Source organism: Cuculus canorus, chromosome 1, assembly GCF_017976375.1.
Source record: "Cuculus canorus isolate bCucCan1 chromosome 1, bCucCan1.pri, whole genome shotgun sequence".
Classification (NCBI taxonomy): Eukaryota; Metazoa; Chordata; class Aves; order Cuculiformes; family Cuculidae; genus Cuculus; species Cuculus canorus.
This window is the reverse complement of record NC_071401.1, coordinates 24402553-25398881: the sequence shown is the minus strand read 5'-3', so window position 1 is coordinate 25398881 and position 996329 is coordinate 24402553. Positions and strand designations below refer to the sequence as shown.

Sequence of the window (996329 nt, the reverse complement as noted above, 5' to 3'; positions counted from 1 at the left end):
TAATTACTTTTCTTGCCTATGCATCTCCATTAGATGCCTGGAATGCTTCAACATCTTCTGATAAGACCGGAAAGTTCCTACATGGAACAACAGCACCTACAAATTTGTTTTCTTTTCAAACAGAGTGCCAAGAGTTACTGAAGCTAGGCACCATAAAATGGGGAAATTTTGAGAATTGGTAAGAGAGAAATTGGTAAATTGAGGTACAGGATTATTTGCAAGGTATAAATGCAATGAATTGTATGTCCAAAGGAATTCCAGGGGCTCTGGCAAAGGACAGCGATAGATTTTTTCTCTTTAGCAAATCCAAGCACAAAGGAAAAGGAAAATAAGTCTTTAAGATATGAAGTTCTGACAATTCGTCATTCATCATGAATCTTAACTAAGTGTAGTCTTTGTGGAATTACTTCAGCATAACAGGAAGTTAGAATTTAAGGGTAGCATCAGATCTTGACAACTTTTGCCATTGATTGTTACACAGTGGGAGGAATCAAACTGACTGACTAATGCTAAAACCAGAAGTAGTTTAGGAGAGATATTTCCAGAGAGAGTTGATGTGTAAAAAGGGAGGAAGACTCTTGAGTAATTCCCAAAGGCGAATTTATCACTTGCCATTTTTGCTGATCATTGGTGTCTTACCTGAGGGAAAAAAATTACTCAGACTGGTCCAAGGTTAAAGACATATCTCCTATAATTTATTTTTTATTTTATTAAGGAATTAATAATAACCTTTTATATCCTGCCTGAAAGAAAATTGTTAAAGGATTAGTTGACTGTGAAATTAAGTAGCGCTTTTCTCATGCATGCTAAAAAGCTGTCTAAGGAAGTGGTGGCCTTTACGCAAGTTTCTAAATTATTTCAATTTAGAAAAATTTTCATTTCTTTCAAAAAGTAAGAAACTTAAGTATCACTATGTAGTTTGAATGACATAGATGAATCTTTAATTTTCAAGGTACTAATTAAATAATTTCTAGATGATACATACTGCTGCAGAAATCAGGATAGAAGCCAAATCACATTTTTCAAATCCTGCCATTTATGCTAATAAATGTAAATGAATAGACATGATTGCTGATATTATCATCTTAACTTACAAGATAAGTTTTTAAGCTGTGGCTTAATTTTATGAAAAATTTTTGCTCTCAAATGGTAATAAAAAAGAATGGAAAAGGACAAATCACTTAATACTTCTGCTCTAGTCTCAACTTCTAATGCGCTCAAGTTGCTTAAGCAGAGAAGCATTACTATATATTTCAATTCAGTCATCACAAGCAAGCCACTAAGGAATTACAACCAGCTGCATTCCTGAGGAGCTGTGCACAGGCTTTAGAAATTAGTCATGCAGCCACATCTTAGTTTTTCTACATAACCTACTGCACCAAAGTAAGTCTTGATGAGCATGATTATAAAACCAAAATAATAAATAAGCAACTATTCAAAAATTCACACTTAATGTGTTAATTTCTCGGAACAAGAGGGAAGTTTGGGTAAGCGTATGGAAATCAAATACAGTTGTGGACTGACAGCCTTTGTATCTGGTGCCCTTCAATGCTATACATACTGACTCTCACGAGAAATGTGAATACTATTTTACAGTGGAAGCCTGCTAAATTCCACTAATGACTGGAAGATTCATTGTAAATGGCTGGATTTTGGGAATTAGCAGGTGAATGAAGAAATACAGTAAAGGATCAGTGGATAATGCATTGCATATTGGACTTTTTCATTTGTTCTGGAAATTGATTTAGTTTTAATTTCATACTTCGCACATTATCAGCAAGTGTGCTGGAGTGTAAAAGCTACAAATAAGGAGTCTGAGAAATATGAGATCCCACCAGGACGCTCTGATTATTTTTGTTGAAAGGCAGAAAAAGTGCTATTTCATCTATGTTGATAAAAGCATATATTATATCCTACTCTCATTTACAACTTAATAGTTGCTATTTAACAGCTGGTTCACAGAATGACTCTTCACATAGGAGATATAGCTGCAAAAATAAAGGCTGATATTCAGTCTTTTTAGAATATGAATTTTATGCTCACCAAGAATATAAACTGTCACCAGGGCTACAGGCATATGGTACTTCAGCTTTTGGATTTTGTATTCCTGAAGAGTTTGTCCTCCACCTTGCTGGCAGAACAAGCTTTTGGCATCTTGAATGGAAGGTTAGCGATTCATGAACACCATAAAAACCTTCATGAACCTTCACTGTCTTCAAATAAAAGAGCTCCCTTCTTCTTTGTCCCTTTTCACACACCTCCAGCCCCTCCAGGCCACACATTTCTTTTTCCTTCCTACGGTCCCCTTTTCTCTTGCAGTGTACATTCATGAGGTGAAATACATCAGGGAAACTGCTCCAGTGGAAAAAAAAAAGTTTTACTCTGCTTTAATTAGCTGTTTCTGTTCATTGTTTTGCTACACCAGCACAAGGGGAAGATGGGACTGCCTTTAACAGCAGTGGTGGCTTAAAGCGTAAATCAGAATGAAGACTAAGGTTCAAAAAGCATGTATTTTGTCTGTGGATATCAAGTTCTACACAGTTATTCTTTACATCTTGATCTCTGAAGACATTTTTATTTTTAATAAACTGAAAGAATGGGTTGGTGTGCAAAAATATTGCAGTAGCAGAAGAGGAAAGACTTGGAGGAAGTTGAGACACGATCATTTATGTTTAAACATTGCTTAAGCTCAGTAAAACTAGGACTATGTGGAGAGCAGACGTCATGTGTTGCCTTCAGATTGCCTACAGGCTTTAGGTTTTCCCACTGCTTTCTAAAGGCCTATGATGGTAAACACACACAGTCCCCATCTTGCAGTCACTTGCCCCAGGGTGAAAAATGACACAGCTTTATTATTTGTTGCCACCTAACCTTCAAGATGGGAAAAGGCAGTTTTTGGAAACCTTAAGCCTAGATACTGCCCTGGTTGTAGCTTTTTGCACTGCCCCAGAGGTGTGCTGGCTAAGCAGTATTTTCCACTTAATATAGTGTAGATAGGAAAGTAAACCCTGGCCCACTGTGTGCCAGCAGGCAGGCTTTGCATTGCTCATCTCTGCCAGAAAATGCCAGCATGGTCATCAGCAGCTTCCTCCAAGGTAAAAATTAATGTTGCCCAAAATACTATTTAGTCTGGCTAAACGAAGGCCACAGACATCTTCTTTTTGAAAGATATTTGAACCAATGATAATCATGGAAGTCACACTTCTGCAAAGGGACTGAAAAATGCAGCTATTGAGATGCAGGTGTGTCGCTGCTGTACTGGCTGTGAGCAAGTGCCAGGCATCAGGCAGCAAATGGGGATCCTGTGGGCAGCTTGTAAGTCAGTAGTAAATGGTCATAATCGAGTCTTCCCTGGAAAGAAGATGGACTTGGGTTTGGGATTTTGCTTTTGTTTCTCTAAACAGGAAACTTGTTCAAAACTCAAGCTTGCTTCTTGTTATTTTTTTATATTATGGTCTGGGAAATGGTACTTTTGAACATCAAAAAAAAAAAAAAGAAGAAAGATTAACAACTATCTAAATCTTATTGTGTTTCTTTTCTTCTCTTCAGACAACAGGCAGATAAGAAAGATAGGATCTATATTATGTCCAGCTGGTCATTCTAAAGCACAAACATATTGCACTCCAGGAGGAGAAATCACCTGAATGGAAACCTTGGAAATTCACTATTTATTTCTCTTTAAGTAGCATGGAGCATGGTATTGTTATTTTACGGGCAATTGCCATGTAGTCAAATATATTGTACTACAACATTCCAGGATATTCCCGAATTAATATCTTTTTATACCAGTTGCAGGTAGGAGGAGCAGCATACATAGTCAGCAAATTTAATGAATAGCATTACAGTTAGGAAGTTAAATTTTTAGCACTGAGCAAGCTGCCAGTTTTTAGACCTTGATAGATTTTTGATCAAAAATGTGGATTTACACCTATTACAGTAGATATTAAACTTTAATATATAGCAAGTTTAATTATGCAATGTAGTAAAAAACCCCACATCTTTGGTCCAAGGCTTCTCAAATCACCTGCATAGAAAGAAATCAATTTATTCTTTTCTGGTAGCCCCCTGAAAAGATAAATCCACTGACCCTGAAAATAGATATCTCTTTATTCTTGGCCACATCCATAATCCTCCTTTCTTAATAGCTGAAAAGAAAGTCATAATTAATATGCCACTAGAGAGTTTTCATTATTTCTTCAGAATTACCTCTTAATTTACTAGATTAGCCTGATTAAGTAATGAATTTGTCAGTTCCAGTTTTTCCTTAAGAATATGAAATAGCTCATTTTTGACCAGGCAACGCTGAATTAAACTACAACTCAGGAAGACATTTTGGCCTAGATTACCATTGTTAAAAATTCTTTAAAACCTTTTTCTTCATATGCACTTAATTAATGAAGGCTGCAGAGCCCCATGGGCCCTTTCTACCTGCAGACTTTGAAGCTGCAGAGCTGGAAGTGGAGCACAGTACCCCAGCAAGCTGTTCCCCTTGCGCTAAGAGCAATGACGCAAAGAGAGGAAAGGTGTCATAGAACACAATCCTGCTGTGATGGCACAGCAATTTGGTTGTTTACTGAAATGCTGAGTTGAAGTGCCACTAAAAATGTGCAATCACTTCTATGCAGGAAAAGCAGAAAACCCTGTTTTTTTTTTTCCCCAATACTGTTCCAATTTTCTGTTCACCAGTGAACACCACCCTTCCTTCACCAGTGTGTAGCAGAAAAGTTTTCTGTTGTTTCTGCATTCAGTTTTTGCAATCCGTGGACTTTTCCTTGAGGTGTTTTAATTGTTGCTAAGAAAACACCTGTGGGTAATTAATTGTAATATTTTCTTCTAATTGTGAGTCTGTAATGGATCAGAAGGTGTCATCCTCTTCTCTTTACGTAGTCAGGAGAACCTGGTCCTCGTTCCCTGCAGTCTTTTCCATTTCACCCAAATGGATCGGTTAGGTAGCCTACTCGCTGCCTGCATGTATTAATGTGCTCAGTAGCCTAATTTGTGTAAAATATGCAGTGATTACCATTAAAATGTCAACCTTTACCTCTTATAGCAACTATACTTGGAAGGGAGACTTGTAGTTTCCTTCCTGTGACTGGAGGCTGATGGTCCCATAATTGCAGTAGGTGGAAATTTTCTGAGGCCATTGGAAAGGTTTAATGACTGGCTGTGTGCCTCTATGAGAATGCAGACTGGCAGAAACTGGTTTGTTCTGCCCCAAGGCCAGCAGTAAAACCCTGAAACAGGCTGGGAACTCAGTCTTAGGAACTGGAATAGGATGGAGACTAGTATTCACATACACACACACACGCACACATATATAATGATAGATGGAGAAAGCCAAACCACAAATAAACATGTGGCATTGAAATTTCTAGAGACCAGCAGTTCACAAATCAAAATAACTTACCCAGTGAAGAGTGATGAGCTGAAAAGGAGAGCACAAAAACCTGACACACCGTGAACCAAGCAAAAGTTTCCAGACTGCAGGATTTCAGTGACTCATGGTCTAAAATGTCTAGTGGTGCAGGAGCCAATGAGAGACAGTTGGCTGCTCTGGCTGCAGAGCATTTCATGCTGCACGAGTGTGCAAATGTTGTAGTGATGGTGTGGTGCATCACTGCAAGGGGAAGAGCAATCCACAGGCTTGTGTGGACTGTGCTAATGTGAGGGCACGAACTGGCTGTCCCAGCCCTCACTTTGAAGGACTAGATTTCATGATTTCCATTTGATTCTCGAAACCATGTATGATTCTTTTAGGCCAAATGAAGAGGTGACAGCTACTTTTGTTTTAACTTGTCTGCAGCTCTGATGCTGTCTCCACTACAGGGTTACACTCTGCTCAGGGGAGACTTCACTATAGCTGGCATGGAGGAGGCCCTGTAACACATCAAACATAAAGATTTTTAGAAGTAAAGCTCCAATGGTTTCTGGTGAGAGCCTATGCAACTATTGGTGTCTGGAAACTTTTCAACTTGCTCAAATCACAGGAGCAGCACATGGCCTCTCTCTGACCCCTGCATCAGTTTAGTGGCCAATTTTATGTCCTTGCAGCAGAGCACGGAGGTACTAGAGATCTTCAAAGAAACAAGGAGGAAATAAGCTGTCAGTTTTAAGAGTGAATTGGCCTGTGTGATGGCCAATATTTGGTTTATTTGTTAATTTTCAGCTTTCTTGAGGTGTTCTCTAGCGAGGTGGTGGTCTGTGTGAAGGGGTGGCAGCAGGCTCCTTCAAGAGCAGTGCAGGCTGCTCCATCAGGCTGTGGAGCCCGCAGAAAGGGAAACTGCTGAAAACATCAAGGAATAGATATGGGCTGAGCTTGAGGGTGGTGGAAAGAGCATGTGAAGGAACAAAATAGACAGTTTGCTACAACCCAAAAGCCATAGATTTGTCTGAAGCATAGGCTAACAGAAAGGATCTGTCCACAGGGATGCAATGAGCAGGGGGAAGTGCATTAATAAATCCTTTTTATTTCTGTCCAGGATAATCACTCTGAGCTTAAAAAAGTTGGCTGGCCAAAGCTTGTGTTTGAATATAGCCTGTCTGGGCTATGCAAGATCTCCTTCTGGGGCCACTCCCTGAAAAATGTAAGTATTTGGTGGGACCAGCTCTGTCTTGAGACAGAGACATTCAGGGAGACTTTGGCTGTCTTTAGAAGTTTGCTCATTTTCAAGCCTTTGTGTCTTGTCCCCTCTCTGCCATCTCAGTGATTGAGTGCTGCTGTCCAGTTCAGGGAGTGGAACAGGAGAGTGTTTCTTTGGTCTCCCATTTCTGAAATAAAAATGGAAATTAGATGAAGGCAAAGCTTTCAAGTTCTATTCAGAACAAGAACTTTCAGATAAAGCCAGCCTCAGGGCTGGACAAATTCTAAGGGACAAAAGGATGATGCACACAGACTACTGGGTGAAGAGGATAAATTCAAAGCACTTTACCAGAAAATATTATTGTACCAGGAGAGCTAATGAGGAAAAAGGTAAAAGAGATAAGTGATACAGAGAGAAAGTGAAACAAAATCATGAGAATTTTCAGGGAAACTGGCCGGATATTTCCGTGTAAATGCACAAGAGGCTGTAAGCTCCAAGGTACCTGCTGTGCCACACTCCCTCATGCAGCTGTTTCCTCGGACACCAGGGCTGTGCATGTAACTCTCCAGTGGTTGGAGAAGAGTAAAAGAGGTAATGAAAATTTGGGCTAGTCAGAAAATTAAATAAGAAAGACTGAAATCAGGCATCAAACTCTTACTTTACTACGTACTTGAAGTCCAAATATGGAAGAAAAAAATCTCCCAATTACTTTAATTCAGTCTCATATGTGCAGCTTTTCATGTGTGTCTTAAATTGTACACAAATGAGGCTCTTATGTCCACAGAGCTGTCAATATACCACTGCTTGCCTACATTTGCAGAGAAAAGTTAATTAGTATGGGTGCCAGAATACCAGTAGTTAAAACTTCTTTTCCCCTCTACATGTCCCACTGTCATCAACCCACTCCTCACCCACTCTTCACTTCATGAATTCTGAGTCTGTTGGCTGGTTTCAACCAATTTGGAGACAAGATGCAGGATTGTCAAAAATAATTAAAGATGTACAAGTATTGTGAGAATCAGCAGATCAGTATCTGAGAGAAACCTGAAGTAGTTGTTGGCCCTTGTGCTAGAGAAACATGAATGGGAGCCAGCAGTGGTCCTGCCCAAAATGGCAACATGGTGGTCTCATCTGCCTGCCTTTCTCCAAGGGGTGCTGGGCTGGCTGGAGAGATGGGTGGAGATCTGACTAATGCTGCCTTGAGCAGCAGGCAGTACACTGGACCTTCAGGAGGCAGATATTGCAGCTTTGGAGTTACCTTTTCCCACTTGTGGCTGATCTCACAGCCCTGCAACATAACAGAATGAAAGGAAAGGCATGTGAGGAACCACAGCTCCCTCATCTTCTTCCAGTTTTTCTCACACTTCTGTTTCCTCACGCATTTTAAAGGAATGCTATTATCCATTCCCCTTTTCTGCAAGAGAGAGAATTGCCCTTTTATCTTCTCTTTTTTTTATTTTGTCTTGAAGCAGTGAAATGCAAGGTGAAAATGGCCGTGCCTAGGCTTCTTGCCATAGGTTCAGGTGTATCATCATTTTCATCTTTGCAACATAAAATGTGCTGTTCTGAAATTTTGTGACCATGAATATAGCTCTCGTTGAACCAAATCTGTTCAATATTTTAGTCCTGTGAATATTCTTGGAAAAACATATTCCTTTATTTTATAATTCTAATTTACTTCTCAGAAGAAACATTGATTTTTCCAGCTAGCTTTCTTTAGAAGGCATTATTCAGCCCTTACCAAGAAAAAGATCAAGATCATGGGGGCAGGGAGTGGAATCGGACCTTGAATATTTTACACATGTATAAAAAAAAAGAACCACACAGGCTGACTGTGCAAGTGACACTGCCTTGCAAGCCTATGTGAACAGTTTCTTGGCTAATGCACATCAATCTGAGGAAGGAAACCAGATGACACACTGCGAAATATTGACCCTGCTGCTTGTCCCCGTGCCATATGGCTGCAGAAGCTTCCATTGTTCTTTGGCAGTTAGACTAGAAAGCTCTTTTGCTCCAGCCTACTCCTGTTTACAGAAATAGAGCATCAACCCTGACCATTAATGATGTGCATGTGTCGGATGACAACACTGTAACCTGCAATAACCTTGCAAACCCAAGGCACAACACAGACACTCAGAGGACAAATGCACTGCAGCATTTAAATAAAAAATATTAAGTCTGATGTGTTTTAATTTACTGGAAATAAATAAAAGTAATTTTGCTCTGTTTCATATAGGAGAAATTTGGCTGCAAATAATCACAGCTCTGTCCAGTCGTGGTCACTGGCTTTATCAGGGTGACTCTACCCCCACTAGAAATGTTACAGTGCTCTTCAGTTCTAGTGTTAAATTCTTTGATAATTGTATCTTGAACTATTTCCTTTGGCAGCTTGATCTTTAACCCAATAGCCTTTTGAGCTGGTTTTTTTTTTTTTTTTACTGTCATCCAGTTTAAATCTCTTCTTCCTTAAATTTATGTCTTTTTCCCTTGTCTCTGCTTTTCATGCTGAGCTCTCAGGTATATAGGCTTAGTTAATTCTGCTTGAGGTTTATTCTATTCTTTGTCTTGCTTGTTCTGCAAACTTCAGCAACACATTCTATTTTGTTCAATACAGGAACTTAAAATTTAAGGAACTCTTGTTACCATTAATTTGCCCACTTCATCACGTATCTAATATGCCATGTGATTCAATCCTTCTCCAGTGGATTTTCTATAGAAAAAATATATAAAGGATGGGAAAGATACAGAGCTTCAAAAGCAAGTTCTTGAATATTAGTAACTTGGCTTTTTCGTCTCCAGGATGAGGATAGACGGCCAATATCCACGTCTTTGAAGTCCCCCCTGCCAGCAGGTTACCATTCACTTCAGCCTGGCATTAATCACACTATTTTGATGACTTTAAATTAAAATTTTTGTTTTCATAGAGGATCTTCTCCCTTTCTTCCCCTCCTTCCTTTGCTTTTGATTAGTCTTTTGATCAGCTGGTGGATTAATTAGACAACAATTGTTCCCCTGCCTTTCAGCAAATCCTCCCTTTTGGAAACATGATCTAACAGGTACATAACACAGACTTGGGAACGTTTGAGTCTGTTCAGTTGCTTAACTTGGTCTGTCTTTTACCTTTGCACCCTCTTTTTGATACCTTCTCTAAGATATGAGTTGGTCTACGTGCCCAGTCCAAGCAGTGGACAAAAGCTCTTTTGGTCCTTAATCCACTCTGAGAGAAGGATTGTTTTCCCTCAATAATGTTCTTTAACAAAAATAGATTTGCAATCCCTGTCTTGTGATCTCCCGGTGGGCAACAAGTCAGAGAATCTCCACTTACCTCTCATAATTAAAAAAACATGTCAACAAAAATAGTTTTTTTACAAAGGGAAGAAAAATACCTAAGTACTTGAAGAATTCTGCTCAAAATTAAACAAATAAACAATGAAACCAGTTCTTCTTTCTTCTAAATCCATAAGAACTTACAAAGCTCAGAATACGGTGATTCGTGTCCCCATTCTCATCTTCCTTTCTCAGATCCATGCACAATATGTGCCCCACCTTTTGCTGCAGAGTTTCAGGACCAGTCACCCCAAACCCATTGCCACCTCACTGTGACTGATTACTCTCTTGTCCGGTCTCAGTCAAAAGATTAGCAATTAATTATATACAGCCAGCTTGCTACGGGTGTGCAGGTTTCTAAGTACAAAGTGATGGAAAGCACAGGATTCAACGAAAGGTGCTTTCCTCACCAAGTCACGCCAACAAGCTGCCAAAGGAGAGGACAAGAGGTTCAGGCCCTATTTAGCCAAAGTCCTTCACTCACGAATTAAGAACAGCAGGTGACTTCTCATGTAATAGTCCTTAAAATATTAGTAAATTATTAATATAACTACTAATACACTGTAACTGATCCAATAAATTACTAGTGAAACACAACAGTAGACTGGGTCTGCTGTAACATTTCTCTGTTTGGGAAGCAATCTTTGTTCTGCTGAAGAGGGTGAGCAGACTGTCTCCTACTTCAGGCACGAAAAAAAGCATTTAGGGGTGAAAGTTAAAGCAAATCTAGGCCTTTTAGGAGGTTTCAAAGGGCCCATTGGCTATAAAAAATGAGCTATCCGTTCAAAAAAAGGAAGCACGGAAAAAGTTAGAAACTGACTGTCATTCCATCTGGAGGCCAAGAGCAAATCCACTGAATAATGGAATGAAGGAACTTTCTCATGTTACCTTAGTATAAGCAGATTAAGCATATTTTTGCTTTTATTTTTTCTGCCTACATCTTTTATAAACATTTGTGGCTTGTTGTCTGTTTTGAATATTATGAATAAATGCATGTTTGTGGTTTTGCTCAGCTTGAGGTGAGGGAGTTGCAACTGGCTCAAATCCTGATTTCGGGCCACCCACTCACGTCAGCAAGGCATTCCTGTCCTGACCCACGGCAGGACGGCCAACTCTGGCCTTTGACAAACTAACTGTCTTCACTGCACCTTCTGCATTGCACCAAGGGATCCAGCAGATCAGTCCCACCTGAATCACAGGGAGAGCTAACACAGGGTTCAGGAAAGGCAAAAAAACCTTCCAGATCACTATCAGCGAGGCAGAGATCTCTCACCGATGCTGGATGGTGCTGGCAGCACCCCTTTAGTCCAGGCATTACCGTGACAGAGAGTGTTGCACTGGGAAACAAAAGAATCATGTTTTTCTTTACCATGGCAGTGAATTTATGACATGGCTCAAAGCATAACCATGCTTTGATGCAGACCTGTATGAGGGTGTGGGATGTGTGAAGAAAAAAGACCCACAGGAGGCAGGGCATGAGAAATAAATTCATGCCCTCAGGCCATCAATCCAGCCTGTCCAGAGCCTTCCTTCCCTCAAGCAGATAGACCCTTTCACCCAATTTGTTGTTGTACTTTTTCTGTTGTCTCTGAAATCAGGCATACACAAACCTAGGGAGAGATGCAGGAAGCAGTAGAGCTGTTTTGGGATCAGGGGACAGTATGATGTCTATAGGACAAGCAAGGCAGTGGGAAAGACATGCGATAATGACACAAGTCTCCTGCTCACAGGTGTGACGGGCATGACCATGCTCTGGGGATAAAGGGCAAAGGAGATACCAGCTCAGGTCTTGGATCTTGTCCTGACACCCTTTCTGCTAGCGCTTCTGGCTGGGCACAGGTAGGCACCAAAAACTTAGTCTGCAAACCTCTGAAGAGAAACGTATGCTGAATAAACCTTGTGTCAGTTAACAAAATCACCTCACACCAGTGAAGTGCCCAACAGCAATTTTGTCTTTTTAAATAGTACCAGTTTGGGTAACAAAGAATATTCTTCCTATACAAATACTGCAGTAATTTCTGGCTTTTACAGCACTGCTACAGAAGAGTGAAGTTATTTCCTGTATCTTTGTGGCGATTTCATTTCTTTTCTAAACCTTTTCCTGTGTAATATTGCTTCAGTCCTAAAAGATCATATGTTACATTCTCACCCTACGAAGAGTAGGGTATCCTCTTCAAACAGATAATTCCATGATACTTTTTTCTCCAATAAAAACAGGAAGAGAAATCATTAGATGAGAGCATATGTGAAAAAGCCTTAATCCACCTTATCAAAGGTATACTTCTCTGCAGGAGGTATATTTTCATGCCACAAGCATTTAAGAGAAATGGTATTTCTTGTGTAATCTTCAGAGAGCTACAAAGCCTACAGCTCCAGAAACACTGACACTGGAAAAGGCATTCCAAGAGGAGCATGGTACTGCACCAACATTACTCCCCCACACCTTTCTAGCCTGGGCCACCTATGGTGCTGGGGACCTCAGCCTCAACCCCAAGCTGCCATTAATGTTACAGTTAGGGTTCAGAGAGCCACAAAGCCTATAGTGCCAGGAACATCGAGACTTTTCACATCTCAATTTGAGCAAAGTACCTGTTTGTGGAAGATGCTGTGTGCTAGACTCCTTGATGGAAGTGTGGTTTTGTTTTTTGTTGGTTTTATTTTTCCAGAAACTTCTAGTTTATCTAGCCGTTAAAAAACTTTTGTTTGAAAACTATCATACAGCCAGTTTTAGGGATAGATGGAGGAACTATCTTTAAGGCACTGCCTTAACCATCTTGGCTGATGCTTTATCCTCTGCTATATTGTATACTAAACAGCTATCGCAGAGATTCCCTGGATCCAGAAGAGGAAATTAAATCTAAGATCTGCAAAGGCTATTTTAGGGAAGGGGGACCTATGTCTCACATTGTTGTTGATGCACCCAAGTCACTAGTGCTTTAACAGGCAGTTTGCAGCAGCAGCCAGATGGGTGAGTACTGTAAAGTGCTTTATTTGCCTCACAAATTGATGATGGTGGCAAGTTGTAGCCAGTGACCAGTTAGCCAAAGATGCTTTGTCAGACATTTCTATTAGCGCATGCCTCTGAGAAATGGAAAAGCTTTTGAATGCTGAAAAGCCAGGTTTTGTTCACATCTGGGCTAGGGTAATTAACTGTCTTTCCAAGTAATAAAACTCCCAGTGATTTGTTCAGTCAAACAGAAAAAAGAAAGATGTGTGGGTAAATCTCCCTTTTCCCTTGGAGTCCTTTCTTCACAACTCTTTTTAGTCATCCTAGAGACTTTTTCCACCACTGCCAGCCCTGCCCAGTGATCTCTGGTCCCTAGGAAAACTCCTGTCAGCTTGAAGGTTGGACCATGTGACCCTCTCAGCACTTTGTCTCTATGCTTGAAGAGATGCAGACCTACCTTCTGGCTGTGTCTCCTCTTGTGCCAGCTGAGGCCTCAGGATATGGACCCACAGCAGTGAAAATTTCTGCCCTCCCTGGGGTCCCACTGAATTCACTCTGCTTACAGGACTATCAAGGAGTTGTGGGCAAGAAGGGAAAATGACACTGAGTACTGTCTGTAGCACAAGATAGCAGCACTTTTACCATATAGTTGCAAGTCATTTACATTAAAGAAACTATATTTTGTAGTTATCTGTTTCCTGCTTATTTTTCATCATATCTACTGAGCATTGAGAGCAGAGACTACTAATTATCTAGACTTAAGAAGGTTACAAATAGTTTCAGGAAAAGGAAAGGCTTCTGCACCTAAAAGGTATAAAATTACCAAGAGAACATTCCTTTTAGTTGATACATTTTTTTTTGTGACAAGAACTGTGTTATGGGTTAATCTGAATGCTAAAACCGAGGTGTGAAGCTACTTGTTTCAGTTACTGAAATGTAGTTTTTAAGCTTTGATTGTGTACCCCCTCATATTTGCAGCACATATTTGAGGATCGGAAAAGGAAACTGTTTGTGTGTTTAATGCATTTAAAGTGCCAGCACATGTAATTGAATTCATATTTTGAATAACTGAGCAGTTATCTGCTCACTCTTTCCAGCTATCACTTGGGCTGCTTATGGATAAATGGTGCATACAAACACAGAAAAAAGAAGTGCAGGGCTACACATTCCAACTTCTCAAGTTTTCTGATGGCTTCTTCTCAAATACACATTGATTTGTTATGACTCTGGCTTGATACTCACTTTCCATGAAAAATAACAGTTGTTTTTTATTGAATTCTTTCTCAGAGGAGGTAGTCAGTGGATGTATAGCAAAAAGTGTCTAGTCTTACTCAGCATGTATTAAAGTGTAAGTTAAATACTTACTGGTTTGTTCTGCTCATGATACAGATGCACATTCCACGGAGACGATGGAACTTACTGGAAGGCAAAGTTGAGCTGAGGGGAAGCATCCACATATCATATAGTAAACTATACTATAGCCTATTTTGGCTAAAAAATACTCTGAAATACATCTGAAATGGGAAGCGTTTGCTATGGCAATAAAGTAGTGCACAGAAGCACCAACCACAAAGCAGGACTTCATTGCAGTAGATGCTATAAAAGAGCATCAAGCATCTCACAAACAACTTCTTCTACCCATCCTCTTCCTGCCTCATCCGCCTGTTACATTTGTCAAGGTGCAGTTCTAGGTTCAGAAGATCTGAACTTAGATCTCTTAATAGTCTTCGAAGGGAGAGTGAGTGAAGATTTCCTCAATTTTCCTAATTTCGGCTACTTGACTTTGCAAGCTTACTCAGATCATTTTAATACGGCTTTTACGTAGCTTTATCTACGTTTGAATCTTTCTAAAGGCATGATAAAACCATAGTTTTATGCTGACCAGCACATCTCTGTTTTCTATTTCAGTCAGCAATTTAAACAACAGTTCCTGTCTCTTCTAGGTAATAGCAGAAAAGGCAGTTATGTTTTAGGAAACTTGGAGATCAGATGAAGAATTGTCTCTTGCCAAAACACCTGGCTTTGATGGAGTCCCATAAGGCTTATGTAAAGATTTTTCACAGTTACTTTTCCATCTGATAGGGAATAAGTTTAGTAACTCTAGAGAAAGTGGCAGTTTGCCATGCAAGACTTGAGCATTTAAGAGAAATCTAATGAATGCCCAGAATGTGGTGCTTATTTCCTGATTTCACTAAGTAATGTAGATGTAAAGATTTTTATCAAGGGTATTGGCCACTATTCTTCAAGACACTATCAAAAAATCAATTCACCAAGACGAGATTGGTTATGTTCACCCCAGACATATGTTCTGTAATGTCAGACACTTAATTAATATACTCCAGTTCTCCTGTAGATTTAATCTCTTCTCAGTCTGTGTCTCACCTCCACTGATGCTGAAGAAATATTTGTCAGTGAATTTCTGTTTATAGCTTTATACTTCTTCTTAGTACCAGAGCCATGTTTTGTTACCTGCAGGGATTTGTAATATTCTCAGTTTATAAGCAAAAATCAAGTGATTGCATCCAACACCAGTCTGGCTTTAGATAACCACATTGCATAATCCCTTCCTTGGCCTTTTCGTGTAAAATTTGTCTCAAAGGTTAAAACAGTTAACATTATGCCTTCTTCATTTATCTTTTTTTTAACATTAAAAAAAAACCCTGTTGTTCATTCTATATGCTCAGAAGTCTAAGATAAAGAGGGATGTGCTTCTAAAAGAATCAATTACTTATGGGGCAGTAGAGGCATGGAGTAGCTGACATACCCACAGATCGTTTTTCTCTCTATATAAAAGTATCATGAAGTCATTTATGCACAGCCTTGAAGAGCATCTTGTTCTTAAATAAAGTTTTAATTAGTGATAAGCCTTGCTGAATCCTAAATTAACTTAGGAAAGAAACCTGGGTGCTATTATGGGAACATAATTATGACTTCTACTTAATGTATAAACCCAGTAAAAATTTCTAACCTCAGCAATACTTTAGGAAAGGGACCATGATAATTCTAGAGGTATTATAAAGTCATCTACATAAATTAGTAGTAATTTCAGAACAGAAATATTACTATATAATATGCTTAGTTCAGATTATCTCATCAGGAAGGGATTTATGCATGACAAACATTTAGAAAAAGGACAATGGTTAATTCATACCCTAACCGGTTTCCTTCGGGGCAGAAGAGAGAGAAGAACAATAAAAAAATTGTACTAAGATATGACTGATAATCACAAGGTGAACAAGCAGTGTATTCACACCTCTTCTCAGAATACAGAAGCAAGACTATGTCCAATGAAACTGGAAGACAGTACATATCAAATGGGCAGGAAAAAGTATCTCCTCTTGCTGCATAATCTGCAGCTATTGTACAAGGTGAGAAATACCTGGAAAACCTGCAACAACTTTGCAAGTACAGTTTACAAATCATCTCAATATGAAGCTCTTAAAGAATATCTGAAGTTCTTTTTGGAATAGTGTTTGAAGGCATGATATTTCTCTATTCTTCAAAGCATAAGCCAGTATTCAAATGATACTAGATAGAAATAAATGTCTCCAGTAAGTCAGGCCATAACTGGTTCCCAGAAAGCTTCTTCTGTCTTTCTTGGCTGGTATGGCCCTTTCATTAATACAATCCGCAGATTAATTTCCTTATAATCTTTCTAAGCTCCACCTGTCTTGAGAAAACCAATGTGAGCTCCGTGAGTCAAAGAATGTTGCAAAATCATTGACTTAATATTTGACTCCAGCGTTAAGAGAATTTACTGGGATTCTACAAGAATTGACTATAAAGAATGTAAATTCTATACTTACTGTAGAAGAATTTACCATAAACAGTACTTGAAACTGTAGAAAAGGCATCCTGTAGGTATTCCATGGTGTTATCAAGAGTGTATTCATTATACATTATCTTCACACAACTACTTCTTCCCAAACCTCACAAAAGTGCTCTATGCTTGATTCTTCCCACATTGTCATCAGATGTTGATGACAGTATCTTACCTAGCTACTGATTACCTAGCTCTGAAATATTTTGTTCAGAGGGTACCCTCATACCTCTTGTAGTCTGTTTATTTAATCCTGTTTTCATTTATACAAAAAGAAAAGATTGCAAATCAATTAAGCCACTTGGCACATCATAACTGGAGAACAAGGTCCACTGCTGTGGGATCTGCTGTAGCTGTAAAACAGAAGTACAGAATACAGTTGCCTATTAATCAGAAATCTTTGCAGGATATTCTCTACACCTGTGCTCTGGAGCATTTACTAGTTTCCAAATTGTTTATAGCAGTAGTATAAGGACTTGTATTTAATGATGTAAGCCCCTTGGAAATCAATAATTCCGGCTCTTATGAGGATTACTTTTTCTACCTGTCTGATTTCAGTATAGTTGCAACTCATTTTGCATGAGAAGTGATTGCTGGTGCATAAGAGTTTCTGATGAGGATTCTTTGATCTCACAATTTTATCCCACCTTATAATCCTATTGTGGTTTAGTTTGTTTACTTTGTTGGCTTGACAGCAGAATTTGCACGCCTCTCCATATTTTCCAGAGTCAGTCAGTTTTAAATAATGTTGCTGGTTCTGTTTGAACAAGCAGCACCCATACATGATATTCAAACTCAAGCTACTGTCTTAGCCAAAGCCATTCCTTTGTAAGATACTTACTAAACTGGGAGCTCTAGCAATGCATAATTAATGCATCACCCCATTGGCCTTTGCAGAATGGCCAGTTGGAGCGATTTACTGAGAGCATAAGTAACAGATTATTTAATAACTCATTTTGGAGACTGTGAAAAAGGAAGAGATTCATCATGTAATTACAGGACTTAATTGAGGTGAGGAATGTAGAAGGCACAATTTGCTTCTAATCAACAGAAATTCTTCCAGGGAGACATAATGATTATGAACATTAAGAAAAATGGGTAAAAATGAGGAAAATATTTATTAGAATTCTTAACCATTCTTTTTCTGACGCATCTTACCCTGATACATGTTGGAGATAAACACTGTGAAGAAACTTTGAGATTATAAAGAGACTTTGTGCCATGTAAGTACAGGAAAAATTTGCCTAAAATATAAAAATATTTCCAAGCCAAGAAACTCATAGGTACCTGTTAGCATTTAGCAAACTGCACAAGTGCACCATCAGGCAATGAGGAGTCAGCTGTAAAGGTGGCTTAGCTAAGAGTAAAGTCAAATAAATTTCCCGCATTTGTGTTTTCCATGGGAAGGTTGTATTCAGAAGGCATTTCCTATGGGAAATCAGCCATTGGCCCTAAGAGAAATTGCAGTCTCTCAGGAGGAAGTTGTGAAGCAACTTGAGAAAGACAAATGCAGTGAATTACCAGGAGCAGATGGTATTAATCATAGGAGCCTGAAAGAAATAAACTGTGAAATAGTGGAGATACTGATGAGGTCCTTCCATGTTTGGTGGTTGTTACTGGGGGCTTCAAAATAATTTGATTCAATTAATTTGATTTTTTTGCCTCAGCAGAGGAGGGTTTATTCCAGGATCTACTGCCTGGATGGACCTCCTTGTGGTTTCCTTGGGTTGGGGGGATCACTAGGGTGCATGTTGTGAGGAAGGCTAATTCAGTTGGCTTAGAGAAGTGTGGCTGCCGCAGAGGAAAACTCAGCGGTTAAAATTACAGGCAAACAGAGGAAATGGGGAAAAACTGATTCCCAAGTTAAGTCATGGGAAAACATTTTCAGTGAACGGCTGTTTGCAAGTGTCAAGATGTCAATAGTGAATAGGGAGTTGAATAAATCTGTAGAAGATATGCAATTGTGTGAACTAAAAATTATAAAGAAATTGGAAATACTGTAAGTAGATTTGCGTATGTATATGTGGACTGAGAAACAAGATGTCAGATAAAGTAGAATCAAATAAGTAAGGGTTAAGGAGTACATAAATTATAAATAGCTATATATATTATATAAAAATATATATTATAGAGCAATAGCTGGTGAATTCATAAAAGGTTCTGAGCAGGAGAACATCAGACAAGGCCGAAAAATATATCTGTAGATAAGAGACTTGACTTGCAGCAACTTCCTGCATGGAACACATTAGGTGAACTATACACAGTGCTATGCAGCAAATGAGAGTGAGAATTGGAAAGGCAAAGGTTTTATTCTGACACCTATTCACACAGGCATTCACTGGAGAGTTCACAGGAGTGAAAAGTCTCAGAAATTGTTTTCACTGAATCATAACAGTGGCAAGATAGTGAAAAACATTCTATTTATAAATGATATCAGTGTATATGTCTTCTCTAAATGTTCTGCTGTGACATTAAAAGGAACGTTCCTTGTATAACTGCGATTTTGCTGTGCGTGACTTCAGATCATATTTTTTTAATGAGATACCATGTAGAAAATAGGAAATGGGAATCGGTATGTGAAAGAGCCTCAGAAATTATTTGTGGGATTTTCTTTTCTATTTTAAGAGCAGGAATTAAGAAAATAAAGGAATGGGGCTACTGAGACAAAAAATGAGGGAGGGGGAAAGGAAAAAACAGGATTCATGAGGTCTCCATTCTTCTGAAGTGGTTTCCTAATACGCTTTTTCTAGGCAAGATGTGCTCCAGGAGTAGATGGATGAGGTGCTTAGGACAGTGGATTTCATAGAGTTTAGAAGAGGCTCTGCAGACAGGTTAAGTCATCTTCCAAACAAGATATTGAAGGCAGACTAAGGAGATCTAAGGAGAGTTGCATGTGGCAAAAAATGGTTACAGAGAGAAGACAGAGTTTGCCTAGTGAAGGGGAATAAAATTAATAGATAGTTTTGATGTGCAGAAGAATGACAGGAACAACCAGAAAGAAGATAGGTGACAAAGGAAAAAGGGAAACCAGCCACAGCAGAAAAAGATAGAACAGCCTACGTAGTCTTAGGCTGGAGTGTAAAGAAGAACGCAGGTTCTATTTAGGTAATTGTGACACTGAAAGATGATAAGACAGAATCATCATCAACAGGCCATTCAAGAAGAACATGAACTTTGCTTGAAGGTAAAGAATAGAAGTTTTTAGGAACAAAATAACAGCTTGTTATTGTGAGATGGTAGGCCTACACTAAATAGACACAGAGATAAAAAGGATGCACATGAGGCTAGAAAGGATTCTGGAATAAAACTTCTAGGTCAGCTTTCAAATGAGGGCAGATGGTACTCCCAAATTCTCACTGAAATGGAAGATAATTACCCGAGTTGGCAAAGTTACTCAAAGAAATGGAAACTCCATTGATCCTCTGAAGAATCTTGTTTACTACAAAGGCAGAGCCAAAGTTTGACAAGGCTATGAAGACAGTATATGGGTTTGAATTTTTAGACAACCTTTGTGATATTGACCATTAAGAAGAATTGATAGAGGGAAAATATTTCACATTTATTGGAGTCCCCTTAAATAATTGGATTTCAGGCTTTTGGGACTCAGGCTGGCACAACCAGTAAAGAGATCTCTAACCTTGGAAGCAGAAAAACAAACTCAGCAGATCCTATTATAGTCTCCATAATTATGTTTGATATAAACAAATACAAAAATCCAGCACATGGGGAAAAAAAAACCCTAGAAGAACTGGCATCACAGGTGCTAGCAGATTTTAGAGGCGTAAGAGAAACATGTTAGAACAGCTACATTGCCTAGGTCAGTCGTCAAAGAGTGCATACACTTCAAAAAGACAAGTGTAAAAGTGAAATTAGAAGGGTAGATTATATATGATGATATGTTAGATAATGACAGTATAACAGGTGGTGGTATGGACAGAGGTTGAATCAAAATTACGCCATCAAAAAAAGGGTATTTTGTTGGGGTGCTGCTAAGACTCTTATAGTCATCCTGGAAGCGGTCCCACAGTCTTCATCACTTTTGATCAACCCTGACAAAATGGTACAAGACCTTTCTGTTTTCCTTGGCTCACCTTCCCATTCTCCTTTTCTCCGATGGGTACTTTCCTCCCTCCTGGCTTTATGGAGAAGTTTCTTGCTATTTACTGTTTTGAGACCTGCTGGCCCGGTATCCTGCTGGCCATAAAATGGTCTTGCTCTTTGCTACAGACCTTTGACTGCACGCTTGCAAGGTCTGTTTCTCAGTTTGTGAATCTTTCAAAGCAATCCTGTTTTGTATGCCACCCTGCACAGTAGGATGCTACCCTTTAACTTTTAGGTAGGAAGATTGTTCAGAAATGCTTGTCACTTGTGCAAGTTCATACACACAATCCTAAATGGAGAGTTTCTGGACCTCAATCTTGTGTGCAGTCCAACAACATATCACAAACCTGAGACGCAAAGTCAAATAAAGTCATGATAGGTACTTGTGGCTTCAGAGATGATGTGCAACAGACAATGTGAACAGCTTAATTTTGTGAGTCCCTTAAGTCTTTATCACAAAGACTGAGATGGAGAAACATTTGAGCTGCTGCATCCTGTTCGTTTTAATAAGAATTTCTAAATCATTTTGGGTCACATCCATGCTGTAAGGAGGCTTTCCTTCTGGAAATTCTACAACTGTTCACATAGTTGGTTGACTGATTTATCTGCTCTGGTTTATAATAGCTTTATTTTCCAAATAAAAAACTATAAACCTGCATTTGTATGATTTCAGCATCTTCTGCAAGAGATTAATAAAATGCATCTGATTGATTGGGTTTTGCTGTAAATTTTTACATGATTAGTGGATTTAAAGCATCATTTGACCCAACAGCTGTGAGGTTAGAGAAAGGAGGAAATAAAGCCATACTTCTCTTGCTCCAAGGGGACTGTAGAGATAGCTTGCTGAATCAACCAGCAGGATGCTCAGTACTTTAACTAATTCAACTCATTTATAGTCCCACCTTCAAGATGCACAACTTTTCTCCAAATACATGCTGTATCTGCAGGAAGAGAGAGGCCTGGTTATCACCAGGAGAAATCTCCGCATTCAGGATATTTATTCCCCCATGCAAACCCAGCTGCTCTTACTTTCTGCTTAGTCAAGTAAATTTGTGAACATGTTTTCTGGCAAGTGGCTGGTATTGCTTAGGAATGGTAAAATTTTAATCTGATCGATAGTATCAGAAACCTGGGGATTTTTAGGCTAAGCTGTGTGTCTGGCTACCTTATCTGAACATTTTAATCAACTACTAACACAGATGTTAGGCTAGACTGTCTTTTGCCTGGTTATCATCAAGAAGTTAACGGAAAATGCAGGAGGCTGTTAGGGATGTGAAATGCATCTACTTCAGCAGCAAATGGGGATATTTCCAGAAGGGACATTTTTTTATGTGGAAGTTAAAACCACCTCTTCTACACCCAGCACAGACAGAAATAATCAATTTAATGTGAGTACGTACTGTGATGTGGTCAAGCTTTAGGTGAGAGCAGATTTACACAGAGAAATCAAAAGGAAGCGGCAGAAGCTGTCTCTTGCTGGATTCTGTGGCAGTGAGTGGCTACACAACGGAGAGCTGCCAGCTTTAATCTCTATAGTCTTTTCTTCATTCTCTGAAAGTGCTTTTTCATTTTATGGAATATTAGTTTCCAAAGTACCATTCTGTGTCTGTTAAATATTGATTAATTTTTCCTTTACAACAAGAGACATATGTAAACAAAGAATCCATATTCTAAGGAGCTCGGACCTCCAGAGAATTATATTTTGTATCAAGATTTAGAAAGCCATGTCTCATACAAAAGTTTTTTTAAAAAAACAAGGTATATGGGTGGTTAAGTGTGATAGTCCTCTCAAACCTATAAATACTTTAAGATAAATATGTAAGGAAGAATGGGGACATGCATTTTAGGTATACCAAAAGAAGCACAAAGAGGAAAAGAACAGAGTGGAAAACTGTGGCTTATGATGAAATTTTTGACAAAATATTTAGCTGAGAAATAATCTTCCTGGGCAAAGGTCCTCTGAATAAACAAAAACAGGCCAGACAAAGGGCTGTAAAAAATTCAGAATTATGTGCTAGGTTGTAATGGTGATCACATTGGTTTTCTTGTTAGTTTTTTCTTTTGCAGCTCTTGCAGTGGATTTTCCTGCGGAACACAAGTCAATTCTGGTAAGGCCAAAGACCCAACATTGTCATCTGCATGTCACTGGCAGTGCTGCTTGCTCAGGAGCACAAAAGGGACTGTGAGGACTAGAGGCCCATGGGAGGATGACAACACTTTCTTCCTGCAGCTAGATAGGGCTTCATGGTCCTGGCTGCAAGCAATGCACACCAAGAGAAAAAAAAAGGTTGAAAAGACAGTTGTAGGAGTGGAGATATTCATAGGACCCTACACTAGCTTTAGAGACATGTCCTGGGAACCTGTAGGCAGCTTATTTGAAAGCTTCCTTCCCAGTTTAGAGTTTCTATCACACAGCATTCAGGAGCCCTCTATCCCGCTCCTGTAGGAATACCCAAGGTGTTCTGGCAGCTCTGGCAAGCAACGATGGGAAAGGCAGAGTGCTCAGGAGCACTGATTTTCTTGGGGCAGGGCTTGGTTTTTCAAACCATATCAGAGGCAGCTATAGTCCCTGCCAGCAGCCCTGCACAGCATGGCTAGCAGCCATTCTCGGTAAGTTCCTCAGCCCTTGCCAGCTCTTTGGCGCAGATGCCAACAGCTGGCTTGATGCCTGCTCTCCCCACCTGAGCCCAACCATCTGAGTATGACAAGGACAGGGAGCTGGGAGAAGGTGCCGGGGAGGACAGCAGTATATCCCATACCAGGCAGATATGGGAGTATGCTAGAGGGGCAGGCAGGAATAGCTTGAGCAGAGCCTATGCAAATAGAATGGCAAAACCAGTAGAGAAAACAGAGCAAGAAGGGGAGTGATTGTATTGCAATATGGTTTTGGGTTTCTTTCTTTTTTTTTTTTTAATTGCTGGTGAGTAAATATTTAGTATGTGTATGCAGGAGAGTTGCAGATCTATAAAACAGCTCTCTGCAGAGGGGTCTGTGAATGGAGCTAGTGTGGACAACATCTGCTGTAATGCGTTATGCACAGTAGGAATGGCAATACATCATCTCTTCTGAAAGTAATTTTGGAGAAGGAGACAATTTATGCACTTGGGTACTCTGATACAATGCCACTCAGTGTGGTATCTGAGGGCATTTCGGATGTCTTCAGCTTCTAGGACTTAGACATACACAAATAAAATGAGACAAGTGGAAGCTGGAAAGGGTTTGCTAGGGAAGACTTTCCAAAATTAGATTCTTCTCCTGCCTCACAACTCCACCCCCTTGCATTTTTTGTAGGGTTTTCACTCTAAATCCGAACATACACCAGAGAAAAAGAAGAAATGAGGTCTCAGGGTCAAAAGGTGAAATCTGCTTGTTGCAACATCTGTTCTTGCTTACACAGGAAAGTTACATGGGTGTAAGGAAGAGAAATCAAGAGAAGTACTTAAAAAATGATCATGAAATGCTGGAGAAAATAATTTCTTGTTCCTGTCAACTCTTCCCTTCCCCCAGCCCTGCTCTTTTGGAAAACTTTAGTCACATTTTTGACTGAAGAGAAAGAAGTGGATTTGAGGAGACTGTGACTAAATGCAAATTGGCAAAAAAAGGAAAAAAGGATTTAGTGAAAGAAGAAAAGTTCCCATTTTTAATAGGCAAAGTCAAGCTTCTCTCTTCAGCTTTCATTAATGGATCAAATTGAGATGATGGCATGTGGTTTATACAATGAGTTGCAGCTTTTTTATACAAAGAAAGCAAAATAAGTTTAACAGACTCTTTTTTTTTGTGGCTCTAGGTGGTGCTAGGCCTCATACCGCACTTTCTGGTTTTCATGACCAGCTTGTGCCTTGTCACCCAGTCCTCTGAACCCTCTGCCTAGATGCAGGACTGTCAATAGGGAAACTTTTGATACTAATATCACTGGCTCATCCACTGACTCCTGTATTTTGGACTCTCTTTTAGCCCCAAAAAAGTGAATTCTAGAGCAAAGGCAGAGCTGATCTGTGAGATGAGTCAAAAAACCTGTGACCTTGTCTCTGGGAAAGCTAAGATTAATGAAGAGAGCAGTTCAGCACAATAGCGAGTGATTAGATGGCAAAATAGAGTCTTATCTGTAATGTGACTGCCAGGAGAAAATCCAGCAAATGACTACTTGATGTGACAGTCACTGTCAGGTGTCTTGACATCAAACACTGGCCTTTTATAAGACTGGTTAAAAGGCAGGACACAGCTTCGCTGTCCTTCTTCACAGGAAAAGATGCAAAATAAGATGGCTATACCAGACTTTCAGATATTAAAAAGCTATGTTCTTCACCCAGAATTTAATTGGTTCACCTACCTAAATTCATGTGCATCTTCGCTTTCCATCATAGATTCATACTTCGCTATTGACTTCACAGGGACTAGACTGACCTGTTTAAAGGCTTGTTTCCACTGCCAAACTTCTTTACTTTTCAAATGTATAATCTCCTCATGTAGACATGCAAGAACCTTATCCTAAATGCTTGGGGGTTTAATTCAGACTGCTGGCTCACCTTGGTCTATGAGCTATGACAGAATGAACAGAAGATTTCTTTTGTCAAATAAATCACTTTCTACATTGATCCTGTGATTGTTATTAATATTGTTGTAGAGCAAAGAAAGACTTAGGATAAGTTCCTTGTAGCTCATTTATTGATTGTTTGATGGTGTTATACTCTCTGAGCCAGTCTGTCTGATCAGTAACCAGCGACAGAGCCAGTCTGCCCTGCCTGGGTATTCTATCAGTGCATTTTACTTTGTTTCTCTCTTGATCTTCTAGCAATGGTGCTGAGCTGTAGTTCTCACATGGTGCTTGGCTTGAGTTTTAATGCCTGTCTTTCAGACTAAAAAGTGCTTGTGTGTCCTAAAGGCTCTCAGTTTTCTTCAAGGTTTTTATCTGCTCCAGTGCAAGATATTATTTATCTCCCCTGTACTACTTGATAAGATACAGGTGACTTAATGTCAGTCGTTCAGTTGCCTCAGTGCAGTAGCCCTTCAGAACACCACACACGATATATATATTTTATATAAGAGCTTCTTTCTGCTTTCCCCCATCTCTTTAAGAGAAGTAGAGACCTTGTGTCTTAGAAAAACACTGCTTTCAGCTGGGAACTATGGGGTTGTAAATTGATATCATCTGCCAATTGCTACCAATAATTCTGTGATACTCCTAGCATTTTTTTTTGCTGCAAAGCCTCTGACTCCCGTTTTGTAAGCATCTTTTACCCATTTTGCAAGTTATATAATGCACAGGTTGTAAAAAGGTAACTTCTAGCAAGGGAGGAAATAAAATCTAGATTTTTAGCTTGTCCACATCCATTATTCACTCAGTTTATTCCAGTATATCCAAGCCAGACCCCTGCCTGCCCTGTCTGAATGCAGGGCTGTGTAGCCTTTACACTTGTAAGACTTGGCTTTTCCGTATGTAAACATTATGCTAAAAACATCCGGCTAGCAGAGCCAGAAATAGCAATGAACTGATTTCCTCTGTTCTGCCTCACAAAAATCTGCATAGTCCATTTAAAAAAATGCATGCCATGTTTCCATTTAGTATGTTCCAAATAACATCTGCTCCATTAGCTTCTCAGGAAGAGATCAGTAGCATGAGTTTAATTCAAATAACACAAATGATGTGTGGGGAGAAATGGAAACAGCAACAGTTGCACATATCATCACATAACTGAAAACTGCTTTTGTATAACGGTAAAAAAGCTCTTCTCAGGCGGTATTTTCTAGAAGGTTCATGGCTACATGTCTCTGTCGAGGGGCTGCCCAGGAAGCTGTAGTCTGTGAAATTTGGATGAAGGCAGCCTGAGTTGCTTGTGCTGAGTGGCCCCGGTAGTTGTTATAACTGGAGATACTTCCACACAGAGAGCAGCAGACCTAGATGGGTTCATAGAATCATAGAATATCTCAAGTTGGAAGGGACCCATAACGGTCTTTGCATCAAAGCCTTTGCTCCTTGTAGGACTGCCTAGAACTAAACCATACGACTAAGAGCATTGTTCAGATGCTCCTTGAACTCCAACAGGCTTGGTAATGTGATCACTTCCCCGGGGAGCTTGTTCCAGTAACAGACACCCTCTTAGTGAATAACCTTTTCCCAATGCCTAGTCTAAATTTCTTCAAAGCTGCTTCATTCCATATTCTTGTCTCCTGTCACTGGTCAACAGAGAAAGGAATGAGAGAGAAAAGAGAAAAGAGACCCTTCCACTGCCCCTCTTGAGGAAGTTTTAGACTGTGATGATGTCACCTCTCAGCCTTCTCGTCTACAAGCTGAACAAACTGAGTGACCTCAGCTGCCTCTGATAAGTCTTGGCCTCGAGATCTTTCACCATCTTGGTCACAACCGTCTGGGCACACTATCACAGTTCAATGTCCTTCTCATTGAGGTGTCCACAACTACACACAGTACTCAGGTGAGACTTCACCAGTGCAGTGTAGAGTAGGACAGACACTTCCTTCATGTGGCTGGCTGTGCTGTGCCTGATGCACCCCAGGACATAGTTGGCCCTTTGGCTGATAAGTTTGTCTGGCTACTTTTCAAGTTCAGTTTTGCTGCTATGCTACCATGGACTCAGAGTTGTTCCTACATCCTCAAAATCCCAGGCACATGCTTTGGCACATGGCTGTCATTTCCTTTGTGCAAAGTATTTATAGTAACCATGAACCAATAGACATAACTAAGAATCATCTAAACATAGACATATGCACAAACGTACACAGTTACAGACACAAACCACATCCCTAAAAGTGCATTGTCACAAAAAAGGGACCATCACCGGAGAAGCTCAGCTGTTCAAAACAATACAGGTAAGAAAGTGAGCTATACCTATTGCCATCATGCTGCTCTCTGCAAGTCCTGTGTGCCTGACTTGGAAGTATCAATCTCAACCTACAACTTGTGCATTTGACTGCTAAAGGCACAGGGCCTGAATACTCAGCTTTGTGTGTGCTAATATGGGGAACTCAATATCTTTAACACTCTTCCTTACACCTCCCAGGATATTCATTTCTCAAGCATCAAGGAGAGATGTAGAGCATTTTGCTTTGGGCCATGTTCTTAGGAGCTATAATATATTTTTTAAATTTTATTATTTTTTTTCTCTCCATCTTGAGAAACTGTGTCTTTCCACATCATTGCTCTGTTTTAATCTTCTCATGCCTGCACTGCCAAGGTAAGTTCCTTTTCAGAGCAGATCACCATAGATCTTGTATTTTAAACATACTGGCATAAGCAGGAAAGAGTTTGAGCATCTGAAACATCATAGATATCTAGTGATCTCTCTTTTCTTTGGTATAAGAGTAGGGAATTTTATTATCTCACTGGATAGTCTTCTCTTTGCTTGATTTATTCATCTCTGTGTCTATTGCTCTATTACAATCTGTTGTGTGCAGAAAGTTTGAGATATGAAGAGAAATAATAAATACATTCCATGGTTCACTGCTGCTCTTCAAATTATTTCTATAGCTTAGATTAGGTGGTGAGTCTGTCCTTTCCCTGTAAGTCTCCCTTTTCAAGTCCTCTAGTATCTGTGTTTATCCAGGTTGCACAAGAGCATATGACATGGAAAAATGTATGATTTTCAGTGCATTACTCAATTAATGCAAGGTGAAAAGAATGGAGAGATGGCTATTTGGAACAAGGTGTTGATGTTTGCAATCTCTCTTACAATGTTTCTTTGAAGTAAAACAGAGAGAGTAAATGAGTTTTGGTGTAGTACCTTTACTATCTATCTTTATAAAACCAGCCTGTTTATTTCTGAACTCAAGAAAGTAATCTTGGGGTCAGATTTTAAACTACGAAGATCAATGTTTGAAACTTCAAAATCTTTCCTGTAAAAGCGTGCATTCAGTTGTTTAACATGGCTGTTCGGTGCTGAGTAAGTTTCGACAAACACCAATGCAGGGCTGTGACTTCCTTGCGTCTCCAAGGCTTTCTCCCAAGGAGAGCTACTAAAAAAGTGTCCCAGTCTGCTGGAGAATAGAATCCTTCCCTTTTTGGAAAAAGGCATTGGATGGTATAAATAAATGTCGACTTCCACCAGCTGAACAGATTTGCTTTTAGTAAAGTCTTAATTCAACACAGTAATGTTTCCTATGCAGAAAACTGACAGAGTTGAAAATTTTCATCAGTTATACATCTGTAGGATTTTCAGATTTTTCCAGCTACTTTTTAGACCAATAATGTTCCATCTTGTGTGACCTTCTGCTGTGGCTGGAGAACAAGTCTTATGAGGAGTGGCTGAGAGACCTGGGGTTGTTTAGCCTGGAGAAGAGGAGGCTGAGGGGAGACCTTATTACTCTCTACAACTATCTGAAAAGAGGTTGTGGAGAGGAGGGAGCTGGCCTCTTCTCCCAAGTGACTGAGGACAGGACAAGGGGGAATGGTCTCAAGCTCCACGAGGGAAGGTTCAGGCTGGATATCAGAAAAAAAATTCTTCACAGAAAGAGTCATTGAGCACTGGAACAGGCTGCCCAGGGAGGTGGTGGAGTCACCTTCCCTGAAGGTGTTTAAGGAACGGGTGGATGAAGTGCTTAGGCACATGGTTTAAGGGAGTGTTAGGAATGGTTGGACTCGATGATCCAGTGGGTCCTTTCTAACCTGGTGATTCTATAATTCTATGATTCTATGACTAACAGTCAGAAATAAATTGATAATATGAAATGGAAGGGCAAAAAGATAGTTGGCAGTTGTTAGAGGCTGTGACACAGGATAGAAGAGATTGTGATGGGTAAATATTTAAGAAGCAGCTTCCTCATTGGAGCAAAAAAAGATCAATTCCACGTATCACATCTCACAGCGGGCACATAGAGGAGTAAATGTGCAGCCTGAGCTCTATGGGCTGCCTGCAAGCCTTGAAGTGAGAACTGACTTGAGGCTGAAAGGTAGCGCTGCTGCTGCAATGGCCAAGTGAGCTGCAGCTTGACCTCAGGTGACAACTGCACAGAGAGCAGAACAAAGAAATGCTCCAAGACAACTATTTTCATGTCATTCTTGTAGATGTGATCAGGCATAATGAGCTGGTGCTACAAGAAATATCTACTGGGTGCGTTTCCTAAGGTAACTATGGGTACTGCAGGTAGAAGCCAAGAACGTGTTCAGGTGCAGTTTCAGGCCTGAGAACCACAGGAGGAAGGACACTAACGTGGGACCTGTATGTTGGTTGGTAAGTATGTTGGTGTACCTGAAATTCGTGTGAATCGTCACTTGTTCAGGCTCTAGTTCTGCCTTTGGTTCCTTTAGTCTCCTTTGTCACGTCCTCTGATTTACCAAGCAGGTCTCCTGGTCATAGTTTATCAAAAGTACATTTATTTTGTGTCTCCAGTGCTGTTTCTGAAGTAAGCATTTTACTTCTACAAAAACAAATTAGATCCTATTTATTCTGCAACAATTCATTTACCTGTTCTCCTAATACTGAAATTGGTTCCAGGCATTTTAATTCACTCTGATTCTCACAGGATAACATACATTGAGGTAACCTCTATGTGTTTCCAGCTTCAAGCCTCAAGTAGAACCTGCCTGCTCAACCTTTTGTCCCTTTTCATGGTGTGGCCACCAGAGAACAAGCACTGCCTTTTACAATGAGCTTCCTGTAGCCGGTGCCAAGAGATAGTGACTATTCCAGCCCAGGCCCAAGGGGCAGCCACCCACTGCCAGCCCCCTGCTGTGGCCATTATCAGATGGTGGTTATGATTATCAAGTTGGCTGACCTGTCAGGTGTAGTTTACTCTAATTCTGCCAAAGTCTTGCTGATGTTGCTTGATTCCCTGCTAAACAAATATGCAGCTTTTAATACTTGTCCTCATTAACAAAAATGACAGCACTGTAGGTTCAGCTACTGTTTTCCAGCTCACCCTGAGGCTCTCCTTGTATATGTTGGACCCAGTGTTTTGAACTCTTGAATCTCCAGCATTGCTGGTTATAAAATGTATACACTGCATCACTGCTGCATTGTTTCATCACTCCGGTGTAGAATGGATCAGTCACAAAAAAGCTGCTGGAATTTGAACCAAACTCATGCCTCCTGGCATTTTGGGTGTGGAGACTTTATTTATGAATAAATTTCTATTCTTTGGAGCTATCCTTGTTTGTGCATCACTGGAACCAATTTAGCAACATGTAGAATTAACGATTCTGTCCTTTGAATATTAGATCCTTGACAGCTTAAAAGGTAGGGCTTTGTTCTGGGGTGTTCTCTACCCAGTGAGAGGCATAGCTCAGCCCTTCATCTTGTCATAGCAAAGAGGCATATTTGTGAAGTAGGAAAGGGGGAAACATACTCTTTAATTGCACCTGATTAGAGATGTACCTGACATGTGGTTCTTCTGGAGGAAGGAAATGAACTCTTAAATCATCTAGTGCCTTCCTAATTTCAAATTCAATGAATGCAAGGTCTTTGTCTTGCTGAACAGTTAACACTATGGCAATGTCCCTAGTCCTTGCTCAGCTCAGTCTGTGCTACAGTCTCACCATCTGGGAAAGCTGATGGGTAGCCATATGCACTGATCCTGCCTGCGGAAGTCAGGCTGGATGGAATTCCTCTTGCCTGACTTCTGATATCCCCCACTGACTAAGTGGGTGCTAAAGTAATTAAAGTCAGGTTAAGCTGACCTGTCACTCTTATTTGCAGAGTGACTGTGCTGGGATAGGGTCCTTCTGGATGTATTTGAGGGTGTTATATTGGGGGGGGGGCGGAATGAACACAATGTTCTGCATTGCATTCAGACGTACCATGAAATCTGCTATTTACCAAATATCATCAAATCCCAGAATATAGTTAAAGATTGAAAGTTTATGTACAAATACATTTCTTCAATAGTACATGTGTATAATAATGATTTGGAGATCAGTTGTTCTCATACGTAACCCTCTACTTGGGAATAACTACATTTTCTTAAAGTAAAAGCTAGCATCTCAGTGAAAAGTAGATATAGAAATCAGATTACTTGTAGACTTAATATAGGCTACTTGCTCTAAATATGTCTCTTCTTAAAGGGTAAGAAACAAGAAAAAGCTCAAAACAGAAGCCCAGGTCTAGAATTCATGTTTACTCTTGCTAGAAATGGAAAAAATTACTTTGCTTTAGGAAGCCACCATTCTGGGTTTTGATACCATGCCTGAAGGTTTCATTGGATGTTTGGGTAGATGGCAGAGGGGAAAATGGTCATAGAAGTTCCTACATTTTAGAAGAAACCCAGAAAATGCCCTAGGCTGAAACTTAGCATGTTAGTAAAACTTTTACTATGTTCTGAAAGATCCCACAGGGAGGATCAATATGCTAGTGCTTGTAACTCACTAATTCATCTAGTCTAAAAGAGCTTTCAAATCTTTTTTTGTTCATTGGAGAATGAAATATATCTGTATGTATTACACACAGATATATATCATATCTGCAGCGAACAGCAATATTCATAAGGCAAACATTGTTCGCTCTCTGTTTTCTACTTGTCTGGCGTGCTTTCCCTTTTGGGAGCTTGCAGGCTCACAAAGCAGCTACCCTGTGGAGTCAGTAAGAAGTTTCCATGGCATCCCTGTTACAAAGCATGGAGCTACCACCTCTCACTCCTGCTGAGGTAAAAACTTCCCTTTAGCAAATCAGGAATAGTACAATATTTGCTTTGAGAACTGTGCTGTTGGTCTTCTAACTGAGCATTTCTGTGAGAATATGAAGCCCCAAATGATAAAATAATAACTCTGAGAACAACCAGAACTTCTGCTACATGTAATGAGAAGGATCCCCACTTACATATTTAAAAAAAATTGCAGAAAAAATATATTTAGCAGTATTTTAACTATGTGTTGGAAATGGTTTACAGATATCACTTCTGACATGCATTGATTAGATTTGTGGCTGGGTCTGTGACCAAATATTGATGTATAATGAATAACATGATATAGAAAATATGTCTGATCCATTAAATAAAAGTAAGAACTGAATCTTACAGTCTTAAGTCTGCTCTCTCTGTTTGCCTAGGGCAAACAAGCAGGACAGGGAAAGCATTCATGTGGAATGTGGATGAAAATAATTCAGCAAGGGGTACTGCAAATACTGTAGAAAAGCGTTGGTGAAAGCAGATTAAATTCCTTTTACAAGCAGGTTCCAAATGCTGTAACACTCAGAGAAATACAGAGAAGAAACAAGAGTTTTGTTTAATAGCTTTGGGTACATGCTAAGGAAAGACGTATGACTTTCTTCTATCATAGGATCTTCAACAGTTTTCAGAGCAGATACAGAAGCTGTTTCCGTGGGCCTCTTCTGGGGATGACAAAAACTCTTTGCAAATTAGCCTATGCTGCTTCTTTTCATGAGAAGAGTGCATGTTATTTTTCAAGATGAGGCAGACATCTGCTTTTTTTGTGTTCCACAAAGCCATTGTACTGGATTTTTAATATTTCCAAGTATTTTCTTCTATATTTCATATGTAGAAAGATATTTCTATATTTAATATTTTATAATATCAAGGGAAAAAAATCCAATATTAAGAAAATTATGCTTCTTTTATTCTTCACTGTGTAACAAAAATTGTATAAAATCCCTTTCGACTACCCAGAGTTGCCTTTCATACTCATTTTTGTGGAAACCATTTAGTTCATTGTAGTTCCTTAATTATTTCTTGTACACATAGGAATTGGCTTACTGTCTATTAAGTGCTTTTGGTAGGGAAATAATAGAATTAGCTAGAATTACTAGATTCCTTCTTTGAAAACTTACAGATGCTGCTTGCTGTATAGGACTGGAGATATTCTTTATTTTTAAGAGAAAGAAAATGCATTTGACTGGAGTATTTTATTATGGAAGCATTGCAGCTGCATTTTGGTAGATTTTTTGTGTACCTACTCCATGTTGTGGCCAACAAACTGTGAAAATATATCTAGATGATGCAATATGAGATACAGAATACTTCGAAAGGACACATATGCACTGCTTAGTAAGATATGTGCTTCTCATCACAGGTCACTGGTGTGAGTAAACCAGCTATAGCTGACCACAGCATCTGCTACATGACAGCAAAATGTGATGGCATCAAATGTTTGGATTTCTATTTTCTTAATCTTGAAAAGAGAGAACTCTCTTCTGGACACTTTTTCTCCTTTGCTTCCTTTCTCTGTGTACCTTAGTATGTAAATTTAAAGTGAAAACATATGACTTACAGCCTAACTCTGTTCATTTACTCAGCTGAACCTATTTAATCAATTTAAATTTGAAGGAGAGTTTACCAACTTTTAAAAATAAATCCAGGACCAATGCAGAGTATTATATAAACAAAGGTCTAATTTCATTTTAACGTTTTTTTTTTTTTTTAAAGGGGTATGGGGAGAAAATGTTGCAAATGACCTTTCTGCTTGGGGAGAAAAAAAATAAAAGAAAGAATACGGAACATAGTGGTTCTTTACTTGGATTCTTCCTTTTCTAAGACCACAGCAAAATAAAAAATTCCTGAAACAAAACTGAGAGTTTAAATTAATAGCTTCTGGCAAACTGTCAACTAATATTAACTTTATCATTCCACATGATGTCAGTTTGAAAAGCTTCAGGATAGGGCATTTGAATGTTAGAATCCTGATTAACAGATTAAATTAATTCTACTTTATCTTTCAGCCCCAGACTGTAGACCAGGACATCTGACTTACTAATCACAGAATCATAGAATGGTTTGGGTTGGAAAGGACCTTAAAGATCATGTAGTTCCAATGACCCTGCCATGGGCAAGGACACCTTCCACTGGACCAAGCCACTTAAAGCCCTATCCAACCTGGCCTTGAACACTTCCAGCGAGGAGGCATGTACAACTTCTCTGGGCAACCTGTTACAGTGCCTCACCACCCATATAGCGTAGAATTTTTTCTTTAAATCTTATCAGGTAGACACACTGATTTCTTGTAGGTCCCCTTTAGGTGCTGGCAGGCTGCTATACTGTCTCCCAGGAGTCTCCAGGCCATATAACCCCAACTGTCCCAGCCTGTCTTCATAGGAGAAGTGTTCCAGCCCCCTGATCATCTTTGTGGACCTCCTCTGGATTTACTCCAACAAGATCTGTATCCTTCTGGTGTTGCACTTGGCCTTTTTGAACATCATGATGTTAGCATGGGCCCAGCTCAAGCATGTCAAAGTCTCTCTGGATGGCATCCCTTCTCTCCACCATATCGACCACACTACACAGCTTGGTGTCACTGGCAAACTTGCTGAGGGTACGCTCAATCCCACTGTCCATGTTGCTGACAAAGATGTTAAACAGGACCCAATACCAACCCCTGAGGAATTCCCCTGGTTACTGGTCTCTGCTCAGATATTGAGCCCTTGACTACAACTCCTTGAGAGATATCGTCTAGCCAATTCCTTACCCACTGAATGATACATACATCAAATCCATTTCTCTCCAATTTAGAGACAAGGATGTCTTCCAGGACAGCATCAAATATTTGCCTTCTGTAACTTAGGCAGGGTGGCTTGAGTCCTTGTCAGTGAAGACTGAGGCAATAAAGCCTTTGAGTACCTCAGCCTTCTCCATATCCTTGGTAACGGGGTTTCCTTCCAGAGAGGGCCCACGTTTTCCCTAGTCTTCTTTTTATCACCAATGTACCTAAAGAAGCTTTTCTTGTTGCTCTTGGTGTCCCTGGCCAGATTTAATTCTGTCAGGGCTTTAGCCTTCCTAACCTAACCTGATCCCTGGCTGCCTGGACAATTTCTCTGTATTCCTCCTAGACTGCCTGTTCTTGCTTCCACCCTCTGTAGGCTTCTTTTTTGTGTCTGAGTTGGTCCAGGAGATGTTTGTTCATCCATTCAGGCCTTCTGTTGTTTATGTCTGACTTCATCTGTGATGGAATGCATCTCTGCTGAGCTTGGAGGAGGTGAGCTTTGACTATTAACCAGGTCTCTTGGGCCCCTCTCCCATCCAAGGCTTTATCCCATGGTAACCCCCCAAGCAGATCCCTGAAGTGGCCAAAGCCTGCTCTCCTGAAGTCCTGGATAGTGAGCTTGCAACTCCACCATTTCGTGGTCACTGAGCTGAAGGCTGCCCTTGTGCTTCACATTTCCCATCAGCCCTTCCTTGCTGGAGAGAACAAGGTCCAGCATAACACCGCTCCTCATTTGCTTGTCTATCACTTGGAGAAAGACTTCATCAAAGCATCCCAGGAACCTCCTAGATTGATTATGTGCTGCTGTGTTGTCCCTCTAACAGATATCAGGGTGATTGGAATCCCCCATGAGGTCTAGGGCTTGTGAATGCGAGGCTGAGCCCTTGTGTCTATAGAAGGCCTCATCTGTTTGGTCTTCCTGGGCTGGTGGCCTGCAGCAGACCTCCACTATGTCACCTGTCCCTGTCCTCTTCTTTAATCCTGACCCATAATCTCTTAGTTTGCTCCTCATCCATCCCCAGGTGGAGCTCCATTCACTCCAGCTGGTCGTTAACATAAAGGATAATATCCCCTCCTTGTGTCCCCTGCCTGTCCTTCCTAAAGAGCCTGTATCCCTCCATTCCAGCCCTCCAGTCATAGGATCCATCTCACCTTGTCTCTGTGATGCCAATGAGATCATAGCCCTGTAGGTGTGCACATGTTGCTAATTCCTCCTGTTTATTCCTTGCCTCAGGCATTTGCATAGAGGCATTTAAGTTGGGCCCCTGGTTAAGCTGATTTACTGACTAGAAATCCTTTGTGTGACTGTGCAGGTCCTCTCCTGATGACCTGTGATCCTTCTCCAGGCTCTGAGCATCTATTGCTGGCACTGGCATCAAACGGATTTGAGTTGCTCTCCCCTGGCAACTTTAATTTAAAGTGCTCCTCACAAGCTTGGCAAGACTATGACTGAAAATGCTCTGTCCCTTCTCTGACAGAGAGCCCCTGGTAGACTAGGTTTTTCAAAGTGAGTCCCATGGTCTAAGCAGCTGAATCTCTGGCTGTGGCACCAGTCCTGTAACCGTTTGTTCATTCACTGGATTCAACAGGCCCTTTCAAACTCCTTCTCTTTGAGCAGCATTGATGAAAAATCTACCTGTGTTCCAGAGTCCCTTTGCACAACTTCCAAGGCTCTGTAATCCTTAGAATCATAGAATCATGGAATCTCTATGTTAGAAAAGTCCTTTGAGATCATCAAGTCCAATTGTACCTGTCCACTACTAAATCATATCCCTAAGCACTTCATCTACCCGTCTTTTAAATACCTCCAGGGTTGGTGATTCAATGACCTTCCTGGGCAGCCTGTTCCAGTGCCTGATAACCCTTTCTATGAAGAAGTTTTTCCTAATGTCCAATCAGAACCTCCCCTGGCACAGCTTGAGGCCATTCCCTCTTGTCCTATCACCTATCGCTTGGGTGAAGAAACCAACACTCACCTCCTTACAACCTCCTTTCAGGTAGTTGTAGACAGTGATAAGGTCTGCCCTCTACCTATTTCTTGATAGTCCTCAGACCTTTCCTGTCTCTATCAGTGGCACACAGGAGAAACAGAAGCATTGGATAGTAGTCAATGGACTGTATGAGGCTTGGCAGTGTCTCAGTGACATGCCTGATAGAAGCCCCTGGTGAGCAGTACGCCTATTTAGAGCATGCATCAGGTTGGCAAATGGGTGACTCCATGTATTATAGAAGAGAGAGAGAGCCACCCACCGCTTTTTATTAGTTGTGCTGGTTGTTATCCGGGGAGCAGATGAGGCTGCCTTGCCCATCTCTAGCACCTCTCCTGATGTGACGAGTGTTTACTCTTCAATCTGCAGAGCAGTGAAGCAGTTCTACAAGGACCTCTTAGGATTCAGGGGAAGCCTCTTCCTCCTGCTGGACCTTGCCATTACAAGTTTCCATTATCCTGCATTATTGATCCCCTTCCTTCTGTGTGTTCCAGTGAGGGAATTTTGGCCTGTTTGGCCATAGGATGTGGGTCCACAATAGACTCTGCTGTGAAACAGCTAACTTCTCAGCCTTCCTGATTCTCTGCAGCCTACTCATCACCCCGTGCAGCTCCGTGACTAGCTGTAGGAGGTCCTCCACATGAGCACACCTTTTGCAGGCAGCTGTGCTGCCTATTCCTGTCCCGGGAGAAAGGTATAGGCACTTCCTGCAGTCTGAGGTCTGCATTGCAGCCTCACTCCTCACTAGCTCTGTCTAGTTGGAGGCATTGTCCATTGCTGGGGTAGACAGTGCAGACTGCCAAGGTAGAACTGCAGTCTTTGCTCTGAGATGAGTGCCCATAATTCTGTTTTGTGGGTCAGGTAAGATGAGTGCCCTTGTCCAGTGTAGATGGTCACAAAACGGTGCCAAGTTGCTGGGTTATGTTTACTTCAAATGTCCCACTGAGCCAATGGAATGCCCTTCCTTTGTAGAGGTGCCATCCCTATGGGAACTGGCATGCAAACTGTTGCATAAACTATTGTGCCATGTCCTGGCTGCTGTACTTTATAGAACTGCCTTTTCACAGAATCATAGAATCATCAGGTTGGAAGGGACCCATTGGGTCATCGAGTCCAACCATTCCTAACACGCCTAAACTATGCCCCTCAGCACCTCGTCCACCCATCCCTTAAACACCACCAGGGAAGGTGACTCAACCACCTCCCTGGGCAGACTGTTCCAGTGCCCAATGACCCTTTCCATGAAATTTTTTTTCCTGATGTCCAGCCTGAACCTCCCCTGGCGGAGCTTGAGGCCATTCCCCCTTGTCCTGTCCCCTGTCACTTGGGAGAAAAGGCCAGCTCCCTCCTCTCTACAACCTCCTTTCAGGTAGTTGTAGAGAGTAATAAGGTCTCCCCTCAGCCTCCTCTTCTCCAGGCTAAACAACCCCAGCTCTCTCCACCGCTCCTCATAAGACTTGTTCTCCAGCCCCCTCACCAGCTTTGTTGCTCTTCTCTGGACACGCGCCAGAGCCTCAACATCCTTCTTGTGGTACCTCCTGGCAGGTATCTGAGCTACCCTGGTGTTCCCTCAGCTCAGGAAATCCCCCACTGTGTGCCATGATCCCCTGTTCTGCTGCAGAAAGCACTTGCACCAGAGCTGATCACATTGGCAGTCTTCCCTGACTTTTGTGTATCACTGACTACAGCTTGGACTCAGACCACTTTAAGGTGGATGAAGAGAGCATGGCAGATAGCTTAGCTGCTGTTTTCTAGCAACTGTTTTGTTATTTTGTCTGGCCAGTTAAATCTCATTAATGCTAATACTGGACTATGCTCATGACACACAATGCTAATCTCTGTTTCATGTGGCCTGAATTTTCTTGGGAGAAGAGACTGTTAAATATTTATATTATGTTAGCATTTAGTGTCAGTAAGCTCTGTGGAATCACCTTGCTGTGTTCTGTAAAAATATTTAGTCCATGCAATCCTTCTCCTAAGGTGCTGTAGCACTTTATCAATTGCAGAAAGCAGTACACTCTCTAGCCCAGGCCAGTGACTTGCGTGTCAGTATATGATTGTCCACATTTTGAAATCTGCAACTATTATAGTTTGCCAGCACATGCAGGCAAAATTTGTTTATGCCATTGCCAAGAAGTCATCGTTGCAATGAGCTTTGCAGTTTTACCAGGGATTTATTTCTTTTGAAACAATAGCCATTTGCAAATTAAAGATCCTTTTTTTGGATTTCCGATTCACATAGAATTTAAATGCACAGTTAAATCTGAGGCTTTCATTTAGGCATTTGAATAACTGAGTACAAAAATGCAGAAGACCATTTTGACAATCACTCAGTTTTCGTGTATGCTTGGAACAGGATCATAGAAATAATAACACATGGAAAAAGTTAAAACCAATCTAAATTCCAAACACCTTTGTTTGTGAAAAACCATTCTAATAATTTCCTTTTATTGGTAGGCAGGAACATTCTCAACAGCTTTATTTCTATAAGAAATTATCATATCTTTGAGACAGGTATCGTTGTGGCAGGACAACTGGAAGAGGAAATTCATCTTGAGATGGCATTCATCATACCACTTTAAACTGTCTGCATTTGAGTTAGTCATCCTGAATTCCCTTCATAGATGAAAAAGAGCAGCAAGCATTTTAAAACGGCAGATCTTTATTTTAAGTGTTTATTTGAGAATTAGAGGAATTGTCTTCTTGAAACTCTTGTTTGTCCACTTTATCAGTAAAGGCAACTAAGGACAACTAGCTCTGCTGTGGATGTCCACAGTGCACATGAGTTGTGTATACTCAGTCACATTTGAGTACCTTCCATTTCTTATCCTATTGTCTCTTCCCCAGCACACATAATTCCTAGTATATTCTTTGCATTGACTCCCCTTCCTTGACTGATCTGTTGCTGAAAACAACAGAAGCTTGGAGTTGTTAACCAGATACTTCCCAGGATTCAGATTTGTCTCCTGCATGTTCATTAAATGAGATCAGCATTTTCACCAGTGACAAACTTGCTGGTTTGTTTGGTTGCTGTAGAGGTTTACTTTCAGGAATATCTGCCTGAAATGCTGTTCCTTTTCAAGATTAATTTTCCCCCTCCCTTTCTAAGGAGGATAGTATGTGCTAGTGAGGCCGTGACAGTTGATTAACTCTGGTTATCAGGATGCCTTCTTTATTCCAGTTAAGTCTCTTGCAGATGTGTGATTCCAGCTTATCACATCACTTTGAAAGTAGTCACATTGTGGTCTTTTGACCTTTTGACCATTCTTCATTAAAAATTCATTGTTATGCTTCCCCCAAGAAATGTATATTTCTCCTCAGCTGTATTTCAGCCCTGTAAAACACTGAAATGTTTTTTGAGCCCTTTTTGTCCATTCAGAAAAGTGTTGCGAAATAATGCTTCTGCAGCACCTCCTACCTAAGAATGTTAGAGCCCTTCACAGTTATGAATACATGAGAGCAAAGAAAATATAAGATGGACAGTGCAGGAAAAGGTTTCATGAATTACCAAAGCTCACACAGCAGCACCATGATGGTGTGTAGTACCTTCTGCATGATGCTCTTTCTTTTTTGACATACTGTGCGCTCCTGTGATGTCCTGTGACATTAAGGCACTCCTATGCCTTAACCACAGCAGCCCACAGGAGCCCATTCATCTCTCTTTTCTGTGAACTGATTTATCACCATAAGGATGGTTTATTATACAACCTCATGCTGTAAATCTTTCCAGCTCTAATGGCTGATAGAAGTCTGGCACTGCAGTGAGTTCCTGCTCATTTACTCTCTGGATATCGGGTATGTTGCTGATGTGAGAATGAGCTTCCTGGGAAGCCTCTCTTAACATAGAAATGTGAGAATCAAAGAATTCAATTCTGCTGGGATTTTTCCCATCAATCGGGGTTCTGAATGGTTTCACAGCCTTTTGTTTCCTTCATCTTCATTTTTATTGTATCTCAAGTTTTATAGGGAAGCATATTTTAAAATAAAAAAAAAAAACCCACAGAAAACAAAGAACCGAGCAACAACTGTGAACTACTGCCTCAGTAAGACCGTTTGTTCAACACAGTCACACAGAGCCAGTCTGCTTTAAAAACATCTACAGCTTCAGTTCTATTAAATATAACTTGTGTTAATACAGGAAATAATCACTGCTGAATACAATTGTGAGGGAAAGAGGAGGGCTGGGAAGGCAGGAGATCCCACGTATCCTTTGAGATGATTTCTGTAGTCTCATGAATTTATTTAGGGGCTTGGAAAGGGTGTTTAATTCACTACAGGAATTGCTTGCCAGTGCAAGCAAGGCTTAATTAATAGCAGTCTGGTGTTGTAGAGAGCTTTACAGTCCTTACGTTGAAGGTGCCCCCATAGAGCAAAGTAATGTCAGCGTGAAGAAGTGCCATGGTATTGTGAAGGATGACTCTTGGAGGCTGCGTCTGAATGGAAGTCATTAATGTAGCTGCAGCTCATGTAACCGTGCCTGAGCTACCTGCAAACAGGCTGGCTTGAGTCAGGCTGGCCACATGCCCATCCCAGTCTGAAAACTGAGTACAAAGGAAAATGGCAATGGTTTTTCCCTCTCTGCTATTCGAAAGGACACCTGTGTAAAGAAAAAAAAAGGAACTGATTAAAGTTCCACTTCCGAAAAACTAAGACAAAATTCCTAGGATTTAGAGAGTATCTCTTCCATAATATCTGTATTATGCGATAGTTGTTCTTAGTGGATTTCTTGTAGATCTCTCCAGTACAACTTTTTACCAGATAGTCCTAGTGTCTGCTTGTGAGTGATGCAGTGCTAACTAAGCACAGGCCTAAGCATGGGGACGTGCGTTTTCATGCTTGGTCATTTCCATTTGGTCTACTAAGAGTGAAAGTCTCACCCTGATAAAGCTCCAAGAGATCCAATTACAGCAGATTGTCCACAGAGTAATGTGTTAATGTGAATATGTCACTCTTGTCTCTCCATTTTCTGTTCTCAGTCTTTTTGTCTTCTTTTTTTTTTTTTTTAATTCAGGTTGTGTTTCAATATGTTTGTCCTGTGTTCAAAGTTCAGACCTGTCTTTGGAAACAGCCCATTAGCTTTTCCCCAACAGCAGCTGCCTTTGCTGGGAGCAATGGAACTGGCAATCAGCTATGGGAGGCAGCTGAGAAGGGTCTTCGGAAAAATTCCTGGAAGACACATTATGGTAGACGTCAACATTCAGAAGGAAAGTGTGTAGCTCTTGACCCTGCGAGTAGAGTCATCTGCTGGAGTCCTGCTTAACCAGGTAAGTTCCACACTGGAAGAAAAGGATTTGCAGTTTGTTGCTATATTAGAGGTGGGTCCTCTGGCACCCATTCATTTCACAAGGGGAAAAGGGGAATCCTGCTCCACTGGGCGATCTTTTACAGATGCTGTGTCTCCTGGAGGCAGTGTTTTTGCTGAACACTTATCTCAAATAGTCTTTTTTTCCTTACTTCAACTGAGTTCAGTGTGGTTTCCACTTTGATCCTCCCTCAGCCTTGAAAACAAGAGTAACTATCCTAGCACACCTCTCTGGGACTCTTTAATCAAGTGTATACTATGTTGTAAGTGGGGTATACACAGATAGAGATGCCTCATCACCTTCCTTTAAGGCTCCCCTTCCATTTTGTGTCAGACTCACAGCAGCCCTCTGATAAGCTTTGCAGCCATAGACCCTGATAAACTTTTCCAAAAGTTGAATTTTATCTTCCATTGCTCTAGGTTGAAGAAACTTGTGAGATTTCAACTAGCTCGATCCTTTTCCCTCATAGCTTACCCCTTCTGGGTCATGTTGTAGTAGAAGCAGATTTCACTGCAGTAGCCCTGAAGCAGCTCTGGTTTCTTCAGACAGCACCACATGTAACACAGATGTAGGGGAAGCAGGGGTCCATCCAAGTCCTCGCTTGTGATTGTTCGTCAAGGTTTTGGTCTGTATCTATTTAGGAACACTGGTTCCCTCTAAGTATTTCATGTCTCCTGGTAAGAGCCTTTCGAGTCCAGAAACTGTTTGTTTAAGTCCCTTTAATTTTGACAGGTTCCTCAGGAACATCTGTGTTCAAGAAGACAGACACTTAGGGCTGAAAAGGGACCTCAGTTTCTCAACATCAGCCTGTGTATTTTTTCAGGGTTTTTGAGTTGATTTCTCCTGAGAATGGCTGACCAGGAAACTATACCACACTTCTGATGAAATCTCATTGCACTACTTTTTCTAATGGCAGGAACAATGCCTCGTTCTGCTGGAAGCAACTCACCCAGGAGGTGAATTTGAGATTGTATTTCTCTCTTTTACAGGTACATCACACTGCATCAGAACAGTAAGATGATGGTAACTGGGAATCGTCAAGGGCAGAAATTCAACACGCCTTTCCTGTCTTGCTTGAAATGCCTCATCCTGTATGTGTCCCCCAAGCAGGCATGACAGGCCAGGCCCTGCACTGGACAGCATGTGTCTGACCCCCTCAACCAGAGCAGTCTTGTTTGACTGCATCTTGAGAGCAAGAGTTGTGGTGCTGGTGGGGAAATGGTATACCTGAATTTGTCTGATCCATTTGTCGTCACTACTGATATGGAATTTTTCCTGTCTAGTTTGTTCATCAATAGCATTTAGGATGGAATTAAGTGTTACAAAGCTTAGCACTGCTTGAGCAGTCACATTTGCTTTTGCGCATCTTTGAAATATGGCTTCTAGTATACCACTGGTGTAGAAGCCCTGCTTCTTCCCACTGGAGTCAGTGGAGCTCCACTGCCTACGGAGGTAACAGAACTGTGCTGTGTTTACCCAGTTGTGAGCAACAGACTTCGTTTTCAGCACAGCTTTCTGCATAAAGAGTTTTGTAATTTTTTCAAGAAGGCAAAGTATGTTTACATATTTAAGGTTCTCTCTGCATAGGAAAAAATGGCTTTCAGAAATCTAAAGCTCACTGACTTTGAGAGAGAATTCATCTTACTTATAAAGAGGAAAATAAGTGAATTGTGTTCATATTTAAATGTAGATTGGTACAGGATTTACTACGGATTACTAATTTCCCACCGAGATAATCCTTATTTCATGAGCCATCAGGTCAGAGCATGAAAGAATAAACAGCCACAATGGAGATTACTTCCTGAAGAAAGCCTAGTCTATTTGTGTGGTGGTCACAAAGTTAAGGATGTTAATTTCCAGTATTGTAATTTGCAGAAGCCTCGTTATTTGACAGAGACTATATAGAGACGACCCTTCATTTAAAGGCTTATTAGTAGTTTAGTTCATTTTCTACATTGTCTTAGGTTTGCTTGTTGGTCACCACCACTGCTGGAAATACGAGTCCTATGTACAATGGTATGTATAGCATGAAAATTATAAACTTAAAGAGCAGAAGTCAGCAAGGACACCTACAGTTTTGCCTGGTTTTACTGTTCCATCCATATGCCTGTTGAATAATGTTTTGTCCTTTTCCCCCAGTCTACCTCCCCTCCTATGTTACATGTGTATGTTGTATTTGCCCTGCCCAATAGCACTGAAAATTGCTAACTCCTGACAATTTGAGACCAGACAGAGGGGGCATCTGTTGTATGTCGTGGCTTTTTTTGATGCCTGGTGATAGTGTTGATACAGACACTTTGATCTTTAAGCAGTTTGACTTCGTGGAAGAGATTCTGACTGTGTGGATGTCTAAGTAACTTCCATCAGCTCATAAATCTAAATAATTCTCAAACTCTCCTACTGATTTTATGATCTCCTAAATTATACAATCTAAAGTATTTTTCAACTGTTCCACATTTCTGGCCAAGTTTTTGGAGATGGTGAAAGCTAAGTCTTTAGTGTCCTGTTTCTATGGCAGGAAGGGTTTAGGCAGTACTTGTCAGCCTGGGCAGATAAAGATGGTTTTCACCTGCTTTGTTCTCAGGCAGATGTTTCTCATGCTTAGGATCAATTCTTCTTTTATGCTTTTATTAAAAATCTCCCTCCACACAGCATAAATTTTACAGCCTACTTGAGCTCTCATTGATGTTGCAAAGGTCTTTCCATGGCAGATTCAAATAAAGGACAGATATTTTAATATTTTTTTGGTAATAACTCCTGTGGTTTAGGAAGGGATTTTTGTTACCACTGGAATGCAATAAAAGCCTCTTTTTTGAATAGGTTTGATGAAGGGTGAGCATTTTCTATGCCTATTACGTGTGCAGGGCGTATGTGAGCAGTACCTGCCTAGGAGTCAGACCTTGCTCGCTCTTCCTCAAACTGGTCTTGACATTTCAAAGTGACTCCCTCATATCCCAGATCAGCATCTTACAGACACAGGTCCGGGCTTCCTTTCTTTGATAAAATCTCAGTTTAAAAAGATGTTTCTAGAGACTTCTCTGATTTCTAAAAAGGTGTGATTTATAGAGAAATTCCACTTTGCCATTAATATTCTGATTAAGCAAGGAGGTAGAGGAGGAGGACCTTAGCATTAACCTCTCTTCCTCTTCTGAGCTCTGTGTCTACTCACTGACTACGGAGTCCTTCTGGTCTCATTCAGACCAAATAAAAGTTTTGGCTAGATATTCTCTGTAGAATGGCTCCAAGTAGAACTATTTCATTCTATTGTATATATGAGCTGGTTAAAATGTCTGAAGCATCTCTTTAAGCACAGCAACTATCATAGCTTTCCTTTTAGCCAAATCCTGCGTGGCCAGCAATGACACTTTACAGCCAGAGGGAAACAAGAGCCACTATTTTCAGTGTGCACTCCTGATCAGGATGTATATTAATTGTGCTAGGAAGAAGGGTTTATTAGTGCCTCTGGCAACTGGTGGTGTGAGCTGTACACCTATAAATTCAAAGCCGGCAATATCAAACCAAAAATACTCTTTGGCTATAGCCTGAAGTAACAGGGAGTGGGAAAAGCGGCACTGCACTACTAATCCATAACCACAGAAGTTACCTCCAATCCAAAACAAACACCACATAAAATTTTAAAAGCTGGCCAGCCTAATAGATGTAATAAAATGTCACTAGTATAATTCAAACTAACATTAGAAATTGTGATATATGGTATTTTGTCATTTATACACTTCTGTATCAGCACTAGCTAAGAACAAAAGTCAGCAACTGTTCAGGAGCTCATTCTGCCCAATGAATATTATTACCAAACCATTTTAATTTGGTTATAATATTTTCTATCTACCAGGCAGAACCTACACAATAACATATATACAACAGTTTTACAGAATTACATTATAAGACTTCATAAAGAAACATATGTAAATTTCAACATAGCTATTATGGACTTCACAGTGTTATAGCTGAGAGAAGACTCTAACCTTAGAGATCTGGCAGCAGTTGCATTCGAGAAATGATAAACCCATTATATGCTCAGTAGATATCCACCCATCTGTTGACAAAATAAAAGTATAGAAAATGTTGGACTGAAATCAGCTGTTTCTAATAACCAGTTTTCTCCCCCACAACATTAAAATAAATTCAGTACAATAAATAAAATGTTAAATGCACTACAGTTTACACAAGACAGTTTTTACAGTTTCAGGGGAGATTTTGGAATCTGCTCTGTGGAGTCTCTCCAGGTTTTTTAGGCAGGTGTTTGTGCTATCTGTAAGGTCCTCTTCCTATAATGAATTTCATTTTGTGGGAACTACTTAACTAACCCTGCTTAGTTAAATTATTCAACAAATTATTCTGCTTTGTCTCTAACTGTTGGCTGCATCTGTGCTGCATGGCTAAGGAAGGGAAAATGGGATGGTGTTGGAGCTGTGTGCTTCATTATCCAATCGAGTTTAAAAGACAGATACAAAATACAGAAAATACATGTTACTCTCTAGATTCTCATTTGGGCATGATGCTGTAGGTTTTATTTTTGTCCTTTAGAACTTCCGGTCTTTTGATTAGAGACCTGTTGGAGGATGGGTCTTGCTGCAAACTCCTGCTGTGCATGCAGTACCCCCCAGTCTGTTAATAAAAACATACCCTTCGATGAATGTTTTCAATTGTCAGAAACTGCACAAGCGAAGGTTGTATCTCTGGGTCTAAGCAAGGTGCTCAAATTCTGCAGGAAACACTGGGGAATTTTATGACTATAACTGTTATCTGGGAAATAGTTCTTCACCTGATCCCTGGATCTTAGTCTGGCTTGTGCACTTTTTACAAAGGTGTGCTGAACTCTTCTTGAAGCAAGGCTTTGGTGAGTCTGGCACTTATCCCTGTAGCTCTGACCTTGTGGCTTAGATTTTCTGTATCCTATGTAAAGGATTCTTTCTTGTAAGCAGGTTGCATGAAATCATCCTTACTTCAAATCAGGATACAGTAAAATGCAAATCCATTTATTTGTTTGCAACTTGTTAACAGAAATCACCTGTACAGGTGCTTAGAAAGAAACACAGGAGAAAGAAAATAATGATGAACCTACTGCCACCAATATCCACCCAGAAAAGCCCCTCTCCTTGTATTCGACTAACTTGCAGTAGATGCTTCTCTGATGTGTGTTTTTGTACACAACCTGTGCCTCAGCCTGTGCTTCCCAGGACAATCCACTCTTGGCAAACCGTGCCAGATATTATAGTTCATCCCTCTCTTAGAGTCCTTTTTATTCCCCCTCCCTCCCACTCCTCACCTCCCTACACATTATCTCCTTCAACCTTATCTCAGTGTTACCTATCACATGGCTAAGAGAGTGGGTAGTTGGACAGTGTGGCTAAGCTTAATCCATCCAAAAAATGATCCAGCCAAAAATGTAGGCAGTAAGGAACAAAAAACATGGAGAATGAATCACTTTCCAGCCTGATCCACTTCCTGACCCACCTTACCTGACAGATAGAAGAAGAAGCCATCCCCACAGGGCAGGGACAGTCCGGGTTTGGCTGGACCAAATGTAAAGGAGGGATTGGATGGCTGACATCAGTTTGAAATGCCTTAATTTGTATAGATGTGAGGTATTTACATCCGAGCCAGTTACCCCAGGATGAGTTTTTTACTTGTGGAGAGAAATAAGTATGTATTATCACAGGATGATTTCTCTCATTACATATCCAAGATACCGAAGACAGATATCTCAATAGCTCAAATGACTCTCTGTCCACAAGTGCCTCTTTACATCTTTCCATTGACAATAAAGGTATCATGGGGTTACAGAAATGGGTTCAGATATCTGATCTCAGACAGCTGAAGGACTGGGTGAAACAAATGCTAGGGTTTGTGAGTGCGTTTCCATGCAGAACATGTTCCAATCAGTGAACTTGAAAGCCATCTACATCATGATAAATAACTAAATAACACAAATGTATGTACAGGCTCCTCACTTAACTTGCCTCAATGGGAATCAGTTCATTTGGAGACACACTAGGCTAGAATTGGTAAGATTTAGGACTCAGCCTTCGGAAGATGTTTTTACAAGATGTTACGCTTCAAATACCAATGCATCATATATTTAATTCAGGAGGTCACACCAGACTTTTGTTAGAGATTCAGACTTCAATGTAGTTCTCTTCTCCCCTCAAAGACACAGAGAAAAGTATGATAAATTAAGTGTCAAGTGGGACATACAGATAAATATTGCCATGAAGTGTTTCTCTGGAATTTAACTAGGCCTTTAAGCCAATATACCTCTGTAACATAGATTTAGTAGTAGAAAAGTCAATACGAAATGTCTTCCTTCTGTATCTAAACACTTGCTAATCATTTTTTTCTTTTGGTCAAGATCTGTGCCATTATAATTTTTCCAAACATATGAAAAATATTAAAAGTCTCAAAATAAATTTTCTCACAACTAGCTTGTAGGTAAGTTCAGTTTTCAGCTGTAAATAGCACTGAACTTAAGAGTCTTGCATAATAAATGTCTTGAGTCTCTTTAGCCTCTGCATTCTCAACTACTCATTGATTTTTAGTGTAGTGGGCAGATAATGAAAAGTGAACTTGTTAGTGACATCAAGAAATGCATCTAGTCTTTTCTTAGTTCAGATATGGACTTTCTGAGAAGCATTTAGCCTGACATTACGAAGCGTAACTTTCTGCTTATCAGCTGGAACCAGTGTGAAGGTGGACTCTCCAGTTCTGTTTTGCAGTTACAGTGACTGGTTTCTGAAGATACAGAGTTCACTCAGGTGATTCACTCAGGGTGTTATGACAGCTGTATTCTTATTTTCTTCCCTGATTTCACAGCAGTCTCCCCAGATAAGGCTTTGAAAGACAGAGCTAATAGGGTGCTTGTCAGCAACATGGCTGTACTTGTTAAGAAGCTGGGGGCTCTTGTGTTACTCACATGACGGTGGTGCTGCTTCCAGTTTCTTTCATCCAGATATTCATACTTCAGGGAAAAATATGTTGAACAGCAGTGTTTTGCATGACTTCTGCAGGTTAGCTTGGTTACTCTGATTTGAAAACAGGGTGATGTGGTGCTTTTAGCAAAGATTTGGAAAGCCATGCTGGGGGGTGAGTTGCCCCTTCTCATTATCCCATGGTAAAATGGGATTGTTGAAGCACCTAGTTGTGTGCTTCCAGACCCTTGTGTTTGTTTTCTGTCTGATATGACCCAGTACTGTTCAACCCAGGTCCTGTTGGCATACCTACCCTTCTTGGGAAATGTCTTTTGGAAATCAGAGCTACATTAAATAATATATATCATATAACTATACATAAATGAAAGAAAATATAGGTAAACTGAAAGAAAGGCAGAATTTAAAATGAGCTTGAGGTTAAAACTTGCTTCACCAAAAACAGGGGTATGAGGTAAAATTGACTACTGGAGTTGCTGGAACACTGTTGGGAAATACAGAACAGTGAGGTTCCTGTGTTTGACATAATTTGCACACTTAGACATAGTTTTCATATAAGTGATAGAAGACTTCTTGGTAGCACATTAAGGGATATATGATTAATGGTAAAAAATAGTTGTTAATAACCTCTATTTTTGCTGTGGTCATGCTAATCCTTATTTAGCTGTTGTCTGCACTTGAATAGTTAATATTTCTATTAAAACCTCCTTAAATTTCATGGAGTCTTCTCAGAAGTGACTTTATATGTTAGAATATTTTTTTTACATTTACATTTTTTAAAATCCATTTTAATTTTTTTGTGCTTCTAAGGAATCATCTCTATTACAGAAAATAAAGTTTCCTGATGTTATTACCACATAATGTCCACGTCATTATTTAGCATTGTATTAGAGCTAGTCCAAAATCCAGTTTTTGCATAAAGTCTCTTCTCTCCAAATGTCAAAAGGCATTGAGATCAATATCGGACTGAAAATCTAAAGGTGAAGTATTCTCAAGTTGAACAAGAAGAAAGCGTTATACAGGAGTGAGCATAGTGCCTCCTGAACCAGTCTTGCAAATGAGCAGTTTTACTGCAGGCTGTAAAGGGATTGTGTGCATTTGCATATTTGTGTCTATTGCCAATCTTCTGCGACTCTGGACAATCCCAGAACATATGCAAAAGATCTCCGGTCATTATATATCATTGCTGGCACTTAGGGCACTCATTAAACTGGAAGATATCTTCCTTTTTGGAGCAACAATTCTTCTGTCTGAAATGTTGCTGTATATTTATCTGCAGTGACGTTTATAAGATTGCCTTTTACATCTTCATGGTTTTCTGCCCAGTCATTTATTTTCCTCTCAGCCCTCAAGTACATTCCTATGAGTCTTTTATTTTTTATTATAAGAGCTAGCTAGCTGACTGTAAATCCATGAAGGTCATTTTTTATTATTTATTGTCCTATGTGGTTGAAAACCCAGCCCGAAACATAACGTGTGTAGCTGTTGTAGTGCAAAAAGGGAGTGGGCCAGCTCCAAGGGAAGAATTAGATGGACTATAGATTTTCTCCCACACTTGCCCCTTTCTGCCACAGGAAGTGTCCAACACACATGGAATACACTTATTTTTTAATATAAAATTTCCACATTATATGATCAAAATGTTCTCTTCCTACCTTGAATGAGCATGTGGCTCCCTTGGAAGAGGGTTTTGAAGTCCCAGCTCCTCATCCTCTACTCCCTCACACTGTTGGATTGAAAGAGCTATGAGATTAATAACCAGATGGAAATGAAGGAGTAGAGAGAGGATATCAGTAAAGTAATTTGATTTAGCTCAGGTATTCTGGCTTCAGATTTTATTGTGTCAGCCACCGTGAGTGAGGGCTGCTGGTGCTGCACCTCAGCAGGGAGCAGCTGGTGGCTTTCATGCATCATCAACATAATCATGTAATGAGTTCAGGCAGCAACACCCATCCAGCCCCACCACCACGTGGGGATTACACCCATATCACCACCAGCCTAATCTGTGGCCCGGGGGTGCACAGGTGTAACTGAGCTCCTAATTTGACCCTGCAGCATTTTTATTATTGGTGATGTGGAAGGTGGTTTGACCTGACACTTGAGGCGTAGTGCCTGGGAGTGAGTCAGCAACCACAACTACCCTCATTTCCGCCTAGAAACTGAGCATATTTGGGACACAAATGTGAAATCAGTCCCTATAACAGGTTCGTCAATGTTTTCTTAACTTCCAGACTGTCTGATATAAACTTTCTGTCTCCTTTCGTCCAATATTTCCATATTCCTGGCTTTGGTTTAATAAAATGAGCATTTTGCTCTACAAGTAAACCTTCCTCAGATTTCTAAAAAGCCCCATCATGGTGAGCAATATCTCAGATAGATGGGACTTCTTCAGGTTTGCTAGCAGAAGGTAACTGGTTTGGATGTCTCTAAACTGTAGATTAATAGGATTCAGTGCAATTAACCCCTTACCTCCGGGGAGGAGAAAGTGCTTTGGTTTGACTTTAGCAACTCTTGTTTTCTGTATTGTATCAATAAGGCCCATAGAAACAAAGCCTGTGGTGTCAGAAGACGGAGAACACCCTTTGTAGCTACATTGTTCCCTCAAAATATGGTGTCATTGGTGTTGTCTTGGCTGACATCTTTTCCCTTTTTGTATGATCAGGTTTTCTTTCCCATGTTGTTTCCCTCCCCATTTCTTCAGTTCAGGAAATGTAGAGAAAGACTTAACTGGAACAAAGATGTCTCTATGGGAAAAATCCTATCTCAGCCAATATGCAGGGAGAATCAAGCTTTTCCTCTCCAAAAGCCTTGTTTGAAAGTCTCACAAGATTGTCATGAATTGGTCAGCGTAAGTCCGATGCATTTACAAATTTTCCACACTAAAGCAAAATATCCGTGCTTCAACTCCAGGAAGAAGTGAGTTTGTTCTCCCAGCTAGCTGGTGGCATTTTGCTCCTCTGGAATGATGAAGGAGTTAGATCTTTAATTTCTCTAGCCTGGCATGTTACTCAAGGCGAAAAAATGACCTGTGGGACTGTGAAGAGTGCACTAGATCCTTCTAGGAGTTCTTAGTGAAAAAGCATATTGTTTTGAACAGTACAAGTAGTCACATGTCTCTCATTGAAAATAATAAATTAAATAATAGGGAATTCTTAACTTCTCTGTACTTGAGATGAAATATTCTGCTAACATAAACTCCCTCAAAGCAGTTTATTCTCTAATTTACCTCCAAGAGTTTAAAGAGTCTGGTTGAAGTGTCTTTTGGATTCTTGAAATGAAACAAATTATGACAGGCCTGTCATCCTGACAGGATCCCATGGAAAACAGTAGTTAATAAGGAATCCATAGAAGAGTTAAAATAATGAGCTAATTTGCTATTCACAATAATTTGTGAAAAAGAGACAGAGTTGATATGGTTTTGATGAGATCATGAATGTGTTAGAAAGAATAGCAGCAGCTTCATGAAAGGCATTTGACTAATAATGTATAATATTTCAATTAAGAAATCACAGTCACATTCATGTCAGTGTCTCAAAACGTACTTGTTTCTAATTTACAAATGTAGTTGTTTCTACTGAAATCTGGCAGAAACATTTTTCCATTAAAAATCTCCTTCTAAAGTCTAAAAGTAATGGAGGACATAGCAAACGAACACTCCAATTGTCCCACATTTACCCAAAGCAGAATCCAAATTTTTATTTTATCTTTCAAAAATGGATTTGTTTCTGAGTTAATAAGTATCTTGTTGATTTAGGATATCAAATATGTTCTTCTAAAAAAGCCTTCCAGTTCTACACTTTGAAATTACATTAATGCTTGTTTGAAGTTTCCTTGTTGTCTTAGCTTTTCTCCTTTGAATCATGCATAGTTCATATTTGAGAGTTAATTTTTATGGAAAGTATAGAAATATTTTCAGATAATTGTTGTGGAAATGAGTATTAAGGAGGAGGACTTTTACTGAAAAATGCTTAAAAGAAATTACTGCAAAAACTGATGTCTGAAAAGAAAAATAGTCTTCAAGAAAGACTGGTGATTTTTTTCCACTTATAAGTAGGTCTACATGAAATACATAAGAATGGACATTTCCAGGAATTCCAGTCCTTATTATAATTTGCTACAGGCCAGTTATAGAGAGATATTAGTTTCTTTAAAAGATACATGAATATAATTTAAGTAGCAACAATATAAACATGAGTGTTTTACCCTTTAAATCCTGGTTTGTTAATGGCTGCATCTGTTAATCTGGACAGGTTCCTGTGAACATCTTCAGTCTTTTCTAGGATTGTTAGTGGAGATGCCTTATTTCTTTTTAGGTGTTTGCCTTAAATACAAAACCACACTTCAGCTTGGGCTCCTAGTTTCCTGAGTCCAGGTCCATGCTATATTCCTTGTCTGAAATTTCCGCTGTTCCCTTTCTCCTTGGTGCTCTCTAATCTTGTGATTTAATGGCTTCTTTGCCTTGTTTTGGCCTTTTTTTTTTTGCTGGGAAGTATCTTAAGTAGCAAAAAGACTGATCCATAATCAATCTGCCTTGAACACACACCTGCGTTCGTGCATACTTGTGCTGCAAATGCATCTGAAAAGTACAGCAGTCCCTTCCGTCCCTGTGGCAAATGGCAAAGGGAATCCCAAAACCAGGGAGAGACTTGTGAAAGAGTGCTTTTGCAGTCAGTTAAAAGTGTCCCTATAGACAGCTTAACTTAGATAAAAGTTGCAGGCAAGAAATATTTTTTCCAAGTTTTTATCCTTATGCACATTTAAAACTCCCTCAATCAAGATTGCACTTTGCAGAAAACCATAATCTTTGAGCTCTCCAGTTGTGTATGCCTTGCCTCAACAAATTCATTATGGACTGCCATGGAAATCAGAATGTATTCCTGATTAGTGTACTGGCCAGATCATCCATCAAAGAAGAAAGATCAGGACCCCTTGGGACACTAATCCCAACCTACATGGAATTAGGTGTATGTGAGTGTGCTATCTGCAGACAGTTCCTGCACAGGATCCATATTAATTCACTACATGTCTGGAGCTTCATGTTCCAGATGAATCCTTCTCTCCTGACATTCTGAAGTCCTGCAGTAGGTGTCTGTCTAGCAGGCTTATCTCCCACTAGATAACTTCTTACCATTGAGGGACTTATCAAGTTAGGGCATAATTAAGCCTCTACAATGAGGGTCTGACAACAGAGGCAGCTATAGCCATGGTGATTAGCCCATTACCTCTTTCCAAGGTATCCAGTTTCATGGACCGGAAGCTGGTGTCAATGACCTTCATGAAGCAATGGCCAAGGAGGAGCTCTGACCACGTGCCTCATGAAGGCTACAAAATAGGTAGAAATTTTTTGCAGTCAATATTGACATTCCCTCATGTAAAGGTATATATGAGGCAGCATGTAAGTAGAACATGAGACTGAGTGTGTGTGCTGGTTTTGGCTGGGATAGAGTTAATTTTCTTCATAGTATTTCATATGGGGCTGTGTTTTGGATTGTTGCCAAAACAGTCTTGATAGCATGGGGATGTTTTAGTAATTGCTGAGCACTGCTTACAAAAAGTCAAGGCCTTTTCTTCTTCTTACACATCCCCACCAGTGAGCAGGGTAGGCGTTCACAAGAAGTTGGGAGAGGACACAGCTGATACAGCTGACCAAAGGTTGTTGTGGCTATGTGCACCATTCTTAAATTTCCACAGCTACGACACTAGGATTAGCTTTGTCACAGCGCGTGGTCATTGCAGCATCCTGTCAAGACTAAGTCTTTTCAAAATAAAATAAATAAAAAGCTTTTAAGACAATCCACTGACGCTGATAACTTTTAGCTGTCTGTAATCTTCTGGCACAGGAGAAGAATTTGTCTTTCCTATCTAGTTTTGTCTAAAAAAGCATGATCTCTGCTTTATGGTAGAAAAGCTAGGCTGAAGGTCTGGCATTGTGGCACCCTTGGGCACACAGAGCCCTTATGCCAGTCCTTTAAAGAATAAAAAGCACTCCAGGCTCTGAATTTTGCACATAGGTATCCATGTTAGGTACCCAGGTGCAAATGGGGTGCGATTCACAGGGGACTCACTTCTACTTAATAATGCAGAGCTGCAGTGCTGCTTAGGCATGATTTCACCCTAGAAGAACCCATAAACTAAGTCATCTTTTTGGTGGATTTTGATCCATCTAAATCCTTCTGTAAACTAATTATATGGCTACAGCTTATACATTTTAAAAGAAGGCAGTCTTCAGACTTTTTTCTTGTTGGTTTCAGATCTTCAAACTTAACTGTAGATGTTGCATAACTAATTACCAGGTTTAGAGAGTCCATAAACTGTACTATATTGCATATATATATATATATATAAATTTGCAGTACTTTCCAGTACAGTTTTCCACCCAGGGGAGTGTGCGCCTGTCCAGGCCAGAGGCTGACAGTGAAGCAGAATGCTGTGAGAAACTGTATCAAAAGCTTTACTGAAGTCCAAGAAGACTACATCCACAGCCTTTCCCTTATCTAGTAGTTGAGTCACTTTGTCATAGAAGGCGATCAGGTTAGCTTGTCAAGACCTGCCTTTCATGAACCCGTGTTGACTGGGCCTGATCACCCGGTTCTCTTGCATGTGCTTCGTGATAGCACTCAAGAACACCTGTTCCATGACTTTCCCCAGCACTGAGGTCAGACTGACAGGCCTGTAGTTCCCTGGATCCTCCCTGCAACCCTTCTTGTAGGTGGGCACAACATTAGCCAGCCTCCAGTCCAGTGGAACTTCCCCAGTCAGCCAGGACCGCTGGAAGACGATGGAAAGGAGTTTGTCAAGCATGTCTGCCAGCTCCCTCAATGCTCTTGGGTGGATCCCATCTGGCCCCATAGACTTGTGGGTATCTAGCTGGGCAAGCAAGTCTCTAAGCACCTCCTCTTGGAACATTAGAGTTTCGATCTGCTCCTCTAGTTGCTGGGTTTGTACACACATGGAACAACTTTCCTTACTATTGAAGACTGAGGCAAAGAAGGCATTAAGTACCTCAGCCTTGTCCTCATCCTCTGTCACAGTTGTTCCTTTTGCATCCAATAAGGGTTGAATATTCTCCCTGGTCCTTCTTTTACTATTAATGTATTTATACAAAGATTTTTTATCATCACCCCCTTGGCCATTCTGAGCTCTGATTTTTTCTCTGTATGATGTAACTTCCTCCCTGTAGTCCACCCAAAACACCTGTCCCTTCTTCCAAAGTTCATAGACATTCCTCTTCTTTTTGATGTCTACCCATACCTCCCTGCTCATCCAGGCTATTTTTTTCCCCATTGGCTCATTTTCTGGCACATGGGGACAGCTTGCTCCTGCGCTACCAGGGTTTTCTTATTGAAGAGTACCCAGCCCTCTTGGGCTCCTTTGCTGTTAAGGACTGTCTTCCACTGGACTTTACCAAGTAGCCTTCTGAACAGTCCAAAGTCTGCCCTCTGGAAGTTTAATGTGGCCGATCTGCTAACCCCCATTCCTCGATGCACCTAAAACTGAGAATTCTACCATCTCATGATCGCTTTGCCCTAGGCATTCTCCAACATCACGTCTCCCACAAGGCCTTCTCTGTTCACAAACAGCAGGTCCGGGAGGGCACCTTCCCTTGTCAGCTCTTTCACCAGTTCTGTGAGGAAGTTGTTATCCACACAATCCAGGAACCTCCTAGACTGCTTTCTTTCCACTGTATTGTACCTCCAACAGACATCTGGGAGATTAAAGTCTTCCACAAGAACAAGAGCTAGCAATCTTGAGACTTCTCCCAGTTGTTTATAGAAGAGCTCATCACCTTCTTCTTCTTGGCTGTGTGGTCTATAACAGACTCACATCACAATATCTGCCTTCTCGTGCTCCTCTGATTTTCACCCACAGGCACTCAATCCTGTCATCACCATAATTGAGTTTGAGGGTATCAAAGCACTCTCTAACATAGAGGGCTACCCCACCACCTCTCCTACCTTTCCTGTCCCACCTTAAGAGTTTATATCCCACCAAAATGGGGCAGCTGAAGCTTTGGAAAAGTTTTCTGACACAAACTGGAGATCTGTGTATGCTGTCTTTTCTTTGCACTAAGAGATCCTGCAACAGATAGAGATGTATATTAACGTAATTAACATGTATCACCAAAAATAACAGAATAATTTAAATATCTTGGCGCATTTATAACATTTTTTCTTTAAAAATAGAAATTAAATAGATAGTAAAAGGCAAGGGCAGTGTTTCACCACAAAAACTGTATCAAGCTCATGTATGTGACTATACCAGCCTCTTTGACACATTCTTCTTGTCCTGTGCCTCCGTTTTTATGATTTAAACTGTAATGGACGTGGCACATTGATGTTGTTGTTATTATTACCACTACTACTACTATTATTATTGTAAGTTTGACTTGTTTGGGTACCCTACCTATGAATGTAATACAACAGAATTTTTTTTTTCTTTTTGTAACTGGTTGCCAATTTCTTATGCAAATGTTTGCCAGAAACTTTGAATTTGTGACTAAATTGTACTTTGCATAATGTTGAGAGACTTCATGGAAACCACAGTATTAATTAAAATAATAGAAATATTGGTTTCTTTTGTTTAACTGCAATGGTCATTCAATTTGTTGAATAAAATATTAAATTAGGGGTGATATTCATAACAATGGAATGGAGGTTGTGACATAGCAATAAAACAGTTTCACACAACACTATTAACGTGCCAGTCCTCTCATATCCTTCTCCAACTCTCCTCTAGCCTCAAAACAATGGAGTTAGCTTATCCACTTCAAAAGCTGATTGATATAAATAGATATCTGCAAAAGTGTATATTATTTTCTAATAAGATTCCCAAATACTTGCTTTAGTTAATTTTTATATTTCTTCAAAGAACAATCCTAAATTGAAAGGCAATGAGCGGGGCAAGGAACTGAAGTGTTGGCTGCTATTTTGCCTCTCAGCCAACAAAGAGTTTTCTAAATATGAGGAAAGCATTTTGCCTACCCTTGCTACCTTAAATCAGACACCTGACATGTAGATAATTATCTATCTCCAGTTACTTGCCACAATCTTGGTAAGGACCTCAACATTTCCAAAAGGCAATTTATCTCACCTATTTTGTCCTGTTATACAGGTTTCAATAAAGGTTTCAATACCTAAAATAAGACGGAATTCATTACATCTTGTCAGATATTGAAATAATAACTGAAATGGCTCTCATCAGACCGACACTTTTCAGGAGGTCTATTATACAACATTCACAAAAATCCTAAATATTCCTTAAAGGAATTCCTTAAATATTTCCTTATTCCTTAAAATATAAAAATTTAAATTAAAAAATATAAAAATATATAAAAAATATAAAATTCCTTAAATATTCCATTCACAAAAATCCTAAATATTCCTTAAAGGCTTTGATTTTTCACTTCTGCTGATCTAAGTATCTTTAGTAGCTTCTCTTCATGTACTGATAGTCAAAAGAGTTGCAAAACACACTCTGTAACCTCTGTTTTATTTCCTGAGACCCCAGGAAACACACCACCCAGGCACACATAATTTTTGGCATACACATAGTATAGGAGCGGATTTCTCAAAATAATTGTTTTTTTTCTAGTTATAATGTGAATATTTTGGTGGCCAGTTCATTGAAATGAAAAACAATCACTGAATTCTTTGCATATTTTATTTTTCTTTTTGATTTCCAACTCACACACATCTGGCATATTTTACATCTTTGCAATAAAACATGGTTACAATAGCTTAAGGAATTTATATATCCAAAATATTTCACCATGATCTCAAGATGAAATGAACTTGTCTTCCAGATGTTCAATAGTCTCCCAATTCTAAGCTACAAACTCAAGATATTGCTTACAGACGGGTGATGAATAACTTAATCATTACGCTGATCCCCATGATTCAGACCCTTATAAATACAAACAACAATGAAGAAGGAAATTCAGTGCTAAACTTACTAATACAAGGTGGAGAACAAATAAGTAATCACATCAATAAATAATGATATGTTTCTGGTGCAAAGTGCCAATACAAAGAATCCATTATCTTTTTAAATAAATGACTGCAAGTGAGTGTAAATTCTGAGAAAATTACATTCCTGTTACATGCCTCATAGCCCTACCGACACAATATGTACATCTATGACAATACAGTCACCAAATATACAAAGAAGAAACATGAATTAAAGTGTACATACCCCTGGGTGTGTAATTTGATCAGTACAATGTGCAGAAAATTATTCGAATAGTTATCATTACAGTATTGTAAAACATGAAGCGCCTTAGTTTCAGTGGCTTCAGGTGAGACTTTCAGAAGAACCGAAAAGGATTACCTCAGCCACCTTTACAATGAAGCTAAGGCTGTCAAATAAACCAAGCTGCTCAGAGGAAAAATAAGGGAAAAAATCACTGGGGCCTATCTCACCCATGGTTTGTATGCCAAATGTTAATATTCCAGAAGTATAGCACTTTGTATTGGGAGTCATTAAGCATTACAAAGCATTAAACTGAACTTCCTTCTTTGCTCCCTTTCTGTCTAGTCTTTGAATTTAAAAGGGAGGAATTTAACTTCTATTGTATAAAGTTTAAATATGGCAAATGATGGCTTTTTATCCAAATACTTCATGAGCAGAACTCCACTTGAGAGGGGTAAAGTTTAGATTCAAAAAGTGAAAAACATGTGTTGGTGGAAATGTCAAAATTACTGTTTGCGCCCAAATTCAACCCTTTAACACAAGCTGTACCCTTAGGCAGATCTCCAGTTTGATTTGTGTGAATGCACCTGTTCCTTCAAGACATCAGGTTTAAAGTACATGCAAGTTGTAACTCCACAATAAAATTAAGAAACAGTTTTGTTCTTTATACAAGGTTTTACTTTTATAAAAGTATCCCTTTAAAGTTAAGATGTGCATCTGATGTACAAAGTATCAAACGTATTTTTTTATCTCAGCTTGAAAAGAGTCTGGAGATGGGATGCATGTTAGGTTCAAAGCCTAAACATTGAAACAACTGGACACAAGGTTCCCCAGAATTTTCAAAAGTCTTTTGTGGCACATCCTACTACCTTCTCTCAAAAAACAAAGATATATGAAATAATTACCAAAACATCTCCTAATTCATATAATTTACATGATACAAGCTTGCTTTACAGCAGCTGGTGTTCAGTTGTGAAAAAACACACAAAGTAAAATGGTTGCTGACTACAATGTACAGCTATTGCTGGGTGTAATGGAATGTACAACGGAGGTCAATGCAGACGTGGTTTTCCACCAGAGACTACACCTTTCATTGCAGCACTTGTGCTCTCAGCTTCACATGGACTTTCAGTTCTTCATTGTACTTCAATATCTGTTCTGATGTTCATAATGCCACCGGTTAAAATCTATATTAAAAGCTACGATGCTGCCAGAAGCCATGCCAGTAATCAGAGTTCTGAAAAAGATAGAATTCTGTTAATTCTCTTTCATCTTCTCAAACGATGGTTTACCATAAACAGTAAAAAAGCTGAAAGAAACAGTGTTTTTTTTTGCAACAACGTGAAAATTAAGCTCATGGGTGATCCAATGGGTCCTTTCCAACCTTGTGATTCTGTGATTCTGTGATTCAGTATGTGATGGAGACACTATTTTTAAGTATTTCCATATGAGCCAAATTCCCATGTACCCATTATGGTTAAGGAAGGTCTAGAGTTCCATTCAGTCACCTTTACGTTAGTAAAGGGTGTGGGTCTTCAGTAGATCCTCTGCCATATGGTGTGCCATCCCATGTACGTATCTCAGACCTCTGAGCTATCTCAAACAGTACAACTGGCTATGGGTGTCCTAATCAGTGCCCTCAGTACAGCCTGTGACCAGCTCTCTACAGGATACTGGGCATCTACTTGAGGGTGAGCTTAATTGTCCTCTCAACTTCACAGTCTGTAGCAAGTGCATCTCCATGTCTTTTTATGGGAGCTTATTCCTGTAGTTCACACGAAACACCTGTGCCACAAAAACTTCATTCAGGTATTTAACAACCCAACCCAGCTGTTTAATTTTAGAAGGTGCCCCATCATGGCTGATATGTCTATGTTGACTGGCAGCTGTGACACAGGCCTGTGGAGACCTCTGCCTTTGGGGCTGCATCTGGGGTCAGTTGGATAACCTAGGGTCTACCAGAAAGAATGAGAAGTCTCTGTAAAAAGAACTTAGTTATCTCCTAATCATAAGCTCATCACACGCTGGTACTCCTAAAATGCTTCATACTCCATATTTACATTATTTTGGTGGCAACAGATGAAGTTGATTTTTCAGTTACTACATACCTGCTAACTATGGTAGTAAACTAGTAACTATGGTTCTAAAGTTGGCTTAGACATCTATCACCACTTCTAGCAAACCATACAAAAGCCATTGTTTAATTATGTAAGTAAAGCTAAGCAGCTGAATCTTCCCAGCTGCATATCACAAACAGCGATAGAGAAAACATGCTAGCTAAAATTTTTTGCAGTGAAATAAATCTCCTTGAACTGGCAAAGCTCCAGAAATATATAGGCTTTTCCATTAAATTAGGTTTCAATTAGAATATGTTTGAGACAAAAAACTTGTTTCAAGTCATGTACTCATACATGAATAAATTAGAATGGAATTTTGTCTACAGGTGGTTTTGTTGCTTTACACAATGGCTACATAGAATGCTGAAAATTCAAGAAAAATAAACTGAAATTAATGTTTGATTTTTCTAACGTCCTATAAATTGTTTGCCTCTCCTGAATTTGTATATCAATAAGCCACACAAAACTGATGTATGATGTAAACATCAAATCCACTTATAAACCTGCGTAAGTTTACATTGTAGTCATATTTCAGTAGAAGACTAGAAGACTGAGGGACTTGGTTCACTTATAATTTACACTTACGTTGTGCATTTTAGTGCCACAACAGTGACTGCAAATATCTAGGCTCATACACTGCATCTCCATTGCTCAAGAAGGTCAAAGGAAAGGATCACACTCATTCTTGGTAGATAGATCCACTGATAATATTACACATGATAGTCTAGATGCAACCTTAAGAAGTTCTCAAGCTCTGCATAGCTGAAAACCAGAAATCATAAACTTCTGTAATTTTTTTAGGCATTAGTTAATAGGCACTAGTGCAGTCCAGTCCAGTCTGACTGTTCCTATGTTTTTAAGTTAATGTAATTTTACTCACATTTTGCTAGTGGAGTCTCTGGCTTACTGATTTCAAAGATATAAGACCCCACTTTAATGTTAAGTGCTCGCATTAATGAAATACAAAGATCAGAAAATATGCTGAGTCAGATAAATCAACAAGATAACAACTGGCGTAATTGTTTTCTATCATATTCCATTAATGACTGCATATCATGAGTTCATATCTTAATGTTCATGGAGACGTATACTTTGTGCATTTTTATCATTTGCTTTCAAATATTAGTGACAAACTCACCTCTGATCATGAGACAGATCCATTGCTCTTATGCCAGCATCACAGCCAGGATAAATATAGAGCTGCTTGAAGTCACAGGCCTGCCATACTTCCACTACACCATTGTCTCCTCCTGTCACCAGGTTCTGCCCATCACTGCTCAGGAGGATGGCCTTCAGGAGAAAAGACAAAAAATGAGCACACATGTTTTATGGAGAAAGGGCAATATTACAAAAATTTATTTGACTTATAAGTATTTACTTTGCTTTACCCACTTCAAATTTGAAGAAAAGGGTTTCCATTCCTCTTTCTCCCCAGATAAAAACATAAACCAACAAACTCTGCATCTTCAAAATTTAAATAAAACAATTATGCCATTTTAAACATGATATATAACAAAAAAGCTCTTTAGCTAAATCTGCCGAGACTTGAGTTCAGCACACAACATTTTGATGTTTGTCCTACAGTACTCAGTACCATCACTAACACCTAAAGGAGAGCAGTGCTCTGAATTCCTAATGCTGCTTCAAATGCTAGTGACAGAGCAGAGCCCTGAGGGCACAAATTCATGTCTTGGCTAATAAATGAAGAATGGACTCTTTTGAGAGCATTTTGTTTTAAAGACATATTTCCTAATGAAATTTAATTCCAAATAAAAAAAGCCAGGAATTGTGTATCATAAACAATTTGATCTTATTTATTCTGAAAAAGCTGAAGAGCATTTTTGCATTCAGAGATGGAGATGAGAGGATCTGTGTTTGAATATGACTTAACCAGGAGGTGGCAATTTTACACGTGATTTCCTTTTTAAACCGCACAGCAAATAAATTCAATTTATTTTAGTAAATAAAGGCAAGACACAAGGAATGTTTGTTTGCATTTAGATTTACCCTGGTTGAATCATTGATCTCCATCTGAGCTAAGAGTTTGCCATTAATGCTGAAATTGCTGAACCGTCCTCGTTCATAGTAGATGATGCAGTGACCTTCACTAGATACTGAAATTAAGCGAGGATACAAGCAGTTTTCTGTTCCTTCCAGGGCTCTCAGCAAATCTCCAGTAATTGTGTGTACCAGACAAGGACCTTCTGTATATGAAAACAATATATCATACATTTGCTGCTTATACAAACTATATACTGTGGACAAATGCAATACATAATAAAGATTTATATCACATTAGTCCTGCATAGATATAGGATGCAATGTTTATTTAAAATATTTAAGATAAACAACAGAAAAGGAAACATAAGAGCTAGCATATTAAGAAAACAGATATAACGTGCCTAAAAGTGGTACTTTATTGTTAACTTAAGCAGGTAGGATTTTTTTATTGATCTATCTTCTAAAACATTCTTTCCTCTTTCCAAGCATTCAGAAGCCTCAGTCTTACTGCTTTCCTCCAACAAGATGAACTCTCTTTAGCCTGCCCACTCACATTAAACAGATGGGGCCCTATCAGTGACTAGTAGGAGCAACTCCCAGAGGGCATATAATCGTATCACTGCATATTTCTCCTATAGACAATGGCAGTTCCTGTAGGCTCTCTACCCCAATGAATGTGTTATATGCATAGATTTCAGTCCTGAATTGCTTTAACAATGAGCATTATCTGACAGGCAACAGAGTTACTATGGTATTTGGACTATAAGAGTGTTTAGGAGACTATAACTGCATTTACTCCAGAGAGATTTTAATATGAGATTTTAATGTCTTTTTACCACTGCTAATGAAAGAAAAAGACAGCTATGAAATCTACAAGGTACATTTTAAGATGCAAAACTAAGCTATTTCCACTTCAAGATCTATGAGAAAAGCTCTTTTGAAGGTGAGATCTGTATTCCTACTAAGAAGAGGAATTTTTTCTGTGATAAATGTAATGAGTCAATACTAAATGTTTTCTTTTATGAATCACAGGATGCTCCTGAACAGGACAGTAATCTCTTCCTTATACAAGTGCTTGATGACCCTGAAAGTAAATTATTCTGGCAGACACAGCCACTTCATGTTAAACCCTTCTAACTTCTTTGAAATTCACACAGCAGTTGGATTTACTCAGGTAGAATGAATCATAGCATCAGTGCACTCATGTGTGAGTCCTCTAGTACAAGTTTTTATCTATGTCTGCATAAAGCCTTAAATGGAGAGATCCCAGACCTGACTGGGTCTGTGGGATATGACCATAATGGAATTTATTTTCTCAAACACTGAGTTTCAGCTTTGGAAATATTGAAGTGCCAGAATGTTGTAAGAAATGCCTCCACCTTTAGAATAATTATCATGTTAGATTTTTCAAAAGAAAAGTGTAACACTTTCATATTTAAGAGCACTAATAAACTGACACTAAGTTGGCTCATCTGATCCATCGGTCATGGACACGAAAAGGCACAAAGAAGATTTGATTTAGGATGATACTGTGAAGACATACAGACCTTTTTACTGCTCTTTTGGGGTTAGTTGGGTAAGAATGTGCAAACATCATCCTGATGCACAGGCTTTTTCTCAGAGGAGTCCTGTATGTGCTGTCTCCCTGCTTCAGCAGCTTCTCTGGTGTGCTGTTTATGTCAGTGCAGTGCCACAGCCAGCTCCAGACGGGCAGGCATCCCGCAGGGGAGCACGGGCAGCAAGCGCTTAGGCAGGCTGGCAAAGCAATGCAGCACTGCCATGAAATGCAATCTAAGAAACTATAAAGGGACTGGAAAGCATCTGCTGGAAACCAGCAATAAAATGGGATTTTCTCTCTGCACTTATACATAGACTAAAGTTTGAAAAGGAAGAACGTGGGAAGAGTAACCGTGGGGCCAGACTGAGCTTCCATTTCTCTTGATAAATGACTGTTATGTAGTATGTATTTATGAGAGTTAATGATCTATCAGGATTTTCTGTTAAAAATGCCTTTACTCCAAAGTTTCACACTCAGCTTTGAAAATAAATATTGAGCTCTGAGGCAGTATAAAAGATGAAAACCCAGGGGCACAGCTGTGAGCAAAAGTGGGCAGAAGGAGTTATGACATCCTTCTTGCTCTCAGAAGCAGCAAACATTTTAAAAAGGAGTACAAGGATATCCATGGGGATGAATAAACCAGGCATAGCTATAGACAGAAAAAGCTGGATGTTGAAGTGGAGTGGAAATGAGATAGGAAGAGATATAAGGAAGAACCTTAAGGAATGACAAGGGTAATGTAAAGAAAGGAATAAGAAGAGAGAAGAGACAATGAAGTACAAAAGAAAGCAAGGAGGGGGGGCAAATGGGAAAAGAAAAGTGAAAAAGGCGTACAGTTAGCCAAATTAAGAAAAGGAGCTGAACAAGAGATGGCAGTGGAGGAAAAGTAGTCATAGAATTAAGGAGAAAAGGAGAAGTTGAGCAGAACAAGTGGAATAGAACAAATGAAGGAGAAACAGAATAAGGAAAAAAGAACCAAGCACTCATTGAGGCAGGTCTTTTATTTACATTGATTAACAGTTATACAGGAGACTGCCGCTGATGTGGAAAAGTTTTTTGAACATTTGTATTAGCAATTATTTGATACTCTGGATTCCAAAGACAAGTAGCAGGGAGAAAATATGCACAAATGGCTCAAGAACGTTAATAAAAGCAAGGTAACAACAAACCTGCAAACTCCTCCTACTTGGTATCCACTACAAAAATACCTAGTGGACGAAATGCTGTCCACAGATACAAAACCAAGCAAATCGACCCTGCTTCCCTTGCTGAGGAGACTGAGGTCAGTCCTACAAACTGCCATCCAATTAAGATCAGAGTGGAGAACGTGGAGCTGGCCCTCTGCTAAATACAGGTCTCTATCAACGTTTTTTTTTTTTTAAATCAATAGATGCCATTATAAATTATTGTATACATTCTTATCAACTACTCCACATCTGGGGGGATAGTAGCATGGGCTGATGTTTGGAAGGAATGATCAACTGATTTTTTGTCTAAACTTTGTAAGTGCAGATAGTAAGTAATAACACTTAAGAGTCAGCCGCTACAGATTCCCCCAGAATTACAACACATCTTAGTAGAGGAGATGTTGGATAATTAAAGTGTACGTGGCTTCAGAGAAGACTGAGAAGTACCACTTTTAAAGGTTCTAAAAGTGTTCAGACTTAAAAAATAAAAACACTTCTGACCTTTAGCACCACTGATAACGAGTCCCAGCTCTGCACAGACTGACACACAGACAACTTCATGGTCGTGACCAGTTAGAACAGCACGAGGAGCCGGATAATCACCTGTTAAAAAAAAATAAGAAGAAGGAAAGAGAAGGAAACAATGGAGGAATACTAATACTAAACCATATATGCTTTATCAACAGAAGGAATTTTGCTGTAACTTGCTTTAAATTAGTAAGCATCAAAGAGAGGTGCAGTATGTTCAAACATGTCATACTTCAGTTTCTGAGCAAAATACGTTCAGATATCATACAGTTTCATAAGCACAGCTCCCCAGTACATTAGATCATATATTACCAAAAAGCAAACTTCCTTGGTTTAGAAATTATGGACTGTGTGCTTTTTGCAATACAGAAATGATAACAATAAATTGTCATTTTATGACCAGAAAATACAAACAATATATTTCAGACAAAGAATACTAAGTTTGGTAGTATTAAAAGAAGCTGTAGTGTAAAGATCTGCTAGTGAATATAGATGTCTCTAGGCTGCTGCTAGGAACATAAAGAGTAGCATGAGTTGAGGATGTTCTTATATTAATGATCATAATTTGTTTCATGAAACTAGGGAGAGGAAAAGAAGACAGAAGAAACAGCATTGTACTAGAAAGATAGTAGTGTTGTATAGACAATATTGATTGAGAGACACATCGAATGCTTCTAGATTCAAACTATATCTAAAAATGGTTTGGGGCGTACATAATTTTATATCTGTCACTGTGGATACCTATGCCATTTTCATAACATTTTATTTATTAATGAGTAGGATAAAATACTCCCTAAATACTTAATTTTTATATTCAGAAGTGAAATATACTTTATTTTGGGTTCAAACAAGTGGGTATTTATGGAGTGCTTACATGACAAATAGCAATATTTCTTTTGCTTCTAATATTAACAGATGTTGACATCTTTAACAGTGAAACTCCTCTTTGCCAGGCAAAGTTAGTTAATCAATAACAAAAAATTAACAACTCACTACATAACACAGATTTTATCTCATTATATTTACTTTGTAAAAATTAAATACAGAAAATTGGGAAATTCCAAAGGACTGGATCTCTGCCAGTGTAGTTCAAATACTTAAAAACGGTAAAAGAAATTACCTAGGGAACTACAGGTGAATTACTGTAACATTAATTCAATGCAAAATAACAAAATGGTTTATCCACACTTCTGTCAACAAAGAATTGGAAGCAAAACTCTTGACAGCCAGTCACCATGCTGTTCTGGTATGGGAGACTTGTCAAGCAAGCTCTTACCTGTATTTGACAGGATGACAGGTACAGTTGATAAAGATATCTATGTTAAAATAGCCTCCATGTATTTTTTCAAATATTTATCTTAGTAATACAATGTTTTGATTTAAATCTGATTTTATGGTACTGGCTGTTAACAACATGGATGGCATAGAAGCTGGTTCAATGACAGATCTTCAAATTTTTGTCCATAGAAAGGTATCTACTACGAATTACATATTAGGGTATTGGAAATTAAGAAGTCCAGTTTTGAGCTGGCAAATGATTCTTGATTGAATACTAACCAATAATGTTGTCTAGAAGATAATGTAAAATCTTTGCTAGTAAGATAAGTTTGTGCGTGTATATACATATATACATAAATACATATACACATATACATATCTATAAAACTGATACAAAACTTAATGAACAAGTGCATAATGAAGAGACAAAGTCGTTACTATAACAGTCTCTGCATTGCTTAGTTAAATGAAAAGGTAGCAAAATATGTTTTATTTATTTAGTTGTTTTGAATGCAGCCAGGTGGAAGGTTGGTGCTCCTGGGCAAGCACAAGCTCTGCTCGCTGGAGAGGAGGTTCTGTTCTGGGAGGCAGCAAGACAGAGAAGGATTTATGGAGCCAGAAAGGAAAACTCCTTCAACATTAACTTTCAATGCAACACTCTAGAATAGCAAATAGAAGTTGACAACTATTTTGCCATTATAAACCTGAAAGATTAAAGTCTTGTACCCACATTTACAGAAATGACCTTTAAGGAGGGTCACACAACTGATATGGAGAATAAGATTGCACAGTCTTATAAGGCTGCACAGTGTTAAAAGTGTTTTCTCTCTTCATTGCACAGGAAGTAAAGAAGAGACTTGACCACCATAGCTGGGAGTCACAGGCATGAAAGATGTCCGATAGCCCAGAAGTTTGTCTTGCTGCTAATGGTACAGCAAGATCCAATGGGTGAATGGCTGCACGCATTTCAACCCTGCAATAAAATGCAGTTTCCTAACTGGTGAAACAGTTAAACAGTAAAACAAATTAACGAAGGAACTACTGGAGTAGCTAAACAATATTGCATGGGTTTCCGAAAGATATGCTTTAGGAATGGAGGTTTGGATAGACTTTTGTGGTCAATGAATTTAATCTTTTTTATTGCAGATACGTCATATAAATCTCCTAACAAATTAGTGAGATGGTTATCTGGGTACATCTTGGAAGGATGTTCCAGACCTTTCCTACTCTAGAGGAGAGAGGTATTCTGATTTGTAGTCTAAATTTATTCCTGTCTACCTTGTATCTCTTTGTTCTTGTGTCCTTTAGCTTTAGGCCTTCTCCATCTCTTGTGTTTTTCCCAGTCATGTGCTTACAGAAGGAATCAGTCCACTCAACCTTTCCTTTTGACTCTATTAAACAAATCAGACACTTATAAACTCCTTTGAAGGGATGAGATTGTCGTTTCTGTGCCTATGTACCTCCAACATCTTTCTTGAAATTTAGGTAGCCAGAACTGTGTATAACAACAGTTCTTGAAATTTTATGGTGAATCTGCAGCACTTCCTGCCAAGCCTTAATATGTCTTGTCATCAAAATTTTAATAATAATTCCATGTATTCTAATATCTTTCTGAACCAGCTGAGAACTATCAACCATGGATATATGGACTTTAGTTTGGACCCAATAGCTCAGAGTGCGTCAACCTACCTGGTCTTATCATGTACAGACACATTAACACTTTTCTATCTCTAATGAAAAGAGTTACCACAATGAAATCCAGCTTCCTCAGTCTTTAATCTAGCCTGCAAGAAAAGAGTATTTTTGGTCTGGAAAATGAAGATGTGACTTAAAACTTCTCTTTACTGCTTGGTTGTTGGAAGAAACAGAAAAAGATGCTTCGTCTACCTCATCAAAGGTTACATATATTTTGAGATTTAGATTTTTATAATTTCCCCATCAATGCTCCTGTTAAGAATCCAATCACCCAAGGTTTTCTTTTCTCCAAGTGCTTAACAGAAAAGTGAAAAAAAATTGCAAATTTTGTTTTTTCTTCTTTATATCTTCCTGTAAGAAAGAGGAATTATGCTCAAGGGTCACCTTGGCTTAAACTCTTATGACAGAGGTTTGTATAGTAGTGTCATCAGACTGTTAGGGAGAATGACTGAAATTATTAGATGGTTAGAATTTTTTAAGGGAAAAGAAATAATTCAGTATTCGAAAGGACATGTTCCTCACTATTTCCTAGGAAAACACTATATATCATGAAATTGTAAAATGTCAAAATATGAAAAATGAACGTATTTAATTGACTTCTTGATTTATAAAGGAAAATGCTTATAAGAAACAACTGCCCTGAAACACAGATCTTTGAGTGCTGTTTTTCAGTAAATACAAATTAATAATGGAATATCACTATTAGGAGTAACAGTTCGACAGTAATTGAAAATGAGATTTTTCCCCTTAGGGCTCAAAGGAAAAATTATTCAGTGATACTTTCTACAGGAAAAGCTGTGGCATGGGGAAGAAAACCTCGGTTATATTACATTTTATTGCAAAGGACAGAAGTTGTAAACTCCAGGAATCATTCAAAATCTAGCAAAATATTCTGTCACTGTCACATCACCACTGATAGATGCAACCAGAGGTCAAAGGCTGCAGCTCTGGGGGAACTGCAGGTGAAAATATCCTACCTATGAACTGAGATACCATCATTGTAAACTCCCTGTAATTTCCCCAAAGGAGCACCTTTGAACCGAATTACTAGAGGGCAGAAGGAAAAAAAAAAACCACCTCTGTTGTATATCCACAGAAGTAAGTTTTTCTATGAAATCTAAAATAAAATACATCTACCCTTCTCTCTGAAAAAAAGTTAATTTTTAATACTACTGTAAGGTTCTTCTGGAACAAATGGTGCTGTCATATGGTAAGACAAAAAAAGGAGAAGAAAAGAAAGTGCACATAGAGTGTAACTATTTCTCCCACATTGTCATTTTCCAGGAATTATGTACAGATTGATATGCGGCTACATCTAGGAGTCTTCTGTAAATAGAAACATGAGAGCACAAAGCAAATTCCAAGTTCCATTTAATTTCTGGCTTTGGTGGAAGCAAGTACAAGGCTATAGCTGAATTATTTGTTGAAAACAATTGACTCTCTACTTTATTATTAGCACTTCTGAGGGGTGACTCTTTAGAAAAAAAAATCTTAGAAAACACTATGAATTTCATAGAAATGAAAATGTAATAGCCTTGAATTTTACTGTCAGAAAAAAAACAATCTGGAGTTTGATGAAAAGATAAGGCTGCAACCAATAAACAAGAATGTTTCAAAATAGGAAATAGCCAATAACAACATCCAGAATATGAAGGAGAAATGGTTGTAAAAGAAAAGACTGCTGACAGAAGAATATTCAGATATTCAAAACATTCTCACCTCAGGCAGTATTGATTTATTGGTTGAGGAATATAAGCAGTATTGTATATATCTACAAACAAATCACCAAGGTGAGTGGACTTCAGATATCTTGCAACTATTCAGACCCCCAAAGGAAAAACAGAGCAGAGGAGAATAAGGATTTGCAGCTTCTCTTCCTATTTCTTCCACTAAATTGCTTTGATAACTTTGGCAAGTTGCTGACCTGCCCTGTGCTGTACAGCTCCCATTGGGTATGCAGCAAAACATAAGCACAGACGTCTGTTGACAAAATGCTAAATATAACTGCATTAGTTCAGGTATGTTATTGGCTCATTTACCTTTCCTTAGCAGTAATAGGAGAGAGATGTCTTTGGCTATCAGAGTAGAGACGGTGCCAACACAAATTATACACTGGTTTTCAAAGAGCTTCTACTCTGGCAGAATAGTGCTAAGATATTTTATTTTAAAAATTAATATCTAAATGGTACAAATGTATTCTTTCAACAATGCAAAGCTGATTGCATGTATGCCAATGTGCTTGCACAGGACCTTCAGCCAACCATCCCATCCACTCGGCACAGAACACATTGGTGGCTATTTTTAAACTGCTGCTCTTTCAAGGTTAAACTAGGGCATGCTATAAGGTATTCAAATGTGGAGGGTATAAATAAATAAGTGAATATTCTGAGTTCAGAGTAACTACTCTTTCAAGATATAAGCTCGGAAAACATACAACATTTACAATTTTAAATTGTTTAAAAAGATGTTATCTAAAAGGAATAAAAGTACACTTCCTGACAGACTTTAAAAAATGTGCAGGTTAACTTGACAAAGGTCCTTTATGGCAACGCTACCCTTCCTTTTAGGTGTATACAGAATACACTCACTAGCACAGATTGAATTGTTAGTACCTGTAAGGATTATGTTAAAATGCTAAACAAACCCAGGTTAGGGAGGGTGGACACAATATTTTCCAATGGTCAGCCCAGTTCCCATTAGAAAATGCAGGGTTAAGTCTCACAACTCTTGTGACCATCATCTTGGAAGCTACAATAGGTAATGAGAAATGTCAAGTCCCAAGATCAATGAAATTTCAGGCTCTAGGGACAAAGCAGGAATAGCATTGATCCTTTTAAAGAACACCAGTCAGAGGGTGAACGTAATATATTGCACAGAGAGGCTCAAGAGGATAAGCGGCCAAGTCCAACATACCTACCTGACAAAAAATTCAATCAGCTTTTAGCGCAAGCTGCCTTCCTTTCTTTCATGCAGGAGTCTGATTCCAATTAAAGTGTGCAAATTAATTTTTATCACTTCCAAATTAGTTTCTGAATTTGTGTCTGTTTCAGATGAAAGCATCTGTCCCTCACTTTTCTGCAATTCTATCATCCACTCTGGTATCTGTTCAAAGACTTGGAGATAATTCTCATTTTCAAAGTCACTTGTTTGAAAGAGACATTCAATAAAGCAATCATAAAACATGAAAATAAAACAACTATAATGATACAAGTTGAACTCCAGGGCATATCATGTGCTTTCTTTGCTCCTTTTTGTGATGACTAATACAGTTGCTATGTGAGAAGAAATTTGTGTACAAATTAGCACTCAGCTAAAATATATCCCTACATATCATAAGAGAAAAAGAAATCAAACCCAAAATTGTCAAACTCCATCACAATGCTTTTTCTATTCACCCTCTGAAAACTGCAAAGATTTACATTTGCTAGATCACTTCAAAGAGTTAAAATAAGCAAACACGTCCTTTGCATGTGCCGTATCTCCCTAAGAGAAAACAGATTCCTTTCACTGTTCTCTCAACTGCAGCAGATTTATAAAATGCGATCATCGATTTAATAAGGTGCAGATTCAGATTACCTATTTCAGATGGACAAGTTTGGCTTAGAAAGTAAGTATCTGACCCTGGCAAGATGACTAAGTTTCATTTAACTTAGTGTTTTTCTCAGAGGTGGTATTTACCTAGGTAAGAAAAGAGAAATAAGGAAAGGCTGACATAAAAACCAAAAACTTGCATTCAGCTCCATCTCAGCTTAAGGAAAATAGTGCCACATCTCCCATTTTCCAGAAGCATCTCTAGGCACCAGCCTCTAGTCTAGGCTGGAAAAGGACATTTTACATCACCACTATTGGAGCTTAGCTATGGTATAGTCATGAAATCCATTTTTGTTGGACCAGAGAAAGTACAAGTAGGGAAAGGATTTGCCCTACATACTACTGTTGAATGTACGCAGTTTCGGTTCTTGATTTCTTGATTCCTCTTTATTTTTATCCAATCATCATGTCACGTAAGATCCATAAACAAGAACAGGAAAAGGAACTTTGCTTTCCCCCACAGCTGGAGGTTCAGGGGAGTGGCCTCCCACATTAATTTATAGCCTGACAGTCAGCATATGTTTGTGAATATGGGAACGTGGGTTTTAATACCCCCAGTCTCTGGAGGCCAAGAACTTAGTCTCCCACTTCTGAAAAGCATTCTAACCAGAAGGTTTTTTGCAAACTACTTTTGAAAGCCACACCATGGAAAACGTTGTCTTTAAAATCTAGCAAAATTACAGTCTTCTCCAAGCAATTGTGAGAAGTGTCAAGACATTGTAACAAGTGCAAACTGAACCAAAACCTCCTTTTTGATACCTATTGTAGAAGAAAAGTGCTAAATTAATAAATGCATTGATTAGTAAAATTATTTTAAAATCATGAAATGACATTCACCATGCTCTCACAGGCAAGTTTTCAACTACTGAGCTGGAGCAGCCTCTTGCAAGAGTGTTATCTAAAAGAGAATTTTCACTAACCTACTCTTTAGATCAGGGTTGGTTCTGTATTTCCCAAAGACACAGATGAGGTCACACAGGTGTTTCAGCAGAAGGCTATAAACAAGTTTGACAGGTTAGATTACTGACACGTGTTGTTAGGTAAAGATTTTATCTAACTCACTCACAGATTATGGAATGTGGAATTTTAGCAGAATTAGTAAAGAGTTTCTTCTGACAATATTTTGCCCCAGAATATTTCAATATAAATGATTGTTATTGCTATGTTTTCTAATGAAATGTTATCTACATTTCTCCATACAAATGTTAAACCACATAAACTGTTTAGGACTGGGGTCTTGCTTTTCTCTCCCTTAACATTTTCTGAAACAAGTAAAGTTCCTTTAGGTAATTGGATGCATTGAGGCTGAAATTGATAATTAACTGTCTTTCAGCTTAAAAGATCATTATAAAGTCAAGCATCTAACCCAGATAATTACTATATCTGACATTTTGCTTTGAATTCTTCACCTTCTTGCAGTCTGTGATATAAAACTCCTTATCTGTGTCTCCAGATGACAGCTTTAAAAAAACTAATTCCCTCCCTTTTTTCTTTCCCCTGAAAATATCATCTACATCTTTCTGGAAATTCATTCCAAAGATGTTAACTAATTGGATTTGACCTACAGTGAACATCTCACTTTCATTTTTCCTACAAGGTAAATCCTAATCTTCTACCAGTAGGTCCAGAAGAGTAGATTAGGCAATATTTATTTCCTATTTCTGTGGCTTAAACTATGTAAAACTTCAATCATATTTTCATAAGGATTGTTAAGGATGTTTCACTCCTGAAAATCAATACACAGGGAACCAGCCATACAACAATCTGTCATGTCTGTTTATGGCAGGAAAAAGAATCTAGTAATTTAAGACTTAGATTTAATATTTAGTGATTGTAGAAGTAGGTCTTTCAGGCATGTGATCTATCCTTTCTGATTATGTACATGAAAAGTCAAAGTAACTGTTGATAAGGATATGTTTACAACACATGAAGTGCTGGTTATAGTACAGTATTAGTATATAAGCTCATCCATGTTAACTTTAATCCAATGAGTAGAGATTGAAATGATAGCGATGACATCACATGTCCTAAAGACAGGTGTTCAACATGTCTTCAGCATGAGCACTAAGAAATATAATCAATATATTTGGAAGCTAGCGTAACAGATTCAGCAATCTAATCTTCCTGGGTGCTGCTACCGGTGCCTGCGAGATTACACATGCCCTGATATGACTGCAGCACAATCTCCCATTAATCTGACTATAAGGATTTTCCTTCTGCAAAACAGTGCCTTCTCTATACAGAGGTAGAGAAATCATACAGTTGATTAAGGTTTTCATCAACTTTTGTCAGTCAAACAATATCCTTTCTTTTCATAAAATTAAAGTACTCCAAGGTAGAGACCCCTAAAGTTACACAGCTGACATATTAAACCTGAGATTCTAAAAAGTACCACCTTCTTGCATTCAGGTATGTTAATAATTACAAAAAGGTATCAGACTACAATAAATTTATCTGCTAAAGAAGTGGAGCAGTTTGTACCAGTCAGTCAGGAAATGTTAATGACAAGGCTGTCCAAGCCCCATATAATCAAAAGAAGTAAAAGTCTTAGGTTTTTAATTCAACAAAAGCAGTAAGCTCTTACTTTTTACTGATTCAGCATGGAAATTACTAATACTTGGTATGAATCACATGGGCATTCAAAGAAGTAAAATGGCATCAAGCTAAACAGAGTGTCCCGATATGAAATTCCTTTCCAGACTTATTTTCTCCCTATCTGACACTTAGATGCTAAACAAGACCTGGAATAAGCACAAAAATTAGAGAAATTTGTTATGGGAAGCAATTTTATTCCCCCACCCTCCATTCTTTTTCTGTTATAGAAACGAAAGAAAATCAGGTGACAAAGTGATGCTTTCTTTTGTATCGCCATTGCTCAGCTTACAGACAAATGGAAGGAAATTAAAACACAATAGAAAATTTGATGCCAGACAAAATATTTACTCTCTAACAAATGAAACACTTTTCTACCAGACATTCAGTTGAAGTCATTTAGATGTCTGTAACTGACAGGTATACAGCCGCCTCCAGTCAGTATTTGAACCAGAGATCAGAATTGATAGTGATGGATTCTTCTATGTTTATCAGAAGAGGCAATATCCTTGTGCTGAAAATAATCATCAAAATTCAAAAACTGCTTTAAATGAAATGGATTTAGTGTTGTACAAAAGACCTATACTATATGGGTAAGAGTTGCTATTGTCTTTAGCTGTGATCGCATTTCTGCCCTGGGTGAAGGGACCTTGTAAATCAGTAGTGCACTTTAATTGCTCTCTTTCATAAATTAATGTTATTATTATTATTGCGCTCTCTTCAGTCCACAAAGCTCTGATAGTTAGTCCCTGGCAAATGAAGTATGAACTCTTTCTGACATTTTATCTTTTTCTGGTTTTACACAGTCACATTCCTTCTCCAAAGGTTTGCTTGCTATAGAAAGACCTTTCTCAGACTCATTTAATTCCATGGCATGTGAGAAATCCTTTTTTTGAAAAGGCAAGCAGCTGATACAGCATGCTGTAGCACAAAAGAATTAAGTTCAAATGCCAGAAAATATTTCTGGAAAAAAGAAAGTCAAAATATAGTGATATACATCCTGTCACTTAAAGGCCAGAACTATTTCGTTCCAGTTTATGATGACATGATGCTGTAAGTGATACAGGAATTATGAATTTAAGAATCACTCCCATTCTATTATCTGTTACCAAGGAAAGACAGTTTAAACATTTTTTTGGCTAATACTCAATGAATTGCTTAGCATGTGGTGCTGCTCTCATGCCAACTTTCAACCTATAAGTGAAGTAATCGATACATTTGTTAACACCTTCTGAAGCTGACAGAAGGAATGCTAAAAATGAATAGGTGATAGAGGACCTCTCAGGAGGGTGGTTTTTTACAGGATACTTACTGCTGTTTGGATTGTCACCTATAATATGATGTCGGCCACTCCAGTACCAAAGCAGCAATGTAGCATCACGAGATCCAGACACGATATAGCAATCACCACCGATATAGGACTCTGATCTGGCAAGGCAAGTCACGACATCCCAGTGGCCAAACACAATTTGAGTTAATTTTCCTGGTAGGAACACAAAGTGATACAAATTCAGTTTCTTTAAGTACTTGCAGCTAGAAATCATTAACTAAAACACCAACAGATACTTAGTTCAAATGTAATTTTTGCCTCATGTCCCTTAAATAGTGTTCACTACATGCTACAATAATATTAAAAAAACCCACAAAGATAAAATTTACTTTTTTCTCTTTTTTATGTTCCTGATGAAGTCTGTGCTGAATGTCAATCCATAGCCTAACCCTCATCTCTGAATATCAAGTCAGTCTGCAGTCACTGAATATTAAGTGGAGTTACTGCTCCATCAGTATTTAAGCAATTCACTATTTGTGAATTTCATGAATGATGTGCATAACAGCATATGAACTTTTCCATAATGGTGCTACATTATTATACTGAAAATGTATATTTGTTCTATGTTAATGTCAAACTAAGGCTTACTATGATCATCACCTCCTTCTTTCTACTATTGCAGTCACCTTTTAGCAATGGTATTAGACTAAGCAATTAGACAAAGAAAACATTGATTCCCGGTGGCAGGCTATACAACCTACTTCCTTATTACATGAAATAAATAGAGATAGAAACAATGCAGCTGTGAAAATATTGTAACAAAAATTTGGTTGATATGATCAATTCCTTGAATTCCTTTATCTTCAAAAAAAAAGCATCTTCAAGCATCTTATTATGCTCAAACAATAATGAAGAATTATACAAACTACCTTTATAATTTATTGATGGGTAAGTACAGACATTAGACATGGTAATATTAAGATAATTGTCCATTTTGTGATCTAAGAGGAAACAGGCAGCCATATTTAGGATCACCTGTTTCCGTAGAATAAACTCGAAAGCTCTTGTCCCAGAAACCACAGATAAGAATGTAGCGATTATCTGCTGTGACCACGAAGCAATGTGCATTGATCTGGATGCTCTGATCCACAAGGTCTGTGATCTGCCGTTTGTTCACACCAGAGTTATTTGCTGTAACAAAATGCAAAACACATTTTACAAGTAAGCCATTCCAACACCTTCCTGTCATCCACTTACAGGAGAAAATGAATACATTTAACTTTCAATGAACTGTGAATTTGTTGTTGAGTAAGCATTTTGAATATGAACATTAAGAGCTGTCTATATGGGTGTCAGAAAAACAAAATGATTGTGAGATTTCTGGTTTCCCTTTGAATAAGACAAAAGATTTTACAGAAGATGACAATTTCTTATAAACTGCCTTATGTACTGCATAATATGTGGTAATACTTTAAGTGCTCTGCTGAAGTACTCTCCAAAACCAAATGGGAAAGTGATGGATGTCCATTTAAAATACCAAGTCAACAATACTGCAGAATGTCAATTCTTGCTGGTAGATATCCTTCCTACAGAAAACATCTCAGCTTATATTGAATGACCTTGTCATGCCTCATACCTGCAGACTCTTAAACAGATCAAAGATGTAAGGACTAAATCAATAAAAGTATTCGAAACTAATGTGCTTTTTTAACATTGTCTTATCACTTACTCCTGGAGCAGGGAGCCAGGCCATCGGTAGTAAAGTTAAAAGAGGCAATGCCAACTGGATATTCCCCCAGACAGACAGAAAAGGAATGATTCATGCTGAATCCCACCACCCTGTGATCTTTACTTCCAGTGGCACACCAGACAGGATTTAGCAGTATAATGAAAGTGTTTTCCCTCTCAACTAACACTAACTTTCTAAATGTTCACTATATAACTGACTATCTACGCTCTCTATGTACTGAATGGAGACATAACTTCACATAGTAAGTCATCTCACACTGTATCCTCCAGAGGATGGTTTCTCTTGCTACAGTAGCTATGGAGGGAACCTTGAAAACTTTAACTAATTGAAGGAAGGAGAGATGAAATTCACTCTGAAATATGTTTGGAACGGGTCCAGAGGAGGGCTACAAAGATGATCGGAGGGCTGGAGCACCTTCCATATGCAGACAGGCTGAGACAGTTGGGCTTGTTCAGCCTGGAAAAGAGAAGGCTCAGAGGCGACCGTATAGCGACCTTCCAGTACTTGAAGGGGCCTACAGGAAAGCTGGAGAGGGGCTATTCATAAAGGCTTGTGGCGATAGGATGAGGGGGAATGGATATAAACTGGAGAGGGGCAGATTTAGACCAGACATTAGGAAGAATTTCTTCACCATGAGAATGGTGAGGCACTGGCACAGGTTGCCCAGGGAGGTTGTGGCTGCCCCATTCCACGAGGTGTTCAAGGCCAGGTTGGATGGGCCTTGGGCAGCCTGATCTAGTGGGATGTCCCTGCCCATGGCAGGGGGGTTGGAACTAGATGATCTTTAAGGTCCCTTCCAAAACAAACTATTCTATGATTCTATAATTCTATGTTTTTCCTAATGTAGGAATGTGACTCAATGCAGATAATATTCTGAAATTTCTTTTCTCCGTATTTTTGGTTATTCTACTTAAATTGCCTAAACTGCATGAAAAAGACTGAACGAAAAAAACCCCACTCTATCTTAAATTTCCTTGTAAAAGTCAATACCATGTTTATATACAATCCATGAAGACGTTTAAATCACCAGACCTTCTATGTCCATCCACTGAAAGATAATTAACACCAAATTAGTCAGATTTCTGGAACAGGTGCGCACAATAGTTGTGCCCTAGCTTTTGAGAGGAAAATCTGAAGTGAAAACCATTCTCATTATATGAGCAAATGAAGCATACAGAATGAGAAAGCTAACTCTCCTGAGGTACTTGTATGTAAGTCCTTCAACCGCGAATATTGACACAGACGAAAAAGGAACTTTTCAACTGGAGGTGCTTAAAAATGCATTTTTTTCTCACCAGTCCTGCAAAACTGTCCTCAAGAACCTTCCCTATCCCCAATTTCTGTCTCAAAAATATGGCTACTGCAAAAAAACCCAACGAAACACAAAAGTTGGAAGCAAAGAAAAATAACTACCTTTAGGAATAGAAGTCCTGCAATCTCACTAACAGCTTTAGCAGATGTTATTTCTCAAATTACTTCACTTTCTGAAATATTTTTGGCTTTAAAAAATGCAATCATGTATTAGATTAAAATCCATTCTTTATTAATTTAGTAATACCAACTAAATAATAAATTGAATGAACAGAAATTAATTTGCATCTGCACTATTACACATGGTGCTGGCTGTTAAGAAATGAAACTATGTGAATTCTACCAGTCCCTCGCATTTTATTTTACTGAAGTGACCTGATAAAAGAACAGAATTATAGATACGGCTTGACAATGTAACTGACTTAATTGGTTGTTTCTAAAATACCAATAGCTACTAATGTTAATAACAAATAGCACCCATGTAATTCATTCAGTATCAATATCTAATGCTTTGAGTTCTCTAGGACTGACATGAATAAATATTTTCCTATGTTCTGTGCTAAATGGAGCATAATATTCAAATATAACTTAATCGATAACTCTTGAAGATGCTGTTTTCAAATATATTGCTACAATTTCACCTTGACATACCAATCAATGGATCCATTTCGATTGGAAGATGATGAGCTTGATCCAAAGAATATCCTGGGGCTCCTCGAAGGCCTATTCATGAAAGGAAGAATAAAGCACATAGGAATCTTGTTGTCTAATTTTTTTATAAGATTTTTCTAGGTTTAAAACCGCATTATTGGATTATTATATATTAAAAACGTAACTTCTTATTACTTGTTCTATGAATCTTTTAAGGCTTCTTCCTCTGTGCTACACAAATATGCATTTGTTAATTGTTTAATTATGTAATAGTAACTATAAATGGATGAGCATTAATTTCACCATGATTTCTGCAGCTACTAACATTCATTAAATAAATCCTTTAAAATAGTGTAACAAACATTTTTTTTTTTCACGTTTGTGCACTGGATGAGGTCTTATAATAGCACAGAAAATAAAAGTAATTGGATTAAACATTGTTATGACCTTCTTACATATGGAAACCTGCACGTGAAAGATGCTTGGACCTTTTCATGGCTTTATCTAGAATTTTTAGCCAGGAAATTGTGGTCTACAGTCAATTTGTGACAACTGTTCCTAATAGTTCTATCCTGAGTAGTCCTTAAGTTGTTCAAATGTGCACCAGGGACTTTATATATAGTGTTATCTGCTCTTGTGCACAGACAACATTGGTTTGGCTCATCTGAGCACCTTCCCTAGCAAAGAAATTACAATGGTCACTACTGAAAACATGATTTTTTTTTTTGTCAGGAACTGCCACGTTGCACAAGACCATCTTCTATAAAAGGAGCAACAGAAGTCTGGAGAGTAAAATTAATTATCTACTACAGCAACAGACAACCGGAGAAGGCAAAAGAAATAGAGCCTACAGCTGGCCCTGTCATCTTCTGGAAAACACTGCTCTGAGAACTTCTCCTTCCCTCCTATCCCTTCTTCCAAAATCAAACACATTTGGGACAGATCTTTGCTGCTATTAACTTAAATTCATTTGCTTCTATTGTGAGATGGCTATACAAATGCCTTCTACTGTGTATAAACTCTAAAGTTGTACATAACAACCCACAACAGTAAAAGTGGTTTGCATATACATTTCTGTAGATGAACCTAGTCTTTATGCTAGACTTGCGATTTATTAAAATAATATTATGGTAATAGTGGGAAACTGATACCCTGTCCTGGATTAGCCTCTTGCAAAATCAAAGACATTGCCAGGAATGATGTAAAAATTAAGAAAATCATTAGAATGAGTTTTGAGTCTCCACACAGTTTTATTTTCCCATCCCCTCCTCTTATAATATAGTCAGAAATTTAAACCAGAGGTTTTCAAACGGTGTGGAATTCAGTTCGTGGTTGGTTCATGACACAAATGCTGCATGTTCACAACATGACTTGTTTTACAAGCATATATATGAAAAAATAAAACTTAAGAGTTGAATGCAAAGTAATATTAAACCTTATATTACTATTAATTGCTCTGATAGTTCCTCTAACACATTCCTACGAGGGAATTCCACGCATTCCTCTAATTATTGCCTCTGACATCAGTCTGTGATCCGCCTTGTGCAAAAGAGATGGGACCTAATTCACTTAACTTGAATTATTCACTGAGAAAATGTTTATGCTTAAGTTAGTGAAATCCCTAGGTAATCTAGAGTCCCTTTAAGTCTACTGGAGGTAGACATCTGACCTAAATACCACAAATCCCTCTCCAGAAGGATCTACTTCTGTCCAGATGTTTCTCCTGTGTATGAAGAGTGGGGGATTTTTCCTTTTTTGATGAGTCCCTACAAATTTCCTGAACCAGGTGCTGACTCACACTCTCAAATACCAAGTACCTTCTTGTTTTTTCCAGGTGGTAAGAAACCTTCAGAAGTTTCCAGATACTGGAGCACAAAGGCTATCACAACTGGAAGCTACCTTAGAAAATGAAACCTGCTCATTCTCTCATGTACCTCATGGCTCCACCACCTATTTAGCAATCCCTGCGACAACCTCAACACTGACACGTCTAGGCCAAGAGAAGGGACAGTCCTAGCAGCAATATGGAGAGATGAGTAGAGGGGCTGGAAAAGAAATTTGGTATGACCTTGTTGGATGGGCTTTTGGGAATAAGGAAACTTCTTTTCCGAATAGTTCAGTGTCTTGCTGTTTAGGCTTGCTTAGGGTCCCACATTATCTAACAGTGAACCAGGGGAAGGCTTATGACAAGCTCCCGGACAGATGTGAAATCTCTCTCAAACAGCAGACAGTGAAGTGCGCTTTCTAGCATGCCAGTATGAAACCTGGGACATATTAATATTGGCTGTGTCAAGAACAGCAGCACTCTCCTGGAAAGCATTATATCAAAGGCTGATCCTGATGTAACCACAAATCGATTGGCTGCCATGGTGACGTGCTGCTGTTAGGGAAAGTGTTTCTAGGAATGACACCAGAGAAAACACAACCTTTGATTATTTGATACAAACCAGAAAAAACAGTAAATTTTTGTGCACAGGCAGGTGAGTGAGATTAACCCACATCTAGCTAAACTGCACTCTAAATTAAAGCTGCATAGTTAAGGCCTTTAAATTTGAATTAAACACACTGTGTGAACCTACCTACTGTGTTGTGCCACCGATTGACTGCAAATAGCCTGCTGCAAGTTACGGTCACCACGGCAGGAATGGTCAGGTGGGGCAGTGTATTGGCTGCCACGTGTGTGACAGGAGAATTTGATGGGAACTTCAGCACCATGATGACATCCTGCTGCATCTGATCTTTAAACATGAGGGGGCTCTGTGGAAGGAAACACTGTTGAGTAGAAAGGAGAAGAGAGCAGAAGAAAACAGAAGGGATAACACAATTAGTGAGCGGGTCTGAGGGAAAATGAGGTTAAAAAAGAGCAGGTAAGTATGTGCACATACAGGGAAAACAACACTACCTGTACATCTACACTAGTGAGGGAGGACAGCAAGATCAGAAGCTATTATAGGATCATTACAAGAGGATAAATAGAGAATAGGTGTGGTAAGGGGTGTCATTACAGGGCGCAAAATGACCATTAGCATTAATGATTATACAGTAAAAAGTAAAATTACACAGCAATTAATATTCATAAAATACAAATATGAGTCAAATAGGAGAGTTCTATAATATATTATCAATATAAATGCTATAAACTACAGTGGCTGAAAAAAGAAATTTTAAGAGGGATTAAAAAACTCAGATATTTAGCTTTTCTTAATGAATTCTTTATATGAAATGCAGGACTTCTAAAGACAGACAATTTAATTCTATGTAAAACGTATAGTTATTAAGTAGCCTGTATGTAATTATAAACTGACTCGATGATACTACAAGTGACATAGTTTTTTTGTACATGGATGTTAACACTGTTCTTAAGTACAGGTTTTAAAGTCATTTTTTTTCAACCACTGTAATAACAAATAGAATTATTTCTACTTATCAATATTCTATTTATTCTATTATAACTATTCAAATTTCTACTTATCACTTTAAATAATTGATATATCATTTAAAATACATTATCCATATCTTAAGAATACAGACTAAGTATTACGTATATTTGACATCTACACATTACTTAAAATAACACAGCTAACACTTCCAGATCAATTCCCACCTTTGCGGTGTACAACTAGATAGAACGATTTCCTTGTAGACAGATAAAATGATTGAAACTACTGCACGTATTACTGTCGGTTTACAAAACTTAAAAGAAAATATCTAGCTCTAAGCATTTAATCAAAGGCACTGAGGGGCACAGAGATCTGTCTCATTCGGTCTGGCTATTACATATAATTCTTTGCAAGAAGCACAGAGAAGAATGAATTGGGAATGAATTTTGGAGTTCAAATTGCAATTCAAAATATACATTGTATACTCCTCAGGGAACAGGCAGGAGGATTCCAGCATGCGTTAACTCCAGTACTTCATTTTTGTCAAGCAGGCATTGTTCATAAACCAGTCCCTAACAATGCATCCTTTAAAACAAAATAAAACAACATGCTTATTCTGAGAAAAGCCTGCAGCCATTCCCACTACTTGCAGAAATAAGAACGTAAATATGTATTTATCAAGCCTGTGATTAAGAAGATAGGGCTTTTTTTATACAATATTAGACAGGAAAAGAAAGGACTATAGGATGCTAAAGCTATTCAAAACTCCACCTTGCTCTGCTTGAGCACTGCGATTCAGAAAGTACGGCTGTACAGGAAATGGAGGGCACTAAATGTGTTTCTTAATGGGTACTTTATGACCTACAAAGGATCCTCAGGTTCAAAGGGAATGCATTCCCGGTCAGCAGTTATGTCTCACCAGGTGCATGGCAGAGCTCCGAGGTGGATGGGGCTCAATGAGCAACTGCGATGGCGTCTGTCCAAAGTTCTGTATCTGCGCCTCCATGGCCTGTGGGCAAGGGAGAGGGACTGTCATGAGCAATATGCATCAAGGAGAGAGGTAAACACACTGTGTGACAATGCAGGCATATCCCAAGTCAGCCATGAAAAAAGTCCAGAAAATTCACCCGGTGCTCTCCTCCCAGGCTGCAGACTCATCCAAGTGTTAGTATTTTGTAGACAAGCTTTGCTTCTCCTTTCAAGCATGCTTCAGTTAACCAACTAGCCATTCTCATTTCCAGTAATTGGCGTTACATGTGAAAATGTTAACCTGTGAGGACATGCAGTTCAGGTCTTGAGAGAGCTTTTTTTTTCACTAAAAAGAACATATATACCTTAATAAAATTCTTTGTAAGGAGGAAAGTATGAGGATCTCTAATAAAATAAGCCTCTGGAATCTTAAATGAGGGGAAAGAAAAGCAAACTGAGAAACAGAATTCATGTATAAAATACTATAAAAACAAAATAATTACTATTTTGACAGCATTAGTACGGTAAAACAAAAAAGGTGCCAGAAACAAATCTTTCCAGGTGCATTCAGACTAATATAAAATTTTTTCCAAGTTGCATACATTGACTGAGTGTTTATTTCATGCTTAATTCTATTGCATTTCTTTCAGTCTTTCAGGCTTCACAGGTTTGAAATGAAAACTTAGCAATTTCTATGCATTCCTCAAGACTTAAATCAGCTTTCAGAATAAATCTGCAGTAATTCGATAGGGAGTAGAATACAGCTCATATACTGAGATTCTTCCACTCCTCAGACAGTTCATTCAAACAAAAATATATTTAAGATACGTTTTTAAAAACTTTGCAAAAGATTGATGCTTATAAAAGTGATTCTGTTAAAGCACACTCATGCTTTCAAATAGACAAGTACTATTTTATTTGACCTTGTAATATGAAGAATAGAGCATTCATAGAAAACTATACTGGCAGATTTTGAAATGCACTGTGCATTATGTACCTATATATATACTGTACCCTGCACTACTGACCCTTAATATTTTTCTTGCAAGCTTTATGAATTTTTCATTTGCTACCACACAAGAAACATGAAAAAACACCAAAAACATTACTGTCTTGGTAAATTGTGTTATTTCTTTCAGACATAAAATGGTAAAAAGCACAATAAATACTTCATGATACAGAAGAATCCTTTTAACCTGCATAGTCTTTAATTCCTACAGGCCAATCTGCATTTTCCTCCGCTTCACAGCATAGATGCAAGAACAGGTATTTGAGAGAGATTTCCTAGCAGGTCACTAATATCTACCACTCTTGATATCCTAGATTGACAGATATATATTGGAATACCACAAACAAACATTTACCAAAAAAGAAACTTAATGTAAAGTCCAGTCAAGCAGCTGAAGGACTTTCAACAGATTGTAGCCTTCATGCATTTAATGCTGTAATTACCCCAGTACAGGTGATTTCTTATTTGTTGACTAATTCAGAGTGGGCATTAGCCTCCAAGGCACAGATTGTTTCTTGGGAACTGGTGAGCATCCTGAGTTTCATTAACATCATTTAATGATGCATTAATTTAATTTCATAGAGCAATTTTATCCAAAACCAACACATTTGTGTGGGCATATGCATGTACACATGTACATGCCTGTACAGAAGCTGTACAATTGCAGCTTCGAATAGTATTTCTTTACACACTGTGTAGAGACCTTCATTCATGCAAACACTTCTTATACAGGAATATAAAATTCACTTCAAGTCAAATGAAGGACAGTATTTTTTATCACATTCAGTAGTCTATAACTGATTTGCCTGGTAGGGAGAAGGGAAAGGAATTACACTTTTTTGTGAATTTCATTTTCAAAATGACAAGACTAATATCAACAATATCAGACAGTGTGATATATGCTTTCACACAGATTCGTCAATGTATTTTGAGAAAAGTAATTTCCACTTTTCTTTTTGGAAATAATTATCAAGGTTAATTTAATTTTAATTTTTGAAAGGACTTTGCCTTGAAATAAGAATGTGAATTGTATTTGGCAACAATACTGAACAAACTCCAGATCTTCCCCTCCCACCCTTTACAGCGATCCCTTAAATGATACTTCTGTTGTCTCACAGGCACACTCAAATGAATTATTAAATTTTTTTTCAGTGTAGCCCAATTCTAATTCATTCTTTTACTTTTGTGTTGTCCAGTCTTGGCAAATTCTGGTTGTTTGGCTGTAAATTCTGCACACATAAACTTTGCTGGCTTTGCTTCCTAGATCAAGTACATTTATAATAGTAACAGGCAAACAGAAAGAGAAGCAGAATACGATAATGAACAAACATGAGTTTTTCAGATTATAAGGAATGGACACTTAAAACACAATTGTCAATAGCATCTGCTGTTTTACAGTTGAAGATGTCCTGGCAAACACACACTTACATACTTAACATGCCCATAATTTTAAATCATTTAAGTTAATGCCAAGTGCTTCTATAACCAGATCAACTGCAGAATCAAGACCTTGATAATCAGGGAATACTGAATAATTTTGCTGGCTAGCACTTACAGAGAAAACTGCCTCTCCCTCAGCCCATGATTTGTAATGTTATGCTTTTCTTTCAGAAATACCATTTGTAAAACTGACAACTCTTGGAAGTGTTAAAAAAACTGAACCATGTTTTGGATATTCAACTACTGTAATGAGACTATAGTCCTCACACCACCACAGCTGCGCACAGCTACAACTGCTATTCCTGTCTAGAGTTCATAGCACCTAAAACGACAGAAAAACCTTGTCAAAACTTACATAGAAGATAAACATAAGCATGCAGAGATAAAGTGACTGCCCAAGGGTATTCCTAATGCTGCCTCCTACCAGGTCACTTGACACAAAATGAAAAGCAGGTACAGAACAGATCTGTGAATAATAATGTAATACATTGATTTGTTTACAAGACAGCTATGGCTGCATCTGAAATTAATCTGAAAACTCTTCGGGGTACATACAGTATTTCTTGATCTGTAAATCATCAAACTTAAGATTTATTTAATGATCTTAAACAGTTAATTATAATTAATCAATTCCTTTTCTCCCATCAGATCTTCAGTATTGTGTGCAAAGTGCTACGCCACTTCCTGAGATACACATTCTAGTCAAATTAATATCATTTTTAATCAAGTAAAGTTTGTTCTCATTTCACTTTCAAATGTCCTTTGTGTATAAACAATATAATCTTGGAATTCAACAGCTGCCAGATTTAACACTTTTCAAACAGCAAAATAGCAATTATATTAGTTTTCACCTTCTTAATAACATCTGCAGAAAAGCTATTTAGTGAGCTGATTTGAGATTCCCTACTGTTTCTAATACACATAAAATGAGATTTGTATACTCCAGACACTTCAGGAAGTATCTGTTAGGATATGATCATGTATTGTGGAAAGATAAAATAGGTCTTAGCCTATTATTTGATAATAATAGATCAGAACAAAGAGAGAAAAAATATCTGCAAAATTCCTGGCAATTCTGAGTTTAAACTGAGTTGATCTCACACATCTTAATTTATGCAATCAAGCAAAACACGATTTCATAGCACTTAATATTGGCCACTTGACAATAATACAGAGATTCATATACATATTCATATTTTTTTCAAAGAAAACAATATGTAAAATCATACAATCTTATGAATGATACTAATCTTAGTTACAATAAATGATGTCCTAAATATAATTTTCTCAAAGGAAATAAATTATTTACTTCCAATTTTTATGCTTAAAGGCAGACTGCACATTCACAAGGATCCTGGGGTGCTCCTCTGCAACTTGGATGATCAGTCAGCTTCTTGTGGAATGAAGAAGAATTCAAGCAATCTCTTTCGTTAGGCAAAAGAACTACTTTAGTGATCAAAAGCAGCAACAAGCAGTGTAACCCAACAGGAGCAGAGCAAAAGAACTGGTCTTGAACCTTGCTGCAACTGTGCTCACTGCAGGGGTTTCAAACCAAGTTGGTTCCAGCACAGGCTGCACACCTCCACCAACTGAGCTCTGCTGGCTGCACCCCTGGCACACACTGCTTCTGTGCCTTCTTTTGCAAAAATGGTAAGTCACAAAGTAGTTTATTTTTGACATACTTTTTCTCTTAAAAATTTCTTTAGAAATGCAGGTAAAATCACCAAGGAAGATATTAATGGTCAATCTCATCTGCAAACTCCCTTCCACCAAGAGAGAGGCCTACTGACTATATAACACAAGAAATACGAAAGCATGAGAACCTTTACTTTGACCCACGGATAGAAGAAAGAAATACTTAAAAACAGATTACACTGCAGAGAGTAATACGCTGTTTTTATTCTTATGTGAAGCAGCCTTGTTTTACTAATCTTAACTGATCACTACTTAAACTTTATAAAATCTGTGTTATCTGAGTTTCTGTATGGTTTTATTACTTCTTTTTTAATACATTCAGTCTTTTTACTACTAATTCCCATAATGCTGGTGTGTTTTGCTCTTCCCATGTACCACACTCAGGATTTTCTACAATCCATTTTCCCCTGTGTACAGAGACTGAGCCCAGTGAAGAGACCATATATACAGGCATTTGAGAAATACACACTGCAACAACAGTCACCCAGTTCTGCCTTTCCTGAAAGTTTACTCCAGTTTTGCATCCAAGTGAACACAAGAATCCTTTCTGTGCTCTCCTGCCCATGCAGCCAGCCCTCTCAACTGCCCCCAAGCGCTGTCCTCTTCAGAGCAAACATGATTGACAGCCCTTTGGCGAATAACATAAGCAGCTTGAGAATATTGTTGTTTTGTACAAGTGGTGTCACATACTGCTTTTCTATTTACATCTACAGCTGTTAAACAGCATCGCTATCTTCAGGACTTTTAATAGGCTTAGGTTATTGATTTCTTTTTTATTATTGTATCTTTGGAAGAAAGAAGTACTGTAGTTTAAACACAAGTAATGACTAAACTACTCTGGAGGCTTTGATACAGTCAGTTATTTAATCAGGATACTCAAGGGACTGAAAGATGGGCACAGAAATGGATTTTCTCCGCAGGTCACTACTTTATTAATTTAACAATGGAGAAGGGGCTGCTTTAAGCTCTTTCTCATCACGGGAGGTATCTCATTGGATCCAGCATGCAATTAAATGGCTTTCCAGCAGAAGACCAATAGCTCAGAGGTGACCTTCAGACTCCTCCCAGAGTCATTCCACCTCTGAACTTCTTCCACATTCTCTTGTGAAAGGTAATAGTAGTTATTAGTAGTAATAGTAGTTAAAGTCTCACTCACTAAAGGAGTGAGAATGCGAAAGGTAAAATTTCCCATTCTCTTTTACATGCATAAGTCACATCGGTGATCTTATATCTCTGAGGGAGCACTGCCTTTTAGCTTTCACATTTACCTCATTAAACTACTAATTGCGATATCAATTTCTTCCCTCTTTCACCTTTATAGTTCTCCCATTCTTGCCCCTGGTAGTCCAATCTGCCTCTCCTGACACCGAAATATTTTAAACACTCTGCCAGCTTAAGCAGGCATTTGGTTAATACACTATAAATGGGAAACAAATTCAATGCACCTCACAAACAGAAACAGAGAAGGCAAAGCAAAAATAGCATAAAGATGGATATCCTGCAGCCAGAGTAGGTCGCTTACTCTTTCAGGCATTCTCTCATGTGTGAGGTTCCCATGTATCTGAGCACACATACTTCCTTTTCCTCTCTAGGAGCTCATTCCCCTGAAAATCATGAAAGATTTGCTTACATTGAAAAGGAAAGCCAAGGACAGCAAGGATTGAAGTGCTCCCCTCCTTTCTTAACTATACCGGAAGGAAGAAAACTGATTTTGTATAGTTTTTCTTTCTTGTATCCTTCCAACTCTTCCTTGAATAGAGGAGTTTATCACAGATATGATGAAATTCATCATATTACACTAAAAACTACAGCAAACTCTATTATGTGCTAAAGCAAATAGGTTTAACTCCCAATTCCTCTGACAAGGTTTATGTTGTTATAGGGGCTCCTCAGGCCACACTGCTCCATTCATCACTTTTTTTATAGTTGTGATAATTTTTAAAACTGTGAGTTTTGTTCTCTGCCCACAGAAATTTTGCTGCCTTTTCTTCCCTGCTATTTGTCTGTATAGAAGGCAGACAGGGACCGCCTGTTTACTTGTTGAGTAGATGCTGTGCAAAACTCTAAACATAGGCTGGAACTGAAAAGAGTCATAAATTTATTTACAGTTTTCTTTACGATTACATTCAAAGTTACTTTATTATTTCAGAATGGAATAGAATAGAATAGAATAGAATAGAATAGAATAGAATAGAATAGAATAGAATAGAATAGAATAGAACAGAACAATTCAGTTAGAAGGAACCTACCATGATCATCTAGTCCAACTGCCTGACCATTTCAGGGCTGATCAAAAGTTAAAGCACGTTGCTAAGAGTATTGTCCAAATGCCTCTTAAACAGTGATAGGCTTGGGAGATTGACACTCTCTCTAGGAAGTCTGTTCCAATGTTCGATCACCCTCTTGGTAAAGAAATGTTTCCTAATGTCCAGTCTGAACTTCCCCCTGACACAACATTGAACCATTCCCAAGTGTCCTGTCACTGGATTCCAGGGAGAAGAGCTCAGCACCTCCCTCTCCTTTTCGCCTCCTCAGGAAGGTGTAAAGAACAATGAATTTGCCCCTCATGCAAAGAACATTTTATTATTCTAATTTCATGCCATTATTTTCTTCAGTAAAATGATTGTATTCTTATGTTCCTATTTGTAATAATTACTGCCATGCCAAATGAAATCATCGTTCTGTCATTATTCTCCCATACCTGTATTAAGTTTATAAAAGATAATGTTTTTTGATCAAGTTACTGAGGATAACATATTAGAAAAGATTTTACTGCTAAGTTACTTTTGTGAGAGATGTAAAGGCATGATATAATAATTTATTAAACAGGGTAATTCATGCCATAAATAACTAAGGTTTTCAAAACTGGGCAATCATGATCTTTTATTTTTAGATGACTGATATTTGCCCTGAAATGATTTCCCTATTGCTACATAACGGATGACATCACAAAGAAGAATTCATCTTGATCTGACAATAATTTCATATTTTCTGAAGACCTCCCCTTATTTCATTTAAAATGAGAACTTTTGTTGTTGGTTTTGGATGACAAATATTTAAGGTAACTGAAATAATTTCTCATCAGCTGAACTCTGTCTATGTAAGGAAACACTTTCATATACTCTTTTCATTATTCAGACACCAACATTTGTGGTTAAATTCAGAAGACTACGTGGACAAAAGCCCTGTGTGATTTGCTGGTTGAGAGGTCAATCTAGATGATTTCCCATATGGTGTTTAGGAACCAGCTTCTATTTGACATCTTGACTCTGCACTGCAAATTACTAAACTGTACCCCTGTGACATAGTATTTCCCTGTGATACTATTCCTTTGCATTACTCCTTTATGTGATGGCAATCGAAGCATCACAACATGCAGAATTGCAGGTGTGTCCTACCTAATATTTGCAAATCAAACTAAACTGTTGCCTCAAAGTGTCTCCTGTTATATAAATCCTGTTACTGTGAGGGCCCTCACTCTTGAGTTTGTCTCTCCAGTTTCAAGGTCCAAGAACTGGACTTGTTGTTATTATCAAAACTTCTCTTGAAACTATCCTTGCCTGTAACTTTCGATTTTCTTCTTTTAATCTTCCATTACAGTCTTAGTTTTGTCATACCTCCCACTTCTTGACACTCACTCAGGAGTTTTTGGTTTTAAGCCAAGCATTTCCTTCCCTCTCCCTTATGGTATCCTTTAACTTAGTTTTCTCTTTTGCATATGAAATACAAGCCAGGATGCTGAAATCTTCATTTATTTTTTGACATCAGGAAACAAAAGAGGAAACCTATGACACAAACATTCTTTTCCACAGAGGCTCCTAGGATTTCAAGCACAGTATGCCTGAGAATGAAATGTTATTTCAAGGCTTTTCTAAAGCAGAGATAAATTTGTTACATTTCCTTGAGTAAGAAAAAAAACCCCAATCTTCTGAACTGTTAAATGTGGTTTCTTTTCAGACTGGAACTACTACAGATTTTCAAAGTCTACAAATGAGGAAGTAAAGGAATAAAAAAATTATATAAAAAAAAATGTCATTAGCATCCCTTAGCTGGCAGTCACCAAAATTTACAGGCATTTTAAAAAAGCACTGCTGCTGTCTGGGATGCTACAATTGTTTCCACATGTGAAAAGCAAGGAGTAACAGCCAGCGAGGCTGCAGTTAGGGTCGTGCTAGGTTAAAAATTGCCAGTAGTATTTTTCAAAACACTATCAACTGCTTTTAGAAACATGCTAAATTTTACAAGTCAAAATTACTTAAAGTCTTTTTTGTTTAGAAATGCCTAAATAGATTATTATCTAATTATGTAATAGCTCAATGAATTCACTAATGAAAATAGAAGTCCTAAAGGTCAAGACTGAAAAAATCTCATAAAACTCTATGAAGGCTGCAAACATCATTTTTTCTGCATTAACAACCATATCAAAAGCTCTCTGTTCCTATGGTAATCCCTTCAGTTCTTCTCTAGGATTTCCAAGGACCACCTTCCTAACTCTTTCCCTTCCTCTTCCTCTGCATCCAGATCTCCAAATGTCCTTTCTGTCCTTTTCCCCTCTTTTTTGTTCACCTGCCTTCTCATGCTTTTATTACACCTTGGCCTCCTTGTCCCTCCCTCAAGAAGACATGAGTTGTGTAAATATCCACCTCCCTATGCAATTCCATTTCTCCTCCTTTAATGCTCCAGATATTGTCCAGGAGTAGAAATGCTACAAAACAAAGAAGGTAAATATGAAAAAAACTGTTACCATTGAGGCAGAAGAAAGAAAATACTCTATTGTTCATGAAAACCTGAGGAAAAAGTCCTGGAGCAATCTCTAGTCTGGACAAACCAGCAAAACTGAGCATCTCTATCCTTATTCTACAGACTGGTCTGGAAAGCAGAAGCAGTCAGCTTGACCTCCACTCACAGCTCTCAATAGGCCAATGCATCATGCAAAAAAAGCAGTGGTATTTTTGAGGAAGCCGGAGTACCAAGTATTTCTGAAGGACCCCTGACGTTCAAGCTGGCTGACCAAAAGGCTCATAACTTCTGCTAGCCAGGAAAGGTCACAGAAGCAGAGAGAGCCTGACTTTGTGGGTACCCGCACAGCTGCCAGAACTGAAAAATAAACAATGTGGGTGAGAACAAAATATGAACACCCTACACTTGTTAAGTGCTTTGAGGAGTAATTGGGAGGGGAGATGAAGAAGTGGCATTGAGACACTTTCCATGGATTTCAGGGTGGCTGATGTCATCTGAATAGTGCTCTGCCTCTTACACATAGCAACTGTTTACGCTATCATAGTAACGTAGCAGTATCACAGTGCAGTTAGGGTTATCCTGTTAGAAGGGAGATTTCATTGGGGACCACATCAGGTTTAACACTATTTATTATCTCCCCTTGCCTTTGTTTTTGTTTAAGACACCATATACATTTTTAACTGTCATTTTCAGGAGCACAGAGTCCTTTAAACATAGGCATCCTATCCATAAAAAACCAACAGTAATATTAGCAGGAGTTTTCATTGAAAATTTGAAATCCATTCACTCTCCTAATTAATACTGTTTTTAATTTTTGACTAAGAGCTTTAACAGTGCATGCTTACAGATGGTTTTAACCATGCTTTTTATTTTAAAAGCTGAATTGTCAGATTTAAAAATTCACAGTTAAACTTTTAAAAATCAACAATAAATGTATGCAAAATTGAAAGTCTGACTTACGGTTTGCCAAAAAAATAGCAAAACTCATGAATAAAAATCTTTCCTTGTTAATGAAATAAAATGGATTAATGGAATGTGGTAATGTAACATTACTGAGTTTCTTTTTTATTTGAACAGAAAGCAAATGCTGGCTTATCTCCTTGCTCTCAGCTTCATCTTCTTATTATAAATCCTTAGCCTTGTTCCCACCTTAAGAAAGTGCTCAGAGCAAAGCACATACTCTTCACTACCCACTGAGGTTATGATGAGACTCCAACCATCTGCCAGTCTTCAATTTATCCACTGCAGGACAGAAGCACTATCTTAGAGTACAGGCAACCTTCAAAACTAACAGCTGAAAAAAGACTGACAGGGAAGCAGGTAAAACATACTGAAAGGTGTTGCATATAGTATTCATGAAGCTTCAGTGCATATCAGAAATTTAGTTTTGGAAACAGGTTATACCGTTCCATTTAAAATAAATGTTCTCACTTATTTTCAGAGTTTAGCTTATAAAGAAATAATTCTGTTTGGATTATTTCCCAGAACACATTCTTCAAAATTTCACTTTGTTCTTGACATAAATTGAAAACAATAATACAGATATACTGTACACAGGTTTCAAAATGGCATTAAAGAGGCACATTATCAATATGTTTAAAGCATTTAGAAAGCTCAGCTCTGCATCTTTCTAAGCGAGTGACTAGATACTTAGGACTCAGTAATATCTATTCCAATAAACGATCGTGTGTGAGATGTTTTGAATAATAGTTAATTTATGCTGAAGTAATGACAGTGTAATATAACTGAAATCTGTGCTAATAGGAAAAAAGAAGCCCCTTCCAGCTATTTCTGTTACAATCAGCTGCAGTAATTTTCACCCCCTTTCTCTCTCTGTTTCTTTCTCATAAAAAATTACTTTAAGTGTGTGTTAAACTGCTTGTTGCCAATTTTAAAAATCAATAATTGGTACCTGTCATCCGTATGGAGAAAACCAAAATAACTAGACAATTGGGAGGAAATTTTCATGTACAAGACCTGTATTTTATACATTTCTGCAAAAGAGAGCAATTGCAATTAATGATGTTCTTTTTATATCAGCAAAACATTGAACTCAGTTTAGGTAAGACTCCAGGATGTTCTGACAAAAACGCACATGAAATTTGTGACATAGATGGGGACTGGCCTAACAATTTATTCCAAATTATACTCAAAGTAAATTGAGACATTTCCTGGGATATGATTTGCTCACAAACTCACCCTGGTATTCCTTTGATGAATGAATTATGTGAAATATTTATCAAATAGGTTGCTTGAAGACTCATCAGCTAAATAAGTTACCTGCAGTTCTTCGGTTTGAATGCTTATTATGAGGTTGATCACGTGTGCTGTGTGGCAGTGCTCAGCTCTGTCTGAATGCTGAGCCTTTTAATCACAAGTACAATGAATAATAAACCAATCCTAAACCTTCTAGTACGCCATTTTGGACAAAAAAAGCCCCACCTATGGTCCAATTTCTTTTATTTTCAGGAACTGTTTATTTTCTTGTTTATGAAAAGATTCTGAATGTCCATAAGCGTATAAGAGCACAAACCAGGAATGGTCACGAACTCAGATCAGCACAGATTCAGTATAATATTGACTACCTGATCATCTCTAGTACTTTCATTAACTGGAGATATGATCAATAATTAATCTAACTGAAGATAATTGTTTTAATCAATGCTAGAAGGATGTTTTTAATTTGGAATTCCATGGATCAGATTATGATTTCTGACTCCTCATAAATGCCTTGTGTTATTTAAGGTAGGTGCTCTCAAAAAGTTATTTCAGAGCAAAATTGGATTCATAGTTAAAATCTTTCAGCTATTCTGCAGTAAACACTCTCTGAAAGCCCCTTCCTCTGAATGAGAAACAAGTAAAAGCATGTATATTAATTCAAAAAACAGAAGCCCATGCATTGGACAATTACTATGTGGTAATTGTTCTGATACAATTTACATGAATTCCTTATTGAATATTCTGATTGAAAGTGTCTCCTTTATTCAGAGACTTCTACAGGAATCTTTACCTACTGAAATAAATGCCCTTAAAAATCCCCCTATTCTATTTCTGTATTTCATTTTGTGATCTACAAAGATCTAACAAAACAAAGTGACGACAAGTAAAGACTCTTCCTCTCCTATTTACAGAAGCGGATACTGAGCACTCAAACTCACTGCAAATACATTAAAATTATTATTATACGCACAGATGCTCCTGAGTGAAATGTATACACCCATTTAGTTTTGTGTTGATAATCTCTTCATGCAAAGAAAACAGACTCACAGGGAAACAAAATTAAGAAATAATATTTTTTCCCTAAACCCAAGTAAAAATTCAGGGAAAAAAATGCCTGGTTTGTATGTCTGGGAAACACAGTATTTGGGAGTGAAGGAGATGTAGGCTTCTCAAGAAAAATCAACAGGATGCAAGTGCACATTTCTCAGAGAACAGAGCACTTAGCATATAAGAAAATAATTTCCATTTCATGATGGTTCTTGCTATACAGACTCCTTCAATTAACTTTGAAAGAAGTGGATATTGATACTACTTGCCACTTCTGGCTTATTTCACCACTATCTGTATCCATGCCTAAGTAGCACTTCTCTAGAAAGGAAGCAAAGACCATGCCTTGTATGGAGGCAATTAAGCATAACTGAAGACGTAAGTGGCCAGTGCTGCGGGTGCAATTCAATCAAGCAGATCCTTAGGAGTGGTTTTGATATTCTTGTCACATCAAAGAAATAGCACCCAGAAAAAAAAAAAAAAAGATCTGATAAGTTAAAAATGAAATCAGAATACATAAGAATAACTCCAAGCAATATGAAGAATAAGCATGTGGTTACAAGTGCTGGCATTACCTTGAAAACGTTATATAGTGCTATTAGAACAACGTGTTAATTTTTTCCTCATAAATTTGCCAAGTTCAGCCACCAGGGAAAGGCCAGCATTCCAGCTCCCTTTGTTAAAGATATATCTATCTTGCTAAGTCTTGACAGCCCTATCATGTCAGTCCTCTGTAGTAGCAAAGAGCATTTCAGCAAGGAGGTAAGGAAAGAGGAAAGGAGAAAAAAAAAGAAGTGAAAACTGATGTGATCTACTCTGCTTCCTGTGGGCATATTTCACTACAGCAGATCCAGAGGGATGCTTTGTTATTCCTGTCAGATCAAAGAAAGAGATAAGAGAAGAAAATATAAGAGGAAAAATAAAACCGAGAAATGAGGGTAACTGAAAAGCACTGCAAGACTACCGCATGATTATGACTTTTCAATTTATTTAAATATGCTAAATATCAAGCCACCACCAAAGAAATAAATATTGCATAGGCCATATGCTCTGTTAGCTGCCAGCAAAACTGTCCTACTAGGACTAGTTTATGGGCACAGCAACTGCCTGTCAAACACTAGCAATTTTAATCATTTTTCAATTTGCTGTGTGAGTTGCGAGTATGCTCAGGTATTTTGACAGGTGGCCACTCAGAACAAATTTCTGAGCCCAGTAGCTTCACACTGCATTGCTTTCCTACACACTTGCAATTCCTGTCGGACTGAGGGGACACAATTGTTCAGTGAAGACGCATTTGTTGCAGGAAAGTCACTGTACTGCATTGTAAACACATTAATACATAAATTCTAAGCTGTGTTTGCAACTCACATTCAACACAAGGACGATACAAAGCTAACCCAAAATCTTGTGCAGGCCAACAGCTATGCAATATAATGTTTCACTTGTCTTTTTTCAAAACATTTCTAATCATATATAAGCCAAATGTCTAAAACCAAGTAAACAGAGATCTGGTTATAAACAGAAAACTTGAAATATTACTTTTCTGAGAGGCTATACGTTAGATGTGCTTACAGTACTACATGTGGTTAGTATGTGCACTAATTGAACATGCTCACTTTGTTATATTGTCTTTAAGCTACAAGGTAGTACTGAAAATAATTTTGGCTCTTCTGTTGCATTTTCTAATGACCATTTAATATTATTGTGCTGTTCCCTTTCAGCCACATCACTCTGCATCATGCTGAAAAAAGATCCCAATTTGAAAAAAACAGAACTTTCTTGATTTTTAAGCTTCCAGATTTCCATATGTTTGGAAAAAATAAGGTTCCTAAAATCTATAGACATCCTGGGGGGAAACCAGGGGAGGAACTACGTTTTTTTAAAGTGAACCAATAATATCAAAGCACCATGAAAAAAACTACATTTCCACTATTGTTCTTTATATATTAGCATTCTTAGCCTCAGCTCCCTGAAGTCAGTCAAATTTGTCCAGTGGAAAGGATTTGGATTATGATGTAAACTAACAGTAAAGACAATTCCAAATAACATCTAATGTCCAATATAACTACTGTTTACATATTAAAAAGAGATACAGTCTTTGTACCAGGGATGTTCTGTCATGTTTCTCCACAGGAGAAGACTGTGATGGTAAAGTTCATTATCAATTACTGCTTTACAAGTACAAGATGAGTTAAGCTGTCATAATTTTCTCAGCCAGAGATCCTGTGCTGTCAAAGAATGTCAATTTTTAATCTGACAAAAGGAAGAAAATTATCTGTTATTCTGACCTCTAATTTCTTGACATTTTAATGCTGTAATTGCTGTGGTTAGTGCTGCAACCATGATTTCACCTGTCAAGTAAGAATGAATCAATATCCTTAAGCTGTTCTTCAAGATTTAGCTTTCACCTCACTGCTTTTACTTCAAAAAAGGAAAAAATTACAAACAGAATACAAAACATTGCAATAATTAAAAAAACCCAAATTTTTTTTTAAAAGGAATAAATTTGGGCCTGAAAAGTGTTTATTTTTTCTCCTCCTTACTATAATATGAAAATTTTGCAATGAGCAGAATAAGAGAGACCACTAGAACTGATAGAAATGGAAAATTTTCCAATTTCTAATAGTAAGAGATCTAAACAAGAAAATTGCATTTTATACATTTTGTGGAACATCTGATTTAGGTTTTTTATTTTCATCTTATAATTACTAGAAATACTTTAGAGTGATTAAATATTTTTTGTGGTATCAAAGTATTACAAAGCTTGAAAAAAAAATCAATACGTTAAATCAAATCAGTATGTTTTATCCATCTAGTGCAGAACTTAAGCTGCTAAAGGGTTGTTACAGGGGTAAACATATGTGATTTCACAGACCTCAGTAATCTAAAATTTAATGCTGTATCAACATTCTCGTTTCACCCATCGTGAATTTGCAAAATAGAAAACAAAGTAAGCAAGCCAGATGGAAAGTCTTCTAATAAATAGGTCCAAAAGGAACAAAAGCACAAAATAACCGTTTTGCTGGTAGAGAGTTCTTAGACGGCTCTCCTATGCATGTGAGAAAGCTGTTAGGAGAAGCAAGGATCAGTTATTCCATCACTGAATAATTTTTTTCCCCAGTCAGATGGCTACTGAAGTTACTCTTTTACCATTCTTCACAGAAAGCTAAGAACAACATAATCCTCAGTGATTAAGTGAGGTGCCTAAGCAAAGAGAGAAAGTGAACAGGCCAAGTTATAGCGTGAACAGCTCATAGGAATCTGCCTCTATAAATAATTTCTTTCAATCAGCTCAGACCTAAATGGGAGGATTTTTTTAACTAGAGCCTTATTTCACTGGGCAGGTTCTGCTGGGACACAGCTCAACGTGAAATTAGTTACAGCACAGTTTGAGGAGGCTACCACCGTAGTTGAGTCAATTGGTCTAATAATGGTTGCTGCCAATAAAGCTGTATTGATCGTCTTATTTCACAGCCATTTATTGAGAATATACACCGTCATCCATGTGACAGAACAAAAATGTTTCAGTTTACCTAGAAAACAAACATAAAGGGAGCTTGGATTCTGAGATATGCATTTTCCTGGATAAATTGCAGCATTTCTATGTTAAGATGCCAGATACCACCACCTGCCACTGTGAAACACATTAAATAATTGATATCAATATCTTTAAAGGTTTTTGGTGTTCTTATTCTTGCATTTCTGTAGTTATAAGTGATCTTTATAGGCTTTTGAAGGACATTTTTGCTTTTAATTGTTTTCTGGAGTATCCACTAATACGAGAATAAAGTAAAAAAAAAAAAAAAGCCAACAAAAAAATGTATATGGAACATACAAAATTGTAACAGAAACATGACATCCAAATACTTGATCTACTAGATCTGATGATGTCAGATACTTTATAACTGGCTAGAAAATGTCTGCTAGCTGTATAAATAGAGAAAGAAGAAAAGAGAAGGCTCTAAATCTGTCTATAATTACGAGTATATTGTAATTTCTGATTAAAAATTAATAAAAAGTACTTTTTTAACCTTTTTTGACAAACCACAAATCACCAGTGTCTGACATGTCTTGGAGAAGAAAGTATTCTATTTCTAAAAGCATGCATACAACATTGTGTATAACAAAATTTAGGAGGATATCCCCTTCTCACTGCTAACAACAAATTTTATTCACTAATCTATTTACTAATCTAACTATTTACTAATCTGACTTGTGGCAACGAAGAGAAAGGTTTGCTTTTAGAAGTTTATGTGGCGTAAACTGCCTGTATGCTATTGACTGACAGGGCATGTTTTAGCTGTACAAGTCAGTGAACAAAAACATCTCCATGAATTTCTTGAAATTTCTGATGACAAGTTATGCATGTAAGTAGAGCCACAGGAGAGCTGAAGAGTCTCATCATGTCATAAGATGTTAAATAAGGTGCACAGACAGACAGATAGACCTCAATCCTACAAGCTGCCCTGTGGGAGTAGACCCTTAAAGTCAAGACATAGGAGTCTGCCCATGCAAATCAGGACCTTAAGCCATGCAAATCCCTTGTATTCATAGTGCTTGACACCTGTCTTATACTTTAAAAAGCACTGTTCCTTTGTATCTCCAGTTTTGTACCTTACTGACTCTTCTTGTGCTCCAAGTTTTAAATCCAGAAAACAGTTATGTAGATGTTAATATTAAAAATTTGGGGCAGTGGGATCACTGCAATTCTAGCATTCTTAAAACTAAGCAAATATTAACTGTTTATAAAACATAAATTTTGCAGTGAGTGGTGTGAAATCTAGCCCTAGGAAGCTAGGAGTCTGAATGTTTTTTCATTCTGCTCCTCAAAATGTACCAAATATAACAAGATGCAATTACTAAAAACCAACATGCCAAACCCCAATATTTAGCTGAATACACATGTTCTCTAGAATCTATTTCTTCCTGAAATCTGTAGATTTCTGTCTCCAAGATTGGAAAATAAACAAACAAACAAACAAACAAAACCCATTGCCTGGCAATGTATAAATTATTACTATTTTGCATACAGCAGATGGCAGCTATCTGGGGGAATGGAAGATTGTGTATACAGCTTCATCACAGTGGTACTCATCTAGCAGCTGTTGCTTCTTCACACTTTTCACCAAATTTCATTTGTTTTACCCAATGAATGGATGATATTAGAAAATGATCATTCAGATTAACAGTCTTACTAAAAACAAATACAGTTGCTGGAAGGACGTGTATCAGATTAGCTAGTACCTTTAAAAAAAATTACTGATAAATGTTCTTTTATACACATGTTTATGTATATACATTTCATGCCTACATATACACAAACATAACTGTGTGCACAACAAAGAGAAAACATTTTCTATTTTGCTAACAGTTTGATTATAATTTATATGATTAACACAAAAGTAATCTGAATAATTGCTACTGTCCATCTAGCATTTTTTTTCAGATACATATTTTCCCCATTATCTGACTAAAAAGGTTAGATTATTTTTTCCCTGTAACCGTGTCATAGATTTCTCTGCCACCTTTTCAGTTTCAAGTGAACTTAATACAAGTAAATCATAAAAGTAGCGGAATATATATTAGAGAATACATATTATTACATTATAATTTCCCATGTCCTAACTGACCATGAAATATGTTAGTAACTTCAAGCAAACAAAATACCTTGGGACATCTGTTTTATCGCTAGTTTATTAACATTTGCTTCTGAAGTCACCTAGGGTCTAAGTTCTGAATCAAGTCACACACAATTTTCTCCAATGGTGAAAGATGGAAAAAGTACCATTTCTCGCAAGATGGCAGCAGGTTTTAGAATGAAATGGCAGTAGACACCTACCTCCCTGAGGACAGGATCAGTGATACTGTCCAGGTTCACAGAGCCTTCATATGTTAGGTAATGGAAAACATTGAGTGCACGCACTGCTTCTGGTCCTCGTTGCTTGTAGCCAAATATAAGGTCAATCCACTGATGAAGTTGACACGATACAAACTCGCTTTCCAGGGCCTGCACGTGAAATTCAGAGTTAGGAAGTAAATTCCATCTTGCAATTTCATGCTTAAATTACATCCTACCTTCTCTTATTAACTGAGGAACCATAATGTGTATCATTACATTTCCTGTTCAGGAAATCCTTCAAACATTAAAACCAGAACTAAATATATTAGAAGATAAACTAAAATGATATTCTTCTTTCCTTCAGCTTTATATCAACCTAATTTTCTTCTCAGCTACTGAATTTCCCTTAGCTGCAAGGGGTTTAGTTATTAATTATTGGGCTTGTCAAGTAAGTTATGCAATTTGTCAAGGAAAACTGATGAAAATGGGAAAACAATTAAAAAACCCAATTTTCCAACTCATTTTCCAACTAGTTCCAATTAGTCTTAAAACTGAAATGGAAACTTGAAGATTAAAAAGCTGTATGGGCAAAATAAGGTCCATATCTCTATGTGTGAATTGCAACTGATTTTTCCAAGGAGAAAAGGATTTTTCTCACTCATTTTTGGCATTAAGTTGGTTCATCAGAGAAAACATAGGCTGTGTCTAGCTCATTTAAAAATGTGTTTGAAGATTGCTATTCCTTTGCTCAGCATATGAAAAGAGACTAAATCGAGGTGGAGAAAATTATGACAATATTACTCTTGAGCTTGATCTAACTAATGTGTCTTTATCATACAAGATTGGCATCCATAGTAGATACCATTGCCTGAACTGAGGCTTTCAAAGTGGAAGGCATTACATAGTTGGTCCTTACCCCTTTACGAGATTACCTGTCTTAGTTCCCATGAGCCACTACCTGGAAACACAAACCATTTTCCTATAAAGACTCATCATGCATTTAGGATGGCACCCTGGCATAGTCTTTTCCCATTTCCTAAGGCTGCCTTCAGCAAATAACTGTGATAAACAGTAAATGGTATTAAAATAAAGATTCACTATTCATTGACCAAGTTTTTGTGTGTCCTTGTCCAAACTACACTGCAGTCTTTATATTTTACAGTGTCTAATACCTAGTTTGCTTCAATCAGAACAAGTGCAGTTCAGCTCCCAGATCTGGGAACTAACATCTGATTAGTTTGTTAGATTAAAAAAATAATTACAGAATCACAGAATGGCTCAGTTTGGAAGCTACCTATAGAAATAATTGAGTCTAACCTCTCTACTCAACCAGGGCCACCTAGAGCAGGCAGCCCAGGACCCTGTCTAGATGCATTTTGAATATCGCCAAGGATGGAGAATCTACAACCTCCCTGGACAACCTGTGCTAGTGCTTCTTCACCCTCACAGTAAAAAAGTGTCTCCTAATGTCCAGAGGGAACTTCCTGTGTTCCAGTTTGTCACCATTTCAATCATAGAATCGTAGAATAGTTTGGGTTGGAAGGGACCTTAAAGATCATCTAGTTCCAATCCCCCTGCCATGGGCAGGGACACCTCCCACTAGATCAGGCTGCCCAAGGCCCCATCCAACCTGGCCTTGAACACCTCCAGGGATGGAGCACCCACAACTTCTCTGGGCAACGTGTGCCAGTGCCTCACCACTCTGATGGTGAAGAAATTCTTCCTTACATCTAGTCTACATCTGCCCCTCTCCAGTTTACAGGCATTGCCCCTAGTTCTATCACTACATGCCATTGTAAAAAGTCCCTCCCCAGCTTTCTTGTAGGCCCCCTTCAGGTACTGGAAGGTCACTATAAGATCTCCTCTGAGCCTTCTCTTCTCCATTCTGAACAAGCCCAACTCTCTCAGCCTGTCCTCATATGTGAGGCGCTCCAGTCTGGTGCTTTTTCTGGTCCTGTCACTGGGTACCACCAAACAGATCCTGGCTCACTTCGAAAATAAAATACCAGCCTCGGTACAATTTATTATGTAAATATCTACATCGAACTTACTGCTACTCACTGCATACAGGTAGAATGGTTCCTAGTGCAATGCCACTATTCAGATGAGACACTTTCCAACTAGGACAGAGTTTCAGGTCTGCCCCAGGAATGCTCAAATTTTACAGGTGAATAAACTTTGAAAAAAACAGGTTTTCATCTTATTCATTTACATCAAGAGGAGGTTGCTTCAGAAGTAATCATTGGGCATCATAACACCATGCCATGCACTGTCCACTGGGAGCAGCCCCCTGCCCACCACCCCAAATACAGCAATAGCCACAGACAGGGCAAGCCACAAGACTCTGGCTCCATGGATAGTCACAGAATTGTTCCTCAGACATTCTCAGACATGGAAGAGGAACTCTCTGTGCTGTGGTGGAAAATTGGAGCCTTTTCTGTCGAAACCAGGACTGTTATTTCTGAGGAAAATAGATGGGGAGGCTGAGGCTTAATAGCTGATGTAGCTCAGTTTTGAACGGCTTAACTTCAGCAAACTGTAAGATGCTATAAAGACATTTTGCAGAGAACCATATAAAAATTAGTTGTTTCCTTTTCAAAATTAGAGGTCATCACATGCAAATTATGACTAATATTATTTAAATAGCATTAATGCCACTTAATACTAAATACTATTAAACTAATACTATTTGGTTTCAAAGCATGTCTCCAAATAAATAATTAATGACAGATCCTGAGTTGTATTGTATTGTGTGCATGCAACATGACTTAGCCAGCAATAACATCTTCCCATATTATCTTTATCATAGGACTTTCACCTCATTCAGCATGCCTGATGTAAGCGTGCAAGGACAAAATTAAGCATGTCACTACAACCATAAAATAAACCATTTCTTAAATTTAAATGCTCAATTTTTAATGTTCCTTTGTACATAATAACATTTAAAATATAATTTAAAGCCTGTTGTCTTTCTAGCACCCATCTGCTAACAACTCACTGCCAGCAGCCTAACTGTTCTCTTCTTCCTCCAAACACCGCATATTTATAAGAGTCTTTTGCATCTGTATCTATTATTTATTTATTAAAAAGTAAGTAATGAAATAAAAGTTAGGCACTTGCTTTGGTCAAAAATAGCATTGCTATTTTTAGAATATGGAGAACAAATCAGGAAGATGGCTAAACTTTTGACTCTTTAAAGGTGACATGGTAAATTAAAAAAAAAAGAAATGCTTGGGTCAAATGAGCCTATTTCACTCATTATCTCCTCAGACATCCTCTCCAGGTTGTTAGGAGAGCTGAATGCCTATGTTATGTTTCCCTGAGGCAGTTTCTACTTGCATGACCAGCCCTTTCTCAGCAGCTTGTCATTCCAGAGAAGGTCTTACTGACCCTGGCAGGTTTGGGAAAATTTCTATTTCACGTGGAAGAACAATTAAATAAATAAGCTTCTTTTTAACAGCAGCACATCATGTCTTCTGTCTCCAGTTCTTAGAGCACATTTATTGTTTTATGTTTATAGGCCTAACGATTCTTTAAAGGTCTGTGTGTTGAAATCATACGCAAGATTTGGGGAAAATTGTAAGGAGTGAATTTAAATATTTTGAACTATAAATTTAAGAAATCCACAGAAATTTGGAAGTCGGGGCATGAGGATGATGGTGGTAGCAAGGGGACTAACAGTACTGTGCCTGCCAGGTGCTTTGTGGTGGAAGACCAATGTGATGAAAGGATCTGGGGCAGAGACCAGAGTGGAAGCTGGAGAAAGGAGTCAGAGATATGAAGGACAGTGGTTCTGCATGGGCCTTAGCACGTCACAGCATTCAGCTGCAGGCTGCTACGGGTGCTGTGTGATGTTCGTGTCCTCCTCATTGGCATGTGTGTGCGGTACGGTGCTGGGCACAAACACGCAGGGTGCACTCAAGTTGGGGCCACCAAAAGGCTGCAAAGTCTTTCCTACTCAGCAGGGATAAGGCTGTTGATCTGTGCATTATAATCTGTATTCAATTTAGCCAGAAGAAAGCTTCTCCTGTCAGGTCTGACCTGTTTTGCTGATGTTTCTCCAAAGTACATCTGCAATGCTACTCATGAAATACTTGCAGAATGTTTTCCCTAATTTCCTCTAATATCCAGGCTGTTCCCTTTCCATATAAGCACCTCCTAAAAATTTATACACTGTTCACTGTCAATAGTACATTGTTTGGTCTCTCAAAAATATGCAGTGCTCACTGGGCAATAAAGTGAGGGAATTTTCTGCATAAAAAATAATATGTAGTTACAGTAGGAACAGCATCTAGAAAAATATAACAATAATATCCTTAAAATAAGCTGGTGATAGCCCTAGAAAACAGCACCGTTTCAGGAACATTTTGGCTTTAAAGCATTTTGAGAGCTTCAGTTTTTTGGACATGTTTTCAATATGAAATATAAGAAAACTATTTTTTTAAGAAAAGTAATAATTATTACTCAGATAATTATATATTATTATTTAAGTTTTTTAAAGGTTCTTACTGTTAAATAGAAATGAGCTAATATCTAGCTTGTTTTCAATTATAATGAAAATGAACAGAAAAAAGAGTAATAGATAAATCACAAGCATTATTACACATATAGTGTATACATGTGTTGAAGTAAATGAACTGTGGGTTTTATGTGTTTGCAGGCAACTATATGAACACATGTTCCACAGCATGAAACTCTGACCTACAGCTGTTGTAAATTATAAATAGCTATTAGTAAGTTTATGTTTTTGTATAAACTAAATGAAGTTAATATAAGCCAAGTTACTGCTTAGTGAGATCAATCACCATAGTTCTTTTCAGACCTTTGTCCAGTATGAAGGCTGCACGCTTTCCTCTCCGCTCATCCTTATTTGATGTAAAAATTATTTTTTACAGAGGTTCCAGTAGGAGGCATTGTTTTTTATTTTAATGCACATCATGTGCTGCGTAAAGTATCAGGAGTTCTACATTTATACAATATGCTATTCTGACCTCTTTCTACACAATATTTTATGTTAGCCAGGTATTTTGTGCCACCAGAGTAGAGGAAAGCTCTGCTGCTGCCCCTTTTCTGGATCCCATCTGCACCTGCCCCTCCTGTTTCTGCAGTTCCTGTCTTATTTCCTTCCCCTCTATAGCTATATGCTGTCTGTCTCTTGCTACTAACTCATATTCGATATATTTAAAAATATATTCTTAAAACTACTGAGACACTTTGGTTTTGTAGATCTGCTCTACAACAGACCATCAGCTGTTTCAACCTGTGAGCTGGGTTTTTCTTCTCCCCGCTTACATCTTTGTTCCTACGCAGCCATTGATTCTCCCTGCCTAATACTTCTCCACCTTATCATTTCATGTACTGACTATCAGAGTAGAATCTTTGATTCTTGTTATAAAGTAAAACAGACAATACTGATGTCTGAAATCAGTTATGTCTGTTTAAACAAACCGATATTTTAACAGAAGTGCATTCTACAGAATTGGTAAACAAACCGATATTTTAACAGAAGTGCATTCTACAGAATTGGGTTATTTGGGGATGTCTACAGAGAAACTGATCCTTTATGTGAGTGTCTTCAAGATGTAAATAAGATTCTTCAGCGACATAGAAAGTTTTAAAAATGCTAATATTTCCAAATTGGATTGAAACTGCTGTTAGCTGAATGAGTTTTACTTGCATTAAGAACAAACCATGGCAATACACAAAATAAGATCACTGCTACTACTGAGGAAGTAATATCAAATCTTATCTACTGCTTACTTGGTAAAAAAGGAACATGAACTGCTGTTGAATGATGAGGAGAAAAGATAAATCTTCCAGATTCTCATAGCACAGAGATTTCATAATAGATGTTTCTAATGACTATTCAAGAAGCTTTTTAATTATGAAACACTATGCATGCTTCTGAATAGCCAGAGAAATGTACAAAAATGTAATTGGCAGCAGAAGAGTGCAAATAAATCATTACAAAGACAGAAAGAAAATTCAATCTTAGTAACAGTTATGTAATAGGAACAAAATATGTATAACCAAACCAGGACACTGTTCAGTCTCTCAAAAATATAATTTATAGTGAATGCATTTTACTCAGTGCTGTAATTTGTAATTTAATATGTATGTAAGCCATAATGAAAATATCATTATAATTAACTTTGAATTCCACAACCTTGCATCTTTTGTTTCAAAACTAAAGAACACTTATCATAAAAGCTCTGCTTCAGTGTTTCACAGTGGTGTTCCCTGCCTTGATTTAACATGCTTGACTTACTGACTGAATCTGTCCTATTTTTGGCTCTCAGGACTGCTTAAAGTCTGTGGGGATTGAGAGGCTGAGTAGGACTACAGATGCACATCTGTGGAAGGTTTTATGCATGGTTTTTTTTTTTCCTGGTAAACTGGGAGATTATGATTGATGAGCCCAGCATTAGGGTAATGTTATCAGGGACACTTTCTGCCTCTGTCCTTTGTGCCATCACCGAGGTCAGACCATAATCATGTTAGCATTGAACATAGTGCTTTATTAATGTTTCATGAGTAACTCCATAGTAATCAGTCTAGCTTTGTATGGATAAATAAAACTGCTATGACAATTCCTGGTATATACACTGAGTGTTTTAGAAGCTACTGTAATAGGTCTTAAAAGTAACTGAATGTCTTTTCCAGTCTCTATAATAAGTCTAAATTTCACAAGTTTAAAAGAAACTCTTCTGATGGAAAACCATTTCAACTTCTGTTTCTGTGCTTAGTTAAAACTCTAAAACACAAGCTGAAAATCAAACAAAACACCACAAAACCATGCCTGTCATTTATTAATTTGTAGAGAATTTTAGTAAAACTTGTTAACCAATTGGTTAAATTACAGTGATTTATCTCACTGTGCCTGTGTGATGTTTTCTAGGCTGTTTTCTACTTGCTTTGGTAAGTCTCAGGATGAAATGATGAAATTCTTGCCATTATCTAAAGAAAATGTTTATATTCATAAATCATAAAATCATAGAATGTCCTGAGTTGGAAGGGACCCATAAGGATCATCGCGTTCAACTCTTGTCCCTGTGTAGGACAACCCCAATATTCGAACCGTGTGTCTGAGGGCATTGTCCAAACTCTTCTTGAATATTATCAGGTTTGACATCACGACTGCTTCGTTTGGGAGCCTCTTCCAGTGCTGCACCACCCTCTGAGTGAAGAACTTTTTCCTAATATCTAACCTAAACCCCTCCTGGCACATCATCCTGCCATTCCCTTGGGTTGTTTCATTGGTTGCCAGAGAGAAGAGATCAGCATCTGCTCCTCCTCCTCCCCTTGTGAGGAAGCAGTAGACCATGATGTGGTCTCCCTCCAGTCTCCTCTTCTCCACATTGAACAGACCAAGTGACTTTGGCTGCTCCTCATAAGGCTTCCCCTCTAAACTCTTTACCAGCTTCATGGCTTCCTCTGGAAACTCCCCAGTAGCTTTAGACACTTTTTATACTGTGGTTCCCAAAACTTCACGCAGTACTCAAGATGGAGCTGCACCAGTGCAGAGTGGAACAATACCCTCCCTTGACTGGCTGGCAATGCTGTGCTGGATGCAACCCAGGACTTGGTTGGCCCTCCTGGCTGCCAGGGCACACTGTTAGCTCTTGTTCAGTCACACTGCCTGTTCCTCCAGTTGCTTGTCCCATTGTATTTTAGCCTTTTTATCAACTTCATAGAACCATAGAATGGTTTGGGTTGCAAGGGAACTTAAATTGAAGTAGGCTGTATATAAGGATTTGTATTTACTTCCACATAAAATCACACATTATATATGCCTGGAGCAAGCAACAGATATGTATGAACTGCTGAAAGTATTGTCAGGTAGGGAAAAACAATATCCCACTGTATGTTATGCAGCATCACTAGGATCTTATACATTGAAATTAAATGACTACCACTGGTTTCATTACAAAAGGGATCAGGATAACACTTATTTGAAATATTCCTCAATTTTCTGTGGCTTTGCTGCAAACAAGTTCTCCGCTTCTTTTGCTAAGTTGCTGTAGAAATTCCAGGCTTGCACAAGCTTGCTGTGTTTTAAACGTCAGCATCACACTAAGGTTATTTTCTTTTCTCAAGGTAGATTTTTGTATAAGAGCCAACTCCTGGCCTGGGGATGACCTAACTGAATAATACATCTGCTAGCCAGTTCAAAAGATGGAATCAGATGTTAGGCAGGGAATGTTAAACTTTCCAATCCCTTAATATTTCTTCCTTACTTTCACCAGTCCAGTTCTAGTAACCAAAAAGAGAGTGTACAGGCAGTTCGCTGTATGCGCTAATAAAATTCTACGTGAAGAAGTTTTTCTGAAAAATTATTACACATTCAAATTACTACACTTTCAAAATGTAATTCCATTACTTCTTACTATGATACTATCTGCACTTTTGTGAAAGGGAATATCCTTCTTTAGCTACTTCGTAATAAGCTTTGTAAAAAACTATGCATATATCATGTTCTTTAAACATCCAAAAGTTATTTGCTTTGTTTCTATCCTCTGAACTCAATCCAAATGTGAGTACTTCTATCATCAAGTTGCCCAGAAGTGAATCCAATATTCCAGGTGCAGTCTCAAAAGGACCATAGTCAGGTACGACTGTTTACATCCTCTGTGATACAATGATTCTCCATAGATGGCATCAAAATGCCCTCATTTCTGGTGAATATGGAATTACGGAGTTATATCTAATCTAATTGATGCTCATTGTCACCCTTCCCTCACTTTTGCTCTATTTCTGGTACTATTTTTATTTCCAGAATTCTGCTTCCTCTTGAATATATTTAATTCTTTCTTCCCAGGGTGATATTCAGTGTATTTTCTGCTTCTAATTCAAATAAATCTATGCCTCTTTCTCTCTCTTTCTAGGCAATTCCCAATTTCATAATAATTTGTGAACTTCATCAGACTGCTCACTTAAAGATAAAATGTATCTGTGTAGAACTGAATTTTAACTACTGCTCATGCTCTTGCTAAAAGTAGATGCTGGGATAAATAAAGGCCATGCAGAAAATGCCTCCAGGCAAAAGTATATAACAGCACAATGATCATGTCTGTGAAGACAGAGGTGGAAGGCAGAAAAGGAAGGGTATGCTACCTAAGTGAGACAATCTCTGATTTTAAACACCTGTGTTCTTCAACTTCTTCAAGTAATCTCTTATGATATATTGTGTTTTATAGTGCTATTAATACTTCCATCTCTGTGGAAAGATGGAGAAACACAATTTAGGAACCAAGAAGGAACATTCTTTATAAGATTTCCCAAAGAAAATCATTAATATGCATTCTCCAATAGGTGGCAGATGGTCTATCCTTTTTCACTAAAGCATCATACTTCTGTTCTTACAGATGTCAAACTTAAACCTCTTGGTCAACTTTAGTGTGCTTACTCCTGGGCCCAGTTAAGTTTAGCCACAAACATAATCCATAAAAGGGCTCTGTGCAGTGACATGGGCATTCTGAATGCACAAACCTGTCACTGCGCATCCCACACTTAAGAATGCTAATCGAGGGTAGTGAACCTTTGAGTCCACCTCCTTCCTTGCTAGTGAAATTGCACTTGAATTTATTGCCACCAGCTGTGACAACTATTTGTTTCTAGAAAGAATGTTATAAAAGAGAAATCAGCCAAGAAAAAGCTGTTATTCAGCTTCTTTCTACCAACAAGGACTGCTAACTGCAAGACATCTCTCACGCTTTGTGTATGTCATTTTGTATGTCTCAAGTGATGAGGTTGCTATTAAGTCCTTAGGAGATTTCTATACATTTGTCAAACCATTTACTCTAGCAAACAGAGAACACTTCTAAATCATACATATCTAGGAACAGGTTTGGTTTTTTAATATTCTTCTATTCTTTTGAACTTCATATGGCTATTTTTTCTATAAATTCTTGGAGATCAACATTCTTTAAACAGACAGCTCTTGAAATTAAGTTGCCAAACTTATTAGGAAAAAAACAAACACTGCTAGACTTGCAATGCTACCACAAAAACACTATAGCAAATAAGCACAAGCTGAATAGTTCTGCAACTGTATGGAAACTCTTAGCTTATCGAAAGTACACTCCTGATTCTGTAAGCAAGACAAGCCAAATGCATTTTAAGGAAGATCCATTTCCAGAACAGAATCATAAATTGAACTATTGCCCGCCAAAATGTCAGAATATACCTTGTTTTTCCTAAATATGACCAGAAGTAAACGCACGTATCAACTCTATCAATCTATACAATAACTTATCAAATTAATGCAAAAAAACCCCAACACAGATGCACATTTTTCATGCTTAAATTCTGCACACTGTACAGTGATTTACATCAGAGTAGTTCAGACTATCCTGTATTGTCCAGCTCATGCCCACCTGATGCTTTGTCATGAGAGAGTATATAACTGAATTTCATTTTCAATGCTTTGGGCACATGGAAGGAAAGTCCATTGTAAAATGATGGGTTCCATCAAGCAAGACACTTCACTTTTTATTTTAGTTCTATAAACCTAGTTCTAACAAGATGAAATGCAGCATTAGGTCAGTTTGTTAAAGCTCCTTACATAGACTAAACTAAAGTGCAGCTTACCATCCTGTTGATACGGACAAAGTCTTCAGGTTTCTTGGCCCATGGAGGGAGATCAACGTCATTCACAACAACTTCATCCTCTCTGATCCCTAGATTATAGCCATTACTGTTGACAAACATCTCTGGTAGGTAGTAAAACTCTGGAATTAACTCCTAATAAGAAGAAAACACACAATGAGACTTTACATTTATACAAAGACACTAAATGGTGCTGCCAGAATCAGGCTCTGTTGTGGTACACACTAAAGCATTCCTGGTTCTTTTTTGTTTCTGTGCACTTGTTTAAGAAATTTTATAATCTGTTTTCTTTTACTTATGTTCAAATATTTTTCATAATGAAAGAGTCAGTCTATTGTTTTTCCCATATCTGTTTTATGAAAAGCATAACTTTGGAAAAGCAGTGCACATCAATAAAGTAGACCTCTTCAGAATAACAGGTGAAAGAAACTAGGTGAAGCCTTCAATACTATAAATATATTGGATTTTTAAATTAATATTAATTCACTAAATTACTTGAAGGAGGGAAGTTGCTGATGTAACACTGTCTTGATTTTACTTTGTATTCTTTAATTGCATGAGAAAAGGCAGCAATCTGATCATATAAGGAAAAATAATTTGGGGTGAATGAATTTTTCAACTGTATTAAAAAGACAGAAAAGTATAACAAATGTCCTTAAAACAGAATTACATGCTATTAAAACTGTGAAGGGTGAATAACTGAGTAGAAAGATCATCTGCAGTGTGTTAATATATTACAGACAATTTAGGGTGCAAAGTTTTTCCCAATTTCCGGAGAGCCAAATAGAAATCCATTTTCCTATAATAAATACTGCCATGTGTTGCTGTCTATTATTTTAAAAGAAAGAATTGAGCTGCAATAGCAAAAAAGCTTTAAAGCCCACTATCTTTTTTCTAATATCCAGATATGGATTAAATTTACTAAATTACATTGTTAAAAGAATTATGGCATTCAGTTGTGTAACATGATCAAAATTGATGACACAGCACACAAAACATGAGTCTCTTCGCGGTCCTTTCAAAAGCTGCAGACATGTGAAGCGTAAAAGAAAAAATCACAGCAGACACAAACTTATCTAATTAGATCTGACCTGCAACTCCATAGAGAATACAAGAGTAAACGCATAGATGGCCCTTTCAAATGTATAAGAAAAGAAAAAGTGAATATATATATTACAATTTTATGTATGCTTAGGGAGGCAATTTACTTTCTTCTTACATCATTTTTGATATGCTACAAACAGTCTGATTTCAGGTTAGACTAAAATGCAGTGCCACACAATATCTAACAAGTGCAAGATGCTAAGCAAGTGATAGATGCCTGAGCTTGAATAGCTCATTATGAAATGGGCTATAATTTCAAAAAGCAAAAAAACTTTAAAAATATGACATGCAGTAAGTAACAGACTAGCAGGAAGAGATAAGACAAACTAAAAACAATCTTCAATATCCTATCAGGTTTAAAGAAAAAAGATTATTTCACTGATAATCTTAAGTTTGATTATATACCTCTAATTAACTCAGACTATTTCTAAAAGCAAACTTCCATGCTTTTCCCTAAACAGCATTCACTGACTCTCAGGTTCCTGAGAAAGACCCTTGATTTTCTCTAGTGGAGCCAAAAGAATGAATGAACCACAAAACTGGAGAAAACTAGACATTAATCTTCCTGGAGCTCAACAATCCACTACTAACTTGGGACTAAGGGCTGGTCACAACCCAACATATGCTACCATACAAATCATTGACTAACTAAGGACATTGTCTCAAAGGAAAAAAAAATCCATAAGGACTTCAGAATGATGAAATATTATTAAGTCAAAATTCAATCCAAAGTCAATATACACATGAAATAAAATTTATTAAAGGGAAAAAGTAAGAAAAGTTTATTTCTATTTTCTATAAAAACCTTGAAAGACATACCACTGGTTTTAGTTATTATCGTTTTTAAGGCAACATAGCAGTGTACTAACCTCTAATGTCAAATAGCAAGCAAGTTTTTGTTTCCGTCAAAAATGCATTAACTTTTAAATTTCCTTTTTCTGTTTTAAATGTCCTGGGATCTAACCGTGAACTTTTACATCTAATATAGCTGAGCGTTATTTGCTGTCAGGGACACATCCAGTGTTTAACTGAATTATCCTAACCTTCTGACTTCAGGGGTATCTTGAAACAAAGAGATTTAAGTCACTGAATATTTTAATGGTATTTCCATTTACTAATTGTAACTTTGTTACTATTTGCTTTTAGTGTAATTTAATGTTCTCTTGTCTGATATAGCAGAAAACAGAAAGAGAAATAGAATAAACAGCATGCATGTGATTAACTTTCTTTGTAAGATTTATTGTGTTGTATATGTTTAGTTTGACCTGTCTTATTCCTGTGCTCTGGAAACTAACCAGTGCCAGACTTATAAATCCTCTTCAAATAACACTCTCTCTAGAACCCTAACCATTTCAGTTAAACATCTCCTGGTATTTTTTTTTTATTTTTTAGTCAAAGTAATGAAACCAAACATAGTATTTAAAAAAAATAAATTAAAACTCCACTGTGTTACAGTCTCAGCTTTCTCTTGGATGTTATTTTTAGTGAAGCTTACAATTTTGTTTGCTTCTTCGAGTACTATTTAGCCTGAATTGAACATTTTCTTAAGATATGAACAATGTTGCATGTGGCCTTTCCCAGATACATACTCCCCATACTTTGCATTAACCATTCAGTTTTCTTTGGTAGCGTTTGATATTCCTTTTGCAATTTTGCTCTCTCCACTATTGACCAGACTAAGAAACAACCACAACACTTGAAAATAGCTCAGACAAATTAATCCCCTTCTAATTTCTAGAAAATGAATGAATATATACTAAAACACGGGCACATTTTGAAAAGTTGTGGCACCCAGTAAGTATGAATGTGCTAACGTTTGGAAAAATCTTCAAACTGTGTATTTAGTTACGTAGAAGCATATAAAATACAACTAATCTAGAGAAGTGTGATAAAAAGTCTTGATTTTGTGTGCTCACTATTTATTCTGCTGTGAAAAAAAAAATGAAGAAGCTGTCTCTTCTATTATACCTCATGCCAACAGCCGGCACCGGGTGAGGATGGAAAGGTAAATAGTCCCTTCCCCTGGGCCCCTGAGCATGCTTTGCTAGGAGAAGTACAAGCTAGGAGAGGAATGATTAGCAAGGACAGAGCAGGCAGCAAGGATGGAGCCAGAGAGGTTGCTAGGAAAAGTAAGGAGTAGACAGGAGTGAACCTCAGTGGAGGCAGTAAGATGACAACTGGGGCACAGAGAGAATTGCTTTAAACAAGAAACCACTGGAAGTTGTAAGAAAGAATACAAGAAAGAAAGAAAGAACAACACTACCAAGAGATATTTATTTTCAAAACCTGTTTACATTTTTCTCAGCCAGAGTTTGAGTTTTCTTTGTTTCATAACTGAGTTTGTTTCATAAGTGTGTTTGTGACAGTTCATATTCTAACAAAGGATACGACTAGAGAGAGACTGCTCTTTTGGTGGTTTTCATGTTAAGGACAGTGAGCAGATACCTCAAATATCTAGATGTTTTAGGGTCACATTTGAAGAGGTGACCTTGCCCATACCTCCATTCCAGAAGACGTTCAGAAATACCTACTATTTCTTCCCTGCTTGATATCTGTTGTCTCAGAATTTGAGGAAGAGCAATACCACAATCCTTCCATAACTGACTTCAACACTATTCATCTAAGTATGTTTTACCTAAAACCAGGTCTGCATCATTCATTACATGATCTAAGGCCATTTTCCCTTGTCCTGGCTATCAATCCATCATGGACACAGAGACTAGATCACTGCTTTCTCTTTGCATATTTTATTACACATGTGGAAATCATGCTACCAGCTTCGCGGCCTTTCAGGTCCTAAAAGTCCAAATGAAGGACAATGATTTTACCTTCCATAGCACTACATTGCTGAAGTTTTAGTTACAGATATGTAAAATACTCTTTCAATCTCCCCAAACTAGCTAGCAGAATTATTCCTATACAGTGCATAACTTAATTTACTCCTATATATACTTTTGACCTTATTATATTTCATCACATATTCATCAATATATGAATAAATGTTTTTATCAACTTTTATGGTCTTTAGATCAGATTAAGATTACATACTTTTATGACAGGATCTGCTGCTTTTCATTCATTTTTTATGCACTGTGTAATTTGCCATATAACTTAGCTTCTTACAAATCACCAGCTTTGTACTTTAGAAGGGTCATTGTTAAATTCACCCTGAAGATAAGGGCAAGGAGAGTCAGAAATTAGCAGAGAAAAAATGTTTCTCAGTAATGGTATTTACACCGAAGGACTGGACACAGAAGATTTCTGTCGCCCAATTTGCTTTCCACTTCACAGACCAGAATAGTCAATAAGTGGATCTTTAAAACTCCAAAGGCGCCTTCAGCAGCACCAGTGGTGAAAGGTCAATTCAAAGCCAGGTCTATGCAAAGGAATGCTCATTTAATGCTTTTGAGAAGTTTATGTTTCAAGCTACAAATGTTCTTGAAAGAAAAATCTCAGAATACCATCTTCCTATACTAAAACATTGAGTCAGCCAGTGAAAATCAAGACATGAAGAAGGACATAAAAAATTACAACACAAAAATGCTTTCCCAGGTGTTATGTCACCTGGGAAATAAAATGAGGTAATGCAAAGGAAAAAAAAACACAGAAGACCAATATTTTTAAAAAGGCATTTTTAAAAAAATATTCATGGGTCAATTCAGTGATTTAGATGCATATTGTTATTTTATGCCATTCAGCTGTTACATAATTTTGCATTAACTTGTACAATTCAGTAAATTTTATTTGTTTCTTCACTCTTGCCAAAACATATAAAAGGTTCTAAATAAATCTTTCCGACTACATAATGTGTCATGGGTAATTTCTTACCACAATAAATATCTGGAGTTCAAAGAGTTAATAAAAATAGGGATTCTAGTGATCTAAATCCATTTGCAGTAATTTCTGTCTAGTTGTCCTTGACATTTCACAAGCTGGTAACCTCCTCTGCTCCCCTTTCATTCACACTTCTAATAAGACAGGTTAGTTTTCTATCGTTTAATAGTCAGCTACCTTTCAAACTGCCCAGGAAGCTTGGCTCTTCTCAGATGAAAAACAATGCAGTAAAGCTACTGAGGGGTGTAAAAAAAAGGTAAAATGGATATTGTAACAGACATTTCTTGCTGTAAATACGATCTCTACTATTTTTTTTTAATAGCTATGCTAAAACTCAAAGGTATAGTTAACAGTATTATATGACTTGTGTTTTTATATAAGAAAACATCGCCAATTGCATTTCCTAATTTACAAGCCTGTGACAAATCCAAGCTGATGAGAAATTAAACTTAAAAATATGTCTTGGGGTGATAGAGGTCCACTATTAACATTGCCATAATTATACTGCATTTGCATCAAATCTGACGTTTCTGTTTAATATGTTTTGCTAAAGTATACTATTTTATGGCCTCCCAATGAAATCAAATCCAACCCAGACGTTTTCACTTTTCTAATATAACTCACTTCAAAGTTTTAAAGCTGCCATTTCTTTTTCTTTCTTTCTTTTCGTCCCAAAAGGTTTGATCCCCTGGTATCCCTTAATTCCACAAGAGCCTGGTACTGGGTCAACAAGTCAGTCAGGAGTAGCTCCATTAACTGCATTAATTTACATTAAGGCACCATAATGACATTTTGTCAGAACTACCTGTCTAACTTCCAAACACACTATTCAGAAAGTAATATAACAAGTTTGGGAGGCATTAGGAAAGATTAGAGCCTGGACAGGAGGTTCTGAGGAAGTGAACGTTACCAAAAACTGGAGCAGGGGTGAGGGAAGTGGGGGTGGAAAGGAAAAAAATGTGAAAGCTGACTGGCCAAGTTATGGTCATTTCCGGGTGACTTGCTTCCTCAAAGGTCACTCTGTGAATGTTCATTCTTCCTCCAGCTTGCACTGATTATCTCAAGAGAAGGTCAATGTTGATAAAGGGAGACACAATAAAATAAACTCTGTTATACAGGTTCTCCCTTGTGTTTTACCACTCCAATATAACACACACTGTATTAATTCTGTTTCACCCCACTGTAGGTGAAGAGGTTTCTTTGACAATGAAGCAAAACTGCCCAAATATACAGAATAAAATTGTCTAAGTAGACCTTTAATCATTCACTGAGCAATAATCAATCATATGCTACATTTTTTTAAGGTGGTGAACCTTTTGTTACATTTCAAGATGTAGCAATTATAGCTTGTTTTTCAAACTGATCAAACTAGTGCCACAGCCTTATTTTCATTGCCTCAATGCGAAACAATTCAGTTCCAGGGGAGAGCACACATTTGTAAGGGGAGAGTGGGAGAAAAGAGACAGAATGCTAGAGAGTACACATGCGCGTAAAAGAAGGAGTCTGACTCACAAAATTGCAGGTTCCTAAACAGATATATATATTCCCTTAAAGATGTCAGGTAATTATTTTTAAAACTTTAATGCAGAATTTTTTAAAAAGGGTTTGAATGTTTCCTTTAAGAGTTCATTGAATGTGCAAAAGAACAAATTTACTAGTTAAAACTCACCTACTTCAGAAGTGACTTAAGTACTTAAGAATAAAACATCTCATAGTCCTCTTTTTGTTAAGCAATATTGATGAAAAAATATAATACAGATTTATTTGCATAAAATGCAATTCATAATATTATTTTATACAGCATTTGAAGGCAAAAAATGCGGTCATCTTACAATAGACAGCATTGAAAAATGTCATATTAATTCCTCACACACACTTTTTAAATTATTTCATAACCTGTGCCACAGTAATTAAAGAGATTAGTGAGATCAGAGATTAAATGTACTTAAAGCAACTCAGATGAATTTCAAATATATGATAAAGAATACATGAATAATTAATTCTTTCTATTCTTAACAACTTTGAAAATTTTCTGCTTTGATGGATAGTCTGTATTCCAAGCACCTAACATTTACTATAAAGATTAAAAAAACTCTAAAGTGGGAAAACAATTTACAATGTGTATATAGTGTAGAATTCCAAACTGCCAAAGACCCCATTTATAACTCTGTGTGCAGCCAGGAAGAAGCTACAAAAATGTGCAGAATACTGACAGAGAACATGCTTTAAGATTTTGTACTTAATGCAAGCTCTATATATCTTTTCTTTTGCACTACTTTCTCACAGTACTGCATATAAATATTAGAAGTTGCCAGACAGCCGAACATGATTTTTTTGGTGTTTTGCACTTACAGAGCTGGATGTTTTTTATCGTATGAGACAGAGGTTGCTGCTCTTAGGAGAGCAGGCAAAATATGTAGGGATTTTAGAGGGTTTCTTGTTGGGTCCCCAAACCTCACTGCTTTCCTAGTCCCTCAAAACTTCATTAGAATGCTTTAAAAGCCTGTAAGGCATTCTAAACAGTAGCACAACTAATCTGAAAAAAATGGTTTTTTTTTAGTATTACAAATAGCTCAATTTCCCATCCTTTTGCAGAATGAACTCCAAAGCCTCAGGAAAAAGTTGGCCTGATGTCATGGCATTGAGAAATGCAGTTCATTAAGATCTTAAGCAACAAACAGCAACAATTAGCTGCTATATTCATTCTTGATTTATCGCTAAGAAACACAGACTCTACAAATGGAAAGGGCCTAAAGGGTCAACTTTGTGCATCCTTTGCCAATTCATGTTTCTCTCCAATGCTTTACCAGTGCTTTCCCAGTCTACATTTCTAAGGAGCTCGAGGAATTCCCCTTGTGAGGATATTCAAATTCAGAGAATACTCAATTTTACTTCAACTTTTCACACTCTGTTAGTTAAGTAAGCATTTTTCAACTCTGATCCCTTTCCTCTGAGGTTTACCTCTTTGTTCCCTGACACACAATTCTTCTCCTTTTCATATGTTTGCATATTTCATAACATTTATGTTACCATGTCTTCACTTTTAGACTTTAATTACCCCTCACATATGCACATTTTTCTTCCTATATCCAACTTCTTAAACAGATTTGTGGCTTTTATTATGTTTCCCCCCATTTGGGGTAAATACTTCCACTAGATAGCTCCCTACAAAGGTAGCACTAAGAATTTGCCTTATCCAGTATGAATATATACTGAAAATTGAACAAGGGAAAACCGAAAACTTGTCTTCTCCAAGGACATAACAGTTCTGAAACAAATAAAGGACTAATTTGACTATTTCAGGTGGAATTTAGATGTCATGAGATATTCTACTTGTTATAAAGCTAAGGATATAGCTTCAGTCTCACTATAAGTTTTCTGCCATCCTGCTGATGTTAAAATTTCCTTGTTAAACTGAACATTGACATACACTGCTTGGCCTACTGAAGCCTTATTTCAGTAGTGGCTTTGTGTGTTCTTCAGTAGACTGACTCCAATAATGGCTCTGTATCGACAGATAATAAATTAATTTGAAGATGCAATACATTTAATGCTGGTATTCAATACATTAAAAAATCTCTTGTCATTTCTTATTCAGATAGCTTATGAACTTTTCCCAGTTGCTTTAGCATCCCTTAAAGATTTAGCTTAATTTTGAATATGCTTTCATTTATCTATTTTTATCTTGAGCTGAATCAACTCATAATAAATCAATTCAAGGTTAATTTCTAAACCCATCTTCCCTGTATCTTCATTAATTAACAAAACCATGTTTTGAAAAGCATCTTTAATCCCTAAAGTACCCCTGAACATGCAGGTCAGGGATTATCTGGAGAAAACATTTATTGGCTAACGTACCTCATCTGTGCCTCCCATATTAGATTTTCTGTAATGACTTAGCTCCAAGTAGTATTTCTCTTTCTAATGGCATAACAGAAATGTATATATATCTAAATCTGACTCTGGGGCTCTACAGCAGACTCCCAAATGTATTCTAGAATGCATTATTTTACAATCTTTCTCCCAGTGCAACTTTGACCCTTAACTGTTACTATTTCACCCAGACCTATTCCTAACTCCCTTCTTTAAAGTCAATGACATGAAATTACACAGCTACCTCACATTTTCACTTTTACCTTCCTTTTCTGAAGGTGAATACCTGGTTCTGAGCACCTTTTTAATACTTATTTTATTTTAATAACTTGATTTTTTTGAAATACAAATACATCTTACAATGCAACTGTTATCCCTCCATAATTCCTGCATCCTTGCAAGTAGCAGCTTAAATTACTCCACTTGGTTCAGAAGACTCCTGGTGTTTTTATATAAACATTTCTGTTCTTTGTTTTACAGATAATTCATTCACTTGCTAAATTAAGAAGAATCTTTTCGCTAGTTATATGCCCTACTTGAATAACATCTCTCTGTCTGTCCACAGACATTCCTTTATCTTTTGCAATGCCTTCATGTACTTAACTGCCCTCCTCCTGGGTACTAAAGCCAGAAAAGAAGATTACAGTCACTTCCAACTGTCTTCCCTTATTCCTCAGTTTAAGGCTCTTATCTTTTGTTTCAGCCTCACTCCTAGGAGGGCATTTTCCCAGCTATTCCGGTGGAATTCCAGGAAAACCAGATTTCACCGCAAGGGAAAAATAAAAATGTCAGCACTTTGAATTTGAAGAAATGGTTACATCTCAAATAAAGTAGATATTAACTCAAATTCCTCCCAGGTTCTGAAATTTACTTTGTTTTTTCTTACAAAAGTAACAGTGATAGAACTTAAAATACTACTGGCTTCCAAGGAAGCATAAATGAACATGAAATGTGTTGTAAGAGGTTTAGGTTAATTCCTTTTATTTAAAAAAGCGTTTTCTACCCATATGTTAAGATGGCCATAAAACATAGTATTTGATATACTAACTAGTAACTGAATAATAACAACACAATTTGTACACATACACTTCCGACATTTCTGGACTACTTATGCAAACAAGCAGTCTGGAATGAAAATAAATAAACAAATTTACATCTTCTTCCTTTGTCAAGTTAGTTAAGAAATAAAATGGAAATGCGACCTTGACTTTAGCATTCCCTAGTATGAGTGGCAGTATCAAAATAGGAGAGATATATTCACATTAATATAAAGTCTTAAAACAAGAGCAATTAATAGTATACTTTACTGACCTTATTACTAGAAAATGAAATCAATAAAGGATGGTATTATTAAAAATATTATTAGAATTTTGGTTATTTCTCTGATAAGGTCCCATGTATATGAACAATAACCCTTTGTATTTAACAATAGGTAAGGAATAACAACAGCAAAATCACTCTGCTCTCCGGCTGCTTCTGTATATCGTGTAGAAGTTGTTTTAATCTAATGCGTATTGTTGCATAATATCCCCAGGCACAGTCAAGTAAAAGCTAAAGCTGTACAGAAAAGCCAACATTTTTAATGGGTCTTGTCATTAATGCTTTATTAATTGCCCCAGGCAATGCAAACCCAGAGCTAGGCAAGCTATAACAATATGACACTTTAAGGTCAAATCCAATTCCTGCTGTGTTTTATGGAGTGGGCCAAATATTGAGTTAACAGCAGGAAAGAACAATTTATTGGGCTTTTCTCCGTCTCCTGATTATCTGATCTAAATTAGATCAGTTAGGTTGTTTTTCTCTGAAAACAAAACACCTTTTGTCCATTCAACTTCAAAGAATCTTTGATTGTTTCTGTTCAAACAATGATCATTATTAGCATGTACCTTTTGCTTAAAATGTACCTAGTGTACCGAATATAAAGACATGAAATATATATAAAACCTCTTTGTCTCTACATAAAACAAAGCACTATAAATGAAAATCGATTATTGATTTATTTAATGTATATGTTACCTTCACATCTGAGGTATCTCTTTGGCTGTTCCTCCAAGACCTTGCTACTGAAGAGAAGGTTCTATCTGGGTGGTCAAATTTGCCATCATTTGCATTTAGAAAGAATGTTGTAAAGGGCTCCTGTAGTCAATGAAATGAAGACAGATTAAGAAAACAGCAGAAAGAATTACGCAGCAGGTTTCTAACAAAATTCCAATTACTTTTGGAGGTGAAGATGCTTCATAAAGGCAGAATTAAAGAAAAACGTGGTACAGTATAGTTTTATCTATGCCTGGGTATCTGTATTGAATATCTTACTATATTTATTGACACTAACACATTTTGCACAAACAAATCCTGAATTCTGGCTGAAAAGGTTATTATTTTTATATATTCACTATTTCATAAGACTAATTACCTATCTGTGGCAGACCTATGTAGCTTAGTTCTAGTTCATGATTGTTGCCTACTTCACTCCAATCATTGAAAACACTCTCTGTGCTATTTATAATAACAGGCTTTGTTCACCCCTTGTAAGACGGTACGTCAGAATAAAATCTTAAAAAATCCCCTGCCAGGATTTTCTTTTTGATTTTACTGAATTGAAAAGAACTCAGGAGGTTCCATTTTGCCTTACAGTGGTAGAATGGCCACATGGTTATTATGAGGCTGACGATGGTTACAGGGGCTCCAGCTTTAGCATTACTTTGTGGCAGAGGTACAGACATGAAATGTTTCTTTTACTTTTGCTGATTTTATCTGAAAGTACACTCCCAATGCATACTTAAATGGAAACAGCTATTAACTGTTGGATAGGAAGAGCTCAAGTCTTATACAGTCTGGAGAACCCATTTTTTTGTCACCGCATTCCGCTGCAGAAGAGGGGTTAACACGAGACAAAATTCTTAATTTGACAGAACCTGATTACCAAGATCACTGCCAATTCTCTGTTTTTCCAGCACCACTCCATTAGGTCTCTGATTCAATTAATATTTGGCCATATGTCCACATAGATGGAAACTATGTCTTCATTTTTGCCAAAGTCTGATGGGGAATGTTTGTAAAATTGTCCCTTTCATTAAATTCGCACCCAAATTTATTTCCTTACATGTCCTGACAACTTAGAAATTTCATTAATCAAGACAGTTCATGATCACCCAATCATAATTATTGTTACATTACTTCCCATCTACTATTTGAATTGTATTCTATATATCCTCTATTTTCTTTTCTGAAACTTTTGAACAAAGCATAGAACTCCTCCATTAATAAAGAAATTTTGACGGAATTATGTCACATTGTACACATCATTTTTAACCCAAGATTAAAGAGGAGCGAAGTAATTAATTTTCCATAGTATTTAAGAGCAATTAAAATGTACATAAGGAAAGCACAGATGCAAAGGTAGCAAAAGAATCCAAAAAGAGGAGGAAAAAAAAAGAATTCAGACCTCTAGAGACCATAGCTGCTTGAATCTTTACTCTGGATGTCCTCCCAATCAATCTTTTCTTTTATACACAACAGTCAACACAGGCTAGATTTTTACAAAGAAGAGAAAAACCATATTTCTCTCTCTAAAGGAGAAGAAATGGAATATCTTTCTTGCTGTTGTCATAGTGTGCTGGTACCTTTGAAGCAGCTTAAGGGAACTGATTTTTTTTTCCATCTTTTTTAGCCAGAGACAGTCTCTTAACTTTCAGCATATGTCACTGGAAATATGGAATTGTTTTTATTATAATAATGCAAGACATTCTACTGCTAATTGAATGGTGGGTTTTTTTCTATGCCTTTTTTTCCCTTAAAGCATTCAGGATTTATATTAAAAGACACATTCAAAAAATAGGTAATAATCTAAGAAATAGACTTTCATCAGTGTATTTATTCTCATCAGAGACTACTAGTATGTATTAAATAATTAACTAAAAATAATTACATCAAATAAAAAAAAAATCACAATATCTTTTCTTTTTGGAGGACCCTGACTCCCACTGGACAGTGACTTTGTTTGCACTCATGAATATTGAAAGTATTCATGGCAAGTGAGGAAGAGGTTTATAATTAGAATAGAATATTAAAATTAAACAGTAGCTCAACTGGTAAGAAGCATAGAAGTACCAAAACGAATTGAAATACCGAAAGAAAATAAATTGAGTTTTTACGTGCCCAGATTTTACAATGCTTCATATAGAATGTAAAATATAAATGAAAAAGGATAGGATTCAGATCCAGAGCTAGCAAACAGAAAGCTACATACACAGGAATCGGACTATATTAACTTCTGCTAAAATTCTATTAATGCTATCATTTTAACATTATGTTTACATAAATCCTTTTAACATCGGAATTGTTTTTGTTTTAACTGATATTCTCCCCCCAAATCTCTGTACAGATTTGCAACAGCAATCTTTTCAAATAATACTATTTTTCTAGCTTACCCATACTGAAAACCCTGATACACTGTTGATCTGAGCAGAAGTAATTCTGTCCTCTACCAACCCCTAGCTATCATTTTTTTCCTTTATAAGACATATGTAATTTGTTGTGAATATCATTGTGCAGCAGAGTGTGGGTCACTGTTGAAGTTCTAAAAGCAGTTGATGGATTTTAAAAAAGCAGAAAAATGATGTAATTACAATAAATTATGTAAAAATATTAATCCAAAATTCCATGACAACATTATTTTAAGCATCTGAGACAAATATACAAAAGCAATAAAATTCATAACCAAGGATTAAACTTTTAATATCTGAGCACTACAGGGTGCCCTATTATGCTACCCTGTTATGACCTGTTGTGCCTATCTTTTGGGATTTTTAATCCTTAGCAGATATTCAGAGCTTTCACATTCTTTATCTCAGACCTCTCACATAATTTAAAGGTAGTTTTTATTCTCTGGAAAGTCAAGTGCTTATAGTATATAAATACAATTCATATCCATATTCAATATACTCATTTAAATACCGTTATTCTATGATACCGATTACTGTCATTTCATGTAAAGGTTTTGTTGCCATGAAAGCTATAAAGCTACGCAATGTTTTCATTATAACCCCATCTCCCTCATTCCTAATATTCTGAATAAAAATCATGCCTTGTTCATTGACAAGAAGAAGAGTGGTATACTTGATTATGAGGAATACAAGTTTAAGCTGTGCGAAGCAGGAATTTTTCCATTCAACAGCACTTCTCCATCCCCTTTTAATAGTGCCTAGTCCCATTTGAGTGTGAGTTAGGGAGGGAAGAGGAAGGGATGTGTCTTTCTGAGAAATCTTATGTGAAACAAAAATGTCTTTTCAGCCATTTGCAAGAGGAGAAAAAGAGAGTATTTAGGATTTTTTTAGGATTTTTTATGTCAGAGAGATATACACCTTTTTTCTGATATATCTGTGACTGTCCTGCTCAGACCTATCAGCTAGGGGAGTTATATTCACTTCTATTTACAAGAGGATTTATAGAATCACAGAATCACAGTTTCACAGATTTAAGCCCTCATCACCTTTGAATCTCACTGAAAACTGTTTTCAGTTCAATCAGATGTGACTCATAATAAATCCACAATTTGTTCTACCTGGGACAAGTGCCTAGTTATCGTAACAGAAACTGGAAACCAATTATTCTCTACAAAGTCCTTGAACACAAATTTAAAGAACCTCACTCTCTAATACATGTCTTTATTTCAATGAAGATGTAAGCGATTCACACAAACACAACTTCAACAGCAACTAATAAGAGCATCCAAGTGCAACGTAGCTCTACCTATGATAGCCACATTTAAGCCCCTATTCTGACTGCTTTTCTGTTTTCTTCTATCTACTTTCCAAGAGGACATTCAAGTCACTGGATATGTATGACATTCTGATGTTGGATTCTTCGTTTAAACTATTGTAACAACGGCAACTCAAATATTCACTGACCCACATAGAAAGCAGGGGAAAAAAATTACTCTTGAACCAGGCAGCAAGGTCATCTATCCATAAGCTATGAATATTTAATTTCATTGAAACCAAACCAGAACTCTGTTAACAGAGCAGTGCACTTCTTTCCAGAATACTTTTTATTGTGTTTGCTGGAGCAAAACTTGTGGGTGATGTTAGCTCAGATTTCCCAAGGAATAAGTTGAATTTCTTAGGTTTAGATCCAAAGATGTGTGATGTGCAAAAATGTGTAAAAATAGTTTTGATTTCAGTAACACCTCAAAGGAGAGGAAGGCAATATTACACAAAACTTGGTGTTCTTTATTTAATTTTATCAATGTTATTAACCTGACTGAACAGATGGATTTTTTTTTTAACATGGATTTTCACTGGATACTCTTAGTACACAAAAGAACTCAAGAAAAAAATGCATTAACAGTGAAAAAATTTATTAATGACATAACAGAGATGGAGGTTGATGATATAAAAATCAATTAAACAGTACAGAACTGAGGCTAAGGTATAAAGTGCCTTTTATAAAAGTAGTCTGATATATCAGATAAGGAAAGCCACAGAGGGAAATCTAAGTCATTATCATAGAATTGACTCAGAAGAATGATATCAAAAGCAATGTTTTGAAGAGACTGACAGGAAACAGATTGCGTATGTCAAAACCAAATGGCGAGATTCAAAACTTTTCTTAAGATTTTGTGGCAATTACACAGCTCTGTATATACATACGTCAGAGTGGCTGAAACTTCCTTTCCTGCTGCAACTACTGTTTCCTAAAACCAAAGGTCTAAGCATGTCATTTCCTCCCTGAATCCCTATTACTCTATACTGGTTGTTCTGTTTCTACTTAGATTGTCTTGTTCCCTGCATACTTTTTGGTCATGGCTTTGTTTGTTTGTGTGCCTGACAGCTTGTTTTCTCTCAATTTCTTTTTTCTTTCCCTTTTCTTCTATTTTTGGTCTACTCAGTCTTCTTCTATGATTTTACCTTCGACTCCTCTCTTTCACTCTGTTTTCACTTATTACCAAAAGCTCTACTGTAACACATCTCTTCCCATGAATCTCCTCAAATCTCTTAAAATACTGAAAACATTGTTCTGTTTGAATCTCTGCATGTCTTATTGTCACCTTTCTCTTCTTGGACTAGACTGTAATTTACCATTTATAAAACATTCATATGCCGTCTTCTTCACCAAGTCAGACCAAAACGCTACCTCAAAAAATTCACAAGCAAGAAATTCCTCTTTAGCTTCCAGAAATCTGACTTAGCTTTAACAATCAACTTCACTGGTATAGTTTTCTCTGTTAGGAGTTTGTATCCTTTATTTCGTAGCCTAAAGTATCTCTCTCTAAGAATTACTATGACTTCATAATCATGGTAGCTATAATCTTTTACTGTGCCTATACATACTTATTTCCAAATCTTTCTTTTGGGTTCCCATGTACAGCCCTATTTGATCTCATCACATTCTTTCTTCCCTTTCCTGAGCTTTAGACTTTCCCCACACGTCTCCCTCTCATTTCTGTTGTCTTCTCCCACTAGTGATTGCTTTTCTTTGCTGGTCACTCCTATTTAAACAATCTTTAAACTACTTATCTAGGTGTGCCCCCTTATTTAAGTTCTCCTTTTGTCATTTTCACCTTCTTGCCATCAGCAATCTTCTCCCTGGAAAGCATTGCTTTTCCTTTTTTGTTTCTGCTTTCTAGTCTCACAACATTATTATTTTCTCCAACAAACATAATTTGTCAGGTCTATGTTGCAAGGTCATCAAGGCAGAGACCTTATTCTCTTGTGTTTTTAGGGCAGAATAAAAAGAAGCAAGAACACCTACATTACTACATAAACAGCAGTAGTAAAAATGACACAGCATTAGCCTAATACAGGAAATGAATACTCCTTTGTGTGTTGTACATTCAGCCTGTAAGCAGACTTTCAAACCTAAGAATTTGCCGACTAGCAAGAAGGGATCTTTTGTTGAATAGCAGCCAAAATTAATAGATAAACATGCAAATAAACCCACTGGTTTTAATATACTTTAAGGCAACAAAGAAGCACATGTGAACCATAAAATGAATTCACAGTACATGAATAATTTAGCAACATTTTAAAGGAGTACAATGATCCCCCCATGCGGAAGTGTAATCAACGCTTAGTTTCCCATGGGTCAAGAAGTATATTCTGAACTCATAGAAATATGAATTCTTCCCTTCTGAACAAAAATCTAGCACATGTCTAAGCAAAGATGAGACGAGTGAAAATTCAGTTATCTAGCTTTGCGCAGCTCTGTTTTGTCTGGCTGTATGTGAAACATGCTTACAATTATTGGGAGAGTACAGTTTGAGTTCAGTAATCAAATAACGACTCAATTTTTCATTAATTCAGTTTTCCCTGTGAAACCTTAAGTCTCTCATCTATGCTCCTTTTTGTGTAATTCATTGTGTTAACACATAAATCCAGATTAATTCTATCTTTGAAGTTTGGCCCCTTTTCCTAGATCTGATTTTGAGGACAGAATTTAAGCGGTTTCCAGAATTGAAATAGCAGTTTGAAGATAGAGTCAACATTTTTACTTTTCTGAAAACTATAAGTTATTAATTGAGAGACATAGTTCATTTGCATAAAAAATTACTCCATACTGCTTTAATATAAAACTAGTTCTATAATTCCCCTCTCAATCTGACACGGTTTAATATGCTTTTTATAAAAGGTTTTTATTTAATGTTGTATATATTTATATATATACACATATATTTAATGTATGTATATGTTCCTAGGTGAAAAACATAAATTAATATATGAGTAGATTCAGCTTTCTGTATTTTCTAGAGAATTTTTTTAAGATGGATTTAGTTTTAGATGGATTTTCTTCATCATACGTGTCCCTACATTACCAGAACTCTGTGTCTAAATACATTTCAAATTGGGTAGGCAGGACCCTCTGATTACTACAAATGAGTATACACAGTATACCTAGAGAATTTGTGAGATTTTTACGATATGGGAGATCACTGAGATTTTGATAAAAAGGCACTTTCATTAAAAAGTCAAAATAGTGATAAGTGACAGAACCGATGCTGTAGATAAAGACATCAATGAGAAACAGGATCCAGAAATACTTACAATACGAACAAGCCAGGCCAATGTAGAAGTAGATGTAGAGTAGTGGGTGTTGTAATGATAAGGTGGAGTCTGATCATCTTCCCACGTCTCATACCTTTCTGCATAGAAGACTGCTCTCTTTGGGTTCAAAGCACCAATAGGCTACAAAGGGATAAGAGGTCAAATATATTATCAGCTGAAGGGCAGCATGTCTGATATATCGCAGGCTAACACTGCTTTAAGATTCACTACATAGGAGATTCTGCAACCAAACTCATTACATGCTGTAGTAATCATTTTAGATTGCTGTAATCTTAGAATTTCTTTTCAAAAGCTTTGTGTACTAAAAGTCTTATGACTTTCCTTATTTTAATTTACAAATACAAGTGATTCATATCTGTAAACTTTCAAGATCTTCTTGAAGATTGAGTTATTTCCCAATTAATTCAGCAACATAGTTCTGGAGAAAGACTTCTAAAACTACATTTTAAATGCATTGAGGCCAAACTAATATTTCTGTTGCTGTCATTCACTATATTCACACAGCTAATGAAAACTGACTTTTGCTCACACAGGATACTTTGCAATGCATAGTTCACGATGAAAAGATTTCACATGGAACTGCTGATGGTGTGTGGTGATCCTAAGCAGAAATACTTAAAAAACATGCATAGTCCTGCAGGACTGGATATACTTTCTGACCAAACAAAGCCATGTTTTACTGAGCAAAGCAAATAAGCTTTATACTTAAAAACAATAGAATTTGGAAACTATTCACAAGTTCAAAGTCCATTCTAAGCATACTTAACAGACAGACTATACAAGTTAGGTAAAAAAACAAAAGAAATATAAGACAGTAGTAGGAACTGTTGATTTTGGATACATGCTTTTCTATTATTTGTTTAACCCATTTTCATAATTTTTTTTCAGAACGTATTTGTTATTGCGTGATAAAAAAATCACTAGGGTAAAGAAAATATAACAGAAAGTAACGAAAATGTTGAAATACATAAATGATCTTAAATCTGTTTTTACAGATGAGATAGTACTAGTGTATTTACTACCTATCTGGAAATAATCTTCAGATTTTAGCTTTTGTAGTAAAATTAACGAAACACACAGAGTTTAATACTTAGAGGAGAGCACAATTTCATACTAAATAATTGTATAGAGTTATTATAATTTTAAATGATTACTTGATTTGTATTAATAAAAATTAAGAGTTAGAGCTGATATTATGAAGGGAACTATGACTTGAAAACTAACATACACTCAAAGACTTTGAACCCTTTCAAAATTATAACAGGCATTTTTGCATTTCATTCCCCAGCACAATTTTTCTACTGAGTAAAAATCCAAAGTCATTTGGAATGGAAATACCTATACAAGGTCAAATCAGTGTGCTTTACTACACTACATATGTAACCAAATAATTTTAAAGCTACAAGTAGCTTCAGCACTGCTATATTTTTCAGATGTCTGTTAAAAAGGTTGCCATAGAATGCGCTGTTTTCCAGTTTTACATATTAGAGCTTGTTTTTGAACGTTTGGTGAACATGCACATTTTAAAGCATTACAGTTTCAGAATTTTTCATAAAACACTCTGAATGCTTAATACTTTGCTGTGTCATGGAGATGTTTAGAGCTTTCTCATATATGTAAAATGTATGAGTAATCCCTAAGGATCAGTGTTATCTGATGCAGATTGCACTGCAAGACCTCACAAAACATTCTTGAACGAGAAGTATAAGCCAGTCCCTAACTCTTTCCAGGCTTGTTTCCCAACTACAAGAAAAAGAAAATAATAAATATTTGCACTTTTGGTTACACACGGTTACACACTGGCAATACCATCCTCATCAAGGTATCATGCCGCCACTTCTGTGGCAGAACAGCTTCCAGTCCCTAAATAAGCACTTCAAAAGCTAAAGCAGTAATTCACACTCTAGTCTGTTAGCAGGAACATTCACCCTCCCTGAGAAGGGAACAGAAAACGGCAGACAAATCTATGAGTATGTTTTTTGTAATGGGAAAACACCCTGAGAATATCTCTTCCCTCCACTGTGAAGGTGCATCTTTCCCTAGGTTGCAGCGAATTCTGAAGCTATGAAAGAGAGAAGCATCATCTGTCAGAATATTATTGTACATATATGTTTGAAAGCACAGTAGAGAAAGGATTTGGTGACGAATGCAAGACTGAAAATCAAAATTCCAGGCCTTTCAGAGCATATTTGAAGCTGATCAGATGTCTTTCATCAAATAAGCTATGACTTTTCATTCTTCACTGTAAATTGATTACAGTAACAAGAACTGTGAAACATAACTGATGCTAAAAAAAAAATTACAAGATATTTTATAGACTAGCAAAATTTTAATGAAGGTTTAACACATAGACTTCAATTTTTTTTAAAAAATATGTATAGTTGTATTTAATGAAAAAGGTACCTCTTTCAAGAACTTGACAATAATTTTCTGAAGTCACATAAAACACTAATGCTAATACTCCATCATGTTTTCTAGGTTCTTCAGGGAGAAGTGTTATTTCAATTTAAGAGATAAAAGATACGAAGCTGTAAAATAGCACAAAAAGTGACTGCACAAGTAGCTAAAATAATCTACTTTCAGAAGACACATGTTCAATTTATTAAATTATGAATCTAAAATGCTGTATTCTGAAGATTACCTTCAACCTCATCAATATTCTTTTCAGAGTTGGAATCCATTTTCCTTTCAATTACTTTAGTATTCATATGAAGAAAAATGCTGAAATGCATAGAATATCTGCTGAATAAAATGTGAAATATCATGAGAGGCATCTCTCTTCTTGTAGGAAATGGAAATTTTTATGTGAAGATCTCCAGGAAGCATCTTTTCTGGGAATTACCCTCCTTATCCCAGAGAGAAGGAAAGAAAGAAACAAGGGGGTGAGGTATTGCTGGCCATCAGCTAGAAGGTCTCACCTTGACTTCTCGGGACAGGTCCTGGACTGGATGAACTAGTGATCTTGATGGTAGCCTGGCATCCAGGAGACAGAGGTTTATTTCTGTCATTCCACAAAGATTTCTAGTGTTCCCAGGTAAACTGCTTGGCTATGACTATAGCCTGCAATATGAACGTGTGCTAGAGACCCCTGAGCTAGCTCTAGAGGGGCTGGCATGCAAACATGGCACCATTTTAGGCTGAGATGACAACTAGAATCTCAGATCCCTTTGTGAAACACTTCTATGCACATTAACGGAAAGGACTTAAACCTCCCCTGATGCAGGAAACTATGTACATTGAAAATACTAACAGAAAGTGCACAAATCTCTCATTTTTTTATTGTGCAAGTTAAAAACTTGCTGATTAAGAGCAAATAGATCAGGTTGCATGTACCAAATAAGCAAGCATTTTCTGAAAGTGAAAACTTCCATAAATAAAATAGCATGAAGTACATTCAGAGAGGTCCTCCCCTGTGTTCCTTAGGGGTTTTTTAACGTCCATGTGGCAAAATGCTGTTACCCACAGAAATGGTAACAGTTCATCCTTCAGTAAAGACATGCATCTTCTGTAAAGACTTTAAATCTCAGTTGTACCACTTAACAACAAACTCAGTTTTACTCTAATGAGGCACGTGCCCTGCTAGATGACAATTTCTACAATAATGGTAGTGATTTACATTTCTTGAGAAATATGTAGGGTATGTGGAGTTTTGTTCACTTTTCCATAGTGTTACTGTGTCATTCTTAGTTCAGAAAGTCAACTACTATGGTTTTAAACTGATACAATGGCTATACAATAGAGATATATTTTATTTACAAATAAAATCCCTGTATTGTCATGCAATAGAAGAAAATAATTTTATTTTCATTTCAATGGGATTCTGCTTCTGTGCAAACTAGTTAAAAATTATGTGCACAGACAATACAAAGGGAAAGCTCAATCTGTGTACTATATCTCAGTCACGTACCTTAACCACAAGGCTAGCACAGAAACTGAATTTAAGTCAAATTGTTCTGAACATTAAATAAGAGTTCTTTCTATAATGTTTTATAAAATGCTTTTTCCAAACACACCATTTGTCATTTTTATTAAAAAAGCCCTCTGCAAGGACTCATATCAAATAGTATTAACTTTTCATAACACGGTTTTCTAAGACATTCTTTAATCCAACCAAGCAAAGCGGCTCACTATGTGACAATGCCTATTCCACCTCTTTACTTCTGATATACTAAAAGTGGCTGTTTGAGTTTATTTTATGCTTCTTTTTCCATTTAAAAATAAAGTAAGTATTTACTTTAACATTAAAAACACATTGCTATTCATGTCATTCTTTTTTATCTAGCTAATCTCTTTAGACATCTGGCCTTTGAACCAGTGTATTGTCAATACATCTAGTGTTTATATCCACTGGACATGTTATGTTAGCTCATGTAATATTTACTGTTTTGCCAGCTATCTTTGTGGAACTACATTCTCTCATGAGAACAGAACTGAACATGGCATCCTATTTCTCCAGCCACTAAAACATTCTGCTTATTTTAACACTCTTTTACACAGCAGTTATCTTATCTGTTTATCTCTCTTTTTTTGTAATGTACTGTACAAAAGTGTATCTGGGTACAAAAGAAATCTTGAGTGTGGTTTTATTTGGCTCTGGCTGAATACAGACTGAGCCCTTCCAGACTGTTTGCTTTTTTATTAAAAACCCCACAAAACAACAGCCTTTAAGCAGGACATCTTAGGATGGTACTTCAAAGTTTAAAATAAATTCAAATTTATAAACAACTTTTCTTCAGCATATCAATATCAACTTTATCAAATGTAAGAGTTCTGGCAGATTCAAAGTACCAGAGTTTCACTCAGTAAATGAACTTTTTATTTAGAAAAGAAAATGTTTTAGTTTTGTGGCTTAAAACAAATGAGAACCAAGCGCTTTTTTTCTTCTTCTTCTGATGGTAGATTTCCATGTGGTAAAGAGAGGATTCTAAGTTAGAGAAACCGATTTCATTTTCCCAGTGAGAATGGCTCTTGCTAAGCTCATAAACTCCATTCCACAGCGTATACGTTTTTGGAAGTATTAAGTGTGGTTTGCCTTGAAATATTCACACTTCGATGCGTTCATTTGCATTATTACATTTAGAAGCCTTGGGGCTTTATCACTTCCCTTTCTTGAAATGGCACAGTAATAAGGAAAAGTGGTTATGCTTATCACCATCCGTCAGTCAAACACCCTCTATATTAACAAAATATAATTTTTCCACTCAATGAATGGGCAAGTGACGTCTCACACACATGTCAATATTAGTATTACTTTGCCTGGTGAAGAAATCATTTTATTTAACAGGATGTATGACTGGAAGTAAATGAGGAGAAATTCCCATTTACACTTAAATGAGCAGGGACAATGCATGATGTCAAACCCATGCATTCACTACAATTTAGGAGTAAAAGTCACACAATTTTGCACAAACAAATCATATCACATCTTAGGTGCCTCAAAACCCCTAAAAACTCTGTGCGCAATAAGGGCTGCATAGGTTTCCTGTATTAATGTTAAATACCATAGGTGTTCTTCTAAAGGAAATCTCAGTAAAGAAGAAAATAAGCAGATCACCTGGTGGTTTGATAGTGAAAAGATAATCTATGTATCTATGACAGCCTCTTTCATTAGCTTTTCATCCTGTCAAACAATAAATATAACCTTTAACCTTGTATATGTAATGAATAAAACTTGAGCCTACATTGTCTAATCAAATAAGAGGTACAATATATCCTACTGCTACAGCACTTTCCACGCCCATGGCTCCTGGTTTTAAATTATATGTAAAAGGAAAAAAAAGGTTTGACACAGGAATTTCCAGACACTTCAAACAAAAAGGGCAGAGGAATTTTAATTTTTTTTTCTTCTTTCAATTAAATCTAAATATAATTGTTCCGCAAGAACAAGCAACATTTGGATATAAAAGTACCACAATAGGGACTGCAACATTAAAACAGAATAAAATGAATGGAAGGTTAGGACAAGTTACACGTTCAAGATGGCTTTGCATAAATGTAAATATTTAAGTTTGAGCTAAATGCAAAAGGCATCTGTTTTACTCTGTCACTGACATCCTAAGCAAACCAAACACATCTAATTTAATTTCCCGAAAACGTATGAATTACATTTGTAGTGTATGTTTGATTAGGAGCTGTGCTATCACAAAAGTGATGTATCATATTTTATGCAGAAAATCTAGGAATCAAAGGTTAAAAAAATTCAAAAGCATTATAGTCATTCGTGACAGTTGACAGTGGAGCCTTGTATGAACTTTGTATAACACACAAATTAATTATTTTAAAAGAAGTTAGATTTAACATCTACATTTGCCAACCAAAGTTACTTTAAACCAAGAAAACAAAGCATGATAGGTGGCTTTACTTTTAATGTCATTGCTTTTGTGGGCTTTTACCACTACGTAATAGTGTAAGAATTCTAAATTGTTTCAAAAGATTGTTTGGGGAGTATTAATTACTAAATATTATGGGCAGAGGCATTGTGAAACCTAAGAAGGGGAAACTTGTGGCAGCACAGAAAGTCAGGAACTAACAAAGGAGGTTTTATCCATCAACAGATTAGCTGGAGATTTGCCGTCAGATTTGCAAGAAAATTTCTCCATTGCAGGGTAAAATCTGACGGAAGGAGGTAGCTCCTCATGGAAAAGATACTGAGAGTGCCTGCCCCAGAGGTCTGGCTGAGTCTTGATGGCACACCCTGGTTCAATAATGTGAACAATAAATCACTACTGCTTTTAAGCACTAAGCTACTCAGGATTCACCTCCCTAACAAGGAAAGAAGGGGCTTACTTACGGATATGGAGTAATATTGAAAATGAAAACAGAATTGCCAAGGAAATACTTCAGATATGTTCTGATTTTGAAGATTTTTTACTGATAATGCACAAATTGAAACAGGATGCAAGTAATGCAAAACAGCCAAAGTGCACAAAGTAAGGCATTTCATATGAACTGGCCACTGCCTTTTACAAAAAAATTGTATTCAATTTTTCCTTTTAAAACCATTGTGAAATGAAACCTATCAGATGTTATTATAATAAACACTGGAAAATTCTGACAATTACACCCCTTTTATCCTGAGGGATCCCACAACACTTTACAGATTGCACATGTGTTTTCTCATACAATCTATAGGGTAATGCAGCCCAGACCGTGCCAGAAAGGAAAGACCATTCTCCATAACTAGTTCTCCGTAGGCTTTTTTCAGTGGTCAAAGACTAGCTCTTAGCTCTTCCAGAGGAAAGCACTGGTAGCTTTTGAGTAAAAGAATGCACTTATCAAATTGGGTAAGAAAAGGTCCTCAGGCAAAATACTGCTGTGCACATTGCACGGATTCTTGAAGAATCATAAGTAACCAGAGACTTGATTTTACATTTCCTGTCTACCAGGCATGCAGTGATACTTAAAAAGCTATACAACCTCTAATTCCATAATGAGTCTTTACTAACTCATGAGGAAAACCTATCTATTCAACTATCATGCTACTTCCTGTAGCAATTACATACTTTAATAGGCTGCCATAAAAAATTTGGATTCAACCAGAACTAAATACCTTATGAAGGAGTCATGAGATACTAATATTGTTGTACTTCACCACACAAACTGCTACTAATACTAGGAAGAAGTGAATCTGAGAGATTTTGAAAAGTGTAACGGTCTCAATGAAAGGTTTATCATATATGAACAATTAAAATCCAGAAATATTTTTATACATGCTAGGGAACAAGCTAGCATATGATTACTGATCTTTATTTAACTCATGTCTGTGAATTTTCTTTTATCTTTCCTGGTGCACATTGCTATGGTGTTTACATAAGAGAAAAGGACATTTGTGAAACAAACCTGTTACATTGTAAGAGGTCAGAAATTCTATACAACAGAAGTAGTGTCTCAATCAATTTGTTTATATCTGAAGCATACTGTGAGTGTAGTTTAATTGCTGGTTTTATTTACTTATTTATCTAAGAAAAAAAGTGGAGGAAACTTGGGTAAATATCTGCTACTACGCAATCAAGACTTACTCTACTTATTTTGGAAATCTCACAAAAGCAGGTTCCTAGAAATTGTTATAATCCACCTGGAGGTAATGCAGGCACACTCTTCTCGAAAGGAAAATGAGACTGAAGTACCCAGGGTGGGACTTCTCCATTGCTGCCCAAGATGAGTGCTTGCAGGAAGTGGAGGAAAGAAAAGCAGATTTAAAGGCAGAAGCCCCAGAAATCTTTATCCCTTACCAGTAGCAGAAGGGAAAGCAGGGACTGCAGCACCGGGGGACAAAACAGGCCTAGGGGGTCATTTTCTCTTCTCCAGCCTTTTTCCTAAAGCCAGTGCATGACAGCTTCCTGTAGTTTTAAGCCTCACTGAACTTGTATGAGCAAACTTCTTTCTCCTGGCTGAGCAACTGTGGCAAGGGTGCATGGAAGCTGTCGTGCCCGGACACAGAAATCTCATACTGGGGATGTTGCAAGGCTCCCCATCTTCACTGGTAAGAAAGTACATACACTTTCTTTGTTGTTGGGGTCCAGGGAAGATCCTTCCCACAACTCAGTTTCAAGTCCTGTTTCTTGTCTTTATTCCAGTTGGCCAAAAGTAGAACCCCTCCTTGTGTTTCTGCTATGCTTGGCCAGTACACACCCTCTCTCCAGCCTGTTCACAGAGTTGCAGTACCAGAGGTCCAGGTTTGGAACCGGACCAGTCAGGGACAGGGAAATAGGAGAGTGTAGAGATAAATTAAAATAGAAATGTAATTTAAAATAGAAATGTCTATTTCAGACTTTTCTAGCTTTAAGATAAATACCTAAGCAGCCTATCAATATAACCCAAAATCTCTTCCTATAAAGGCAGGTGGACTGTCTTTAACAGAGTTGAAGCATACCTTTGAAAGATCCCTGAAGTTGCCCGGAAGGGTCAGGTCTAACTCTTCAGATTCATAGTTTGTTAAAACCCATGGAAACACAGGATATTGGTTCAAATCATTGTATGTTCGTCCTATTGAGAAAGAAAACATTTTAAAAATTAGGAAGTAACGTTCACTTCCCCAGGTGAAAAACAATCTAGCAGCTACTTTTGTTGTATCACATGTTCCCAGTTACCACCAGTTGACAGAATTAGGTGTAAATCTTCCAGACAAAAGTAGACGTTTAGATTCACTTACCTTGAATCAAAAATCAATGCAGAAATCAGCATCACCTTCATATTTAAAAACCACAGTATATCTTTCAAGATAACTAAAACCAACCATATGCAAATAAACACTTCTTTAATTTCCATTAAGCTATTTTTGTAGCATGAATGTTGAAATATAAACCGACTAGACTACTATATTCCTAGCAACTGAATGCAGTATCATTTGTTGGCAAAGATTAAATGAGAGTCCAACAGCAGGAGCTAAGTTTGATATTTGAAAAATCTAGATCTATCCTAGACCATATTGACCCATTATTCCTAAAGCTCTTCTTCATAGAAGAACTGGTGATATTTTACAGCAACAGTGAAATCAAAAGTGGAAAAAGGCATGTTTGCTTTAACACTATTTCCTAAGTACTTTGAAAATTAAAAATAAATTTCTCACACTCAAATGACAGCACTGACTGCCCCAGGCCACTATCTCCAAACATAGAGAAAGAAATATCGCTGCCATTCCACAAGCTCAAATATGCACACCCCATCTTTAGATACAGTTTCAGAAGCACAATTTGCAACCAAAGTGAATTGAAAACTATGAATTCATCAAGAGGAAAGGTGTGTTTGGGAAAAGCTACTTCTGTGTCAATTGGTATGTAGTAGTATCAAACAGTTCAGTGATAAGGCAAATGAAGTTTCTCAGTACAGATCCATCCACCATATTGATTTACTGAGAACCACACAATACGCAACATGAGTCTTAAAAACCAAAATCAGGTCATAAATATATGTGTGTGTGTATTTATATAATATAATTAGTAGACTGAAATAAACCAGGTTAACAATTCCCACTCCTATGGCAGATTTACAGCCCTGTCTCAATAACTGCTTCCTTCCAGATTCTGGACAGATTCCTGGGGTACAAATCCCAGCACAGGAAAACACAGGCTTCCTTGTTCTGAGTAGCATTTGCAACTCCACAAAAATCAGCTCTGCTTTAATGAAATCTGAAACTTTCACTGCTCTACAAACACCTTGTTTTTTTCAATAGAAGCTGATGAACAAGAAGCATATTTCTATTTTGTACATGACTTCATTGGAAACTGGAAAAGTGCATAATATTAACAACTGTGTCCTCATTTTTACATTTTGAACACACACATGCTCACAAGAATATTAAAAAAATAATTGAAGTACGAATACAACTTTGTTAAAAAACATCAGCACTGTGTGCCACACACAAAGAAGGATGGATAGAAACAAAAATGCATCTTCTTTAATATCAGCATGAATTAATGAAAAACCATTCTTGGACAGAATGAGAACTTACCAAACAATTAAATCAAATGTACTGTCTGGTGGAATATTAACAGTTTTAGGGTTTTTTTTCAGGAGGTCTATACATCTTGAAGTAAGACAACTCTGCTTCATTTTCCACAAATGTCAAATTAGAGTATTATTGTCCTCTTTTGCAAGGGATTAATTACATATGATTTGTAAAGTTTCTAGAGATTGTAAAATTTAAGGTTCTATAATATATGGTCTTTATAAAACTTTACCTTTGTAGAATAAATGTTTTTTCTTACCATCAGAATCCTCAATTAAGTTAACAGAAGAGTGTGCAAAAGATTCCACGAAAGAAAGATGTATGTGCTTATGTAGACAGCAGACTAAAAGAAATTTGAGATTTGGGAAGAGAATGACTGAGATGACTGTGGTCTATTACAAACCATAAGCAAAAAAAAGATGCTTCCTCAGAATCAAAAGTTTTATGGAAAGGAGTTCACAACAATAAACACCTTAAACTGAAAAAAACTTCATAGAAACATTTGGAAAGGTAAGAACATCCTTTCTCAAAATTTTGGAAAGAAATTTAGTGTTATGTAAAAAGACTTAATACTTCAAAACTGAGATTTACCATATTGCAGTTGCATTTCATTTTGACATTCATTTCATTTTGACTTCAATATTCAGACAACAAGAATTAGATGCTTTGTCCTATTGCACATGTGGAAATCAAAAATTTGTGGATAGAGCAAGAAAAAAGCAATTCCTAGCATAGCTGGTCTACACAAGTTCTTCTTCACTGCGTAGTTTTGATAGGTTACTTATAGCATGGAGATATGAACAAATTATCAAGTGGAACCAGCTCCATTTCAGCACAGAAACTCTTATGTGCATCTTCTTAACCCAAAATGAGAAATAATTGGAAGCAGTTTATCTCCCAGCTAAGGTAGGTTAAGTTACAAACAATGGAGTCTTAGTGATTATGTGTTTGATAAAACTTGCTTCCTACTTCAATATTTATAAAACATGTTTTATTTATGAGGATATTAATGACTAAGAACAGCTATTTATTTGTTTAGTACAGAAAGTTAGAGATATATTTTTCTGAATTCAACAATTTCCTTTTTATATTAATAAATTAAAATGACTCAAGGAGATAAAACATAACATAAATCGTGAGGGGAAACCAAACCTACATGATGAGATAAGCCCATACATCTATGCTTATCTGAGTGGAGGACAGTTACCTAGACCTATAATAGCATTACAAATTCCTAATTCTAAGTACTATTGGTTTAACTTTATTAGGAATGGTCTCCTGATCGATTCCGGCTTCACGCTGATATTTTCAGAGTTTAGTCAGCAGATGAATGTATTTAGCCATTTCATCAATGGTGCTTCCGGCAAGAATTATTTGGTTCTTCCTTTAGCTAAATAAATACAAAAGATAAACCTGTAGCGCTGTCGGTAGTCCCTATACCTTTTCAGAAGCTTCAGATTTTGCCCCAAGTAAGCTTACAGGGATTAATATTAAAGGCTGAATATTAAATATTGCAAGCTTATGACACTAATCTACCTGAACAATAAAACTGAGGCATAATAAATGAGATCTCAGAAATACTGGATATGTTTCTTCATTAGAAAAAAGTTTTTAATTAAACCATCCAATTTAATGTTTTTATATGACACTTTAGTTTTGAAGGTAAAGTGAGCTAGAGACAGCTGACAAAGAAATTATAACTGCAATTCCTTGGTGAAAATGTTAATGACAGCAAAATATTGTTTAATTAGATGATTGCAGCATCTGGATTAACACTCTTTAAGAGTGATGTTCCTGTCCTTGTCTGCTTCTTCACACTTTACAGACATTTTGTCATCTCTAGGTCATTAGGAAAGAATTTTTAATGATTTTTCTAGAAGCAAGTAGTTCGAGTTACATCTAATTAGATGACAATAATAAGCCCAACACATGCAGTAGCTAAATATATACATAATTAACCAGTGAGAGCTTGTACATCACAGAGCAAAAAAGTGGAAAATGCTAAACAGGCAAAAAGAAAGAGGGAGGGGGAAGAAGTTTGTCTGAATTTATTACCTGGCTGAAGATGTCTTTTTTTTTTTTCCACAAACCCTTAAAAATAATCCCTTTCCACTACAAGAATTTACTTACAAAAATTACGGATATAATTATTCTCCACTTTTAAAAGCTGAGGCAGGTAGGATTTAAAATAATTAAAATGCCAATAAATACAAATACAAATACAAATACAAATACACATTCAATATACTGAGAACTGAGAAGGAAAAAACAGCAAAAATCAGTTAAATATTGAGGAGCATATTTGTAAACTAGACTTCCAACTAAAATAGTGGGCACTGCAACCATATTACAAAAAACTCCTTGTTCCCACTCCTCTTGATTTGTTTTGCTGTGGTGGGATTACTTTTAGGTACATTTTCCCAATAATCTTGTAACTGAGGTCAGTAAAAATTACTTATTCCCTCTATCACACAGAGGGTTCTGTTGACGTACATGCCGATCACATGCAATATGGCCTTTTCCTATGCAACTGAAGAAAGAACAATTAGTATAATTGTAGCTGCTTCCGAGCCTTCAAAGCTAAAAGATCCCTGAGAAGGGAATAGGTAGGAGGCGGGGGAAGGTGGCCAGGAAGGCTTATGTCTACACAATCAGGACAAAAACCAGGAGCGCAGAGAGTGTAACACTGAGACTGATTGATAAGTAGCAGAGTGCAGTGTTTACCTTTGGGAGAAAAACCCAGAGCTGTAAACATGATGAAATATGCTTGAGTCAGAAAAGAGGGCAAGAAAGAGGTGAAGACCTTGGAAACAAAATAGGGAGCTGAGAAAATAGTTGGCTAGAGGGCCAGAGAAACAGGTTGAAACAAGGCTTCAGAGAGTTTTGAAAATGGAGAGAGAGATTTTGAATTGAAAATGCAATGAGTCATCAGGCTAAAGTGATGGTAATCATACGTCCTTAGATAGGAATTTATCTAGGAAGAGAGAATTATGATGGCTGAAGTAGGCAGTAATCAAGTCATGAGTATAGATCATAACAGAAACAGTTAAACTAAAAAAGAATCCAGGCAATGTTTCAGAAGTGGTAGCAGAGTGATATAAAGATTAAAAAAAAAAAAATCATAGAAAACTGGATTTTTTCCAAGGGGACACTTTAGTATTTAAAAACATTAAGAACTTACAGAATAGCCAGGGGCCGTGCTTGTCAGGACAGAGGTACTGGCAAATCAGGGACAGACTGAAGGAGAGATTTGTATATTTATTCCAGTGGTTCTGTACTAAATAGAACAACTGTGTAATTAACAGTATTAAAAAAGCAAGCAAAGCACCCAGTTGCACATCACGAATGAAAGAAATGAGTCAGTGTGAGAAGCCTCATTTCTGAATGTCTCTTCCAAGGCTCATGTTTCTTGAATAATTCCAGAAAAAGATCACAAGAAAACATGAGTGATTTCTTACTGTTTCATAAATGGCTAGACACCAATTAAACACCTTTGTAAGAAGAAAGGAAGCCACAAAGAATTGTCAAAAAGTGTACTAAACCACTTTGTTAGTGGACCTCTATTAATCTGGAAGAGAATTAAAATCAATAAAGGGACCTATATATCACCTACCAGCACTTAATTTCTTAAGTGCCAAACCTTGATGTTTCTTAAGTGACTAAGTTGTGGTTCAGATATGCTGAATAAGCCAGCAGGAGCTAAATTGCAACACAAATAAAATATGTTGATGTACATACTTCTCAGTGGCTAAAAACTATGATTCTTAGAAAAGATGCTGCTTAAATAAACAGTTATAGTCTAAAGCTATCACTGCCTACATGAATAATTACTGGCAAAGAAGTTCTGTCTTTTAACAAAATATTTCTTACAGCATCTCATTAGAGAAGATTATAATTAAAACTTTATTTGAAAACCGGATTTCCAAAGAAGAAAGAAAAGAGAACACGTCTTGTCTTTACTTGGCAGAGGAGTTCATAAATATATTCAGTGCTCTTTATCTTTGTGCAGATAATAGAAAAATCTGTATTTTCTTCTGACTGCCAAGGGTCCTGTCTACAGTGCATACAAAAATTTGATTTTGTTTAACACAGATGTATCTGGACAGTTATCATAGAATTACAGAATCATAGAATGGTTTAGGTTAGACTGGAATTGGATCGTCCAATTCCAACCCCAATGCCACAGGCAGGCAATCCTTTCACTAGATCACATTGCTCAAAGCTTCATCCAACCTGGCCTTGAACATCTCCAGGGATGGGCTATCCAAGACTTCTCTAGTCAACCTGTTCCAGTGCCTCTTCACCCTCAAACCAAAAAAATTTCTTCCTAATACCTAATCTAAATCTACTGTCTTTCAGCTTAAAAACATTATCCTTCATCCTATCACTACTCTGTCTGATAAAGAGCCCCTGCTCATCTTGTAGACCTTCTATAAGGTCTCCCAAGAGCCTTTTCTTCTCTAGGCTAAAGAAGCTCAACTCTCTCAGCCTGTCCTCATAAGGGAGGTGCTCCAGCCCTCTGATCATCTTTGTGGCCCTCCTCTGAACTCTCTCTAACAGATCCATGTCCTTCCTGTGCTGAAGATTCCAGAACCGAAGACAGGGCTCTGGGTGAGGTCTCATAAGAGCAGAGTACAAGGGAAGAATCTCCTCTATCGACATACTGGTCACACTTCTTTTGATCCTAGGATATGGATGGCCCTCAGGGCTGCAAGTGTACATTGCCAGCTCATGATGAGCTCCTCATCCAACAGCCCCCCCCATGCCCTTCTCTTCAGGGCTACTCTCAATTCATTCTCCACCCAGCCCACTACAGGCCTGAGGACAAATGGCCAGAAAGCTGGTTTATGGAAAAGGACCTGGGGGTGTTGGTTGATACCCTGCTGAACATGAGCTAGCAGCATGACCAGGTGGTCAAGAAGGCCAACAGCATCCTGGCTTGTGTCAGCAATAATGTAGCCAGCAGGACTAGGGAAGATGTCATCCGCACTGTACTCAGCATTGCTGTGGCCACACCTTGAATCCTGTGTTCAGTTTTGGGCCCCTTACTGCAAGATAGAAAATGAGATGCTGGGACATGTCCAAAGAAGAGCAATGAAGGTGGGGGGAGGGGCTGCAGCCTAAGTCTTATAAGGAGCAGCTGAAGGAATTGGGAAATTCAGTCTGGAGGAAAGGAGGCTGAGAGGAGACCTTACTGCTCTCCACAACTATATGAAAGGAGGTTGTAATGAGATGGGTATTAGTCTCTTCTCCCAAGTAACAAGTGATAGGACAAGAGGAAATGGTCTCATGTTGCATCAGGGGAGGTATAGGCTAGATATTAGGAAAGATTACTTCACTGAAAGGGTTGTCAAGTACTGGGATAGGCTGCTCAGGGAAGTGGTTGAGTCACTATCCCTGGAAGTACTTAAAAGACACGTAGATGTGATGCTAAGGGACAGGGTTTAGTGGTGGACTCGGCAATGTTAGGTTTATGGTTGGAATTGGTGATCTTAAAGGTCTTTTCCAACTTAAACAATTCTCTGACACGAGCAAATAAAATCTGTTTATCTACGATAATAGAGTCTATGAATCTTCCAAATTTTCAGAAAATGAAGAAGCAGAAATAGAAAGTAAATAATACAGTAATGCAACCATGCTTTCTTTCAAGCTCTTTGCATTGAAGCCTATTCTAACATGTAATAGTCACAGTGATTTCAGCAGTACCCTTTATTTCACTAATACTTCTGGAACACTATCAGATATGACAGCACTCTTGCTGACTGGGAAAGCACCCAAGAATCTCAGCTGCTTTTCGACATCCCTCTGAAGTCTTTTATGAGACCATACAATAATGCTTTCTTCTCAAACTAACATGATGATTGTTGCCCTTCTTGGGAAATGAAAGCAGAACAGAAAATATATAGATTGGTAAGGACCCATCAGCAAAAGCCAAACAATGCAGATGGCTTTGAAATAAAAATCAGAGAAAGGGATACTCTTCATGACAAGGAAAAGATCTTCAAACATTAGTCAACACCATGCTCACAGGTTAGCAGGAGAGTACGCATGGATATTAATTTTTATTTAAGCAATTCTAGTCACTTCCAAAACTCTTAAAAATCAGCACATTGTCTCTCCTTTAGAAAACATTTTTTTTGATCCCTGTGAATTCAAAGCATCATTAAAAAGAATAAATTTATAAATAAAGTCAGCTAATATAAAATGGAGACAAAGAATTAATGTGAATCTCTGCTGGAGACTCAGATTTATCTCCCTGCCTTTCAGGGAATATAATCTTTAGCTAAATTTGAATTTCATCATGCACTGCTGAAACACTTCATAAGATTGTAGGTAATGCTGTGAAACAGAGCAAGTGAGTTTGTACAATTAACAACGAGATTCCAAGAACGAATTAAATTTACTAGTAAGAGACAGATATAAAAAATCTGCCAGAAATGGAGTGTTTTGAGTCAGAGACACTACTAAGGTACTGACCAAGCTGCTGTAAACCTTTCCAAATACAATGCAAGCTCACAGGCAAACACACACACACAAAATAGCCGGTAATCCTCCAAACCTTGAGCATAACAGGTGGTCCCTGGAATGCAAATGTCAGGCCATCCTATTCTAAGGCAGGTGAATGATGCTAAATGACAGTAAGAGAAACTTGTCTCATGCGACTACCCATGCGTTTGGTTATAAAGCCTGCCTAGCAGTATTAGTATCAAACAACAGTTCAAAAAACATTTTTCTTGATAAGTCCAAGGTATCTCTTTGGGCTGAAGCTTATTTACAGATGGATACTTTAGTGTCAATTTCTAATTGACTTCAGACATAGCAATATCTTCCAAGTTTGGATGCTTTGGCTATTTACCCAAAAAATAAATGACCTTGGAGCTTTAAACTGGTTTAAAATGAAAAATAATTTATCAATAATTGGCTCAGCCTTTGTCTACTCTCATTTAAAAAGCTTAGACATGCTGCTTACAGAAAAAATGAATACATAGAAAGGAAATTACAAGTGAAGGACAGTTCTGCTGATAATGTATTGGTCGAGGACTGAGGAGATCCAGACTAAATTTCCAGCTCTCTAGTAAATCTGAGTTCAGGTAAGGCAGTCAGGGAGCCTGCAAGGCTCTGTCTGCATTTCCTCATCACCAGAAGGGCAGCGGATGTGTGAGAGACACGGAGCGGCTGGAGGCAGGCCAGTGTCCAGAGGCAGGATCGCGGCATTCTTGTGGTGCCGTGCCAGAGATAATAAATGCCCAGCAGGGCTCCTTCCTTCGGCAGAGATCTGCAGGACTGTAGCTATAATGCTTGGGAACCAAGCTGGTGTGCATGCACGGGACTGCACCGAACGGACTTTCCAGCTGAGGACTCCGGTAGCTTCAGGGTCTCTGCTTTGTGCTTCATTGCACAAGGTAAACATACCCTCAGATTTCCAACTGTTCAGTGGTAGCATTTGCTGTATCACACTCAGTTAATTTGATGACACATTTATTAATGTCTGTAAGACTGGATGCACAGAAAATGACTACCATATAAGCACAGAGGCAAAAGCCTAAAGGTTCAAATTAAGCTGGCTTGACAGCTCCTCAATTCTGCTGCTGACCTACTGGGAAGAATGCAGTGACTGTCCTGACTGGTCAGCGTAACGGGCACTTACAGGAGCTACCTTTGGGTTCTGCACTTACATCAGTCTCATATTTGGCCTGAGGAAAACCTCAAGAAGAAAAATTAAGACCAAGTAAAGATAAGAGTTGTAACACTGGAGTACGAAGTGATGCCTCGTGGAATTTAATTTGGGTTTCAAATTAAAGCACACTGGAGTGAAATATCTGAGCAAGTCTCTCTGCAGGCAGGTTCATAAGCAGCATGTGTGCCACAGCCAGAAATAGTAACAGTAGACAACCTCCTGGAAATCTTTGTATATAGTGTAGAAAAATGGTGGATTTTACATTTAAAATTACCACAGGAGATAACGCTAAAAGGGAAAGGTGAAAGGAAAATGCCGTTGTGTATGTTTAATGATAATTGCCAGAAAAGCTCTTCTTTTGCCAATAAGAAATGGATGTGTATAGCAGTTATTTCTCATTTTAAATATCTAATCTGATATTATATTTCATCTCAGAGAACTAAACGAGAAAAGATGCTGTAATCTAATCATACCACAATCCAGGTGACATCTGTACTAGGCAGAATGCTGTTGTTATTCTGCTGTCTCGTTGCTTTTGCTGAGAATGATGAAGTAGTAAAATTACATTTACCCATTATTATTTCCAGACACTCTCTGGCAATGGTTTGTTGACTCTAATAAAGCTTCAGACAAAGCTGTCAGCAGAGGAAATGGCAGAAGGGGAACAAGGAACAGCCTCCACAACAACAGATGAATCTAAAGTCTCAGTGCTAGGTTGTGCATTTTCTGATAAAATTTAATGTGTGTATTTCAGAATCTATCATAAAGCCGCAACTGAATTCTAGAGGGATAAATGTATTTTATCAAGTCATGATGCTTAATACTTTGACAAACACAAACATGTTATGAAGGATTAAAGAGTCAGAAGCCTTACCTGCTATAGTGTTGAGGAACATCAAATATTCAAAGTTAGATATCTCCCGTCTCTGCCAACGCTGAGTCATGTTGGAGGATTTATAAAGCTGTCGGGGAGTGGCCAGAGAGATTCTCCTAGGAAATACATTTAAAGAATGATTTTTTAAAGAGCCTCATTAAATGTTAGGATGTAGGGTGACGGTATTAATGTGATTAATTTCAGAGTGTCTCAGAGGCTTTCTTAGTTTATTTAATGAAGTCAAGAAGACACTATTACCTTATTTGAGAAATTACTAAAACTAAAACCTGTATTTTATTTTACAAGTACTACAGCATTGTAATAATTCAGAATGATACATTTTGTGTTTTATTTTGTTCTGAATCTGGGTAAAAGACTGGAAGTAAAAGAAGCTGCAGACCTCCTGGTGCCTGGTTTGTCCTGCCGAATAAAAGAAGAATACCATTTCCCTGTTTCAAAAGGATATATTGAGATAAGTTCATTAAGGTGAGTGAGTGATAGATTAAAGTGCCATATATTTCCATGCTGAAGATATTTATTCCCCAATCCTCCACGGTCAGCTACCCATGATCCCTTCCTATACCCCAGTAAGCTTTGAGACTTCTATTTATAGCCTGGTTTCTGGAAGAAACAAGGTTTATTCAGTTATCTGCTGGCATGCCCATCTTCCTGTCTCTCCATAATAACTTCTGAATTGAATTTCATTCAAATTTAGAAGAGGCGTAGAAGCTTCTAAGATACTCAATTCCCACACATTTTCTAAAACTTACATACATGACTGGATAAGGAAGAAAGTTACAGACTACTATGCCAAGGAAGAGAAAAGCAAAAAACTTCAGTTCAACATCACAATAACCAAATACTCTTAACCAAGTTCTAAATTACCCATAGCATATACTGTCCCTGGCTAGTAATATATAAGGGACTAGATTTGATCTAGACTAATGCGTTAAAGAAAAAAATCTGCAGCAAGAAGAACTAGCCTCACTGTTCACAATTCATTTCTAGAGAAAATAGTCCTTTCTGGAAACAAAAAAAAAAAGACAAGGAAAATCTTTGGAAGGTGAAAAAAATCATCTCCTCAGATACTTTTTTTTACAGTAACTTTAATCTTATAAATGGATCAAAATCGAGAATATGTTTATACCCGTTAAAAAAGGGGGTCGGGAATTCCTAATGTGTAGCCTTTTCATGAATTTAAGGAATACATATAGTATTTTTATAGCTTGTCAAGAGTGAATAGGGATACCCAATGCTTCAGCTTTCTGTTGCATACCAAAATCTCTAAGCATGCTATTTGCAGACTCTGAATGCTGAGTATTTTTCTAAATAAAGTCATATACAAGGCATCAAATTTGGCAGAGATCACAAAAATCTGGACCATCCACTTTAAAAGATATATGTACATACCATACATGCACCAAACTCTGTTTTTGGAGAAAGAATGAGTATCGATATGCAATTGGAGTGTATAGTTATCACAACTATAGGTCTACATTGTGTAGGTTGTCAGCATCTACCATACTTACGTTCACAAATTTGGCATAGAAAAATAGTATGCAAGTGTAGGTACACTTGCTTTTTTTTTTTTTTAAATCTCTGTATTTACCCAAAACAGCAGTACATAAGGTCTTGCTAGCGTGGCTAGCCTTATTTTACAGTGGACACTAAAATGCCAATGGCAGATAGATAGTGTCTCCAGTGTACTTGTACTTTACACAAGTACACTGGAGACACAATGAATTTTTTTTAAGTTGTTTCTATCACACTTCTTCTGAATAATTTATCTTAAGAATTATCTGAATGTAATTAACACTTTATATTGTATTTCATAGGATAACAATTACTTTTACAGTGGAACTCTCAAAGATATTCTGTCCCCAGTAAACTATGACTAATGCTGTATGCAAATTAATAAATATGGAAACTAAAAATACTAAAGAGATCATTACATTTATACAGCATTTCTGCCACAGACTTTCTGTTCCTCCCTTGACAAAACAATATTTGTGCATCAGTACAGCTTAGCAGCTGCTTTTAGTCTTCACCCACAATCTCCTAGGGAATCTCAGAAATCTATAAACTGTCAAGTGCTGGACTTTGCATTTGAATGCCCAATTTGAGTGAACTCCATAGAAAATCAAAATATAATGAAAAAGCTCCTTATTTACTTTATATATAATGTTTGTAAGATTCGCAGCTATTTCAGCAGAGACTGGAAAAAATTATGCACAATAAATTGGTTCCACACCTGCTTGTTTCAGTTAACACAGGAAGACCCACTGTTTTGTGTTTTGCTAAATCCACCCAACTTTGATCAAAACATTTTTCTCCTTCAATATGCCATCACCAATATGAAGATGTATGAATGAATGCACTTCCTTTGCTTCTACAGAACCATGAAATACCTACTCGAAATGGAAACTGCAGAAGACCCTCTGATGTACAAGGGAATGATCCAATTTTTCAAGTTTTATATGCTTTCAATATGTTTAGACAAATCTGTTTAAACACTTTGTGGCATTTTATTGAGGGAAGGGATGTTATAAATCCTGCATGTGGAGCACAACCCACCCCCTTTCACAATCACTTTTAATTTAGTTATCTACAATACACTCTCATACATAGAATCTTTAAGTATCTTGTCAAAAATGTAGTACCTGCCTGATGTTTTGTGTTGTGTTGCTCGTGTTCGGAAGAAAGAAAAAGGCTTAGGAAAACCACTGGCTTCTGACAAAAAACTTGTCAATATTTACTTTAAATCAAAGCTCTGAAAAGGATTTTATACTTTGATGACATCAAATCTTAGTTTTCCTACTCTTCTGCCTTCCCTAAATCTAACCTCTACCATCAGCTACATTGAAATCTAGAAATCCATCACCAAGCTACTGATGTGGAATATGTGGCAGCGCTGAGAAGATGCTGAATATAGTTACTGTACCAGCCAAAATACATGTTTTTCTTTCAGCAAAAAGTATGTAATTTGCATTTCTTGGGTTTTATAGCTTGAGTCATTATTTTATCTAATGCATTAATAGCCCAAGGAATTTTAGTGGAAGGTGCTAGCACATGTTTAGTGGTGAAGAATGATACTGTATGTTTTCCCAATTCTTTGATCTATGTATGCTTACAAAACTGTCAGGCAGCTCACAGTTGGTTTCTGAGCTGCGATGTTGCCCTCAATAAAAATACTCCAGTAAATTACACCTGAGGTGTTAGAACCCTAAAAAGAGGTCTGCTAATAGTGTTGTAAAAGTGTGGATATTACACTACCTGTGTAGAATCATGCGGAGCTGCAGAATTAAGTTAAATAAAAGGCACAATACTGCCTGCCCAGTTGTATCATATGGCAAGGTCATAAGGAAACTACAATCAATGCAACATGTTTCAGGAACACTGAAAATGCATTTATCAAAGACAGATGAATTTGATTACCAAATCAGACTGAACTCTTCAACATATGACTGATTTTAAGGATGCAATTACTTCTTCGTAACATTAAACTCAGGCTTGAATGCTCTGTTGAATCAAAGCATTAGACAGGCTGTTGGGAAAGGTAGCAAAGAGGCAAGCTGAAGACTTCCTCAGAACACCAGGTCTGTAACAGTCTTGGGAAGAGATACCAGTTCGCATGCTTCTAATCCTTTGTGCCATTAGAAGACCATAAATACTGCTTTTTCCTTCTATTTCCTTCCATCTTTGTTAATCATAGGATTTCTCAATGAAAACAGAAATGCACTTAAAAGCCACACACTTCATTAAATGTCATTTACTCCTTCAGAATGTTTCTATCTTAACTTGCAATTCTTTCTGATAATGTAATGAATTTTAGATGAAAGCTTAATCAGAGTAGTATTGGGGAGAAAATATTACTTATAAAACTAAAAGAACCAGGAGGATCTGCTTTTGTTAAAACTATTTCAAAATACAGCTTAATCTGGAAAATTGGTCATAAGAAAGCAAAAATATTTTACTCAGTGTAGCAGCTTCTTTTGGTTGTTCAGCATGATTTCTCATCATGTTAGTTATACAAATAAGCATAATTTTAAAAATTAGCATTCCACAGCCAACGTATTAATAGGAAGAGAAACTATATTCTAACATTAACAAAACACTAACTACAGAGCAGTTATAGAGGCAGATATTTCCCCCAGTTACTCTGCTGCAATCCTACCGAAGACAATAAGGGTAAGTAGAGAGAAAATAAGTAAAAACCATGATTACAAGGTCTTTATTGTGCATAAATCATAACATGATTACACAAAAAGAAGAGGGAAAAACAACTTCACTACCATATGCCAGATTTATTCTGAAGGCTAACAAGCCCATTTTCAATTCAAATTGAATTTTAATCAAAAAGGTATGGAAATAACTGTATATCATATTGAAGCTGAAACTTTTCTAAATAATTATATATCAACAAACTTTTTCAGACAATTATTCACTGAATAATGCACAAAGGATATGAATTTCAAAAGTAAAAAAATGTCACCATAGATATGAAATTCTGATTGAGAAATTTGCATTTTGTTTGTTCTAGAACATGTGGCCATTTTTATTTGAGAAACTTTACCTTTAGAGACAGCAATTCCCTTAATTTGAGAATTTGGAAGAGCAATGCAAATATTAACAAGATGCACCTTCCAAAGAAATGCCCCAACTTCCCCTTGATCTCAGTGAAAACTTGAGAAATTTGGCAGTTTGCCTAAGAACTTGAGCACATTCAGGAGATCAAGCTTTAAGCATCACAAGACTCTTGAGTTTAAGACAGGGAATGATGTTCAGCTGGGAACAAAATAGTTCCCCAGTCCTACAAATGCTTTAACATTTCAGTAGACTTCTACACTCTGCACTGGGATAAAACAAGGACAAAACAAAGTTTGTAGGAAAGAAATTAAAGAAAGAGAAAGACAAATCCCAGACATTGCAGTGATTATTAAGTCATTGGCTTTTGGCCAAGTCAAGCCAAAAGGGGATCTGAACCGAAAACATCATATTTTGTGAATTTCCTGCTGTTTCCTCACTCCATAATGTTTATTTATTATTCTTGCATTTTGACCAGAAATTAATCCTGAACCTAAACATTTTTCAGCAAGTTTCTACTGATACATCCCCCAAAAACAATTTTAGGTCTGAACAGATTATTCTAAACAAAATTTAAAAATGGAAGCAGGAAATTCCCACCTCCTAACTCAATGAAGTACATATGAAGATCATCTTACCAATCACTGAAATTGTTTATAGTGTAGGATCTGACAATTCCCATCCTTACTTCTGACTATAGTCTGATTTGATATTAACTTTGATGAGAGAATAAAAATTGTACTTGTCTATAGTAGGTGAAAAACTCCAGAGCTAAACCTTAGTTGGCCCTTTCCTAAATATATATCCTCCTTAACTTTGGAAACAGAAGGAAAATAGTGCTTTATAGCAACAAATGGAAGAAATCTGGAAATTTAAAAATAGTCACTATGCTCAAGAACAATGAAGTAAAACCCACACACATTCAGATAAAAAGCAAGCGAGAGGATATCTATTATAAAATAAAAGTTTTCATTCAGCAAATATAAAGCCTATTTAAGCTTAGTTCCACATCCTGCACAACAACAGCAAGGATGAACGTTTGTCTGCATGTTTACAAAATCTGACTGAAACCCAGACTTTGAAGTGAAAAGGTATATCGTTTTTTTCTGGTCCTTCACTGGAAGCTACTTATTTCCTATAATGATTTAAAAAAATCTAATTTACTACACTTCAGATTCCATTCCATAATAACAGATCATATAGTAAGTAAACGGTATTGTTTCTCAAACTGTCCTTAAGAAAGAGAAAACCTAGAGTTTCATGACAGAAATAATGTTCTAGTATTGACACGTTTAACAATATGATTTGTATAACATACTAAACACAAAATATACAAACTATTGTAATTAAATTACCTGGCTTGTGGCAAACCATAGCTGGTTCCTACTCCAACACGTGGTAAGCTGTACACAACTTTTTTCACTGTTGCTTGGTCAGGAAAATTAAACATAACAGAAGCTAAAAGAAGAGAAAATACAGACTGTTAAAAAAAATGCATAAGTCCAATTCTGCACTTGCATATATTTTTAAAATACTTTTCATTTTTTGTTCGGGAAGAGAAGTCAGTTCCACTTCTACACTCCTCTAAAGCCAAGTCAGACCAGACACTCCCATCAAACGTCATACCTATGTAGCATTAGCTTGTGAACATTTTGCACTAACTCTTCCATTTTGCAGAAGACCCGAGTTAGGCTCACTTCAGAGGAACCACAGTTTATCATTAGCCCATAAAACCTCTTATCAGGCAGTGAAAATGTTCAGTAGTTGGCATGGCATGGCATGGCATTCAGTCTTCTAACACACAAGACCGGACATCGTTTCATTCCCTCTCCAGTTGAAATCAAAACATACATCAGAACTCCTCAGGGCAAAAAAGGGCCGACACACTTCACCAACCACTGAACTCTAATTCAGAGTAGCACATACAGAAAACTAAGTGGATCCATTTATTGATCTGGTCCTTTTTACTTTAACTCAGTTTGTAATTAGAGAAGGAAATATCCTTTTAGATATTTCATTAAATTATTTACAGAAAATGGGGAAGAGGGGTAACATCATAGAAAAAACAAATTTCCTATCAAACATTTGAAGAATGTACCAGTTGCTATGATCCCTTTTTATAAATAAATCTCACCACTGCATGGAAAGCAATGAGATTGATTTATGTGATTGCTTTTAACAAGAAATGCAATGAATACATGCAAGAGTAACCATTATTGAACACAGAACTAAGCACTTCTCAAAGGAAGCACAGTTTAAATTCTGAGAGTACTAAATAACACATAAAATATCTACTAGCACATTTTAATACAATGAGATAAACAAAGACATACTTCTGTTTGCCATAAACACTTCCAAAGCTGTGTTCTGGAGAAGATAACGTCTTGAAAAAACAGCCCGAATCTCACTAAACATCCATTTTCCATGAAGACCTTCTGTATAGGCGAGGACCTTTAAAGAAAGTCAAGGAGACAGTTATTAGCAGGAATTTTTCATTAAAATATAGCAGAAGAACATAGTACATTTTACCCACCAATGAAGTACATTTAAGTTAATCACATCTCTAACACTTAAAAACTGAGTTAAAATACACACTTAAATGTTCTTTAAAAAAAAAGCAATGAAGTATAGCTGTTAGAAGAATATCAGTAAGTAACATAACCTGATACTCTGAAGATGTATTTCTCATAAGTCACATAAACTTATTTATCCTCAAAAGAAACCAAACTCTTCCAGCAAGCACAGGGTAATGGACAGAGTTGGAATTATGCTTCGCAGTATTTCCTTCCAACAGTATGCGCGACACAGTCAGTTACGTATCAGATAACACATTTACTTCTGATGCGATTTTATGGAAAGTACAAGCAAAGAAATATAACATGCTATTGACATCCATTCCAAGGCCATAAATTAGAACTTCCACCATTCCTTTAATAAATACAGAAATTAGGAAGAACAATATGTCAACACAAGTATTTTTCTAAAGTTAAGTTAATTTAATATCCCAAACTATGGAAAAAACCTAACAATTTTTATTTCTGCATTTTAAAATAAATGTGAAAATATTTTGAAATAAAGTAGTTAAAATTAGCATTGCTTTTCTGATTTGTCATCTTCTCAATTTAAAGTATAGGCCTAAGAATAGGTATTAATACCTAGAAAATCTTTTTCACTCTTCTTTCCCTGTTCTGGATGTTCAGCAAAACAGACAAAAGAAACACCATTTCATTAGGTATCAGCTTTATTTACACATCTCATTTATGTGTTATCATTCCAGCAGTATCATGCATTGTAGAACAACTCTTTTCCAATCCTTTTCACCAGCTGGAAGGCTGCCCTCAGCCCTCCACCTCTGCCCATAGCTGAGACCCTGACACTTCATCCTAAGAGGAGTCAGTCATCCACAACGGGGACCATCACCTCACTACACCCAGACCTCGTTTCCCAGGCTCTACAGACTGTGCCTTCCCCTAGGTTGAAGTTACTAAAAGAGTGCAGCCCTAGTGAAACAAAGAAACATAATGAACACCTTCACTAAAGAAAAATGCAAAAGGAAAGTTTCAGACTGGAGAGATTGAATTTCTCTGTTCTCCATTAGGTACGGAGAAACCGTGGGTATACCAGCTTGCAGTGCTTTATGCACTCAGTTGAGATCTTTGCTTTCTGCAGTCACGACCTCCCCCACCTTCTGAATTGGTGAATGTTAGGGAGATCATATGATGCTGCTGTCGATGATCTTTCATGCTTGAGGTAATGGAAATTGTATTCCTTCATTTTTTTCACTGAGGCAGCTTCAAGTCAGTAACATGTCTTCATATATAAAAAAACTAACTTAGGATTGTACTCTTTGTGTTAAAAGAGCTCCATGGGGTTTTTTTTGTTAATTTTTTCTCTATAACTTCTTTCTCATAACCATGATGAGTTTATTTCAGAAGCCACGGTAACGGCAGCAACAAACTGAATATGCTTCAGCATGCTAAAGGGCATTGATACGTTAGTTCTGTCCTCGATGGAAACTGGAGAGAAGAACACAGTCAGCCTCCTGTGCTGTCCACATGGGAAGAAGTTACAGAAAAGACTTATGAGCAGCACTGTGGCTGATGGTACTGTTTCAGTCACCTCAGCTCTCCACACTAACTAAACACAGCCTTGAAGAAGGGAAGGGGCTTCATTTCTGTGGAGGTCTCACAGACACACACAAGAGACTATATGCTCCCTCCATTCAGTCACAGGCCAGCTGCAGGAATTACTACCTCATATGCTAAACTCTCGCAATAGTAAATTAACCCTCGTGTTAAAAATCTGCACCTCATTTTTACTTTGAACTCTATTGACTTCAGCTGCTAGTCACTAGATCTCGTGACACCTTTGTCTGTGAGATTAGAGAGTCTTCTAGGATCGGATAGCTTTTCCTTGTGTCAGTAATTACAGACTGTGATCCAGTTACTGCTTAGCTTTCTCTTTGATAAGCTAAATAAACCAAAATTTCCTTCAGTCTTTCATTGAGATCAGATGCTAGGATACAGATGGTATTGTGTATGTGAAATTCAGATGGTTAGGAACAATGACTGTGAAGATTCCAACACCTCCTCATTGGAATGTATTTTACTGCTATCAGATAAAAAAATTTTGTAAAAACACAGGTTCTTAAGATACAGAGAGGAATCAGAGAGGAAAATGCTCAAGTTTAAAAAGCTGAAAAATGAGAACAGACTCCCAGAGAGAGAAGTTTGAACTATATATAGCTGTAAGCACATCTACAGCAGCCAGCAGATCTGTCAGGGAACTAATTCCTTGCCATGCTTCGGGAATTCCCTTTTTGTTTCAAAAACATTTCTATTTTTCCTATTTTTTTAAAAGAAAAAAGTTTAATACTGACTATATCCTATGTATTAACATTTTAGATGATTCACAGTAACAGATTTACTATGTCTTGATATTCACCACAGCTTAGTTATTATAGATCAACCCTAAAAGCACATTCTATACTGATCGTACACTAGCTGGCTTTTTATTCCTACTCTTTTCACTCAAGTATAAAGCAATTATAACTTCATAGAGGTGCATTCATCCCACTATGGAATGAATGACTTAAGATAGCACTCCAGTAAACTATTAGAAAGGATAGGAAATCAGAATAAAGGAAGGAGTCTATAATTCAATTACTATCCTCAATTACACTTTTCTTAACTGTCTGTTAGTCCTACAAATATCAGATTATCATGTTGATATCAAATCATCTCAATTATTTCAGTAACTCTGTTGTATTGTTTTCCTGTCCGAGATACACTAAGCATTTTTGTCATCCTCTGTAACATTGATCTGACACTGTTTCCAAGTGAAGCTTTAAACCTTCCATTCTTAAATATCTATAATTATTAGGTATCTACAGTTTACAGTAGAAATTGCTGATGTCATTCCAGGATTTTTTCCTGTTGTTTTTATAAGAGCCAAAATAATGTAATTTCATTTTTCTACAGATTTTTTTTTTCAGAGTCTAAAAAGGATCCTCAGACTCATGCTTTCTGAATAAAATGGTCATTTCCTGAAATTAAATGTCATTCCTGTAATTGTGGTACTGAAGATACTTTTTCATTTTATAAAGACAGTTTCATCCAGTGCTTAAGTGTACCTTATACTTCTTTAACCTGGACACTGCTGTTTTATTTAAAACAAAAAGAAAAGAGCTCTGGCACGTCCTTAATCTAGACATTAAAATTCCATCTATCTGTTAGATGGTTCTGTTACCTGGTAATATGGGGTATTGTCTCTGTCTTGTGGCACTTACTGCATTTTGCTTTACCTCTGGATACACAAGAAACTTCAAAGAATTCATCCTTTCTTCTCCTTAGAAGTTTACCCCTCCTACTTCTTCAACTTTAATATTTAACATTTTAAAAAAGTATTTGCTTTGCATTTGAACAGGTTTGTCTTGACTAAGGTCTAATGGGATGCTTTTGCATCCTGGTAGACCAGCCCAAAGCAACCCTTTATTTTTTTCATTTGATTCAAAAGTTTAAAGACATATGCTTGAAGACACTGTATTGTATATTCACAATCTGCCTCTACTGCAGTCCAATAACGCTAATAATATTTTCCAAGTCTATTTTCCAGTGTTTTAAGTGTTCTGAATGATGTGCCCAATGCTACAATTTTCAACAAACTCAGCAAGTCTTCCTTAACGTTGGCAATTACAGTTACAACAATTTTATTGAGGCACTAACTATATACTATACCTTGTTTGTCTTTTTTTTTTAACCAAGTTTGCCAAGTCGTATTTCTTTCAATATAAAATAAGCCCTTTTCATCCCCATATACAGTGGTTCTGTAGTTTGAATAAGAGTTTTGTTTCTCTTTCATTCTTCATTCACTATCACCAACTTTTGGAAGACAGACTACCTGCAAGAGCCAACTATGAGTCTATGTCACGCGTCCCAACCTCGAACAAAAGACAGGAAGAACAAATCTTGGTTTATTTCAGTTACACTGCAATCACTACACCTATGGTAACAAAATGAACGAAAGTAAAATAGCCTTTGTATTCCAAGTTTCCTGGTCAAGAGCCTGCATATGGCTTCTCATGACAGACTTTTCTGTGAATCCATTTGCCAAGGAGAGAAACTCTCTGAAGTGCCTTGTCCATCCTTGTCAAATGAATATTTAAAATTCCCTAAGGCTGGGAAAAGTGTTTTTTTACAATAAAATTCTGTTGTAAACTTAAAAGAAGATATATTTTTGTTAGTCTGACACTACCTTCCTGAAAAATAATCAAACACAGGTGTGATGGGCATGCAAAACAACTATGATCCGATTGTATCTTTTGCCTTCCTATTTTTTGTTAGAAACTGTATCTCCTGCTTTCTGTATAGAGTGAGCTAAAAGATCTATTACTAAAAAGCTCAAATCTAAATTTGAGGTCACCTCATTTCTTTTGTATGTGAATAGGCAGGAGGGGGAAAAAAAGATGCCAAGAAGGGGAAGAAAGAAGAAAATATTGTGGGAAAAAACTACTATCCTTTATAGTTATATTTGAAATAGCAAGCAATACTATGCTTCAGTCACGAAGCAGCAGCTGATTTCATATTAATTGTTTTCTAACAGCCTGGTAAACAGAAAATTCATAGAACTCATCTGGTATATTCCCTAGATCAGTGCCTTACAGTATGTTTCCAATTTTGCAACATCAGCACTTAAAGATGCCTGCCAATAAAACATTGAGTACTTCAAAAAAAGAAAATAGTCAATAGATATTTCATCTAGATATTTCATGTAGAGCCAGCTACAAAAGTGTCCTTATGCACCTGACCTAAATATACAATTGGTATTAATAAAATAGCTTAACATCACTGTATGCTTTTAGAGGTTACAAACGCATCAAAGCAATTACTGAAAGTCATTCTCTCCTGTCAAGGACTTGGATTTCCCTTTTTCAAGTGTTTGCTAGCATCGCCATTTGCTTCAAGGAAATTCTGAATGCAGATCATCATAAGTTAAAAAACAAACGGCTCGCGTGCGCAAACTTCCTTCTCCAGAACATCTTACAACCTGGAGCTCGCTACAAGTACGTGGCAGACTGCATGATTGCTTCATGTATTCTAAATCCAGATTGAAATGACAGACATTAATGGCATGGAACCAGACTCTTAGAGCTTACAAAGTACCATACTGAGTAAGCAGTATATAATTTCAAAATGTTTGATGAAGAACTGAATAAGATCAACTTTCAGATTTAGCAGGAAAGATACTCATGCACTGTAACAAGTGTCATATATCATGGTAAGATGTGTAAACATATAAAGAAAAAAGAATTATTACAAAATTTCAAAATCAAATAGGTCCAAATAATGAAACCTCTTGTATTCTGCTTTTCTGAAATGGGAAACTAAGAATGTAAATAGACAGGCAGAACAATTTAAATTAATTTAATATCCTAGTGTTTCACTGACTTCTTACTATTTTCTTTTTTTGTACATTTAAACCACTTTAAGACCCTATCTGCCTCAATTCTGATAGTCACATAGAGTAAACACTTCTAAAATCTTATCAAAATACTGCTATAATTTTTCCTTTGCACACTTTGGTCTAGTGAGGCATTCTTAATTTATCTTTACATTAAAGTCTCCTTTCCCCTTCCTTATGACATGCTACTGTGTAAAATGTTCTTTATTTGTAAGCCTTAAAAGCTTTCTTCCAAGTCACTCGTGTGATTCTATGGTCTGCAGGATGAGCTGCGTATTATGCACCATTATAATTTCTCCATTCACATTAGTTTTAAAAATCTTTTTTAGAACTTTAAAAAAAAAAGATAAATATTGGCTGCTTCATTTTTCTCCTCCTCTTCAGGGAACCAAAATATGCAGATATTATTTTTGTGGTTTTGGGCTTTACTCCCTTGCCAAATTTTTTCAGCTTATACTTCTACTTCCAATTTTTTTTTTAAGCTTTCAAGAGGCCCCTTTTCTTGAAACATGAGGTTCTGCTCACCCCCAACCTTTTCTAAATTTGATTTCTCTGGTCAGCATACTGCTTCGGTATCCATTAAAACAATGCCCATACAGCTGACAGTAACTGACGTTTTTATTCCCACATTCATTTTCAGTCATCTGAAAAATTATTTAAAGTTGGGCCATTTTCAGGCCATTTTCCTCTTTTCATTGGTAAAACAGTTTTGCATGTTATGATTTTGTGTTCAAGGAAAGTAATGGAAAGGATATGGGTATTTCTTGAGAAGCAGCCACAGTATGGTTATTAGAGTGAAAAAAAACCCCCTGCTCCTAGATACTGAAACACTGCTGCTAAACGTTAACATATAGATCAAAATAATCCACAGAGAATACCTTGGATATTCTAAATGCATTATTTCTAACTCCCCTGCTTTTGTGAAACACCAATGCGTAGTTCTACATATAAGGATAATGGCCACTAACATGGGAAAATATTGCCTTTGCAAAAACAGATTTCTGAATAATAATTTATTTTTATCATTCATTTTATGGGTGTTACACATCTGCATACCTTTGCATGGTTTTCTTTCTATGCAATATTCAAGCAGAGTGTCAATTTAGGCAACTCCTGGAATGCCAGCTGTAGACTGAAGTTCTTGGGAAGAATAGTATCAGGAAGAGGTAGCAGATCCAGATATCAGCAGTTAATAAGAGGTAGGCAGAGGCCTTTTAAGTCTCTACTTCCATACTAAATTCCAACAATTACTGTTCTAAGCAGAAGTTTCAGCTGATCTAAGAATTCTGAAAGTGGGAATAAAGCTGATGGTGCCAGCTGGGGCAACAGTGCACAGAAGCTAAATATATTCCAGTGCCATACAAGGCCATGTTACAGCACAGTCCAACTCAAATAACAGAGGATGAGGGAACAAATATTGGGGTAAAATGCAAAGCAGACAAGATCAGCTAGTTCTAGATAGCAACAGGATTGAAGCAGATTGTGACTGCTTCCTCACAAGTTTTCTGATGATTTTGTGTTGACTGGCAAAAATGGGATGTCAGATGCAAATCTAGTGAGAAATCTTAACAGAACTGATGTTTCCATTTTTACTTTACATCTCATGCTTAAAGATTAATCCAAATGGGCCGGTAGTGATCTCAGTACTTATAATCAGACTGCTCTGAGCAATTCTGCCTCAGCACCACATTCAGTGAAATGCAATCACATTTTTTCAAGTAGAACAGCACAAATTACATTTTCACAGTTGAGTGGGCAAGCCAAAAAAGACATAAAGTTTATACAATCTGAGAGAAAACACAGAACTTTTTTTTCCAGGATTAAAAATGGAGAACATGTTTTTCAGTGAACTGCTTCATCCTGGATGTCCTTAATAAAAGAAAAGCAATGGAAAGAAGACCTGTAATATTCACAAATCCAAGGAGAAGACAGCGTTGATAAATGCTTGAAACCAAAGTTGCACATTTGTTCACTGAATAGTCACTCGACAGAAAAATGTACTTTTATTAAACTTAAAATACTGGTGAATTTCACAGAATCTGCGAGAGTTTTAGTTGAATAAAGTTACAGGACTAGATTCAAACTCCAGTGTGTAAACAAACAAGTTCTCTGTTGCCTGAAGCGAGAAGTTGGGATAGGCCTTCAGATTCCAGTCCCTTCTATCTCATAGGCATGTGAACCCAAATTACATCCTTCGCCAACAGTGTTGTCTGAAAGAAAAGCTTGCTAATGCTGGAAGTCAGTTTGCGTGGAACTTAGGGTGGAATCAGGGCTACTCTACATTATGTCAACTTCTAACGATGCCAAAGAGTACCTAAACTGTATGTGAATATGGTAAATATACACCAAAATATCTCAAAATTCCTAATATATTTTCATACCTACTGATTCTTTATTAACCATTTAAGATGAGTTTAGGGCGAGTTTCTTTTACACTGCCCGAGAAGACAAGAAATTACAGCACTGTGAAAAACCTAATCCACAGTTCCAATAGAAACCAAAATTTTGCTATGCTTTTTATTATTATATATAGAACATTGTCTCCTCTTACTAAGTCTTTTCAAGGAAAGCATAGCAATGTTTCTTCTGAGAATTTTAAGAGTACTTGCAAACTGCCTGCTGTAGCTGAACAACCATTAAATTAGTTTGCATTTCATTACACTTGTTTTGCTTTAATAATACAGAAAAAGTAACTATGCATTCTATACTTGCTTTAAGGAACACTCTTTTTAATGAGATACAGTAATTAAGCACTGAAAAATAAATTTATACAAAATACAAAGCCTGCAGAAATTAACATGTATTACATCAAATATAAACTGCCTATAGAAACTCCACAAGCAATTTTTATATTTATTTTTATAGCAATAAAATTATATGTAAGTACAACTTTTTTGGGGGGGCCCGGTCCTGTACAGAAAATTCTTGTGAAAACTAGGAGGAATATTAAGAGCCTACTCAGCAGTCTACCAGAAATGGATTCTGGGGCACACATACAGCCTTCTGATGTCTTCAATAGCTTGGGAAAGAAGTGCTATGGCAGATTTAATATGTAGTTCCCTCCTCTTTGGACTTCTAGCCAACTGGAAGGCAAACCTGCATGTCATAAATCTGGGCATACTCACCGGCTTTCCTGTGGTGAACTCTAGCTTCCCAGTATGAAATTATTGCAATACCTGTCAGCATGTAGGGATACTTTGTGTGAATGTGCCTCTGTTTTTGTCCGTGAAAAGCTGCCCCACCACAGAAGGTATTTAGATTTTATGGATTTCTGGGTACTATGCGACTATGAAAAGGAGTGCCAATCCCAATCTGCATGGATTCTTTTATATATCCTCAATTAATTTATTCTTAATATTTGTTTAATTGAGAAAATCATTAATTAAATAGATTTTTACCTCAAGCTTTACAAAGAGATTTGATATTTCCACTTTTTTGAAATAGATTACAACAGCTAGCTATTCAAACTCTCCTACTAATCTAGATTCCTGCCTTTCTTTTATGTGGGTAACTGGCTGATTGCTCCAGTAGACAATAAACCCTATTAACATGTATAGACAGATTATTACCTGTACTGTGATTGGTTCCATTTCTGCTGCCATTAATCTGGATTTGATGCATATCACATTCCCTCTAAAGAATACAAGCACCCTACATAATAATCTAATAGACTCAATTTTGCAAGATGCATTTTTTCTTTGTAGCTGAGTATTCCAAATCCTATTGTTTAGAGTAGAAACTGAGAGTAAAGAGCATCCAGAAAGAAAACTCAGTGTCTTGCAGATTTGCTTTTCTTTCATTGAAAGCCAAGAAAGTCAGCCATGATATTGTTTTTTAAGCAAGGGGGGGAAGGGGGAGATTAAAAGCCAGGATGATGAAACCTGTTAAAATGTGGTTTAGGTCTCTAACACGCAATTCTGTCCAGTGTATACTGAAATACTGGAAAGTGTACAGTGATCCTCAGTTTTATTTTAATATGAAGTTCTTTCATTTTACAAGGTTTTAGTGCGTATGCACATTTGTGAGTGAGTAAGAAAATGGTACAAAAGGATCATATATTTTAATTGAATGAAGCAATGATAAAAAACTTTAATTCAACAGCTCAAAAGTTTGCAGTCATCTAATCTCCCCACTGTGCAAATATGGAGATAAGGCTGCTAATTGTTATTCTAACTGTTATATGATTATTTTTTACTGTTATGTACAAAACCAAAAAAATCCCAGTCATTGGACATGTAGTTATAGAAAGAACCTAGTTTTGCTAGTAAGGGAGTATCCAATAAAATATTTACTCTTCTTCATTTACATCGAAGGAAATTAATGGTGAAATCAAGCTAAAATAAGTCCATACTCAACTTTTTACCACAAGAATGGGTGACTTTTATAGCAGTCTTAGAGAGAAAATCCAACAGATGCCATTTGACTGTTGCAAACTAATCCTCACTCTGCTTCTGTTTCTTTCTATGAACTGCAATGCAAGGTCCAATAGACAGCGTCAGATGCATCTCAGGTCCAGTACATGCTTTTCAAACTTAATCAAGGGAATATAGAAATGTATATAAAAAGATGAAAGTGTCTTTGCCTTTATGGGGGGGGGGGGGGGGAGGGAAGAAGCTGGGGGAAAAAAAGTGAGATGTTTCATAGGGGAAGGTTAAGTCTGATGCTAATGCTTATTTAAAATGGTGACAGTCTGGAGTAGTGAAGCCTTGCTGGGCTGCTTTAATTTCTCCCTGGAATAGCTCTCTCCCAACCTTCGGCAGCACATCAAAGTCTCTGGAGCTCAATTAAAATTGGATTATATTGAAATGCTCTATCTATGGAACTGTGTGCTCACTAACACTTTGCTTTCAGTAATACTCCAGATGACAGTTGCCCATCCCAATTTAAACAGTTGTCATAGAGACCATGGACTAAAGCAGCAGTAACTAACAATACAAAGGAAAGGTAAGTGGTAGGATTTCTGTGAATGAAGGGCTTGGTTTCCAGCCGCAGTGCTCACACTGCAAGCAGCTAAACGCAGAAAACATAAAAGGCTGTAATGCTCTCCATACTCCTAAGCAAAGGGGCAAAGTAAGTGAAATAGCAAACATTTTCCTTTTTTTTCCCAGTAGCTAGAGAAATGTTTTACACAACAGCATACTGTAGCTGCCTAAAATGTCCAGAATCGAGCAATGCTCCCTAAGAAAAACACCATGCAACCCTGGAGTCAAACTACAGTCACCAGTCCGTAAATTAAAGGAGTCAATAGGTTCTTTAGAACTGTGATAGAAAAAATAAGGTATTAAGGGTTTCTTTTTCTTTTCAAAACTACTTTATAAGAGATTCTTCAATTACACATGATGTATAAGTCCTTTGTTACTATGATAAAAATCTAAAGCAAAAGTCTGATACAAACCTGTAAGAAACTCAGAGTTTGAGCCCATTTAGTTAACATTGTGATATTCCATGCTTCTAATGCTTTCAAATGGCTTTATACTGGTTTAAATGATTTTATAATCTAGAATCACAGATTTTTTATGTAATGCATCAAAACCTGACAATACCACGGGAAAATTCTGGCAGCTTCCAAAAAAACCCAAAACAACAAAAAACCTTACATTCCTGGCAGCACCAGAGAGCAATGTATTTAACAGCGTAGATTGCTAGTAATGATACTATTTTCTCATGTAGATGGCATGTTTCTGGCACAATAAAACTCTTAACCTTTCTTGTAATTGGCTTATTGAGAGTCCCAAGGTTGTTTTTTGTGCCATTGCGCTGATCACCATGGAAATGAACACTTATTGCTGTTGCGAGGTAGAGCTCTATTTTTCCTTCCAAGCCCTCCACAAGCATCCTCCCTGCTCTCCTGGGAAGGCAGTGTTAGGATTTTGAAGCAGCAACAAGGCAGAGTGCAAAGAGCGCAGGCCAAAGGGGAAGAAAACAAAAATGTGTCAGAAAATCTAAAAACCGCACAGATCAGAATTTGTCAAAACAAGGCTTTGGTTTAAACCAACAAGAAGGGCCCCTACAGCCTGGGCCTTGACAAAGTGTGGCCTTTTCTTTTTTTTTTTTACTGTATTATTATTTTTTTTTTATTTTTAGCCCAGCTGTAGAAAACACCATCTAATGAACCTGTCTGGGGCTGCTGTCCCCATCCTGTCAGGCACGTCAGGAGATGACAAGCACTGGGGACAGGCCGCCGCCAGTCACAGACAGGCTTGCCAGCTGGAGAGTTCAGCCCCAATCTAATCACACCACCAGAAAATAACTTTCACGCTTGCAGCCTGACAGGATGGGCTTAAGAAAAGAAAAAAAAAATAAAAAAGAAAAAAAAAAGAAAAAAAATTGGGATTGAAACAATGCATTTTGTTACAATGACATACCTTTTTGAGGGGAGGGGAAGGAGAAAAACTGTTTTTAAAAGCTACTACCACTTCATGCTGGTTTCCATTAGTGGAACTGTTTGTGCCTTTCCATTAACAAAAGAGAAGACCAATAAAAACATTCATGTCAGCAGTTAGAGAAGTGAAAATGAAACAGTATTTGCAGTACCTGGATATGCTTTTGATGCATTTATTGCTATGTATACACAGTATTTTCCTAGGTATCATAGATATATGCATTCACTGGTGGAGCTGAACTTACAAAAATATAAGACTAATGGTATGTGGGTTTATTATTTCAAAGCCACTGGGTTCACTGAATATTATATCTCTTCACAGCCATCACTCTAGGATTTGTATTGTCATTTGGACAAAAACTGCCAAAGTACTACTGGTGGGGCTGTTTGTGCTCCTGAAATGAAAATGAATATTCATACCTAAGAAGAGTTTGGGTTTTTTTTAAAAAAAAGGAACTAGAGAGCACAGCCTCAACATGAGGGGTTCTTCCCTATTTGTATGCAGAGTATGAATGAACAAAAAATAAAATCTTGAACATGTATCTTCAAGGTGGCTATAGAGTTGTATATAGTAAATATAACTATAGGCACTACTATAATGGTGGGCATTTTGTCTTTCTCAGTCAAAAAATAGCCAACACAGATCTCCACTCCAGAAATTCAATAATCAAAAATTGCTAACATAGATTTCTGCTCCAGAAATCTAATAATCAGTAAATCTGCAGAAAAACTGAAAAATAACATTTAAAAAAAAATGTAGTTCCCCCAACAAGCATTAAACCAACTTGTTAAGTCTAGTTACAAAGAAAATTATTTCAATATACACATTCAGCTAAAATAAAAGTGCAAAGTGTTAACTAAATGTATCCTCTCTGCTCCTAAATGTAAATCAAAGTATATTTATCTTCAAGAGTATGCATATTAGTGCATACGTCTTATTAAACAATTGGTATGATTTGGAAGGTAATTGGGATGGAAAATAACTGGTTCATGTAACACTCGGTAATTATTTTAGGAAGAAATCATGAATGAGTGTAGGTCCATCTAATCTCTACAAAATAATTAAAAAATGAAGATTTGTTATTGCATCCTGCCACTCATTCACTCTCTGCTGACATTATAGATGTCAGAGAGTCTGTTTAAAAGCTTGCTATCTCTATTCATCTTTGTTTCTGGCATGATATAGAGACTATAATAATCTTGTCAAGACCACATTTAGACACTAATTCATGACCTTCTGCTACTATTTAGAGAAAATTCATATATAACTCTCTTAAAATAAACTATGACCCCAGATGGAAGGATAATATCTACATTCAGCTGCCAAATACACAATGAGTAAAGCCACCCACCCTGTTGGATCTGTATGGATGAGATGGTCAAAACAAGCAAGACATTTTTTTTTTTATCCTGTAAATTAATCAGATCCGGGTGGGTTTTTTTTTTTTCCATTTTGAGGTATTAGATCTTCAATTAAGCGTCATTTTCCTTTCCTGGGAAGAGGGGAAGAATCACCTCTTTTACAATTTAAATACTATGAGTAGAGCTGTGAAAAAGAAAAAAGAAGTTGAGACTGGACGCAGCACCGACTGCCAATGCCAGTGAGATGATCCTCAAAACCTTACAGCAAAGCCTAAAAAACTCCCTGTCAGGGAGTCACCCTGCAAAGCTCGTGCAGAAAGATACATAGCAGAGCTAACCATTACTCAAAACCTGCCTGTAGACTTGAGAGGACAAACTCAGAAGGGGGTCACTGCATACATGCAAATGCAAACCTCTTCTGTGAGCATTCTAGATACAAATACACTTCTGCAAGGAACCCAAGTACAAATGTAAATATACTTCAACCTACAATAACCTAACAATCTTCAAAATCTGAAAAATGGGACAGTAGAAGCAAGAATTGTCACAAAACCCGTTAGTATTTTCATACATAAAACTATTTAGATTGCAAAAATCCTTTAGAGAGCAGGAAGTAAGAAAACTGTTCGGGCTTTTTTTCTTCATTTCTTTAATGAATTTTATTTTGATTAATTTGATAGAGAGAATGGAAAAACATATACTTACTATTAGAGAAAAAAAGGTATGCCATACTGGTAATGATGATAGTAAACTAGCTGCCCATCTCTGCCTGTCAAAGGCATAGACTGACATGATGAAGAGCAATGATACTGATAGATTTCCTGTCTCCTGTACCTGGTATTTTCATATGACTTGCTACAGATTGAAGCAATATCTTATGTTTATTCACATACACAGGAATTACCACACAAAGACCAAAGAAATGTAGTCAAGTCCTGCTGATCAAACATGGAGAAACACCACCTAATATCACACATTGGTTTGGTCACAAAGCAGTGCAGAACAGTGCACCCATCTGAAACACCAGAAATTTCAGCCAGCCAGAATGTAGTTATTAAAATTCTAATTTTCTCTGAATATCAGCATTACCACCTTTGTTAATAATTACAGGTACCACAAAAATTTAAAACTCTCGAACCGAAAAAAATCCCAAATATCCTATTTGAAAGCAATAGTAATAATACATTTTAAAACCCCTAAATCTACTAACTTGAAATAGAATTTCTACAGGTTTGGGGTTTTTTTTCTCACAGACAGTGTCTTTCTCAAAACCACCATATACTATTTTAGCATTACTTTATACACTGCTGCCTTATGGTAGTATTATTTAATTTATTTCATTCGTGTTGAAGCAGAGAGCTCTGGCCTCTTGACCCCAATTTTCACTTAAAGAAACAAATTTCTTTTTTGAAAACTAACTCAATTTTTCTCCTGTCAACCTTTAGCCTCACTTTAAAATATTAACCTTTCTCCTATCATGATAAGCATCCAACTTTCTTCTACCCAAATTTAATGTTAATCACCACATCTTATGATAATGTTATATTCACTTTTAGCTACCTCTGTCAAGCACAGGAAAGTAATTTAAAACTATACATCATCTTGCAATGTAGTTACACTTCAGCATTTTTGTACATGCCAAAACCACACGATTGCCTTTAAAAAGCATTTTTTGTGTATTTGCATTTTTTCCATTTTCTACTTTAAATGGTTAGCTAAAAGATTTTTTTTTTCTCCTTTGAAAGAAGAAGAGGAAAAAGACAAGGCTGAGCATACACTTCCAAAACAGAGAAATGTAAAATTACTACAATTACTCACCTGCCTTGTCTGCCAAAAATCATAAGGCAAAATGAAGACATAGCAGAATTAGGGAGAGGAAACCTGAACTGGAGGGAATATTTTTCCTACATTTATTTTGATGCCATCCCACTAAATTAATTGAATGAGCTGTACCAGTGTTGCTGACAGAAGAATCCATTTTATATGAATTACTGTAAATAATTTAAAACTTCAACACCATAGAAAATAAACAAGAGAAAATTTTACATCATCCCCTAGAAACAGCATCTAAATAAGATTTATTAGCTATCATAAATATTAATGCTGATTTTAGACTTGTTTGCAAAAATGTTGAGTGCTCTAAACAGCTGTTATTCTTGGAAGTTTGAAGTAGAAGCCAGAAATACTTCAGAGAGTTCAAAACTGGTTTCACATGCAGGTGCCCACTATCAGGAATAGTGACTATAGAGTGACCTTATTTGCTTTTCCCATGGAAAAGTGTTTCATCCATTTATAAGGAACTGCTGAGAAGAAACACCTATTTGCTTCAGGACGAGGACAAGATATGTACATTTCCCCATCCTGGTATTATCCACATATGCTTAAGAGTCTGTGGTATCATTTACTTAAAAGATAAACAAAACAAGGCCATAGTAATTCCTTAAATACCTCTGTGACTGAAAACAGTAACACTCTTTGGCCACTTCAATCATCCAATGCAACTGTACAGTATTGATATGAATCTCCCACATCATTACATTGTAGTATATTTACCATGGAAAACAACGTAGCCAAGTTGTATTTTTTTAAAAAAAAATCTAGCAAGAGCATTATTCTTGGAAATGCTTTTTAAATATCAGTTGGTTGCTGTTGGAACAACTTTCTCTACCAGCAGGAACACTCTGTGTATTTTTTAATATTTATGAAAAAACATAAAATTTTTACAATGGAAAATATCAACTAGTTCTATAAAAACCCAAACACTTGAAATACTTTTTATCTCTTTATAGTGGAACGAAACAACAGATATGATTTTTCAAACTTATTATTAAAAAAATTAGAAAATGAGAAGATACAATCTGGTCTTGCTGGGATCTTTATTTATGGCACTGAGCAAAATACTCCTAAAAAGGCTCCAGATTCCAATTTTTTATAAGCTTACACCAAATAGCACCAAGAAGTAAAATTTTCCTACCTCAATTCAGACAAACTAAATAAATCAAAGAATAAAACAACCCAAGACCGATCTTACATTAAAACTTCACGTAAAGATGAAAACCTGCTTAAGGGTAATTGCTGTCCCAGATGTGTTGGGCCCTGATAATAATGAGCTCATTTGACCACTAGAGGGCAAAGAGGTGGAAAATTAAAATATTGAACTGAAACATCTTATATTTCAAAAAATATTTAAGATAAAACTCCTGACAGTATAAACAATATCTTCAACAGGAACATAATTAAAGTGAGCTGAACCTGTACTCATTAACTATCTAAGTTTTTCTCCATGATAAAATGACTCTGTTTAGATGAGGATGGCAGTAATTTATGCCTCAGGAACCCATTAACGTCTAAGGATTTTTATGGATATTAAACTGGGAAAGGTTTGACCAGAATTGCAGAGCGGCTTGACTTTAGTAGGATTGAGCCTTACCCAAAACCCACTGAAATCTTTCCAGATCTTTCCACTGATTTTAGTAGCTTTGGACTGAAAGGAATTCTGATTGGAGAGACACCATTAAAAAGTGTGGGGAACAGCACTAAGCACAAAAAAAAGAAGGGAGAGACAAAGAAAGTGAACAGATCACACTATGCGAATGGTCAGATAATAAAAGAAAGAGAAGAGGCATTGGATAGACAAAATATAACCATAATATCCTGATCTTTTACAGTATTGCTGCATTCTTGTAAATACATGCTGAAAGGCAGTGATGCCAGCCAACGAAGGCACCATCACCATGTCTTCTCAAGAAGCCTTTCTGGTTCCCTGGGCAAGAATAACTACTACTCAGTCATTCTAAATATGAACACACCAGTTCAGATACTTGTCCAAAACTTTCTATAAAGCCAGTTTTGTGGAGTCAGTGTGTTTCACCCTGCTTAGTTCAGGCCATATGTGAATAGTTTGGGTGTAACAGAATGAGACTTCTTTTATAATGATGAGTCATGCAAACTCAGCTTAGAATCTCATTGTCAGGCTGGATTCTTTCCTGGCTGCATATAATCCTCAGTAACTGTAGGCCACCTGAGCCACATGCCATAATGTTGACATTACAAAATTGAGGTGTACAGCATTTTCAGTAGACTGGCAGGTCAACAAGTAGAGAAAAAAAATGCAGACTTGTTTTTGTTTGCAATTTACCTGCAAAGCTAAATAAATTTCTTGGTGGCTTAGTTTAAAGATAGAGTCCTGAAAAATTCCACTGTGCTCTTTTGAGCATTGCTATTCACAGAAAAGTGATCAATAAAGTCAAATAGACATTACACTGAGCCATGATGGGATGAGGGGAACACAATTACATTCCCATTTTCTTCATGATTCTTCGTCAGTTCTGCAGGAGTTTGTTTCAAGACATTACAGTACTGAATACTGGAAAAGAATAGGCCAACACAGGGCAAAAGCCAGGCCAAGGGACCGACTGACTTCTCTCCCTTGGGACAAGTGAGGTGGGTGTTAGGACCAGAGTCTTCCCATCCTCTCACAGATCCACAAATTTACCGTGTGTTCTGGGACAAGATTTTGGTGATGCTAAGCAGTCTAAACAGTAGCACTGTGGATAAATCATCACAATGTCAATATGTTTGTTTACTTAAATGTAAAATATAAATAACCTGCAAGACTAACATGAATCTCTCCAGTGAGCTATCTTGTGCAATTTGAATTTGTTTTACTGCTTTGAACATAAATATGAAAATTCACAAGAGTTATCTGATCACTGCCATTATCTACTGATAATTTTTATTGATAATGGCAGCTATTGTAGGCTTTTAAATATAACAACTGTGCTATATGCTATGAACAAGTAAAATCCACAAAAAGGAACACTAACTACCAAGCACAGAAATGTGTACTGCCTGTAGGATGACCCAGTTTCTAAGTTACGTTGTTCAGGCAGGTTATTGTGATAGGTACTGTGATAGATCTAAGCATGAGATCCTGTAGATTACTAAGAAAACCTATAAAATGAACTTGAACGGAGCTCTCTGGTCCTGTGAGGCTCCTCTCACCATCAATTGATACCCAGGCAGCACAGAATTCACCCTACTGAAACAGCCTTCTCATATTCTTGTGCTAATAAAGTATCATACAGAACAAAGTTGCTGTCTACACTTTTCACACACATACTTATAGATAATCAATAAACCTGCTATGATAAAGTGCAGCCCTCTCCCAACCTAATCCAGCTCTCGACGCCCTTCTCACCTTGAGTACTCCTCTCTGTTTATCTTGCTATTACACATGAGGTAGCAGAAAAAATACTCTTCCCCCATGCCACAGTTTCAGACTCTGCCAGTGAGTGAACCTGTGCCGCTGATCTTAGCTGTTCTCTTCAACATCCTGTGTTCGTCCTCTGCTGTATGTGAGCAGTTCAGTTTAAGCAGTACCCAACTTTAGGAAATCAAACCAAAATTTCACTACTAGAAATAACAATCAGTTGAGGCATATTCACCACTATTTTTTTTCTTACCAAACTACAGGTTTTCATCTGTCTCCTAAATAACCTGCTTATTTTCCCTTGTCTTTGTTTCAGCTGGGATAGTTAATTTTCTTCCTAGTAGCTAGTATAGTGCTGTGGTTAGCATTTAGTATGAGAATAATGTTGATAACACACTGATGTTTTAGTTGTAGCTAATACTAAATCAAGGACTTTCCAGCTCCTCATACCCTGCCAGCAAGAAGGCTGTGGGTGCACAAGAAGCTGAGAGGAGGCACAGTTGGGGCAGCCGACCCAAACTGGCCAAAACCTAATATTCCATACTATATGCCACTATGCTCAGCATATAAACTGGGGGCGTCACAGCCCAAGGTTTGGCTGGGCACTGGTCCGTGTGTGGTGAGCAATTGTATTGTGCATAATTTGTTTTGGATATTCTTTTTTAATTATTGTTGTTGTTGCTGTCATTCCCTTTCTTTTCTGTCTTATTAAACAGCCTTTATCTCAACCCATGAGTTTTGCTTTTTCTTTATTCTCTCCCCCATCCCATTAAGGGGGCTCTAAGCTAACAGCTGCAGGGTGTTTAGCTGCCTGCTGATATAAACCACAACACCCTACAAAGCATATCTGAGAAATTAATTTCCTTCTCTTTCTTTAGGTTTCAAAACTTTGGAATAATTCTTATCAGTTAGTAAACAAACAAATCTGTTTATCAGAACCACTCCTACTTGAAACAAAAACAGAAAAGGAAATCAAGGAGGCTGAACACTTTCCTAAATTTGAGGAGGCTTAAAACCCAGAAACTATTCTCTGAATACATATAATTATACATTCTTAATCATCTGGCTCCCCGACATTCATTTGGTCACAGAGGGAAAGTCACTATCAGGGGAACACATTCTATACCTATACAATATTTAAATAGGTTTTAAAAAATTGTATTATATACCAAGATTTTTAAAAGCAAATGGAATATTTTTAAAACTATATTCTGCAGTAAAATCAGCTGCTACTTCGAGAGTGTACAGAAAATGAGAAGGGTAATTGACATTATTGACTGAATGACAACGCTCTGGGTAAGCAAAACTTGTGTTTGACAGGAATTCTACTTGAGTTAACACTGCAGGACTGGTCTGCACAATTGCCAAATGGATTCCTGTTCGTTCATCTTGTATAGTAAAACCCAGTAAAACACTGATACTTTGACATAATTTTATGTTGTCACTAATGTTACAGAACACTTCAGTTTGCCTTTGTGTTTGGAAGAAGCCCTTCTGCTGACATCTATTATGTACGGTCTGCTTACATTTACAGCTGTGCTATGCAAACAATGTGTAGGGAGTCACCTGTTCAGTTCCACACTATCAAGAGATAAAACTGCTGAGTTCAGAAGCACAACTAAAAACAGTAGCTGCGATTAAAAAAAAAAAAAAGAACATCTCACCAGTTTATGGTTCTGACCACAGGAAGACTCCAGGAGTAATAGCTCTTGTGTGTTTATGGAAGCAGAGAGGTGACTAAAAGCTGCCCTGTCAGTTTTCGGCTCTGTCTTGCCAGCTGCATTAAAATGCAACCCTGAGCAATTTTTTTCTTTTTTTCTTTTTTTTTTTTGTCTAGAATTTCAGGAGCAGAGAGTACAAAAGAGCTGATGAGCAATGAATGCTTCACCCTTCCTCAATTAATCTTGTCTCTCTACCTTTGCTTTTGCTTTCCCTCTACATGAAGGTAATAATGACACCCTCATCCATTATCCTTTTATCCCTGTTATTCTCGTGAAATTGCTTAATAATATGTTACAGATTCGTCTTCACTCACATAATTCTTCCTGTCATTTGCAGTATATCATCCTGCAAACATACAGCCCACTTTCACTGGCCGTTCTTTGAAGATTATTGTCAGTGACATCTTCAGGATGCGTTTGGAATCTGGAGCATCATTTCCGTTGCGATGGGGAATTACACTGACTTATCTGTCATTGCCAAAAGCACAACAAGCAATTCAGTGTTAATGCAAAGGTAACACAGGTTTTTATCATGCCGCCAGAACAAGAGCTCTTGTAAATTTATGCTAATATGGCCCTTTTATAGTTTAATAACCTCCTCCCCTACTGGAAAAAGGGGCACATGCACATGCACGAGCACACACATACGCACGCACACACCCCCACGATGGTAGTTTAATAATCTGTGTCACAGTGTGGTAGGTAATTTGTAGCTGATCCTCTTGTAATTATTTATTTTAAATCTTTTTATGAATGCTAATCTTACATAGTACAGAGGATCCCCCGTTTTGTTAGATACATAGAAACTGTAAGAAGCAACTGAACAGCTTCTATTTCTAACAGTGGGTGTCAACCGTAAATAGTTCCCATGACATGAATTCCCTATTTCTCAACAAAATAATAACAAATCAGTTTTTTGATTGATGTATGTCCCTCCCTCCCTCCCTTCCTTCCTTCCTTCCTTCCTTCCTTCCTTCCTTCCTTCCTTCCTTCCTTCCTTCCTTCCTTCCTTCCTTCCTTTTCTTTCTCTTTTCTTCCTTTCTCCTCTTTCTCTTATTTCTTCCTTCCTCTTCTTTCTCTTTTCTCTTTTCCCTTCTTTTCTTTCTTTCTCTTCTTTTCTTTCTCTCTTTCTCTCTTTCTTTCTTTCTCTTTCTTTCTTTCTTTCTTTCTTTCTTTCTTTCTTCTTTCTTTCTTTCTCTCTTTCTCTCTTTCTTTCTTTCTTTCTTTTCTTTCTTTTCTTTCTCTCTTTCTTTCTTTCTTTCTTTCTTTCTCTCTTTCTTTCTTTCTTTCTCTCTTTCTTTCTTTTGCTTTCCTTTTCTGTAAGGCTATGGCTGCTGACGCCGTTCGCTTTCCTCATCAAGAAATCTGCAGTACTACAAATGAGCCCTTCTCCCTGATCCAGGGTGGCATTCCAGAGGGACCCTGGCGATCCTGCCTGCATGCCAAATCTGACAACACATGACAAGCCGGTCGGCGTGCAGTAATTTGACTAATTATACCGGATTAGAGCATATTAATGCAAGCTGTTTTCTCCAGAGTTAATGACCTGCTGACTGGGTTCTGTAAGGCCCCACTAGGTCTACAGACAGCTAAAAAACAAAACCCTGCTTTCTAAGCCCTCGTCATTTCGCATCAGCAAATGAGTATATCAAACTACTGAGCAGCAAAATTCAAGCGACATTTTGTGTGCTACAAACCCTTGCAGCTTTCCCTAACTTTCCACCTCAAGGGTTGCTTTGATATAAAATTAAAGTCTACTTTTTCCTTATTTATTTCTTTCCTGCAATGCAGAGCCCAGAAAATAAGGAAGATTTCTTTTTTCTCTAGATTTTCCCCCAGCTTTTTATTAATGACTACAGGAGAGAGAAAAATAACTTATGATCACTATAATACTGCCATGTGATTTCATTATGATATTAAGATTCTACAGTTTTCCTCACATATTTCAGTATTATAAACAACTTTACAAAACGATGTTCTCAAATTAGATGTTTGTTACAGGAGGTTATACCCCTTGAGATATTTATTTGGGGACTGATTTTTCGACTTTTTTCCAGCTGAAAAACTTTTTTCATAAAGAGACTGACTGTTGTTTTAAAATATTTTAAGTGAAAGAAAAGTGTTCTCCAAATTGAACTGGTTTGTTCAAAGATAATTTCATTTTAAACTCTGGCTTAATTTAAGTACAGGTTGTTAAGAACAGTATCATTTTGACAAACTTAAAAAAATTGGGCTGAAATTGAACCTTTTTCCCCAAGAGTCATGGATAACCTTTAGCAACATGACAAGGACTTTGCATGTGGATACAATGTATGTTCTCATATTCTATAATACAGAAATGTTTTTCATGCAATGATTTTAATGTATACATAAATGAATTACCTTACTAATCAAACACTTAAATTATCCATTAAGAATCCTAAAATAATTTCACATGTGGAGATTTCCATATACACAGGCTTGTTTATTCTTCTTTAGACCTAAGCATATTTCAATACCTGACCAAATACTGAAAATATACCCATTTAGCATAAGACAACAGTTACTTCTTTTCCTTCTTTTTCTATTTTTTTTTTTAATGCATGTCTGTCAAACTCTTGGTATATTTTCCTTGAAATACATATGAAAGTGGGCAACTAAATCACTGCTCAGACACAATGAGCAAGTATGTCCAATATAAATGTATCACTGATATGATAAATTTATTGCAGGGAAAAAGTTAGTTTCTGTTAGTGCTATACTGTTTGATTTACTCTAATTCTGTATGTACATTTGTATCTTATGTCTCATAAAGGACTAATTACATACGTCCAGTACTAAGTTATACACAGGGAACCAAGCACTGCACATATGCACACGTTTTTCTAGTGTAACTCAAATGGAATTTAAATTTACCATAAGTGAGATCAGAAACATACTCAATTAGCCCATAAGGTTTCTGAGTCAAATTAAACTTGGTACAATCCACTATCAAATTCGTTATGCTTTGCATTTTGTAAACCAGAAGAAAACTGGGCTATTTGTGACTTGAGATTGCAGAAAGCATTCTTTCCTTTCAGTGAGAAAAAAAAAAAAAAAAAAACAGGGTCTGAGGAACATTAGTAGTGCTGTAAAAAGTCCTGGAGGACTAGCTCATTCAGGAAATTGGTAATAGGCTAGAGAAGTCGACTCTAATTTACTAGACTATATAGAATAATTGAACCAAATCCTAGCTTTGCGTTTAATTACCCTAAGACCTCTGCTTTGCCATTACCCTGAAGAGCCTGAAAGTTATCACCCTCAGACTGCTGTTCAATAACCTATGGAAAATGAGATGTCCACTGTGACCTGAAAGGCAGTTATCAAATGTTCACAAGAAAAAGGCACCACCACACTGGCATTCTTGCTGGCACTTTCAGCAGAGGACTCCAGGAGTGAATGGGTATGAAGGCTACTAAGCTGTCACCCCTAAGGGGGATCCTTCAGGTCATGGGTGAAGCATATCAGGAGGGCAGTGTGGGAAAAGGAGAACTGGTACTGCTCATGCATAAATAAAGGACTTTGGTCTTCAGGGCTGTCAATCCAGCATTTTTCAAGAGAACTAAATTCATCATAGCCAAAAAGTGTAAATGGTCCTTCTAAAAGGAATAAAGCTGGTATATGATCCTCCTCTGGGTAACTACGTAATCAATTTTATACTGAAGTTGCTTTGACAGTAAAAGAGGTCTAGTAAACAGTTTCGTATGTTAAAAGTAGGAAGGAAAACAAAACAAAAGAAAACAAAACAAAAGGTATACAGTGACTTCATTACAATAAGAATCCAATAACTTCGTGTTTTAATATAGATAGAAATTATTTTTTACACTAACACACGAACAGAAAAAATATACATTTTAAAATGAGGAAAACATATATGTAACATTAAAAAGCAGTGAAAATGTACACACCAATACAGAAAATCTCGAAGTTCAGATTAGTAGCCTTTAAAAACTTCATTGCTTTTAAGAATTTATGCAGTACAGACACTGCAAATGAGAAGAAATATTTAATTGCTGACATTATATAAATTCTGAATCTGTTTATTTCTAACCTTTGTAGCTGACAGAAATTTTTAAGCCTTACTTGAACAGCCTGATTACCATTCATACCTTCAGATCTCTGTGACACTGGCAGGAAATGGTGACTGGGTGATCTCCCAGAAACTTACTGGAAGGCATAAATCATGCTGTTGTCTTTCGTCTTATGGCTATATTAATCCTGGCAGAGAAGGCACTGTGGTAACTTCCTGAGAGCTCAAAGGTTGTATCTAATTTACATACAAATGTGTATATTTGTAAAACACCCTACTGAAATACAGAACTGAAATATTTTTTCCTATGATTGTGTTTTCTGGTGGATAAATAGGAACTAATGACTAGTAATTTTCACTGATCATTAGCCCACCTTTCCTTCAAGCTGTAAATTCTGGCATTGCAGTTGTGAAATCCATTCTTTCTTCTTGCGGACTACCTATACTTCAAAGCATATAAAGTGGAAAAAAAAATGTAATAAAAGGATCTAGGAGGAAGGCAAAGGAAATTTTTACTCAGCATAAGAAGGCGTTCACTATTTTCATTTTGAGAAATAATAAAGCACTTTTCAGCCTATCAGTCACAATATCAGACTACAAAATACATTTTATGTTCCAGGAGTCATTTCATGACCACCATGATTCTTCATTTCAGTTTGTTACGAAATTGTAAAAGGCATCTCTCCAGGATACAGAATGCTGAAATTATAAAATTAAACACCTTCCTGAAGATAGCCAGGTTAAAAAAAACCAGCCGATATATGTTGAAGATATATAGGTAGAGGTCAGTGAAATACAGCATACTACACATCAATGATGGAAGCTTTCTTTAATATAAAAATATCTGCTGATACTCTATTTTACCTGGGTATGGCAAACAGTACCTAGAATAAATGTTTCTATAGTGAAGTGACTGAGTTCCCATTGAACTGGAGAAACTGAGTAATAAAGAACCAAAATCTTTGACATTCTGAATCTCATATTATTCTGATCTTCATGGATATCTAGAGCTCAGAACAGCCTGAATATCTTCAAACAGGTTTATATCATACGATTTACATTTGCTTCATTCATTTGTAATAGTAATTTATGCAAAAGTCTTAAAATTGGGGTAACTAAGGAAAAAATAAAACAAAATACATCCCCACACATATTTGTTACTATTGTAACTCTCTTATTCCAGAGTTAGGTAGTGATTTTGAGGAAAAAAAAAATCACCACAAGAGACAAACTTTATGAAAAGAATTGGATCATCACAATTTTTATTTCACTAGTCACTGTGCATACTGCAATCCAAAGAGAAAATACATTCCCATTTTGATAAAGAAGTTGTCAGAGCAAGTTTTTATTTCCTGTTACTTCCATCTGACACATCATATTAATATTTCACGGAGAATGGAGCATTTTAAATATGTAATTATTTATGGGTGTCCAAAGCCCTAAAGCCAGCTATTCCTGTCTAAATGTAAACAAAGATCTGATTGACTACAAACACCGACTACATTAAGCTCAATCACCATTTATTATGCACAGTTTACTATTGAAGCTAAATTCTCATCAAATGGGTTTCAAAAGACAGGTCAAAACTTTTTAAAATTATGTTTTAAGTGGCATTTCCTAAAATTTAAATTCAATGAACAATAATATATGTAGAGTTTTTGATCTGGCTTAAGTATTATCTAATAATGATGGTACTAAATAAAAAATCACTAGAAAGCTATAGCATCTGAAGACAACAAAAAAGGCTTACAGCAGAGATGCCATGAAACATTTAGCTGGTATTTTCCACACACTGATCCAGTGAAAAAGGGTAAGCTGTAAAAATGTGCTTCTGAGAGTTTCAAACCATATTGTACAGAAGTCACATCAAATTAATACTGAGGACCATTTAGAGCTTTTATTCTGAAAAGCTTTTGAAAAGGGATTAAACTATGAAAACTCGCATGATACTAAAGTACCTATTAATGGGTTTAGGGGGGGAGGAACAATAGAAGTGTTATTTTTAGATAAATCGTTACTTTGTATGTAGCAGCACAAAGCATTTGCTAAAGAGACACTGCAACAGTTCTCCAGCAATATCCCACATATCTAAACACTGATTAGCAGGAGAATTTTTCTTGTCATTAAGAACAATCTCACATTGAAAAGAGGGTCTTATGGTTTTCTCTTTAATTTCCAACAATTTCTATAAATAATTCATTAGGAAAATGTAGTCGTAGTCAAAAACTGCAAGTAAAACTGGTGTCGCTTTTAGAAGATTACTTGTTATTGCAGAAAATACAACTGCATGTTTGTAGTCTTCCATATGCACATCTGATCATCGAAAGCCTACTAACAAACTACTTGTATAAAAAATTTCAGACTGTACAATACACTTAACAAGCAGAAAAATTATGTTTTCAAAAAATAACAGGAAACAGCATGAGTAGTGAGAACAAGGGACTGAGGTAGTTGTCATCTCATCAAAAATAATGAATGCTCAAGAGATTTCTGACTTCATCTCTTCCCAGTCATTTGTCCGATAACAATAGGCTACCAGGAGAGAAAAGACTAGGCTCGGAGCGTTCTCTTCTTCCTCGGCTCAAGCTAGCACCTGTAACCTCCAAACAACTATGTACCAGCTGAAATCCACATGACAACAGCCCCAAAAGACAACTGGAAATGTTGTTCCTAGCCTGCTGTGCCTCCATTCAGCAACGGGATGCACCACATGGTGGATGACAGCTTTGTGTCTGCCCCATCTTGCAGCCTCCCTCCTCCCTAGACACACAGTCGTGCACACACAAAACAGTCTTATGGCTAATGATGCAAACATGAAGTGTAAAGTCTCCTTAATTTGACCCTTGTTAAACTCCTAATTGGATTGAGGCGGTCTCAGAGTGGAAAGCAACCCTGGATTATTCAAGAAAGCTTTTACAAAATGAAGACCAAATTACAAAAGGCTTCCACTCTGGCTGCAGGACACCACAAAGAACAGGCAATGAATTGCAGCTGTCACTTAAGTTAAAAATCTAATCAATTGCCTTTTTTTTAAACAGGTAACTTTTTGAACAGTTTCTTCATTGTGATACTCTTCAGAGTGCGCTTGACCCAAATTTAATAAGCTGCTATTAAAGCAGAAGAGCAGCTGTAGAGCAAACACTGTAGAATGATACCGTGCATTCAGGCTCTTAATGATTTTAAAATGACTACAACCATTGCTTCATTCAAGAGGAACAAAGCTCAGGGCTCTTTGCTCAACAATGTCTTAACACAAACTGTCTGAACAGACAGCATTCATTTGTCCTTCATGAACCCAAAAGGTCAGCTGCATTGCTGAGAACATCTCAACAGTTTAATTGTGTTTCTCCTGTAGGAAGACTGAGAGGAGAAACTTGGGGATTCCTTGTATATGAAAACTAGCCTTTTTTTTCTTCCAAGGAAATAAATATACAGCTTAAGTACAGAGACAAGGGGTGCATGATATGCAGACAGGTGTAAAACATGAAGTAATTATAGAAGCTCAAATTAGTTCCTAGGCCTGAGGCAAAAAAGAGAACAGTGCCTTGACAAAAGGGAATAGCAAATAAGGATAGCAAACAAAAAATGGCTTGAATGTGTAAATTAGCAAGAAAAATGAGACAGAAAAGCAGCTTTACTCTACTATTATTCACCACATGAGAACAGAGCAGCTGAACATGATCAAGAGGGCTTTGGAGGAGAGAGGCAGCCATCAACACCGAAACGAAGCCAAAGAGTGGCAGCTCCGCACTTTCTAGTCAGTCACTCATTATGTGGTGAAGTGCTCTTGAGAAGTGCCTCTTATACTTGACCTATCATATTACTTCTTCTGTAAACACATAATCCCTGCTTGTTAGGTGGTGTCAACACTAGCATTCATTCACTGTGGTAGTCCTTTTGTGTATAGACACTTTAGAAGTGCTGCCAAAACCAAAGAATTGACACCATAATAAAACAATTTGAATTTCAACCAGGTAAACAGATCCTATGTGCTTCTGTAAAATGTACTGTGCAGAGCATTACATCCACTTTCCCTTATTTGAGACAAAGCTCCTTTCTTATTACAAGACTATTTTCCTTGCATGTCTTTTTAGCCAGGATAGCAACCAAACACCTAATAATGTTCACAAATGAACACAGTTTAATAACAGGAATTATGGCCACTGCAAGTTATTTGCTTCATGCATATACAAAAAGAGTTTGCATATTTTTACTACCAGTCAGCTAAGCAGAAGACCAAAATCAAAACAAATTGTGTTTATGCAAAACTCCTCCTATGAGCAATCCATTATTCCCACGAAGGTCACACAAAAGCCATAAAATGGGTCAGCTTTTACACCAGAATTTCAACCACTCATACAGACATTTCATTCTTCAGTCTTTGTGGGGGCTTATGTCTGATTATTATAATTGGATATTTAGAACTTCCACTCAGAGATTATACTTCTTTTGCTCTTAAAGGCACAAATTCATACTTAAGAACACTTTTTTAACCAATTCAGGTACATAAATAATTGATGCTGTGCTTCTGCGTTAACATAGGTATTCTAGACAGAACACCACCCTAACATTTATGAAGTGCTCTGAACATTTTTGCAGCCTATATGACTAAAAAAGATAAATCAGTCTTTCATTCAAGGCTCAACAAAATGCCACTGAACTTTCTGATGTATCACCAACTATCATTGAAACACAACACAAGAATGGTAGTATTTGGTTAAAATGGCTATTTTTATAAATGGGTCCACAGATACACAAAATGAATGCTCAGATACATAGCACCCAACCTCTCACAGTTGAAGAGCTAAGTTAGCAGTGGGTATATCAAAAGGAGTAACATTACAGGACCAACACTGCAACAAGGTGATGTGATGCATTACTGCAACCCGGTCTTAAAAAAGAGCATATTATCGTGTTTCACCAATGTCATCATCTTCCTGCCCAGGATTGCCAAGATTTTTTTGTTAGTTGTTTCAGAGGCAGGAAGTCAAGCCTACACTCCTAACACACAAAAATTTTGCAGCTGAACGTTTTGTGTTCAGGCACTGAACTGAGCATTTCTGGGAAACCTTGACACCACCACTAACATTTGGCTCAGCTGCCTTACTTAGCAGGCAGCAACAGGCAGCTTGCCTACCATTTGATCTTGAAGTCATCTACCTGGAAGCAAGGACAGTGAAATGTTCCTACCTCTACTAGCCACTGCCATCTCATTCAAACACCTCTGATCAAATTCTCAGTGGCCTTAGCCAGCCTGAACAAACTCATATCAAATGGAAATCTAATTCTCACACCTTCTACCTATGCGTTTTAACTGTTGCTTCTCCCACTCCTAACCGTTAGACAGAACTTCCCACATCCCATCCTTTTAGAAATTTCATTTTATACTGGCTTTAAAAAGCAATCAGACACATAAGCTTTCTGTGTAATATAGTAGCAAGCATTATTTATTACAACCTTTTTACCTTTTCCACTACCTCTTCTATTTTTTTTCTCACAATTTCTTGCATTTGCCAAAATTAGACTGTAAAATCAGGCCTGAATCACATAATTTTTATTTCTCTGAGGCAACATGGAAATGTGTCACTCTATAAATATTAAACAAAACCAATAACAAATAATTTAGTCTTGTGAACAAAGGCCTCATAAGTCCCACGCATAGTAACATTAATTTAAGAACATGCAGTATGTATGTAATACAAGCAAGTTCAGCAGTTTGTGCTCCAAAAAGGTCTCATTCAGTCCTATTCATTAGGACTTAATCCAGAAGGTAAAGAAATACCAGCCAAGGTGTCAATATAGCTATCTACACTTCCAAAGACATGCTGTGAACCTCATTATATGTGTTTCCTCTCAACTTGTGGAATCTCTGTTGCCTCCCTCTTCTCAAACATGCCCTGTTTCCCATTCTAATAAAGCTTTCCTTTACTGTACATAGATTGCATAAGCCTCTGGAGAAGTGAACTTTTAGGGCAGCGAATGCTGGAAGGGCCACTGTTTTCACTGTCTGGGGCTCTGGAGAGCAGCTATTGGAGAACTACTTTATCTGCTTTCACAAAGCAATAGCTTCTGCCCACAAAAGCAGCAACTACATTAAGGCTGGCACAGTCCAAGCACAGCCAAGAGTAAGCCTGGGAAATGTTGGTGCTTTCCGGCATGATTCACAACATCAGAGTCTCCACGGGCCAATCATGGTTATATGCACTGGTAGAGACTCCTTAAAATCAGGGTTTCTTTTTAGTGTAGTATTTATCTTTATATGAAGAAAACTCTCAATTTTTCTGCTTTAATTCAAACTTCTTTAAGCAAAGAACTACTTCTTCCATCATGACTCTTCTCTGATTTCCTGCTGAGATTCCTTATATTGGTTTGTTAGGCTCCTCCTTTTGATGAAATAAATTTTACTAGAAGTTTTCAAACTAGATTTTCCTGAAAAGTTGTAATGTCTTCCATTTCAAATTCATTCTCTTTGATCTTTTGGCCCTCATCTTCAGCCCATCCAATCATTTTTTTTTCTAACCTAAGCACAGCATACTTTTTGGTTGTCTTCTTGTTTGTGGTTTATTTCTCTTATTTCACAAAGACGTACAAACTCAATTAAATTGGTTTAAAAATTGTAGGTTTAATTGAGTCACTATCATTTTGCCCGCACAACTGATCATCACATACAGTACCACAGGGTCAGTGCGAGGTTGAAGTTCAAATTCCTTATGCCTTCACTCAACTCAAACATGCCAGTGTTTCCTTTACAAGCAGTCCAACATGTCCACTGTGTGACTGCTCCGCACATATGGAATATGGCAAACACTCTTCCATCAACACTTTTTCAGAATTTCTAGAAAACAGATGGTCCAACTGGGCAGCCTGGCCCCACAAATCTGGAAGGCTACCAGGGAAAACGGAAGGGCATGGCTTACTAGCAGAAATGAAGTCTGCCACTAACACCAGTGAGCTGAATAAATAACAACTGACCCCCCAAAAAGCAACTCAGCCTCTTGGTTCCAATTTCTGCTAAATGGTTATCATTGCCGGTAACGAGCATTATTTTCCTACTAGTTTTCTAGAGAGTAATATAAAAGTGATTTTGCCTTTCCAGAACTAATAAGAAAATCATATGTAGTAATGCTAGCATGGCATAGCATACGTAAGCTTGTAGGTTCAAGCTGACTTAACATGTCATTTCTGTCACAAAATTCATGTAAAGTAGGAAAGGAATGAAAATGAATAAAAAGAATGCAGCTCACAGAAGAAAGGAAAGTAACACAGAGGGTGAAACTACAGCTCTCAGAAGGCCACGCACTACTCTGATGCCAACTCCTGCAGAGGCTGACTAACACGAGACGTGAGTTCATGCAACAAAAGTTTGGTCAGCACAAAAGAATCACGTGTAAGCTTCACTGACCCAACTACATCTGATGTAATTAGTGTCATCATTTTAGCTGGTGCTTGATTTGGACCATTAATCCTAAATATCTTATGAAAATTTTAAAATCATACAGAACAGATACATTGGCTAAACACACTCAGCAAAGAAAACTACACCCGACAACTGCAATATTTTAATAGCATGAAAACATAATCCCACAAAACTATTCTTTAAATGCGTGGCAATCTTTCTTCAAGGAAAACAACTGTTATTTTTTAAGCATTTTCTAATATACCAGTCATTGTGGTTTGTCATGGTCCTTTTACACAGAACAAACAAAAAACCCAGAAAACCTTACAAATTGTACAAAATCCTGGTTTTCACCTGTGAGGTGTATCCTTTTTTACATATTTCAATGATAAGTATGGGTTGTCAATTTAGTGAAACTCTTCCAATATATGGTATGGTAAGCAGATAATATATGCTTCATCCCCTAAGTCAAAACCTACCACAATTTTATTGCCAGCAAACTCAAACTCAGGTCAGATTTCATATCGCCAAAAATCATTGTGTAAAAATTGTATTCAGAACTTGCTTTTATATATGGAGGAAATCTAGAACAAAGCACAAAGCTAAACATTCTTACTGCCACAGTCCAAAACCAGATTCTGTTTATTTAAAACAGCTGAAGCAAAACAGCTACATTATAGGATCACAGAATGTTCTGAGTTGGAAGGTACCCAAAAGAATCATCGAGTCCAGCAACCCCAAAATTCACAACATAAAATACCCTGAAATTTTGTTTCATTTACTCTTTTTTACCAGTGAAAGTACTGGTTTTGAAAAATGCTACTAATACTATAAGCTTGACTACTGGGACCAATTAGGGCACAGGGAAACTCCAGGGCTGCTAGTGACCACATCCTCTTGCTTAACATGCTAAGGAATGTCATCGTATACAATTCACTCCTGAGAACTAGTGTTATCTTCTCAGCCATCATGCTGCTAATGTTATCTTGAGGAAACTCTACGTTGCTTTCACAGAAAAAAAAAAAAAAAAAAAAAAATCATAAATTCATTCTCAGTAAAACTATTTTTCTATTCATGCAGCCAGTAGGAAGGATCCAAACTGTATTTTCTAAGCAGTTGTTTTCCAATCTTCTATAAGGATTTTTATGAAATGTGTACCAAAATAAGTATTTATTTCTCTTCTCCCATTCCTACAAGCAGGAATAAACTAAGAAGTCTAAAAATAGACTTGACTTTTAAAGTCTATTTTTCCCATGAAGGAAAACTTTGTTCAAGCACTGACAAAAAGAAGATGCAGAAGTCTTTCAAATCCGAATACAGAGTTAGAGGGTGAAGATAGGAGAAGCTGATATAACTGAAGACAGGTATAATTGAAGACTATTATTACTGAACACTGATGCTGAGATACTTGTAAAAACATCCAGACTGCTTGGATATGTGCGAATCTGGTAGATGAAGTGACAGACCCTGCAGCTTCTGTGTGCCCCATTACTTCATGACTTCAGTGGTATGTCAGTGTCTTGGAAAAAAGATTTTTAAAACCATTCTGGCAAACAAATGTATGAGTACTTCTTGCATAGAAGATGAGTCCCACTAGTGTCAGTGGATTTACTTGCCTGAGACAGTGGCAAGTCAAGACAAATTAGAGTAAGAATGATACATCTAAGGTTAAATAAAGGTTGACACCCTGGCTTCAGTAATGATTTCTTTTTTCGTTGCTTTCTGAAACCTGTAAATCTACAAGGTATTTCCTTCCCAACTTTTAAATTCATCTTTCCACAAAATATAATCAGTTATCAGAACTCAATTTGTATAATAAAATCTGGTTTGCTATAAAGGGAACCTAATCTTAACTTATGGGGTTTGGAGGAACTCTGAGACATTTAATAGTGGTACATCTAAGTGGGTTACTGCAAGTCTGGGAAAAGTAAATGACTACACGAGAGTTAAAGTCAATAAGTCATAATAAAGTCGATAACTCTAAAGCTACACATCCCATTTATAATTTCAGTTCGTCCCTATATTTTTAAACAGATGTACCCAGCCAATATCTTTGTAATTATTCTGTGGTACACTGAATAGCAAATTTTCTCAGATGGACTCAGTACCACATGCTCCCATACACGTCCAAAGTAGAAAGCACAATATAACCATTTCACAGAACTCTCAGGAATCAGACAGGAGCAGAATAAATCACTCTGCGAACAAGCTGTGTACCAGGCTTCATTAGTTATAATTACCCCCAAAATATGCTCAGCAGAATGCACACGTGTCATCTGGGAGTGACACACAATAGAGTGGGCAACTTATAAACTCCTCCAAGCACAGAAAGAGTCCATAAAACAACTGGCTTGTGCATTTGGATTCATGTGATAACACCTCCTATTGCATAAGCCACCAGATGACACAGATGGGGCAAATCCAGACAAGGAACATTTCTTTTGTATAAGCATTGGACTTCATTTGATGCCTATTCAACTAACAAGCTGAGAAAGCTGAGAATAAAACACTAGATCTTTGTCTTTTTTATTTCCCAGATTGTGCTACACTTGCTTGGAATAATGAAACATATTTAGTTTTAAATACTTAGAACACAATGACTTAAAGAAAAAAACAAAGCAAAACAAAACAGGATGTTAAATCTAACATACTTACTCACAGGCAAAAACACTCTTCCCCAAACTTTCAAAGGAAATATTTCTGATTTAATATTAAACATCTCTCTTTCATACATCCTGTTACCAAAAGAGGTAAGTCCTGACTGAAGCTCTTTGAGAACGCACATACCAGCTATCAGATCTAGTCTTTTTTGGAAAAAAGCGTATTAATTAACATTATGTTCATATATCAAATTACCTTTCTTTTAACGATTACTACAAAACCAACCACAGTACAACTACTGCAACATTGATCTCACCTTAACTTTGCTCTGTAAAATTGCTCATCTCTTTCTTCCTCCTCTACTTTCTGCCAATCATAATAATTATTTTCTGTCTGGGACATTCCAACCTCACACCAAACGCACATTTTTTTCCTCCTATTCTTGTTATTTACTTGATTGCATCCATATACCACAGTATTCCTGGTCTTCTCATTAAATGCCTTTCCACATATTTTTTTGCGGTTTTCTATTACTGCCTACTGCTATGGTTTGCTCATGTGGAAATATCGGAGGTAAGTACTTGTTTATTGTATTAAACTTATGCTTTACTCAGAAAGAAACTGTTATTCATCCATGGCTCACTGTACAGCCTGATTTAGTGGCAAATATAATGTGCAAATTAAACATATTCATAAATATAATATAAACACGGAAAAGTATACTTTTGGATGTTACATGAATAGGCTAACGCATATGTACATATATTGATATGAAAGCCCATGTGTCTATTTACGTCTGTACTCAAGTGTGTAAACACATACAAATAGAACCACATAAAAACTCACATACACCTATGTGTACACACTCAAAAAGCACTCTGCACCTTCACATGGTAAATATGGTGCTTACACTGCGTTATGTTTCTGACATGCTGTTAAAGAACTTTGTAATATCCTCACATCTGTTAGCTACCTCTGAAACAACGCAGAAAGTAACTCCAAAATTCTGACTGAAGGATATATTAAATTAGTAACTTAACATTAACCACAACCCTGAGTTCTGTGAAACTGCTCATATCCATGAAGGAAATACTTTATTTTTGTCAGGTAGACTCTAAGGTTCATAGATTTAGAGTGGTTAACATAAAGTGGCACGGAGAGAACCAAGTATATCCCCAATATGTAAGATCAATTAAGGTCTTTTATAAATAGGATCAGTTAACCTGTGATCTGTCACATCTGTGCATCAGTAACATTATGTGGATGTAAGTAAGGACAGGATTTTGCCCACTTGGCCCCATTTCTGTGTAGTGCAACCAAGAGGTCAGCTTCAGTATTCGTACATTCAATGCTGGCAAACTCCACACAGTGCTCACAGGCACAGTGGCAGCAATTTCCTGTTTTTAAAACATCAGAGAGGCATGAACAATTTGTGAATTTGAGCTGCTATGGTATTATTTGAAGTCACTGCCACCTTCTTTTCTTTTTTTTTTTTCTTTTTTTTTAAAGAAACAGATATTGAAAGTATCCTAGCTAATAATTTCATTCTGACACTTGAGTTTAAAAGGTTAAGTTACTATCTGAAGAAAGGTAATCTGACTGCCTTTCATAGCAGCCTGCAAGCTCTGCAATCTGCATAGAGAGGGGCATTTGTCATCATTAGCTGAGCAGTGACAGCTGGCACCTAGGGTGTCCCAGATTCAAGAAGTGGCAAAGGCACTCTTTTACCTTAAGTCGCTATTAAGTATAGCATGCTTCATAAGGAGCAATATTTTCTTTTTGTTATACAGCATGAAATAACAGCAGTGGATGCATCTGTATTTTCTTTGGCATGGAGAAGAGGCTGATGTACAATTAGCAGTTGCCTTTAGACAACAAGACACCAGCTTTATTATAAGGGCAAATATCCAATTCATGTCACTTGAAAATAACTACCAGTGGCTCAAAATTAGGGCAGTATATTTTCCTTCAAAGATATTTCAGACTGATCGATATATAAATTTTATTTAGGGACATGACAAATCATGACTATAAGACAGTTTTTAACTAGAGGTATACTGTCACTTCAAGCTAGGAATGCCTAATTACTTAAAACAGACAGGTTATTAGATATAGGGAAAAAAATAGTCCGACACTGGCACATAAGCTAATGTAGTGCATTAATGCTTTAAGAGAATACCTGATGGAGCACTATTTTCATAGCAGCGTTAGAAATTTAACGTATATTCTTAGAGTGCATTTAACAACTAAGTTTGCCACAATTTTTTTAGAACAGTTCCATGAGATTTTGCAAACATATTCAGAGTGTATTTAATAAATGAAATGTGTTAAAAGATCATGAAGTAATTTTCATACTATCATCAATTATTTAATCTATGAAAGACTGAAGAAATTATTTATAAACGTTAGAAGACCGTGATTTGTTTAGTTTTATAGAAACAAAACACAAAGCTAAAAATTAGTATGCCTTGACATTAAAAACAATCAAACAATTTTTTTTTTAAAAATGAAGAATAAAATCATTTCACCAGAGTCCCTCAAATTTGAAAACATAAACCATAATGCTACATTTTGCATTATTATGTAAACTAGTTTTTCACAAATAAAACTAATTTTTGTGTTAATGTAAAATCTATGCAAATACATGCAGTCATTTATCAGGGAAGCTGACAAGCATTCCATATTGGAGAGGGAAAATGAAACTGCCTCAAGAATAGAGGCAATTAATTATTTCTGTATTTTCTCTTCTTCTGTCTTGAGGCACAAAAGTTATCCATCCAGTTAAAACAGCAAATGAAATAAAGAGATTTTTTTTTTTATTTAAACACATATGGCTTTTGCCTGCAATACTGATCACCACAAGGTCTACAGATGCCCGTGGCTAAATTGTACACTGGCAGACGCACACAAGGGAAAACTGTGTTAATGCAGCGTGGTGAACAAAACAAATGAAGAACTGAATTTTGGGGGGTGGGGAACTGAGGTCTTCTTTTACCCCATCAAGATATGCAGTTTGTCTATCAAGAGTGGATTAGGTTAGCTATAAATTTAACCTGAAAAGTTTTTCCTCACCCTCTATGTCAAAAATATGAATAGTATGCGTAGAAGGAAAATATTCACACAAATCCACACAATTTTATAAGGTACAGATTATAAATAATGGGTTTGCCAAGATAAATTACTATATTATTTAATCTTTACAATTAAGGACTAATAATACATAACGAATGTACTCACAGAATATAATGAGAAAACTGTTGTCCAACATACTTGCTGTCATTTTTTACCTACTTAAAGACACGATCTCCTGAAGTGTAGCTGAAGATTGCAAACATTATGGCACAACCTAGCATACATGATATAATCTTGTGTGCTTCAGAGCGCTAGTACAAGTTCTGCATTGTTTAATTGTTCCATTTCATAAGGTTATTTAAAAAAAAAAAAAACACCAAAAAAAAAAGAACATGTAGCCAAAATTAGCCATATCATTCCTGTAACTAATTTGAAGAAGAAAACAAGCAATGGAGATCATAAAAAAATCACTGAAAATGAGGCAGAGTCACATTGATTTCTCTCTTAATGGGCCTCTACACACTGCAGAACTTTAAAATTACCACTGCAATGACCAAATAAAAAATGGTAAAGAATATATTTACAGTCCATTTTTGATATGTCATGGATTGACATGTATTTTGAGTATGTCATGCAACAGAAATAAATCCATCCCACTAAAAGCACCGAGGATTAAAAAAAAAATTGCCCTGGAAGTTTCCTTTTATTTTAGAAAGCAATTATTCTGCAACAACTGAAACTATAAATAAAAAAAGATTCAGACACATGAAGTAATACAGAGATCACCTTCAGCTCACCGAAAACGAACGAGACCTAAGACAGAATATTGTCGCCACCCTGATACACCATAATCTTTTTTCTTCTTTTCAATACAACTAATATGTCATAAACAATAACATGCCCAAATGGAAAATATGTTCCTAATATTAAGAAAAATCTAAAATAATATTTCTTTAAGATAAACGTATTTCCATAAGTCTCTAATATTTCTCTTTCAGTGATTATATCGGAGATTTATGACATTACGTGTTACTTCTGTAGTTTTGCTCATTCCACTGACAGTGGCCTTATGCTACAAAGGACTCAGTTTGGTACATTCTGTCCAACTGCTGGGCTGAAAAAATGGTAGGAAGGATGGTAGGTGATCCAGGTTAAATTTTGAAACCCAAATAAGAGAAGAACTAGAGTAATTTGCAGCCCTTAATAAGAGACTCAATTCTCTCCCAGATAAAATGTTATGCTTTGCAATGACAATGTTTCACCAGTTAAGAAAAAAATGTTCAGAGTGGTGGTGCAAAAATCAATACATTTTAAAGGCCAAAAGGTCAAAGCATCAAGTTTTTCCTCAACAGATCTCTTCCATTCTTCCTTAAATAATAAGTTGGTTGACATGTTTATACTACAGTAATAGCCAGGACATCTTTAGGAACAATGAATAAGTGTTTTTAGCAAGTCGGTTACTCATATTTAAGACTGTTAAAAGATTCTGTACCCTTGGGATTATAGAAATAGTCCTGAATATGCAAAAGTACAATTTTGAAATTTTTGAAAGCATAATCTTTCACTCATTACTCTGAATAACCTCACCCTCCTTGTAAAGACATTACAGCAGATAAGGGAGTGTATTTTTGTGGGAGCATGTCCATCAAAACATGGACAAAACAGCACAGTGCTTTCTTAAGAAGTTAATTCAACCTTATTGCTAAAACCATGACATTAATAGAGAAGTTCTGCTTGACAGAAGACTAGATATTTGGGCCAAAAATATATTTCCTCACCAACATATGCATTTGATGCATTCGATATTTTAAAAGCACACTGTATTTCATCCTGTTCAAAAGTTAACCTCCAAGTGTTATCCTGCTTTGGCCCTGATCCTGCAAATAACTGTCCATGCACTCAGCTGTGAGCCCAAAGAAGCCCATAATCTCACCAGAACCAGACGAATGTTTCGCTAACCGTGTGTGCATTAGCAGGATCAGAGCCTTCACAAGGTTCAATGAAATGTATTAATCACTTACACCAACTCACTCAACTCCTCCCTTCACCGTTATTTGGAAAGAAAATATCAAAGAGCTATACAGTACCTTAAAAAATAGAAGTCTACATTGAAATATGTCAGGCATGTCTTTTTATAGCTAAATCAAGATAAAGTGAGTTACACTGCTAATATACCATACCCGTGCTATTGAAAGGGGAGAGGATAAGTTTTGTTTTCACTTGGATGGACTTAACATGCCCGAAGTCTTGGCAGCATGAAAACTAGCAATAAACATATAATGTGAGAAAAGGCACATGAAAAGATGGTGTTTACTAATAAATTTATGTCGGCCAGTGTTCAAAGATGTTAAGCAATACATTCTCTGGTGATTTCAACAGCTCTAGCAGGTATCTACAAGATTATATAGTTTAGTTTGCTTTTGCTAGTCAATATGAAACTGGTTTACGCAAGAACACTAGTCACAAAAATAAGTATGTTCAAGACATACCACCCTCCCACTTTGACTGGGCTAGAATGATGTTCGGTTACGCTAAAAACGTAGCACGAACAAGCTGAGTGATGCCATAATTTATATAATGATCCATTTCAAATGCTCCCACACTTCATTTCTATCTAATGCTTTCTAATACTCTACTCCTCTCCAGACAACATATTTCAGGGCTAGAAGTTACCAAGGGGAATGGTTAGCACCGATGTGAAGTCTTCGGAAGCTGCTCATCTAACATATACAGCTTTATTTTCAAGGTCAATGTTGAATATTTTCAGTCATTTAATCATATACAGCATGAGAGAGTAATGAGAGTTCTGCAGTGTTGGATGACCCACTACAGATGTAGTAGATTAAAAGGCGCTAATCCCCACTGATTCCACACTCCTCTCGTAATTCAGCAGAAAACAGCATTCTCCAAACAAGCGATATTTAAAAAAAAAAAAAAAAAAAAAAAAAAGAAAGCATACTGGAATGCTTAAATAAAACTCTGCACTTTAAGGAATGTCTAGCTTTGGAGAAGCTGATGGAGAAGTGAACCAAATGAATAATTCAAGGCATTTTTTCCCTGCTTGAATGTTTCTGCAGTTCTAGCTAAAATTACAGTTGTGTCTGCTCCATGTTTACTTTTGAGATGTGACATCTTAAAGAAAACAAATCAATTATTGCTTTTTTCCTCTCAACAGATTATAGATTAGAGGAATTTAAAGCATTAACAGTTCAGCCATATGACCCAGGATGACCAAGTCCCACACTAATGCAAACTCTTTTCACATTTTTTTTATTTGTAATGAGAATACACACCCATATTAAGTTTAGTACTGATGAATGCTGCGTGCTGCAAAAGGGAGCTATATCACATTTTTTTAAAAAATAAATATGCAGAACACCGTAGGTAACAAGAAAAATGTTCGCATGCCTAATTATGCAGAAACTTATATCTAAAACAATGAAAGGTATAACATCATTAAAATTGAACTTCTGCAAACATTATAGCAACTTACATTTAAACTTAACTTTTTATGTGTTCTTTAAATTTGATAGTGTAGTCAAAAAGAAAACTCCAAATAATAATATAAATTGCAGGTACCATCAACTGCTATCACACAAAGAAATGATGCTGCCTATTTTATATAATCTGACACTTAAAGCAAACATGGCACAAATATCTGTCTTTAGTTTTCCTACTTGAAAAAAAGTTAATTTATTGTTGCTGGCAGGATGATATGGATGAAATAACCAGGATGAATTGAAGGGGGAAGGGGAGAAAGAGGAGCCAAGAAATCAGATACATTCAATGAGCCTTCAAACTCACTTCAGCAGTAGGGATAAATAATTTAATCAACTCAGCTTCATTTTTCTCCCCAGCTCCCTAGCGCAATAGGCAGATATTAAAAAATAAAACTTTAAAATTCATGAGCAGTTGCGTGTGGAAGAACTATCACTATATACTAAGAAATATAAAGCGATATAAATGCAAGTACTTCTTGTGTATAGTATCTACACATGCATTGCAGCTCACACTTTCCACCATATGAAAAGGAACTATTGCTGAAATTTATATACAGCGACTTCACTTTTTTTGTTGCGCTTGGGGGGGGGGGTTTGTTTGTTTTTTCAAAATGGCCTTTTTGGGGACGTGGTCAAGTACCTGCAGTCAAAGATTTTCAATACCATTTGGCATTTTGGCTAATGTGAGCACTACACGACAAGGCACTGTAGTTTGAAAGATTTGAAATGACAAGCAGCGTTCAACAAATGCTGCTATAGTACCCCCTAATTACGGGAAAATATCTAGAAAACAGTTATTTGGTAAAAATCACCAATATCATATGGTACCATTATCATGACAAATGATCAATCATAATTTTAATGAGGTGATTTTAATCTCAGTTTTCCACAGCAACTCAATATATATAAAAATAAGACATAGTGATGAAAAGGTGTTCCTTCCTTCTATAATTTATGAAGGACACATTAATAATTATAGAGAAAAACTAACTGCAGCATGTGGTCAGAAGCTTCAAAAATATTCATATTTTATATCACATATAGTCAGATAGATAATAATTTTCGGAATCTAAACAGAACCATCGACTTATTGTCACGTTAAACGTTCGGATCGCCTTAGCAGTTATATTTCAGAGGCCGATCGGTGCCAGCGATGCCTAAATCCACAGATTTTCAAACTAAGAAATGTTTATTGGGTATACGTGAAATGAAATGACGTAGTGAAGTTAACAGCAACCTTTGGTGTTGAATACCACCCAGCCAAGGCTAAGGCTGGTATTTCCATAGCCACCAAGATCCAGTAAATCCCTGTGGGCTGCACTACTTGATATCATGGGTTAATCTTAGCGTTATAGACTGAAAGCTCCGATTTAGGATATAAGACGTATTTTTACATTTAAATGAATCCGGCCACTTTATGAAAACTGAAGACTATTGACAGCTGAAAGGTACAACCTATCGCCTTTCGCCTTTGGAAACTGGATTTACCGAGCTAAAACCCGTGGGGCAAGAATAAACACCTCCTCGCCCGATGCCTTTCACGCGGCTCCGGTGCAGCCGCAGGGACGGGAGCTGCCCCGGTGCCCCCAGCACAGCAAAGGGGTGACCAGAGGAGGGACAACCTTTTGTCCGCCCGCTTTAACTTTCGTTTTATACACGGAACCTGACGGGGAAGGGGCTCTTTCTTATTTAAATAGCAAAGAAGCCGCCCCCGCCGAGGCAGGCGCCGGCACCGAGCGGGGCATCCCCCGCCCCAGGCGGCGCTGGGGAGGCGCCGGGGAACCGCCCGGAGCTGGGAGAAAAGCCGCGAGGAAACGAGCTCCTCTTCTGCTCCAACGGCCCAGAAAGCGGCCGCCCCTCCGGTGTCGTGCGGGAAGAGGGAAAAGCTGCTTCGGGGCGACCTGTCTGTCGCAGTTTCTCAGCGAGACCCCCCCCAACGTAGCCTTACCCCGGGCTCATAAGAGGCAGAAAATTATGATTCCCGCAGCAGCTCGCTCCTAAGGAGCGACACGGGATGCTCCCGCAGGAACGCGGGACCCTGCGAGCCAAGGGCAAAGCCAGAAATCCTTCGCTACGTGCAATAAACTTGGTCGCATTAACACGCTGAATAAACGTCGTGAAGTGTTCTTTGCGTTACAACATCTCCTTGGGGATGGTTGTGCCCGTGACAGTTACTTCTAAGAATTAGCAATCGGACAGTAGATTAAAGATTCCAAGCGATTAAAAGCTTTGCTGATGGGATTTGTGTTTCTTAAAAAAAATAAAATAATTCTGGGTTGTTCGGAAGCGACGCTCAGTGAATGCGACAAAAGAGTTTGCTACTTCAGTTTATTTGCAAGTAAAGGTCCTGATTACTAACACTTAAGGTACCGAAGGAGAAATTTGCTAATTACACATCACACACACAACCCCCCGACTGTCAGATGAGTAGCGTGCCAGCATGTTTGCAGTCGCTAGCGTCCCTCCCGTGTGCGCTTTTACTCAGCGCAGCTTGCTAGCGGAGCTGGCTATACCATAAACCGCCCAGGTCTGAAATTGATAGATACTTCTAGAGCGCCTCAAAAAGCAGCTGAACATCCACTCTTCACAATATACTACAGCGCTAGACGGAACAGAAAAACCAAGCTAAGAATTGGCAAATGAGATTTACCGTTCATGTCTGCTACTTGATTTCTGGAGGGAACGTGAAAAAGACCTGACAGATACGTTTAGCCATTGATTCTCCCGTCATAAGGTACAAATACAAAAAGCAAGGCAGAGACAATGCCGAAATGCATTAAAGCTCGAAATCGATTAGAGCCCGTCGGATGATCTTTTAAAACAATACAAACTGCGGACTTTTGCGTAATATTTTATTCCAAAGGGCACTAAGTTTGCCGTGAATCTGCTGTCTTGTTCACTGGCCGGTTCATGAGAGAAAAAAAAAAGAAAAGAAAAAAGAGGAAAAAAAAAGAAAAAAAGAGAAGAAAAAAAACCTCAAACTTCTCTCTTGCAGTTACAGACAACTATCAGGAGGAAAAGACAGCATGATGTGACGCCAAGTGTGAGTTAATGAATTGACGCCTGTGCTCCTGCAGGAGCGAGCCCGGTCTGTAGCTCCCTAGTTGATGGATGCCCACTAATACACCTGCATTCCCGTTTCGGCCGTCGGGAGGCACGCAGGGATTCAGCGCGGAGCAGCACAGTTTTGCCAAGTCCTTTCGAAACGTCAATACCCTTCAAGTTACACCCAAAGGAGAGCGATTTCTCTTGATTTCCGAGAGTACAGATGACCGGGGAGGTTTGTCTGCCAGTAACCTTCTACCTTTCTATATGTGCCTGCGTGCGTGTGTGTGTGTGTTTCTGTGTATACATATCTATCTCCTCGAGAGGGATTAATTAGCCGGGTTTGAGCTGAAAGAGGCTGCAGTGACGAGCCCAGTGGCGATTGGCCGCCCGCCTGCCTGGCCCTGCCTTTATAATTTCCACACGAGTGCATCTGGGCTCTTATACAAACCAAGAGCCAGCTTCTTCTGACATATACACACACACGGCACTTCTTTTCCACCATCTGATTAACCACCCTGCACACACACGGTGATTACTACGGGAAAACATAAATAAATACGAAGAGGTTTTATTATTTTGACTACTGGAAGCCTCGCTGTGTCTCAGTGCAACTTTTGTTTTTCTTGCTGCTGGGGAAGGTGCAGCTCTCGATGCTTTCCTCTCACTCACGGACCCTTTAAAAAAAGGGGGAGGAAAAAAAATATCGCCCCCTCCAGTCCCCCGCCCGCTCCCCCCACCTTCCCCCCCCTTCCCCCCCCCCCCCCCCCCCCCCCGGCACACACACTTCAAGACGGCTGATCTAAAAAAGCAGGAAGAGAGCATCTGAGGAGCAGCAGCCCCAGCGCGTTTTGGAAAACATTTGTTACATTTCAGAGTGCGGCAGCCCGTTTCTCCTCTGAAGTTGGCTCCAGCCTTAGCAGCCGCATTGGATCCCACAGCCTATTGCGAGACTCCGGTTTACAATCCGGATCTCTGCCCCAACATGATCGCGGCCCAGGCCAAGCTGGTGTATCATCTGAATAAATACTACAACGAGAAATGCCAAGCCAGGAAAGCTGCCATCGCCAAAACAATCCGAGAAGTCTGCAAAGTGGTGTCGGATGTGCTGAAGGAGGTGGAGGTGCAGGAGCCTCGCTTCATCAGCTCCTTGAACGAGATGGACAATCGCTACGAGGGGCTGGAAGTCATCTCTCCCACGGAGTTTGAAGTCGTGCTGTATCTGAACCAAATGGGGGTTTTCAACTTCGTGGACGACGGCTCCTTGCCGGGCTGCGCTGTGTTAAAGTTAAGCGACGGGCGCAAGAGGAGCATGTCCCTCTGGGTGGAGTTCATCACGGCGTCTGGCTACCTCTCCGCTCGCAAAATCCGGTCCAGATTTCAGACTCTGGTGGCTCAAGCCGTGGATAAATGCAGTTACAGAGACGTGGTAAAGATGGTGGCGGACACCAGCGAGGTGAAGCTGAGGATCAGGGACAGGTACGTGGTGCAGATCACCCCGGCGTTCAAGTGCACGGGGATCTGGCCGCGGAGCGCTGCGCACTGGCCGCTGCCCCACATCCCCTGGCCGGGACCCAACAGGGTGGCGGAGGTCAAGGCGGAAGGCTTCAACCTCTTGTCCAAGGAGTGCCACTCGCTGGCCGGCAAGCAGAGCTCGGCCGAGAGCGATGCCTGGGTGCTGCAGTTCGCGGAAGCCGAGAACAGACTGCAGATGGGCGGCTGCAGGAAGAAATGCCTCTCCATCCTCAAAACCTTACGGGACCGCCACCTGGAGCTGCCGGGACAGCCCCTGAATAATTATCACATGAAGACTCTGGTTTCATACGAATGCGAAAAGCATCCCCGCGAGTCGGACTGGGACGAGTCGTGCCTGGGGGACCGGCTCAACGGGATTTTACTGCAGCTCATCTCCTGCCTCCAGTGCAGGAGGTGCCCGCATTACTTCTTGCCCAATTTAGACCTCTTTCAGGGCAAACCTCACTCGGCCCTGGAAAACGCGGCTAAACAAACGTGGCGACTGGCTAGGGAAATACTTACCAACCCGAAAAGTTTGGAGAAACTTTAGAGGGGAACTATAAAACCGGCCCGACCAAGAAATCTGTTTATTCCCCGATGAAGTTCAAGCTGCCTGTTCGAAAAGTCAAATCTTTCCACTTGACAATGCAAATAATATTCTCTTTTAAAAAGGAATATAGCTTAGGCTCTTCAAAAAGAAAAACAAATCAGAACAGCAAGTATCGTTCTTCTAATCTTCGCCACAGTTTTGCGGTTCCCCGGGGTGGGGGTGGGGGGTAAAAAGAAAAAAAAAAAAAAAAGAAAGAAAAAATATTATCCGGAAAAAAAATTGGCCGTAATTAAACATGATTGTGACTGTTCTGCCTAGAAACGCTACCAACGGATTATAAGAAAACCTGGTATTTTTATGTAAACCCTCTGTGAGTAAAAGCTATTTGGATATGCCACCTGAACAAACCCTAATGTACCTTTTAATTTGTATCAAATATTGTGATCTCACATTGTCTTTGAAATTGTGGATGTTGGTGTTTTGTGATTTGGTGAACAGAAGTTAAATTGCCATTTTGGATACTTCAAGGACATTTTCTGCTAAAGAGAAGATACCATTTAAGAAGGTAGATTTTATCATGGTACTTTTGTTAATTGTCTTATGAAGTGTCTGAACTTAACAAGTTTACATTTTTTCGTTTCATATATATTGCTTGTTCTATTTCTAACATTCCATAAATATACTTGAAATGTTATTTAAATATATTCGAAAGAAATTTGGATTCTGCTTATATAATAACGCTTGAATATTGGAATTATATATTTGAAAATGCACTTGAAATACACTGGATAATTACCTTTTGTGGTTTAGATTTTAATTTCTGTTGCTGATTTATTTAATTACAAGCTAATAAATGAAGTAAAATGCATATGGGTAAGTGTTTCAATACGGGATCAAGTTTTCTACTTGAAAAAAAACAGAGGCAGCTATGTTTCGCGAATTTTGCTTTTCTATTGATAGTTGCTTAAATCATGCAAAGCAGAAAACTTAAGGGCAGCTGCCCGATTTTTGCATTTCGAGTAGGTTTGTAGAACAGGGAAATATTGGTGGTACAAACACATTAGAATCTAGCTCCGGATGATCATCAGCAACTGTCAGACACCGATGTAGTTATTAATGCAGTAACACTTTTTTAGCCGTCAGAAATGAAATCAGTTTTTGAAATGTTTACTATATGGCGCTGATGTGTTTCTGCTCTGTTTTGAACAAAGCTAAGGAAACACACCATATCCCTGGAGCAGTGAGTGTACCGAGCAAGCAGGGAGCCTGACGAAACTAGCATTTTGGCACAAGTAGTAATAAAGAAGAAAATAAAATTTATAGGTGAAAGGTTTAAGCCGGCACCAATAAAACGAACAACAATATTACTTCTGACCTACAAATCCGTTATGAATGTGATAGAATTGCCAGCTGCACTCCCAGAAATCAAGCCCCTGCTCTCCCAGGGCATTCAGAGGGAATAACATGCGCGTGCCTACAAAACTACAAGAGACCCCAAATTGCCTCTCCTTACTGCATTACCTGGTCCTTCCAACTAAGCATTTCTTTAAAGCGGTTTTAAGATCAAAACGCCAGATAACAACGCGGATCTTGTACCCTAACAGTCAACAAGTGCTGAAAGAGGCTGATCGCCTGTGTAGCACCCACCAGAAACCCTTCCCAGTGAGTGCACTTTAACGAAACCGTTAGATCCGGCGATTGTGGCTTTTCACCCCCCTCCCCCAGTACTGCAAAGAAAGTTCCGAGTTTGAGAAATCATTCGTCAAAGAGAAACCACCTTATTACAAGCTTATTCAGACAAGGTCGCTAGCATTTTTCTTGAAAATTATTTATGAATAATTTCTTGGAAATTATTTATTTTTACAGAAACACCCCTCCCCCCCCCAATACAATCAAGGTCTGTAAAAGTACCTCCCCTCTTTTCTCTCTTCTAACATTTCCCAGCGCAATAACAAAGAAATAAAGCAACAGCGATAAACATAAAAAGAAGTGCAGACGAGAGGAGCGCCCCGTGGCACGTCCCTTCCTCCTGCTCCCTCCTTCCCCCCGCGGGGAAGGAGCCACGCAAAGGTCTCTGCTCGAGTGGCGCTCCCCGCTCTGCTGCGGCCGGGCTCGAGGCTTCAGCGAGGGGAGGGACTGGGGGAACAACTGCCAGTGGTAAATGAGTCCGGAAGAAAAGAGCGTTCCCAGGTATCAACTCTTGGGTACATGCCTATTTCCCTTTTTTTCCGGTTGTTTTGTTTGGATCTTTTTTGTTGTTTGTGGTATTTTTTGGGGGGCGGGGGGGTTGCTTTTTGTTTTATTTTTTGTTTAGTGTTTTTGTTTGGTTGGTTTGGGTTTTGGGTTTTTTTTTTTTTTTTTCTTTTACCCTTGCACTTCAGTAGTGTTTACTCGCATTTTTCTTACACTAACGCTCTTGAAATAATGGGATTCTCCGATACCCTCGGAAGAGGGTAAAACCCTCCGCTGTGTCACGGGAAGGTTACGAGCTGGAACTGCTGCTCTCTCCAGGGATTTCAGAGCAATTGGCTTAAATACTAAATCTGATCACGTTCATACAAAAGCACTGAGAGAAAGACTGTTGGAAAAACGCGCACGCTGCCGTAACAGAGGATTTAACATCATTAATACATTGCGTTTCTTCTCCCCCCCCCTCCCCCGTCCCCATTCGATAAAGCGCAGCGAGAGGCGGGGGAGCGCAGTTTGGAGGGAGAGGGCGGCACGTGGACCGGGACCGCCCGCCGTAACTCACCTTAGGGTCGATCTTCTTGAAGGCCAGGTCATCCTCGTCCACCTCGAAGTAGATCTCCGTAGTGGTGATGGAGAGCGTCCCCTTGGCCACCACCACGGGGGCGATGAGCTGTGCCGGCGTGCTGAGGACCACGGGGCCTGAAAGGCAAGGGCAGTGGCGTCAGGTTCCCCCTTTCCCATCGCCGAGAAAGAGCCCGGAGAGCCCCCTCGTCAACTCCGTTTGTAAAACCACCGCGTTTATTCCCCTCCTGCCCGCGCTTTGAACTCCGCGCTCAGGACAGAAGCGAGTTGGTGAGCTCCCGGGTGGCGAGGATAAATCAGCCAGCAGCGAAATTCAGACGGGAAGGAAAAAAAAAAAAAAAACAAAACCAGAAAGAAAGCTGCCTCTTAGAAGTAGGTCCCTTCTCTTGTCGCGCCCTTTTGCTCCTCGTTAACACTATCGCTATTTATGTGCGATAGCGGCGACTCGCGACACGCGGCTTCGACCAGGACCGAGCAGCCCCGACCCCGCGGAGCCCGGGGGCTTCCTTTTTAGCTCTGGGTCCAGACCTCTATCCCAAAGTACTACAAAAGATTATAGTTTTACCTACTTCAATACCGCACGCACACGAAGGCGAGCATCGTTAAAAATATTTATGGCAAGATCATTTGTGTTTCACCTCGCTGTCACTTAATCCTTTTAAAATGACTGTAATAACGTTTCGTTCAAATAATGTCCTTATAACGAGACGTTTTCACTGGCACCGAAAAGATGCGATGGGGGAAACCTACTGTAAAAGGCAGCCTTCTCCGTATAAATTGTTAGGTTTTAATTCAGGGGGGAAAAAAACACCTTCTAATGCAAAAGACAACATCTTATCTTCAACATGAACGCAATCTACTGTTAATGCTGACAGTACCGGTGTTTTAGGAAGCTCACTTGCTTTAATTAAAATAAAAGATTAAATATAAAGCACTCCTCTAGATTTAAGCACTAAAGCGTGTAGGGTTATTTGTATATACGGATCTAAACACACGCATGGACAAACACACATCAGACACACAAATAAGAAAAGCCTCAGTCCTGAGAAACCGAGGACAACGTCTGACTGGTGCATCTTTTAGAAACCGGCAAACAAGGTCACAGGGAATACTAAAAAGGGGTTGTTCGGTTTATTGCATTTAAAATCTCCTCTGCAATGAGGAAGACCTCGCTCAGAGGGCAGCGAGTACCCGCGTTCACTTCCAGCTGCCGTCCCCAGACACTCATCTCCCTGGGGATGACGGCAGAGCCTGTTTGGAGGGCCCGGTGTGGTCAAGGCGAGCCCTGGGCTGCGGGTCGCAGCGGGGCCAGGCTTGCGTGCAGCCTCGCCGCCTCCCCCAGCACCGCGCGCACGCTTTGCTACCAGGTCTTGCAAGAAACACTTCAAATTACTCACTTAGCCCAAATTACTCCTGTATCGGCACATCTAACCGTCATGTTGTTAATGTTCTACTTTACTGTAACACCCAATTGGAGACTATATTGCACAATATTTTGTTATTTACGCAGAAAAATAAATCGAGGAAGGCATGGATCGCTGTGTGTGCGGGGAGAGGCTAAACCGCGCGGTTTCCGTGACAGCTTTCAGCAGCCCAGCGTGGCAGGCTGCATAATATTGATACAAACTCTATATTTTTTTTGTCATTGTATTGTTTTCCATCTTCTAATAAACCAGGATAGCCTCTTGACCCTAGTCAGCTGATCGGAATCACATGCACCGGGCTCGCTTTGCTGCTCTCCCTGTCTCGCCTCCATCTTCTCTCCCTCCCTCCCTTGGCGATGAGAAAGGAGCCAGGCCGAGCCGAGCCGAGCCGGGGCAGCCCGGCTGCAGGCTCCGAAGGGCAGGGCGATCGATCCGAAACGCCGCTTTAAAGCCTCATCAATCTTCATCTAGGTTGCTCAAGTAATTACGCCCGATTCTCTTGTACGATTACAAGTGGATTTGGGTTTCTATTCCCCAGGCTCCCTCTCTTTGTGTTTACAGAAGGGGGGTCTGGGCTGCCGGCGGCTCCTGCCTTGCAGAAGCACTTGCCCTCTGCGGCAGGGCTTCCCTCGCCCTTCCAGCAGCGCAGCCCCGGCTCACGGTGATGGGCGCCCGTCCTTTGTGCGGGGAGAAAAGCGCCTTCGGAAGATGCGCCCTGGAAACCACCCGATATTCTATCATTTTAAGGAGGCGTTTGTGGGCTTGGCTGAATCCCAGAAGAAAGACCATCAATTTAATCCAATTATCTCTTTTCCCTGGTGTTGTGTGGCTAAAATAAAAAGAAAGCCGCCTCTATTTAATGGTCAAAAGGCCAAAACCTATAACCTGACATCCAGGAGAAGACAATAGGTGCAGCCGGGCTAGCGGGTGTGCTAGCAAAACGCACTCACGCACTGGAGAAGGGAGCGGAGCTGCCAAAGCCGGGGGTGGATGTGGAGGAAAAGGGGACATTAACTTCTTGGCCTGTTATTGAATGCAGGGGAAATCGGGGATTTCTGACTTCCCCCTTATCCTCCACAGAAAAGGTGCCGAATTCCCAGACTGGTACCTTGGCATCTGCCCTGTGTCCTGCTCAAATGACACCTAGATTTGTTGCAATGTAAACATGTCAGAGGTATTAAAATGCGATAAGGAATAATCATCATGGTACTTTCTAGATGAGAAAATATTTGCCTGTACGTTTTGTTTGTTTTCTTTACATTTCTTTTTTCCTTTTTTTTTCTTTTTTTTTTTTTCCTGGTGAAAAAGAAGCAGAAAGCATAATAAACAGTTGTCAATTATTGGTATTTCGTGAGAAAGGATGAAAGGATGTTCAAATTAAGTAAAAGAAATCTTCACAGATTCCCCACCACCACCACCACGGGAAAGCACAAAACGCAAAAAATATTCGGTATTAACAGTGTGTCATTTTTACACTTGTCCTTTGGAAATCTCCAATTACAACTTCCAATTCCATAGCATGTTTAAGGAGCACTGAGTCTTTTTGTTGTAGCCTTCAGGGAGCAAGCCAGCCACTGAGAGAATACGAAATTAATCCACTACAGCTATAGTGAGAGAGGATTATGATTTAATCCCCTTTGGGATAGTCTCTGGATTTTAAGAATCCAATATTGAAATGTTTACATAGAGCATAATCAAAATACTGCAGATTTTTCCATATGGCACCGAGTTATTCGGGAAGCTTTGGGTCCCCTTCCCAAACCCAATTGATAATCTAATGAAACAAAAGCTGGGCACACCTGAGCCAACAGCTGTGGGACGGGCTCATTCGCATGCGGGAAAGATAACGAGCTCCGGCTACCAGCCTCACCGCGGCCCCTCTGCGGCAGCGAGCTGCGCTTTTCCAGGGGCTCTAAAGGATGTAAATATTCATTTCCCAGGGCGGCTGTGGCCGCCGAGTCAGCGCAGCAGCCCCTGCCCGCGCTCGGGGCTGCGCTGCCTGGGGATGCTGTCCCGGGGATGCTACGCTGCCCGGGGATGCCGCCCCGGGGGTGCTGCGGGGATGCTGCGTGGGGATGCTGCCCCGGGGATGCTGCGGGGCGCTCCCCGCGCACCCCCAGAGCCGCCGGCAACGCCGCAGGCGCTTCCCTGCCAGCTCCGGGGGAAAAGCCAACCTGTGGCTGCTCCGCTTCACCGAACAGCTTGGGTTTTGTGGGCAGAACGTGCGCCTGCAGCGCCCGTCAGTTCTTGGGACTCTAAGCGGGAGCGTTTCTTTTTAAGGATCGTTTCGTTGCCTCTTCCCAGAGGGAGAGCAGAGAGGCAGCGACCTAACAAAGAAGTTCTGGCCTTAAAACCAGATCAGAAAATCACCGTCCACAGGTCTTCTAATCTGTTCGAATGGGGAGTTTTCTGCTTTGCCTGATCCCTCTGGTCGGCACATGTGATTTACATTTCTAAAATAAACGCTACCGAGCATATACATTTTAAAAATAATATTTCCTTTCCAAAAGTAAATGATTGTGGGATTAGAAGGTCCCAGTGAATAAAAGGAGGATATGATCTCTCTCCTACCCTCTGTTAATTTTTGTTAAACAGAGACTTCGGTCCTTGTGTCTCAGCTCTTGTACCTTTTGGCTCCTGTGTTTTTCAAGTTCAAGCAAAGAAAGTCGGTGCAAGCGAAAAGTTCTGTCAGGTGGAAGAGTTTGGTATCTGCTAAAGCAGTATCAGTAAAACTACATCTCTTAAGGAAAGCTCCAAGAGAGTGGTATTTTGAATTGTTATTTCAAACAGTTTCGTGAACTGTCATTTTTAACTGTAAGAGCTAAAGATGTGTTACTTTTACGAGTTTGCAATTTACTCTGCTGGTACATTTGATAACATGATTGGACATAATGACTTGTAAGTAGGATAAGATATATGCTTTCATATGCTGAATTATGAAAACAGCAATGCTGCAGACTTAAAAGTTTAACTTAAAATAATATTTTGGTGTTTACTTATTGATGAAAAAATACTACCTGGAATAAATAGTTTGAAAATATATTCAATCCACTAGACCAATTTATTTTACAATCTTCTAGCAATTACTCCAAAAAAAGTGGTGAATATCGTCATGCTTAGTTTTCAGCTGACAGTTCGAAAAAAACGCGAAACATATCCTCATCTTTTTTCATATCCTGTTTAACATGGAAAATACAAAATAGATTAGCTGAAACTAATGACTTCGTGATGTAAAATAGTTTGCGTAAACTACAATTAGTAATTTGATATGCTTAAACAAGTATTTTAAACATTAAGAATAATTATTAAAAATCACTCACAATGTACCTGAAATAAGACAGCTAAAATTCCCTTATCACTTTAACTCTAATGCCAAACGTATCTGATGCTGACTTGCACTTAAAATGACTAAAAATCCTTATACTTGAAATAATTTGTATGTAACACACAGTCACACACACAAACCTCTCAATTCCTTGTAATATAAATCACGTAGCATACAAGCAGAAACAGTTATAGGCACCCTTTGGGAAAAGCTCTATAGTCAGAAAGATATTTCAACCAATTAACATCATTAATAGAATAGATGCCTTGCCATGTAAATAAGAAGCAAACAATGCAAGATTCGTAAAAAACAATTCACAGAATTTAGTCTTTTTTGTTCCTATTGTCCTCATAAATCTGATCCAAACTACCCTTTACAAAGACTTCTGCAGTAAAGATATTGAACTTACATGAAGATGGTTGCCCCCAATTTGTTCTCCACTATAGCAGATAATGGGAGTAACTCCTTCACTCAAGCCAAAGCTTTTATAAGAATGTATACATACAGCTTCCTTTACATATCGGTTTCAATAAAGAGAATAATTTGCACAACTTTTTGATTGCAAACCCCAGAATCTAAGTCTAAACATGACTATAATCTTGTTTTCCTGCTCCTCCGCTGAATAACAACTCCGATTCCTTTCCTCTGTTTTCAGAGATATCCAAGCTCACTTTGTTGGCTTTTTAGTCTTGCACAATCATATGTTTCATATTGTGAGGGAGGGATTGCTTTTTATTGTTTAAATGTCATTGCCAGTGTGGATAGGCCCTGATATCCAAATTTTTCCCCGCTTTTCCCCCCTTTCCTCCATAAAACATCTAACGCTACTACTAACATTTAAGATCAACTTAAATGGTCTTTTTCAACAATAGTAACTGAACAATTACAGCAACTCAATTCTCTTAAGTGGTGCCATAACAGCAAACAAGTGCATTTGATTAAAAAGAAAATGTAAATAAAAATAATGTTAAATATTGCAAATATGCATAAAATAGTAATAAATAGATAAATATTTTTGATAAACTTGTGAAAAAGTTAAAGATAATGTTAGTTAAGAAATAAAATTCTCTCAAACATATACACAGTTTCCATGCATTTGAATTAAGTGACATATGCACTTCTGCAGGTAAATTATTATTTTAATTCAAATCCTTCCTGGTCAGATTGAAAAGAAAATATAAACCTGAGGGAAAATGTGTTTCACAATATTCCTAAGAAGAATTGTCTCTTTATATTGTTTGATGTGTGATAGAAAATAACCACTTAATAAAACGGTTACAGAATGCTCAGAGATAAGCTCAATACCACACCAAAATTAATCTTATTATGTATCTTCTCACCGAAGGTCCAATGGAACAATTAGCTGTGCTTCTAACAGTCTAAAGCAACTCAGAAAATCAACTTTTGCCCCATTTTGCAGGTAGTCTGACTTGCACTGCGGCATACATGAGAATCTCCAAACTAAGCTCAAACTCCAAGTGTCTTACATGAGTTTAGTATTGTTCCAGGATGGTTTCCAGCACCAACCTGCCAGATGATCAGCTATTAATAATAATAAAGACTCCCCTTAATGATTTACAGCTGGCCAGAAACTTAAATGTTTGGGATAGGGACCTCACTACTGCAATGCATACATTTGCCACTTCAAAATTAGATTCATACAGGCAGAGCCTGAAGCTATACCTTGGAAGGACTGAGTAATTTAAGCTGGTTTAGAAACTAAGAACTTGATTGTTAAGCCATGCATCCAGATGTGAGTATAATACACTAATGCACTACGATCCACACTAGCATCCTCCTAATTTTCAGGTAAAATTTAAGGTAGTTTTTTCAGTCTAGAAAACCTTAAGTGATGCTGAACATATCCATGAGTGACAGTTTTTCTCTCTGAGAGAGCCACTATAGCTGTCTATTTAATCAAAAGGTAACAGAAAAAACCCCCACATCTAAGAAATGCATATTTAATATTGGAAGAAGAAAGAAGAAAGCATCTTGCCATAGCAGCACACCACTGAAACAGGAGCTCATTGTAATGAGTCAGGAACATGAGGGATCAAATCCTAGTTGCAAGTATGAGCAAAGAAACCAGACTTGACAGGTATCTTACACAGTCCAGCTTGCGTACCTTGTCATGCCAATAGAGCTCAACTGATTAGAAATTAAATGAAAGATGTGAGCCCTGAGCTTTCATTTCTTCTAGTCTCCACTATGGAAAAGCTCTTCAGGATAAACTGCAAGCCTTATGTTTCTCGGGACTGTCGTGAAGGGAAGTGTTATGTTCAAATAACTTGTAATATTTTAAAGTTCACTTATTTGGTTAGATACTCCTCTATGTGTGTGGGAAGAAAAAAAAAAGGTGTTGAATTAGCATATAACTTGCTAGGTATATTTAGAAGAATTATCTAAGATTCAACATTTGTGACTTGAAAATGAATATCTCTAAGAACACCAGAATGAATAAAGAATGTTTTCAAGTGTAACAGTGTCTACTGGTTGATTGCATGTTTTGCCATCCTATGGTTAGGGAACTTCTGAAGGCTCTCCCACAAAGATTCTCTGCTACCTAATAAAGGGAGAACCAATGTGACAGGCTCAGTCATGTAGGACTTTTATTGCTTCTGAAATCCTTACTCCCGTGTTAAAGTTTGTTCAAAATGGCTTCCAGATTCAGAAGTTACGCTGACAGAGGCTGACAGAGGATGCTCATGTAAGCCTTGCTTCTTCAGAACATCCAGCTGAGAGCACTTTCGTAACAGACTACCAGTGAGGACCATCCAAAAGCATCAGATGAGGCTGTCTCTCATACAATTTCTGGCCAAAGAAACCATGACAAACAAACTGTCTTCTTGACAGATTTTTCTAGCTTACGTCTGTAACATGAATGCCAAAACAATAAAAAAAAAAGCAAAAAATCCTGTCCAGAGGTCAATGAAGTTCTGGATATACTCCCACCACTAATCTATGTAGGTCTGTCCCTGTAGGGTCTTACATAGACATTGGAGAACAGGGAGTTTCAGATGGAAATCAATTGCATAGTGAAGATGAAAAAAGGTGCAGAACTGTAGAGTCTGGCTCCTTATGTCTAGGCTTGTCTTTCTGCAGTCTCTCTTCTCTATATCAGGTACCTCATCAACCTGACCTTTGATCAGCTAAAGAGTTCCTTCCAGGGTGTGGTACTTTAGGATAAGGGAGAAGTTACAGACCTATGCACTAGGCAAGTATGCATTCGTAGGGTCAATTGTAGCCCAATTCTACAGCCTTAGAAGTTTCAAATCAAAATAATTTTGCACGTTGCAGGGGAAAAAAGAAATTTAAGTAGACTGATATTATGAGTGGACAGTAAGAGAACATGAAGCACTCTCAGAGCCTTACACAAACACAGAACAACAACATTTGAATCAATTTAATTTTAGAGCTTGGAAAGAAGGAAATCTAGCTGCCATCTTAAAAGTCAAAGATGCTCAGACTTAGAATGGGATGTAATATCAAACAAGGAGAAGAGCTCTTCAAAGCTGTGCTTAGGAGCACTGTCATGTGTGACTGACAACCACCTTATAAAATATTAAGTAATGTGGAAAAAATGATGAGAATGAACATCAAGATGTCTAAAAATAGTATTTTATAGAAACTATGGGGCTTTTTTGTTTGTTTGTTTTCAATGTGAAAGCCAACTAAACATCAAAAGTAAAACCATTTTCAGTTTATGTCTGAATCTACACTCTAAATTAAACTCATACAAATATGTTTATCTTCTTTATACTTAGACTTGAGGATTGAAATCTGAATATATAATAAGCAGTAACTATGTAAATCTAGCTGAATTAAATTTCCATGTTTGGAAGTACAAGGCTTGTGTGGTTACATGTGTAGCACAAAAAGGGAAAGAGAATCACTCTTCTTCCATGTTCCTATCCCTTCCCCAAATAAGCAGCCCCCTGCAATGGCATTCCTATCTTGAATGCTAATTTGCAAGCAAAATGGAGTTGAGAGCAGAACACTAATCATGAGTGCATGCTGAATTCAGTGAAACTAAGAAGCTTGAAAAACTAAGAGAAATATGACTATTTTTTTGGTGTTTTCCAGTGTAACTTTGATCTTTGTTATTTAACTGATGTATTTGTGGGTGCACACATACATACTTTCATAAAGAAAAAAACCCAAACAAACATGGAAAAGCTTAAGATACCTTAGGCATCTCCAAACAGAGAGAAAAAGACAGTGAAAGAGAGTGCAAGAGGGAGAGAGAAAAAATGGGGAAAAATATAATAACTACTATCTCTGCTTGTAGAAGCCTCAGAGGTGCAAGCTGCTGGGGGCTGAGGGAGAATTATTTGGAAGAACCACTGCATACTTGTTACAGTTCTGGGTAGCTGCTTTCTGCCCCCAAAGATTGTCAATGCCATTTAGAGCCATTGGTGTATGGACGGCAACTGCCATAATAGAAAGCATGATGGGCAGCAGGGCTTTTGCAGCCTTGCAGAAAGACGCATCATGTAGGGAGGAGAAGGGTTGGAGAGGGAAGATGAGACCACCCTCAGAACCACTGTCATGCTTTTCCATCCAGGTGTTGTGAGGAATGAAGCTGATTCCTCTCTTCCCCTCCAGAACCTCCACAGTAGGCTGTGGTCACTGCTGGAGATAATATGATGTACTGTTTGGTCCTTCCTTTCAACACGTTATTCTGACAGCAGATAACGTAGCAAAACTTTATTTGGTTGGCCCCAAACAGATGATGGGGATTTAGTCTGCAAAAACTAACAACTTGAAAATCTGCCCTCTTGGTAGAGGGCTAAGTTATTGTTCTTTTCTTTAATTAAGAAAATCTACTGTTTGTCTACCTCCATCAACAAAAACAATGGAAATGATACTACATACCTTAAAATTATTTTGAGATGGCAACAGAAGAAAAGAAAAAAAAGAAAATGTGTTCCTCCATTAAGAATAGGTGAGAAAAGGTTGCAATTAGCTTTGCTTACCAGACATTGTCTACACTGGTCAACTCTTCCAAAGAAAATTCAGTGTCATATTTGGGCCATAAGAAATATTACTGTAACTAAATATGTATATGTATATATATTAAATGCATATTTTATATATATAAAGACGAGTCAATCACATTTAAGTTTTCCATCCCAAATGCTAATTTTCTAAGCTTTTTGTGGTTTTAGATGCAGTTCCTTGTGTGTGTAAGCTTTTTATTACTGCTTCTGGCCCTATGGAAGGCTTCAAAATAATTTCAGAAATGTAAATTAGTCCTTTGTTAGAACTTGGAATAGAAAATTTCCCTAAGGGCTAAGTGATTTACTACTTTTTTTTTTTTTTTTTTGGGTACTGTAATAAAGTTTTAAGTGTAACGCTATGGAGCAGAACTTCTGGCACTATTCCAATTTCCTCTAATAACACCATCAAATATTTTTTCAATTAGAAATTGCTCAAATTGTGATGATTTCTGCTAGTTTGTCTGAAATGAGACAGAAAGCTTATTTTGCATAGGCCACGAAACAGATGTTGATAATATTTGGTTACCAACAGTCTTGTCTGGACTTCAAACAGATGACCTGGAAGTGAAAGGTCTTATATCTCATTAATAATAATACAAGCTGTCAAATCCTCATGACTCAGTGTGTTCCTTAGCACCGGGCAGTAAGTCAATGCACTCAGCATACTACCAAGAAGTCTGGATAAAGGGCTTATCACATTTAGCCCTCAAGCTAACGTGGACTAGCAACCCATGTTGGCTTGGATGGAACATCAGCTCTTGTTTTGGAGTGGTAATGCTTGCATTTTACTAGAAATATTTCTACACTGAAGTTCAGGGTTGCTAAAAGTTAGGGCAGTGCCAGGATGCAGCATCTCACTCAAACCTTCCAGGCACATCTGCATTGTGGGGGTTTTCCTTCCACCTAAAGACAGATGTCCAAGAAGAAGGGAAGATTCTATAGTGAAGGTTAAGATACATTAAATCAAAGCGACGTTAAAAGCAGTTAGTGCCTTTCCTTGGGTTTACTTGGATGAGTTGCTCAATCTCCTTGTATAATAGAGCAAATAATATGTATTTATTCCTGCAAGACTGTTGTGAGCCTGTAATTCACCATGGCTTTTGAGGAAGTCAGATTCTGAGTTGATTTTGAGCCCATGCAAGTAACCAGACAGATGCCTGCCAAAGCCTTTTTTCTTCCTAAAATAACCCAAAGGCTCATATCCTGCTATCTTTATTTCCTTTTTTCTTTCTAGAAACTACTCTTCAGAGAGTAGCAAAAGACTTTATCAGGGATACTGTGCTTGGCTGGGGCCTATTTGCTGTTGCCACCAGCCATATGACAAAACAGATGAAATACGCTAGAGTTACAGAACATATATCTTTCAAAAACATCATTAAGGCAACATTCTGCTCTCAGATGCACACAAACAATTCTCAGCAAGTCAACTGCAACTTCAAAACAAAGAAAAAAGTATGTATTTCTAAAATGTAAAACTCAAACAACCTGAGTGTTTCAACATTTAGTCTGTTAGGGTTTTTTTTTAATGACCTATTTTAGTGCAAAGTTTAAAAACAAAGTTTTGGAAAATAATACTAGTTATCTATTAAAATATATTTCCCTTTCATAACACCAGCTTATGATATTAGAATACATCCACATATTTTTCATTTCGAAAAAATCACCTACTAAGCAGAAGACAAACTTAGCATATTTGTACGCTCAGGATCTTACAGAAAAGGTAAGTATTTAAGAGCCCTACTGCAGCATTAGAAAACTGAAAAGGAAAAGAAAAGGAGAAGAGTTAGTAATGTCAGCTTTCTACGGTGGATTTGATTGTATTACCCACAGATTCAGGATGTATTAGAAAACTTAAATTTGACTGGGCTATCTCAATCATTAGTACTAACAGAGATGTGACTTGCCTCTTGAAGTGAACAGTCTGGGAAGAAAAGGAGCTAAAACTGAAACAGAAAAATGTAACATATTTTAATACATAAACACTAAAACAAGAAAAAACATACTTTGATAACTCATACTGTAAAAAAAAAAAAGCATTTAAAATACTGCTTTGGTTAAAAATCCTGATGCAAACTTAGAAGTCATAATTCTAAGACCATAATAACATGGAATTTGATTTTTATATTTTATTAAAATGCTATTTAATATAATGAAATCTGACCAAATGCCATTGCAACATATGGAATACTAAGATTATATAATACAAATATTCAGACTATAATTATTTAAAAATTCTCCATCCCATATGTAATTTATCAAAGTGAGCTTTACATTGATTTGTGCCACATGGTTGATGAAAAACTATAAAGAGTATCTGGAACAAAAGGTATGTACAGATAACTTTGTACGAACAGTCTCAATATGTTTCAAACTTTCCTTTTTTTTAGTTTTAACTTCACAAATCAAAATATTGTAATATTTATATTCTGTTAGTTAAAAGTTTTTTAAAACCTAAGGTCTCATCTTTTTAAACGGTGCCTTGGTTCCATGGAATAAACAATGTTAAAGTGTTTTAGTTAAACGTGGACAATCTTAAATCAATTTAAACCTGGTTTATAATGATTTTATTTCATTCCTGTCCCTTACTGAGACAATCCAAATCATTGTAAACCAGGTTTAAATTGATTTAAGCTTTAAAGTTAAATTGGAGGCATATCCAAATATAGAAATTCCTATGTGTCATTCCACTCCTAACAGTAACTAGATATAAATGATGCTGAAATATACCATAACTTGATAGATCTCAAAGATTTCTAGATCACATACACGGAATCTCCATAACTCTCTAGAATTAGAGAAGAATGGACAGTGCGGCTTTGTTGGGATCTGCTTTTCAGAGCGGTCAGGGGTTGTTCTAAACTTCTTAGGCATAAACCCCACCTTCCTTGCCTATTGGTTTTCTTGATTTCAGTTACTGGACTCAAATTTCAGTCATACAAACTGAAAATAATGGAAAGCAGTGGCATCATTATATGCAAATTCATGCAAAATAATGCAGTAAAACAGAGGGTATAGAGGGACTCAGTTTTTTTTTACTGATTGGTTAAAATCTACAGAAGACCTATATGATAGTATGTGTGACTGTTAACTCTCAAAACCACTTTGAGCAAGTGTTGAGTAGCAAAGGCTGCAGTTAATCCGATAGTAAAAATGAGATAGTGGAATGTGGGTTCTTTTTGAGATGTAATGGGTTTTGGTACACATATAATACCATTACCACATCACCTCACCACATTCGGATGCGCCGTGCTTGCCCTGTTAGTGTCAATGGGGAACAAAAAGGCTGATTTCTGACACTGTTAGGACAGACGTCCTGTCAGTATTTCAAATGTCAATTTGTTTCAAATTCTGTAATTCTTGTTTGTCTAACGTTGACAAGATATCACAGTTTATGTAAAACTAAAGGCTTAGAATTACTGTGCTATGTCCTGAAGAAGCAGGGGACGTGATGTACGTAACGATCTCTAGTAAAAGGGTACATAAACATTAATACTTAAGGGATTGAAATACCAGGGGTTTGCAGAGGGATATAGCTATAGGGGTTGTATTGCACCGATGTGTTTGAACAAAATGGCAGTGTTGGGACATATATAAGAACATCACAGCTCACCATGAGACTTGCCAGACTGGGCAAGAATTTTTCACTTCCACTTCACAGTTTTAATCAATATATCAATGTAATTGCATCTTGCAGCCTCTAAAGTATAGCAACTCTAGGAATATTTAGTTGGAAGCACTATTCTTCGCTATAAGAACTTAGCTAAAGCAGTGCTGAGCTTTCCTTCTAAAGGAGAAAGGCACATCTATCAAATTATCCCACTAATGGTCCTGCTTGTCTTACTATTTTATTGACTTAAGACAACATTGTCTCGGATATGGTTAGCTGCAGACTGAGGAAGCAACCAGATCGACATTTTAACTGTGATAATCATATACTGTAGGTTGTTGCCAAATAAGAGCATTTACTTTTCCCATCTGCCCTGCTCTAGTTTCAAAGTGTAAGACTAGCTTTCCTATAGGCATTTCTTGCTTTTGTTTGTTTGTTTTCTTTTGTTTTGTTTTTACCATCCATTTGTGATCTTATCTTTGCTACAAATTTCCACTTTGTCATCAGAAGAAAGTGTAGGAGCAAAGGCAGTTATTTTAGAGATTCAATTATGCAGAAAAAAAACCCTGAGACATCAAAAAAATTTTCCTTAGTGGAGTAATTTAATAAAGGTTTTTTTAAAAAGATAAAAATTTCATACTGCATTTCACAGTTCTCATATTTTTATCTCATCTGAGAGGAAGGTTCATTTTTCAACCTTCCACACACCTTTCTTTCCAGACTACATCCCCAGGACAGGTAGTACTGCAAACAGGAATTTGACAGAACCTGCTAGAAGATGGATAAAACTGAGACCCCACTGCGTACCTTGGGTGAATACAGGGAGAATGGACTAGAAAGGATCTCTCAGGCATATTTATAGAGAGGATTCATTTCCAGCTCATCTGCTAAGTAACAAAGTTCATAGTTTGGTTACAGCGTCATTCCTTCTTAGAACCTGTTTACAATAGACAACTTTTTCCCTGGCTGTGACAGATGGGCTGAGACACTGCAGATCTCCCTTAACTCCATCATTGAGAGAAGTGGGTGCCAGCAGGAATGCAGGTGTCTCTCCACAAGCTGCATGACACTTGGGATCAGGTCATGAAAGTGTACAACCACACTCTGACTCACAAACCCCTGAGTTACAGGAATTAGCCTAGATTTTCATTTAACCGAAAAAAGGGAGATGTTCCTAAAGTGGTTTTACAGAACTTTCAACAAGTCACAGACAATAATAAAAGCACTTAAAATATCACTTTTTCTTGCATCTCTGCTGAAATACTATGCAATGGGCACATGCTTTGTTATCAGTTCCACTAGTTCATGGAAACACGATATTATATTAAATCTAGAACACAAAGAATCTGAATGTATTGTAATTGTATACTTAGCTGTCAATAATAAGACACTAACCACAAAGGTTAAGAACAAGTTTAAAAGAGACTTTTGGCTCATATATTAGTTGTAATGAAAAATATAATTACCTGCAAGGTTGTCAATCTCTTTCTCTTGGAGTAGGCTAACAGCGTCATCATCTCCTTCCAGCATAAGCTCTGTTTCTGCATTCTGATTTACCACAGCTTGACTTCGGAAAGTTTTCTTTGACTTCACTACATCCTCTTCAGTGCCTAAAAAAGGTTACAAGTGTTGTGAATTTAACTGAATAATATTTTAAGTATAAAACAACCACAGTCAAGTAGTAAAAGAAATACAGTATAAATCATCTTTATCAAAAAAAGGGAAGGAACATTTTTCTTAAACTGTATCAAGGTTTACGAAATATGCAGCCTTATTCTGTCTTTCAAAATATATCTTGAATAAAATACAAACTGTCTCACAAAGAGACTCTCCTGCTTTTAATAAGTGCTATTTACTTTCCATTCAATGTTGTTCTATTAGTTTTCCACCTGCAAGAAATTTAGCAGGAGTTTCTCTTGGGTTCCTCATGTCCTGACTCTGACTGACCTCCAAGAGCTCAAACCACTGACTGTAAATAAAAACCTTGCTTTTGGGAATTAAAAATCTGTCATGACTTTCATCTTAGAGATAGGAGGGACAGAATGGTGAAGTAGGAGATGGGCTATTACAGTATACAGTAACAAGGTGAGCTATGCAGAGATTCAGAAAAGACTGGAAAAAGACAAGCACAGCGGGGGAATTTTGGTGTGCATCTGTGTGTGTGTGTGTGTGTTTTTAAGGAGTACAATAAAAATGCGGGTGTATGGACACGTGCCAGTTACCTCAAAGAACTTCACAGGTAAGTCTTACCTTTTCTTCTTGCCTACAATTGACTTTTTCTATTCAGACTGACGGTTTCTTACAGCAGGAGATATACCATCTTACTGTTTGGTAAGGTCCTACTAACACTTGCCAGAGTTTATTTGCACAATGCAAAAAATGAATCATAATCCGGTCAAATGATGGAACCATAAGTAGATTTCATACCATAAATAGCTTTCATGTTACCGTTGTAACATCCATACAGCGTTTCTTCCTTAGCCGGGGAGAGGTTATTAGCTTTGTTTTCAGAGCTACAGACTTATAGTAACCTTAGGCAAGAAAGCTTTCTGTTTGGTTTTTTTTCCTAAAGAGAAAACCTTGCATATTCACCTGGGACCGTACAAGATCTGGGCATCTCCAGTTCTGATAACTAAGAAATAAAACCCAAATGTAATCTCTCCTTTCCGTATGATAATTTGGAGATTTGTTTCCTACTAGGCTATAGAATGATGAGTGAAATCTGAGTAAAACCAGACGCTTTGGTGGACTTTCTTTGTCTTCCACAATGCCTAAAGTTTAACATGATGAATACTATTATGGCAGCTGTAAAATGATGAAGTAAACCCCACTAAGACTCAAGGCCTTATATTAATACAGGAAAACTAAGAGAATGTTGTAAGCAGATAGGTCAGTGAAAACAGATTGATGGAATGGAACTGATGTGTCAGGCAGTTTTGTTATTACAAACAATGGCAAAGGTATGATTTTATCTCCTACTCTTGTATGAGTCTTACTTTGTGCACAGGAGAGTCACACCACATAAATAAAAATGCCGGAGGCATATTTTTCTGCTAGTGTGTTTACTCTGTCTGAAGATCACTGTTAGCATGCCACTTGATATTGGACTCCATCATAGGCCAAGCCAACCTCATATTTTACATTTCCTAATATTAACCTTTAGAATACTACTACAATTATCCCAGTTGCTATTTCTGAAACTACAGAGCAGGTAAAGACAAACAGGTAGGCAAAACCTCAGTCTTTTCACCAAGTCCAAAATTAAGGACAGCATCTCTAGTCTTCCTGTTTGCTCACCCTCTATTAAGACCTGAGACTGACAACTATTAAGACAATATCAATGTTGATATATACTAAGACACTGAGTTTTACTGTGTTCAGTTATTAGACTGTGGTCATTATCTCACTTGCAGAGGTTGCTTAGTCCAATTAACTGTAATTATTCATCCAATTTAAAATTGAATTAATAAACTAACAGTTGGAACTGTTTTTAGTATTATGCTCAAGCTTTTGGGTTTTTGTTTAGCTTGTGGTTTGGTTTGTCTTTTTCTTTTTTTTTTTTTTTTTAATTTCGTTAATTCACAAAAAGGAGCAAGAATTGTAGGAGTTTGGAAAACCACAAAGGACTAATGTAATGTAACAGACTTTCAGTTTCATTACATCACAATTGTCCTGAGCATTTGACCACTAGATCAGGATCTTGTTACACTTACGTTTACTTTAAAGGAGTTTAGAATCATTTGACACAAATATTAGCTCCTGCTGTGAAGCATTTCACACTAAAGGAGATCAGGTCTGAGATGTACTAACATGGTGAAGGAAGAAAGCATAATAATACTGTTCTCTTCCTTTTCAGTAGTTCTAGTGAGTTTTACAAAAGTTTCTGGGCTCTATAACATGTCACAACCTTCAAATGAATAACTTCAAAAGTACTAACCTGGAGTATGTGTGGAGTCAACCATTTCTTTAGTAACTGATTAGATTAGTGATAGACCTTTAAAGTTATCTATGCATTAAGATATTTTTAAAATTACAAGAAAAAACTTCCAAGCCCCAAATTATTACTAACACTTGAAATACGTCAGAAGAATCTGAAAGTCAGTGTATTTTAAATCCTTTGTGATGAGGGTTCCAGTTACCAGCTTGCAGAAATATTGCCAGACATCAATGTAAGAAACGTGGTAGAGCAGAAAGCATTAAATTAGTTTGGCAAATTTGGAGTTTAATAACAAGACAAATGTTTCTAAAATCCATTCTGGTTTATAATATTAAACATACATTTATCTGAAAGAAATATAGTAAATGGTGCTTCTTTGTCTTGATGGAAAAAAACTCTGATTTGGTTGTTGTTTAAATTTATCACTTTGTTGAGTTCACCTCAGTTTTGCTGTACTGTACCAAACATTTATCTAAATGAAAGTGTACGAGACCCAGAGTTGCCCTTCAATCACTATATCCTTTATGAATTAGAGTTCCATTTATCAAAATTACAGCAAGAAGAGTAAGGTCTCACAGGGCCGTCTCATTACAAGGCTTGTAAACACTGTCCTTACAAAGAAATGGTTTAACACCTAACAAATCAAAAACTGATTGGGAATAGAATTTATTTGAGATCATCTATCTTCAGAAGACGTGCTGTACTGAGTGCACTTCATGGCCTTTCTACCCATTCATCAAGAAATTAACAAGCGAATACCACAGACCACCAGATCTCCTTGGATCCTGAAACATGAAATATGTTCGAAACAGATCTGTCACAGATGTTCTATTTTTATATTTCAAGACAACTTCAAAAAGGTTTTAAAATAAGAGAACCGCTCCAAATAAGAGTAAAGAGAAAAACAACTTGTCTCTTTAAAACCAGACAACAAACTGAATAAAAAATTATATGACATAAAACTATGTCTAGTATTGTTAACAATGATATGAAAAAGAGAGATGAATAAATGAATACTTGATATTTCAATGTGTTTGAAAAAAATCAAAACTCAAATTGTATTTTCAAAGCTCCAGCAAAATTACAATGAAATTAAATTAACTTCCAGGTATTTAATTTAAACCTCTTTTTGGGACACAAGGAGTCTGTATTTTAAAGACACAATTCAGAATTGTGTTAATGTCAGTTCCTAAGTCTAATTTAAAAATGTTTTGAACTCATTAAAATAGGAAAAAATAATAAAAAACCCCTAGACATATTTTAAAGAAAGCAATATTTTAACATTGGGGTGCACAGAAGTGGAACGGTCAGAGGCTATCAGTCCTTGAAGAAGTAAGCTTCTTATTCAGAGATATTTTTCTAGACTGGGATTTGGAAAGAAGCCTTGAAATAAGTAGTGAAGCATGTCTTAAAACTACAATTTGTAAAGAAGTTAAAGGAAATAAGTCCCTTAGGTCTCACTGAAGACCAGATGAAGTTGGTGCCTTCATTTCCTGAAACTCGAAAGGCTCTATCTTAGAGATATTTTAAGAGAATATATGTATAAGACTAGATAGCCTATTAAAAAAAATCATCTTTTGATACACCTGTTATCATTTCCATAATTTTTTTATATGCATGTTAAAAACTGGCTTCTGATAGTGGCTTCAGCATAACTGAAAAGAGCTCATCTTTAAAAGAAATTAAAGAAATGATCTATCAATTCTCTACAGAAGCCCAAGTTGCACTAAAAAAGATGTCTATATCTGAAAGTTTATATGGGTTGAATGGGAAATTTCTACAGTACTGCCAAAATTTACTAATCTTTCTACTACTACCATTACTTTTCCTTGAAAATAAATATAAATTATCAAGCAGAGAAAATCCCCACCCAAACAACCCCTCCCAAAACCTAGCAATTTACCAAGCACAGGAGAGTCTCATGTTATCTTGCAGCTACAGCCTCTAGAAGTATTTAGTAGACGCCATACTTTAATTTCTTTTTTGGGGAATTGTTATTGTAACATCTGAATAATCGCCTCTCTATTTTCAATTAAATCAATAGATTCGTTGTTGGGTTCAGTAGGTCACAACAGGTTTCAGGGATGCAATTTAAATTTCAAAGACACTGCAAGTGTCCAGACCCACAAAACCTGACCCTAAATAAAATTTTAAAATTAGCAGTGCAAGCAGAATGTACTGTTGATTACAGTTATGCACACTTATTTTATTAGACAATACAGTAATTACTATTGATTAATTGAACATAGGAAGGGAGTTTTCAGTTCTATAGTTACTGCTCTCCATTTATTATATATTAAAATATAATTTTTTTTTCTTTCTGCCTTTAGCATGCACTGAGGTAAAAAAATGGTTAATTTTAAGAAAAGTTCGCTTGGTAATACTGGAACCAACAAAAGGAGACTACTGCTTCTTATAAAGTTGTTTCCATAGTTTACTTCAGCAAATTACCGATAAGGCAATTTATGCAGTGAGTGCTCTTTGATCTTTGAAGAGAGATGGCAGAATGGAAAGTTAACCTCATTTTAATGTTACCTAAATATACTGACAGGAAATTCTAATGTTTCCAAACATCTGGAAATCTGCTTCATGGAATGGTGTTCTTCTTTTCTATAAGAAAGCTTTTTCATATATTGTCTTTTACAGTTTTATGTGGCTTCTAAAGGAGCATTTGGACATAAGTAAAGTCTGTTGTCTTTACAGTAAAATGCTGCATTTAATTAAAAACTCTCTTTTATAACATCCAAAGAACAGTTTTTGTGAAGCTTAGCCCTCCTTAGAAACTTTTAAGGGTAACGTTGTAAAGTTGCTTTTTCTCCTTACAGATCACTGGCATGTACTGCTCTGCAGAATGCGGCTTTTGCTGCTGAATGTTGAGCACCTAAGGTAGTTTCCAGTATTTTAGTAAACAAAGGAATTCAGAATTAGTTCCTTACAAGAAGCTACCTGATAGATCATTATGCGAACCATGAAATTATATCCCAGGTAAAATATAATTTATGAACAGGGTTTGAAAGAACTAAGACTTTTCTTGGAATAGATTTTTTTTTTATTTTATTGTACTAACTGTAACTTTTATGGAAGGAACCAAGTTTATGTGTGCACAGAATTAAAATGCAATACTACTATCTACTGTTTCTTTTCATTTGCCATGATTAATAACTGAAAATGGTTATAAAAAAACCTTATGAGATATTCTTCCTGCTCTATATATTCCAACAGTTTAAACCCCTACTTCCATTGCTAATCTTTACTAACTTTAAGCACCAGAACCCTCACAGTGCTCACAGTTATGGAGAGCATCTGCTTGGGAGTCTGTAAACTGACCTCTACAAAACCCAGTAGGATTAAATCATAGACATGGTGACTATTCCACCCAAACCTCACATCTTGAGGGGTTGGAACTAGATGATCTTTAAAGTCTCTTCCAACCCAAATGATTCTATGATTCTATGATCTTTCTCCACGGCTACAGAGCCAGCTCTCCTAGGACTGCATTCACTTCATGGGAAACATGTACCAGGTATCCCTGGTCCTGCTCAAGAGACCAGCCTTCTGCCTTTGAGTAGCAGACCAGTGCTGGCATATCATGATGAACCGTCCCCACCTGAGTCTGCTGGAGTTGTTATTTAAATTGCAATATGTTCCTGGAACTGGCAGCTTTGACTGGCATATAATTTAGTTTCCCTAGAGAATCAGAGAAGTGACTGTTATTAAAGGAGGGCTGGTTTTAATAGATTTAATAAAAGTCAGAGGAATCTAAATAATATTTTCATTAACAAGGATCTTGGAAGAAATGAGGGAGAAAAACTATGAAAATTGCGGAGAAATTAAAAATGGCATACATTTGTATAGGAAATTACTTCCATTAACAGTAAAGCCAACACATTTTCATTTTCTATAGTAGATAAATACTTGAAAATTTAATCATAGACATTCCATGTGTTTTTCTCCAGTTTTTATACTTAATATCTTATGAAATTATTTTCTTTATGTGAGTCATTTGTAAATAAATTGTTGTTGTATACATTTTCCTCTTAAAAATTCTCAGATGTTTTGCATTGTAAAAATGAGACTGATGGTAAACTATACCAAAGAGGACACCAAGAGTTCGGACAAGGCCAAAACAAATAGGTTTCTTAGAGGAGGTCGAGGGCTTTTTAAACAACAAATACTTGTAGTTAAAGTCAAAGTGTTTTAAATTAATATAAAAGGTCCTACACAAAATAGAGTAACCATGTTGGACACTTGTTATTTTTCTTGTTTATAGATAGGAAAACTGAGATTCTGAGTGGTCATTATACAATTTTTTAGAAGTTGTCAATATTATCATTGTACTGATAGCAGCATTGATTCAACACCAACCATAAAGAGCCAGCAGGTAACAAAGTTGGATATGCCCAGTCCAGTAAATGTTAAAAAGTCATTTTCAGGCTCCTGAAGAACAGTCTTCATTCTGACTAGAACCAGAAGTAGTCCTTCTAACGGGAACTTAAAACAGTCTAATGTTTGTATTTGGATTAAGATGTAGTTTGCCACTGTAACTTGTACACACAAGAATGGATTCATATTTCATGACTGATGACCTTTACAAATCCCTGTCAGTTTGAAATGCAGCGACTCAGTGTGTACTGTAGCTTGATAAATTGCAGAAAGAAACTGAATTTTCTGATATGCTGTGGATCACCTAAACAGGCAAAGATGATTCAGAAGAGAAATAATTAAGAGCAATGAAACTTTCCTAACTAGGTTTCCAGTCATTTTACAGAAGTACAGTAAGACCTGAGAGGAAAATAACTACATCACACCAACAGTTATTGCTCAGTGGAAAGGACATCAAGGACACTTGCAAGTAAGAGAATTGGATCAATATTAACGCGATTTTCATTTCATGCTTCCCCAACTCCAGTAAGCTGACAATATACCCTGATTATGTGAACTGCCTCTGAGTAACATAGAAAAGGTTATTAGAGCAAGAGGTGGAAATGGAATGCACTTTTTATATTGACAGGTCTGCTAATAGAGTGTACTGGTTTTCAAAGCCGTGCAATGCATTTTCACAATTTGGTTTTGACAGCAAATAGGAATTTCATTTATCCTTAATTCAAAATATTCACATGTAAGCAAAGGTTTCTTAAGACAGGCCACTGAAGAAGATAATCAAGCTATTTCAACAGAAAAATGTAATTAATAAGGTAAAAAGCAAAAGGTGATTTGATTTAAATATGTATGACATGATAATGAAATAATGAAATAATTCTGCTAAGTGAGGCATTCTATGCTTTTGAAATAGACTCTGATAAAATGTTTTTAAGATAACATATAAGCGAAAAATACTCCAGGTCTGGATTTTTGTCTTGAAAGTTTTAGATTAGCTTTGAGTTTGAAATACCTAACTCAAGTACACATTTTGCAGCAAAAGCCATGTTCTGACACTATTTGCTTGCAGAGCCTAAAGACAGGATCAAAGCTGTCGGAATTCTGTGGAGGCACTCTCCACACTGAGGATCTGTGCCTGCATATGCTAGCCTCAGTTTTGCTTCCTGCTCACAAAAAAAATCTAATTGAAAAGTCCTGTAATGATATAGTCTTGGGAAGTAAAAGGAATAGTCTTTAGAAATACAAACACTTGGTCTATGCTAGCACCCCAATGGTAATGCACTGGCATGTGAGAAACATAATCTTACCACCTGTACAGGGGCACTCTACACCAAAAATTCTAAACATTACCTAACATTTAAATATTAAAGCCTTCAAACCACAAGACTCACAAAAAGAAAGATACAGCTGTAGTGCTGCGGTCTCTCTTTGAATTTTTTAATTTTCCCTCTCTGTGGACAATGCATGGGCGATTATGTCTGCTAGACGGCAACTTTGTCGCCCACCATTTAAGCTGTTGCTATGAGATCAAAAAAAGATCAGCTCTTTGAAAACAGGCACTGTACAGAGAGATAACAGGGCAGCTAAAAATTTCATCCTCTAGTGCAGAGAATGAAGGCGTAGGAAGTAAGTTTAAAATTATTTTACAGTAGCTGTCATAATTCCAGTAGTTAAGTAACTCTCAATGTCTATTGAGACCACTTACTTAGAGAAGGAAGCCCCAACAGCTCATGGTCAGAGTTTCGAGAAATCTGTTTGCCAACACATCTGAAATGGTTTTTGCTTTCTAGAATGCTAACATTTTCAAATGTAATTCTGCTCTTTTGAGACACACACAGAAGGCAGTCTTTATACAGGCAGAATCTCCTGCACATGACATGTCTCCTTTAATTGTTTCTTAAAAGGATTTTCCCTTTGTACATAAATAATAATTTTGTCAATATAATAATGTCATTAGAACATCTACATTTACTCTCCATTACACTGTCTTTTACTGTGCAGTTTCAACCGGTTCAGTGTGCTGCACTGTTATGTCTGGGGCTTTTTTTCTGTGCAAAACTCATTTCATCCTCTCATAGATCATCACATCTTTAGAACTGGCATACATCACTTGCACTTCAGCAGTAACAGTAACTGGTGGGAGGAACTGTTTCTATTTTTGCGTAGATCAATGCCTACAGCAATACCAGACAAAGGGCAGCACCCACAGGATGTACACATTTGTGAGACAGCAGTGTAGCCCTAATGCTAGTATATTGTATTTAATTCTTATCTCTACTAAGGAACTATGCTCTAGTAGCAACAGACAGCACTTCTGTTTGGGCCAGGCCATTGTAAAAATATGAGATCCTTGTTTCTGAACCTGAAATGCAATTATTTATCAAATTAAAATGAAAGTTTTGTTATTTGCTTTATTTGGGCCAGAACTTTACCCTTTTATTTTTTAAAACAAAAATAGCTGCAGTTATAAAACATATTTGTTACATACAGTCTAAATGGTATCAGCGCATAAGATTTCTCTGAGATAAAGCTGAGTCTGAGGGTCTATTTCTAAAACAGCTCAATGAGATCATCTACTAGATTTTTGTTATTTTGTCTCTGAAATACATGATTGGCAATCACTGTCCCAGGTGGAAAGGCTGTAAGTATATTAGGGATAGTTAATTCACAAAAATCTTAGCAGCAGTTGGCTGTAAAGAAAAAGGGAGAGCAGTGGGGTCTGTGGTGTCTTTCACTCCACCTCACAAAGATTGCAAGAGAGTGCAAACTTTCCATGAAATTGCAGGGATACTTGCAAAATCGCTACATTTATATTAAATTTGCAAGCTCTGGCAGCTTTTTCCATTCAGACTGGACCTGAGATGCTACTTAGACAGTAAGATCAGCTTTTTTGAAAACATGGGATTGAATGACCTGTGCTACAGCAAAAGATACACTGATAAAACACTCTTCAAGCATTATGCATGGTTCTTTCAGCTGGGAAACTATATCTACCATAGAAAATGTTCAGGGCATTACACAAATACACTGGGAAATATACTTTTTATGCATACAATGAGGATAATAAAAAGTCATGTTGTGATGTAGCAGAGTTGATATGAAAACCAAAATTAAAAATATAACTCAAAACATGCATAATATGCTTGCTGACAGAAGTTTTAACAAAGTGTCTTCCTTGTCATGCTCGTTAGTGGTATATTTGAGTACTTTTCTGTAAAATGCATTTGGCTTTTAATACAGTGCTTTCACTAGGTGTTTCTGCATCCTTGACTGTGCCTTGCACAATGCTAAAACTCCTAAGATCTTCCAGTTTGTGTCTTTTTATGTATGTTTCAAAGCTAACTATAAAAAGAGTAACATAGAAAATAACTGGTATTGAAGAACTCGCTGTACTTGTAGGGATATGGAATAGTCAGTGCACATACACATAAGCTTTTTTGTCTTGTGTACAAGTCTTACTATTTATGTAAAACCTCTATGATAATTTTAATGTGATATAATAGAAATATATTTTCTGTGATAAATGTAAAGCAGCGCAATGTAAAAAGATGAGTAAAAATACTTCAGTATATTAAAAGAGAAATTGTCTCTGAAAATGAATTCCTTTATTTTTGTAATCTTTACATACTGATTCCTTTTGCTTTGTGAAAGACAAGGAATCAACCACATTGAAAAGACTCCTGCAACCTACCTCTCAACTTAAATCACCTTTACCTCACAAGTAGCCCACAGGCTCTCAGAAACCTGTGCCCTTTGCCTGAAAGCCTGTCATGCCTCGTACTGGTTATCAAAAACAGTGGGTGAATAAAGGCTTTTAAAATCTATAGGCCAAAGCTATGATCTCCTAATTCTAGGCTGCAATAGTTGCAGCACTGCTGAAATAACAGCCCTCCATTCCAGCCATGCACTTGGCTGGCTACTCTAGCCAGCTCTTCAGAAAACAGCTTTCTCCATACAAACAGAAGTGGAACAACACCTTGCACTTTTAAATCCATTTTGTCCAGCTTTGGCTTCTCTATTCAGTTATTTGTGTTATCAAACACCCTTTTCCCTTAAGAAATGATACATACTTCAACTTACTCTTACACTCTTATAAGTGCATATCTACATTCACCCAGGTGTGAAAGCTGTGTCGAAGGACCACTATTAGACTTTCACTGACAGAGTGTTCTTCCAAAATGTTTCTATGAGATGAACTGAATATACATGGGTTGATAACTTCTATTTCTTTTTTGAAGAAAATTATTATTATATTCAATGATAGAACTGAATTAATAGAACAAACACACCCTTCACATGGGTTTGACATTTCACATAAAATAGTAATTCACTGATTTTAGTAAGTAAATGACTTTCATTTGGCAGAGCAGGCAGATATCTTGTATTCTTTTCACATGAAAATATAATGGTGGAAGGGAAAAAAAATGCAGCTAGAAGTCTAAGACTGGTAATGGTTGAGATTTTTAGGTGTTATGAATGGTATTCCTAACCTTGTTTCCATCTAAGAGGAAAGGCATTTGAAACCCAACACTCGGGGTTTTTTGGGGGGAGAGAAGAAAAAAACCAAACATATCCTATTTGTGTCCTTGAAAAGCTTGAATTCAAGTTAATATAGAGATTTTGATATTCAAGATTTGAGGAAGTCAGAAAAAAAGACTATTTTATGAAGTGCTATTTAAAATTTATTGTAAAGCTGCTATGAAAATTCCTATTGTAGAAATAGCATATAACAGAAAGCAGATATTCAAGAGACTGCAAAGGACTGTTAGGATACAGTTGCAAGTCATTTACATTACCTAGTCAGACAGCAGAAGCTCAGCCACTGAGCGTTCAATGCAATTCAGCAGAATAGTGTTCAGTACTCTACCTAAGCAAATTCCACTATAGCTTATACCTTGAAGGTGTCTTTCATTATATTACAGTGGGCTATAAGAATGAGGATCATCATAATAGTAGATACACTTAATGGCAACATATTTACGACTTTGGGGGTGGGGAACTAAGAATTGCTAGAAAGAAGACATTTAAATCTAGTATTTCAGATTTGACTGTTCTCACAACTAGGATTTTGCTTCACAGATCCTTCTAGCAACACCTAATGTAAGCTCTTATTCCTTGACTTTCTTTAAACAAATTTCCTCTTCATCTGCATCTGACAGTTACTACGTAAAATATTAAGAGGACACAATTACCACGTCATATTTTCCCTAAAACCCTATGAGGATGACATATTTGGAATTTTATTTGGAGAAGCAGTGGATGGCACTGTTGGGCTACAATTATAAGGCTGTAGATGCAAATCTTAAATTGCTATGCTTAAAAAAAATGCACAGATTTTCGTGACTCCTTCAGGCACATGACTTGTAAACTTATAGTATATTGGAGATTTCACAATCAGATGTGGAAGTTATTTCATATACTGAAAAGACGTTGTGGAACAGGAGTATTATTTTAGGTGCTCCAAGTGAAGCAGAATGGTTTATACACTTGTCTTACACGGGAACATCATTACGTTTAGACTAAAGAACAAAGAGGACTTTTTTAAGGACACATAGAAGCACTGTTATAGATTAATTTAATAACTGCATACATATTTTTAAAATGCTTACCACCGAACACCAACTAATAAACGTGTGTTTTATGTCCATGAAGTGGATGCTATTTCATAAAAATGCATACAATTAGTTGTCAAATGATGTTTACCTACAGACTAAAATTAAGGGTGCATGAGAGAACAGGGTTTCTTTTCAGTCAAGGGCTTTTGTTCTTACATTTCTCTTTCATATTTGTACTTAAGACATTACTTAAGTAAGCATTAGTTTGGGAATTTATCTTAGATAGGGGTCATCACCTGCATTTCCTCAGAGTCATGTATTTTAAGGCATTGGATGTGTTACTAATTTTCAGGATAGTGTATTAACTAAGTGAACAAAAAGACTATAAAAAAAATTTTTGTGGCTCATGTAGCAACAACAAACTCAATTTCAGTAATAATAAATATTATATTGTCCATGAGCAAATTGATATTACAAGCATTTTATTATGGAGAAAAAAAAAGGGGGGGGGAAAAGCCCCAAATCAAAGGGAGTCAGTATCCTCCCCCCACCAGGATCTAGGCAGGGACTTAAAACGGATGTAGTGAGTGGAAGCAAGTGTACCAACAGGACAGAAAACGACTCCCCTCCTTGTTAACGCCTCTCAGGTGCCTCTCCGCAATGGATAGGAGGCTTTAGCTGTGGAGGACTGACCAGAGGACAATGTGGGTGATGATTCATCTACATCAGAGGAGGGGCCAAGACCAGAAAGACAGTGTTGCTCTCGTCACATTCCACACACCCTCCCCCCCCATTACTACAACTGCTACAAGGAGGAAAAGGCAAGTTGTAGTTGTAGGTGACCCCCTGCTGAGAGGAACAGAGGGTCCAATATGTCCAGCAGACCCTACTCACAGGGAAGTCTGCTGCCTCCCAGAAGCCTGGGTTGGGAATATCACTGCAAACTCCCCAGTCTGGTAAAGCCCTCAGACTACTACCCGTTACTGTTCTTCCATGTGGGAAGTGACAAAGCTGCAGTACGTAGCCCAAGGGTGACCAAAAGAGATTTTAGGGCCTTAGGATGGCCAGTGAGGGAATCTGAGGCTCAGGTGATTTTTTTTCCTCTCTCCTTCCAGTTACCGGAAGTGACATTGGAAGGTTCAAATGGCCCCATCTATTAATGGCTCTGTGGCTGGTGTCACCATAATAACTTTGGGTTTTTTGACAATGGGATGGCCTGCATGGCACCAGGTTTACAGGAGCCACCTTTCTCAGAGCAGGAGGAAGGTCTTTGCCCAGGAGCTCACAGGGCTCATTGACAGGGCTTTAAACTAGATGTGAAGGGGGAAAGAGATAATATCAGGCCTGCCTATGACAAGCAGAGGGAGGACACACAGTAGGTAGAGGGATGAGGTGCTGGTACGGGGTATGCTGAGGATGCCACAGCACAGTTGAAGTATTGCGGAGGTGAGCGAGAGGCTCCTCAGGTAGTAGGTGCTAGCAAGGAAACTTCTGCTGAACACCTTAAGGAAAATAAGGGGCCTTCCTCTAAAAAGGTGCTGTGGCCAACAGCCCAGCTGAAGTGCTTCTATAAAATGCCCACAGTTTGGGCAACAAACAGGAGGAGCTGAAGCTCCCACGCTGCTAGAAATCTATGATCTGCAAAGGTGAATGGTACTCTTAGGCACTGCATTGCCAGCAGGTTGAGAAAGGTGATCTTTCCCCTCTACTTAGCATTAGCGAGGCCACACCTGGAGTGCTGTGTTTAGTTCTGTGGTCTCTAACACAAGAGAGATATGGATGTACTGTATAGTCTAATGAAGACAATGAAGAGACTGGAACATCTCTTCTGTGAGGAAAGGCTGACAGAACTGGGACTGTTCAACCTAGAGAAGAGAAGGCTCAGGGGATTTTATCAATGTCAGAATCACAGAATGACATAGAATCATAGAATGGTTTGGGTTGGAAAGGACCTTAAATATCATCTGGGGTTCCAACCCCACTGCCATGGGCAGGAACACCTTCCACTAGGTCATGTTGCCTCATCCAGTCTGGCCTTGAACACCACCAGGGACGGGGCACCCACAGCTTCTCTGGGAAACCTGTATCAATGCCTCACCACCCTGACAGTAATGGAGTTCTTCCTAATATCTGATTTAAATCTATCCTCTTTCAGCTTAAAATTGTTACCCGTTGTTCTGTCACTACACTTCCTGATAAAGAGTGCCTCCCATCATAAAGCCCAACTGTAAACCACTGCCAAGTTCACCACTGAACCATGTCCCTAAGCACTACATCTACCTGCCTTTTAAATACCTCTAGGGATGGTGACATAAGTGCTTGAAGAGAGTGTGGAAAGAGGATGGAGCCAGGCTCCTTTCAGTGACAAGACAAAAGGCAATGGGCAAAACCTGAAACAGAGGAGGTTCCCTCTGAACATTAGGAAACACTTCCCGATTCAGATGGTGACTAACCACTGGCACAGGTTGCTCAGGAATGCTATGGAGTGTCCATCCTTGGGGATATTTAAAATCCACCTGGAGATGGTTCTGGGCAACCTGCTCTAAGTTGCCTTGCTTGAGCAGATCCCTTTTAAGCTAAACTATTCTCTAATTTTGTGATATGTAAATCTGCATTTCCTCAAAAAGCTTTATGAAGATTAAAGTAACTTGCTGTAGAGAACTGCATTTCTAGTACCATATTGTACACGCACGGCTTATGGGTAGCTTTGTTTCAAAACATGAATATGTTACAGATTACATTATGAAGGCTTCTTCTTTTTGTTTTCCCATTTTCATTTTAAGAAAGGAACTGTCACGATAATCCACTTAATAGGCCAGATATCCTTGAGCACAGACACTAGAAATATTTGACCAGCTTACATATGTATGTTTAGAACATGGACAGTGAGGATTAACATCCACTTCCTCCAGTGTAGACTAAAAAATGTGGCCTTTTTTGGATCCACTCTATGTGCAAATAGTTTGTGGGCCACAATTATTAGAGGAAAAAAGTTTAATAAATTAACTATTTTGCTCTTATGATGACATTGTGGAGCAGTATTCTGTTTCACTGGCAGGGTCGTACAGTAATGTCTTATCTATACTAATCTCCAATGACTGTAAACTGTTAAGGTGATTAACTGGAAGAGACAGTTCTTTCACCACATGAATCACTGTGAACTGGGTCACATCTGCATATTTCATGCATTCATTGGAAGTAAAATTTGGGGAAGAGAAGTAGATTTTATAATATTTTATAGAGTTTTTTTTTTCTTCCTTTCATTTAAGTCTACAATTTAATCAATGACATTGAAACTATAATGCTGAAATAATTATGCTTGGATTTTAAATCCAGATACAGACGTCATTTTAACAGACTATAAACGAATCCAATGCCTAATATAAAAAACTTAGAAATGGAGGAAACTGATCCAAAGGGAAAAATTCTCCAGTTCATCTCTTGTAAATTCTGCTATGACTCTGACATACCTACAGTCTCAAGGGACTGCTAAGTATGTAGCCATAGGAAGAAGCTATAATTTTTCACATAGTTGTATATTGTCATAGAAATATGTTATAATTTCTCATTGCAATATGTTTTACTTACCAGGTACTTCAAATACACACATATGTGTGTGTGCATGTGTGTATACTTATGTGCGTATAGATACATATGCACTCACACATACATATATGTGTGCATATTATATTTTATCAAACCCAGATATCTGAACCTGTATGCAGTGGCTGAGTAACAGACTGTAGTTAAAGAGAAGCTTCACTGAGTTGGCCTGTAGCAGAATTTTTTTTGAGAGAAAACTTTTTCCTAGTAGTAGATAATATATAAGAAGTCACTTTTCACCTAAAATTAACATTTTTTTTTTAGATTTTCAAGGTAGAATTTAATATTTATTGCACTTCTCTAAAGCAAAAACAGAGATCACAGACATAGTTTTCTTTTCCACGACTTTTCTCTTCCCTGTTTTATAAAATTACGGTATCCGTATATACAGCATCAACTCCAAATTAATAGTAGAGTAGCTGTAGAGCATTTTTTTTATTTATCAAGGTCATATCTTGATGCCTGCACAAGCTTAGATAAATCAGGTGTTAAACAGGCACATCTCCAAGGAATCTGGATATTCTCTCATCTGCAGTCCTCAGCATATCTTATTATTTACTGCCAAAGAAATGACTGATTAATTTTGTCATCTTTGCTCTGTGATTTTTGCTCAGCTGAAACTGCCTGCCCTCTTCTGCAATGCCCGATCAGTCCTATTTAAGTTGATGCCTTTGATCGTAGACACTGAGGAGCTTGCTGACTTAGGCTTTGACTAAACATTCCTCCACTGCAATATTTATGCACAAAATCCTAAATGATAACTGACAGTCAATGTAGATAGCAAAAATTGTAAGATGTTTCCACTATTTTACTGATGCTCAAAATAGCTTTACTTGTGCTAGAGGTATCAGTCAAGATGAAAAATTGCTATTAATATAACAGAAGCCTGACAAATTTTGCTTTGATGAATACTTTATTTCTCACAAACAAACTATCTGAGGTCAGGAAAAAATCTGTTACTGGAAAACTATGCAGTATGATTTTTTTAAAATGCTTTAAATTCTATCAGTAGTGTGATATCATGCTTAGTTTTGGAAGCTAGGAGCATTTTACTATCAAACTGCTCCCAACAAAATTATCAAAACAAAGCTAATAAAAAATAATACAATGAAAGTTAAGCCCTGTGGAAAAAAATCTGCCTCCAGCTCTTTATTAATCACATTCCAGCACCAGAGGCTAAAAGTACATCAAACTGCACCAAATCCTTTTCACATGACAACCTCATAAATTATTCAACTCATTAGTAACACCAAGAGGCATAAAAATAACATCAGTGTTAAGGATGTTTTCTTACAGGGAAAGGTCAGCTAAAAGTTCCAGTATTAAAATCCAAAGGCTTAAGCCTCTGAAAAGCAAGTACATCTAGACAGAATCCATGAATTATAACTTTAAAGCATGCTATTTTAAAATTCCATATGTTAATTTTAATATATAAGTGAAATGTTAGAAATCTGCATTTTAATTTTGCAAACAGGACAACTTCAGTCTACTGTTAATTTTTATGCAACCACTAAGTTCAATAGTGTTTAACCTCCACACACACCTGAGCTTTAATTTTTCTGTATGTAGAATGCATTAACAAGTGAGCAGCAAGACATTATATAGAAACAATCCAATATGGAACTCTAACTACTTCAGCTTTCTGTTTCTTTTGGTTGTAGCTTTGTCCTGCAGACCAGCTCTACTACCAGACAGCTGTCACCTACACTAAAATGTTAGAACGCAGAAACTATGTGAATGGAGGCAATCTTTACAACATACTGAAACTGTTACAAGTGCAATTTGTATTATTGTTCTCATAAAAAAAACCTGCAAACCATTTCCAGAATCCTCTGAGTACAATCTTATCCCAAAGATACAGCATTCCTGCTATAAAGGCACAGAACAAAGCCCATCTAAGTACGTGGAAAGATCCTGCTATTTTAAAACAAGGATAATATCAAGGCCTAAAACTTTGTAATACTTTATAAATAAGTCTTTTTCATGCTTTAATGATAGTTTAATATGCAAACCTAAAAATATTAATTAATAAGAATATTTTTAAGTGTTCTTATGCCTGTATAATGCTAAAATGTGTGGTCTGGATGATTATTTGCCTTACAAAACAACACAACAATTAGTAAAGTTTTACATCTGCCTCTCATAAGATTTCTGTTTTGATGTTTTGGAAGGATGTGGGAAAAATAACAATTTTCCCACAATACTATATACTCCTGGAGGAAATGTCTTCCTTATCCCAACTTATGAACATTTTATGATCTTAAGTTCTGCACTTGATAGCCTTCACATTTAAATAAGTACTAAATGACACTAGCTGGTACAACGGCACACACAGATACTCATATATATATGTCTAACATTGTTTGAATCCCAGCTATTTGCCTCAACAAACTGTGAAGTTCGTCAAATGTGTGGGTCATACAGTTAGCTTTATATTTATCATATTTAGAACTTCTGGCAACATTAGCCTTTGGCTACACATCAGCTGAAAGGTATGTCCTAAATGCTAAAGAATCCTCACCTAGAGAGGTACCCCAGCTTAAACCTGAGAAATGAATTCACTTTAGACTTTTAGAGTACTCAGGTTCAATCTGCTGCACATAGGTCACTAAACATATGAAACTTCAAATTATATAAAGGAATCTGTAAGTATGCTTCTCCTTCCTCTTTTGTACTCCAGCTACTTTGCCATGAAAATCAAACGTCATCTATTCCTTAAGTTCCTAGACTGCAACTCCTATGTAGTCAGGTCACTATTCAAATCACAAGCATCCTTACAATAACTATTTTTAACCAAGTTTTTATGTACTTCATGATTTGCAGAACAAAATATTTTTGGTTGAGATTACTCACAGCAGGATAAAAATTCCAATATTCAAGAAAGGTCTCCAATGGAACTATTACAACACATTAGTTTGATGGCCTAACAGTTTAGTTCTGTCAGCCCAGAGAGACAAGTGCAGTTACTTTTACCAGTGTCTCAGAATTAGCATCTGGGAATGCTAGAGAGGTATAATGTGAATCCCTTGGGGATCAGAGAATTTAACAGCCCATAAGCTCAAGTGGTCTGCTTTATTAAAGTGTAAGAATTGTAAGAATTCCTTTTCTAAGAATATGTTGTTCTAGGAATTCTCAGCAATGTCCTTAGAAAAGAAGGGACAGTATTCTCAGGGATTCATGAATATCAAGAAAACATTATAAGCTATATTTTTAAGGAGGAGTTAGTACTGACCATATTCCACAGCAGCTTTTAGGAGTGCATCGGAATGAGTAGACCCAAAAGCATTGCGAACAAACCGCCTCCGCCGGCGCAAATCGTCTTCCCAGTAATCCAGGCGCCAGAAGTCATGTAGCTGGCTATGAAATAAAGAATACACACATCAGCACCTCCCACAGCTTGAACTCTATTTACATACAGTATAGTATAATTTCACCACTGCTTTTCTATTTCAGGAATACAATCTTGTAAAAACATATATTGCTAAAACTTACAATATTCTAACATTTCTTTACATGCATTTATATATTATAAACCTCAGCACTGCCTGTCTCGAAATGTTCTGCCTGCTGCTAAAAACATTAATCACACTGAGCCCATTAACAAATGCAGCATCAAATTACAAGTATTAATGGCACAGCTTGCTTTCTTTTACAGTGTTTTTAACAAGGCTTGTAAATCATAGAATGGACCTCAGTGCAAATAGTTTGCAATTTAATGACTATGGTCCCTTAGCAGACTGAACTTAGAAGTATAAAATATTGCCCACTTGAATTTTGTGGAACTATGATTAAACTAATGTGCTGAAATATTCATTGAAATAATTCCCCACTGCCCCTAGCAACATGAGAAAATTGCAATTTTATTCATTATTAATAACACTGAATTAGAGCAGCAAAAAAATTCAACCATGTGGTAATTGTCTTGGTAAATTATTATTCCAGCACTAACAGAGTACTAGGATGATTTTATTGCTTCCAGCTAATACAAGCCATTAACAACCATGGACATCTTTGTGTTACATTGCCTTTTTACATTCAAAAGCGATATTAAAGTTCTGTAGAATTATATGAACCGTTGTTATCTATATTCAGGTCAGAACTTACACATATATAATCATCCGGTATTCAACTTCAGTTCTAAAGAAATGAGCAGCTCCACTTTCAGAGAACTCCTTATAAACACAAGCATCTCCCATATAAATTTTATAAGCATACTATTGAATATTCGGGCAAAGATGTATTTTAAATCAACATTTCAAAAACGTTTTGGATCACTATCAAACACCTAGAATATTTGTGAATGCATCCTTATCATCAAACTCATAACTGAACACACTATACACTTCAAATGCTTCTGCAGAACTTGATCTTGCAGACTGTAACTAGGGGACCACTGCTTTAAAACAGTTATTTTCAATATATCTGCAGAACCATGGAGATGCATGGACAAAAGGCAGATTTAAAAAAACAACAACTCACAAGTATGGGCTACATCTCTGCTGGATTTTTCCAGGTGTTAGTTCAGCCACTGTTTTCTATATTACCTTCACTTTGAGAAGCTCTGTGCTAGTGGCCATTTCCAGAGGAAATGTAGAAATACGTTAATACTTTTTCATTTTTTACAGTCTATTTAATTACTTTTTTCATGCTTGCATGAATTTTTGACCAACTTTCCTAACTGTTGTCAAGAAACCGAGGAGGGCAGAGCACGAAGGGGAGTGGATGTAGCAGCATACCTTCCAGTCACTTACAAATTTTCAGAAGGAGCACATCATCATTTTTACTCAGTGTATTTCTTTTGCATTCTGAATGCAATTTTCTCTGTTTGCTTGAGTCTGCATGAAGGTTTTCACTGCAGCCTCACAGAACAGGCATTTTACTTATTTACAAGAAGTGAGAAGGCAACTTCAGGAGTTCAGGGGGAGCTGCTTCCTTACCTGGAGCAAGTCAGATCGTCTCACATAAAGGTGAGGCAGTGACTCTGAGCTCCTACAGTGGGAAGACGCCCCATTAATGGCCTGGCCTGCATGCTATGAGACAGAAATATTTTGCTATCTTGAGTGCCAGATATCTTTTGCTAAGTAAAATAACCTGCATTTTGTATTGTGATACAGTTTTTGCTCACAGATGTCGTGTTAGCTTGATGTATCAGTCCATCTTTTTTCCTCCTAGACTGAGCACTGAATAATTTTATTGCATCTGCTAAGTCCCCCCTGACCTTTCCATGATATGTCCCGTGGTTTAAAAGACAAAGCTTAAAGACTTCTTGCACACTCCTAGTCTATGTTTTAAACTGATGATATCAGAGGTAATCCTACAGGCTTTTCAGCATAGTAATTTTTTTGAAAGGAAAGAAAATTTCCCTTTTTACTTCCATCTAAGAGTAAATCATGATGAAAAAGGAGTAAAGATATTAATGAAAACACTTTTAAACACAAGAGGTCTCTGAAATGGCATTTGTCTCCACAATAATAATAAAGATTGATAAGGTTGATAAGAATGATACAACTATGTAAGAATTAAAAACTTAGGAAATTAAGAAACATTCAAAGACTAAAAAAAATTACATTTTTAATTCGTTTGGTGTTTGATCTGGTAATCCATTAATTTCATTAATCTGTCTAAAGACCATTGCATATTATCAACAGAAAGCAAAACAGATTTTAAAGTCACTGTTTTAATGAAGTGCCAAGTAAATAAGTGATGAAATTGTCAGAGGATAAAGCCTATTTTGGGAATCAAAAACAGGGTCAGAATTTCACCAGGGACTGAAGTCTGAAAAACAGAATAACGGTGCAAAAAAAAAAAAATAATTTGAAATAATAGTATACAAATCTTATTCCTAATCATGAATTATATGGCTTTTTAAAACACAACTGAAGTTTCTTCCCAAAGTTAGGAATCTATCCCACAACACGATTACATACTTCTGAATACTGGAAGGTGGCACCTGAACCCTAAATTAGAAGGCTTCTGAATATTAACCAGTTACTGTCAGATTTATCCTTGACTCTGAGCTACATCTTTAATACAAAGACATTTTCTCCTGCCCTATTGTTAGTAAGAAAGCAGATGCCTGAAAAGCTGATGGCTATACTTCCAGAAAGTTTTGAATGGCTGAGTTTCATCACTTGCATTACAGACAGATAAATCTTTGATAACTTAGAGCAAACACCTTCTGGATATTTGGGGACAAAGATTATTGAGATGGACTAAAGTATTTCAGGTAGCCCAATTACCTGCCTGGAGGAGAAATTGTGTAGCACTCTGACACCAAATCAATTTAAAGGAATATCAAGCCAGCCTGAACAGCAAAGTCCTCCTTACCTATTCATAACATCTCTAAAGCTCAGATTTTTTAAGTATGACTTTTGAAATATTTTCTAACTTCTTCAGCCACAGCTCAGAAGAAGTATATGGGAATGTTTTTCTGTTTTGTTTTTTGATTTTATGATTTGTTTGTTTGTTTGTTTTTTGTTTTTACTTATGAATATCTGTTGTTCTAAAAGGCAAAACTTTGTCCACCCTGTGGGCAGTCAGCATCCACAGCAGCAGCTCCGTGGCTGTGGAATCCAGTCCCTGTTAATGTACAGATGTAGTTTGCTACAGCAACTAGAGTCAAATACAGACTGGAGAGTAGTAGTGCACATGTCCATAAGAGATCCTCAGACTGCAGCCCGAAGGATGGGCTGCCAGATGGAAGAGATTAAGTTCGAATATGTTAATGAAGAGGAAAAACCCTTCAGGCATGGGGGGAAGGGGAAAAAAGTTATTTGAAAAAAAAGAGGAGGGTCACAGAACTGGAAGGATGTCAGAGAATCCATAGCCGTTGTAATACTGGGAAACTGCACAGAGAAGGAAAAGAATTGATGATCTATGAATTCAAGAATTAGTCTTGGCTGTTTAACATATTTTGAAAATGACAATTCTTTTCACAGTGTGGAACTATGACTATGTTTTGAAAACTGAGAAAAAAATGTTTATTGGAAAAGTATAAAGCATTTCCCTAAGGTAAAACAGAAAATCTGTAACATTAAAAAAAAAAATGTAAGCAAAAGGAAATTTGAAATAATAAAATTACAAATCATTACTTATGTAACATTTATTATAGTTACAAAGTACAAGCCAAAATATAAATCTATTCACTAGAAGATCTAAGTAGTAAAAGTCTTTTGTAACAATGAAAGAGCAAATACTATTCAGAAGTGGTATAGTAACAGGTACAATAATTGTATCAGATTGAAAGTTTTTCTGACTGTGCTTGAAACAGAAACAGTGACTGCTGGTTTTATCAAGACAGTTAAACAGGAATTAAAAAATCACGTACCACAGCAAAGTGGCTAAAAGAAAACCCAGCCCCGTTGTACATGAACAGAAACAAATATCAGAAGCCTTTATTACCATAACTAGTATAGCTACTAGCAGAAAAAAATTATTTTAGTTACAAAAATCACAAAGCTCTATTATGTTTTTCCCAAGGGGTGCGCTAGGGATCCAGAAAATAAAACTAGAAATAATGAAAACTAAGAATAATACTAAAAAAATAATAACCAATAACAGTAAATACTGGAAATATCATCATAGGGAATAAAGATATCAATGAGCCTGAGAAACACCTAAAGCAATGAAAATTGAAAAAGATGGTAAAAGTATTACCAATAAGAGTTTAAAAATCTTTAGGCACAGAAATATATTTTTTTTCTCTTAAGTACACTTGCACAAGAATTATTGTTAAACACAAAGAGAATATTTCGCAGAGTTTCAGAGTAGAAGGGAAGAAGTTTCAGGAAAAGAGCTTACCATTTAAATGGATGCTAAACACTCAGGGAAATTTAGGCAATATTTAATTTTTAAAAGTTTTTTTGTACATATGAAGTGACTCAATTAGTGCATGAGAAGTTTCATACTGTAATTTTTGAAAGGCGGTGGGCAGATTTGTCCTAGGGAAGTCACATGGATGATATGCTGATTGCTGGGAGAAGGGCTACAAGGTTTTAATATCAGTACAATATGATGCAGTTACGTTCACAAACTGGTGAGGAAGACAGGCCATGAAGAAGAATACGAGCTGGTGGAAACTGCACTGACAGTAAATATTGGGGGAAGCTGATGAAGGCAAGGTTGTGGCAAACAAGGAATGCCTAGGCTGTTGATTAGGGTTAGCATTTCCTGGAGGATGGCTGGATAGTCAGTGCCCATTAGCTTTTTCTACCGTTTATCTTGTCTTTGTAATCAGTGCGGCAAACTAGCATAGGTAAAAAATAAGAGAGGAAGCAAAAGAACTCCTGGAGAATTTGGTGAAGCAGTTTGTGTCCTGGTCACAGACAGCAGGAGAAGATGGTGTGGAAAGCACGGCAGTACGGCTGGATGACTTACACCCCAGCAGCATGTCTAGAAGGCATGCCAGCACTGTCCTATTCTTAAGTGTCATGAGAGGTATCTTTGTATCTTCTATGTAACAGTGTCAAAATGTGAAAGATTAAAGTGAGAACAGACATGAAACAGGAATGATTGGTGAAATTTGAGGACAAATGTGGACAAAGCCAGAGCTTTAAAAATGAAAAAGATTTGATGGAAAAGTCTAAAGTTAGGCAGAGAGGAAGTAAAAAAGCAGAGTAGTAGGGTCTAACCCTTAGATAATATTCATTGGAATGAATTTATTGGAACAGGAGTGAAACAGAAGGACAAGTGAAAAGGTTTCTTCCAGCAATATTTTCCATGATACTGAGAAATGGGAAATCATAAAGACAAAAGATTAGGAGGCAAAGAAACTGAAAAGCATAGACGAAAGCTTTGAAATGTGATTATTGATTGGTGAAGAAAAAGCAACACTGAGCTGGAAAAAACTGAGAAGCAGCACATTTGTAAGGATCAGAGATGTGAGAATAGAACTAATGACTGTGGAAGAGAAATAACTGTGAAAGTGGATGGAAAGTGAAAGAAATCCATATGAATAATTATAAATGGATAAATGGCTAGGTACTGGGTTATCAAAAATATCTGTTAGATAATAGTATTTTAAGACCAGTGAATTTTAGCTACTCTTATTTAAGGCAGTGAAATACAGAAATCTGTGAAGTTTAGGGATGATCTGTGGGGTTCTATGATTACTTTCTGAGGAGAAAGAGGGAACAATAGGGTTCATTTTAATGCAATTGATAATACACGCAGCACAAGTCACCAGCAGCTTACTGTACAAGCTGACCCACGGGTTTCCCTGTGGAGACTGGAGAATGGTAAAAGTTTTTACAATAGGAAAGAAAAAGTTTTGAAGTTGTCTACACTTGTGAAGAATGAATGCAAAGTTTTACAGAGATCAGTATTTGTGTGTTGTAGCTGCAAGTTTTGGGTGGAGGGGCAAGGTTTTTATATGAACTTTGAAATAAGGGTGAAACAGGGCACAGAGGAACTCAAAGTAACAGAAACATGACCACTGACCATCAGAATAGGAGCAGAGGAGTCACCTTCGAACAGCAAAAAGAAAACGGCCAACAATTTCCCTCTTACTATCATGTTACTAATGGTTTTGCATTAATAATGAAGGACAAAGCTGAGAGGAACAGAGAATGGTCTATAACTGAAAAGAGAGCATGAACTCAGAAAACGATTAAACATCCACCAAATTCCCAGAAAAGAATGTTCTAAGAATTGTTTAGAAACGTAGCGTCCTTGTCAGAAAAGAGGGTGGTGATTTATGCAGCTTTTAACCCTCCTTAGGCATCAGAAAAAGGTATGTTTAATATGTACTCCTAAGGAACCCCTCCAACTCCTGAAACTTTTATGACTTGTTTTCCATGAAAAAAAATCTAAGATGCTGAAGTTCAAAAGATGAAAAACAGAAAGAAGACACTGAAAACAGAAATCTTTCTAGATGTGGTACCCTTTAGATAAATGAGACATCAGAAAGGAGAGTAGTGACAGTAGATGTGAAAGGGAGGCTGTGGCCATAGAGATTCCTTTTAGCTGTGGAAATACCTGAAACACAAACTCCTAAGGCAATTAATTCCCAAATTATATTGTATGGTCAGATAACTTGCTTCTGAACATCAGGAAAATTTATATAAAATGCAGACAATTTGTAAAGGGACTGAGGATTTTAGAATATTACAGAGAGTCTGAAGAAAGAAACCGATAACGAATATACACACAAACACATAAAGAAGGACTAACAATTATCCTGGTTGTTCAGATTTTTTATAAAATGCAGATTCCAGAATGAGATGTTAATTTTGGAATGCTTGCTATCTTATTAAAAAGTAGTAACTTATACCAAGAAACAGTATTTTTAGGGAAATAAGATTAACCATGCATAAAGCTATGGGGGAGGGAGGAGTAAGAAAAAAATCATGTACCTCTTCAAACTTAACAATGGAAATGACGATAACTCAAATGTCTATAAAGTAAAACTAAAGGTAACTAGATTTTTTCAAATTATCAAATTCATTTAACATAAAACATACATTTAAATAATGCAAGGTAACTTTGGCAATATGCATCAGTAGGAGAGTACGCACAGTACAGCTAAAGGAAAAAAAAATCCTGACGTTTTATACTCTTTGTTTTTGTTAATCCGATGACATTAAAGGAACAACTGAGGCAACATAAAAAGTGGATACATAAGTTGTCAGCGTTTGGCTCATCAGAATCAGAATATTTCTTTTTAGCATCAAAATATCAATAACAAGAGAATACAAGTGCACCGAATGCAGGAATAATAAATTGTACCACTAGAAACACTAAAATGTAATATTTTTTAAGGTTACTAAAATTAAGACAAACAGGAATACTATCTTTGAAGAAAATGAAAAGAAAGTGATTGGAACAATACTCTGTGGTTTAACTCAGTTTTCTAGCTTGGAACCTTTCTTCTGTTTCAGAATGTGTTGTCAGCACTCCAAACAAAGAAGAAACAAAATCCCTAAAAGCCAAAACTCCCTTTTGAAGTATTCAATTAAATGAAAATTTGGGTAAAATTCACTTTTGGAAAATGTCTTGAAAGAATGTACAGTATTTGAGGACATTTTTATTTTATGTCATGCCATCTCAGCACAGTGGCATACTTACTAAGATTTCATAAGTACTACTATGATGCCAAACTATAACAAACTCCAAGATGGAATGAGTGGTGCATTGAGGTTACTTCTGTCTTTCTTAACTGACTGCAAAAAGAGACTGATAGAACGGCTCAAACTAGAAGTGTAATTGTAGATGGTTAAAACTAAGTAAAATGTATTCCATACTAATTGTGCATCTCGTCTTATTAAAATGTAGAAATATCTTAGCTTCAATGACACAAAAATTGATTTATCTAGCAAATGGTCTTCCAATTTCAAGACCTTCAAGACCCTCCTGTATTTATTTTACAGTTTATCTATTAATTTCGTCGTAACATCACATCAGAAATAGGTGCCATGACATCAGCTTATGCACTCCTGCTATGAAGAAATACAACATGAAAGTAAAATTTCAAAATGAAAAAAATTCCAGGCTTTTATTAATTAAAAATAAGAAAAGGAAAATATCAGGAATTCTCATAGCAATTTATACTGTCACAATTTTTCACCAAAAGATTTAACCAAAATACTGTTTTCTGATTAAAAAAAAGTTTTAAATAAAAATTTCCATTCAACTCTTCTTCTGTTTGTACAAGTATACCACCTGCTGGTTACAATATTATTTTGCTTCTTACCCACCTTGTGTGTCAAAATGAAAGAAGAATAAAAGTGCCTGAACACAGCAAAGAGGAGTTCACCTGAATTTGTACAACTACTTGGAAAAATTGCCTGAAGAGTATTTTGCTTTTTTACAGCTTTAAATAATAAATAATCAGGTAAACATCGCAGAAAATAACTTATCTTAATTTTAAAAAAGTAAAATGCTGATTTAATAAATGGAAAATGTTTTAAGATAACTATTAATTTTGCCACTCAGAGGCTGTATTTTTTTAACAAGGTTAACTTTAATAGATAAAGTTCTATGATATTACCTAAGGTATTTACAGAATCCAAGTTCTTTTTTTCAGTCAATGAAAAATGAAGTACATCTCTTGGAGTTTCAAACAGCAAATATTCTTCCAGCAACAATTCTGCAGATATCATTTGTCTGATAATATAGCTTCCCACTTCTGTTCAGTTTTCCAGCCAAGAATATCAAAGTGTATTTGAGTCTGAAGCATGGTGACTCAGTTCTACCTTGGGAGGGTGAAAAATTAGTTGCAGATAAACTAAATAACTAAATGAACTGATGTTTTGACCAATGGAAAGTAAGAGAACTGTCTTGTGTAGTCATGCTTTGCTTCTAGTTCAGAATGTCACTGTCTCACTTCCTTCTTGCACAGAAATTCATTTAAAAGAAACCCAAACCCAACTGCCCCCACAAACAACTACTGCCAACCTAAATGTTTTTTTTTTTTTTTTCAGATGTTATAGAAAAGCAGGCATCTTTAGAAGGAAAGCAATTTACCGTGTACTTCAACACTGTTACCTGCCATAGTAAATATATAACCAGGGACAATGGGGTCCTAGCTTCTGAAAAAAAATCTAGGCTTTTGTGATGAATTTGCAATTCCCAAAGAGTTAAACACTGGCTAAAACTTGCTTTCAGTTAGGGTTACTGTGCTTGAATAACTGAAAGAAACAGTCCCAAGTTTTCAAAGTGGGCGTTCAAAGTAAAAGCGTTTGTGGAAACTCTTGAAAGCTTTGGTGCCTCATGGGCTTGCTTAAAGTACAAATGCCAGTGGCTCAGACTTGTAAGGAGAAATAACATGTGACTGCTGTTGAGGATGCTGCCCTAACTGTCTACTCCATTCCAGATGCACAGATTAAGGTGTCTGAATTCTTTGTGAACAAACTACTGAAGAAGTTATTGAGCATACAAACTACAGTCCAGTTTCAAGGCAAACCAGCAACGACATGTCCAAAAATCTAGAGCTCTGCTTATAATATAGACAACAGGGTTGAGGCTTAGTGTTATTCTAAAACTAAGACACACAGCTATTTTTGAATACTATTTCTTAAAAACTCACAATGAATTACTGTTTCAACCCTTTATAAATTATTCAAGCTGCAACTGCTTAAAGACAGGTAACATAAACCTGGCATTGAGATGAAATAATTATCTTCCCTGAGACCTTTCAATGAACAGCAAGAGAAATCAAAACCTAATAAATAAATAACAAAATTTTACCTAGGCAATTATTTTAATTTCCATCATGCAGAGCTGTTTATTAAAATAAAAGTCTAATAATAGACTATTTTAATTCAATTATTATTTTTGAAAAATGCTGTTTCAGGTTTGGTAACTAGAAATTTTTGAATTCAAAATTTATATAATAGAAGACTTGAGCTTTACACTTTCTGCAATTTTTTTCAGGGACAGATTTCTTTTTCTCCCCAGTATCATCTGGAAACACAGCATTAGTTAAGACAAAGCACACATCTAGCTTTAAATTTGATATTGTTCTTAAGAGCTGAAACAAAGGCATGCTGGCCCGATCAGTGGCTACGCTTTGACTGGTGTATAAACAGTTATTCCTATGCACAACATGCAACTTATATTGATGAAATAAACATGTGCCAAGTGGCACAGTCATGAATGTTATAGATTTTTTAATAGAGGCCATGTTTACAATACTATCAAATAAATGCTAAAGTAATCTTAACTTTGAATTTTTTGGTTCCTGGGAATTTTTGTAAGAGCTAAGAAACCAGCTTGGCAAGTAAATTGAAACTATTCTGTTTATACTTTATTTCTGACAGTCAAGGGGTTCTGTAGAAGTATGGAAACAGTCTTCAATAAAACATCCCAAAATATATCAGCATGACCTAATGATTTATTTTTGGCTCCGCAAAATTTGTGGGAGAAGATGCAGACATAAAATAAAAAAAAAAGATAACACAGAACTAAAACTTCCTTGTCCTCTTTCTTGGAAAAAGAAAATTGAAAAATGAAATCTCTGTTTTGTGTGTTTTGAAAAGCAAGCGGCATAGCTTTAAAGAATTTTTGCATAAAAAGTATTTGGCAATCCATTATTCTGGAGAGATCTTTCAATGTTTTCCTTCCTTTTAGCTAATTAATCTCTTCAGCAATTCTGTGTGACGTGAGACAGCTGATTTTTCCCTTGTCTGTAGCACAAATCTGTGACATGACCATATGCATCTTCTGCATTTTTCATGTATTTTCATAGTTCAGTTGATATTGTATAGCATGATTCCGTATAGGGAAATGCTTTACAAATATAAAACAGAATGCATATTTGGCTGTATATGGTTGTATGTTCTTACTTAAGTGAATACTGCAGTTAAAGAAAAATCAGTAGCAGCAGTTTAACAAATTTACACAATATCCCTTAACTTTTATGTGTAGAATCACTATGAGAAATTACAACCCTCAATCTTGCTAATTAAGCTGCTTTCATCTTTTACATGTTCATTGCAGGGTTGGTTGGTTTTTTTTTTTAAGACTTTATTGTCATAGTTTGCATGGAAGATGAGAAATAAGAACGGGAATTCAAACTCATCTATTACTACACCAGAAAAGAAACCTTACTGACTGGATCAGTACTCAGGTAGACAATCACTGGGGGAATGAACTATACACATGGGAACAGAAGAATGTGCTGCTCTCCCTTTGGAGCATGGGTAGCCAAATTTCCTGATCCAAGAAAGCAAAAATCTAAAACGTCACAAGACCATGAAATACAAGCTATGAGTTAAGAAAAGACAGCATTCTTGGTGTAGTTCAAAACTGAGAGAAAGTGAGACAAAACGGAGCTGGGCTTAGTCTGTACCCGGGTTTGAAGGCAATTTGGTGATGGCATTTTTTTCCTTACTTTCTGTGAGCTGTGAATCTGGATCATCCAGAATACTTTCTGCCAAAGCTCCTTGTGACATGGGCCCTGGGAAAGAGTTGCTCTCAAAGTGTTGAAAAGTCACGTGTGGGTTAAGAGCCATGAAGCAGGTCATGCCAGCCTCAGACGTTCTTTCTAATGACCGGCTTGGGGAAAAATACAGTCTGCTCTTTCCCTTCTTCACCAGACTCATTCTTTTTGAAGCTCTTGCTTCATTAACTGTTTCAGATCTCCCCCGTGTAGCTCAATAGAAATCCATGTAGCTCAATAGAAATTAACTTTGAAGATGCCGTGAGGTTGACTATCACCTTATTTTTGGAAGCTGCTTTTTCTGCAGGGGCCAAATTGCCTAGTAGATTTTGTTTCCCTTTCTAGCAGTCTGGAAGGCACAGTACAATTACTGGGAAGTTAATACTAGCAATTAACAGTTGTAATTTACTGGAAGATTGAGATTGTCAAATTATGCCAAATGATAGCTGAGTTGAATTCCTTTTATCTAACTTAAGATGTCAACATTATTGACTTTTAACTAATCAACTCAGGCTCATTTCATAGGTGATGGAGAGAACTAGTTCCACCTGGGAAAAGTTGGGTGATAGGAATGCTACTGCTCTTGTCTCAAGTAACAAAGTTCTCAACAGTAGAGTAAAAATGTGGAGTTCTCAAAAAACAATCTGGCATCTAAGACCTGTGTTGAATTGTCAAGGGAAGGGTCAGGTCAGAGAATTCGCATGACTGACTGAAATCCAAGAGGCAGGATAGAGAAAATGAGAATTATAAGCTATATGAGTCCTGTTAAATGAGAGAACTAGAGAAAGTGATCGATTGACTTATCCTAGTCTTATATTACTACCAGTAAAAGTTACACGGAGGTGTCTTTTCATCATGTGACTGACCTGCTATAGGGAATCCTGAAATATAAAATAGACAAAAATTACAGAAAACATGTGTAAATATAATACAATTTAAAAAAATAAAGCTCCTCTTTTAAAAAATTGGTTTATGATTTTATTACTATAAAACAGCAACAGAGAATCAGAGGGCCAGCATTCAAAATCACCAGATTCAGACTGCAAATGCCTTACTGGAAACATAATTCCTTTGAATTGATACAAAATAATGAACAGAAAATTATATCCATTCAGAAAAGAAAAAATATATAAACTCAAGCATAGGGAAACAAAAAGCTGACACTCTCAAAAATCAGACTATGTTGTTAAAGCAACTGAGCAAGCCTAGTAGTTAAATAAGTAAAACAGTATACTCTTTTTTAATGCATAATACAATGCTAAAAATATCAACAACATTATTTTGGAGAGTCTGAATCTGTGGTGTAGTATATACATATTTTTAAAGACAAAATATATTTTAGGCCCAGTTCTAAAAAGAAGTATGAGTTTTATTTAAGTATAAGCCTATGAGAAAACCCATTAAAGTCAACAAGATATTTAAAATGAGACATGTTTCAGGACATATGTCAGGGGCCTAATTGCACTAAAATTTGAGAAAATGCTTTAAGCTACTGGTAGCATATAAACGTATTTTTTTACACTAAGATTGAACTCTGTTAGGCAAAGATATACAGAAATCACTAATTATCACTTCCAAATAAGACTTTATTTGTGGTTAATTTGTTATTTTTTAATGCTTTCTAAAACAGCTCTTTTTTTTTTCAAGTCGCAAACAATGAAACCAAAAAGCCAAATTAGTGAAAAGCTTCCAACTTGCCTAGTAAGAAATGGATTGAATTAACACCAGTGCGAAAAGCTGCTAAATCACTCTGAAAGATTAGTAATCTTGTATTTAGAAAATGAATGTAGATTCTATTCTCATCTCATTTTTATTCATATAAATAACTCAAACACAGTTCTAGAATACTTTTTGTTTAGTATTTCACACTTTATTTAAACAACAATATCAGTACTAGGTGGGTAAATATACACACCAGGCCTGTACTTGGTATTGCTCAAAAGCTGTTCTATTTTGTCTCTAATGTTTAACTGAACTACTATGAGGCTCCTTGTCCTATTAGTAGTAGACCAAGCAGTTCAATTCTTTCCTCTACATTGTTTTACTGATGGATATTTGTAGATTAAAAGTTTTCACCAGTCTTTCTCCTTCCAAACTATCTAAACTAAGTTGCTTTAGTCATACTCATCATGGACTTGAAGCATCCTTGTCTTTCTGTAGATGTTCTGTAATCTTTGCAGCTAGTGATGTGGTTCCAAACTGCACATACAAATCAAGGCAAAATATATAATGGGTCTGCTATTGGTTTAATAGCAATAATAGCTATAATTTAATAGCATGGAGTAGTAAATCTGAAGACCAAGAAGCCAACACTGAATCTGTCAAAAGTTTCTTGTGTGGTTTGGGGAAAAAAAAACCATTCTGCTTCTATATATTTTATCCCTTGAAAATAAATATGTAATATTTCTATCATTTAGCCTCAGGGAAAGGTTAGGAAAATGGCACTGTACCCTGATATCTACACACACTACTAGTAATATACACTTGCTTTACCCTCTACCACACTTACAACATTGTGTTAAGGATTAACTCCCAATAACTCAACAGACTGATAATGAAAAAAAGACTGTTACCAACAAATGTAATGTGTCTATGACTGTAACAATTTGGTGACCAGTGAGAATGCACGATGATTCTGAACTTACTCCCTATCAGTAAGTAAATCACTTGCCAAAATTTCTTTACTTGATAGAGAGTCTTGTTGATGCTGTCTGACCAGTCTTTGGTCAGCAGCAGGACCATCAATCCTTGTTCAATGAAAACCTCTTTTCTGATAACTCATGAATATTTGCACAGCCTTCAGCACAGTTTACATGGTAGAAAATAAACACACTAAAAATCTCATGTTCAAGGGAACACATGATTCACAACTGAATCTCAGTAATACACCCTTCTTACACACTAATTTTCTAGGGTTTTCTCACTCACCACTTAATAGTCACAAATGCATTGATTCTGTCATTTCTTCCCTGAGGGCCTTCTCTGCTATCGTGAAAAAGGCTGATGGCATGGAACTATTCAGAGCCTGCCTTTAGAGCAGGGAGGTTCACAAGAAACACTGAAAACTTAAACAGAGTAGAAGGAAAATACAGGAAATATTATGGAGGATTATTGTATGAGCCGGTAATACATTCGTTTATAGTATTTGGTATTTTCACTACAAATGTTTATAAGAAACTATTTATTGAACATCTGCAAAACCTTCATTTGCCTGCAGCAGGCCTCTGAAATTAAGCAGGAAGAAAGCAATCAGTTTAGAGGATTTCTGATATTAAATTATTTTCTGCTGTGAGATATAAATTCTTGAAAAAAATATGTTCTACTTCTGTTCTGTAGGACGATGTTGGCATCCATAATAGGATATGAAATTAACTAAACAAAATGAGCATAATACAGTCATAATGCTCTAATGATCCTAGAGAGTAGCAGATCCAGCACTAGAACTACATAGAAATGTTTAGAAAGATGAAGAGGAATCTCTGCCTACTTTGGGAGGTCTCTACTTTCCAGATTAATTTTTTGCCTAAGTCATATGTCGTTCAGTGCTCAAGGTGTATGCACTGAAGGAAGAACCATGGTCATTCTCCTCAATTTTCAAGTTAAATTTCCAAGCAAAGTATTCTTAATTTGTGAATTGCATATAAAAAAAATAAATAGACAAAGCACTATTCAACATCGTGAAATACATGCATGCCCTAACTTAACCAACATCCAAAGGCACGAGAACACAATTCACTATATACTGTTATGTTATGCCTTCCTGAGTTACTCTGAAAGCCTGTGATAGCAAATCAAAATGGCATTTTTTGTCAATGAAATTCTTCTCTCTCAAATATACAGACCAGTAATAATTTATGCCTGGACTGTTAAAGCTCTTGTATTAAGGTAAATACAATTATACAAGAAAAACTATGGCAGATACAAAATGCTTCCTCCATGACTCACTGGAATGGAACATTGTCAGCCTCTTCTGATGAGACTATCTCCTTGTACAATAGCAAAACATTAATTGGAATGGGAAATGGGAAGACCTCATCCATATTGCTTAGGCCCAGGATCATCTTTTGCCACATTTTTCCAATTCAGAATCTAAGCCTTTACTCTATTTCCCTTTTTTAAAGTAGTGAGTCAGTGTAGATGTGTGAATATGGCTGAGGAAGCTTTAGTCATTCCTGGTTAGCTTTGTAACTGCAATCAAGCTATATCCTGGCATGTTGCAGATGGGAAACGGTGGATGACAAATAAGAGAAACAGTACATGTGTATGTCATTCTCTTCTCTCTGGATATTACACAAAGTCAAACAGCTCCAGCTGGAAGGATTAACAGAGACCCACTCTAGAATAAACTACAGCCTGCTAGGGAGCCTCCAGAAAGGTGGACAAGTCAATTTCAGCTAAAGAACCGACCTATAACTGACAGGGATATGATAGAGATCTTTGATATCACAAATAGCATCAAGATAGTGAATAAGCAACAAAACTCACTATTCTTGTACGAAAAGACTGAAGGAGAGCACAGTTATCAAACACTAAGTTCAAAAAAAATAAAAGTGCCCTTCATGTGAATGTTCTCACACAACACTCTAAGGGTGGAACTCAATGCTATGCTATATCATGGACAGCAGAAGCTTAAATGAGTTCTTAAAGGGATAAGACATTTCCTTTCATAGAGGGGAAAACAAAAAGTTATTAAACTCAAGGATATCGCCTCTGGCTCAGGAAGTCCCTGAGCTACAATTTACTGAAAACTCTGAGGCTGCGCTGGGGGTAGCATCACAATAAAGCCACATAGGGAAATACTACTGTCCTCCCCAGGCCTCCCCTGCTGGCAACCAACAGATATCAGAGTAGCAGACTCGTAATCTGATCCTTGTATTTTGCTGTTATATAAATTTTCCACTGTTATTTTGGGGCTGAGTCCCCAGTGCCATCAAAACCGCTCTGTGATAACTAAGTTTCAGCCGATTCACGTTCAGGTTAACTGCAGTACTAAGTAACTCATGCCATTGCTCAGCTAACGAGCGTAGGACAGCACATTCTCAGCAGGAAGACTTAGGCTCTTGTAACTCCTCTTTAGAAGAATGCAGATTTGGCTCAAACCTTTGAAGGTGTTCATAAAAAGGATACAATACACTTACATATACTGTAAAATCCATTGGTCTTGAAATAAGAACTAGTATCTAGTATAAAAATGCCTAAGTTAATAAAATTTTAATTATTTTAAATGTCACAATACTTTCACTGCCAACTAACAAATAGTATTCTATAACATTTTAATAAGATGATTGATTTATAACTTTAACATTTATTTGTTTGGACTAAGTGCAGTAAATACAACTGTAAACTGTTAAGTAGCGGAAAGTAACATAAGCATGAAAGAAAGTCACCAAGCTCCATCAATATTATGGCACTTTGCTAATATAGAAATCAACCTAGCTGCACTTCAACTGATAAAATAGAGAATTCACAATTTCTTTTGTATATTATTTTTGATCAAAAATATTTTTTGTTGCCATTTTTTTAAATGGGGACATTAATAAAATCACAAAGCGTCTGTGTAAGATAGTATGACTTCAGTATGTAACCAAAAACTGAAACAAAAAGAAACATGAAGTTAAACAAAGGAAAAAAAAAATCAGTATGCTTAGGGCAGCAGTTGATCCATTTAAAAAGACCACCACTTTATCTCTTCTCTTTTCCTTTGCAAAATCCAATAAACTGCCATTATATTCCTTTTAAATGGTTCCATTACAAGGATTCTATAACAACAGACTAATCTCTTGATAATTATAATAAATGCCTGTAATCAAAGCAGGAACCATTTAAAATAAGGAGAAAGGCTGTTTTCCATCAAACTCATTGTAGTTCCATGACCTTTGGAGCATTAAGCTACATCATATGCTGCCACCTCAGACTGCAACATAGCTTTCCTACCAATCTTGCTCAAATAAAAATAAAAAGGATGAGAGATAAATGGCAATGTGAATTGACACATGGCAAGAGTTCTTACTTTCTAGCTCTGAGCCTTGAGAAACATAAAAAATCTCAATTCGCAAGATTCCAAAGGCTTGAAGCCGACAGGATTCAGCCAGCAGCACTTGGATGGTGTTTGTTACACGGTACTGCTCTTCGGGAGGGAATGCGGGAAGGATTAGACTGGTATATTAAAAAGTTGCATTATGGCAATGAGCTGTATATCACTATGAACACTTAAGAAAGTATTACTTTTCAGAAAGACAGGACATTTTATCGCAAAATTCGATATTGTATTCACGTGAACAAACAATGATTTCCAGAGATCATTTAAGAACCTGAAGGCTGATAAAATTACGGGAAATGACTATATATGATCAGAATGGCTTTCATCTGCATTTTGTTAGACCCAGCATTGATTTCACTTTTCAGCTGTGAAGAGCAAGAGGCCAGCTGTGGCCAAGGGAGAGAGCAAGCAATGAACCAGGGTCACAATAGAGGCTGAGTTGTCAGAAAATTTAACACTTTTAATGACTAAATCTCGGCAAAAAATCTTCGACTTACAACCGTTTGAAAATTATATCCAGCGGGTCCCACAAACTGTCAGAGAATAGAACGTTTAATTTATGACAAAGTAAAACCTTTGAACTCTAGTTATGTGAATAAACAACATTTTAAGGGGGAAACAAACAAAGCAAGGAAAATATAAAATACATTGCCTTCAAGGCAGAAACAACTACATTTTACTTTGTATTCCCAGATGTGTTAAAGGGAAATTTATGACAGCATACTGAAAAGCAAGATTCCCATTGTGAAACCCTTCACATTTATTTAACTAAGCACAATCATTGAAAATGACCTTTATCCAAACCCTTCACAGCTGTCTTAAAATGATCTAAAACCATTGCCAGATTTTCTTTAACTAACATTACTTAACAAAAAGTCATTACTCCAGGGCCATATTACACTACTGGCAAGTAAACACAAATCCATTTTCAACAACATGCTACAAAGTTTTAATGAAATATTGATAACAAATTGAAAACTCCACATTAAAAAGGTGCCAAACAATACAAATCATCATAGTTTTCTGTTCTAGTAATAAACACAATTTCCTTATTTCTGATAACATATTTGTCACCTATTAGACATGCATGCAAACAGAAAAATGGCTAATACTTATGAAAAAAATCTTACATTTGAAACTGTTATTAAATAAGGTGTCAAAATTATTGTCAATGAAGCTGTTCTAGCAGCATATCATGAAAAGATCTCTTCATCTGTTCTCAAAAGACAGCACATCCAGACCGTACATTACTCCATAAAACTAAAGGGCTCTTGACAATAAATTCATGCAGCCATTTCCACTGCAGTACACTAATAATTTACCAGTGTGTTAATAACATTTGATTCCAAGACTTAAAAAGCAATGTGTCAAAATGACAAATGCCTTAATCTTTTTCCCATTTATATATAAACACTAAACATAAAGATTAAATGATTGTTGCAAGTGTTGGCCTCTTGCAGGTCTAGGTCGACTGACAGGAATTAGGAAAAAAATCATACTTGTGGATTCAGAACAGAACAATTCCATTTAAAAAGTAACAGTACAGAGCCACAATTAAAGCGGTGCATACCATGGGGAGAAGGCAAAGGACTTTATTAAGGGGCTGGTGAGTTCAGTAAATCATGGCTTTCAGATGAAGATGATTATGGTAGTTCTTTGGTGTGAGAGAGAGAAGGGTACAGGAGGTTCATTTCACCACCAAGTAATTATGCTGACCCAGAGTGTTACCATTTATCATGGCTGAAAGATGACACTCACTGTTAGCCAAGGGAAACTGCTAGTCAAATGCTTCCATCTAGATCAATACACACCACATTTTTCTACAGCCAAAAGTAATTATAAAACAGAAAACTTCACAATCAATACCCACTTGAACTAACTTATATTCTGCTGCACAGACATGAAGGTATGGTACTGTCAGCTGTCACTGAAAACTGCTGCATTTGACCCAGATTAAAGGGTTTACCCCCACCATTAGAAAGGATTTTACTATCTATTTTCTGAGTAAAACAAATGTATCCCTCTTTCTCTATTATTAAAAACAATGAGTAACCATGCAGGTTTAGAACACACATCACAACCTGCAGCTGAAACTGACGTTACCGTTTCATAAAGTCTCACTTAACACAAAATAAAAAAAGGAAAATCAGTCAATTAAAGAAAAATCAATCTTCCTAACCACTGAAAGCTAAAATAGTTTCTGGGGCATTAATTTCTAAAAGCTGCAGTTGAAGACCTGACCTTTGTGAACCCTAGAGATCAGAAAAGAGAGAAACATATACACCTGAAGTAGTAAATCAATGTCATTTTTGGTAATAAACATATATACATATTTGTTTACACAGAGGTGCACACATGTGATTACCAGCAAGCTAGCTAGCAGCCAAAACCTAGGCTCTAAGAGTTTAGGGTTTGTTGCAAAATATATCTAACTGTCAGATTTGACACTTGCTTTCAAAAAGGCAGAGCTTAGCCTTATAAACCAATCTAACACATCAAGAAAGGTTAGAGGGCATAAAAAAAATCACTACTTCAGTAAAAGAAAAAATTGACATCCAATTTTCAAGCTGATTTATCAGTGAAAAGCTAAAATTGATAGTTTGCCATTACTGGGTAGCAGACTGTCTAAGAAAGCTGTTACAAAGCCTTTCATTTTGATTTAGCCACATGGATCAATACAAACCTATACTGTTTCAATTTTACAAATATTGATTTTCTGATATAACCTCTGTGGGAGAACATTCATCACCTGCCATACTAAAAAATATTGAGATTTATTTTGTAAACTTTGATTTTCAACAAAATATAGTGTTCTGAGTGAAGTGAAATATATTTTCCCAGATAACAGCTAATTACTGTTAAAATATTTTGAGTAATATATTTTTTGCCTTTTCATCTCAGAGTCTGACTTGCATGTTAGTCCTTTAAATGGATCCATACCAAAGATGATCATAAAATTTCTCTTTATTTTTTGATCAAGTGTCTTGAGATTCCACTCGGTTTTAATGAACAGGAGGACAAAATAAAACTTCAAGTGAAAATATTCTCTTAGAGTAAGTATCAAATTTTTACACTAAGTTGCTTCACAAACCTAGAACCATTTAATGCTTCAGAGAGCTTTTTTTTCCCCCAGATATCAGAGAAAAAAAGTGATTCTTAACATATAAAGTTATTTTATGAAACAAAAATCTTTATCCTATATTTACACTGTATTATTACACAAGCATATTGGGGTTTACACATCAGGCATGATTTAGTAAGATAATTTTTAATTGTACAGCTTTTCTTCTTCCAAATTATTCCATCAATCCCTAGCATCTTACTCCATTAAAAAAAAAATGCTTAAAAATAATTTATAGGTTTGAACCACAGAATCCCAGAATCATCAAGGGATGTCTGGAGATGATCTAGTCCAACCACTCTGCTAAAGCAGGTTCATCTAGAGCAGGCTGCAGAGGAACACGTCCAGGTGGGTTTTGAATGTCTCCAGAGAAGGAGACTCCACAACCTTCCTGGGCAGCCTGTTTCAGTGCTCTGTCACCCCAACAGTAAAGTGTTTCCTCATGTTCAGGTAGAACTTCCTGTGTTCCGGTTTGTTCCTACTACCCCTTGTCCTGTTGCTGGGCTCCACTTAGAAGAGTCTGCCCTCTTGACACCTGCCCTTTAGACACTTATAAGCATTGATGAGGTCTCCTCTCAGCCTTCTCTTTTCCAGGCTAAATGGATGGAGCTCACTCAGGCTTTCCTCATAAAAGAGATGCTCCAATCCCTTAATCATCCTCACCACTCACTAAAGACTTTTTTTACCCCTTCTTTTTCATTCCTCAAATGCCCCTCTGTGAGCTGCCTAGACACGACCACAAACATTTCTGAGTGCCAAACTGTTGTAGACTCTCTAGCCAGGTCATCGATACAGAAAAGACAATGAGCAGGTTTTAGGAGGCAAAACACACTGCATGGAAGTGTGAAAGAATCTTCTCATCAGCATGTGAGAAAAAAAATGCCAAAAATCATAACCCTATGCTGGAAGGACACAGGCCAGGGATGAGATCCAAGCAGCACCCAAGAGGGTTTAGATTAATAAGTACACATTCAGAACCTTCTGGTAACACGATGCTATTCAGATGAGTGATTACTAAACAGGACTGTGAAAAATTCCTAAATGATTAAGTTAGACACTAGGTAAGTGAAATTCCTGAAATAGAAGTAATATTTTCATAATGGAAAGTATACAATAAATTCTAAACTTTCTTGCACATGTAATGCCATGAAACCAGGGTAAAATTTCTTTGTACACTTATGGCTCAATATGGATAGTCTCTCTATTTATAGACTACAGAATGTTATTTCTAACGTTTGGATACTAAATTCTTCTCACTATGTGTACCTGAAATCAAATAATACCAACACCGAGACATCTGAATTTGAAAAAAAAAAAAAGAAAAATAGTATCACAAAAAAAATCTGTAAGATAGAGAGGTGGGACAGAAAATCCTGGAAAAGAAACAAAACAATTTGACTGAAAACAAGAAGTAAGGACTTGCTAGTCAAATCAGATGTGACATTTCATGCTGGTCCAATAATGCCAGAAACAGTTCTTAAGTGCAATGGTAATGCCTACATGCAGCTAGAAAGGACTCTAGATGAGCCATCATGAAAACTCATCCTGTTATTCAGACGGTGATGCTGTTTCAGAAGCTGATGGTTTTAACCATCATAACAATGGATACAGTGAATCTGAGGAACAGTAAAAACTCATTGAAGAATTAAATGACTAAAGCATGTTTAAAATTAAAGCAAAGAAGCTCTAAATATTTAAAACTTTTCTCTTAAAATATAAATTAAGCATTATTTTTAGGGCTTTTTTTTTTTTTTTCCCCCATCAACAGATTTCAAATCACTCTGCTAGCACAATTCATGCATTATAGACAGGGAAAACAAGGTGGATAAAGACCAAAATGATTTATTCAGCGTCGAGGTATCATTTCACTAGCACCACCAAGATTATTATGTCATTATATGGAGCATAAAGTGACTCCTTTCAGAGCTGAAGAAAGAATCTTGGTTTCCTATATGAACTGTACCTTGAATTCTGGAAAGGAGAGTGAGTGGAATGGTTGGCATGTCTTGGTTGGTCTTAGTTGGAAGTGTCATAAATTGCTGCTCTGATTTGTTAATGGCACTTATTAAATCCACTATTCCCATAAATGTGCATATTTTCAACAGAGACTTAAAACCAAGAAATCTGAATAACTATAATTCAAATCACCACACATTATTCAGTTAAAAAAATTGCAGCGTTTTGAAAATATCTTTATGTCTATTATGTTAAATTTTTTTTTCTTGGTGCAAACTAAAATTTGATAACTTCTGAAAAATAATTTCTCCCCTATCAGAACAGGCGTGTTTAATTTTTTTAGAGGAAAAAATTGGTCTTTCATGATCTCTACTTTGTTTTCTTGGCTTATCTTTGTTGTTTTTTTTTTTTTTTTTTTAATAGTTTTCTTACCTAGTGAAGAAAGAAAGACAAACAGAATGAAAATACCTCATTGACGCTTGCACTGTCATCATATAGTATTAATAACAAATAACGAAAAAGATAGCATTTGTAATGAATATGTTTAAAGAGTCTTCTATTAAGGCTTTTCTGTATCTAACTATATTCAGAACAAGAAGAGAATAACCTTCTAAAAAGTAATGACGGTGATTATCGATATAATGATTATAACATGCAAATATACCACAGCCATGTAAAGTAACAAAACCCAGACAGCAACTTCACAGTGCTTAAGGGCTTCATATTTTACAGCACCAGCACTAATGGAAAAGTTAATGTAGCATTGAATAACTGTGAGTTGCTCAGCTGCTGCTACTGCTGCAGAATATTTAGATCATGGAAATAACACATCCTTTTTTTTCCCCTATTGCTTTCTTGACCCACAGAAAAACAACCCTTATCTACCCCCCAAAATCACATGCAAAATATTCCTGCATTACTCAGTTGCTTAAATATGCATAAGTATATAACATATAACTTAAGACTGAAAATTCAAATAAATACATAAAGCCTTTGACACCATTTCTCACAGTATTCTACTTGAGAAAGTGGCTTTCACTGTCCTGGAGAGACATAGCCTCTGCTGGTTAAAAAAACTGACTGGATGGCTGGGCCCAAAGACTTGTGGCAAACGGAGCTAAATCCAGTTGGAGGTTGGTCAGAAGTGGTGTCCCACAGGGCTCAGTGTTGGGTTCAGTTCTGTCCAATATCTTTATCAATGACCTGGATGGAGGGATTGAGTGTACCCTTAGCAACTTCACAGACGACACTGAGCTGGGAGGAACTGTCGATCTGCTGGAGGGTAGGGAGGCTCTACAGAGGGATCTGAACACGCTGGATCAGTGGGCTGAGGCCAGCAGGATGAGGTTTAACAAGGCCAGATGCTGCACTTGGGACACAACAACCCTGTGCAGTGCTACAGGCTTGGGGAAGAGTGGCTAGAAAGCTGCCTGGAGGAGAAGGACCTTGAGGTGTTTGTTGACAGTGACTGAACATGAACCAGCAGTGTGCCCAGGTGGCCAAGAAGGCCAATGGCATCTTGGTTTATATCAGAAACAGTGTGGCCAGCAGGACCAGAGAAGTGATTGTACTTCAAGCTGTGCCAGGGGAGGTTCAGATTGGACATTAGGAAAAACTTCTTCACCAAAAGGGTTATCAAGCACCAGAATGAGCTGCCAAGGAAGGTGATTGAGCCACCATCCCTAGAGGTATTTAAAAGACAGGTAGATGAAGTGCTTAGGGATATGAGTTAGTAGTGGACAGGTATGGTTGGACTTGATGATCCCAGAGGTCTCTTCCAACCTAGGGATTCTATGATTCTCTCAAAATAATTAAGTAATAATGCTGAAGAAAATTCAAAAACTATGCTCTATGAGTTAACTCATACTATGGTACAAATGCCTGTATGAGCCCAATCACTTAATTCAGCGCACAAAACAAAACAGCATTTTACAATACTTTATACCTTAATTCCTAATCTCAATACCTGAAATGTCCAGATAAATTATGCATATTAAGTTTCTTTCTTTTCTATATGCAATGAATAAAAACTACTTACTGCAGTGTCATTTAAAAACTTCCGATTGATTGAAAGTACAGCAAAGTTTTTGAAGGCAGGCAACACCTAGATACTACAAAGGGCAGCACATAATTGGCTCCAAATTGAATTGCACTGATAATTGTGTTTAGGGAAAAATCTGAGGAGGGAGCTGCAGATCCCATAATTATAAATTCTGTAAACCATGTTACCTCTTTGTTATTGCTGACTGGTTTAGAAAAGAAAAAGAATTGAAGTTGTTACATAAATACAGAGTAAATTTTGGAATCTAGCAGCAATCTTTCCCTCCTTCAAGAAACCAAGTAATGACCCTAAGAGTTTTGCTTCTTCTTCATGCAAACTGTAGAATGAGAAGACATATCAGAATTTAGAATTTCCATTAAGGAAATTAGTCTTCCCTGGAATTCCTGAAAATTATTCAAGCTCATAAAGGACTTCAAACTTCAGTGTTTCTGCACTGATGTGGGACTTGTAAAACTTCTTGATTTTGTTGCTGATTGCCTTTTTTTACCATCAGGAGAACAAAGTGTAGAGTGCTGAGCACGGTTACTGGACTAGAGAAGATTCATCCCTTTCTATTCTGCTCTCAAAATAATAATAAAAAAAAGTGTTACTGATTTAAAAATCAAGTAGCTCAAAAACATAAAACAAGTGGTTGACTGATACTTTATTGTTTCACTGTTGATGTCAGACATGAGAATAAAAACTGGGGAGTAAGGACCACTGCTTCCAGATCCTTCCAGATTCAGCTGTCTGCCAAGTCTAAACTCAAAGGTTTATAAAACAACATCACATCTACAGCTGATTCTCAGCCGGAGAGTATTTGTCACGTAGTATGAAAATCTTCCTCTCCCTACCTTAGTTCATCTCTTCTAGGTTACCAAGTTACTGCAATTTCTGGAACAAATATCGTCATTCAGTTATATGTATAACAATTATATCATCCACTGACCTTTTTCCTTCTCTAATGTCTGTGACGATATCATCTATGAATTTCTAAGAGGACTGAAAAAATACCAGCAGAAGGTACATGTTTTGCCTTTATAACTGGTAACACTGACTGGTATGGGGAGAAAAGGAACAACAAAAACTTCCTAGTATTAGAACCAATGGAGAACCTAAGAAGCCAGCAGCCAAGAAACCCAATTATTTACTAAAAGCTACCTCAAAACCTGCATGTGATTTAAGCTCTTACAAATATTTTGGAAAACATGACTGACAACAGGAATCTCTAGAAGTTCTCTTGTAAGGGAATGTCCATTGTAGTTTCTTCATTTTTACAGCACAATTTTTTCCTAAGGAATTTATGACTTTTAGAAAATATTAGGATTAGAACTTTACTGTGGGGATTGTGAATAGTTAAGTTTTTAAAAAAATAAAGGGAAAACAAATGATGATCTGAAATAGAAAGGCTATTACAAAAGAAACAATTTTTTTCTTTGTCTAGTTAATGCGGAGTGTATTTTTATATGCTCATGCTTCTCAGTGGTACTGAATTGAGGTTAAACCAGAAAGGATAGCAGATTCCATTTCGTTCTGGTGGATACATATCACATCCTGCGCCTGCTCCTGGCTGTTCTTCTTTTCTGACAGGTTTCACTTAATTAATTTTCATAGATTTTTAGCTCAACAGTTCAGTACGAAACTCTACCAATGAAAATACTGTCCAAAGTTCACTAAATAAATTTCCTCTACTATTAAGCTGTCATCAACTTTGAAAACATCACCTTTTATTCAAGAAAACATAAGAGGCTGGGGACTACTCAGTGTAAAAGACTACTATGTCTCTAAAAATGACACATTATTAGCTAATAGACATTGGAAAATTTAATGTCTATACATTAAAAAAAAAATAAATTAATCTTTTAAATAAATAATATGAAAACAACACTTCCACTCTCCATGAAGCAAATATATCATGCTTCACTTTCCTCTGCGTTTTCACACAGCACAAGATATATTATGCATAAAAATTAAGGCCCTCTTACAGCAAAGTATCCCAAAGGCTTCAGCAGTATTTCTAAATTGGGCCTAAGAGACGACAAATTTAGCTTCCTATTTATCTACTTTTTTATTGCTTCCTACTATTAATGCAAACATAACTTCTAGTAAATTTTCATATCAAAGATATTTCCTACACTTTAATCTTTCCTAGATCCATATTGTGACTTTTAAAAATCCAAAGAGCATTCCCACACAATAAATATAATTTGCTACCAGGAGATAATAGGAAAAAAAATCTACAAGCAACAGGAATCAGGAAAATAAGTAAACTTATATTTTAAGAAATAACTTCATTTAAATTTTAGTCTATTGGCATTGCATATAAAGAATATTTTTTAAAACAATGGTTATCATTCTCAAATTGAACAGTAGAAGTACATGTGGTTTATGTATTTTTTGGTGGGTTTTCTAATAATCTAGACAGATGGATAGTTTATTACATTATTGGGTTTTAAAATGGTTCAGTGCTATTGAATGTTTAAGAAATATTTATGACACAAGGCAGTATATTCCTGAAGCTGAAACAATCATTAGACTCTGATGTTCATCTATTTTATTGAACTACCCGCAGGGAGCCTTATGGGCATACTATCACGTCAAGGTCATAGGATTAAGTGAACAATGATAACAGTAAACAAGGCTTCTCTGTATATTCTAAAGGGTCTTACTGAGTTACTTAAAATGCCATAAACATAAATAATCTCCTATCTCTACAACACATCCATGACAGATTACTTCAAAATATAACACTCCTGAGCAATGGAGCTTTACAACCTAACCAACAGCCTATATTATTGATGACAGATATCAATATTCTGGGGAGCACAAATGTTGGGAGAAGCTTGCCGTCTGTCATTACTGGATATTTTATGTCTCTAAGTGTACAATAAATACATCTACATATATGTCGAATCTTTATGTGGATAGTACTGCTGAAAAAAAACCCAGAGCTTACAGGTTAAGAGAAAACACATTTATATAGAAAAAGTAAATTCTATAACACGAAATATACCAGATCTATAAAAGCCATGTAAAAGCAGAGAATAAAACCAAGCCTACACAGTACTTTGAATACAATCTTGAATGATTTAATTATTCTTTATAATGCCGTGCATTACCATATCTATTTTATCAACGTGGAAAGCAGTACAGTTAAGTACAGCAACCTCCTTCAAGTCATTTGAAATCTATGACAGACACGGTATTCTTGAATCAGTCAAAATAAACCTGTGTAAACTTATTTTTTCACTCTTTAAAAAAACAAAATAAATCCTCCCAAAAAACCCTCAGCAGTGATCAACTGAAAGAAGTGTTTGTGGGGAATATTTTTCAGAAATCCAGAAAATGAATAGTGTAAAGATGATCTTCATAGTTTAATAACTATAAATATACATGCTGTGCTGACAAAAAACATACAGAAACACCAAACCTGAGAAACTGTCCTGCTCAGCTATATTAATGCAAGAAGGAATGGTCAAGGCTCTGGTTGCTGGCCTCTATGTCCAACAAACCATGCTTCTGAAAACAGGGCCTCCTATGTGGCACTTTGGAGCAGCCGTTAGACACTGACTTGACAATCTCTCCCCTGTAGTAACACTACAAGTTTTGACTCCGAGCAGATTAGAAATTATTGCAGACAGAGTTAGGGGAAAGAAAGTGATATATGCACAAGCATGGAATATTTCTTCTTGATGGTAAAGGTACAGACAGTTGAAGGCTGCAGATGGTAAGGACGGAACAGACACAGATCAAAGGAGATCTTTGATTTCCTCAAACCTGGAACTATGAACTGAAACAAAAACCTGCTATGTAGAGATAACAGATTTTCTCTTTAGCATCAGATGACGTGTATGATTGATGCATTGATTTAGGAAAGCTCTAAACTAGTTTGAAGGAGAATGATATTGTACCACAGGCAAACAAAAATGGGAAAAAAAATAATCTGGAAGGTTGACTGCCACCCTCTTGGGAGGAAAGGTTTGGGAGGGAAACAACTGAGGACACAAGAAAAATGGATCAGTCTGTTACATATCTTAGCTGATTACACATTGCAATGAGGAAAACAGGAAATATGGGAACTGAGGAATCTTAGTAATCAGAAGACAAAACTTAGGTTGGTATACAGAAGCTTGCCAAGACAAATCAACTTCTGTTACTGAGAAAAAGAAGTACGTTTTGTTTAGCACATAACAGTTCCCTTCCTCTGAAGTTGAGAAACAGATATGAAACATACTTATGGAAAATCTAGGCAAAGTTAAAAGGGAAAAAAAAGGTAGTACTGCACTTTGAGATATAATAGAAAATTTTCTACTACCATCTTTGAAAGAGGGTGGAGACATGAGATATTTATCTTTTTAAGCAACTAAATGGGAAAAAAAACCCAAAAAACCAAAAAACCAACCAAACTGGGTGGTAAAGAGCTTATTTATTAAAAGACCTTAAAAAAAGAGAAGGTATAAAAAAGATGTATGTTTTGCATACACATGTATGCTAGGTTGACAATAGTCTTCATAATGTATATAAATGCTCTTACACTTAGGTGTTTTTCAGTTGGGATGTTATGATATATTATATTCAGCTATCTAGGTCAAATCATATTAGTTATTTATATTTAATATGTTTTAAAAGAGTTTGAGCATTTGGTGCATACATTTTTTCCATTTCCCAGATTGGGAATATTTTCAAGCAGAAGACTGTATGGCTTGTTTCCTGAATTGTGCCGTATTAAACAATTCATTACCAACTTTGATGAAGAATCAGACAAAATCCAGAAAAAAAAATTGAGGTGGCAACAAGCTGTGAGAATTAGAAGAACAGAGCAAGAGAGTAGTAATTCAAAATGACTTTAAAAAGTCTAAAATCTGTAAGATGAGTGAGACACAACAGTCTTCGAAACAATTCAAACACAGATACTAAGCAACAAGAGATTGTCAGTTAGTAGAGGGGAGTAGGAACCTGCAGAGTGGTTCTGGGAAGTACTGACTGAGTCTACAATATCATTTTAGGATGCGTCAGTAAAGCTATAGCATGAAAGAAACTTTAGTAGAGTTGTGCATTGTTGAGGGTTCACCTGCAACCAAGTCCCCAGATTGCAGTAACTCTGGCCAGATATAGGCAAACCGCAAGGAATCTAAAACAAGATACCAACATTATACAAGATGTGAATAATTTAATCAGTAAAGGTAGACTGAAAAAACTGTGTTTGTCTAGTCTGGAACTCAACAAACTGAACGGGAAGTATTGTCTTCCAAAGCCTTTAAGAAGGGCTAGGTTTCAGAACCAGGTATAATTAAATTAATTCATAGCATAAAAAATTATCCTATAATGAACATGCAAATTCAACCACAAAGCTATCAAAGACATAGAAGAGGTTTTCTAAAGTGTTTGTAGAACTCCACCTTCTCCCCTACAAGGAAAGGGAGATGCAAAGCACTTGATACAGATGTACCAGACTACACCTGCCTCAGTGCCTGAGTATGATATGATCTGCAGGTCCTTTCCAGACTGTATTCTGAATGTCTCAAATTATTTTACAAACACGATTGGATATAAATGTATTTCAAATTAAAAAGGACAAGACACATTAAGGTTTTGAGATGAGGGGAATCAAAATGGCTCCACTAAGCTTTCAGTTCTGGTTAAATTTTGCATTTCTAGCGTTTCCAACAATGTCTGAGAAATCTGTCAAAACATTACAGGTGCTTCTCTTAGAAAAAAACATTTTTTACAGTTTTGCATTTATCACCTGTAATCTACTTGAAACATCACATGAGAAAGAATCCTGGAGTGTAATTGCACTACAGCAGCTTACTGGTCTCATTCAGAGAGTGGTGATCAATGGCTCAACGTCCAGATGGAGATCCATGGCAAGTGGATCAGGGGTCTGCACTGGGATCAGTGCTGCCAAATATTTTCATCGACAATACAGACAGAAAGATCGAGTGCACCCGCAGTAAGATTGCAGATGATGTGGAGCTGAGTGGTGCAGCTGTCAGACCAGATGGATGGGATATCATCCAGAGGGACCGGGACAAGCTGGAGAAGTGAGCCAGGGTGAACCTCATGAGCTTCAACAAGGCCAGGTGCAAAATCCTACACCTGGGTTGGGGCAATCTGTGGTTTCAACACAGGATGGGGAATGATGTGATTGAGAGCAGCCCCGTGGAGAAGGACTTGGTGGTGCTGGTTGATGAGAAGCTCATGTGCCAGCAATGTGCACTTGCAGCCCAAAAGGCCAACTGTATCCTGGGCTGCATCAATAGAAGCATAGCCAGCAGGTGGAGGAAGGTGTTTCTGCTCCTCTATTTCTCTCTTGTGAGACATCATCTGGAATATTGTGTCCAGTTCTGGAGACCTCATCATAAGAAAGGTATGGAGCTGTTGGAATGGGTACAGAGGAGGGCTACAAAGATGATCAGCAGGCTGGAGCACCTCCCATACGAGGACAGGCTGAGAGAGTTGGGTCTGTTCAGCATGGAGAAGAGAAGGCTCCAGGGAGAACTTACAACTGCCTTCCAGTACCTGAAGGGTGCCTACAGGAAAGCTAGGGAGGGACTTTTTACAAGGGCGTGCAGTGATAGGATAAGAGGGAATGGCTTTAAATTGGAGAGGGGAAGATTTAGACTAGACATTAGGAAGAAATTCTTCATGATGAGGGTGGTGAGACATTGTAACAGGTTGCCCAGGGAAGCTGTGAATGCCCCATCCCTGGAAGTGTTCAAGGCCAGGTTGGATGGGGCTTTGGGCAGACTGATCTAGTGGGATGTCCCTGCCCATGGCAAGGGGTTTGGAACTGGATGATCTTTAAGGTCCCTTCTAACCCAAACCGTTCTATGAATCTATGACTAAAAAATATGATGTCTCACCCTAAGAAGAATTTTCATTTCTGAGAAAATAAAAGGTCTTCTTAGAAGCATAAAACTTACTTTTTCAGAGTCTTCTAATCTATGGCTTTTGTTCTTTTTTATTCTTTGATTTCTATTACATAGGGAGAAGACGAGGAAATCCACTGCTGTATTGCACAGGAAGTAGTAGATAGGCATGGGAGAAAAAGTGAGAATAATGTGAGGGAAGTGTCATCTGCCTAATAAGAAATTAATCCCCTGTGGTTTATACTGAGTTTCTACTTCTATCTAAACTGGAAGAAGGGAAAATAAGAGCACTGATGCCAGAAACATTGCAGAATACTAGAAACTGTTAGTTTAGTCTGCTGATACCGATAAAGAAGCTGTTTCCACTGCAAGAACTAGAAGGAAAACACAAACGACAGCAGCTGGACTTTAAAGCCCTCCTGAGATGAGGAAACTTCAAAACTGAGACTGACTGAAACTGAGATTCTTTAGAAAATCCTGAGTTGAAAATTCAATGAGTCTGAGTAAGTATTAGATGGATCTATTGTGTGTACTTGTCTTACCTTTCTGTTTCTTAAGCATTCACTTACAGATGTAAATAGGTTGCAGGCTAGATGGATTGCTGGTCTGAACCACTATGGCTGTTCTTGTGATTGGCATCATGGAAGCTGAAGGGCTGCATGTGTACGTGCTAGCTCTGTGGACAGACACTTCTGAAGGAGCAGAACTTAGTTTGTTAAGGTTGGCCTTCCTCTTACTATATGGATACTTTAAAACTCCCTTGTTACTATCACAATAAAATGTAACTAGTAAGTTGACTGTATGCAATTCAGACATAGGAGGTGCGGCACAAAACCGCAGAGACCATGCCTGTAACTCTTCTCATTTAACAAATTGAGAAAATTCACTCCAACTGCCTTCAAAATAGTCCCCTTCTGAGTTGAGACACAGCTGTCAACGTTCAAAGCAATTCTGCAGGTCATTTTCTGAAAGGCTGCTCTTTTACATCTTCTACTGACACAAAAAGGCGTTCCTTTGAGCACTGACTTGATCTTCAGGATCTCTTCACTGTAAGACTCAGTCAGTAATTCAAAAGTTTCCATTGTGGATTTCTTCAATTTTACAAGAAAATTGGCATTAACTTGCTGTTTGTTCTTGCACACTGACATATTCCAATCAAGGGTAGGAAAACATCAATATTTGTACGTGCATCCACTTGTTCTGAGTGTACTGCGAAAGCTTAGAACGTGTTCTGTAACGATCTCTTTGCCTTTCCCCTCCCACACTTGGTTCCTAAGCTATAGGATTAGTCTTGGTGGGGTTTTTTTTTGTCAGACCTCCTATATCCTGATTGCTTTATCAGGTAAAGACACTACTGACATCTAAAGATATTTTGTTTCTAAAGCTTAAAGAAAGACAACATTGTCACAGTTTCCTCTTTGTGTTTGCTATGAAGCAAAAAGAGAAAACAAATTATAGGCAGAAACAGAGACCACATTGAAGAGAAGTGAAAAAAACAGACTTAAGAAGAAATAATTCTCTTACTGCAGAATTAATAAAGTGAAAGAAAATGCAGAAAACTTCCTTCTATAATATGAAATATAATGTACTGTACTTCCTAGAGATAACCGAGTCCTTCTGTAGAGCTGAATAAGTTTTCCCTGAGGTCCATGCATTTCCCAACACTAGAAAAGACAACCCTTTCCAAAGAAACTATTTTCTTCAGAGGTTTCTTCTAGCTGTGGGGAAAAAAATCCATAGTGAACAGCATCAGAGTTCAAAAAAACTGAGTAACCTTGCACAAATACAGACCTGAATAAATCTCACATAAGCAAACTGCACTCACTCATATAGCCCATCTCCAGTTATACAATACTCCTTTCTTGGCAGGTATCTCTGTGCTGCAAATAGCATCCTAGATCTAACTTCCTATTATTAGAAAATGATATGGAATTCTTCTCCACCACGCTCATCAAATGCCACAGCACCACTAGCAAGAGCTCCTTCAAATAGTCTCTGCCTTTCCACCACAGTGGAAAGCAATCAAGGAGGGAGGAAGGAAGAGGGTATGCAATGGGTAGCAGATGTAATACCATGGGAGCAGAGCAGCAGGAGCTGCACAGAGATGAATACATAGTAAGAAAGGTGAGAAAGGGATTGAAATAGTAAAATACAACAAAAGAGTGATCAGATTAGAAAAATAGTCTCCCTCACATTTATGTCTAAAACTTGCTACAGAAGGTTGACTAATACTGGACCTAAAATATGAATAATGCTGACACATTTGCTGATCTCATGATATCTTAAGTAGTGCTGTTAAGTAAAGCCAACAGAAGTCAGGAAAGCATTTTCTTAGTATTTTGTTGTAATGAAATCATCTCAGAACTAAATATTTGGAACTAGTAATAAGGTTAGCTAATTAATAAGCTGAGAAATGTGCAAGTTCCATCACGTCAATCTGGAAGAATCTGTTCTGCAAAGAAAAATAGACTCCATCAGTTCCAGAAACACAGAAAATTCATAGTTCTTACAGAGTATGTGGAAAAACAGAGCCTTAATAGACACTCTAACAACAGGCATGTCAAACACACTGCTGGACCCAGTAGACAGGATCTGGTCCTACATCTTTTCCACCATTCTAAATCTCCCTTTGTAATTTCTGTCCAGCAGTTAAAATAAGCCAGAAATGAATGAATAGCTAAACCAGATGAAGCCAATTTGCAGTGGGGGATAGGATAGGTTATGTGTCTGATCTTCCTAAAACAGCAGCTAGTGTAGCGATGGAGTCAGAGCATGCCAAAGGCTGTCTGTAAGGGAAACTCCTTCTCACTAAATTCCTGTGTTCTGTTCTTCCTTGCTATAAACTGGAAATATTTGGTTTAGAAGCAGTGTTACCCCAGAATCAATTTATTTAACTGCCAAGCCCCATAGGCTCAGAAATGAGGAGTTCTCTTTCTGCTCTTTCTGCTCTTCCCTACAACCCGCAGCAGAACCTGATCTCTGCAGAAGCACATGCTCTAGTAATAAGGCAGAACTACTTGTCTAGCAAGAAACTTTTTTTCCAGCCTGTCTCCCCGGACGAATTTGGTCTTCACCACAGAATGAGTTTGACAGCTCTGCTCTCCACCATGAATGATTAATTTGTTATGGGTGTCCAGTTTAACCCAAGATGGATTTGAACAGAAAAAGCCTTTGTATACTTGCTAGTTGGTGGAGCTGCTTTAATGTAGGTGGAACCTCTTTCATCAAATCATGGAAAGCAAGAGAACCAAGTCTCATTTTTAAATGTAATTTTCTTCATTATAGTAATCCTCCTGTGTATATAAACACTGATCATGTGAAAATATCTATGACAAGTATTTCAACTTAGATTTAAAACACAAACTGGAACTCAGAACTCTTTGTATTGCCCTAAATTGCCTTAAACCTGTAGAAACCGTAAGGCAGAGCTATATATACAGTATTGTTGAACAGAAGTTTTTGAAAAGTTGAGATATCTGACTAAACCAAGAAGTTGAGATAAGAGAATATTCCAAACTGGCCAAAAACAGAGGCATGCATATGGCTGGTAAAGAATTTAAACTGTATGTACAGACAGGTTTCACTATTTTTTTTTTTTTTTTAAGAAAGATGAGTATTGGGAGAGAAGCAGATGGGGAGGAAGAGAAGCACCATATGAAACTGACAAAGACAGAGGGAAGCATATGTTGTGACAAGAAGACCATAACCCTGAAGAAAGCTAAGGGTAAGCACTGGCTGAAAGAAGCTTTGAATGCTAAGCTATGAAACATCCTGTTTGATTCTACCCGAGTTCAAGGAAATAGGATGTTGCATATACACTCTGAATAAGTGGCAATGCATCAAAGAAATAACCAATTCATCAGTTTCTCACTGAATGAGAAAGGAATTGTAGAATTCTAGTTTTGTTATAAAGCTGAAATTTCAAAAGGGAAAATCAGTATATTCATAAAGCTGTTATGAAGATACCTAGGAAGAGTTAAATTGCCAAAATGAGGCAAACAGAACTAGTTTGGTTTAAGGGCACAAACAAGACTTACAATGCACTAATGAGATGTATTTTGAAATCTATTATTCTAAGTCAAAGATATGTAGGAGAAAATAGGATGATTCAATAATTTATGATATTGTAGAGGCATTGTGCATGGGTCATATTTCACAAAATGATACCTTAATATTTTTATAGAATCTATGTTAAAGAGCATAAAAAAAATTTCTTTATCTTGAAGAGAGATAAACAAAACCATACACACACATATATAAACACACGGTATGGTAGAATTACCAGTAAATCAGTATCTGCAGACTGTGTATGTGATAGAGAATTGAAGCTTTCTAAGAATCATACTCAACCCCTCTCAAATAGTTTCTCACCTATCTTATCCAGTTTGGACATCAAAAGGTCCAATTATTTATCATGCAGAGATGGTTGCCTATTTCTTCCCCTGTCCCTCCTGGCCTGAGAACGATCTCCCTACTTCACCGTTTCAACAAATGGTCTTCAGTTCAAGAGATGGACAGGAGACCAGCAGTGTGCCTTCTGAACTGGGAACACTCTCCCAGAAATGATGGAGTCAGTATAGAGGTCTAGAGGTCTGAAGTGTCAACCTATTGGGTTTCTAAGTAAGTCTGTATTCCATTCAGCCTGTAACTCCTGGGGCATAGAGAAGCAACAGCTTATAAAGAGAATGCTAATGCTGTAACTGTCAGGAATTAAAACACAGACTTGAGGCCTGTTGTGTCTCCTGCTGGCCCAGAAGTATTTTAGAACCCACCTCAATTTCCATCACACAGAGTATTGGAGGAACTACCTAATTAACGAAAGGTTTTGCCTTCTGTGCCTAAGCAGTTTAATGAGACCCCTCTCTACTTTCTGCACTTGAAGCCTTTTAAGTCTGCCTACTGGGAACCAGCGACCTTGGTTCTTAACAAGGCTCAGAGGCTCTCCCACTGGGCATCTCCCTCGATCTGCTGCCATCCCGAGGCACTTTCCATTCACAGTCCACTAGGTCTTATGACAGAAGGAGCACTTTTCTGGTGGATGACACAGCTGGCATGGCACACACGGTAAGACCTGCAGTGCAAGTCCATTTGCCTCCTGGTTGGCTCCTACAATATCAAACCCCATTTGGAGACCTTGTGTTGTTGTCATGTCCACTCTTCTCTAGGTTAAGCAGCAGCCTGCAGCTAAAATATGACCAGGCCAAGAGCTGTACCAAACAAGGCAAATGCTGAAATGGGAAAGCTGTATTGCAAGTAATTGAGAAGCAGGCACACCATGGAAGTGTCATAACAGGAATAACATAAAAATTTCCTTTGCTTGATGTAAGAAATTTGATAGGTTTGTCACAGGTGTCAAGCTGCTTCATGGCCCATCAAAAACTATCATGGACTGAAGGGCAAAAAAAGCTGCAGCAGTTGTCTGCTGCCATTTAGGATGCCAACAACAATCCAGGAGAGGAGAGTTATCTGGTCCAAAGAAGAGATGGTCTCCTGAGAAAGTTAGTGACCAGGAACTGACTTAAGCCTGCAAAGTGTCAGCAGCCCTTCCTGAACCTGAGCAACAACATTATTAAGAAATTCAAAGACATTAAAAGAACAGAAAATTGCACTTATTTTAATCAGGCTCGAGCCTCCAGATATGCTTTAAGCCTCGACTAGATATAACATGAGTATCCATTATGGACTAAGGCTGTTTTGCATTAATCATATCATAATCTTCTAAATGTCATTTTTGTAATTTCCATCAGAACACCTATGGTGTTAGACTACAGGATTTCCAGAAGACTGAATTTCCATACTTTCTACTGCCTTAAAAAATAAATATATCTCCATCATCATCCAGGAAATAGTAATTTCTTTTGAAGGTATAAGGATATAAGAATGATGAACATGAAAAATTACAGTTTTTAACACTGTATAACTGAAAGAACCACCTAGAGAGAATGGCAAAAAGAATGAATAGTGTAGGTGGTGTTTATTAAACATTATTACCGATGGGTGAAATTTATTACTTGACAATTTTTCTATTAAACTTAAGCCCTATATTGATATTCAAGCTACATTCAAATAGATTTTTTGAAAGAAAAGCTTTCATATTAATCTATCAGTTTCGACTAGGTTTTTGCTGAAAAGATTTTTCAGAGCTGAAACAGAACTTTCTGATCTGCTGCCTCACTCACTGCAGACAAACAGCATTAATACAGAAAATTAAACTAAAACAGTTTGGATATTTGGAAGCAGAACTTGTGGAGCTGTTACACTTTGAATAAATAATCAAATATTTGTGGCTAGAATGCATAAACAAGCAAGAGACTTGGCAGTCTTTTGCAGAAAGGGCAACTCACATGGCAGACCAGGTTCAAGACCTTGCTCTGAATGAAAGAAAGGAGTAATTTGAGCTCAAGACTTTCACAGGAGGGTCAGCACCTTAGCCACTGGCTATTTTTGTGATTCAGAAGTGTAAGTCTGGGTTTTTTTGCATAATATAAAAAAATGTTTAATTTCAATCCCATGTTGAATAGAACAAACTTTTAAACAGTATTTAACATAGCTCTGATTAAAATGTCAGATACCATGTTACTATTTGCATACAGTAAGAATTATATATTTTGGATCATGGTTTTTAATTTATTTTTTTTTTTAATAGGAACACCTGGAGAATTGAGCTGCACTTTGGTTATGTGTGTTTTGCATGTGCTACATTTGTGTACAATTTACGTTGTGCTTCAAGCATACAGAGTTTGACTGTGCATAGCTGGCACCGACTACTATGTTGTTGTAGGAGAGGTAAGATTTACCAGTGGATCTTACCTTTTTATCACTTACACAGAAAAATCTATAAACAGAAGATAATATTAGACAGCAACTCAAGTGACATGGTTGCACTGGTTATTCTGACTTACACTATAATGCTAGACAAATTGTTTTGACTCTCACTATTTCAGGCCTCCTTTGTCGATATCTATATGGAAGTCTCTACATCTCTCAATGTCTCATTCAGAACATTTCACTCAGATTCTAATAGTAGTAGGACCCTCACAACCTACTGATATACGAACAGTAAAATTGCATTACAGTCAACAAATACTCATATTATATTTTATTTAAAATATTGTGTTTGCAGTCTATATAGAAGTTTGATTTGTGAATCTTTATCAAAGAGGACTTCTCAAGAACCATCTGAAGAAAAGATAGAGAAAATAGATTTTTACAGTACTAGCTCCTAATGCATTCATATTTCAGTTATACAATGACTGCTTTTCTTCAGCTTTGAAAGTAACGTTTAAAACCCGTACATTTCACATTTGCAGCTTACCTGTGAGAAACAGCTCCCCAGGCACCATGCTTATTTGTTAGTATGTTGAGTATCTTCTGTTTCAGCTGATTGGCTGTAACATGATCTCGATGCTTAGCAGCACTGATAAGATGGTCACACATCTTCTCCTCCTCTCTTCTGTCAGCAGCATACTGAGCACACTGCGACTAGGAAGGAAAGTACATCACTTCATAAAAGATAGGCTATTTAGAATTGCTTTAAAATGATTATTCACTAAAAATCTTTAAATATGGCAAGAATTCTTTAAAATACTCTTAAGTGGAATAAGACACAATTCAGTTGAAATGGTTCTACTACTATATATTATCCATGAAAAAGCATTCAGTTAGATCATGTAAAAACTGAAATATCAAGGACAAAGACAAAAGAATTGCAATTAAAAACATTTAGCTCTACATCCCCATGTGTATATGTGTGACCACAGATACACCTTAAAAGCTGGTCTTTATTTGTAAAACTTTCATGTGCTCTTAGGTATAAACTGCAACATACATACCATAATATGCAAGAAAAAAATATGTAGACTGGTTTTGATTTTTAAATTTAAATAAAACCTACAATTAAAATGTCATTTGATAATTCTATTATTATAAATGCTGAGAAGAAACTTCTCTAACTATGAAATTAAACAGTATATTTTCTATTTCATCTCAAAACTTTAAAAAAATTCATAACGTACTACCACTTCTAAAAAACCCTAATGGTTAAAAAATGCTCATCTTTTGAACTGAAAAAGATCTACTTTTCATCATGTTTTCTTTAAGAGATAACCACTTTAAAATAAATACTGTGGTTATTGACCTTCATGCAAATTTATAAAACTGTCAAAACTACAGTGTATTTCATTTTTGATAAATCCTTTATCTATAAGACACACAATATAATTTTTCTATTTCTCGAAATCATGTTAAATTAAAATTCAACTTCTCCTCTCTGTAAATATCCTTTCAAAATGTCTAAACCAAGCAAATGTAGCCATACTAACTAAAATAAATCCATTATAAGTATAATTTTCTAGGTATAAATTACAAAGTCTAGATGATTCTCAAAACAGCTAATTTTAAGTTCATCTGTTAAGGGGTGTTGTTGCATGCAGTTATTGTGCATCATTTTAGAATATTTAACCAACACAATGCTGTAATACAATGCTGCATAGAATCCTATGTTCTAATATTCAAAAAAGCAATTAAAATTAATTTAACATCACGTGAAATTGTAGTTTATTCTTCATATTTCTGCACACTAGCTTTTTCTACAGATACACATTAGCATTCAATAAGGTTTCAACAGTGGTCTTTCCACTGTGTTACAGCCATTATTTCAAACAATCTATCTGGAAAAGAACAATTGTTACAGTAATTCATAAAGGGTTAATTCATTTTTCAATTTATCTTCTTGTACAGGGAAGCACCAATTAGTACAATGATCTGCCTTAGTAATGAGGTTAATATTTCACCAGCTCATTGGACAGTAAAATTAAATTTTCATTTTTCTTCCTGAACAATTACAAAGGTTAACAAAATGAAAGTTAACTGTGAAGCATCCATTCTGGGACGAATTTCCCTGGCCCTGACTGTGACTGGAGCCACAGTGTAAAATTTAGATGCCGGTCCATGGCCTCCTTGCTCTGCAGGCAAGACAGTGAGTTGGTGCAGCTTGGGCTAAATAATTTCACCCATAATGATTCAATTAAAGTTTAAAAGGTAAAAATAAAATAGCCACTCTGGCTGAGAGAAATGACTAACAGGTACTAAACCCAGAACATATACGAATACAGCTTGTTAAAAAAAAAATGACAGATTTACAATTATGCAACAGAAAACTACCAGAAATCTCTTTGTCCCTACTGCTTTCAAGTAGGATGAATAATAAAATGTTCAATTATTTACCCACCATTATTTAAGACAATATACAAAACATTCTTTCAAACTTTAATGATCACCGTATTTATCTGAGCTTCAAATACTTAACAGGCTACTTTTCATAATTTTCTTTAATGACTCGCAGATTTTATGTCGCTTATCTCAAACAAGTAGCTGAGGTTTTTCATGTGACAAATATAATCAAAATTTTCATATATAAAAAATGTGTTGGTTTCTTTACCAGGCAATGAGACTGACTTAAGGCTATTCCTTTAGGGAATTTAGTTAATATTCTAAATCCTATTTGCTAACAGAAGCTGAAAGTTAATTGAATATTCTCATTTTGTCTAGAGTTCTGACAGATCTTATACCTCAATGTATTCTTCAAAGAGCAGATAACTCAATCTTCTATTGTCATCTTAGGTTACTGCGTGGTGCTCGGACAAGTATCAAACGTTATTTATTGTTGAGGCAATATGAAACTTCACTCTGACACACGCTTAATTGTAAATGTGATTTTATCTAAGTTCAAAATATCCAGAATACGCTTGGTAATAAAGTTGTTGCAATCCCACATGACAAGTGTCTGCTGTCTGGTCTGACAAAATGAAGTAAAGGTTATGTATATTCAAAATGACAACATATCTCTTTGTCTCATAGTTTCCAGCTAGGTCAAGGAGCACAAGAACTAGTACATCAAAGTGCACATTTAAGAGAGCTGTTTCAAGGAGATAAAAACCTCATCAAAACTAAGACTACTGGATCCTATTTCTAGCCACCAGGTGCTTGTTGACATTTTCTGACAGATGAATAAATTTATATAGCTATTTATTATCATCAATACTTACTGGATCTCTCTTAATCCTACTGTTAGGTCACTTGAGCATTAAAACATTTGGAAATGTATGTTTGTGTATACAAACTTATACATACTCAAAAGTATACAAGCACAGACAGATTTGGAAATCATACAAAACAGTGATGATGAAATGCATAAAACACCATAAAAAAGCAAACCCGTATTTGATAAAATGATGTAAAAATGAATTTTTAACTTTACTCCATCAATTTTGCATGAAATATTTTTAATAGGAAGAAAATTAATCCTTAAGAAATAATAAAAATGCTGTTAAGCTGAACACATTTTAAAAATAGCTTTTTTGTATAATTGCATAATTTTCAAGAAATGTAATTTAAATTGTATACTGCAACACTCATTGAAGAAAAATTGACTCCCTTCAAGAGTAAGAACAGACATCAAAGAGTTATGGGATCCAGCTGCTGTGTTACTTCTTCCAATACTAGCAGGAAAGATATGTAATATCATATTTCAATATATATATTTTAGCAAGTGCTCTAAAGTGCTACAAAATACAAAATGTTCTAGTGAAATTACCTTAAAATGCCAATTCTGTTTAACAAAACATTTCTATTTATTATTTTTCATCAGGTGCTTTAAGTGTACTAACTGCTTTTCTTTTTTACTGAACTCACACATACAATTGATAAAATTCAACAAAAATAATTACTAATGCGATTTGTATTACTATTAGCAAAAAATCAGGGAAGTTCTTTGTGAAGCTAAGGGGTCTGCCATATCAATTTAGACATTCTGATTGAGGGATTTCTTCAAGCTATAAATGTTTTTGTGAATTTCAGTGAAGAGATAAGAAATCAAACCCATTCCATGTGTTTGACATTTACCAAAGCTTTTAAAAACTAGTTTTGAAATTACTTCAATGTAAGTTTCTTTCTTGGAAGAAAAAAATCTTTACTGTATGGAGTTACAGTCTAGGTGAGAACTGAGTGAAACCAGAGAAGCAGAAATGTACCAGCTCTCAAGCTTACCTCAAACTCAGCATGCTTATGGACATCTTCAGCTCTTTGTCGGTTCAAAATAAATTCTGCTTCATTTGCAACACGCACTATATGGTCCTTCATTGCGTGACATAATAATCTGAAATAAGAAAAATAAAAAATCAACCTTGGTATTTGATGTACTTCAAATAAGCTACTTCAGCAGATTTTCTTAAAATGGAGAAAAAAATTAATTAAACTAGAGCAATGAAATTGCCAAAATAATGGACATGTAAAAATTAATTTAAATCAAAATTTTCTGCATTTGTGAAAGCACAAACAAATCTGGTTATATGGAAAAAGATTGTCATTTATTATTGAAGGGAAAAATTCCTTATGGAAATATTATATTTCTACTATGTTTTTAATGGCGGTCTCAATATAAATATGGATATTATACTTCCATTACAAAAAGTCTGAACAACTGCTTAAATTCTTATTGATACCATTATATAAATATACCAATTTCAAAGTGTTAAAAAATCATCACATTGCTGAAGGTTTAAAATTCTATTAAAATTTCAAAATAATATTAATAACTCTTATATGTTTTTCAAACACTGGAGTGAAAGGTGCACCATGTTTCCAAGTTTTCATGGCATCACAACTCGACAAACCTTACTTATAAAGAAGGTAAAAATACACTAAGTTTGGACTGAGACTCAGGATGTGAGTTAGACATCTTAAATTAAGACTCTTTTGAAGACCACCAAATACCATGAGATGCATAATAAAATTGCAGCATAAACCACACTGTGCTGGTAATAATGCTGATATCTTATTGGGCGAGAAGAATGGAAGAAACTGCTCTTTTCTCCCTACAGTGTATGTCTAAGCTTACCCATTCTATGCAAAATTGCTTTGCTCTTCTTACTCATCAGGAAGGAAATATATTTCAAGATGTAAAGATCTGACAGGTCTGTTTAGGATCAGGAAGAACTATTTTTGTGTCAAACTGGCACATGATCTGGGGTTTTCCTTCTTGCAGCATCAGAAAAACACAGAATTTCAGCAATACTTATATTAAGAATGTGAAACTTCTGATGTCTGGTGCTTAGAAGCATCACAAAGGAAAGCCATGATTATTAGATGTAAAAGCCACGATTACTAGACTTTATACCCATAAGATGGAAAGATCTGAACCCTATATTTGCCTTCTTTGGTGTGTTCTATCATCTGTGAAGGAAGGCAATCACTCACCCTGAGCTAATGTTTAAAATAGGTGTGTGGCATGGGAAAACATAAAAATTGGGGCCTTTGTTTAAAAAACAAGCTTGGAGTAAGGTTTTATGCTGGGTATTAATGCTTTTAATAAGCCATTTTATTATATCTAACTGTTCTTGAAAGCGGAAAGATTTTGGCAAAATATAAACTGAAAGACTAAATTTGCCTCCAGTGTAGTCTTCAAATTTTAACTATTTTTAATCTACTCTGCTGAAAGTTATACCTTAGTATGTTAGTAGTGTTAAGTGTTCAGATTTTTATTGTTAAGAGGCAAGTGTAGATGTGCCCTCAGATATTGATTAGGAATGAGCATTCATGACTTTACAAATCTTCTCTAAAATGAGAAAAAAATAGAAATGTTTAACACCTACAATCAAATTTTGCATCACAGGTCTTCCGGAATTTTCTGCACGACATTAAGGACCTGGAAGGAACTAGCTAGGATTTCAAAACTGAACACACAGATTTCACATGCCTTCTAGCTGCACATCTCTTCCTGAATGAATAAATTGTTGAGTAAATGGAGTACAGTGCAAATTGAATATCTTCGAGTCAGCTATGGTACAAGCAGGATTTCTAGTTCCAAATGACTTTAGGTGAAATCAATATGTTTCTTAGACACCCCCTACTACCAATAATTTCGTAAGAAAAGGTCAAAACTAACTTCAGTCCACTAGGTTTATTATTTGGAAGTTCTAAGCATATTTTTTACATCTAAAAAAAAAAAATGTAAGCCGCCTCTGTTCATGAGCAAAGATAAATATGTACCATCTTCATCTTAGTTGTATTTATCTGTAGTTATTAGGAAGTGTTGACATTGTCTGTGCCCATTTATGCACTAAATACCTACAAGGGATTTCAAATAGATTCCCAGAGAATGCTAATTTCCACAAGTTATAAACAAATCTCTTGACAATATTCAGGGGAAAAAAATAATATATATATAACAAAACTGTCAACACTAGTGTCTGACTGCTTTACAGAAAAAGAAAACTTTTATAGACATCAAGAGATGATTCAAATCAGATGGTTGAAACTGCTAGTCACCCCAGCTGTACCTCCCACTCCTCTAATGGACATTTCTGTTCCACAGACTGAGATACCTGATGCATTTAGGAACAACTTCTGAGTCATTACAGCTTTTGAACAGCATATTAGGCAAACTAAGCCAGATTTCAAGTAATCTTGAAATGCCATAGGTCTTCAGAGTCCGAAGTCAAAGAGATGAACAATAAGAGGCAACCAGAGAACATGCCTTAACACTGGGTTCTGACTATCTACAGCGCTCAAATCATTAGATTGCCTCCACTTCCTTTTGTCGCAAACTTCCATCAAAAAATTGCATAGGCACGTTTCAAGGACAGTTCACTGAAGACATAACAATGACACTGAATGAACTTAAACTCCCTCCAATGCTACCCAAGGAAGTTATGCAGGTGTTTTCATGCCACTGTCTAGCACACATAGGACATAGCACACATAATTCCAGTGAGTAGCCCCCAAGCTATTCCAAATGATCTGAACTAAACAGACAGAATAGGCATAACATTTTAAAGTAAACAAGAACTGTACAAGCTTCAGGGAAGAACTGGACTAAGTACTATGCAATGAGGTCACAACGTATCAACACTATATAATCATCACGTAAAATTTTATCAATGTGTGCTGAAAAGGGACATATTGTGATTCAATTACTTTAGGTGCTTGTATGCACCTAAGATAGAACTTCAAAGACTAGGTAAATTATGCTTTTGCATCTAGAAGACCATTAATAATTACACTAGTCTTAAAATCCCTTGCCAGAAAGAGAGAATTTTTGAAGAGTGGGTTAAAATCTAGTCTATTCTTTAGAAATCTTGTATGCCTCTAAAAGAAGCCTTGGTCTGGATGCTTTGATACATATGTAAGTGCAAGATTATAGGACTGCAAACAGAAATTTAATAAGTTAAAGCAGTTAAATGTGTCATCTTATCTTTGAAAGGAAAGGCAGCTACTACAAGGTCAGGGAAGCAATGCCTTGCAGAGGTTTTTGCAAAGGAACTTGCATGTTCTTTTCTTGTTCAAGAAAAACTGCTAGTTTTTAAAATTTAAAAGCACTATTCAAAAAGAAATTTTTGGAACTGATTTTTAATCCTAAGGGGAAGTTTTCATGTGTTCTCAAGCTATATTTCTACTAAGCAAAAGATGGCAAAAATGTTATTACTGTTATACCTGGATTAAACCATAGCTAACTCTGATTGAATCTCAAATTCAAATGGACACACTACAACTCAGCATGCTGTCCCGACTGTGGTACACCTGATGAATAGGCATGGTAATGTCATCATCCTTTGCATAATTTTTGACTTATCTAAATCCTTACTAACTCAAGCACGTGCATTGATGAAACTATGGTTCCCGTCCACAGGTTTTAACAGAGTATTCACTTCTGGGGAAAAGCCTATTCTCTGCATATTTCTCAAACCATCATGTATTGGAGTGATCAATCAAAGTAAGAAGAAGCCTGAGGCACAAAATACATAAATAGTTGCTAAACAGAGAGAAGATCTGAAATTCAAGAGTAGTACCATTTTTATTCTCCTTTGGAAATAAAACATGTTCTCTAAGTGAGATTTCCTTATCACTGACAACTAAACATTTGTTGTGACTGAATTATACCCACCATTCTCATCCACCCTTACAAATCCTCATCCTGCTTTAGTATTACCCTGAAAAGGTCTAGTAGATAGATTGATGCTGAGACAGCATCATTGATGGATCAGGCATTCTAGTCATATTTCTTAATCTCTACACAAGTAGTCCTCCCACAGGGCAAAGGAGTTGTCTGAAAAGCATCACCACAGGCTGGCTGTACTTTTAATACTGTTTTCCAGTAATTCGTGATTTACCGAAACAAAAAAGACTGACCTAGAGTAACATTTGGCTTTATCTGGTGTAACCATTTCTTCAGTTGTACCACTGAAACTCCTACCACAAATGAAGCCAAGTGTGCTGCTGTGTCCTTCCCCAGCTAAGATGATCTCATCAAGGAATGGGTGACAAGCAAAAATTTTATCCTCTTTAAGCAGTAATTCGCACAGCATAAGGTAGAAATTAAACACTGACTTGATAACTTACTGTTTCTCTTTACAAAGATAAGCTTGATTTTTATCAGTTCCCACAAATTTATGAACCACAGTTAAATCTCTCTTACTAGGAACTGGGTTTGATTTGATTTTAGAGTGAATCAAGGGACTTTCATTAAGGAATCCACCAACAAAGCAGTCTGAAATCACTGATGACTGAAATCCTGCTACACTAATAGAGGGAAATGAACTTTCTGAACAGATAGCTGTGAAGTTTCCATCTGAACACATGGGAAAATTAAATAAAAGATAGAATTAAGTCGGTACTTTAAAACAAGCATGACAGGGCTGCAGTACCTGTAGGAATAAAAGTAAATGGCAGGTTCCCTTTTACCTAAAAATTCAAGAGTCTCAGAATTATGAGTGAGAGCAGACATGGTGAGGTCACACCTCAGGACATGCCAATTCATAAAGATTCATGAACATGAGTTATTTGCAGATGTTGTTTAGGAGTAAGTGAGAAGATATTGTAAATCCATGTGGCTTGTTTTCCTGAGTTCTGTCCTCGTTAAGACTACTTTAGAAGTCCAGAGTGCTTACAGGTTCTGAAAAAGTACGTGTAATCAATCAGAAGACCATGTTTTCCAGACATGGATTTAAAAATGCTGGATTGTGGCATTCCATATTCCAAGACGTCATTCATGTAAATACCCAGAGTCTGGCAGAATTGTTTTCTTTTAGCGTTTTGGAAACAGAGATGGTGATAAGGCTATACACAAACTGTAGTAGAAACATGTTAACAAACATAACATGTTTGCAACACATTTAGATGTGGATTGGGATAGGTTGTAACAAACAGTCCTACTTATATACCTATCAGAACTGAAGGATGAAAAATCACATCTCACTAACTATTCTAAACTGACTTTGCTATGATTCAGTCAGTTCTTCCTAGTAAAAATTTAATCCAGAGAGAAAGAGGGCTTTTAGCTGTTATGCTGCTAGATAAAGCAATTGTGCTTATGTTACCAAATCTTTCTTTCATTTAAGAGAAACTAAAAAAGCAGATCATTCCCAAGCAGCAATTTTCAAAACAGATTACAAAATGAACATTTGTTATAATTTAGCTAGGGTCTTGCTTCCTCTACTCATTCCTGAAGTTCTGCCAACTCACATGTCCAGGGAAACAGATGTTTTTCTGATTTACTTTCATCAGATGCCCATAGCTTAATTTTTCCAAGAAGCAGCCTGGAAATATGCCACTTTTCACCAAACACTGTTGTTTTGACAATTATTACTCTTAATGGCATTCATAAGAAATGAAATCTATCACTGCAATTGGTATCTACAATAGGATTCATAAACTGGTCTAACTTGAAGAGTTTGAAGTTCTATAAGATGCAGTACTACTACAAATACTTTGAAAGTAGATTCCTACAAATTTAGAAGGTATACCTAACACAGGGATCTGATTTCTAGCAAAGGGCAATGATGATGAATTAATTTGATAAATGTTTGAAATTACAGTGTGCAACAACCAGCTACTGGACTACCACACGGGCACATTGGCAAGATAAACTTAATGGAGGGTCACTATTAATGTTTCAGAAATGCCACAGAAACTATAACAGACTCAGTGAAACTCAGAGCTGAGTACAAAGAATCTATTTCACTCTTCAAAAGATTTTCTATTTTGCATAAGAATTTTCTAAGGTGAGCAGGATCTATCTTGTTGAAATAGTGATTATCCAGGAAGCATCCAAGGCCAGCAATTAGCCTTCCCTTTGTGATAAGACTGGATCAGGCAAAAGTAGAAGGTCAGAGTATGCCTCAAAACCATCTAAGAACAGATCTAAGAACTCCACCTGTACTGACCCCACAAGTATGTAGATGGTTATAGATGGTTACTCTAACAATGTATGCTTTGTCTGATGGAAACTATTAGTCTGGAGTTAGAGCAAGGGCAGCTGTAGTAAAGAATGAGATGACATAAAAGCACATCTAACAGGGAGCTCAAGCTCATGCCTCAGCAGGAGAAGAAATACAGATATTCAGTGTCCATTTTTACAGGATTTTCTATGACAGGAATCCTCTAGTGATGGAAAATGGCATTTCAGATGAATTTCCATAAAACAACCACTCACAGTTGGTAAAAGATTCCAAAAGCTACACTTGGTGAGGGTGACAATACAGCAATAGAATTGTTTTGTTACATCTGTCAAAGACAGAATAATCAAACACCTTTGTTCTTATCTATATATTGTATGTGAGTGCTACTACTTCCTTAGTGCTTTTTTCAGCCTGAATTTGCATATGTTGCATTTTACATATCAAACTGGAATCCCTTGCAAGTTGTTCTGGTAGCCCTCAGCTACATGAGATCCATAATATCTGAAGATCAAGTATCCTGTATTCCTGGATGATTCAGATGAGATGATTCCTGCTATTGAGATCACCGTCAAGACAGAAACAAGGAACAGCATCCTTACTATTCTTCTTGGACCCAACAGCTAAACAATTTTTTCAAGAGGTATCAAGGGATCCAACTGTAAGCGTACATCATAAATCAAATACAGTAAATGGCATCTTAGATGTACCTTTTAACAAAAGGCCTGAACATTTAAGTATTACAGACAGTGAATAATGACTGTGAGCTCATTTACCACAAACTAAACATATCAAAACTGCCAAACTGCAACAGAGGATGTCCAAAAGAAAAGCTGCAATTACTCAACAGTCCTAGTTGAGGTAACATGGAAAGAATGCAAGTCTTTATTAGCCTCCTTTCAGGATTTAATCAGCAATTCATCTAAATTTAAACAAACACAAATTTCCCGTATGTTTAAACATTCTGCTACTCTTTCCAGGAAATTAGTGAAAACTCTCAACAGAAAAAAGGTTTAAAAGAAAAAAAGGTCTCCTGTGAATTTTAGGTATGCTTGGAGGTCCAGGTAGGTGGATATGCAAAAGTATATATTTTCATGGCTAAAGGCAGAAACCAGACTTAGGTACAAAGATGAAGGTAGAGAAACAAAGTTTACGTTTTAAAATCTGTTATGAAATATAGCCTCACATTTCCTTAAATTTATATTATGATCAGACTACTCTTGCTGTTTAAAAAGAGGAAATTCTGTAAAAAACTAAGGGAAATTACTTTAAATGAAAGTAATCGCTTTAAAGACAAGCTCTTTGAAGAAGTGAATGTTGTGAAAGCATAAAGGGGGAAGGAAATGGAAGATAAGGATAGTAATCCAATTCTGAAAGACTAATAAATAATGATCTGTAACATCCATCTCAGGATAGACCCAAGATTCTATGCTTGTCAAAGGCATCAAGGTAGTGTACACCCAGTTAACCACAGCCCTTGGAGCCCATTATGTATGCAGTTCTGTACCTATTTAGTTGTCTGTCCATTCAGAATGTAGTGTTCTAACTCTTGATACATGAGCATTATGGGACACGTTGTGGAAACCTTGCCAATGTCAAGGTAAATGATATCCACTGGTCTTCCTATGTCCACAAATCTAGTTGTTTTATTATAGAAGGTAAACAGGTTGGTCAGAGATGGTTTAGCTTTTGTAAATCCATGAAGACTGTTTTCAATTACCTTCTCCTTCCTGCGGCCAGAAACGTGCTCCAAAAGGACTTGCTACATGGGGACAGAAGAAAAGTTGACCAGCTTACAATTCTCTGGCTTTTATGGACTATTTTGAAGATGTTTGCAATATTTGTTTTTCTCCAGGCACCTTTAGCTTGCCCCAGTTTCCTTATCCTTTAGCAGGTGTTAGTGATCATCCTTGCAAGAACTTTCAGTATCATTAGATGTACTCCATCAGGTATTATGGATATATTGGGCAAGTTGTCTCAGTCCTTATCCACTGTGGGTTACTTAAGACAGAGGCTTGAGAAATCTTGGTGAAGACTGACTCAAACAAGGCATTGAGCATCTCAGTCTTATCTGTCACTAAATCATACATTCCATGCAGCAACAGACATTATCTTTGGTCAGTCTTTTACTACTGATTAAGTAGTAGAAGCTCTTGTTGCCATTGATACCTCTTCCAAATCTCATTTCCAGTTGAGCATTGGCCTTCCTGACAACGTTCCTTTCATGCTCAAGCAATGTTTCTAAATTCCTGCTTTCTAGCCTGCTTCCACTTCCAACTCCTATGTACTCTTTTTGCATCAGAGCTCTACTATGATTTCCTTGGTTAGCCAAATCGACCTCTCTCATCTACTTTTTTTCCTCTTCTCGCACTTGGATGATGCTGTATTTAAAGGTCTGCCACCTTTTCAGAGCTTGCTTGACCTCCACATCTCTCTCCTATGGGATCCTGCCTATCAGTTTCCTGAATAAGTTAAAATCTGCACTCACGAAGTCTGTGTTCTGTATTCTCTATCCTCATATCTCTCAGGATCTTAGGCACCACTATTTTGCAGTAACTACAGACAAAAATGCAATTAATTACCACATCCAAAACCAATTCTTGCTTGCTAGTGAATAGCAGATCCAGCTGTGTGCCAGTCTTAGTTGGTTCATCAGGTATCAAGGAGTCATCCACAGCATCCTCCAGAAATCTTCTTGACTGTATGAATCCCACCTTGTTGCACTTCCAGACGTCAGGAGATCCCCATGAGAACTAGGGATTGTGATCCAGGTACTTCCTCGAACCATTTAAAGAATGCTTCTTCCTTTCCCTCACCGAGAATGGCTGCTCTGTAACAAACCCTCACTATGCTGTCACCCTTACTGGACTCTCCTCTCATCCTGCCTTCAAGTTGTTAACAAGGCTGTCATCTATCCACAACACTGAAGAGTTCCATACATCTGCGTTGCTCCCTCACAGAGAAAGCAACACTCCCTCTTTGCTTTCTCTACCTGTCTCTCCTGAGGAACTTCTATCTGTCCGTTGCAGCCTTTCCGTCATGCAGTGCAGGCAGTCCCACCAAATCTCATTCATTCAAGTGATGTCACTATTTCGTGATTGCATGTGGAGTAATTTGTCCTGCTTGTTTCCCGATCTGTATGCATTTGTGTACACAGTTATTGAGGTTGGTACTCTTATGTCATCTCTTGCTTTTGTGACATTTTCTTTCAATCTTGTCCACTACCACTCTACTTAAAAGTAGGTTGAAGTCTCCCTCCCACAAAATTCCCAAAGAACTCTTTCCACGTCCCCTTTTAGAGCCAACATTGCAGATACATCCAGCTTTAATTTAAGAAGCCTACTTATGTCTATACTCTAATGTAAATCTGAAATCTGAATTCATATGCTATCAGTGAAGCTCTTGACTTCTGTGATATTCTCAACATCACATATTCATACCACGAGACTGATTAAAAAGAAGTATAAAGTTCAAGATCATAACCAGTATGTCTCTAAATCTTCCAGGCATATCTATAGACATTGTTATTCTACAAGTCCAAATTAAATATCTTTGCATATGCTTTCCTTGAAAGTATTAACTTAAATTTATAGACAGATACTCTTGTTATACTAAAAACTGTTACAACAGTTCCTGTTTTTAGAAAGGTGAATCAGTGTGTTGGCATGCTGAATTCTACAAATATGCATCATTCAAACCTTCCTAACAAAACATTTTCTAAAATAAGAAAAAACAGAAACAAGTACGGTAAATCAACTGATTTAAAATGAAAATGCAATTTATTAAAGTGACAGGAATATAGTTGTTATATGTTACTTCACCTACAACTAAATTGAAATATTTTATTTCAGAACATTTCTAATAAAGTCAAATATCAGAAAGGCACTCAAATTATTTCAAGAAGAAACAACAAAAGTTAGGTGATCAGAAAATCCCGTTATAGCATCCATATATTAAAATAGATAGGCATCAAACTGAAGATATTAAAAATCATGATCCTCTACATTACATCTAACCCTTTTTCTTCACGCTCAAATGAAAAAGCTTTTTCAAAAAGGTTGATTTATTACCCAGGTGTCTCAAAATCTTACCCAGAAAGTCCTTCAAAATATTCTTAGTCTTCATTTTTCTTTTAATAATTTAAAATTCAGTCATTATTGCACAGCAATTATATGCAATTTTACATCCCATTAACCCTACTTTGTTTTAATTATAGAGATCCTTTGTTAGATTCCTTTAAATGATCCAGTTTATAATTTCAGGTTATCCTAGGGAGCACTTTAATTCAGCTGCACATTCATCAACTGTTTATGTCCTGTTAATTGTTGACAACTGCACAATTGCATTCTCTAGCTATGATTGATGAATTGCATTCACAAGTTTAGCTGCTAAGCAGAATAAATATTTATAACAATTTCCAGCTAAAGGATTGTTGTTTTTCTACCCAAAAGAACAAATAAAAAATGGATGGGCTGATTGCAAAGAGGAGCGTTCTAGTAATGCACACAAACTTGTTCTAAAACACCTTTCTGACAAAAGTATACAGAGGAACATTTGTCTAAGGGCAGCTTGATCAGACATTCCTTTGATTGGATTTAAGCAGCAGTTCTTAAAATACTACTCTGTTTTTTGAAAGGTTATTTTTACATGGGAGTAGAGGGTCCACTGATATCTTAATACCTTACTGCTAAAATCCTGCTTACAGGATTTGTTAAGTATGAGAATGTTATCAATAACAAGCATGCAAAATATCTGAACCTACTTGTTGTGTTGAGAAAATAAAAAGGGTCAAAATGGAATTCTGTATTACCACCTGAGAACACAAGCTTACTGTAATTATTCAGTCTATTACCATGTAGTATTTGTTGTTTAATGTGCAGTACATTACTCACTCAGGTGAGTCCTATTATGGTGCAAACTCATATTGCTGCCTCATATCAAGTAGAAGTTTCAATAGACTGTATTTCTAACTGCCATACAGCAGTGTAACTTCAGTGTGCTCAGAGAATTTACACCAACCAAAAATTATGTATAAAGCTACACATTCCAGTTTTCCAGATATTAGTGTTCCTATATTCTTATCTCTGATATTTTATTATCTCTCTCTTAAATGAATGCTTGATTTAAGCACTGAAATATCAGCTAGACAAGAAACACCTTATGACAAAGAGAAGATCGGATACTTTACTATTGGTAATGACACACTATTGGTGAAAAAAAGAAACTACATACAAAATGACAAAATCTCTTCAACAGGTGTATTGCTATATTTTTTTTTAAATGCGCATATCCAGACATCTAGATTCAAATGGATTTAACACACTGGCCAATACAAATCACAGGCACAACACAAGAGTCTCCATTTGTCTTTGGCATTCCACTACTAGGAAAGCCGAAGAGTTCCCCTTTGCAGCTCAGCTTGATGGCTACAAATACTGTCAAGTAGTGCACAGATTAGAAAATACAAACAGAAACAGCATCAAAAATTACTTGAGGACTGATAATAAAGTAACTTAATAATTTGCAAAAGCAAGGTAGCCCTTATAATGCCCTGCATGTTTTACAGGGCTCAAATTAGACCAGAAGTTCTAGATAAAATAATTTCTCAAGAATTGATAGTATAGAGAAGGGCATCTGTACAGTGAATGTTCTGCTCCTGAAACAGATGGAGCAGCAGATGGGTTTACAGATTGGGCTCCCTGGACTGCCTGGGCAAAACAACCTTGCTGCTCTGGAAAACGGTGGTTCAATTTTCTAAATAAACTCAAACGTATATACAGTTCACGGGAGCTCTATTTCCTTATGCCAATAAAGAAAAATGCTCATAATTCACACATTTTCAAATTAAATATGAACTATATAAAGTATCTATACAATAAATTTCTTAACCAAAATGGCCTTTTGACAATCTTTTTGGAACAGATGGTGAGGAAGCATTATCACCCAATGGAATAAATACAAAATGACTACTTGTTCAAAAGCTTTAAAATTAATTACCTTCCTTCATTGATGAGCTCAATAAATGCAAGTCCTGCATTCTTCTGAATAGAATTTTGCCATTCCTAAGAAGATAAAATATAACATAATCAAAACCCAAGGATTTTAAACCACATTTCTGAAGCTGATTCTGATGACTTCCCAGGGAGCTTGAATTTAGGCTGAACATATTAATTTAATGCCTTTCTTCCCTCCACCCCGCTAAAGAAGAATGATGTAATCATTTAAAATTGTTCTGATTTTCTGTAATTGTTCTAATTGTTCTGTAATTTGTTCTGATTTTCAAATAAATTTTAGGTGGTTGTTTTCTGTTTCACCCTTAAGTAAACTTTAATTTCCTTGTCCAGAGAACATAAAAACTCATCTTATTTCTCCAGTTCATACAGTGGACCAATGAACATACTAAGTGCAACAAAGTATGACAGCAGTCATTTCTTCACTTTGCTTTACTGTTACTCCATGTACATTTTATCATACATGGCAGGCAATAATCTGTACCATCCATCCTTCCTTAAGTTCAGTCTTTGTTTCTTCCACATTATATGTGAAAACAAAACCAGTTGCTACAGAGTTTTCAAAATGTTTTTACTATTACCATGGATTTCCAAGACAAACATTTAAAACTGATTTAAACTACTTAATAAATATAAAAAGATAACAACTTTTATGTCATATACCATTAAGTAAGAAAATTCTTGTTGCAACACAAACAGCTTTTTGCCATACAATACACTGCCTGTACCACACCAATAGACTTTCAGTACTCAAGATGAAAAAAGGTCATCTGTCTAGCACATAAAGATAACTTTCTTTTGAGATGATTCCTTAAAACCTTTCTTTAAGAGTAATAAATGTTTCATTTTCACTATACAGAAAAAAAAAATCAAAATACATTAGCTGCATTACAGTCCAGAGAAAAATCTTAGTCCGAGACTTCATGTTATAAACAAAATGGGCAGAGTTACAGAACTCTGTAAATTATGATTTATATTACTTTTTTCCAAGACTAAAAATTCAGACTAAATTCCAATGCTTGTTTCCTGATAGGGGCAGAAAAGATAGCCTGGCACAAAGAAGGAAATTTTCCAAAGAATAGTTATGAGAACTAGTCATTAATCAGCAAGGAGCTTCTTACTGACCCTGTGAAAATTCCCAGATTCGAGCATGTCATGCATTTTAAAAACAAACCAACAATAATCTTGTAATCCCATTACACTGAGCAGGTGAGTCCGATTATGGAAGATGGGATATCAGCACTTAGGCCTCTAGCTTGCGGGCTAGAAAATGATGATTGTTACAGGTCTTTTCTTCAGTGTCGTTTTGTTCTTTTCCAAATCCAGTAACTGAAGCAAGCCTTATGATCTAATTTTTGGAAGCAATTAAATCATCTTGGCATACTACAAAGTCTGAGAAATGAAGGAGGAGAACATTCAGTTGCCAAAACACAAGCACACAGTGCCCCTTTAAGAAACAATAGTCTGGGTTAGAGGTAGTATGTGAGGTGTAGCTTTATTTTTTGCTTTAATCAGAGCCTTTTACTGCACACTATAAAAATCTCTATTAGCATTTTCTATTGAGATGCTTTTTTGCACCATGGCTGCTATGACTCTGAAGTCAGGTAAGCAGAACTGGTGTGATTAGAACTCAGGAAAGAAGTTGAAAAGAGAGAAGAAAAAAACCCAAATCTTCCTAAAACGAGTAGAAGAAGGTATGTTCATTAATTTTTAATGAGTCAGAGTCTATCTGTGTCTGCAAAAGACTAAGAGATTCCTGCCAGTCTTTTGTCACATCTTCCTGTGAAGTGCAAATGTCTCAGATACTGTAGGACATCCAAAATGGCCAACTGGATTTTAGATGAGATATCTTAAGGTACCTCAGAAGCCATTGGCTATCTATGCAGAATCAAACAAATCTCTTAATATGTCTCCATAAGTAGAAAATCTCAACAATTTATCCAAGGTAACTATTAGCATTAAAAGTGTGTGAAACCTGCCCAAATATCTACCAAAACCTAGTGGAAAACACAATGAAGCAGAGCCAGAGAGGAACCATGATTCACGCATTGCTTCACTACAAACTACTACGAACTCCCAACCCTCCATTAATCCACAAATAAAGGAACAATTATTAATCCTACAATTTCCCCTCAGACTTAGACATAATTTAATATAACAGATTCCTGATTCTGAGAGGTGAATTGTACTTGTGAAGAGGCACCTAGGGTTTTTGGTTGGCTATTTTTTCAGTTTCTTTTTAAAAGACCCAGACAATAAAATGAAATACTTGGAAATGCCAGTATGACAGATGCCCTTGCAATGGCCATTTAGATGTTATGTTAGATTCCCCAGAAGATCTTTCTCACCTTCAAAAAGCAGAAAGACAAACACCAAATGTAACGGACACAGGGATGATGGTTGGAAAAAATTATGTTACAGGCTAGCAGAATCATGACACTTTTGGTTATTAACAACTAACTGCTCGAACAACTATGCTATATCTCATGTGGTTAAGGTGCAGTTCATATCCTAAATCTTCTGGGCCTTAAAAGAAAAGCTGGGAGATTTTTCTATGTCTCAAAAATGTTGATGTCAATTATACACTGAAGTAACAGAAGACTTTAAAACAATCATTTATCAGAGAATTGGTTCTTTACAAGGAGAATGCACCAACATTTCTTCCCCTTGGGCTCCTGCGTGTTAGGGCAGTGGGGATGACAACTGCTGGCAGTAGCGCGCCTCTCAGAACAAGGTAGGGTGTAGAAAACTTGGGGATAGAGGCAACATTAGAGACTAACACACACAGCGTTCAAGAATGATAACACGTCACTTCTTTGTACTAAAACCAAGATGAAGATATAAAACTTCATTTTAAACTTTATTCATGTTAAAACCTAATAAAAATTTTGTCTTCATAAACAATATCTAAACATTCAGTTTGTTAGACATTCAGTTCAATTACTGTCCAGTACAACTATGTTCTAGAATATTTATATTATGCAAACTTCTATTGAATATATATAAAAAATGTACTAAATGATTAGGATACTGGCAACTGCCACTCCCCTGCCCCCACTTATCTTGTACTTCTCCTCTATTCTGTCATTGCTTGAAAAGCATCACTGCAGCCAGAAAGCATCACTACATGTTTTCTGAACAGAAGATTCCTGTTATGAAACTGTTCATGCAGAGGAGGACAAGAGATTAATAAAACTAGGATGAGACTAAAAGGTTAAAACTTCTAAATAATGAACCATAACACAGAACAGACACTACTTGAAATTCAGGTGTTTTTTTCTTTCAGATCATTATGTATATTTAATTGCTCTCTAACATTCTTACAATATTTACATTTGAGTATATTTTCCTAGTCCTACAAAATTCTCCAATCCTCAGTACCCTAAAAAAAAAGTATTAACAAATTAGCAACATGTTAAATTGATGCCAGAAAATTTGCACAGGTTGCAGGAATAAAAAAGAAACAACTAGGCTTACCATGCTAAGAACTTTTTTCAGTTCATATTATACTTCTTCCCAAATCAATATTTGCTTACAATAGACTTTGAATTTTTATTCACTTTTATTAGAAAATATCTTCTAAAAATTAAATAGCAAACACTACATAATATCATTATAAAAAAGCATAGTGATTCTCAGATTTTTCACAATATACATGGGAACTCTCATAGTTTCTAATTCATGCAAGAAATGTTAAAATTTTTTTACAAATTAAAATTTTCTCAACAAACTGCAGTTACTGAATAGATGGATACTTGGTGTAGTAATCGCCGTACAATTCTCCTTCCTCTACAGGTGCCAGTATCTCGGTCAATTCTACTTTTTTTGGAATTCTGTCTTCTCCATGTCTTAAACTAATCTGAGTTGTTTTTTTTTTTTCTTTCTATTATATTGAAAAGTTATTTAATTTTCTAGTCTAAGATATTAATAACTCAGTTGATACCTCAATTTCTCAATCTCTGATTTAATAAAAATTACTTGAGAGGATGAAATTTTGTTACATTGACTCTTTTCTTGCTGGACCCTTGCATACGTTTGAAGAAAAGTCTTGTATGGAGCTGAGCAGGTGCTGCCATTTATCAGGATAAGGAAGAGGAAATTTTATAAAAATGTGTTTGCAATTCACAACGTGCCTGCAATTTAGCTTGGGTTTGACTTCCATGTTTGGAAGTTATCTTTGAAAATCACCAATAACTTGCATTGCTTCATTTAAGAGGAAAGACTCAAAAGGAAATATTACAAGATTAAAGGATTGTTTCTTTATGGCAGAAAAATGTGTCAGTTAAAGGTAGGCAAAACCAGAAAAACCTACTAATTTCAAGATACAGCCTCATAAATTTTTGAGCAGGTTAGTAATATTTGTTTGGGTTTTTTTATAGACTATTATATGGTTTTAAAGATCATAGGACTATCCGTACCATTTCTAAAAGAATTGAGCTAGAGATATTGGAGTCTTAAAACCTTTTGTTACTGTTTGGAATGAGAATCAGATCTAATGATTCTTTAGATACTGCCTTTATCCCTGTCTCACATTCACATGTATCCTGCTGGTAGAAGACTAATAAAATATATTTTGGGTCGACCCTTTCACGTAAATTTGGGGTCAATTTTAGGATTTTATGATGGATCAGCCATTTAAAATGTGACTATTTCCCACAAGAAGGAAGTCACAGAATGGCTGATGACATCCTCCTGGAAGGCAAATCTGCAAGTATTGAAATACTTTGGGCTTCTGGCCAAATCATAGGAGTAAAAGCATGTGAAACTTTCACAATGCTATTTATGTGACTATAACTTTAACACTGCAGCAAACGTAATAGGAAGTATTAGATTTCACTTTCACAGGATTAAAGCATCATTTTTCCTCTCTTTTCTTGACTTGGAGTAATAAGTTAATTTTTCGCCTTCTTAGAAATACACAGACCCATTGCCCTTCTGATCACCTGTGGTAATCACCCAATTTATCTTCAAAATGAAGTCAAAGTTTGCCAGAGGAACATTTCATTGGTATCATATAAGAACAGAGAGAAAAAAATCCACAAATGCAATATTGTTTACATTATTCAAATAACACCAGGGAAATGGCCATATTTATTTAGATGATAGAATATTAACCTTGACCACCCTGTAGAAATTCTGCATATCTTCTAATGCAGACAGAAGACGTGCTAGCAGGTAAGACATATCTCCCTAACTTCTAGACCTTACTTCCCGGCTGGAAAAATAGCTCTTCATTTAAGAGATATAAAAAATTTATTAACAATATGTGTTCCTATGTATGGCTATTAATCCTAAAAGTCAGTCCACTTATTACTCAACCAAACTTTGATATTAGGGGTCGATAACTAACTTAAAGTCTTCCAAAACACACCAATAAAGAGAAGACTTTCTGATGTACAGAAAACTACTGTTCACATTGTCTCCATATATATGTAATGAAACCTTCCAAACCCATGGTATATTTATTAATAATAATGGTCTCCAAGAATGAGGTTTTGCACTCTTTCTCAGGCCTTCAAGAAATACTAGCTGACTTTTCTGAGTTTGTGATTGTTTTTGTCTGATGTATGACCATTGTTAATTATAGGCAACTTAATAGAGAAGTTGGGAGAAGATACCTTGCCATATTAGAAGATGGGTAAAGTACTCCTTACAGTTTTCTAATACTGACTGCTTTACCATGAATCCAGAAGAGGTTTAGATCAGCATCTCACTTATATGTAATAAATGTACTCTTCAATATTTTTTAACAAAAATACTCTGACAAGGACAGGCAAAAGAAAGGACAAGGACCAGGAGTTCCACAATGACTCTGGTGTAAGAAAGATATTGAAGAAGAGATCGAGCTTATTACTAAAAGCAAAACACAGAAATAGTTTTCTGAGTATATGGAGATCTGAAAGGACATCTCACAGAAAGTAAAACTGTCCAACAAGTAGGAAAGAATACACTGATGGTTCCTATTTGAAAGCTAGATTATAAGAAACAGATGGCCAAGAGAAGACGACTGAGATTGGGCTGGAAGACATTCTGCACATCAACAAGGAATTAATGCAAGAAAATCCTCTGACACTCCTATAGTGTAAAAAAAAAACAAAAAAAAAGATAATACAGAAAATACAAATGTCACAAAACCCTCCACTCTCTCCAGAAAAACAGAGAAGAAAAAAACAAACAAACACAACCGCAAGAGAAAAAGTTTTCAATTTCCCCTGTAGCTCGTACTGGAGTTCATTTCTGTTTGGGGAAATTACACTAAGTGTATATATCAACCTATTTCTATAAAGGCCATGTTCTGGATTATGAAGAGCCCCAAATCAACACAGGAACATAAGCACGTGTTCAAACTGCACCAGATTTGATGATGGATAAGGACATAGTAGAAATGTTTCTTTCTTGCTGGACCTTCCTATAGTCTAAATAGAATGACAATATTAGAGGAAGAGTTTGTTTATTGAACTTAAACTTGAATCAGTGATAAAAATTGAAGTTACGAACCCTCAATTTGCAGCTACGTGACTGACATTTTTTTTTCATGTGTCTAGTGCTTTGTCCAAAGTATGACAACTTGGGTGATTTTTTATTAGTTTGTTTGTTTTAACTTATTTCTCTCCTACCAAATACCAACAATCTTTTCTTTTTTCTTGACTGCCACAGGAGCAGTCTTTCCTTCCTACAGCCCAAGCCATCCTACTTGCCACCTGCCATGAGCTATTGCTTACATGGCTACTCTAGAAGTATACTCAGTTAAAAATTACTATTATTTTAAATCCAGAGTTACTTTTTATTTTTATGTGGCTTTTTTTCCACCACTGCATGTTTGGGTGACAGGAAGTGAGGAGGAACATGGAGGTAGGTGTGGAGAAGATACAACTCCTCTTGCCAGTGTGATTTGGGCGAGAGAGAAGCCTAAGATGAACACTGAAACTGCAGCCTGAAAGTATGATTCCATTAGAGGCAGAGATCTGAATTCAGATCTTGCTGCCATAATGACACAAGTGGCATTTTCGCTCTTCTCCTCTTTGCTCCCAGATTTGCAGTCCTGAATCCTTCCCTTTAAGTAGCTCTGGTGGCTTTTGAACTAGAGTCTCAGCCAGCTTAACCTACTAAACCAGGAAACAAACGTCTGAACGGTTTTTCAGATGTGTTTGTGAGTTAGTCTTATAAATATCAGCACTGGCAAAATAGTGGCATCAGCAGAGAAGAAGCTGCACGACAGAAACATGCAAGAGATCCAGAACTTTGTTTGGATAATTGTTTTCAAGATATGCTGGAAAACAGATTACTGAAACAATGAATTTCTGTCTTTTTGCATGTATCCTCCCATTCTACTTCAAATTTCAATTCAGACTTTTGCAGTGATAAGATATGTAGCATACTCTCCTCCTAGTCACACCAGTAGAAATACGGAAACTGGATAATCCAACAGGACTAATGGGAAAACGTGGCCATAGGTAAAACATTCAACTTGTTTCGTGACTGAGGAAAAGAAAGATTGAAAAATTACACCTCCATAGGAATTTGCATAACCAATCTTAATTTTATAACTGAAATTATATCAGACCAAATTTCCTAGGTAAGATATATAAAAATACAAGTGGCATGAGATAAAGATCCTTTGCGATAATATCACTCAGTTTCTGCAGAAGCTGTATCCCTAAGGAGAAAATTTTGCAAAAGATCTGTAAGTAATTAGAAACTATTTTCGAGTTTTGGCTGGAGGGAAAAAAAAAAGAAAAGAAAGAATAAGAAAAAAGTAATTGACATCTAAATCTGATGTAGGAAGGAATGGCACTGTAAAATATATATTTTTTTAAATATATAGTTTATAGAAGAAATCTGCCACTTCAACAGCAACACAGCTGTGACACGCTCAACAAGGCTGATGGAAAAAAGACTGGCTAATCAGGCACCGATCTTGTCAAACATAACACGTCTTCTTCTGTCTTATGTTAAAATGGACTAAATCCAAATGAAAATGCCTGCTTTATGAAAAGTGAAAATCACTATACTCTTACTATGAATTATCTAGAAAAAAAAATTCAATTACTTGGATGTATGCTTTTGGTTTATATAAGAAATAAAGACATAAAGCCTTCAAATTAACCTAAACTGTAATCTAGTGAAGTAAAGGAAAAGTAAAATGGGTACAGTGAAGCAAGTTACAGTACAAGAGAGATTCTGCAAATACACAGAGTAGAGCTTTTTGTTCTTCCTCAAACCCACAGATGATGCCTTATCCCTACAGGAGTTCTTTCAAATGTATTTTTCACAGAAACTCCAAATTCCTTCGGGGGAAAGGCTTGATTGCATATCCCTCAGACTCTAAAAGGCTGCCCATATGAACAGAATTATCCATGACATGTACCTTCAGACATTTGTAATGTGATATTTCATGTAAATTTAGACCATACCTTGGACGTGAGCCTCTGGCAATGTTGATTTTACTCAGGAGCTCAGATAAGAAAAAAAAATCTGACATCCTTGCTAATCTGTAGTCGTTAACATGGAATTTCCAACATAAAGAGCATAAAGGCATCTAATTTGCTGTAGCAAATGAAAGGAAAACAAACTTTGCATTTCCCTTTCCTTTTCAGTGTCTAAAGTTACTCTGTTTAGTGCAAACAAAATTGTACTTTTCAAAGGTTTTTAATATTATCATCTGGTTTTTGACTGACACATTTCAAACTTCCTCACATAATCTGTAAAGTGTCATTCAATTTGAATATGAAGGATTTACCCCCATTAGGAACAAAAGCTCTACTTACATTATAATTATTAAAAAACATGGTTCTTTATGTAGTCTTTCCAGTCCATATTACTTAATTTATATTATGGAAATGCTCAGGTAGCACTATCACTTTTTTCTAGAGATCAGTTCTCCTCAGTTGCTGTGGACAACATCTCCTAAACTTCTACTTCCAAGTTCTATTAGCTAGGCTGGATCACAATATTTATCTGTCCGCTATTCTCTTCTTCCAGACATCTCATGCATCAGCACCTTTATAGCATTTACATCATGTTTCCTTTTGATAAATAGTTTTAAACCACAAATTCAAAAAAAAAAAACTAAACTATTTTTTTTTCCCCTGCAGATGAATGGAACTACTGTCCTGATTGCTCAGTACACCTACAGGATTAAATACAATATTCTGCACAGATGTAATTTACAGAAGCAATACTTCAGGAAGGTGAGGGAAGGAGAATGCAATTTGCACCACTACAGCCCCCTGTTGACCAACTCCTGTAGAAACCCTGAACATGATTCCACCAACAAAGATTACAGCATTAGCTTCTGAAGTACTCAGCAATAAATGGACGTCAGGACACAAAATCTTCGTTATTTAGATGATAAGGAAACGACCCTGAAGTATCAGATGGTGCATAAATCTAAAAGCTTGCAATTTCCCCAAGTAAAATAGATGGAAAATAGCTCTCCCAAGCAAACACTGAAGGAAATGGATAAGCGTTCAAAAGTTGAAATGATTAGGCTCTTCACATAATTTCAGGTATAAAATAAGCTTATTTTTAAAATAGTCAGTTTTAAAAAAATAATAATATGCATAAAAGTAATAAAAATAACAAATTGATTTAGCCACATTTGTTACATAGCTTTACTGAGATGTCTAAAGAGAAAGCATTGCAGAAAGAGCTTAAATTTCTCTCTCTTCCTTTCAATCAATATTTGAGGCAAAGTTTCATCTCTAGGGCCCTTAATGGCAGGAATTCCTGGAGCCAGCAAATGAGTAATGTTAAACCTATGATTAGATGATGAGGCCATCAAAGACACTAGACCCTAATGCTACATTCCACTTTATTCCTGAGAACTGCAGTAAAACCAAAGGCTAGAGAAGAAAGGGCTGTAAGTTATTCCTTCCCTCAAGAACATGTTTCAAGAGCTGCTAAAAAAAAAAATGGTAAAAAGAAAAAAAGTTGCATGACATGAACAGAGGGCTCAAAAGCCTTAATGGATCTTTTGGAATTTTCCTGGAACCCAGGACTTGACCATTAGGTAACAAATTTTTCAAGTGCCCTGCTGGAGAAGGTTTGAAGTTCAAACCCCACCGAGGATTCCTGCCAGGGATATATTTTTCTTTTACTTTCCCTACCCAATATCCACCGTGGCTAAAAGAAGGGGTGAAAAAAAAAAAAAGGGAAGAGACAAAAAAAAGGAAAACAAGATTTAATGATTTCCTTATGACACAAGCTTGAAGAAATGCAACCTATAGACTGCAAACAGCAGGTAAGTTGGAACCCCCTCCCCCAAATCAGTTGTAAATGTTAATTATTTTCAGATAGATTCCTCAAAAGTAGATTCTAATTTCAATTATTCCTAGAAACCCATTTGTTTTCAGTACATTTTTTTGTGCATGTTCTCAATGTGCAGCAATGAATGCTCAAGTAAAGCAACAAATAAGTAATTTTCCTTGGTAATAATATAACAAGTTAACATGGGCATTTTATGTTACAACTTAGTTTGAATTTAACTGATATTATAAAACTGTGGGGAACTTGGTAAATTAAACACTGTTAACAAGTCTTTAGAGACGTGTAAGAACTTGTGAAGTTATTTGGATTTGTTGGGCCATTATACTTTTCTTATATTTTACAAAATGTACAAAATTCTACAATGGTTGTTGGTAACATTACTGGCAGTTTATAATAAAAGCTATACATACTAATTTAGCCAATAACACTTCTGACAAAACTAATACAATTAAAATTGAGATGTAAGCAATCCAAAGAATATGAGGAATTATTTTAGTTTTGAATAATTCACTTGTGAAAGCAATTTAAAAAGTTAATTGGTTCAGAACCCGTTACTTCTATGCTAAGGAAAAAAAATTAACCACAGCATTTTAAAAATAGAAATACTCTGCTTCTGCCAGTTCCGGAGGACTACCTAAGTCATGTTCCTCTTCTGTTTATATACTGATAATTATATAGAATATGCAATAAGTTATGTCATGTATACCAAAAGTATCAAAGTCACCACAAAGTAAGGTTTTAAAAATTTACTGGTACAAAGACAGATTTTAACACAAATTTACAAAAACTATGGAACATACAAGAAAAATAAATCTACAATTTATGTGCTACTAGAGAAGATTAATTTGTATTTTCTTGTACATAAATGGAAGAATGTAACAAACAGCAAGATAGAATTATTAGGCTGGCAGTAATCCAGCCCAATGCAAAGAAACTAATACAGTTAAAACCAGAGAATGCCTTACCTGTGAACAAAGCAGCATAACAAGTTCAACCACTGAAGTACTTGACTTCATACAAACCAGACCTGCAAAAAATAATCAAAAATTAATTTCAAAGATCTGTGATATTTAGTTATTATAGCTCCACGGTTTCAGAAATTCCATACAATATCTGTGCTAAATATTTTTATCCCCCAACTTCACTGAAACAAATTTCCAGCACCATTATCTGAGAGTTTCAGGTTCAAACATATTTAAATGTTCAGTGTCACCTGCAATAATCCATACCAGGTTCAGGACAGAATGTTATCAAATTAGCCTTTTTGGCATTTAGCTCCATTCACCATTTAAATAAATACCTATCTATTGCATCCAAAGCAATTTAATATAAGATAAACAATAAGAAAACAATCTTTGAAAACTAAGTCTTGCAAATTCTTAAGAATAACTCAATCAGATATTAGCAGGTAGAGAATAAGGCCTATGCTTAGAAGTAATTTTAATTTTCATCTGCTAATTTATTTTCCTGTAAATGAAAGCTTGACTATTAACGAAAGAGGCATTAATGTAAAAATGTATTTTTATTGAATTTATATCACATAATTTGTAGTCTGTGTTTCTTAAACATTGAATTATGCAGTGTAATTGTTACTCATTGTTTTGTACTTAATCTGAATAATTAATAACTAATAACATTGCAATATTGTAAATACTTTCCAGCTTTGGAAATAGAAATTTAATTTGAGAAAGGATATAATATTTAAGTGTTTAAAAGACGCGTTACCAAGAGACAAGGATGAAATTACACTTCCACTGTAGCTTTGATATCTAGAAATCATATAAGCAACATCCACCTAAAAGCACTATAACCATCATTGTTATGTTGGTTTAGGGCATGGAAACACTTCACTTTGTGCTCTACAAATGATAAATACACAAATACACTCACAACTAAGGACTAAATAGGAAGCTGAAAAGCAAACTGATGTGCTTTAAGGAGGTTTCTACAAACAGCGATTAGAGACAAAAGCACTCCTACACAATAGCACATATATTTATTGCGGGTAGTGGATAAATACCCTTTTGTGCCCGTTTTGCTAACAACCCCATCCTGATTGTACAGTTACACAGAACAAGCTGTAAGAAGCTACAAGGATTCCATTCTATCAGATATATGGGCAGACAGTTAACTAATGAAATAAGAGGCAGATGTGCAAAGCTCATTTAGGGAGACAATTGCTGTAATTGATCAGCTATTCTCATGCTCAAGTGCTAGAGGATCAGAAAGATTAATGGGATATTTATCACCTGCAGGCTACCTACACAGTTTGAAAGCTGACAAAGAAAATCCAAACAGAAGAACAAACTCTACAGTTAAGCCAATGCAGGTAGCACAGACATATCAAATATTTTATCATAGAAAGTCCTACCATCTATTATGAATACTTCTCATATTCTGTAAAACTAACAAAATTAAAATCTTTTCTGTCATATGCTCACTTATCTTCTTTCACCATCAGAACTCAGGTGCATTAAAACATGATCAAGTCAAAATAATGCTCTTAGAAACGTATTTCCATCCTACAGGTTTCTAAGTTTGTATATGTTTACCGTCTGATTTTACATCACAAGAACAAATGTCTCCCATGATACAATTAAATTATAACAGATGTTTATGCATCAGCATTAATTTGGTTGTATTTTCATTGGGTTTCCCAAACCAGTAAAAAAATCAATTTAAAATATACACTATAAAGAGAAACACAATGAATATTTGTTGGGTTAATTCACTATGTTGAAATTTTTAACTTTCAAAGACAGTTGGGGATATTTATGTCACCTCTATAGCTTCAAATTATATTAAAGAAAGGTTCGAGCATGGATTGAGACAAATATGCCTAAAATGGTACAGGGCTAAGATAAGTACTCAGAATTATCATCCAGATAACAGTGATGGGTCTTAGTGACACTAATGCAGTATATATAATAAAACAAGACTCTGTTTGGGGCAAGTGATAATTATCTTAGTACAACGTTTTCTGTTATCAATAGTAAGAATTTTTATATACTATAATTTTTAAAAGCCTTATGAGTCTGTGGGCCTGACTAAAATGACCATCTGACCTAAAACTGAACATTTTTTTCCTGTTTGTATGGACATCACTTGATAACTTTCTGTATATCAAATGTAATCAACTGCAAGCTTGGATGTAGTGTCCTATCATTGGAAAGAAGAATTGGACTGATATTGATGAAATTAAGGAAAAGAAAGAAGAGGATACAGAACTGCCATCTAGTTAGCACATCAACACACCCATTAGTTTATTAGTTGTATCTAGCTCTGTAATTGCCTGCTGATGAAACAAACATTAATAAAAGCCATTAAGACCTCTCATAACCAGTAGTATTCAGAACTTGAGTTCTAAGAGGCTGGTTTTCATGTCAAAAAGATATAAGTAACTATCTTAGAGACTGCAGTACTTTTCACATGTGAAAATACACAGGGAGATGAGAAAGCCTCAAAAAAACTCATGGTGTCAAAGATGGATGCTAGGAAGACCCTTTGCAGTGAGCTCAGTCTACAGCAGAAATTGTGTGTAGCACTAGTTCATAATTAATTATAACTAATTACCAAAACCAGGATTAGCCATAAGAGAAAATTGGGACTCCCATACATCTTGATGGGTAGGAAGAAGGAAATAGAAACAGAAATATTTGCTATTCACCTCTAAATATTTATAATATATATTTGTTGAAGTAGAACAGAATACAGAAATTTGAAACATTCATAGCAGGGCCACCATTTCACATTATAAGTTTCTTGCTTATCAGGCTCCTACTCCCAGTTCAGAGACTCCATCCACTCAAATCATATGAGGGAAAGTAAGGGAAAGTGTGCACCTTTCTTTATATGCTCCATTTCCCCCTTAGCTTCCAAAGGCTCTATTTTTGTGTCTTTTGTGCTTCTTTACATTTTTCCTCATTCCTAATAAGGCAGGAAAGATTTGAAATAAATAAAGATTTTTTCCCTGTTACGCATAACACAATTAATCTCCAGAGTTTACCATCAGAGGTGGAGGGGAGTCAATAGTGAAGAATGATAAAAACATATCAGACCTAATGGAGGACAGATCAAATTCTGCCTATTAGGTAACACTGCCAGAATGCCATCTCTGGTTTACGAAGATCTCACATAATTAAAAGCTGCAGGAGAAGTTAAGGAACAATCATCATCCCTGTCCTGGTGAACTTATCCTACATAGATTTTTAAAAAAAAGATAATTTGATAATCTTTTGGGTTTAAAGTTTGTGTGATCCTCTGTTCTAGGAAGTCCAGCTTAATTTCCTTCAGCAGACAGACTATGCATTCCAACAGACAGAACAAAAAAAAAAACAAAAAAAAAAAAAGGAGGAGGTAGAAAACGTTCTGCTCCCACTTTACAGACAGAAGAGAAGGCATAAACTAGTTGAAGTATCTTCACAAAATCAAAAATAGAATTTGTGGCATGAATCTGAATAAAGATCAGTTTCCTAAGTCCCAACTGCAGTAACAACTGCATTTATTATTCCTTTTTTACAATTTTGCAGGAATTGACAGAGATTTTTATAAACTAAGAACATAAAATGTTCTTAGTTTTAACATAATGAAAAACAAAAACGATAACAAGCTTTGAAAAATAAGTGTCTCTGAGCCACAAATTTATTTTCAGTTCTGTTTCCCCCCACTTGCTACAACGAGGAAAAGGATTTGCAATTTAGACTGAAACTGTTGCATGCATTCTTCAGCTGCAGAAATGTTCTTCCCATAACATCTGTATCAAATGCCATTAAAGAAGCTAATGCAATTACTAAAATACAAGTGGATATTTCCTGCATGCAGCAAGGTTAAAGAGGTCATTGTTTAACTGAATGGAGTACGAGCTTTTTATGTTTGCTGTTCTTAGTACTTTTCTTCATGGTCTATTCTTAGTTCATTAAATATAGCCATCAAAATTCAGCAATTTGATGGTAACAATGACCACATATACGGATGCAAAAATTGGAAGTACCAAGTGCGTGACCTTAGCTATTCTGGAACAGATGATGTATGCCTGGCAATTATCTTGAAATGCTCTGGTTTACTTGACTTCTTTTTCAATGTTCTTCTGTTGTCTCAAAGGTATGCTAATTATTTCTTTTCACTATGACTTATTAATGTCTAAAAAAAGATTAATTTCAAGTATTCTATTCTAGTCATGCCTGTGGCATTAATGAAGTCATGAGTTCAAAACCTCGAAGTTGCCATGCTGAACTAGTCAGTGTGAATTTCTATTTTGAAGAAATCTAACGTATGCTGATAAAATCAATTTTTAAAAAAATTCTTATGAAATAAGATCACGGTTTTGAACTTCTTTTTATTATTATTAATACAATGTGTGTATAAGCCTCACTGAACACCACCACGATTTCATCTGTTCTTTATCAAGGTTTGCCTGCGTTTTCTTTCAATGATTTTACTTTGTGTCAACTTAAAACCTTATTGGAGCTGGAATCAATTGTAATATTAGCAAAAACAAAAGTTAAATATTTTTAAATCTTATGTTGAACTTAAATAAAAGGATTAACTATTACTATACTTTAGAGCCTGCAGAAATCTTTGACTCAATTATAGCTTCTACTTATTTGAAAGTATCAGGTATGGCTAAATAAAGCTTTTCAGCTTGAGAAAGTTTAAGACATTTGATCTAGTTCACAGAGAAAGCATGGCCTTTACTATTCCTGTACAGCATGTCATCAAAACTACAGGAGTTTGTATAGAAAAAAAATGCTTATGACAAAATAAAGACATGTTATTATATGCATTATTTTGTTAACATATGAAAAGTGCATAAAATGCACTTAGAAATCAGCATGAGGTCCTAAAACTAGACAAAATAATCAGAAAATACTAGAATTATCTTTTTAAACTTGTATTTTTGACAGTTATTTTCTATTTCATCCTGATATAGTCTTCCATGTAGAAACAAAACTGTATTGTTTCAAACTGGTCTCTGTAACTACTGGTAACTCATACCATGGTATCTCTTCCCATAATTTCCACTTCTATGCCAAGAGACAAATTGTGTCTCCATTTTTGATAGACCATTCCCTTAAACTCTGTTCAACATTTGTTAGGAATGGCATACCAAATTTTCAAGGACGGTTCGTGCTGGTGATGGAAACTGAAGCATGTTTTGGCTCTGACAGTACTGGGAAAAAAGTGATATTTTCTTTGGAAATGTGAGTTTGCCTTCAAGTTTATTTGTTCTTGCAAAATGTCTTCCTCCTGCCAGCAAAACCTTATTGCAACTGTTTTCTTGAAATATTTTGCTAAATCCAATTTAGAACAAGAGAAATAAACTTTGGATTTCTTTCGTGACCATTAATTTTAATTACTTGGGTAGTTTATATCTACATTAAATGATAATATGTGTCAGTGAGGGAATAGAGAAACCTAGATTCAAACAGACAGTTTTAACCAGTTATGAAGTTGCTGGTGAGTTCACTACAGAACTGAAAACACAGAGTATGAAGGGAAAACTAAAGACAGGTAAAAAGTTTGAAAGTAAATGCTAGGTAAGTAAAGCAATTCATTGAAATGACAGATGTTCTTACTCCAAGCAAAGCAATTATTAGGGGAATAAAAAAGGTGTGTATTAAACAGACTGTAATGTTTTGCAAGATTACACTCAAAATTGGTTTTAGAACCATACATATTTCACATATTTCATAGACATTTAAATTACCCTAATGATCTTTATTTATGAAAAGCAACTGTTGGCAAATATTCAGGAATTGCAGGAAGTCTGCAGATGGAAATCACAGCCATGGTACAAAATAATTACAACTCCACTCTTACTAGATGAATGGAAACACTATTCCAAAGAATACAGACACACTAAAATAACAAAGTCAGGGTTATGGGTTTAACAATTCCCCTCAGCAGCCCTGACTGGCAGTACACAACATTACCACCAACTCTAGGGACCACGAAGGATGGCTGTATTAGCACTCCAGACCATCCTTTGTATGGGTGGGTATCCCTTATGGAGCAAAAGAGTGACACAGAAAACACATGATGAATGAGAATTTGATAGAGTGCTTTTGTAGTTGATCAAAGCAGTTATAAGATTTTCTGCTATGGTGAAAGACACTGTACAACATATGCCATACTCTTTATATGTGGTACCCAAAAATCTAAGAAAACGTATCTTCCAGGTTACCTGATGAAATACCTTTAGAATATTATCACAAATCTTTAGAGCTCATATCTTAGGATAAACACCTCAAATAAACACTGATAAACCAGCATAAAAAATAGATTTTAATCTGTTCAAACCCAACTCAAACAGTTCAGTCATTTCACTCAAACTTGTAAAATACATCAGGTCTTAACACAAAGATAATATTTAAAATAACAAGAATGCTATGCCACAGTTTCTTGAACTAGTAAAGTAAGAAAACATATACTTCTTTACCACTACAGTTACTAAATAGGAATCTAAACGAGGACAAAATATCCAGATGGAATCACAGAATGGCAAAACCCCTTGAGAATATACCCGCAGAGAGGGGATTTATTAGAATGTATACATGATTTACTTTTTAAAATTAGAGACTTTCATACCATAATCCCATAAGCTATAATGATATTGACAAAACTGATGCTGGTGCCACATAACTGAAGAGTCTAATCTTAAACCAATGTATGGAATTTTGTCAATTTTCCATTAGTGTGAACGGGATGCACAAATTCTCATTCATCAAATCAGAAGGAGATCATTTAATCTATAAATTAAAATTCACTACCATTGTTCAAATTAAAATCTCACTGAAGATATTCAAAAGTGATTAAAGTTTTCATTTAGCACCATTTTCCTTGGCAAATGGTCCACTGGGATTTACTCAATATACGCATTTGTGTTCCTCCATTCTTCTCTTAAAACAGTATCTCTTTGGATGGAACTATTTTCAAATATCTGTTGAGGCATAGCAAACTAACGTGCTTATTTAATTGCTACACCAGGACAGATCTAAAATTTATATCAATCTATCATGTATCAATTGAGAAATTGTTCGTACTAGAATTAATAAAACCAAATTATTCTTTTCATATAAAAAATACAACACAAATGTTGAACTACAAGAAAGCAATTCTCTGTTATATTTAAGTGAAGGAGAATTTTTTTTTTTTGGAACAATTTGATACTTACTATGTACTAGAATTTAATTTAGAAACAAAATGTGTCTCCTTCTCTTCTAAAGTCCCCTTCTAGATAATGGATCAAAATAAGCAGGTGAAAGCCTGGAAGAACTGAAAAATAAACTACACTTAGAAAGAGGCTCTGGAAAATTCAAGCCTCTTATTTATCTAGAAAGTGTCTCAATGAAAACCATTCCAATTTTTTTCCAAATACACAATAGTCTACCATGAAACTTAAAATACGATCCTGATAGTCTTCTGATTTCCTCCTTTATCCTATGATTTTATTCAAATAATTGGCTCAAAGTTGTAGCTAAATTCCTGATACAACTGCTCCTCTGGATATTTTATTTCAATGGATGGAGTAAGAAAAAAAAAATTGGAAAAAGCCATTAAAAATTAATGTAAATTGTGAAAAGTTAAAAGATTGTGATACCTTCTCCATAAGTCATTCCTTTCCTGATTAAGTTGTTATTTTTGTGATTAAATTGGTAGAAAAATGACTAAATTAAAAAAAGTGATACCAAAGAAGCTGCCATGTATTCAATACACCTGGGAAAAAACCAACTCTTCTGTGATTTCATGTTCTACTGATCCCTTATAACCTTCTTATTTAACTGAAGTTAAATAAGAAGCATCAGTTAACTGATGCTTATTTAACACCTACTCCTCCTTTCTCTTTTCACTCAGTCCTTCGCCTCCTCTCAACAGAAAAGAAAGAAACACATTTCAGGAGAATTACCTCAATAGTGATTTTCAAAGAAGTGTACAAGCAGAAAAATGAGAGCATTAGTTTCATTAATACAAGCAAATGTTTATACTTCACACCTTCACTACATCTATGCTGCTTTCTCTTCATCTGAAGAACCTTCTCCTACTCTTTCCAAAGCTGCCAAAGTTACAACCTGGACAAGATGGATCATAAGTATGATCCCAAATGATGGTCTCTAGAATAAATTATTGCAGAATCTTAGACTAGTTTACGTTGGAAAAGACCTTTAAGATCACTGAGTTCAACTCCATAATGTTTTTCCTGAAAATGCAACAAGAAACATGATTCAAGTGCATTACTCAGTGTTGTTTTTTCCTTCGTTAGATATTTTATTTTTCTCCTGAAACTTATCAGCTTTTCCTTACCTTCAGTCTATAACTAATTCCTATTTGACACCTTATTTCTGTGCTTCTTTATTATGTTTTTGTTCTCTCGTCTTCTTTTAAACTTCTTTCTGTTATCTTCCAGTTCTTTGCTACATTCTTTTCTATTATTAAGAGGAATATTACCATCATGGCATGACACAACTGAAATACGTGTATGATGAATGACAAAAAAGGAAGAAGGGAAAAGGACAGACTGCACAGCAGTAAACCCACTTACTCTGTACGGGTCCTCCTTACTTCCTTACATTTCTTTTCTTTGGCAACCTTAGGGCTACACTGAGAGATCAAGGAATGAATCAGTGTAGCTACAAATAGGAAGTATAACAAAAACTTACAGAACTCATGCAGCTTCCTAAATTTCTAAGGCCAAGATGACCATTAAGTTAACTAGGTGTGATCTCTTGAGTAGCATAACCCACCATCTAATTTTTGTATCTAGTTGAGCAAACTGTTGGTGAACTAATATTTTGTTTAGAAGATATTATCTCCGTTTCCACATTGAACTTTGCTGACCTTAGTTGGCAGCCATCAGATATTGTTCCTATCCTGAAGCCCTGCTGACAAACGGTAATCATTCTACAACAGTGTCTCTCAAAACACAGAACCGCATCACAGTCATAGGTCTCTTGAAATAACTTGTATTTCTTGTGTTTCAGTTTTCTTTATTTACTTGACAGTAACATTGTTATGGGCTCTCCCTAGACCTGCTCTGACATCACTTTGCCATCTTAATTTGACATATCACAAATGCCTCTGTTGTCTGACAAGTTCTTTCAGCATGAGGGTTTCCCACTGCAAGAAAATCTCCACAGACAACCTCACTATTAGTATAAAAAGGTTGGATCATGAAATTCCACACACAAAAAGACAAAAATAAGACATGATATAAAACAACATATGTTTAGCACAGTTGGTTTTTTTGGGTGGGAGGTAAATTTTAACATAAAGTTGGACTGAACAAGGTAAAGATATATTGTCTTAATCCTTGCAAAAATAACCCCAGGTCTGTAGGGAGTCTGTTAACATCTAGATAAATCAAGCCTGATGGTTCATGAACGTTTACAGTATTAACATTGTTTTCTACCAAAACCAAAAGGCTCTATAAATAGGTATATTTTTAAGACTTAAGTGTAGTAGTTTCTCCAGTTAATTGATTCAAGAGTTTTTGTGGAATATTCTTAGTTTATGCCTAGAAGACATGGAAACAAACACATCCATATCCAATAGGATGAACTCTAAAAGTTCCTTTAAATCATCAGGACAAGTAAGTGAGTTTTGTAAACTTGGTCACTGATTAAAAGGTTTCAGTCTGGGTCATAAGAGCAGGTGATAAGTAGATGCAGAGTTAAGGAAAATAGAAAGAAAAACTGTGCCCAGCCCTAATGAGATTAGTTTTTTAAAGACCCTGGACATAGAGCTCAGGCTACACAGAAAAGGATTATTAGACTATTGCCCTGAAAAATGTATTTCTCATGAGGCAAATCTGATACAGAGATGTTATTTGCACCCTATAGTTTATCATAGCAAGGTAGTTCTCTGGAAAATACTGCTGGGATAATAAAGTAGATTGATTCCATTTTTAAGCCTCTAGAGGACAAAGGGTGGGGCAAATACCAGCCTAACTGTTTTAAGTCCAAAATCAGGCAGAGTCCCCTGCTGAGTTCTGAATGATGAATTAAGTGGAATAGGAACCAGAGAACCTTTGTCTGTGGGGAGCTTCAGTCACAGCATGAACATCCTGTAGATACTGAATACCCTTTTGGCATACCACCTCGTTTTTCTTTGGACCTGGACAGTAGTGGAGAAAATAAAAAGGGGAGAAAAGGTGGCTGTTGTAAAAAAAAAAAAAAAAAAAAACCAAAAATTGTACAACTTTGTCCAGTGTTACTATGCGGCACTGCTGCATACCTGATATGATGAGTCCACCTACAGGCTATGTTACAGTAGTGCCTGTACGTATTAAGAACTTTCTCAAGAATGGTATAAAATTTTTACTTGGAAATAACATTAAATAGATCTCTTGCTACGCTTTTTGTAGTACAGGGCAAAATTATTAAAAAAAAAAAAAGAGGGAAAAATCAAAATTATTTTCCATGGAAGCTGAAAATCAGAAAAAGAAGGAAGACAAAAGGACATCTGCCTGGGATGGTATTCGGTCAAAGCAGGAGTCAGAAGTCATTGGGGAGAGTATTCTTCTAGAGTTTTAAGGCAAAAGGACCAGTTCTTTCTAGGTCTTATGGCTTTCAACTGGAGTAGAGGCTACTAGCTTTAAAAAAAACACTTGTGAGAAAGTACTCAATACTGCTGAAAGTAAGAGGGACCTGAGAACCACAAACAACTAATTTTCTTGCTCTTTAAGGGCTTCAATATTTTGTGCATTTCTTTATGTGCTTTAAAAGACCAGTTTGGTTTCTAGTAAAACAATTTTTATAGTGGCACTTTCAACAGTAATTCAGTAACTTCAAGCATCTAGTGGCTTCTGTGTTTTCAAGGATAACTTTCAGAGCTTCTTTTCAGCAAATCTGACTACTTTCCACTGTCATTAACTTTTGTTTTCCTGATGGCAGGTATTATTATTATATTTTTTTTTTACAGCTGCACTCTCTTAACCCCTTCTGATGAATATATGCAGTTGATTCTTAACTTTACAATTCGTCTCACATTTTCAGTCATTTTTCTTTATTGGTAAAGCAACAGAACCACTTCAGTTTCTGCCTAATGGGAACCCCATATATTTTGGATCGCAAAGATGTCTCCACTATTATTTAATGTAACAATGATAATACAATCAAGGACATATAATGTGAGTGCCAGCAACAATTTCTGCCCTTAAGTTACTTTGGGACCACACAAGCCAAAGACAAAGGAGAGGGCATAAGCAGTTAACCTCTGTTACATAGCCTAATACATCTTAGTAAGTGTCCAATTCATTAAACAGGCATAGCGTGTCTCATATGTGTAATTAATTATTGGCAGGTTTACTTTCAAAAAGGTGCCAGATGCTCTGCATTTCCTAGTTGCTATCTGGACCTCTGATCTATATGTTTCCTGCTATGTTAAACATCTGTTCAAAAGATACTTCTGCACACAGGAACTTCAGTAATTCAAGAGTTAAATCTTCAAAGTTCAGTGAATGTGTATCCTCTTCAGTTTCTCATATTTGTAATGATATCCCTTTAAAGACATCATAAAGGAAGAGTGTGTGAAAGAAAAATGTTCTGTAACTGTTGTGGGGGTCATTATAGTCAGAAGATTTCACTGAGGATAAATAATGGAGATTTATGCTGTGGCACTTGCTCTTCAGGTCATTCTCTCCCTGTATATATTGGGATCCATCTTACTAATAATAAGACAGTCTGAAAAACAGTGTGGAAGTGGCAAAGTTTTGAACCTTGATTCTGCTGCTCTATGAGCACATAAATAGGCAGATTTGAATATCCATTTAACCTCCCATCATGTTTCTGTTCCCGCCATCCAGACTTCTGGAAATCTAGTTCTGTTTTCAGTCTCCATGGGAAACTCATTCAAGTTTTTTAGTAATAAACACCTCCAGTTCCAAAGCATTTGACGAAACATGAGCGTACTGTGGAGCCTTCCAGAAAAACACTAAGAGCTAATCATGGCTTAGCTTTTCTTACAATAAATTTCTCACAAGTCTATAAACAGCAGTTTGAAATTCATGAACTTTTTTTTTCCTGTTTATGAAGAGGTTACAACATGTGCAGGCAGGATAATTAGCAGCAGCATTTTAAGTTATATCCATTGGAAGATTTCAAGAGTTTTCATGCACTGTTTCAAAGTTGCCTATTGTTTTCTTCATGGTGAAATCCAAATCTTGCAAATTACTTGCAGAAATTAATAAAGTACAAAATGTAAAAACATAAAAAAGTCCTTGTAATGCAAATCAACACTCAAAGCTTGTAAAAACATAAAGTTATTCAATGCATTGTTGGTGATGATGAATGTTTTTAAACTTACTGAAGAAAAGCATTATCTCTACCTCATTATTGTTCCAGCCCCACTATCTGAACAGGGCTTCTTTTCAGACAGCACTATGATTTCCCTGGGATCTTTTTGCAAGTGTTTACAGTGAAAGATAAAAAGATATCTATGAACAGGAATCCCACAAATTAAGGAAATCTGTCCTCCAGAGGACTGGGTCAGGCAATACACTGGCTTTAAACTGCACTGTGCTAAGCCTGCAGTATCGTCTCTATGAGACATAGAAGAATGTACGCTGAGACAGCTAAGGCACATGGAAAGAAAAGAGCCGGAGGTGGTGTGGCAGAGAAGAAATTTATTATGAAGTCCTGGGCCTTAAAAAACAATTCAGAGTTCCTTCCCCAGTACAAGCAATACATATACTACTAATGCCTCAGCCAAGACATTATGTGGTACCTTTTCTTTAAATGGATAACAATATTCATGAATATTGTGCAAAACTAGCATCTTTTATGCATCCTCTGTTAAACTGTCTGAAACTGGCCAACACATGGAGAATTTATCAAGGAAGTAAAAGTCTCATACCCTAAAGAAATCACATGAAAGTATATGCATGGCTACGCACTCATACACTTGCAAGGACTTTCTGAAATCTGGGACCCAACTATAACTGCCTGACCTTTATATGAGGCTTGTCCGAATAGAGAAACTTCATTATGCTGAGAAAGGAGACAATGTCTCATACTAAAATGAGCTTTAAGGTAAGGATTAAAGAACTTCTTAAACAAAACAAGAGAAATCAGTTTTTATAGGTATACACACACACAGAACCACACAAAAATCAGAAGAAAGGCTTATTTCACACAGTGACTCGAACACTGATCATCTTTGATGCCTTCAGATAAGACGATATGTTCTTGACTGCATCTGTAGGTGAGATGCAGTCAATTGCGAAACAAGGGAAACCTACCTTTTTTACTGATCCCTGCAGGTGGATAGCTGACACTGAAGTACATCTGTCCACAACCATGTGAACAAATGCAGTAATGGCAATGTTAGAACAAATTAAGGTTAATGCAAACTATTGTTCCATGCAGGGTAAGGCACAGAGGAAACAGGGATTCACAGGCTCCAAAGCCACAAAGAAGCTCAAACCCATCCAGCAAACACATGACATTTTTCATCCTGGGAAGCTGGACTGAAGACTATATTTAGAAAGAATGTTTTAAACAGTCATAAAGGCTACAAGTAATATCGATTTCAATACTTGATGATAAGTCCTAGTAAAGTTTTACAATGTTATTTATCCTCATTACACATTCTGTAGGTAGAAAGGCTAAAGCATCCTGTAGTATCTAACTTTTTATCTTTTCTCTTTGGTACATCGAACAAATCAAGCTCCTTACATTGTACTTCATGGAATTTATCTCCCATCTGTCAATCACTCTTGTGCCCTAATCTTTTGTTCCCTTTGCAGTGTGTGCATATCATTCTTGAAGTGCTGACTATAGAACCTAATGTTAGGAGTTGTACTGAGGTTGTGCACAGAAATGAAATCACCTCCTCATCTATTCTTCCTAGGCATTGAAGTATTGGACAATGCTTTGTTACCGCAGCATTGACCTAAGAGGGCCCAGAGTATGCTAATTGTTATAAAAATTCCTACATTCTGTGAGTGGCTTCTTCCCTTATCTTCCCTTATATCCTCTAGGTATAGCCTATATTCTTTATTCCTAGAAACTGGACTCAGCATTTAGCTGTGTTGAAATCTGGCATTTCTTTAGTTTCAGTTAGTCCACAAAATGATTCTACATATCTCTTCAGTGGAATGCCTTTGCTTCTCATTTAGTTCAGCTCTGTTTAGGCAGTTAGGTTTGACAGGAATGATTCTGAACGGTAATAAAGACTGTTAATAAAAATATCAAAGTAGGATCAAAAAGTAGCTTATAGAAATGTCAGCACTATGAATAGCCTTAAGTTTTACTTATGGGCTGTTAATTCCAGTTAATGCAAATTTTAAAATCATAACACTTTTTTTTTATTCCCTTTCTGTTTTACTTGCTAATATTTTTTCATTTATTTATTTTGCTCACAATATTGAGTACATGCTGTGCTACAGGTTGGTAAGCAATTACCAGAAGTCTGATTAGTTCAAAGAAAACATTCCTGGACACACAAACAAAAATATTTTGGATGTGGCAGAGTGTGATAAAAGAATAAGACAAAAATATGATCAGGAAAATAAAGTTCTGCCAGAGCATGCAATCTCTTTCCTCTATAGCATCTGTGCTCATGAGTGCAACAATAACACAAAGGTTCTGAAAAACTTCTAAGAGAAAGCCAAGGGCCATGTTAAGCACCAAAAAAGTACTTTTTCCCCCAGAAAGTATAAGGGATTACAGGACTATCTTAGGAAACTGGTTGCCCTGTTTTTCCTTATAAAAAACTCAGTATTGTTCAAAGAAATGAGAAACTAATTGTGCCAGTATTGGTAGAAGCCACAGAAGCTTTGAGAGCTTAAAGTAGTGTCATTCAATAACCAAGCTCTATCTGTGGTTTCCAAAGGAATGTTTTGGGCAATTTTTCAATTGTTTCAAGAAGCCTCCTGCCAAATACAGTACAAAGCGAGTCCATCACCGTTTCTACTAAATATTTTCATAGGGCCATGTGGCAAGTTAATGAGGAGAAACAGATTCTGCTCCTATCAGCACAAAAACATTTTCTGTTTCATCTGATTTTAATTGTATGTGTGTCAGAAACATATCAAATGCATGCCAAAGAATTCATGAGAGGACTTTTGGAGGAGGGCTACCTGGCTGACCTCAGCTAATGACATAAGAAAATGAAAAGCCTTGGTCACGTTTGTTTAGCATCTCACTAGAGAGAAGGGAAAGCATTGTAAGTGACTATGTTTCAGACTTGGCCCTGTTGTTACAGTTCAGGAAAGTCCAAGAATAGCTGTAGTGAAAATATTTTTACCCATCTGTGCTTGACAAAAAGAGGATATAACTTTTCCTTCAGATACAGATCAGATTACACTTGTCTGTAACATTTTCACCTAAAAGCTGGGATGTTGTAATGCACTTTACATAGAGGGAATTTGCAGACCATATGGAAACTAGAGTTAGTGAAACATATCTGTTCATGTGTTAAATGGAACTCCACAATGAGCATTGTTAAGCTCAAATATGTGACCTACACGTACTGCATGTTTGTTTCCGATTAGATTCTATAGAGGTGATTTTAACCTTTGCAACTTCTGTTCTCTGAGGCAGGTTAAAAATCCGGGGGGCTAAGGCCCAACTAGAAATCAAATTGGCTAAGTCTGTGAAAGATAATAAAAAATATTTCTACAAATACATTAACAAGAAAAGGAGGACTAGGGAGAATATTCAGTCCCTATTGGATGCAGAAGGAACTACAGTGACAGGGGATAAGGACAAGGCTGACGTACTTAATGCCTTCTTTGCCTCAGTCTTTAATAGCAAGGAAAGTTGTTCCTTCTGTGTACAAACCCAGGAGTCAGAGGAGTAGAATGAGGCTCCCATGATCCAAGAGGAGGTGGTTAGAGACTTGCTTGCCCAGCTAGACACCCACAAGTCTATGGGGCCGGATGGGATCCACCCAAGAGTATTGAAGGAGCTGGCGGATGTCCTTTCCAAACCCCTTTCCATCATCTTCCAGTGGTCCTGGCTGACTGGGGAAGTTCCACTAGACTGGAGGCTGGCTAATGTTGTGCCCATATACAAGAAGGGTTGCAGGGAGGATCCGGAGAACTACAGGCCTGTCAGTCTGACCTCAGTGCCGGGGAAAGTCATGGAACAGGTAATCTTGAGTGCTATCATGAAGCACATGCAAGAGAACCGGGTGATCAGGCCCAGTCAACACGGGTTCATGAAAGGCAGATCTTGCCAAACTAACCTGATCACCTTCTATGACAAAATGACTCAACTACTGGATGAGGGAAAGGCTGTGGATGTAGTCTTCTTGGACTTCAGTAAAGCATTTGACACAGTTTCTCACAGCATTCTTCTTCAGAAACTGTCAGCCTCTGGTGTGGACAGGCACACACTCTCCTGGGTTGAAAACTGTTTGGATGGCCGGGCTCAGAGAGTGGTGTTAAATGGAGTTAACTCCAGCTGGAGGCCAGTTACATATGAGGTTCCTCAGGGCTCCATACTGGATCCAGCCCTGTTCAATGTCTTTATCAATGACCTGGATGAAGGCATTGAGTGCACCCTCAGCAAGTTTGCAGATGACACTAAGCTGGGAGGAAGTGTCGATCTGCTGGAGGGTAGGGAGGCTCTGCAAAGGGATCTGAACAGGCTGGAGCTGAGGCCAATGGCATGAGGTTCAACAAGGCCAAATGCCGGGTCCTGCACTTGGGGCACAACAACTCTATGCAGTGCTACAGACTGGGGGAACAGTGGCTGGAGAGATGCACGGAGAAGGACCTGGGGGTAATGGTTGACAGCCGACTGAACATGAGCCAGCAGTGTGCCCAGGTGGCCAAGAAGGCCAATGGCATCTTGGCTTGTATCAGAAACGGTGTGACCAGCAGGTCCACGGAGGTTATTCTCCCTCTGTATTCGGCACTGGTGAGACCGCACCTCGAATACTGTGTTCAGTTTTGGGCCCCTCACCACAAGGAGGATGTTGAGGCTCTGAAGCGTGTCCAGAGAAGAGCAACGAAGCTGGTGAAGGTGCTGGAGAACAAGTCTTATGAGGAGCGGCTGAGAGAGCTAGGGTTGTTTAGCCTGGAGGAGGCTGAGGGTAGACCTTATTACTCTCTACAACTACCTGAAAGCAGGTTTTGGAGAGGAGGGAGCTGGCCTCTTCTCCCAAGTGACTGAGGACAGGACAAGGGGGAATGGCCTGAAGCTCCACCAGGGTAGGTTCAGGCTGGATATCAGAAAAAAATTCTTCACAGAAAGAGTCATTAGGCACTGGAACAGGCTGCCCAGGGAGGTGGTTGAGTCACCTTCTCTGGAGGTGTTTAAGGAACGGGTTGATGAAGTGCTTAGGGACATGGTTTAAGGGAGTGTTAGGAATGGTTGGACTTGATGATCCAGTGGGTCCTTTCCAACCCGGTGATTCTATGATTCTATGATTGAAAGAACCTCAGCTGATGAACCATAGTAGTGTTGGGCTGGCTTTGGTATATTCTGTCAGAAGTCATTTGCAATCAATTGCAAATCAGTCCTTTTAACCTATCACTGAGGGCAATTTCCACTAATAAAATATTTTGGGAAGCTGATGAAACATCTGAAATTCAGTCGAGTGTAAGACACCTTTGAAGAAAGAACTAGTTATGGAAAAAGGAGCAAAAATGAGTACTATTTCAGTAAGTAAACAAGTGAGGAGTTTTACCAATAAATGTTTTCTGCAATGTCAGATTATTACTTGATAGGTTTCCTCTGTCGCAAGTCACAATTGAGAACTTACATGAACAAACAAGAAAAAATTTTGATTTTGAGTATGAACGCTCCACGTTTTTGGTTTAGACTGACTAGATCATTGCAGCCCATTCATTTCAACTCCACTGAAAAGTCAAGATGTGACTGCTTAGATATTAAGTATAATTTCCTCAAACAATAAGTCAGCCAGTCTTCCACAGCACAGAATGGCGACACAAGCTGAAGGAAAACGAGGTGGCATGGTATGACTGCAAGATTTTTCACTGAATGTTTGAGATTGCTCAGCTACTACAAAAAGGTGAAATCATGACTAAGTTGTATACACACTTCCAAATAAATAGTAACAACATTGATTTCAAAACTTCAGGTATTCTGGAAAGTATGCATAATTAACCTGTTTTAGAAGTATTAAAATGATTTTTTATTCTGTTCTCTTTTGTATTCTCTCTTCACTATGTAAAACCTCAGCAACAAAACTGTTAACTGATATTCTTACTAAGTCTGAAATAGTTTAGTAAGGTTTACCCACATGCATGCAAAAGAGCATTAGAGAGAGGTTCAGATAAGAAGCACACATCAAAGATGTCTGAAAGTATTTACATTTTAGCAAAATCCGATAGAAGAAAGACTTCACAGCCTAAGGAGGATTTGAAAGACAGCAAAAGGAAGTGAGGTATTTGTATGTTTCAAGAATGAGTAACCAGAAGAAAAGGACACATTTTATAGAATGTGACAGATACTTTTGTGGTGATCAATCTGAAAAACAGACAGCACCTTCAGACCTGATTAAATAAAGTTTATTTGCTCCTTTATGATTGTTATAACCAAAACCTTCAAACACAGAGCAACAAATTATACTATTGAATATAAAGCTGTCAAATTCATTACTGCTTGCCAGTAGAAAATAAAATTTGAATTATCAAACCCCACAGGAATTCTATGTACTCACATATCTTGAATAATGCCACTAAAATCCTGTGTTTTGTGGAGCCACTACATGGAGAGCACTTTTAAGCACTTCAAGGACCACCACTGGCTTTCAGTTAATGATGACAGGAAATGTCTCAAAGTAATGCAGGTATCAGAGTAGGAGAGAATTTAGAATTCTCTTTTAAAACCAACTTAAACAGGAAGTGTTTCATTTTGGTTGAGATCAAGTGTCTTATACAGCCAACGAAGAAAGAAAAGATGAGAGGTACACAATGACTACAAAACCAGCTCTCTGAGCTCTCTGTTAAGAAGAAAAAAAAGCCCAACTATTTTAGAGTGAGCAAACTGAAATTCAAGTCCTGCCGTGTAAAAATATAAGGTGTGCTTGGATTTTTTCTTTACAGATTATTATTTCAATATCTTGGGAACAAAGGACTGGCTTTTAAAAATCAAGAATGAAAGAGTGATGGAAGAGAATGTTAAATGTAACATTAAGGAAATGGAATGGGAACAACAATGCATAGTTTGGAACTTGGTGTTTGGTTTATAAACAATGATATACGAGACATAATTTTGTGGCTGAATCAACTGGTATCAGAAGAATGCGACAGCCAACAAACCCATGTCTCTCTCTGGACAGGCAATGACATAAGTTCATACTGCCATATAGTTGTGAGGCTTCTGTGGCCTCTAGCTTTTCTGTCTTTGTCATATGCTGGGAATTGTTGTAGTCTTGCTCACATTATAATTCTAATCGAAAGACAAAGTCAGAACAACACCAGTGAAGAATTTTTTAATCTATAAAAGAGCTTAGGTGAAACCAGGACAACTTTATTTATATTGTATAGAAACTATAGTGCAATTAATCAGTTGTCAAATTGGAAAGGATAACACTGCTACAAATTTTGCAATCAACTTCACTGAAATAAGAGACTTAAGAAAGGAATCCATCAAATATCTTACAGTCATCTCAATATTCTCAATAAGCATCTCAGAACGTTAGCTTCAGCTCGTTAAAGGAGGACTGCAACTTATTCACAGGTGTAAAATAAAAAGTATAAAATACCTGAAGCTACTGAAAATTACTAAGCTACTATACCATTCCTTCATACTATTAAAAAATATTATTAAACAATAATTACACAAAATAGGAAAAAGCTATTTAGATGATTTCAGTAAGAAGGTGCAAATCTTTCTAGCACTTAGACAGGGCCAACATTGAGAGAAGTAATAACTGAGACCATAGAAAGACTGTACACTAGTATTGATACAAAATGTACATATGATAGGAGTTTTGGAATTTGAACAGAAAGTTATGCTTTATCTGTGTAACTCTTCACACATTATAAGCTTTGCATTAATGAGAACTTTTCTGCTCAATAGACAGGAATACTGTGCATAAGAATAATTCTAGAAGGAAAAAGTTTATTTGGCTGAAAATATTCCTCTAGATGTATTGTGTGGGAGCAGTGCATGCTCATGCAAATTCCCTCATCACTCTTTTAACTGCATTCATTACTCATTCATCACTCATTTAACTGATTCATTACTTTCTGCACAAGCTTGCTGTATTTGCACTTTCTGTGTAATTTCTGCATTACAAACTCCCTCACTTACAAGGCAATTTTTTTAACTATGAAATAGCAAAGATAATGCATAAAACCCCATAAAAATCCCTGAAAGTGTGCAAGCATACTTTCCTTTAAAAGAACAAACCCACCACTTTTTATTTGCCCCCAGGGACAATTCTTTATCTGCCTCTTGAATTCAACTAACCTACCTGAGCAAATAGTGTCCCTACCAAATGTAGACACATGTATAAATAAGTTGAAGCACAGCCTTTAATTTATTGAATCGATTATAATTTTTAATTGTATCTTTTTCACTAGTTTCTAAAAGTCAGGCTGAAACACTTATATAATTATTTTGATGAGGAAAAAACAAGCTATAGAGAAGTTTTTGCATTTCAAAATAACGAAATATATCTTTACATAGCATCTCACTTTGAGAAAAAAAGGAGTACAAAACCTATCACTTTTAATTTATCTAAATGAAATTAAATGCAAAGAAGTGAATTCACAACACATTAACAACCGATTCATTTATTTAAGACATTAGTTACATAAAGAAAATTAAAAATTGTTCATATCAAACCACTAATAACTACAATAGTATAATCTTATAACAGAACAGTACCTTCAATCAACAGCTCTTGTCCATGACTGCCCAACAATGTTCGGGATAGGAAAGGTGCAAAATCAACAAAAATTTCTCGCAGGAGAGGGGCCACCTTTTCTAAGGCTCTTTCAAGCTTTGCAGTGATACTGTGGAAAAACAGAAACCATGACCGGAAGAACACTTAACAACAGAATTTAAATGATGTCAAATCACATCTGTTTTAAAAAGAGACTGTAGTCTTTTTTAGAGAAAAGGATGATCATAATTTGATTAAACTTTAGAGTGTTTAAATGGATTTAAGTTAATGCAAATATCATGTCAGAGTCAGCAGTGTGTCAGCCTCAGAAATTCTACAGCATTTACAGAGTAGTCCCAAACAAATAAAAAGTTTTATTCTCATTCTGAAACATGATAAGAATGTCAGCTATTCAAACGTAAGTCTATATCACCTGTGTCAGCTTATGTGCATCTCATCATTTTATACACATTTGAAAGTTTGAAAACAGTTTTATTCAACCTAACAAATTACAAGTAACTTTCTTTTTGTTCAAGCTTTCAAATAAAAACATCTGGCATTGCAATGCTAGATAACAGAGTGTATGAGGAACCGTTCCAGCACATGAATCAAGAAAACCAATACTGTTTTTTTCTTTTTTGAACTTTGAGGGAGAATGTTCCCAGGTAAATCGCTTTGTCTTTGCATTTATACCTCTCTGCCTGCTGCAAATATACACCCTTTGAAGCATGGAGTGTTCCTTAATTTCTACTTGTACAGAGAGAAGACATGTTGTGACTTCTGTTTTCTTCTTAAATACCTGCAATAATATTCCTTTTTCTGAGGATACAAACCTAGCAAAAGTATGCAAACATCAGCAATGTGCTAAGGATGGTACCCTTTAGAAGTCCTTCTTCTCTTTTAAAACTTGACAGGGCATAACACTTGTGTCCCCTGGAACTCTTCTGGTTATTTTAAAGAAATGAGCTATTGCTTAAAAACAGAAATGAAATTACATACATATTCTGTCTACCAAGAATTTTTGCTGTTCTTTTTCAGACTTTTGTTGGCTAATGGGGTTTTCTTTGTGGTTGAATTACAGCATCAAAACATTATTTGCATTTAAAAGCATGGTTACAGGAACAAGTTACATTTATTGACAGAATCGAAGAGATTGTACACTGATATTTAAATTTTATACAACATCTACTATCTATAAGCACTAAATACATGTGGACTTTTTAATTTAGATCACGTGAAGATCCCCACATTTAAGAAGAAAGCTGACATTATAAACACGTGGGAAGATTTCCTTCATTAGCTTAGAATTATTTTACTGAATTCCTAACAGGATACTTTCCTTCAACGTGCTGCTTTTCCATTTCTAATTTAGTTATTGATATTCTAATATTCTAATGGATGGATTCACATCACCAGCCTTTGTTTTAGATGATTAGTTGAAGTGACATTCACTGTGCTAAAGCCTTTGTTGACTATCCTTTAAACACAACTGACTAGCTTAGGGTTTTTAATTTGCAGCATGAATCTACTCCAAGATTTTGCTACTAGAGATAAAAAGCCTACTAGTTTAAACCAGACTTTTCTAAACCATGTTTTAAAGTATGTTTTCATTGTAAATTGGCCTTAAAAGCCTACTTTTAGAGTTCACTTAATTCTGAAAATCTTATGGACAAATGAAAATATTTCAAGTTCAAAAGTTTTTGAATTAAGATAAATTTTTATTTAATAATGAAGTAATACAGGAGGTATGGATGTGCTACTAATCAACACCATGGATGAGCTATTAATAAACACCTTATTATCAAATGGAGAGCTGATGGATCTTGTATATTTCGGTACTATTCATGAGTAAGTGGGAACAGTATTCTGTGAAAATGTGAGATCAAAGTTTAGCTCTGTTTAAAAATGCATGTTAAAGGACAGGAATTAATATTTAAATAGAGGAAAAAAAAGAAAAAAACCAAACGTTCCTTCATATAAATCCCTGATATATTTACATGTTGAGAGTTGACTGGAGTTCTCGTCTTTCAGTTTCAAAAAGAACAAGCAAAATTAAGACCAAAAAACCCGACAAGCATTTTAGGGAAGCAGGTGGACCTTCTACTGCCTTTCTTGTACACACACAGAGGAACAAAAGAGGAGAGAGACAAACCTGATTCTACAGCTGTTTCTAACTTCTACTATACCTTATAATGCATCCTGCAATCATTAGGGATTGCTATATCCCCATTTTCTTAAAACCATACCTCTAAGTGGCCAACTAATGGACACTTGGCAACTCCTTAGTGTACCCTGTATCAGGTTTTTAGGTCAGACAGGCGTGCACCTTGAAAAGGTAAAAGATTTGTCCTTGAAGTGGTTTTTGTTTGCTCAGAATAGGTTGTCTCTCTTTCCACTTGTTAGTGCTCCATTGCCAAGTTGTGCCTGTGTTCCAGTTCTTACTATCATTATTGAATAACGTGAAAATCCAGTCAGCTAAAAAATTACTTCTAATGAAGTTTTAGTGTCTGGTGGATTCGAACAATTTAGACTTTTCAATGAAGTATTATTTTAGTAGATACATTCTCAGTACTGAAAAATTATATACATATACACTGTATTATATGAATAGCTCAAATAATGCCTACTAAATGACATAAAATATATCTGTATATATTTTTTTTCTTTTTACACTATTTTGTACATATGAAGTTGTCACAGTAGGAGAAATTAAAATTAATATCAAAAGATAGAACTTGTGTACCTCATATTTTCAGCTGAATCCTCTGGCATTGGAGCAACAGTTTGGACAGCTGGAAGATTTTTGCTGGTAGCACCATTCACAAAGCTGGATGACGAGGAGGAAGAAGATGATCCTGAGTCTACTGCACCTGTCCCCCCAAAAAATATAGATGTTAACTCAGTCTGAAGAAATATAACTTCTAGACACTTTTAATATAGTCCTTGCCTTATTCATCCAGTTTTAAGTAAAGAAATAAAGTTATTTGTTCTAAAACAATTAAAAACATTCCATATGATTATCATAATAATTAATACCTTATTTTGCTAGTAGAAAATAATAAGCTTACAAAGCTATTGAAAGTCAGGCAAAATAAATCCTTACCTCATTTTCATTACTCCCAAATTATGTTCCAAAGATGAAAATATTTTTACATCATCCTGTAAAGCAAGACTTTTCTAAAATAAAGGTGTATTTAAGATGAGGTTGAGTGGAGAATAGAAGTGTAACTATTTATTTTGGTTGTTATTATATACACACACACACACATACTCTTCTTCACTGCCAGTTGCAACTACAGGCAGTATATTAAAAACGGATTAAAAATAACAGAGAAGGTAAAAAATATATTCCTTCAGGAACTGATGGGGGGAAATAGTGTTTGATGAGTACTAAGACTCTGATTTTATTTTTTTCAGTTTCCCCCCTCAAGTTGAGGAGAATTTTATGACCTTAAAAGTAAGGAGGGCAGTGGGAGTATCATTTCAATGGCTTGCGAAGAGCTGCTCAGAAGAAAGATGCAGACAGGGCATCCATTTACACTTCATGTGATCTGGATTAGAACTAAGGTTCAAACTTAGACCCTAAATGCCAGTCTATCACATTTACTGAAGCAGCGCTGTGAGTTTAGCCTCTCTGAAGCAAACCAGTAAAGGCTCAGAATGGCCATGGAGAGCAGTGAGTGCACTGTGATCAATGCAGTCCCTGTTCTGCTGCATAGTCCCAGTGCAACACGTCACTGCAAGAGAGGCAGCAACCAATGGCCTTGCAGTTGGAGTTCAAAGCCTGAGGGACTGCAATGCTACCAGAGATGAGAGCGACAGACAAGATTTATCCACTTTAGTAACAAGGGGTGGAGAACCCCAATTTAGAGATCAATGGTATAGTTCCGTCAATTTTTTAAAGTGATAACTGGTAACTTCCTATTGCTGGTCAGTTTTAGCAGTTGATATACATCATCTTCCCTTGCATTACACAGGTATATACTCATTTTCAGTTTTCTGCAAAACAGTACAAAACATTTACGCTTTCTTAACTGTTTAAGCTGACAGTGAAGTAGAGATCAAGTGCTGGTAATGGTGAAAAATTCTCTGTCAGCAGAGATTTTATTATTTTTTCTTTAAATTTGCCTTTTAATAATTTTTACTGATAAAAGAAGGTAAAGATCAGAATTTTGACTTTCAAATTTTCATGTAAAATATTTTTGTTTAAAACAATTTACATTAAAAACAGTATCAAAATGCAACTGGGCTTGCTCACAGGAGAGTAGCTGCTGAGGTTCAGGATTTAGACTAGAACTGATTTAGTTTGCTGTTTTAATAATGCATCTGGGAAGTGGATTGTGGCTTACACTGTGGGTTCTAACTTGGACTAAGTAGGAACTGGAAATGTATCCAAGCACACCGACAAGCAACACAAAAGATATAAGGTAGGCTATCCTTCCAAACCTAGGATTCAGAGTAATTCAGCTGGGAATAGGGTAGGTGAAAAAAGATTAAGACTCCGTATATATGTGTGTGTATGTGTATGTGCATGTGTCCGCACTTATATTATTTTTATATTTATATTATTTATATTCATATACACATAGATAACATATTTTTATTGCTTCTTCCATCTTCCTTCCAAAGTCAATTTTTCTTCGTTAAGGTTGTTGTCTAAAAATGCAGTTGCTAAATCGTTTAATCAGCTAGGCTCCCAGAAGAGAAGGTCAAAGAGACCTAGAACTACTGGATTAACACAGAAGTGAGAATCAGAATACGAATTACAGAAATCTAATCTAAAACCTATTAAACCAATTTCTTACACAAACAGATGAAGGAATAAAAACCTATCTCCAAAAAAAACATTCAAAGCATCAAAAGGATTTCAGTAACATACATATTATTACATTGTGACAGCGACATTGACTACAACAGCGATGGCAGATGGAATGTAAACATTGACTGCAATCCATGAATAACTGAAAAAAAGTACCTTTCACAGAAGTCCAGCATAGAATATAATTCAAAGATAAAACTGTATTTCTACAGTATCTGTGCTATACTGTAAAAACAACTGTAAATAGGTTTGGGGGGACATCTAGTGTTTCTGAAAAATTGTTTATTCTTTCTTTTCTACCACAGGAGAAAAAAAAAAGTGCTGTTCAATGGAATTCTACACACTATTTTTAAATCATTAATTGCACAGATAATTTCACAGACTAGAAGTATATAAACCAGAAAGTATCTGGATACTTCATGTATATATCTCGGTACACATATAGTTCTAATTAAATTTGACGCTTGCTGAAATTCCATTGAATTAATACTTTTCCTTTCATCAAGCTAACCAATAAACTAAGACACAAACCCAGTTGCATTAAAAAAAAAGAGAAGCTATAAGAGTTACCAAAAAAAGCAGCCTTTAATCCACAGTGAATGTACCGTGATATCTGCAATACTGTTCTCTACTAAGAACAGTATCAGGGAAATGACTGATTTTTAAATGCAATTACTTACAAAGAAGAGTTACTACATTCCAGCCAAAAAAGTTCAGATCTTTGATCACAAAAAGACTGAAAATCTTAAACTAGTCAGTATCATTTGGAAAACAAGGTTTCCAATGTATATTTTTTTTTGCATAACATAAGAGTACCTAAAAGGAAATCCGTTCAAGATTACTAGAAGTGGCTACGCAAATGGAACTGTTCATAGAAGTGATAAGATTATTCAGAGCATTCATTCCTCTCATCTGCCTCAGGACAATTAGATTTTAAGATTTTTTTTTTTATCCTTAGAAAAATCAAAGTTCTATTAGCAGGTATTAAAGGTAATCTGCAAAAGGAAAGAAAAAAAAATGAGTGTGCCTTCATATTATTCCATGAAGCAGAAGGATGCCAAAAGCTTCCCTTTCCGTTTTCTGCAACCCCAGGGAGATTTCCACTTTCTCAACCCTTGACTGAAGCTGTGATATCCTTGAAGAGAGCTCTTCTCTCAAGTGCTTTTGCTTAGTTTAGAAAGAAAACAAACCATAGCCAGACATTGCAAAGGAGTTTGAGTAAACATCAGTTGCTCTCAGCAAGGATTCATTTCTGAATAGAAGCCACAGTCTCCATAGTTAACAGGCTCCTTCACGATGGACAATCCTATTATTGCTATTATAAATAATAAAAAAAAGAAGATCTTCTCCTTCTTCTAAAGGTTACAATAAACAACTACTAATAAGATAAGACTACAGTTAAATTAGGCAGGTTCTTATTGAAAAACCTTCCAAAAACCATAGTATACTAATTGCCCAAAATATTAACCCCACATAACCTATGATATATATTTATTAAACAACTAGTTGCCTTTATTTTCTTTGGTGCATAAAGAGGGATTAATCGGTAAGTATCATACAAATATCCTCTACTGAAAAGCACTAGAGAAGTTAGTTCAATACTAGACTATGCTCATAAAACAGTATTTTATTCTGGCAGTTTACCCACTTATTTAAAGCTGTGCAAGTCCAAAGTGCACTACCAAGATTACAAACATACACCAAGAGAAAACACTGGCTCTAACAAAGGCCAAGATTTACTCTTTCCAGGTTTTTAGAAGTACAAAAACAGCAACAAAAGGATGATTAAAAAACAAAACACCACTAGAAGTAACAAAACAAAAAAACAAACAAGAAAAAATATGGGTCACAAAAATATTTAAGGACAATACCTGTTGTATTAATCATACTTTTTGGTGTAGCTCCTGTTGCAGCAAATATATTTGGCGTACTACCCGGTGGCAGTCCACTTCCAGCTGTGGCAGCTCCAACTGTGGTAACAGCCAGACTACCTGGAGGGGGTTTCTTCACTGGTACAACCACGCTTCTGTGGAAAAAGAAATGGCACATTACTAAAAGGGCACAATGGTGTCAGCAAGGGCTTTTGTTTATGACAGGATTATGTTGTGTTACAATGCTGTTGCTCAGGAACAAATAATAATGTCAATTTTCTTAACCTTTCTGAAACAGAGTAAGACTACGTTAATGAACCCTAAAACCATACTCCTACCCTTTGCCTGCAGCTTCATATGATTCGGAGAAACTTATTTTGTCTTTCAGTGCCAACAAAATGGAGAGACTCCACCACTGGTGGTGAACATCACTAACACCTGTGTTCTAGATTTGCAAAGAACATGTTAATTGTTGCATACCAGCAGTCTATACAGAATCATAGAATCACCAGGTTGGAAAAGACCTCTTGGGTCATCGAGTCCAACCACTAAACCACGTCCCTGAGCACCTCATCCACCCATCTTTTAAATATCTCCAGGGATGGTGATTCAATTGCCTCCCGGGGCAGCCTCTGCCAGTGCCCAAATGACTGTGTTAATTTGTTGATCTTACTGAAGTTATCTAAGATGACATTTTTTTACCAGTCACCTGTACATTTGCATACGTGATTCTTCTGCACCATACACATTCTGGTCTTGCAAATACAGCTGACTAACAAACTCAATTTTGCACTCAGCCCTCTGGAAAACTTTCATACTCATTTAAATCTAAAGCACATGATGTAAATTGAACACCCACGATTCAACACAGTCACTATTTGATTTCACAATACTGATATCACGTTCCTTTGTAAATAAGGTTTAAAAAGCCGTCTAGAGAATTTTAAGCTTCTAAGAAGGCAGCAGCGCTTTCGTGCAAAAATTATAATGTAGTGTCTCATATTCATAGACAACATTGCGTTCAAACCAACACATTCTCACCTAATCTTAAACCACACTCCTTGTTTTTCAAATCTCAAGACTAAAAGACTCGCTGTGCATGTTGAAAGGAAAGAAGGAGGAAAATATTACACGGACATTTAATTAATATTTTTTCAACACTGGACAGCTGTCACAGTGCAGACAAGTGTATTTACATTTTTCCATTCAATATTTGCATTTCTCTATTAAAACATGTTCCTGAAAGGTCTATTTCAGTAGAAAATCTGAATGAAAAACCAACCTGAAACAAATAATAATTGTTAGTGTTAAAAAAAATATTTTCATCATCATATACACGTTTTCTGGTTAAGCAGACCAATTTCTTCAAAATTAATCTTTGTGATCAAATAAAAAAGCAAGAAAATGTAACTATTTAAGGTAATAAGGCCACATTTTACTCTAGAAGCTCCTTCAGTAATTATTTTGTTACACTTCTGTGTAAATATTAAGGCATCTGATGGATCAAAAGGTGCAGAACAACTTCTTTAAGGTAATGTAGTCTGTTCATATATGCCTAATTCCTCAGACTATCTGGACTTTAAAGACTGGTGATGCAAATTGTATTGATGATGTCCGTTTGAGAATTATATACAGGTGTTATTTTTTGTGTTTTCCTCTTATATGATAACAGTATACAAAAAGCATAAGCAACTTTTTTCCACTCTTTTTATAGTGTTAACCGTGCTAGTTGATGTTTTCTGCATTCTGAACCACTACACTGAAACATGTATTATTAGGAAGGTAAGTCTAATTCTAATAGGTGTCCTTCCATTTAGATTAGAAGGTGAGTTTGCACAATGCAATATCCATTGATTAAGATGCATGGCCCTAAAATAACTGCTTTTGTCTGTAGTTAATAAACTCTTGCAATCCTTGCTGATATGAAGTGTTTACACAGCAGACGCTAAAGGTAAATAAGGCCAAGTCTACACGAATAGACTTCTATCCTTTGTAATATCATGAAATTTCTTAAAATTAATTCATATCTACACAAACGATCTCTAGCTCAATTAATATTTCAGTCAAATACTTGAGTTCCGGGTGTTCAGGAATACTGAGTAATTACTCAAGAGCAGAGTCCCTATAGTGCCACAGAAATACAAGAAGAAATTAGGACTTGCACCTTAAGCAGAACATTTTCCAATTCTATTATTGTCAGAAGAAAACTAGTATCACCAAAGATATCTATAGCATTTCTGTGGAAAACTGCAACAGAAAGGCTAAGACTGGTATGAATGAGGAGTGAATGGGAATATTTGAGTGCAGAAAGAAAAGAGGGAAAGACACACCAAGGAAAAGGCATCTTAGACTGGCAATACCGATGGCACACAGATTAGCGGGTCATCAAGACCACTGGCATGTGTGTAGTTTCACAAGATAACCAGACCTTGGAGACAAAAAACAGTGATGACACAAAGAGGTGGGGAAGGACAGAGAGACTGTCAACAGCTCCATGAGGATGAAAACCCCACAAGATATCCAACTGAAAACAGCTGACAACCTATGAAGAACCCAGGAGAAGAGAGGAAGATTTGGCAGCTGGTGTCCCATGCTCTCCATGGCACTGTAGGAGATCCTGGATCTAGCATTTGGACACAAGTATGGTGGGTACTCAGCTGCTGGACAGATTCCTTAAATGCACACACTCATTCTAGTGCTGGCAAATGTGAGACAGAGTGTGAGTGAATGAAATCTGTTTTGGTTTTTGTTTCACTTTAAGGAAAACAATTTTTTTCCTCCTATAAAGTCTGGTATTGGTATCTGCTAAATTGCTGACAAAATTGTTGCAAAAGCATTTCCAACTTTCCTGATACTTTTCCAAAGAAGACAAAGCTAAATCCAATGTCTTCCTCCTTATCTTCACACATCTTAGTAGCCTTTCAGAGTATCCAAAAATATCACTTAACTTTCCATACATATGTCACATATGTCAACTTCATTCCTCAGACACAATGTACTGGCCTCCTATAAAGGCAAAGACACTTTTCTTAACAGTGTAGTTTAAGATTGAAAACCATCTTCTATAGGAAGAAAGGACAATCCTGCCCAGATCCCATAAATTCTAATGCTGTACATATGGTTGACATTCTTTTTAGCTCTGCATCTGGGCATTAAGACAGATCAGGTGTTATTAAATTACAGATTATCAAGAAACATCAATAAAAACCTCTCTAACGAAGGAATAGGCAAAAATCAGTGAGACATCACTGAAAGAAAATGCAGCTTTCTGACGTGTCATACATGTTGACCTTGTCAAAATGTCTCATTCCTACTGATAAAACAAAATACAGTGAGTGAATACAGAATGACATCCAGATGGAGACTGGAAAACTATAAAACCAACACAACAGAGTGGTCAAACACATGCAAAACAATCAGAGGAAAGGCAGAACAAGAAAGGTGAAAAAGGGTGATTGCATTTAAGTAAAAAAAATCCCTTCTTTTAACCAATCAAACCACTTCTTTCATGAAGGAAGAGAAATCTACAGACTAGAAGAAAAGGTTATATACAATTCTGTAATTTCCTTTTAGGCTTTGTTTTATACAACGTATTTCAGACTTCCTAAACGTTCCAAACTGGTCCACATTTTTCTGAATCATGTCATCATGGTCCCAAATGACCCCTAATGATTTAGCCAACAAAGGCTTAGTAGAAATTGGCCATAGTAACTGACTTTATTTCTTTGTTCATTAGGTGGTTTACAATTCTAAAAATAATTTTGACTACTAATCTCTATTCTGTTGTTCTATGAGTCTCCTTTTCAAATAATAAATACAAGCCTGAAGTCATTGTAATTTATATCATGTTTAAGATGAGTGTTGTTGATTCAACCTGCACAGCATTTCTGCATTGCTGTTTAATTCAATAACCTCAATGGCTACAGGATTCTTCTGGCTTGTCATAATTTGCATAAAATAACTAGATAGAAAATAATACCATTCGCATGTTGAAGTGCAGAAAGAGAAAATGGAAATGAAAAAAACCAACAACCCAACTTTCTCAAATTAGCATTTCTTAAAAATTTAGCTAGCCAGTACTAGTGACAAGAAAATCAGGTTACGAAGCACTATATTTTCTCTATGTACCTCTCTTTCATTTTAAAATCTAGAGGCCTTCCAACCTAACCACTCTGGTAAATCAAGAGGTCAGAGATAAGCCTCCAAAACTGTATGTCTCATGCTATTGGCAATTAAATTAGAATCACTTTATACTCTTCTGGGATATATGAAACCTCTTAAGGTTGATTTAATATTCTTGCACCTCCCTTCCTCCACCAGGGCAGCAGAAAGCAAGAAGATTTTCAAGAAGTGCTTTTCAAAAAGCAGTACAGAATTCAAGGCAAATTTTTACAGAAGCGCTCTGTGACAAACTTCTGACAGATGCTTCAGAAGTAATCAAAGTAGAAAATGCGGGACAGTGTCCGCTATATTCCATGTCACCTTGTTCTAACAGTTAGATTAATTTAATCTCTGAAAAAAACCCTTGGAATTTCTTCTCTGAAAGATACTAATATTGTCCATACCTATGTACATGTCCAGTCATTTATGAAACATATATACTGCTGATTACCTGCTGTTCTTTCTGATTTCAGCCCCAGATTGTGATTTGAGTCTGTAACAAGTGATAGCTAGTATGAACAAACAACATATTTTGAATTATACTTTAGACAATATTCTGTTAGGCTGACTGATTAAGGTAAGATTTGTTTGAAATCAGGGATGAAAGATATAACTCAGAGGCAACAGCCATGGAGAAGAAAAACTGGATTAAAAAATATAAGGTATACAGAAGAGATATGGAAAGCTCACAGAACTATATAATCTTTGAGACTTAAGCAAATAACACCTTTGTGCTGAATATCCAGTTATTATGGATTCTTTCACTCATTTTATACTATACATTCATCAAAACACCCAAATTCTGTACCTAAAATGATCCTAATGTACTAAGTAAAAATGACTTGTTTCTAAATAGAAGAAAGCAAATCATCTCAGGTGTGGTTTTAGGACAACAACATGAAGGTCACTGATCTTTGATCTCAGATTGATCAGGAGAGTGAGTATTTATTCCCAGTGAAATGCTAAGTCCCTCTTACCTCCTTTGCATTCAGGATAAATTAGCTGAGGCATCTAAAATGATCTAGAACATTGACAAGAAACAAGGAAAAACTGTAAGAGATTAAAAAGCTAACTATCAAGAAGGAGTAATGGTCTTGTCTGAACAGAGAAACTGGAAATACTGGAAATTTAATGAGATTGAAGAATGTGAATAGAATATAAGTGAAAACGCCACATATTAAATACCAAAACCATAATCAACTAAAGAAAAAAATAAAGACACAAAAGTATGAGGTATAGGTTGGGAATGAGTGAGGAACCTAATACTGTATCTATGATGCAAAAAGAAAAAAATTATAAAGCAAGAGCTAAAAAGCAGCAGTCCTGCAAAAGTCAATACAACTTTAATAATGAATTTGCAGAGGCCTATTAGGGTAATAAAGCAAGACAAATATCCAGTAACATTTTTAGTAGTATATCCTGCAAACCGTATTAAAAAGTTCAGTGATGCTGGTTTCTCTTTATAAAACGTACATAAAACTTCAGTTGAGATACAGCTACAGTTCCATGTATATGAACATGAAAACATGCACATCACACAGGTTAGAAGAAAAGTTTTGAAACAGATACCTGTGAACAGACTGCTAAAAAAAAAAAGGAGGGCTAATACTCCTAATTTGGTTTAACTTGAACCTATTCATAAATTTAGGATGAATTGTTCTAAATAAACATCTGAGCTGGAGGTGTCCCTGATTTTATTTAGTCAACGAGTGGCTAAGGCACTCTCTATCATTACAGACAATCCTCAGCTTCCTTCTCTGTCTAATGTTCTGAAATCATACCTTTCATTCTCTGGAGATGAAAAGATATTCTAGAGAGAGGACCTCTCAAGTCCACAATGATAAGAAAATTATTGAGAGTGAGCTGGAATCCCAGATGAGTCACTTAAATCACACAGTACTGACTACTTTTTTTCATTCACATGTTCACAACTACTCTGACACCCAATGTAACGGGGAATGCAATGACTAAGTGCTGCCTGCACCTGTAACTGTCCTTCTTGATTCACAGGAAAGGTGCTCTGTTTTCTGCAATTATTTTTTCATATGAACTTTAAAAGGTTCCTTTGGAGAAGACTAAAACATAATTATTCATAACTCTTAAGTTTTCAGGAAAATCAAATCTATTTTTCAGCAATCATCTTTGAAGAATTTAATTACTCTAATGGAAATATAATCTCCTAATTCAGCTATTTTATTCAAATGACTGAATAGACCAGTGCATACCAATGATCTCCCAAAGGTGGGCAATAATATGACATATAAATACTGAACCTCTCTATATGAGCCTTCAGTGCATCTTCTCTCGTGGAAAATGAAAAGAAGAAAATGTTATTCTAGTAAAACACAGAGATACTACAAGCAGTCCTTCTAAATATAGACTATATGCATAAAACATAGATTTTTATCTAAACATACATTTTTAAGACCATCTTTCTCCATACTAACTGGCAGGACATGTATCATCCTTGACTGGATTTCACAAGATGTTCACCTTTTCTAGCATATAGATACCTTTAAAACTGGCTCCAAGGACCTTCTCCAGGGGAGAGGAAAAGAAACTAAATCCTAGACTAAAATACTTCAAAAGTATGTCCTTCACAATATGCCTGTGAAGACTTCATTGAGCACTTAAAACTATGCAAACTCATAATATTCCAGTTTATAACTGATAATGGATTAAAAGAGAATGAGGCATTTAATAGTAGCAAAGAACTGATCTCACTTCCAGTAACTGAAGGCATGGTTTCTATTGAATTAATGCCTATAAGCATAAAATAGATGTAAATTACCTCACTTTGAAAAAATAATAAATAAGATACAAAACCAAGAGCACTCTCAATTTCAACAATAGCAAAACTCTCTATCAGAAAAAAGTAGGGTGGAACAAACAAAAGCTTTAGAATGTAGTACTGGGTAGAATCACAAATTCCCAAATGTTAATGGTTTAGGTTGTGGCTAGTGGGACAAATGGAAATTGACAAAAAAAAAAAAAAGAAACAAGAAATCCCCAAGCCCTAAAAATCAATAACAGTGGCTGATCTTTTTCAGAAAAAAAGATGAGAAGGCAAAAAAAGAATTATTGGTGAGTTATGCTCCATTACTTGCATATCTAGATGAAATAACCCTTTGTGTTTGCTTCTAAAAATGTCATCCTGGATGCCATTTTCAAGGAATTCAGTCTGATGTTAAAAGACATGTCATAACTTTGAGGATACAGGCTCCAGTGTCCCAGAAATCTGTTTATATAGCTCGTAATGTAATTACAGCTACCTTAAGACAGATGAGGCAGAAGGCAGTGATATATTGAAAACTAATTGAAAAATGCAGTTGTCCAGAAGCACTTGTGGGGAAGAGGTCTCTGAAAAGCTGCTCAAAGCTTCAGAGTTTGATGTGAAATTTTTGATGTTGTCACTCTCAATCTATTGAAGAGCTGACAGACAATCAAACCCGTCTGGCTGGCTGGCAGCTCATTTTGCTGGCAGGTGGCAAACAATTAGACACACCAATTTGTGCCTCCTGATGACATTAAAGCATGAAACTAAGTTGTATGCAGGGCCTAGTGATTTGTGTGAAAGCATTTCAAAAATAATACTCTTTACCGTGGCAACTCATTTCAGACTGCCACCTCCCATTACAGCTTTGAGCGGTGAAGACGACAGACTTGAGTTACGTGCGGTGCAAGGCCGCTTCTGTTCAATCCGTCATCAGCGCCCCCCGAGACCTCAATCCCCTCCTTTCATCAATATCACCTCATCATTTACATTCAATAGTACTTGAACTGCTGCATACATTAACTACACACAAGTCCTATTTGATAAAACATGTTGGACACATTTTCTGCTTTTATATTTCATTTATAACTGCACAAATTCTATGGAAAAATACACTGTAGCCTATTACACAATGACTCTTATGAACATATTGGCAATGTACAATTAACAGTACATGCAGAGCAGAACACACCATATTAAATGATAAAATAAAATTGCTAAATTCAGTTCTATTTACACGAGTTTGCTTAATGTGGCATTTACCTGCATGTAAGGTTGTAGTTAAAGAAATATCTTGAAAACAACAAAGATACTGTTATTTTTCTACTAATTACATATTATCTCCACTCTTCTTTTACAAGGCAGTCAGCCATCCAAACGTAAATATAAAACAAAAGTCTATCCTCACAAGGACTAAGAATATCTTCTGATTAAGGTAAAAAATACATTTCTCTAACCTTGATTTGCTTATAAATATGGAATCACTCTGTACATTTTTTAAAAACTGAAACAAATAAAACCTGACAAAACAATACACTCCATTGCTCATGTTTCTCCCCAGAGAGAACAAACATGACCAACAGTCACATTTCTCAGTGAAGTACTAAAAGCTGCATAAACTAGAGCAACAGAAGATCCTATAGAAATAGTCCACAGGCATTGCATTAGCTTTTAAAAAAATACACATGGAAAAGCATGGAAAAACAATTGTGCTGGGATTTTTTTCAGTTTTTCAATGATAAATGGGATACTACAGACAACACAAAATGTTTATAAACCACAACAAGCTAAAAGTTATGTTGCTTTCACAGTATTTTAATTAATTCTAATATTAATTCAATATGCTCGTCAAGCTTTTTCCTTCTTGACCTTCACTTCACTCCCCATGAAAAGTTATAGGGTCAGGAACTCAATCTGCTTCTCCTTTGTAATTTGAAAAAGAAAAGTAACAACGCCACTCATCTCTTGCCTCCAAACACCGCCACCGTAGTCAAGTGAATACTTGGAAATCACGAGCAAAGTACACAGAGAAGTGTTTGCCTGACTAATGGTCACCATTCAGTAGCACAGCTACGAGGTGCAACCAGCCTCTTGAGGTCTTGTGGGCTAAATATATTAGTATTTTCAGTAAAATGCCCATGGTTCAACAAAACTAATCCTAGGTAAGAATTTAGCACTTCCTGAAGCGCCTGTCTGAACCTGCCAGTTTTGGTTGTATTAAAAAGCATGACCTGCCTCACTCACCAAAATCAAATAGCAACATGATCTATTGAAACAAACAAAATATCCCAACTAAATTGATACAAATGAGTCTTTTGCTTCAACTTCAACCATTAAATCTTCAGCAAAAGAAGTGGTAAACAATGCCAAGGACTGACATGGCCCAACACACGCTGCCAAGCTACAAATCTACCTGTACACTTTGTACAGTAAATTACAGAATCATAATTTGGTCAGCAGGGTATCAGGTCAGAGAAAAAACCTACCACAAAAACCCTCTGGGCTGCTAAATAAACTTAGTAAGTTTGAAATGTCTATCAAAATCCATAAGCTCTAGACATAAGGCATGTCTCAAATAATTCCATAATAACACATTAGCAACCACTAATAATGATGTTCAAAATGTCCAGGCAGTCACATTGCTGCAAGAAGAATCTAATGTAGGTGCTAACACTAAATACAGTTCATAACCAACCAGCTGCAGCCTGTTAGTTTTTAATGTTTTGGTCATTTTTTTTTTTTATAAAACTATATTTTAGAAATGCAGAATAAAACTCACCTCTTCAGTCTTCATGATGTTGTTCCCAATATCAACAACAAAGACATCTCATGAGGTGATATGCTCCATTTCAATTTAGATGTCTAGCATTTTATGCATCAATCATAACCTCCTGAATGAAGAACTTTTCTTAATTGTCCAAGGTAGAAACCTAGCTAAGGTTCAACTAAAACAACCTTTTGGTGATTACAGCTAGGTGCTATTAATTCTACACACAGCACAATTTTCTGTACTGTTTAAGGTACAGGAATTAATTCTGGAAGGTGATAGCGCATCACAGGGCATTAAGTAAAAATTCCTAACCATATAAGAAAAGAAAATATTTTTCATTTCACATTGAAATCAGTCTAAAATCAAAATATGCAGGCTGAAGAGCAAAATAAAAAAAAGCTTTTAATGAAACATTTGCCAAATGACCTTTTCTCTGAAACAGCTTTAGGATCTAAAATATTATTAGAAAGGGTTATGTTCATTGTTTCTAAAGCACATTTCACTTTTCCTGTCTTGATCCAATCTTCTTTGTTACCACAGATACTATCTGTGTAACAGAATGTTTGTTTATTGAATTATTTCAGAAAAGCAGCCTACATACTAATATATATACAGACAAAAAAGCATTAGACTTTCTGTGCAATTCCTATGTAAAAGCGCCCTTTCAGTTTAACCCTAAAATTCTCATGTATCTTCTTGCACGTTACACTGAAAATACTGATTGCATATTGTTTTTCTTAAGACTTTAATGAAGACATTTGTGACATTTTTGCAGGTTTTCTGTAAATGCAAATGGATTTTTATAATAAATCACAAAATAGCCATTTTCTTGTTTTATTTTTTCTCTTTCCTCCACCTGCATGATTACTTAATATATTTCTACAACTTTGCTTAAAATTTTGAGACATGGTTTTACCCTATCTCTGAGTTAAGCCTTTATTCCACTTTTTACCTTTTTAGAACATTTCTTTGAAGAAACTGCAGGGACTTTGTCACACTAGAAAATCAGCATGACAACATCAACAGGCATAAGAGTTAGTTAGCTCTTTGCACAGGTTAAGACTGAGCTCATAATGGATAGGCTGCCCTTCTTCTGGAAGGATGTTGTTGATTGCACATTTTATCACAACTTCTGTTCAACAATATTCAGGATAACTGAGATGGACTGGACATTTAAAGGAAAGTATATTCATTAGAAGCTAAAGCCTAAAAAAAAAGAAACAAAGGACACTCTGTGGAAATGTTCAGCAGTTTATTTTTAAGTACTAACTTTCGAATGTATTTGTTTTTTAAAGACCTAAAAGAAAAGTGGTTTCCACCATGACCATGCAAACAATTTGCCATGGTTAAAGCATTCCAGAATCAGAAAACAGTGAAATGATGGATCCAATTAAGATTTAAGCCTTTGAAAGATTTTTTGACTGAATTTCTGCACAGTTAGTCTGTTCTATATCAGCAATTACCCCTCCTCTTCCTCATTAAAATGCTGTTTTAAAGGAAAAAAAGATTTTATTGCAAAAATATTTCTTTACAACAGGCTTGTTTTCCAAGTACCTTGTAGAGTTTTATTTGCTGCTGACAGAGAAAACCAAGGTGAATTACCTTTGTCTGCACTATACAGTCTGTTTTGGTAACAATGCAGCTGCTTTTTAATGTACTCTAATACAAATCAATAGAAGAGTAACTAAAAAAAAAATCCTCCAAATTACTGAATAACATCAATATGAAATAATGAATCCAACCATATACCTGTCAAATGAGTGAAACTGCATGGGAAGAATAGCATGAGCTTCTCTCTTCAGTGCAGGATCTGGGTAAGGGATCGGATCCGGACCACATTCTGCAATTTCAACAGGGGCTGCCACAAGACTTTTCAGTATTTCTTTGACATTAATGCCTTTACTTTGGCTGATACTGGATATTGACGATGCTGGCTTCAAGATTTCACTGGGGCTTTCTGTTAAGCTCTCTTGAGACTTCTTCACTTCTGAAGACAAAGTAGACAAGAGCTCGCTCATAGCATCGGGGCCTGTACTGGTCTCCAAATCTGTCCCATTCAAAATATTCGGCATCTGTTCATCTCCTATTCCAGAATCTGTATGAGGAATAGAGCTTTCCAGCTGAATATCTTCAACTGGTGTTGGTGTTTCTTTATCTTTGATATTTTCTGGAAATACAGTTGGTGTTTCTGTAGTGAAATAGAGATTATGAACAATATTTATAACTTGGTTCGATTTTTTTACTCCTAAAGATATGATCATGGAGTTTTACAAGACAAAAATTAAGTGTTAGAAAATCCACAAATCCTAGTAATTTACACCTTAAAAACTCATCCTACATACAAAACATTTTGCTTTTAACAGCTATTTGGCATATATTCCAAGCTGTTTGTTTGGAAGAGGGAGCCCAGAGTTACGTTATGCAAGCTCAGTGACCTTTAGAGATTACAACCCACTGCTCACACTATAATCAAATAGCACAATACTGTCAGAAAAAAAAAAACCCTAAAATTATAACCTATTGACTTCTTATTTGTATGACCTGTTTGCTGGAAGAGAAATATGCAATCACTTATGCTTTAGGATTACTATAAAATTTAGTCTTTTTATTGCTGTCAACAAATATTAAGCTTCCATTCAAAAGAAAACTGCTAGACCTTTTGTTTGCTTTATCTTTGATTAAAATTTATATTATACAGATTTTCACACACATAGCATTAAATTGAATCCAAATTTATTTATAAACATACAAAAAAGAAGTGTTATTATTCATTCTTTAGATAATTTCCCCTTCACCACTAAAGGTAAAATTTTGTAATCTTTTCTTTCAAATGTTAAGAACAAAATGAACACAGCTTTATAGAGATGAGCAAGTGAAATCTGTTGAGGTTGGAACATTTCCAGCTCTACAACATCTTGTAACTGAGAAAAGTGTACCTCTATTAATTACTTAAGTGAAACAGACACAACAACTTCACTAAATAGGATCAATTTCCTATGCTCAGTAAAAAGTTAGCTAGAGCTGTGAACAACTTCCATATTCATAGCTTTGGTTACATTTTTTTTAGAGCAGCAGACTGTGTCTATTTTTAATGACAAAAAGCTTGCACTCAAATTGATGTTTTAATTTATTGTCAAACTACCTTGTTTTCATCTGATCACTTGCCTTGATTATAAAATTTAGCTGGCCTGTGTACAAATTAGGAAAAATTTTTGTTTGTTTGTTTGTTTGTTTGAGGGTTTTTTTTGGTTTTTTTTGGTTCTGATATAACAGTTTCGATATTATGGGAAATATTTACAACATATTTACATGAAGCTTTGCTTTTCTGCCTATTCCAAACCAAATGTCCTCCAGCAATGTAACATATAACTTACTACCATCTGTTTGATATAGGCAGGTGTAAAATATCTACATATTTACCACATGAGCATGTGTATGCATATGTGCATTAAAAAAATCTATATGAGATTATTGATGTGTTTGAACTAATGGTAGTGTAAAACTCTTCATGTGTACAACCATTAACAGACAGATATTGATAGAACACAAGAGGCTTTTAAAAATACAAAGCAGAATAACCCATTATAATAAGCATTGTTTTCTGCCATAAATGCTGAAGCCATTTCCCTTCTTTCTCCTCCTTCTCCTAAGTGCCTTAAGCACATCTTATCAAACATATATGAGCCTTGCTTTGTGAAACAGGAAGTAGAAACTGGATTTATGAGTTGTATAAAATGCACTTAGTGTCTGCCAAGTCAGGAAGTAAAAAAATCTATATCTACTTAGTACTGCCTATATTAGGCACAGAAAGACATCTGATCCACAGAATGATACAAAGGCAACACTTCTCAGTTGAAAGGAAGAGTAGGACTAGATTGCCAGTCAAGCAGATTGTTGCCCTTGTATGACAAGTAAAATAGCATAAAGTTCAATTCTTATGTAAATGAAAAGAGGACACTAAAAAAAGAAGACGATCCACAACATGATGAAGTTAAGAGTACACCTAAACTCAATTTTCCTTGTCAACAATGCTTAACACAAAACTAAAGATGGTAAAGCTAACGGAAATGTGGTTGTGGAAATTCAAATACCGTAACTAAACCAGAAGAAAGATTTTAATGTATTAAAATAATGGGAATGCACTGACTCCAAGCCAACTTTGAAAGAAACAGTCTGTGAAATTACTGGTCTAGTAGCAAGTACTTTTGCTAAACAGGTAAGAGGAAATAGCAACACACGTCTGGAAAATATCACTCATTGTTTTCCTTTTTCGGAAAAAAGTAACAAATTATCTGGACAACTACCAGCCTTCAACAGTAAGTGAGATTTCAGGATTCATTTTGGAGTAAAGAATAGTAATGGAATGGAATGAGACTGATTACAAACACCTTTGCTAAAAGTGCTTTTAAAGAATTTATTGCTCAAAGAAAATAAGGCCAAATGTAGTAAAATTCAGCAAAGCTGGGGTTGTTATAACAAACAGTAATTTAGTCAAGAGAACACGGACAATCATAGAAGGTAGGAAATGAAACTGGCTAAGAAGTAGACATCAAATAGTTCTGAAAGAAAAAAAATCAAATTGAGGAAAATTACTATGGGAGTAATCTCTTAAAACTTTAATAAAGATTACAGGTGAAAAAGTAAAAATGCTGGAGAAATTTGACAATGACAAAGTTACAAGGTACAATTGGTGTACAGAACGATGATTATAAGAAGGAATAACGCCAGAACTGCAAATCACATCTAGCAGTGAAAAACTATGCATCCAGTGACCAGCACAAAGGTTGGCATTATTATTGGAATTCATCAACTGGAAATGACTGAAGCGAAGGATCTGTATATATCAGTCACTCGGTAATTATTCTGTTACCAATACAACACTGCTGTGGAAAAGATATCTGTGATTCAAAACTTTTCTGAAGGAATAGTCCCTGCAAGAGATAAGTATAAAAAGCATTAGAGAAGGCATGGATAGAGCTCATTATTGAATACTGTGTACACTGTTATATGTGAGGAAGATGGAAGTGCCCGCTATCCACAGTGACTATGAAGAAAAACAGAATTTGGCTGATACAGTCTAGCCAAACTAACACTAACAACAGCTATTATACATATATTTTCAGGATGCAAATCCCAGAAAAAGGATTTAAGTTAAATGAAAGAGTTGGCACAGGAAAAACTGAGTGCAAATGAACCAGGAACACATTTAGATTGAGAAGTGACTGCCATCACTAAGGAATTAAGTTTCCTCTGGAATATCCTTCCAGTTAAGATAGCAAATTAAAAAATTAGAACTAATTTCAAGACTCTATAATTAGGATTGTAATTATTCAGCAGGTGTCTTGTAATCCTTTGTTCCCAGATGAGAACAAAATGCCTAGAGGACTGAGCCATTTAAAGTTAAAAATGGAAGGAAAATCAATTTTTTGGATACAGAATTTAGGTATGACATACTATATATATGAAATGATTTAGGCAAACAATATCAAGAGGAGTTATTCTATATACAGGTAAGTATATGGATAGTTGATATCCACAAAAACCAGACTTGTATCTTTACATTTCTTACTGTGTCTCCAGTACCTAATATGAATATGCTGAACTAAGTCAATAAGGCTGAGTCTGATTTATCAAACCGAATAACAATCTCTAAAAGTTACCTAAATCCAATGCATTAACTCTCATTTTGAAAGCATCAAGAAAGCTAAATTAGTAAGAATTTAAAAGGTCCAATTTACTTCTGGTAAATCAAATGCAAACAAACTCAAAACAGATAAAATTGCTTAATAACTGCCTCTTAAGAGTTACTTTCTCAACAAGAAAAATAGCAAGTTAGTATTTGCAAAATTGAGATAAGTATGTCTAAGATGATGTATTATAGGACCCTCAGGATTAGACTTATTATTGCTACAATATTAAGTAAATTTTAGACTCCTAAGCATGGGTTAGAAAACCCAACCAGTTTTAATGACAACACTGCATATCCACAAGTTTTATTCATTTATACTGTGTCATTGCACTTCTGTTGCCTTTACAATTCAGGAATAGAGAACATTGCTTCACAATGTTATTTAGGAAATCTTAAACCAGTAACACGTATGCTTTTTTAAAAATCCTAAATACTCAAAACAATTTAGCAAAATTATAAACATGAACAGAAGCAAAAATATAACTTATTGCATCTGTCTATGTTATAACATTGTGACAGTAAGCCTGTAAATTTTCAGCAAACCTCATCAGTTTTCTGCAGCAGAAGGCCATGTCAGTAGAAAAAGCAGAAACATTACTAGATCTAGCAATCTTAACCCTGTCAGAAACAGGCAGTTGGAAGCCAGATGCCTCCTTCTTACTGTTTTTCATTGTAACTAATGAGTTCATCTACTACATTATGGGAAAAGTATGGCCTTAAGTTAACTAAATGACATACTGTATATCTGGTGACCTCATCCATCACACTCGTTCCCTAAAATATCTTGTTTGCTTGTGATTTATGAAGTGTATTGCAATTGTTTTAACCTACTGAGTTACCTAAATAGCTCTTGCACTGCTTCCATACGCTTGAAAGACACACATCCGCCCCTCCCAATCATGAGACGTTTAATATCTGCAGCAATGATATAGTGCCATTATAAAAAAAACGACAACACAAAATATCCTGCTTTTAATCTTTAGTTACTTTTAAAAAATGGAAACAATGTGTGTGTGTTCCTGTGGTCTTTTTTTGTTTTTCATTTCACTAATCCCCTCTATCATCTAAAAATCAGGTGAAAATTTAAAAATCTAAAAAGTATAAAAGTTATCAGTTTTAAATCCTTAAAATATGGCTGAAAATTTATTTGAAAGTCACACCATTTCAAATCATTGTCAAAATTTTGCTGCAAACAATATAGCAACATTTGCTTATGGAAAGTTTGGGGTAATTTTGATCTAGGAGTTGCTGCCACCTTTCAGTCCGCACATGCACTGGAAAATTTGTGAGCTGTTTTCTGTACGGCTATCTTAAGGCACTGGTAATAACCTTATTATCTGTATTTTGTAAACTCCTTTGTAGTATTCTACAAACTTTCAAAGACAGTACAGTACAAACTGAAAATGCTTTCAAACCAACCAGTCAGAGATATTATAGATTCCTTCATTGGAGGCAGAGTCAACCAATCAATTCCCAAGCTCTGGGCTATAAAGAGAGAGTGAAGAAAAAAAAATCTTCCTAGAACCATCAGTCTACTAGTTTTCATATATGAGAAGCAGCACAAATAAACTGAGATGAGCAACTAAGTATGGGGACAGAATCAGAGTAATAAGCGCTGATGTGAAAGTATACTGAAAGGAGTAACCAAGAATGGAGTTGCAATGGAAACAACCTCAGATGCACAACAGTGAAAAGAATCACCCTAAAATACATCGAGCTGCTCTGTATACACCGAGGACCTTTCCTCTTGTTGGCATTTCTATTTCTATGTGAAAGCTACAAAGAGAGAAGAGTAAAAACTCACTGAGTAGTGATCATTGTCATGATCCAACCACATAACATATACTCATTTTGCCAGACTGGAAGTAGCACTCTTCATGTAAGAACGAGGCATTAACAGGCAAATTTGCTGGTGCCCCACTAAGGGAGTTCCTGAGGTTCTCTTATTTCTGAGGCAACGTTATCTGAGCAACACTGACTTTTATTCTGCAGAAATACTTTGCTGTTTCAAAACTTAATTTTACACAAGCTTCTTTGTCAACTGAATTATAAAAAAGCAAGGAAAAAGAGCCTGGCTCAGGGTTACTACTTGTCACTATTGCATTACCAGGCTTTCATCTAGGGAAATGATTGATAAATGCAGCTTGCCTTCAGCGTCCATCTGCTATTTAGCCAAAGCATTTATCCTGGTTTCTGAAATTCCTGCCAGACTAAAAGCTGGTCTGTTGCTTTTGCAAGGACAGCAATGCAACAGCACAGAATCAGTTGTCTGCCTAACAGAGCACCAGTAACGAGTGCACATAAAGACGTGGAAGTAGAGTGCGTGCCATGGCAGAGTCTGGCTGGGAACAGTGAAAGCCACAAGCAAGGATACTCGAGGGCTGCAACATGAACAGCTGAAGGGCAGGGGGAGCACAGCTCAAAACCAAGAGACTGGGGGAGGTCAGACATGGAAGACTCTGAAGTGTCTTGGCAATCAAAAAGGCATAGATCTTGAGATAAGAGATTTAAGATGGAGGCTTGGGAATTCCCTCTAGCCAGAGTGGATTTGTGAGGAAGAAGGTTGTAGCTCTGGTATAGGAAAAACAGAGAGACCCTGAAATGAGAGAGAAATGAAGGAGAGGCTTGAGGTGCGGAAATCAAGTTGGGAAGTTATGAAAAGCCTGCACAGCAGAGGACAGTTATCATCAGCCATTTTTCACAGTTGGACATCTGTGAGTGCACATCTTCTCTTTTTGCTCACTGGAAATTAGCTTCTACTTGCTCAAATTCCTCAAAACTATTATCACTTGTTTCTTTTCCCACTATCACTCCTGCACTCAGGCATGCATGCAGGGCAGCTCCTTGTACCTTGACCAAAGAAAAAGAGCCACTTATGACTGACGTAACTCTTGATCTGTTTAGGCAATGTATTTAATCAATGTCTTGATTCTTCCTTACTAATCAAACCACTTCCACTGAGTGCTTGATAGATAAGACATCTGTATGTCAGTCTGATTGATTATCTGGTTGCTGAAGGAAATTCAATGCATTACCAAGACATTAACTAAGAAAAGACTTTCAAAAAGTACATTTAAGAAAATGAAAAGTTGTTTTAAAGAAATGTCAACTTCAGAGTATAAAGCAAGCTGTTTACAGAAAACAAATACAATATGATAGTATGCTTTTTTTTTCCAGGTGAACTTTCTTAATTTCTGTCAGTTTGCATATTTTTATTTTTTATTTTTGTCTTGTGTAAACTTAGACAGCACATAATGGAAAAAATAGATCAGTTGGCAGTAATTTGTGATATCTGTATTTCTGACTCACTCTGAGAAAAATGTTTCTGTGATTAGAAATTTCTTGCAAAAGTAATAAATAAAAAATCTGTCATCTAGGTTACACTATCCAGCCACAAAATTTAACAGTGACGCACACAGTTATGTTCCACAGAGGTGATGAAACTTTCACTAAAATTGTTTTATATTAAGCACTACTTTGAAAAATGAAGGTACTTTTTAAATCATCTGTAATTTGTACAAACAAATGAAAGTCATTTTTAATGTTACTTTACAAAAAAAAGCCACAACAACTGCTTCATGCATACATAGTGAAAAACAAATTCATAATGAAATATATGAGCAATCCTATCTTTTGTGCTGGTTTTGACTGGGACAGAGTTAACTTTTTCCATAGTAGCTTGTATGGGACTGTGTTTTCTATTCATGCTGAAAACAGTTTTGATAACATGGGGATTTTATTTTCTAGTTATTGTTGAGCAGTGCTTACATAGCCTCAAAGTCTTTTGTTCTTCTCATGCTACCCCACCAGAGAGCAGGATCAGGGTGCACAAGAAGTTGGGAAGGGATGCATCTGGGACAGCTGACTCTTACTGACCAAAGACCATGGAAGCAAGTCCACCAACGGGGCAGGAAATGAACCCCCTGCTTGCCCACACCTCCCCAGGTGCCTCTGCACAATAGATACAAGGCTCTACCTGTGGAGGATCAATCAGTGGACAACGTGGGTGCTGATCCATCTACATCAGAGCAGGGGCCAAGACCAGAACAACACACATTCCATAGTACTACAACCTCCACAAGGAAGAAAAAGCAAGTCATAATTCTAGAAGACTGCCTGCTGAGTAGAACAGAGGGTCCAATATGTCAAGTAGACCCTACTCATAGGGAAGTCTGCTGCCTCTTAGGAGTCCGTGTTAGGGATATTGCTAGGAAACTCCCGGATCTGGTATAGCCCTCAGACTACTGCCCATTACTGCTCTTCCATGTGGGTGGTGAAGAAGCTGCAGTATGTAGCCCAGGGATGATCAAAAGAGACTTCAGGGCTTTGGGATGGCTACTGAGAGAATCTGGAACCCAGGTGATTTTTTTCCTCCCTCCTTCTAGTTGCGGGCAGTGACATTGGAAGGGCCAAACGGGCAGTCTTATTAATACATGGCTGGTGTCACCGTAACGACTTTGGTTTTTTTGACAATGGGATGGCCTACATGGCACCAGGCATCAAATGAGAGCCACCTTTCTTGAAGGGGAAAGACGGTCTTTGCTCAGAAGCTCACAGTGCTCATTGACAGGGCTTTAAGCTAGATGCGAATGGGGAGGGGGATAATATCAGGCTTGCATGCTGTGGGAGGACACACTATGCTTAGAGAGACAGGGTGTTCGTATGGGCCCTCAACCTGTTGTCCTGGGCATGCTGGGGATGCTGCATCACGGTTGAAGTCTTGTGGAGATGGGCGAGGGGGGGGGAGGTGGGAAGAGGGCAGGGGCGCTCCTGTGGTAGTAAGAGTCAACAAGGAAACTTCCATGGAACACCTTAAGCGAAATAAGGTGTGCTCCACTAGGAGAGTGATACAGCCAAAAGCCCAGATGAAGTGCCTCTACATAAATGCACTCAGCCTGGGCAACAGACAAGAGAAGTCGGAAGCTACTGTGCTACTAGAAATCTATGACCTGATTGCTGTTACTGAAACCTGGTGGGAAGAATCCCGTGACTGGAGTGTGGCTATCGATGGCTACAGACTGATCAGAATGGACAGACTTGGCAGGAGGAGCTTCAAGGAGTTAGTCAGTAGGGTTCCCTGGGTGATGGTCCTCAGGGACAAGGGAGTAGAAAGGAGCTGGCAGATATTTAGCAATGATTTCTATAGAGAGCAAGAGCACTCAGTGTCCAGATGTAAGAAATCAGGCAAGGAAGGTAAGAGACCAGAGTGGCTGAGTCAAGACCTGCTGGTCAAACTGAAGAGCAAGAGGGAACGGCACAGGCAGTGCAAGCAGGGACAGGTAAACTGGGAAGAGTACAGGGACGCTGCCCAGTTATGTAGAGAAGGGGTCAGGATGGCCGAGGTGCAGCTGGAGCTGAACTTGGCCAGGGAAGCAAAGAATAACAAGAAGGGCTTCTATACGTACGTGAACCAGAAAAGGAAGATTAAAGAAAGCATAACCCCACTGATGGACGAAAATGATGACCTTGTATACATAGACAAGGAGAAGACTGAAGTGCTCAACAAATTTTTGCCTCCATCTTCACTAGCAACCACTCTCCTCCTCCCTCCTGGGGATCATCTTCCTCATCCCAGCAAGATAGGGACCAGGGAATTATAGGCTGTCCCACTGTAGAGGAGGATCGGGTTCGTGAGCACGTGAGGAACCAAAACATATAAAAGTCTATGGGACCTGATGAGATGCACCACAGAGTACTGAGGGAATTGGCTGATGTGGTGGCCAAGCCACTCCCTGTGATATATAAAAAGTCAGAGCAGTTAGGGGAAATCCCTGGTGACTGGATGAAGGGCAATACTGTGCCGATTTTTATAAAGAGTAGAAAAGATGACCCTGGGAACTACTGCCCTGTCAGCCTCAGCTCTGTGCCTGGAAAGACCACGAAACAGATGCTCCTAGAAGCTATGCTAAAGCACATGGAGAACAGGGAGGCGATTCAAGACAGCCAGCATGGCTTCGCCAAGGGCAAGTCCTGCCTGACCAACCTAGTGGCTTTCTATGATGGAGTGACTGCATCAGTGGACATGAGAAAAGCAATGGATGTGATCTGTCTTGACTTCTGTAAAGTATCTGACACAGTCCCCCACAACATCCTTGTCTGTAAATTAGAAAGATATGGATTTGATAGGTGGACTCTTTGGTGGACAAGGAATTGGTTGCATGGTCTCATTCAGAGAGTAGTAGTCAATGGCTTGATATCCAGACAGAGATTTGTGACTAGTGGATCAGGGGTCTGTACTGGGACCACTGCTGTTTAATATTTTCATGGATAATACACACAGACAGATTGAGTGCACGCTCAGCAAGTTTGCAGATGAAACCAAGCTGATCGGTACAGTTGTCAAATGTACCAATCAAATGTACAGACAGACATCAGTTGTCAAATGTACAGAAGGATGGGATGTCATCCAGAGGGACCTGAAGAAGTGGGCCTGTGCGAATCTCATGAGCTTCAACAAGGCCAAGTGCAAGGTCCTACACCTGGGTCAGGACAATCTGCAGTTTCAGTACAGGATGGGGGATGACATGATTGAGAGTAGCTCTGTGGAGAAGGACCTCAGGGTGCTCATTGATGAGAAGCTTGACATGAGCCAGCAATGCATACTCGCAGCCCAGAAAGCCAACTGTATCCTGGGCCGCACCAAAAGAAGTGTGGCCAGTAGGTCAAGGGAGGTGATTCTGCTCCTCTACTCCACTCTTGTGAGACCTCATCTGGAGTATTGTGTCCAGTTCTGGAATCCCCAACATAAGAAGGATATGGAACTGTTGGAATGGGTCCAGAGGAGGGCTACAAAGATGATCAGAGAAATGGAACACCTCTGATATGAGGACAGGCTGAGAAAGTTAGGGTTGTTCAGCCTGGAGAAGAGAAGGCTCCAGGGAGATCTTACAGCAACCTTCCAGTACTTGAAGGGATCTACAAGAAAGCTGAGGAGGGACTTTTTACTAGGGCATGTAGTGATAGAATGAAGAGGAATGACTTTAGATTGGAAGGGGGAAGATTTAGACTAGACATTAGGAAGAAATTCTTCACTGGAAGAAGTTGCCCAGGGAAGTTGTGGATGCCCGAACCTTGGACGTGTTCAAGGCCAGGTTGGATGGGGTCTTGAGCAGGCTGATTCTGTGGGAGGTGTCCCTGCCCATGACAGGGGGTTGGAACAGCATGATCTTTAAGGTCTCTTCCAACTCAAACCATTCTGTGATTCCGTGATTCTATGATTCTATGATATTCCAGCCCATGTGAAGCCATAAAAAGCTGGGGTAAGAAAAAAGAGGTGAGAGACATTTCGAGTATTTTGTCTTTTCAAGTAACCTGCTTTCCTGGAAATGGCTAAATACTTGCCTGTCTATGAGTAGTAGTGAATTAATTCCTTGTTTTGCTATGCTTTGCTTGCATGCATGTCTTGCTCCACCTATCTTTAGCTCAACTCACTAGTTTTCTCAGTTTTACTTAAATAATTCTCTCCCCATGATATTGGAGTGTAGTGAGTGAGCAGCTATGTGGTGCTCAGTTGCCAACTGGTGTTAAACCATGACAATGACTTAAGTAGCTGATGTTGGACAATAAATACTAGATCAAGTTATATTTATTACTAGTTCATGATCTTCAAATTCTCTCAGAGGCAGTTGGAAAAAGCAGCATATTTTTCATCAGGAAAGCAACATGATGATTTGCAGCAGCAGGCATAAATTCAGTAGAATTTGACTTCTACGATTCTCATTATTACCATCCACGTCCCCTATAACATTTTACTCATTTTTTTGAAAACGTGTTTAAATAGATTTTGAGGAAGATGTAGCCATGAATTCTGACAGGACTTTCTGGAGGCAAAGGATATTTTCAAAGGCAACAGAAATTAGTCCTTTAGTCCACTTGGTATAATTAGACTTCTATCCTTATGCAAGATATTTAGTTTTAAAATAGGCTGCTACGTTAGGAATACAAACAATAGTGTAGCAATGTACATTGCCCATGAAAATGTACATCTATGAGATCAGAAAAACTTGATGCTTTCCCTGTCTTCAAAGAAAAAGAACTATTTCTGCCACTTTTTAATATAGTTCATTCTGTCAAGAAAAAAAAAATCAATAGCTTTCAGTTCATCCACAGCACATACTTTTACAAAATCTGTTCTTTTACAGTGCTTTGAGAAAAATACAGACAGTGATACCAAGGGAGTTGAAAAGTCAATCCTTTTTTGATAAAATTTTGTGATAATCTCTCACTGATTTTCTGTCCACAGTGTGTTATAAGGTGAATTGCACAGTTAGAATGCTTTCATTTCCAAACCACTCCTGAATAACTTTAAAGGGAAAGTCAGATTTTTACTAGAAATATCTTTCAATTGTTTGGTTAACATTCATTTTGTTCTTAATAATGAACAGGTTGCCAGCTGAGGTGTAAAAAAGTTTTTCTCACTTTTCCATTGGTGGATATGTGGAAGAACTGTTGAAAAGATAGCAGTCCAAGAAACCCTCAAGGTCAGCAAGGATAGCTTCAAGAGCAACCAGAATTGAGAATACTTATCTTAAGTAATCCTGACACCACAGCTAAAACTATTTCAATTTTGTAGCTGTAATTTAAAAAGGTTGAAGACATTACATAAATGTTTAGACAGGTACAAAGTTTCTACTTTCAAACTATCTACAAGTAGTTGCCACAAAGAAGACTACTTATCTATGAACATATATGTAAAAAATTACAGCTATCTATGGGATAGGGATATTACTAAGTTACATAATGTCATTAGATTGGATTAAGTGCCTGAGATCAAAGAATTTCATGCCAGCTTTTGTCACAAAGCAAGTTTCACATCTGGAGTTCAGTTAAGCCTAGTCAAAGGAGCTGCGATTAATCTGACCAAGGCAGAGGTCTACAATGACATAAACAGTCAATGGAAAGAGACTGGGATTTCTAGTGCTCAATTTATCTCTCTTAAGTAGATCTCTAAAGCAGGCCAGACGAGTTGTACCCTAAATGTGCCCTAACTTCTTTCCACCTATTACAAATGGAGTCTAGTATGAATAGCTCAAACATTGATTCGCAATTGATATTTTCCAGAAAGCACAACTCACATATGACTGATGATTTTGAGATAAAATATGGAAATCTAGTACAGAGCTTTTGGTCATACTGCAATATCTACAGTCATAGAGGTAGTGAGAATCATAAATGTTGTTATCACATATGACTAGTCAGTTGAAAACTACTCTCCTCTTCTGGCAAAGACATTTGTAATGCTATTCCCAACTTTACTACACCTCCATATTTTAATTATATGGAAAAATTATTCTTCAGCTGGGTGTGATGAAGAGATTTGATAAACCAAAAGGTCTTTAAGGCGAGGCAACTTTTTAGATCACTTGACAGGCTCTTGCATTTAAATAATTCTTGGTTCAAAATCTCTATTTTGAAATCTTCACAAATGCAGAGAAACTGAGCCATTTGACATCCCAAAAGTCTAAATCATTCTAATTCCTTGGTATTGTGAACAGAAAGAAAAAAGTCTGGCAACACTGACCTTTGTAGGACTGTGTTTCTCAGACATGCTTCAGATGCAAGAGAATAGTTATGATCTGCTGTTTTCATTGAGACAGTGATAATAAATTACTCCAAACAGTAATACTATTATGACTTAAATTGAAAAGAAAGGGAGTTTTCTTCTCATTTTGCAAATTCTGCTTTGTCTGACTAAACACAGACTATTTTAGAAGTCCCTTTAATGTTATCAAAAACTAGGAGGAGAAACCTAAGCATTTTTTAAAAACTTATTAGAAGGAGTAAATCTACAAATAGAGACACACTTTTCTCATTCCCATGCATCAGCTTATAAAGAAAAAAATAAAGGTGCATAAAACATTATAAAGAAATAAACATTTTTATGGTTAAATGGTAGCCATGGACACCACCAGTTTATTTTATCCTCCCTGGTGTGTTCTTTCTCCTTTATCATCATAACATAACATATAGTTTATGAACAATATTTGATTATCAGTAAAAGAAACATTATCCTTGTTTTACCACTTACAAACACTTGAAGTAAAGGTAGAACATACTTCCCTGCAAAGTATATTTTAAAGTGTTTTATTTCAATAATGTGTTTTATTCATATATAATGAACATCAATAAACTAGGCAAAAGTCAACATTGCATATGATGAGAATTGAAAAGTTTCATACCAAGTACACTCATTTTAAAAATTCCTGTAACCTGCACTTGATACTATCTGTAGTTACTCATAACAAGCATGCAACAATCACATAGTGTAATGTGCCTCACAGAGCCTTAAACATATTTTAACTAAAGGTATTGGTCCATGTCAAAAAAAAAACAACAACAAAAAAACCAAATAAAAACATCATTAAAAGAAAAATCAGCATTTCTTAAATAAAAATCAGCATTTCTTAAATAAAAATCAGCATTTCTTAAATACCTTATATATCTACTCCTACCTTACCCTTTCCCTCACAAATTTCCAGGACAGACAGAGTCCCTCTACTAAAAATAGACTGTTTTCAAGCAGCAAATTTGTCCCTCTTTATTCATAGAGATCTATTCCAAAGAAGTCTCTACAGCTGTAGCAATAATGACATAATTTGTTGTATTGAATTTGACTGACAAAGAATGAACCCTTTAGATTCATTTAGCATCATGTGAAATTAATAAAATTTTATTCTTCAGCTGGGTGTGATGAAGAGATTTGATAAAACAAAAGATCTTTAAGGCGAGGCAACTTTTTAGATCACTTGACAGGCTCATGTAATTAATGAGGCTTTAATTCCATGTAACAATTGGGGGTTTGATGCATTTTCTAATAAATAGGATTTACTTTAGATGTATGCATTTACTTTTAAATGCTACATTAAATCACTCTACAATGTTAAAATACCTTAAAATTTAAAATAATATCCAAATATTACATGCTTGCTGGCAACATCTTAAAGTGTATCAGATCACTAAAAGGAAACCAATTGGCTTAGCCACTGGAATAAAAGATTCTTGAAATGATAAAATGGGTTAGGACTTTTAGCCTCTTCTGGCCTCTTCAGAGTTTGCTTCTACTTTTTTATTTCACTTCCCGCTGATGTGGAAAACTGATGAACTGGGTTAAGAATATAAAAAGCAGAAACATTTTTCTTCTCTAACTGGTGAAGCAGTTAGGTCAAGACCTCATAGAGTTAAAACCTAGAAGGATGTGATGATATCAGCAAATAAACTTAACTAGCCACAGATTACATTTCCTCTATTGAATAATTTATTTCTAAAACAAAAGAAAAATTCTTTTATATCCTTCCCACACTTTTACTATTGACCTGAACTATTTAAAAAAAACAAACCAAACCAAACCAAACCTATATTTTACTCGAAGTCAAGGTAAAACAAGTACTATAGACAAGAGTGCAGAAGAAACCAATCTTAAAAAATGTTTTATCAGAAAGATTTTGGTGAGTTTGTATGGCTGCCTCAATCTATTCTTAAATTTATTTCCAGCTTTCATGATCTATATTTAATTTATGTACTATATGTGGGTAAGAAGAAAAACTACTTCGTTTTCTTCTTTTTGCCACTCATTATATCAAATGTCAGCCTTGTGCAAGTAGCAATATAATCTCATTTATGTTGAATAATTGTCTAAACAATACAGATTTTCAAAAATTAGAAAAAAAAGATGAGAAAGCAATAATTAACAAAGTTAGGTGTTTATTCTGTAGTACCAGACAGAACTGTAGTACTCTTCTGAACTAAAAAATAATGATTCCTTTTTTTTTATCAGCGATGGATTACACCATACAAATGTGACTATGTCACAACAAATAATATTGCATCGGCAAATTGAATGATCCAAAATAACTTTTTTCTTTGCATGTCAGACAATAATTGTCTTAATCAAAATCACAAACCCTTGCTCACTAGTTGCTAGAATTTAAAATTATTTATTAAATACATACATGCACATACCGAAGTTAAAGAAATTGAGATTAACATAGTGATAGTTGAAGCTGATATGAGTATTTTAACATAATGCTCCTGCAATAGCATATGATAAATCTAAGTTGCATTATTACTAAAGTAGAAAGTTAACTATTTCTTTTCTTCATAAACAGGATGCATTTTTAAATCTGTTAGGCTTTTTATAAATGAATCTTTTTACCCACTGAGGTTTTCCAAAATTAAACCAAGAACATTTTCATCAGATTAAGCTTGTTAATCTATTTTACATCTCTGTATTCGCAGCACAGTACATATAAATAAATGGGAAAATGTACATACAAACTTGGCTAAAGTTATACTCAGGTAATCCTCTCTTTTTCAAATAATGACATCTGAAAAATCTATTCCCTAAAGTTTATAGTATCTATTAAAACAAACAAACAAACAAAAACAAACCAGGCCCAAAACATATAATAGTTGCTCTCATCACAAAAGCGGTTTCCTTTAAGAAAAGCACAGCACAGCACATTAACAGGCATAAATTAATTCACAGTACATACAATATCAGAGGTTTACATACCATCAAAAGGCAAGAAAAAGGGTGAGAAAGAAAGGCAAAAGAATAGGAAAAGATATGGGGAAAGGGAGTACTAAAAAAGTACTACATGCTCTATGTGGTATGCAATATTTAAAAAATAGGTCTGATTTTATTTTTATGGACGTAATATTGTTGCAGAATAACCACAAACCAAAAGCATTTTAATTTTTCTCCATGTATTTCCTTCTCCTGACTGCTTTTTTAAATTTTATTTTATAATAAGTAAGGTTAATAAATGGTTGTAAAAGTGGGAAAGAGATTCCTTAGAGAAATGTAGGCTGGAAGTTGAACTTTTAAAGGTATCATCAGGTCTGATCTCCATGTAACCTGAGGCGTATACTTATTTATCAACAACTACATCACAGTTAGTTCTTGAATTACATTACATTAAATAAGAACACCCAAACAGGTTAGGAGATGATGTTTGTATTACCTTTGTAAAATGAGTGGGCAAAGCTCTGCTCAGGAATTAACTTGGCAAGGAATCCATGGTTCAAACTTGGGTGAGGGATAGATGGTATGACCACAACTGTGGAGAAAATCATGGAATCAAATGTGAGCCAGCTAGTATTCATGTGTGGCCTGGTCCACTGCGGATCCATGACAGATATCCTATCTCATTGAAACATGCAAATATGGTATTATCAACAAAAAAAATGCATTTCTAAAGGAAGAAAACAAGTTCTGTATCAAGAGATAGGAAACAGCATACCTATTGTTTGGGCGCTTCAAGAGCAACGTTCATGGGAAAAAAGAGACACAGATAGATATACACACAAACACAGGCAAGACAATCATGGGTGAAATAGTTCACTGAAAACTACAGTTTCTGAATGCAGAACCTTTACATATAACGACGAAGGCACAAAAAAGTATGATTTCTCATAATTGACTACATTAATGTAGTATATTTAAAATGGAAAGCCTACAAGCACATGGACTTTAAAAGATATGTATAAGTAGCAAATCAAACTATCATGATGAATCATAAAGCAATAGGTAAATGTGAATATGACACAAAATGAAAGATAATATCTATGAAGAATGAAAATTAGCAACTTCATAAAGGAAGAAAGGAATTAAAAATCAATACAAGAAAAAATACATAAAGAGCTTCATGGACAAATTCAATTACTGTTTTCACCTCTTTTAACACAGAAGGTAGAGTACTGAAAAAACCTACTGAACTGACAGGGTAAAATATTTGAAACAAAGTGGGATAAAGTTTGGATCTCTAATTTCTGACGGGTTCTGACAGCTAAGAGACTCCCTCCCTCCCAGGCTGAAGAACACATACTAGTAAAAACTACTACTAAAAATCACAAACAGTTCAGCCAAAGAAGGCAATAGCAATGCTTCCTTTTTATTATATTGTTTCAATAAGCTTTTAAGTGCAGGCACTCAACACAGCAGGACCCCACGAAAATACAGAGTCCTTTTCACTACGCCTGCAAAAACCTCCTCATTCGTGCAAAAGGAGTTCAAATGGGCAAACAGCTGTGTTTGCTGTTTAAATGTTTCATAGTATAGAGTTATAGATAGCTGTTCTTACTAAGAAATAACAGATTTGGAAAGTTGAGCTGATCTACTATCCTGTATTTTACAGCTTTAACTCTATCAGGGACCCTGTTTCTTTTTAGTTATTTTCAAACTAAAGAAAAAGAAGCCATAAAAAAGCAATCTGTAAATGAAAATTACTTACATCCTACAAACAAACTTATAGAATAAGTGAAGTCTGTCAATGTATCTTCATAGAACCAAATGATTATAAAGGAAGACAGCAGCAAGTAATTTCCTCTTAGGCTCTTAAACTAATCACTGAAAATACTTTCTTGTAAAGTAATTACATTTCTAAAACAAATCTGCATACCCAAATGAAAAATAACATTGGAATAAAAAAAAATGTACCTGTACTTGTTGGAGAATTTATTTCTTGTCTGATATTTCTACCTGCCTGGCTCCCAGACCTTGCAGTTTCTCGTTGTGGTTCTAGTATATCACGGTATTTGGAGACCATCAGAACAGAAATAAAGTAGACTACTGCCAAAGCTAAGAACTGAGCCTGCTTGCTGTCATCCTGTGTTAGAGTAAAATGAAGAGATTATAATATCAGACATTTTCATAGAATTTTCACACAAAATCATCACAAGGCTTTATAAATAATACCTTTCTGAAATGTTACCTCTGTTAACATAGCACTAAATGGATTACATAGATTTAATGGATTTTCAGTAGAGTTCTATGCACACAGCACACTTTGGCAGCTACACAAATTAATGGGACTGTGGCGAACATGGGCTCTTCAGTCTTGAGGGGTGATCTGCTTTGAGAGTGCTTTTGAGGCTTCTCATCAGCAAGAGTAACTGACTTTTGCTGCCCCGGGGCTGAGATTCTGAAAGTTCCTGCCACTAGAAGTTAAGGGCTGCTACTGCTGAGAGGGAAAACTAACCTTGTTGATGCTTTTCTAGCTAACACTGGATGCATAAGTAGGCATAAGAGCTTCTGGTAGCATGTAAAAGCAGGAGGGATAAAAGCATTGTTTTTCTTACAGCAATAAATCCCAGCTTGTACATTGTGACTTCTCATTCAGCAGGACTGTCAGCAGCAATTCTAGTTTTCCAGGGTTCTGATTTAAGTAAATTCCAGCATCACAACAATTTTGCTGTCTTCCTTTCCTCCTACCCCCAAAGTCTGCTGTTCTATGGCAACTACCATCTGTGGCTTAAGTATCATCCTGATTGAGCTTACATTGCTTTAGTTCAGCTAAATAATAATAATAATAATAATAATAATAATAATAATAATAATAAAAACTCCAACACAGGAGCATTAAGACTTCAGTCTCTGTCTACTCCTCCTACAGTGGTTTCACCTTGTCTCAATTCCACACGTATGCATTTTCTATTACAAATCTAGTGCTTGCTTTTGATGTTGTCTGGGCGATACTCAATTTGGCTGCACATTTTGGCTATTCTTAAAATAACTACGAATGCTCTTATTAAATTTCTTCATAGAAATGCCATAAAAAATATTTCTCCTATTCCCATCTCCTTTAGTTAGAAAAATAATGGGTGACAGAATTCAACTTGATCAGGTCATCTTGAAAGATAATTTTGTGTGTGTGTGTGTCACATTCTACTTTCTTCTTTTTCTAATCACTATTCAATCCACTTGAAATCAGGTTGGAGAAGTTTAAACGTATGATATTTATTTGCATATACATAATAACAATTCATATCGTGCTAATTTCAAACACAAATTGTGGGACAGTTTTTAGCTAAAAACAATTGCAGATAAATCTGAAAAACATTCTTATAATTTTTTTATACAGCATATGTATAAATATTTATGTTTAGCAGAAATAAAAACTGTCCCGATAAAACAATTTTGCTGCAGTTTTGGAATACATAAAATAATTCTTCCTCCTACCCTCGTCGGACAAAGAGCTTGCACCTTTAGTAATACAGTTTTAATCAACACAGATCCTAATTGATTTGTTCTAGTTGTAATTATTTGGTTAATACAAGATCAAGTCTGACTGTTAAACACAGCTACTATTCTCAAAGAGTTCATCAGAATGATTTTAAAGTGCAGAAAGTGGCTAGTAGTTACAAAGCAGATGGTTTGCAGATAATATATGAAGTACAAAACATGAAGGATATTTTCAATTCCCTTACAATCAAAACCTCTTCAAAATATAAGTGATGACTTTGCAGAAGGAAGAATTACAGCACTTATTACTCACCACATCACGAAAAACAACTGCTCGTAGACGATTAATATCAACATCCTGAAGAAGCCTATCAGGGTCTTTTATAGGAGAAAGATTTCCGGGGACATTTTCAAGGGGAGTCTAAAAATAAAAAGTAGCGAGATTTTTTTTTCCCTCCCAAATATCAAAGCATCTCTGTTCAAACCTTTATTTGACACCTGTTTTAGATATTGCATCAATCTTAGATACTTTTTTACTACCGAGATACTTCCAATATAACAGTCTGACAAAGGTTCTAGAAATAAAGCAAAGTTTTGTTATTGTCTTCACACTAACTATTTAGATATAAATAGTTACATCTTCCCAGTACCTCAGAACAACTGTATCTCTTCCTAGAGTTAAGATAATAATGTGCACCAAAAGATTATTTCAGATTAAAACACCTAAACACCTAAAAGTCTGCTTATACTGACTTGCTTTGCACTAAATGTGATAACACGGAGCAATGTAATATTTCTGTGAGATTTATTGAAATAATATTGTGAAAGGAGCTCAGTTTGTAAACGCTATCTGAAAAAAGTCCTTAGGAAAGTAAAACCATTTAATTTAGTAATAAAAATATAGTAGCAGAAAAAGGAATACTTTACATCATACACAGTGTTGTATTTTACTCATGTGCTCTGCTAAATTCTTAGATATTTTAGCCTTAGGACTGGACTCCCAAGCTGTAAATAACTTAAAAAAGAGATGAACAACAAATTAACGAAACTGCAAAAACCAAGTGGTAATTCAATATTAAACAAGTTTCTTTCCTAAAATTGCATAGAAAAGACTGATGTCAATATGCATATAAAGGTCTGTTGCAGTTACTGAGACTCAAATGTTCCACGAACAAAGATGTGTCTGCAGGATTTCATCAAAACTGCAAGTGCGCTGACAGAATAAAAAAGCTATGAAGTACACATGACAGATGTGAGTAAGCAGACTTGCTCTTTGAAGTAGACCAAGCAAGAGTGAAAAACCTGTTTAAAATTGCTCCAGTCATACTACTGCATGACCATTTTCTTGTTTCAAATAAACCCCCTCAGATACTACTATTTTATGCCAGTTAACAGAAAAAAACCCTAAGCTCTTGCCAGATACTTGAGAAGGCAGTTACGATCATTTTCTGATCCTATAAAGCAGTGGTACAGACTTTGCTGTTGGTAGCTGAGACTGTTTTACCTTGGTTGCTGCTGATGCAGTTACACCCTGAAGAGCATCTTGAGTTTTACTGCCGATTAATGATGTCTTGTTCACTCTCTCTCTCTGCCTTTGTCGACACTCTAAGCAGTTTCTCACAGCCACACAACACACTAAAAAGAAGTTATGAAAATGCTACAAATTAGAATAATTTATCATTATTATACTCATAACATCAATTCGCAATCTGTACATATAACTTGATACGCCAATAACCAGTTCCAAATAGCAAGTGCAACATTTTTCTCACATTAAACTCTCGGTCAGTATTAAGGAAGCATTATAGTGACTTTTTCATTTCATTCTTTATCTGAACTAAGTATTTTATATAATTGCTATATCACTGTATTAAAATATACAATTATTAGTCTTCGAACTAGAACTCCCATGTGTTATTGAGCAGTTATCAACACTTAAAAATTGAAAGCATTTATGTGCAGCTAGAATGGGAAAAAAACCCAGTGGGCAGTAGTTTAGAATTGATGAAAATTGATTATTGTGAATAAACCACAAGTTATAATGAGTTGCAATTATCAATGACCTAATAAGTGGTAGTAATAATAATAATAGGGCAAAATCTGAGCACAAAAATTATTCATCCTTTGAGAGATGAAAAGGTATATGGAACATAACATTAGCAAACCAGCATCATGCCAGACGACAGTCAAAATGCAATGTTCAAAAGGATAAAGTGATAAAGTTTCCATAGAATAGTTTGAATTATTAATATTTTTTTTCAATTTCCTAAATTAATTGTAACAGTATATAGCAGAAAATAATGAAGAAAGGTGCCAGACTGTTGCAGCATGTGTTAAGGTCTACAGAGTCTGCACCTGCATCCCTTGCTTTTAAACTTTAATAGCTTACAAGTAGTCCTCCAAATTCATGGAGACTTGGATAAGGATGCCTGTAACAGGCAAATAGTAAAGCAGGTTTAAAAAAGGAAATTTCTGCATTTACTTATATTTAATATTTTCTTTTTCCCCCCAAATATACACAACTTGAAATATATAAGAAAGGACAATTTCAGACACACCGTTTTAATTTTTAACATTTAACATTTTAACATTTGTCATTATAACAGCATGCCAAGGTGGCCAAGAAGGCCAATAGCATCCTGGCTTGTATTAGAAAGAGTGTGGCCAGCAGGACCAGGGAAGAGATTGTCCCACTGTACTCGGCACTGGTGAGATGGCACCTTGAATCTTCTGTTCAGTTTTGAGCCCCCCACTACAAGAAAAGCATTGAGGGGCTGGAGAGTGTCCAGAGAAGAGCAACACTGAAGAGGAGGCTGAGGGAAGATGTTATCACTCTTTACAACTACCTGAAAGGAGTTTGTTGTAGTGAGGTGGGTGTTCTCCCAAGTAACAAGCAATAGGACAAGGGGAAGTGGCCTCAAGTAGCACCAGGGTATGTTTAGGCTAAATAATGCTTTACTGAAAGGGTTGTCAGGCATTGGAACAGACTGCCCCGCAAAGTGATTAAGTCACCATCCCTGCAGGTATTTAAGATATGTGTAGATGTGGCACTTGTGTACATGGTTCAGTGGTGGACTCGGCAGAGTTAGGTTAACAGTTGGACTTGATCTTAAAGGTCTTTTCCAAATTAAACGATTCTGTAAGTCTGTGATTCTGTAAGTTATACTTATGCCTGAATCGAATCAACCTTAGAACAGCATCAAATCAATAATAAATGAGATTTTTATTCTTTCACATCATAGCCAGAACAAGTCCTTTCCTACACGTGTCAATATTTGATACAGCTTTGGCTCCTTGATCTGGAAGTAATTATTTAATACATACTGTCTGCAGACTTACCAAGCCTTAGGCACTGTCGCATTAGGCCTCCTGAAGACATATTTTTTTCAGCTTCAATCTCACTGAAATTTAGAGAACTGGCAAATACCAGTACATCAACCATTGCCATCAGACGGCTGAGAAAAGTTACTGCTGTCTCTGCCGACATTCCTTGTGTCACTTCAATATTTTCCAATTCAGTCTTTAAAAGGAGATAATTGAACAGTTTGAACACAATGGCAATAAAGACAGCACATACACATACAAATCTATATTGTTATGATTAACTACATATACGTAGAAAAGTTATTTAAAAATATCCTACTATTACCATTCACATAAACTTGAGTGAAATACAAAGTAAGACAGCATGAAGAGTGAGAAAATTATTTACATTACATGCTCTAATAGACGAGAAAAAGTAATATAAATGAGAAAGTTATTAGCAATTACATAAAATGTGGCCAGATAGTAAAACAATGTATGGTATATAAGGGTGCAATGTATTCCGGCATTAATCCATAGGCCACGCAAAATGACAGGTAACGGATGAAAGTAATAATGTTCTGTATAGCTTGCACATTCCTTTAGACAAATAAGAAAATATGAGGACTGGAGTGGGAAAAACTGGACAGTTTTACCCCATTTCCAAGAACTGATTCTCCTTGGGAATGCTTACACCACACAGCAACCTGACAGCGTCCAATCCCCCTTGAGATTAGAAGACAGTGGGTTTACTCCCTCACTACAGCAATGGGGGGAAGTAAGAACATGACGAGTAATAGAGTGTGGAGCTAATGTTTCCTAGAGAATGGCCATTTCTTTCCTTATGTAGTTCTGGACTCTACTTGATGGGAATCCATGGAAAAAATGCTAAATGAGCTCAGTATTTATGAAAGCTAAAAGGGGGTCAATGTTCTCCAAAAAGTTACTTAGATGTCCAGAGTCACATTTACAAAAGCATTCAGAAAAAGTACCTGTTTAAACAGTTTTACCTGTGAAGCCAGCAAAACTGAAAATAGGATTTAGTACTTCATTGTGTCCACATTGATATGCTTATATAATATTTTTTAAATTGTTTACAGATGACTGATTCTTATTGATTGTCAACAAGATTTCAGATCACAGGGCTTTTCAGAAAACAGAGTTCAGTCTGTTTGAAAAGTATTACTTCTGTTGTGTTTATTTTCATTCCAATGAAAAATAAATACAGAAAAAAACCCAAAAATCCATTATTCTTAGACTTCTAAAAAATTAGCATCCTCACTCATGATTCTACATCAAAAATTACAAAAGTGTAAACTAAGTCAAACAGAATTAAGGAGAAATCTGTTTTGAAAGATGAAGGATATAACGTGGCATGTGTCACCACAATGATAGATACCACTTCATTTAATTTCTTTCAAAGACGTTACATGTCAGTTACATCAGTGATTTGGAAAGGGCTGTCATCTGTCTGATCTGCCCAATAATACCAGAAAAACACTAAAACGACAACTCTCAGAAGAAATATTTCCAGCCTATCTTCTTTAGCCAGGTCTCCCTCCCTCACTCACAGTGTGCAGTATTCCTAATTTTTGGAAAATTAAGTTGCTGGTTTGTTTTTTTTTTTATGACAATCTGGATCATCATTTCTTTAAAGCCCTCATGCAAAAAAAATATATTTGTGAAAGTCTATAGCCATAACAGTCTGATATAAAACCTCATAGGTGGTTACAGAAACTTGAACTTTGAACTCATGCTTGAAATAACATCAGGCTTGCTAGCAGCCCATTAACTGCCTGCTGTTGATTTTTCTCGATCTTCAACTGTACTGCATCAATCATATTCTTACACCTTCTCAGAATTTCTACTGCTTTATTTTTTTGCGAGTAATACAATAATTCTATTTATATAACACTTCAGTGTATTTTACCAAGATTCTTGCAAACTTTGATTTGGGAAAAAAAAACAAACCCCAAACCTTCTTTTTTACAAATCTTCCTAAAATCCTCCTGGATGGAAGGGAAAAAAAAAGCAAACGACTGACAGAAAAACTTACCACCAGTTCTACTTCTTAAATGCAGTACACATATTCTAATAACATTTAAAATAAGTTCCATTGTTGATCAAATGCCTTCAGGTATTAGCAATATTAGATTGGTGTAGCTCAAAAACTCATTAAAAAGTGAACTGATCAACATTTCAAGACTACTCAGAGTACTTTAAGAGCAGTAAGAAGTCTCCCACACAATTAACATTTTCAGAGTTAAAGAGCTAAGGGGTTTATCTACAGGCAACCACACTTATAATTCAAATTAGCTTATAGATGTGTCTGCATTCAGTTAGTAGCTAACAGTAATCATCATACTTGATAATGCATTAAATAACTCAAGAAAAACTGTTATGAAAAGTTAACCATTACAACAAATATATTCCTTTTCACATTTACTATATGATATCAGAAAATAATAATAAAAAAGCCAAAACATTAAATGATCAAAAATAACGTATTTTTGAAAATGCAAAAAAACTGAAACTTACAGCAGCAATACTAACCTTAGAACCCTGGACATGCAACAGACAAAACAGACAAGAGATCACAACAATAAAAGAAAAAGAAAATTATTTAAGTTAACTAAAAATACAATGCAAAATTGAAACAAATTAGTATATTTGAATTACACATTTGTTTAATTTATATTTAGAACAGCAAAACATTTCAGCGCAGAATGAACATTTGAAAATGAAGCCTTCTAAGAGATAGCTGTGCTCAAGAAAAAGAAAACTGTAAATCACCTAAACACTGATTCTTCCAAACCAATGTACATCTTTTATATAGAGCAATTTTATGAAGCAATGTAAACCAAAGTAATGTTTTCACTGATTATACAGAAATAAAATGAGCATTTTACAACAAGCCATTCAACTTAAATGTAAAAAAGTAGTTAATCTTTTTGTAAGGAGGAAAATATATTTAAAATGCTTTGACAAAACAAATGTAAATCACAAAAGGAAACTAGATCTCATGCATAATGCGCCTTCCTTTGACGCAACACATAATTCATTATATGTATTACATTTGGGTGTGATTTCTTCAACCCAAAACAAGATCATACTGGCTATTTGAATGCTTTTGAACCACTTAAAGTTTCAGTTACCCCTTGGGACTGAGTTAGTCTTCAAATTTCAACGTTCATAATTAAAAAGCTAGGTAAAACTTTTATGTTTTAATTTTAGGTGGAAGCATTTTCTCTCCTATCGCAATGGCCTAGGAACTATTCCTTATGTTTTCACTGGGTATGTTTTAAAAAGAAAAAGAAATTGAATTTCAAGTGCATGTCGCTATCTTTGTCATTTACATAGTGGAAAAAAATAATCCAACAGAAAGAAAACAAGCTGAAATGAAGTTTTCTTTACGTTTGGAATAGAAAATACCACATTCAACCAGTATTTAAATGTGTCTTCCTCTTTCACAGTTTGATGCACCTTGAGAATTAACCTATGGCTATTTTCTCTCGATTACTAGCTGACAATTTTTGCATCAGTGTGCCAGTGTTTATTCACAGAATTGTTATATACCACATAGCATCTGTGGTATCACACAAGTCATGAACATGAAAATGCTAACACTATAAACAGAACATATGGAAAAATATCTCATCTTGACTTTTATTTCATAGACCTAATAAAAGGCTGTCTTTAAATGTTTATTTGAGCTTCGTAGACAGCCATTCACATAACACCTGCAGCCCTCAGATTACAATTTGAGAGATGCTGTTTTAAGTACTGCAAGCAAGAACTGGAATTGTAGATTTCATATACTAAGTGGAAAAACAAACTAATTGCAAGAGGTCTGGGAATTTATATTTCAAAGTGGCTCTCAAGGGTTAACACGTATTTCAACTCCTCAAACTTATTTGCCTTATTCAGGGTCCTCAAGTCATTGTCACAGCTGCTGCCTTTGTAGTAAGCAATGATTATTTCAAGTTCCTACCTTGTACACAACGTGTTTTATCTGGCAACCTGCTGTTATTAAAAGAAAGTATCTCCTGTAAACCTTTTTCCTCAGAGCTCCCCAAATATGTGTTTTTCACACTTGTAAACTTAAAAATGTTTCCTTTGTAGCTGTAACTATAAAAAAGAGCCTAAAAGATCTCCCCATATAATAATAAAAAAAAGGAAATCAGTTTTATATTTTATGATCTCCTTGTAATATTGGCAGAGTTAACTAATACCCCCCAGTTTAATAATCAAGACATCAGAATCAGTGGAACACAATCCATTTTATATTGTGAAACAACTAAACTGGCTGTAAGTTTTTGTTAATATATACTTCTATTTCAAAAATCTTTTCACATATACAATTGACAATCTGTAAAAACACCAGCATTTGAAGCAAGTCCATGTACAGACCCATGATCTATATCTGAGAAGCGGTATAGAAATAAAATCAATTAAAGAGTAAAACATCAGAATAGATTACTCTGATTTACAGTAAACTTTCCCCTGTATTCTATAAAAATATATGATATTCACTCTGCTCTTGAGCCTCTCACAGATTTGTGAGTGGTTTGTTACTTCAGATAAAGCATTGTTTCTTTTCTTCTTCCTATTCATACTGAATAGCTCCAATTCACAGCACTATTGAGTTCATCCTAGTCTAGATTTAAAAAAGCAAGGCAAAAGATAAATTTATACTACAAGAATTCAATAGTGAGGCAATTCCATAATTAAAATTGCCTGTTCTACAGCAGAGAAGAGATCACGGAAGTATTTTTCACCCAGAAGAATTGCCATTTCACTACAAATGCTTACTAGGCAAAGGAAAACATCTTTTTGAAATGGTGAATTCCCTAAATGGACATCTTTTTAGAGAAACTGACAGTACTGCAAGGGAAGGAACACAATACAGAACTTGTTGTGCAGAAGGGAAAAAAAAAAATCTGCAATTCCTCCAATATTCTGAAAGCAATTTTGCTATATTTCAGTCTTGGTTCTTTCCTGCATATAGACTTAATTGATTCAAACATCCAATATTCAGTATCTATTCTACTAATGAGAAATAGGTGAAATGGCTTTAAAAAAATGATAGGCAATGGGACACATGTAATGACAACTAACTCTATAGCAGATTTCTGAGAAGAGAGTTTTGTAACAAACATATAGGACTGTTCAAGAATCAGCAACCCAGGATGAGGCCTCGTGTGAACTCAGACTGACACACTGAACTCAGCAACCTATGGTTAGGCAGGACAGTGTGATTGATAAAGGAACAATGTGTTTTATCTGTCATAATCTCCATTAGAAAACAAGTAAGCTGCCTCTTAAAAAGAAGCTGGATTCAGCTCCAGGTTAACAAGTACTGCAGTCGACGGACCCTACAGGCATCTGGCTGACCTGCCACTGAACGTCTACATCAGAGACAGCAGAATAATTTGTTCCTGTTGAGTAGATTTTCACTGGCTCAAAATCCAGCCCACATGTATGTATTTTAAGTAGATACCTAAATTTACCCTATACTCCTCCTGAATTCCATCCTCTTTTATCATCTGGAAGTAAAAGGGGGGAATAACCTTTAATGCCTGTTTTATAGCCTTTTTGCTCTCGTATTTCATTATTCCAGATCAAAAAATAAATTAATTTTTAGAAGTAGATGTAAATTACATATCCTAAGCCACAAACACAACACACTAGGAGGTTATAAGTAAGAATGACTGCTTTAAAACTTCAATATGGGTCCCAAAGGAATATAAAATTAGGAATATTTGAGAGTCATTTTTCAGTGAAAAAGGCAAAACCAAAGTAAAATGAGCTCATACTTGTTGATAAACTGAATATATGTATTATACAGGACCGACAAAATGTGAGGCTTTTGACATCCCAGAAAAGCTCCATAGAATAAACATATGGAGGATCTGAGGCTTCCAAAGACGACAGACTAAAAAAAGATGAGGACGGTATGCATTCAAACAGACAAACCAGGAGGTATGACTCAAGCCTGCGAAGTCATAAATGATATGGAGATGAATAAATACACGATAAATCACTCCTTTCACAGCACAAACAGGAAGATACATAGTGATTTTATTCATTTAGGCAGACTTAAATCTCAAAGACAAGAAGTGCTTCAAAGGTTACACGATTACTTTGTCAGACTCAATGCTACTGGATATTATTGAGGCTAAAAAGGAAGTAGCTTCGAAAAAGATTAGATAAAGTTTAGAAGGATAAATTCCTCAGTAGTTATTAAACGTGACAGTCTGGACACTCCCTCTGGCTGTTAAATTCCTAAATGCTGAAATTAGATCTAATTAGATCAATCAATATGCCTTGCTTAGACTTTTGTTTTTTGACGTAAGCAGCAAACTGTTGGAGGAAGAATGCTAAACCAACTGGGGCTGACCTAGTTAGGCAGTTAATGCGACATGGGAAGAGCATGCTTTCACAAGAGTAGTGCAGTACTGCTTGGCTGGACTTCTAATATCATGCCCAGCCTAAATTACAGAATCACAAAATCAAATAGAGTCACAGAATGGTTGAGGATTGAAAGGGACTAATGAGATGCAACACAAAATTTGGACTGTATAACTTCTGGAAAAGAAAAATGCTCATTAATGCAATTACCTAAAACAGTATGTTCCACCTGTAAATCAAGAAACACTTTTTCAATGGTATGATGACTGAGTACTGCCAGTGGTTGCCCAGGGACTTGGTGGAGTGTCCATCCTTGGAGATACTCAAAAGACACCTGGAGACAGTCCTACATAACTGCATGGCCTTGCTTGAGCTGAGTGGTTGGACCAAACAACCTTCAGAGACCCCTTTTAGCCCGAATCTTTCTGTGTGATTCTGTGGTTCTTTGAATCAGGGAGGGAGAAAGAATACAAATCGCTACAAGCCTGCCATAAGTGATTTTAGGCAGTGGAGAGGTTATAGAAATTTTCCAGTTTCAGACCTCTTCCCTCTTCCAATTAGCAGCTCAGGGAAGCCAGCAAGTGATATAGAGTCCTTTTTAAGCAACTGCAAGCAATGGACTACTTTGCCCATTCAGGACTGAGAAGAAATAGATTCCTAACCACCAGCCCAACCACTTTCTCCACTGCAGCTCAAGGTGTTAAAGTATTAGAAGTCTGAGAATTAGTACAAAACTTCTATTCATATTCATCACATAATGGATATTCAGAAGTGATCTGATGCCCTTCATAACTGTGATCCCAAATAATATTGAGGAAAAACACCTTCTCTAAGAAGCAAGAAGGATGTGCTGGGCTCTTTATATCTGTCATCATGATGAATAAATTTGCCTTCCTGCTAATGCTTATGGTCAGACAATGACAGAACGTCATTGGAGTTGCATGGGAGGGAAACAGCTCTCTGTTAGGTGGAAGTGATTATGAAATTATCATCTAGACAATAACGATTATTACCAGGTGAAGTTAATTTGCAATTTTTATGAATTATCTCTCCCCACCCTCCCTGTACATCTGGGTCAAAAGTAATCCTGCTGGTTTGTTTTTTTGTTTTTTTTTTTTTAATTTCACAGAGTAGGATTAATTCCTTTTGAAGCCAGCTACCGATCTTTTAGGGAATTTGTTAATTTTACAATTTATTTTTATTTTATTATCCTAAACAGATGGCAAAATTGAGCATTTAAGTAATACACACAGTCCCCATGCAGGGGAGAAATGTGTGCATAATGCACACATTTGAAGATGTAGTCTTTTGTATCAATGCATGAAAATCACTGCTATTGTAGCAAAGCAGTCTCAACACACAGTATTTTAACAAATTTATGAGTAATTTATAAAGTTGTATCAGCTATCTATCTATACACACAGAAAACCATGTATTTATTACCCAGAATAAATAAAACAGAAATAGTAAGCTGCATAACTATTTTTTGATAGACTAGCTCTACAATGTTATAAACCAGCATAAGAGCTGAAAAACCACCAAGACCATGCAATGGAATTGCAGTCTAATTAATAATGTGCTTGTTTCACATTTTTATATAAAAGATGACAAAGAAACATCTTCATTTTTAAATGATGCTTAAAATATTTATTTTAAAAATATCTCCCAATGCCCTTTTATCTAAAGATTGACAGTACAGAATGCATCTTAAGATGGCTTGGAGTGCAATTCTTTATCCTTGTCTATATTTACAATGAAGTACTTGTGAAATTTTTAATTCAGCAAACTTGACGTCATTTTGGTGACTACAGATAATTAAATTCTTTCCTGTGAGTCTTGCACTTTTGCTAACAGCAAATATTTTTTCAGTTAATACAGTGAAAATAGTAGAGACATGGAATTTAACCATTGTTAATCAAAATTGTCTGACTGAAAGTCATATTGATGTTTAGCCAACTGCTAGTCCATAAATTCATAACTTTCAAATAAAATCACGCAAAACAGGGTTGGATTTTTTTGCTAACTAACTGAAAGTAATAGTAGAGGCAAAGTAAATTAATCTCAGTGAATCTAAATAGCCTAAACAAGGAACTGAGCTTCTACTGCCAAAACACATTTGTATCCTCCATTGCCTACAAGCCATGTTATACTTCAGAGGAGTCTCTTTGTCCCTCTGGGGTCTCATTTTCTCCCCTGTTACACCAACACTAACAGCAGTTGACTGAACTGGGCTTTCCAAGGTAAAACATTTATTATTAAAAAAACAGTTACAGATATTACAGCAGGTGGAGGGAGGTGATTCTGCCCCTCTATTCTGCTCTTGTGGGACCCCACCTGAAGTATTGTGTCCATTTCTGGAATTCTCAACATAAGAAGGATATGGAATTGTTGGAACGGGTCTGGAGGAGGGCTACAAAGATGATCAGGGGGCTGGAGCACCTCCCACATAAGGACAGGCTGAGAGAGTTGGGGTTGTTCAGCCTGGAGAAGAGAAGGCCCCAAGGAGACCTTATAGCGACCCTCCAGTACCCAAAGGCGGTGCATAAGAAAGCTGGGGAGGGACTTTTCAGAAAGACATGTAGTGATAGAACTAGGGGCAATGGGTATAATGTGGAGAGGGGAAGATTTAGAACATACATTGGGAAGAAATTCTTCACAATGAGGGTGGTGAGGCACTGGAACAGGTTGTCCAAGGAAGTTGTAGATACCCCATCCCTGGAAGTGTTCAAGGCCAGGTTGGATGTAGCTTTGAGCAGCCTGATCTAGTGGGAGGTGTCCCTGCCCATGGCAGGGGGGGTGGGGATGTTGGAATTAGATGATCTTTAAGGTCCCTTCCAACTCAAATAATTCTATGATTCTATGATTACATGCACAGACAATGTATCAAATTCAAATAATGTAATTACTACTGACAATAATACAAATATTAACAAAACATTTTTCCCTTTTCCACAAAGCATTCTATTAGGCTACTCTGCCTGCCTGAGTTGTGATCACCTTAGAACTTACAACCTACTAAGAACAGCAGAGTGTATAAAATATCAGCTTATTTCAATATAAGAATTAAAAAACCCCAAGGGAAACAAAGGTCACTACCTACTAAAGGGAGAAATAAATAAGAGTAGTGAGGGAATGATTTCTGTTATCATTTAGCATGCAAACAAATAGTGGTTGTGCAAAACAGATTTTTGAATCAATGACTAGCCATCATAAAGCACGTAATTTTTTTACAGTAATTGTGATTTTTAACCACGATCCTAATGGTCTTCTCTGTCAAATGAAATACTAAATAGTTAAGAAATATTAGTTTTACTTAGCGCTAATTTTGTAATAAAATTTGTGTTTCAAATATAGAGTATTATAAACACTATATCAAAGCTTAACAGTTTCAATTTTATATATTTATATTTCCTGAAGGAGATAGCAGAGAGGGGATAGGAATCCCTGAAGAATAACAGTCAGCTGCAAACAGTGGTTTGTATTTTTAACATCAACTTCTAATATGACCACTAGGTGGAAATATTGTACTTACAGTTGGGGATGTGGCTGCTGACAGCAATGGCAAAATTCCTCCACAAGCAATAATAATATTGTCTACCATCTGGGAAATGAGGTGTATTGTGTTGTGTACAAAAATAATATTTTCATTGCTATTGACAAAGTCCATCACAGACTTTGTGGAGTGACTGCAAGAACAGAAGAAAGGATGTATTAAATCAAACAGTTAAAATAAAAATTTAGATGAATTTATTCTTTATAACCATATATATAACGTTGCATGTAGATTGTCTAAAAATATAGCCAAGAGCAGGCTAATGAACAATTGATTGCTATCTAGTTTCACACCAGGATTAGTTTCAGATACCCGCTTGAGAACAATGGCTCATAACCTTTAATTCCCATCAATCAGTACTTCACAGGCATTCTGTTGAAAGAGAGGAGTTGTTTGCTCATTGTAAAAGTTATTATTTAATACTAAAAGTGTACCATACTGCACCAGGGCCATTTGAAGCACATTAATAGCACCTAAAGATAACACCTCCCAGTGTTTTACCAGAGAAATTTGCTTATATGGTAATACCTTGATCTAATATTAACTTTATTAACTAATATTAACTTAAGCACTAGTAATAGATTTGCAAGCCATAGATGCTAGTAAGAGTAGGTCAAATCTCAGCAGAGATTTTCTCAGGTGAGAAATTGTCCCATGAAACAGTCACTTCCCCAAAATATAAAACACTGTGTGAAACTATTGAAGAATGCTCCGTCTATAATGTTCCTTTCCAAAAACATCACTGTTGCCAGTCAGCAAACAAAAAATTAAAGGCATCATTTGAAAAAATACAAACTGAACCTTTAATCTCTAAGTGTTATCTAAGCACAAGTACAACCCCTGCTCCTCATATCTGATCAAAAATAAAATTTAAAAATATAAAAAAATGTCTATTTCCTAGTGACTATGGCAAAACATTTCACCAAAACGGAAATTAAATGCAATACAAATTGGTCCTTGGATATAACTGTGCTCAAGTTTTCTGAAAATGAATTATTCTATCCTGGAAATTAGATTAAACAGTTCCTATTACACCAAAGGGCTCTGATAACAATAAGTTATTGAGTATCTCTGTTTCTGCTGTTATACAATGTAACCACCACAAATGACTATAAGCAGGAGCTGGCATGCAAAAAAAATTAAATAAAATTGTCAGCAAGAAAGAGTGATTCTTTAGAAAATGTTATTAGGAAATAGTTTATTTATAAGTTTCGGAGATAGAGAAGCTCTCTTTTAATTGACCAACTGAAAAAAATGGCCATCAGCAGACACCCAAGTCTTCCTCACGTCTGAAACAGAAGCAGCAGATTGTAATGTTAACCCTAAGCTGAAAGAGCAGCTCAGTTTATGCATGAGTTATACAACAGAAATTGTTACCTGTGAAATAGAGGTGTTACAGGCTAGGAAGGGGTAAAAAGAGAATACAAGATACAGAAGGGCACTTCACCCAACACTAACTCTGTTGCTTCCCACTGTCCCAGTAAAATCCCCTTTACAACACATCTAATTTTTTTTTGTTGGTTGAAACACAAAACAAGAGTTAAAGAAGAAACAACCACCCACCTTCTCCAAACGTGTACATCTGTTTCTAGTGCGAAAAGCAAGTCTGTCAGGAGACGCTGGTGCATGGGAGACCATTTAAACTCTGGTATACGAAACATAGTTGTGCGTGGACCTGGACTAAACTGTCGTCGCTGCTCTTCTGTCATTGGCATTCCTCGAAATCCTAGGTCAACACGCAAATCCCGGTCTTGCTGGGTGACAGATCGACCCTGTACTGCCTATATAAACAAGAAGTACTATGTTTGTGAATGGATCACAGAACTGGAGAAAGAATGGGCTACAACTGGACTACAGCAAAAACTACAAGAGAAACTGATATTCAAAGACAGGTAGCATCATTCAGTAATGGAACTGCTCCAATTCAAATCAGTCAGCACTGATGGGCTATAGTTGGCCTTTCTTTCAGCTGTTCAGCAATGTACTATGCATTCAGGTTCTTCACCTGAAGGTTTACAGAAAAGACCAAGTGTAGCACCTACAAGGTCAGCAGCGAGAAGCCCTTTCTAAAAGGAAACGACTATTCTTTTGTGCTGATAACATAATTTTCTTTGATTATTTGACCCAAAACATGGAAAAACTACACAGTGATGGCTTCAAGGAATGAATATACATACTTTTAGACAGTCACTCCTTTTTCACAGTCAATTATTTATTTGGTCTTTTCAGCCAAATCTAGCCTCCCTAATCTCCTTTTGCCAATTTTGTTACACTTTGTTAATTGGTTAACAGTTTTATGTGTCTTCAGGACATTCTTTTGATTCTCCCAACAGGTGGTGGATGTGAATATCATTTCCTTTCAATATTACATAGTCATAACTGTTTCCACTTGGTGTTTAAAGACAAAAGAAAAAGATGAACATAAAGGATATTATAGCAAAAACTGGGATGGAAAAAAATAGTAAATAGAAAACATTTTGACTGAATTTGGGGCAACTATTAATAGCAATAAAATTACTTATAATATGCAACATCTCTGAAAGACAGATATACAAAGACTGATCCTTGAAATTATTTTAAAGTGACTTCAGCTTAGCTTCAGACTGTCAAAACAGAAACTATACTTGCTTTGCTCACATATACCTTGCTTGAGCTCAGAACACTACTTTAAATCTTCACATTTAAAAGCAAAAAGACATTTAAAAAATATTTGCTAGCGATGTAAAAATGAAAATAGCATCACACTGGAGCTATCTTTAGATATTTATTTTCTTATTGTCTTAGACTTGTGTAAAGATCGGAACTCTTTAAATGAAACTTCTGCAGCATGCTTTTAGTTCCATTTGCAGACTTTTATAGCTGGGACCAGAGGAAAGAATTTCATGTTCCTCAACATTTGATTGACTGCTGATAAAGGCATTAACTCTTCTTAGAAGTAAGAAGGAGTTATCATCTATACTTTGATGTACAATTTGATGCTTCCTTTCAGTCCATGTGAAAAAAAGACAGTTTACTTCTTACTGATAAGGTGGGAAGCTGACTGGAGATGGGTTTTTAGAGAATTTGAGGTTACCAACACTATTAACATACCACTTGTTCCCTTTTAGGTACAACTATAGGCAGTGGTCATGTCAGCAATAGTTATGATAACTGGACTATAACAGGACAGCTCTTATGTAGCCAATAAAACTGTATTTGCAAGAACCAGTTTTAATATGCATTGCAAAAACCATCACAAAACTCAACTACCTACACTTGGGTGGCCAGTCTTTAAGTATTTTGCTTTCTTTTCAGTGGTTTCAAAGAGATCAGATCTAATGTGGCGTTTCCTATATGCAGAATCATAGAATAGTTTGGTTTGGAAGGGACCTTAAGGATCATCCAGTTCCAGCCCCCTGCCATGGGCAGGGACACATCACACTAGATCATGCTGTCCCAGGCTCCATCCAACATAGCCTTGAACACTTCCAGGGATGGGGCAGCCACACCTTCCCTGGGCATGCTGCAATCAAAACTCCAGCGTCTGTCTCCACTGCAGCCATGTTAATTTTTTCATTGGTCTTTATCTCAGGAAAAGAATATCTTGATTTATGTTTTATTTTACATATCCCCTTCTTTCTTTTTTACAGTTAATTTAAACAGAAAATTTAACTATGGACAGCTTATAGTTCATAGGGTTTTCCAAAACTGCCAAAGAAGAGATTGGTAGAGAGCAACAGTTCTGGTGGTTACAGAGTTGATAATTTTTTTTGAGAAAATAATTTAAAAGATATATTAATGGCTACAGGCTTAAACCAATTAATTGTATTTAATCATTGATTTTAGTAGGAAATAACTGTATTTTAAGAAGTACATGGAGAATCAAGCTAGTTAAGTAACTTGTAGAGTCAGACTTTTGAAGAGTACAAAATCTGTAGATAAATCCAAGACCCACTTACTATTAGGAGTTTTGTGAGTAGCTGAAGGTAAAATACCTGGAAAACATTTTGTTTCTCCTGTCTTACAATAATCAGATAAATGTTTGTTAAGATTTATTAATAATTTCAATCCTAACAAATAATTATACACTTGAGGAATTTACACTTTTATAGGTGAAATTAATCAATAAAATATGTTAAAGAATAGAAAAGTCCCAAAGTCACAGCCACAGGATTTTCTACAGTAGTTAGTACAAAGTCAGATTATCTCTTTCACTCAAGGTTTATCTTAGACATTCACAGTGTTTATGGGTGTATCTAGGTACATAACAAACACTGGCATTTCACTTGTCTTTTACTCTTCAAACAAAAATCCACATTTCAAAATTAAAACTGAGTGGTCCTTTTTTTGCTATCCTCCATTCATTCCCATTTATCAGTTTCTTTGGTATGAACAGCCTTACTTTTAAGACTTAAGGTGTTTGGGAACTGACAGTAATAGACACATTATAGTTATTGAAAGCTTTCAGTGATTGTTCTGTTTACACAGAATAAATACAAGTAGCCCTACACGTTGCTTAATAGTCTGACACTGGTCTTATGAGGACTTTCAGAGCTTCGAAAAAATACTTAGAAGAGAATCCCAAATAATACCTGTCCAGGGAATGCAAGAGCTCCATCTGGTTTTCTCTTCAAAACAGAGGTTCTTACCGCAGAGAAGATACTTAGAAGAGAGTATTCTTTCTGTATGTCAGAACTCACTGCTCTGAGCAACTACCTTTTAATTTTTTTTTCTTTTTTTTTTTTTTTAAAGGGAAAGTATCTGTCCTGGAAACTTGTTCAAATAAATTAAAATGTCCACTCACTGGAGATTTTCTGAAGAACAAAGTGGAAAGGCTGATCGATCTGTGTTATATTATCATGTGACATGTACTTCAAGTTTACTTGAGTGTGTGTCTGAAACTTTCTTCTGACAATTTGGTACGTACTACACAGTACTAGGTGGAGCAATTTTTGGCTGGCTCTTTTTCCATAATTTCAGGAAGTCTGCTTGACTTCAAAATCCAAGAAGACTAATATTGGTGTACATATGGAACAAATAGTAAAATACTAAAATCTTGAAGATAGACAATTCTTTCACCAGATAACTCTCTTAACAACAATCATTGATTACATGCTACAGTCTCTAAACAATGCCTGTGAGGAAATTACTTCTGTGCTTCAAAAGTTAAAATGATCCTATATTTTGCCGTGTAAATGGCGTACAAATTCTTTCAAAGAGTAAACTTCAGCCTTGGCCTTCCCATTTTCAGAACGCTATGGCTCTCACAAACACACTAATTTTTCAGATTTTTTCGGAGGGAGACCTAGACAAGAAAGGATCTCCAATAAGAAAATAGTTACTACTTTTATTTCTGATCTCTGGTCTGGAAATCAAGGTGCAGTTTTTCTTCTATGATCCCTAAACTATTCCTCTTCTTGTATTAGGATCAAATATAGAGACTACTTATGCCAGCATTCCTGTATGGGAAGTAAGACAGTGTGTTTAAAGTGTTGTAAGACTAAACTCTGGGAAAGGTACAGCCAAGAGTAAAGAACACTTCAATGTGTATTTCATAGTAAAACACGGATATTTCTGACCTTAAGACATGCTAACAAGACAGTCTGAATCAGAATTCTAAGAGTAGCAGTTAATTCGTCCACAAGAAATAAGAAAAAAGGATGAGATTCTCCTAGCTAATTTTTTTTTTTTTTTTTTTTAAATACAGAATCCACAATTGCAACCCATAATTTCTAAAAAGATATGAAAGACTTCCCAACACTCAAACATGTTATGGCATTTTCAGAAAAATAGGCTTGGAGGATGGACACTTTTAATGTAATTAGTAAATATACTTCAAATATCTCTCGGATCTCATACTATTAATTTATCCAGGAGCAAAAAACTGCAATTACATGAGACACATAGATGGCTACAGCACTTGAAACTTGCCTGGGTTGTGGTAGTTGTCTGGATTTTCCGTATCTCTTTTCCCGCTTCCTTGCCATCATCAGATCTTTCTGTATCTGATATTATACTTCCTGCATCAACACTAGGTACAGTTTTGCTACCAGAAGACTCTGTCTCAAGAGTTGTGGCAGTCATTTCAGCATATTCTAATCCTTTAGATGATGAAGCCAACTCCCTCTCAGAAATACTACTCATTCCATCTGAAGTTGTGTGAATCTTGAACTCCTTGTCCTCTATAATACTTGAAGCACATGTTATATCTACACTACCCGTCATATGTGCAAGCAATCCCAAATCATCATTTACACCAAGATGCATCTGTGTCTCTTGCACATTTGGAATAGAAATATGATTACTTGAAAGTTCAGGTAGAAGCTTCTCCTCTTGACTAGGTATTTTATCAAATAGAAATGATGTACTGTTAGTAGGAGGTTCATCCTTCTCATCAGCCAAAGTTATTAATGGACCATTATCTTTTTCTTCATTTTTCTTAATAATACCCACACTTCCATGAACATTGTTTTGCAGCTTCTCAACAGCAGCACTATATACATTATCTAGAAGAGATTCGACTTCTACAAGCGCACCATTTTCTCCAGTTACCAGCGTCTCTGGTGATAAATCCATATCATCAAGTTTTACTTCAGTAGCTTCTACCTTTTCAGCTTTTATATCAACTAAAAGGTCATGAACTTCCACATGCACTCCTCCTCCTGGTCTCTCAGCACTTCCAAGTACATCATCTGACACCTTTGTAGCCATGAGCAAGTCCCTCGTATCTGTACTGACAGGGTAATCCGTTTCACTTTCAGGACTTTGGCTTTGCGAAAGGTCTTCTATCTCTCGAATTTCCATTCCACCTTTTGCTCCTGTTGTCTGAGAAGACAGACCCGAGATAGTGCTCACATTCCCCTTCTTCCCCTTTTTTATGTTTTCTTCCTCTTGCCTTTGGTACTCTTCATACATTTTTGCTAGATACTCCTTGTGAGCTTCATATGTGACCTTAAAAAGAAATGAAGAGGTCATGTGAATGAAAATATCACGTGAACTTGGACCAAAACCATCAAGAAACTTAACAACATATTATATACAGTTTATGTATTGTTTCACAGCAAGGAACCTACAACAATGACCAAAAAAATGCTACCTTGACATGTATGGAGATAGCCACCAGATGGCACTAAATCACTTTGCATCTTATCTTACAATATCGGGGGAGTTGCCAGTATCAACAAAAACATCCATGAGCCATTTCTTACCTTGGAATGAGCTATAGAAAGAGTATCCACCCACACTCTCCAGCCTCCCCATTCATATTTTATTGCATGATACAAGAGAATACGGAAAATGTTGTAAACCATCTCCGTGATCTTCTGCTCTTCAGAGTTCTTAGGGTTAATGTATCCCAGAGAAAACATCCAGTCCTGCCACACTGAACACTGAAGTAAACATCTAAAGTGAAATAATTAGGTCAAAATATATCCAAACAAAGCTTCTATATTTTAACATTACGATGGTTAAAATAGGAGAAATATGTCCCCTTAACTTCAATCCAATGGTAGAAAAAGACTTAATAATACTTCAAGATGAATAAAAATGTAAAGTATATTCTAAACCGAAGAACCCAATATCAGTTGCTGAACTTGCATAAATTACTGCAGACCTAATCAATTTATTTTTTATAAACTTCACTTAGTTTATAGTATAAAACTCTACACAGACTATAACAGATTGCTATCACCCACAGTCAAGGATGGGAAAATACTATTTGTAGTGACATACCTTCTGTTTTCACGGCTATTACTAAAGAGTTTTATCATATCAGATAAGAACAAACGTCGAACTTCCATCAGTTCTGCACTTGGTGTGGAGTTTTTTAACAGCGTTGCCACCACCTTAAGAATCACTTTGAAAGAATAAATTAGTTACGTAACACATTTTAACAGCATTAAAAAAAAGAGTTGCTGAGAGCAAGTAATGTCAGTGGCAACTGAAACCCATACGTATTTGAGGTACAATAATGAATTCTCAATTCTTGAATAATTTTAAAAAAAACCCTACAACCTCTAGGCAATGCATTTATCATATAAACATAATATATTGTCCTTACTTGGATTCTGAATTTTCACTGTAGAATCTGGTTCTGGATGTGGTTTATGAACAACTTGAGTGCATACTTGTTCTGTTAAAATCTAAAACACAGAATATTTATTTTCTTTTATCATTTTTATTTAAATACAGCATTTCTTTGCTCATTTTTAAGTGTGTTAAGAACCTTTACCACAGCTACGTGAAACATTTTGGTAAAATATTTGTATTCTTGAAGAATGGAAATGAGCAATTTTTCTATGCAAGAAACAAGAAAATTTTATGGAGACTAAAAATAATGACATTATTAATAAAAATGCGCAAAACACAGCAAAATACATTTTGAACCAAGAAATTCTTTCTTAAAATTTCTATCTAACATTTTCTCAAAAGTGTTGAGAATTGGGATATTGTAAAGCAGAGAGCCACAATATAATTAACATAATTCATACAACAGAGATGGAAGCCTCTATGTTTAATAATGTGTACCTCATAAAGTGTGTTATATGTTGTAACCGTCACTGTATTTGTATGCAGCATCAACCTTTCTCCAAGAAGAGTGAAAAGACTGTGAGTATGCATGATTTCAACCTTTCTCCTGGAAGAGAAAATAAAAGTATAAGGAAAATGCCAAGCATGTTGAACATTTTAATTAAATGCAAAAAAATAACCCCAAAGCCAAATACTTCGATGTTGTATTAAAAAGTTGTTATTTTGTAAATACTATGAATTGAATGTCATTTAAGATCTTTCCCAATATAAATATTATTGAAGTAACACACAAAGTGTCTCAGAAAGCAATGCTGTATTTGTGGTGGGCTTTTGTATAAAACAAATGACATTTCATTATCACTCTCCATGATTTTCACAGTGGAAAACCACAAAGGAATCCTTTTCTATCTTACTCAAGCTGAGAGAATTCAAGATGTTTACAAGCTGGCTAAAATGTGGTCATTGCAGAACATATCTTTTGTTGCTCCCTTAAGGACTCAGGACAATTCAACCTCAGATCTTCCTACACAAACACTAACACATACAAGTTTGTCAGTACTGCCATTCTCTTTACATGAGCCAAAATAATTAAATGCTGGAATAACATATGATACATGGCAAAGGAAATAAAATTCTGAAATGTTATGAAATTCCAAGTGATTTAAGTGAGAATTCTATAGCTGGATCAAAAACTACTCAAATCTTAAAAAGTAGAGAAGGAAGACACTTACATTACTGAATTTCATCTGTCCCAAACTACTATTCTTTTAAAATTGCATATGATAAGTAAAGAGTAAATTGCATCATTAAATTTATCTCCTACTGTCATGAATAATTATAAATAATAATGAATAATCTATATTGCAGCAGCAGTAAAATATAGAATGAGATAAAATACAGTAAAGTTACAGTAAAATTGTACGTATTCAAAAGCTATGAAACTCTTTGCATGATTAGTGATGATAATAGCACAGGTTTGAATTACATAGATCTATTCTAGATCTTTTGAAATTAATACATTATATAATAACTTTCAAATAATTACAAAAGAGAGCGGCAACAACTCAAATCGGGGTGAAAGTTCAACAGTTACTTATTAGAAAAACTACAAGTATTCAACCTTGTGCACTATGATGCAGCATACAGAAGTGAAAATTCATTTAAATATGCAGATAAAACCCAAAAGTAAATAACTGAATATAATTTCAGTGGTGATGTTGAAAGAATCAAGGATGGCAAAGAAGGAAAAGAACAGGATGTTGAGGCTCTGGAGCGTGTCCAGAGAAGAGCAACAAAGCTGGTGAAGGGGCTGGAGAACAAGTCTTACGAGGAGCGGCTGAGAGAGCTGGGGTTGTTTAGCCTGGAGAAGAGGAGGCTGAGGGGAGACCTTATTACTCTCTACAACTACCTGAAAGGAGGTTGTGGAGAGGAGGGAGCTGGCCTTTTCTCCCAAGTGACAGGGGACAGGACAAGAGGGAATGGCCTGAAGCTCCATCAGGGGAGGTTCAGGTTGGATATCAGAAAAAAATTCTTCACAGTAAGAGTCATTGGGTACTGCAACAGGCTGCCCAGGGAGGTGGTCGAGTCGCCTTCCCTGGAGGTGTTTAAGGAACGAATGGATGAAGTGCTGAGGGACATGGTTTAGGGAGTGTTAGGAATGGTTGGACTCAATGATCCAATGGGTCCTTTCCAACCTTGTGATTCTGTGATTCTGTGATTCTGTGATTTTGCCAGCTGTTAAGATTAGACGAAGTAGTCTATCATCACAGACAACAAAGGTTCTCATCTAACATATTAAGGTTAGTTCACCCAAGAATCAATTAGCTACCCTCTGTAGCTAAAGCTGCGATGAATATATATGAACTACACAATGGTAATTGGGTTTGTACCTACACATTTGTTATTAATATTGTATTGGTTCGGATTTCATAAATCACATTATAACATCTCTTTATGCAATTCTGCTTTCATGTATTAAAATCCATTGCCCAATTCCTATACTGTGAAACTGAAATTTATGTGCTTTATAAGTTTATGCAGTTTATATTTTTATAATCACTTAGACTTTCCTGTCTATACAATTTTATAAAATCCTGCTTATGCACACAAATGTATGTGCACAAACAGGCACACCTCACTAGATATGAGAATGAGGGAAGGGCATCTTTACTTGCTGAGCTCTACAGAGAATGTGAACATCTATAGGTTTTCAGAGGTCTGAAAATTTAAAAAAAAAATCTTTGAAAGTTACACAGAATATTCAAGTGGATTTCAATTACTTCCGCTACATGAAAAATGAAGTTATTTGCTTGCATGCTAAGTACTTATTTTTACTCAACAACAGAAACTACACTTATACATCCAAAATCACATGTTGATGCTAAGGACCAGGAAATGGAATTCAGCTTCTGAAAAATCTCACTTTTCTTTTTTAGTAATGTTCCACTGACAGAGTTTGCTATTTAATTTACCGGAAAAGTAATAAATACGTTAAACAAATGTATTTATTTGGACACAACTAGGCTTCTGCACATGTCAAACCTTCATCTGGTATCTCACTTAATCCAACTCCTATAAATGTGAATGATTTTTTCTAAGTAATGTTTGAAAAGCCCTTGGAGATTCTTGAGTGGACTATCAATTTGCTTTATTAATTACCAGAACGCTATTTGGCTTGCTGGATCTCAGAAGAAAAATCCCATTTGGGAGCACATTCTCAGCTAACTATCTCTCAATTATACAGTCATACTTTATTGATCTTACAGAGAAAAGCATGTCTAGCAATATCACACTCTGGCTGTACTTCTAGCTCTTTTCCCTTCTAAGGAGGTTTTACATGATGAAATCTCCCGCGAAGCACAGGGCTAATTTTTACACTGGTCAATCTCCCACTGGAATATTGTTGTGGGTTAACTCTGGCAGATGGTTAACCACCACATACGGAAGGGGAAATATGAGCAGCAGCAAGTTAAACAGCACTGCATGCTGATTAATTCTTTCTTAACACCAAAATATGGAAGATGAGGTTAAGTATGTCCATTTCATGGCACCAGTTCTTTTAAATGACAATATTTCTTGCTTCCACATTTTATATGTGAACATTTCTTGCACAGAAATATGTCCCTACCTCCTTTTCCTATGATCATTTACTCAGTCTGTTTGCTTTTCCTTCTTAAACTTTCCCATGTGAATAACATTCTTCTATTTAATTTTTCCCATCATTTCAAAGCTATTTTAAAAGTACTGCCCTGAAACTTTTAATTGCAATGACACTCATAATTCCAGCAACAGATTTTTTATGACACTCATATGTTTCCTATTACCTTTAGCTGAATATGCGACATGCATTTATAAAATGTTTTCCAATTGTTTTCAGAGTTGAATTTCAGCATACCATATATTTGGCAATCACTGTATCTTTTCAAATGTCATAGCAGTAACAAGTTAACTGAGAAATTAATTTTATCCTGATGTATAAAGACCATGCAAATTATTAATCAGAAAGCCCAACAATTTCAAGTAATTTCTGGACTGACAAAGAATATACAGTAATCATGACAAAAAGACAAGAATTGTGAACTTAACTACACCACCATAACAATTTTAAAATCACACTTACTTATGACCCAAGTGTTTAAGGAAATATCCAAGGACCTTCAAAGCTTGCACCCATATACTCTCACTTTTGGAAGCCAATAATTTATAGATTACTCTAAAAAAGAAAAATAAATTCAACAAGTTTTTTCACTTTATTACTAAATGTCACATATATAGATTGTATGTCACTGAACAGGGATATTTCTTAATAAATAGAAGTGTAAAAATAGCAATTAATGCAAAATGGAAGGCTATAGTGAAAGCACAAAGCACAGCATTAGAGTTTGATTATGAATTCTTTAGGTTACAGCCATGGTGTCTTTTGGTTCAGTTCAATGTTTTATAACAGAAAGAGAAAACCTTCTCTCATACTTCTCCCTTGGAAAAATCAAATAAAAGAAAGCCTGAGCTGTTGTAGCTTAAGACAAGAGCAGATTGGAGCACAAAAGGTCACATCCTGAAGTTTCCTGAAAATCTCTTTTCATTCTTAAAAACAGGATAGGGTACCTGTATTTAATCACACGATGTTTATACTGAAACCTCATTTGTCAAAAGTAAAATATGGAAATATGTTACACAAAATCCCATAGACATGTCTGAAGCTGCATCCTCATTGAATCAAAATTTGAAGTAGAAAAATAAAAAATACACCCTCTGTTTTTAAATTTCAGATTAAAAAGGCCCCAAAACGTAATTTAATTTATTACTTATTTAATTAATATGACTGGTTTAAGCACAAATTCTACAGGTTTTCAGAAAGGAAATCAGTCTTGATTTGAGAACACTAATAAACAGAAAATATTATCTTTCTCCTGAATTGTTCTTCAACAATTTTTTACATTTACATTTTAGTTTTCCATTTGAATAAGTTGAGATTCAGCTTTTTGCCATTCTTTTTTGTATTCCTCCATTAAATAGCATTTTAGCAGACAATAGCTCCCCCTTCTGAAAGGACTTATCCCATTATAAATCCTTTATATATCCCACTAGAGACAACAAATGACCTCTGACTCTCTTGTCCTCTGATAAACTAAGCAGATGAACCCCTAATTCTATGTAAGGCATTTTTTGACTTCTTAAATGTTGCAATTTTGTATGTTCTCTCCATTTTTTCAACACAGACATTTAAACACAGAGAGTGCACCATCAAACAATTTTAATCTAGGTGCCCCAAACATTGCCTAGATATGTGTTAAATCATATAGATCAGTCTTACCCTTCTTCAAATGGTGTCAGGATAGAATTCTGTCTGAATACAGACAACTACACACAGAAAACAAAGTCTTAACTGTGAGTACAATGAGTTTTCCCTTCAACTAGTATTTAAAATTGTTTGAAGATCTTGCATGAAGATCTTGCATGAAGATCTTAGTATTTTGGGAAAAAGGAGCTTGAATTCATCAGCTAGTAGATGTATTTTTTTCCCCATTTTACAAGACCCTTGCATTTTCCAAAGTATTTTTAGAACAGCACAAATAAAGTTCTGAAGTAAATATTAAATTATTAACATGAAAATTATTAATCTCAGGAAAAAAACAGATTCCCAAATTAGACAGAAGAAAACAAAAAATATACCACATTTCAGGGAACAATCAGTTATTAACTTTATTGTTATTAACTTTCCTTTAAACTTTAAACAGATAAACATATGAACTCCACAGATAGCTTTTTTTTCAGCGAGACTTTAAGAGGTTAGGTCATGATTTCTCTTGTTTTCCTCTTCTTGCGTCCAAGTTACATTAAAAGTCTTGAGACAAAATATTCAAAATTATTCTGACATAGATACTTAGCTTTTTGATGCATCTTGTTTATTATATGTTCTACTTGAGATTGAGAAGCAAGTACAAGCCTACATTTACCTTTAGATATCATAATGATAACCTTAACTGGATAGCTCATAGCTAACAAGACCACAAAAAATACAGCCTAAATTAATAAAATGATAGTTTGAAAAATCAGCAAATGTGATTTTTCTGTGAAAAGGCAGCAGTTAAGAAACTGATGGTACTGCAACTACATTTAAGATCTTTTCTCCCTTCACTGTCTTACCGTATCCCGTTTCTCTGATCAAAGGCAGGTATCATGGATGCTGGATGTTCAGACATTAATGCCACCAGCAGCTGCAGCACATCATGAATATTTTCATCCTGTATGACAAGCATCAATGTTATTAAAAAACTAACCTCAACAGCAGGCTTCCCACAGTACTGAGACAATTGGTTACAGTAAAGGTAGATAATTACAGAAATGTACCTCATGCATTGTTAGTAAGTAATTTAATATGCTTTGCAGTTCATCTTCTTTCACTCCTCGATCCTAAAAATAAAAGGAGGAGCATTATTCAGAGAAGATACATACATTGTTTGGTTAAGAAAAACTTGGACCAAGTCAAGTACACCTATAATTTTTTCTGTTTAATCTCAAAATACTAAATTCTTTCTTTCACTCCACTGCTTTTCCTTACCACACAGGGTCTTCCAATCCTATAAACTACTACTGCCACTCCTCCAATCCCTGACACACAAGGGGAAAAAACAACAGGAGGAATAAGCCAGACCAGAAAATCCTTGTTTTTAGACTAGTCCCAAATGGCAGATCACACCTCAAAGACTAGTGTTCAGCTGTAACGGAGAGCAAGAGTCCTAAACCACTTAGCCAGTGGTAGAATCAAAAAAGAATAAAGCAATAACTGACTTAACAACTGCCATTTTCTTTTTCATTTGATCAATCAAGCGACTAACTACTATCATATAAAAAAAAGTCCAAATATCTAGAAGGTTCTCTAGTGTCAGACACTATTTCTGTAAGTACATTTAATAAAATATATTATTACTATTACATTAATAAAATATACATGGCATGGTTACGTGGATTAACTACCTTCATGTTGATTAGAAGTATGTACATGAACATTAAAACTAACCAGAAACAGATACAATTCCTGACAGGTATTATGTGTTTACTACTATGAAAAATCCTATTACACGTATATAACAGATCTCAATGTTTTTTCAATCTGGAACAAACTGTTTTACCTTCAATATAAGTTGTTTCAAAAACAGAAGCATAAATGCCCTTAATGATATGATTTCTTTCTGTGAGGGCCGAGGACCATCTGGAAGAAGAAAGTATACCACTTTTAAATATAAGCTAATTCCTTTAATGACTGCAGCTTCTTAAGGAAATCACGGTTCCCACAACAGATTTAGTATTATCCTAATTACATAAAAGTTCATATTTGCAAATGATATCATTTCTAACCTTTCAGATTCCCATTTTACAACACCAATACACATAAGTGATGATTCAATTTGAAGAAAGTATTGATTTTTTCAAACAAAGACATAGGAAGATGAAAAGCAGTAAGCAGGTCTAGACTCACACAACTAAATTAAGGTATATGTTCTGTAGATGTCATCAAATGAGCCAGGAGTTTCAAATCCCACTTATAAGCACCTAGTCTCTTTATTGACCAGATCTACTCAACCAACCCAACCTCAGTACTCAACTCAGGATAAAAATTATTAGTTCTATTGAGTAAATGGAGTTGGCTTCCACTGAAAACAAGAGGATCTGAAACACCTAGTACAAGCTACACTGTGGATATGTAAACTTAAAGGGGTCTGGATAAAAACTTGAATCTCATGAAAAATAAGTAATAACAACTTGGAATAACTAAGCCAGTAGGTTAAATACCACCTGAATGAAATCCAACTGAGAAAGGATTAATGAAATATTAGTGGTAGTCATTATTTGCAGCAGAAATTAAAGCTATTTAACCAAAAAGAAATTACCATATCTAGAAAATATTAAATCTAAACCAGCAAAAAAAAAAAAATCTGTAATCCATAATACTTTAAACAATTGTGCTTGAGGAAGTATATCCGAAAAAAAAAAAAGAAGTGTCAAAAAACTGAACAAGAAACAAAGCTTGAATAACTATATTCACCTGAACCTTGCTCTACTATATTTTCCATTCTTTCACATCCCCTTTCACAAATACTTAAGGTTGAACTGGAAACTCTTTTGTTAAGCTCCTACTTTTCAAACAATGTGTGTCATAGTCTTAAACTTTGCACAGTGAAAGTAAACGCAGCCTATTTTACTTTTTCATCAACAATTTCATCTTATGCTGATTAACTTATATCGAGGCTTAATAATACTCAATGTCTCAGTACTATTTCCAATCCAGATGACTGCAACTTTTTAATGAAGATTTCTTTCACAGTTTCTGGTGCCACTCTTCAAAATGAAGCCACTTCTGTGCACACAGAAATTCCAGTTTGCAAAAAAGGCAAACCTGAAAGTAAGTTGCATTTGTTTGACAAGCAGGAACAAAGAGAGTGGTTAATCCTCTCAAGTTTTCTTCCCTCTTGAGGAGCAGAGAGAAGAGAATTGGGTACTTTTCAGAAAGAAGGAAATAAATCTTAACCTCTCCCCATCACTATGTGTAAAAACAACAAGGATATTGTTGTAAAAAACCTACCACATGTGCTTTAAAGATACAGGAACAGTTTTACATCTATATGCTCTAAAGACAAAATGAAACATTTATTTCCCATTGTAAAAACAGAAGTAAGTGGCATTTTTTGATATTAGCTGAAACTACATTAAATACTGCATGTATTTTTATGTCAATGGTGTGCTGCTAGGCAACAGATACTTATTTCCCTAATTCAAGTTCAGATTCAACTCTTAACTGTATCACAGAAATCTGCTTCTTCACACACCCTCTTCCCTCCTACAACTTATTTGGATTCAATAGCAAATATTTGAAAACCAGGCCTAAAAACTGAGGCATTTTGCCTTTTCCAGAAGATTGCAATTATGTAAACAGAAAACAGAACACTGAGGTGATGGGGAGCTCTGCAAACAATTTTGGAAACAGCAACTTTAAGGAAGGATTAAAAAGAAGAAGACACCCAGGTCTCATAATTCTTATTCAAGTAAGTACTTGTTTCTCTGGAGATGTGAGAGAACCCCAGAAAGGTTCTTCAACATACAAAAGATACAGAATCTTACTTGCAGGTTATATGCTAAGCAGACAAAATGATGCTTTTTCCTTCAGTCTTCCAGTACTGTTTATTCCTTGTTTTTTGGTTGTGCCTTAAAGCTTCACTATGTTAGAAATAGAAAAAGGGGACAGCCTCTGCCCAAAGCAAAATTAAAAGATGGCTGGTAGAGAAAAATAAGAGAGGCTGGAGAAACTGGAGGGTATGTTACCAGTAAACAGCTACAAATAGTGAAAGAAAGGACTGCAGCATGGTCATGCAACAGTCATTTGATACAGACTGAAAGAAATTAAATCTGGCAAGTTGTAAAGCTACACAAAAAGCATAAAAAGCCACTATAATAGTTTCATCATCACATTTTTTTGGCTTCATTGCTAGTTGAAAAAATACATTGTTGACAAAGCAATGGTATAACTTATGCCATAATTAAAAATATGCATTATACACACACACTTCTGTAAAAAGAGACAAGTAGATCTTGTTTTTCAACTCAATCATTGAAAAGTGATTACTATTAATCTTTGTGATCATCATTGGATACAGACAATTCGGTGCAACCATCACTCGGGAACTGATAAACAGCAGTGCTAAAGACTTAAACCAAACCGAAAACAAATCAACAACGAAGATAAAACTTTTAAGATCTGGTACAGCAACCCTAAGTCCCTAATATAAAATAGCAACATTCTTGCTAGTTTGCAAAGAGAAAGGATGCTTCCCCTATACCACGCCAGAATGAGTCATTAAATCATTTCCTGCTTCTAGATTCTTTATGCATGTATTTATTGCAGCTAGCACATAATTTGCATTAGATTTTTTTTAATATACACTCCTAATGAGAGTTAGCCAGTTTTATCCAGACAACAATAAATGAAAAAAAAATTATCCAATTCATCCTTGCAGCACAGAGCAATTACAGGGGCATAAACCAGAGTTAATTAAGAGGGGAAAAAGTAAACGTATTCACAGAATAAAGTACAATCAGTATGGGTGTAAAAAACTGATTGGGAAATTTGAATAACAAAAATAGTAATTTCTAATCCTGTCTTTCAAATAAAACGTTGTGTCATCGGTTCTACAAGCAATCAAATTCAACATTCCTCCATCTGGCTTTTTTTTTGGTGTTAAAAGCACGATTTTTCTACTCCTTAAATTAATAAAACATGACACAGATAGCAGAATCTGATCTCCATGCATGCATAAATAACATCACATGTTATGTGGATCACAGAAGGACCTACTTTTTATCTTACTGCTGCAAAGCTAATGAGTATTGAGTTCCATTCTAATACAGCCCCCGAAACAACTCCATTAAACTTTTTCTAGGAGAAAGAAAAATTATAGCTACTTTGCTTTTATAATAATTTTCATAATTCCTACTTTTCTAGCTCACACTCAAAAACTCTGGACACTAAAAATATTCTGAAAATTGTATCTTGGACAATAATAACCATGCATTCTCTTGCAGGAGGCAAGATACTCTTCATAAATACCTGTTGACAGCAGGCTCTGGGAAAAAATACTAGAGAATAAGAAATCATAGAATCATAGAATTGTTAATGTTGGAAGGGACCTGTAAAGGTCATCAATCCAAACCCCCTGCAGTAAGCAGGGACATCTTCAACAACATCATATTGCTCAGAGATCCATCCAACCTGATCCTGAATGTTTCCAGGGATGACGCACCTACCACCTCTCTCGGAAACCCGTTTCAGGGTTACACCACCTGCACTGTAAAAATTTTCTCCTCTTTTTTTAGTTTCAAACCATTACCCCTTGCCCTACCGCAACGGGCGCTGCTAAAAGTTTGTTCTCACCTTTCTTATAAGCCTCCTTTTATTACTGAAAGCATGCAATAAAGTCTCCCTGGAGCTGTCTCTTTTCCAGGCAGGACAACAACTCTCTCAGCCTTTCCTCATAGAAGAGGTGTTCCAGCCCTCTGATCATTTTTGTGGCCCTTGTCTGGAACTGCTCCAACAGGTCCATGTCTTTCCTGTACTGAGGACTCCAAACTTGGACGCAATGAGGTGGGGCCTCACCAGAATGGAGCAGAGGGGCAGAATCACCTCCCGTGAGCTGCTGGCCACACTTCTTTTGATGCAGCCCAGGATACAGTTGGCCTTTGGGCCATAAGTGCACATCTTCGGCTCACATCCAGCTTTTTACCCACCAGTACCCCCAAATCCTTCTCCACAGGGCTGCTCTCAACATCTTCATCCCCCAGCATGTATTGATATTGGGGGTTACCCCAACCCAGGTGCAGGACCATGGGGTTCACACGGGCCCTCTCCTCAAGCTTGTCCAGCTTCCCCCAGATAACATGCTGTCCCTCAGGTGCATCAAGTGCACCACTCATCTTGGTGTCATCTCCAAACTTGCTGAGGCTGTGCTCAATACCACTGTCTATGTCATTGATCAAGATATTAAGCAGCACTAGTCTCAATATGGTCCCTTGAGGGACACGACTAGTCATTGATCTCCATCTGAACACTGAGTCTTTGACCACTATGCTCTGGGTGTGACCACCCAACCAGTTATTCACCTGCAAAACAGTTCACCCATCAAATCAATATCTCTCTATAATTTCGAGAAAAGGATGTTGTGGGGGACCTGTCAAAGGCCTTACAGAAGTCTATATAGATGAAATCCATAGCTCTTTCCTTATCCACTGATGTAGTCACTCCATCATAGAAGCTCACTAGGATCATCAGGCAGGACTCACTCTTGATGAAGTCATGCTGACTGTCTCTAATCACCTCCCTGTCCTCCATGTGCCTTAGCACAGCTTCTAGGAGATCTACTGCATGATCTTCCTAGGGACAAAGGCGACGCTGACAGGTTGGTAGTTTCCAGGGTTCTCCTTTCTACTCTTTTTAAAAATGAGTATGATGTTTCCCTTTTTATTGTCACTAGGAACTTTGCCTGACTGTCATGACTTTTCAAAGATTGGCTTTTCATCATGGAGAGTGGCTTGGTAACTACAACAGCTAATTCTCTCAGGACTCTGGGAAGCATCTTGTTAGGTCCCATAGACTTATGCATGTTCAGGTTCCTCAGGTGGTCACAAGCCACTTCTTTTACAGTGAGAGGGACTTTGCTTACCCAGTCCCCATCTTGCAGTCCATCCACTCAATAGGTGTGGGAAGAGATTGCCAATGAAGACTGAAGCAAAAAAATTGAGTACTTCAGCCTGCTCCTTGTCTGTGGTTACCAGTTTGCCAGTTTTGTTCATCAAAGAACTCAAGAATTAACTATGTTACTTAGTAGTCTGGAATTAAATGCACTTTTCTCTCATGCAAAAATGAAGTTGCAAGTATTTAATAGTGATTCTCTGCAATAAAGTCCAAAATTACAGTTCAGCACAAAACATTTTTGAGAGTTGTTAACACTGAGATTACTAAGTTATTTTTCCTTAGGAAAAAACCTCCATGATATTTAGTTTATTTTTCTATTATTGAGTTCATTTTATGCATTCTCATTATTGCGCCTCCGTTGGTCCATCAGTATTTTCAGATAATATAATGCAGTTCTTCAGTAATTCAAATGAAGATTTTTCAAGGCAAGGTTAATAAAGAAATTTAACTATCCAACAGTTAGCAGATATCTGAAGATGAAAACAAAAAGTGTGTTTAAATTTTTCTCTGTTGCTTTAATATTAAAAATATTTGTGTTTGGTTCCTTCTGAATGACACTCACAGTCTGGGTTTTCTTTAACTATCAGTCTAGTATATCTTTTAAAAAGACAAAACATCAAAGAAGAACAGAGACTGGTAACATAAAGCTAAGACAGCTCTGGCACCTTGAAGTATTATCATTGAAATGTACCACCTACCATAGCAAGACAGAGTTAAATCTCTTCTCACTTGTAGTCTTATTCATTTAGAAAATCCAAATAAGGAAATAATTAGGGAAAGAAGTAGTATAATTTTAAATATTTTTTTACAAAAATTGCCTGCTTCACTGCGTCTTTGGATGCTGCAACTGTTGGGCAAGCCTATGCTCTTCTCCCACCTTCATACCTTATTCTGTGTGATTTAATAAAATGTTAAAGGCATGTGTGTAGTAAACCAAGATAATAGTTATAATCACAGCTTAAGAGTAAAATGGCAAATAAAATAAATTTTAGAGATTTTTTTATTGTGCAAATTGGTTTGACATTTTCTGATTTTCCTGACATATGAATTATTACTTACTTATTAGTTTACTTTTAATATGGTCTTTACAAAACACAAGTCACTTTTGTCCTGCTACATACTTATAACTGCTAATTTAATTTTTAAAAGTCACAAACACAACAGAAAAAAATGAAAGTAAAACTCATAATTTTAAACAAAAACCATGCCTCAACTATTATTATAGATCCACTTTAGATCTATAACTTAAAGGTAAAACTGAGTAAGAATAACTGTCAAGCAAACAGACAAGTATAAATTTTGTGTTTCTAATGCTTCAGAAGGAAACAAAAAAGCTTCAATATTGAGCCATTTTGGCTTTAAACAATGGATACTAATCTGTTAATACAGAAAACTAACTCTGCTTTACTGAAAGAGGGGAAGGCAATAAAATCTTGAAGCAGAGTAACTGTCTGCAAATAACGGTAAACAAAACTACTAATATTAAAAACTGTTTCAGTGTCTCTGCATAAAAAATGATAAGCCTAGAAGACAAGAAAGCATCACACTACTCAAATGTCAGCATGAATAAGCTTACTTTCTAATATGACAGCAAATTATTTGAAGGCACTATAATACATACAGTCAAATTTCAGCTATTGGCAAGATTTCCATTAAAGTCTCCTTCATATCTGAAAAGCCTGATGTCACATCAGCTTAGAGTTTCAGTAGCTTCCGACAAGGGAATATTATATGCCATTTCCTTGCATTATGACATTTTTCTGTTTTTTACAATAAAATTACTGCACATTCACAATAGGCCATGTTCTTCCATTTTGAAATATCAAATGCTACTTAAAATGTAGCAACTCTACCATTCACATAATAGTATTTTTACAGTATAAGTTTCTTAATTTCACAAACTTCTTTTACCACACTACTCTACACTTTAACAAATTATAAAGTTGCTAGCTACACGAGGCAGTAGTGGCTGCATGCAGGCTAGTAAAAATCAACACAAAAACAACATCCTGGAACAGTTAACAATTTTGAAATATTAGAATTGGTGAAGTTACAAGTTGCTGAAAACAGAGGTTGGAAGAAAAAAGCACTAAGGGTATTAACTACAGCTACTTCTAGCATTCTTAGTCTATACACCTAAATCAGCCAGACCTGCTTACCATAATTGCAGACTGCACTTAATATTAAAAGTATCTGGTGAAGAAAAGCAATGTAATATCCAGGTGATTAAACATTTTAAAAAGTTTTCAGGAATTTTATCAATTGGAAGTAATTAATGTGAATTGGACAAAAACTAAAATAAAATTAAGTTAATATGAAATTAAATTTAGCAACCCATCACCTCAGCAATTATTATATTTGCATAGTCATTTTCTTGCAAATCACCACAGTTAGTACAGCTGTTTTAGTCAGAAGCAGAAACTACCTATGAAATAATACCAAAAATAGTCCTCATTTTCATGGAGGAAATTCCATAGCTAGACTGGACTTGCACTTCCATTGCCATGTCAGTAATCAGCATCCATGATAAGGCAATATCCTTCAACTCAACACAAGGAACGCCAATTTTACAGACAGGAAGGAGAGTACTATAAAATATTTTCTTATAGTTGTATCAATTACAGGGAACTTTCTACAGTCTAAGCAACAGGGAGGAAGCAGGAGGATTAAGGAACAAAGAAGAAAATTGAGACTGACTTTTAAATAAGTAGAATCATAGAATCGTAGAATCATAGAATAGTTAGGGTTGGAAGGGACCTCAAAGATCACTTAGTTACAATCCCCTGCCATGGGCAGGGACATGCCACCAAATCAAGCTGCCCAAGGCCCCATCCAACCTGGCCTTGAACACCTCCAGGGATGGGGCAGCCATAACTTCCCTGGGCAACCTTTTCCAGTGCCTTACCACTCTCATGGTGAAGAAATTCTTCCTAATGTCCAGTCTAAATCTGCCCCTCTCCAGTTCATATCCATTCCCCCTCATCCTATCACCACAAGCCTTTACCAATAGCCCCTCTCCAGCTTTCCTGTAGGTCCCCTTCAGGTACTGGAAGGTCGCTTTAAGATCTCCCCCAAGCCTTCTCTTCTCCAGGCTGAACAACCCCAAGTCTCTCAGCCTGTCCTGGTAGGGAAGGTGCTCCAACCCTCCAATCTCCTCTACAGCCCTCCTCTGGACCTGTTCCAACAGCTCCATATCCTTCTTGTTGAGGATTCCAGAACTGGACACAGTATTCCAGATGAGGTCTTACAAGAGAGGAATAGAGGGGCAGAATCCCCTCCCTCGCCCTGCTGGCCACGCTTCTTTTGATGCAGCCCAGGATAGAGTTGGCCTTCTGGGCTGCGAGCGCACATTGCCAGCTCATGTCAAGCTTCTTATCAGCCAGCACCCCAAAGTCCTTCTCCGCAGGGCTGCTCTCAATCACATCATCTCCCATCATGTACTGAAAGAGGGGATTGCCCTGACCCAGGTGCAGGACCTTACACTTGGCTTTGTTGAATCTCATGAAGTTCTCACAGGCCCACTTCACCAAATCATGGGATTCGTCCCACAACATTTCTGTGATGGCAACTAGATCGTAGCTTCTAGTAGTACGGTAGCTTCCAGCTCCTCCTGCTTGTTGCCCAAGCTTCGTGTTTTAGCGTAAAAGCACCTCAGCTGGGCTGCCAGTTGCATCACCTTGCCAGTGGACCCTTTATTGCCTATTAGGTGTTTTAGAGAAGTATCCTCCCAAACACCTGACCCCTGACACCCGTCCTTCTACCTCATGTTAAAGGCTAGCTTGATGTTATCCCCCTCCCCCTTCATCTTACCCCTTTAAGATAGCTTAAAGCCTTATCTACAAGCCCTGCAAACTCCTGGGCAAAGACCCTCCTCCCTCTCTGAGAAAGGTGGCTCCCATCTGCAGCCTGTAATCCCAGTGCCATGTAGGTCATCCCATTATCAAAAAAACCCAAAAGTTATTGTGGTGACACCAGCCACGAAGCCATGTATTAATAGACTGGACCTGCCTGAGCTGTGCTATGTCACCACCTGTAACTGGAAGGAGGGAAGAAAAAAAAATTAGTAATTTATCTAGAAACCTAATAAAGGAAAAAAAAAGGAGAAAATTCATATATATAATAAGACAATAATAATACATATTTTTAAAGTCTGCATGGCCTCATCATTTATCAAATCCCTTCTCAACTACTGTATGAAGGCCTTAGTAATTGTAATTTTTGTTGTGAAACTGCTACACCAAACAACCAATAATTTGCACTCTGACAACCTTTCAGGGATCTACTTGGTTGCCTCTCTAGAGAAAGGAAAGAAAACAATATTGTCTGGAATTGAAACAAAAGAGAAGAGAAGGTACTATATCCTTAAAATAGGTAAGAACTAAAGAAAACATAGGGAAGTAAACCAGCCATATGTATGCTAATTTAGACTTAACTGATTCATTTATCATTCCTAATTTTGTGTCCTTGTGTACCCTATGCCTTCTGTTCAGATTTTGATGAACACATTATATATTTTTTTCTAGCTATTCAGCTGGCATTACACAGACAAATACTCCAAAACCACAGCTAACTACACAGAGGCAGATCTGGGCAAGAGAGAACTAAGTCACACCTCCTACAGAAACAAAGGTGTCACACTGTTTCCACAAAAGAGCAAGCTTAGCCAGAGGGAAGTCTGTAATATGCAATATATTTTCAAAGTCTTGTTAGGTACTAGCATCATGACACAGAAGTACAGGAATACTTTAATTAAAAAAATACAAACAAAAAGCCTCACAACCCCCAAAAGAATTACAGCAGTAACAAGTAGACAGTATTATCAAAGATACAATCTCAAACAAGTTGAGCAATCTTCCAGGTCTCTGTCTAGGTGTAAATGTGGTTAACACTTGGAAACTTTACGTCCCAACAGCTGGTCAGTCAAGAGCCGGAAATACAATGTACACATCACAAGCTGATCAGCTGAGTTTTTAACATCCTAATTCCTCACTAAGCTCAGGTATGTTTAGCTTGTCTGATGGTAAAACTGAACCTATGCAGCATCACAGTGAAACCCTCAACAGAATAGGGCTCTGAAAGCATGAAGCTGGATAAAGTCAGACCCAGAGTGAGATTCAGCTCAACCTAACTTCAGACATTTACAGTGTCGTTGCCCACACATGAGACCAGCTTCTAATCTTACACTGAAATCTATGGAGACCTAATCAATACAGTCAATATAGTCTAAAAAGCAACAACCTTTCAAACTCAATACTTATCAGGGCTCTGTCAACTAGAGGTAGGACACAGCTTCCAAACATACTTATCAGTGTCATTTGATATGCCATAAGGTATCCAAAATAACTCCACAGATCAAGCAGATTCGACACAGTATGCACACGACACTTGCAACCTTCTGAAAGGCAGGTGGGATGCCCCACAGAGACTAAAATGATGGTAGAAATCCACATTCAGTCAACTGACTCCTGCATTCCATGGTCTATATTCAGCAGACATTTAGCTCAAATGGAAACACATCCATTGTAGACTCCAAAAATGAACCTAATTTCATTTTGGCAGAGGGCAATCCAGGATCAGTGTAAGTGGAAAATATATTTTATCACTAACAAAAATTTCAAACTAATCAAGTAACCAACACAGTTAATTTTCAGAATCTGATACTACAAAATTTTCATTCAAATGAACAGAAAACAGAAACACAGTATGCTTTCGTTAGGTATTTTTAAAGCAAATATTACTAATTTTTAGAAGAATATAATTTGCCTAGTATTATACCATGAGAGAACTATTAACACAACCCTAGCTCCAACAGCAACTCTTTCCGCGAGCCTCAAAGTTACAGGTTCACTGCGTATTAGAATACCTAATCTAGGATAGGGATTGTTCCTTCCATTTTTATTTATTTTAAAAAATATTGAAGAAAACCCCTATGCATACAGCTCACAACTGAAGAATTATCCAATAAGTTATAGTTATATATGTCATATTCTTAAATATTTGGATATCTGACGGCACTAAAATATCTCTCAATTATTCAATTTCACAGCATGATAGTAATAGTTGCAGAATAAAGATAATTAACAAGTTCTCTTATATAAATTAATTTTTAATAGATTTTTGGCTAAATCCTCCCTGCTTTACACAAGTAGTCAGATAAATGTAATGACATTACAGCTGCAGAGTATAGGATTAGAATGATTTGATGCAGATGATACACATCTGTTACACACAATGTTTACCCTGTATGTATTATTGTATTTTGTTATTGCTGTCATTCACTGCTTCCTAAGTGCATGACTACAAGCAAAGTTCAATCAATCTCTATTTCACAAGGACAGAGAAAAAAAACCCAAAACATTAAACGAGGAATATAGCTTCAGACCCCTTAGCAGTGAGAACTAGATGTTTTCACTCCGGTTTTAAGGTCACCTAACACTACCAATAATCCAAACCCCACAAAGCTTTCTTTGGCGCATGACATACACTTACCATTTCCGCTCTTAAATAAAAAGAAAATTCAGTAATTTTAATATGTTTCCTAAAGTATGCCTACATAATTATATGCTATGAGTCAAGGACAGAGTTGGAATCTTCTGGGAATACATATGAAAATAAGGAATTATGGTCAGAGATGTATAACACACCTAAAGTATGTGTATAATCCTTCTACAGCTGACCACAGCTAATGATTATTGACATTTACTTACCTCCTTTGTCTACAGATCCAAGAAGCTTTCACACATTTATATCACAAATCTTCCAGTAAGATTTGTGAATATATAAATATATATAAATCAATAAGAGATAATATATATAATAAATATAAGAGATACTTATATTTCCTTTCTTATGGATTGTACTTACCTAGTCCTTTAGGAGTAATGCCACTGCTATCAGCGGGATTAACTACCCAGTAGTAGTACTTCAGTGTGTGCATTAACTGCAGTACTGTTCCTACTCTGCGTATAGTATTATAAATCGTAGCAGTTCCAATGAATTCAGCTGACAAGTAGGTATACAAAGACAGCTGCACCTGAAGAATAAAATAGTTAACCACATAAAAGTAAATTATATATTAATAAGCTTAACTTGCAGGATTTAATGTATTTACTTTGGATGCAATATAAAAAACTAAAAACTAATTACAAACCACTTTACTCAGGCACTTTACTTACTTTACTTACACCTGAACAACCTCCAAAGTTTCCTTCCAATCTAAATTTTCTATGCTTCTATGACTTATGTCAAAATAAATGTACTGGGTTTTTTTTGTATTTTGGCTTTTTATACTAGAAGTATATATTATCATATTTTAGGACTACGTCACTTTTCACTTTAGTCCACATTCCAATCATAACTGTCTGTATCTTGGAAAACAAGTAATTCATTATTACCAGAGATGAACAAGAACTTTTTATAGCTTTTATTAAACCAAAATATATACTTTAAAGTAAAATGAAAGTTTATGTGAATGTGTAAAACCCATTATCTTGGCTTTTACTTACAATTAAAATTATAAGTATATACATCTATACTTAATCTTTAAGAAAATAATCTAACACAGACACTGAAAAAGGCACTATGGTTCTAGAAACCATCTCATCACAGAATTAGCCAGAATCCTCCACAAGAATATAACTGCTCTTAAAAAGTTTGAAAAGACATTCGAGAACAAAGGTAGGCAGTGTATAGACTTTGTGTTCTGAACAATTCTTGCTATTAACATGTTTTAAAATAAAAAAAACCAAAAAACAACTAAAAAACCTAAGTACTATGGTGTAAAGGAATACTGGTAGGAGAGTTATAACGTTATTGAAGTGTACAATTACCTTTGCAGGGGTGTGTATCCAGATAGCAGGATTAAAAAGAATGTGATCACATAGTTGCTTCAGCAGTGGTGCTCCATGAGACAATCCATCCAAATATTTCGCAAATGACAAAAATTGTTCAAGAACTGCTCTGGTTATATGAACTCTAGATGACTGGAGGAAAATAACCAGAAAGAACAAAGATAAAGAAATCCTTCCTTAATATACTTACAGCAGAAACTGAAGTGTTATTTTCACCGGGCTCATCTTTACTAAATACATGCAAACTCATACGTGTTTATGTCACTGAATATGAAAGGAAAGCAAGAAAAAATACCAGAAGCTTATACTTTCTAACAATATTCATGGTCCTTCTAATGGCTATATTTAACAGGTTAAAAATATTCATGAATAACTAGGGTAACTTTTTTATCCTGTTTTTGTTTGTTTGTTTGATTAAATCCACATTTTACAGCACAGTGCCTTGAGAACTTTGTCTGAAGTCCCTAACCCTTCTCCAGTTAAATATGTGTTTTATTGAAATTGTTTTTCTTACTATAGAGTCACACATTACTGGTAGATTTGCCTTTGTTCTTAGACATGAGTATGTATTTGAAGGATTTCGTTTCAAAGTTTCCTCAAATTTCAAGACAGTAAAATCATTGTTGAGCCCTGCTCCTATGCAGCAACACGGCATGAGTCCTTTGACAAACTTCTTTACACACAAAGTTAACTAAAGGAATTAATTGGAAAAACCACAAAATCTCCTTCCCCTTGCATCCCTAAAAAATGTTCAAACTACTTTTAATGCTGTAAAATACATTCTGGGAACATGCAGATTTGTTATTTTTAGAAGTAAAGACTGTCAGTAATACAAGTTGAGCCTGGATGCTGAGTTTCCTTTGGCTTGTACATCACAATTCACAATAAATAGTCTGAAACTAATAAGAACAAAAATGTTATTTTGAAGTTCAAGTGAAAAAAAAAAAAGCTCTCTGAAGTATTTGATCACATGCAAATGAACAACAGATAATTTACAAATAATAAAATTAAGCCTGGCTAGGAAACAAAAAGATTTTTTTCCTGTAATGTGTGCCAATTGAATATAAGGATATACTGAAAAGATAAAATACATACTTTTGAAAAACTGCAGCTAAGAAGAACACAGCATAAGAAACTCCAGAAAACAGCATATGCTGTAAGAATTATGTTGTGACAGAAATCAATCAAGATCCTTTAAATATTCAGATATCCTGAAGTTTAATGATTGTAGGAGTTGTTAATTAGAATAGTATACAAACTTTTTTTTAATTTCATGAACAACATTCTAAATAGATGTATTAAATTTTTTAACCCAGGTAATAGACACTCCCACCCGAGAGGATGCAATACTGGACCTGATGGTCACCAAGCTCCTCAGTGATGTCAAGATCGGAGGCAGCCTGGGCTGCAGTGATCACGCATTGATGGAGTTCAAGGTCCGGAGGGATGTGGGACAGGCGAGAAGTATAGTCAGGACCCTAAATTTTAGGATAGCAAACTTCCAGATCTTCAAGGAGTTTGTTAGTAGGACCCCACCCTAGAAAATGGTCTTCAGGAACAAGTGAGCAGAACAGAGCTGGCAAATACTTAAGGATGCTTTCCATGGAGCGCAAGAGCACTCATTCCCCAGATGTAGGAAATCAGGCAGGGAAGGGAAGAGACCAGAGAGGCTGAGTTGAGACCTGTTGGTCAAACTGAAGACCAAGAGGGAACTGCACAGGCAGTGCAAGCAGGGACAGGTAAACTGGGAAGAGTCTAGGGATGCTGACTGGTTGAGTAGGGATGGGGTGAGGAAGGCCCAGGTGCAGCTGGGGCTGAACTCGGCAAGGGAAGCAAAGACTAACAAGAAGGGCTTCTATAGGTACGTCAACCAGAAAAGGAAGGTTAAAGAAAGCATAACCCCACTGATGAACAAATATGGTGACCTCATATCCACAGACAAGGAAAAGGCTGAGGTGCTCAACAACTTCTTTGTCTCAGTCTTCACTGGCAACTGCTCTCTTCTCCCCTCCTGGGTCAATGGGCAACAAGGTAGGGAGCAGGGGGGTAAGGCCCCTTCCCTTGAATCCCACAGTCCTGAGGGAACTGGCTGATGTGGATCCCAAGCCACTCTCCATAATATTTGAATAGTCATGGCACTCAGCAGAAGTCCCTGGTGACTGGAAGAAGGGTGACATTGTCCCCATTTTTAAAAGGGGTAGAAAAGATGAACCTGGGAACTAAGTGGACTTGGGAAAGCCAACAGGTGTGATCTATCTGGACTTCTGTAAAGCCTTTGACACAGTCCCCCACAACATCCTTCTCCCTAAATTGGAGAGAGATGGATTTGATGGGTGGACTCTGATGGATAAGGAATCGGTTGGATGGTCACATTCACAGAATAGTGGTCAACAGCTTGATATCCAGATGGAGATCTGTGGCAAGTGGTGTCCCTCAAGGGTCTGTACTGGGACCCTTTAATCTGTTCACTGATGATACAGACAGTGACATCTAGTGCACCCTCAGCAAGTTTGCAGATGACACAAAGCTGAGTGGTGCACTTGCCACACTCAAAGGATGGGATGTCATCCAGAGGGACCTGGACAAGCTGGAGAAGTAGGCCTACATGAGGCCTGTAGATCTCATGGGGCTCAATAAGGCCAAGTGCAAGGTCCTACACTTGGGTTGGGGCAATTAGTGGTTTCAATACAGGATGGGGGATGATGTGATTGAGAGCAGCCCTGCGGAGAAGAACGTGGGGTGCTCATTGATGAGAAGCTTGACATGAGTGGCAATGTGCACTCACAGCCCAGAAGGCCAACAGTATCCTGGGCTGCATCAAAAGAAGCGTGGTCAGCAGGGCGAGGGAAGTGATTCTGCCCCTCAACTTAGCTCTTGTGAGACCCCACCTGGAGTATCAGGTCCGGCTGTGGAATCCTCAGCATAAGGAGGATATGGAGCTGTTGGAACATGTCCAGAGAAGGGCTTTAAAGATGATCAAAGGGCTGGAACAGCTCTGCTATGAGGACAGGCTGAGAGAGTTGGGCTTGTTCAGACTGGAGAAGAGAAAGTTCCCAGGAGACCTTATAGCCACCTTCCAGTACCTGAAGGCAGCCTACAAGAAAGCTGGGGAGAGACTTTTCACAAAAGCTTGTAGTGTTAGGATGAGGGGGGATGCCTATAAACTGGAGAGGGGAAGTTTTAGAACAGACATTAGGTGGAAACTCTTCACAATGAGGATGGTGAGGCACTGGCACAGGTTGCCCAGGGATGTTGTGGATGTCCCCTCCTTAGAAGTGTTCAAGGCCAGGCTGGATGGGGCCTTGGGCAGCCTGATCTAGTGGCAGGTGTCACTGCCCATGGCAGGGGGGTTGGAACTGGATGATCTTTAAGGTCCCTTCCAACCCAAACCATTCTATCATTCCATGATTCTATGAATCTGCACAAACCATAGTGCTCTGTTCAAGAGAAAAGGGCTCCATGAGGGCTCACTAGCCTGCCTATATATAACTTACAGAATCAGAGGTAAGAGCCTACTGCAGGAAAAAGAAACAACAACCTTAGTCTAGTTTTTCAACACTCTAAATCACACTTGGTTAGTACATAAAACACAGAAGCATAGGAAATAATCTGCCTTTAGGTATTACTTCAGCGAATGTAAAGTCTTTCTATTAGAAGAATTTATTTCTTTAGCTGAAAATAATATAGAGAGCAGAATGAGAGGAAGCATTTATCATACTTCTTCAAAATGTAGTATATTTTTAAAGGTGATACTGTTATCTAATTTCACTGTTGGACAACACAATACTGAGGTTGTAACTTCTTCTCAAATGACTGTTACTCTGACCACATGCTAATGAGAAATACAGTAGCAGAATTCAAGAATGTCAGAGTAATGAGATTCAGTTGTAAGAGTACCACTATCTTAGTGCAGTAGTTTGTTTTCAGTTTATTAAATCACAGTAGCAGGGTTTCATAATGACTTTGGGCTGGAGGCAGGCAACGTTCCTCAGTCAAACATATGAACTGAACTCCATTTTTTGATGACTGCTCACAACGTCTGAAAACAAGCAACTAAAGGGAATACCCCTTGCAACAGTTTCTTTCAGAAATTGAATTATTTTTCAGTTTTTCTTCTTTATAACACAAAGTAACTATTTCAACAATTTCAGAACTGAGCCATAGAGGATTAAATTCATTTTTATTAACATGCTGAAAAAAAGAAATTTAAACCAAATTAGGACATTCCTGTGATAACATTTGTACAAACTGGGAACAAGAGAACTTTCCTAAATGAAAGCCTGGGGAACAAAGAGTGAAGAAAATCAATTGAAAATATGTCAAAGTGATTCACAAACAGAGCTAAAGTAAAAGCATAAATTAGACAAACAGGTCCAACTCCAGAAAACTGATTCTTCGAATATTGGCATATAAGAGGATGAGGAAGATGAAAAGACTCCTGTAGACAAGTTATAAGTAACACAAATCAAAAATACCTTACATCACAAATATATTTCATTCTACCAGTCCTTTGAGTGAAGTGATTGAAAATACCACAATGACAGTAGAAATGCTAAGAATAAAGGTAAAAAATACATCCAAACATACCTTTTCAAGGAGGTATCCAATGACTAGAAAGCCTTTTCCACCAAGCATTTGTTCTTGCATGGCTACTGAACTCTTAAGAAGCTCAACCAAGAATGCCAATAGGGTAGCACTGCATGTAAAGAACAAGCATTTTTTTCAGATTAGAAACGCAGAAAAATCCATCTGATACATTCTCAATATTCACCAGATATTAAGTGAACAGAAACTTAGAGTGGTGAAAAATCTAAGGCACTTAGAGCGGCTTAAAATGGTGAAAAATCCCTTGAAGAATATAAATCTTACTTTTTCTGTTGTCAAATTTCTCCAATGATTGTTCACATGTTACAACAGTAGGAGTGGGAGTTCATGTTCAAAGAGAAGTGGAAAAAATATTTTGTCAGCTTTCCTTATTTGACCAGGAACATCTTGGGTTTTAAATATGCAGTCCATTCCACAGTTTCACTCCCTAGAGCTGTTACTACTATAGAAATGAGGCATAAAATAGCTGAACATGCATGTGGGCCATGATGCCCACCACAAACTACAGTGGAAGAACATCAGGATGAAGAGCTTTCTTCATATTTTCTCCAAACCAAACACAAGAATAATATCTAAGCCTGACCAAATAGAAGTTGGGAATCACTTTCATTTGGTTAGGAAAGAGAGAGACTCTAGAGGCAGTAAGGAAATCACCCAGCAGCCCACTCCAGCAGTTCTCAATCTGTATCTGTGAGGTGTTCGGAAAGCACAGGGAGGGAAAATGTTACAGTTCAGAAACTGAAGAGATATTACAGCCTTCGGAGACAGACTCCACAAGTCAGTGAAACTATGTTGGGAAAATCAACAGCAGAAATCTATGATAGATCAATGCACTGTGAGAGAAAAATCACAACTGGCTCTTGGGTGGTGAGACGGAAACAAAAACGCCCTTAACTATTGCAGAAAAGCACAGAGGAAAGGGAGAAAGAAAAAAATACTAGAATATTTATAAAAGAAAGGAAGGAAATATTTTACATTATTTTTCAAATACCTTGAAAAGGTAGATGAAAGAATGCCTTGTACTGCATATACAATGTATACATAAAGCCATTATTCCTTTTCTAAAAATAAAATAGTTATTTATTCTCCTAGCTGGACAGACAAGTATCTGTAAGCACAAAGGTTTTCACACAGGTGGGGGACACAGGCAAGGGAGAGGGTGAAAACTGTTGCTTTTGCAGCTATGAAAAAGTGAATGAAAGGAAATGTCCAATCTGTATTTTATAAATTTCAATTTTATTTACAGTATGTAGTCACCTAAAGGTTTCCTCACTGTCCAAATACAATATTTTATTTTGAAATAAAAGTTGACATTGGTTAATCCATGCCAGCACCAAAACATAATCAACGTGCTGAGGCAAACAAAATTTATTCTATTTGGTGAGCAAGGCTGCCATGTGAAATGTTCACAGTAGGCAAAGTACATGCTGTGAACATGAAATAGTGCCTTGTCTTGCTTCATTGTTGAGTGGTCACAATAATCAGTCTAAAATCACACACAGAAAGCTCCACAGAGTGTCAGCAGTAAAAGAACACAGAAAATGTCCACTTACAGCTCTCCAAAGCTTTTATCAAAACAGCCTGTCAAGCTGTCACATCAATTTCAAACCAGGTTATATGCATCAATTTTCTCTAACCCCAACCAAAAGTTTCTATTTGTCATCTGAAATTAGACACTCATCATTTTTACTACATGACAATCCATAAGAAGCTCAAGTAATGAGTTGAAGATTTATATTCAGAATTTTTTTTTAAAAGAAATGGAATGAGACAAAGAAAATTCCATATAGATGGTGTTTACTATCATCCTTCATGAATAACCTTACGACTTAGGAGAAAAATCCATTATGCATAATGGGAACCTGAACATATATAAGTCTATAGGACCAGATGAGTTGCATCCCACAGTCCTGAGGGAATCAGCTGATGTGGATCCCAAGCCACTCTCCATGATATTTGAATAGTCATGGCACTCAGCAGAAGTCCCTGGTGACTGGAAGAAGGGTGACATTGTCCCCATTTTTAAAAGGGGTAGAAAAGATGAACCTGGGAACTACCAACTCATCAGCCTCAACTCTGTGCCTGGGAAGTCATGGAACAGATCCTCCTAGAAGCTATGCTAAAGCACAGGGAGTACAGGGAGGTGATTCAAGACAGCCAGCATGGCTTCACAAAGGGCAAATCCTGTATGATAAGCTTAGTGGTTTTCTATGATTGGGTAACCACAGCAGTGGACACAGGAAAACCAACAGATGTGATCTATCTGGACTTCTGTAAAGCCTTTGACACAGTCCCCCACAACATCCTTCTCCCTAAATTGGAGAGAGATGGATTTGATGGGTAGACTCTTTGATGGATAAGGAATCGGTTGGATGGTCACATTCACAGAACAGTGGTCAACAGCTTGATACCCAGATGGAGATCTGCTGCAAGTGGTGTCCCTCAAGGGTCCGTACTGGGACCAGTGCTGTTTAATCTGTTCACTGATGACACAGACAGTGACATCTAGTGCACCCTCAGCAAGTCTGCAGATGACACAAAGCTGAGTGGTGCAGCCGTCATGTCGGAAGGATGGGATATCATCCAGAGGGACCTTGACAAGCTGGAGAAGTAGGCCTGTGTGGACCTCATGAGACTCAATAAGGTCAAGAGCAAGGTCCTACACTTGGATTGGGCAATCTGTGGTTTCAACACAGGATGGGACATGATGTGATTGAGAACAGCCCTGCAGAGAAGGACTCGGGGTGCTGATTGATGAGAAGCTTGACATGAGCCGGCAATGTGCGCTCACAGCTCAGAAGGCCAACCATATCCTGGGCTGCATCAAAAGAAGTGTGGCCAGCAGATTGAGAGAGGTGATTCTGCCCCTCTCTTCTCACTCAAGTGAGACCTCATCTGGAGTTTTGTGTTCACTTCTGGAATTCTCAATGTAAGAAGGATATGGAACTGTTGGAATGGGTCCAGGGAAGGGCTACAAAGATGATCTGAGGGCTGGAGTATCTCCCATACGAGGACAGGCTGAGAGAGTTCGGGTTGTTTAGCCTGGAGAAGAGAAAGCTCTGAGGAGATCTTATAGCAACCTTCCAGAACTTGAAGGTGGCGTACAAGAAAGGTGGGGAGAGACTTTTTACAAAGGCATATAGTTGTAGGACGAGAGGAAATGGGTATAAATTGGAGAGGGCAAGATTTAGAATAGATACTAGGAAGAAATTCTTCACAATGAGGGTGGTGAGACAATCAAAGAGGTTGCCCAGGGAAGTTGTGGATGCCCTATCCCTGGAAGTGTTCAAGGCCAGGTTGGATGAGACCTTGAGCAGCCTGACATAGTGGGAGGTGTCCCTGCCCATGGCGAGGGGATTGGAATTAAAAGATCTTTATGGTCCCTTCCAACTCAAACCATTTTATGATTCTATGCATAAAGTTAAGAAACAGCATACAACTTTGAAAGACTAGGGCATAAATTACAATAATAAATACTATTAATATTATATTGAGTAGTAAAAAAATATTCTTAAAACTTATTTAAAAGATTGTTGTACCTTGAACATGTCAGTAGACTTAAGTTTAAAAGGTTTTACTTCCAGTTGTGTAACTGACTTATAAAAAGCCCTTTTCTTTGTATTGTCGTTTATTTGTCAACTCTATCAACTTAAATATGAACTCATTGGATGGAATTATTGTGATATTAATACAATCTCTTTGCAACTGTTAGTAATTCTAATATGACTCTGAATGCAAGTTATAGGGCACAGTGACACTCTAACAAGAAAAATTTTTCTCTCTTTTCTTCTTTTTAAGTACACATAAAACACATCAGTCCACTCAGAATAATCAGTGGCCAGTTAATACTTAGCCATGCCACAGACACAGAAACAGATGAGCTGACTCTATGTAAGAAAGACTGAATCATCACTTTGCATACAGACAGATCCCAGATATCTGGTTGGCCTTCTGAGCTGTGAGCGCACATTGCCAGCTCATGTAAAGCTTCTCATCAATCAGTACCCCAAGTCCTTCTCTGCAGGGCTGCTCTCAATCCCAGGTATCACTTTTTAGATATTAACCACCTTTATGCCAGCTATAGCTGAACTGATTAATCCTGCCTGCCCACATTGTCTCTGCAGAGAGCTACCTTCGTTGTCACTGCAAAGCGATGCCAATGTTTCTAGTTCCAGAAAAACGTATTAATCCAGCCGATACTTTTGTGAATGAGCTATGCCTTTTCCCAAGTCTAAAATAGCTTTTAACATCTATTGAACCAGACGCATAAAGACCACCATCTGCGGTCAGATCAGGTCTGCAAGCAGGAATTCTAGCTTCTAATCCTTCTGCATTATCTGAGATTGCCACCATAAATAACAGAGTTGACTGTAGTATACAGTAATTCAAATCTTGGGATAGCACACATGAATGCGTCATTACCCTTCACACCTTCAAGCACATAAAAAATTCCAAGAACCAGAAAAAGTAGCAGTTAAGAACCCCCAGGCAGTCACATAGAGGCAAAATGAAGTTTGAAGTGAACACTGTATAGGACTATGCTGTTGATTAAAATTAGCACCATAATTAATTGTAAGCAGCAATCTGTCCATTACGCAGGAAAAGAAGTAATTAAAAATCTGTAATATTTTTACTGACAAAAGAACTGTAAAATCAAAAAGAAAGTGTTTTTAAATTCTCACTGCACGTACAGTACTGAAGCTTTTACTACCTGAAGACAGTAAGCAGAGATGGGCTGAAAACATACCACATGCTTAGTTTGTTTTTTTTCCCAGAAACCTTGCTTACATTTGTTTCAGGTGAAACTTCCTTTTTGGAGCAGTAAGGAGAGAATGAAACTGCTCTAAATAACAACTACTGCATAAACCACTGATTTTACACGTTAAGTTATCAATCATATACATTTTATGCCAGAGAGCGTTCAATCTGACCATAGAGAGACAGCAGTTAACAATTTCCAGACAAGCCTTCCCAGCTTCTTCAAAACTTCTTGTTTCTCACACGTTCGGACACACCTCAAGCAAACATTTAAGTGTGTATGTGTGTGTGTATATATAGATATCCATACTGACAGAATAGATCTTTCCTCTAAACATTGCATTCTAAGAATTTAGGCTTCTAAAGAACTGACTAAATAATTTAGAGGACTGTATCCAGAACTTCTAACATATTTCTAAGGAGAGTCAATTCATGTAGTCACACAGCTGAAAATAAACTAAACCTGAAGATTTTAAAAATAAAAATTTATATTAGGAGAAAAAAAATTGCCAAAATTATCCTTTTAAAAAAGGTTGCTGTTGGCAAAGGGGAAATAATATTGATTAGAAGACTGTCTTCTAAGATGAAGAGCTTTTCAAACAGAATTTAACAAACTTACCGATAACTAAAATGCATTGGATTGCTGCAGGGCTCACATTAAACTTGCAAAATTCTGTGCACTGCCATACAAAATTTCTCTCCATTCTTGCCTATTTTCAACTCCCCTAGATACAAAGGCAAATATAAGGGATACTTCAGCCCATTCCTACATCTCCTTTGTACACCACACTCTGCCTAGAACAGATCATTTGTTTGCAGTGCAGCTAAGATGGATACACAATTAAAGTACCTATGTCAACTAATCCTAAATCAGACAGAATTATGATTTCTACTGAAAATATAATTAATTTCAGGACAAATTTGTTCCAGCAGTTTTCATTACTAAGAAGTAGAAGAAAATGATTGCAAACGAAAACACAAAGATGCTATATTTCCAATGCTTATGATAATGCTTATTCTATAATTAGCATGTTGTAGAGACAGTAAGTCTCTGGAATGCTGATCACATTTTTCCCTTAAATATACAGGTCCCTTGTGAAGACTTTTTTAAAAAAAAACAAAAACAAAACCAAAAAAACCCTAGAAGCACAGAATTGGTGTTCACAGTTTATAACATCTGACTGGAAGATTTATCTTAAGGATGCTTTCATGTCTATACATATGTATTACATTTGTGAAGCCCCTACCTTTATAATTCAGACAGTTATTCTTATGACATACACTGTGACGTTACAAATACTAACTAGTTATTTCATTCATCGTAATATATAGATATCATACAAATAACTACTATATTTCAGTAGTTTATCACTATGTTTCAACATTACAGTGTTTCAACATCACAATCTTCAGTCAACAGTCATGCAACCTTCCTCCTTCAATAAAAAGTATACTACGGCAATTCACAAAAACAGCTCCTGTAGGCAAGTCTTCAAAACTCCAAAATATGACACTTCCTTCTTCATTAGAAGTAAGACTAATTACATATGTTAATATTTTTACTGTCCATTTATACTTACGGGAAAATTAAAGGACAAAGGCTTTGGAGGAATAAAAACACTCTAGAAGTCAGGAATTTGCACCACTAGGATAAAAGTGAAATTTGTCTAGGGATTTTTTTGTTGTTGGTGGTTTTTTTTTGCTTCATTTTTTTTTTAAGAAATCACTCTATAGATCCATTTCTCAAGTCTACTCTTCCCATTATAATTTTCTCTGAAAGATTTATCGTAATTACTTTTAAGGTTCATCTTGGATTTTGTAGTACAAAGTTATCTGGATTATGCTTTACAGAATGCACCTTTAATTAAAGTAGGCAGGTAGCTATAAAGATCTAAGCATGCTGACTAAAACCAGAAGATTTAACTTGAAGAGGTTAGAATGATGTAGGTATTTTTCTGTCTGTTTATCTTTGGGAAGGATCCTTTATAAACTAATACCATTTATATTCCCAGCTTCTCCAAAACAAGAAAAAAGGATTGTATGATAAAATCCATTACAGGCTGTTAATACGATAAGTTTAGAAAACTAATCTTAGCATAAATAGATAAAGTGCTATTAAAGAATGTCATACACATTAACATTTTTTTTTCAAAAAAAAAAATCCTACGGTACTTGCCCCTTAAATTCAATTCCAAATGCAATAATGTCTGAATTGAGATAAATTATTAATAAATATTTCATGGTATGAACTATAGCATTAGCAATATAGTAACAATATATTTTGATGCACAGAAGATGTGAAATGATCTCCACTTCCTTACTTTATTCCTTCGTGAAGAAAACCAAATCACAAAAGGTAAGCGGGGACTTAAAAAAAATGTTTTGACTGCATTTATAATACAGGTTGGGAATATAAAAACGGATTTTCATCAAGGTATATTCACAGCTACACCATGAAATCAACCATTTGTGCATGTTTCAACACAGTCAATTGCTCTGCTGCTACATTACTAATTACTCATATTCATTTATTCATATTTATGCAGTCATGGCCACTAAAAGCCTGTGTGCCACAAAACATCCCTCAAGCAGTCTGATTCGGAAAATCCCTTTCCTGCTGTCACAGTTTGGAAAATTCCAGTACAACTGATTTCATCTGAGCACAGCTAGGTTATAACAGAGATCTGAAAATTCTGGTATTATATTCACCGTCATTCCCGCAGAAAAATCATGAGGAGAGAGTTATCAGCACCTTACTTTGCAAACTCCAAATTGTAAACTGGAGGCAGCAATGGACTGGGACCTGGGCTCTCCACCAGAGGCACAAAGGGAAATGCAAGGATAGCAGAAAGGATGATTTTCATACCCACCTCAACTTTAAATACATGGGCCACTTGGAGCAAACAAGAAAATTGTACCTATCACAGAATCACTTGGGTTGTAAAAGAGCCTTAAGATCATTGAGTCCAACCATAAAAATCACAGTGCCAAGCCCACCACTAAACCATGTTCCTAAGCACTACATCTACACATCTTTTAAATACTTCTAGGGATGGTGACTTAATTCTCTGGGCAGCCTGACATTCATCTTAATTGCTGTCACAATCTTAAAGATAAATTCAATTAAATTTATGACATTATTAATTAAGAATTATTGGAAATGCACAGATTTTTCACATTAAAACAATAAAGAATTAAGACACCTAATTTTATTTCCTATCAAGCAGTGCTATTTCCTATCTGTGGAAACTGATAGGAAAACTGCTTATTTCATATTGTACTTCGAGAACTGTGTTCATCAACCAAAATGCAGATGCAGGAACATTATTAGTTACACATGAGAGTCTAAAAAGTTATAATCTGAATATAAAAAATACTAAAAAAAAGAGTACAAGATATTAATTGATCAAAGAAAAACCACAAAAATTACAAGAACAGATGAAGAGCAGCAATTCAAGTATTATTCTTCTCCCTTCACCCATGTCTCCCTTTCACTGACTTACAACAGGTGGGCAATACACACTATATCAGGACTACCTAAATTAAAGAGTCAAAATAACATCAATAATAAAACTGACTGAAACGATGCCTACATTCGCTTTCCTACAAATTTGGAGCTAGTGTGTGTTTATATATGACCCTTAAGAAAGTTAAGGTGGGCCTAGGACTGACTTTATTTAGTATGATAAACAGCAAAACTATTTTTAATGTATGGGATCTAGCAAATCCAGTTAGTAATGTCTAGGATAAGCACAAAAAAGAATTTTTGTAACAACCTAATCTGTTTAAGCAAACAGCTGTAGGTCTTTCTACTTTCTACTTTTTCACTTTCCCAGTATGTCACAGTCCAAAGCCACCAGCTCATCTGAATTAACACTTGCAATTTATTCTGTGATGGAACTGAGTCAGTGCCAAAGACAGCACACCCAATAACTTGTCAGAATCAGTTTGTATGCCAGTGCTCAGCAGACCCAATGAATTCAAAACCACGCATGAGAGACCACAAATGAACAAAGCAAGTTCTTTCTATCATATTACCCATATAGTATAACCAAATGTATCAACAACAGTATCATAATAGAAAAAGCACTCAATATTTCTTTTCATTCCATAAACACCTTATTGACCTAAACTGCTCAATTTTCTATTCTAACCAGAGTACTGAAAAGCAGGATGAAAAGTAGCATTCTTGGCATTCAAGTTGATAGACCACTCTTCAGAATAGCAGGCACATCCTTTAATCTAAGAAAACACATTTAAGATATGAACTCAGTTTCCATTAATTTCAGTGTATGAGAGCATAAGAATGTATACAGTGCTTCAAAAGCAGAATTGTAGGTTATTTAAATTCTTGCTCTCACAGAAGATGCAGATAAGGCAACAGGGATATATACATTACAGGAATAAAGAACAAAGAATACCATTAAACCACAAAATTTCTTTATTCATATTGCTGTGCTTTATAATTTATTTTTTATTTTCAATAAATCTATTAATTTAGAAAAGATTAAAATTTTAAATGGTATCAAGACAATTTAAAACGAAGGTGTTCTTTCATAATCCTGTTAACAAACCCCTTCTAAAGTTAAAAAGAAAAAAAATAAAACAAAATAATTAAGAATCTTGAACTTGTTAAACAGATATCTGCATATCTGGGAGAGAAGCAGGTGTGAGATGGATTCAGAACTGTAGTCTGGAAACTTAGGACACTTAAACTAGGATATCAAGCTGAGATACTTCCTGTCTCACAGAACACATTAAGATAAAAGGCAGCACAGCTATTAAGGGACAACTCCTGAGTTCCTCCAGCTGGCCACCAGAAAGAAATAAAATCTACAGCCATAGTAATCCTTTACAAACATAATGGTCTTCTATCATCAAGCATCATCTGGACCTTTTTTTTTTTTTTTTGATGGCAAAGAGGCATAAAGATTATCTGCTTATAAAAATATGTAATCGGTAAATAACAACTATTTTTCAGAAAGGAGCAGTGCAGCCCTCTGTTGCTGCTGTAGGAATATTTTCATAGATAAGAAGGATATACACAAGTATCTGATACAGTTCAATTGCATTTTGGAAAGGAAAAAAGCAAAGACAGAAAAGTCTAAAAAATAAGGGGAGAGAACTAAAGAAACCAGTAAGCATACTTCTCCCTCTATTCCACTCCACAAATGAATCTTAAATATAGCCCTGGTTTGCATGTTTAGCCCCCTTTACTGACTATACCCTCTCTTTGGTCCCAGAAGTCTTTTGTTCCTTTATTTGCATACTTTCTCCTTCACTTAAACTATTATGTTCCTCAATACCTACATCCCATTAAATTAAATGCAAGAAACTAACGCACATTAACCAAAACCATGGTAATTCAACATTTAAGTTACATTTGCTTAAGTTTTTTCAATATCTTCTCGAGTTAGGGTCATGTCTTGTTGTATTATGCATTTGTAATATCATATATTATAATGAATTACAGATCTCTTTTTAGAATATAATCTAATTATAGAAGAAACAGTGATTTATTCAAGAACAGCTTTTTTTTTTTTTCCTACTCACAGGTTAACTAACTCCAGAAATGTTCTGTACATTTTAAATTGAATATTATGAATATTCTAACTCTCTGCAAAGGCCACACACTTTGGATGAATTAGTCTTTATCTCAACTTATAAAACTTATATTACATTAGCTCTCCATTTTTAGACAGATATAGTTAATGCTTTACCATTTTTTACAGACCCAGCTTATTAATGAACTTAACACATATTTTATTCATACATATGGGCAACATATAGACATAATGTTCCTTTAACTGGAATAAAGCATTTTTGCCTACTACTGTGCCAGTAAATAAAACCAAATAGGGAATATTTTTTTCCACAATTATTTCAACACAAGAATTCTTTTTTCTATTCTTCTTACTTCACAATACTTTAATGCAAAGTTTATTCTGGAAAACAGACTACTAAAGAGTAAATAACTCACATGAGCCAATACATAACCAGCTTTTCTATCTTTAACATTGAATGAAATTTAACATTTGTACCACTATACTGCCTGGAAGTAGCCTGTGGTACTACTTCTAACATTGCACTAAAATATTCTCTTCAAATACATTAACCTCTTGCACTACACAACCAAATAAAACCACGAGCCATCTTAGCTACAGCTCTTTGAGTTACCAAAGGGCAAAACACAGGACTGACAAAACTTCAACAAATTGACTAGTTTCTTAAATTAGATTGAGATTAGTGATCTTTGATGAGAAATTATACCAACATACCACATTCAGTTTAATTTTTCAAAATTGATGGCAATTTTAGTATTATTTGATTATTTTTCAGTTATTTATTACCGAACTATCTAATACAACAGAAAATATCCAGAATAATTAACAGCAGAGTATTCTAAGCAGGAAAATAAGCTGTGTATTATAAATTATGCACCCATTTTATAAATTTATTCAAATACAAATGTCAGCTCACGCTGCCCCCAAACACTATTTTCTAGCAGGTTTTGGTTACATATCATCCCATCCTACAGGGAAACACCATACCAGTTTTTGAGTACTACCTTTTCAGTTTCGTTGCCTCCAAAGGTTCAGGCAACACACTTTGTCCTGACAAGCTTAACCATCTTGTGTTGCCACTAGAACGAGATCCTGCCCTGACAAGCAGGTGTCAAGAAATCTTTGCAAAAATAACTACAGCTGAGCTAGCTTTGAACCAGTCAGTGTGTGTCCTGACAGACTCCCAAGCAGTCCTTTGTGGGCTGCACATGGAAGCATTCATTTAAATTCTGTGCACGCAAGGTTTTCAGCCCAGGGGCTCCTTCCATAGTGTCATTGCAGAGACTTCATATGTCCTCGTTTAAAACTCTCTTAGTGCGTCCCCAGTCACTGTTACAATTGTAATATGGCCACAAAATAACTGATCTCATCTTTACGACTTTCTGCGCATTTATTAATATGGAAGAAGATATCTTTTCTTAATTTTGAATGTTATTAAATATGAATTCCAAAGACACAGACTTTGTGAAAGTAAACAACATTGCACTGTCAAGTAAAAGCACATTGGTTTCTTTTAGAAAGGACTGTCAAGAACTGTGACAAAACTATCCTTAAAGACTCTAGAGTGACTTGAATTCATTATTTAATCCAATCCATACAATTTTATGCCAGTTGAATCTCATCATGTTAATACCATTTAGAGATCTCTACAGCAAACCACCTTTTGAAAAACAATATTACTTTCAGAGGAACAAGAGTAAAATGTCTGTCACAGCATTTACAAAAGAAAAGAAAACAAACATTGCCACAATGAAACCAGAAATATTCTTAGCTTAATTTAATTTTTATAAAGAAGCTTACCAAACGGTTGTTTCCACCTGGCTGTCATGCAGTTGTCGATTGTCTAACTGGGCAAAGAGAGGAAAAAGTACTTGAATTCCTCCAATGGAATGAATTGCGCTGTGAATGGAGTGCGTTACGATAGCTTTAACATCCTAAATTAGTAAAATAAATAAATAGAAGGAAAAATCTCAGTCAACCTCAGTTTTAAAGGACAGTTACAAAATAACTTGGAACAATTTAACACTGAATTGAATGTAAACTAAATCAGACCTGTTTTAACTTATTTTCAGTACTTATGTTTCAATTATAATCACTCTACATAAAGGCAAGCATTAAACAGAAGAACTTCAGTATAGTGGTAAATTGTGCCTTATGTATTTCTTAATGAAGAAATAAACATTTTTTGCTCTAGAAAGTAAGCAAAGAAAGAATACTTCCAGTGATAGATATGTTAAAGAGCTGAAATAATACAACATAACAATCTTTTTGTACACTATCTCACAAATCCTCTTATTATCCAAATGATCTTGAGCTAACAGTAGTCACAGAACATCGATGTAGCAGCACAAACCTGAAGCATAAGAGCATGAGGGGAGTGTACAAAAATGGAAGGATTTTCCTTTGGTGAGGATTCAAGGCATAGCTGAGCATCAGTAGCCTTCGCATTGTAAGTGAAAGCAATACTACTTGCAAGTTTCCCATCATACAGCACTTGTTTATGGTGCTCAGCCAGATGAATGTCACTTTCAGATTTAAATTTGAATGTACTCTGAAAATAAAACACAAGTTGTACAAAGTAAATACTTTAGACAAAATCCTTACCACAAAATATGAATAAAATACATTGAGCTTGAGAGGGAATATAGAAAGTGCTAAACTTCTCTTTAATTTTCCAGTAATTTAATGCTACTGAAAGAGACAATTTTTTGTAATTTATTCTACTCCACATCAAAATGTTGATATGGTATTTGGTATTTTATGTATTATTTCTCCTTCCTTTCAGCATCAGTGTTAACAAGTTTCAGAAATAAGTATCTAGAAGAAATGTGTCACATTAAACTGCTATAAATATATTAAAATAAAAAACAGAGTATGCAATACATTAAAAATCAAGAACAAATTAAATACCTTGTATTTTACTTTATACAAACTCATTCAAATCAGAATACTGAATCCTATACTATTTTTATTAAAGGAATCACTATTTTTAAACAGCATTAAAATCCATGCTTCATTAACATTGAGGAGTGTATATATAAACAAGCTACTTATACACAAAGAAAAAACCCAAAGAAAATTATAAATGCCATATTTCAAATTAATGATTCCCACACTCAGAGCTCTTACAAAGGAAGATTGAAAATTTCTATTATTCTTAAACATACCATGATTCACGTCTGATCTAAAACTGGGTTTTCTGGCAACACTGACAAATCAATCAAGGACAAGAAGATAGATTTAGGCATTTCTGCAAAGTCTTGTCAGCTTATCTTGGCACATAACTCCTTATGCATTTAACAATCATTTGACAGTAGCAAAAAAACAACTAGTAGCTACCCACAGTGCTGTACTCATATAAGTAGAGCAAATGTGTTAGAAATGTCCATCATTTAATTAATGCAAGATATATGATACATTATCTTTCTAAAATCTTTACTGAATTGAAAATAATTTATTGCTAATCTTATGAATAAGCTTACTTGATTTCACTGCATGGAGCCATCACAATTTTCTTTATCCCTTTGGTCCTAGCATATCTTTCCCACCCTAAATCCACAAAATACAAAATCCTGCATCATGTCTCTAGGGTTCTGGTTATCCAGGCAAGAAGAATTAAAGTAGGCAACTTATAGGGTAACAGCTGCTCTTTCCAAACAAATTACAAGTTCCTACATTTTATGTAAACACATAAAACCTTTCCAGCTTTTGCAGAGCTCCCAAGGCTGCTGGAAATGCTGAAGAAAGTCTCCTGCTTACAGCCAAATGATGGGAAAGTGCATCTGCTCAAGTGACTGACACATGGCACTTAAAGGTCTTGTGACAGGCATCCATTTGTATATGGGTTATAAAATTGACGTAGACTGAATAGGCTGGGCACCTGCCTGCAGCTGCTGGAGAATCCTTGGAGCAGATCTGTCAGTCAGCCCTGTCCCATAATTGGTGATGTTGAGGGGGAAGAAAAGCAGCATTGCCATGCTGAAAATGTAGGCGATGCAGGGACCATAACAGAGAATGCAAGTAGGAAGACCAAAAGCAAGTGAACAGGAAATCAACGGATTAATATAATTTGGCAAATTAGTACAATGTTATCTTTGGCAGCATTAGGAGGGTTGACAGCAGGTTGAGGGAGGTGATTCTTCCCCTGGTGAGGCCACACCTGAAGTTCTGACATCCCCAGTACAAGAGAGCTATGGACTTACCAGAGAGAGTCCAGCTAAAGGCCACTAACACCATGAAGTGACCGAAGTATCTCTCCCTATGAGAAAAGGCTGAGAGAGTCAGGACTGCTCAGTCTGCAGAAAAGAAGCCTTAGGGGAAATCTTACCAATGTGTTTAAACATCTGAAAGGAAGGTGCCAAAAAAGACTGTCCTCTCAGCGGTGCCCAGCGACGGAATCGAAGGTGATGGGCACAAACTGAAACACAGGAGGTTCTCTCTGAACATCGGGAAAAACTTTTTTACTGTGAGGGTAACCAAGCACTGGCACAGATTGCTCAGCAAGATGGTAGAGCCTCCAACATCAGAGATACTCCAAAGTTATCTGGACACGGTCCTGGGCAACTGGCTCTAGGTAGCCCTGCTTGACCAGGGGGTTGGACCAGATGACCTCAGAAGTTCCTTCCAACAACCTCAACCACTCCGTGATTCTGTGATTTTCACTTGGGTTAGGAGTTCATTTTGTAGGGGAACTTCCAGTCTACTTACTGCTCTGTTCATCCTGCAAAACTGTTTAGAACCAAAGAGATTTCTTTTGGCTGAAATTGAAATGTCTTCCAGTTCGTGGTAGTCATCCAGCCATAAGGTTCAGACTACAACCAAATCTAAAGTAATAATCACAAAATGCACACACTGTGGGTATACAACTCTCTGAACCAAATGTTTTAATCTAGAAACATGCTCCTCTTGTGCCACACCACTTATTGAAGCAGAAAGCCACAAACAATGAGTATTATGTCTACAGCTTGAGAGCTCTCTCTCTGCTGATATGGCTGGCTATATCTCACTTATCAGGAAATGACTGCTAACAGGTTACAGATTTGTCGTGAGGAAGGTGGTGATGTATTTCTCCTCAGAAGGTATTTTTAACTCTAAGATAAATCTCTGTGCAGTTTCTGAAGAGATAGAAATAACTTAGTGATTTAATTGATTTCCAAAGATACCTGCATTCTGTATGTAATATTTTTTGATGTTTCACCATATGAAACCACTTCTTACCCAGAAAATGTTTCATGCCTCTAAGCTTCATCAGATCTTAAAGCTCAGCTACTATCTTATACTATATAATTGGGCTGAGCAAATTAGAATTTTCAGGTGTGAACAATTTAAGTCTCTGAAAGGCCAGTTTGCATCAGGAAGTCAGGTAAGAGCAAGAATGTGATCTCTAACGTCCAGCAGTTTGAGGTTTATGTCAACTGAAACTCATTCAGACTACGAAACATCATACTGAAGCGTTCTGAACTGTTTGCACCAATGCAGAATTTGAAAGAATTTACAGAAATAAACTGAGATATCAAAAAAAGCAAGGTTGGGGTGAAGGCCACAGTCAGTGCCCAGGGATCTCTAAATTAGAGGATGTGGTTCCTTTTTTTTTGATTGTGAGTAGGTACTCAGTTGGATGAAGGTGAGAAAAAAGGTTTCTGTTTTGTTCTATTTTTTTTTTTTTAATAAGGAAGTTAAAGAAAGAAATTGTGTTATTTGTAGGCTCCTGCTCTAGGAACCTGCTGGTTTTAACTGCTATTAGCAAAACACACTTTTAGATTCTTAGACAAGGAAGGAGGCATTAACTGTGCTGGGAACAAGACGTGAAACTAAAAACTTGAAAACAGAGAAACAAAGAAAAATATTCCCAAAGTATTAAATTTCATCTAACTGACATTTTACAAAAACCAGTAAGAAAGAAGAAACCTAGTTTAAGGGAAACCTATGAATCAAGCAAGGTAATTTGACAACACTGTAATAAGGTTATCACAGTAACTACTGGAAACATCATTTAGTGTGAAAGCATGTATGCCTCGTGAACCCCTTCAACACTCACGAAGTATTACACGATAATTTTCACTTCATTAAACAACTGAAAGCATTATTCCTATTTAATCTCTTCAGTATACTGCTGTTGGTAAGTCAATAAATCCATGAAGATTTACTATATTTATTATTAAATAGTATAAAGTCACATTACTTCCTTTTGTACAACCAAAAAAAATATTGGCAGAAGTATTTGTTCAGATGAAATACAGTATTTGTTTTGGAATAAAGCACTCCTTGTTTGCATAGGTGATAACACTTCTGTTGACTGACTGAACATTTTCAGTTTCAAGGTAGGTTTTAAACATCAACCTTATGCAATTAGACTTCCTCTTCTCCAAGTAACCTTGACATATTTGGCTATTCACAGTACATACAAACCATAAAAGATATTTTCAGCTGTCACTGCCATTCAAGGGTTAGCTGTCATAAAAAGAATTAAGGCAATCATTTTCAGCACTCCAAATAATAGTATTAGAATCTAACTGTTGATTTTTACCTGCTATTTTGTAAAGTTTTTCTTTTCAGAGTATACAATATATACTAAAAACATGAAAGCTTATTTCAGATGATACTTCAAATTTCACAAATCAGAAAAATAAAATTTGGGAATAATTGATGGTAGAAATTCAACAGTGTTTAGCTGTGGTTAGATTAACTTTCCAAGTCGTCTTCACCAGGCACTTTCTGCCGACTTCTGCAAAGTAACTGTAGTGTTCTTCTTGATGAAATAATTACTCTAGACAGCCACTCCAAAACATGTGATTGTTCATACTACAGGTCCAAATTTAAGCATGCACCATTAATTTGTCCAAATTGTCCCCTAAATGTCACCGGCAAAGCAAGAGTAAAAAGTTCAACTTGTACTTCAGCAGAACTGTTTATAACTTTGCATTTGAACAGAATTGGTTATTTATGCCTTGTTGAATGTTAATTTGCCTCAACTCAGGTTTTAAACAGAAAGAGCAGAGAAGAAAGTTATTCCCCTGATATTCGGTACACCAAATACAAAATTGCTCTAATCTAATTATGGCCCAAAGTCATAAATTCCACATACAAATGTGTTTCAGCTATGCTTTAAAAATTATTTGCATTTTTCAAAAAGCTGGTGAAATTAAGGATAGTCAAGATACTTGAAGAAATATTCTTTTGCTGAAAACAAACCACATAGCTCTCCTTGATCTTAAAAGGAACATCCACATGCAAACATACTTTCCAACTATGTCTATAAATTATTTTCTTTTTCCAGTTTTACGTGATATTTTTCCATTATTACCTTATATCCAGGTCCTAACTGATGTATTGCAAAGATCTGTGCTGGGTTGAGAGCTTCAGTGAATACATATACTGCTCCAAGCTGGCCACAGAACACTCTATTAGCATCAGCAGTCTCCGAAGAGCCAAGAAAACATTTATCGTAGCTCTGTATCAGAAAAAGGCAATGTTAATGAAGTTCAGTCATACAAACTGTACAGTGAAATAATATTTATGTACAGCCAATGAAGGCAAAAAATAAAAGAAGACTGTAATTAAGAAAATAAATCAATCTTTCATTTTTTCAGTACCTGACTCCCCGTAGCGAACAACTTAATTTTGAATATCATAGCATTAATTATTTTACAGGTCAGTATTGCAATGTTGTTATGACTGGCTGCTAGGATTTGGTTTCTATTAGTTGTTCAACATACAACAGAGAGAATTAGAACAGTACATTCAAGTACCAAATAACCTTCCCTATTGCCTTCTAGGAAATTTGAAAGCCTTGAAGTTCCTTGTAATTATAATCACAACTCCCATTGCTAACACATAAGAATATGCATTTAAATGCACTCTTCTTTCACTGTTGTGCTAACTGAGCTAAACACCTCTAGCAGAAAAAAACCCAAATATGACTTTTTCTTGTTTTCAGCTGGTGCACACTATTCCTCTATGACCATGGCCTCTAATGATTTGGTTTAACCTTGAGCTCTTCTGTGTTCTTCCACAGCTACAAGAGTGGTTATTTTCCATTCTTCTTTCCAACAACTATCCCTCTGCACAAAGATCTTCTGCAGCTCTCCATCTGCCTATTTCCCATTATTTCAGATTTGAAGTGGGGGGTTGTGACTTTTTTAATTTCCAATTTAAATGTATTTTGCAAGGTTAAGTTCTCTGGTGCTTCCAAGAAAAAAAAAAAAACACTTCCAGATGAAACAAAGTTTAGAATTTAACTGTATAGAATAAAGATCTCCGGAACTGGAAAACAAGATGCAGCACAAGAGGAAACATGAAGCAGAAGGATCTCGGCTTCTTTGAACCACAATACTTTCATTGAAATAAGGATCAGGTCTCACTTTTTCAGCTGAATCAGTAGAACCTGCATTAGGAAGCCTGCTTTTTCATCTTGCCTGGCTGATGAGTTTTACCCTAAGAAATATTGTTGTCAGTCTGGAGAATGGAATAAAATATGGTGAACTGCCTCAGCAACTGATCTAAGTGAATAAGCTATTAAAAATGAAAAAGGATTCTATCTAAAGAGTTAGAGGGAGATCAAAGATCTGGAGCCCAGCTTTGCAATGAGATAAGGTAAAAGGTATCCACAATTTTATCTCTGATTTATCCTCCTGTTGACCCAATACCTCTTCTAATATTTTGCCCTTGGCATTTCTAATTTTTTTTTTTTTGACAAAGTTAAAAGACTTCTGAAAAAAAGTCCTACACTAAAATAGGTTCACAAAGTCTCATATCCAGGATACACAGTGCAGAAGATGGACTATGAGACCACTCTGACTACTAGCAAATCTAATGATGAAACTTCCTCACAATTTTCAGTTAGTTCACTGAAGTCTTGCTTAGCCTTAAAGACTTTATTGACACCTGCACAACTACTGTCAAAATGTTAAGTCAATTCATGTTAGGCAATTGCCATTCTTAATGCTTATTTGAGGAGTTTGTCTCAGCTACTGTTTGCCACCCTTTTCAGACATAGATTCCTGCCTATTACAAGGGTATTTTCATGGATTTTTCTAGTTATCATTAATTGTACAACAGACATTGTAGGTTTCAATGGATTCTGAGTTTTACATCTAGGTCTATTAACTTACAGTATTTCCAATTCTGTCTTTTTTTCATTCTTACTGGATTGCACTTTCCCAGTGTTTAATTCTTCATTCTGGATTAGGTGTTTCCATTATTTTTTATTGGAGGGGAGGTCTAACTCCTGATCTTCTTCTAATTTTTATTCACTGCTCTTCCAGTTGCCAAACAATCCATAAACCAGTTTTATTTATTTATTTATAAATCAGCACCTAATACTTGTAGCTCATTTGTTCTTCCTCCAACTTTTTCACATTTCCACAGCTTTAAACCCGTTGAACACCACCTGATCCAAGTTTGTTTGCCTATTTCTGTACATCCCTGGTAGTATGTCACTGATGACTCCAAGATGAGGTGACTGATAGATCTGCTTCGTTGAGTGCCTTGGTCCAAATTGTTCTATTTTATTTTCATTAAAAATTGAACTCTTGGGACTTACAGACCTTGTTATTTAAGGACATAACACTATCCTTAATATTCTTCACACTTATAAGCCTACTTTCACATGCAGCCCAAGGGTTATTGATGTCATTGACCTGTTGATTTTCACCTCTTATGCCAACTTTTAAAAACCTTCTAAAGTTTCCTTATCATATAATGGAAATGCAAAGTTCTGCAAAAGATGTCAGGAGATCATCAAGTTTATCTTCATCCAGCTATCTGAAAATAAAAAACCCTTCAACTAAACCTCGGTATCCCTTTATTCTACTCCTTTAAGAAAAGTTTTACACTTTCTTCCATGTTTCTTCACATAAGGAGGGAAAATTCGTCATCTAACAGCAGTAACAGCCCAACGCTTCCAATTTAACTTCCATCTCAAACTGTATTTATCTCTCTCTAAGGCATACAGAGTTGATCATGACTACTGGTCAGCTAACAATTGCACACAATTGATTATGTTATACTACCATGCATTTAACTTCATTTTTTTTTTTTGCAATCTCTATAGCTCTATCTATTCCTTGGAATATAACTCAAAGAGTTACTTACCATTAGCTACTATATCTTGTGTAGCACCCTAATGCAATGAATTTCAGCATTGCTATGGTTTTTATATATTATTGAATAGTAATAATAAAGTCAGAGCCAAAAATGGCTCTATGGAAACTGTATATAAGCAACATGGAAACAATTATATAAAGAAGTTAACAGTGTCTTCCATTTCTTTTCATCCACATTCATATCTTCCCTCTAACACTCAGGCTGAATATTGTGTAACATTTTTAATACATGAGGTCTCCTCATAAAATTAAAAATATTGAAGAAAGTTTGAGCGATTTAAAGTTTTGCATATATTACACATTTTGCGAATCTCTATTTGAAACCATGTCTATTAAGACAACATACATTTCTGAAGAATACAGATGTGTAAACCTTAATGACTACTTCATATAACATCCTATATCTTGCTGCCCATATTACAGAAACAGTTAAGAACCGAGTGTCTTCATAGCTGTGTACAAATAAGAATGAATTAGAATACAAAAAATCCCACATTAAAAATGAAGGGGAAAAAAGGATCTTTTTAAACTTCCGCTCTTTTTGTCATCTACATCCTTACTTTAGCATCTTCCAGGGCATATAAGAAAACTGTAGACTGAGATATTCTTCAGTTCTTGTTTGGATAAAAGAAGTAAAAGTCAGATATTGAAACAAAAGTCATAAAAACATAAGAGAATTGCAATGCAATATCAGCCTGAGAAAAAATACAATAAAATAAATTCATAGTCTTTACCAAGAAAAAAAAATATGCTTAAAAAAAATTAATTCAACTCAGTCCCTTAATCTTATGCTCAGTAACACAAATCTAATGAATGCTTTATTAATTCAAAAATATTTATTCATAACACATTTTGCTCAGTGGTTTGACAAAGGGAACAACTGAAAAATCTTGTCTTCATTTTATTTAGGGTTTTAAACACTATATTTCACTAATCTTACAATGTTCCTGTATAAGAAGAGACTGAAAAGACCAAAGAGCACTTAGCCAATAATATGGACCTCCTGCCCCTTTCTGAGTTTTCACAACTGTACAACTAAAACTATCAGTATAAATGACATAAATAGTTATGCACAACACACGACGTAAAGAAACACGAACGACTAGCTGACTTGCATGGCTTTTTCTTTTCCCCCAAAGCTATTATGGTAATTTCTTGTCATCTTGCAGGAGACTAAAGATATATCTAAGTGGAAGGGTATGAAGGTAGAAGTCAACAAATAAGATGAATAATTGCTCAAGACTTTTCAAGGGAATACTTTTAAGAAAGTTCAAATACAGTTAAAACAAAAGCTTCTCTTCCTAGCTGTTGTATAACAGTGCTAAGGATCCTACATATGTATTCTCTGTTTTCATTTTCATGCCTTTTTACACCCTGTTGCATTCATACATCTTTCCTGAATTTCTGCTACTTTCTATTCTGTTTCCTGCTTCTGATATAATAGAATGTTGTTATTAAAAAATAGACAGCTAATGATAACTAGTGTCTTTCCTAATTTACTCTTTTCTCCAGCAGACAAAGAAAAATCTTAGCAGAAACTTATAGCAAAAGTAAAAAGACTTATATCAGAACATCTACAGCTTGGTAAATCAATCTCACCTAACAAAAAAATCTGTGACATGAGAAAGTAGAAAGAAATACTGTGAAGAAAATACTAATAGAAGGAGCAGCTCTTCCTGCTAAGCTTTTTTTCAGTAAGGATTACAGATCCCTACACCACATAACTAGTAACTTAGTGGAGATCCTGAGACCTCAGCTGCCTTTTCAATCATCACATTCTGCTCCATCACAAAGATATTTATATTAGAAAGGAGAAATCATGCTCTGCAAAAACCTGAAAGCTTGCCTTTTCTTGCAAGTAGAAATGCTACCAAGAAAACAAAGAATGATGATCAGAAGCTTTGGCAAGCAAGACCACTCCTACTTTAATTAACATACAATATGTAATCTCTCCCTTTCAAATCAAACTTTGCATCTAGAATTTAGCAAAAGACAGTTAATCTCCTTAAGTACAAAAGAGATTCTTTATCCTATACAGGCAGTCAGAAGCAACAGAGGATTACATTATAAGCAAGAAATAACAAAAATGTAGCAAGGTGATGAACCCAGCACATCTGAAAGTCTACCCTAGCTTTAGCTGGAGGCAAAGAATAAGAGAATAAGAGAATTTTCTCTGCTTTCCCCATCCAAAACTTTGGGTCCGAAAGAGTACCTTCTATATCATTAGGAGTAGATTCTCAAACTTGCTAAAGTACAAGAAGAGAGGATAAAAATGTTTTTGAAACTTATATAGATTTCATTAAAAGAATTTAAATACAAAACCATATGAAAACAGATGCATTTCTTCCAAGAAAATACTATTAATTTGAATTCAGCTTTGAGCTGACTAATGTCATCCGACTGTACGTCTCAATATTTTTTAACGGGTTTGGATGGCTTTCTGGGAGGACATTTCTCTGAAATAGTTTACTACCCAAGAAAATTGCTCAGTATTTCAGGGATGAAATTTTGTAGCAGTTAATTTGTACTTGCTAACAATATTAATTAAACATTAATACCTTAGTATTTGGCACAGCATTTTTAATGCTGGTCAACTGCCTATTTACTAATGACAAGTCAAAAAATGAAATATACCTGTTACTGGGAAACAGATGTAAGACTTCAGATTTTGCTTAATACTATAAATTTCTTGACATTTCTTTATGGTTCTGTGTTCTAGCTTTTACTTTTCATTTACCTGTCTTGTTAGTTTACAAGCTCTGCATAGAAGAAATTACCTCTTACTATACTTATACAGTGCTTAGAACAATATGACTGATCGTAGCTCAGGCCACTCAGTTCTACTGAAATTAAAAATAATTCCTTAAAATTAAACCACTAACAAGTATCTCCTCTTGAATCCAATACAGAACATAGTGTGGTATAAAAATGAATACATTTGTATAAATTGGTAGTACGCATACTCATCTGGCAGAACAAATCAGTTCTTCCTTAAGGATTTTTCCTAACCTAAATCTTCAAAATCTGTAACTCTACCATATTTTCTTATGGAATAAGCTAAGTATTAATCTATTGTTATCAGTGTCCTCTATGTGGTATCAGCTATCTTAAATATAACAGTGTCTTCAAAGAAAATCTCTGAAAATGTCACTAAAATAGCTATAAAATTAAAAAACCCCATGTTATTAAATACATAACTGGGGAAGACAGATTGAAGGAGAAAGTTAAAAAAACCAGAAAATTTCCAAAGATTTAGAGGAAATAAATATAATACTTTTCTTTACTTGTTCAGTTTACTTTGAACTGAAAAGCTGTGAGAAAGAAAAAAAAAAACTTACATCATTTGTGTTAACATGCCAGGCCATGTCACCATAAGATACCAGCTGACCATTCACGTAACATCGTATTTCACTGTTTCTCCATCGGTTATAGATGTGTACAATGCTTATCATGTACCACTGGAAAGACATAGAAAATCATTATATAGTGGCAGATATTATGCTATAAAAAAAAAGTTAACAAAAGGCATTAAAAACAAGTGACCGTTTTCATAAAGTTATACAAAGAGATGAATCTTTGCAAACTCATAAAATTAAAAGTCAAGTTAGTGGAGCTTCAAGTCCAATCAGTACCACCGTGCCTAAGTGTAATTATGCACCTACCTGCGTCCCTTTACAGATTTAAAGCCAAGAAAGCATACATAAAATTGCAAAGTTGAATACACTTCCATTCCTGAAAGTGTAATTTAATCTATAAACTATATGTTGTAACACAAAACACAACTGAGTTCTAATAGGAAATCGAGTGCTTTGTGCACTTACCTTATCAAATTTATATTATCATATTAACAAATTTATATATCTGTGCCTTTTCATCATGTCTTTCTGTCAGAAATTATTAATTAAAAAGAAAAACTTTACAACAGCAAATTTTACAGCCCAGTGTAAGATGTCATCCTGATTGCTTATGATTTTCTTCCTCTATCCTTTACTATTCCTCTAATTTTTGGACAACAGACATATCATTAAAAATGCATTATATAATCAAACAGAGAAAGCATCACAGTAAAACACTTCTAAGTAAAACTATATTGATCTTTCACGTAATCTGTTCAACAGGAATCACCATGTTCACGATAAGTAAGGGAGAAGAAAAACTTAAGTTTCATTTAAAACTGAACCTTTAAACTCACTTAAGACTAGGAATGGAAATTTAATCTTTAAGGTCTGCAAATCAACTCATACTTAACTATAATGAGTTGGTTGCACAGGAACAAATCCAAGCAAACAAATCCCTAGAGAAAGAAATTTCACAGCCTCTCTGGACAGCCTGTTCCAGTGTTCCATCACCCTCACAGTAAAGAAGTTTTTCCTCATGTTCAGAAGGGTGGTAGAAAGCAGGATGGTCAAACACTAGCACAGGTTTCTCAGAGAAACTGTGGAGTCTCCTGGCTTAGGGATATTAAAAATGTGACTGGACAACATGCAGAGAAGCTGATCTAGGTGTCCCTTCTTTGAACCATAGGTGAGACTAGACTGTCTCAACATGTCTCTTTCCAGTCTTAATGATTCTGTGAAAAAGTTAACTCATCAGCCTTGAAAATACCATTTCATATTTTAATATTTTGAAACAGTAGTTTACTATTTCCTTCTCTTCTCTTTCTTCATATCTGTTTCAGTTATTATCGTCTGATTTTTATGTTCAGCTAAGTCTTTTTTTTTCAAAGTAGAGAACGTCTGCATCCCTCGGGGCATTATTTTAATAAGTCACTTGGTGACTCTCACCTGGATCTGGTGTAAGTAGATACAGAGCCTACCAATATAAAAATCCAATTCTCTGTATTAGAGAATATAAAAGCAAAAAGGCTTCACATGTTGATTTTGAAATCAGAGCACAGAATTACAAATAAAAAAAGCATGCAGCAAAATATATTGGGGCATTAATCAATTCAGTAGTCCTCAAATCGAGCTGTATTCTGTAATATATCTATAATATTTATATCTGCTAGAACACACTTATTTTTCCACATCTATCTCCAGGTCTTTAAAAACATATTTTCACTTGCCCTGCTTAAAGCCTACAGTTAACAGAAGAAGTAAAAAAACCCTACTTATCATACAACAGTACATAATACTATCTCATTTCTTGCATATACAAGTAAACAGATGTATTCAGTAATACTAGATTACAGCTAGAGCTTTGGCTGCTGAAGTCACATGTGGCCAGCCTAACTTTCTTTTTGTCAAGCAACGACAAGCAAGTATTTTCCGTAGGCCACTCCACTCCCCCTCTGCAAATCAAAATACAAATCTACAACTCAAGAAGTAAATGTTGTTTCCCATTTTGTAGGCAGATTCTATTCCACAAAGGAATATACATCATAAATTCAACAAAATATTCATAACTCTAAGTCCAGGAGCTTAACTGGTGACTACGCTAATCAGAAACTAAATGCTAACTGCAGGACTCCCTCGCTTTGCTTTTATCAACACTTATTTTCCAAAGCTTCCACACCACCTAACATAAATCTCTTAGAAGAAAAATTCCCTTGTGTTATTTCCTTCAAAGGTAAACTTACCAATAAGGTCCACTAAGTGATGATGATTTTAAATCCTTTCATACCAACAGCAAGGGTTCTTTGCAAAAGCACTATTCAAAGTTCTATCTTTTATAACTATTTACTCATATTACCTGTGTTGATAATTTTTCAGCAGCAGTTGGCTCACAAACATAAGCCCCCCGTTTTATCTATTTATCTTCTATCTATGATTTTCCTTTTACAGTGCTTTAAGAGCATTTCTGACAACATATCAGTTTGTACAACTGTCCCTGCTAAGCTTAAGAGATGACTCATTCATTTGGAAATAAATAGTTCATTACTTCTGCTGAAACGCTGTTCACAGAGCCTGTAGGAACTAAAATAAGCGTTGGTATCTTGGGAGAGCTTTCATGTCCATGTCAAACTTTAGGAAAATTACACAATCTACTTTTTATCTCTTCTCTCCCTGCCCCCATGTTAACCACAATTCACGCACACGCATATTCTTTCAGTCCAAGTCTTGTTTTTCCACACAACTATTTTTAAACTTTAACATTGTCACTATGTCAGAGCACTACTTCTGGCTCTTCCTTTGACCAACAATACAAGCTCTACAAAAGACATTGAGCTCTTCTTTACTTGAATACACATGCACACACATGTGCTTGCACGCAGTGTCTATCCCAGCTGTTATCAAAACTAACGCAGTAAGAAAAATTGCTCTTTTTTCTTGTATTAACTGCACTTGTATTAACAAAATTTACATTTTAAACTGCAGTTTCTTTTTAGTCAAGGAAGTAGTCAGGTAATGAAAAATGGTTTACTCTTTGTTTTCTGTTGTCACTAGTATCAATCTAGATAAAATGACTAGCATGATCTTTCAAAGCTAGCTCCTAAAATAGAGGATGACAAACTCGAATCCACACAGCATGTATCATCTGGCTCACAACCCTGTTCATATACACAGTAAGAATCCTTCAAATTACTCAACAAAAGCAGGGAAGAAGAATTCCAGTGCAATATCGCATCGCTTTGTCCCTGATATGTTTTCAACATGTTTTACAACCCTTCCTTTCAATTTTTCTAGCTTCTAATCCATTTTGATGATTAAGAAATCAGCCATGGCAATCTGTCATTCTTAAAACCAGCAAAGCCTTTTTCTAAAATTTGTTATCATAGTCCATCACCCATTTGTTTGACAAAATAGATTATATGCCACAATTAAGAGTCTGGCAAATTTAATATTCAAATTTCTTTGGAACTTCAAGATATGTCCTAGCAACTAATTTCTCTCTCTTATATTGATTTCTATACCTTTTCTACTGACATTTCAATTCAAGACATTTCCTCTGACTCACCCTCATTGATTCGTCTTGTAGTAAACAATGACCAAATTAATTAATTTAGCTTTTTTGTTATGACACTATATTTATTCTTCAAGGGCTCTTATTAAGCCTTAGTCATCTAATTGCCCCAATGGACTGGAAGAAAAGTTGTACTGTCATTTCATTTGACATATAATTTGTTATAACTCATATTTTTCTAAGTATTCTCCATTTTGATACAACTTCTGCTTTCTGAACAACTTATTTTTATTTACAATGGTCTCTACTTTGCTATTTATCCATAGTCAGGTACATTATGAGGAGCATTTAAGCTTTTTATTGGATTTTTTTGACTAACAGTATATTTGCTCTTAGCCTTCTGTATCTTTGAACTTAAGCAATTTCTCAAGCACTATGAAACAAGTTTGAAAAGGAAATAAAAACAGATGCTTCTTGTATTTAAACTCTCGTCCCAATAAGATGCCACTCAGTTTATAGCAAACTAATGTATGCTTCTTCATATTAGTATGATTTCTGATCTTCCCCAGTTCATCACAGATGCTCTAGCCATCCTTATCACATGACTAATAACTAATTCTAAATAGTACAATTTTCGTACTTAGTAATTTATTTATCTATCTGATTAGGTTAAGCCCTTAATAAAGGGCATCACTCCTGTTGACAAGGTCCACCGCACTGCAGCTTGTAACTAAGTACAATTTGAAATGAGTGCCCACTGATGGTCATGTCAACAAAGCTTCTGATGCTTCAGTTATGTTAATAACCTCATTTAAATAGAAGTTCCAGTTTTGCTTCTACAAATCAAGCATATATGTATATTTCATAATTTCCTGTTACCTATGCCTCATTTATGCGAATGTTTTTTACTGATGTTGTACAGGCATTTCGTTGATTTCTCTCCTGTACCTGAGGACACAGTTTTCAGGATGTTACTACTACACAATGAAGCAAATCAAGTTTTATTATCGCACACTGAATTTTTCTTCAACTTTCAGTTGAAAAATTCCCTCTTTTTAAAAAAATACAATTTTCTTTTAAGTTCATCCTACAGTCTCCTTTCCTACATAATTTTCTCTAAAATGCACAAGACCATGGCACTCTGCTGTAACAAGAACTTTCTTAAGTAGTACTCAAGGACACTTCAGATAACAGCCTATCAATTTTTTTATACTACTGAAATCTCTTAAACTTAATCACCCACTGTCATACACCTGGATGAGAAATCACACACTGGGTATTACTAGAAAGTGGAATTTATTTCAATCTATACTACAACTAGTGAAGGATTAGAAACACACATAAAAAAACCAACCCAAAACCAAAAAGCTGTTTTCTCTCAAATACAGTGTTTTCCCATTCGTACTCACACAAGGATTGATGTTGAGGCTGGAGCTTCAGAGAGTAAAAATTATTGGGGGTTCCTATTACACAAAAATTTCACTCTGGAGTCTCAGAAAGCAGTACTGCCATATTAAATGCAATACTGCAAAATGCAGTTCAGCTCTGTTGAGATGTCAGACTACTATACTACACCTACATTTTCTGTTTGGGGATATTATGATCAAATTTCTCCAAATATTTTTATAGATATTTGCTTTTATAATGTTGTTAAAATACATAATAGAAATTTAAATTTACCGCTTAACAAATCTGAAAGATTTAAATTAAGATTGCATATTATTCTTTCAGTGGTAACATATGACATAGTTAACAGTGGGAAGATCTTCACATGAACATAGTAACTTTCTGATCTGTGTATATAAACCTTTTGACTACGTAGCTTGAATATATATTTTTCTGTGATTCAACAAAAATTTCAAAAAACATTATTCAGAAGTTTAATATGGAAGATGTCTCTGGCAAAAGCTGTTGCTGAAATACCTACATCTGGAAGCAAATGACTAGAAAATAGTATATCTAATGACACAAATCACATTTCTCAATTCAGCATTTGGACAGTAATATGGCTTCGTAAATGGGTATGCTTTTTTTGATATATATCTACACAGTCAATGCTTGCACAGTGGAACCAATGTAATATCTAAATAACATGAAGAAAATCAATCTACATGTTAAATAGGATATGTTTTGACTTGTTAGAGCCAGGAATTGTATTTGACAAGTTTCCTTTCCTCCATTGTGTGTTATGTATCTTCCCACATGCATGTACAAACAAGTTATTAATGGAAAAAAATATATCATATGAAACCACTTGGAAATATATTCTAGAAGATTTATTTGAAATACTTCCTCAATCTGACATATCACTCGATGAGTGTGAGCATGATCTTTGAGAATTACAAAACTGGCATGGAAATTATATTTGGACATACTTTGGCAGATCAGCAGACTATGACTTGAAGTTGATATTTATATAATGAGATACACATGTACTAGTATTTCAGAATTAACTATTTTAAGTAGAATAGCAAGAGCTAAAATTTTCCAGGGATGGCATGAAGGAAACTAGTCATTCATAATAAAAAGCATGAAAAGAATATCTTGCTAAAATATGAAAGACTGCTTCTTCATCAACAAGTAAAGAAATGGTCAGCTAGGTCCCAAAAGCTAGTTATCAAGAGCATAATCCAAAAGTCAAATACTCAACCTAGGATCAGTGGAATTGTTATCAGTAGCATCAGATGTGTTACATTAAATGAAAACTGAACCACCATCAAACTCTTTTCTTATAAAAAATTTGCAAACCAGAACTGATTCATTTCAATACACTCAGCAGATACGTGTTATTTATAAGGTTTTACACATCCCTCAGTTATATGGTAGAAAAAGACATTACTACATTTTAAGAAAACACAAATTATCTCAAAGTTATACAATTGAATTAGAATTAGTGATTTTGAATCACAAATACATACCAGGAGAAAGAGAAGAACATAAAGCTGATGAGTGGAACAATGGCATTCCCTCCCTAAGAAATTGGTTTCTCAAAACAAAACGAGTACTGAAATTCAATATACAAATTCTAAGGCCATAAAAAAAGAAACGAGCTTCACAGCAAAATATATACAAAGCCCTTATCAATGACAAACACATAATCCTCTCACTGTACAGAAAAGTTAATGCTTCAGTCAACTAACTGAAATATTGAAGCCAGCAGAATCATTGTTCTCCTAGGACTACTAGGCATACAGTAGAAATGAACACTAACATGATCTCGAGAAATAATCAAGATTTACTATTAAAAATGAGAAATCCCCAAACACCACTGACACAGAAGAAAGTTCAGAGCTTTCTATCTCCCCACACAGATAAGAAATGGTAGCATTGCCAGCAAAATTGTTCCAGGCACTGGCACCAAATTTATCAAACATGGAACATTCAGAAATAGAATGATGACCTTTTAAAAAGAAAATACAACCATTTTACAAATACTGAAAATTCTACTCTGTCTGAAGCTAATTAAGTAGTACTTTTAAAAACAAGCTGACTTTATAGAAGTGTTACTTTATAAACTATTACATTTTTCTTGAACTGATGCTGGTGTTTAACTGACATAAAACTTTGCATGACTGTCAGAGAAAATACTTATAAATAACAAATCACAGATTCTTACCAACTTTACGGCAGTAAAGGGGTTTTAAGCATTTCTTCCCAGAAGCACTTTGTCACACTTCATATTTTTGTGGATACCCCTGCTTACCTTGCGTGGCTGAAAGTCATACTTCACACAGTGCTGGAAACCTTTGCCTTTTGACTTCAATGATGTAACTATTAAGCAGTTGCCAACAAAATGAGCAGAATACCCAACACCTTTGCTAGTGCGGAAACTGAAAAGAAAGAATTATTAATGAAATTGGAAAAAAGGGATTTTTTTTTATAGCGAAACAAGTTCCAAATACTACTTTAAAATGCCATACGAAAGACAAGAAGTTAATATCTGGAATGGTGTACTTAATTTCCTTTATATCCTCTCTCCTCACCATTTCTTTGCAGAGAGCTACAAACCTTCATCCCTAACTTGATTCCAAGTTACATTCTAAAAATCATTACTTTTATTTTTTAGAAAAATCCAAGATGATAATATTGTATCCATCACGTTTTTTAATTGGTTTCCTAATGAATCATAACTTAAAATAACACATCTAATTTAAGTCATAAAGAAAAATCCATCACAGAAGAAATGTGCAATGTCTTGCAGTTTTATGGAGCTGGGAGAACAATGTGGCCAAGATGATATATCAGTTTGGGTTCAAGGTAATTTGTACACACAAAAATTATTTCTTTGTAAAAAGACTTCTTAAATGGCATTTTGCAAAGGCAGCTGATGGAATTAATGAATGACATTACACAGACCACTTTTTAAAAAAATAAGTCTATATCTACAGCCCTGTCACTTATTTCCATCTGAAAGCTCAGTACAATAAAGAGAATTCCGCTATCATTGATATGGGCCACATTTCATACTTTTTAAAAATCTTGATACCAATCACGTTATAAAAATAACCAGTGTCTGAAATACAAGTTCTAAATGGTGAACTTCATCCATAAATGCTGAAATAGAGCTTTTCAAGTACAAGAAGACATGACTAATTTTGAACATTCAGATATACTCCTGTAGCCCACAGATTTCTTAGTTCCTTACTGTAAGCAACATAATATAACTTCATATTTTCGCAATGATGTTTTAAATTATTTCATTGTTGTAATCAAACACTTTTACTAGGTTTTTCATAGTAACATCAAGAGGTGAAAGGCACATGCAAATACTAAATTCAGCTTTCATCTTACTTAATAGCTGCTAAAATTCTACATCTTACATCTGCCCTACTATATAAACACATCTTGATTTTAATATGCAAAAAAATGCATAGTTATAGACCTAATTCTATCTTCAGAAATTTCCAGTTAAATCTGTATGTGTGCATTAACAAAGGAGAGAATCAGATCTTCCTCCCTTCTCACTGTCAAAAATATAGCTGATAAATGACAATGTTTTGAAAAAAAAGATAAGTGGCGTGACTAGACTGAGGCGGACAGAGCTTACATGTTCTTCTCCTATGAAGGAAATTTTAAAGCATGCCAAAAAGAGAATTTCAAATTCTAGAAAGCCACTTTTGTTACAATGAATTAGAATGTTTATATTAAATATGAAAAAAAAAACCTATCGGGCTAAACAGAACAGGAGTAATAACATCTATAGTTGACTCTTCTCCACTTCAATGGGTCTTTGCATAGAGGTCTTGTCTTTCAATCTTGATTTCAGTCATCTCATGAGTTGCAGAGAACCATGCTTCATGATCTCTGCTCATCAAAGTGGTTCTGTTGGCCTTGAGGCATGGCTTGGTTTGCTCTTTCCCTTTAGCAACCTGTCAAGGTGCTTCAGAAGCTTTATTTTCTGAAATTCGGGCTGTGGTTTTCTCATTCTTCTACCTGCCTCTACATGTCATACACAATTCCCTCTCCCCTCGAGCTGCTGTATTGGAAAGGAGCATTATTCCTTGCATTATTTCCACTTGTACAGGCCTCTACACAACCCTCTTTGTGAAAAAAAGGCACTCTTTTAATAAACCTGAAAAATCCTCTCTAAATAAACCAATGACATAATCTAAGAATGAAGAAAAAAATTACAAACTGTCCATCAACACTGACCACAATACTGAAGACAATTTACAACACTGCCATCCTCCTATGTCTTTTGAAAACTATTTTTAACATGGATCATTTCAATGACCTTGCTTCCACAATGACCCTATAGGCAGCTACACCCCACAACAAAAGAAACAGTGAACAGCTTCATAGGAGAACATCACTTATACGCACATATAAACTGCATTACCCATCTACACAAATAACCTGCACAAGCACAGTACTGAATTTTGTACAATAATATAAAGGTTGAAAACCTTCAAATACAGCTTTTACAATAAGAACAACAGAAGTCATTGTGGGCTGGTTTGAGACTTCATTTTACCTCCTCAGAGCTTTACTCCATTCAAAGAACCTTTTACCAGGTAGTTGCATCTCTCAGAATGCCAAATGTGTTTCTCAGCAACATAAGACCTCTCTACAAGCTAAAATAGTTCTAGCTAACAGAATCCCATTCTGAAGGATCTTGATAAAAAATACACAAATTCACTACATTCTGACATATGGTGTAAAACTATTTACTTAGAGATGTCAAAGATTTTTTTTTTTCATTACCAACAGTCAATCATTGTAAACACTATCACATTCATACCTAATGAAAACATTATTAAAATTGTGTAAAATGCATCCTACAACTTCGAACAGGAGCTAATAAGCATTTTGTTACACACTCAGAACACTCTGCAAAAAAAAAATATTAAGTAGAAATGTCTACTCCTCAAAAAAATTTCCCTTTCCTAACCAGTTGCATTCCCCCAGTTATTGGGCTGATTTTCTGACAATTATGGCCAAACCAGACTGTTGCTGAAATTTTAAACACTAAATTGTCCTTATATGTGCAATTTCCTTCATTTTAGCATATAAAAACAAGAAATCAATGAATTAATAGAAAAACAGCTCAATTCTTAGCAGGACTGTTCTTTGTGGAATAGAATGAATGATTTTCTAAATATGAAGATTAGCCAAGATTTTACGTTTTTCTTTCCTGTAATGAATTAGCATTCTAATACAAAAATAGTTGAAAAACTGAGAACTCAAATATGTTGTCTGTTTACCTCAACATTATAATATATAGATTATGTTAATCTTCACATTTTATTTCTTGCCAAAATAAAGTAGGCTAGAACTGGTCTCTAGGATACTGCACAGAAATTCTCTTACCAATTACCTACACACGCAGAACTTGCCACATCCAAAGATGAAATGTGCAGAGACAACAAGAGCAGCACTGTCAACACCTATACGGTTTTATGAGCCTTTAACTATCTCACCGAGCAGCTGGTATACAATTTTACTACAGATCGTTCATAAACCCCTTATAGTTATGTTTCATTTCAGCCAGTCTCTCAAAGCAGCTACTGGAGTTATTACACTTCAATAGCAGGTAAACATTCTTCCATGTACTGGTGAAGCTGTTTATTGATTCTAGTTTCTTTAGCTTAGGATTTTATGAGCAATTTAACATATGATCATCGTTTTGAGATTGATAAGATATTCTTGCCTGAAGGGAAAAGAAAAAGGTTTCTTTTCTACTAACATTGGAATTCCATTACGTGCTTTTGCAACTGCTCTGCATTGTCTCTATTACTATTAACTGTAGAGATGGACTGAAAAGTCTAGACGGCTTGCTTTGTGGGGTCTTCAGGGTTTTTTATTAGTTCCTACATCAGTAAAAATAAAAGTTAGAATGTTCTTTCAGAAGTTTTAGCAATTCTTCCATTAAATGGTTGTGGAAGCACTTGGATGCTTTAAGGACAAAAAGCAATGATGGTGACAATCCAACTTCATTTCACCCTCTAATTCCCTTATAAAGCACAACACACAGTTTTAAAGAAAGCATCTCGATAAAAAAACCCACACCCAAAAAACCTCAGCAAAACCGCAATTAATATCTGGATTAATTTTATCTAATTACAGACCTTACTCAGAAGCAATGTTACCCCATCTGCATTTTAAGCAGAAAAAAGCACAGAGATTTAGAGTGTGGAGACATTCTAGTTGAGTGTGCTTAAGATTAGCCATAAATTCCTGAATATGCTGTCTTTATGACAAGGAGTCTATACCTCATTTTCAAAGAAACTATTCCAATGAGCTGTTAAAAAGGGATGATGATAATGATGATTATGATTATTATTATTATACTGTGTAGTCTTATAATTGTGTTAGTGATCATTGTATTACCTGTCTAAGTTTGAATTTTCCTATTTTGTAGTCTACTCACCAGATCTCAGATTAAACAATCCATCAACACTAGATTTTGCATAAATTATGAGAATAGAAGTCAAGGTTGTTTTATTTCCCTTGGAAGGTTTCATTATAAAAGAAGTTTTCCAGGTCACAGCCCACGCCAGAGTGTTCTCTGAATAGTACCATTTTTTTCCAGGTTCACTTAAAAGAAGTAGCTATTCTTAACTGTAAATGGTATTCTGGCAATGCTTTTGTCAAGATTTTAGGAGGTGACCACATCAGCTTTACACTCTTCTCAGTTAATTCAGACTATCTTTGAAAAGATCACCTTAGCTCTTTCAGCTAGAGTGATGAAAAAAACAGTTTATGGTCAGTTGGTTAACTACAACACTTAACATTCTTCTGTAATTACTGTCTTCTAGTACATAACTACTCATTATGTAAGCATGGCACCCTTTATTCCCTGCTAGGTATATGCCATTGGTTTGCTTTTACTAAAATTTGCGCTATGGAATTTTGAATCTTACCATTTGAACCTGGCTGCTCTGTAACAAAGACTTCTCCATATTGTTATTTGGCAATCCATGCAAATGTCAAAATTTCCTTCCAGGATTGCCAAACTCATCCTCAAAGATAATTAAAATTATTTTAAAAACCCCAACCAAACAAGTTGTTTACAGTTCTTGAAGCAGCATTTAGCTAATTACAGAAAGGTAGCAGTTTTCTAGTAAATAAAAAAATTATTTACTAGAAAAAATTATTTATCTAGTAAATAAAAAAATTTACACTTTGTAAAATAGAACGTGGTGGTCTCGGTGGACTGTAAGTTGACCATGAGCCAGTAACTTGCCCTCATGGCAATGGCAGCCAATAGCGTGCTGGGCTGCATTAGGAAAAGCATTGCCAGACGGCTGAGGGAGGTGATCCCTCCCTGGTCCTCAGCACTGCAGAGACCACGTCTGGACTATTGTGTCCAGTGCTGGATTGCACAGTACAAGAAAGACATGGACATATCAGACAGAATCCTGCAAACAGACACAAAGAACACTCAGTGACGAAAGCCTTTGACACAGGAAAAGAGGCTGAGATATGAGAGTGTTCAGTCTGGAGAAGAGAAGACGTATAAATACCTGATGGGTAGGAAGTAAAGAAGACTGAGCCAGAGCCTTCTCAGTGATATCCATGGAAAGAACAAGATGCAAAGGACACAAATAGAAATTGATAAATTTTTCATTGTAAGTGTGATCAAAGACTGATACAGGTTTCCCGGTGAGGTTGCAAGGTCTCCATCTGTAAAGTTATTAAAAAACCTGACTGGACAAGGTCCTGAGGAATCTGTTGTAGCTGACATTACCTTCAGCACCTCTGTTTCAAACCATAGTCCTCTTTGAAGTTGTGCATGCTACTAAGCTACTGCTTTTAAAATAAAGATTATTTAAAAGACTGATTACTTTTAAGAAGAAACTATGAAAAAAGAGTTAATTTATATGACACATTTTTAGCCTAGTTAAATACAAAAACTTATTACATGCCTGAAGAGTATACTGAAGGAAAACAAATCTTTGCTTTGGTACCTTTCTCTTGATGGTAGTTGTGACTCAACCTTTCCTGCAGCAAAGTCTAAAATGTATATGAAAAAGTTTAAATGGATCACTTAGTTTGAATATTTTTCTTGGTTTTAATTATTAATTATGGCTTTATTTAAGCACCTACATAAAAATGAAAAGCATTTGCACCGTTCCTAATTTTCTTCTGAGGTTGGCTTATTCATTTTCTCCTATGTGCATTACATGCACATTTACACAGATTCAATTTTGGCATTTGATAGCTATAGGACTGACGTCTCTGTGGCTCACGTGAAGCACTTGCAAAGTTCCTCCTTGTTAGTCACAAAAGTTTTATTTCCCACTCTTGATACTGTCCTTTTACATATATTCCATAACAAGACCTAACAGAAGAAAGCGAAACACTAAACTATAATTAAAGATTTGTGAGTGCAAGTGTGTGTGCTTGAAGTAACAAGCCATTCAGCATGGATATGCCTAAAGGTGACTTGAAGAGTCTGTGCACGCAGCAAAATACTCATGCTTCCTAAAGAGACTATCCTGTATGCACTAAAATAAGGGAGCTGAAACTCTGTCTTTTGGATTTATACTTTCTTCCAAAGTTTCCAAACTGTGATGACAAAATATAGAAGAAACTATTTTGTTATGTTCTGGGTTATGAAAACAGAAAAAACATGCAAACTAAGAAAAGCACATATCAACCACAAGGAAGATAAAAATGTTGAAAAAAATGTTTTCTAACTCTGCTAGACTCTTTATTCTAATCGATCCAACAAAATTGTATTATATAGTTACTTATTACAGGTAAATCAGATTTAGACATTTAGACATTTTTAAGCAAACATGGAAATGTTATAGTTCTAGCTAATAAGAAATATGTTAGTAAAAAATATTCTTTAGAGTGTAATACTAAGGTGAAACCTAGAATTCTTTTGAAAGAAGAAACTCAGGTTTATTTGATAACTCAAGGGGCACCTTTATGGGGCTTATTCATGGACATGTTTAATAACAAACACTTATCAAGGAAAAATATCTTTATTAAAGACAGATGTCTGTGCATACAGGGCAATTATTCTAAACTATATCACTTTGTAGGGAAGTGAATATAGGCTATGTTTTAGGAGAAAAGCTCTAAATCAATATACTTAAAAATGGAACCATAAGTAAATTCCCTCAAACACAGATAAATATGAGTACCCATAAACATTCAGAAAAGCTTAACAAATGGAGCATTTAAAATTATTTCAGTGCAAAAATATGGTAAAAAGCATGCTCAAAAATCTTAGAATTCAGCACAAGTAGTAATCATATGATAATAAACATCAGAACTAGACCATGGCAAAAATATGTATTAAAAAACCCCAAATATCTGAAGTTGTTCTAATGTAATGTCAGTGCTGCTCCTGCATGATATTGGAGTCATAGGGAATCATATTCATCACTCAGGCTGAAGGTCTTTCTACACTATTAACCGTAAGAAAAAGCACCACACATCCTGAGCTGTGCAACTTTGGAGTACGCTTTTCCTGTTCTGATGCAGTAATAAGTTCTCAAACCAAAGACTCCACCTACAGTTGCCAACTCTGAAACAATTTCTGGATAAGAAACAAATGCATGTCAAATTCCTGTATGCGTGCTCAATGCTATAATTGCTTTTGTTATTGTCCTTGACAGATGGAAAAAAAATTATACATCATACTCAAACACAGCTACAGCCAACAGCTTGAAAGAAATATCTATGGTAAAATGACTATAGCAAAAAAACTGGACACATGGAAAAGCATTATCTCAGATGGTAATTTAGAGAAAATGTATTAAGTTTTTTCTTCAGAATATGCCTAAAATATTTTTAATCAGATATTTGTTCTGTAAAAAATACGAATTGCTTTGATTTTCCAAGAAAATACACAGAAAGATTTTTATGTATTGATTTTTATTTATTGGGAGTCTACAGGAAAGACAGGAAAGGACTCTGTTAGGGGCGCAGGGGTAGGACGAGGGGTAACAGTTTTAGGCTGAAAGATAGTAGAGTAAGACTAGATATTAGGAAGACATTTTTTACAGTGAAGGTGGTGAGCACTGGAACAGGTTGTGCAGAGAAGTCATGGATGCCCCAGTTCTGGAGATGTTCAAGGCCAGGTTAGATGAGGCTTTGAGTAACCTGATCCAGTGGAAGGTGTCCCTGCCCATGGTAAGGGGTTGGAAATGGATGATTTTTAATGTTCCTTTCAACACAAACCATGCTATGATTCTATGGTTCTATGAAAGTGTAAGTTCCATCCTGACACCACATCTACTGTCCTCGGCTGATTACTAAAAACTTCTGCTCCTTAAACTACTCAGAATGACAACAAAGTGAGAAGCGTTACTTTTAGTTACTTCTTTCTCTGTACTACTCCTGGATTCCTGAGATGATAAAACTTGATAGATTTTGCTTGTGTCCAATCTTATCTCTCTGCACAGTAGATATACAGCTTTTAAGAATTTAAGAAAAGGTAAAGATACTAAATACCAAACACATAAAGAAAGAAGAAGCGCTGCAAAAACCACCAACATGTTCTGACACAACAGAATGTTCCTTATTTTCCTCATTCCTTTTTCCTTTAGCTAAGACAACTATACTTGAGCAGATACATGATTAATTTCTGAAGTGAAAAAAAAATTTTCACTATTGACCAATAGAATAAACATTTTTACTGTTGTACCATAATTTCTAAATGGGAGGGCTTCACTAACGATATAACTATTTCTAATTTTATCACAGCAGCAAACCTAAGTAAATTAAAATTGTTTTTCCTGCAATTAATCTACTAGGAAATATAGCTTCCCTTTTCAGGAACCGATGATCAATTAGCCATTTTTTATATTCACAGACCTATTTTCTATTACCTCTACCTAATGTACAAACAGTGCACTCTGAGTACAATGGATTGTTATACTACTGACATCAGCTGAGAATCTTAAACACCAAACAGAAAATACGACAATATTCTCTGTTTACAGCTCAAAGAAAGAATATAATTTAAAATTACAAAAGAAACCATCACACTAGATTTTATAGTCTATCTACAGGGCACAAAGTCTTGCATCCATGGATTTATAAACTGCAAAGCAAAAGGGACAGATGACTCTGAGAGTTTGTATACAGTAAGCAGCCATTAAAATCTGCAGGTATTTGGAGGGTGGGGAGGAGGAAGCAGAAAACTAAACCAATGCAGAAACTAAAACCAATGAAAAAAAGTAATGGTTATTAGGAAGCCAAAACAAACTGCAACTGCAGCATCATAAGTAACTTACCAGTAGAGATAGGGTTTATCCTTATCTACATTGATATTGTTTAGTGGATCCATACGAAACCAGGTGTTAAGAGTAAACCCGTTTTGATAAGGCCACTTAGCAATAGGAGGCAATGCAATTGCCTGGCAGGAAATAAAAACAGAGAAGAAAACAGCAAGTAAATAAAATGAATTTTTGGGAAGTATTGTTAAAAGGAATGCCTTTCAAAAATCCTCTCATTCTAGACTGCAGATCAGATCTAACTTTCAAATAATAAAGAAGAACAGAAGAACCTTCAAACAGTGCGTTTGAATAAATGCTTTAGTTTTCCATCTATTTTAAACTACTTTAATTTTTAACTACATAAATTCTACCCGTAAAGGACATAAAATTAAATTTGTGAATGGACAACATTCAGAGGAAAAAAGAGAAAAATTTCTTCTGCAAAAATTAAACTATAAATTTAGCTTTCATTAAGCATTGATGTAGACTTAAAAATCAAGACCAAATTAACTTCAACAGATAGCACAATAGAGATTCACTGTTAAAACTACGGTATAAATAAAAAGTTGCTCATTGAGATTTAAGAGATCTGTGAGGGCTTTTTGCTACAAACAGCAAGAGTCTGCAAATCTTAGCCCCATTCTCAGTTAAATGAATGAACAGTAAAGCATTGCCTGTGCAGACACTTAATTTTTCAATATTTTATTTTTTCTCAGCTGAGACTGATGATGAGGTTTCAGAAAACTCTTTTTCCCTGGGTAAGACCCTGAATACCTGACCTAACTCTGAAGTTCGGCACACTCCACAGGGGAAATCTGAAAAGTTGAACTTCAGAGGTCACTTAAATAATTAAGTTTTTCCTGTACTACTAAAACATTAATAATACAGGCTAGTTTATTAGTCCTTGCAGTGATGGTGTTGTTTTCTTATCAAATCTATCGCTGATACAGATGGAGGACTGGTACAGGTTGCCCAGAAAGTTTCTGGAGTCTCCATCCTTACATATGCTCGAAAGCCATCTGAACATGATGCTGGGCAGCCTCCTCTAGGTTGGTCTGCTTCAGCTCATATGGGTTCGCTGAGACAACCTAGAGAGGTCCCTCCCAACCTCAACCTTCCTGTGATTCTGTGTGATACTTACTAATCACAGTTGTTTTTATGTGCAGCACAACTGCTGAAAGAGTTTTAAGGGCAAAGAAATAGGTAATTAGGAATGATAGTGAACACACAGTAAATTTTATATTTGGATAGAACAACATGCTTAGTTTATGCTAGCATTTGAGTGGACAAATAACACAAATTCTGCCATTAGCCTGGTAACAACTGTTCAGTACAAAACATTTCAAGGAACTCCTTTGGGATATCGCTCCTGCCTCCTGAGAGGGATTTCCCTGCCTGAGACAGGAAAATTGCTGCTTGATGACAAACAGGATCAACACCTGGGAATTGTACCACCATCACAAAGTGTTCTCCTAATGAAGTGACTAATGTGCTACTTGTACAGATCGGCAGAGATGTAACAGGGTACTGCGAAGAGCCCTCCAGTTGGGATAGTGATGTAGATCTCACCAGCAGATCAGCAGACTGATTCAGCAGACTCTTGGCTCTTTCATACCACCACCGAAGTCTTAGTCATACAAGCAGCATCCAACTTTAAAGAGGGCTAATCTGATATTTATTCTGCCAGGAAAACATTATGCCATTTCTCTGTTTGATGTCATCACTGTACATCACTCCTCAAAATCTGAACTCAGTGCTAGTAGAGTAAGTCCTATCCATTCTCTTTCTTCTAATGAAGTACTTCACTGTTTGAGTCATTTTATGAGTAATAGCCCTTTGTCCACTTCAGAGGATGACTCTCCTCCAGAACACGGGCTACTTATTTGTTGATTTATATCTGCACAGTCAATGATAAGTGGTATGTGAAACAAGACACTAACCAAGAAAAAAGAAATGCCTATTGTGCATTTCAATCAACAAACTTTATGCCCCTGTAAAACTGTCAGTCCCGAAAACCTGATTTTAAATATGATTTCCAATAATTGTGCATCTCTTTTGACAGGGCGGAATACTTGACATTGTTCTCCTGTGAAACTTTTTTTGAAGCTCTAATACAAAATTAAATTTAAGAGACATATTTCATCAGGGTTTGCCTCTGAAGCCCGGACATGTCAAAGCAGTATGTGTCATTCTAGACATTCATATTCTGCAACAGCTGTCTTGATGCTGCATGTACTTTAAGAAGAGGTTAACCATGGTTTTAATTTAGCAGTAGCAAATGAAACTCTCTCTTTCAAACCTCAGTAATTAATTCCTTACACAATCCGCCCCGTGCATTTTGCTGACACTTCTGTTTGTGCAGCTGAATATCAAACAAGATAGGGAAGTGATCTAACCAAAAATAACCCAGGTGAAAAATAGTGATTTTCAGACAGCTTATTTCCCTGATGCAATCTATCACACCAACAGCTGTATTCACGAAGAAGCAGAGGTGGTGGTTTGTACCTGCAGTAAATGATCAGTGCTATTGAATAAATACAAGTCGAACAGCCCAAGCAAAGCTCCCACCACCCTTAATTTACTGGCATGAAAAGACAGGGATCCCAGGATTATTTCCCATTAAAAGATTCCAAGATCTACCAAAAGCATATACTATTCTATACCAGAATGGAACTGAACCTTAACTCTGGATTTCTCATTTTTAAGCATTTGTATTTAGTGCCTTAATAGTCATATTAATAACTCTGTATACAATATTTGAATTTATTTGTCGTTTTTTCTGTATGTCCATGCAATGAATGGAAGAGAGAATATCCAATTGAGAATGTCTAGAAAGGAATACAGTTTCATTGCTGCAAAATATCTCAAAAAGTAAAGCCAAAAGAAGGGAAAGTGAACAGTTAATGGAGTTCAGGCAAAAAGGAAAAGACATAATAAAACTTGTGACTAAGCTAACACTACAAACCGTGATGACATGTGCAAGCTCATACCTATATATAGTATCAAGCTTTCGCTTTTATGATCATTTCCCCAGACAAATATCTGCTATTTGATATTCCACCCTCACAAGTGCTACTTCTCAATGCTACAACTACCTTGCAAATCTATGGAAGGCAAGGTCTACGCTACTGAAACATGTATTTCCCCTCTGATTTCCTTTTCAAGAATTTCTGAAACCAAATGAAAGGAAATGAAAATGAGGAGCAATTTATTTATTCCTGAAGTTGAATTATTGGAAACTTACTGCAGCACTACAGCCTGGGAAGTTGAAAAAGGTATCAGGTCCATGTCTCTGTGGCATCTGATTAAGGACTGATAATAGTTTGACTGCATGTCTTGGCTGCGAAAACAAGAAAATTGCACAAAAGTCAATACATGCATTTTTGTAGGCTACAACGGAAACTGGACAGGTTTCAAATAAAACAGCAAATTAACTCTGAAGTAGTTAGCTAAAATACTTCATAAACATATGTTCAATCACATGAAAAAAAATATAATCAAGTTTATATGTCCCAGGAGACAGTTTATGTTAACTTCAGGCTCTAATGGAATGACATTTAATGCTTTATCTGATCACAGCTTACCCAGATTCCATTTTCGCCTCGAAGCATGCTGAACAAAAGCTTCAACTCTTTGACAGTGATGCTGTAGCTGGCAAGAACCCCCAACATATCAACTAGAAGATCTTCAAAGGAAAATAAAGTTATTCTGAACTCTGAATTTCATTGTTTTGACAAAAAAGCTGAAAAAATTAATACCTTTAACAGTGTATTCACAAATTCTAAATATCAAAGAGTTGCCTTAAGTATTTTACAGTTTCATATTCTTATTGTTTAAGTTATTTTAAAAATAAATTTACATATGCTGTTTTAGATTTTGTGTCACACATGAACAAAGTATCTATTAAATTTATAAACAATTAATTCATCCCATTTCACAACATTCATCATACACTATGAACTTCTTACTTCTTCCTTTCTGTTACATACTTTTGGGATAAAGGTTTCTTCATTCCTCCAAAATTAGCATTTTTCAACAATTTCAGACCTAAAATATGCTTGACATTTTTTTTCAAGTAAATCACAGCACATTATTCTGAGAATTTTTATGGTTCCCATATAGTTTTGATACAGTGATAATGATTCCAATTTTTACCAGCATGAAGGTCAGGAAAAAAAGCCCAACCAAAGAAAAACAACAATAATGACAAAAAATTATAGGGACAAAGCAATAGAAAAAAAAAAAACACAATAAAAAGAAGTTATCAAAATGGCTAACAAATTTATATAATACAGCTTTCATTAAAATATCTCAAAATCCATAAACTTTTAAAGTATCAGCATAACAAAGCCTGCCTTTCAGAGAATACAAGGTTTACAATTATTGCTAGTGCTTGGATTATTATTTTAAAACACAGAATTTCACTTTAAGGATTTGTTAACTTGTAAGAAGCTGGACCTTGCCTTTAAACTTCACACTTTATTCTGGATCAAAAAGCACCACTAAGAAGTACTTCTTCTTCTAGCAGGAGGAAAAAGCAATTTGCTTCTTTTCAGGGATGTGGCATAAGAAATTTAATTCAAAGATCAAACAGTGAAGTACAGAGTTTTGAAATCAAAAACGCTATGACACAATAGAATCAGCATTAACAAACTTTTCAATCTGCTCAACAATCAGAAAATTTCCCCCATAAAACTCGTACAAGACATGAATAAGCTTTTATCTTATTCACAGGACTACATGATCTCCTTAATTTGTGAAAGGATGACTCTTAAAGGTGCTGATGAAGAGTAGTCTTAAAAAGTATCCATTCTTCTCAAGAACAAATGTGTTTTTGAGTAAAACCATCGGTATCTATTTAACTTGTTCTACCGTGAGACAAGCCTCTGGTCCTCAGTAAGCAAAAGGTACATGTGAAGAATGAAATATCATTTAATTTACAGGAGATATAGTAAGCTGTTCAGTGAGAGAAACTTCATGTCAGGAAAGGCAAAATAAAACCACTGCAACTTGCAGATCTTTTCACCATAAGATCTGAATATATGCCTAATGCTCAAGTGTAGAATTTTTTCCCCCTCCTTTCTTTAAAGGCAGAGCCTCTTTAGTCCTCTTGTGCCACATTACATTTGTGATAGATTTTATTAAGGTAAAGGAAAATGCAGGTGAGAAAACTAAACCTCCCTGTCATTTATAATGGTGAATTCTATTACTCAGCTCCTCCTCTAGCACCTACAAGCACCTGCCCTCTTCACCGTACAGTCTCCAGCCTGCAATGTGAAGCTGGTAGTGATTGCACATATTATACGTGATTAGAAATTGAGAAAAATAACACTGAAAACTCAAAAAGGGAAATTAGCACAAGTGAATATTAATCTTTAGCTTAGAATTTCCCAGTTCTTTGCTGCCTTAGCTTGCTTTTTAGACCAAGCTATTTAAAATTTTGCTTCCATTTCGGAGAAGTGTTGTGTAGAAGCAAAGTTGTTTGGTGAAAATCAGAAAAGCAGTTAATAAAAAAAATCTGACATAAATAACAAAACTGTAAATTAATACAGTCAAACACAGAAATGATGTTCAGGTTTTTAAAATTACTGATCATGTGCTGCTTTGTTTCATTTTTATAGTCCTGTTCTACCTTATAGCACAGAAAATTGCTTATTTTTACTGGTGATGTTGATAACCCACAGGCATCGGAAACACATATTTATAAATAATTTATAAAACATGATGCAGAGAAATAAATATAAGCTTCTAAACAACGTAACCCTGGGTAAAACAGAGACCTGAAAGGTTGATGCCCAGTACGCAATAAGTAAAGATAAAGCAAAGAACATCTGTGAAAGTCAAAGCACTTAATGCCAATTAAAAATATTGCTGTGAACACCTCTAAGGAATGCCTGTTTCTTGTTTCAATACAGAAATCTCATATAAAAAGAGTTAGTCCACATTTGTTTTATAAATCCTAATAATCCACTTATCTATAAATGGACAAGGTCACAAAACATACTACAACTAGGTTTTTTAAATGTTTAGTGCATTATTTTATATTAAATAAGATCATATATGTAACTGGTATCTATGATCTCATTTCACAAACAAGATTTTTTGAAATAACATTAAGTCCGGAAGGAGAAAACAGGCACCAATTCTCCTTTTTAATGCATTTCCAAAATGCACAGAATGCAACAGATTTTATCTCTGTTAACAGTGCGTTCTGACTACTTTCATATTAAGCAGTCTATATACGATCTATAAATTAACCAGAACCTTGAAGGAATATTTAATTCAGTCATTTAATACAAAAATACAATGGTAAAAGAATCTGCCTGTTTTTCAAATAACAATAAGCTTATATATTAAAATGAGTGGTATAGCATCAACTTTAGATCACTTACTAAACAGCATTGGAAACACTTCATTAAAACTACTCTCATGTCTCCTTAGCCAAGGAAATGTGAATTTTAACTCTGTTGATGAAGTAAATGAATTTCAACAGGTTGGCAAAGAGAATGTGATGATTTTGTGGTTAACCTAATGGAACAAGTTGAAAGAGAAATACTTGTTAACACCCCATTAATGACAGAGCAGTCACAACCTAGCACTTTTGCTTAAAAAATAGGAACTGTTGCAGTGCTTAAGAGTTCAGTTCCAGCAATTTTAGAACAATTATCCACAGCATCACAACAGAACCGTGGGAAATAAAATAGGGCTCAAGGGAGACAGATCCACTCTTTACAAGTTCAGGTTACTTTTTCATCCACCAATCAGACTTCTCTGAAGGTACTATAGACCCAAAGAGTCCCTCAGAGCAGATAATCTGCTTCACTACTTATTGCCTAGAAACAGAATGGTAAAAAGTGAATCCCTCAAAGAAGACCCTGAGCAGTTGTTAAAAAAAAATAAAGTGTCCATCACTTATGCTAATATTTCACTGACTTTTCCCCTTAATCACTGATAAAATGGATGGCCATCCCCTATCTTAGTATATCAGATAATCACAGTACAAAGATGACTTCTGGCAGGTTATGCTTCTAGAAAGGAAATTGTTACACAAGTGGCAGTGATCCCATTTGGATTCCAATTAAAACTTTAAAGGTGATTAAACCTGAACCTGCAAAAATGCTGAGAAGCCTCATGAATCTGATAGTCTTCATCTAGACAGGCAGACAAGTTATTCTCTCTGCAAAAACTGGGTACATGTTTATTTGCTGTTGTCTTACTTTCATAAAACCAGAGAAGATTGGCTTCAGACTTAGACTGGTCCTGAAAGTGTGCTGTCAGAACATAAAACAACTATTATGATTGTCTTGTCTATTTAAATCTCATCTAAGTCTAACCACAGCATTTCACAAAGGAAGGAGTGAGATGACCTAAAAAACAAACAAAGAAGCCTCAAAGAAACCAAATAAAAACCAGAAAACCTGTACCCATTATAGATGATAAAAGCCAATTCCAAAACATTGGGTTGACACAGTATTAGTAACTGTTTGGGGAAGAAAGTGGTAATAACTTCATAGGAATAAGCACTAACACAGCTTTTGTTTATAATATCCTCCCTGTCACAACATCTCTTACTTTATTCTGAGTCTGGAAAATTCACAGAGATATCTGGGACAAAGAAGTTCTACAGTCATCTGGTGTCAATTACAACCTAGGCATCTGCATAGTAGATTAGGGAACACAGATATTGCATTAGTAGTCACCAATTTTGTCATCAAGGGCCTACCATATTTATTACTTCTGACTCATTATCAACATTGTTGACATTTATAAGAGGTGAGATGCTTGCAGAAATACAGCAAAATGACAAATTTTGTTGCTTCGGTGTCTTTGCCAGAAAAATTCTCAAAACCACCACATTCTCATCTATTTACAATTATCACAGAAAGACCCTACAAAGTATGATTCTGTTAAATTCCTGCTCATATGTAAGACTATTCAGATAATTTGACATACATTGCAGAGATAAAATGCCATCAGAATTCCAATTTTCAGTTTAGATTTGAAATTAAATATATGATCTCTTTGTCCGTGTAAGTATACAGAACAGCAAGCTCAATGACGTTTTTTTTTTCCATGGAAGGTCTCTTCAGGTGACCACTTTCAGAAGAAGATTAACAGGGTAGAGGCTTTATTATATTTTTAAAATTTTATTTTTGTATTACCCTTGGCTTATATTAGTAGTAAACTCAGAGTGATTTTTCAATTCCCAAAAGCTCCTGCAAGACAGATCCTATACTCTTGATTTCCAGCTTCTACAATTAGCTAAGCATTTTTTACACTTTCTCTCTAAGGGAGACACCAACATAGCTATATATAGCACATACAGAAGTACTATTTAGGGGAGGTCAAATTTTATTGGAATGTTTACTGATGCCAACATTTTATTTCTGTTAGTGAAATCCTGAAAAGCATCAAGATAGAAATGTTTGGTTTCATCTGCTAATGTTTTGTATTTAATAGGGAATAAAATGATATCTTTGTCCTTACATTGCTCTGACATATTTACAAGCCCTGCAAAACAAAACATACTCGCTGAAAAACACTGGTTTGTGAATGTATTGATCTGTTATAACTCAGTCTGAATATTGCAGTACAATATTTAGAATAATAGGTCTGATTTTAACATTTATATATACATTTCTAATCAACAATGTGTTCACTAAGACTTGAAATACTGAACGTAGCTTTCTCAAATCCTTAATATTACAGACGCCTTTATACTGAAAAAAAGCCAAGGACAATAACATTCCTGAGTCATCCAGTTTTCATGCTGCTATTTTCCTCTTATTTCTGGTCTGAAACCCTAGCAAGTTTACTGTTCCTCAAAGCCTACATATACGGCAGGAATCAGATCATCAACTGAAAACTTAGAATTACAGAAAAGAAGCCTCTTCAGACATCATTAATGCCTTACAATTTAAGTATCTTAATATCAGTCCCAAACTATATAAAAAGTGAGAACTCCTTTCACTCTGAGTTGAAAGAACATACTTGACTTAAGTTTCTCCCCAAGTGAAATAAGGAGCAAATAAATGCTAATCATACACAGCTCTCAGATGCCATATTTAAATATGACAACAAAATCTGCTCCTCTAACCAAATAATTTTAATGCTGTAAAAATACCATAGGATGTTAAAAACCACAAGTACAAAAAGCAGACAGATATTATAGGGAACACAGCTAAATATTACAAAATTATTATTTAATATAATCCAAATGTCTAGCATTCAAAACCAGGGTCATTTCTGATATGCTGTCAGATGTAGATTATGTTTAAAATGCATCACAATAACAATTCTAACATTTGAATAATTCAAAATTATCAATACACTTAAAATCTAAAAGACTACCTTGACAGTTATGAACTCTAACTTGTACTGTCCTTAATTATGTTCAAAAGTGGGGGGTTTTGTCACCAAGATTAAATTATCTTCTCTGATGAATTAACAGGCACTTATTTTAAACAATGTATTTACATATATTTTAACCTAGGATATATTTTTGTCATTTTTCTGAAACTCATAAAAAAGTACTTCTGACTCAGTAGCAGTACGAACCAAAATACCACACCAAGAAAAACCCAAGAAATCCCACACCCTTCCATAATCACAAAATGGTGATAGTTATTTTATCAGTTGGCAATTTATACCTGCAATCATGTCGTCCACAGTACTCATCTTCAGCAGTACCTGCTCAATTAAGCCAACTTCTGTGCTAGTCTGTAAATTACGGACACTTTTACGTAGAATTGCTGTGAACATACTCCAGATTTCTGCTTGGCACGTTACATCACAGTGCTCCAAAAGCTCTGACATGCATGTAATGCTCTCTGCATCCTGGATTATAAAGTTCATCTCTAGATCAAATTCGCCACCAACCAGCTGCAAAAGAAAACAAGAACAGCATTACAATGTGAAATACATAGCTTAGTGTTTTTAATGCTTTCATTGTGACCAATGCTGCGTACTTTTTACATGACAAGAAAGGCAGGTTTTATAAGAGAAACTCACAGATATGATCTGTAAGACAACAAAATAACAATAATGCTATGCAAAACATAGCTTGTAAAAAATACACACATTAATATAAAAAAATTGCCTTCGATTTCTCATAGTGCTGAATACAATATTTCCATAAAATAAAATGAAAATATATTTCAAACATTCCTTCCTATAAAGTAATTGAAATGGTAGCTGGGCCCAGAGAAATGTACTGCAGAAATTGCAGAACTTGAAAAGCTCAGAAGTTACTTTCCTACAGTTCTCTGAATTGAAATTTGCCTATTCAGAAATAAAAACATATTGAAAATAACTTATCTATGTTTTCTCCTGACATAAGCCAACACTTGTCCTTAGATATGTGTTTGAAAGACCTTGCTGCCCTTCCCATTGTACCACCCCAACAGTCATGCAGTCATGCTCAAAAAAAGAATTAGAAATCTTCTCTGGACTACAGCAGACATGGAAAAGTTGCTTAATTTTATCACAGAACAGTTCATCGCGTAGCAAGGAAATCTACTGCTGGTGCAATGAAGAGACAGCACCAGGACGGGAGCAAGCACTCAGATGAAAAGCGATTTAACAGCAGTATTGGTGAAATCACAGCCTGACTCTCGTCTACCCAGATACTTTCAAAATGCTATCTAATGTCCTCCAGTTAAATAGCACAACTACTGAAAAAAATTAGCAACAATTTGCAAAAGTTCCAGTCAAGACCAAGTATACCTTAAGGAATGGAATTCACCAATTTCAATCAGTTACTTGTGTAAATTAGAAAGAACTCAAAACACCTTACTCTTACTGCATTAGATATGAAATGCAGTTTAAAAATATAATCTCCTTTTAACGGCTGAAGCAATTTTCAAATTTGAAGGAAACAAAGCCTTAGTCTTATGCATCCTGCTTTATTCTCATAACCTTGAAGAAGGCTGAAAGCATTAATGTCAAAGTTCAAAAACTGTAAATACATTACCCTATTCAGAAAGGGAAAAGAACAGAATAAATTAATATGAAAATTATTTTAACATATCCTTTTTTATTTCTTTCAGGATGTTATATAATTAAAGTTGCAATAAAGATATTCAAAGGATTCATCACTTATAAGTGCTTCATTTCAATGATTACTTTTAATAGAAGGCTATTTCACAGCCTATTTGAAATTAATTGGTATTGCCTTTAAAATAAACTCCCAACAAGAAGCAAGCTGACATACTAGGCAAACTTTTTTCTTTTGATGATGGAACCTATCCAAATATTCATAGTGTTCTTTCAGACTCAGTCTTTGGACAGACATAATACAACTAAGTTAAGGATTAGCTTTGGCTTATACTCCATAACTTTCTTCCACTAACAAATTACTTTTTCTCTATCAATTAATTGGTAATAACCAATTCATAGTTTTCTAACATAAAAGTTACGATTATACCCAATATATAAACTGACTGCCTCCTAAGTTCTCCTGAGACATTAAATTGCATTCAAATAAAACTATTACCTTAATCACAATTAGTATTTTAGTTTAGAAATTGTCGCTGCTTATCATATATTTGCATATTTCGTAAACATATAATGTGCACCAATGATGGGCAATAAAGTTGGCAATACTAGAAGCACAGTATTTCTATGGTCATTCTTAAGATTAATGAAATAATTTTAGAGAGAAAAACACTACACATTTCAAGAAACCCAGGCAGAGTTTCTGTTTCTGAAAACAGCCATAACTGATGCACACTTCACCAGGAATCTGGGTGGTTATTTTTCAGATTTCTCTCCATCTGGGTGAGCCTCTCTGACATTATGTTAAAAACACACAGAGGTAAAACAGGCACCTGTAGGAGACATTCATTTAAAATCTCTTTGATGCTTATCCTAAGATGAAATAAAGCACCTTCTGCAAGTGTCTACTTCTTTCATTTCTTTCCATGCAGGAAATCTAGGATGAGAAATCATATTGGTGGAGACTCCATCCTTGAATACATTCAAAAGTTGTCTCGACATAGAACTGGATAACCAACTCTAGCTTGGCCTCGCTTGTGCAAGAGGGTTGGATCAGAGAACCTCCAGAGATACTTTCCAATCTCAACAATTCTGTGATACTATTTAGATATACAACTTTTGGATACCTAATTTAGGTGAGATGAATCCCACCATTTGTTTTTGATAACAGATGGACCTTAAAACAAAGAAAAAACCTAGTAATACCTCAGTTGGAAAGCAGAGGTTCATACAGACTGATTCCCCTTTCCTCAAACACCATTAATTGTAGAATTCTTGCTGATGTAAAATAGCAAACTAACAAAGAATAATTAAAACAGACTAAAATAATTCAAACTGTATTTGCTTGCTAATGTAAATTAATATACTAATATGTAATACTTAAAGGAGATAGAAATAGAGCTCGCTCTATCAGCCTGAAGTGATGGGATATTCCAGTACAATTAAAACCAAGTTGTGTATGTATAAAAGACCTCAGTGAATCTGCATTAAAAAATACACTGAATGCTAGGAAGATGGTTTTATGGAGAATCTTCTACTGGGTTACGGACCATCCAGTAGGTACTACAATTATTTTACTTGTCCCTTTGGCAGCAAGTGGTATATATAGTCCATCAGAGTAACCGCTTATTTCACCAAAGAAAACATTAAAATGTACCTGATTTGCCTTTATCTGCAGCGTAAGCATATTTCAGCCACTATCAATTATCATAATTATCATTAACGTCAGCTTCCTCAATAAAGGAAACAAATTAATGAACTAATGAACAGTGACAGGAAAAATTTAAGAAGGTGGGGAGAGGGTTATTTTTTTAAAGTAGTCATCCTGGAATTCAACATAAATTGAAAATTTTAACAGTCATGATAAAAAGAAGTCTAAGAAAAAAAAGGAAAATCTAAACAAAAATGAATTGAGTATACAGGAGTAAATGACCATGGTTAAATTTTGTTCAAGAAGTAATACAAAGCATCCACCTCGCTTTAAAAGGTAAAGAAATAAAATATAATTCAGCCAAGAAATGAAGTAGAACATTCACTATAAAATAAGCAGTCTCTAACATCAATTCAACACTTGTATTTACCAATCAAAAGACGGTAGGTAAAGAGGAATAACAAGAACAGTTTTCACAACAGAGAGAGGTTATCAGTGGAGAACCACAGCAATAATGAGCTGGTAATAAGTGCAGATACTAATGAAAGGACAAAGAATTGTTAAAGAGCCAAAAATCATGAAATGCTTTCTCCATCAACCACCAGCTACTGAGAGCTGCAAAGATTTCTCTGATATCAAGAATAATTTAAGAAAAATTCGAATTTCCTAAATGCAAAGTAATACTGCATTATTATAGCTTTACCCATACGTACAGAGTAATAGGGTCTCGATTCTGCTATTATCAGCCAAAAAAGAGAAAAAGGGTACTTCTTTAAACAACTATGCCACATGAAAATAACTGTCAGTAGGCAACTGTAAAAATTCATAATGAACTTGCAACTGCATAACTCAGGTACAATTCTGGATGCAATACCAGCACAAAAAAAGTTATATCATACTGCCATAGAGTAACATATTTTAAATATAACAGGTGGAAGAGTTGTCTAGTGAGATAAATTTCAGCTAGAGTACAATATGAACACTAAGATAGAAATCCTCATAGGAGACAGTATCCCACATCATAAATCAGTGTTCTTTCCATATCATAGATCTCAAATACAACCTTTTTTCTTAAGTCAAACGCTCAGTCTTAATTTGCATTCTTCATGTGAACATTTAATACTCAGTAAAGATGGTGCTTTCACTGTGATAAAGTATCTTGAATTACTGCTTTTACTTTGTCAGGCTTATGTATCACTTTTTAAGTATTCTGCATCTTTCACAGCACAGGCTGCAGGGAATGAAGTAGCAAACTAATGTTCAGATCACAGTTCCAAGTTAGATGAATACAGCCAACAAACGGATTCCTTCTGAAGAACTAATGAACTGGCAGTTATAAGCAAATAAGGCCATCTTCCCTATCCTGAGGTTGTTTACAATGGCAGATTGACATTCCTTGCAAATTGCTCCGAGAACCCATCTTAACCTACACCACTACTTTCGAAAGCAGCTGCACTACACAGAATCTCCATTTTTCTGAATACTTCAGCTGTTCCTCAGCATAAGCTTCTGCCATTCCTTATGCTATGCAACAGAAATGTTTCTTCCTAAGCTGCTGCATCTAAGCAGGATTTAGGCTAGTCTTCTACACAGTTTTGATCTAGAACAGAGATGAAATACTCCCCCAAAATAGAGAAGTTGTCTACATGTGTCTGATAGCATATTCAGATGAGTTCTTGCAATGGAGTAAAATATGCACTGCTGAACATTTCAAATTAAATTATTTACTTAAAAACAGATTTTTTTAAATCACATTCTTCAAATCAAAGTTCTGCAGAACAGATTGAAATGATGATAGAACAGGACAGGACAGGACAGGACAGGACAGGACAGGACAGAACAGAACAGAATAGAATAGAATAGAATAGAATAGAATAGAATAGAATAGAATAGAATAGAATAGTTATTGTTGAAAGGAACCTACAAAGATCATCTATTCCAACTGCCTGACCACTTCAGGGCTGAGCAAAAGTTAAAGCACATTGTTAAGGGTATTGTCCAAATACCTCTTAAACAATGACATGCTTGGAGCATTGACATCCTCTCTAGGAAGCCTGTTCTGGGGTTTGATCACCCTCTCAGTAAATAAATGCTTCTTAACATCCAGTCTGAACCTTTCCTGACACAGCTTTGAACCATTCCCAAGTGTCCTGTCACTGGATATCAGGGAGAAAAGCTCAGCACCTCTCTTCCTTCTTCTCCTCAGGAAGCTGTAGAGAGCAATGAGGTCACCCCTGAGTCATCTTTTCTCCAATAACAGATGGCTTCTCAATTTGAAAATCTACTAAATGACCACAGAAGGAAAGGAAAGATGGCAGTTCATCTTAGATGAAAGAAATAAATGGAATATCAGAATGAAATGCTACTGAACGGCAAAAAAAAAAAAAAAAAAAAAAACAAACCGAAGAAAGCAGAGGTCTGAACTTATTCCAGGAGAATTTTATAAAAAAACCTAAAGATTTTTTCAACACAATTTCACCTGTGATTAAAAACATACTAAACAACTGCCAAACATAAGGATCTCAAGAAGTGTGTGAGGTGCAAAAAGATATTTCAGCGGCTAAAGAAAGAATGTAACACAAATAAACAGTGACAACGATAAAATATGAAAATCTAAACTACAGGTAGATCAAATAAAACATTTTTCTTTGCAATTATGTTCATGTTAAATAGATCAAAATTTCTCAGAGTAGTCTAGTTTCTCATATTCTGCACTCATACTTTGGAAGAATTTTCATGGTACCAAAACTGGACATTTCTGTTTCCTTTTAACATTTTACATGCATTCCTTTCTACTCCTCATCTAATATGCAGTCTTAAGAACTACTAACCTGTACAATTGTAACTTACTTTTAATTGTAAAGAATATATTTTTCAGCAGAGTTTCTTCAAATGCATATAAGGAGAAAAGAAGCATTATCTATAACTATACACTACTCCTTATCTTGCATTTAATCTGTAAATGTTTTGGGCCAAAAATACTTTTTCAGTTTCACATTTATCCAGCATAAAGTGAAATTTCATTGTACTTATCTACAACAAAACTAAAGCTCTTTATTGTGACCATTTTTCCTCATCTATATTAACAGGCTTATATTTTATGTATTTGTCTTGATCAAACAATGTATATTTGAATTAATAAAACAAAGTCTTCAAACCTTTAAATGTCTAAATTTGTTGTTCATTGTTGTTAAAGAAGCTTTCTTCTTCCCAGTTTCTTTCTATTCCTTACTACGTTTATTTCAACAAAAATAAAAATATAAATTCTAGGATATTATACAGGCAGTGCCATTGAAAAACTGAATTACTGAAATGGTATAATTCCTACAACTCTAATGATAGACAAGTTAGATTTGCACCAAGGCACTCCTTCCTTCCCCCTCCTAATTAACTCTTGTCACGCATGCTCTACCTTTCATGAAGCCAACAATAAATGAAGTCATATCCTAGCCAACATGACAACCATTCTCCTCTGTTTTGGACTACTTTGTGAGAACCATTTAAGGTTAAAATATAAACACATAGGACTAGAATTAATAATCTTGCCTTGTGAGTACAGGAGGTAAGCAGTTTGGAAACAAAATTTATATTTCTCTTCTCTCCCTGAAGTTCACATAAATTTTGGGCATTGTGAAACATGCGACTTGGTATTTGGCTCAAATTTCCACAGGGAAAGAGTTCAAAATAACGAGCTGGGATAGGAGTGACAATCTCTTAAAATTTGAAATCAATTAGTTGTGTTAAAAAGGAATTAGTAAACCTCTTACCCTTGATAATAAAGGCCGTCACATAATATTCAAGAATAATTCTTGTTCAAACTAGGACATCTTTTTTACAAAACAACACTGAATTGATTTAATAATCACCAGTGAGAGCCGAAAATATATGGAATCAGACTGCTACTGCTTCTTTTATAAAGACAGGACTCCAATTCAAGCACTAAAACACAGCAGTCTGACAATAGTGGTGGTAGACCCAGACAGAAAACCACAAGTTACTAACTCTGGTCATTAGCTAAACCGTTAAATTTGTAAATAATTAATTCCAGCTTTTAGGAAGATTCTTTTTCAGCTGCATGAATGAAAATGTCTTTAGGTAAAAAGAGTTCAGAATGCTAAATGAAATCAATCAAAATTTATAGCGACAATATGCGTGCTGACCACATGTAATTGTTAACTTTAGCGTATCAATATGACTATAAAGAAAAATAAAAGTAACAAAAACTTAAAGCGGATGTTTTCCATCACTGGTACACGTTTTGTGGTTTGTTTGGTTTGGGTTTGGTTTTGGTTTCAAGCTCTGAATGACAGGTTGGTGGAGTAGTTTTCAAAATTCTCCTTACTATCAATGGAAAGTAAAAGGTGCTTCTGGGAAGTGATTTGTCTTACTGGTTTTAGATGCAACATTAGGATGAAACAAATCTTTCCCTGGAGATGCAGTACTTTTCACTGACTATAAAAGGACAAATAGTTCAGAGAGGCACAACCTAAGTTATGTCAGACTAATCTTACCCAGTGGGCTCACAGTATGGTTTATAACCAAATGACAGCACTAAAAAGTCTGATTCTCATGTGAATTGCTGCAACTGCACATAATTCTCCACATTATCATACCCTTTTTAAAGGAGACTTTGTTCATTTTAGTTTCAAAAACATTTTTATCCTGAATAATATACAGTATGCTCACAGCAGTGTGCCACTAAGGAAATGCTACGGAACAAGTTTTCTGACAGTTTTAAAGGATTTTGAGGAAAGAAAATAATTTAAATGCCCTTTATACCTGCTGAGAAAATATGAATGAAGTAACACATTCAGTTTCACTTCTGGTACTTTCAAGCGTGAGTTTGTTATCATGCAAGCTTAAAAATAATTCAGTGAAAGATTTACATTTAATTACTTGTATATTCTTTTGCGGGAGGAGGACACTCCTGTAGGTTCGTGTGCTGCCTCTGGTTGATATGGAGTTAATTTTCTTCATGGCAGCCCATATGCTGCTGTCTTTTATGTTTGTGACTACAACAGTGCTGATAACAAAACTATTTTTTAGCTATTGCTGAGCAGCGTTCATCCAATGTCAAGGCAGCCTGTTTCTCACCCTGCCCTCCCAATGAGCAGGCTGCGGGTGGGCAACAGGCTGGGAGGGGACACAGCCAGGACAGCTGACCCTGATGGACCAAATCCACACTATGAGGTAGTCTTTCCATGTCAGGGGTTGTACAAAGACTAGCTGGGCATCACTCTGCTTGTGGGAGGTGGCAAGTGATTACCTTTGTTCCCCAGACACACTTATTAAAGTGCCTTTACTTCAAACTATTAGGTTTTTCTTGCTTTTACTCTTCTGATTCTCTCCCCCATTGTGCTGCAGGAGCAGTGAGTGGGTGCTTATTTGTTGGCTGGGATCAACCCATCAGGGTTTAAAACTTTTTGGCTTCTGTCCTCAAAATTACTTCAGTTTTGCCCACTGAGCAGCACTGCTCAGTTCAGTAGACTCTAATGATTCCTTTATAAGTGGCCTTAACAAAGCACTGGAGGAAATTAAACCATAGTATGATACTGCAAACTTTGTTTAGGAGTATGAGACCAACTAACCTTGAGCGTGGTCTGCTGAGTTCCTCCAAAAACATCATATTTCACTGTCTGTCTCAGAACATCAAATGCCCAGATTTTCTGAATAAACTATAAAGCATGTTTATTCCCTGTTTGAAATAAGCCTGCATGTTACACCACTATTATACAGGGAAAGCAATTTATCGTGCCCTTTCCCGATCTACAGTAATTTTCTGTAAGTCAATAGTTTTGATAATATTGACAGTTTTTCTTTTTTTTTTTTTTTAAGATTTCACCTCTTTCTTTTCCAAGAATGAAGAGAAAAAAAATATAAATAAAATAAAAAATTATTTTAAATGCCTGGAAGATAATATACGTTGTGAAAGAACAAAGGCTCTGTAAGCAATGAAGATTAACTTTGTACTTAGCAACGTCCTCCTGTTGTCATTGTTACCCGCCTCAGGATATTAGCTTCCTTGGGACATAAATCAGTCATAAAAGACAGTAAAAATTACTACAAGAACTGTCTACCTTCCTTAATATTTGGCAGAACAGGTCCTTACTATCTGGGAGGACAGTTCCAAATAATATCACTAGAACCAGCAGTAAGATTTGCTACAATGAAATGACAAAGCTAGCGACTGTCAAACTGAAACTGCCTTTGTTGTACAAAAAATTACTTACAGGCTTATTAGGTGCTATTGATGCTTTATTTTAAAAAATGCTATAGTTACGGTTACGTTACTTAAAGAGGTTGTAATTTTTCATCTTTGGAGGGCTTTCCACAGAAAACAAGCACACATTACAGTGTGTAATTATAGATAGTAATGGACACAAGGTATAAGTCTGCCAAGACCTATTCAGTCCAGTCCTATGATTCCAGTGCTCCTTGAATCATAGAATGGATCAGGTTGCAAGGAACCTTAAAGATCATCCAGTTCCAACCCTTCTGCCATGGGCAAAGACATATCCCACCAGATCAAGTTGCTCAAAGCTTCCTCAATCTCATAGTGTAGATACAATGAAGAAATTCTAATCTAAATCTACCCTCTTTCAGTTTAAACCCATTATCCCTAGTCCTATCACTACCTGCCTATATTAAAAGATCCTCTCCAGCTTTCCACGAAGCAACGTATGTTCAATTGATAAGCCCTGTAAAATAGCAGCAGTCAATACTTATCCAATAAGGGTAATGCTTAAGTAAAGGCAAGAGTAACATTACATCACTTCAACTAGTCCTCCCAAAGAAAGGCCCTTAAAGGAACTCTACCTAAGAAACATAGCTTATGTGTTTTTAAGTGTATTTAAAATGAGTTACATGTGTCTTGAGATTTCCCTACACTGGGGGCTTTTGAAACTCAGCATGACAGGGTTCTGAGCCATCTCATTTAAACTATATATCACCTAAATGGTGATCCCCGAGGTCCCTTCCAACTTGGCATTCTATGATTTCATGATTCTATAATTCTTAGTATCAAAATTACAAGCTGCTTTGATGAAAGAAAGAGCATGGAAAAAAAATGGTTGTGGTGCTCAGCAAACCTGTCCCCTGTACTGAGTCCCTGTTAATGTCTGATTTTTTATCATCAGGACATCAAATCTGGCTGAAACTTCAAGGCAAAAAAATCCCCAGACTCTATGTGGCAGGTGGGACCACCTTGACAAGGACCCAATTAGTGCCTACCAACGACCTAGAGAAGATCATGGCTTGCCAAGGACCAGTCAAATATGAGGCTGGCCAAAGACACAAAGACCAGGTCTTTCCAGCGGTTGCAAGCTGATTACCTTATTCAGGTTTCAAGGAGGAGGCAGGGAGCAGGAGGAAGATGTTCTTTCACTGCAGAGAACATTAAGGTCAGCAATGAACTAACCGTAACCCCCATTCCCAAGGTAGAGAACTGTTGCCAAGTACAGAGTCTTTTGAAGATGTGGTTCCCCAGACAGTTAGAATGACCACAGATCAGACTTGACTAGGTACAAAACAGGGTCACGCTGCAGACCCAATCTGAGCCAGTTTCTCCCTGGAGCTGCAGGTCTGCAGTGAGGACTCTCCCTACTTGGGACTGGGATGCCACCCAAGGAAACTTCCCAGGATTGTGTGCCCTCAGGCTCCTTTTGATGAGAGACTATTTCTTCTGGATATATCCTTGAATGAGCCCTCACTGAATTCCATCTTCTGGTTACCCTTGAGAGCAAGATTTCCTCTTGTGGGTGAGTGATTGTGCACAATTTGGGTCACACTTCTAAAAGATTGTATGTGGAACTTATGAATTCTTATGGCAGTTGTGTAGTAAATTTCCTGAGTGACATGCAAACTTGTGGTTTATTTTTGTTTCTGAAGTGCTAAGTAAAACCTCATTATTTTCAGTGAATGACTGTTTTGCTGGTGCCTCCACAACACCCTGATGGATGGAAATGACACTCTATTTATTTAATTTAAGAAAAGTACAATGTCAAGGCATGGTTTCAAGACTGTTTGGTAGGGTAGGTATGCTGTAGTACTGTACTACATTGGAATTGTGGTAACATATATAACACATAATTATCTGGGTCAGATTAGTTGAGTTTTATTAACTTGCTCCTCTGATAATACAAATAACAAATAGAAATTCAATAAATAAAACACTAACTATGTTTCAATGGGGAAAAAAAGTCACAGGACTGATCTTTTTAATAGGTCACAGCTCTAAAAGTCAAATCAAGAGAAATATTATAGAGTGGTATGTTGAGAACACCTTAATTAGGGATATACTGCTATAACATATTCTGTATACCAGTATTAATGCAAGTCTGCACCAAAGCATTGAAATCAATGAAAGATCAACGACAGTCAAGTATACATAGAGTTACCAAGGCAAGTAGCAATTATACTCATATACACCACAAGTCTAGGCTTAAGTAAGTCTAACTTACAGAGTTAAAAATTTGACTTAATAGTTTGCCAAGAGGAAATTTAAACTCCTCCCCTCCCCTGCTTTTTTAAAAGACGTACTTGACAAAGCAAGAACTTTTCTAAGTATAATTGAGGCTTAGAGTGGGGAAAAAAAAACCAAACACGAAAAATAGTTGGGCATTTGGCACAAAGTTCTCCAGCTGTTCTTTACATAACTGTAAAGAGTGCTTGATTTCGGGGTAGGACAGAAATCAAGCCTGATAAAGTCCAAATGTCATAAAAGCTTGTAAAAGCTTCATTAGCACAAGACTGTAACCCTCTGAAAGAAAAAGTCCTACCTTATAAAGAATGTAAGAAGAGACAGTTTTAAAGTGCAACACATGACAAATTTTACCCACTTTGGAAAGCTGGAAGACCAATCTAGTCACTTCTGACAGAAATGAAGATCGATAAAGGCATTTTATATACAAGTACCTAACACAAAACACAAAACTAGAAGTCATCTTCCGTGTCTAGTATCCCTGAAGGAGGCTATCTTACCATTTATCATACACAACTCCAACAGACCTTTTTTTGGTGACAGCAGAATATGAGCTTTTAGTTCAAGATGTTGAACCTAAACGCTGAAAGACCAAGAAACAGAATTTGCAGGTTTATTTTCAGGGAAAAAAATCAAAACTATTCTCACACTTGAAACCAACAGCACGAACTGTTTTTCACTTTATACGGTTTAGTTCCTCTTACGTATTCCTTCTATTCTAGACTTAATTAAACAGAGATCAGCCTGTTAGATCAGGGGACGTCCTCACCTCAGAAAGAGAACAGTTAGTGACTTAAACCAAGTAGCTGAGGTTTGCCACATCTGCGAACACAAAAGTTCAAAATTCTTTCGTATGGATGATAGAGAAGGTGATAAATGAGCACAGCTTAAGGAGCATGAAACACGGATATTACTAAAATTATATCCCTAGTTCATTTTGCTTATAATACTTCATAACCCATGCTTGGGTCTCTTCTCTCACTTTCACAAACTTCATTTTAAGCTCAAGATACAGAGGCAAGTACAATATAAGCTCACAACAAGTATAATAAGCTTCTAATTTCCAGGCTTCAATAGTCAGTTATAATTTTAAACAGGTTCTTTTGCAGTGCTTCGGGATTGTGGTGGTTTTTTTGGTTTTGTTTTCGCTTTAACCTATCCTCTTCTGTTTCCAAGTCAGAAGAAAGGTAACAGAAATTGAAATAATTGAGTTACTAAAGTCAAAACCAAATGTACTCTGAGAAAATGAATGGCTTTTGCAACTACTTTTGTAGTCTCTTCTTACTTCTTTTGCTAATGAGACGATGCATTTGCACCATTGTAGTTTGCACAGGCAAATCTAACTGGTCAGTAGCATCCCTTATCAACTTTTCATCTGCCAGTTTTTTTTATGGTGGCTTAAAAATCCTAGACTTTTTCAAGTAGCACAATGTACATGTACTTATTTTTTTTAAGCAGTTTGAATAACATATTATCTCTGTAAAGCAAACCTTGCAGAGGTTTAACATCATTATGAAAGAACACCATCAAAACAAATGAAAGACTGAGAAACATTAAACTACACATTGGGTTTAATCTAATTTGTATTGCAAAACTAACAGTATTACATAAAATGTTTCTGCAGAGAATAATGTCTCTTTTTAAAACAACTGAAAAACCCTACAGTGCACACACTTGCTTCCCTAACTTCATGTACAGAAGTGAACAGAATGTATTTTCTATAAATACTAATAGACAATTATAGTCAACAGAATTCTCCAGTAAATCAAAACATTTGGTTTCTATTTTTACGAATAACAACATTTGTTACTATTCAAATGTACTTATCAAAGCCTTTTTTCTTTTTTTTTTTTTTTTAGTTAACTCACAGATGCATTCTATGAGTAGAAAAATTGCAACAATATGGTTAATGGAATTTTAGCCTTGGAAAATGATGGATTTTATTTCAGAATAGTCTGTGGGATGGTTATCAAACAAATTAAAGATACACAAGATAAAATTAAAGAATAAAAATGTGATAAAAGACATTATCTATGAGGATCGTGGTGTATGTTGTACCTATACACTTTGGTTAAGATCTGAAAAACAGCCACATGCCATCAGGACAAAGATCTACCTAGCTGACTATCATCTTTTAAACAGTCATCATATATCTATCCTTGGCCTGCAAATCCTAAATGAATAGCCTGCAGGCTCTTTTACTGTCTCCTCCTTTCCACAAGGTAATCAGAGAGCAGAAGTGGTTGCTGTCTGCTGGCATTAACAGCTTCTTCCTCACCGCTAAGGAGCCCTTCCCATTAGCAACTCTTCTGCCAGCTCCTACTGGACAGAGAATGGGCCGCCTTCACCCCACCCAGGGCCTCACCTTTCTGTTCTGCATCCCCTGAAAACTTAAATAGTAAAACCTGTCACTCACATGATGTTATGAAGCAGCTCTCTATCTGATCTACTTTAACGGGATTAAAACACTGTCCCGAGTCCCTCCTCAGAGTTTATGCTTTGTTTTTATACCACTGCACACTTGTTTGGTAAGAAAAGGAATTACTTTTTTTTTCTCATTAAGTTATCAATTACCTATTTTAAAATTAAATAATCCATTTTAGAAGTGATTCATACTCATGTCCACCTTTCTCTTCAATTTTTATTTTCTTTAGCATCTTTAACTGCTTTAATTTTGAACTGGGACATTTCTCTCTTGTTACAAAACTAAGACTCTGAAAATCCTGGAAACTATAAATCATGGCTATGCAATATTTAAAAGCAGAACACTTCCAGTGAACTTAGTTATGACTGTCCCATGCTCCAACTGATACATATAGGTGTCAAAAGTATCCTGTTCTCATTAAACATTAATGATAGTGTGACAGCCCAGGAGGACCACAATGCCAGGGATATATGATCTCAAAGAATACTGAAGTGAGAGCTGCACAATAGTGGTCTCACCCTCCACTTCATGCTGCTGAAAAGCAGGACCTTAATAGGAAGAACAAAGAAGTGTCCTTAATTCTCAACATCCTCCTACTTAGTTACATCAATAATTTTGAGGTAACTTGTAACATTTTTGATATTAATATTTTGAAACTTTTCAACAGCAACACTCATCACCAGTTTGTGAAGCTCTACATTCAATTTCAACATGCTCATTTTCAGTAATCTTCCCTCTGTAATTAGCTGCCAAAAGCATTTACTACTTGCCATACAGCCTTTTCCCAGAAGTTAACTGGGGAGAAAACAGCCCAATGTTTAGGCAAAGTGAAAAGCCCTAGCTCATTTCTGTCCAATGACTCTTTATTGATTGTAAAACAAATGTTCGACATACGATATAGTTCCATATAATTCTCTATATGGGCCACAAAGAGGTAAAAGAGAGCCAAGAGTAAATGAGGAAGACTACTCAACATTCCTTCCATTAAAAAGATACTTAGATTCCAGCAAATAATAACAAAAAAATATAATTTATAGTTGAGTTAGACTTAATGGTGCTTGAACAAAAGCTTCCTGGAGAATCTACCAAATTCTTGTATTGTTGTATTTTGTAAATAAGCACATAGTCAAATGTATAAGCAAGTATGGTTTTAACTCAAAGCTTACATTTTTCCCTTAGTAAGTGGGAATCCATTTTCATATGGATTGTAATTTATTGATAACCATACACTTCTAAATCTAATTAGCTAGTACAGAAATATGATTTCTCAGCTAATACAATAATGTGCAACACCATAATGCCATTTAGTATGTGACACAATGCAGAAAGATGTCATCATATTACACACTCATGAATTATAAGGTGTCAGGTTTACAACAGCAAGATTCCATATCATAGGAGTATAACTCCTGTGGCTTCTCAAACTGGTAGCCTGAAGTTTTTTAAATAAGCATCATCATGTGTATTTTCAAGTAAATCCAGTCCATATTTTATTTTTTTTTTGTAAGAAAATCAGAAGGTACACTATCTGTTACATTTTTCTTGTCTTCAAAAGTGAACAAGATACTGATAGAGGACAGGGATTGTGCTTTAAAAATGTCTAAAGCTTCTCTAAGACTATTTTTTATTTCAAGTCCTTACAAGAAGCTCTCCTTACTCTAAAGGCAACTCCTAATACTTAGATTTGTAGGACTAATTTTTTTTAAAAAATATTTGTCAATACTTGTCCCCTTTCCTTCTCTAAATAACTCTCGGGATTGTGTAAGATAATTGTTCTAGTTTATGACTGCATTCCCACAGGGTTTTAGCTGTCATTAATGATTTAAGACTTTTTTTGTGCAAGGATAAAACCTAAAACATCAGCTGCTAAAGGAGGTACCACAGAGATGACAATGACAGTTGTTTTACAAAGTCAGAAGTGCATCCTAACTGCCCTTTCCCTACTCCCCTTCTTTAAGTTATTATGCAGTCGTCCACGCAAAGAAATATCTTCTTTAACTTGTAGAACAGTAGAGTCAAGAATAAAGGCCAGAATCATATGGCAAAATAGGAGAGGTCAATAAAGCAACTCTAACTACAAAAGATAACTTAAAGTAGGAAACGGAAAGGCAGATAAATAAGCATAAGACACAATTTATCAGTGGTCAGAGAGTTTCTTCAGTGCAAGAAGTTTGTTGGATGTCTTAACTCTTCAGCTTTTCCAAACTGAACACCATTTTATGTACAAATGTTAGCACTTTTCACCTTTTCACGTGATTCAGAGGCAAAGGCAACATAATTTGGGTTAGGTGCAATTGCCTACCTACAGCCAAGATAACAGTGAATATTTTGATGTATTCTAAACTGATTCGGTGCTTCTTCCCTATTTTTGTTACTTGGTACTATCACTTTAGCTTGTTTCAAAAGGTATCTTACACTTGAAAAATGTGCACCCACCTTTCTGAAGATTAAACTCATAAGGAAATGAAACCATATTATTGTGGTATTAAGTCCCTGCACAGAGAGTGAGGTTATCTCAATATTGTAGTAGTTCTCCCATTGTGTTTGCCTGGCGTTACTGTTTCAGCTGCTGTTCAAGAATACAGAATTAGATGTTAAGTCAATCCTCATCTGAAATCTATATTTATAGAATTATAAAAATATAGAATTGTAGAATTGTTTAGGTTAAAAAAGCCCAAGTCCAACCCTTAATCTAATACTGACAAGTCCACTGCTAAACCAGGTACATAAGCGCGACATCTACAAGCCTCTAAGGATGGTGGCTCCACCACTACTCGAGGCAGCCTGTTCCAATGCTTGACAATCTTTTAATTGAAGACGATTTTCCTAATATCCCTCTAGCACAACTTGAGGCCATTTCCTCTCATCCTATCACATTTTACTTGGGAGAAGAGACCAATGCTCGCCTCACTACAACCTGCTTTTGGGTAGTTGTATGGAGTGATAAGGTCTCCCTTTTCTCCAGACTACACAGCCCCAATTACCTCAGCCAATTACTCATATTACTTGTTCTCTAGATCCTCCACCAGCTTTGTTGCTTTTCTTTGGACACACTCAAGTACCATTATGTCTTTCTTGTACTGAGGGGCCCAAAACTGAACACAGGCTTCAAGGTGCAGTCTTACTAGCCAGAAGCACAGGGCTATGATCCTTCCCCTAGTCCTGCTGGCCACACTATTTCTGATACAAATTAGGATGATCTTGGTCTTGTTTGCCACCTGGGCACACTGCTGGATTAGCCAGCTATCAACCAACATCGCTAGGTTCTTTTCCACCAGGCAGCTTTCCAGCTACTCTTCTCCAAACACATGGTGTTGCATGGGGTTGTTGTGACACAAGTGCAGGACCTGGCACCGAGTCTTGTTGAACCTCATCCCACTGGTGTTGGTCCATTGATCCGGCCTGTCCAGACCCCTCTGCAGAACCTTCCTTCCCTCAAACAGGTTTCATCTGCAGAGGGTGCACTCAATCACCTCATCCAGATCACTGATAAAGATACTGAACAGGACTGGCCCCAACACTGAGTCCTGGGGAACACTATTTGTGACTGGCTGCCTACTAGGTTTAACCCCATTTACCACAACTATTTGAGCCCAGCCATCCAGTCAATTTCTAACCCTGCAGAGAGTATGCCTGTCCAAGCCATGAGCAGCCAGTTTCTCCAGAAGAATGCTGTGGGAAATGGTGTTAATCCCGTCATCTTATGCCTCACACTTTTTGCTATTTCTAATACATTCTTTCAAGATTGGGAATGCCTAAAACTTCATAAATATTCAAAATACAGACATATCGTTAATTTATACAGTTGCATAAAAATGCTTTATTATGTTCATCTTTTCCTTACTAATGATTCCCAATATTTAATTTGCTACTAGCCACAAAAGTGGTTTTTCACAGGACTAATATATCTGTGAGGCCATTAATAACATATGTGAAAGAGCGCAATTAATATAGGGTAGCAGATATGTAATTAAGATACACCTTGTATTACTCTATACGAGATAAGGAGGAAATAGACTTCCAAAAAACCTTCAAAAAATGATAATTGCACCCCATACTCACTCTTGTAAATACATACACAACATAAATGCAGTACGTAACATGAGTACCATACTTCTCTATACATAGCCCCAAACATCCCCTTTCCCTTTTATGACTCCCATCTTAAACTATATTTATACATAATTGCTAAATACACTTTTAAATGAAATGATAATTCCATTGATAAAGAATTAGGACACTAAACCCTGTTCTCCTGCAAACAACATTTAAAAGTACCACTCTCAGCAGCACATTATCCCTTGGTTGGTTTACTTAAAAAAGAAGACAAATGCTTACAAAAAATATGGTTAACAGGTAACATATTTTTTCAGCAAAATACTCCATCACATCCTGACATTTCTTACATGCTTTGGTAGTACACTTATTCATCATTTACTCAGCTAATGCAGGCTGAAGCTTGGAGGGAACACTGAAGAATGTACTCTTATGGTCTTTCCAGGACTCAGACCCAGATTTTGACACCAACATTTCTGTGGTCTGAGTTTCAAACACTTCATCTGCAAAAGTAATCATACAGCTCCACCTATATTAAGCATTCTTTCTAAGGCATCAAGTAACTGAGATCACGTATTTGATTACAAGACAATTACAACTGAAGTGTCAATAACTACAAGGGTAGATGTTTCACAAATAGACAAAAATCAAGTGTTCTTCACTGCATTAAAAGACAAATTTCTTAGAGATATATATGTTTATTCCTTCAGCATTATGTTTACTTGATATTTACATAACTTTACTATAATTTCAAATCACAATCCATTGACGATGGTACTCTTCTTGGTTAAATACGTTTACCAAAGTACAAAATGTTTATGACAATTTTTTTTCTTAATACTTCAGTAAGATTTACCTCTGCTACGTAAAAGTAAATTCTTAGCTTATTAGTAAAAAGACAAGCGTCTCCGATTCAAACAAAAAAGTAGGGGGCTATAAGAAAAGAGGTGTTTAATAGAATTAGAATCCATTTCTAATCGCACTCTATGTATTCATGTCCTCTTACTGAAGACTTTGGTTCTAAAATAATCAGTTTTCATTTAAAGTGATTACGTTTGGAGACGCTTAACATATTCCTCACTCATGTTTCAGAGAAGAAATTAGAATACAATTCACCTAATTGAAATGAATAATAAAAAAAATAGGATTAGCAGTAATTCACACAAAGCACCAGTCAAACCTGATGATTCGACTGGTTTTGCACCATCTAAGAAGCATTATACACCTTTTGTTTGTGAAGAAAAAGTAGAAAACACTAAGCAGTAAGAAAACAAAGGAAAAGAATTCTAAACAAGGCCTCCTCAAATGGCTGGTTTCAGTTACTTACCTCCCCCTTTCAACTTCAATATATAAAGGTGAATAAACTTTATAAAAAGCTATTTATTTAACACCATAAACCCAACAGAACCTATCAAAAGGACTTTTCAGATCTTATTTTAAACATCCCATACATATAGAATGATAAAATGGTTTGGATTGGAAGGGACCTTAAAGATCATCCAGTTCCAAATCTCTGGTCATGGTCAGGGACACCTTTCACTAGATCAGGTGACTCAAAGCCTCATCCAGCCTGGCCTTGAACACCACCAGGGATGGGGCATCCATGACTTGAATGATGAATCTCGAATATGTTAAATATTAAACAGGAACAGATAAGCTTTCAGAAAAGCAATATGAAATTATTAATTTTCATTATTTTTACCCTATGAAATGCAGTTTTACATTAATGCATATCTAATAGCAATTTCCATTATTTATAGTCAATTAAGAAAATATAGTAATGTTAATTTACAGTAACAATTAAATGCTTACAAACATTTTCCTAGACCTATGTCCTGGTTCATCACAATTAACACTGAGTTCATGTTTTCCCTTTTCCCCCTTTTAGCCAGTGTAAAACAGAATTGGTACACAATTTAGGTGAAAATGTTACTCCAGAGGAAATGGAACAGTTATGTAAATTGAAAAAGCATCGCAATATAAATAATCATAACCTGTAAAAGCTCCTTCAGAGGTGAGGTCTTCAGAAACCATTAGTAACTGGCAAAACAGAAAATTTATTCAGTTGCTCTTTCATCAAAAGGATAATAAACAGCAGTGAGTATGCCACGTTAAATAATAATTCACCTCATGTAAACAGATGAGAACAACTTTGCAAGAACATAGGCATTAAAATGACTGTACAATCTTGACCAAAATTTCAAGCATTTCCCTTTCCAGTACTCCTCCCAACTTTTATTACATAGCATATCTTATTATATCCTTGCCTTACTCAATACAAGCAATAATCAAGATTGTGTTCTGCAAATATTCTACTTTCAGTTGTTTCAGTTAATGGAACAACTAATTACTCCATCAGTTCTTTTTCAAGTACTTCAATGTAATACATAGTCAGAGGGCTCATCTGTTAAAAACTTTCATGTCTAAATCCAACACATAATAGAAGTTGGAGAAGTATACAAAGAAGGAATAAAAGCTCTTTCCAACCACATTAATAGCACTAACAGAACTTTGAACTCCAATAGTCAGATTAAGTTGTTCTACGGTTTATTATTTATAAACAATTGATTGCTTCATTCTGATTCTCAGGTCTGAGTAAATAACCAATTGATCTATGTTTCTGTATTTTCTGTACATTTCTCATCTGTTGAGGCAGTAGGAAAATCCACAAAAAAGTATGTACTTACTCATAACCAGCTAAACGGAATTTAAGTGAAGAAAAGTTTCAAAACCAAATTCACAACTGTTTTTAATGACTGGAAGAAAATTAATAGCATAAAGTGGGCATCACTCTCAAAGAAAAAGAGCACAGTTTGGAAAACACCTAAATTTTTGTAACAGGGCTATCAAGCCTATAAGAATCATAATGTTAGTAAATTAAGTATTGCAGTATCAAGAATACTTATTACTAGATTGCACCTGAATCTGTATCCATTTGTCCTCCAAAAAGCATCAATTAAACTTCTAGTGTCAAACTTAGCCTTAACTTAATCTTAAGCAACATACATCACTCCCTCTTCAGTTACACCTGAAACCTGAGGGTTTATTTCCAAATGCTTCTCCTATGAGAACTGAAACTTTCTCTGTGCGGAAAGAAACATCCTTTGAAATACTGTCACACAACTTCCAAATGTCTTCTTTCTGTTGAAAAGTAATCGCTAGTACTGTAAATATTACTACTTTCAATACCAATGACAATACTGATGCAAATTTTACCTAGTTTAGATATTTCCTGCTCCTTCTGCTAATGCATTTTACTATCACACTCCAAGTTTAATTGATTTTTCCATCACTAATAAAGATGCTTCATTTTACCAGCCTCCCTTCTAACTTGAAGTCAATCAAAGCTAAGTAATTACTGCTACACAAGAGCAGCTTAATGCATGGAAAATTCCCCCCACTGAGGTTTTGGTAGCAGTGTTTGTGATGAAGAAGCCTGTGCAAATCAGCAATCCAACCGCAAAAGGCCCAAGTGCTGACATGGGGAGAAGTCAGGAAGGGGGAGAGAGGGATAATCACTCCCTGGTCTTGTTTCTCTCTGGTTTAGTGGCTAAGTCAGCCACTCTATACAGGCGCTACAAGAGGAGGTTACGTTAATTAAAAATCACTGATGATGGCAAAGATTTCAAAGGTTGATTTAAGATTATATTGCCTTCGGTGCAGTCTTTTAGCAGGGTGGGATTTTTGTTTGGTTTTGGTCACTTGTTTTCTTTTTGTTGTTTTTTGAAAGATATCAGTTTCGAGCACTATGGATAGAATGCTATTAGATCTCATCTTGCTTACCTGGTTGAAGAGAGAATTGGGGAAGGCCACAGTTTCCCTAGTTCTTACAGATTTGTACAAGAAGAAATGGTGTGCACAGAATATGCTTATCTAAAATTATGCACTTAGGGCATGAGCACATTTAAAGTGGACTCCACATTGACAGACATTCAATATCCCTTATTATGTGAAACAGTTTCATTAATAACATTTTCTCTACCATTAGGTAGAATTTTAACAAACTTACTGTGCTGTCAAGTAAGAAAAATCATATTAATTGCATTTTTAAGAAGTCATTTCAGAATTAATCCAATTAAAATAAAATTTTACCACAAAAATCAGCCTTAATATAGCTGTAATAGTATTAAGTATATAAGAAAGGTTAAGTTTACATACAAAAATCCCTCACAGTTTGAGGGTCACAAAAGAGCAAGATAGCATGGCCTTCTATCAATGCTAACAGGCTGAAAAAAAAAAGGAAACACCAAAAAAAAACAGCTATTGAAAACACCTTTAACAATATAGGATAACACAGCAAGTGCACAAAAGCAAACAAAGCCGGTGGACAGTACCCTAATACCCTACTTCCCATAACCCTTACTCTCCTAGCTCCAAGTATTTTCAATATCTTAAATGACTGAATACTCATTTCCACATAGTTCTCCTATCTGATTTAGTTCTTGATACCCCAGTCCAATCAGATTTACAATGCAATTTTCAAAAGAAATTAGAGGCCCTTTTAGGTGGCAGGGACATTGGAACTAAATGATCTTTAAGGTCCCTTCCAACCCAAGCTATTCTATGATTCTATATTACTTCATAGTTAATTATTTTCAAATTATATCAATTTCTACAAAACCTGAAACTTTCAGGATGCTTAAAAATGCATCAAAACTTACTCAATATATTTAACATGCTATTTAGCTACTTGTAGCTGTGAAAAAATACTATAAACTTTTGTCTAAATATTTACATTTTTTTAACTACATGCATTCCACGTAGAAGTTGACATTCTACATAGTACTTAAAGCTTACTTCAAATCACTGGTAGAATGGAATTTTTTTTTTTTTAATTATTTTAGGATGCTCATCTTTTTAATGCAATTGTCTTAATATCTATGAGACACTGCAGTTGCATATAAACATATATCTTTAATAAACTCCACTCAAAAACTAATCATTAATAATTATTTATTGAAACTAACTGAACCAATAACATAAAATCTATTTTTCCTCAGATCAATAATCTGAATTTCATCTCCAATCATATAAGCCGGGAACATAGGCACATGAAGACTGGCTGTTAATGATGAATTAGATAAATACATATTTCCTATTTCAAAAGGTAGGCCATCAGCTACAAGACAGGTATTTCAGGCTAGCTACATTTGCTAATATTTCATTACATTGCAGTTCTTTCTCTACAACCTCTCTGTAACTATTTGTCTATCTAAATGAATTTCCTTTTGTGACAAGATTACCCATTTAGTTGACCAAGGGAATCCAGTAGATGTGGGTTGATTTGGCTTTTTTAGCAAAGCTTTTAAGGCTGTCTCTTGCAGTATCCTTCTGGACAAAATGTCCAGCACACAGCTAGACAAATCCATAATATGATCTATGAACAAGTGGCTGACAGGTTGAGCTCAAAGAGTTACAGTAAACAGGAAGACATCAGGCTGGCAGTCGCTAGTGAGGTACCTCAGGGCCAGTGCTCTTTAATGTTTTTATAAATGACCTGGACACAGGAATCAAGTGTACATTAAGCAATTTGCCAATGATATTAAATTAAGAGGAACTGTGGACCTCCCTCAAGGGTACATGGGCCTTACAGAGAGATGTGGATATACTAGAGAGCTGGGCAATCACTGACCATATTAAATTTAATGAACAAGTGCCAGATTCTCCACCTGGGATGGGATAATCCTGGGCATATGTTCAAACTGGGGAACAGAAAGAGCCCCACAGAAAGAGCTCTGGGGGTCTGGGTTTATGGCAAGTTGAATACGAGTCAACAAGGTGTTCTGGCAGCCAAAAGGGCCAACCATGTCCTGGGGTGCATCGAGCACATCATAGCTAGCTAGGCAAAGGGAGGGGATTGTCCCACCCTGCACTGCACTGGTGCAGCCCCACCCCAAGTACTGTGTGCATTTGTGGGTGCCTCAATATAAGGTCATCAAACCATAAAGTGTGTTCAGAGAGGTGCAGCCACGATAGTGAAAGGTCTCAAGGGCAAGACTTACAAGGAGCAGCTGAGGTCACTTGGTTCAGCTTGGAGAAGAGAAAGCTAAGGGCTGACCTCGTTGTAGTATGCAACTTCCTCAATGCTGGCAGTGCAGGAGGAGGTGCTGAACTCTCTCTGGTGACCAGCTATTGGATATTAGCAAATGGAATGAAGTTGCTTCAGAGGAAGTTAATTGGACATTAGGAAGAACTTCTTCTCTGGGAGGGTGGTCGGTCACTGAAACAGGCTTCTCGCGGAAATGATCACGGCATCAAGGCTGTCAGGGTTCAAGGAACAACTTGAACAACTATGGTCTTAGTCGTATGGTTTAGTTTTAGGTAGTCCTGAGAGAAGCAGGGAGTTGTACTTGATAATCCTTACAGGTCCCTTACAGTTAGTGATATTCTATGATTCAATGATAATTCGCATCAAAGAAATGACATGGGTTACAGTCTAAATCAAGCTTACACTTTCATGTATAAGAAAGTGGGTAAATATTCATTATGCATCTTTGTGTTTCATTGACTCTCATCAACACCACAGGACACAGCCAGATTTCATCAGAAACATTACAGAATGTTTTTATATCACTCAGTTCTCACAAGACATGGACTAACACGATATATTCGTGCATGGCAAAGTAGTATACTACTACATCTATCACGAAAATCACCAACTACCCTCTCTCCCTCTCTCAACCACACACCTTCCACTACTTCTCCAGATAGATCTTCATGCATTTTTTCTTCGCAAAATTTAAAATATGATCGTCCCACATCAGTTGTTTTACGCAGCTTCTGGGGATTTTATATTATAACAGTTTTGCTGGTAGCTTCTCTCTTTCACAGTTTAGACACCTAAGGTACTTAAAAATGTGAGAAAGCTGTTAAGTCTTTTGACAGACTAAGCACGTGAACATATTTATGTCAGAGTAACTTTAGGGGGAGTTTAAATTGCCACAGGGAAATATCTCTCTAACACATTTTAAATTCTATTCATTCTTTCATACAATACAGAAGTATTTACCTTTATATCAACAACAGCAACCAGAAACACAAAAATACAACCATTAACTCAAAATCATGTTTAAAAAAAAAAAAAAAGATTAAAATGTCCCAAGTTAAAAGTTACATGCTGTGAAAATAATGAAAACATCAAAAGGCATTTTAAGATGGATGTAGTCATAGCCAAACTAGATTTAACATTCATAATACGTGTGAACATGGAATCATGTGACAGAAGACATGGATGACCAAAAGCCTTATCTACCACATTTTCAGAACAAAAGCCACTGTGATCAGATGTTTACCATTTCATACACAAGCCACATGACACTGAAGCATCAGAGAAAATTCTTGAAGTACATGTTCAAATTTGACAATACTGGCAAATCTGTTCTCCTAGAAATAAAAACAGTGTGAAGTTTAGCTAGTATTCAGGGCACACGAGTACTGATTTACACAGCTACAGAGCAGGACTATCAAAAGGCTTTACAAGTGTCACAGCTGCTGAAGCCCCAGGTACCTCCCAAGTTCTTGTGCGCTAGACTGACTAGAAACAAAGGAACGCCAGATTGGCCAGATTATATATTTTACAGTGACACAACTGGAAAAACATCAGACACTACACAGTTGTCTGGATACCTACTCTGATAAAATTGTTTTTACTCTGCAAGCTATAAAGGATATATCTGAGAAAGAGGTAATGAATAATTATATTGATCCATTATTTTCTCAGATTTCTTTAAGTTACCTTTTTCCCACTACTGTGATACAAACTACCCACTTTCCTAAATACAGATCAGAATCAGGTAATAAGGAGTGATGCCTGAGTTAACGCCTTTCTTTTCATTACAGAAGATAAACAGCAACACTTGGGCTGGGCCTGGGAAAGCATTTTAGGGGCAGAGACAGAAGAAAGTAGGAAACAAGAGATTCCATGGGAGAAGTACATACCTTCCTTGTCATTACTCACCACAAAACAACTGATGATATTTCAGGCCTTTGAACCAACTCCCACAGCTGAAATACTTTCAGTATTAACTAGTCACCTTCAGCTAATCTCCTTATGTTGAAAAAACAACTACTCAAAACCTGTCCTAAAATCACAACCAGGTTCAGGATTTCAGTTTCATGTTCTATCATCCTGAAAGTTCAAAGACTAGGACATCTGAAGTGCTAAACTCTCTTTAATTATTTTGAAGGGGAGTGGTTTTTTTTAAAACATCTGTTTGGGAAATAAGCATGCTGTTTGGGAAGAGTGGCTGGAAAGCTGCCTGGCAGAAAAGGACCTGGGGGTGTTGGTTGAAAGCTGGCTGAACATGAGCCAGCAGTGTCTCCAGGTGGCCAAGGAGATCAAAGGCATCCTGGCGTGTATCAGAAATGGCGTGGCCAGCAGCAGTAGGGAAGGGATCGTTCCCCTGGACTCAGTGCTGGGGAGGCCACACCTTAGATATTGTGTTCAGTTTTGGGCCTCTCAGTACAAGAAACACATAGAGATACCGGAGCATGTCAAAAGAAGAGGCCACACAGTTGGTTGAGAGTCTAGAGAACAAGTAGTATGAGGAGTGGCTGAGAGAACCGGGCCTGTTTAGTCTGGAGAAGAGGAGGCTGAGAGAAGGACTAGTTGTTCTCTACAACTATCTAAAAGGTGGTTGCAAGGAGGCAGGTGCTAGTCTCTTCTCCCAGGTAAGAAGTGATACAACAAGAGGAAATGGCCTCAAGTTGTGCTAGAGGAGGTTTAGATTGGGTATTAGGAAAAAAATTGTTCACAAAAAGGGTTGTCAAGCATTGGAAGAAAGAGGCTGCTCAAGGAAGTCAACATCCCTGGAGATATTTAAAAGATGTTTAGATGTAGTGCTTATGTACACGGCTTAGTGGTGGACTTAGCAGTGTTAGCTTTATGGTTGCGCTCAATGACCTTAAGGGTCTTTTCCAACGTAACAAAACAAGCAGCCTTTCACACTAAACTTTAAATAAATAAACAACATTATGCTATAAACATACAGTGAAATTCCACAAAACATCAATCTAAAACCTTCCAAAGAGTGCAAGTATGCTATTAATGAACACAAATCTCAGGCATCCTGTGTGTCAGTGTGTACCTCTTATAGGTGAAGGAACAGGTGCAGTCTGTGCTAAATAAAGCTTAAAAAAACCCCAAATACTCTCCTAAATTTTACTTTTGATGAGGTCACGCTTTTCTGACAAATTATTTAATTGAAATCGCCTTGATCAGATCAAGTGGAAAGTCCCACAAAGTATCCCTAACATTATGTCCTTAATACTACCACCCTGCTTCTGAGCTATTTTCATACTAGCTCCATGGAAACAAAGACATGATTGTTCAATTCAAAAGACTGCTAAAATTTCCATTACAAAATACGCTTATAAAAAGCCTTTGCTTTGTGGTTTTGCTAAGAGAGGGAGAAGAGAAACTAGGTTATTTTCTATACTTTACTGCAAGCTTCAGAGACTGACATGCAGATTTAACCAACACCATTTTTATTGTAAAAAAAAAAAAGATTCTGATCAAGTTTAGCAGACTTGGTGCACTTAAGAAGTCCAGTTACAGTTCATAACCTCTTAAGTTTCAAGGTTATTTCCTGTGTCAGTCACCACATTAAAGAAACACTCAAATAAAACCATATATCTGATTTCACATTACTTTATTTGATTTAGTAATTAGATTACTAAATCATAAGCTATGTTTACAGAATTGGTAGAAAGTAATATTTATGTATTTTAATGTAATGTTTGTAAGAAAAAAAAAAAAATAAAGCTGCCTTACTGCCAAATTTCACTTATATTTAACTGATGCCCCTCCACATCAGGAACACCCATAAGAATGCCTTTTATTCACCTTTAGTCTTCCACTGTGCCAGATGATCTTTTACCCATTTACAAAGATTTACGTTTCTTGTCTCAAGTAAGAGGTTTCTGACTAAAAGGACAGATGATTAAAAAGACTATTCATTGTAAAAACGGTTTCCTCTGCTTCCTGCATACAGTAGAGGGTATACCACGGCATTTATCATACAGAATTGTTCACAGTACTCATGGTCTCATCAGATGGGAGGACAACAGGAAAAAATATTTTATAACACAGTATGGTTAATAAATATGTCCAGTCGAATGAAATATAAAGCCTGAAGTTCCACTACTCTACAATAAAAAGATTAAGAACAAAACCAGGGACTGTGAGCAAAAGTTTACATCGCCAGGTGCATAAACCTACCACAAATGATCAGTGGAATGTAAGCTTTATTTCCACATGAGAACTTTATTATAACCATATTCAAACCTGTACTTATATGATCATTACATTGTAGCACTCAGAAAATCCCTATTCAAATGGGGGTTTAGATCAAGGACCTGGTGCTGAAATTAAATACAATTATTTCATTGTCTGCTCAGTGTACTGACAAAACAACATTTGAAAAGCTCTAGTTTCCTTTTCTCTGGAAAATATCTTAAAACACAACAGTTGGCAGAATGCACTGTTGCTTTTGTATTCAAATTTAAGCAAATTTTAAAGTCCTTCCAAAAGAAAGAGGAGTTTGCGTGTGTTTAGATTTACTAAAGACCATATGAAGGCAACCAAAATCTTGATTTAAACATGTACAGTAAGAAAAGATAGATTCTTCACTAACAAGCCTGGGTAAATTCTTTAAGTGGCTTTTTATTCTATTAAAAATGTACATCTCATTTTTAATTTGCCTGGCCGCAGCTTGTGGCCACTTGTTCTTATGATGTTTCTTGTCACTAGAGTAATGAGACTTTTATAACAGGAACTCTTATCACAAGGAAGTCCCTATACGCTTCAAATCGAGTCACTCCTCATCTTTTTTGATAAGTTCATTTGACTGAGCTTTATGTCCTTCCCTGCGAGATGTTCTTTCAGAGACATAAAACAAATTACTTTTGAAGGCTATTAGATAAGGAAAAAAAAATTAAAATGAAGAAGCTCTAGGCATACTAAGGAATGAAAGAAAAAAAAAGAAAAAATAAAAAGGTACAATATATGTATTATTACAGAGAAACTTACACAGGCATAAAGTTTGAAAGAATTTATGCACAAATATTAGACCACACAGAGAAGAAAGTGAAAAAGAGGTGTTGGGAGAAACCTAACATATGTTTATTTTTAGAAATATATACTTCCTTTAACTGCAAATAAAACAAATGTATACTGAAAAAGCTTGTTCTCCTAAGCAGCAATCATGTTATCTTCCAAGAAAATAAACAAGAAAAAAACCCTCTCAATTTCACTTTAAGGTTTTTTCTTATGAAAAACAATTGCATCCCAGACATTGTCACTCATTTTAGCCCAGCAAATACAAAAGCTTAATTCAATTTAATTTTGCCAAATTGTTAAATGACTCAAGTAATTTTCTTCCACATAATCTTAGCGAAGATATAAAGGAGTTACTCTCTTCAGTCCCTCCTCCTGCTCCTACTTAAAAATGTCCTTATCTTCTTCCTTCCTAATTCACTGTTCTTTCTTCTTAATAGTATCCTCTGATTTTTCATTAGTTATGCAAGTTCTTTTTGTTCTGTGTATACAGCTAAATAATACTATTTAAGATTTGTTTGTAAAATCAACTTTAATGTTTTAAGTTCTCTAATATACTTAATGAATATTAAAATAATTTTCTTTATGTATTCACTTGTTGAAATTATTTTTTCTGATGCACCAGAAGAATTATTGAAATTACTGTAATTACTGAACGCACCTAATTTATGTAGTAGCAATGTACAGAAATATGCATGGAAATAAAGTAAAAATAGGGGGTTTATGTGGACTGTTCTATATGTTAATGCTCCATTACACCTGCATATTGTTCTCTACATGCTCCTTCATTAGCTATTCCCAGTTCATTAGCTATTTCCTCATTTGACTGTTTCAAAATAGTCAAATTCTGAAGATTTACCACAGAAAAAAATATTAGAATTTTGAATGAAAATATAATACATGACCTTCGGTCCATCACTTAAAACTTATTCAGCCCCACAATGTAGGACCTAAACGAAGCATTGCTCCTTTATAGGAATGTGTTTTTCTGAACATTCACTACAGGTCCTCCAAATTATGTCTGTGATGCAAATGCTCCACAGGACAAATGGTTAATTTCCTATGTGATCAAGATCAAAAAAAAAAAAAAAAAAAAAAAAAAAGCACTATGTGCAGTAAATTGGTCAATAAATTACAAAATAATTGCAACAATTTCTTGATTTTATATGCTTTCCATTGAAGAAGGACCTATAAACGTATACAGTATCTCACCCCCCAGGGCTCCCATATTATTTGGAATATATGAAGAGGACTGTTATCTTGAACAGTAATACAAATTTTGAGCAGATTTTTCCTAAACAGATAAATAAATAGATATGTAAAAATTAAGAATGCTTTCAGTTCTACTCCCCAGTGGCTAAGGAAAACTTCATTTAGAAAACAAGACTGATTCTTCCCCATGAAATTTGCATTTAAAAATAATAGTGTTGATTAATTGATCATGTTGCACTCTGAGTATTTTAATAAACACTTAATTATTAAGCTTAAAGTGCATAGTGTTTCCAAAGAATTTCTGGACTAACACATTTATCCAAGCAAGAAACCAGTACAGAAATGTTTTCGTAGCTCTAAACTTTGAACACTAGCACATTCAGCTTTTTAAGGTTAGCTCTAACCATCACAAAACTGACAACAGATAAAATACGCACAGGCAATCAAAATACAATGAAGTATAATAAAGCTATATAATACACTTAAAACAGAGACATTGCCAGTCCCAGGGATGCTACTCTATTAATGAATATTAACTCTCCTGTGCTTGCTATTCTGATGCTTTACACATTCTGCACTAACGTCTGGTTTTCAGGGTTGTTTTTTTAAGTACTACCACAAGTAGGAACATAAATAATTTTACCACCATTGCAATGCTAGAATCAGTATTAAACTATGGTTTAATAAAAGTATTTGACACAGCACAGTAAGCAGCGGCATTTATGTGGACTTTAGGCATGAAAGCAAAGTCATGCAGGGGATGCTAGAGAGAAGCAGCTCTGTAAGATGTCATGAGCAAAAGACTACCAGTGTGATACTTGATTTCTTATGATTCAAGTTCAGAGCTTTTATGAAGCCGGCAAAATGAAAGTGTGTGTAAACCTGGATTCAAGGTGAGAAAATTCTCCAACTTCAAATAAATGACGCAGAAATCCTAACACTGTATGAGCAGGGCACAGCTGGAATTGTTTCAATATCAGGAGGACGTAGGAGGCCTTGCATCCGTGAACTGCCCTGTGCTGGTCACAGTCATTTCCAGCCAGCTCCAAACTCATTGTGAGTAACCAATTGCAGAGCAAAATAGCACCTACACCCCCCCCCACACCCCCTCCAGCTCCCCAGAGTAGCACGCTGATCCTCTGCTCAGGGGTCTGTAAGCCAGAGGCAGCAGCCACAGGGGCAGGCAACACCGGTGTGCGCTTGGAGTGAGGCACAGCTCAGCACAGCGGGCACGCACATACCCCAGGGATGGCCACCATGAGTGACTCGCGCCCGGCAGTGAAATCCCGAGGGACAGCAACTGAGGAAAAGCGTGTCAGAGGAAAACCTGAAGCAGCCCTGTGCCATGGGGAAAACTATTAATAAGCAAAGAGCAACAGAGAAAAGGAGCAAGTAAGGTGCAGCAGAGATCACTGAGAAGCAAGAAGTTTCAGACTGGAACTGTAACACAAATGGCAGTGACTGTGCTGCTAATGGCCTGCTGGAAGGGCTGGGATGAACCTGTCCAATGCAGGGTGACAGGTGCTGGAACAGGTTTCCTAGAGAGGCGAGTGATGCCCCAAGCCTGTCAGTGTTTAAGAGCCATTTGGACAAACACCCTTAACAACTCCCTTAATGTCACAAGTGGTGTCTCCCAGGGCTCAGTGCTGGGTCCAGTCCTGTTCAATATCTTTATCAATGACCCTGATGAGGGGATTGAATGCACCCATAGTAAGTTTGCAGATGACAGTAAACTGGGAGGAAGTGTCAATCTGCTTTAGGGTAGGGAGGCTCTACAGAGGGACCTGAACAAGCTGGATGCATTTACTGAGGCCAAGGGCAGAGGCCTGCGCTTGGGACACAAGAACCCCATGTAGTGCTACAGGCTTGAGGAAGAGTGGCTTGAAAGCTGCCTGGCACAGAAACACCCGGGGGTGTTAGTTGACAGCCAATTGAACATGAGCCAGCAGTGTGCCCAGGTGGCCAAGAAGGCCAACAGCATCTTGGCTTGTATCAGAGACAGCGTGGCCAGTAGGACCAGGGAACTGATTCTGCTCCTGTACTCAGCACTGGTGAGGCCCCACTTCAAATACTGTGTTCAGTTTTGAGCCCCTCACTACGAGAAAGACATTGAGGTCCTGAAGCGTGTCCAGAGAAGAGCAACAAAGCTGGTGAAGGGGCTGGAGAACAAGTCTTATGAGGAGCAGCTGAGGGAACTGGGGTTGTTTAGCCTGGAGAAGAGGAGGCTGAGGAGAGACCTTTTTCCTGTCTACAACTACCTGAAGGAGGTTGTAGAGAGGTGGGTGTTGGTCTCTTTTCCCAAGTGATAGGTGATAGGACAAGAGGGAATGGCCCCAAGCTGTGCCAGGGGAGGTTAAGATCAGACATTATGAAAAGTTTCTTCACAGGAAGCGTTGTCAACTACTGGACCAGGCGGAGGTGGTTGAGTCACCCATCCCTGGAAGTGTTTAAAAGGTGGGTAGATGGGGTGCTCAGGGACATGATTTAGTAGTAGGTTGGAGTTGATGATCTCAAAGATCTTTTCCAACCTAGGGATTCCATGATCCTTAAACTTTCGGTCAGCCCTGAAGTGGTCAGGCAGTTGGACTCGATGGTTGTGTAGGTCCTTTCCAACTGAGATTATCTAGTCTAGTCTAGTCTGCAAGGGCACTTAAGGTTTTGACTTTGGAACTATAAGGAAAACTACACTAGTAATAGAGAAAATACCCTTTTTAAAATATCAGTAGTCCATAATTTATTCTTATACTAAGTGCAAATCTCTATGTAGTAACAGAGGTATGGTTCATTAATGGGACAATGACAGGAGACAATCCCTCTACGAAAGCTATGTCATCTGACTTCAAATACTTTTCTGCATTAGAGATACAACACCTCAAGGAGATATTACATCAAATAATGGCTCAAACTGAGAATGCTATCTGAAGCTAATATAAAAAGTAAGTAGAAATTATGTCTACCATGACAATTGGTAGAGATGTGTCCAGAGAACCAGACCTCAGAGAAGTAGTTACTTTTTGCCTTCATTATGTTATAATAGAGAATTCCATCATCTTACCTAAAAATCTGTTTTCAGTTACCATCACGTAGCCATTCTCTTTTACTTAGAGAAATGTCCTAACAAAATTAATGAATGGTGTATAGAAAGATGTTTTAGATTGCTGATGGAGGAAATTGTTAGCAAAGTTACTTAACTGCTGAGTCTACTTTCTTGGTTTTATTTACCAATTTATAATTTAAGTTTTGGAGATAAAAAACAGTCTGTGCCATTATAGTAACGAGCGCCTTATTTTATGAGGTAGAGTATATGATACGAATCTGTAAATTACAGTATAGTCAAGTTGTATGCGTTCCATATAAAACTGCAAAGCACAACTCAACATTGCATATATAGATCCTAGACACTAATGATTTTAGATGAAGGCCATAAAGATTTGTTGTTTTAGCTTTTCCTCTATTTCTGCCATAATAGACTTGAACATTATACTGCATGTTTTACCACGAGAATTTTTACGTTCTCAATTTATTCACTACCTTTTACCTCTGCAATTCTTAAATCTGTGCTAGTAATCATTTCCTGCATTTCCACCTGCTTCCACTGTCAGCTGCCCTTACATTACGCTTATTAAGCATTAATAAAAAAGCCTCAGGTATCCCACAGGCCTCTGTGTCTCACTGCCCTGTGCCTGTTCCAAATGACCTTGCTGTAATGCAACCAGAGATACATAATGGTGCCTTTCGCCCAGGCCCAGCTGGCTTCCTTTTGACTCCCTTCTCTAGGCACACATAACACTGAAAGAATGAAAATATTTATGTAAAAACTTGACAGATTTTCATAGATAACAAAACTATTCACATAGAAAATCTCATACATTTCTAAACATACAAATATTTCCTTTGTAAAGATCTGGATAGATAAACACTTCAAGGGTGAAAGAATTTTTAATGCCAGTTCATTTTGATTCTGCAATGAAAATACATCACTGTAGCTTTGTATTAAAAATGCTATTTATTAATGTTTGCATTAAAGAGACTTTGGAGTTAATTTTTCAGTATTTCATTTAACTTCAGTACATTTTCAATATTGAAAAAGTAATTTTGTCTTTTTTGAGATTCCAAATATACTGGAAAAAGCTTTTACTTAACATACTCTGTCAGCAAGGAACAACCCCAAATAAGGAACCAGGCATTTATTCAAAGAAATTATTTAAAGAAAGAGGAAATTTCCTTCAAGGAAGAACACACTTCTTCCTAAGGTTCTTGGGAATTTATTCTTCTATAAAAGCTATCCATCTGACAACCACACATATGAAACCAAAGCATGGCAATGGTGAACTGTCCAGGCATCAGTAGCTAACACCTTTAATTCTCCTGTTGTACCATACATAAGCAGCCCCCTTCTCAAAATATTTCAGGCATATAGGACAGTAGCAAAGCAATTTAGGCCTAAAGTTCTCTGGCTAGATTTAGTGACAAATACTTGGAAACTCTTTAACAAAGAAAAACAAAACAAAACAACAACAAAAGGTAAAGGTAAGTAAGTGTGAAATCCCTTAGGGTTCTGATGCAATTCCCTTAAGTCCGATCTGACTTAACATTAAAGAAAAAAAAAGCCCACACAGGGCAACTGCCACTTGCTAAGAAAAACACTTGAAACAAAACACTAAACATATCAAACATTTTTATAAATCAAATACATTCATAAACTGCAAGACTGTTTTCAAGAAACAAATATCTTTAAAATTCTTAATAAAATGAATCAAAGAATAAAGTAATTCACAAAAATTTTACAATTCTAGCTTATGGATTTTATAAGAAAGGTAAATTAAGTTCTAAAACCCAGAAATTCACTGGAGAGTAAAAGTAAATAACTTGGAAAAACTAGTGTCTTGTAAGCACTTATACCCATTGTATGACAGTAAAATAGAAAGAGCTACAGTCCCAGATTCCCTTAGCAACAACAAGGAATTATATCTGAAAACGAAATGCATGAAAGCTAACCAGAAAATGAGAAGCAGTGATACCAGAGCAATGGGCCAAAGCTAACCAGAAATTACAAAGCCAATATCAGACAATTACCATTACTGAAAATACTACAAGAAGAAGCCCCCAACTACCTCCTCAAAATATTGAAGAGCTTCAGTCTTTTGAGTCTACTTCCCAACACATGCATTGGAGCCACAAGCCAGCACATCTTTGTCTAAAGGAGTCTATTCCTAAGCTTATTCCTTAGAATAAGACAAAAAGTCACCCTCCTCCCCCCCAATCATGTTATTAGAAATCCCATTAGACTGCCTTTTCAGACATGTACTGATGAAAATAAGCAAGTTTCCCTTTTATTTCCTATAATGAATATAACAACTCTTCACTGGAAGCTAAGGTCTTTATCACAAAACCTTCTAAATCAAAGGTTTTGCTGAGATTGTGTTCATTTGTTTGTGAGTTTTTTTTAAAATTACATAATCACACAAAATATATTTTAGGCTGAAGGACAGATCACAAGTTGTCTCTAAGATGTTCTGCAAGCTAGAAATCAGCATTGTGCTTTTGAAAAGAAGTCAGTACTAGTTATACAAGACTGGGAAGAAAATAATGTAGTACTCTCAAAAACCAGAAGGGGCCACTAAGAATAAAAGTCCAGTTGCATTAACAACAGCTGATGACTAAGAAGGTTCATCATTGACCAGTTTGTTATTAAAACGAGGAGTTTCTATTCAAAGAGAAATATCAAACTAAACAGAGAATGGTGTGAAATGTGGCTAGAACAACTGGAACACATTTGGACTACATGGCAAAATTTGAGGAATGTACTTCAACAAATCTGACATGAGGTTACAATGGTGTCTTGGTACTTTGGATAAGGTAGAAAATAGAAAGAAAAATATAGTTAGTGAACATGTCAGAAAAGACAGAAAGTAAAAGAGTATTTAATGAGAAAAAAGGAAATACATATGTAAGTATAAATTTTATAATAAGATAGAACAAAGTACAGCGAGACAAGTTTTAACCTCTTGAATATGAAAAATATGTACCCAAAGGAAAAAAAAAAAAGATCAGTAGAAATTAAAAGGAGAACTATGATTCACCATAAATCTAAAAGAAGCAACTTGGAAGAGACAAACACAAAATTCTGAACAAAATTCAGGCGCACCAAAAAAAAAGATGTTTTAAAATGGGACTCTGGAGAAAAGTCAACTGCAGATCTCTAATTCACTGCCTCAGAAATGTGGATGGGCATGGCTTCTATAATGGAAGCGATACTAGAAGGAACTCTGATATCTTGTAGGAATGCCAGGTGGAAACTCAGCACAGTTTAGGCATGCTCCTAATGTAAATATCTATGTCAGCTCTCTAACTAAGCACTCATTCTTGACAGTAAAAACCTAGGCAGTTCAGTCTGTGAAATCCAGAGAACCATTGAGCTAATCACATGTAGGTCTATATTTTATGATGATACACACAAATGTCCAAATGATGGCAGGGACAGCAGAAACACAGCCAGATAGCTGGTCTTCACTGAAATTTTGAAACTTTTCTCTGCCACAAGGGTATTACTTAGGGAGGTTAGCAAGAATGTAAATTGTTCTTTTCCAAATCAGCTGTTCAGGGTTTTTTTGAGAAGTCTGGGTTTGTGGGTAGTTTTTGGGGGTGTTCGGGTTGTTTTCGTATTTATTTTAAAGCTACATCATCACAGACCAATTTTACTACAAAGCCAAAAGCTTTAAAATAAAACAGTACCTCAATGACTTGATCAAAAGAGATTTAATCAAGAAGCAAGGTAACCTAATATGAATTTATCCTGAGCTGCTAAGAGTATTTAAAAGTTACATCTATTTTGCTAGTTTAATATTAAAAATTCAAAGGCATATCACACAATCACATAATGGTTAAGGCTGGCATTTGGAAGTCATCTCAGCCAGGCTCCCCTGCTCAAGCAAGGCCACCTAGAACCAGATGCTCAGGACTATGTCCAGACAGCTTCTGATTATCCCTAAGGTGAGAGACTCCACAACCTCTTTGGGTAATCTGTGCATCAGTGTTTACTGATGTCAGGAGGAATCTTCTGTGTTTCAGTTTGTGCCCACTGCCTCTGCTGCTGCTGCTGGAACCAATGAAGAGAGTTTAGCTCTATCTTCTTTACGCACTCCGATCAGGTATTTATATACATTAAGAAGATATCCCCCTCAGCCTTCTCCAGGTTAAATGGTCTCTCATTTCTCTCCCATCCCTTCCTCACAGAAGAGATGCCCCAGTTCCTTAAGGACATGCTCTCTAGCATGTCAATGTCTCTACTGCACCAGCCAGCCCAGCACCAGACACAGAACTTGAAGTGTGACCTAAGCAGTGCTGAATAAAGGGGAAGGATCACCTCCCCAAACCAGCTGGCAATAATGTCTAATGCAGCCCAGGTTACCATTCACCCTCTTTACTGCAAGAGAACATTGCTGGCTCATGTTGAACTCGATGTCCACCAAAACCCCCGAGTCCCTTTCTGCAAAGCTGCTTTCCAGCTGAGTGTCGCTCTAGTATATTATTGATGTATGGGTTCTTCCCCAGGTGCAGGATTTTGCAGTTCTCCTTCTTGAACATCATGAGGTTCTTGTCAGCCCATTTCTCCAGCCTATCAATGGCAGCATGACCTTCTGGTGTTATCGGCCACTGCTAGTTTTATGTCATGTGCAAAGCAGTTGAGGGTGTGCTTTGTCCCATCACCCAGATCAACAATGAAGATGCTGAACAGGACTGGACGCACTACTGACCCTTGGATACATTGCCAGTTACTGACTTCGTGCTACTGATCACCACCCTGTGGGCACAGCCATTTGGCTAGGGTTCAAGCCACCTCACTGTCTGCTCCTCCGGCCTGTGCATCAACAATTTTTCTATGTCAAAAGACTCACTGAAGTTCAATTACAAATAACATCTACTGCCCTCCCCTCATCTACCAAGCTAGTGATTTCATAATATAATGTCAACAGGTTGGTCAAGCATGACTTCCCCCCCATGGTCATCAGCCATATTGATTGCTTTTGATGATTTTCTTGTCCTTCATGTGACTGGAAATGATTTCCGGGGTTAGCTGCTCCATCACATTCCCAGGGATCAAGGTGAGGCTGTAGATCTCTGGATCCTTCTTCTTGCCATTCTTGAAGACAGGAGGCAAGGACAGCAACTGTGTTTGTTCATACTTTGACTTGTTCACATAGTACAAGATCCACAGTCTGAAGTATGTAAATTAAAACTATAACTTCAGAAAATTCTCATAGTTGCACTACATGGAATAGCTATGAAATCAGTAACAAAAACATGTGTACTACTCAAATGCAGTGGTTCCTGATATATCTACTCAAATGCAGTGGTTCCTGATATATTGCAGATTACATTTTTCTAAGGCAGAAGGATTCTGTGCAAATATCTATCATACGCTGGAGTAAACATGTTCTAAACAATGAATTTTTTCAAAGTAATTCTTAAAAATAAAGAAAGTTGGCAGTTACTTTGCTCACTATTTTTAGAGCAGCATAGCACTCCACTGGGTTTGTGCCTTTGTTTTACTATGGTGTAATATAAAGGAAGATCAAACTCAGGCTAGTACAATTCTCTCTCTAAAGCTCTTCTAATTATGTGAACTACTGCAACTATGACCTTTTATTGCTACATGTAAATAAAACCAATGCCAACACAAACATTTTACCTAATACTGAATTTTGCCTCACCTTCCAAACATGTACAAATGCCTGCAGTAATCCTCTCTATCCAGACATTTAGTCAGTTTTCAGGACTTTAAAACAATCTTCTGAGATCATCTTGAGTTCCAAGATCACTGCTCTTCCAGATGTTGCACCCATTTACTTCAAAAGTTCACCTTTTTCTCTACAGCTTAGTCCTCAACTCAACACAAGCAGTAAGTACATCTCTATATAACTGTTGGTGAGAGGCGTTGTTATATGAAGTTCCTCTAAGAACAGGCATAGTACAATGAAAACTTTGTAGAAAACTGCTCAGGCTGAGAAGTAAAGGAGGACAGAGGTCATATGACAGGAAGATTTTCACAATGATTCAAATTAAGTCTTTACTAAAAGACAGTTCATGACTGTGAAATAATGGACTTGATAAGCCTTGCATATGGCAAACACCAAAGTCAGTAACTTTACAAAAGGGAGTGGTTCAACTTGAACAACTTTATCTGGTAAGACAGAAGAACCAGGTGGTACTCAAGCACTCAAATCAGCTGAGTGAGACCTTGGGTGAGGCAGAGGCCTCACAGCCCGTTACTGCTTCAGTTAAGAACAGAAACACCCCTGAAAGCACACCCCTGAAAGCACGTACTGAGTTCTCTGCCCCAAGGACAAGGTGAACCACTGAGTCCCCAGTTCTGACAACACCACCGGCCTTGCCAAGAACCAATAAACACATAATAACTTACTTAGTCCCACTCTGCCAAGAGGCACTAAATTTTCAAAAGTCTAAAAAACCAGGTACCTTAAAACCTCTTTGCGGGAGAACCATCTTACCTGATGGACAGGTTGATGGGCCTGCACCTCTCTTCTGCATCTACAAAAGAACACCTTTTTGGTAAGTCACCTGCCTTTGACTTTTGTTTCCCTGGGAAAATAACTACTAACTTGAGTTTCAACAACTCAATGATCGTTGTTAATTTGTTGTAATCATCTAGTGCTAACACAGCAAGTAAATTTAACAAAGGCAATGCCAAGCTTGTGTTTATGTGTCACTTTAAATAGATTACCTACTGTTTCATTTTGAAATTGTCTCTCTGCCTGCATTTCAAAACTATCTAAACTACTCAGCCAGAAAGGCCATTTGGCTCACTAGCAGCAAGTATTAACCCTGTGTGTGACAGCCTCTGAGGAGATTCCCACGGGCAACACTAAACTCTGCTGGCCAACTCATAAACATAATCCTTTAGTCATAAGTTGCCCAATTCTCACTCTAGGGATGAATCCAACCACACCTAAGTTTCCCCTCTGTGTAGAAGCTTAGAAAGCAAGCAGGTCCATCCTGAACCTGATGATTCAATGAGAGGGAATCCTTCAGTCATCTATCAGAACTTCTATTTAAGAAACTATGACCAACTTAAGACAGTCCAAGAATGCACCGCCACTGAAACAAGCAGTCTTAATAGTTCTTTTGTCTAGCCATACACTCCTATACTCTCATGCTGGATGAGTGTTCTAGGTGCATCAATTTCACCACATGGCAGCAAAACTGTTAATGTGGACTGCAAGGGCAAAGTCAGAAACATTTTTGAACAGCAGGAAAGCATCAGCTTGACCTTAATTTACTATAAGATTTCATCATTTGTCAACATACATGCCAAAAAATTGCCAAGAAAATTCTCTTTTGCTAAACATTTACTTTTAGTTTTATTTGGGTTTGGGTTTTATTACATTAGTATAAACTCTAAGTGTATTAATTTCTCTTACCAGATTTGATCAGTTTAGGTCAACTGACCAGAGTTTTGCTTTTCTCAGCAATGATTTCTCCAATGCCCATGCATATGACTTCATTATGCTATGCCAGAGGTCAGCAGATGGCACTATTACACATTTTTTAATGCTATGCTTTTTACTGCTAAACCTTTATTTGACAGAAACCTTTTCTGATTTGCTGTGTGTGCATGTGCAAGTGTGCAAACAATAGGGAAGATCAATTTGAGAAGAACAACTTAAGCATTATACTGATGTTCAGGCTGTAGTTTATGAAAAAAATCAGCCTACATAACATCTAATACTAACTTCTCTTTCAAGGTTACTGTGTGATAAACACAAATTATGCCAGCCATACAAGTAAACTCATATCTTGTTTTCCCACATGAGAGCCACAATAATTACTACCACCGTGCAAAAAGGTCACATAAATCACAGTCTGGCATGGGACTTCCCCCTTCCTCTATAAAGGCAGACTCTGACACTTGTATTACAGAACAAAAAAAGATAGATAACTATTATTTACATTCTCTTGCAGTCATCCAATCCACCCCTTTCTTTCTATAACCTAACAGAGTAATCATCACATAGCTGTTTCTATTGGGATGAGTTCTGCTTTTTCCCTAGATAAATTCAAGAAAGTCCCTGTGATCAAAACCAATACATTTACCCTGGAAAAGGTTTCTAATCTTAAAGAAAAAAGAGAAAAGACTAAAAACATGCATGTTTAAAGTTTTTTGGTTTGTGGGGTTTTGTTTTTGTTTTTTTTTAAAGTAAGATGCCAAGTACTTATGCTAACTTTTGCACACGCATCACTTTCTAGGAGTTTATTCAATTAAAACCTTACCTATGTGTGTCATTCAAACGGCAATTGAAAGCATTTTTCTCTTTAGCTATATATTTCATCCTTGTTCCCTATATGCATTCTGACCTCAGTATTTCTCTATCCAACTCTTCAGTGTGAATTCAGCTCTTTCACACTGCTAGTTTACTAAAATACATGTAATCTTGAGAAACCATACATAATTTCTCTTTACGAAAAAATATCAATGGTACAAATTATTTTAATATTACGTAAACATACATATATCACTGCATTTTCTGGCTATTAATGTGGCACATTCTCCCACAACAAAGTCATAAATCACAGAGAGGGTGTTCACGCAAAGCCGAGCACAGCAAACCACATCAGACCAGAATTCCCTTCAACAACCTCACTCACACAGCCCTCCTCTCCCCCAACTAGCTTCACGCCTGCTCAGTTTTCTGTAATCCCCATGGTGTTATCTGGAGGAATCATCTGTCCCCTACATCCATGTGACACCAATACTCAAAGGGAATTCGGAGTGGCAAAAGGGATTGAGTTACTTCTTCAGAACTTATTTCAATTCCAGAAATGGTAAGAGGCCCCTGATGGTTGGAATTACATTAGTTTGATAGAAAATAGCACAAATTTTGGCATCATATTGATGGCATATGGTAGATGATGCTGATGGTATATGGCTGATGGCAATAGCTAGAATAACACCTGGATGAGCACTGATCACTAATCACTAGAGACTACAGCAAATAGCTGGGATAATAGAGAGCAATATAATTCTCCAGGCTGACTATGCTCCTGTACTTTCCCTGTCCTCTCAAGCTTTCACTCCTGCTCCAAATACCACAGAGGAACTTACAGAAGCTCTGCAGAAACTTATTCAAAAGATGTATCTTGCCAGGTAGAGTAATGCAATCTGCTTTCTTTCTTCCACCTAGTGTTATGTACTAGAGTGAGGAAGAAGCACCTGGAAATGAATGAACAGAGCCACAAAGTCCATAGAGGTGTTTCTCTTGTTCACACTTCACTTAAATGTTGTAATGACCTCACTAATTAAACCTGCCTCACCTTCCTCGTCTGGCAAACACAATCACAGCACATAGTTAAATCATCAACTTACATTCGCAAACCTGCATTCAACTGTTACTCAATTTACATAAGCAGTCTGTAGCTAAAGTACAGTCAGTCAATTCAGATCATATTTTGAAGCCCTTCAAATAACCAATACATTCAATAATGCATTAACTTCAAATATAATTAACATTTAATATAAATAATGGGTTTTAGTTTCCACCTAAGGTAAAAGCTAATGCTCAGAACTATGACAACATCAGAACAGAAATCTTGGACTTCTAAATTCTTACTTAGCCACCTCTTTTTGTTCACTACAGCATACAATCATGTCCTTCAAAACTTCAATAAGAGAAATTGACTTACTATGGACAATATTCAAACAAGTGTTTACAAGACTTACACAGACACCTTGTTAAGTATTTCTGGATGCTGGGAATTAAAGCAAAATGATCAAATACATTATGTGGGTTTGGAACCAAAACTATATATTATAGAATATGTTTCAAGTAAATATGTTAGTTCATATTTCAGTATAGTAAAATAAAATTTTATATAAAAGATAATCTATCAATCTGTAATTTAAAAGGCAAACTTTCAAATTTGCATTTGAAACTCAAAGAAAACACATTTCAAACATTTTCCTGAAACATAACATTTTTTTTTTTACTTCTATATTAGTATACTGTCTAAAAATTTCAATAGCTTAAAATTAGATAGACTCCACGTATCTTCATCGACTGAAAATTTTGGATCAGAACTTTGAGAAATTAAACATAGATAACTTTTCTCCTCAGCTACATTTTAGCTCCCAACAAATATAGGGACTATATTTCTTCTTGTAGTTAATGGATTATTTTTTTTTCTAATAGGACACAGCCTTCCAAGAATGATATAAATCTTTCATTAAGTATTTACTTCAACATTGGAATAAACTATAAATCTTTCATTAAGTATTTACTTCAACATTGGAATAAACTAATGCCATTCTCTTCTGGCCAGAATTTCTACTCTAAGTTTCAAAATCCTGAAAAACACATTTATAACAAAGTCTGTACCCATTATTTGAATTAGACTCACCTTTTTAATCTGGAATTAAAAACAGAGATTAGAACTCAGCTATTACAATATACAAGTTTACCAGACTTCAGGAGCAGCAGTTTCTCTTCTTGGCTCGTTTGATAATTTCATAGTCACTTGCTTTTCGTCCTCTACCTAAGCTAAAAATCTAAGACTTAAATTGAATTCTGTCATCAGCAATGATAACTGAACTCCAAAATGAACCTATGGCAGCGACAGCATAGTCTAGAAAAAATAGTCAAACTGCCAAGTTGAGCTGCCTAGTGCATCTATTGTGGTCAATGTGAGAAGACATTATGACTTCCAGGCTCAGTAAGATGCATCTAGAATGAATATTTTGCCATAGCCCATTTATAAAAGTTTGCATGTGCTTTAAGATTTTGTGATTTCTAACTAATAACTATAATTTCTAGGTAATTAAATAATACCTTTGAAATGTGAATTCAAGAAAACTCTCTAAAAGGAAGGGGAAAATCGCTCTCAGAACAAGACAGGATGGAAATGTTCTGTTTATTGCATCTGCTTTATTATTTTCTTTTATTTCATCATGAAATGGGATTTAAAGAATAGATTTTCATATCCCAATACACTATAAATCTTGAAGTGAGATGCTTATTTTGCACAAAATATGAAAGTTAAGACCACCTTACGACAATCTAAAAAAGTAAAAAGCTCAAAGCAACTTCATCAATAGTTGTTTTCAGCTGGTAGATCAAATGATGAAGCAATGACTCCATCATTAATCTGAAAATCAAACCATAATTTAAAATTGCACTTTTCTATTTTGTCTTCTTTAGCCATATTTCCTATTTTGTAATACATAACAGAATAATTTACTTTTACTGAAAGAAACTTCCCATGCTTTTATTCTTACTTTCAGTACTGTTTATCATGGTAAAGGGAAGTTTAACAAGTACAGTCCATATTGCTGAGGAATTACAATTTCAAGCGCTGCAGTGCTTGCTCTGTAAGCAAACAGTATTTGCCAAATCAGATGCAATTCAGGACAGGTATGGATGGTTTTTCCCACCCACTGGCAATGGTCAGTGCTAGCACCTCTAAATTCAAATTCACTGCAAAGGTCCTCTCTAAGTTCCCTTCAGTAGGCAGGAGAGAGTGCAAAGACACACAGCACAAATTGACAAAGACTGCAGTCAGTGAATTGCCCTTTATTATCAAGTAATTTTAAAAAAAAAAATATATTAAAAAAAATCTCTGAAATATCAAAGCTAAACTAATTGTTGAGTCATTTCTCTACAGAAAACATTACAAAAAAGCTACCTCTAACATGCTGTGTATGGAGATGATTAAGCACAATTTATTTCCTCCTCCACAAGGTGCAGATTGTGCTTGATTAAAATGAGTGTACTTTATATATACTTGGCTCTCCTGTTATTTCTGCTAAAAATGAAAACCACTGTTGGACTACATTAAAGTTTCAGTCCTGCAAGCCTTGTACAACACCTTGCAAGGTCTTGCTCCTTTTTCCACTTTCCCCAGACACCTACTATTTGCCCTTGCAATAAGAAAGAGGACAGCAGACAAAGCAGCAGTTTACACTTGCTTGGAACAACACAGGTCTGTTTCTGAGAAGACCTAGGGATGCTGGAACCTGAAGGATCATTATCAAGACTTCTAGCAGAGTAAGATTCTTTGGTTTTGGAATTTTCTGTTGTTCTTTTCTAGTACTTGTTGCAACAAAAGGCTCCTTTCCATTGTTGTAAATGATCTTTCCTCCACAGACACTATCAGCCTCTTCTCATTTCTGCATTCAATATACTAAAATGCTAAAGACAAACAAGTCATTTAAGGAGGGAAATTACATTTTAAAATATTTTAAACCAGAATTTTTTCTTTTGTCAGAAGTAACTTTCCTGTTTTGGAAAATAACTATAACAATCATTCAAATTACCATGCCATTTGACCTAGAAATATTTGCTGTCTGTATTCTTTAAATGAAAAAGTTAATATGAACTCCTCTTACCTAAAGCCATTTAAAACATTTAAATTACTATCCTATTTTCTGGAAGAAATCTGTAGTCATTTCTTAGTATGCATTTAAACAGTCATGTTGTTGATGGAAGTAAAAAAGAAAAAAAAAAGAGCACAAAAGAGTGCATTCTAAGAACTGGAGACTGGGGGGGAAAGAGGCCTCTCTGGATAGTTTAAACAAGCAATAATTACCCTTACACTCTGTAGCACACAGATGTGAAAACTTCGACAAAGACCTCAGCGCCATCAACTCAATGTAATACAAATTGTCTCAGAAAAAAAAAAAAAAAGTCATAAAACTTATCTCTTAGCTTTATTTACTTTCTTCCCCTGATGGGACTGACTTTCCTGCCTATGGAGTCCAATTACTTTCAACTAACATGGACATTCTTGACTCTTCTGAAAGAATTCCAGCTGTCTCACAACAAGATTATTCCATATCTGGTTCAACCTGTGTCCACTGCTTATCCCACCATTGCTCTGGGAGAAGGCTGATCAGAGGCCTCTTCTTCTTTCGAGGTCTTTCTGGCAACATCTTTTCAGTACGAGAGTGAGTCACAAACTGAAGAGTTTCTACTTTGCCCTACGTAACTTTGTAAGCTGCTGCAGATATCCTTTACGTGGACTGTTTTGTCTGGAGGAGGTATAACCTGTGGAAAAGAAGCTTTGGATACACACACATAGACATTTCCAAAACAAATTCTAGAATTACTATTAGGTCAGAGCAAGAGAGATTGAAAAATTTAAAATAAGAGATCAGAACTTTCAATCATGATAACCTTCCATAAACTTCCCCTTCTCTTTCTACCATGAGTGAAGGTCTTCATTTTTGCAAATAGTGTTATCAGTGAAGCAGACTATTCTTTTTGATAGTTCTCAAAACTATCAAAACATCCATGACCAAATGAACAACATCCAAAGTATTTTTAATACTGTTTCTTATGATTAACAATAGATGTATCACAGCATTCAAGAATTTCAGGATCACAGAGATCTAGATGTTATGCAAGACCCTTATAAAAACAGAAATGCTGGAACAGCAATGGAAAAGAGGTCTATTGTAACCAGACTAAAATTTCCACAGTGAAGAAATCTGCTAATAAGCATGTACTAGTTCCGTATACAAAATAGGGATTAACCTATTTTCCTCTCTGTACCATCTGGATGCTAGGCAAACGAGAAAATCTTTTTTCACCTGCTACAAAATTTAGACACTTAAATTATATTGTGCTAAGATCTGCATTAGATATGCTGAACTTCAGACCCCATTGCATTAAAACTCAACTATCCTGGATACTCGCTTCAAATCACTGCTTTGCTCAAGAGGTGATCACTACAAGAGTTAAAACCTTATACAACACATTCATTGTTTTTACTGCAGAAACAAATACAGAGAGAAAATAATCAAGAAATTGGCTATGCTGGCTTACAGCTTTTTTAAAAATACATTCAGATTTAGCTAACATGAACCTTCACAAGACAAATGGTCCAAATCAAGATGCACATTTCAAGAGACCATGAAGTCTTACAACATATTTAAAAATAATCACCAAAGACTTCTGCTAGTTTTGTAGAATAATTTATGTTGATCTGTAAGTGCCAGCAGAGTTTAAATCAGTGCTTTATTTTAGCACATGCACTGCCACAAAAATAGCTGTTCTTTTGGGACTGTTTGATAGTATTTCACCTCTCCTCCACATAAGACATATCAACGACTAAATTGACTCTCTTTCAAAAGGAAAAGTTAGCATGGATGAGCTTCACTGTCAATGAAGAGCTGATACCCGTAACAGACAACACCTACTTCTGCTAAACCCTTTGAGGTGCACTAAATGACCCTGTGAGCAATTGCAACATCTTTTGTGTTGAATCTGGAATTCAAGAACTGTCCCAGCAGGATTTAGGCTTCAATTACAGTCCTTTTTATAAAAGAATAGGAAAAATGCAACTGGTACACCAAAGTGGAGTCTCTCTTCTGGCCATGATTGCAAAGCTCCTCTATTAGAATCCCCTGCACTTTAAATATGTTATTTAGGTCACAAACATCTTGCATGATCTGGCCAATATCTGAACAGAAATAATCTCTTAGAGCCGAAAGTCTATCACAGTTGACAAGTTTATGAAGCACAAAGTTGCTATCAGATTAAAACTGTTCTAAGGTGTCGTGTTTACTAGACTGCTGTTGTGCTTATAACCTATGTCATGACATTGATTGATACTAAATGTATCTCCTGAGCAGCTTCATTAAAAGAAATTATGCCCGGTCTTCATATTCTCATTAACTGAGATGGTATAACAAGTTAGAAATTATGAAATCCTTTAGTAAGGTAGCTACACATACATTGAGTCACTGATAAATGCCCAGCTATAATTAATCAGGCACATGATCTCAACAAAAGTCATGCAAATACCCATGCAGCTCCTGTACAGCAAGCTCCAGTCCAACAAGACATACAGGAACATCTGTCCAAAAGAGTAAATGAAAGGCCTAAATGGGGGTAAAAAAAAAAACCCTGATTGAGTACAACTGATCCAATACCTTTTATGAGCCTTCTCTGGAAACAAGCAGTAATTGAGCACCCAGATGACAGAAAATACAGACTTCCTTGACCAGATGCACTCCATACTTATAGATGAAATGTTTTTCAGATAAAGGAGGTAGAGGGAAAAGAGTTCATCTTTTGAATGGTACGGTGAAGTGTGTTAAAGAGCTCTTATCCCCTGCTTCTTCCATAACAGGAAAAATCATTTTCAGCTAGGAAAAAGAAGACAGTCACGGCAACAACTCCGAAAATCACAGCATTTAACAACGTTGGTCTGGGAGTAGTCTCAATATAGTGCTGGCAAAATAATGGATGCCTAGAATGAAATGATGGAAATCTGATGCCATATTTTACCATATTTTCAGTAGGAATCCCAAAAGAGAATGGAAGTAAGGAAGAAATCAGAGATTTAGCCAAGTAACAGCATCTATTAAAAAAAAAAAAAAAAAAAAAAAAAGGAGGTGGTTCTTAAGTGTAAAACAGGGTAACTGCGATGATACAAGCTTGACAAGTGGGCCCACGTAAACCTCATGAGATTCAACAAGGATAAGTGCGATGCAGACTGGGGGATGAAGGAATTGACTGAAGACCTGCTGAGAAGGACTTGAGGGTATTGGGGGATGAAAAGCTGGACATGAGCCGACATGTACTCAAGCCCAGAAGGCCCGATTGTATCCTGGGCTGCATCAAAAGCAGCATGGCCCGCACATCATGGGAGGTGATTCTGCTCCTCTACTCCAATCTGGGGAGTGACCAGTTATGGAGCTCTCAGCACAGGAAGGACATTGACCTGTTGGAGCAGGTCCAGAGAAGGGCCACAAAAACGTTCAGAAGAATGGAACACCTGTTCTATGAGGAAAGACTGAGAGAGTTGGGGTTGTTCAGCCTGGAGAAGAGAAAGCTCCAGGGAGACCTCATGGGAGACTTCCAGTACTTAATAGGAGCTTCTAAGGAACATGAGAACAAACTTTTTAGCAAGGCCTGTTGCGATAGGACAAAGAGTAATGGTTTTAAACTAAAAAAGAATAGATTTGGAATAGCTAAAAGGAAGATTTGTGTCTACAGTGTTGGTAGTAAAGCACTGGCACAGGTTGCCCAGAGAGGAGGCAAATGCCTCATCCCTGGAAACATACATTAGGCTGGATGGGGCTCTGAGCAATCTGATCTGGTTGGAGGTGTCATTGCTCACAGCAAGGGCACTTGGACTACATGACCTTTAAACAGTCCCTTCCAACCCAAATTATATCTTGATTCTATAATACAGAACTTCTTTATAAAGGAGACAATGAACTCATCTTTGATTTCACTGCATTGCTATACTTTTATCCAAAAACACTGCATAAACACGCATAGTGCCCTCTACACTAGGGTTACCTTTAGCAATTCTCAATGATGCTGTTGCACTTCACACTGTGGGCTCTACAGCCTGCCTAGTATAGAAAACAGCAGTTGTAACTGATACTGAAATTGTCCTTAACTAACAAAGAATAGTACTGATCTCTATTTGTTGACTCATTCTTAAGAATAGCAAAGGCCAGAGTTTAAGAGACTGGCAAAAATGCAGGACTGCATCTGTTGTTAAAATGCTAGCAAGAACAGTTAAGCATGTTAATTTGGACTTATTTTTGTAATACGCATATATTCTAACTGATTCAAACAAGAGTCAGAATAGCTACAAAAACAGAACATACATGCACTGAACACAACCAAGGTAATGACAATATACGGGAACAGGTATATGTATATATATGTGTGTACATATATACACACACTTTCATGGACAATTAGTCATGCTCTACATAACATGTTGTCATAAATATAACATACAACCACTTAAAACTGATGTAGTTACACAGTACTACACAGTGGTACATGATGGAAGTCATGGCTAGTAAGCTTTAAATTCCAACTGCTGAGCAATTAATGTTTACTGATATTACACCACGAGTTGAGCTACCCCACTGCTTGTCACAATACTCAAATAGCCACTGGAGTGGCTGTTTAGGTATCCATAATTTGAAATGTGACCACTGGGACAGGATGGGCATACTTAATAAAACTATTAGGATTTAATGCAAATTTTTCATCAATGGCATTCTTATCTGAGCACCATAATAGAGTGTATTATCTACCTTTTATTCAATGAGGATAATCAGTCTCCTGTAAAAGCATCTACAGAGATTACTATACAGCTTCTGTGTTTGCATGACCCTACAAAATAATAAGATGATGAAGTGATCTTTTGTTGAATTATTAGTTTTAGAATTTGATTTAGACTTTTCACTACAAAGTGATGGTGGGAGACAGGAAAAAAAGCGAATCCATACTGCATCCACTTATGATAAATTTTTTAAGTTGACTTTTCTAAGTTAATTTTTCTGGATGACAAAAGTTTGAACAGCAACAGAAAAAAACTCCTAGTATTTTGCAACACTGATATATTTAATCTAACATAAACAAGGTATTTCCAGAGAACAGATAATTTTGTAATTCCAAAACTAAATGGTCATTTAGAACTAAACACTAAACTTCTGCTAATTTTAAATACATAGTATTCTGGGTGTATCAGACAATACTTTATATTATGGTCCTAACTCTGTTTTATCTAACTCTGTGGTCTTGTCTTTCATAGAATCACAGAATAGTTAATGGAAGGGATCTTAAGGATCATCTAGTTCCAAACTCCCTGCCACAGGCAGGGACATCCCACTAGACCAGGCTGCCCAAGGCCCCATCCAACCTGGCCCTGAACACCCCTAGGGATGGGGCATCTACAGCTTCCCTGGGCAGCCCGTGCCAGTGCCTCACCACTCTCACGGTGAAGAAATTCTTCCTAATGTCCAGTCTAAATCTGCCCCTCTCCAGTTTATATCCGTTCCCCCTCATCCTATTACCACAAGCCTTAATGAATAGCCCCTCTCCAACTTTTCCGTAAGGCCCCCTTCAGGTACTGGAAGATCACTATAAGATCTCCTCTGAGCCTTCTCTTCTCCAGGCTGAACAACCCCAACTCTCTCAGCCTGTCTGCATATGGAAGGTGCTCCAGCCCTCAGATCATCTTTGTAGCCCTCCTCTGCACTTGTTCCAACAGCTCCATACCCTTCTTACGTTGAGAATTCCAGAACTGGACACAGTATTCCGGATCAGGTCTCACAAGAGAGGAATAGAGGGGCAGAATCACTTCCGTCATCCTGCTGGCCACGCTTCTTCTGATGCAGCCCAGGACATGGTTGGTCTTCTGGGCTGCGAGCGCACATTGTCGGCTCATGTTGACCTTCTCATCAACCAGCACCCCCAAGTCCTTCTCTGCAGGGCTGCTCTCAATCACATCATCCCCATCACGTACTGAAAATGGTACACATGTCTAAGTGAGTGACACGCTAGATAAAGAAGTTACACAACAGCATACAAGAGATTACTACAATAGATTACTATCATTCACAATTCAAGGATTGGTAAAAGGATACCAAGATGAAGTGAAACATTAACTAGAACTAATTTCTGATCTGTTTAGCAGATTCAGTTAATTTTTGAGTAACATTGATTGTCTAAACATGGGGGGGTTAAACAGCCTAATTTGGACTACAAACTATGTTCATTTTATTTCTTTTAGATTAGCCAGATCTCTTAACCAGCTCTTCAAAAAGGCAGGAAAAAGACTATTTATGTTGTATATTTTAACGGTATCTCCATCAATAAATGAAACATTATGCAACAGAAACTCTGGGGTGTCCCTGCGGGTTGTCCCTGATCTGGTACAAGTTGTCCATGGGCCGCAGCCTCTCAGTGGTGTCTGCTCCGGCCACCCACAGGCCACAACTGCCTCAGGCATGTACATAGTTGAGTACAATTAGTTATACATATACAAAAGGCAAAATATTTGCAATATTCAGCAGAACCGGAATGCTTAAAGAAGATACACATCCCAAAATATGAGACCACTTTAGATCTAGAAACAGTTTCATAAGGGGTATGATTTCAAAGATGTTTTCAAGCTGTAGTTTATTAATTGTGTGCCGACAAACTTTTAAAAGCTGCACACATTTCAAAATTTGCTGGAAAGAAGCAGATAAATACAGTCATTTCCTTTACTCAGTTATGCAGAGCAATTCCAAATGATTCAGTCCAAAGAATAAACCAGCAAGCTTGTAAAATCCTCTTAAGTAAACTTCTCTAAACAAATACAGTAAACATAGAATCATCTAGGTTGGAGAAGACCTTTAAGATCATTAAGTCCAACTGTAAGCCTGACACTACCAAGTCCACCACTAAACCATGTCCCTAAGCACAAGTCTACACATCTTTTAACTACCTCCAGCGTCTCAATCACTTCTCTGGGCAGCCTGTTCCAATGCTTGACAACACTTTGGTGATTTTTTTTTCCTAATATCCAAACTAAATCTCCCCTGGCACAACGTGAGGCCAATTCCTCTCGTCCTGTCACTTGTTACTTGGGAGAAGAAACCAACATCCACCTCACTACAGCCTCTTCTCAGGTGGTTGTATGGAGTTATAAGGTCTCCTATCAGCCTCTTCTTCTCCAGGCTAAACAGCCACAGGTCCCTCAGCTGCTTCCCAAAGTCCCTGTGCTCCAGACCTTTCACCAGCTCCGCTGCCCTTCCCTGGACACACTCTAGCCCCTTAATGTCCTTCTTACAGCGAGAGGCCCAAAACTGAACACAGGATTCGAGGTGTGGCCTCACCAGCCACGAGTACAGGGGGACAATCACTTCCCTAAAGCCGCTGGCCACACCATTCCTAACCCAAGCCAGGATACTGTTGGCCCTCTTCACCACCTGGGCACGCTGCTGGTTCAGCCAGCTGTCAACTAACACCCTTAAGTCCTTTCGTGCCAGGCAGCTTTCCAGTCACTCTCCCCCAAGCCTGTAGCATTGCCTGGGGTTGTTGTGACCGAACTGCAGGACGTGGCACTCAGTTTTGCTGAAGCCCATCCCATTGGTTCCTCTGTAGAGACTTCCTTCCCTCAAGCAAAGCAGCACTCCTGCCCAACCTGGTTTCACCTGCAAGCTCACTGACAGTGCACTCAATCTCCTCATCCAGATCTTTGATAAAGATATTATAAACAGATCTGGCCCCAATATTGAGCCCTGGAGAACATCACTTGTGACCAGACACCAACTGGATTGAACTTCATTCACCACCACTCCTTGGGCCCAGTCATCCAGCCAGTTTTTCACCCAGTGAAGAACATGCCCATCAAAGCCAGGAGCAGCTTTCTTCTAGAGAAACCAGCTATCAAAAACAGCATCAAAGGCTTTACTGAAGTCTACACAGACAACATCCACAATCTTTCCCTCATCCACTAAGCAGGTTGTCTTGTCAGAGAAGGAGATCAGGTTGGTCAAGCAGAACTCACCTTTTATAAACCCATGCTGACTGGGCCTGATCATCTGGTTGTCCTCTAAGTGCTGCATGATGGTACTCAAGATTATCTGCTCCATAACCTTTCTCTGGCACCAAGGTCAGGCTGAACAGGCCTCTGGTATGCTGGATCCTTCTTCCAGCCATTTTGTAGACTGGCATCACATCTGCTAACCTCCAGTGAAGGGAAACCTCCCTGTATTGTCAGAATTGCTGACAAACGATGAAAAGTGGCTTGGCTAGCACTTCTACCAGAACCCTCAGCACCCCTGGGTGGATCCCATCTGGACCCACAGACTTGTATGTGTCTAAACGGTGTAGCAGATTGCTAACCATATTCCCTTGGATTACAGGGGCTCCATCCTGCTCCCTGTCCCTGTCTTCGCGCTCAGGGAGCTGGGTAGTCAGAGGTCTTACTATTGAGAACTGAGGCAAAGAAAGCTTTATGTACCTCAGCCTTTTCCTCGTCCTTTGTCACTGTTCCCCTCCACACCCAACAGAGGGTGAAGATTCTCTTTAGCCCCCTAGTTGTTGTTAATGTATTTAGAGAACACATTGTGACAATGAAGTCAAACTATTTGTTTTAGAAATTATTAGAAAGTATAAAGACATCTGCTTCTAAGTAAAATCTGGAAAAACATACAGACACATATGAAGTAGTGGAAATCTTTCTATTCTTTTAAAACTATGCTCAATTGTTGAGTTGTTTGAGGGTGTTTTTTTGGGGAGATGGAGGGGGCTATTCTTTATTGCAAGGTAACCAATATTTAATCGTGTTTTGTGAAACCCAGGTGTACTGGGTTTTGCTATGACAGAGGTAATTTTCTTCATAGTAGCTGGTATGGGGATTTCTTTTGGATTCTGGTTCCCTCCCCTACCCAACCAATGGCGAATGAGCACACAGTGGTGTGCTGCCTACTGGGGTAAACCCACAACAAAATATTCATATTTCCAAAATCAAGTTCCCCCATGTAAACATTGTTTCTTTTCATTGTGAGGTTGTCACCACTGACTTTTAACATTTCGCAGCAGAGGTGTCAATTTTGTCAGTAGTGTGGTTTAGGTAAACCACAAGGTACTTTTCAATCAACTCATCAAAATCTACAAGTCAGTATAAATTAATATTTTACAAATATACAATTATTTTCAAACAACTGCAGCATTTTCCTTTGCAACAAAACTGATCTCAGAATCTTAAAATCTTTTACTAGTGGTCTACTTGCAAATTTATTGGATATGTTTTTTGGCAAGATCCAAAGTTAAAATAGGAGTTTATTCCACAGGAAGTGGAAAGGACTGTAAAGGGTAAAGTCCCGGATGGCTGAAAAGAGGAAAATTCTGTCTATACTTTAGTATTACTCCTAGCACTTCCTTGTGACACTAAACTCATGAGTATCCAGGAGTATCTCAGATCCAGGCAATTAATCAAGTCTAATCTAAGTGGATGATAATTTGCCCTTGTGAGGCTAAACAGCAGCAGAACAGCATGCCTTCAGTTGCCTAGAAAACAGATGCTGTAAGCACATCATAACTGACATTCCACCTCCCATACCACTTTTTCACAATATTACATCAAAATGAAAGATTTAGTGTTTATCTTAATGATGCTCTACATTTATCTTTTTTAAAAAAGATCTCTCACAACTTTGTGTTTTAAGTTGCAGCTGACAATTTACTTTGAAGCAATAAAAATGAAGCATTTCCCTTATCATGTAGCAGACATGTCATCAGAACCAGGGATCATCAAAAATCTTCCTAATTTTCACACCAAAGCATGCCTCTGACAATCTTATTTAACAGTCACTGTTTCTCAGCAAGCCCCAAACCGCTCTAGCATCACACAGATTTTTCTACTTGGACAGCTAACATGCCACAGCGCAGAACAACTTCCTTCTTCGGTTCAGCTACAGTTAAGTTCTTCCAGTTCAGGTTCCCATTCAGGTCAATAGTTTTTCATTAAGCAGTTTAGTTATCCTGCTCCAATTTGAAACAGTTCAGAGAGAGTAGGGGGAATAATATTTATAACTAGGCTGGTTTACATAATTAGACAAGCCTTTAAGTACAGCTTCAAGTCTTATCTCCTGCTCTGCAAACTACTATTTCCAGCAGATCATTGTATCTTTCCTTCAGTTTCTTAAATCTGATATAAGGAAATGAGGAAGTCAAGAAGCATTCGTCCTGCTGCAAGTGCAGTGCTGCGGTAGGACAACAGGATTAGCATGTTAACATGAAAGCAAACTGAACAAGTTCATATCTACATGTAGCTGAATGACAAAAGGAATATCGTAAGGTCAGATCACCAGTGTCAGCAGAACTACAGGAGAACCATTCATTAATACCACCACCATAGGAAGAGAGCTATGAAAAACACTACTTCTCCCTTCCCTCTCACATTTCCTTCATTAAAGGAATTTAATTATAGTTTTAATTAGAGCCCCTGGCCAAAATAAGAGTTTTCATACTGAAAAAGTTCATAAGAAGTGCTGAATTAGGTCAGACAAAAAAAAAAAACAAAAAACCACCACCAAATCAAGCATCTAGGAAAATACCTGTTTACTAACAATAGACATTAAAATATTTCATGGAAAAATTATAAGGATGGGGTAAGCATATACATCACTCGGTCTAATTTGTCCTTTTACAACCTTCTGTACTTTCTTCAGACATCTTGAGCTAGTGGGGATATACTTGTAATGTGACACTACCTGCTGCAAAAGTCCATACCAAGCTGTCTCTGAATTTAATTATGTTGAAAAGCATATTACTTTGTTTTGAATGTTTCCTACTTGTTAAATTAACATGGTAAGTCCTAGTTAGAAGCAACAGCAAATCTGTTCAACTCTTCTTATCATTATTTCAACAGCACTGTACCCTACTGTTGTGCTGTTCTGATCTTTCCCTTTCAATTGAATTTGTAATGATTCCTAAACTTCCCTTTCTCTGATGCGACGGGCGAGGGAAGCAAGCGGTCGACTCAGTCTGAGTGATAAAGCAAGCTTCGACTTTATTCAAAATCAGCCTGGATTATATACCCTAACATTCAAAAGATGCTTTGTGCTTTGTGCTTTATGCTTTGTTACACCTTATACACGATTAGTTACTTAAAACTATTTGTTCTTTATTAATTCATTGTCCTTTGTTAATTCATTATTACTATGTTGCTACTTCGAGTTCTGTTTATCTACTTGCAGTTATAATACAGTTGCAGTTGGGCTCGGTGCTCCATCCTGTTCCCTTGGGAAAGATTCGCTTGTCCTTCAGAAGTTTCTTCTTAGAGATTCCTCCTTGCATGCCTTCTTGTTCTTTTAGTCCATATCCACACTCAGTTTAACAAGGTTTCCATTTATACAATACGTGTCTCACAAAGCTTTTCTATTGAATCATGTCCTTGTTCACTTAACCATTCCTCAATCCATTTCCCAACACTCTGACTGAAGATTAAGCCAATATATTCATTCATTGGGAGGTGGTTGAGCCACCTTCCCTGGAGGTGTTTAAGGGATGGGTGGATGAGGTGCTAAGGGGTATGGTTTAGGGACTGTTAGGAATGGTTGGATTCGATGATCCAGTGGGTCCTTTCCAACCCAGTGATTCTGTGATTGATCTATGTCAACTGTCTGAGTAGTAACTATCAACTTAAGGACCACAGATCTCTATGTAAAATCATGATTATTCTCTCTCTCCATACAATGTTTACATTGAACTGAACTGCCATTTTATCAGTTAGATAGATTTTTTTCACTTATCCTGAATTAACCTGTAGTGTCTGAAAACTGACACCTCATTATTCATCCCTCTTTTAAATTATTTTTGAACATATTAAGAGCATAGGCCTCAGTTCAGATCCTTATGGGATTCTACTGGTGACCTCCCTTCAGTATGAAAACAGGACAATTATTTTTGTCCTTCTCACTGTACATTTTAACCAGTTTTTATGCATTTAAGAACCCCATGTTATATTATGGCAGCTCTAATTCTTCTAAGAGCCTTTGGTGAAAAACCTTGCCAAATACTTCAGATGGTATCAACTGCTTACATACATAGTTTCTTTCATAAAATGATGATCCTTAAAACACGTTGAAACTTTCCTAAATTCACCCACGTGCTCTGCAATTCTATCCTGAATCTGCTTACTAGTACACATATCAGACATATTAGCCCATACTTTCCCTGATCTCTGCAGAACCATTTTCATTATGATATACTACAATTCAATTACTTCATACTTTAATTTGTTAGACACACTGGGTGAAGACAACTTGATCTTATTAATTGCTGTTCCACATCACACGTACAGTTCCTGCTAGGGTCAGCAGAGTGGGATCAAGCAGCTCAACAGCCCAATACAGAAGAAAGCAAGCTCACGTGCTGCTGAACACACTGCTGACTCACGCAGCAAGAAACTGTTGTTCTGCAAACCCGAGCAGATTCATGCAGTACCACAGCCAACGGGTCCTCAGTAATACATAACTTTAATGGAATCATCCTGAAATTGTAATAATACCGCACAGCTTGGATTTGGGAGCAAAAAAGATCTCAAGATAATAGTTCGGGGTCAAGGAGTGGGTGTTGGTCTCTTCTCCCAAGTGACTAGCTATAGGGCAAGAGGAAATGGCCTCAAGCTCCTTCACGAGAGGTTTAGATTGACTATTAGAAAAAAATTCTTTACTGAAAGAGTGGTGAATCATTAGAACAGGCTGCCCAGGGAAGTGGTGGAGACACCATCCCTGGAGGTGTTCAAAAAACATATAGATGAGGCACTTCAGGACATGCTTTAGTAGGCATGGTGGTGGTGGTCTGACGGCTGGACTTGATGATCTTTAGTCTTTTCCACCATTAATGATTCTATAATGGTTCAAATAAGGGTTTCTGCTCCGAGTCCATTAGTTACCCTCAGAGGGAAAACCTTGCACTTGTCACAGCGCTGAGGGACTGCAGGAAGGCATGTACACACAATGGGCCAGGCACTTCTCTGCATCAGAGGAGGATGACGTAAGAAACAGCCCACACAGAAGCCAGACAATGGTTACAGAATTAGATACGGAATCAGGTCCACGATTTTATATTTGCACTCTTGCTTCCCAACAAATAAGTTTCTTTAATACCAGAAGATGTGCTAGGTAGGACACGCCCTAATTTATTTACCAAAACACAATACCAGACACAAATCTCCCCAGATGAAAGTATTTAGTTTTTATAAAGAGGATGCGTAAAGTGTTCTAGGTTAATACACAAGCAATGTGAGCCAGGGGAGAAGGGGGTGGGGGAAGAATCTTTACATTCATTCCTTCTTTGTTCGTTTTCCATAGGATACTCATTAAGTAACAGATGTCACACTCATTTATCAGCAACTGGAAACAGACAGCAACGATTCTATCTGTCACTGGTTACCACTGAGGAGAACATTACAGGCGCTGTTTGGAGTTCTTCCAATCTGATTTTGTGACATCATGCTGCATCAAGCAGACTGCAGGCAACAATGAAACACCAGATTGTTCTTGAAGAATTACCAAGTCCTAGTATTACAGTAGCTGGGTCTACATTAAGTTTGTAAGGCTTTTTGAAGTCTTTATTTAGCCCAGCTCTGATTCAAAAAAGCCACAATTAAACCTCTTTAGAACAAGCATTTTATGCTTATCTCATCCCAGAAGTAAGATTTGTTTATTATTATTTAAAAATCACAACATGTTCTGACACTCAAGTGAAGAAAAAGGTATTAAACAGAATCTGATACTTCTCAGGACTTTGAATATCAACCTCCTTGGACGGGAAGCTTCAGATCATGTACACTGAAATGCAGTAACACAGGCTGTTTTGTCTTTAAGCACCTTTCAATATCTACAGTATTGAGAACTTGAATACAGCTGGATTACTATATATAAAGTTATATAGAAACTTTATGAACCGTAAACTGCAACACTCAGGAATATATAAATTATATGCTTTCCTAATACTAATTCTTTTAAGTAACTGATTTTCACTACCACCAGTCCAGTAAAACGACAGCTACCTCAGCATCAATACCTGGAGTGACCTTCAGAAAATTATATCATCCCAAGTAGGTAAACTAAGTCTCAATAACTTGCTTCAACTTTAGCTTTATATAGATCTGACTCTTTCAGCTTCATACCATTATAATCAGAATACTAATAATTACTTTTTCTCAGATGAATGTTTAGATCTAATAATAATGTTCTCAAGCATCATACTGTAGTAATGGGTTTATAAAATAAAAACATTTTCTCTCGACCTTTTTACACTCAAGGGGCTATGGATACTCCATCTTTCATTACATTAAAGCTACCACAGCAACGCAAAACTGCTTTGGCACAAATCTTCAGGACTGCTTTCACTCACCTTTCTAATTTTTATACTACCCATTTCCATTTTGTCTTCTTGACAAAAATCAAACATTCCTTATTTACTTAGATGCCATTGTCACTTCTATTACTTAACTATTGCCCAAATAATAATAAAAAAAGCTACTGTAAAATAAAATCTGAAAAGAAAGGAAGGAATACAGACAAAATGTCGTGTCTCAGGATGCTGACTATTTGTAAATAACCTCCACAGCCTCCAACTATAGGTTGCTCTCATTTCTAACAGAAAACCTTTAATAATCTTCTTAGTAAATTACAATCATTGTGCAAACACTTAATTCCCATCTAATCTAATTTCACATTAAATTTACACTCATTCATGCCCAGTGAAGATGCCAAATGTTTTTGTGGTTACTTTATTTTTAGAACATAACTTCACAAATGAAAAGATCTGCGTTTTAATCAATCCTTAGTCTAATACCTGACACAGAGTAAGATTCTAGACAATGTGACTATTTTCTCTGTTCTTTCTTAAAGATTTAAGCAGTCCTTGATGCATTCTAGTGGCATCACCAACAGAATTTCTAGTTATCCCCTGCAAAACTAAATTAATATTTTAAATCTACATTTTATCTAGGCTACCAATTCATTCAGTCCAACATCCTGTTCAACAGTGACCAGATACCATTCTTCCTGGCTGATGTTGTGCCCATGTACAAGAAGGGTTGCAGGGAGGATCCAGGGAACTACAGGCCTGTCAGTCTGACCTCAGTGCTGGGGAAAGTCATGGAACAGGTGATCTTGAGTGCTATCATGAAGCACATGCAAGAGAACCGGGTGATCAGGCCCAGTCAACACGGGTTCACGAAAGGCAGGTCTTGCCAAGCTAACCTGATCGCCTTCTATGACAAAGTGACTCGACTACTGGATGAGGGAAAGGCTGTGGATGTAGTCTTCTTGGACTTCAGTAAAGCCTTTGACACAGTTTCTCACAGCATTCTGCTTCAGAAACTGTCAGCCTCTGGCCTGGACAGGTGCACACTCTCCTGGGTTGAAAACTGGTTGGATGGCCGGGCCCAGAGAGTGGTGGTCAATGGAGTTAACTCCAGCTGAAGGCCAGTCACAAGTGGGGTTCCCCAGGGCTCGGTACTGGGTCCAGCTCTGTTCAATGTCTTCATCATGACCTGGATGAAGGCATTGAGTGCACCCTTAGCAAGTTTGCAGATGACACTAAACTGGGTGGAAGCGTGGATCTGCTGGAGGGTAGGGAGGCTCTGCAAAGGGATCTGAACAGGCTGGACCGCTGGGCTGAGACCAATGGGATGAGGTTTAACAAGGCCAAATGCCGGGTCCTGCACTTGGGGCACAACAACCCTATGCGGTGCTACAGACTAGGAGAAGTCTGGCTAGAAAGCTGCCTGGAGGAGAAAGACCTGAAGGTGTTGGTTGACAGCCGACTGAACATGAGCCAGCAGTGTGCCCAAGTGGCCAAGAAGGCCAATGGCATCTTGGCTTGTATCAGAAACTGTGTGACCAGCAGGTCCTGGGAGGTTATTCTCCCTCTGTACTCGGCACTGGTGAGACTGCACCTTGAGTACTGTGTTCAGTTCTGGGCCCCTCACCACAAGAAGGATGTTGAGGCTCTGGAGCGTGTCCAGAGAAGAATAACAAAGCTGGTGAGGGGGTTGGAAAGCAAGTCTTACGAGGAGCGGCTGAGAGAGCTGGGGTTGTTTAGCCTGGAAAAGAGGAGGCTGAGGGGAGACCTTATTGCTGTCTACAACTACCTGAAAGGAGGTTGTAGAGAGGAGGGAGCTGGCCTCTTCTCCCAGGTGACAGAGGACAGGACAAGGGGGAATGGTCTCAAGCTCCACCAGGGTAGGTGGAAAGCCAGGAAAAAATTTTTCACGGAAAGGGTCATTGGGCACTGGAACAGGCTGCCCAGGGAGGTGGTTGAGTCATCTTCCCTGGAGGTGTTTAAAGGACAAGTGGATGAGGTGCTGAGAGGCATGGTTTAAGGGAGTGTTAGGAATGGTTGGACTCAATGATCCAGTGGGTCCTTTCCAACCTAGTGATTCTATGATTCCTCATCTTAAGAATTTTTTAATTTACTGAGGATAGGCATACAAGATCTAGAAGTAGAGATATCTTTAATTTTTTTTTTAAGTATAAAAAGGTTTCTTCAGCTATCAGTATGTAAACAAAGCCCTGAACCTCTTCAGGGAGCACAGCAAAGGAAGTGGGCACGTTCTATACAAGACATGGTTGTAGAAAGATGCAGGAAGGACACAGTACGACAAAAGGGTGATATAACAGAAATACAGTATAATTCAGTGCTACATGCTCTTAATGCTCCACCACTGTAACTGTAGTTGGACTTCAATCTTGGCTGATAGCTTCTTAAGAAAAGCTTAAGGCAATGCCTCCACCTCTGCAGACAGAGACAGCATACACATCTCACAGGTGGCACATAACCTTTTTTCTTCCCTTATCTTAAACTATCACAGAAATATCAAAATAAATAATTCCAACTCTGAAGGTAATGTAAGCTTGCTATACTCTAAGAAGCCAGAAAGAGCCAAAAAGATAATCTTCTATGTGGCGTGAGGAGATGCACTGACTTGATCAGCAAATACAACTCACAAACAAGCTCTAGAAGTTAATGGTACAAGCTTCTTTATGCTCTAACAAGTGGGATTGACAAAAACACCTGAAGAATTAACATCCTAGTTTCATCTTTCTTGAAAGTGGTTCTTAAGACTCCAGTCGAAAGGCAGAAATATTCTTTCACAAGACCTTTAAGAAACCTTTCTGAAATGGTTCAAAAGACACGGACAAGTAGAAAATGTTAAAATAAAATGCTAGGTCAACAACTCCGATTTCTTAATTGGCAACTAACAGAACCTGTATAAATTATATGTTACTGCAGTTCACAAAGCTCCTAGCATCTACATAGAGCACACCTTCCTAAAATGACTGCAATAAAAGATAAGCATTTACACTACAAAAAACCCACAGTTTGGGTTTTCACACACAATTTTAGGTAATCAAATCCTTGCTGAACAAGGATTACTTGTTAATACCTCTGGATCAGAAAAATTAGAGATAAGTTTGTGACCTTTACAAATTTATCAGTCTTCAAAAATGTCAGTCACATAATTAAAGGTACACAATTTCTCTATAGAAACAAAATATGTGTCATTTAAATGACTTATCTGTAGAACAACCAGTCCAAACTCTATTTTAGTCTTGCTGGATATGCAGAGGCAAGCTCCAGCTAATCTCTAAAAAATGCCATTGTTTACAGGTGTTGAATCAGGAAAGCTTATTAAAAGAAATAAGAAGATAACCATTAAAGACATAAGCAGTATTTTTCAAATCTACTCAAATCAGCCAAAACATAAAATATCTCTTATTTTTATCTTCAACCAGGTTGTTAGATGGGTAATTAAGTAGATAAGAGACTATACACATAACATTTACATATTTTACAGTTCAACCTTAAGTGAAAGTTGGCATTAAAGAAAATTATGGAATTCCCAACAACATTAAAACCGCACTTTCAAATGACATGATACAGTTGAACAGATCAATCAATCTAGCTGCCTGAAGATGCCAATGTATTCTTCCTATAAGAGCTACCATTAACCACTTGAGATACATGAAGAATCTGGCATAAAATATTTGCTCATGCAAAGTTCAACACAAAAATGTAACGCAGAAATGTTGTAGAAATACATATTTTGTTCCAATACATTAAATATCTTGCAAATATATTACTTACAAATATACTACACTTCAAAAGCTTTTGAAACACATTTTAAGCTATTTTATGAGATGCGAGTACCGAGAAGAAAATCTAACACTTATCAAATTTCAATTATAACAAGCTATCTATTTCTCTTTAAATACTCTATTTCTTTGATTTGGGTCGATTTCATTTTTTACCATGATATTGCAGCAGTGGATCTGACTTATGAACAGTGGGGACAAAGAGGCAAACGTTCTCAGACAGGTTGCAAAGCGTAGCCCATGTAGGGCTCCAGGAAGAAAGGAAAAGGCGACTCCAGAACTGCAGTGAACATTTATAAGAAGGGCTTGTGAAAGGATTCAGGAAACTACAGGCCTGTCAGTCTGACCTCAGTGAGAGGGAAGGTCATGGAGCAGGTCATCTTGGGTGCCATCTCATAGCACACACAGGACAACCGGGTGATCAGGCCCACTCAGCATGTTTATGAAAGGCAGATCCTGTCAAACTAACCTGATCACCTTCTATGACAAGGAGACACACTTAATGGATGAGGGAAAGGCTGCGGATGTAGTGTACCTGAACTTTAGTAAAGCCTTTGACACAGTTTCTCACAGTATCCTACTCAAGAAAGCTACCACTGGCCTGTACAGGTGTACTCTCTGCCGGGTTGAAACCTGGCTTGACAGCTGGGCCCAAAGAGTGATGGTAAATGGAGTAAGCTCCAGCTGGAGGCCAGTCACAAGTAGTGTCTCCCAGGGCTCGTTGCTGCGTTCAGTCCTGTTCAATATCTTTATCAATGACCTGGACGAGGGTATCGAACGCATCCTTAGTAAGTTTGCGGATGACACTAATCTGGGAGGAAGTGTCAATCTGCTTGAGGGCAGGGAGGCTCTACAGAGGGACCTGAACAGGCTGGATCGATGGGCTGATACCAATGGGCTGAGGTTTAACAAGGCCAAGGGCAGAATACTGCACTCAAGACACAACCCTGTGCAGTGCTACAGGCTTGGGGAGGAGTGGCTTGAAAGCTGCCTGGCAGAGAAACACCTGGGGGTGTTGGTTGACAGCTGAGTGAACATGAGCCAGCAGTGGCCCAAGTGGCCGAGAAGGCCAACAGTATCTCGGTCTGTATCAGAGACAGCGTGACCAGCAGGACCAGGGAACTGATTCTGCCCCTGTACTCAGCACTGGTGAGGCCCCACCTCAAATACTGTGTTCAGTTTTGGGCCCCTCACTACAAGAAAGACATTGAGGTCCTGGAGCGTGTCCAGAGAAGAGCAACAAAGCTGGTGAAGGGGCTGGAGAACAAGTCTTATGAGGAGCAGCTGAGGGAACTGGGGTTGTTTAGCCTGGAGGAGAGGAGACTGAGGGGAGACCTTATCACTCTCTACATCCATCTGAAAGGAAGTTGCAGAGCGGTGGGTGTTAGTCTCTTTTTCCAAGTGATAGGTAATAGGATGAGAGGAAATGGCCTTAAGCTGCGTCAGGGGAAGTTTAGATTAGACATTAGGAAAAATTTCTTCACAGAAAGTGTTATCAAGCAACGGAACGGGCTGCCCAGGGAGATGGTTGAGTCACAATCCCTGGAGATACTTAAAAGGCCAGTAGATGAAGTCCTTAGGGATAAGATTCAGTAGTACACTGGTACAGTTGGAATTGATGATCACTAAGGTCTTTTCTAACCTAATGATTCTATGATTTGACACACTGGAGGAAAGCAGGTAGACTAGAACCTGATCAGCAGTTTTGCGAAACCAAGGGCTTCCTCAGTTGCTACTGAAGACTACGCAACTATGGAAGAATTCACAGCATGGTTCTAGTTTAAACGGCTCACTGACCTAAGGAAAGGAAATGCAATGAGACTGGAAAATGCCTTTGACAACTAACAACATTCCCAGATTCCTCTGTCATTTACCAGAATCCTATCACAAAGAAAACCTGCCATATTAAAATTGAATGTTAAGACCAGATGCTTAAAACAAATAGTTAAAGACAGATTTTTTTTTCAGGCAAAAGCAAACAATAGTGTTTAACAGTTCCTTTCCCGTTTACCTGCATCCTTCCTCTTCCCTCCTCCTCTCACTCCTGAAAAACCTTAGGATGATCCTTTAGTTCTATTCTTTGTTTTTCTCGTGGTTTACATCACTTCCTGCACATCTTCCATGTTTCCAAGAATATTACCTTTCCTTCTGATGAGATGGTGTCTCTTGAATCTTATACATTCAAAATCCTCTTTACACTGTCACTCAAATGTCTCCTTATTTCTCTTTGCTCTTTTTCCCTCTTCCTCTCATTTCTACTAAAATAGCTACATTTTCTTACCTATCAGTTGCTCCTTCATTAATTCACACTTCCCACATTGCCTTTTTTTCCGAGACTTTCAATATCAATGTTACTATCGTACATTCGTGAACCAATAGACATATCAGGGTCTTCTAAATATTTATCACAACAGAAGAATTAGGCAGATTATTCATGACAATTCTTAGATTTGTCCAATACAAATCTCAGCCCTCTGATAACACAAAGTGCTTTCAAAAAACAAAGCCCAAGAAGCACACACCTTATGCTGCCAATACAGTTTTACATCACAGAAACAATCCACTTCAGAACAGGATTACTCACAGCAGTCTCCTTTAACCACAGAGACTGAAGCTTTAGGTGAGAAAATTTCAAGCCAGCAGTCGCTTAGAGATGAAGGCCTCATCACCTATCTTTTGCAAAGACAATTCCATGACTGAAACTCATACACACCTGCTAACACAGTTAAAAAAATCTGAATTCAAACCCTTCTTTTATCAATGCCAACTACAAATAAATTAATATCCTGTAAAATACAGAGTATGCAAACTTTCTTTTAGACCAAATCTGTGTGTAAATATTGAGACATCCCATGTAAAGAAACAAACAAAAATATTCTCTTCCTGTAAAAGACAGTTTTGGTTACACTGAAGCAGGTCCATGAAGAAACAGTTATCCTTAAAGAAATTCAGTAAGAAAATGCTATTTGCCAACATATTAACAAAAACGTTTTTGCATCAGGAATTAAAAGGCAAGTCCCATGTCAAAGCAAGCAAAGACAGAAAAGTTACAACTTAAGAGAAGCATTATGTTTTTCAAGGAGGCAAAGTAGATAATAGCTTATTCTATTTAATTAAAATCAGGAGAGTGTTTTATCAATTTCATGATCAATATGTTGACAAATACTAAAATACTGAGCATATAACTATTAAGTATTTTTTAAAATTTTATAAAAAATTAAAATTATTTTTAAAAATTGTTAAAATGCTATTTCATATACTTGAACGAATCCCAGTTGTCATCCAAATTCAGTTTGGCACATACCTCAGTCATCTAATAAAGAAACTTATAATTTTAGTATGCATTTTGAAAATACTTATTAAATCAATCCTAAAGAACCACTAGTTTATACAGAATGGATGATAACTTTTTCATTACCAAGCAGTGGTATTCATTAGATGTGGACACCCGTACAACTGTCATTTTAGAACTTGACTAAAAGTGGATACTCAAATAGTTTCATTAAATCCCTAAACAGCAGGAAACAGCAAAGGCCACATAAGCAGTCAGGTCTGACAGTCACATTCATTGTAACTTATATGTGCAAAACCTGAAAGCAGAGCAAGAAGTGGAAAAGTTAGCGGGCATAAAGCACTGAATGTGAGCATGGGTTCTAAAAGTAGCGACTAACTAAAAACAGTAATGTTGCCCTCCAGTGCTCAACACCATCTTTTAGGAATGACTCCTAATTAGTATCACCATCAGTCTCTGAAATGCTTAATTATAACATCACTGACGCAGAGAACAAAATACAATCCTCAGGCTAGGTATTCAACACAGAACAGACAAATAACTAGAGACGAAGACTGAAAATTTTTTTTTGTTGTTAAAAAAATGTGGTTTTTCATAAAACTGCCATAAGACACATTCCTTATCTTGCCTCTTTTTGGAGTCTGGTATCCAAAAGCTATTTTATAAAGCTTTACAAGTTACAGCTTTGACAGGCCCTACTATACGAATCCATTAGTCTGTTTCTTAAAATCCATTACTCAAATTCCTATATAGTAAATGGCATTTTTTCCAAAAGATACAACAACAGATTATTATGTTTTCTTAAAATCTTTGGACTTCAAAGGCTAATATAAATGAAACTAAGTTCAAACTGATAAAGTCTTCAGTTTGTAAGGAAGACTATCACAGTTACTAACTCTGGGCTTGAAATCTTATGGAAATAAATGGACAACACCGCTTTTTGCCAAACACAAAGCAGCTTGCAATAAAAGTTTTCTTATTTAAGCAAAGCTAGAGTAAAAAAATTACTGCATTTGCATCAGAAAATACATCAAGAATAAAACAACTGATTTTAACAAGGCAACTGTCCTCTAACTAAGAAAAAAAGTACCCATTACACAGATGCACAAAATAAAAATGCACAATGCCTAAAGAGGCAAAAATAATGAACTTGACATTTCAGCGATTTTATTCTAAACATGGCCTGAAATTATATATACTCATAGATTTTCCATTAGAAACATAGATACATTTTAATCAAATATAACAAAATTGCTCAGCAAAAATCTTCACAGATATATGTTTTTGTTTGGTTTTTTTTTGACACAACTCCACACAACTTCCTCCTACAGAAACTGACTCTCTACAGCCTAGACAACTGGTTGGTGCAGTGGATGAGGAACTGGCTGATAGGCCATATCCAGAGGGTGGTGGTAAATAGTTCTTTATCAAACTGGCAACCAGTTACAAGCAGCATCCCCCAGGGACTGATATTGGGCCTGATGCCCTCCAATATCTTCATAAGTAACTTGGATGTCAGGAACAAGAGCACCCTCATGAAGTTTGCAGATGACATTCCAGAGAGAAGAGCTACCCTCCAGGAAGATCTGGACAGGCCAGAAGAGTGGGCTAGCAGGAACCTTATCAAGTTGAATGAAGCTAAGTTTGAGGCCTTGCTCTTGGGAATACACAACTCTGAAGAGCAGCTCAGACTGGGTTCCACCTGGCTGCAGATGAGCTATGTGGAGAAGGACCTGGGAGTCTCGGTGGACAACAGACTCAACGTGAGTGAACCGTGTGTGCAGCAGCAAAGGCAGCCAACAGGATGCTGAGGTGCACCAAAGTGCATCATCATCAGAGATAAAGAAGTCATTATCCTACTTTATTCAGTGCTTGTCAGGCCGCACCTGGAGTACTGCACTTCGGTTTTTGTCCCCACTATACAATAAGAAAAAGATGTGGACAGGCTGGAGAGGGTACAGAGAAGTGCCAATATGATGATCAGAGGACTAGGAAACCTCCCATGTGAAGCAAAGCTAAGAGAACTGGGTTTGTTCAGTCTTGGGAGGAGAAGGCTTAGGGGAAAAGACCTTATTACCATGTACCAGTACGTAAAAGGTGTCTACCAAATGGAAACTTCCATTTTACAAGGAGTCACATGGAAAAGACAAGGGGTGATGAGTAAAAGTTGCTCCTGGAGAGATCTCGATTGGATTTCAGAAGAAAATTTTTCACCATGAGAACAGTTAAACATTGGAATAGGGAGTGGTAGATTCTTGGTAGATTCCCTACCAAGGGAGTGGTAGATTCCTCTACACTGGACACCTTTAAGACTCAGCTTGACAGGGTGCTGGGCCATCTCATTTAAGCTATACAACACCTAAAAAGATCGGACCAGATGATCCGTGAGGTCCCTTCCAACCTGGCATTCTATAATTCTATGATTTGCATAGTCAATATAAAAATAGACTACAACAGAAAAGTCTGGGTTAAAAAAAACCCCAAACACACAAAACTGTTATAAAGCTCCAAGAAGTAAATATAAGCTTCAAAGTTCAAATCCTAGATTTGAATATGTCAGTACCACTAAATATACCACAAGAAGAGAGATGACACTGACTGTGCAATAATGGATCTCAAATTAACTGAAATTAATCACTAGGTGATTAGGAAAACATCCGCACCACCAAATTCGAGAGATCTAATCTGGTTCTTAAATAAAGGGCTGATCTCTCGAGACAAGTGAAACAGAAAAAATAAGCTTTTCTAAGGTCAACTGAAAGAGAAATCCTAATTCAGGCATTTTCACACCTCTGTAATAGTCTTCCTCTGTTTCTCCCCCTCCTTGAATACCTATAAAGTACATCTATAGAGATGATAGACTCAAACTTGGTATCTAGTAGACACTAAACATTACCAGCTCCCCAGCCTAATTTTATCCTCTTCTCCTGACACATTCACAGTCATCACAGTCTCAGAAAAGACCTATTAGGGAATCCATGATGTCTTGCTGGATGTGCTTCCAACTACACAACCTCACAATCTTATAACATGGGAATGACAACTCCAGGAAAAGAAAAGCTACTCCATAGTATCTTTTATTACTCATTCCATAGCCCTGCAGAAGAGCGTTTTTGTCACAGGACAAGAGGCATCATCTTATTTTTCACAGAATAGTGAATAATGAGGTTATTTATGGGTCTTGTGAACATTCATCAGTTAATACCCATGTTAACAAACTGCTTAGTCACAGGATTACTCTCAAAGGTGTGAGGTAACACACTGATTTTTTACACCAATTTATAAAAGCAGGTTAGGCTATTACAAAAAACTAAAGCAAAATCAAGAGAACTAAACCAGAGAAGAGTTATACAATAACCTGACCAGATCTATATGCAACTAAAGGCACTAAAAAATGGCCACAATTTGTCTACATTCAAAGCTGGACCATTAAAACCAGACAATTTGTCACACCTACACAACAAAAGCCTTATCTCTGCTTCATCAGTGTAATTTACTTGGCAAAAATCAGACACTAAATTAAGGAAGCTGCTATGACAAATACGAAAGATTTAACAAAAGCCAAACAAATTAATTTTGAATTCTCCTGCCAAGAACCAAGGGAATATGGAAAAATAGCAGCACCTTGAGATGCCGTTTAAAAAGATCAGAAACAACATGCTAGTACTTTTGTGCTCCCAAATGTCTTTAAAATAGAATCACAGAATAGACAACCTGACATTTTGTGCTGATTTTGGCGAGCACAGAGTTAATTTTCTTCACAGCAGCTAGGAAGGGCCTATGTTTTAGATTTGTGCTCAAAACAGTTCTGATAATACAGGGATGTTTTGGTTACCTCTGAGCAATGCCTACACTGGAGTTAAGGACTTTTCTTCTTCTCATATTGCTCCACCAGCAAGTAGGCTGGGGGTGCACAAGAAGCTGGGAGGGGACACAGCTAGGACAGTTGATCCCAAATGACTAAAGGGATATTCCACATATGAGGCATGTAAAACTGGTAGAAGAAGGAGGAAGCAGAGGACATTTGGATTTAGAGCATTTTGTCTTCCCAAGTAACTGTCACACATTATGGAACCCTGCTTTCCTGCAGAAGCTAAAAACCTGCCTGCCAACGAGAAGCAGTGGATGAACTCCTGGTTCTGCTTTGCTTGCACACACAGCTTTTGCTTTACCTACTAAACTGTCTTTATCTCAACCCATGAGCCTTTTCACTTTTACTGTTCCAATTCTTTCTCCTTTCCCGCTATGGGGGTGCGATGATTGGCTGTGTGCTGCTTTGTTGCCAGCTGGGGTTAAACTACAACTTGTATTTTAACATTTTAAGTATAAAAAATAAGCACATTGTGAAGCACTAATTAAATACACTTATATAGGTCCTCATGCCCTTTATAAGGCAGAAAGTGTAATAAAATTCCTCTCTTAATACTGATAGTTATATAAACATCATAAAAACATTCCACTTAAATGAAAACTTTTTATACAGTACCAAAGTTCAGTATGTCATCTGATAAAAAAACGTGCTAGTGACAAACCTACAGGTATCTAAATCTAGTCAAGAATCAATATAGCATCACTACTAGATTCAGTGGATGTCACTGTAGCAACAATCTCAGCTACCTGCAAGCAAGCAATTTAACCCAAATCACGCTAGGGTGAATCTTCCAATTAAATTTTAATAAAGGCCTTCAAATTTCTTCAGTATTCTCTTTCCGCTGAAAAATGAATGGTTAGAAAATGTAGTTCTAGTAAAACAGTCTCACCCCTACATCATTACTGCAATTACTTCCAACAAAAAGATCTAACCATTATTGGCAAGGATGCAAGACCTAGCAAGACAGAAGGAGCAAGTAAACAAAACAGACAAGGATTTGCTCCATGTATCATACACTTCAGCAGCAGGGAGGTGGTGGTGGGAGAACAACCAGTATGTTTTCAAAACTATGGGATTTAAAACTAAGGGATTATGACTTCAATCTGTTCCAGCAAGATCATGAACAAGAAATCTAAAAAACTACCAGCAGTTAAGACTGAAAGGTATCATTCTAGAAAACATTTATTTTGCTCCATTTAAGAACTGAAACACTCGGTTTAAAATATTTTTGGAATTCACCGTTTGTTTTTTTTTTCCTGTTTAGATATGGAGTAGTTTCCTACAAGAAATAAGTAAACTAGGACTCTTCAGCTTGAATAAGGCACGCCAGTTAAAACTGAGACATATAAAGTAATGGGTGGTACAGTCAAAAATCAACAGCTCTTGAAATTAAGAGCTAAGGGTTACTGCATTAAAGTGAGAGAATGCAGTTTTAAAAATAAATACTACACAATGAGTTCTGTAATTCCTTCCCCCAGGAATATATGCTAAACCACATCAAAAAAATTTCAGCAGAATTTTCTGCAGAAAAAAATCAGCAGAAAATTTCACTTTTTCACGAGGAAAAGGGTGAAGAAATCCATTGACCAATATTCAGTACAAAGGTGACACCTAAGAAGATTCAGAGCCATGCTTTGCTAGTGGCTAGAGAAACATTAGGAAAAGGCTCTGTTAGATGCTTTCCCTGCTTTTAAACTCTTCTCTACGTACCCATTCTCGAAAATGGTATACCAGGCTGGATGGGTCTTTGACATAAAGAGTGTGCCAACATATTTTAATGAAAACAATCAAAAAAATATGGTCAGACTCATGCTACTTACTTTCCCAGAGCATATACAAATTCCACTTGGTCAAAGCAGCACCAATTGCCTACCATTTATTTTCTTGTAGTGGAGAGAAGACTGCAATGCATGGTGATGCAATGCATCTCAGACATAACCTTCAGCTTTGCCCACTTACAGTCACCATAAGATTGATTAAATCACTCCTTTATGTTTCCCTGGTTAGCAGTAGGATCACTGCAGCAGAAGACAGTACAGCACAGCTGAACAGTTTGCATACTTGAAGTAGTCAGAGACAAGATTTCTCATAAATAAATAGCTCAGTATTTTGCAAGGAATTTCATCATGGGAAAATGCAGATTAAGTAGAAGAGAATTTAGAATAAGAACTGAAATTATAATCTTTACTTTAGACTAAGAAAAAGTATGGTTTTACATCTACCTTAACAGTGCTAACTGTGTAAAAAAGGTTCTTCCCAGGTATAATTTCTGCTTAACTGTCAAGTAGAAAATAAGGATTGGTAATCACTGCACCTATATGGAAAAGATCCATAAAAGCCAATCAGAAGGGAAAACTCAGAGTATATCTACAAACACAGCATGACAGTTCACGAGATCTCATGATTCCCTAGTATTAGCACTGATAGTTAATGTGGGATCTTTTCTCATTCTGATAGTGATCTGAAAACCAAGATTGCTACATTCCAAAGAAGCAATCAACATCTACCCATAGCTAAGCATCAACTAAGATTTGTAGGATTCCAACAGATACAGCCCTCTTCCACTAACACTATTGCATCACTGAATTACCAACAGTGCATCTGCATTAGGTAAAGACTAAGTCGATTCCTAGGTGAAACTGAACTTTTCAAATTGTCTTTGATCTTGTCATGGTAGATGTTTCGTAAAAGGAAAGATGAAGTTCCCTATTTGGCACCCATAAGCTTGGTTCATCTTGGTTAGAAGGATATAGAGGAATGCCTCTGCCTGAGAGGCAGAGAACAAAATGGAAATAAATTTATCTCATCTGAGAAGAAATTCAGTCATGACACTCATTGAGAATGAGTGATCTGACTTTTTATTGTTACTGGAGAAAAAGCCAATATAACAGTAACTTGCCATTAAAGCTAGTAGTTCTTCCAATGAAGACAGAAGTTTTCTGAAAAGGTGAAATAATAAATGGATTGCAAACAGCAGAACACATACCAACAACTCACTGACTGTCAAGTTCAGATCCCATGGAGATACAAACTACCCGACAAAATTAAGAAACTTACTATCTCTTCATGGCAGGTGCGTGGAGAGAAAACAAAAAGCAGATGAAGGCACAGATGATGCAGGACAACTGCAATACAGAAGACATTAAGGCAGCTCATAGTCTGAGCAGCAACCTCATCTGAGAATGATCATCACCCATGATTAAGACTCATGCTTGAATCTGGTTCACTTAGTGGAATCCATGCAGCCCTTACTCATTTTTGAACAGGTTTAGGAAAGAAAGGCACCTAGCATACAAAATCCATTTCACAAGGGACATGAGGTTCAGCTACGAGATACTCCATCTTTTGACTGAGCAGGTCTTGCAAGAACACAACAGATTTGCGAATCCTAGCTAACAGGCTTAGTTGACCGAAAGAAGGATAGCATCTAAGCTATCCTAGATACACACAGCCATAAGCAGGGTCACAAGCACTCCATCTCCCCTCTCTTCTCCCCTCTCCCTCCTTCAACTACATTCAAATCTCACTCTGCAAGGCATTAGAAGAAATACAATGGGGAACACAAACTAAGGCCCTTGAGCAGACAGGCGACACGCTCCATTTGAGCACTTAAACTCATTCCACAGAAACAAATCCTCAGTAAGGACATGAAGGACAGACTATACCTCCTCTTTATATCACCTAAGCAAATGAAATGCCCATTTCTCATTTGCCAGTGTACTCATAAAATCATGCAAAAGTTTGGGCTGGATGGATTCAGCCCCTCTTTCATCAGCAGGGACATCTTTTATTCTCAGCTTGCGCAAAGTTCTGTCCAACCTGACCTTGAATGCTTTCAATGAGGAGGCATCCACAACTCCTCTGGGCAACATGTTACGGTGTCTCATCACCCTCACGGTAAAGAATTTCTTCCTCATATCCAATCAAAATCTGTTCTCTTTCAGTTTACAGTCATTGCCCCTTGTCCAGTCACTACAGGCCTCAGTAAAAAGTCTTCCTTTATCTTTCTTACATGCTCTTATAGGCTTTCTTTTAAGTTTATCACTTCCATAAAGGAAACTTCCGATAAGCAAAATCATAACATTGTCTTATGACAATAAACTTGCAGGGAAATGTTTATTAATTTCAATGGTCTAATGGTTCTGCTATTGCATTGCGGAAAACGGAACCTCAGCAGAACCAGTGTGCCAGCAGCCACACTGAAGATACGTGATCTAGGGGACATACAAGACTGAAGTTTATCTGAGCATAAGAGGGACCAGAAATGATGCCTGCTACAAGTGGCCAAGCACATACAGGCTGCAGTTTGATCCCCGACCCAAACTGGCCTGAGGACAACAAGCAAAGTTCAGCAGCAAGAGGAGTACATTCACAGCAAAGAATTAGTCCCAAGCAATGAAGGCCCTGACCAACAGCAATGCAAAGTACATCCATGATACCATGTTGGCACTGCATTGGTTGTAGATGAGATTTCAGAAACTTCATACTGATATATTTAATAAATCTGCTGAGACCTGAAGGGGGTGAAAGGTTGGCTTGACACAAATACCTTTTGGAAGCTAGATTTCCTGTTAAAAGTATAATGAAGCCTGACCACTCAATTTTCTTTAGACACATGTAAGTGTCTTGGGGAAGCAGGAAAGAGTTCCATCCTGAGGGGCTGCAAAAACATTTTCTGTTATATGGCTTATAAAAGCACACTTACAAAGGAGTTTTAGAAATTCCACTAATACTGTAGTCTGTAAGAAATGAATGACACTAAAATAGAGCTGGTAAAAAGAAATTAGGAAATCATAATTGCACATACACACATTATAGTGATATCTTGAGGACAACTTTTACAACAGGTAGTTGCTTATATCAAGCACAGGCTTTCTGCCTGTGTTTTGGGAAAAATGATGGTGTATTTTGAAAAATTAAAATCTGAGAATTATTCAAGAATGGCCAGCTCTAGCAAAAATAAATAAACAAATTCCAGCTTCAAAATTCTAAAATCTAGCCTATCTTTTCTTTCTAAAAGGATTTCTTGATGTCTTACTAGAAGGAACTGAAGTTTTAGAGCATACCTTCCACAATGAAAGTATAATTTAAATTTGGAATGGCATTACTCCATTATATTTATCTATCAGTAGATCCTCTCGCATCAAAACCTGATCAAAACAGCTAAGCTTCTAGATGGCCTCCCCCTCTGCATTAGGAGTCTGACATACAGTCACAAATTTTCAGTTCTAAGGACAGCATTATGTACATCCCATTTCAATATGCATCTTAAGATCAAGTGTCATAGTTTCATCAGCAGTCAAATACTGTTGCTCTCAAGTTGAAACAAAACTGATGCAAGAAACTGTCAGTAACTCCGGAATTAGTGATTGCCCTACTATACAGTTATCAAAACAAAGAAAATATTCAAATAAAAATCTTTATTACAATGAAGACAATAAGGCACTTCTTTTCTGCCTTCACCAACCACAAATCAAGGGCCTAAGCAAAAATCTTTTGGGCTTTATGACTGGCAACACTAGATTCAGGCATCAAAATACATCAAGAATATAATACCAAATCAGCATTTTTACTTAAATAAACAACTTTTCAACCAACCTTGGCATAATAAAGGCACACATTCTTAGAGCAAGAAAGTCTCAGCCAGCCAGAAAAGAGGAATCATGGAATCATAGAACAGTTTGGGTTGCAAAGACCAAAAAGATCATCTAGTTCCAATTCCCCTGCCATGGGCAGGGTCACCTTCCACTGGATCAGACTGCTCAAAGCCCTATCCAACCTTATCTTGAACACTTACACGGATGGGACATCCACAACTTCTTTGTTCCCTCATTGTGAAGAATTTCTTCCTAATGGCTAGTTTATATCTGCCCCCCTGCAATTTAAAGCCATGCCCCCTTGTCCTGTTACTACATGGCCCTGTAGAAACCCCTCCCCAGCTTTCCTGTAGCCCCCTTCATGTACTGGAAGGTCATTATGAGGTCTCCTCGGAGCCTTCTCTTCTCCAGGCTAAACAACTCCAACCCTCTCAGCCTGTCCTCATAGAAGCCGTGCTCCAGCCCTCTGATCATCTTTGTGGCCCATCTCTGGACCCATTTCAACAATTCCATATCGTTCCTATGCTGGAAGTTCTAGAACTGGAAAAAACAGCTTTATGGATACTGAAATTGAAAAATCACTGAAAGTTAAAGGTTTTCTTTCCTGTCCATCTTTTCCCTCCCATAATCCATCTATTCACATTTAAGAAGAGGCCTTCACAGCTCTCTTTTAGCACTTATAACAAGTATTATAACAAATACATTAACATGTGATGAATGTAAGAGGTCCACAAGACGTTTAGAACCACACTATGATTCTATGTTTAAGACTGTACTTGAACATTTAAGACCAATCTGAAATTCATGTTGGTAATCTGAGTGTGCAAGATACATGTTAAAAGTATAACACCTTATCAGTCAGAACTGATTCTTTAGCTAAGGAAATAATTAGATGGGTTTAAAGGATGTCTCTTACATTGATGACCAAGAAATTTGAAAGACATTTTTCAGAACTGTGTAAATCCCACTTTTCAAAGTTACTCTGGTTCTTAAATCTGCCCTCTTCAATTAAACTTAACTTCTGAAGAGCTCAAGTAACATTAAAAAAGTGGTGCTTGGACTATCTCCACCACCTAATTATTTTTTCTCCACTGATTACTTACTAGAAGATGACGACCCATCTCAAATATCAGATGTCATGAAGGGGGAAGGAGAAGTGAAAAAAAAAATTCTTATATACAGAAAATGCAACTAAAACTTATGGAAAAATTAATTCACATCTAGTTTTCCTTTAAAAATAAAAAGGTTCTATTTGTATCTATGTTGCTGTAATTACTTGATTTGTATAAATCCGTAAGTAAAACATTTCTCTCTTGTTATATTAGATGCTCTTTACACAGTTAAAAATGTTCATTGAAACCATCCCTTTAAGCAAAATGTACCATAGTAATCGAGCTTCATGACCACAAAGAATTTTTTATCAGAACTTCTTCGTATAGCCTCTCATATTCTTCTAAAACTTGGGTTTTTTTTCCCCTTTAATCGTACATGGGCATCCAGTGAAGGAAGGTTTTGATGTTCAGAAGTCATGAAAAAAAAAAAAAAACCTATGAAGAAAGGTAGAAATACAAATCACCATGACAGGTCACAAATGAATTGTTTTTTTACTTTTATTGATAATGCCTAATATCCAGCATTCTCTTGCAAGTGAAAGTTACATTGGTAATCTAATTCTAGCCCTTCATAGGCCTTTCTATTACAAATCAATCTGAAAGAAAACTTTAACAGACTATTCCCAGAGCTAAGACTCCCCAATATCCCCTCAGTATCCTACTGGGCAAATAATCAGCTTTAATTTTCAGTTCAAAGAAAATTATTTTAAGATAAGACTGGTACTCTAGGAATTTTACAAAAGACTTCCAGTGAAGTGAAATTGTTTTATTATGTGTTTGGATTCTTTTTTTTTAGTTTGTCATTATTTCTCATAAGAATATGTATTTTACAGAAGTGCACAAAACCAATCAACCAAAAAAAAAAATCACCATACAATTCTGAAATTTATTTTTCTACTGTTTTTTATGAAAAGTGGCTTAGTAAAGATAATGTAAGCACATCAAGCAATTTTATGGAAAGAAGTATTTTGTTAAAATATTCCATCCGGAAGAAATATTTCTTACTTTAAATATTATAAATGTTATTCGAAAAGTATGTTTTTATTTTAAAGAACAAAGAGCTACAAATATGTACATATTTTTCCATTTGAAATCCACAAACCTTATTCCCCCCAAAAAAAAAAATTAGTCCCAAATCCCTAACAAATAAGCATAGCTTTGATGTTTATGAAAATTTAAGTACAGAAAAATGAAATCAGTTTACTTGGGATAAAAAACTATGATAGCCCTACCTCATTCACTAAATAGCAATTTCCACTTCGAAGAATGACTTAAAAGAAAGAATTCTGAAAAAAAAAAGTACAATAATTTTATCTACAAATAAACCGTAATAGTGAAGCCATGGAAGCTGAAGAGAACCACCTGTATATCTAATGAAGTGAGCCTACAAAAGCTAAAAATCCCCTACACAAACCCATACTGAAAGCTTGCATCACACACTTGGTTTCCATTTCCATCGCTGTGTCTGCCCAGTATTCACAAATGCAGTCATTGAAATGCATCTTCAATACTTTTTTTCCACAATTCTATTTTTTATTTAATTTGAAAGTAAAGCCATAACCCACTGTTTGATATCACTTGTGACAAGGATTACAGTGAACTTTACTATCGCAGATCAAAAGGAGACTTTAGAAATGCAATTGTATTTAAACAGTGAAAATGTTCAAGTATTAAAAAGAGCAAATCTTTTAAGTACATTAATTCAACTTTCCATTCTGAAGAAACTGAAGTCTAACCAATTGAATAATGACAAAAACATTGGCACAACTAATAATGCCTCACAAAACAGGTATGTCCCTTTTTTATCCAGCAGACACAGATTTTTAAATTACTTTTTTTACTGTAAACAGCTCTGTAAAGCCCCTTGATCTCAAAGGAGCAATTTTTTTTCACCAGCAAGTAACATGCCACCCACACAACTAAATAAGAAAAGCCATAAAGCCACTCTGTGGAGGAGAAGAGTACCACACAGGTCCAACAGAGCCACGTTTTTAAAACAAGCAACCTTTAACATTTTTGAATGAAAAATAAAAACTAATAGTAAAAAAAAGTAAAAACAAACTTGTGCAGATTTAAAAATCTGATACCTTCCATGTTCCATCATGCCCTTCCCCAAAGCCTATACTTGAATACATGCTTTCTCAGTTTTGACTACCACTAATAAGAGGCTTTACATTCTAAATTGTTGTGAGTCATGATTTAACATTCCGTAACCGATTCAAGGGTCTTCCCCCCCCCCAAATTTTAACCAACCTTCCTAGTTCATCATTAAGAATTCAGAACCCTGCAATTCAAAGCTGGATAACATCTACAATAACATTTTTTTTTCATACAACAGAAGTACCTCCAAATGCTTATATTTACATTTATAATTTACTGATGCTCACTAGGCATTCCATTTTCTTACATTTTTGCCATGAATTTTTAAACAAAAAAAGATGATCTAACTGAACAATGTGTGTGCAGTTCAGTGGTAGTCTGCAATTAAATGTACCAGACATCTGTGAAAGTCTTAACTGGCCCTGTACAAGGGAAAAAAAGAATAATTCTGCAGTTTAAAAAGCACACAAAATGAAACAATGTTAATCTCACCTACACAAAGAAAAATAAAATCTTACGTAAGCATCCTTGGTATAACTATCAGCCAAAGACAAAAACAATCAAGCATTTTGAGGCTGAAAACGCATTAATACATGCATACTGGTGTCTGGCAGTCAACCAAACCAGAAAACACTATACAATAGTGATAAGAAGGAAGGAGTTCAAAGATGGCCCTGATCCTTTCTTCTACACAAAAATTAGAAAAACCTTTCCAGTTAAAAGAATAAATTTCACAGTAACTGTGCCATGACAGTATGATACTTACCTAAAGTCTAGCTAGGTGCATTGTACCCAGAACCAACACAGACATAGGGAGTTCCTGTTCATTTGTTTGTTTAAATTTAAATTGTAACTTACCATTCAGCCACCATAACAAATAAATTACAGTTTTCTCCTATACAAGAGCGTCTTAAATAGCAGTAGCTGCCTGATAGACTTGAAAAAGAAAACATTTAATTCACCCTTTAATACTCACTTAATTATAATATTCCAGTCCAGGGTAAACCATCTCAACCACTACAAACTCTCCCCCAGAGGAACAGTTACAGTCTTCGTTCTGTTCTGCCAGGGACTTAAAAGGCACAACGTGGCTAAGAGACACAAATCCTACAAGACTAAAGTTGTGAGTCTTTCTGTGTGAAAGCTGGGCATGCATTTCCAGTGGATGTGTCACATAGGGGCACTAGTTAGTAGGAAATAATCCCTAGATGTACAAGTAAAAGCTACAGAGCTTGAAACATAAGCACTTTCATCTACATTGCATTGAAGCAGTAAGTGGGATTAGAGACACAAAAAGTTTAATACAAGCTGTTTACTGGTAAAACTGTCCTCTAAGAAGTCTTGAAATAGCTTCACGCAGTAGAGTTGCTGAAGAGCTACACACCACTGCCGCTTCTTTTAACAAGTCAGAATCTATTGATATATCAAAAACTGCAATGCATCTAGGACAGCCAGCATGCATAATTCATCACTCAAAAGTATCAATCACATTTTTTTAATTATACTTCACCACTGCAAATGTCAACACAATGAAGGAAGTCCATAAATTTCAAAAGCTGAAAAACAGCTGTTTGTTGAAACAGAGAAATGAACAGTAGTGTACATTGATCAATCTCTGCTACAGTAATTCTGTTTAAAACTATAAACAAAAATATTTAACCCACAGGTTTTCTGTATCTGCTTAAGAATTATATTTCAAAATGTTTTCACCATTTAAACAAAACTGTGGTGGCCTGACTCTGGCTGGATGCCAGGTATCCCCCAAGCCTCTCTATCACTCCCGCTCCTCAGCTGGACAGGGAAGAAAAATACAATGAAAGGCTCGTGGGTCAAGATAAGGACAGGGAGATTACTCAGTAATTGCTATCACAGGCAAAACAGACTGGACTTGGGGAAAAGTAGAACAACGAGAAAACAAAATGAAATCTTAAAATACCTTCCCTCCAGCCCTTCCTTCTTCCCAGGCTCAACTGCACTCTTGATTTTCTCTGCCTTCTCCCCCTCCAGTGGCATTGGGGGATAGGGGTTGAGTCAGTCCATCATACGTTGTCTCTGCCTCTCCTTCCTCCTCACACTCTTGCCTTGTTCCAATGCGAGGCCCCTCCCACAGGAGAAAGTTCTCCACAAACTTCTGCAAGTTGAGTCCTTCGCATGGGCCACTGTTCTTCAAGAACTCCTTCAGTGTGTGTCTTTTCTGCAGGGTGCAGTACTTCAGGAACAGACTGCTCATGTGCAGTTCCCCCATAGAGTCACATCCTGCCAGCAAGCCTGCTCCAGCATGGCCTCTCCATGGGTCCAGATGTCCTGCCAGGAGACTGCTCCAGTGCAGGCACATCCATCTGCTCCACTGTGGGGTCCTCCATGGGCTGCAGGTGGATATCTGGTCCACTGTTAACCTCCACAGGCTGCAGAGGGAAAGCTTGCCTCACCGTGGTCTTCACCACGGGCTGCAGGGGAATCTCTGCTCCAGCAACTGGAGCACCTCCTTCCGCACCTTCTTCACTGACCTTGGTGTCTGCAGGATTATTTCTCTCTCACATTCTCACTCCTCTCTTCAGCTCCTGCTGCACAGCAGGTTTTTTTCCCTTCTTAAACATGTATCTCGGAGGTGCCACCACCATTGATGATGGGCTTAGCCTTGATCAGAGTCAGGTCTGTCCTGTAGCTGGCTGGCATTGGCTCTGTCAGTCAAACGGGAAGCTTCTAGCAGCTTCTCATAGAAGCCATTCCTGTAGCCCACTCACTACCCCTTGCCACACAAACCCAATATGCACTGAGACCATGACCACATCACTCCTGTCTCCCCAAACATCAACACCTTCAAAACCTAAGCATTATCCCAGATATTGCCCCCACAATGCATCATAATAGAGTTTTTTCTATGATATTTTACTCCCCAAAGGTCAGTCTGATTGCTTAAACTGTATTTCCTGTACAGCTTATTTTGATGCTTATAACAAGAAAAAACTTCAGGCAAGTCTTTGTTTTCAGACACTGTACAAACCTATTGACCTAGGATGGTTACTGTTAACTTGCAAATATATAAGAACAAAATGTTGAAAAAAATAATTAAAAGTATTACTAAGGAAACTGAAGACAGATTAAAAAGCTGGAAGCTACTTACCATATAACAATACCAAAATGTATTAACAATTACTGCTAAATGCTACTTTTCTCAATAACTCTCTTGGCTGCATTAATTTTTAATAATGCCTCAGTAGCCTTTCATTAAAGTGCTTTAGAGATCTCATCTTGCTACACTAAACACAGACTATTTAGCTATTTATTCTAAATAAATAGAAATGTCAAAGAGTGTTTCTTAAGTCAGGATTTGGTTTTAGACCACAAACAATTCCTTCCTATCTCCCAGGAAATCTTCAGGATTTCTTAAGGAAACTTTAAATCAAAATTCACATTGGCTGCACTGCCAGCTGCAGCTCGTACCACGTCCTGGTTTCCTGGTTTTACTATGAAGTATGCGGTCTCCTCAACAGCTTATACTCTACAAAATACATACCTAAGATTTTTAAACCAAAGATTTTTCAAAAAATTAAGGCAGCAGAATCATACATAGCCATTCAGAGGTACTGCTTAAGCAAAAAAAAAACCCATTCCTCATCCTCAAAAACACCGCACATCTTCAAAATGCCACACCTCTTCCTATTCTGGGGCGGCAGAAACGGAACACTTAAAAAGACCAATATAGAAAGACATAACATGACCATGGACAAAATTCAGAAAACCTAATCCCTATGTTAGCAGGCTGGCACCAGTTTAGTTTTAGACTGCTTAACAAGCTTCCTTACTAAGTAAGCCCTAAAATCTACTCGAGCTCCACAAGGCGCATATGAGAGAGGAATTTTGAAATAATAATCTAAATGAGTCTTAAATTTTAAAACTCCTCTGACCAACGGAAAGGATTTAGACTGTATCAGCGTCTCAAGTTTCTTACAGCTTTTTCTGCATATCTGGATGCCAACAGGTTCTGGTACAAGATACATTTCAGACTGCTCTCTTTTCAGGCTGAAGTAAGTTTTGGCTAAAACAGAGCTCAACTGACTTAAAGTTGGAAAGCAAGTTATGTCATAACTAGTGCAGGAGAAGTGCTCAATTGCAAGTATGGATAGTCATTCTAATTCCAGAACACAGGATAGACCTACACATCAAAGCTGGGACAAATGATCAAAGAGCTTAAATCTGTACTACTGAAAAAAAATGGTACTTTCTATAAACAATCTGAAACCCCTTAACTGCTTTAAGTTTAGTTTTAGGAGAAGGATTTCTTTCTTAAAAAATTCAACATTTAAAGCATTTTGAAGTCCATATATGGGCTTAGACTTTGGTATTAACAGATGGTGATAATTCCCTCAGACACTTCATGAAGTAATAAAACATCATATAATCAATCATTTAAAGATCTCTGCAAATTCAGGCAGACACTGCATCAGAGAAGATAACCTGATGCACTCAGGGTTTTCCATTCATACTATTAAGAGGGGTTTTTTTCAATTTAAATTTAAAGTTTCCTTTCAATAGTATCATTTCTTAACAGCTAAACTTCACTTAAACAATTGACTTGCACCTTTTTGTGCTGGTACTTCTAAGAACAGACTCAACTGGAGAAGTAACAGTTTTGACAGCCTGAAAGATATCAACTTACACAGTTTAGTCGCATTCAGTTGCAACGTCTGCTTCCTCCTTTCCCATCCTGCGAGAGTTTCTTGTAGTTACAGCAAAGGCTCTCTTACATGTCTTTGCATTAGTTTGAGCTGTTCAGTTTCAGAAAAAGTGATCGCTTGCATAGCAAACTATACCTCAAGTGAGAAAAAGGATTACAGACTTGAAAACTACTTTAACTGAATTAGGACATGCAAAAATCAAGTAGATCTAATGTTCCTAAACAGAATTTTACCACTTTTTCTTAAAAAAAAAGCAACATTATTTTTCTATAATTAAAAAAAAAATAATTTTTTAATAAACATTTATACTAATAATTAAGGAAATCATTGTGACTGTGAGAACTGCAAATAACCTGTTTTAGATTTTAGGAAATACCTGTAAATATCAACTTTTTCATTGAAGAATAGACCGTTTTAAAGACAATATCAACTCCTCCTCAGTGAGCACTGTCTTTAAAATGCTGAAGACTGACTCCCTCTCAGTGACTAAATCTACACAGGTTTAGTTGTTCCAGTCACTATGTGTTTATCACTGTACAAGTTAGTTTGAAAGAATTATTTTCTTCGCATGAAACAAACCATAAAAATTTCGTTACACAATCGTCTTTACTTCATACATTACAGTTTCTGAGTTACATATACTTATACACACAAAGTGCTACTGAACATTTCATCTATGAATTCACACATCTATTATTTTCAAAAAATCTCAAGGCAGAATTTCAGCAGCTTTGGTCCTATACTAAATATTACAACGTTTTCTTCCTTCTATTATCAAGCATCTGTAACTTTGAAGACTATGCTACTAGCTTTTCTAGTTTCATTTCAATTCATGCTAATTCATTGAAGAAGGTAGCATTTATAGTACATGTTAAGAGACATGAAGTTCATTAACTCAGTATTAAGCCATTAATATTAACTTTATACATTTTTAACAGAATATCAAATGTAGCTATATTTTATATTTCTGACATTCAAGAACTATAGCTTACGTACAACCATAACTGTGATTTGCAGAACTGACAGACACTCTCGGGTTTGTGTGTTTCATCCAAGGCTTGTTATTAACAAGCAGGCACAACAGATGAAAAGTAAACGCTGCTGCAGCTCATGGAGGTCTGTTTTCTTTCTTGGCTGCATGTGGTGCAAATTGTCCTTTGCTGGGTTAGGCATAGCAATATTGACTGGATTATTTGTAGCAGATACTGCAGTTCACACTACGAGATGGGGAAAAAGGATGCTATAATTAAAAGGCTTCCCAGACTCACTCCACCTCCCACTTTTTTGAAAGTGAGCACTATTATCTGCACAAGGAGAAACGAAATCTAAATGTGCAAATGATTAAGGGATTGGAACATCTGCCCTACCAAGAAGAGCTGAAGAGACCTGGGATTGTTTAACCTTAAGAAGAGAAGGTTTGAAGAGATCTTATAAATGCATATATGCATTTGTAGAAGGGGTAGGGTGGGAAAGGACTAGAGACACGGGAGCCAGACTCTTCTCAGTGGCACTCAGTGACACAATGAATTGCAACAGGCACAGGAAACTCCAATTACACCTAAGAAAAAACTTGACATCAGAGTCTCCACCCTTAGAAACATCCCAGACCCTGCCAGACAATGGCCCCGAGCAACTTGCTCTAGCTGACCCCGCTTTCAGCAAGGATGTTTGTCTAGAGACCTCACAACGTCTTTTCCACCCTCAACTGTTCTACAATTCTTTGAAATTTCTATTATTCTGCTAGCTTATAAAAGTGCTTTGACAATGAAGTTTCAGGAGGATCTCGTACTATTAGTGCCAAAGAGGAAAATGAAGAGGCATGATCATTAAAATGATTTTGATGAGAGAAAAGGAAAAAAAAAAAAAAAGGCGAGTATAGCATATAAGTCCAGGATAGCATGTTGAAGTTTCTTTTCAGATGGAATCAATTCACTTCAGTCTTGGATAGCAGACGCAACTCTAACAAGCTCTACTAAGTCTACTTCTGCAGTCACATTATGCTATCTAAGATTTCAAAAGATGCAATGGAGGCTGCAACATTTCCACAAGGATCAGAGTGAATTAGAAAGTCTTTCACATTACCTAAAAGCCAAAGAAAACAAAGCGAAAAACCAGAAGACTCTTACAGGTCATTTGGAGATATACATACCATAGATGAACACACAGAAATAGAAGCAAAGAATTTTAGAATCCCAGAGACTGAAATGTGGGGCAGGGGCTCCACAAATCTCTTCAGGGAAAAAGAATCAGAGGAATGAAGTAGCTCCCACTTCCAGAGCATCTTGCCTGGAAGACCTTATTCAGTCAAATGCAGTCTTTTTTTGACAACTTTATGACAGCATACTTCTTCCTCATGGACGAACATGTTGAGGTAAACAATCCTACTGGATATGTAAACCCTGAGTTTACAATTTGATGGAGCTCTCAGTCCCAAATGAAAATGGCAGAAGTCACCAGCTATAAAAGCATAACACACCACTTAGTAAGGTTCTTTACCTCCTTCCTCTTTTCATACTTAACACACCCACAATGCACCTTCCAGAGGCCCCATGATATGTTTCATTTATTAAGACAAAAATTATGATTTGAAGAGGGATGAAGTTGCTTTCTTCCTACTAAATTGGCTTTCTCTTCTCATTTCAGGCAACAGCTCTTGCTCCTTCTCGAAACATTCCAACTCCCACGACTGAACAGCTGCAGCTAATGCCCTTCTGCAAAGGTGCTGAAACCCTAACTCCATTTCCAAACCACTGGGAAGCTTACTCTCCCTGGATAACGTGATCAGATAAAATAGTTGAAACTTTGCTTTCCAGGACCTTCTTTTAGATCTATGGGGCTTTATCCCTTTGCAATCTTTAAATACATTTGTTCACATTATAGAAATGCTACACCACTAGAGCTGACAACACTTTGTCACTACATTCTGATGTGTAAATCCTATAGGAAAGGAAGACAGCATTCCCATTCTACTAGCTATAAAACATAAATTCAACTTTAAGCAAGAACACTCTTCTGATTTCAAATATTTTTTCTATTTTTTTAACTTAATGTTCTTAACACTAAAAGGGACAAAGCAAGATTTTTATCTCACACAATTAAATCAAGAAATATTTGTCAAACGCAGTGAGTAACACAAAGTATTACTGAAGAGTAACAGCAAACTGATCAGCCAGGCACGAGCAATCCAAGACAGGACTCACCTTTATACAGTTCATTACTTGCTTGAACATGCATTTTGTGGTTGCTATTCTATATTTAATGAAAGCATACTTTGTTGATTTCTATAATTCCGTAGTAGGAAAAAGTCTGTTTCAATAGGTTTCTACAAGCTCCTTTGTGAACCAAAGCACACGTCGTTTTCAAATTCATAGGTTTATAGATATTGAAAATATTTTCTTTTTACAAAACAAGAGCAAAAAAATGAAAAACAAAAAAAAAAAAAAACCAAACCCAACCACCTTGTTATAATGGCCCCTATAGCAGGTAATCAAGGAAAATTTCATGTAATTGGGTATTTGTCACAGAACATGAAAATTTACAAGGGGAAAAAAAAAATTGATGTTAAACTGGTTATACTGCCATATTGCTGGTAATGGTGTTAGTTTATAAGGTTCTACTCCAGGAATGATTTTTTTTCTGTCCTTCTTTCTACACCACCCTAGAACTACAAAAGCAATAAGGTACCAAACAGTTTTGCGTGTAGGCAAATATCTTCCAGCTCATTCAAAAACCTAACTCCTATTCTGCATAGTTAAGAAAGGCCTCCAACTGTAAACAAAAGGGTAGTGAAATAAACATCATTTTCCAAATATAGAAGGCAAGCATTTGTAAACTGTTGAATAACATAAGCAATATTCACTTTTATGCAAGCTTTCAGTGAAATTTCAGTGAAGTTGGAACTATTTCATTTAGACAAAGCAATTTTAAACAAAAACAGGTAGTTGCATTAACAGGTTGCATTAGTACAAACAAATTGACGTCACTGGTATAAATCTCGGTAACGCTTAGATTTACTGGTCCAGCCCTCTTCAGTGTCTTTACCAACGACTTGGATGAGTGCACCCTTAGCAAGTTTGCAGATGACACTAAGCTGGGTGGAAGTGTGGATCTGCTGGAGGGTAGGGAGGCTCTGCAAAGGGATCTGAACAGGCTGGACCACTGGGCTGAGACCAATGGCATGAGGTTTAACAAGGACAAATGGCGGGTCCTGCACTTGGGGCACAACAACCCTATGCGGTGCTACAGACTAGAAGAGTAGCTAGAAAGCCGCACGGAGGAGAAGGACCTGGGGGTGTTGGTTGACAGACAACTGAACATGAGCCAGCAGTGTGCTCAGGTGGCCAAGAAGGCCAATGGCATCTTGGCTTGTATCAGAAATGGTGTGACCAGCAGGTCCAGGGAGGTTATTTTCCCTCTGTACTCGGCACTGGTGAGATTGCACCTTGAGTACTGTGTTCAGTTCTGGGCCCCTCACCACGAGAAGGATGTTAAGGCTCTGGAGTGTGTCCAGAGAAGAGCAACGAAGCTGGTGAGGGGCCTGGAGAACAAGTCTTATGAGGAGAAGCTGGAAGAGCTGGGGTTGTTTAGCCTGGAGAAGAGGAGGCTGAGGGGAGACCTTATTACTCTCTACAACTACCTGAAAGGAGGTTGTGGAAAGGAGGGAGCTGGCCTCTTCTCCCAAGTGACAGGGGACAGGACAAGGGGGAATGGCCTGAAGCTCTGCCAGAGGAGGTTCAGGCTGGACATCAGGAAAAAAATTTTCACGGAAGGGGTCATTAGGCACTGGAACAGGCTGTCCAGGGAGGTGGTTGAGTCACCTTCCCTGGAGGTGTTTAAAGGACTGGTAGATGAGGTGCTGAGAGGCATGTTTTAGGAACTGATAGGAATTGTTGGACTCAATGATCCAGTAGGTCCTTTCCAACCTAGTGACTCTATGACTCTATGATTTACTGAAGATTATTCTACTTTTGAAGTACGTGGAAAACTCCAAATCACAAAAGTTTTCAGAATACAAATTTTAGTAGTCAGTAGGTTGATCAGAAGTTGAAGTGCTTATCTACTGGAAATAACAAACAATCTTTTTCTTAGAGATGAATGTCATTAACAATCTTCCAAAATAGGAAGTTATGAAACTATAGTTCAAGTATCTGAAATCCATCATAATCCTATAGTTGAAACAGGTGTTTCTTATATTAAGCAAGCAATATGTGACTCTTTGCAAGTTATCCCTTTTTTTTTTTAATTGTTCGTTATCTTTTTACTGAACATCATATATTGAATACTGTATCATTAATAGTACATCCAAGCCAAACCTTTGCAAGATGGAAGTAGGAGGTACATCTTCAAATTCAAACCTGATGTTTGAAAAGATCTGCTGCTCTGATTACAAAAGCAAATTCTAAATTTGATTCAGGCTTAAAGAAAGCTGAAGGGTTCGTTTTATGCAAGAATGAATAAAACTTCACAATGGGATATTTCCAAAAATATTAATGGTAATTAAAGATTACATTCCATCACAAAACAAATGGAACTTCATCAGCACACACTACTATTCCGACCCTTTGACCATCAGGCACATATAAGACAACAACTAATGAGGTAGATGAAATGATACTGTTCTATGTAAAGTACTACAAAATGCTGTAATAATGGGAAAGCAACGTAAGCTGATTTGAAGTAGCAGATTTACTAGACAGACTAAGACACAAAACCAAAAAAAGTACAGTACCAAGCAACAAGCAGGTAAGATTAAAAGACTGATTAAAATAGCTTGAATAGCTTATAAACACAGCTGTGTTAACACTCTGCACAATATTTATCAAGACAGAAAAGTCTCAGTTTTGGTACTAACCAAATCAGAGATTTTATCCCACTTTGACTAAATTCACTATGGCGTGAAAGTGTAACAAACACTTCAGTAGGAATTCAGAGATGATTATGCAGGTTTTGGGTGTCGGGTTTTGTGGGTTTTTTAAGGATGTAATATGGACAGTGATTCATACACTTGAAAAGTATGAGTGAAAAGCATTAACGTGAAAAAAAAACTGCACCACTGCCTCCTGGACGTCAGACTTCGAAAGTCACGAGACATGTCCCTTGATTTCTACTCCTTTGACTACTCATCTGGCTAGGGGGACAGTGAGGAAAAACATGGATGGGAGAGAAAGATTGCTGTATAACTGAGTATACAGCTAAATACTTAGTCTTGGAAAACACAGTTTAAATGGGGAATCAGGTCACAATATTGTAAAAATAGCATCTTGAGAGAAAAAGGTGCTAACCCTTCGTTTGATTCAAAAGGATAAAATATAGGAAGGTTCTCAGGTGAGAGTAGAGGGAAAAGCCAAAGACTGGAGGTGTTTTATTAATATCAGTCTCAGAACTTTATGACTTCAGTGTGACAAATATAAATAAAAAGCCTTTCGATATTCACCTCCTTTACAATCCATGAATTGAATCCTATAAGAACAAGTAAGATGTAAAGAGAGGAAGAAAATAATTGGCCAGAGTTAAGCAGTAATGAATACTCAGGGATATGCTCACCATGAGAGATTTTTAAAAAGTTATCACCTGTAGAAATGTATCAGTCCATCATACCAGAACCACACCAGATTCCAAGCCACCTGCTGATGTATCACTAGTGCTTCATAACTGATATAAGGATGGAAAAAACTTCCCACCCATAAACACCTGCTGTCAAAGATTAGATAAAAAAGCCAAAACCAATCAGTTATACTAAAAGAAATTAAGTGAGCGTTCAGTCATTCAAAGATTTTCTGCAACCAAAACTAAATTTGCCATGAAAATCCTAGATAATGACAACAGCTACAGTACTCTTAAGTAGCTGCCCCTGGAACATTATTACTAACTCTCGCCTTTGATCCTTCTCTTTCTGCATGGCTCCTGTAGCTTCTACAATAACTTCCAGATATAGTTTAGTACGGAGACAATACCAGCAGGATAAAAAGGGAGCAGTGGGAAAGACAGTAACTTGGACAAGGACTGCCACCTCCATTTAACTATTACCTACAATAAAATTCACACACACAGGAAAACTCCAACAAACTTCCCTCAAACTTTGCTTTTTGAACAATGGTATCTATCAATAAAGAATTGTACTACAAAAATAAGAAGACTTCTGCTGAGAAAACAGGATAAGATTGTCAAGCCTGCAAAGCTAGCTCCGTTAGAAAAACAGAAGTCGCACAATGGAGGCTAAAGCTCATGAGGCCCACACTTTCTCAGAGTACAACAGCATCCAACAAACAAAGGTGATTCCTCCTCGCCACACAAGAGCAGAACTATGTCACAGGATGTTGTAGCAACCAAAACCGTAAATAGATTCAAAGAACTCAAATATCAAAAGCCAACTTTAGCTCAAGAAGACCCTCAACCAATGTCTGAAGAAAAGAAGTAACAAAGGAAAATCTCTATTATGTTTGCCTCCCACTACATTTCCCCCTTGTTGTCCACTACTACAGAAAGCCCATAGGGCCAGAAAGATCTCTCACATAATCCAATCCCTTTGCTCTGAAGCTGCAAATGCCACTCCTGCAAGTATACAATGTGACAAAGTACTAAAAAATGGCTTACCTCCTGTGATGGGTGACTAACACTGAAGTAGGATGGAACAGCCAAGAAAATGAGAAGAGCTAAGCAGAAGCGTGGGCTGCAGTCAACAAGAACAGCAAGAGACTTTTTGAACTATACCTGGTGTTTGACCTAGTTCTTACGAGCACTCTCTAGCCTCACAAAACATATATAAAAGCTTCCCAGATTGCATAAGGAGAACCCTGGTCAACTATACCTGTATCAGACTGAAATCTATTCAGATTTGCATCACATCATCTGTTCAAGATATATAGCCAAAATGAGCAGCATGTGTCAGCACCAGCCAGAGTTTTTTAGTATCAGTCAGCTTCCTGTTCACCTTTCTTTTTTTCCCATACTGCCATAGCAGCATCACTAGAAAACTCAAAATCAAAAGTTCTAGGAAATTCAAGCTGGAACAGAGAAAGCTTTCTAAAAGCTAAGAAACGATGCAATTCATGTAGTCAAGACTGATGAAAGCTAGACAAGAGACAGTTCAAAACATAAACTGAATTCCCAAGACCATTAAAACACTGAAAAAGCAGAGAATTAAGGAAGCAAGTCAGTAAAAATAATGAAAGGAAACACCATTTAAGATATATTCTAGAAAAATTAATTAAAATCATGTGTGGAAATTTTGAACTACAAAATAAGTGAAAACAAAACGCACTTAAAATAGAAGAATACAGGTGGGCAGATTAACCCAGTCGCACTTTAATATTGTATTTGCTGGAGCACATGGCACAGAACTTTACTTTAAACATCAGTCTAACACATATAATAAGTAAAAAAGGGCATCAAGAAGCAAAGGAACTATGGAGAATAACAATAAGCACATCCATCATAACAGTAACAACATCCATGAGAGTACCCTAAGAAAACCAATAGAAGAGGAAAGGCCTCCTCATTGATAGAAGCACAGAACTCGTGTCAAAATACCCCCAAAAGAGAAATCACAACGAACAATCAGAGGATTATGTTGTTTGCAAGGCAAGCCTTTTCCGGTTTGGTGCTTTTGCAGCAAGCAAGGGTTAATGAAGATAATCTTTGAGAGAGCACACTGAACCCAGGAATTCATATTAAACCCACTGACCAAAATAAAAAAAAGCATCATCACAGGATAATGCATGAGGTACAAGGAGTTCTCTCCTATGTCCAGAAATGTAAAAATAATACAATAGCCTAAAAAAAAAAGTGGTTCTAGAAAGCCTTCAGCTCATAGAGTTTTATCTTCTGATCTTCATAGTATTAGCACTATGAAGTGCACTAGCACTTTTTTTTTTAAGGATAACTAGGTAATCCATAGGCATAGGCATATAAAGTGCTGAACCCTCTCTGCATTGTGTCTTCCACTGTAATGTTAAACAACGAAGAAAAACACAGGCAATACTAGAAAAGCTACCAAGCAACACTCCATTATCAAAAGTTCACTAGTAGAACAGAACTTTGAACACACAGTAAGTTCAGAGGAAAACAATGGTCACTAAGAAAAAGAAAAGCATCAAGAGTAACAATTATTAGTTGAACAACATAGGCATGCCCACGAACGAAATACTATCTGAGCTGACAGGCAACTGTTAAAATTTAGCAAAGCTGAAAATCCAACAACATATTAGACACGGAAAAAGATTTCCAGCACTGCATAAAAAGCAGTCCACCACCTCACAGATACAGTAAATCACCGTGTCCATGAACATCAGAAGGAACCACATGAAGTAAGTCTGAAATGCAGTAACAGAGACCACAGCGTGAGGCCACCAAACCAAACATTTAAAAGTAAAAACTTGTCTAGAAGAAACCCTAAGAAGAAAACTTAATGGGAAAGAAGAGTGGCTAACTCCATGGCAAGGGCAAGCCAAACCGAAGTTTTGTCTCGGATAATTGCTGCTGCTTCCAAGTAGAGGCAGGGAGAACAAATTCACTTATTTAAGCTTTACGCAGAAGACAGAAGTAATCTCAGATAAGAAAATAAGTATCTCAATCTTTTAATTTCTGATTCTCTCCAATAACAAAAGAAGTTTCAGCTATGCAGAATTCTGATACTAAAACGCTATTATCAAATGGCTTAGATACCTAATATGGTATACTACAGGTTCTATTTCTTTCTGAAACATATCAACTTGACATACCAAAATGAAACCAGCTCTTTAAGCACTGTCCACTCATTATCACACTAGCATCAGAAGTCACTCAGAAACAGTAAAGGTAAATGCTGAAGGAAAAAAAAAAACAAATCAAGTTCTCTCTGCTCCCAGTCCCTCCCAAATAATGCTTCTAAAATATATAACCACATTGCATTTAAAGTTGCTATTAAAAACCTTAACAGAGAAAGTAAGGCTAATGTCATATTCCCAAACTACTAAACACATTCTGATTCTATCTGGTATATTCACTGTTTGTTTCACACACGAGTAAATTAAGTCTAACATACACAAGCATAAGTTTGAGACATTCACTGCCCTGACAAGAAAAAGATTAGCAGACCCAATAAAACCTCTCTCTGCTCTGGGAATACTGACTATTGTATATTAGAGTCCATCTGTTAAGTAATGACTGATCCAGAATGCATCGCTACTGCAGCAGACTCCCAAGCAGTTTTACATTCATATATGCCTCCCAATGTTAAGAGTACTGTTAAATGCTCTCGAATTTATTTTTAAATACAAGCATAGTTTTCAGCAATAGGAACTAATCAGTAGTTAGGTCTTAAAGGCAAGCACTGTAACAAGCGCTGTATGTCCTACACACAAATAACAAAATATGTTCCAACCTCCCCCCTCAAAGACAAGCCAATGTTAGCCCAGTTGGTGATGCATTAACAGGCAAAATTAAAATAAGCTTAAATACCAGTAAGGAGGAAAGAAGAAAAATAGAAAATGATTAAACATCTTTGCATCTGCCATGATCTATACAAAGCCAGTTAATAAAATAACTGCATGTCATTCCCTTATTTTGAGGGCTACTTTTAAAGGAATGGGTAATAACCAAATAAAGTTATGATGACTCCTACCACACTTCTACTAAAACAAAAAAAAAATATTTACAAATTATGTTTCAGTTAAGTGTCAAACAGCTTGTAGAGAGGAGTGGGAAATATATCAGATTACCATTTTGACATATTCACAAAACTATTAGGGCTTTAACCCTGTGTTCAGATAAGCCATAAATATTAAAATGACCTGACCAAACCATGTCTTTCCCTGCACGCTGCAGCTTCTCCCTTCAGTCTGTGCTAGGTCAAATGCAAATAACTGTCAAACAGAAGAATATATCCTTCTAAAGTGTTTTAAACGAAATACATTCTTTACACGACTTTCTATAAAACGAGTGGAGGTTAGAAGCATTAAACTCATTTGAAACAAAGGCAGTTTCAATTAATTGCCATTCAGTTTTGAACAGTCATTTTTCTATCCTATTTTATATGCAAAAATTGAGGATATTTCATTGACTGAACTGCTTCAAAAGCTTTGCTGCAGCGAATCTTGCATTCAGGAGCAGCACCAAATTGCACATAATTGAAAGTGATTCATTTTTAGATCCACTCGTTTGGCTTCTGTAGGTTCCTCAGGCTTTGGTATAGGTAGCGCAAAAACATTAAGTCATACAGTCCTGCAGTAACTCTTTCACTCCATGAAGTAAGCAGATGACTAAGGAGCTACATTTTAGCATCTTCTTGTTTCAAGCTATTTACCAGCGTAGGACAGCATTTCGCAACGCATGGACCTTAAACGAAATTAGCAGCAGCACTTACTTTGCAGACAAGAACGTGTTATGGAAAGCACGGCAGATTATTAAGACATGAGCAACCCAACACAATACTGCAATACAACTAACTCTTTATTACAGATACCAAAGTGCGTTAAATCCTCGCAAAAATCTCCTTCCTCCCCCCCTTCCTCTACATAAAATACTCAACCAGCTCTGAGCTAACGGGGTTAAAACCCTTCACACCCTTCAGCCACTAAGAAAAGACATCATCTCAAGCTGCTTTTTTAATGTTTTTCGATCAGAACAAGATACTACAATTCACATCACTCTTCTTCCAAGAGGGAAGCCACCAGGTTATAGGGCAGCGTCCCCAAACTGCAAATGACTTATTCTCTTTTTTTTTTTTTTTTTTTAACACCGCGAATCGCTCAGTTCTGAAGGAGGCGACCGGGGGGGAGGCACCGGGAAGGGGGAAAGTGGCCTGTCCGCACCGGGCAGGGTCCTGCGCCGAGTTCTGTCACACGCACAACGAGGAGAGAAGCGCAGGTCGCGGGATTAAAACGAGGAGAGAGGAACGAGAGGAGTTCGGGGAAGGGCGGATGGTCGGAGCAGGGCCGCGGGGGCAGGGGGAAGCGGGTCCCTCGGGGCGGCAGCGCGGGCAGGGGCGTCGCCGGGGCGAGGCGCCGAGCCGCTTACCAGGTTCAGCACCGTCTCCACGATGTCCCGGTTGCTGACCTCCCCGACCTGGATGAGCCCGATGAGGACGGCGAATTTCATGCGGATGTTGCGGATGGGCACGGTGGGGTTGATCATCCCCGCGGGCAGCACCACGGAGCCCGAGCCCGACGCCCGCAGCTCCCCCATCGCCGCGACGCCGCCGGCCGCGAGGAGCCCCGCGGGCTGCGGCTCCGACACCGCCTTCTCGCTCGCCATCGACCCCCCCGCCGTCACCGGCACCTGCCGCCGCCCGCCCGCATCCGCCGCGGGGGAAGCGCCGTCCCGGGAGCCGCTCCGCTAGAATGAGGGATTATTATGGGCGCCGCTGCCCCGTTAGCCGCGGGCTGCCCGGCCGCCACTCCCCGCCGCGGCGCGCCGGGAGCCGCGGGTGCGGCCGAACGGGCGGGCGGGCCCGGCGGAGGGAGCGGCGCGGGGGGAGCCGCGGGAGCGATCGCAGCCGCCGCTGTTGTTGTCGGAGCCCGAACCGCCGCCGCTCACGCCGCCATGTTGCCGCCCCCTGCCTGCGGTAGCCGACAGGGCGCCTGCGCCGAGCCCCGCCGAGGGGAGGGGCCGGGCCGGGCCCCCCCCCCCCGGGCCGGCGGGGACACAGGTGAGCAGGTGCGTGGGGGCCGCGCGGATGGAGCGCACCCGCCCCAGCGGCAGCGGGGCCGCCCCCACAGCCAGCCCGGCCGCGCGCCAGGGCGCCCCCTGCGGGAGGGGCGCGACACTGCCCCGGCGGGCTCTGCCCTGCCTTCCCCGGGCGGCTCCGGGCGGGAGAGGCGCTCAGTTGTTGTTTGCTGTTCTGGGCTTTTTGGGGGAGGGTGGGGAGATGCGTAGAACCATAGACTTGTAGAACCATAGAACGGTTTGGGTTGGAAGGCACCTTAAAGATCATCCAGTTCCAGTCCCCCTGCCATGGGCAGGGACACGTCCCACTAGATCAGGATGCCCAAGGCCCCATCCAACCCGGGGCATCCAAAACTTCCCTGGGCAGCCTGTGCCAGTGCCTCACCGCTCTCACGGTGAAGGAATTCCTCCTTATGTCTAGTCTAAATCTGACCCTCTCCAGTTTACACCCATTGCCCCCAGTCCTATCACTACAAGGCTTTGTAAACAGTCCATCTCCAGTTTTCTTGTAGCCTCTTCAGGTACTGGAAGGTCGCTATAGGATCTCTGAGCCTTCTCTTCTCCAGGCTGAACAACCCCAACCTTCCCAGCCTGTCCTCATATGGGAGGTGCTCCAGCCCTCTGAGCATCCATGTAGCCCTCCGCTGGACCCATTCCAACACCCCATACCCTTCTTATGTTGACGATTCCAAAACTCATGATAGACTCATAGAATCACTAGGTTGGAAAAGACCTCTTTGATCATCAAGTCCAACCATTCCTATCTGCCACTAAACCATGTCCTCAAGTACCTTGTCTTTCAAAATACCTCGAGGGATGGTGACTCAGCCACCTCCCTGGGCAGCCTATTCCAGTGACCCTTTCTGTGGTTTTTTTTTCCTGATATCCAGTCTGAACCTCCCCTGGTGCAGCTTGAGGCCGTTCCCACTTCACCTGTGACATGGGAGAATACATCAGTTTCGGTCTTAGCGAATGGTCAGGTTGAAGTAAGAGATGCTAGAGATTGTGCTTTGGTCCTCTTAGACATGGAGAGGCACGGGGAAAACCCTTGGGTCTGCCAGCCTGAGAGTGCGTGTGCTGCTTGTCCAAGGAGAGGGATGTTTTTCCACCATTCTGGAAAACTGCGCATCCTTTTGCCATACTTCTGTTTCTTGGTGGTGTTACATAGAGTTGTCCAGTGAACAGCGGTTTTACTTATATCCTTGGTTTCAGTGATGCTTTACACAGTGAGCAAGCCTTTCTAGTATTATATCAGAGAAATGGGGATGTTTTGAGAAAGCTCAAATTATTTAAATTGTAGTTTGAATAAAGTTGTATATATTTCTCTGTATGTGGTAAAGATAATCCATCCCTGTTCAAAAACACATTCTATCTTGGCTTCGTAGTGACTGTCATCACAAAGTTGAATTTTATAAAATATCTTGTCTCCTGGTCTCGGAATACTGTTCATCCTGTATCTTCTGTAACTCCAAACTTGGGAATTTGGCTGGATTGCTGTTCCATCTTATATCCAGCTTTAGATAATAAACTGCATAAATACAGTGAATCAGCAGGACTCGTTTGCTGTATTCTCCAGGATCACAAGCTGCTTGAAGCACCACCAAGAGAAGAAAAACTTCATCTCTGTACTATTAGGTGCAGTAGCTCTATGCACTTATAAATACAGTATGTTATATTTACTTGTTTGCAGGATCTGTATGTGCTTAACAGTATGCATAGCTCAAGTGCATTGACCTGACTAAAACAGTGGTTATCTGGGAATCGCAGAACCAATGTTATTTCAGAAAGCTTCAAAAGATGGGGAGAAACCCCAAAAGATAGGTTATGGGAGATGAGAAAGCACAAAGTTTTCTTGGAATTAAATTCCTTTACAGTTTGCCACCATCCACAAGCAAGCTTGTATGACTTGGACTAAAGGAATGCTTACTCTTGTATGTTCAGAGAGGTGGGGGAAGGTTCTATTCCCACCAGCCCTATAGCAGAACTGGCAAAGCAGAATGCACATGCGCTTAGTATAGAGTCAGCCTGTTTTACTCAGTGTCAGCCTGTTTTACCACCAAAGAGGGGTGTTCCATTGAGATAACCAGGCAAACTTTCTACTGTAGTGGATGAGAAGCTCCGGTGTATCACAAGATGAGTTCTGGGCACAATAGCTTCCAGCTGGTGAATAATGATGAGCTGATGGATTACTATGTTTCAAACTGCACTTGCTGTTTCTGTCCCTGGCTGAAGTTAAGTCTTGTTCCAGGAGCTTTTAAAAAGATTTTCCAGTAAAACCTCAGCTAAAATCCTTGACTTGGAAAAGTCAGTGAAAGATGCCATTGTTTGTTTTACTTTGCCCCATTTCCCATAAAAACAAACAAACAAAGTCAATCAAAAAGGTAAAACTTTTGACTATGAAGGAATGTTAAATTACTATTCCAGTCTACAAACCAACCAATTATGCAAGTGTTCAAGTTAGACTGCCCAAAACTGTTCATCTTGTTTTCAGAAAGGAATATTTCGTGTTCTTAATGATCCTATCTGGCAACCAGATAACCTCAGAGTCTGGAGGTCCTCAAGTTTGTGTAAACATAAGTCTTTTAGTTATACATGTAAATACTTTTGAAAATTCAAGAATACATGCCCTTTTCTTTCAAAACTGAAACCTAAGCCTAGAACTCTGTAACAGTCATTAAAGAATGCAACACCTTTAGGAGCTAAGATGGAACAGTTCCTCTCTTCATTCTCTTACCCATGTGGATATGGTGAGGCATGTTGCTATGGTTAGTTGGAAGCTTAGTGTTGGCTCGCAAGTTGACCAGTTTTCTTGTTCTGAATCATCACATGTCATCACTGCCTGTGAAGTACGTAGAGAGCTAAGTTATAATTTTCTATGGGGAGGTATATTAATTTAGATCTGTCTACTTACTAACTTTTACAAATCCCAAAATAACTTTGTCATTTGAAATCTATTGCTTAAAATTTGTGAATGATTTTTCATCTTTGTGATGGAGCACAACCACATTAACTTCCTTTCTCTAGGATACTGGGATAACAATTTATGGTTCAATATCTTTTTCATCACCCATTCTATGTTTCATACTAGTATTCATTAAACACTCCATGATTTACACATGTATCCAAATACTGGGGTAATTCTTGACTACAGCTGTTCCATACACGACTATCAATGCATTCCTCCACAGTGAATTTCTGAAAAAGTTGGGATCGTGAATTTATGTAGAAGTTGTGCTTGTGAAATCACTCATTATCTAATTTCCAGTTTCAGACTTGAACTTGTTGACTGCCAGTTCTTCTACTGAAATCATATGCTATACTACATGTAGTATAGGAAAAAAAAACTTCTTATTAAAAGGAGTTGAATTCCCAACATCATGTTTAATAGGAAAGACTTACTTTAGTTCTTAAACTCACATTTGGTTTTAAAAATAAGTTTTTACAAAATCACGTCCTCTTTGTAAACTGCAACGCAGTTAAGAAGCATCTGTCTTCTCTAATCAGCAGGGTTTGGTTTTGATAAGCAAACTTTCATTGAGGTAAGCCACATCAACTCATGTGAACATTATTGTAGCACTGGCATTCTGAAAGAACAACAAATCTGTAACACCAATCTCAGCCCTGTAGTAATTACAGCTCAAGTATTTACTTGCTTCCATTCTAACACCTCATCAGACAGAATATTAAAGTAGGACTACATATGCTTGAAATGCTACAAAACATAATTAATTTCTTTTATTTAAAAATAACATTTGCCTCATCTCCTTGATATTGACGTATTTGGTACAAAGAGTGTGAGTTTGTCAGTGGCAGTTTCATTCATGAGGTTGAGTCCCAGTCCAGCAAGATGTTCTGCATTAGCAAGTCCTGATATTTGCATCATTATAACTATTTTCAGTTTGGCTTGCAGGATCAGCTATTAACACAGTCCCAGCCTAGACATGGCAGGAGGCAGTATGTGTGGAAGGACTCTGTGCATTCCTTTATCCTTCACAAAGGCGAGTGATGCCAGGATCTGATCTCGTCACTTTCTTTAAGGTTCACAACACTGGCTCCCCACCGAAATGAGCGAAGGCAATGCCTTTGCTGGCAGAGCATACCTTTGCATCATCTGTAATGGATGACAGGAGGTTTCTTTCATTGCATTCTTTAAATTTTCTCAACCTGCATTCTCCATAGATGCCAGAAGGTGGGTTTGAATATAATTTCAAAAAACAAAGGAAAACATACATCCCAGGATGTGTAGAGAATGGATTGAGAGCAGCTCTGAGGATCAGGACTTGGAGATGTTAGTTGATGAAAAACTCAACATGACCCATCGATGTGCACTTGCAGTCCAGAAACCCAACTATATCCTGGGCTTCATCAGAAGAAGCATGGCCAGCAGGTCAAGGGAGGCGATTCTGCCTCTTTATTCCAGTCTGGTGAGACCCCACCTGCAGTCCTGCATTCAGCTCTGGGGCCCCCAGCATAAGAAGGACGTGGACCTCTTGGTCTTAGTCCAGAGGAGAGCCACTGAGACTATCAGAGGGCTGGAGCACCTCTGCTATGAGGTCAGACTGAGTGAGTTGGGCTTGTTTAGCCTATTGAAGAAAGGGCTCCGGGAAGATCTTGTAGCAGCCTTCCAGTAGCTCAAGGGCACCTACAGGAACGATCAGGAGGGACTTTTTGTGAGGGCATGTAGTGATAAGACAAGGGAAAATAGTTTTGAACTGAAAGATGGGATATTTAGATTAGGTATTAGGAAGAAATTCTTCACGATGAGGGTGGTGAAGCACCGGAACAGGTTGCCTGAAGAAGTCCTATCCCTGGAAGTGTTCAAGATCAGATTGGACGGGGCTTTGAGCAGTCTGATCCAGTGGAAGGTGACGCTGCCCATGGCAGGGAAGTTGAAACTAGATGATCTGTCAAGTCCCTTGCAACCCAAACCATTCTATGATTCTATGTTCCTATGCTTGCAACAAACAAAGACATGGGGACAAAATAAAATTAACAAATATTTATTTAACTTTTAGCTCAATTTTTCTTCCAGTTGTAAATTAAATTGTAGCAATACTACTTTATTTTTTGGGTAAAAAGATTATGTTGTTCAACTGAAAAAGCTTGAAAAAGCATGCTTTAGAAGACAGACTCTTGGCTACAAATAATGGAAGTACTTAAGTGAATAGGGACTGTTTTGTACAGATGTATATTTACACTAAATCTTAGTGATTTTTTTTTTTAATAGTGAAATGATTTAGATCAGGGCTGAACCATGTTTGAAGGAGTCAGAGAATTTTCATTTATCTGGCACAGTGGCATCAAAATACTGCTTGCTTTACCATGTCCATATGAGGACTCCTGTTGTGTTTAATTAGACTATTCTCATGAGTAAGGATAATGTGATTTGTTCCTGTGCCAGGCTCAGGAAGTGCTATTAGCCCCTTTCTTTTCAAAACCAGGATTTCTTGTAAGTTTAAAATAAAAAGCTAGGAAATACAAACTGAAAGGCCATCACAGCATCTAAACTTACCCGCTGTGCATATGTATTGCACCAAATAGTTCCATTCCTGATTTTAAACTTCCACACAGCAGGGTGCATTAAAGCAGAATTTAAAAACTGAAGTTTGAATTTTCTTGCTACTCTAACTGTAAATGATTTCTAACTGCTTTTTCTATAATTCCTTTTCTTTAGTCTTGAAAGAGAAAAAAGATGAAAAAAATATGTATTTCCAGAGGCAGGTTTTGTTATACCCTGTGCAATTTCAGAAACACTGTAACAGGCCTTCCAAGTGAGATTATAAAAATTTCAATCACAATGAAGGAGATGAAGCCCATATGACTTCACAAAGTTATGTTGGTTTTTATTGCAATAGGTTATCAAAATAATTCAGTTGTAATTTAAAAAAAATGTATTTACTATCTACATGAAATTTATATTATTTAAAATTAAATTTCTCTCCTCTTTTTACACTCTGAGCAGTAAAAATAAAATAGACATTATGTTTTTTTCTCATGGTTTTAAATACTACTGGGATGAATTCATGAAATTTAAGCTTTTTGAGTAAAAAGAAGTAATAGTCTAAGAAGTAGTTAAGCAGGAACCAGATCCACTTAAAATATAGCTCTTACTTTTAAATGAAAGTATGTATTCTATTTGCCATTTTTTCCTTAATTGCTTTGATTATGATATAATCATAGTAAAAGATGCATAGATGTAAATAGCAGGATTCATGATGTTACAGAAAACATACAGCAGAATTTATTATGGTTATGCATAGCTCTTGGCTTTGAAAGGGTTTGTTCTGTGATCAATTTGTTAAACTTGCTTTAAAATCATGAGTTTGAGCTGCTTAATCAATTCAGCCATTTTGTTCTCATCTTTTTTATTTTTTACAAAATTAACCATGAGGGCCTTTTCACTACTGAAAAGAATACAGTAATTTTTATTACTGAAACTATTATTAGGTCAATTATTATGAAGGTCAGTTATTAATATTGACCTTTTTGTGTGTTCTCTTCATAACTTATTTTTCTTTCCATTGTTGTTGATATCTTTTTGATCTGTAGGTTCTTCAGTGTATATTGTTGGCTCTTGCACTATGGGTATTCGGTAACACGAAGACCCATAAAGACCTATTTTCTAGACAACAGTAAGGATCTTAAGAGAAATCATATTAGTCTCTCCTCTCCATATATTCACTACTCCTTGTTAAGCACTGTCTTTGCCTACAGCATGCCAAGCTGCCAGCTATCTTTACAAATTATCCTCTAACTTTCATCACAGTGTGGCAAATACACAAAGAAATCAGCCCGTACTGCCATTATTAGCCCAAGACACTTTTTACAATTAGATTTTCATGTGCTGTTTATAGGAAAAAGTATTTTTTCTTATAAATTCCAAACTTCAGGTGTCTTAAAAATTATACAAGAAGCAAGGATTTTTTTAAGTTCCATATATAGGAGCTAAATTATTGTTATTTCTGACATTTTTCTTTTAATGTGTTTCTAGACAATGCCTTATGATGGAAATTAACTTTTGGTGGAAACATTCTCTGCAATAATACCACAAACTAATTGATACTATTATACATGTGTATTTATTGGTGAAAAAGACCTAATTCATTGGCAAATGATGTTTAATTTATATCCTTCTCCATGTTTATACTTCAGTTACTTGGAACCAAATAAATGCTTAGACAGAAAGGATGCTAGTCACACATTTTTATCTCTATACAGCAGTATGACCAACAACAGGAGATAGTAAGGTTCTCAAGCTCTTGTATCCCATTACAAGCATTTTCCCAAACAGATACCATTAAATTATAAATTTATGAACTTAACATTTATGATACACCAAGGAATAGAGATCGATGGAAGGTTTAAAATTGATAGGCTACTTTATGTCAACAAACTATATATGTTTTATGGCCTAATTTCATTATCAGAGAACACTCAACAGTTTACTGAAGTATCATTGATATTATCAGCACAAACTGACAGTTAACTGTGAATATTGTTTGACGTTATTTCCCACTCTATTTACCACGTGTTTTACTATTCTGCTCAGTGCTTGTCAGGCTGCATTTGGAGTACTGTGTCCAGTTCTGTCCCCAACAATTCAAGGAAGATATGAGAAGACTGGGGGTGGGCCAAAGGAGGACCATGAAGATGATCAAAGACTAGATGTAAGGAGGAATTACTTCACGATGAGGGTGGTGAGGCCCTGGCACAGGTTGCCCAGGGAAGCTGTGGCTGCCCCATCCCTGGAGGTGTTCAAGGCCAGGTTTAATGGGGCCTTGGGCAGCCTGATCTAGTGGGAGGTGTCCCTGTCCATGGTGGGGGTGTTGGAACTAGATGATCTTTAAGGTCCCTTCCAGCTCAAACCGTTCTGTAATTCTATGATTCTATGATCAAGGGCTGAGAGTTATGGCTTTTCTTCCTGGAGTGGGCTCAGGAGGGACCTCATCACAGTATTCCAGTGCTTGAACAGCCGCTACAAAGGCAATGGAAGCTCTTTCCACAAGGCGCCACATGGAGAAGACAAGCGGCAGCAGGTACAGGTTGCACCGGGAGAGGTTTCATCTCAATGTAAGGAAGAAATTTTTTACGATGACAACAGTCATTCACTGGAACAGCGTCCCAGGGATATAGTGGAGTCTCCATCACCGAAGGTTTTCAAGATTGAACAGGGTACTAGATAATCTCACCTAGGCTCCCTTTCCCACAAAACATTGGACTAGATGATCTTTGGAGTTCCCTTCCAACGTAGGCTGTTGTATGATTCTATGATTATCTTACTGAAATATGTTGAGCAGACCCTACTCACAGAGAAGTATGCTGCCTCCCAGGTGCCCGGGTAAGGGATGTTGCCAGGAAACTTCCCTGGCAACATCCTGGTGAAGCCTTCAGAGTACTACCCATTACTGTTGCTCTGTGTGGGAGGGGATGAAGCCACAGTATGAAGCCCAAGGGGGATTAAAAGAGATTTTAGGGCCTTGGGACGGCTAATGAGGGAATCTGATTTTTTTCTTCCCTCCTTCCAATTACGAGTGGTGACACTGTAAGGTTCGGACAGGTCCAGTCTATTAATACATGGCTCCGTGGCTGGTGTCAGTGCAACAGCTTTGGGTTTTTCGATAATGGGATGGCCATTATTATTTCAATAATGGGATAGCCATGATTACACGACATCAGGATTACAAGTATCAGATGGGAGCCACCTTTCCCAAAGGGGAAGGAGGGTCTTTGCCCAGGAGCTCACAGGGCTTTTAGGTAGGGCTTTAAACTAGACGTGAAGAGGGAGGGGGATAATATCAGTCTTGCCTATAACAAGTGTTGGGAGGACAGACAATAGTTGGAGGGATGGGGTGCTGGTATGGGCCCTCCACCTGCTGTCAAGAGGTGTGCTGGGGATGTGGTGATGCGGCTGAAGTCCTGTGGAGATGAATGGGAGGCTTGTGAGGTAGCAGGTGTCAGGGAGAAAGCTTGTCCAAAACACCTTATAGGTAATAAAGGGTCCACTAAGAAAGCAATGCGACCGGCAGCCCAACTGAAGTTCCTCCATGCAAATGCACGAAGCTTGGGTAACAAGCAGGAGGAGGTGGAAGCTACCTGGAACCTTGTATTTGGTGTATACTTCAGGCCACCCCATCAAGGAGAACCAAACGATGAAGCCTTCTTCCTCCAGCTACAGGAGTCTTCACACTCACAAGCTCTCATCCTACTTGGGGACTTCAGCCACCCTGAAATGTGTTGGAAAAGTAGTGTGGCAAACTGTAGGCAGTCCAGGAGACTCCTGGCATGCATTGAAGATAATTTCTTAATCCAGCTAATAGAGACCTCCATCCGAGGGTATGCGATACTGGACCTGATGGTCACTAATACAAGTGAAATCATCAATGACATTAGGATTGGAGGCAGCCTGGGCTGCAGTGATCATGCACTGGTGGAGTTCAAGGTCCTGAGGGTCATGGGACAGGTGAGGAGTATAGTCAGGACCCTAAATTTCAGGAAAGCAGACTTCCAGCTCTTCAAGGAGTTACTACAAGGGCAAGTGCAAGGTCCTACGCCTGGGTAGGGGCAATCCCTGATTTCAATGCAGGATGGGGGGTGATGTGATCGAGAGCAGCGCTGCAGAGAAAGACTTGGGGTGCTGGTTGATGAGGAGCTCAACATGAGCCGGCAGCGTGTGCTCACAGCCCATAAGGCCAACTGTATCCTGGGCTGCATCAAAAGAAGCGTGGCCAGCAGGGCGAGGGAGGTGATTCTGCCCCTCTATTCCTCTCTCGGGAGACCTAATCTGGAGTATTGTGTCCAGTTCTGAAATCCTCAATATAAGAAGGATATGGAACTGTTGGAATGGGTCCAGAGGAGTGTGGGGATTTTCAGAGAAAGCTCAAATATGTCAATGGAACAAGAGTGGCCTTGGGAGAAGGACACCATTATGCTTCTTGGAACAAAACCGTGGGATGAGGAGGCAAGCATTCGGTACACACTACGAAGTGCATAGAGCATTGTCACATTGCTTAGATAAGTGTTTTAAATATGTAACAGCTAGCTTTTAGAATGAGAAAATTATCGCTTATTGTGAACCTTACCTTGCCTGCTGATAGTAGTGGGAAAGTACCGAAATGCTATGTTAACAGTAAATAGGTGCATTATCAGCATGTGATCTGTTAGTTGATTAGTTTATAGGTATACATTAACAACTGTGATTGGACATAAATTTTAGAGTTACTATATAATTTGTATTGAGAAGAATATAAAAGGAGCCGGGCTGAGAATGAAGTTGTCTCTCTGCATCCCAGAATGAGTCTGTGCAATTACAAGATGCAACAGAGGAGGCTACAAAGATGACCACAGGGCTGGAGCACCTCCCATACAAGGACTTGCTGAGAGGGTTGGGGTTGTTCAGCCTGGAGAAGAGAAGGCTCCAAGGAGACCTTATAGCAACCGTCCTACACCTGAAGGGGGACTAGAAGAAAGCTGGGAAGGGACTGTTCACAAAGGCTTGTAGTGATAGGACTGGAGGCAATGGGGATAAACTGGAGAGGGGCAGATTTAGACTAGACATAAGGAAGAATTTCTTCATGATGAGAGCGGTGAGGCACTGGCACAGGTTACCCAGGGAAGCTGTGGATGCCCCATCCCTGGAGGTGTTCAAGGTTCAGGTTGGATGGGGCCTTGGGCAGCCTGATCTAGTGGGACGCGTCCGTGCCCATGGCAGGAGCGTTGGAACTAGATGATCTTTAAGGTCACTTCCAACCCAAACTCTATGATTCTATGATTTATTTAGTTGCTTGTTTGCTTGCCCTAAAATGAAAAGAATGTGTTATTCAGGATCGTACTTTTCTGACATCACTGAAAAGAAAAAAAGTGCCATCACCAATAAAAGAGCTGATACACTTCTTCCTCAAGTTCCTAGTATTATTTATTTTTCCTTGCTTTAGGATTACCTTTTCTGATATTTTATTGATTTTGGCTTAATTATTTTGATCTATGACTAAAAGAAGGAGTGCGGCACACAGCAGGGAAAAGGATGCATTTTGGGTATTTACAGTAAGACAAAATTACTCTGTTATCAGAATTCCAATAAGGTTTATATTTAAGGTTGTGATCTTGAATTAATTGCTCTGCATCTTTCCTGAAGTAGTGCTCAAAATGAGACTGGCTGCTACAGCTGAGACTTTACAGTACTGTCTAGAGTGGAAAGATGATTTCATGTCTTGCAGGCTACACCTTTTAAGGAAAAAATGCCAGTGGTGTTTGCTTTTATTGCTGCAACATGACATTGTTGACTCTTACTCAGCTCGCGATCCTCTGTTGCCCCTGGATCCTGTTCTGCAGAAGTACAAACAAGCTGAATGAGCCATATCCTGTATTTGTGCAATTTAGTATGCCTTCTAAAAGTAATGCCTCACACTTGTGTCTGTTCAATAACATCCTGTTTTTCTCAGACTATTCCTACAGTTTGTCAGGATCATTTGGAATTCTAATCTTGTCCTCCAATGTACACATAGTTGCTTATGGCCTAGTGTTGTTTGCAGATTTAACAAGTACAAGCTCTGTTCCATCATCCAGATCATTAGCGACGTTATTCTATAATATCAAACATTGGTCACCCCTGCAGAAGCGCACATGGCACCATTTTCCATGTTGATTGGGAGCCATTGATACCTGTTCTTCATTGTAACGAACAGTATATATAGATTCATTATAACTCTGTAATGAAAGTTACATCTAGACCATGTTTCCAAGTCTTACTTTCAAAATATGTTCTAGGACATTCCTAGAAGCTGAACTGAGAATGAGATGCATGACATAGAGTAATTTAGGCTGCCAGGGTCACCTTTGAAGGTGACTTGGTCTAATTCTCTCTTCTCTGACACTCTAAGCCTCAGTAACCCTGAGGAATTACTCAGTAGGACCCGCTGGGACATGATCCTAGGGAACAAGGGAGCAAATATTTGAGGATGCTTTCCATGAAGCACAAGAGCGCTCAGTCCCCAGATGCAGAAAATCAGGCAGGGAAAGGAAGAGACTGGCATGGCTGAGTCGAGACCTGCTGGTCAAACTCAAGAACAAGAGGGAACTGCACAGGCAGTGCAAGCAGGGACAGGAAATGTATAGGGACTCTGCCCGGTTTCGTAGGGATGAGGTCAGAAAGGCCAAGGCGCAGCTGAAGCTGAGTAACAGCACTTTGTAGTCCACCCATCCAGTACCTCTGTCTCCTCTCTGGAGACAGAGAGAGTTTGACAGATCATGTTAAAAGCTTTGCTTAAGCCAAGGTAAACAGCATTCACTGTTCCTACCTCATCCACAGAAGGCAATCCGGTTGGTCAGCCATGTCCTGCTTTGATGAATCTACACTGACTGTTTCTAATCATGTTCATGTGTTGGAAAATGATTTCCAGGAGGACTTACTCTGCAATTTTCCTGGGGACTGGTATGAGGCTAAGTGGCCTATTTTTCCTATGATCCTCTTTCTCAATCTTCTTCAAGATGATGTGACATTTGTGCATTTCAAAAATGATGTTGAGCCGCCCTTCAATGACGTTGTCCAACTCCCTCAGCAGTACTGGATGCATGTGTAGATCCATCTTGCTTAAATTATCATCAGCTCACTCTTCTTCTACCATGGGTTGCACTTCACTCCCACAAACACTGCTGCTAAGCTCAGGGACCTGGGAGGCACCAGGGACTGGGAGCAGACCTTGTAAATGGTCTGAGGCAATAATGGTCTGTAAAAAGACTGAGGCAATGAAAGTGCTGAGTCCTTCAGCTTTTTCTATATCCTTTGTCACTAGTTCCTTAACTCATTTAGGCAACAGGTCTACATTTTTCTTTCTCCTCCTTTTCTTTTATGTATAAAAGCTCTTTTGATTCTTCGGGTCCTTCACCAATTTGAATCCCAACTGAGCTTTTGCTTTCCCAGTTCCTTCCTTGCACATTCAGGTGGTCTCTCTCTAATCCTCCTGAATATCTTGTACCTTCTCTGGACAACTTGTCCCTATTTCCACCTTCTGTACTCTTGCTGTTTTGCATTTGAGATTAATCAGGAGTTCCCTGTTAAGTCAAACTGCCCTTCTACTATATTGGCTTCAGTTCTAGTACACCAGGATGGAGCCATTCTTGCATTTTGAGGAAGATGTCCTTGAAGATCGATCAGTTTTCCTGGCCTCCTTTGTTCTTCAGGGCAGTTTCTGACTAGATCCTGCCAAGTAAATCCCTAAACAAGACAAAATTTGCTCTGTGTTTGAAGGTCTTTATTCTGCTACTTGCCTTCATTGATTCTCTCAGGATATCTCAGGATAAAATCCCGTCATCACATGGTTACTGCAGTTAAATATTCCATTGATATTCCTATCACCAACTAGTTTTTCCTTACTTGTTAGTAGAAGACTTGGCAGATTACCTTCATAGTTAATTGCTTGTATCACCTGTGTCAAAAGACTCCTCCGTGGAGTCCAGAAAACTTGGGTTGATTACACAACACCAGATACTGGAGCAGTTGAAGACCCCACCATGATAACTTGGGCCTGCAATCATAAGGCTTCTTTCTGTTCAAGGAAAGCTTTGTCCAACTCCTATTTTTGTTGATCCAGTCTCTAATACATGCTAATCACAGCTCCCTATGTTGACTTCCTCTATGATCCTTGTTACAAGAGCTTTGATTTACCTGTTAACTTTTCCATGGCAGAGCTCTGTGCATTGAAGACTTTTCTTTGTGTAGGGTAGAGACACTTCTCCTTGGCTTAGAGCCTGTGGTTGCTAAATAGTCTGCATCCATCCACTGCAGTTCTCCAACTGCATGAGCTATCTCACTCCACCTCTATGATAACCTTGGCAAATTTGGTGTTCACATGAATGATAGAGATTGTAGCCTGAGGGCTGGGCAAGACCTGACAACCTCTTTGCAACATTTTAGATACAAGCCCCTGGAAGAAAACCTCCAAGTATGGCAAGCCTGATCAGCTGCTCTGAGGAGCCTGATCAGGTGCCTCTGTCACCTGCAAAAAGCAGTTTCTAACCACTACGGGCTTTTAATATCTCTTGTTGTTATCTTTCAACATATGGATCAGAGGCATTCCCTGAAGGAACTTGTTCTTTTTCCCCTGTGGTAAGGGTCCTACAGTTGCATGTGTGCAGTTAGAGAAAGATCTTTCTTTCCGTTGGATGAAGTCACAAGTGCTTCCAGCCACCACCTGCTGAAATGTAGCTTTTGGCTGACCTCTGACAGGTCTCCATGAAGAACTTCCCATTCACTGTCTCCAGCTCTATGCAATCTGTTCATCATCTTCATTTGTACCTTCACCTGGTGGCTCAATTATTTGAGCAGAACACACCTCCTACAGATGAGGATGTTATCACTTCCAGCTGAGTCTTGGAGAGAAGCAGCAGGCACTCTCTGCAACCTGAGATCTGGATTGTTGAGTCTCTTTAAGAAGCTCCATCTTGGTTGAGACTTCTGTGGCAGGAGCAGTAATTCTGCCTGCTGCTGGGGAGCATGCATTGTCGTTTGCCAACACCATCATTCTGCTGATTCTTGCAGTCCTGTGCAGTCTCAGAAAGAGACTATGAGCTCCTTTGGGTTTGCCTCTGGTGTGAACTGTTTCATTGACTGTAGAGTTAATGTTTTTATACCATATGTGGCATTTCTGGTCAGTGGCAATCCCTAGGAGTTGGTTAAATAAGAAGCTTGGCGCAACCGTGTTTCCCTCCCTACACACTAGATTACCTGCCTGACAGGCAACTATTGTTTTTTGGCTGCTGGCCACAATACATTCACTGTGTGAATGCTAAGTTGTTTTTTTTGTAAATTAATCCTACATATTGGTGAGGGGGAAAAAAAACAACCAAGTTTTGAGTATTTTTCGTTTGCCCATAAAACAGGTGCATTAGAGGAAGAATTTTTGAAAACTGCTTCAGCAGATACATCCCAAGCTGAAGTTCTTGAAGGAATTTGGTTCGTACTCTTCAGTGTTTAGTGAGGCTTCCTGGAACTGCAGTAAAGAGGACAGTTAGAAAAGATGGTGGGAGGCTGGTAAGGTAGTCTGAGCTTCTCTGAAACTATTTACACACTTCTGTAACAAATGTAAAAAATTTGTCTTTACTTGCACAGTTATAATTTTCTTGATATACATTTTTCAGAAACATTTTTGTAAGTGTACAAGGCTTTTTGTACATGAAAGTCCACAAATAGCATTTATTTACCAAAATGTCTAGTGAACTAGGAGAAGTACTCAGGAAAGCAATACCTTCCAATATGTGCCTCATAAGGGCTGTAAAAGTTATTGCAAGATATTCTAATGTATCATTTGAAAATTAGTAGATGATCAAGCAATTAGACTGCCATAATACGTAAGCACAAGGGAGCAGTTATAATTGCACAGGAAAAGTTAACTTTGGCATTTCTGGGCTGTAGAAACATCCTCTCTACATATTTTTTGTTATTTTTCGTGAGTAAATGGAAGGTAGCTTTTCAAAATACATTCATAAACTAATCTACATAGAACTTCATCAACCTCTGTTTTTTTAAAAATTATTATTTTTCTTACATTGAAATAACTTATTTCTATTTATACTAATATGATGTAGTATAGCATCAGTATATTTTCCCTACAGGCTATACAGACTTGTTAATAACTGAGTAATACATGAGTTACAATGTTTGAACAGTGCTAATGTTATATTTGACCAGAACTGTCAATGTCAGTGCACCTTGTATACTTTGCATCTTAAAGCTTTGCATGTTTTATAAAAAAGGGCTTATCAAGGCTCACAGCTTTAGCTCATTTTCTTGGATGGCTATTGTGTTTTTATTAACCTCCACACAGTTCCATTACTTGCAGTTTCCAACATCAGGTGGACGCATCAATGCTATCTTTAATTTCTTTATAGATAACTTGCAAGGTATGTGGGTTTGGTGTAGTTGTGGGGGACGCAAGGCAGTCTTTACTTCAGCTTTTGACTTCACTGTTGAGTAGGGGTGAATGTTACATAAATAATTTCTCCTGTCATGGATAGTTTCTCCACTGTTTAACAAAAGAGCCAAAGGGATCTTACTATAGTATCATATTTCCACTTTTATTTCTTTTTTTAAGCTTTAACAATTCTTCATATTTTCCTTATCCATGATATTACACTATCTGTGGGAACTCCAGGCTCTCTAACCAGTATCATTGTATATTTTTGCAGAATTAAGCAAAATTATGATACCTTATGTCATACATTTTTTTTTCCCGAGAATTTTTTCATCATTTGTTTTTAAGATGCCTTAAAAGTTTAGGTAGTCTCTGTTCCCTACTTACTGCAGAGTATTCTCCTTGGTCATATTCTGAATAGGCTCATTTGGAGTTATTATTAGCTTTCTGAAATCAAGTTTTAGCAAGCTCAGCCTAAGAAGGCTTTTTTTTTTTTCAAACATAGTTCAGTTTGTGAATGGTTTGCACTATTGATTGGACTTTCATTCTTGCATTTAAAAGCAAAAATAGAGTCATTACTTTATAAGCTTCTGCCTAAATGTTTCTTTAGCAAAACTGATCCCATTTTGGCTTGCTGGTGATCAAAGACACTCTGATAAACATTTTTTATTTACTGTTTCTTTGCTTGGCCTTCTGCTTTCACACCAGTGCCCTCCCAGAATATAATTTTGTTTAAGCATTCATTTTCTTTCTCAGCACAGAGAGTGCATGGTGGCAGATACCTGTACCTAGTTTGTTGGGGTTTTTTTCCTGTGTATTTGCATAAATGATGTTTGACCAGTTCCACTGACAGATTTTGTGTTGTTCCTGCCTACTATTAAGTCTAGTAAGTATAGCAGTATAGTTTGGGTTATTTGTGGGCTCTGTCTCTCTGTAGAGAAAAGAAATTGCCTAACAAAGCCTGCCTTGGAAGATTTACTCTTTTTCTGATTCTTTTTTGTTTGTTTGCTTTTTAATGAGGCAACTACCCCTGCATATAATTGCCCCCAGAGATGGCAGGTGTTCTCATATCCTGTGTGAAGAATGGCCTAGAGCTGACCAATATGAAATGGTGACTAAGAGAGACGAAATGGTGACTAAGAGAGATGAAACGGTGACTAAGAGAATAAGATCTTAAAGCAAGCCGGTACAGTAAGCATCTCTGTTCGCCACGAAGTTCTCTTCAGCAGCTCTAGGGCTCTGCCTTTGTGCAAGCTTCCCTCTCTTTGAATTTGAAAGTCAAGCTCTTTTGTTTTCTGCCTTCCCATCAATTTTTTTTGCTTTTTTCTGCATAAAGATCCAACAGAGAGGATAAAAACTGTCCCAGTACTTTATTATTCCAGCAGCTCTGGCAGCATCCTTGCAACTAGGAACCAAGGGATCAAAACTGCTCATATTAAGAGATATACTGTTAAGTAGAGTATTTTACAGCATGAAATCAGAATTTCTCTTTTAGTCCTTTGGGCTGGTTCTCTGCTCTCCAACTCTCCAATCTTTAGATGGTACAATAAAAACAATTTGTGGAACCTGTGGTTTGGATACTTTATACCAATAGCCAGAACACTACCTTTCATTCAATAGTTGGTCAAGGTCTGTTTATTAAGGTTGCTTAAAGGACTAAAATTTCTGCTTGTACTTCTCATGCTACATGCTGAGTTCCTGGTTTAGTAGACCCTCAACACTCATTTTGATTGTCGCTTTTCATTGAAGATTGCTTTCCTTGTGGCTTAGTTATTGAAGAGTAAAGTAATTTCTGAGCTCCTACTGTCTCCTCCTAGGCAGGTTTCCATGAAAGCGTTCACCTTAGGTACTACACTGCAGCTGGTTTACCTTCAAGCTAATGTATCCCTTCCTCAGCTTCTTTTCCTAGACCCCCTTCTCAAGCCAAAGCAAAGTTTTGCATCCTGGATATATTTTTACTGATTTTCTTCTTCCTGGAGAGGTCTGGATTAAGCCCACAGTTAAATTTCAACCCTATCTGGTTTTGACATTTTCAGAATAGGGCGTTCATTCAAAGAGTCTGTGTGGGTTTCAAATGGCAAATATACATGCCACATTTTAATTATGGGGACCATCTTAGAGTGTATGATAATTTATATGGACTCACATAATCTTTGCTGCAATCTTTCTGGAAACTGATTGAAATTTGTAACTACAATATTGTTCAATCTGTAGTTTGATACTGCATTATGTTATTGAGTAATACTTTACATAGATATCTAAGATTTGATAGATAAATCTTTCTGTTGGTACTACAGTAGGCTCCTTATTCATGTCCCCAAATAAGACACGGCTTTTAACTTTCCTAGTTTGTACTGTGTTAAAAAAGAAATAATCCTATTCGTGTTATTGTAGCTAAGCTTCTCAGCCTGTGTTCTAGCTCAACAAATTTACAATACTGACAATGAGGTGTCTTTATTACTGAGTAAAAGGCAAAACTCATGAAGTTGCCATGCTTATTAGTTTACTAGAAAGGAATTACATTTCTCATATCTGGGATACAGATGCACGAGAGAGTAGAATCTTTGTAAACTCTGCATCCCACAGAAACAGTTACTGCAAGGTGAGCAATTACTTGCCTTTTCAAGCATTCCTAGGAATATCTAGATAGATATTATTCTCTACATAGCTATCAGAAAAAATTAAGGACAGATTTTTTAGTATTGCCTGTGTTTGAGTCACAATTATTCATTATAGTGCTTTAGGTGATTTACATGTCTAGGCACAACACAGTTAAGGGAAGAACTGAAAAAAAAAGACTTTAAAAATCCCTTAAATTCATAAATTTCAATCAGAATGTGCAGAATTTTTCTTTGCTCTAAAAGTGCTGAAAATTGTTCCTGGAATAAAAAGTTCTGTTTTGCTTGTACCTATTTAATCCTGTGAGTATTTTTTCAGTTTCATGACTCTAGCTTATTACATAATACAATTGTTAATGTAGTTCAGACAAATGAGTACCATAAATACTACATTGCTTTTATATACACTGCAACAAAGAAGTATTATACTCTTTGCTGATGTCTGTTTTATTTATAAAAGAATCATAATATAAATACATTTCTGAACCACTGAGATTGTGCATGTAGCTATGTAATGTTTTACTGTCAATATTACTGTTATTGCTCTATTTACCCTTTGTTTTCTTTTGTTTTCATTTTTTATAGTGTCTAATTATAGCATTTGGGTTTTGACCATGTTTCAGAATGCACAGGAAAACCTGATCTTCTCTTGTTTGCATAATGTAGATGCAATAGGACCCTAATTCAAACTACAGATTTTTAGTGCTGATAACTAATACTAGTTTTAAAGCATGCATTTTTAGTCAAATTATTAAAAAAAAAATGGTGCACTTGTACAATGAGGCCAGCAATCCTATGTGAAAACAGAATTTCTCATCTTTTTTTTAGGAAGCCTGCAGTGGGAATAACACCGTTATTGAATCCAGAAGTAAACAGAGGGAGAAAAGACTAGCTTATATGACTGAGAATTTCTGCTATATCATCACTGTTGTTTTCTTCTATTAAGATTGAAGCTATGGAGGAAAATTAAAATAGATGAACCTTTATGTTTCAGTTTTAAGTTGGAAATTGTGTTATAAAAGCATATGTACAGCCTGGTCCTAATGGAAACTGGGTGATGGTGCTGTGCTACTTATCACCTAAATATTCTTATTACTAATAGTGATACCATAACTCTTTTAATATGAAGCTAACTTGTTAAATTAATAAAAACCTTGACAGGTTTTCTTCTGTAATCCATCTTTAAAAAGCAAATAGAGTCTGATAAAAATGTCAAAAGGAATTACTGTACTCTTACCCACCCCAAATTTCACTGTCTCTTCCATTAAGAGTTAGATTCTTAATTCATATAAATCCTTATTTCAGTTGGGTACCACTGAAAACAGTGTCATAACATGTATTGCTGTGGATAAAAAGCTGGCTGATAAGAAGAGTTTTTCTACAGTAACCTGATACTACAAATGTAATTAGGCATTAGAGAATCTTGAGATGTTTGCAGTGTAAACATTAGACATTGATCACTTGCTGATTTAATTTATGAACATAAATATATTCGAAGACAGTACCTTGAACTTAGCACACTGACATAAAAAAGAAAAGTGCGATTGAAAGGTCATTAACATTTGTTTGGGTGGCACTATAGTGGAAATTCTCAGGCCAGATCATTTATAACAACAGGATGAAAATTCCATCATCAAAAGCTGTAGCACTGGGAGCAGCACAACAGCCCCTTTTCAGCACTTCACAAACCCCAATAATATATGTTGCTTCCTTATCAATGTCAATACTGTCATGATAATTTTTAACAAAGTGGAAGATCCATAGGTGACACTGCTTTCTTTTCATCTGGTACTGTACTAAATAAGTAATGAATGCATTTATTTATTGAATTATTAAGCTACTTCATGCATGTCTAGCAGAGTGTAAATGTACCAGAGATAATAACAGTAAGTTAAACTTGGAGAGTAAGCTAGGAATTGCTTAGACAGAAAAGTCAGCATACTCGAAATATTTATTTATGAAGCCTTTTAAAAAAATTGTTTGTTAGTTCTTCCACCAAGAACAAATATTAATTTCCTCCAAACTAAGCCTCCAAAAGATTAGATTTAGAATAAAATTTGCTGAAATTAATGATGAATTTCCCTCAAAGTGAAAATGGAAACACAAGGAAATTAGTTAACATTCACATGCAAAAGATATAAACCTTCAAGTATTAGCCCATAAGTATGTATTTGGTGCATACCTGGAAATGCTCATATCTTTGTTTCCCACTTCCTAAGATTATGTTTGAAAATAACTTACCGTTACTGGTAATAAGCCTCTCACAATTGTATTACCTACATGTAACATACAAAGGAATAACCAAAATCACTGGCAATATGTATTTTTTTTTAAGAAAACTCAGAGCTTAAAATTTTTCACATATACAAACTTCCAGGGTTACCTTGTGTACACATAAAAGATAGGATCTGTCTAGTCATACTTTAGATAACTAAATCTTATTTATCCAAAGGTAGAGCGTTTATTTGGCTGACAGTGCTGGCTGAAATAGGTCCTAACTTCACATTAAGTTTTTCCCTCCATACTGTCCACTGAATTAAACTAAGATATCTGTTTGTGGGTCAGTTATGACTGTTGTTAAGCTGAAACTGTTGTTTAAATCAACACTCATCAGATGGTGATTAATTTCAAAGGTAGTCAGCCCATGCTGCTTCTTTAGTCAACAAGAACACCTGGAAGACTCTTGGCTGTAGTTTAGAGTTATGACTTGTTAATTGCTGGTGTTTGTCTCCACTGATTGTAAAATGGCCAAGGGTGACAAGAAGCACAATCGAGGAAACTTTAGGCTGTCCCCTGTGAGAACTGTGAAGCAACTCCGCTTGAAAGCCACCTTTGAGTGCATGGAGAAAAATTAGGTAATTCAGAACAGTAAGCATGGACTTGCTCTGGGCAAATCCTTGAACACCTTGCTCTGAATTCAGTATTGACTCTGCTTTGAGCTGAAGGTTGAACTTGAGACCTCCCAGGGACACTTCCAGCCTGTATGATTCTTTGTCTCAGTGACAGTGACTGTATTTTAGCTGAGAAGGGCGATGAATGCGAATAGTGACTTTCAGGAATTACAAAATGAGGAAGCACTTTAAGAATACAGGAGACTTACATATACAGTAGTTTTGTCTTAGTTTGATATTTGCAAAGCTCTGAGCAATGTCAGTTTAGTTAGTGGTTTCCAATAAATACTTGGTTATATTCATACCTTCAGAAGAGAATCCAGTATGAAATTATACTTTATGTTGACTAACTTATGTGTGCTTTTGTTTGACTGGTTTTAAGCAACTTCAAGGCAGTTTGCAAAATTTCCACTTACAAATTAATCAGCCACAGGAATAACATTTACTGAGGATAAGGTAAATGTCAAAAATTTTGAAATATTTTCTTACAACTATGGTTGGTTTTTTTGACAACAATTATGCTGTAGTTGCTGTGCTTACCTTATATAATTCTGTTGTGTTTGCACTGTGTGAACTTATTTTTCTTTCCCTGCGAATTCAATTCCATAAGAAAAAAAAAATAACTCAGATAGATTAGATATTAGAATAACTACTTATGGAATAGGAAGTTTTATAATCTTCACATTCTAGTTCAGACCTTATTCACAGCTCACTGAACTGGTGAAAATTAAATTTATAAAAATGCAGAAGTCATCTAGAGACTTGCATACACCTAGGTGTGAAAAAATTGGCTAGGTAAGCAATTAAATTTGTCTTTAAGTAACTATTAGTGCAAGTCATCAAAGTCATCTAACCTAACTTCATATGTCTGGAAGCTGAACCTCTAAGACCTGGCTATTCACTGTTTCACCATCTTTTCTCCTTGTAATCAAGGGAGAAAAACAAGCTTTTGTTGGTGGGATATGTAAGGTGGGATATGTAAGCTTCCTTCACAGAACTGTAGAATAGCTGAGTTTGCAAGGGACTTCTGGGAATAATCTGGTCCAACCCCCATGCTCAAGCATGGCCACCTAGAGCTGGTTGCCCAGGACTCTGTCTAGACAGCTTTTTAATACTTCAAGAAGGGAGGCTCCACAACTGTCCTGGGGAACTTGAGCCGCTGCTCAGTGACTCTCACAGTGAAGAAGTGTTCCTCATATTCAGAGGGTACTTAATGAGTTTCAGTTTTTGTCCATTGTTTGTGGTCCTGTCGCTGGGCACCGTCGCATACAGCCTTGCTCGATCTTCTTTATGCCACCCCTTCGGGCACTATATAGGTTACTAAGATCCCCCTGAGCCTTCTGTTCTCCAGGTTGAACAGTCCCAGCTCTTTCACCCTTTTCTCATATAAGAGATGCTTCAGTCCCTTAATCATCTTTGTGGCCCTTTGCTGAACTCTTTGTAGCATGTCCCTATTTCTCTTGTAATGGGGAATTCAGAACTGAGCACAATATTCCAGGTGTGGCCTTGCCAGTGCTGAGTAGAGGGGATGGATCACCTCCTTCAGCCTTCTGGTAACACTCCTAATATCCTCTGGTGTATCGGTCTCTTCCCCCAGCTTGGTGTCATCTGCAGTCTTGCTGAGGGTATACTCTGTCCATCATCCAGATCATTAATGACATTTTTAAGGATTCTTAAAGTGCTTCAGGATGAGTTATTCTACTCACTGCAGATGCCTGTTTCTGTCCGTTAGCTGTGGACAATTGTGGTTGCTAGCTCTGACTCAAATATCTAGATTAGTTAGCTTAGCGTGGTTGCTAAATCTAGAGCAGATTAATCTGACCTGAAACGAACAATCTGGATTTGAGAGAGGCAAAGCATTCTGACCTCTAAATGGCTGCACACTTTCACCAACTTTGAATAGTCAGGTTAAGAGATGTATGCCTAATAAAATTAAACTGTTTCCTACAGCAACTATCACACACTTCCTAATACTGTGAAACCCACATCACCCTTTTTAATGAAATATTCATGATTTATTTGTTCTCACTCTTCAGTCATTTTTTTAATACAGCTTTCCTGTTTTACCAGGTCAGAATCTTTTTGAAACACTTCAGCTATTCCCTGTATTTACACTTTTCTGTATTTTCTGAATATTGTATTTCCACTTCTTCACTAATTACAGAAAAAATCATATTTCAACAAAATGCTATCATACCATCTCCTTAATAATTTGTTTCACTTCTTAAGTCTCACAATTTTATGAGAATTTCTATAGAATTAAGATTAGAATGAATTATAATAGATGATGTCATGGTTGTGCCAGATGAAAAGAAAATTCATTCTTCTTTTTGTACTTGATGTCTGTATTCAGTGTCAAGAATCATTGCTAATTCCAGGTTAAGGTTTCCTGGCTTTATGCCCTTCCAGAGTGTAGCAAAATCAAAACCTTAGATAACCAGAAAAATATAAAGTTAAGATACAGGCAAATGCAAATTTAATTTTTCCTTTCTTTCAATGCCAAAAATACTTACTTACTTGATTTTGGGGGTTTTGCAGGTAATAGTGGGAATTGGGCAAATGCCAGAGGACAAAGGAGGACCTCTGATACTCCAATTTAGTTAGTCCACTGTATGTTTTGGTAACTGTTCTTACTAATACCATTTGGGCCAAAAAACTGCCATGTACCTCTACTTCTACAACGTTTAAGACTTAGTCGAGGATCAGTTCCGCTTAACTTTATAAACTTAACTGAGTCATTTATGCTGGAAGCCAAGTGTCCATACATGCCTCTGTAATCCACACAAAGTGAAATGCCTACTGACATTCTGCGTCGCCCTTTGCAAGTACCTCTTTTTGTTGACTACAAGGTCATTTCAGGGTCATTGTACACCACCATAGTCTTAGAATTCCAGCTAACAAAAAAGATAGGTGAAGTGAATCCTGGTCTTACTGCTGAAAGCAGGTAGACTGGATCATAGAAGAGTAAGAAGGACAACGGTGTTAACACTTTTAGCATTAATTTTCCAGGAGGCCAAGAAAAAGATTAATTTTTTTAAGAAAAAAATAATGAAAGCTTTTGCACTTAGTATACACGTTTGCTGTGCTATTGTGGACAGTTAAACATTCCGTAAAATACTTTTGTAGCTCAATCTACACAATTTCTCTATGTTTTCCTATAATGGAACAGAAATAAAAGTCATGGTGTAAAATATATAGGCGTTGGATTTCCTGAGAGGACATGGAAAAACATTACAGGTCCTAATTCTCAAAATGTTAATAGTTAAATGTTATGTTGGTTAAATTAACTTTTAATGCATGACAAATGATCTTCTATCAATCCTTTCTACCATCTTCAATATTTTGTAATACAGAAGGACAAGGTGCACCTACTTCATATCAATTAACAACGTATTCACCCATGACAGCTAGTGTGTGTTCTCTTCACTGATTGATCTTGGTCAGTCTGTTGATTTATTTAAGAAGAAATTGCATGGGTCAGGTAGGATGCTATAGAGGGAGATTATGCTTTTCCTGAAGAGCAACTGAGCACCTTCAGGAAGTAAATGTTGGAGACTGCTGAGTGTTGCAAGGAGGAGAGGGAAAGAAAAGAGTCACGGCGAGAAGCTGTACACTCTAAATTCAGCAACAGAGAGGTGTGAAAAGCAGAGTAGTAGTTGTGCTTCTTTCCTCACAGCACCAGTAACATAGGTTTAAGGGTGACTGCTTGAATCTACAGGTTCCTCTGATAATTAGTAATCTGCAGTCTTTCTTATTTGTCCTGCCACGCCTATGAATTTCCATCTTTTTGATGCACATGTGTTTCTTGTAGGAGATAAAGAGTTAATCTAGCATGCTGATCTTTTAGGGATATTTTCCTTTTTACTTTTCTGAATTATAGTTGAGTCATAGTTGAAGATAAATGCAGGTATGTAGAATTTATTCATCTGTCATTTGGAAATTATAGTTTAATGCGTCAAAAAAGTTAAGCTTGCCCACTCTTTATTTGCACTATACTACTGCCAAAAAGGATGTAGGTGCCCTGAATGACAGATCAGTTAGGGATAGTCTTTGCTTGCTTGTTCCTGATAATCAAGAAAAACCAGTTTCCGAAGAAGTGAAATTCTAGAACTGAAAAACAACTGGAAAATTAATCTACTTTCATTTTCTTACCATAGATTATTGGCATAAATATTACACATGGGATAAAAACTAAATTAAGAAAAAACATCAACATGCCCTGTTTGTAGCTTCTTAAGATATCTAGTTGGGTCCACACATCACAAATTTTGTCAAATGTGCAAACCTGATGAACTGAAGCATGCAATGTAGAAGACTGTCTTTGTTGGTGAGTCCCTGGAAAGGAATATCCTTAACAGCCCAGCATTTCCTGAGGACTTCAGAGGGACAGCTCTCTTTATCCACCACCATCCCCCGAAGAACCAGAAATTCTGAAGAGTATGAGTATAGCTAAAGAAGGCCTTATCTGAGCCTCATGCCTAATCTTTTTCTCTTTTTTTCCCCTCTAAAAAAATAGTTAAGGGAGGTGATCGGTTATGGTTTAGGTTTTGTTTTGTGAATGGAGTGAAAACTATAATGTTATCTGAAAAAAATGTAGGCTGGCAAGTGTCCTGGCTAGAGGTAACCTACACATGACAAGGTGGCCCTCAGAGAGCTCAGAGGTTTTGTTTATCTATCAAGAGAAGGAATGTCCAAGGTTTTCTTTTCACATGAAGAATTCTGAGACCCTCTGTATTGTGGGTCCTTCCCATAAGGAGCAGGACGACAGCAGGATCTCCTTGTTTAAGAGTGTGACAGCAAAAGTGTCAGCACAACAACCCTGAGTAGTAAAACGAACAATTCACAATAAAAAAAAAAAAAACAAAAAAACCCTGTAATGCTAATTCTTCTATGAGATTTCCTTTGTGATGAAAAGTGTTGATAACAGACCGACGTTTTAGCTGTTGCTAAGCAGCACTTACCCAGTGTAAGTATCTTTTCTACTCCTCACACTGCCCTGCCCGTGAGCAGGCTGGAGGTGCAGAAGAAGTTGGGAGGGGACACAGCTGACCACAACTGACCAAAGGGATGTTCCATACTGTATGATATCATACTCAGCATGTAAATCTGAGGGAAGAAGGATGAAGGGCAGGGGAAATATTTGAAGGTATGATATTTGTCTTCCCATGTAACTGTTACACATGGTGGTGCCCTGCTTTCCTGGAAATGGCTAACTACTTGCCTGCATCTGAGAAGTAGTGAATGAATTCCTTATTTTGCTTTGCTCACATGCCTGGCTTTTGCTCTACCTATTAAACTGTATGTATCAAAACCCATGAGTTTTTTCACTTTAACCTTTCCAGTTCTTCCTCCCATTCCACTGTGGGGGAGTGAGTGAGCAGCTGTGTGGTACTTAGCTGCTGGCTGGGGTTAAACCATGGCAAATGCTTAAGAAAGTAAGAGGTTTTCAATTACAGCAGAACTCCCAAATCTTACAAACTTCCTTGCCTCACCATATTGTGTTGCAAAATTCACAACCATAGAAGACAGTGCAAGGAAATGCTCGGATCTTGGCACTGCAAGATTTGGAGGAATTTAAATCTGGATTTCAATTTCACCTCTTTAACTTCAACTCAATTAATGTCCTTGCTCTCCACCCCCTGCTATTCTGTAATTCGTATAAAATATGTTAAATGTAATTGATTAGGTTCAATGAATTATAAAACAGGGATAAATAGCGCTGTTGCTTCATTTTGTATTTATTTAGTATTGAACTGCATAAACTCAGTATTGTTTTGATTTGGTACTCTGCAGACTAAATATGTTTGTGTTTTAAATGTTGCCAGAGACACCAATTAGAGATCTATCCTGTCATAATAGGCACTGTGGAAATATTACTGCCTAGAATAAATGTTTTTTTATTTGCAAGAAAAAAATCTAGTATCCTTTATAGTTGCACAGTCTTGAACATAAACAGAGAAGAACTTAGGCACATTGGTAGTTTTATGTGACATCAGAACTGAATTTGACTTGAGACCTGGGAATATAAAATTAAACTTGGAACTATCTATGCTTCACTTGAAGTACAAAACACCTTTTAAGATGTAAAACACCTTTTTAACTGTAAAACAACATTGATCTATTTTTTTTTGTAGAACACATACAAAAGGTGTATTTTTTCTTCTTTATCCACTCTCTTTAGATTTTCTTGCATGTAGAACTGGTATTTGACTTGTTTACTGAGTATCAAGCCAATGCATGCAAGTAATTTGCAATTTATACCATTACCTTTAATTCCTAAACACCCTGTGCGTGTTGATATCACGAACAATTTATATGACTGTTCATTCTGTGTGTGAAATTTTAGAATACTGAATGTAATATCCCTACCTTAATTTGGTCCTTGAAGTTTACTATGTATTGGATTATTTTTCTTTATATCCCTCGTTAATTCTATTACAGTCTCTTGTGTTATATGTAGAAAAAGCCTGTGAAATTTCTTTTTGTGAGAATTCAACCATGATTTCAGAGACAGAAGTCAAGGACTGGCCTGTGTACAAGTTAGAATAGAATAGAATAGAATAGAATAGAATAGAATAGAATAGAATAGAATAGAATAGAATAGAATAGAATAGTTTTAGCCTAAACGTCCGCTGGTGCAGCTTTGAACCATTCCCGCACCACCTGGGATTGGATACCAGCGAAAAGAGCTCAGCGCCTTCCTCTCCACTTCCCCTCCTCAGGAAGCTGTAGAAAGCAATGATGTCACCCATTTCTCCGTCTAGGCAACCCCGAAGTCCTTAGCTGGTCTTCATAGGAGATGCCTTCCAGCACTTTCACCAGCTTTGTTGTACTCCTCTGGATGCATTGAAGTAACTTAACATCCTTCCTAAATTGCGGGGCCACAAACTGCACACAGTACTCAAGGTGTAGCTGCACCAATGCTGAATACAGAGGGATAATCACCCCTTTTGACCAGCTGTTTTTGCTGTGTTTGATGCACCTCAGGATGCAGTTTGCCCTCCTGGCTGCCAGGGCACACTGCTGACTCATTTTGAGCCTGCTGCCAACCAGTACCCCCAGATCCATTTCTGCAGGGCTACTTTCCAGCCATTCCTCTCCCAATTTATACTTGTGCCTGATGGTACTACATCCCAGGTGCAGAATCCAGCATGCCGTTGATGCCAGTTGATGCCAGTTCATACCATTGATGATTGCCCAATGTTCTGATCTACCTAGAACCCTTACTCAAGATACTCACCAGCATCTCCCCATTTACTATCATTGGCAAACACACTAATAGTGCATTTAACTCCTGCATCCAGATCATAGCTAAAAATATTTAACAGGACTGGCCCTAGAACTGAGCCCTGAGGAATACTGCTGGTGTACCAGTCACCAATCAGACGTAGACTCATTCACTACAGTCTTTCGAGCCCTGCTGGTTTTTCACTCAGCACACCATGAACTTGCTCATCCCACAGCTGGACAACTTGTACAGAAGGGTGCTATGAAAAACAGTAGCAAAAGCCTTATTAAAATCCAGAAAAATTATATCCACCAGTTTCCCTTCTTCCAATAGGCAGGTGACCTTGTCATGGAAGGATATCAAATTAGTTAAACAGGACTTTCCCTTTGTGAATCCATGTTGACTGTACCTAATGATTGTGTTGTTCTTTAATTGTCTTTCAGTAGCATCCAGTATGATCTTCTCCATAATTTTTCTAGGAACCGTGTTTGGACTAACAGGTCTCTAGTTTCCTGAGTCTTCCCTAATGCATTTCTGGTAAACTGGAATAATGTTGTCTTGCTTCCAGTCAGCAAGGATCTGGAATTTCAGGAAACATTAAGAATTGCTTTACATTTAACTGCTAAATGCCCCAGGTAGGAACTTGGAGGATCACCCTTAAAGATAAATTAAATTTCTCTAGAATACCCATTTCAGTATTGTCCTACATGACGGAAATGTCAGTGGACATAATAAATGGTGTGGACTACATCAGAAATTGACTAAAGTCAGCTAAGAAACTAACTGAAACTACAGAACTATAGAAGCATTTTCAGATATACAGCAGCCATTGTTTCAGAAGTTTAGATGAGTACCCATTTGCTCTGTTAGAAGAGAAGTGTTGAGTATAACAAACATTAGTTACCAGAAAAAAAACTTTTTAACTCCAGAATCATATCTGTGGTGTTTTCTCATTTCTTAATGAGCAATGTCAGTAAATTATTTAGACAATCCACTTTAGAATATTTTATGTTAAATGCTATATGTAGCTTCCCTAGAAATCCTTGGATAGCTCTTGCGCTCTTTGAATCGGTAGTCCCAGCAGTCTCAACAGAAGAAAATCTGGCCTTACTCAATACCTTCTGTACAAAGCAATATATTGGTGAATATAGACATTATATATTCCAGTGTGTTCTTACCTCTATTTTATAAACAGCTGAATTTAGAGAAGCTTCATTAGTTCCTAATTATACTTCTTTCCTCCCTTTTTCCCCTCATTAAAAACTGAGTAGTCAGCACCTCAGCAATTATATCATCAACATTAGTTTTCTTCCTCTTCATTTATTAATTAGTCTCTTTTACTCTGGTTTATTTTTTTCTCTGCATAAAAAAGTCATTCTTATTCCTTTTATTTCTTTTGACTAATAGTATTTTTCTTAATAATTCTTTGATTAGCATTAATATCACGGTTAGAAATGGTAAGGCTCAATTTTGCTTGATTTTGTACCAACAGAAATTAGGATTCAAGTTAGAAAGCTGAAGCAGAACAGTTTTAATCCAAACTTTCAGCAAAGCAAGTCTGCTTTAATCCTGGGTGCCACTATTACGTTGCCCTGCATGACTTCTTTGGTTTTCAAGAGACATTCTAGTGATTCTAGAATATTGGTCGTGAAAGACCCAGTATTCAGCTGTTTCTGACAGATTTACTAAATACTGCATCATGGCCATGAGGGAGGCAAAGGACTTATGTGCTTCTGTTATGATGGCCAGAAAGATAACTGTCAGCAGATTTGGGCAGAGTACACACAGCAACCTAGGGACATTTTCTAGATCCAAATGAAGTGTCTCTCTGTGTGTGAAATGATCTTGTATGCACAAACACAAAGAATGGGAGACAATCCTTAAGGGCAAGGGAGCCCATGAGTGCTGGGTGCTCTTCAAAAAATAAAATCCTAGCAGCTCAGGAGCAAGCCATCCCCATGTTCCAGAAAAGGAGCTGGCGGGGGGAAAAAACAGCTTAGTTGAGCAGGGAGATCTTGAGAGATATCAAAAAGAAGAGGAATGTCTATGAGCTTTAGAAGAAGGGAGAGGCATCTTGGGTAGACTACAGGGATGAAGTGAGATTGTGCAGGGATAAAGTCAGGAGGGCTAAGGCCCAACTAGAAATCAAACTGGCTAAGTCTGTGAAAGATAATAAAAAATCTTTCTACAAATACATTAACAAGAAAAGGAGGACTAGGGAGAATATTCAGACCCCATTGGATGCACAAGGAACAACAGTGACAAGGGATGAAGACAAGGCTGAGGTACTTAATGCCTTCTTTGCCTCAGTCTTTAATAGTAAGGGAAGTTGTTCCCGCTGTGTACAAACCCAGGAATTAGAGGAGCAGAATGAGGCTGCCATGATCCAAGAGAAGGTGGGTAGACTTGCTTGCCCAGCTAGACACCCACAAGTCTATGGGGCTGGATGGGATCCACCCAAGAGTATTAAGGCAGCTGGCGGATGCCCTTTCCAAATCCCTTTCCATCAGCTTCCAGCAGTCCTGGCTGACTGGGGAAGTTCCACTGGACTAGAGGCTGGTTGATGTTGTGCCCATCTACAAGAAGGGAACTACAGGCCTGTCAGTCTCACCTCAGTGCTGGGGAAAGTCATGGAAAAGGTGATTCTGAGTGCTATCATGAAGCACATGCAAGAGAACCGGGTGATCAGGCCCAATCAACACGGGTTCATGAAAGGCAGGTCTTGCCAAACTAACCTGATCACCTTCTATGACAAGGTGACTCGACTACTGGATGAGTGAAAGGCTGTGGATGTAGTCTTCTTGGACTTCAGTAAAGCCTTTGACACAGTTTCTCACAGCATTCTGCTTCAGAAACTGTCAGCCTCTGGCCTGGACAGGTGCACATTCTCCTGGGTTGAAAACTGGTTGGATGGCCGGGCCCAGAGTGTGGTGGTCAATGGAGTTAACTCCAGCTGGAGGCCAGCTACAAGTGGGATTCCTCAGGGCTCGGTACTGGGTCCAGCTCTGTTCAATGTCTTTATCAATGACCTGGATGAAGGCATTGAGTGCACCTTTAGCAAGTCTGCAGATGACACTAAGCTGGGTAGAAGCGTGGATCTACTGGAGGGTAGGAAGGCTCTGCAAAGGGATCTTAACAGGCTGGACCAGTGGGCTGAGACCAATGGCATGAGATTTAACAAGGCCAAATGCTGGGTCCTGCACTTGGGGCATAACAACCCTATGCAGTGCTACAGACTAGGAGAAGTCTGGCTAGAAAGCTGCCTAGAAGAGAAGGACCTGAGGGTGTTGGTTGACAGCCGACTGAACATGAGCCAGCAGTGTGCCCAGGTGGCCAAGAAGGCCAATGGCATCTTGGCTTGGATCAGAAACGTGTGGCCAGAAGGTCCAGGAAGGTTATTCTCCCCCTGTACTCGGCACTGGTGAGACTGCACCTTGAGTACTGTGTTCATTTCTGGGCCCCTCACCACGAGAAGGATGTTGAGGCTCTGGAGTGTGTCCAGAGAAGAGCAACGAAGCTGGTGAGGTAGACCTTAGTACTCTCTACAACTACCTAAAAGGAGGTTGTGGAAAGGAGGGAGATGGCCTCTTTTCCCAAGTGACAGAGGACAGGACAAGGGGGAATGGCCTCAAGCTCCGCCAGGGGAGGTTCAGGCTGTAAATCAGGAAAAAATTGTTCACGGAAAGGGTCATTGGGCACTGGAACAGGCTGCCCAGGGAGGTGGTTGAGTCACCTTCCCTGGAGGTGTTTAAGGGACAGGTGGACAAGGTGCTGAGGGGTATGATTTAGGGAGTGTTAGGAATGGTTGAACTCAATGACCCAGTGGGTCCTTTCCAACCTAGTGATTCTATGATTATATGATTCTACGAATACCCCTATGCCATATATTTTCCATATTAGTTGTTATACACAGGCAACAAAATTACTCTCATATACTATTGGTATACTACACTATGTATACTATGTATAGTATAATAATTTTCAGAAGCCTCAGCCAAGATAAGAATCTCAGAATATCTCTACAAAATGCAAATCATCATGCAATACATATTCCTTAGAAATCATATGCATTTGGTTAAATGGAAAGCCCCAAATATTTTTCACATAACACTTCTACATAACATTTTGTATGAAAATGAACTCCATGTGTCCCTTGATAATTTTCGTCCTTCTGCTTTTGAGGTCCTTCCAACATTTTTTTTCCAGACCTTCCCACTGGTCTCCTATTGCAGTATGCTACATAGCTTTCCTGCTGATCACAAAGTTATGTCCTGCTCTAGTTCTTCTGCTCACATACTTCCAGTGTATTTCTTTGTTCTTCCTTAGTCTCTCCTGCTATTGTCTAACACTTTCCACAGACCTTATCACTGTTTCAGCAATTCCTTTTTATGATAAATGCTGCTTTGCATATCTCTTCATATTTCTAAATAATCTTGTAACTTCTCCCTCTCATTACAGCACAAAGTTATGCAGGGCTCCTCCTAACCATTCCTGCTCACTGAAGTAAAGTGCTCCATAGCACTATGCTTCTCTCTCCCATGGTCCTTTGTTTTGTGGCTGCCATCCCAGAAGATCATATAATTGCTCTGCTCCCATTCACTGTTATTTCGGTAATGTAATGTTCCTTCATTGGTCTGTGGTTTTCCCATGTCTCCCAAGTGCCTTGTAAATAAGAAATAGGCATGTGCTTTGAAGTTCATGCAAAGTTCAGTTTTGGTATTATCAGCAGCAAGCCTGCTTTCCTGTCCAAAATCTTCAGTGAGCAGTCTTTTTTCCCTTTCAGTCTTTTCTTATCCTTTCCTATTTGGACACTCAAAGTGTTCATCATGCAAGCTTTTATTGCTTCTCTTTGCCACCACATTCAGGACTGAAGCTGTGTGTTTCACTTGGGCTCCTCCTTCTGATGACATATAGCTCCTTTTTTTGAACACGTAGCCGTTTCTTGCATCAACAGCTCATCTTGAAAGCCTTCTAGGTAAAAGGAGAAAGACTGCAACAGGCAACAGCATTTTCTGGGCTTAGATTTATTTTCTAATCTGCCAAATCACATACATTTCACGTCTCTAGCAGCCCCACTGGAATGCTAGACATTCATCAGGGCTGCTGACATTACTCAATAGCTCTTCCTTTCCTTTAGCATGCTCTTTTCACCCAGTCATGTTTTTTTCTGCCTTGTTTTTCAATGATCTTACAGTCAGCAGCTATTGGGAAGTACCACAGAGATGAAGACCAATGACAGAGAAAGAGAAAGAACACTACTGTCTCCAATACCAGGACTCTGCCCTTCACTCCTCGTATATCGGCAACCCAGCTCTTAAGAACAAATACACTACCCAACGTCATATACTCGCATACACTCATGCCAACGTCCTGCAGAAGGTGCAAAACTGCTGTTGCAGTTCTTACCACTCTATTGTTGATCAGTCCCGCCTAATGCACTGAGTCCTAAACTTTTTTCCACTGCAATTAACCCAGCTTCCCTCACACTTCCTTCCCCAACTATTCTTTAAGCCTCCTGCATGATCCAGGCTCATCCTTGTACATTCCTCCTCTTTTCCTTGAAGAAGAGTTGAAAGTATGAAGGTCTAGCATTTATTTTTCTGGAATGTGAGATTTGGTGGGCTTAAATCCCCACTCTTAATCATCTGTCCTGATTATGAAAGCAGGAAATTAACAATCTTCATTTCAGAACTGCAAAGCTCAGCAATTCTACACATCATTCCTTTTTACTCATATTTTCTAATTTTTCTTACTCCCCAAGTCGCCTCCCATATTTCTCCTCACAGTTTCTGGTAATGTCTACCGTAGAAAGACTTTCTACAAAGATATTACTGCTTCTCTGCATCTGTTACTTAGGTGGAAGATGAGTCACTGTACAAACATGATAAGGTTGGTATTCTATCCTCTCATGTACTACACAGTGAAAGTCAATATGGTGGCCATTATCCAGATTGTGTGACTTGTGCCAGGAAAAAAAAAATCAATCTCTTGCCAGTGCACTATGTGTTGCAGGCTTATTACACTGAACTTTTCTTCTGAATGTCATAAATATGACACATTGTTTTCATAATTTTTGTAAAGAAAATGCAAGATGAATAACACAATGCTATTGTTCTATACGATTGCAACTTTATTATTGTTTGTTTTATCTAAACAAACATAAGTAAATAAAAATCAACAGGAAATATGCATTCTTAATTCAAGTTTAAATGGACCACACTGAGGAACTGAACATTGCATGTTTATATTTTCATTGATGCTACTTCTTGTGTCAGCAAATCTGAAAAAATATCCCTTCCCTGGGAATAAACAGTTCTTAGATGGTATCATTTTAGAGTTAGAAGGACACCTTATTGTTTATCATAGTAATATATTTTTGTGATGAATCAATGTATATTTTGCTGTTAAAATTTGCCAGTCTGAATGTCTAGAGGATTTGATTAATGAAATACTGGAAAACTTTTTTCTGTTATCTTTTTATTTTTGTAACAATTTAAAAAGTTTTCATATAATTGGAGAAAATAAGAGGGAATTTTAAGGAATGGCAAAGACTCTTATATGATCATACATTTCTGGAAAACTAAGTCATTTTTTTCCATATTATTTTTCCATGAATGTACAAAAATTTGATGCTCTTTCATCTCCAAGTACATTCATAAGGTAGAGTGGCAGAATCCTCTCCCTCGCCCTGCTGGCCACGCTTCTTTTGATGCAGCCTGGGATACGGTTGGCGTTCTGGGCTGCGAGCGCATATTGCTGGATCATGTCAAGCTTCTTGTCAATCACTGCCCCCAAGTCCTTCTGCACAGGGCTTCTCTCAATCACATCATCCCCCATCCTGTATTGAAACCGTGGATTGCCCTGACCCAGCTGTAGGACCTTACACTTGACCTTGTTGAACCTCATGATGTTCTCACAGGCCCACTTCTCCAGCCTGTCTCTGGATGACATCCTGTCCTTTCAGTGGGGCAACTGCACCACTCAGCTTGGTGTCACCTGCAAACTTGTTGAGGGTGCACTAGATCTGCTGAGATCTGAGGAAGATATTAAACAGTGCTGGTCCCAATACTGACCCCTGAGAGACACCGCTTGTCACAGTTCTCCATCTGGACTTTGAGCCATTGACGTCTACTCTCTAAATATGACCACACAACCAATTTCTTATCCACCGAACAGTCCACCCATCAAATCCATACCTCTCCAATTTAGAGAGAAGGATGTTGTGCGCGAATGTGTCAGAGACTTTACAGAAGTCCAGATAGATTTAACATAGGAATTACAACAACACTTTTATTTTCACAGAAGTGCCAGACATATTAAAAAATTAGCTTGTGTGCATTTGGACTTTCAATAAATTATCAAGCATGCGAATATTTAAAAGATTCTTACCTTAAATACAATACCTTTCAGGACTGCTAGAAAATATTTCCTTTACTGACTGTAAACCACAGGAAAATACTTATTTTTAAGAGTTAATATGGAAAAGATAATGGTAGGTAACAAAACTATGCATTACTATGATATTTCATATTCCCTGTAATGTGTTAGTGGTTTCCTAGGAACAAATATGAAGTATTACTATGTATTTTAAACAGGATAGAATGCTGTCTACTGTAATTAGCAACTATTCAGCTTCTGAGAAAACTGAGATCATGAATGCCTACTTCATTTGTCTGCACTTGATTACTGAAGTATGTCACATAATTTTGAATGGTCTTTTAGTATATTTGCATCTCAAATCTTAAATGGAATATATTCAAATGATCTGAAAAGCAAAGCTGCTACAGATAGCCTCAGTAAATGGAATGAAAGTAGCCTCTCTTCCTTTGGGTATCATAAAATGTTTGGTCTGAGTTATTTTAAGATATATGTAAGGAATAATGTATAAGATATGAGGTTTAAAGTATTTTAACTGAGTTAAAATGTCTCAAATGAAATGTGGCATGTAAGTGAATTCTTAAGAGTTTTCTTTCATTTGAAAGCAAGCTAGGGGCTTGCAAGAAACAGAATCTCATCCTGGGCTTTTATATATCAATTTAATCTACGAGATTGGTAAAGCTACCCTTTACTGAGAGTAGTATTTCTACTTTATTTCATCTGGTAGAATGATGTGAATATGAGCATTTTATGTTTTACGGCATTAGATACTTAAGTTTGAGAAAGAAAGATTTCTAGATGTGAAACAAGGGCACAAGGATAATCCTGCCTTTGGAGTTTTAGGACTATTTTCCTCTCCTTCCACTCATGAAGGATCTTATAGACTGTGATCCCATTCCCTGAACATAGTTTACTACAAAATGCATCTGCATTTTCATCAATTTTGCCTTTGTGTCCATAGCAAACAGAGCATAATGATTCCTTCATACTGTGGATTCTCCCTTATATGTCCTACTATTGTGACAGGCTCATAGTTGTAGTGCTGCAGACCATTAATTTATCCTTAACACTGTAGTGTCCACATCATGCACAGCTCTGACAGAATGACTACGGTAAAGGAAATTCCTAAAATTCAAGACAATATTTTATTGTTCTTTGCTCCCTAGGATACGCTTCTAATTTATTTTTTCTTCCACTGTTTACCCAGATGGTGTGGCATATTCATTTATAATACAAATATATCTTTAAGGAGGAGTTAGAAACTTGTTATTTGGAAGTCCCATAAATTCTCAGCGTTGGCACTGTATCAAAGGCTAGTCAGTTTGAAAATATATTTTTATTCATGATAAAATAGAGGATCAGGATAAATGATGCAGACACACTAACATATGACTGATGAGGATATCTGAGACAGCAAAAGGCATTGTCAGCCAATGCTTTGCTTTCATGCTTTGTCTAGACTCAAAGTCCCATGCAGTAGACTCAAACAGACTAATACTGACTGTATCTGAATGATAAACCCCCATGACTTTATAATTACATTTTTGTGATATCCATGAGAGGCATTTGCCAATGATGTGCCATGTAAGGAAAGCTTGGAATCAGGATTTTTTAAGCCAACTGTTTCACTTTTTGCTGTGTGACTGAGTGAAGAATGACAGACTGCATTGCCACGATAAACCTTGTGTAAATAAATAAAAAAAAATAACTATACTTTTTAATGCACCAAGTTTTCAGTGAAACGTGAGACTGAAGGGAAAGTAATTATCTGTGGAGGAGTTCAATTCAGTTAATGAAACCAAATGGCTTTTGCCCTGTGCTTATTTGCTATCTTTTTGTTCAGAAAGGTAAAATTTTCACATCAAATAATTTGATCACTCTACTGCAGAAATGGTTGGGTTTTTTTTTTTCTAGTAAATGCAGTGTTTTTATTTATATGCAACACAGTCTGCTGTTTATGCTCATGTGGACTTACTTTTCCATCTAAAAAGTAAGTCCATTAATTTTTCAATAGTATAGCAAAACACTATTCTCCTGTGGTGGACTGTTTCGATGTAGTGCTCTATTTTCTTGTGTGAACACCATTTTAATTGTAAGACTGCAGTGACTGAATGTGTGCATTTTGTCCTCTGTCTTTTTGGTTTGAATCTCCAAATCAGCATGTATACAACAACAGGCCAAGAGTGTTCTCAAGCATCGAATGATATCAAAAGGCCATTTGATCAATTTAAAGGATTCAAATTATTCAAATGCTCACACTTTGACAAGATGTGCCTTAAGTCAGAGAACGAAGTCATCTGGGGGAGGGAGGCTGGAACTCCACTGGTGAAGGAGCATCTCACCTCATTAAGTTGAATAGCTGATGAATACCGCAGTGTCACTGCAGCTGAATACACTGAACATCAGATTGGAGACCTCCCCAGAATGCACAATAGCTACCACGTAGCTTACATGCTCCAGCTGCACAATATGCACTTAAGTCATACTATACTATAAGCTAGCCCCCAGCAGAAGACTCTCCTGAGCCTGAGAACTTCAGAAATTCCTTTAAGTCCTTCATTTCAGATGTTGGTTATGGTGATTTTAGAGAAATGTTTAAGTATCCTGGTTTTGTCTGGGAAGGGGTTAATTTCCTCTTTTGGGTGAGGAAAGAGTTAACTTTCATAAGACTCTGTAAAGGGACACAGCTGGGGCCGCTGACCAAATGTGCCAATGAGATATTCCATGTCGTCAATGTCATGTCTCGTATATATGAGAGATTGGCAGTGTGTGGTGGCTTGGTTCATGACTGGGTTTCATGATGCGATTCAGGCGCATAGCTGTGGAGCATGGCCTGGGATTCCAGATTGGGGGCACACCAGGAATCAATTTTCGGATGGTGAACATCATGCATGGTGTTTCACCCATTTTGTATATTCTTTCATTGTTATTATTTTTATCGTATTTTTCTCTTCCTTTGTTGTCCTGTTAAACTGGTCTTATCCCAATTCATGAGTTTTACCCGACTTTTTCCCAATTCCTCTCCCCATTCCACTGGGTGGGGGAGGAAGGGGAGTGAGTGAGGGGCCATGTGGTTCTTTGCCACCAGCTTGGGGCTAAGCTATGACAGCGAGCAACCCTGCTTTCTGCATAACATCTGTGAATTTCTGTAAGAAGATTGTTGCATCACAACTTAGAAAGTGTAGGACAAGGGTGAACTGGAAAACTTATCGAGGCACTACTGGGCTTTCTTCATTGTATACCACAAGGGAGAGACTAACATGATTCTTAGAGAGCAGGTAACAGAATACGTACAAAAGTTGGATATTAGTTGGACTGAATTTAGCCTTCTAAAAGTTAGCCATTCCCTTGAAGATTATAAAGTACACCTCCTGCATTTATTGGAAAGAGACAGGAAAGAGAGAAGACAATTGAGCACATCCTAAGAAAAGTGTCAAAGACTGGTAGGACTTGCATCATGGAGGTGTTTGCCTCTTCTGTAAGACAGAGGGCGGCAAGGTGAGTCCTTTGGTTGGCCAAGTAAGGAGAGAATAATCTGTTTAGGACTGCACAACAGTTTTTACCCCTGATTAAGGAAGGTCTATAGGTGTAAAGCATTTGTGTCCTTCCTGATGGACCAGAGAAAATAATTTGCTGATTGGAAACTTTCAAGTGCATCATGCAACATAGTGAAGGGTTTGTTTTCATCTTTAAACAGAAATATTTCTCAGTTCACCAGAGAATACAAGCTGCTAAACAGACCTCTTGCCATATATGACGTTTAAGGGAGAAATCCCCAAAGAAACCTTTGTGATTTTTTTGGTCAGGATTTCCTAAGGAAACAGTCTCCTTGGATGAGATTTACTTCATTTAATAGTGAAAGAGTGATCTGCTATTTGGTCAAAATGCTGTAGCATGTTACAGAAAAAGCATAAAGAACTTTGCTTTTATTCTTTCATGCTTTTCTCTTCTTTGGTGTAAAGAAAGTTATTAATGAAAAATTATAGGTTTTATTTTTGTGCCTATATAGCAGAGCATGAGTGATGACAACAGAATGCGAAGCAGTGCTGCTCAAGAAAGGTAGAGTGTGATCTAGCTAAGAAGCAGAAACAAATTAGAAGTCTATTATGGAACTCGGAAAGATATTAATTTTATTTGAAGGGTGGAATAATTTTGGAGGAAATCTTCAATACACTGAACAGTCTATTTATGTGACTACTATCAAAAAAATACAAATACAGAAAACAGACTTACTGTGCTGTTTCAAAAAGTAATATTTTTGTAGTATGTTTTCTAGAGACTGAGCAAGAATGAGAATAAGGACCTAATAAAATTGTGGTATGTAGCAAATAAGTTCATATTGCAACAATGAACATTGCACAGTTTTGAAAATCAAAGCACTTTAAATAATAATTGATGTATATTGCTATTTTTTTAGATATTTTTAGTGCTTGAGATTGATATTTATCTCCATTCCATTAGCTAGTACATGCTTTTAAAGACAAATCATAGTTACATGGCCAGATAGTAATAAATGAGAAGACAGTGAAAGTCTTAAGTAGAACGCCTGTAGATTGCTTCCATTTTTCAGAATGTTCCAGTGCATAAACTTTTCATCCTTAAGGAAATGCGTTACACAAAAATTTGACTGGTTATGTCCTGAGTGTGTCAGTCCTCTAAGTTACCAAACAGCATCTAACATTAATTAAATGTTTTTGATTGACAGCTCTGAATCATCACCTCCTAAGGGTAAGCTCGATATACTGAGATTAAACTTGTCTGAGTGATTGAAGAGCAATACGAAATACCTTGAAAAGATGTATTCTTTGTGTACAATCAAAATCTTAGAGTAGCGTGTTGACAAAACCACATTCAAAAGTATTTTTCAAGTTTTATGTACAGTCCAATGCATGATGCATGAAAGAATTTGGAAATAACTCAGTACTAGTGTGGACAGTCACACTGTATGAATATGTCCATGTATTGTGGCAATTCATAGCTGAGTCATTCAATGAATAGAAAAACATTCTAACAGAGGCAGATGCAAACCATCTTTCATAATGTGAAATGCTGGAAAAATTGTTCTTTTCATCGTTCAGTAGCTTATATTATTTTAAAAATATCATTTCAAGTAAGGCAGATGAGACCATAGAGATTTCAAATTATTTTGTTGCAAGAGAAAAATTGAAAGTGTGGATTGTGTGTGTGTGTGTGGGGGGGGAATGTGTCAGTGACATCAACAGTGCATATTTTTCAATAATCCGATTGATGGTCCTTTTTGCATATAAAGTAAGAATGAAAGCTATTAGTACAAATATCCATATATATGTCTGAAAGGAGTACTCAATGTTTGAGAAAGATAGAGTATGCAGGGGTTTATATCAGAGTTTTCTCCTGAAGTCTCCACATGCGAAAAGCCTGTTGTGCTTAATGTGGTGAAAGTTTGGTGTAATAATCCTATCAATCTTCTCCCTTGGGGAGTCCATTTTAAGCATTTTCCAAATCCATGCATTTGAATAATTTCTCTCTCAAGGCAAACAAGACTCCTAATCCCAACCTTTTTCCAGGAAGGGAAAGCAAGGTGCTACGCTCCTCATGGTGGGAGTTAGTTTCTAATTTTTTTTCCCTTTCCCATTAGCTTTTATAATTGCTCCATATATTATGCAGGTTTCATGGGTGTGGTGCCTCTTTTCAGCAAGTGGCTCTTTTATCCCTTTCCAGTTGTGGTGGGAAGCCTATGCAATCTCAGCAGGCATTGCATAAAGTTCTACTTCTGAAAGTGGTAGCAATATGGGAAAAGTGTAGATAAACATGTTCACAACATTTTTTATTTCTGAATTATAAGAATTTTAATTAATTTCTGGAAATTCTAAAGCTTTATGTGATATCAAAGTATTCCTTACTTTATAACTGGTGAAGAGGAGCAAAGGTCTTCAAATAGAGAAAACAGGTCTGAACAACACCATGGCCACGAAATTCTGCCAGATCTGATGTTCATTGTGCAGCAGAATGGTTGACCCAATATTTGAACAAAAACTTAGAGCATGATATGGAGATTGACCTTTCACACTGTTAGAGGTGGGCTGGGAAGCATTTCAAGGTTTGTTAGTCCCTTCTGTGTGGTGGTGACTAAAGTTTGTAACATCACAACGCTGTGCTGTAGGGTTGTTAGAAATGTATCTGCTTTGGAAAACCCTGAGAATTCTTGTCAGCACTGGTGTCATTGACAGACTCTGTCATTCCTTCTGGAAAGCATCGCTGCATGTCTGGAACCACGGTCTTGATGAGTGACTGTGGCAGTTCAGGCACATATGTACTGAAGACGCATCATAAGTAGAAACTGAGGCAGGTAGAATCACTACTGGTACAGCACAGTCTTGCCTGCCTTGACAAACCACCAGCTCCAGCCTTCAGGCAGCAGGGCAGGATGCAGCATATCTGCTGCCTCTCTGCATTGTTCCTGCGCTATCCCACAGCAAGTCTAAAGTAACGTGCTATTGTGACAGGTTACCTAGAGTAGTCGGTTGAGTAGGAATTCAAATCCTCTGATGATTTGCTACATGCTTCATCCTCTCTTTTGAATTTAATAAACCACTACCTGTCTAGGTTCTTCTTTTTTTTTTTCGCAATTCTTGTTATCTTTCATTTTAAATAAAGTCATTATTTTTGTTTAGAGAAGAAAAAGATGATAAAACAATATTGGCCTAGCTAAGGCAGAGCACTAAGTGTTTTATTTTGAGGCAAAGGACACCCAGGTTATGGTATAGTTACATTCTCTTTTCTTTTAAATCATATTCTCCAGTTTCTGTCTCTGTTTCTGCTGGTGGTAGTGTGAACACTCTTAAGACGATTTCTTATTGGGAGTGCCAGTAAACAGCAATTAATGGATCAAACCACAGCTTTATTGCTGGCTGGTGTGACATAACTGTGAGAGGCAAATTTATGAATTTAGAAAGAAAACCAGCTGGTTTTCAAATTCTTCAGCTGAACATCTTTGTTTTAGAGGAATTGGCCTGTGTTACAGGCAAAAACATTGCATGAAATCAGATTATTTTTATGAATTTTATTGAAAGGACAAGTAAATCTAGTATTAAACATATACATAACCAATTAAGGCTACTATTACAGTCTGAGATCAATTAACAATGGACTAATGCAAGGATTAAATCAAGGTAATAATTGAAATTGAAATAATAAATCAATGGCATCAAATTATCAAGTCACCAAATTAATACAACTACATAAATTTAATCATCATGTTGACAGAAAAAAGAGATGGGTTTTTTCTTCCCATTAGTTCTGCTTTAGTAACTGAAAGAGTTCTTTCCTTTCATTTGAGTCTTAAGTAGTGCTCTACCTTGAAGATGAGCTCTGATCAGTTGGTGACATTTTATGAAAGAAAATTAACCAAGACAGGCAGTAAAATTGTTTTTACCAGTTTTACAAAAGTAGAGAGACAAAAGTGGCTCTTTTACTCCTCACCACTTCTAGTTAGAGCTCATAGCTGTTGAAGTAGTCATTTTACTGCTTCTACTCTATTTTCTCCATACATAAAAATAGAAAAATTAGGGAATTTAAAATTCAATGCTTGCTACTGAAAGCAATAGCTGCTTAATTTTTTTTTTTTTTGAGAAGACAGTCAGTAATGACAGATTTCACAGTTTGAGCTTGTAAGATTCTGTAGGTACACTTTTCTGTCCATACATCTGCACATGCAAAGCCCTGGCCACACAGAAAGAGAGTAAAACAACAACTCTCCCAGATAAAGCAAGAAACTTCTTGATTTTCCTGGTCTTTCTGATTTCTGTGATGATTTATTAGAACCAATCTTTCACACAGTGATGGACTAAATACAGCAAATTATTGTTATCTTTTACTTCTTATTCCTTTGGACATCTTGCCAAGATAAGAACGGAGTGCCTTTCTGCTGTGTGGTCTGAACTTTTGTAGAAACCATGTTCCACATAATCTGAGGGATTTTCTGTGTGACTTTGGGTGTAACTGGATGATTCATGAATTTTAGATGTGGTCTGGCCCAAGCCCCACACCAGGAACAATCTTTGGACCTTATGTCAATTTGTTAAGTTCTACTCAAGAATTACCAGTAAAGTACAAGATCCACAATCAAAACATTGTAATAAAATACATGAGACTTATACTAGCAAAACCAATGCCAGTCTTCTATCTGGTCTATGAACCATGGTCCTGTTCTTAGCATCTGGTATTTTGTCAACATCTAGTTAAATATGATTCAATGACCTAGTTACTTCCTTTCATCTGGCAATAAAATAATGGAAGTCATCTGGCTTCATTCATGACAAAATGTATGGATTACTGCAATCACTTTTAGCCTAAACATGCACAGCTATGCATGTATCTCTGTACAGTTGTATTCCATTTACTGCAGAGGAAACATTTCCCAAGAACTAACTTTTCCTGAGCTGAGTTCAAATATGGGCTTCTCTGTCTGACATATTGTATTAACAACTCTTTCAATGTACTGCTGGCATGCCCATCCTAAGGTGAATTATTTGTTGTTAACTCTGGCTGAATGTCAGGTGCCCACCAAAGCTGCTCATCATTCACTTCCTTAGCTGGACAGGTGAGAGAAAATATAACAAAAGGCTCACGGGTTGAGATAACAACAGGGAGAGATCACTCAACAAGGCAAAGCAGACTGAGCTTGGTCAAAATTAATTTACTTTTCTACCAATCAAATCAAGGATAACAAGAAACAAATGCAAACCTTAAAAACACTTGCCTCCCACTCCTCCCTTTTTGCTGACCCTAACTTTGCTGCCAAGTTCTCTACTTCTTTTCCTCACTGCTGCAAGGTGGATAGGGAGGGGGTGTTGTGGTCAGTTCATCACACACAGTTTCTGCCACTCCCTTCCCCATCAGGGGGAGGAGGACTCCATTCTTTCCCTGCTCCAGTGTGGAGTGCCTCCAATGGGAGGTAGTCCTCCACGGGCTTCTTTAATGCGAGTCCTTCCCACAGGTGGCAGTTCTTCATTAATTTCTCCAGCATGGGTTCCTTCCATGGGGTGCAGTACTTTGGGAACAGACTGCTCCAGCGTTGGGCCCCCATGGGGTCACAAGTCACGTCAGCAAACCTGCTCCAGCATGGGCTCCTCTCTCCACGTGTCCACAGGTCCAGCCAGAAGCCTTCTCCAATGTGGGCTTCCCACAGGGTCACTGCTTTCTTTGGGCATCCACTTGCTCTGCTGTGGGGTGCTCCATGGGCTGCAGGTGGATATCTGCTCTATTGTGGACCTCTATGGGCTATAACGGGACAACCTGTCCTTGATCTTCACCATGGGCTCAGGGGAATCTCTGCTCCAACACCTGGAACACCTCCTCTCCCTCCTTCTTCACTGACCTGGGTGTCTGCAGTTTTTTCTTGCACCTGTTCTCACTCCTCTCTCTGGCCACAGTTGTGCTTTTGTTCACCTTTGTCTTAAATATGTTTTTTCAGCTGTGCTGCCACCATTGCTGATTGGCTAGGCCTTGGCCAGCAGCAGGTCTATCTTGGAATAAGCTGCATTGTCTCTCTTGGACATGGAGGAAGATTCTAATGGTATCTCATAGAAGCCACCCCTGCAGCTCCCTGCTACAAAAACCTTGACATGACCAATACAACTATATAATAGACCTTTTTATTGAAAGGATGTAAATCAGTGGCAGATGTGAAAAGCCTTTGAGTAAAATCTAACAATACAATGATAAAACTTTGTGGTAGCACGTTGATTTCCTCAGTTCTTTTACCATCAGTTCAGGTCTCCATGGCTTAATACCTCCATAAACCTGGCAAACATGAAAAAACCATTGATGTGAATAAAGTCAGGCATGCACCAAGGGGGTAGAATTGTGTCTCTGCAGGGTACTCATTCTTTTTTTTGTTGTCTCTGAATTGCCACGATGTGCACAGAATAAGCCTGGCCTCTCACGATGCCCACCTCAACTGTCAAAATTCTGCACATTGCACGGTATGAAGTGCTGTGAGGCAGGGCGTGCAGGTGAGGATGGGCAGCAGGCTGAGGAAGAGCGTGCAGTTACCCCATCTACATTTTCAAAAACTCATGTCCTTTCCTGCCTGTACGCGCTGGGCATGGACCACTGCCCAAAACCGTTTAATTACATGGGCTAGGATACGAACGGCCAGCTGCCATGTTTGGCACATGAAAACAGCAATTTTGAGCTTACTGCAAAAGAGCTGAAGTGGTGTGTGGTTGCTTTCACAGATAATATAGAAAGCTTGGGTTTAAAATGTAGCTGACATTCTCTGCGTACTGTGCAAATATAGAACCAGATTTTCAAACATTTAATAATGACAGTTATGGAAAATGGTTCTAGATGTGTCCTTCAGCACAAAAAAGATCATATAAACATTTAAGATATAAGCATTTCGATCTTCCTAGGAAATCATTCTTATAATTGCAGAATTAACAACAGTAGATTTCCAGGAACTCTTGCAGAAATTTCTTCAGACGACCACGAACAATAGGGTTTAACAAATGGATTTTCTGTGTTAGGATGTATCTTGTCCCTGGATTACTTTCTGTAGTGGCCCCAACCCTTGTGCTGTGAATTATTCTGGTTAGATCTGGGAAATCACCAAGGAATGAAAGTTGTCTACCCAAGAACTCCATGGCTTATTCTGACACTTACACATAGGCACACTCGGGTGCCCAAATACAAATACAGACACTTTGAAAAATAAAAATTCCTTCAACAACTTTCAGATTTCTGTGGTTCACTCACAGAAAACAGTTGTCAATAATATTGGCAGCTAGGAATCTTACGCTAAGCTGACTTGAGCTAATGAGATTTCAGATATTTTTGGCAAAATAGAAGCAACATAATTTTTAAGAAATGGTTGCATCTTACCTATAATGTGAGTCTTCCTCCCATAGTGATCCAGAGTAATAGACATTTTGAAGGGCAAAGCAGCTTCTTCCCCTTGAATGGATTTCCTTCCCAGGCTGCCAATATTTGACTTATTTTTCTCTAAATGAATGAAGATGCTATTTTATCTCTGCTTCAACATATTGTATTGACTTCTTATGCTGTCATTTTTGAACACTAAATGAAATGCACCGTATTTGCCAAATTTCTAATGGTGACTTTCCTTTCATGAGGAAGTGGCATATGTTTAAATTATTCTGTTGGTGCTTTGAGAGTATAGTGAGTTTGACTCAAAGTTCAAAAGCAAACTGCAAAACAGGCTATAATTCAATCTGATAAAAACTACTTCTCAGTTTTGGGCTATTGTAAGAAATGTAGAATTCAGGCCTTTTCCTCTCATGCCAACAAAGCTGTAATGTTTTTTTTACACCTAGAATATAATGATTCACTGCCGACTTGTAGTTTCATTTGTTGGAGTTGATTTTTGAAACATTTTATAAAAAACAAAATAAATACACATAGGATAAAATACTTCCAATGAAGACATTCTTTACAAAAAACAGCTTTTAATGTCTGCAATTATTTCAATCAGTGCTCATAGAATGTGGTTTAAAGCAAAATAAACTTGAAATAAAGTGGAAAAACTAAATTAAAATTTAGAAATTAGAAGGGAGAAAGAGCAAGTGATTACACTCCAGATTAAGTAGAAAAACACCCAAGTGAAAAGGAATACTCTAAATTGCTTTCATCAGTAAAAGGCTCACTGAAGAAGTTGTTCATGATTTTGATTTAATAATACATATCCCATTTTTCACTGGTCTAGGGTACTGTTCTGCATGTGTAGGCATGCAGACTGGAATAAACCTTACTGGAACTTTACAAGAAAGAGTGTCTGTGTCTTCACTGATGCAGGGCAGACCTAAGTCCAAATTAATTCATATTAATTAAATAGTTATTAATTATAGCAGTGGCTGTAGTGCATTTATTACTAGTGGTAACTTAATTATGTTAATACTAGGAGGCTCTACAGCTGGCATTCTTGGAAGAAACCTTGCAGTGAGGATGTCAGGTGGAACAAATGGTTTGGGTCCTTTCTCAAAGGGACGCCAAGACCTTTTCTGGGAGTGTTTTCCTGTGCCAAGCCACAAGGACAGATGGAGTTTGCAGGCAGACTAAACTTGGACTGAACTTAAGTTATTTAAAAGAACAGTTTGGACACTTGATCCTGGGTTTTGAAGAAAGTATGGAAGAAGTGTAATATGATTGTTACTGAGGTAAAATTCCTGCCCACATTTCCTCCAGTGATACAGTGGAACAGTCCAATCAGACCTTCAGAATATTTAACTGCTATGGCAAAAACCAGTCCCAATAATAAATGGCAGGGATTTTTGGGCTGTGTCATAGCTCTGTGTATTCATGTTTCTGTTGAATTTCTTTTGTCAGTTTCTATGTTAAAACCACATATCTTTTACTATTTCGGAATTGTTGGGGTTTTTTTTAACTTCTGTCTATACACTACAGTCTGAGTCTAAGGGATAAACCTTTTAAAGAAGCTATTCTTCCCCATCAACAGTGCAATTCCTTAAAATGCCATAAAGCCATACCCTGTAGGATGCATAGATGCATGCTCATCTATGAAATTACTGTTGCTTTCATCAAAGAATCTCAGCTAATTCCTACAAAATTCTTGAAAATGTTTGCCTAAGCAAAGCGCACTGCTACCCATAATGGACTTGCTGAGATATTTCAACGAATGCCGATTCCTCACAAAATACTTTTCTCACTTTGTATTTTAAATTAGACTAAAGTGATGGTCACAGTTGTAAATTTTGTAAATTAATAAAATCATTAAAACTATAAAAACTGTTAAAAATACTGAAAACCAAACCCTATGTTCACAGGCTGCGGTTCCTGCTTGACGAATCACATCATTAAAAGTTAACAATTTGAGGCGCATGCCTTGGCATATCACTACTTGTCCATCTACAATGTAATGAAGTTGTTCACTGTGAAGAAGAAAAGAAAATACTGCATGTAGGAAGATTAGTAGTGCAAGCATAGAAGGTCTGACCATTATCTTCTTTCTTCAGCAAATCTTCATAGGAAGGGTTCCAGTGACACTGTAAAAGAAGCCAGAGATTAATGCAAAACAAATATGTTCATAAAAGCAAAATTAAAAATGTCTGTAGCATGCAGTTACTGGGTACCTCAGAGAGCCATTTGTCTGCAAGTTCTTTTGAGATTTGAAAAATGAAGAGAAAAATTTAAAAAAGCATTCAAGATATTCTCACTGGATGATTTGCACCACTGGTGTCAGCAGTGTGATGGAGAAATCCCCATTTCTTCTGATAAAAGTAGCAATACTAAATGATTCAGTTAAAAGATTTCCAGGGTGGCATTGCTAAATCATTTGTGAGAAGCCAACCCTGACAGAAGAATGTTCCCTCATCAAATAACCTAAGGACTTTGCTTATGTGAAGGCAAAAGTTCAATTGGCTGATGCCGAAGACGCCAACTTTTTCAGTCTGAAGTCGTGGCAGGTTTCCTGCATTTGTTTTGTTCCCTGACTGGATCTCTACTATCAGTGGGAAAGATATTTCTTGGAAATGGTTCTCATAGACATGGATCTAATTGCAAAGGGAAGGACCGAGCCATTTCTGCCTGTGAAGATCATGTGAGGATTACCCCAAAATGTAGGGCATTACAAAAGGAAGAGACAGGGTAAGGAAAAAGCCAAGTAGTTTCACCTGCTCTGCAGTTGTTAGCAGAGGAGGTTTTAGCTGTGGAATGAGAATGTGTCTCATACATGCCTATTTTCTCTGGCTGGAGTTACAGGCAGATGTTATAAGCAAGACTGTGAAGGAAGGTGTTTTCTTCCTACTCACCCTGTTTCCATTCTTCTGGTAATGGAAGATCTTCTGCCTCAACCGCCACCAGACAAAGGAGTCTCAGCTCAGGGAATTTAATTAGACTTTATTTATTAGCAGTTAACATAAGCTTTCAATTAATGATTTAGGTATTGAGAAAAAAAAGGTGACAAACTCTAAACAAACACTTAGGTGAGACACTTTTCCTCCCTCCTTGTCTCATCTGGTGTGTCCTCACGTGCATCCTCACATGTCTCCTACTCCTAGCAGCTATCACGCTTTCTGAAACGTTCTTGAGCCTTGGTGCAGAGGACTTCTCTGACTGGTTGTGCTGGGTGATGGGTTGATGCTGTCAGTTGCGGAGCAAGCTGGTAAGGGCTATGACAAGTCCAGGGCAGAAATTTTTGTTTTCGTTCAAAAATTTTGTTTCTGTGCTGTACCATGGTTACTGCTCTTCTTCTTAAAAACTCATAGTATCTCTGTTCTTCCAACCGGCATCCAGTGATTTTCTCTTTATCTTTGGTGCTTGAGGAGAATCAAAGAATGGCCCAGCCTTGGCCCCACTGTAGTCATAATGAAGGAGAGCAGTTCCACAGACAAAGCACAGGGCATGATTCTTCCTCTAAAAACCTCTAAATGGTTTGGTTTTGCATATATTAAACAGATTGCAGAAAATACTATATTTCTCCTGGTCTCTTCAGTGTTGTGTTGCTTTGTAAGATACCACACAATTGAGTTTACGTGGAACATGTATATAGATTGTCCATATTGCGGCAAGAGTAGCAGTTCTATTTCTTTATCCCTTAGGGCTATTAATCAGTCATGCCTTTGGAAGGATATTAGGGACACTAGTTGTCAATTGATCCTAAGGCACATGCAAAATAATTACAAATATTTGGATAATCCTTTTTGCTCAAAATCACAGTCTTTAATGCATTTTCCCATAGAGTTTCTAGCTAGAAGGCTCTAACAAAATTATCTGTAATTCTACAGGAGAGGCTGTATCTACACTTTGCATCTAAAGCTCAAGCACCAATATATCTACAAAAAGCTGTGATGAGGGTAAGCAACATATGTAACGTACAAAACCAACATTCCCAGAGTCTTGTCTGTGATTGAAGATGAAAACAACACTTTTCCTCTATTATAGAAGTTCTTGTACATAAATTGGAGAATACATTAAAAAGAAATAATGTTTTCACAAGAAATAAGGGAGATTAATCTTCTTTATTTTGAGCATCTAAAAATTAGGAAATCTGCACAACTTAGACTCCTTTTATTATCAGTGAAGAAAAAAATCCCTATACTTTCCTGTAATCAGATTCCAGCAAAGGGCACATCAATCCTTATTTGATAGCGCCTATTTTCCTTTCTTGATTGTAAAGTATTCTACAGGGATTGGGTCAGGCTTTCAATTTCAGACTTCTTAAGTGAGGCAATATGGCTCCCACTCAACAGGTCCTCTTGTACAAGCTTTGTAGAATATTGTTAGTGGAAGGAAAATATGATTTTATTCTTTAATTACTTTGCTAGCCACCTCTTGTATGGGTATATAATTTTGCTCTTTTTTATATTTTTTGATACTTTTTCTTCCTTAATTTTATTTTTATTCTGTATTAGAGATTAATATTTTAAAATCATTTAAGACGTTATGTATTCCTAATTTATGACAAAATTAAGTTTACATCTATTCTATATAAACATCAAACACAAATGAAATAGTAAAAGTAGCCTTGTGTTATGACTTAATGCCCTGAAAAATAATGAAATTTACATATTTTATAAAAATTTTATATTATGAACACTTTCTTTGAATTTCCCATTACCACTATTAATGATACCCTGAGTGTGTCATCTTGAAAGTGTCTATCTGTCTTGTGTGCTAGAGAAATACACTGTAATAGTCTTCTGGTCAATTACAAAATCCATCAAAGACAGTAATATTTCCAATATTTTGCTTGCTGTTCTGTACATCTATGAGAAACTATGGGCATATGTCAAGTTCTTTGTCATCTACGTAGCTGTAGAAATAATACAGCATCAATCAGTCTTGGAAATTGAGTTAAAGTTAGCAATTTTATTTTTCTGTGCAGTCATTAAATATTTAATATTTCCTCTTGTCCTTCAGGGAATAAATTTAAGAAAAATTACTTCCCCTCTATATGGTCTCACTTCTACCAAGTGCCCCAAGCAAACCTTTTCTATGATAGATTATGCTTCATTCCGCACAGCTACTACCTGCTCTGTTTGGAGACGGTAATCAGACTTGTTCAGATATTTTTGCCTCCTTGCCTGCTAGATAAGGACTCTTTGTGAGAAATTTTAAAACAGCTCATTTGCAGTCAAAGTACTAGGTGTGCGTTGAAACACCAAGAGTGGTATATTATTTAAAAGAATTATTTAAATTGAAGTATGTGTAGTTGTTTTCCTATATATATATTAGCTACAAGAGAAAACAAGGAATTGAAAATGAGCGGTAAAGCCAGAAAAAAACCTTTAGCAATATGGTGTGTTATCCACCTACTGGGATGTGTAAGCAATTTACATTTGAATATGTATTTAATCTAGTGAGTAAATAATGACTGTCCTTCAAAATAGTCTTAACATATTCTCATAATTCATTTCCAGACCTGGTTTTAAGTAAGATTAATCTGTTTTTACTAAACACTAGAAACAGTAAATATTGAAAAAAGTATTCAGCAACATTTCAAACATTTGCAAATATAATTTCATTTTTCATTATTATTATCTATTTTCATTACCTTTTCTGTGACTGGAGAAGCAAATTCTTGCTGTGTTCATATAGAACCATAGAATCAATTGGTTGGAAAAGACCTTTGAGATCATCAAGCCCAACGAGATCTGTCCACTACTAAACCATATCCCTAAGCACTCCATCTACCTGCCTTTAAACACCTCCAGAGATGGTGACTCAACCACCTCCTTGGGCAGCCTGTTCCAGTGTCTGATAACCCTTTCGGTGAAGAAATTTTTCCTGATGTCTAATCTGAAACTCCCCTGGTAAAACTTGGGGCCATTCCCTCTCGTCCTATTGCCTATCACTTGGGAGAAGAGACCAACACCCACCTCACTACAACTTCCTTTCAGGTAACTGTAGACAGTGATAAGGTCTCCTCTCAGCCTCCTTTTCTCAAGGCTAAGCAACTCCAGTTCCCTCGGCTGCTCCTCATAAGACTTGTTCTCCAGCCCTTTCACCAGCATCCGTGCCCTTCCCTGGACACGCTCCAGCACCTCAATGTCTTTCTTATAGTGAGGGGCCCAAAACTGAACACAGTATTCAAGGTGAAGCCCCAGCAACGCCAAGTACAGGAGCAGAATCACTTCCCTGGTCCTGCTGGCCACGCTGTTTCTGATACAAGCCAAGATGCTATTGGTCTTCTTGACCACCTGAGCACACTGCTGTCAACAAACACTCCCAGATCCTTCTCTGCTAGGAGCTTTCTGGCAACTCTTCCCAAAACCTGTTTATCTGCACTGGGGTTTTGTGTCTCAAGAGCAGAACTCTGCCCTTGGCCTTGTTGTACCTCACACTGTTGGTCTCAGCCCATAAGTCCAGCCCGTTCAGACCAACAGGTATGGCCAGCTTAGCATAATCTGCAAACTTACTAAGTGTATTCTCAATCCCCTCAGATAATCAATAAAGATATTGGAAAGGATTGGACCCAACAGTGAAGCCTAGGAACACCACTTGTGACTGGTTTCCAACTGGATTTAACTCCATTCACCATCACTCTTTGGGTCAGGTCAGCCAGCCAGCTTTTTACGCATCAGAGGTATGCCTGTCCAGGCCAATGACAGCCAGTTTCTCAAGCAGAACATTGTGGCAAATGGTGTCAAAGACTTTACTAAAGTCCGGGTACACTATATCCACAGCCTTTCTCTCATACACTAAGCAGGTCACCTTGTCATAGAAGGAGATCAGGTTAGTTTGGCAGGACCTGCCTATCATAAACCCAAGCTGACCAGGCCTGATCACCCAGTTGTCTTGTGTGTGCTGTGCCATAGCACTCAAGATGACCTGCTCGATGACCTGCTCTATGACCTTTATCGGCACTGAGGTCAGACTGACAGGCCTGTGGCTCCCTGAACCCTCTCTCCAGCCCTTCTTGGTGTCACATTTGCAAATCTCTAGTCAAGTGGAACTTCCCCAAACAGCCAGCACTGCTGGTAGATGATGCAAAGGGGTTTGGTGAGCACCTCAGCCAGCTCCCCAAATACCATTGGGTGAATACCATCCAGCCGCATAGACTTTTGAATGCCTAACTGGCCAGGCAGGTCTCTAACCTTTTTCATGGGGACGTTGTTTTGCTCTCCCTCCCTGTCTTCTGGCTTATGAGGCTGAGTCCCCAGGGAACATCTTACCTTACTACTAAAGACTGAGGCAAAGAAGGCATTAACTACATCAGCCTTATCCTTTGTCACTAATGTCCTCCCCTGCAACCAGTAAAGGATGGAGATTCTTTTTGGTTTTCCTTTTGTTGTTAATATATTTGTAAAAACATATTTTATTGTCTTTCACAGAATTGGTCATTTTAAGTCCTAATTGGGCTTTAGCCCTTCTGATTTTCTGTCTGCATGATCTCAGTCTCTTTAGTCCTCTCAAGATGCCTGCCCCTTCTTCCAAAGCTCATAGACTTTCCTCTTTTTTTTTTCTGAGATTCACCCAAAGCCTCCTGTCCAGCCAATCCAGTTTTCATCCCTGTCTGCTTACTTTTCAGCACATGGGGATGGCCTGCTCTTGTGCTACCAGGATTTGCTTCTTAAAGAGCATCCAGTCTTCTAGGGCTCCTTTGCCCTTTAGTACTGCCTCCTGAGGAACTTTTTCAACCAGCCTTCTGAACAGTCCAAAGTCTACTCTTCAGAAGTCCAAGGTGGCCCTTCTGATGACACCCCTTCTAACTTCTTCGAGAACTGAGAGTTCTATCATCTCGTCATTGGTATGCCCTGGGCATCCTCCAGCCATCACATCTCCCGCAAGGCCTTCACAAACAGCAGGTCCAGCAGGGCAACTTCCCTAGTCCATTCACTCACCGGTTGTGTCAGGTAGTTGTCTTCCACACACTCCAGGAACCTTCTAGATGGTTTTCATTCTACTGTATTATAGTATCATAGTATAGTGTAATAGTATAGTTCGGGTTGGAAGGGACCTTAAAAATTATCTCGTTCCAAGCCTCCTGCCATGGGCAGGGACACCTCCCACTAGATCAGGCTGCCCACGGCCTCATCCAACCTGGCCTTGAACACCTCCAGGGATGGGGCATCCACAACATCCATGGGCAACCTGTTCCAGTGTCTCACCACTTTCACGGTGAAGAAATTCTTCCCAATGTCCAGTCTAAATTTTACTTCCTGCAGACATCTGGTAAATTGATCTCCCACATGAACAAGGGCTCACGATCATGAGACTTCTCCCAGTTGCTTGTAGAATATCTCATCATACTCTTCTTCCTGCCTGGGCTGTCTATAGTCTCCCACCACAGTATCTGCTTTTTTGGGCGTTCCACTGATTTTTACCCATGGATGCTCAACCCTATCACCTCCATCATTGCGCTCAAGGCAAAGAAAACACTCTCTAATACGGAGGGCTACCTCACTGCCTCTCCTTCCTTGACTATCCTGCCTGAAGTGTTTATAGACACAACCATGGCAGCATTCCAGTTGTGTGAGTCGTCCCACTATGTTTCTGTGATTGCAATTATATCATAGTTTTCTTCCAGTACAATTACTTCTAGTTCCTCCAGTTTGTTTCCCACGCTGCATGCGTTGGTGAAGATACTCTTCAGTTGGGCTAATGATCCTGCCAGGCTCCTGAAGGGAATAGTCTTAATTCCTAAATGACTGCTTGCTGTAGTTTCTAACCCATCAATAATAGTCTTTGTATCTTTGCTGGTACTTGGAGTGCTATCTGAGGTGGCAGACCAAAGGACCTGGCTAGAATGCCATCCCTCAAACACTGGAATACTATTCCCAGGCTTTTTATTCTATCAAGCCTGGTTTCATCCACCTCCCCCTTCATATCTAGTTTAAAGCTCTATTGATTAGCCCTGCTAACTTTTTTGAAAGCAACCTTTTGCTCCTTGGGGATAGGTGTATCACATCTTTTGTCAGCAAGCCTGGTTTGTGTAGGCCAACCCATTATCAAAAAACTCAAAGATTTGCTCCTCACGCCATCTTCGGAGCCAGGTAATTATTTCCTGGCTCTTTCTCCTGGAGAAGAGGAGGCCAAGGGGAGACATTATTGCTCTCTACAACTACCAGGTAGGAGAGGTGGGTGTTGGTCTCTTCTCCCAAGTGATAGGACAAGAGAGAATGGCCTAGGGCTGTATCAGGGGAAGTGAAGATTGGACGTTAGGAAAAATTTCTTCTCAGAAAGTGTTGTCAAGCACTGGACCAGGCTGCCCAGGGAGGTGGTTGAGTCACCATCCCTGGAGGTGTTTAAAAGGTGGGTAGATGAGGTGCTTAGGGACATGATTTAGTAGTAGACAGGTATGGTTGGAGTCGATGATCTCAAAGGTCTTTTCTAACCTAATGATTCTATAATTCTATGATTCCTACTTCTTCCCTCATCATTCCATGTAACAGGAATTACAGAGGGGAACACTACCTGTGCCTGTGAAAGACTCCCAATACCCATGAAAGCTCAAATAAACAATCTGTTGTCAAAGTAAATTTTTTGGGACTGGTCCTTCAGGTTAAGAGTATGTCAATCAATATTCTTCATGAAATATTACAGAGAAATATAAAGGTAGAATATTAAAACTCGAAGTTTCACTATTATAGTCTCAGTTTCCATGTATTCCATGAGAGAAATTTCTTTTCAAAAAAATGTAAACAATTATAAATAGCAGTCTTTTTGGCTTGTGGATACTTGTAGATGTCCTTTCAGTAAACAGTGGTGAGCTCTGAGTTCAAAGCATGATCTGAAGCAATGGGGATTGGTGCCAGAGAACATACTTCACATCATCCATCAGGGTAAACGTGGTGCTGAAAATTTTGTTTCAGTGGAATACACATCAGAAGGAGGCCTTCTTCTGAATTAGGTATCTATACTAGACGAAAAAAAAAAAATAGGAAGGAAGCATCTCTTCTCCTAGTTCTGGTTCAACTCCCTGCCAAGAATGAAATATGCAGGGCTACAAAAACAGTCTTCGCTTTTTTTCTGTGAAGATCTTACTGCCAGGTTAGGAGCTGTAATGTGAATCTCAAGGCATCTTAGACACAGGGAATTTAGGGACCATGGCTTTAGAAAGCAACTCAGTGGAGGTTCAGAGAGTTCGGGGATGCCAGGAATACTACATCCACAGATAATTTGGCCTCCTAGGTTTCAGTCTCAAGATCGGTAAAAACTGCTGCTCCCACATATTGATTTTAGGCAGAGAATAGAGAGCATTTCTGAGGTGACCCCCAGACAACAGGGACGGAACCAATAATGCACACACAAAAGAAGAAAAGAAAGAATAAGTAGAAGTTTAATGTGGTTTTGTTTGGGTCTTTTTTTTTTTTTTCAGAATATTCACTTCCTTTGAACATCCCTCACTAAATATGTTCTTTCTAAAAGGTGTTTTTGTACCAAAATAGAATGCATTATCCAGTCAGTCTCCATGGTAACTTTGCTTCTTATTAAATGGAAGAGGAAAAAAGCCTAATTAACTCGTATGACCTTTTATTTGTTAAAGTGTTCTGCTGTACCTTTAGCGACTCTGCCTGCTTCGTATTGACAGACACCGTTTCCCTTTGGCTGTTTTTCATTTTAAGTGTTACAGGTTTTTCATATTAAATTTAGATCATCAAGTGCAAACAGCAAACGGTATATCAAGCAGCAGAATGATGCCTCTCTGCCTCTTGTAGCTTCTCTTAACTTCCACACGTAAAGCTACTTTACCTTGGTGCTGCAGGATGCTCGTTGTGCTCCTCATTGTCTCTGTAAAATCCTAAATGAGAGGCTTCCAACAATCCTGTCTGATGCTAGTCAAGTGCAGTTACTTAGCGAGCTAGTTTAACCCCTTTACTTAGGAAATAAATATAATAAAAATTGTGATCCAAACCTTTTGAAAGCATACTAGAGCAGCAACAGTGGAAAGATAAAGTAATGTAAGGAAGTTTCTAAATGAAAAAGAGCAAGAAAATCCATGGCACTTGTTGCAGCTCACATTGTGGCCTCACTACTTCCGGAATAGTCTTAAGAAAGTTATCCACTGGATTTGTACATTAACACAACATTGGGCAATACTACAGATGCAGAGTACTGGAATCAATATTTTAAAAAATCCAAATATATTTCAAAGGCTTTTGTATTTCTACTGATTTTAGTGGATAATTGAAAGAAAAATACCATTTGAGAATTGAACCTTAAGTTTGGGTTTTTTGAATTTTCCATAGGCAGACCGAATGTTTATGAGCTTGGTTGCAGGTCTTCCTGGCACTCAAAGGAGAAGTGCTTGAAAGTCCAACACAGTGGCAAATAGCACTCGAGGAAGGCAATCTTGACACAGCTAAAAGGTTTTACAGAATGGCTTCAGCAGCAAAGCTGCTATATGGCCCTTGGCAGTGCTTAGCCCAGTCTTGACTGGGGAAAGCTGCATTATCAGTGAGAAGGAGGGAAGGAAGAGGAAGACCTTTAGGCTTTCAAACAAAGAGTACCTCAAGAGATTTAGTCAAACTACAGGCATATATGTGAATGCCTCTTCTTGCCACAGGCTTTCAGGAAACTACTTGCTATTTGATAAACACCTGTTACTAAACCAGCAAGGATCCACAAACAGGCAGCAGAATGATGTTGATCCAGGGCATGATAGTAAATCTTCACCCTGTTGGGTTGCAAACCTGGCAGGTAGTTGCAGAAGAGTGCTTGTGCATCACCTGGAGTAGGGCTCCCACTGTTCCTCTTTCTTCACCACAATCCAAGTCACATGTCATCTGTGCACTTGGAGACACTATACCATTGCTTCCGCATAACTGGTTCTTGGACAGGAGAAGAAACCCAGTTTCTCAGAAAACAGTGCATTCCTGTTCCTTGCCTTTCTTTGAATAACTTGGTATTTAATCTGTGTATTTAGTCTGAAGGGGCACTGAGGGATTCCTCGTGACTCTAATAAATAAAGATATTTGAAATGTCAGTGCTCCGTGACAGCACCTAGACTAACTAAAGCTTGCTCAAGTAAACAACAGGTTTAGGAAAAAAAGAGTTTTAGAGCCATTGATTCTAAGTAATGCACAATGTTCTCAATACAAGTGAACCCCTCTCCTTATGTACTACAAGAGAGTTTTTTTTATTAGGTATGCTGGCTCCATATGGCAGCTTGTCTTTGTATGTACACACTTTGTACATTCATTTATCCTTCAGCATGGTGTAATGCTTCTAGATATAGGCTAGTTTTTTGGATTTGCCCTTTTCATTGGCTTATCTGCAACCTTAGAGTTTATTTGAAATTAATAGAAAAAAATAGTTTTCACATATAATATGCATTTTTTTCTGTTGATACAATGCCAGCTGGAATTAGGCAAGCCATACCGCAGGTACCATATTTTTGACATTGCCCTTGTAGAAAGGGACCGGTCACATAGGGTAAAGCAGGTTGGTTACACAGAAAAGAGACTGCTCACAAAATATCCATCAGGAAGGACAGAGAGTGAGGATATAAGATATGACACTGGGACGTGGCCACTTGGCAGAAGGAGCCAGGGAGGAGTGAAAAATCGTTAAAAAATCATTAGAATGTGTGTGTGGTTCAAGGTAGGCCTTGGAATTTGCAGGTGGAAGGAGAAGATGCCTGCTTTACATTGCAGTGGGGTCTGGTCAAGAATCCAAGACAGCACAAATAAGTACATTGTAAAATAAGAAACATTTGACTGATGAGGTAGGGCTGAGTAATTTGTTATGGTTCATTCAGAATGTTAATGCTTTCTTATGGCAACAGAGAAATGATGAGGCATGCAGAAAAGTGTAGGGGAAGATCCTTTGAAGTCTGGAGAGGAGAGCTAGTAAATATAGAAAAGGCCTCTCGAAGAGGCTAGGCAAAGACTGGCTGGTGTTAGTATAAAAGTTGATGGCTGTATGTAAATACAAATGATGTGAACACGGGCTAAGACCATGATATTGAAAGTGTCTGCTCCAGGGTACAACGTTTAGTCCCTTGAGTAGAGTAGCTATATTGGCACAGGACAAGTCCCTGCAAAGGTTTGGTCTTCTTGGTCCTCCTATCATAGCCTGCTGTCACACAACAGAGCAGTGGGTGGGTTTTTGTGAATTTTATTGGTTTCTATTGTCTCTAATATAATTTGAGGGCTGCATGTCAGGCTATCATACATAGCTCATGGTTTGTATCGTGAGACTGAATTCATAAGTTGCATGGCCTGAAGCCTCACGTGAAAACAGGAATATAGGTGTGCGGAGGTATTTTGGAGCGGCACAAGAGAGGATTGATGTTACCAATCTCAAGCTGGTGGCTTTGAGTGTCTGCAAGACACACCTAAGAGACACCCAGTAGGGAAAGAGGCTGAGACTGAGTATTCCCAGTGTGTTTGGATCCATCACAAACTGCAATTAAAAACAGTGTAAGCACTGCTTCTAGCAACTTTGGTGGGTACCCTCATGCCAAGTATTCATGTCTAATATGCAGAAGATGTGCATTTGTCTCATAAAAGATCATATTAGGAGAAGGACCTGGGGGTGTTGGTTGACAGCTGACTGAACATGAGCCAGCAATGTGCCCAGGTGCCCAAGAAGGCCAATGGCATCTTGGCTTGTATCAGAAACAGCGTGATCAGAAGGTCCAGGGAGGTTATTCTCCCTCTGTACTCAGCACTGGTGAGACCACACCTCAAGTACTGTGTTCAGTTCTGGGCCTCTCACCACATGTTGAGGCTCTGGAGCGTGTCCAGAGAAGAGGGGGTGTCCATGGTGAGGGGGCTGGAGAACAAGTCTTACGAGGAGTGGCTGAGAGAGCTGGGGTTCTTTAGCCTGGAGAAGAGAAGACTGAGGGGAGACCTTATTGCTCTCTTCAACTACCTGAAAGGAGATTGTGGAGAGGAGGGAGCTGGCCTTTTCTCCCAAGTGACAGGGGACAGGACAAGAGGGAATGGCCTCAAGATCTGCCAAGGGAGGTTCAGGCTTGACATCAGGAAATATTTTTCATGGAAAGGGTCATTGGGCACTGGAACAGTCTGCCCAGGGAGGTGGTGGAGTCACCTTCCCTGGAGGTGTCTAAGGGGCGGGTGGACAAGGTGCTGAGGGGCGTGGTTTAGGGAGTGTTAGGAATGGTTGGACTCAATGACCCAGTGAGTCCCTTCCAACTTAGTCATTCTATGATTCTATGATTACTGTTCTGAAAGTGATCTGCTCCTTTTTCTGGACTCAGATGGGGTCCTGGAAGAATTTGTAATGCTCTGCAATACATAGCAAAAAACTGTAATGGTGATCTTTCATGTCCTGAAATTAGATGAGTGCTTTTGATCACTCTGTTCTGAAGAGTGTCTTGGTCTCATCTGATTATAAACTGATGCAGTGACACTATATTACAGCAGATTTTGTTTCCATTACCGTTTCTCAAATTTGTGAGTCATAGTTTGCGTCAGTGCTCTCCAGAGCAGGATCAGTGTGGATGCTGAGGCAGTTCCTTTATAGAGGAAGACATGGGGAAGTAAATCCAGATATGAAATAAAGACAAACTAGGGTATGACTTAGTGTTTTGAATGGCTTTGCCAAAGGTACCACAGGATCCTGCAAGACAGCTGTTATTCTCAAAGACTTCCCTTATAACATGCAATGCGAAGATAGCTGATGAGGCTGAAGGTACTGTGTGAGCCTGAAATGAGTGAGGGAGATCAGGTTCATCCTTTAGTAGATAACAATCTAACAGAATGTAACACAGATATAGACCTAGAAAGCACTCCCTGATAGGACTCTGCTGTTCATTGTCCATGCTGGGGACAACCTGGCAAAGAACTTCACAAGAACAAAGAATTATAGTTGCTGATTTTTAAGTATTTGTCAAATGTTGTAGCTGTGTGTAAAACAGCAGTAGTTCAGAGAAATATGTGGAGACAGAGCTTTAGCAGTGTAGGATTAAGAACAAGGCACTGACCATCTAGTTTTTTTGAAGAATAGTTCTCCTACCCCTTGCAGAGGACCTGGACAGGATTCTGCCCTCCCTAAACAAATGTTCTTAAGAAATCCATAGCTGCAGCTGACACAGGACCTGATCACTTACTGTTCCATGACACTGCTTGATCTCCAGCATTCTGAAAGCACTGCAGCTTCAGAGTTTCTCATTCTAAAGAATGCAGAAAGGCATGGAGACAAACAAAATATTACAACAGAAATTGAACAAGTATGAGTATTATAAAACTGATTTTCTACATCTCAATGTGATTCCTGGTACTGGCAATCTAGCAGAGAAGATGCCTGAAGGAGCAGAACATAGGGAAATATTTGCCATCTACAATGGTGAGAACCAGCCTGAGTTTCAGTAGGCCAAAGAAGGAACTGGAAGGTTAGCAAGGAAGTAAATTAACTTCCCAATTCTGTATTGTATAACAGAGGCTAAAATCAACGGGTTTCTGCCATTGGGAAAAAAAGGCCTGTTATCAATATGCTTCACCAGTCTGAGAAACACTTCAAGTATTAGAGCACTCATTTCCTTCCACAGTGTTGTGTACAACTCTTGGAAAATCATACAACTCCTTTGCCTTTCTGCCCTAATCCATTCTACATCCATTTTAAATGGTAAATACAGAATGTGATTCAGATCAGGCATGGCTCTATGAAAGGATTATGTTACAATAAATATTCCTGTAATAGCATTTTATAATGTTACAACAGTTTCTGTCCCTCTTTTTTTTTTTTTTTTATGGTAGAAATGTATTTATATTATCTGTCCAAGACAGTAAATAATTGCATCAACAGTAAATGCTCCAAGATTTCAAAGAAATATAATGTAAAAGATAGATTAGGAGAAAAATTTTAGTCCTTTGTCTAATAGCCTCTTCCTAGTATATATAAGGGGTTTTGCTAATCTTTGTTACCTCTTCTGTGCTACTCCAGGCACAAGACTGGAAGGGAACTCCTGAGTCATCAGCTTCAGAAGGGTCATCTCCTCAATTAACCTTTTTCTAGATCTGAGAAGGTGAAAAAACTTGGAGATGTTCTTCCTCAAGCCTCCAAATAACCTGTTTGGAAATAATCTAATCTACTGTAAATGTATTAATGGTCCATTCATACCTATGGCAAAGCAGGTCTCTGGCATAAATAAATCTGTATATCTCCTGTTCTTACTCTGTTTGAGATATTTATAGACAACAATGACACCTCCACTCAGCTTTCTTCCTGCTTCTCTAAGCAAGCCACATTTAGTCTCAGCTAATAAAATATATTTTTGATTCTTTACAACAGTTTGGTTAATATTCCATGAGTTTAACTTATCTGAATCCATTTCCATGGACACAGATGTGTATGGTCTACATGATGGGACCTCCAGAGAACTATACTATTCATGCTTTCACTTTTTCTGTAGGAAGGGACACAGTCTAGATTTAGAGTTCCACTTTTCACGGTCTCGTTATATTTGTGTACATATTTCCTGTGTGTCATACTCTTCCCTGAAATTCATCTGCCATGTCCAAGTATATATTCCCAGTTTAAAAATAAATTATCAAAGTTGTCTCTGTCTACAAGGCACTGCACCTTGTACCTGCTTTTCATTGGTTCCTCTTTAGTCTTCATGACCACTGTTTTCTTTTATTATATTCTGATCTTGGTCTATAAACTTCAGCTCACCAGCAAATTAGTATACCCTGTTTTTTTTAGTTATTATCTTTCTTTTTGCCTTGAAAGTGTTCCTGAGAGCTAGCACCATTTTCTAGCCTCAATCTTTTATGTTTACGCCATGATGATCAGATTCTCAGTTACTTTTTTGCAATGAGCGTCACTTTACTGTGTGAATATTCTTGCTGATTTCATCTAAATAATCTGCAGTGTAATATATCACTTAACAAGAATGGATTTGCATTTTACTTGGAGTGCATAAAGTACAATGTATATATAAAGTACAATGTATATATAAAGTACAATGTGCAGACTAAGTAGAGGCTATGGTTTACAGGCTAAGTAAGAACTTGCCAAGTAACTGCAGGATTATTCCTGCTGTTAAGTACTTCTGTTTATAAACCACTTTTTGATCAGAAACAGATTCTTCTCTATCATTAAGCAGAAGAAATAAAATGACTAAGATTGTGTTTCCCCATAAGATGAAGATTTCAGGAAGCACCACTGGGACACAGTACATCCAATTTTGGGGGTGTGGTGTAGAAAAAAGACAGATGTACGTAACTGTGTTAGAAGCTATCTGAATTAATTTAACCTGGAGCCACTAAAGGTAATGTAGTTGAAATAATTTTAATTGTTATAATTCTTATTGGAAGCAGTTGAATATTTTTTTTCATTAAAATCTGTGGCTTGCTAAATGAACTAAGATAGGTATCTTAAAACAAAATGGCATTAAAATCATAGACTCATAGAATGATTTTGGTTGGAAGTGACCTTATGGATCATCTAGTTCCAAATCCCTTGCGATGGGCATGGACACCTCCTACTAGATCAGGCTGCCCAAGGCCCCATCCAGCCTGTCCTTGAACTCTTCCAGAGATGGGGCATCCACAACTTCCTTGGACAACCTGTGCCAGTGCCTCACCACCCTCATTGTGAAGAAATTCCTCCTCATTTCTCATCTAAATCTGCCCCCTCCAGCTTATACCCCATTGCCCCTAATCCTATCACTACAAGCCTTTGTAAAAAGTCGCTTCTCTATCATTCTTGTAGGCCCCCTTCAGGTACTGGAAGGTGGCTATTAGGTCTCCTCAGAGCCTTCTCTTCTCCAGGCTGAACAAGCCCAACTCTCTCAGCCTGTCTGCATATGGAAGGTGCTCCAGCCCTCAGATTGTCTTTGTAGCCCTCCTCTGGACCAGTTCCAACAGCTCCATATCCTTATGTTAAGGATTCCAGAACGGGACACAGTATTCCAGATGAGGTCTCATAAGGGAGGAACAGAGGAGCAGAGTCACATTCCTCGACCTGCTGGCCACACTTCTTTTGATGCAGCCCAGGAGACAGTTGGCCCTCTGGACTGCAAGCATACATTGCTGGCTCATGTCGAGCTTCTTGTCAACCAGCACCCCCAGGTCCTTCTCTGTAGGGCTACTGTCAATCACATCATCCCCCATCTTGCATTAAAATCAGGGATTGCCCTGACCCAGGTGTACGACCTTGCACTTGGCCTTCTTTAACCTCATGAAGTTCACAAAGTTCTACTTATCCAGTTTATCCAGGTCCCTCTGGATGACATCTCTTATTTCTGCTGTGACAACTGCACGACTTATCTTGGTGTCATCTGCAAACTCGCTGAGGGTGCACTCAATCTCACTGTCTATATCATTTATAAAGATTAATATCTTTAACAGCACTGTTCCCAGTACAGACCCTGAGAGACACCATTTGTCACGGATCTCCATCTGGACATCGATCCATTGACCACTACTCTCAGAGTATAACCGTCCATCCAATTTCTTGTCCACTGAACAATCCACCAATCAAATCTATACCTCTCCAATTTAGAGAGAAGGATGTTGTGGGGGACTGTGTCAAAGGCTTTACAGAAATTCAGTTAGATCGCATTTGTTGGTTTACCTGTGTCCACTGATGTGGTTGCCCCATCATAGAAAGTCACTAGGTTGATGAGGCAGGACTTGTTCCTGGTGAAGCCATGGTAGCTGCCTCTATTCACCTCCATGTCCTCCACGTGCTTTAGCGTGGCTTCTAAGAGGATCTGTTCCACAATCTTCCCAGGCACAGAGATGAGGCTGGCAGGTCAGTAATTCTTTTCTACCTTTTTTAAAAATATGCACATTACCCTTCTTCCAGTCACCAGGGACTTCTCGTGACTGCCATGAAATATTATGGAGAGTGACTTGGCAATCACATCTGCCAATTCCCTCAGGACTCTGGGATGCATCTTATCAGGTCCCATAGACCGATATATGTTTTGGTCACTCATGCACTCACAAACCAACCTGATCCTCCTCTATAGTGGGAGGGAGTTTACTCCCCTGGTCCCTGTCTTGTTGTCCCATGACCCATGAGGGATGAGGAGAGCAGTTGCCAGAGAAGACTGAGGCAAAAATGTTGAGTATTTCAGCCTTCTCCTTGTCTGTTGATACAAGGTGTCCATTTTCATCCATCAGTGGGGGTATGTTCTCTTTAACCTTCCTCTTCTGATTGATGTAGCTGTTGAAGCCCTTCTTGTTCTTCACTTTCCTTGCCAAGTTCAGCTCCAGCTGCACCTTGGCTTTCCTGGCCCCACCCCTACTCAACCAGGCAGCATCTCTATACTCTTCCCAGGTTCTCTGTCCCTGTTTGCGCTGCCTGTGCAGTTCCTTCTTGATCTTGAATTTGACCAGCAGATCTCGACTCAGCCACGCCAGTCTCTTCACTTCCCTGCCTGATTTCCTACATATGGGAACTGAACACTCTTGCACTTCATGGAAAGCATTCTTAAATATTTGCCAGCTGTATTCTGCTCCCTTGTCCCCGAGGACCATATCCCAGGGAGTCCTACTGACTAACTCCTTGAAGAGCTGGAATTTTGCTTTCCTGAAATTTAGGGTCCTGACTATACTCCTTGTTTGCCCCATATCCCTCAGGACCTTGAACTCCACCAGTGCATGATTGCTGCAGCCCAGGCTTCCTCCGATCTTGACATCATTGATGAGTTCACTTGTATTAGTGATCATCGGGTCCAGTATCGCATCCCTTTGGGTGGGGGTCTCTATTAGCTGGGTTAAGTAATTATCTTCAACGCACTCTAGGAGTCTCCTGGATTGCCTTCAGCAATGACTGTGCTGACCATTATAAGGAGATGCTACATAGATCATATTTACATTTTTTTTGACATTCGATATAAATCAGTCAAATCCCAAGATAGGTCACCTGATTATGTGTTTTATGATTGGTAAGGTTTGCACAGTGCCTTTTGGCTTAGTTGGGAGGAAGGCATGTAGTGCATTTGAGTACATGTGAAAAGAAAGACTGTAGCACCCATCAATTTCAGAGCAGACACTCCTACCTTTCCATCACTTACTCAACTTTGCCATCAGAGCAATCATCTGTTCTGGCTGTTGTTTGAACTTGTGCTTTCCCGTACAATGCAGGTGCCTGTAAAATGCTTAGTTCCCTTCACGATGGTTTTGTTGCCTTACTGAGCCTTCAGAGTGGGCTGGTTCTTCCTTGGGGGCTAGGAATAGAGGAGCATCCCCGGGGCGGCACCGCAGCAGGGCAGCATGGCAGCACTGCACATGAAAAGAGGAGGACGATGATGGTAACCAGTTCAGCCACCTGTCCATTGAATGTCATACAAATCTCTTGTGTGAGGCAGGTGTGAGGTCAAGTCTGGAGGTCAGGGTCTGGGCCAGGGTCTGGGACTGTTTCAGCAGGTGTGTGGCCAGTTGCAGGCATTGCTGGGACACCACTGTGGTGTGGTTCTGCCAGCTCCTCAGGGTGGTGAGCCTCAGCTTAAAACAAGCTTCTGGGCAAGAAGGTGAATTCTTCACTTGGGCATCTTAGCAGACCTGCTCAGGGAGAGCCTCTGCTGAGGCTTTTTAGCAGAGCTTTTGCCGACTGCTCTCTTCCAAGCCAGGCACCTGCACTGTTATTTAAGTTGGCCCTGAGCCTGGGCAGACAAATTCCTAGGAGGGGTGTGATATGTTCAGGGGTCTGACATTCAGTTTCACTGTATATATTTGGTATCATAGAGGAAATGATATTGTTCAGCCCCAGATGTCAAATAAACCAGTGGTATGGTTATGTCATTCACTGAAATTAGTTGAATGTGATTGCCGTCTGTCATTCAGACTAAGTAGCTTAATTGGTTCCTGATCAGCTATTCTCCTCCTTGAGATGGACCCAAAGGAGAAACTGCCATTAGAAATGTTGCGACATAACTGCCAGTAAGCTTTGGATGTTTAATTACCCGCCCAAATTTTGGGGTAAATCATTTCCTAGGTTTGCAATACTGTGAGAATCTTAATGCTAACTTACATCTTGTGGTGGGCAGGATTTTCCCAAATGTCAGATAGCAACAAAGGAGGTGAAGGCAAACTGATGTGATAAATTGAAAAGAATTACTAAAAGCGGCACAGTTTGCCACAAACAAAACAACAAGGAGGCCGAGGTGCAAGCGGAGAAGTACTCTTACCTTTTCGCAATTTTCTGCTATGAAAGGAAGGTACTTATTAAACAGTGTTGAGTTGAGAAGGAGATTTGAACTGCAAACAAGGAAACTGCCTCTGGCTTTTTCATTCCTGCTGTTCTGAGAGAGAAAGGACTTAGTCTCCACTGCTTGTAAATAAATAGGACAGCATCAAAGGCACCTGTCTCCACCCATTCCACCTCCTAACAGAAATAAGCCACAGGACCCTGAACTTTGCATAAATGCTGGTGTCAATAGAAGCAGCAACTTTCATGCCTCCTGCCTTGGTATCTGCTTGTATTACTGATAACTTTTCACACTTACTGTACTTGAAAGAAATGTAACTGTTTTAAGTCAAAACATTTGATCATCCAACTTTCTCCATCTCACTGCTGCCTATGTTTATCCTTGAATTATTTTGTATGAGAAAAAGCAATTATTTGAAAACATTCCTCCAGTTTTTAAATATTTGCATTCCCAGGAAGGTGGAATGTCTTGGTGAGGACTCCTATCAAAAGCTTATGTGTGAGCTCAAGTATGTTTTACTTTTATGGACTAGGACACTCCCCAAGCCTTCAGGAGGAAGAAATATTGCTGTAGAAGTATTTAAATGATAGAATCACAAATTGAAATTTTTCCCCACTTTATCTGTTCTAGTCAGATAAAGAACAAAATATTTTAAAAAGAAATCGAATCATTCTGCTACAAACGTAAAAAGGACTGAAGTAATCTCATATGAAAAAATATAACAATTTCTGTAAAAATACAGGAAGATCTCTAAAAGAAAGAACCTTGGATGACTGATATAAGACAGATATTAATTTTTGTATCAATATTCCTACTGATAGTTAAATCACTAAAATGCTGCATGGAATACACTTGATCCTTATGAGAAATACATTTTGATTATTCTGTAACGTTTTTATTTTCTTTTGCTTGGCTACATGTCACCTATCTTTATGTATTTTGAGACATCAGCAACTAGTCTGAGCAAGTTGCTAAATTTCTTTTGTTAGTTGTCTGGAGAGGAGTCAGCACCTCTGGAGAGCATTTCTGCTCACCATCTTTCCTTCCTTATTCCTTGGTTTAATTTGGTTGGCGTATGGATTGGCTACTGTGGTGGTAGTGACTTAAATTTTTAATCGCTACCTAGACATGATCTAAGCAAATAAAACATGTGGAATTAAGCTGCTTCTCATTTACTGGTTGTGCAAATGAATAGCCTTGATAAAATCTGTCATATTCTTTTTATTAGGATATATCTTGCTTACCTTGTATTTGGTAAGATCTTTTTCTTCACCTTCACTAATATTGATCTGAAGTATATGCACTCAAAGGAAAAAATACCCTTGTCTCATTCAAGCTTTGGTTTGGCTTAATTGAAAAGTACTGGATCTTAAAAATACAATTTCTGTTTCTGCAGCATTTTTATTCTTGTTTAGAGGAAGAAACAGGTTGCAAGATGTGCTTGTTCTAATTAGGCTCTTTTTCTAGTATTCTTTTGTCTGAGAGAATTTTATTTTCCTCGATTTCTTGTTCTGTTCTCAAACGCATATGATAATCTGACTTTGCTCTCCTACTGCTACTGTTTTCAAGTGGCTGCAGTTATAAGCAGCTACCATGCTGAGACACACTTTATTTAATACCTGAAGCTGTCTTCGGACCAAAGGTTTGTACAGAATACAAACAACTGTAAACAGACAAATGAATCTGGAAGAAATAAGGACCTAGCCAAACCTTCAGGAGATGAGAATGAGTGTTTTTAAAAAATTCTTCTGATTCCTCAGTATTTTCATTGATTATGTTCCTCATAAAACAGGGGAATAGACATAAGCAGCAAATCTTGAACATTTTTACTCTTTGGATATAAGTTTCTTTGTAACATGAGAACGAAAAATAGCAAGATGAAGTAAACATCCTGTATCTGAAATGTCTGACTTTCCAGTTTCAGTTGGTTGCCAGACCTGAGAATATTTGAAAAGTCTTATTTCCAGTTTGTGATCACCATTCTTATTCATTTTGAATTCCAGAGCTTGACCTGTCCTCATAGTCCTTCTTGTCATTAGACACTCCTTGATAATTGCCTCTAGTAAGGAGGAGTATGCAGAAAGCTTCAATACTCGGGCTTCTTACCTGGGCCAAATCGTATCTCCAGAAAAAGTCAGTGGCGAAATGTCCATACATGAGCTTGTGCAATTAAAGCATGCATTTGCCCACAAGGTTTTTTTGCATTATGTTTGATTCCAATGAACATTTTGTCCTATTGCACTACAGAGATCAGAACTTCCTAGTTCAACATTTAAAAAAACGGTAAATGAAGCTCCAATTATCATCAGTTCAATTCAAAAGTAATGATGCTTTAAAATTTTAATTCCTTTATTTTGTTGTTGTTGCTTGATTGCTAAACTGTCAAGATAAATTTGAACATGCATTCAAACTTTTCTCCCTATATGAAATATAGAAGCTTTAAATTTTTTAAAGGAATGCCTGGATTCAAAAGCATTCAGATGACTTCAGGAGGCATGACTATAAGAAAACCATTGCGAAGAAATAGAGGCACAGGCATCAGTGACCCTCTTCAGTTCCACTTCGAGAGACTCTATCTGCACTAGAGATGTCACAAGCTGAATAAAAGAAACTAAAGAAAGTAAAAGATTAGCTTTTCTTTCTAAGAGACTGATGTACAAAGGGAAAAGTTGCCATTCATTGATGCATCTAGGCATATTTAATGCGAGAATTTCAACTCCATTAAACAAAACTTTTAAACATTAGGAAGAAATTCTTCATTACCAGGGTGGTGAGGTGCTTTAACAGGTTGCCCAGGGAAGTTGTGGATGTCGCATCCCTGGAACTGTTCAAGATCATGTTGGATGGGACTTTGAGAAGTCTGAGCCAGTGGAAGGTGATGATCTAGATGATCTTCAAGGTCCTTTGCAACCCAAACCATACTATGATTCTATGAAAACAGATTGATTTTATTTATGTTCTTAAAACCCATTGATTTCACTAACACTCCTCAGGACCTTATATTTATGATGGTTACAGCTTTTCTCCAAACTAGGATCTGTCTCTCAGATTCAGGTCATTTAACTTCAGGCACTTGACTAATGTGCTGCTATGGACCTTCTCCGTTGCTTAGTAGAAAGTGATAACAGATATTAGATATGTTTATGTGAGATACTTGTAGTGACATAATATAGTAAATAAATGTTTCTGAATATCTATCCATGCATTCAGGAATGCTGTCTTTGTATTACAGAATTATGATATCTTGTCAGACAAAGAAGTATTCCTTTATTGTTGTAGAAGCATTAAATACCCTGAAAGAGAACCAGTTTAGCGATACACAGAGAATATTGAGGTGTATCTGAAACCGCTAGCAGGTGCTTACACTCCAAATTATACCAAGCTCCTACTTAGATCTCTCATGTGTGAGTCACATTTTGTATCAGAACCTCCAGAAACTCTCTGATGGTGCTCAGTTATCATCTGAATATTATTTTGTTTTATGTTTTTATGATGCACATCATGTGAACACATATATATTTTTAATTAAAAAATCTCATCTAAAACTTTCATTTTTATTAATATCAGTAAGTATTCAAGGACAAAAAACTGACTGTTGAAATGAGTGCAGATGGCTATGTTTGTAATGTTTGTAAGTCTATACATAATGCCAGAAAAAAAGTTTTAAAGTGGAATAATCTGTAACCTGACATTAAGTTTCACAATAATATATAGAATAATACACGTTTTTTTCAAGTTTCTTAAAAAAATGATTTAACGAGCACTTAAGACTTTATGACATTTTCAGGTTTTAAAAACCTTATGACTTAATAATACTACCAGGAATTCGTAGACTTGTCAGCTAGAAAAATGCACAATGTCAAGATGCATTATCTTTACACCACTGTGGAATGTGCTAATTTTGTTGTTTGTCTTTGATTTTTTTTAATAAGGGAAGACTCCAAAATATTGTAAAGATGAGACAAAAGCATAGTAGGGATAATGGAATCAAGGTAAAACAGCAATCATGACTAGATTAGGATTGTTGAAAGCTATACATCCTTCAAAGAAATAAACATTAACTACTGGCTTAGCTGTAGCAATTAGTGATGTCATAGTTGGTTATAAAGTAGAACATTACCGTGTAGATAAAGCAGAATCTGATTAAGTAAAAAATTGTTTCAAGGAAGTCTTGTATGAAAGGTTCTAAGGATTAAATCTGCTATTTTGTACCCAAGGACTGGGTGGGAACTGGAACAGATATATCTGAAACACTGCTAGGAAGAAATACTGTGGGGAATTGTGTAGTGATAGAACGTTTTAACTTCCCACATATAAACAGCTGAACACCTAGAATGGAAGTGAATGTTATGGTCAAGGTGTTCCTAGAAATGTTGGCTCAAAGATTCGATCACATAAATGCTATGTAAGTACAAAATGGTGGTGTTTAATACCAGTGTTTTAAAACATATAAGAATCATAGAATCGCCACATTGGAAAAGACCTCTTGAATCATCGAGTCCAATCATTCCTGTCTGCCACTAAACCATGTCCCTGAGCACCTCATCTCCCATCTTCTAAATACCTCCAGGGAAGGTGACTCCACCACCTCCCTGAGCGGCCTCTGCCAGTGCCCAGTGACTCTTTCAGTGAAAATTTTTTTCTTTATGTACAACCTGAACCTCCCCTGGTGGAGCTTCAGGCCATTCTCCCTTGTCCTGTCCCCTGTCACTTGGGAGAAGAGGCCAGCTCCCTCCTCTCCACAACCTCCTTTCAGGTAGTTGTAGGGAGTAATAAGGTCTCCCCTCAGCCTCCTCTTCTCCAGGCTAAACAACCCCAGCTCTCTCAGCCGCTCCTCATAAGACTTGTTCTCCAGCCCCTTCACCAGCTTCGTTGCTCTTCTCTGGACACGCTCCAGAGCCTCAACATCCTTCTTGTAGTGAATGCTATACAAAGACTGATTTTACAGTACAATCTTGGACTGTAAATGAAGTAATGAAATGTTGGCCTTGCCTTTTGTAAATACACATTTGAGTAAAACTAGGTTTCTGTCTAAGATTCTCGTTTTCTAAGCAGCAAGCTGTGAAGATTTAAATGGTACCATGTAGGGTCTCTAATATGTTGTTGATTTGGAATTTCCTTAAAACAAAGTTGCAAATGGGCTCCAGAATTTGCACTTCAGTTAAAGAAGAAAACTGCAGGTGAGAACTGCAGAAGGAATAATCAGGAGTACAAAAAGTGACAGAATGAGACAGTAAACATCTTAAAGCTCGGATAGCAGGCAATTGAGACTTGCATTATATCAAATTAGATTAGGTTTTATATTTGAAGTTAAACAGAAAAGTATTTTTTTCAAGTTGTTTAAATGAAAAGAACACAGTCCCAGTTCCTGAGAAGTTGATAGTAGCCTCTATACTTCCTTGCTATTATTATTAGCATAGCAAATGCTTAGGTTACTCTTGGAAGGATGGTATGGAGGGAGGTGGACCTTCTGTCTGATGTATTTTTGCAATGTTTCTAAGAAAGGAAAAGAGGGGGGGAAATCCTATACAGTAAGCACAGTATTAAGCTTAAATTAGATTTTTTTGTTCTTTCCTGCCTTCCTCCCAAGATGCTTTAGTTAAATAAGTACCATGATATTGGCTGAGGAAGTGAAGGCAGGGAAAATTATGGGCATGTGTTTAAAAAGAAAAATAACTCACCTCAAGCAGAGTAAAAGCCTCACTTAGAAAATGCAATATGCTTCCATCAGACAATCACTATCACAGAATTTGGAAAAAAAAAGGTCATATGAAATCATAGATATTGATACCAAGTTTTAAAAATTACTCTGTCAGTGCTGGGTGGTGCTTCATGACTAGAAAATTACCTATTTCAAAACAGAAAATATGGAGCTACATCAGCCATAATAAATTTATTTCAGTAGTAAGCAAAGCTCTGGAATAAATTTGGAAGAAATATAATTTAATAGTATTGGTATAAATGCTACCAGAACATAACATGTTTTTACAAACACTAGATAAATCCGTAGTAACACAATATCTTTCTTAGGAAAGAAAAATTGTTTTTCTAGAGAAGGGCCTAATGTGTCTGACATTCACTAAAGTATTTGCTGTAGTGCCATTTGAGACATTTAGTAAAGCTGGAGGAAAGAGCAATGAAAGTCTAAGGAAGGTAAGGAGGAGAACACTGGTTGTGTCAGAAGAGGAAGCATGAATCTAGGGAATGGTTAACACCAAGGTCTCTAAAAGAAGATTTTGATATTTTTGAGAAATTACAGATGATGTAGGCAGACATTATAGGAGACTACCACTTAAACATGAGGATAACATGGCTTGAGTATTTAAAACCAGATTATCATGGAATCGTATATTTACCATCAGTACTAGAAAGCAGAGAACAGCTTGTAAATATGAAAGTAGTGAGATTCTTCACAGCCGTTTAATATGAGCAAGGAAGATTGATTTTAAGACAGAGATAGGTGAGCCTTCAGAGACATATTACGTAAAGTTGTCTATGATAGCAGACTTTCATCCTTGGCAACTGAGGAGTTCCCTCTCAGCCTCATGTTTCTGGGCTAAAAGCTAAAAATCAATACTGGTCTCAGGAGATTCATGATAGTCAGATTTCCATTCAGGGAATCTCAAATCAGTAGAAGTTTCAGAATGGGAAAATAACAACAGAAACAGATTGCAAACTACCTTATTAATCTGTTGTAATTAATTATAAGGAGCTGCCATAACTTGTAGTGAAATCCTCTGAGAGCCTCTGGCTGCAGGCAGCTGCCCTGCCTCTCACTCTAACACACAGACTTTATCCAAAATAAATCACCATAAAGTATCCCAAAATTCATCTATTAACCAAGCATCTACCACAGTAGCTATCATTTTGGAAGTTTGTGTCTAAAATGAACCCTTGAGTTTATCTCAAATTGTTGCAAATTATTTTTTAGCCTTAGCCAGCCCTGTGAGCTTCTTCCATGCCTGGCAAAAGATGTGTGCCTTATCCTGAGACAGGTGTCCAGGATAGGTGGGATAAATTGCATTCTGTAAATCCTCGTCCTGGTGTGTCAGCTATTTAGAGAGTCTCCATGTCCAAGATGCCTAACTTTCATATTGTTAATGCTAGGTGAAGCGGGAAGCACATGCTGGGGGTAATTTACAAAGATTAACTGTAGGTGAAGGGGGGCTAAGATTTATATGCTCCGTTGAGAGCCAGGACACCACTTCCTACAGAAGATGAGTAAGTGCAGGATCCTAACTTTAGCTCCTGTTAGTTGCTTGGTTTTGGTGATGTTAATCTGCGGCTACTTGATCATCAGGACTGCATCCCACCCCACTTGACCTGAGTGGAAAGTACAGCTAAAGTAGATCTGTCAGTCTTTACTTCTTCTAACAATACTTTCATTCTAACATAATTAATTTGGAAAAGAAAAAAAATGTTTGTCAGGAGGCAAGGAGGGCCAGGTACTTTGTAAGAGAAGAAGCCAAGACTTACAGCAATGCAGGTAGGGCAGAACCTCACCAGTGGAGTCGATAGGATAGCCCAAAGAGCAGGGCAATCAGGGGACATCCAAGGGTAGTCAGGCATCTCCCTGGGAATGAGGATGAACCAAAACTGGGCTAGGATTTTAGAGCTGTGGCCTGGATCCATGGGATCCATGACCAGGTAGACAACACAGACAGCTGTGATGCAGAGCAGTTCTAGTGGATATGAAGGGCAGGAGTCTCCCCAAAAAGCAATTCCAAGAGCTCCAGGGCTGGAGAGCATAGGTTAGTCAAGGTGTCTCACAAAGCTCTCCTCATCAGCGAGCCAGCCTTACTTAAATACGATCTTCAACTCTCTGCTCACAATGAAAAATATCTAATTTGAAGTTCCTAAAAAAATAGGAAAATGGTTTTTAATTTGATAAATACTGCAAGCTTCTTTTTCATTGAGGGGAGGAGGGCAGATGGGAGCTCTTATGTGTACCTTGAGTAAAGGCCCACAAAATGCAGAGTGTTGGCCTAGTATGTTTTGACTCTCCTCTGCTCTACAAGAAAGGGAGCTATGGGTATTCAGATATAAGTGGAGGATATCATTCATGATCTTATAACAGTGTTGACAGTAGAGCTTTTACAAAATTGAGAGTGGTTGCCATTATTTGCCATGGGGACAATATTCTTATACTTTTCCAGTTCTCAAAAGTAATTGGATTATTTAGCTTTCAACTTTTAAAAAAATAAGTTATTGTGGAACAATAAAGCTACTTGAAAAATCTGATAGATGATAGTGCCTGAAAGTTGTTAATGACTGAAACTAGGCAGTTTGGGTGAAAACTTACGCAGCAGCAGCTAGGGCTTTCAGTCCCACTTGTTCAGTAATTTCAATATTATTCTCCACATGATTCAGCAGTGCACTTACACAAATCATGGGCATGCACCTGTATTAGCATATTCTTTTTATACCTAATCAGTCCATTGTTTTCCTGCTTTGTTCAATGTTCGTCTCCTATCAGAGTTGTCAGGAGACAGCTTCCTTTCCTGGAACACACAAACTGTTCTGTAGGATGAAATAAAGACAAAGAGTTCTGCCTGGAAACTGTCCTGCTTTTGAAAAGGTCTCAAATAGCTTGCTAAGCTGCTTTCCATATCACAGCTAAATATTTGTGCAAGAATAATTAACCCCTCTACTACCATTTTCTTTTCCATTTTTTATGCAAAGAAATATTGCAAGTTTTCTGTATCTTTCATAAAGGACTAGAAGTAGCACATTCCCCAAATTTTTCCGTAGCAGATCTCCTTTGAGATTGCCATACATTGACTTAAAGTACTTTAACTGAACCCCATTGTCCCTATTTTTCTGTGTGTATTGAGTTCTTAGATTACCTGTAGACTGGACCCAGCATGCAGTGCTGAAGAACTATATTTGGGGTAGTGTGTGCTGGACTGCGCTTTAGGTACTTTAAGCTGGCATTAACGTGCTGAGCTGTCATATAAATTTCCCTTACGAAAGGCCTCATGAGGTAATTGTAAAGGTAGCCATGTCAAGGGTAGAGCCATAGGGTCCTGATCTTAAACTGGGGTACTTGTTTGTAAAATAGTGGTATAGCTATAGCTAAGGAGCCTTCTTTGAAGGCTTTCATTCATATCCTACAAAGATTCTTCAGCTTTTTAACCTTCATCTTTAATAGACAGAGACTCATCAGTATTAGTTTTTTGGGGTTTTTTAATGATAAAAAGAGATATCACGGCTAAATTAGAAATTTGATAAAGAAACTGAGATTTCAGATGAAAGATATTTTCCAATTATTCTAATTTGTTATGTGATGGAAGCTGTAAAAAGCAACACAACATTTCCATATCTTGTTTTGAGAGACAAAGGAAATCAAGCAGCTGTTGAATAGAAATGCTTTAGGTAGACTCATGATTTTCCTTTCTTAATATAACTATTCAATTTGCATGTCTCTCATTATAATTCTCTTTTTACCAACTGCTATTTCATATTTGTGTGAACTGCTACAAATTTTAAGTTGTTTTTATTAAAGGAAATATACCTCTGCTGTCACAGTGATCAGCAGGTTTTTGGTTTTTTTCTCATACAATTGTTTGGACTTGGATTTTCCTCTTGACCAGGAATTGAGGTTTAGAGGTAAAGATGTCTGGCAAGGCTTCCTCATTGATTTAAAATGCCGAATTGGATTTCTAGTTCTGTCTTAAATTGAGGCTAAGTCTGTCCTGCAGCAGTTCACAGGTGCCTGGCATAGTTACAAAGATAAGACAACGGTGATCGTTCCAAAGAAGAACCTAGCTTTCCCAGTCTGTCACCAACTCTGAGACTCTCCAACGGGTGTCAGATAGAAAACAGGAGAAGCAACATATTTCTCCTAACTTTCTCCACACCTGTGTCTCCGTTTATCTTTTTAGCTTCTATTTGTTATTATTTTGTTCTGACTCAGTTGATGTACTGTCATAAATTGAAGGAGTTTTTACTCTTGTTAACTAGCTGAGGGTTCCTATCTCCAGTGAGTGAATAAAATAATGAAGAGTTTTTACATAGTTGGTTAAAGAGGGTTGAGTTAAAAAGAGTTTAAAAGTAATGAAGTCATTTGAGTTTGCAGCTGTTATAGGACTCATTGTTTCTTAGCAAGGTGCAGCTAATGGACATGACATAAAAGCTGGACCTAATCTGTAGCACTGTGGAGCTAAGAAAACAAATCCAGATTCCTGACCAGAAATTCTTTCAAGCTTCAGTGCTGTTCATTTCAACATGCAGCACTATACTGGAACTAATCCAATAAAAACTCTAAGAGTTCACCTTCATCCTCCTTTTCCCTCAAGGATTTCTCTTTTGGCAGAATCTACAGTGTTCACACACTGTTTTGCCACAGTTGTTCCCTTCATTCAGTTCCTTTGCTAAATTAGAAAATGTTTCTCTTTCAGAACTGCAAAAATATTTGTAGTTAAAATTCCACCCAGACCCTCTGTTTGAAAACACTTTATTTCACTGGAGTTTAGCATGCAGTACTCAACCTTCAGTTTTCAGGTACATTAGGGGACTACTCTAGGTTTATTTCACCTTCTAAATGTATGCACTTTGGGAAGACACACTTTGCAGAAGCCATCTGTCTTGGCAGCACATTCGTGAAGAGAGTTTATGTATCACAAAAAAAGTCCCTCTGCATGTTCGGTGTAGGCTTACTTAAAGGACTGAGAAACCTACTCTTCTCCTCAGGATTATTCTGTATCATTAAACTTTCATGGTCTAAGGTTATATTATCTTTTTCCGGTTTTCTACTGTCACATTACAGAAGCCCCCTAAGAAAATCCCCTGGGCAAGTTCTGGAGTCCAGAGCTGGGTCCTCCAGAGAGGCACAGAGCTTTCTCCGCTGTATCTTTACACACTGCTGAGCAATCCCAAATCCAGGCTAGCAGCCCTCCCAGTATTGAGAAGGAAGGAAGGGAAAAGGAAAGCCTCACTGCTGAGCCCTGCAGGATAAACATTGGAGAAGGGAGAAAGCTTTTGGATTATTCAGAAACTGTGAAAAACTACTGGCACAGAAGTAGTATTTCCAGAACAGATAGCTAGCTTCCTTCCTTCCTTCCTTCCTTCCTTCCTTCCTTCCTTCCTTCCTTCCTTCCTTCCTTCCTTCCTTCCTTCCTTCCTTCCTTCCTTCCTTCCTTCCTTCCTTCCTTCCTTCCTTCCCCCTTCAAATGGAAAGAAGTAATGGTACAAACCCCCTAGGAATTAGATAAATGGCCTTAGTTGGGGGAAAAAAAGCTAGCAGATACGGAGGGATAATATGGTTCAATGTGACTAATTGTTTATCCCCGGGTAAAGGAGAGGACTGAAAGTGGCAAAATGAAAACAGTAAATGATGAGGGGCAATCTCAGTAAATTAAGTGCCAGCTAAATAGGGCACTGAAAAATAAAAATTTTGTGTATAAATTATAAAAAGATAAGAATAAGAAGAGGAATCTTGACATGCCTTTTATAAAACATATTTGCCTATAAATGTGCAAGAAACTCAAGAGAAGGAAGATAATTAGAGGGACACAGTAAAAAAAAACCCCGTAAATTATATGGAAAATACAGCATAGACTGTAGTGTAATTTATACTGTATCTTAAGGAAACACTCAAATCAAATAAACAACATCAGTGTCTTAGGTAACATTGAAACCCTGTTGGTTGGTTTGAAATTTCCATTCTAATAATATCCAGCTGTGACAACAATGATTTATGTGACCTGCTCAGAGCAATTATCAACCCAAAAGGCCAAGAAACAGAAGAATAAGAGAGAAGGCTTAGCTATGTTCCTGTTGAAAGGATACATGTCGCGACAGGGGACAATGCTGGACTAAATTTTTAGACAACACAACAGGCTGCTCCATAGAGCAACTAGTCAGGGAGCGTATATGAAGAGATGTAACTTACGGCTTGCTCCTGAGCGGGACCCAAAACTTTTTTAATACAAAGCTCTTTATAAAGTACTTAGATCCAGTCTTAGCAGTCGTAGCATGTCCCTGACTTACAGTCTGCTGCCATACTATTTAAAGTCAAAAAGAAGACAATGTAAGTACGAGGAAATGTTGTTTCTTGTTAAAAAGATGATAAAGGGAATAACCACAGGGTGAAATTTTTTTATATGACATGTAAAATGCATTAAATAGTTAGAAAACACATAGGGTATTCAGATTACTTATGAAAAGACATTAGAAATACAGAGAAAGCACTTAAGCCAGAAACAAGGTAACATCCTAAAAGAGTTATGTTAACAAAAATGATCACAAACTATGTGGATTTCCTTTGTAAGTCCTCACCATGTATTGTTACAGAAAAAACTCACACGAATTAGAAGGGAAAGTTCTAATAAGGTTAAATATAGAAAACCTGGGCAGTAGTAAATGGTTACTTTTTCCAGTACAGGAAGGTTCTGAGACATCTTTCTCTGTTGGAAAAGATTTCCATTTCACCTGTTGAATATATTTATAGATGATCTGGAAACAAGAGAAAATATTGAGATGCCAGTTTGCTCACATTAGTAAGATTTAAAGAGACATATCAACAGAAGGACTGATTAATGAAAGGTGCAGAAAAGGTGCTCAAGGTAGTGAATCAAAGTATAATAAAATGATGAATAGAAGCTGGTATACACAAACATAATGTGGTATTCCTAAATTAAGATCTCAGGTGTTGACGTCTTGACTAGCTACTACTCAGGAAAGATAACTTGGACATGATAGCTATAAGAAGATGTCAGATCAATGCTTAGCAGTGTTCAAAAGTGTATAGGGAATTATTAGTAAAATACTGGGAAAAAACCCTGAAAATACAATCCAAAACAGTGATCTTGTGGTGTAGGTTTATTACATTCAGTATTTTCCATTCTGTTTGCAGTTCTTCTACTCAAAGCTCAGAAGGGATTTCGTAGAATTGGAAAATGCACCAGTGACAAGTGGTGTTCCTTAGGGGAAATAGTGTTCTGTATTGGAACAAGTAATAGCTAACAACTTTGTCAGGAACACGGACAGTGGGATTACGTGCACCCTCAGCACTTCTAGATGCCACCAAGATGAGTGGTGTAGTTGATACTCTAGAAGGAAGGGATACCATCCAGAGTGACCTTGATAGGCTTGAGAGGTGGGTCCATGCAAGCCTCATAAAGGCCAAGTGCAAGGTCCTTCACTTGGGTGAGGGTGATCACAAACATAGATACTGGCTGTGTGATACTGGCTGTTGAGAGCAGCCCTGTGGAGAAGGACTCAGGGATTTTGATAGATGAAAAACTGAAGATGAGCTAGCAGTATGTACTTACAGACCATAAAGCCAACTTTATCTCAGGCTGTATCAAAACAACCATGGCAAGCAGGTCAAGAGAGGTAATTCCTCACCTCTACTCTGCTTTCATAAGACCCCACCTGGAGCATTCAGTTCTGGGGCCCTCAGCATAAGAAAGATACGGACCTGCTCAAGTGTGTCCAGAGGAGGGCCATGAAGATGATCATGGGAATGGAGGGCATCCCCTGTGAGGCTAGGTTGAGAAAGGCTCCAGGGAGATCTTCTTAGAAGCATTAGATTTTAACTTAGAATCAAGCAATTTTCTCTAGTTTGGGGTTTTTTTTACCTTTTTTTCTGTGTCATATTTTCCATCTGAGACCAATTATCCTGTCCAGTTTAGACTTTTTGCTTTAAAATTTAAAGAGAAGCTCTGGCCCAGTAACTCTTCCTGAGGTATTTTTCAGAAGGCATCGTCTGAATTTCCTATGAATTGACATTTTCTTTTTCACCTTCTACTTATAGTCCTTTAAAATTTTTAAGTAACTCTGAATGCATGCAAACATCCATTTTTTTAGACCATGTGTGAAACTGTCATTATGTTCAATGTGTTGATGCAGTCATAAAACTGTATTTTAGAACCAAGATTAGGAAGTGCTAACTTTATATAACTTTACTTTAGTATTTTTGAAGATAAAACTCATACAGTTACCAATCTGATATTTGAAAGTTTTTATATTGGTTTAGTTGTAAACATGCAGTAATTGAGCATTTATGCAGAAAATACAAGCACAACTCCTTTACAAAATAATAAAGAAGAAATTTGCATCAGAGCTTTTTGTGAGGCCATTCTTTAAATACTTTTTCTATACATTGTTTTAAATATTATTTCTTACAACACTTAAATAATTGAAACAAGATATAAGATATATGCATTCTACCACAGAAAGATAGTCAGTAAACACTTACGGTAAAATATTTGCAAGAGATGCATAGTGTATTTCACCTCAGAAGCTATTCTAGAATCTACAAAATATATCAGTTACTGAAAAAAAATCAGTTATCCTATGAGTACATTAAATATAGAAGGGTTATATTAATAACTTGAAGAGAATTACCAATGCTCTTCTTCCCCAATGTCTTGCAAATTCATGTTAGTATTTTTTCTAAGACATAGCTGAAGTTTTATAGAAAATTCACTTGATAGCTTATTGAGTAAAGCACTTAACAAGGGATGCATTAACTAAGCGCTTAGATTTGTACCTAGTGCCCTTTGCTTTTCTTTATTTAAGAGGACAGTGACTTGCTGTTAGGTGCTAGTGGCAAAACTATTCTACATCTGGCCTGCAAAGGCCTAAATAAATAAAACCACATGATCTCATTAAGAAACCTGAGCCCTTCATACATGCTGGCAAGACTTCAGTGGAGCAGTGGCTGTGTAACTGGGACTAGAACCTGGCTTGCAGTGCTCTTGTTCTGTCTACCCTTTCAGTTGAGTGAACATGAACAAATGTCAAAAGATATAAAAATAGGATCACTTCTAACAGTGATTATGTTGTCACATACCCTTTACATTGCATTCATACCCTTTACATTGAGTTCATCTCATTACTTACCTTTCTCTGAAGAATATCCTTTCCCATTTAAAATTTGCATTTAAAGAGTACATGGCCCTTTGAAACATTCCTCCATCCCTGGTGCATCATGAATGTGACCGAAGTTTGTATATTCCTCATCTTCCTCCTTCCCCGGTGTGTCGTGTCTATGCCTGAAGTTTGCATATTCCTTGTTTAATCCTGATCCCAGCAAAGAAACCGTCTGGTCAGTAAGAGACAAATCAACACCTTATAGCCCTATGCAATAACAGCAGTGGTTTATGTTTCCTCTTCCATGTGTCTGTGTTACCCAACTGAGGCAGTCAGGGGACTTAGCAGAGCAAGCTTTTAAATCCTGGCTAAAAATACCAAACTGTGGTGTTTGAACAGAAGTTTACATGCCTCTGATATCTGGGCATGTTACCACATTTTTTTTTTTATGAAGAGAAAAGCAGCTTCTAACGTTGTAGGGAATGCCTCTTGCCCAGGTGGCGTTTAGTGGCAACAGCCTCTATCTCTGTCCAGGCTGCTGGATCTCCATCTTAGGTCCTCCTGTCCCAAAAATTACTTGGATGTCACTACTCAGTTCCATTGCAAGAGATGATATATTTCCCTATGAAAAGACATGACTGAAAAAGTATTACACGTGTAGATTAAACTAATGTAATATGTAGTTAGTCTCCACAACCTACAAAAACACAAGTGATGATTCAAAGTGCCGTGTAATCAATGGACACCAAGTTTGTGTGCCTATGTTAAATACTTTAAAGTCATTGCTTATGTGATACAATGCTGATGAGTTTGCATCATACTGAATTCTGTACTGTTAGAAGATGTAACTAAATGTTATACATTTAAGAGAATGACCACATCACGGCTATTTAGCAGAGAGCTCTATTAAACTTCGATGCTCTGGATAGCCTAGTAAACATGCTATTAGATGTCATGGCTATTAGTAGAGGTTCTGAGCATTTTGTCCGGGACTGAGATCACTCTTCTATTCTGATGGGTTTTGGTTTATGTCAAAAGCTCCGTTTTAGTTTTCGCTTCTACTAACATATGCAATTACTGATCCAGTTTCCACTGAATTAATTGAAAATTTTTTTGTCAACTTCAGTAGGAGTGAAATCAGATAGAAAGTTAAGATCAGTAACAGACTAGGACAATATCGCATTCTCAAACTAATATCCTTTAGTTAGATATGTTCTTACCGTATTTCTTGCCTGTAGACTGCTACCTTGTTTTACAAGAATTAGGCTTTCATATGTAGTTTAATAGATTTGTTGGTGTTTGAGATAATTTGAAGATATATTATGGAAAAAAAATTGAGATGTTGTTAGATCTTTTATTTTTCATTATTCACATGCTATTTCCTATAACAAAGCACCATGACATATTTATAGTTCATATATCTTGCATAACTGCACAAACATTTAAAAAATTAAGAGTACAGCTATTTAAAATAAATGAGCCATTACAATGCCTGCTATAGGAAAAATTGCTTTAGAAAAGTGAATAGTTATGTGTTTGAAATTTAGCACTCATTTCTTTAAGATGTTTCCTGCAGAAAAACATTAATTTGCTTCATATTCTTAAGACATTTGGCAGTATTAATATATTGGTGCAGTTGGGTTATTTATACAAAAGTCAACAAACTATTTCCAAGTAAGTGTGTATGTCATCCGTGTTGTTATCCAATATCACAGTTTTATCATGGTTGATGTTATTGCAATAAATACATGATCAACATCTGGATGTTAGTTTTAGCATATTTCTGGAATTTTTGTCTTGGTTCTAAAATACAGTTTTCTGACTAGATCAGTATCACATCCCTGTGGCGATTAATTGTGTGCAGAATGTATCCCTTGAAGGAGAAATATAATCCTTTTATATCCACCGGAAAATACACTCTCAGGGACAAGATTTGGAGTCTGGCCAAGGTGCACATGGTGCAGGGGGAATTGTTTGTTAGGAATGATAAGACACTCTTTTTAGAGCTTGGACTCTAAAAAATGTAGGGCAGAGTTTAGAATGCCTGGATTTCTTAATGCAAATTTTTTGTTTATTTAAGCATTCATCTTAAGGGAATAATTACCTGGAACTTAAATACTTTTTTCCTAAGCTATAAAAATATAATTAAAATCTTCTGTTTTATTTGTTTTTACTTTGAAATACATACATATTTGCTTAACCTTGACTTTAACCTGCAGCTTTAAAAAGTTTATTTTTCTGCCAGCAACATACTGACTTTTAAAATGTCCATAGGGTAATAGAAAATGTATAGTGGCGATAAGCAGTAATTTCACAGTTAACTGATCATGATGTTATAAGATGCAGTGCACTCTCCTAAGTTTTCCATAGTCTTTATTTTTCCTCTTTTTTTTTTTTTTTTTCAGCAGTCTAATTAGCATTGCCTGGTAGTTTTATAGAAACTAATGAACCGAAGGAAAAGAAGATGTGGTAGTGAAAGTACCTGGCCCAGATTTCCAGTGGTGGTCAGATACTCAGTATACTCGGGAGGATAAGAGAATGTGCCCTTCTGAGCTGAATCTAACGCGTCTCCAACACCTTACATGTCACGTCTTGAGAAGCAGGGTGATCATCTTCACTATTCTCAGGGAAATTTAAGGTAAAATGTTTTATTTCCCTACTGTAATCGCCAAGGACTATGCATGCTGACAGGTAGGACAGCTCAGCTGATGAGAGGTTAACTTGTTACATTGCTATAACATTACCCTTTGCATTCATCTGTATTTAACTCAAATCTCAGAAAGAGCTGAACTGAATCTTCACGTGTCTGGATTCCTTGCCAGGAAAAAAAGGGTACTTTCATTTCTGAAGGCAAATTGGTCAGCATTTACTGAAAGTCTGAATATGCTAGTTTATTTTTTGAACCTCAAACTAACAAGATGGCATGTTTGAAAGTAAGGCCTTGGGAGGGGTGACTCAGGAAATGCCAGGTGAATATTGACGGTAATCGACTGAAGTAAGTATGAGTTTCTCAAATCATTTTATTATACTTTAGATCACACCTTGATTCAAAAGGCTGGAGAAATATTACATGACTTTTATTATAATGAGGGAAAGTTTGGCCAAAAAGGCATAGAGCTGGTAAAAACCTATTGATCTTCCTTTCTAGTCCATGTATAGCTGAACTTTTTACAAACTGTCCATCAGTTCCTAAACTTTTAAAATTAGCTTTTCACAGCCCTCCATATGGCAATATTCTTGGTTCAATAATAAAATACAATCCAAATCTCTACCTGATTACTTTTATAGCATGAGGATTTCCTTGACAGAGATGATTCTTGCTACATTGATTTAAATCAACAGTGTCTCTTCCTCAAAGTGGGTTTTGGTTAGTTTCATTGTTTTAAAATTTCAAAAGTATACCAATCCTTTCAATATCTGCTTTAGGAAAACAAACCATTTATAAAGATCCAACTGTGAAAAGCACCTTGCATTTTACACAAAAACAGCCGGATAATAACTACACTCTCCTGTTAATATCTTCTCTGTGCTTAGAATACCACAAATTAAATGGAACTAATTGATTATAGTAAAGTGGATGAATTTTCAAGCTCAGGAAGAAGTCAGAGATACTAGCAACGTCTCAAATGAACCTTCCCTGATCTGTGGTGGTCTTGGGATGGAAAGCCCCTTCTCTGACTCAGACAACACCTGGTCCTGAATTTTCCCTGATGTGCTCAGTGAGATGGCTACCAAAATACTCACACCATCTACATGTTAAACAATACAAAATAAGTTTTCAGTCTCCAAAGGGCTTTTAAAAACAATTTTATTATTTAGTAAATTATTGCAAACCATTTAATTTCATTCCCATTCAGTAAGAAGCCGTGAAACAGCTGGACTGTTCTGCAATTAACTCTGTATTACACTGTCATGTTGCATTAATCAGGAATGTAAAAGTTTTTGGAGACTTATTCTGTTCTCACTGAATATATTTCTGCTTAGAGCAGTGCATGTAAGAGCAGAATCTGCCTGGAACTTGCAGGATAAGGTGCGTTGTCCAGTTCTGACAATCAGGTAATGCAGACGTTATTTCTGTTGTGTGACTCATGAAGAAGTTTTTAACTCAAATATTATTGAGACTGACCAAAGATTTGAAATGCGATTAATTTGTCCTAAGAAGTTACATAGAAGACCTGACCTGTCTGCCCTAAGTTCCTTTTCCAATTAATGGAAAAAAGCAGGCAACTACCCAGAAATGTTAATTTTCCCTTAGATAAATAAAGCAGATAAAATGGCTGGCTTTTTGGGGTGTTATGACAATCATGATAACCGAATGTACATGCCTCATGACATTTTAGATGCTGTAGGATCACTAAGATGTCCATGTGAATATGATTGATATGGCAAAGCATATTTTCATATCAGCCTTTTAATTTTTAGTTCAAATAAAATTTTTATTTTTATTTATTTTAAAAAGTATACTCTAATATTTCAGTGAGTTTTGAAGAGGTTCTGAAATGAGGTAAGAAGCAAGACTAATAAGCAGGTTCTGGAGGCCTGTTCAAAGTTAACAAGCTAATATAGTGGATATGAAGAATCAGCTTAATGAAATTTCATAGAATCATAGAATCAATCATAGAATGGTTTCAGTCAGAAGGGATCTTAAAGATCACATAGATCCACCCACCCTGCTGTGGGCAGGGACACCTTCCACTAGATCAGGTTGTTCAAAGCCTCATCCAAGGTGGCCTTCAACACCTCCAGGGATAGGGCATCCATGACTTCTCTAGGCAAGATATTCCAGTGTCTCACTGCCTTCACAGTAAAAAATATCTTCCTAATATCTAACATAAATGTACCTTCTTTCAATTTAAAACTGTTACCCCTCATCCTATCACTGCACGCCCTGATAAAGAGCCCCTGCCCAGCTTTCCTGTAGACCCCTTTAAGGACTGGAAGGCTGCTATAAGGTCTTCCCAGAGCCTTCTCTTTTCTAGGCTAAACAAGCCCAACTCTCTCAGCCCGTCCTCATCTGAGAGGTGCTCCAAACCTCTGATCATATTTGTGGCTCTCCTCTGGGCTCGCTCCAACAGATCATGTCCTTCCTGTGCTGAAGACTCCAGAACTGAACGCAGTACTCCGGATGAGGTCTCACAGGAGAATTATAGATGAGGAGAACCACCTCCCTTGACCTGATGGTAGCACTTCTTTTGATGTAGCCCAGGATATGGCTGGTTTTCTGGGCTGCAAGTGCACATTGCTGGCTCATTTTGAGATTCTAATTCACCAGCACACAGAAGTCCTTCTCTTCAAGGCTGCTTTCAATTCATTTTCTTCCCAGCCTGCAACTGCTCTTGGGATTGCCCTGACCTAGGTACAGGATCTTGCACTTGGCCCTGTTGAACTTTATGAGGTTTGCACGGACCCATCTCTCAAGCCTGTCAAGGTCTTTCTGGATGGCATCCCATCCCGCCAATGTGTCGACCATGCCATTCAGCTTGATGCCATCAGCAATCTTGTTGAGAGTGCACTCAATCCTACTGTCCATGTCCGTGACAAAGATATTAAACTACATTGGTTCCAGTACTGATCCCTGAGGAACTCTACTTATCACCAGTCTCCATTCGGACATTGGCCTACGTAAGCATGCAGACATCATTAACACAGAGTCACTCGTCATTGTCTATTGGCCCCAGGTCACTGTTTTCTGTGTTAGTACAGAAAAGATTGCTAAATCTGTCTTACTGGAATTTGTAACAGGGAGATGGTGACTGTGTCAGGATGAAGAAAGCGTCAGCATCCTTGTTTCTGGTGAACCAGTGAGAGGGAAAATTACATGTAATAAGATTTCTTCTGAGGTTATGAACTTCTTTAAAACAACAAAAAAAATAATGTTGGATGTTGATATGTTGTCTTTAAGAGACTAAGAGTAATAAGAATTGCTTTTCAGTTATCTTTCTAAAGATATTTTCCTTTTCCTACTATTACAATTGTTAGTCATGGCACTTACTCTGGTCACAGCTTCACAATATTATTACTGGGCTTCATGTGGAATAGAGAAGTTCGATTTCCTGGGAAATTAATCCTGACTACTACATGGCAATCTAGTTAAACAAATGCTGTTACTTGCGGGCAAATAAAACTAGAGTGGGGCTCAATGACTGGTGGCCTGTGCCTTTATCTCCTGTTTAATGCAAAAACTCATGAAAATAAAAATAAAATTTTACATTTGTGCTACACAGGTATTAATGCAAACACAAGGTAGAGAATATCTCTGTTTAGCAAACAGAAACAGACAGTTGGGACCAAATATAGACGAGAACTTGACTACAGAAACGTTGATAGTGCTGGAACAGTCAAGTGTGCTCCAGATGCCTATTTGCTGCCTGGGGAAAGTTTTGTACCTTAGGATGGGAAAACAGAATAGTCTCTCACCGTGTATTCTGACATGGAGTAATAGTTACGTATCAAGGATCACTTCAGTGAATGTGCGACATTTAGGAAATGCTCAGTAAGCTAAGTTTTTCCCGGGAGCTTTATATTTATTGCACGTGCCCAGAATACATATGATGCATGAGCTACAAACCTAACTCCTCCAAAAAGCATTGGATCTAATGTGTTGTGCACCATCCCAAAGTGCACACCAACATTTTCACCTGTGACACAGGTCCAGCAGTCTGCACAGAGCATGTGCATTGTCACTGCTGGAGGGCTGTACTGTTCCTGGAGACCAGGAGCAGCACACTGCTGGACATCTGGAACAAACATCAGTTTCTGGAACAACTCAGGGATGAGACTTCTGGGTTGCAAAAGAGGCTGTGTCTGAGAAAATATTCAAATATATTTTAGCCCTTCTCCTAGAGTTTGTTAGGGATTATTGGGCTGCTAAGGGTTCATTTTAGAAATTCAAGATTCAGAAAGGAGAGGCATAAGAAAACTCTTGATTCCTCATCTAGCAATCAAGTCGTTCATGCAGGTAGGAAGTGTATGGGACAGGTACAAACTATTTCAAGAGGGTGTAAGTAGTATGTTTTGGGGTTTTTTCTCTGCCAAAATAAGCCTGCAGTTCCCAGACAGATAACAGTCTTTTTTCCACTTAACTGTATTTATTCTCTCTATTTCTACTTACAGAAATCTTGATAGATTTTTCCCCAGTCAATGTTGTAACTGCAATAAGAGGGAAATAGTATTCCTGCACTCAGTCGAAGTAACAAGCGGCTTCTTAAGGCGATGACAATGAGAGACAGAGATTTAAACTCCTTGGGGTGGCAAGGGAGCAGAAACAGGCTCCTATCCCATACCAATCAAGTATTTAGGATGTGCTGGAAACAATCAGTGGCCACAAGACTTAGGTGGCAACTGAACACCCTTTAAAGGAAGAGAGCAGTGTTAGCTATGCAATCAGTAGTGAGCATCCCCCAGAGACAGTCCCAAAGGCAGTTATGGTGTCTTCATTATGAAACCCCCAGTGTAAGGACCAGAGAGCTGAAGTGCAAGGGGTTGGGCCAAGGCAGTTGAGAGGCTGTCTTCTGCTTCTGAGCCCACTTCCACCCTCCCTCCCAGTGTGATCTTATGATTATAAGTCTCAGGGGGAACATTTTGCTTTCTACTGCACCCTGTCTGGCCTCTCTGATCATTAGCCTGCCAAACCACACCCTCTTCTATTCCTGAAATCATGCCCTTTCCTAGCAGTTTGTTAAAAGTGGCTCCCTACTGATTTTTTTTTTACACCTCTTCTTAGACTTCCACCTCTGAGTCTTTGATACTAGGCTGGTGTCCAGCTGCTTGAAAAATAGCCATTGGAGCATGTAACTAATAAGTGTTCAGACAGGTTCATCTGTTCATAGGCATCTATTGGTAATGAATGATGCACCTGATGTTTCAGATGGGAATCATTCTGCAGAGTACTGCCTGCAGAGCAGGCTATTAGAAATCAAATTAAAAATATGCCTACAATTGGGTGAAGGTTTAAGGTTCTAAAGTAAGATTATGTCTGATCAAAAGCCTGTTTTAGATGCTTTGGCTCTTCTATGGTTATACCCCACAATGAAGGACTTACCAGTCTTATGGGGAGCACCTACCATAGATTACGTGGTGATAAAATAAATGCTTATGACTGCGTGTAAGATGCTTCTAGCACATAACAGCTGGTTTATTTGCTGTATATGGACATTAAGGTACTTTAAAACACTTAAGTTCATTTGCTTTAAAATGCATGGAGCTGGAGACAAAAAATTATTAGCGTTACTCAATGAAAAAGCCTTTCAGATCTTTTATATCTTAGGGTTCAACAAAGCATCTAAAAGAAATCAACAAATCTGACTAATTTATAATTGTCTTCTCTTTAGGATAGATAGTATACTCTGCTCTGCTCCATAGCTGATTTGTTTTCTTTCAAATGAATGCATTTATCTTGCAGTTAAAGTTTCCTCAGTATTCCTTAGACTCCCTTTAAACTGAGTGCAGAGACACAGATGCCCTGAAGGGTGAGTCATTTCTTCCTAAAATAATTTTCCAAGATTTGTGAAATCTCTGTGGAGGTGTCACACTATCTTCATGACTATGGAAAAATCTGGATAATTAACACACGCTACACATCTGGCTTGTAGGTGACCAAAGTTAGGTGAAACTAAACTTGCCCTATGCCATATTCCCTTTTAGCTTCTGTAATCCTTTCCTTTTTGATTTCACTTCTAAAGTTTTTCCTGGGTCTATTTTGCCTTCATCTTATAGGTCATTAGTTTCCTGTATTCCATAGGCTTTAAATCTATTTTAAATCAATAAGAACTGAGGGCACTCAACACCTTGCAAAGTTAGCTTGAAGTCAATGAAATTGGCTGTATGAGTCAATCTGAGCACAAGCAAGAGTGCTTGTCAGAGAAGGCTCCTTACTCATTTGCCCAGCTCAAAAAAGCTAGCAACTGCAGATCAGTATTTTTTCAGGACTGACTCTATGATTCAAAATGGTAATATTTATATGTCTCATTTGTCTCATGAAAATACCTTTTTGTGCAAGAAAATTGTCTTTCACTGTTCCTTGAGTGTGGAACAAAAATATGCTAATAAAAAAAAGAAAAATTATTAAAAAATCAAAGGTTGCAAAGACCGAGTGTATTATCTAACACCCACTATAGTTCTTGTGTTAATCAACCTTTTTTTTTCTGCTTATGCAGCAGGAGGGAAGAAAAAGATAAAGGTCTGAACAATTTCCTGTGTTTAATCTGTTTGTATCTATAGAAAAGTTCTTTATACTGTTAGAAAGCTAACATAGTTGCTATGATGTTAGATTGTTAGGTCTGTGCATCTTAAAATGGCCTTTATGTTGTTGGTTGTGGTTAGCACAGTCAACTAGTTTCTCTGCCACGGTCAGTTCAGTACAGACAGAAATTACGTAGATCTTTTCTTTATCTCTACTCACAGTATAGCATCCAGTCCCTAAAGTTGAATGCGTCTTTGCATCTGGCAAAGTATCACAGCAGGCTGTTTCTTGTTGCAGCTGGTAGAGATTGTTTTTGCTATATCATGTACATATGGCACATGCTTTACTGCTGTGTGTGGCGTAAGGGGATACCTGTTTATCTCAGCCTGGCCATTAAACACCCTGACAGAATATTGACAGCAGTATCCTTTGGATGCCCTGGAGTGGCTGGCTAGCAAGGAGGTGCTATGATCTTATACGTTAGTTTCACTGAGAATACACTGTCATTTTTCATGTTCACCCTAAACGCTATGTCAGTCCTCAAGTCCTGGATAATATCAGATGCTGAGCAAAGAACAGCTGTCTTGAATGTTATCAGGAAACACTGAGTAGTATTCAGCACTTGAAGAGCCAATTAAAACCTTCCCATTACTGTTTAAGTGCCAGTTATTCCACAGTCACTGAAACAGCTCTGGCTTGTTCCCTAATGTCTCTTTAATAGAGACATATACAGCAAGAAGAAAATGAAAAAACTTCTTTACCTTCTTCACAGCCAGAAAGAGAAGGGCCATACTGCCAGACAGTCAAGTAATCCATCCATTTGTGAGTAACATGCTTCTTTGTAATAAAGTTCAGAATTGGCATGGGTACAAGAGAAACTTCAGGCAATGCTGAGAGGAATAGACTCTTGGCCAAAAAAAATATGATAAGAAAAGCTTATCTTCAGCATTGGCTCATAATTAAACACCAAACTAACATTCATTTTTTGCAATTTAAAACCCTTGAGAGCATCAGGCCAGGTAATCTCAGATAATGTTTTCCCATGGCCTCAATTCTTGAAGAGCAGGGAAAAGCATGGGAAGATCCCATCAGTAGAGGTTCATAAAACGTTTCCCAGATGGCATAAAAAGGCCTTTCACATTCTATAATAAATAGTTGTAATATAAAAGCTTCATAGATGCACAGCTATGCTGAAAAATCCGTTAAACCTGCCACTTTTCAATACAAGGAGTTTTATCAAAAGGAAAAATAAATCTCCTTTTCAGTAGTCATTCACGGTACATCATATAGATCACACTGAAATTTGTCCTCACTTGTCAAAACAATCAAGGCAGATAGTGAAAAGCTTAATCAAAAGTTGGGGAAACTCTACAAATGTGCAGAGTCACAGGAAAAAAGAGAGTCTCTGCCATAACAGCTGCCATGGGGGAACAGTGATTGATGTTTTGTGTAATGGAACACAAACTTCATACTAAGCAATAAATACTCAGTCATCATCCCACTAATTACTCAAACTTCATTATAAAGAATATCAGGGCCACAATTAAATATTGTATATTACCTCTCATTCTAATTACACAGCCTTTTTATTTGCATTGTAGAAGTAATGCATTATTTAATTATTTTCATTTAATGTATTTCAAAACATTACTTAAAACTCATCCAACACCCTAAGGATTTTAACAAATCATTAAAACCACTATTCACGTAAATGGTAGCAGTGCTGTAGCCACATAAAGCTGGCATCTATTTCAACTTCATTTATAGAAATCAAATTTGGAAGCCCTCTGACTTAAAAGGTCTTGACTTTGTGCTGCCAGAGCTTTAATGGGGTTTCATAGATGTAAGGCAGCCTTAATTATATTCTTGAAGTGTAAAAATACATCAGGAGTAAATCCTGGCCTCTTCTATCAAGAGTTTTCAAAAAAAAAGGAGTTTCCTTGGAGAGCTCCACCAGACACCTTGCAGATGCTAATTCTGGTCTCTAAGACTTCCTCTGGAGAAGACAGAGTGCATGGCTCTGAAAGGCCTCATTGCTACAGATATCAGGCTAAGAATATTTTACTGTCTACTAAATGCAAAAGGTGCTGATAAGACAGAGAAGTGAGAGGTACATGCAGCTGATTTTATCGCTGCTCATTTCTCTAAGATGCTTGGAAACACAGTGGTGTTTGTGGTGCCTGAGAACACACCAGGGGATTCCCATATTGCCTATTCTACCAAAATGTTTGGGTTCATAAACAAGATCAGAGAATGAGATAAGTTCTATGGATTGAGGTGTACAAGTTTCTAAGGGTAGAAGACAAAATATATGATGCCCATCAGCTTCTTTTTTTGTTTCTGATGGAGCTGGAAATTCAGGGAAAGCTGCTAATGTGAATGTGTCTTGTCTGAGTGAAAAAGGACTTTAACTTTGGAGAGTTTTCAGCAAATTTCACTGGAGTTGTAACTTGACAGCCAACATTTTTTTCAGCTATCTAGAACACGTTAGTCTTCAGTAATGCAAGAAGACTATCTATCTTGACATTTAGTGATGGCAAAGATAGTCTAAAAGAAGTAGACTGTGTATTTAATCAAACAAAGGTTATTTAATGGTATCATCTTTTTTAGACTACTTGCTTTCATTAGCTGTGACCATATGGAGCTCACAGATGGCAAATAAAACAGTGACGTGACGCCCTGTTCAAATAAGAAGGGAGTAAGAGCAGTAAATAAATTGCTGGCAAAATCAAGATGAATGATGCATGTGATATATATGATATATGATATGTCAGGGAGGACTTCAAATGTCATGTAACATTTGAGTCTGGAATAGTTTTCAGTCTGATCATCAGGAGTTAGATTGACATGGAAGAACAACCTCAGAAATTAATCTGAGGGAAGGGAGAATAACGATTTAGAATCTTGAAAATGTGAGAATGAAGGCTTCTTTCCACCCATCAGCTCTATTCCCACTTTGGCACATCCATGCTGGTTTTCCTCTTCTCTTCCTTGCCTGAGGGTACTGTCAGGGTTGCTTTGTCTTTCTCTGACCCTTTGTCTTTCAACTCCAGCAAGGAAAAGTTTTGCTCTGTATTCAGTGTTACATTGAGCTGGACAAGGGGACCTCTTGTAAATAGCATGATCAGTTGTTTTTGTCCGAACCCATAGCGAAGGATTGGCTGTATGCTATCTGTTGCACCAGTACTCTATGATCAGAGGGAGGACTATGAAGCCAAAGTACAATTCTTGCTAATTAAACTTGGATGGGTATTTACACTTGTCTCCAAAGTTTTAACAAACCCTCCGTATTAAAGTATTAGTTGGTGCACATGAAGTTGCTGAATATGGTTGTGGCAAACAAACATACTGTGTTAGGATGCTCTGGTGATGGGCTGAAATGCCACAGGCAGAGAACAGTTTCAGCACATAACTTTCACCAGCTCAAAGGCATCGTATTTCGGCTGTTTGCCATCTCCACATTGAGACTACTGATCTTAATTTCATCTAATGAAAAGTCAAGTAGGGGAGTTTAAGGCACTATTATTTATAGTTACAAGTGGTTTAAATTCACCCATCTAACTTGGACAGGACCAGAGAACAAGCAATTCCGCGGTGCACGTGCCAGTTCCGCTGGGGAGGTGGCAGCAAACAGTGCTGCAACTGCAAGAATTCAGCTCCTGCACCTAAAATGTGTATCTGAATATCCAAACCAGCTGACAATCAGAAGGCTCACTAAGCTAGACCCTGAGCTGAATAAGCAATATAAACATCCCTTAAGTTTAGCAAACACCTAACTGCATAATGGTAATGCTTTATACAGCAGAAGAGTTTACTCACAGGCCTTATACAAAGAACATGGAATATTTAGGAACCGGTGCTGTCTCAGACCCCTGCAGAGATATCAGGTATTTTGGGAAGCCAACAGACATGAAGTTATTCTTGCTCAGAGAAGGTCAGTTCTATCTATTTTCCTCTTTTAACTCAAACATTTCCAGCTCCGCCTGTCATGAATCAAAGTAGGTCTAGATGTGAGAGCTTCTTGTTTGTTCCTTTAATTTTCACTGATGCTTGGATAGGTTAATTTTATTTTGTGTTCAGAATTCTAAAATTTTGGAAAAAAAGTTTCAAGAATACTGTTCACCTTAATTTGCCAGTTGCATGACAGTAATCGTTGGTCATCGTTTGGATGATTTTTTCTAAGTCTGGGATAAGAATTGAGGATTGAAAATCTTCATTGCAGATAGGTAAGGACACTGAGGCCTAACACTTTAAAGTACACAACCAGAAAGACAGAGAAAAGACTAGGGAACAATTCTGCATCTGAAGAAATAAATAAAAAAAATTACTAAGTGTTTTTTTGCTGACTTGTCTGTATCAATCCACTCTTTTACCTAGATGGCAGTCTTTTTGAAACAGGGATTTTATTCTTCTTATTCCTTTGTGCAGCACTGTGCACTCTAAAAGTACAGTGCTGATATGCTCTGAGGTACTCTAGTAATAAAATATATAAAAGCAGGAATGATGCTTTCAATTTAAAAATTCATTCTGATAGAATTGCTGGGATGAAAAAAAATAGTAAGGCTAATTATGAATATTGTAGGAATGCAGATTTGCAATATATAACTAAAAGTTACTAGTAATTTCCACTATTTTGTCAGACAAGTGAAAGATACATTTTCTAATAAAAGGTTAAAAGCAAACAGGATTTAGCCAAGGGGATCAAAACTGTGAAATGCCAAGAATGTTTCTTCTCACTGTGGATTACTAATTCTTTTAAATCTTGCATTATGCAAGACTTCTTTGGCATTCTTTGAGATATTCAGTGTTCAAATGAATTCTCCATTGAAAAACATGATCATGCACAATGGTGGGATACATGAACATTGTGCCATTTGATACTCACTCAAAAACTAGATATGGCCTGAATTAATAAAGATTAAGTAGAGAAAGAACATATGCAAAGAAATGTGGCATTTAGCAATTATGTCCAAATCCAGGATAGGATTTAGGTAGACTGTAGATCCAAAGTCCAAAACTGCAACCTGAAATCCTCCCACTCATTAACTGCTTTACACCAAAGGTCTCTAAATGACAGTAATTCTTCACTTCAGATATGAAAACTGCCTAAGGTGTCCTTCCTTCACGTATGTACAAATCTGTCTGGTCCTAGCAGCTAGATACTTCACTCCTTGTAAGCCTCTTGGGATCTAGAAGCTTGTCAGAGGCACATAGTGTTGGTGTAGTCTCTGTGAAACCAAAGAGCAATTGGTGCTTTCTTGTCTGATAATGTCTCTTTCAATGCAGTTCTGTTCAGATAAATTTTTGTATTATCCCTCCCGAAGCTCTTCAAATATTCCTTAAAATTAACCATCTTTCAAGCATTCTTACAGGAGTTAACAAGACTTTTGGGGAAATTTGGTGTGACAGTACTCTAGTGGTACTTCATTTCACAAGAATGTTTGGGAAAAAAAAAACCCACTTTTGTAATCCTTCAGAGTTCTGCTCTTACACTAGCCCACATCAACGACATAGAAGTTGGGATTGACCCAACCCTCAGCAAGTCTGCAGATGACACCAAGCTGAGCGGTGACGTTAACACCACTTAGGGATGGGGTGCCATCCAGGTTGATCTTGACAAGCTGAGAAGTGGACTTGTGAAAACAGCATAAGGTTCAACAAGGCAAAGTGCAAGGTCCTGCGCCTGGATTGGGGCAGCCTGAGGTATTGATACAGACTAGGGGATGAAGAGATTGAGAGCAGCCCTGCAGAGAATTCTGGTGGGTGAGAAGCTGGGCATGAGCTGGCAAAGTGTGCTTGCAGCCCAGAAAGCCAGCTGTATCCTGAGCTGCATCAAAAGAAGTGAGGCCAGCAGGTCAAAGGAGGTAATTCTGCCCCTCTACTTTGCTCTGATGAAATCACACCTGGAATACTGCATCCAGCTCTGGAGCCCTCAGCACAGGAAAGACATGGACTTGTTGAAGGGGGTCCACAAGAGGGCTACAAAAATGATTGAAGGCCTGGAACACCTTGTCTAAAAGAGAGGCTGAAGGAGCAGGGGTTGTTCAGCTTGGGGAAGTGAAGACTCTGAGGAGAGTTTATTGCAGCCTTTCAATACTTAAAGGCGGTTTGTAAGAAAGGTGGGGAAAAACTTTTAGCAGTGTCTGTAGCGAAAGGAGAAGGGGTGATCATTTTAAACTAAAAGAGAAGAAGTTTAGACTAGGTATTAGGAAGAAATTTTTTACAAGGGTAGTGGAACATTGAAACAGGTTGCCCAGAGAGGTGGTAGATGTCCTATCTCTGGAGACATCCAAGGTCAGGTTGAATGGGGCTCTGAGCAACCTTACCAAGTTGAAGATGTCCCTGCTTACCCCAGGGGGGTTAGACTAGATGACCTTCATGTTCCCTTCCAACTCAAACCATTCTATGATTCTATGATTTATTAAATGAAATCTCAAACAGAAATAAGTGCCAACCTGCTGGTTATTCCATGGATGCTTATATGTACACCTGTAATTCACAGCTAAGTGCACCTGGTTCCTATTCAGAAATTCTTAGAAATAAGTTCTGACCTCTGTCTCTTGGTAAATTCTCTACCTCTGAAATCTTTCAGGCCATGTTTTGCCTCAGGCTCCTCTTTCTGCTATTTGAAAAAGTAATTTACCTTGGGGAAAGAAAAAAGAGTTATCTGGGATGACTTTCATATATGAAAGAGCGTCCTCTCCACAGCCTTAATCAACAACCATTGAAGCTGATGGAGGATGCTCCCATTGATCTGAATGGGAATTGGTTTGAAACCTTTAATGAGTTATATATCTCAATCAGAACAAAAAGCTGTTCATGAAGTCCCTTGATTGAGCAGATATTATTGCATTCAAATGGATAACCCTTGGCTGGTTTACTCCAATACTGCTTCCTTTTTTCCTCAATTAAACACGAAACAATGAAATAGAAATCAATTCTGATCAAGATAGTTCACTGATGTCTGAGTTTTAATGAGACTCTTTTTGTGTCAAAAGGCCATTGCATCTTTTCTAACAAGGCATAAAAGTCAGCTTCCAACAGTTTGCAGGAAAGACTCTTCATCCTCAGTCTAGTTTTAGAAACATTTATGTCTCCTACCTTTTTTCAGTCTTATCTGACTGCTGCTAATGTAATGATTGTAAGTTTGGTTAATAAAGATACTAAGGTGAAATAAACTTCTTAAAAATATTTGAAGTCATCAAGTGTGATGATTAGTTAGAAATCAATTAAATTAAAAGCGTTAATTGAGTAGAAACATTGAGAAAATAGCAATATCACTCATGATCTGAAGTGAGTCCATCACTATAAACAAGACAGTGGTTGTAAGAGTTCATCTGATGCTTCTTGAACAAAAATGTGTGATTTCAGCTTCTGAATTCTTACTAGCCTGTAACATAATCTTTTGTACACGGATTTAACAACATGCCTGGGGAAAAAAATAGTAATAGCTTGTTCTGGAAAGGTATCCATATTTTATGTTAACTTTGGAAAGATTTCTGCAGGAGCGCTGCAAGATAGCTTCTCTTCCAGGGCTAACATGAGAGAGGAGGAGATGCACACTATTGATGGCTACATCTTTTCCTCAGCAGGCAGAGGACATGACTCTCAGAGTTCCTGAATGTTAGATCTATCCTTTGCTGAAGTGAGTGGTCTAACATTAGGCTGTTGTACAGCATAGTGGGCGTCAGTGGCAGTACCCAGTTTTTCATGGACGGTATATTTGTTTTCATGTGCTTTTTAATGAGTGAGATGCCAGCACTCAGGATTCTTCGTGAAGGGTTGACCTACTAAAAGAGTCTGAAAACTAGGGAAGCTAAGAAAAGTCACGTGGGGAAGCGTCCTCAGGCTCGAGGCAGGGCTTGCAGGTAGATAGAGTGGTCTGCTGCAGTGAGGAAAGGCCGTGCTTCTTGGGAGGACTTCACCTGAAAACCACCAGAAATCAGAAATCTTACCTCAGAGACTGCTCTGTTTGCCCTTCTCGGGAGCCCCTAGTATCTGCAGACTGAGCCCTTCAATGAATAACTGCACTGAGGAAGCCCATGAATCCTTACTAAATTTTACTGTCTCATTTTCCTTTGGGCTTCCATTGTCACACTCATCAGGATTAAGTGTTTTAGTGTAAAGCTTTAGATATGCTTTTTCCACATGTACTAGCAGTTGCACTAGACAAACCCAACCAGTATGTTATTTTACTATTAACTCTATATAACAGTGTTTCTCCAGCTTTTTAGTCAGTATTCCATATGCTTTAATTCAGACATTTTAGTGATTTCTCTGGTTGCATGTATGTACGCATTGTATATCTGCAATCCTTTGTGGGTTAATTCGTATATAGATCTCTCTGGATGTAATAATAAATTGAACACCTGCAATCCTATTGATCAAATGTTTTTCATCTGATCCAGGTTATATCTCAACAGTTTTACAAAGGCTCTGCCCTGGATAAATATCAGCTGGTGTTGTGATGTGTTGCACACACAGTTGCACTTGCACTGAATCTGCCAATGAGGCTGAGTATGGGAGACGTTGTGCCTATACAAAAGCCACGCTACTTGCTTTCAGAGTTGGGGAGATGATGGTGAAACCCCATCTGTATACACCTCTGTGTAAACACAGTGGGTTGTTGCTGAGTTTGAAATGACAAATGGATTTAATATTGTGGGCACATCCTTGTAGGGATGCATTTCACCATAGAGCTGGTTTGGGCAGAAGGAATGAAGGTGATAGGGAACAGGTAGTTATTCCCCTCAACTGGAGGCCCCATGGCCTCTTTGTCTTGGAGAACCCCCGTAAGACAAGTATATGCTTCTTGCTTAACGCCAGATCCCGGCTTTGCCCAGGGTCATTGCTTAGAGGTGGAAGGCATTATAGAATATGAGTTAATAGGGAGGAAAAAAGGCAAATTAATAATGAAGTAGACTGAATTTTAACAGCACTTCTGCTCTGTTCTTCTCTCAGAGGATTAAAAAGATGGTACTGAGATGGTTTGTTAAACAAATCTGTTCATCTCCTGACCTTCACTGCTGCTGAACAATTTTCTTCTGCTGTAACCATCTCTCTCATTTGCAGAGAGATAAATAAAAAATGTGTGCAGCAAGTTATAAAACAGGATGCTTTGTTTGAAGGAGACATGTGCACTTTGTGACACTCACAGCTGACCTTGAAGCATATGATACAGGACAAATGTAGCTGCAGGGAAGCTTACAGCTAGTCCTGCCTTAGTACTGTCAGCACGAGTCGTGTTGGAATGCCTTCCAAAGCGCTGTTTGGCTTGAAATAGCTTTGCATTTTAGACTTGCTTTGAATTTTCCCTTTTTCATTTTAGACTTTGGTTGATTTTCCAAAATGTAGCACTACATTAAAAGGATTTTCCGCTTCCTCCTTCCGCTTTCCTGCTTTCTTTCCCCTCCCCACCAGCTATTCTCTTCAACTCTTCCATTCTCAGTTCTGGGTTGTTGCAGTACCAGTATATATTCTTTAAAAAAAAGCTAGCAGCTGGCTCAGCCAGGCTCTGATCTTTTCCATTATTTGAATGTTTAAAATCACTATCAGTAGTAACAGAATGGTAGGGGAGGAGGTTATCGTATGGTCCTTTTGTACAGCCTAAGATAATAAATCCAAAACCTGTAGATAGCAGCTCCCATACAGGATTACACAAATAATAGAAAGGCCTGGGAATTCTAGATGAATAGTCAATCTGGTCAAGAAGTATCTGTGAAGGAAAAATATCTGACGAAACCCCAGCCTTTGCTACATTTCTTTTCTATAGAAATAACCGTTTTTTTCTGAACTAACGTTAAACCCCATTCACTATAAACATTGCAAGAGAACACACAGACTTTCAGAAGACTTAAATCAGAATGCTTTAAATATAAATTTTGCAAACATTTCTACATCACAATAACCAGGAATAAACATTGTATTGGACATGAAAATGGATATATCCATGTCTGCATCTCCACTAAAACAACCTGGTAGTCTGTGTGTCCCTATTCCACACCACAGGAGGCAGAAATATGCTTAAGTCCCCGTCTTGGGTTGACTATGTCCTGTCCTCAAAGCTCCTTCTGTTACAATGAATGTGTGTGCATTCTAGACAATGATAATCCATTAACACTAATAAAACCACCTACATATATTTTTGTTGAATTCACAATAGTGAATCTTCATAACTTGCACCTTTTCCATAAACTGTTTCTCTCCCCATTCGCAACGTTCTTATTACTTGTTAGTGCATCAAACTGTTGTGTTGTTGAAAAAAATGTTAGTTCAGTTTTCGAGTTTAAAATAGCCAATCTGAGATGCTGCCTTCACATAAATCACAGCACTGAATTAGTAGAAACTCACTCTGCCAGTTCAAATTCCTATAAAAAAATTGAAGAGGCAACTTCATCCTATCATACATTCTGCTGGATCAGTTATCCGTCTTCATGCAGCTGACATAGAGCCAACTAAACACGTAAAGCATATTTGATGTCTCTTTCATAAACTTGCAAGGATGTATGTCACTTGTCCCTGCTGTGGGGACAGTGTGAAGAGGGTGCCAGTGTGGGACAATATTAATATTACCTAAATTTGGGCAGTTTTGTTGCTACCTAAAGGCTAAATTAAAGCAGTTTCAAAAGGAATCAGATGTACCAGAATAAATCACTGAAATCTGACATCTAGGGTACATTCAAAACACAAGTGAATTGATTCATTCTAGTATGAGCACATATATTTATTTACTGAATGTACAGGTAATTTTTATGTTACTCTGTACATGCTGCCCATTATTAGTGACTTCCATGACACAAAGTGTTCTATTGTGTTACTGACTGGTGTGCTCTTCTAGAGTTTTAGCTGAAATTTCTTTTGTACTTAAATAGTGACCTGGTTTATTAAGGTTGTACAGTGAATTTAGTTTATATTAGGCAATTAATATTGTTGCTAGGGAGCACCAATAAGAGTTTTGAAGTATAATTTGCTTAAGTGTCTTGAAGTGGGTTTGCAGCAGGCTTGGAACACTTCGAATTACATTCATCATATTTCAGGTATGGCAGTTTTAATGGACTTGCACTTTACCAGCTTTTTGAATAAAGTCCAAGAATGTCTTGGATTATTGTCATTTTTATGCACTGAAAAATACTTAAAACTTAAAAATAGAGGAAGAGATGACAATGATGGTGACATATCATTGTTTCTTGTTTCCTCACTATTGTCTGACTGTCCTTTCAGGAGTAAAAATTCATTCCCTTCTCAGTCTTTTGCCTCCTTCTGCCTTTCCCAAACTGGCTTTACTTCCACATTCAAAGTCCTTCTCTTTTCGTTTGGGAAAAAAAAAAATATCCCTGCAGGAAGACTTCCTCTCTTCCTGTTCTATACTTTTGTTCACTTATTTATACACAGAATTCCTTATATGGAAATTAGTAAATTTGTATATGCAAGCGGGAGAGAAAAGTTTAACAATGAGCTAATCTTTGATCAACATAAGAAGTTAAAATTCTTAATTTTATTGTTTTGACATCATGCATTATGGAAAGAGTGAATGTAGAGATGCACCTTTGATAGAAACAGCTTCAGCATAAATGAAGTCACATCAGCTTGCAGTGGCTTGAGTGCAAACCTTGTAGTCTCAGAGTGATATTCCAATTTTTTTAATTAAAAATAAATGCTTTATAACTTTGAGGCTTGGTTTAAAACCCTCTAAAGTCTGGAAAAATACCTTTTGCTTCCATGGACTTGAGACTATTTTAGATCTTGGCTTTTCTTACAAAATGCCAGCAGGAATGTCAGTGTAAGTCTGCCACTGATTTGCCAGTGACCTTGATTTCCATAAGAGAGTGTCAAATAAAAGGAATTGAAATTAAGAATTGGAACAAAAATACACTTTCTCCATACAGGTTAAATGCTGCAGTTTTATTTGAATTTTCTTCAAGACAGCTGCTAGACTAATATGCATTTTTTTAAATAATGGAACTTAAGATGAAACAAAAACATTAGGGACCCTCAGATTCAAAATGCAGTAATATTCACTAATATTAAATCTCACATAAAAACCTATTATTAATTTTTAATAAAGATTTTTTTATTGTTAGAGTTGCACATTAAAAATATTATATGAGAAGTCCATAGTAGTTAACCTATTTCAGAATTTAATGTTGAAATAAATCTTTGATACATTTTCTGAGGTTTCTGATTTTTTTTGGATAAAAGCCTCAATTTTTCTGAGTAGCAAAAAAGAGAGTAGCTAATTACCAAAGGTAAAGTTAAAAGTTACTGGGAAAAGCTATCTATTTAAGCTTTGTGCCTTGTGTCTAATAATTTATGCTAGCAAAACTTGAAGCTTTTCCACGAGAAATGAAGAATAATCTGAAGTTCTATAAAGAACAAACACTCCCTTACTCTAGACAAGTCTTTTATCTCAGACCTGTCTGTGAGAGTAGTCATGGGGATTTTAGGATCAGGTAACTTCTTTCCTATAAGTCTTTTAGTGTAGGCTAAAAAAAAAAAAAAACAAAAGCAAATTAAACTCTGAAATCCCAAACCCATTGCAAAAAGCAGTCCTCAATTCTCCTTTTTTAAAGATTTTTAAAGGATCTCAAAGTCATTAAACACATTATTTCCCACAGTGACTGTGCTTTTTACATTGCTCTGTTCAAACCATGGTATGGTAAACTCATATGTCTCTAACAAGGTATAGTACTTGTCTGATAGGAGGCTGATGAGACTTTTACTCCATTAAGGAATTCTGACGGCAAGATACAAAGTTCTACCAGTGTAATGCAATCGGAATATTTCACTTAGCTTGAGCTATTACAGATTTTTCACTGACATTCAGAAGCTTAGCAGTTTTATTTTGAGAGCTATTTACAGTCCCCAAAGTGTAAAAGGGATTATTTTATTGTGCACTTTGATATAATTTCCTTGTTATGTACTCTTTGAAAATACTTTTCTGTTATGACATACTGAAGAAGAATAAGAATGTAACTATCATTTTTTATTGCATTTTTCTGATTATTTTTGTATAACCATTTTGTGCTGACAAAAATACCAGATTAATAATAATAAGATTATGATGTTTCACAGTGAAATAATGCTCTGTGGATAAAAAGACCCTGTGTTGTCTCTGTTACAAACAATTCAGCTCCTCTGACCTTTGTTGTGAATGAAATATTCTGTAGAGCTTTATCAGACGGCATCACATTTTTGCCTTAAATATCGCCCAGTCTCTGCTTTCAGTAACTTTTGCCAGTTGGTGAAGGTTGAGCCCTCTGCAGCAGGAGTTCTGTCCCTCCTGTGTCAGCTGGGCACCCAGCAAGCTGAACATGATGTCCACACTTTGCTGAAAGCACTAGGAGCAGAACAAAAGGCTTCCTTCCCTATTGAATGTGCCATTACAGCTGTCAGTACACAGCTTGTTTCTAACCCAGGAGTTAGAGGAGCAGAATGAGACTCCCATGACCCAAGAGGAGGAGCTTAGAGACTTGCTTGCCCAGCTAGACACCCACAAATCTATGGGGCCGGATGGGATCCACCCAAGAGTATTGAAGGAGCTGGCGGATGCCCTTTCCAAACCCCTTTCCATCATCTTCCAGAGGTCCTGGCTGACTGGGGAAGTTCCACTGGACTGGAGGGTGGCTGATGTTGTGCCCATCTACAAGAACGGTTGCAGGAAGTATCTGGGGAACTACAGGCGTGTCAGTCTCACCTCAGTGCCGGGGAAAGTCATGGATCAGGTAATCTTGAGTGCTATCATGAAGCACATGCAAGAGAACCGGGTGATCAGGCCGAGTCAACACAGGTTCATGAAAGGCAGATCTTGCCAAACTAACCTGATCACCTTCTATGACAAAGTGACTCGACTGCTGGATGAGGGGATGGCGGTGGATATAGTCTTCTTCGACTTCAGTAAAGCCTTTGACACAGTTTCTCACAGCATTCTTCTTCAGAAACTGTCAACCTCTGGCCTGGACAGGTGCACACTCTCTTGGGTGGAAAACTGGTTGGATGGCCGGGCCCAGAGAGTGGTGTTAAATGGAGTTAACTCCAGCTGGAGGCCAGTTACATATGAGGTTCCTCAGGGCTCCATACTGGATCCAGCCCTGTTCAATGTCTTTATCAATGATCTGGATGAAGGCATTGAGTGCACCCTCAGCAAGTTTGCAGATGACACCAAGCTGGTTGGAAGTGTCGATCTGCTGGAGGGTAGGGAGGCTCTGCAAAGGGATCTGAACAGGCTGGACTGCTGGGCTGAAGCCAATGGCATGAGTTTCAACAAGGCCAAATGCCGGGTTCTGCACTTGGGGCACAACAACCCCATGCAGTGCTACAGACTCGGAGAACAGTGGCTGGAGACCTGCACGGACAAGGACCTGGGGGTAATGGTTGACAGCCGACTGAACATGAGCCAGCAGTGTGCCCAAGTGGCCAAGAAGGCCAATGGTATCTTGGCTTGTATCAGAAACGGTGTGACCAGCAGGTCCAGGGAGGTTACTTTCCCTCTGTACTCGGCACTGGTGAGACCGCACCTTGAGTACTGTGTTCAGTTCTGGGCCCCTCACTCCAAGAAGAATGTTGAGGCTCTGGATCGTGTCCAGAGAAGAGCAACAAAACTGGTGAGGGGACTGGAGAACAAGTCTTACAAGGAGTGGCTGAGAGAGCTGGGGTTGTTTAGCCTGGAGAAGAAGAGGCTGAGGGGAGACCTTATTGCTCTCTACAACTACCTGAAAGGAGGTTGTGGAGAGTAGGGAGCTGGCCTTTTCTCCCAAGTGACAGGGGACAGGACAAGCGCGAATGACCTGAAGCTCTGCCAGGGGAGGTTCAGGCTCGATATCAGAAAAAAATTCTTTACAGAAAGAGTCATCGGGCACTGGAACAGGCTGCCCAGGGAGGTGGTTGAGTCACCTTCCCTGGAGGTGTTTAAGGAACGGGTGGATGAGGTGCTTAGGGACATGGTTTAAGGGAGTGTTAGGAATGGTTGGACTCGATGATCCAGTGGGTCCTTTCCAACCTGGTGATTCTATGATTCTATGATTTTATGCCAGAAAGTGACTTTTTCAACCTCTCTTGCAGTCATTATCAGTATTATTTAATGACAAAGTTGTTTAAGGAATAGTGACCTAGCCGATATGGCTACCATCTGTAGATTTATACATATCTGTTTGAAAAAGAAATTCACAATTACTAAAATTTATTAGAGTCATTGGTCATGACTAGCACCTGTCAGTCTAGAAACGTCTGAGTAGAGCTGCCTTTTCCCTGTGTTTTTTACTTTGCAGTAGTGCCATCAGAGTCTGGACACCAGTGTGGCCAGACAGCAGCTGTGAGTCCGGGTAGCAGCTCTGGTCGTTACCAAGTCTGGCTGTCCAAAGCAGAGGTAAAAGTGAAAATCAGGGTCACAGAAGATCATATCTCTTTTGGCATTCCATCTCTCCCAGCAGACTCCATCGCCTGTGTTCTACAAAGATCCTGGCACGGATGGAGCAGTCATAGAAATAGCACCATGACAGAAGGTCCCAGAAATGCTCAGCTAACTTACATGTTCAAGTGGCTGATAAGCGTTGTGAGGCTCCGGATTGTGGTTGCTCTCAGAGCAGAAAGGCAAGAGGGGCTGCACTCTGTGTAGAGGATGTCCTCATTAAGAAGGAAGAAAAAACTCACCAGCAACAAAACATGCTAAGGCAGAATATTGTAGCAGGTACCAGGAAGATGAACGAGTGGGCTTGTAGTCCCTGCAGTGTGGACGCAAGAAGCCCATGCCTGTGCCATGCCTGCACAGAAGGAAGTTCAAACAGGTTAAGCATGATAAACTCCATTTGTTATTTACCAGCTGGGGTCTTCTAGCAACATATCTGCAGATGACACCTCACACAGGCTTTGGAGCATGAGCTAGCTTTTCATCCTCCAGTGATGTGTGCATGCACTTTAATGTGCTACTAGGCCTGTGAAGAATGTCAAAGTGTTCCAGTGAGCCTCAGCAATGTAGGTACTATTGAGAGTAGTGCTGCTGATTTACCGTGGGAACGCAAACAGCTCTCATTCAGACATCTGAAAAACACAGATGTGGAAAATATAGCAGTGGTGAATGGTTGAAATGATTTTATGTACCTTGAGCACTACCTCACAGGTAAGAGTGTATCCAGTTCCCGTTTCACGTAGGCTGTACTGTTCTACATAAACTTTGGTTTATGTGACTATCATAGACTTGTCTGCTAAGTCTAATCTTTCCGTAGAACAGCTTAATTCACCTGAAAGATGGGTGATATTCTATTTTGAATAGTCCTGTGAACAATAGGCACAACAAGCTGCACACCTTGTCTGTAGACCCCTTTCTCATTTTGGGAATGTTTTATGTCTACAGCCAGCAATGGCAACTGCCATATTGTGTCCTGGGCTGAGTGTAGATGATACTGGGTAGGTTATCTTCATGACAGTTCTGGAAAAGGATACCCCTGCTCTTCCAAAGTGGTTATCCAAGATTCTCACTTTGTCTGTTACCACTGTGTCTTGTCATCCATCTCCTGACTACGTAATTCAATGTCATCCTTCCATCCTGCATCTTCCTGTGACTGCAACCTCCACTGCCAGAAAGAATCACACTGTTGAAGTAGAAATAAAATCTACTCTTATAAGCTTATGACAGTGGCGCTATGCACAGCAATGCTTTTTGTCCATAGCAGTTAATGATAGGTTTCCAGCCTGATACATTCCGATCACAGTGAGGTTCTACCCTAGAGATACTGCAGGTGGATGCATCAAAACAGCATCCCTGCGAAGAAATAGTGATCCAGCTGGATTGTTTCCCATTTTTCAGAGTAGTGAAAAGCTTCAAATTGTGAGTGTATTCAGGGATAATGGTCAAGTTGAAGGCTGAAAACTGTTGTCATCTGTGAAATGCTGAGCCGCAAGAAGGAAAAGCTAAAGTTTTCATTCTGGTACCCTTCTCCTTTACCTCCTCGCTTTGCACTCTTAGTTCCCACTGCAATTCATGGTTATAAAAAATATCCATAGAAATACCAAAGTCATGCACTGCTGATAGGATGTTGAGGCTCTGGAAGATGTTGAGGCTCTGGAGTGTGTCCAGAGAAGAGCAACGAAGCTGGTGAAGGGGCTGGAGAACAAGTCGTACGAGGAGCGGCTGAGAGAGCTGGGGTTGTTTAGCCTGGAGAAGAGGAGGCTGAGGGTAGACCTTATTACTTTCTACAACTACCTGAAAGGAGGTTGTGGAGAGGAGGGAGCTGGCCTCTTCTCCCTAGTGACAGGGGACAGGACAAGAGGGAATGGCCTGAAGCTCTGCCAGGGGAGGTTCAGGTTGGATATCAGAAAAAAATTCTTCACAGTAAGAGTCATTGGGCACTGGAACAGGCTGCCCAGGGAGGTGGTCGAGTCGCCTTCCCTGGAGGTGTTTAGGGAACGGGTGGATGAAGTGCTGAGGGACATGGTTTAGGGAGTGTTAGGAATAGTTGGACTCGATGATCCAGTGGGTCCTTTCCAACCTTGTGATTCTGTGATTCTGTGATAGGAGGCAACATAATTCACATAGTCAGTGGGGAAGATAATATGTGAGCTGAAGGGTGTATGTGATAGGGCTGTTATAAAGGTGCTCTTAGGGCTCCATTGTGAACCAAACTGTGTGTGCTGACACTCAGCCTGTGCAAACCCAACTGGTAAAATCTCAGTACTTGCCAACAATATCCATGGTAATACTGGTATAGCACCTTTGTGGGAGCTGGGTTAGACTTGTGCTTTGTGCAAGTGTAAACTGAAGATTTTAAAAATAGTAGCAGAATTTTACAGAACATGAATAAGTAACGGACTAGAACAGTGAACAGGAATACTGTCAGTATAAATGGTAGGAGAACAAATTAAGACATTTAGTTTTGCTCCAAATTAAACCATGGCTCTGTTTATGTGCATAAAATTCTATGTGTGCAAAAGCTGGTGTTGGAAGATTGGACACTGATACTTAAATCTATACACATATCCTATTTTAAGATTCAATCCAGCGCAATAGAACCACTGCACAGGATTTCATGGAGTCCATTAGCCTGTCAGCAGGGGGTCAGAGAGTCATCTGTGTAAATTGCCACAGGTCAGTAGCAGTGGCAGTCAGACCTCAAGAATGTAACTCAGATTTAAATGCTATCTGTGATAATAGTGTCCATGTGGAGGAGAAGTCCAGGCTAAGAGATTTTTTGTCTGTGCTTGAACAACACAGCAGTTCTTTAAGCCTTATTTTTATTGAAATACGAGTCAAAATGAAGGAAATAAATAATTAAAAGCACAAAATATGACTCACTAAGATTAGAAGGCAGTAGAACCTTACTTTTGCTAAAAACAAAACTGAAAAAGGTTGCTAAATCTAAGAACAACTCAGAGCAACATTAGGCAATGACTGAGAAGGTGCTATATAGCATCCTCTTAGCCCTGCTTTTTTGTGCAAGTCTGCCCTATGCTTCAGGCTGAAGGCAGCAGAAGCAGCTTTGCTTCACCCTTCCTACACGGTGTGGGACTGTCAAATGAAAGTCCTTGAAAGTAATCATTATTATGACATAACAAAAGTTGTTTTTTTAAATAGTTAAATAATAGTTTTTTAAAAAATAGTTTTTAACAACTTATTCGAGTTGATATTTATGTTGTTTTCATTTAAATTTTACCTCCTCTATGGAAAATATAGAATATTATTGAACTAAAAAAAATGCTTTGTAGTGCAAGTTTTACATCAAACAATATTTTTGGTTTTGACTGAACTCTTTCCCTACTTGCTGGAAATCAGAAATCAGTTGATGTAAATGTCTAGGATGAAAAAGCACAGCTTGTACCCATTCTAAAATCCTGATTATCTAACACCTACATTTGATAAATACACTCTTTCTTTAATGGCAGGCTTGATTTTTTTTTTTAAAAAAAATGTGTTTAGTTTGAATTCAGGCAATGGAGACTGCCTTCCTTTCTTAGAATAGAAGTGAGGTTTTTTTGCTTGGAAGATATTTTGCAAAAACTAGATTTTGTTAAAAATGCAAAAGCTTTCTATATTTTTCATACAGCTAAGGAATGAGAACATTAGATCTGAGATCCATTCTAACATTATCTTTTTATGTTTGAAATTTGTTTAAAGCCTTAAGATTATGAATTTTCCAAAATGTTTCCTCTAATATCCTGCTTTCAATACACGTATAAAGTATATTTGGACCAATTTTTGATACTGACTTGAATTAGTCAGTGAGTAGAATAAATTTATATTTAACATGAGAAAGAGGATAAGAGTTTATTCCCCACTGGAGATTTCTCCACATATATCCCAGTTCACAGTTTGTTTTTTCAAGGTTTCTACTGTAACTATAATAAAGTCTCAATTTCACAACTCATATTAAGTAAATATTTTGACCACACATACAAAGTTTTAAGTGCTTGTTTAACAGCTGCTAACAGCAATGGGAACCTAAAGGTATAAGTAAATACTTTGCTGTATAACATAGTTGCAGAACAAAGACTTAAATCAGAGTAACAGGCATAAATTTTGCTTATGCTTTTCTCAGTAGCTTCATCTGATTTCTGTTGTTTTATCTCCCTTTAAGTGTACATACATATATGTTGATAATAAAACAATTACAACCAATATGGAGAGTGATGACATAACTCACAAATTCCCATGACCCTGACAGGACATTCCTAGTTTAGATCACTTTAAATCACCTGGCCTATGGCAAAGTTTCTTTATTCCCATTTAAGTCCTTCTGAGCCAGGTGTAGGACTCTCTAGGTGCCTTTTATCGCATTCAACTCTGTAAAACACAGTTCTGCAGGTCAATTTTTCTTGAAGACTTTTTCACAGTCATGTTTATCATGGATCCAGAAGAAAGCCAATCCCTCACACATCCTATGTCCCCTACAGCTGCCCAACCAGCCCCTCTGGGAAATGACTCACTGAGTACCAGAAGTGGCTACTCATAGCCTCTACTGCCTTAAAAAGTCCTTCATCCCTAGTGTCTCCAATTCAGGTCAACAGTGACAAAAGCAGCCTGGGCAAATTTGTAAACTTCAGAGTTCCTCTGAGTTTAACCTTTTTTCTGTACCTCCTTGCTGTGTGTGCAAGGGTTTGGCTCATATATATGTCTGTACTGGACCACTACAGCTATGATGGAAATCTGCAGACTTTCTAAAATTCACAGTTATTTGGATTGTTTCCTGAGGAAAATCACAGTCCTCAGGAAATCTAACAAAAGTTGTGATACTGGTATATTTTTATGGTTTGCTAACCTAATATTCTTATACTTACATTTGACTGACTCAGAAAAGTTATTGTAACAAGCAGACTTTTCATTTCTGTGTGGAAGGTCTCACCTTTAAAAAGAAAAATAAATTCACATCCACTTTACTCTTTAGCTGCACTATAAGCACTGGATTGATTTCTAAATGTGCTTATCTTGCTCTTATATTGATGAAAATATATTGCAATTTACCTATAGTTCTTATGATTAATTTCAGCTTTGCTGAAAAAGATTCCCTTTCTCAAAATGGAAAATTTAGCAAAATACTGCATTCTGCAGCTGTTTTGGAGGGGATAGGCCTTTATTTCTAGGTGGGTGAAGAGTGAGTTGTGTTGATTTAATATTATGTTTCATTTACATAGCGCTGTAGGACCTCATATTGCCAGGTGCTCGACAAAGGCAGAGCAAAAAAAAGTTTCCTGCTTCAAAGGCCTATAGTTTATGTTAATAGTGCCAGCATTCATCTCCTGTCCTGCCCAACAGATGACTAGAGGCTGTGGCAGTTCTTTAATTCCTCTTCCTGGGAGAAGAGTATTAGCAGGAAACTTTAAGTACGCCAATGATTAAAAACAAGGTAAGGACAGTGGGCAGTAAATTCAATGTTCCAGACCTTTACATTTTCCTACCTAAAGTTATTCTTAAATTTGCACTCACAAAATATAATGGAATGTTGCACAAACAAGGCATCTATGTAGCAGCTCCTACCTCCCTACAAAACTCTTAGGTGCCCTTCTATGTATTGCATGAACTATATCTCTGCTTTAACTTTGTCAAAGACTTCCACTATTTTTTTATTCACTGCTTCATTCTTTCCTCTCTTTGCTTTAAGAGATAATTCCTTGTGTGACAAGTAGTAACATACAGAGAGGCAGAAATACTGGAGGGTTCCCTTCGCCCCTGTAGGAGGCATGATGTAATGAGTGGATAAGTTTCCACTGTTGAGCCTTTGTGCCTCATGTCATATGTGTAAATTAAGTACTTGAGGTCAGAGGGTCTGTTTGCACATAGGCAGATGTAATTCTATTGACTTCATATCATCAGCCATGCTTGCGTTTTGGTTCTTAGAATACCAGGGCTAAGTCTGATTAGATGAGGTGTCACTTGAGATAGGGATGTCCAACTTCAGGAAGACACGTGAGGGCCATTGAACTGAAACAGAGACTTCTAGGCATTTTAAGATGAGATGCATTTGAACTAGTGAATAGGAAATCAAAGACAGTTTGAAAATCTCTACCAAGGATGCTGAATGCCAAGGACAGATGAGGACCAATCACTCTGCAGGAGAGGGGGAGCTGGAAGCTGAGATTCACAGCCAGGTGGGAAGAGGCAGTACTGTCACCATCCAGGGCTGTCCTGTTGCCCCTGAACCAGAAGTGCAGAGCAGACTGGTGATATCAGCTGACATCAGACACAGACTGGAGTTCACCCAGCAGATCAGCAGTGATAAGGCAGGTCCAAGGTGAAGTCAGAAAGTCAATGCAGAACTTCAGGATCGGAGTCAAGATCAGGGAGGTACAAGATGAGGCACGGTCACAGCTGCAGTGCAGCTGTAGAACCATCCAGGTAGGGACCAAGCACAAAAGCTTCAGCTGCAAAGAGAAGGAATGAGATCCTCCTCTAGAATCCTGTCCGCCTCTTACTGCACAACAGCTGTCATTAGTGATCTGGCCTTGAGCACAGATAGCTAAACTCCTAGAAGGGGGGGATCGTTTACTCCAGACCCTGAACACTACCATCATCTTGTGGAGGAGTGCTGCAGGATACCAAATGAATGGACTCAGAGAGGTTCTGAGCTCTTGAATAGAAGTAAACGTTCTGGCTGTATAGTGACTCTGTGCTGGATAAGACCTGGATGTACTTCAGCCCCTTTCCTTCATGTCTAGGCTCCTGCCAAATGGGCATCAGCACACTAGTTGCCGGTGAACCATGGTACTATGCCAATGAGGCGACTGGAAATTGGCCATGTTTTTATTTTTTTTCCCACTGTTGGAACAGCAGCAATTATGAGATTGTTTCACTCTGGATTTGCAAAGTTTTGGTCACAGTGGCAATGATGGCAATGATGTTCGATATGTCAAAACAGTTAATTCTTACATTTTCTAAAATATCTTTATATATACTTCCAAAGTCCCTCCATTTCAGACACTAAATAAACACCTGGAGGTGTTCAAGGCCAGGTTGGATGGGGCCTTGGGCAGCCTGATCTAGTGGGAGGTGTCCCTGCCCATCACAGGGGTGCTGGAACTGGATGATCTTTAAGGTCCCTTCCAACCCAAACTATTCTATGATTCTATGATTCTAAATAGAAGCAATGACACAGTGGGCTGGCTTGGCAGTGTTGTTTTAAGTTATTCTGAATTACCCTCAACAATCCTGTTGGTTTGAGTCTGGCGACCTATACTTAAATGTGTGCTGAACCAATGTCAGCATGCAGCCTTATGATGGAGACATTGGAAAAATGAGATGCCTGGGTTACGTCCACATATGTCCAGGGTGCGAGTCCAGGCATTTGTTCATCTGCTCACTCCGTGGCTCTGTTTTGGAATGCTTCAATCAGCTCTCCAGCGTAATTTGCTGTAGTGGGAACTAGCTGTAGGCAATATGGATCTGGGCTGGCTGGTGTCATCTGTCCTTGTAGCTACACAGCATTCCAGTGGTCTACATTCTCTTCTGTTTCTGAGTATGGATGTTGTCAGAGGTTACTGTCTCGGAAGAATCAATGAGATGTTCTGACATCTAGTCTTGCCCTTGTTTCCAGACTCATTCTGACTGTTCTGGCTTCCTACTCACCTCACAAGGATAGATTTCTGCTTTTAAAAGGCTTGCATTGCTTAGCCATGTGCACCCATGTGACTGTCCCTCGAAAATGTGCCTATGGCAGGCAGATGTCCCTTTCATTTATCTTACAACTCCTCCAGGGTATGCTCTTTCACTTATTCTCTCACTAAGGCTGAGCGAGTATCTTAGCAGTTCTAGCTACCAACACCTTCATCAGGATGGGTTTCAAACACCCCCAAGCACAATTCATTGGGCAGTCTGGTGGGAGCTGCGAGAAGAAGCAGATTTGTTGACATCAAGAATGAACTACTCAGACACCTTTTCCCTTCTCCACACCCCATCACGTTTTACTCTAGTATCTTTTTTCTCCCTCTTGCTTTGTATTTTGCCTGTCTGAGCACTGCTAAACTTCCTTCTCTTTATCAACATCAGTCTGTTGGCTCTTACGCATGCTTAACACTGTGATGACTGTGATCACCATGAATCTTCTCTGCAATGATGTTTACTCCCAGATCACTGAGAATAGTATTGCACACCTCAGAATGAAAACCTGCTCCCTGGAGGGATCCTGAGAAGCACATACCCTCAAACATTATTCACTTACAGTTATCTTTTGAGATTTATTAGTTCACTGGCATGGATCCATTTACCATGTGAAATTTTTCTATTCTTCTAATTTCTTTATCAAAATGTATAGCATCAAGTCAAATATTTTCTTCTCTGCCATTGTTAGATCAATGCTGTTATCTTCATTGACCAGCTTTTGTTGTTATAAATAGGTACTAATTTAGCTGAACAAACTCTAGTTTTCATGAAGTCATTGGGCAGACATTAATAAAAGTAACTTTCCTTAGTGGTGCAGTGGGGACACTCCATAGCAGGGGGAACATCTTAGTACTTCCATCCATTTTCAGCCACATGAAGAAGTTAGTGCATCTGGACTTCCATTATGAAGGAGAAAGGGTGTGAGTGTTTTATCTCTGAGGGCTGCTCTGTGTTGGAGGGAGCAAACTCCCACATCCCTGAGTCCTTACTTTGCACTGAGCAACAGACCCCGTGATAGACAGATAGTAAAACTAGCAGCTCCATTACAACTTCTTATTCCTGCATTTGTTGCCTTTAAAGCAGACATCAGAATAAGAGTCTCTGAGATATGAGCTAGAGGTAAGATAGGTATATAAATTCCATGCCTGAGCACCTCAGGTTCTTCCTGTGGTTCCTTACTTGCCCAAAGCATGCAGATACTGCTACATCTGGCAACAGCAGCAAAACTGCTCCTTTGTCAGTGATTCATATTGCCAACTTAAAAGCTTGAGGTACAGAGCATGGCTAGCGCGAAAAGCAAGAGGATTAAGCTCTTATCAAAAGCCCAGAATATGATCTGTAGAATTAATACATCTGATAGACCAAAGGACATTTTGTCTATGTAGAGACAGATGTAATGATAATTTAAATATGTAAACCAGGTGCCTTAAGCAACATGACTCAACTGTGAATGAGCAGAAATTTTTTTGACCTTGAGGACTGCAGAACTCAGTTCCGGACTGTTAATATTTAGTAAAAGTTCATTCTTGTATCTTGCTGTGTACTCTGGGTCAAAACCTGAAGTGATTAAGGACCAGCTAAAATGTAAGCATATGAATAGTGCCAGTGTTGTCTGTGGGACTTTATCTGTCATCCACACATGAGCAGAGGGAAAATATTCAGATTCTTGTAAGATCAAATTCTAAAACAGTGTGCGGCTCCCAGTGAATTGTACGTTTAATTACTTCGCAAAATATTTCTCTTCTGTTACCAATTTCAGGACAGCTATTGATTTCACATCTTTTAAAATCTTTTACTACTGCAATTATGACTGTATTTTCTTGTTCATCTAAACATTACATAGATATCTGCCAGAACAAGCATAAGTAGATATAAAAGATACTTATTATTTTGTCAATTAATTCCCCTGTATTTCTATGTAGAAAGCTGTATTCAGTTATAAATTGCTTATAATGCAATGATTTGCTGGTGTTTGATTAACTGGATAATAGTTTTTTGTTAAAAAATTGATTGTACATGCAGGCATGCTGCACACTTTGTTACTTACCTATGAGTGATTGTTCCTCAGGAAATGAACACAATGTACTCATTTTTTTTTTCCCTCAGTAATCTTTTCCTTTTGAGATCTCCAGCACCGTAATCCCTTCCTTTCTACATTCTATGGATTAAGTCTTTTTCTACAGCATGACAGACTTTAAGTAACATAATGACTAGGTGTCTGCAAAATCCCTTGACTATGTTGTAAATAACAATATGTAGTCCTCAGTGAACACTGAGAATGGAAATCAGCATTATTCTTGTTTATAATATCAGAAAAAACCCACAATTGAATTACAGCCATATGTTCAGCTATGGACCGTGAAATTAGTGTGTAATACCAAAGTACTGAAACTTATACCCTTTAAAAAGGATGAGGACTGGAAACAATCAAAAAATGTGTTTTTGTAAAAATGCCCTTCACATGCAGCCTAAGTCATTGCTGCATCACATAGAGGAGTAAAAGGTGAAAAGTCAAATCTACATTTGATGTCAGCTGGTTATTAGCCAGTATAAAGACTCTACATTTGGTCTTAAAACAGTAAATAACAACACTGAATACCTATCAGGTAATGCCCTATTAAAGTTCTTCATTTTTTTTGTGGTGTCTATTACTTATATATTATTGACTGTTATTGCCACGTCATTCTGACAGAAAGTACCTTTGGAGAGGGGTGAGGACTAAATCTACTTAGTTCAGTGGCTATCAGATAATGCATGACCTTCAGGGCAGTGCTCCAGATTTACATAAGGAAAAGCCCATATAGAAATGCCCTCCTTGTTGCATCTTGCACCACTTTGACCCGTTGCGGGGTCAGTCATGACACCACTTTGTGGCACAGCAGCCTGACTGCCAGGTCAGAGCCACGAGGTGCCCACGCAATGAAAAAGCCCTACATACAGAGTTGTGTGAAGCCAGGGTCAACACCACCACTAATTAGGGCTCGCTGGCAGTCACTTGTGAGGCATAGGAAACCTATGGGCTAGAGCTCAGTCATGAAACACTGCGTGCGTTTTATATTTCTCTCCCATGCACTAAAGCAGAAAATTATGAAATCCTAGTCTGTGAGGAGCAGGACTTTAGCTGCTCTCTTCCAGTCTGTGATTTCAACCATGCAGCCCCCGCCCCCCCCTCCCAGCAGAGGGAACTCTTTGTTAATGGTGATGAAGAGTCCAAGTGCTCACTTACTAGGGCAAGGCATCCACCTGTTAAATAGCAGGTTGAGTGTCCAAGCTCAGGCCACCCTAACTTCATCTCTAGCCTTGATTTACTCCTAGAAATATTCCCTGGTAGTGCCTCATTAGTCACATGAATAAGAAAGTGACTGGGATCTACATGCATCATGTTTGCCTTTGGTTAGCATATCCCACTAGAATCCAGCATGTATTTTTTTACTCTCCTTCATGCTTTTGAACTTGGTTCATTTTCTTCATTTTATATTGGCCTAATTTTCAGTACCTGAGGCCATTGTCATCGTTTCTGTACACATAGTAGGCAGCATCTAATTAGTTGCTATAAAATCCTTTCCTCTTTTTAGCTCTGGAACCTCTGTTAGTAGCTTTAAACAAGAACTATTCATCCCTGGAGCAGCTCTGATTAACACAACTCTGTTGTACTTTTTAGTTTTGTTTATTTGTTTGTTTGCTTGTTTGTTTGTTTTCTTTTTTTAGGTCGCTGTTACTCCAAAACTTAATGCCATTATAAACTGTAGCTATTATTTTTCATGCAAGTTAGTATCTAAAAAACATGTACTCAGGGCTTTACTTTAACCTGCCAACATGAACTAATCAAATAGCATCAGTCCTAAACATTAAGGGGAATAAAATATGTAATTGTTTTTAAAATATCTCCAAAGTATGCTGGGTTCATGATTTCACCAAACCTGAGGTACATAGAAAACGTAAAATAAAAAGACTAGTGAAGGAGAGCTAAATTTGATGAAACCATAAAATTTAATATGCATAAATCTAAGCCAAATTCCTGAACGCATCTAGAGAGGACAGAATTAAAGTTCAAGGGTTAAAACTAGTACTATAGTATTTGACTCTTGTATCGCTCTTTTTATCTATGGCTCCGAAAGCACTTTCTGAATAGTGATTCCTGATGTCTTAAAGGAAAATTTTTCCTCATATCGTAGAATCATAGAACCACAGAATGGTTTGTGTTGGAAGGAACTTTGAAGATCATCCAGTTCCAAGCCCCCTGCCATGAGAATCAGGCATGGATCAGGCTGTTCAAAGCCTCATCCAACCTGGTCTTGAACACCTCCAGGGATGGGGCATCCACAACTTCTCTGGGTAACCTGTGCCAGTGCCTCACCACCCTCAATAAAACATTTCTTCCTAATATCTAAGCTAAATCTACTCTCTATCAGCTTAAAACAGTTACTTCTTATCCTATCACTACACTCCTTGATAAAGAGCCCCTGCCCATCTTTCCGGTAGGCCTCATTTAAGTACTAGAAGGCTGATATAAGGTTTCCCCAGAGCCTTCTCTTCTCTAGGATACAGAAGGCCAACTCTCTCAGCCTGTCCTTATATGGGAGGTCTTCCTTGATCATCTTCGTGGCTCTCCTCCGTACTTGCTTTAACAGATCCATTTCCTTCCTGTGCTGAGGACTCCAGAACTGAATGCACCTTCCAGGTGGGGTCTCACAAGAGCAGAGTAGAGGGGAAGAATCACCTCCCTCGATCTGCTGGTCACACTTCTTTTGATACAGCCCAGGATGCAGTTGGCTTCTGGACTGCAAGGGCACATTGCTGGCTCATGCTGAGATTCTCATCCACCAGCACCTCCAAGTCCTTTTTTTTCAGAGCTCCCCTCAATCTGTTCTCTGCCCAGTCTGTGTGTGTGCTTGCAATTGCTCTGGCTCAGCTGCAGGACCTTGCACTTGTTAAGCCCAAGCAAACTGAAGCATCAAGAATGACTTGTCCAAGTTCAAACACTGTGGAAGATAGTAAAAGAAGCAACTCTACAAGCTGAAACCCTCCACTCAGTCTGGCTGTGATGGAGTTAATTTGCTTCACTGGAGCCCATATGATGCTTTGATTTTAACAGTGTTAACACACCGGTGTTTTAGCCGATGGTGAGCAGTGCCTGTGTAGCATCAAGGCCTTCTCTTTTTCCCTTTCTATGCCTGTGAGTAGGGTGGAAGTGGGTTAGAAACTGGGAGGACGCACAGCCAGGACAGCTGACCTGAACTGACCAGAGGGGTATTCCATGCTCTATGATGTTCTTCTCAGTAATAAAAGCTATGGAAAAGGAGGAAGAAGAGGGACATTCATGATTATGGTGTTTGTCTTTCCAAAGAATCATTACATGTGATGAAGCTCTGCTTTTGTGTAAAGGACTAGACATCTGCCTGCCAACGGGAAATAATGAATAAAGTCTTTCTTTGCTTTGTTTCTGTGGGCAGCTTTTGCTTTACCTAGTAGACTTTTACCTCAACGCACAAGTCTTTTTGCCTTCCTTCTCTTTTCGCTGCATTGAACAAAGAGAAGGGAATGAGCGGCTGTGTGGGTGTTTGGCTGTTGGCCACGGACAATCCATCACAAGTTCACAGCACTGGTGTGTGTATTCAATGCTGAACAAAGTTTTCTGCTCCAAGAGGTAGATTTAACCAGCCCCGAGTCAGCACCTGTGACATGAGATTTTGAAAAAACCCACATTTTAAAATAATTTTAGGTGAAGACAAAGTCAATGTTTTGCTAAATAAACAGTGAAACACAGTTTAAAATCTTCAGTGAAGTAAGGTTACTGATATCAAGGAAGTGGAATAGTCAACTCATCAAATCACAGCATGTGATAGAACTAGGGGCAATGGGTATAAAATGGAGAGGGGCAGGTTTAGACTAGACATAAGGAAGAATTTCTTCACCATGAGAGGGGTGAGGCCCTGGATCAGGTTGCCAGAGGAAGTTGTAGATGCCCTGTCCCTGGAAGTGTTCAAGGCCAGGCTGGATGGGGCCCCGGGCAGCCTGATCTAGTGGGATGTCCCTGCCTATGGCGAGGGGGGTTGGAACTAGATAGTCTTTAAGGTCCCTTCCAATCCAAACTATTCTATGATTCTAAAATTCTGATTCTATGCTCTAACCAATGTCCCCATGACTTTATGGTGGAAGATTTTCGTAGAGGACTTTTAGCATAACAAAGCATTTCCTGGACCACCAATCAGACAGTATCATACAGATATGATTCATGCACTTGGAATAAAGTGATATTTTCTTTGTTCTTTCAAGGTACAGACAAAAAACAAGAAAAAGATCTGTCATGAATCGCTGTTACAGATCTAGTTTTTACCCATAAACTCACAATAACACTGAAGTAAAAAACAAAGCAAAACATCAGCCCTAACATTTTTGCAAGAAAAAGGCAGAATAAGTGTGCTTGACATTAACTGTTTCCTTAAAATTAATCTCATTCTTCCAAGACACAAGCAAATGTGTGTAATTCAGGTTTACATTAGAATGTTTAAAGGACATTTCCGGCCTTATAAAAGTAAACAAACCAAAACAGTCCTTTTTGAAACAGTTCCAATTTTATCTTTATAATATACTGTACCTGAAGGAGACTAAAATATTATATTAAGCTTATTTTCTTCATTTATTAAGAGCATTTTTTTTTAATTATTTCCCTTGTCTGAATATAGCTTTCAAAAGCCAGTGTAGAGTTAATAGGTGGAACAAAGAAAATCAATCAATTCTCCTCCTCACCTCAAATTTTCTTGCAACAATTAAATCCATAAATATGGCAGGAGAATTTTCAGGTAGAGGTAAAATTTCATTATAACTATTGCTGATGCTACTACTTTTCAAGCTGAGAATGCTTGTACCTGGTTATTATTGCTATCAGAGAATGGTTTGGGTTGAAAGGTACCTTAAAGATCATCTAGTTCTAAACACCCGCATCTACTCTCAGCTTCGTTCAACACACAGGTCATTCTAATCCTTCTGGTAGGAGGATTTTAAGCATGAGGTTTTTAAAACTCTGAATTTTGAACTTGAGGAGTTAAGTCTTTTTGGTGCAACAATAGAAAGGGGGAGCATTTTTTTTAGTCATCTGACAGTGAAAGAAATGACAGTGGGGAAGGTAGAGCAACCTATGAAGTATGCAGTGAACTTTTTGGTGACTGTAACACATGACTATATATGATTTTGTTTTCTTTGGGGACAAATAGTAATGTAAGTCTGATTCTTCAACCCCTTTTGCAAGTCTACTGTTAGTGAAACTCTAATGACTCTGACTGTAGAAATGAGGGGATAATTGAGTTCAGGGTCCCTGCTTTGAAGACTTAACAATCTAATTTTGGACTGGGACAGCAAAACAAAACAAAACCCAATTAGGGAGGAAAGGAAGACAAAGTCCCTCAGATTATGCTCATGCCTTTAGTGGATCTGATACGTGTATTAAAATAGAACCTTTTATTGTACACAGCTAGAGCACAATACCTATTTTTTTCATCAATAACATAGATAATTTTCTGCTTATTGTGATAAAATTGCAAAGGTGACATTATTGGAGACATCCTCAAAAACATCTCTGATTGATGATCTTTTGTCTTTACTAAACTAAAGAGCTTATCTTTTTGCCTAGGTGACTCTGCCTCAGCTTCTCTAGCAGCCCACCTCAGGGCCTTAGACTTCACAGAAAGATACATGCAAGATCTCATGTATCACCTCACGTCTTAGAAGCCGCCATTCTAATGGTTATATCTCTAATTGCATTGTGGCTTATCACTATTTGTACTGCTCTACTGAGCTGTGCTTAGAAATGGATATTAAAGTAAAACCTCTTCATTAATATGTATCTTCCCTTTGATCTCATTTTATGTACTGGCTGAGGTAAAATCTCGTGAGTTGCACACCCAGTATAGTAATTGCAAGGAGAAAATTAATTCAGTTTCTACATTTTAGAGCTCACTTGCTTGCTTGTAATCACAGATGAAATTTTTCCTTTTAAGATTCAATTCTCCCACTTTGACTCAAAGCCTTTACAATTTCATACCTGGATGTGATAATAAAGCTTAACCTTTGAGGATGTTGAAATCTATTTCCTACAGAACACTAGGGTGTAATGCAGGAAACAGAACCTGAAACAACAGACAACTGCTGGAGTTTTGTGATTTTGATTGTGTTTGCCTTTAGTATCAATAGAATAAGCTGTCTTTGCTTTACCTTATTCTGTTTTCTTCTGTTCTTCAATAGCAGTTTCCCAGCACTTCAGTCTTTAGATTTCCTGCTGTAAACCTTATCATGTATCTGGAAGACAAGAAAGTCAGGGTCAAGGGTAAAAATTATAGTAGCAAAAGACCTTTACCTTCATTATGTGTATCATATTCATGAATGGGGACTTTTAGCTGAAGCTGTTAGTGTATTTTATCGAAATCTTTGTATGTTCTACAGCTTTTCTTATAGTAATACAAAAGGAACCTGCTGAAACACAGAAAAAACTAAAACTTATCAGAAGTTGGTATTTCACAAGCAGATTTCTCAGCCAGATGAGTGCTAGCTCTCTGCTATATACACATTGTAACTCATTTGCATCTGATATTTTTTTCCCACAGAATACGCTTCACAGATTCATTCTTTCCTTGTCTCCCTCTTTCTCTTTTCAAACCAGAAGTTTCAACTTGTGGGCAGAGCTTGGGAGAAGGAATGAGTGCAGAGAAGGAGGTAAGGTAAACATTGATTTCAATGTTTATGTTAAAACCAAGATTTCTGCATTTAAATGTACCTAGCACCAAAATATTCCAATGTTCAATTATTTATCTATGAGATTAGGACAGCTCTGAATTTGTTCTATGCACTTTTTATAGTATGATGCTGTCAACTTCCAGAGATAGGAGTTTATTTATCCTGGGACACATAGAGGCTTCAGACTCATCATTGCCTTTCCATTAATATTGGATAAGTCCTAGATTCTTTCCTAGTTCAAATGGGACATTTTATTTGTTTGTTTGTTTGTTTTTATTTATTTATTTATAGATCTCCTTATTTATTGTCGGTTCTGTAAAATGCAGACAGACAGAAAGAAGTACCTGCAAAGAGCAGTTCTACATATCTTAAATCTGAATTACCCTTTTGAGGCGTCCCTCTATCATCAGAGACTACTCAGAGTATTGAGGATAGCTACCCCCTATTTTATGCATCTCAACTAAGTCCTAAGCCCCAGCCATATTTTCCGGATAGTAAATACATACAGGAGAACTATAGTATCAGTCCAACATATTGAACTGGTACATTGAACTCTTTCACACAATGGATCTTTTATACTTGCTCAGAATTCACACTCATTAGTAGCTATGGAAGACAAAGAAGATGACTAAACCTTGATGATCACTCGTATGATATGGCATGTAAGATATCATACGAGTGATATGTATGGCATGTAAGATATGGCATGTAAGGCAGTGACAATGCTTTACTCCCTTGACCTCTAAAGGGCTGTGAATGACATGTGCAGTTAGGTGCTCCAGGGGAAACATTACACATTTGGAATAGGAATGGAAATGAATTGAGTAGGTAGGCAAAAGTTTTTAAGAGGGTTAACACACATTTCTCTGTATGGAATCAGGTGTGGCTTGGCCATTGTCCCAATGTGATCTAAACCCACCTGCCTAGCCCCATTAGGCACCTAATAAGCTGTCAGTACTGGACGTTTCCATCAAATGAAAGGTAGCATTTATAAGACCAAATATTGGTCTACGTCTTTGTCATTAATGGGATGAATGAGTATGTCTGGAAGATGTTTCTTTTTATTCTTACCTATCGTTCTAAGATAGGTAAGATGAATCATCTATCATAAAAAGACTTATGTCATTAAAAAGAGTGTAGAATGACCAGCCCAGACGTATGGATTTACATTGGAGATATCCAAAATGTAAGGTGAAATATACCCTGCCTGAGGCGTCTAGAAGCCGGTCTAATACACATCTAACACAGACATTATCTTTCTAGAGAATCAGAGTCAAGTATGCATTTCCCATTGATACCAACTAAATGCCAGATTCTGCACCTAGGATGCAGTAACACCAAGTTTAAGTATAAATTGGGAGAGGAGTGGCTGAAGAGGAGCCCTGCAGAAATGGAGCTGGCAGTGCTGGTTGACAGAAGGCTCAATATGAGTCAGTAACGTGCCCTGCCAGCAAGGGAAGTAAACTACATCCTGGAGTGTATCAAACATACAGACATGGTAGTTAAGGACGTGGTTCAGTGGTAGACTTGACAGCACTAGGTTTCTGGATGGACTCAATTATTTTAAAGGTCTTTTCAACCCTAAGTGATTCTATGATTCTGTGATTCTAAACACGGTATAACCAGCCTGTCAAAGAGGAGATTTTCCTGCTGTATTCAATATTGGTGGAGCCTCGCCCTGAGTATTGTGTGCAGTTCTAAGCCTCAAAATTTAAGAAGAATGTTAAGGTATTCAAATGCATCCAGAGGTCCGAAACAAAGTTGGTGAAAGGACTGGAAGGAACATCCTATTAGAAGTGGCTAAGGACTCTAAGTTTGTCTAGTTTGGGGAAAAGGAGTCTAAGGGTAACCTCACTGCTCTCTACAGCTTCCTGAGGAAAGGAAGAGGAGAGAGAGGTGCTAAGGTCTTCTCCCTACTATCCAGTAATAAGACATGTGGGAAAGGCTCAAAGCTGTGTCAGAGGAGGTTTAGACTGGACATCAGAAATATTTTTTTTACCTAGAGGTTGGTCAAACACTGGAATAGGCTTCCTAGATGCGTGGTTGATGCCCCATGGCTGTCAGTGTTTTAGAGGTATTTGGACAACGCTTTAATATTTGGTCAGTCCTGAAGTAGTCAGGCTGTTGGACTAAATAGTAATTGTAGGTACCTTCCAACTGAAACATTTTACATGTTGTATGGTATCGTATCCTATCCTATCCAATCCTATCCTATTCCTAATCTAATCTAACCTAACCATGTGGGATACATTAACTGGGCACCCTTGTACCAAAGTCTTCCAAAGAGACCAGTTTCATAGGCTTGCTGCCAGCCCAGACTTTCCATCCAGACAACCCCATTAATAGTGCTGACATTTAGTCACTTCTTTTCATGTTTAGTTCCCAGCAATTTCAGACCTGTTTTAGGTTTCAAGCACTTAATATAGGTATAGAACTTGCAATTAGAAATGTTACTGTTAAATAAGAGACTGCATGTGATTGGATGAAAAAATATTCAAAAGACACTTAAAATGAAATTGAAGCACTATCGCAGAGGGCTTAATTTCAAGGTATCCAAATCCTCCAAGAAAAATGAGACCAAAGTAAAAACCAGGAATGACAGCTCTTATTCTGATTTACACCATTTGAGGATCTGAGCTAATTTAAATCGACCTACCAGAGTTTTGGATTAACTGATGAGGTTAAAATGCTACTGAGTTTCTGAGGTGAAGTATCATCAGAAAATCGCAATAATGATATACATGTATTTTTCCATATCTAGAAACTCTGAATGAAAGCACTTCACTGATGACAATCTGAAAGAGACTGAATCCCTCTGCCTCTGCTTCAGTTTTTTAAAGCTAGATACTAATTAATAAAATTAAATCCTGGATAAAGAAAGGGTTTCAAACAGAAGACTAAGAGCACTTCAAATTTCCCTTGGAGAGCATTGCTGTAATGGCTTCTGCATCTGCTTTTTAAAGAGAGCTGTATCTTTTTGGGGGTCTTAGAAGCTCAAGGTGATCTGAAATGAACAACGATGATTGCTCAGAAGCATCAGTTTCTGAAACAATTCTAAAGTGGTACATGTACACACCGCAAGGATGGGATGTCATCCAGAGGACCCTGGACAGGCTGCAGAAGTGGGCCTGTGTGGACCTCATGAGATTCAACAAGGCCGAGTGCGAGGTCCTACACTTGGGTCGGGGCAATCCCCAATTTTAATACATGATGGGCAATGGTGTGATTGACAGTGGATTGAAGTGGTCAGCAGTTCAAGGGAGGTGATTCTGCCCCTCTGTTCCTCTCTTGTGAGACCTCATCTGGAGTGTTGTGTCCAATTCTGGAATCCTGAACATAAGAAGGATTTGGAACCGTTCAAATGGGTCCAGAGGAGGTTACAAGAATGATCAGAGGGCTGGAGCACTTCTCACACAAGAACAGGCTGAGAGAGCAGGGGTTGTTCAGCCTGGAGAAGGCTCCAGGGAGATCTTAGAACAACCTCTCAGTACCTGAAGACTGCCTACAAGAAAGTTGAGGAGGGAGTGCTTAAAAAGGCTTGTAGGGATAAGACTAGGGACAATGGGTATACATTTTAGAGGACCAGATTTAGACTGGACATTAGGAAGAATTTCTTCACCATGAGAGTGGTGAGGCCCTGGCACAGGTTGCCCAGGGAAGTTGTGGATGCCCCATCCCTGGAGGTGTTCAAGGCAAGGTTGGATGGGACCTTGGCCAGCCTGATATAGTGGGAGGTGTCCCTGTCCATGGCAGAGGGTTTGGAACTAGATGATCTTTTAGGTCCCTTCCAACTCAAACTATTCTATGATTCTATGATTCCAACTACTATAGTAGAATCATATAGAATCATATATAATATATTCTACTATTCTATGATTCCAAGTACAACTACTTACCTAGCAGAGGGTTAACATGTCTCATGTATCAAAGCAGACCAGAAAACCCAGCAAAGGCAGATGACACAGAAATATATGAAAGTAGACATCAACCTCTTCACACCTGGGCTGCCTTTCACTCCACAGTCGGTAAGGCTGCACCTTCACACCTACCTGCAGGTCCAAGCACAACAGCAACCTCAGACTCCTACAAGACACTTGGTGTAGTACTGGGGACATGTCAACCACTGTCAAATACAGCTGGTATCTTGCCAAGGGCCAAGATCTCACATATATATAGAGAGGGGATGTTGTCTGTGGTCACAGACTGGGCTGAATCTACTGTGGTCCACCAGTATGGAAGCTTTGCTTTTTCAGTCTCCATTTGTCCATCCTGTGCTAGATGCTTCCTTGGACAGGTTTGAAGCTGAGGCGCTCAGAGGCCTTGCACTGTGTATTCATAGTGTCTTTTCCAGTAGCCTGAATACAGTCCAGTTTGAATTCTGCCTACAACATTCTTCTTCTCTGCAGATGGCTGTGCCAGGGCCATTCCAGGAGACAAAATGTCTTTCTCGCATGTCTGACCTTGTTGTTGCAGATGGACAGAAGAGTTTGATGGAGATTACATAGAGCTGGTTGTAGTAAATTGGCTCAAGATTAAACTTTAACCACAGAGCTCACACAAAATTGTCTCCAGATATTCCAGCTGAACAATGCCACAATCCAAGCTAAGAACCCTCTGAGAGCTGAGCAGTGTAAGTACATGCGTAATATGCCTTTAAGCCCACACTCAATGGGCTATGGAGCTGAGAAACATGAGGCAGGATGTGGTTAATCCTGCTCCACACCATTTTGTTGTGCTGCAAGAACAGTGTTGTCTACTTCAAGGTCAGTTGAAAACAAGCATACTGACATTTGTGAGGACCTGGAAACTGTTTTTAACCTGAGAGCCTTTACATATTACAAGGTGAATCCTGCCTCCACTGAAGAGGCTAAACTTAACCCTTTGCTGGCTGTAAAACTAATGAGAAACATAATTATTTCTGAATTATTTCTGAATTTTATAATGCCTAAACTGCTAGTATATAATAATGAAGCGTGACCTTCTCTGCAGCTGCAGCAGTTAGTGCTTGGTAGGGTCCTTCTCTCCCAGACTGACCAAGTTGTGAATGCTCTGGCACTTCCAGGAAGACCTGAACCCACTTTGCCTGTGATAGTCCTAGAATCAGAAGTACTGGGGAGTGAGGTACAACATTTTCTGGCCTTAAGGCAGGTAGGGTCAGGGTATGACATTTGCCTGGGCTGATCAGTCTTCTCAAGAGTCAAAGATTGCTTCAGGAAAAATGCTGGGCTAATAATGCACTGTTTGGACTTACTGCAAACACTTCCAGTCACTCAGGTGCTGTCCTTTATTAGGTAGTAAATGCATGCTTCAACACAATGACAATTAATAATAAATCCACGGCCTTCCGGTACACAATTAAAGTCTCCGGTACACAATTGATGTCTCCAGTCCACCATTCTGGGATCTAGTTACATCTTCTTTAAAGCTCAGGACTGAAAACCTGTCCAGCAGTGGATGATTTATTCTTTCTGTTTGGCTTTTTTTCTCAGCAGTTAAGGCTCCTCTATTGTTATCCCTTTGCTACTGTCCACATTCAGTACCAAATTTTAGTCAACACGAGGGCAGAAGACATCAGGGGAGCAAAAACAGTCCTGAAAGAAAAACATTTTCAGCTGGAGTTAGAGAAGAAATGTTCCTGGTTTGAAACAACATTCACAAGGCATAGGTGGATACCCTTGGCTTCTTTCTTGGTGAGCTGCTACAACTCACCACACTAAAGTGATCACTTGGGACCAGAAGCTGCTGGCTGAAGATACAATGTACCATTGTATCACCCTTTAAAATCTGTGCTGAAATTTAACGCTCTATTTGAACTAGCTTTAGCTGTTTTCTTAAATCTGTGATAGCACCCTATAAACAGTGGAACAGATCTTTTTGCTTCCCTGTTTCTCTTCTAAGTGTCTTGGCTGTTTGTTGGTTGACTTGTCCTAACAACAGAGATTCATCGCAGTAGTAACTTCCTACTCCGTCTTCTCATTAACCATTCCCACAATAACACCACAGAACCCAAGAGTTCCCTGCTGAACTGCAAATTACTGCCACTCCTCCCTTTCAGCAATCATAGGCTCTTTTTTAAAAGCATGGAAACTGGTTACAGCTGCGGTGCGGAATTCCTGCATCATTTGTAAAGGGCTATAACATCTTTTCACCTCTAACCACTTCCAGCTCCTGAGATGAGGAGCTCACATCTCTGCATTTACATGCCTGAAGTTCTTGCTTTCTCTGTAAGTTGAAAACCACTTCATAGACCCTGAATTGCTTTGGCTATTCTTGTAAGTGACCAATATCTCTGGCATGTAACTGGTAGTCTCATCACTTCTGAAATCCTTATACTCTGTTGGTTATCACAATATTTTTCTTATAACTGTACTTATCTTTGTGCTTTCTCTGACTTTTGTATTGCTTTCTTCAAAGACGTTCCCACTGGCAGTTTTTCCTGTGGTATTATCTGTACAGTAAATAGGTGGATTTAACTCTAGAGTCCTTTGCATCAGCCACTGAAACACTGCTATGTTTACTTTACTAGTGGAACAGAACTGAGCTCCAAAGTCTTTGCTTTCAAAGATTTTTGTGTTTGTCTATTTGTTCAGAAATAGGCTGCCTCAGAGCAGAAGAGAGAGCAGTGGAATTTCAGGAAGCTCCTGGAGAAGTTCGTGCTTAAAATTTAATTTTCAGAAGGGTGATTTCAAAACTACCTCAAAAGAGGAAAGATCCTTCTCTTTCTTGTAAAAATTTGTAAATCAAAACAAATCATAACTGGACTGCTTGGGTAGCATTTAGTGATCACACTCTTGTGGAAAAAAATTTCAAGTTCCTATTTATTACTTACAAAAGATTTATGTTGGGATTTTTTGTGCTGGTTTCTATAACAAGTAAAACTTGTTAAGAAGAAAAGTTGCAGATTAGATTAAAGATAATCCTAGTAACATTGTAAGTATTCTAAAACTCTTGAACCTTCCCATATGGGAACATTTAGTTTGAATGATACTTTAACACATATGAGATAGATAGATTTAACAAAATCAGTCAACAGCATCTGTGACAATAAAATGAGCACATAACTCTCTCTGCAGGGAGGACCTCTGGCAACATCATGCACAAAGAATGTATATTCAGACCCAGCAATGCAGTACCTGGCTACAGAATAGAAAGAAATATGAAAGGTGCCATGGGTAGGCAGCAATGACTGGAGCTGAGAGGGCTCAAATTGCTAGTGTGTTTCATCACCTGGCTAGTCTGGAAAGTGGATTTGTTACAAGCAGGAGAATACTCAGGCTATCTGGTCAAGTTAACAGAAACGAAAAATGTGAGTTACTGAGAACAGGACTGGTTTGGTGAGGTAACTATTTAGAGATGAAGAAAAATCCTGAAAAATCTACACACTAAAACTGGTCAGAAATGAGAAAAAGAGGGCAGAAAGTGTGTGCCCATAAACATCTCAGTGTCTCTGAGCTCTGAAAGCTAACCTCAAAGACTAGAGGGACACTGTTCCACTTCATCAGCTGCCTATAGTGGCTCAGACATCCATACGCATAATTTGGCATAATACGGAAGACATCAATTTACTACTGCTAGCTCCCACATACAATGGGACACTGCTCCCTGATGAAGAGCTGTATTTGCTCACTGGTGAGTGAAAGCTGTGTGGTGCTTTGAGAAATTCTTACGTCTATGAACCCATACTCCAGCACAAGGCCAGGGCCAGAGAGTGGGAAAAGGATGTTTTTATTAAGTCTTTACAAAATAGAAGACCATTATAAGTTGTATTTTTCCAGAACAGAATCATAGAATCATAGAATTGCTAAGTTGGAAAACACCTTTAAGATCATCACATCAAATCGTACCTGCCTACTACTAAATCATATCCCTAAGTACTTCATCTACCCATCTTTTAAATATCTCCAGGGATGGTGATGCAACCACTTTCCTGGACAGCCTGTGTCAGTACCTGATTACCCTTTCGGTGAAGAAATTTTTCCTAATGCCCAGTCTGAACCTTCCTTAGCACAGCTTGAAGACATTCCCTCTCGTCCCATTGCCTGTCACTTAAAAGAAGAGACCAACACCCACCTCTCTACAACTTTCTTTCAGTTAGTTATAGACAGTGATAAGATCTCCCCTCAGCCTTCTCTTCTCTAGTCTAAGCAAGACCAGTTCCCTCAGCTGCTCCTCATAAGACTTTTTCTCCAGCCTCTTCTCCAGATTTATTGCCTGTCTCTGGACAAGCTCCAGGACCTCGATGTCTTTCTTGTAGCGAAGGGCCCAGAATTAAACACGGTATTCGAGGTGTGGCCTCACCAATGCCAAATACAGGGGCAGAATCACTGCCCTGGACCTGCTGGCCACGTTGTTTCTGATACAATCCAAGATGCTTTTGGCCTTCTTGGCCAGCTGGGCACACTGCTGACTTATATTCAGCTGTCTGTCAACTAACACCCCCAGATCTTTCTCTACCAGGTGGTTTTCCAACCGCTCTTTCCCAAGTCTGTAGTGCTACATTTGTGTCCCAAGTGCAGGACTCAGCACTTGGCCTTGTCGAACCTCATGCCGTTGGCCTCAGCCCATCGATCCAGCCTATTCAGATCTCTTTGTAAAGCCTCCCTGTCCTCAAGCAAATTGACACTTCCTCCCAGCTTATTGTCATCTGCAGACTTACTAAGGGTATATTCAATCGCCTCATCCAGAATAGAATTCTCTTCTATTTTCTTTCTTTAGAACCTAGAATTTTAGAAAGAAATTCACCATTGCAGATGGGTAGAGGCCTGGTTCTTCTTAACTGTTCCATTGCCTTCTCTGTTACAAGGAAACATGATATCTTTGGCTCAAGAAACCTGTCAGCTACAGGCTTCAGAATATTTGCTCAGTATCACAACATACTTGCCCTGTTCACGTGCATAAGCACCTGCTATGGTACGCTGCTGGAGACTGGATGCTAGGCTAGATCCTAGACTGCACTTGTTTAGCCCTCCTAATACCATTAAACTTTAATATATATTTATATTAAAATCTGGCATTCATTCATTTTTAATTATTAAAGAAAAAAAAATCAAACAGATGATTGAAGCACATTTAGAAAAATAAGACTGCCCTAACTACACAGGAAGAGAGGAATAACATGTTGTCCAAGGCAGCACAGCAGTTTTATTTTCCTACCTGCACCACTAGTTAAAAGGCAAGGGAACTATCATACTTTATGCATTATAATTGGATCTACAGCTCTTGAAAACACTGATTATGCCATGTTTCTATAGTACCAAACCCTTGGTTAGCTGGAATGCTGGCAGCATCATTGCCTGCAGCAGTACTTTCTTTGAGGTATTATCTTTTAGGAAATAGAGTTTCTTGCTTAATTTTACCCGTGTTAATAGATATGGATTAATTCTGAGAAAAGCAGACCAAGGTAATGAACTAGAAAAAACAAAGCCTCACCTCATCTTGGAGACAGTCATGAACTTGATGCAAACCATTATGTTAGCATAATCAGCTTTTTTTTCTAATCAGCAATTTTACCCAGCTGAGTACTTGAAGATCAAGACTGGACTCAAGATCTCCATTTTATTTTTATTATTACAGACCTACAGTTCTTATATTCCTGGCTATGTGCCCTACTCAAAAAAGAAGGAGGGCAGTTCCCAAAGTAGTAATTACATTTTTCTTCTAGGAGAAAGCAACTCTGGATTTAGTGTTGCCTCCTCTGAACAAAACAGGTCTAGAAGTCCTATGTCTTGTTCCTTGAGCAAGTTTATTACTCACTAAGCTCTAATATAGGGGAAATCTGAATAAGGTAGGAATGAGGTAGGGCTTATGTAGCCCACACTGCATCAGGTGGCATGGAATCATGCTCACAGTGTTGAAAGACAATAAGAAGATGAAAGTCCAGGGATCCTTCTGCCGAAACTCTTCCCATTTGTGCATGAAATGATCACAATGTATTCCCACTCTGAGTCACAAAAAAAGAAAACTTGAGGTCAGGAGGGAGTAAATCCCAGGACAGGATTCATCTGGTGAAACACAGATGCCTATACCCGAGTTTCTCTATTTAGCTGCTTTTTTAAAGTAATAAGGTAAACAGGCATTAAGGCATGACACATTTTTTTCTTAAAGGTAGATGTTCAAAGGAAATCCAGTAATTTTTGCAAGAAATTTCCAGATTTTCTCTGCTTGTTGTAAAAAGCATGAGGATGAAGACCACAGATGTAGGCTAAGGTAGGATGACTCCAACCTGATGACACAGAGACATTGTTTCTGCTCCCCTGAGATGGATGTGTCAGTCAAAGAAGGAGAAAGAGCTACCAATACACATTCCCTGGCACTGTTTGAAGTACCCTAAACCTTATGTGTCCACCGTCCACTTTTGCCCACTTTTTTAAGAAAACCTCATCTGTTGGGCATGGATCATGAGAATAATAATCACAGTGATCTCCCTTTTAGTGCATTCAGAGAATGTACAGTGTAAATCCTAGCACTCTCTGAAGTCTGACATCAGTTCCATGTGCAATTGTTTCCAGATAACCTGGTTTATGACCTGGGTGTGTATTGTAATTTAAATGATGTACATCTTTTATTCTCACAATGAGTTACCTGTATTGATCTCCCCAAAGGGGACCCTTCAGCAGGTCTGTATCATGAGTAGTGATGTAACGGATAACTTTTCTAATTGTGCAGCCTGAAATAGCTTGATAAAATACTAGATTTATAGATATTGTTGCTTTGTGCCTAGGTCTCACTTCTATAATTTCCATCTGGTGTGCAGAAAAGAAATTTGTTTTCCTCTAAATATGTCAGGCTGTTGAAAGTATGTTGGTTACAACCTTGAACGCAAAAGGCACATTTAACATCAGTAAAATGAACAATGTACTACCAATCCTCTTTTGTGAGAGCAATCTAAGCAAAAGCTTTTGTTCTACTGAAATCGATCTGTGTTCTTTTGGGAGAGATACTTTCGCATTTAGCTTAGTTAATTTGCGCAGCATATTTGCAGTGTCGTATAAAGCATGGCTATTATCACATGAAAAGTGCCAGGTTTAAGTGCTGCAGGATGATAATTATGAGAACTACTGTGGTTTAGGTATCAGAAATTAGTTCAGAGCACAGGATTGGGATTCATATCTAGTGGGGATTTTAAATCTCGAGTCTTGAGGCCACCGGTGAAACTGGCTGCCTTCTGGAGGGCCAGAAGTGTAGGCAGGGTTTTGTGCTTGATCTTATGTTGAAATAACACAACTGGGAGCAGAAGCAGGATTATAAAGCACTGTTCTGGTCTTCTGGGATGGTTCAAACACAGAGATTGGAAGGGGACTTCCTCTAGGACTCCTGTCTTTAAATGGAGTCTGTTCTTACCCTGCAAGTCTCATTCTCCATAGCAGTCAGGAAATAGTAATGACAAATACTCCCAACAAAATCCTCTAAGAGATACCTCACAGTTGTCTTCTTTTTTCATTTACGTCTTGGAACTAGAAAAAAGGACAATCCTTATTCCTTAATATTATTTTTCACATTCATTGGGATGCAGTAGAGCACCTCTTTGAAAGGGAAAAACATTAAGGACATTAGCTAAAGTTTGGTACTAGCAAAACACAGGAAAATAGGCAGAAAACATAATTGGACCATACACAAAGTATGAAGTAGGGAACACAGTTACATTTTTCATCATCAGTGTAACTCAAGAGTCCTGGGGCCATAGCAGGGACAGCTCCTTTCTTACTTACTCTGGGGAGGTCAGCTGGAAAGAAGAGATGTCAAAATTCTGCTCTTACTCCTCAAGATTAGACGTAGATCGGACAATATATCCAATATATCCAATATATCCAATATATCCAATATATCCAATATATCTGGATGAACCGGAACCAAAGAGGGCATTTCATAGTGTGTGGTTCACTCTTCAGCAGCTCTGCTTTGTAAAACTGAGCCTTGGATCAGAGACACTCCTTGCTCAGATAGTACCTAAGTTTTCACTGTATCAAACGTACATATGTAGCAAGGCATGCCTGAGATGGGTTTCACCTCTTTCTGAACTATGTCTCCTTTTAGTAATGCAGCTGGAACTAGAGCTGGGTGACCTGAGCTGGAACATGTTGTGACACAGAGTTAGAGTAGTTACGGATTAAGTGAAAATAGAAGAATACCATTAACATCTGATATTACCAGTGCCAACAAAATGGCACCTCTGCGTCCACAAAGATTTGTGGCTTTTTAGGCATATTTCTCTACCTGAAATAGTTACTAAAGCTGCTACAGGTCGACTAGAACAAGAAATTATCTAACACTCCATGTCTGCAGTTGGGAATATGAGGAAAGCAAGAATATGAGCATATTCCTAGGCCACTGACTCTAGTCCTCCCTTGTTAGAAGTCATTCAAGTGTACCAGATATCTCCATCCATTTTGGTGGCTGGGAACCATTTGAGGTTGTATGCCTCCCATACATGCTCTTCCAGGGCTTCACTGGAACAGCAAATAGAATTTTCCAATATCCAATTTTAATTTATTCCCTAGAACAACTTATGTCTTTCTGTGCTTGTAAGAGCATTTCCTTTAGATTGAAAACTCTGCTTTCTCCAGTGTATTTTTAAAAATTGATTGCATCACTTCTCTGTCATTTTTGTTTTGTTAAACAATCTAAGCGTTACATTTTCACACAAAATATGCTCTCTACCCCTCTGATCACCATAACAGCTCTTCTCTGCACTTGTTTCAGGCTGATTCCATCTTTCTTGAACCTTTCTATGAGGATTTAAATGGTTAGACCTACAAAGGGAATTAAGGATTTTCAGATATTTCTCTACAGCAATGGAATTCACAGTATTGAATTTGGAATCAAAACGCTTTGTACTAGGTGGAAAAGGTTGAATGTCTAAAGATGACCATAAGGAATAGTGGGATATACAAACTTCTGTTCTATAGTATAAGATTTGAATTCCTACTTGTGCTCTGAATAAGCATATTTTTTTTCCTGCTTACTTTTTGGTTTAATAAACATTTGTTTAAACTTGCTCTGAAAGAATTTGAGGAGCAAATTTGCTTTCATGTTAACATTCCAGACCTCTTACTGAAGGGGTCTTCTGGTAAAGAACATTGCTGACTGTAGGTGTCATATGACTTTACACCTTTGCCAGTCATATGGATTGTTTTGATTGGCACCAAACAAAACTGGACACCTTTGTGGGACAGTTAATCTTCAACAGATGCCAAAAGTATCTATTGACCCTTGTTAATAGATAGGAGACTAACACAGACATCTTCGTTTCAGCAGTCTGTGTCTCTTCAAACAGAGACTTGAAACCCACTCAGCATGAGTCCTTGACCATAAGGCCCCTGCCAAAGAAACAGACAGCATTGTGGGGAAAGTCTTCTGCTTTATTATAAGGAACTTTGCTGTATGACTCTTGCAGAAACGTGGCTTTAATAATCCTGCTGCATATCTCACTGCTGCTTCATGCTATTAACAACTGTGTTTAATTCCACCCTAATTTACCACAAATTAAAGACAGACATAATGCTAAATCATACAAAAATAATAATCCTTAAAAATTCCCCAAAACAATAGAATAGTCCACTGACTGATCTAATGGTGGGTTAATGTTTTCTTCCAGGAAGCTCTTAAAGGAGCTTTTCCCACATATGCATTGTAAAAAAGAAACAACATGCAAGATGACTAGGAGAGTAAAATAAATGTTTGATCTTCTACAGTTCTGTTTCTGAGGAAGTTTGACCCATATCATTGTTGGTGTTCCCAGGAACTAGAAATCATAATCACTTTGGGATGTTTTGTGACACTGCAGAAGAGTTAGTGCCTCCCCTCACTTCTTTTCCAGATGTCCTAGCAACAAAAAGCAGTGACGTGTAACTCCAGGTGTTGCTAAAGGTTTGATGGGAAAGAGAAAGCTCTGAAACGTTTTTTGTGCTATATTGTCCTCACTAGTACCCTGACACCTTTGTCATTCCCTCTCTCTCAGGAATCATCTTTATGTCTTCATACCAGATAAGTGAATGCGGGCTGTGGTGGGAAGCTCTTCAGTCTGCTGAGTTGTGATCCTGCAAAACTGGCTTGGCTCAGCCTAGGCTCCAATGCCAGTTCCCCATATAAGGGAATGGAGAAGAGTACATACATCATCTGTATAGGAGTAATGGTTTTAAACTGAAAAAAAAAATAAAACTGGTAGATTTATATTGGACACAAGGAAGAAATTCTTTATCTTGAGGGTGGTGAGACTCTGGAACAGGTTGCCTGGAGAAGTAGTGGATGCCCCACCACTGGAAGTATTCAAGGTCAGGTTGGGCAGGGCTTTGAGTAACCTGATGTAGTGGAAGATGTTCCTGCTCATTGCAGTAAGTTGGAATAGAAGATCTTTAAACTCCCTTCCAACACAAACCATTCTATGATTCTTCTTCCTTCTTAAATTCCCATCCTCCAGTGAAATGGAGTCATTGCATGATATGTTTCTTTCACAATGATAGCACCAGCCTTTCACAGGATGTTTGGACTTTTTACTAAAAGAGACTTAAGAAACAGCCTTAACTCACTTTAATTGTTTCTTATCCCAAAATGATTGCTATTTTATATTTCCACTTCTAATTTCAGTTTTTCCAGGCTCAACACAAACATGGCTCCACATTCTTCTCATGGAAAAATATTTCTGCACAGTCTGTACCAGATGAGACCTCACCAGAGTTTTTGCAATGATGTCAATACATCCCTGTGGATTGGTTTATAGGCCTGCTGGAAGTTCAACTCTATTTACAGATTTCATTTAAGTATAAAGGGCTAGCCACAAAAAACATCTTAGAGAAGCCACCAGAGTTCAGCTGGCTCTCTAAAATGTGCAAAATGCTCAATGTTCCAAATACAGAAAGTAAAAGAAACTGGTAAATGTTTTCTTTTTCCTTTTTCTGAGCTAGCAAGCCAAGTCATTTCCTGGAGCACTGTAACAGGTGCCACTATCAGCCAGGACTGTCATTTTATAACTGACGTTTCATTCTACTCACCTTTGAGCAACAAGACCATAGTTCTGCTGCAGGGAAGAGAAAATAAAATCTCCCATCTTTCTCCTCCAACACAGGCTGCTCAGTTTAAAGTTCCACATCCAACATAGATCAAACCTCAAATTTATTGCTCCACTCCAGGAAAGAAGGCATAAGTGGGGTGTATGAGGTCTAACCCTTTCGAGGTTTTCTCATACATCCGGGGCAAGGGAAGAATTGTTGTGTCCAGGGATTTCTTGTTAATCCTCTCTTGTCAACGTAAGAAGCACAGTTTCACTAAAAACAGTATTGTAACTACTTATTTCAGTAATTTTTAAGGAGTTGGTCTAGGGACTAGTATTTTCTATTGAGAACCAGAATCTCAGTTCATATGTAAGTAATCTTCTGTCATAAAATCATGTGGATTTTTGTTTGTTTGTTTAATCACTAACAGCAGCGTGATTTAGATGTTCTATTTTTCTTTCAGAGTGAGCCTGGTTACATTTAATCATAACTTTTGCAAGCAGAGGACAGACAGCAAGCATACTGCCACTGGAGACCACTGTTAGCAGAAATGCAAACTCAGAGAGTGATTTCTTTTAGGGAGAAGAAAGGCCTATTATTCTACAAAAGCAGCAACTTCTCTCTCTCTCCCATCAAGTTATTTCTTTTAGGAATCGCTTTAGGAGCCTATAGTTCGTGAAAATCCTGGAGGAAGGAAAAGGACTCAATAAAAAAGCACAGTACATCACTAGGAAGTGGTAAAAAGGGATTCTAAAAATTGCCTGACAACATAGGGTTTTAAGTATATTCATAGAACACACGAAAAAAGAATATTCAGTGCAAAAGCAGACTCTTTGTTCTTAACAAGTACATCTCTATGGCTTTTCTCCTGTACAGTGTCACTTCTGTTAGTGGCGTAGCTATATATATATAAAGTCCCAACCATGTATGGTGCTGTACATAACAGTTTCAGGAATTCTGGAGTTTAGCAGCTTTTTAGGAATGGAAAGCAACCTCAGAACAGCATTTCTGACAAAGTAATGATTTTTTCCCCCCTATTTTCAGAGTAATTCTTTAATATTTTCTTCAACGAACTGCTGCAGCGCAAATCACTTAACTCCTTTTTCAGGGTTGTTATTCTACAACAACAGAATGGAACAGAAAGTTTGTAGGCAAAGGAAATAGGTAATATAAGAACAATAAACATTACTCCTAAAAACCCTACACACAGGCTTCAATCTGAAATCTGAAAGGATTTCAGCTTTGCAAACTTTGCTATCATAGTGTATTGTAAAATGAAATAAAGTAGACTAAAACAGATGGAAAAAGAGAAAACATAGGTCTCAGTACACCTCCTTGAGAGTCAAATAAAAGCTGTATGTGCCAAATTCTATTGGTTATATGTACGAAGTGTGTTATACCACTTACTGTAGTATAAGTAGCATACGTACAAGCCTCTAAGTACACTACTTAGATATGTATATGGACATCTGTAAACTGACATTCATTGTTGGCTTAATAATTATTTAGGTTACTAATTAGTAAGAATTTTAGCTTACAAAATACTTGTTATTGATTTATTTCCTTCTTCAACACATTATGGCTAAAAGCCTCTAACATGAATTAGTCTACTGAAATTTTATTTCTCTAGAAGTAAATTATATACAAATATTATCCTCAGATTAATACAGACAACCCAAAACTCTTGGTTCAAAAAAGACCAGAAAGAATTTGAGAGTGTTAACAAACTGAGTACAAGTTTAATTTGAAAATATTGTTATTTTAGAAAACTTCCAAGGCAAATTTGAGGACTAAATAGACAACAATTGGGAAAAGATAGGGAAAGTGTCAAGTAAGACAGAAGCAATAAAGCCTAAATAAAATCTAAAGCTCCTAAGACTAGGAAGAAAGTCTGAAGCACCTTGATGGAAGAAGCTGAGATTAGGGAACATTTAAACATACTGGATATATGGGATATATCGGTCTTTGGGACCGATGCGAGGCACCGCTGAATTCTGAAGGAGGTGGCAGACATCACTGACAGGACATGGATCATCTTTAAAAGGCCACGGAGAGCTGCAGAGTTTCCAGAGGATTGGAAGAAAGTAAATGCCATTGTTCTCTTTGAGAAGGGCAAGAAGGGGATTTCGAGGAGCTCCAGGCTGGCCGGCCTCACCTTAGTACCTTGGAAAGGTAGTGGACCAAATAATTCTGAAAGCCATTTCCAAACACATGAAGGACCAGAAGGTGACTGGGAGAAGTCAGCATGGACTTAGGGTTAATCAGTTTGACAGCTTCTGGAATAATAGAACTGGCTTGGTGGATATGGGGAAAGCAGTGGGTGTTGTTTCCTTTGACTTCAGTAAGGCTTTTGACACTGTTTCCCATAACTGCCACAGAAAAACTAATGAAGTGTGGGCTATGTAACTGAACAGTGAGGTGGACTGAAATCTGGCTGAATGGCTGGGCTCAGAGGATTGTGTTCAGCTGCACCAAGTCTAGTTGGAGGCCAGGCACTAGTGGAGGATCCCAATGTTTGATTCTAGGTCTAGTACATTTTAACAAATTTGTTAATGATCTGGAAGTTTGTAAGGAATTCAAAACAGAGAGAGAGGAGCTAATACACCAGAGGCATGCATGTGCTGCCCTTCAGAGGGACCTCAATAGTCTGGAGAAATGGGCCAACAGAATCTCATCAAGTTCAGCAAAGAGAAATGTGAAATCCTGCCCCTGCATGGAGAGAAATAAAACTGTGCACGAGTACACACTGGCTACTCAGCAACAGGAAGGCTGCTTTGCAGAAATGATCTGTGGACCTTGTTCATCAAAAATGCAATGCTCCATAGCAGCAAAGGCCAACAGCCTTCTAGGCTGCATTAGGAGGAGCATTGCCAGCAGGTCAAGGAAGGTGATCCTTCCCTTCAACTCAGCAGTGCTGAAGTCACATCTACAATACTGTGTCCAGTTCTGGGCTCCATAGAACAAGAAAGAAGGAGTTTTTGGAGAGAGTTCAGTGAAGGGTGGCTAAGATGATGAAGGGACAGAAGAATCTGATACACAAGGAGAGGCTGAGAGTGCTGTGACAGTTCAGCCTGGAGAAAAGAAGGTGTAAAGGGATTTTATGCCTAAAGGGGAGGAATTAAGACAATGCAGCCAGACACTACTCAATGATGCCAGTAAAGGGACAATGTGCACAAACTGAAATGTAGGAAAGTCAGTTTAAACATAAGGAAAAACAAGGCGCTGTAGAAGTGATTGAACACTGGAAGAAGTTGCCAAGACAGGTTGTGGTGAAGTCTTCTCCCATAGAGACACTCAAATGCCAATGGTCCTGGTCAACTAGCTGTAGCTGACCTTGCTCTGAGCAGCAGAGTTGGACCATATGATCTCCAGAGGTCTCTGCAAACATCCGTGATTCTGTGAAATGCAAAAACACATAGCTGTGGTCAATAGTTAAACATGTATACCTCTAGTAGCTCAAAATAAATATTTCTAAAGATTAAAAATCTTCAGGGGGCTCTGAAACCCATTTCATGATAATAATCATTTAATTCATTCTCCTCCTAGTAGAAAGCAAAATAATAAGTGCACAAAGCCAACCTTTCACAAAAACAGTTTAAATATTTTACATTTTTAGTTCATGCTTTGTTTGCAGAGAGCCTAAGATAAATAATGTTATTAACTGTAAGAGACTGGAAAAGAGTATAGACCCCCCCAACAGGTAAGTGAAGGGAACATTTCATTTTAGGTATGATGTCTTTTTTGACTTTCAGTTAATATGTCCAGTTATGCGTGAGGAATTTAGTTTTCGCTCTATATGTCACCATGTGTTCAGGTTGCTGTCATATCCTACAGAAAAGAAAAATCCAAATAGAGTATGTATACTAGTTGTTTATATCATGATATGAAATGTAGGCCTTGTTGAATCAAGGCAGTTTAGGCTTTGTATCTGAATCCTAAGGATACATATTTTTTTTCAGGTTCTGGAAATATCACTGTGATGGGCCATGATTTAGAAATCTAGAAAACCATGACATTTTCTTGAAGAAGCAAGTAGTAGCCTGACCTTCATTAGGCTTGTTCACATGTTCAGGAGAGTCATATGTTTACATACACGCTGAATCAGGCCTTCTGGTTGTGACAGACTGGATGGAATAGTTTTTTGAAACCATCAGCTACAACCCTAGAGATGGAAATATTAACCACACAAAGTGTCTCCATGTCCCTTCCCAGCTCATTAAGGACCACAACATGTAGTCTACCCGATGCTTCAGTCCCTCGCCTGTTCTTCCTTTGCTTCACTTTGCAATTATTTGCCTGATATTCTTTAATATCATTACCATTATGTAGCATAATGCAGTTGCAGAATATTGATAGTGCTCTGAGTCGACTCAGCAATTACTGTGGGAAGGCCCAGAAAGGCTACTGTACGTTATAAAAGCATTAAAGTGTGAGCACTAGGCGATAATGATGAAATTATCCTTATTCACTTCCTGCCTCTTTCTGAACATCACACACAAATTGAGTACTAGAAAATCATATTCCTACTTGGTCATTTTCCACCTTTAGTCTTTTGATCATGTCAGAAACAACTGTAGACTTTTACTGCAGCGGTTGCATGGGCTTGACTAACAAAAGCTTGCACAAAAAGTTAAACATGTTAATATAGCAGAATAGTTTTCCTGTTTCCTTTTTTTTCTTCATTTTGATAAACTATGATTTTATTCAAGCTCTTGTTCATGGTTTGAAAGAGAATTCAGGTTCCGACTCAGCATGATCATTGCTAGACAAGACCCTTTTTTTTTTTTTTTTGATAATTTGTAATGAAGTAGTTGAAGTCAACAGGGTATGAATTGCCCAGCACATATCTGTATTCGTTGCAGACTGAAGATAAGAACATAAGAGCATAACAAATGCCTGAGTCAGATCAGGGATCTATCCAGCTCACTGTTATGTCTCTCCATTGGCAACAGAAGATGCTGTTTGGGCAGAGCATACAAGCCCTGTCATTTTCTGCTGTCCCTTCTCCTTGAACTCCCCACAATCACAGCTGTCTGCCTTCTCCTTTTAGTATCTGCTTATGGACCTAACTTGCATGAGTTGTCTAATACTTCTTTGAACTTGCTGGTATGATCTGCATCCACAAACTCTTATGTCTGTAAATTACAGAAGTTCACTACCCACTGGAGAGAGATACTTTCTTTTGCATCAAATCAAGCTCCTACTGGTTTAAATACCTGTCTGTAATCCAAAGATTGCACAGTCTGGTGAATCACAGTTCTACATTATCTTATCCACTGTTCTCATGACTTTACAGACCCTAGGCATATCCCATTCCCCTTTCTCCTCTCCAAAGACCCAGGAGAAATGAAGAATGTTTTCCCAGCTTATTCAGTTTCTTTGCAAGTCCTTGCCTTCTTGGTCTCTTCTCATAAGGTAGTTGATCTATCCTCTTGCTTCTGCTGTATTTTTCTTGAATCAAAGACTATAAATATACATACTTCCATGTACTTCTCAAGATGTGCTGTACCATTTCTTTGGTATCAGCAAGATGTTGTCTTTGATTTAGTTCTCAATACTCTTTTTGATAAAGCCTAATATTTTGTTGACCTCCTGGCTGCTGCAGCATACTGAGCTACAGTTTGGATGCAATCCTTTGCTCAGATCATGCTTTAGACATTGCAACTGAAAACCATTCCTAGGTGAAAGACTTGGTCCTCTACCAACCTTGTCATACTACCTCCCTCCAATGCAGGTGGACCAGTCAATCAACAACCTGCATAGCCACCGTACGTTTCCATCAAATGACTTGTATTGGATATATGTCATTCATAGGAGCTTTCTTACTGAAAAGGCAAGCCAGATTTGGAATTTTTTGTGCCCAAGCTGGATGCACATGATGGACATACAGATGCAAAGCTGTGTGTGACGTCAAGGATACAGAGACAGCTCAGGAAGTACACTGAGGTTTAGCTCAAACCTCAGTCCCTGATTCAGCTTCATAAGTTACAGGCCAGGAGCAGCCCTTCTTGCAGTGGATGGAGCTGTTAACTTCAAGTGCAGGTACAGAGCTAATAAGAAAAAAAATGACTGAGGGTCATTGTCTTGAAAGCGGTGTATGTGCATTCAACTGTTAGATCAAATATGGATGAATATAGGCCAGTGAAGTAGGAAGACTGACCTCAAGGAAGTAGCACAAATAGGAGAGGTATTGAGCAGGGAACTGTAAATCCTGAATTCCTGAAATTAGGAAATGTGTTGACCACCTTTTTATTTTGTGCAAATGTTACTGCAAGAACTTTTGAAACCAGACCAATACCTTTGCTAGTCTCTACACTTTAGAAAGAATAGTTGGGTGAACACACACATGGGCTGTTATTAGCTTGCACCACAAGAGCTGAGCATCAATTGCTTCATTTGGTATGTTTATCAACTGCTAGTATTTGCCTGCTTTGCTTGTGTTTGAATAGGCTGTCTGAGTATTTTGGCAGTGATTTATCTTTTCTGGCATCTGTTTCTTTTGTGTTGAGGTTTTTTGGGATGTTTTTCTCTCTGGTTATAATATTGCAAGTTGGATGTAGACTTGCCAAACTTGTCCTATTCCCACTAAAAGAAAAATAGCTGGCGGCTTGAGGAAGAAATGGAGGTAATTTCAACAGACCTCTAACACGTATTATTTCTGCATTTTATGACTGTTACACTTTCCTTTAGTCTACTAGTTATTCCAGCTGCTGATGTTTATTCTGTCTCTTTATTTTCATTTGTAAAGCTCTGTCAGCTTTCAAGGATAACAGCAACAGAGTTCTTTATAATTTTTCACAGTTTAATTATTAATTGATTAGTTCTCATAGATTTATTTATAATGTTCTTTTTAGATCTGTCTGATCTGTAAATAGGATAATATGAGTTGTTATTTGAACACCTTACCAAGATACATATTTCATGATAAGCATTTTGGAAAATGAGCACATATAGCATTTCTACATCTCATTCCTCTAGAATAGGTGTGATGGGATGGCTGAAGAGGTCATGACATGCTGAATGCTACCAGAATTATCTGGTTTGTAAGATACATTAGTTTTATAATCTGGTTTGCTTTTGCTTTCCAGTTACTGCTAGTGTGGACCCTGCTAAAGCACAGTAAACTGAGGACTGATAAGAAAAGACTTGGCCTCGGCTTCACTGTTTATATAGGGGATGGAAAACTCTGTCCTTGTCTGCTGGAAACCTCATGATTATTTTTAGTGCCAAGAAATAAATAAAGAGAATGATGTAATTTAAAAAACTTGAACAAAGATTTGGTCCTTATATTTAACAGACATTTACAGTTGAATTATCTGTTGTGACCTCGCATCAATTAGAAAATGAAGAGCAGACCTAAGTGACAGTTAGATGTAGAAAGTGGTCAGTGTTGTAGTAAAGGAGGAAAAAAAACCCGCAAAGAACAAGCTAAAGAAATATTAGACAAGAAGTTTTACTACAAGAATCCCTTCATATTTAAAAAAGTAAAAAATCACTGTGCATGTGACTGTTGGCTCAGTATAGCATATCCAGCATTGGCAGAGTGAGGCATTTGATGATCTTCTGAGACACCTTCTTATTTTCTACAGTTTGCAAGGCAGCCACCTAAATGTTTAGAAAACAGAACTAAATTGCAGTTCTGAAAAACTTTACTGCCTCAAATCAAATTATTGCATTTACCAAGCGCAAGTTCTACCTGACCAATCTAGTGACCTTCTGTGATGGAGTGACTACATCAGTGGACAAGGGAAGAACTACGGATTCAATCTATCTGTACTTTTGTAAGGCCTTTGACAGGGTGGGTCTCCCACAACATACTTTTCTTTAAATTGGAGAGATATGGATTTGATGGGTGGATTGTTCAGTGGATAAGGAACTCGTTGAATGGTCGCATCCAGGTGAATGGCTCGATGTCCAGATGGAGATCAGTGGTGTCCCTCAGGGGTCTGTACTGGGACCAGTACAGCTTAATATCTTGATCAGTGACATAGACAGTGGGATAGAGTCCACCCTCACCAAGTCTGAAAATTATACCAAGCTGATATTGTGATTGACATCCTGAGGGATGTCATGACATCCAGAGGGACCTGGACAAACTTGAGAGGTGGGTCTGAGTTAACAAGGCCAAGTGCAGAGGGATGGAACACCTCTGCTGTAAAGACAAGCTAAAAGAGTTGGGGTTGTTCAGACTAGAGAAGAGAAGGCTCCAGGGAGACAATATTGTGGCCTTTCAATACTTAATGAGGACTCACAAGAAAGATGAGGACAGAATTCTTAATAGGGCCTGTTGTGGTAGGACAAGTGGTAACGGTTTTAAAAGAGGGGAGATTTAGACAGATATAAAAACGAATTGTTTTACAATGAGGGTGGTGTAACACTGACATAGGTTGCCCAGAGATGTGGTAGATGTCCCACCCCTAGAAACACCCAAGATCATGTTAGAATGGGCTCTGAGCAACTCAATGTAGTTGAAGATGTCTGTGCTTACTGCAGAGGGAGTTTACTAGATGGTCTTTAAAAGTCCCTTCCAATCCAAAACTATTCTATGATTCAACAATTCTATGATTCTAAAATTGTATGAAATGCTCTCAATTTTCTAACAGAACCTAGCCTTTTCCTCCCAAAAGCTTAACGATTCAAACAACATCTAAGCATATGGATGAGATGTGTTCTTTCTTTGGAAGAAGAAACTATTATTAGAATTTTTGCACATGGAATTATAAACCAGCTTGAGATTGTCTGATTCACTCTGAATTCTGAGCGTGAAGGAAACATTTGTTTTATCATCCAGAGATGACACTAATGTTCAGGTGATGGTGCAGTGAGTTCTTGTAACAGAGAGCTAATCATGAGCCTGAAGGGACTGATTCATTTGTAAACACTGCAAACCAAACTGCAGCATTCAGTCTGCATGCAAAGCCCCCTGGAATTTATGTGATCTCTGAAGCCATTGTTTTCAGGAAGTGAAATGAAAACAGAGTGTACAGACTGGGTAATGTCTATGGGAATACAGTTATCTACACAATCGGTAATCTGCATACTGAAATGTGCAATGCTTCCATGTGGTCTGACCCAGTTCTGCATCTCCACATAAACAGAGTTCAGGGCAATTGTAGTTAGATTAGATCCATCCTCAGTACTTATAAATCCCACTCTCTTAATCTCATATTTACCCTTGCAGCATATAATATCAAGACCCTTTATAAAAGAGCCCAGAAGTAATTTGTACATCAGAAAGCAGCCATATGATAGCGCTGCAAAGGCAGGTGCTTATTTATACTTAGGTCAGACTTGATGCTTACAGCCGTTGAAAGGAACACATTAATCAATGGTCATCACTTGGTAATACATTTTACCCTCATGTTCTGTAAGCGTAACTTGATTTAGGACTCAAGAGTCTGTTTGCAGCCTAGGTTTTTCATAATGTATAGATACATCAAGTATTATATCTTTTTTATTAGGCAGTACTAGTTGATGAGTAGAAGGGCCTATTTTTGTGCTATCAAATTTTTGATGGTTTCTAAGTCTATTATCATCAATTGTAGCTGTCAAATCAGTTGTTCAAACTCTCATGGTGTCACAAGCATAATAAATATTAACCTGGTTTTCAGAGCAATTTTAATATGTTGCAATAATCAGCAAAATAATCTTTCTTGATGTAGTCAGAAACACATGGACATTGTGGATTACTTGATAAGGATTAGTGTATTTGTTTATTATTTTGGAAATTGTCTTCTCCTGAGACTCTGTAGCACTCTCGTCCTGAAAAATTATTTTTTGAGGCTTGTCTGTAGTGGTGTAAATGTTAGATCTCAGAATCTGAGCATGTCATCTTACATTCCCCTTATACAAAGAAACAGGCACTCATACGATTCTCAGGACATACCTTTAGGATAACTTTGAGCTGCCTGTATCACCACACTGGGGACAGAACCCTAAATCAGATGTTGCTGACTCTCTAATGTCCATATCACTGTCACCCTTTCATGATAACTGCCCACATCCAGATTTGGCCAGATCTTTTCTAGGTCTTTTGTGGCCTAAAATAATAATAAATAAGCAAAACCATAAAATGATAGAATATAAATAAATACAAAATAATAGTGTTCTGAGGGGTGGGCTTCAGTTCAAACTGGCCAAAATAAATATAGGGATTATATCATCATGTGAAACTTGACAAATGCTCTGTAAGCAAAGCAGTATGATATGGGATGCCTGGGTCACCGCAGGTCATAAAGTTCACTAGGTATGGGACTACGTCTCGTGCTGTGTGTCATACTGCCTGTCTAGGCAGTATCATCCTGCTGAAAGCACCCAGTGTCCACCTCTAAGGGATCTGGCTGGCCCTCAAAGGAAGACGTGTGTCCTGGACAGTCTGCATTTCAGAATCTGGGAGTGAAATGGGAGCTGCCAGCATAGATACCAATCCCAGGACAAGATACCCCAAAGGTATCTGTTTCTCCACTGACTGTAAAGGTAGACTAGGAAAAGTAAATAGAATTTGACATGTGGCTTCCTAAGCTAAAGCAGATGAATTTCTCTGCAAACACTAGAGAAACTCATTGGCTTGTGTCCCCTTAGGCTCATTGTGTAATTCTAAATAGGAGGGGGTGAGGTGGACAGACCTACGGCTCATATCTGTGCTGCTGAGGCCATTTTACTGCAGATCTCTCATGGAGAGGGCTAGATGAAGCTGTTCAAATCAGAGAGAGAAATTAAGCAGCGTAGATAGTCAGTATTTAAGCTCACTTTTTCATATAACCCTCTTCTATGCAGCAGTGTAGACCTTCCTATAACGGCTTAATCCAAGCAGCAAGTTGGCGCTTGTAAGATTTTATTCCTTAACCGATATGGTACAAAGATTTGTTTACAAAGACTTTTAGTGATCTGTTTACAAAGTCCTAATAGGACTGGGGGTAATGGATATAAACTGGAGAGGGTCAGATTTAGACTAGACATAAGGAGAAATTTCTTCACCAGGAGGGTGGTGAGGCACTGGCACAGGTTGCCCAGGGAAGCTGTGGCTGCCCCATCCCTGGAGGTGTTCAAGGCCAGGCTGGATGGGTCCTTGGGCAGCCTGATCTTTAAGGTCCCTTCCAAGCCAAACTATTCTATGATTCTATGATGCTAGAAATTTCTTTCTTTGGAAATTCTTTGGGAGGAGAAGGTGGTATTTTCCTCCCAGAAGAGCCAGCTAGTTAAACCACTCTCACATACAGTGGAATATACTTCTATGCCTGAAAAGGATGCAAAGTAATTTCTGCCTGGACCATTTCCTAACCACGAGGGGCTGTAGACTGGTCACAGGGGAAACTTGCACAAATGACTTTTCAACCTACTATTAGCAGGCTAGATCTTTACTGAGGCAAAATAAGTGAATTAACTCAGACTTTCACATATTGTCAAGCTATTTTATAAAAATATTCTCTCCGGCTGTTGTTGTTTGCTGTTAGTAAATGTGCAGTGTTGTTGTAATCTTGGTGGCAAGTTATCAGCTGTCTGGAAAATCCAATGGTAATCTTGTCTTTTAAAACATATCTCTGGGTTCAGTTTGGTAGCAATGTCATTTTGTCCAGTGAGATGTCAGCACACCTATAGCCATGACAAAGCTTTACCATGTCTCTATGTCCAAACCCTAAGTTGTATAGTTTCTGACTCCCCTTGATACATTGGTCAGAGCAAGATTTCAGACTGTTTCTACCTTCCAATCTGGGATGTTCATTTTTCACCTTGATTCAGCCTCTGTTCAGTGAATACATTTTCTTTTGCGGGACCATGCAGATTGTTCCACCCTTCCAACTGAGTTGGCACAATCTTGAATAGACAACTTGTCTATCAATCACAACTGCCTCTGAGGACTGCTTTGAGTGGTGTTTCAGTGAAGCTGTTAAATGAGCATGCATACTAATGTAATACTAAAGCTGTTAAATGATCAGTCCTCCACAAAGGCCTACCCATTATCTCTTCTGCCTGAACAGTGATCTATATTTCATTTTAGAAGAAAGAAAAAGCAGGGATATGTGTTTGCAAAAGAGACTTCTGGGCTGTAAGACCTCAGTGGAATAAATCATGTCCTCAAGGTGCTCAGAGTGAGATCCACCCTGTTCTCACTGCCCACCTTCCCATGATCTTAAACAATTCAGTGTGATTGATTTTGGGAGTCCCAGTCTGAGTCACTGATTCCTTTCTATCATTATAAGAAGAATCCATTTACCTAAAGCAGAGTTTTAGACTTTGCAGTGGAAATCAGGTGCTTAAAAGCTAGATCTTACAGTGCCCCATACTGAAACACTAAAATTCTTTTCTTTTGCTCAGGTCTTAAGTCATACTTTTTCTTAGCAATTTCATTCATATTGTGACCAATTTTGAATCCACTGATGTCAAAGAATAGAAACTTTCTGTATAAATGATGTGCAATAGAACCAGTTATGAAAAGTTATACTCCTGCTAGCTGTTATTTTCTTACACATGATCCCTTGGGATCCTTGCTCTCCAGCACCCAAATAATTTGCTTAGTTTGGTCCAGCTCATCTAATACCTCAAGAAGTGAATACTCTGCTGTGTATCAGTCTCATCTTGGAAGGGAACTGGAATGCACACGCAGGTTAGGGAACTGGGAAGTATCTTTGGTGGTAGTAGTGTGGCAGAATTGGCATTCAATGTTTCACTCAAATGTTCCAAGTGAACATACAAACTCTGTAAATACAGCATGTGTATGCTTTATTATCTTCAAAATATTAGCCCATGCAATGTCTTGAGGAGTGGAGAAGTATTGTTAAATATAATTGGAACAAGAGCTTTCATGAGCATTTATTGATTTGCAAGTTTAGAAGTACAGAAATATAGTATATTCTAAATTAAGAAACTTTAAAAAGCGAGTTTTGCTTTAGGTGAAAGCAGAAATAGCATCAAGGACTAATTAGGAAATCATAAACCCAGTCCACAGTACCTAATCCTTTTTAAGCACAACTTTCGAACAACAAAACAGACAACTAATTAAGAACCAGAACCTCCTTTGTACTGATGGATATCTTCAAACAGTGTACATCAAGTTATTCTTACATATATCTAACTGTGTCAAATGGCTTTTAAAAGTGTCTTTTTATACTCCTTGGATAGATTTGGATTCCATAAGCAAGTCAGTTTCATGAGCCACACAAAAGCAGTTCACCTGAAGGCAGTAATGCATGTACGGTTGCTCTGGCCTACTTCTCTCATCCCTTTTGTTAACTTCAGGAATGGTACTTATTTAAATAAAGACCATCTGGCACAAATGATGACAGATATCCTTTTCATCGCATACAGATTATTATCATTAATAGTGCATGTGGTACTAAGTCTACCATTTAGCACTTCCTTCTGCTAAGTTACATGAATCAAGTGGCAGGATAGGACCAGTTCAGTCTTTAAATAAAGAATCCTGCCCTCAGCTACAGAAGTTAAACCACATCCTAATTTTGGTTACACTTTGGAATTTCTCCTTTGACAGCATTGTTCTCTGGGAGGTTCTGTAAGGGGTGAATCTGGTCTCTCACAGATATTGTTTTTAAAAGTCATTGCTTACCTGCTTAACCATGTAATTAATTCTCTGAAGACTTTGTATTTGAAATCGTGGATACGCAATATTGGGGTCCAAGAAAGAGGTAAGTAAGGTTTTCAAAGGTCATTTATTGGCAAATACATATTTCCACATATAATATATACATACAATACAATACAGTATCTTTAATGTCTCTCAGATGAAGAGAATGAACCTGGCAACCTCTAGATGGCTGACTGCTTAAAGCAAGCCTTGCTGGTCTGTCACAAAACTATTTACGTGAAAGACAGAAATATTTTCCAGAACGGAATGTCCTGACAAAACGCAAAATGAACGCTCACTGTCTGTGAGATTTCTAAATAGTTTAACAAATTTGTGAATACGTACTTGCAGATATTGTTAATGCATGAATCTCAGCATTTTCTCTCTATTTTCTTCAAAAGAGGCACTATAGGTAAAGAAGGAAAACAAGTGGTTTATCCACTCTAGGCTGGATAGATCAACTCCTCTAACTCTACTAAACAGGATACATGCATAGAAGAAAAAAATCCAACTAATCAAACAAACAAGCCCCCCCCAGGCCTCAGAATAAGATTAAAAAAAACTTCTTGGTTGTGTGCATCCTAGACAAAAAGAATCCTGTGGGATGATCTCTGAGTTAGCATAAATTAAAACAGCTTTTAAATTTATCTCTGATTTGCTGGGAGCTTTTAAGAATCTACCAGTACTTGACTGCATAAAGACAGAACAATCACAATCATTTCCTGTGCTGGTTGGAGTCAAGCTCTGCTCTAACACATACAAACCCTTTATACGTCTTTTCCCAAGGTTGCACTGCCAGTGAAGCTGTATCTGGTGCCATTTTTTCCTGTATAAATTAACTTATATTTCTTCCAAGTTGAATGTTATTTTGCTGTTTTGAGCCTTATGTTTTAATCTTAACTCTATGTCTTACGTCACTATCCTCGCCGGTATTAAGATACAATTGAAATAGTCCCTTTGAACATGAGATCTGTGGTAAAAAGAAATGCTGGTTATATTTATGGTCTCTTGTGATGTACAGGAATCATATAACATGCAAGAAAAAGGGAAAAACTCAAAGAAGATCTTCAGAAGATGATATTTCCTCCTCTCCTACATAAAGTGCCTCTATTCTAGCCTGTGGTGACTGTGATTCAGGAATAACTTCTTTTAAGGTAGCATCCTGTCGGAACAAAGTGCTTTATTCAATGGTCTTCCCAAAGCTTTCAGATGGGAAACCAGAAATAGCATCCCCAATGGGAATCTGTTAGGTGCTGTGATTAAGGGCTGACTGACTGAGGTGACAGGAACTCTACTCAGTTTGTGTTCATACGTGGGAAGTCTGAGCACCAGCAAGTGGAGAAGAACGTTTCCTTGTGGCACTTCAATCCTCTGCATGTACATAAGTACATATAACTTACATGTGAACTTCAAGCCAGATTAGCAGCAAGCATAAAAGCTACCAGAAAATACAGTCCTGGGGTTTGGGTACTGGAGATCTTAAGAGTCTGAAGACAGACCGCTGGGGAGACATTTGGTCTGGACCAGACGGTGTGTGGTAATGAGAGGAGGTCTGAATACCAAGAAAGGGAGTGAGGCAGAGAGCCTTGGTGTTTGGCATGGGCAGAGGTCAGGACCTAAGGAGGAACACAGAGATCTAGGGTCCACTTGCAGACTTCCCTCCTGATCAGCAGGAGAAACAGAATAAGGCTGTCTATGTGGGTACTGTGTGTTCATTGTCTGTGTTGATCAGTATGGCTAGCCATGCAGAAATGTACTTGTTCATACATGCATGTGAGCCTAATAGGATTCAAATCCAGCTTCACTGCTGGGTGGACTTGAGGACATGAGCAGTTAACATCTATTGGTGCATTGGATTTGGTAGTTTCTAATGAAGTGCTGGCACTCTCTTCAGATGAAAGTGACCTTGACCATCTCCACTAACACAATAATAAAACTTTCCAACAAACAAGATCATGGCAACTCCACTATGTTCTGCTTCCATTCCTACAGACTTACTAAAATGATAAATTTTGACCACATTAAAACTGAACAGATGTTTGATCTACTAGAGTATGATTATCCAGGTATTAGCATGGCTCTGGTTCTCTCCCTGCAAAACGCCATTCAGTACCAACACAAACACTACTGTAAATAGCCTTTGGATTTGCAAAGGAACAAAGTCAGTTTAATTTTTTTACATGATATTATAAATGCATTTTCAGTTAAATCTACGTTTTAAAACACATTATTAACATCAAAAACCAGTCACGGAGGCAGATGCCAATGTGGTTTCCACCACAGCAAGACATGATATAATATCCTTTCTGGATTCACCTGCTCTTCCATTTGTCATTCAATGCTCCTGTTGACATAGAAGTCAAGGGAAGTTTTGCCATTTAGTTAATCTGTGACATTTGGAAACTATCCAACAATGAACTGTCTAGACTGTCTAGAAATCTTTTTCTTACTAGGAAGTCATCATTTGTTCTATTTGTTCTTTGTTCATTTTCTGAGAACTGTTTCTGTTGATCTTCTCTTGGAATGGATGGGACAGATTTTCCGGATTTGTGAGGGAGGAAATTACGCCTTTACTTGAATAGCTCCTTCTGAAAGGTGTTTTATCTCTAGCAGGAGAGGTATCAACTCTAATATGAACTGTTTCATTGTCACCCTGCAATTAACAATTGAAATGCCAGTTCCTGTCTTCTTAAGGTTCAGTTCTTTCAATTTATTCAGTACAGTTCCTACTGTCTCACCGTGTCCCAGTGGGTTTGTCCTTGAGATAAGCATAGCAAGTAGAAGTGCTCCCTGAGTTCTGTGTTGGGATCTGCTATAATTAGCTACTAGGAGGTGATCCTGTAACTTATGAACCACAGGCATGTCAATGGCTTGTTCAGAAAGGAGGAGACAAAGGGAGATAGTGACTGGATTTTTCTCTTACACAATTCAGAAGCATGGAGAGAGAACTTTCTACTCTCTCTGGAATGTGAAACAGGGTCAGAAAATGAGCTTAAGTGCTGAAAGCCTGTCAACATTCATGTTGTGTAATTATTACCATGCTCCTTGCTCTCTTTTGGACTGTTCTGATGAGCTCTCCCCAGTTCTAATGCCACCAAAACAACAAGGGTTATTTTCCTTTTACTTATACTCGTAGAAATGAAAACTCTCATCCCGTCATTGTAAAAGTACAGCAAATCCAATTACTACTTTTTTTTTTCTTCTTCAACTAATCAATATTAGCTGAACGACACAACTAACTAAGAATTCATGAGTTTTGGTAACAAGATCTTGATTTGCCTTAAACTGTTCTCATTTGTAATTTAAGAAAGTTTGGCCTTGAATCTTTTTTTTCTTGTCATATGATAAGTCAGATGTATGCATGCATGCATTGACTTGCTCCACATTCTGTGCATTATAGATTGTTGCGTAGCAGTAGGCTCTCCTGCTTTATGGTCAGTACTGCATAACAACTAGTCCTTGGAAAAGTACATTATTCTTCTTAAAAGCTTCTTCTTAAAAGTACATTATTCTTCTATACCCTGATGAGTATAAATTATATTCTTTACATCATCTATATTCTTCTACATCTTGAATGATTAAAGTTAAAATGTTCTTCTAAAGTCCCGACGGCAATTTTATTTGCTAAATTGTCCATCAGAAATATTTTCTACAATTATGGTGAAAAAAATACCATCTTAACAAAGAAGTGGCTTTGAAATATTTCTTTTACTTTCTGTGATATTTTGACAAATCTGTACATCTGAAGTGTCTTAATTGTGTGTTTACTACAAGTTTTCAGATTGCAATCAAGTTGATAAATATGAATCAATACAGAATAATAGAGCCTTGCCTCTACAAATACAGGAACATTAATAATACTTCTTTCCCGTTACATTTATTCAGTAGTTTGTATTGATTAGAATTATCTAATGTGGATTTCTTCATTCTCATATAAGAAACCCTTTCTGATATGTTAGGAAAGCTAAGCTGACGCAGCTTATTGTACTGAGTCTGTAAGAACACATGGGACAGACACATGAATGTAGACTGTCTCTGAGCAACTATGGGGTGGCTTAAGGTAATAAAAGTGAATTGAAGTCTTAGAGAAGGAGGATCTACATTAATATAAAGAGGAAAATGTTTGTGCTTTTTTCTACTAAATATGGTTCCTCATATTTAATATAACCACCAGGCCTGACATTCACATGACTGCCTAGGCTACATAGGCAGCCAATTGGGAGAATGGGAAATTTTATGCATCATTAATTTTACCTTTTTCATACATTCATGTTGAGTTTGAAATGGATTTTGCCCTCCATGACAAAAGTCTTAAGTGACTGAATGTAAAGGAACACAGAGTAACAATATCAGGCAGAGAAATCCAAACAACTTAATTAGAGAAAATGAAGCACCCTGACCTGGCTCATGCCAGGACTGTCACAGAAAAGTTGTAAGCCCAATGGTCAGGAGATGACACTAGTCAGTGAGTCAACAGGAGATACTCTCTCAGTCACCTTACAGACTGAAGGGAATAGCTGCCTACAGGAGTCTAGGGTGCATTATGGGATGGAAGGGAAAAACATCTTGGAATTGCACAAGACTTGGTATGGGATGTTTAAGGGAAGAACAAAAGATGGGAAAAGGGAGGGATCAAAGGGATTTGGGGAGCTACCAGAGTGGGAAAATAGAAGGAATAGGGGTATAAAAGGTGTAGGTCATGTGTAAACAGGATGCTGACCTTTTCACTTGCCCAGCCATATTTACCAAGCTTGCTGATCGCCACCACGTGTCCTATTTTTTCATTTAACGCCATTTTGAACAGCTCTTCTGGGCAAGCATGCTCTGTGTGCATGTCTGCATATGGAGGTCTGAGTGTCAGTGATTTGGGGGGGACCACAGGTCACATATGGGGATCCGCATGCCTGTGTTGTCAGCAACAGGGGAGAACAGAACATGGTGTATGAATGTTGTGTGATTGTGTCAGTGTGATCAGGCATTACTGAACATCAAGATAGACTTGCCTGAGAGTAGGAGAAGTGGCTTGAAAGCCAGATACTGAAACAATCATAAGTCTATGGAAGAGTCAAAGAGGACTGGAAGAACCGGAGGAGGTCCTGCCTACTGATGACACCAGTGTCTGGGCATTGGCTGAGGGAAACAAGATCAGTTCATTGGTGTTGTTTGTCTTCTGTGAGTTCTGCAGTTTCTGCCTGCTGATTTGTGTGGCTTCTCGTGAATGTAAGCATATGTATTGCATGTATGCATGCAGATGTACCTATTGGGAATACGCATTCAGCCTTTCTACTGCCTGGATGTGGGGACACAGAGCTGCAACAGCCTCACCTCAGTTAGGCTGCTGGGTTCGGCCACTCCTAACACCCTAGAAGTACTGGTTCTTTCCACTGACCAGAGAGACTCTAAGTAGAGAGTTCACCTTTGTCCATACTTTTAATAAATGTCTATGAGTGGTCAGAGAAGCCCCATTCAGGGAACCTGGATGAACGCGCAGCAAGTGCACAGTGCTGCCTATGTGTCAGAAAATCCCCTTTGCTAACTCTCACATAGCCTAAAGAGGCAACTGCTTGAGCAGTCTAAAAGCACACCCCAGCATGCAAGCACACCTCTTCTGAAATCAGCAGCCCACCTGCATCAGCAGAGAGCAGCTGGTGAGAGATCAGTGGATTAGTAACCCACTACCTGGCCACAGAGGTTGTGTAATGTGCTGTTCTCGACTCCTATGAGTAACAGTTCTTTTAAATTTAAAGAAAAGCAAAGACTTACGAAGGCTCCCAATTTGAAGTGGCACTTGTACATGCATAAAGAATTCTCACCCAGTGAGATGTATGTATACTTTTGTATGCAAAACATCATCAAAAATTAAAAAAAGGCCGGAGTTATGTGCAGTGCCTGGGATACTCTATTATTTCCATAAGCCAAAACACATTACCTTTGTGATCTATGCCTTACTGATTTTGCTCTAGGCTGTTAACTCCCAAGCCCTCTGAATATCAGAAAATTCTGGTCATTATATCACAAAAATGGAACCCATTTATTTCTTAAAGCTCAGGGCTGGAAGCTGAGCTGCACCACAGTGAATTTGTAATAGTCCTCTGAAGTTAGAGGGCCGAGCCTGTTTTAAATTAGTCTAAATGGAATTAGACACTATTGCATAGGTTCCTGTTTACAAAATTTGTCATCTTCACATCATCTTTTTATTGGTTCATTTTTTCTAGGCACATGATGAATCAATAATTAGAGTACAGAACAATCATGTAACTGTTTGCCAGCTGATCACTCAGAGACCTTCCCATAGCAGTCAGCAATAAAAAATTCTACGATGTAAATCATAAACAATACCCTTGCTTACAGGGAAAGGGAAAGCATTTTGCAATGGGAATTCTTTGGGAGTTCTTGGAGATATACTCTATACTGCAAATACAAAATGTGTAATATATTTTCCTTCTTGATTCCTAAGTATTTGTCATATGATGGAAATCCTTGTGGCAAAATTAACTTATATCTTGACCTTTTACTTTTGCTCTTTTTTTCTCTTCAGCTTGACCTACTCACAGCCTCAGGATCACTTTTTTATATGAATACACACAATTCTTAAAATCCCTTGACATTAAAAGCCTCTTCTCTAAATAATTTTGTTCACATGAAAAACTCCTGAACATATACAACTGTTTAGACCTTTGCCTTGCAAATAAAAAAAAAAGTCAATTAAAAACATAAACTGTAAGAACAAAAAAAACCAAAAAAAACCCAAAAAAACCCAAACAAAACAAAAACTCTATAGCATTTGAAATGTTATCTGCTTAGAGAACAGTTAAAGGAAAAGAAATAAGGTTTGGCTGATGAGAATTTTGGCAACAATGCTCAGAAAAAGTCAGATGACTACAAAGGGCATATTGTTGTAGTGCTCTATTGTATTACTTTTAATGGTGGATATGCAGCAAGGGTGTATATTTAAAAACTGGCGCTGCCTTGGATCTTCATATTGTTCTGTCTGATCATCTTCTGCTTTAACCAAAGCACTGCCATTTCTTTGCCTTATTCAGAAAAATACGTCCTCCATATCAGGCATGGAACATTCTTCAAGGCATCAGGAAATGCTAAATAGGTGAAGAATAGCCAATGCTAAAATACTTTATACGTTCCTGGAAATTATCAGCTAGCATAGTATATTTTCTTATGTAGAAACTCTACCCCCTCCTCTAGTGTATTTCCTCCCTTTGACCTGGTTCTTTGTTTTACTTTCAAGCACAAATGTCGTGTCAAGAGGATATTCTTGGATTGACGATAATTTGGGGTTTGTTTCTGGTAGGATATGTGACCTTATTTTTTGCATACATCAACACTTACTACAAATACTACATGTGGCACTCCCGTGTTCCTCCTACAGTTTCTCCAAGACAGCAGGAAATGAAGCCCATTTTCTGGCTTTTCTGACATTCTCTGAGTGATATGGTATGACAAATAGTGTAGGGAAGCAAAGAAACAGAAAGCAGTCCTGTAATGTGAGTATGTAGATAGCTAATAATTGTCCAGATACTTTGACACCTCAGAAGCCTACTACTTGACTTTTTAAAAGTAAGCAATTTCTGAAAGCTAATTTATATACAAATAGATGTTGTCCGTATGATTTCATTAAGCTTGTCACAAGTAAATTGAGATAGAAAACATCTATTTAAGCAAATACATTTCAATTTAAACTTTATTTTCTAATGCCTATGGGAATTATGAAAGTGATGGGCAACAAAGACATAATGAAATGCAGGAAGTAATTGGTGGCATCAAAGAAAAAACTTCTGGAACCTCCAAATTGGTTTCAGATGCGTGTCCAGCTCTGCAAGTGTTCTAAAACTCATTCTCAAGAGAGAGTGTCAAGCTTTTGGACTCACAGATAAATGGCATAGCGGAACATAACCTCCACTTCTGAAATAATCTGTCCCTTCATTAAAAGGAAACTCCTATAGTTGGAGCAGATTACAAAGAGAGAGATAAATGCGAGGCGAAGGAAGATGTCATATGACAAAAAAAGAATCAATTTTCTTCTGTGTGAGTTTAGGATTTATCACACCCCATATTTCTGATTAGTTACTCTTCAAACAGCTTACTGCCAGTTTGCACTGATGGAAACAGTTTTCTTTTAATGACAAAATTAAAAGTGGAAGAAAGCAAAAGGGTATATATGATCAGTTGGGTAGATGACCTTATTTTCCTGACTCCTCTCTTCTCTTACTCCTTTTTTCTAGTTCATTACGGTTCAAGGACTACAGGAAAAAGAAGTCGGTCAGTCACTGCGGTTCACTTATTTTCATTCTTGAGCAAGGTGGCATTAGGAGTTAAACTACGAAGCTTTCTTTTCCTGCCTGCTGTGCAATTCAAGTCTCATCCATGAGGAAATATAAGGGACACAAATGCCATGCCAGGAATAGTTCAGATTGATATCAACAGGATGTTTGTAACCAGTTGCGGTTTTTCTTTATTTAGCACTCTGAATTAGATGCCTATCTACAACAGATCTCCAAGACAGCGGTGTTTCCTTTCCTAAATGTACAATACATCACAACTGTTGTGAGGTATCTGCATGTCTGGAAGTGTAGAGAAATGTATGAACGTGTTATGTGTTTGAAGACACTGGAGAGTAAAGCACAGTCAGTAGTCAAGAAAAATAAAAGGAAATTAGGAAGGTGATTGATGTTTATATTTAGCTGTGGAGGTCTAACCTCTTGAGGATCCTTCTCTAACCAAGGGAGAGGTTTCTTTCAGGGAAAATTCAGAGTGAGAGCCCAACTCAAGATGCTCTGAGCAGCCTCCTGGAGCAGCCCCAAGCAGTCGTTAAGGGACAAGTCAGAGAAGTCCTGCCTCCTGTAGCTGATTTGCCTTGTAGGACTCAGCTCATTCATGTGCAGGCATGTCCCTATCCCTCCGCTACATTAAAAGGGTCTATCAAAAAGCAAAAGTACTGTATGTTACAATTTTCTCTGTCAGTAGAACTGTAATCCACTTATCACTTCTGCAAATACAACTTAATTTAACTTGAAACACAGTCTTTGAACATGATTACATGTTAATTTTCCTATACAATCCATGAAGTTTGGGTAATTAAATGTACTTTTCAACCTTCCTCTTTGCCCTGCTTTGAATTATGACTATGATTTAATTCTAATTTCTCCTCTAGTACTAACCCCTCATGTTTTGAGTTATCAGTACCCACTTCTACTTCTACTTGCATGAAGATTAAGTTCAAACTAATATAGCTCTCTTTCCTTTTCCATCCGAAACACATTTCTCAAATTCTCAAATTTCTGCCCTGTATTATAATAAATCAGAAAGGAGGCTTCATTCAACCAAAATACAGACTGCTGTGATGGCAACAGTGACAGTGACAAATTCAGAGTTGCATTTTGGCTGCATGTCTTAACTTGCCAAAGGTGTGCCTGTTGAACTGCCCTCCTGACAGCTGCCTTGACCCGGAAAGGTGAGAAACCACCAACTCAGTAATGGGACACTTCAGGTTTAAATAGTTCTGCAGTGTTAGCTCTTGATTATGCCCATTTCTGGCAGGCTGCACTGTCTCAGCTGTTTGTTGGTGGCCCCTGCTGTCAACTACAGTTTCCTCAGAGCTGTTCATGAAGTCATTCCCACCAAAATGATGACACTTAGCAAAGATGAACTATTTGAACTGCCCACTTTGTTCAGATGGAAATAAGTCGGAGAGTTCTCAAGTGCACAACATACTACCAGATCTGAGTAAGCAGCAGCCTCTAGGAGAAGGGTGGCTGTGAGGGCTGACTGTAATTTCTCCAGCCAGCAAAGAGGAAATGTGATTCTTGTCTGATACTATGGATGAACAAGCACAAGCGAGCCCATACAGGTACCTGCAAGAGCCATAGAAGAAAATCACTCTTAAGGAAGAGATACTGTTTCAGTTTCTACTTAGACTGTGTTCTGCCTGTCTCCAGAGGATGCCAGACAAAGGGTTGGAGCTTCACAGTGTGCCCTCAGGTCTAGATCTAAAAAAAGAATTTAGACCCAAATGGCTTGGAAAGACAGTATCCATCAGTTATGTTCACTGGCAGCAACCTGGGCAGTAGTAAAATGTAAAGTGCATGTTTTCTTGAAAACTGTCTAAAACATCCAACACATGTAATAGTGCTATTATTTGGATTAAGTTGCAGGGGGAGGGGGGTTGGGAGGAGGTGGGGTTTTTTAAGTCTTATTGTAAAACAATAAGCCAAACAGCCCTAAATGCCCTATAGAAATGGGACTGTCATTTCTAAGATTCAAGCACACTGAACTCATACACTCCCTTCTTATTAAGAGAATCTCTTTCATTTTTGGGGCGTGACTTGGAGCATATTTAGGTTTGTGAGCTAACTCACGTCAGACATGGAAGAACATGTAGAAAATGCTATTAAAGAGACTTAATTTTGTGATTAAACACTCCTGACTAACAAAAACCCAAACCAACAGCCTACCCCATCCTCTACCCCCACAAACCCCTGTTTGAATGGTAGTCCGCAATTACAATATTCTGAATTACTTTCATTATTTCAATTTGATGGAATAAACCTGTGGAGTGTTTTCATGCTTATTACTCAAAGAATGAGCAAGCAAATGTGCATTGAAAGAAGGACATTTCTAAGCTAAACTTAGTGTAAAATTATGCCTTATGCTTAGCTTGTCATTTAGTATAATTTTGTCAAGAAATTTAAAAGACAGAGAAAGTTAAGGACAACTGATATTTAATCAATTAGTGAAAGTTTCTCATTTTAAATTGCCATGTTAACAAAAATTATTGCAGTACTGGCAATCAAACTGGAAAATGAATTTGTAGCAGTTAGAGGTACATTTATTATTAGCAAGATTTTGTGACGAAGAAGTGAAGAGCTAGCTTCTTTTCATTCCACCCATAGCAAATGTTCTAGGTAGCACAATGAGGCGATGGCCTTCCGATAATGTCTACATAGAGATTAACTTGTAGGGTGTTGCAATACTGATGGGCGACCCACAGAGAAGCTGCTTAATTCTGAAACTTTCTTCTTTTATTTAAAGAGCTTTTTGTGTAAATGTTTCTCGTGATCCTCTAAGTGTTGTGGGGATAAGAATTACAGTGTCAGGGACCCTTGTGGATACTACATATACCTGAGGCAAGACTTTGTATATCTATGTTTGAATTACTACTCAGCCTTTACCTCTCCTCTGCAGAAAGGTGAAATAATTGATCCTGTTGGACCTGCAAAGTCCAGCATGCCTTCTGCTCTGCTTCTGGCTATGAGTATTAGCATGTGGGCATGAGTAGGCAGGCACATAACATTGAGCGAAGTCCCAGTGGGGTCCAGAAATACAGACGAGTGCTGCCATGCTCCACGAGGAGAGAACTAGGTGCTGTGGGTGCTCTGAGAAGGCTAAGCATGCAGCAGAAATTGCAGCCTCTTATTGAAGAATCACATCTGTCTTTTATCACATACAAAATGCAAAAACAGCCCTGAAAACAAAGAAACTAGACTGGCACTTACATGTCCTGAGTGAGTGCCACAAGCTGGTTATAGGGTCACAGCCAGGCCTCTCCCATCCTTTTCTGTTTATAAATACCACGTTTTGGGCTGTGATATCAGCCATAACAGAAGGACTGATGATATCTCTACAGATATTCCCTTCAGCTTGAGATGACAGCTGGAGATGAATCTTCATCTTGCACTTCCTAGGAAAGTGTACTAATGAGAAGGGTGCAATGCAAAGGGTGAAAGCCATTAGCCCAGGCATATTGTCTTCTCTGGTTGCATTTTGCAAAGAAATGAGTGAGATACAAAAGAATTGTCATTCTAGGGTGGGGCTACATAAACTTCAACAACCAATTAGTAAAATGAACCACTGACTATGCACTGTGGAACTGAAACTGCTATGAATTTGCCAGAACTGTTGATTTTTTTTCTGGAGTAGGGTGAGGTTTAAGTGGGTTTTATGATTCATGTGAAAATCTATGATTGTGATATGACAAAAACAATGTCTTTTGCTTCTGTTGCGCATAAGTCAGAATATTCATATCCTTTATCCATAGTATCCACTTTGGAAGTCAGGCTTACACTCCCAACCAAACTTTCAAACTTAATTATCTACAAGGACTAGTACAGTCACATAATGGGACAGCAGAGTTTTCTAGTTGATGCACAATAAGAGGCAGATCAGTCCGACTAAATAATCTAACTATTTCTTTTCTACCAAAAAAAAATTTATGAAAATAAGTCTCCAATTGTTACAGCTCTGGAAAACTCATCCATGACTCATTAAAACCAGACATGACTACATGAGCTGATTGAAATCAAGAAGAATAATTCTCTGAGATTTGAACATCCTTATTCATCTCAAAAAGGTTTTACTCAGCTGTTTCTTGATCATTTAAATTTTGGTGTAAACAACTATTCTGTTCCTCAAGCTAACAACCAAACATTGAAAAGGAAAGGGCAGTAGATAATGGGGTGGGGGAAGATACTATTCATTATAGCCATGACCAAAAGCTCACAGGAACTTGTCATAGATAAGAGAAGTCAGATTCAGGCTTAAAAAGCTATCCAATGTGTGCTATGAATCATAGAATCATAGAATCACTAGGTTGGAAAGGACCCACTGGACCATCGAGTCCAATCATTCCTAGCAATCCCTAAACCATGCCCCTCAGCACCTCCTCCACCCATCCCTTAAACACCTCCAGGGAAGGTGACTCCACCACCTCCCTGGGCAGCCTGTTCCAGTGCCCAATGACCCTTTCCATGAAAATTTTTTTCCTGTTGTCCAGCCTGAACCTCCCCTGGCAGAGCTTGAGGCCATTCCCCCTTGTCCTGTCCCCTGTCACTTGGGAGAAGAGGCCAGCTCCCTCCTTCCCACAACCTCCTTTCAGGTAGTTGTAGAGAGCAACAAGGTCTCCCCTCAGCCTCCTCTTCTCCAGGCTAAACAACCCCAGCTCTCTCAGCCGCTTCTCATAAGACTTGTTCTTCAGCACCTTCACCAGCTTCTTTGCTCTTCTCTGGAAATGCTCCAGAGCCTCAACATCGTTCTTGTGGAAGGATAAGCTATACTCAATCTGATTCCTCTTCTCCCCCAAAGGAATTTTATTGTTTCTAAATTGGAACACTCACTTGCAAAGAGATACCATTAAGTTGAAAATCTGAGGATATATAGTGATCCGCAACATCATTGCCTTAGTAATTTTCATGTCATCCATCCAACCACAAACAGTCATATTTTTCTAGACTTGCTGCCTGCTCTGATCTTACACAGCAGAAAGTTCAGGACTGATCCTTGACCCTGTTATGGCTTTCTAGTGCCAGATTGGACAAACCGCCTATTTTCTCTGTGATTTAATTCTCTTTATGAACAAAATCCCCTTACGAAAAATGAAGATAATATTATTTCTATGATTTGCAAACCACATTGAGGCTAAATGAAAGAATGGTAACACATAAAGTAATAAAATGTGAAGGAAATAGCTGGGACTAATATCACTTTTTGATTAAGGGAGAACTTACAGCAAAAATACATAATGCAATTTTACCACTAAGAATTTATGAATTTCTTGCTTCAAATAAGACTTAATGGATTTCTGTGAGATAAAACATCACTAATCCCAATTAAATCTTTGCAATTGCTACTGATTCTAGGCAAGCACTGCAAAACCTTAGTTGTATAAAATACATTTATCTCAAAAGCCATTATTTTGTGAGAAATGTCTCCAATCTGTGTTTTGTTTCTAGCAGAAAAATACATTACTAACATCTCAACTTGAGGGAACAGCATGCTTAGCATATTAGAAGAGCAGTAATGATAGCACGTGAAGTGTTTGTGACAAAGAAAGCCTCCAGTACATCTCAATCCTATCCAGTCTGCCTGTTTTGAATCTCTTGTTTAGATATGGGAGTGGGAGTCATGTTGTAATAAAACCACATTATACAAGCATATACAGTGAATGCCTAAATGCACATTTAGCCCAGAGACGTAGTGGTCAGCGATTTTGGTGAGGTCATTCTAAAAATTGATTCAAGTGACTATTAGCCTGTCACCGCCTATGAATTAGGTAAGATCAAGAGAAAGATTGTCCAGAACAATCAGATTACTGCAGTAACAGACACAAAGAAATGGAATTCTAGATCATATCAACTTTTCCTTTCATATTTTGTCTCTAGCAATGATCAAGCAATGATTTTTATATAAAAATTTAGCAAAAAATACTATAGCCCTCTCCCTAAAAATTTATCAAACCTCCACTAGTTACACATATGTCTCAGATCTATAGCATACATTCTTAAATGTATAGCAAGTGTGCTTTGTTTCAGTTGTCATTAGTCCTCTAGTTTATATTATTTTCTAATTTTTTATTTCAGTCTTACTAAATATCGAACATGGTGATATTATACCAATGTTTCCTATGGAAATACATTAACTTTACAACATTTTATTTGTTTGTTTGTTTGTTTGTTTTCATTATATTCAGGTAAGTGTTACTGCCCTGCTTAGCTTATCCGGCTTATTTTATCATTTTTCCATGTTAGACAGCCTGTTTACTGTGTGGTTCTTGATTACACTTCAACATCCAGAATCCAGTTAACACCTCTTAATCTGACACTATTTATCAGGATCATTTATTATTTGCCTCTTTAGACACAATTGTGTCTTAGTCTGCTACAGCTTTTATTATAAATCAATATCTCACATGAAATTTGTTAGAAAAATAAATTATACTATCAGATCATAGAATTTTCTGGAAATTCAGGCAAATATTAGATAAAATGTGCAGTACCTGCTCTGAAGCTTTGCAATAAGTTTACTAAATTTAGAATAACCTGGGCCTCTGGACTAAGACAAATAGGAGTAAACATTATTCCTGTATGCAGAGCTAAAAATAATAAAGTCCAAAGAAGCTTCTTACTACTTAACTGTCTCTTGAGAGTTCATAGCTTTCACTCAGCCCAAAACATAGGGAAGCAAGCTTTTCTGAATGTGCACCATTTTTACTTTTCTTTGCTTTTTTCTTCCAGTAATTTACAGCAGATGAATTCAGTCACACTCCCTTCTGTCTGGCTTCTTTTGCAACCCCCGTGGGTGAGCACCCGTCTTGAAGATTTTGTTCAATTAACTATTTTGCTTTTGTCTATCATGTAGGCTGGTCAGATCGACATCCTTGTATGCTCAGACATACTTGTATGCTCAGAAGGGCAGGCTGTGGTGTGTAGGATCAAGGATGCTTCCCCTGCACACAGATATATGTTCTCTTGTTTGACTGTCTCCTAAGTCAGGAAGTACCATAATCCCTCTGGTGCAATTATTTTTGATTTGTATCTCTACCAGCATCACTGCTGTCATCTATCCCTATCGCCTGAGGGGTGAATCAGGTGAAGAGTCTCCCCACATACACTGACAAGACTGGATGCCTTTGGAAGACATCCCTGCAGCCTAGAGCTGTGTTGGTCAGCACCAGATCCCCAACCTCATACATGACATTCTATTCAGATTGTTGACGTACCAATTTGGATGCTTAAAACACATAAGGTTGCTTTTACTACAGCCAAGAGAGGCTATTCGGCTGCCTAGATATGGACACCTCTAGTGCCAATTGAGGTGTACCTCCAGCTACCACTCTGCAAGTGTGGGGATATTCGCTGTGTAAGATCACATTCAATTTCTCAAGAGTTAACCAGAAAAGGATAGGAAATGACAGTCAGTGCCGTTTTCCACCTGTAGGCTTCATCCCCCCACCTTCCCACCTCCTGGGGAGCAGCCTGCTCCAGCCTGCTGGCTGCAGCCGTGCTGAGAGCAAATCCTGCTCCCACCTTTGTTGTGCCTGGGCTTCTGGCGGTGAGGCAGTCTAGGGGAGATGTCTACACCTGCACCACAGACCTGCTGGCTCTCCCACTCAAAAGATTGTCTCCAGCAGTAAATAACCTTATAGTAAGAGACAAGCAACAAAATCACTGAAGCAGAGACTGGAACACAGCATACTCCATCTTAATGGGATGATTTATGTACTTAGGTCCATTGTTTTTCTGTCTCTTGGTTTCTTGCCCACTGTCCTCTATATGTCATAATGTTTCCTTTTCTTGCACTGCTCCCATGTCTCTTTGTATTTGTTTTTCACATGTATACTCCCTCTATATACTTCTTTTTGACAGTATAATCATGTTTGGCACCCCTCAGACAATTCAGTTCTCTGCATGCTCCAACTAGCCTAGTCTGGATTTCTTTAACAATGAGCTAAGGAGAGCAGGAACAATTTCCTCCCCTTAAGCTCAGTATTGACATTCACATTATTATTTTATCAGTGCATAGTGTTAGGGATCCATTGTATAAAACGTGGCCTCAATATCATCAGAAAGCGTATACGTCTATATACTAAGCTATTTGGGGATAAACCACGTAAGAAAGAGAGTTCTGCTGCTTTCTTTATACAATTAGAGAGTGAAGAAAAGAATGGAAATATTCAGACACCTAAAGATAGTCAGCTTGTAGATTATCAAGTGACTCACAAGAAATTTAGGAATATCTGTTTTCTGAATATGACCTGCTCCTCTGCCAAAGCAGTGATCTCATCACACCTCTTGTATATTTCTTGCTCCACTTACCTTGAGGTGAAGAAGTTATTTGCTTTCCCTCTAGCTTCTCCCTGCAGAAACTGTCTATACTGCTAGCAAAACCAGCTGTAAATGTTAATGGAAACAAAAGTACATCTTCTGGAATGCTAACATTACTCAAATTCAGATGACTTCTATTTTTCTGTGCCAACACATAACAAGTAGATACCATTCACAGCGGTTGTCAGCCCAGGAAAGCAATAGTGTAATTTCACTAGCATTACAGGACCTCATCTAAAACTAAAGTTTTGTCAGAAATCCAGATGATGAAGTTGCCATTCTTTCTGAAGGCGCACAGAGATGTGTCATAATTTTCCTTAAATTGTTCACCAGAATACTCAAATATATCCTCAACCTTTAGTAATAATACAAACCTTGACTATTGGAATGACAAAATAAGGGATAGTCCCATAAAATTTGCAGATGACAGAAAGTTGAGAAGTAGAACATGCACTTCAGCAGTCAGAAATAGAACTAAGAATTAACACAGTAAATTAGAGGACTAGTCTGAAATCAGTATAATGACATTTAATCAGGCCAAGTAAAAAGTTCTCCAGGAAAGAGATAAAATTAAAATCACAATTGCAAAATGAGAAAAAAAACCAGTGTAACTGGTTAGCTGGCAACACTGCAAGCAAGGCTCAGGGGGATTCATATGAAAGGAGTCAGTGTTTGAGATGTCACAGATGAGACAATTCTCACTCTGAAACTTCATTACATACAAGACTTGTTACTAGTTAAATATTAACATACGAGTAATTATTAATATGCTACATAGTTATTACACTCCCTGGAACAAATGGTAGAGACTCAATGACAACATTACATCCCTTTTTGAAAACCATCGTTAAAAAAGGCAATTGGTAAACGAGAGGGAAACCCCAAGAAATGAACAAAAGTGGTAAGTAATCTAAAAAATTTACAGGAAAATCTGAAAAAATGTTCAGTTCAGAAAAGAGAAGGCTGAGACAGGACAATATAGTCATGTTTAAGAGATTTGTGACTGTGATCAACTATTCTCAATGGCAGTGATCAACAAGACAAGAAGAAATATGTCTAATTTATAACAAGAGACATTTAAATTAGATGTCACCAAAACTTCTTAGCTGTCATGACATTTCAACACTGGATTTAGTTACCTCTGAAGATTATGGAATGCTGGCACTGTAGGTTTTGAAAAGCAGACGGAGTTAGAGAAAAATCTGTCAGGAGTAGTCCAGAAACTGTTTTTGACCTTGTTTTGGAGCTAGAGAATGAAGTCAATGACCTTCTGAGGTCTTCTTGTAGGTTTTTCTTTCGATGGAGTCTATGATTTCTTTCAGGTCTTAAAGAAATCCACAAATACTACCTGATATGTCACTGTCATTTCATCAGCCAAACAAAAATCAAAAAAAGATCAGATACAGCCAGGAAAAATTTGCAACACCATCTTGCCAGTATATGTGGTCTGTGTCACTTATGTGACTGATTTTTGTTTTGAATAAGTTTCCAGCATTTGCCAGCTATACATGGTGATTCCAAGTCCTTGATTCACAATTGCCTGCATCTTTTAAGGACCAATGCTTCATTGATTTAAATCTGTTCCCATCTGTTCATGTTTAACTGGTCACTGCCTTGAATTGTTTTCCCAGTAGTACAGTTTATCCAGACATAATTTAAATTGGGTATAGGATCCTTAACATATATTCTTAAATCCAGTACCCCAGTGCAAATATTTATCATTCATTGTCTCTCTTTGTAGTGAAATAGAAATATGAGCTTAATAATATTTGAACTACTGAATTCTCTATTCTTAGATGAGCTTTTTCTTAGCTGACTACTGAGAACCGAATAATATTTTGTCATTCATGCCTGACATTTTTGTACAGGCCAAAACCATGATATGATATGATTTGAATGGTAATGATGGCAAGAATATTTCCTGAAGCTACTTGATTAAGTAGTGGTGCAGACAGGTTAGCAATGAAAACAGCTGTTCAAAGTCTCTCACTGAGCAAAAATAAAAGAAAAATCTTGAAGATGAAACAACAGCAGAAAAACAATGAGGGCTACCATTGACTTCTCTCATTTTCAGAAGAAGCACTTGTTGGTGCAAATTTATGTTTGTCAGATCATTCTAAGGGATTAGGAATCATAGGGTATTGAAATCTTCCTTCACTTTTCCTTAAAAATACATTATTTTAGAGAAACCTGCTGTGCCTCTAAACTCTTATCTTGGAATCCCTTAATGATGTTATTCAACATTTTTATTGCATGCTTCACTTCAGTCAATAAGCAACACTCCAAATGTACTACAGGGCACTTCACTCCATCCTGGGATGAACGTCTCACAGAATGTAGTTCTGGTCCTGCTTTGTAACTCTGGGGCTGTTATTACATAACGGTACATCACAGAGATATCTTTCTGCTACACCTTTTTTTATGTTCTCTGCAAGACATCAGTTATATTGTCTCACATCCTGCATTTAATGACTCCTTTGTTAAAAGTTTAAGAATTCCTACTTTAAAGAGAATTTATTTTCATCTGACTTGGCTAGTAGAAGTTGGGACATTTCTGGACATCACACTGGATGGGGGCACAAGTCTACAGATGATGCCCAGTGTGGTGTAAGATCTATGTTTCCCTGCATGTGTTCACACTTACTTAAACCCTAGTTTATACATACTATGAGAAGCATAACAAAATTATTTAATAAGAAAGCTGGCCAGGAGATTTTGCTGTTGTGCAAGTACTTGTTAGCAGATCTAGAGAGCTCATTTGTATTTTAAGGAATCAAATGAAAACGAAAAGCAATTATTTTTAACAAACAAGTAATCATTACCTAATTTAACACAATATATATTCCATTGTAAATTAGCTTATTTTCATTTTGGAAAGGGGAGAGACATCCAGTTACCTACACACCTAATATAGTATGTCCATAAATGTCCAACAGAAGACTGTTTTTCATCATAGGTATTTATGTACCTACAATTGTCTTTAGGTTTAACCAACGAAATTTCAAAATTTGTTGTGATTGAATGTGAAACTGATAGCAAAATGTAAACGTAAATGTAAAAATCTTCATACCTTTAAAAGACTGTAATCACTGCAAAAAATATTTTTTAAGTCTATCATATTTTTAATCAGTAACTGAGGGCTAAGATCTTTTGGACTTCTGTCTTGGCTTCCCAGTGAGATAACTATAATTCAATATTTAGTGGCTTTACACACACTCAAAAAGCAGAAAACCCTCCAAATCCCTGTCAGAGAAAATCTTTAAAACAATGCTGAAGAAAATAAGAAGTCGATTATATCATGCTTTTCTGGGTGAATATTAGAACTGGTTGTTCAAGGTCGGTGAGCAAATTGAGGTTAGCAACATTGAAGAGAGAAATAGTAAGAGTGAACTAGAAGTCTTGTTCTGTTTAAATATCAATGTCTGCTCGGTTTCACTGACAGTAACATACTTATTATTCCAGTCATGTTTACTTGATAATGATCGGAAATAAATTACATCAGGGATAATCGTAATTGATAAACTCCAGATTTCAACCACGACTGCAGTTTAAAAAAGACACTTCAAAATCCAAAGAGAAAATCAAGTATTTTGCTGTTGCTTGTTGCCTATCTCTAGCATTCTTGCTGCACCCACTTCCTTTGGGGTCTCAAGACATCAGATTTTAGCAAAAACACAGTGAAAACCCCACAAAAATAAATCCTTTACAACTCCAGGGAAAAGAACCAATACCATGGTGATAATTCTGAGAGCTACAAACCATCACCCTGTTTACACATTACATGTATTTCCATCTACCCATTTCTGTCTTTATCTACTCAAATACATGCTCTCTGTCGAAAGGCTGCTTGTCTCCTTACATGCTTACTGTTGTTTCTTTGGTGTCTTGACAACAAGATGCCGTCTGATATAATCCGGAGGTACCAAACGTACAAGGTACCAATGCACTGCAGCTAAAATAACCATTTAAGTGAAGATTTAGGAGAGTCTATCTTGAGCTTTGTGGTTATCCTTGCATAGATATATTACTATAGGTCTTACTTGGCCTCTTTCAGGGCAAACACTCTAAAAGGGAAGAGATAACAACAGATAAATTACCTCCTTACCCTCCTGACATTCTTTTACATGCAGAGAATACATGAAACTACAGTCTGCTCTGAAAGTGAGAGTAGTTACATGCAATTACCTACAGACTAAACCCAAACCCCCCATCTACTGCTGCTAGAAAATCTATGGTGGTAGTGCCCCTGGTGAGAGAGGATATCCTTGTCCCCAAGGATGCCCCAAACGATGCTCTGGTAACTGCAGCACTGCTTGAAAGGGACCCCACCATTATGTCATCTCTCACCTTTTCCCAAAGGAATAGGTTTCACATACAGTGGATGAAGAACAAAGGTCTGTCTTCAGTATTTGGCATTAATAAAACCAAATGCCTAATGTGATTGACATGTAACCTGCGCAAAAATCAGGTATACAGAAATTTCCTCAGTATTCAGTAGGAGTTAGATAAAATAAATCACAGCATACTGTATTTCTTTATTCTGTTTAACTGAAGTCATCACCTCAGCTAACTGGATTTTCTCTGTTTTTCAAGCCTGACTGTGGAAAAAAATGTGTGGAAATTGATTATGTTAGGAAAAGTTGCATGAAATAAGTAATTGACAAAAATAAACTGCGTAAGAAAGGTAACCGTTTAGACTCTTCCTCTGTTGGGTAGAAAGATAAAACATATGGAGTAACATTTCATAAAAGGAGTTATCATTACAAACAAATAAGATTAGTATTTTCTGAAGAGCGAAAGTCCTAGTGGACACATTGCATGCTTGTACAAGAAAGTGTGAAATCCATAACTAAAGCAGATACTGTTTTAGGAAAATCAGAGATTCTTTTAAAATATAATTAGTAGTTGGCGCTAAGTACTTGCTCCTTTGTAATTTTAAATAATTTATTGAGATACATTTAATAATGTATTATTGATAATTAGTGATGGTGTTTATTTCTACCCAAACATATTGTACTTTTTTTTCTTGCTGAAGTGGAAAGACCAATTAATTCTTTTCGGATATTATCTAAGTTAAAATATTATCTCATTAAAATAAAAGAATCTGGTTGACTAAGTGGGAATTAGAGCAGATATGTAGGAGGAAAGGCCCAGATAAACAAAGCTATTGAGGGATCAAACTGCTATTGAAATTAGATTAAGTGAAAGCTGGATATAAAATTGGAACCATATAGGTCACTATGGAGAAGTTAACGAAAAGTTTAAGTTATGCTAACAACCCAGTTGAAGTGCTAAAAAATCAAGCAGCCAAATTTTAAAGAGGCATACAACTAGACAATAACTCAGTCAAATCCTGTCAAATCCAACTTGTATAATTGGAAAACCTCCCAGACACTAACAGGAATTTTTTCAATTCCTGACATAGGTGCTACAGCAAAATGACATTTTGGAGCTGCCAAACAAGAAAATTGCCTTTCCTGCCATTAAAAAATGCATGAGGTCTTGTGTATGCAAAGGCTTTTGTAACCAGTGGGAAATCATCACTGCTGCTTCACTAATCAGTCACTATTAGCAATCTTGTTTTGCAAATAAAATAATTATGAAGAAATATAACTTTCACTATAAATTGGATTAAGAAAGCAAGTTGACCGTTCAACCTGTATGTGTATAAAAAAATGTGTCTTCTAAGAAAATTGTAACTCGATATCTGCAGGTTTTTATCTGTTAGACAGTAAGAACACATGCCGTGTCTTTATTCATTTTCTTAGACCTTTTTTGAGAAAAATTTCCTCTTGTTGTTGTAGAATGGATGAATCTCTTTCAAAATTTTTATTTAGAAAAATATAACATTAATTTTCTTTACTCTTTTACAGAAGCGCCTCAACGGGATGTTCTAATCAGCAGTTGTCAGTACATACTACAGGTGTAATGTTTACATATTTTCTTAGGGATCCAAGGTCTAGCAGCCATGAAAAGTGAGTGGTTTCAGAGGAACTGTAACTGTAACAGATAGATGTAGAAGGTTGCCTCTTAAAAACTTGCGTCTGTCTTGTAAGAAAAGAGGCAGAGGTAGATTAACATCTGCTAAAGGCAAGGGGAGTTCTGCCTTCACCTTCATGAGAGCAGCAGAGAGGCCAGAGTGTTCTCCGAAGAAGAAGGAGACTTCTGCATTGAAACCAATAAAAATTCCCATTAAGGATTTGCTCTAGTGCATTGATAATTACTGACAAGGATTTGTTAATACCATAATGATAAGCCATGTCGTATGGACATTATAATTTACTAATGAAATAGCACCTCTTTGCAACTTTATTACCCTGTCCTAATAATTAATCATTGGACTAGATTACAAAGTGGCAGACTTTAATATTAATGTAATATTTAGATGCTTATCATCCATACTTAAACACTGTAATAAGGTTATAGCACAACTCACTGATATTAATTTCTGCAAAATAAAAGTTATCTCCTCATTGTACTTTAGCCATGATTTGCTTTATGCCTTTGATTAGGTATTACTTATAGTTATTGTCACATCATGACAAATTTATCAAGCTGGGGAAATTTTCTGACCAATCACACATGAAAACATCTCACTGCTTCAGAGTCTGATGTGCAAATGCTGGTTTATCTTCCTTGAACAAAACAAAATAAACCCACGAACATAATGAGGAATTAATTCATCTAACAAAAAGAGTACAGCTGTGATAGCTCTGGCGGACTTCATTGAAAAGATCAGTAAATTTAGAGAGAAAGGCACATTTTAACAACTCTTGTAGAGGTTTTCTGATGACCACCTCTGTGAGAACAGTCCAGGATTGGCTTTTCTACTTGTTCCCAATTCTTTAAGTCTCACTGCAGGTCTTTGGATTCAGATGAACCATCTGGAAAATTCCTCCACCTTCCCATCCCAAACTAACCCATGGCATGTGCAGTCTGGGTGCATAAACATGGGAGTCAAATGTTGGGTTTAGACCCCTAAAGTCTTTCAGCCCTAAATGATGTGGATCCCTATAAGCACAGATTTCCCTCTGCTGTGTTTGATGTGGACCATTTCTCTGTGTGTCTTGGATACTCCAGAGCACCTCAAGAAGCACTAGATACATATGTATAGGCAACTGAGTCATGTCCATGGCCCAGCAAGCAGCCTTTTGTCACCATGCACCAAACCCTTCTGGAAGGAGGATTCGGAATGACATGGGGCCATGCACATGTCTGCATACTGAGCCTGGCTGAGCAAATGGGCAACCTGCTGTCCAAGGGGAAAATTCAGAAAGATATCAGTCATCCTGAAAGAAAACAGTCTTATTTGATAGCATGGTGGCTGAAGCATTCCTACAAGATGGAAAAAAAAAGGATCCCTAGGTCTCAGGAAGTCTTCCTGCATTTTATTGTCACGACTTTTAACACTAAATGCAGATACATTCTTAGTAGCACAGACAAAAATCAAGCTTCAGGCCTGTGGTCCAACCAGCAGGTTGGACAGCCCGGTTTTGCGTCATCTTCCTACCTATTGAAATCATACTCTGAATTGTGTTTCTGAAATAATAAAACATGCATAACTGTGTGCTTCATTCTGAAAATGAAGTTGAGTTTACTTCCATGATGAGAGGTCTCCAAACCAGGCTGTTACATAAAATTTGAGGAATAAAGAAAAGCAATGCCTCTTTCTCACACGAGCTTTTAAAAGAAAGTGGTATGGAAACTGTTAGGGGAATTTGATCTCCACAGAATAGTAGGCAGCCTTTGAAAACCCATCACAAGCTGTAGGAGAATGTCAGAAATTTCTGCATTAGTCACAGTATAGAGATGAGGATAAGGAATCTGTGGGGAATGGATGACTAGAAGGCAAAGTTGGGAAAAGAGACTGACAAAAATAAAGATAGGGAAGGGTCATGGGTTTATGGATAAGTAGACTGAAGGAAAGAAACTACAGGACTGAAAATAGCAATGCAGGAAAGCTACTTTTAGAGTGTGAAGCCCAGGCAAATAGACCTAGATTACAAGAACATAGAAATTGAGGTGGGGCAGGGTATGCAGAAAGCAGGACTGAAATATATCTGAACGGAAATGATCACATGGGTGTAAGGAAGTCAGATATGGTTATGCACACTCATTTCCAGAGCTGGGAATGGAGCCCAAGTGTCCTGGTGTTCAGCACTCCTCCAGTGCTAGCTGGACACTCAGTGGAAAACTATGCCTTCCTATATTTCGCTTAGCCTCACGAAAATGACCACCTGCTACTGCTATCAGCTGCTTCCTGAGCTGGTGGAACTCCCTGCAATGGTTCCTAAAGCTTTATCCTGCAGGATGGTTGTTCTCTGACAAACATGATTCTGGGCTTCAAAAGTAAAACACAAGCAGCACTCATATGATGTTGTTTGTGTTGAATACTCAACAGTGTAATTTTAATTTCTTTTTTCTTTTGGTGTGCAATAAATATTATATGGATGTAATTGCTGTCGAGGGAATTAGTAATGGCCTTACATATCTCCAAGCAAGTCAATTTGCTCAAGAAAAGGTCTGGAAACAAAGTGTAGTGTTACTTCCTCTGCCTTCTGACTCTGAACAGAAAATGCTGTAAGATTTCTGTAGATCTCATTAAGTTTCCAAATTAAAATCTCCATTTTTAAAAAAAGATGCGTATTCACAAGTAAGGCTATGAACTTTCTAATTAAACTGCACACATGTGCAAACAGAATAGATGATCTAATATTTACGAAAATCAATGTGATTACAGTCCAAACTGTATTTCTATTACAAAATTGTTTCCCTAATCCAGCCATGAATAAGTCTCTGCTGACCAATTTTACCATCTAAACTCCATACAAGGAAAAACCTTTTTACTTCTGACAATAAATATGAACAGTTTTAAGATGGCTCCAACATGTCAAGTGGCATATGAAGACAATCATTCCGTACTCACACTCGGTGATTTCATTCTGGCAATAAGTAACAATAAAATCGGGGAAAAAATGATTAAGTCATATTTTAATAAATTTATATGGTAAAAGCTGTATGGAGAGGTGTGTTCTATTTCATAGGACTACTAGCCTTAACAAGTAAGATTACTCTTTTTTTTGACATGGGGACACCATTTTATTTCTAACTCCTGCCCAACTCCTGCTTTGCTATTCCTTTCACTTCCCAAGCTGTCAGTGCTCAGAGCCACCAGCTGAGTTGTCAGCCTCCCCAAGTAACCACCTGTCCAGGATGAAAATGCCAAGGAGAGGGGAAGAGAAACAGGCAGCCTAGGTGAGGAAAATGGTGAATCCAGTTGATTTATAGCAGTTCTCTGCTCAAAAGCCTTAACCAAAATCCTTTAACTTCAGTCACACATAAAATCATCTCCTTAGACAAACCAAGCCCTGACAGCCAAACCACATGTGACCCATCACAGTGTTATTGTTCTGCTCCTCTGCCAATTAGGACTGTCAACTCCTTCTCCATACAAAAGCTCAGCTAAGCTTGGAGGGTACCAACAGGGCTTGGTAGGCAGGCACAACAAGTAAGGACAAGTGGATATAGTGAGAGCTTGAAGTTGCGGGATGGTACCCTGCCCCTCTTCCTCAAACCACAAGGATGTCATTATAGATGAGTAGGACACGACCAGCCCAGTGGCAGCAGGCTGGCCCAAGCTGTGCGACTGCTATCGACGCAGTGAATATGCAGTGTTTGACATACAGAGCCAGCAGTTCCTCCTGCCACATCCCTCACAGAAGGCATCACTTTCCCTGTCAGTCACAGTCATGAGGGGAGTAACTCTCCACCTGGACAGGTACAACCCATGTTCCTAGCACGTCAAGGCAAACAGGACTAAAAAGGGACAAGAAAGGAAAGCTACAAGGCCCTAGATATTTTCTACTCTGCAGTAATTTTATGTTTTCTTGATACTTCACTTCTGGAAATCATAGAATGAATCACAGAATCATAGAATAGTATGGGTTGGAAGGTACCTTAAAGATCATCTAATTCCACCCCCACTGCCATGGGAAGGGACACTTCATACAAGATCAGGCTGCCCAAGGCCCCATCCAACCTGGCCTTGAATACTTCCAGGGATGGGGCATCCACAGCTTCCCTGGGCAGCCTGTTCCTATGCCTCATCACCCTCATCATGAAGAAATCTTCAGGACCTCATCTTGATCTTGGTGTCAATTAGCAATTAGTCACGAGTGAAACACCTTTGCTGGTTTAGTCAACTTTACAGACACTGAAGGGAAAAATTTAGTTGCCTTTAGGAAGAGCATAAACTCAGCTGCAGAATTGGAGATGCCAGCATTAGCCTTAGGCGCCTAAATAGCTATGGGCATCTGATTCACAGCTGCGGTTCTTTCCTCATAATAAAAAATACCACTGTAGCTTCAATGTGTGGTCACATGGACTGGCTGTCACTGCTATGAACACACTCAGAAGCTCCAAGGGAGTTGTGGATTATAAGTTCCTTTAGAAAGACATTTCTAATAACTACATTCTAGTTTTTGAGATCCAGAGTTAGAGGGAAGAAAAAATGCATGGTTGCATGTGGTTGTTCATGAAGATACAGCACTTCTGTTTGCTTTGTGATCTTTGTCACGGCAGTCAAAACATGCACTTTTCTCCAGTAATGACATACCATTAATTCAGTCTAGCTTCTTGTGGAGCATCAGATGAAAGGTCTGTTATCTGTGGGATTTAAGTTACCCTATTATGATAATGTTAAATCTGATAGCAAAGCAGATAAATTAAATAGCAGGGTTTGCAATACAAAACAAATAAGGCTTAATTACATTGCAATTCCTTAGGGTCAGAACAGTAAAGTAATAGTGCAATTACATTTCAGCCAAGGGAATTTACATTTCATGTTAAAACAGCAGCTTTACCTCCTCTGTTCTGTCTTGGTTCTTCGGAGTTAAAAACCACACCGCTGGCGAACTTGAATCTAGCCCTGGAGATTCAATATATATTTTAGGTAAATAAGGAATTTGTCAGTGAAGAAATGACTATGGAATATTGTACAGTGTAATCAAAAGACTGTATTTCTTCCTGGAAATGTAACATGCCATGGAAATGGTAGTGTCCTTCAAAGCACATTCCAAGTATCTTAGAAAACCATAGCATGTGGGTCCATTTTTGCATGTTAACCAAATATTGCTGAATTTCAATGTCCACTCTGATTCCTCTTTGATTGTTCCAGCACTATATACTCTTCTTCAAGACCTAGTTGTAAAATCAACTATGTATTTATAATTTATCAGAGTACTGAGTGAACTAGATTTCCCCATTCCAGGAAATGCAGTGCCTTCACTCCCTTGTCTCAGTGGGAGTTGTGGAAGTTCAGTACATCACCGTATGTGGAAGTTCAGTACATCATCTTATTCTTAATGCAATCTGTTGGAGTTTCTGTTGTTGTTATGGTTTGTTCTAGAAGAATAAGATAAGGTTCTATATTCTTGTTCAAACTCAGGAGAATGGTATTTTTTTGCCAATATCCTTGTTAACAGGGATGCTGAAATAGCATAAACTAACATGAAGCCAGACAGTTACACTTTCATAAATCATTAATGCAGTAAGCAGCTGGTGGTGCAAAAGTAATAGCACATTCACTACTAGCCAGCTGATGAAACACTATTTTCTTCAACGCTGAATTTCACTCAGCTCTTACTAGTCAGATAAGAATCCTACTAACCACAGCAAAAAAAAAAAAAAAAAAGAAAAAAAGAAAAAAAAAGAAAAAAGAACAATCCTGATATATATGTTTAAAAAGTCAATAATTAATTTATTCTTATTCCCTGCTATCATTGCAGTACAAAGCCTGATTTACCTCATTAGGTAAAAGCACATGTGACGAGATAGGATGGGGGTGGAATGAGCCAGGAGAGGTTCTTACAATCAATACTTTCATGCAAGCATCATCGCTGGCAGGTGGCAGGTGATTGTTGACTCCTCTGCAGCCCCAGAGAATTTTCATCAGCTAGACTTTATAAGTGCCCCACAGCCAATGCATATACACTTTTGGGATGACTGAATGACCCAGTGGGCTCCAGAGCCAACAACAATAGTTTAAGCATAGATTTCCATGTGCCCACACCACTATGGAGCACAAAGAATGTGATCAGCACCTGTACAGTAAGATGAGGTGAGGAGGGGGTGGCCCACATCTCTCCTTTCCTTGCTTTCTTCCTGATAGAAAAGCCTTGGCAAAGCTGTATGTTTGCAAAAACTGGGGAAAGGAAATGGACCACGGATAAAATAGCTGGAAAAAACAACAGATAAGTGTATATGAGTACCAGAAATGCAGATATGGCAAATTATTTCTTAAATGGAACAAGATAGCAGCAAACCTTTGGTCTTCTTTGTTGCACTTTCCTGAAGGAATTTGCTGATGTAGTGGCCAAGCCACTCTCTGTGATATTTCAAAGGCACAGCAGTCAGGGGAAGTCCCTGGTGATGGGAAGAAGGGTAACATTGTCCCCATTTTCAAAAAGAGTAGAAAAGATGATCTGAAAGGAGGTCATTTTCAAAAAGAGTAGAAAAGATGGAGAACTAGATCTAGTCGCCATCTCTTCTAATTGTGGCAGTGTATCAACTGCCTAGAAACTGCACACAAACCGATAGTGCTGCAGGCAACAAAAAAAATCACTGTAAATTAGGACACAACAATAACAGCCACCTTTTACCCCTCTTCAGGCTGTGCATTCTTTCTTTCTGTGGTTTCACTTTCAGAAACTGCTGATTAAGAAAGCCCTCCAAAATCATGACCTAAATGAAGAGTGGGAGGGAAGGGAGGGAAAAGAACAGATGAAATTTATGATTAAGAATCTAAATCACTCTAGCATAAATGATGAACTTAAGATCATTGGCAATAGAAATAGTTGACTTAACAGATGGCAGGTACCTACTGACAGAGGAAACCATTTTGAGCATGAACTTAATTGAATGGTTCAAATCTGTATAAATTAACATGCTTTAAAACTGTGCATGCTCTCAGGTGGATCTTGAGAAAAAATTTTTACACCTAAAAAATTCAGGTCCTTTCAGTGACATGCTTATTGCCAGAGGTTGATTCCCAATTTTCAGATGGTTATATGTACGGAAAATGAATGTACTGTCATTTGTCTTCAAAAGGCAAATGCTTGCTAATGCAAGCCGTATTCTGCTTCTGATGCTCATGACCTAAAGTGTGCTTCCTACAGAAATTATCTTGTTTGAGTAGTTCCTAGGGGCAAACATCTGCCTATATAAAACTTTATTAGGCGAATAATTTGAATATTCAGTAATTGCTCTACTTGAAGTTATTGCGGTAAAAAAGAAAAAAAAACCAATGAATTTGTTGTACACTAACCCTTTTCTTGAATTTTCAGTCTATTGTGGGTTGCTGCGCTCATGTGACAGGACATCAGTTCAGCCAAAGAAACTATTATGAACACCCAAATAATTCTTAACACCAGACTGAGACTATGCCTCAACATAATGGTTCATGAGGGCTGTAAACAGATGCTGTGCATTGCACTGACATTTGCAACAGAAATGCAAGCAGCGAGTTTCTATATATTACAGTGCAAATGCTCTGCTATTCCTGTGAGAAAGAGTGAGGGGAGTCCAATACAGGTAGAAGAGCATGAATGGGATTTATTACTTAGAAAATCTAAAGTAAAGAATGGCGTGAGTCTATTTCATTCATCAAGTTTATAAGAATTCAAGAGGATTTGGTGGTACAACTATGAGCCCTATTCTCTATTACTTTGCACTGAGCACAAACAATGCCCAAGCTGAAAAATTCTACTGAAATAAATATATAAAGCAGTGTCAAAATATCCATCAAAATACCTGAACTTCAAAAAGCTGTCTCATTTCAGAACATCAGTATCTGGTTTCAGACCAAGTAAACCTGCAAAATACATCTTTATTAAGTTTGTGCCTTGGTCTGCCCCTCTGCATATCTATGAACATCTTCATGAACAACATTTCCAACTGCTCTTGTGTCTATTTTTGTCACTACTACTTCCCAAATACTCAATTTTCTATTATTTTTGCCAGGGTCAAAGTGGCTTGAACTAGATATGACAGAGCAGGAAAACTGGCCTTCTGCCTTTAATTTGACATTAAGCTAAGAACCTTTTTGAGTACAAATATACTCTCTTATTTCAAGGTAATTCATATTAATTGCAGCGGATGGGTCAAATTGCCTTCTAGCCTAAGGCATTCCAGTTCCATCAGCTTCAATGTACTTGTGTGCACATCTGTCAGTCATATATATCTGAAGAAATTATTGTGAATTGAGTGAAAGCATTGGTTTACAGCAAATGCTTTACTCTGCAGTAGCTGCCTCCATGGCTTATCCAGCTCTGTAGCCACCTTACGTCAGTAGCACATTTTTTATTTTCAATTTTAACTTTTCCTTTGTAAAAGCGAATTGTAGACAAAGTCATCAAACAAATTGTAAATTCACATAAAGACTCCAAGCCCACTACCCCTGCAAAGGACTAAATACTTATTTCATGTGAAACCTCACTGTAATTGAATCAGATACACTATCTAGTTGTGGTAAGGATTCACACGTCAGTGTGAATAGGATGAGATGGAAGTAGGTGGTTGTGGCATGATTCCACGTGAACCTGAGGTGAAATTATCTTGCTTTTTCTTTAGAGTGTGCACAATGAAAGATATCTAAAGGTCACAGTGGTTCAAAAGCTAGATTTATCAGAGTGCTAAACCAATAAATAAGAACAAAATATCTCTTTTAATGGCACACACTCAGCATCACTGGGTGAGACAAATTCAATTAAAAGGGTGGGAGATAAATCTTCCTCCACACCATGTACTTCCAAGAGGTATCTTCCAATTTTTCTTCCTAGTTAGTAATTTTAAGCATCTTTCTGGCCTACTGCAACTGTCACAGTTTCCTCTGGCTCCCCAGGATAGTTAGAGGCATTGCTTTTGGTCTGTATCCTGCTCTACAAACCAGTCTTTTGCTTCTTTTTGAAGCCCACACGTTACCCCACTGCAGCCATCACTGGCTGACAGTATCTCTAGCTCCTCTATTGCCCCACACAGCCCTTTGGGAGCTGCTCCTAGCCAAGCCTATCCAGCATCTGATGGGAAAGGTTAGACCAGTCTCCTCCTCCTTGTGGGACCAGTTACTGGACTCTCGGTGCTCTAGTGAAGGCAGCATAAGCAGTCCTCCTACCTTCTCAATGCCTAGTTACACCTCCTAGCAAAAGGTAATATACGGAATATTTACAGTAAACTGTGCCCCAAAACAGTTCTACCACCTGTCACGGTTGTGAATAATAACTTCTTTGTGCTTTCACAGTCATTGAAGAGAAGCTCAACATGAGCTGGCAAAGTGCACTCACAGCCCAGAAAGCCAACCATATCCTGGGCTGCATCAAAAGAAGCATGGCTAGCAGGTCGAGATATTCAAACATCTCCCCATTATTGCAGATAATAATAAACTTGGACACTTGACATTCCACTAATGAGTGTGTTAGTCCCAGTTAACAAGTGGGGAAAACAAGGTGTGAAGATATTAAAGGTAGATTTCATCTCACTTAATGACAGCTATCTAAATATAAGGCACCTTGTCTACTCCATTAGGTTTTGTCATTAGGCTATAGAAAAAATTATAATCACCTCTACAGGGCTACTTAACATCATAGAATCATGGAATCATAGAATGGTTTGGGTTGGAACGGACCTTAGAGATCAACTAGTTCCAACGCCCCTGCCATGGGCAGGGACACCTCCCACTTGGCCAGGCTGCTCAATGTCCCATACCTTGAATGCTTCCAAGGAGGAGGCATCTATAGCTTCCCTGGGCAACCTGTTCCAGTGGCTCAATAACCTCACTGGGAAGAATTTCTTCCTTATCTCTTGTCTATGTCTCCCCCCCTCCAATTTATAGCCATTTGCTCTATTACTACATGCTTTTGCAGAAAGTCCCTCCCCAGCTTTCTTGCACACCCCCTTCAGGTACTGGAAGGTTGCTATATGGTCTCCTCAGAGCCTTCTCTTCTCCAGGTTGAACAACCTCAACTCTCTCACCCTCTTCATAGCAGAGATGCTCCAGCTCTCTGATCATCTTTGTGGCCATCCTCTGGACTCTTTCTAAGAGTTCCATATCCTTCTCATGTTGAGGATTCCAGAACTGGACACAATACTCCATGTGAGGTCTCACAAGAGCAAAGTAGAGGTACAGAATCACCTCCCTTGACCTGCTGGCCACGCTTCTTTTGATGCAGCCCAGGATATGGTTGGCTTTCTGGGCTGTGAGTGCACATTGCCAGCTCATGTTGAGCTTCTCTTCAATGAGAACCCCGAGGTCCTTCTCTGCAGGGCTGCTCTTGATCACGTCATCCTCTAGCCTGTATTGAAACCACAGATTGCCCTGACCGAGGTGTAGGACCTTGCACTTTGTCTTCTTGAATCTCATGATTTTCACACAGGCCCACTTCTCCAGCTTGTCCAGGTCCCTCTGGATGACATCCCAATCCTTCCTCTGTGACAACTGCACCACTCAGCTTGGTTTCATCTGCAAACTTTGTGAGGTTGCACTCAATCTCACTGTCTATATCAATGAAAATATTAAACATCACTAATCCCAGTACCGACTTATGATATCTTTTCTGAACTTCAACCTTTGGGATGAACTTTCCTCCTGAAATGCCTGTCTGCATTCATTGACTGCAAAAGGAGACTTGATACTAAACCTTCAACCATGAAGGTCCCCTTCAGATGTCTAAAATCAGCTGAGATGACTTCAGACATGAGTCACCATTGGTTAGTCAGTGAGCTGAACAGGGGAGCCAAATCCACAACTTCAACCTCAAAGGGTAAGTGGCATGGCCGCAGCACCTCAGCTGGAAAGTACATGGGAAGAGGGCAGGTCCCAGCCACCTACACCCTGATCAATGTGCAGGGATGAAGCAATATGTGTTGTGAGGAGTTTGCACTTTTATTATAGGTGCTGATGATATGTAGTTTTCAGGAATGATTATATTTATCTGAGGGTGGGAATAAAACCGAAGGGAACAAATTAAGGAAATTGAATAAAAAAGAAGCAGAGAGGACTAATAGAAGCAAAGTTTTCTGAGAGCACCAAATGGATAATCATTGAGAGCCAATGAAAGGTTTTCTATTGGCATATCAGATTGGTTTTGTAGAGAGGACAGGTGGTGAGTAGAGCTGTTCAGGTCAGCCCTTACACCTGCCTACTTGGAAAGCTGAGCTGGTGCCAGGCTAAAACACAGAAGATTCAGTTTCCAACTCTGTCAGTGACATGAAATACCATTACCACAGACAGATCATTGCCCTTTTAATGCTTCACTTTCCTGTTTTATCTAGTAAGAGTAGTTATTCTGTAAGCTTTCATTGTAAAATATTTCCAGTTAACTAAAAAGCAAATCTCACATTCTGAGATAAAGTTTATTTATTACATCTGTAATACTATCTATTGTAAAAAAAAAACAAAAAAAAAAAAAAACCCAAACAACAAACTTGAAAGAACCTGCAAAACCTTTATTTTAATTTTGAATTTGATACTTTCAGAAATGGTAGGAACATAGAATGTAGAGAAGATGAATGGCTAAATACATACATTCATATAAATACATAAAGTACAGGTAGATCTTGCTACCACAGGGCAACATCATCACATGTCAAAGTAGAGTTCAGGCACTGCCCAGGTGAACTGAGGAGCAAATTCCCACCAGTCTGCCTAATGCCAGGATCTAGCCAGTTTTCAGCTCTGTGGTTTGCTTTCAGGGGTGACAACTGCCAAGTATAGCAACACTTTGCATTGTGATTTTCAGTAGAATTAAAAGAATTTGATGGCTACGTAGCAAGAAAATTTACTGAATTTGGCCCTGACTTCTCCCACATTCTCCCTCCAACAATGTGCAAACATCCCTTGGCTTTTGTCTGCACAGATTTATCAAGCAGAGATTGAATTATGGGAGCATACCACTGAGGCCGTTTCATTCGTGTAGTGGGTGTGTTTAGGTAGTTGCTATGGTTTTTAATTTGTTTACCAAGTACATATTTCTCATCCTTTCTAGGAGTTTGTTTCAATAGGAACTTATTAGCAGGAGGTTCACTTAGGCAATTAGTGTCTGCCAAAGAACGTGTCACTCTTCGGAACAAAATCCTTTCCTAATCACAATGGGATGTTTGCTGTCAAGGGAAAAGTCTTTATCCTTTGTTTTCAACCCCAATTTCATCTAGTGGTATAATTGTCCACAGTGTTTTCAGATCCCTTTGAAGACATGAGGACAAGGGGAACACTTACTTTTTGCGGAGTCCTGTGACAAGTCTTGAAATTGTATCATGATATGGTTTATCAGCTGCCATAAGGCAGAGCAAATTATATGAGCATCTGATTTGAATCTCCCAATTTTCAAATTATTTTCCAGAATACTGGAGTGATGGTTTTGCCTTTTCCTGTGTACTATGCATGCCCTGGACTAACAAGGAAATAAATAGGAGGTCTATATGGTCAGTTAGATGCAAAGTTATAAATACTATACAAAACACCAGAAACTAAAAAGTGCATTTTCATATAGTAAGGGTTTCAAAAAACAGGAAGCCGTGTGTTCCAGTGAGAGTCTGGTTACAAACCACCAGACCATCCTTAACGAGGGATATCACTATTTTTGCTATAACCCATTATGCTGTCAGTAGATGAGGCACATATGACATTGTAAAATAGTTACCAATAGACTTTGAGAACAGTAGAAATCTACAGCTTGTCATATACTGAATCAAAAGACTTGCTTCTTGGGAGCATTTTTCTCAGCTCCCAGATGTACACCCACATTTGTATGCTCCCTATGAATACTCCAAAGCTATGGGATATGCAGCCATTCATAAACATAGCATGCTTAATCTACTTCTATCAACAGATAGAGTTAGTGGAATCTGAAAAGCCGACTGACTGTAGTTGTCTACCTTATGGTGAGGTAAAGAGTTCTCTAGGTTACAAGAGTTTATACACAGAGCTCATATTATCTTTTGTGGTATGAAACAGCCTAGTGCATCCAAGATTCACACGGGGCTGGAGGCTATGGCAGGGAACTTTGAGAAGAAATGTGCCCCCTGGAATTGCAAATGAAGGTCATCTACTGCATCTCAGAACAACCCTAATGGCTAGAGAAGTTTGTGAATGGTCACAGAACCAGACCCTAAGGTAAAGAGTCTGGAGCTGAGTCCTTTTCTTAGTGTGTGGTATTTTTATGGAACGCTGTCACAGAATCACAACCTGACCACCATAAAATTATCAGAGCCAAGACTTCTTAGTGTGTCAGGAAGAACGCCAATACTTCCCTCATAAACTGAAACAAAAATACAAATTGTATAGAAAATCATTGGAGTTTTAAAAATTTCTGAAAATCTTCCAAGAACCCACCAGGAGATTGAGAAATTTGGATCAAATTTCTATTAGAAGCGTATTTATTTCTAACCTTATCAAAAAAGTGTAAAGTTGCCCTCATGTTTCAAAAACTGTTTAAGCCAAGTTTTTTTATGACATCATACTTTCTGTGTACCCATCGTTGTGATGGGGTGGGTAATCATCTTTTTTTCTTGAGTGAAGCAAAAGGCTGATATTCTTGACACTAAGCAGTACATCACTTTTTTTAATAAGAACTCTTTGCAGTTATTCTTTTTTTAATTTTAGGCAAATGAGAGCATCAGTACAGAATAGAAGATGAAGCTTAAGTTACTGTTAATATATTTGGAATGCCTAAAAACTCATGGTGAAATTGCCTTTGTAGTCATGGCATTCAGAGGTTGAAAGCCTTGCCATGGAAAGGAATTTAATATGATTTAAGATATTTAATATTAAATTGAAACTAAAACTTGATCTGAAATAGAGTTTCTGTCAGGATAATTATCACTTGACTCAAATTTCCAGGAACCATGGTGCAATCCCCTTCAACATTAACTTCACTCCGTCCCTCTGCACCTGGCAGACAGTGCTATGGAGAAGATAGGGAAATGAATGCAAGAGAATAGTGGTGATATCTAAAATAAGGTTTTAGCCACGTCCCCCTGCTTTACATAGGGTGGCCCACAGAACCTACTTTAGATGTCTAGATCATCTGGAGTTTAGTTTCACTCCCTCTGAAAACTGACACTGAACAAAATACTGCATAGGGATAGCCAGAAAATCAGCAGAGGTAGGAAACCTTCCTGCTCTCTCAGGAACTTCAATTTCTCATCCAAGCTGAAAATATTTTGCCTTGCTGCACAGCTGCCCAGGTGGGCTGAACTCCTTCCTTTTGAAGGCTGCCAGCTGGGTGCGTTCATGCCACTTTTTATGTTAGACTAATGGTATTAAGGCACTGGTCCAAGAAGGGGGTGATCCGCTTTTGAAATCTTTTGAAGAGCGCTCAGACCCACTTCCCAGAGGCTGCACTGTAGAGAACTTTACACATCTATCTGCAGGGTGTGGTAGAATGGAAGGAAGATAGAAAGTATTTATTTGGTCATACCTCAGCCTGGCATGCAAGATCCACATAGTTAGAAGAAAAGGAGGAGAAAGCTAGATTTCTGTTCAAATAACACACTCTGAATTTCTGGTCACTTGCCTATGAAAGATTGGTCCAAATACAAGAATGTTGTGCATAAGTTGTGTAGTGATACCAGCTTCTCTGAGGTTTCAAGTTAACATGTAGAGTGCCTAACTTCAGTCCCTGGGAAGGTTTTCAGTTAGCAGCAAGGTGTCTATTGACTTTGAGCAGATAAGCATTATACAGTGCTGACTGCTGTCAAGGCAGACATGCTTAAATTACATTTAAATGCAATTGTAGCCAGGATTTTGAAGGCATGTATCTAATTATTTATAATCAAAACTTTGTGTCACAGAAAATATTTAATACGAGTATTTACTTAAAAAAATACTATTGCAACACTGGCCTTGATAGGTCTGGTGCAGGTAAACCACTAGAAACAAAGAAGCCATGTGGCTCATAGCACGGAAGGAAAAGAGCATACTGCAAAAACTGCTTGCAAATATTGAATGAAGTACAAGAAACTATATTAATGAAGTCAAAACAGCAACATCAAACATTATATTTATTAATCACTCCCAGTACTAATTGAAAAATGATCAAATTTTTAAGGGGTCTGGAAGGAAAAAAAAACATCATGGAATACACCATGCTGTCACAGGGGCATTTTATGCATTAGATGAGATGATACAGATATTATCAGTCTCATGCAGGTACCACAATCAACACTGTGATTACCAGGCTGTTAGAAACTTGGCAATGGGAGACTTCCGTTTTTGAATAAAGCATTAGCAAACCCCACAATGTGCAGAAAGTATGTATAAAATTCTTTAGGGAAAAAAAGTGCTGTTCTACAGTACACTACGTCTGCCTTCCTCCAGTGTGGGGAAGTGTTATTACATTCATCATTGGCTCCATTTCTTTCCCTGTTGTTGATGGCAACTACATCTGTCTTAGCGACTCAGGATATTATTAGGCAAACTACAAACACCCTCAGAGGCTGTAGACTCTAAGGGCATCAATATATCTGTCACATTTCAAAACCATCAATTACAGGTACAGAACTGGCTCTTCTCAGCATTGCAGAAGGGCCCCTGACAGGAGTTTCTCAGTGCTGGCAGCACAGTTTCCGCTGCATAAGTCACCCCAGGTCACCTTTGCAGCGTGGCAGGACAGCTTGTCTGCCTTTCCTAGCCATCACCACTAGTCCTGCAAGTGTTCTCCATAACTCCAGCTCCCCTGCAGCCCCAGTGAGAGGGTGATGTTGCCCAGGGTCTCATATATGCTCTGAGCTGTAAAATACAATAGAGCATCTGGTGCCATACAGGTGCAGGCAGGCAGGGCTGTGGGCAGGACGGGAGCCCACAACAGTTTAGAAGCTGCTGAGCATGCAGACAGGTGCCCTGAACACCAGGCTTCTCACCACTCATTCACAAGCAGCAGCCTCATAATCAGAGTCCTGTACTTCAGACATTGTAAATGCCTAAGGACCTTTGTCATAATGCTTTCAGCACTAAAAGAAACCAAAGGGACAGTTTGCACCCCATCCCTGGGACCCTGCTTAGGGCACTGCCCAGCCAGAAGCAAAGATCCTCCTAGTCCAGTCCTGTCTTTCTGGTGTGGCCTCTGCATGCACCTCGCAGATTCTGCAGGTTTGCATTCTGTCTGCTCCACATGCAAGCCCTACCTCCTGGGGAAGGTAACACTTGGCCTCCTGGGCTTCAGGATGGAGAATTCAGGAGCTCTCAGTGAGATAAGACTCACATTCATAGTGTTTACAGTGTTGAACAAACCACTGCTATGTTCTGGCTGCAACAGTAGGGCTCCCATTCTTCAAAGAGTCTGTCATTGCAGAAAAATGTTTCATGAGAAATATTGTCTGCAAAGGCTGGCTTTTCTGCTCATTTTCATGAGACTGCTGCGATCTCTCTGGAGGCAGAAAGACAATGACTGCCAAACAGCGCACATATCGCCCCTTTAAGCAGTTTGCTTTCCAGTGAAGATCTACAGTATTTACTATTCTTACTAAGCCCAGCAAAGGACATCAATTAAAAAGTTTAGATTTCCAAAGGAGTACTGGGAACCTAAATGATTTCTGAGAACATCCATCAAGCAGTTGGTGAAGGAAAGCACATTGCAGTGTTTCCAAACTGGAGGGAGGTTCCAAGTATCCACACACTTCGTAAGAAAATCCTTGTCTTCTTGCCAGAAGAACCGACTTTGTGATGCTTATTGGATACTGCAGTAGGAACATTACAAGTGAATAAGATACAACTTTAATGACTTGATTGGTTTTTATATATATACATAATAACACTCTCTCAAAACCTATTCTGACTCCTCACATATAATTAGTATAACTAGGAGCAGTGTTGCTGGATGACCTTTATTGTTGAATATGATGATATTAAATAAGCAACAATGAAAAAAAATGCATGTAGTAAGGCGAATGGAGGTCTGGTATTACCCCACTGATTCCTTCATATTCATAGGAAAACATGAATTTGCACTCATATGCAAACACTGGTAATGAGGTCAAACCTTCAATGGTTCTCCATTGTGTAGTAAAGAGGCTATCATGGACATGATAAGATTCTCTAAATGGCTGGACTGTCTATTATGATGGCTTCAGAACTGAAATTTAGTTCTACATGGTTCTTTTTTTCTTCTGCCATTGGACCTCATTCTGTTCTCAAGCAATCTGGTTTAAACCAGCATTATTGAAGCTACTTCTGCATAAAACTAGCATAAATGAAAAGAAAGAGGCCTCTTGCTTGCAAAAAGTATGTATTCAATATGTACAGGAGTTAAGGAGAGCAATGTATGTAAAAGGATCAATTTTAAAGTCAATTACTTTGTTGAAAATTATGTATAAACTATATTCAGGATAAAAAGTTGACAATTTTATTATATTTCCTGAACTACACTAAGATCATAAGATATTTAGCTTTCTATGATGACGAGGACGTAGAGCTCACTTATAAAAAAATACCTTACATTCTGACACCTTTTGAATAGTGAAACATTTGTATTGTTGAAATACACACAGCAGGCACACAGTAATTAGTCTGTTGATAGTTATTAATGTTGATATACTGGTTGCTGAGCTGGATCAGCGCACATTCTTATCAGCAGGAGCTACTCTAAAAAAAATCATAAAATAGAAACCACAAGCTGGCATCTGATTTAATCTTGGATGGAATGCTTGAAATGAGAGATATCACAGACATCTCTGTTTATCGCAGTGTTCATCAGTGGTGCAATGCCCTTAAAACTCTTTACTTGTGCTAGTCTATTGTCCTGAAATCAAACCACATGCATTCTATTAATACATTTCAGTTTAAATTAACAAATAAGCCAACTTTTAAATGAGAATCTGTTGGAGTTAACTTTTTGAAATTCAGGGAATCCCATAGAGAATGGATTAAATTTAATAGTTTCCTCCCTTAACTTTCTTTTTTAGGCATGTTCTTCCCTAGTTTTGTCACATAAATTAGTTAAAACGCTTTGCTGAATCCTTCTCCAACAGTTGCATTTATACAGACGAAGTAAAACTTCGGTTGGGCCAGCATTGTCATGAAATTGTGATCTATGTCAGCAAAATATTCTTCCTGGATGAATACATGCATAAGTGGTCTTAACCATATTCCCTCATGGCATTGTGGATTTTGTAATTTTGTTTAGGTATTAATAAGAGGTGCAGAGATCTCACAGGTATAATAGCATATTCCGTGTTGATTTCCTGAGCCAGAGATAGAGAAGAAGAATCCAGACTTCACTGAATTATTTCAGATGGGCATATTTTCAAATATGGAATTTGACTGCTCAGAATCTCATCAGATTTTGCCTTTTGGACTTAGAGGGTCAAGTACGCCACAAACTGAAATGCTGTGCATTTGAGCATACTGTAGATTACATCCCCCAGAAAATAACTTGAAAGTAACTTGATCCTGAAATTATCTGACCTGGATAGAATCAAGTTCATAACTTTTAGAGGCCAATATTTGTATAAAAACTATCAAGTGAATAGTGGCATGTAAATACAGCCTTTTTAATATCTTGAAATAAAGGCAGCTTTAAATGTTACAATGTCTTTAGAGAAAGGAATGTTACAAGCCCTTTTACATTCCTTATTAACTTCCTAGAGATGGTACCCCACCAGGGAGTATGTCATAATTCAAAAACTCCCTGTTTTCAACAAGTGCTTACAAATGCAGTGAAGAAGTAATGGTATGATCATGCATTCAAGGGGGTGCATAATTGTAATACTTAGGGATAAAAAAAACTTTTCCTCATCTCAGTAGATTTTACAAGTGTCCAAAAGTTGAATTGAATTTTTTCATGTGCAACAGTAAGATCAGTTTTGATAGCAACATGTATACAAATATTCAGGCTGTCTTAAGCTGGGGATGGGTGAATTTTAGAGTGACTCCTGCAGACATACTAAAACATGTCAGGTCCGTATCAAAGCATAAACAGAACTAAGAATAAGGGAGACATCTATATTGTTTTATAATGGCAGTTTTACCTGTGTCAGTTTATGTGCTTGATACTTCTTTTTGTTTGAATGTATGAATTTAAATCTGGAGCATCTGTTAGGAGGAGCATTTGCTCTAGTCAAATAGAAGTCATCAAATGCACTACAAGGATAAATGGGTGAAATTAAAGAGCCTCTGATATATATAAGATGAGAATAGCTCCTCTAATGGTCCCTTCTGGACTTAAAGTTTATGAATCTATGTTTCATTTCCTGCTTGCTCAGTGATAGAGATAAGATATCTCCAGGGAAAATACCAAGAGTCCTTCAGAGAACATCAGGCAGCCTATTAATCTGAAAGTGCCTACCTGTCTGGTTCAGGCTGAGGTTAACAAGCTTATTGTCCCACTTCCATGGCTTGAGATCAAAGGATATCTATCTGTTTAATAATCCTTCTAGAGAGGAGAAATGGAGACCAAAGAAACCCGGGGGAAGACACTGAGGGGGGGGACGACACAGTGAGGCAGTAACTGCGTGAGACGGTCTCCGCCTCAGTCAAACCATCATAGAAGTCTAACCTGAAAACATAACGAAACCTAGAAAATAAACTTGAGTGTGGGTAAATCTTAGTGCTAGTTTAACTGTGTTCTCCACTTTGTTAAACTTGCAGGAAGGAAGTACTGAACTATACTTTGGACAGTTGGTTTGGATCACCGTTAGCAGCTGTGCTGGTAGCTTTGACAGGATAATCTCCTCCGGAGACCAAGTCCACTGGGATCAGCCAGAAACCAGAAGCCAGCACTAGCAAAAAGAGAGTTTGAAACACAGTCAGTACAGGAGTGGTTGAACCGCAGTGTTTCAGTGAGAACCTATACAGCCAGTGTAACCTAGGGCTTGTTAACTTGCAGTTGAGACACTCAAAGTCGGTAGAGAGTGTACAGATAGGTGTTTTCAATGCCTTCCAAGTCACAATGAATGGCTAACCAATGTATTCAGAGCCTTCCTAGCCTGTTCCCTCAGGCCTGTTCCTGAGCCTATTCCTGAGTCATTACAGCTCACAATACTTTGTAACTCACTTGGTCCTACTGCTTAGCAATGTACTTTATTCTTGTTCTAATGGCTGTGCCTATTTGAAATTATGAAGATATTTGCCACCACGGCAAAGACATAAACCTGAAAATCAGGTGAGGTTCAGTCTGCATCTTTGCTGGAAGAGTGTCCATGACATGATATGATGTTTGCAATCGGAACCTCGCACCTCAGAAACAGAAAAATATTTTTAATACCAAATTAAACATTCGAGATATGCAGGTTATCAAAGCTACGTAGGCTAAGTACCTAGCGAATGTACATACGGACAATAATTAACTGCAATGACATGACATCAGCATAGATTATAAATCTTTCCCTGGAATCTGCATTGCTGTAATTTCTGATCAAGTCAACTGTTCTCTGGACACGGGTTAGTCAATTTACAACTAACTCATGTATGCCTAGGTTGGTTACCATCAGTCTCCCTATAGCAATGACATTAACAGAAACTATCCCTTATCCCTCATTTGATTTCACATTTGGACTTCATATTCACCTGAGTGATCTTTCCAGGTAATATCCTCTCTTCCTTATTTGTCTTTACTTCTTATGCATTTGTTCCTCTCCCCAAGGAAGAACTGCACAGATCCCATGTTATCTTCTTTACACCATCAGTGACCAGTCCTATCTTAGTTTGAGTAAGTGTCTCACCATTTCCCTGTCCATTATTTTACCTGGAGCCATTCTACATCGGCTCCTTCTTCTCTTGTTCGTTAGGAGAGAGCAATGAGATGTAGCCTCAAAAGTATGGCCTCAGCAGCCTCCACATGCTCACTGCTGTTCCCTTCCTCATGGTATACATGAGCCATGTTCACTTAAAAGAGTGCAAGATAGAGAATTAACTGCACTTTTTAAGCGATACAACTTCTTATAACATTTGCAGGGATGCCTGCCAAGCTGGGTTATACTGGTATGTCAGCAGCTCTGTTATGATAGCAGGCTGTGGATATTTCAGTTCAAAGATCACAATATCCTGCCAAAAAGTGAGAGATAAACTTGTATTACATATGGAGTGTATTTGAATAATCTATCCGTAAAAGAGAATGGAGGCTAAGAGGACACGAGGAAAGTACTGCCAAATTATATGAACTTTGATACTTGGCAGCACAAGGCAAGAGGCAGAGACCACCTGGAGAAGGTAATAAAGCAGATTTGGGCAACTCTTTGCTTCTGTTCAGCTTTGTGCCTTTGCTTCACAGCCTCTTCCTTGGGGTTTCAGTTATGTCCCTACATAAGGCTGATGGCAATGAACCACATGACAACCCTAAAAAAGCATAGCAGACACTTATTCTGTCATACTCTGGACTAAGAGCTCTCCTGCTGTTGCTTAGGGAATACTGATGACCTCAAATGCAGCAGTGGGAAGTTTAGAAATACCATCACTGGAGCCAATATTAGATCTGTTGAACCTTCCAGACCCAAGAAGAAATATAAAGTTCTGATAATTTTTGCCAATGCACCAAGAATTTCTACAGATGATTCATTTGTATGAGTAGTGTGAGTCAAAATTTAGCTCAAATTCTGCACTTATACCAATGAAGAGTGTAGGAGGTTACAGATTTTTTAGGATCCTCCCTAAGAGATGTCTTATGTAGTTTGAAAAGCATAAATTTATAAGTGTTTCAAGTATCTCTGTTAGCTACATTTTATCCATAAAACACCACTCTCCCTTTGGATGTTCAGCCCTCCACTGGCTTTTTCAAGTCCAAACATCAACAGTGACACTGAGCCAGTGAGCGAAAATATACAGAAACCTGTTACTTGTATGAGCAGTTGTCACTTAAAGACATTGAATATTGTGTTGTACACCTCTCAATAAACCCATAATCCCACATGTGTACGCTGATAAAATGGGATTAATTTGAGGTAGTTACAGTATGGAAAGAAATTATCATGAGATTGCAAATAAATAATTAGAAAATGGTTTATTTGAGCCATTATACTATGCACTTTCAATTGTCAGCTCTATTCTAAAGATGGGTATCTTCAAGCTACCAAGTGACTAAGAAAACAGTGCTGATGCAGGATTAGTCACTATGTTGGGATGTGTTTCTGTACATGCCTTATGGATAGATTTCTGTGGGTTGAGATAAACTACATGTTGCTGACACACTCTTCAGCATGGATATGTGTGAACTGAGTGAATCTGTTTGGGTCTTTTTGTGTCTTTACCCAAAAAGCTTGGGACTAACTTCTGAATCTCGTTTCATCATGCTGTAATATCTTATTTCTGTTTTGGCTCATATCGTTATCTTTCAGATGTTCGGATACCTGAATGTGGAAAGCTCTCTCTGTGGATGAAGATCTGGAGTTCACAGTCTCAGCCATGTCTTTGTTTTCATCAGGTGAACCTGATCTCCTTGCACTACCTGGTGACTCCCAAGAATTAATGTAAGAACTGTCTGTCTGTATGAAAGAGGCATGACACAAGATTGTCCAGGTTATCATTTCCATGGTAAAATCTGTTATGGTTATTCTGTCAGTCTTCCTGTGACTCTTTCTTTCCGGGCAGATAATGTTCCTATTTGCAATGGTGAGGAGGGTCCACTCTGTCTCCAAGGTTTCCAGCACTTATGCCTGTGTTGACTCATGTGCGGGAATTGTGTAGTGCGGCAATCTTCCAGATAAGATGCTTTCACTGCCAAATATGCCACCTCTCATCTCCAACACAGCCCTGTTCCTATATTGCGGCTTTTCTACAATGAGAGTATACTTATATAATGGGAGCTAGAGCTCAGTAACAGTATCACTATCACTAAAGCAGAGGTAATTTTCAGTGTTGGTTGCACCTTTTTTCTTTGGACAACAAAGCATTTAATATTCCCTACAGAGCTCAGCTCACCCACGATTCCAATGCAGGCTTACTCTGAACTCTAAGCCTATAATAATAGTTCCATATTTTCTTTCATCTATCACAAGTGTGATAGATGAGAGTATCATCTTTGTTTTCCCCTAATTTGCCACCCTTGAAATTTCAGTGTGGATTCCCACAGTGAATTTTCACTTCTTTCATTTCTGTGCAGCAGAAACAGTAGCACAAATCCCTCAGGACAGTGCTAGAACCTAAGTTCTTCTGCCTGATTTACTAGCTTCACCCCGAGAGTCAGAGAATCTTCTTTTATTTGTCAAAGCACCAAATGTTCCCTAGAAATGTAGTGCCTACACCAGCACTTCATAAGCAAGAATGGACACAAGCTTACATTGATTTGTCTGTATCGCCTCAGAGGAGTTAACACCAGAAGCATGTTTTTCCCTCTAACAAAGAAAGATGTAATTATAAATGCACACAAGAAATTGATACATTAAGTAAGTCTGGACTGGTATTATTTTTCAGCTGATATTTATTTTCCACTAAGAGATTTACTTAAACTCATATGCAAACTGTGAAAGATTATCTTCAGTTCCCAGAATCTTAGTATGGTATTTTTATTGTGTCGTACCTCCACCAGGTTAATAAGAGATTATGGCTGCTGTTCTTGTGTTGTTATTTGTTATCAACAAAGCTGTCCTGATTTCTCAGTTACTTTTGAAATGGCAGAGCAATACTGAGATGAAAAAATCAGTTTGATCAAACTAATATGAGGCTGAAGGCTAGATTGATGTGATCCACCTGTTATTTTGGCAAAGAAAGACAATTTCTATTAAATTATCACATTCTGTAATTTTATACCTACAAAACATAATTTTTTTTTCTGCTCCTGAAGCTAAATGCAGGTATGTTTTATTATAATTCTCACTGTTTCAGTGTATTAAGGCTAAATATCATTTTAGGAAATTTAATGTCTAATGTTTATTGATTAAATGTATCTAACATGAAAACCCCAATACAAGGTTCCTCAAGTGCTTTCCAGAATTATCTTGTTTGAAACCCTCTACTGATACATCCATCACAAGGCAGTTAAATGTGGAATAAGAATTGGAGAGATCGATCTCCCAGACTAAGCCACATAATTGAGCTGAACGGATTGTATGTTATTTGTGCTGCAGTTGACAATTTAGCTTAAAGTTCTGAGTGAAACTGATGATCTTTACACAGTCCTGTAGGACTTCAGTCTATCATTATGTCATTAAAAAGTACCACATTCTGTCTCTGTGGAGCCCAAAACGCCTGTTCTTCATATAAGTGTTAGATTATAGTACATCAGAATACAACGCAATGTTGTCACAATTGTTATTTCCAAGTCCTGAGGGTGTTGTAACTGGGATTTCTTTTTCACTGGACCTGCTAATACTTTTCAGGTACAAAAATAACTATTCTTTCTGTACTCTTTAGTTTGGATACCATCAGCCAACCTCCAAGCCACTGTGAGTGAACTCCAGCATTCCTGTTGGATTTCCTCACTATTTGCTGTGAGGAATATAGGAGGTCTTACACAAAAGAAAAAAAAAAAAGAAAAAAAAAAAAGAAAAAAAATGTGTCTGTAATTCTTTTTATTTAACAAATTAAGAAAATCAACTATGATTACCTTCAAAATAGTTCCTTTCTGAGCTGACACAAAGCTGTACATGATACTGCCAATGGTCAGAACAATTCTGCAGATTATTTTCTGAAAGTCTGTTGAGTTTTTCCTTCATCTTTGCTTTCACATCTTCAATAGAAAAAAAGTGGGTTCCTTTGAGCACTGACTTGATCTTTGGAAAGAGGGAGCTGGGTCTCATGAACACGGTGGGTTCTCAAGCACAGTGATTTTTTTTTTAGCTAAAACCTGCTTTGCAGACCAAATGCTGTGGGCTGGTGCGCACTAATGTTTTTCTGACCAGGGGGAAGAAAATGTCTATATTTATACCTCGTTCCACTCCTACTGAGTGAAACGAATGAGTTGAGCCTCGTAACACTGTGGAATGTTGGAACATGTTCTATAGCCTTTTCTTTGCCCCTCCCCTCCAACTCTTGGTTCCTGAGCTATAAGGTCAGCCTCATTTTTTTTTCATGGTGGACCTTTTAGAGGAAGAGCATTGGCTCATGTCCTGTGTAATTACAATGTAGATTTGTAAGTTTGCAAGGTTTTGGAATGGAGAACAATCTACAACAACTTTCTTAGTAGCGTGCACACTAAAATACATGTACATGCACATATAAGTTTGTTTCTAAGAAAGTGGGGGTTTTTTTCAGTTGTGCAAACTGCCTCTACACTTAATCTCACAGCCAGACCACATGGAGGTAGTCCTAATCGTGTATATGCTCATAGTATATCTCTGAAGTTGATAAATGAGAGTGAACGTGGGGCTCCCACTCTTACAAAATTAAAGATTTATCTTTATTTTTTGCTATTGCTGTTGCAAATTGAGATCAAAGCAATACAGTTACTTTAATGGTAACTAATGAGATAACAGTTAGTTGTTTGCTACTGTGCTTATTTTTTGTCCTGTGCAATGTGCCTTATCTACTCACCATTCCTCCAGTCCAGCCCTGAGTGCTATTCTCCAACACATTTCTGTTACAGTCATATTATTTTGAATTTTGACTTGGTATGAAAAGCCCTTCTTTAATATATCCAGTCTATGTTTTCAAGTAGATCACAATTGTCCCAAATAGTGAAGAAAAGCAGAAAAGAAGAGGCAGACAGGCTGAAAATGCTTAAGGGGAAGAGAAAGGTCCTGAGAGAATGTGTTTAGAACAGTCTGTTAACCCAGATGCTGCTTCCCTTAGACTCTCTAGTGGCTGGCTTACATAGAAATTTAATTCTCTATCATAGAGGATCAACTGAAAAGAACTTCTTAATAGAAAATGAAAGTTTTACATTTGCAAGCTGCTGGAGAGTTGCACAATTAAATAATAACCAGACAGAGTCTAGATGAGAAAATGCCAAGAAATATCACCAAACGGGCTCAGAATTTTTATGAAGAAAAGAAGACATCTTCAGCCTATCAAGAAATGCTACTATCTATTGCCCTAAATCCGTGTTTGGCAAATGTTTTTCGCTACCAGTTTTCTTGCTTTTGTTCAGGTTTTATAGCATACTTTCCTCCTTCCACATCAGTAAGTTATGTTCAAAATGACAGTCTTACCATCCCCAAAACACAGTTTCACTGAAGGAGCCAGCTGTAATATTGGAAAGATTAATTGCGTGAGAGCTGTGTTTAGAAGTGATGTGGGCATATAATTCATGTCAGGTAAGGCATATTTAGAGGTCTAAAGAGGAGTATGAGGTGCTTGCTTTAGATAAAGAGTTGTTCTCAATTTCCTTTATTAAATCAATAGGAATAGAGGAGGACATTTAAAGACAGGCTTGAGTCCTTGCTTGCAACCCTCATATGAGACATATCTGTTCTATTAAATACATCCACTCCAATAAATGGCTTGTCACTCTACTGTCATGTGCTGAAGACAGTAGAGAACACAGAGAGCCGTTAAACCATTCTGGACTGGCCTGACCTAGAGCAGGCCGGCCACATTAATGCTGCATAGCAGTAGATCTTCACGTAAGAGTTATATTGTAGTACATTGGAATGTAATATTGTCATGAGTGTCATAGCAACTGGTCCAGGATCTAGGATATAATTATTACTGCATGGTTTATTTTTCTCAATTCTAACTTCAGAAATAATATGTGTCATGTTGCAGTCCATCAGTAAGAAACTGAGGCTTTTGTTGCCCACACTGAGATTGCAAACATGTGGGCGTTTGTGAGAATGAAGAACCTTCTGGGATACCCAGAACTGTGCAGGATTGAGAAGGACAGATCTCATACAGGCCCATCAATACTGGCTTTTGGGATTGGACCGTGCACTGAAGAACTTGCCTACTTCTATCTGAGCCCAGGTTTTGAGAGAGATGGTTGGGGTGGATCAAAACAAACATTTGAAGCAAAATAGCAATTTTCAGGTATGGACAATTCACCTGGTCCCCTCATTATTTATCAGAGTAACTGTATAAATGTGACCCCATTGCAGAACTGTACAGAGGGCATCGTTTATGTCAGCTTACAGCCCCCGAGAAGCAGAGTTACTTAAAAAAGCAGTGATAGGCATTAAGGTTTGGCCTATTCTCTCCCTTGTTTTGATGTAGAAGTGTAAAACTGTTTTATCGTATCCAGCATTGGAATAGATGGCACCTTTGTACAAAGTGGCTGCCTCTCCAGAGGCAATGCAGATCTTCACCATCTCAGGCTGACACAACCAGAGAGGAAGGCATCAATAATTTGATAAGTTTACTGGCAAATCTGCAGAACTGGACATAATATGACTAAAAAAGAGCACAGTGACTCATATTTCTCTCTTCCTCAAAAAAGTTCTGGAATGCCAGCTAACTGATGAGATTAAAATAGTCAGTGATGATACAGGTCTAAGACATCTTATTCTTCAAGAGGTAAGTGAGACAAACAACTGCCTATAGATATAGTTAAAGAAGAACAAGGAATACACGGCAGTTGAAGAAGGAAAAGGAAAGGGAAGATCAGATTAACAATATATTTTCAGCACATTGCACAGATCAGGACTTGTTTTGATAAGGGGAGAGTCTCGGGTCCAAGTGAGGATGAGGACTATGACATGTAAAGCACTCTCTGTGATCCACAGCTGTGCATACATGACAACATGTTATTTCTATTGTAGCAATCATTGGTTTTAACCATTTAATAAAAAAAGGGAAATAAACTTGAAGCTTTTCTTAATTTCTACTGATTTTACCTTTGTCTTTCACAGTGGAGACTTTCATGGTGGGGAAATATCAGCCTTTCTTGAAAGGCTCTTAACTATTCTAAGACAAACATCATTAAATTTGTTTACATGGTTTCTGTTTGGAGGATTGTGGAAATTAGGTTCCTAATCTTTCACAGGAAAGAAACTAAACAAAAGAAAAGATAATTCTTGTCTCTGTAGTGGACTTTCAGCACTCTATAACATGATAACACCTAGAAAGCTTTTACCAAAGTCATGCCATCCTTAAAGCAGCAGTTCACAATGTCTGTTTGTATCTGCATGTAGTTACCAAGGACTTTATGAGAAGTTGCCACATAAAAACTTATTATTACACAGTTGTATTTTGACTGTGATTGTCAAAACTGTCATTACTGGGAATTTGGCAACCACAGCAAAAATATGTTTGAGAATTATAAGGATAAGTCTAAATGAGTACATGCAGAGAGATTTGAGTTCACTTTGTCCATGCTCAGAGCTGGTCCTGGAGTGCTATGTTGTGCCTGAGCTAATACATTCCAACGAAAACGCAAATTATTGCTTTATAAGCTGGATCTGTGCCCATGCAGGCATGCTTTCTGAATATCCAGGCAGGTACACCCCTGTACAAATGGTGCTGGGGCTGTGTGCTTGCCCACACAGATATGATCATGGATGGTGAACTGGAATTCAACCCCAATGGCGAACTGAGGTGATGGGTTCTGCATATGTGGAATCCCCCTGCTTTAGTACTCAGGTGGATTTTAGTATCACCCTATGGATTTCCAGAAACTCAAAACTTTCCCCTTATTTTTCCCCCCATTTTCAGTACATATCAGGCTTTGTCTTCAAGACAACTTGTAAATTTTTTAGGTTCACTACAGTGGTAACTGTCCAGTTAATTGTAATTATTTCTATAAGCTTTGTTCCTAGGCATGCAATAATTGTTAGAATACTAGCAATTTAATGTCCCTACTGGAGAGCAATATGCTTAAAATTAGCCCTTCATGAAATATGCTTATTACACTTACTATATATATGTTCACATGAAAGTAAATAAAGACTCTTCGCCCTGTAACCTCTTATGAAGTCATCCAAGCTGTTTTCATTTTATGTTTTCACAGTGCTCTTATTTAAAACCTTGGACATTTGCTGCCAGACAAACTAAAAGACTTAAGAAAAAGCAAGAGATTTTTTTCTACTATGTGTTACTGTACAGGCTGTGCATGGAGCACATCAGTGCAACTGGAATTGTAGTGGACACACAGTGGGGTGAGAGGTGATTATCCATGATGTCATATATCCTTCTAAGCCTGCCAAAGAAGGGCACCTAGCAAAACCATTGTTCATAGCAGGAGTGATCATCACAGTGTGCTTGCAAGCCTATTGTTCTCAGAGCAGAGTAATCCCTCTGAATTTATATTACCTGAGGAATGTTTTTAAAGCCATTTATCCTTGCCAGAGATCACTGCTGTTGTTGCACTCTCTGGTGCATTCTTCCTGCTAAATGGTACTGCCAGCAAAGAAACAGCCATGAAGCCTATGCTAAAGTACACAGCATAAAAGATTTGACATTGTCATTGACATTCTTTCTTCTGACAACAGCCAAGTTATGCTAGTGTGTATATATATGAACAACAGTGAATCTTCAGTACCACCACTAAAATATGACACAAAGAGAACAAAAGGACGGTAGACCCAGACCAAAAATATAGTTGGCTGCTACAGCAGGTCTTCACCTGAACGATAAGGTTTTCATATGTGCCAAGTAATGATGCCATGTCATCTGCCTAAACGGCAGAAACCTAATTCTGGTTCTGGAGACAGTGTTTCCTACCCCAGGGCAAAGTATGTTGGGAAGAAAAGCTGCTAATAATGGCCTCAAATCCAGTGTACTTCTGATGTACAGTCCCTGGACTAAGAAATTAAAAGTCTTCCATCATATCCTACTCTTCCCATAATAATGTCACATTTCTACAGTTCTGTTCTCCACTGTGAATTAGTCAATTTGTGGCAGAAAATTGAAGTTGGCACTGGATTTCAGTAAGGATGGAAAACTGAAAACTAAAAACTTGAAAGTCTTGAAATCTGAATTTTTTCTGACACTGAACAAAACTGATCCAAAAACCAAGCAAACAAACAAACAAAAAAAAAAGATTTACAGGAAAGGAAAAGAGAGTTATTCAGGAATACCTAATAATCTAGGGCCACAGCACTCACCTGAGATGGGAAAGGTGCCTTTCTAATCTCACCTCTTAGACCAATCCTTGTGCTAGTGAAGCTATTGATTAGGGTTTTTTGACTGTGCTGAGAGTAGATGTTTCTCTAGACCCTGACACAATTGTGTGCATGAATCACCTTATAGTCCTAAAGCAGGAAATGAACAGCACAATCAAGGTCAATTTATTTTATTCACCCTCCATAGTTCCTCTTTTTCTTAATTCAGTTTTCATTGTCCTCCATTATCAAACCATTCTGCACTGAGCAATGCTGCCCTCAGCCTGATGAGACAGAAGAGAATAGTTCTTCAGCGCTATCACCTGAAAGTCTTGTTGTAAGACAAAAACTCTTTTCCTACTGTTAACCTGTGTCAAGCCTTTGTACTCCAAACACTTTTGTTCCTTGAAGTCTCATTTATCATCACTTTTTTATTTTAAACCCACTTAGATTTGCACTTTTGCGGGTGTAAATCTGACCCACGTAACTTTCGCTCCCAATCTGATCCTTCACTTGTCCACAACTACATACTAACTCCAATCCTGCACTGAGCATAGGCACTGTTATGCTCAAAAACAAGAAAGTTATTATTAATCTTGATCTAATTATTACATTAACAAAATAGAAAATGATATACTTTTGCATTGACCGATTAAGTGCCAGTTCTTGCCAGATGAGCACTTGAGAGGTGATGGGGTAGCCTTCTACATTGGGGAGTGTTTTGATTGCCTTTAGCTCGGTGATGGTGATGATAGAGTTGAGTGTCTATGGGTAAAAGTCAATGGAATACCCAATAAGGCAGATATTGTGATGGGAGTCAGCTATAGACCACCCAGCCAGGAAGAATAAACTGATAAGATATTCTATAAGCAACTGAGAGAAGTCTCATGATTGCTGGCCCTTGTCCAAGACTTCAGTTTACCAGATATCTCCTGCAAGTATAATACAGCAGAAAGGAAACAGTATAGGACGCTCCTGGAGTGTGTAGAAGACAACTTCCTGACACAACCAGTGAGCGAGACAACCAGGAAAGGGGTTCTGCTGGACCTGTTTGTGAACAGAGAAGGCCTTGTGGGAGATGTGATGGTTGGAGGATGCCTGGGTCACAGCAATCACAAGATGACAGAATTTTCTATTCTAAAGGAAGTAAGAAGGAGGGTCAGCAGAATGGCCACCTTGGACTTCTGAAGGGCAGAATTTGGACTGTTCAGAAGGCTGGTTGATAAAGTTCCTTGAGAGACAGTCCTAAAGGGCAAAGGAGCCCAGAAGGGCTGGGTGCTCTTTAAGAAGTAAATCCATACAAGATTTGCTCCTTGCAAGAGCAGGCCATCCCTGCATGCTGAAAAATGAGCCAGCGTGGAAGAAAACTGCCATGGCTGAGCAGAGAGCTTTGGTGGATCATGGGAAAAAGAGGAAAGTACATGAGCTTTGGAAGAAGGGGCAGGCATCTCAGGAGGACTACTTGGATGAAGTGAGAGTGTGCAGAAAGAAAATTAGAAGGGTTAAAGCCCTACCAGAACTTAAAATCACCAGTCCTCCGGGAGATAATAAAAAATGTTTCTACAAACATATCCTCAACAAAAGGAGATCCAAGGAGAATCTCCATCCTTTACTGGATGCAGGGGGAATAATAGTGACAAAGGATGAGAATAAAGTTAGGGTACTTAGTGCCTTCTTTGTCTCAGCCCTTAATAATTCTCTTTCATTTTCCATGAGTACTCAGCCTCCTGAGACAGAATATGGGAAGGGAGAGCAGAACAAAGCTCCCGTGATCCGTAAGGAAATGGTTAGAGACCTGCTTGGCCAATTAGATATTCACAAGTTCATGGGGCCGAATGGGATCCTGCCAAAAGTATTAAGGGAGCTGGCTGAGGTGCTCACCAAACCCCTTTCCATCATCTACCTGCAATCCTGGCTGACTGGGGAAGTTCTTCTTCACTAGAGATTGGGAAATGCGATTCCCATTTACAAGAAGAGTTGGAGGGAGGATCCAGGAAACTGCAGACCGGTCAGTGTGACCTCAGAGTCAGGAAAGCTCATGGAGCAGGTCATCTTGAGTGCTATCACATAGCACACACAAGACAACCAGGTGATCATGCCCAGTCAACATGGGTTTATGAAAGGCAGGTCTTGCCAAACTAACCTGATCATCGTCTACAAGAAGGTTATCCGCTTAATGGACAAGGGAAAGTCTGTGGAAATATTGGATCTTGCTGCTCAGACCTGGACTTTAGTAAAGCCTTTCACTTTGTTTCTCATAATATTCTGCTTGAGAAACTGGCTGCCATTGGCCTGGACTGGCGTAACCTCTGCTGAGTGAAAAACTTGCTGGAAGACCCGGCCCAAAGAATGATGGTAAATGGAGTTAAACCCAGCTGGCAGCTGGTCACAAGTGATGTTCCCCATGTCTCAGTTTTGGATCCACTCTTGTTCAATACCTTTATCGATGATTTGGATGAGGGGATTGAAGGTACCCTTAGTAAGTTCACAGATGACAATAACCTGGGAGGACTTGTCAATACGCTTGAGGTTAGGGAAGTGCTACAGAGGGATCCAAACAGGCTGAATTGATGGGCTGAGACCAATGGGTTGAGGTTCAACAAGGTCAAGTGCCTGCATTTGGACACAACAACCACACGCAGTACTACAGGCTTGGGGAAGAGCAGCTTGAAAGCTGCCTGGCAGAAAAGGACCTGAGGATGTTGGTTGACAGCTGGAAGAATATGAGTCAGCAGTGTGCTCAGGCGGCCAAGAAGGCCAATAGCATCTTGGCCTGTATCAGAAACATCATGGCCAGCAGGACCAGGGAAGGGCCCCTGCACTTTGCATTGGTGAGGTTGCACCTTGAATACTGTGTTCAGTTTTGGGCCTCTCACTATAAGAAAGACATTGGGGTCCTGGATTGTGTCCAGAAAAGAGCAATGAAGCTGGTAAAGAAAATGGAGAACAAGTCTTATGATGAGCAGTTGAGGGAACTGGGGTTGTTTAGCCTAGAGAAAAGGAAGCTGAGGAGAAACCTTATCACTGTCTACAACTACCTGAACGGAAGTTGTAGCAAAGTGGGTGTGGCTCTCATCCCCCAAGTGATAGGCGATAGGACAAGAGGGAGTGGCCTCAAGTTGTGCTGAGGGAGATTCAAATAGACATTATGAAAAATTTATTTGCCAAAAGGGTTATCAGGCACTAGAACAGCCTTCCCCAGGAAATGGTTCAGTCACCATCCATGGAGGTATTTAAACGATGGGTAGATGTAGTGCTTAGGGGTATGACTTGGTAGTGGACAGGTACAGTTGGATTCAAAGATCTCAAAAGTCTTTTCCAACCTAGTGATTTTATGATTCTATGATTATAAAATGGATTTCAATAATGACAGCTGAAATTGATTTGCCCTTCTTTCCTAATACCTGCCCCTTTTTGCATTGTTATGTTCTTCCTGTAGTGATTCTGTGCTTTGTGGGTCATCAGCATCCCAAGTCATTTCCCAAGAGAAGTATGATATTGATGATGGACACTTCTTTCTCCCTGCTCACCACGTGGGGCTAATGCATATCTTCTATTACACTGTAACACTTGCTCCTTTTTTTTGCATTGGAAATGTGAAATTTCATAAACATCAGATTTTATATATGCTGGATACTTCTTCCTTGTTCTCTTTTTTAACACTAAAACCACTTTATCCAGTTGTCAGGATTGCATTTCTTTAAGTTCTAGCAGCTGACCATCGATAACCTGTTTACAGTAGTTTACTTCTTTTATCACCCCATGCTTGTACTCCTTCATGCCGCACTCTCCATTATTCTCGGTAAAGGCTTCTGCTATGATATCACTCCTTTAGACCGCATCATTTTGCCAGGGTCAAAAATACACAAAGTTCTACACAAAATAACAGCTTGTTAAATGCTATCTGTATGATTTTTTTGCTATAGAAGTGAGATAGATTTTATCTTATCTTCTTCAATGACAAAATAAAAAATCAAATTGAAACAGCAGGCAAAATAGTATATATGCACAAAGCAACATGCAGTCATACCTCCCCCAGGCTGGAGCTGTCGTCAGTTGCAATAAAGCCAACAGACAGCCTGTACAAAATACGCCAATAAACCATCTCTTTCTTCAGTTCATACAGAGCTTCACATGAGGTGTGATCCAAGGGAAGTACTGTTTTTGGAAGAGTGCCAATATCTGGGAATATTTTCCTCTCCATCTGATGTGAAAGAGCCTCAGTATGGTGCTGCAAATGTTAAAGGTTCTGGCTGTCAGATAGTCCAGATGTCTGAGGTCACACGTACCACCACACCACCAACTGTATCTCAAAGAGACAGGTGAAGTCTGAAAGACAGTGCTTTATACACATCAGAAGCCTGTAAGGCTGAAAAAAGATTCTCTGTGTAGCATGAGATGATTTGGTGCCAAGTGTTTTAAAAGCCTTCCCAGACATATGTGTTTACTTTGCTCTGGGCCACTGTCCACTTCGATTGCTGCAGAAATCAGAGATATAAAAGCAATTGGTTTGGAGGGGAATGGAGGGGAATGGAAATAATTTTCTTTTTTTCATATGTCTTGAAACGGCTAGTTGTCATCTGGCAGATTGTTTTACCATGGAAGCTAGGGCAGCTGCTGGGAAAGACAATTGAGTAGAAGCACTTTAGAGCAGGAAACTGCTAGAAATGGCAGATTAGTAGAGAAATTGGACAATGGCAGAGATCCTGCTGTGGCCATTTCTTCCCAAATTGTTCCACTTACATGTATTGGTTGGTTCTGTTTCATGTAACTGAAGCTGCGGAGAAAAAAACAATTCTTAATGCCAAGCAGTTTTTTGCAAACAGAACACATTTGTCATAATGCATTTTCAGCATCTACCTAGAAAAAAATGTAACATACAAGGTATTGCTTTTGAGCAATATCACTAGTTGCAGATAAAGTGAATGCTTGTCCCCGTTTACCTTGCTGAGATTCTGTTTTTACTAATACTAAAGCAGACTTCCATGTGTCAAAAGCATCACTCTTTGCAGTATCAGCTAGACCTCTGAAGCCCTTATGGAGTTTAACATTGATGCTTTGTTGTCCTGTCAGAGTGATTTTGGAGGCACACAAATATCGTTCATGTTTTTGGGAAGTAGGAAGAGGACATGCAGAGAGTGTGGAAACTGCTCCACAGCACCGTCAGGGCCTCTCCTCTAATGATGGGTTGGGATTTATGAGCCTGGATTGGATGAGGAATAGAGAAGAGGCAGAGGAGTTGTCCACTGGGCCACGTAGCTCAATGCAGCTCTTCAAACATCCCCAGGGAGCAGAAGTGACCACGGACTGCCTCAGAGACTTCTTGAGAAATGCGCATTGTTTCAGCATCAGGCTTTACTGCATGAGTCCCAACCCTTCTCAGCAGGCCATGACTGCCCTTCAGAAACGTTGCACTCCCATGTCACCATGCAGCTATTTGTTGGGCACCACTTCCCCACTGCTCTGCCATCACTCCCACTTCTTGCTCTCCACAGCTCCCTGAGCATTGCTCAGCTCACCTCAGTGCTGGAATCCACTAGAGAGCAATGCCCTGGAGCTCCTGACTGAGAGTCCCGGGGGTAGCTTCGCACCTTTTGGCGTGTGGAGGTCCTTATCTGGTTACCCATTTTGATTCTGTAGAAAAGCTGTTAATACCCCAGACCTCTCTGTGACTAAGCCTGCTTCTCATCCCTCACCCACTCATTAGACATGTGGCATCATTAGAGACAGTGGTGCTAACCATACAGAGGATCTGGAGGAGCTGCATGGCTACGAGCACTTGTATAATGCATGAGATGCCTCCAGCAGTGCCTTTCTCACAGTGATAGAAAGGATGTCTGCATTTAATTTCTTTTCCCCCTTCCTCTCTCTTCACCTGGTCTCATTAGCCTCTCTTGGGGCCATCGTTACTAGATACGACTCCCTTAGAGCACACCCACCCACATGCATCGCGTATTATTGTTTGTCTGTATTGCCAGTGCCCGAGGCTATCCTGAGGACTATTTCTCTGACCAGTGTCTGATGCAGTTCTATGTACTTCATTCTCTTTTAAAAAAAGAAATCCTACCATCTATGTCATTTTTCCAAGTGTACTATGACCTCTTTCTGCTATTTTCGTATTAAACTCAAGCTTCTAAGAATCAGGCTTTTAAGAAAGATCTTAAGTAAAGAACATCTTAATATATTTTAGCACCAGTGGTAGAACAGCTGCCTGTGACCACCTACAGAGCTGCCCACTTTCCAAGTCTGGGACCTGAGGCAGCTTGCTGCCATGGTTAGTGCAGCTATCTTAAGCTTTCAAAAGCACCACTGTTGCTGCTCTGTGGCACCAGCAGTGACAGTTTTCTTTGTTGTTACAACTGAACAGAAATAACCTTTCAAAGTTTATTTTTAGGATGGTAACCTTTGTGATGAACTTTTCCACTTAATCTCACCAGATCTCCCAGGTACATCAATGACTGTTGAGAATAATCAGGTCTATAAAAATTTAAAGTGAATCATCTTCCTCTCTCATCTTAATTTCACAGCTTCATCTCTCTTGCACATGTGCATATACACATGAATGCATGTCTGTGCATACACTTCCAAAGATGGGAAGGTGTTGATGGAGAGTCTATTATTTCATTGTATTAAAACAATTACAACAAGCACTTGCCTTAGTACTGTCAAGCCAAGGAAAATTACTGAGAGCAAATAAAAGAAATGAGGAAATAAGGGTTAAAATGGTTTAACAGAAAAAATCAAGCTGATCTCACACTGGAATACCTCTGCTGGCTTCTCTCAAATTTATATTGCTATGAATTCAAAAGAGATGAAAAACAGAATTAAAATATTAATCAAAATTTATTCCATCTTGTGCCACTGGGAGATATTTTAAAACTTCCTTTGTTGTTCAAAGATGCAGGCTCTGAATCTTATTGGTTCAATGGAATATTTCATTGCATTGACATTATATCTACATTTAAGAAGGATGTAACATACCAAGCCAGTCACCTCGCAATACATTTTTGTGGCACAAATGGCTCTCTGAATGCCATTGAAAATTTGAAGCACTCAACAAATATTATGCAAGATCTGTAAGGTGACATTGTGCATCCAGTTCTGAAAGAATGACTGCAAATGTCAACAATAAAATAATCCATTGTTATTTATTGTATTTTTATCATCATAAGTATCCATTTCTTGTTGCAGTATTTCTATGTAAATCCCTGTGATACCCAGCATTAAGCACAATTTTGACCTTCTCCCTTAGCAGATCTGTAGAATATGTTAGCTGAGGTATCCTTAAAAATTACAAGAATGTCCATAGTATATTCTTTTTTAAATGTAATTTTGTTTTACAGTTATGTTCTCATGCTTATTTTCATTTGTTCTTGTACCCTGCAGCTGATGTAGAACTTCATCCTTGCTATTGCCACTAACTACTTGTGTTAGTCATTTCACATTTCCGCGGAGCATGGTTTTGTAATATAAACAGTAAGGACAATATGAAAAATAAGGAGAATAGGTAAATAAATGAACACAAATAAGTAATATTTAATTCATTCTGCTCTGTCATAATACAGTTAATTCACAAATACTTAGGCATTCGCCATTTTTATGAAACTGCCTGCAAAACCTAAAAAAAATCAAAAGTTAATATAAAATACTTTTGTCAATATTGTATACTAGTTACCTCCCTCTTCATAGTTTTTTTTTTTTTTGTTCAATCTGAAAACAGAAATAGTATTTAGTAACTCACCTAGCCAATGAATTATCAATTGGGGTGAAAAAGGAGCAATCAAATCCAGAATAGTGTTAAGAATGCAAATGTGCAATGTCTCTGTTTTGCTGTGACATTTAATTTCTGATGATAAGCTATTAATAGTTCTAAAGCAAAGTGTAATTTCACAATTTGAGACCATAGTCCCACTAAAGGAGGCTGAGCACTCCTACATTTTCCCTTTTATCCACCAGCAGGCACTGGGTATCTGTTTTGATGATAGACCCAAGAGACAATAGGTTATATTTTTTTGAGGACTGGTTCTAAGTAGGATCAAGGAAATGAGTGGAACTGATTTGTACCTGACAGCACGATGCAGTGCAAGTATGATCAGTTATGGAGATGGAGGAATGTGAGACTCGCCTTTCAGCAGCAGCATAAGTTTTGGTAGTTTTACATGAGCTATCTGTAAAACTTCACTCTGAATTGAAAGAAATCTGGCCTGTATTGCAAACCGAACATTACTCTAACTCATTTCTAAGCAATCACTTTGGCATCGAGTGAGGTGACAGGTTTTTTTGCACTCTCTTGTCTTTTTTTCCCCAAGTCAGAAATCTGCCCCCATCTCTTCCAATAGAGTTTATCACAATACCTATTACATAAAGATTATAAGGCTGTCTGGGTTACCTGGTTTTGCCCCTACTCTTTTACGTGATAACAAAACTGGACAGGAGTCCATTAAATATCACTGATTCTTTATAAGTGCCTTTCATCCTTCCTTTAAAACCTTCTGTCTCATTTAGATATTCCAGTTCAAGTATCATGCAGCTATTTTATCAAAATGCATTATTTGTTTGGGGTGTTTTGTTGACAGGAAGTTTAAGCTTCACCATCTCCTCTTACAAAGATTTTTCTAAGCTTTGAAATTGTTATTCAGTGAAGTGAAGTGGTAAATCTGTCCTCATCCATAGTGTTCAGACTACTGACTGGAACAATTTTGACTGACATTATTAAAAAGAAATATAACCCAAATCTCTTTTCTTTTCAGTTTTCTTTGTCTTCAGTGATGTATGAAATTTCTCCTAGGTTATTACAAATCTTCATCATTTTTTTTTTTACTTGTCATAGTAACACAGAACTCTGTTGCACTGCTATTTTCAGTTGTGAAAGAGCATGACTTGACATTCAAATGGGCAGAAATCCTTGCCTAAATTTGGAAGCAACATCTGTTATGCACAGTGGGACTTTACTTACATGGTCATACCAAAGTTGATGGGGTTGGTTGCAGTGGGGAGTTGGCTTCTGAGGTTTTTGAGATAGCATGCCAGCTACTGTATTCTGTTTTCTATGGAACTATGTTTGCCAGTAGTTTTTTCTATGCTTCCTGAACACATGATCTCGGTTACTGTGTAGGACGGCGAAGTAGTACATTAGCCTGAAAAAAATCCTAAAACAAATAGTTCTCAGTTGGGCCAGAGAAATAATTTCCTTGTTCTAACTCATGGAAAGCCTTTCCAACAAATGGGGAAAAAGGAATAGGGATTTGTAACTACTTTTAGGAAAGGAAACAGAGGTTTGATATGAGCACTGCTGAGAAGCAGTGCTTTAAGTACACATTCCTCTTTTTCTTTGTAATTCAGCTACTTCTACCAGGCTTGCATGACTGATTTTGGCCCATGGTTCATCTGCTTTTTGAAAACCTAGCAAAGTGTAAGTTCAAACACTGCATGTGACATGGCATCTAACTAGTGATCCTGAAGATTACCAAATTCAGTGATTACCAAATGGTTATGCTGATGTGAAAGAGAAATATGGTTGAATTGCATGAATCTAAGAAAAGCAAGGATGTAGTAAAATGGGGTTTTTTCTGTCTTGGAAGACAATGTATGAATATATAGTATGCTTTGGTGGAATATTTAAATAGTATTTTTTCTTTCCTTTTTTGTTTTCAGTAAATAAATGTTCATTTCATTATGTGCTGCTGAAGATCACTTTACAAAGTAGCCAGGTTCTTTTCTTCTTCCATTTACTCCACCATTTTATGCTTGTCAAGACTTTTACAAACTTCCTATTTTTTCCTAAGTATCACTCTACCTATTAACCTAAAGATTTAATGAGGGCAAAATATGCATGAACAAGTTACCATTTTCAAGCAGAACTTTGCACACAAGTTTCAGTAGATGCTATGAAAATAGACCACAATACCTGTCAGTAGATCTAGAGCCCTTACCATGATGGGAGTAAAAGGCATCACAGTTACATCTCCCAGGATGAACAGTGACAGTGAATCCTGCTGCTCTCTGGAAAAAAAAAAAAAAAGTATACAGCAGACTGAAAGTGTTTGGAAGGACCTTGTGATTATTTTTTTATGAATGCATTTCTTTATATTCTGTGTTATTTTATATGGTCTTTCTCATAAAGACATTATTACTCCAATTCAGAACAAGAAAAGATGTTAAAACATCGGAATTTCCCAGGCATAGATATTTCAAATATCACTCAGCTTTGCTTTCCATAATTTTGGTCCTTTTGAGTGTAGCTAAGACCACTTTGCCATTTTAAGCATGGTTTATGTCACTAACTTGATATACATAAGACATCCTGGGATACTGGGACATATTGTGGCATTTCCCAGTCTCACTGGAGAAAAGACTTTAATTCAGTTGCTTACACTTAAGTATTCACTGCCATTTTAGACATCCTATGGTGTCTGGGAGAGATCCACCACAACACAGAACCCATGAAACTCTGATGATCATCTGGAACAGTCACTAGAGGCAGGAGGGAATACCTAGAGGTATCTCAAAATAACTAGAGATATGATATTGACATAAAGCTATTGCTAGGCAACAGAAGTGAGTTAATGGGATTTGTACCACCCAGTTTTAGACACCCATCAGAGACGTATATGTTGAGAGACTAGTCTGACTAGACTCCCTAGGGCAGCATCAGATTGCCTAAATATAAGCTTCAATTGACTTTTCAGTTATCTTGTGGACACTGAGGCCTCATGGGAAAACTGCATCTGGTAAAAGATGGATGGTGGTCTAACACTCATATCAGCTAAGTGTCACCCAGGCACTGTCTGTCTAAGCCAGAGATCTCACAGCCTGATGTTGCTTCAGTTAAAAGCAGAACCCCTCACAAGACCATGTTCTGAGCTCTTCGCCTCACATATGTGGCAAAGTGCTAAGTCCTCACTTCTGATGACATAAGTGGCCTTGCCAAAGGCCAGTCAACACATACTTAATTGACTTAGTCCCACTTCACCAAGAGGCACCAAAAAGTTTCCAAAAGGTATAAAATTAATATCTGAAAACCCTTTTGTTGGGGGCGCAGAATAAACGACCACCTTACGTGTCAGACACGTCAATGACCATGGACCTCTCTTCCTCCACCAAGAAGAAATATCTTTTTGGTAAGAATTGTGCTCCTCTGACTCTCTCAGATGTGTTTCCTGTGAAAATAAACACTGACTCAAGTTTTTAGTGTTACTTGTTACATATATATATGCTAATCGCTAACCGATTATAAGTGCTTAAGCGCTAACACAGGGAGTGAATTTATCAACGGCAATCTTGAATTTCTTTTAATCTGTCACTTGAATTAAATTACTTGCTGCCTCCAGCATTGCAAAATTGTCTCCTTGGCAGGTATTGCTGCAAGCGGCTGCTGGCTGCCCAGTTTGGGCTGTGAGGTGCACTTAGTTACTTCTGTGTGCACCAGTCTCAAAGGAGACTCTTACAGGCAACTGGAGGCAAACATTTGCGCCAAAAAAAACATGTATAAGCACACACACATAATACTTTAGCCATAAACCACCAACCAACTCTGGGACTAGAAATGGATTTAGACACACCTAGGCATCCTCTGTAGGGGGAAGCTTAGAAAGCAAGGCTGTCCATTTTGAACCTTATGACTCAATGAGAGGGTCTCCTTAGCCACTTGTCAGAATCACATCTGTTTAATGTGACAGAATTGCAGACTTGACAAAGGCTTTATGGGACACTTATATTCTTCCATGGGAACCAGAAGCTAAGCAGGTTTCTTTAGGGCAGACAAAATAGCAAAAGTAGATCCATTAGGCAGCCGAATCCCACCTCTTGTTTGGTAGATGAAAGAAGATATAGCATGATTCTAGACATTGAAGCTGAGAAATCATTTGAGGTGTCTTCAGGGAACTCAGTTGGCCTCCAGCTGCTGATACTGAAGGCATATTTTTCCTCTAACTGTCAGATCTACTTGTACTCTTCAGCTACCCTGGCTATACTATGGCATTTGAAACTCCACATCTATGTAAAGATAACAAAACCAGGTTCCTGGGCTCCAAGGATGGTATTCAATTGTTTTAATACAGATCATTAGCATGACATTAGGTCAACTACATCCCACTCTGGATAATTCTCTGGTGAAGTCCAACTAGTTTTCTTGTGAAGATATGTGAAATCAATAAGGAATGTAAACTGGGAAGGAGGGGAGGTAAATTAATTGGATCCTCTTATGATTTTCCCTGTTTCTTTTAAGATCTTTCTTCTTTTGATATATGACATAGAAGGAAAAATGGCTGGTTTATACTTCAGTTTGTATTCAGGACTTTCTTCAATGATGATAGGTTGTGGATCAGACATGAAAATAAAACGAAGACAAAATAAATCACAAGAATTAATGAATAAATAAAAGGAGGAAGGATATAGAGTATAATTAAAGCTTGAATCCCAGTATTTATGGAGGAAGTCATAATAAATTTAAGTCTTTTACATTTTGTGAATCTATTTCTTCCCTAATTGCATGTTTCTGTTTGTCACGGAAAACTTAAAGCTGTTTAAATTAGACACAAAATGTCTTCAAGTGAGAATTAATAATGCACTTGGCCTTGGCTGCATGCATGTCTCTCTGCTTGTATAGATTCAAATATGACTACCAAATTGGAAGCATAGAAGTCCTTAAGCCTATTCATCCTGCAAACCATGCCCAGAAAGCTTCAACATATACCTTTGATGTCTGGAGATATGTCGTTGAGACATACAGTCCCTATGACATACCAGCCCATTTTGACTGCTGCCTACATTCCATACAAGGTGTAAAATAGTGTAACATCAAGTCTTCCATGTCTATAGCCCTGGCACAAGGCAGCAAAATGAAAAACAGTGAAGAATCTCAAATTTCATTATTCTAACTGCCAGGAGTGTGCCCTGAAACATTCTATCTCCTGACTAACAAATTCCCTCAGGAACTATTATTTATTTATGTGGGTTTGCAAAGAAAAACGTTTTGAAAATTTATGTGGGATAATTCTGAATATAAGGAAATGCATCAATAAATTTCTAATTAGGGCATTGACATTTTCCCCCTGGGGGTGACAGAAATCTATCCACTAATATTTCAAAACTTGTAATTGTGTAATTAGGATCTGGTATAAAACGGGTACTTTGATGGATGAGAAAACAGAAGGTATAAAACCTTTTTTTTTCCCCCTTAGTTTTCTTGGTGGTAAAAGGTTCTTTTGCATTGCAGTGTGGGGCCCCAGAAAGAAAAAAAAAAAAAAAAAACAAAACCAAAAAAAACCCAAACAAACAAAGAAAAGAGATGAATGGAGAGGCAGGTGTGATACAGGAAATTCTTCCTGTTATTGACATATCAGTGCACAAGAGATCATGATGATAAACTTCTATGACTGTATCTCAGTCTACAACTTATGGATCATGATAATCACATGAAGTGCAACAGGTAATAAGAATATCATAAGCAAGAAGTCTTTGAAGAAGATCCTTAGGTAGCAAATGAGTATTTAGGCAAAAAGCATTTGAAGACTACCTATGAGCACAGGGAGTCTCTTTCCTGTTTCTGAAGTGGGAAGATGCATGTGGTAAAAGACATTTCCACAAGTTTTTCAAAAGCAGAGTAAATGATGATCATCATGAATGGGCTAAAAAAAATAGAAAGGGGAAAACAATGGATTGTAATAGAGCAACCTCCAGCTCAAAGTAAATTGTACTGGAATAATTTCAATGCTAGAAATTCTCTCTTCTCATCATCCACAATACAAGGATCGGAAACTAAGAATAGATGTTGACAAACGTTTTCCTTAAAATACATTCATTTTAACATTCTTCTGGAGTTACTTATGACTTAGTTGTTGCTGTGACTCCTTCAGGATAAAGACCTTTTGAGTCTTGACCACATTGTATCTCACTCAAGTAGCCTTTTGAAACAAATACTTCATCTCAGTACAGTCAGGATATTTCCCTTGTCTCTGAGTTTCATTACCACCCCTAATACTTCCTTGACAGTTTTTGCAGCCCTCACTGCATTGCTTTGAACATGCCTGTGGTACCCAAAGCTCAAAACATAGATTGTACCCATCATTTCCTACTTTCATGGGTCAGTGGAGTCCTGAGAGTTATTCAACTGCTCAGTTGCAGGTTTCTAGCCATTGGTGTCAAGACTTTATTGAATGTAGCAGCTAGATCTTCAGTCACTACAATAGGAGCTCAGATAAATGGCTTACATGTAGACACCTACATTTCACTGAACCTGGAGCTAAACACCATTTATTGTACAATCCAAAAGCGCACAGCTCAGTGCTGCCATCTTCACAGTAAACCAATATCTTATTTGCGATATAAACAAGGGATGAGAAAGACGACAGCTGGATGGGACTGAATCACCTAAATGCAGGCATGAAGTATGTCTTTCAGTATTGTTGTGTATCTTGACTCTCCTTTGGTTCCCCATGCCAGCATGGTGTGTCTTTCCTGTAAGACCAGTGTCAAGTGGGTATTTTGGATATACTAGGGAACATTGTATTGCAGTAGGTACCTATTCATGGTGATTGTCCTTCTGAACACTCTACTGTTTTTATCTTTCCAGAGGTCCTGAGTATGCGTAACGTTCACCTTACCTTGCTTCAGTGGTGTAATTAGCATTCAGGGTTTGATTCAGCTCTAACAAAAAAAGTAGAGGACACAAGTGCCATTTGAGATGTTGCAGGTAAACAGGAGATATCACTCGAACACTTGAAGATGCAATCTAACACCCACATGCAGCTTTCTCTATAGCATCTGGAAATCAGAAGGGATTCTCTGAATCATCTCATATAGCTCTAAGCAGCTACATCCCATCCTTTGCCTCAGCTGGCTACCAGTGCCTCCACAAAGTAACACAGAAAATGCTGGGAGATTCAAAGTCACAGAACTGCAGAATAGTTGATTTTGGAAGGCACCTCTGGAGATCAGCTGGTCCAATGCTCCTGCTCTATCAAGGACACCTAGATCTGATCATGTCCAGATAGCTTTTGAACAGTCCTCCAAGGACCGAGACTTCACAGCTTTACTGGGAAACCCGGGACAGTGCTTAATCACTTTCACAGTGGAAAAGTATTTCCTGATGCTCAGAGGGAAATTCCTGTCACAGTTTGTGCCCATCGCCTCTGGTGCTGTCACTGGGCACTAGTGAAGAAAGCCTGGCTCTGCCCTCTTTTTGCCCTCCCTTTATCTATTTATGTATATTAGTAAGATCCTACCCAAGTCTTCTCTTCTTCAGACTGAATAGTCCCAGCTATCTGAGCCTACTTTTCTCCAAACTAGACAAACCCAGCATCCATAGCCACTTCTCATAGGACATTCCTTCCAGTCCATTCAACAGCTTTGTTGCCCTCTTCTGAACAATGAGACATGCTCCAACTCCTTAATAATATTTGTGACCTTTCCAGTATGTCCATGTCCTTCTTGTATTGAGGAGCTTAGCACTGGACACAGCATTCTAGGTGTGACCTCACCCATGCTGAGTAAAGAAGTATCAACCTGCTTTATCTGATGTCATTACTTTGCCTAATGCTGCCCAGAATAATATTCACATTCTTTACAGCAAGGGCGCACAGCTGGCTCACGCTCAGCTTGGTGTCCACTAGAACACTCAGGCCCTTTTTCTTCGTGCAGGTGGCCCTCAGTGTCTACTTGTGCCTTGGATTGGTACTCCTCATGTGCAGAACTTCATTTTTTTGAACTATATGATGTTCCTGTCAACTCATTTCTCCAGCCTGTCAAGGTCTGTCTAGATGGCAGCATCATCCTGTGGAGTATCAGCCACTCCTCCTGGTTTTGTAATCGGCGAACTTTCTGATGGCATGCATTGCCCCATCTTCCAGGTCATTAATGAGATTGTTAAACAGGAACAGGACTGGGCCCAGTACTGACCCCTGGGGTACTGGCCTCCAACTAGATTTTCTGTCGCTGATCTTCCTACTTAGATAAGCATTTTAGGATGACATTAAATGTCCCATGAAGTGACCAGACTCTACCCACAGACCATGAAAGGAGGGTAGATTGACAGGAAAAAAAAATCCTTAGGTTAAATAGCTGTAACTTGGCTCAGGACAGATGAGCAACTCTTGTGTCTGTGCCCGTAAGTGTTGCCATGGAAGGGACAAATCTTCAAGACCATCACTGACTGTCCAAACACATTAGTTTAGTACAGTGAAGAACACAGTGCTGGAGGCCAGCTAATAAATTGATAATGATAAGTCATTCTTAACCTTATATTGCCACTATTATTTTTCAGCTTTCTCTACGATTAAAATGACTGTCTTAGAAATTTTTCCCCATTTTGTTACTATACTCTACTTCTGTTCTGTACTCTTCAAAAAATGACTTTTCCATTTACTCATGTGTGCTGAATTCTTACAAAGTCTCATCTGTTAGCTTCATTAGTGCTGCTTATTTCCTCTTCCAGCTCTTACCTCACCAAATAATTAGCCCTCAAAATACCGTGCTACTTAACAGTCCTTTTTCAAATAGTGTTAGTTAGCTTTCTTTCTACATGATAGCACAATCACATGGATTGTGAGCCCCAGAAGTCTGAACACATTTAAAAGAATAAAGTTAAATGAAATGCAGTAGGAAGCATGCATGACTCAGGTCCACATATCTACTGCTTTTCTTAATGGGATTTTTCAGTTACCCCCAAAACCAAGTCTGCCTGGTAGATGTGCTTATAAAATCATGCTCTGCACTGTAGCATACTTTGAGGGCCTCATTCACCTCCATATTAGTACACATCAGCTGACTAAAGCGCCATAATGACAAATCAGGCCTGCTAGTCCTCATTTAGCTTCAGTAATTTGTTAGGTATTGTTTCTATTTTAAAGTATCATTTTGGTTTTTGGGAGAATGAGACTCCAGCATCCCAGAACCAGGCAACAGTTCTGAAGATTGCAGACATCCTGCAGTATCTTTGACTGGTGTAAATAGGTCTTGCCCTAGGAGAGCCTATGGAGCTGAAGTGATTTGTTTCAGATGAAGTCTGGCCTACGAAACACATTTCTGATCTGATAATGAACAGTCACAATGCCCATGAGCACATGACATTGGACCTCTTTCTCCTGCAGATATACCAGGTATGCAATAAACAGTTTCTAAATAAAATCACACTGCTTGTTGCATGTTGATTTACAGTTTCTATCAACAGGGTTTATTGTCATGAAGACAGCAAATTGGATTTGTCCCTGTGGGTATCTATTGGTAATTCTGTCTTGAACATTCTTAGCCACCTTTATGACTACCACATATAAGCTATGCTCAGCTTTTCTACTGATTTTCTGCAAACGTACCTGAGATTCAAAAATCAATTTTATTCTTAGTTCTATTCAACTTGTCTGGATATTTTTGAGGTAGGACAGGAGATGTCATCAGTTCCTTCAACTGGAGAGATATTTTAGCTGATGGAAACATTCGAGTTTTCCCTTCATCTTTTCGAAAATGGGATTTAAAGTATTCATGTGATTTCAAAGCATTGTTTCAATGACTTTTATTGCGACCTTCAATTCTTTACTCCATTTGTGTGCTAAGTGAGGACATATGTAAAATCTCCCTTGGGAAAACAACTCTAACAGATGGGAAGTCTGTTTGAAAATTAGGAGGCTGAAGGACTGGTTGCAGCTGCAATATGTGACATAGGAAGAAGGAATGTCTCTTCAATATTTCCTTGAATGTACCTTAGGATCAGGATGAAGCAAGGCAATGGCAGCAGAGAGGGGTGCAGTACAACCCCAGACATCCACACATGAACATATATTTACAGCGTAACAAACATTCACTGTAAATTCATAGCATTAAGCTTATTCCCCTCTGCCTCATGAAAAAAATCATAAAATCACAGAATGGTTTGAGTCAGAAGGAACCTTAAAGATCACCTAATTCCAACTCCCCTGCCATGTGCAGGGACATCCCACTAGATCAGGCTGCCCAAGGCCCCATCCAACCTGGCCTTGAATACCTCCAGGGATGGGGCATCTTTTAATCACCTTTAGGATACATACTGCAGCTTAGTCACTTTCCACATGGAAGAGCGGTAATAGGTAGTAGTCTGATGGCCTTGCCAGTCTGGTGAGTTTCCCAGCAATATCCCTAACCCAGGCTCTTGGGAGGCAGCAGACTTCCCTGTGAGCAGGGTCTGCTTGACATATTGGACCCTCTGTTCCCCTCAGCACAGAGTTTCTATGACTCGTCTTTTCCTCCTTGTAGCAGTTGTACTAACACAGGGGGTGAGAGTGGGAGGGGGGTGTTATCTGGTCTTGGACCTTCCTCTGATGTAGATGAGTCATCACCCACATTTTCCTCTGGTCAGCCCTCCACAGCTAGAGCCTCACATCTGTTGTGCAGAGGCACCTGGGGAGGCGTAGGCAAGGAGGAGGTTCATTTTCTGCCCCATTGGTGGATTTGCTTCTACTCACTACTTCCCTTTAAGTCCCTGCCTATACCCCAGTGGGGGGAGGATATCAGATCCCTTTGATCAGGGGCTTTTTCTGATGGCTGTTTCTGCTCCTGTATTCTGGAGCTCAGGGTGTGGTTCCAGCAGTCTATCTCTTGCTCAGATTCCCTGATGCTCCTTAGCCTATCTACTTTCTCTCGGAGCTCTGCCACCAGGCTGAGGGTGTCTTCCACCTGCTCGCACCTCACTCATCTTGTTGCCCCTGCTGCCTTCTGTTTCCAGTGTGAGCTGGTGGCAATCCCTGCAGCCGGAGACCTGGACAAGCTACGTGTTTTCCTGGGAGCTCAGTCTGGGCCAATATGTCCCTTCTGGCAGGCGCAGAGGATGCAGCCTCCTGCTCCTTGGGAGCCGTTTGCATCTACCATGGCTGCTTCAAGGACCGACCCCCTGGTCAACCACCACTTGCCAGCTTCTGGGACTGAGAGACAGGAGTCGCTTGCCCCTCGCTCCACAGCACATGTTTTCTGCCTTGATCTAGCGTCCGGCTGCAGCACTTACCATGCCTGCTGACGTATCTCGCTGACTGAACATTGCTGCTGGCTTTGCCACATTTAAATCTCCCACGGCTTCTTCCCATGCATGACTATTACACAACCCATTATTCTTTAACATTTCTAGATATTACAGTTTCTCTGAATGACACAGTCCTGCCCTGGTAAAGGTAAGGGAAAATGTCACAGCAATGGATGTTTTTAGAAAGAGTCGATAGTGATTTCACACCAAAACAGGGAAGAATTTTTATTATTCAGTGAACTGAGCACAATGAATGCAATGAACACTGAACTATGCAAGTCAAAACCAGAAACTAGCCCAGAAATATGCCTATGAGATAGCTAGTACCATGCAACTCCACTAGAGATGCCAATAAGCAGCAAGGAGAGATCTCCATCTCAACTTGCATCTGTAGTAAAGGCTAGTGGTGCCCCATACTCATGTCTCCTGCACCAGGCAGCTCTGAATCTCTCTGTGTTCAAGTCTGTGTGTAGCTGTCCTACCAAAGCAACTTACAGTGTGCAATAAAATGCTGTTTACATGACAGGTTTTGCACTCCTACAGGCCATGACACTGGTTGGCTCCCCTCATCGCCTTACTAGAAGTAACTATGTAAAAATGTCGCCTTCTAACTCATCAGATTTGTCACTTTAATGTGTTCAGAAGTAGATCTGTTCACTTTAATGACAGAAGTAAGTTTTTACTACTTTTTTGCCTATGTTAGCTATATGGAGCAAATACAGCTAAAACATCGAACTAGATTTTGTTTCTTCTCAGCTGTGCAAGAACTGTTTACTCACATTCAGTCCTGAGGCCAATGACCAATTCTAATTTGTAATTTCTAATTACAATCTCAGATCCACAAAGCCAACAAAGACAGTAGATGAACAAAGTTCAGGGTAATGTCTATTTACAGACAAAGATGTTCTCAATGAAATCATGATTTGAATGGTGTACATTATGATAAAGTGGAAAAAGGAGACTAGCTTTCCAGAATTTGATTGGATCTACAAGGTTGATAATGGTCATAAATTATTTTCAGTAGAACATCAGGAAGACCTTAGGATACAGGATGGAGCACTATCACATCACTTCACACTGTTAGTGATTTTTCTTCTCACAAGAATTGAAAGGACACAATGAAAAGTGCATGTGAACAGGGCATATGTCCTCTGGGGACAAGAGCTGGAATAAATTTTCAGATTTCAAAATCAGGTTGTTTCTTCCCTTTTCTGTGTAACATGACATCTTTTTTTCTGAAGGTCTGTCAAAATCTCTCTTTCTTCCCTGCTCCTTTCAATGAGCTCTCAAAGATATACATACGGTCACAGAGCAAACAGAAATTAGTGACATCTCTGGCACAGTTTTTGCTGTTCTTCTCATTGGCCTAGCAACTTTCCTTCTATTAATGTGTTAGGAAAATCTGAGGGGCTCATGGCAGTCAAATGCTGATGCAAGTTTGCAAGACATAAATACAGGGAAAAATTCATTTAATGGGGCATGAAGGCTGAAAACTAAGACTGCAAGGGCTAATGTATGAGTGAGGACTAGAAGAATACAATAAACCCCAGACTAGCACAGTCTAATCTTCCTTAAATCTCTGTACCTTTTGCCTAGTACCCACAGGCCAGTTTTGAGCTTTAAGAGGCCTTTGGATTCTGAAACAAAGCCCCTGAAATACTGTGTTTACACTATTTCCTTTTAATGCCTGTGGACATTCATAACAAAAGGCACTATAAACATTTCACAGTGTTGAGATATTTCTTTGAAAAAAAGATACAAAAAACCTCACCTCCTTGGGAAGACCAGGAATGTAAGTAATAAACAAATACTTTAATTAACAACTTTGGACCTGGCAATGTTCTAATGCTGGCATGTTTGTGTTTTGTTGTAAAACAGAACTCAGGGAAAAAAACAGTCTTAAACCAGGGAGAAATGTTTCGTCTTATACGCAGTTTGGCTTTCTCCATTCAACACTTTGTATAGAATCATAGAATATTGTGATTTGGGAAGGACATTTAAAGGTCATCCAGTTCAACCCTCCTGCAGCGAACAGGAACATATTCAACTAGATCAAACCGCTCAGAGGACCATCCAACCTGATTGTGTATGCTTCTAGAGATGGGGCACCTACCATCTCCCTGGACAATCTGTTTCAGTGTTTCACCACCCTTATTGCAAAAACTTTCTTCCTTATATCTGATCTAAATCTATCCTCTTTTAGTTTAAAACCATTACCTCTTGTCCCATTGCAACAGGCCCTGCTAAAAAGGGGTAAATTTTTCCTGGCACTCATCTGTTATTGCCTTTTGAATCATATCAGCAGAAAAAGATACGAACATTGCAAAGTAATTCAATGTTATAAAAAATCCTAGGGTCCAAAAGTCCCATTTATTTTCATCTTTCATTTTTATACCCAGTATCATTTTAATACTGCTTTTATTAAAGTGCCAACCAAGTAGTGCTGTAATCAAGTGATTGTGAGGTCCTGTTTTTTATGATGCTTTCTGTTTGTCTTTTTAACAGTAAGGAAGCTATTCTGGACAAAAAAAGTCAAGTATGGGAAGGTCTTCATTTTGTAGGGGGAGTTATTTTCCTCTGCTTAGAAAAGGAAGCCTGTTTGGAGGTTTTGCAGCTCTAAGCAAACCCATAGGTGTCACAATTACAATGATCATCTGAACATGTAGAATATAAAAGTAATTTGATTCATAATAATTTTCACTTTGATAAAACCACTGGGAAGTATTGTTCAATGTGAATCCTAACTCAGATAGTTAAAGAAAAGCCGAGAATGTGGGAGACTGTATTGATGCAAAGAAAAGAAGAGAATGTATAGAAGTCTCTCTCACACCGCATAAGAAAGAAGCCTGTATTGAATTTGATCTCATCATGACTTGGGGTTAAGCATCTGCTTAATTTTGTGGTGGGATAGCTTGAAACAGAGCCAAGTCAACCACGAGTATCTTTCCATTTAATTCTACAGGTGATGGATTACTTTCTTATCAAGCACAGGGTATGATTTATTAGCGGCTGCAGAATTTTTACAATCCCAGGTTTTTACATTCATTACTTGAACTACATGAGCAAGGAAAACAACTCTGCTCTGTTTACAGCTATTAGAAAGTAGAAATGGCTAAACCTGCCTTGTATCTCCCTCCTTGTCTACACAGAGCAAGTTCCTTCTAGGTTTCTAGATAGAACTCTCCTTTCCATCTATAGCTGACTGGGAAGAATCTACAGGACATAAAAATGAAATCCTTCATTCCAAAAACATTTTTGCTAATTGAGTAGTTTTGGTGTTAATGGCTTCTCTGAGCTAAAATGTAGCAATAGTATTAAATCAATCTGGAAAATATTTTTATTTAAGAAAAGACAAATGTAAGTCAATGTTTCACAAACGCTAAGAATGTCAGTAACCATGGAAGTCAGGGGCATAGAGTCATAGAATGGTTTGGATTGGAAGGGACCTTAAAGATCATCTAGTTCCAGGTGACAGGGACATCTCCCCACTAGATCAGCCACCCACCCAAGGCCACATCCAACCTGGCCTTGAACACCTCCAGGAATGGGATATCATCAACTTCCCTGGGCAACTTGTTCCAGGGGCTCAACACCCTCATAATGAAGAATCTCTTCCTTATGTTTAGTCTAAATCTTCTCCTCTCCAATTTATAGACATTCCCCCTCATCCTATTACTACATGCCTCTGCAAAAAGTCCCTCTCCAGCTATTTTGTACACCTCCTTCGGGTACTGGTTATACTGGAACCTTCTCTTCTCCAGGCTGAACAGCCCCATATCTCTTAGCCTGTCCTCATAGCAGAGGTGCTCCAGCCCTCTGATCATATTTGTGGCCCTCCTCTGGACCCATTTCAGAGGTTCGATAACCTTCTTATGTTGCGGATCCCAGAAATGGACACAATACACCAGGTGAGGTCTCATAAGAGCAGGGTATAGAGGCAGAATCACCTCCCTCCACTCACCAGCCATGCTTCTTTTGATGCAGTCCAGGATGTGATTGGCTTTCTGGGCTGTGGGCATGCATTGCTGGCTCATGTCAAACTTCTCATCAACCAGCATTCCGAGTTCCTTTTCCACAGGGCTGTTCTCAATTGTGTCATTTCCCATTGAAACCACAGATTGCACCAACCCAGGTGTAGGACCTTGCACTTGGCCTTGTTGAACCTCATGAGATTCACTCAGGACCACTTCTCTAGCTTGTCCAGGTCCCTCTGGATGACATCGCTTCCTTCCAGTGTGGCAACGACAGTACTCAGCTTGGTGTCATCTGCAAGCTTACTGAGGGTGCACTCTATCTGCTGTCTATATAATTGATGAAGATTTTAAAAAGGCTCCTCCCTTTTGTTCTCTCAGCACATTCATGACCAGGGTATAAAATTAATTTTCATTTGTCATTAATTCTGGCCCAGAATTCTTGCACTTGTGACTGAAAACAGCCAAGGGAGTGGTCCCTCACTCTGTGGTGCCCTGGAAGTCAGATTTCTTTATGGTCCCTAAATTTCACAAGCTGTAAGGGCTACATACATGCTACTTTGGTTACTTTTCTAGAACTCTCTCAGGTCCATGACTTTGCAACACAGACATTGAGAATGGCCAAAAAGGAACAATAAGCAACAGCTGGTAAAAAGGAAGTGTTCAAACTCTTACACTATTCCTAATCCCTGTCCCCTCGGTAGCACAGTCATTTAATATAATATTTTTGACACTGGGATAAGGACTGTGAGAGTGTTTATAGTGACACAGGGGAGCCAGTCTTCAAAACTACACAAGAAAAGTCCAATTTAATTTCTCGACAGCTGTTAAACTAGCTCAGAACAGTTTTGAATATACTTTTCTTTCCTTTGGGAATCAGCTGATATAATGATGAAGAAAACTTAGCAGTGCATTTGTTTTCCAAGTCTTGTTTTTTAACAGTGAATGACAAAGCCAGGCAACAGTGTTCCTCTTGCACAAATTGATGAGACTTAGGTGTTTATGGCAGGTGACAAAGCAAAAAGAATACAAGCTTCATTTCCATTACAAGCTTGGCTGGGCCCGCAAGGCTAAATATCAAATTGTTTTCAATGAACATCCAGCAGCAGTCAGAAATTGAATCCTACAAAAGAGTTCTTCAGGGTAAGTAAAATTTAGGCACCCTCAAGTGCCACATTTAGAAGGCAACCACATGAAGAAAGTCTGCCAAAAAAAGAGAAGGGTAAAGCAAGTGGTCTCCTTAGGCTGAATATATTTTTATTTATTGGCTTAACTGGATATGTTCTTATTATGGTAATTAAAACAGCATCATTAAAAAGTTCTACCAATTCTAATGAAGCTTTGCACCTTCAGAAAAATAACTAAAACCCACATTTACGTACATAATCCTACATGTCCTCCTGTGACTGTGACCCCATGCTTTGACTAAGTGTTTCTCTGTTACCACCTCTGCCAACTCTCTCTTTATTAGCATCAGATCATATAAACAGTTTTCATGATCATCACCAAAATATTGTAGGATGACAAGTGAATTGGGTAGGTGAGTGTACCACTTCCATGGAGATAAGAAGATCAAAGGAAACATTTCTATTTCTGGCACAAGCCACATAAGGAAATTTTGGCTGCATCATTCATTCTAACAATTACTCTATTTCTTCCTTTACAAGAAAAGGAAGAAATCTGTCCTTATAGCTCTCTCTGCTGTAAGATTTCCTTGTCCTTCTCATAACACCCTCTATCAGTTGCTCTACTGTGGCTGGCAGGCCAGCTGGGACTTCATATGGGATATGGTGTGCAAACATGCGATTCCCCTTTCCATTGCTAATTCAGGAGGCAGGTCTATCCCTGCAGTGTTAGACACAGTAAGGCTGCCAAAGTCTGAAATTAGACGAATACTCAAGCCCTTAATCAACTGCCACTTTCTGAAACACCCTTCTCATGCAAAACTGCAGCCAGCTGATGGAGTAAGCCGTGAGCATTAGTGGGACTCTGGAGATGCCACTTTCTTTGACTGCATGGACGTGAAGTAAAGAGTGGATATGCAGTTCTCCACTCTTGATTTTGGTTTGGAAAAACTCCTGTGCAAGAAAATGCTTTGACAATAACACTAGATTAGGCAGAAGTTGTGATGAAATGAACTCTAGAAAGCTAGTTTGATTGTAAGGTAAAATTTATATGGCCCTTTGTTCATGTGAAGTTTTGGAAAATAGTAACATTTAAAGCATAGGAGAATGTTTCTCTTGGCAGATTATTTTGGGGGGGGGGTGCATGAGCATGCATATATATATATAGCCCATGAGTATTCTCTAGTGATGCCTCCATCCAACACTATTCTAGTATTCTATTTCTGCCTCTGAGAAAGCTCTTCAGGAATCATGTGCAGCTGAATATTTGCTTTTCTACTCTGATTCTCAATAAAGATACAAAGTAGCATCAATTGTGATTATATTTTTTCATAGTATAGACACATGTTCACTAGAAACTTCACCAAAACCAGCAGACAGTAGTTATGATTTCCACCCACTTCAGTGCTGGGCAGTGTTCAATTCAATGGCACAAACCAAAACGCTCAGTCATCCACTATCAATCACCCAAAACGTACAATCTTCTTGAATATATTTAATTCTGCAACACTGATGAAAATAGCTTCATTAAAAAATGTATTCAAGGGCCCTGAAGCTTTAGCCTCTGATGCTTTTTATGAAGGCCAAAGAGTACTTGTTCTACAGGATTGAAGGAGGATTAATCAGCAAATTGGCTACAACTTCCTTCAGAAAGAGAATACTGATTTTTAACTACTGTATTTTAATGGTATCTCTGAGCCTGAAGCCTGATTTTGAGGTATTCAGCTTGTGACTCATATTCTCTTTTAACTTTGAATTATGCATTTTATCTTTCCTTCTGATTTTAGTTTTTACCCACAATGATCTCATTCACTCCCAAATAAAACCAGCTGGCATGTTTCTAAGGCTCTTTTGGTTTAGTTTTACTTCTTATTAATCAGGACTCAGAGACCCAGAGTCCATCCCTGCAGCGAGTATTTGTGCCTGCCTGAGCACCTCTCACCAACTGCCTGGCCAAGTCAACATGGACAGGCTGGAGGAGTGGGCCTGTGAGAACCTCATGAGGTTTGACAAGACCAGGTGTGAGGTTCGACAAAACCAAGTGTAAGGTCCTACACCTGGATCGGGGCAATCCCCATTTTCAGTACACAAAGGGAAATGATGTGATTGAGAACAGCCCTGCAGAGAAGGAATTGGGGATGCTCGTTGATGCAAAGCTCAACATGAGCTGGCAATGTGCACTCGCAGCCCACAAGGCCAACCATATCCTGGGCTGCATCAAAAGAAGCGTGGCCAGCAGGGCGAGGGACGTGATTCTGCCCCTCTATTCCTCTCTTGTGAGACCTCACCTAGAATACTGTGTCCAGTTCTGGAATCCTAAACATAAAAAGGATATGGGACTGTTGGAATGGCTCCACAGGAGGGCTACAAAGATGATGGGAGGGCTGCAGCACCTTTCCTACCAGGACAGGCTGAGACAGTTGGGGTTGTTCAGCCTGGAGAAGAGAAGGCTCAGAGGAGATCTTATAGTGACCTTCCAGTACCTGAAGGGGGCCTAAAGGAAAGCTGGAGAGGGGCTATTCATAAAGGCTTGTGGTGATAGGATGAGGAGGAACGGGTATAAACTGGAGAGGGGCAGATTTAGACTAGATCTAAGGAAGAATTTCTTCACTATGAAGGTGGTGAGCCACTGGAACAGGCTGCCAAGGGAGGCTGTGGATCCCCCATTCCTGGAGATGTTCAAAGCCAGGTTGGATGGGCCCTTGGGCAGCCTGATCTAGTGGGATGTCCCTGCCCACGGCAGGGAGATTGGGACTAGATGATCTTTAAGACCCTTTCCAACCGTAACTATTCTATGATTCTATGCTTCCATAATTCTATGATTTCAGAGTTTCTCATTTTCTCTCTATTTTTTTGCCTAAGTTTTGAGACTTCAGAATACTTTCTTTCCTTATGGGGTGGAATGGCACTATTTTTTTAATGCTTATCCACCAGGAAATCTATCTGCTGATCTACTATGCCTCCTCTTTAAGCTGTCACAAACAGTCCATAAAAATCAGTTGTGATCCAGATTAGGAAAGACCTTTCTGCATGTGATTTTCTGACAGACAAATTACTGCAATTTTCAAGTTGCCTGACCTATTACCCTCTTTTGCTGTTTATAGGACCACAGGATAGTTCAGTTTGCAAGGGACAACCTCCTGCTCATAGCAGGGTCAGTTGCAAGTTCAGTGTCCTCCCACCACACACCACTTTAAAGAGTCTGGTTCCATCCTAACTGTGGGTGCTGAGGGGCTGCTTTTGAGTTCCCCCAAAGATGTCTTCTCTTTAGGCTAAACAAGTCCAAGTCTGAGAGTCTCTTTATGTGGCAAGTGCTCTTCTGCCTCCCATTGTAGTGACCTCTACCGAACTCTCTCTGGTTTATTGACATATTTCTCGAATTTGGGAGCCCAAATGTGGTCCAACAAGTGCTGAGTAGAAACAGTAATCGCTTCCCTTTCTCTGCTGGCTCTTTTCTATTCATACAGCCTTGGACACAGTTGTCTCTCATTGCTGCCAGGCCCACTCCTAGCTCACCAACAGCTCACCATCTACCAAACCCAAAGAGCACCTACAGCAGAGCTGCCCCATAGCAGAGACAGTCCACCCACAGCCATTGGTTCTCCCTGTCTAGGGACAGGACTTCACGTTTTTCCTCATCAAATTTCACGAGGTTGCTGTTGGCTGTTCCTCCAGGCTGCCCAGGTCCTTCTGAACACAGTCCTGCCCTTGAACATATTGACTTGCACTCGAACTTTGGTGTCAGCTTGAAAACTTCCCCTACGTACTCTGGACAGTCTCTTCTCTCTTTTCACCACCTCCTTTTCCCTAGATCACTTTTGTTTTTATCTTAGCTGCTTACTAAGCCCAAGCGAAATTGCACTCTGCACTACTGTTAGAGCTGGCAAGCAGAAGTATCCCTGTTTTAATCCAGATCACAGTCCTTCTGACACAAACCTTTCTGATTTATAACATCCAACAATATGCACTCAGAGAATGCAAATCTCCTCACTATTGCAACAAGGCGGTTTTCTAACAGCAGTGTAAATCCTTAATCAAAGCTTACAGGAACAGGGAATGCAAGAGATTACTTTTCTAATGCATCAGTAAGACCAAATGACAGCTCTTTCAGTGATAGCTGATTAGTCTGATCTCAGGCAAACTAGCTAGTAAACTCTGTAGTATTTCTGAACTTGATTCCTTTCTCTGATATGCAAATAGTTCTTTAAAACTTCCAAAATGATGTTTTTATTTTAATGAGTAGACTTTTTGTCATAATAAGTTTTTTGTAATCTTTATTAATACGGATTTTAAACATTGACAGTTCTCATATCAGCATGATTCACACGTTCTGACAATTTGAAAGGAGGATTTGGTCATCCTATATTTGCTTTAGTTTTCTGGTTTATAGTACTAATTAAAGGATCATTAATTTAAATTCAATTAATATACTTAAAGCTCCCTGTAAGTGCAAAACTCAAAGCTCAATTACTGTTCCATATTTGCTGATCCCCTGTGGAAAAAATAGGGTAGGGGTCCCTGTTCTAAAGAAGCACAAAGAGTATATTTTGCAGCTCATATATGTGTCAGCAAGTATTTATGAATTAATAGGATAACACCAAACAGATGATACTAAAAATGTCAATGAAAACATTAAAATGGAAATATACCTCCTATTTGTTTGTCAGCCAAACATTAAACCTGGACTAATGCTTTTCCTTTGCCAGCCCTGTCTGTTTTCTTCAAGCTTGTGATTAGCATTAAGGAGGAAATCATATGTTCTGAGTGCCTGTAAATATTCACATATCCCATTTCCCTCAGCTGCTGTTTTGTCCTCTGACTGAGATATACGGATGTTCACCTGAAAAGCAAATGCCTGACTGTCATTACTCATGTCTGAATGCCAACTCCAGAGCAAGGAGAAGCCACGGCTCTTGAAATCAGCAGCAGGGGAACTTTCAACAAGCATACAGGAATTGTACCTTTGACAGTGTTTTCTTGATGAGAAGGCTATTCACTTCCAGAAGGCAGCAACTGAAGAGGGAGATCAGTGTCAGGCCCAAGATGTGTCTGTGTCCTTCCTCCAGATACCACTTATTAGTTATATTGGCAATGTCAAAAATAAAACTAAAAAGATAATAACACCAACCAAAGTATGTGAAGAGCAGCAATGAAAGCATTATATAGCAATACAATTCCTCTTTATTTGTCAGCTACATCCAGAGCCATGTCCATTGCTTTCTTTTTACAAACACACTGAACATCATACATGTTAGGGCACTGAAATTGTTAGATGCTTTATCTCTGCTTTCTCTAGATGATAAGGAATTGCCAACTGACAGTTTTTTAGCTGTGTATATCTTATTTCAGCATATGGGCTTCCTAACTCTTCATTTACTACCTCAAATGGTTATAATTTAAGATTATTTGCTGTAGGTGTCTATAGGTCCACCAGCTGGAGAAAGGCTGGGAAACAGCATCCATCACCTTTCTCTTTGAACTTTCCCTTTGCCATAGTTGGGAAGTGCTGCATGTTGGCTGTGTCACTTACCTAGTAGATGTCTTTGATGGTAATAATTCTCAATGGTTTTCCTTTATTCTGAAAAAATGTTAAAATCTGTCAAACAGCTTTATTTCAATATGCAAGAGCCTGTCTCATTTGTGCTTTGCTAAAGTACACGTCCGGAGTGGTAATAGCACAGTCTGCACTGAAAGCAAACACACCTAATTTAAGATGAAGATCCTGAGATGCTATCCTGATGGACATTACAGACATAGATGTACAAGTGAATAGATGTAAATATTTAAGCTACGTTAACAGAAGCAAACCTACAGACAGAGAGACCTCAAGCTGCTAGCAGCTTAGAATAGACTGTTTCATATGCTGACTGGCTTTGTTCTTGCTGTGAGTAGTTAGTTCACTATAGAGAAAACTGTGACTAGCATTCGAATCCCTACTTTGATGGCGTAAGGATTACCAGTAAGATCTGAGGCAGTCCCATGCAAGCATAGATATAATGCACCGAGGAACCACGTTTTACAGCTACTTGGGTTTTTCATATAGGAAATACACCACACTTCTCAGATGCTCTTCCATTTGCATCATGAAGTGATCCCATCAGCTTACAGTCTTCCGCAGATCTTCATTTTTTTTCAAAAGCAATTCACTGCAAACTCTCTTTCTGTTTCAAGAGAGAAAGAAAAAGAAATGGAGAAGAAACAACAGGCTGAGGATGCAGTACTGCTCTTTACACTAGGACATTTTCTCATGATGTTGGTCGGAACAAGCAGTCTAACCAATAACAGGTTTTGTAGTCAGAATGCCCTGAGTTGCATTGTAGACTGGCCTCTCTAACAAAGTCTTTTAGTGCCCTGTGAGTTAGTTAACTCTCGTGTAAAAAAACACCAAATTAAAAAGCTGTTAGGTGTAATTAATGGTCACCAGAATTTTTAACACATTTGCAAGAACATACTTGAGAAATTGTTGTCACTGAATTATCAAAATCATCTTTCCAGTTTATGGTCATATGAGACATGAAAACACTTCCAATTATGTAATTCATAATAATAGCTTTTATTATCTTTTAGGATCTTCTGTCTCCAATACCAAAGAACCTGTTCACCAACAATATTTATTGATGTTAACTGCAAAAATGGTTCTGCTAGGTAGAGAGGGTATTTTATCTCAGTTTTAAAAATGGGAGTCTGTCTTGCAGATAAAAGGACATAAATCTTGCTGAGGTACACTGAGGAGGAGAAGGCAGAACACACAATGGAAATATAGGGTGGAAGTCATCTCAGTACTTCAAACATTAAATATCCAGTCAAAAACCATCTTTGGGTGAGCAAGAGAGACATCTCCAAAGCATACTACATCACATGCTAAGATAGATAGATAGGGCATGCTGCCCTCTGAAGATTTCTTTCCCCACTGATCCTCAAAGGAGCTCAGGTAGCCTAATCTGACAGCCTCTGACAGCTGAAGGCTGAAGTCTTACTTACTATTGCATCCTCCAAGGTGACCATGGGTGTACCTACCTATTGGGCTGTCCTTGCTTGTGCAACCTAGGTCATTTCTGCAGGTAGTTTATTTCCAAAAATAGCTTTAACAACGTCACAACTGACAATTACATTCCATTTTTAAAGCAAAACTATTTCTGCGATCAGGATACAATGCACAATTTTACAGAAGAAGCAAATGTTCTTGGACAGAACCAAAACAAAATAGTTTGCCCTGGCAGGTAAACTGGTAGGTTAGACCATTCTGCTCTGCAGTCTCCTCTGGGGAAACCTACAGTGTGCACTCTGCATTTATTTTTAGGGGACAAGCTGTGCTATCTGCAAGAAAAGATCGGCGCTGAAATTGCAGACCACAGAGTTCACAGATCTCTGGTACCACACAGAGGGGACACGTCAGTAAAGTCAGAATATTGTTGGCTTGGTTGCACAAGCCTTTCTCTAGCTTATGCCCTGAATCCTGAAGGAAGAACAAGAAGAAGTCATGCTGTTCTGCTTACTCATGCAAGGGGAAGTAAAATCTATTATGAAAGAAAAAATGCAGTATGAAAGACCTAATGCCAGTCTAATCACTCTGCAAATCTTGATCTTAAATGGCAAAAATGCCTGTGCTTCTCAGTAACAAAACCTAAGACTGAAGCCAAGTGGCAATGAGAAACAGAAATGTTTTAATACGCCTCGTTTTACCCCTCCATTCCAAAGTCTTGGTTACAAAACACGATTCACGTCTGCATTATTAAGAAGTGCCATGCAATAGAAGTGAATTTACAGAGTGGGATAGCTGGTCTGCAGGTCATGCTGTCCTCGTTTCAGGGAGCTCCAGTCTTGTCTCGTGGACTGAATGCTCACTACAGGCTGGAACACACTAAAGACTCTAACTGATGCCCATCGTTTTGTTTAGTTCAACAAAAAGCAGTCCAGCTTGCATGCTCAGAGACTGGTCCATGATCCAGCAGCAGGTGCACAAGGACAAATGGGAGATTTTCTTCAAACAGTACTCTCAGTCTGCCCTAAAGCCCTGATCTAGGTTCACTAGAAATTATTTTCAAGGACTTGCAGGCAAATAAAAACTATATGGCTGTGCAGTTGACTGTCTATGGCTTAGTCTATACTACTGAAATTAGATTGTCAAAACCACCTAACAAACATGCAGCTCATACTCCAAAAAGAAACCATTTTATAGGCAACATTACACCATATTTATCAACACCAGCCTTTATATTGGCACCTTTTCCCAGAATAAACCACCTACAAGATTGCATTTTCCACTCTCCTAGCTAATGTAACTACTTCAGCAAGAATTTTTCATTTAGACATTTCATAAATTCTGTGAAATCTACACCATTCTGGACCAAGAAAAAAAAAAAATCCAGGAAAGGATCAAAGTACCTCAACCTCCCGCTGGCAGACCAGAATGCTTTTCATAAGCACATTCGATTCCAGCAAAACAAATCTGATCTCACATACTGAATGCTTGCTCCATGCCAGTCTTAGCTGTAGGATATTAGCTAATAGGATATATCTACTTTGAATAATGCTTAAATAATCACGGAAAGAATGTGGCCCAACTGTGAGAAGTCTTTAATTCCGTTTTCCCCCTCCCCCAAATGTAGATGCACACAATAACACTGTGTAAAATTTTAAACACATCACCTTCTGTGATTTTCAGCCCCTTTGGTATATAACTGATTCCCTGTGTCAAATTATACATGAATTAACTTCAAGTTCTTCATAGTACCAGGTTACCAGAGAAGCACACAAGTCTGTTTCGATATCTGAGGTCTGCACCCAATGAAAGGTATGAGTACTTGAAAATAAAGCTCTGCAAGGCCTCTGCCAGAGCTAAGTTTGGCTTCAAAACGGCAGTTATAAAAGGAACATCAGACCTTCCATAGGAATCATGCATTTCTTGCCATTAGGAAAAGCTAGGCACAATGGAAAGACTTAAACCCTGTCCCTCAACAGATTTTAACTGAGGCAAGACTGTAGAAACATATCTTCATATTTTTATGTACAAATATACATACACACATACACATATATATATGGATGGAAAGCTATAGCTGATCTTTTCAAGGATGGAGAGAGTCTCTTCTTTGCAGTAAGCAGAGTTGGAGGTGCTAAGGTGGCTATGTAGAAAGTAGGAAGCCAAACCACTTCCTTGTTCAGCTTGTGCCGTTGCAAGCACTTCTAGTAGCTTATTCTAGATCTACAAGCAGGAAGTCTAATCTGGATGTGGTTGGCATCCATGCCTCTTCTTGACTACATAACAAAACTCTATAGACTCTGGACAAAGAAAATATCTGCATTTTTAAAGTGTGGTAGTCAGAGCACTTACCATCAAAACAGAAGATTCAGGCTCTGATATTAATATCCAGGAACAATTCTTCTGTTTTATCCAAATGCATAAACAGCCAGATAACAGGTACCACAACTTCCCTGCCCTCCAGAAGGTATCATCATTACAGAGGAATATTGATTGCTGTTCCTGGCTCATTTTTGTCCCTACAGGTCAAGGCATGACATCCTTGCCCACTACCTACAGAGCCACACAGTGCTCTGCCGGAGTTAAGGTAGAGCCAGACTTGCAGAATGGGAGCCTTGATGGCCCTGGCTTCCTGAGAGACTGTACCTGGTGCAGAAGGAGGCCTCCTTCATCAGCTGTACATCAGAAAGTAAATTGTCAAGTTTTCTGGGAGAAATAAACATGTAACTTGCCTCCAAAATTCTTAAATACTGATTTGTTGCTGAAGTCCTTGAAAGTGAAACTGGGCAGAAAGCAGCAGCATGACACTTCTGCAATCTCCATTCAAGAACTCCTCAACTGTGCCTTGATCCTGCTTCACGTAGCAACATCATGTTCCAGACCCAGCCTACATTCCGATGAGACAAATCCCTTGCAGGGAAGCCAGAAAAAAATTATCCTAGACTGTAATCAAAAGCCATCATCTTCTGGAGCATACAGATGCAGCTCACACAGGTTCTAGGTGTTTTCGTCTAGTGACACATGAGCACATCTGGATAAGGCTACAAGAGCTCTCCAGTTACTGCGTGAGATCTGTTTGTCTGGTTACTCAGACAGAATAAAAGTGTGATGTTGGTAAAACAATAAGCTATTTTAACATCTTGAGCTGTGTGTAGACCTATAGAGTGATCCTTTTCTTGCTGCCCTGCCTTCATGATTCTTCTATTTTCTCAGACGGTTCTAATTTTTGTCTTGAGTCCATTTCCTCTCTGACCATCACTGCAACAGCTGAACTACACTCAGGAGGTGAGGTTCACTCGCCAGACTGTCTGGCAGTGATGCTCCTTGGATAACTGTATCTGGCACTTTTCTCCTTTGGAGGTACCTGGATGGTCTTCAAAATGTGGTACTACTGCATTTTCATAGATGAAGAATCCCCACATGAGCCCTGAACAGTTCCGCTTAATGATGTACCACAGGTCAATTCGATGATGAACTCAATAAATTGCTCCAAGATCAAAAGTCCAGTGGCACTGAGCACATGCAGGAATTTATTTGAAATCTTGCATCTTCGTGAAATGCAGATGGCAAACACGTGGGCAGTTAGTCACCCAACTTTGTCATCCCACTGATCTCAAAGCTATACTTCACTCTGGCAGAGATGTCACCTAGAATGGCTTCAGCTAGGATTTCTGCAGTAGTCTGTTCCTGATTCATCAACTTGGAGAACTGGTTTTCATATTTGGAAGGTTCAGGCCATAAACTGGGAGCACACACCTGACTTCAGTCCCAGGCAGTGCTTGTAGCTAATCAAATTTCTACCTGTTTTATGGGCCGCCTTGTATTTTGTTGTAATCTTTTTAAAAGTGCAAAAGTAAAAAATGAGTGCTTCTGACCATGGTACTATCCTTTTCCTTCCATCCAAGGGCCTAGTTGAAGAACAGTGAAATCACCAATCATCCAGCAGGAGCACATGCATCCTTTCTGGGGCATCTGTGATAATCAGTCAGCAGAGGCCACGTATAACTGAGAGTTTCTGTAGTCCTCCACAAGCAAAGAACAAGAACATTAGAGCTGTCTTCTGCAAAGTCTGTTGCAAAAATTGTGGAAGGGAGACACATAAATATGAAGATATGCTTAAGCAACCCTCTGATATGGCTTACAGGAGACAGTTTGGTCTGTGAACATTACATGGACACACTTAAAAATGGTGAGTGAAATGCATTTAAGCAGGTAGCTGGAATAAACTAGTTTTAAGATACCTGATATTGTTCATTCTACTAATTTTATATGCAAATTAAAAGCATTTTAAATAAGTTTCTGATGAAAGAATAAAGTGGTTATAAATAAAGCTTGGAAACAAATCATGAATTATAATGATCTATTGAATGAGGAAATCTGCTTGGTACATTTTATTAATCAAGCAGCTGGAGAAAAAACATTTACCTTAGTTCTGTAAAAGTAAAGTAGTCTTCACCAGAATATAAAGTTCGTGAAGTAGTTTGCACTGAGAGAGCAAACATACAGAAGTGACACATATAAAACCTGTTTTTTCTCTCTTTGCATCTTTCCTTTTCCTGGAGAGGATAGCAAGTTGCCTAGATTTCCCTAAATATGACATCAGGCATTAACATACCTAGAAAATTTTAACTGAAAAAGACAACACTTTTTTTTCTATGACCTTTCTCAGAAACATACTTTGTCTCTCTTGGACAAAGAAAGCTCTTGCATTACCAGAGGACTGGAGCTGCACTCTAATATCCTTCTGAGTTTCTGGGAAAATGAACAGGTCCCTCATGACTTTAGATATCCATGCAATAGACACCACTTTCTGACCTAGCTGATAGCTCCTTGGATAAGGAGGGAAATAGGTAATTCTAGAGTATGACTTCAGGATGAAACGAAGAGCACCTTATAAGCTCTTGTTTCTTTCCAATGACCATAAAGAAACTCTAGATAGTAAACTTTGGTATAGATATCCACACAGTAGTTCACTGAAGTCCGCAGTAGGGGAATTGTGTTATGCATCCCTGGGTGAAGATGAAAAAGAAAATCATTACTCTTTGCACCCTTATGAGCTCAGAAATGGATAAACAACAGAGTTATTAGACCTCTTTGGCCATTTCCTGCCTTGCATTTCAGGGTCTATGCCTTGTGAACATTACTAGAGGTGCTTGGTTGTCATACTTTGAGCAATCCACTGATTTCAAATGTAAAAGTGCATATATGCACATGATTTAACATAATTAAGGCCTACACTGCTAGTTATTTCAATATTCCCATGACAGTTTAATTACCAAAAGTGGACATGGGACTGCAGTTTCTGTTGAAAGGCTGAAATAAGGGTTAGGAAACAAGAAAAAATTTACATACTGAAAAGGGCTTTTCTCTAGTGTCTATCTTCTCTCATGTTATTTCTATCACCTTTCTTAGTAAAGTTAATAAACAGCTCTAAAACCAGACTAAACCTCTTATATAGACATCGTTATTCTGAAAGAAACAAGGTTATATTCAACTTCATTTACATCACTTCTAAAGTCCAAAGGGAAGCAAATCATTGTGACTGAAAGTAAGTTTCATTTGCATAATAGTTTCCACTGGCATGGGGGATTAATGTAACTTCAATAATCAATTTCAAAATCACTATGTTTAATTGAGATCATTTTCCATCAACATCAAAATGTAGACAGGCTCTAAATGGAAGTTATTTGCTATAGTGCATAAGCCCTTAAGAATGGATTAAGAATATTTTATTTTAAAAAATAAAAAAGTCAACTTCATTTGCTGGAGAACCACCAGATGAAATGTAGCAGTTCTCAATCAACGGTTTCTGATGGTCAGTGTCATTATGCATTCTGTATTTAACCAGCAGCCTGCTGACACAATACACTGTCATGCAATAATGAAGTGGTGTAAAATATTATTTTTAAAGCAACACAATCACACTGAATTTGGATGACCTGATTCTGTAGGGTTTGAAAAGGCCAGATTGCTGAGCTCCTCTCCAAACACTTCCTATCTCATAGGTCATAGATTAGAATTTGATACAAGCTTAGGTTTTAGAACAGCTTTCACGTTCCAAAAATGTTGTCACAGGCATGGTGCTGAACCGTTAATTTGGCAGGATACCATTCTTTTCACTAGCACTGTGGCATATGGGGGTGGAGGAGGAGGAGAAATGGGAGGGAAAGGTGGCTGCTTTGCATCGCTACTTAACTATCTCTCTCTCTTTTTTAACAGTCATCCGTTGCAATCAGCCGTTGCATAAACTTGGCAGGCGCAGGGGCCAGATATTAAAGCCCAACTTCGAATCTGACACTCCGACACTGGCATTCGGCTGTCTTGCTGGCTTATTCATGGGCAGTCCGTTACTCACTTTAAAATGGTAAAGCTTTTGAGTTAACGTCATTGTATCTCTGTATTTAATTCAGTTATTTGCAAAATACATATTTTTTAGCCACCTAAAATTCCAAGAAGTGGCCAAGAATAGGTAACCTCATCCTTTTTATTTTTATCCTAGGAATGACTGAATTTTATATGCTTAATTAACTACTTCCTCGGCAATCTAAAACTACAAAACCTGTTATTGAATCTGAATACCTCAATTTGTAAGGAATTCAGTAAGCCCACCTTAGTCTGCTTTTGTGTTTGCAAATCTATTGTGGATGGCTGTAAACACCAAAGAAATGTCACAGTAACTTGTGCACTAATAGGGGCTGGCTCGGAGATGGCTATATATCAAAGCTAATTAGAAAAAATATCTTGGAGGATATGAAAGCCTTTCTCTGAAATGTTGCTCTGTTCGACAGCTGCAGATGCATACCAGAGATTGTCACCTTCTGTAGGGAGTCTCAGTTTTCTTATACAAATTTTTCAGCATGAACAGGGACAGCTGAGCTGGGCTTATAATAAAAGGGTTTGAAGTCAAATTCTTTTTGTGGAAACAGCAGTCTGCTACCTAATACATTTGAGAGGTATATATGGAGCTATATATATTGCTGCCCAGAGACGGGGGAGGGGTGTAGGAGATGTGTCATCATTTCAGCTCTTATAAAAGAAAAATGAATGGTATTAGTTGGAGAAAAAAAAGCTATTACCAAGAAGAATGATGATTGCAAGACCCCCCACCACCACCACATTATAGCATTGGGTTTAAATATTCATTTCTACAAACTAAATCTATTGTTTGTTTTTATTGACCAAAGGTGCTTCACATTAATATTGGAAACTTCTGTATGGAATCTACTACATTTTAATTATTTCTTGCCCTGTCTGGGATATTAATGTTGTGATTATCTTTGAAAGAGTACTTCCATTGGTGATTTATTCAAAACTCAGCCAGTTCTACGACTCTATCAGTTTGAATTAAAATAAACAATGGAGGAAGTATGCTGCTATCATGTAAGCTGTAGATCATCACTATTTTTAGTACCTGGTGTGGTCAGTGTGCTTAAAGCATTGCCTTTGGTCAGTGTTCTGGAACCCTTCCTTTCCTTGAGAAGCAAATCACTAAAGGAGAAAAAAATTAGAGACTTGGCTCCATCGTCTTAGATTTAGAACTATAATAATCCCATAAAGTAATGTGTTTCATCTGCTGCACTTTGTTTAGACTCAGTATTTCAGGCCAATGCTTTTATAGTTTAACTGTTAATGGCTGAGCTGACCAGAAAGTGCGTTTAATAGATACAATTTTCTGGTTGTGTTAAGCTCTATATGAGCCATCCCCTGGCATTTCGTGCTGCTGGATTTAATCACAGAGCTTTGTACCTACTGAAACTGAGTTACTTCAAGTGTTCGATAGACTCATTTATCTCAATGACTTAAGATATCTGGAGGTCAGAGGGTGTCGTGGTGAATCTCAAGGTTCTTGTTTCTCTAATTATTCATTTGGCTATGGACATTTAAAACCTTCTCTGGAGTTGGCAGGTCCTTCCTAAACCTATTCCAGAGCCTGTCAGAGTTTGCTTTAATGGTCAACAAGGGGGCATTCTGCTTTCCTGAACAACAAGAACCTATACTGTGGTGCCTGATCTTACTGGCAGCTTACATACAGCTTCGCTTTAGTCTGTCCAAATTATCAGCTACTTCACTATCTTAAAGCAGCATCATTGAATATGAGCTCTGATCTAAGTAACTTGTCAGGGAACCTATGGCTACCACACAAAATTTGCAATTTAATCCCCAGAACTGGAACATTTTTTGGAGAGAGACAGAGGCTGTGAAGGCAGCAGCTGGTAAAAAGTAAAGCTTTCACATGGCAGAGCTGTTGACAGCATTAAGCAGATGTTTGCCATTTGTAGAAAGAGCATTTCTGTGTTCTCCTGGCCATGGTCAGTCCCACTGGAAGCTGTGTAAAAGCTGAAGTATAAAGGCAACATCAGAGCAGGGATGCCAAGGGAGAAAGTGAGGAAGATTATTCTATCCCGTTTTTCTTACTGTTTCAGTGTAAATAAATAAGAGATACTGAGATACCCTACAGCAAATCTCACTCTAGGTTTCCTCCACAGGAAATGCAGTAAGCAAAGGATAATATGAGGCCATAGTTGTCTTCAGTACTGACCCACCTACGAGGAGATGTCCCTTCTCCTTAGTCCTGTTTTTACTCCATACTCTAGCTACTGAGGCATCCAGGTGTGAAAATGCTAACCACAGATCTGAGTTCAAAATCCTGGTTCCTGCATGATATCTAGATCTAGGAACACTAATCAGATTAAAAAAGGAGTCACAGAATCCAGCATGCTGTGTGAAGGACATGTAGTCCAACCAGAAGGAAACATAGAAACGGTGTGCCTGATATCTTGTACTTCTCTTGTCTTTAAGGTACATACTTTCATTTATAACTCACTCACTTGGTTAAGAATTGGTTTCACAGTCTAAAATTATTATGAAAAATATCTTTTCTCTTAAAACACGACTGCTGAGTCATATAAGACAACACTGTTATTTCTTGTACAGAAATGAATGAAACAGAAACTGTTCAGCAAGGGAATGGCCTAGGTTTCCTGAAGTCTGGGAGCATTCAAACTTACCATCGCAGGAAAGAACACACCTCCCGGGACATCACCACTTTTTGCAACACTTTCTGAAACCAGGTAAATAACAAGGAGGAATATGAGATTAGTTAGTCCAGCTTTCTGCAACCTTGGGCAAAGTGAAGACCCTCTGTTGTGAGATGGGATATCACAGAGTTCCCTTAAGGTAAAAAACAACACAGGCCTAAGTCTCCAGCTCCATCAGTGGGTACCAGCATTTAGACTATTGTATAAAAGACATTGTGTTGCACGTGTTATCCTCTAGAATGAGATTTGGTTCTTCAGAAGAATACTTACAGTAACGTGTGTTCAGCAATGTGTTTTTGCAGGCAGATTGGATGAAGGTACTCCACTGCATCTCATCCTTCTCTTTCTGGCTTGTGGATATGGACAAGAGTTTTGACTCAGCCCTTCTTATTGTTTCTTGTTGGCTAGATCTAGACATTCTCCTGCTCAGTGTGAGGTTTTGAGTCCCTGGACGTCATTGAGGGCATGCTATATATGCTTCTGGTCTTCTGCTCTGGGAAGAAAGCGACCACTCTCCTACATCTTTTTTCACTACAGAAAAAGTCAAATGCTGTCTCATATTACATATGATTTTCAAAAGCACTTAATTTCCTGTGCTGACAGGGAAATTTTATGAGGTAACCTAGAAATAACTATGTGTAGACACGGTATAAAACAGACAGGGCACAAGGAATATATGTAAAGAGAACAAACAGAAAGCCATTAGTTTAACCACCATTATCATTATGCAATGTGGTGTTGGTGAAACACTGAAGAGACCATCACAATTATCTGGAGTTAAAAATTACAAGATCTTTCATGAAAACCTACACATGTACACTGCGAGTGTACACCAATGTATAAACTCAGGGACATATCTGTTGGTGGCTTCTGAAGAGAAGTTTTATCTGATTTTGAAAGCACCTGGTTGTGCACTTGCTTTGTTCCATTCAAATAAGTATGGCAATTCATCTAAAACATTCTGATTCTTTCCTTGATCATCATTATGAAGTTTTTAACAATGCTGCTTTCTTGATAGAGCCAAAAGTATTATCCTCTTCTGCATACACTTACTGCAGGCAGGAACCACAAGGAACAACTTACCTCGTAGTCATTAGGCACATTATTACTATCCAGACAGCACTCTATGGATCCGGTGACCAGACTCGGAGAACGTATTTAAACCAGCTGAGAGTGTGTAGGTTGGCATCACTGGGAAGAAACTCCAAACATCTTCTTCCATCTGAACTGTAGGTGATACTACCTGCTGCTGTCTGAGATCACACAGTATTTGCCACAAGTTGTAAAATTGCTTCAGCACCAACTATTTAATGAAGGAACGTGTACTTTTGAGTGGTACATATGTACCCTCAGTGTTTACAGTGAGACCATCCCAAGTGCTGAGAAAATAGCCATGCTTTAAATAAAAGCTTCTGGAAACTTTTTTGGCACAGCAAGAGAGGATCCTCTGGGTCATTCTCCTCCAGACTGACACCACTGCGGGCAGTAGGCACACTTTCAGAATGAGGGAATACTCTTAATGCAGCACATGGTTTACTTCATAAAGGTAAACTGCAATATGCTCTGAAGGGCAAGAGGACAGTTCTTGAATCTTTCCCCATTGTACTGGCTCGGTCTTAGCCTCACACATCTCACAGCTGGATTAATGACCTCTACGAGCCCAGCCCAGTGGGGAGACCATGCCAGGCTGCTGCTGTGGGCCATGACTACAGTTAAACTGTTCTGTTCACCATGAGAAAAACACAAGGAGGGAGAGCATGCACAGAGGTTGAACAGTTTCCACATTTTACTAAACACCTTTTATTTATGTGAAGCTCTTTATTTATAATGAATAAAGCCTTTTTTTAAAAAAAAGAAATAAGTGGCAAAATGTTATGCTTGAGGTTTCAATCCAATTCCCTCCAAAACAGCCACCCAGAGCACCTACTGATTCCTTTGCTCACATAATTCATACCGTGGGTTTTATGCTAGATGTGAACCAGTAGCTAATGATGTCTTTCTAGGCCTAGGCCAGAAGCTGAGATAATAGCCGTTAAAGCCACTTTGTACACACTACATGTTCTCTAGGGCTCTCTGGACTTCATCATGGCCCCTTCCGGCTTTTAGGTCCTGGACAGGGAGAAGTTTGAAAGCAGAGTCCACTGATGGCTCTCTATCAGAAACAGCTTTTAACAGTGTGTGGTTAAGGGCACAACATGTATGTGGAAAGGAAAGAGGATGAGTGGTGTAAGGGCTGAAAAGGTTACAAGGGTGCCTCCGGGGACCTCTGTGTGGAGCACTGGGCTGAAACTGCACACACACTTCTGATCTGCTCATGCTAGCAAGCCAAAGTGCGTTCTAGATGACAACTTCCAAACTTGGAACAGCTTGCAACCAGATGAGTTTTGGGAACAAAATCCAATTGTGCCTCAACATAGATATACCTCCAGAGACAAGTGCTTTAAATTTTAAGTTTCAAAAACAAAGAAATAAGTTTAAGTAGTTTTCTATTTAAAAGCTAGAGTGGCATAATTAAAGTTCCTGCCAAAGGAAAGCGAGTGACAAAAGACTTCTCAGACCATATGAACTTAAAAACTCATCAAAGAAGGTTAAATATGAATGAGTATCATCAATATACAAACTATTATTTAACCTGAAATATGTCTTTGAAGTCTAATCATGTATAAAGCATATTGTGCATTTATGGGGCACTGTAAAGATAAAAGTATTGCTCTCATTTTAAGACCTTACTTTCAGCACTTTACAATAAGCATTTTAAAACAGTTTGCATTTTATCTTTTTCTTAAGAAAAAAAACCCGAAGGCTGTTGATGGAATGAGTAACAGCATTTATTAACATTCCTAAGAGTTTCTTGAAGAATCACAAGACAAGCAATGCTTTCAGTCTGTGCAGTACCTCTTTACAAGATAGCTTTCTACAATTATGTCAACATGTCAATGAGAAACATGAGCCTTTTGCAGAAAATGTGATTGAAGAATAAACCAGGAAAATGGAAATTATTCCAGGAAGAAAAGGTCCCATAAGGAGCTCTCTAAAAACCTGAATGAGCATGTTCTGCACTAAGGATATGTTTTCCAAATGGTGGTACAGAAGGAAATCTTTAGGTCTAATCAGCTTCACAATAAGGCATCGAGACCTGAGCACTACCAGAGCCTCTTTTTTACAGCCTGTTAACAGAGGCACAGCACCTATTTCTTTAGTATAATGCACTAAGGAAGGTAATGCATTTACACATCACCTCAGGAACACAGTCATACAAATACTATTGCCCTTTTCACTTGGGCCTGTGAGTTTCTCAAAAATGCTTTTGTAGCTACTAGGCTTCCTAAGTAACTGTGCTTTGCAGTACCATGATTCAACTTTAACAACTTCTCTTCAGTCAGGTTTGATCTTCGTTCAGATCAACTTGGGAAACAGAAACAGTCTTTAGCCAAAAATGTAATGTATCCAAAGAGCCACCTAATAAGAAAACATCTAAGCAGATATAAAATAACCAGTAAGGAAGCAGGGATATTATCACAGTCCATAGCTATTTAAGAGCAGAGTGAATAAGAATAAGGCTGAATGAGGCTAATTACGTTTGCTATCTCTGGACCTTGATGACTAAGAACAAATTAGTCAGAACAAAGTGAATGGAATCCCTTGGCTGACTCTGTAAACAGTCTTCTTTCCCACTATTCTGCACATCCTGGTGGTCTCTTCCCCAGTCACAAGTCTCTTTTGTAAGATGTATGCATCTTAGTGTCCTATTCACATGTCCTGGGGACCCTTCACATTTCATTGACACTGGGCACTCCGGTCAAATTGCAGAGACAAATCTTTGCTGGCATGTGCATGCATAAGCAAGACATCAAATAGAATATCATTTTGATCTATCATTTGGTCTGAGAATGCTTTCTAAGGGCTACCTCATTTTAGAATCCTTGTTTGGCTGCAACCTTTGAGAGTTAAGTGGTCTATTTGCTTAATTTGGCTTCATGCACTGGACCTCTTGAGATGTAGATTAACGTTCTACACAATTTTCTGAAAACACAAAAAATCTAGGAGTAGGTGCCTAGCTCTTCAGCTGAATGTGAGAATTTCACCCATTCCTACTCACAGATATTTCCCTATTTCCCCCACATTTTTGCTAGCTCAGTATCTTCTAAAGGAGTAATCCTTTATTCTCCCTCTGTACTCGGCACTGGTGAGACCGCACCTCGAATACTGTGTTCAGTTCTGGGCCCCTCACCACAAGAAGGATGTTGAGGCTCTGGAGCGTGTCCAGAGAAGAGCAACAAAGCTGGTGAAGGGGCTGGAGAACAAGTCTTACGAGGAGCGGCTGAGAGAGCTGGGGTTGTTTAGCCTGGAGAAGAGGAGGCTGAGGGGAGACCTTATTACTCCCTACAACTACCTAAAAGGAGGTTGTGGAGAGGAGGGAGCTGGCCTCTTCTCCCAAGTGACAGAGGACAGGACAAGAGGGAATGGCCTGAAGCTCCATCAGGGGAGGTTCAGGTTGGATATCAGAAAAAAATTCTTCACAGTAAGAGTCATTGGGTACTGGAACAGGCTGCCCAGGGAGGTGGTCGAGTCGCCTTCCCTGGAGGTGTTTAAGAAAAGGGTGGATGAAGTGCTTAGGGACATGGTTTAGGGAGTGTTAGGAATGGTTGGACTCGATGATCCAGTGGGTCCTTTCCAACCTGGTGATTCTGTGATTCTGTGATTCTATCAATTGCCTTCCCTAGACTCAGTCTTTTAGAAAGATACTCCACTCAGCAAACATCACCAGGTCACCTAAACCAAAGCCTAAAGTAATTTACAAACTTGGTTATAAATAACTTGGTTATAAATAACCAAGAGCACTATGGAGATAACAGCTAAAAGGCAATCCGCTCCATGACAGAGCAAATAATATCTTGCAGAGATTCTAGGAATCTCTTTCCAACAACTGAAATATAAAATGCCCCAAACCCTTTTGCCAGAGTTCTTCTTCATTTTTCCAAATTAGCTACACTTTTACAGCTTTGATGAAGCTGTAACTCAAAGATCATTAGCCTCCTTCCTTTGGCTTTCTACAGGAAATTAATAGAAAAATGTCTTCCAATATCTTACACTTGTATGGCACTAAAAGAATTAAAAGGATTTCCTCTACAGTGCCTACTAATACAAGGTCCCACTTCTTAGGTGAGATTTTTCTTGCCAGATGATAGCTCAGAATGACATTTTTTTTATGGTTCAATATGTAGGCATCTCTGAAAAGTATGACTTTAGTGCCAACAATAGATTGACTTTTAATGAGAATAGCACTTACCAATGTCCCAGTAATTCACTTATCACATACTGTCATTAATGTACTAGTAATTGTAAATTGCTGCTGCCTTCAGAAGCTCTGTCCATGGGGTCCTGTGAAGTCAGCATCTTTGCCTTTATGTAGGCTGCAGCATCTTGCTCAGCTAGTGAATCTAATGTGTCATTTATTTTTACTGCCTCATTTGTACATTGTTCCCATTTCTTTCAGAGGTTATATTCTGCTTTCCATGACCAAGCTATCAATCTTTATAAAGGGATAAGAATCCTTTTAAAAAGGATGAGTGCCAAATGCCATACTTTATTGAGGATGAAATACAGGCTGCCACACTGTATTCTAAAAAGCAAACAAAAGAACAAATTGAAGAGCCATAAGATTTCAAAAGAGCTCTTTAGCAGATAAAACATCTCAGAAACAGTGGTTTTTGTTAAAGACAAATGTATATGGCTTCTTTCCTCCATGCAAAATTAGAAAGTCCTTTTCTGAACTGTGTACAGAATGCAACGTACACGACCTCCCCAACATCTTGGGAAAGTACTTAAGTGCTATAATAATTAATCAAAAACATAAAGCAGAAAAATTATCATGAGAAGGACTGTGCAAATATAATTTCAGTGTTTAAGGTATGTCAGGAAAAAGAAGAATGTAAGTTTCAGCTGATCTTTCTGTGCCCATTACTGATTCATTGCAAAATTAATAATTAATTAGCACTAACAGTAATACAGAAATGGATGACCACAAGATGAAAATTCTATAAATGTATCAGTCACAATTACATAAAACTCTCAGCAAACAACTAGTTACTTCTATCCTTTCTCTTTATAGAGGAATACTACAAAACTTAAATAATAACAGTGTAGTTTTGATATATTTGCTCATAGAAGAGTTACATCCACAGCCTGCAAGCAAGCAGTAGGTAGAGTTAAAGTATGATTTGTTTTAGAATAGCCTTACTTGGCCTCAACGTAGGTTTGGAGGGCAAAAACTGGAGGAGAAAACACAACCACTGAAGAGGAATTATAGTAATTTGCAAACAGAAAAGTGGGTCAAATCTGCTGCATAAATTATTTATAATGAATTGTTCATTCAGATTTATACAGGATAGATTTGAAAACACACTGAAATGGAGATCAGAGTTGTTGTGAAGACAAAATTACTTTAGCATATTACCAAGAACAGCTATAGTATTTTGTTTTATGAAATGTCCAGCTGACATATATTTATTCATTAGGTTTACCTGCGTTACAGTACAATCCATCCATTGAGGAAACTCTGAGCACAAAATGCCACAAAGAGAATGTGCATGGCATTAATGGGTAGCATTTAAGGAGAGTGAACATGAGAAAAAAATTTACTAAAAATATCATCTAGCAGTAGAATACCACACTACAGGCTTGAGTGTCCCGGTAATAGGGTTAAGGGCACTTTGGCAGGCACAGAAACTGAATGCAAGATGCATCTGTCTTTAGGACTGATTCATACTTTTTGCTGGCACAATCTGTTTTCCCTAGCATGCAAACATTTAATCCAGCCCCCTGGGGATGTATATGCTGATAAATAAGACAGGCTCTGTTTCAAATTTACTAACTAGCTGTCTCCCATTCACATCCACTCTAAGCGATACCAGCTGTGCGCACAGTGGGCACGAGCCTGCTGGGGCTATCAGACCCAGATGTGTGCTTCTGCTTTATACGGAGCTAAAGCTGTGGAAAAGGTAAGGAGGCCTCCATTGGTTCCCCTCTGCAATTGCTTTCCTTATCCCATGATGGGGGTCTGTCAGGGAGGAGACCTGAGCCAAGTCTTTTGAGTACCTGATCAGAGCAGTCAGTGCAGTCCAACAATTTGGACAGACTGGGCATGAAAGCCCCACAGGTAGCACCCTGCCATAGGAACTTGACCTCCGACAATATCTTCTAAATCCAGCAAGGAAGCACAGATTTGGGTAAGATGTGTTTTTTTTCTGGGAGAGCTGCTTTATTTTTCCTAATTTCTATTTGGCAACAACTTTGGTTTAATAAGCATATTGTGGAGAATTCTCCTTCTCTTGAGACAAATTTGTCCCTGACAGAACTTCCCTGATTGAAACAGTTATATCAGGGATGAACCTGGCCAATTTTCTTCTCAATCTGAGTAAACATCACTGAGCTGTTTTAGCATCATTTGCTCAGATAATCAATACACGTAGCAGACATACAGAAATTAGGGTAAATCCATTGCTTAGCTCCACTGGACACAGCTGAAGATATATGACTATGCTATAGCGTTTGGGAAAAATTACAGAAGTGGCACAACTTGAAAATGTGTAGTATGTCTCTCAGCAAAGGACTGCTCCTGGCTTTGATCATATATATGCCCAACAGAACACTTTCTAAATGCTCATGACTTCCAACTCTTGTTTTTTCAGTACAATTGGTACGAAAGAGAAGTACCTTTGGTACTTAATAGTGTGCAGGATTATACACCATTGGAAAGATGACCTTTTTATTCTTCCCCACAAGTTACATGAAGTGCTTGTAAAACATGCTGAGCATTGCTCTCTGGGCTGCTGAGTGGCAGAGAAATTATAGTAGCTGAAAGGAAAAGGTACAGGTTAGATAACTATTTTAAGCAAACATTTTTCAGCCTTTTCTAGCAGAAGTTGGCATTTTATTTATTGTCCTTTTGGAAAAAGCAGTAGGTCAAATCTTCTTCACTTCATGCATCAGTTGAGGAGAGAGAGAAATTCCACTTGAGAAACATGCTGTTTTGTAAATGTTAAAAACCTGCTTAAGATTTTGCATGTCCTCACTCAGTACGACAGCTAACATCCAGGCTGAACTGTCCTTTAGAAATGTTACCAGCTCTTATAACCCTTGGCCATATGTGGCTTAGGTCAGAGTGGTTGCCTTCCCTGGCCGTGGATGATATCTGGACCTCTCCTAAAGGATTTGTGCTACAGCTTCCTGGGATTTGTGCTGAACAGCTTCCTCTCTTCCCTCTCCCTTTTGAAGCAGTAACCAAGGTCATATTTTTCCAAAAAGCCCCACTCTGTTAGAACTGACACCTGCAGAAACACATGAAGGCAGACACAAATTTTCCATTTACATCTGGAAGGTCCAAACCCATGTAGCGCATAGCTAGATCAAAAAAACCCAGGCAAACGTGTGGCTGAAAGGATTGAAATCAGCAGAGATAATTCAGATCTCTTATCTCTGTCAAAAAGAGATCTTGCCCTCTAGGAGGTTCTAGGACATCCTCGTGAGCACCCAGAATGCAGTGGTTCTCAAAGTCTCCATCTGGAGATGAGTGACTATGTTATTTCTCCCCTACTAGTTTAATTGTAGTTGAACCTATAGAAAAGCAGTTTCTTGGTTCATTTGGTGACACCATTTCCCAAATTGTCACCAAGAACAAGTCACTGGTGGCTAACAGCTCATCTCTGCTTAGACATATGCTTCTTCTTTGAAGCTCTGGTTGAGGGTGGAGGTTAAAAAAGAAGCAGAAAAGCCACAGGGCAGATTTACAAATAAATAGATGGTCTTTCACTCACATGAACAGTCAGGGAAACAGCAAGTTGTTTGATGTGGATATAGGCAGACACGCGATGAATAGTCACAACTAGGTTACAATCTCAGCAGAAAGAAAACAGCGCTATCAGCATCTTACCTTCTTCAGGTCCTCATTCTGCAAAATACTCCTGGCCTCTCACTTCTGCCTGCTAAAGCTGCTCTGGCCTTACCAGTGCTGAGGACAGGGGCACAATCACTTCCCTGCTCCTGCAGGCCACACCATTTCTGTTAGAAGCCAAGATGCTGTTGGCTTTCTTGGCTGCCTGGGCCACTGCTGGCTCATGTGCAGTCAGCTGTCTACCAGCACCCCTAGGTCTTTCTCTGCGAGTCAGCGTTCCAGCCACTCTTCCCCAAGCCTGTAGCGCTACACGGGGTTGTTGTGCCCCAAGTGCAGTACTCTGCACTTGACCTTGTTAAACTTCATCCCACTGGCCTCAGCCCATCTATCCAGCCTGTTCATATCCCTCTGCAGAGCCTCCCTGCTTTCAAGCAGATGGATACTTCCTCCCAGATTAGTGTCATCCGCAAATTTACTAAGGGTGCATTCAATCCCCTCATCCAGGTCATTGATGAAGATACTGAAAAGTACTGGACCCAGCACTGAGCCTTGGAGGACACCACTTGTGACCAGCCCCCAGCTGGATTTAGCTCCATTTACCACCACTCTTTGGGCCTGGCTGTTGTGCCAGTGTTTTACCCAGCAGAAGGTGCGCTTGTTCAGGCCAATGGTAGTCAGTTTCTCAAGTAGGCTACTGTGAGAAATGGTGTCAAAGGCTTTACTGAAGTCCAGGTACACTACATCCACAGCCTTCCCCTCATCCATCAAGCAGGTCACCTTGTCATAGAAGGTGATCAGGTTAGTTTGGCAGGACCTGCCTTTCATAAACCCATGTTGACTGGGCCTGATCACCCGGTTGTCCTGTGTGTGCTGTGAGATGGCACCCAAGATGACCTGCTCCAGGACCTTCCCTGGCATTGAGGTCAGACTGACAGGTCTGTAGTTTCCTGGATCCCGTCTTTGGCTCTTCTTGTGAATGGGTGTAACATCTGCCAGCTTCCAGTCCAATGGAACTTATTGGACTTGCCAGGACTTACTGTGGTTCACATTCTTACTTACATTTGGAAAGCTTGTTCTAACTGGCAACACTCTCATGACTCAGTGTCTCAATTACCATGTTTCACAGTGTGTACTTCTGGGACCAACAACCTTCATTTAGCGTGTGGTTCCTATCCTGCTCTTTACCACAAGAAAATGTTAGAACCACAAATGGATACACACTCCTTGTTCAGCTGCTGCAAGTTTGCTGCAGCACACTTGTATGACCATGGCACAGAAGTAGCAGCCAGAAGAACAGAGCAGGGGAGGCTGCAGTCTGCACCAGCCCTGCCCAACCCAAATCCTGGTGGTAGAATGGCTTTTTTTCCATCACTAAATAGGATGAGTAAAATAATAATAAAAAAGATCCCTGTTGGCATTTCAGAAGCATGACAAAATTGACTAAGGATGCTATTTTATTTTATTGTTGTCAAATTTAGTTGGCACCTTAATTTTATTTGCATTTGGTTCACAGACATAATAAAGGGGAAGGTATAACACTAGAAGGAGGCAAGTGTTATGTGACAGGAGTATTAATCTTACAAAACAATCACATGCATCAAGTGACTGGGGTAAGAAATAACAGTGTTTTAGTAGCACTTTAGTGTGTCACACACCTATTACAAATTACATCACATCATTCCATAAAGAGCTGTTGAAATATTTATTTGACCTATACTTTTTTTTTCATGATAAATAAAATCTAAGTTGATGTTAGAGGTTATTTCCTAATATTTCTCTTTCTGTATTGGATCAGGTATTCTTAACTTAACAAATCTCTCTCAGTCAGATACAGGATTTCATGTGTTAGTAATTTTCATTATTACTATTGAATCTGCATTAACTATCTATGAGCTGTGTTTGAAACTCATATGTTGTTCTTATCCAAACTTCAATCTGCTTGCCACAAGACTAATAATGCAGTGCTAATCGGGATATACTAGGTGGGATGTTCAGCTTTTGTTTCTTTTTCAGACTGTTTTCCATTCATAAGCAGATCTATTTCAAAAAAAAACCCAACAACTTGATTTATTCTGAGGCATCAGCCAGCCAAACCCTTGTGATACAAATGTTTCGGAGGACTCTGAAGAAGGTTTGCCAAGGAAGAGTGCAGCCTCATGCTGCTGGTGGGGCTGTCACAAAGCACGTACCAGCAGGAGAAAGAAAGGATCTCTAATTTCTGCTTCTCCATCCTTGCTCTCCGAACAAATGTGGCAAGAAAATAAAAGCATTGCTCAGAGCAAGCAACAGTAAGTGAGGCTTAGTGATCTGATCCTGCAGTATCTGTGGAACCAGACTGTTTGGAGGATCTTCAGGGAAGCATTAGGACTTGCTGAGCACCTGTGCCTCCTTCCTTCAGCCTTGATGGTGCAGTAGCTACAAATAAAAGTATTGTTGCTGAGTGCTTTCCCACAGTGAAAGCCCTCCTCTCAGTGGTGTTTCTTGTATTCCCCAAGTGTGTTTCTCATATTAAAAAAAATAAACAAAAAAAACCCACAAACAAACAACCAGGAAAAAAAAATATTAAAAACCAAACAAACAAAAACTCCAAAAATAACAACAAAAAACCACAACTGAGAAACAATCAAAAGCAAAACACAAAACCAAGAAGTGAACCATAGACACACACACTCAAAATCTGTACTCACAGGTTATATTCTTATTCCTGCTTTTTAAGACTAGCCACATATGTAGCACATCTGCTTCTTTTCTTACCCAGAAATCTCTTCCACACAGGCCCTTTGGGTCTGAGCCAGCTGCCACTGTGAGGCATTTGGATTTGCTCGTATTCTGTCTGCAAACACAGTACCCATACTGCTTTGGCACTCTCTGCCTAACTCCAGCTACTTGCTCCATTCTGCATCCTCGGAACATGCCAAACAGACATTAGCAAAACCTGGGTCGTTTGAAAATGCCACTGAATAGCTTGAGACTATTACATTCCCTAACTTGCAGCCATCTTTTTTATTTACTTGACTCTAGCTTTCAACCCCAGGTGAATAACTAAGCTTTTCATTCATCTTTGGAAATTAAAGTATGAAGCTTTAGATTCCTAAACGTTCCCAGTTGGTTGATGGAATAGAAGATATCTAGTGGGGGTTCAGGTATATGTCCTTTTCTGAATTCTCTCCTACCTTTAGAGGCATCTCTATTCTTCTCTGATGTTCTATCTCAATAAACAAGTCAGAAAAAGACATGCTACAGGTCAGGGTGTTCCCTTGCAGCAGTCCAGACACAGTACAACTTAACCTCTAAGTCAAGTAGCTCAAACTGAGTGTAAGAATAGAAGAAGATATTATTTCAGGTCTGGCATAATTTTCCACTTCTGACTCATAAATTATTTTCTGTACTCCATCAGACAGCACCTGTCCTTTCAAGTGAGGCATTCTTTGTATTGGTAAATGAACCAGCCTGGGGCAAACAAAAAAAAAATTACTTCTTGCTTAGAAAAGTCATATTTGCCAAGCCACACAACTGAGTAAACATCCTGAAGGAAAACCATTTGTCATAACCAAATGTATCACAATGTAAACATTATATAAAGGACGTAAATATCCCTTGAAGGTGCACCATAAATAAAATGGTAGCAAAATTAGTTTATTTGCTCAGGTACTGCATGTACAGTATGGTAGTCATCAATCTGTACAAGTAAATCTTAAGCAAAATGCAATGTAATCAATCAAATCTGAAGCTTTACTGCAAATGGAGGGAAAATTGCCTTTTAGATGATACAGAGTACAGCACAACTGCATGACCATTGACTTTTAATCAGCTGGGACACAAGAAAAACCCACCAATCATGAAGAATTTCCCTGTTACTGATGGGAATTTTTTAAAGATTTATTATTTTGCATATGTCTGACCACAGTATTTCAGTGTGTGGCTTCTTTTTGAGATATTTTTTGCTTAATAGCTATAGTTTTACACAATCTGCCCATGCAGCTGTGTAGCTGTGCTCAACACTGGTGAATTACTTCCAAGGTCACTCTTAACTAGCAAGAATATTTCATTCATTGTCTTTTTTTTTTTGTTTTTTATAGAATAAAGCATGTTATACCACAGCTGGTGAAATATACAAAGTAAAATGGAAAATCTAAAGAGCTGCCTGTGACCTTCATAGATTTAGGTCAAACCTAGCTATAAAAGTCAGCAACTTCATCTACAAGAAAAAAATTTAGGTCTATCAAAGACTGAACTGAATGTATCAAGGCTTTGCATTTCACATCCCTCATATGGCAAACTAGATTACTATCACAGAAATACACCTACAAATGACAAATGTGGTAAAAAAACCCTGTGATCTGGCACTATGAACACACCCTTATAAGATACAGTTCCCTCTATGTAATTACCACCTCTGCATATAATGAAAGACAGTACTCTTCCTACTTGTCCTTGTTACAGATGCAACAAACAATTACTGATCTGCCTAAACATATTACATGGCTAATTGATTTGTACTAGAAGGTATGGTGACTTGCTTTTGGGGCTACAATTGAGGAAGACTAATTCTTTCTCCCACTCCAAGGACAAGTATGAAGAAAGCCTCTGGGACAATGTCCTCTGCTCTTTGAGTGGAGTTCACGTGTCCAGGGACATAACTGCTTTGCTCCCCACAAATTCCTGGCCTTTGTCATTACTCACTACACAGGCCAAATAGTACCATTTGGTGTTCTCTTTTGTTTTCACTCAGCTGTGCCAGGTCTGTGGATAACACATCTGTCTGTGCCAGGCAAAAGCTCTTGGAAGTCATGGGAGTACGAGACCTTCACTACTGACTAACAATGTAAGATTTAACCAATGCTGACAGCAGCAAGTGGTCTTACCCAGTGGCTCTGGACACACTGTGCCATCTCCCTGTGCTCAGGGCCATGCTAAAAGACACTCAGTGTTGTTCGGGTGAATTTGCTGGTAGAAACACAGCCAATCCTCAAGTAATCTGTAAATCTCACCAGCCTGAAATATAGCAAGTGCAGCAGTGCAGCTCAGGATGCTTCCCCTACCTTGTACTCCGTCCTTCTCTGTGACAACTCAGTGAGCTCAGCACAGAGAAGGGGGATGCAGTCTCCTTGTGTTCTCGTGCTGACTGGATGTTGGGACCTGGGTGAGGGACCAGTTCACTTTCAGCTTGGAAGTGTCTGCTATGAGCCAACAGAGACTCTTTCGAGTGATAGTTGATAGTAGAGGTATAGCATGTCCCTGAAATACTGTTTTCTGCCCAATTTTTAGGTAAAGACTGTCTTTTGGAGCACAGCTATACATTGCCTAGACTGTTGGAGTCTTGGTCTTGGCTAGGGTCTCTGATTCAACCACAGTTCAAAAATAATAAATGACTTAACAAAAGGCTTTGCGGGCTTCTGACAGCTTGTTCTTTGGAAAAAAAAAAAAGCCATGGAAATGCCTATGCAACTTAGAGAATGAGAGACTGTATATGTCTTAGCAGAAGAAAATCAAACTCTGTTACACTATTTCATGGACTCTGGAATGTATAAACAGCTAGCCCACAGGATAACATAATTACATGCCAGTAAAATTAAAGCACAGATCACAGCTGGAAATACAGATATTTGTTTACATTCTGGAGGCACTCTATGGTGTCAGAAAGGTGACAGTTTTAAGGTCTTTAAGTAATAAGTTAACTTATATACATTACTTTGTATTTTACACAAGTTTAATAGTATAAGCGGAAAATCATGAGTCTCTACCTATTTTGTAGATGAAGGGCATCAATCATATAATTTTGAAACATTTTTTTTCTCAAATGAATTGAAGCTTAAACCACTGCAATAAGATGTTGGCATCTTTTCATTGAGCCACTCTTATAATTTTGTTATACAGCAATGCGAGTTACAAAATGAAATGTTAAAATTACACAGACGAGTAGATAAAGCATTTACTGAAAATCTGTTTGGCAAAGAGGGCATAATTTGTTTAAAACACTGCCTGAACAGATGTAACAAACACAAAATGATGTATCTCTGCCTACCTTCAACGTTCTATTTCAGTTTAATTAATTTCCTTTACTTCCTTATGTAGAACTTAGGGTTCATGAAAATATTGGCATCCTTAGAGAATGAAATTGTCTACCTGCTGCGGTACAGTGGATAGAAGAGATTGGGTGTTTGTCTTCTCTATGAGGCCCTACTACTGTGATTCAGAAAATGGTAGTCTCATACACAGTATCTTAGTTGGCGTGTGCTTGAGCCAAGAATAAACAGCACGGCATAGACAGCATAGTGTAGCATAGATACAGAGCACAGAACGGGACAGGTTATGAAGCTGAAGACAAAGGTAACAGTCATTTTTCTGCCATGCTCTGTAAACCGGGGCAAGCACAGACCTGTCCTTTCTATAAATATCAGTTGTCACTTTTACTAGTACAGGTGATACCTACTCAGTCCAGCATCCACACTCTGTACAGAATCATACTGTCAAAACTGAAGACACTAAGTCTTGGTTTATGCTCCTTAGCAGCCTCAGCACTGGTACCAGTATGCTTCCCTAGGCTGGTGTCTAGGTGGACATTCCAATAGCAGCACACTCTACCTAAGACTTTGAAAAAAAAAAAAAAGATCTTTCTGCCCTTCCTTCCCTCCCCAAATATTTAAAATAACCTGGAGCTTGACAGGCAAAAGCAGCAATACCTGCTGAAGAATGATCTGTACACTGACTGCTGATTTCCCTTTTACTTTCTTTATCCTGATATGGCAGTTTCAGGTCCAACACTGCACAAGTCTTTCTGTCGACTGTTTAGACAAAATGAGACTTATGATTCTCGGAGATGTCTTAAGCCTTCTCTGGATAACTGGCACCTTTGTAAGAGACAGATCAAGCTGGATTCACCTTACTACTTGTAACAATAATGCCTATAAGCAGGTGGGAAAATATAGCAGCTCCCTGAAGGAAGAGGCACAGATCACAGCATGAATAGCTTCATATTTTTATTAATATGTCCATTAGAAAAGTGCATAGCATTCATCTTACTTATATTTGAGTTCTGCCAACCACTTCACTGCTTCATGCTGCTGGATTTATCAGGGCTGTGGCAGGATGCAATTGAGATGCACTGTACCCACACATGTTAATAGCCTGATTTTCATGGGAAAGAAGAAGAAATGCATAAGAGAGGACACATCATCTTCTTAAGAGTTAAAATCTGTATCTGCAAAAGAAAGAAGTCTGGGTACACATACTAGATAACAAGCAGAAAGTCTGACAGGTGCACAGCTTCCGAGATGGCAAACACAGGCACTATAAACATTACGGAGGAAAATATCTATTATTTTAGGAAATTGCACAAGCTTACACAACAGGTACATAGAAAGAATGCTTTCAAAATTTCCCCTAGCTAAAGAACACCTCTGCCCGCATAGTCACAGTTTGCTCGGCATAGGCAAACTTCTCTTTCTTTCCCTCATCCCACATTATAATATTTTTATTCTTTGCTTTGCAGCTGTGGTGTATAGTGTTATCAACCTCTGGTTTAAGTAAGCCCCTGTGTGACAGCTCTCTGAAGATATATCCTGCATGCTTGGTCTGTTTTTACACTCCCTTCTGGACAGATGCTATTAGCTATTTCTGGATACAAGAAGCTGGACCACACAAAACTTTCACAAGCTGTTCTGACCACAGGATGAATTTCAGCTTATTGTAATGCAGGCTACCCTTAAGATTTCCGTGATGCCATTCCATTGCTGTATTAGTAGTGCTCCTCTTTTTGCAGATGTACAGCATCAGCTACTCAAGTGATATGCACTGACACATGACTGGTGCTCCTACAAGGGCCAGCTATGCCCTCGGCAGCTGCTTTCAGCTCAGGCTCAGCTATGAGATATAACCAGAGCTGCAGCCCCTGCCACACCACAGCCATGCCTGTGCCAGGCAAGGGGCCTTGGATCAGGGCCTTTCCTTAATCCTGTTAAGACTTTTGCTGAAACATGATCGAAAATATCTACTTCATTATTATTTATAACTCTCTTTCCTCCCTCCATATTAAGATAAATATTATGTCAGTGTAAGTGTAAACTATTGTCTCACATCACTTTGGTATACCTCATGGTACATCTTGTAGAAATATAGAATGGTTTCAATTGCAAGGTATCTTAAATATAATTTAGTTCCACCCTCTCTGACATGGGCAGAGACAACCTTCACTAGATTCTTCAAAGCCTCTTCCAGCCTGGACTAGAACAACTCCAGGGATGGGGCATCCACAGCTTCTCCGAACAATTTGTTCAGGTACCTCACCACCTTCACAGTGAAATATTTCTTCCTAATGTCTAATCTAAATCTACCCTCTACCAGCTTAAAACTGTTACCCCTCATCCTGTCATTAGACTCTGATAAAGAGCCCCTGCTCATCTTTCCTGTAGGCTCCCTTTAAGTACTGGAAGGCTGATATCGGGTCTCTCCACAGCCTTCTCTTCTCTAGGCTAAACAAAACCAAATCCTTCAGCCTGTCCTTACATGGGAGGTGCTCCAGCCTTCTGATCATCTTCATGGCCCTACTTTGGAGTCTCTCTAACTGATTCATGACCTTTTCGTACTGAGGACTCCAGAATTGAATGCAGTACTCCAAGTGAGGTCTTACGAGAGTAGAGTAGAGGGGTGGAATCATCTCCCTTGCCATTCTGGTTACACTTCTTTTGATTCAATTCAGGATACAGCGTGCTTTCTGGGCTTCAAATGCACATTGATGGCTCATGCTGAGCTTCTCATCCACCAGAACCTCCAAGTCTTTCTTTTCAGTGCTTTCCTTCAAACCATTCTCTTTCCAGCCTGTATTTATGCTTGGGATTGTTGTGATCCAGGTGCAGAATCTTGCCCTTGATCTTCATGAGGTTAGCACAGGCCCAGCTCTCAGGCTGTCAGGGTCCCTCTGGATGGCATCCCTTCCCTCCAATATGTCAACTGTATCACACAGCTTGGCGTCATCGGACAACTTGCTGTGGGTGCACTCAATCCCACTGTCCATGTCCCCAACAAAGATGTTAAAGAACACTGATCCCAATACTGAGCCTTGAGGAATGCCACTCATTACATGTCTCCCCTTGGATGCTGAGCCGTTGACTGCAACTCTTTGAGTGCAACCACACAGCAAACTCCTTATCCACTCGGTATGCCTTGAGGATGCTTCCTTAAGGAAGGTACTCCTTACCCTAGCAAAGTAAGATAATCTAGTACCTACGAGGAACTTCACTTCTATGATGTACGGTCTACAGTCACATGAAAAGACCAAGTGTTTCTCTCTCACACATGTTTAAGAAAGAGTTTCCCAGAGGAAGGTGGAATATTTTCATTTAAATCTCAGTCTTCATAAATGTTTTCCTCCTTCTGTTGGTAGCTGATTGTAAAATATCGTTTTCCATGTTTCCATTAGCAATAACTGTCTAGCAAATATATAGAGTTACACCATGTAAGAACATGTCATTCTTTCTTTTTCTTTCTTAAAAATACAAAGCAAATCCAGTTTAAAATATAGCTCAGGAATTACAGCAACATAAATAAATATACTGGACAAATTTGTCTCATAGATAAGGTTCATACATACTGGATTAGTTTCTGGTTCAAAGTGCACATAACAGGAGTATTAAACTGGTTGCACAAACAGGTTTTTTGATCATATGCTTTATACAACATTATATATTCAGTTTACATTTTCTGTAAAGGTTAATTAAAATGAGCCACAGATGTGTTTCCAGATAATAAGCAAGGTATGGTCTTCTACTTAACAAGAACATGCTCAGCTAAAATTAGCCTTGTTAAAAAAAAATCTAAGATTCTAAATCTAAATCTAGCTTTATTGCTATTCATTACTCTGCAATTTCATTCTGCTAATTGTTAGGCCTGTACTTACGAGCACAACTGTCCAATGGCATGCAAATTTTGTCCATGCATTTTTGCCTTTTTATTCTGTAATTATGTAATTTGCAGGAGTTAGTTATCACCTGGAAAGAAAAGGAACCTGCATGCCTATGTGCTTCCTAGTGTTTGTTGGCTCCATAGCTCAAACTACAAATTTTGGAAACCTTGCTTGTCTGCAGACATGTACAATCCCCTTGGCTACAGGTTACCTAAAATATGACTGATACTGTTTATATTTCCAGGGTCAGATGAAGAGATTTGTTATAAATATCAGATACATACACATCTCCAACCTGCAGCTAGGCAGGCTTTTTTGAGGGATACAACTTAAGCCACAGTACAATCCTCATTTTCGATTCATTTAGTGATGTGCATCTGGCAACAGTATATGTATCACCAGTGAAACACAGCCAGGCCTATATCTAAATAGTGATACATGTACCAAAGACATCTTGACACTCCTTTGAGGAGCAAGTGGGAAAACAGCAATTTGAAAAAGAGGAAAGGACTTTCCATTGACATTAAACTGCCAAGAAGTTGAAAAGACGTTTCTTTCCTTGGGTTCCTGGGCAGTGTTGTCCCACAGAGCTCTTCTGGCAGGATGTGTTGGAATTAGGGATTTGCAGTCTGTCACCACTGGACTAGACTGGAATAGTATAAAATACCATGAGAACAAAATAAAAATAAAGGTTTTAAAAAGAGAAGATTAAAGGGAAAACAAAATTACATGGTAGGCAGAAAAAGATAACACCAGTTGTTTTTTTTTTACCATGGACATGCGACCCAAAGCACAGCTGTATTATCAGCATGCAGAAATAATATTTCCCTAAAAGAATGTGAGGAAACCCTCGAAGTCCAAATAGTAGCAAACTGGAAACACTATATTTTGTGGTAAAATGAGGGTGAAACATCTCAGAATTAAAGAGGCCTATATCAGTGCAAGAGCACTAAAAACTGAAGAGATTTCATTGACTTTGGTGGGTTTTGCTTCTAACCTTGTTATTTTGAGTCAGTTCATCACTGGAAATAAAGGTTGCTGCTGTTCACAGACAACTGAAGAAACTCTGCTGAGTTGCCTTTACTGAGGCAATCATCAGGAGAAATATGTGCTGTCTTTTCCTTCCCTCTGGTAATCTCTGGAGAAAATAATGGCTCTTTCCTACCACCAGTCCCAACATATTTACAATTTACTTTCCTCAAATATTCATGAATCAGACCTTTGTGTCAATACCTCATATTTTTAGTTTACCTAATGCTATTACTGCACCTATTTATGGCCCAAAGAATTCCTAATTAATCAAATTATCCTTCTAGTCTGATTTCTGGTGGTAACTGACCCTAGAAGTTGATTAATACATTCTAAAATTATTCAAGAAGTCTCCTGAAAGAGCCTACAAAATTTACCCTTTTTGCAACCACAAAGTGCTTTTTGAGACCCACAGCTGCCTGAGGGCTGGATATAATCAATAATCCATAAGGATAATTGTCCCCACATGATTTGTGAACAACCTCAAGCTAAATGCATAAGGGCTAAAACAGTAATTGATGTTTCTGTTGGGTTTCTACACTTAATGCAATTTGCCTTGAACAAGCCAACTCATCCCTTCTGTTGGACAGTAAATATAGATTTAAGCTTTCCTCCAGGGTATTTCACATAAAGGGAAAACATACTTTATGCTCTGTTGTTAGTTAAAAGCCTGAGTTTAGCAAAATTTATATTTTAATTGCCCAAGATATCATAACTAATAACATTAATACTTTACAGGCATTTAGTCTTTTCCATCTTATGTGTTCTTCCAAATGATTAATTTATAGCATTGCTTTGAGGCAATTAATTATATTTATCTTAATTTTACAGATGAGGAGATAATTTCAGCCAATGTCATGTGTTAAAAGCCATTGACCCAGGATTTTAAACCAGACAATTGTCTTAAAAATACTAAGACATTAACTTTTAAAATTATCTGGGTTTTTTGGTAAGTTTTTTGTGTTTTCAGCTCTTAGTGGCCTCAGAAGTCACAAGCCTTAACATCAGGGCTTTCTCCAAAACTCTAAGAGATAAAAACTCCAATGAAACTTGAACCTCTTTCTGATATCATACAATTTGAAAATTAAAGGGAAAGTAAAAATTTGATACGGCTAACAGTGAAACAATGAGATGAAAGTCAAAATTCATTAAAGTAAACAAAAAGTCAGATCTGTCAGCAATTGTGTCTTCTTTTATTCTCAGCTTCCTCGAAATTATGCCACAGGAGCACAACTTACCCGCCATTTTGACTCCTTGGACTTTCCTATGCCACAGAAGAATTTCAGCAACGACATTTCTGAGTTTAGATTTAAATTTGCGTGTGTAGCATATATGAAACACAAGCAGCTCTATCACCGAGTGACTCAATCCCAAGTGTCTTCTCCATGTTCATGCACTGCCTGGCTCCAGACCTCATGTAGGATTCATTGGGTGGCCTCTCCACATCCACAAGGCTTCCTCTGGCAGGCTGCACAACAAGTACAGGGGCTAACACCAAAGACATGGTTGCAGGGTTTCTTGGTTTATCAAGCCACCAAATGCCACTGGCAGGTGGGTACATCATCAAGGAAAAAAAGCACAATTATTTAGAATACTGAACATATGGCCATTCAAGCTCTCATTAATTTTATTAGAGTGCAATATTTCCAAGTACCTCAGCTAAAAGGGAGCTTCCTTATATCATTGCTGACTGCACTACAAGGAGATAATTCCTGGAGCTATTATTCTTCAGAGAGATGTAGAAGGACAGTGAATCCAATGATTTCTCTCTCTGGAAGGAATGAGGCTTATAAACATGCACAGGAAAAGCTATTAACCCAAATTTCTATTATTACCCATAAACAGGAAGGTGTTACTAAACTATTAGAAATGTACCAAAACCTTGAATTCCATGTATGTGTTTCAGATCTAAAAAGAAGAAGCCATCTTATTACTGCAGCTTAATTCTATATTTTGGAAGACTACAAGAATGATGCTTCTTCATGTTCCTCTTGCATATTTCTCATCCTAAACTTTTGTCTCTTCATTTCCCTTCTTGAGATCTGCAGACATTAATATTTTGCTTTGAAAATGTGTGATCATGTTGGGTAGAGGAGAATAAGTTTTCTTCTTGACTTTGCAAATCTTAAGCGATATCACAACCCCTGAGCTTTCAAAACCTTTTTTCCTTTCTTTCATTTCCTCCCTCTTTACTGTTCCTAGAGGTCTATAAGACATTCTTCTCCAGAGTACTTTTTATTGCTGTACCTTCTGTACTTTGCAGTGTTAATGATCAGGTTTGTAAAAACAACAGCAACCAGGTGGTTCCCTTCTTGTTCCAAGTCTTTGCAAGTCTCCACAGTCTTATCAGAATGAAGATGAAAGATGGATGGACCTACTAGTCAATTCAATAATACTTCCTGACCAAGTGACAAAGGTAACTGCCAGAGAAACAGTGTTGTGTTTCAGGTCCTTGAAATACTCTAGTGTCCTTAAAGTCCAAAGCTGAAGTATTATAAGCCTCCATCAGCAACAGTAGACTTGTGCCTATCTTTGAACTGCACAGCACTGATCTAATATGGAGGGGTGGCAAATCTATTTGCCTTCTCCTGCAATTACAAACGAAACGTCAAGAGAAGACTGTCAGCCCTTTTGGCTAAAGTGGCACCTCATTGTGGTTACACAGTGCTTTCTTATTGTCACAAACTCCGAACTCACTCACTCACTCACTCACTCTTTTGCTACCATCTCAACTTCCCCCTTTATTATTAGCCCTTAATCTGTCCTGAAAAATCTGTTGTCCCATTTATCCATAGTATGCAGGGCAATCATTTTTCAATATAAATGAATAAACAACAGGGGATGTTTTGTTAATTTGTAGATGTCTTCTGTTGCAAGAAGAAAAAAAGTATTTATTTCTGAGAGATTTTACCAGTGGTGGCAACAATTTTCCTAAGTTTGGGAACTTCGCTGCCTTCTATCATTATATTGGCTTCTAGATATAGCAAAGATTTTAGCATCTCTAGTTATATGGTGAGAAAAAAATCCACAGAAGCATATATAAGGTCTGAACTAATTAAAGCCAAAAATATGATTTGCAGTATTCCCCAGTGCTGTCACCTTTCTGCTTTTCAGCACATAAGACCATTTAATTGCATGTCAAATAATAGGGAAGCCTCCTGACTATTGTATTCCAAATATCTACTGTAAGCTCTCTGATAATTTAATCACAGATTGTTTTTTTCACATACTAGTAGCTTTGACAATGTGAATGAGTGGCGATGTTTCTTATCTACCATAAAAAATTCCAGCACTTTCTTTAGGGAAAACCCTAATAACAGAAAGTTCATGGAGTTGAAAGGTATACATCTTTAGTGAACATGAATTACAAAGAAAAGAAATGTTGCTTGCTTGGGAAAATTAGTATTTTTGAAGTGGGTTGAATAAATTCAGGTGGTCTAGATAGTCTCTACCACTTTATGGACAAAATTTTACCTGCCATTTTATTCTCTAATCTCTTAAGATCTTTTTGCCATTCTTCACTTCAGCTGTTGCCCTTGTTTCCAGTCCTGCTATGAATGTCCCCGGACATGTTCCTGTGCAATGAGCTCTGGATGAACCGGCTTTAGCCGAGGTGTGGATTAGATATCTCCAAAGGTCAACACCCACCATTCTGTGATTCTGTGCCTGTCTTTTAAATTCTATGATTTAGTTTCCTTAAACATTTTTTTGTGAGAGAATCTGTTGAAAACTTTTCAGTACTCCAAATGCATTCTGTCAACCAGACCATCACATCCACATTCCTGTTGTGTCCCCTCAGCAACCTCAGCAAGTATTGATAAGGCAAAACCTCTCCATATCAGGGCCACATCAATGCTTTTGAAGTAGATTGGACTTATCTAAAATGTCCACTAATTCTGAGGCTTACATATTTTGCATTAGTTCCCCCTGTGCAGAGGTTGGGCATTAACCCCAATGCTCCCTGGAACTCTTTATAAAAACCTGGGCTCACTGGGATCCTAAGGGCTAAGTTAGGTATAACCTAGGAATCCTCCATTCCTCCATCCTAATGTTTTCTGACTCTCTATATCAAATGCTAGATTTTGACAAAAATAAACCCCCTAAAACACCTGCTCTGTAATCTTCTACTGTATAAAGTTTATTTTTATATTGGATATTACTAATCCTTAGATCACTGCTTTTGGGCTATTATTTGGAAGCACACGTATATCTAAACATCCCTACTGCTAAATCAAGAAGAGGCCGGGTTTCTTTGTCTTGTAAAAACATTGATACAATACTGCTAGACAAGCTCAAAGCCTTCATCTATTAAAAAAAAAGAAATAAAAATAAAAGTGAAATTTTTACATTTTTAGCAAAACTTATTTTTCTGCATTGGACTGCTCTATCACATCCTCGATATTTACTAGCAGATGTAACAAAAAACTCCTGGAGCAGGTTTTATAAGTTGTTAAAAACAACAGCTAAGGGAGAAGTGTTACTGTACCAAGCAGCTGTGTGCTGAAATTGGTCTTAATTTAAAGTAATCAACGAGGTGTTTACTGTTATGGCTTGCACCTGTGCTTATATAGTTCTGTTCACCTATGCATATTTTATCCTTAAAGACAACACTGCTAGTTAGTAGGAAACAGGCATACAGGTGTATGGACTGCAGGTACCAAGAAGCACCAGCTAGGAGTGCTACCTGAGAAGGGGAAAGTTAAATAATGTGTTAGGGCTGTTTGACAAAAGTTCTGTCAACTAAACTTTTTTTAAAATCCTCCTTAAAACTAAAGGATCATCAGAATCTCAGAGAAAATTGAGACTTCTGAAAAAAAAAAAAAAGAAAAACAATCCAAGATCTCCAAAAAACTGAAACATTCAAAACAGTGCATTTCAATTGTGTTGTTCAGATTTTTTTTAGCCCAAATATTTTAATAATTCTGAAATAAACATATATGAAATAATACAGAGTTAGGCACATCATAATATAAGAATTCTATTGCCACAAAAATAAACAACCAAAACCATCTTGGAACTAATAATGATTGACTTTTTCCCAGTAAAAAATTTACAAGTATCAGCATATTATGTTAGCGGAGTGGATATTTTTCTTTTTCCTAGGAAGATCACTCTATTAAAAAAAAAACAACCCACAAACAACTGTTTTATTATCTGATTGTTTAACTTGACTGTACTCACCTCAGCATCTGAGCACCTCACAAACATTTCTTTTCTGTTCTTTTTCTTCTTACCTACCACCTTCTTTTTCTTCTTACCTACCTAGCACTTTTCCTCCTAGAAATTAATTACTGTCATTTTCCATGGTAAATGATACCTATATGGGTAGTACTTGATGTCCCCAAAAGACAGGCCACAAACTTCCTGCAGAAGCCTAGCTGCGAGAAAATTTGGCTAGAAAGACAAAGAGGCAGGATTAACACAACCTAATTTCATAATTTCATGTCTCATTTGGATAACAGAGACAGGTGAACATTTAAGAGCCAGTTTATATCCCATATAACAATGTACATTAGAACTTACCCATCTCACCTGGTTAGAGGAGGAGCCTGCATACTTATCCCAGATGGTGTGCTGTGAACCTATGGGTTATAATGAAGGAGAGGATGAATTCCACATGTAGTGGCAAATACCAATAATTTCATTAATTTACAGAAAAGCTGCAGGATATAACACAACTGAATGTAGAGCCCGGTACTGTTCTTCCATTCCAATAAAATGTCTGTGTATCACTGGTGAAGAGGAGCTTAATATTGATGTCGCTCTTGAGTTAGAAGGCAGCTAGTTCATGGAAAGCACCGAATCAAAGCTAGACTTACAAATTAACCTTTAGGGAAGGAACTGCTTCTGTTGTACAGAAGAGAAGACCTCTGCAAAATGGGGAGGAAACTGAATTGTGAAATTCTAAATCTCCAACTAACATGGTGACCTTTGGGCTCTAATAATTTGAGGAGATTTTAATATGACGTGGTATTTTTTAACCTTTAAGGCTTTATACCAATCAAATTTTTGCAGTATGTTAAAGATGCAGGATTTTACAGGTTAAAGGACTTTGCTAGAAAATAACTTGTTTCAGATTTAGTGTTCTTTGAGCATCACAGCACAGAACACAGAACTACTTTATAATGGTTCAGCCACATAAATGGCTAGGTCTGGTTTATTCAAACTACTTTTAAGACTGGAATTTATGATCACCATGCCATTCTTCACACCTTTCTAGTCAAAACTCTGTCAGAGTTTTTACTTTAAATTTTGTTCTTCAAGGCTATATTATTTTATTTGTTGATACTGCTACATCTCAATAAGCAAAGAGGAAGATCCGTAACTCAAGACTGTATTGTGTGCAAACTTCAAAAGAGTGGACAAGGAAGCCCTGTGGGCTCCCTTCTGTGACTAGTAAGCCACCGGAGCTATGCTAGGAGGTGACTATTCCTGCTGACCACGTAGTTGGCCCCAAGCATTGTTTTGCTGAGCCAGTCCTCTTAGTGTTGTTGAATGATCGCTAAGTCTTTGGAATTAAGGGAGCAATTTTTATGCCCAAATTAGGAGGAATGACTTGCCCAACAGTGTGTTCTGTAGCCGTGAAAGTCTGGACTCAGAGACTGCTTCAGTTTCTCCAGAACATGCTGTTATGTAGGATGTCAGAGCTCTGGCTTTTCAAAATGTCACAGCTCCTTCAGGGAGCTATTAATTTTTTCAGTACCACAACTGAAAGAGTTTCTACCTCTCTGCCAATAACATATTCACTGGAAACCAGGGGGGAGGAACCTTTCCTGGAAAGGGTTCCATATTATGTAGCTTAATACATTTTGTTACAGCTGTCACTTAATAGCTTTCTTAATGGAAAGGTATTTTTTTCCGGTACAGCCATGCGTGGTATTCCTGAGAGAGAACAGGACAGATCTTCAGGAGCCTTGAAATGACGTTGTTAATAAATCCAGCCATAAGACAGGCACACGGTGTGTTTTAGCAATCCACTAATGACGGCTCTCCTGGGAGTGGAGAGGCACTAGGTCTGCTGTGTCCCACTGCAAGCTGACTGAGAAAAACAGGAGCAGATGCCTTGGCCCGCTTGCTGCTTGTCCTGTCTGTAGTCCCCTGCCCACCCTGGGGAAAAGCATGTAATTGGGAAAATGCAGAGCCTTGCTCAACGCACTGCTCTCTCTTCCCCATCTTCGGGCAGGCCTGAGAGCACCTGGCAAAGATGCTAAATGATGCTGACTTCACTGATGCTCCCGGGGAAGACAGCCTGAAGCACGCACAATAAAGCAGCCTCCAGAGCACCTCGTGAGTGGGGAAACAGTGCAGGCCAAGTCATTACCATCCCCCTCCCTCCAAATAAAATACCTTTTGAAGCCAATGTTCTAAAACGCAATCGCCTGTGTTTAATCAGGGAAAAAAAATAAATATATCTATTTAATCTCTAAGATTCTATATCTAAGATTAGCTCCAGGATACTCCTGCACAAGCAGTTTAGAAGTAAAATGGTTCCATGCAATTAATGTAATTTGTTCTGACCTAGCTGTCTGAACCAGTCAGTCACAATGTATCTGAGCTGCCAAGGCACAGTGGAAATAGAAACACCAATTGATTCACAGATGAATTTAATAAGCATTGAGGGTGAGATTTTCCTAGCAAGTATATTTGGGACTTAGTGCATCAGCTGGGCATCAGGCTGTATTTTCAGATCTTCCCTGCTTGTGGCTTTAAGCATAGTGGAAGTATGGATTCCCAGATTACTACATTGCCTGCAGAAGGTTGCTGTTAAGAAAGGTGGTGACAGTGGAAGTGCTGAGCATGCCTTGTAGGCTCCAGATGCTGCACAGGCTTCCAGAGCCATCCAGAGAAGGACAACATAAGGGGGGCAGGCTGGAAGCTTTCACAGCACTTTGCAAACACTGCTGAGCACTGGTAATGAGGACAGAGATTTTGCTCTTATTTTGCCAGTTCCACGTGCCCATGTACAGAAATGCCTGTGTACTCAGGAAATGCAGAAACTGGTACTATAAATGTTGCTATAATGTAAACATACAAAGCTGAAGGTGAGAATGTTGTTAAGTCTTGTGTAGAGAGTTATATAAATAACACTATAAAAGCACTATATATGCAACTAGTAAATGTGCACTCTAACAGCCATTCTGTGACCTCCTCAAATTCAGATATTTTAAGCAGTAAAAACATTCCCTTTCCTTTAAAACCAAAGACAAAATTCTCATTGTTTTCAACTTCTTGGATCAAAAGTTCCTTCCCTTCCCTTCCCTTCCCTTCCCTTCCCTTCCCTTCCCTTCCCTTCCCTTCCCTTCCCTTCCCTTCCCTTCCCTTCCCTTCCCTTCCCTGTCTCCTTTGCAAGGTGCCCAGGTGCCCTATGGCACACACATCCCATGGGCCACTTAGGACTCCTGCTTCCTGAACGCACACTGATGAAAAGCGTCTGCAACTTATTCCATAACGGTCTGTTTTCAGGAGTTACTCTGCCCATTGCCTTCTATAACTGCATACCAGCACCAATAGCACTTTGCCATAAATAAAGTGATCGTAACATGGGAGAATTAAATTCCCTATGGCTGAATGCTGCCAATGTAATTTCGGCAAGAAAAAATATGCTTGTCTAACCTGTTTATTCAGTCTGATGATTTGTGTATTATGTTTATATTTAACAAATCTCTGATTACACCATGTGATTTATACTTCATTTCATGCGTTCAAAATCTCTTCTCAGTTTTGTTTGTATATGTGCTTCCTCTTGATTGAAGGAAATCTTAAACAATATTGAACAGAATAAAACAAGAACATACAGCTGATTTGTAGAATATCACATAATTCAGCAACTGTACACATCCTGCACCATGACATCTGAAACCAAATAGTTGGATGTGTTTGTATTTTCAGAGGATACTTTTATTAGATATATAGTGCTGATATAAAGATGACAAATGGAAGTGTGAAAAGCAAGGACTGAATATTCAGGAAGAATAAAAAAGTATTATACATCATATTGAGCTCCACTAAAAAGGAAAGAATGAGAGGTTAAAAAGGAGAAAAACTGTTAAGGAGAGTGTCTGCTCCTGTGCTCCTGTTGCATGCTCTTGAGGAACAGGAAGCTAAGATGGAAAAAAGAATCATAACCATGTGAAATGCAGGAGATTTGGAATGGCTGAAGAACATCATATAGAACAAGTACCCTCTTCTACTTGCAAAGAAGAAAAGGTAAGAATATAGTATAGAATAAAGTGGCAATAATGATCTGAATCTGTGTTCAGCCATCCACGGTGCACATGGTGTATTATCCTACAGTGCATCGTGTAGCTCCTGGAGAGTCCCAGAGCACCCAGTATGCCCCACTTTGTCTAATATATTCATGCTCAGTCCATGGAGGCAGCTTAGATGCTAACGAAAACTTTTGCAGTGGTAAACAGAGGAGGCAAAGACTCTGTGGAGATATTTGTATGTTAGAAAATATGCAGGATAAACTAGAAATAAGCAGCTAAAAATTCAGGCAGTATGGGAAGCAGTCTTCTGGCCTGAGTGTCTAGTACTCAGCTAAAAAGTGTGTTGCACCCTCACCATGTTTGCTGGTGACACTGAACGGAGTTGTGAGGTGAACACATTGGATGGGAGAGCCATCTTACAGAGACACCTGGACAGACTGGAATAGTGGGCTACCAAAACCAGTATAGAATTGAACAAGGATAAGTGCAAAGTCCTTCATCAGAGACAATGTAACCAAAGAGCTCACTTGTAGGCTAAGATCTGTGTGACTCGGGAGCACTTGCTGAAAGGAACCCAGGTGTCCTGGTGGGTAACAAGCTGAATGTGAGTCATCAGTGCACAGCTGCAGCAATAAAGGCAAATCAGCTCCTGGGCTGTACTTGCAGGGGCTTTATTAGCAGAGTTAGGGATGTGATTATCCTACTCTACTTGGGGTTGTACCTGGAGTACTGGTTCTAGTTCCTACAATTAAAGAAAGATGAGGACAGATTGGAGAAGGTCCAAAGGAAGGCCACAAAGATGACCAAAAAATTAGAGAACCTTCCCTACAGAGGAAAGACTGAAAGAATTGGGTCTTTTCTCCATGGAGAAGAGAGTGCTCAGGGGGAAAATCATAGCAATATTCAAGTACTTAAAGGATGGCTACAAAGAGATTGGGGTCTCTGTCTTCACAAGGAGTCATACGGAGAAGACAAGTGGCAATGGTTACAGGTTGCAACAGGAGAGGTTTCGTCTCAACCTAAGAAAAAAATTTTTATAGTAAGAACAACCATTCACCAGAACAACTTCCCTGGGGACATGGAAGAGCCTTCATCTTTGGGGTTTTCAAGAAGTAAACGAACAGGATGCTAGATAATCTCACTTAGGCTCTCTTTCCTACAAAAGGATGAATCTGATGATCTATGGAGATCCCTTCCAATCTGAGATGTACTATGATTCTGTAGTGCTGGAAATGGCAAAGCAAAGGTCCCGGGCCAAAAGAACACTACAGTACCAGTGGCAGGATGAGGGTAATGGGAGAAGAAAAGTTTTCCATTTGTTTCAACTTCAATAAAAAATAAAACAGCAAATGTGAGTAAATATTTCACTGCAGAATCCTTCAGCAGGGGAAGGAAAAAAGAAATAAAGGAGAGAAAGCTGGACAAACTGTGATGTTCTTTCCCTGACAGTACCTAAAGACACCTCCCCATGTAAATGTACTGTTCTGGGGCTGACCAACTTTGTAAAAGTAATAGAACACTACTACAGTAAGAGGTATGCAGGTATAGAATCATGGACTCATGGAATCATAGAATCATGGAATAGTTTATGTTGGAAGGGATGTTAAAGATCATCTAGTTCCAACCCCCCCTGCCAGGGACAGGGACACGTCCCACTAGATCAGGCTGAATATTATGCAACAGGCATTGCTGCATTTAAAACTCTTGGAATAAATCATGAAAGACACTTGGCCTGAGGGATGGATGGATGGATGGATGGATAGATAGATAGATAGATAGATAGATAGATAGATAGATAGATAGATCAAGTATTTTGAAATCAGTTATCTGAACAGCTAGGTGGTCCTATAAATTACCTCAAATAGTAGAAGTCTCCTCAAAAACAATGTTGTTCATTGTGTTTTTATGTTTGCTACCCCACAGAAACACAATGTTTTCAAATCCACATCATAAAGCCGATGAAAACCTTGAAAAATCAGTAAGGAAAGAACAGAATGCAGCAAAGTAATTTTATTTTATTACAGGCATTTATAGGCCTCAGCTGAAATGAGATGCCATTATCCCTGTTACTACCCCAGTGTGTAGGAAGCAATACTTCCCTCATGAAGAATTTCCCATCTGAGATAATAAAATGAATGAAAGGTGTGATTGATCTCATGTAAATTTAGCCATGTAAAAATGAGGATTGAGATCTGAGGTAGTTTCCTATGCTCCTCCAAAGCACAGGGGATAGAAACTATTCCAGAGAAAAATAATTTATTTTACTTGCCTGAGATATGTGTCTTCAGATGAAGTCTTGTACCAGCTTCCCATCCCTTACTTCTCTTCCCATCTCTATTGACTACAGAAAGATATCTCTCTTAGATTAGATGCGCAACTCACAGATGGCCAAGTTAAGTGCGATCCAGAATGACTTGTCCCACGGTTAAGTAGTAGGATAACACCAGCGGGTTGGTGTGAGTGTCATGTTCCCTGCATTCACGTAAGGAAGCCCGGGCCTATGACACATGGTCAGTGAACAGGTCAAGCTCATGCCAGAACCAGGACAAGATGAAACTGAGGGCAGAGTTCGCGAGTCTTTGCAGGATGGATAGCTACAGTCACCCAAGATGTTGTTGGTTAGCAACACTCATGCCCAGGAAGGTAACAGCTTAATCTGACTTCCTAAAGTCACTGTGCTCTTGGGGCAAAGGTGTCCTGACATATGTTCGTATCTTTTTCTGACACGTTTGCACTGTTACATTTTGGCTCAGATCCTTCAATACTCCTAAAGTAAATAGCACAATACACAATGTCAATGCTAAGATTCAACTCCTCTAATCAGAATTTGAAAAGTTAAAAGAAACATCAGGATATAAATATGTTAAAAAATATATAAATTTTTGGAGTATGTAGAAATTCAGAAAGTGTTCCTGCAGAAAAACTCTCTAAATTTATTAGAAATCAAAGGGCATCAAACAAGCTGAAAATCTGGAAGAAAGTATGAATTAGGTTCTCTACTACCTCAGTACAAGCATAACCTGAGATTTGTGTCTCATCACATCAAAGACCAATCTGATACCAAGTGCGAGGTATTTTTACTGTATTTTTCCAGACCTTACTGCCTGGGGAACAAAGAGCAGGAGAAGAAACAAAATGGCTTATGGCTATAACTCAGGAATCTGCTATTATTATACTCGCCTCTATTTTCCATTTTCTAACATGCCACTGGTGCAAAAGGCAGAAAAAAATATTGAAAATTTTAGCAGAGTTTTGCAGGCAAACCCAAACCAGGAGCTCTGCTTGAAGTCCCAGATACAACAGTTAGAAGCATTTTATTTCGACTGAAAAGTCTTGGTAAAGAAGCTCCTACTGAAAAATGAAAGGTTCTGAGAAGCAGACGTCTTCACTGAGCCCCATTTAGCATAAGTCTGAATATTTTTATATAACAGCAACTTTGTAACAGATTTTTGGTAATCAACTTAGATCCTGTGCCTTGGGAATGAGGTAGCAATGGTAACATTATTGCTTTTCTGTACACTAATTTGCCTGCAGGAAATTTTTACCTGACTCTACCTTCAACAATCTACTACTCTTGTCACATTCTGAGATGAGATGCATATAAAATATCCAAAACAAAAATAATAGAGAAACAGCAGAACTGACAAATCACAACCTTAATTGCTGCTACCTATGATTTCACTGTACGCCATTTGGTACATTTCCCTTCGTCACCTTATTTCTTATTTTTAGGGCCTGTCCTTGCAATTTACAATCTAGAAGACTGCTGAGCTCGGTGGAGACATTAATTTGCAAGCTCTTCAAGGCACAGTCCTTGTCATTATTTCTGTGAGGCACACAGGACGCTATCAGCACTATAGAAATAGTGAGATAACATAATAAAACTCCTTCACGAAATGCACGTTAAGGTAGATTTAGGATTCTCCAAATATCTTCCATTACAATGGACAAACAAGTAGCACATTAAGCAGCCAGTTCTCAGCCCTCGTAGGACCCGCCTGAAGGGATTACCCAGTACCATCATATCTCTCACTGACACCAAACACTAACAACATCTCTGGCGTGCAAGCACTTTTGAGTTATCATCGCCCTCAGTGCACACATCAAATAGCTGCAAAGGACCTGCTAGTCATCAATATATAAATGTGCTTTGCAACATCGGCTGGGGTAATGGAGCGCATAATTCTGGCATTGCTTCTAAGGTGATAAAAATCTAAGTTGTGGAAGAGATATATTGAGTAAAATAAAGCTTACGGTCAAGAAACGTCCAGGTCCTTTATGGAATTAGTTGAATTAAATCAATCCTATAGAACTGCAAAAAACCAAGGATCTCATCTAGTTCCATCCATGCCTAGTGCCAAGCAGGATTTGAGACCAAATTGATTCATTTTCAACCAGGTCTAAATTTCCAAAGGCCTACTTCAGCACAAAATGGAAGGAAAATCTTTCACCACAAAATACGCCTCTCCCAGAAGACTCAAGTGTTTGTCTTTTCCTCTCACTTTAAGGCCTTTTTATGGTTCTTTGATAGTGTAAAATATGTGAAGTAAAACCAATGTGTCACTCTCTAAATTAGGAAAACATCAGACCAGGAGCAGTGAGGTCTTCCTTCTCCTTCCACATCACCAAGCCCAGGGAAGCCCGGGTCTTGGGTGAGGGTACAGCTCAGGAGCACACTGGGAACTTGTGCTCAGGCATCTCGCTGGGGAATCAAGGCACAGACAGCTCTCAGGGGAAAGACGCACAGGGATACAACAACATGTACCATCTCCTCATGCTCCCACCCACAGCCAGAGCAGCACGGAGACATCCATTCCTTTTCTTTATGGTCTGCCCTGCACAGCCATGTAAATCTGGATTAACTCCATCACATCAGAAACAGGGCAGCAGCATAAAACTGAGCAGGAATGAGGTCAGACTGGCACAGCTCTCAGCTAATGTGTAAAATGCATACTTGGTTTCATATAATTGATTTGATCCACCATTCTGCAATTACCAGTTAAGCATTTTTTTACGAGCCTGACATCCAGAACCAATATGTTAAACCACGAAATAAAATACCATCCAATCACATTAAGGAAATGGAGAACATGAACTGAAACTTAATATCTAATTACATTATTAATACATCCAGTATACATTCAGATTATAAAAGTCTTCAATGACTAAAATACAGTTTGTAAGAAAAGAATTCTGGTTCTGCTTAGAGGCTGGGGAATGAGAGCCTTCACATAGAAAGAAAGGTGTCGCACAGTATTTGTACTCAACCAGTGAATGTGGATTCTGCAAAAAAATCAGGATGAGTACTAGGTCCTCCAATGGTCCAGATAGGGAAAAACAGATGGAGTTAAAAGAAAAAAGATAAAATAGTGGGAAAAATCCAGCCGATCCACTTCTGATATCCAAAATGTGGATTGCAATACTGTAAATAACGAATCTAAATCTCATCAGGAGAACACAGATTACGACTCCATTTGCAGGCAGTGGAGGGAATAAAACTGCATCAGAGAGCATCCATCTGCATGACCCCTGTTCTGGAGGCAGTCAATAGGAAACGGCCATAAAAAACCTCCCATCCTTTAGAGGGGCTCGGGGCCAGTCGGTCCTAAACAAAATGCCTCTTCTCAGAGTGATGATGTTCTGGCCAGCGAACAGCATTCGTATGCACAGAGATCACTTAGTCTGAAAGACAGCCACCAATGAAGAGAAGAGGGGCATCAGCACTTCACACAGTGACTCTGGCAGGCAGAGTGTGCACCTGCCAGGAGGGCTGAAATGTTGACTGTGCACTCTCCCGCCTGGTGGGTTTGATGGGATGTATGTAAAGGATTGCGCAAAAACACCAGATATTTGGAGTGTTTCGATGGAAGGGAAGAGGGGAAAGATTCTTGCTGCAGCAGCCACTCTTCTGGGTAGCCAAAGAGGAATCTTCACAAGCCAGAAAGAAATGGAATAAAGAACTATGGCCCCAGATGAAGTTACTCAAGTGGGAGAAGAGAGTTCTGGTTCCTGGCTGTGGCTTTTATCCAATAAAGATCTAATGTAACATGCGTAAGCAGTCCAAGGACTTTTGTTGATCATTGTCTTAATTGACTGAAGTGCAAGGATACTGTTCTAAATATTGATTTTCTAATCAAATTAGTGCCTAGTATTTACCCTCAATATGCTTATTCCTCTGTTGTGCAAGGATCTCTCATGTCCGACAGGGTTAGTGTCTAACTTATAAGTTTATTGTCCTGTAGCTTCTCTGAATATGCACAGAATGCATCAGACTCCCATAATCATTAATAACCAACAGAAGCTGAGAGTTTTGGTTTGTTTGTTTGTTTGGTTTTTTATCAGTGAAGATGCTGACAGAGAATTAGCCTTCCATTTAGGGGAATCAGTTCCATTATTGATTACACTGCTTCAGATTTCCTCCCTGACTGCATGAAAATGCATAAGTCTAGCTCTGCCTCAGTTTCCCACCAAAAAAACTGAGTGAGATGAAGACATCAGCAGTTTTAGACTGGAGATAGCAGTGATGAGACTGTTTAAGTCCCTCTCCCATGCACAACAGGCTGCAGGATTCCTGTCCTGTGAAGCTGGGTTCTGTCTTCCTACTTCTGATGAATCCTCCACCTGATAGTCCATCTACTTGACCTGAGAATTAAGCCTTGGTTTTTGTTCTAATGAACCAGAGGAAGAAAACATTACATACGTTTCTGAATATATCACAATGCAAAAGGGAAATATCTTGTTACAGTACACTCCAAACAGCCTACTCAAGGTAATCACATTTATATTTATTAAATGAGACAGCATTCACAAAATGTCAGCATTGCAGCCAAGATGTAAACAAGACATAGTCCAGAAGCAACAAAATGGTTTATGACACTTCCTGTTCTCCGAGTCCTCCTTTCTGATTCCTGATGATCTCTAATGAAAGGATGTACCAACATGCATAGCGGTCTCTAGGCTAGAAGCTTCAAGTAAATGCCTTTTTCAATAAAGGAAACACCATGTAAGGTGGCGTATTAAAGATCAATGTCAAACTTCTTTCTCTGTAATTCAGTTAATTATACTCTGAAATTGCGTCTCCAGTAAGTTTTTAAATGCTTATTTTTCTGATTAATATTACTTTTGTAAAGTAAAAATAGGTTTACTTCCTTTGCTTACTCAATGATTTATTTAGTAAATCAGTTGTAAAAGAAATCGGGCATAAAATAAAGTGGATCTGAGTCAGTTAGAGATTTTGAAGAAGCAGCTACAGGAGTTTCTTTTGTGCAGGAGTGGTAGTGAGCTTTCAGAATAGGAAACCTAAAATAGGGGAGCAGTGCAAGTGGGTTTGTGTCACTCTTGGTTTGAAGGACCAGGCAGATGGAGAAAATAATTGGGCACATTTAAATTTAAAATTCAGCAAAATATGGTGCCTGAAAATACACTCTTTATTTCATAATTACATCCCCTAGTATTCTGAGATCACTAAACAGAAGCATAATTTAACACATAATTTTAACCATGAAAATAGACACTTCCCAGTGAAGCACTTAAGCCAGGCTTATATGCCTTGTTGAGTAAGGATGCAATTCTGAACTTCATTCCTTAAACGTTTTGGGCCAAAGATTTGAAAATAGACCTGAAAATGCCAATATACCAGGATCAGGATTTAATGAATTTATTCAGAGATAAGTGAAGCACAATCGAATCAGGATTTTCAGACACACCACTGCTGAGGACAAAACCAATTACATTTTAGGACAAACAACACATTTGAAAAGGGCTAGAGTGGCAAAAAAAAAAAAGGAAGATTATATCAGAACCTGGAACTTATCATGTGCTACAGTTTGTGCTTAACAAAGCCTCTTGTAATCAAAACTGAAACAACAAAGCCAGTATTACCTCCACATAGCAACAACAATCAGTGCCCAAGGCTGAAAGTCACAGAGGAAACAGAATGATTTCATTGAAATGAAATTGATAAGCTGTAAATAAATACCCACTTCCACAAAAACAAACAAACAAGCAAACCCAAACAAAGCATAATCATAAGATTCTAAAATATATTTAAGAAGTTTTAGAGTAACAGATATTTTGGTCAAGATGCCCATCTGTATAGTATTTTACATATCAAAACACTTTCATTCCTCGGTTTCAGGCCCTAATTTGTCTTCTTTGATTTTTGATGTGGCTTCCAAGAAAGACAAGGCATTGTAGTCGCAGTGCGGTATCAGGTCTCTAATGTGTTCTGATGAGCAAAGCATTTTTACTGTCTTAGTCTTGGAGACATTTATTAATGGATGGGTTAATAATGCTTATTATGTGCCTGAGATAACCTCAAAGGACCCAGGAAATACAACTAGAGGTGAACAATATCTGTTCTTGTGAGAGTTTCTTAGCAATAAATTGGATTTTCAATGCAAAATATATAATATCTTTGAAGAAAATGCGATCAGACCTTTGAGAGTCTGCTAGCGGTAGAAAGTGCTTGGGAAATAAGCAAAGACACATTGCATGTTTTTGAAATCATTTAATTCATCAAAGGGCAAAGAAATCAGCACCTCATTGAAACACAGCCTTCTGTATCCTTTACTTCAGATTCTCCTGAAGGTAATGAATACAAGTTTTCTACTACTACATTCTCAGGTAAGCAGGATTGACAAATATACAGCCACATCATTCAGACAATAAAGGTAAGGTGAACCTCTTTTATTTCCCTCATTAGTATTTAATCGTGTACTTCAAAAGAATTTCTGAAAACACAGATTTTCCTAATATCATCACACCTTAGGATCCACAGCTACAGTTGATATTGGAGTGGTTTTATTTGTATTAGAATGTATGCTTTTAAATTAAATTAGTCTTCTGGGCTTGCTTCTCTGACTACTGCTATTTGTCCTGCAGAAAAACAACTCTCTGAAGAAATGCAAATAATTTATGGTTCTTGAGGGCTTCGGGACAATTACTATGCTATCCGAGTTGTCAAAATTGCATAAGTAGGCTATACAGCCTTGGTATCATCATTCCATATGGCTGCATCCAAAACAGGATGCTTAGGTGGGCTGTAAAGTGACATAGTTTGGATACATATAATTGTATATTAAGCTCAGCTGCAAGTCCTCGACCATGACCAGCTCAATACGGGATCAGGCATGGGTCAATTAAACGCTGTGAACATTTTATTATCTGGGAGCTGAGAGTCTTTAGCTGAGATTAGACAAATACGGATCTTCACAGATTATGAACACTGCACTGAATCACTGTTACAGAGTTATGCAATGAATATCATCTCACATCACAGACAAAACTAAAAGGAAAATAATGTAAACAGGTAATTTCAGGAGGCACTTTAAAAACTGAGAATTGATTCTTTATTTTTTACACATGGGAGCTGTTACACAGGACTATATTTGTAAAAGTTATGCAAGTAATTAAGTAAGGAAACAGATCAATATGTTTCCTAGACATGCAATTGTAAAACATTTTTGCATTATCAAACTGCGTTATCACTGTAAAAGATTTTCCCCAAAAACTCCTGCCTAGCTCTTGTTCACTATTCTCAATCTACTCAAGATCACCAAAATGACGGAATTTTTGTAAGATAAAGGACATGTTTTTCTCTGTGTTATTGAAGCATTGTCTTAAACTAGATTGACTTAGGTATTAAAGGAATCTCATCATGCTGTTTGAGAAGGCACAGTGAGGGCAAGAAGTTACACTAAATTTTTCTGCTAATCTTCCCATCAGCACTTTTGAAAGCTTTGTGCTGTCCTCCTGGGATGGTCTGCAATGTAGAGTATGAAGTCCCAGATCACAGAATATTTGGGTCTTTTCTGCTTTCACAGTTTCCTCTCCTTTTCCTTTCTAATCATCTCATAATTCTTAAAGTAATTATTAATTTACTCTTATTTAAAAATATTCTTAATTTGATTATTCTCATTATTCTTGCAATTCTTATGATTTTTCTTCCCCTTTTAAGTATTTTTAGAAAATATTTTCAATGCAAAAGAACTATGAAAATGCAAATTTTAGCAAGAATTAATGCAAATGAAGAATTAATATTCAAAAAATAGATTAGGAGTTTATTCATTTTCAAAAAATAAATGTCCTAGCTACTTCACAAAAACAGTTCTTGGATCCTGGACCAAGTTCTGAGGCACTTGCAATTCAAACTTGACTTAATATAAAAGAACTATAAACCAGGAAATGAAAAAAACTTGAGTGTATTGGGTCAGTGATTGGGTCAGATGGCATTGATTATGCTGAATGTGTAAACAGATCACCTTTATTAACAAACACAATTTAAAACTGAAAAGAAACTGTATTTTCTGGAACACACAGTATTTACTATTTTGAATTATAGTGTCTTGTCACTCATGAAGCCTTAACAGAAAGTTCTTTCCAGTTCCTTAGAACACAGTACTTTGCTTAGTCTAAGCAGGAGACAATGTGCAAGGGATTTCTAAAATTAAATAAAAGCAGATTTTTTAAAAGATAAACCCATTTAAGTCATTAAGAAGATCTAAGGAAAGAATGTCATTGGAAGTAGGTTAAGGTTTTTGTCAGGTCAGTCAGATACAGATTAGTGTGACACTGCATTGCATTTTAACAGCTACCATCTCATATTCTGTGGGGTTTTTTTAAATTTACTATTAAGGCATTGTGGATAACTCATACAGCAGTGATATAGGGGCTCATTTCTTCAGTGAAAAAAATAAGGTCCGAGATGATTAAAAGCCAAACTTCGGGTCTGTATTTTCCAATTCTGAATTTCAAAATTGGATGTTCAGCTTCATATGGGAACATACAGACCGGAGTGGCCTGGTTTCCAGTAGCACCAAACATCCCATATAACACAAAAGGGGCATACGTTCATACCTAAGAAAACTGGACTTCATACTTTGCCCTGAAACTAGAGGTCTGCTTTGGATATCCACTTTGGGAGATTTTGCTTAGTTCAAGGTAGTTCACAAAATGAGTATAAAACATCAAATGAAAAAACAAAAGTTTTCTAAGCTCACATCTGGTTATTTGATTTCCTAAAAAAAAAAAAAAAGCAGGTAATAGAAGTAATCAGGGAGCTGGAAAGATTTTTATATGGGAAGTTACAATAAAAAATCACTGTTCATGATTTATAATACAATACAACCTAGGGGTTAGATATTCCTCTTTGCTGGACACCTGTGCACACATAACTGAGAAATATTTTCTGTTCAAATTGTTTTCTAGCCTGAAGTCCCAACAATTGTTTTTCTTTAAGAGGGGAAATGGCAAAGGTCTATAGACCAACAAATGATATGAGGAGTATAGACAACATGTGCTGCTTTGTCTCCTCTCTTTACACAAGAGGCAAAGAACATTCAGTTGAGATCAACCGGTATCCAGCTGCTACAAGGGTACAAGCTTTTTGGTGAAACATAATTGACTTTTGGATTCACTGCTGCAAGATATCTCTGAGAATCGCTACATGCGCAAGTAAAAAGTGGGCCAAGGAATTTGCTTATACACTAGACCTTCAGGCATTCCAATTGCTTAAACTTTGTGTCTTTGCTCTCTCAGCAGCTTCAGCTTACTTTCTTGCAAAAGCAATATTTGGGAGTAGTTTCCTTTAGGAAATGTAGTCATTCTTTTATGGACAACAGTGCACCAGTTTGTCTCTTTCTGCTCTCCAGTTATATCCTCAAGAGATCAGATATTCCCAGTTGCACTCCAGGCCATGAAATATAGGTCCTCAGTTCCATGTAATTAAAATGCCACTATTAAAGATTCTGAGATATTGCTGACATTATTTCAGATACTTTGAGTAGGGAAAAATAAAACAAACCAAAATACAGAAAAAAAATTATTCTTATGTCCTAGGATCACCGTTTAGGCTCCAAGGAAATACTGGGCCAAGTTATCATATTATAGACGTATTCTGCTGCAGAGTGGCAGTGTAAAAGCAAGCCTGTTCATGCCAGCAGTCCTTGCAATGGAATCAGTTTCCCAACCTTCCCACAATGTGAGATGTGCCACATCATTTACTTTCAAGCAGATGATGAGTCTGCATCTGTTTCATTTATTACCATAGATGTAATCAGTAACAACAATAACTTAGGAGGACAAAAAAACTATCTGGTGGTTGCCAAGAGAACAAACACAGCTAAATTAAATACAAAATAAACATTGCCTTTGCTGTGAATCCTCATGTTTCAGGACACCAGCAGGACATTAGTTAGTCAGTTAGCAAAGTTCTTGTGATTAGACAGAAACTACCACCCTAGACAAGTTTATACAGTCTCTAATTCCTTGCAATGGTTTCCCATCTTCTGTAGTACAAATCTTCACACACCACTGGTTTGATTCAGTCTGACAACTCCTGTGATCCTCATATTGACGTCCAGTCATGCCACTGTTCAGCTAATACAACCTTCAATAAACAACAGTCAAACAATCCTTTGCCATTACTCATCTCTAAAATTTACAAATTTAAACCTATTTCCAACATAAGATACTATATTATCACACTAAACTACGTAAATTATTTACAAAATCTTCCTACAAGGTGTGCATTTGTTGATAAGAATTGTTTCCTGAATGGAATGAGTGTTCTTAACTCCCCTTAGTAAAAGTAGGAGATGCTTAGCATTTCGGGATTAGACTTGAGCCCATCAATCCTTGCCTGATTCCTGGCAAAATCTGTTGTCTGGCCTACATACAAGTTCAGCTTGGCAACCATCCTATGATCCTCCTGCAAATAAAACACATTGGCATAAATTTGTTGAATCAAAGGTAGACATCTAAGAGTATATTATCTAATGTGACCTAGATGGTTACATTCCTGTCAGAGGCCATGAAGGGTGCAGGAAGCTCTACAGAGCAAATCATTTAAATCTAATGGCTAGAACTTAATTTTCATCAATTCTAAAGAGCATCTAAAGAGATTGATCTCAGACATAAACAACCACATTAAATGTCTACCATTAGGTGAGGTGAATCCCACCACAATTTACATGCTTTCAACAGCTGCATCTGTTGGACTTCGGTGGAGGACAAGTAGATGCTGCATAGACCTCACCATACATAGAGCTTTGCAATTTGCTACTTCTGTTCAAATACACTTGTGCACACAAAAGTATGCCATATTTTCCCAACCCTACTAGGTAATTTGGTAAAAAATATTAGTTCTGCAAATAAGACTCATTTTGCCATTGTTCTCAGACCACCACCAGACACAAAAATTATGGCCAATCCTACGTTCTGTCAGTCTGCAGCATTTGGTTATGTGGGAACTGGTCAGCAGCACAAAGGCCAAGCAACAGCATGCATGAGCTGAAAGTACTGGACTGAACCTGAGATATGTAACCAAGAACATGGATCTTCCTCTACCTACAACCCACATCTCACTAATTGTCTGACTGTAATTTTACTGTGGGACCCAGCGCCCAGGGCTCTGTACCTGACACTATTTTGACTTAATGCTACATCAGAGTAAGACCCAGGTATGTACACCTTCACATACACACCCCGTCTACGATATGGGAGACCTGGAGTCACATCTTTCCCTTACTTCTCTCTCCTTCTGACAGGACAATGTCCTGAACTACACCTGCTGACAGAAGAGATGGAGGAGTGATCACATCCTGCAGGAGCTTCTCCTCACTGCAGATGGGAATGTGGCCAGGAAGGGAGCTAAGAAGGAACCTGGTAAAGCTTCCTGTCAAGAAGAGAAAAAGAATGGAATAGGAAGGAGAAAAGATAATACTCCAATTCCTATTCCCCAGTTCTCAGACACAAACAGATTTTGGAACACAGTGTTTTCTCCTCATCTTTTTCCTCTGTTTGCCTGAGTACTCTTCTAGAACACAGGAAGTAAAGGTATTAAACTACTGATGCTGAGGAAGAAATCAGATCTCTTACTTTATAGGAAACTTGGTATTTAACCTAGTATGTTTAAGTACTCTGCCTTTAGCCATGTGTTAAAAGAAAGTAACCACAACTGCTTTCGGAGACGAATCAAATCTTTGCAGTGTGAACAGTATGTTATTGGAGAATGCTGACTGAATTCAGGACCTAAGGGCTTGCAGGCAAAAGAATTTTTAGTTTCTGAGCTGTCATCAAGTTAAGACATTGACTGGCTATATACATCTTGGACTGGGAAAATGCTATCATAAAGGTGAATTTTCAAGGGAGGCTCAGGTACCCCAAGAGTTTAGTGGCTTCTAGATAGGCATTTTTATATTTAATCTTTGGACTTTGGGGAATTTAAGGCACCTAATTTTTCCCCTAGTGCCAAATCCCCTTTGTGCAGTTCTTGTATTGTTTGAAACAGGAACTAACCTGCAACTGAAATAAGAAAACATTTTAAATGAAAATAGGGAACAATGTGCTAGAAGGACATAGAAGGTGAATAAGGATAGAGTGGGAGAAGAAAATAAAAAAAAATGGCATAAGAAGAGAAAGGCAGAATTAGGATGGAGTGGGAGAAAATGAGAACCATCAGAATTAAAAATGAACCCCAGCCACTTTTTATGTTGAAGGCTTACAGCTAGTAAGCTGATTGGCAACTTACAGCTCTGCCAAAGTATTATAGAAAGAGCATGTGAAGTTACCGTCATGTCTATTATGTGTTTCATAATCACATTTGTTAATTGAAAGTTGCTTGATTTCATAAGTACTAAGGTCTAGTACTTTATCACTAGGGTCTAATTAGTAAATCTTGTAAAGAGAATAACACATGCTGATGCTTTGCTCAGCAAGCTTATAGGTACAGTGGAGGAATATGATCAGCATTAAATGCCAGATAAAGCAGTGGTCTTATTAATTTTCTCTTGACTCTGATACAAATATATGAACCATGCAATTATTTCTAAATCCTAGTAGCATTAAAGTCTCCCTGTCTCATACCTCTTCCTCACCTCACTTTCATCCTCAGCTACTGAGAACACTTTCTCCTGCTAACCTACAATAAACTCTGCTTACAGCTGCCTTCGAAGGAGATCTGCAGAAACTTAAAAATAAATGAGACAAGACTAAGATTAATAAAATAGACAAGAATAATTGTTCATTTTGTTATGACCAAAATTCAGTCCATTAAGGGAAGAGTATAAGACTCCTTTCTGGTTAAATTGACTGAAACATTCTGCAACAATGGAGAATAATAAAGCACAATTAAAAGTGAAAGTGACCTGGGGCTTTAAATACTCAAGAACCACATAATGGAACAAGAAGGCCATTTAAAGGTCAGCAGCTCAGAAGCAGTGTCCTCAGAGCAATTTCTCAAGAGGAAAATAATTTCAGATGAACCTACCATGTGGTTTATAAAAGAAAAGGCTTCTCCCATCCCGAAGGAAGACAAGCTAAATTAAATGCTTACTATGAGGCTTTGCCAGCCATTGTTTCATGTCTCAGGTTCAAGAGGAGACATTATTATTCCAGCTGGCATTCAGTGGAATTGTCTGGCAAGGCAAATCTCAGGATATGATGCTTAGAGAGTCATGCATTTTCCAAAAGATTTCATCTACAGTCTGTGAGCTCTGCCTGCACAACGGGTAGAGGTTACCTGAGCACCTCCAACACTGCACAGCAAAAGGCAAAAGAACACACTGAAGCTCACATTTCATTCTGGGCAATGCTGGGAAACAATATCCATCTATCCCTTCTGTTCCCTGCCCAGTTGTTCTCCGCTGGCAGAGTTTCTGTGGCCTGTCATAAGCACATAGCTCCCAGCCCATCCTGGGGTCCAGCACCTGTTGCCAAACCACACAAGTAGCGAGTGTCCTGGCACTGCTACAGGAGTCTTCAGCCCTTCCTTACTGAGATCAGTTAGTCTGGATGCTTAGTGTACAACTTCCGAAATTTGTCCCAAAGAGTGAAAATACAGAAAGCATTATAAAAACCTACTATTATTCCCCATGTTTACAGAGATTCTGCAAGCTCTACAGGAAAAAAAAATATTCCTTCTCCACTCAGAGACCTTTATTTCTCTTGCAGACATAGAGGTAGTATCTCATTCCAGCCAGGATCTGTGCCATAGAGGTGGAAATATAGATTATCCCCCCAAATCTTTAATTGACTGCAGGAAAAAAGAAGCAATCCATGTGAATATATATCAGAAATCTGTTAAAATATATGGCTATTATTTTTCATCCAAGTAGACATATTGAACATAGTGGTCCAACAAAAATTGCACTGTGTCAGCACCCACAGCAAAAACCGCTAGGAAGGATTTGTAGAATCCAGCAAGTTATTCTACATCATTTAAATACATATCTGGGGAAAAAAATGTGGTCATACATATTTATTTAGCCTGTGTTATATTCCAGTCATCGTGTAACACCTCATAACCCAATGTCCAGGGCAAAAAATGACAGGATAGTTGACACAAAGTATTATCACGTGTAAGGCATGTTTTATGTTTCATACAGCTGCATCAAAGACTGACATAAACCAGTGGTTTCAAAAGACAGAGAAGAGTTACACTCAGGATTTTGGCGAATTCTTTGCAGATGTGTCTTAATTCAAGAGTTAGCCTATTAGTAATGCTGCCTTACACAACACAGGGTTCATTGGCTATTTATGGGCATTTAATATTTCAGTTCCATTTCCGAATGCCTTTCTTCTGCTGTGCTCATTCTGTATTTGTTTCTCCATCTGCCCTCTTTCTTCCTTTTGTACACTGCAAGTTCACTGAACATTTTACTCCCCATTCCTTTCATGAACTCTTTTATCCAAGCAACACATCAACCCAATGACCTGAAGCTTGGTCCCCCTGTTCAGGTTAGTCAAAATATTAGCCAGAACTCAAACACTGTGGATGTTTGTTTCCTGTAAAGTATCATATGTGTTGTTTCTTTTTTTTTTTAAAATGACATTACATAGTGTTACTTATTTTTCAAGAAAGATTGTTCTCTATATTTTCTGCTGGTGCAGTTAATTTACAGCAGGCTGACCATGCGTTCACTGTGCACAGACAATGCATGCAGAATCACAGGAACAGCTGATCAAACATAACCAAGCTAAATTCAACTCAGTACCTTTTCCACTGCCTATAAAAGAAATGTATTTTTAATAGATTTTGTCTGGGTCTTGCTTCTGAGCTATAGGTGTAAAAATAAGACAGGAAGCTGTATAGATTTTCTTCCCTCAAGACTCACTCAATAAACCTCCTTTTATTATAAAATATTTTAAATGGTGGTAAAAATCCTGGCTCCACTGGAGTCAGTAGTACATCTCCCATTCACATCAGAAGTGACTGAGTTCCATGCAAATGAAGGCCACTTAACTACACAAGGCACATTACATAACGACTCCATATAATAACTTAATATAAAATACATACTTTTCTCCAGACATGATTTCAAAATTTTTGCTAATATTATATTTTTTAAAATATTGATTTCTTCCATGAATAATAGACAGTCAATATAGCGATGCTCATTAATACTAAGCAGCAATTTTAAAAAGCATTCCTGATGACAACATGGAAATGAGATGCAGTGGAATGCTATATAGGCCAAATGAAATGATCAAGGCTGTTTTATGTCCCTGTTGGAAGCTGGTATATCTAGGACCAAAGTAAATGTTAAAAGCATTATTGGTCAAGATGGACTCACAGTAACATCTGGCAAACTCATACAAAATTGGGAGGAGTTTATAGTCTTCATGTGTGCCTAATATTTTGGTTTAGATTGACCAAAGTGTGCACAGTAAGCACCCTGACAGAAAAAAAAAAAAAATCCATTTTATCACCTGTAAAATACTAGCAAAAAATGTATTTTGGAGAGAGCAATGCAAATTGTCAGCTGTCTGATCACAGTGTGGATAAATACCAGTGTGTAATTGCAGCATTAGTCATGCTGGCTAACAAAGACACTGCAATATGGGCAGGGGACCAACAGCAGAGAGCAGAGAGGTCATCATGTGTCAGAGCCAACAGCTTTCCTCACCAACCTCCAGTAACAGCTCAGCTAACATGAGCGGAAGCCCATTCTGGAACACTGTGCTCGCTGCTGCCCTCTCTGTACTCCACCACTGGCTCCCTTGTTTTGGGAGTAGAATGGAAGAGGACAAAGAAGATAAAGATTTCCAAACTCATGTCTGAATTGAGCTGCTTCGAAATTCAGGCTCTAGGCTGAGAAATGTGTGCCTCTACAGGTGTGAACTGAAAGCCCCCAAACCCACAGGAAAGTCTTTTGAAGACTACACATGGACCTACACATTTTTTTTTTTCAGTAAATCCATAACTAAGTGAGACCTTGAATCCACAAATATAGTCTCCTCATGTAATGATTTCATCAGTTGGTAGGGTTGTTCATCTTAGAAAAGACTCTGAGGAGACCTTATTGTGGTTTTTCAGTACTTAAATGGGGCTTATAAGAAAGATAGGGGAAAACTTTTTAGCATGGCCTGTAGCAATAGGGCAAGAGGTAATGGTGTTAGACAAAAAAAGAGACGTTTAGTCTAGATATTAGAAAGAAATTTTTTACACTGAGGGTGGTGAAACACTTTAACCGGTTGCCCAGAGATGTGGTGGATGCCCTGTCCCTGGAAACATTCAAGGTCAGGTTTGATGGAGCTCTGACCAACCTGATCTGATTGAAGATGTCCCAGATCACTACAGGGGGGTTGGACTAGATGACCTTCAAGGTCCCTTTGAATCCAAACCATTCTATAATTCTATGGTTCTGTGAATAATTGTAATAGTGACATCTCTTACATTGTCAGGCTTTGCAGGCATGGATGATTGAAATTGTAAATACCGTACTGTCGGAAGAGTTTATGAAGAAGTTTGTTAGATTTGCTATCATTTGAAGTCATTAAACCAAGTGTGGACATCTTTGAAAATTGTATTCTAGCTCAATCACAAGATAAGAGTCTGTGTTATGGGCCTGCATTGTACAGGTGGAGGATATGATGACAATAGCTCTTACAAGTATTAAAAGTTATCAATCTTTGAATCCGCTTTGCCAGATTGGGTTGGATTTCTTTTAGTTCCAGGATTTGGGGTTATTTCAACATTTATGTTTGTCGTCTTGAAGGGAAACATCAAAAAAAAGAGTAGGAAACCCAGCCTTTTAGGATATAAATAAACAGTCCCTAGAGGGAAGGTACCTGAAAGACTCTGTTTGATTCTGGGCCATTCCACAAGGCTGCCATCAGACAAAGCCTTCCCCAAAAGCCACTGTTAAGGGCATTTGAAGTGGAAGGAGATATTGACCACAAGACAAGCACTCAAAGCACACTTCCTTGAAGGGTAAAAAGTTCATAAGTGTCTTATAAGGACTTAAAAGCATCTGAGGAGAACAGTTGTTTTAAAATACAGAATAAAGGCAGAAGGACTGAGGTAACGGTTTCTTTTAAAGTTTGGAGAGTGCTGATACTGATCAAGAGTATTTCACGCAATGCTGAAGCACCCGGCATTGCATGAAACATAAAAAGCCCTCACCATTGCTCCAGTGTCCTCCTCCCTGTGCTCTTTGTGCTGAGGAGGAGCCATGCCAATTAATCCACATCAATTGTAAATTTGAGCCACTGGATGAAAGCAAAGCTTTTTCCTTCTGTCCAGTCGCTGAGATCATGCTGTTACAAACAGTAAGGAATTTTCCAGAACTACAAATAAAATATGTGCTTACATACCTCCTGATCCTACACCGAGGTGGACACCATGGGCCTCTCTGCTGACACACATCATGCAGGAATAAGGCCATAAATCTACAGGATCTTAATCATGTCATGAAGTTTTCGAGGGATTCAGATTGAAGCCTGAATACTGCAACATCACTTCCAAACAGGGACTTTTTTTCCTTTGGACACCTAGCACAGTAATGCTCCTGAGATAAAGAGGCGTTGTCACCACAGAATTGAGTAGAGCACAGTAAGTAACGGGAGGTAATTTGCATGATGAATCAATAAGTTTTGTCCTGAATCGTTAAGCTTTCAGTCAGCCTTTTGTTTCTACCATTATGTGCATTAACAACTAGACTCTCAATTCATTGGCAAACCACGCTGGCAAGATGCCGCAGCTTCACTGGTTGGGTGCAGGGAGGTTGATTTCGGGAAGGTCACTAGTGAAATGTGTGACGTGTATAAAGAGAAACCTCAAATTTCAGATGTGTTTACTCTTCTCAGACACCTCTGGAGTCCCACAGACAGGACACAAAACCTGAAATTTCTGCAAAGACAAAATGAAAGAAGAGCAACTGTTTGGTGAGAAGAAAAAAGGAGGAGCTGAGAAAGCCACTCCAAATGTGGAGTGGTCAAGAAGAGTGGAAAGAGCTGTGTTTCAAAGGAGTTAGAGGAACAGAGGTTCAAACACTGTGATGACAAGATGCAATTGGACTCACTATGTTTTCGGGCTGAGAAGCAAAGAATCGGGTAAAAAAGAGGACATGAACCCAAGAGGAAAGTAGTACTAGAGAAAGAAAGAGAAGGGGAATCTGGGGAAGAGAAGATGGGAACGAATAAGAAGCCCTGTACACCACAGCAATTTTGTATGCAAACAAGCAATGGTTTTGTTTACATAGTTCTCTAATTCACTACCAAAAATACATGACAGGTTGTAGCAAAATTGTTCCCCAGCCCACCCTTATCTGAAAGAGGACCTTCATGGTAGCCTGTCAATAGTCTATGCAGAGGTCAGCTCGGCACATGCCAGCAGGTTGGAAGCTGAATGACACCTCAGTCACCCATCAATGTGAGAGACCCTGGACCCTGATAGACAGAAGTACTGATTTCTGTATATGCAGAAACAGCATTACCTCAGATGTATTTGACGCTTAAATGCATAGGATCAAAGTTGCTCACAGTTTTTCTAGTGAGACGAGTGCATTTTTCCACCCCCTCACCGTAACCTTTGTGCCGCTACAGTTCCCCATCATCTCAGCTAAAACAGCCTGTTTCTTCCTCCAAAGAATACAACAATATAATTAATACTAAGTAAGAGTTAACCCACAACTGTATGCTTCATGTTCTCAGCCAAGCAAATCTTTCATTTTGTCGGGTAATTTCTTTTTAATGTGGTGGTTGCTATTATTTCTTGATAATGATAAAAGACCTGAAGCAAAACTCTTCTCAGAGAATTTGAGAAGGAAAAAAAAAAAGTCTTTGTTGGCTGAAAGGAGCATATTTAATGCACGCAGAAGGTGTTAATTAAAAATTCTTTAAGCTGACATTATAGCCCTAAAAATCAGGAATATTTTTGAGTCTTAAATGTCTCAGTTATCATCACAGAACATGTCTGCCATGGCACCTGTTTCTTTGCCCTGAGGCATTGCTATAAAATTAAAAATGGACATTTGGAGCTAGTAAGCTTTGATCTAATTGAATTTGTGGTAGGATCAAATCATAATATGCCCATGATCTGCTGATCTCATTCCTCCCTTCTGGTGAGGGTTTGCCAAGTGATGCTAATGAACACTTACAACCTACTAAAAGATTTGCTACAAAGTAAGCTGATCTTTCACAATATAACTTATTGTTTTGTGGAGGCTTAACAAAACAAAACAAAACACTTGAAATTTGAATACACACTAAAAGGCAGAGGAAGCTCCAAAGCTGCCTTAATTCAGTAGGTATGACTCTTACCTCTGTGTGGTTTTCTTCAGTACGCTTGCATACAACTCACTGTACAAAGTTAAAAATTAATTTTGGGAAGAATATATTTTTATACACTCACCTCTGTGAATCAAATTTCTCATCTGTTCAGAGAATTTTTTTTTTTCATGAGCAGAGCTAAAACTGACGAATATTGAATCTCTGCAATCTAATAAAGTTTAGTGCCTACCGGAGTTTCAATGAAATGTGTTTGTGTGTATATGTTTGTATATATACACACACCTATATATGTTTTATATATATAATGAAGACATGATCAATGCATAGGGTTTATCAATTTAGAGTTAGAGGTTCTAAACAAAAAAAAAATAATTATTTTATTTTTATCTTTTAAGATCTCAGCTAGAAAAAGTGACTTTTACAAATAAGAAGGGACACTAGTCACCAGTGAAAGCAGTGTAGAATATCTGAAATAGCAAAGCAATTGAACATGAGAAGTTTGGCATAGAAAAGAAGGGTGAGTAATTTAAACCCACTCAGGAACAGGTGTGACTTGTTCATAAACCAGTTATGAAAAAAATTTGTTCAATTACTCCTCTCTGGTAAATAACGAATTACCATAGCAACTCCATTTTCTAACAACATATGCATGTATTTTTTTTTTATTTTTTTTTTTTCAGAAAAGCCTAAGTCTAAATCTGCATTTTACTACCACACAGTGCCTTCTTTCCTGGCTTCAAGATCTGAATTCTAAAAACTTCAGCTCCTTATGATTCTATTTATACACGCTGCCTTGGCCATGACCTGAAACCACCACCTTAAGGCTGCCTATACTGCTCAATCCATGCTTTAAAAATATTCTGCCTGGTTGTTGAGACTGTTACATTGAGCCAATTCAGCCCATAGCTTTTGTGATAGGGAGAGTAAATAGTTGTCATTTTGGGGGTGGATTCCAAATGATTTGTTAAAAGCAGATGGTTTTTATCAGCAATTACAAATAACCTGAGGCACATGTGTGTATGCAAGTGTGTATTTAAATTTATAATTATATATGTTTGCAGTGGTGGATAGGAATTTGTAAGCATTTCAGTTTTCAAGAAGGGAATTATTCAAAAGGGGGTCTGATCAGAGTTTGAATTTAAACACGTTTTGAAGTCTGTTGAATTTAACTGAGTGACCAAGAAGAATCCAAACCCTTGTGTAGAGTTACACAGCCCACATGGAGCAGAAGGAGTCTCAAACCCAACTGCTCCCAAGCCTTTGCTGTATAGTGACATACAAACGGTCGCTTCCAAATCCTGGCCCAGACTTTACAGAGAAAACATTTGTCAGCAACAATCCATCTGCAGCATGCAATGTCTCACCTGTTTAAATTAACCTGTCCAGGTTAAAACAGTCTCTAAGTGGTCTTCAGACTTGCAAAGGTGATCAGAATCACTCGTCCTTGACAGGTTTACATTTTGCAGTCAGTAACAAATGGAAGTTTACTCAATGTTCCCATAACCATCTGTTGCCTCGACAATGGTAATTTCAGTCTGGATCTTTCTATGCTATCTGCATTTACATGATTCAGATGGCCAAAAATATCAGAGTGGGCAGCAGCATAATGAACACTGACTCCTTTCATTTTTTAATGTGTCTCAAATCCATTTCTGGTTTTATAAAAATATGCCAGAAGTTTGACCCAATAAAGATAAACCACGTGTAAATATAAGCTCTGGTACCCCATCCTTATTTTTCTAAACAACAAGGGGAGAAAGTGAAGTAGAAAATGCAGACACTTATTTCTTAGCTATTCTTGACTCATAGTTCATTTGACATCATTTTTGCTTGAAGAGATTCTCTGAACAAAACCACTCAATCATCAATAGATGCAGTGAAACAAATCTCTTCTCATTCCATTGGAAATATGCAAACAGTAATACATCTTTCGCCTGAAGAAAAATTCCTCATTCATATCACAGTAATTTATCTCACAGAACTATCTTTCTTTTGTTATTCATTCTAGAAGCTATTAAAGGAAAAAATAAAGGAAACAAGCAACACTCATCAACAGCACAAACACAATTAATTGATCAAGTTGATCTGTGTCCATTGACTCAAATGACTGAATTGCAAATCTTTTTCAGGTCACACTGTATGGGCTGTATCTATAGTAGTATTTTAGTCTGTGGTAGGTGTGTGATTTTGAAAGAACTCCCAGTTGCAGTGCCGTGATTGACATCATGAGAGGAGTCACTGTGCACAAGCTGGGTTCCTCCCAGTGGAACTAAGCTGGCAGGTCCATTTCAAGGCAGCTCCTAAGGTTCTACAGCCACTCCTGGGTGTTCAGTCCAGACAGGAAGGTTAGATCTAGGCCAGAGTAAGAACTGACAGGCAGCTATGCACTAGGTCCACAGCTTTCAACTGCTTTGATTTGCAGATCCATTCCTCTCCGATTGCATTACTTATTAATATAAAAATAGGTTTTGCCACAGAGCTTTACTTTATAAGACTTTCTTGCATGCAGCAATTTTGTCAGTGGGTTTTTATTTTTATCTTTGGTCACATTAGCTCCCGTCACCTTTGCATCTTTGTGTTGAGGTAAGAAATGCAATTCTACACAGATATAAAGCTATCATACCCTTGCTATAAACTAAGTGACACAATAATTTCTCTTGCCAAATAATTTCAAAGTGCTATGCATCAGCTGAAAGGCTGAGAATGAAGCAAATATTCAAAGTTTTTTTTTATGTCTCCCCTCAAGTCACAAGGAGATGTAAGTACTGATATGAAATGACATCGTTTTGTTTGGGAAACCTTTGCAGAGTTGCTTTAGTCCAAGATGGCAGCTATTATATAAGTAGCAACAACAGCTTCTCTTTCAAATACTTCATTTTCTCTTTTTTTCATGCAGATGAGTACTTTGACCTCAGCTAGCTTTCCCTTTAGAAAATGAGTGCTTAAATCAGCATGTGGAACTTTCTGATAAAGACACATGGGGGCTTGAATTAAGACAGTGCCTCCCGACATTGTACAGATGTCCAAAGCATGCAAAAGTAGAGTGAAAATAGAGTACTAGCATCTGGAGACAGAATAATGGTAAAGAATCCTTTCCTGCAGCATCTTTTTATGGTTTTGAATTTTCAGCTTTGAAATTCTTGGCCCTTGTTGCAGTGACTGTCATACAGCCGTAGAGCATCCCCTCTCTCCAGGACCGTTAACCTTTAGTCCCTGACTTCTTGCAACTCCATGGTCTGAGCAGTAGCAAAGCAGGATTAGATCCTTACTTGGCCTCGGAGGAACATCTAGTCAGCATAGGTATCCAAACACAGCTCTTACATGATGTGTTCAAGAGTATCACTGGCCATGTTAGTTGCAGCAAGAGATATGCAGATCTAAGTGAACACGGTAACAGAGATGGCTGCTTTTCCTTGCCTTAGTTTTCTGATCATTCTTGAATGCTCCTTGGTCACTGCTGTGTAGGGCAGTCCCTCAGTTTTATTTCAGCCAGTGCTTCACTGCAAGCCAGGAAGAACTTTCTTTATGATTCCCTATAGCAGGTAGCTGCTGAATTACATGGGTCAGAAGAGAGGGAAGGCTAAAGGCATTTCAAGATTCATAAAATTTTCTTAAAAACTGAGCAATGAGCCACACACAGGAGGAGTGCTGCTTTAGATACTACTCCTCAGCTTTTTAAAGCAGAGTCACCACATCTTTGTGAAACATCACCTGCTTGCTTTCCAATAACAATGAAATAAAAAATTAGCCTAAGCTCTGAAAAGTCATTTATTAATTTCATTTTTCCACGTTGTTTTTCATATTTGTATGTTTAGGAATGTGTGTATTTGGGAAATTTGCAGTTGCTCTGTGGACCAGGTTCTGATTTCTCACGGACCTCTTGTATGTTGGAGATAATGGGCTGTTAAACGCTTCTGAGTGCAGCTACAATCTCCTGTTGGAGTCTGGTCTTTATTTCACTCAAAGATTATAATCACCTTGTCTGTTGCGGGTTTTGGTTTGGGCTCAAGACAGTTTTCTTTAACCTTAGCTGGTCTTAGCCAAGAGAAATCTTCAATACCTCCAAAAATACTACTCTCCTTCTTCTATTTTATTCCATGTTAGCTGCATTTTTAAATGCTTTCATTATAATAGAGATTAGCTTACATATTAAAGCTTCTGCAGTGGTCCCACAAGGTCAGCTTTGTCAATTTGGCTTTCCTGAGTTAGCTTTCATTAATTTACCGATGGTCAGAGACTGGCTTACACAGTCTCAACTTATTTTGTTTCATAGCTTCCTACAGATTGTGAAATTTCACCTCAAGTATCCCATGGCTGAGTCACTGCATTTGCTCTCTGAAAAGTAACAGGAATTCCAAGACTACACAGAGATTCTCTCAGTTATCATATTGACATGCTATTAATTAAAATTTAAATTGAAACTGTTTTTCTTGCCTCAAGAGCTATAGAGCAGAATAACCTTACTCATCTTCCCCAGCCACAGCAGCACAGTCACTGGGCTTCTGTCTGAAGTCAGCTGTAGTGTTCAATTTCTTCCCATAACTTCAAAACACAGAGATTGTCAGAAACCAAAGTGGCTGCAAGGAAGATCTAACAAATGTCAGAGGCCTTGCATGTCTGACAGCAGAATGTGCTCATATTAGAAAGGCTCTGAGCTTTGCTGAGCATTGAAGGATCAGCAGTCCACATTCACCCCTGTGCCCAACAGAAAGGACACGGTCTTTCCTTCCTACTAACAGCTCCAGAGGTAAATCAAGAAGGGTATATGAATGGCACACTCACTAAATTCGTGTGCCGAGAAAATAATGGGTCCTGTGAAGATTGCTTTTAAAATCTCTTGACATTTCGGAGTTTCAATAATGGAGCGTTTGTGTCCCAAAATAAGATGTCTTGGAACCAATCTCTATCATTACATGAGAAATCAGGATACTGTTGACATTTCCTCGCTCCATAGCGAACCTGAACTCTGAGGCTATCTTACAAGGAAAAAGTGGGCTAGAACCATCACTTGAAAATTCAAAACTAGGCTGAAGAATTCACCAGAGAATATGAGGTAAGAAATAAGCATCCTCTGAGAAGTGACCCAGTCAAGTAGGCCAAGCAGGATTTTTCTAGCTTTTACTTTTATTATTCCTTGCTATGTGATTATTTGGAAAGGCATAAAAGTTCCTATCAATTTAGAGAGTATGTTTTTATATGGAAAACTCACAGTACAAATCTCAGTACAGGGAACAGCACTTTGAAATAACATTTTCAACAGCATTTCTGGAATTCCATTTCTGTCAGGCAGGCTTACAAATAAATATCCAGCCAACCTAAATAACAGCTATCCAGATTTCTTTCAAATTCTGACTTTTCTTCATTGATTCTTCTTTGATACTATAATAAAATGGTACTGTGTAATTTTATTCTTTTCTTCATTAATAATTGTCCTTTAGATTTTGAAAATAATGCTTCTCACTAACTACAATGTGAGCTGCATTCAGTTTGTTATGTTATCTAAATTTGGGCAAATATTACAAAGCTTATGCAGTTCCACCGAGGGACAGAATGTTCTCATTTCTTCAATTACTCACATTTGAATATAATGCTTACAAAGACATTTGCATTTGTTCTTCTTCCTTAAGATTAACACAGTTATTTCAAATAAGATACATTTGGGTCAACAAGCCTTTCTAAGCTTAATTTTCAGCACTTCAGCAGGTTACTCATTTTTTCCTGTTCTAGCTGTCATTCAGAAGCAAACATATTTATTACACAAATGTACATTTTTAAATATCCTTGCTGATTTAGGCCCAGTTTGTCACAGAGTTCCTGACCTAATAATGCCTGCTCAAGCACTGCAACTATTGGAGACATCCTTCAAAGAGATGTGCCTTTTACTAAATTCAGTAGAAATCTCTCTACTGCCTGCAGGGTCACTGAGCTGAATCTCAAGCGTACCACCAATTAAGCACAGCCATCCAGCCTCTCAGGCTATGCTTGCGACTTTGACCTCATGCCTGCGCCTTGGATAGCTATGCTAGAGCTGGGCATGTGGAAGGGCTTATCTTTTCATGAAGAGATGCTTTGTGTGCACAAAGTGCAGAGCTCTTGAAATACGTCTGAGCCTTCATCTCCTTCAAACAGAAGAACAGTATCTCCTTGTACAAAAGGACAGCCGTAGTAAACATGTTTGCATAGAGCTGAAAGGGACCTCCTGAGTCATTGATTCCGATCAGCTGATATTACAAGCAATCCTGTCATATTAGCAGTCCAAGCAGTGCAAAGAGCTGGAGTGTTCACCTTCTTGCACCTCATACTGTTTATTACAGTGCGTACTCGCTAAGCCTGGCCCTTGACCCCACAGCATCTCCTTTCTGCTTGTCTGTTGGTGGAAAGCAGCCAGCACCCTGGGTTAATCAGGCTTACCACGTGTCAGCACAGGAGCTCTTGTGGGATTGAGGATGGCACAACAGGGCTGCAGTGCCAGACAGGGTGGGGAGGGTGTCCAGATTTCACTAGCCAGTAACCCTCACACATAGAAGTACACCAAGGTTCAGGTTTTGACCAATATATTTCACTTAGCTTTTAGCCCTTGAAATTGGAAATTAGAAACCCTTGTTTTGGAGTGGAAATGGTGATGCTTCCCAGCTCCAGCAGGACACTATTGACAAAGCCCACTGCTGGCTGGAGAAATCGGACAGCACACAGCACCATCCCTCCAGGCTCACGGCAACATCCCCCTCAGGCACACAGCACCAACCCCACAGGCACACAAGGGACAGGGGTGTACCTTCTCCCCAAGCAGAGCCCTACAGTTTGTTTCACGCTGCCCTGGAGGAACCAGAGCTCCTTTCTTTGAGTCCTCTTTTCTATTTCCTTATTCCTCCAGAACCATGCATGTGCTTTTTTCAATAGAGATTAATTACAGAAATGCGGTGGGTTTTGACAGCAGAAGGTAACTGCTGTCTGGAAATAGCATGAATTGTAGAATACTTTCCTGACACACAATATGAAGAAGGACACCATAAAATTAATGACTACAAACAAAGAAATATAGACATTTTATTTAAGCGGTGTGGTATTTAATGTCACAAACTGAAGGGAAATACTACAAGAATAAATAAGACATAGCAAGTGGATTAAAGACGTAACTTTCTGCATATAGCATACACTTATAAGTAGGAACAACACGTACATGTATACATTTGTAACTAGATGTATGCATGAACGGATATTTTTCTACTTAAAGGTATGGCTCAGAAATGTTCTTAATGAATCATTTATAGTAAAGGGATTACAAGAAACATCATACTTGAGGTCCGCCGTCAAATAAAGACTGTTTTTCTCAAGACTAGAAATACTGGTGAACAGCTATGCCTGGCCTGAATGGGGGCATTGGTTTCTTTCTGTTCAATGAATTGAGCTGTCCTGCTCTTTATGCATGGGAAGTACAGCCAATTTGAGACACATTTAAATAAAACCATTCTGGCAGTTATTTGCCGCAGATGAAAGAAAGCAAGACCAGCCTTCAGCATCCTAGTAAGGTTTGCAGCTGTATATCCTTTTTCAGTTCCCCAAAAGTTATGTTCTCATTAAAATGTCACCTAACAATAATTCTCTAATGTACTGGCTTCTGTCTTCGTTAGCTGTTAAACCAAAGCTAGTAACGGAAAAACAGATTACCTTGAATTTACAATGGGCTAATTCCACTCCTTTCAGCCATAGTGATAAATCACCTATTGTTTACTATTGAAAGACTAGTAATTTTGGCAGAATGACTAATGGCTGAAAAGATATTGTTTTAACTATTGGCACAGATTGTTATGGGGCCCCAAAGTGACAATATGATCAACAAGTAAAATGTAAAAACAAGCTCTGGTAAAGTCCAATGAACAATGCTTTCAAACTGCACTTATTTTAGTCAACTGAATAATGCACCATTTAACTCTGACACTGGATTTGACCCTTGAGGAATTCTCTGCCACAGACACAGTACTTTTAAAGGAGAGGAGGAATTCAATACATCTGCTCAGAGACTTTATTTCTGGAATATCACCATCTAAAACCTTTCTGGACTGAATGAAAATTAGGAGACTGAGGCTTTCCAGGATGTAATTAGAGGACTGAAAGAAAAATTGAGGTTGAAATCAGTCACTTGTTTCTGTAGGCTGAACCTTGCAGGCAGTGAGAGGAGTGGGTGACCTTCCACCCAGCTGCCTTTAGAGCCTCTTTTCACGTTTCTCTAAGACAGCATCAGGGCCAGCACATATTCTGCAAAGTATGGAAGCATTCATGAAAAAAACCTCTCACTCTGGCAAGCAGCAGAGGCACCTACAAACTATCCTTCTTTTTTCTCTGTCTCAAGGTTCCCCCAAACCCAACTCATTTACTCTGGCTTGCGCTACCTCTGCAGGTGTCAAGATCAATCTGTGTTGAAGAGAAGCTTTGGGATATATTTCTCTGGCTATTTCTCTGTCTGCATGGAGTAGTTATGTGTTCATATAGTGAAATTGACCCATTGTTCTTTAATGGAAATATTTGAGGAAACATAAAGAAAATACTTGGGAGAGACAGCAGTAGAAATCATGCTGAAGTTGGTATCTCATTCACAATGAAAAGTTACAAAGAGCCTCTTTGGGGCAGACAGAAATTCAGACTTTTTTATTTTCTTTTCTTTTTTAATTAGCTTATTCTTTTTAATCCTTCCTTAAAAGCACAGATAGAAAAAGGCAATGAATAGGGATATCATACAATGTCTCTTACTGGCTTAATATACTGCAGGAAAAGATCTCACCTTTATAAATATGGGAAGAGAGTGGGATTCATTATCATGAGTTAAAGGGACGATGGTAAATCCAAATATAACACTAAGCAGCTACATTATCTGTGAGAAACATAAAAAATCCAAGAATACACTAGAAGCTTTATCTAAAGGCTTTTTTGTACCTGTCAAAGTACACTGTAATTCTGTGGAAAGCAGATGATGAGTACGAAAATTTGTGTTAAAATACTCAGATTCAAAGTTGACAGTTCCACTTCTTCTGCAAATTAGTTTCTATATGTATAAATATCTAGTTACCTACCTATACCTTTCCTTCTGTTTTTATTTTTCATTAATAGTGATTTATCTGTACTATGTAGAACTGTAGAATAACAAATCAAAAAAGAAAAAATGAATGCTGTTGGGACAGAAGTTCCCTAAGTGAATGAAGTGAAACGTTCCTAAAACAAAGTGGAACATTTTAGCTCATCAGGCAAATACCACCTCAGCCACTGATAAAGGGCAGTATTTTCATATGACTGGTTCAAATAAAGAAATCCTCAGAACCTGCTCAGTGAAAGAAAGGTGTGGCTAATGTAAGATGCAATCTAATTTATACCACTAATTAGTTGATTTTTAAAAAACTCTTGCAACCATCTCCCTTTTAACCTCAATAACCTAAAATCCCGTTCTTACTCTGGAGTTGACAGGCAAAGTATTCCTATTTACCACGTTCTGAAAGGAATTTAGTTTTGCCCACAGAGAAAAGTTTATCAGAGCGAGAGATATTTGTTTTATATATGAACTGAAATCTGCTGCAAGCTTTCTTCCTCCAAACTGCAAAACAACTAATTTTTGTGGTTTATGTTATAAAGTCTCCCTGGGTGATACTGTCAGGAATCTACAGCTGAGACACTGTGAAAATATCTTCCTTTCTCCAACCATTTGGTTCTTTCACTTATTTAAACCCCAATTCCTTCAGGGTATTTTGCTCTTCAAATGTACAATTAGATCTTTCCCTGAACATGGTCTAAGGAGCTATCACTGTTGTCAGCTGTGCCATTTTTATTTGACTCGTTGATATTTGGTGTTTTTCCTAAAGTTCCTAAACTCCTTGGCTGAAGCAACTATATAAGACTTAGCTTTCTTAGCACTTTGAGCTTGAGGAAGAAATATTTAAAAATTTTAACATTAAAGCAAATACTGAGTAGCCAGTACTTCTAAAATAGTGACATTTCAAATACTTTCATGACTTTGAAGTACTTGGCATTAACAAAAATGCTGCAATAATAGAGATAGTATATAATAATAAAAAAGTTTGCTAAAAATGATCATTCATGAGCAAGCAATAGCTCTTCTCATTCAACAACGAGATTTAATCAAAAACTAATAGCCCATGTGCCCATGCAAGTATGTCTTATTTCTATGGCTGCAATTTTCCTCCCAGTATTATATGAAAAACATTTGGCTCTCTTTGGCTTCCTTGTCTTCATGCTGACGGGTGTAAAGATCTGTCTTTATCAAAGCTTACAACAGTTTCTTCCCATTAGTCACCATACTTTTTTCCATTTAACAATGCTGATTTATTCTAAGAATTTTTAAATATGCCCTGAAGGTGTTTTCCTGTCTTCTTTGCGCCAAAATTTGGGAAAAAATCTTTCAAGGGTTTTCTGATTTACAAGTCTATTTCAAGAGCTGCCCCTTGCATTTCTGTGTTTCCTCTAGCATGTTTCCACCCTTCCAAATTTCTGTATATCTCATTCATTAGAAAAGATGTTTTGATAAGCCAGTTCTGAAGAGAAGAGTCTGTTCTCCTGCCAAGTGATCATTGTTTATTACACCTAATTGGTTTCATAGTTGGTTTCTCCAGGTGTTATGTGCCCAAGTACCATTCAGGATGAGCTCCAAAGCTCTTTTCTTCAGCCCTTTCACAGAGGCTTTATTAGTGATTCTGAAGCTTTAATTTCTGCTAGCCAATAATAAAGAGTATTTTTTAGGAGCACCTACAGCTGTTAGGCAGGCTGGAGAGGGTGCATATCTGATCTCTGATAGTTTTCTTTCACCAGCAGATCCTCTCCTCCCGCCATTCCGGGTAAACCTCAGCTGCTGGATTAGAGCAAATTTAAGCCAGACTTGTGCTTTCCAAACACAGAGAAACACATCTGTCACTGCCAGGATCTAGTCCTGCAGACTGAGCACCTTTTGCAGTGATAACACCAAGAATTTGTGAACAATTTAGCTTGTGCTGCATCAATACATTGCAAATCTACATGTCAAACCTGCTTCTTACCTAAAGCTTTCACTATAGGACATTGCAGGAATTCCTAAAGAAAAAAGGCAGAAGTAAAACTAGTCCCAAAATAGTGGGTAATGCAACACACACAGTGGAAGCAGAAGAAAGCAGGGATAGGACCATTCAATAAGATCATGACAATAGGGAAAATTAGAATGAAGACATAGAAAATGCTAACCAGCATTAAAAAAATGTAAATTTTGCAAAATATTTAGTGGGTTTGAGCTTGGTATTTAAGGAAAGTATTACTGATCTTCTCCTGAGTCCAATTTTTTCCAGTATTCTTATCCTGGTGCAAGAGTTTCTGCAGGCAGGATGAATAAACCAGTTCAAAGCACAAAGAATTTATTTAAAGTCAAACAGAGAAGCAGGTACCAGCTTTTTAATTTAACCACCTCTCAGGCTAAGTATAGGTATGCTTCCCATCCCTGATGAAACACCCCAAGAGCTTTTGCTGACCAGGCAGACACAAGCTGGGAAGGGCAAGGCTGTCTTCTGCAGCTCCTCAGAGCATGTCTTCAGTCTCATAAGATTGTTCCTGTTCACCCGTTCCTGATGACGCTGACCATTTATTTGACCTGATGAATTGAATCTTTGCAACTAGCAACCCTGATCAGCTTGACCTGTCTCTTTAACATTTTCACTTACTTTTACACACCCTTCCTTGCTGATGTTTTCCCTCTTGAATCCTCCAGCTCCATCTGATCCTATCTCAACAATCCTACTTCTCTTTGTAATTTTACCTTCCTTATCTCCGTATAGCCTTTCTCACAGCTTTTTTCCCAGCAGTCTGCATGGAGGTTATGCATCTGTGCTATATAACAGCTGAGCTGTGGGTCGAAGTATACAATCAGAGAAACCGGGAGTGCGGGAAAGCTCACAGCAGTGGCTACAAGCAAATGTAGTAAATTTCTAAATGCAGCAATATAAATCTCCTGTTTATATCAGCATAATGTATCCATTACATATATATATATGTGTATATATCTAGAAGTTCCCTGTGAGTTAAAAATAGCTTACTCCTGTAACTAGCTAGTAATAAAGCATTTTACATGGCAAGCAACCTATGCCTAGGAGTAGCCACCCAATTTTTCACACTAATGCAGTGTATCAAATGCTCGGCCTGTCATCCCTAGGCCCCCATAATTCCTAACCTCCTGGGAGCTTTAGAGACACAACATCTGTAAAACTGGACCTAAAATGACAGAAAAGTATAGAAGGTCATGCAGAATAATTTACCTTAGCTTTGAGTACTTGATAGATGAGGAGGCTCTTATTCATTGGAAATGTTAGGAAGCATTATGAGAACAAGTGAGAAACAGAAATTTATAGATTCATAAATTTTAATGCCAGAAGAATCACCTAATCTGACCTGCATTCCGTAGGCCATGAAATTGCACCCAGTAATTGCCACATGAAGCTCATTAATTCAAGGCTAAAGTAGCACTTATCTCCCCATAATAACGATTACCAGGCAGCATCAAGAAACTTTCTTTTAAGAGCAAGGAATAAAAAAAAGAAATTTGCTAGTACAACTCCATCCAACCCCTTCTTCTATGCATTCTTGGTAGAAGCTTTTAGAAAACTGTACCACAATAAGATTACAGAGAATAAATGAGAGGTACCTATGCAGCTTGCACGAGATTGCACTTCTTGAGTATCTAGCAGCTACCAAGAAGAGCATAATAAATTATTTTTACGCAGCAAGCAAATAACAGGGAGTTAAAATAAGCGCAAAGAAAACTAAAGGTGACATAAAGCATACACACTCAAGAAAAAATGTTCTTGGCAAATGGAAAGTAACAAAAAGGCTGCAGCATATATTACCTTCAATAGCTTTTCACTTTAGAAAATTATGATCACAAGAAGGAAATTATAAAAAAGAATCCGGTATAGATAGAGAGCATCTGAAAGAATGAATGCAATTCTGGAAAACAACAAAAGCATGTCCTTTGCAGGGAAGATGACTGGCTGCGTAGGTAGGCAGCTCCCTGTGACTTATGCCAGAGCAGGAAAAGTGAGCAAAATGACAGCAGAAGATGAATATAAAAGAAAGCAAGTAGGTACATGAGCAGTGGAGCAAAGGAAACCATGTTTAACAGGGATTTGTCTTTTATGTCCCACATCCTATTTACTCACCTCAAGAACAAGAGCTTCTCCATATACCTGCAAGCACTCCCACAGTATCTCCCCAGGGCCTCATAGGCTTTGCCCCACGCTGCTCCTTGCTTTGTTCCCAGTGCTCCCAAACCATGGTATCATCATCTGCCCATATATCTCTCAGGGGTTTACTGGCCGGGCAAAAGACAACACTTGCAGGAGAGAGCAGGACTATGGACATCCTGACTAGCTGTCCCATGTTGGCTCTCTGGGTGGCTGCTCTTAACCAGAACAAATCCTCTGTTCTTTTCATTTCCAAAGAGCATTAATAGAGTCAGTGTCCTCTACTCAGTCTCTGATTATTACGAAACTTGTCAGTTTTCATAATCTTTGAGGCATCTACCTAAATTGGCCGAAAGCAGACAAGAAGGAAGAAGAGAAAGTGGAAGACAGTGAGATAACACGATCTTATTAACTGTATTTCTCATGAAACCAGGCTAAAAAAAAAGAAAAAATAACATGTAATTTATGCAGTAGAAGAAACAGAGGAAAAAACATGCAAATAAAATGTAAAAGCTTCTTATAACGCAGTTGTCAGATTGCCAACTGCCTAATCAGAATAATTAGGGCATCTCAATATTACTAATTAGTTTTTGTTTTAAATATATGTATGAAGTGGAAAATTTAAGCATTTTAGTCAGAAACAAGGCCATTGGGTCTGTCTTGTGAAGAAGGAACACACTTCTAGGTGTTTCATGTGGAGAGAGGTGGACAATAGCTAGTACAAAGGATGATACAAAACGTACCCATCTAGCCAGTGAAAGAATATCTAAAATAAGGCTTTAAATTAATAAATGTATAAATAGATCAACTAAATAACTGCAATAGCATAAGCAACTTCTATCAGAAATAAATTAGAAAAATATGCATGCCATTTTCATTGAAAGTTCCTTATTTCCTTTAACTATAAATATTACAGAAACTCTTAGCATATAAACTTACACAAACAAGTGTTTAAGGAGATAACACTTCTATAAATATAACAAATGTTTCTATAAATGCAACTGCATCCTGATGAAGAATAATGATTTTTCTATTTTCTCAAGTCTCTCAGCAATAGATACTTGAATAAATGTGAGACGGCATCATTCTAATAAATTACTGTAGGAAATGCAACTGGGGAGATGGAAAGGAGACAGATCATGAATTATTTATCATTGACACTGCTACAGCATTTTGCAAAAAAAACAAAATAATGCTTGAGCGCCAGCTGGGACACAGGACAGAGCTGTCCCCCTAACTTTGTGCAGTTTGGTGCTGCTGCTATAAGGACTGGAACTTATTTCAGTGATGGTGATAAACACTGATGAGGCTCCCAGTGATCTCATGTCTAGGTGTAAAAGGAGATCCAATCTATCTGTGTTGCTGTTTTCAGGGCAGGATTTTACACCTTAAGTTTTTCTTCTAGATCGAGCCGTTGCCCAGCTGCTGCTTTCTTTCCAAGAGAATGGTCAATGGGGAACTTCTCCCTTGTCCTGTTCTCCCTGTTTTTCAGTATCCCTTGCCTAATGCCAAGGCCGCTTTAGCCGCTTTAGTTTTCATATGCTGCTTAGCAGCTGCTCACTATAGTCAATGAAGAGAAGGATTCTCTACGGTTGGCTAATCTGTTTCAGACATCAATTTTAAGTCTGAAACATTAAGTTTAAAATAAAGCATACCTCTTAGCGCTGATTTTTGTCTTAGTTTTCTTTCTGCCTTTGAGGAAAGGGTTGTACTTTTACCAAGTGATTCCTCTAATTTTTTTTAAGCATTGGCTTTAAGGTTGAAATCAGTGGCTTTAAGGTCAAAATCAGTCTTGTTTAAACAGTATTGATACACTTGAACTTATGTACATAAACTTTCGATTTTGCTCAGAGACGTCTGGAAGGAAAAAGTACAGTTTATAAATGCATTTATTGCACTGGGCTACGTGTGAAAACTGTCCTGGTTCAGGCAGGAGGAAGAAGTGATCCAAGGACACCCAATACACTGGCGGCTGGAGGTGTCGTATGCATGATTCCAATTACACCTGACATTGAAGTTGATGCCTTGATGAAATAATTACTGAAGCTTGCAGGAAGCTGCAAAGGTTTATACATATGCATCATGCAGCAGCTGACTTCATTCCTAGTTACTAGGGGACAATGACATTTTGTTTTCTGTCTTCTAGTGTATAACAACTAATTATCCTTGTCCACTAATTATTATTTTAAAAATAAGTAACCTTCTTGTTTTATATGCTATTCTCCTAAAATTCCTTTCCACTAAACATCTAGACCCCTATGTCTACTACTGAATTTTCTGTTGAGGTTCACACCAGCTAAAACTCATTAGTGTTATCAGTGATTGAAGGAAAGCAGGCTGTGATGGGGACAGAGGAAAATTGGAAGAACTGGAAGATCTTCCTACTGGGTTGGGAAGAAATCTGAATCACCTTGAGAAGCAGCTCATCTGTGAGTTGAAGGGAACGCAGGTCAAAGCCAAAACACTCTGCAAAGCAGCTGAGAAGACCACTATTATTTCCCCTCTCTGTACTTGTCCTAAATATAGAAAATTATTTCTTAGCTTTGCATTTCAGACAGATAAATTTGTTTTCCTGGGAGGTGGAAGTTTGCTTAGTAGGCCAGCAATCTCAAAGGTGACAGTGAAGTCCCAGTTCTCTCCCATGAGGGAGCATTCAGCCTCCATCTGGGAGTCCCAGCAAAGCGCTGAGACTCTCCCTGTGTGGCTAAGCCAGGTGACAGTTTGGCAAGGAGAGGAGAGCGTCCCATGAGCAGGGTGGCAGGGCTTCCCTTGGCAGAGCGCAGGGAGTTTGGGGGCAACCAGGGGCTGAGATCATCACACCTAGCTCCCTGCCTCCACCAATTACAACCCTCAGGAGAGGAGCAGCATTCGTTTATGTACATGACCTACTCTTTTCTTGCAGTTAATAAAACAGACTTGAGTTCTATTTTGTTAACTATCACACATTTATGAACGCAAAGATGGCCATAGCTGAGAGACCTTAGATCACACTTATATCATGCAGAGACAGGAATTCTGAGGTCAAGAGGAATGCTTCCCTGACTGATCATTTCTATTCACGGCTCTGATTTTGTGCTTGCTTTCCATGGCAGGAGCAGGGTGTGTGGGTACTGGTGTGATGGATAATGTGTGTATTTGCAATTGGAGAGAGCGAGTGGCTGTCAAATAACAATTCTCTGATTTCTTAATTCTATTTACCAGCCTCATCCCTCCCACAGACTATTTCTGCTAGCACGTCCTTTATTTCCATTTTACATTTTACCACTAGATGGTAGTAGCAGGTAAAGGCTTCCTTTCCCCCCCCCCCCCCCTTCTTTCATTCCCTTCGTGTTTAGTCTGTGAAGTTTTAGGACAATGGTTCCAGTAAAAGGTTTATTGTTTACTCTGAATGATCAAATTATTATATATATATATAAAATATATTTAAAATTCACTATCTGCAAAATAACTGTTTCCTTTCTTTTCTAATCCTCACACCCCCTCTCCCCGCACATCATTGCTGAATCCAGTTGGGGTGCAAATCACAGGCAGCAACAATTACAGGCAGAAATAAACCTCGCTTGCCCACAAAATCCTGCTGAAGATTTTCTTACATACTGTGAATCATACTCAACATTTTCATTGTTTCTTTAGAGGTATTAACGTGCTTGGGAAGCTGTTTTGTGGCCTCCAAAATAACCCTGTGCTCTCCTGGAGTTTGCGGTGCTTTTCTTTCCCTACTTGCTGGGCTTGGGTGGGAAGAGGTGTCCCGAGCCCTGGCAGTTCTGCAGAGGGGCACCCACCACCCTGCTGGGGGGAGAGTGCAGCCAGGACAAGAGGCAGCTGCATCTCCTGACAATTATTGGGGCAATATGAATGGGACAAATGGTATTGTAACTTCCTCCAGAGTCCAAAGGTAGGCTCATCTGCTTTCATTTTCACATGGAACACATTATTGTTGTACAGATGCAGCCAACAATTAATAAAGCATTGTTTAAAATTACTGAAAGTTATCACAAATCCTCACTAACATTTCATCAATGTGCTCTGTATCAAAGTTGCTTTGCACAGTAATTATAATTTAGAAACAAGGGAAGGTACATTCAGGGCAACTGTCATTTGGCAATATCAAATATTATCCTTTGCTACTGATAAAGTATCACAAAAGCATCATTTATCAAGCGGCTGATGACCAAAATATAGATATTGACTGCATTTTCTCTATAGCTATTTAGTATAAATGGACCAGAACAAGTTACTTACTACACAAAATAAGTACTATATACACTCTCCTAGTCCCTTGGGTACCTGTTCTTATTGAGTTTACTGCGTTTATGTGACCCCAAGGAGGACCATATGTTAAAGTGCAGGTCAATTTACTTTGAGATGCATTTACTTTTCAGATGGATGGCACCAACCTACAATGATGATAACTGAAGGAAAAGCCATCCTTTCTTTTAGTAAGAAATAAGCTTTTACTCATTATCTCAATAAGCCTATCTCACAATCATGTATTCCTATGCAGATAAAAATACCTGTTTATCAGACTGTTCAAGACTAAATTCTGATGGGAATTTTCATCCTGTTTACATGACTACACACACAAACAAAGACAACACACAAGCAAAACAAAAACATATTCTTGCAGCTGTTGGGGTTAGTCTGGATTAAAACTTCCATTTTCCCTTTTGTAAGGACTGAAGATGTGTAACTTCCCCCTTTCATACTGACTTCTTTCTGTCTCTTCCTCCTTTCTGCCACAGAAGAGGAACACTAAAAAAAAATAAAACACACTCAAGGCATAGATCTTCTGTTGATGAAAATCAGTATTGCTCCAGTGAACTAAACTTATGTAAACTTTTATTAGCTGCAAAACTGGACCTGTTGGATTTTAATTGCACTTCAACATCTGGTGTACCTTTTGATGACAAAAGCAGAAGGCAGGCATTTCTAAACAACACTTTAATTTCCACTAAAGGAAAAAGGGTTAAGATTTAATGAAACATATTTCAGCTAGAATTTCTGCTTTCACCAGGTCATAGAATAAGTAAATGCGCACTCTGCTCAGTACTTCATATTCATTTCCAGGTACACTGTTCAAATATAAATTTTCAGAGAAATTACTTCATTAATAAGGCAAATCTCTATCGGAGGAGAAATATGTTCTTCAGCTCAAATAATTTGTGCTGGCACTAGGTGTTTTGGATCGCCTTGCTGCTCTCCCAAAGGCTTGCACAAGCTACCTATGAAATGGCTCCCCCAGCCCAACCGTGGGCACTTAGTGAGGTCCGCAAATTAAGAAGTTTATAGTCCTGCACTCCACTGTGGTCCACACTCACATGAGATGCCTGTTTCTCATTGTGGAAGGCAGAGTTGGGCTCCAACAATGACAACTGAAAAAAAAACCCAGTTAGGTAAGTACCTAAAATTAGGTATGGCTACTATGGATCTCTATCTGACACCATAGATTCACAATCATTTTAAATCAACACTGCAGTCTTACTCTTATAGGTGCCCACACCTCCCCTTTTCAATCCCCTGCACAAACGGCCAGGCAATTCTCTGCTGAAAAGGGCTGGTGTACAACTGTGGACTAAAACTTATGCAGCAAAAAAGATTCCTATCAGCCCAGACCTGATATCCGGCTATTGCACACGTACACGTTCATGTTACCATGTGGTGATATTTCTGCAATCAAATAAAATGGATCATAGACAGGACCCAAGGGGGAAAAGATGTGGCGAGAGCTGCCTGGTTTTGGACCCCACATATATTTTTCCCCACAAAACAGAGTGATCTCATCCATACCGCTTACTGGGATCAGTCTCCCAAACCATGGCCAGGCATAGTGCTAGAGGGTGCAAGCCAAAACCAAGCTAGGGGAACCTAGCCTGAGCCTGTTCAGTTTATTGGTGTAGATAGAGCACTATGAGAAAAATATCTGCTAATGTGCATCAGTGATGTGTTACTTTTACAGGAAAAGAAATATCTGATTTGTCTAGAAAAATATGTTGTCTTGTCTAATAAGGTTTGTAAGACCTCTAATGCCTCCAGGACACTCTTATTAAAAAAAAAAAAAAAAAAAAGTGAAAGTGCTTGCTGGCTACTTTGGATCAGAATTACTTTATCATGGGAAAAATATTCTCCCAAATTTACTATGGGAAAAACTGGCTTTATGGATTTTCTTTGAGAGAAGACATTTTTGTTTTAACTTGGTTTCTGTAACAATATTTTATTGTGTAATTGAGTTTGTAGTTCTAGCCTCCTCTCACTCCTGTGATTCACTCCCAGATTATAGTCTCTCTGCTTGGGTACAATACACTCACTTCTTTTGCCGTCATCCTTACAGCTGCAATGCAGCAGTGGAGATGCAGTCTGAGCCCATGATCTTACCCACCGAGGACAGAATGACATAATAGGCAATTCAAACTCCAAACCTCATCAGCCAAAGTAACATTGAAGAAATATTCAGCTTTTGTGCTCAGTTGGGAAAAAGATGAAATGTTTGATTGTTTCTGAATCCATGTTTTTCAGAACATTTTGTTCCACAGTGCATGTTGATATTTTGACTTCTTGTCCCTAAGTGGATGGAAATTCCAACTTTTGTTCAGCGCTTGCTTCAGCCTCTAGGTCCTTCTATAATAAAAGCAAACCAATTACAATAAAATAGTTTTTAAAAATAGTAATGCAATTTCAATGACGCCTTGTACAACAGTTGCAATATTTTCAAATTAAGCTTTATTCTTTACAGAATATAAAAATTCAAGATCTTCATTGCAGGAAATGTCTAGTTGCTGTTAGCTGTGTTACATTTTGTGCATGCTATGTAATTCTTCTTTGCTGGACTCATGACAGGACTTCTGATGCGAAGCGTATAGTACATTCTGCTCTCAGTTACTCTGGTACAACCACATTCATTTCAGAGGGTATGCTGAGCTTTGAATTGTGTTCCCACAACTGCATGTTCGCACACTCTGCAGTCAGACTTATTCTCTATTGCACTCCTTTGGGACACAATTTCAAGAATGAGTCAAGTTTCGTTAAATGTGCAGTTGTGGTTGTTGTCCAATATACCTTACTCCTGACAATAGTTACAAATAATCAGGACTTTTCACTCTTACTGACACTGTGGTTACTTTTTTGCAAAGCAGATAACTACAGAAAACAAAAATCATTTTTAAAAATAAATTCCAGGAAAGAGTATTATACTATAATATTCTTATTGTTTTATTGCTCGGAGTGCTTTAAAATTGGCAGCTAGTTTGTGTTTTGGGATCGGATTACTATGCTGTTTGCAGAGGGGTAATGATTTTGCGATATAGAAATCACTGCCTAAAGGATAATGAAGATAATGAATGAATGTATTTTTAAGAGCAAAACTCTTTCTTTCACATGACATATGAGAAGGTGTAACTCCTAAGAGGCTAGACTGGCTATGGCATTGTAATTTACAGAATTGTCCCAGATATAAACATCTGCCTATATGTCACATGATAACACAATGAGATACTTTAAAATTCAGCTTTGATTTTTTTCGTTGTCACTGTTGATATATGAGTTAGTTAGCGTACTGTCGTAGTAGTCTACGATGCCTAAAATCACCATTTTTCAGAAACATTATTCTTCTAATGCTTAGGACTTCAAATATCTCATCCCCTGAGGCACTCAGGGTGGCTGTTTGAAAGACAGTGACTGATCAAAAAACAGGAGAAATAGTAAGATAGCAGTAAAGTACCTCTTAATGTTTGAGGACTCTGCTTTATCATCAACAACCAAAAGGAGAGGAATCTCTACTAAGCAGAAGTCTTTCCCACTAAAATCTTTCCTTTACCATTTTTACAATGGTTTATGAAATTTAAAGAGCAGATTTGATTTGCATGTATGAGTCTTACCTTTTTATTTCACAACTGCTACTCATCATATAGAGGCAAATTTATGTTGGATAGTCAGCTTCGAACAGTTTGACTTCTCCTGTGTTCAGCTTTCTGTCAGTATTGAGAGCATTCTTTGCTCATTTAACTGGGTAGTGGGAAAATGGCAATGTGCTCAAAATAACTTCTGGTAAAAACATGGATTATATGTGGATACGTCACAGACATGACATGCCAGAAATTTATTTCAACTATTTCTACAGGCTTAAGGTAGGGAACATATTAAAAGCTTCATCCACAGTGTGAGGACCTGCATCGTGCTTAGGTGAGCCCAGGCTCTATCCTCTGTTTTATATAGTGCACTTCAAACACTTATTTCTACACTTATACTCCATGTAAATATGCTCAGTGCTAAGATTTTTTGGTGCATGCTGCAGATTTCCCACTGTCAGAAAGCATGATCCTTATAAATTGACTTGTGTTTTTCTGTGGGACACTATTTTTTCTTCGCAATTCCAGCACAGAGGTGATTTAGGTCTGCTCTGCATCACAAATGGAAGTCCAACCTTAGATAGAATGTCCTGTTTTCAAGATGAAGTAGGGAACAGATCCTTATGGGCCTGCTAAGCCTGAAGGACACGTGGCATATTTGCAGCAGACTAGAAATACTTCAACAATATTCAATAACTGCACAATTCCACTGCATCCACTGGTACACATTAGGGATAAAAGCAATGTTAGAGAGTAGGATCATACCATTTTGGATATTTGCAGTGGAAGCAGAGCCCTAGGTGAAGGATCAGAATTACCTAGTGCCAAATGAAGGTGATCACACCAGTGCACAAGTTGATGACTATGCACTGCTGGAAGTGGATAAACCAGACTATCACATAGCACATAACCAATTTGGTGTTGGCCAGTCAACTGCTGGAAGTTTGCAGCAGGTTCTTATGAGGGTTTACAGCAAACCTGTGGCTCAATGGGATAAAGAATATATCTCATACTTAGTGAAATTAATTTTTTTTTTGTTACAGGTATGCCCAGGATTTGCCTGAGGTAGGAGGAACCAAAAGTGTCAGAGGCAAAAGATACTTTACCTTGGGACTGCAAGGCGTGTGGTCTTCACTGCACATTCATTAACACCCATGTGGGAAATAGAGGCAAAATGTGTAGTGCCATGGTATTGAGGGAGCCTGGCACTTATAGAGTGGGACAAATAGGAATTCATTTTCCTCTTAACATTGTTGTTATCAATGAGATATTAGTGCCAACAATTATTCTGAAGGACTGACTTTGGCTTTATATGCCTTGGAAAAAGTAGTCTAGGTTAAACACAAAACACAAAATGGTAATACAGTGGAGATCCCATTTAGCGGGTTAAATGCACTCGCTTAGCAGGCATTAAATTAAAGAGCATTTGGATACCACTGTGACAAATGTCATTCAGATTGTAGCGCGCTGCACTGCAACTGCAGGGGTAAAAATTTGATCACTTTTATGCAGAAAGAATCTAGGGGGGTTCACAGGTTTTGGACACCAAAAAACTATACCTCTCGGTACTCAGCCAGGTTCAGAGTTAGCACAGGGGAGATCTCACCTCCCTCCCGTATCTTGACAGTGTGATAATGGGGAAAACAGCTTAGAAAAGCTTGTAGTACTTTAATGATGAAATGGAATGGAAGTCCTAACCTGTTCATTAAAAAAAAAAAAAAAAAAAAATCAATAAAAAACAAACACCAAACCATAAGTTATTCAGGCGTTCTGCTACAGAACATTATATTGGTGGGTTATTTTATAAACATTTCATATAGGTACCTGTACTGCATCAATAAAAGGAACCACAAGGAAAGAGCTATTATTATCTCAGGATGGGTAGAGAGGGCTGCTGTTAGTATTAGAGGATTAAAGCATGGTTTCTGAATTTCAAGCCTGTTGCTTTTTAGAGGTAGAAGTAACTGTCATAATCAATTTCATTTAACATCTATACCTGAGAGTTGTATAAGGCATCCCATGTGCAATCTACATGATTTGTGTGTTTTGCAACTTTGCAAAACATCCTTATACTTTTCATCATATTTATTTATTCCAGAGTATCTTCAAAACCATCATTATGCAGAGAAACACACATAATAGAGAGAGGAGAAGCCCTATAAGTGAAGAAATATGGGACCTGAAATACATCCATATGCCAGTAATGGCTATTATACTTGCTATCCAATTTGTTACTGCTTGTGAAAAATTATAGTGGAGAAAGGAAAGGACATTGTTTTAAGGCATTCAGATGAAGTTGTTTGCACTGAGCACAACAGAGTGTGCTGCTGATAGACTAGAGGTGTCGGTAAAGGCAATAATTCAGGAATTACTTCCTGTGAATAGGGAAAAAACAGAGACTAATCCTAAACTAAAATGGGGTAATTGATAGTGTCAGAATGTTCCTTCCAGGCTCCACCCTTCTCCAGCCTCTCCTCATTTTCTGCTAGCACCAGTTTCACTTAGAGAATACACAATGAGTGATGCCTCATTTTCTCTTTCAGGTCTTCACTGTGCCCAGATTATTTAAATCAGAACTTTTTAACTCTAATATTAGCTGAGCAAGAAATACCAGTCCCCCTGAAGACCCTCTTAAGGAGCTGTCAAAATGAGGAGGACAGGCTACATACAGCAAAAATAACAAGAAAATGTTGTGTGGTATGGGTGCTAAGTAGGGCAGGTTTTTACTCCCTGTGGCAAAAATACAACTCAGAATCATTCTAAGTTTACACTGGGGTATTTATATTCCACTTTTGATGTACATACAGTGTTGAATGCTAATTCTTGTGTACTTTCCTAGATAAATTCTTCACATGCTGGTAAATTATCTTTAAAAAGCCATAGCAGGGATTATCTGTGTCTTGTTTGTTGTTCAAAGGGTGAATAGAGTTTTCTGAGAGACAAAAACCTTCCTAAATTCAAAGAATTGGAAAAAGCCAATGGATAGAACACAAAAGGAACAGAATATAGACTCAACGAGTCTCAGAAATAGCAGTGGTGACCTGTTCGCACTCAAGTCCAAGTAAAAGATAAAGCCATGAGGTGTAACGAATTGCTGATGATATTTAGTGGCAACACCTGGCTACAATTGTGGATGCACCTATCTGCAATTATGTCCAGAAACAGGAAGAGAGAAGGGGCATCTCTATGAACCTGAACATAGAGATAACCCATTTTGCTGTCATTCAAAAGTACTCATGCAGAAGCAATGCTCAATTATTATATAGCACTGCTACTCTGATGGGCCCAATCTTTCTTGCAAAGATATCCTCACTAGTTCCAATTATTGTTAAATCTAACATACTATATTACTACTGAAGCTTTTCATTCCTTACATCAAGCTAGTAATAGAAAGTTTGATGAAGATCCAGATTATTTGCAATTCAAGAAAGAGAAAAATAGTGTTAGGTAAAAGGAGTACAATTGAGATTATCAAAGTAATTTAATAAAATATCAATTGATGTGGTTAAGCCCTTGAAAGTTCCCCATTTGTTTAGTTAACAAAGTATTTGTAAAAAAAATATATCAACCACAGAAGCTACAGGTAAAAGCTAGAACCTAAGTGGAAAAAAAAAGAAACGGGCATTTCCAAACAAAAGACAGCCATGGTAGCCAAGGCAAATACAACGTTGTGGTGCAGGAAATATCCATAGCACAAGAAAAGACCACACATGACCATGTAAGAAAAGTTTCAGTGTAAGAAAGAGTAGGGAGTCCACAGCAGAGGGAGATCAGACCTGCGTACATGAAAGCTGATAAGTGGTTTTTCAGTATAATGGTTCTATACCACTTGTTTGATAAACCAGGAGATGAAGAGGACCAGGGAGAAACAGTAAGGTCTAAGATGCATCAGATCTTGGACCATATGTAGGATTATCTTTCATTGTCTTTTGATACAACATATAGCGGATTATAGCTTTTAGGAAGGAGGGAGATTGAGAACTGAGAATAGAAAGTCTTCGTGACTTGAAGACCATGAAAGAAATAGAGAAAATAGACTTAGGAAAATAGGCAAGGTTTAACATTCTTCACTAACAGCTCAGAAGGAGGTAATCACACAAAAGTGTTTTAATTTGATAATGTCACATTGCATGCCTGTAGGACTAAAATCGAGATCTCTTAAAGCTAAGAGAATATCTTAACCACAAAATCATTCATCTTCTGAAATGTTCCGTGGTTTCATCACCACAAACTACGATGAATAATTCAGGAAGCACTTTGGCACCAGTGTCATTAATAAGACAAATAATCAAGGAGATAGTTAAATAATGGTGTAGAAAAGGCTGAAGAACTCAATAAATATCTAATTTCATAAAATGGCAAAGAAGCACTTCCCAGACCATTCCTAGTAACAAAGAAGGATGTTGAACTGAATGCCTCTGAGGTGTAGACATTAGAGAACAAATGGGTTAGGTTAATTTTTAATAAATCTCAGATTACTAAGGAAATTCAGGAAGACAAAAACAGTGCTAATGTTACATTAATGTTCAAAAGAGGTTAGTGCATTGGCTGATAGGTCTTTTAGCACAGAGTCAGCCTGGGCCCAGCAACACAAAATCTCATAAAAAATTGAATCTACAGTAAAAGGTAGGAATAGAATTTCAAGATGGTAAGTAAATCTGGTCAAACCAATCTCATTTTTTGTACTACCAATTCATTTGATAAAGGATGCATTCTAGAGTTTTGTAAGGTTTTTATCTTAGTACTGCATGACATTGATTAAACAAGGAGTTCTGAGAGCTAACAAAAACTGGCTTTCCAGGGAATTGTGTCTCTGTTGGTTAATTGACTGTTCAACAGTATTGCACTTAGATTTTATGTTTACACTGCATATATCAACACAGGGCTATTATTTCTTGCTACAGGGTATTTCAAAATGACAAACATGCTGTCATCTTTAACTATAGAAACTACCAAATGGGTTCAGAAATTACTGAGAGTGATATTTGAACTCTAGTATTATAGTACTTTCCTACAACTATCAACTTTTATGAAATATATTTATCTTTAAGATACTTATCTCTCTGCAAATGTGCTTGACAGTGACAGACAGCCTCAAAAAATATTGGGAGCATGAAGGCAAAACGAGCACCTTGCTTGCATGGAATAAGAGTAGCATGAGCACTGTAAAACCATAACAAACAACAGTTCTTATATGGATTAGAAACTCTATCTGACAGATCTAAGAAAGCAGTAATCAGTATGAAATCCTAAACAAATACCATTAGTTCTAAAGAGACTTCTCAGGTGTTAGTATTTGAAAATAGCAGAGTATTTTCAATGGCAAAGTGTAACAAACATAGGGAAGTCATGGCACACATCTCTAAAGTGGACCGTGAAAAATACATTTTAAGAAAACCAAGTTCAAGTTCCAACAAAGAAGCAGACAGTAGCACAGAACTAAGGGAAGTACCCTGAAAAGCGCTAATTTCAAGATGGGTTTAGAGATCACAATGAAGAAGTGACTCAGTAGGAGGAAACTCTATGATGGTGTGGGGAAGGGGATTTATTAAATCCAGGGCGGATTACTAGAAAAAAAAAAGTCTGAAACCTCTACATAAGGAAGGAAGGACGAATATATTTTTAAACGAGGCATATCTAAGAGGCTGCACCACATGGCTATAAATAAGTATGTTTATACTGGGCTACCAAAGTGCCTGCCTTAGGAAGAAAGAAGCTTCAGACAACAGCAAAGGCCTTTGAAACCCAAGATTTTGAACTTTCTGCTACCTACATTATCACAGGGTCTGTTCTTTAACTTGGAGGCAAACTGGCACAGTCTAGCCATGGCCATGCTTTTTGGCTGCCATTAACTCCAAGGTAGGATAGCCGTAGGACAGTCTGCGTCTTGGGTAAAGTCTCTGACCCAGGAGCTAGCTAAATCCTGAATGCATAAACAGCATCAGGAATTGTTCCAACAGTTTAACAGAGGCCATTTCAGGCCATGACTTGGCATTGTGGTTTTTGTGGGTGCCAACTTGGTGGCTCAGAAGTCATCACAGTGTGGTACATAGAGCTCTGTGCAGTAATTTACTGTCCTGGAAATGTTGTATCTGCGCTGCAAACAGATGTCACGGGTTTTTGCTTTAAAATTCAGATGTCACTGGTTTTTGCTTTAAAATTCAGACCAACCACCGTCCAGCAGGTTTCTCCTACACATTTAACCCTTTGATAATGTGTTTTCTGGTGTACCCTGCAATGCCTGACTCCCAGGCTGACTGTATCAATTCAATCATGGAAGCACCTGCATCATTCCTGCCACTCCTTCTTTCTCCATATCCATGCAAGTGGCTTTTTACAATGAAAGACAGAGTGGGATGAGCCGTTTCATCTCAAGTCCTTACAGAAGGACACAGGAGGTGGAAGTTTTAGCACAGAAGACAGTGTTTAGCTAAACATTGTCATAAACATACCTAATTTCCAAGCACATTTTTGCTATCTACTAAGTCTAAGAAAAAGAAAAAAAGAATAAAATTTCATGTTGCTACTTATTTCATAGATAGTCACAGAATTAATGCACCACACTACAGGCTACATTCATCATCGTTGCAGAAACTTCTGGATATTTCTGCATCATGCAAGAAGAAGAAGAATAATTTTCTGGGGCATAGCCTTCATTCATAACCCCTTTGCAGTCCTCAAATAAGTGTTAAATTCCATCCACCTTTTTGTGCTTGCCTCATCATAACTAATGGAATCCTGAGACATCACTCAATCAATATTAGTTTATTTAATATATTCACAGAAATAGTGTGCCATAAAAAAATGGAAGATTTTTGCTTTTATCCGTTTAATATAATATACTATACTATCTGTGTATGAAGTATGTTATTAACTTTAATGTTAAATCTGATTTTAAAGCAGATGAATGAAAGGCATATCTATATTCCAGAACTTTGACAAATTTGGGGGTTTCAGCAGTTTTTATTGCATTGTGAGCACTGTTCACATGAGGATTGAATAAGAGGGTTTTCTCACTTTCTCAGGCACTTACTTTCATCTAGAAAATAATTTAACAAGTTTTTCCTTAAGGATACTATCTACTTTTTGAGGAAAAAAAAATATATCAGATTTCAGCTACAAAAATAAAACTTTGAAAAATATGTTAATAAATAACTAAACAACATCCTTCACATGGCTAAGTAAATAATTTTATCACAGCATTTTAGCAAATGTTAGCATGTATGTCACCTTTAATTTATTCTATTAACATTTCTATTAACACAATACTGTTATCAGCTAATTTTGAACAGTTCCTGGGAGGGATCTACAAAGTCTCTAGGAAACCTGTTGCAGTGCCTCACCACTCTCACAGTGAAGAATTTCTTCCTTATGTTTAATCTAAACATAACCTCTTTCAGGTTAAAACTATTACCCCTTGTCTTACCACTACATGTCCTTGTAAAAAGTCTTCCTTGTAATGATAATGTAATGACAGTGTCAGTTATTAGGTACCCGATAATATGAAGGGAATTATCAGAAAAAAAAACCTGGCCAAATATCTGTTATATATATGATAGCAATGAGTAAAATATTCTGCCATTCTGATATGCCACAACTTCTTTGAAATCAAAGAGAGAAAATCCTTTATATCATTTTAGAACCCAGAATTTGCTATTATTCTCTTAGTACTATTGTGAGTTTCTAAACCCCTGACAATTGCTAGAATAAGGACAATATGAAATCACTAACATATTCCGGATGAATGGAGTTTATTGAAAACAAATATCAAATTTCCTCTTGTTATTGAAAATAGGATGTGAGAAAGTCTTACTACATTATTTCCTTGACAGACATGGTTTCGTTGTTGTCTGCTAGCCAATTTCTTCATTTCTTGAATTAACAGAGATTGCAATATTCACTAGTTTCTTTGCTCATTTCAGAGGCTTTTGGATAAAACTTAGAACAAACACATTAACAGGAATACAATGGCAGATCCATTGTTATTTGTTAAATAATGCCTTAAATGACGCAAATGATAACATGCCAAACAACACAATACATCTGTGCATAACCTCACTGTGTATCATGGCAGGATACATTGAGTGAATCATTTGATTCCCAAGCTCACGATCTCCAGTTACTTTATTTGATTCCTTTTGGCTTCCAGCATCAACAGTGGTAAGAAGTGGGCTCTGTTGCAGGATCACTTACACTTCATAAGTGTACTGCACATTTGTAGTCATGCTTTACATGGTGTTCTGAGCAAAAAATCAGAAGTTAATGGAGTTCCCTGACTGACAGAAATGGGATTTGAGTTCTGTTCTCAACCAGTAAAAGAGTTCTTGCAACATTCTTTCCCAAATTCGTGATGTTTTCCTTCTCTTTCTCCAGTAAAAACAAGTCCTAAATCAGTATAAAATATCAGGAAAATATATGCTACTCCTTTCTAATTTTTTCAATCACTGCTGTAAAAACAGTAAGATACAAATACACAATCGAAAACAGTTTTTCCAGCCATCCACATTGCATGTTTGAACTGCTTTTGATTGTGTTCCTGGTTAAAAATATATTAATAATTTATTTTCTTATATACAATTTATGGTAAGTTGAGTGCCTTGTAAAATAAGGGCAGAAGTGCAGAGCCAGAGGAAGTAAAGGCTCAGCATAATCATGGGCTAGATAGTATACATAACAAAAAATAAAAGACTGCATATCAGAAGAGCAATGACAGGATTGTTTGCTTAATTTCATCTTCTAATTCTGTAGAACTTTCTTCTCATGTAACATTTAAAGTCATATAACATATATACAGGAGATGCACAATATCTGTAAGATATGTGATAACACATCCTTAAAGATTTTTTTACCAAATAATTGTTTTATTTGTGAATTCCTGGATTGGACAGCTGTGTGCAGCAGACTTCCAGGTGAAGTGAAGCCATGGCTCCACTGAATTTAATGAGCTCTGCTCATGTACCCAGAGGATTTTCCCTTGTGCTTTGAGTGGGGTTGGTGTATAAATGAGCAGCCACTTCTTAAAGACCTTTGGAGGCTCAAAAAATACAGTTCTGCTTTTGTAAATCTGTAAGCAATCTGTGGTACTGACAGAGAAGTTTATTTATTGGTGAGGAATGAAAAAGGAGAACAGTGGAGTGCAGCAGTCTAAGAATAAAAACCAGTCAGCCTTTAAAGCAAATATTTAAAACTTTAAGAGGACCAGGCCAGATCCAGAAAGAGATGATTCCTGCTTTTTGATAGCTTAGATAAACCTGGACAGGTTTGGGGGCTCTCCAAGGTGCAGTTGACTAGAAAAAATCTGGGATGCTTAGGACTAGATTGGCACTCTTAAGTGTTAGTCACAGTAGACTGACAATGACAAACACCGATTCCCACTGACATCTTGCAAGAGCAAGATCATTATTTTATTTTCATTGCTTACAAACACTAGCAGTTCAGGAATAAGAGTCCAATTCCACCTAAATCTGGGATGTAACTCTGTTCCTTTTATGTGGGTAAGCCTTCTGTATCTTTGTAAAGAAAACTACTGCCAAAAGTAAATGCTGATGACTCCTGAAAGAGTAGAAACCAAAGGCAAAAAAAAAAGCTGTGGCAAAACCAGCAAACAGAATGAGGGGAAGGAAGGAAGGAAGGAAGGAAGGAAGGAAGGAAGGAAGGAAGGAAGGAAGGAAGGAAGGAAGGAAGGAAGGAAGGAAGGAAGGAAGGAAGGAAGGAAGGAAGGGTAACGTGTCAAGGGGGACAATGTGCTAAACATCATAACATCATCAGCAAGTAAACTTGAAAAAATATACAAGTGACTTCAAGAGGAGAGTTTATCAATCTGTTTGACTGGTTTTGCCTAAAGGCATCACAAGAGTGGAAAATCTGCATAAACATTACCCAGCCTGATATCCAGAGCCTTCCAAACTGACAGTGACGCAAAGCTACAGTGCCTAGCCTGTGAGAACTGTAGCAATGACACACGGGTAACTGATAATCACCCAGGCTGTCATGTTCCAAATCACTTTAATTTCAAGTGTGTCACTTGACTCCCCTTTTAATCCCTCTAAACAGTTACAACAAACCGTAGAGACTTGTGCAAACAAGTTGGTTTTATTAAGAATAACAGTTCATAACTTAGTAAGGTTTGTTAATAGCTGTGGAGAAGATAATGTTTGTGAAAATGCGTTGAACAACCTGGTTTATAATACTACACCAAAACACTTATAAGTGAGTGACAAGCAATGATATATGCGGAGCAATAACAGTCAGACACAGGTAAAGATAACACTAGATAAGATTAGAGTACAGAGAGATATTAACAATTAGTTTGATGTTAAGATGTATATCTAGAGTGCATATACAAAGTGCTTACCCCAATTGAATCCAGGGAGGGAGGGAAGTAGAAGTGTATGGGATCCAGCCTGCTGGCTGATCCCAAAAGTTTCAATCGCATTTTCCTCTCCACCCTCTTGCTTATCACGATGAAGTCCCTGGGGGCAGGGGCATAGGGGAAGAGATGGAGTCCAGCCCATCAGCTGATCCCTAGAGCTTTGGTGACATTTTCTCTTCTTCATGCCGTCCCATATGCCAAAACTTTTCCTTTGTTCATTCTAATTATAATAAACTTACACCTAGGGATGGAGAAACTTGAGTGAATGTGGTCACTATATTAATTGCTGATTGGTGGAGAAAGAATTCTAGCTTCACATGCCAAAACTTAACTGTGCAAGCTCAGGAGGTATGTCCATGGGAGTGGTTTGCCTCAGAGGTAGGAAGGAGGCAGGTAGCCTTAGGTGTGGAGTTGTGTTTTAGTATCATAATTAAATTACAATGATGAGCACAGGTCATATGTAGGCTGAGTTGTCAGGACAGCAGCTGCAGTCCATTTTCTTAGAAAATAATTAGGCTTTTGTCCTTGGCAGGGTATTGCTCTGGTAGCAGGAGTAGATTGTGCCTATTCCCAGACACTTCACCCCCCACTTCAGATATTGATATGCTCTTGATGCATTCCTTTCTCTTGAAGGCCTTGTACTCAGTCCATGGCAAGGAACAAGGGGGAAAGAAAGGAAGAGAGAGGAAGGAAAGCACCCAGTCCCATTTCTCCGCATACTTAGCCCCATTCCTGTATTTAGGTTTTATTCCCACATTCAGCCTTATTTCCCACAGGAAGGAAGACAGGCAAGCAAACAGGGACAAAATCCGCATTTCAGATGACTGAGAACTACTCACCTAAGCAAGCATTTGCAGAACCAGCATGATCAGAATTCAAGTTTTATCCCTAACTTCTTCAAATACAGATGGATCACCTGAACTTGCTAAATCAGAAAACCCTCGTGTATTTATAGTATTCGGACCGTAGCTGATTTTGTCTTGGGTTTTCACATGATATTAAATAATTAATTAAATCGTGAAATTAAACTACAATCTGTCTTTATTGTGTTTGTTTACTTCTGTAAGGAAGACTAGGATTTGAGCATTTCATACGGATATTGTATTTGTTAGGATAGTTTTGGGGCTTTTTTCTTCATTCAGATACTGTGTTCTGTTTTTTTCTTTCTGTTAGTTTTAAATGGTTTTGACGCAAATAGGCTACCTCAGGAGACTGTCTTCCAGAACAATTTTTTTACTTCTATTTCTGAAAAATATTTTTCCTCATGCATTCATGCATGGGTATAATCAACTGCATGTACTTCTGCTGGCCTGCAAGTGCCTGCAAGCTCTAGTGAAAAAGAAGGACCTGCATAGTATGAGATAATGTACATAATGTACAAATGCAAACCAAAATGCTGGACTTTGCCTGGCAGGTTTCATGCTTTAAGTAACAAGAGTTATTTATACTGCTTTTCTTCTACAGAAGCCGAAGAACCTCACAGGAAGGCAAAATGCACTATCTGTATTTTGAAAGGAACAAAACGTAACTAGAAATGCAATATGCAGTAAGTCACTCAGTGGTGAAACATCAACTAGAGGCCAGAGTTCAATGGAGCTATATACAACTTTCCATTCCTTTTAGCTCGTGAAATGCGTCAGTTCTGAGGACTAAGCCTTATCTTACTTCAGTATTCCCCATGCCCTTGGATCCTTTTTGTTTATACCCACTTTAGTGACCTGCATCTTTATATTGTTCAGAACAGGTTAGAGAAATGTACTGTTTTTTCTCTCCCTTTTGAAATACACAATCAGAGTTATGGAAACTCTTTACTATTGTGTAGTGAACCCGAGTAAATATCCACATTTCTATTCAGAATATTTGCCTGAGGCAACAGAGCACTGGAAGAGGCTGGAAGGATCTTGCATCCTCAGGTACAGTCACAACAGAGCTGCTTACCTCAGGACCATACTGAGAGCAGATATCAGCTCCAGCTTGAGACAGAGAACACCGTAATATGGCCCTGGTGGGATTTATTTCCCCTCCCATTCTCTTATGGGCATGCTACGGAGATCATTCACTGGAAGATGGGGAGGGAGTGTGAGTACTGCCTGGGCCGGGAGAAGTGTTTGTGGGGTGCACAGGACCAAGCCAGCCAGAAGGAAGCAAGAAGGGACAGGGTTGTGACATGATGGCAGAGGAGAGACTGGAGCTGGGTCTCCCCAGGCTGGGTCCTGCACCCATCCAGCAGTGCCAGGATTCCCTGAGCCATGGATCATTCCCTGGACCCATGGATCATCTTCTGAATTCCAGGCGCATCAAAAGGAGTTCAAAGATTGTTTACTTGGGATAACATTGAGTGCAGGTGCAAGGCCGTGCACAGCAGATGGGGCAGGTACAGAGTGGCTGAGGTCCATCACACAGGGAGGGTTCATTCCCTCATGAGCCCTCAGATCATGGGCTCTCTGGGTGCCTCAGGTGCAAGTTTCTGAGGTTGGCAGCAGGCTCGCCTGGCACTGCCCTGCTCATGTCTCCGTTCCTCAGATTTCTCAAGGGCATGAGCTGCACTTGTGGTTTTTATGTTCTAGTCCAACACCAAGCTGCCTCCCCTGCATGAGTTCATAATACAACACACCTGCCTTTTGCTGTCAGGGTGGCATAAAGGGCATTTACGCAACTGTGAGAATGGCTCTCCCGCTATTTTCCTTGTTTAAATACAGTCTTTCTCTGGCACATTATTTCCAGCTGGCGAAGCTTCTTAGTGCACAACTTTGATGGATGCTTCTCTGTGTGAAAGGAGGAACAAATCCCTGACCTCATGAAAGGTAAAGCTCTGACCTAAAGCATGATAAACGAACCATGGATTGGAAAGGTCTGTGAGGGTTGTGTATCTGCCCCCTGAGTACCTTTACAGTTGCTTCATCCTTCTTTTTGGAGCAGTTTTGCTGGCGAGCCTGCATGCTCGTGGATTCATCAGCATACCTCTGCTCCCATGTTCATGTCTCTCCCAGACTCTCCTAAGCTCTCTGCCATGTGATTTGGGGGGACAGACCTCCTGAACCGTGTATTGCAATATGGTCAGGAGTTTCTGTAGGATGAATAATACTGGGGAGTTTTATCCCTGCACTTGCACCTCCTTTTTTCCTCTAAATCTACTTATTTTACTTTTTTGTATCCCTCTATTTGTATTCTCCACTAATTCTTCTTCCATAAAGAAATCTGTTTAGAATATGAGCTGTCAAATGTCATTACCTATTATCAAGAAACTATGTTGCGGTGTTTTAAGAACATGCGTATTTCAGGGCACACTAATTCATAATGTCTGCATATTTAATACACATTTACATTTATGAATCTCCATGCCTTTTGGAGCATTGCCAGCCATGCAACTGCCTGACTGTGGATAAAAAGCAGGCAGCTAGAAGGAAAATGGTTCAGTACCTCATGACCTGTCCCAATCAGTACCTTAAAGTTCAGTACTAGCTGGCATTTCTCAAACCTTGATGTGGATACATGCAAAATTAGAGTTCATCAGCCATTGCGTTTAAAATAGTTTATGCTACCTACCTATCAAGTAGTATTTTGTTGAACTTAACAATAAAATAATGGTAGTAATCACTATGCCTTGATGCAATGATATCATTAAAACCTATGGATTAATGGTAAAACTAATTTATTTAAATTTCACATTTTAAAAGCATTTCAAAACACATTTGGAAGTCAGCAGTTTAAAATATAGGAATATGGCCCTTTAGTAGGTATTCCAAGGTGTAAAAAGCAGTTAAGATTTTTGCAACTAAAAATGTCTAACTCTCTTTGGTGCTGTATAACATTCTCCTGTGCACATTCTGCATATTAATTTTCTTCATTGCTTCTGAAATTTTAGAGCTTGTAAAATTAGTTCTTATGTTGGTTTTAACCACAAATATAAATTTTTCACAGTGTTAGACACATTTCTTTATGAAATGTAAATCTATATGTGAATATATATACACTCACACATGAAAGAGAGGTGCATATGCAAAGAAAGATAGTCTTATAGTTGAGGTGCAGGTCTTCAGAATTAGGAGAGGTCTCATTCTATCCTACTTATTGTATTTTTTTCTTAGACCTTAGGGATAAAAGCTGATGTGGTTCAGTCTCTTTCCTTATCTTTAAAATAGTGATCTAAATATGTACCTGTCTTGCAGAAACATTGTTTACGGTAAGTTGTTTCCTCTGGCCGTAAACCGCCTGACACATTCTGATTGACAGTTATTTTGTGTATTACCCCTTTGAGAACACTATTAATATGAAATCTCGTCAGTTAAGAGTGTTCTTTCACAACAGGGATTAACTGACCTCTATGTGCACTGCATGTGATGTCCTTGAAAGGGCTAATTTCACTCCTGCACTGGCATTTATGGGGTGGGTTGCATGATCAGCCGGGTCTGGAAACTGATCTGACTGAAAATCAAGCTGACAAAACTCAAAAACAGACAAATACTTTCAGAGAGATTAATTTCCCACTCTTGATTTAATACTGCCAGAAGAACATGGACAGAAACTTGCAGACTAGGTCAGAAGGGAAGGCAAGAATGCTCATGATTTTGCAATGGTATGTGGATTTACACTGTCTTGAGCTGAACATAGAACTTCACCTTAAGGGAAGTATGTTATGGCAGTTTATATACTGTAAGCATCTATCTATTGAAGACTCCCTGATCACTTTTCATGGGCTTGCAACTACGTTGCAGTTCTGTGCTGCCATTTTTCTCTCTTTGTGTCGCTATACAAAAGACACATGCAGGCCCTAACAGTGCAAATGATTGCGTGAAAGGGCCGTCTGCTGCGGAGTCAGTTATATTCGGAAATATAAAATGCATGTTGCGTTTCGGGTTGGCTGTGAGAGAGTGGGGGAAAAAAAGACCATTTTGCATTTCACGTCCACTTTAAATAGATGGTGACAATTTAAATAAAACAGTAACTCATGATTTACATCTGGGTTAAGAAAGCACAGGGTAGATTTTTAAAGAAACAAGATACTGTGTTAACATGTCTGACTTGTAACAAGCATGTTTATTTAGTGTTTATGCTGTTATCTTAGAGAAAATCTTACTAGGCTGGGGCCCTTTGTGATATATAATAAATATCCCCAAAGGGTTTACAGACTCTTAATTGAGTAGCAGGCTACACAGGCTCTAGAGTATGCAGCAAACAAGACAAACAAGCAGTCAAGGGCTGGTGAAAATGTGTGCAAGGTAATAAGGATATTTCCACCGCACAACTCCTATCCAGTCAGAAACAGCAAAAAAGCAACATCCACACATACTGTGCCTTCTTACCAAATGAACTGCACAGTGATTCAGCTTTGGTCACACCTGGAGAATTTCACCAGGTGTATGAGCTCCAGCTGGCCAGTGTGGATATTTTGATGGAGTTTAGTTTGGCATCATGCCTGGCAGCACTGTCAGTGGGCTTGGGCGGTCAACCTCAACTTACACAAATCTCGTGTTGTGAATTGTGTAGGTGGAAGAAGGTGAAGAGCTGCCAACATACGTGTGTTCTGGTTTGGGGTTTTTTTATTAAGATCTTGAGGTTTCTATGTTTCATTTGGTTTCTGTTTTCTTTGTATGTAAACATTATGTAATAAACTTCAATTAGGCACTGTGTTTTGTATACCATGATCCATAGTTCCAACTTGTATGAAACGTCCTCCCAGAGCCATGGAAGTTTCTGTTCCCAGGACAGGGTCAAATGAAAATGGAAAGATTGGTGCTCCTCTGATTCCTAACCCAGGTTCTGGAAGGCTTCTCATATGAGCCTTTGTGGTATTGCTGTCTTCAAAGGCTGAACCCCAAAAATTTTAACAAATTATTCCACTCTGTGGAGAGGGTTGCTATGGAAATGAACAGGGCTAACATCTCTGAGAACCCTAGTAAAAAGCACTACCCAAGGGGGCTTTGGGGTGGAATTTAAGAAAGTAGAAAATGCAGAGGATTAATATCTTTCTTGAGTTTTGTGAACTGTTCCTGTAAGCTTCAGAATTTGGTCCACTGGATAGAGATGGGGGGAGGGGGGGAGCGGAGAATGTCAGTCCATTCTAGAGAAATGTAACACAAATTAAATTAAACAAGATGCAAGCAAATTATTTTGAAAGTGATCTCTGGGAGTAAGCTTGTACAGACATAAACATCTATATTGAATTATTTTTGGTTAATAATGTCTAGCAGAAAGATGTGATTATAATGGAACTCAAGAGCTTATTAAAGCATAACGCTTTACATGGGTTTTTGGGATAGCTGTAGTTTGCCCAGAACCTGAAGCAACTGTGGTATTCAGAGCATTTGGATGGAAAAATATTGCTATGGCAACAAATTACTTTTATATTCACATAAAGCAAAAATAGATCTCTCGCTCCCTTTGTGGGAAGCACATATTTTAAAGTCTATGAGAGATTAAAGGTGATAGGCAGAAACAGCTGCATGAATATATTTTCATTTTTCTTCATTTGGTTTATACATGTTTCTGTATAAATCTGAAATGCAGAAATAATTTACAGCTAGAAGCATTTTGCAGCAAGAAAGTAGAAACATCTTAGGAAAGGGGAAAAAATTATAATATAGTCAGAGCTCCTTATTCTGATTGCGGTGAGGTCGCATCAGACTTTAATTGATTAAAACAAAATATCTCCTCCGTTATTCAAAAAGGAGGGAGACAATCCTCTCTGTTCTGCATGTAGCCAGCAAAACTGAAATCACTTTGTGTCTGTAAATTAAGAAAGACGATTTTTTTTTTATTATTTTTGATCAGTTAGGCACCTTATCAAACTCAAGAAATAGACCCAGTGGCAAGATTATCAATTTCTTGATTTTAGCTGTGTGTTGGTGTTGGGTTTTTTTTATTTAGAAGGCACGCAGCTTTTACTTCTGTGGGGTGAAGGTCTTCTGGTACATCTGTATGCCATGGTGTGAGCCATCTGCAAAGGAAGTGTAATATGTCTACATTGATGTGTAAGGTCTGTCCTGAGGTTCTTTCTCAGTTATTCTGAACGATGTGAGCTGTCTTACACCACCTGTATCTCTCTTCATAATAGGCAGCAGAGTAGCTCACATCTTGTGGTTCTTAGCTGTGAAATAGAGCACTCTTCAGAAATGGTGTGTGAATTTCTTGGCCCTTTTTCCAGTCTCTTCATATAGACAGCCGAGAGAGTTACGAAAGAACTGGTGGTCAGAAGCGAGGAATATGAGGGTGTTTGTGGAACACTTACTGACCTCTCATTCTCAAATCTTCAGCCTAAGCTGAACAAACAAAGGAAAAGGCAGTGAAGAGGAGAACAGGATGATTTGGAATTGTGGTAGTTTAAAACTGGACTGCTTGAAAGCAAATACAGAGGTTTATGATATAGATAGACCTGTAGATCTGGATTTGAAGGCAAATTTAAAACTGACAAAAAGTACCAGATAGTTCAAGGGGCATCATAACCCTTCTGTAAATGTCCAGTGCACAAGAGTGTCTGTAAAGCATTTGAAGGGACCACTAAATTGAAGTTCGTATTGTCCATGCTATGAAAGCTGCAGAGTGGACATTTTAGGGTGCAGAAGGGAAGGCTCTATGAGTACTGTATGTACTGTATCTAGAAAGAGGAACAGAAGAATGAGTTGTTATTCTGCATCTCTGCAATACCTCACAAGCTCTTTATGTACTGCTTAGTAAGACTGGGCTACAGAGAAATTTGGGACAAGCTGCCTCACATTCAGATTGCTCAGGGCAGGTTCTTTATCTAGGACACTGACTTCTTCCAGGCTATATGGTACTTGGCTGTGGGCCTCCCTGGGCCTCAAGTGATGATTTTGAGGCCCAAAGACATAAATATTATTTTGTGGCTCTTTTCCTTTTCAGCATGAATTGCCTCAGATAATGCAATACTTGTGTTGCAGTTCTCTGTAATCTTGTTTGCACTGTGTGAAACAAGGTGTGTGACATAGTCTGAGATGCAGCAGGAGGGTATAAGGAAGAGTGGGATTGAGTGCATGTCATGGATGGATTTTTACACGGCTTTGATTTAACAGCAATTCAGGATTTCTTGATAGTTTTGAGGCAGACCACAAGATTAGATTGCTTCATTTTTAACAGAACTTAATCATCAACCATTTTAAGAAACTGATGAAACAAAATTTACTATGATAAAAGCAGCAACTTACTTTTCAAAAATGGCAAAATTCACACAACACACTGCCAGGTGAAACCAAATCACACACAGAGAGATACAGAGATATACAGACATACACAGAGATGCGTGCATATCCAGACACACAGAGGCTAGTCTGTAATCAGAATTCCCATCTTCTTGAACTTAGTGAATTACTCACTGTTAATGCAGCAGCATATATCAATGGGAGATCATTGAGCCTCAAGACTTGGATTTCCCCTTTCTCCTTCATCTGCCTTGTTTATGGACAGTCCTTAAATCTTGAGAAGTCTATAACACCATTGACTTTGTCAGCAGACAGTCTTTAAACCTCTAGGGGTCTACACCTGAAACATGTCCCAACTCATGGGGAGATGCTGGTTGCAGACAGATTTCACGCAGGATTGCTGTCATAAGATTATGAGATGATTGACATTGATCAGTATTTTTTCATATGGACCACAATTTGGATAAGGTAATTCTGGCAATTTCAACCATCTGTATAAATCCAATACCTTCCAGCTTCTGATATTGCTTTACTTGGGCTATGATTCAGGCAGTATTTGTACCAGGGTGAGAGGGAGTGTCGGTTTGTCAATGTTCAATACCTTTGGTAGATAGGAGGGACCCCAGGTGCAACCAGGGAGTGCCTCAATGCTCTGACTTGCTACATTTGTTCAAAAGCAAGGGAGCAATAGGAATTCTCTCCTATAGTATGTATGACTTACCCTGGATCACTAAGTGGCCCTAGGGTTGCACTCCATCACCACAGTGCACCTTCAGCAGGTTTGCCAGTGACAACAAGCTGTGTGACACAGTTAACACACTGGAAGGAAGAGATGCCATGCAGAGAGTCTTCACAGGCTTGAGAGCTGGGCCCACGCAAACCTCATGAAGTTCAACAAGGCCAATGGCAAGGTCCTGCACGTGGACTGGGGTGATTCCAAGCACAGTCTGGACGAAGAATGGATTGAGAGCAGCCCTGAAAAGAAAGACTTGGGGGTACTAGTGAATAAGAAGCTCAACATGAGCCAACAACGTGTGCTTGCAGCCCAGAAAGCCAACTACATCCTGGGCTGCATCAAAGGAAGTGTGACCAGCAGGTCAAGGGAGGTTATTCTCCTCCTCTACTCTGTTCTTGTATGACCCTATCTGGATTACTGCATTCAGCTCTGGGCCTCCAACATAAGAAGGACATGGATCTGTTGGAGTGAGTCTAGAGGAGGGCCAGAAAGATGATCAGAGAGTTGGAATACCTCTCCTGTGAAGACAGGCTGAGAGAGTTGGGGTTGTTCAGCCTGGAGAAGAGAAGGCTTTGAGGACACCTTGTAGTGACCTTCCAGTACCTGAAGGGAGCTACAAGAAAGATGGAGAGGGACTTTTTAAAAGGTCCTGTAGTGATAGGACAAAGGTTGTTGGCTTTAAACTGAAAGATGGTAGATTTAAATTAGATATAAGGAAGAAATTATTTTCCTTGAGGGTGGTGAGGCACTGGCACAGGTTGTGCAGAGAAGTCATGGATGCCCCCTGCCTGGAACTGTTCAAGGCCAGGCTGGATGGGGCTTTCAGCAACTTGGTTTTGTGGAAGATGTCCCTGCCCATGGCAAGGAGGTTGGGACTAGATGGTCTTTAAGGTCCCTTCCAACACAGACCATTCTATGATTCCGTGATTCTATGTGTTTGAGTGCCTGAAGCTGGGACTGTTGTAAATGACCCCTGGTGCAATTGCCGGTCACAAGTGGTGTTCTCCAGGGCTCAGTTTTGGGTCCAGTTCTGTTCAACTTTTTTATCAATGACCTGGATGAGGGGATTGAATGCACCCTTAGTTCATGGACAACACTGAACTGGGAGGAAGTATTGATGTGTTGGAGGGTAGGGAGACTATACAGAGGGATCTGAACAGGCTGGATCGATGGGCTGAGACTAATGGGATGAGTTTTAACAAGGCCAAGTATGGACTTCTGCACTTAGGACACAAGAACCCCATGCAGCGCTACAGGCTTGGGGAAGAATGGCTTGAAAGCTGCCTGGTAGAGAAGGACCTGGGGGTGATGATTGACAGCCAACTGAACATGAGCCAGCAGTGTGCACAGGTGGCCAAGAAGGCCAACAACGTCTTGGATTGTATTAGAAACAGCGTGGCCAGCAGGACCAGGGAAGTGATTCTGCCCCTGTACTCAGCACTGGTGAGGCTGCACCTCAAATACTGTGTTCAGTTTTGGGCCCCTCACTACAAGAAAGACATTGAGGTCCTGGTGTGTGTCCAGAGAAGGGCAATGAAGTTGGTGAAAGGGCTGGAAAACAGGTCTTACAAGGAGCGGCTGAGGGAATTGAGGTTGTTTAGCCTGGAGAAGAGGAGGCTGGGGGAAGACCTTTTCACTGTCTACAACTTTCTGAAAGGAGGTTGTAGAGAGGTGGGTGTTGATCTCTTCACCCAAGTGACAGGTGATAGGACAAGGGGCAATGGCCTCAAGCTGCTCCAGGGGAAGTTCAGATTGGACATTAGCAAAAAGTTCTTCTCTGAAAGTGTTGTCAGACACTGGACCAGGGTGCCCAGGGAGGTGGTTGAGTCACTATTCCTGGAGGTATTTAAAAGGCAGGTAGATTAAGTGCTTAGGGATATGATTTAGTAGTAGACAGGGACAGTTGGAGTTGATGATCTCAAAGTTGTTTTCCAACCTAGGGATGCTATGTTTCTATGAATTATACCTTTACTACATGTTGCACACTGTCCCTGAAGTGAGTTGTCCCCAAGTACCCCAAGCTGTCCCTGGGTGTCTTGGCAAGAGTAGCCCAAAACTTGCTGTAGGAGTTAAGCAATGCAGGTCAGTGGACATCCAATCCTTCAGCTTGGTCTCTGGCTCACTCACTGCTGTGCTGTCACATTTTGACAGTGCTTGTAGTCATATACAAACCCTGTCCATGAATCAGGAGTAGACATGGCCCAGGGACTCTCTCAGTGAGCAGTATGGGTACAGCTATCCAGTACAGAGGACTAAGAGGTTTTTGCATGGTTGTGCTGTCTCTGGTGGCTGTTGTGTCCTAGTCAGCTTCAGTGCCAGTAGGGTCCCAAGCATATTTAATTCACTGCCTTTGGCCGCAATACTAATGCTACTAGATGTGGTGTCACACTACTATGGCCAGACTAATCCAAATAAAGAGTTGTATAATTTTTTTTTTTAAATATCTGTGGCAAGTTTTTCCAAGGTTTGGAAAGAAAATGGAATTGAATGGTCCTATAATGTAATCCAGACTGGACAAAATTTTAGTAGTTTATGTTTTCTCTATTCGCTTTCAGAAAACATGTGTTGGACTCCCTCCACAGCTGCAGTGCTTTGAACTAGATATTTTAAAAGTTGGTTATATCCACAAAATTCAAAATTATGCCTTTCAATGTTGTGTTGACACACCCTCAATTACACTGAAGCAAACTTCTTTGCATCAAAGCAACAGAATGGGCTAGAGATATTATTATACACACAACCCAGAAAGGGCTGGAGAGACAGGTCATGTTACTCTTCCTTAATGTGGTCCTCAGAACTATAGGACTCTTGGCTACTGTATATTGTAGCTGAAGTTTTGTCATGTGCCCTGGGTTTTGTTGTGCATATGCAAACATATGTCAAATGCAAGCTTAGTCAGTTCAGCCTGGAGAACAGAAGGCTCTGAGGACACCTTATAGTGACCTTCCAGTACCTGAAGGGGGCCTGTAAGAAAGCTGAGAAGGGACTTTTTATAAAGGCATGTAGTGATAGGATGAGGGGTGATGGGTATGAACCGGAGAGGGGCAAATTTAGAGTAGATGTAAGGAGGAAATTCTTCACAATGAGAATGGTGAGGCACTGGCACACGTTGCCCAGGGAAGTTGTAGATGCCCCATCCCTGGAAGAGTTTAAGGCTATATTGGGTGGAGCTTTATGTAGCCTGATCTGGGGGGAGGTGTCCCTGCCCATGGCAGGGGGGTTGGAACTAGATGATCTTTAAGGTGCTTTCCAACTCAAACCATTCTATGAGTCTAGGATTCTATGGTACCAGTTTAGAATAAATGGTAGAGATCTTGCATACCTTGCTGTGTTCTGTAGGCTGTTTTTGAGAAAGAAGGGAATAGCATACATTTTTTTTCTATTTTTGTGTCTTTTTTTACTCCCTAAGAAGAAACAAGATTGAGGAAAGCATGTGGCATGACAGAGAGCGCACACATATAACTCAAAACATGTCTGAAGTAATTTTGTAAAGAAAAGTGGATCAGGACGAGGTATAAATGTATCCTAATCTAATCTTAGTTGTTTACTCACTTGGTACTCTCGCCCTCTGTCCTCCTCTGATATATAGGTCTCTGGAGTCTTTCAGTATCTCCTTGGCATTGGTATTTTTTAATTACTTAAGAATGAATAGAGTTTGATGTGGCTATTTTACCTCTTTTCTCCACGTGCATTACAAATGAAGATGAGACTAGAGTATTTTAGTAGCAAGTGAAGCATTGTCTCCCAGTGATATTTCCACTGCTGCAATCTCTGCCAGTGAGAAGTCAAATGCAGGAGGTATTCACAGGTGGTGGTTTTCCCTATTTTGTCAATCAAGTTCCAGTGACTGTTTTATTATTGCAGACCTTGCCATGTGTAATAATACACCTGCACATGATAAGACCTCTTCTGCATTAGGCATAATTAAGTACAGGGGAAAACAAGGAATTTTGGAAAGTGACTGCTGTAGACTGTGACTAGCATATTCATTTATTCCTCTGTTGCTGGTGTAATCTATCAGAACCACTGCACAAGTGTATTTTGGTTTGTTTAGTTTAAGCAAGTACTTGCAGAACAATGAACAAAGGGATTTGGGATTTATACATTCCATTATAAATACAGTGGCATTTCCACGACCCTGTTTAGAACAGTAAAGCTTCTATTTGTCTCCTGTTGATTCTGTCAACATTCACACAGTAAGTTCAGTAGGAATCCCTCAGGTATTCCAGTGTCAGACCACAAAGTCACTTCTGCTTTTTAAAGAAAATATTGTGTTTCAAGGAATAGGGACTTTGGGGAATATTCCTCCTGAAATGGAGACTTGAGATAGATATAAAGAACTGAAAGGCTGGGCACAGAACTGAAAAACAAGCAAAATAAAAATCGAAAGTATATATTTATATATCTTCTGAGTTTAGTCACCTTGGTGAAAATCTGCAGCAACTCTACAACATGTACAGAATTTCCTGGAACAGTTTAGATTAAAATATATGCCTGCCTGAAGGTAAACTGAACTACAGTAAACAAAGAGAGGAGAAACACCAACCAGTGCTGGCAGCAGATTGTTGGAGAGGAAAAATAAATTGGATCGTGAGTTTTCCTTCTTTCTTTTCACAAATATTAATCCTTTGGATTAATTCAGACCCACTTACAAAAAGGCAGTTATTACAGAATCCAATTACTTATTTCATTTCCTAGTTTCCAGAGGATACACAGTTAATGCAACTGTGTTTCCTTGACTGCCAGTCGCTGCTTTCCCCAGTAATTTCTCAAAATGCTGGCTGATTTTTACCAAAAGGGCTGACAGATACCAGGCTCACGAGTACTGTGTTCCAACGTGCACATGAAGCTCAGTGTGTGAGTAGAGGAAAAAATTACAGACCCACTGAGGAAGAGATGGTTATAGTTGAGCCTTTTACCATTTTGACAGGCACTAAAAATTGGGTCTTTCATATGTGTTTCTTGCCTGCCATGGCATGGATACAGGTGTGTGTGGCTCAGGAGGATACAGAGTGCACTGAAATGACAAGATTCACATGAAATAGATAGTGGAAAGCTGGTTGTTACACACACAGATAATTGCTGAAGCATAAAAGTGGGGCATAAATTAAGTGTGGCACATTACTGGTACCTGTGATACAGTTCAGGCAGTTGAACTGATCACAGGGCTTTATAGGCATAATGACATAGAGGAATGGCAGAAAGGGTCTGAAGAATAGAAATCACTCCTACTTATATCATATAGTTGAATTTTATTCTGTGGCCTAGATCTGGTGCTGAGTTGCAGAAACAGCAGAGGAGAGTTGTGATGGAGTAAGCTGCATCTCCCTCCTTCTGGGTTTTAGTAAGTTTGTGGTATATTACAGCCTGAAACTGCAAAATCTGCCTTGTGGCCTTTAAGGGAATTGTTCTCAGCCTGAGGTTGTCAAAACATGGGACACTCCAGCAGCATTTTTCCCCACTTTGGTAGATGGCAGTTCACCTCTATAAGGGCTCAAGTATTTGTAAACCACCAATGAGGTTAATCTGCATCAACCTGGATTGTTCCTCCAGTTAGGATTTGAAGTTGGATTTTGTTGTGTGGGATAAATTCTAATTATTGTATAGTGAGGATATGACTGGTATTGATTCTGTATAATTTTCTTTTCACATATTACCTGTACAAATTTAAGTAGTAGCTATGGCACTCTTGGATTTTCAGTTGTGCGATGTGGAAGGCAGGAACATTTTCTTTCGTTTTCAAAACACTTTTTTAAAGTTTTTTCTAATCTTCAGCCTTTTGAAAAGACACATATACTGAATATTTTTCTCTAATTGGCTTAACCTTTGGGAACCAATATTAATCAAAATTTCACACTTTTCAGTGATTCTTTTTGTGGCTTTGCAAAGGGGACACACAATTCTAAAGTGTCATGTGAAAAAGCAGTTCTTACAATATCATCTGGAGATGAAAGCATTTGAAGTCCAGATTTCAAATCCTGTTGCAGCAGAATATTTACTTGTCAGAGCTTGCTTGTTGTCAGTGTTGAAATGCACGTAATTTCTGCAAGGGAGGGGTTTGGAATGTGAGGCCACAGAAATAATGAAGGAAATTTGTACAGTGGTTGGGTGGGAGTGGGAGTACTCTGCATTGTAATGTCAACACAATGCCAGCATTAGTATTCAGATGAAATTTAGGCTTTCGTGAAGAGTCTGTCATGCAGTCAGTTTGTTAAGATAAGACCTCACTTTGCTCATGCACCCTGCAAGTGGCTCTATGGTATTTCAGAGGGGAGGTTCAAGTAATTTTGGTGCATCAGCACTGTTCAGGCTTGGCATGGGGTGCCCTCTCCTCTAACAGGAGAGTTTTTGGTTGTTGGTCCCTGTCTGCACAGCTTCCTGCCTGTGTACTCCAAAGATAACTGAGCACTCTATTAACTGATTTTGGTTGAATGTTATGATTTCAGGCTTTTTTTAAGATTCTGTTAAAAAAAGGACAAAGCAGAACATTGTATAAAGTCAGAGCTTAATGGATGGCACTTTGCCTGCTAGCGTTAGTAGTTGTCATTGCATAGTTACAGCAGCAGTTTTGTGGTGCTTAAGGTGCTGGGCCATGGAGTGGGTCCGCGTAGTGCAAGGCGGTGGTAAGCCATGAACAAAAGAGGCCACAGTTCACTTCTGTAGTCTTTTCATGCTAACATGAATGGCCATGCTCTGGGGACTGGGTTTTTCCTTGGCGTGGTGCTGTGCCTAAAGGAGGAAAGCGGTACTAGCTCAGCTAATGCAGTTATTCAATTTCCAGTACAATTGTATTACTATTGTGTAACTGCATCAGAATGAATATTTTATAATGAACATGAGCAGAGAGCAGCGTGCTCGTGTGTGCCACAAAGGTGGCCTGGGCTGCAATACAACAAACAGCACAGGGCTGCTGGCAGGCAGGGGAGTAAAGGAAATGGGGAGACAATTCTGGGTCAGCAGCAGTCTCAGACGGTGGGCTAAACACTGCATCATGTTTTGTGATGTCTGGGTGGATTCTTTACTCATTTTCCAGCCTTCACTTGGCATATTGCATGTGAGGGAGACAGGGATAAGGCTGTAAAGTCACTTGATACTCCCTGCAATCCCCTGCTGCCTCCTTTTGATTCAGTGTCTTTTTATATTAACCTGTTCTTGCAGAGAGGCCCAAGGCAAGCTTCAAAGGGAGCAGGAGGTGGAAAAAGACAGGCTTATGTCTGCTTGAAGAGAATTCCTTCATAGCAATAGTCACATGGTTTCTTAAGAATTGTTTTACAGTAGGAAAATGGGGGATTTCCCCCAAACAAAAGAGATGCACTGTTGCAATGATTATAACCAAGTACTTCAACTGAAGCCCAAGGAGTTCTCACTTGGCCTCCACTGTACGGAGATGCTCTGCTAGGTGTAGGGTGATGGTGAAAAATTACATTCTATGTTCAACAGGTAATTTCATCGTGACGTATAGTCTTAGGTCCTCCTGCACCATCACCAACCTGGAATGCACAGCATATGCTTTCAGTCTGGAGAAAGCGTAGCTCACAGAACCTTTGCTGAGTAGTAGGCGGGTAAAAGGAAAACTAGAATACAGCCAGCTGCTAAAAATCATGTTTCTCTAACGTGTTAATGTTCTTTGAATATACCTTCAAGCTTGTATGGAAAGAAGAACAAATGGATACAATTCTATTCTTTCAAAAAGATTTGATAAGAGCTTTTGACAGGAGTTTGTAAGTAAACTTAGAAACTACAGGGTGATAGATGAAGCCTTGTCATGGATTAAAAACAGACTAGTGCGTAGAAAAGGAAAATGGATATAAGTAAATAAACTGTCCATTCTAGGCAGGCAGATGAACTCATGATGCATTCTTCATCTATATTCATAGATTACATAGCCAGTAGGCAAATATGCTAATGACATACATGGAAGTGAATATAACCTGTCAGATAAGTAATTGGGTGACAAGGCAGACTAAGCATTTCCATTCAAATTTTAACCTATTTTTAAATAGTTGAGCAGTATAGAGAATTGCCTCTTCTCTAGTTTATATTTGTACATAAGCCAAATCCTCAGAGAGCAGGACACTTAGGGGTAAAGGGGCCCTGAGATTGAGTCAGCCTATGCCTGATCTTCCTATACCTGTCAAAGCAATGGGATTTGTCTGGTTAATTTGTTTTGCAAGTATTTAGATAGGACTACACATATACAACCTGTTTCAACTCTCTTCAGGATCACATAAGCACTTATGACGTGAAGCAATAAACTACAGGAACGCAGGGCAGATGGCATCGGAGGGTGGAAATAAGTTATCTGGCCAACGGTTAAAATTCTTTCTGTATTAATGTTCTAAATTTAACAGCTGGGCAACAGGTTTCTTCTTGCTGGCATGACAAGCCTATTGCTTGACCAACATTGATTAACTTAGAGGACAATTATTTTCCTATTGGCATCAATGAGATCAGACTAAAGCCACAAATATTTCTGTGTAGGATGAGTGCCACAGCAGATTTAATAAAGCTGGCATTTATATTCCAGGGAAGAATAGAACAGCAAGATAAAGAGGACATAACACAGTCAGGAGTGACATAGAACAGCTAGAAACAAGATAAGAACAGAAAGTATTTCATCAAATAGACTTGAAGCACTCATTTTTGTAGAAAAATGGCAAATATTTTTGAAACAGAAGAGCAGCCACATAGTGTGAAATAAAAATATAAAAGGCTAATTAAAATTAGTAACATTTTTAAATAAATGAGCCTTTATTTTATTTAAAAGCATACATAATACCTGTATACTAATATATATGTCAGTAAGAATATTCTTAGCCATTTAAAATGTGGCTGTCTCTTATAGTTGTTTATGGTTGCATTCAAAATGGGAGGAAGGGAAGAGAGCTATCCTAAATTTATTTTAAGTAGTATGATAATAGAGGTTCTCCCAGGAATTCAGGACACAGGAGATGTTCTTCCCCTCCTTGCTGTGGGGCTGTCATAGTGTCACACACAGATTTCCCCCTACGGTTTCTGGCATGTGCTGCAGCTAGAGCCAGACCTTCAGAGGGGAAAAACCCTTGGCCTCTGCCAGTGCAGCACTTGCTTTGTTTCTGGGATAAAACTTGGGTCTGCAGAAATATTTATGAGCCATTACTGACATAATGTGATCTAAATTAATCTTTTTTTATCTGTTCCCGTTAACGATACTTTAAAATTCAGTAGTCAGTAGAGAATAACTATACTTTTAAGAATTTCCAGTTTTCCAAATGCATAACTTAGAGTTTGTAATTAAAAGAAGGGCACTTTTACCTCAACAAAGTAATTTTTTTGACAGCCCAAGGTATGGATTATACTGGAAGACTGAACATCTTATAATTAACACTAATTTACATGCATATTAGTGCTCTGTGCTAGTGGAATCAGGTCCATTAATCCATGCATTTCAGAATCTTTACTACTAAGAGATAATTGAGGTTTTTCTGTAATATGGCTAGAAAGGAGTGAAAAAGGTATCTTTGTTCAACATTTTTACTTATAGTCTTGCAGACTGGTCAGTCTTTGTCATGAGTTGATTCTGCAGCTGCTTCATTTGATGTTGTCTGTGGCCTGATATACAATCTTGACCCCCTAAGGTCATTCTTGCCATGGAAGATCGCTTGTACAGGCAGAGATATAAAAACATATGTAGGTTGTATTTTCCTAAGCCATTAGGGTGGGACCAAAGAGCTTCCAGGAACCCCATATGCAGTGAGGCCAAGCTCTGTTCTCTCAGGAGTCCTTTCAACAGAAATGAGAATGCTTCAGATGACCTACTGATCTGAAAACTCTATAGTCTACTGTTACAATTTTTTTTTTTTTTTCATGTCTTGGTGTAGTTCACCAGGAGTTTAATCTCCTGAATGGACTCTGAAAGTTTTATTGACTTAACAAGCTCTTCTTGGTCATGATATCCTATCTATCCATCTTTTATAAATATTTTCAGTTATCACAGTGGTACTGTAGGAGACAATTCTTCTGAGGAGCATGAATGACTGTTCTAAGTTTAATATCTGTTTAAGAGGCAGAGGTTTTCCCTTCCCTTAGAAGCCTGGACTGATGTCATCCTGCATAGAGCAGATGCTTTGACATTGAACTTCTCTGATTATTTTGCCATATGAGAAGCTACAAGCCACTTTATTCATCAGCTGATCATTATCCTATTGTCTTTTCCTACTCCAATGAAGAGAAAAATGTGAAGAAAAATTATGAGAGATTTTCTTTTGCCAATTTTTCCTTCAATTTCAGAATTTAATGTTACTGAATTTTTGGCACCCTACATCCTATCTCATTCCTTAGGCCAAGGACATTGAGTAAAACAGATTGCACTGGCAGGCAAATTACTATTATTTGTCATCAGTTACAGTCCTGTTGGGGACATTGAAATCTTTCTTTGGCTTCAGAAGAACCTTCTTTACTTTGACTTTTAAAACCGTATTTATTCTAGAATGCATTTCCTACAGCAGACTCTATTTTTTTTTTTAATCTCCTTACATTGTTTCCTATGAAGTGGCTGGGCAACTAGTAGAAAGTTCACTAGTGGGAAATAAATTACTAATAACTCCTATTAATTTTTTTCTCTTTCCTGTTCTGAAGCTTGTTTTATTTAGTGATTTGTGTATCAAAACTCTTTCAGAACATTAATTTAACGTTAAAACTGAATGCTTAGGATACTGTAGTGCAATACGACTTGCAACATTTTATCTTCTTACATCAACTCATATTTTTTACGGATCACATTACATTTTTCTATTTATGAGGACTACTTTGTGAATTTTCTAATAAATAAAAGACATTTGTTTGCCTTTTAGACAAATTTTTGCCAGCATCACTAAGTTGGGTAGAAAGGAATGGTTTTCTAGGTTTCTAGGTTCTAGAACCATTTTCTAGGTTTTATGACAATGTGAAAATATTTCATATCTCCGCTGATATGGCTGAGAGTTTTTTCCCTTCTCTGTGGCAGGAACTTATTGTCTTGTCCTAACAAGAAGACTCTCATCACAAAGAAGATGTTATTGTGCTTTAGTGGGTACACATACATGCAAAGACATTGTCCTCTGACAGAGTGTCATGCCATAACCATGGCTGGCAATAGGCATCGACCATCCAACCCTGTTCCATCTCACTGTCAACTAAAGCAGAGGCAAAAACTCTTCCAGAGTCAGTAGGTGTCAGGTGAAACAGTAACAGAAGAAAAACTAAGTTGTTAGAAGGAAAGTAGGATATAAAATCAGATTATGGGATTAACCACCATAGCAACAGAGGAAGTCAATAGGTGACACAGGGACCATGAAAACAATGTAGCTACCACCACAGTGAGTCCACCCTATGGAATGAAAGATCATGTCTGGCTGAACTTGACTAAACTGGACTGGATACAGAGAGTGAAGAGTTAACAGATGATGATGTGAAACTTATCTGCTTGAATGTTTTTTTGGGAAAAAAATGATGACATGAAATGAAATGAAATGAACACATTGAGCGTTCCTCAGGCAATAGCTGGAGAATCTAACTATTTCTGGGCTGCCTAGAGATTTTGAAAGCAGACTTAATACTAGGAGGCCAGGTCCTTCATGCAGCTCTAAAAAATGCAAAGAAGGCATTTATTTCTTCCAACGGTGATGCGGAAAACACAGCTCTGGCTTCTCACAGTACCCTCCCCCACATTTTCCTGTGCTTCAGACTCCTTCCTTCCTATCTCATTTAACTTCTCCCCGCACTTCCCCCTCAGTTCTCCAAACCAGCAGCCGGGGCTGGGGCTCCCCTACCACAGAGAGTAAATTTATAAATTTTGCATGGTTTCCAAATCTCTCACACATCAAGGCTTTCATCAAATGGAATTAAATCAACTTCTTGGCTGAGGGAAACAGGACACTCACCCTCCTCTCGTCAGAAGGGAAAGGACCCCCTGAGCCAAGCCCAGACTTCTGCTGCGTGAAGTGCAGGAAAATCCCATAAACTCACAAAATAAAACATAAGGTTTACCTTAGGCTAGCTTCAGTTGCATGCCAGAGGACAGGATTCTGATGGGATATTCACAGTGCCAAGTCTGAGTCTTTGGTGACCTTGCATTTAATTTTAACCACTCTCATTATGTTGTTTAGCAGCTCAGCAGGGAGATGAGAACACACTACAGATCTATCTTGTCCTAACTGATATGCACAACACACAGAAGGTCAGAAACAGAGATCATATCAGTCAGTAACAGGTACAAACTAAGATCAGCTTAAGATTTGGCCCATAGCATTTTGGCTAATATCTTTTACTATATTCATATCCTGGACATTATGACAGCTCACTGAATGGCTTTAAAACATCTATAAACCTGAGGAATGTAGAAACTGCAGTGATGGCTGCGATAAAGATATATTCAGTGTCAGATAATGAATCCAGTTATGCTAGTATCAAGCCAAAGTAATTCTGTTGATGTCATTGGAGTTACTTGGACATTACATTATCATAACACAGATCAAACCTTAAGCTTACAAGTGGCTTCATGTCATTTTGAAATCTTCATGGATTCCCTTGTGTCTTACCTGTTCTCTTTATATCATGTTTGTTTGTATTGGCTTAAGGAAAGAATTCAGGATTTATCCAAAGCCCTTGCTTATATTTCTGGCCTGAAGTCAGTTGTGGAGGGTTTTATTTTGTTCTGAAAACAAAAAGAAATAGCAAACAAGCTGTCGTTCTTTTTTCTATTTTATAAGCTAGCAGCCAAGAGGTCTCGTTCTTTGGATTTCTGAGTGATTTTTAAAACTTTATCTTTTTTCAGATAAAAGGTATTGAAAGTGAACATTATTTTGTCTGGTTTTGCTCGAGCAATAAGGACCTGAGGGCTGTGCAAGCTACTATTTGCAGACAGATTAAATTCTGGAGGCCTGAAATATTGGGGCCTTGTAACTCCTATAGCTGTCAGAAGTAATTCTGGCCAGACACATAGCAGCTTTGTATTCAGCATAATTAGAGCAACCACTTGGAATTGTTTGTATGTAAGGAACAAAACAATAGTCATTGAGACTATATTATTGAAAGCAGCTGCAGGAGAGGAAGTCCTGCAGCCAGGGGTTAGTAAATCCTGATCAGGACATTTTAATACCGTAATTCAAATTCTCATGATCCTTTTTGTGAGGCTGGAAGCTGTCTTCTATTTAGTCTGTCCCATTTTTCCCTCCAGTATTAAATCTGTGAAACCAAATTTAGAAATATTGAAGGCCCCACTGTGATCCCACAGCTATCTGTGAGAATATAACAGGTTGTTTATACCACCCCCCATAACTTGGATTAGCTGAGCATTGTAAAACCAGCTCAAGGAGGCTATACTTTGAATTAATTGTGAAAACATTTGCCAGCTTCAGTGGGGTTGGTTGTATGTATTCCAGTGAGCTGCAGTTGCTTACAATGAAATCCTTTCTGCTTAGTTGGGGCACTGCTGCACCAACCAGACTTTCATGTTGGTTGGTCACAGGTGGAGAGAGCAAGGAGGAAGGAGGAGTGGGTCAGGGAACAACAGAACTGCAAATTTAGAGTGCCAGTGGGCAACAGTGGATTCCTCTAGAAACGTTCATGTGGAGATACGTTCCGTTTACCTGCAGTGCCTTTGTCTTTCTACAGACTGTACAGAGACTGTGGACTCCTCACATGTTATTACTTCATTACTCGATAGCCTTCTCCAATGACCATCTCCATTCTGCTTAAAACCAGTATTTGGCAGTCTACATGGAAAGGATGAGAAGCCATAAGGAAATGTCAGGTGTCTCCATGTCCCTGGGGTCTATGCTGCAGAACTTTCTTCTGAGGAGACTTCTGGGCAACATAAAATGTCAATTCCCAATTTCAGCAGAGCAATCACAGCACCTCTCAGAGAATTTCATCAAGCAGTTGATGGCTCTAGTCAGCCCCTCTGCACTAGTATCTCTTAATGACAAGGTAATAGGGTATCTGGGGTAAAAACACTGTGCTTTTTGAAGTTTTAGCTGTGTCCATGCTGCTAAATAAAAGGTGAGGAAATGATCCCTGGCTCTGAGAACAACACTGACTCTTTTTTACCCCCACTGTTATGGGCCACACCTTTATAGCAAGTAAGACTTAGAGAAAACAGCCAGAGAACTGAAACTCAGAGCTAGGAAGCAAGATAACAGCTACATGATGAGGTTGCACCTGAAGGTTATGTCTTTCATTCTAAAGAGAAGAGGTCAAGGGAGTACTCCCTTACCCACAGGGCAAACGGCACAGCCTGGTTTGCGACCATGCTGCTTAGGGCTAGCTTCTTTTGGACTGGGTTAGCCACATCCACACTACGTAGCACATGGCTTTAGCTAGTTTCTGACTCCTGAGTGATGTTTCTATGACCAAACATTTGACGATTTCTGTGTTTTTCAGTTCAGAAGGAAATCTTATTAGTGTATATTAAGAGAAGATGGGAGAGTGCAAAGAAGACAGAGACAGGATTTTCTGAGAAAATGTACTTAAGCATAAAGAACATCTTTTTACTGTAAGAGTGACTGAAGCCTGGAAGATTTTGTACAGAGAAGTTGCGGAGTTGTGGAGTCTCCTTTTTTGCACATGTTCAAAATCTGACTGGTCATGGTCCTGGGCAACCAGCCCTGGCTGACTCTGCTCCAAGCAGTGTGCTGAATTAGATAATCTCCACAGGTATCTTCCAATCTCAACAGTTCTTTGATTCTGTGGCTGTAAGAGATAGCATCCATCATCACCTTGGGAGAGAGATTTCTGGGCATTCATGGGTAACTGAGGTTCAGAATTTGAGGTAGTTTCCAATGGAACAGCGACACCTCCCATGTTAATGTTCAAAGCACTAAGCAGGGCAGGAAAGGAGGTAGGGGTATGTTAAGTGGGACTTAGTAGGTTCTATCTGCCTATATCCCAGTTTAAACAGGTCCTCTTCTAAGGTTAGGTCAGATTATACCACTAGACTTTCTACTTATTTGTATTTGGACCATTTTCAGACTAGAGAACTAACAAATTTGAACAAAGATGGCAGAGCTATAGCCAGTGGCTGCAGCCTGCTCAGTTGCCCTGACTGCTATTGTAGATACCTGTACATGTTATGCCTGAGCTGCTACACAGCTCTTCCTACACAACCTTCGTTTTCATACCCATATCTTCTTCAGGATTTCTATGGCGTCAAAATATTTGTATCATGAGGTTTTTTTGAGAGGGAGCCTAATCTGTTGGACAATGATGTTCTTCACCTGGCTTTACATATATTAGATTACCCATATCCTCTGGAATTTTGTCTGTGGATGTTGTTATTGTATTTATGCATGTAATTTTCCTTCCTCTCTTTTTTTCACCTTCTCCCAGGAAGGTATTCTACAATTATTTTTTTTTTTTGGCTGCCTTTAATGAACTGGATTCTTGACATGCATTGTGTAAGCACACACGGTAGTGCAGAAGAGGCAGGGGTAGGGACAGATGCTTCTAGAAATCTAGAATGGCTCTTCCGAGCTGGGCAGCTGTGTCATTTCTAAATGGATGTGATATTTTAATGACAATCTAAACTAATGTAAAATCGAGTTATTGACTTCTGTTTCAGGACCTGATGATGCTTCCATACCTGCTTTGATATTTATTTTCTCTGTGTTTTTTCAGGCTCTGCGGTTAAAAGATGATAATAGAGGTGGGAAGAGGAAAAGCTTGTTAAAAAGGCCTTAAATCAAAAGCTAAGAAATTAACTATTACAATGTCAAAACTGCAGCTGTTGCTAACAAAACTAAGTACACCTTTCCATTTGGCTAAAATTATGCAACTTAATACATTTTATTATTCAGCTGCCTTGTTTACAATGCTGAAATTTTAATGAAAACAGATTGATTTTAATTCCATCTCTTCTGCTTTCTTGTCCTCAGGAGGGAATATGAGGCAAGGAGTTCCCATTTTCCCTCTGTGGCAAGTGTCCCAAGGGCCAAGCAAGGGAATTACAAAGTGAGAGCTTCCCCCTCCCCAGCTGAATTGGCAGGAATCAACATAATCATTTAAGCATGAACCAGATTGTTTTTCTCTCCACTTGCATAAATCCATAATACTTAAATCCATGGTTCTTCACTGTTGAATCACTGCCAGTGGTTTCCAAATAAAAACTCTTTATTAAATAAACAGGGATTAGATGACATGTATTTGAGTGCAGATGACCAGTGCTGCTATAGTTTGCTTCTATCTGCAAAACACAGATTTGTAAGGGGGTGCTGCACACGTGAAAGAATGGATTACCAGGCACAGATGGCAGTTCTCATTCATAGCAGCAGAGCAAGGATGTAATAGTATTAATAAGTGAAGGGCCTTCTTTTGTACGTGAGGAAAGTGAAACCTATCACACGGAGATGCAGGAGAAAAAGTCACTGATGTGAGAAACTGGCAATATTTTCCTGTCTAGTTCATTGTCAGCTATTTTAGTGAAGACACTTGAGCTAGTCCCATGTGAACTAGTGTTTTAACTCATCTTTTGTAGATGCCTTGAGCCCATTTGGGGAGGAGAAGAAGGAATGAAAGAGTCTGTCCCACTCTTCCACAGCATTGTCTCCTTTTCTTCAAAGCAACAGGTGAAAGTATTGAGGTATGATACTTCAGTGATGCCTGGGAAAAAAATTCCCATGGGTGATATACTCATGTTGGATTCTCTATTAAATAAAACCTAAGCAAGCTTATTTCCCCTCTTCAGACACTTTTATAAAATCTATCTCTACTGAGGTTCCTTAATGTAAGAGCCGGGTCTGCGAGGATGGAAAAGAACAGGGTAAGAACCTTCCATGTCTATTAAACTGAATTGGAAAGTGAGGGGATTAAGGTAGTACAAACATATGTATTTTCCAATCACATAATCTGCCACTTTAAACAGATTATCAGGCTTTTCAGACTTAGAAAGTGTAGAGGATTTATTCCGACTTGCTTATATCAAGATGACATACTTGATGTTCTGCTGCAGAAAAATACTTAGTGATTTCCAATGCAAGTGTTACAGCTGCATGTTCAGGTGGTTTCATCTCTTTTGTTTGCATACCACACATCATAAAGCCAGGTGCTGGTTTGCTGGAATGATATGAGTTTTTGCAAAAAGAAGAGTTAAATCCATGTTTTTTCTCTGAGAATACCATAGATAATTGAATTTTTAGTAGTAATTCTCACTGTAACAGTGAGCTCTCTGAGCTGTGTTCAAAGCATGTTTTCTTGACTATCTGGTTATTTGCCTTTGCTCATAGTTTGCTTGTTTCTTTGTTATTAAAAAGAAAGTTACATATTGAATATTATTTCGTATGAAGTCTTTGTTCCCACTAGTCCCTGAACTGTTAAATGGTGTCATGTACTGTTTTGTTCAGCTGACTAACTGCATCTACATCTATAAAATGATTCAGTCTTCAGTGGCCAGAGGCTTATCTTATTATTTTCTTCCTCTTACATAACTCTTTAAATGAACTCTTTGAAAATGAAAATGCAGTTCATTGGTTATTGACTTTTTCGTCATAAACTGTTACTTTTCTAAATATAATTCATTCCTTCAAGGTTGAAATTCTGAGAGTAAATATTAGCTCAATTAATGGAAATTATATGCATAAAACCTTAAACACAATGCTGGAAATCTTTCCTCCTCTTTGTTCCCAGGCATAGTCCCTACTTCGTACCTCAGGCTTGAGGAGGGAGAATTTGACCATAATGCAACTTACAAAAATATATGTTTCTTTCAAGGTCTCTGGAGCAGGGAAAAGGAAGTACTACATTTATGACAACTTCGGTTTAATACTTTTGATTTTATGCTTTCCATTCATATAATCATGTCAATTTTATAATGGCATAAAGTAGTGTTAAAACATTCAATCCAGCATAATACAATTACTATTTTATGCTCTAAGGCACGTCTTATTCTTAGATAGAAGAAAATCACCAAGTATGATTATTTTATGGATTTGCGTATAAGCTATATTGTGATATTTGCTTTTGGTTTCCATGTAGCTGTTACTGAGAGGCTGTCTCAGTACTGTGACCTGGAAGGAGATAATAGTTTTAAAAGATAATTTCATAAACTATGAAAGGGTTGTGATTTTTACAAGTAAATTTGTCACTGTCTCAGAATAGAGTTTGCAGGTCAGTCTTCTTGGGGAAATTTCTTCTTCCCCTACTTAAGGTGATTAGGTTCTAGAACCTAGACTGGCCAATTCTGTGAAAGATAATAAAAAAAAAAATCTTTCTATAAATACAGCAATAGTAAAAGGAGGACCAGGGGGACTATTCAGTCCCTATTGGATGCAAAGGGAACAACTGTGACAAAGGATGAGGACAAGGTTGAGGTACTTAGTGCCGTCTTTGCTTCAGTCTTTAATGGTAAGGAAAGTTGTTCCCTGTGTGTACATCCCCAGGAGTTAGAGGAGCAGAATGAGGCTCCCATGATCCAAGAGGAGGTGGTTAGAGATTTGTTTGGCCAATTAGACACTCACAAGTCTATGGGGCCGGATGGGATCCACCCGAGGATATTGAAGGAGCTGGCAGATGTCTTTTCCAAACCCCTTTTTATCATCTTCCAGCAGTCCTGGCTGACTGGGGAGGTCCCACTGGACTGGAGGCTGGCTATTGTTGTGCCCATCTACAAGAAGGGCTGCAGGGAGGATCCGGGGAACTACAGGCCTGTCAGTCTGACCTCAGTGCTGGGGAAAGTCGTGGAATAGGTGATCTTGAGTGCTATCATGAAGCACATGCAAGAGAACCGGGTGATCAGGCCCAGTCAACACGGGTTCACGAAAGGCAGATCTTGCCAAACTAATGTGATCGCCTTCTATGACAAAGTGACTCAACTACTGGATGAGGGAAAGGCTGTGGGTACTGACCTTGTGCTGTGGCTGCGGGCAGATTTAGGAAGGTGGAAGAGATGCAGCGCTGCTGCCTTTCAGCCCTGTAAAGGATGAGGATAAGACCAATAGGAAGTGATTGAGGAACTGAGAGGCTGTGTGAAAGTTTCACCACACTATGGCAATATTAACACAGCATTATGAGGAATGCCCAAGTGGCTGATTAACTGTCAAATTCTGATGCTGTGTCCATGCATGAAGGCATTAGAAAATGCAGTGAGGTCAACTAATTGAAATACTAACCTGAAGTTTCTCTACATGTCTTTGCTTTTTTATCCTCTCTTCTTCTTCTCAGTTTTTTTCTCCTCATTTTCATTTCCTTCTTTGCCCTTCATTTTCCCTTTTTATTATTTATAAAATTCCCTTTTATCATTTTCTTCCCATCTACCTTTTTACATTTCTCCTTTTCTCCTAACCCTTCTGTGGCCCATATTGCATTTCCCCTTCTGTTAATCAGTCCTTCCTCAAATCCTGGCACCTCATGGGAACCATCGTTCAAGGGCTTAAAGCCAGTTTTAAAGTTTTTCCTCTCTTATTCTTTTCTTATCTGTTTTGAAGGGGTAGGGACTGTTAGCTCTGACTGACAGAGCATTCCTGCTGTGGCTGCTGCTGCTGGTGGAAGAACAAAACTGCTGAAGGTCTCCAAAGGGACTCTACCAAGGTCCAGCTGAATGTTTGCAGTATTTCACACACAGGTTGCACACTTCACAGAAAAGCTATTTCTATGCAGTCCTAATTTAATATTTGTGCATAAATTGGGAATGATGATTGTGCAGAGGGGTCCAGAAATTAAGAATTAAGCAGGGTTTCCTAATATGTTATCAAAAAAATACTCATTTAACTAAGGGGAGGAAAGCACTGTTGTCTCTTTCATAGCTATTAGAATCAGTGTGCTCCTGGAGTTGTTGGTTTGGATTTTCAGCTATAATATGCTATAATCAGCTGTTATGTCATTTCTGGCACTAATTGCTGCAAGACTTAAGTTAATCTTGTTTCTGAATAAGCTCAGTTCAGACTGGCAGCTCCACTTTTGTCTCTCTGACGGGCAGGAGGGAGGGCTTGGGTGGTGCTGGAATACCTTTAAGGGCCAGCACAGTTTCTCCTGAGTAGCTCTCCCATCGGATCAGAGGAGCCTCCACAGCTGCATATGCTCAGGGGCAGAGGGAAAGAATAGGCAATTTTAAAATCAGGAATTACTCATTATATCTGAGAGCTCTCTGATGACATGTTCTTCTAGAAGACTTTCCTTGTCAAAAGCAAACTTATTACTAATTGAGTTTATTCTTTTCTATTATGTTGAACCACAGGGCAACTAAGTTAAATTGCTGTAACTGGCTGTTACCCAAAGAATGAAACTATTTAGAATTAGAAAGCTTGTTCTCCTCCCAAACAACTTCTTTTTAAATTCAAAGTTAAATTTAAGTCACTCTTATTTCTGAAAATGCCACCACACTGCAGCTGGAGGATGAGACTCTGCTCTGGATGCGACAGCTGTCTGTCTTACCCTCTGGGGAGCCGTGGTCCCTAGTGTCAGGCTCCCAAAAGACTGTACAAGGCTCTCATCCCTCATGAACAGTCAGAGGCTTTGCAGTGTTCAGAAAGTCAATAAAACTCAGAAGCTTTTTGTGGCTTTCAAACTCAGATTTAATTTCACTTTCAATCAAGTTGTGTCAAATTTAGCTAAAGATTAGATGACAGACAGTCAGGGTAAACTGCTGCTCTGTACCTCTTTATTTGTCTTTCCTTCCAGTCCTAAGTGAATAGATTTTTTTTTTATTTTATTTCATTTTGCATAAAGTTAGGGTTGTGTACACTCAAAAGGAAACATCTGCATTCCCCAAAGCCTTTGTTATGCAAGTAAGCAAGCAACACCAAGTGAAATGCCACTGTGTGACATTTCACGTTAGGCAGAAAATGTTGTGTGTGTTTGTTTTTTTTCTGATGCATAGATTGATTTCTAAGAAGTTATTTTCTGGCTTTCCCTAGCCAGGGACTAGGGAAAGGATGCTGGGGACGATAGAAACTGGAAGGCTTTTGGGATTTAGATTGACATATATAAATCACATGTTTGAGCCTTCGTCAATCTTCCAGAAATTATTTTCTCCCAGACTAGATTGGTGGGCATCCCTGCTTGCTTTTTGATTTGGGATTTTTTTCTTGCTTCTGCAATGTGGGCTGAAGCCAACTTCCTAGGATTGTCTGAACATTCTTACTTAGCAAACTTAGTGGCTGTGCCCTCAAGCGTCTCTATGGTCTCTTCCTCTAGCACTGTGTGCTGTACGGTTTTCAGCCTCTTGTACTAAAAGCATTAAATGGAGTGTTGACAACTATATTGTGGTTTATGGCTTGGTAAGCATAGGAGACGGGTGTTCGTTGGACTCCTCAAGGCAGAAATGTCCATAGTATGACTGCTAGTGGTTACTGGGCGCTGATGTGACTGGTATCCTCCTTCAGCCTCTCCCACAGTTTCTTTCTTATGAGGACCTTATAGAAAATTTATTTTAACGGTGACTTGAAGAGCTGGACTCCTGACCATTTCTGCCACTCTTGTAACTACTGCTTTAAAACAAAAGATATTATGTCTTTCTTAAGTCAAGGCAGGATTTCATCATAGACCCCGTTACACCTTTTTTTACTCCTGTTCCAGAGGACAGAGTTTTCCACACAACTAGTGACAGATTTAAATATTTAAACAACTTTTACCTCAATTTGAAAGCCTGTGTTACTATGTGATTTCTCTTACTAGGTGCTTTTATATGCACCTTAAATCTTTTCCTGCTAATTAAGTGTCTCAAGCTGTTAGCAACTTCCAGACTGTCCATCTGCCTAAGTGAGCTATCCTGAGTGTAAGCCTAGGGTTAAACAGAAACAGCTCTGTTCTTTTCACTCATGTGATCATACATCATTTCACTAGTTATTATTTCCTCTTGTCAAATGGAGCAATAGCAAATCTCTGAAATGATGTTTCAGCTTTTCCAAAGAACAATTTCCCTCTCCTCCTCTCGCCTCTTTCTACCTTTCCCTGTATATTTGATAGTACATCAGCTTCATCTTGAAACGATCCCCGGTAGAGCACTTCAGCTATTTCAACTAGGGTTTTTTTTTCTGAAGGTACTTTTTAAAAACTAGATTCTACAACAGAGTTTGGTTATAATGAAGAACAATAAAAAAAGAGTCCTTCTGCCTTGGAGAGCTACTCTTGTACACACTAACGCATGTGATGGACTCAGTCAGTGGTATTGAATTCAGTCAGTGGTATTGTGTGCACACAGATTGAAACAAGCGTGTAAGTGCTTGCAAGGTGGTGGCTTTAAATCTCACTAGAAGCTAAAAAGGTATCTGTCTAAGTGCAGAAGAGGCCAAGCCAAGACAACTCACATTTATTGTCTTTTTTTGTTTTATTATCTGTGTTTCTAGAGTGGCTGTTATTTAGCAACACATGTAATGAAGAGAACAGCAATGATCTTCCAAAGAATTTCTTCACTCCACTCCAGCACTTGTCATCACTTTGATCTAGGCAGAATATTCAGGAAACTTGCATCCTGGGCAATTTGCCAGTGATGCAGAGTGAATATTTGATACGATATAAGACACTCAAGGGCTATACGATTCAATCCTAGTACAGTTTTTTTGGATTAAGAGGTGATATAACAAAAACCCCTCCAGAGTTATTTTCTTACTGCTACTGCAGGATCAAATTTGGGTTTAGTCTGCTCCAGTGTTTCTTTTAATGTAATTGCCTAAGAAATTACAGAACAGTAGTCTTTTCAGTCACCAGAATTTTATTTTTTTATGGGTTTGAAAATAAGGACCAGATAAGGACTGTATCGGGATTAATGACCAGCCTGCAGTGCAGAGATCTTGGTGAGGTTCTGCCATTGATACTTTCGGCGCAGAGATCCATTCTGCATGGAGATGTTTGCAGCATGCACCGGGAGCAAGAGCAGACTGTCTTGGTAGCCCAAATCTCCACATAAATCAGTGGAAATCCTGGCATGGAGAGCATATGTTCAATGAAGCTCACAATTTTTACAGGCTTTCTGTACGAAGCTTCATGGTGAACTGATAAATGCCTTAGGATGCAACAGGCTATTCACAATATCACAGGGGCATTGCTAATACCAGTGCACTATACCAATCCAGAACAGCTGAAAAAAAAAAGGTTACTTGGAAAGCTGGAAAGATTTTTCCTCACAGTAACACACAATGTCAATGAACAGTGCAATGGAAAGTCTGTAAGCACGTATTTTTCCAAGTGCTGAATGTACTGGAAGAGAAATTATGCCTCTCAGCGCTTTTGTTTCAGACTCTAAGCAGCTTTTGGTATTCATCATCATTTTCAGTTGCTGTTTTGTAAGATGTGTCTGTAAACAAAGCACTTAGAAAATGTCTTTTTCAAGAGTGGACTGGAAAAGGGTGGAAAACCATGATTGCTGATATTAGTGAGTGGGGTTGTTTATCACATTGCTGATGACAGTCTAAGTACATCCTTTCTTTCTATCAAACAATATTTGTGACAGAAGAGTTTGGAGTTTGCGAATCAAACCAGGGAATCAAAATGGCCAGACTGACTATCAAATCTGCCTCCTCCTTTGCTCCACCTTTCATAGGTATAGCAAGACAGTCCAACTTTTCCCAGAATCCACAGGGCTGCTAAGCAGAAACACTAAACCAAAACTAAATTATTAAGATGTCATTAGTGGATGTTAATGTTGTGTATTGGTATGATAATTCTGGAATTTGAAATCTTGTTTAGCTCTTACAACATGTATCGTGTGTGGCAAATTTGAAGCAAGTATTATGACACTGTCTTGAGAGCTCTGGGGAACAAAAAGTGTCCCCAGGTTTTTAATTACCAAATGTTTGAAATTGACTTAATGATTTGAGGGAAGCCTCTGTACTGGCTTCAACCCCTGCAAGTGAAGTGGATAAATGTTTGTTGCCAAAATGAGATCTGGGCATTAACTTATCATTTCTAAATGTTTAGTCTAGACTTCCAAACAACCTTTTTGATCTGTAATCCTTTCCAGCAGTACCTGTGTGTAGTCTCCCTACTACAGCATGATAATATTTGAGAAATATAAAAATTACTGAGGCTTGGGCTAATGACCCTAACTTTTTGAGTGTCGTTCAAACTTTACCATGTACTTTTCCCAGTTTCTCATGGTCTAAACACTGGGCATTAAATTTCTGCCAGATCTTGACAGATTTTGCAGTGTTTTCAATATGAACAAATAAAACATGTACAAAGAACCAGCACACCGAATTTTTACTGGTGTCACACATTTTGGACTTTGGGTTTCATGAATGCTGTAATTTGAGCTTTGGCTTGGCATCTGGGCTTTGGCCTGCAGAAATTGCTGGCAAGCCGTCGTGGGTCTGTGGCCAGAGATGAGTTTCATGTGCAACATGACTGCCAGTAGTGGTGCCATCGTGCTGGAGAGGAGTCTACCTGCAGTGCTGTCCTCTGCTCTTCTACGCATGGGAAGCAGCCTCTGGTGATGGTTTAGAGGAAATGTTTTTAGTAGCTGTTGTTTGGCTTATATATGAGCCTTTCCCTCCAAAGGTGAAAAACAAAAAAAAAAAATGGAGTTCTCTTTCAGTCAGAGCTCCAGGGTAGTCCTCTTTCTGCTCTTTCTCCTTGGAAAATAGAGTTTAATATTAGCCAAGTGCTGGCATGGTTTTATCAATCCTCTTCTCAGCTAGTGTTGATGTCAGGCATGGGAAGGACTAAGCAAGCTCCAGCTTTTTTCCAGATATCTTTCTTTTATTCCTGTGAGATGGGATCAACATTTGATATTAGATGAGCAGCTAGGAGCAGACTTTTATCTGCAGCTCAGTGATGATTCATGTCCCATTCAAATTGCATAACAGACTAATGGGGCTGGAAGGCTCCTTATCTAACATAGGGACCCAGATAGGGTTTCAGAATAGGGGCTGTGGGATGGCTGTAACCTAAAATAGGGGCTTAAATATTTTGAAGTCTCCAAAATAACTATATTTTTTGAAAAAAATATGAATTAGAGATAAAATCCGGGCTCCGAATCAAGCTTAATATTTGATGTAAGCATAGCCGTATACAGGATGTCAACTAACATCTGTACAGGGTATTATGTTAGCCCAATGTATTTTCTGCCCTGATCCTAATCTGAATTATGATTTTTATGGTGCAAGTGAGAAGGCAAGTTTTTTAAATCAATGATCTTTAAAATGCACTATGAGTTAAAATCCAGATAATTCTGCAAACACATTATCAAAAATGTAGATAAGATCTGTTTTACTGTTGACATTACGATCATTCTTATTTATTTCAACACAAGTATTTCAGTTTGGGAAGACGTTAATGTGCGTGTCACAAGCTGCATTATGAAAAAGGAACTGCATGAAGATATCAGAAAAAGAAACTCTGTTGTCATGGTGACAGCAATTAGCAGCAGTTAAAACAGCAAACAATGGATTTAATGGTTTGATCTAATAGTGACTTAATGACTTATCAGTCTAGTTTGTCTATCAGCTTTCAATACACAGGAATAATTCAGTGCACTTCTCCCGCTACATGATGCTTTCACTTAGCATTTTGAGTCTATTACAAGCAGAACTGCAGTAGCGTCATTACCATAAATATTTTTTTTTTATTCTGTACATAGTGGGAAGGCCAAGGTAAATGCTCCCTACCAGTCCCGCTTGAACACCTCCTGTCATGCAGCAGAGAGCCTGCTAGATAGAAAGGAGCAGTCTGTGCTCATTGTACTATGATGGTAAAAAATAACCTGAATTCTGCTGCAATTGTGTCATCCCCTTTAAAATCGGTGGTTTCTAAGCTTCATTAAATCAAGGTAAAATGTTAATGCCTCACATCTCTTGAAGTTAGTGAGTAGCCTCATGCAGCCTCTTCTCTATGTTTCATTTGACCTTTCTGGTAGCCAAGAAAGTCTTCACTTTTCAAGTCCAAGTCCATGTCATATTATTTGACTTTTTATGTAAATTTGAGCTTATATTATTGTCACTGATACATCATTGTATGGGGCTGTGAACCATGCTCAGCTACACCATCTGAGAATCTTTCAGTTGCGGTTTAAGAAACGTGGCTTATAGCTAGCAGTCCGTACTGTTGGGTTTTCATGTCCTTTGCCTTTATGGAGTAGCCATTATCGTGTGCTTGAAGGTGATTTGGCATTCTAGAAATCCAGGTCAGGGAAGTGAAAGACAAGCCAGATTTGTCAAATAGGGTGTGTAGCAAAACATTTAGAAGTTGTCTGACCTAAAAGAGTCTGTGCCCAGGAGTATTTGTGAGCAGTCTACAGAAAAGCAGGTTACCCAAGCTGAGGTTGCTGTTGGGGATGCAGAACTACAGACTTTCCCATCCACTGCAAGCTGAAAGCCCTGTGAGCATGGCTGTTGTGTAAGAAACTAGAATTGATGAGGAATCCAGAAGGACACTTGGACGACAGGTAGAACTGCACGGTTATTGACTGTGGCTCTTTCAGCACTATAATATGGCTGTAAATTGCAAAGTTGTTTTTGTTACAGCAAAAATTTAAAATGCTGCTTTCAAATGCTTAACTTTCAGCTCAAGAAGGCAAATTTGCAGTGTGAGTATGCAATCCATTCCACAATGTTTTCACAGCCTTAAGAGATCATACTCACTTTCCCAGTGTACCCATAGAATAATTCTCTTTGAGATTTAACATCACTAAACAACAGAAATCATCTCCTTTGCCATATACTGATGGCTTTGTTATTGTTGGCATGAGGAAGCCATTCTTGTATTATTGAAATAAGTAGGATTTCTGCCACTTGCAGTAATGGAAAGAGGACTGACACTTGTATTTCCACTTTGGTTAAGGAGTAGTTACAAATCATAATGCATGACTGATTTTTTTTAGCATGGTTTTACCTCTGTTAAGGTGGCTTTCACCTTCATATGGAAGGAATATGATCTATGTTAATAAAATATTGCATATGCTGAGCTGTTGGAGTCTGAGATGGGTAAGGGATAAGAAGCATTTTTTTCTGTTAATTTACATAAGTCTTTTATTTCCTCCAAATGCAAAGGTAAAGACATCACATTCTCCTGTCCTATTAGGAGTCAGATACTCAAGTCAGTAAAGTTACATTACTGAACTCTCTGATCATACTCTTCAGCCCATCCAGGAAAAAAAAAGGGTTTCTGGAGTGAAGAACATCAAATAGCTTTCCTTGGTGTTAATACCAATATGTGAAAATTAACTTCAGTTTAATCTGTGATCTTTTAGTCATGTGGCAATTTAACAGAGAAAGTGAGGAGAACCTAAGGGACATAAACCTGTCTAGTCCTTTAATTTACACTGTCTGAGAATATGTTCTGCATCGTTGCAAATAGTATAACTCTTAAAGTTTACAAGGTAGAAGAAACTCTTAGAGAAAAAAGAAGTCCAAATAAAAAGTCCAGGAGAGTTTCTTTACTGCATAGGGTTCTGTCTTTATGGTAAAATTCAATGAGACGCTGAGCAAGAAAAAAACAAGTGCTAGTAACAGATCATGTCAGTGTATTTATATTGTACTGTTGTGCCAGTTAATGTCGGCACAACATTGCAATCACATCATAACATAGTTTCATTACCCCATAAAGAAAAATCATTTTTCTGTGCAGCCTTGGCTATTTCTACATAACAGAGTTTTGTCAGATAGGTATATCATCACTACCTGATAGTTCTCCTGAATTCTGCTTTTCCTAAGTATAATATTGGATTACATTCCAATATTTTTTTTTAACTTTTTTACAACAGAAAGGCAGTGTGGTCAGCAAATTACATTCTCTAAAAGAAGCAATATTAAAGGCACAGCTAGCAACCTGTTCCAGTGGAAAGCAGAGTACAATGAGGTCTGGTATGACAGCATCAGGAACACTTTAATGCCAGATAAACCGAAAATAATAAAAAAAACTGGCTACCAATAATTATAAGGGATGGTGGGAAGAACCAAATTCAGAGTCACTATAGCATAACATGAATTAGAACTAGGATAACATTCTATAAATGCATAAAAAGCACAAGGAAAATATAAAAAGAAAAAAGAGTAAATAACAGGTTGCAGGGAAAGTTACATTTTTCTTTGGTCTTTGAAAGTTAATAGTAGTCATCAGCAAGTTAGAAGAGTTTTAGCCAGAAGACAGGAGTTTAGACTGTATAGGGAAAATATCTTGAAGAATATTTAGTTATGCAGATTGTCAGGAAATCACGGAATTAATTTTAAACTACCATGAGCTAACAGATTAAGATTTCCAGCAAGTGAAGAAAAGCAAACATAATGCTTGTTTCCAAAAGAGGGAGAAAGTACATCAAAAGGAAGCCAGCCTAACTTAGTTTTGTGCAAGGATACTAGAATAAATAATTTAAGTAATCTAATTTAAATAGAATAAATTATTTAAACCCACAGAATACTAGTGTAACGGTAAACAGCCAACATGTATCTGTCAGGAGCAAGCCAATCTGCTTTCTGTCTTTGACAGGGTAATCATCCCAGTAGACGGAGTATAAGGAGAAGACATGGTATGTTTTGACTCTCATGTCATTGTTGCAAGTATAGTAAGTAAACAGAGATAAGAATACAGAAAAAATCATTCTCAAAATGAATCAGTGGTTCACTGTGCAGTCAGGACACATTTCAAAGGAGATGATCTCTGGACCCACCCTACATCTGTTTCTATGCAAAATTTTAATTAATAACTTTGAAGGCAGGCTAGAAAGCATACTGAAAAATTTGTGAACAGCTCCTATGTAGGAAGAGTTGGGATTGTTTTGGAAATAGAGTTTGACACCCAAATGATGGAGAGTTGTCTGAATCTACAAGAAGAGGTACAGAAACCATAAAGAGGGACATACCATGCACGGGAAGGAAATGTTCAATGAACAAGGTGCGAAATAATGGCTGGGCAAAATGGACCACAGGCCAAATACGTGTGAATAGTGTCGAGCTGTAACAAAAGCAAACAAATACAGGTCTAGGGTACGGTGAGAGAAGAGTTTCCTGGAAGGCAGACGAATGAGTCACCCTCCTGCGTTTGGTACTTTTGACATCCTGGGTAGAATATCATATCTGGTTTGGGATACCATGTCTCATAACGTTTACAATGAATATGGAGACATTTTAAATCACTGATGAACTATTAGAGGAAGCTGAAGGAATTGGGTTTGGTTAGTCAAAAAAAAAGCAAAAAAATAAAAGACTGAAGGAAACTTTATAACTGTCTTCAAATACTTAAATGATTTTTACAGCAAGTTGATTTTTACTTGACAAGTGAAAAAAAATATCATTTTACCCTGTAGAAAGATTATTTACTTCAGATATTAAAAGGCTTTTAAGAGCAGGTTAGACCAATTTGGGTCACATTTGGGTCAAGTGTTTAAATTCTGCCTTGGAACTGGAAAATGAACAACCTCTCTTTTCCTGCCTTTATTTTAATGTAAAGGCCACCTGGCCTTTTTGAGAAAAATCTATTGACTCTTCTCCCTGCTGGAAGTCAAAGCTGCAAAATACTAATGAAGTCTCAATATTGCAAGAGGTCTCAGAGGCAGAGGAGAAACGTCACCCATAGTTGAAATTTCTGGTTTTGATGAAATGACCCACAGAGTACATCTATCTGCTTCTTCTTAGACATCTTCAAACCCCACTTTCAGCTTTAGTTTCACCTCTGTTTGTGTTTTATTTAAAGTAAATAATACAGTTATTTCTAAGCCAGTAATCACAGATTCTTAGAGATGGGAAGAAGATCCATAGGGCCATCCAGTCATGTGGTTGACACCTGCAGGCTTTACCTTTTGTCTGCGTGGTTGCTTTCACTGGGTTTGTCAGATGACAGTATGTCTGTCGGTGCAATTCTCAACAACAGCGAGGAGCCTGATTTCTGTCTCATTTAATTAAACCAGGAGCTTTGTGTTCCCTGCATTGATATTGTCATGCAAGTTATAATTGATTATCAAAAATAGTCTAAGTTTATTTCCAGTAGATGACACATAGTCATCTCAGGATGGGGTCAGATCAGAAAACTTGCCTCTCTCTTCCTATTTTTTCTTAGAAAAATGAGCATTACAACAGAACAAGCTTTGCCCCTTACAGTCCCTTATATTGCTCCCAGTTACTGGTGTGCAGAATTGGTCCAAACTCCAAATGCACCTTTATATTTCATTTAATTTTAACAGTAGCAGCCAGCAGCCTGCTCCACATTTTAAAAAGTGATCATTTATGTTAGACTAAAATTGGCTATCTGTACTCTTATTACTGCCATTGTATTGACACTATACCTGTTTCAAATCTTGCCTACATGTTCTTAACAAGGTTATCTTGTTGCAAGTTCTTGACAAGATGCTGACTGTCATTAAAAGTGGTGGCAGCTTGTCACCAGCAGTACAACTCCTTCATGCATGGTTGTTGTCTTCTGCTCTCTTGGGATGCAGAGCAACGCAGCCATGGTTTTGGAAGAAGGGATGGTTGGGCAGCTTTCATGTGATGGAATTGGCAGTTTTGTGTTGTCGTCTGAGAGCAGACTCCTGAGCATGGGGTTTTCACTTTTTACTACCAAAAGCTTGCTCCTCTGCTGAGTGAGACATTGAGATCCAGAAGAGATCCAGAATGACGTTCAAGGCACCTAAGCTGGGTGCAAATTTACAGCTTCTTCGCTAAATAAAGACCCATAGCGCCAAGGTCTCTTTTGGGGTCGGTGTCTGACAGAGCATTGCAGTGATTCTGCTTTATTTTTGCTTTTCGGTGCAACCAAACCTTCAGGGCATTCACCCACAAAAAAGAACTTGATTCATCTCTTTCCTCAGCCAGTGTTCAAATACACATTTCCAGTACTTAGGGACAAACGCCTGTCCTCAAACACCTGTCTGCATTGAGTGGAGAAAACCAACACCACACCTTGGAACCTACAGCCATAAAGCCCAAAGGAGGTGGAAGAGGAGCCTAATCCTGTAGCCCAGCATGTAGGAACACACATGGGAGGGAAGGGAAAACAGCAGCTGCCTGTGTTGTTTTCCTTGTATGCAGTGACTAACGTAAAGTGTTTAAGCCAGATTAAATGGTGCTCAAGAGCAGAGTGAGTTGGCTCCAAGAGCCCACTGGATGAACCCCAGAGGTTCTGCAGCTGGTGAGACTGGGGCAGCAGCTCCAGCTATAGCCCTGCTGCTCTGGGCAGAAAGCGGGGAGGAGTGATTCAGGCTCAGAGCAGGCGCCTTGAGAAATGGCACAGAGCAAAGGACGGGAATGGCTTGGAGACAGCTGATCTTATTTTATTAATCTTTTTTTGCTGGTTTTAGCTACAGGTGTCCCCACTTCCAAGACAAGCATTTCACAATTATCTTCAATATAAATGCAGAAGTAATCCCACTGAAACCAGCGTAGCTACTCAGATGCTAAAAATTAAGCATATAAATATATTTCTGAATTAAGGATTTAATAAGTTAATTAAATTTCATAATTATTATGATTTTTATAAAGGCAGCATCCTCATTTGCCAATGCTAACTGTAAATGTGGGGAAAGTAAAGAACAAATCTTCCAACATAAGTAGAGTTGTGTTTTTAGTAGGAAAAAGGTTTTAATGGAAACACTATTGGAAGTTTACTCAGTAATTATTTTAAATAATTCTTTGGTATATTAGTATTTTTCCTCCCCTTTTTGTTTTTTGATACCACCATAATGAAGAGAAAAAAAAAATTAACTTCGAATCATGCCTTCTATACATGTTCCAATTGTTCCTATTATTTGAGCTGACAGAGATAAAGTGACATCTGAAGTGTATATACAGTATATACAAAAGAGTCCCGGAGATAAATATTCTGTGATCCTTAAATACTTTCCAAATGTCTCTAAAGGGATTTAACTTCAGTAAAGAGATTTGACAGAGAAAAGCAATTTCTGATTACACAGATTTTTTTTTGCCATTTAACTGGGTTTAAATTGAATCACTGACCTAAAATATTCATTTTGAAAATTACTTCTAAAAAAAAATTTGAATTGTTGCTTTCAGTTTTGTTCTCTGAAGACAGATGAATGACACAAAAATGCATCTTGCATTGTCTGCATGTCCTAAATAATCCCTTTTAGTAGGATTAGTCACAGTATTAAATTAAGAGAAGGAGCAATTAATTATATTCTTATGAAATGAAGGAGAGAAGAATCTTTGCAATATTCTCCTTTCCTCCTCACCCCCTCCCTTTGAAATCTAAAATTGTATTATGTATTTTTCAGCTATGGAAAATCTTTCAATCTTCAGCTTAAACAGCAGTGGTGGGAATGAGCAGTACACCGCACAAAATTAATTTGGATTGACTTTTAGGTAAGCTAGGGGAATGTAAGGTGAAAATGAGAAGGAACATTTGATTTATATCAGCTGTTAATCAATGAAACAAGGACCTGCTGTTGCAAAGAGCTGTCAGGGGTTTGGGACAACACCTGTGCTCATCCCAGGCAAATATTTTTGTGCTTAGATTTCTGTTTTGCAAGTGCAAGGTCCTACACCTGGGTCAGTGCAATCCCCAATTTCAGTACAGGATGGGGGATGATGTGATTGAGAGCTGCCCTGCAGAGAAGGACTTGGGGTGCTGATTGATGAGAAGCTTGACATGAGCTGGCGATGTCTGCTCACAGCCCAGAAGGCCAACCATGTCCTGGGCTGCATCAAAAGAAGCGTGGCCAGCAGGGCGAGGAAGGGGATTCTGCCCCTCTATTCCTCTCTTGTGAGACATCATCTGGAATACTGTGTCCAGTTCTGGAATCTTCAACATAAGAAGGATATGGAGCTGTTGGAACGGGTCCAGAGGAGGGCTACAAAAATGATTAGTGGGCTGCAGCACCTTCTCTATGAGGACAGGCTGAGAGAGTTGGGGTTGTTCAGCCTGGAGAAGAGAAGGCTTGGAGGAGATCTTATAGCGACCTTCCAGTACCTGAAACGGGCTACAGGAAAATTGAGGAGGGACTGTTACAAATGTTTGTGGTGATAGGATGAGGGGGAACGCATATAAACTGGAGAGAGGCAGATTTAGGCTCAATATAAGGAAGAATTTCTTCTCGGTGAGAGTGGTGAGGCACTGGCACAGGTTACCCAGGGAAGTTAGGGCTGCCCCATCCCTGGAGGTGTTCAAGGCCAGGTTGGATGGGGCCTTGGGCAGCCTGGTCTAATGAGACGTGTCCCTGTCAATGGAAGGGGGGTTGGAACAAGATGGTATTAAAGATCCCTTCCAACCCAAACTATTCTAAGATTCTATTTTTTGTTTGGATTTGAAAAACTGAATGTGGTCTTACTTGTCCTCATCACCACAGCATGGTGCTGGTTGATATGATAATGACACAATGTTCATTAAGGCCCTTTTTGTAGTGAACTAAAGGTTTTTTCCTACCTTATCTTGCAACACTTGTGTAACAGCTGAAAAACTCTAAATAGCCTTCTGTGGAAAAAAAAGTATGAGGATAAACTTCTGGAAGAAATAATAGTAGGGGAAACAGCAGAAGAGGAGAACAGTGTAATAATAAGGATGTATCACTATCTTTCTGATAAACTTGGGGAAAATGACCACAGAATATCAAGAAAGATTGCAAAGGCTGTGGGGGCAGAAAACACAATATTGAGAAACCACCATTATCCATATGTAGGTTGTGTAAATGACACACAGAGGAACACAGGGTCTTGGAAAAATTAAACTGAGAACCCACAAAAGGGAAACAACTCTTGTTAGACTGAAATGATGCATCAGGCCTACATCAATAAGTAATTGTGCAAGAACCACATTATCTCACTGCCTGTAATGTGACCGTAATCAAACATCCTGCCAGGAACAAAAATGCTGTAAAAAATACACTGTGTAAAAGTTTACTGCTAAAAATGAAGAAACTCTTAAGGAAAATTTGAAGGGAAAGACAGAAGGGTAAAAAGTTAGCAGATGAGTTGGAAAGCGCCGAAAGACTCAGTGTTGAATGCTTAGTGTGGGTGTCTGGCACCAACAACAAGGCTGCTGTTCAACAAATTTCTGTGTAATCTATAATTGCAGATTGAATAAATAAGCTAGTGATAAAGTTAGCTGGTGGCATAGAGTTATCCAGGGTTACTGACTACAAAGATTTGCAAAAAAAAAAGTCTTGTGAAACTAATGACTGGGTTCAAAATTGCAGAAAAGTATTTGTGGCTCAGTGTCAGGTAATGTGCATAGGAAAGAAAATAGCAGTGCCCAGGTACAGCAGCTGCCTCTATTCTTGTTCAGGAAAGAGACACTGAAGTCATTGTCAGACTCATTTTCATTGTCCTGAAAAACTTTAGCTCAGTGTTCAAACCTGGTCAAAAAAGTATTCAAATATCAAAACAAAAAATTAAAATGGGAAAGAATGGTAGAAGAAAAATACTTGATACACCCATATCTTGAATATTACATGAAATTTAGAATTTATGCGTCTCTGGAAGGATATAGATGAACTAGTAAAGGTCCTTAAAATGATCAAAGGTACAAACTGTTAATGTATGAGCTAAGGCTCTTCACCTAAGAAAAAAAGATTATCATCATAAAAGTATCATCAAAGACATGTATACATCATACTGCTCCCTAAGGAGAGGGTGATAGCTTCCTGGGGCCCACAAATGATATCAAATTACATTGAATTAGTGAATAGGGAGTAAATTTCTGTCGTTTCTTACAATAGCAGAACCACAGGGAAAGATTTAAAACAGAAGGAAACATTTTATTAAAGAATATTAAATTAAATTGCAGATGCCTTTGACAGGTGAATTTGTGTAATCAGAAGTATAAATGAGTCCAAGAAAGTACCCGTGGAGGACAGATTCACCACTGGCTATTAGACACAGCTGTAGCCTGTAGATGAAGAAGCTCTTAGGCTGCTGACCTTAAGAGAGAGAACATTGCTATTCTTCCCTTATTTCTTTCACAAACATCTAGTGCTGACTGCTCCCACAGCCCTGCGCTGGAGAGATGTTTGTTCTGACCCAGGATAAGTTTCCTTTGCCTTAATATTGTTTTCACCACCTGCAAGTTTCTGTATCCATTGTAATTTAGGACAAAACTAAATTTAATTTAAAGTATCAGTCATTATGACAAATGCAGTTTCAAGCATCTGGACCCTTGTTTTGTAGAGTTTTAATGGTGGGAAATCACCCTAAAATATGTTGAGCAGGTGGCGAAACGTTGTTGTAGGGGTTTAGTACTGAAGGATTCCCAAGAGACCTTATTACAGTCTTTCCAGTGTTTAAAGAGGGCTTGCAAGAAAGACGGAGAGAGACTTTTTACCAGGGCCTGTAGCAACATGAGAAGGGCCAAAGGCTATAAACTGAAAGAGAGTAGATTTAGATTAGATATTAGGAAGAAATTTTTTACAATGATACTAGTGAGAAGTTGCAGATGCCCCACCATTGGAACTGTTCAAGATCAGGTTGAATGGGGCTTTGACAACCCAATACAGTGGAAGATGTCCCTGCCCATGACAAGGAGGTTGGACTAGATGATCTTTGAAGTTCCCTTCCAAGCCAAATCCTATGATTTTATTCATCCCTAGTGCCATCTACTCCTCAGTATGTGAGTTTCTATTAATCTGCCTTAATTTCTTAAATTATACTTGATGCCTTTTTAATTAAAAGGCCACAATGCTTCAATGTCAATGTTTAGACTCATCCTAGAAGAACTGAGCTTCTGGAATTGTTCATCTCAAACAAGTGAAACCTACAGGCAGAGTAGTTGAATAACAAAATATTAAAAGACCCTATTTCTTCAAAACTTGCCTCTTGGTCCTCACATGGCTGATGAGGCTCTGAATGCATCATTCATTGCAGGGAGAGTGTTTTCCTATCTCAGCTGGATTGTGTGATATTATTCTTTTAATAGTACAGTGTCTCTTTTTCTGAGGCAAAATGGATCTGATGGTGAATGGCCATCCTGACAGACAGAGAGAGGTTGCACATACCGAGCTGCTGCTAGCATTTTCCATACTTAAGTTTCTAGAAAGAATTGAAAACTTACACCTTATATTTTTCCTTGAAAGATCTGTTATTTTTATATGTAAACCAGCATCTCAACAGCTTAACCAAAAACTGGTTTCTCATTGTAACCTAAAGCGGTATGTATAGAAATATCTGCCCAAAGTGACACAGGCATTTTCACTCAGGAAAATGTAAGGTTGGAATATAAGGTTGGATAAATATCACTATTCCTACTGCTTTTCATTTTCAGCATCTTTAGTATACTCCCTTTGCTTTCCAGCGCTATTCCAGGATTCTTATTTCTCACGTAGAATTCATTTGATGTAGCTGAAACTTTCCTGATGTCCCTGCTGTGCACCAAGACCTTACCAAGCTCGATTTCTGTTGTGAATTGCTCTAGAGCTACACAGTCTGAGAGCAGAAGTCAACCTGCAGAGCTTCCATTAGGTAAATTCCTGCCAAATCCAGACTAATTGCCCTTTTTGGGGCAAAAAATTTCTTGAAATGGGAGTCAAATTTAAACTCAGTTCTGACTCAAGCAAAGCTGTGGTGCTTGAGTTTTGCCATTGTAATGATGAGGCCCTTTCTACTTCATGCCTGTTTGCATGGTCTGTAGGGTTATCAAGCCTGAGTGCGATTATCTAATTATTTGTTTTCATGAAATATGCTTGTTAGTGGCAAAAGTAGACAAATGTTAATTGGCTAAGTGTCTTTCACCCATATGTTGATGATTTAAATGTATCCCAGGCTGGTAGTGACCGTTCATTTCTCCTGCTCTGTTACTGTCTTCTTTCGATAAAGGAGGAGAAACAGGCAGACAGTTTTAACCCAGTCCTTTTGTTATTGGGAATCATTAGCAGGATCACTACCACTACTGTTGCAAGGACCATGTATGGCCTTGGTCTTTCATAATTAGTTTTTGCAGGCTGCAGATGAGCATTAGTCTAGGATAAAAAAGTCTAGGTTGCTTTACCACTGACCAAGGGGCAGCTTTTTATCAAGAAAGTAAGACTGTTGTGTTGTTTGTCTGTCTGAAAGATGTCACTTGTTTCAATGTTTCTAAATTCTGCTGTGTTTTTAAAATAAGTCGATGTGTTATGAACTCTTTTCTCCTGTTAGAGATAGCACAAGAACACATAGCACAATGGAAGATAAATGATGTATTCCTGTGGTGCAAACCACCAGCTGCCAATCAGAACCAATCCCTGTCCCTATACTCTGTATTCATTAGTGCCTCGAGGGATACTTATTCACCTTATCTGTTCTTTTCTAGTGATTCACCATTTTTCAACGGAAGAGAGGTGCATGCAAGCAATAAAAGAGATGGCTCACATCTTGAGAGTAGGAGGCCAAATAATGATATGTGTGTGGGCAACGGAGCAAAAAAGGAGAAGATTTGAAAAGCAAGATGTCTTTGTTCCTTGGAATCCTTCACCTCCTTTCTGCTCCTTGGGTGAGCCTTGCTCATGTGGAGTATAAAAATCAATTCTTCACAAGGATAAAGAGCTGGCTTTCAACCAGCCCTGTCATAAGTTGGATAGGACTTCAGAGGTATGCAGGACAGTAAGGAGCTCATCCTGTGGAGGGAAGAAAAAAACAGCATTTAGAGTGTTGCAGAAATCTCTGACGTGATCTCTGTTCCCAAGATCGCTTTACTCAATATTAGATTTGGGTGATCAGTGGCACCAAGAGAGCTCATTAGTTACTGCAATTATTGTGTTCAGCTGAATGAATTAAACAGAGGGGGTAACAAATGAAAAAAAAACCCAACAGAGAAAGTGGCTTTCTGCAACATGCTTCTGACTTTTTTTCTACATTGCAAACTGTGTTTTGAAAATACAACAGCTTTTGAAGTGGCTGTTAAACCTGTGCTACCCATGTCCTGCTGCTCAAAGGCTTTCAGAAGCTCCTGTTCAGAATTAGGGCAAGAAACTATACAGCTCCCTAAGGCTGCAGATACTCCTCATTATTACAGTGGACTGTGTTTACCTGACCTGATTTCACATCAGAAAGAATTAGCTGTCAGACTTTAAATACACCATCACCCAGAACCAAGAGCTTTCTGCCAACCTCAGAACAAAAGGAGGAAACTATTCTCTGCAGAAGGCAGTCAATGAGCATACCTTGACCATGCAGAGAAGACAGCAGACCGGTCGAGGTGGGGCATGGTTGAGGTACTACCTCGTTTTTAAAGAAGAGGAGTTGGCTGAGCCTACAGAAAACCACATTCCTGAAATACATATTACTCACTTATGCTTTGACCATGCCAATTGGTGCGTGATTGCAGAAAAGACCGAAGGGTGGGACATCTAGGGGAAATTTCCTTATTGAAACACACGGAGAATACTTTAGGGCTTTCTTCCTTTTGAAAGCTCAGTGCCTTTGAAAAGCTTCTTTCCTGAAATTTTTTATAGCCTTCGGTTTGTTTTGGGGAGAGGAGGACATATGAGGAGGAAACTGCTTTGAAACTCTCAGCTTCTGTGACTTTGTGGGGTTTTCTGTTTTGTTCTTAAAATACCTCGCTATTGATTTTTTTTCTCCTGCTGTTATTATTTCAGACTGAGCACACTGTATCACACTGATCCCTTTTCATAAACAGCTGCGAGCCGTGTTCTTTTTCTTGAAAACAGGTAAAATATAGTTGGATGCTGATTGCTGTATTATTTTTTATGAGCGCATTAAAAGTCTTTTTTTATTCATTTATAACTATATAATCATTCATGTCAATCTTCTATTTTAAAGTGTATTGTACTCTGCCATTTGATGTAACATAATGCAGGAAGTAAGTGAAAGATGCACTGTTTTACTACAGTTCACATTGTCAGCCTATATGATACTTCTAGTCATACAAGACAGCAAGTCTTTTAAGAGAATTAGTAGGCGTATAGAGCCCTCGTGGCAGAGATTATAACTCATAACACTGTCATAGTCTTGAGATCTTTTTTATTGCTTTGTAGCAGTCACAGCCAAGAAAGAAGAGATATTTGCTTCTATATATGTCACTAAATGACCACCTAAAATCATAGATTTAAAAGTGAGCTTGACACGTGTTTTTAAAGATACAGCATATATGAATGCAACAAATCAGCTTAGTAATTCCTCTTTCTCCCTGTCAGAAAATCTAGAAGTAGTCAGAATGATTTAATAACTCATTTAAATCTGTACAGTTAATGAGCATAGTACAGAAATGTCCCAGTGACCGCTAGTCAACTGAAAAAATAATTATTAACATCAACATGCAATACTAAAAGTTTTATCTGCAGATTTACTTTTTGCAAAGAAGATCAGATTCATTGCCTGGTTTTTAAAGGTACAGAAACTGAGGTAATTAACTTTGATTAAGGTTGCAATGTGGAATAACTGTTTAGAAGAAAACAAAACAAAAATCTCAAGCCACACATGACTATTCATGTGCTAGGGAGCGCTATCTGTAATTTTACTTCTTGCCTTTGTTTCTATGTATTTATGAGTCATCAAGTAGATCAAACTAGCTTTCTGAGAAATAAGCTCCTGCATGTTCTTTACGTGACTGTTCGTAGCAGATGCATATCACATTTCAAACATAGCATGGAACAGTGCAGTAATCTGAGGTTTTTAATGCAGCTTCAATTCAATTTGGATATAATATCTGCAATCCCTTTTCAGTTACTGCCTCCCATGCAGCTCACATTGGTTGTATTATAATACCTCTTGTATTTTCAGGTGGAAAAGCTAGAGGGGCTAATCAGTCTCCTCCACCTGTAATGACTGCATCTGCAGTGCTCCACTGTTTTCCCCTAAATGTTAGTATCATTGTGCAAGTGAAGACAATAATTTTCAGTCACAAAATGTTCCTGCCGTTCAGCTCTGACAACACCGTTCCCTTTAGTTTGTATATTTTTTTTCATTGCTAGAAGGACGTGACAGAATCTTCCCATTTTGCAGTGCATCCTCAGGTTGCACTCAGCAGCAGCAGCACATTGCAACTCTCAGTCGCTCCATTATGTCTGCTCTCATGGTTCAGCAGGCTGTTAGCACCCACAATGTACCCAAAAAAAGCCTTTGATTGCAGACACCAGCCCTTGCCCTCAAACACACCTGATCTGTAGTATTCCTGGAAACAAATAAAGATATTATAACTGAATCTGGCAGGTGCTCTTGGAAGAACTCAGCCTGCTCCAGTATTCTCTGAACAAAAAGTGTTCATCATCTCCAGTTCTTCCCTAGGGTACAATAAGTCACCACTAGATTCCTCCTAATGCTGACACCTCTGGTCTGCCTGCTCCAGATCAGATGTTCCCAAACAAGTTATATGTCACAGACACAGTACTAGCCTAACTGGAAGGAATTTTAATTTCTGGACGACAGTAGGAGGCTCTAAAGGCAACTCTCCCCTCCAACAAGCAGTTAATGTCCTAGTTTTGAATGAAACAAATTGCAAAGGCCCACTTCTTCCATGGCAAAGTGCTGCCTAAGGCAGGCATTAGACCTGCTTCCACACATGACGGCTTCCACTCACAATGGTTGTCTCTGGAGGATGCTGAGTGCTTCTGTGAATCAGAGCAAATTCAGCCTCTTGCAAACAAAGCTGCCCCAGGACAGGCCCCTGACCATACAAATTGATTGGAAGGATGATGTATTAATACTTCCTCACATTTATGAATGTCACAAATGCTATAAAGCCATAAGCTCTACGTGAATTTCTCATTTTGATCAGGATATCAGTATCAAAACCAGGACTGAGTTCTTTCCTTCATTCCTATGTCATGGTCTGCATTTGTAGTGCTTGGAGTAGGTATTATCTTGCACCAGAAGATATAACAGGAAAATGCTCTGCAGTCTTGAACTTGGTCCTAATTTTAGCTCTTGTGCTTTTTGCTTTTCTGAGTTGTATTTTAGAACAGAAAGGTACAATGTTTCCAGCCTCCTTTAGGCATCTAAACTTTAGATATGTATCTAAGTCTAGTTTTGTGCTCCCTGTTGCCTGTGGACTTAGTGGCAAGAAATAGCTGCTTTAGCAGAGCAACCGTGAAATACATCTTGAGGAGCTGTTTAGATTAGAGAGGTCATATTCGGCACCTGCTCATCTCTTTCCACTGGAGCTTAGGAGCTCAGCCTTAAACATCAATTCTTGGATGCATATTTTAGGAGAGACAGATCCTACCTTGGAGTCTTTTAAGTTCTGAGGATGGAAAAAAAGGAAACATGATCAACAGTAAAATCAAACAGGTTTGTCCCTCATTCCACTTTCTGGCCAAGCAGTGATGCCTACTTATCCCTATTTTGTAGGAGTCATGCTGAAATATTCATTGTTTAACTGGTAAAAAGGAAAAAAAAGACAAAAAATAGCAGCCTAGATCTGCTGTTCTTTAAAGCTTCTGCTTCTCTCAATTTATGGCCATTTGAGTCCTTGCCTATCAAAGGGACAATTTCAGAAAAGTTTCCAATGTGTAACACTAACTCTGATCTACAAATGGTGATCCCCTTTACAGATATTAAAATTAATAAAAACAATCTCTTCTTGTTTTTTCTTATTTGCAGGTCCCTACAAATTCCCCAACATCAGAGATTTCTCAAATTTTCCCAGACAGTTGCTGTGCTGTTGCCAATTTCTTTTGTGGACCCCTGGGAAAGAGTCCACAGCCACCCCAGAGCCCGAAAGCACATCTTGGGGTCCTCTGTTCTGTGCCTGCCACTTTAAGCACTGTCACACTGAGTCCCATGCATCCCACGTGAAGTTAGCACGCCAGTGGCAGCCAGGGCTGTATACCCTCCTTTGGCATAAATAGGTTTGATGAGCGTGAGTCTATCATGAAAGATTTTTGCCCACTGGGTAAATGTCTTTCTTCTAATTGTCTCCTAATTGGCAAACAGCTAATCCGACTAATTATCAAAATTCTTTCTCCAGAGAAAACCATGCCAAGAGTTTCATAAATCTTTTTCCCTCATCCTTTTTAATTTTAAAAATTGTTCCAAGTATCATTTGGTAACTATCACCTAAGGAGGTTTTCTGTTTGAACTAATCAACTCCTGCAAGGTTATCTGTGATGTGTTTGAAAGTGCCTTAGCCAGCATCTTGCCTTCTGTCTTAATTAGTAATTACTGGCCTAAAATGGTCACTTACCATAGGCATTTATACTGACCTCTCAAATCAAGATCACCCATGAAATTAAAAGTTGAAGAAGCTGATTGGGTCACTTATTTAACCCTCCGAAGTCCAGTTCTTATTCACAGTGTTTGACAGTGAACCCAAGTGTATGACTGAGAACACCTCAGTTATCTGGTCTTTGAAATGTAAATACAATTAATGAGTATACCTGTCTTCCCCCAGGATCTGTCCTTGTCTGCTTTGCCATTCTGACTTCTTTCTTTTTTCTCTTTGATGGGGCTCCTGATTTCCTTTCCTTCCCTCTCACTAAAGGCTGAAAACAACATTTTGCAGAAGGATTCGAAGTGATAAAAAGCACAGAAAATATTCCATGGATTTCTCAAAAGATGTGCTCTACTAGCCTACCTTTCCGATCTCATTGTGGCCAGGAATGCACTAAGCACCATCTTCATAAATCATCTGATATGAACATACCATTGCAAGTTTAAAAAAGAACACCAGCTTGTTTGTATCAAAAGCCCACAATGGCAATATTTAGCTATAGTCAGGCTGTGCCCTTCGCTGGCTGTTACAGACTTCTAACTGAAACCATCACATTTAATACAACTAAGTAAGTCATCTCGGGCGAAACCAAGACAAATTATTGGGGGAAACAGTGGGTCAGCCATAAGAGACACCAGGACAGTAGGTCTCCATCTCCCAGTATTCAAGTTCCACATACCCAAAAACGTCTCTCTGTAATTGTATACAGTGGCTTGAAAACAGATTAAAAATAGCCAAGAAAGGTATTTTAACAGTAAGCCCTGCTGGAATTGCCGTAGAGTCTGTATGGGAACCTGAACAGAAAAGGCACCTTCTACAAAACCAGTCTGGCTAGTAAAACGCAATTCCTACTAACAAGCTCAGCAACCTAGTTTTCTTTTTTTCTTTCCACCAGCACTTTCCCTTTACCTCCATATTCAGGTATCTCTACACAGCTTTGTACATGAATATTGAAAATATCTTCTACTGCAGCCTTTTGGTCTACTGCATGTCAGAGAACCTTTTCCAAGCACAGGAACACTCCATTTCACATACAGAAATTTAAGCAGTTGTGGCAGAAGGCCAACACAGCCCAGTGGGGGTCTCCTGACTGATCTGAATTATGTAAAGGAAATTTCCAACTAGAAATACTTAGAAATTAGATAATTAGAAAAAGATTTTCTCTTTGAGGGCAGTGAAATGGGCTGCTTGGGTTAGTGGTGGGTTCTGTGTGCGTGGAGATAATGAAACATCTGCTGGTGAGGGCTCAGCAACCACAGGTGGCTGGACTTTCTTTGAGCAGAGGTTGGACAAGACAACCCCCAGATGTCCATTCCAGTGTACAGCACCAGAAGAAGGCAGACCTTGCGTTTCACAGGAAAAAGTTACTGAAAGTTGTTATCCTGGGCAAAGCTTACCACCTACAACCAAAGAGGCTGGAGTGAGAAAAGGTACATGCTGTGGCTGAAAGGGGTAACTCAGTGCCAGAGAGGCAGAAAAGGAGGTGTAAGGAAGTTTAAGAGTGGGAAAATTTAAGATTGGTTAGAGGATTACAGCTACTGAATTGAGGGGGGAGGGGGGAGGGTCCTCCTGAAAAAGGAGCTTTGGGACTCTAAGGAATAGAAGACAGCAGCTCTGGGTTGGGAGGCATTGGCTGTGCTAGGCAGGAGGTCCAGGGGATTTTCGGCTGTAAAGTAGGTTTGATGGACACAGCAGCCTGGAAATTCAGGGAGAAGGGGAAGTGCTGGGACTACTTGAACATCCTGCATTTTAAGACAAGGAAACATGCAGAAACTGTATTTTCTTTTTATTGTTCTTAGGCATACGGTAGCCATTGATGTAACCCAGAACTCTTCCTATCCAGTGCTTATGCACCAAATTAGGGTCTTTCGGTTGTTCCCTGTCTAGCCTGTGGACCTTGGCTGGTGATGGGGAAGTCAGGTGAGCAAGCTGGACTTGAATTACGAATATTGGGTAGTAACTAGTTCATTGCCCATCATTTTCAGAAATTATAGCAAATTTGCCCTTCTATTACTATTTTAAGAGATTCCAGTGTTCCTTTTTGCCTGAAATGTAGCTGTGCAGACCACTGATTTAGCAAATCTCAAGTGAACCGTTGGGTGGGAAAAGCAGAGACATCCTTAAACAGATCAGCCATTGATACACAGCAGAAATTGTTTCAGTCACAGAGGAGGTGGAATTTTAACACTTATTTTTAATCTCTAACTTCCCTCCTAAATGCACTGCTAGGTAACAGTGAAATGCAATAATAAGTAATATTAAAATAAATCTATTAATTGCAAACAAAATTAATCACCCTGATTTAAATCTCTTCAGATGGAGCGAGCAGAGAGTCCAGCTCTTCTACTTCTGACTGAACGCTCCTGCCTCCGGAAAAGCGTGAGCCTTGCTCACCTCCTACGAGGAGTATTTGTGGATCCCTGCCTAGGCAGATGGTTCCCAAGCAGAGACACATCTCCTTTACAGCTGTCCTTCAAGTGTCTAAAGCTTCCTCACCTTGTCTTCATGCTTTCCGATACATGACCTTCTCTACCTTTCTTCTTGGAAATCAATTTCAGCTTCCTTTGCAAACCAGATGAGCAGGGAACCTGGAGAGAAGGAGAAAAGGGAACCTGGAGAGAAGGAGAAATCTCAAGGGCAGCATAGAAATGGTTCAAAGGGACCCTGGGCAGAAGACAGCATGAACAAGGTGGAGCTAGAAGCCTATGCTCCAGTAGTTATCATGACATGAAATTGCTTTGCAAACAACACTGAGAAGTTTGCGTGGAAAAATAATGATATTGATTGACTAACTTCTGTGAGATGGTCCCAGAGAAAGAGTCAAAAGTAACTGCAGGACTTCCATGGGACTAAGTTATAATTTTTGTTAGGAACTGAAAGTCACATAAAGGACTATCAGGACACATTCCTGATAAAGTTCTTTATTATATCAAAGGAAGAGTTTTCCCTTGACACAGTAAAACAGACATTCCTTCAAGCTGCAGCTACTCCTGTCCTGCCAAGCCACCCACATACATTGCTACTGGACCATGACTGATTCTGAAGGAGCACTCTGACATAGCAGCAAGGATGCTTCTGGCACTACGTTACTGCAGCATCCTTAGCAGCTGTCCAGCTTTTTAGATGACACCACATAGTCTTGTTCCTAAGACAGGCTCCATTGTGAAAGACTGACACCTCTCCATGTCTTGGGTCTGGGCTGAGGATCACCACCAAGAAGGTGCCAGGACAGAGGTGGCGATGGGTGCCCCAGCACCTCTGCTAAGAGAAACAAAGATGGACCAGTACTGTCATTGGTAGCTACGTACTCCAGGCTCCTTGTGCTTATACCATCTCATGTCTTGCTCCTCTTTAAGAGATACCAAGCCCAACCGCTTTGAAATACCACCTAACACTCAAATGATTAGGACAAAATTTACTAGCTCCAGGATTGCTGAAACAGAGTATACAATTTCTTCCAGAAGTTCAGAAGTTCACTCTACACAACTGTGTAAGAAAATCTCTTACAGGAATGTTTAACTGCTAATAGTCTCATTTTTGACAAGAAAAGCATCTACTGCTTTGAAAAAAAAAATAATACTGGGATTGGCCCCAGCTGTCTTAGTTAATTTGGACAAAAAATAATTTCAATTTTGGTGACAGAGAAAATCCAAGTGAATTCCCCAATGTATTGAAGTTAATGGTAAATACTCTTAATCTTGGACATTTTGTGATAACCAGCTAATTCCTGATGTGCAGCTTGCATGGCATACTATTGATTAGGACACAGAGGTTAATGTCTTTTGTATGCTTCCATAATTACATTCCTTCCCTCCTTGTGAAATATGAAGATTAAGAGAAGTGTTTTGGCTTTCAAGATAAAAGCACATTTCACTATCATCTTAGGACAACTTGTTTAGCAGACTACAGCTCTGGGCTTTGGTTTGGGTCATTGATTGGAATCCAATACAACAGCAATAATTTTTAGTGAAGGCCAAAATATGTTAAGAAAGATTAAAGGCTGCTCAGGCATAGCAGAACTCTTCCCAACACGACAAATTACAGCTATTATTTTACATCAATGAACTGTAATAATCTTGAATTCCCTGCACTAGAAGGAAAAATTGTGATAATGAACTCTTCTCTTATCTACCTTACCTTCTAGCCTATGAAAATCAGGGCATTTCTTTGATAAAGTGGGGGAAATTCCTCATGACAGCTTTGCTCATATGAATTTATTTAACAAAATATATCTTTAAAATCATCCTCTAATCAGAAAATATGTTTATTATAATTACTACTCAAGTAGTATTTTTTACCCTGTATGTTTAAAAATAATGTGGTTTTAAAAATAACATTTCTCACAGGAGTTAACAATTGGACTTCAGAAAAAAGGAATAAAGTCTGAACGCGTGACTTGCCCTTTGCACAGCTAATCTTTGCAGAGCAGAGGAAGTTTTAACTAAAGTAGTTGCTATCTTTAGTTGCTTGATCATTTTTTTTAAAACTGGTTTCACCTCTGGCTTTCCGTGCTAGTATGAAGCTGACTCCTCTGCAACCTCTTCGACTTGTTCAGTGCTTTAGTCCCACCTGGGTAGGAGCAGCTTGGAAATTTCATTTGGAACTAACAGGAGGTGATGCTGGATGAAAGCAAGGGTAATCATCTCAGCATGCAATTCGGAAGCAGGTCTCAGAAGATGAAATCAGCTGAAGAAATGGATCATCTAGAGGTTGGTCCTGTGCTCTGCAGTGTTTAAAAGTCTATCTGCGCTGCCTCTCCCACTTGATCTGAGAAGAAACTGTGAACTGCTCAGCGTAGGTCCAGTACGGTGCTGTTGCTGGGCTGTGTGCATGCAGGCTGTGGAGGCAGCCGTGCCCACCCCAGGGGATACTTGCTTACCAAGTTAAGATACTGCTTTTCTAGTAAAAGGTCTACGTGGTAGCCTCATGAGGGAAAAAAAATTGGCAGAAAACTCCTTTTAGTTTCTGACAGCCACCCGCTCATACATTCCCATCAGCCTCATTTGTCAGTGCACAGCACAGAGGATGGTGGTTACTGGTCCCTGGTCCCTGCTCACACCAGCACAGCCCTGGACCTCAGCTCTGCACCGCATTGCCTCTAAGCAAGTGCTTACAGCTACCCAAAAGGCTGGGGAAGCATTACCCAACGCAGCTAGCATCCAAGATGTTCCCAAAAAACCAGAATGCTTACTGAACGAAACCCAAAAGATCAGGAAGTCCAACTCCCTGCTCCTTGCAGGACTGCCTAAAAGTAAACCATGACTAAAATAGTTCAGATGTTCTTTGAACTTTGACAGGCTTGGTGCTATGACCACTTCCCTGCGGAGCCTGATACAGATATTAAGGCAACATTGCTTAAAAATTACTGTAGGGAGGAAAAAATGTGTGCAGAAACTTATGAAATACCATGCCTACATGTTCAAACTCGTGTGTTCTAGACTGCAGAATACAAAGAGGCAGGAGTAGGAGCAGCAGAGGGAAAAGCTGGCTTTCAGAAACAGGGTTAGCCATTTTCTCTCAGTGAACCCTAGTCATTATCCTGTTTTTCTGTCCTTGGCTGCTCTTGATTCATCCCAGGTAGAACACCATAAAAATGAAACTTCAATAAGAGGCAGCAAGAACACCTACAAAGAGATTTACATTGGGGTTTTAGCCTCCTAGATAAAGCCGCTGAAATCTTTTGAAACAGCAAGCTGCTCCTCTGCTTCCTCCAAGTGACAAACCTACAATCCAACTGCTGCACCTCCACCCTCCCCAGCAATACCATCCCTGTGCATTTCAATTGTATTTCACAAAAACCTACGTACTTCATGCCTTCCTCTTCTCCCAGATTTGTTTTGGGGTTTGTTGTTTTAGGGGCTTTTCCCCTTTTGTTCAGGGGGTGTTTTTTGAGTGGGGAACTGTTTCATCACCTTTTGAACTCACACTTTTGCTTCATCACACACTATATTTGTAATGCGCAAACAGTAAAGCTTGTTCAGGTTTTAAAAATTAGTAGGCAAGACTAGGATCCTGAAGGAGAGGGCAATTTGTACATGCAGTAATTATGCCCCTTCTACCATACTTGTGCTCTTCTTTGCAATTGATTTAAGTACTCATTTCCACTATCACTGACTTTCTGGATTTCCTAGGATCTCTGGCAGTCAAGAGACTTACACTGACAAGCTACCAGCGCTATGGGTTTGGGTGACAAGAGCAGATGGAAATAAAAATGACAAATCCATCTACCACACTTCTTTGGTTTTAAGATCCGCTCAGCAACAAGCAGGCCAGCATCCCCTTATTGAGAACGAACCTGAAGGCAAGCACAGGACAGTCAAGTTCCGAGAATGGCAGTGACGCTACTTCTGTAAGGATTAATGCTGCCTTTTGTACATTTTAAAAGGGGATGACAGAGTTGGTAATAGCTAGTGAGATCCTTTATCAATTACTAGAGGGTTTAGCTTCCAAAAAGCTGCCATTATGCACAACTATCCCTAAATACTAAACTTTTCCCTACCAAAAAACAGTTGGGGAGGGAAACAGGAAACAGTATTTCCTTTGATCTTTAAATGCTATCTCGTAATAGTCTAAATTAGCAGAATGACATAAGAAAGGCCATGAATTCAGTTATTTTTATGTTATCATAGTATATAGGCATAGTGTGTGAAAGACTTGAAGCACAAAGTGGAATAAGTAATGTTTGTAGGGTTTTTATTATTTTGTGGGGTTGTTTTTTCCTTTTTTGCTGTTGTTCATCCGTGTTCTTTTTTTAAAAAACTTCAGTGGTTCCCTTTAGTATTACCATGGGGTGCTATATTCCACCTTTCTGAAAGACAGTCTACATCAAAGCAAATAAATGCACAGACTAATATAGTCACAAACAGTATAAAACACCAATTCAGCATTTCAGGTGTTCATATTTTTTACAATTTATTTTGCTTTTTTAAAAAAAGGTTAGAAAAACAGTTAAAAAACTGTTTTAAGAGACGAAAGAATACTTGTTTAAAGTTGAAAATTTACCCTTGGTTAAGCCACAGTTAAAGGAATAATCTTTACCTGACCACTATTATGTATGTTGAGGTGAACCCAAAAGTGTCAGACAGCAAGTAGACTCACTTTACATACATCCATTCCTTCCAAGCAAAGTATTCCGTGTTGTCAAAACGATTTACAAGCAATACAAAAGTATTGCTCGCCCACAATTTCAATGCAACTGCTTACAGACAAGAGAATCAGAAAACACTGTGTCAGCACGCCACAAAAAAACAGGGTGGCTAAAAGAAGCAAAGCCAAACAAACAGTGAGCTATAGAAATCAGTAGGCAAAAATATATTCTCAAATCTGGACTTAAAGAACATGGAAAACCATCTCTGCTTACAGCTTTGCCCATGAACAATCAAAAAAGCAAGCACGCAGCGCCCATATTCTCTCTTCTTAATGTCTGCTTACAAATATTGCAAAACAACTATAATCTTACACATCTTCCAAGGCAACTTGTCTTTCCTGAAAGGCTAACATATTTTGTATGTATGTAAAGATGGATTTACAGCTCTCAAACAATCCATATGGTTTCTATAACTGAACATTGTTCTTTAGTTCACTGCAGTTTACATTAATAGCAAAGTAAAATACTTGACTTTGAACTAGACCCACATATAACCAAGCACAGACGAGCAGACAACATTTGCAACATTACTGGCATCATAACACAACGTTCTGTGTACAATTTTGGACATAAGAGTTAGAACATCATGTCATCTAGTCCATCCTCCATAAACTTCTTGTAAATTGCCATGAACTTTGCTACAAATGCTTCCAGATGATAAATAGCTTTGCTGCCCAGTTGCAGGCGGTGTTCATAGAAAGCAGCCATCTGTGCAACTTCTCCTTTCAGCTGTCCATCACAGTTATTTAGAAGTTCTGTCAAGAGGCCCTAAAAGAGGGGAAAAAATCAGGACATTATTTTGAAAAATTATATATTTTCTTATTTCTTTGAAAAGAGCCAAGCTATGACCAACAGTTCACTCATGAATCCAAAAGAAAAGACGTTCAGGAATCATTACGCCACCTATTTGACAGAACTAGATTCAGCAAACTATGTCTCTTCAGAAATTTATTTCAAGATAAATTTCCCATGTCAAAATAGATGTTGCCTATTGTGTTCTTAGATGGGACAAATCATATACAGGAACTACTTATGCCTTAACAAAGAAAATGAATTAACCTCATCTCCAAATACTGTAACCTTTACTGTATGCAGGCACACAGCTCTAGAAAGAACTTTTAACAAGACAGCAACTGCATTAAAATCACTCACTCCCTATCTCAACAACATTGAGCACAAAAAGAAACATCAATAAATAACAAGGAAAGAGATTATTTAAAATTCAAGTATATCTGTTTATGTATATAAGTATGTGTAGACACACACAAGATACTTTACAGTAATGCTGCAGTCATCACAAAAAAAAAAGCATTATTTTAGATCGGAGACAGTAATAAAGTCACTTGAAGTCCACCTCAATTAAAACAGGATTAAGTGAGAAGTATCTCTAGACCATTTCAAGTTTACGAAGAGTGAGGGGGCAGAGAACATCCATCTTTGGCGTGATGACAACAGTCCTCAAACAGGACAACACAGAACCCACTAATCTACCATAAGAAAAGAAGGTTAAAGAAATATCTTACTACCAAAACTGTCAGAAAGTAGCAATCAGTTAATGCAAAAAGAAATTTATTATCTTAGAATTATATTTGACGGCAAAGTCCACCTAGGGTAAGTTGCAAACATTGGCTTTAATCTTTCTTCTGCTCTAGCTGGCCTTTCATACAGCCTAAACCAAAAACATGCATGTCCCATTTGCTTTTTTTCTCCAAAGATGACTTCTGTCTTTGAAGAGACCTGCTGATAGAGCATACTTCAGCCAAGCTCTCCACTAGGACATAGCAAATATTGAACTTATAACTACAAAACTTTTACAAAAAACCCCAAACCATATCAAAATTGGGCCATAAAATGCCTTGCCTGAGTAGTCTTCAGGGAGACAAAGCATGTCCTCCTTTGCTTTTACTCAGATATGATGCTGCTGTTCTATATCACAGAACAAGTTTTGGTAAACCCTTCAACACAGGTGTGAACAAGAAAGTCCACAACAAAAACAAACTTGACATTTACATTTTCTGAATTAGAGACCAGCATCTCCATGCTCTCAAAATCTACACAGCTCAAAACCATCACTCCTAATATTTAAGCACAAACCTAAGTAAACAGTCTAGTACATGGCTGAGGATCATGAGAAATGAATGCTATGTACTAGACTGTTTTGCAGAAACAGTGTCTTTAATTATTGCTTCAGAGCAACAGAGCAATAACCTGGACTGTTTTGGAAAGAAACACAAGAAAAGAGTATCTTTTGGTCACCCATGTCTATTTGCAAAGCATATGCATTTTCATCAATATTTCGATAATAATTTGTGATGCTTTAGTGTGTGGTTTCTTTTTTTTAAACTCAAACTCAGATTGTCATAGCATTACTATTTCTAATATATTAAAAGCTAGATAATTAAGCTGAATTACCTTCATTATAATCTCAGGAGGAATGCAGTGTGTCAGGAGTTCATAAAGCCGTCCACGGACCTCTAGAAGCCTGTTGAAAAGACACCACAAAATATTAGAGGTGCTTCCCCAAAGCACACTAGTGTTTTTTCACTATTTGTGAAATACGCTGCAGGAAAAAAAAGAAGTCAAACCAAGCAAAGGTTCCTTTCTTATTTTGGGTTTCAACCCAAAAAGCATTTTAAACCCAAAACAAGTCAGTCAGTTTCAATTCAAATGCGACATACAGTAAGATAAGTTACATATCTTCTAGTTACCATGGTCTCAATTAACCTAGAAGTCACAAGGCTATTAGAATGTGTTTCAGGCTTGTCTCCCTTTATTTCCTCTTCATACCTAAACCATTATTCTTGCTTAACATTAGTAAGAAGACACCACAAAACTGATTAGAGCCCCAAAGTTTGTTTATACTGGTTTTCTGTCTTCATTGATTACAAGAGGGTGCAAGATAATTAGGCAGCAGAAAGTGAGTTACCAGTTCTCAACTTCTGATATCAGAAGGTCAGAGGTTACAAGCATTTAAATTAAATACAAGGATTTAAGTGATATCTCATGTAATATATGGAACAAAATAAAAGGATCAGGCTGCGTTTACAACACAAAGGCAGCACCTCCTAAAGTGTTTATAAAAAGTGATTATTTCTCATTCCAGTTCCTTTACTAAAGGGGCATCATGCTGAAGATGGTGAAACAGAAACCTTAAATAAAAGAAGAGAGAAGAAAAAAACAGCCCACCCCCTTCCCAAAACAAAGCTTCCATAGAGAAGTCCAACAACTGTTTCAGTTCTTGAAGCTCATTCAAACTCCTTTTGTGATTTTAAAGCTCACTTCTTCTGGCTGCAAAATACCAGCCCCAGAAGAAATACTAGAAAGCTACATATAACTCAAGTAAAGATGTCACATTTTTTTCAAGTTTAAGAACATAACAAAAACTTCATAGCTGCAAGCAAGTGTATTCACTCACCTTTGTGGTGTCTGTTGACCAACAACAGCATTTGCAGTTTCTCTCAAATAAACTTCCCAGTCCATCTCAGGAATGTCTTGATCAGCAGTAAAAGGATACCTACATAACAATAATATTTTTAAAAAAATTAAGTCAAACTGTCACCTATTCTAACAAGGCCACAGAATTAAGTTCATGTGTCTGAGAGTATAATTTACATTAATGGTTAGTGGTGACTTACTGTTGTACTCTGCAGGACTCGCACATAAGTAATGCTTTCCGAAGATTCCTGCCAGATTTCTCTGCAAGTCTTTGAGCCAGTTCCTGAGGAAGAGTCAGGCCTTCTTTCTTACACACACTGGATAAGACATGGCAGATCTAAATGGGAAACAGACAGCATGGTGTGCAACACTCAGCAAACATTTTAGCACCTACAGATTCTCCTGTTTGCAATATTTCTGCACCAGAGAAGGACCAGTCTGTCATAAGACATGTCTGACAAACCCACCACAAAGAAATAGTAGGTCATTTTGTGGAAGCAAAATATTTCCTAAGTAAACAGCAAGAACTTATCTGGTAAAAATTTTTAAATAACATTTTCGCTTCTGTTTCAACATACATCTTCAGTGCTGGGAGCAGGCACTCGCACAGCCAGGCACCTGCTCTGAATAGGTCCTATAATTTTTGACATGGAGTTGCAGCACAGGATCAACCTGCAGGTCGCCATGTACTTCTCCATTGTTCTTCGCAAGGCATGCTGAGCATCTTTAGTGAGTTTGTCGACTTCTGTTAACACCACCACTGAAAAAAGTATTAAAAAGAGTGCATTTTTCTATTAATATCGAATCAGTCTAATCAATGTATACTTAGACATACAAGCAACAATACCAAAATAAGTGATACAACCAAACAAAAGTGGCATGGTTCCAGAGGCAGGAAAATAAAGATTAAGACAACCCACATGGTTTTTTGACTGTATAACTGAAGTACTTCACACCCTATATTCATGTCCTGGAACGTCAACTTCTTCAGAGCAGGGCTTGTAGCACTTCAGTGTCAAGAAGTAATGCAGGTGGGTACAGATGCTTTCTTTTTGATAATTAATATCGTAAGATTTAAAAAGAATTTTAATTAAGAAATGAAAAAAAAATATGAAATAAGGGCATATCAAATGTACACGTTTCTTGACAATCCTCCTTAATACATTTTATATTTAAAAGCCAATGTCTTAACAAAGGAGTAGTAGAAAGCTGACATGTTTTTGTAACCACAGTGCCCTTCCATGGTCTTTTAAGGAAAAAGAAAATATTTCAAAAATACTTCAGAACAATCAGGAGGCGCCCAATATGAAGCAGCTAACCTAACCAGCTACCCTTCTGCACGTTCTTCCACAGGCAACTCGTATATGGCTCGTTTCAGTACCCTGAATGGTCAATGAGAATAGCCTGGAGGAAGAAGTCAGCCCATTACTCTTCTCCCGTTTCTTTTCTGGTTATATATGCAGCCTAAGGAGACCACCCAGATTACCATATGCTTTGAGTGTATGACATGACTCCAACTGTAAGGATATACACATCAATAACTGGTAGAGCCAATCAGTGTCTAGCAGCTTAGATGAAAAACAGTGTTCCCTGAGAACAGTGAAAGAAGGAGCATGAAGTACTAAATTTATGACCATTTTCAACTAATTTCTGCTCTACTCTATCTGTCATGACTTCCTCTCTTCTTCAATCTCATTATACAGTTCTGATTTTGCTTTCAATCTAGTCATGGGGAAGAAAAATAAACGTGTAGCAGCATGTGCATTGGAAAATTCACTGAAAGTCTTCTTCATTTTCTTACCCAGTGTCCTTCCATACACCATGGATAAAATGCTTTTACACTTTCTGGTTAAGACAGATCATCCCCCAAAACACTACAAATAAGTTGCTATCACCTGACTTACACAGTACTTTTTGCCATGAGGTTATCCTGCCCCTCAATTCGATATTAAGCTTCAGTAGCTCATAACTGAGTTTAATGATCTAGAGTTGTAGCTAAGCTACAGTGCATCTCAATTGTACACTTGTGAAAAATACAACAGGAATCCTGGCTCCCTCTGCCCAGCCACAGTGATTCAACTACACTCCGTCCTCCTAAAAAAACAACACAAGAACCAATCGCACATTAAGTATTTAACTACTCAAGATATTTCCACAGTTGAAGAAAAACAGGAGGTTGTTTTTTAAACGGAAAAAGGTTCACGTGTGCCCTCATGTAATATACAGGTACAAACAAAAGTCAGCTGAAATCTCTGAAAAAATAAACCTAAAAAGTCTTTTGGTTTTAACTGGTTTTACTCACCTTTAAAATCGCGTTGAGTACTTGTCTCAAGCTGTTGGGATTGTGCTACTGTCTTCAAGAGTTCCTGAATTACTACACGGTCATTGTTTCCTGCATCACTGTACCAGGGGTTTGAATAAAACTTGTTTTAAAACAACTTTATAGTTTATATTTTTTTTATATAGTACATATAAAATACTTCCTCCTAAGCAGCCCCTTAGTCAACTGACTAAACAAGAATGCCAAAAGAATTCAGAAGCTCTTGAGGTTAGAATTAATCTTAACACACATACTTTGTCAAGTTACCTTCCCAACAATAAAAACAACCCAAAGCACACGCAAGCACAGCTGGATTAGTAGCACTGTATTGGGAAGTAGTGAAACCGTGGTCAAATGTTATTAACTCTCCAAAACACAACTTATTTTTCTAGTCTGAGAACTCTAAACCTTCATTATGTGTGATTTGGGCAAAGATGTGCAGAGTGAACACTCTTACCCATTATGGGAAGAAAAATTAAGTCTAACTCATGCCTGACTCGAAGGACTGATGTAAATGCTTAGGCTCTTTTCCCTTGAAAATTATATGTCAAGCTAGGAACAATCTAAATGCTTAATGTCAACTTGAATGGCAGACCAGTGAAGTTAAATAGTTACTAGTAAAAGACTGATACTTGGTACTATTACAGCACACGTGGTTAACATTTTTCCTCTTAGAAGGCAGAAAAACACCGGGAAGTACTAGATTTCCTTTCAGCCTCTTCTCCTTACTATCCTGTAGAGCAGCACTGCATAGATTGCTTAGTCCCCAGGTTAGTAGATCAGCTAGCTTTACTCGGATTTGACAACCAACTGGCTTACAAGCTAGACGACTGAAAAACCAAAGATAAAGAAAGGAAAAAAATATCATCTCAGACTATTGCCTTCACAAAAGCAGTAGTAGCTCTGCAATATTTCACTGGCAAGCAAATGAAAAAGTCATTTCCCTGTCACGTTCTAGTCACCACTCAACCAGACCTTCTCCATTCTGGTTAAGAACGTAGCAGCAGAAGGTATAGAAGAATATTAGCTCAACAGTTCACAATCTGCTGTACAGGTTACACCGAATTCGACTGCAGAGATCTGTCCTTTAGCAAGGGAATGCACCTGCTATTACAGCACAAAAAAACCAAAAAGCAAAATGAAACATACCAGTTCTACTTATGAGCTAGGCCAGGTTTTGGAAATGGAAAGTGATTAAAAGAGTTACCAAACACAAACAAAATAAGTTTTTCTCTGCAGTAACTGAGAACTTAGCATTATAATTTCATGATGAAAGATTATCCTTGTTATTAGGTAACTACACCAAACGCTCTGGGAAAACTATGAACAAAGGCAGTTATCACACAAATGTTTAATTTTTGTTGTTCCTTATTCTTTCATTACATACTTCCCCAGGAGAATGCATTTCAAAGCATCTACCCAAGCTAGTCTAGGGACAAGCAAACAATCCTTTGGAATTCAAACAACATCCTCCTTTTGGAGGAAAAAGAACAGCTCTATCAAATAAAGTTCCATAATCAATTCAATGTCTGCAAGGTCCTCCGCAGAAGTAAATTTCTTTCCCTGTTCACCATTTGTCATGTTCTATGTTACTCAAGATGCACAACATGATTTCACAGTATTAGAATTCCATCAAATGTCAGAGACTATAGCACAGCACTCTGTTCACTGTTTGGTCAGACAAACGTGATGATTGCTTGATCGCTTAAAGCCTGTGAATCAATACATTCATTCTTAATCAAAACTCAGCATTACTATTATATACAATAGCGATACTGTGACCCAAACAGGAGAGCCCAGGGGATGCCAGGGAAGATGTGAGCCTCTCCATAAAATCTGTAGGTTCCCTCAGGCTAAATTAAGCCCCCAAAACACCAAACAATCAATTTAAAAGAAATTTATTTGCACGGGCAAAATCTTGGGAATAAGAGAAGCATTAGCTTTTTCATCTCTTCCAAACCAACACAGCAGTTCTATATTTCAAGATTTTTCTAGAAAAGTAAAATGCAGCTATTTTATGTGCTTCAAGCTAAAGGTAGTGCATGGAGAGTAACAGAAATAATAATAGTAGGATTAGGTTATCAGCACAGAAGACTGAATAGTTAAGACATTTTATATCACCAAAGTGACATATTCAAACACTTAATTACTGATAAAAAGTCTCAGCTTTAATTATTTGGGTATGTATCAGAAGACCAGCAGATATTCACCAACCAACACACTGATATTAGCTGCAGAATAAAAACGAGCACCTTTTAAAGGAGACGGTACACGAGAATAGCTTCTAAAATACAGAGTAACATGAGAAAAGGTTTATCAATAAGCACAAAGCTAGAAGTTATTTCAGGATACACAATGTCTTGTAACTGCAATCTAGACAGCAAAGCTAATGTAACCAAAGCCTCCCAGTGCACAATGACATTTACTCTCATCTAATTTAAAGTGATATTTAAGGGTTACAGGTAAATATAAGTATTTACTTTGGGTCAGTGAACTATCACCAGCAATTTTGCAGCTGTCAAAGAAGACATACAATACTCCATTGCAGCTTCTGTCATTTAAATCAACATCTGACCTCACTCATAACAGGATTCCCAGATTCATGGTGGTGTTCTTTCCCATACTCTAAACACTTAAAGAGCTACTGGGTAAACCTCACTTACTTTCAAATCACTTTATTTTCGGATTTGTGAGAGAAGGAACAATATGGGGATATTGGTTCCAATAACAGTTCTCAATTTCAACTTAAATGGTTAAATCTGTGAATGCAGAATTGTTTCTGTTACACAGTCCTCAAGATCAACATGCTTAGGTGGCTAGTTAAGCAGCACATTATTTATTTATTATTTAGTACATAGTAATTAGTACATAGTATTTAGTACATAGTAATCCAAATTTTTGTTCATTTAGAGCTGTTCAATTAAAATTCCTCTCCCTGCGCCAATTTGCTGTCCAAAACCATATACCATTATCTAATTTGCTCAGGCAATAAATTGGGCAATCAGGCCCTTATATACCCAGGTTGAAAACACTTGCAATATTAACAGCAGCTTATATTTCAAATGGGGCGTTCTTACTGTACACTTACCTTGGGTTAACTTCAAGGTGATAATTACTTGCAATGGTGCTAATTTCAATTTTCTTTTTGGAAGGTGCCTGTGTAGAAAGTAAGCATATTAAACTTCAGAGTGTTCTAAGAATCAGATGCAAAAAACTATTTTAGAGATTACAGCTGGCTAGGTCACAGGCAGGCAGACCAAAAGTCTCAGAGATCAATGAACAGCTGAAACACAAAACTTAGGCATCTCCAACCCTACCTTCAAAAGGAGGAGTACTGACACATTATCCAGTCTGTAAAATAATAACATTAACTATTATAGCAACACATCGTGCATACAATGCATACTCCAGCTATGAAGTTTCAGGAAAAGAAATCTTAATATTGGAATCAGCCTTTTAAAATAAAACTGGTCCTGCTGGCCACATCATTTCTGACACAAGCCAGAGTGCTACTGGCCTTCCTGGCCACCTAGGCACACTGCTGGCTCATGTTCAGCCGCTGTCAAACAACAACTCCAGGTCCTTTTCTACCAGGCAGCTTTCCAGCCATTCATCCCCAAGCCAGTAGCATTGTATGGGGTTGTTGTGATCCAAGTGCAGGACCCAGTACTGAGCCTTCCTGAACTCCATCCATGGGCCTTGGCCCAATGATTCAGCCTGTCCAGATCCCTCTGCAGAGCTTCATTCCCTCAGAGCAACACTCCTGTCCAGCCTGGTGTCATCTGCAAACTCACTGAGGGTGCACTCGATGCTGTCATCAAGATGACTGATAATGACATCAAGCAGAACTGGCCCCAACACTGAGCCCGGGTAAACAGCACTTATGACCGGCTGCCAACTGGATTTAACATCATTCACCACAACTTTCTGGGCCCATATATCCAGTCATATTTTTCTACCTAGAAAAGAGTACACCTGTCCAACCCATGAGCAGCCAGTTTTTCCAGGAGAATGCTGGAATACGGATAAAAGCCTTTACTGAAGTCTAGGTAGACAACATCCACAGCCTTTCCCTCATCCACTAAGCTGGTCATCTGGTTATAGGAGGAGATCAGGCAGGACCTCCCCTTCCTAAACCCACGCTAACAGGGCCTGATCATCTGATTGTCCTGTACGTGATGGCATAATCTTTCCTGGCTGAGAGGCCTGCAGTTCCCCAGATCCTCCTTTCAGTCCTTCTTGTAGATAGGAGTCACATTTGCTAACCTCTAGTCAACTGGGACCTCCCCATTTAGACAGGACTGTTGATCAATGATGGAAAGCGGCTTAGTGAGCACTTCCACCAGTTCCCTCAGTACTCTCGGGTGGATTCCATCTGGCCGCGTAGACTTGTGCCTGTCCAGGTGGGGAGGTAGGTCACTAACCCTTTAATCCTGGATTTTGGGGGCTACATCCTGCTCCTCGTCCCTGTCTTCCAGCTCAGGGCACTGGGCACCCAGAGAACAACTGGTCTCCGTATTAAAGACTAAGTCAAAGAAGTCATTAAGTACCTAAGCCTTTTCCTCACCCTTGGTGACTCAAGGAACAAGAAAACAAGTTAGAACTTGTATATATGAGAAAAGCAGTGCTAAGCATTTAAAATAAGGGTTACTTTTACAGCCAAATGAAATCCCATACATCTATCTGAGCTAGTCTATTACAACACATGTTCTTGTCCAAATTGACTTGTGAGGAAAAAAAACCCAACCCTCCACAAAACACCAACCAACCACAGATAAAATAAAAAAGTCCACATCCTCTCACCCACAAAGACTTAAGGAACAGGACTATGTGGCAAAACCATTTGTTCAAATAACCAAACTAGTCTGATTAATTACGCAAAAGTGCCTGAAGATACTGAGTGAAAAATATTATAAAAGCCAAATAAATGTAAAGGCCTCACAACAGAAAAATATCAGTATATAAATACCCACATGACTTTGCAGTAGATAAGATTTTGGGGGTTTTTTACCGTTATACTCTGATGCTCAATCCTCAGTTTTTCCACTCCTGCACCATATAATTCTCTTAACAAACACATTATCCTTGTCTTTTTTCCAGCTCCTGATGGTCCATACACCAAAAGATGAGGGAAGTCACCACACTGAACCTGAACACAAAGTAAGACTATCAGTTATCCACAATATTTTGCCTGTAAGAGAGTATTTATCCTTCTATTTCAACCCAAATTTATACTGAATGACTTTTCCAGCTCAGTTACAACATAGTACCTAGCATGAGAACTACTGAATTCCTTTCCCCCAGCAATATTTTCTATATGACATATTTTTCTTAAGACCATATGTAACATTAAGAACCCCAAATGCCTCACTGTTAAAAAACAAACAACCAACAAAACCCCGAAACACCAACAACAAAAAAAACGCAAAACAAAAAACAAACAAACCCAAGCCCCACCTCAGCATCTACACGCTTTCCAGGTTAAATATACAGATATATACAATTACTTTGTAGTACCACTTGCAAGCCTTGAATCTGGGCAAATAAATAATAGATAGTTTGTATTTGAATTAAGTTAGGAAACATCAACATAAGAAGGATATGGAGCTGTTGGAATGGGTTCAGAGGAGGGCTACAAGGATGATCAGAGGGCTGGAGCACCTCCCATACAAGGACAGGCTGAGAGAGCTGGGGTTGTTTATGGAATAGTTCAGGTTGGAAGGGAATTGGAGATCATCCAGTTCCAACTCCCCCACTATCGGCAGGGACATCCCACTAGATCAGGGTGCCCAAGGCCCCACCCAACCTAACCTAGAACACCTTGTTCAGCCTAGAGAAGAAAAGGCTCTGAGGACACTCTACAGCAACCTTCCAGTACCTGAGGGAGGCTACAAAAAAGCTGGGGAGGGACTGTTCACAAAAGCTTGTATGACTAGGGGCAATGCATATAAACTGGAGACGGGCAAATTTAGACTAGACATAAGGAAGAATTTCTCCACGATGAGAGCGGTGAGGCACTGGCACAGGTTGCGCAGGGAAGCTGTGGCTGCCCCACCCTGGAGGTGTTCAAGGCCAGGTTGGATGAGTTCTGATCTAGTGGGAGATGTCCCTGCCCACAGCATGGGGATGGAACTGGATGATCTTTAAGGGCCCTTCCAACCCAAACTATTCTATGATTCCCCGCCAAAGCCAGTGCAGACGGACGTCACTCCTGGAAAAGCTGAGCCTCCTCTCTCCCCGCGGCCTCTCCCTGAGCGCGCAGGCCGGGCCGAGCGGTGCCGGAGGCTCCTCGGAGGGACGGGGCCTGCACCGTTCTGCCCCCGCCCCGCCGTGGAAAGCCGCGGGAGTGGCTTCACGGGCGGATCCGCGCTGCGGGGAGGAGCGAGGCCTCACCAGGTTGCGGAGCTGCGCCGCCTGCTCGCGGTGGTAGTCGAGCCTGCCGAGAGACACGGGCCGGTGCTTGTCCACCCACAGGCTCATGGCGCTCAAAAAAGCGCGCGCGCAGCCCGCGCAGCGCCCGCCCCGCGGCGGCGGGGGGAGCGGCCGGTACGGCGGCCGCCGAGGGACGTCTTTCGGTGGCGCCGGCGGAGGGGGCGGAAGTGCGCTGCCGCCCCGCCCTGCTTTGAGTTGGCCCTCCTGCCAAATGGCTGCTTTCCCCCGCGCCCTGGCGGGTGGACGTAAAGCTGGTGCCACGGGGATATAGTCCGTGATGGGTGGGCATGGCGAGGTCTCATGGAGTGGAATGGAATGGAATGGAATGGAATGGAATGGAATAGAATAGAATAGAATAGAATAGAATAGAATAGAATAGAATAGAATAGAATAGAATAGAATAGCCTGAGCTGGAAGAGTCCCACAAGGATCATTGAGTCCGGCTGCTGTCCCTGAACAGAACGACCCCAACATTCACATAGAATCATAGAATCACCAGGTTAGAAGGGACCCACTGGATCATCGAGTCCAAGCATTCCCAACACTCCCTTAAAGCGTGTCCCTAAGCACTTCATCCACCTGTTCCTTAAACACCTCTAGAAAGGCGACTGGACCACCTCCCTGGGCAGCCTGTTCCAGTTGAAGGTGTTGTCCAAATGCTTCTTGGGTAGTGTCAGGCTTGGAGCTATGGGGAGCCTAATCAGTGCTCCACCACCCTCTGGGTTGTGAGAAACACTCATTTGCTCATAAAATATTGAAAAGGACAAAGTCTTTGAAGCAAAGTCAATAATATTTTTAGTTTACAATTCAGTGCTGAATTGGATGCCCTTCTAAAAACATGCCGTCTTACAAAAGCAGTGGGTATATAGACTAGTTTTAGACAAAGAATCTTGTAAGTCCTCAAAGAATGTTTATTTTTTTAGGTTATCCAACCATGTCTGGAGACTTCCTTCAGGTTATGCCTTGACCTAAACCAGCTACATCTTACAAGACAACTAAGCATATCAATAAATACTTGCAACTCTAAGAGAGTGTTTATCCTTTCAGGTTATTCATCCATGTCTGGAGATTGTCTGCATATTATTTCTTGATACAAGACATCAGCACCTGCTCCTCTTCCTCCTCTTGTGAAGAAACTGTAGATGCGATGAGGTCTCCCCTCAGTCTTCTCCATGCTTAACAGACCTAGTGACTTTAGCCACTCCTCATACAACTTCCCCTCTAAACCCTTCACCAAATGTGTGGCCTTTCTCTGGACACTCTCCAGTAGCTTTATGTCCTTTTGATACTGTGGTGCTCAAAACTGCCCACGGTACTCAAGGTGGGACTGCATCAGGGCAGAGTAGAACGGGACAATCACCTCCCATGAGCAGCTAGCAATGCTGTGCTTGATGTAACCCAGGACACAGTCGGCCCTCTTGGCTGCCTCTTGACTGTTTTGTGCACTTGTATGTGTCCAGGGCCACTAGTGGAACCCAATCCGGAGCTGGGGGTATACCCAGCATGGACGGGGTAGCTAGTGCCAGTTCTCTTAGGGCAGTGATTCTCTTGCTATTTCTGTAAAGTAATCAGTTTTACAAATGTTAACTCATACTTTCTTATAGATCATGCATAGATACTTGATGCGAGTGGCAGTGAAGGCAGGGGCATGTTGGGAATGGCCTGCCAGCAGTGTGGGACAACCTCCCAGGGCAGAGCCAGCAGAATCATGAAATCATTAAAGTTGGAAAAGACCTCTAAGATAGTCCAAGTCTAACTGTCAGCAAAACACGACTGAGCCTACTAAACCATGTTCTGAAGTGCCATATCTAAACACTTCTTGAACACCACAAGGGATGGTGACTCCACCACTTCCCTGGGCAGCCTCTTCTAGAGCTTTACTTCTCTCCCAATAAAAATTTTTTTTCCTAATATCTAGTCTAAACCTCCCCTGGCATAAATTGAGTCCATTTCCTCTCAGCCTATCACATGTTATTTGGGAGACCAACATCCACCTCACTACATGTTCCTTTCAGGCAGTTGTAGAGAGCAATAAGGTCTCCACTCAGCCTCGTCTTCTCCAGGCTAAACAACCCCAGTTCCCTCAGCCGCTCCTCATAACCCTTGTGCTCCAGACCCTTCCCCAACAATCCCTTCCCTACTACTGCTGTCCAGGCCATTTCTGATACAACCCAGGATGCTGTTGGCCTCCTTGACCACTTGGACACACTGCTGGCTCATATCAGGCACCGAAGGGATGTCAGGGAGGGAGGTGGGATCTGAGAGGACCTTCCATGAAGATGGCTTAACACCCCAGCAGCCACCAGATGCCAGAGGGTGAGCTGGCAGGGAAGAAAGAGGCAAGGGGCTGGCCAAAAAGAGCCCTCTGGGCATGTGTAGCCTACCTATGACCAGGTTCACCTGCATGCGTTTGGCCTCCTGACCTCTACAGAGGGCCAGCAAAAAGAAGCCAGTTTTCTGTGTCACAGCAATGTATGGTCCTTAAGTACCTTGTCTTGGTGTCATCCTGGACCTACACCAGCTCATTATAAATCGATGAGTTGCCCGTAATATGTATCAAACCGTGAATTTGCAAGCTCCATCTATGTGTGTGGCTTTATGTATATACAGAACATATATGTACAGAATTACATGCAGAATATGTATATAATAGAGAAACTCTTTTGATTCTTGGTGTAGTAGCCCTAATAAATGAAGCACGATGCACAAATGGTATTTGAAAGTAGAAGAAGAATTTCTTAAAGTAATAAAACGTGGGTAGGCACATGAATAAGCTAAAATTTGTCAGCCTCATTTTTTTAACTGAGATGATTTCTGTGAAAAAAATACACTTAGATGAAAAATTCATGTTATATTTTCATATTCTTATGAAAGTTCATGTTCATATTTTATCAGCTCTGAATTCACATTTTTTTCACACAATCAGAAAGCCATAATGCAGGCAATATCTTCATTAACCTAGACATTCAAGTTACTCCTAAAGATCACATAAACCTAGTGGGGGCAAAGAGAGAACACATCAGTTACTACCATGTTACTATTTATCTGAAATAGTTACGTAATTTTCATAGATAACCATTAACCGGTTTTATTTGCAGATTGCTATGAATTAAGAAATTCGCCTTGCACAGCTTTGTCAGCACTGCCCCTGTACATGACTGAGTCTACAAAAGCTGCTGCACCAATATGCTGCCCAGTGCTTACCCATCAAATCCTTTTGTTCTACTCAGCACCACAGAGTGACCTATTCCTCTGCCATTTTCTAAATCTATATTTTGTGGGTCTACAGTTAGTCACGTGTGGCCATTCTCTCCACTCAGCACCCGCTGTTCTTTAGAGTAATCTCTGAATTTGACCATCAATTCCTCTGGCATTCTCTTTGGATACCTATATTTATGACTAGACATTTTTAGCTATTTCAGATCCTTTGCTAATTTGCCTGACTTTTTAATAATTTCTGAGTGATGCGCTACTCTTCTTGTGTCTATCAATGTCATACTTAACCTAACCGCAGCTTCTGTGATAGCTTCTTACAACCTGCTGGGTTTTTCCAGCACCCAGAGACTGTTTTTACTAACGCATGCCAGCTTCCAGCAAGCACTCTGACAGATTGTCCAGGCTTTCAAAAGTACCAGTGAAAACAAATCCTTTCTGAATGAGTTTGGGCTGAGTAGGATTCGGTTCACTAGACTTTTACATACTTTTAGCTCATGAAGAGATCAGGGAGGAATGAAGACATGTAGCATCTCTGAAAGGACCCTAAGCTCTTTTAATTATTAGGTCATTAGACTTCATAGAATTTGTTGCTATCCCAAGGAGAAAATGTTGGTAATTGTGATGTACCTCAACAATGCATTTAAGCACAGGCTTACGCTTAAACTTTCAGTTAAGTTATTCCTTGCCATAAAGAGTAATTAAGCAGATGAACAACATTACTTTGTTCAGGTCTTAGTATTTTAAAACCTGGGCCTGCATGAAACATTGCAGTTGTACTTTATATCTAATTAAAATGCTCTGGAATATTTTTCATTAATTTTTTAACTTTACTATAAATCTAAACAAAAAGAAGTAATTATTTAAAACGGAATGGTTTGGCCAAGTGTGTTAGAAATAGATTAATGTGAATAGTGCAGGAGACTGGCAATTTCAGCTGCAGTCACAATTCACTCAAATATAAGTACTGTTAAAATACATCTCTGCTCATTTTGTTGGGTCCAGCAGAAAGGTCAAAAGGTAAAATGACTTCTCTGCATGAATAAACTAGGCGATGTATCTGTAAATAGAGATTTTAACTACAAATGGCATTTTGAGCTTCTTACTACCAGCAGCAGCGTTATTAGAAAGTGACACCATGTCAGGCACTATAAAAGAAGCTCTATTTTATACCCAAATTGAAGTGAAATTATAGGACCTGGGTCCAATGTTTAAGTATATATACATATATAGTTTTTAACCAGTTTAAAACTGATTATTGAAACAGTGTTAGAACAAATTAGAGCATTATTATGCTGATACCCTAAGAAACTTTACAGCATGATTACTGCTAGTGAGACAAATAGCCATTGACAAGTCCAAGTACTATTTAGCTCTGCAACAACTTGTGTTTTTCAGACAGAAGACTGTTTGGCATTGTTTCATCCTTCAGGCTGCTTAGCCAAGCGAGATAGATTTTTCTTTTCACTTTCAAATATTTAAGTAGATTATTGCCACTCTGCTGGCTGTCACTCTAGGTTACATCACTTTGTCCCCATCAGAGTGCCTATATTGCTGCAAGTAAATTGTGGCACGTTGAGAAAGACCAGATCACTAATTGCAGTGAAAAAAATAAAAAGACCATAATAAAGTGACATCTGTTCTCTTGGTGACATGCTGATATCATGCAGATTGAATGTGACGGTGAAAAGAACAACATTAATGGTAATAGCCAAATAAAAACTTAAAATAAATATGAACCATATAGATTAGCAGCTCTGAAGAAGCTACTTCTTTATAAGAGATGTAAACCTCCGTAAAGAAATCCTAGTTGTTCAAGAGTCTAATGTTTTATCTTACAATCCTTTATGTAGTCTTCAGAATTAAAGTGGTAAAAAAATCATAGGCATTTTCCATGGATGAAGGAGACTAAAAAGGTATGAGAAGATATGTTTTCGCAGTCATTGAAGGTGTATTCTGGAAGAGGCTACAAAGATAACATTTAATTGGAGGATACATGCTGTCTATCACTCAGCACTGCTAAAGCTTTTGTATATTTGTCCACCTGGAAAAGATTAAGCAAAGCCCTTTACTAAAGAAGTGGAAAGATGAAAAGAAATACGTGTATTAAAAAAAAAAAGTGGCAAAATATCACATTTTCGTGTACTCAGAATACTTGGCAGTATTATAAAATGTTCTGATTTAATCAGTACTTCTTCAAGTTCCAACTCCTGCTGCTAAGGGCTAGACCCTGCTCGGCTTCCCTAGTCTCTAGTGTGCCTGGAGAATTAGAAGAAAAGGAGATATGTTTAGTTGTTCTTAGGCCTCAGTGGCCTCAATTGTGTGTAGTTGTGCAAACCTAAGACCTCTTTTTTCTACTATCAGGAATTGTCCAACTACACATTTAAGCAAGATTTACAGCAGCACAATTAATCATAATAGAAAAACAGAATAAATTTAAGAATTTAAATTTAAATTTTTTAAATATCCTAAACATAAATTCAAACATCCACCTAGGGACATGTAGAGTTACAGATCCATTCTTCAGATGAACTACAGCTGTCTTCATTTTCCTATTTCATGTACCTGTACATTTTCTACTAAAGGTTTTGATAAAATCCATAGGCTATTTCCATTTGTAATTCAGGTCTTTCCCTCCTGAGATTTACAAGGCCACGGACTAAAAGTTATAGCTTTGTTCTTCAGTTTCCCTCAGCCTGCATTTTGCAGTAACAGAAGAACTGTAAGAAAGGCAGCTCTTGTCCACTTTGGAGTGCGGACTTGAATTTAAAGGAATTCTGAAACCGATTCAGTAAGTTAAGAAATACTCAACATGCTTTTCTAGGGGGATTCTAAATTAAACACAAAATTTCCGTATGGAAACTAATCATGAAGCTCTTTAAAGAATGACGTGCTGTCAGATATTTAAAGATATGAACAAATATTTGTGCTTGACCTGTAATTAGGAATTAGTTTTGTGAAGATGTCCACATATGACTTTTTTTGTCTCCTTCTGGCCAAGGATAGAAGTCTTAGACAAAGCACAATAGATTATTTTGAAATGTGGGGTCTTTGCTTCCATTCTCAGCAGTACTTGAACTATAAGTGTTTTTATTGACCTGAGCGACTTTTACAATGAAAACATGAAAAATAATACATTTTTGGAAGAAGTCAGATGAATGGACAAGGAAGAAGTTACAACAAAAAATTCCTAGCTAGCTCTGCCTATCGTGTTCTAAGTAATGTGATGCTACCAAAACCTGTATCTATGCTGTGCCATTGGCAGGGCAAATTGCTTGTTCCTTGTCCCCAGTCATATTTTCCATACATATACTGAAACTTCAAGATTCTATAGTACATACTGTCTTATGAATCCACCAGTATTTAAGAGCTTGACTACTGTAATTTCATCTCCTATAAAATTTTCAAATTATTTTTTTAGGATGTCTTTTTTTCCCAGCCTCATTGGTCTTTCTTATCTTAAATAATTTCTCTTTTCATATGTAGAGTGACTGCATTTTTGTTGGATCAATGGACATATTGAAGCTTTTGAATTTCCTAGTTTTCTCCCAAGACTCTTCATTTTCAGAAGAGCTTTCATCTAAAGTTCAATGTGTGTTTCAATAAGGTTTTCTAATCTTTCAGTTTTTTACCTTTTAGTCAGTCAGTAAAGTCATCAAGAGTTTTACTCACATTTCCTAGATAATCAGAGGCCAGCCCTGATTATGTTTTCCTGCACCTCGGTCAGGGCAATCCCCGTTTTCAGTACACGATAGGGAATGATGTGATTGAGAGCAGCCCTGCAGAGAAGGACTTGGGGGTGCTGGACAATGAGAAGCTCAACATGAGCCGGCAATGTGCGCTCGCAGCCCAGAAGACCAACCGTGTCCTGGGCTGCATCAAAGGAAGCATGGCCAGCAGGGCGAGGGAGGGGATTCTGCCCCTCTGTTCCTCTCTTGTGAGACCTCATCTGGAATACTGTGTCCAGTTCTGCAATCCTCAACATAAGAAGGATATGGAGCTGTTGGAACAGGTCCAGAGGAGGGCTACAAAGATGATTGGAGGACTGGAGCATCTTCCCTATGAGGACAGGCTGAGCGGGTTGGGCTCTGAGGAGATCTTATAGTGACCTTCCGGAGAGATGGGGAGGGACTGTTTACAAATGCTTGTGGTGATAGGATGAGGGGGAACGGGTATAAACTGGAGAGAGGCAGATTTAGATTGGACATTAGGAAGAATTTCTTCACCATAAGAGTGGTGAGACACTGGCACAGGTTGCCCAGGGAGGTTGTGGATGTCTCATCCCTGGAGGTGTTCAATGCCAGGTTGGATGGGGCCTTGGGCAGCCTGATCTAGTGGGATGTCCCTGCCCATAGCAGGGGGGTTGGAACTGCATGATCTTTAAGGTCCCTTCCAACCCAAACTATTCTATGATTCTGTGATTCCATGGTTCTATGATTCTATGTATGTTCATATGTAAATACGTGGAATCTTCTTATTGAGATGGGAACAGTTCTGTGTAATCTGGATGAAAAGTAGTGCAGGGTGCATGACCAACAACCACTTATATTCCCTGTTTCCTGTTCAGTTAAAAGATAATTCTCATACTCTCAGTGTAAATGTGCTTCTGTTATTAATGTACCTATAACAGAACGTGCTACATCATGCAACATTTCCTTTTTGTATACATTAAAATCTCCAGAAGACAATGACAAGAGAAATCTGGAACAGAATTATAGTTTGGAAATTGTTTCTTACAGATCTATCTACCTTTAGTAATAGTAGACTTGAGCACATAACACTATTATGTAACCGTGGTCTTGGAAAATTATCACAGAGCAATACCTCCTATGAAAAGCTATTAGTATCTTCATACACCACTGTTGCTGTTGATGTGAACTGGAATGAAGCACAATTACAGAGCTTGTGCTGAAAAGCTTTACTGGCTGAGATTAGATGATTGTCTTCCTGTTCTTAAATATTACAACTCTATAGTGACAAAACTGCTGGTTTTCTTATTGTCAGACAAAAAAGGAAAACTGTATTATAAAGTCTTCTGATCACTTCCCTGGTTCTTATCTTTGTTAGGCAAGCTCACTTTAAAATTAGTGTGGTTTGTTAAAGTAGGCAATGCAGAACCCAGCATTAAATGTTAATCACAGCTTGAGGACGAGACTGCTATGATTTTGATTTCAAGGAAAAATATTTCAAGGATAACTTCTGTCATTAGGCAGAATAGACTAAGTAAATATCTTGCATTAGTTCTCTTCATCATTTTTTGTACTTTCTTCTGGTATCTGTCTGAATTTACATTTCCTTACCAAGTTTGCTGATGAAACGAACCTGGGGGGAGCTGTTGACACTCTTGAGGGCAAAGAAGCCCTGCAGATGGATCTATATAAATTGGAGAGCTGGGCAATTGCCAATCACAAGAAATTTAACAAGGGCAAGTGCTGGGTCTTGCAGCTGGGACATGGCAACCCAGATATACATACAGTGTGGGGAGCGAGAGGCTGAAGAGCAGCCCAGCAGAAAGGGATCTGGGGATTCTGGTCAACATCAAGTTGAACGTGAGCCTTCAGAGTGCCTTGGCAGCCAAGAGGGCTAATCGTGTCCTGGGGTGCATCAAGCACAGTATTGCTAGCCAGTCAAAAGAGGCGATTGTCCTGTCCACACCGGTGCAGCCCCACCTTGAGTACTGTGTGCGGTTTTGGGCGCCACAGTATAAAAAGTATATCAAGCTACTGGAGAGTGTCCAGAGGAAGACCACAAAGTTCGTGAAGAGTTTAGAGGGGAAGTTGTATGAGGAGTGGCTAAAGTTGCTTGGTCTGTTCAGCATGGAGAAGACTGAGAGGAGACCTCAACACATCTACAGTTTCCTTACAAGGGGAGGAGGAGGAGCAGGCACTCATTTTTTCTCTCTGGCAACCAATAATAGGACTCAAGAGACCGGCAGGAAGATGTGCCAGGGGGGGTTTAGGCTGGATATTAGGAAAAGGTTCTTCACCCAGAGGGTGGGGGAGCATTGGATCAAGCTCCTCAGGGAAGTAATCACAGCTCCAAGCCTGACAATATGCAAGAAGCATTCAGACGGTGCCTTCAGAGGCATGGTGTGAATGTTGGCATTGTCCTATGCAGGGACAGGAGTTGGACTTCATGATCTTGTGGGTCCCTTCCAACTCAGGACATTCTATGATTCTATGATTCTACTGGGAAAAGCAGAGCCTGCTAGGGTAGTACTGGAGGACTAGATAAGATAGAAGAGCCATACGTGGTGCAGTCTTCCTCATGTCACCCATTGGCAACAATCCCTAGCATGTTCCTTATCAGGAAAAAATTATTTTCCTTATCAGGAAATAATTTTTCACAGAAAGGGTCATCAGGCACTGGAACAGGCTGCCCAGGGAGGTGGTCGAGTCACCATTCCTGGAGGTATTGAAAAGACAGGTAGGCAGGTTGCTCAGGGTCATGGTTTAGTGGCAGATAGGAATGGTTGGACTCAGGAATGGTTGGACTCGATGATCCAAGAGGTCTTTTCCAGCCTGGTGATTCTATGATTCTATATGTTGTTCTCCAGAGCTCAACTTGGTATTGACTTAGAAAGCATTAGTGGGAATGGGCTTAAATTGTGCCAAAGAACATGCTTAGTCTTGGGTAGTATAGATGATCAGTGACACAGTGCTGACATGCATTCCTTGGCCTCTCTCACTTATCAGCGTAAAGAAGCATGAGTGTTGTATGACTGCCTGGCCCTTGCTTCAGTACTCACTGACCAGTTGTGTTTACTGCCTCCTACAAAACCTTGAGCTGAAGAGACTGATTGCTTGTGCTGCTTATGGGAGCTGAGAGTTGTGAACTCAGAGTAGCACCTGACAGGTTCAAAACAAAGAGAATAATGTGGTTCTTCACTCAGGGCTGAGTTACGCTGTAGAAGTCCTTGCCACAGCATACTACAGAGGTTAAAAGTTTACAGGAGTTCAGGGAGGAGGCCTCATAAACTCAAGGAAGAAAAATATGTAATGTTTGTGGAAGCTCCATCTGGCTCAGATAGCCCCTAGAACACAGTTGTTAAAGGCTGGGAGTAAGTCCAGGTAAATTCTTATTCTATATTTTCTCTGCTTTTCTACTCTGTCCTGTGCATCTTTGGCTGCTGCGAGAGACAGGATACTGAGCTAAAGTTGTCTGGTCTAGCTGCTGTGTTGTCCCACATTTATCTTCAGTCTCATCTGTGTACATCACTATGTATGTGTCTAGTGAATTCAGAGATACAGCGTCTATCTGCAGCTTGGACTGTTCATTTTATCCCCATTGCATTATGTGGGGCTTTAGTTCAGACAGGATCAAGTTTATGAATTTATTCAGGGTCTGTAGACTTAGGGCCTTTTGTCATCGTATGCTTCCTGCTTAGCTTAGTGAGCTCTTAATTAGCTTCTATATCTTTTCTGTCATTCTTCCACTCAGCCAGAGCAGACTGTTTCTTCTAGGAAGTAAAAATTTGACTTTTTAGGCCATTAGTGCCTCTGCTGGTAAATTATCCTGCCCCTAGAAAAAGCTACTGTGATCCTTTAACATTGCCAGGCAATAAACCCTTCCTCTCTCTTGTACCTTTTCCTGTCAGCCCCTTGTTTGTCTTTTCCAGAAACTCTGCCTTTCTGTTGCTTTGTTAGTCACCCGTGGAAGAAGCCTTGGGTCTATTTGCATTCTGCAACAGTGTGCAGTGTCTGAGCAGCAGCATGAAGTGTCTGCGCTTAGTATGTCAGATATGTCATACCTTTCCAATTTCAGTCTGTTATCATTTTTTACCTCCAAGTCCTCCAGTTGGCCCATTTTCTAAAAAAAAAAACCTAGCAGTAATTTACCATGACACAACATCCTCTATTAAAAATTAGTGCATCTGTTCACTCAGCTATGGCTTCCTGAGAAACCTGCAGTAGCAAAATAATTAGAGTTCCGATTGCAACCTGCTAATGATTCCTTCCCTACATACCTCACAATCTAATTTTTTAACTGCATCATAACAAATGGAACTAATGAACAGCAAGGAGAGAACATGATAAGGGTAAATGAGCTATAGTGATATCACATGTATGAAAATCTACTTAAGCATTGATACAGGTGTAAACTCACAAGCTTCTATAGGCACTGCAGGAGAAGAACCTTAGAACAAGGTATCTAAAAGATCAAGGAAGGGTTTTCTTAGATGTTTAAGAATGTGTCAGAAGACATAGATGTGGAAGTACATTTAGAACCATATCACTGGACTTATCTTGCATATTGTACCTTATCTAAACTCATCAATACTAAAGATAGAAACTGAAAATTTGCTTCAGATTGTAATAGAATTTTTCATCTATTTCTAATAGACACCTAAAGTCTTTATTTTGTTCTAGAAGGCACACTGTTCTTTCAGAAAACTTGTGTTTATCAGACTGGTGATTATCAGAACAATTCCAAGACCTTCCATTGATTACAGAAAGCAGCTGATCAGCTTTACTGTATAGCTGCTTGGATATATGTGAAGCCCATGCTATATCAGTAGTCAGAGAACCTCTGAGAAAAGTCAGATATCTGATTTTAAAGGATGAAAAGCTTTAATTATTAAATCTTTATCAAAATGGGGGGAAATTTTGTTATACTGAAGGAAATGGTTATTCTGATGTTGATTTCCATAGGCTGACAAATTTGTTTATTTTGTACATCTGTACATTTTGTTTATAATGTCCATATTAAACTCTGATTTACAAGATTTGAAATAATACTAACTTTACAAAATATTTACTATTGTAATGGAAGACTCATTCCTGGCCATTCAGCTGTTCTGCTAAATGTTACAGAAACACTCATTGCAATCATTGCTTTCTTCTCCCTTTTTTTTTTCCGAACTCTGTTTATCATTGAACACCATATGGTGTATGTCCTTGACAATATTCATCAATATAATATAATGTTTTCTGTGCCCCTATTGTACATGCTGTTGTCAGTCATCCTGTGATTTCAGAATAAAGGGATTGTCCGAAGTGTGTTTGTTTCCAACAATCAAATACTGTGCATGAATTATTTATGTAAACAATATTTCCTATTAAAATTATAAGGTAAAAACAGGCTAAAACAGAATTTGATCCGTTGATCTATTGCTTTTCTAATTTAAAATCCTATCTTTCTTAAATCTTGGAGTTATTTTGTGTGTAAGACATACACAGGCATGACAGAATAAGTTATTCTGCAGTTCAGTCATGTCTGTGTTAGGGTTGCTAAGGAGGATTCCAGGTGCAATTAGCAAAAGTTACACTTTGTCAGCATTGTAAAAATTATTTACAAGGTTATATAGAACTATTTTGAAGGTACTGAGCAGGAGATAATTAAGGAAGTAATAAGGATTATTTTTCCTATTTAAAATCAATTTAGAGCAGCTCTTGGGCTTTTTTGTTCTCTTTCAAAGTGTGTGCCATTTAAATGATGCTTTATTCTTGATCTAGCTGAATGTCATCTTTGATTTTTGAATGTTATATAAGGAAATCCTGAATTTTAAAATCTCTTTATTAACTATATATAGCCTTAGAAACCTTGTTGCAGTAGTCAAATACTTAACATCAGAAAAGTTTGTCCTGTCACTTGTCAGTGAATTATTAACCTGCGGAACCTTACAATATTGCTCTTTAAAACTTTTTGAAAATCACACAAGACAAAAAAATTACTTGCAGAAAATCAACAAGGTACTGCATGTTGTGGCTTTCTTCAGATCATGCTTAGATTCACTATTACTAAGTCGTATTATATAGTGGTTCATTTGGTCTATGATTTTTAGATGTAGTTGACAAACTATGTCCAGCTTAGGAAGAAGAGGGATGCTTTGTTTTATTAAAAGCAAATGTGAAGGTAAATTCTAATGCAAATCTATGTAAATTCAATTTTGCCCCCTAATTTGAACGGTTATTGTTTCAAGCAGTCTGTGTGTCATGTTAAGCAGAGTAAAAGTCCGACTGATTTTGTGGGAAATGGGAGATGGCTTTGAAACACCAGACTCGGACAAGAAGCAAAGAAAAATTACAGATAGAGGTGGGAGAAATTTTCCACCCTTTCTTCCAACAGTATTCCAGAATATAAAGTCTAGTAGGCTAATTTCACCTGTGATGTGGTAGTGTTATGTGCAGAGGAATCCTTATCCCCTTGCTGCTTTCCCAGCCTGGCAAGGCTCCGTAGTTACCAGTCTGGGCAATTTTTGAATCTTTAAATTCTAAGCCCCTTTGCCCACAAGCTTGGGATCCATACTGATTTCAATGTCTGGGAAACCTTGATACAACAAGAAAATAAGCTGGCTTTTAGGCCAACTGAAATATCAGTTTATAATGTAAGTTTGAAAAACTGCTGATATGTACAGTCTCAGGACAAATTAAAACCTCAGCAGGAGTAGTACCATGCTGTGTGAGAAGATTGGAATTGATACTTCTATTTTTTACTGTAATTGTTTGAGGGCCTTGGGAGAATATACACCAGACTCTGAAGGAAAGTGCGTTTGTAAGCCCTATGAGCTGTGCCATAAACTGCTGTTTTGAACAGCACAGGAACGTGAAAAAAGAAAAATGACACTGCATAAGGCGCTGGATGAGAAAAACAAATTACCTCCCTCTGCTATACTAGCTGCTACTGACATACTCACAGGCTTGTTTTTGTTTAAAAATAATCTAAAATGCTTGCTTATTTTTAAAAATAAATTATTGCTTAAAAAACTCAGGCAGTAGATGTTCTGTAATCATGGCCAACACAAGGATAATGTGCAGCACGAGCAGCTTCCTACTGTGGCAGAATTCAACTGGTAACAAAAACTCAAGTACTAGGATAGAGGACAAAACGGATTTTGTTGCACTGGCCTGAATCATCGGATCATTTCACCATAGGTAAAGAGTTACAAATCTAGCTGCAGCTGTGTGTGTTCCCCTGGTCTCTGCTTTACCTCTTGCAAGCCCCTCTGTGCCTTCCCAAGCCAAGCGGAGTAGACTCTCTTCGTAACCGGTGAAGGCATTGTGTTGTGGGCCCTTTCAGTTCCTTCCCCGTATTGCTCTGCTGTCCTCTCTCTAGACTAAAGTATCAGACTCGTATGATTTGGGGAGGGTTTTATGACATAGATTCGTGTTAGCAACCAAGGGTAGAAGTCCATCAAATTACTTTTAAAGCCACCATAGAAATACTGAACCTCAGTAATTTTGAAGTGGATTGCTCCTGGTCCTAACAATCCTGAAAAGATGCAAATAATCTGCCTTGCTCTGCTTCTGCTCCTGACATTAATATAATCTCATTATGATATGACTGTTACAATAATCTTGGTGAATGCTGACCACATTTTAAAGGGCCTAGTGACACATCCTATTTTCTAGAGCAGATAGTCCTTCCTAAGTGAGAAAACTAGGAATCATACAACACCTGGCCGAATGCAGAGGGAGAACAAAACTGTATTGGCTGCAGTTTCCATGTATCTGATGAGCTAGCAGGGTCAGATTATTTCCCTGATCCAAATCTCAGTGACTACAAATATGATGCATAGTGCTTAATAAAAATATAATTGGTAGTCCTGTATATAATAACAGCTCTACTAATGGTCCTGGGAAAGAACAGAGGTCAGCATTCTTCAGGAATGTATTTTTTTTTCCCTTCATCACATGGAATCGAATTACAAGTTTTTGTCAGCTGCTACAAGAGATCTTTTAACTTTCTGCATCATTATTGTACAGACTTTTGTTCTTTCTGGCACAGGTTAATGATAAATAAGATATCTGCATCCCTCAGCCAGGCTACTTTCTTGACATTTTTTTTCCCTCAAAACCATCTCCTCAATCTGATACTATTAAAAGAGCATTATAAAAATAGATGTAAGGCACTGTTATATAAACTCCCCACAGTTTATAGTAAAATCTGGATTACCTGAGGAATTTGTATGATTTATTTTATTTAAAAAAGACACTGCTTCCTGAAAAACATTTAGTAGAATAACAGTTTCCTATTTTTGTATCGTCACAGAAATAGGACTAGTTTCTATTCCTTATCAATGAAATATGATTGTACCATATGATTCATCAATAAATGAATTAGAATCACATCTTCCTCATCTACATGTCTACCCTTTAACTCTTGTTAATCTATTTAACTGTTGTGTATGCCTTCAATACAAAGAGAGCTACAATAGCAGCCATCTAGAATTTCTGATGCTTTAGTATATTTTATTAATTTATCATTTAAAAAAATAGAATATATAAACATTGTTTCAAGCATATTGCTTAAAATCTATTGAAATGCACTTTTTTCCTCCTCTTTTTTTTTCTTTTTTAACTGTACCACATTAACTTCCGGTATTTCAGGTAGATTTGTCTATGTGCTTGGTCACTTGAGAAAGAAAATGAACCATATCTTTTGTATATATCTCGTTTAGTTCATTGTTTTCATTAGCAATTTATCAGGTGCTAGAAATTCAGAGATTTATCTTATAACAAGTAGTTACAATTCCTGAAAGCACCTGATGTTTTAAATTCTCAGTTTACTTTGGAAATGAGACCTAAGTGATCAAAGCCATATAGATACATCTGAGAATTTTCTTCCAGCTCACTCTTTATTCAGTTTTGTCAGGGAGAAATAACAAATGAACCACTGCTTTTAAGAGCTAAGCATGTTTGTTTAGCCAAGAGTAGTCAAACCCTGTAATACAAAAATTTATCCCTGTAAATGCAGCATTTTCACAGACATTCTTCCCTTTATTATTTTTTGTGGCTTTTCAGTTCAAATGATTAAATCAAATATTAAATATCATTTTGTTTCTCTTCTGATAGATTACCTACAAACTGCTGGTTAGATGACATGGTTAAAATAGCATATATGTGAGGAGGACAGCTACAGTTATGTCACAAGATGACATCATTGTTTGGTTGTCTGCCACATAATCCAGCACTGAGGCTTTCTCCACTTGAGGTTTAGTGATTTGTTTCAGTGACGGATGACATATTGTACCTAATAAAGGTCAGGAAACCAGAAACGTGTGATAACACTGGAACTGTTGTACTGCAAGGGGTCTGTCCAAGCTTCTCAAGTGGCCCTGCCCAGTTTCAAACTGCTAGTTCACAATTAGCATCTCAGGTAGAAAGCAAAAGAAGTTGTCTATGCTTGAGTCAAGCTGTTGAATAAGGAGCATGCTAAAACTGAGGGGAACTGAAACTACTTACTGATTTTGCCTTGATTTATTCCTAGTTTTATTCCTCCCTGAAAACTCAAGAAGAGCCAGTGAGGCAGAATGTTACTAAAAAGGAAACATTCACAAAGTAATGTTCTGAGATTGAAATCACCAGGTTTGTATTTTCAAATGCTTAGTGATTACTTTTTTCAGTCAAATAGATTTTGTAGGTCAATCCAAACTATTTTCCCATCTTTTTATTTGACAAGAAAAAAAAAATCAATTTTACCTGTTTGTTTGTAACTCTATTCAGGTTCTGTTTTGATCAGCAAATTGAAAAAAAATCAGTGATTTGCATAGTTCTGTGAACTTCTGTTAAAAATAAAATGGCAAACAGCTACAAAAGAAGTATATCTGGGTCACGGAGCTGGACTATGGCTGCGTCTTGCACTGCCTGCCAGGGAACGACTTGCAGTGCTTTGAGGTCTGTACAGATCAATTTACCCATGAGTCAGGGTGCCAAGGTCTGTGGCTGGAACCCAGCAGATGTTCATGCATGGACCTTGCACGGACCTTGCACCTGGACCCGGGAACTGAAAAACACTCCCAGATCCAATAATAAAGCACTGAATAACTGCTCTATATCTAAACATGGTTACAAAGCCACAATCTGGAAAAACTGGTTGGAAAAAGCAACAAGCAAAGTAAGCCTTGCTACCCTAATGACATGATTGCCTTTATAATGAGACCTGAATTTTAAGAATTATGAATCAAACCTCTCAAGTTAATGAAATTCTTTCTAAAATTTATTTTAAAGATTTTTATGTTTTTTTTTTCCTTAGACCTGTTTATCCCCATCCTGCTCCGTGCCCTCCCCCCCGACTGCTTTGTGCTCCCCCCAAGCTCCGGGCTCTGCCTTGTAAGAGGGCAGCAGCCCACGAGGTGGCAGAACTCGCCTTGGAGAGCAGCGTTAGGTGACAAAACCATTTTTTCGCTAGCAAAGCTCCCTCCCCCTTTTTCTTCCGCTTACTTATTAACTGCAAGTGTAGCTTCCTTCTTGCACATAAATTATAATTTCCTTAGCCTAATAAAAAAATATATTGAAAGCTAAACATTAGGATGAGTTTCTTATACTGCTCTTGATTCAAAGGCCCTTCTTTCAACAAAATAAGAATTTTTGTTTAACTTTGTTTGCCTCAACTGAGTTTCAAACTAGTTGAACAAGTTGTAGTTTATTTAATCTCACTGTAATTTAACTAATTTTCAGTGTTTACCCGAAAACTTGAAAGTAGCTAAAACAAATGAAAAATTTGTTCAACTTATCAGCTTTTAGAATATAAAATCCAAAAAGATGAGGCTTCAAAATCCCTTTTCTAACAAAAAATGTCTGTTACAGTTTAGAAATTATTAAATTTTCATCTGCTTATCACAGAAGAGTGACCTGAGCCTGCTCAATCTAACTTGACCAGTAAAAAGTTCCTCAGTGTGATTCCATTTGGTTTTGTTCCGTTTCTTTTTTCAACTTCCAGTCATTATGGGAGAGCAGATATAATGAACATGATTCTAAATTAGAGTCAGCAATGTTATTGTAGGAGTTAGTAGGAGTGCAATGTTCATGCTACGTGTGCCAATCCATATAAGAAAGCTGAACAGGAGAGTATTTAAAGAGATTAAATGATGCAGAATAAAGCTTCCAAAAGCTGTAATTGAAAGTGACAGAAACATTAGCTTTGAAACAAGTAACATTTAATCACACAGATTATACAGAAACATAATTTTTGTATGTTGTTTTCTTCAACAGAATTCAATTTTAATCTGTTGAGACAGCTCATCACTTTCAGCTGCCTACTGCCAGAAGCCTGTCAGAATATGTAAATGTAACAGCTACTGTGAGGAGTGGGACCTGTTCCTTCAAATCCCGTCCTCCACTCATGCATGCCTAAAATTTTAGTTGCTTTTACCTGCACCCATGGGTTGCAGGTATAAGCATTTGTGCCACTTCTTGCTTTTGTATGTATAATTTGAATGTATAATTTGAAAGGTTGAACTTCTGATTCAGGACAAGCAGTGGCCCCAGTGAAAGCATAATATTTGTGCAGTCAGAAGTAGAAAGTTATTAAAATGCAAAGGCACAAAGGAAAAAATGCATGAAAAAACCCTTTACATGAGCACATGGAGTACAGGGTAAGGCTTCAAACCTTACTGTAGATACCATTAATTTTATTTTGTAGCAAGTATACAGGAAATCGAAATGGGCTACATAATCTTAAAATCATGATAGCTGAAGGCAGAAAAGAGTTAAGTGAATTGATTAGTCGGGACACAGAGAGAGGAAATCTCAATATAGTAACAGAATAATACTGTCTCTGGTGTTTCAGAACATGTACATTTACCAATGTCCCTGCCTTGACTGATATGAAACTGAGCTCTGTGTTTGCAGAACGTGTAAGCAGGAGCAAATGTGACCTTTGGGAAGACTGATATGAAGTATATTTGCCTCCTGGGGACTCAGGAGGGCAACAGACTGGAGAAACTCACATTGACACTAACCTGCTGTTTATAGCAGCCAAGAAGTACATGTGAAAGCATGTCAAAAACTCCAAGAATTTTGGATGGTTACCATCAAATATTTTGAGTTTATTTGCTGTTGTTATAAAACTTGTTCAAAAGTGAAGGCAGCTATCTAAAAAAGCATTTGAACTACAAGTTTACAGGGAGGTTTATTTTATTTTTCTCTGCTACTGTCTTTCTCCGCTAATGTGGAAGTTTAAAATAATACATCTCACCCATAGTTTGCTCTCAGCTCCTCACAGAATCTGAGTTATTTAGAGATGCCTTTTGTTTGGGAGGAGGTCATATCAATAAGTCAGCATGGTCAGATTTTTGGAAAACAAAGATTTTGCAAATAGAGGTGGGTTATTCTGGTGAGAATATTAAAACAGAAGCAGTTTCACTATGAAATGAGATCAGGAACAGATTTTGACCTCTTGAATTTGGAAGAGGCCAGGGTGTCATTGGTATGTCCAAGCAGCAATCCTCTAGTCTTCAGCCCTTAGGACTCTGCAATGAATGGCCATTTCTTCTGCTGATGCCACAGTTGATGACACCCCCTTTTTCTTTGACAGGGTGCACAGGATCAGGAGATAGGGCTGGGCTGGGCTGACTGTGCCTGAAAAGGTTTGCCTCTGCAGCTCCTGTCATGGATGAGATCACCTTAATGGATAAGCTGAGTGGTAATGGGAGAAAAGGACAATTCCACCCTAGCTGTTACAGCCAGGATATTATGCATTGCAAACAAAAGACTTGGAGGCCCAACACAACACAGAGTGCAGGTGGTAGAGAAAACCCTTGGGATCTTACTTCCTTCACTGGTCATACATTTCCCATGGACTACCCTTTGGGTGGGAAGATCAGTCCATGGTGCAAGGCTGGGAGCACAGCAGTCTCCCTTCTTGCCCCACAGGTCAGGCTGTGGTTTGCTCTGCTCCCACGGCACAGGGCTGACACTGCTGGCCGTGCACCAATGGGGGTAAAGTTTTGGTGAAGAATCCTAAATCTAATGAACCATTAATTTGTCTGTATGTATCCAAAGTCGATTAAGTTCTCTTCAGGGCAAGGACTGTCTTACAATATTTGTTTGCAAATGTTTGAGCCGTTTGTCCTTTGCCAGTGATAAGACATAATGCAGCAAGGAAGGAAATGGACTTCAGAACAGACTGGCAGCCTGAAAAGATCTATTAGAGAGATTAGACCTGTAGGTGTAGCTTTAACGGTGATATTGTCACTGAGAGAGACACAAGTACTTGCCAGCAAAGAGTTATTATAATACTATGTTTATTACAGTGTCAATACAGGACATGTAGTCATGCTAGTACAGAATAACACTTGCTATATTGTACTCAGAATGGGCAATGCATATCATGTGGGTAATGAGCGTATCATATCTTTCCAAAGCTGTATCTGGGCAGGCAAGGGGGTCGGCTGCCTATCTCAGCAGGACACCTTAGCTACTTTCTACTACTTTGATGGCACGATGCTGCTAGGAGATTTTCTTGGCTGGCTGCATAGGGATGTTGCTTCTGTAAGAACAAAGCAACCAATGGACAAAAAGCCCAGTAAGGTTTGGGGCTAATTTGAGGTGCTACAGAGATCCCAGCTACATCTTGATTGTCTTCAAATCAATAATCTGCAGGGGTTTTGAAAAGCTGCTGTCGCATCTCATACATTACATTTTTTCCTTCAGGATGGTTGGCTGTTGCTGTGATCAAAATGTCCTAATTTCTGATCCCTTCACAGCTGTTCATGATGCTAATAAAGAGATTTGTCCAGATTACCTAATACTCCTCTCATTATAATAATGAAGCAAAATTTTTCCTATACTGTGCATCGTTGCTGATGTGACCCAGGTGATGGCTGTGGTTCTTCCCTAACATGAATGGGTTTTGTGTTGCTATTCCTTTGGGTCATCAGATATCTGAAGCCACAGCGCAGAAGACGGGGAACAGGAGTTTAGTTGCAAAACTCAAGAGCAGTTGTGTCTAGTAGGCTGATGGGCCTCAGGTCTGTACCTTCCTTGGGTTCATGTTATGAAAAAATCAGCAAGCCTGAACTTTCTCTGAATGCCAATTGATTGCCACTTCATTCATTTTAAAATGAAGTGCTATTGGTATCTAGAGGGGTAAGAGAAGAAAATCTTTTGGTTTCATCCTTGTGCCTCTTACAAGGCCTCCTAACAAAAGCATATAGTCTTGGTGTTGCAAAGACCTGGACAGTTCTTGCAAGGTGAGCTGTTAACTCTGGCCAGTGACATGCATCTTCTAGAGTTACCTCTAGGGCATGATGTAAACCCAAGAAGTGTTTGCAGGTTTTGAGGAATGGAAGTGAATTTGGGGAATGAAGGAAACTGGGAGTATTTTATTTATCTGTCCATGTGGGGTGAATAAAAATCATGTTCAACATCATGTTCAACTTTGGATAAACATCTACAAAAGCTTCTGAATAACAAACTAGACAAGAGGGAGCTTTTATAAAAATCAGTGTATTTATATAAAAGGCCATGTTTATCTGAGGTGATAAAAGAAAAGCTAAGTAGAAAAGCTTAATACTTCACTATATCAGTTTTATAGCAGAGTAGCTGCCCATAAATTAAATGGAATTTCACCAGCATTAAACTGTAGAAACACAATGGAAAAAATGTTATTCTGAATTCAAAGGGAAAACAAGATCAATGGTTAGTTCTCTTATTTTGACAATAAATTAAATACTGTAGGAACATGGAATGCTATTAAATGATGATGTTAGAAGAATCAGCAAGGCTTTTTATACAGGAATATAATTGATGATAAACTCACTCCTCGGTAGATATTTTAAGGGCTGAGAGAGTGATAATTTCTACTATTAGTTCTTCATGTTAATGAACACTGTGGTATAGAGTCCATTACAAATGTTACCTGTACAATGAAGGAAGAACAAATCATAGTATCATAGTATCATAGTATCATAGTATCATAGTATAGTTAGGGTTGGAAGGGACCTTAGAGATCATGCAGTTCCAATCCCCCTACTATGGGCAGGGACATCTCCCCACTAGATCAGGCTGCCCAAGGCCCCATCCAACCTGGCCTTGAACACCTCCAGGGATGGGGCAGCCACAACCGCCCTGGACAACCTGTGCCAGTGTCTCACCACTCTCATGGTGAAGAAATTCTTCCTAATGATCAGTCTAAATCTACTCCTCTCTCTAGTTTATACACATTCCCCCTGGTCCTATCCCCACAAGCATTTGTAAACAGTCCCTCTCCTGCTCTCCTGTAGCCCCTTCAGATACTGGAAGGTCGCTATAAGATCTCTGAGCCTTCTCTTCTCCAGGCTTAACAACCCCAACTCTCTCAGCCTGTCCTCATAGGGAAGATGCTCCAGTCCTCCAATCATCTTTGTAGCCCTCCTCTGGACCCATTCCAACAGCTCCATATCCTTCTTACACTGAGGATTCTAGAACTGGACACAGTATTCCAGGTGAGGTCTCACAAGAGGGGAATAGAGGGGCAGAATCCCCTCCCTCGCCCTGCTGGCCATGCTTCCTTTGATGCAGCCCAGGACACGGTTGGCCTTCTGAGCTGCCAGCGCACATTGCTGGTTCATGTCAATCTTCTCATCGACCAGCACCTCCAAGTCCTTCTCAAGCACATCATCTCCCATCGTGTACTGAAAATGGAGATTGCCCCGACCCAGGTGCAGGACCCTACACTTGGCTTTGTTGAACCTCATGAGGTTGCAAATACTTGCTTGTGAAAGGATTCCTCTGTTTCTGTGAAGTGGCATACTTCTACTGCTTCATATCTGGCTTTTATTTTTTAAATTTTTTGGTTTCCTCTTTTGAAATATTGACAAACTTTTCTTTCTACATAAACATGTAAATTTCCATAACAAAAATACCCTGGACAAAAAAATAAGTCTTTCTTTTTTTTTTCCTATAAAATAATTTTTAATCTTCTTTCAAAAGCTGCCAATCTAGCAGTTTCCCCAGATGTATTGTTACATCTTAGTAATTAAATTGCAGTCTCTTTGCTGTCTTTTTCATGACCAAATTTACAGGAAATACATCTTCATCCTTGTCTAGCACAGTATAAAAATGTTCTGCTGGGAATACAGTCATATTTATTCATTCTCAGGAATTTTTAATTCCTTTCTAAAGAAATTAGTTCTTTTGAGCTTTTGTGAACTGATGAAGGCAGAAAACAATCATAATTTCAAAGGATACTTCTAGGGAGTTTTATGTCCGTATGATATTTGGCACAGGATCAGCAGTAGAAATGTGTTCTTGGTAGTTGCAAACTCTTTGCAATACCCATTTACAAATAATGGCCTTCCTATGCTCTTTAATTTTATAGAATGTATCTGATTACAAGATCTCACAAACGTGTGCTGTGTTTAAAGAAATGTGTATCTATATGACAGCTGCTAATATAAAGTAGACAGATCTTCCTCACACAGAATATGCAATCGCATATCAAAAAAACAGAGCAGTAGAGAAGATAATCACAAGAACTAATCTCTTGGATGAGTAAGAGAACTAATCTCGGCAATCTACTGTGAGATGGTGCATCTAGACTCTCCATGTTCACATTTAGCGACTGTTACTGAAGACTTCATCACGGCTGACCTTGGATGCAAGAGCAGCAGGTAGAGCAAAGGCACCCTATGGCTTGTCTGTCCTCGGTGACTACTTACAGGAGCCTCAAACTACTGTTGGCTTTTTGTTTCCCAGTGGACTCCCCTTACCCAAGCACAGTATCCAGGCAGGCAGGACAATTGTCTAGCAAGCCCATACCACTGGGAGTGCACAGCAAGCCCAGCACCATACACTTGTGTCCCAGGATGTACCTGGACTCAGGCCCAGGAATCATTTCTGAGGCTCTAGCTGAGATCTCAACAATCACTGTTTGGCACAGTAAAGTGGTCCACTGGGCCCCCAGGAGCCATCACCACTCTCCGCTGTAGCTAAGGTAGCCAGTATGTTGTCTGGCCTTTGGGATCCACCACCCAGTCATTGCAAGGTCATCCAATAAACCAGCCTCACGGGATGTGAACTGCTCATATCTTCTCACTTGTGTTGAGTTTACAAAAAGGTTTCAGGGCTCACATGGGGTGTGGGGGCCAAGTTGAATCCTCCCATTCTCTGAACTAATATCCCAGCCAACAGAGTCAGGAAAGGAGAAAGTAGTCTCACTCTCCTAATGACATGATTTCACATGGAAACATTACCGAGGAACCAGAGCAGCAGACTTCCAGGAAGATGTCCAGCCAACTGGACTAGAGATACATCCTGACACTCACTCTCATGTTTCCATGTCTCTTTAGATAAGTCATACAAAACCAACCAAGTCCCACAGGAAAGAATGAAGTTGATCCCACCTAAGGATAATCTGGGGGCTTGTAACTACGTTAGACACCTGACAAATTAAAAACTTCTATATAATCCTCCTGGACAGCTTATTTACTTGAGAGAGTTTGTACTGGGATCTCCGAACCACTTATTTTCCTTCTGGAGTACATTGTGCTTTCCTATGGGTATGCACCAATCCTTCCTCTTAGAGATGTTCCACCTTTGCAAGTGCCTAAATACTCAGATTAAATGGAAATGAAGATCCCTAAAGCTTTTTTATCAAGCTTATAATGGCTTCCTACTCAAATGAAAACATGTTCCTGTGGCCATGACCTCCTGAGTCACTTGGCTGAATGCTGTTAGTTTATGCAGCTGCGTCCGTCGCAAAGTGCTTCTTAATCATGCAAAGAAGTTCAGTGTCTGCTTTGCATTAAAAAACTACTTCCACAGCAGACATTAAACTGCTGTAAATTCAGTGCATTGTTCTTATCTAATGTGGAGATTATGGCTTTCTTTCTGGTTTTGCTAGTGACATCAGGAGGTCAGAATTCGTATCAGTATTGACTGGTACTTGTTTTCATCCAGCTATGTTTTTCAATATACACATTGCTCATATACAATATACATGCTTTTCCAGCATCACTGACACCCTAACATGGATTACGGCACAATTTACAACATGATGCCTTTTTGCTGCTTTTTTTGCTGTTGCTGCATATGTTTTTAAATGATTATGGGATTATGCAGAGTATCACAGCTTTTCAAATTTGATTTTCTCCTAAAACACTGCAGCAGTTTTGTTCCATTCATCTTGTTTTCCACTTGATAATTCAAAGACTTGGAATGAGTGATTTCAATATGAGTCATGTGCATTATGAACTATTCAGTGTATTAGGAACACAGATGTTTACTGCCATAAATTCTTGACATCATTTTGGGATGAACTTTGTTATAACCTCAAAATGAGCAAGCTGATGAAGAATATGATTCAGTGTAAAGTATTTTGTATAGCTCTAGAATATTCTTCTCTAAGGAAAACTGCAGGAGTATTTTAAAAGAAAAATGTTAAGCTCAAAATTTGCTGAAAAACAAACCAGAAAATGTTTCCCATTTATGATAAGAACTAAAATGGATTCATCTGTATTTAAAAAAGCAGAATTCCAAATAGTTTCTTGGTTTACTGTGTTTATCAGAAAAGAAAGGTTGGTCTGAATAGGCTATTGTTAGTAACGAGCTTTACTTCATCAAGTCAATAAATAGTTGGGTTGTTATATCATGTAGTTTCAGTCCATGAATTGTGCATCTGTTCAAGACTTGACAGACCAAGAGCGCCTGTTTAGATGCCGCAAACATTTCATAGCTCACAATTTCACTTTTTAAAAAAGAAATTAAACATAGCCTCGGTTACTAAAGGAGAGAAATCAACGTGAGAGTTAGAATAATTAGGGACGTTTAGCAAACTAGCTTGTCTCAAAACTGAATGGCAATGAACATTTCATGTAAGACTTCCCAAACGCACTGGTTTCTTTAACATAGTAACTATCAAAGCTAACTCTTAGCAGTGTATTAGTTTGAATGGCACAACCAAGCAGATATCAACAGATTATCAGCACCTTTGATCTTCTGAGCCATCTATGCAAATGTCTTTGATGCTGGGTGGAAATCCAGCATGAATCAAAGACAGTCTATTTTCTAAATAACAGAGGCTGATCTGGAAAGGTCAGGCAGAGAAAATGGATACATACATAAGCCAGTGTCACACACAAAATAAATCACATCTTTCTCTAACTGGCTAAATGAACTATTCTGAGAGCATTTTCTCTGTTTTGTTATGCGCTAATGAAAGTGGAATATAATGCACAAAGAATTGTGGGTGTAGCATTTTACTTCCTGGCTTTGACATTTCTGGCAAGTTCTTACTGCTAAATATTTGTGAGCATTAATGGCTGTAAGAGCTCTAGAAACTGGACCAGAGGCAGATATGCACAGAGTTACGATTAGTGTAATATTTAAAGTACTGGTGGTAGCTGATTTTGTGCTACAGGCCATGGCTTTCTTTTAGCTGCAACTTTAATTTCAGTCTCTGTGCCCGGACTTATTAAAGTCACTTTTCAGGAGGATGGAGCAGTGCACAATTGCCTGGGCAGCAGTGTACCACTGAGAGGATTGGTTGGGACTGTGGGCTTTGAGAGAATGTGGATGAGGCTGCTGCTGGGCACCTGCCACTGGGGTGGGTTTGAGATTCTGTACACAGGCCCATAGAGGGAAAATATCCCAAAATAAATGGTAGAAACAATGTGAAGAGAGAACAGCACCACGCATGTTCCGATGTCCATGCAGCGATGGACACCAAGTTGAATAAAATGAGACAGGTAAGCTACTTAGGTTATTGAGAGTGTGTACATTTTTAAAGATACTGCAGATGACAAGTAATCATATTCTTTCTTCCTTAAATGGTAACCAACAGTTACATCTCTTCTGGATTTTACAAAGAATCATCTCAATAGTAAATAAGCTCCCACCAGTTTCATTAAAATCAATGCAGAAAGAGAGGAAAATATTTCTCCTTCCTTCCTTCCTTCCTTCCTTCCTTCCTTCCTTCCTTCCTTCCTTCCTTCCTTCCTCCCTCCCTCCCTCCCTCCCTCCCTCGGAGAAATGCAATGGTGTTTGCTCTGCAGGATGCCCGTGCTACTTGGCCAGACAAAACCCCTTCGCTTCAGGGAGTTAGACAGAAGCAGGGCTAGAAATGGGAAATCGGGAGAATTACATGGCAGCACTGAGGAGTCAGTGGAAGATATTCTTTAAAAGACATGGGAGTGTTTGGGTTCCTCAGTTAAAAGATACAAAAGCACAGACTAAATGAGAGGAAATCAGTGTTTTGCTCCTTCTCTTAATCACAATGAAATTTCTTTCTTCATTCAGTGGTAGTAAATTCTAAGCACAGAGAAAAGCAAGTATCTAGCAAGTGCCTGGCTCTTTATAGTACCTACCTAGAGAAATGATGACCATTGTATTTTGTCTTTTACAGTCTCAACAGATGAACTTTTTCCATAGGTTATGTTTTGGATCACAATCCTTTCAATGCACTTTCATGCAGAGAAAACTTTTGGCCAACTGACGTGAACATATTTATTCACAGCATTAAAAACTTGTTAAAATTGCTTGTTACTGATATGCTATTTTTAATCACATTTCTGTATATGTTCTTATATTAGCTCTTATCTTAATTCTGAGAGGGAAAAAAACCCTTCAGACCTAAGTTGTTCAGATGACATATGCAAACTGCCCATTTTTTCCTCCTTTAGGTGCATATATCACATACTGTGGGTCTGCAGAGTGGCAAGTCCACTTGGTCTTTCTCAGTCATAGTGTTGAGATACTGACACACAGAGATTCTCCATAACGTTTGGCCTCAGTTTCCATATTGCTGGTTGCAGTATTTACCTATGTTTACAGTACTTTACATTTACTAAAAGCATCCTAGCAATGATTTTACACTCATAAGGACATTTTCAGCCTAGCAGCAGGAATACTCTTTTAAGATTGCTATGATCTAGGGTGCCTTATTTAGGGTCTTTCATTCTTAAAAGGAGGGTACTTCAAAAGTTGTTCTTTTTAAAAAGCATAAGAACACAAAGTTTCAGATCATTCATTTGACTGAAAAATTTCATGCATATTAAGATTTCATAAGGCCTACAAAACTCAGAGAATTCATAGCAATACAGGGACAGTCCTTCTTTATTTAGCATTTCTGGAAATGTGGCTGCCAGATCTAAGTTTACAATTGCATATGTCAGGATGAAAACCAAAAATTATAAAAGCCCAGATGCACAGGCACCCAGGTCTGACAACATCCAACCTAACTTTTTGGTGCCTAACTCAGAGACAGAAATTTGCAGTCCTGAGTTACACACCTAACCATCCTGTACAATGGAGGGAAAGAGTCAGGCACCAGGCTGCGGGTTTTACAACAGCCAGGGTGCCAAACAGGGACACAGAGAAAATGCTGAATCAAAGCATGTGTCTGAAGTTCCCCCTCTCTACCTATTGGATTCAGGTGCCTATGAGAGAGAGAGTTTTGGCTCTGAAGTCCCTCTTGGTCACTTCCGTTGTTGCTTGGGTATGAATGAGTGTTTACTTTTTTAAAAGATGGTGCCTCACAGTAGTGATACTCTTCCTTATCTTTTATGCAGTGCAATTGTTGGGCATCACCCCACAGGGATGTTCATTCACATGATTTTGGAGTAACAGTAGGTGTATGAACTCTCTGCTTTGTGCTGAGCTCAGTGGTGATGGTACAGACAAGGCGTTGTGTAACCATCCCTGCGCTATGAAGGTTTTTAGGCATCTGAACAACTAGTTTGAGAATGCCTAAACATATCATGAAACAAAATATCTGCTGACACACTCATCCAAGATAAGAAAGCATCTGGGAATATGCATTTGAAGTACTTTAGGTACCTAAATAACTTCACCGATGACAGCCTAGGTGCCTTTCAGGTATGCATGCCACAGGCAGAACATTTGTGACTGACTCAGTTGAATTCAGGCATTTAAATTCTGCTTGAGCTATGCCATAGGCACCTAAAGGCTTTTGGAATCTTTTCCTAAATTATTTGAATTTATAAAAATGTCTTGTCTCAAAAATATGGCAAGGATTCAAATGGTTTCTCATTTTGCTGTGCAAATAACCAGGAGGTAATGTTTTAAAATTTTCTGTATTGCTTCATGTTCCTAACATAATTACCAGAACAAGATTTAAATTCATCCAGCACTTCCAAAACTTGCACTGATTTGACCACAGCTATATGTTGAACAGCATTAAAATTTTAAGCCTTAAGACTTCTTTAGTTATCTTTGCCAACCTCTTTCTTTTGCAGACATGATTGTGAGACCAGATTTTTGTTACCACAGAGTATTGTTTCCAATAGCATCTAGGCACTGTTTTGCACTTTATATGTAACTTTTGCACCTTAATTGCCAGAGAAGCACCCTCAGCTTTTACGAACTTTCTTAAAATTCCCCACAGTAATGAGAATTTCACCACAACATGAAGGGCAGCTCTGAGTGAATGTGCTGCTTTAGGAAAATTGGAAAGTGGCTTTCCCTTTTGTCTTCTATGAAGATTTTTCACCAGGACCTGAAGCTGTAATTTGGGGGCTGCAGTTTTAATGGTCCTGCTGAAAGAGAGCAAGAGACAAAGGCCGATCAGCTGCACAGAGCAAGAATATGCTGTCTAACCAATCTTACACCAGAAAACCCAGAAAAAGAAAGCTGTTGCCCTGGCCTAAAAATTTACCTGTTTTACTGCAGACCAATTTAATAAAAGCTGTATGCTCTTGTGCTGTATGGACATTTCATTGGTGGCTGTTGCTATACCCAGGTGATTTATTACTACAACACCATATCCATTTGGATGGATGTAAACATTATTTGCATTGGAAGTTGTTTGGCTTCTTGACATGCATGCCAGAAAATATTAGCTGTACTACCTCTTCTCCCAACTCAAGTAACAGTGATCCACATTTGTCTCTGTTGTCTTTCATATTACTAAGACAGTAAGCAAGAAGAGGGAGTGCATCCAGGTTTGCATGACACTGACTATCCCAGGGACAGTGGGCTCTTAGGGCTGGGCAGGAGCCCACTCACTTCTGCCTCTCCCCTTGTCCAGCTGGCACAATGTAATTCAGGTATCACAAGGTGGTGCTCTTGTACTTGTTGCAAATTATTCAGTAGCCAACACTTCAGATGCCCAAGGCTCTCATTGAACCTTGTGTTAAATAGGACAAGTTGAACTAAACAGTACCACTGTGGTTGCAGACTTGCTATACCAGAAGAGATGCCTGATGAGAGCAGCATCTCCAGGGATGGGTGTCTCGTACCTCCCTATGGAAGAAAAGATGAAACTCTGCACGCTCACAAGATCGGTATGTGTCGCGATACTGTACAATGTCTTCTTGGTGCCTCATTGAAAGACATTCTCTTGAACAGACACCATAAAATATGGGCTAAGTTCTTTCTTCATGTTTTTAACTCTCCAATGGGGAAAATAATTAGACTCAGAAGATCTGCTCAGTGGAGTAATGGTCTAGCTATCTCTTTCCATTCTCATTTAAAGCTAAGCTCACCACTTTTCTCGTCAATATGAAATCCTGTGGCATCATCTCATGCTGATGTGATACATCCTACTTAAATGAGAGTATTCATCTCTTCTACTGAAGCTGGACTCTATGTTTTACTTTTTGCATTTCTCACTTGTCCATTGTCTTTTCTCCAAGGCTTCTTGGCCGAGACATTAAAGAATTGATGATATCTCAAAGATTCTTTGTTGTTGTACATACAGACCTAATACTGGGACTCTAGAAGTTCTACAAACATGCCATCTCAGAGAGCAAGAGAGGAATTGTACATGGAAATCAGCTCTGGGATTATGTTTAAAGATGATAAAACATCTACATTTTCTACAAATCTAACAGATATCTCAATATAATGAGGCTGCTGGAGGCTATTTCAGGAGACTGGAGCATACAGCAGTCTTGTAGTTGATAAGGGCAATTGGATTATCAAGTAGGAGATTGTCATTGATGCTCATTGTGTACTCTAGTGAGAACCGAACATTTCTTGTTCCACATTTCTGTGATCATCCTTCATTTTAATACAAGTTACAGGCTGTGTGCAATAGACATTACTCTGTATATAAAATAACGTTACTAAGAGATCTTACTAAGAATCATACTAGAATAAGGTCAGTGGTTGACAGTTTTAAGCTACATACTGGACAGTAGAAACTCACTGCTTGTTTTCTGGTTCTCTTTGGAAATTCTGCCTCCTCTTCATGTTTAGTGATCATCTGAGTGCTCTGTGCTTTGTAACAAATTCTGCATGCCCACTGTTGGGTTCTTCTTGAGTATTTCAGTATCACTTCAGCAAAGTGAGGCACACACTGGAATGATGCTGTTTGCAGCACTGCATATACCAGTAATTCATATGCATGCAAATAAAAATAGTACTAACTTGTACAAGTTGAGTGCAAGGTCTTGTATGGTAAAAAATGACTACAGTAGCTATTGCTGACAACAGTGCTTCAAAAGAATACAAAGAAAGTTTGAGCTTACTGCGGCATTCTAGCAAATAAAAGAAAATACATTAAGAACAAAGCAGCTTTTCTCTCTCACTCAATAGCATTGCTTATTTTTCTGACTGCCCCAGTCTTGTTTTAACACCAGTGTGATAGCATGCTCTGTCTTCTCTTGAAATGCTTCCTCTAGCTGAGGAAAAAATTACTTGTACTTTCCGTGCTCTTATCCGGTAAGGATACTGGAAAGAGTTGTGCACAGCACGTTCCCTACTTGCTAGGAAGGATGATGTTAATGCTGCTGCTGCTTTATTTTGCCCTCTATTTGATTCAATAAATGCCATTATATTGACAAAAGCAGTCTGCAGTAATAATATTGAAAATATAGTTGAAGAAAAATTCGAGTGTACATCGGTAATGAAGTTCTTCAATATGATTTTAAAGTTCAAATAATACATAATGAATTTTAATGCATCCTGCCACACATTTTTGCATTACAGATTAAGGTTATACTTCATAAAAAGAGACTACAGCATTCAAGCATGTACACTGAAATGACTTTGTCCCTGAATGTGTCGTATCAAGGAGATCCACCTCCTGGTTCCTTATTAGCTTCTCTATGTAATTTCTTCTTATTCATCTTCTTGAATGCCAGTCATTCAAATTCACCTAGGAATCCTAAAATCAAGCCGTTCTCTCCCCTTTCCACATCACAGATGAAACCTTCAGCCACCCTCATGAAACACCTGAGTCTCCACATTATGTTCTCATCACTAGTGTTCAGATTCCTGTGTAGGTGTCACAGAGGATGTGATCTGAAGATAATGACATGGCACTGTTATAAAGACATAAAAGTCTCTGTAGATGCTTTTAGAGTCCCTCTTCTACAATATTGTACAGACGGAAAGCTGAAACAATGTTTTCTAGGGAATAGATATCTTCTGGTTAAATTTTGGGTGTTTTAATTTTCATCTCCCTTTTTATTTGCATAAGAATTGTGTTTCAGATGATTTTAAAGTGTTTGCATTATTAGCCAGCTTACATATCCTTTTAAACATTTATTTTCTGCTCATCTATAAGATAAAATGGTTCAGGGCTGCAGTTTTCACAGACATACTAAGTCTCTATATTCTATTTAAAATCTGTGGTTAGCATTAGATGTTCAATACTGAAAACTGGCTCTGAAATTACTTGCACAAATTCACAGTATGCAAACTTCTTGTGAAGCAAAAAGCTAATATTCAGTTTCAGGAGTTGGACTCAATGATCCTCGTGGGTTCTTTCAAACTCAGGACATTCTATGGTTCTAAGTCTTTGGTCTTCGCATTTGCTTATGCAGCAGAGTGCTAAAGCCAAAGAATAGTTAAGCTAATGAAAGCCTGAGCAGCAAAATAGTCACATTAATTCCTTTCCCTCCTCTACAGTTACTGGGATTAGCAGAGCCACCTAGTTTTTAGGGAACACTGTTAAAAGAGTTGTATTGCCTATAGAGCCTGAACCCTCTTGTTCAGAAAAACTGTTCTTCCACTATCATACAGACTCTTCAGTCTTAGTCCCTTATTGTTGTGTTCAGTTATCATCCCTCTTTTTGGGCAAGGGGACTATGGTGGATGTGATGTAACTTGACTTTAGTGAGGCTTTTGGCACCCATAGCATTCTCCCTCAGAAGCAGAGGATGTATCTATGGACTGGATGAGCAGACTGTCAGATTGGTTGAAATTTCCCTGCACCATTGGGCTTATCAGGAGTAATCAGTGGTGACTTGATGCTCAGCTGCAGTCAGGTAACACACAAAATACCAGAGGGGTTGGCACAGGACTCATATTGTTCAACATGTTCATAACTACCTCAATGATGACAACAAGTGCGCCTTTAGCAAGCTTGCAAACCAGCAGGAATGGGTGATGTTGACTGGTGTGCTTCAGTTCAGAATGGTCTTGAGAAACTCGAGGACCATCAAGAGAAATGCTGTGAATTCCCCATTTCTTCAGCAAGAAGAAGGGCAAAGCCCCACATATGTGGCAGAATAACCCCTGCACCAGTACGAGCTGCAAACAACTGGCTGAGTATCAACCTGGCCCCAGTGAAAATGACCTGAAGGTCTAGGGGCCAGGTTGAATATGAGCTGACAGTGTGCTCTCATCAGGGATGAGGCAAAACGCTTCCTCAGCTTCATTACAAGGAGCATGGCCAGCATGGCAAGGGATATTATTATCTCCTTTGCTTGGCACTGGAAGACAAATTCTGAGCCTAAAGCACATTACATCTTGGAGACGCCAAGATGTCTGGGATGAAGAAGACACCAGAAGGTGATTGAACAGCAGCCTACAACTCTGCAAAGGAGTATTACAAGGACTACAGAATCAAATAGTTCTTGGATGTGGGACATGTCCAGTGGCAGAAGAGGCATATGCCACAAGTTGTGTCTTGAAAGATTCATGCTGGAGACTGGGAAACAGTCTGGGAGACTAATGATTGTTGGAAGATGCTGCTGAGCCTGGTGGTGGAATCTCCACTCTTGGGATGGGTTCTTGAAAGCTCAGCTACAAAACACATGGCTGACGTGTCCTACTGCTGGCAGTAGTCTTGCTTTGAGCTGCAAGTTGAACCCCCAAAGATCACTCCCAAACAACGTTTCTGTGAACCTACAATCTCTCACTAAGAATCCTCCTCTGGCAAGAAAATGAAGATTATTCTCCCTCCACTAGTTACAAAGGATGATGGCGCAGTATGTTTTCCCTGTATGTTGCAAGCAGACACAAGCCTGAAATGTGCCATTGCCAAGATGCATTCACTTGCCAAAAAGAGAAGAGCATGCTATACTCTGTGCCAAAAAAATCCCCCAAACCCAGAAATCCATATAATCTTGGCAAGCATAGTACACGAACCTAGGATTGGCACACTCCTAAGACATCTACTTTCCATTCCTTTGGGTCAAAGGCAGAAGTAGTTCAGATCTGCCCAGAGCACGGCAGAGGGCACATGTTGCTCACAATATGCACACTAGTGATAAGAAAGAGACTGATCTGCACATTCAGTGTTTTCATAATACTGTATAAAAAAAAGGAGATACTGATTTTACAGCCAGATTTGAGAAATTGAAATTTTGTTTGATTCTGTGATAGGATTAGAAGTCCAGCTCTAGAAACAAGTGGCTGGGACCCTTGTTCTTGGGGAAGCACATGAACAGCAACGTGAGGCGCAGTAATTAAACTCCAGAATGCAACTCAACTCTTGCACTGTGAGTGGGGCTTGTAGTAGATCCCAAGCAGTCACTTTATCTCACCTTTGCTTTCCGTATATTGATTAGACATATTGATGTCAGTATTGAGATTAGATGGGGACGAAACATCCTCTGTATCAGCCCCCACTTTCATTTCTAGGAGTTTTACTCTATGCAAAAAATTGTCTGAGAACAAAATGACTGCTCCTTTTGTTCATAGTATGATCTCAGACTTTACGTTCATTATTACAGATATACCCAGCAATCTCAAATGAGTCAGAATGTGTATTGTTACTTTTGTGGATCAGAAAAACACAATCATCAAGAGTGGCACAGAAAAGAAGTATCTAAGAATATTGCTGCCTGGGGGGTTATAATTAAAGATATTACCACCAGCAACAGTGTCTGTCACTATGGAGGGAAGTTGCCTCAATTCCATACTTCTTTGCAGGGTTAATTTTGAGTTTTCAATACTTCAGTATTTCTTTTTAAAACATCTGGGTTTGGAAAACAGTGCCATTGCCTTGTGAAATAGTTCAAACCTCATCAGGTTAACATCTCAAGGCAAATATTTATGTTTCGGGAATATGCAAGGCTTTTAGATGCAAGTCTGTGAAATACCTTATCTGTGTCAATCTGATCTTCAGAAAAGGTATAGCCCCATAGCCAGCTGACAGCATGAGGATAAAGGCATAGGGGCATGTAGGAGGCAAGGTTTTCTGCTTTCTTGTAGAAGCCAATATTCGCTCTTTGAAGGTCACAGTTATCTCTCAGTAGGATAAACTTATGTTCCCCTCTCTCTGGAGTTTGTAGCCCTTCTTCTAAAACTGTGCCCAGGGAAGCCTCTCTGAATGTTTTTTTTTCTAGCATTCACTTAAGGAGATGTACATCATTTGGTAGGATTTTGTTTTTACACTCTAAGTATTGATTTATTCCTGCTGCCTCTTGCAGATCGACTCCCTTGGGCCCCCACACTGTAATGCTTCTTCACCTCCAGCTCCCCATGAGGCATTTCAGTTACTTTCAGTTCCTCCGTCACCTTCAGTATTCCCTCCTTCCCACTATCACCTCTGGAGTGTGAATTCAAGTTTAAATTCAACCTGTATGATTGACTGGAGGGAGCTTCAGTGAAAGATTATAGATAAGAAATTCCCTATATCTGAAAAATGAAAACTGGAAAATATATGTAGCAGGAAAATAGGGTGTTATTAGACCAATTAATACATCTTTTAGAATTTAAACCCTTCCTCACTAAAATATCTTTTTCTGCTGTATCAGGACAATAAACCTTACAGTAGTTTCAGTTATCTATGTTTTATAGAAATTGATTTCCACCTGTGCAGTGCTTGCCAATGCAATGTCAGGGACCAAAGTTTACTTTCTTTCACTTTCACGTAGTTTGACCTTAAATGAGCTGCATCAGGGGACTTCTGTGCCTCCTTGCATTGGAGAAGATGTGACCTAATCATTGTCCAGCCTGAGGGATGGCTTGATGGCCCAAGCCAGCATTCCTGTAAGGTGATGTGCCATCATCACTATGTGGAATCGGAAACTAAACTGCTGTGAAACGAAGTATCTCTGGTCACTCCAGCAACTCAGATAAACATTTTTTTTTATATTTTGGGCATTCATTTCCATTTCAATCTAGACATCTTTCCTAGGAATATTTTAAAAAATCAAGTTGGTATTTCCTGCAATGAATAATGAAAATTTCAAGTCCTGTAGTTCTGACTTGCAATGAGAACAAATGGTGAAATGTCAAAGTATCCCACTGGATGAAAATGTTTTCTTTCTCAGCTGCGCTCTTTGGGAATTGGATGGAATGATGTGTCTCTATGCTCATATTTTACAATATTTGTACGCCCTGAGACTGCTGGAGTAATTTTAAAAGAGACCTTTCTATCCCAAAGTAAAATTGGCATGTAGCCTTTTGATTCAGTTAACAGATGGTGTATGGTATTCATGAGAACAGTTGTTAAATGCTTTATAGTGTGACTCACCAACTGATAGCTGCATATTAATGGAAAGTGGACGGCACTATCGCATTTACAAGTGCTGTATTGTTGAGAGGACCTGGTTGAGCTGATTTATATAAACAGTTGCTCTCAGAAGTACAGTCTAGAATATTTAGATTCTTTCTCAAAAGACTGTTTTTATGGGGCTGAGACTTGCTAACCTTACTGAAATAAAAATAAAATCTTTTAAATCAGAAATTAGACCTTAGATTCTGAATCAAAACAAAACAAAAAGGAGTTCAGCAATTAATTATGTTTATTTCTGAGAATTAATTTCTGTGCTGGGTGATAATTCTTGTTACTAGCTGAAATTATCTAGGGAAAATTAACATGTATAATGCTGATATCAGCATACAATATATTAGGTCTCAATCAGACCAGTCAGCAGGTATTCTTACCTTTTCTTGGTATAAGTTATGATCAATTTTAGATAGAAATTTGTTCTGCCCGTTTTCACAGTCTTAAATCATCCTAGAGCAATTTAATTGGATTGAATTCAATTCAGGTATTATCTAAAAGTCATCATTATGAACTTTTCAATGAAATATTCTATCAGTTACTTCAAGAGCTGAAAAACATACTGAAATCATGCCACACATTTGATGAAATTACAAGGACCATAAACCAGGCCTAAACCACAGACCATGAAAATTACTGCAAAGACAAGCAGCTATCATTATTAAAACACTTATTTTGTTGCTTTTAGCTTGTGTTTGTTTAGGTTGCTTTTGTTTGTGTTTGAATGGTAAAAAAGCCATAATGGAAACATTGCAGCTGAAGCGACATCAGCAGCACCACTACAGCTTACTGTAACTCATGTGAATAAAAACAAGCCCTAATATGACTAGAATAAAATTACAGACCTTGTTCTCTGTGGCCCCTGCGTTGCACAGACCGACTGGGGCCCAAAGGGAATTGCCCCTGATGGAAAGAGTCAGATAGAAGGTGCAGAGTTTAAACTTTTTCCCAGGATCTGGGAGGAGACAAACCCCAACAAGTACCCAAAATACACCAGACCCAGACGGAGGGCAGCCCTGAATTGTCCTCTGATTCTTCATTGTCCATGCAGGAATTTCCCTTATCTAAAGTTACAGTCTGGGATTAGGGGCAACCAGGCAAAGGGGGTGGTTGGAAAACAACATTCTGGGGCAATGCCAGAGGCCCCCAACAAACCCAAGAGAATGTTAGCATTCCCCTGCTGCTCCCGTGAATAATCAAACCTTATTTAAACTGTCTGGGGATTATTTTTTCTTCCTTCAACTCCCACTAAGACTTAGTAAGTATAGTAAGACTCCAGTGGGAGCTTTAGCAGAGTAAAGTAATATTTGTGCCATAGGCAACCACACAACGTTCAGTGGCAAAGGTTAGAGAGATGCAAGGAGTATTCACAGGATGTTGCAACACGGTTCTCTTTACTCAGATGTCTGTTTGCACTTTGGCTGTGGGCTAACACAGACAAGATACAGAGGGGCTGCTGCAGGTACCAACCTTCTCAGCTGACCACTGATCCAGCAGCTTGCTCCTAAATCACCACTTGCAACTGGTGGTTCAGGCAGAGCTGAAACCCTTCCCAGGCACTGTGTCTGGATTGCAGAGACCCCTCCTCTCCAGCAGTTGTGAAAATTAGTACCGCTGAAGGTCTCATCCTGAGCCTGTAACCATACGATTGTTTGCACACATATTTACCTGCACATTCAGATGCCTTCGTGCAAGTCAATGGGTTTATCCAAGACAGTGAATTATTAGCGCAAAAGAGAATGCAAAAGTTTGTGACATTAGGATTTCAATAAAATTCTACTCATCCAAACAAATGTGACAAAACCAACATGAAGTTTAGAGTTGATCAGATCAAATACAAATCTTCCTTAAACTACCCTTAATATGCCTTTTTTGGTCCAGCTATTGATCTTCTTTAAGAGAAGAGAATTAAACTTCGCTCTGTTGTTGTTTAGAAACAAAACCTGCAAACTCTACAGGAAAGAGCAGCAAAAACAGAGGGGATGGAGGAACTGATTAATGATGAAAACTATACATAAAGCTTGGTGAAGCAGTGGCTCACAGGCAATGTGATAAGTCTACAAATATTTGCAGGCTGTAAATATCAAGGTCAGGAATTTAGTATGACTCAGTCAGGCATAATCAGGACTAAAGGGAGAGGAAAAAAAAAATATATGCCGGGAGTTGAGCAAAAAGGCTTGCCAGTGAGTTGCAATAGACCTGGGAATCAAAAGATGGCATGTGTGTCCTGCCAGGAGCTGCGCTGTGTTGGTAAGTAAATAGGCTGAGAGAGATGACAGGACAGTTCATCTTGAACTGTTGTGGTAAGCTGACTTGTTAAATCTCAGCCATTAATGCATGCTTTCAAGAGCTGGCTTGGCTATGTGTTTAATAAAGGCTGGCAGAGTGAGCTTCCCAGGCCTGATGCAAATTTGAGCCAGCAGTGCCACCCTCTCCATGGCTATGATCAATACCAACATGCCAAAAGTTAAGGTCTCAGGTCTGCCAGTGCAGATTCACAGTCCCACTTATCACTGCTGGGTGGGTATGAGGCTGGATATGGCAGAACTATCTTTTTTGGAGGTTCCACCTTGCATGGCATCAAAAAAGGAACAATGAAACTAGACCCTTTCAAAACCCATGAAAAACCAGTGAAGGTGTTGGTGTAACAGAGCTGGTGGTCTTCCCATACAGGGAAGATTTCTATCTGGGTTCCTCTGTATCACCCCAGCAAGGTTTTAGGATCATTGGAAATACCCATTTTACGAGGCTCAACATTTTCCCTCTGCTTCTCCCTCCAAATTGCTGCTGAATGGTGCATCTTCTTCAGCAGCAAAAGGAGATGGAGGTTAGTCCCCATCATGCTGCAAGACCCAGCTCCAATGAGAGCCAGGCAGGCTGACGCAGCTGGGTGCGGGATCAGGATCAGGCAGGAAAACGTCCAGCCAGCCTTGCCCCGGACACTCCCAGCTCGGAAACCTCTGAACAAAATGTTCCTTGCTGGGAACTGGAAACAAGTTTGATCCTTGTTGTAGATCTGAAAAAAAAAACCTTACACACCCCAAAGACCGTCCCTCTCGCTCCTCCCTGCCTCGCCGTCGGCTGATGAAAGACATTGCTTCCACTACAGCTCTTGGCTCTTATTGATGGAGAGTTATTTCCTGCTCGGGGCACGCTGGCCTCAGCCTCTGGAAATGGGAAATTCCACCCTGAAACCGGCAGGAACTTATTTCACTGATCGAAGCCCATCCCATCTCAGTGTCTTTCTGTGAGAATTTTTCCTGAGAGAAATTGATGGGTTCTGGGGGTGGAAAAAGAAATTTGTCAAAGTTTTTAACTAGCCTGATTATGTCCACCATAGAAAACGTAATGCAAAATGAGCCTCTAGTGACTTACTAATATACTAAGCCAGACTTTAGAAACAAAATTAATTTAATTAAACAAGCACATTATTCACAGACTAGAGCTAGCATTTCTTATTACAGGCAGTCCTAACTGCACTTGTCTGCAAACGTAAGGCTGTTTGATCAAATAAAGCTACTATTCTGAATTAATAAAGCCAGTAGTGGGATTATAAGAGGTGCGAGATGAGGAGGCCTTCAGGTCTTATACTTCAGCTCGAAAAAGTGCAGTTTTTGCACTGGTATGTTTACTGGTTTCCCTTCCCAGCACGTTGTGACTCGCAAGGACGCTTCCAGGAGTGAAAACAAATCTACAGATGTTAGTTCATCAGGCTTACCTGTGCCTGGTCAGATTTTTGAGTTTGTGCACTGTGATACTGCTGCACTTTCAACTCCTATTAATATACGTACATTTTTCGCCCCCCCCCCTCCCCCCCGCCTAGGCGCTGGCTGAGCACACAGCAAGCCTGAAAGCTGTGAGTGTATATCTCTGAGTACGGTTTCTAAGCAGTTCTAATGTCTTCAGGTTAAACAAATGCAAAAAGAAAATGACCTCTCTGACTGACAGGCGCGGAGCAAAGCTGCGTGCAGCTGCAGCATGGCAGGCAGTGGGGGCAGAGGAGCAGGGAGCCTGTGGATGGCCAGCCGTGGGGCCAGGGGAGAGGATCAGCTGTCAGGGAAAAAGAGGAAAACCCAGAGGAGGCTGACCCACGGGGGCCAGAGCACTGCCAGCCCCCTGTTACCACAGGCTGGCGATGCCTTTTCAGGAGGTATGGTTTTGCAGGGATGAAGCTTGGAATAAGAAGCCATAAATGGGATTAGAAATGCAACTAGGAGAAAAAGTGAAGAAGCATTTAATATATATATATTTTAATTAAAACAGTAATGAATAAGAGCAGAAGCAGCAAAGCATAGCTCTTGGCCTCCTGCTCTGATTTTG

General features: G+C 38.0%; 3 protein-coding genes across 14 annotated transcripts; 1 reads left to right on the top strand and 2 right to left on the bottom strand.

Annotated features, from left to right (window-relative positions):
• Positions 1-59039: 59039 nt before the first annotated feature.
• NBEA (neurobeachin) lies at positions 59040-557999 on the bottom strand. 12 transcript variants are annotated; one of them, XM_054056357.1, is made up of 59 exons: positions 557621-557999; positions 461310-461541; positions 455244-455344; positions 454904-454999; positions 451678-451799; positions 442683-442809; positions 435475-435594; positions 429337-429483; positions 424387-424584; positions 423834-423967; positions 411694-411802; positions 407086-407238; positions 406121-406289; positions 394146-394225; positions 393364-393426; positions 393160-393257; positions 391133-391225; positions 387511-387619; positions 387044-387125; positions 386716-386839; positions 386193-386385; positions 384912-385935; positions 380569-380782; positions 378985-379138; positions 371580-371603; positions 369078-369258; positions 367243-367373; positions 366052-366159; positions 364215-364383; positions 362740-362835; positions 345838-346276; positions 334385-334539; positions 330438-330564; positions 327697-327824; positions 306856-306917; positions 295608-295672; positions 283426-283534; positions 279695-279861; positions 240704-240828; positions 221463-221606; positions 218294-218332; positions 206621-206757; positions 157839-157956; positions 156861-156963; positions 150922-151037; positions 140795-140907; positions 131902-132042; positions 124877-124996; positions 114032-114184; positions 103442-103609; positions 85402-85491; positions 83682-83874; positions 81103-81174; positions 78426-78581; positions 77433-77603; positions 66938-67039; positions 63698-63894; positions 62829-62980; positions 59040-60810 (listed from the first exon to the last, which is right to left on the bottom strand). In XM_054056357.1, exons 1-59 carry the CDS (start codon positions 557855-557857, stop codon positions 60720-60722), a joined length of 8841 nt encoding a protein of 2946 aa, XP_053912332.1. In that variant the 5' UTR covers positions 557858-557999; the 3' UTR covers positions 59040-60719. The 12 variants fall into 12 exon arrangements, with proteins under 12 accessions (XP_053912332.1, XP_053912340.1, XP_053912348.1 ...); XM_054056365.1 differs by having other exon boundaries at positions 83682-83859; XM_054056373.1 differs by having other exon boundaries at positions 334403-334539.
• On the top strand, positions 202583-204728 carry MAB21L1 (mab-21 like 1). The gene has a single exon (XM_009568680.2). It carries the CDS (start codon positions 202789-202791, stop codon positions 203866-203868), a length of 1080 nt encoding a protein of 359 aa, XP_009566975.1. The 5' UTR covers positions 202583-202788; the 3' UTR covers positions 203869-204728.
• A 384868-nt stretch (positions 558000-942867) lies between the features above and the next one.
• Positions 942868-955559, bottom strand: RFC3 (replication factor C subunit 3). Its single transcript, XM_054056160.1, has 9 exons — positions 955410-955559; positions 954028-954165; positions 952105-952172; positions 948999-949096; positions 947275-947456; positions 946897-947033; positions 946677-946775; positions 945674-945743; positions 942868-944029 (listed from the first exon to the last, which is right to left on the bottom strand). Exons 1-9 carry the CDS (start codon positions 955494-955496, stop codon positions 943838-943840), a joined length of 1071 nt encoding a protein of 356 aa, XP_053912135.1. The 5' UTR covers positions 955497-955559; the 3' UTR covers positions 942868-943837.
• Positions 955560-996329: the final 40770 nt, after the last annotated feature.

Coding starts and splice junctions, on each gene's coding strand:
- MAB21L1 (XM_009568680.2), top strand. CDS start 202,789: ATGATCGCGGCCCAGGCCAAGCTGGTGTATCATCTGAATAAATACTAC.
- NBEA (XM_054056357.1), bottom strand. CDS start 557,857: ATGGCGAGCGAGAAGGCGGTGTCGGAGCCGCAGCCCGCGGGGCTCCTC. Junction 387,126..387,510: donor CATATAACACACTTTATGAG/GTACACATTATT, acceptor TCTGTGTTTTAG/ATTTTAACAGAACAAGTATG. Junction 60,811..62,828: donor GATCTGTCTCATGATCAGAG/GTGAGTTTGTCA, acceptor TATCTTTTTCAG/AACTCTGATTACTGGCATGG.
- RFC3 (XM_054056160.1), bottom strand. CDS start 955,496: ATGAGCCTGTGGGTGGACAAGCACCGGCCCGTGTCTCTCGGCAGGCTC. Junction 949,097..952,104: donor CACCTTGAAGTTAACCCAAG/GTAAGTGTACAG, acceptor CCCCTGGTACAG/TGATGCAGGAAACAATGACC. Junction 944,030..945,673: donor CTCCTGAGATTATAATGAAG/GTAATTCAGCTT, acceptor CCCCTCTTTTAG/GGCCTCTTGACAGAACTTCT.